We start from the raw sequence: 1,153,433 nt of genomic DNA, 5'->3' as shown, positions 1-1,153,433 counted from the left end.
GAATGTCAGTCAGTTCCACTGGAATGGATGAACTGAAACCAGTTAATCTTCAGCTTTGCATCGTCACCCCATTGAATCACCAGAATAAGTTTGCAGTTAGCTGAGCCCAGGATTTGTGCCTGGTCCTCGGTTCTGCTGTGATGGGCGAAGAAGGAGTTGGGAGAAGGAGTCTCCAGGGACTCAGATGTCTTCCTGACTAGAAGGTGTGCTCCTAATCTGTGCCAACAAGGTTGTGCCCCATGGTAAACAAGAAAGTCTCTGGGAAAAAAAAAAAAAAAAAAAAAATCAGAGTGTTGTTAAAAAGGCAAAATGTTGGGTACTCAGAAAAGGGAAAAACTCTACTTCAGAAACACCAAAATACACTCAATATAAGTTTTACTTTAAAAAACTAACAAACTTGCTTCCAGCAATGTTATACTATCCAGGGTGGTATGGCCGTAGACTTCGAGGTGAAACCACAATCCAGAATGACATCTATGAATAAAACTTACTAATAAATAAATCTGTTGAAATTCTGTGTCCACTGATGCTATGTCCTAAGGCCTAGTCTCTAAGGTCTTAAGTGTCAAGAATTAGTTTTCAATTTAATTCCTGGGAACTAAGAATTTACTAATGTTGTTGACTTTTCAGTTTCCTCTCTACCTCAAAGGGAGCATTAGAAATGTTCTCCAATTTGGAGAACAAAACAGTCCTTTCCATCCTTAATGAGTCCTCAGAGCCTGGCTCTAAGACCTGAGGCTGAAAAATGAGGAGCAGAAGGAGAAGAAATAAAACACAGGAAAGGTGGGGAAATGGGCAAAATTTGAAAGGAAAGAAAATAGATAACAAAGTGTGGTGGGATGAATGGGTGTGTGTGTGTTTGATTGAAATCAGAACAAATTGGAGGAGGATTATGGAAACAGGGATGGAAGAAGGAGATGATAAGATGAGCAATGAAAGGAGAGAAGGCAGAGAATGCACTGGTCATAGCAAACACTCTCTTCCAACAACACAAAAGAAGACTCAACACATGAACATAACCAGATGGTCAACACCGAAATCAGATTGATTATATTCTTTGCAGCCAAAGATGGGGAATTTCTATACAGTCAACAAAAACAAGACCGGGAGCTAACTGTGGCTCAGATCATGAGCTCCTTATAACTAAATTCAGACTTAAATTGAGGAAAGTGGGGAAAACCACTAGACCATTCAGATATGACCTAAATCAATTCCCTTATGACTATACACTGGAAGTGAGAAATAGATTTAAGGGACTAGATCTGACAGACAGAGTGCCTGATGAACTATGGATGGAGGTTTGTGACATTGTACAGGAGACAGGGATCAAGACCATCCCCATGGAAAAGAAATGCAAAAAAACAAAATGGCTGTCTGGGGAGGCCCTACAAATAGCTGTGAAAAGAAGAGAAGTGAAAAGCAGAGGTGAAAAGGAAAGATATAAGCACCTGAATGCAGAGTTCCAAAGTATAGCAAGGAGAGATATGAAAGCCTTCCTCAGCGATCAATGCAAAGAAATAGAGGAAAACAACAGAATGGGAAAGACTAGAGATCTCGTCAAGAAAATTAGAGATACCAAGGGAACATTTCATGCAAAGATGGGCTCGATAAAGGACAGAAATGGTATGGACCTAACAGAAGCAGAAGATATTAAGAAGAGGTGGCAGGAATACACAAAAGAACTGTACAAAAAAGAGCTTCACGACCCAGATAATCATGATAGTGTGATCACTGACCTAGAACCAGACATCCTGGAATGTGAAGTCAAGTGGGCCTTAGAAAGCATCACTACGAACAAAGCTAATGGAGGTGATGGAATTCCAGTTGAGCTATTTCAAATCCTGAAAAATGATGTTGTGAAAGTTTGCACTCAATATGCCAGCAAATTTGGAAAACTCAGCAGTGGCCACAGGGACTGGAAAAGGTCAGTTTTCATTCCAATCCCAAAGATAGATAATGCCAAAGAATGCTCAAACTACCGCACAATTGCACTCATCTCACGCTAGAAAAGTAATGCTCAAAATTCTCCAAGCCAGGCTTCAGTAATAAGTGAACTGTGAACTTCCAGATGTTCAAGCTGGTTTTAGAAAAGGCAGAGGAACCAGAGATCAAATTGCCAACATCCACTGCATCATCGAAAAAGCAAGAGAGTTCCAGAAAAACATCTATTTCTGCTTTATTGACTATGCCAAAGCCTTTGACTGTGTGGATCACAATAAACTGGAAAATTCTTCAAGAGATGGCAATACCAGACCACCTGACCTGCCCTTGAGAAACCTATATGCAGGTCAGAAAGCAACAGTTAGAACTGGACATGGAACAACAGACTGGTTCCAAATAGGAAAAGGAGTACGTCAAGGCTGTACATTGCCACCCTGCTTATTTAACTTCTATGCAGAGTACATCATGAGAAATGCTGGGCTGGAAGAAGCACAAGCTGGAATCAAGTTTGCCGGGAGAAATATCAATAACCTCAGATATGCAGATGACACCACCCTTATGGCAGAAAGTGAAGAGGAACTAAAAAACCTCTTGATGAAAGTGAAAGAGGAGAGGGGAAAAGTTGGCTTAAAGCTCAACATTCAGAAAACGAAGATCATGGCATCTGGTCCCATTACTTCATGGGAAATAGATGGGGAAACAGTGGAAAGAGTGTCAGACTTTTTTGGGGGGGGCTCCAAAATCACTGCAGATGGTGATTGCAGCCATGAAATTAAAAGACGCTTGCTCCTTGGAAGGAAATTTATGACCAACCTAGATAGCATATTGAAAAGCGAGACATAGCTTTGCCAACTTAAGGTCCATCTAGTTAAGGCTATGGTTTTTCTTGTGGTCATGTATGGATGTGAGAGTTGGACTGTGAAGAAGGCTGAGTGCCGAAGAATTGATGCTTTTGAACTGTGGTGTTGGAGAATACTCTTGAGAGTCCCTTGGACTGCAAGGAGAGCCAACCAGTCCATCCTAAAGGAGATCAGTCCTGGGTGTTCATTGGAAGGACTGATGTTGAAGCTGAACCTCCAATACTTTGACCACCTCACGTGAAGAGTTGACTCACTGGAAAAGACCCTGATGCTGTGCGGGATTGGGAGCAGGAGGAGAAGGGGACGACAGAGGATGAGATGGTTGGATGGCATCACCGACTCGATGGACGTGAGTTTGAGTCAACTCTGGGAGTTGGTGATGGACAGGGAGGCCTGGAGTGCTGTGATTCATGGGGTTGCAAAGAGTCGGACACGACTGACTGAACTGAACTGAAGTCTTTGATAAAACTTTTTTTCCCCTCATGAAAAGGTAAGGGTGGTATAAAGGGATGTGACAGCAAAAATTTGGCTACATGCAGCATTTTTATGGCTTCATAGAACCCTAGGATTAGGAAGAGACCTTAAAATTCATGCAGCCTTACCCCAAAGTTGAATCCTAAATTCCTCTTTCATAACTTCCAAATGGAAGAATCATGGTGGAGAAACAGTAGAAGTGGCCAGCTGGATAAATTCACACATTTGTGACAGGAACTTGATTGACTGTAACTTGACCATTTCTATCCACTACGTCTTTTCTCTAACACAATGTGAAGCTGATTTTTCCATGAGATTTTGCCATAGGCTAGAACAAATCTGACTCCATATTGTATCTGTCTCTTTAACCTTTATGTTCTATTGCTTTTGCTTCGATTGTTATTGCCTAATTCTATTGCTATTGCCTATCACCTCAAATGGACAGGATAGCCCATTCTCAAGGCTCTGACCTTTAAAGGTATAACACTTTCCCCTTCCTATAAAGATAAAAAGTTGAAGAACAGAGAATAACACTTATCCTGTTGGAGGTTTACAGGAACATCATGACATGACCTCCATGGACAGCTGCACGAATGAAGGATTCCAATACCAAGAAGTCTGCAACAACCAACCACACCCTCCCTCTCACCTTGCCTTTAAAAATGCTTTGCTGAAAGCCTTCAAAGAGTTCAAGGTTTTAGGGATATGGACCACCTATTCTTTTTCATGGCCCTGCAATAAATCTCTGCTCCCAACATTGATATTTCGGTGATGTATGGACTCAGTGTAGGTCAGGTACATGAACTTCTATTTGGTAACAATTGGAGAGACCGTGTTCTTCTATGACATCAACACATGCAGAGTGAATAGTTGAATTCTGTACTTTAAGGGTTGTATATATTTTTGTTTTTAGGCAACTTCATGTTATAATTATTGATGAATAAGCATCCCATTGGCCAACCCAGGAAAGCTGATACTCTTTTAGAAGTAAATTTACAAAAAATGGCCTTCCTTCAGCCAATATCCTTGCCTGCCTCCTGCCTTTCCTTTCATCATGTTTATCCCCAATTTCCAAACTGTGGTCACAGACAACTGATGGGGTGAGGAAGCAGATTCTTATCTTTATCTTTGTTCTCCTTCTCTCAACTTAGAAATTCTGTACAAAATGGATGTTTTCTGCATGCATCTAACAAAAAAATGCCTGAAAAATCCATGGTACACATGGCTGTCTGTGAGAGGTATCTGCTTTTGTTGAAAGTTTTAAATCACTAGTTTTAAATTAAAATTAACACTTGATGTCAAAAGGTAGGCATTCACGGCAGAAAATTAACATCTTGGGGGAAAAATTAACTGGTGAGATAAATACACACATACTTTATGGTATGTCCTGTACATTACCTAGTACATCTCATGCATGTTTCCTGGGAATTGTACATGCATGGTTAAAAGCAATAGTTTTTCCATAAACTATCTTGTGCCAATGACTTGCTTTGTACAGATGTAAAAGGTATACATGGATGAATGCTATCTTTGAATGTAAACCTCCTGGACTCATACATTTTGCTGGTCACAGCAGTAGATCCGGGAAATATTCAGTTGGTTGGACCTTTCTAGTAGTTTCCTTTTTAAAAAATCAAAAGCAAAAATCAAAACTATTTTCACTGCAAAACCAAATTCTAAATAACACCCACCAGAATTAGCCAAGCAACATTTCACCTGAAAATCACCTGCGGAATTTAGAAGGCAATTTAGAATTAGTAATGGGTGTGTTAAATGGATATATTGAGAAAATGCTGTGGTGATGAGTCAACACTTCTGAAAGAAACCTCATTTCAGGGTTTCCTGAGTGAGGACTCCAAATTATAAGCCTACCTACACATTAGCACATGGGTGAGAGAAGTCAGTTCACCCAGACACTGGTTGTGTGCGTAACTTTGAAAAGAATAAATACTACTTTGGAAGTTGCTCTGGTTCGTTCTGCCAAAAGGAACACCCTTTCTGGGCACATAGCCACTAGATAGTTGCCCTGCTTTCTTTGTGACTATGGAACCCTGAAATACTGTTTGCAATTTTATCAAAGGATTCACTGACTCAGGGTAATCAGGGAGAACTAGTGGTGATTAAAATGTAAAAAGGCAGGCCTGAGGTTCCTTCAAAGAAATTTAGCCTTCATCTTAATATACTGCTGATCTTTTAGGTATTTATTTAAACTTGAATCCTGTCATCTATCTCTATTGCCACACAACCAACATTTCTTATCAACTCCTTTTAAAATTATTTAAATATATTTATTGAAGTATAGTTGATTTACAATATTGCCTTAGTTTTAGGTGTACAGCAAAGTGATGCAATTTATATATATGTAACTTTTTCAGATTCTTTTCCATTACAGGGTTATTACAAGATACTAATATAGTTCCCTCTGCTATATAGTTTGTTATCTATTTTATATATAGGTCCTAGTTGGTTATCTGTTTTATGTATAGTCATGTATATCTGCTAATTCCAAATGCCTAATGTATCCTCCCCCCCCACCCCCCCGCCCACCACTTTCCCTTTTGATAGCCATAAGTTTGTTTTCTGTATCTGTGAGTCTATCTCTGTATTGTAAATAAATACAACAGGAGGTCTATAAGACACATTTTCATGTCTGCCACATGGATCCCATATAATTTCAATCAAAATCCCATCGGTATTTTTTTCCCACAAGGTGATGAGCTAGTTCTAAAAGGTACGTGGAAATGTAAAGGAATACCTAAAATAATTTGGAGAAAAAAATAACAAAATTTGAAAACACACATCACCTAATTTCAAGGCTAACTATAAAGCTGCACAACCACACATACATCTGAATCAATGAAACAGCATAGAATCTAGAAATAAATGCATGCATATATGGTCTATTGGGTTTTTTTTAAGGTGCAAAGATAATGAACAAATGATATTCTTTCAATAAATGATGCTGGAAAAATTGAACATTGACATGCAAAAAAATGAACTTGGACTCTTACCTCACATTGCATATTAAAATTAACTCAAAATAGCTCATAGATGTAAATGTAAAATCAAAACCCAAAACCTCTAGAGGAAAATATACTAAGATAATATTTATAATTCTTATTTAGGCAAACATTTCTTAGGACATGAAAATCAAGAACTATAAAATAAAAAATTTATAAATTAGAATTTATCATAATTAAAAGCTTTTGCAAATACATTATTAAGAAAATAAAAAGCAAGAAACAGACTGGATGAAAATGTTTTCAAAAATATACAGATGGCCACCAACTTACAATGGTTCAATTTACAATATTTTCAAGTTACAATGGGTTTATTGGGAGATAACCTCATGACAAGTTAAGGAAGATTTGTATCCAGAATATATAAGCAAAGCATGTAAAGAGCTCTTACAACCCAGTAATAAGAGAAACAGCTCAATTTTAAAAAGATAGGAGAGTCAAAACTTTTGACCAGATGCTTCACAAAAGAAGATATATATACATCTATATTTATATCTATATATATGACAAATAACATAAAGATATGTCTAATATAAAAAACTATTGGAAAAATGCAAATTAAAGCCACAATACTATACCACTACATATGCACTAGAATATATAAGACGAAAAAGACTGACAATGCCATGTGTTGCTAAGGATATGCAAACACTGGAATGCTCATATATTGCTTGTAAAATGCAAATGATACAACCAATTTGGACACCACTTTGGCAGTTTGTTATACAGTTAAACAGGCACTTAACATATGATCCAATAACTCCATGTTTTTGTATTAATATTTACCCGAGATAATGAAAAATATATGTCCACACAAATACTTGTAAATTAAAGTTCATTGCAGCTTTATTTATAATAGCCCCAAACTGGAATCAATCTGTATCTTAGAATATCCATATATTCACATAATGAAATTACTATTTACCAATAGAAAGGAATGCTCTGCTGGTACACACATAGATAAATCTCAAAAGGACCATGCTAAGTGGAAAAGGCCAGATATAAAAAGCTGTATGATTCTATTTATATGAAATTCTAGAAAAGGCAAAACTATAGTGGCTTATATAGTTTCAGAAAGATCAGTGGCTTCTAAAACCTGGAGATGGTAAATGGAGATTGATGGAAAATGAGCACTGCTGCTGCTGCTGCTAAGTCGCTTTAGTCGTGTCTGACTCTGTGCGACCCCATAGACGGCAGCCCACCAGGCTCCCCCGTCCCTGGGATTCTCCAGGCAAGAACACTGGAGTGGCTTGCCATTTCCTTCTCCAATGCATGAAAGTGAAAAGTGAAAGTGAAGTCGTTCAGTCGTGTCCGACTCTTTGTGACCCCATGGACTGCAGACTACCAGGCTCCTCCATCCATGGGATTTTTCTAGGCAAGAGTACTGGAGTGGGGTGCCATTGCCTTTTCCGAAAATGAGCACTAGGGAACATAATTTGGGTGATGGTGTTGTTCTTTATACTATCAGGGCAGTGGTGGTTACAGAACACTGCATGTTTGTCAACATTCATTGACTTTTACCCTTAACATTGGCAAATTTCACTGCACATAAATCATAGCTCAATAAGATTGATTTTAAAAAGTAAGAGAAAACAAATATAAAGTGCAGGGACATAACGTACAGCTGGAATAAGATTAAGAAAAATGGTGCTTATTCATTAAAGGACCATGGATTTGGTTCTAAGATTTCTCACTGCCATCCTGAAAATGGAAATCTAATTATTTACAAAAGTCACTGTTCTTGGATTTCAGTCCAGATAAGAATTCCCCTATTATAAAGCAGACACCATCTCAAATCAGAACAATATTATTATAATATAATCCGCAGTGAATTTCACTGTACTATTTCTCACATTGACCCCATTTTACAGGCAACTCAGTGAAGGAATTGGGGAGATAGTCCTTAAAATATTTTAAATAAGCAGTTCTTTACTGAGTTGTCTTAATTCATGGTGAGATTTCAGAGCATCTGAGGGTACTCTGCACTCTGTAATCTTCAATTATTTTTTCTGAAATGTTATTTCTCTCAACAGAACATTTAACAAACATTGGCAATGAGCTCAAGGTTGCATTTCTTGGCATGAGCAGAGATATAAGCTATTCTATGGTGCCACCAACTCCCATCCCAAACATTCTACTCTGAGTGAAAGTCAAGGGTTCTAACAAGAAAGGACTGTGTGAGCTTAACCCTTTGAGCAATATTCTCTTTTTGTATTTTCACATGAGAAATACACAGGGGTTAATGCCTTTTAGCTATTAACCTTCTCTAAAGCTTCTCAGAGATTAAGAAATTCAAGCCAATTGTCTGTTTTTATGAGGTTCAAGTTTATTAAAAGTGAAGATATGCTAAAACAAGCCCCTAAATATTACAATAAAAACAATGCTAGGAATTAATAACTTACTATGAACTAATAGTAGTTCATAAACCTTGTCAGTGTATCTGTATTACTGCTTGTTTACCTTTATTTGGAGATAATGTCAAAAATTTACTTTAAAGCCCTCAGAAGTCCACATTCTTAACCATCACATTATAAGGCTGAACTGTACAAAGATGCCAATTGTTCATCATTTGCTACCTACAGAATTAGCAATTTCACGTGGTTCCACTTAATAGAATGCTGAGGTTGACTCCAGCCGTGTTCATATGAGTCAACATATGTGGGATACACTGGTTTACTGCCACTCAAGAATACACATCCACCTTTTATCTGACTTTGGCAAATGCAGTATTTATATCTGAGTGCTTTTTTGCTCCGGGGCAAAGACATTTTAAAATTCATGTCTCCTTTGTGAAGACATGGGAGGCATAGGAAAGTTGATGAGGGCTTAACCAAAAGAAAAGCTTCCTAACGATTAGAGCTGTCAAAGGCGGGCTGAAGGCCAGTGTGGACCATGGTGGGGGCCTCTTGCCTGAAAGGCATCCTCGGAGGTGGGACCTGCTATTATCCAAAACATTTATTAAGGTTCATTCTCTCAAGGTGACTCAGGAGGTGGGCACGCATCTGCTTGCCCACAGAGTGGTACGCTTACTCTGCTGCCCTCTGTACTGTGGATGCTCTGATATTTATGCTAGATGCCAACATTTAGAAATCAAAAGCAGGGATTTCCCTGAGTGGTTAAAAAGCGTGCCTTGCAATGCAGGGGACGCAGGTTTGATCCCTGGTTGGGAAGCTAAGATTCCACATGCCACGAAGCGATTAAGCTTTCGCTCCACGGCTACTGAGGCTGCGAGCCACAACTAGCTAGTCTGTGTGATCTGTGTGCCGCAAGAGCGACACAAACCAATAAAAAAATATTTTTAAGATTATAAAAAAGTAAATCAAAAGCAAGGAAATTCTACTGGAAAATAGGAAACATTCCTTTTGTTTCAGCTGAACACTTTTGTAATTTACAAAAGATTTAGAGAGAAATAATGCTATGTCTTTAAGAAGCCAAAGTTGAGAGTTCTAAACCTGTATAGTTAATTCTGATAAATTCCTTTCCTGCCTCTAACAGCTTACTAAACCATCCATTCTTTCTTTTGGACAGATCCCGTAGGGCTCTTTAGATATTCAGCATTGGGATTTAGTAGCATTGAATTTGCTATAAACTGACTTTGGAGAGTAATCTGATCATGGCCACTGCCCTCATCTGCATTTTATTGGTATATGGTGCTTACCTGTGTTCACCTTGATAACAGAACCACTCAAGAGACCTGCTCTAAACAGTGGCCAGATCCCAGGGTCCCGACTAGAGCTGGAAGCCAAAAACTGCTGCCACATTCCACTAACCAGCTCATCCTGACTAGCAGGACCACCAATGCGAACAACATCCAAGAAACAAAACCCAGGTGTCCTTGAGGCTGCACAGAACTAGATGGAACATTTCTGCAGACTAGAACATTTCTCTTTCCTTCCACACCACGTCCACACAGGGCTCGCCTGAGCTGGACAAGGACAAGCAGAGTCCTATTATCTGTGAAGTTTGGTTTCACTGATTACAGATTGTCATGATCATCGGGCTCAGTTAATTCAGTCTTAATTTTCCCAAAAGGCATTTTACGTGGGGACTAATGTGTTTGTCCCTCGATCATCCTCATCAGCAGAGCATTCAGTGGTAAGGATCAGATTAGAAATCATTTCTTTGATTTTCCTCTGACGTCTCCAAAGGGAGGAGAGACTCTCTGCCTCTCCCCAAGTGTTCTCTGATGATGCAGACAGCCCTGGGACAGTTGGGATGGGGGTGTCCTGTTTGTGACTCCTAGTCACTCATTGTCATTGGCCAGTCTTTTGACATGTGACTCAGCCATGAGACAACTGGTTTACCCCTCAAGACTGCATCCTGTTTTGCAGCTGTTCTTGGATCTCTGGAGCCAAGAGCAGGGTGAGATACTCATTACTGCCTCCCCAGTTCTATCAGAAGCTGATACAAGCTTCACTTTCTGCTCATTAGTTTTCTCTGGCTTATAGATCTTCCCTGATGGCACAAGCAGTAAAGAATCCACCTGCAATGCAGGAGACACAGGAGACATGGGTTTGATCTCCGGGTCAGGAAGATCCCCAGGGGGAGGAAATGGCAACCCACTCCAGTATTCTTGCCTGGAAAATTTCATAGACAGAGGAGCCTGGCGGGCTACAGTCCATAGGGTTGCAAAGAATCAGACACGATGGAGCACACATGAACTTATAGATCTTAAACAAAAGCAGCAGCCAAGAGTCTCCTACCCAGCAAAAGTGACCAAGAGCAGGACAGCAGGGCCATGCACCCGGGGTCTCCTCTCCCTGGAGGTCTGCACTGCTTCATGCTGGCCTTGTCTCTTTCCCCACTCCCCATGCCTGCCAGACAGCCCCCAGGCACATGCAAAGTGCCTCCATTTTCTGGATCACTTTACTCCTCTGCTCTCAGGCCTTGGAATAATAAATTCTAGTTCCCTGGATTGGTTCCCCTTTGCATTATATTATTCAATCCTTTCTGCTCCAAGTTTTTGCCTAACATAGTACACGCTCAAGGCTGCTGTCTGGGTCTTTATCAGAGGAGAATTTTAAGGTTTTGGCAATTAAGAGAAAGAACCATGGAAAATTCCTTCCACTGCTCCCAGCCAGGTCAAACAGAGGAGAGGAGAGGACAGCAAATATTAAACTAATGCCAGCCATCATCTTCGAATAAAGGCCAGGAAGCAGAAATTATTGCTCTGTGTCAGTGCACATGTGTATTTTAGTCAGCAAATGAAACTGCTGTGGACCCAACACCCCACTCTTGTGTGTAGGTGGCTGGCCCAGACTGGAGGATGGATCTGATATTACATTCTGTGATGTCGCACCAGTGACTTCAATAACCACATTTTCTTTTCACATCCAGATCACATTAGGAACCCATTTGCTTTACTCAAAAAAAGTGTAAGCTGTTTAGTCCTGAGTCTCAGGTTATTGTTGACATTTGTACATGACTGAGCACAGTGACTAAAGCCTCTGCTCTTGTCACCAAATATTCAGAAACATTTAGAACTGTGATTTTTACGTTTTAACCTGGGGCTCTTCAGTTTTCCTAATGGAAGAAATTCAGATGATAACATTAGACATTATGCTATCAGATTAGCTATTAAAAAAAAAAGAAAACAATAGGGAACAAGAATAAATGAAATAACACCAGTCAGGTGAGATAATTAAACCCATCTTCAGCTCTTCACACTGAGAGAGGAATGTCAGCCCATTCCTTCTTCTTTTTTTTAACAGTGTAAGCTTTAGCTCTTATTTCATTTCAAACAGCTTTCCATATCACTGCTTGTTTTACAGATATGAATTGGCAGAATGAATTAAGTTTTGCTCGCAGCATTTAGTTTAGTGATAATCTGCTTCTCAGAGGAGGGGAAACGAATGGGGAAAAAATTAGCAAAGAGCATCCACCCTACAATGCCAGGTCTGCAATGAGATCTAAAGAGGCTGAGAGAAAAGCACTGTCTAACCAAAGCAAGAGTACTACAGCCAGGTTTTGACATTATTACTGAACCCTATTGGAGAAATCGCTGTCAAGACTCATCTGAAGTGTAAATGTGAAATGAAAGTTATTCTTTAATGTGGATGAGGAGTGGAAGGATAAAGTGCAGTCATTAAGGGAGGCCAATAGGTGATGTCCCCAAAGGAGGTGAGATCCCAGTCATGGAGCACTGTGGAAAGAAGCCACAAAGCTCAGAAGCCCAGGTGGACAAGAGTGAGTTTCTCTGTAGTGGTCCTGTGGTATCGTGGAAGGAGCAACCAAAAGGAGAATATATCTGCTTGAGCCTGGGATCTACCACCTTGGGGCAGTCTGTTTGATGCAGGCAAGCAACTATGACTTTTCATTGTCTGGACAATCTTTTTTGGCACACTCTTTAAGAGCAAAAAGTTAAAGGGTGGCAGAAGGATATGAAAAGAAAAAAAAAACTTTCTTTTTTTTGGTTCTCACCAATTTTAGAACACTTTGATAGATTTCTTTGTTTTTACTTTTTAAATGCAAAGTTCATAGAAAAACAGTAATTTTTAAGAGGATATCTGGTCACATGATCCCTCTGTTTAAAATCTCATGGTGGTTTCTCCAGGAGAAAATTCAAATTTCTCAGAATGGCATGCCTGGCATAAAGTGGATATTCTACTTCAGTTAAGTGAATAAGTGAATGTATAGTGGCCAGTATGACTGGCCACTAATCTGTGGTGACAACAATAATAAGTATGAAAAATGCAGTATTGATAATACTTTGATAACACTAAGCCCAGAGTTTAAGACAATTTTCTTGGCTTCCGTAGAAGATTCACACAGGTGACAAAGGTGTTAAGAACTTTCCAGAACTAAAATGAGAAATTATCTTTAATCAAAAAGATTGAATGAGAATTAAAGAGACCAGCTTCCACTCAGTGGCTCAACATTGTCTTACACAAAATCACTGGAAAACCATTGGATGCCTGTACTACAGATCTCTCCCTTGGTCTGAGAAACATCATCTTACATCATCCCTTTACACTCTTACTGTTTTTCTACAAAAGCTGACCATCTCTGAGTTCCAGCCCATTAGGAGACTAAAACTAATTTGATAAACTCACTTACATGGAGGCGTTCATGGATGATAATGGCTAAATTGGTGATGAAATCCCAAAGGGGATCATCCCTGTGTGTATGAATCAAGTCCCAGGGCACAAAACAAAAAATAGCCCAGAGGCACCTTGACAACCAAGAAGGAAGGAATTGGCATGATTTTCTCCTTTAGGTTGGGATGAAGGAAAGATTCTGGGTGGCCCACCCTCGGAAGTACAAGCCCAGCCCTATCATTTATGTAGTATAATTTACATCCATGTGTTGTTAATCCACAGATACTATTGTCGGTTTTCATTCTTCCTCCAGTTTTGTGCTTCCTTCTGGAATCATTTTCCTTCAGCTGAAATTTTTTCAATATTTCTAAGAGAATTCCTAGAGAAAACTGTTCTCAACTTTTGCTTGTCTGAAAATGCCTTTGTTTTTGCCTTCAGTTTTGATCTCCATTTCGCTGCCATTTTCTCATAGAATTTTAGCTTTTTTTCTTTTACTTTAGCATGTTACAGGTGTCATTCTATTGTCTTCTGGCTTTCATGATTCCTGTTGAAATGTCAGCCATCAGTTTTCTTGTCCCTCATTTAAATGTAATGTGCTTTTTCCTCAGGCTAAAGGTTTTTTTCTTTGTTTTTGGTTTTTTAGAAGTTTGACTGTGATATACATAGGGGTAGTTTCTCTGAATGTATTCTACTTAAGGCTCACTGAGTTTTGTGAATCTATCGGTTTGTGTCTTCAATCAGTTTGAAAACCTCAGCAATTATCACTTCAAATATTTCTTTGAACCTCTTCTCTATCTCCTCCTGGGATTCCATTAACACATATGTTAGACCTTTTATTGAGCCCCACATTTCTCTTGTGCTTTATCTGTTTCCTCCATTCACTCACACTCCCCTGAAATGTGTGCTTCACTTTGTTTCTTATTGATCCACCTTTGAATTCATTAATCTGTGTTTTTGTCTTAGTTTTAACATCCAAAGAGATCTTAATTTTGAATATTGTATTTTCCATTTCTAAACCATACATTTGGTTCTTTTCTCTGGATTACAATCCCCTGTTGATATTCTTCATTGTCATCCTTTTTGTACATCTTTTGCTATATTTCCTTTAACATATTAATAGTGACTTTAAAGCTCTTATCTCTATGTTTGAGTCAGGAGGTAGACGGGCCCCCTAGGGTAAAATAATTGGAGATTCACTCTCTATTGACCAAAACTCCAAGACAAGAATAGCAGGACAATTAAGGGAGAAGGCTGGATCCTGCACAGATCACATATTTCTTGTTCCTGAAGTCAGGAGACCTCCTTGATCACACATGTGCAGAAAAGGCTCTTTGGAAGCCAAAGGGGCATCATGTCAAGGGATGTTCTACCCATAGGCCTTTGCAGTAGAATCCATCTTGGCTAAGAGATGCATGTGCACACATGGGAGGATCCTGAGATACACCAAATATGGACTGTGAACCAGACAAATATGGACTGTGAACCAGACAAATCAAAATGATTGCCCAAAGAAAACCCAGAAGAAATGCCCCATAAAAGTACTTCAAACTACCTTAAGGGCATGACTCAGCAACTCAGGAACTCTCCCTCTGAGTCTGCCTGTATGTCTATCTATACATATTGTACTCTTTTTCCCCTAATAAATACTTTACTTGCTACGCTACTTTCCATCTTTGTGGAATTTCTTATCTACAAAGCTGAAGGGCCAGGGCCCTTGTCAGTGACCACTTGTCTAGTGTCTAGGATCTGGTGCTTTCACCACTGTGATCCAGTCCAATTTCTGGCTGGGAACCTAAGCCCCACTTTAAGCCATTGTAGGCCGAACCCACCTGAGATCATGTTCATGTCTATGGGTCTCCTACTGCCTCTTATTTTCTCCTGAGTATAGGTGACATACCTACAAAGGTCCGTATAGTCAAAGCTATGGTTTTCCCAGTAGTCATGTACGGATGTGAGAGCTGGACAATAAAAGAGGCTGAGCGTCAAAGAATTGATGCTTTTGAACTGTGGTGTTGGAGAAGACTCTTGAGAGTCCCTTGGACTTTGAAGAGATAAAGCCAGTCAATCCTAAAGGAAATCAGTCCTGACTATTCATTGGAAGGACTGACGCTGAAGCTCCGATACTTTGGTCACCTGATGTGGAGAGCCAACTTATTGGAAAAGACCCTGATGCTGGGAAAGATTGAAGGCAGGAAGAGACGGGAATGACAGGATGAGATGGTTGGATGGCATCACCAACTCAATAGACATGAGTTTGAACAAACTCAGAAAGATAGTGAAGGACAAGGAAGCCTGTTGTGATGCAATCTATGGGGTCTCAAAGAGTTGGACACAATTAAGCAGCTGAACAACAATAGGTCACATATTTTTGCTAATCACTAGTTTAGTAAGTTTTGATAATATTCTGGACAGTATCCATTTAAAAAGTCATAAAATCTCCAGAAGACATCTTTCACCAGTAAGCATTTACTCTGTTTTCCTGTCAGGTAGATAAGGTAATGGGTTAATCACTGTGATCCACTTATAGATAGAGCTCACACAGGAGCAGTTAGAAGTCTTAGTGTGACTAACTTCATTTTTTATCCAGCCTTTTTTTGGGGGCGGGGGATGGGGGTGGGGAGAGGGGAATGGCCCTTCTGAGATTTCTGATTAAGAGCCTGATGGATATCTGTCTATTCAGTCCTGGAAGACTGCAGGGAATTAAATTTTGTACTTCAAAAGTATTAGGCTTGGTTATTATATCTCTTATTTTCCTCTCCAACACCCTTCAATTCTTCTCCAACTCTTCCCAATGGCTCTGAAATCTTGTACATCAGTACATATCTTGAAAGGGAAGTCGCTCAGTCGTGTCTGACTCTTAGCAACCCCATGGACGGCAGCCTACCAGGCTCCTCTGTCCATAAGATTTTCCAGGCAAGAGTACTGGAGTGGGATGCCATTGCCTTCTCCGAAATGCAACTTAGGCCTTAGGAATTTTGTGCCACCTTGGCCAGTTCTGTGTGGCTGGTAACCTTAGCCACACACACACAAAAAAAAGCTTTTAAATCATTTCTATGTAACAATTAGATTAAAATTTGTCCTTTGAAGTCTGCTTGAGTTGGCATTTTGGATATCGCTTATATTGACAATCAGGGTGTTTGAGGCAGGCCATCTCTCTCTAGTAGAACTTTCTTCTGTAAACCTCCTAAGACTATGGAAAATTTCAAAATTTCTGTGTTTTTGAGAAGCACGTGGAACTGTTTTCAAACCATCTATCTCATCCCAGCTATCTACTGCTGCTTTGCAAACCAGTCCCAAAGGTAGTTGCTTAAAAGAGCAACAATCATTTCTTTTGATCGTGAATCTACCATTTGAGTAAGTTCTGATAGGGATGCCTCATCTCTGTTTCATAGGGCATCTGCTGGAGTGCCTCACCTGGAACGATTTGATCCTGTGTTTGAAAGGATCTGGTTCCATGATAACTTAACACATGTCTGGCTATTTGGTGATATCTGTCATCTGGGAGCTTAGAGGGAGCTATTGGCTGAGATTCCTTTCCACATGGACCTCTCCATGGAGCTGTTTGGATATTCTCACAGCATGGAGTCTAGGTTCTAACAGGCAGGAAATGGAAACTGCAAATCTCTTAAAACCTGGACTTAGGATTTGTTACAGCATCACTTCTGCAGCATTTTGCATGTCAAAGCAGTCACTTAGCTTGCCCAGATTCAACAGTAGGGGACATAGAGCCTTTGATCAATTGCAGAAATGTCTAAGAAGCTGTAAGTCACCTCACTCATGCCATCCCATAACTAAATAAATGTCCTATGAGACAAATAGACCTCAATTTTAGACCCCCTAAGTCTCTAATATATAATTTCAGCCTTTCATAATCACCAAAAGCCTCCCTAGTTTCTCTTTCCTTTAGAAGAGTGCCTCTGAGTGGGTCACTCAAAGTATAACCCTCTGTCTGGGCCCAGAGTCTGAGAATGTTCTCAGAGCTGAAATTACTCACCTCTGAATGGCATCCCCTGGCTAGGATTCAAGTCCATCTTTGCTACTTCCCAAGTTCCTCAGCAACTTGAAACCATGGTTCTTGTTGAGACTGCCTTGTACAATATAGTAAAGTAAGAAGAGAAGAGGGCCCAAGAGAGAATCCCAAGAACCTCCAAAGTTAAAGAAATAGAAGTTAGATTATACTGAGAAGTACCAGCCAGAGAAGTAGGAAGGAAACCAGGGGAGAGCTGAGCCACAGAAGCTAAGGTTGAGTGTTGAACAGGTGAGAGTGGTCTCATGCCACAGAAGGACCGTTAAGTTAAGGAATGAAGACTGCCTTAGATCTAGGGACAAAGAGACGGTGCAAGCAGTGTTTTGGTACGAGGATGGGTGTAGAAGCCAGAAGTATATGGGTTAAGGAGTAAATGGGAGGTGATTGATCAAGTGAAGACACGGTGAGTACACGGTTCTTCCAATTGATCTAGTTGTAAAGAGGAGGAGAAAGATAGGGTGAAAGCTGAAAAGGGACATGAGATTGAGTCAAAGATTTTTTTAAATTTAAATATAGGATTAACTTGAATGTGCTTGAATGCTAATGGAAGGAGGCCAATAGAAAGAAAGATATTGAGACTATAGAAGACAAGGGGGTAACAGACAAACATCAACATCTCTTGAGAGGCAGTGAGAGAGCTGATCCAGGGCAGACGTGGAGAAATCAGCCCTAGGCTAGAATTTGCACGGTGTGACTGAGGAGGAACTGGGTAAATTCTTCTCTTCTATTAAATCGGGAAACAAAAAGGAAAGAATGGGATGCCTGAGCAGCTCAGTTTTAGGTAGGGTAGCAGAAAATGGTAGGAGTTTCTAGAAAATTATTCCATTTTCTGAGTGAAATAGAAACATAGCTCCCTTCTAAAAGTATGATAAGACATGCAGAGGTAGAAGATTTGAGAAGAGATTAGGTTTGAAATAAGCACTGTGGGGAATAAGAAAGATAGATAAAGATTACTGGGCATCTTTGAGTCTAATCGAGGTTATAAATCAGCATTACCCAGTCTGAGAGGTTTTTGATGCAAGAAAACATAGAAGTCAAACAGTTAAGCTAACTTGGAGTTGGAATTTTATGGAGCATGTGTCTCTGAAGAATAATAGATCAAAGACACTGAGAATTTTGGCAACCAACTGCTTAAAGCAATGGTCCAAATAGTCTAGGCTGGAAGGATGGAAAGATAAGATAAAGCATTAGAACGAATGAATTAAAGCAATCAGAGATGTGTGCATGTGGTCAAGGATCAGGGTGAGAGTTAAGGTAAAAGTTTATAACTAGAGAGTAAGATATAGAAAGTTAAATTTTCAGAGGCAAAAGAGTTCTGAGCGATGGCAAAGCAACAGCAGAAACCTGAGCAGATGGCTAAAGTGAGGGATTGATAAAAGACCACTGATGCAGAGGGAGTCTGAGAGCTTCAAGGCCTGGTTGCTGAACCAGCAGCACAAATGAAATGATAAAAATTGCTGAGTGGATTAGAGGTGTTGATGGGGATTCTGAAGTATGTGACTGAGAGACTCAGCCCCAAGGAGTGGGTAAGTGTTGAGTGTGGAGTGTGGGCATAGATGAGGCAGAGGAGAGGACCCAAACTGTAGAGGAGAGGAACAGTGCAGTGTGAGAAGTGGTACTGGCCTTCCAGAAGGATGAGAATGCCATCTTCCAAGACTGTGGATCACGGAGTCACCATGGGTCAGTGGGCATCATTCTTCTATGGGGACCATCGGCACTAATGGTCTTCAGGGGTAAACCAGGTGTCATCTGCAGCAGAGAAGCTACTCTGATAGTGCCACCTGCCTTCTGCTGTCATGGGGAATAGAGGGGGCTCCACCAATAAATGGGCTGTTTTCAGTTGTGCGCTTGTGACTGCTGCCCTAACCAAGAGGGAGCAAGTCTGCCATCACTCCCTCCAAACCCCTCACCCTTCTGAAGATACCAAGGAGACCCTAGACCCCAAAGCTCTCAGCATGTTCACTCAGGCATGGCTACCTTCCCAGGGAGTTGTCCCTGGCCTGGGCAACCAACAGGGTCTCCCTCCCCCAATCTCATTCTCTGCTGGAGCATCATGATATTAACTGTCATGGGCCAGCACAGGAAGAACAGAGGCAGATGTCATACATAAATAGACACTCACTTCATGAAAGACCAATGGCTCAGAGTGCTAACAAATTAAAAATTCACTTTGATTCCAGTGCAGTAAAGTGAGGCAAGGACCGTGTCATCACGTGCTCCCTTTGTAGCTTTGGATGCATGAGCAGAACATGGCAGCTGTGCTTCCTACTGAGACATAGCTGATGCAGTTTCTGCAGAACGAGATCAGTCATCCCTTTGAATTAAAGCTGACCATTCGGATGTCACTGACTTTATAGGTTTGCTTCTATTTGGTTTGTAGATTTTTTTTAGAAGCAAAGTGTTTCACTATTTAAGTAACATTATAAAGGAACACTGAAATCTACAGATTATTTTTCTGGAAAGAGGGTCTCTCTGTACATGATTGTGAGAAACAAGTGACAAAAAAAGAAAGTTCAACAGTACAGAAGTCTCGGCTGAAGTCCAATGACAAACAGTTATGCTGGGCCAAGCCTTGTAGGTCCTCCATGTTTGCTGGGAAGCTTGAGGATGAGATCATAGGTCTTCAGTCTTCACTGCAAGTTCCTGGGAAAGAAGAACTCAGTTTTGCAAACACTGTCTTGTTCACGCTCTGCTTTCACTTAAAAAGAAGGGATGGGAGGAGGGAGGGAAGAGATACTTTCATCTATGTCTGGGGGTACCCTGGGGAACATGTGTATGGAATTACACTATCTCTTACAAGCACTTTTCATTTGCTATGCTGGCAATTCAAGGATGGCAGAATGTAAGATACCCTAGACTATCAAGATGGCCTCCACTCGAAGTGCTTGGAAATGCCACTTGTAATCTTAAAACAAAACCCACCTTCCCTCTCCAAGAATAGTCAGCAGTTTAATTATGCTAAGTACTTTTCACCCCAGGAGGCTTCAGGTTGCTGTATTAAGCAACAGAGCAGCATTCTTTTAAGGCTTAAGGCTATACATTTAGAAAGCTAGTAAGTGTCTCACATCAGAAAGCCTAAAGTCTTTTAGGTAATTTCCAAGGATCACATCTTACAAACGCACTTTGTAGTTCAGCAAAGAGAAGCCCTATTACCCCTAGCTCTTTACAAAGCCTCCTTGGCCTTGCTAAGCTTTCTTAGATAAATATGGATGGAGACTTTTCCCAACAAAGACAAAAACATTTGGTTGAACATGTAAATGCAATTGTTCAAGCTGTAAATTAAATTCAATTACATACAGAAAGTAGTATCTTAAGCCTAGTGCTAATTATACTGGTGAGTTTCAACTCATTAAACTCGGATAATGCTCAGAAAGAAGAAATCTGGCGGCAGCCAGCCATGCATCCAACCGGCCTGTCCCCTTTTGTCACTGGAGTTCTGTGTGTTGGCAAAATCATTTGACATTCAGAGTCTAAGGAAAGTAGAGAGAGACATCCAGGGTGTGATGATGTAAAGTGTAGACAAGAATTGGGTTGATGTGCACCCCATGAGGGCATTGAAGTAAAAAAAAAAAGCTGCTTCAAGGTACAAAGAAGCAGAGGAGGCCTTTTGAGGGAATTTACTAGGAGGTGATGGATCTGTCCTTGTATCCAACCACCCCGCCCCCAGGGCAACAGTCCAAAGCCAGGCAGATTCCATCGCTCCTCTCCTTGGTGGAGCCATTGCACTCTTGGCTGTGAGTCTCCCCAGGAAGATTAGCTGACTCATCACCCTGTTGGTCACTGGGGGTGCGTCCCCTCTTTCAGCATTGCTCCCCCTTTTTGCTGTTTACTTTCACTCTGACTTTGACCCCTTGGTAACCAAGTTATCTGATAAGTGCATTCCAGGGAAGGAGATGACAGTGTGCTAACCAAGCCAGAAATGTTTATTCTTAAAAAGGCCTCATGGGGAGTACAACTTCAGCCCAGAGAACCAATTGCTGAGGTTGAGATTTCAAGCATTCATCAAGGAGATGTGTCGAGAGAGGCAGCCCCTATCCCTGTGACCCCGCAACACTCCAAATCACACTCTGGGTCATTCCTGCTGCTAGGCTGGACTGGATCACAGGCATTGGATTTGTTCAGAAGATGTTGATCCTAAAATCCAGGCATTGCCCTGGGCTTCTGTTGTGGAGAAGATCTTACTGAGAGAGAGAGAGAGCGAGAAAGAAAGAAAGAGATGTGTACCTCTTGAAGAACACAGATCTGAGATTCCAAATTTACTTTTAGCCAAAAGATGTTGTCATATCCTATACATCCAAGATAATCTCAGCTATCTTTCACAATGTTTTAAAGACTTGACACTGCATCTTTGTGTCAGTTATCTACTGCCATGTAATAAACTGCCCCCAAACATAGTGGCTTAAACAGCAAGTAACCCCTTAATTAGCTCAGTGTTCTGCTGAGCTGTTCCTGCCTGGCCCTGGTGGTCTCTGCTGGGCTCTGTCACGTGTCTGTGCTGGCTCATTCCACTAGCCTCATTCACACAGCTGGCAGTTGGCTGGATATGGACAATGGCGGACACTAGGCCACGTGCCTCTCGTCAACCATCAGGCTAGCCTAGGCACCTTAACCTGGAAGAAGCAGGGCCCCAAGGGTAGCTGCAGGGCAAGCCCAATGTGCAAGGACTTTTCCAGCGGTTGTGTGTGTTAGCTTCATTGCTGTTCCACCAGTACAAGCAAACCACACAGCCCAGCCCAACCCATTGTCAGAAGGGGCTACCCAGAGATGTAGATCCTGTCGATTTCTACTTACTGGACTCAGATACTACTCAGAAAGAAGGAATCTGGCAGCAGTAAGAGGGACCATTACTGGAAAAATCAATCCAAGCTACATAAGATATATACATGGTTTTAAACAAAGAAGCAAAAATCAGGAGTCCTGCCCTCTAAAGCAGGGCTTCCTAGGCTTTTGAGTTTCACGGACAAATAAAATTTAGTTATTTGACATGAGAGTAAAGCATAGGATTGTCGAGACTCTTATTTTGTGGAAAAAGAATATTAAATAACACGCAGGTAGTTACCATCGACCATCCCGACTATTTTGATAAAAGGAAGGATATTTCAATACCAGAGTAGGAACAAGGCATCATTTTAGAATATGCTAGTCCTCTAAACAGAATAAATTTGGTTTTATGAAAAGCTATCTATGTTGCCTTCATTTTTCTCATTTCACTGAAGATCAATGGAAACCTCAATTAGAGTCGCCCCAGTCTGGTGACTGACATCTTGGAGTCATTGAGCTAGAGAAAGATAATAGGATAAGGCAGACTGTGCTGATGAGGAGTCATTAAGTGTGTATTGAGTGTGCACGAGAGCACCATCTCTGTGCTCGAAGGAGTGAGAGGAAGGGAAGACAGCAATTTTCCTCAAGACACTTATAGTCTGGACTAGAAGTAAATACTGGGCATTCATATGTGTGTGTGCTTAGTCGCTCAGTCGTGTCTGACTCTTTGTGACCCCATGGACTGTAGCCTGCCAGGCTTCTCTGTCTATGGGATTCTCCAGATAAGAATACTGAAATGGGTAGCCATTCCTTTTTCCAGCAGATCTTTCCAACCCAGGGATCGAACCTGGGTCTCCTACATCACATTACTCCTACTCTTTTCTATCTGAGCCTACCAGGGAAGCCCTGGCATTCATATAAATGGTCAAAAATTTGCAAAACAAAAAATTCCAAGTGCAGAAAAGAATTGCAAAATTAATAGAGATGAGCCTGGCATACTGCTGTAGCAGCAGCTCAAAGGCAAGAGAGAAGAATCATGTTGTTAATTAATTTTCCATTTAGTTCATTAATCCCAGCTTACAAGGAAGCTTCCAAGAAGGACCTTGAGAATGATTTTCTTACTTATCTCCAGTGTTTTGACTTGTCAGCTTAGATTCCAGCTCTGCTGGGCAAAAATGCGTCTACATCTAAGCTGCAAGCATAGTAGACTGGCGGGGCTGTACTGGTTGCGTTCACTCTGCAGTCCTCCAAACATGTGTCATTTTTACCAATCTGCCTGAGCTGATTACACTGAAATGAAGAATGAGAAAATAGAATTTCTGAGTCCATTGCTTTTTAACATTCTTGGAATCTTTCTGCAGAATAAATAACCTGTTGAGACAGCATATGCTTGCAAGGATGACTGTCATTCTTCCTCTTTTTGAGAACCTGCCCACATTTTCTCTAGTGACGTAGAAAGCACCATTCTGGTGCACCCAGAATGGTTTTGCTTGATGTGGGAGTTTTTTCCTAATTTCTTGTCTGTATTCCTTCTACTCAGCACAGCAGATGGGGGAGATTCTCACTTGAAGATCAGCCCACCAGAAGCTGAAGAGAAACCACTGCCAAAATCTCACCACTTCATTGTTATTCAATGCGATCCTCCATTCAAAGAAGATGCCTTCTGTAAGAAACCACTTTTGGGGAGAAACCTAATTTTAGAATGGCTATAATACAAACATACTGAATGCAGAAGTAAAACCTCAGATCCCATTTTTTGTACAATTTCATAAATACCATTCCCTTTCATGGCTTGTCTCTTCGCCAAAAGAATGGCGCAGCAGCTAACCTCCTTCGCTATTTCTAAGCAAATGGTTCTTTGCTATCTAGCGTGCTTTTGAAGGTGTGGTGAAAGATCTTACACGTTCCAAGGCATGCCGCCTTCATTCACATCACTGAGAGAAACATATGGCCATTTGCACTGGAATGATCTAGTCCAATTTTTCCCTTTTCAGATTAGGAAACTGAGATCCTAGTATCTAATACAAGGTTTAAAATCTAGGTCCTTGAGATGTCGATGCTTTATTCTCTGAAATCTACCCCCTAAACTAGGTTCTGCCTGAGGAAAAAGCCCTGGCAGAAATGATGTGATGTGTTACCACTTGTTCTGAAAGGCTCAGAAAACACTACCCCTAGATCAGAGCTGCCTTCCTCCAGAAACAACTTCTTTTTGTTCATTTCTTCTAGTCCATTCACACCGAAGCAAGATTTTTTTTTTTTTTCGCTGCAACCACAGTTTATCATAGCCTGAGTCCTGGGAGCATTATTTCCATTCATAAACTCAGGTTTCTATAAGGAAGAGAGTCAGAATTTAACTAAGAGATAACCTCAGTAATTTGAAAACCTAATCAAAGGGACTTTCCTTCCAGTTCCAGCATTACTCTAAGTCAGTCTCCTTTAACACAGGGCATCTGTCACTCCTGTGTGCAAAGTCACTCACCTGTGCAGCTCTTTTAAATCACCACCAGATACCATTTTCAGATAAGCAGAGAATCGCGCTGTGCAGGGGCTTGAATTAAACATCAGAAGCTCACTTTGGCCCCGCCAGCCTTTAGCAGGAACGCAGTAGACACTAACAGATGGCCTCTGCTGCTCTCCAGAAGTGACTCCCTTGCTGCGGAGGTCACCAGGATCAGAAGGTACAGGATTGGTCTCCCCTCCCACAGTTACTAACTTTCGCCCACCACTGAGCTCCTGTGGTTCTCAGCTTCAGTTTTCATGCTTAGAAAAATTATTCAAAATTCCTTCTTTGCATGAACACGTTTTTTTTTTTTTCATGTGCATGTAGGATCCGAATCAAAATTTCTTATTATGTACACTCTTCAGAATGGTGACCAAGCAAAAATGTTACTCCCCATTCTGCAACATGTCCAGTTTTCCCGCTTTTGTCTATCATGATTGTACCAAGACATGAGTGTGTAGAAAACCATGTCTAGATCAGCGGGACTCAGGGGCTGCCTAAGGAGCTGTTGTGTGTTGAAAGAGAGTAGGAGAGTGGTAATGTGGGTTGTCTTTCTAACACTTGTAAGAAACATTCATCTCAGTTCAGTTCAGTTTCTTAGTCATACAACCCCATGGACAGCAGCACCTCAGGCTTCCCTGTCCATTGCCAACTCCCGGAGCTTGCTCAAACTCATATCCATCAAGTCGATGATGCCATCCAAGGTGATGTTGTCCCCTTCTCCTCCTGCTTTCAATCTTTCCCAGCATCAGGGTCTTTTTCAATGAGTCAGTTCTTCGCATCAGATGGGCAAAGTATTGGAGCTTCAGCTTCAGCATCAATCCCTCCAATGAATATTCAGGACTGATTTCCTTTAGGATTGACTGGTTGGATCTCCTTGCACTTCAAGGGACTCTCAATTATACCTGACTACTGGAAAAACCATAGTTCTGACTATATGGACCTTTGTCGGTAAAGTAATGTCTCTGATTTTTAATATGCTGTCTAGGTTTGTCATAGCTTTTCTTCCAAGGAGCAAGTGTATTTTAATTCATGTTCAAGTTGGATTTAGAAAAGGCAGAAGAACCAGAGATCAAATTGCCAACGACCATTGGATCATAGAAAAAGCAAGAGAATTCCAGAAAAACATCTGCTTCATTGACTACACTAAAGCCTTTGACTGTGTGGATCACAATAAACTTTGTGAAATAATTAAAGAGATGGGAATACCAGATCACCTTACCTGCCTCCTGAGAAATCTGTATGCAGGCCAAGAGGCAATAGTTAAAATCAAACATGGAACAAAAGACTGGTTTCAAATTGGGAAAGGAGTGCATCAAGGCTGTGTATTGTTACCTTGCTTATTTAACTTATATGCAGAGTACATCATGCAAAATGCCATACTGGATGAAGCACAAGCTGGAATCAAGGTTGCCAGGAGAAATATCAATAACCTCAGATATGCAGATGACACCACCCTTATGGCAGAAAGTGAAGACTAACTAAAGAGCCTTTTGATGAAAGTGAAAGAGGAGAGTGAAGAAGTTGGCTTAAAATTCAACATTCAAAAAACTAAGATCATGGCATCTGGTCCCATCACTTCGTGGCAAATAAATGGGGAAGCAGTGGAGGCATTGTGTGTTGAAAGAGAGTGAGAATGTGCGTTGTTGTCTTCCTAACATTGTAAGGCACGTTCATCTCAGCTTCCCACAAGCCAGCACCACTCTCTAGCTTGTGTCACATTTGGAAGTAGTTCAAGGGAATTTTAAGTTTCCACTTGATTTGCCTATCAGTTTAAAACTCAGAACGATCTAAAGATTCTCCTTTAAAAGCTAATCCAGGCTCCTCTGTCCATGGAATTTTCTGGGCAAGAATACTGGAGTGAGTTGCCATTTCCTCCTCCAGAGGATCTTCCCGACCCAGGGATCAAACCTGCATCCCCAGCATCTACTACATGGACAGGCAGTTTCCTTACCACTAGTGCCACCTGGGAAGCCCATTATCCTTCAATTTAAAAATAAATAAATTTAAAATTAAAAAAAAAAGTAAAAACAAAACTACCATGTATAAAATAAGCTACAAAGATATATTGTACAGCACAGGAAATATAGCCAATATTTTATAATAAATAGATAAATAGTTTCATTAGTATCATCTTAGGCAATAATGTCCATTAAAAAAAAAAAAGCTAATTCAAGTTCACTGTGTTCTGAAGTAGAGTACCTCATGGAACAAAATTGCAATTAGCAGAATTCCTGGTCTCTTTGTTAGGGGGCTCACTTACAGTGGCATTGGTGAATCTTCTATGTGATCAGGGAAGATGGAGGGAGGAGAATAATTTCTCCCCTGCAGTTATTCTTAGTACCTTATAGTTTCTTTGTATTTTGTTGCCCGAGGAGACGTTTGTCCAGGTGCAAGCATTGGAACAAAGGGTCCCGTGTCCCAGCCTGTGTCAGTATCGATCCGAGGAAAAATTTTCCAAAGTAGGGAAATCCTATCGGGTTAAGTAATATGAATAGAAACTTGGCCTTAAAAGAGGTGCTGTCTGCGATTCTATGTTTCTTATGCTTTGTTAGTAGAAAAAGAATTTATTGAATAAGTAAAAATTAGGCAAACACATTTTTGTCAGCAAAAAAATACATGTCTCAGTCAGCAAGACACACAGAGACACAGGAATAGTAAAGAGGAAGAAACTCTTCAGTTTGGGCATTTTTTGAAGAGGAACTAGAGTGGGGTTTGGCAGATTTGTACAGTGGGCATGGAGTGATGATATATGGATGGGTGTCAACAGAGGACCCCAGGACTCACTGAGCCTGTGTGCTTGGGGACACTTTGACTTGCTACCTCTTTAGGGGTCCTTGGGGGCATGTTGGCCATTTCCACAAATAAACCAAAGCTTTGAAGGCCCTCAATTACTCCATTATCTGTCTGATGCCCACTGAAAGAGGGACAGCAAAGCTCATTTCCAGGAAGCCTTTAGAGTTGGCTGGAGATGCTGAAGACCCAGAGAAGGCAGCTTTTAATCTGGCTAATTGTTATTCCTCTCCATAGAGGGCTTCCCCAGTGGCTCAGATGGTAAAGAAGCTGCCTGCAATGCAGGAGACCCCAGGTTCAATCCTTGGGTCAGAAAGATCCCCTGGAGAAGAGCATGGCAACCTACTCCAATATTCTTGCCTGGAGAATTTCATGGACAGAGGGACCTTATGGGCTATAGTCCATGGGGTTGCAAAGAATGACTAATGACTGAGCAACTAACCACTTTCCTCCACAGAGGCTTGGAGCTTGCCTTGCATGAGAGGGCATCAGCAACAGGAATCATCCTTATTTTTTTTTAATTTTTATTGAAGTATGGTTGATGTATGCTATTATATATGATTGATGTAAAACACAGTGATTCACAATATTTAAAAATTATACTTTATTTATAGTTACTATGGGCTTCCCTGGTGGCTCAGCAGTAAAGAATTCACCTACAATACAGAGACATGGGTTTGATACCTGGGTTGGAAAGATTCCCTGGAGAAGGAAAATGCAACCCACTCCAGTATTCTGGCCTGGAGAATCCCATGGACAGAGGAGACTGGTGGGCTACAGTTCATGAGGTCTCAAAAGAGTTAGGCATGACAGTGACTAAGCAACAACAGTAACATAGTTACTATAAAAATACAGCTTTATTCCCTGTGTTGTAAGTATATCCTTATAGCTTATTTATTTTATACATAGTAGTTTATACCTTTTAATCCCCTGCCCCTATCTTGGTTTTTGAACCAAGATTCTTTGCTCTATCAACCTATCTCTCATAATCTAACCAAGTAAGGAAATAAAATAGCAAACCCAGCTGCACCAGAGAATAAATACCTTACAAGTGATTTAACTCTCAGATGTATTTTCTGAGATTGTAAGAGCCTCTTTATACGCTGGCCATATTCTTGGCTAGTGAGGGATCTGTCTTTGAGGCAATACTTAGAGCAATAGAATTTTCAGTCACCTGTAATGAAAAGGGTACCTGGTCCCACACCTCGTGGGTCACATGACCGATTATGGCTCCACCTCTGTCCTTTGCCGTGATCACATTTTTACTTTACGAAAATTCTTTCCTCCTCTGGAATGTGAATCTTCAAGCTAATGTCCTTCTCCCTTTTGTTTCTCTTATGGCAACACCTACCTTAAGTATGGTAGAATAAAAGGGCTCAAAATGGAACTTTCTAGAGCTTAGAATCATTGCATGGAACATTATCTCCTCAAGTCCTGCACCAATGTCTGCCATACCTCAGTTAGAGTCACCCACTGAGCAGGCACTTTCCTTCAGATGATGCTTCCAGGGCAAACTTGTCAGTCAGGAGGGATAAAACCTGATTCCCTCACACCTATTATCTTGCCTTGGGTTCTCACATTAGCTGGCCAGGCTATGCTTCAGGTATTTCTTAGTTTCCATATATTTTCATAAACAAGATTTGAGCTGATCTTCCCAAAAGCCCAAGAGATAAGTGTATATGATCTCCCCATTGCTGGTGAAAAATCTCATACACAAAGGGTATTCAAGTTAGAATGTGGCAGCCAGGGTTAGCACGGGGTCTTATACTCCCTTCCATGTACGTTACGTGCAGCTAAGTGTAGACAAATGTGGAAGGAAAGAGGAATAAGTGAGGGGATCTGTTGGGCAGGGGAAAACTACTAGCCAGGATGCTGAGAGAGGGGTGGGGGGTAGGCGGGAGGATGCATAGGTCTGAACCTGCAGGTGTGGGGTGGGAAAGGAGAACAAAAGAAGCTGAGCCAGGGATGGGAAGGAACAGTGGTCAACATAAGGGGCCCCATGGAAGAACCACTATGGACCACTGTGTAAGTCACCAAGAAACCTGGGGAGAAACCTGTGGTATTTGGGGCTTGGAGGGAGGCAGTATCAGAAAGAGGGCGCTGGACTGAGCACAAAAGAACTCCCACTGGCCGGGCTCTGCCAGCAACAAGCACAGGTGATTTAACCACCTTGTGTCCTCAGGTGTGAAATAAAAGACTTAACTCAGATTTGCTCCAGTGTCCTGGGAGGTCTTGAGCAGTTGAGACCTGGATGCATGAATGAGGTGAGAGGGAGGGAGGTGGGGGCTGAGAGCAGTGGAGGGTGACATGGGCCCCAGGTCTGTCTACACCAACTCCTCATTTCATGGCCTGTCTTGAAGCAGCCTGGTCAGAACTAGATGCTGGTCTTTGCCACCTGCAGATGGGATCCTGGTGACAGCATTTGAGTGGTATCTCTGATGAGAAAGGACACTTTGGCCAAAGAGGACTAAATTGAAACCATTTTCTCAAAGTGGAGTGTCTTTATTGGCCACTTCCAGATGCCTTCAGGAGCAGGACAAGGATTAAGAGAATTCTAAGCCCATAAATTAGAAGCAGCCCTGAAGCCCTGGGGAATTTGTCTGTCTGGGGCTGTGCCTTGGGGCCAAGACACTTCAACATCCATCCAGCCTTCCATCAGCCACCTTTGACCAACACTAAAAGCCCGTTACCAAGCAGGGAGTGAGAATAATTTCCCTTCTATTATCCTCCCTCCTCTCCAAATGTGGTGCTAGCCACTGGGACTTGTAATTGCAGACATCACCCAAGGACTATGGATATAAATTTCACAAAGGGCAAGACCTTCCATTATGAGTGGGAAGATAGCTTTAATTAAAAAAAAAAATCAATATATTGTTTCCAATCATTAGAATCCCATGTCAGTGGCAAAAATCAATCCTTTTCATATGAAAATGCTTACATTCACACTCGGATGTTATATTACACATGAGTCATTGAGGGGCGTGGCAAGTGGCCTAGCATGGCCTTTGCAGAGAGTCAGGGGGTTTTGGGGGACCCCTAGGAAAGAAGAGATTTTACATGACACCACTGAGATCTGAAATTCTGTGAGATGGAAAGGGCATCTATCTCATCTTGATAGATTCTCTCCTCATTCTTCCAAATCCTCAAATGAAAGCAAAAAGAAAAAGAAAAGTTGGAATCCCATTTTAAAGAGTGAGAGGGGATTCCCTGGTGGCTCAGTGGTAGAGAATCCTCCTGCCAATGCAGGAGACATGGGTTCGATCCCTGGTCCAGGAAGATCCCACACGCCTCGGGGCAACTAAGCCGGTGTGCACAACTGCTGAGCCTGCGTGCTGCCACTACTGAAACCCACACACCCTGGAGCCCGTGCTCTGCAACAGGAGAAGCCACAGCAATGAGACACCACGCACCTCCAACCAGAGGGTAGCTCCCGCTCTCCACAAAGACAGGGAAAAGCCCACGAACCAACAAAGACCCAACATAGCCAAAGTAAATAAATACATACAATTATTTTTTAAAAAAAGAGTGGGAGTTTTTTTGTGTTGGGAGTGATGTCTCTCCCTCCACTGTGATGGCCGATTTTGACCACCGGGTTCAACTAACAAGCACCAGGAGATTCTAATGTTCAAAAAGGGCTCCATTTTTAAAAAAGATAATTTATCTATTCATGCAAGAAGATGCCTTTGATTTTAATCATCAGCAGGATTGGATGGTCTCCTCTGGTTTCCTGCGACGTAGCAGCAAGTGGAGACAGGGTGGACTGACTGGAGAGCATCACATGTTACCGAAATAGACTCTTGACAGCATCCAATTCCCAGAAGGGCTATTCCATTTCCCATACAACGTAATAGTAATGATCTTATGAAGAAATTTTGCTTTTATGGAAACTGTTTATTTCTGAGAACATTCGAATGTCAGGCTAAGTGTAGAACTTCCCTAATAAAGAAGTAAGAAGAAAACAAGGGTTCTAATTAAAAACATTGTTTAAGGAGACACTTGTGAGATAAAAGAAAATCTCACTTTACAAGGAAAACTTAATCATGTATATTGCTGAAATGCACTGCAGATTATTCAAGCTGATTTCCCCAGACTCCACGCCTTGTCATTATTTATGCTCTTCTAGCCCAATTCTTCTGGGTCTGGTTTCCCTTCACTCCAGTTCAGCAGTTGCTTCCTTTGAAGTCAGTGTGAACCCGATGCCCAGAGGGGAGAGGGATGCCTGAAGAATATCTAGTCTATTTGCTGCTTCTTCACATTTCGCTGGGTTAGAAAATGATCGAATGGTCTTGCTGTCTGTCAAGGGCTGCCCAGTTTGATTTCCCGCCTGTGTGGACCAAGCAAACACGCCTGGCTGCAGTGTGCAGTTAGGGCCAGGATAATGTTTTTATTAGCATTTGAGGACATCATGGGGCTGATTTCAAAAGCTCATCTATTTACTCCTTCTTGATTGTTTTCCTGCCTCTGCAAACTAGATGCTACCCAAGTTATTCCTTGCTGCTGATGTGAACGTGGACTCAGCCTGGCTGGACCTGAAAGCCCTTGTTTTCCCATTCCGTAACCGTGGGAAGAGACTTCACCTTCCTGTGCTTCATTGCTTCTTATAGCACTTGGGGATAATTCTGGTACCCATATGATAAGGGCCTTTTGGGTATTAGGTCATTAAATTTATACAAAAAGCCTTTCTCAGCTAGATAGTAATATCCCCATGTTACAGAGAAGGAACTCAGAACTAGGGAAGCTGAGCTGCCCAATACAGAGCCTTTGGGAGGGTCTGTGAATTTGATGACATCAAGTATAGCACCATCTATATAGGGAGGGTGCATGTTAACACGCCTTATAATAGTTTACATCATCCCCAGTGATATTTAAAAATATTGAACAGAGGGGACTTCCCTGGCAGTCCAATGGTTAGGACTCCCCACTTTCACTGCCAAGGGCTCCCCTGATTGGGGAACTAAGATCCTGCAAGTTGCATGGTCTGGCAAATAGAAAATAAAATAAAGTAAAATACAGTGGATACAGATAGGACTCTGGGGAACACCAAGAATCAGGGAGCAGGTCAAAAAAAGAGAGAACTGAATTCTCAGTCATAAGGGCACAAGGAGCAGCACTTAGGGTCTGACTGTGCCCCCAAGCACTGTGCTGAGGTTTCGCCTGTTTTGACCCATTGCATCAATTATCCCTTGACGAGAAGACTGAGGCATGAAAGTTTGGGGAATTTCCCAAGGGAACCGATTTCCTTAAGTATCATACTCTGTGGTCCGAAGGGGACTGATCAGAAGAGCGAGAGGCTGAGGAGGAGAACAAGAGACAGCTTACGACCAGCTTAAGGCCACACTGATTTCTGCCTCCTTCTAATAACTTTGGGTTCTGTTTGCTCTTCTTTCATATGATACTGCTTATATGCAGAATCTATAAACATGGCACAAATGACCTTATTTACAAAATAGAAGTACAGTCACAGATGTAGAACACAGACTTATGGTTAGTAGGGGAGGAAGGAAAGGGGTGGATAAATTGGGAGACTGGTATTAACATATATAAACTACCATATATAAAATCAGTCCTGAATATTTATTAGAAGAGCTGATACAAATCTGAAGCTCCAATACTTTGGCTACCCGATGCAAAGAGCTGACTCATTGGAAAAGACCCTGATGCTGGGAAAGACTGAAGGCAAAAGAAGAAGAGGGTGGCAGAGAATGAGATGGTTAGATAACATCACCAACTCAATGGACATGAACTTGAGCAAACTCTGGGAGATAGTGGAGCGCAGAGGAGCCTGGTATGCTGCAGTCCATGGGACTGCAGAGTCAGACATGACTTAGCGACTGCACACCAACAACAAATATATAAAATATAACTAATAAGGACCTACTGTATAGCACAGGGAACTCTATACAATACTCTGTAATGGCCTATACAGGAAAACAATCTAAAAAAGACTGGAGGTATATCTATACATAACATTCTCTTTGCTGTACAGAAGATGTTGTAAATCAACTATCAGTTCAGTTCAGTTCAGTTCAGTCACTCAATTGTGTCTGACTCTTTGCAACCCCATGAATCGCAGCACACCAGGCCTCCCTGTCCATCTCCACCTCCCGGAGTTCACTCAAACTCACGTCCATTGAGTTGGTGATGCCATCTAGCCATCTCATCCTCTGTCGTCCCCTTCTCCTCCTGCCCCCAGTTCCTCCCAGCATCAGGGTCTTTTCCAATGAGTCAACTCTTCGCATGAGGTGGCCAAAGTACTGGAGTTTCAGCTTCAGCATCAGTCCTTCCAATGAACATCCAATCAACCATACTCAAACATTAAAAAAATAAAGACTGTGGAGGGAGGGATCCAGTGATTGCAGGACCTGAGCATTTTAAGAAGCTGTTCAACAACTCAGTCTGAAAAATTAAAAGACTTATAAAAGACTTTTGCATGATACTAGGACAGGATTTGACCATCTTTCAACTCTGAGTTCACCAAGGGGAATTTATTTCAGAATATTTGGATGTCATCCCTTATTTTAAACTCTTCTTTTCTTTTCAGGAGTTGGTGGGTGGGGAGAGTAATCAAAACATTTCTCTAATTAGAAGTCTAAAATGAAGGAGGGGATCAAGATTTCATTGCTTTTTTCTTTTTTGGTTTTTCAAGAAGTATACCCAATTAAATGCTGTTGGGTAGTTCTGGGAAGAAGTTAATAAATAGGGAGTAGGGGAAATGCAGACACAGAGGGAAGAGAGTGTTCCCAAGTTGAGGTTTTGTTTGCCAAGTTTCATCACAGAGCAAAGCTTAGCTCTAAAGGAGAACCTCTTGGGAGACAGAGTATAGAATAGCAATGCAAAGAGAAACTCTAAACAGGCGAGCTGGGGAGATGTTTCTCAAAGACAGCTCATCCTCAACAGGTGCTGGCAACATCTGTAACAAGACTATCTATGATAAAAAGCTTCTCATACCTTAATCCACCTTATATTACATTCACAAACACACTGCTGTCCTCCTTCCCCTGAGAAGCAGGAATAAATAATGTGCCCTTAAACTCACATCTCTGCTTTCTGCCTAAGAACATTCAAAGTAAAAAGAAAGAAAAAAAAGTAGTTCCCACCACTACCTTTTCCCCAGGAGAATGCAGATTGTAAACATGAAGATACATCTGGGGTGAGCCAATGGAAGAAGCCCTGCTATAAACAATCCATCTATTAAAAAACCTGAACATGAGGCACTAGTCGACCCTAGGAAAGATGCAAATAATGGAGAGATCTTAATTTAATTCCAGTGTTGTTACTATGATACAAGTGTCCATGTTTGGGAAATAGAATCAAGTTCCTCCTGAGAGATGCATGACAACATCAGGGCCTTCATCCATTCATGCATGCATGCATGCATCCATCCACTCATTTGTTCTCCAACAAATACGCATTAACTATTTACAATGTGTAAAACCCAGAACTACAGAAATACAAAGTCTAGAAAAAACTCAAGGAAGCACTGTGTATCACTTGTGTTTTGTGGTGTGTGGCAAAGGTAGCTGGGAATTGGATATATTCTCAGTATTTTTGCCACCTGCTCCAGTATTCTTGCCTGGAAAATCCTATGGACAGAGAAGCCTGGTGGGCTGCAGTCCATGGGGTCGTAAGAGTCAGACACGACTGAGCGACTAAACCACCACCACCTGTCTTCCCACCTCAATTACCCACCTTTAAAATGGGTCTGCTGCAAAATTCAGTTAACCCAGTTCACCATGTAGCTGAAGGTAGAGCTTGGTAACATAGTACATGGCCACTCTTCATAGAAATAACATGAGATGATCAGATTTCACGGTGCTGCTCCTTTTGGACTGTACAAGATGAGCATAGCTTTGGCTTCCTCATCCATACCTCACTTTTGACTCACTCATTCCTGCATCCATCAGGACTTTTGCACTGAATTTGAATGACAAGCAGCCATGTGGGATAAGAAAGAAGAAAGCTATCATAGGTGAAGGGAGTGGCGGGAACCATGGCATAGATTGGTGAAGCCACATTTCCCTGGCATGCTTGGGAAATGGTTTACACCTGGTCGGTCAAGGCCTGATGCACAGGTCCAGAGTAGGTGGAGGAGGACTGGAGAAGTGTGAAAGGGGAAGATCCACTGGGTGGTAGCCCTGGGCGTGCTTCCTGCTCCACAAAAGTTTTTCTCTGCTACGACAGCTAGAGAATCCTTTACCTATGACATAATTCAAGCCTATCTTTCTTGAGGATTTTTAAAAAACTAATACAGACTGAGAAAGAAATACAGAGGACCTGAGAGGTATATCTGAGGATGCTAGTTAAAGTGATTCTACAGTTTATTGACTGAATACATGGGAACATGTCAAGAAATTGCTAAAAATAAAAAACCTATAATTTCAAAATACCTGACTATAACAATTTTAATCTGCAAAAGAAAGCTTATTGTAATTTACCAAATCAACATGGATTTTTTTTTAAATTAGGGGATGATTACCCTGCAACAAGCCATATAGAAAATACTTCTTGAATGTTGAAATAAAGAATATCAATAAATGCCCACAGAAGAATAAACAGCAATATAAACCTCATGATCTCTGTGAGAGAGTATACTGTGTATATACACATATTCACTTGTCTATTTTTATCTTCACTGGTATCCTTTTAAGATTAATAATACCACTGAAACTGACAAAAGAAATAGGTTATATAATTCAATGCCAATTTACAGAAAAAAAATCTTGGATCAAACAGCAGTCAGTAAAGTTTTGTTATGTGTTATACACGGAGCATTTGAAGCCCCATCCCCAATACACACACATATATATACATATACAAGATGCACATGTACATACAGGGACTTGTAAATGCTTACACAATGTACACACACAGATACACACAGTTACACACACATAAACGCATACACGTTCAGTATACACACATGCATGCAGACACACATACACACACATAAAGAGACATGTACACACAAACACAAACACAATGTACACACATACACACACAGAGATACACATACACACATTACACACATACAAATACACACATACACAAAGATACACACACACATTCAATGATGCAATGCACCGAGCATCACCTTGTGTGTTTTCATATCCAAATGGACTTGAACCATCTAATCTGGGTCTATTCCATAAATAAACATTCACAAGAGAGCTGTGAAAAGCAACTCAGATTTGATTGGCCATTTTGTTTTTTACTTTGCTTCATACATGAGTCTGCCAAGCAAAGAACAGAAGGGGCCTTTCGGACCCAGGTCACCAGACTCTGTGGGACACACACTCTCTTGCATCTCCATTCCTTAAATGCCCCCTTTGTCTTTCATCAGATAGGTATCTTCTGTGTCACCAGGCAGCCTGTCAGCTCTGAGCGTGGATCAAGGCTGCATGTCAGAACGTGCCAGGCGCATGGCAATCACCACCCGGTGAGCTGAACTCTGATCAGGTCTGCAGTCTGAAATTTCATTCTTGGTGAACCGAAGACAGTCACCTAATATCATTTCAGCTAAACTGAAATTTATGCTGATGGCAGACCTTTTCCAAAGCACTGGACAGCGTCTTCCAGAGGATCAGCTTTGGGGACAAAAGGGGACATTTTGATCAACCTCAGACCTACCACAGGATGAAAGCTCTGGCTCTTCAATACAAAGATGAAAGATCAGAGATGCCAGCTCAAAACTTCAAAGTGACAATCACATTTGCTTCATTTCAGGGTCACTTGTATTAGACTTATCAGGGTGTTGTTTCAAGAAAATGTAACATCCCAGGCTCAAGCCTCAACTCCCCAAATAGTCTCTCTAAAGGCAGAGCTCCAGAATATGGATGCATAGAATGTTTCCAGGAGGTTTATTCATTCACTGAAGTTTGAGGACAACAATTAATGCCTCATGGCTTCCAGAGAATGATGTTCTAGGCAGAAGGACAGATCTATTTTGGAGAGAATGGAGTCCTCAGAGAAGCATCCAGTTTTCCAAGATAGTCACCATGAATCTCGTAGATCACAAAGTTGAACCTTTTCCATCCTCTGACCATTTTGAAAATGCACTCCATTGTTTCTCTCTCATCCAAATGATCCTTCCTCAACTTTCCAGTAATTATAAGTGCATGTCCAAAGGGCCTCTTGATAAAAGTGAAAGAGGAGAGTGAAAAAGCTGGCTTAAAACTCAACATTCAGAAAACTAAGAACATGGCATCTGGTCCCATTACTTCACGACAAATAGATGGGGAAACAATGGAAACAGTGACAGACTTTATTTTCTTGGGCTCCAAAATCACTGAAGATGGTGACTGAAGCCATGAAATTAAAAGACGCTTGCTCCTTGGAAGAAAAGTTATGACCAACCTAGACAGCATATTAAAAAGCAGAGACATTACTTTGCCAACAAAGGTCCATCTAGTCAAAGCTATGGTTTTTCTAGTAGTCATGAATGAATCTGGGAGTTGGACCATAAAGAAAGCTGAGTGCCAAAAAATTGATGTTTTGAACTGTGGTGTTGGAGAAGATTCTTGAGAGTCCCTTGGACTGCAAGGAGATCAAACCAGTCAATCCTAAAGGAAATCAGTCCTGAATATTCATTGGAAAGACTGATGCCGAAGCTCCAATACTTTGGCCACCTGATGCAAAGAACTGACTCATTAGAAAAGACCCTAGAAAAGAGTGAAGGAGGGAGGAGAAGGGGATGACAAAGGATGAGATGGTTGGATGGCATTGCCAACTCGATGGACATGAGTTTGAGCAAGCTCCAGGAGTTGGTGATGGACAGGGAGGCCTGGTCAATGGAGTCGCAAAGAGTCAGACATGACTGAGTGACTGAACTGAACTGAACTTCCAAGATGACAAGATGTTTGTGAGGTTTAATTCATTAAGAGTTGGAGAGTGACTAGAGAAGTTTTGTATCAGCATCAATATTATTATTTATTTGTCATGCAGTTTGAGAATTTTCTTTCCATCATGGGCAAAAATGACAAACATCCATTTCATTCCTCAGGGTATATGAGTAAAAACCTGCTATTGGAAAGCAGGAAATTAGCTCAGTGTTTGCTATAATAACCACCAGTGTGGAGATGAAATAAGAATCTATTAGCTGCAAGAGGAAGGTTATCTGAAGCCCCTAAAGGGGGCTGCTGCTGATACATTCAGAGCTGGTATAAGCAGAGAATCAGACATCCCAGCCCCTCTCTGTTTCCCTTTAAGAGGTCAGCAGAAAAGCCCAGAAACACCCAGTGTGTGAAGATATCAGTGACAATAAATATTTTTTTTTCAGTTAATGGGCTTCATGGATATGGAGATTTTAAAGTTAAGGCAATTATCTAATTTCAACTCACCACTTGCTAATTTACTAATTCATTAACTTGAGGAAACGGCCATGCTGTGAGATACTGGCCTCCCGACAACGGAGCTGAGTCTTGGCGGGGATTTATTTCCAACAACGCCAGGGACAAAAAGCATGAGATATTTTTGAAGAATAATAAAAAATGGATTAAAGGGAATAGAAATAATTTATCATGTGCAGATGTGCAGAAAAAAAAGATGGCGGCTGTGCAGTCTGGTTTTATAAAAACAAAATCACAGTGTAGGCATATCACCCAATCACCCATTTGTGAACCCAGGGCCCTGGGCATCTGATGAGCTATCAGGTGTATTAGCTTTCATAAAAATTACATCATCAAAGGAACAGTCAGTAAATTTCCCCTCTTCTGACTAACCCACTTCAGACCTTGCAACCTTGATGAGACGAGAAAGCAAAAAAAAAAAAAAAAATGTATATATATATATATATATATATATATGGCAGATTCTTTGTTGAACTCCAAAGACTGTGTGCCTGCCAGTGCCTCTCTAAGGAAGTATACAGCTGCCAAAGGACTTGAAAGTCCTCTGCCATTCTCTCAGTAAGAAAAGATGAAAGAGATAAATCGAAGAAAGGAAGAAAATATAGATTGAGGTATGACTTGCAGCTTCTAGAATCTTCCAAGGGGGGAAGCACTTCCAGAAAATACTTAGAGAAATCTCAGAAGTATATGAATTACCAAGGAATCCTGCTTTCATAGAGGGCTAAAATATTTTATCCAGGACACTTACTTAAAAAAACACGAGAAAAACTGTCATGGTTTTCAGAAGGATTGGCAATCAAAATAGTCACAATTTTTTCCTATTTTGTGTGCTTTTCACACTCTTAAATGTGCCCTTTGATGAGTAATTTATTAATCCTTTTCTATCAAATTTGTGCTTTCCTATATTATTCAAAAAATAATTTCATACCTTAAGGTCATAAAAATATACTTCCATATAACCTCCTAAGATAGCTTCTAAAAATTCTACTGTTCTGGCTTTTACACTTTGGTCAAGACTCCACTTGGGACTGATTTTTTTCCAATAGAGATATTTGTTTGTTTCAGAGTTTTTTAATTAAGAAGACTACCCTTTCTGCAGAGATCAAATTAGCAACATCTGTTAGATCATCGAAAAAGCAAGAGTTCCAGAAAAACGTCTACTTCTGCTTTATTGAGTATGCCAAAGCCTTTGATGTGGATCACAACAAACTATGGAAAATTCTTAAAGAGATGGGAATACCAGATCACCTGACCTGCCTCCTGGAAATCTGTATGCAGGTCAAGAAGCAACAGTTAGAACTGGACATGGAACAACAGACTGGTTCCAAATTAGGAAAGGAGTACATCAAGGCTGTATATTGTCACCCTGCTTATTTAACTTATATGCAGAGTACATCATGAGAAACACTGGGTTGGATGAAGCACAAGCTGGAATCAAGATTTCCAGGAGAAATATCAATAGCCTCAGATATGTTGATGATACCACCCTTATGGCAGAAAGCGAAGAAGAGCTAAAGAGCCTCTTGAAAGTGAAAGAGGAGAGTGAAAAAGTTGGCTTAAAACGCAACATTCAGAAAACTAAGATCATGGTATCTGGTCCCACCACTTCATAGCAAATAGATGGGGAAACAATGGAAACAGTGACAGACTTTATTTTGGGGGGCTCCAAAAATCACTGCAGATGGTGACTGCAGCCATGAAATTAAAATACGCTTGCTCCTTGGAAGAAAAGTTATGACCAAATTAGATAGCATATTAAAAAGCAGAGACATTAGTTTGTCAACAAAGGTCCATCTAGTCAAAGTTATGGTTTTTCCAGTAGCCATGTATGGATGTGAGAGTTAGACTATAAAGAAAGCTGAGCACCAAAGAATTGATGCTTTTGAACTGTGGTGTTGGAGAAGACTCTTGAGAGTCGCTTGGACTGTAAGGAGATCCAACCAGTCCATCTTAAAGGAAATCAGTCCTGAATATTCATTGGAAGGACTGATGCTGAAACTGAAACTCCAATACTTTGGCCACCTAATGCAAAGAACTGACTCATTGGAAAAGACTCTGATGCTGGGATAGATTGAAGGCAGGAGGAAAAGGTGACGACAGAGGATGAGAGTGTCATCACTGACTCAATGGACATGAGTTTGAATAAACTTTGGGTGTTGGTGATGGACAGGGAGGCCTGGCGTGCTGCAGTCTATGGGGGTCTCAAAAAGTTGGACCCGACTGAGCGACTGAACTGAACTGAACTGAACCCTTTCTCCATGACTGTGCAGGATCACCTCTTGCTATACAGCAAGTCTCTCTGTGTATAAGGGGCTATCTCTGGAGTTTCTATTCTATTCCACTCATCTACATTTTTTTCTTTGCACCAATACCATGGTGCCTGTGCTTGAGTTTCCAAGGAACCTTGATATAGCAAGTCCTCTTTCTCCTCCTCCTTCATCATCATCTTCTTCAAGAATACCTTGACTATACCTGTCTGCCTTTGCTTTTCTACATAAATTCCACAAAAAAGAGAGAGAAAAAACTATTGATATTTCAAGTAGAGTTATATTACACTATAGAACAATTGTGGGAAGAATTTAAATCTGTAATATTAATCTTTTAATACATGACTCCTTTGTGTCTACTTATTTAGGCTTTCTCTAATTGCTGACAATAAATTAGATTTTTACAATTTAATTTTAAAAGAGTCCTACCTGACTCTTTAGAGTTTGTGGGTTGTGTCTGTAGGTGTGTAATGCTATGCGGAGAATGTGTGCTGGTACATGTGTATTTCAAACCTTCAGTCGCTAATTTACCAATTCAATACCTTGAATAACCTTTATGATATAAGCCTGTTGATTAAAATGCTCAGCTCTGAAGAAGTTTGTTTTCAGCACTGTATTATATATATCAACACATTTTTAATTGTAAATATATGCCCACAAAAAATATTTAGGAATTCATACTTTTTGCATGAAGCTTAGTAAATAGGTACTCTTGATAATGAGCCTTTCTCCTGGGAGAAAGCATGAGTCCAATTACATTCTACTTTGCATTTTCTGTTGGGTACTCATCTGGTTTTTGAATTTATAAACATTTAGATGATATGAGTATAATTTCCCATAAAGCTGTTGAATGATTTTTATATGGCTTAGGAACGACCAGAAACAATTTCATTTCCTCATTGGCTAACATGAGACCTCTTATGACCTTCATAAATAACAAAAAATGATTATACAGAGTGGATCTCTATTAGAAAGACATGATGCTACTCGAATACATTTATTTTATTTTACCCATTTATAGTGGGTAAACTTTAACTTTTATTTTACCCATTTATAGTGTGTGGGAAGAACCCTGTATATACCCTCACATACCTCTTGTATCACAGAAGCAATTCCATGAGGAGTTATTGTAAATAATGATGGATTACTGACTGGTTCTCTAGTAGATTCTCAGTAACCAGTAGTTGAAGAAAGAAGGGAGAAAGAAGAATAAGGAGATAAAGAAGGAAGGCAAGATAGAAGGGTAGAAGAGTAAAACAAACTTTAAGATAAAGTTACAGCCTAAAGAATCAATGCGTGAAGCACTAGATAAATAAATGGATTAAAAAATTAATGGATGGATGAAAATGAATAGAGGAATAAAATAGTAATGCTTTAAAATCAATGGATGAATGAGTAAATAATTAAAGAAATATATAAGAAGAATAGAAGGAAATGAATAAAAAAATGGATGGATGGATTAATAAAAGTGAGTGAATGACAGAAACAGTAGATGGAAAGATGAAGAAAGAATAAAAATGAGTGAATGAAAGAAGACGTGACTGTGTGAATGAAAAATGAGTAAATAACAGAATTTGTGAAAGTATGAGAACCAAAGTGATTAGTCTGAAGCCTTCCTTTTACAGACATGGAAACAAGAGCTCCATGGGATTAAGTGACTTTCTCGTGATAGTGATGGAGCAGCTGGACCCTAGGTTTGCTGAATATGAATGAGTCTTGTACACTTTTCATAGCGTGATTCAGCTTGATTCTCTTGAGAGCAGAGCCCAAGACAAGGACTTTGTCCAGGCAGTTTATTTGGGAGGTTATCAAGGAGCAGGAGGAAAACTACAGAAGTAGGGAGTGGGGGGAAAAAAATGCACATGCTACAAGTTGAGAAGTATGTTTTATTTAGTGGATTTTCTGAGAACTCAAGACTGCTCTGAGGGACTGCTCTGAAGAGGTAAGGGAGGAGTCAGGATATATAGTAGTTTTTGCAACAAAACCCAGTAAACACCATGGACTGTAGCCCACCAGGCTCCTCTATCCATGGAATTCTCCAGGCAAGAATACTGGAATGGGTTGCCATTTCCTTCTCCAGGGGATCTTCCCAAACCAGGGATGGAACCTGGGCCTCCTGCATTGCAGACAAATTCTTTACCATCTGAGCCACCTGGGAAGCCCCCAATCAAAAGATTACCGTCAATCAAAAAAAAAAAAAAAAAACACACAGAAATCTCAATACTTCAGCACTTTTCTGCATATAGGAAGATGTAAGAGTCTGGGCTCATTGAAATCTCTTCTTTGATAGACACCTTAGCTATCTAGGTTCAGCAGCCTCCTTTTTTTCCATCCTGATCCCCTCAGGGTGCATAATCAGGGATGGCTGCAGCATCTGATGGCTTGATGACCACAGCTGCTTTTGTTTACTGATATGGTGGGCAATATGTTTCATCCGCTTCTGAAGTGGCGTTGAATCCTTGAGAACTCATCTCCCAGAATCATCCACCCAAAGGGCCAGTGAAGCAAAGAGAAAGTTGCTCAGTTCAGTTCAGTTCAGTCGCTCAGTCGTATCCGACTCCTTGTGACTCCATGAACCACAGCACACCAGGCCTCCCTGTCCATCACCAACTCCTGGAGTTTACTCAAACTCATGTCCATTGAGTCGGTGATGCCATCCAACCATCTTATCCTCTGTTGTCCCCTTTTCCTCCTGTCGTCAGTCTTTCCCAGCATCAGGGTCTTTTCCAATGAGTCAGCTCTTTGCATCAGGTGGCCAAAATATTGGAGTTTCAGCTTCAACATCAGTCCTTCCAATGAACACTCAGGACTGATCTCCTTTAGGATGGACTGGTTGGATCTCCTTGCAGTCCAAGGGATTCTCAAGAGTCTTCTCCAACACCACAGTTCAAAAGCATCAATTCTTCAGCACTCGGCTTTCTTTATAGTCCAACTCTTATATCCATATATGACTACTGGGAAAACCATAGCCTTGACTATGACAAAGCCTTGACTTTTGTTGACAAAGTAATGTCTCTGCTTTTTAATATGCTGTCTAGGTTGGTCAGTGTTGTCCAACTCTTTGTGACCCCATAGACTGTATAGTCCTAGAATTCTCCAGGCCAAAATACTGGTGTGAGTAGCCTATCCCTTCTCCGGTGGATCTTCCCAACCCAGGGATCGAACTGGGGTCTCCTGCACTGCAGGTGATTCTTTACTAACTGAGCTATGAGGCAAGTGCCAAAGGCCTGGAGGCAGCAGCATACATCTGTCACTGCCCACTCACCTTTGGTTGAGGATGATGGTAGGGGATGTGAACCCCAGGCTGTCAGTGTGTACCAGCAGAGACTCCCGGCAGGCGTTGGAGGAGCGCAGGGGACAAAAAGGAAGAAGGAAGCTTATGCTTGAAGTGAAGGTTACTGGCAGGAAGTGAGTGAAAACCTTACTGCCTGTCTATCCAGGTGGCTAAAATCAGAGGAACTTGTGAGCATGTGAGTCATAGAGCCAGAAGAACCAGGAGCACTCGAGCAAATGGATTTGTTCTAGAAAAGTTCTAGAAGATTCTAGAAAAATGTTAGAGAAAAGAAGATGTGTGATCATTCATGATTTAGTGGTGTGGCTAATTATTACCTACTCAGCCACAAAAATAAACTCAGGTTTAAGTTTCAGTTTTTTTCACGTTCCAGACACTTTATAATCCTGTGATAAATCGTAGTTCTAATAATAAACTGTTAGAGTCTTAAGAGTTACTTTTATTTTTCTTTCAACTCAAAGCAAATTATTAAATTTGAAATAAAAAAAGAGAAGGCTTTTAAAAAAGTCAGTACATAGAAACGTGAAGAAAATAGGGTATTTCTCCTGTTGAAGTGCCCTTTGCACGTGTGCTCAGTCACTTCAGTCATGTCCGAGTCTTTGTGACCCTATGGACCGTCCATCAGGTTCCTCTGTCCATGGGGTTCTCCAGGCAGTACTGGGTTGCCATGTACAGAGTGGGTTGCCATGCCCTCCTCCAGGGAATCTTCCTGATCCAGGGATTGAACTGCATCTCTTTTGTCTCCTTCACTGACAGGCTTCTTTACCACAATGTTCTTTAGCCCAACAATGTGTGTAGCTCTTATAAGTGTAGGGGAGGGAAAAAACTTTTCCTTCATCCTCTTACATTTAGTGCCTAGGGCCCACAAATTAAACTTACAAAAGACAGAGTCACAGGAGAAAAGGCATAAAAATCTTATTTGATGTTAATATTTTAATGTCACATGTATGGAAGCCATCATAAAAAAGAAGTGAAGCTCGAAATAAGGAGTTAGACCTAGGGGCTTATATGTCATTTTCACAAAGGGCAATAGATTCATGGAGAAGTGACAGGGGAAAGGAAAAGGGAATTGGATTCTAGGAGCAGTAAATTGTAGGAAAGTAAATATATGGGAAACTAATGGAAGATAAGGATTTTGTTAATATGGTTCTTTGGTGTAGACCCATCTATGTGCTGACTTTATGACTCTTGGGATAGTGGTAGTTTTTCCTCCTCCTAGGGTGGGGTGGGGGATTGGAGGGAAGGAGACCTTCTCAAAGAGAAATTTATGTCCCACTTTTAGGCAGAGGTCGGAGAGCAGAGTGCTTGCTACTTCTTCAGGTCAAAACCACCCTTACATCAAAGTGGTAGATCTGGGGGTGACGTATTCTCATGCTCTTCGTAGGGAAAGCCCACACTCCACGCGTTGTTTCTTGTTTTCCCTCTTATCACAAGTTAGGGCAACTTTGCCAGAGGACACGTTAAACTGTGAGAGTGGCTATTTTTAAAATCTCTGCACCGATAACAGCCAGCTCAGGGCCCTGTCCTCCCCCATAGGCTGAGCAGGAGAGAAATAAAGCATTCACTGTTTAGGGGATGTTTTCCTTCAAGCTCATGCTTGTCAGGTTCTTCCAGCCATGCCTCTGTAATACCCCCTTAGCCTCCTAATGTGTTCTCACCTGCCTTCACCAGCAAGACCCATGACCTCTGGATATCACCCACCTTCCTTCCAATGCCAAGGGTTCCAATGCCAGATGGCCAAGCTGATAACCTAGTTCAAACTAACTCATTTAAAGTTGGCCATGGCAAAGCAGGTCTGCTTCCAAAGGAGTGTTTCTATTTTTAACGTGAATGTTGGTGTTGTAATCCCTCAGAAGAAATAATATAGAAATTTCTGGAACTCTGGCAGGTCCAAGAGAGAGACTGTGAAGGTCCTGAAAGACATTGTCTCCACTGCCCAACCCTGTGATTAGCCTTCTCTAGGCCAAGAGTTTGACTCCCAAATCTCCCTCCCAACTGGGAAACTTACTCTCCTTCTTCAATCTTTATCTCAGTAATGATCATTGTTGCCAATCCTGTTCTCAATCCAGGAACCTGGACATCAATGTCCACTCCTTTCCTGCTCTAAATCGTCCCCATGCCAATCCTGCCAGCTCTCCTGCCTAATCACCTTACCCAGTCGTACTTTCCTCTTTCAACTACTCGGATTCAGGCTTCCAGAGAAGTCTTCAGGTAACTTGTACTCGATCAGGACGCTGTCTGCTTACAATCCTTCAGTGCCCTTGTTGCCCTTAAAGTCTGTGGTCCTTTTCGCATGACCCTCTGCCTGGCAACGCCACCTTTGTCCACCCTCTCCTCACCTTGGAGGTTACATCATGCTCTCAGTTTCAGAATTTCTCACAATGTATTTTTTTTTAAAGGATAGAAACAGATTTACATTTTCTTCTCATCAAAGTGAGACTTCTCAACGAAAAGATCCCCACACAAATCTCCCCCCTCCTCACCTACCAGCAGCCATCACATCTGCCTCCTTTCATTCTCAAACCCCAAAGTCTTCGTCTAACTGCTCCTTTGTTGTTGTTCAGTCGTGCAGTCGTGTCTGACTTTTTGCGATCTCATGAACTATAGCCTACCAGGCTCCTCTGTCCATGGGCAGGCAAGAACACTGGAGTGGGTAGCCATTTCCTTCTCCAGGGGATCTTCCTGACCCAGGAATCGAACCTGTGTGTCCTGTGTCTCCTGCACTGGCAGACCTATTCTTTACCACTCAGCCTTCTCCCCAAATTCCAGGTAGTCCCTAGTTGAATCTACACTGTTTAAAAGCCAGGTTCTCTGTGGGCAAGGAAAACCTAGCCCTTCCTCTCAACTTAACTCTTAAGACATGGACACACAACAAGGAAACTGGATGATAAACGCAGTGCACAGAGTTATCACTTCTTCCTGCCTCTACCCCTGAACACCAATCTTAAATCATTCTTTTATTTCCATCCAAACAAAAGCATCTACTTCTGGAGAGCAGGATGATCCGGGAGAGACAGATCTAGTTGAATGTGGACAAAGATCAGAGTGGTCCAGCAAAAAGGGCAGGGCTATGCTGATCCTTAGAATTGCAGCCCTAAGGATTCTTTCCAAAGCAAACTACTGCACAATCCCCTGTGGGGCTAATGTCTGCAAAGTGCCATTGGCATTTTATGAATTGTATTAATTACACTCTTAAACCCCATGCAAATTACAAAATCATTTTTTCCAATTGAGTTAATAAAGCCAGTTTAGTACAGGCATGCTGCCTTTCAGCAGAAAATTAGCCCTGTGCACTGTTTGCAGATAACCAAAATTTGTTGGAGGGTGTTCCTGGGTTATGAGTGCAGTACATGCCAGGGTGTCTGCTCTGTGATTTTTTTCTTCTGTGTGAGTGTGATCCGTTTCCCTCTGACAGAGTTGGACGTGCAGGGCACGGTCACACTTTCTGATGGTGTTTTATCCATCACTGGGGAGCTGCAAATTCATTCTCGAAGTCTCAATCCTGAGAGATGCTTATTATCACTTGGAGACTTTCAGAGAAAGCAAGATGATTTTTGAAAGTGGCTGGCCAATTCTGACTGATCTCACCTCTGACAGCCTTAGTATCCTTTCCTCAAGAAATCCAGGCAGTGAAAGATAAAGAATCTCCTCTCCTAATCCTGACTGTCTGCAGAGGGACCCTGGAAGAACCAGAATTCCTCCAAGTTTTCTGACCTTGCAGTCAAAGCAGCTGGCCTGAGCCATTCAATAGAGCCCGTGACCATCTTGCTTCATGGCTATTATCAAGCTCGTAGGATGCCTTCGGGAGGTTTAGAAATAGATGTCACCTCCAGGTAGAGCATTTGCAGTTAGCTGCCCCTCTGGGAAGTACCCTCTTTCGTGTATTATGGTCAGTGGTAGCAGCCATTTGCTGTCTACTGATGGTTTGTGTGGGACACACCCGGTGGCCTTTCCCTAAGACAAGTCATGAGATGTAAATAGATGGTTTTTCATCAGTGTTTTGTAAGGTGCCTATCCTTTATTTTGGCTTCCCCAGTGGCTCAGTGGTAAAGAACCTTCCTGCAATGCACGAGATGTGGGTTCAATCTCCCTCGGGAAGGGGACATCTCCTGGAGAAAGAAATGGTAACCCACTCTGGTATTTTCACCTGGGAAATCCCATGGTTAGAGGAACCTGGCAGGCTATAGTCCATGGAGTCGCAAAAGAGTCAGACACAGCTGAAGAGACTAAACAACAACATTCTTACCTTCATATCCTCACGGTTACATCCATGGCAGGAATGAACCCAATGAAGGAAAATCAGTAAAAAGCAAGAATGGATATTAATGGTTTAATGTGTTCTCTCCCAGGAGATGTATCTTTATTCAATGTTTTCTGACAAAAAACAAGGCTAAAAATGTTGAAATACTCCATATGAGGGTTAGCCAGCGTTGGAGTCGTATTTGGGTGAGGAGATTTCAGCTCAGGCCTCTCAGGCAAGACAGCTCTGGACCCTTCAGTCAAGGCAGGAACCTGTCGGTTGCCTCCAATCACCAGGGGACGTGATTTGAAACTGGTTTTGCTGTGGTACAGTCCTGGGCACCAGGATGACTCACTAACCAGTTTCCCTGTTTCCCCTGCTTTCTGCCACGTTGGTCCCTCCCCTTCCATTGCCTGGAGTAAGGAACCTCCAGGCATTGTTCACTTCACTTTGGTTTGGTACTGAGCCTCGCCCTGACTCTGAAAGCAGAGTCCTCAGCTCTTAACACTGGGCTCCTCTGGGAGGGGATGGTTCTGCTCTCATCCAGACACTGACCCACTGAGAATGACCTGTGTTCATGGAGCATGCGACTGACTTCTCTGGAGGGTCCAGCCTGCATCAGGGATGACTTTCCAGCCCCTGGCACTGCTTACCCATATTTATTCCTGCCCCACGTAGGTGGTCCCTGGAGGTCCCAGCATATCTAGCATTTTGAATCATCCCAAATTAATATCAAACAAGGCTTTTCTATATGGTTCCTCAGATCAAATGTGTTTGGTCCCTGGACTTTTGTGTAATTCCATTTATTGCACACAAAAAATATGATTACCATCTCATTTTATCCTGGCAATGATTTGAGTGAGGTATATAAATTAGGCATGACTATTCCAGGTTAAGAAACAGGGAGAGATGAGCAAACAGAGGTTCAACAGTGACCAATTCAGACTCACACAGCCAACCCATAATGGAGCATTTACCCCAATGTTCAATTCCACCTCTTGTCACAATGCCAGGCTTTCCTCACTGTCAATCAAGGTTGATTTTAATCTAGAGATGGTTCCCATGGGAGAGCATGGTGTGCTGAAGTTCAAACTCCACAGGCTAAAGAACACTTAAAACTTCAGTTCTTACAGTTTTTCAAAATGGAACAGTTCTTTAGGCTGCAAGTGAAGGCTGCAGTTTTCAGGAAACGCAAGAGGTGCCCTGCTGGGAGGTAATTGAGATTTGGGAAATACAAATAGGAAAGACTTCATGATTCTGCCTCCAGCAGAGAACCCACAGGGTTCCATGTTCTTGGTTCCTGGTGACCCGTCCCACCCACACTGGGGTCCAGCAGGCTATGTACCCTCTACAGTCTGCACAGATGACTCCAAGGGGTTCTAAGGGAAGTGAAATGATGAATGTGGGCTGGCTCAGGCAGGCATGTTGAATACGAATTTTAACAGGGGAACAGCTGTCCCACAATTGTGGGCAGAATTCTGAATGTGGTGGAGACTACAGTTTTTAAACTCTATTTCCTTTCCAAGTCCCAAAATAAAAGTGATTTATTTACTTTTTATTTTTGTGGTTGACCTTGATCTTATTTTACCCAGTGCAATTTAGCCCAGGTGTCAGCAAATGTTTTTCCTAAAGGATCTGTTAGTAAATATTTTTAGTCTTTGAGGGCATTATTTATGTAATTGAAGGGTGTGGCTGTGTTCCAATAAAACTTTATTTACAGAAACAAGTAGTGGGGACACAGTGTGCCAAGCCCTGGTTTAGACTGATGTTGTCTGTGTGTTTCTGAAACTTAAAAAAAAGTTACAACATTCATTATCAGCAAGTGGCATTCCTACTTCCATACTTACTCAAAACCATTATTCCAAGCATAAGGGTCTCACCAGAAATCAAAGTCCACTGAGGCTCAGTAAGAAAACCTTGTTACTGAATTCAGGAGTAAATTCTGTTTACCATTCCATATCCAAAGTCAACTTACTGCTTGTGTAAGAGTTGTTCAGTTACTAAGTTGTGTCTGACTTCTTTGCAACCCCATGGACTGCAGCATTCCAGGCTTCCCTTTCCTTCACTATCTCCCAGAGTTTGCTCAGACTCATGTCTATTGAGTCAGTGATGCCATCTAACCATCTCATCCTCTGTCGCTCCCTTCACCTCTTGCCTTCAATCTTTCCCAGCATCAGGGTCTTTTCCAATGAATTGGCTCTTTGTATCAGGTGGCCAAAGTATTGGAGTTTCAGCTTCAGCATCAGTCCTTACACACACACACAGAAGTCGCTCAGTCGTGTCCGACTCTTTGCGACCCCATGGATTGTAGCCCACCAGGCTCCTTGGTCCACGGGATTTTCCAGGCATGAATACTGGAGTGGGTTGCCGTTTCCTTCTCCGCATCAGTCCTTAGTACACATTTATTAACCATGGGATTAGTGGAGACAGTTTGCATTATATAAGAATTTTGGAATGTGAGAAATCTCACCTTTTACAGGAAAGATTAGGTGATTTTCATTCTTTGACAGAGGTAGATGCTTTATCTAAACAACCTGGTAGGTAAAGACAACCATGACAAAAAAAGTGCAAGCAATAAAGTATGAATAATTCTGTATGTTATGGAAATATATATGTCAATATATAAGGATATATAATGTTCATTTAACATTCAGATTTATTCATATTTTATTTATGATTTAGCATATTTATGATATAGAAGGAATTTCAGCTAATATTTATAACATGAATTAAAAGTATGTCTATTATGCATTATTATAGAGTATGTGTAATTAGGATATTCTATCTCTCTAATCTCTTTAGATCTCTGTGGAAATGTTGCTTACAGGACAATACTTAGTTGATTAGAGTTTGAACATCTGAACAGTCCTCTGCATGTTCATCTCCAGGCTGGCAGGGCCCTGGCTCCTAACCTCTTTGTCATCCTGCCTCCCAGAAGTGAGAGATGCTATTAGTGGGAATTTGCTGTTCGGGTAAATGGTGTTAGACATGAAAAAAAGCCTCATTAGAGCTTCTACACTAAGGCAATCAACTTCTGTGCATCGTGATAATGGGTTGACTTTCCAGGGGCTTGGGTTTCTTCCAAAGGCTCAGCGTCAGCGCCGTCAGGTCCAGTGGCTCTCTTGTCATGCCACACAGTCCTAGCGGCCGTGTCTTCGTGTACATGGTGCGGAAAGAGCACATTAAAGCAGCACAAGGACCACGCTCAATGCCTTTTCCAGGGTCAGACTCCAGTAAAGATACTGAAGCAGGATGCTCCAAGGCTGAAGGTCCATCATGTGTAAGATTTTATGAAGCAGCACCTGGTGAACCCTAAACAAAATGTAAAGGGGCTGGATGTGAGGAGTCCCAAAGGGACACCTCTACTCAGTCTTCCTTAAGCTCATCATCACAGAGGAAACAGAAGACAGGATCCAGAGGGGGAGATTCTTCAGCCTTCACTCTGGAGGTGCGCCCATTGAGCATCCTTACCCTTGACCACCGTACTAAATCTATACATGGACCTGAAGGTAAACCCTTCCCAAGATCAGATTTAATCTAAACCCCAGTTCAGTGTCTTTAATAAAATAGTTCTGTAAGAATCTGAAGCTCCTAAATGGGTTGCATACACTTGGCACTTTCTGCCAATGTATGAAGTGCATACTTTAAGCGTGGAGGGGTCCCTTCATGGTTTCAGCTGGTCATTTAAGCAAGTTCGTCAAGTAAATACACATCCTGAAGCAAGAGGAAAAAGGCCAGCCTCTCCAATTCCTTTAGAGGCTTTTCAGCCACCCTCATTGAAATAAATGTACTGGAAACAGCAGAAGTAGAAAATAGCACAAAGACGATAACGTTTGCATAAAGAAGCCATTAGGAAGGTGTGTCGATGGAACGGTTGTGTGATGTCGCATAACAAATGCACGCTCTCGTTTAGTTATTTTAAAGATTTCGTTTATCTAGTAGTTTTTAGCAGTTAAAGAGTATGATACTGAATGATTCTGCTGAGATGCCAGCAGTTCCTGAAAAAGCATTCACAGAATGATTAAAAACCTAATAAAAGAGTAAATCCCAATGTAATATTTATCCAGCCCGAATTTTTGGCTTAATACATCCAAACTCATCCCATCCCCCCATCTGCGCAATCACAGCTTAATAAAGGACATATTTTAAAATGTAGGCTGTTAGAAAACAGTGAGAGGAGCCAGAAACAGAACCACAAAACTCTTCCAAATGCCTCCAACATGGAGACTTACACACACTTGAAACCGGATGGAGATTTCTGGGTGCTGTCTTGAAGTCCCTGTTAAAGGCAGGAGCTGATACATCCCGGATGGCCCAGCAGGAATGGTCCTAAAGGAGGGTGAAGTTCAAGAAAGCTAAATGTAGATGCTCAAAAAGAATATAGAAAAGGCAGCCTCACAAGTTATGCAGATTAAAAGAAGAAATATTTTCTCATCTATCAAATTAGCACCAAGTAGGTTGGGTTTCCCAGGTGGCGCTAGTGGTAAAGAACCCACCTGCCAATGCAGGAGATGTAAGAGATGTGGATTTGACCCCTAGGTGATGGAAGATCCCCTGGAGGAAGGCATGGCAGCCCACTCCAGTATTCTTGCCTGGAGAATCCCATAGACAGAGGAGCCCGGCAGGCTACAGTCCATAGGTCTGCAAAAAGTCGGGCATGACTAAAGAGACTTAGCATGCACGTACAGGTGATGCCTTAACTGGGGCCCTTTAGTCTCAAAATGGCAACCCACTCCAGTATTCTTGCCTGGAGACTCCCATGGACGGAGAAGCCTGGGGGGCTACAGTCCATGGGGTCGCAAATAATCGGACACGACTGAGCGACTTCACTCACTCACTCATTCAAGATCCATCTAGCAGGATAGGCTGAGTGAGCCTCACCAGCCTGGAGTCTCTCTCCTGCTTAGAGATTTCCAGGCTCCCTTCCCACTAGGAACAGCAGTCTATCACCTGCTGCCCTCCATCTGCAGCTCCAAGCACACACTCCCCCCAGCCCCTCTCACTGCCCTGCTCATACCAGCCACCTGCCCAGCCCTCAAATTGATGGGGGGCAAGGACAACCTCAGGGCCCTTGTACCTGGATGCTGCCTGGATGTTGTTTCCTTGCATCTTCACAAGGCTTCTTTTCACCGTGTTCCAGGCTCAGGTGTCATTTCCTATCTAAACTAGATAGATCCAGTCCAAAGCAACGTCAGCCTGGGACTTCCCTGGCAGTCCAGTGGTTAAGAATCCGCACTTTCATTGCTGGGAGCACAGGTTCAATCCCTCCCTGGTCAGGGAACTAAGATCCAGAATGCCTTGTGGCACAGCCAAAAAATAAATAAAAATAAAATTTTTAAATAGCATCAGCCAGCAAGCTGTAATGCTGCTTTTCTTTCTTCATAGGACTAATGGTTTCACCAACAATATACTGTGAATGTATTTATTTATTTTTGCCCATCTTCCCACAGGAACTGAGTGCCTTGAAGACAGGAAACTCTGTTGTTGTTCATGGCTATTATCTCAAGAGCCCAGAAGCATACCCAACACAGAGTAAATAAGTGCTGATGGGATGGACTTAAATGGCATGACGTGGAATCATCAAGGTTGTTCTACCTGCATTCCTGTTCCAGGACAGCGCGGAGAGATGTGGGTACAATCAGGATGGGAAATCATCTGACACAGGTTATCAAACACCTCTAAAAAGTTTCTATCCTTTGACTTCATTTACTGCTTTTAGAAATTTACACTAGAGAAATAATCTGAGATCCAGACAGTTTACATATGAAGACTTTCACTGCAGTGTTATTTATAACAAAGGAAAATGGAAATGATTGGAATACATAGTAATACTGGTAAGGAAACAGAAGGGCTCCGCTGATTGAGGGCAGTTATCAAGTGTGGAGTAAGGTGCTAAGTGATTTAAATGTTCTGTAAACAAGCTGTGTCGAATTTGCAGATGAGGACACAGAGGTAGCTAGTCCAGGGCATCATTTAGAGGCTTTGGGGAAAATTGGGACTCAATTTCTTGCTGCCCAGCCTGAGCTCAGAAATCATAGACTGTGCCTGAATTACAAAACGATGCTAAGCATCGTCTAGTATTGGGGAGAGGCTGACTAGGAGAAGGGAGGGTCAGGGGTGTACTGGGGAGGCCGGGATCTAGGGGACCTTTCAGCTCTGAGCGTTTCCAGCTCCCCCTTGTCCCCTGAAGTTCCTTGTATGCAAAGGACTTTGCAAATATGTCTCAGTGACCTTTAGTAGATCAACATTCAGCAAACAAACCTTTCCTCTACTCCCACCCTCCCACGTTCCTATTGTTGCCAGGGCTTCCTCTCAAATCCCTGAACTATCCTCCATGGAGTCTCATTTCCTGTCCAGAGAGCCTTGGCATCCAATCTGTGGGTCAGAAGCAGACGGAGGAGCTAGCAACCCCAGGGCTGGTGTCTCCTATTGTCCTTGGGGAGCCTACAGGCTGTTCTGCTGACCTCCCAGCCCTGGGTGCTGCCACCTGGGTAGAAGGCCACTGGCCCTGCCCCCAGACCTGTGGACGGGTCCCCTTCCAGCCTTGCATCCCCTCCCCTAGAAGGACACTCAGCATCCCAGACGCTTGCAGCTCCATTTACTTCCTGTCTTCAGCTCCAGATGGTCTGGATTCACTTTTCCAAATGGCTCTGCCTCTAATTCCTGTGCTCATTTTAAGATCGTGTCCCATCCATGTTTTCTCTTGCTACATTTGAAATTGTTTTAAAGTTGATGCTGCTCGACGAATTAATCAAATTTCTGCCAGCCACACCACCCTCCATGGACATTTCAGTGTATGTGAGTGCATGTGTGAGTGTGTGTGTATAAAGGGAAAATTCCTTTCACATGGCCTCTTGTCTCCAGAAATCTGAAAGTGTCTTTGTCTTGGCAGTTGTCCCAGCAACACCACCCTCTGCCCTTTCTTTGGCTTACTCTTAGGGTATTTTGAGAAAAGCCCAAGGGTTTTGCAACAGCTACAAGTAACAAGACCAGTTTAACCCAGTTAGGGAAATCCAAATTTACCCAACAGAGGATTTGCTGGAGCTGAACTGTGACTGTGTGCCTTGGACCTTGGACCCCTTTCCTGGCTCCCTTTGGCACGTCCTCTTCGCCCGCCCCTGATTTCAGTCAGCAGAGGACCCCTAATTACAAGCAGAGGTTCCAGACCTTTTCTGTTTTACCTGCCTTGTGTCAATTCCTTAGGGACTTCTGGGGAAAATGAAGACTTGATATGATCAGTTCATTAAACAGGCATTTGGAGTCAATGGACAATGGTAATCTCAGGTGGTATCTCAACCATTTAACGTTTTCCTGTGGTATCAACAACATCTTAATTCAAAGGGGTCCTTCCTATGGGAACTTCAACCCCACAGAGTAGACAAATATTCTCAATCACCCCGTTTCTCAAGTTGCTGTATTTTTGGCCTCTTTCCTTTCACTCTAGACCACTAGGCTGTGCCTCTCCATAAGAGTGGCTCTGACCTCAGCCCTGAGAGGGTCGTATTCTTGGAGGCAAAGCCCTGAAGCTACTTAGGGTGCCTCCGCTCACCGTGGACCTTACCCTGGGAACATGAATGTTCAAAGCAACAAATCCCACGAGAATCTGAATATGGATTGGATTTCTAGCAGTGAGAATCAAAAGTGAACCTCCTTCCTCTTTAACTTATGCTGAGGGTTTCGCTTCTCTTTGCTTTTCTTGAAGCAGGATGAAGCAGGATAGGGGAGGAACTAGCCAGAGGACAGGGCCTTCTTTCTAATACTGTTTTTATTGATGAATAGCCATCTCACCCCATTTCCTGGCGCTCTCCACGGCTGCAGTGCAGTCAATTATACTCTCAGGGTTGTCTGCTACAGAGATCATTCTGCCTTATTCTTTTAGAAATTGGTTGGAATTTCAAACAAAGGGGAACGTGTTTTTAAGGAGGAAGAAGAGAGGGGGAAGACTGTTCTGTCTTTCTGGCTGCAGACAAATGACTGTTTGGTGAGCTTGCAAAATCTACCAGGCTGATGCCTTCATGCCTGGGTTCATTTCTCCAGTTCCAAAGGATGCCCCGAGTCTCTGCCAAAAGGCCCTACTCCAAGGTATGGCACCCCCAGTTGCTGGAAATAAAGAGGTTGCATGTGGACCAGTGTGCAGGGCAGACCAGGCCCCCTGGTTCTTCTACACCAGAATGACCAGTCAACTCAGACAGAAAAAAAAAAAAAAAAAACCTATCAAACCAAACCACCAGTGTCAACAAGCAAGAAGTAAGTTGACTGAAGTCATCTTCCAGTGGTAGAATGGGTTAGTAGCCAAGAGAGCTATGTGTAATTTTTAGCTCTGTCACTCTGCCAACTGTAGGTCACAAAACACGCCTTTCACATCCCTCCAGGTCCTAGTCTGCTACTCGGTGGGACAAAACTCAGAACACTGGAGCTGTAGGGAGGATAGCATTAAATGTCATTGGTGAAATATGCATCTTAGTTGTGAGTGTTAAGGATACATAAAGAGAATTCCCTGGTGGTTCAGTGGTAAAGAATCTGCCTGACAATGCAGGAGATGCAAGAAATGTGGGTTTGAACCCTGGGTCAGGAAGATCCCCAGAAGGAGGGCATGACAACCCATTCCAGTTTTCTTGCCTGGAGAGTCCCATGGACAGAAGAACGTGGTGGGTTACAGTCCATGGGGTCGCAAAGAGTGTCCTTTGGTTTCAAAGGAGCATTCAGGAACAAGAAAACAAAAAAGGACTCAACTACAGAAAACTGGGGCTTTATTTTAAATTTTAAGAAACTGCCACTGGAAATCTCCAAGGTATGTCTTTGGAACTAATTTTGGATGTGGCCGCTCACCCTTGTGCCGTGAGCTAATCCCTCAGGTTCACGGGCCTGTCCCCATGGGGACACAGATGAACATGACGACGATGACAAGGATACATAACCGGTTGATCTGCGTAATGGGAAGTAGTTTGGTCTCAAGAGAAGGTCTACCATGCCCATCCCACAAAAGGGAAGGCACCCTGTCTGGGCCCCAATCTGAAGGGGAGGAGAAGATCAAGCAGGAAACTGGATGGCTCGGAGCATTGTGGGCCCCTTCTAGGACTAAAGGAAACTGTGCACTTTCTGTATAGTTTTGTAGATCCTGCAGAGTGACGGTGGGGTCCATCCTGAGTTGGAGATGCAGTCTCTGTTTCTCAAGGATGCAGCATTTCTGCAAAGGACCAGCTCTCTTATACATACATAGCTGCCCATAGGGCCTCCGGACATGGGCCCCATCAGGCCACTCCTTTCTGGTGAAGAGGAAGGAGATGCATGATTTATGGTAAAGTGGGGGTGTGATTCACTTGCTGGTGTATCAGCTTCTGCAAAAGAGTATTAGCTGTTATAACTACCAGCTAAGCATTTCTCAACCAAACTTCATAGGCCCGTGAACCTGAGGGATTAGGTCCTGGCACAAGGCTGAGCAGCCACATCCAAAATTAGTTCCAAAGACATACCTTGGAGATTTCCAGTGGCAGTTTCTTAAATTTTAAAATAAAGCCCCCGTTTTCTGTAGTTGAGTCCTTTTATGTTTTCTTGTTCCTGAATGCTCCTTTGAAACCAAAGGTATTGATATATTCTACCCTGCAGGGAAATCAATAAAAACTTTAATCACAAAATTAAATAAAAACCAAAGCTACTGACATTACACGGTAATACTCACTGAAGCAACAACTTGAAGTTTTATGGTTCTCCTGCGGCTGGACTTATTATTTGCAGGAAAATCAATATCATCTTTAGAGTAATTTGCAACGCATCTTGTCGTCACAGAAAACAAGTTCCTAGTAGGCTTTACTGAAAAAAGGTACAGATGAGGTATCAGAATGTGTCTGCCCATCCAGAAATGGATTATTCCTTGACTGCAGGGAAAAAATACAAATAGAGTGGCCCCAGATGTCGTGGCCCACTGTGTGCCAAAGCTCGTCAACATCCAGCTCTGGGCCACTTTCTACAAGCAGACTCTGCTGCTCTTGTCAACGGGTCACAGGCCTGTCCTGGAATAATGAAAAGCTGGAGGGAGTACATGAGTTAAAACGTCCCCGGAAATGCAGCCCACGCTTCAGAGAACTTGCAGTAATAGCACCCATTTGTCTTATGACCTTAGTGTTGTTAGGTAATGAAAGGTCCTATTTCATGTTTTGGGGGAGGAAAAAAACGGCTTTTGCAAGTCACAGTATCATGGAATCAGATGTAACCTTAAGAGGAGTTAAGCTCAGTAAGTCTAGCCTCTCTGGAACACGGCGAGCAGCCGTAGCTACCCGGAGGGATGTGATTCCTCTGAACTGTCGTATTTCTGGTCTCATCATTCAGCAGCGATGCAGATCCAGAAACATGTGTCTGTGTACAAACTTTATCTTCATGAGCTGCATGCTTTCCAGTTCTAATGAATTATTAGGCTGCAAGCTTGTTCCTCTCCCCATAACGCTGTCTGTGTGGTAAGCCGCAGAGTGTAAAGTGAAACCATTGGCAGTCTGTACCATCCGGAGTCTCCCAAACAGGGATGTGGTAACACACTTTCAGTGAACTTTTGGAGAACCCTGAGCTGCTACAAAGGTTTATTGGAGTCTAATTCAATATGCTCAGTACGCTCCAGTCCCCCATACTCTTGTGTTAGAACTTCAAAACACCGGGTTTTCAGGATCTGAGGCTGTTCGCTCAGAATCAAAAGCAGAACCAGAGAAGGCGGCCCACTTCATACATGGCAGGAACCCGATGGAGCAGGAGTGGACATTTTGAAATTCAGGAAATGAAAACCAAGAAATGTTGCAAGGGTGAGAACAATCATAAACCCAGCCAAGGTCAGTGCTCATGGGCCTGGAGTCGCCAACCTTGAATCGGCGGAGCTGAGCTTAGAACCCAGACATTGAGCTTGAGGACTGTTTCCCAAGGCAAGAGTCAGAAATCCTTGGCTGGATGACACCATCCTTGGGAAGCAGAAGGTCTCTACATATGAGATGACTGTGAATCAGTAGGATGCTCGAGGTCTAATACCAGGGTATTATCTTTTACAGGGATTACTGGTCAGGAAGCCCACTCGAGGGACTGTGGTGGGAGGCGGGCAGATAGAGGGTGTGGGACTCTCCGGGTCAGTAACAGCAAAGAAATCAAAGGTCATTCTGACACTTGCTGGCTTCTATGTCAGCTCCCTAGGTCATAGCCCTTCAGTTCTAATATGCTCTTTTGGAACAACTTCCCTGATTAAACAAATAATTGGCTCATCAAGATAACTTCCTAAAGACAGTCTGTTCCAGAAAGTTCTTCTCACGTGCACAGTCCGCACCTTCCTCTTTTGTGACCGGGGCTCCCCAGCAAGTGCACCCAGTCACCTCCACCCCTTTTCCAATTCATGCTCCCTCAGCTGAAGAGCCCTTTCTTATGCTAAATGCAAACAACAAACAAACCACAGCCACGCATGTTTCTATCACTGAGCAACAAATTGCATCTGAAAGGTTACACCTCAGGAAATGGTCAAGAGCCATCATTTTGGACATAAAAATGGGCGTTTCATATGGTTTAAATGAAGAATTCTCCCTCTCTGTGTCCATATCCTCAGCCAGACCGTGAGGAAAGGCTTTGTTTGGTTTTCTGCTTGTATAATCAGACTTTAATATGTCCTGGCACATCACTGGTCTTGGTCAACGGCCGATGGATGAGTGATGGAGTTGATCCTGGGCTTTGGGAGCCAGGCCATCTTCTTGGGGAGACTGTTGGGGCTGAGCATCTTCTGATAATAAAGAAGTTATGTGACCTAGAAACAACCCTTCCGCCTGACAAAACTATAAACAGTACACATTTCTCTGGATAATCTATTTCCTCAATAAAACCATGACCACACTGACAGATAAACACACCATTTTATGCCCTGGCCCAGTGGTTTTTCCCTCAGGTTAGCATGTCCTCAGTACCTCATGGGATGGGAGCCAGGGCCCAGGTCTTACTTTTTTGTTCTTCTGCTATTTACATGTGGTAGGCTGACAACAAAGGTCAAACCATATTGGCTGAAGACACTGGCTTTAAATATTTCTGTACAGCATCATGCAGGGCCAATCTAGTTCCTGGTTAGGTGCCGACACCCATGGACATTGCCTTCTCTAAAGTGTTGGCTGTTATGAACTCATGCCCCTGCTGTTTCTTATACCATATATGCTTCAAGGAGCCATGACTAATTTGCCAATTTGTGATCAGGCTGCCTTAATCACTAACGTGTGAAATTTCTGAGAAATCTTGCAGAAGTGTCTTTAAACCAAGATATTTTCTTCATGATTATCTTTGGACTTTTCCCAGAATCAAATGAAGACATCCTTCCAACTAAACATAGGATAATTTCTAGCATAAAAACTTCTTGAGAGCTAAGTGACATCACTTAAAGACCAGGAACTTCGAGGAAAAAGATGGAGGAGGACAAGGAAAAACATTCTGCTAAGAAACATTTGAAGAAGATTTTGGCTAAAAACGATGCTCATTTCAAAATACATATGTCACTGGCTTTAACAACTCTTCAATGAATCTCTGGGTAAAATTAGCACATTTGGTTTTTTTGTTCTGCTTTCACCATTTATTTTCTCTTTTTGGTGGGTGTTGTTGGGGGCAGGTGGAAAATTTCAGCGACTTCAGAAAAATAAAGTTTTTGATCTTAACATTGAAATTTCATTCCTAAAGTCAGTGGAGCAATTGCTCTAATGACTAGGCTTCTTTAAGATCTTCTCAGAGTTTAGGAGTCAGATACAGTTCAGAGGGAGGGTCAGGGCAACAGACGATGTATGGGGAGGGAATGCTGCTGAGCTGGGGCAGTCATTGACATTTCAGACTGAATCTCAGGGTCCACACTGCTTTGGCTCCTGAGGCGAAAGGCAGAAGCCGTTGGAGAGATCAAGCTCCACAGGGTTGAAAAGGCATGTTTTACACCAGTGAGTTGATCTGCACTTGCCCTTCTGATGTCAGCACCTATCCAGGAGGAATCAAATCAGATTAGCAGTTTCTTGGTGCTGAGAGTGGTGGGTAGCTTAAGTGATAAACTATAAAGCCCATTTTAAAGTTTCAAGCAGACAGTGAAAAGCAGATTTCCGCTTATGGATGGTGGAATGTTGTCTCCCACTGCCCCTCTGGGTTTGCCTGATTTAGGGGATCAAGAGGAACAGGTGGCGAGATCTGCCATAACGTAACGTGTTCAATTCAGTTCAGTTCAGTCGCTTAGTCGTGTCCGACTCTTTGCGACCCCATGAATTGCAGCACACCAGGCGTGTAGCTGAAGTCAAATGTGTTCTATTTATGTTTGAATTTAGATAACGTGGTGCAACACCTAACTCCTGGTTTCCTAGACTCTGTCTGCCAGGGGATCATCCAGGGCTTAGGTGACAATCCCAGTGGTGTTTGGTGCTGGGGTCTGACACTGCTTCGTCACTGAATTCCATATCTCTCTACCAAGGGGCCCAGGAGGCTCAGGCTGCCTTGTCCTCCCAGGTGGTCGTCACCGTACCCCTGTTCACCTGGCAGATACCTCTGCCATGTCTGGCACCATGTTGGATCAGCCCTGAAAGTTTCCCCTCTCGTCACCTGCTGATGTCCTGAATAGGGGACACTCCAATCTCTCTGTGCAGAACATATGCTCAGCTTTCTGAGGACATAGTCCAGTTGCACCTTCTATACTTCTCTCTTTGTTCCAGAGTCTTCAGAGTCTTTTTTTAATAGCATAGTTGATTTATAATGTTGTGTTAATTACTGCTGTACAGCAAAGTGATTCAGTTACACACACACGCACACACACACACACACACATACATGTGCTCAGTCGTGCCTGACTCTTTGCAATGCCATGGACTGTAGCCCATCAGGCTCCTCTATCCATGGGATTTCCCAGGCAAGAATACTGGAGTGGGTTGCTATTTCCTACTCCAGGAGATCTTGACAGAAGGATTGATTGAAACTGCGTCTCCTGCACTGGCAGGCAGATTCTTTACCACTGAGCCACCTGGAAAGCCCATACATATATACACACACATGTTTTTTGAATATTCTTTTCCATTGTGATTCATCATAAGATATTGAATATAGTTCTCTGTGCTATACTGTAGGACATTATTGTGTATTTATTTATGTAAAAGTTTAGATATGCTAATGCCAACTTCCCATTCCTTCCCTCTCCCAATCCCCTCTCCCTTGGCAGCTACCAGTCTGTTCTCTGTGTTTTTGAGTCTGTTTCTGTTTCATGGTGGTGGTGGTTTAGTCACTAAGTCATGTCCGACTCATATAATCCCATGGATTGTAGCCTGCCAGGCTCCTCTGTCCGTGGGATTTTCTAGGCAAGAATTCTAGAGTGGGTTGCCATTTCCTTCTCCAGAGGATCTTCCTGACCCAGGAATCGAAACTGGGTCTCCTGCATTGCAGATTCTGAGCTCATACCAACTGAGCTATGAGGGACACTCCTTTCTGTTTGACAGGTAGGTTCATTTGTGCCATCTTTTAGATTCCACATATAAGTGATATTGTTGCTGTTGTTCAGTCACTAAGTCACGCCCAAATCTTTACGACTTCACAGACTGCAGCACGCCAGGCCTTCTTGTCCTTCACCATCTCCCGGAACTTGCTCAAACTCATGTCTGTTGAGTCAGTGATGCCATCCAACCATCTCATCCTCTGTCACCCCTTTCTCTTCCTGCCCTCAGTCACCACATATACGTGATATCGCATGCTATTTGTCTTTCTCTTTCTGAAGACTCTTAAGTGTCTTAATTGTATGTCCTTGCTGCTGCTGCTGCTGCTAAGTCACTTCAGTCGTGTCCAACTCTGTGCGACCCCATAGACGGCAGCCCACCAGGCTCCCCCGTCCCTGGGATTCTCCAGGCAAGAACACTGGAGTGGGTTGCCATTTCCTTCTCCAATGCATGAAAGTGAAAAGTGAAAGGGAAGTCCCTCAGTCGTGTCTGACTCTTAGCGACCCCATGGACTACAGCCTACCAGGCTCCTCCATCCATGGGATTTTCCAGGCAAGAGTACTGGAGTGGGGTGCCATCGCCTTCTCCGTTGCATATCCTTAGGACTTGATTATTGTCATTTATTTGCTAAGTCAAGTCTTACTCTTTTGTGACCCCATGAGCTGTAGCCTGCCAGACTCCTCTGTCCATGGGATTTCCCAGGCAAGAATACTGGAATAGGTTGCCATTTTCTTCTCCAGGGGATCTTCCCAACCCAGGGATCAAATCCACCTCTCTTGTGTTGGCAGGTGGATTCTTCACCACTGGCCCACCAGGGAAGCCCCAAGGACCTGATTAGCAGTCCCAAAATTCATTTTACCATTTCTCTGAGGGATGCATGAGGAGCATAGGATTTTATGCATTAAAAAAATCTGCATTGATACACCAGAGTTCTCGAATAAAGGTTACCTTCCCCTACCCACATTTCAGACATGACCCTCAAAATAATCACAGATCTTCAAGCGGCTAGTAGAAACCTCCTAGGAATAAAGTTTAACAGCTCTGTTTATGGAAAAGTAAATGGAAACAAAAGTGGTCATCATTTAAGTAGTGAACTATTTGTAGGGACTGGTCATTTATAGAAATGGTCTAGTTAGGAAAGAAGGCAGTGAGTTACTTGTCACTGGCCTGACCCAGAGCTGCCTGGTGGGACAGAGACCTCTTCCAGAATTGAACAATAACACCTGTGATGGAAGAAAAGACAAGATTCTCACTTACCTTCTCCAAGGAAAAATGGTATTTCTTTTAAAAGAAGTTCTATTTTTTCTTTTAAGTGGGGGGAGAAAAAAAGACTGGTCAATAGGCAACTATGCTTTAAAACATCCACTTGGATGTATTTTCATATGGTTTTTAGTAGATACATCTCCTTGGGCTAAAATAACATTTAAAAGAAAATCTTTGGACAATGTGTAAATGTTCAGTAGGTCATATAAATGCATGGATTTTTTATGTATTTGACTTCTCAGCATGTGAAATGTTAGGGTTGCTGACTGTATTTCACGATATCCCAGAACTACTTTGCCTGGGCTTGAATTTTAATTTTGGAAAGCTTTCTCACAGAAGTGGGGAGATTTATGCAGAAGTGAGAACCACACTTGATCAGGGGTGATAAAGCTCCTCTCCAGAGAACATACAGATGTTTCAGGCAAGCGCTCAGGATTTTAAAGGGCTTGCTAGGAACCAGAAGAAGCCTTTCAGAAGGCATTGGCCTGGGGCTTCAGCCTTGAGAGCAAACCCTGGGAGTTTAAAAATCACTTCCCAGAGACAATGAAGCTATACCAGCATGTTGGAGCCAAGACTGGCCCTCAGCATAATTACAAGTTTGTTCTGAATACTTCTTTGCTTCATCTTCCCCGTCCACCTGACACCATTACGCTCTTGAGATTCCCACCTGAGAATGAAGGCCCCAAGGTGCAGACCCTCCCTCCATCACCGTGTTCTCTGTCTGAGGCCCTGGCCCTGAACCCTGGCTGCCTTGATGTTCGTGAACCCATCCCGGCTCATGGATTGCCCTCCACTTGCAAGAGATGTTCATTTAAACAGGGGCACCTTGAAAAAGCTATTCGCCTTCATCCAAATGAATTCAATCATAGAAATGTTAAATGCCAGAGACTCAAGTGGGGACCTATTCGGGGGGCAAGAGGGGTCCCTTAAATTACATCATGTAAATGGCTCTTCTGTCACATGTAAGTGTGACATGCTCTTACACTCCGAGGAGGTCCTTTCTACATCCCCCAGACATCAGAGATCAATGTCAGCATTATCACTAAGAGCTGTTCTTGCTCCAAGAGCAAGCGGAAACCTTTCTCCCTCAGACTGTCAAAAAGGACAATCTGAATTAGCAGAGGGTGAACTGTGGAATGTGTTCCTTTTTTCAAATGTATACAATTTATAGATCTCGATTTTTTTTAAAGTTTAGCAGAGGTCCTTGGGGAGCTTGTTTTAATGAACTGATAAGAATGATTTGTAATTCAGGCATTAATTGCTTATATGTAAATAGCTGCTTCTGAGATGCTGAAGGTTCTGTTTGAAACCAGTTGTTCTCTTTAAACCTTGGCCTGCCATTTAATTTGCATTTGCAGTTTACTCCCAGACACTTTATTTTGTAGCTCATGCAAAGGTAAATTTCAGCAAACTAATCCACATATGAGGTCCAAATTTCTGTGGCTTTTACTAGAGTTGCTGATTTTTGAAACCTGGGGTATCTGATGTTTTATTATGATGGATGCCCAGTTTTAAGGCACATTTAAAACATGCAGTTTTGCTGTCTTTGCTTTGTGATGCTAATTTTAGCCAAGGCTGCAGTTCTAAAAAAATCTACATAAATAAATACATAAATAAATAAAATCTACAAGGCTTCCTGGAACTATCCCTTTCCTGAAACAATAGTTTCCAGAAATGATTCTAATTAGTGAGCATTCCATTGGCTCCAGTGGGCAGCTTTATAGATAGTTTCCATTTGCAGGAACTTGTTCACAGCACACATCTACTTTCATAAACACACACAATACACGTGTGCATTTTCCGTTAGTTTGTTGGGTTCTATTATGTACCATCCACAGTTCAAATCATCCTGTAGCTAAATATTAAACAGGGATGTGTAGGGTTCAGCTGACACTCTGAGCACATAGCATGGTGGAAATAACACAGAGCTCTCGTTCAGAGATCTGGTTGCTGATAAATCTGTAATCCCTTTTCTAACATTTCTGTACATTGAAAAATAGGGATTCAAGATCCCAGAAATACACACAATGGAAATCCCAATGGCAACGAAAGGGATATTGTGCAGGTGGCCCCCTTCAGTCTTGGGAAAGAGTTGACTTCCCATGTAGCTCTTCCAAACAGCTGGAGAAATCCAACCCCAGTGTCAATCAGATTCCAGCAAGTGGGGGTCAGCGCTCACATCTGGCTAGCCCAGTTTCCTGCAGCATACCCTCACACCCTGCTCCTTCCCGCACGTGTTCACTCCTCAGGAAATATTTTATTTATTCCACCATCTGCAAAACAAGATGGCCTCTGGAGCATAGACGAGCATTGGACCTCTTCTTCCAATTCGTCGTAGGTCAGGGAACAACTGTGCAGCAGAAAGGAATCTTTCCACACTGACAGAGTGATTAACAGTGCTCACCTCTCTTTTGGGGGAGCTGGTGCTTTTATTACGTCTCCTATGAGCAGAGATGAAGCCATGAACTTATAGCGATTTTCTTTTACAGGGTGAGAGAACGACAGCATCGTATCAATTAGTGTTGGCACAAGAAAAATGAAACTCAATAGTTTTCTACGTCCCAGCCTCAGGAAAACACTTTCTGTCAGAGTTACCCACGAGGCTTGTGACAAGCCGCAGACTCACCAAAGGTCCACACCCCTGACTTTCCTTTTCTGATCCAGGGGGAGGGGCTGCCAGGGCACCTCGAGCAGTGGACTGGCTCCAGACTCCGGGACTCTAAAGATGTAAATTTCTGTTTGTGTTGGAGGAGCACCTTCAAAATGTTGGCGGACCATGTAAGGGATTTTTCCTTTGTTTTGGAACTTGCTTGAATGGAACCAAGCTCTGCTGGAATTCTCGTCAGAACAGGCTCTCTCATGGTTTCTACTATTTCCTGTCTCTGGCCAGCTTGTAGTGATCCCAACAAAGCTTCTCATGGTATTTTATCCTGTTTGGACTCAGTTCCAGTACAAACCTGAGATTAAGTTGAGGCAACGGAAAATGGAAGAGAAACATTGTTGAGGAAAAGCTTGGCCTGGCCCCTCCATCCCAGCTAAAAGACCGTGCAAGTTTATTATTGTTGTTTATTTTAGTGGCAGGTCGGTGGAGAGGAAAGTTCACCATATTAAAGCCAAGGACTCGAGCTCCACCTCTTATTCTGCTGTTGCCTAAGATTGAATTTGCAAAGGTATTTGGCCTGATCTATAAAGGAGACTGGAATTTCTGTAAAAGTTCATCCAGCTTTCTCAGATCCTACGCATATTCCGGGGGCTAATGCATTTCATTCTGAAAAGGCTTCAACACTTGGAAAGGCTATTTTTCTGAGTTCTTGACAACTTAGGTCACAGCACTGATCATCCATGGAGAGTCTATAACTCGACATTTTTACTTTACCACTGATAGTAATATTCCAAGCAGGTAGTCCGGGAATTAGTCACAAACACCTTAACTCTAGTTGATGGTTTTGCTGATCCAGGAAAATTCAAAGATTTTTGTCCTTTTGAAAATGGGGACATCTGGACTTTCCTGGTAGTTCAGTCATTAAGAATCTGCCTATCAACGCGGGGGCCATGGGTTCGAGAGCTGGTCTGGGAAGATTCTGCATGCCACGGGACAGCTGAGCCCATGTGCTTCCTGAGCACTCGCTCTAGAGCCCATGCTCTACAACAAGAGAAGCCACTGCAGCGAGAAGCCACGCACTGCAGCTAGGCTAGCCCCTGCTCTCTGCAAGTAGATACAGCCCTCATGCAGCAGTGAAGACCCAGAACATCCAAACATGAATAAAAATTAAAAGAAAAATGTTAATAGGAAAATCTGATGCTGTTTCTCCCTTCAAATCTTTCCCTACATAACAAGAGAAAAGGAGAGAAGGGACGCCCTCCCTGCCCTGCTTTCCAAGCTTACCCAGGTCCTCCCTGTCCAACGTCTCAGGTGGTGAGCTAGACAATCGAAGGCTCTATTCACCTGGAGGTGGTGAAATGACACTTTTGGAATCCTGCAGAGTGGTGGCCTCGCCCGTCATGCCTTCCTACTCTAATTGCAATGGATGACCTGCCTTTTCTGAAACCAGTCGGACACGTTCCTGCTTCTTCTATTTTGTTCACAGATTTCCCTGCTTGAGACCTCCACTACTGCATTAAAAGTATTGCTTTTGGCCTATTTCCTCAAACACAATAAAATCCTCAAAGGTGGGCATGCTGCACGGCGCCTCCCTGCACAGGTAAACAGAAGTCTTCAGAAAGCAGCCCGTCTTGCTGTGTTTTGCCTAGTTTACATTTTTCAGAAAGACAACTATTAAGAAGATGGAGAGATCACATGTTACATTTTAAGTGACACACAATTAAAAATGCCTCATGGGAATCTATGCAAACCAATTATAACCTGTCTTCTCTTGTACCTAACGGAACAGCCCCAACTCAGTCAGGGTCTGTCTCCGTTCATCGTTGTTCTCTGTACTGGCTTGTCCTTGAGGCCCCCAATGTTCAGAACATTCAAGAGAGGCAATAACAAGTTTCCATATTTCTTTCAGTTTGATCTTTCTTCTGTTATTCTGATTTTTGCCCTTTTTAACAGCATTATAATACTAAAAGAAAAAACTTAAATGAAGGCCCACAGAACATTAAAATCCAGGTAACTGGGATAAGATATAACATGTAAAGGGGTCAGCAAAGATAAAATGCATAGATGGAACAGGGATACACTACAGGAAAACAGTTAGGAGCACTGGACCCTGAACCCTACAGACTGAATCAGAGCTCTAACACCTGTTTACCTTCTCTGTGCCTCAGATTTCTCACCTTTGAAATGGAAATAATCTGCAGTTATGTGCGGTATTTATGTTCTATAAAGTTGTCAAGAACTCTGAATTAGTGAATACCGAACCATGACTCTAGAAGAAACATGGGCTTAGCTTCCCTGAGTCTCTGGTCCCAACATTTTTGTCAATTGACCAATACATAACCTTACTTTGTGTGTGTGCGTGTTTATGAGACTTTTTAACTGAAGTGTAGTTGATTTACAATGCTGTGTTCGTTTCAGGAGTACAGCAAGGTGCTTCGGTTATATACATTCTTTTTCAGATTCTTTTCCATCAAAGGTTATTAGAAGATACTAAATATATAATTCTCTGAATTATAACACAGATCCTTGTTGTTAATCTATTTTATATATAGTAGTGTGTATCTGTTAATCCCAGACTCCTTGCTTGTCTACCACCCCCTTTTCCTTTGGTAACCATGAGTTTGTTTTCTATGGCTATTAGTCTATTTATGATTTGTAAATAATTTCATTTGTATCACTTCCTCTAGATTTGCACATCTAAAGCAACATCGTATGATATTTGTCTTTCCCTATATGGCTTACTTCACTTAGTGTGAAAATCTCTAGGTCTATCCATGTTGCTGCAAATGGCATTATTTCATTCTTTTCTATGACAGAGATAGTCCGTGTGTGTGCGTGTGTGTGTGTGTGTGTGTGCTACATCTTTTTCCATTCATCTGTCAATGGACATTGAGGCTCCTTCCATGCCTTGGCTGTTGTAAATAGTGTCGCTGTGAACACTGGGGTGCATGTAACTTTTCAAGTTAGAGCTTCCCTTTTATCCGGATAAATGCCCAGTTATATGTGTTTCTTTAAATCCACTTTATTTACTATACACTGTTGACTCATTAGCACTGAATTCACAGTCACAGCCTATAGCACTGTGTAGCTCATGACTGAATGAAGCTTATCCGACACCCACATTTTCTCCGTAAGGCACCGCTCAGCCTTCTTGTGCTTAGGTCACTGGACACCACTTCAGCACATGTCAGGGAGCCACTTTAAACAGCAAAGCCACCACCAAGACACGCAAAGATGCAAAGCCACAGCACCAAATAGACAGCAGAAAGGACGACTGTTTGCAGTCGGAGCTGAACACGCAGGCAGAATGTTGCTCTGCTTAGCCTCAGATGGAAACATGCATGTGTGGTGACAACCGTCTCTTATCCGTGTCTACAAAGGACCATGAAGTGACCACATTCATTTACTTGGAGATTATAAGTAGTTTTTAGTGTGTAGATGAATTTACATATACAGAATCCACAAACGATGAAGATCCATCATTTAAGAACTAAGGATTTTTTCTGGCACATGCTAAGCCCCGTATACAGTGCTTGTTATTATCGCACAAGATATTATTATACCAGGTTTTATACCTATGTGACCGGCTCATTTCTTTGCTATGGTGATGAATTTTATGTGCCAACTAGGTTACTCAGGTATTTAACCAAATAGTAGTCTAAATGCTGCTGTGAAGATACTTTGTCAACATGATTAACATCTACAATTAGTTGAGTAAGTAAGGGAGATTACCCTCAACAGTGTGGGTGGGCCTCACCCAAGTAGGTGAAGTCTCTAAGAGCAAATATGGAGGTTTCCTGGGGAAAAAAAATTCTACCTCAATCTGGCAGCATCGACTCCTATCTATTTAGCCTGTTATCTTGTTACTCCCCACTGTCACAATGAGTGAATTCCTTAAAGTAAATCTCACTCTCTCTCATACACACACAAACACACACCTCCTATTGGTTCCTCTGGAGAGACCTAATTGATAAATTCACTTTGGATGCTTTTCTCTCTTGTGATGACACAGTCGAGTGGGAGGGGTGCTGGACTGAAAATCCGGAGGACCAGACCTTGTCTCGTGTGCTTTTCCCCATCCCGTGTCTCGACTGGCCATTCTCTGTGGTTTTTCCCAGCGCCCAGATTCCCCAGATGGTGGAAATACCTGAGCACAGGCCTTCCCCTCCCCCACCCTCTCTTAGGATTCCTTCCCTAGAATCATGGAGTGTGAGAGTTGGATAGAACCTTGGAGATTATATCATCCAGGCTCTTTGTTTCTTTATTTCTTCAAGTACAAATGGCTCACATTCCCTTTCTCCTTCCTGACACGGGGCATAAACTCTTGTAAGACCTACTCGGTTTGCTGCCAGATTCTCTGAACCTTAGGGAAGTCCTGCCAAGTGAGGCCCCGATGACAAAAAATTAGGAGAAATTAGTGGTGGGGGTGGAAGGGGTAGGCGAGATGGGATTCTTTGAAAGCCCTGAAATGCTAGCAGAAAATTGATCAAAGCCGAGATGAATTTCGCCCATCTCTTCTAACGAGCTGCTAATATTGGAGTGGCAGTCCTGTCAGGATAATTTGTCACACATGTCCCCGTGTGGGCTGGAGCCCCTTCAGAGTCATCTTCCCAACCCACTGCCACAGGCAACTTGTCTGAAACAAAGCTCGAAGACATAATGGAAAGGGAAATGTGGGCGGTGGAGGGAGAGGGATGGCCACCCACCCACTCCTCAGGTCTCCCAGCCTCCAGCATCCACCATCATTAGGCTGGAAGAACCTGATGGGACTTCCAGTACATTTGTGCTCCTGCCAAGGCTGCAGTGTCCACTGCTGCAAATATGCTGTCCAGAAAAGAACACCACCTCCTGAAAAATAACACGGTGTCAACACTAGTTAGCAGACCCATTAAGCTCTGTGATAAGCGAGACTTCTCGCTGAGGCAGGCTGGCAGGAATTTCTCTGCCAGGGCAAAGTTCTCTTGGGCAGAATGACTGCCTGTGACCCCAGAGGGGCCTGGGTCCAAGCACCCGCTGTGGGATGCTGCTTACACAGCTTGTCCATCCATCAGAGGGGACCCTGGAACTTGCCTAAGTGGCTCTCAGGCAAACCATCAATTGCACACTCTGTTGTCACCACTGAGCCTTACAAAGGTTCCATTCTTTCTCTCTGCTTTTAACATACAAACAGCAACAAAACATCTGTTGTGTGTTGACCAGAGAACAAAACGATGGAACAGAATTCAAGGTGCAGTGGGTATTGGGGTTAAAAATAATGCTGATGTCAGAGGCCAGCTTATAGGTCTCTTCTGGACTGAGCTGTTCAGTGCAGAGAAGAGAAGGTGAAATCTCCCCTTATTTTTCCTTAGCTTTAACAATATGCCAAATATTTTAAAAACTGTATTGTGCTTCTTTAAGGAAGACTTCTGAATTATTTCTGTGTTTATAGACCTATTTACACATACCCTGCTCCAACTAAGGGCTTCCCTGGTGGCTCAGATGGTAAAGAATCTGCCTGCAATGTGGGAGGCACAGGTTTGATCCCTGGGTAGAGAAGATGTCCTAGAGAAGGGAAAGGCTACACACGCCAGTATTCTTGCCTGGAGAATCCCACGGACAGAGGAGCCTGGAAAGCTACAGTCCATGGGTTTAAAAAGAGTCGGACATGATTAAGAGATTAACACTTTCACTTTCACTTCTCCAACCAAAGTAGGTTTGAGGATGCATCATTTCTGAAACAACATTAATAGCATAATCTCTTTATATGGAAGCTATTTGACTAAGTCATGTTAAAGAAAGACCAGTCACAAGTATCCAAGGATGCTGTAGCTTGAGGCATCTTCCACACCACCCAGCCAGGCCAAATCCATCATTTATCAGAAAAGTGCTTTGTCCAGATTAGTGAAGTGAGTTTTCAAAACTCATATTAACACATATGTGTGGAAGCTAGAAAAATGGTACTTGTTTGCTGGGCAGGAATAAAGACGCAGACATAGGAAATGGGCATGGGGACAGTGGTGCAGGGGATTGATTGGGGGGTTGGGATTTAAATATATATACTACCGTGTGTAAAATAGATGGCTAGTGGGAAGCTGCTGTATAACACTGGAATCTCAACTTGGTGCTCTGTGATGACCTAGAGGGATGGAATGAGGGATGGAAGAGAGGTCCAAGAGGGAGGAGATATATGTATACATACAGCAGATTCACTTCACTGTACAGCAAAAATTAACACAAAAGTGTAAACAACTATATCCTAATAAAATTTTTAAAAACCACTCATACAGAAGAATGTTTCAAACCTAGATGTCCTCAAAATCCAATGTTTCTCCTATGTGTTAGTTGCTCAGTTGTGTCTGACTCCTTGCGACCCAGTGGACTGTAGCCCAGCCGGCTCCTCTGTCCATGAGATTCTCCAGGCAAGAACACTGGAGTGTGTTGCCACTTTCTTCTCCAGGGGAATCTTCCTGACCCAGGGATTGAACCCAGTCTCCCACATTGTGGGCAGATTCTTTACCGTCTGAGCTACCCCACCATGTTAATTTTATAGGAGTAAAAAAAGTGAAAATCTGGGAGAGCTCTCTGTGGACAGAGAGGAGCATCTCAAATCCAAATCGTCAAGGCTCAAAACTCAAGCCATCTGGACTGGACAGGTAGCTGGAAAGTCAGGCTTAATGCCAGACAGCAAGGAAAGAGGATCCTAGCTGGGGAAGGACATAAGAATGCAGGCAACCAGGAGATAAGACCAACTTGAATAGCTGAACAGAGAAAGAGTTAGGTTAATATGGAGTAGACTTGAAAATCTTAGGAAAAAATTACTCTGACTATGAAATCACTAAGTCCAACTTAAATTTTATACTAGGAAAAGTAGAGTCTATAACCTTGTTGAAAGACTCTTCTGAGAAATGCACAGGATCACTTACCCATCCGTCAAGGAGTTCCTTAACATGCAGATGTGAAATTGCCAACATTGTTGATGACTGGCAACCTAGGTAAAGTCAAGTCAAGTTAGAGAACACAGCATAGGTACGTCCCCACACCCCGGCCAAAGGTGGGTGACGACAGTGTAGGGGAAGAAAGGGAAGCAAAGCTCGATAAGGTTTTAATTAATCTTCCAGGAGGAACAGCAAGGGAGTATCATGCTATAGAAATAGCAAAGGAGAATGAACAAATGTTTTCTTGTACCTTTACTCCGCTCTCTGCCTTTTCCTCTGCTGTATTTCATGCCTTTTTTCCATCTGGGTTTTATATAGAAGGATATATATAGCAAGTTAATTTGGTAGGCATTTTTGGGGGGCAAAAGTCCAGAGAGAAATATTCCTCTAGCTAGACGTTAGAACTCAACTTTACTCATCTTTGTCCTATTGTTCTTGTTTGTTCATGTTCTTCTTCCCCAGTCAGCCAAAATCAACAGAATCTAGATGTTAATGATCTCCATGAGGCAGAGTTTTAAAGAGACCCATTTATCATCCAGCATAAAAGCAAATGGGAAGCAGAGGAGTAAAAGGGCTCCAATACATGACCCCAGCAACTGGGAGTCTCCGTTTCTTGCAACTTTTCCCAACACAGAAATTGTTGCAGAGTTTCTCATCCTTGCTTAAATCTGTTGCTGAATTGTTGAATTCACCTGCCTCTTTTCTGACATGCGAATGATTCAAATCCTCAACTGCAAAGCACAGAGAGGCTCTGGACAGATAAAGAAGACGATGCTTGTAAAGCACAAAGAGCCTGGCATGCATAAGCGTGTTGCAGCCACTCTCGTCATACTTTCTGTCCTCTGCCTCCTCCTCTCTTGCTCCTCCTTCTCCTCATCATCTTTATTATCATCTCCAAGCAGTGATCTGACTGATAGGTCACATTTTGTTTTTCTGAGTTTCCTATCAAGGATGAATGAATGTTAAATTTTATTATAGCCTTTCAAATATCTCTAGGGTCTTTGATGAGTAAGTATACAGAGTTGGGGGTGTAGCTCAGAGTTTAGCAAATACAGAGTTTTCTTCTCTCTCCCTCCCTCTTTTTATCTTCCATTCTCTCTCTCTCTCTTTTTCCATGAGTATCTCTCTTTAACTCATTTCCTGGGAAGATAGAATGTCTTAAATATTTTGAATCGATATAAGACTGTATGAGATCACATGATTTTTTAATTATAAAATTTCACTCTCATGGTATATATAGTTGAAAAATCATTTAAAGGTTTAGTGATTAAGTTTGACAAGTAAAACTATGAATCACCTTGCATTTAATATTATTTTGTATTATAACATTTTTAACATTATGCAAGTAATGCAACTGCTTTCTCCATTGCTTCTCATTATTTCCCTGAAAATGTTTTTTTTTTTTTTTAATTATAGTCTGTCTTTAAATGATAGTTTAGCTAGGTAGAGAAGACTAGCGTCTATAAATTAGGAATTGCATCTGGCTGCATGCCATGTGATCAATAAGGCTGATTTGGGAGACTTGTCAAAATAGAGATCTTTTTAATGTAGTAAGAAGTTGGATATTGGAAGTCTTATGCTATTGTAATGGCTCAGAGAAGTCACCAAAAGCTTCTGCTTTACAAATCTGCACCCCTCACCATGCGGTTTTAGTTCTCAGTGTCATAAATGGTTCACATATCAATAACCATTAAGTCTATGTTCCAGGCAGAAAAAAGGAAATGGATAAGGAAAACATGTACAAGGCAATTTTGTCCTTTTTATTGGGAAAATAACTTATTTCCAGGAACCACTGCTCAAATAACTTTCTGCTTTTATTTCTGTGTCACATGGCCAATCCTCATCCTGAGGGAGTTTGGGGAAGTGAGTATTTTTAAGTGCAAACATTGCTGTTCTAAGTAATGCTAGAATTTTATTAGTCAGCAAGAGATGAGAATAAAATAGATACTATATAGAAAACCAACAGTGTTGGCCACACAGATGTATAATTATTTCTTTTCCATACAAGAAACTGCCCAATATTTGTTTTAATCTAGTTGGTGGGAAACCTGATGCTCGTCTGTTTTTTAAGTCCTCTTCCAATTATTCCATTGTTCCTGTAGTCTTTGCGTAAGTTCTTCCATTTGTTGATGGCGTTGCTTCTCTTTCATTTTGTTGAATTTCATCAAATATTGGAGGAGCCCCAGGCGCCTGTTTCTGAAGTTGAGATTCTAGGTTGGTCCACTGGCTGCCTTTATTGCCCTGCTGCTTGACTTGACTGCCGGGGTAATTTGGGGTAACGATGTGGGGCACAACTGCAGCACACGATATCTCAGCGTCTAATCCTCCAAATGGTGCGACTCCGCACTTTCTGGGAGCTGCAAGCCAGCCCAGATTCTGCCAGTTCTCTCTTTCATAAGATCTGACAGTCACTCTTCTTTTATGAGTCAGATGTGTCTACTACTGCTGCTTGTAGGGTGGGGAGAGCAAAGCTCGGGGGTAAACCCTGAATAAAGGGGTTAACCTGACCCCTCCCTCCGAGGTATCACAACGAATCACCCTCCTGGTTGTTCTCTTGCCTCCAGCTCCCACCACCCCCAGGCAGGAAGTTCGTTTAGTGCTTCTCCCATCTGTATGTTATGGCTTCCTCCTAGGCCTGTCCCGGTCTCCAGCCTTGTTCCTTGGCTGATGGTCCCTCTGCAGATTTTCATTTACATTCTTTTAAGATTTCTCATAGTTCCTGTTCTCTCTTTTTTCCAAGTAAGACAATGCATATACATTCATTTCCATGGTTATGATGGATTTGATGTGAGAAAAGCAAGTCTGCAGTGTTTTTCTCCAACTAAAAAATTAAAGCCTGCTTCAAATATATTGTGAAACACATTTATATCCTTTCTTTCATGAGATTATCTCTGTTGCCCCATAAAGTAGCTTGAGTAGTTATTATGACACACAATTCACAGATGAGGAAATAGACAGTAGGGTTAATCATGCTTATCTCCTACATCTAAGATATACCTTACTCTTTGCATGGTATTGTTTTTATAGTTTCTTTTGTTATATGTCCTTCTGCTTATGTTTTCATTTCTGAAAGCTACTTATTGCACCACTGGGGAAATAGGAAAGACAAAACTCAGCTCTTTCTTTTCTGAGTGATAAAGCTCAGATTCCAAAACAGAACCCTAACTCACACGGCATCCCAGATCACAGCTGTTTCCTACCTTCTCTTGGGCCTGATGTTCTTGCTTCCACAGTGAGGTTTCTGCTTGATCTCTCCAGTGCCTTCTAAAACTTCAGAATCTTTCTCTTTTGTGTCTTCGGCTCCTTACCCTCTAGTCTAGAAAGAAGCCAGGAAAGTAACCGACACCAAGCTTTGGTGCTTAGAACCAGAGCTATAATAGCTTAAAATTCATGTCCCCAAAATCCAAGGTACGGAGAGTCCAAAAGGAATCTAATCTTGTCCTTTACAAAGTTAAAAGGAAGAAATTCAAGGAAATGAACAACAGTAGTTAATCTCAAGAGATAAACATGGTACTAGGATCAGAGCCAAAGAGTAAAAAATACAGAAGAATAAGAATAACAAAGAGGAACAAAAAGAAGAAGGAAGAGAAAGAGAAGAGGAGGAGGAAGAAGAGGAGGAGAAGCAAGCAAGGGAGAGGAGGGCGGGGGAAGAAGAGAAGCAAAAGAACAATCATCACCACTACCATCACCTTCACCATGGAGTAAGGGCCTTAAGCAATTTTCTCAAACTGGATTATGGTACGTGAGCTCAGTGTTCCAGCTCCCGGTACTCTGGTCCCTATGGTTGGTGTAAACTCACAGGGTTGGAGTCAGCATCCCTCATCTTTTCTCTCAGGCCCCGTTTCTCCATCAGACAAATTAGCTGTTCTGATGAATTTAAGAGAAAACTAATATGTTATTTTCTTCTATGTAGTGTATTTAGAACTAATTTCAGGTCCTATAAACATCTCTTTAATTTACTAATGAGATTTTGAGGCTTCATAAGAATACTGGAGTAGGTCATTTGGGAAATGTGATCTTCTATATTTTGTGCAAATTTGGAATTATCTTATTGTCGAAGGCAAGCCTTCCCAAGACCAACAGTAAATATTTTCAGCTACTCTACATGGTCCTGAGTGAGTGAAGATGAGGTGTGTTTATGCCTATCATATATTAATGGAAGACACACCCATTTTGCTATCAATACCTCTTTTAAGTTAGAGCAACCAATAACAGATTTAATAATGATTAGTAGAAAGAGAAATATTAGTTTTGGAAAGCTTTGATACACTCGCAAAGTAGATATTAATGGACAAAATATATTTGCCCAGTTTCAATTTAGAGTTCTTTCCCCTGACTGTTGCAGACAAAAGCCTAATGAAACTGATGGGTAGAAGATGACGGAGTATGCTGTGTTTCTAGCATATTCTCTATGAATGATGCCTCCTTATAGATTTTGCCATCTTTCCTGGTACACGTGACTCCTTTCCTTTCTACCAGATTTAGCAAGAAAACTTGCCTCCTGAGAGTTTGTTTTTGTAACTTCCAGGATCTTGATATTCCGGTGGCATACTGAGCTGCAGAGCAAGCAAGAAGAATGTAAGATGACAGAAACAAGCTGCAAAGTTCAAAGCTCAGTTCTCTAGATCCCTGCAAAATCTTGCAGCTGCGATCCAGAGAGATGCCCATTTTGCATATTCCTCCACTAAACTTTCTCAGGTGTACCCTCACACCACCAGCTTTGTTAGGAAATAACCCCATTTTTCCTGTGGGTTCTGGAGGAAAGAGCCTGAAATGACCCGAGGGATACGCTAATGGTCCCAGAAAGAATGTTTAACGGGGATGAAGGTTGCTCCAAGCTTACTTAAATTTCATCTCCTTCATAAAAATTTATCTGACTACCCAACTGAGGATGCTTTTCCAGTTCTCTGAATTCCTGAAACCCTCGAAATATATCACAGAAATAGTAACAACGTGAGGTGATAGATACGTTTATTAATTTGATTGTGGCAACATTTCACACAGTACACTTATGTCAATCAAGGTACAGTTTAAATATACACAATTGTATTTGTGAATATTACCTCAGTAAAGTTGATAAATAAATAGATATCTACTTACATAAATGAACAAGTACATACATACAAAAGGGCTTCCCTGGTGGTTCATTGGTAAAGAATCTACAATACAGGAGACGCAGGTTCAATTACTGGGTCAGGGAAATCTCCTGGAGAAGGAAATGGCTTCCCACTCCAGTGTTCTTGCCTGGGAAATCCCATGGACAGAGGAGCCCTGGTGGGATACAGTCCATGGGGTTGCAAAAGAGTTGGACATGATTTAGTGACTGAACAGCAACACACATCCTTACATTTTTAAACAGAAACTCCTTTCCACATTGAATTACCTTGGCACCTCTTTCAAAATCAGTGAGCCATATAAGAGTAAGAGTGTTTCTGGATTCTCTATTTTCCATTGACATATATATTATTTTTATGCCAGTATTCAACTTTCCTGATTGCTGTAGCTTTATCGTAATGTTTGAAATCTTGTAACGCAGGTTTTTCAGCTGTATTTTGGTTCTCTTCTCTTTTTCTCAAAACTGCTTTGTTTTGTTTTGTTTTTTTTAAGCCCCTTGCTTTTATAATATCAACAGAACCCACTTGCTTACTGGGATTTGTATTATGATAGCACTGATTCTATCGACCAACATGGGGAGAACTGTCATTTTAATAATATTAAATCTGCCAATTCATGAAAATAATATATTTCTCCATTTGTTTACAGTTTGCTTCCTTTCTCTCAGGTTTGTCAATATGCTTTTTAGTCTACAGGTATTAAGTATATTTTGTTAAATTTGTCTCTAAGTATTACATGTTTTGGATACTAATAATGGTATTATTTTATTTCGATTTTCAGTTTTTCAATCCTCTCCCTTCCTATTGAGGTGGCCTGCACATGGTGAAGCTAAGGTTCCACTCCTGCTTCTTGTACCAGCTCTCATAATTCTTCGCATGAGCTCTGGGTGTCTGTAACTTGGCTGTGGAAACAAGATGCTAAATAAAGATGTGTCTTCAGAAACTCAGCTGTCTGACCATCCTCCCCTTCGAACTTTGGTCCACAGGCTTCTTCCTCTGCTTAAGATTTTCAATTGTTCAGAAAATTAAGACGATATTTATTAAAGAGGTCTGCAGTGTCTGGATTCCAGTTGTTGTTTTCTAAACAGTGGCTACTAGCAACTGTGCTTGCTGGGTTCTGATTGCTACACACACTTCCTATTCTATTCATTAAGGGGTGAATCATGTGTTTATTAGTTGAAGCACACCCCCCTGAAGAGTGCTCATATTATTAGTCCCATCTGAGAGCAAAGAAAACAGTTTCAGTAAAAGCACATTATAAAAATGCTTCTTCCTTGCACATCACGCTATACCTTCACTTGCATGAGCTCATCTGCTTTTCAGAGAGACCCTTCTGGCTGGGTGAGTTACTTGCTATGACCCCTGTTGCAGCTGATAAAGAGACAAGAAGGGTTTGGGGCTAATTATTGGGTCCAAGGTCCCATGGAAGGTCGGCGGGGGAGCATAAAACAGAACGTTGGCCTCCCGCTTCCTTGGCTCAACTCTCTCTCCACCCCCACATCCTCTTAAATTATAGTGACTCAGTGGGGTGGCAGGATGGGGTTTGGACAGAAGACAAGGCGGCGCTGACATCAGTGAACTGAAAGGAAGCCATGTCAAGGACATGTCCTGATTGCCCAGAAGAGGATGAGGACTCTGGTGAAGGTCCTTGCTGACTGAACGCACATCTTTCACTGCTTGGGCACAGCTCCCAGCCCCAGGGCTCCTCCAGCCTAGAGAGCTCAGGGACTAGAGCCTTGAGCTCCAGGTCTCCACACACTACTAGCCTAGAAGCTTCTCCTGCATCACTCCTGCGTCTCCTCTTCTTCCAGCCTACTGGAGCTCATCAGGAGGAGCTCTCACCAGAATGCAAGATGACTTCAGAGGGGAAGTACCCTCAGGAAAAACGGATGCTCTCCTCTTGCCTTGGTACTTACTGATCTGGGTGTTCACTGTGGCTGTTGTCCTTTGCTCAAGAGAAGGGAGCTGGGTTTTTCTTTTTTCCTAGTGCATTTTCAAGCACTTAGAACTATTTCTCTAGAGAGGAAAAGGGTGATTATTAGTAGGAAGAAAGAGGTGACAGAGGAGCAAGTCCAAACAAGTTCTGCAGGAAAGTGGCTCAGTATTTCCCTTTATTTGCTCTAGTGGAAAGAAAATGCCAAAGGTGACTCCAAGGTCAGCAACGGACAGCTCTTCTCCTCTACTTTGAAAGAGATTTTTGCAGCAATTCTACTTGTTTTTGGATCAGAGGCAGAAAAGGAAACTGACATTTAAAACTGACATGGGAAGAATAATATATGGGGAGAAGCCCAGTGAATATTACAATTTCAGGGTTAAGATGCAAACAACAAGATGATCCCAAAGGTAACTGCAATATTTGTAAGGATAATTGTTATTAAAGTAGCCACTATATACTAGGTACACCAGCATATCTATCTGTCTATGTATATGCATGTGTATATGCACACAACTCATTAAGTAGGCATGACTATTCCTATTTTATAAATTAAAACAGAAAAACAGAAACAATTGCTCAAGCTCATCAAGTCAAAATGATTTTCCCAAGGCCTGAAGTTTGTAAATAGCGTAAATAGAGTTTGGAATTAATTCTATTTGGGTCCCCAGATCACAATCTTTGCTAAATGTTTACATGTTTAGTGCTGTGATCAAAATATTTATTTCTCTAAAATTGACAATATCAGGGACTGGTGCCTCAGACTGAGGCCATTGCACCTCAGTGGGATTACCATATATGTCAAACATTAAGGGTTCAGAAATACAGCTATATGCATCCATCCAATGGTGGCAAAACATTGATGAATTGATTGGACTGAAGGCAAAAGGAGAAGGGGGCGGCAGAGGATGAAATGGTTAGATAGCATCATTGACTTAATGAACATGAATTTGAGCAAACTCTAGAAGATAATGAAGGACAGGGAAGCGTGGTGTGCTGCAGTGCATGGGGTAGCAAAGAGATAGACACAACTTACTTACTCAACAACAACAAACAAAGCCAACTTTATAAAAGTGTGTTTTTCATACCAGTAAATTGTTCACTTTTAGCAGAGTGACTTTTCCTTTTTGAGCATATTTAGTCAATTCCTTATAAAGATTAATCTAGCACTTGGAGGTAGATAGAATTGGATCAAATCAAAGAGGAAGATGGAGAGAGCAGTTTGAATAAAAGTAATAAGTAGGATAAAGGAACTGGAAATAGACAAAGAGATATTGAAACTAGATACTTGCAGACTTGGCAGATGCCTGAACTTAGGTGTAGAGAGGAAGAGGGATTAAAGATGTTTCTGGGTTTTCCTTCATGATGAACAGACAGGGGATCCCATCTTAGGGAGGTAACTGATTACAACATGAGATGCCTTTAAACTTGAACATGGGGACTTTAAAGTTCAAGTAAGTTCAACAGAAGATGCCAATTTAGCACCTAACATTGCAGGATCAATTAGGATAAAACAAAGCTTTAGGGTTTTCAGGGAGCACTGCAGCTACAGAGGACACTAGATTGAAATTTTATTGGGGGCAGAGATTATGACTATTTACTATTTGCATCCCCTGTAACACATTCCCTCTACCATCCTGCCACAATGCCAACTCCATTCTCAGCACCCTAGATTCTTCTATAACATCATGTTGTGGGCTATAAACAAGCTTTGGTTACTTGATGGAGTAAAGGATATATACTGGGATGCCTTTGTTCTCAGCACGAGAGAAGCACTACCAGCTCTCAGGAAGGTGCTCTTTATTCTGGGGAGGATGTTTCCCTACTCAGTTTAGATACTGAGTATTTCTATAGGGCCACCTATAGGCTTTTCCCTTCCCCACCTGTGGAGAAAAGAAACCCTAGGAGAGGAGGATGCAGCCAGCTGATGTATTTGGTGGGTATCCCAGGGCCTATCACTTTAGGCACAGCTGGAAAACGAAAAGAGCTTTAAATACTGTGGGAAGGAGAACTGACTCCTTTCCCACATGGAGCCTCCAAACGACCTGGAAATGTCTGCGGACCAGGCATCTTGCCATAGACGGTATGAGTCAGGTTCCCTGAGGCTCTCAGACATGTCCAAAAGCCTCATTTGGCTCCTTCTCCTCTCTGAGACACTCAAGACTCAGAACAAAATCTCACCATAGTGGTGAACAGCAAGGGCTGAGTAGAAGCAACCAGCCAGAGGGTAACTAGGAAGTCTTCCTCGTGACCATCATTTGTAAAAAAAAAAAAAAAATTGCTTAGTCGGAAATGCTCCCAGGACCTCCCAAACTATTATTCTTTCTCCTTGTAAAAAACTATTTTAATAATAAAATAATTATATCTATAAATTATAATATGTATTATGTATTAGATAATATTAGCTCAGTTGGTAAAGAATCAGCCTGCAATGCAGGAGACCCTGGTTTGATTCCTGGATTGGGAAGATCTGCTGGAGAAAGGATAGGCTACCCACTCCAATATTCTTGGGCTTCCCTTGTGGCTTAGCTGGTAAAGAATTTACCTGCAATGTGGGAGACCTGGGTTCGATCCCTGGGTTGGGAAGATCCCTTGGAGAAGGGAAAGGCTACCCACTCCAGTATTCTAGCCTGGAGAATTCCATGGACTGTATAGTCCATGAGATTGCAAAGAGTCAGACATGACTGAACAACTTCTACTTCACTTCAACATATCATGTATATTAATATAATTAACATTTATATTGTAATATATAATATACATAATATACAATTATAGCATATATAATATATTTGTTGTAGTTGTTTAGTCACTCAGTCGTGTCTGACTCTTTGCAACCCCATGGACTGCAACACGCCAGGCTTAGTCCTCCACTACCTCCTGGAGTTTGCTCAAACTCATGTCCATTGAGTTGGTGATACTGTGTAACCATCTCATCCTCTGTTGCCCCCTTCTCCTCCTGCCCTCAATCTTTTCCAGCCTCAGGGTCTTTTCCAATAGGTCGGCTCTTCACATGAGGTGGCCAAAATATTGGAGCTTCAGCATCAGTCCTTCCAATGAATATTCAGGGGTTGATTTCCTTTAGAACTGACTGGTTGATTTACTTGCAGAACAAGGGACTCTCAAGAGTCTTCTCCAGCACCACAGTTCAAAAGCATCAATTCTTCAGCGCTCAGCCTTCTTTATGGTCCAACCATCACATCTCTACATGACTACTGGAAAAATCATAGCTTTGACTATACAAACCTTTGTTAACAAAGTGATGTCTCTGCTTTTCAATATGCTGTCTAGGTTTGCCATAGGTTTCCTTCCATGCAGCAGGTGTCTTTTAATTTCATGGCTGCAGTCTTTAGACTATATTAATAGAATGGATTTATCTTATTTGATTTTCCTGGTGGCTCAGTCGGTAAAGAGTCTGCCTGCAATACAGGAGACCTGGATTCAATCTCTGGGTTGGGAAGAGTCTCTGGAGAAAGAAATGGCAATCCACTCCAGTATTCTTGCCTGGAGAATGCCATGGACAGAGAAGCCTAGTGGGCTACAGTCCGTAGGGTCACAAAGAGTCGGACACAACTGAGTGGCTAACTTTCACTTTATCTTATTAATAATCATCTAACAATAGCAATAGTTTACACTTATTTTGTGTCAAGTACTGTGTGATGCACTTCACAGTAATCAAATTTAATCCTCACAGCAATTTTGTAAAATTTTTTTGGTTAAGTAATTTTTAACCCCTAATTTGTTACCTATTTTGTAATCCTAGAGTCTCAGAAGGAAGAGCTTTTTCAAGACCATGCAGGCCAGACTGAGTCTAAAAATAAGCCTATCTGATTCCCACTTTTTCTAGGTTCTTGAACCAACCTACCTGTTATATCTTAGATTCTATATCTCTTGGAGTGTTTGCCTCAGTCTTCATCCCCCTGACTACCGATGGACACCTAATCCTGATCCTTTAAGCCCACAAGACTCTGAGAGGTTCCTTTGTCCATGTAAAAATACTAAATTCATTTATTCCCATTAATCTCACCCAGTATGTGGCAGAAACCACTTCTTTATTCTGAAGTTATAGGAAGCATTTGTGAATGAATGACATGCCCTGTGCAAAGCAAGTGAGGAGTCCTGCTCTGCAGTTCTGCAGTGACCTTATATGGCTTATGGCAGAAACCCTGTCAGGGGTTTATACCGACCTGCCAGAGGACTTCCCTGGTGGCTTAGACGGTAAAGTGTCTGCCTACAATGTGGAAGACCCAGGTTCAATCCCTGGGTAAGGAAGATCTTCTGGAGAAGGAAATGGCAACCCACTCCAGTGTTCTTGCCTGGAAAATCCCATGGGCAGAGGAGCCTGGTAGGCTACAGTCCATGGGGTCACAAAGAGTCGGACACAACTGAGAGACTTCACTTTCTTGTATACTCATATGAACACCCTTTTCTACCCTACCTGCACATCAATATTGAGTTATTTGTCGTTCAGTTGCTCAGTCGTGTCTGACTCTTTGCAACCCCACGGACTGCAGCACTCCAGGCTTCTCAGTCCTTCACCATCTCCCAGAGTTTGCCAAAACTCATGTCCATTAAGTCAGCGATGCCATTAAACTATTTCATCCTCTGTTGTTCCTTTCTTCTCCTGCCTTCACTCTTTCCCAGCATCAGGTCTTTTCCAATGAGTTGGCTCTTCGCATCAGGTGGACAAAGTATTGGAGCTTCGGTTTCAGCAATAATCCTTCCAATGAATATTCAGGGTTGATTAATTTTAGGATTGACTGGTTTGATCTCCTTTCTGTAAAAGGAACAGTCCAAAGAACTCTTGAGAGTCTTATCCAACACCACAGCTTGAAGACATCATTTCTTCAGGTCTTAGCCTTTTTTATTGTCCAGCTCTCACATCCGTACATGACTACTAGAAAACCACATCTTTAACTATAAGGACCTTTGTAGGCAAAGTAATATCTCTGCTTTTTAATATGCTGTCTGGATTTGTCATTTCTTTCCTTCTAAGGAGAAAGCGTCTTTTAATTTCATGGCTGCAGTCACCATCCACAGTGATTTTGGAGCCCAAGAAAATAAAGTCAGTCACTGTTTCCATTGCTTCCCCATCTATCTGCCATGAAGTGATGAAACTAGATTCCATGATTGAATGTTGAGATTTACGTCAGGTTTTTCACTCTTCTCTTTCACTTTCATCAAGAGGCTCTTTAGTTTCTCTTTGCTTTCTGCCATAAGGGTGGTGTCATCTGCATATCTGAGGTTATTGATATCTCTCCTGACAATCTTGATTCCAGCTTGTGTTTCATCCAGCCTGGCATTTTGCATGCTGTACTCTGCATATAAGTTAAATAAGCAGGGTGACAATACACAGCCTTGATGTACTCCTTTCCCTATTTGCAATCAGTCCGTTGTTCCATGTCCAGTTCTAACTGTTGCTTCTTGATCCACATACAGGTTTCTCAGTAGACAGATAAGATTGTCTGGTATTCCCATCTCCTGAAGAATTTTCCACAGTTTGTTGTGATTTACACAGTCAAAGGCTTTAGTATAGTCATGATATAGAAGTGAAGGTTTGCCTGAAATTCTCTAGCTTTTTCTATGATACAAAAGATGTTGGCAATTTGACGTGGGCAAATTGAGTTATTGGGAAGTGCTTATTCAACGCCATCCATCTCTACCTTAACAAGGTCACTGACAATCTAGCCACTCACCAAACAGCAAATGATGGCATTGGAAAGTATGCCCCGGGATTCCCTGGTGACATACTGCATACGAATCAGCCTGCCAGTGCAGAGGTCATGACTGCCATCCCTGGTCTGGGAAGCTCCCATATGCCACAGAGCAACTAAGCCTGTGGGCCACAACTCCTGAGGCCTGCATCCCCAGAGCCTACGTTCCCCAACAAGAAAAACCGCTGCAATGAGAAGCTCATGAACGACAACCGCCGCTCGCCACAGCTGGGGAAAAGCCCAAGCAGCAGTGAAGGCCCGGGACAGCCAAAAATAAATGAATACAATTAAAAACATATATATTTAATAAAAAATTGTGAAGAAAATTATTTATTAAAAAAAAGTATACCCATGAAAATACACCAAATCTCGATTCAGAATCTCCTCTAGGGACTACCCTGATAGTTCAGTGGTTAAGAATCCACCTGCCACAGGCTATGGAGCAACCAAGTCCACATGCAGCAACTGCTAAAGCCGTGTGCTCTAGAGCCCATGCACCACAACTAGGACCTGACCCAGCCAAATGAAATAGATAAACAAACATTTTTAAAAAAGAATCTAGCCTATTATACAGAGTGGAGTAAGCCAGAAAGAAAAACACCAATACAGTATACTAACGCATATATATGGAATTTAGAAAGATGGTAACAATAACCCTGTGTACGAGACAGCAAAAGAGACACTGATGTATAGAACAGTCTTATGGACTCTGTGAGAGAGGGAGAGGGTGGGAAGATTTGGGAGAATGGCATTGAAACATGTAAAATATCATGTATGAAACGAGTTGCCAGTCCAGGTTCGATGCACGATACTGGATGCTTGGGCCTTGTGCACTGGGACGACCCAGAGGGATGGAATGGGGAGGGAGGAGGGAGGGGGGTTCGGGATGGGGAACACATGTATACCTGTGGTGGATTCATTTTGATATTTGGCAAAACTAATACAGTTATGTAAAGTTTAAAAATAAAATTCAAATACAAAAAAAAGAAAAAGAACATACTTACAAATTATATTAAAAAAAAAAAAAAAAAGAATCTCCTCTAGATGGTTAAGTCATCTATGAAGTCATATAAGACAAAAGAATTTGAAATTTCACATCACAAATGTTTGCTTAGAACAGATTGGTGAGTCTCTTAACACACATGGAGTGGGCCGTCCTAGATTTGAATTTGACGTCATCCAGATGGACTTTGATCCACCAACACCTTGCCTATAGGCAGCTGGGTCTTGGCTGATGTAATGTGAGTTGGTAACCTGTGTGGAGGATCTAGTTGGCAGGTGGCCTGAGAACCCCCCACCTCCACAGTGGACACCGTTGTAGGAATTCTCAAGATGGAATGCACAGAGCAAGTCGACAGCAGCATGAGTTAAGCGGCCTCCCTCGCCGGTCAACACAAGGGGGCTGCTGTGTCGTGATTCACATGTCAGCGGTACACCTGTGCCGAGCAGATCAAGAACAGCCAATACCCACAGTCTCAGTGAATTTCCACTTTTAGAACACCAGAGTTCAAAAGAATCTGATAGGCATTTATCTCCCAAATTCCTTGCCAACATAGGTCCATTGAGCCAAATCGTTCTGTTCAGTCTTTTTTCTACAAGGATAGCCGGGACTTGGGATGAAGACAACTAGAGTGTTGTGACTGGTTTCATGTTGGCTCAGGTATATTTTAATTGAAGAAATGCTTAGTTCCACTGCAGATTTTATCATCTCTGTGTCAAAATCAGAATGGGGTGCCCTAATATGCAAACAGTGATGGCTATCTTTGTGTCCTGGCGTCCTACCGCCTGCAGGAAGAATGGCCAGGTCCCTGGGCCTGATTTACTAGGAGGCATTAACTCTACTGCATCACATCCCCAAGGGTTGGGAGCAACACGGAGCGTGTCCAGCTTTCTGGAAAAAACTAGTCCCTGTCTTGAAACCAGATCCACTCGTGCTTAGCTTAATTGCATCTGACTTTTATTTTTCCAAGAATCCCAAATTAAACCACTTTTAAGGGCATGATTCAAATATTTTTCAATCTATGGTGGTTTCTGTGTTTTTCATCTCCATTTTGCCCTTTTTTTTTTCTGCTGCAAAACAAAGGCAGACTTGAAGGGAGACAGATGGGGCAAACGTGTAAGGTGGGGCTGCTTTAAATGACAGCTCTGGGGAAGGACAGAAATGGGCTCTCCTCATTATGTTCATGGAACACTAAATACAAAGGAATCAAGCTGCTTTAGGACTCAAATGCTTATGGTAGCTCATATTGCATTGGGAGAAAATGTTAACATTAATAAGTTATGTAAGAATAGTCTCCAAGATCAACACATTCAAGGCCAGTATAAACACCAGCATATCCATTCAGATATGCAATTCCACCAGCTTCATGAACTCACAGGAAAAGAAAATTCCAGTTTGCGTGGCTGTGAGGTTTCTTTCAGTTGCCAGCAGTTTCAAGGGTGTATTGGAATTTTTCAAATTAACTGAGGACGTTTTACTCAATTTTATCTCAGTGCTTTTGTGTCACTTTTTTCTTTAAGGTCTTTGCATTCTACTGATTGAAGTGCTCATACGTTGATTCCTTGAAAAGAAACAGATCATCATTATGAGATTTTTTTTTTTAAAGAAGAGTGTCAGAACTTTCTAAAATTCCTTTCTGTGTCTCCTCTCCATTTCGTTGCTGTTGTTCAGTTGCTAAGTCCTGTCTGACTCTTTGCAACCTCATGAACTGTAGCACGCCAAGTTCCTCTGTCCTCCAGTATCTCCTGGAGTTTGCTCAAATTCACGTCTATTGAATTGGTGATGCTATCTAACCATCTCACCCTCTGATGCCCTTTTCTCCTTTTGCCTTCAATCTTTCCCAGTATCAGAGTCTTTTCTCTCCATTTACTTTCCCTCTTTCTAACCCTGCCCTCTCTTTATTTCCATCACTTCCCTGCTAAGTCATTTATTTCTTCTCTGAGAAACTTTTGCAACATCTGGTCTTTAAAAAGGATCCTTCATTAATCCTAAAGCATTCTATGAAGAATCAGCTTCCTAAAGTCAGAAAGAGGATTCCCTGTGCATGCCTGGGCCTGGGACAGGGTACAGGAGACCTGGAAATGCTGGCGTATTAATACAATCTTACATTTCAAATTCTGCTCAGTGGAGCCATGCTATCTGAGCTCGCTGTAAATGGTAAATAAACCCAGCTTGTAACTTAATGATCCTTGTGTTTGTGTGTCTGTGAATACATTAAGAGCTCTCAAAGCAAAAATTGTGTAGTCATAAATAAAAGATAGAAGTGAATCACAGGTAGTCACATAGAAACAGGTCTCAACCCTCCCACTCTATCAGTGGGGTTATGAACACAGGATTCTTTTCCTGTTCAGCTCACGATGGCAGCTTGAATCCCACTCCGGGATGCAGTGGTTTGGGCTGTGAGGTTTAAGGGTCTTCATTTCATATCATCTGTACTGCAAAAATCATCCACTTTACTTGGAATTGATTTCAAAACCAGATTCATGTGGTGCCTGCTATACCACAATAAACAAATAAATTAGCTGCTGAGATATGGAAATTTACATGATTCAGTGTACTTAAAAACTGTTAACTATGAACTTATTAATTGAAAAACCACAGGACAATAATCAGCATGTCCTTCAGTGGGGAAATAAAAACGAATCTCTGGTTTAAAGTGAATTTGTAAGGTAATAAAGATGTATTTCTTCAAACAAACCTATGCCTCCAGCCACCTGATGTGATATTTTTAACTTTATCTTTGGACATCCATGCTTTGTTTGATATTGATTTCCTTCTGAAAATACGTAGTAGAACTCTACCTCTCCACATGGGCTTTTTTTTTCCACTGCTCCATGCAGGTTATATTCATTTCAGTCAATCTTGTTTTTCTGCCTCCTGTCTAGAGAACTTTAATTAAAATGATCTGCTAAAGCTTGAATCTCTTAAAGGGAGCACTTGGAATCTTAAATGACGTGTTCATCACAGAAGTTTTCAGAAAATACGCCTTCCCCCTCAAACATATGCTTCAAGGGGAATGTTTGTCTAGAAGCGACTAGGTGGCACTGAGGATCGACATATAACAAACTGTAGGGGGAAAATAACAATGATCTTTACATCCAGGCATTCAAGCAGGCACATTTGTGAGGTCTGGCTGGTCGAGCTGGCCAACGCACAATTCATCATGATCCTCGTTCAATCTCAAAGAGGTCAGTAGAAGATGAGGCTGCCTGTTCACTGTCCCAGCAGGCAGATCCTGTGGCCTCTTGGAAGTTGTCTTCTGAAACTGTCCAGCTGTTGCTGATGTGCACAGACCGACTTGAGGAGGTTCCTGAATGGTTCTTTCATGTAATGATTAAAAACGAAATCTGGTGGTGGTGGTGGTGGTTTAGGAGCCAAGTCAGCTAAATGCCTGACTCTTGGGCACCCACAGACTGTAGCCCATCAGCTTCCTCTGGGATTTTTCCAGGCAAGAATATTGGAGTGGGTTGTCATATCCTTTTCCAGGGGATCTTACAGATCCAGGGATTGAACCTGTGCCTGCTGCATTGTAAGCATATTTTTTACCATCTGAGCTACCAGGGAAGCCCTCATGTAATGATTAAAAAAAAACAAAACAAAACATGAAACCTGGCTTAGACCATTTAGGTTAAAATTTAGTTTAAATTTGTTTCCAATGTCTTTACCAATGTTACTGTTCCCTCTAAGAATTGTATGGAAACCATCCCCTTCACTCTTCATCTTTTTCCCTTGTATTCTCCTTTTCTGGTTGACTTACCATGACCTACTTGTGAAGTGGGAAAAAAAACAAAAACAACAACACCTGTTGCTCTTGAGGGTTTCCTTCCCACAGAATTTAATTCTGAGGGTTGTGAGAGTTTCAGGAAGGGCTGGTGCCCTGAGCCGTCAGCTCTCCTGGGACAGACAGGACGCCCCCACCTGTGGTGAGCTGGATTTCCTGGCTTCAACAGCAGCTTGGCACCAGTGGCCATGTTTAGGATTGAGCATCAGACCACTTATGAAGACGGCATTGATGAACTGCAGAAATTATATGCATAGTTCATTAGACCCTTGACTATCACACGTCACTGTAATGTACTCAATCCACCAAGTATGTGTTAGTCATTCAGTCGCGTCTGACTCTTTGCAACCTCATGGACCATAGCCTGTCAGGGCCCTCTGTCCATGGAGTTCTTCAGACAAGAATACTTGAGTGGGTTGCCCTTCTCTTCTCCAAGGGATCTTCCTGGCCCAGGGATAGAACCCAGGTCTCTGGCATTGCAGGCAGATATTTTACCTTCTGAACCACCAGCAAATGCAATGCTTTTAAGTATTCTACTGATCTTTAGACATGTCTCCAAAGCTGACATGTGAAAACAAACAGAAGCTCCATATGAGTCAAGCATTACAAAGGCATAGCCTTTTTATGGGTTCATTCTTTCTCTCTCTGAAGAAAGCCTTAACAAAAATGTATTCTCATTTTATAAGACTTGATAGATTTGGCAAGCTGTTAATCAGATGCCAGTTAGATGTAGTTTTTTAAAATATGACTTCAACTTCTTTGACATTATTCCACTGATAGATGGGGTGCAGGGGCCTCTTTCCTTACATCTGGACAGGCTGGTAACTGCTTCAACCAACACAATGAAAGATGCTTTGTGACATGTGAGACTAGGTCAGTGAAGACTAGGCAGCTTCTCCTCTGGTTCTCTCGGAACGCTCTCTCCAGATGCTTCTTCTTGGACCCAGTCCCATGCTGTGAGAAGCCTGAGCCGTGTGGAGAGGCCACATGTCAGTGCTCAGGGGACAGCCCCAGCTTAGCCCATGTGCCTGGCGTGTGAGTGAAGAAGCCTCCAGATGATTCCGGCTCCCAGCTTTTTGAGTCACCGGCGGCCATTCACATCTTCCCAGCTGAGACTCCAAACATCACAGAGCGGAGATAAGCCACCCTGCTGTGCCCTGTCCAAATTCCTGAGACATCATCTGCAAGCATCAATAAAGCGATGATTGTTTCAGGTCACTACATCCACAAATAACTGGGACATACAAAGTAACAGCTGGCAAGGAAGGTAAGTACAGAATAAAAATAAAGATGCCTTCATATATTCCAGCCAAATGCTTTTAAAGGGGAAAAGAGACTCAAAAGCCTCTGGCATGTCCTTTGTGGTAGACTTAGATGAAGACACGGAAGGTGGCTTTATTTGCTCTGCAGCTCACACAAGGTTTAGAGGGATAGGAAAAAGGTGGGATTATGGAACCAGCTCAATAAGTGCTTGTCAGAATGATACAATAAACCAAATCTCACAAGATGAAATATAACAGTGATACATGCAAAATGTTCCATCTATGTTAAGAAATGAATAACCCTGAACAATATGGTATGAAGAAGATGTGACTTAACTAACCAGGAACAGGATAAAAGGCTTAGATGTTGAGAGTGAGCTTTGCATAAACCAAGAGTCCATGGAGGTTGCCTTGAGAAAGAACGTGGTCTGAGGTTGCCTAAGAGAAAGGAAGTAGCCAGAATAAAAATGAGATGGCATGTTGGAGGTCCCCCTCTGCTCTCTGGTATCTGGGAGTTCATTCTGGCCATTTCTCTTCAAGACCAACTGAAGCATCCCACATGGTCTAGACCAGTGGTCCCCAACCTTTTTGGCACCAGGGACCAGTTTTGTGGAAGACAATCTTTTCATGAATCAGGGCAGGGGATTGTTTGGTGATGATTAAAATGTATTCGTGCACTTTATTTCTGTTATTATTACATCAGCTGCACCTCAGATCATCAGGCATTAGATCAGGCATTAGTTAAAAGATCTTGAAGGTTGGGGATCCCTGGCCTAGAGGGTATTTGTGAAAGATGTCTTATGGGGAATGGATGGAGAACCTGGGATATTTACTCAGAAAATGGAAGCATATGGGTTTCACAAAAACTGCTTTCAATTATATGGAAGGAAGTAAAGTTACAGTGGATGAGAATCCTCAAGCACAGATCCAAGGATGGGGCCATGAACACTCTGAGTGAAAACTCAAGGGAGCCACAGACGTGCATGCATGCTAAGTGGCTTCAGTTGTGTCTGACTCTTTGTGACCCCATGGACTATAGCCCACCAGGTTCCTCTGTCCATGGGGATTCTCCAGCCAAGAACATTGGAGTGGGTTGCCTCACCCTCCTCCAGGGGATCTTTCCAACCCAAGGATCAAACCCACATCTCCTGTGGCTCCTGCATAGCAGGTGGATTCTTTACCACTGGAGAAACCCCAGGGAACCACATGGAACCAATAGAAAGAACAGTTTAACACAAAGACAACGATTCCAACGAAAGCTGGAACTAAGCACTGACAGGGGCAGTGAGTACCTCAAAAGATAAGTGTTTGGTAGAGATGGTCCAGAGGGGATTGAAAAAACAAAGTCTTTAACATTTAGCCACTGAGTTTCTCTAATTCTTTTGGAGATCGCTTCTAGTTCAATTTGTTTGAATGAATAAAATGTCATTTATCCACTTATTTGTCCATGTATTCAACAAATAATTAAGTGCCTATGAGCTAGGTACTGTTCCAGGCCATGTAGGGGACAGAAGAATGAATAAAACTTCATCCTTACCCTCTAGGCTCTCTCGTTATGGTAAATGGCTTGAGGTGAATAACAGAGTTATAAGTATTAAAGAAAAACCTGTAAAGAAGGAGAGTCAAAATGCTTTTTTTTTATTTTATTTTATTTTATTTTTAAACTTTACATAATTGTATTAGTTTTGCCAAATATCAAAATGAATCCGCCACAGGTATACATAAGAAACTTTTTTATTTTATAGTGGAGCATAGCCAATTAACAATAGTGATAGTTTCAGGTGAACAGAGAAGGAACTAGCCATACATACATATGTATCCATTCTGCCCAAACTGCCCTCCCATCCAGGCTGCCACATAACACTGAGCAGAGTTCCCTGTGCTAAACAGTAGGACCTTGTTGGTTATCCATTTTAAACAGAGCGGTGTGTATATGTCCATCCCAAACTCCCAACTATCTCTTAATTACATGGAGAGTGCAGTGCAATGGTCCTGAAATGTTTCACTGTTGCCTTTTAATGGTATGCTGAAATAGACTCTGACCCACAGTACCAGTAAGAATCTCACATCACTACCTTATTTGCATCAGCTTCAGGCTCAATGTTGGGCCTCTGTGTGAGAAATCTATGAAATCAATTTTGTTCTAGAAACACTCATTCAGAGCTCCCCAGTTCCCAAATTTTCTGATTTTGGTCCCCTAAAAAAAAAAAAAAAAACGCTTTAGCAATAGGAGATAGTGATAAATGAGGAAGGTTATTTGTGTGTGTGTGTGGTTAAAGAGAAAGAGTAGGATATCCCCTGGGTGTTCAAACCAAACACAAAGATTACAATGTTCATCACTATGCTAATGATGTGCCATTCATTGTAAGTATCACCTTAACAATAATTATATCAACTTGCCCAGGAGAACTCTCAGTATCAAATAAATTCAAGGGACTCACTTAAGGTTGGTTTAGTGTCGAACATATTGTCTGCTCTCTTATTGCTGCAGTGAAATTTCATTCCCTCCCCCTGCTCGCAAGCATAGACTACTGGGTGCTTTGACAGTTGACATCAGGGCTCTTCGTTGGCCAGCTGTCAGGGGTGTCTCTCCCCGAGGGACGGCATGCCTTATAGAAGCGACACATGCGTGCTGCTCCTCCCAGCCTGGCAGCCAAGGCAGGCAGATCCTTGAGCACGCAGTCCTGGCTTTCTAGTGCCTCCTGTTGCTGCACACGGAGCGCCTCAGCTCTCCATCAGGAGGGAGGACAAAGAGCCAGAGAGGGGCCTACAGCCATCTTAAAACCTCTTAAACCCAAACCAGGCCTACAGCTTTGGGTTTGAGAAGGTTTAGGGTCAATCCTAAAGGAAATCAACCCTGAATATTCATTGGAAAGACTGATGCTGAAGCTGAAGCGCCAATACTTTGGCCACCTGATGCGAAGAGCTGACTCACTGGAAAAGAGCCTGATGCTGGGAAAGATTGATGGCAGGAGGAGAAGGGGACAACAGAGGATGAGATGGTTGGATGGCATCACTGATTCAAAGGACGAGTTTGAGCAAGCTCTGGGAAATAGTGAAGGACAGGGAAGCCTGATGTGCTGTGGTCCATGTGGTCACAAAGAGTTGGACACGACTGAGTGACTAAACAACAACATCATCTATTAAACATCATTGAAAGATGGCTGTTCTGAGTAGAGGGAGATGGCTACCTTGAGGCGATTACTCATTCTTTTCATCTTTAAAGTCTTTTATTGAATATGTTAAAATATTGATTTTGTTGTTTATGTTTTGATTTTTCAGCCACGAGGCATGTGGGATCTTAACTCCCCAACCAGGGATTGAACCTGCACCCTCTGCATTGGAAGGCAAAGTCTTAACCCCTGGATTACCAGGGAAGTCCCTCCTCATCCTTTTACAAGTTCTCTCTGTATTAAAATAAGACTGGAATCCCCATGGTAGTTGATGTGGCCATCATGGTCCTGCCCTCCTCCATTTTTAGAACATATAGAAAGTAGCAAAAAAAAAAAAAAAGAAAGTAGCATATGTCCATGCCCAACCTCCAATCTTCTCCATCCAGAACAACCCTTATGCCTCTTATGATTTCTTCTATGGCCCGATTTCCTTCGTCTCATCTTCACTGTTGCCTACTTGGACACTTTCTAGTTTACTCCTTGTCATATGGTTTCCAGACTTTGATTCAATACTGCAGCTGAATTAACCTGTCCAGGGAACCATGCAGCTACCACTTCCTTAAATTGGCACATCTTTCCTGGATTTGACATCTTTATATTCTGTGTCTTCATTTCATGCCCATTCCAAGGCCATACAGAGCTCAGACAGAAACCCTGATAAAGACCTTCCTCTATGTAAATATAGATCCATTGTTCAAACTTCACAAGTCCACCTAACCTCGGAATCCAGATCACGGTTTCTTTCTCTTCCTGAGGATCTTGCTCATGTGTTAATTCACCAAGATTAATTGAGCACCTATTCTGTGCTAAGTGCCATACTACCATTGTTAAATTCTTTGCTGAAATCGATTTATGTTAAAATTAAGACTATTTCACATTTCCTTCTCCAAGGGGGAGGGAGATGGGTTTGATGTGGTGAAACCATGCTGTTTCCCAGCTGTTGTTGTTTAGTCTCTCTGTCTTGTCCAATTCTTTGTGACCCCCTGGACTGTAATCTACCAGGCTCCTCTGTCCATGAGATTTCCTAGGCAAAAATACTGGAGTGGGTTGCCATTTCCTTCTCCAGGGGATCTTCTCGAGCCCATGTCTCCTGCATTGCAGGTGGATTCTTTACCACGTTGCCACCAGAGAAACCCACTATTTCCCAGACACTCCTCTTATTTTCAAAGTACGTGCAAGCCCTCACACAAATCATCTATTTCAGGGGTTCCTGTGGGTCTCTATTAAGCTTATCAAACTGGGGTTGCCATCACCTCCTTTTCTCAGCTTTTTGAAAATCAGAATGTTTGCCCATATCTAAGATCCTGATTCTCAATCTATAAATTCTCAGAAGCCTAGAGGGTAACCTTCACTGAAGCCTAGAGGTCTGGACCCATTTTAAAGGTTAGATGATCTCCTTGCCCAGCTAGATGTCATCCTTTCCAATTCTTGAAGAAGAGCGAAAAAGCAAAGCAGGGCTGGGAGGCTCTCTTCCCTCTGATAGCCGTGAACTTCACACTATCGTTCTGGTCAGGATCTGGTTCCTTTCTGCCTCTCCTCTCAACAGAAGAAGAAGTTGTTTCTGTTGCCTCAGGTTCCAGCTTTTCCTGACACGTGACGCTCCTTGATAATTTCATGAAGTGTATGCCATATCTTGGACTTACCCTTTTATAAGAGAACATTGTGAACAGCAGTAAAGTTTCCTCTGGCCTCTGCCTCCCTTTTTCTTCCTCAATGTAATCGTGAATGATTGTGCTGTCAGAGTTTGCTTTTCCCTTAGATCCTTTCCTCTTTAATGAACCACATTCGCATTTATGGTCTATAACCAGGAGGCTATAACATATTTCCTTTGAAGTCTTTGAAATCTGCTTTCCTAAAATTCCATGTTTATGCCTAACTGCTGCATATTTAATTTCCTTGCTCATCTGGACTCCTGGGTGAGACTTTCACTTCATTCCAACATCTCCATTCTCTCTTCATCCTCAGTAAGATCAGGACGAGTCTTAAGTAGACTGTATCTTCTGGACCAGAGAGTTATCAGCTAGGAAAAGCAAAGCTTTATGAGCCCCTGCATTGCAGTAATCACAGTGGTTATGTAATTTTATTGAAGCAACCACCAGAGGATGCTCATATAATTATTCTCCTTTACTAATGGGGACATGGAAGTTGGCAAGGGTAAGCTCCTCATATGAACCTGGGCAGGTGGCTTCTTTCTGGGACTGAACACGCTTCCCAGCTTCCCTTGAAGTTCAAGCCAGTGGAACGTGAGTGGAAGCAATTCACTCCATTCTAGTCCAACCCATTAAAAAAAAAATCCCATTTACCCAATCCACGCACTTTCTTCATCTACTGGTGCGATGCAGATGCAGGCAGGTCCTGGAAGCCAAATGTGGAATGTGGCAGAGCTAAAAAGATAAAGGAAGCTGAGTTACTGAAGCTGTGTTTGAGAAAAGTCTCCCATTAATCAGGAAGACCTTTCTGAACATAAGTAAGAATGAATTTTTCATAAAGCATTGAGAGTTGAGATTTTACCCACTATTGCCACCAATGTTACCCTCATTAAAACAGCAGAGCAATTAAAGGTACCTGGAATGAAAGTCTACACTTAATTTTAACCTGGCATCTTCAAGTTTCTCCCTTATAAAAGAGGGACGGTAAACGTACTATCTCAGTGCTTGCTATGGGAGCGGTGTGAGATAACACTGGTCAAGTGCTTTGCAATGAGCAGTATGCCGAACATTTAGGATCTGCTCAGCAAAAAGTCTGATGCGACTTAGCAACTAAACCACCACCACCAGAGCAAATACACGGCAGGGCTAATGTTATCACTGTGTTGCATTTCCATGGAGCCATATCTGCCTCTAAATCTACTGTGTGATCTCTTTACAAAGACTTTATCTTTGTCATTTCCTTGGCTGTGTTGTCTGGTATATCATAATACCAGCACATTTTTTTCTAATTAGCATTCCCTTGCATATATAGGCATGTTTTTCTCTGTGATTCCATCCTTAGGTTAGTGCAATCTTACATAGAAGAATGAAAACCTTTTTTATTATTATGTGTGTAATCCACTTATTGCAGATTAACTATACCTTTTCTCTTTCGTCATGATAAAGCTCATGTTGTCAACTATCCTTCGGTATTCATGGGAGATTTGTGGATACCAAAATCCAGGGATGCTCAAATCTCGTATAAAGTGGCATGTGTGTGTGTATACGTGCATGCACGCTCTCACTTCAGTCACGTCTGACTCTTGAGACCCTATGGAGTCCCTAGCCTTCCAGGCTACTCTGGCCATGTGATTCTCCAGGCAAGAATACTAGAGTGGGTTCCCATGTCCTCTTCCAGGTGATCTTCTCGACCCAGGGATTGAATGACATCTCTTACATCTCCTGCATTGGCAGGCGAGATATTTACCACTAGCACCACTTAGGAAGCCCATAAAATGGCATAGTATTTCCAAAAACCAATGTAGATACTATAATATACTTTAAACCATCTCTAGATGGCTCATAATACCTAATAAAATGCAAGTGCTATGTAAATAGTTGCCAGCATGTGGCAAATTCAAGTTTTGTTTTTTGGAACTTTCTGGAATTAATTTTTCTGAATATTTTCAGAATATATTCTATCAGTATTTTCTATCTCTGGTGGCTTGAATATCCAGATTCAGAACCCAGAGATATGGAGGACCAATTGAATTACCTTGGAGATAAAATCTGACTGCTTGGTTAAAATTTTCAAGTGACTTTATTCCAACTTCTGAAACAATCATCCCATTGAAGGTCTAATATAGTCTTTTAGAGCTGTGCATCACAAACTTTAATTTATAGACAAATGACCTGGAGATCTTAGTAGAATACAGAATCTGATTCACTGGAGCTGGGGCAGAGACAGATTTTGCAGAATCAATAGCCTGGAGTAACAAGACTCTAGAGTTTTATATAAAAAAAATTCATTAACCACCAATTTGGTTGCATTTCATTTAATTCATGCCAGATGATAAACTTTTCTTTGCCAAAGCCCGATAAAAAAGAAGCTAAGCCATTCAATAAAGAAGAGAAATTAATAGGTCCTTTACAGCCAAAATAAGAAAAGTCCATGTAGAAAATAGAATTCTATTTTTGAAAGATTTAGAAAAACAATCTCATAGTCTTTTAATGTATTATATAAGAAAGTAGAGAAATACATTAAGAATGAGAAGGGTAAGAGAAAATGTTGTCTTTTATTAGCAAGCGTTCTTAAATTCTCAGATTTAGCACACATCAGTATCACCTTAAGGCTGTTTAAAACTTGGACTGGACTTGTCTGGTGGTCCAGTGTTAAGACTCCAAGCTTTTAATGCAGGGGCATGGGTTTGATCCCTGGGTCAGGAAGATCCCTGGGGAAGAAAATGGGAACCCACTCTGGTATTCTTACCTGGAGAATCCCATGGACAGAGAAGTCTGGTGGGATATAGTCCATGAGGTTGCAAAGAGTTTGACACAATTTAGCAATTAAACCACCACCACTGGGAACTATGATTCCACATGCTTGCTACATGGTGCAGCCAAAAAAAGACTAAAACATGTACTTACTATTCTGTGGTCAGATTGCCTGATACTTTGCATTTCTTCCAAGTGCCCACATAATGCAGATGCTGCTGGTCAGAGGACCATGCACTAAGAACCTCTGGATGAAAGGACAGGGAAAATTGCTGGCAAATTTCCCCAGAGTCAAGCTATTCTGTTTTAGTCTAGACACAGAGAAACCTGGGGATAGAAGAAAGAAAAATATGGCAAAATAAGAGAAACAGCTAAAATCCATTGCAGTCCCTGACAGCTTGAACTACAAACACTTAAGAACATGCCCAGAGTAATTTCAGCATCATTAGCTATCCTTTTAAAGATTTTTTTCTTTTGACCAAAGCAAGGATGGAACAATTCAGATTCCTCTTCAAAATGGAGAAAGAAAATGACCCCAAAAAAGCCTGGACCTCTAACTTCTCTACATAGGAAGATAGAGAAAAGGACAGAAAAAATAATCACAAAATCTATCTGTCAAGCACCTTGAAAAGAACAGGGCAATGAGTAGTAACAAGGATTGCTTTTCAAAGAAAGCGTTCTTTCACGTGGTTTTATATTTGGAAAGGACCTTAAAAGCACACAGTTCCAGCAACTTATTTTAAAGATAAGAAAACTGATGTACAAAGACACTTTTGGCACCCAAGTTCATGCAGCAGATAGAGGTGAGGGTCTTGGTCTCCTGGGTCATTCCTAAGGCAGTTTCGAGTTCTGCTGCTTTCAACTGTAGGCTCAACTATACTTAGAACTTGAGCCCGTCTGATGATGGAAGACACCTATTGGGAGCCCCAGGGTGCATCGTGGCCAAGTTCAACCCATGTGCAGCATCCTGGGTTCTATTCCCAAGCCCTGTCCTGTATGTTGCATGGCCACTCAGACTCTTCCAGTCATACAGGGCAGGGGAGGCAGACAGTGAGCAGGTTGGGCATCCGGAGGAAGCCTTGCATCACACTGCCCTATGACAAGACCTCTCATTCCACGTGTGAAATAGACTCATCGATACCCTGAATAAGACTAAAGTTCACAGTCACCCATCTGGCACTAATAAGAGCCTGCAACACACAGGGAAGCATTGCTTGACACCTGGGAGTATGAAAGGAGAAAGGTTTCCTTATCCTTAAGTGCTTACTGGGTCCACAGCTGTATCATCAAAGGTCCATCATCTGCACATTCATGCATAGTACCATCTTTAGCACAAAGTGTGCAATGTGAGGTGGGTTAGAACTCTTCCAGTCTGACACCTCCAGATTACAGTGCCCACAGGTGAGGCTTGGTACATTAGGTCATGATTCTTTGGTAAAAACATGGACTGAGGGCCCTCCATGCCCTTCCCCCAAGTGTCATTTCCCTTTAGGGATCTCTTTTACTAACATCACTACCACCATCGCCATCACCATCAGCTTGTCGTTGTTGTCAGTCGTGTCTGACTCTTTGTGATACCATGGACTGTAGCCTGCTAGACTCCTCTGTCCATGAAATTCTCCAGGCAAGAATACTGCAGTGGGTTGCCATTCCCTTCTCCGGGGGATCTTCCCCTGGAGAACCAGGTCTCCTGCTTAGCAGGCAGATTCTTTACCACTGAGCCACCTGGGAAGCCCTATCACCATCAGCATCACCTCTAAATGTTGGATCAGCTGTTCCCCTCAGCCTTTTCCTTGGCTCCTGTTGTGCAGATGATAAAGGCTCTAACATCAGTCACTTTGCCGAGAGGAGAGAAGCAGAAACAGGGCATGGGATAGACATAGGCTGCTTTCCAAAGCACAGCTTCTGGAGTCCACCTGAGCCAGCTAGCCCCCTGAAACTTATAGATGTCTTGCCATTCCAGTCATAAGTCCAGTAAAGAGGGCCCCTTTCAGGGAAGACTCCTCACAGCCCCCTTTTAATGCTTGGTCTCTTATTCCCAATTGAGATCAGGTCCTGCGTGGCTCTCCAGCAGTGGCTTCTGTGACAAGAAGAATGTTGTTCTGCATAGCCCTGTCCAATTCAGGAGACACCAGTCAACAGCCAACGAGCCACTGAGCATTCCAAAGGTGGCTTGTGCAACTGATGAAATGAATTCTTGCTGTATTTAATTTTAATCACTTTAAGTTTAAATTGTCATATGTGGTCAGTGGTACTACACAATAATGCCATTTAAGGCGTATTCTATTCTGCATAAGAGTTGGACCTTAAAGAAGGCTGAGTGCCAAAGAATTGATGCCTTCGGATTGTGGTACTGGAGAAAACTCTTGAGAGTCGCTTAGACTGCAAGGAGATCAAACCTGTCAATCCTAATGAACCCTGAATATTCATTGCAAGGGCTGATGCTGAAACTGAAGCTCCAATAATTTGGCCACCTGATGTGAAGAACTGACTCATTGAAAAAGACCCTGATGTCTGGAAAGATTGGGGGAAAGAGAAGAAGAGGGCGGTAGAGGATGAGTTGGTTGTATGGCATCATTGACTCAATGGGCATGAGTTTGAGCAAACTCTGGGAGACAGTGAAAGACAGAGAAGCCTGACGTGCTGCAGTCCCTGGGGTCGCAAAGAGTGGGACATGACTGACTGAAAACCAGCAAAATTCTGCAGTATCTTTCAGCCTCACTCAAGTAAAAATGAGTTCTTAGTTCTGAAATGAAAAATAAAATAAATAGGGCCCTTTTGTGGAGTTGCTTCAGAAAGAAGGGCAGTGAAATATAGTCCATGACCTCAACATGAGCCAGAAAACTCTGCCATTCGGCTGAGCCACAGCCTGGATAAAAATTAAATGAACCACTAGCTTCATCATTGACAAAAACCTCTAGCACACCAACACTTGATTTGGACTGGGGGGAAAAGTCAAGTTGAAATGTTGCAACAGCCACCTTTTTTCAAGTTTCCGGCACTTCCTGATTTCTTTGGTATCAAATGACTGCTTGTCACATTCCTGTGACGTTAGCACTTCCTGGTTCCATAAATACTGGACATGGACATTTCGGGATCCCCAAACCAAACAAAGCAAGGCACCAAGGCTTTTGTTTTTAGTAACTTAACCTTTTGAACCTCCTTGTTGTTCATTCCAATGGGTAGCAAGGGCGGGACTTAGATCCCCAGATAATCTGAAGAGCAAGGAAGCAACACTTAATTCTGAGAGTTAGAAAGTAAACGATTAGTTAAAATCTCTAATTAACATCGGAGCTCTTTAAACCTTTGGTGGTTCAGATGGTAAAGAATCTGCCTGCAATGCAGGAGACCCGGGTTTGTTCCCTGGGTCAGGAAGATCCCTTGGAGGAGGGCATGGGAACCCACTCCAATATTCTTGCCTGGAGAATTCAGATTGCAGAGCATTGAGAAATGGAAGAGGGAAGAGAGAGTAGGCCAGCGCCTCAGAAGCAATCCAGACCTTCACAAGAAGGGGCCACTGCATGGAGGCGGGAGATGGGATAGCACAGCCTGAGCATTCACCCCAGCCTCTCCAGCCCAAGGTCCATGGGCATAGACATGACTGAGCAACTAACATTTCCACTTTCCTTACACCCTTAACAGTTGTCTCGACCTGAATTAAGTTGCCACTCCCACCCTCTCCCTTCCCTGTGTCTGGCCCTTTGAGCTCCATGCACAAATGTTTAAGAGCTGGTCTCTGGACTCAGACTGCCTGGAGTTGAAAATTCACCTGAGTATCTGGGTGACCTTGGGCCAGCTACTTAATACTCTGGCTATATTCTCTTTACATGCTAAAGGAGGATGATAACAGCCTCATTCACAGAGTTAAGAAATAGATGAGTTAATGTTCCTAAAACACTTAGAAGGTCTAGTGCATTTGCTATTGTTTACTTTCTAAGTCGTGTCTGACTCTCTTTTGCGACTCATTTCTTAACGCATTTAAGCAGTCACAATTAGTGACATGAAATTTTTGCTCTGCAGCCACTGGTTATCGAAACTTCGTCTGTGTGCTTCCCTTCTAGGACCTTCTGTTTGTCTTCATTGAAAAAGAACAATCCACTCACGCTAAGAGGACTGTCATGAAGAACGCAGGAGAGGGTGCTTGTGGAAGTGACATTAGATAGGAAGCTGGTGGACGTTCTCAAAGGTTCAAGGGTAATGGCAGTTGGACTCCCCCAGAGCCTCGGGAGTGTCCACATCCACATCCAAGTCTGCTTTGCAGACTGGAAATCTGATGGGCAGCATGAGAGGCAGTCACATCCTGCAGCAGCAGGGCAGAGGGGGGCTACTGACCACAGCCACGCCATCGTGCGCTCCAGAAAAGGCATTTCCTGGGTGGAGGAGGTGACCCCAGGTACGTCCCTCTCTGCAACAGGCTGAGGGTCCACCCTGGGTCAGACTGGTTCCTTCCTCCGGCCTGAGCACTCTCTCCCAATGCTGAAATAAGCATTGCCAAAGTCTTGCCCCTAGACCCACTCCCACGAGTTGCTGACCAGCACGTTGCTTCCTAGATGCACACAGGCTCACTGGTTATTCCTGGTCCTGCTGACCAGGAAGTCGTCTGGTCCCTTTTTACCTTTAGACGTCAATATCATCGTTTGAGGCTCACAGGGTAATCTTTTTCCTTCTGCTTCTCAGGGACTCCCAAGTGCCTATAACCAAAAGGCTAAAACAAATATGTGATTGTTTCAATGCAGTTAGTGGTTAAAGGTTATAGTTTCATCCTGAAAGCGTCTGAAGCCATTTTGTCCCTAGGGTGTGTTTATTTGTTTTCTTTGTGTGCCATTGCCTTCTCTTTGATCTTCCAGATCTACACTCTGTCTTCTCCACCCTGCTTCCTGCCCCAGAAGTCTGGTGGATATGGATTCCATCAATGGACTCCCTGACTCCAGGCTTGGCGGAAGGCAGGGAGGGCAGGGAGGAGCTCGGGTTATTTACTACCCTAGGCCCCTTTCTGAGATATTGCCGTGGCCTATTTGCATTGCTCCAGCAAATGTCCCTGCCCCTCTCCGGAAGGTCTCCTCTATTAGTGGCTTAAGAATTCCAGACACCACTGGCCCCCTCCCTCCTGTTGTCTCCCCAGTCCTAGTCGTGGTGACTTCTCTGCTGCTATTAACCCCAGGTTACTACCATATTCCTTTGTGCTTCCCCACATTTTCATAAAGAGCCTCTTTGTGAACCAACCTTTGAAATGTCCTAATTCCAGTGAGCCATCTGTTCCTTGTTGCTGTCCTGAATGATGCACTTTGTTTCGGGTCTTAGTGTTTGCAATTTTCCACGTAGATGTATGGAATGTTAACATGTTAAGTAGTGAGCAAATGACCTCACGGCAGAAATACTTCAATGGCGTGGGAGGCAGGGATGCTGGATTCCCGGGCTCAGACCCTGATGGCATCATCTACCAGCCAAAATCGCCACCCACAGCCTCATGCCCCGAGCCACAGCTGCTGGGACACAGGAAATGAATGTCTTACCAGTGCACACGGCCCCTCCAACATCCAAAAGGACCAGTCACAGCCATGAAGAGCAGCAGTAGGAAAATTCACATTCAGTGTATTTTTATTAATTACAGACTCAATTTTTAGTGGTAAAGAGCCCGCCTGCCAATGCAGGAAAAGAGACTTGGGTTCAATCCCTAGGTCAGGAAGATCCCCTGGAGGAGGGCCTGGCAACCCACTCCAGTATTCTTGCTTGGAGAATCCCATGGACAGAGGAGTCTAGTGGGCTACAGTCCATAGGGTCGCAAAGAGTCGGACACAACTGAAGCGACTTGGCACACATATACACAAAATTTTTAGAGCTAGAAATTTCATTAAGACCCCCACCTTTCATTTCCCATGTAAAGAAATAAGCCCAGTCCTACCAAGCCATTGAGCCTAGATGTTTCACAGAACCTGGTCAGGGACCCAGTTTCTTTAATTTCCAGTCCAGTAACTTCTAGAAGAAGACAGCTACTCCTGAAAATTTAAGAAGCCAGTCTTCCATCAGAGGTTTTTAAACATTTAAAGGCATTTCATTTGCTTAATACAGGAACGGTACCAACTTGCATTCAATTTAGAGTTCCATTAAAACTCATCAGAAAGAAAAAAATAAAGCATGGGGATAAAAAGATTTTTTTCGGATATATCTATTCTATTAGCACAAATGTGTGTGAAGGTATGTGCGTGCCTACATGTGTGTATGCGCCTGTGTGCTAACCTGTGTGTATACTTCCTTTTCAGCCTGATCCTGGCTGTCATTAGTCTAGCTTGCTGTAGCCCTAGGCATGTGCCTCTCTTTATGGCTGGGTTAGCATTCACACTGGGGAATCGTGACAGGCTTTTCCAAACCACGAGGAGCAAGTTGGATACTGGATAGAAAAATTACCCATCAGATCACATTTTCTTGATGTGAGTTAACTTACAAAAAAATTAAGAAGAGTCATTTCTTAAACCTGCTATCTGAAGGTAAAAAGGAACTTCAGGCAATGTCAGAATATTGAAATATAGGCAAAATAGGGAGGATTGGATTCACTAAAGGCTTGTCATAAGTACTTTGACTTTTTATTCAAATTTTATTTTGGGCGATTTTTAGGAATTGGAAATTTCATTTTGTCACTTGAGAATGCCAAAAGCGAACATTTTCCATTTTGATATAATTTTCTTGTTTGGACAAAATCAAGTTTAAAAAGCCAGATGGCATCTATGAAGAAATATTGTTCTTCGAAACCCACCACTTTAGCTAAACCCAAACTCTGGGGGCCCAAACCCCAAGAATCAAGGAGTGAGATTTCCTTCTGGGCTGTGTCTCGTCTCTGGTGACCTGGAAGACACAGTACCGCATGGACAAAAAGACTGACTCTACATTCTGCAACAGAAAAAGTGACTCTTAAGAAGAAAAGGCAGGAGTGGACCCAGTTGAAGGGTCTGGAGGCCCCTGTTCATTTTTTCAACTTCCCTCTCAGAGCAGCAGCTGCTGGACTGGGGTCCCAAGGCCTGGGGGAGTCAGTGGGTAGATGTCAGGGTTGAGCCAAAGACAGCATCCAGGAGGAAGCTGTGCCTGAAAGCTCACTGGACTGCCCAGAAGGGCTCTGCAGCGGCTGTTCAAGGCAAGTCCAGGTGCAAAGCTGCAGGACCCAAGGCAGGAGTGAAAGTGGTTGTCATGGGGACAGAGTGGCATCTGGATAAAACACCTGAGTCACTGGAGCACAGAAACCAGGATGCTTTACCAGGACCTCAGAGGGGCTTTTGGGATGCCTCGCTGCCCCAGAGACAGAGGGCCTCGCTTTGCAAAGCAGTTTTTCTTTGTCTGACAACTTGTATTTGAAAATGGACCTACTTAGAAAGCCAAACTAAGAGAAACTAAGGCACAAAAGGAAAGTCTAACGATGTCTTATATATTGGTTTGCAAATGTCTGGGTGGCATCTGAAAGGCAGGAATGGAACATACGCTGGGGATGTGCTCCAGCCTGTGCTGTTCAGCTCAGCCTTGTGGAAGATTCCATGATCTTCTCCTCTTGGGTCAGGGCAGGCCCACCTGGGTGCAGTGGTTTTGCAGCATTAGAAAGAGTTCACATGGTCGGTCTGTAACCCTTAAAAATCTAAGGACCCTTCAGTGCAAGAAGCATAGATGCCTATGGAAGTTTCATCAAATAGACATTCCTGCCACCACATAGCACAGGGAGCCATGTAGCATTCACTGAGGAAGAGACCTCACCCTGAAGGGACTCTGGGGCGTAAGAATGAATGAAAGTGCACCTGTTGTTGGTTTCATTCCTGCCTTCACAACTCCCTTGCCTTTATCTACCCTCTAGTCCCATCCGCAAATGAAGCATTTAAACATCTGCTAATGCCAAGACACTGGTGAGCCTCACACACGTAAACATGGCTATAATCAGGCAGCCAGTCCTCAGTGCTGACCACAACCTGCCATCTGCTATTTTTCCACTTTCCTTGTTTACGTGTATTTACTATGCAGCCACCGTATTATCTCACTTAAAACATAGATTTAAAAGGTCTGGTGGGTTTGAGCTTTTTTCCCCTCCAAAATTATTGATTTGGGGAGAGACAAATGACAGGAGAAACTGTCAAGTTGAGCTCCTCAAGGGACAAGACTCTGATATGTTAAAACAGCCTTAGGTACCTGCTCCCCCCTCTCAGATGCTGGTTTTGAAAGCCAGCCAACTGGGTTTGTGACTCGTCTCCACCATGGACTGGCTGTGAGAACATCTTCCACGAGCTATTAGACCTTTCCTAGCCTCAGCTTCCTCCTCTAGCCACTGGGGATAAGGAGAGGGTCTAGCTGAGATTGTTGGGAAGGTTAAATGTGTTTGCATCTGTAAACGTGCAGAATGGAGTGGGGCTCAGACTAAGCACTGGGTATGGGTACGGGTCTTGGTGGTGACTGCACTCTGTACTGGTGTGGGAACTTTCCTGGGTTCCAGGAGCTGAGTTACAAAACCAAACAGGCCTGGAATAAAGGGAACCTTTTCCCTAACACTGGAAAAGCCCTGTCACGCATATTTAGCTTGAAAACTTATGCCCCTGCAGTAATGCATGCAGACATAGAGAAGAGGCTTGTGGACATAGTTGGGGAAGGAGACGGTGGGGTGAACTGAGAGACTAACATTGAAACATATATATTACCATATGTAAAATAGATAGCCAGTGAGCATTTGCTGTATGACTCAGGGAACTCAAACCTGGTGCTCTGTGACAACCTAGAGGGGTGGAATGGTCCCCTCTAGGAAGGTCCAAGAGAGAGGGGACATAATGCATACCTATGGCTGATTCATGTTGATGTATGGCAGAAGCCAACACAATATTGCAAATAAGTTATCCTCCAATTAAAAATAAGTACATTAAAAAAAAATACTGATAGTTTTCAGGGCTCTACAAGTGACTGTTAAACAAACCTCTCCATTTCCCAGTGTCATCAAGTATCAATGCCTTCTCCTCACTTACGTGCTTACATTTTTCCTTGAGATGTTGAGCCCTCTCTCTAAATAGATCAGCAAGGATTCTTTCAGAAATCTGTGTTTATTAATGTACTTTCATCTTCTGTTCCAAATGTTCTTAACCTTGTAAATTAGTAACCAATGAAGGTGACCATTGCTGATTTTAAATACTTCATGTTGTTTTTAATGGGTTTTACAGAGCTGGGGTCTGATGAGCATACATGTAATAAAAATACATCCTCCTCTTTTTTTTTTTTTCCTTAAACACATTTTCCTCATACGATTTGGCAAAAAGGCAGATACTTATAGAGTAAGTTCCTTTGCTGTTTATATTTCTCCTGGCAGAACTCCAAAGAGCATTTAGCAGTGTATCAATCAGCCAGAATGGGAGCTCAACAGACCACTGCATTTTCCCTACTGCACCTGAGAACTCCAGCTGAATACTCAGCACTCTTGTTGAGCCAAAAATATCTTTTCAGGGTGTATTGAATTCATGGATTGCCTATTCTCACCTTTCCCTTCCAGGTGAAGGCAGAGATTGCTAGTAGGACCTCCTAGCCCTGGGATTGTGGCAAATGGGAACCATTCGCTCCTCTAGACTCCGGGAGAAAAATGGTGGCTTGGCTCTTACTCATATTACACCTTAGTGTTCAGCCAAATTGCCAATAAGGCTGTAAGATGAACACAGCCATGAAAATGGGACAGTGTGATTAGTTTATCCTCTCCTTCGTGATGAATTTGAACAGGGCTGGCAGGAGCAAGCTAGACTTGAATGAAACTCAGCTGTTAGGTTTTAAGTAAAAATGGAATAAAAGGATGAAATGGATTTTTGATATTTTAGTACAAGAAAATCCAAAAAGTCAATTTATCTTCCTTTATTAGATTTGTGCAGATCTAGGAAATATCATACATTTCAAGTAATAATAGCAGCTTTTCTCTCTGCAAAGATGCTGTGCTTCTAGGTCTTCCCGGGCAAGAACTGCTTCTTGCCTTGTCAGTTCTTCTTGGAGACTCTTTATATAATAAGCTAAACGTGTGAGTCGCCAGCTCTCAATTACACAAGAGAAAGGAACGCTGATCTCAGAGGCAGAGAACTGGAGTAATTGCCTCAAGGAAGATGAAGTCAACAGTGTGCCCAACGCTGGCAGAAATAGTCTAGAAGGAATAACCACCTTTTGATGGTGTTGACATATCAGCAAAATTAAACCTCTGGACATGAGCATTCTTTAAATTGGCCTCAATGCCTCTGCTTGTGAAGAGTGGGTGTGGGTGTGGGGGTGGGTGTGGGTGGGTGGGTGTGTAATGGCTTTTACATGCAAAGCTATGCTGTGAAAACATAGCTTGGCTTACAAACTGCCCCAAAACAAACTTCTGAGCATAGTATTTCCTTAAAGGTATATCTTGCATACAAGGAAGGCTCCCATATTTGTATATTTTCTCTGACTTTGTTTTATTCTCGGAAATCTGAGGAGTTGATTCCCTGGAGCCTATTTATAACGATGCTCCAGGTTCAGCTGCGTGTCCCCTCTGGCTTTCCTCCTAAAGCAGAGAAGCATTTGCACAGAGCACACCAGGTGTTACTTTCATATTCTCAGACATACTAGAATACATTAGCACAAACACTAAATCAAAACATAGCGAAATTAATGATCATTGCCTGGATACCTAGACCAAACTCCTTATTACCGTGCAGGGTCTGTGTGCTTTGTGTCTGTTCTCATTTGATACTGAGATTGGACAATTTGGTACTGATACTAATCAGTATTTTTAACTGTGAGTGGATGTTCACATAAATTACAGACCAGAATTCATCATCTCTTTCAGTCAGCATCATGTCATCCATTTCCTTTGGCTTGTTAGATAATGACATATCCAAAGCCTGGGTTCTTGGGGTTTCATTTTGCTGGACTGGACCCAAAGAAAACTCACCCTGCTGGCTTGAGCCCCAATTTCATGCCTGGGAGCTAAAGCACATGACAACCGTTCGTCATCCCCATTTCTTTCTTTTATTTTTTCCCCTACTATTTGGAAACCAATTCACCAAAGGAAACTAGTAAAAAGTCTCTTGTAAAACATTAAAGAAACTGAAGCGTGTGGGTGTAGCTTTCCTAAAGATGCTGAAAGGCTCAGAGATCCTGGACATTCCATAGAGCTTTCTAATTGAATCCATGCCAGACAGCTGTATATGTGCCTCGTCCTTTCAGAGATAAACTATATCCCATGTAGCTCCTGGTGGTTCAGACTGTAAAGAATTTGCCTGCAGTGAAGAAGACCTAGGTTTGATCCCCTGGTCAGGAAGATCCCCTGGAGAAGGGAATGGCAACCCACTCCAGTATTCTTGCCTGGAGAATTCCATGGACAGAGGAACCTGGCGGGCTACAGTCCACAGTGTCGCAAAGAGTTGGACATGACTGAGCAACTAACACTTCCACTTTCTTTCATGCAATTAAAGCAGAAGCATAATTATCTGTCATGGCCTCTATTATCTGTACATTCTTTTATTAGGCACTAATACAAATGTTTCTATATAAAATATCATCTTATTGTCTTTCTAATTATACTTTTAGCCATAGTAACCAAGAAAAAGGAAATGCAGACTTTTCTCAAAACCTATGGGTTAGGAAAATAAAATTACTATCAGGTACCTGTATTCTTCCAGCTTACAAAAACTGCAGAAGTGAACAGAATCGGTTGCCATGAAGAAAGGAATGAAAACAAATACATCTCATTCAAATTTCTCAGTCGCTGGGTGTTTCCCATTCCCCACAAAGGAATGACCAGTTTTCTGCTTACAGTAGTGATGGAGGATTGAGGAGGATTCTGTTGATCCACTGGGAAAAATACCAGGGAAGGATCTGATCCAGAGCATCCCTCAGAGACCACCTTTCCAGACTCGAAGTCCATCTTTCTGTCCAAGATAAATCTGAACAACAGTCCTGAGAAAGTTCCTGAAAGGCCAGGAACATGTATTGAGTAATAGGTGACCAAAGGAGATATAGAATTCCCTGAAGGAAGCAGAAAAAGATTTACTCATCAACAAGGGAGGTAGATATTGCTAAAATTATTGAGTCAAAACTTTGCCCTTTTGTTCACAGAGGAAGCTGGGGAGAGCTCACGGAAGCAGATGGTAATTTCCAAGTTGGGGATGGAGGAAACCCTATGTAAAGAATAACATATATTCTGGTTTTCCAATGAGTTGAGGATTCAGAATTTTCAGGAGCTTGTACAATTTCATTGCCCCATAGATCTGCCACTAATTTCTGAGGATGAAATGAAAAGAATTAACCCGTCTAAGACCCCATGAGTAACTGTAAATTAGAGGAACTATTTTAAAACTTGAGTGAGGACAAAGGATGAGAGGGTGACAGGGCAGGGGGGTATTTTAGGGCCCATCCGTGGTGTTTCTCTGTACCTGCTTCCTCAACCTCCCAATTTTCTCTCTGCTCGATATCTACTACTAGGCACTAACCGGCAAAGGAGTTAATGTTTGGTGCATTTTCTGAGTTCCCAGGATCCTGACAAAAAGAAGACGCCTACAACAAACCTGTTTGCCTCAGAAATTGCTGCAGGTGTTTCTTCCTACTCTTTTTTTTTTTTTTTTTTTCAGTTTGATTTACTTCAGTTTGAACCAGAAAGTGACTGGTATGCACTTAGTGTGTGCTAAGTTCTGTGCTGGACGCAGCGATACAAAGATGGGCAGGACCAAGTCCTGACCACAGGATGCTCAGAATGTAGTGGGAGGGGCAGATGAAGAAACCAGCCAGTGACTGGGTGTTGGGTGTGAAGCAGTGATGAGGAGGAGGAAGTACAGAGGAAAAGATGACTCTGACTCTGCACTAGGGGATCCGGGAAGGCTTCCCAGCGGACATCAGAGACATGTCTCAAAAAGGGAGGTGCAAGGTGCAGAGAGGCAAGGTGAAGAGGCATCCAGAGATGAGAGCGTGGGGAAGGGTGCTAAGGAGATGCCAGGAACGTGAGGGCTTTAGAAGCTACCAGGAGTTGGATGCGGGTAGATTTTTGTCTGTGGCGGATGAAAGTGAGAGAAGAGGCTGGAGAGGAGGGCAGAGTCCAGAGCCTCTCCTCACATGACAGACCAAGGAGCTCACAGTGGTCTGTAGAGGATGCGGTGCCGCTAAAGGACTGTAAGCACAGAAGTGACACCATCAGCTCTGGGGACCAGTGTAAGGTATGAGCTGAAATCTGGCAAAACTAGAGAGTTTGCGTGCTGTCAATTTAATCACTAGGTTGTGTTAGACTCTTTTGTGAACCCATAGCCTGCCAGGCTCCTCTGTCCATGCCAATGTAGGAGACAAGGGTTTGATTCCTGGGTGGGGAAGATCCCCTTGGAGAAGGAAATGGCAACCCATTCCAGTATTCTTGCCTGGGAAATCCCATGGAAAGAGGAGCCCGTGGACTACAGTCCATAGGGTCACAAAAGAGTCAGACCTGACTTAACAACTACACAACAACAACAAAAAGATAGTCCAGTAGACATGAGGTCCCTGCAGTACTCCAGGGGAGGAAGAAGAACATCCAGCTGACCAGTCACCAAAAGTCCTCCTGTTGAGCGGAACAGACTGAAGCAAAGGCTCTGCCTTCTATCTGGTCCTGCTTCCCTTCTCGGAGCAATGCTGTGATCCTCTAAGCTCCCACAGATTATGCAGGCAGGAAAGGAATCTCTGGCGGTATGGAAAGAGAATAAAAATGGGCTGATTCTCTGGGCTGCACATGGTCCCAAAGGTACCTGATGGAATATGTCCACATGAATGGTACCTGCCACAGAGTTCCATGGGTGGCGACCCTGGAGGCGATCAGGGGAGCAGCCCCCCATCACAAAATGGCACTCGAGTCCACGTCCTGCCTCAAGACCAGCCAGAGTAAACTCACCTTCCAGAGTCACCTTACTACGTGCAGTGTTTTGCGCACTGGCCAATTTAAATCTATAATTCAACTAAAAAGTGAAAATAAGAAGTTTTTTTGAAATTTTCTCTTTATATGATTTTCCCAAGGTTTAGAATCTCCTCATTCATCAGCCTCACCACCAAAGTCAAGACCTGAAACAACAGAAAAAATGCTTTCCTGATTGCTTAAATAATATTTTTTATATCAGAATTTTCTTCCTCTACTGATCAACATTTAGAGCTTTAGTTCACCAATATGATGTGAATTAAAGCAGGTTTCATCTGTCAGCAAGTGAACAAACCTTTATGGCATGCCTCTTGGGTCTGGATGTTTTCAGTTATGGAAGATCAAGACCTAGTTAGGAGTGGCTTAAGCAACCACAGATACGCCTTACCTCACATAAGAAGTCTGAAAGTAGGCTGGTTCCAAGTTTGGTTAATTGGTAGTAGCTTGACAATGTTGTTCAAGTCCCAGAGTGTCTCTCCTTCCCACTCTGCCACCAGTGGATCTTAGCTTGTGTTCCCGAGTTGGGTCCCCTCATGATGCCAAGATGGTTGCCACAGATCCAGATGGTTGCCCTTTTCAAGGGCAAGGATAACAGTCACAAGAGCATAGAACAGGTCCATTTCTAAACCAACCACTAGCAACAAGAATAGGAAAGCCTAAAATTGACTTAAAATGATTAAAGTGCACCCTCTGGGCCAGGCTGAGGACTGGCTTTTCTGAAGCAGTGAAAATTAAGGATTGTGTTGGCAAGGAAGAAAGTGTAGTGGTTGATAGATAATCAATTAACAATGTTTGGTTGCCAAGTTCTGCCCGACCCTTTTGTGACCCCAAGGACTGTAGTCTGCCATGCTCCTCTGTCCATGGGATTCTCTAGGCAAGGATACTGTAGTGGGTTGCCTTTCCATGTCCAAGGGATCTTCCTCACCCAGGGATTGAACTCACATTTCCTGAATTGGCAGGTGGGTTCTTTACCACTGAGTCACTTGGGAAGCCCAGTCAATTAAAAATAGTTGCCCCTTTATTCTTAGTACAGGAGACCCATTAGCACACAAGTCCCAGGAGATTGTAGCTGTCAAGAAGCTTGCCTTCTAGTTGAGGGGTGAGGATGCTAGCGGCCAACTTAGAAGAAGAGGGGGCCTTAGCTGTAGAGCTACCAGCCTCAAGAAGTAAAGAACGTGAGGCATCTATCTCTCAGTGGGTGGGTTTTAGTTTCATCAAGTGTATACTAAATATATTAAGTATATTTAACATACACTTAAGCAAGACATCCCCAGCTCATGCCCCATGCTTAGCTTGCTCATGCTTCCCAGACCGGCCTCCCCTTGGTGGCCCCAAGCTTGTCTTTCAGCATCGTGGTTGTCAGTTTCTGTAGTTCCCAGCTTGTCATCTGTCTCATAAAAAGGCCCCCACTGGGTTCCCTCACAGCTACTCCCCAGCTACTCCACGGCTGGGAACCGGGGCCCTTGGCCATCCTACAGATGCTGAAAACTACGAAACAAAAGAACTGAAATTGTCCCCAGCTTAGCAGAGGTCCCTCGGCCTCGCCCACTTGGAGATGCCCTGCATAGTGAGAATACTGAATCAGGCTGCGGCAAGCTTGGAGCACCAGCTCTCAGAGCAATTTCAGACACATTACATAAATTGCACAGCCTGTTTAATACCTCAGTTTCACCAGCTGTAAAATAGCAATAAAACACTCTGATGCCTGCAAAGGATCATAAAGGTATTATGAGACCCAAACGAAACATCATGCATGAAAGCCATCTGAGAGGGATGAGTCAGAGGACAACAAGGTGAGCACGGGATTATGGTTCTGGAGTCCTGGAGCCACAAGCCTGCCATGAGGAGGTGCTTACCCTTGCCAGGGGGCCCAGCCTGACGCCGCCCCCAACCCGTCCGTCACCACATGAGCAGCAAGGCTTGAGGGTCCCTCTCAAGACACCATAGCATGGAGGCTTACACAGCACAGACCTACTTTCTCATGGCTCTGGACACTTGGAGCTCAAGGTCAAGGTGTCAGCAGGGTTGGGGTCTGATGAGGCCTCTCCTCCTGGCTTGAGGACCCTGCCCTCTCCACCCACACAGCTTGGGTGCAAACAGGAGAGCGATCTCTGGCATCTCTTCCTCTCCTCATGAGAACACCAGTCCTATTCGATCAGGGCCCCACCCTTACGACCTCACTGAGCCTTAATTATCCCCTCAATGGGCCCATCTCTGAGGACAGTCACGTTAGGGGTTAGGTCTTCAAACCTGGATTTTAGGGGCTTCCCTGGTGGCTCAGACAGTAAAGAATCTGCCTGTAATGCAGGAGACCTGGGTTCGATCCCTGGGTAGGGGAGATCCCCTAGAGAAAGGAATGGTAACCCACTCCAGTATTTTTGCCTGGAGAAGCCCATGGACAGGGGAGCCTGGAGGGCTACAGTTCATGGCGTCACAAAGAGCCGGACATGACTCAGCCACTGACACTAATGTTTCAGCTCAGTTCATAACAGACGCCCAGAGAAAGGACCGGGCTGATTGAGTCTTTTTAAGGAGTCAGGTGATCTCTGCCCTCTGCTGTGGACGTTGTCTGCTACAGAGTCCTAGCCAAGCCCATGGGGCTTCTATTTTGATGGATTCCAGAACAGGAGGACTGCTGACCAGTCAGTATCCATGAGTATAAGTCAACCTGCAGGAGGGTGCTGTGCTTTTAAATGGAAGGAGAGATGTTTTTGTTAATGTCGTTGCTCTTTTATTAATTTGAATAGAACCACCTGAGAACATGGAGTAGGAAACGGCAACCCACTCCAGGATTCTTGCCTGGAGAATTCCATGGACAGAGGAGCCTGGCAGGCTACAGTCCACGGGGTCACAGAGAGCTGGTCATGACTGAGTGACTAAACAAGAACCTGAGAACAGGGCGGTTAATTCCGCCCCAAGGCCCACTTCACGGGCCTGGGGAAGGGGGCCGGCGCAGGGCTTGGAGTCCTCTGCAGGGAAGTTAGTGACAGAAGCTGAAGGGAGCTTAGAGCCCACCATTCCTGGTACAAGGTAGATCTGAAAAGTGGCAGTCTAGGACATCACACCTCTTCAGTCAGGCTCCTGCCAGCAGGGCTAGATGGACAGGTGCAGAGGGAGCGTCAGGTGAGGGAGGTGGAAGAGAGATTGGCTTCACAAGGAGGAGGGCAAGAATATTTAAATACCATATTTCCATTACTTCTTTGTCTCCACAAGCTGGTGAGCCCTGGGGCATTTGGGTTAGATGATGACGGTGCTGGATTTCAAGACCCAGATTGAGGCAAGGGACAAAAAAAAGCAGAGAGGAGGAATTTCTGAAGATGACTGAGCCTTATCTTCCCAGTATAGGTGGAGATCAGTCCTTCAGATATTGATGCAGAGAGGTTTGAGGTGGACTCTACTGGCCCCACGTCTCTTGGGACAGGACACTCATGGTGTCTAATCAAAGCATAATGGATAAGGAGATTAACCAGTTCAAGGATTGTGGCCGAATAAAGGATACAGCGGCCAAGGCTCTCTTCTCCCCTGGAGCAAGGTCAGTGGGACTCAGAAGACCAGCTCTTATCTTGACCTTGTTTGTCTGACCAGAGAGGGTAGCCAGTACCTATCAAAGGAAAGATTTAGCAGCTGTATCTACACCCCGATAGAGGTCAGGTGTGGGGACCTTAAAGTTTACTGATGCTTTAACAAGGGTGGCAGTTTCCTTGGATGGCTCACCTGCTCATGTGAACACCATCTGAAAAAGCCCATGGGATCACAGCAGGGGCAGGATGCCAGGAGCAGAGCGGCTTGGTGCCAGGGATGGGGCCTCAGGAACACACTGCCACAGGCTCAGAAATCTCCCTAGGCATGGCTTTGTCACCAGAAGAGACAGCCGGAGTGTGCGATGACTCTATCAGAATTGGGCGCTCCAGCCAACAGGGCAGGTGGGACGCTGTTTGGAAGTTGATCTTGGAAAAGCCAGAGAGAATAAGCATCTGCCTCTAGTTCACTGGAGGATCTTCAGCAGGCAGGCAGGGAGGCTGGACTCTGAATAAAGCTCATGATTTCGAAAGGAAGAAAAAAAAAATCTCCATTAAGATCTCCTGCTCACAATCTCTGAATGAGCCGATTTATTTCAAGAACACATTTCCCCCCTCCCCCCAGCCCTGAAATAAGTGTGAACCGAACTGTGAAAAACAGACCGTGACCATATTGTTGTCACTAGCAATTCACAGCAACAATCTTCAGTTTCGAATTCTCACCCTCTTTTTCTTTTTTGCATGGAAGGATTTGGAGATCCAAAGAAATCTCCAGCCAAGATGACTCAAAAGATTTCCATGTTGGAAATCATGATCCTTCTTCTCCCAGCCTGCAGCTCTGCAGAGTATCACCCAGGGGTGCTCCCTGAGACATGCTTTGGGAGCAGAGGCCTTCCTTGCCCTGGCTTCCGGAGAAGTCCCTCCAACATAACTGAGCCCTTCTCTGCAAAGAGAGGGAACTCCCCAGGGAAGTCAGACGTCAGCAAACCTCCTGCACAAACCAAGCCTGTTCTTTTCCATCACGTCCTCAGCCCATCCGAATGCATTACAAACCACAGAGTTGCAAATTGTACTTGATTATTTATAACCATGAAATAAATGGAATAATGTAGGTCTTGTGAGTTTTTTTTTTTCAATGACAGATAAGGCAAGGAATAGAAAACCCCCTGGTGCGGCTAAATGATGAATGCATGATGAATTCATAGCCTGCTTGCCTTTGACGACCTTTCTGGAACGAGTGGGAACCAGTTTCCAGGATGCAAAGCCTACATGTAGTTTCCACAACTTTCAGATTTCCTAGCCCTGAGTTCTTTCATAAAACACTGGGGTTCAGAGGAATACATAAATTTTGAAGAAGAACACATATTCCACCCCTCTCCCGCCCACCGCCCAACCCGGGGAAGCTCATCTTCTTGTGGCAAAGGCTACAAAATAGCATCCTCTCACCTGATTCTAATTTGGGATAAAGGCAGAAATAATATGCCTAGATATTTACTTCTGAAATCATGCTGGAAGAATACTCTGAGATGAAAGGAAGCCTTGTGAGTTGCTATCCGTCATTGGTTTCGCATGATTAAAGGTAGGTACCTATACAACCTGGACAAGCCACATCAAAGCCTTCATTAGGCCAGCAGGTACAGTCCCTAGCATCTGACTACAGTGAGGCTCTGAAGCTAATATGCTTTCGTTTGATAAAAGTCCAGATTCGTGACGAAACAGCGATATGGAGACAGCGATGCTGCCCCTCTGTACTCCTTTCTTTGGATGGACATCTGTCCTTGGTGAAGCTCTGGGTAGCTGGACCACAAAATTCCCATTGCTGTTGTTGGTGTTAGTTTGATGACAGCCAACATTTGTTGACTTACACACTCAGCACTGTGTCAAATACCCCAGCCATGTTAGCTCACGTCATCTTCCCACTGAGAGTGTGAGATGGGTTTTACAGGTAAGGAAGGTGTCTAACCTCTCACAGCAAGGAAGATGCATTGCCAGAGCCCCCAGGAGCCCCACTTACCTAGACTGCTTCCTCATTTCAACTTCCTACTTTCCACTCGAGGAGGGTAAAGGAAAAACCCAGAGCAGACTGGCCTGTGAATTCATTCAAGGGTTCTTTCGAAGGGCCCCTAATCAGTGAGGAGTCGTGGAAAAGGCAGATGAACCTGACCGAGGCTGCTCTATTTTGGAGCCAAAGCTAAGGGAAAAAAAATCACCCATTTGATTCTTTCTGTTCCTAAACCTTATAACCTCTACAAAGAAAACTAAATGAGCTCAAGAACTACTCCGCCTTCCTAAAGCATTCATAATCCTATGTGCTGTGCTGTGCTCTGCTCAGTCGCTTCAGTCATGTACAACTCTTTGCAACCCTATGGACTGTAGCCCACAAGGCTCCTCTGTCCATGGGATTCTCCAGGGAGAATACTGGAGTGGGTAGTCATGCCCTCCTCCAGGGGATCTCCCTGATCCAGGGATCAAACCTGGGTCTCCTGCATTGCTGGAGGATTTTTTACCCACTGAGCCACTGGGGAAGCCCTCATAATCCTATCCTGGTCCCCTAAGTCTTACTATGGGCTTCCCTGGTGGCTCGGTGGTAAAAAAATCTGTCTGCCAATGCAGTGGACGCAGGTTTGATCCCTGGGTTGAAGAGATCCCCTGGAGGAAGAAATGGCAACCCATTCCAGTATTCTTGCCTGGGAAATCCCATGGACAGAGGAGCCTGGTGGGCCATGGGGTCACAAAAGAGTCAGACGTGACTTAGCAACTCAGCACGCAAGGGTTACAGCAGTGAAGACCTTACACTCCAGCAGAGGGAAAGGGAGAGGCAGTAAATACAAGAAGCTTCCACTCCCACAGCACAAGAACCCTCTTTGAGAACACCTGCTTTCCCTGGGCAGACATGCAAGCTGAAAGTAATCACCTATAAAGTGGATGTCAAGGCTGTGAGCGCTGCCAACACTCCCGGCCAACGTGAGCTGACTGGTCACACATACAATGCATGGACCTACCCAGCGGAAGAACTCTGTCTCCTGAGCCATGCAAGTACAGCTGCCACAGCTCCCCTGAGTGTGTGTGTGTGTATTTAGTCGCTCAGTCATGTCCAGCTCTTTGCAATGCCATGGATTGTAGCTGCCCAGGCTCCTCTGTCCATGGGATTTTCCAGGCAAGAACACTGGAGTGGGTTCCCATTTCCTTCTCCAGGGGACCTTCCTGACCCAGGGATGGAACTCGAGTCTCCTGCATTGGCAGGTGGATTCTTGACCAGGCTTCATGGTGAAAACCACCCCCACTTTTAAAAGAGACTGTGCTAGAAACTTAGCACCTCTCCTACACCTAGATGCAAGAGAGAATATCCACCAGGCCTCTGCAAACAGCTGTGAAGTCTAAACCCATACAGTACACTGATGTTGCTGCTGAAACAAGCACACTTCCCACAGGGAACTACTGTGCCTACGACACTCTCTTTTTAAGCTGTTTAAAATTATAATATAATTGCTTTGCGACGTTGTGTTAGTTCCTGCTGTACAACATTGTGAATCAGCCATATGTATACATAAATCCCCTCCCTCTAGAACTCCGCCCCACCCTCCCACCCCACCCGTCTTGGTCATCACAGAGCACCGAGCTGAGCTCCCTGTGTTATGCAGCAGCTTCCCACTCGCTATCTAATTTTACACACGGAAGTGTATATAAGTCAAAGCTACTCTCTCAATTCGCTGCCCCCCTTCTTCCCCCATTGTGCCCACAAGTCCATTCTCTATGTCAGTGTCTCTCTTCCTGCCCTGCAAATAGGTTCATCGGTACCGTTTTTCTAGATTCCATATATATGCGTTGCTCTTAAGTGGTAACAAACTCCATGGCTGCAGAATTGGACATGCATCATCTGTACACATTGATACCATCACGCTTCCTGGCATTCCCGAAAGTTCACCTAGAGAAAAACGGTCCACATCTTAATATCTTTCCATACATTTTATTTTCCAGAATCAGGGAAAGATAAATGTTTGCTAATACAGAATTAAATCAGCAGGTGCCAAAATGCCCCAGTGCTTTTCTCTGCCCGACACTTTGCGTGGTGGGAGGACAGAAAGGTCCACAGGAAGCAACCAGCACTGCAAGGATGCTGATGTCTCTGAAATCTGGACTTTTTTTCCTGTCTTTTATGGCTAACTTTCAGAAGTAATTAGGGCACTCATTTCTAAGCTAATGCCTTCTAATGGTCACTTAATTCTGGACAAACTGCAGAGTAGAATGCTTTTGAAACTAGAATTAATTGTTTAAAAGACATTATTGGGATTAGTCTGGTAAATGTAGAGAGAGAGAAAAAAGATGTTTTACTGAGACATTAAAAATAATGAAGTCCCCTCCAGTCCCAGACCTCATACGTTTTGTGGGTTTCTTTCTTTCTTTCTCTCTCTGAAAGTAATCAGCCCAGAGAATGAGGCAATACCAGAGACCTTTACACCTGTTTATGAGAGTTCAATGATGTCTCCTATCATCGCATCAAATCAGTCAGGCTAAGAAAGGGAACACACAGAGCAGGAATGGGCTTTGCTGCAATTATTTTTCTCTCCTCTCTCATTTCAAAACATCCATCTAATCACTGCTGTGCTCAGAGTCTCAAAAAAGCCAGTAGAAAGCACAAAGGGAATAAGTTGCAGTCTTCTACAGCTGCAGGCTACTGAGGGACTAAGGCGTGGAAACAGCAAAGCACACCGAGGCAAAGGCGACGAGTGAAGTGGAGGGAGACTTCTGTAAGAGTCCATAAAGTGAGAGAATTTTGAGTGGGAAAAACCTGGGCAGGTTTCAAAGTCTTGACGTGTATGTGGAGAAGGAAAAGAAGGAAATGCTGGTTTCAGGGAACAGCTGGAGCAGAGATCCTGAGGTAGGAAAATTGACAAGCAGCTTAGGCGTATCTGACTGTCCTGGGTGTAAGGTAAGAGGGTGGCCACAATGGGGGAAAGTCCAAACGCTACAGAGTCAGGACATTGATGTAGGAGAAACCGTGAGTCATGAATGGTTTTTGAGTAGAAAACTACATTAATCAAAGCTGTAGTTTCAAGTTTTCATGGTGAGTTTCTTTTCTCCCCATAGGAAAGATGAGACAGCTATAATTGAAAGGGAAAGGAAAAAAGAGGGAGACTTCCTTGGTAGTCCAGTGGTAAAGACTCTACCTTTCAGTGCTGGGTTCAATCCTTGATCGGGGAACTAAGATTCCATATACCTCAGGGCAGCTAAGCCCGAGTTCCACAACCAAAAAAGTCCACACACCACAACTAGAGAGCCTGCATGCCACAACTACTAAGCCCTTATGCTCCAGAACCTGCACAGCACAACTAGAGAGAAGCCCACACACGGCAATCAGAGATGCCTGGACACTTTAACGAAGACCCAGCACAGCCCATAAAATAAGATAAAATAAATTTGAAAAAAGAAAGAAAATTGATTTAAAAAAAAAAAGGGGGGATGAAGAATCATGGGGGAAAAGGTGGAAAACAGGACTAGCAGCTTCAGTGATACATATTTCTACTTTGGCATGCTGTTTGGGGAAAACATTTTATCTACCTTGGCATTTCCTGTTTGTTGTTTAGGTGTTGACTGTCTTCTCTCTTTAACTTCTTTGCAATATTTAAATATCACTTCAAAACTACATCACTGTACTGGACTTCCATCCTGATCTTTTGTCCCAAATGTTCAAATGCCAACTTGGCATATGAAGATAGATACGCCATTGATCTTCAAATGCAAGTTTGGCATATGAAGATAGATATATGCAATTGATCTTCAGACTGGACAGAGCCAAATTTCTCTTCCAAAATCTCCCTGATTTATTCTGTCTTCCCATCACTTGACATCACCTCCATCCTCCAAATCACCCAGACAGGAACTACAGAAGTTATTTTAGGTTATGCTTCCTCTCAACCCATCAACATAAAACACCTGGTCAAATCCTGTTACAAATCCTCTCTTAATATCTCTGCATCCACCCCATTCACTTAATCCCCTCTGCTGTGGGCCTGTTTCAAGTCCACTAGCTTCTTATCACCCCTGGACCAGCAGATGAAGCTCCTGATTGGTGTCCTTGTCTCCAGTCTCTTCCCTCGCTAATCTGTCCTTCAACGTGTGGCCAAAATCACAGATCAGAAGGTGTTAGACTTTTTCTCACAAACCTTTGTTGATCTCTCCACACTGCTACACAGTAAAGGCCACCACCTGAATATGACATCCAGCATCTTGGAAGGATCCACCCAAACTTCCATTAAGCCCTCTGTGATTTCTGGATCCCTTGTTCTCCAAGTCTGGACCTTTTCCTCCAGATTTGCCTGTTGAACTCCTGCTGATTTTTCAAGTCCTAGCTCATTGCATGGGGTCGGGAAGAGTCGGACAGGACTGAGCGACTTCACTTTCACTTTTCACTTTCATGCATTGGAGAAGGAAATGGCAACCCACTCCAGTGTTCTTGCCTGGAGAATCCCAGGGACGGGGGAGCCTGGTGGGCTGCCGTCTGTGGGATCGCACAGAGTCGGACACGACTGAAGCGACTTAGCAGCAGCAGCAGCAGCTCATAGATTGTTCTTGTTTTTTAGTCACTAAGTTGTATCTGACTCTTTTGCAACCCCATGAATTATAGCATACCAGACTCCTCTGTCCATGCATTTCCCAGGCAAGAATACTGGAGTGGGTTGCCATTTCCTTGTCCAAGGGATCTTCCTGAACCAGGGATTGAACCTGCATCTCCTGCATTGGCAGGCGGATGGATTCTTTACCGCTGGCCCACTGGGGAAGCCCAGCTCTTAGGTTACTACTGCCGCCAAACCTTTCTGATTTCCCCAGCACAGCTGAATAAATGGCTACTTCCTCTTCATGTGCATGCACGCATGTGTGCACACACACACTCACACACACACGCATACAAACACACACACACACATACAAAAACACGGAGTTCCTCAAGTGTCCTACTTCTGTCTGTTATTTATTATTTTCTGTGTTTCCCAGTTTTAAACTCCTTGAGTATAGGGTCATGTTACATCCATAGTATGTTCCCTACGATCTAGCATAATGGCTTGCAAGTAATGGACTCTCAGAGAATGAATGTAGATTTGATTTATCCTTGAATTTCTTCCCAAGCATTAAAATTTCTATAAGATTCCTGACCAGGAACCAAATCAGCCAATTAAAATGAAAATTGTATCCTTACCTGTTTATTAAGTAATTTGGGCCTTAGGTTCTTAATGGTTAATCCAATATGTCTTGGGTCTTAACTATGCATTCTAATAAATAATTTATTCATATACTCATTAAACAAATATTTATTAAACGTTGGCTTTGCTCCTAGGACTGTTCTAGGTGCTACAGACATGGTAATGAACAAATGAACTAGTTCAGTTGCATCTAGTTTAATTTCTAATGGGAAACTGATGTTTAAAACTGGAGAGAAATACATAGGGGGATGAAGATAAAACAGAGGAATAAGATACTTGGGTATCTTATTGGGTAGTCAGTTACTTGGGTAGTCAGTGAAATCTCTCCAAGGAGATGACATTTCATCCTACAAACCCAGGTGCCTGCAGCAATAAGGGTACATATTAGAGACTGCAAAGAACACCAGGCTTTTATTTTGTATATGGGTGAATTCCTGGATCAGAAGCAACACTGTGCATTAGACCTTAATGATACTTTCTTGCCAAGATGGAAAGGCTGCCACTGGATTACCACTGTCTACCCATACCCTCACCCTAGGAATATACTATATCAGGGTTTCAAGGCTACTTACTGATGCTAATAAGTCTCTTAGGGAGGGCAGTATCAGATAAACTCTACTGACAAAACATCCAAGTTGTTGAAGCTATGCTGAGTCTCACCTCTGACACCATGGTCACTTTGGTCATACACCCACGGAGGAGTCTAAAATAGCTGGACCATGAGGTTGGCTACTATCCACAAGGATTGTTGTTGTTTAGTTGCTCAGTTGAGTCTGATTCTTCATGAACCCAGGGACTGTAGCCCGTCAGGCTCCTCTGCTTATGGGACTTGCCAGACAAGAATACTAGAGTCGGTTGCCATTTTCTTCTCCAGGGGATCTTCCCGACCCAGAGATCGAACCCACATCTCCTGCCTTGGCAGGCAGATTCCCTACCTTTGAGCCACCTGGGAAGCCCCCATCCATAGAGATAACTCATCTTGAAAATCTAACAGCCAAGACATATTTCTGTCATGGAATCCTTTTGATGGGCATTTGTGTGCATCAAGAATATCTCAGTCTGGACCCATTCCAGTAGGTCCATCCACATGATGCCCTCCCTCCCTCATTGTCTGGCGAGTCCTTCAGTATCTTTCCTCTATGTATCCAACTATAGAGCCACATCATTAACTATCCCCAGAGCATAAGCTGGTACAGATTCTGATCTCAGGCTCTCTCTCCTTTCTGACAGTGTGGCTTTGAGATATTTCTACTCAGTTATTTGTGCTGGAAAAATTTCCTTTCTCCCCTCCCCTCAGGACCACCTGTGATAAATGCAGCTGTAATAACACAGCAGTCCCTTCCCAGTGGGCCCAGCACACTTGCACTTAGCCATCTGGAAACCAGGCTTAAAAATGATGCCTCTGTAGCCATCTTTTCATGGGACCTCCTAGGGGTTGCAGGGCAGATTCAGGAGGGTGTGGCAGATGAGGGGGGCAGTTACCCTGGGAATGTGAGCCGTGTGCTTACATAACTGACTTGTACCCTCACAACCTGCTGATTCCTGCCTCACGGACATTGCTTCCATGTGATGAAGGCCTGCTGGGGATGTCTGATTTTCTGGCAACAGCAATCAGATAATCCTTACTCCATCATGGGCAATGTGAGTCACATGGTGGCTTGGAGTTTGTGATACCAAAGCCGGGTATAGAAAAGCTTTCTTTCAAAAGAAGAATATGTTCTCCAAAATATGTTTTGCTCCCCAATTCTGGTGATATCCCATTAGATGCTTTCGTGTTTCATTCGGTGTCTCATGTGGGCATTTTTATTTTTTAAGATGCTTAAAGCACCAGCAATATGTGAACTGTGAACTTCCTGATGTTCAAGCTGGTTTTAGAAAAGGCAGAGGAACCAGAGATCAAATTGCCAACATCCGCTGGATCATGGAAAAAGCAAGAGAGTTCCAGAAAAACATCTATTTCTGCTTTATTGACTATGCCAAAGCCTTTGACTGTGTGGATCACAATAAACTGTGGAAAATTCTGAAAGAGATGGGAATACCAGACCACCTGACCTGCCTCTTGAGAAACCTGTATGCAGGTCAGGAAGCAACAGTTAGAAATGGACATGGAACAACAGACTGGTTCCAAATAGGAAAAGGAGTACTTCAAGGCTGTATATTGTCACCCTGCTTATTTAACTTCTATGCAGAGTACATCACGTGAAATGCTGGGCTGGAAGAAGCACAAGCTGGAATCAAGATTGCCGGGAGAAATATCAATAACCTCAGATATGCAGATGACACCACCCTTATGGCAGAAAGTGAAGAGGAACTAAAAAGCCTCTTGATGAAAGTGAAAGAGGAGAGTGAAAAAGTTGGCTTAAAGCTCAACATTCAGAAAACGAACATCATGGCATCTGGTCCCATCACTTCATGGGAAATAGGTGGGGAAACAGTGGAAACAGTGTCAGAATACTTTTTTGGGCTCCAAAATCACTGCAGATGGTGGTGCAGCCATGAAATTAAAAGACACTTACTCCTTGGAAAGAAAGTTATGACCAACCTAGATAGCATATTCAAAAGCAGAGACCTTACTTTGTCAACAAAGGTCCGTCTAGTCAAGGCTATGGTTTTTCCTGTGGTCATGGATGGATGTGAGAGTTGGACTGTGAAGAAAGCTGAGTGCTGAAGAATTGATGCTTTTGAACTGTGGTGTTGGAGAAGACTCTTGAGAGTCCCTTGGACTGCAAGGAGATCCAACCAGTCCATTCTACAGGAGATCAGTCTGGGTGTTCTTTGGAAGGACTAATGCTAAAGCAGAAACTCCAATACTTTGGCCACCTCATGTGAAGAGTTGACTTATTGGAAAAGACTCTGATGCTGGGAGGGATTGGGGGCAGGAGGAGAAGGGGACGACAGAGGATGAGATGGCTGGATGGCATCACTGACTTGATGGACGTGAGTTTGAGTGAACTCCGGGAGTTGGTGATGGACAGGGAGGCCTGGCATGCTGCAATTCATGGGGTCGCAAAGAGACGGACACAACTGAGCAACTGAACTGAACTGAAAGCACCAGAATGCTGCTAGGCCAGGATAATTGAACAAATGGCTCATCCTCAGCTTGCACTGACCAGAAATCAACATATTTCTGTAGCTTCCCCCCAGTCTTGTAATTCACCTTGTATTAATAAATGGATTAGAGTGGGGCATGCAGACATTGTATATATTACCTCTCAAACCCAAAGAGGCTCGCACTTAGTGATATGAAGTCCAAGTACGGTTTTTTCAGGACTGCCTAGAAGTTAGCAGTCACCATAATGTCACCAAAGTGGTTGTGCCTATATTTTCAAGAGATCTACCTTAGATCTTCTGGTTTGCATGTGTCTTACAGGAACATCATGACCTGACCTGCAGTGGACAGCTGCAGAAAGAAAGGATTCTGACCCCACCTGGCTGTGTGTAAGTTCAGACTTAGAGGTGGAGAAATGACAGGCACCGTGTTGGAACAGGAATGAGCCAGCATAGCCCAAAGCAAAGGGTAGTGCTAAGGAAGCTTAGTGGAATTAAGACATTAAATGAATCCACGATTCGGCCATTGGAGGGTTCATCTTTAAGTGTATTTGAATAATCTTAACTGCACAGAGTCCAACAGGAATGAGAAATGTTAGTAGGCATTCTAGTCGCCCCAATTCCCTAGTAACTCATTATCAAATGCTAGCTCATCCAAACTCCAGGAGCAGAGGGACCATAAACATCTTTTATGAGAAGCTTTTTCTTTGATCCGTTCAGGTGAGACAGATGAATCCTCGAGTCCTTGTTCCAAGAAAGCTCTCTAACTGCTGAGACTAGACTTGGTTTCATCAATAAATGAGCTGTTAAAATTGATTTCTCCTCATTGAAAGGCACTTCATTCACAAACATTCTCTGCCACGTGGAGACCGTTTTAGTCCACGGTCTGGGCTGCTCCAAATGGAACTCTTTCATGACAAGCATGCCTTTCAGAACTCTTATTGGTGGTGTCAGTGTGTAAAATCCTATTTTTCCACAGATTCACAGTACCTCCAACTTGAATGTCAGTCAGGGTTTCAGGGCTCTTTCATCCTTAGAAACAAAACTCGTGAGTTTAGAAACCCTTTTATTCCTATCGCAGCCCCACCAGTGAACTATTTGGGAAAGATGTGTGTGTGTGTGTGTGTGTGTGGGTGGGGGTGTGTGTGTGGGTGTGTGTGTGGTAGTTGCTCAGTCGTGTCTGACTCTTTGCAACCTTATGGACTACAGCCCTCCAAGCTCCTCTGTCCATGGGATTCTCCAGGCCAGAATACTGGAGTGAGTTGCCATTCCCTTCTCCAGGAGATCTACCCAACCCAGGGATCAAACCCAGGTCTCCCACATTGTGGGCAGATGCTTTACCGCCTGAGCCACCGGGGACGACCTCTATTTGGGAAGGATAAATATCACTTAAGGAAAGACAGTTTGTGATTGTCTTCTCGATATCTCATGATAGCACGATTCAGTGTAGCACATGAGTGAGAGAACATTTACTCTGTTACTCCCATTCTTGGGGAGAAAAACACCTCTGCCAGAATACCAGTGGTCATATTTTTGGAAATCAGGGAAATGTATAAAAATTCAGCTTAAAAAAAATGGGTGGGCTGTCAAATACCGTCTCCATTCTTTTGACAGACAGGCAAGAGCAAGAAATTAACAAGCTGGCACAGGGTTAGGAGACCTCTGCAGGGGGAACTGCCGATGGACACCATCTCCCTGTCCCAATTTTGCTGCCTGTCTCTTGTTTCCCTCCAAAACTCAAAGAGGGAACCTACGACAACATACAAATTCAATGCTGAGCACATTTGAAAAGGTGTCTGGGATCAACCTATTGTGAAATAAATATAATTATGGATAGTGTCCTAAAAATGCCTGACAAGAAATGTTAACATTTCCATGATGATTAATACTGTTCAGACTCAGCAAACTCCTTGCTGAACTCCTGGTCCACTGTCCCCCTCCTCCACAGTCCAAGGTGGATGCTCCCTCTTCTCTATTTCACACACCCAAAGCATTCTGTATTTGTCTGTGCCTAGTTCTATATGTTTCTTGTGACATCTGCTGGTATTTCCATTTAAAATAAGAAGATCATTGTAATTTCCAACCATGTCTCTTCTCATTTGGAGATGTGAGCCATTTTACAGCGCCTTATCCATGAAGGCTAGGATTTGTTTGGCTTCCATGTGAAACATCTTGGTTTAGGAAAATGCCTTTTGTTTTTTGCAGAAATACTTGAGAACAGTCCAGGGTAGGGAGCTCAGCACTAGGGTAGGAATGGGACAATGAGGCATTCTTATTTACTTCACCTTTTGCTTTTTCTCAAACTGTTTACAGTAAGAAAGGGAGGGAAGCTTTTGTTCCTTAGAAACTGAGAAGGAAAGAAGAAAAATGATTATCCTCTACAGATAATGGGTGGTCAGCAATTATATAAAAATGGAACAAACATTCAGAAGGGCCAAGCTATTCTATCAGCACAGCTGCACAATGAGAACCATATGCTCTGGCCTGAGGGGTTAACTATTACACTGAAACTGATTAGAGTAGTTTATCTTCATGGAAAACAGCTCCATCTGAACAGATCATTACCCACAATAGGTAAACATCAATGGGTTAAGAGCTTGCTTTATGTACCTCCAACTATGCTCAGAGTATTATCCAAGAATTGATTATCCAATCAGACTTGAATTCACACACTAACATTAAGGAAATGTTTTAATAGCATGAGGTTCTAAACAGGTGAAAGGATTAGAAAAAAAGGCAGTAGACTGTCCAAGAAAGGTTCCCATTTAGTTGGAACCCCATGTTAGAGAGATAGAGCCCTAAAAATGTTAGATTGCAGTTCTCAGTGGATGGGAGAGATGGACAGAGCTGTCTGCACGACTTTTTCAGTCTGTCCACCAACCTCACGCTTGCTCTCTTCAATTCTGATGTGTTTCCATAAGATTAAGCTAGTGTATGTGAGTGTGTGTGCATGTGTGTGCACATGTGTTCACAGGTCAGTCTTTTTTCCACTGTTTTTATTCTTTATCCAGAATTAGAAAATACCATGTGTCGATCCAAATGGAAAGTGGCTTCTTTTCTCCTGCCTTGATTAACTGATTCATCCATTCATTCAATGGCATTTACTGAGATATTGTCTTAGGTGTTGGGATATATTGGTAAATGAGACTTAGAAAGGCACTAAATAAATAGCATATATAAATGTAAACTCATCTCAAACCTAAACTGGGATGTAAAGAAGGATAGAGACCATCCCTAAAGTAATCTGCATGATGAGAAAGTGGTAAAGATGATGATTATGCTCATTATTAATAATAGCATGATGCTTGTGCACTAATTTTATATGCATAGTATTTCAATTGTTTAAAACTATTATCATGTGGTATGCCATCTGTCTACATTATATTATATATATATATATACAGTTTATAATGACTTATGAGACTAATTATTTTACATGTGTATATGTATAATCTTCCTGAGTAGGTTGTAAATTCCACAAAGGCAGGTCATGTGCATTTCATTTATTTATTAGCTGATTTTTAAATTTATTTTTTAATTGGAGGAAAATTGCTTTACAATGTTGTGTTGGCCTCTGCCTTACAGCAATGCAAATCAGCCGTAATTATCCGAATATCACCTCCCTCCCATCTCCCAACCCAGCCCTCTGGGTCATCACCGAGCACCAAGCTGGGCCCCCCATTTTATGTAGTAACTTCTCCCCAACTATCTATTTCACACATGGTAGTGTTTATATGTTGATGCTGCTTTCTCCGTTCATCCCACTCTTTCCTTCCCCCACTGGGGGGGGGCGGGGAGATTAGTCCGTTCTGTGTATCTGCGTCTCTGTCCCTTCCTGCAACTAGGTTCATCGATACCAATCTCTAGAGTCCATATATATCCATTAACGTATGATATTCGTTTTTCTCTTTCTGATTTACTTCACTCTGTGTAACAGGCTCTAGGTTCATCCACCTCTTTTCATTTCTTGATCTTTCCTAATGACTACCAATGTGCTGGGGTTAAAGTATGTAGTAAAATATTGCCTCCCATTTATACAAATCTTAATAGTTTCCAAATGCTTTTATAGATTATCTCATTTGATTTTTATAATATCTTGTTAGTGAATTCCAATGATGAGAAATGAGAAGTTCGACGAGAATACATTATTTATTTATTCAAGATCACATAATTAGTTAGAAGCCAAGTCCTTTGTCTTTTGGCTTCCTCTTTCACTTAATGCTTTTTTTTTTTTTTTTCATTGTACCATGTGGCTTCTCATGTGGCTGTGTGTATTGGATTTTTCAGGCACATGTCAGATATATATCAAATATCTATTTATATACTGTGAGGAATGAACTCATTTTGGGAAATTAGGGATGCAAGCAGAGAAGATTAGATTGCCTGATAACTCAAATCAAGCTGCTTATCTTCGGGTAGCCAAGATGGTCTGAGAATTATGCGAGCAAAGGCAGAGATGTGACTGCACCACAGCTGTGGTTCAGGGGGACTGATGAGCTGAGGCCATTCACAGAATAAGTCATGAACACCCAGAGTCAAATGAAGATGAGTCTCTGTCATCAAAGAAAGCATTTGAGGGCGTGGCAAGAAACAAGGGGCTGTGGAAATGATAACAGGGCCAAAGTGAAGGAGTTGCCCCAGCCTGCATCCCAGCCTTGCTCTTCGTACCTTCTCCCTACTTTTCTGACAGTGAATGCCAGTGCCATTCCAGGGCTTTCTTCATTCATGTTGCAGGTCTTGACATAGAATATATTAGTCTGTCCACAGAAATGTGTAGCTTGTGTCTGATAATCAAGCAAGAGATATAAAAACAATTAAAGCCACCATCAGCCCTAGAACTCGATGGGGGGACGGGACACAAACTGTGTTTCTCCTGTTTCTGAACATCACATGGTTCCAGCCAGACTCAGCCTCGTTTGTTGCAAATGCACGTCCAGAAAAATCAATCAGGGATTCATGTCCTGCTTTTCTACAATTTAGCAGCAAGCATCAAACAGCAGCAATGTCAGCCATGAGACATAACTTTTATGCTAGTTTTGGCTATGCCCTATAAAGTTTTTTTTTCCCCTCAAATCCATAAGGTCACAAAGACCTTCTCCTTCAATAACATAACTTAGATGTACAAATTAAAATTCCATTTCCTGCATCCTTTCCATTCATAAGATGCAATTAAAGTAAAGGATCTAATATACTCTGTGATGTTGGCAAGGACCTTAATCTTTATTTGCCTCAATGGGTGCTGCCAAAATAGCTCTTTCATTTATTAAAGCCATTTATGATCACCACCAACTTTGAGCTGAATGGCATCCCAAGGCCAATATGTTCATTCTTCCACTTGTTTCAAGAAGCAAAACCCACTAGGTGAGCCATCAACTGATTGCATGCTAAGTCGTTTGAGTCGTGTCCGACTCTTTGCGAACCCATTGACTGTAGCCCACCAGGCTCCTCTTTCCATGGGGATTCTCCAGGCAAGAGTACTGGAGTGAGTTGCCATGCCCTCCTCCAGGGGATCTTCCCAACCCAGGGGAACCCTCATCTCTTACATCTCCTGCATTGACAGGTGGGTTCTTCACCACTAGCTCCACCTGGGAAGCCTGTGCCAGTTTTTTATATTAGCATCTTTATCTCCATATTGAAACAAAATACACAATAATGAAAACTGTTGCTTTTTTTTTTTTTTTTTTTGCAGGAAACTGCCCTCAGCCAGAAACCCCTTTTCTTGTCAATTTAGCCAAGGTACATTGTAACTAACTTCTAAATAAGGCACCCCCAAGCTCTGGCCCTAGCACATTTTTCTAATCTTTGATCGCACAATACCTGCCTAACCTGTTGGCTATATCCATAGATCAAAGAAGTAGAAATGAAGAATAAGTGTTTCACGGAGGACCAGATCTCTTCCCTGCTTCCTCTTCAGTCATCTCATGAACAAACTGTGTGAACTGTGTGAACAAGATAACATCTGAAGATAGATCACGAGAAGCCGACAAGCTTGCACGCAGTGGGGGGATGCTGACGATGCTGACCCCCTATCTCAACGAGTAACAAACTGTGCGTACATCCCTGTTTCTCCTTAACAACTGTCATGGCTGAGCAGAGTCTTTGGAGCTGGTTTTGGGGGACATGAGTCTTCCTCCTCCTGATATTGCCAGCTCTCTGATCAAAAGCAACTTTCCTTGCTACAAACACTTGCCTCTCTTTGTGTTGATTTTTGAGCAGCAAGAAGCCGGACCTGAGTTTAGTAACAGTAAGCCTCTACAGAACATGCAAAACTGTGCCAGCAGTGACAGGGAGATTGTTCTGCAGTTTTAGCCTTTTGTTTGGGATAGTCAGACTTTGGCTGCCTGTGGCAATACACCCTCAGAAATCAAGCTGGGCTGTCCTGGGAGTAACAGAAGCCCACCTGGCCACCCCACCTTGGGCTGCTGGTCATTGCAGGCTAGGAATCACAGAAGGCAGCTACTGTGGTAGGAAGCAGGCCCTGGGAAGAAAGCTCGTGGTTTCACTTTGTGGGAGGTGAGAAAATGCACAATGATTTTCCTCTATTTGTCAGACCCCTCCACACAAATTGGGCTTCCCTTGTGGTTCAGGTGGTAAAGAATCCGCCTGCAATGCTGGAGACCTGGGTTCAATCCCTGGGTTGGAAGATCCCCTGGAGAAGGGAACAGCTACCCACTCCAGTATTCTGGCCTGGAGAATTTCATGGACTGTATAGTCCATGCGGTCGCAAAGAGTCGGACATGACTAAGTAACTTTCACTTTCACACAAATTATCTCATTTATTTCCCACAAGTGTGTGAACTAGGTATTATCCCACTGTGTAGATGAAACAACCAAGGATCCGACAGTAGCTTGACCCAAGTTCAGAGAGCTATTAAGCTATGAAATCAGGCTTTCAACCCAAGTCTGGCTTACTCTGGAGTCTCTTTCTACTTCAACAGTTTTCATGTAAACTCAGTAAGATCTCTGAGTCATAGAAGTGCACTTATATACATAATACAGAAGCAGCATAACAACTCTAAAATAGCCCGAATAAGTACAGTGTGAAAATACAAATAACAAAGTGGAGAAATACACATAGTCTTCCAACCATTATCTTAGTTAGAGGGGGGAGAAAACCCCTTTTTGATTCTTTTATCTATAGGCTTCCCAGGTGGAACTAGTGGTAAAGAACCCACCTGCCAATGCAGGTTAGATGAAAGAGACATGGATTTGATCCCTGGGTAGGGAAGATCCCAGGAGGAAGGCATGGCAACCCACTTCAGTATTCTTGCCTGGAGAATCCCATCATGTCTGACTCTTTGCAATCCTGTGGACTGTAGCCCACCAGACTTCTCAGTCCATGGGATTCTCCAGGCAAGAATACTGGAGTGGGTTGCCATTTCCTTCTCCAGGGGATCTTCCTAACACAGAAATTGAACCTGGGTCTCCTGAATTGCAGGCAGATCCTTTACCATTTGAGCCATTAGGGAAGCCCATAGATAGATAGATAGAGATATACATATCTATAGATATAGATATAGGCTCCAAATGGCAGGTTTGGTGAATGATAACAAAAATACTATGTTAAGGGTGGAAACTGGAAAAAACAGTCCATTGGAATCCTGTCCCTGATGGCAATTCCCTGAACATTTGCCTGAAGTGGAACCTGCATGATAACCCAAGTAAAAACTGCCCAGCTTCTGTGTATGTGCGTGTGGGTGCTCAGTTGTGTCTGACTCTTTGTGACCCCATGGACTGTAGCCCACCAGGCTCCTCTGCCCATGGGATTTTCCCAGGCAGGTATACTGGAGTGGGTTGCCATTGCCTTCTCCAGGATTTTCCTGATTCAAGAATTGAACCCGGGGGGGGGGAGGAGCCAAGATGGCGGAGGAGTAGGACGGGGAGAACACTTTCTCCCCCACAAATTCATCAAAAGAGCATTTAAACGTCGAGTAAACTCCACAAAACAACTTCTGAATGCCGGCAGAGGACATCAGGCACCCAGAAAAGCAGCCCAACTCTTCGAAAGGAGGTAGGAAAAAATATAAAAGACAAAAAAAGAGACAAAAGAGGGAGGGACGGAGTTCCGTCCCGGGAAGGGAGTCTTAAAAAGAGAGGTTTCCAAACACCAGGAAACCCTCTCACTGCCGAATCTGTGCCGAGCTTTGGAAGCACAGAGGGCAACATAAAAGGGAGGGGAAAAAAAAATAAACAATTAAAAATCGCGGATTGTGAGCCCTACGGTAACTCCCCCAGCGGAGAAGCAGCGCAGACGCCTGCACACGGCATTAGCAAGCGGGGGCTGGGCAGGGAAGTGCGGCGCGGGCTGTGTCCCTTAGAGTAAGAATCGGGCCGAATGTCCTGAGCGCTATCTGAGCGAAATAATTTGGGCTAGCAAACCAGACTGTGGGATATCTACCACGCGAAAAGCCAGCCCTAACCTAAGACACCGCCAGGCCCGTGCACAGAACAAAGGACTGAACAGAGATAGCCGGCTGCAGACCTTCCCCCTCCGGTGACAGGCAGCCAGAGCCGGAAGGGGGCACTCGCAGCCCCAGAGAGACCCTATCTATAAAACTGTAAGCAGGCTTCTTTGCTAACTAAAACTTCTTGGGGGTCTGGACGGTCAACATCTGCCTGAGAAGGTGCGCCGGTTTTACACCCAGATAATCGAGTGGCGGGGAGGCGATAAGTCGCAGCATTGGCGCCCGCTAAACACCTCATCACCTGAGCTGCTCGGATCTGGGAAGAACACAAAACGCAGGCCCAACCGAGTCTGCGCCTCTGAGGACTACCCGAGTGCCTGAACCTGAGTGGCTCGGACCTGGGAGCTCAGCCCAGGGCCGGCCTCTGATTGTTCCCGGCGGAACAACCTAGAGCCCAAGCAGTGTGGGCAGGGAGGCTACACGCGCCGTGAGCGGGGGCAGACCCAGTGTGGCTGAGGCACTGCGAGCGCACGCCAGTGTTATCTGTTTGCAGCATCCCTCCCTCCCTCCCCACAGCACGGCTGAACAAGTGAGCCTAAATTTAAAAAAAAAAAAAAAAAAATAGTGTCCTCAACCATCCCCTTTGTGTCAGGGCGGGAACCAGACACTGAAGAGACCAGCAAACAGAAGAAGCTATAACAGAGGGAAACGCCTTGGAAGCTACAGGCCATAGATTAAAACCCTGTGGTTACTACGGATTACATAGGAAGGGGCCTATAGATCTTGAGAAATATAAGTCGGACTAAGGAACTGCCAAAAATGAACTGAACCCACAATACTCACAACAAAACCAGAGAAAGACCTAGATATATTTTTACTATTTTTACGATCAATCTTTCTTTCTTTTTTTTTAATTAAAAAAAAAAATTTTTTAAAGTCCTCTATTGTCCTTTAATTTTCACTTTTATAACTATTACTTTGCAAAAAAAAAAAAAAGACCCTATTTTTTTTTTTTTTTCTTCTTCAGCAAACTTCATATATATATTTTATAATTTTTTGACCGTGGTTTTTTTTTTTTTTCTTTTTCTTTTTCTCCTTTTCTTTAAAATTGTATTTTTGAAATTCCAAACTCTACTCTAGATTTTTAATTTTAGCCTTATGATATATGTTATCAATTTTGTACCTATAGTTTTTTTCATAATTTCTGTGACTTTTTTTTTCCTCTGTTTCTTTCTCTTCTTCTTTTATATAACATCGTATATCTGCAATTCCAAACTCTACTCAAGATTTTTAATTTATGCTTTTTGGTATTTGATATCAATTTTGTACCTGTATTTTCTTTATAATTTTTGCGACATTGTTTTTGTTGGTTTGTTTGTTTTCTCTCTTTATTTTTCTTCTTCTTCTTCTTTTTTTTTTTTTTTTTTTAACGTTGTATTTTTGAAATTCCAAACTCTACTCTAGATTTTTAATTTTTGCTTTTTGGTATTAGTTATCAATTTTGTACCTGTAGTTTCTTTATTACTTTCACGACCTTGTTTGTTTTTCTTTGTTCGTTTTTTCTCTCTTTCTTTTCCTTCTTCTTTTCATTAACATCGCATTTTTGAAATTCCAAACTCTACTCTAGATTTCTAATTTTTGATTTTATGTATTTGTTCCCAATTTTGTACCTTTAAGAACCCAATCTTCAGGACCCATTTGTCACTAGTGTACGAGATTACTGGCTTGACTGCTCTCTCTCCCTTTGGACTCTCCATTTTCTCCACCAGGTCGCCTGTATCTCCTCCCTAACCCCTCTCTACTCTACCCAACTCTGTGAATTTCTGTGTGTTCCAGATGGTGGAGAACACTTAAGGAACTGATTACTGGCTGGATCTGTCTCCCTCCTTTTCATTTCCCCCTTTTATCCTTCTGGCCACCTCTGTCTCCTGCCTCCTTCTTCTCTTCCCTGTATAACTCCGTGAACATCTCTGAGCGGTCCAGTTGTGGAGTGCACATAAGGAAGTGAATACTGGCTAGCCCACTCTCTCCACTATTGATTCCACCTCATCTCATTTGGGTCACCTCTAACTCCCTCCTCCCTCTTCTCTTCTCCATGTAACGCTGTGAACCTCTCTGAGAGACCCTCACAGTAGAGAAACTTTTCATCTTTAACGTAGATGTTTTATCAGTGGTGCTGTGTAGAAGGAGAAGTTTTGAAACTACTGTAAAATTAAGACCGATAACTGGAAGTAGGAGGCTTAAGTCCAAACCCTGACTCCAGGGAACTCCTGACTCCAAGGAACATTAATTGACAGGAGCTCATCAAACACCTCCATACCGACACTGAAACCAAGCACCACACAAGGGCCAACAAGTTCCAGGGAAAGACATAACAAGCAAATTCTCCAGCAACAAAGGAACACAGCCCTGAGCTTCAAGATACAGGCTGCCCAAAGTCACCCCAAAACCATAGACATCTCATAACTCATTACTGGACATTACATTACACTCCAGAGAGAAGAAATACAGTTCCATCCACCAGAACATTGACACAAGCTTCCCTAACCAGGAAACCTTGACAAGCCACCTGTACAAACCCACACACAGCGAGGAAACGCCACAATAAAGAGAACTCCACAAACTGCCAGAATACAGAAAGGACACCCCAAACTCAGCAATTTAAACAAGATGAAGAGACAGAGGAATACCCAGCAGATAAAGGAACAGGATAAATGCCCACCAAACCAAACAAAAGAGGAAGAGATAGGGAATCTACCTGATAAAGAATTCCGAATAATGATAGTGAAATTGATCCAAAATCTTGAAATTAAAATGGAATCACAGATAAATAGCCTGGAGGCAAGGATTGAGAAGATGCAAGAAAGGTTTAACAAGGACTTAGAAGAAATAAAAAAGAGTCAGTATATAATGAATAATGCAATAAGTGAAATTAAAAACACTCTGGAGGCAACAAATAGTAGAATAACAGAGGCAGAAGATAGGATTAGTGAATTAGAAGATAGAATGGTAGAAATAAATGAATCAGAGAGGATAAAAGAAAAACGAATTAAAAGAAATGAGGACAATCTCAGAGACCTCCAGGACAATATTAAACGCTACAACATTCGAATCATAGGGATCCCAGAAGAAGAAGACAAAAAGAAAGACCATGAGAAAATACTTGAGGAGATAATAGTTGAAAACTTCCCTAAAATGGGGAAGGAAATAATCACCCAAGTCCAAGAAACCCAGAGAGTCCCAAACAGGATAAACCCAAGGCAAAACACCCCAAGGCACATATTAATCAAATTAACAAAGATCAAACACAAAGAACAAATATTAAAAGCAGCAAGGGAAAAACAACAAATAACACACAAGGGAATTCCCATAAGGATAACAGCTGATCTTTCAATAGAAACTCTTCAAGCCAGGAGGGAATGGCAAGACATACTTAAAATGATGAAAGAAAATAACCTACAGCCCAGATTATTGTACCCAGCAAGGATCTCATTCAAGTATGAAGGAGAAATCAAAAGCTTTTCAGACAAGCAAAAGCTGAGAGAATTCTGCACCACCAAACCAGCTCTCCAACAAATACTAAAGGATATTCTCTAGACAGGAAACACAAAAATGGTGTATAAATTCGAACCCAAAACAATAAAGTAAATGGCAACGGGGTCATACTTATCAGTAATTACCTTAAACGTAAATGGGTTGAATGCCCCAACCAAAAGACAAAGACTGGCTGAATGGATACAAAAACAAGACCCCTGCATATGTTGTCTACAAGAGACCCACCTCAAAACAGGGGACACATACAGACTGAAAGTGAAGGGCTGGAAAAAGATTTGCCATGCAAATAGGGACCAAAAGAAAGCAGGAGTAGCAATACTCATATCAGATAAAATAGACTTTAAAACAAAGACTGTGAAAAGAGACAAAGATGGTCACTACATAATGATCAAAGGATCAATCCAAGAAGAAGATATAACAATTATAAATATATATGCACCCAACACGGGAGCACCGCAGTATGTAAGACAAATGCTAACAAGTATGAAAGAAGAAATTAACAATAACACAATAATAGTGGGAGACTTTAATACCCCACTCACACCTATGGATAGATCAACTAAACAGAAAATTAACAAGGAAACACAAACTTTAAACGATACAATAGACCAGTTAGACCTAATTGATATCTATAGGACATTTCATCCCAAAACAATGAATTTCACCTTCTTCTCAAGCGCACATGGAACCTTCTCCAGGATAGATCACATCCTGGGCCATAAAGCTAGCCTTGGTAAACTCAAAAAAATAGAAATCATTCCAAGCATCTTTTCTGACCACAATGCAGTAAGATTAGATCTCAATTACAGGAGAAAAACTATTAAAAAATCCAACATATGGAGGCTGAACAACACGCTGCTGAATAACCAACAAATCACAGAAGAAATCAAAAAAGAAATCAAAAAAGAAATCAAAATTTGCATAGAAACGAATGAAAATGAAAACACAACAACCCAAAACCTGTGGGACATGGTAAAAGCAGTCCTAAGGGGAAAGTTCATAGCAATACAGGCACACCTCAAGAAACAAGAAAAAATTCAAATAAATAACCTAACTCTACACCTAAAGCAACTAGAAAAGGAAGAAATGAAGAACCCCAGGGTTAGTAGAAGGAAAGAAATCTTAAAAATTAGAGCAGAAATAAATGCAAAAGAAACAAAAGAGACCATAGCAAAAATCAACAAAACCAAAAGCTGGTTCTTTGAAAGGATAAATAAAATTGACAAACCATTAGCCAGACTCATCAAGAAACAAAGGGAGAAAAATCAAATCAATAAAATTAGAAATGAAAATGGAGAGATCACAACAGACAACACAGAAATACAAAGGATCATAAGAGACTACTATCAACAATTATATGCCAATAAAATAGACAACGAGGAAGAAATGGACAAATTCTTAGAAAAGTACAACTTTCCAAAACTCGACCAGGAAGAAATAGAAAATCTTAACAGACCCATCACAAGCACGGAAATTGAAACTGTAATCAAAAATCTTCCAGCAAACAAAAGCCCAGGTCCAGACGGCTTCACAGCTGAATTCTACCAAAAATTTAGAGAAGAGCTAACACCTATCCTGCTCAAACTCTTCCAGAAAATTGCAGAGGATGGTAAACTTCCAAACTCATTCTATGAGGCCACCATCACCCTAATACCAAAACCTGGCAAAGATCCCACAAAAAAAGAAAACTACAGGCCAATATCACTGATGAACATAGATGCAAAAATCCTTAACAAAATTCTAGCAATCAGAATCCAACAACACATTAAAAAGATCATACACCATGACCAAGTGGGCTTTATCCCAGGGATGCAAGGATTCTTCAATATCCGCAAATCAATCAATGTAATACACCACATTAACAAATTGAAAAAGAAAAACCATATGATTATCTCAATAGATGCAGAGAAAGCCTTTGACAAAATTCAACATCCATTTATGATAAAAACTCTCCAGAAAGCAGGAATAGAAGGAACATACCTCAACATAATCAAAGCTATATATGACAAACCCACAGCAAACATTATCCTCAATGGTGAAAAATTGAAAGCATTTCCTTTAAAGTCAGGAACAAGACAAGGGTGCCCACTTTCACCATTACTATTCAACATAGTTTTGGAAGTTTTGGCCACAGCAATCAGAACAGAAAAAGAAATAAAAGGAATCCAAATTGGAAAAGAAGTAGTAAAGCTCTCACTGTTTGCAGATGACATGATCCTCTACATAGAAAACCCTAAAGACTCCACCAGAAAATTACTAGAACTAATCAATGACTATAGTAAAGTTGCAGGATATAAAATCAACACACAGAAATCCCTTGCATTCCTATACACTAATAATGAGAAAACAGAAAGAGAAATTAAGGAAACAATTCCATTCACCATTGCAACGGAAAGAATAAAGTACTTAGGAATATATCTACCTAAAGAATCTAAAGACCTATATATAGAAAACTATAAAACACTGGTGAAAGAAATCAAAGAGGACACTAACAGATGGAGAAATATACCATGTTCATGGATTGGAAGAATCAATGTAGTGAAAATGAGTATACTACCCAAAGCAATCTATAGATTTAATGCAATCCCTATCAAGCTACCAACAGCATTCTTCACAGAGCTAGAACAAATAATTTCACAATTTGTATGGAAAAACAAAAAACCTCGAATAGCCAAAGCGATCTTGAGAAAGAAGAATGGAACTGGAGGACTCAACCTACCTGACTTCAGGCTCTACTACAAAGCCACAGTTATCAAGACAGTATGGTACTGGCACAAAGACAGAACTATAGATCAATGGAACAAAATAGAAAGCCCAGAGATAAATCCACGCACATATGGACACCTTATCTTTGACAAAGGAGGCAAGAATATACAATGGATTAAAGACAATCTCTTTAACAAGTGGTGCTGGGAACTCTGGTCAACCACTTGTAAAAGAATGAAACTAGAACACTTTCTAACACCATACACAAAAATAAACTCAAAATGGATTAAAGATCTAAACGTAAGACCAGAAACTATAAAACTCCTAGAGGAGAACATAGGCAAAACACTCTCTGACATACATCACAGCAGGATCCTCTATGACCCACCTCCCAGAATATTGGAAATAAAAGCAAAAATAAACAAATGGGACCTAATTAAACTTAAAAGCTTCTGCACATCAAAGGAAACTATTAGCAAGGTGAAAAGACAGCCTTCAGAATGGGAGAAGATAATAGCAAATGAAGCAACTGACAAACACCTAATCTCGAGAATATACAAGCAACTCCTACAGCTCAACTCCAGAAAAATAAATGACCCAATCAAAAAATGGGCCAAAGAACTAAATAGACATTTCTCCAAAGAAGACATACAGATGGCTAACAAACACATGAAAAGATGCTCAACATCACTCATTATCAGAGAAATGCAAATCAAAACCACTATGAGGTACCATTTCACACCAGTCAGAATGGCTACGATCCAAAAGTCTACAAGTAATAAATGCTGGAGAGGGTGTGGAGAAAAGGGAACCCTCTTACACTGTTGGTGGGAATGCAAACTAGTACAGCCACTATGGAGAACAGTGTGGAGATTCCTTAAAAAACTGGAAATAGACATGCCTTATGATCCAGCAATCCCACTGCTGGGCATACACACTGAGAAAACCAGAAGGGAAAGAGACACGAGTACCCCAATGTTCATCGCAGCACTGTTTATAATAGCCAGGACATGGAAGCAACCTAGATGTCCATCAGCAGATGAATGGATAAGAAAGCTGTGGTACATATACACAATGGAGTATTATTCAGCCATTAAAAAGAATACATTTGAATCAGTTCTAATGAGGTGGATGAAACTGGAGCCTATTATACAGAGTGAAGTAAGCCAGAAAGAAAAACACCAATACAGTATACTAACGCATATATATGGAATTTAGAAAGATGGTAACAATAACCCTGTGTACGAGACAGCAAAAGAGACACTGATGTATAGAACAGTCTTATGGACTCTGTGGGAGAGGGAGAGGGTGGGAAGATTTGGGAGAATGGCATTGAAACTTGTAAAATATCATGTATGAAATGAGTTGCCAGTCCAGGTTCGATGCACGATACTGGAGGCTTGGGGCTGGTGCACTGGGACGACCCAGAGGGATGGAATGGGGAGGGAGGAGGGAGGAGGGTTCAGGATGGGGAACACATGTATACCTGTGGCGGATTCATTTTGATATTTGGCAAATCTAATACAGTTATGTAAAGTTTAAAAATAAAATAAAATTAAAAAAAAAAAAAAAAAAAAGAATTGAACCCACATCTCCTGTGTATCCTGCATTGGCAGGCAGGCTTCTTTACCACTGAGCTACCTGGGGAGACCTGCCCAGCGCCTGAGAACCCTCCAAATGGGTTTGGTCATGATTTTTTAAAAAGTATTTGTTGATTCAATTCCCTCCTAAAAATTAATCATACAGAAAATCTATTAGATTATCTGTCTTAACAACAGAGGTCATGTCTAATTTATCTTTATTTTTTATTTACTTTAAAAAAGTTTGAGGGAAAAGTCACATAATATAAACTATACTTCTTGAACCATTTTTAACTGTATATTTCAGTGTCACTAAGTACATTCACATTGTTGTGAAACTCTCACCATCATCCATCTCCTGAATTCTTCACTTTCCTAAAAGGGAACTCTGTGCCCATTAAACACCAAGTCCCCATTCCTCCTCTCTTCCCCTCCCTCCACTCCCCCGCTCCCCCCTGCCTCTGAAGGTATCTTGTTGTGGTGGCTGTTTATTAAGTGTCAGGTTTAGAAAGGAACATCAGCCATGTGAAACCTACCCTTCAAGAACTGGCATCATGTTAGCTGACTTGGCCAGTCAAGCCTCCACTGGAAGCTCGCCAGTTAATTGGGACTAGAGCAAGGACACAGCCCATTTCCCCAACCAAGGGCTTAACAGTCTGGCTCAGGGAAAATAACATGTTTTTTAAAGTGTATACTACACAGAAGGGGCTTCCTCAGTGGCTCAGGGGTAAAGAATCTGCCTGCCAATGTGGGAGATGCAGGTTCAATCCCTGGGTCAGAAAGATTTCCTGAAGAAGGAAATGGCAACCCACTCCAGTATTTTTGCCTGGAAAATCCCATGGTTAAGAGAGCCTGGCAGGCTACAGTCCACAGGGTCACAAAGAGTCCGATAAGAGTGAGCACTCACATACACAGTGATACTACACTGTGATACCAAAAAAGGAGATACCAAAAAAGTGTGACTGAGATCTCACTCTACAGAGAACTTATTATGCTTGGGACATCTTCTTAGTTCACAAGGATTCTTCTTTCCAATGTCCAGATCTTTCTCCAGAGAAAGCAGATATGTCTCTACAAAACACCCATCCTCTTGTCTCTAAGCCCTTCATGCAGGACTGGACCGTTGGGCAACCAAAGCTAAACTGGCTCTATCAGATTCTTCTCTGTCAAGTGAATTTCCCATCAAGTGTCTCCTGGGTAGGAGTCCTTGCAGCTGAATACTGTTGGCATTGATACTCAAGAGAGGAAGTTTATGCTGTTTGGTCCCTAAGTCACTAGAGTTGCCCTTCTTTCTTCCCTTCTGAAGTTTTATTTCTTCATTTTTTCCTAGAATTCTATTATATCCTTTCAATGAATTCCTTCTCTTGATTTCCTCAGAGGTGGTTTCTACTAAGTGCAACCAAACAAAATTTCAGCACTTCAGAAGTGCAGCTAGATGACTCTAAGAATCAGCATAGCCAGAACTAAGTGAGCTGAAACTGGAAAGAAAGCAAATATGCAAAGCCGAATATAGAAAGAAACATTTTTTGTAGTACAATAGAGTGAAACAAAGTGACTCAAAGTGAAGGAGGGGACTAAATGACATGGAAAGCATAGCGTGGAGTCAACTGGGAGACTGGGAGTGAGGAAGAGAGCTCTGTTGCCAGGGGAACCATGGGCTCTATGCCAACCGTCAAGAGAAGATAATTGTGATGGAGGCGGCTGGCCAGATACCTAGGTAAAATTTAAGGTTTCCTTTTTTGTTGTTCCTTTGGTCTGGGACTTTGTGAAGTAACATTTCATTTTGCAGGTGCATGCCACGGTAACTTGGTGCGGTGGCTTGGCATATCATAACACTGACGGCTTTGCTATATGAAAGGACATTTAACAAGGAACATCTTAAATAGAACTTCATATCTGATGCATTTTGAGGGATGAGTGACCCTGGTGGCTGTCACAGGACAGCTAAACCCCACCTGCAACATGGGATTATCTGGGGCTTGGCCAAGGCCTTCCACGCCATGGTGGCTAGACCTGCCCAAGGACTGGTTGAGGCAGTCATGATCAAATGCAACATCTCATTGGCAGGAGAGATCTCCTGGAGCCATACACTGACAAAATCGGGGAAGATTACTTGATTTGAGTTTTTTATTTTGGAAGATGCAGACCAAGCTCTTTGTTGGCCCTTGGGGGTGGGTGGGTCCAGCCCATCTCAGTGTCAGCATGAGGAAGTGGTCCACGCAGGAACAGCAAGTGTGACTTCACAGCCCACCATGGGTCTGGTTTCCTCAGATCCTCATCCACTGCCGCAGCTTTTGGATTCAGTTCCCTAGCCCTGTCAGCCCAGAGAAGCGTGTGAGGCATTTATCAGTTTTACTTATTTAACACAGTGAAAGCAAAGTTAGATATATTTTGCTTAAAAAATTTAGTTCCGAGGTCTGGTTTTCCTGAACCAAGTTCATACATATCAAAAGGCCAAGAAATCAGAATGCAGTGTGTTTTTTTGGCTAAATCTGTTTCCATCACATCTTCTATTCAATGTCTTCCAATATGTCCTTTGAATCCTTCCAGTAAATTTTTTTAGCGTGAGGTGTCAGAGACTAAAAGGTAATTTTGAGAGTGATGACTGAATGTATTTGACCAATTGGATCTTCTTCAATTAAAAGTTAAGGCTGATGTGGTAAATCGGTACAGTTTACTGTGGAGAACAGTGTAGAGGGAAGTATGGAGGTTACTTAAAAAACTAAGAATGAAGCTACCATATGACCCAGCAACATCACTCCTGGCTATATATCCAGAGAAAGCATAATTTGAAAAGACGCATGCACCCCAGTACTCATTGTAGCATTATTTATAGTAGCCAGGGCATAGAAACAACCTAAGTGTTCATCAACAGAGGAATGGATAAAGATGTGGTACATACATACGATGAAGTATTACTCAGTCATAAAAAGGAATGAAATCATGCCATTAACAGAGATGTGGATAGACCTAGAGACTGTCACACAGAGTGAAATAAGTCAGAAAGAGAAAAACAAATATTAGTATCATATAAAATTGCTTATATGTAGAATTTAGAAAATGGTACAAATGAATTTACTTGCAAAGCAGAGATAGAAACACAGATGTAGGGAACAAATGTATGAATACTAAGGGGGTAAGGAGCATGGGATGAATTGGGAGATTGGGATTGACATATATCTAACACTATATATATAAAACAGATAACTAATGAGAACCGACTGTGTATTGCACAGGAAACTCTACTCGGTGCTCTGTGGTGACCTAAATGGGAAGAAAATCCAAAACAGAGGGATATATGTATACATATAGCTGATTCAATTTGCTGTACAGCAGAAACTAATATAACGTTGTAAAGCAACTATAGTCCAATGAAAATTGTTTTAAAAAGCCCATGACTTCCCAAATTTTACCATATGAGAACAAATTATGCCTCCAGAAAACTTGACATTGGCTATCAAAATCTAATAGTATTAGTAATTTGCTTCAGGGCTCACTGACCCAGTAAGTAAATGCTTTCCTTAAAAAATAATTTCTCACCATGCTAAAAGCATTTAGAGAAATGGTTAATTCTTAAAATGATAAGCAACTATTTTCATTTAAGTAGGTTCCTCTAATTATAATTTTCATTGAGGACTATGATTTAGTTCTATAAATTTAAGTGCTAAATAAACAGCATACCCTAAACTTCAGTCCAGACTCTGTCCTGGCCCAAAGGAAACTGATGAACAATTTTTAATTTGCACTTTTTCTTTTTGTCAGAGTCCTAAGTGAAGCACAGAAATATCCCCAGAAAATCCATCCTCTTGGTATTTGCAACATGAGGAAGTTCTGAAAGTCTTCTGAGAGCAGGTTAGGGAAGTTCTATGACGTTTCCTGCCTACTGTAGGATATTTATCCCAACCCAAATCTTGTTTTTTAAAAAGATTCATTTATTCCTAGGTTTGGGTTTCACACTGGGCTTTTCCACTGACCACAGAAATGCAGCAATAATCTTTGCTTGAGCCTCTGCAGAAAATATTAGACATCTGAAGCAGTATCTTGAATTATAACAGCTCTTAAGTAACCAGTTCATCTTAATAAGAAATCTCCCTCACAAACTTTCCAAAACCATTCCAAGGCATTTGGAACCTGTCTTTTCATATTGTTGCTTTGAGAACAAAATGAGTTTCTCTTGCAAGATTAATTAAAACGGACATGTTGTGGAAGCACAAACAAAACTAGAATTTGTTCGCTATAAATGCTTGTCATGACAACATTTGCTATAATGTCAGTCTGACATCTTGCTTTATTTCTTTAAATATGAAAAAACAAATAAGGGAGGAAGACTTGCAGTAAAAGAAAAAAAATTATGTCAACCCCATTTCTTATCACAAACATAAAGGAATAAGGGTTAAAAGTTCTCTCTTCTCTCCAGCTGGATAAAAGTTGCACTAGGAAAAACAAAGAGACAAATTTGGCATTAATAAGAAGATTATTAGCAATAATCAATACAGAGAGAAATGCTTTCTGAAGACTAGTGTCTGGCAAGTTTGTTGTTTTTCAGTTGTTAAGTCTTATCTGACTCTTTGCAACCCCATGGTCTGCATCACACCAGATTTCCCTGTCCTTCACTATCTCCTGGAGTTTGCTCAAACTCATGCGGATTGAGTTGGTAATGCTATCTAAACATTTCATCCTCTGCTGCCCTCTTCCCCTTTTGCCTTCTATCTTTCCCAGCATCAGGGTCTTTTTCAGCGAATCAGCACTTCACATCAGGTGAAGTGCTCCAATACTTTGGAGCTTCAGCTATAGCATCAGTCTTTCCAATGAATATTCAGGGTTGATTTCCTTTAGGATTGACTGGTTTGATCTCCTTGCTATCCAAGGGACTCTAAGAGTCTTCTCCAGCACCACAATTTGAAAGCATCAGTTCCTCAGCCCTCAGCCTTTTTATGGTCCAACTCTCACATCCATACATGACTACTGGAAAAACCATAGCTTTGTCTATAATTACCTTTGTTGGCAAAGCGATGTCTTTGCTTTTTAATATGCTATCTAGGTTTGTCATAGCTCTCCTTCCAAGAAGCAAGCATCATCTAACTTCATGGCTGCAGTCACCACCTGCAGTGATTTTGGAGCCCAAGAAAAGGAAATCTGTCACTGCTTCTACTTTTTCCCCTTCTATTTGCCATGAAGTGATGGGACCTGATGCCATGATCTTAGCTTTTTTTAATGTTGAGTTTTATGCCAGCTTTTTCACTCTCCTCTTTCACCCTCATCAAGAGACTCTTTAGTTCCTCTTCACTTTCTGCCATAAGAGTGGTATCATCAGCATATCTGAGACTCCAGCATGTGACTTATCCAGCCCGGCATTTTACATGATGTACTCTGCATTTAAGTTAAATAAACAGGGTGACAATATACAGCCTTATCATATTCATTTGGCAAATAATCGCAAACAATACAAAATACGTGCATGTATATGTATAACTTAAACACACTGCTGTACACCTGAAAGTAACACAACATTGTTGATCAACTAGACTCCAATATAGAATAAAAATTTAAAAGTAAGTCCTTCTAGTAACTTACCTGCAGAGTAAGAGATGAGAATATGAGGCACTTTATAAAAGAAATAAGGTATAATAAGTTCTTTCTGAAAATGGACTTGATTTTTGAGGTTAGGATGATTGAAAAAGACTTAGGGAAGGAAAGAAGAAAGTCTTCAAATTTGAATATTATGTGCAAAGTCAAGGAGAAACTGACTTAAGGAGGAAGATAAGTTCTTTGGGAATGGAAATGTTGGGAGTGGTGCAGACTCTCCCCCATGTGGAGTCTGATAGAGATGGAAACATGGAACTGGAACTCAGGGGCCTTCTGGGCTGGAGATGGAGGCAGCAGAGGTCAGGGTGGGGGCATTAAAGGAAGTTGTGGTCAGAGTTGAGCCCATTCAGGAAACTGAAGGAGGGGCTTGCTAAAGACAGGTACCTGCAATATTCCAGAGTGGAACAGGGGAAGCATTTCATGAGAAACACAAAGGAAAGAAGAAAGAAAAACAAGGAGGGAGTGGTATCATGAAAGACAAAAAAAAGGACCTATGTACAATGAGAGTGTAGACAGCAGTGACAAATGTTCTGGGGGAGTAAGGGTCTGAGTGTGTGGGGTCTTCAGACACTTATGTGTCTTCAGGTCACTTATGTGACCTTAAGCCTGCAGAGCTCTTATAAGGCGGAGAAGACAATGGCACCCCACTCCAGAACTCTTGCCTGGAAAATCCCATGGATGGAGGAGCCTGGTAGGCTGCAGTCCATGGGGTCGCTAGGACTCGGACACGACTGAGCGACTTCATTTTCACTTTTCACTTTCATGCATTGGAGAAGGAAATGGCAACCCACTCCAGTATTCTTGCCTGGAGAATCCCAGGGACAGGGGAGCCTGGTGGGCCGCCGTCTATGGGGTCGCACAGAGTCAGACACGACTGAAGCGACTTAGCAGCAGCAGCAGCAGCAGCAGCTGTTATAAGGAAACAAAGACCAAGGAAAATTAAAGCACTTGTTAATCATACAGCCAGTTAGGAGGGAGCCAAGACCAGAACTTAGATCCTGGACTTCCTGCTATGCTGTCTCTGCTCTGTCAGCCTGCACCTTGGGTTAATGGAACCCAGTTTCGCCAAAGGAAAAATGTAGGAGATCAGGTTTAGTAAGATAAGTCCAGATGATGCTGAAAAGATACTAAAATAGGGGTTTTAAATGTTATTCTAAGGAATGAAGATTCACTAAAGAACTTTGAGCAGGAGAGTCTTCCTAACCAAAGAGGTATTGGGGAAATATTTATGTGGTAGTTTTCAGATGAACTGTCAATATTTTGCTCAGATCAGTCTTAGATTGAACAGTTATGAATTAATTGCTTCCCCAAATGATTTATACTGAATAAAACGCCTTAATTTTATCAGAAATTAATAATGATAAGAAAGGGAAAATCTCAATTCTAAAGTCATCTACTATTTAACTCTATCATACCACCTAAGAAATATCTAGAAATAAAACGAAAGGTCCAGCGATATTTGGAATCACCCCAGTCTTTAGGTAGAAGCCTGATTTGGCCTGAGTCCACTATAACCCACCCCTACATACATTCATATCTCTCCTAAGACTAATGATTAGTGCCATATGGTGATAGCTTATTTTACAAGATCCCTCCCTTTTTCTTCTGTACATGTGTATCTGTTAGAAAAAAGAATAAAAGCATATTCTTGTACCTTTGGAAGAATGTCTTAGGGAAAATGCCCTGCACACAGGGCAGACTTTGTCTAAAGGGGCTGCCCTCCATGAGCGGGTTGCTTTGGTTCCAGCCAAAGCCCTGGATGAGCTCTGCTGGGTCCTCCTCTCTCCACTCAGATCTTTACAGCCTTGAGATTCTCCAAAGTCAAGATAATGGCCTGCCTCATTGAGGGGCAATACACTGATGGGTAGAAATTGACCTGACACTACAAAAACCCCAAGGTCCCATGGTTCCTAAAGTCTGATTAGCTGGTTCATTGCAAGACGAACATCAAGCACTGGAACACAGGGGAAAAAATGCCACGAATAGTGCTTCAAATTGATTTTAGGGTCACAGCCATCTGCACTTCTGACCCTGACTTTGACCCCCCTCACATCTCACTTTCCATCTCTGCTGCTATCCTGACTGTACACGCTCTGAGCAGAGAGGACGCCCGCTTTACATGTGCTTGGGCTGAACACCGCCGTGGGATTGTTGCCGGGCAACAGCAGCCAGAACAATTTGTTTGGGGAGCATTTTGAGAATGATTGCACTTGCGGGTTGGGGTGGGTTGGTGGTGTGTCGTCGTTCTTCTTTTTCTTCCTGTGGTACCTATTCCTGGATGTTGTAAATATTCATCTGAATTTTGCATATATGAGGGGAAAACGTTATTTAAATGAGCTTGGGAGGGTAATTTGCTCGGGTGCATCACTACACTCTTTTATGTTTTGCAGGCAGTCTGCTGCAGAAGGAGGAAAAGCCATTTTGTGACCGTTATTGACACAGATGACAATGCTATGCTGGCTTGTTTCAGTTCCGTAGAACAATGGGAGCAGAAGAAGATGCAGTTTAATGAAGGCATTTAGCAAATTGTTGGTAAATGGTGGGGATACAAGGGCCCCAGCGAAGTCATCAGGCACATTTCCTCTCTAATGTGGCTGCAGTTACTCTCCTGGCCTCCCCGCTCCTCCTCTCCGAGAGACAGCCTTCCTCTTCCTCTCCTTTCCACGCTGGAATACAGCACTTGGCTAAACCCGGGAGAGCTGATGTGAAAGGTAATGGGAAGAAACAGTTCCTTTCCAAAGGAATCTGGCAGCCTTAAAGATCTGCAGCGCACCGATTTCAGATGAATGCGTTGGGGAGGAATCGCAAATAACTTAGAAAATCATCAGTGTCAATATTGCCCACACCCCTGGAATATGAATATGTACACACACCCACGCACCCCCGTGGAGATGCGTTTATTTCACAATTCACAAATGATAAAGAAACCTTTCCTTAATTTCTTTTCCTTAGGGACTTGGGGAGCCAGGAGTAAAATTGAAATTCTTCCAAATGCTTCCCCATATGACTTATATACTCCCATTAAGGTGAATTTCCTCAGTCTACACACATTCTGTGGGTCTTAGTGACCACCTTCCTGACTCATAAAAGAGAAACTCTCCTTGAGGCTGCTATGTCCCCTTTCTCGGCTGTGACTTAGTCAGGAGCCTCTGACCCTGTATGACAGAATTCGAGGTTGTAACACCAGCCAAACACAGCAGTTGTGTTTAGGGCTCAGTCAGTTACAAACTCCGTCTCTCCATCCCCAGGGACATGTCTGTGGATGTAAGACAGGCCTCTAGGCCATCTGAACATGTGAGCCCCTAAGTTGTGAGCTTCTGGTCCAAATTGTGTTCAAGTAGATATTTTTTCTAAAGGAGTCCCATCCCAGGGCTATCATCCCAGATCTTCGAGCTTATTTTTTAAGTTGTCTTATACAGGAGGCAGCTTTTGGCCAAGAATTCAGTAAAACTCTTTCTGGTTCATGGTTACCGCAAGAACAAGTCAAAGATGAAGTTTCATTTTGGGTGAAAGCACTCAAATATCCAGGATTCAAACTGGTGTGGAAAGAGCCTCCACACTGTTCTCCATAGAGTTACCGCATGTTGTTGTTCAGTTGTTCAGTCGTGTCCAACTCTTTGTGAGCCCATGGACTGCCATGTGATCCAGTAATCCCACTCTAGGCATATATCCAGAGAAACAGCTAATTCAAAAAGATACATGCATCCCAATGTTCAGAGCAGCACTGTTTACAATAGCCAAGATATGGAAGCAACCTAAGTGTTCATTGACAGATGAATAGATAAAGAAGATGTGGTTAAACATATACAATGGAATATTACCCAGCCATCAAAAAAGAATGAAATAATACCATTTGCAGCAACTTGGATGGACCTAGAGATTATCATACTAAGTGAAGTAAGTAAGACTGCTGCTGCTGCTGCTGCAAAGTCGCTTCAGTCGTGTCCGACTCTGTGCAACCCCATAAATGGCAGCCTACCAGGCTCCCCCATCCCTGGGATTCTCCAGGCAAGAACACTGGAGTAGGTTGCCATTTCCTTCTCCAATGCATGAAAGGGAAAAGTGAAAGTGAAGTCACTCAGTCGTGTGCGACTCTTCGCAACCCCATGGACTGCAGCCCACCAGGCTCCTCCATCCATGGGATTTTCCAGGCAAGAGTACTGGAGTAGGGTGTCATTGCCTTCTCTGAAGTAAGACTGAAAAAGACAAATATCATATGATATTGCTTATATGTGGAATCTGAAAAAAAAGATACAAATGAGCTTATTTATAAATCAGAAATAGACACACAGACATAGAAAGCAAACTCATGGTTAGCAAAGGAGAAAGGTGGAGTGGGGTATAAATTAGGGGGATTAACATACACACTATGAAGTATAAAATAAATATCAAGTACCTAATGTATAGCACAAAGAATTATACTCAAATTTAGTAATAACCTATAAGGGAAAAGAATCTGAAAAAGAATATATATATTCTTATATATATATATATATATATGACTGAATCGCTTTGGTGTACACCTTGAAACTAACACAATACTGTAAATCAACTATACTTCAATTTAAAAGAAACACAAACTGGGGTGAAAGGTCAATAGTAAAGAGGATAGAGATGTAGGGGGAAACGAATTCAAAAGTGAATGCATTGTTTACCATTCATCAAGGCATCCAGTGCTGGATTAGAACACCAGGTCCCTCAAAAGTTTCCATCTGGACACTGCCTTCAAGACAACCTTGAAAGCCCACAACTTCTATGAAAGTGAAAGTGAAAGTCGCTCAGTTGCGTCCGACTCTTTGTGACCCTATGGACTATAGAGTGCATGGAATTTTCCAGGGCTGAATACTGGAGTATTTCCCTTCTCCAGTGGATCTTCCTGACTCAGGAATTGAACCGGGGTCTCCTGCATTGCAGGTGGATTCTTTACCAACTGAGCTATCAGGCAAGCCCCCACAACTTCCATTTTCCACCAAACCTGTTTGTTGAGCACGTGTTAGGTGCAAGCCATGTTCATAGGTCTTGCATAGGCTATCTGATGGTAAAATGCGGACTCTCCCCTCAAGATCGCAGGCACAGCTTTCTCGTGGCTTTGGCAGGAGAGATTCAGCCTCAGGCAACAGCACCTCCATCAATCCAACACCACTGCGATACAGCACCCAGCCCCTCAGAGAGGACGTCTGACTCTAGCAATGATCTGCAGCCCTCTTTGAAAGATATCCTTTATCTCCTGATTCAAAGTTTACCTCCGGGAACAACCCTTCTCTTTTGCTCACACCTCTAGGCGAAGAGCGTATGTTACAAATGCCACAGCCATATTTAGACGTGTCTGTTGTTCAGCTCCTCCGAGCCTGCCCCCAAGTTACCTTCTCCATGGCAATTACTCATGAAATCTGAACACGCCTGCAAATTAGTGTTAGGTTGCTTTTGTTTCCCAATTAAATGCCCACCTGCTAGTATACGATTCCGGTTTGACGTGGTCAGCCTTTTCCCCTTCAGCTTTTAGGAAGAATAAAAAAAGGTACCCACCTTCTTTACACAGAGAATAATTATCGTGCAGAGCTGTCCACCTAAGGCAACAATGCAACATGCACTGTGAGTGTATTCGAAGAAGAGCCGGACAAGGATGAAGAAAGTTCCATGGTATAAACATTAGACAGACAGGTGGATGGCTTTGTATAGACCATATGGCCCCCTTCTGCCTTGAAACATACAGAATTATATTTTGTGAAAATCCCTTCAAGAACTGTGTCTAAACAGAAAATCATGGCAAAGAAAATTCTCGTGATGCCTTAGCCGTGTCCATTATTTTGATGTCGATTTTGTATTTCTGGGGATATGTTTTCAAGATAGAGCTAACACACTTGTCGTAGCATAAATGAGGTGGCAGAGGGTAAGGGGGAGAGACAGGGAAGAGGAATTCAGTATTGTTTTCTCAAGAGGAATGGATATATACTTGACTAACTCGTAGACGAGGAAAACGCTTGTACCCCAGCGCAGCCCCTGGAAGCAACCACTGTGATGCGAATCCAGCGTTCCGAGCTGAACGACAGACACAAAACGCACCAGATAATGAGAAACAGTGTCATTTCTGGAAAACATTAGAGAATATTTTTCTCCCCCTCAGGAAGGCAGAGCATATGATTCCCATTCTCACATTATGACAGAAACGCTGCGTGCACTCGATGTGGAGGATTGCCGCCTGAAATTCCGAGAGCCCATACTTGATGAGGGGCTTCAAACATGCTTCTTCAAGCCCAGTTAAATCGACATCCTGGTTGACAAGATAACACAGTTTTGACAGCAACTCTGCACTAAAAGCATTTCTCTTCCGATTTTCAAGAAGTTCTCTCCTGATTTTCAAGAAGTTCTCTCCCAGAGGTTGGGATATGAGAAATCCATAGCCTTTCCAAGCAATTTAGTCTGAACTGTTGAAACATGGCCAGTGATTGGTGAGACCACTCCAGCCTAAGAACAGCAGTAAGGTCCTTTGCATTGTGACAAAATGGTACTTCTCTGTCTCACTCGCCTCTGGCCACACATGGGCAGAATGGCCTGCCCCTCTAATCCTCACGCTCCATCCCAGGGGACCCTGGAAGTTACTCTTTTGTGCCTGAGGCCTCTTAGGTCCTCGGTGGCCCCTTCCATGGCTCTTCGATCTGGCTTCTTGCTGAGATGCCTCTAGTTGCTTCTGACACTCAACTTGTCACAGTGATGCCAGCAGCCTGATTCTTCCACTAACTCCTTAAGTGTCCAGGGCCACCGTGGTACTTCCAAGGTGGCACCAGAGCCTGCAATGCTTATGGAAATGCACCAACCCAGAAATACCTGTGTGGCTACTGGGGCAAAGGCCCTTGCTGGAGCTGTGTCATGTCCCAGCAACAAGCTGGAAGGGAGAGCATTCCCTCCATCCGCACTGGTGCTGTGCTCTCATGCCAGCCAGGATGCCATGGCTCCTCGCATGTGACACAGGGCTCTCAGGGAAACAGCACTTGTTTGTGACATTGAGGTCTTTGTCATTACTTCCTTTTCCTAGGGCTGCTGTCTGAGTCCTTGGGGGTTTGGGTGAAAGATATTAGAGAGACAGCTGTTACAGTGCCCTTAGTCGTGTTCTTCCACGTGCCTCAATACATACTCACGCCGAGACCTTCCCCAGGAGGATTCCCCATCGTCACGCAACTAGACACCCAGCAGAGTGACATCAGCACCCTCAGGACACTGTCACCAAACTGGGCCCCATGTCACAGTGCTAAGAATGGAACAGAGCAGTATTTCTATACACCCTTGAATTTCACTTTTATATAAACTAATACCAAATCTCCAGCAAGAAAGTCTAGCAGGTGTTAGATGATTCTACTGCTAGTAAAAAGAGATTCCATGAATCTGTAAAGAGGAATAATTTCACTTTTTTTTCTGTTCTCTTGTCATAGATGAGACTATGGGAGAGTGTCAGGAGGTAGCCCATCCCTCTGAAGTTTCGGAGAATCACATTGTTTACAACAAAGAGAAGAGCAAGTAAAATATAGTAATACTAAACATCAAAAAAGCAAAGGAGCTAATCAGATAGTCTTTTCAATCTTTTGTCTACTCTGCCGGCAAAACTAATTTAGATGATAACTACAAGACATCATACTAACCTATTGGCCAGCAAAAAAAAAATTAGGCATTTAACCAACCCTTTTAGCTACATCAGATCAGATCAGATCAGATCAGTCACTCAGTCGTGTCCGACTCTTTGCGACCCCATGAATCGCAGCACGCCAGGCCTCTCTGTCCATCACCAACTCCCGGAGTTCACCCAGACTCATGTCCATCGAGTCAGTGATGCCATCCAGCCATCTCATCCTCTGTCGTCCCCTTCTCCTCCTGCCCTCAATCCCTCCCAGCATCAGAGTCTTTTCCAATGAGTCAACTCTTCACATGAAGTGGCCATATATAAAGCCAAGTAACTGGTTTGATTCACTTTTTCCCACCAACATGACTGATTCATAGATTGCATTAGTTGGTTGGCATTTGATAAAACACTAACGGGAGACTCCAGAAGGAAGTCATCACCAGCCTCCATTTAAAAACATCCTTTCTTTTTTAATGTATCAAATACAATAAAAATAATTTTGTAGGCAATGTTATATGTTTTCTCAGTTCGTTTAATCATGCAATCCATATGGCTCAAGAAATAAGGAACATGTTTATAACCTTTAAAGGAATATGATATCCTTCTATACTTTTTAAAAACTTCTTCTAAGCTTCTTTCTAAAAGTTCAAGTCTGGGTAAAAGATTATGCTTTTCAACTATTTCTCATTATGAAAATGCCAACAGTACAAACCTCCTTGTTTTATTTTATAGCTTAGACTTACTGAAGCTACACAAGATGACTGCAATCGATATTTGTGAGAAGACCAAAGTGAGAAATCCATCTTTTAGACCCTGAAAACTGAAAAAGGGGACTGTGCCCCTCTCCATAAACAACCTAAAATGCTACCCATCAGGGTTCATTCTGAGGTTAGAAACCTGCCAGTTTCAGAGGGAGATAAGCATCTCCTTCAAGAATTTTAGCCTTTTCACCATTTCCTTGTATCACTTAACAAAACAAATACAGTCAGCCAATACACCCCTGAGAAGAGTATCAGTGTATTGCCTTTTCAGTTTCTTGTGAATTCAAAGCCATCAAAGACATAATTAAAACACTTCCACAAAAAGAAAGCCCAGCCTGAGACAGCTTCAATCCACAATCCCTGTCTCTTCAGAACCTGTAATTACTCCGTGTACTCAGTGCACAAAAAAAGGTTTGCTTATAATTTGGGGACCATGCTTTCTCTTCAATGTGTAAAGAAACACTTGTGTCAAATGATACCGCATTTTACAGAATGGCAGCTCTTGGTGGCTCAGTGGTAAAGAATCTGCCTGCCATGCAGGGGACACAGGAGACATGGGTTCGAGTCCTGGGTCAGGAAGATCCCCTGGAGAAGGAAATGGCAAACCACTCCAGCATTCTTGCCTGGAGAATCACATGGACGAAGGAGCCTGGCAGGCTAGAGTCCATGGGATCATAAAGAGTCGAACATCGCTGAGCGACAAGACAGAGACAACGAAGGTCTCCCTGCACTAAAAGACGACAGAGTTTGGCTACCTGGACGTGGTCCTGGGAGAGGACGGTTACAATGAATGCGACAGAAATTCACACCCTTTTATAAACTACCTCAAGAGACAACAATAATTTTAATTTTCCTGACACCCTAGCTCACGGGTCTAAAATATATGCTTTTAGAAGACAAGGACTGCAGTGTGGTAGTTACCCAAAGGTTGGGAATTCCCCGGATAATTCATCTATCAGAAAGGAGCATCAAGACTTCCCTAGCAGTCCAGTGGTTAAGATTTTGCCTTCCAAGGCAGGGGCCATGGGGTGGATCCCTGGTTGGGGAACTAAAATCCCACATGCCTCAACAGCCAGTAAACCAAAACCTAAAACAGAAGCAATATTGTAACAAATTCAATAAAGACTTTTAAAATGGTACACATAAAAAAAATTTTTTTTAAATAAGGAGCATCATCTGTATTTGGGAAATCTGCACCAAACAGAGGCTTCTCAGATGTCTCACCATTTCCAATTTACCCTGAATTATGGGCTATACTTTTGTCTCTGAGGGGGTCTGGTGAAGCACAGAGGTAGAGAGGATTGATTTCTTGTAGACATCCCTCTGTGTATATCCTGATAGAGTGAAGGGGTTGAAGAAGGAAAAAAAAAAAACACAAGCATTTGTGCTCATCCACTGCCCTTAAGACATCAAAGCACCCACCAGAGCACTCATTTTCTGCTAAATACTGTGATAGATGTTTAAGACGAGAAGCCTTCAAATGCGCTTTACAACCAGGGGCTGGCACACATCCATCATTGGTTGAATCTCTCATTTCTCAGCTACTCTCTGACGCCTAAGTGTGAAAAAGTCAGTATGCCTGAATTGAATTTTTAGATCGCTTTACGTCAATACACATTTGTTTGTTTTCTAAATCAACAACAAATGCAACAGTGAACACTCAGACTGCTCAGTTGTGCAGCCTCGCCTGCTGCCTGGTGCTGAAACGGGGTTCAGCTTGTTCACGTCTGGATTAAGCCTCATTCCATGAAGGGGAGTAAATGATTTCCTTATAGAAAACCAGCACGGTGGCTTGTGCACACCTCTGTGTGTGTGTCTATGCATGTGGCATACGTGCCTGCGTGTATACATGCCGGCAGTTGTTTCCACATTGTTCAGAAATAGCTAAGGAACAGTCTTAAAGAGGTGGATGCAAAGGCAGGGTACTCAGTTTTGTCTGGGGCTGACCGAGCCAATTGGAACCCCATATTTAGTTCTGATTTTAAAGTGAAGTTGCAGTTTGCACTGTCCACAAGCTGGAGAAAGCTCTAGTCCCTCTGAAGAAGCAAGCATGTGGGGAAAGGCTGGCTGGATTAAATATCAGAAATTTTGTTTCCAATTAGTCTCACAAATCCCATGGATATAGCCTTGAGTTAAAAAAAATGCAAATGTGAAAAATATCCATAATTTAATAAAGACAAACCCTTCATGATTTCTGAAAAGAATTTCTGCCTAACCAAGCAGGGGAAGATGGACCAGCTGTTCTTGCTGAGTGAGGGAGCAATGCTGTTTCTCTCAGATCCCAGAGGGCATGCCTGCTCTCTAGGGAAGCACCACCCACCCGAGTATCTTCTCTCCTGCGCTTTCACCCTGCAAAAGAAACCAGGTTGAGAAGCTTCAGCATGGTAATTTAGGGTTTGGAAGACTTCTCCTCACTTATTCATTCATTCAATTGTACATTAGCTCTTTCCATCTATGTAAGTCTATAGATGCCTCCTTGCTACCTAGTTCAAGCTCATACCACTTATCTCACGACAGGCTGATAAATCAAGAGATAGGGTGTTGAGGAAAGGAATAGTACTGCTATTTGGAAAGTCAGCAGACAGAGAAGATGGTGGACTAGTGCCCCAGAGAACAATCTTACCAGAGTTAGAATTCAGACTTCTTTTATACTGAAAGGGAGGGCTTGTGGCTGGTTATTGCAAACCTCGTGATGCTGGAATCCTTTGCTCTTACAGCTGTCCAAGTAGGTCTGGTCACAATGTTTCTGTAAACCTGCCCCAAGACAATTGCTATTCTCTGTTCTGCAACTTTTTATGTCTATGCCAATGGGAAAATGTTATACCTTTAAAGGGCAGAGCCTTGAGAATGGGCTCTACTATGTATTTCAGGGTACAGGCACCATTCTTTTACAAAAGGTACAAAGCCAGCATGGCTAAGCTCAGACAACAGAGCACAGCCTTAGAGCTAAAGGAATACACTCAATATGGAAGTCTGTTCTTCTCTCAGACTTGTTCTTCTCTGTTACATCCTCAGTGCCACTTATGCTACAAAGGTGATGGGGAGAAAAGACTTAAACTTCACAGCATGTCCTTGAACTGAAGTCAGAGAAAGTATCTGTGGATAAAGAGAGCAAAACAAAGAAACTAAAGGAAATGTATTCACATCTCCTATAGTTCCCTTGCAGCTAGAGTCTGACCTCCAAGATTAAAGCCATGTTTGACCATGGGCTTAGTCTGGTGCCCACGGTAGAGCCATGAGCAGTTTATCTATTGTGAGGGTTTCCTTCAGCTGGGGTGGCAGTGAGTCCACTCCTAGGTAACCTGACCAGGGATAGGCTTCCTCTGAGGACGTCTTTCCTCTGGGGCTCCCGGTCTTAAGACGCGCATACCTGCTAATTCCCCTGCATTCACTGATAGGGAGGGAGGTGAGGTGATGTGTTAGTTTCCTAGGGCTGCTTGTAGAAACTACCACACACTGGGCGATGTAAAGCATCAGGAATGTATTGTTTCGTGGTTCCGGAAATCAGAAGTCCAAATCAAGGTGCTGACTCTTCTGGAGGCTCTGAGGAAGAGTCTGTTCCATGCTCCTCTCTGAGCTCTGCTAGCTCCCCTGGCCTTGTGGTTGTATCACATGTTTCTGTAGTCACACGGCTTTCCTCTGTCTGCATGAATGTCCCTGTCTTTTTTTCCATCTTCATATGAGTCGTGTTCGAATACCCTACTATTCAGGATGACCTCAGTTCAGTTCAGTTCAGTCGCTCAGTCATGTCTGACTCTTTGTAACCCCATGGACTGCAGCACGCCAGGCTTTTCTGTCCATCACCAACTCCCAGAACTTAGTCAAATTCACATGCACCGAATCACTGATGCCATCCAACCATTTCATCCTCTTTTGTCCCCTTCTCCTCCTGCCTTCGATCTTTCCCAGCATCAGGGTCTTTTCCAGTGAGTCAGCTCTTCACATCAGGTGGCCAAAGTATTGGAGCTTCAGCTTCAGCATCAGTCCTTCCAATGAATATTCAGGACTGATTTCCTTTAGAATGGACTCGTTGGATCTCCTTGCAGTCCAAGGGACTCTCAAGAGTCTTCTCTAACATCACAGTTCAAAAGCATCAATTCTTCAGCACTCAGCTTTCTTTATGCTCCACCTCTCACATCCATACATGACTACTAGAAAAAACATAACTTTGACTAGACGGACCTTTGTCAGTGGCTTCATTTGAACTAATTTTATCTGCAAAGATCCTGTTTCCAAAAAGAGTCACATTCACAGGTATCAAAAATAGGATTTGAATCTCACTGTGGCACACAGTTCAGCCCACAATAGATGGCAAGTCACGTCATACCCAAGGGCCTCCGTATACTAAAATCAAGTATAATGCTTTTTCACTAGAGTATAGTTGGTTTACAATATTGTGTTGATTTCTGCTGTACAGTTAAGTGAATCAGCTATATGTATTACTCAGGTATTAAAAGGAATGGAATTGGGTCATTTGTAGAGACATGGATGGACCTAGAGACTGTCATACCAAATGAAATGTCAGAAAGAGAGAAACAAATATCATATATTAATATAAATAGGTAGAATCTAGGAAAATGAGCAGGTGAACCTATTTGCAGCCAGGAATAGAGATGCAGACATAGAGAGCAGAAATGTGGATGTGGCAAGGGTGGGGGATTAAATGAACTGGATATTTACATATAGTTTTAATATTATTCAGTAGGAAGCACAAGGGAATGGAGGAAAGACATGGGAGACATAACAAGAGAGGAGAATCCTAGAGACCTAGACAGAGGCCATTGCGGCAGCTCAGACAGTGGAGGTGCGGCAGGAGCAGTGGCCCAGCTTGAAGAGGGGAGGAGAAGCCACAAACCCCCTCTGTTTGCCTGCTCTGTGAACAGAACAGCCCACACACAGCCAAGGTCCAGGGCTTGGACCTAACAGACTGTTCCTGCCACATCAAATCTACAATTGGCTGCATGTTTATAGTGCAGTATCTTGAAAGACATAGACAGCAGGATATTTCCAACTGATAGTGGGAGGAATTTACTTGTAAGTAACTCTATGACCCTGAAAAACTCACAGGCAGAAGGAGTCCTTCAGTGTTCAGATGACCCTGACTTGGGAAGAGGTGGGCATGTGTCTTCTCAAGACTCCCTTGGGATGGAGGAAGGCATGCGAGTGAAAGTGAAAGTCGCTCAGTCGTGTCCGACTCTTTGTGACCCATGGACTTTACAGTCCGTGGAATTCTCCAGTCCAAAATACTGGAGTGGATAGCTGTTTGCTTATCCAGGGGATCTTCCCAACCCAGGGATCGAACCCAAGTCTCCTGCATTGCAGGCAGATTCTTTACCAGCTGAGCTACCAGGCATGAGAGAGAAGGAGCCAATTCCATTTAGGAATCCCTCTGTTGGGACTTGAAAGAGAAGGGATGATGGCAGATCCCAGGCTGCAAGTGGCCCTGCTCACTACACCCAGCCACCTACTCGGGGGTAGAGCTCCTGTGGGGACTCAAGAGGCTGGTAGATGGGCCGTTGGGCTAGAAGTCCATCCAGAATTTCAGAGGCAGGAGGACCAAATGATTGATGCTTTATTCACAAAATCTGCATTCTCTGATGCTGTGTTCTGTTCAGCATATGCTTTTCATCAATTTGTGTGGATGGAAACCACCTATGAAAGACATTTTAAAAAAATATTCAGAAACTGCTGAAGAAGGGAAAGCTTCTAGAACTTGTCAGTGCTGGCTTTCACTTTCACATCACGCTGGGCTTCAGTTGGCAAGGATGGGGTGAGACCAACATCATTATTTTATGTGAGAAATCTAATAGGCCCAAGGAGTGAAATTAAAGACTGGGGCACCCCACCTTCTCTGTGAATGGTTGTACCATTTCCCATAGATTCAATCTGCTGCCCTTGACCTCTTACCACCAACCAAAGATGGAATTTTCTATTTGTCTCTCATCATAAAGCTCATCACTTTAAAAAAAGAAAATTGTGTTAAATTTGACTCAGGTAATAGAATTCTACAGGCTGCTGACTTGTGAGGAAAGTAAGACAGCTGTTTTCATGTGTTAAGAAGAACTTGAATTGACAGTTCACATAATCTTCTGTGAACATTTTCCCTCACCGTGTGTAGATAACTATGTTTGGCTTGAGTTGTTGAATCTCTGAATTTGCACATATGTATTGATATGCGATGAGCCGCAGAGAACTAATCGTCCACAGCATAGTCTGACAGCTCATGTTCCAAAGGAGCACTCTTTCCTGGGGTCAATCACCTTCTAAAAGAAAAATAAATCTTAGCATTTTCCTCTCAACCAACAGGGACCTTTCCTGTGTGCCGTTGACAAGACGTGGACAGACCTGGTCCAGGAGTCCTGAGGCTAAGACTGCACAGGTGTCTGTGCTCGTGTTCAAGCAAGCACAGTCAGCAAGAAGAGCGGCTGTCCTGAGAGTGGAGCTGAGAACTGTGCCCCTCCATGGGGAAGGGGAAGCTGGCTTGGTTGAAGGCAAGCCAGTTGGAGGCCTTGCAACAGGCAGAAAGCGCTGAGTGCATTCTCTGAATTTTCAAAAATGCCCAACAGGAAGGGAAACCCAGAAAAATAAGCATCAGCTCAATCAAAAAGGGGAAGATCTCAACTTACCAGAAGGAAGAAGGTCTGTGCTCCAGGATATGAGATGCTTAAATGCAATACTACATTCGGCGATCTCTAGGACAACACGGGGGCTTCCCAGGTGATGGTAGTGGTAAAGAATCCACCTGCCAATGCAGGAAACTTCAGAGATGCAGTTTCAATCCCTGGGTCAGGAAGATCCCCTGGAAAAGAGTATGGCAACCCAACCAGTATTCTTGCCTAAAGAATCCCCACAGAGAGAGAAGCCTAGCAAGCTACACTGGCTAGTCCATAGGGTAGCAAAGAGTCATACACAACTCAAGTGACTTAGCATGCATGATGCATGCACGCATGACCACCAACTATCTTGCTCTCAGGAGATTTTCTTCTACTTTTTTAAAAATAAGGGGTAGGAAGATTTGGGAGAATGGCATTGAAACATGTAAATATCATGTATGAAATGAGTTGCCAGTCCAGGTTCGATGCACGATACTGGATGCTTGGGGCTGGTGCACTGGGACGACCCAGAGGGATGGAATGGGGAGGGAGGAGGGAGGAGGGTTCAGGATGGGGAACACATGTATACCTGTGGCGGATTCATTTTGATATTTGGCAAATCTAATACAGTTATGTAAAGTTTAAAAATAAAATAAAATTAAAAAAAAAAAAATAAAAAAAAATAAAAAGTGAAAAAAAAAAAAAAAAAAAAAAAAAAATAAGGGGTAGGAATGGGCGGGAAGTGGGAAAGAGATTTAAGAAAGAGGGGATTTGTCCTTCTGTGGTTAATTCATTTTAACGTATGACAGAAATCAAACCAATATTGTAAAGCAATCATCAATCAACTAAAAATAAATAAATAAATATTAAAAATAAATAAAATGATATTTACTAAATATATATATAATATGTAAATCCTACAATGAAGCAATAGTGTACTATCAAGAGTAAAGTAATAAATACATGAATAAAATACATAAGGAATAAACACTAGTTATACAAATTATAAACATTGCAAATAAAGCTGAGCTTCTCCCAGACCATGCTCTTCCCCAGACCTGATTTCTGTTTCAAAATATGTGTTATGCAAATAGGTAATCTTCTCTGTCCTTTTCCAGATCTTTTTCTTACATGCACACACATGCACATACCCAGTACATATTCTTGTAGGGAGTATTCTATTCACACAAGATAGATACTATCTTACTACACATGTTATTCTATATTTTTCATTTCAAAAATATCCATTTTGCTTATCTTTCCATGTCAGTATATACTAAGCCACCTTTTGCAAAGTATTCCATGATATGGATCTAAAAAGTTTATTCCCTTATTATAGATATTTAAGATATTCTTAATTTTTTTTGCAGACAATGGTGAAAGTATCAACTTACAGGTAGCAATGTATAGAGAACACATTTCCTCCCACACTTGCCAACACTTGGTATCATTATCGGGTCCTTTAAAAAGAAAGTGTAAGCCTGGTCTGTCCTGGGTGACTTGGTCATTCACTTACTGAAAGACAGAAAGTCAGAAGATCCCTCAAGGTCCACAGCAACTCTTTGATTCAATGATGATGAGTAAAAGGATTCTGCGTGATGTTCTACAGGAAGATTACCTGGAATGGCATATTTTTTAAAGGTTTGTGTGTGTGTGTGTGTACCCCAAATTTGGAGAAGGCAATGGCACCCCACTCCAGTACTCTTGCCTGGAAAATCCCATGGACAGAGGAGCCTGGTAGGCTGCAGACCATGGGGTCACTAAAAGTCAGACACGACTGAGCGACTTCACTTTCACTTTTCACTTTCATGCATTGGAGAAGGAAATGGCAACTCACTCCAGTGTTCTTGCCTGGAGAATCCCAGGGACGGGGGAGCCTGGTGGGCTGCCATCTATGGGGTCACACAGAGTCGGACATGACTGAAGTGACTTAGCAGCAGCAGCAGTACCCCAAATTAATATTACTTCATTGTATGCCACTTAGAGTTTCTAATTTTTAGTTATTATAAAGGGTTACCTCAGTGGACAATTGCATATGTGTTTGTGTGTAGATAGCTGGATAAATAGATCATTTTCTTAGAATAAGGCCTATTAGAAGACTGACTAGGTCAAAGATGATGAGCATTTTTGCAATCCAAGTTTGGATCCCAGGTCAGCTTTTCAGAGTCATCTGTGCCAGGAGCTGCTGATTTGGGGCCAGTTTCCTTTGGCGAGGGGTGGACCATCCTAATGGACAGTTTTAATTTATCATGGGTATCATACCAGTTGGCAGACTCAAGCCTCTGTGAGCTTGGCAGCAATGGGTTCCATCCAAGGCTGATTGTTACCTCCACCTGCCCAGAGTTCATTATGGACCCTGGAGGAAGGCCCATCCATCCACAATGAGCTCCTCATGGGCAGAGAGAACAATGGTGGCCATTGAGATGCTGGCAGGAGATGTCAACTTTGTGAAGACAGCTGCCTCTCCCCTTCAGTTCACCAGCCGCCTCTGGAGAGCTAAGTGAACTGCTCCCCCCTCAAATGTCCTTCCTCTCTGTATGAGGGAGAAGGATAACGAATGTCTACTACATGAAGCAATTAATCTTTAGAAAAAATAAGAACCAACGTGGGAAGAGCATCTGTAGAAGACGCTGTATTCTATTTTCGGCAAAACGTGAGCATCTATAGATAAATTGCTCTGTCTACAGCACATTCAGATTTTACCACCTGTGAATTTAATTGAGTCAGTACCTAAGTACCGATTTAAGTAATATGCTCACTTATAAAGTTGGTGCCTGTAATGTATCCTTACAACAAAGAGGAGAAGGTTTTCTTTGGATTTTCAAAGTTAAAAACATGGTTATCTTACCTTAGGTTAGCTTAAAGTTTAAAGGAGGGCAGTGACCCAGGGTCATCGGTCACTTTGTGCAAACATCTGTTTTCCTCTGGGTCACAAAGACACATAGCCTCCCTGTTTTCAATTATTGCATCATTCTCAGGGCTTCAGGGAGTCCCTGTCCAGCCACTGTGGGTTCCCCAGGCTGCCCTCAAATAGCAGCTCTGAAATGGCAGCCAGCGCAGAATCCGGGTTTATTGGCAACACATGGACAAGGGAAAGGATGTGTTTGGGAGTGAAGCAGTTGACACATCTGTATAACGAACGTGCGGGTGTTTGATAATTATGATCAACCTCGGATCACTCACAGGAGGCGTCTGCACTGTGCAGGCAGCTCGGCTTTGCCTCAGCAAGTCAGTCTCTCTGTGGTTTGAACTGGAAGCTGATGGATTCTGGATGTGCATTCTTTGCAAGGAGAGATGGCCAGAGTATCCTCCATATCCATTTTCAGAGCCCAGCACTTGACTGAGCCCACACTGTGGCAGGGAAAGGGCCTTAACATAACAGATAGTTCTCATGGCAGTCAGATTCGTTCTAGCGATAAAACCTGGGAAGAGATGTCTCCACTGATCCCACGGCCAATATTGTTCCCTCTAGTGAGTATGTATGTATGTATTGTTCCTTTGTGTGTATAGGTGTGTGTTTCCCTGCCAGACTCCCAAAGTATTTAAAGGTGGTAGGATTATGAATAGTTCTATTGAAAGGCGCTTTATATTCTTCTGTATTTCCCATTTCTACCATAAACATATTATATTAGAAAATAAATACGTATTTAAAATTCTTAGGTTTACAGCTGAAATTTGTCTTTATCATTCAGAACCTCCTGAAGACATTTACTGGATTCCTAACTGTATTATTTTAAGAAGTGCTAACCGTTGTCTCAAACTACCCTAAGTGTTTCTAGATACTTCTAGACCTATGGACCTTGAAATTCCAGTCTATTAATCCCTTGATACTGTCTTTGAAATATTTAGCAGGAGATGGGTGGGGGCTAAAAGGAAAAAAATTTTTTAAAATGAAGAGTAGATATTTAAGGGATTTCCCTGGCTGTCCAGTGAATAAGACTTTCTTCTAGTGCATGGGGTGTAGGTTCAATCCTGGCTGGGGAACTAAGATCCCACATGCCTCGGGGCCAAAAAATCAAAACATGAAACAGAAGCGATACTGTAAGAAATTCAATAAAGACTAAAAAATGGTCCAAATACAAAAAAAAAAAAGAGAGAGAGAGAAGATGTTTAACATCTTATATTTTCTCACTTATATATCTTTAAATAAGCTTTCTGGTTGTTGGAACCTAAAAAGATGCCAGAGGTACTGATAACCCTGAATTTTGTTTACCTTCTAGGTGCAACCAGGATCCTCCAATGGTTTTATTCCATTCCATTCTCATTCGGACCTTCCAGAAGTAAAGGAGTTAGGCATCAGGCAAACGCACTGAGAAAACTCATTTCTGGTTAAGCTTGATTCTCTGGAAAGCCCTCCACTCAAGCCCTGCATCCCAGAGCCACAACTGATGGTCTCATGTCCGACAAGCACTTTACTCTGGGGTTAACACAGCATTTGTAGCAACCCAGGACATTTACCATGGGCTGGAGGCCTTTGTGTAAAGCACCTTGTCATTTTTATTGCCTTTCTTTGAAGAAATATTTGCCCAACAATTTTTTTTATTAATAGATATATTTTTCTTGTAGCAAGAAGGGATTATTTGCAGACACTAAAGTATTTATTTTTCCCGTAACCTTTCAAAGTATTGGCCTCGGGTTTGGAATTCACTTTCCCTATCAGGAGACTAGGATAGAAAGAATTCCTCAAACGTGACCCGTGAAGATAAACAGGCCAGTTGAGGAGCCTGCTTTCAGCAACGCCAGTCATGCGAACATCTTTGTCTTGCCAGAGCAGAAAGGGCATGTTCTGACCTTCTCCCTACCATGTTCCCTTCTGAAGGAGCCCAGAGACTCAGCTGTGAAAAAGAATGAAATAATTCTTTTTGCAACAACATGGATGGACCTAGAGATTATCTCACTAACTGAAGTAAGGCAGACAGAGAAAGACAAATATCATATGATGTCACTTATATGTGAAATAAAAAAAAATGATGCAAATGAACTTACAAAACAGAAATAGACTCACAAACAGAGACAAGAAACTTATAGCTACCAAAGTGGAAAGGAGGTCAGAGGGATAAGCTAGGATTTGGGGGGTAACGTGTGCGTGCATGCTAAGTCGCTTCAGTCATGTCCAACTCCTTGCGACCCACTGGACTGCAGCCCTCCAGGCTCCTATGTCCGTGGGGATTCTCCAGGCAAGAATACTGGAGTGAGTTGTGATGTCCTGCTCCAGGGGATCTTCCTGACCCAGGGACTGAACCTGCATCTCCTGAATTGGAAGGCAGGTTCTTTACGACCAGCACCACCTGGAAGCCACTGGGGAGTTAACAGATACACACTGCTATATATAAAATAGATAAGCAACAGGGACCTACTGTATAGCACAGGGAACTATGCTTAATATTTTATAATAACCTATAAGGGAAAAGATTCCGAAAAAATAAATTTATGTGTGTATGTATAAATGAAGAATTTTATACACACACACACACACATATATATAACTGAATCACTTTTCTGTACACCTGAAACTAACATAACATTGTAAATCAGCTATACTTCAATTTTATAAAATCTTAAAAAAAAAAAAAAAGAGAGGATGAAGGAGCCCAGGGCACTCAAATACCCTGAGAGTCAAAAAGGATCCAAAAAGACGGTAGCTGAAAATCTCCTAAGTTGATGAAAAAAGATAAGGCAAATCAAAAGGAATCAAAACGCCAAGTATGTTACTGTTAAATTAGACTTTTAAATATGCCATTGATATCAGAGGGGTTTGAGTGCAATTGTCTCCTTAAATTTGGCAGGGAAATCATTAATCATTCAATGTTAAAATTATACAGATTGTTGAATAAATGAGCGGCAGTAGGCCCACATGGTGGTGAACCAAAAGGAAAAAAAAAAAAGAAAGAAAGAAAGAGGGAGACGAGAGAAAGGAGAGGGAAGAAATTAAAAATTCCTCTTTGCAGGCAACTGAAAAAGTAAACCCAACCTTCATGGTCATTTCAAGCCTCAGTTTTTGGATTCTTGCCTTCCTAAATGGCAAGTTGTTTTAAAAGTTTGAAAAAGCGTCCCAGGTCCAAAGATAGAGCTTACTCTAGTATCAGGCAGCTTTTAATAGATGTGAACTCAGCGCAGATATGAGTGTTGCATAACTTTGGGGCTTATGGCGTCCACTTGCTTGTCATCTGGTGAGCTGCCAGGGCTCCTGTCATCACTGGGCACCAACATCTACAGTCCAGATGCTGAACGGCGTTCAGGGGACACAACGCTTCTGCTTTAATGGGGCTTCATGAGTGTGACTTTACAACTTTCAATCCACGTGGCTCCCAGATGACACGGGTTCCCCCCTGCCTCCTAACACAGTTGTACCAAACCAGGTTTAGGGACCTTGAGTTCTACTCTTGCTGTTTGCCTAACAGCATGGTGAGGGAAAGCCTGCAACCTAACACGTGCAGATGGCAGATCGAGGAAGCCAGAGAGGTCAAAATCCACCAGATTTCTGGAACAAGCTGTTTTAGCATATCTTCTATTAACTGCACATCTTATCCAGTGAAAAATTGTCAGTTGTGTCAACTTCAGTAGAACAGCCATCCTGGGCCTGCTTTGTCTTACGACAATATGTCGTAATAATACGTTGTATTATTCAAATCTTCACAGGTCATTCAGTCAATTATCCATCAGAGTTTTTAATTGAGCATCTATGTACTTAGGTCATAACACTGTATAAATACTACAGAGATCATGGGAATGGAGATGAGGTCCCTGCCATCAAAGACCATGTCCGTACCAAGCTTGCTATCTGTTTCCTAGCAGGAATTCCCAAATCACCGCCCCTTCCAGTCAAAGACATTTATTATTTCCTTGAGCAAATTGAGACTCTGAGTCATCTCAGTCAGTGAGAATATTAAGCCATCGCCAACCTTCTTTATCCACCCTGCACCCATCAGATATGTTTCCCACACCCCAGGTCATGGTTCCCAGCCCACCTGGCCTCACTGGTGATGGTCTTCTCCTATGTCTCCATAGATCCACCAATCAACCTGCACAGATGAACGGATTCATCTTGCAAAAATTCCAGTTCCCTTATATCATCTTCCTGAAGAACCCACTGAAGCGCCCCACCAAGATCCAATCTGGATTCCTCCCTGGGCACTCGGATGAACCCCGTTATGGCACCGATGCAAAATTAGGAGATGTGCTAAGCTGCTCAGTCATGTCTGACTCTTTGCAACCCTATGGACTGTAGCGCAGCAGGCTTCTCTGTCCATGGGATTCTCTAGGCAAGAATACTGGAGTGGGTTGCCATTTCCTCTTCCAAGGGATCTTTCTGATCCAGGGATTGAACCTGAGTCTCCTGCATTGGCAGGCAGATTTTTTACCTCTGAGCCACTGGGGAAGCCCAGTAGGAGACGTGGCAAAACTAAAATAATCTAGCCAGTGGAGTTCCCCACCCAGTCTAAATACGTTAAGTGAGAATCACATTTGAATCGGCCTTACCTGTGGTATTTTGGGCTGCATTAATTTTTGTGAGTGGCACCCACCTTTATGCATATAAATTGGGTAATTATACTAGTAAATTGGAACTTTTGCATTTAGAATCAGCAGCTGTAAATAACAGGAGTCAAGAGAAAGACGTCCAGTTGAAACTTTGGCCCTTAATATTTGAAAGCAGCACCTTGTAGACAGCTTGAAGACTGAAAGATATTGAAGAGACCTCCCAGATAAAGAGAGGAAACAAAAAAAGAGCACCTAATCATTTTGTCTGTACGTTATTTTCTATTTAAAGATAATAAGGTGGTACAGAAGAATTGAAACACGAAAATTATATATTTGGTCATCTCATCTCAACTTCTGCAGAGGAACAGTTGTCACAGAATTACCATACTTGTGTTGGACATAATTTGTTACAACCTGATGGCCTGAAAGCTCACATCTACCCTGATACTGTGAATCCTGCCCTCTCTGACTTCCCAGGAAAAGCAGGGATGATAAATGGAGTTTGTTGAGGATTAACTTTGTCAATCAGCCATCATTGATAATATTCTGTCAGTGCTGATCTGGAGTAAATCTGGATTAAATCAAAGCCTCATTTCTGCCATGAGGAAATTGACCATTTGGAAAGTGACGTTAACATTGTAGGTAAGCCTGCAATGCATCTGGCCATTTACCTGTGTTATGTCAACCCATCTCAGTGACACTGTGAATTAGGCAGTATTGTCCCTGTCTTATAAGTGTAGGAAACTAAGAAAAGTTCAGTAACCTATCCAAAGTCCCTCAGCTGCTGAGTGGCAGAACTGGGACTCAACACTCTCTGGCTTCGGTGTGGGTCGGCTCTTAACCAGAGATGCAGACGCTGGCAGAAGACCTAGTATCTTTTCAAGCTACCCCCCTAGCAGGATGCTCTGGGAGTCTGAGGGGCAAGACAGCTCAGTCACTGTGGCCACCAGAATCTTCTTCAGTAATATTAACATACAAAGCACGACGGAAAGCTTTCAAAACTCTGCCGCTTATGTGTCTCCCTGCCATCTTAAAGTCCTTTTCCAACAATAAACATTAAAAATTTTAAATCGCTAGTTGTGAAGCATCAGAACCTTTGGATTTGGCCTCTGTATCGTTTTATCTCTAATATTATTTTCAAAGCCAACGTAATATTCAGGCTACTCATAGCAGGACCTGAGAGAGGAAACGACTTTCTTGGACAACTTTCCCTACTGGTCCCGACTCCGTGCTCCTTCCCAGGACTCTGTTTTTGGCATTAGTGCATCACCAATGTTTGCTAAAATGTAAACTGAATCTGGGAGTTTAACAAGCTCAACCACTAACATCTTTTGCAAGCCTGCGCTTGTGCTTCTATGCATACACACACACACGCATACATGGACACACCCACACGCATACGGACACAGAGAAAAAGACATACACACACACACACACACACACACACATGCTCAGGCAGTTCATGGCAACTAGACTGAGTTTATCAGGTTATTCTTAGCCAAGTGCAGAGCCCGAAGAAGGCGGGCAAGAAAGGAAATCTGTTTAGACGGAAAATGAGATCAGAGCAGATGCAGAGCCTGGGCACTTGCTGGGTGGCCGTCAGGTAGGGCACCAAGCAGCACAAAAGGAGAGCTGAAGAAGCTGATCCAGGGCCCTGAGAGGCCAGAGCAAGCCCTCTACTTTCCAGACACCCCCAGAACTGCCTCCAAGGATGCTCCGGTCCCCAGCAGTCTGACTTGACTGTGTTGACTTTCAGTACCTGGGCCGTTATAATCCACTCTACATAAAGCTGTTTCACGGCCAAGAAAGCACGAACTGTGGTTCCCACAATGCCTGCATGAGGCCTGAGATGGGAGGACACAGATGCTCTCACAGTGGCTGTGGTCCACTTGCTCTAGAAAGTTTATGTAGACGCTCTTGCAGCACTCAGAGGCCATCTTTACATACGAGTGGGGCCAAGTGTGTTTATGGAAATAGCCACGTTCTGACTTAGCTGGGGTTTATCTGTGAAATCCTCATTCACGATAGTGAAGAGCAAAGTTTGGCCTGAATGGGGGAACTGTGATTATTTGTTGAAACAGTTGATGCTACATATTAAACGAGCAGCTGTTTTTAGGCTCTGAAGTTCTCTTTTATTTCCACAGCAGCACTTACATTCTGTACACACTCCCAAGGAAAATAAAAACAGCCATAGCCCAAAAAGGTGCTCAGAGCTCCAGAAAGCTACAGGAAGAGATGCCATAAATAGGAAAGGTGAGTGAGACACTAATTTACTTAAAATTATGGCAGTGATAGCAGCCATCTCTGACCTCGACATTAGTGCATTGTTAACCCATGAACCAGATAAGGCAATGGCAGCCCACTCCAGTACTCTCGCCTGGAAAATCCCATGGACAGAGGAGCCTGGTGGGCTGCAGTCCACGGGGTCGCTAAGAGTCCGACACGACTGAGCGACTTCACTTTCACTTTTCACTTTGATGCATTGGAGAAGGAAATGGCAACCCACTCCAGTGTTCTTGCCTGGAGAATCCCAGGGACGGGGGAGCCTGGTGGGCTGCCGTCTATGGGGTCGCACAGAGTCGGACACGACTGAAGTGACTTAGCAGCAGCAACCCATGAACTCTCCCAACAACAGCCACAGGAGGTGGGTACTCATATTACCCCTGTTTTATGGATCGAGACACCTAGGTACAGGAAGACTAAGTTGTCCAGGGTCATCGAGATATAAACCCAGGCAGCTGTGTCCTTACCTTCTTGAGATCTGAGTAAACACACTTGGACCAAGTCATCCTGGAGTTCTTATAGCCCTGCCTTTCTGCAGAAGAGCATTTATCCCAGTGGGGGCGGGGACAGAGGTGTAAAATCTGAAGTTAATGCGAATGACCCACATCTGTGCTGTATCATATGCCAAGTCAAAGTGTGGAAAACTGGAAGTTTTCGCTTTCTTGGAAAACTCCAAGTTTTCACTTTTCTTCCACTCTTGGCATTTTGAGGTGATAGAATCTCTGTTTGTCATAAACAGACTAAAACAACAGCAACAAAAGGGACCAAAAACACACAAAAACTTAGGAACCGCTTCAAGATTTCTCTCTGGGAACTAAATACAGGCAGGATTTCTGTTATCTCTGGCATATTTTTGCAATAATCAACAATAATCTCCCTGAGGACTGGAAATACCAGCTGTATTAGACGATGTTGTTTTCTTTCTTTTTTTTAATTTTTTAACCTACGGATCTATTTTCCTAGAAAAAATGAGCTATGTCACCTTAAACAAGTAGCTTTGCCTCTGAGTGTCATTGACAGGCCTTCTGAGATAAGTCAAACATGTAGTCCCTTTAGACAGGTCTCGGCATCTGTTGTTCATGTAGAATTGTAGGCAGGGCAGAAGCTAGGAAGGCTGGAAGGAAGCTATTTACAGAGAGAAGCCTAAACAATATTTGAAAACTAATTTAGAATGCTGGAAATGCTATCTTCCTTTCTCATCAGGCAGCACTTTTTTCTAACGAGATTTGGGGATAATGATCTGGTCTTTGAACGTAGGTAAAGTTTATGCTCAAAAACAACCACAGCATTTAGTTACTGTGTTACTGCAAAACTGAACCCAATTTTGACCACAGCCACCACTAGCAGCTTGGCCTTTCCATAACCCATCAGCTCTGCCCTAGGCTCCTGTGGCCTAAGAGGCATCATTTGTTCTTTTAAGCACTGGCACTCGGCCATCTTTTCTCTCACACATTCCACCATCACATGTCTGTCTGGTGATAGGCTTTCCCCTTTTCTCTCCTTACTCCACGAACGTGCCCTGTCCTATGGCAGGGTTTTTTTTAATTGACTCTCAAATGATCTTGAAGGTAGCTCATAAAATCAGAACCCTAGGCTCTCCTCATGGCTGCCAGCTCTGAGAGCTCTGTGTGATCTTTTAAACATTTTTGAAGAAAGGTGTCTGTGTGTACTAATCCTAGCAGCCCCCAGGGACCCTTTCTTCCCCAGACCCCAGTGGCCTCAGGCTGCAGTTCCCATTAAGGATTTATTTTCTGCTAAGAAGTGATGTTCCTGCCCCCTTGCAAAAGGTTCTATTTCCATTTAGCGCCTGTTAGAAGCTCCTGGGTTGAGCAGGCGGTCTCAGGGTACAGGTTTCAATGCACGTTATTCATACAGAAAATAAAATTAGGGCTGAGAAAGCCCAGTTTTGTGATAGGTGGGAGGGAGGCAAGCCGTCATTCTTGCTTGATCCTGGGCGATGCACTGAGCCTGTGTCTTCACCCCTGCAGAGAGTAGAGGGAACCAAACTTGTTCCCCTCCCCACCTTGTGAGAGCCTCCTGTGGGCAGTGACATGATGCTTTCGGACTTCTTCGGTGTCCTTGCCTGGGGGCTGGAAGAATGATGGGTACTACACTTACCAATGGTCCCATGTGAGATGGGCATTTTTTGGCTGACACGCCATCAGAATTGGATCTGAATTGTTTGTGATGCATCAAGGCACAGCCTGTTGATAAATAGGAATCCAGGACTCTCACACGGGCTGGCCTCGGGTAAACCACAGCTCACGCTCTATTTTTAGTTAATAGAGCTGTGCTGAAATATGGCGCTGAGTACAAGCCTCCTCACCCGTGGTTCGTCTGGGTCACACGTAATAGCTGAATAGAGTAAGGAGGTCACGCCGAGCCATGTTAAGGTATACAACAAAAACTGAGCCTGGTGTGGGGGTCAATGGCCATACACACCCCAGCGTCACTGTCTCCCTTTGGGCAGTGATCTCCACACCGTGCCCCACTGTTCCCCCCAGGAGCCTGGCCAGGTGCTCAGAGCTCACCCTGCTTTGCTCTGAGCACCCCATGCTCCCACAACGGCTGTCCACTCGGATCGAGACAATTATGGCCATCTCACTTTCTGCAGCAAATTGTCTCCCCTCGGTTTCATCCCTCCTGCCACAGCCAAGCCCCTGCCTGTTGACTCTGATGCATCTTTCACACAATCTCATTTTCATCCCTGTCACCGGAGTCCAAATGCCAACGTCCTGATTATTCTCGCTGTTGCAAATACACTATCTCTTCAGCAGTCTCTTCAGATCTCCGTCCCCTGGGAAAACAATTCCCTCCTCTCTGAGCCTTCTCATAATACCACACCCTCAGATCACTGCCATTCTCCTGCCCCCGAATCCTTCACAAGCTCGTCTTGCCCATTTTTCATATCTATTCTGAGATGGCATCTTTGCCCATGTTCCGCTTCACCTGCTTCCTGCCTGTCAGTGCGTCTCTGGGCAGCTCCTTGGTCCACGAGACATATCCTGCTGCCCCTGTAGGTGGCTGCCAGGCTTAATTTTAGCGCTCCACCAATTACAGTAAGTCCTGTCATCAGATCAAAGCATCAGCTTGCTGGCCAGAATGGGGATAATTCTTTAGACACAGCAAACAAACTCGAGAATTTCTTCTGAGTCAGCTGTGGGGTGCTCAGGCATGCGAAATCACAGGGCAAGTTCACACGTTCAAACCTAATGATGGGGAAGTTCATTTGATATGAAAATCAGGCTTGTATGCTAGCTGCCCCATAGGCCAGGCTGAAGGACGTGCTTCTGTGGAAATGGTTCTTTGGAGCTTATTCCATCTCGAAACACCCTCACTCAGGTAACTGTGTCCTAGGAGTAAATTTGATGTCCTTTTGGTAAAGAAGCCCAGGATGCCCAGCCAGTCCCTCCCATCTGTGACTACAGAGAGGTCTTCCTTAAGCTTTTGGATTGAAAAACAGTCAAATGACTGTTTCTATAAATATTTTACAATGTTGATAAGTTATCAATAAAAAATTATCAAATGAATTATCAACCTTACTTCTTTCTGTTTTATATATGCCCACTAAACTTTTCAGCAAGGAAACCACCATTCAGTTTCACAATTAGCAGGTCAAGGACATTCAGATCATTACTCAACTGGTCCACCAAGAATATCCAGGTCAGTAGACAAGGCCCAATATGCCCATGAGGAAAGGTGGAACTCAGATTATAAAACCAGATACTGCCCCCATTGCCTCAGCTCTAGAACCGCCCCCTTCCCCCTGGATGGCCTCAGCAAATGCCTCCCTATATAGAAATGATGTGTTCCAAAGAATCTCCCCTGATCAGTGGTTCCAGGTTTGTAGAATCTTTTTATTGGCCTATTTTGCTATTAAAAAAAACAATTGAAAAGACCTCTCCTCGGCTCTTACCAGTGGCGTTGGGGACAGTGGTGTGTGCCCACAGCCGACTCCGGACTGCTCTCTCTGAGTATCTCTGGTATCCCAGGAATTTAAACCTTAGGGATGTTGACAGGAGGGCTGACATTTCCCATCTGAAGTCTGGAAGGAGATCAGTCCTGTGAAACAGATAGGCTGCTCTTGAAATAAAGTTCATTGGAGTATGATTAAGGGAAAATCTCAGAAGCCAAGGATTATCAGGTAACAGAGGTGACTGCCAGGCCTACTGTGAGCAGTTAAAATATCAGAGAAGTTGCTATATATGTGAAATGTATTTTGTTCAGAAAATGAGTAAAATTTTAAAAATAAATCAGGGAAGTGGATTTTTGTTCTTTTGTTCACATTCCCTTCCTTCATCATATAAAAATGTGGAGAAAACAGATCATTTGCTCTTCTTGTTCCACCCTACTTGCTACACATTTTTATTATCTTCCTATATATTAATTATTACAAAAATATTTTAAAGTAAGTGAAAGTGAAGTCGCTCAGTCATGTCTGATTCTTTGCAACCCTGTGGACTATAGCCCACCAGGCTCTTCCATCCATGGGATTCTCCAGGCAAGAATACTGGAGTGGGTTGCCATTTTTAATCACCAAGTTAAATTAAAAATTGATTCATGTCATATAAATGAAGATATACACAGTATTAGAAGGTCCTAGAAGGCAAGGAACACTGAGTTCCAGCACTTTTCACAATGCCCAGCACATAGTAAGTACTCACTAAACACTTCAATTAATGGATGAATGGAGGAATTTAAGAAATCTACTTTACAGGCTTGGGTTAAGAATTAAATGAGATGACTGTTCCTGGTACAGAGTAGATATTCAATACTTTCTCTTTTCCTTCCCCCACAAAATAGAGAAATCTATTTCAGACCACCAGTCAGTATTCACAAATAGCAAGTCAAGGACCTTCAGGTCTTTACTTGACCAGTCCACCAAGAATACCCAGATCAACAGGCCCATGAGGAGAGGTAGAACTCAGATTATAAAATCAAATACTTCTCTATATTGCCTGAGCTCTAGAATCCCCTGGATGGTCTCAGCAAATGCCTCCCTAGAGAAAAGATGTGTTTCAGAGAATCTTTCCCCCATCAGTAAGTTGCCAAGGCCATGTCCAGCTCTGTGTCCCTGCCTGTGGCTGCCCTTGGCCAGAGAGAAGTTTGAAGAAGGAATCTAGTTCTCGTTTATCTGGTCAGCAACAAGAGCTGAGCAGCAAAGGGATGGTGAGTAATTCTAGATTGCTCTACACTTTTTATTTTAAGGATAAGCTGGGATCTTCGATAATTTGAGTATGCTGCTGCTAAGTCGCTTCAGTCGGTCCGACTCTGTGCGACCCCATAGACGGAAGCCCACCAGGCTCCCCCGTCCCTGGGATTCTCCAGGCAAGAACACTGGAGTGGGTTGCCATTTCCTCCTCCAATGGATGAAAGTGAAAAGTGAAAGTGAAGTTGTGCAGTCGTGTCCGACTCTTTGTGACCCCATGGACTGCAGCCTACCAGGGTCCTCCATCCATGGGATTTTCCAGGCAAGAGTACTGGAGTGGGGTGCCATATAATCCTTACCTAAAATATGGCAACAAGCTTCAGACCTCTTGAGTGCTTTCCATCCCTAGAAATCTTGGAATGATTTAAAATACGCGCTTCGTTCCTCCACTGGGAAACTCCCTCAGGTGGTGGACACACATTATTACCTAAGCATGCATGAGTACAATCTGGCCAAAGGAAATCACAGTTGAATAAACTTAGACATCAAACTCCTTGGAACAATTTCTTCCAACTCATCATTTTTCTCAAATAAAATGGCAATACCAACTGTACATTTTGTTTAAGTAAATGTTTGAAAAGTCATTATAAAGTAACCATGGAAGATCAGAATGTTTTTATTATAACCCTAGATCAGTATTTGCACTAAAGAATTAAAGAGAAATGGAACCAGTATGCAAAAATTTTATTTTTTTCATGTGAAGTTTCAATCCTGTTTGGTGTCAGTTTCCTTGGTTATATCTTTAAATTTTACATTTGGTAATTAAGACCCCTAGGAAACAACAAGTAGAGACCTGGCAGCCATCTCCACAACCAAGTAACCCAAGTTAACATCGCCAAGCATGGGACCACAGCTACACATCTCCCTACGTGATGCACTAAGAAGGAGATGGCTCCATTTTTGTAGTATTATTACCAAAAATTCATAACTTGAATCTATTCACAAGGAAACATCACATAAACACACACTGAGAGCAGCTAACAAAATAAACCTGTACTTTCCAAAAATGGCGAGGTGTGGATGATTAACACTGAAAGGAAGTTTCATAATCATTTCCGCTTCTACTTTTCCTCCTATGCTCTCCTCCCCTCTTCATCTCCTAGTGTTTTGGGGGTGAATTCATGCCTACTTATTCAATCAACAACCAGTGGCAAGAATTGGAATTTAGCTTTGACCTCTGATGAGCCTGGGCGGCACAACAATCCAGGTTTCGGTTTGGCCAGAACCATAAGCAAAGATCAGCAAATTCTGGCACAGATAAGAGGGAAATTTGATTAACGATCGTTTGATGGAATGGACAGAAGGTGAGTCTTGACTGTTTGGTTACAGAAATTTTCACACACTACATGTGAACACCACCTGCTATCTTTCTTTGTACCTAAACAGAGACACTGGAAATGAACTGAGATACCAGAGACGGTCAGAATAATTCTTGATGTATAAGGTTTAATGTACAAAAATCTGACCCATAGAAAAAAATGTTGCATTAGTTCTATCCAGTTTAGATAGGAGATTCCAAGTGGATTCCTGTAATATATAGTTTACAAATCCTCTCTAATCCTCACACTTCCTCTCTTTTAGAGACCACAGAGAAGCAATAAATGTCAGTGACATATCCACAGAGCCCTTGTTCATTCTAAGAGCTTGGGGGTGGGGGGTGGTCCACACATTTTTCAACAGTATGTGAAACCATTAGAAATCATGGCACCACTGCATGGCTTTTTTCACACCCCTATAGAGAGCATTGACCCACTGAAATAGATTACTTCAAAAAACATAGAAGAAGTAGATGTAGCACCTTTATGTTGTCAAGACGGATGAAATCAGACTCCTTGCATTTGGTACTATCATGACAAAAGGAACAATTTCAGCTTCACTGTACAGTAGAAAGATTTATGGCTGGAAAGCATTCTTCCCTCCCCTGGGCAAGAACATTTGGAATTATTAACAAAAACGCTGTGACTATTTCTTGGCTGGAATTTTTTATACTACTAGTGTGGTCCAATCAACTGGAGAAAAAACTTGGTTTACATATATATATATTGAGAAAACATTTTTATAATTTAATTCATGAGTTTGGGGCTTTTCGTGCACAAGATTATGCTTTTAGCCATCATATTCTTAGACTAGTTAAAAATGACAGTTTCTCAATGTAAATATTTGCAAAATTCCAGTTTAGTTCAGGGCACTTGAAAAATAGTGTATTTACAATCCTCCAGTAAAGACCTCTAAAATGACTATCAGCAGTGGGACTCTGTTTATTTGTAGTTTATTTGTAGTTGGGATGACCAAGAAAATTGAGGTGAGATATTAATCACAGGGAAAATTCACTTATAATGTATTCAAACATTCAAGAGGTGAAACTGGCTAGTTGTAAGCCTAAATATGTTCTTTATCATGGGCAGCTTCAAAAGATACTCATGCTCTGCACTTGGAAGCCCCGCCTTTTACTGCCCTGGCTTAATTTTCCTCTGTCTGAAGCCAAATGGAAAAGGGAGATGAAGGAAGTTAAGAACATTAATCCACTTTAGAGGTCCTGAGAGCAATGGATGAAATTGTTCAGCAAAAAGCAAAGTCTTTGGGGGCACATCAGAGGTGCAACTTAGATATATAATATGACTAAGAACTGGGGCCTCTGTTTTACATTCCCATCATAACCCCCATGTAGATCCCCAGCTTCCTGTTGCCTCCAGGTTTGGACCACCTGGTTCCCATGTGACAGCTTAGATGTCTCACCATCCCACCCAACACGAGGTCCCCTCCCTCCTCACATTCAAAGTTTGATGCATCCTTCTCATTATTCTGGACATTAACCATTGATTTATTTTGACCAAACTTCATCTCTGATTTAAGTGTCTCCCTTTTTTGTTTTTCTCACCAATTAATGCTTGGCCTTTTCAAAACCTCAGTCATGTCCAGCACTTTGCAGCCCCATGGACTGTAGCTGTGGCCCGCAAGGCTCCTCTGCCCATGGAATTTTCAGGCAAGAACTGGAGTGGGTAGCCATTCCCTTCTCCAGGGGTCTTCCAGACCCATGGATTAAACTCGGGTCTCCGGCATTTCAGGCAGATTCTTTACTATCTGAGCTGGGCTGGATGAAGCACAAGCTGAAATCGAGATTGCTGGGAGAAATATCAATAACCTCAGATAAGCAGATGACACACCCTTATGGCAGAAAGTGAAGAAGAACTAAAGAGCCTCTTGATGAAAGTGAAAGAGGAGAGGGGAAAAGTTGGCTTAAAGCTCAACATTCAGAAAACTAAGATCATGGCATCTGGTCCCATCTCTTCATGGCAAATAGATGGGGAAACAGTGAAAATAGTGACAAACTTTATTTTGGGGGGCTCCAAAATCACTGCAGATGGTGACTGCAGCCATAAAATTAAAAGACACTTGCTCCTTGGAAGAAAAGTTATGACCAACTTAGACTGCATATTAAAAAGCAGAGACATTATTTTGCAACAAAGATCCATCTAGTCAAAGTGATGGTTTTTCCAATAGTCGTGTATGGATGTGAGAGTTTCACTATAAAGAAAGCTGAGCACCGAAGAATTGATGCTTTTGAACTGTGGTGTTGGAGAATACTCTTGAGAGTCCCTCGGACTGCAAGGAGATCCAACCAGTCCATCCTAAAGGAAATCAATCCTGAATATTCATTGGAAGGACTGATGCTGAAGTTGAAACTCCAGTACTTTGGCTACCTCATGTGAAGGACTGACTCATTGGAAAAGACCTTAATGCTGGGCAAGATTGAAGGCAGGAGGAGAAGGGGACAACAGAGGTTGAGATGGTTGGATGGCAACACCGACTCGATGGACTCGATGGACACGGTTTGAGTAAACTCCAGGAGTTGGTGATGGACAGGAGGCCTGGAGTGCTGCAGTCCATGGGGTCGTAGAGCTGGAAATGACTAAGCGACTGAACTGAACTGGACTGCATATATATAGTAGTGCATATTTTCCATGTTTTTTCTCATTTGCTGGGATCTTTAACTCTAGAACTACATTGAAAACCATGATGCACTTGGATACAGGTTGTATGAAGAGCATTGCTTCAAAGAAAATTGCCCAACTGTGTGGCAAAAGCTTCAACCTCCAGGCTTGCTCTTCCCAAAGGATTGTTTGGAAAAGCGTCTGGTTTCTACCATTTTACCTGATTTGATTAGTTTATTCTCAGTCCCAAACCACAAAGTTGGTTAGACATACACTTAAGGGAAAATTTTAAGTTATTAGAATGAAAAAAAAGCCCACAATTTTTTGTGTTTTTTTTTAATCAAAGTAGTGAAAGATATAAGTAAGAACATAATAAACCATTAACTGAAGACCATTGAAAAGGGATCTTTCTAATTTGGCAAATTGTTTAGTATTTATTCCTGTTAACATAACTTTTTAGGTCCCTACTTGAACCGTATTCCATGGGACAGAAAGATGGAGAAGAACTTTTTGTTTTCCCTCTCAAGCTGAGAGCAGCAAGAATGCATTTTGTTAGTTGAACTTATTGTAAATCATTGCCAAAGGGAGAAACTTTTTTGGAAGTTTGTCACGGTAAATCAATGTATTTGTCATGGGTTAAAGAATGGCAGAAGATACATGAAAACCTGATGCTGATCACTTGGTTACAAATGACTTGCAGATGTTAAAATGTGTTTCCTAATAAAAAGGGTGGGGGGGGAGACAAAATGCCAGGCTGCCTGGCAAGAAGGGGCCAGACACCTGCCTAAAAAAAAATTGAGAATCAAAATAAGTGGCAACCACTGAGATAGTCTGGAAACATCCTTCCTAAAAGCTAAGAGTAGCCCCTCCCATATTCTTTTTTTTCATGTGAACCACAGATTTCTAGACTAAATACATACCAAGTGCATCATGATCATTTCTTTCTCAGCGCAGATGCGACTTACTTACTTTTGCAACTTTGGTGACATTGTGATTTAGCAAGGGTCTGGTGCTAATCTCCTCATCGCTCTATCTAATGATAGTAGAACACTCCTTCAGATATTCTGGTAAAGTCCAGCACTGGGCTCTAAGGGACTATCACCTGCCTGCTTGCTCTTCATGTTCATCATAGAAGTTCAAGGAAATGTTTACAATGTGACAAACACCATTGCAATAAACCCTCTGATTCTTTTACCAGTATGAGATAGAGATCAACTCTTAAGTTGGATCATTTCTCAGAAACAGGTCAATCAAATTCCTGGAAGGCATTCTAGCCTGAGATGAAGGAGCTACAGGTCACCCAACACAAAAAGCAAGTGTATTTCTCAGGTCAAGAGGCAAATACCCAATTACCTTTAGAATAATCAGACCTCGCTGAGACCCAACTTTCACATTTATAGGCAAGTCTGATGAGTGGATTAAAGGATTTGCAGGCTCAAGAAGCACATACAGAAAATGGATTATGATAGTCCTCAAGGATTAATCAAACATTCTGAACTTATTTTACTGTAAATGTTATAAAGATATCATTGTGATATGGTTGAAGATACACTGCAGTTAGACTCTGTGAATATAAAATTTTGATTCAAAGACCAAACAAAGAATCCTTTTCAAAGTCCTGTTAAAATAAATTTCGGAAAACATCACATCAGTAAGCTCTCCAGATAAGACAATAGGCATTACTTTTAAAAGAAATCTCTTTCTCTCCATACATAGTAGGAAATGTTATTTCTTTATTCACACACAAGGGCTCTTCCCCAATGGCTCAGTGGGTAAATAATCCGACTGCCAATGCAGGAGATGCAATGAATGTGGGTTCGATCCCTGGGTCAGGAAAATCCCCTGGAGGAGGAAATGGCAACCCACTCCAATATTCTTGCCTGAAACATTCCATGGACAGAGGAGCCTGGTTGGCTACAGTCCATGGGGCTGCAAAGAGTCACGCACAATTGAGTGACTAAGCAAACAAACATCTTATTTGTGCTTTGGGAGGATTTTAATTTCCAGTAGAAATTGATATGGGGACTTTCAGAGTTTGAGTTAATGTTTATTCTTTAAATATTTGTTTTGGTCAAATGTGAGCTAACTGCATCTAAACCCATTTAAAAGGTATAATTAAAAATAGGATGTTGAGGCCAAACATTTTTAGAGTCTATTGCTTTGGCAGTTTAATTTTATGCAAAAAAACACACAAAAAACCCAAAAAACAGTGAAGCCCACTTAAATGAACACCTGCTCAAAGAATAGCCTTGTGGAAAAGATCATTTCTGAAATCAAACAAATATAAATTTTAAAAAGCCACACTATAAAATGATACATCATCACTCTTGGTAAGCCTATAATGAAATAATGAACATTTATACAATACAATGATGAAACAGAATATAGACAACCATGTAGTCATTTTTCACTTCCAGTCTCAGTTAATCACAATCATTCTTGGTAAAACAATTCTCAGGTGAAAATATAAACAGATATAAAAGCTATTAAAATGAAGATATTCATAAATTTATTCATAGTCTCGCATGGCACACAATGCATGATAAAGGTATACAAGCAAATATCGAACCAGCAGCTGAAAAATGTCCAGAGATCTGCCTTATTAAAGTAATCTTAATTTCTAACATTTCCATAGTTTAATTAAAGGATAAGCTATTTGAGGTATATCATTCCTATGGAATTTTGTAAATGTCATTTACTTTTATAAATTCAAAAACTCAGAAAAGATATGGCTTATCTTAGATATTGTCCCTCCAATTCCATCCTCTAATAGCTATTCAGAAAATTTGTACTCTAAGATTATCCTATTTTACATTATTTTTACATAAGATAAGGCTATAAATTACATTTAGGGCCCTGAGATAAGATTTCAGCTTCTCCTTAAGCATAATGATCAGATCGTACTTCAAACATTTCTCCAGAGTCAAAATTCTTTGGACAGAGTCCATGCAAGAAAAGTAATATTTATTTCATTACGGAATTTTTTTTTTCTGATGTAGAACGTGTAAGCAAGATCACTGTTTGTAGTACTTGACTCATTCTGTATTTAATTAGTCATAGAAGATTCCTGAGTTCACTTCTGAGATGGCAGCCACCTCACATGAAAACTCTAGAAGCTTTCTGACCAGCATTTCAGGAGTCCTATCTAGTGGAGTTTCTACAGAGTAACACTGTTGGGAAACATGCTCTCAGAACATGTTTACAGTCTTAAAGAGCTGGCATGACTCCTGAGGTGGTTTACAGAGTTTATATCCCAAACTTACAGAAGAGGAAGTCTTGATAAGATATTGATATTAGGGGAATAAGGAGCAAAACAGGCTTTTCCTGTGATTAGCACAATGGAAACATATGACCATTCTATTTTTATTTATCCCATGTTATTAGCAGAGCTTTTGTACACCCTAATTCCCCTAGAAAAACTAGGAGATTGTTAAGAATTTCTATTAAGTTTTGTAAATGCTGAAATGAAGTGAAGTTCATTCAGGTCTAGGGGATCCAGTCATGTTTCAGAGATTCCCATGAATAGAACTGCAGCCCCTGAGATGTGAACAAACCCTGGTGGCCATACTTTCACAGGAACACACCAAGCAGAAGGAAGGGCAGCTTGAGAGCCAGAGGCAGTGGCTTCTCATGTAATCTGTGCAATTACTTGCTGCCTTGAAGGATGCAAATTTGCCTAGAGAAGGGGCTGGCTCCTGCAAAGTGGAGGAAAATAATAGAGGAAACCCATAAACAGCAAAGAGCAATGTCTTTCTTAGCTCCCCATCCCCACTCCTGGTTCCATGATGCATCTTCTTCCTAGTTACTAAAGACGAATCCTGGCCAAGGTGCCAACCAAGGTTCAACACTGATCTCTCTTCAACTTTGACCTTTATGGACCAAATTGTCATCATAATTCAAGGCAATGAATTAATAACAACAGTATCAATATGTCTGGAGTTTCTACCATGGGTCAGGGGCTTTATACACGCTGTTGCTTAAACTTCATAATAACCCTACTGAAGAGGAATTATTCTCAGATGTTCCAAATGAAGGCTTGGAGAGGTAAGGAATTTGTCCAATGGCAACCTCTCATCAGTGGCAAATCCAGGGTTTAGAATCAGGTAGGTTGAATACCAAATCCAGTGGTCATGCCACTTCACCACACTGCTTAGGTATGAACTTTCAGAATATGTGACAAAAGATAGGGGAGAGATTGTTTTATAAAGGTGTCCTTCTAGTCCACCTCTATTCCCATCACCTTTCCACCTGGCTGACTTCAAGACCAAATTTATTCTAAGGGTTACTCAGTCTTTTTTTTATATATTGCTTTACCAAATCCAAGTACAGTCTCTTAACCCATGACTCTTAACTACATGACTTAGATAGTATCCCGGATAAAAACTTTATAAATCATCACTAGAGTGAGAGTTTAGGTTAATTGAGTGGCCCCAAACAGGGGATTTATTTCATCTTGGGGACAATTTGGTAATGCAGGGAACTGCTGCATCAAGACAGCCTCTGAATCCTCTGGCCTGGATTGGCTAAGACCAGGGAAGCCTGGCTCCTCCCACCCCTGCCCCACACTGCATAGTGTAACTGCCCAAAGGAGATGAACTTTGTCTCATCTTCCAGTTTCTTGCTTTCAGTGCACTGTACGAGCCTATGTTCCCCTATCTGTTCTGTCCTTCCCCACCACAGCCTTCATCTTGTGTCTCAAACTTCCTGGGTCTGTAATACTCCTTTGTGTTCACTGATTCATTAATAAATATTTATTTTCTACCATGTGTTCAGCATCATGAACACGGACAGTGAGGAAGACATAGACTTCTCAAGGATTCTTATCTCTTACTCCTGATTGCCTTGGTTGGTAGAGATCAGACATAGAGCACGTTACCCAGAACTAGCTCAATAGGTCTCTGCTAGTCATAGTCCAAGAGAGAAGAACAAACCTGACTCCATATTGGATGTATTCCTTTAGCTCTAACTCTGTGCTCTGTTGCCTGAGCTTAGCCATGCTGGCTCTGCACCTTTCCTAAAAGAATGTTGCCTACAACCAGGAAAGCCCATCCTTGAGGTTCTGGCCTTTAAAGGTACAACACTTTTCCATTCATATAGAGATTTAAAAATTGCAGAACAGAGAATAACTATTGCCTTCTTGGAGGTTTACAGAAACATGTGACCAGATCTATCTGGACAGGTGCAAGAACAAAGGATTCTAGCACTGAGAAGTTTGCAAGAACCAGCCACAGCCCCTCCCCTTTGACTATAAAAGAAGCCCAAATTCTAACTCAGGTAAAATAGTAATTTGTGGCGCTAGTCCACCATTTTCTCTGTCTGCTGGCTTTTCAAATAAAGTCAGTATTCCTTGCCCAAACTCCTCATCTCTCAATTTATCAGCCTGTTGTGTAGCAAGCACTATGGGCTTGGACTAGGTAACAGTAAGCAAGCATGGATGAAGTTGATAAAGAGGTAGTGCTCATTTCCAGAGCAGCAAAGACTGCTACAGAAAGTACTACTTCCTCTGTTGCCAGAAGGGCTGGTGTCTCTTGAAGAGTGTGGATTCTTCTAAGCATCTGGGTTTGGATGATTAAAGAACATCCCTAATCTTGATAAATTGTCCCTTGGTCTTTGTTATTTTATACGCAGGTTTGATAACATCTTTTTATCTGGCAGCAGAGGGGCTTCTGAACCAGAATGGGTGGATGATTTTCTCTGGAAAATGGAGAAAGGTGATCTGGTTGGTTTCCTTTGATGTTTTTGAACAAGACAGATGATTATCCTGGGTCCAGTGATTCGCATGTGTGGGAGACCCTCTTTTGTAGTAGGGAGTTTCTTTCTTCCCAGGCCTTCCCTAAATGAAGTTTTATCTTACAGATCCATCTCTAATTTGAAATTCCTTGTGAATGACGTGAATAAACCTTTGGCTCTTGAACTGTATGATCCTCTTGGCTTCTGCAATATTGAAATGAATTCTTGAGTAAGATCTGTAGGAGGACAATTTGCATTAATTATGATCACATCTGAAATTCTTGTCTTGACCGTTCACTAATCTAATTATTCTCATTTTTGTTGTCAACCTAAAACAGAAGGAAATGATAGAGTAGTTAGAAGGATTTGTCTGGGAGGTATTTAGATCAGATAAGTGATTTTAAAATCGCATCCTCTTTTTTTTTTTCTTTTTGTTTTTTTTGCAGTAGTGTCCTTTCTTCCAACAGTATTATAAATTCATATATAAAAAGATCATAGAATTGTTCTTATTGAAACAAACTACAGAGCCTTCTTCCATCTTGCCCCTGCTTTCCTTTCCTGTCTACACTGTTTCCCATCATGTGGGACTTTGGGAAGGGTCTGTGTGAACCTCTAGAAGTAGAGTTTGAAAATGAAAAGACTAGATTATCTATGTCGGCAATCATGCCTAGCTCTAAAATTAACATCATTGATTCCAAGGTCAGTCTCAGCCTTATCACAATCATGTCTCTCCAACATGACTGTTTCAAGATCTTTGGAATCTGAATTTTGGTGCAGATTATAATTACTGCTCCCGTCACAATGTTAGTTGTTCTTTCACTGTGTCATATGAGGTGTCCATTCCCTGAGTTGCCCTAGTAAAACTGTATCTTCCATAGAACCAAGCATAGAATGAGATACAGTATATGTTTTTCAGTTTATAGATATTTGGCCCCCTACAGATCAAATGTTTTTTAAAAATGTCTGTTGCTTTATGGAATTCTCTTAACAAGCCCAAGAATTAAAAACACTACACAGGACAAGGTCTATGAGGGCAGGAACCGTGTCTGTCATCCTCACCTTTGCAGTGCCAATGGCAGGGAGCAGGTGCTCAATAAAGACTCATTGAATGAATAGCATTAATTAATTTCCATTAATCTACTAAATGTTCATTTTATCTTGTTTTTCTAATTTATATCACTCTACGCTTCTGTATTTTCAGCTGCAAAACAGTATCTGGCCCATAGGGGTTGTTGGAGAAATTAAATGCATTTAGTGCAAAGTAAGCACTTAGTTAATATTTGTCAATAAGAGAAGAATGCTGCCTTTTTAACATAAGCCAAGTGTTTGAATTCACTGAATTAGTCATTTGCTGTATTATCTTACTGAGGTAGGATTGTTTTGTTGTTTTTTTTTAACCTGGAAATCAGACTGACCATCAAATAGTAATAAATCTGCCTTTTACATAACTCTTAGAATGTTATGAGGATATCTGTTCAGATAACTTTCTTTGTTGAGTTTTGCAGAGATTATAAAACAAAGTGTTTTACAATGGAAATAGCCATTTTGATTTAATTCACCAATAACTCAGAAGCAGCTGCAGGCAATCTTTCTCTTATGTTCCAAAAAGAAAAGAAAAAAAAAAAAAAAAAAACTGGCCTAAAAAAAAGAAGCAAGGAAGAATTTAACCCTAAAGGATAATGTTTTGGAAAGTTTCAATGGACTGAAACTTGGGGTTACAATAGAAATTTCTTACAAACCTAACTACAGCTTCCACTAGAGTGAAGAGCATAATGCATGTTGTGGTACCAACTTAATTTACTCTGTAATTGTACCAGACGGCAAACAGGACACAAACAAAGAGAACAGCAACGCCTTGTGAAATGAATAGCTGGTCAGAGAATATTGACAAAGGGTATTTGTCAGCAAAAAAAAAAAAAAAAAAAAGCAGAAGCGGGGCTATATGGACATAGTTTTTCCCTCTATTCCTTGACAAGGTATTCATTTAAAAGGAATTTGCTATTCTCTCATGTAGTTTACTTGTCAGATGGTACAATTACAGTTATTTTGCAGAGTCAATTTTCTGTTATATAATCACACAGACTTGTGTCTAATGCAACAGAAAATTGCCCGGGTGGAATAACTTTCAGGTGTTGGTTTGACTCTTGGGGGTTTCCGTTTGCTTTTTGGTCCCTAAGTTTCCTTTCTGTTCAAATCCATCCCAGAGAAATCTGAGTCCCAACCCCACTCAGAAGAAGCACTATGTGTCGCTGTTAAGGGAATGAGTGTTCAAATCAGACACACCACTGTTCACAGGGGTGAGATTCTGGTCCTACCGCCTAGCTACCATTTATTTGTGAGTCTATCCACTTGCCAACACATCTTATGAGACAAAGATGAGTTTAGTACTTACTGCCTTGATGGACAGTACCACCTCCAAACAGAGGAAGAAAAAGAGAAGATTGCATCCTACTGAGGATTTGAAGTGTAGTTCAAAGGTAAGTTTTTCAAAAGCTGAGCCCTGATTCAAATTGAGTTAGGATTACAGTACAGCAGTCCAGATGAACGAAAAAGAGTGAGGTGAGGGTTTTCAGACTAAGGATTCAAAGAATGTTAGGACATCAACCATCCGTTTATACTTTCCATTGAAGGGGTGGTGGATCTTGCGGTTAAATTTCTGGCATGAACACTCCAACCATTTGGCCGGCAACATGCTTCCCGTAATAATAAAGCAAGGCTAATTCTACCCGGTGACAAACTTCTTGAAAATAAGTATCATACTTCTACGTTGTCTGTGCCACGGAACCGACTGCAGGGCCTGAGCTCAAGAAACAGCTGCTGATCAGAAGTCTCCCCACTCCATACCTCCCTCACCCCACAACCCCTTTAATCCCAGACAGAGGGTTAGAGCCTGGGCTCAGAAGATACCGTGTTTCCAAGGTCACAATGGAGCTGTATCTGCTTGACATTTTAACAGTGTAGTCAAATTCAGTCTAAAAATCGAACCACTCCAGATGTCTTTAACTGGGGAGAGAATGCCTGAGGCTTTGGGAAACATGCTTCAAGACTTACTGTCTTCCCTTCAGTTTACTGGAGTCGTTGGGCGAGGGAGCATTAGAGGTTGCAAACAGGAGCTGAGGTTTTCCTGCTCAGACGCAGACCTTCCTGTGGATCTTGGGAATCTCAGCAACATGGAAGGCACTGCCCATGCAACTTCTTTGTGGAAGATTTCCTGCCATTGCACATTCTCCCTGGCAGTCATGTTCCAGACCGAGGTGTGCTGTGAGCCAGATGGACTTGTTCTCCTCATTAGAATCCCAAACGTCCCAGAGGAAGAAAAGGACCATTGTGTCTGGCACACCTTGGCACTGTCTGGTCTCAGTTCGGTTCTGCCTATTTATTTCCCGTGCTTTCTCTTGCTCTGAAGCACTTTGGTATTATTCCGGCTCTTAATAGCCTACATTCTGATGTTTTTCCCAAACAGCATCCTTGTGTCAGCTGTCAAATACTTACATTCGACTTTGCTTTTTTTGGACAAATAGGAGGAGAAATGTTTTAGTTCTCTTCATTACTCTAAAACAGCAATTAAGACACTGACCAGAACTCTCTTGCGCCCCATTGGAAACAAAGCCATCCCACTCAGCCTTCCCTAGAATTGAATTATGGAAGCTTGATGTCATTTTGGTTTCCATGCAGTACAACCCCTTAAGAGCAATTTCATCCTTTCTTAGGCCTGATAACCAGTCCGAGTGCCAATTCTCTGAGGTACCGGGGATCGAATCTTACAAGACCATAATTTCATTTTCCTTATCTGTATTATATCATTTCTTGCCACATAACATCTCTTAACATTGTTTGTATTGCCTTTATTATATCTGTGAATGAAGTTTATAAAACTTAGGCCATTTAAAATACATGGAAGATTTTAAAATCATTTTGGTAAAATAATTTTAGCATGCCTGGTGGAGCTGGCTTGCCTCTTCCAAATGGTACTGCAATCACACCATTCCAACACCTCATAATAATTTTTTATATTTTTCTTACGAATTAAAGTCTTTTGATCAATTTTGTTATCTACCTAATACCTTTCTGCTCAGTTTAAGACTGTCAGTGACCAAGTTCTTTACATGTGTTTTGTACCAACCCCTTGTAATAGGCTTCAGAGTTGAAAGATCAGTCTCTTTTCTTATAGGTAACCAATTTTCATTTTAATAGAAAAATAATAATTATTTTAGTTGTACTATTTCTTTAATGGAAATAGCAATCAATGACTCTGGAACTAGTCTAACCATCTTAGCTGCACTTTGAAATAACAGTCTTATTATTACAGGAAAGAACTGAATTTGTACTATCATTTTAACTTAATCTAAAAAAACAGAAAAATGTTCTACAAATTATTATCATGGAATTGAAGAAGGTTATATTGCCTTGTGACTAGTTTCCAGGAAACCAAGATGCCCATCTCTTCCTAAGGCTTGCTCTTTACCTTTTGCTAAAATCCCTTGAGTCCCTTGGAGGAGGACAGGGCAGGATCCCCTAAATATGTGTGGGCTGCCTCTGTCATCTGCTACTGTATTAGCATCTCAGGAGCCAGCGAAGTGATCTGGTGAGCTATGGCTAACTGTTTAATAAACTCTGCTATAGTCATGGCTTCCTTGGTAGCTCAGTTGGTAAAGAATCCACTTGAAAAGCAGGCAACCCCAGTTTGATTCCTGGGGCGGGAAGATCTGCTAGAGAAGGGATAAGCTACCCACTCCAGTATTCTTGGACTTCCCTCATGGCTCAGCTGGTAAAGAATCTACCTGCAATGCAGGTGACCTGGGTTCGATCCCTGGGTTGGGAAGATCCCCTGGAGAAGAGAAAGGCTACTCTCTCCAGTATTCTGGCCTGGAGAATTCAATGGACTATACAGTCCATGGAAAGGACTACTCCAGACACCATGTGTGGCTGTTTCCCCCACACCAAGCAACTCTGCAACACCAGCAGCATGTCCTAGAATTTGATTCAATATGTGCTCCAGGCTTATTTGTGTCCGACTCTTTGCACCCCATAGACTGCAGCCTGCCAGGCTCCTCTGTCTGTGGAGTTCTCCAGGCAAGAATACTGGAGTGGACTGCCATTTCCTCCTCCAGGAGATCTTCCCGACCCAGGGATCAAACCCGCATCTCTTGTGTCTCCTGCATTGGCAGGTGGGTTCTTTACAATTTAACTCAATTCTGACAGTATTTACCTGCAGGTAGCACCACATCTCACAGGTTAAGGGCTCAGTCCCACTTGGGATGCCAGTCACAAAGCGTAGGTCCCCAGATTAGCTGCAACTTCCATCTGACTTGGCTACAATTCAGAGGTTCCCACAATGTCCTCCTCAGGTTCTATTAAATTGCCAGAGTAGGTCACAGAACTCAGGGAAACAGAACTTATATTTGCAGAACTTATATATCCACTCTAAAGGATAAAGTGGGCTTCCCTGGTGGCTCAGTAGTAAAGAATGCTCCTGCCAATGCAGGAGATGCGAGTTTGATCCCTGGGGTGGGAAGATCCCCTGGAGAAGGAAATGACAACCCACTCCAGTATTCTTGCCGGGGAAATCCCATGGACAGGAAAGGCTGGTGGGCTACAACCCATGGGGTCACAGAGTTGGACACGACTGAGCGACTAAACAACAACCAAAGGATAGAGTAAAGGATGCAGAAGAATAGCCAGATGAGCGGATTCACGGGGCAGTTCTGGGAGGGCCCTGAGGGCAGACGCCTCAGACCTGTGGACTTGGGCTGCATTACTTCCTGGTCTGTGGATGTGTTCATCAGCCTAGATACTCCCAGAACTCCACAACTTTGGGATTTTGTGGAGGTTCCATCACATACAGATTAATATGCTCTCTCTCTCCAGCCTCTCTCCCCTCTGGAGGACGGGGGTAGGGCTAAAAATTCCAAGCCTCTCATCATGATTTGATCTTTTTGATGACTGCCCCCTGAGTCAGGAGTCTACCTAGAATAGCCTCTGCTGCTGCTAAGTCACTTCAGTCGTGTCTGACTCTGTGCGATCCCATAGACGGCACCCCACCAGGCTCCCCCGTCCCTGGGATTCTCCAGGCAAGAATACTGGAGTGGGTTGCCATGTCCTTCTCCAATGCATGAAAGTGAAAAGTGAAAGTGAAGGCACTCAGTTGTGTCCGACTCTTAGTGACCACATGGACTGCAGCCCACCAGGCTCCTCCATCCATGGGATTTTCCAGGCAAGAGTACTGGAGTGGGATGCCATTGCCTTCTCCGAAGAGTACTGGAGTAGGGTGCCATTGCCTTCTCCGAATAGCCTCAGTGGAACAAAAAACACTCCTATCACCCAGGAAATCCCCAGGGATTTAGGAGCTCAGTGTCAGGAACTGGTGTCAAGGACCAAACATTAGAACAAAGGGTGATCCTGGTGCTCTTATCACTTAAGAAATTACAAGGGTTTTAAAACCTCTGTCCCAGGAATCGGGGGCTAAAGCCAAACTAAAAAATATATTTTCTATTATAAGGCACAATATCTTCATCATGAAAAACAGAAGTTCAGGTCCTCTCAGAGAACTAAGCTGAAGTTAATATTGATGTAAGCAGGGTTGCTGTGTACAGTTGTATATGTTCCGCACTGCACAACAAATTGAGTGGTGTTCCCTGGAGCTATATGGAGATCCTGTCGTCCTTCAAGTGACATGGTATAGATGTTTCCATTTAGCCATAGGCTCACCATAAAAGGAACGCACATTTTGCTTTCCTAGCAGGGCTGTTAGATGCCAACTCACTGATCACCATTCCCTTTGTCACTGTGAAATTTGGCTGGCTGGCTCAGTCAACATCTTATGTCTGTAGTGCTCATGTGAAGAAGAGACTTTTATGTTATATTAATTTTTTCTCATAGTTTCAATGATACACTTCATACATCAGTTTTAAGCCAGTGTGTCTCGAGAGTTATGAATTATGAGTAGATAAGGATGAGGTCTCTGAGTTCTCGAGAGGATGATCAGAATTCTTTGCGGGATGGGGAATTATGTCTCATTGCAAAAAGCTATAAAATAGCCTTTTATATTAGGAAGAAACAATTCTTAGCAACATAATCTGAAGAAAGCAAAGGTTGACAAGATCTTCCCTGGGCTGATAGTCAGGTGACTTTCAGGCAGGTGGGATGTTCTCCTTCAGGGAACATATTGGGACCCTTATGGGAGGGGGAATAAGGGGACAGTGGTTTCATTCTTCAAAACAACATGGAGCATGGGTTATAAAAGAACACTCCACAAACTACCACACGTAGATTAACCTCTAGTCCGACTAGAGGTCATATGTGCAAATGTGTTGAGATTCTATCAGAAAATAGCAATAAAAGCAGATTTGTAATCAGATGGACCCTTGGCTCTACCATCTTCTAGCTCTGTGATCTTGAACAAATTATTTAACCTCTCTGAGCCTCAGTTTTATCATCATAAATTGGGGTTACTTACTACTCATTATCTCTTAGGAAAAAGCATATGAAAAAATAATGCACACAAAAAGCAAGTTGCAGAAAACCCTCACTAGATTATTTAAATTTAAATTTAGACCATCTTTTGATTTCATAACTGTTACTCAAACTCTTCCTTTTCTTAAAGAAATCAGAGATCCAGAATCTATTTGTGTGTATTTAAAAGTTTTAGTGTGACATGCAAGTGACATTTGCTTGTATCCACTGTCAGAGAAAAGTCACCAGAGGCTTAGCTTACCACCAAACCAGTCACAAGAGACAAGTGAAAATGTCTGTGCCTCCTGGAAGTTCTCCTGGTCTTTGGAGGCAAAAGTGTCAATTTCCAGGAGAGAGAATTCCTGGGAGCCCCAGAGCAGAGAAAAATTACCAGGCAGAAGAACACATCAGGGTGCAGTTACTTCCATAGTCAAGGGTGCTACTTGCTTGCAGGACGCAGCTCTGGACAATTTTCCAAATCCAGATAAAAGAGATAGATATCGAGCCAACTCAGGCTCTGTCTCTTTGACTCTCCACTCCCACCCATATTCAAAACAGCCAAAAAATCTGGCTGTGTAGATAAAATACTCATTTTTAAGTTGAATATTTCATATTTTTATTTGGATGTTTGACAGTATGTATTTATGTACTTATGTATGCCCTATGTACCACCCCCGAGGGTTCGAGATGGCAACATCACAAAGACAGCCTTAGGTTATAATTTGCTCTAAAAACCCTCCAACACAAGTCATACAAAAACAGTGTTTGAAGAGGAGTTCTCGGCCTACATAAACATAACACCACTAATTTCGGTAGTAAATGAAAGTAATAAACAACGTATTAGGCGTAAAATCAAATCCACAAATGTATCTTAAAATGCCAGCATGTACGCAATCATTTTAACCAGATGAGAACACTCATCATTATTATAAAATTAATCTGCAAACCCACTTGTATTTTTCTTCATATCTGACACTAACGCACAATTTAAAAAGCAAACTTCCTAAAGCTAATGTTATTCCCACACCACTCTGGTCAAATGTGACCAGAGCAAAAATTCAGTGGGTCCTTAAATGAAAAAAGAAAGAACATATTAGGGAATTCCCTGGTGGCCCAGTGGTTGAGACTCAGTGCTTTCAGGGCCGGGGCCTGGGTTCAATTCCTGGTAGGGGACCTGAGATCTCATAAGCTGCATGGTGCAGCCAAAAAAAAAAAAAAGAAAGAAAGAAAGAAAGAACACACATAATATCACACCAGGATAAAGGCTTCATTTCTTCACATCAATCACATAATACAGCCAAAAAAGGAACTCATCAAATAATAAATAGTGACCACAAGAGTGACAGCCACCATCTCTAGCTGAGAGTTACATTTTGCTTTAAATACACAAAATATACCGGTGCTGAACGAAAGCCTGCCCCTAGTTTGGGTTGGGTACTTCGCATCACTAGATCTTCATGGTCATCATTATATTTTATTAATAACAAATTAAAAATAAGGAAAGGGGTTAGTTTATAAATGGTGCAAGCATTCAATTCCGGCCTGTAGTAGTCCAGCAGCACTGGGCAAAGGATGCATTTTCTCAGCCCAGGAGATAGAAACATTCCCCCAAGTGTGAAACTGCACCCGTGGCTGCCTCACCAAGATTCCATCAGGCTCCATCCAGGCTCACGTATTTGTAGCTGTCTTCAGAGTGCACATCTCTCTGCACGCCAGACACAAGATGACCTCCTTGGGCTTCACCATAAGTCCATGAGAAAGTTAGTGTGCTTGCCTTACAGTGGAAGGAACAGGAGCCCAGAGACCTCAGACCGCAAGTAGGACAACAGAGTCCTATCTGCTGGCTCCCAAAGGCCCTGCCTAGAACCTCCACACTGTCTACCCTGTCCCCAGACTCTTGTTGGTATTGTTATTGTTTAGTCACTAAGCTGTGTCCAACTCTTTTGCAACACCATGGACTGTAGCCTGCCAGGCTCCTCTGTCCATGGGATTTCCCAGGCAAGAATACTGGAGTGGGTTGCCATTTCCTTCTCCACAAGATCTCAACCTAGGGACTGAATTCATGTTCCCTGCATTGGCAGGAGGATTCTTTACCACCATGCCTCAAGGAAGCCCATCCACACATTCTTTTTTTTTTTTTAAACTTTACATAACTGTATTAGTTTTGCCAAATATCAAAATGAATCCACCACAGGTATACATGTGTTCCCCATCCTGAACCCTCCTCCCTCCTCCCTCCCCATTCCATCCCTCTGGGTCATCCCAGTGCACCAGCCCCAAGCATCCAGTATCGTGCATCGAACCTGGACTGGCAACTCGTTTCATACATGATATTTTACATGTTTCAATGCCATTCTCCCAAATCTTCCCACCCTCTCCCTCTCATGTTTAATTCTTACTCTTATTTCACATGACTTCTCATCCCCAGTACCAAGAGTATTAGTGAAATGAAGCTCACGGTCAGATTTCTATCATTTTCTTTAATTGTCTGTGAGTAAAATCAAAACACTGAAATTATGGGTTTGGGGACTTTTCCGGTGGTCCAGTGGCTAAGACTCTGCCTTCCAAGGCAGGGAGTGTGGGTTTGATCCCTGGCTGGGAAGCAAAGATCTCACATGCCTCATGGCCAACAAACCAAAACATAAAACAGAAGCAATATTGTAATAAATTCAATAAAGACTTTAAAAATGGTCCACATTAAAAAATCCTTTTAATAAATTTAAAAAATAAAATTATGGGCTTCCAGTTCAAGGCCCTGGCATAGAGACCTTGGGGTATGGCCACACCTGAAGGTCAATACAGTCAACGACAAAGGAGGATAATCTGATGACCGCCATGCTGACTCTTGGTGACCGAAGTACAAACTTCTTTTTCATTCACAGCATGGGTCTCAGTTAGCTGCCCAGAGAGACTGTCAGTTAGTTGAGAACAAGGACAGAACCTTACACGGTAATTCTCCTCATGGAGGTTAAAACATGCAGCATAGTCCTGTGCTTTGATATAGCCAGGGTATATTTTTATGTGATGTGTTCAGTAAATATAACTTGCTTGCATCAAGATGGTGAGGTTGGGTTCCCAGCCTGCCTCTCCACACCGTGCCGCTCCAGCCCTCAGAAAATGCTGAGCAGATGACAACAGATATAAGCCTCACAGGTACTTGAACTTAACCTCCATGACACTTTGGAAGCTCACAGTCATCACTGAAAACCCAGCCTTTTTAATAACCACAAAGAACAGCTCAGTGCTAAACCACCTCCTAATCTTACTGTTGTCTCTCTAAATTCCTCCGTATTAATCTAGTCAATCATTCAGCAAAACCTTAAGGATCTAATTCGGGGCAGGAGGAAAGAGAGATGAAAGATGACTGTGCCCACCTTCAGGGATCACACCATCCAGTGGAGAAAAGGTGAGAAAAACATCCATTGCAATCCAATGAGGTTTGGAGAGGTGCCTTAGGGCCACTGTGAGGGGGTGCCTTCCTGAAAAAGTCAGTGTGGACCCTCCCCAGTCCTCTACCTGGTCAAGCTGAGTCGGTCCAAGCATCCTTCTCCTCCTCTTTCCATCCTGCATGTTCTTAGCAAAACCAAGGGGAGCGGGGCCCCCACACTTAGAGCATCCGCATTCCGGTCTGCCCCCTCACCCTTAGCTCTTGGCTCAGCCCTGCCAATGACAGAGTCTAGCCACCAGACACAAATCCCTGAACGTCTCACATCCTGGAAATGCATTTATCACAGTGCATACTCTCTTCCTGGGTGCCTGCATGGAGCTTTGGGCTGGCACCCTCTCCTGCCTCCTCAGGGCACTGGTTGCCTTAACAACACCTCATCCAGTTTCCCCAGCCAGAAATCAGCCTGTCAAGATCCTCACTTGCACAGCCTCCCATTGAATCAATTACAGTGTTTGGCTACATCAGTCTCTTTCAAAAGATTTCTCTCGAATTACCTCTCAAAAATGCCCCTTCATCTCCAAAGCAATAGTAAGGTGAGCAATGGAAGTCGGGTCACATGACTCCTGTTGCTTTTCCATGGGCATTCAAGGCCTTTCATCATTTCCCTCCTGCTTACTTCCCAGGACTCAAGTATTCCAAGGCTTTCATTTCAATTCATTCAAGGCTTTTTCATCATGTGATCCAGACTTCTTTCTCACCAAATGCTAAGTTCCAGAAACCCGGAAACTGCTTATCCTTCCTTGGACATGCCATGCTTTTTCACATCCTTGAGGCTTTCTTAAAGTTTGTATCTGAGTTACCCTAGACCCCTTCTTTTCCTTCACTGTCATGTCCCCATGGTCACTCTGCCTAGCTACTTGTATCTCCTCAATAGCTGTTTAACATGGCATTTCTATACCTGACTAAGTCTTGTTTGACGGAAAATTGCTCCTGCTCCTCCAGGAACTCTTCCCTGGGACCTTTCCTCCAAAGGCTGCCTCAGGTGCTTCTTCCCATCCTTGTTTACAAGGGATAATCTGGCCTGGTTTTCTTGCTTCTACGTGGGTGATGGGCCCCTTGGGGTTAATGGTGACCTTGCTTCTCTGTAATCTCAGTGGCTACTATGATGGCCAGGACATAGCAAATACTCAAATTGTTGCAGAATGGATGAGTATGGTAGAATTAGGAGAAAAATTAGAATAAAATGGGCTATTTGGTCCTTCTTTCTGTCCACAGCTATCTAAGTTTTGGGTTCTTAGTGCCTGTTCTCATGTAAAAAGGATAAATGGCCAATATTTGCCCCCGTTTCAGCCAACCCCTCCCTGACCATTGAAATACTATTCATCTCAAAGATACGAATCGGGGGAGGGAGACAAACTGTAGATGGTGGAGAGAAATTGACATAGTTTCATGGTTTTGTTATGAAAAGGCTGGTTTAAATAGCTAAGACACGCACTTCCCTGGTGGTCCAATGGCCAGGACGCCTCACTCTCAGTGCTGGGGACCCGTGTTCGATCCCTAGTCAGGGAGATGGATCCCACGTGCGGCAACTAAGAGTCCACACGGCACAGGGAAGATTGGGGATCCTAGAGCGCCGCAACTGAGACCTGGCACAACCAAATAAATAAAATTAAATAAAATAGATTCTGTCTTTCTCTCGTCTACAATCAGCCAGCCCAGCCTTTGAAGCTGAGGGTAAGAGGTGAGCCAGGGGCTGCTACGAACGAAGGGGCCGGGTAGTTGGTTCCACTCATATGGGCTGATGTGTGCTATTACATATGGTGATATTGCCTGCTTCCCATTCAAGGAGCATAGATTTTTTTCAAACATTTGTCTTTCTCTATGGATTTTTCTTTGAGAATCTTGAAAAGACAATACAAAGCTGCTGTTAAACTGCAGGAACATGTAGATCATCCAGAACAAATATGTGCCACTTCCTTCCTGCCATTTTCTCCCCCTTCCAAAGAATAGCAGGGTTTTTCACTGGGGTTTTTGAACATGATCAAAAGGGCTACCCTGCAGCACCATTGAGGGAGGCCTCCCAGCCGAAAGCTTGTAGTCACCACCATTCTTACAAGCCATATCCTGCCATTGATTTTTACATAGAACTCCCCATTGATTGCAATAGGGAGTTTTTCCCTTAGATCGATGGCAGGATATAGCTAGTGACATTAAGCATAGATAAAAGATCCTGGCGTTAACTGTCAACAGAACGAAAATTTAGATGTAAACTCATTTAACAAAAATTGACTTTCAAAGCTTCATCAGAAAAGAAGGCATTTCAAAATGCCTCCCCTCCACCCCTAAAGTTCAATGTAAATAAGATTTCTTATTCCCAAACCATGATTTCCTTAGATATGTCTTTTTACTTTTTATGTTTGTCTAAATCCAATTTTAAGTAGTACTTCCAATAGCTTTAAAGATTTTTTTTTAAAGAAATGTGGATTTTGCCCTCAAATAGCACTAATATCTAGAGGTGAAGAGAGATGGGTGCAGGTAAAACTCGAGCACAAAGAGGGAGGGAAAAAGAAAGCAAACGAAAAAGGGACAGGGTGTTCCAAACTCTGGAATGTTAAGAAAGATGTGTGTGGAGTATTTATATGGGTTCTCAAGTACTAGAAGGAAAAAATCAAAGATTTAACCATCCAAATTTTTCATTTTATATGATGCACACATTTATCAATCCTAATAGAATACCAATAGGTATACCTATATTCCAAGCCAAAAAAGGGAAATTACCGGTAGGCAGAATGGGAAGGAAAGCTATGACAAACCTAGATAGCATATTAAAAAGTAGAGACATCACTTTGCCAACAAAGGTCCATATATTCAAAGCTGTGTTTTTTTTTTAATTTTATTTTACTTTTAAACTTTACAGTATTGTATTAGCTCTGCCAAACATCAAAATGAATCCGCCACAGGTACACCCGTGCCCCCCATCCTGAACCCCCCTCCCTCCCCCCCCCACACCCTCCCCCTGGGTCATCCCAGTGCACCAGCCCCAAGCATCCAGTATCATGCATCGAACCTGGACTGGTGACTCGTTTCATACATGATATTATACACGTTTCAATGCCATTCTCCCAAATCTCCCCACCCTCTCCCTCTTCCGCAGAGTCCATAAGACTGATCTATACATCAGTGTCTCTTTTGCTGTCTCGTACACAGGGTTATTGTTACCATCTTTCGAAATTCCATATATATGCGTTAGTGTACTGTATTGGTGTTTTTCTTTCTGGCTTACTTCACTCTGTATGTATAATAGGCTCCAGTTTCATCCACCTCATTAGAACTGATTCAAATGTATTCTTTTTAATGGCTGAGTAATACTCCATTGTGTATACGTACCACAGCTTTCTTATCCATTCATCTGCTGATGGGCATCTAGGTTGCTTCCATGTCCTGGCTATTATAAACAGTGCTGCGATGAACATTGGGGTACATGTGTCTCTTTCCCTTCTGGTTTCCTCAGTGTGTATGCCCAGCAGTGGGATCATACACCAGGACCAAGTGGGCTTTATCCCAGGGATGCAAGGATTCTTCAATATCCGCAAATCAATCAACGTAATACACCACATTAACAAATTGAAAAATAAAAACCATATGATTATCTCAATAGATGCAGAGAAAGCCTTTGACAAAATTCAACATCTATTTATGATAAAAACTCTTCAGAAAGCAGGAATAGAAGGAACATACCTCAACATAATAAAAGCTATATATGACAAACCCACAGCAAACATTATCCTCAATGGTGAAAAATTGAAAGCATTTCCTCTAAAGTCAGGAACAAGACAAGGGTGCCCACTTTCACCAAAGCTGTGGTTTTTCCAGTAGTCATGTATGAATAGGAGAGTTGGACCATAAAGAAGGCTGAGTGCTGACGAGTTGATGCTTTCAAATTGTGGTGCTGGAGAAGACTCTTGAGAGCCCCCTGGACTACAAGGAGATCAAACCAGTCAATCCTAAAGGAAATCAACCCTGACTATTCATTGGAAGGACTGATGCTGAAGCTGAAGCTCCAATACTTTGGCCACCTGATGTGAAGAGCCGACTCATTGGAAAAGACCCTGATGCTGGGAAAGATTGTGGGCAGGAGGAGAAAGGGGCAGCAGAGGATGAGATAGTTGGATGGCATCACTGACCGAATGGACATGAGTCTGAGCAAACTCCGGGAGATAGTGGAGAACAGAAGAACCTGGCGTGCTGCATCCACGAGGTCACAAAGAGCAGGACAGGACTTAGCAACCGAACAAGAAGAAGCATGGGCTGTTAGCAGGGTCACTTTACCTCCCGGGATTTCCAGGAAGTCCCAGTTGCTCTGATGCAATAATTAAGTAATTATTAAGAGTGCCCCTTACACTCTCAAAGCTAACTCAGTTAAGCTGATAAGAATCCACGCCCGCACTGTTAGCAATGCTGATGTCAAAATCTTAGTTGTGGGAAGTGAATAAATGAGAATAGAATAGTAGGATGTGGAGGACAATGATGTACCAGTTGGGGGTTCAGAGGCTGGGGGCCTGAGGCTGGAGGGTGGGGGCACAGTGTTGCCCCCCGGCCACCTGCGGCAGTGGAGATGGGCACCTTGCTGTGATATTAGATTCTTTTCGATCTTGCCTCTCCTTTTCCACTTTTTTTCCTTTTGTCCATTGTTCTCTGTCCTTTTCCCATTCTCTGCTTTTCCTTCCCTCCTAGAGTCACCAGTTGGCTTGGTTGGTTTTGTCACTAAGTTGTGTCTGACTCTTGTGACCCCATGGACTATATAGTCCACCAGGCTCTTCTGTCCATAGGATTTTCCAGGCAAGAATACTGGAATGTGTTGCCATTTCCTTCTCCAGACTCACCAGTTGCTGGATGACTATTCCCAACATCACCTGCTCCTCTGGCCAGAATCTCTTGTTGGGAAGCCATCCTTTCCAATCTGCCAGCTGGTCTGTCAACAAACGTTGACTCGGTAACTGTTTGACGCTGGGCAGAGTGCTAAGTACTATGGATCTCATGGGGGAAAAGTCATCAAGAGCTGTAATTTTTTATAGATGTGGATTTTAACATGGGTCCACCTTGCAGGACTGGCTTCCCTGGTGGCTCAGCGGTAAAGAATCTGCCTGGAATGCAGGAGACACAGGAGACACAGGTTCAGTCTCTAAGTCAGGAAGATCCCGTGGAGGAGGGCATGGCAACCGATTCCAGTATTCTTGCCTGAGAAATCCCATGAACAGAGGAGACTGTCAGGCTACAGTCCATGAGGTCCCAAAGGGTTGGACATGACTGAATAGACTGAGCACGCATATACATACCATGCAAGACAGGCATATAAACATAATTTCAAATTCGTAGACAAACTTGTGGTTTCCAGTCTAGCTGATAAAGAGCTTAGAAGTCATCGCCCCATCCTAACAGCAAGTATAAAACCTTAACAAACTGAAAATCAACAACGGTCATTTGAGCCAGCCTAGAGGCGAGGTCCGGAGAAGGCAATGGCAACCCACTCCAGTATTCTTGCCTGGAAACTCCCATGGACAGAGGAACCTGGTAGGCTGCAGTCCATGGGGTCACTAAGAGTCAGACACGACTGGGCGACTTCACTTTCACTTTTCACTTTCATGTATTGGAGAAGGAAATGGCAACCCACTCCAGTGTTTTTGCCTGGAGAGTCCCAGGGACAGGGGAGCCTTGTAGGCTGCCGTCTATGGGGTCACACAGGGTCAGACACGACTGAAGCGACTTAGCAGCAGCAGCAGCAGCAGAGGTGAGGTCACAGGACAAACTGCTGCTTCCCAAATTGGAGACACTGAGAGGCGAATACAGAAAATCATGACTTACTGGAGCAGAAACCCACAAGCCACAACCCTCCTGGGAACCAGAGCCAGGGCAGGGAAACCTCAACTGTCATGGACTGAACTTGAACTGAATTCCTGGAGCCTCAGTGTGGACAAGTCTGAGAGTTAAAAACTCCAGGGAGGCCCAGTCACGGTGGAGGGGACGAAGGAGGGCATTCCTAGCCTTGGGTGAGTTTTTGCCTCCTGGAGATCTACCTGGTTCTCATAAGGAAGAGCAGAGCAAACTCTCTGAGTGCTTCAGTTGGGGAGGGAAAAGCAACCATCATGAAATATTCCAGACACTTCATTCCATTAACCAGGGCTGCCCTCAGGAGAGACTAGTTAACCTCAGCCTCACCTGCTGGGGTTTCATCAGACCCCACTGACCACCAGGAGGGGAAATACCCAACTGCAGCCCACTATCCTGTGCCATTTAAGGGACAGACTGTGGAGCCAAGAAGCATGTTTGAAGTTCATGGTCCAGAGTCAGAGGTTCACCAAGACCGAGACCTCTTCCTAGGACCCCAGGATACTCCCCACCAACCACCACCCAACCTCACCATCACAGCCCTAAAGACCTCCTTACAGCAGTGCCTTCTACCCAGCTCAGCATGTCCACTATCAAGAAAAAATTCTGAATTTGCTGATAAATTTGTGAACATATAAAATTGTCTTGAAGGTTTCATCAGTCTGGACAACTTAAGTTAGAGTCAGGAACTCTGAAACATTTTTCTAATTAGTGGGGGAATCAGGTAAGGTTGATTCATGTATATTTGAAAATTGACATTAATCTCATTCAAACATGTTTAATGAATAATCATTAAAATTTGATATAAGTAGACTTCACAAATTATTCCATTTATAACAGAGGAATTATGTGGGTAAAATGAAGCACAGTAGAGCTTTGCTCTCTGCACATAACACCATTTGACCAGCAGATTAAAAAGATGTGTAAGGCTCATGTGTCAAAAACTACTTTTATATTTTTAGGTGCTTTCTTTCTTTTTCTCCCTGTTCATACACCCACGTAATGAATCTCAGATTTTAACAAAATAAGCTGCTTACGTTGACATCCTGGAAGTGAAATCTTAAATTTGAGGAAACGGCTATGAACCCTGGTAAACTTACATTCGTACATCTCAGACGTTTGGCTTCCAGAAATTTCAGTGCACAAAGGGAAGTTTATATAGCTCTTGAAATTATTTTACAGGAAGCTGAATTGTGTGGCTCTCCCATCCCAGGAGACCTGCCATCTTTGTCCACTGATTACCCCCTCATTGCACCCAGCAATTCAGAATGGGCCTGGATCTGGATATTCAGATGTGAGTGTGGCATTTGGATTTAGCCTGATTTGCAAACAGCGTAATTCCCAAAAACCCATGTGAGTAACGAAAGAAAGAGGACAGGGTGGTGGGAAGCTGTAATTAACATGAACCCGAGGATTCACAAGCTGGGAGGCAGAAGCTCCCATGTTGATCTGGATTACAGAAGTTTGCCACATCCATAAAGCACCAATCATGCAAAAGATAGGTTAGAGCTGGGAAGATGATCAAAAAAGATCACCCTCTTTTTAAGAATTATCCTTTGGGTGAAAAGGGAAGAAAAGATGTGCATGACCCCCAATTTCTTCTGTGACAGATAAAATCATTACACAAGATTAGAAACCCAGAGGGTGGGAACTGCTCCCCTACCAGAAAAGCCTTTCTTTTCTTCTCCAAACCACCAGGCTTCCTGCTGGTGTCCTGAGCGGACGGCCAGCTTTTGGCCTCCTGTTTGAGACAGTTCGATTCCTCTCTCCTCTCCGGGGCAGAGAAGCTGTTCAACCATACTCAGCTGTCCCAGCTTGTTTCTAGCTCAGCAGACAGGGGTTCTTTATTATTATTAATAATTTTTATTGGAATATAATTGCTTTAAATGTTGTGTTAGTTTCTACTGTACAGCAAAGTGAATTAGCTATCCATAAACATATATTCTCTCTTTTTTGGATTTCCTCCCTGTTTAGGTCACCACAGAGCATTGAGTGGAGTTCCCTTAGCTATACAGTAGGTTCTCATTGGTTATCTATTTTATACATAGTATCAATAATGTATATATATTGATCACAATCTTCCATTTCCTCCCACCTCCTCCCTTTCCCCCTTGGTGTCCATATGTTTGTTCTTTACATCTGTGTCTCTATCTCTGCTTTGCAAATAAAATCATCTATACCATTTTTCTAGATTCCACACATATGCGTTTGTATACAATATTTTTCTCTTTCTTACTTACTTCACCCTGTATACAGTCTCTAGGTCCACCCATGTCTCTCAGTTCAGTTCAGTTCAGTCGCTCAGTCATGTCCGACTCTTTGCGACCCCATGAATTGCAGCACGCCAGGCCTCCCTGTCCTTCACCAACTCCCGGAGTTCACTCAAACTCACGTCCATCGAGTCGGTGATGCCATCCAGCCATCTCATCCTCTGTTGTCCCCTTCTCCTCCTGCCCCCAGTCTCTCCCAGCATCAGAGTCTTTTCCAATGAGTCAATTCTTCGCATGAGGTGGCCAAAGTACTAGAGTTTCAGCTTCAGCATCATTCCTTCCAAAGAAATCCCAGGGCTGAGCTCCTTCAGAATGGACTGGTTGGATCTCCTTGTTGTCCAAGGGACTCTCAAGAGTCTTTTCCAACACCATGAAGCAGTTCTACTGTAGTTAAACACCTGGATGCATAAGAGATTTACGGGGGCTGGGGTGGGTATTATTTGTATTTCTATAAGGTTGTTTATAGTCAGTCTTAGTTCTTCACTTTTGCATGCATACACACACGCACACACACACACACACTCACTGGAAGTTAGGAAGGGCTTTCTGGAGTTTTGCATCCCCCACCGGCTATCTGGGGTTGGCTCACATGCAGTGTGCCGTGTTCATAGCTGTGAACATCATCAGAGCTGTCCAGAACATCTTCCTGGATTTTCTTATGAGCACATAGTAGGATTGCAATTCCTTGCCCTCCTAGACAAGTATGGACCTGTGATCAGCTCTGGCAAGAAAAGGAATAGGAGTGACACACTCCCTTCCAGGGCAAGCTTGAAAAGCCTGTGTATGACTCGCATTCTTTTTCCTCTCTGTTGAGTTGACTGGCAATTTTTTAGCTGATGTTCTATCAGACTAGGTCCCAGAGATGGGACAAGGCAGAAAATGGACACAGACAGAACGTATACCCTGTTTTTTCACACTACTGAGATTTAGAAGTTGCTTGTCACCCCAGTTTAACCTCAAAAATTTCCAGGACTTCTGAGAAATTCTTGTGTTTACACAGCCTGTCTTAGAGCAGAGTCTCAGAGACCAACACTTTCTCTGTGCGCTTTCTTTGAACCCCCATGGAAGTCCGTCTCTCCAAGGCCAGCACAGACGCCTGCTGGTTTCCATATCAGCCAAGTGCTTCATAAAACCTCCCCAAAGCTCTTGACATCAAATTTAGACTGTGCACCTCTTCAAAGAAGAAAGGTTCACTTTAAGAGTCTGAGCCCTTAGTTGTTGAAATGAGCTCTTGGTCTTTATCCCTTTCCTACCTGAACTCACTCTCTCATAAAATTCTAACAAAGACAACTAGCCCATTAGACATTAATAAAGACATAGGGCCGCCAATCCATTTTGGGAAATACACACTGAGTCATCCATTTCTCCACCTAACTATTCATCTGCCCCCACTTCCAGGAATTATTTCTGTCGAGAACAGCAGTTATTCATTCTCCAGTCCCCAGTCTTCCTTGGCTCGGCCATCTCTCAACCCATAATAGGGCAATTTGAAACACAAACCAACTCGGGGAAGCGGTCTGTCTCTGAGCACGTGTGTTGCTGTCTCGGTCTCCTCCAGGAGCCCCTCTGCTGGGGTTGCCCTGTCAGCAGCCTCTAAGATTAGTTGCTGCTCTAAGATTCTCACCTTCCGTCAGCTCACAAATAATCACAGACTCTCCGCATGCGGCTCTCAGCAAACTCTAGATTCATTAGCCTGCATTTTAAAAAAATCAATTGATAATATCAGAACCTACTCACTCCCACAGATCTGAAAGGAAAGAAACTTAGGTGGAAAAAAGCACAGTGATGCTGGAATATTCAAATATGGGATTTACATGATAATGGAGGAATAGATTCCATTCTGCACCATCCTACCTGCAAATGATCACAGCTCCCTTGGCACAGCAAAAGCAGATCGTTAGATTAAACCTGGAAGTTCAAAAGATTGATGGACATCTTTTGCTCATTTCCAAAACAAAGACAGCAAGAGACTCCTGACTACACCCTGGATAACTGGTCTTTCTTTCCAATCTACATAACTGAGCTTTTTATCTCACGTCAAAATCCTCTCTGCTGAGACGATCTGTAAAGTGGATTCAATTATGCCACGTTGTTCTGAAGACGTTTCTGTTTCTGGAAAGTGAGGCCTCTCTTTGGGTTGGGTGCCCCTTCTCTGTGTTGCCCCAGTAGCCCTGGCACCCTGCTTGTGTGTGCTGTTCACGCTGATGGGAGCCTAGCATCCTTATCTGACTGCATTCCTCCAGGGAGGGACCATGTCTGATTTCATTGCTGCATCCTTGGCAGAGAGCAACATGCCTGGCACAGAGCAGACACTTGATAAATACTGAATGTTGAGGGCTTTCAATGATGCCACTTTTGAGTATCCCAGACTCTCCTGCTACCAGGATGGCAGTCAAGGGAGAGCTGGGGTCCCCTTACAAGCTGTCTTCCCAGGAGACTCCAAGGAGCTCTCCTTACCAAGAGGACGGCTCAGTTACCAGGAGCATTGTGGATCTGCTGAGAAATCAAATTCAGCAGACGGCATGACGTCTGTGATTACCAAATGGGAGTGTATTCCACTTCTAAGCCGACTGACAGCTTGATTTGGGCTCAGAGGTTACTGAAGAAGGATGTGCCACCTCTTTCCGTGCATGATTCATACAACAGGAAAAGCTTAAGAGAAGTGCATTTCTTTGGCTCAACACCGCACTCTCCCAAAATAAAATACATTTCCACATGAAGTCACAGGTGCCTAATTTTTGTAAATATACAAGCAGCAACCACCTAGAATACTATAAAATGAATTTCTGCAAGATTGTGGGAGACACTCTCTAGTGCTCCTTCCAACCCTAAAAATTGTATAACTTTGGAGATTTATTTCACTTGCAGAAGATTTCAGATATGCAGATATTTCTAGTTCAGTGAAAGAGAGATCAGAAAAGAATAACTTTATAAATGATACAGAAGGAATTTAATCATGGCCACAGCACACAAAAAGAGCAGCTGAGACTCTACTTTGAAGCAAGTGTCTCAGAAAATCACCAATGGTGGTTTCATCTTCAGAGGCTGATTTGTCCAAACAGGAAGAACCAGGGCCATGGAGCCATTTCAGAGGGTGGCCGTAGGACAGGTGATCAGAAAAATCAAGTCATCCTCCATCTAAAACAGTCTTAAGTAGATATTCTTTCTTCAAGAATTTAGGGCTTTCCTGGTGGCTCTGATGGTAAAGAATCTGCCTGCAATGCAGGAGACCCAGGTTCAATTTCTGGGTTGGGAAGATCCCCTGGAGGAGGGCATGACAACCCACTCTAGAATTCTTGCCTGGAGAATCCCATGGACAGAGGAGCCTGGCGGGCTACAGTCCCTGGAGTCACAAACAGTCCGACACCCTTCAAGAATTTCTTTTTGTAGCACTGGTTTTAAAATTGAGGGAGAGGGTAAAGCAGAGACACCATATTAGAATTAACCCAGGAGTCTTTCTAAATTACATGTCCTTTCATACAACCGACTAAAAAATGTTTACTTTCATTTAGTAGTCAAAGAAAATAAAATAATTAGACTACGGGGAAATATTCTCTTCCTTCTCAAAATTTTCAAGGATTGTTGAAAAAAGAATACATGCAATATAAATCGATGCATACTATTTTGGACTCCAATTTGGCAATAGATCAAGAACTTTGAAACTTTCTTTAACCAAATGATTCCATTTCATGGAGTTTGTTCCAACAAAATAGTTTCAACTATGCACCCTGGTTTAGCTATTCAATTTATCATTACTTGTAATGATGATAATTATATACTCCATATCCCAAATAAGTGGAGAAACCTGGAAAAAAATAAAATAAAAATAAAGAAATAAATATGTCCTTGTGGAGAGGCTGAGAGAGTGGGGTGGGGGGTGTGATAAGGCAAGAGTGTGTTTGAAAGGTTCCTCAGGTGATTCTCTGCTTCAGAATCATTTCACAGAAAATAGAATAAAAAGAATTTTCCTTCCTTTCCATCTATTTTGTTAACCATTTTTCCTCCAAATTTGGTTTCACTTCTCACATGGTCTGACTTTCCTTCTTCTGGGTAGGCTGTTAAGGAAATGACTATAACAATTTATTCAGTAAAACTGTCTTAGCCAAGTCTAAAAGGTTCTCTCTTTTTTTTTTTTTTTCTCAATTTCAAAAACCCTATTAATTTGTGGTGATAAAAATCTTTCTCATCTTGAGAGTTCAGCGAAAAAATTCAAAAAATACGTGACTGCCAAAAGCTGTGGTAAATTCCCTTTTGTGTTGCTGCACAAGTAAAAATTTACCCCAACCAGACCTCCCATGTTTAGGGACCTTCCTCAAACCCCTTGACTTTTTAAGATTATGAAACATGCTCTGGGTCCAAGCCTCTCTGAGTCCACACCCTCCCACTCCAGGAGGAGACGGAACATCTGTTCCTCAGCTCTGTGGGAAAGTATATTAAATTATTGGATGCTTTCCTTTTCAAAATGGTACTGGCTTTTTTCTTTCCTTTTTTTCCCCCCTAAAGTCTCCAGGGCACAAACAAAATAAAATAATCCCTTCGATGTTTAAATCAGATAACAGCATCCGCATCAACAAAAATAACAGTTAATAGCACAAAATCAGGTCTTCTAGACCTGCAGAGAAACAAGAGTCAGGATCAGGCATTGCTCTTCTCAGCATCCATGAAATAAATTTACCTCAGGAGAGTTGTGGACTTCCTTGGTGGCTCAGACTGTAAAGAATACGCCTGCAACACAGGAGACTGGGGTTTGATCCCTGATTTGGGAAGTTCCCCTGGAGGAGTCGTGGCAACCCACTCCAGTATTCTTGCCTGGAGAATCCCATGGACAGAGCAGTCTGGTGGACTACCATTCATGGGATTGCAACAGACCCGACTGAGGGACTAACAGTTTTAGGAGACTTGTAGATGCGAGGGTGGGCTGAAAACTGCACAGTGGGAGAGTAGGGGAAGATGATGGAATTCTGCACATTTGAGAATCCCACAGGATTCAACTTGTGTGTTTCAATCCTGGCAGACTCTATGGAGAATTGTGTAGGTGCATGTGCCTGAGAGAGAGAGAGAAAACGGATACATTGGAGGAGGATGGAAAAAAAGTACGTTAAGTTTTCTTCCTGAGAAAACACGACATCTTCCACATCGTGTTATGAAAGACTGAAAAAATAAGAAAAGGGATCTCACTGAAGTCAATCTTGAAAAAAAAAAGTTTAAGTGTGAGCCCGGCATCATTCGCATTTAAACACCAACCAAGGACCAGTATCACCAGCCTTTGTAAGACCTTTGTTGTTGCAGATTTGTAATGTGCCTACCGTCTTCTTTTTTAAGTCATGCTTTTCTAAAAAAACAACAAAAACTAGCCAAAAAGAAGTTTGCTTTTGTTTTAGCAAAAACAGAGAGGAATAAAGAAACCCACCTCAGTTTTGATTCAGTTCAGTGGTTATTTTTGAACACTTCTAAGCCTGAGTCTCTGCCCTCATGAAGTGGATGTTTAACAGAGACACACAATCAAAGACACTGTAGTTCAGCTTGGAAAGGAAGATTCCCAGAGAAGTGTGTCCACACGTGGCTCCCAAACTTCCAGAATTTCCAGGGGAGCCTTTGAGACTGCTCAAGCCTGGATGTCTCTCTCTGGATTTTTGGAATCAGAATCTCAAGGAGAGGATAGTCTGTTCAAATTTCCCCTGGAGAAGTGGAAGCAGTGGTCCAGCCCTGGGTTCTGGGTGGAGGAAAACGATAAAGGATTTCTAGGAGGCTGCAGGTGAATCAAGCTCATTGGAAGAGGAGCTGAGAACTGGATGGAAGTGCCTGGCTCTTGGGAGCAGCTCAAGCTTAGCTGCGTGATCAAACTGGAGAACTGAAGTGGACAGATCAGAAAGGGCTTTGTGTGTACTGTCAAGATGGTTGGACTTCACCCCGGGACAGTACAGTTGGATGAATGGAAGGTGACAACCTACCAGGAGCAGCAGAAGTGCTGGGGGCTATGGGAATAAAGCTGAGAGGTGTCAGGAGCCATTCCAGATCCACACTCCTCCCACTAGGGGGTTTAGAGCACTGTTTATCCCTCCACCCTTACCCTTCTGTCTACACTCCACACAAATCACCATCAGGGAAAAAAGATGAGGTGGAAACATCCACGTTGTTTAGGATGGGCTGGTCCAGCTCCCCTTTCTCACATAAATTAATAGAAATGCACACAGCTTCACCCAGGGAGAAAAGACACAGCCCTCCATGCTTTGCACCAAACTTTCCAGGCTGCCTGGTGTGCCTTCTTGCTCCACCTAAGGCTACTTGAGATGCTCATTTTAGCTGATCTCACTTGAAAATAAATTGTTGGTTTCAGTCTCTCTCTGATGCTGGTGCTCACCCGCCATAGGATGACACGCATCCTGTCGTCCTGGTCACATGACCATGGCCTCGGAGTGTGACTCTCCTCTCTGGCTTCATTAGAGAGTCTTGATGTCCTAAGCATCTGAGTGCACGCAGCAGGGAGGAGCGGCTCTATCACAGAGGAAAGGCTGAGCTTTGTCTTCAGGAGTATTGATGCAGCTCAACCAGCGAAACTGGAAAACGGGGACAGACACTGGTGGGAAGATTTAATGAAAACATCTCGTGGTAACAGGTCAGGAAGGTGGATCTTTGAAAACCACACATTTCTCTTCTGTTTAAGTAAATATACTTGTACTAATAAGTGAGGTTTCCCTACATAGAGGAAGTGAGAGATAAGTGAGAGGAAAAGCACCCCTAAATAACAGAGGTTTTTTATCTTTGGCAGTAGCCACATAGAAAACAAACTGTATTGGGGAGGATTTAAAGCCATCACACAATGCTATATTTTAAATGGATAATCAACAAGGACTTACTGTATATCAGACAGAACTCTGCTCAATGTTAGGTGGCAGCCTGGATGGGAGGGGGACTTTGGGGGAGAAATGGATACATGTGTATGTATGGCTAGTCCCTTCGCTGTTCACCTGAAACTATCACAACATTGTTTGCTAATATGCAATACTCCAATACAGAATAAAAAGGTTTTTTAAAAAATGAAAGCAACCCTCCTTCATCCAGAAGGTCTGTAAACAGCGCTGTTGTTGAAAGCATCAACCCTTGTGGAGAATCTCGGTTTAATGTAACTGCTGCTGCTAAGTCGCTTCAGTCATGTCCGACTCTGTGTGACCCCGTAGATGGCAGCCCACAAGGCTCCCCCATCCCTGGGATTCTCCAGGCAAGAACACTGAAGTGGGTTGCCATTTCCTTCTCCAATGCATGAAAGTGAAAAGTTAAAGTGAAGGCACTCAGTCGTGTCTGACTCCTAGTGACCCCATGGACTGCAGCCTGCCAGGCTCCTCCGTCCATGGGATTTTCCAGGCAAGAGTACTGGAGTGGGGTGCCATTGCCTTCTCCGAACGTAACTGCAAACATTTTCTAACAGGCCACTACCTTCTCCCCACAGCTGCCCATGGCTGGGTTTCAATGTTCTCAACTTTACTACACCTTCATACATTGCTGTGGGGAAAGCAAGGGGCCAAGATTAAGAGGATTTATCAAAGAATGACTAACCCAAAACTTTGTCTTCTACGCTGTCTGACCCGAACAAACAATTTGAACCCTTATTCAAAAGAAAACTCAGAAATCTCCATCTCCCCTACTCAGAAAATTTTTCTCTTAAAGCTCTGTTAGTACATTGGAAAAAATATTCAGAGGTTGAAACTAATAAAAGCCATTATGAAGATCTAGAAATTAATTTGGGTGAAAGGAAGCTTTAACCAACAAGTGATTTTATGGAGTAGGAAGAAGTGTCTTTGCATTAAATTCTTGTTTGGGGAAAAAAAAACCTAAATGTGAATTGAGTTACTATTCAAATGCTATGGTTTAATTCATTTGTTGAATGAAGCCAAGATCCAGATTAAAAGAAAAGCAATTTAAAATACAAATCTAAAAGATGAGCTCATAAGTGAACTCTTGAAAAAAAAGAGAGAAAATCTTTCACAAAGAAGCATCCCAGTTTTGAGCTATTCTCTCTTCCCAGGAGAAGAAAAGAGAAATGAAGTAATAAGCAGAAACAGAAAGACACAAGGGTGAGAGGGAAGCCAGAATATTCTGTTTTCTGTGGGCAGGTAACTTGTCTGTGTCTCATATCCCATGCGTGCATGCCTGCTAAGTCACTTCAGTCATGACCGACTCTTTGCGACTCTATGGGCTGTAGCCCACCAGGATCCTCCATCCATGAGATTCTTCAGGCAAGAATACTGGAGTGGGTTGCCATTCCCTCCGGGGGATGCTCCCAGCCCAGGGATTGAACCCACATCTCCTATGGCTCCAGCATTACAGGCGAATTCTTTACTGTTGAGCCGCCAAGGAAGGCCATCTCACACCCCACCTGAACCCAAATGCTGAATGTTTAAGTAAGAATAATAACCCTTTTAGGGGGTGTTTGACATAGCCTAGTAAAACTTTTGACTGTAGTTTCAGAAACATCTGTTTCCTGCATCCATCATTTGTCTTTGGTCTGCCTTAGACTACAGTCTTGGGTGGAACTAATAGCTTAATTCTGCAAGCTCATGCCTCCAGGAGAAGGAGGTGAGAGCACAGAAATATTAGGTCACCATCAGAGAAACGATTTGAAAGCCAGCAGCTGACAGCGTTTAGTTTCATCGACTTAACACGGACTATGTAGCTTTTAAAAGTGAATTATGAAAGCAGTCAGGGGTTTGCTCAAGGCAAATGTTGGTAGATATCACAATCAGACTGCTTGTGGCTACTTCTAAGCTTCCAGCAGACAGGACTTTGTGGTCAAGATGGCACAGAGGATTCTTCAGGACCCGGAGTTCAGCTTTTCTTAGTCTGATGCCAAACCCAAGAGGGGCATGAAAACCGATTTTTATAGAGTCCAAGGCACCAACAGTATATAAAGTTTTATAATCTGATTTCTACGACACGATCCTTGCTGTGTAAATTCTCATCCTGCTGAGAAGGCAGAATGGAAGACATGGGTTGTGAGGGGCAAGTCTAGACCTGCTTAAAGCCCAGGGGTTAACAAGTTGATACCGGTAATTACTTAGGCGGTAAGCCTGAAAAATTCAATATCGAAATCAGGGCTGGTTCGACAGAGATAACCCTGGGCACTAGGATGGTGGACACAGAGGCAGCAGGCATGTGGCAACTGCCTGGCCTCCAACACTTTGGAGCTGTGGGATCTTGCTAAGTTTTCTTATGAAATCAAAGGCAGGGCAGATTTCTATGTGCAGCCCCTTCGTGCTGTCCTGATAGCAAACACTGTGCAATATCAAGGCAATTGTCTTCCTTTTTGGCTCAAAAACCAGATTAAGTACATGCGACTGAAATTTAAAAATTTAGCCTCACTAATGACCATCCCCCCGCCTCAAAAAAAATCTGTGATATAAGCAAGTAAACAAGACATTAATTCTGACCCTGCACAGCCCCCCTCTAGATGTATGCTGATATTAATAAATCAGGTATTCATTCTGACTCTACACTTAAGACATGCTCAGCATTAGCACTCTGCTTTTCACTTATTTTATTCATAATTATTCAAAATCATCCACTGAGGCATAGAATGATTTCTATGGCAATTTCATGGTCCTGACTTCAAAGAAGTCACATTATTTTCTGAGATTCACCCAACAGTCTGAATGACAAAATCAGAGAAGTGCTTATTTCTAGCTCTCTGCTTGGCAGTGACCCAGATGAGTGATGGTGTGACATGGGCAAACACTTTATTTCGGGTCCTGGGACCTGGTTTGGGGCCCCAGCTCCAGCCCCCTCCTGGCCCGGTGGTGTCAGACTAGTCTTCAGTGAGGCCTTGCTATATTTTTGTTTCCTTTAAAACCATAGAGCACTGACATATATACTCTACCATGTGTAAAATAGCTCGTGGGAAGCTGCTGCATAACATAGGGAGCTCAGCTTGGTGCTCTGTGATGGTCTAGAGGGGTGGGACGGGGGTGGGGTGAGAGGGAGGTTCAAGAGGAAAGGGATATACATACACTTACAGCTGATTCACATCATTATACACAGAAATCAGCACAAGTTTGTAAAGCAGTTATCCTCCAATTTAAAAAGAGAGAGAAAATAAAGGGGGAAAGAGAAGGGGGAGCCATATTCCCATTGTTTCCGTCCCTTCTGAAATTCTTCAGCCTTGCCATCAAACATTTTTACTATGCTCACTAGAATTATGCTTTTATGAAACATTGATATGCTAAAGAATACAATTTCAAGCTACCTAACCATTGCATAAATACAGCCTGGAAGGAGATACCATAGTGACTCACATAAAGTTAATGAAAAAGAACGACTAATGCATAGCAGAGTGTTAGATGGTCTGTTTTTATGAAATCAATATTCGTGCATAATTTACAGAGTAAAATGTACTACAAAGTTTATCATGGATAACCAGAGTCATTCCCTTCCCCACACCTCTTTCCACCAAAGTCCTGCTGCCCAGTGGCAAGAGCTTCAGCTTTTTAGCTGATTCTTTCAATGCTTGCTTTCATGTTGCGAAATATTATAATTAAATTCAGACCGGATATATCAATTCTCTTTTAAAATAGGGGAGGATTTAACTCTCTTATACCAATAAATACACACACACACACACACACACACACAGTTCTCTGTTACCCATTATCCTCCCATAACATTATATAACAAATTTGCTACCCTGTGCAATTATTGTTTCCAGCTGAATCACAGTGAACTGTGACAACGTTTCCTTTTTCATATAAAATTTTTTTCAGTTCACAATTGCCTCAGTTTGGTTGGCTGATTTGATTTGTTTTGTATGCCCCATCACTCAATCATTCTTTGATAGAGATGAGGCCTGCTAGTATGCCCACATGCGTCATAAATCCTGACCCTTTTTTTGATTCGTGTTTCTGGAGCCTCCTGTCGCTTGCTCCAATCTGTTCTGTTTTCAATGAATGGCTGCAGTTCTGTGCCTTCTCTTCACCATCAACCCAGGAACATTTTTTTTCTCCTCCTTTTCATACCAAATCCAGTTTTCTGGTCTCCTATCTTTCTCTTTACTCCTTTGTCTTCCTAGAGCAATGTTCTGGTGGCTTCCATAGACAAGACCTAGGGATGCTCACTGTTTTGAGATTTTAATAAGCCTTTGAAAAATCTTCACTTTCATTTGCTAATTTGATTTGCTCAATAATTTCAGGTTAGAAAACAATTGATTTACAATTTTAAGGGCATTGTGATCTGTTTTTCCAGTTTCCACTGACTCAATCCTTTGTGTGTGTGTGTGTGTGTGTATGTGTGTATGCCTCTGTGTGTGTGTGTGCCTGTGTGTGTGTCTGGTTTTTTTTTTTTTTTTTTAATCTGTAGAAGCTTCTCAGGTTTTTTTCTTTATTTCTGTTGCTCTGGAATTTCATATTAATGAATCTTGGGTGCTTTTCTTTGTATTTTTCTGTTTTTAGTATTTTGGAATCAGTGTAGAAACTCAGGTCCTTCAGTTTTGCAATTTTTTCTTGGATTATATCTTCCATAATTTTCTGCCTTCTTTTTCCTCTGTTTATCTTTCTGGAATTCCTATTAATTAGATATTTTACTTACTGGATTGTAAGTAAAATACTTACATATTACTTACTTCTTTTTTTCTTTTGATGAGGATAAAAGTCATCTTCATTCTTCTACTTTTTGAACAATTTTTAATTTTTCCCCTCTCTATTAAATATTTTTTACTATTATTAATTTCTAAAAGCTCCTTCTAGTTTTCCCATTGCATATTGTTCTTATTGAACTACACATGCTCAGTCCACCTCGATGTTGAATAAGGACAATTTTACTATTGTCATTGTTATCAATGATAATAAGTTTATCCATTAATATTTCTATTAATAACCGTTGCTCATGTCCCCTGGCCACTGTGAATAAGAGGTAGTTTAAAAAAGAAATGTTATTGGTGAGAACTCAGAACCTGGAATATTTCACGTGTGTTTTTTTTTTAAACTTTACAAAATTGTATTAGTTTTGCCAAATATCAAAATGAATCCACCACAGGTATACATTTGTTCCCCATCCTGAACACTCCTCCCTCCTCCCTCCCCATACCATCCCTCTGGGTCGTCCCAGTGCACCAGCCCCAAGCATCCAGTATCGTGCATCGAACCTGGACTGGCAACTCGTTTCATACATGATATTTTACATGTTTCAATGCCATTCTCCCAAATCTTCCCACCCTCTCCCTCTCCCACTGAGTCCATAAGACTGTTCTATACATCAGTGTCTCTTTTGCTGTCTCGTACACAGGGTTACTGTTACCATCTTTCTAAATTCCATATATATGCGTTAGTATACTGTATTGGTGTTTTTCTTTCTGGCTTACTTCACTCTGTATAATAGGCTCCAGTTTCATCCACCTCATTAAAATTGATTCAAATGTATTCTTTTTAATGGCTGAGTAATACTCCATTGTGTATATGTACCACAGCTTTCTTATCCATTCATCTGCTGATGGACATCTAGGTTGCTTCCATGTCCTGGCTATTATAAACAGTGCTGTGATGAACACTGGGGTACACGTGTCTCTTTCCCTTCTGGTTTCCTCAGTGTGTATGCCCAGCAGTGGGATTGCTAGATCATAAGGCAGGTCTATTTCCAGTTTTTTAAGGAATCTCCACACTGTTCTCCATAGTGGCTGTACTAGTTTGCATTCCCACCAGCAGTGTAAGAGGGTTCCTTTTTCTCCACACCCTCTCCAGCATTTATTACTTGTAGACTTTTGGATCACAGCCATCCTGACTGGTGTGAAATGGTACCTCATAGTGGTTTTGATTTGCTTCTCTGATAATGAGTGATGTTGAGCATCTTTTCATGTGTTTGTTAGCCATCTGTATGTCTTCTTTGGTGAAATGTCTATTTAGTTCTTTGGCCCATTTTTTGATTGGGTCATTTATTTTTCTGGAGTTGAGCTGTAGGAGTTGCTTGTATATTCTCGAGATTAGTTGTTTGTCAGTTGCTTCATTTGCTATTAATTTCTCTCATTCTGAAGGCTGTCTTTTCACCTTGCTAATAGTTTCCTTTGATGTACAGAAGCTTTTAAGTTTAATTAGGTCCCATTTGTTTATTTTTGTTTTTATTTCCAATATTCTGGGAGGTGGGTCATAGAGGATCTTGCTGTGATGTATGTCGGAGAGTGTTTTGCCTATGTTCTCCTCTAGGAGTTTTATAGTTTCTGGTCTTACATTTAGATCTTTAATCCATTTTGAGTTTATTTTTGTGTATGGTGTTAGAAAGTGTTCTAGTTTCATTCTTTTACGAGTGGTTGACCAGTTTTCCCAGCACCACTTGTTAAAGAGATTGTCTTTAATCCATTGTATATTCTTGCCTCCTTTGTCAAAGATAAGGTGTCCATATGTGCGTGGATTTATCTCTGGGCTTTCTATTTTGTTCCATTGATCTATATTCCTGTCTTTGTGCCAGTACCATACTGTCTTGATAACTGTGGCTTTGTAGTAGAGCCTGAAGTCAGGTAGGTTGATTCCTCCAGTTCCATTCTTCTTTCTCAAGATCGCTTTGGCTATTCGAGGTTTTTTGTATTTCCATACAAATTGTGAAATTATTTGTTCTAGCTCTGTGAAGAATACCATTGGTAGCTTGATAGGGATTGTATTGAATCTATAAATTGCTTTGGATAGTATACTCATTTTCACTATATTGATTCTTCCAATCCATGAACATGGTATATTTCTCCATCTGTTAGTGTCCTCTTTGATTTCTTTCACCAGTGTTTTATAGTTTTCTATATATAGGTCTTTAGTTTCTTTAGGTAGATATATTCCTAAGTATTTTATTCTTTCTGTTGCAATGGTGAATGGAATTGTTTCCTTAATTTCTCTTTCTGTTTTCTCATTATTAGTGTATAGGAATGCAAGGGATTTCTGTGTGTTGATTTTATATCCTGCAACTTTACTATAGTCATTGATTAGTTCTAGTAATTTTCTGGTGGAGTCTTTAGGGTTTTCTATGTAGAGGATCATGTCATCTGCAAATATTAAGAGTTTTACTTCTTCTTTTCCAATTTGGATTCCTTGTATTTCTTTTTCTGCTCTGATTGCTGTGGCCAAAACTTCCAAAACTATGTTGAATAGTAATGGTGAAAGTGGGCACCCTTGTCTTGTTCCTGACTTTAGAGGAAATGCTTTCAATTTTTCACCATTGAGGATAATGTTTGCTGTGGGTTTGTCATATATAGCTTTGATTATGTTGAGGTATGTTCCTTCTATTCCTGCTTTCTGGAGAGTTTTTATCATAAATGGATGTTGAATTTTGTCAAAGGCTTTCTCTGCATCTATTGAGATAATCATATGGTTTTTGTTTTTCAATTTGTTAATGTGGTGTATTATATTGATTGATTTGTGGATATTGAAGAATCCTTGCATCCCTGGGATAAAGCCCACTTGGTCATGGTGTATGATCTTTTTAATGTGTTGTTGGATTCTGATTGCTAGAATTTTGTTAAGGATTTTTGCATCTATGTTCATCAGTGATATTGGCCTGTAGTTTTCTTTTTTGTGGGATCTTTGTCAGGTTTTGGTATTAGGGTGATGGTGGCCTCATAGAATGAGTTTGGAAGTTTACCTTCCTCTGCAATTTTCTGGAAGAGTTTGAGCAGGATAGGTGTTAGCTCTTCTCTAAATTTTTGGTAGAATTCATCTGTGAAGCCGTCTGGACCTGGGCTTTTGTTTGCTGGAAGATTTTTGATTACAGTTTCAATTTCCATGCTTGTGATGGGTCTGTTAAGATTTTCTATTTCTTCCTGGTCCAGTTTTGGAAAGTTGTACTTTTCTAAGAATTTGTCCATTTCTTCCACATTGTCCATTTTATTGGCATATAATTGTTGATAGTAGTCTCTTATGATCCTTTGTATTTCTGTGTTGTCTGTTGTGATCTCTCCCTTTTTATTTCTGATTTTATTGATTTGATTTTTCTCCCTTTGTTTCTTGATGAGTCTGGCTAATGGTTTGTCAATTTTATTTATCCTTTCAAAGAACCAGCTTTTGGCTTTGTTGATTTTTGCTATGGTCTCTTTTGTTTCTTTTGCATTTATTTCTGCTCTAATTTTTAAGATTTCTTTCCTTCTACTAACCCTGGGGTTCTTCATTTCTTCTTTTTCTAGTTGCTTTAGGTGTAGAGTTAGGTTATTTATTTGACTTTTTTCTTGTTTCTTGAGGTATGCCTGTATTGCTTTGAACTTTCCCCTTAGGACTGCTTTTACAGTGTCCCACAGGTTTTGGGGTGTTGTGTTTTCATTTTCATTCGTTTCTATGCAAATTTTGATTTCTTTTTTGAATAGCTCTTTCTTCTCCCTTTCAACTTGATGGCACCTTTTCATTGGCTTTCCCCAAACTTTCTGGGCTCCTTTCCTCCAGTCACTTTCTAATCAGCCCCTGACTACACCGTGACCTCGCTGTGAACCCTCTGGCTCCTGGCAAGTCTTTCTCTCCCAAACCCATCTTCGTGTTTCCACATTTTCTTCACCTCTTCCTGGTTCCAATCGCCCTGGTTGGCTTTCTCCTTGTCAGGTCATCAGCAGGATCTTGATAATTTGGCTCACAGATCACTGACCCAGCAAGGCATAATTGAGCTTCAAATTAAGTCCTTTAATTGCAGCATGTGGCCCTGAGCTCCTCAGAGAAAAGGCTTCGTGTGGAGCGGAAAATAATCAAGGAAATAAGAACAAACAATGGCTTCTCAGAACACATCCCACGATTCCACACACAAGCAGTGAAGGGAAACCGCATATCCAAGTCAGAGGGGCTTATTCTCTGACCTGAGCTCATAGAGGAAACACAGGAGGGAAACTGCTCTGAAGTCTGCAAAGACCTCACCTCTGCCCTGGATGACACAGATGGAGAAATATTGGGGTATCTTTCCCCCTTCTTAACCTGGAGTTGTTCACTGAGACAAGCCAAAATCCTTTCTTTGCCTGGAATATGAATTACTGGCAACCCTTCCCCATTGACCTTTGAATGCAGAGACTCAGATTTCTGAAGAAAGTGTCCATTTCCATTCCTGGGTCTTTCCGTCATTCTCCCTAAGTACTGCATCGTCTTCCTGCAGAGAACTGGAACTGTGGTTGCAAATAAGATCTCTGCTCTTTTGAATATTTCTCATGCCCTTGGGATTCTCCAGCTTACTTATTTATTTATATACAACAGAGATGGAAGTGCCCCAAAGAAGACCTTCATGTGCTGAAACTTCTTGGTTTTTGCTAGAGCTTTCAATTCTGGAGTGAAAGGGCAGAGGAGAAAAAGAATGCAAGGAGATATCAAAGGCACAACTGCAAAAGTAACAGCACCTGCAGGGGACATGAGCGAAGGGTAATTGTTTGGCAACTTTTTGCATGAGACCACAGTGCAAGAGCAACCTAGGAAAAGATACACAGTGAATCTTGCAAGCATGTGAGTATGGTTTAATAACAATACTGTTGTCTGGCCAAAAGCTCCTGAATTGTTAACTGTTTAATACAAAGAAATGCTGGCAATACCTCAAGTTAGAAACCCCTGGTTAACTCTCCACTCCCACCCTCCCTCAGTAAACCTCCCAGTGAGTTCAGGAGGTTTGCCAGTCCCACAAAATATTTTGGTTTAGAATAGAAGATTGTTTATCTTGGCTGCTAAAATTTCACATGTCATCTCCGACCTTTTCTTGGGTTGAAAAATACTGAATTCGCAGAAGAGATAAGAAACCTCGCCCTTCAGAATAAAATAAAGAAAATACATTTTGATTCCTCGAATACTTCATAGGAAGATTAAGTCATGCATGTTCTTTAAATGTCCCCCCACCCTTTGTTGCCTCCCCAGACCATACTCCCTGCAGACAGACATTAGTAAGGCTGAAAAGGGGGACTTTATACCAGCCTCAGACCATTCAGGATACACTCCCTGCCTTTTTATAATAAAGCCCAAATTTAAAAATTTTGCCCAATCATAACAGTGAGGTAATCAGTTTTCACTGTCAATATCCAATTGTGAATAAAGTAATAAAAATAACAGTGTAATTTATCCCAAAAGTGACTTTCAAATAATTCTTTCATTGATATGTTTCCTGGTAAATAAGGGATATTTGTAATTTCCATAGGAAAATTGAAGTAATTTATGTAAAAGAAAGTTTGGGTGCTTTTTAATCAATTGAGAGAACCATAGCCAGTGGAACAAAGTGGAAGATAAAAGTGATAATTTGGGAGGGGGGAAGTAGTTCACTAACCAACCCTTAAAAATACCAATATGGCTAAAGTTTCTTTATCTTCCCCAAAGCAGGGACTTTGAGATTAATATTTTAAAGCCTGCCCTGTGAAAGCAAGGATGCAGCTGCTGGCCTGTTTTTCTTGGCAGGCACCGGGACCCTTTGTGGGTACTGAATAAATCCAACATTTGGGCTGAGCAACTCTAGAACGAGGCTGCTGCATGGTTCTCCTGAGAGTTCAAACACTTGGATGAAAAGATATGTATAAAACTCACTTCTTGTTGGGATGCCAGGAAATATGGACACTTAACCAGGTGTGAAAACATGGCTGAGCTTCTGTAAACGTGGTGTCGGATGTCACCGGTCTCAGGAGGTGATGGGAAATGCGACTTCTTGGGCTGCAGACTCTTGGCAAAAAAACCCTCAGCTCCCCAACCTGCACCAAGAAATGACCATCTATGCTTTGTGGACCATCTCTACTTTGCAGTTTCCTTGAGGCTTTCAATTACGAAAACATTCCTTTTCTCTTTTGTCTGTTTTCAAGTTTGGTCCAGGTCAGTAAGCACCTGAAGCTTTTTTTTTTTTTTTTTTTGGACAGCAAATAACAAGCTTCATCAACTTCCTGATGAGGGAAAATGCTTTTGGAGTCTTAGCACTCGAGCCTTTGGCATTCTCCTATGCTAGCTAAGGCTAGATAATATCTGAGATCAAATGCACTTGATGAAGTTTGAAGTGCCCCAAAGCTTACTCCATTTTTTTTTAAAGAGAACTTAGTCCAATTACACTCAAATAAAAGTGGACCACTTAGCTTCCTCACCAGAAAGCTACCATTTTTAAATAAGTTTTTTTAGAGCCAGTATCTAAATGTACCGAGAAATTTTTATAGCAAATGAGTTGCCCCTGGGATGCTAAGATGCCAGGAAGAGAATGCTGCCACTTGGAAGGCAGCTGAAAAACATAATCTTAACATCTGTAGAAGTTACTAAAGTATTTCATTTAAGAAGGGCTGAGAGAAATTGAAAGAATAGTTTTATAGAAATAAACAATTCTTAAGGAAATCCTGGTGGCCCTTTCACAAGCACAGCAACTGTGACTTTCTTTGGCCAATTTGCTTAGTTCAAGTTACTATTCAAAAACAAAAGAAGACATTCACCATTTTATTTTTACCTATTGTTGCTAGGATTAAATCCATAATTCTCGGGTATTTTTCTTGATCTGTGTAAATCACTGGGTGACCAAGACACTCTGTACGTTTCCTCACGCAGCTCACTTACAGAAGACGATCACTGCTCCTGATGACCAGAGCATCTTTCAGAGCACCTGAATCAGTCCCTTCAAGATGTATTTTACCTCATACTCATGATTAACTGATAGGCGGAAACATACACACAGCACTTACACTCCTCGTTAAAGAGCCGAGAGTCTCCTTTTTCCCGATGTGGTCTCTAAGCCCCTGGATGGAACTGGAAGGGAAGATCTGAGTCATCCCATTAAGACGGGGACTTGTTTCAGTCAACACAACCACAAAGCTCATCTACCCAGAAGACATCTATCCAGTGGCACCTGACTTGTGCGGTCCCTGTCTGGCTCTCCCTTTTAACGTCTACTTAAAGTCTCACAGACACAACTTCCTCCTGATCCTGCCTCCTCTGGCTCACTCCAACCCCCTCCTTCCCTGCCTAGCCCCAAGGTCTGCTCTGCACATGAGGCTCCTGGCAGTGTGCCAGGCAATGGTCGCCTCATCCCTGCTTCATAATGACAGTGAAAGCACATTGCCGTGATGTCATGGGTAATCACGACAAAGCGAACATCATCCCTGTGACCCAGTGGAGGAAACTAAAGGATGACACCTGTCCTGGTCAAAATCAGCCTGTTGAGAGAGATGGGAGGGAAACGAGAAGTGAAGTTTGTATTTTAGACAAAGCTAGGGCACGTTGGTTTGAAAACAATACCATGCTACTAGATCTCCAGCAAATAATAATGTTTCAAATAGATTCAGCTTATTCCATATGCTGGGTTACAAGAAAGTTGAGAAGAGCTGTACAAAGAGGCAAGCCTTGAGCAAGATTTTGAAGAAGAGGCAGAATAAGGACTCATCATGCAGAGGCACCTGACTTGTGCGGTCCCTTGTCTTCTTACAAGAAGAAGAAATAGTAGCAGCAAAGGTGAGAGGGCAGCAGGGGAGGGGAGAGGCGAGACACCAGGAAGGCAGCTGGAAGGTCTCTAGTTGGCTGGTCTGATTTCCGTGTGGAAGTAGGTAGACTCTTCTGCAGACAGAGGGGAGCCCTTGATGGCTTCTGAGCAGAAGATTGTCATAATCAGAGTAGTATTCTCAAGGGAGATGAATCTGACCACGCAAGTGGGTTGGAGGCAGAAGAGCAGAGCAGACAGTACCTGGGAAGCTGGGGCACTCATCTTCAAGGGAAATGAAGGTCTGAGTCACTGGTGAAAGTGGGGCTGGAAGTAGGGAACAGAGGATGCATCAAAGACTTGGATATGAGTTGGACCTGAGGAGTGAGGAAGGAACTGCAGTTACTCTGAGGTTCACAGCCCAAATGACCAGGAAGGCTGTGTCACCAAACAGGGACCCGAGGAACCTATCCTAGATGTTTCAGTGAGGGGACAATCAGATGTCCAAGTCCGGCCTTGAAGACACGGGCCTGCAGGAGAGAAATGAGCTAAGAGCCAGAAATGGGGAAGGGTGTGTGGTGTGGGGGGCAGGGATGGGGTCTGCATAAGGTAAGATCCCAGGGTGACTGGCAAGGTGCTATTCATTTCCTAAGTATCAGTTTCTAAAATGGATGAGAAAGGGAGAAAAATATGAATATATATTCATTAGCCACCACCCCCCCCCACTTACAGCAAAAATGGAATCAATGAAATTCAGATACAAATAAAAGCTGGAAAGTACAAGAGACCCAAGGAAGCAAGTGCTCTGAAAAAATTTAGTTAAATTGAAACCATTCCTGCCATCTAGAAATTACTTAATAAAATAGGCATAACATGATGTAATTATATCACAGAGCATAACTTGCCCTAATGAACGATAACAACCACTCGCAAAATTCAAGAATATTTTTTAAAGTACCAAGAGTACTGCTCTGTTCAATAAATCATGTAATCAAATAGACCTATGGCATTCTTTCAAAATAGTAGGTATTTCTGAATTTGAGAATCCGAGCATCCTGCTTGCCAGAAGTGGCTTATTACATGGGATATCCAATCTTTGGACTCTCTCATTGAGAACAATGTTTCAGGTCATCAGCTGTTGTAAATAATTTGGTTTGTTTGTTTATTGCCTCCTGAAACTCGTAACAGGTCATAGCAGTGAAGTTATAGACAATAGTTATCCCTTTAAATGATTGTTTTCTCACTTCTTGAGAGGTTGGTTGTTAGTGGAAAATCTGAGTGTACTTGTCCAAAAAATTGTCAGGGGCAGAGAAGAAATGGGGACATGTAATAATATTAGCAATTTGCATTTCCAAAGCATCCTCACTTGAAAGAGTTGAGGGTGGTTTTAGAGCTATTTTGTAACACCAGTGTAGATAGAAAATGTGATGGTCTTCATTCATGCTAGTGATTTTTGAGCTTGGTCAATAAAATTTTCTGTACTCTGTGTGTGATCAGTCACTGAGTCATGTTCGACTCTTTGCAACCCCATGGACTGTAACCAATCAGGCTTCTCTGTCCTTGGAATTTCCCAGGCAAGAATACTGTAGTGGATTGCCATTTTCTCCTCCAGGGTATCTTCTCAACCCAGGGCTCGAACCCACATCTCCAGCATCTCCTGCATTGCAGGCGGATTTTTTACCACTGAGACATAGGGGAGGCCCTTGCCATACTCCACCAATAAAGTATTATTAAGATGTCAATTCTTAGATCTGAGTCCTCTTTGAATCAACGGTCAGTCCTTTCTAAACCTGCACAGTTAATATCTCATCTGAAATAACCTGCACTAAAGTTCCCCTGGCTCCAGGACTAAGAAGAATTAATAATTGGAAGAATCATAGCCTTCCATTTTGAAAGAAAATAACTTTGCTACAGGAGTGATGGTGGGGGATAGAGGTAGAAAGGAGGGCTTTTGCTGGGAGATGGGAGTTGTATAGGGAAGCCACCATATGCAAAATTTAACTTCCATCAATATGTAAATAAATAAATAGACAGATGGACATTCCAACTCTGTTAGTGAAGTCCAGGAATGTCTGTCTCCACATTTTCTCAACCCAGCTGCCAAAGATAAAGTAAAATGTATTCCAGCTATTGGAATTCATAAATAATTTGTACAAAGTCCAGGCATCTTTCAACTTTCACATCTTTTTGTGTGGTTCTCAAGCAAGTTGACAGCTAAGGGATCTAAAATCACGCTCAGCCACCATCCTCCCCCTACAGCCACGAACCCTCAAAGGCGGAGAGGATGAGGTCCCCATGATTCTGCCTTCCTGGTCCATCAGGTGGTTTCCCTGAGGACAGAGGGGAGCAGAGGAATGATCTGTTCCAGTTATGAGAGAATTAGCAAAGGTGGAGAAGCCCAGCCCAGACACCCTTGCACTGAGTCCACTGACACTCCTGGAGAGCTGGTCTTGGAGGGATTCCAACTCCTGCCCTTGGGGCTTCCCAGGCGGCACTTGTGGTAGAGAACGTGGCTGCCAACGCATGAGGCTTAAGAGATGAGGGTTCAGTCCCTGGGTTGGGAAGATCCCCTGGAGGAGGGCATGGCAATCTACTCCAGGATTCTTGCCTGGAGAATCCCATGAACAAAGGAGCTTGACAGGCTACAGTCCATGGGGTAGCAAAGAGTCAGACACGGCTGAAGCGACTGAGCATGCATGTGGGCACACACTTGCCCTTAAAAAATATATCAACGGGGAAACTATGATGCTCCCCATTTGCTGTCACTGTTGGAGATGACTGGGCCCAGGGACGGACCTTTGCTCAAGGGCCCCCTTGGGCTGTGTGTATCCCTCCCACTACCGCCTCTTCTCAGCCCAGGGAATGGAGAGGGCAAAAGTGTGAATTGCTTCCTTTGTCTTGGCCCCCACTCTTTTCTCTGTCACCATGCTGCGTCCCGTCTCCCTCACCAGCTGTCTCAGAAACACCAGCCTCCAGCTCCCACCTCCCTCCTGTCTCTCAGGAAAGGGTCTGAGGTCAGTGGTTGAAGAAGAAATGCCAGCCTTAAGATCTCAGGCTTTCAGGGAGAGGTGTCAGGACAAAGCCAATTGGTTGGGAGTTACCCAAGTTACTTTTTTGTCTTCAGGCTGGATGAGAAGACTGCATTGAAATAGATAAACAGGGCTGAGCCTGTTTCAAAGCTTACAAGGAAAGGGAAGTAAAACTGGCTTCTAAGCTGCTCTGTGATGCACCAAGACCACACTTTTCATTGTATCTGGTGGATGAGCTAATTGTGGTCAGAGAAAGTGCTGGGGCTTGCAATGAACTGACACATTTTTTTCCCCCTAGGAAATACAGCACACAGGTGACATCCTTATGCAATTCAAGTGTTTCCTCAAGGGTTTGGAAAGATATTTAAACCAAAAGAGTTCAAGATAAAGGGGAAGGGGGCAGAAAAGAGTATCTGTGTGTGATTGTGAAGGTTGAGTGGTGAGCAGGAAGAGAAGTTCAAAAGAGATAGAATAATGGCTCACAAAAGACAGCGATATGTGGGAAGGAACAATTAATTGAATCAGTCTGTTAAGGCTCAAAACAGTCTGATAGAGAGACGACGTAATATCCTGATTCCCAAGCTAGGAGCCCGAGTCTTCCATATGATTAGTAATTAAAGTCAGCTCTGGGGAAATGCATTCTTTAATTTGTATATTCAAAAAGGGCAATGCCGTTAGCTCTCTGACCTCAGTCCAAACTTTCTTTTGGGAAGGTAAATTCTTCAAGATCCTTGAAAAAAAAAAATGTAAGGAAGCATTCTATGTAACCATGACGAACTTGAGGTCCTAATGAAAGAACCAGGAAACAGCCTTCACTTCCTAATGTGCAGCCAACCATATCCTACCCAAAACCCCAAAGTCTGCCTTTGAAGACTCAACTGCTAACCTTCATGAACTTAAAGGGATCTTACTGACAATGATGTCACTAGCTTTTCTATTTCTTCCTCCATCTTGTTAGCTGACGCACATACTCATCATACCCAATGCGTGCTAAGTTCGGTCTAACTCTATGCAACCTTATGGATTGCAGTCCGCCAGGCTTCTGTCCATGGGATTCTCCAAACAAGAATACTGGAGTGGATTGCCATGCCCTCCTCCAGGGAATCTTCCATGACCCATAGATCAAATCTGTGTCCCTGCATCTCCTGCATTGGCAGGCGGGTTCTTTACCACTAGTGCCATCTAGGAAGCCCCGGGTACCCATATCCATACGCTAAAGCCACCAGGAGCCTACGGCCACAAACAGAATCATATCAGCCCTGGCTTGGGGAGAGCCATGGGTACCAGAGGAATGGTGCTCCTGATCTCTGTCAACCAAGTCACTAGCACAGGTAAGCTGAGTGTGGAAGAATACTTGATCATCTTATGCTGTTTTCAAACTGGATAAGGCTCCTCCTCCTCCTCCAACTCTGGGAAGGTGAGTTATACAAGTTTTATGACCTAGATCATGATAAGCAAGAAAAAGCCACTTAATGCAGTACTTGGATGCAAAAATGACAGAATGATCTCTGTTTGTTTCCAAGGCAAACCATTCAACACCACGGTAATCCAAGCCTATGCTCCAACCAGTAACGCTTAAGAAACTGAAGTTGAACAGTTCTATGAAGACCTACCGGAGAAGGTAATGGCACCCCACTCCAGTACTCTTGCCTGGAAAATCCCATGGATGGAGGGGCCCAGTAGGCTGCAGTCCATGGGGTCACTCAGAGTCGGACAGGACTGAGTGACTTACTTTCACTTTTCACCTTCATGCATTGGAGAAGGAAATGGCAACCCACTCCAGTGTTCTTGCCTGGAGAATCCCAGAGACAGGGGAGCCTGGTGGGCTGCTGTCTATGGGGTCGCACAAAGTCGGACATGACTGAAGCGACTTAGCAGCAGCAGTAGCAGTATAAAGACCTACAAGACCTTTTAGAACTAACACCCAAAAAAGATGTCCTTTTCATTATAGGGGACTGGAATGCAAAAGTAGGAAGTCAAGAAACACCTGGAGTAACAGGCAAATTTGGCCTTGGAGTACAGAATGAAGCAGGGCAAAGGCTAATAGAGTTTTGCCAAGAGAACACACTGGTCATAGCAAACACCCTCTTCCAACAACACAAGAGAAGACTCTACACATGGACATCACCAGATGGTCAACACCGAAATCAGATTGATTATATTCTTTGCAGCCAAAGATGGAGAAGCTCTATACAGTCAGCAAAACCAAGACCAGGAGCTAACTGTGGCTCAGATCATGAACTCCTTATTGCCAAATTCAGACTTCAATTGAAGAAAGTAGGGAAAGCCACTAGACCATTCAGGTATGACCTAAATCAAATCCCTTATGATTATACAGTGGAAGTGAGAAATAGATTTAAGGGACTAGATCAGATAGACAGAGTGCCTGAAGAACTATGGACAGAGGTTTGTGGCATCGTACAGGAGACAGGGATCAAGACCATCCCCACGGAAAAGAAATGCAAAAAAGCAAAATGGCTGTCTGAGAAGGCCTTACAAATAGCTGTGAAAAGAAGAGAAGCAAAAAGCAAAGGGAAAAAGGAAAGATATAAGCATCTGAATGCAGAGTTCCAAAGAATAGCAAGGAAAGATAAGAAAGCCTTCCTCTGCTATTAATGCAAAGAAATAGAGGAAAACAACAGAATAGGAAAGACTAGAGATCTCTTCAAGAAAATTAGAGATACCAAGGGAACAATTCATGCAAAGATGGGCTTGATAAGGGACAGAAATGGTATGGACCTAACAGAAGCAGAAGCTATTAAGAAGAGGTGGCAAGAATACACAGAAGAACTGTACAAAAAAGATCTTCACGACCCAGATAATCATGATGGTGTGATCACTCACCTAGAGCCAGACACCCTGGAATGTGAAGTCAAGTGGGCCTTAGGAACCATCACTACGAACAAAGCTAGTGGAGGTGATGGAATTCCAGTTGAGCTATTTCAAATCCTGAAAGATGATGCTGTGAAAGTGCTGCACTCAATATGCCAGCAAATTTGGAAAACTCAGCAGTGGCCACAGGACAGGAAAAGGTCAGTTTTCATTCCAATCCCAAAGAAAAGCAATGCCAAAGAATGCTCAAACTACCGCACAATTGCACTCATCTCACACTCTAGTAAAGTAATGCTCAAAATTCTCCAAGCCAGGCTTCAGCAATACGTGAACTATGAACTTCCAGATGTTCAAGCTGGTTTTAGAAAAGGCAGAGGAACCAGAGATCATATTGCCAAAATCCACTGGATCATGGAAAAAGCAAGAGAGTTCCAGAAAAACATCTATGTCTGCTTTATTGACTATGCCAAAGCCTTTGACTGTGTGGATCACAATAAACTGTGGAAAATTCTGAAAGAGATGGGAACACCAGACCACCTGACCTGCCTCTTGAGAAACCTATATGCAGGTCAGGAAGCAACAGTTAGAACTCGACATGGAACAACAGACTGGTTCCAAATAGGAAAAGGAGTACGTCAAGGCTGTATATTGTCACCCTTCTTATTTAACTTCTATGCAGAGTACATCATGAGAAACGCTGGACTGGAAGAAGCACAAGCTGGAATCAAAATTGCTAGGAGAAATATCAATAACCTCAGATATGCAGATGACACCACCCTTATGGCAGAAAGTGAAGAGGAACAAAAAAGCCTCTTGATGAAAGTGAAAGAGGAGAGGGGGAAAAGTTGGCTTAAAGGTCAACATTCACAAAACTAAGATCATGGTATCTGGTCCCATCACTTCATGGCAAATAGATGGGGAAACATTGTCAGACTTTATTTTGGGGGCTCCAAAATCACTGCAGATGGTGACTGTAGCCATGAAATGAAGACGCTTACTCCTTGGAAGGGAAGTTATGTCCAACCTAGATAGCATATTGAAAAGCAGAGACATTACTTTGCCAACAAATGTCCGTCTAGTCAAGGCTATGGTTTTTTCAGTAGTCACGTATGGATGCGAGAGTTGTACCGTGAAGAAAGCTGAGTGCCGAAGAATTGATGCTTTTGAACTGTGGTGTTGGAGAAGACTCTTGAGAGTCCCTTGGACTGCAAGGAGATCCAACCAGTCCATCCTAAAGGAGATCAGTCCTGGGTGTTCATTGGAAGGACTGATGCTAAAGCTGAAACTCCAGTACTTTGGCCACCTCATGAGAAGAGTTGACCCGTTGGAAAAGCCCCTGATGCTGGGAGGGATTGGGGGTAGGAGGAGAAGGGGATGACAGAGGATGAGATGGCTCAATGGCATCACCGATTTGATGGACATGAGTTTGAGCAGACTCATGAATTGGTGATTGACAGGGAGGCCTGGCGTGCTGGGATTCATGGGATCACAAAGAGTCGGACACAACTGAGCAACTGAACTGAACTGAACTGATTGGAGAGAAAGATATAAAAAGGAAAAATTTCTTTTCTTGCAGGGGGATTTTATTCTCTGCTTCCAGGAATAGAAAAGGGTTGTCTCCACACAATAGGGAGAAAGCAAGCATAAAGTGGCCACAGGGTTAGGAAGAAACAATGGAGGATACACTGTCCTGCTGGTGGGCCAGTGGGGGTGCGGGATACACCACCTGGGAGGAAGCAGTCATCGAGTGTGCCATGGAGTCTGTGAATGAAGGTCCCATGTTGAGGATGGCTGAGAGCAAGGCCAACACCAAGGCTTAAAGAGCCTAGAGAGCAGAAGGTACCTCTAATCAGGGTTCAGCATCCACAGAATCACCTGTCATCATGCCGGGAGGGAGGGGGAAGGGGTGGGTAAGGCCTCCAGCCCCAGAGATTCTGGTTTGGCAGGTCTGGGATGGGGCCAGTACATTTGCATGTCCTACAAATTCCCAGGTGGTGCCAAGACTGCTGACACAGTCGATAGATATATTTCTGCAAAGGAGCTTGGTTACTATGCAGGACTGTGACAGGAAACGAGGTGTCTGCGTGCCTTTAATGGGCAGTGCAACAGTCTATTCTAGCTCATCCCTGAGAGGCACAGAGTGTCCAGTGGGGCCCACGGTCTCAGGAACCAGAGACAGGGCTCATCGCTAAGTGTCATTTCTCTGCCTCGGGGAAAAGTTTGGTTCAAATATATACACAGCTTTTGGAACCCTTCTCTAAACTAATGGAAAGTGTCGCTATTCTGTGGTTCCACTTCTTTGTGTTCTCCATTTCAAGATAACACAAGAAATCCCTATATTTTAGGCCAGGATTTTTTTTTTCCTCTCCTTCTTCAGAAGCAATGGTTTGTATCCAGGCCTATTTAAAGTCCTTGGAGATATCTGAACACCTGTTCAGAAAACCGAGAATCACATTAGCTCTGGAGAAAGCTAATATGGATCAACACATTGGCTGTTTGGTGTTGAGTCGCTCTCCATGGGAAATTACGGTAATACACACCATACTTTTAACTGAAAAAGTCAGTGACTCCCAGACAGATATATTCCATTTGGCCATCCAGAAATTGTGTCCCCAGGTGATCAGAGTGAGACAGTCACTTTAGCTATTGGTTCAAAAGCCTCACTTCCACTGTAAAACCATTTCAGCACTTGTTCATTAAATTTAAAACATCAAAGAGGATTTGCCAATCTGGAAAACATTTATGAAAAATTTAAATGGGGTGTCACTTTGGCAGAGTAAGTGGCACAACTGTTTGATTTTCAATTATTTACAGATGTATCTGACTCTGGGATTAACGCCTATATTTTTCCTGGAGAAATGGTGTCGGCAAAATTTTGACCAAATTGGCCTGAAAGAAAATTGGTCTAAATATATGTAAGGTGGAACGATTCTCCTGGCTATAGTCTATGTCTCTTTGTGCATGAGAAACGAGAAGCATCTTTTTTCAAATTCATCTTGTTTTATAGCTCTTGATACCAGAAATTCTACATCAGAAAATTTAAGGACTTCATGTCCTAGCCTCATTTTTGTTTGGAACTCCTGAGTCCGAGTTGCCAAATCCTTTCTTTCCTAATTCATATTTATGTTTGAAAACTTTCTTTAAATAACTATTTGGGAACTGGTCACATAAGACAGCGCCAAAAGACAATATGAATTGGGAACATGTCTGGCCGTCCACAAGTCTTGAAGTTTTCTCTGATATTGTTTTTCTACTGTAGATTCCAGTAAATGAATGATGCTATGACTCATAGCTTCAACCCTTGGGGAAAAAGAGGAGAAAGTTCAAGTCTTAGCCTAGAATATATTTGAAAGATTAAACATTTTCTGTAACACATATTTTAGTTATTATTTATGTCACTTCTTACTCTTAAAATGATTTGCTGTGACTTACGTAAGCATATACAATACTTTGAAAAGCAAGCCAAGAAAATGAGGGAAAAAAGAAACAATAATCGCTATAAGTACACTTCACTAAAATTCTGCTGTATATTGGGATCTACAATTTCTAGCAGCCAGCCCAAAGAAGGAAACACTCTTTTTGAAACTATTAGGAAAGAAAGCAATTGCTCAAGAGAAGTATAATTGGTTTTGGTTCCAAACCCGAGTGAAGAGTTTAACCTGGGTCAGTTTTGAAAGAATTCTCTGTATTCTCAACAGCTTTCCTACTTGATAGAATAATGATTTTTAAAAGACTTGGATTCTATACATCCCTGAATGCATGCCAGTGGTTCAACCCCAGAGGAGAGTTCAATCAGAGAATGCCATGATGTGGTCCAGAGAATTCCAGAACATTCCAGAGAATCCACTGTACCCTGGTGTGGCTTAATCCAAGACAATGTGGTCTATTTAGAAAAAAAATGGATGGATTGCACATCTTTAAGGCAATTGTCCCTTTCAATTATCTTGAAAACAAGCCTTTGGACAATGTAAAGCACTGACTCATAATCCACCTCGTGCATTTCACTTGCAGAGCTTTACAAATGCAGTCATCTTCATGGTCTTCCTGAAATCTCAACCCTTGACCTCAACCTTCTCTGCTTTCTCTCTGCTCCTGCCCTAGGTTGGGTCACTGCACCTCCCCTGGAATTATTGAACTCCAGGATCCTTCAGTCTCAACACTTTGGGAAGAGTTAGAATAGTTCAGATGGAATTATTAATAAGTTTTAGATTTCTAAAGTACACTTCTGACTTTGAAAGTCTTATTTTCTTTTACTTACAAAATTAGCTATATCATCTTTGGATCTCATCCTGTCTTTCCAAGCATTTTTATCCCATACAGATTCTGCCCTTCCATCTGTTTGCCAATGCTCACACTGTTTCCTCCAGGGGAAATACCTCTCTGATACCAACAGAAATGAAACCCTATACCCATCCAGCACTCAAAGTCTGTTAGCTGTGTATCCCACAGATCGAATAGAACAATGTTTTTCCCAAGTTTGGTGTCCATTTAATATTGAATGAATAAGTGAATGCATGAATGTTCATCTCAGAAGTTTCTCTTGGCTGTGTTAGGCAGAAAAGTCAGAATTCTCCCACTCTTTTTACTTTATTTAACACAATCCTTTTGGGAGAAAATAGTCATTTGGCCCTGTTTTGGCATTTCTTAAAAACCAAAGAGAAAAGCTTTCATATGTGTTCCCTTCAAGGATCCCTTCAAGCGAGCCCCATGTCGTACCCTCTTAAGGAGACCTTGTTTCATACCATGAATCAGAGCATCTGTGAGGGGCGAGTCCAGGCATGGCACAGGGAAACCCACAGGACAGGAATTTGCTCAAGACCTTGAAACCGGGCACCTCTGCTGCTGAGCAATAGCTCAGTTAGTTAGGAAACGAGGTTGCTCTTCACCTGCCTGCTGTTACAGGTTTTGTGACACTACAGGACACTGTGATTTAGCAAAGGAAAATTGCCTGGTAATAGGAACAGAACCTCATTAAGATGAAACAGTGTCTGATATCCTCGAGTCAGACAAAAGAGAATATGAAATTGATGTGGTCAGCATTATTGCCAAGCTGCATTTGAGAAGAATCAAGCCAAGTGCAATTGACAGCTCTTGAGGAAGAAAATACCCACAAATGAAACAGTAGCACGCTGAATGTAAACCTCGAGTCTTAACTGCCTTAAAATATGACTTTGTGTTTGATTTCCTTCCACAGTGAGATCGTTCAGAGCAAATCTGAAAAAGGAACAAGGTGTGTACAGTCAACAAAGCCCTCCGGCAGAGGGTGGTGGGAGGGTTAATTTAATTACCCAACTCTCATAATCCTAAAATAAGTGTGGGCTTGTTTCTCGTGCTGGAAAGACCAAAAGTGCTCAGAAAAAGGTGACAGAGAAGAACTGGTTTTGTTTCGTGATGCTTGATTGGGAGGTTACTGCCGTCATCGGCCACCGCCCTCAAAAGACCCTTCACCATAAGATAAAGGCCATGTCAGTTACCTGATCTTGTTTCCAGCCACCTCCCAAAATTTGTAGTGGCATGGAGGCATTTGTCTATAGTGCCCTTAGCTTGTGAGCCATACAGTCTCTATGTATATACAGCCTTGATTCACTGGAATGGAAGGTGGTTGTCACACGTCTATCTGAAAAAAAGTGACAACTAGTGGCAGCCTTTGTATCCACCTTGACGATATTGTTGTTGTTTAGTGTTATTTATTATTAATAGAAGAAAACTTGGTGATCCTTTCTTTTTCCAACAAAAATATTTTTATGCATGATTTTCATACAAATTCTCCCAAGATACGACTGCTTCTCTCCCACCAAGGAGACCACGCTGCTGCTGCTGCTTAGTCGTTCAGTTGTGTCTGACTCTGTGCAACCTCACGGACGGTAGCCCATCAGGCCCCTCTGTCCATGGGATTCTCAGGCAAGAATACTGGAGTGGGCTGCCATGCCCTCCTCCAGAGGATCTTCCCAACCCAGGAATCAAACTGGGGTCTCCTACATTGCAGGCAGACCCTTTACCACTGAGAACCAGGGAAGCCCACAAGGGGATCCCGTCCAACCTTTTATCCCCAGCCTTTGATGTCGCTCCCATCCTGAGCACATTTCCAATACAGACAAAGAGCAGCAGCAGGCAAAAGAAAGAGGAGTCAAACGTCTTTTAGAAACCCAACCTCAACGGCGGCTCAAGGAATGGGTAGATTTCACGACTGCCTCCTGGCTAAGACCCCTGTTTTTCCTTCTGTTTATTCTTTTCCAAGTGAAAAAAATTATTATTTTTGAAATAATGTGAAGCCATATTTTACAAAGTATGGACACTTAACACAGTCTGCTTCTTTTTATGTTTGTTTATTGATTTTTGGCTGCATCAGGTCTTAGCTGAAGTACACAGGCTTCTCTCTAGATGTGGTCCATGGGCTCAGTAGTTGTGGTCCCAGGGGCTTAGTTTGCCCTGAGGCATGTGTGGAATCTTAGTTCCCTGACCAGGGATCAAACCCAAGACCCCTGTATTGGAAGGTGGATTCTTAACCACTGGACTACTAGGGAAATCCCCATAGCCTACTTCTTAATTTTAAACACTTCAATTGAAATGCACTTATATGTGGTCAATGTTACAGTTTTAAAGAATAAATGTCTTGTATTAGACTATTTCTCTAGAACAGAATGTTTGCAGAGAGTAAATCTGCAGAGATCATCATCTTACTGGACACACGACTCTTTTCAGCCAGCTGTGATGGCAATAATCAGTCAGTTCTGTTCAGTCGCTAGTCATGTCCGACTCTTTGTAACCCCGTGGACTGCAGCACGCCAGATCTCCCTGTCCATCACCAACTCCTGGAGTTTACTCAAACTCATGTCCATCGAGTCAGTGATGCCATCCAACCATCTCATCCTCTGTCGTCCCCTTTTCCTCCCGCCTTCAATCTTTCCCAGCATTGGGGTCTTTTTCAATGAGTCAGTTCTTCGCATCAGGTGGTCAAAGTATTGGAGTTTCAGCTTCAGCATCAGTCTTTCCAATGAATATTCAGGACTGATTTCCTTTAGGATGGACTGGTTGGATCTCCTTGCAGCCTAAGGGACTCTCAAGAGTCTTCTCCAACACCATCGTTCAAAAGCATCAATTCTTCAGCACTCAGCTTTCTTTATAGTCAGACTTTCACATCCATACACGACTACTGGAAAAACCATAGTTTGACTAGATGGACCTTTGTTGGCAAACTAATGTCTCTGCTTTTTAATATGCTGTCCAGGTTGGTCATAACTTTTCTTTCAAGGAGCAAGTGTCTTTTAATTTCATGGCTGCAATCACTATCTGCAGCGATTTTGGAGCCCAAAAAAATAGTCTGACACTGTTTCCACTGTTTCCCCATCTATTTCCCATGAAGTGATGGGACCAGATGCCATGATCTTAGTTTTCTGAATGTTGAGCTTTAAGCCAATTTTTTCACTCTCCTCTTTCACTTTCATCAAGAGGCTTTTTAGTTCCTCTTCACTTTCTGCCATAAGGGTGGTGTCATCTGCATATCTGAGGTTATTGATATTTCTCCCAGCAATTTTGATTCCAGCTTGTGCTTCATTCAGCCCAGCATTTCACGTGATGTACTCTGCATATAAGTTAAATAAGCAAGGTGACAATATACAGCCTTGATGTACTCCTTTCCCGATTTGGAACCAGTCTGTTGTTCCATGTCCAGTTCTAACTGTTGCTTCCTGACCTCCGTACAGATTTCTCAGGAGGCAAGTCAGGTGGTCTGGTATTCCCATCTCTTGAAGAACTTTCCATAGTTTGTTGTGATCCACACAGTCAAAGGCTTTGGCATAATCAATAAAGCAGAAATAGATGATTTTCTGGAATGCTCCTGCTTTTTCAATGATCCAACAGATGCTGGCAATTTGATCTCTGGTTCCTCTGCCTTTTCTAAACTCAGCTCAAACATCTGGATGTTCACACTTCACGTATTGTTGAAGCCTGGCTTGGAGAATTTTGAGCATTTCTTTGCTAGCATATGAGATGAGTGCAATTGTGCAGTAGTTTGAGCATTCTTTGGCATTGCTTTTCTTTGGGATTGGAATGAAAACTGACCTTTTCCAGTCCTGTGGCCACTGCTGAGTTTTCCAAATTTGCTGGCATATTGAGTGCAGCACTTTTACAGCATCATCTTTTAGGATTTGAAATAGGTCAGCTGGAATTCTATCACCTCCACTAGCTTTGTTCATAGTGATGCTTCCTAAGGCCCACTTCACTTCACATTCTAGGATATCTAGCTGTAGGAGAGTGATCACACCATTGTGATTATCTGGATCATGAAGATCTTTTTTGTATAGTTCTTGTATAGCTTTTGTATAGATGGCAATAATAAAGGGTAGGAAAAAGCAGAATAAACAAAAAAGTGCAATATTTACCTTACAGGGATTTACTTGGAAATGTGACCCATAATAATTGCAAAAGAGAGAAACACTTTCCTGTCATTTTTTAGAAACCCACCTCATCTGAACAAGTTGATCTAAAATGAGGGAACAAAGGACTTTGCTCACTTTAATCTCATTTCCTAAAGTAAATTCTTCAAAAGGGCAAAGAGACAATGTGGTGACAGACAAAGCAATGGCCTGGCAATGCCAAGTTTCAGCTCTGCCTCTGGGTGATAAGGACCCCAGGAGTCAGTTACTGAAATTGATGCAACTTTCCCCACTTGCGAGGTGAGATTCAATAACTGACTTCTCATAGATTGAAAAGCTGTCCTAATAATAATAATAATTCATAAATAAGATGGAGGAGAAGAAAGCTTCTTTTGAAAAATTCTGAACTTCATGAATCAAATCACAGTATTTACATTATTCAAGACATTTTCTTAAAAGACTCACCTTCTAGCTTTGACTCTCCTGAAAGATTTTTTTCTAAAGAGCGTTACCATGAGAAATAGAGTTTTTGGGGTTTTTTTTCTACTACAAGATAAAGATGGTGCATGTTATCCATGGAAGGATGAGAGGGAAGGTGAGTAACTTCATGAGCGGCTCCAGGAGACTGTGCCAACAACCCTATGGAGTCATTTTGCCAGTTAAGGGGAGATGGCAAAGTCCACTCCAAAAGTCATGCTGGGGTCAGAAAACAAGTAAGCACTACAAAAAAATTATAACCCTTTAATTCTTACTATGAAATGTGAACATTTCATTTTCTCTGTGTTTATCATACAGCAAAGACTTGTTAATGAGTTCTGTGTTTGAGAAGGAGTTTTTGTGATTTAGGGGAAAAAAAAGTGAAAACCCCACAAATAGAAGAACCATCATTTCAACATTAATATAATTCCTTTTCCCACCCATTTCTCACAATCATGTATACTCTTGATATATTTAATCTTTTGCAATGGTTCCCATAGCAACTCCTCCTGGTAGTGGCAGCGCTGAAGGCTACTGGAATCTTGAAACTCAGCCTGCCCTGGGCAGGTTTCTCTCTCTCTCTTTCTACATTTACTTGTTTATATTAAATCTTGGGTGTTTTAGAACTCCCTTGTATTTGCCTTCAAAATCCTGCCAGAGATGAGAACGTGAGAGCATGAGATCCTTTTAAGGACAAAAAGATGTATTATTTTTGTTTTGTTTCATTTGGGGGTTTCCAAGCAGAGGTCCTGACTCATTTAAATCTGAACTCTCCATCACCATTTACAAATTCCTTAACAGCACTTAACCAACATGAGGAGGTACTACTTAAGTGATAGGTAGTCCTTAGAATTTGTCCCTAGAGAGTAAAATCATCACCTCTGCTCTGCCCTCAGTTCTGGGGTGACCAGGAAATCAAGGTACTGAAAATCTGTAAAAATTCCTGGGTGACACAGGCAAGGTTTGTAAAGGCAGCTTTGGGACCATGTAATGCTTATAAATTCAAACGGTAGAACATTCTTCTCATTTCCTTCCTGCAATTTGTTTCTCTGCCTCCAGATAATACCAGCTCTGAGGAGTGGGCTTGGGGACCAGAAAATCAAATATTATTATTAATCACTGTAATTACTTTTCTTGGCCAAACTGTAGAGCTGGGAAGCAAATCAAATTCTCTTGAGTTCAGTCTTAACTAAAACACGTTACTGAGCCATGATTACTTCATCCTTAGTCATCTTAAACTAGGACTATTACTGCAAAAAAAAAAAAAAAAAGGTTTCTAAGATGTAATCGATCTTGTTTATTTACATATATTCAACTCATAGGGTTTAAAGCACTTCTTCCTAAAGATGGAGAAAGATCTTGTCTAATTCCCAAACATACTGAAAACTTCAAGAGGAACAATATTAGTTTAAACGTTACTTACAAATACTGGTATGAGAATACACTTCTGCTTACTACTTGAGGAAGATTAAAATTTCAGAGTTAATAATACTTAAATGTATTGGTTGAAATTATAGCAGTTATACTTCTAATAAATTAGTTGTACATTCTCTGTTTTAAAAATTTACTTTATTTTTATTTTATTCGTATTCTTTTTTGCACCATGCCACATGGCTTGTGCAAGCTTAGTTTTCCCAACCAAGGATTGAACTTGCACCCTCTGCCTTGGGAGCATGCAGTCTTAACTGCTGGACCACCAGGGAAGGCCTTGCATTCCCTTTTTCGGATAAAAATACATCTAGGGCCTCCATTATTGCCAAACTCTATAGAGTGCCACTCACATTGAAAAAAGCCATAGATTTAGGTATTTATTACAATTCTCCAGCAAATGAGATTAAACTCCTTTGATCGTAAACAAACTGAAAACAGCATATTGTGACAATTTTCTGAGAGCAGAAAGCAAAATTACCCTGAGGAAAGTAAACCTTTTTCGAATTTGCACAGAAGCAAATACTAAATATATTAAATGCATTCCATTTCAAGCCACTGATATGGTCTACAGAATATACCAAAATGTTTTGATTGGGATTTATGGTTAGATGAAACTCGTGGATATTTTGTGCTACATTCAACAATGATTCAAAAGATTGCTTGAATGTTTCAGCCAGTAGATTTCACCATCAGGAAGTCAGGTTTGAGACCACATGAGTATGACATTCTAGCCATTTGTTAAAATGTCACAGTGACTTAGCTTTACAGGTGGCAGGAAACCAAAACTTTCATTTCTGTGAGCTAGTTTAGACACACTGCATTGTTATGTGATTCAGGGCACATCAATTTACCCCATCCAGGCTAGCTTCTTCACCTAAAAAATATCAATGCTGAAACCCTAAAGTCTCTTGATTGTATATTTTATAAGATTATAAATTTGATCCATAACCTTCAGAAATTCACAATTGCATTGTAGTCAAAGAGATACAGCCTTTTTTAAAAAGCTGGTTTTTCATAGGTCAAACGGCAGCATGAGACATTCAAATAGGTCAGCTTCTATTTCCTTTTTGAAAAACATATATTGAGCTATAAATGACATATAATAAACTGTACATAATTAAAGTATGCAATTTGATAAGTTTTAATTCATGCATATACCCATCATCACCACAATCAGGATAATGACCATCTCCATCACCCAGACAAATTCCTTATGTTCCTCTGTAATCCCCCTTTCCTGTTCCCCTGTCCCTCCCTTCCCCTCAACCCCATTCCAATCCCTAGGCAACCACAGATCTGCTTTATTCACTACAGATTAGGGTGTTTTTTTTTTAATTTTATATAAAATTTTTACATTTAAAAATACACAATAGGAATTATTTTTTGGCTTGACTTCTTTCACTCAGCATAATTATTTTGAGATTCATTCCTATTCTTGCAAATATTGATAATCTATTCCTCTTTATTGTTTAGCAGTATTCGATTGTATGGAGATACCAGAATTTGTTTATCCATTAACCTGTTAACGGACATCACAGTTGTTTCCAGTTTGGGATTATTACACATAAAGCTGCTAAGAACATTTATGTATAAATCTTTGGACATATATTTTTATTTCTAAGAACAGAGTGGCTGGATCATATAGTAAGTGTATCTTCAACTTATGTGCATATATATTCCCACCTGCAGAATATGAGAATTCCAGTTTCTCCACATCCTTGCCAACTTTAGTATCATCAGTGTTTCTAATTTTACACATTCTAATCAGTGTGCATCAAGATGTAATTGAGACTTTAATTTGCATTTTCCTATGATCAGCATGGGCTTCTCTGGTGGCTCAGTTGGTAAAGAATCCACCTGCAATGCGGGAGACCTGGGTTCGATCCCTGGGTTGGGAAGGTCCCCTGGAGAAGGGAATGGCAACCCACTCCAGTTTTCTTGCCCAAAGAATCCCCATGGACAGAGGAGCCTGGTGGGACACACTCCATGGGGTTGCAAAGAGTCAGGCATGACTGAGCGACTGAGCACAGCACAGCACGTTCAGCATATTTCCATGAGTTTATTTGCCACCCATATGTCTTCTTTGATGAAATATCTTTTCAAATAATTTGCTCATTTTGGTTTTGGCTGTGTATCTTATTTGTTGTTATTCAGTTGCTCAGTTGTGTCCAACTCTTTGCAACCCCATGGACTGCAGCATGCCTGGCTTTGCCAGGCCTTATTACTGAGTCTTAAAACTTCTTTCTGTATTTTGAATTCTAAGTTCCTTAGCTGACATGTGATTTGCAAATATTTTGTTCCCATCAGTGGCTGACAGTTTCTGCCTTTTAATTGGAGTGTTAGGCCATTGTGATTTAATGTAATTATAGGTATGATAGGGTTATATCCACCATCGTGTTAATTTTTTTTGTCCCATCTATTTCTTGTTAAATGGTTGAATTATATCTATCTTTTCACTATTTATTTGTATATGTCCTGTCTGTTTCTCCCTCTCTTTTTTCTTCTTTCTCTGCTTTCCTTTGGATACATTGTTGTTATGTATGTGGGCTCAGTCACTCAGTCCTGTCCAACTCTATGCAACTCCATGGACTGTAGCCTTCCAGCCTCCTCTGTCTATGGTATTTTCCAGGCAAGAAAACGAGTGGGTTGCCATTTCCTTCTCCAGGGGATCTTTCTGACCCAGGGATCCAACCTGTGTCTCTTGCATTGGCAGGCGGATTCTTTATCACTGTGCCGCTTGGAAAGCGACTTTAAGATACAGTATCCCTGGTGGCTCAGACAGTAAAGAATCCACCTGCAGTATGGGAAACCTGGGTTCAATTCCTGGATTGGGAAGATCCCTTGGAGGAGGGCATGGCAACCCACTCCAGTATTCTTGCTTGGAAAATACCATGGACAGAGGAGTCTGGTGGGCTACATCACATGGTGTCACAAAGAGTCGGACACAACTGAGTGACTAAGCACAGCAAATTTTTTAAATTGCTTATTTATTTCAGAGCTATTCATTTTCATCTACTTGATGACAGGCATTAGTCCAGACACTGGAAATACAATAGTGAGTAAAGCAGACAAAAATCCCTGTTACTCCCTAGAGATGTAACCTCTAGCTGGGGAGAGAAAGGGGATCAGGATGACTGGAGCAGGGTGTGCCAGGAGAAGATGGGAGGAAGGTGAAATAAGAGGTTCAGCCGGGACTCAGATCACATAAGATCTTGTAGATCATGTTAGGGTGTTTGCCTTTTATTCTCGGTGTCATGAGAAGCTACTGACAGGTTTTGAGCATGAAAGACACATAATCTGGTTTACATTTTAAAAGAATGACTCTGGTTACCGGATGGCAAACCTAGAGGAAAAGCAGAAAGTGCAATTAGGAGGCTGTTGCATTTTTCCAAGGGAGAGAAAGTGGTGGTGTAGAGTAGAATGAAGCAGTTCAGATGTTAAATGGCTGGATTCTAGCTATATTTTTAAGACATAATGGACAGAACCTACTAATAGGTCAGATTTGGGGGAGAAAAAAGAGAAATCAAGGATGATTCCCAGGCTTTTATCTGAGCAGCTACATGAAAGCTAGTGCCATTTGCTGCAGAAGATTAGGTTTTGCTTTGGATATATGAAACTTGACGCGTTTATTAGATATTCAAACGGAGAAGTCAATTAGAATGATGGACAGGAGCCTCAAAGATGAGGGGAAAGGTCATGTTGTAGCAGAATATTTCAGGGTCACCAGGGGGCTGTGTAAACTTTTAAGAAAATATTTCCATTGGTGCATCCCAGGAGGAGAAGCCCTTATTTTCTTGTGAAGCATATATGCTACGTTTCTTTGCACTCCAAGTCCAATGCACAGCCTACACTTAGTGTGTTAGTGTAGGTTCTTTCGATCACATACAACAGAAGCTGACTCTGGATAACTAAAGCAAAAAAAAAAAGGAGGGGGGGAGGAGATTAGCTAAAAGGAATTTTCCAATACAGTCACAGAATTGAAGGAATATTGGAAACCATGACACAGGAAGGGCAGCATGAAGGGCCAGCTCAGAGATCTCTGTGATAAGAGTTTGAGGAAATGCTATGAATGAAACTCAGGTGCATTGGTGCTAAGTCCTCCATAGTCATTGCAATGCTCTAAAAAGCCAGAAGGACCACCTATCCGTCATCTGTTAGAGAAAGAGATTGAAAGAAATCCTTGCTATTAAAGTATAGTCTTTTGCCAAATGATGCAGCCAGTATTACCCACTCCAGTGTTCTTGCCTGGAGAATCCCAGGGACGGGGGAGCCTGGTGGGCTGCCGTCTATGGGGTCGCACAGAGTCAGACATGACTGAAGCGACTTAGCAGCAGCAGCAGCAGCAGCAGCAGCAGCCAGTATTTACTTGAATACTCTTTCAGTCCCACTTTCTTTCTCTTCTTCTTCTGAGACTCCACTGATACAAATGTTAGATCTCCTGATATTGTCCCTCAGGTTCCCGTCATTCTTTTTATTTTTTCTATTTCCTTCTGTTGTTCAGATTGGATAAATTCTATTGATCTGTCCTCAATTTCACTGATTCTATTCTCTGCTATTCTCTGCTATACTCAACCTAGATTTTGTTTCTCTTATTTCTTTATTTAGTTGTATAATTTCCATTTGGCTCTTTCTTAAATCACTTTAATTTCTTTGCTGAGATTTTCCTTTTTTTTTTTCATTTGTTTCAAGAGAATTTGTAATACCTTGGTGAGGCATTTTTATGATCACTTTTTTTTTTTAATTTTTTAAAATTTATTTTTGGTTGTGATAGGTCTTCATTGCTGCATGCAGGCTTTCTCTAATTGCAAGAAGGGGCCACTCTTCATTGGGGTGCATGTGCTTCTCATTTCAGGGACTTCTCTTGTTGCAGAGGAGCACAGGCCTCTGGGCGCACAGGCTTCAGTAGCTGCAACTCAGCAGTTGTGGCATTTGGCTTAGTTGCTCCACAGCAAGTGGAATCTTCCTAAACCAGGGATTGAACCCATGTCCCTTGCATAGGCAGGCAGATTCTTATCCACTGTACCACCAGGGAACTCCTGATCACTGCTTTAAAATTCTGGCTTTTTAAAATTATTTCCTGGACTTTTTTTTTTTTTTTTTTCCTTAGCAGACTCTAGGTCCTATTTATTAAAGGCTCTTTTATGATACTAGGCAGTCACCACATTTGGGTTTAGCCCACAGGTCCTGGCCTAATTGTGAGACCGTGGTTCCAGCACAACTTACTTTTCAGGGCCATGTGTTATTACTTTGCTGCTTGTTTTCTTTGGTGCCACTGGGGCTCCTGCTGGTCCTTGATGGTACTTCTTGGGGTGATGGGATGTAGTTTTCTCAAAGTATCAAGTGCCTTTAGGTGGGGGAAGGGGTTCTCTGTCCAAGAGGACCAAGAGTCGACCTGGACCAGGTTCTCATTGTGGTTGGGTTCCCTTTATTTGTGCCACCCAACCATGCTGTGTGGAGGATGCCAATCTCAGGCCTGGAGGGAATTAGAGCACTTCCCTGGCCAGTTGCTGTTTTGCAGTAGGATCCCCCTTGAGAGTGCCTCCTGGTGAGGAGAGAGAGTTCTCCTGGTCGTTCATCATTACAGGGCTCCTAGTCAGTCCCCCTGCTGGTGCCCCTGAGCTTCTTGCGTGGCTGGCAAAACTCTCATTCAGTTGAGGGGAGGTTCAGCTTCTCTAGCTGGCATCATGACCTGGAAATGTTCTCCACATCATACCCTGGGTCATTCATGGGACTCAGCCTGGCTTGTTTCCTTGTCTCGTATCTCTGTCTTTTATCGCCTGGTGGGCCTGATGTCCAGTGTCCTGAGGACTTTTGTTTCACCTATTTTTCCTAGTCTTCTAGCTTTTCATGTGAAAGGGTAAATCTGGTCCATTTTAATTTGTCTTGGCTTACAATACAAATGTTACCCTTATGCCCTTCTATGTAGAAAAGTGACTTAGAATTAACGAGTCAATGTGGGATTTTATTTAGGAGGCTGTGTCCAAGTAAGCCTAAACAGGGAGAGAAGTGGATGGATTTGAGAGGTATTAGGAGGACTCAAGATTGCCGGGAGAATTATCAATAACCTCAAATATGCAGATGACACCACCCTTATGGCAGAAAGTGAAGAGGAACTAAAAAGCCTCTTGATGAAAATGAAAGTGGAGAGTGATAAAGTTGGCTTAAAGCTCAACATTCAGAAAATGAAGATCATGGCATCTGGTCCCATCACTTCATGGCAAATAGATGGGGAAACAGTGGAAACAATGTCAGACTTTATTTTTTGGGGCTCCAAAATCACTGCAGATGGTGACTGCAGCCATGATATTAAAAGACACTTATTCCTTGGAAGAAAAGTTATGATCAACCTAGATAGCATATTGAAAAGCAGAGACATTACTTTGCCAACAAATGTCCGTCTAGTCAAGGCTATGGTTTTTCCAGTAGTCATGTATGGATGTGAGAGTTGGACTGTGAAGAAGGCTGAATGCCTAAGAACTGATGCTTTTGAACTGTGGTATTGGAGAAGACCCTTGAGAGTCCCTTGGACTGCAAGGAGATCCAACCAGTCCATTCTGAAGGAGATCAGCCCTGGGATTTCTTTGGAAGGAATGATGCTAAAGCTGAAACTCCAGTACTTTGGCCACCTCATGCGAAGAGTTGACTCATTGGAAAAGACTCTGATGCTGGGAGGGATTGAGGGCAGGAGGAGAAGGGGACGACAGAGGATGAGATGGCTGGATGGCATCACTGACTCGATGGGCGTGAGTCTGAGTGAACTCCGGGAGGTGGTGATGGACAGGGAGGCCTGGCGTGCTGCGATTCATGGGGTCGCAAAGAGTCGGACACGACTGAGCGACTGAACTGAACTGAACTGAGGAGGACTCAACAGTATTTGGTGACTGATGGGCAGAGGAGGGAGGAGAAGATGTTAGCATGGCATGGGTGCACAGTGACACGGCTCACTGACACAGGGAACTCTAGAGGAGGAGCTGGTTTGGAGTGACATACGTTTGGTTTGGAATACGTCCAGTGTGACTTGGATAAGCAGGATGTTTATGGAGTGAGGGGTGAAAACTCATTAAAAGGTAAGGCTAGAGGATGAAATAGTCAGAAAGAAAGCAGAATATAAAGAATAGAAATAGAAGATGAGAACTGTGACCATGGGACTTCCCTGGTGTTCCAGTGATTGAGATCTTGCCCTTCCACTGTGTGGGATGTGGGTTCAATCCCTGGGTGGGAAACTTAGATCCTGCATTCTGCATGATATGGTCTAAAAAAAAAAAAGAAAAAGAATTGCAATCATGCCTTTTTGTAGTATTTTATGGATCACTGCTACTCTCCTTTGTGAGAAGCATTTATTTAGCACTTAGAAACAGACATTTCACTGACCAATACTGACCACTTTGAACACATGAATAAAAAGCAAAGTTGGCTTTGACTTCTGACTTTAGAATTAGCAAAGTTAAAGCTTCGTATTAATGGAATAGGTGTTTCATAACGAATTCCTTGCTAGTTGCTTTACTTTTACAAGAGTGAAAAGTCATGATTTGTACCATCAGGCTGTTGTAAGCTTACATCCTATTAAGAAAACACTGATCCCAAATGTAGATGGCAGGCTGATGTCCAGAGCCGTCAGGGCATTGAGCCAAATTAACAAAGCAAGGTATGAGGATTCACCTCAGGATTCAGACAAGGTAATGGGTTTGGTTGTAACACATCACAGAGAAAAAAAGGAACCTCCTGCCGTCAACTAAGAATTTCCAAAATGAAAAAGTAATTACTTCCAAGAAATCTTCATTATAAAATGTTTATTCCAGTAATAATAATAATAAAACTAACAGTCCTAATTCTAAAATTGGAGGTGGAAACCATTTCTATTTTTATTGACATGTGAAAATCAGAATTGTTTCAGGCTGACTCTGAACGATCTGATTATGAGCCAACATCAAATGTGCAGACAGTTTTCGGCAAGGAAAGCAAACACCTGCTGAACTTCCCATCATGGTTAATACTGTGCTGAATTTTGAGATATAAGATCAGAGTTTAAATACTTGTCTAACAAAACAGCATCCGGCTGAAGACATTGATCTTTATTTGTCTAAAACACACAGAACACTCTCTCTCCTGTCAGTGAGCATCGCTGTCAAATGCTCTGGGTGTAGCCACGAATGCTGGCGGGATTGCACGTTGAGGCATGGATGTTAAGCGTGCATTTAATCAGCTGCAGAAGGTGAGATGGAGCATTACACTGACTAATTTCAGGAGTAACTGTAATGGGCTCTTAATTACATGTAGTGTCTGGTAGATTCATTTAGTTGCTGATTGCAAGATGTAGAGGCAAATATTGAGCAGGTTATAGATGGTGCACATTTTAAAAAGAAACCCATATTCTCAAGCCACGTTATTGTGAGTCTAAATTGGGGGAACGTCTTTGGAGAGCAATTTGACAACACCTATGGAAACTGAATGTGTTTCTATTGCCTTCAGCTGAGCGGTGTGGGTCTAATACTCCACCCTGCAGGTAGTTTCACAGTTGTGCACAAAGACATATGGACAAGGGTGGTTATTGCAGAGTGAAGGGTAATAGCAAACTATTGGAAAAAACTTAGGTGTTCATCAGTATGGAACTGGTTAAATAAATTATGGTATTTCCATACGCGAGAATAAAGTGCAGCGAGGTGGTTCAGTGGTTAAGGATCGGCCTGCCAATGAAGGAGACACAGGTTCAATCTCTTGGCTGGGAAGATCCCCTGGAGAAGGAAATGGCAACCTGCTCCAGTATTCTTGCCTGGGAAGTCTCGTGGACAGAGGAATCTGGCGGGTTGCAGTCCATGGGGTTACAAAATAGCTGGACACAACTTAGTGACTAAGCAACAACAACAAAAATAATGAGATGGTATTTCAATAAATACTAATTTGGAACATTTTCTGAGATATGTAGATATATGAGGAAAACAAAATTCAGAACAGCGTGTAACATACTCCTATTTGTCCAAAGAAGGAGGGGCAAATATAAATACTCTGCATATATAAGTATATGTTTGGAAGATACATAAGAAATGAGTAATCTTGCTTGTTTCTGGAAAATAGGGAAATGCAGGCAGGGAATGTGGAAAGGTTTACTTTTCATATATAACCTTTATAGGCTTTGAATATTTTACTATGTCATATATAAGCTATTCAAATATTAAAAATTAAAAATCCATCAAATATTTAAAATTATATCAAACTCTATTATGAATTTTGACATGGCTTCATGAAAAAATACTTGCTAAAAGATGGAGTAGAGATACTTAAGAATGTACCAAATCCTGTTAAAATTGCATATTGCAAGGAAATGAGAAGTTTCTGATAAAACAGATGATGATTAACACGGTCGGAAATATAGAAACAAAGGAGTTCCGGTGTTTTCCTTGCTGGGCACATTAGCTTCACAAGCTGAGGGGAAAAAAAAAAAATCATGACAGTCTTTCTGAACCGAAGATACTTAGTTCCTCACCATCCCTCCTCTTCCTCTCAGAAGCTCAGACCCAGGAGTTGCATAGCATTCGTTAGGCTTTTATTAATATATAGGTTTGCCTGACCAAGAAGGGAATCAGGAAAGTGAGAAAAGAAAACATTTGAAATTGTACACACACGAAAGAGCACGTTTACTGGGATAAAACATTTTACTGGAATAAAAATTCTAGGATAAAAATATTTATCAAATTTCTAGGTAATGAACAGTAACTATCAAAATGACCTTCGTTTGCGTGACTTGACCTCCAAGTTTGTAGAAGAACACAGGCCATAAACAAATGCACGTGATAAAACAGGATAAGGGAGTAGTTAGCTCCTGAGCAGCCTGATGGCCCAGAGAAAGAACATCCAGGTGATGGCGAGTGAAAGCGAAAGTCGATCAGTCGTGTCTGACTCTTTGAGACCATGGACTATACAGTCCATGGACTTCTCCAGGCCAGAGTACTGGAGTGGGTAGCCTTTCCCTTCTCCAGGGGGACCTTCCCAACCCAGGGATCAAACCCAGGTCTCCCGATTGCAGGTGGATGCTTTACCAGCTGAGCTGCAAGGGAAACCCAAGATTACTGGAGTGAATAGCCTATCCTTCCCAACCCAGGAATCGAACCAGGGCCCCTGCATTGCAGGCAGATTCTTTACCAACTGAACCACTGGTAGAGTCCAAGAACACTGGCGTGGTGAGCACTTCTTGGCAAAGTTTGCTTGAAGATATAAACTCTAAACTTAAAGTCATTATTTTGCATTTATAAATATTAGAAGCTGTGTTAACTCCTTCTTTTCATATTGAAAAGAATTTTCTTTTAATGGACATGGTTCAAGACCTTACGGCATTAAGGGAGTTTTAGTTTTAATTAGACATTTTTAAAAAAGGTGTTTTGTTTTCTCTTTTTGGCCAGTTTTAACAATTATAAGCTGACGGACTAAAAGGCTGAATAAGGACAGTAGCCACCAGTTAGAGAAGCGTGTCACCAGGTGGAGGACATGCTGCAAAAATCCAATTGGCCTGGTCATGAACTGTCAGTGAGAAAAGTCACTTTTTAGCTTAAGAATTGCCCTCATCACTCATGAGAGATGCTCAACATTGCTAATCCTCAGGGAAATGCAAATCAAAACAGCAATGAGTTATCACCCCACACCTGTCAGAACTGCTGTCAGCAAAAAAGACCACAAATAACAAATGTTGATGAGGGTGTGGAGAAAAGGGAACCCTCATACACTGTTGGTAGGAATGTGAATTGGTGCGGTCACTGTAGAAAATGGTCCAGAGGTTTCTCAAAAAACTAAAAATAGAAGTATCATATGACCCAGCAATTTCTCTCCTGTGTTTATATCTTAAAAAAAAAAAAAACACAACACTAATTCAAAAAGATACATGCACTGCAGTGTTCATAGCAGTATTATTTACAGTTGACAAGATATAGCAGCAACCTAAGTAGCCATCAGTAGATGGATGGATAAAGAAGATATAGTGTAAATATACAATGGAATACTACTCAGCCATAAAGAACAAAATTTGCCATTTGCCTGGATGGACGTGGAGGGCATTATGCTAAGTGACAGAAGTCAAAGAAAACGACTGCATGACATCACTTACATGTGGAATCTAAAAAAATACAAGGAACTAGTGAATATAACAAAAAAGCAGCCGACTCACAGATACAGAGAACAAACTAGTGGTTACCAATGGGACAAGGGAAGAAGGAAGGGGCAATTTTATAGAGGTAGGGGATTAAGAGGTACAGACTATTAGGTTTAAAATAAGCTACTAGGATATATTGTACAACACAGGAAACACAACCAATATTTTATAATAGCTATAAATGGAGTACAACCTTTAAAAATTCTGAATCACTGTATCGTACCCCTATAATTTATATCATAATATACATCAACTATACTTCAATCTAGAAATAAAAGAATTGTCTTTATCAAAGTTTAATCACATTCCACAAGTTGTTGGACATTTTCTTGGGCATATTCCATGCTGGTAGAACTTAACCTACTCTAAAGGCAACTTAGCAGAAGATGAAAAGCATATGCTCCCCAGCACACACAGGTGGCTGCATTTTAAAGAACTGAACTGTTGCCAGAGACAGACAGCAATTTCTACGGGAGAAACACAAGGAGAGAAGAAAACGAAAAGCAAGAGATAATGAAAAGAGGATACATCAGAGGATAAAAAAAAAATTAATTTCCTCTAGAGAAGCCATCTCCTCCCCTTCCTTCCTGCCTCATAGCTCCTCCAGACACCAGACTCAAGTCTCACCTCCATTCACCTAATAAAAACCATTTCCACCCCCTCCTCTCCACTTGAATCTGTCTCAGGCGTTCTACCCTAAACTTGAACGGTTCCTCTCCCTCTACCTTGAAATCGTTCTCTGAACGTCTCTGCACGCATGGGGCTGCAAGATGGCAGATGAGTAACTCATGATTCATCATCAAGCTCACAGCTGAGTAAGTGTTTGATGGCCCTTGACTCTGAAGCTTGAACTCAACAAAGTAGAACAGACTTCAACATAATCTATCGTGACACAAAGGTCCTACCTGTTGTAGTGACTAGAACTTAGGCTAATGGCTGAATGGAAGTATCTCCTCCCACTTTGGTTATTATTATTTCTGTTCACAGATTTTCTGCAGCTCCAAACACTATGTATTTGGTATTTGCATTGCTTCCTGTGATTCAGCTAAAACATGTGTCATCTATAACATGGAGGGTTAGAAATGCTCGTATACATTTCCTCATGCCTCCAGTTTTATCAATCTATGATTCTGTACGTGCGGTAACACAAAATCAGAGTAGCCTCAGTAAATTAGTCGTTCACTGATTCTATAACATATTTATTGAATGTTTAGTATGTGCCCGATGCTATATAAGGCCCTTAGGATAAAAAATGTGAACAAGACATAGATCTTGCTTTAAAATTGCAAGACACTGAACATGAGTGTTGAGCTGAAGGAAGGGCTGGAGAAAGCAGGTCACAGAAATAAACAATTGGCTAAAATAAGGGTGATCCTTGCTAGGGCAGAAATACACCTTCCATGGTTAGAATAGCACAAAGGAAGGAAACTTAAAGCTCGGGGTCAGAGACGATCTCTGGGAACAAGTGGGTTGTAAGAGAAATCACTAAGTTGTAAATGCTGTCTATCAGAGAAGCGTGAGCAAGTAACAGAGCATCCAGAAGAGATGAGCCTGCTCTGGAGAGAACTCACCAGTGGGACCCATTTGTCCACTGATTTTCTCCAGTTTTTTTGTTTTTTGGCCACACCCTACAGCATGCATGAATCTTAGATCCACAACCAGGGATATAACCTGCGCTTCCTGCAGTGAAGCCCAGGTTCTTAACCACTGGACAGCCAGGGAAGTCCTTGCCCCAGTTCTAACACAGACCTGCTTTACCATGTGCCAGCAGTGGATGCTTGTTGAATGAATAAATGTTGATGACTAATCTGTAACATAATGTGGAGGTGGGGGTGCGGTGGGGAGGAATGTTAAAGAACAAGGTTTTAGGAGTAATATGATCATAAAAAGATATATGCCTCCTGGAAAGGAGTTTGCAGTTTATTCTACAGGTGGGTTTCCCAGGTGGCACAGTGGTAGAGAATCTGCCTGCCAATGCAGGAGATGCAAGAGACATCAGCTCAATCCCTGGGTCAGGAAAATCCCCTGGAGTAGGAAATAGCAACCCGCTCCAGTACTCTTGCCTGGAATGTTCCATAGAGAAGCCTGGAGGGCTACAATTCCTGAGGTTGCAAAGAGTCGGACATGGTACACACACTACGGCTAACACAAAGCAGTGAAGAATTATCCCCAGAAACAGACTTGGAAACATTCATCATCGTTTTTCCCAAGAGTGAAATGCTATGTGTCTGCCCATCCTGCCTCAGTCCCCAAGAGCACATGTGACCGTACCTGGAAGCATTCTTTGAGCACATCTCTGCTGGTACATCCTTCTTTGATGGAACGTTTCTGTAAGGAAGTTCAGAAGGATGAGAAGCAGACTGTGTGGGTTGGTACAAAGTACAGCCATATCCTTGATATAATCCTAACACCTTGGGGAAGGGGAGGGTCTGTCATCGTCATCAAAGAATGAAAATCCCTGGAGGCTCTATCATACTGAATGGAGTAAGTCAAAGGCAAGTTTCATACACCACTTACATATGGAATCTAAACAAATGATACAAATGAACTTCTTTAAAAAACAGACCCATAGACTTCAGAAACAAACTCAGGTTACCAAAGGGGAAAGATGGGGGGAGGGACAAATTAGGATTTTGGAATTAGTATGTATGCACTACTATATAAAAAAATACTCAACAAGAATAATACTGTACAGTGCAGGGAAATTTATGAAACAATGTATATGGGAAAAGAAGCTAAAAAAGAACGGATATATGTATATGTATAACTGAATTACTATCGTACACCTGAAACTAACACAACATTGTAAATCAACTATACTCTAGTATAAAACAAAAACTAAATTTAAAAATTTTAAATTAATAAGTAAAACTGAAAACAAAAAGAAAATAGTTGGAGGTTAATTTCAAGGAATCTATCGAGTCTGCCTTTCCACTAAGGACGTGCCTGGGCCAGCGCGTGACCAGCCTGTTGCTGTTGTTCAGTTGCTAAGTCGTGTCTGACGCTTTGTGACCTCATGGACTGTAGCCCATGAGTGGGGTCTGGCCTGAGTCTCTGGGCTGCTCATGAGGACAGTCCCAGGTGGGGTGGTTCTACCACTGTGAGTCAGGAGGCATTCCTCAAATGACTGTCCGTGGAGTCACCTAGGATGGGACTCAGATTAACTCTTGGTAAATGGGGTTGGTCAAGGCAGGAAAGTGGTGGCTTGGTGCTTCTGATGAAGAGGGGTGAAGTGGGGGTGTTATCAGAATTGCTCAGGGACAAGACTGAGACAGTGTAAGATGTACCTTGTGAGGGTTGGGAATCTGAGTGCCTACTCTAGGGCAGCCTTGCAAGGGTTGAGCTGCTCTCCTCCCGGTGTGGGTACCTGAGAACCAGAAACAGAGAAACCAGAAATTTCTGAAAACCAGAAATACCTGGTAAAATAGAAAGACCCAAAATAGGAACACACCTAAAGAACAGAGAACCTGAGGGAAATAAAGTTGTAAAAGATAGACCACTTGCCAAGGCTCTTAGTTCCCATACCCAATTCCCAGATTCATCATGCTACACATCTTTGTCTTATAAAACTCTGTACCACTGTATGGAGGAGGATGTACAAGGTTTGTGTCTTGGAGGGGGATGACCGACACTGTCCACACACCTAAGGTACTTACAGAGGCTATGATCAGAGACAAGGACATGATTCTAACCAAAGATGCTCTAAAAGGAAGGGTGTAAATACCAAATGTGCACATGTACACAATTCAGGCATTGAGACACACGAAAGGTAGAAGTGACACGTGTATCTACTGATATCCGATCCATCCAGGTCTCTAGAAAGAACATCCTCATCTTGGGTAAAATCTCCATGCTTACCTGTCATTTCTCCACCACCACCCTCCAAACCTCAAGATGATTTCTTGTCCGGATGCTTCATTCAATCAGCTTTATGGTTCTCTGATACCTTAGAGACAACATTCAACCTGAAATCTGCCTATTATAGTGAACAAAGCTAGAGTGTGAAATCACAAAGACTTTTGGAGAAATTTTTAGATGATATTTCCTTTCTTTTTTACATCTTGTAACATGAGAAATAAATCAGGTTCTTAGTTTCAAGTATTCCAAACCAAAATAGAAGATAAGTACCTCTTCTCACCTTTATTTTGAGATGTTGCCATTTGTGAATAATATTTTAAGGTTAAGAATCAGGAAATTATATAATTAACACCCTAGAAAAGCTCATTTATGGTTGAGAGGAGTTTCCATGTAGGTTATAGCACATTCTCAACAGCTCCATTTTCACATGCATATGTCAACGAAAAAAAAGCAATGACTGGTAATAGACCACAGGACAGCTCAAGGGCAAATCATAAACAGTATCGGAGACAAAGGAATTTACAACCAGGGCATGTCGCTTTATTATTAGTCATACATGTTGCTGCCTACCGTAGTATCTACTTAAAAGATTTTATTCCAGATTCTAAATTATAATTATCCAATTATGTATCACCTGGTTCAAGAATTATAGGTAAAGAGACTTTGGATGATTAAATAGTGCCTAAAACACTTGTCTTAAAATTTGACTCTTTGTTGTTTAAAAAGAGAGAAAACACCTTATTTTTTGAAGGGGAGAAAACCCAGAAGATGTTAATAATGGTAGCATTCAAGTCGAATCACTTTTTTTGGTGTCACATGCTATGTTCATTTCAGTTTTCCTGCAGAAGAGGAAGGCTCACGAAGGTTGATCTGATATTTCCTCTCTTTGCCACATCACTCTGACAAATAGATGTACACTGTTACTTTCTGAGCATGCTCGGAGTCAGCGGCTTTAGCAGAAGTCCCCCTTTCTGAACTCCACAGATTGAACCAGGGTCCCATTAGAGAAGACAGCTTTGGCATGGGATTCAGGAGCTGGGCTTCTGGTCCTGGCTCCTCCACCAGCTTCCACATGACCTTGAAGATGCCATCACCACTCTGGGGCCTGAGTCTTCATGTCAGATTGAAAGCGGGCTGCACGGGATGATCTCAAGGATCCTCTGCTACACCTCAGATCATCATCTCTGGTTATGGAAAAGAACAGTCACGGAGAGAACAGAGAACAAAGGTAAGAGACAGTGGTCTGGAAGAAAACTAGTTCAAGCTGAAAATCCAGGCCAGCAATGCAATCCAAAAAAATGGCAGGTGGTGGAATTGCAAGAGCCTGTTTTTCAGCTTCACAGTTTCCATCTCAGATCTCGGAATGCCAGCATCTCCAGTCTTTTCTCCACGTTGGCGTCTCTGACTCCAAGTCAGCCCTGAGCCCAACCATTGGCTCCCGAAGTCCCTAGCGAGGGCTGCCCCTTGTCCCCGTGTGTCTCTCTTCCCACGCTCCCTTTCTCTCACACCGACTCATCAACAGTACACAGAGTGAACGGGCTGAGAAAAAATGAAGGGAATGTGCAGACACTCAGCAATGACAATGACACAGTGAAGGGGGGAGGAAAGCTTGCGTCGCAAAGGAATCCACAGTGAACAGAGAGGAGCAAGTGGATGACTACGAATTGGAGGTCTGAGACAAGCCTCATCCCCCTTGGTGGGTAAATATCAGAAAATACCCAGAGGAGGAGGAGGAGGGAGGAAGCCCTAAAGAGAGTCAGCTTCCCAGGAATGATTGAAAAAACTTAAGAAATGTGGAAAAAAATTGAATCCAAAAGAGAATATATTATCCACTCCCAAGCGAGACACTGACGACCCACTCCTGGCATCACTCAAATCCAAGCAAGTCCAGGCATCAGAGAGACACACCAGAGGGATCAGGTGATAGGGCTACGTGACTTAACAAGTCTTTCCTCGCGCGTCTATGCTGGTCCCTGGGTGGGAGCCGCAGCAAGGGCCCGAGGGCTTCTCGAACAAGAATAAAATTGGTGTAATCAATTGGACCTTGGTTGATGGGGCAGGGTATTAAATTGCTAGTCTGAGCCAAGGGTATAGCAATATACAAGTGTGTTTTCTCTGCGGGTTCTCAAGTTCTCCATCGCCATAAAAGCAAACTGCTTCTTGACAATAAACACCCACATTTCTTAAGAACATTTGGGTCCTTGAGGGATTTTCAGGTGGCTGATGGGGTATGTTTCGGGAAGGGAGGCATTTTACATTTACATCTAACTAAACATAAGAATGTAAACACATATTTTTCTGACCTAGATAAAAATAACATCAGGAGAAGATTCTGACAAAGACCACAGCACTTCAGCCCAAATGGAAGTCGTGACTATCTGCAGACAGCGTAGCCCATGTCCCCTTCGCCACAGACAGCTCCTGTGAGTGCCCGGCCAAGAAAAGACTGGTGGCCTCATCTGTGATATCAAAGAACAGCCAGGCGTGCTGGAGCCCATCCAAATGTATTCCTGTTCCTCCCAGAGGACGGTACCCTGTGACAGGACAGTCTCTGTTTTTAGAGATGGGGAACTCCCAGAGCGAGATAAAACAGGTTTGCAAGTGAATTCTGCTCTGACATGGAAGCACCAAAGAAACTAGCTACTGAAGCAAAACAACTCAGGCAGCAACCCAGAGCCCAGGTCACCGGCTCCCCACTCCCTGGGATGGGTTTTTCTGTTGCTGTTGTGGAGCAGATCAGTTCCCAGTTAACAAGAATTCCAGATTCATTTTCCTTGCAGGTTCTAACCAAGCTCCACCTGACTGACGAGTTCTTAGATTCTAACAACCTTTCTGCAAGAATGGTGTGTCTTCCAGGATGAAACCTGATCACCTTCTTAAATAGCTTGGATCCTAATGAAAGGTTTTAAGAGACAATACAAGAAGTTTCCTCCCTAAAAATCCAAATTTAGGGCCCAATAATTCACTCCAAAGAAATCAGACTGACTCAAAGCTATCCCTGGGTTCATTAGAGCTTCAGTATCATACCTACTGCTGAGCTGGTGACAGGCGGGGATTTTACAGAAAATCAGTGAATCCAATTAGCTCCAGGGGTCCCCAAGTCAAGCACTCCCAGGCTAGAAATTATTGGTGAAATTTCTAGACACAGATTGACAACTGGAGCCAGGACAGCCTTCTCCTCACCTTCGGAACATGATTAGGGAGCACGTACCCTAGCCAACTTTTCTAATTTACAATAGAAAAAAAAGCGCATCCTAGGAATTCTGTCACCTCACGGACTCATGCTCAGGGGACTGGCATGTGCTTACACTAATTAACCCCAAACAAACTTGTCAGAGATGTTCACATTATGCACTTGTAGGAACATACATATCCAGGCACCCAGACTGTATAAAAATCGTTGTCGTGGTACAATTATATAGTTGTTGGTTGATGATGGAGTCACTTTGAGATTCTCTCCCTGGAAAATTTCAGGCACCAGTCTTGCAATAAAGGACTGAAGAGTTCACTTGTGTTTTAGACTATTCATTCTCAAACTGTTTTCTTACAGGGCTCCAGAAGCCAGGCCAAAATATTCCACAAGTAGTGTCCAACAACATCAGGCAGAGACAACTGCTAGGAAAAAGATGGAGTTATGATTGTCAAGTGGGTTTCCTCACATATATCTTTCTTAAATCCTTGATGCTGGTTCCCCACAAGGCCGTTAGAATACACTGGCAGAGGACAACGTGGGTGAACAAATAGCAAATAGTCAAGGAAACTCAGTAACAGAGGACCCTGCTGATTCAACAGCTTGTTTCTCTTCCCCTGTAGGTGTGTGCTCATGGTGGTAGTTTTATATCACTAACATGTCACACACCTGTGTTCAGTTTTTCAGGTTTCAGAGGAGGGGCAGTGTCTCTACCCCCAGCTGAACTGACTGTTTAAAAATATCTGTCTTGGGACTTCCCTGGTGGTCCAGTGGTTAAGATTCCACGCTCCCGCTGCAGGGGGTGCAGACTTGGTCCCCAGTTGGGGAATGAAGATCCCACATGCTGCATGGCGCAGCCAAGAAAAATAATAAAAAAAAACTTTTAAAAAGTCTATCCTACCTTAATAGGAGGAAAAGAGCACACACACACCCCCGCTACCTACTCATCAGGGACTTTAACTTTACTCCTGGTCTTTCTCGGTAAGAAAAACAAGATGGAAGGCGATTCGGTCGGTCCATCCCCTTCTGCATAACCTAAAGAAGGGGCAAGCTTTCTCTGCAAAGGCCAGCTAGTAAATATTTCAGACCTTGTGAGCAGCATGTTCTGTTCCAACTATGTAACTGCTCTTGTAGTACAAACGCAGGCATAGAAAATATGTGACTAAATGAGAATTATGTGTTCTGATAAGGCTTTAATTATTAATACTGAAATTGGAATTTTATATAATTTTCATGCCATAAAATCTTTTTTCAACCACTTCTAAATACAAAAAAAACACAAACACATTTGACCCACTGGCCATAAGTTACTGACTTACCGTAAGGTCTAGCTGCTTTCAAATGCATCCTTGATCACTGGGGAACAGAGTGCCTGACTCTCTGATTTTGATCCTTGACTAGATTACATCCACTGAATTGGCTTTGCTGCAGTTCCATCAAACTATTAATACACAAAGAAAGCTGTAGAAATGGCAGATGAACTTCCTTCTTGAAGGAAATGTTAGATGGAAGCCCAATAATGCATCCAACATGACAAGAAGTTGATTTGAGTGAAGTGGAACCACAGGCCCAGGGAAAGAGGGTATAGGAGTCACCTTACGGACAGTCACTGGGAGTGCTTAATAGAATGACAGTTTTTCAGGCTTCACTTAGAACCTCTGGATCGTCTTCTTTCAGGCATGGAGAATGGTCATCTGCGTTTTAAATGAGATTCTTGGACAACTCTTTGAAACAGTAAAAGTCGAATAACATCACCCAAAGAGCTCATTGGAAAAACATAATTCCAGGTTATAACACCAATTACTGAAGAATTTGGAGAAAATGAGCCGAGAGAGACGGAGCCACCTGGGAAACGGGGAAGGTTTTTGGCATACATGATGATGAGTTCAGCCCCAAGACTCATTTGTCTGTGTTCAAATCTTGGCTCTGCAGGTTACTAGCTGGGTAACCTTGGGCAAGTCACTTAACCTCTCAGTAAGTACCTTCATTCTAATTGATATCACCCATTGTAGAAGGAGGATGTTGATATGCAAACATTGGGGAGATTCTGTGAGTGCCTGTAAGCTTTTAGAAGAATTCCCACCTTCCAGAATCCTTCCCTGTCCAATCAGACACTTTCTAATGCCTTTCCCAATGTCTCCTCCTGTTGTTTCTCTTTCTTTTCCTCTCCTAGTCTGCTATTTTACCGTCTTGGAAATAAAAACATGGCATTATAGAACCAAAGTGGAGAAAGTGAAGCTGATCCTGGTTGAAGGTGTCAGGGTCAGATTGAAGAGATTAGGAGGAGGCTTGGAGGGAGATAAACTGTGTTACCTTGAAGCCACACTAAGGTGAAAACCCCATGATATAATACATAGTGTCCTGACCAGGTGTGGCTGAAGGCACTTTGGCTTCCTTAATGGACTGGGCTGAATTCTGATGACACACCTGTAGACCAAGACCAGTTTTTGGATGTCCAGCTTGAGTCCAGCTGAGTCCTCACTGCCCCTTATGGCCCAGCAGCAGCAGTGTTGACATTAACCCAGAGGATGTGTACACTCAATGAGTATCATCTTTTACTACAAGTACACATTAAGTGTAATAAGTATTTTCCAAAGGACTTCCCTGGTGATCCAGTTCCTAAGACTCTGTACTCCCAAAGCAGGGGAAAGGGGGTTTGATCTCTGGTTAAGGAACTAGAGCCCACATGTCAAAACTAAGAGTTCTTGAGGTACAACCAAAGATCCCACAAGCAGCGAACTGAAACCCAGCATAGCCAGATAAATAATAAGTACTTCTCAATCATTAGCAATCATTTCAATAGGTTTTTGGCACATACAGTGCCTTAAGGAAACAAAATGTAAGAGTGACTTGATAGAAGTGTTGTGTGTATATTTCAGTATATGTAGGGAGTGGGAATACTGCTCCAAGGTGATAACATCCATTCTTTGGAAGCAAAAGAGTCTCAGCATTATACAATAGTTTATGGTCATCTGGGGGCTCCCCTGGTGCCTCAGGGGTAAAGAATCCACTTGCAATGCGGGAGACCCAAGTTCAACCCCAGTGTAAGGAAGATACCCTGGAGGAGGAAAGAGCAACCCATTCCAGAATTCTTGCCTGGGAAACCCCATGGACAGAAGAGACTGGCAGGCTATACAGTCCATGGGGTCGCAAAACAGTCAGACACGATTTAGCACCTAAACAACAATGGTCATCTGGAGGGCCACAGCACATTGATAGGTATACAGTACATTTGAAGCATTAAAATCTCACGGGGAAAGGAGCAATTGAGAAAAAAGTGAAAGTGAAATCGCTCAGTTATGTCTGACTCTTTGCGACCCCATGGACTGCAGCCTTCCAGGTTCCTCTGTCCATGGGATCTTCCAGGCAAGAGTACTGGAGTGGGTTGCCATTTCCTTCTCCAGGGGATCTTCCCAACTCAGGGATTGAACCTGGGTCTCCTGCATGGCAGGCGGACACTTTACCCTCTAAACCACCAGGAAAACCCAATTGAGAAAAAAGGTGTCTAAAAATCTTGGCAGGGTGGTATAGGAGAAGATTAATTCATTAATCTTGAAATACTGTTTCAGTGAACGAGGCTGATGCAAATTTGGTGGCAGAAAAAACTCAGGATGCTCAGATAAAAAGAACCGCTAAAATAAACCCAATGCCTGCTGAAGATTCCGAGGGGGGCTGCAGAGTTTCTGGAAGACATCGTCATTGGCAAAAGTTTTAAGACGGGCTGTGATGGGGTGAAATTAAAGCAACGCATCGTAAAGTACACTCCATTGTGTTGTCAGTTAGCTCCGAGCCGGATTCTAAAGAGCCTTATCGCTGGAAACTGAGAAATCATTTTTTTTTTCCAAGAGAAAAATCCACTCTGTATTCTTGAATTAAAAATTATGCCCCATGAATTCTGAACGATAACAATAGCTACAATAAAATGATTGAGATGCCAAAATTCATCTAATCACACATTCTGTCTGGCCTATTCAAGCACAAAAGAATGAGACCCAGCCTTTCTTCTCACTGCTATCTGTAAATAGGAAAGAATGTATGAAAGATTGTGATCAAGTTCTGTCGGAAACGCTCATATTTCCACAAAATGTCGCTTGCCTTCTAGAGAAGAAATCGGCTGCAAATTTAGTTTATTAAACCAGGATACGAACACTGGGGTTTAAAAGAGCAGTATTAATATTCTGTTCAAATCATCTCCTGATTTCTATTTTGAAGGGCACCCTCCGACAGCTTGATTTTTATTACAGTGAAGAAAAAGAAAAACGGTTCCTTGCCATTAATCAAAAGAACCAAAAAAAATAGGTCTTACTAAAAGCTGACTCTGACAAGTCCAAATGGAAAGTTTGATTTTTGTGAAGAGGTAAAGAATATCTTTCGAAATATTGCAATCAATTCTGAAAAACTTAATTTTTTTTTTTTCTCCGTAGCTTTGCAGCTATTGAGATCGTCCATCTCAAAGGCTTCCCTGAGTGATTTCCTTCTGTCTCATGGCAGAAAATGAACTATTTAGCTACACACATAATGGCAAGCCCCATTTCAGCATAGCATTAGGCCCAGACTTGCTCAGACCCCGATCGATACATTTGGTTATGAAGCATCAGTCCTTCCCGCAGTGGAGATGCTCACTGGAGATAAAGACGGGAGAGCATTCCTGATTTATGCCCTCTCAGCAGCGCACTAACAGGCCAGGCCCCAGGAAGCAGCGTGGAAAACCAGATGAGGGCGGCCAGAGGGTCCTTGGGGAAATGCTGACCAGCAGGGACCTGGGATCACACCTCAAAACCAGCAGGACACAGCCCTGTTGCAGCACATCCTGCCCCGTGGGAAACCTGGACTCTACATCTGGCTGAAGCAGGTCTGTGAGCCACAGGGCTCTCCTGAAGCAGCTGAGGGCCTGTCCCCGAGGTGGGCTCATGGGGCACTCATCAGCGGGGCGCTGCTCCTGCCCCTCTGTGCTCACTCCTTACAGCTTGCTTTGACCGACCGCTGGGATCGAAGCATCATTGCAGCTACAGCCCCCAAGGTGTTGGGGCTCAGCCTAAGACACCCCGCAGATCGAACACCTCGCAGCACAAATGGCAACAGAGAATTCTCGATAGCAGAGTCCTGGTCACAGGCAGCACCCCCAGTGTTGAGCAGCCCCTTCTCTTTGAGAATGTGGTACACCTCGTCAGAGTCGGAGGTCCTTGCAGTTTCTGCCCATTCAGCATCTCCTTCTCCAGTTCTTTATCAGTTTTCCAGTCCTGGTGAAGGCCTGCTTAAGACTTAGATTTATTTCACAGGACAGGTCTGTAAAAAGGCATAAAAAAGAAAACTTTGCAATTATCATGCAGTTTTGCTGGAGAACTCTGAAACTTGTTGAACATTTTGAGGGTAGCTGTGCTAGATCAACGGGCTTTAGTAAAGACCAAAGAGTAAGAGAAAAGTAGCCATCAGGAACATTCTAGCAGCCAAGCACGAATGACCCACCTAGGTCCACAGAGAGAAGGTATATATGTTCCTGGATTTATGCTTTTATATCTTCTCGGGTAAAAGTAAGTGTTAGTCGCTCAGTTGTGTCCAACTCTTTGCGATCCCATGGACTGTAGCCCACTAGGCTCTTCTGTCCATGGGATTCTCCAGGCACGAACACTGGAGTGGATTGCAATGCCCTGCTCCAGGGGATATTACACACCCAGGGATTGAAACTGCATCTATTATGTCTCCTGCATTGACAGGCAGGTTCTTTACCACTAATCCACCTGGGAAGCCTGTAAGACAAACCACAAATAGCTTTTTGCTGCTGTTGTTTAATCTACATGTATGTGTAATACTTCATAGAGATGATTGGAACCAAAGAGTCAAACATCCAAAACCTTTAAATTCATGCTTGGCTGTTAAACAGAAAGAAAATAATTAAGGGGTAAAACAGGTTCCTCAAAAAAACTGACATCAAAAACTGACATTGGAGTTCAAAAGGATCCATTTGGACAAACTCGCACATCGAGCACAGGAGATGAAATGATTACTCAACTCCCTTTAATGCATCTGCCCATCAGCTATTAATACAAGCACTGCTGCTGCTAAGTCACTTCAGTCATGTCTGACTCTGTGCGACCCCAGAGACAGCAGCCCACAAGGCTCCCCCATCTCTGGGATTCTCTAGGCAAGAACACTGGAGTGGGTTGCCATTTCCTTCTCCAATGCATGAAAGTGAAAAGTGAAAGTGAAGTCACTCAGTCGTGTCCGACCCTCAGCAACCCCATGGACTGCAGCCCTCCAGATTCCCCCGTCCATGGGATTTTCCAGGCAAGAGTACTGGAGTGGGGTGCCATTGCCTTCTCCGAATACAAGCACAGAGGATCCATATTTTCTGTCAGCAATTTCATACAGTATGAATGCTCTGAGGAAAATCATTGTTTAAATCAGATAACCCACGTGAGGGGTCCTGCACACAGCAGACAACTGATGGAGGCTAGGCTCCTTCCTATGACTTGATAAGTTATTGTTGTTCAGTTGCTAAGTGGTGTTCAACTCTTTGTGACCCCATGGACTGCAGCACACCAGGCTTCCCTGCCCTTCACCATCTCCCAGAGTTTGCTCAAACTCATGTCCATTAAGTCAGTGATGCCATCCAACTATCTCTCCTCTTGTCCCCTTATTCTCCTGCCTTCAGTCTTTCCCAGCATCAGAGTCTTTTCCAATGAGTCTCTTCGCGTCAGGTGGCCAAGTTTTGGAGCTTTAGCTTCAGCATCAGTCCTTCGAATGAACATTCAGGGTTGCTTTCCTTTAGAATTGACTGCTTTGATCTCCTTGCTGTCCAAGGGACTCTCCAGAGTGTTCTCCAACACCACAGTTGGAAAGCATCAATTCTTGGGCTCTCAGACTTCTTTGATAGGTTAACTTGCTATTTTAGAGGATATCCACCTACACAGGGAAAAGACCCATAACAAAATCCCCCTATGCACTCCCAGAAGACCTGTATTTATTCCAACACAGTGGCCCAAACATTCCCCCTCTGGTTTCGAGGTGAATTCTGATGAGAAATATCGTTTGTGGCTATTTCAGGTAATCCATTTGAGATGATATTTTGCCAAGTCTCTCTTTTCCTTTTCTTGTTTTGATTTGGGTTTTCATAACAACAGCTGGGCTCTGAATCAGCTTCTTTTTGTTCCTTCTAAAGTGGCTGGAATCTGAGGGGGCTTTGAAAGATGCTTCTCCATGCCATTGATCAAAGATTCTTTTCCCTGAGAACGGGTTCCCTCCCTATCTGTACATTCATCAAACCCTCCCCTTTTTCTCAAGCTCCAGGAGTGTTTTCTTTCCCTCCCTCTAGCCTGAAGTCCGAGTCCATATTAGGAAAGTTGATGGAGTGGTTCTGTTGTGAGGGAGACCCCGAGGGGCTTTCATCTCCAAGACCACAGACTCCATCTCCCGGTTAGCAAACTCATCAAGCTGTGCCTTATCTGTCCCCTCGGAGCCCCTCCATTGCGGGGTCAGAGTCCACACCTGAGAACTAGCAGCGACCAATCTGGCATGTTTGTGAAGCGATGACCTACAAGGGACAGCTCCCCCCCTCCCCAGGGGGGACTTGACCCCTGAACACACATCCGGGATCCTTTTCCAAATGACAATTTCTCACTTTCTTTGCTGTCAGCCACTCAGCCATTTGTCTTCCGAGAGTCATTTTATCTTTTGCAATAAATTTTTATTGGGCAACTATAATTCTCTTAGACTTGAAGCTCTAATTAGGAATCATCTTAGTCATGTAAAACTTTGGGGGTTTTTTGGTCAGAATAGCATTAGGTAGCCACTCTTTCACTCCACAGAGCAAATGCTTTATTTATTCCATACACAGTGTTGCCTTCCTAATCGTATTCTAATTGCCTGCATTTGGACTCTTTCTGGCTTAGCCAGTCTTGTTCTGAGACTAGCCCCTCTAATTCACAGTGAAGAAGTAAATAAATGGCTAGTATTTACAGAACTAAAACATTGCACCCGTCCTTTGAGAAAGGAAGAGAACTCAGCTTGGGAATCTGTTGCCTAGCAACATGGCAATAACTTTTCTCTCCGTTTCCCAAACCAGTTGATAGCCTCCTGTTGGTTTGTCAGCATTCCAATGCAAAACTCCCCCACCCCACCACCACCTTTTTAAAATTAGGAATGAATGTTTGGTACTTTAGTTTCAGAGAATTGGCTTAAACTGTCACCACTTTTTTTTTTCCCGAATTTCAAAGTCATCTTGATTCCCTCATTCTCACTAGGCCCCAGTTTGTTTTCCTTCCCTGATAAAAACTGCTCTTATCCTCCAATTAAGTACTACATCTAAGAACAATTTGCATATTTCTCAGAAAAGGACACCAGCCTCAAATAGAAGTTGAATAGATTTTAATTAATAATAATAACACCAGGCAATTAAATGGCAATTTATACTTTGCAAAATCCTTTCATGTCCACTCATTCATTGAATTCAACTTTTAGAAACTCATCCAAGCTTCTTCCTTGGCTTATGACACCATGCTGAAACATTTCTGAACTTTGGTAAAGAGGTTGGTGGTACTGTTTTTGGTAGTTTTGCTCTAAGGAGATGCTGTCGAGAGGCTAGGCTTTTGCATGGTAATGTTGGGATTACCATCCTCAGCCTGGTCAGAAATCCAGAGGAAAATCAGAATCTTCCCTCTGCTCCTTTTTTTCTTTCTCCCACATGAAGCTTGATTTTATAGGTGGTGAAAAGCCCCATTCTTCTTGCTTCTTCCATTCCAGCCCCTCTGGGTCTGTGATGGAAAGCAATGTCTCTGAGCACCCAGGACAATGGCTGAACTGAGGAGGCTCCCGGGCTCATCCTAATCTTGATGCCTTTTTCTGACTATTCAAGACCTTTGAAATATGCTCCAGACAGAAAGTAAAGAGACACTGACAAAGCATCTCCTTATCGCTTATAGCATATTTGCCGTCAGTGGCACTGTGAACCACATTAGCTGTGTTAAGTGGTTCATGAGTTTTCGTTTTGACTCTGGTCCTTCTTGGCAGTTCGCTTCAAGTGGGCTTCCGCTTGACTCCCAAATCCTGGGATAGTGTAAGGGGCTACAAAGCACAGTGATTCCTAGACTTCATTCATTCAATCAGGGAGCAGTTTCCAGGGAGGCTGGGCCCAGGTTCAGCACAATGAATAGACAAATTTATGAAAACCGCCCATGTCTCCTCTATTCAGTGAAAAGACTCCGAGAGGTTTTGGTCTGTGCTTTCAGAGGTTAGAAACAAAGCTTTAGCACAACCAGTCTCAAAACCGCTCAGGGAGTCAATGTAAAGATGTGAATAAATTAAACTAGATGAGGGAATTTTCACTTCGAAGGCCTGTGTTTAGACATCAACAAAATGTAAGAGAAACAAACGTGTCCTAAAATATCAAAATCCTTTGGCAGCTGTATTATTTGGTTTGTGTTTTAGTATATGTGAATATGTATATTTTAAGGCTCCAAATATGTAACGTTTAAAAAAAAGAGAGAAAAAATATACTTAAATATTCACCCTGACATCCCACAATGCTTTCACTGACCAAGTAAACCTTAGTAGAAATTATGCCTCTTTCATTCCTTTTTTTTTTCCTTAATTCTTTCACACCAGAAAAAGGATCTCCGGAGAGTCTTTGTCATCCTCCTCCATCATTTCCCCACATCCGGCAGCTGATCTAGTCATCGCCTCGAAGAGGCTCATCTCCTTAGAACGGTGAGTAACAATGCGCATGCGTGCCTGCGGGGACCAGGCCAAGCACCGAGAAAGCATCCTTTACCGGGATGTAATATTGGAGATCAGTCCTGGATGTTCATTGGAAGGACTGATGCTGAAGCTGAAACTCCAATACTTTGGCCACCTCATGCGAAGAGTTGACTCATTGGAAAAGACCTTGATGCTGGGAGGGATTGGGGGCAGGAGGAGAAGGGGACGACAGAGGATGAGATGGCCGGATGGCATCACTGATTCGATGGACGTGAGTTTGAGTGAACTCCGGGAGTTGGTGATGGACAGGGAGGCCTGGCGTGCTGCAATTCATGGGGTTGCAAAGAGTCGGACACGACTGAGCGACTGAACTGAACTGAACATTGGAGAAGGAAATGGCAACCCACTCCAGTATTCTTGCCTTGAGAATCCCGTGGACAGAGGAGCCTGGTGGGCTGCTGTCCATACGTTCGCACAGAGTCGGACACGACTGAAGCGACTTAGCATGCATGCATGCATTGGAGAAAGAAATGGCAACCCACTCTAGTATTCTTGCCTGGAGAATCCCAGGGACAGAGGAGCTTGGTGGGCTGCCGTCTATGGGGTTGCACAGAGTCGGACACAACTGAAGTGACTTAGCAGCAGCAGCAGCAGCAGCAATGTCCTGGTGAAGGATGAGATCCGAACCCAAATGAAACATCAACCTCTATTTCAAAAATGATTAAGGATTTCCAAGTGGCAATAGTGGACCATGAAATCAAGTCCAGCCTCTCTCTTAGCTCTGGTCCCACACACCAGAAGCCCACCTCGTCTCTCGGAGAGGAAACCCTCTCAAACGGGGCTAGAACAAGTGCCCAGGAGAGGTCTCAGAGGGAACAGGAGACAGAAGAGTGAGGCCGCTGTTCTCCCTTCATCTCACATCCTGCTGGGTTAGTAGGAAAGTAGTTTGGGTCCAGAGGACAAGAAGAGCATCCATCAGTGTCACGCATGACACCGGACAGTTGTATTTAATACCTGCTTTTGCAGCGAACACCAGTAACAACGTTCTGAAGAAGGTATGTCAGTTTAACCGATAAAAGAAACTCATAGAATGGAGCACCCTTCTCAGCTTTTACAACTTAAGTGTTGGAGATTGTATTTTTATTCCCAATCTGGCTTCTCCCAAAACTTGCCCCCACTGTTGTGTTCTGTAGGTTCAGAAAAGCCTATTCTTAGTGACCCTTCTTTTCTGTTCAATTTTTTTTCCATTGTGGTAAAAAGAGCATAATATAAAACATACTGCTGCTGCTGCTGCTGCTAAGTCGCTTCAGTCGTGTCCGACTCTGTGCGACCCCACTGACGGCAGCCCACCAGGCTCCCCTATCCCTGGGATTCTCCAGGCAAGAACACTGGAGTGGATTGCCATTTCCTTCTCCAATGCATCAAAGTGAAAAGTGAAAGTGAAGACGCTAAGTCGTGTCCGACTCTTCGCGACTCCATGGACTGCAGCCTACCAGCCTTCTCTATCCATGGGATTTTCCAGGTAAGAGTACTGAAGTGGGGTGCCCTTGCCTTCTCCATAAAACATACTACTGTTACCATATTTAACTGTGCAGCTCAGTGGCACTAAGTACATTCACATTGTTTTGCAGCTTTCATCATTTCCTGAATTTTTCACCTTCCTAAACTGAAATTCTCTTCCCATTAAACATGAACTCTCCCTCTCCCCTTTCTCCGCCTCTGCCCACTCCCCCTCCCATCCCCCAACCTCCCCCCATCTACCAGTATATTTTCTGACTCTATGAATTTGACTATTCTGCTGCTGCTAAGTCGCTTCAGTCGTGTCCAACTCTGTGCGACCCCACTGACGGCAGCCCACCCGTCCCTGGAGTTCTCCAGGCAAGAACACTGGAGTCGGTTGCCGTTTCCTTCTCCAATGCATGAAAGTGAAAAATGAAAGTGAAGTCGCTCAGTCGTGTCCGACTCTTAGCGACCCCATGGACTGCAGCCTACCAGGCTCCTCCGCCCATGGGATTTTCCAGGCAGGAGTACTGTACCCCCTATAAGTGGAATCACTATTGGTATCTAATGTAGTAATATATTGGAATGCATTTTTAATACTGGAGACAAGCCTATTCAGTTGAGTGAAAGAGGAAAACTGGAGTAGACCAGTACGTTGGTGGAAATAACACAGTGGGTGCTTCCCTAATAACCCCGCCTGCGCCCTCCTCTCTTTGGGGTTCACCCTCTTTCCATGAGCCCCGTGCGCTCACTGTCCTCTGGCCCATGACTGTCACCTTGATCCTTACAGCATGCCTTCCACACAACATCCCAAACCCTAGATCTCTCCCAAACTTTCTTTTCATCAAATGTCCCCAATCTATATCCTTTCACCCCAGCCCTGAGGTGGGAGTTCTCTGCCAAGATAGCTAATCAGATCCACGTATTCATAAGCCAATACCTTAACTTAACCCCACAAAAATGTAAATAATGTGTGAATCTCAAGGTTCTATAATGAGGTCATTTAGGTAAACTTTTTCCTTTTCTGAACCCCTTAAATTATACCTCCTAGTCAAATTCAGTCTGTAGTTCAACAGCATCTTTACCCATATAAAACAAAATAAATGATTTAGCCATGGTTATCAGGTTTACAGATCAGTTAGAGATTGCAGAAAATAGCCTTAAGTACCAGCAAACTTTCCTAGGGAAAAGCGATAAAACACTTTACATCTGATCTGTAATATCCTGTACCCTGGGAGCGCTAGCCCTGCAGTGAACAAAATTGCCATTTCTGCCAGATTTCATGGTCAGTGATTCTATGATATTGAGAAATGGCCAGTATGAATTAAAATGAAATCATCAATGGCCCCACACTGACAACCTATGACAGACTTGAACCATCTCTCCCAAAAGTGTGTTCATAACTCACCCCACTTCACCATGGAGTCCACTAAAACAGTATTAAGTATATGGGGAAGTGTCCATATAAAAACATAACATAAAACACTCAAATTGTGCACCATATTATTCTTACTGGACACACTGTGCTATCTCAGGATTCCCTGAGTTCAATAGTCAAAAGTCCATCTTTGACAAAAAAAGAAGCTATACTATGTGTTCCAAAACAACACCCTAGAAAAACACACAACTCAAGGCCTGCAGGCTCTCCTTGGTTCCCACGCAGCTCCTTTGTATTCAGAGACGGTGCTGGTCTCCACACTGCCCCTGGGTCTATGGAGCCTTCCTCCCAGCTCTGATTCCACAAATTCACTTCCACTCTCCCAAAAGCCCCCAATCTCCATCTTTCACTTACTACCCTAAACTTCTTACACATTACTGTCACTGTTGTTCAGCCACTAAGTGACCACTTTGTGAACGCATGGACTGTAGCCCGCCAGACTCTCATGGGGTTCTCCAGGCAAGAATACTGAGGTGGGTTGCCATTCCCTTTTCCAGGGGACCTTCCCAACCCAGGGACTAAACCTGCATCTCCTGCATTGGCAGGTGGATTCTTTATCACTGAACCAGTAGGGAAGCCCTCTTGCATATTTAACCAGACTCAATTTCCGTTCTCATTAAAAAAAGAACATCTCCTATTGAACTTGGGAGTCTCATAGTCCCCCTTAGGTTCATTTTCACTCACCATCTCACCAGACTGTTTATCTCATTTTAAGATCTGCAACCACCTTCCAGTCTCCTGAAATCCTTACCCATTTCATACCCTGGTACCAAATGAATCATCACAGAATATCAATTTGTTTGTCTTAATTTCCTACTCAGAGGTGCTCAGTGAATGATTTCTCCTTACCTGTTGAACAGAGTCCAATCTTAAGCCTCATGGTTAAATCCCTCCCAAATGTCATCAACTACACGTCCCCATCTCGTCATGGTCCCTGATGACCAGGATATTTCACTCATTCTAACTCTCCACCATCCACTTCTCTCTAGGAAGACCTCCTGCTACTACTAGCTATTAAAATTCGATGCATTCTTAAAGACCCAACCAACTATATCTTTATTGCCTAAGCTTCTCCCCCAGTTTCAGTCAGAAATATGTAGTCTCTTCCTTTTCACATATTTATTCTCTAAGATTATATATCAAGTAGGTGATGGTGTCTCATGTCCAGAGTATTATAATTACCATATTTGTGTTTAATTTTTTCACATAGCCCAGCTTTTCCACATAGTTCACCTCTTGGATGTCTAATACTTCTGTGTAAATATCACAGTATTGAATATAGTGTCTCACATGCAGTAGGAATTTTAAAAGTTTTCATCAGCCAACTAAATGAATGAATGAATAAGCCATCCTTGGCAACACCTTTGCTAATAATAGACTATTTTTAAACAGTTAAAAATTATACTCTCTCAATATTTTTTGTGGGAGGCAAGTAGTTTGGCTTCAAAAGATGTCTATACAAAAAAAAAATAGAGTTGAGAGGTGAACGAAGCTATAATTAATTAGTTACTATCAATGATGCATGCACAAGTTTTTGTTTTTCTAAGTACAGTACTTAGCATGGGTGAAAGAAGGGTTTTTCTCAGATAAATTAATCCACAGTTATCAAGCATCACTAGGGGTAGCTACATGTGGGTACTCCTATTCCATCATAGCTAGATGCAATTGGCCAACTTCCCTGGAACAAAATTAGTATATGACCACTAAGTTTAAAATGCCAACTTAAGTCCAGGTAAAATAATAGATACAAAAACTCATAAAATATAAATGAGATAAGACCTCCACAGCCAATTCTAAAGAACGCTCATATAAGATTTACAGCACTCTCAAAATATTTCCTCTTTTTGCTCTAGCATACTGATAAAGGGAGGTCATTGCTAGCTCAGAAATGACTAGTTTCCTGTCTCAAAAGCATGGAAGTCTATCCATTGTGATAATACCCATTTGAAAGGAGATTTTATGAGATGCTGCTTGTGCTGTAGGGGTGAAGAACCATCTGTCTGGCATCAGAGTTGCTATGTTCAAATTACCAATGTTTCTATACGTTTAAAACCCAAAAGGATGTGGAGACCAATAACATGATTTGAGTTTTTAAAACCACCATGTGGATTATGCCCCTCCAGCAGTGTTCAGCAAAGTCTGCACACTTCTAGTGTCTATAGCTTTGACACTAGTTATTCCTCCAAGCAGTTGACAATTGTCAGGTGCTGTGTTAAGTTTCAGGGATAAAAAGATGGACAAGATATGGCTCTCAAGGAACTCTCAGCCCAGGCTGAGAAACTGACATGTAACTGGCATTTAGCATGAGGTGAGAGCTTTACAGGGGCTTCCCAGGTGGCGCTAGTGGTAAAGAACCCATCTGCCAATGCAGGAGATGTAAGAGATGTGGGTTTGATCCCTGGGTTGGGAAGATGCCCTGGAGGAGATCATGGTAACCCATCCAGTATTCTTGCCTGGAGAATCCCATGGATAGAGGAGCCTGGCGGGCTTCAGTCTGGACACGACTGAAGCAACTGAGCACAGCACAGGAGCTTAACAGAGGCATGTTCCATGTGATGGAAAGACACAAAAGAAGTAGCCCCCAAATCTGCTAGGGAAATAGAGAGAGATTCTTATAATAACTAATACAATGTAAATGCTATGCAAGTAGCTGCTGCTGTGTGGCAAATTCAAGTTTAATAGCATTTTGGAACTTTTTGGACTCTTTTTCCTGAATACTTTTCAATTTACTGTTGGTTGAACCCATGGATATAGACCTGCAGACACAGGGGGCTGACTGCATACCAAACTTACAAGCTTTTCTCTGGGCAGTAACAAAAAATATAATGTTCTATTGTATTTACATAAATATTTTTTCTGTTTCCTACAATTGGCATATAAAGAATTTTTAAATGAAAAACACTTTAAAGTTAGCTGACAACACTCATAATTTTCAACATCTTTCTCTGTGAACCCACAGGCATATTAAAAGAAATCATAATTTAGAGAAGAAAACTAGATGATAATTAAAACAAGTCCTACAGAGCCTGTGTTTTCATTGTTTGAAACTATATCATATCTGAACGAAATATGGTATCTCACTCCTCTGTTTGCCTCAGTCAGATTGGACCTCCTGAATCATTTTGAGGAGACACAATTCATAGTGTTCATCTAACACTTTCTAAACAATCCTCTTGATCTTTTTTATTTTCTGCAGTTCAACTCCTCCCAACAGTGAGTCGGAAAGTACACTACAGACCTTCTCTTTCAAACTTCAGTTCAGTGTTTATTAAGAGATTTGGATCTCAACACAAGGCAGGGAAATCTGCATCTCAGCCTTGATGATGAAATTGGTTAATTACTGTGATAAGCAAGGCTAGATCTCTCTGCATTTTGCTGGTACTCATCGAACTTACACCATTTTCAGTTCATTTCAGTTCAGTTGCTCAGTCGTGTCCGACTCTTTGCAACCCCATGGATCGCTACACCATTTTGCAAAGCAGAAAACTTGGAGTGGCACTTACTTATTTGTTTACTTACTTTATTTCACTATTTATTATACTAAATACAAGTCAGTTAAGTTTCAATCATGTTGTTGGCCAGCAAGAGAGAATCAAAAAATCAAAAAGAGTAAATGCAGGTGGGAGGGGAGTTCAGGATGGGGAACACATGTATACCCATGGCTGATTCATGTCAACATATGGCAAAAACCACTACAATATTGTAAAGTAATTAGCCTCCAATTAAAATAAATAATTATAAAAAAGTAAATGCAGACACATTGGACATAGTTTCTTCACACCTTGTAAGCAACCACTGCGAGGAAGTATAGTATCCATCACTTGAAACCCTCTTCCTTGGCCCCTTCCACATCTTCAGATAATAACTTCATCACCATACCCGTATTCTTGGGTTCTTGAGAACAGACTGGTTGAGAGGGTGCATTGTGCTGTAAAGTACAATTTGCCTGAAAAGGAGATTGCCATCTCACTCATAATTTTACATTACCATACTGTGCTTCTATTGATGTTTATCACAATGCTTTTTACAGCTACTTACAACGATGGCAAAAATACACAGATTGTTCTGTCGTTAAGCAGAGTAAACAGTTTTTTTTTGAGTGATGCAAAGGAAGGAAAAACTTCTATGATCACTTTCTCTGACTCTAGCAAACTATTCTACGATCACAAGTGTGTGTTTGTGTGTAAACAGTTGTGGGCAACATACATTGATGTGATAGAATTACTTCATTGCCCTTAGATTGTTGAACTGTTGGAGATCTTGGGCTCTTCTGCAGAATGTTGGGTTAACGGCATGTAAACAAAAGAGGCTATTGACATTGTTATAAAGATGTGACTCAATCTCAATTTTCTCTTTTATTCCTACATCATTGGAAAATGGATGAGATGCAATAGTCGTAGAACTTCTAGCCTAGTTGTTTGCTTAAGATTTAGTGTATCTGTGCATGTCAATTTCTCTCCCCCCAAAAGACAAAACCATCATAGAAAACACTTTGGAAGCAAAAATAGTAATTTTATGTAGAGAAAGCACTGGACTGGGAATCAGAAAAAGAATTTCAGATGCCCATTGATCATTTAAGCACATTCATTGAACAAGAGTCTGGAACTGATAAATGAGACAGACCTTGGTTTAAATTGAAACTCTACCACATATATCTGTGTGACCTTCAGCAAATTACTGCCTGAGCCTCAGTTTTTTGCATCTATAAAAGGGACACAATAATAGTAACCAACTCATGAGGTTGTTGTAAACATTGCATGCAATAAAGCATATGAAGCATTTAGCACAGCATCTGGTACATAATAACATACAAGAAATAATGTGTATCATTATTACTCCTAAGACATTATTTATAGGCAACAAATTCTTCAGCCCTATAACATGATTAGCGACTAAACAACAACAATAACGTAAATGTTCATATCTGAGGGTTCATCCAGTTGCAAGAGTCTATGATTGAATTGGACGATGATTACACTTTAGAAAAGAATTCTTCACAAAACAATTCAAATGACAAAAATAGCAAGTCAAGTCATTCACAGAAATATGAACTGCTATTTTATTATAGAAATCTTATACGAGGTAAAGATCTGACATAAATGATAGGGTGAGGGAATTGAGACTGTGTTTCTCTGTATTTGTTTATCTTTCCCAATAGACTATAAACTTTTTGAGGCAGCAATTATGTCTTATTTACCTTTGGGATCCCAATATAAATGAATGAATCATTTAATGATGGAAACAAGTAACCTAATATCTCTGATTTTGTGAAGAATACAGTCAAGTGATAGACATGTTAAAAAAAAGTATGCACAATGTTGCTAATTATTAGAGCAATGCAAGTCAAAACTACAGTTGGGTACCGCCTCACACTGGTCACAATGGTCATCATCAAAAAGTCTACAAATAATAAATACTGAAGAGCGTGTGGAAGAACAGGAACCATCCTACTCTGTTGGTGGGAGTATGAATTGGTGCAGCCCCTATGGAGAACAGTATGGAGGTCCCTTAAAAATCTAAAAATAGAACTACCATATGATCCAGCAATCCCACTCCTGGGCATATATCCAGAAACTATGAAAATGAATTTAAAAAGACACATGTATGCCCATGTTCATAGCAGCTCTATTTAAAGTAGCAAGACATGGAAGCAATCTAAATGTCCATTGACAGATGAATGGATAAAGAAGATATGGTGTTTATATATATATATAGAGAGAGAGTATAAAGGCATATATTATACATAAATATATAGGTATATATGTATGAGTGTGCTTGTAGGTCAGGTAAAATAATGACCGAGAACTGACCACTGGGATTAGCAACATGAAACTCATCTATGACCTTGAAGATGGAGGTTTGGAGAGGTGGTGAAGCAATCAAGAGGATGCAAGAGAGAATGACTAGAGGGAAATTACAGAGAACGTATGTAAGAAACTTTCAGTTTTTATAAAAAGATAAACAGAGTAGTAGCAACAGGGGAAGTGCTCTCTAGAAAGATTTTTAGTTCGTTGCGTTTTTTCTAAAATGAGAAATAATTGCATATCCATGTGCTGATGGGAATAATCCACTGGAAATGGAGAATGATGGTGTAGGAGAGAAAAAAATTGTTAGAACAATGTCCTAGTTTAGGATGGGATAAGATCTAGTGGACCAAGGGAGCAGTTGGCTTTAGCTAAAGATCAAGGATGGTTCCTTGGCAATCCTCAGCAGTGAAGGAGAAGTAAGCAGGTTTAATCATGTGGTTCTTTATATTCATTCTGTTCTAATGATGAAAATAGATTGGCTTCTTTCTTAAATTCACATATGATTACTAGAACAGCCCTGAACTTATTATTCCAAATTGCAGATGTTATGGAAATAATTTTAATTCAGCAAATAACAGTTTCACCTGGCTTTTCAGGAACGCACCTCTTGCCTGAATCAAACTACCACCCGACAATATAGCTCACTTCTGGAACCAGCCATGGAACAGTGCTTTTTCTGAGAATAGACATTTAAATTTAGATTTACTACATAGCTTATTATCTCAGTATAACAGCAATCTGTAATAATATTTTGTATCTGAATTATCATTCTATATTATGAAGCAATAGTCTTTAAAGTTCTTTTTGATTACTCTCCATCTGCTCAGAATGCTCATAGTCCTTATCAGATATGTCATTTATTTAACACTTTATCAACTGGAACATTGTGCACTTTATTTCATGGATGTGTGATACATGTGTGTGCACACATGTCAATAAACATAATATTATAACTAATTGGAGAATATGGGCCACATTTTCTTGTATTTCTGCATTACTGATGATGACTGAAGTGGTGACCTCAAAAACAAGCAAAACCAGGAAATCTCTGGAGACACATCCATTGTCATATAGCCATAAAAAACAGAGGTAGAAAATAAATTAAGCTATGAGTCCATGGAAAAATTATTCTGGACTACCAGAAATAAATGGCAAGCTTATATGTATTCTTCAAAGAAGAAGGCAACTTACCAAAATGAACATCCAATCACTTTTAAAAACAGTATCTTTCTTTTAAAAATTGGAGGAAAAGTTTCCTGAGAGAGTGCCTGAAAATAGAATGCTAGAATTAAAGATCTTTCATGTAAATCTCATACAGAGAAGTTGGCTGCTCTTCTATACAGATAATGAAAGGTAAAATATAATCCCACGTTGGGAGTTGGCATTCTAAAGGTCTCCATTGGTACACTATCAAGTGAAACTTGTATGCTTCTTCTTTCCTGTCTGAGGTTGATCCTCTTCTGCGTGGTAGACCATATCTACCTGCTGTGTGTTTCTCAAGGAAATATCTTATACCATCCTATGTCATGGTCTCAAGTACACTTGACCTATACCTGTTAAATTCAATTTTCACAGAGAAATCTTCCAGGGATGACAAATATTTCTGTAGACCATAGTTTCTAATTACTGGAGAGTACATGTCAAAGCAAAATTCAGACTTAAATTGAAGAAAGTAGGGAAAACCACTAGCCCATTCAGGTATGACCTAAATCAAATCTGCTAAAATTATATGGTAGAAATGACAAATAGATTCAAGGGATTAGATCTGATAGACAGAATGTGTGAAGAACTATGAACAGAGGTTCATAACATTGTGCAGGAGGTGGTGAACAAAACCAACTGCAGGAGAAAGAAATGCAAAAAGGCAAAATGGTTGTCTGAGGAGGCCTTACAGAGAGCTGAGAAAAGAGAAGCAAAAGGCAAAGGAGAAAAGGAAAAACAGTTCCATCTGTAGGGCAGTGTCATCTGAAAGGGTAGTGTCCATTTTGAACATTTTGACATGAAAAATATCTAATTTTTAAAAAATTTTCATTTTGTTGAACGCTGGTGACTTGAAATTTTTTATAAATTTCCTGGCTGTTTACTGTTCATATTTTGGAAATTTCTGCTTACGTCTTTTGCATTGGGATAATCTTCTACTGGTGTCATCTTCTTTTACTTTTCATTTGTGCATTTATATATTTAAGATATTAGCCTTTTGCTCTTACATGTTACAAATATATTTTGTTCATTTTTTCTTTAATTGTATTAAAAGGTGTTTTCAATGTACTGAACTTTTTAGTGGGGAAATCTACTGGTTTTTTAGTACTAAATGTTTGTATGTTGGCTTCCCAGTATCCATATCCTCCTTAGTCAAAGTGAAAGTGTTAGTCGCTCAGTCACATCTGATTATTTGCAACCTCATGGACTGTAGCCCATCAGGCTCCTCTGTCCATGGAATTCTCCAGGCAAGAATATTGGAGTGGATAGCCATTCCCTTCTCCAGGGCATCTGCTCAACCCAGGGATTGAACTTGGCTCTCCTGCATTGCGGGCAGATTCTTTACCTTCTGAGCCACCAAGGATATCCTCCTTAACAGCACTCCCTTTGGATATCCTCTAGAGCAGTGGTCCCCAACCTTTTTGGCCCCAGAGACTGGTTTCATTGAAGACAATATTTTCACGGACCAGGGTGGGGGGAATTGTTTCAGGATGATTCAAGAGCATTACTTTTATTGTGTACTTTATTTCTATTATTATTACATTAGCTCCATCTCAGATTGTCAGGTATTAGATCCTGGAGGTTGAGGCTCCTTCTCTAGAGCGACTATAATTAGAGGCTTCACCTCTCTTAGCCAGAGCATGGATACATGATAAAAATTAGTCCTTTAGTGCATGCTGTCTTTGAAATTTAAAGTTTGAGCTGGGGAACAAAAGTTACTGAAAAAGATTTGAGTTCCTCCAACTCCAGTTGAAGTGCCCTGTTTCCTGCTACAAAATCATTCTTAGGATTTAAATTTCCTAGTCTCCAAAGCTCTTAGGATAACTCCCTGCGTGCTCAGTCACTAAGTCATGTCTGACACTTTTGCGACCCCGTGGACTGTAGCCCATCAGGCTCCTCTGTCCATGGGATTCTCCGGGCAAGAATACTGGAGTGGGTTGCCATTTCCTTCTACAGGGGATCTTCCCGACCCAGGGATTGAACCTACGTCTCCTGCCTTGGCAGGCAGATTCTTTACCACTGGACCACCTGGGAAGCCCCTTAGGATAACTGCCATTTCCCAAGCCTGCCTATTTCCAGGCATCCACTCTGTGAGCTCCGGGTATTAATCCAACAACTGTCCTTTTCCTTAATGAATTAGCCTGGGTAAGAACAATGCTGTGGTAATTGAACAAAGAACCTGACAAACCTCGCCCAAGTTCATCTCTCACTCAAGTTCTGTGCTGTCGAGAAAGTTCTGCTCTTGAAAGCCAATCAGGACCCATGCTGGCAGAAATTTCATATGAATATATATGTCCATGGCGATAGGGGCAAAGGAAAGAGTAAGTTAAACTTCTCTGAAATTTCCTGCCCAGAAGTAGCATACCATTGTTTCTGCTTACTCTTCCTTGATCAGAGCAGGTCATGTGACCAAGCCAGATATTACAGAGGCAGAAAGGTATAACTTTTACCCATTGAGGAAATGTGAGTATTTGGAACCAATATCAGTATAATATTGACTATGCTTAATTCATCAGAGAGGTTTCCTGCTGTTTAGAACCAAAAATCTTTTATAATACAGTTTTCCTTTTGGAGATCTACCTTCAATACTATATCTAGAAAGTCCTTCCAAACACCAAAATTATAAAAATGTTTCTTGGAACTGACCTCTAATTTGTTTTTTTGTTTTTTTTTTAGATTTTAAATCCAAATTTCCCAAGTTGGTATTATACTTTGAAAATAAAAATAGTTCTACATAATTATGCCAAATGCTGCAGTCTAATGCAGCTTCTGAATTCACAATGCACATTAACTTCATTTTTAGAGTTTTTTTGCTGTAAAGAAACCAGCTTAATTTAGTTTAATTTGGCACTTCGCAAACTTATGTATCCATAGAATTAGTTTTCATGTTAATTCTATTAACAGCCTACAAGTTAATGTTCCTTTGAACACGTTTAGGAATTGCTATTTTCTCTCTTACTTGGGATTTATACTGTTATTCAGGAGGTAGAGTTCTATATCTGTAATCCAAAGAGTTAGTGAATTGTTCTAGCACCATATGTTAAATAGATTTTAGTTTATGCAGTAATCCTGTGGACTTTGGTATCCACTGGGGGTCCTAGAACCAATCCCCCATAGATACCTAGAGGTGATTGTTTCCTATTTCAATGATCTTTCTTTTAGTTCTGATACGAGCAATACTTGTTTTAAACAATATGGCTTTGCTGTTATCCATTACTACAGGTCCTCTGTTTCTCTTTTTATATTTTTCTTCCTGGTTTCCATTCAGAATTCCACAAAACTGCTAATGGTAGGAATTGTGACCAGCAAAAGAATACACAGGTGAATAATACACAAGAGGGTGTGCAGACATGAGACTTATATTCTTGCAGGATATGAAACCATTAAGCAGTTAATTATACAAACTATTCTTTAGAATTTTTATGCACATGAAGAAGTATGGGGCTACAGGGAAACAAGAGGGGATGAACTGAAGTCTGCCTTGAAATACATGATGTTGAACTAGTTCTTAGAGGACAAGGAAGACATAACCAGGGGAAGAGAAAGAGTCAAACAGAAGGAATAGTAAAGACCTTGGGGTGCAAATACACTAGCAATTTGTAGACTAAAGTTACATGCCCAGAGCATCCATGTGTCAGACCAGAAAGCCAAGATGCAGTGCACAAGGTCAGAGGGGGCTGTGTGGTGCAGGACTCTGTGGACTACAGTGGGACAGAGCTTGTGTTTGAACAGCAATAAGAAGCTATGAATGCAGAAGACCCCAGTTTGATTCCTGGGTCAGGGAGATCCCCTGGAGAAGGGATAGACTACCCACTCCAGTATTCTTGGGCTTCCCTGGTGGCTCAGATGGTAAAGAATCCTACAGCAATGTGGGAGACCTGGGTTTGATCCCTGGAGTTGGGAAGATCCCCTGGAGGAGGGCATGGGAACCTACTCCAGTATTCTTGCCTGGAGAATCCCCATGGACAGAGGAGCCTGGTGGGTTATAGTCCATGGAGTTGCAAAGAGTCCAACACAACCAGTGACTAAGCACAGCACAGCAAGAAGCTACGGAAGGATTTGAAGCAGTGGAGTTATAAGATCAAAGATGTTCCTTATTATTACTGTTCAAGAAAAATTAAAGAATGGAGGTTGCCAAGGGCAATGATTGAAAAGGGAGACTAGAAGGCAATCCAAGAAATGATAGCTGCCTGGATGGTAGGAGAGCTGACATGATGTGGAGGAATGGGAAATATTTAGAGGATTTGATAATCTATGAGATTTTCTCAGATCAGTTCAGAATCCAAAGCCCACTGTGATTTAATTAAGATTAAATTCAATCTATGAATAGCTTTGTGGACAGTGGATGGTTTTGTGCCATATTTATCCTCTAACCAGGAACATAGTTTGCCCTTCCATTTATTCACATCCTCCTTTATCCCTCTTTGGCAATATTTCCTTCTCTTCTTCACATAAATCACATGTACTTCTTGCAAGGCCCACTTTAAGGAGTTGTGTTTTCTTGTTATGAATTAGAATCCTTTTTCCAAATGTATTTTTCACCTGATTACCACTTTGTCTGATACACAAGAAAGCTTCCAGCTTTGGTAATGATTTTGTGACTCATTACATTACTATTCACAATTACATCTAATTGGAGAAGGAAATGGCAACCCACTCCCGTACTCTTGCCTGGAGAATCCCATGGACAAAGGAACCTGGCAGGCTACAGTCCACGGGGTCGCAAAGAGTCAGCCACGACTGAGCACATCAGCACATTACATCTAATTTCTTTTCCAATTGATTATCTTGGGGTTTCTGTAGATAACAACTACTTAATTTCTCCTTTCAATGGCTGTACTTCTCTGCCAAACCCCTTCTCCAACTTACTACATTGCCAAAAGGTCTAGAGATGATATCATATATTCTTGTCTTGCTCCTAACTTTATGGGAGATACAAGGTACAGTACTTTCTAAAGAACATTCCATAGGATTTTGATACATGGTTATACAAATAAGAGATTGCTGGGTCAAATAAGCTTGGAAAACACCATCTTGAGCAAAGCAAAACTGATTTCTTGATTGCATTTGATTCTCAGAAAACTTAAATGTTAACGTTCTTTTTTTTTTTTTGGTTAGCATTCATTTTGAACATCAAAAAAAGAATCTGGCATAGAGTATTTCCCAAATTTACATGCACATACATACCCCTTTCCTTTTCTCTCCTCTTCAGTATCTCTTGCTGCTACTGCTAAGTCGCTTCAGTCATGTCCAACTCTGTGCGACCCCATAGACGGCAGCCCACCAGGCCCCGCCGTCCCTGGGATTCTACAGGCAAGAACACTGGAGTGGGTTGCCATTTCCTCCTCCAATGCGTGAAAGTGAAAAGTGAAAGTGAAGTCGTTCAGTCGTGTCCAACCCTCAGCAACCCCATGGACTGCAGCCCACCAGGCTCCTCCGTCCATGGGATTTTCCAGGCAAGAGAACTGGAGTTGGGTGCCATTGCCTTCTCCATCAGTATCTCTTAGGCTTCATGAAACACAAATTTGGAAAATGCTGCCTATTTCACCACTGTTTTTCTCTATATCACCTCAGTTGTAGGCAAGGGCTACTCGAAGTAACTAGCTTTCAGTCCCAAACTCCTGAGATGGGGACTTTGTTGATCCCCAGCTACAGCCAGGGAATCACTTCACCCCCAGGCCTGGGACAAGTCCTGCACCCATGTTCCCTGGGGCCAGTCCAAGACTGAGAAGGGACAATTCTCAATTCTCCAAGTTCTGTGAAGTCAGGCTATCAGGAAAATCATCTGTGTCCTCCCAGTGTGGATACAGGAGGATTAGTCAAGAAAAAATCCCCTATGGATTTCCTGATGCATCCCTGGTTGGCACCAAACCACTACTGCTGCTGCTGCTAAGTCGCTTCAGTCGTGTCCGACTCTGTGCGACCCCATAGACGGCAGCCCACCAGGCTCCCCTGTCCCTGGGATTTTCCAGGCAAGAACACTGGAGTGGGTTGCCATTTCCTCCTCCAATGGATGAAAGTGAAAAGTGAAAGTGAAGTCGCTCAGTCGTGTCCGACTCTTAGTGACCCCATGGACTGTAGCCCACCAGGCTCCTCCGTCCATGGGATTTTCCAGGCGAGAGTACTGGAGTGGGGTGCCATTGCCTTCTCCGACCAAACCACTAGACTCACTTAAAAATGAAGGACTGAATCATTTACCCTCCATCCATTTTATTCAGTGATCTGTGATTCTAGCATCATCTAACTACTTGATACCTGTCTATGAAAGTGTGAAGACTGCATAAGTGGGAATAATAAATATTAGTCTTTTTAGCGATGGCACAATTCCAGGGTGATCCTTATCCACATGACAGCTTCCCAAAATTCAACCAACTTAAGAAAAAAAATTATTATATGTACCATTTTTCGTCTTTACTGAGTTTGTTGCAATATTGCTTCTGTTAAATGTTTTGGTTTTGGACCGCAATGCCCCTGGGTCTTAGGTCCCCAACCAGGGATTGAACTCACATCCTCTGCTCTGGAAGGCGAAGTCTTAGCCATTGGACCACCACATAAGTCCCAACGTTTTATTTTAGAATTAAACAAAAACACTCTATCGCCCTTCACTTAACATTGCTTTCTTTTTTTTAAATCTCATATCAAAGCAATCCATATATAGTACAAACTGTAACACAAGTTGAATGGATGCGTTAGAAGAAAAAAGTCACCTCCGTTGCTGCCTGATGAGGGAACCTAACAGGTGAGTTGTCTGGACTGGCACCGCGGTGCCTCAAAGATGCAACCTTTCTACACAAACACATTAACCATCTGCAGCACTGTTATAACACTGGCTGTTCTCTTTGCCCAGCAACCCCCCCACAGCACATGTACCCACAGTTACACTCAGAACTCAAATTGTTTCACACCCAGAAAGCCCCAAAATATGAATGTGTAGCTATACTATACACATAACCAAAGATGCCGCTTGAATAAAGATATTTTTATTGCCACTCATTAAATTGCTATGTTTGAAATGTCTCAAACAAATGCTGTGGAACAGCATCATGCCAAACTACCCACACAAACAGAAAGGCAACTCAGCTTAAAAAAACAAAGTGCTAACAGCCACCGTGCTCTGATTGGAGCCACATGGGACTCGGGGCTGCATGTGCTGCTTTTTCCACCCGAATTCACTGGGAACTTTCCCTCCTGAGGGCCCCCTCTCTCCCATTTCCTCTCCACTCCCTGGTTTAGAGCACATTGCATGAAAATTGAATGCTCTTTATCTTTTACCCAAGGAGAGAGGACAACGCAAATTGATTATGATCAAATAGAGAGACCTGTTTATTTTGATCCGTGAGCCACCGAGACTACATTTTACATGTTTCAAGAAGGACTCACCCAACTACCAGCCATAATCAGGATGCAGCTCATTTCAGGAGGACTGTTGGCCCACCTGAGGTGTAGCCCGTGGTGTGAATGTCCCCGGCTGCGTTCTCAATGGAGACGCTGCTTATAGCACAGCCCAGGCCCCTGGGGGAGAAAAGAGGAGATGATGAAAACGTCTTTTACTGAGAAAGAAACAGAGATGTGAAGTGTCTTTCACTTATCCAAGATCCCAAACTCCTAACAGATGGCAGAAGGACAGAGATTGAGGGTAACTGACACCAAAGCCCCAGATGTGTCTGCCCTGTGGTTTGGACTCCTGAGGTCAGCTTGCAGCAAGGTTTCCCTTTTGCCTAAGAAAACAATAGTGGTTGATGGTTTAGTCACTAAGTCGTGTCCAACTGTAGCCCGCCAGGCTCCCTTGTCCATGGGATTTCCCAGACAAGAATAATGGAGTGGGTTGCCATTTCCTTCTCCAGGGGATCTTCCCGACCCAGGGATCGAACCTGTGGACTGGCATCTCCTGCATTGCAGGTGGATTCTGTACCCACTGAGCCACCAGGGAAGCCTCAGCCTAAGAAAATAGCATATTTTAATCATGAAATAGACATTTATTTCATTGAATATGCAATTTGCTATATTTAGGACTATTGAAAAGCAGAGTTTTACTTTAAAAAAAAAAAAAAAAACCAACTTTTCTTTTGCCTTGACTAGAGCAAAGCATCCGAATCTGTTTCTTTACTGCAGGGTCTCCTAAGTGCCACTATGTGGACTATCACGACAGCACTGTAGGGTATGTTCCCCACATACTGGATGGAAGAAGTGTCTCAGGATAAGCACAACATCCAGTTGAATGCCCTGTGTCTTGCCAGCACTTGATGCAGATGGGCGTTCTGTAAACATGGTACCCTGCCCTGCAGCTCATGAGGGCAGATTCCAAAGCATCGCAGCTGCACAGGTGCACTAAGTCAGCACATCCTCTGTGCACTCTCAGGAGCACACTCAGCATTTACACCTACACTGTCCCACCTTGCCTCCCTGTCCCTTGGCCTCCTTTAAGTGTGTGGACCTTGCCTGCACTTCAAGGAAAGTTAGAAGCCACTCATTTGTTGTAAAAGAGAATGTGGGGAGAGCTCCTCTGAGCCAAGAAAACATATGGTCTAATTTCCTGGAAGAAAGAATGGAAGGAAAGGATTCTAAAATAGTTCTATTTTTAGAGGGAAAAGGTATTGAACAGGGTAGTGCATTGGCTAGATTGTTTTCAAGAATAATTTTGAAAGACAGACGCGCTGGACCAGGTGTGATGTTTCCTGAAACCAGATCTCCTTAAAAAAAAAAGCTAAAAAGGAAGTGCAGGTCAATGTTTCACTCCCTGGACATTGGCGGTGATAAGGTTAACCACCCATGCCACCACCTTCTTGCCACCGGCAGCCTCAATTCCTAGCTACACAAACAGGCAGGATGGAGGACAAAGGTCTACAAAGTGACCATCTCTCCACACGAGTAGAACCCTTTCCGCTCTGACCTAGTCAGGGACTTAATTTTCCATCCAAAAGAATGAGATTTCCGATTCCTCCTGTTACCCAAAGCACAACACAAAAACACCACAGCTATGGGCAAAAACCAAGAATACACTCAGAAGGAGAAACCTGCAGGACCATGCAGACAGAGAAAAGGCCATTCGCAGACAGCACTGTGACACAGGACTGGCAAGTGCAGGGGAGAAGCAAAGCCCCCTAGCACATGTTTGGTAAATTTTCGTCCTCTTGGTGAACCTGGAACACAAGCAGGGGGTGAGGTTCTCTTCCAGCTGGTTCTGGGGACCCTGAAACAAGAAGTTCTCATAATAGGGCCAAAGGCAGAGTTCAGAGAGGCCCACTGAGAAACAAATCTGATGGGTTCAAAGCAAGAGAAATACTGCCCGATTCTAAAAGCTTTCTCATCCCCAAATGAGGCTCAGCATTCTCACCAGTTGAAACTAGGAAGAAAATGGATTTTCCCCCCCTCAAATCCTGATAAACAGTGGGGCCAGGATTCAAGCACAGACCAGGTAATTTGTTGCATAGTGATGCTTTATTAACTACATAGAAACCACACAGAAACCTCATCCCACTCCAGGGTTCACTTGTTTGTTGATTATTGTTGCTGTGTTACTGTTGTCTGGAGCGAGATGGACTCTTCCTTAGGAGGGTTGACAGGGTGGGTGACTCTCTCCTTCAAGGGTCTTGGGTCCCTGTGGGGAGACCAGGTGAGTAAGCTGTGCTGATGAGTAGACCCAAGCTGACTTCAGTCTGCATGGACTACGCCTGACATAGAGAAAGGGGAACTAGGCATAGAATAACGAGATGAGGTGGTCCAGTAGTTTAAGAGTCTGCACTTCCAATGCAGAGGGCACAGGTTTTATCCCTGGTCAGGGAACTAAGATCCCACATGCTGTGCAGTGTGGCCAAAAAATTTAAAAAAAAAATAATTAATTAAAAATAATGACATGACATGTTTACTGCTTTCTTAAAACACAGTCTCAGATCATGTCTTTCTGCCTCAGTTGTCACCCCACGATGGCCTGAGGCCCTACACTGTGACCATCACCTCCCAAGAAGAGTCCTGAGAGAGAGACTTCTCTGGAGGGCAGGGAGCTTGGCTTGCTCATCTTTGTGGTTTGTACCCTGTGTCTGTATTCCCGCAATTCCCAGAACAGCAGCTCCCATACCACCAGCGCTCAATAAATATTTAATGGAGTCAATCTGCTGTAACCTTCTTCATACTAGCACTTTGACGATGCTAAACATCTTAGCCAGTCAACTTGAGAATAACACAACTGTTTTTCTAAAGGAGGAAGCATATTTCCAAATGACACGTGTGAGCTTTTTCTGATTACAAAAGTAATACATATTCATGGTAGAAATTTGGAAAATTCAGAAAAGCATAAATAAAAAGTAAAATAATTAATACTCCCATCATTTACAAAAGAACCACTGTGAACATGCTTATTCTTCCAGGTTTCTTCCTATGCCTCTATTCACATATATTACAAAACTGGGATCATAGCGATTACTATTTTTAATCTTTTTAACATAACTTATGAGCTCTATCATGCATGTCCTTAAATATTCTTGAAGAACATGATTTCTAATGGTTGCAATGTGTTCTACCATATGGATGCTTCAGCATTCTGTAATTTAACCAATTTCCTTTGTTGGGTATTTTGGTTGTTTTTAATTTCCCACTATTATAAATAAAGTTTCAGTGAACATCCTAGCACATAAATCTTTGCACCCATTTTAATTATTTCCATATGTGAAGTTCGTAGAAGTGGAATGGCTCAAGGACTAAAAAGCAAGAGTATATTGAAGATGAAAAATGATACGCAGGCCAGAGTCTAACTTCATCCATTTAGGGCGGTGAGGATGAAGGAACCATCTCTCAGGCTCAAAGCACAACCCTGATGTTTTTGGTTCATCTTCCACTCTACGAGTAGACTATTCTGTTGAGCGTTGGTGCCACTTAACAAAAGGAAGCTGTGGAGCCAGACAGACCTGTGTTCTAATCCTGACACCTCTACCTGTCAGCCATGTGACCTTGGGTCATGCCCTGAGCCCTACTTTCTCCAAAGACACAGTGAAGATAAGAGAAAGAAGCGTCCAAAACTGCGAGCTTGTTCTCCTCTCTTTCTTACTAGCAGGACCCTGTTTCCCATTTGAGGAAACACTGTACCGAGTGAAGTTATGACAAAGTCAGGTTCCCTGGGCAGTTAAATGTGGCTAGAGGTGACCTTAAGTATTAATACTTAATCCTAAGATGTAGGGGGAAATTGTGGAACTCCTAGACAGACTTTTTTCCTAGCTTTTTTTAAGATTGGAATATAATTGCTTTACAGTGTTGTGTTAGTTTCTGCTATACAACAATGAGAATTATATATATATATATATATACACATATATATTCCCCTCCTTTTTGAGCTTCCCTCCCACCTCCCATAACACCAGCGTCCCCACCCCCCAGGTCATCGCAGGGCCCAGAGCTGAGCTCCCTGTGCCATACAACAGCTTCCCACCAGCTATCTGTTTTACACATGGCAGTGTATAGATGTCAGTGCCACTCTCTCAACTGTCCCACCTCCTCCGTCCCCCTCTGTGTCCACAAGTCCATTCTCTGCATCTGTGTCTATATTCCTGCCCTGCAAATAGGTTCATCAGTACCATTTTTCTAGACTCCATATATATGTGTTCAGTTCAGTTGCTTAGTTGCGTCCGACTCTTTGCGACCCCATGGACTACAGCACGCCAGGGCTCTCTGTCCATCACCAACTCCCGGAGTTCACTCAAAGTCATTGAGTCAGTGAGGCCATCCCACTATCTTATCCTGTGACATTTCCTTCTCCTCCTGCCTTCAATCTTTCCCAGCACCAGGGTCTTTGCAAATGAGTCAGTTCTTCACATCAGGTGGCCAAAGTATTGAAGTTTCAGCTTCAGCATCAGACCTTCCAATGGACACTCAGAACTGATCTCCTTTAGGATGGACTGGTTGAATCTCCTTGCACTCCAAGGGGCTCTCAAGAGTCTTCTCCAACACCAATATTCTAAAGCATCAATTCTTCGGTGCTCAGCTTTCTTGATAGTCCAACTCTCACATCCACACATGACTACTGGAAAAACCATAGCCTTGACGAAACAGAATTTTGTTGGGAAAGTAATGTCTCTGCTTTTTAATATGCTGTCTAGGTTGGTCAAAACTTTCCTTCCAAGGAGCAAACGTCTTTTAATTTCATGGCTGCAGTCACCATCTGCAGTGATTTTGGAGCCCCAAAATATAAAGTCAGCCACTGTTTCCCCATCTATTTGCCATGAGTGATGGGATCAGATGCCATGATCTTAGTTTTCTGAATGTTGAGCTTTAAGCCAACTTTTTCCCTCTCCTCTTTCACTTTCATCAAGAGGCTTTTTAGTTCCTCTTCACTTTCTGCCATAAGGGTGGTGTCATCTGCATATCTGAGGTTATTGATATTTCTCCCGGCAATCTTGATTCCAGCTTGTGTTTCTTCTAGTCCAGTGCTTCTCATGATGTACTCTGCATATAAGTTAAATAAGCAGGGTAACACTATACAGGCTTGATGTACTCCTTTTCCTATTTGGAACCAGTCTGCTGTTCCATGTCCAGTTCTAACTGTTGCTTCCTGACCTGCATATAGATTTCTCAAGAGGCAGGTCAGGCGGTCTGGTATTCCCATCTCTTGAAGAATTTCCCACAGTTTATTGTGATCCACACAGTCACAGGCTTTAGCATAGTCAATAAGGCAGAAATAGATGTTTTTCTGGAACTCTCTTGCTTTTTCCATGATCCAGAGGATGTTGGCAATTTGATCTCTGGTTCCTCTGCCTTTTCTAAAACCAGCTTGAGCATCTGGAAGTTCACAGTTCACATATTGCTGAAGCCTGGCTTGGAGAATTTTGAGCATTACTTTACTAGTGTGTGAGATGAGTGTAGTTGTGTGGTAGTTTGAGCATTCTCTGGCATTGCCTTTCTTTGGGATTGGAATGAAAACTGACCTTTTCCTGTCCTGTGGCCACTGCTGAGTTTTCCAAATTTGCTGGCATATTGAGTGCAGCACTTTCACAGCATCATCTTTCAGGATTTGAAATAGCTCAACTGGAATTCCATCACCTCCACTAGCTTTGTTCGTAGTGATGGTTCCTAAGGCCCACTTGACTTCACATTCCTGGATGTCTGGCTCTAGGTGAGTGATCACACCATCGTGATTATCTGGGTCGTGAAGATCTTTTTTGTACAGTTCTTCTGTGTATTCTTGCCACCTCTTCTTAATATCTTCTGCTTCTGTTAGGTCCATACCATTTCTGTCCTTCATTGAGCCCATCTTTGCATGAAATGTTCCCTTGGTATCTCTAATTTTCTTGAAGAGATCTCTAGTCTTTCCCATTCTGTTGTTTTCCTCTATTGCTTTGCACTGATCACTGAGAATGGCTTTCTTATCTCTCCTTGCTATTCTTTGGAACTCTGCATTCAGATAGGTATATCTTTCCTTTTCTCCTTTGCTTTTCGCTTCTCTTCTTTTCACACCTATTTGTAAGGCTTCCTCAGACAGCCATTTTGGTTTTTCGCATTTCTTTTTCTTGGGGATGGTCTTGATCCCTGTCTCCTGTACAATGTCACGAACCTCCGTCCATAGCTCATCAGGCACTCTGTCTATCAGATCCAGTCCCTTAAATCTATTTCTAACTTCTACTGTGTAATTGTAAGGGATTTGATTTAGGTCATACCTGAATGGTTTAGTGGTTTTCCCTACATTCTTCAATTAAAGTCTGAATTTGGCAATAAGGATTTCATGATCTGAGCCATAGTCAGCTCCCAGTCTTGTTTTTGCTAACTGTATAGAGCTTCTCCATTTTTGGCTGCAGAGAATATAATCAATCTAACTTTGGTGTTGACCATCTGGTGATGTCCATGTGTAGAGTTTTCTCTTGTGTTGTTGGAAGAGGGTGTTTGCTATGACCAGTGCGTTCTCTTGGCAAAATTCTATTAGCCTTTGCCCCCTTCATTCTGTACTCCAAGGCCAAATTTGCCTGTTACTCCAGGTGTTTCTTGACTTCCTACTTTTGCATTCCAGTCCCCTATAATGAAAAGGACATCTTTTGGGGGTGTTATTTCTAGGTCTTGTAGGTCTTCATAGAACTATTCAACTTCAGCTTCCTCAGCATTACTGGTTGGGGCATGTGTTAATATACTATATTTGTTTTTCTCTTTCTGACTTACTTCACTCTGTATGACAAACTCTTGGGTCATACACTTTACACAAATGAATCAGTTTTGTTCCTTTTTACGGCTGAGTAATGTTCCATTGTGTGTTTATATGTACTGTGCTGTGCTGTGCTTAGTCACTCAGTTGTGTCTGACTCTCTGTGACCCCATGGACTATAGCCTGCCAGGCTCCCCTGTCCATGGGAATTCTCCAGGCAAGAATACTGGAGTGGGTTGCCATACCCAGGGGATCTTCCCAACCCAGGGATCAAACCCAGGTCTCCCACATTGGAGGCGGATTCTTCACCAGGGTAGCCCATCTATATATTACACAGACATAATTGTCATACAACATTATGCAAGTTTAAGGTGTACAACATGATGAAGTAATACACATATGTATTGCAAAATGATCACCTCATTGAGATTAGTTAACACACCCATCACCTCATGTACTTATCTTGTTTTGTGTGTGTGGTAAGAACATTTAAGATCTACCGTCTTAGAAACTTTCAAGTATAAGATACAATCTTATTAACTGTAGTCACACGTTTTTCCAGGGCTCATTCATCCTCTAACTCAAGTTTGTACTTTTGACCAATATCCATTTCCCCCTCAACCCTGGAAACCACCAATCTGTTCCTTATTTCTATGAGTTTTTCTTGTTCAGATTCCACATGTAAGTGAGATCCTACAGTATTCATCATCCTCTGTCTGACTTATTTCACTTAGCATAAAACCTTTAAGGTCCATTCATGTTGTTGCAAACAGCAGGATTTCCTTCTTTTTAATGACTAAACAATATTTCTGCATGTATGTGTATATGGCATTTGTAACATTTGTATAATGTGCAATATAAAAATATAATATAAACGTCATTTTCTTCATCCATTCATCTGCAGATGTACACTTGATCTGTTTTCGTGTCTTGGATGTTGTAATGCTGCAGTGAACTTGGGAGAACAGCTATCTCTTTTTTACTTCTTTCTTTTTTTATTAAGGCATAATTGACATACAATATTATGTCAGTTTCAGGTATACAGCATAATGATTCAATACTTGTACATACCATGAAATGATCAGCACAATAAGCCTAGTTAACATCCGTCACAATACATAACATTCTTTTCTTGAAGTAAGAACTTATAAGACTTGCTCTCCCAGCAACTTTAAAGTATGCAATACAGTATTATTAACTACACTTGCATGCTAGAAATTACATTTCCAAGACTTGTTTATTTCATAATTGGAAGTTTGTACATTTTGACTCCCTTCACCCATTTTGCTCCCTCCCCACCCCTAGATAGCTGTTTGAGATAATGATTTATTTCCTTCAGATATATATCCAGAAGTGGGATTGTTTGATCATGGTAGTTCTACATTTATTTTTTTTAAAAAAACCTCCATACTGTTTTCCATAGTGGCTGGCCCAATTTACATTTGGGGAAGACTTCTTAAAAGCAGGACTATTTGAGAAAGAAACTCTTTCACATTCCTTCCTTCCTGATGATTGGAATTCAGATGTGATGGCTGGAGCTCTGGCAGTCATCTTGTGATCTTAATGAAGCCATTCTTTAAGAATATTAGAAAAGAAAAGTTAGTGTCCAAGTCCCTTGGGATACCATGGAGCTGTCACATTTGCCCTGGACTGACTCATTCACTTTCTTATAACTGTGCCAAGAAATATTGTTTAAGCCAGCCTTGTTTAGAATTTTCTCTTATCAGCAGCCAAATCTAATTCTAGTTGATGAGAATACCTCTATTACATAATCATTGTGAGGATAAAATAGAGTAATTTATTAATATGCCTGGCATAGAGCTGGCTCTCCGTGAAGGTTTAGTCCTTTGCTGTTCTAATTGTATCCAGTTTTTATTCCCAGCACATGCTAACCTCCTCCTGACCCTCTCCCCCTTACCCTTTTCCCTCCCAATATGAAACCACAAAAAGACCTACTCCTCCAACTTCCAGTGGAGACTTTCTTCCTGGTAATCTTAGCAGTCTGCCTGCTGACACAAATTTTTCCATTTTTCACCATTTTCTGCTTCCCCCCTTGAAGCCTAGGTTTCCATTGATTTACTGGGATTTCTGGACTTATATGCCTCTCTTAGGAATTCAGAACCATTCCTGATTTTCCAACAATTAATCCAGAAATTTACTTTCTATTTCTCATCAAGACATAGTCATAAACCACTCCAAATAGCTTCAAACAGCTATCACACACTCAGACATATTTGTGCCGGAAGTTTTAATTGACGGTTTAGATCACCTCACAGATCTGACAAATTCCCTGGTCAGAAGAAACTCAGAATACTTTATTCTCAATTTGGAAACCAGAAAAATAGCTAACTGTTTATGTAAAGTGCTGAGCACGCCCTACCTACCTATCTTCTACATTCTCTTAGTGGGCTGGGAACCCAAAATGATAACCAGGGCAGGGCCAACACCTTGAATGGTGGGAATAAAATTAGTTTAACCAGTCAACAGAGTGACATTATGAAATGTGATCACAGTTGTTCAATTAAAAGGCAAAACCATTGTTTGGACTGAAAGTTGTCTTCAATTTTGGTTGCAAATATACACAGAATTAAAGAGACTAAACTACATTTACTAAATAGGTTTAATATTGAAAAATTAGAAACAACTGAAATGTAGCAAGATATTCATAAGTATATTATAAGCATAGATATAATCCTCAGTTACAAAAGTATAACTGTACATGAAGTAAATCGCAACAAGGAGAACATTTGTAGTATTAGGAAAATGAACTACACAGATGGCATAAACAACAAGGCCATCCTATCCGTCTTCGTCACTGTTAGCTGCTGATTTTTCAGTTTCTCCCACACATTCGTGGAGCATTTTGGCACCTACTTCACAATGTTGCTCTCCACCCTCGTTCTATTCAACCTCCTGATGGCATGGTTATCTGATATAATATACATCCACGAACCTGGTGTATGGCTCTTCATATCTGGAATTCCAGTGTTCCACTATCCTAAGGTTCATGGCTTTGATCCATTTTGAGCTAATTTTTATATATGGTGTGAGATTGGAATCGATCTTGACACTCTCAATACTTGAAATTCTCTCTCTTCTTGACCTTCAATCTGGCTTCCTTCCAATTTTCACCCCATCTCACTTCACTTTCATTCTAGTTTTATAAAAAGTGTTGTTTTCTTTTCTACAGGTCTCCATTGTCATTGTTGATTTAATTTTAGACTCCCTTTCTTGACTGCAAGTTTGTGAATAGAAACCTAAAAAACAAAGATGTAAAAAAACAAAGATGTAAAAAAACAAAGATGACATCAGGAAAAAGGTTTCAAAGTAAAATATAGAATACATATGTTTGTGTGTTTTATGTGTGTGTGCATACACACAAAGAGATATAGATCCTGTCTTTTTTCTTGTATTTTTTATAGTAAAGAAATATGGAAATAACAGGAAAACATCTGTATTTAAGGAGAAGAGGGAGAAGAGCTAAAATTCTGACAAACAGGAAAAATAACTTATTATGCTGACAACCTCATGTGGTTGTGAGATCAAATGAAACCATGTAATTGAAAGCAACTTTTATTCGTAGCTCTCTACAAACACAAGGTAAAGCTCTAACTAAACAAACCTCAGATGTTTATGCCCTTGTCATCATCCAGTAAAGTCTGAATTCCTTTAGGGAAAGACCCATTTCATGTGGTTCTCCTGCACCTTGCACCATGTCTGGCAAAGAGCAATCCAAATTCTTTTGCTTATTCAATTAATATGTCTTGAGTAGGTACCACGTGCCAGACTATGCATTGTTCTGGAGACTATAAACATCTGCCATTGTGACCTACTGTGCAGTTGAAACAGAGAATAGGTTTATATGAACAAAATTAAATCTGCTGGTGTTCTTGACATGCTGTCCTTTCATAATCTCAATGATGATGACCATGCAACATATTTCAAATGATTTTTAAGGAAGTGGGACCTCCCTGGTAGTCCAGTGGTTGAGAATCCACCTGCCAATGCAGGGGACACAGGTTTGATCCCTGGTCTGGGGAGTTTCCATCTGCCACAGAGCAACGAACCCCATGTGCCACAACTATGACGCCTGTGCCCTGTGCTCTAGAGCCCATGCTCTGCGACAAGAGAAGCCACAGCAGTGAGAAGCCCACGCACCGCAATGAGAGTGTAGCCCTTGCTCGCCGCAACCAGAGAAAGACAATGAGCAGCAAGGAGGACTCAGTGCAGCCAAAGATAAAGGTTTGCCAATTAATTTAATGAAAGAAAGGTGAAGAAAACCTAAGGCAATACTAGCAAAACCAAAACCTCTCAGGCATTTCCGGAGTACCTATTCTGGGCAAATTGCCCTAGAATCTGTGAGGAATAAGGGGATATCTGAGACTTGCTTCCTGCCTAGGAAGGTACAAAGACCAGTGGAGAGAAGGGTAGAAGGGTAGGCTCTGAGGCATGCTGGAAGGGAGGCTTGAACAAAATGCTGAGACCGTCCAGGGCAGGACAGGATGACAAGGAGAACATCATGTTATCTTAGGCATGTTTCTGCTCATGCCTACCTGTTGGGCCACTTAAGAGGGCTAGCTTTACAAAGAGATTGGGGCATCTGTGCGGTCATCTCCCTGCCCTCACTGATGGAAAGATGGCTTCTGCAGGAGTCATCACTGAACACTGGGCTCCTGTGAACGTACTGGATGAGCCCCAAGTGTGGTGGGCTTTCCATTTCTTCCAGAACAAGTAAGTGGGCAGGACGGGAAGCTGGGGACCATCTAATCCAATCTCCCACTCTGCGCTTCATTAATTGTTTGTTTTTTCTATCTCTGAGTCTATGACCTCACTCAAGGATGAATGTCTTTCGACCCCACCTTTCAGGAGACCCTTGGATTTTTTTGATGGTACCCATTGTTAAAGAAAAAGTTGAAGAAATGAGCATTCAATTAAATATATAAGTCAGACAATCTGTTTTATCAAAGCAGATTGATCATAAATCAGAAGAAGAGGTACATTCCGAATCACATACATGAAACAGAAACTTGGCAACGGGCCCATCCTGGACTGCCATCCTCCCAGGTCTATACAAGGTCAATATGGTAATTCATTTCCAGAAATTACTTAATTCTAGTGTCTGTAACCAAATGGTGATTTATCTTCAAGTACAGAAGCATGTCATGTCAGGTAAAACTGTTATTTGAAAATCCAAGTTTACACTCAGGTGAATTGTTGTTATATCATAAAACTGACTCTTTTATAGAAGGAACATTTCTTAAACACACTAAAATTGGACTCCACTGACAAAAGTCCTCTCTCGCTACCTTTCTTAGAACACTGTGCCTACCCAGAGCTGGGCATATCTCTACAGAAACCTTCCGCTGCAGTCAGCAGATAATGTCTGTGCTCAGGCAAGTTCCAAAAGTCTGAGTGGTAAAAGTCTTTACGCTGCCAAGCCAGACTGCTGGAGGTCAGTCGTAACTTCCTTTCAAATTATAGTAATTAATAACAGATTTTCTTCCTGTTATTGACCCAGGCATAAATGCAGGCTTGAAAAATAGCCAAGACAGATTTACATGATGCCCTACAAGAAAGTTTCCCTCTATGGCACCAACATAAGCCTTACTCCAGATTTCTGGCAGAGCGCATCTCCGTTGCCTTGCTCCAGCAAAGTGGGCCTACGCACATTGCAAAATAAACTCGGAGAATGCTCAGCAATCTGCTGGCTGAGGTGCTTGCTAAGTGAGCAGCTCTCCCCTCCGCCAGCCAAAGTGTGATCATTTCTCTGTTCACCTCATTTGCATTATCTAGTGAAAAATGCACAACCTTGGACCATATTTGAAGCCATGAATTTACTAGAACTTGACAATGAGAAGTCAAACCCAGTATGGAGGACTTCTCTGAATGCCTGTTCAATGACACAGGACAGCACACACATTTTATGATGATGTGGGTGACATGCTTTATCTGTAAAAGTTTCATGCATTTATTTAATAAACATTTAACAAACACCAAGAAGACAAGGTAAGAATCTTATCCTTTGGTAGAAAGAGATAAACTTGGGGTAGGTTGGAGGGCTGGCTGGACGTGACACAGTCTGAGAGAAATGGACGCCCCTCTGGAGACAGGTTGATTCTATCCTGGGCTGGAGAATGGCTGGACTCTTTGTATATTTAATGTAAAATTTGGGGAGATAATCTACCCTGGTGACCCTATAAACATCCTTCCTTCCTTGTGCAAACATGAAAGCCTTCAAATGATGATCTCCTTAACAGAGACGCAAATCTGTTGTTGTTTTTTCCTAGAATTGAAAGTGTGTTTGGAAGAATCCCAGTGACAAGTGACAATGAAAACTCCTGTTTTGTTTTGTTTTCCAAAAAAGAAAAGGCTATCTTCTTTTGTGCAGATGTAGGACATTACACAGCCTTTCTTACTCTTCTGAGCGATCTCTTTCCTACTGGAAGTTTGGTGCTGCAGGTAAGCTGATGATACCTAATTTCCCCTCTACTCTTTAAAGGAAGAAAATGATAGCCGGACCGGGCACAAGGCATTGCCATCTGTAGGCATTGCTGCTGCTGCTAAGTCACTTCAGTTGTGTCCTACTCTGTGCAGCCCCATAGAAGGCAGCCTACCAGACTCCCCCGTCCCTGGGATTCTCCAGGCAAGAACACTGGAGTGGGTTGCCATTTCCTTCTCCAATGCATGAAAGTGAAAAGTGAAAGTGAAGTCGCTCAGTCGTGTCCGACTCTGTGCAACCCCATAGACAGCAGCCCACCAGGCTCCTCCGTCCATGGGATTTTCCAGGCAAGAGTACTGGAGTGGGGTGCCATTGCCTTCTCCGCTGTAGGCATTAGAAGAAACCAGTTTAATTTTTAGGATTTTCCAAGTCTTCGAAGCTAAAGGCAAAGAAGAGGGGAAACCAGCATAGACTTGCTGGGATTCTGGAAGTGATTTTTCTCTCTTATGTAAACTATTAAGATGATGGAAACTGACATCATTATATTTACTCCATAAGATCTTGTTTTGTAATTGCATTTGAATATATTAATATATTACAGCAAAGGAAATAAGGAAAAGTAAGATGGGATGCTCTGTCAGTGTGGGAGCTGAGAGACACATTCACAGCAACCTGGACTTCTGGTGGGGGGTTGTGGACATCGGAACATATCAGGGGATCAGAAGCCATCAGCAAATCCAACATGTTGTCAATGTACAAAGTTGTTCTGTGCTCCCTACAGAAAGGCACAAGCAGAATCAATCAAACTTGGCTTTAATGAAGACACGAGTCAATCGTTAGAATTAGCCAGGGCTAATTCTAGCACTGTCTAAAACAAAAACCAAAAAAAAAAAAAAAAAAAAATTCAATTTATTGTCTTCTGGTCCTCCTCTAAAATGTAACTATCAGCTTAATTAGAAAAAGACTTCATTCATCCAAGACAAATGAGGAGACTCATCGTTGATGTGAGGAGGGGTAAGAATTTCTATAACTCCCAAGAACGTGTTTACAGAATTACACAGCCTCTGATGAAATTCTCATTGCATCCCACTCGTGGAGGTAGCGGGAAGGGAGTTATCCTCATCTTTAAATGAACAAATGCCAAGAATATCCCACCCAATAGCCTCTCTCCACAGAGCAAGGAAATGTGTAATTTTGGGGACTGAATGCACATTTAGCTTCCTCTTCTGTGTTGATTATATTTCTCAAATTCATTTTTATTGAACTGGTCCAGCTTAAAATGTAATTGGCTTCAGAGAAGACAAAAATAGGTCTCCTAACAGTTGTACTGAATTTTTAAAATGTAAAATAGAAAAATTAAATGATGCGAGCACACTGATTCAAGGATGCCAGTTCCAGCCCACGTTATATCCCACACATGTGCAGTTCCATCCAGATGGTATATCTTTCCTTTTAAGATGCCCAGAAAATGATTACATGTGTAACCATATTAAGCAATTTATCATTTGGCTTGGAGGGAGCAATTTTACCTACATTACAGTTCTGCATTTTATTTTTTTAATTTTTATTGAAATATAATTGATTTACAATGTTGTGTTTAGTCTCAGATGTAGAGCAAAGTAATGCAGTTATACATATATATGTTCTTTTTTACATTCTCTTTCTTTATAAGTTATTACAAGATATTGAAATAGTTCCCTGTGCTTTAGAGTAGGTCCTTGTTGGTTATCTATTTTGCATATAGTATTGTGTATATGTTTATCCTTAACTTCGAATTTATCCCTCTTCTCCACTTTAATGTAAGGAAAGCAAATACATGTAGTTGCACATTTAGCAAGAGTTCCTACGAGGGAACTTCCCTGGTGAGCTTCCCTGGTGGCTCAGACGGTAAAGCATCTGCCCACAATGCGGGAGACCCAGGTTCGATCCCTGGGTTGGGAAGATCCCATGGAGAAGGAAATGGTGACCCACTCCAGTGCTCTTGCCTGGAAAATTCCATGAACTGAGGAGCCTGATAGGCTACAGTCCATGGGATCGCAGAGTCGGACACGACTGAGCAACTTCACTTTCACTTTCCTACCAGGGAACATCTATTAAGGAGTCACTTGCAGGTAAGGCTGTAGTGAGTGTTCAGTAGAGCTCACATGTGTCTGAGGAAGCCAGATACTTTCCTATAAATCACATACCATGAAACATCTTATTTTGTCCTCAGAATTCAGTTTTCATGTACAGACTAAATTTTTAATGATGATCTTCTTATGTTTCTCCACCAAAATATCATTCCCAGAATATTCTTAAGAGGCAAAAAAGCATATAGTCATTTAGACTCATCCATTTTTTTTTTCAGTTCAGCTTGCATTTTTATATTAAGATCATAGTGTTTTATATTAATAAAATGACTGTGTGCAGTGATGGTTCTAGTTACCTGATGGGCTGTAAAAGCGCTTGTGTTTCTTCATTCAGACTTTTTTCCCTCATTTGAGAGCAAGTCAGGGCGGTTGGTATGAATCAAGTCCCCATCCCAGAGAACAGCCCCACAGGTAAAAGGTCATGGGAATGACTCAATTGCAGCACAAAGGAAAACAGTCAAAATGGTCCACGCAGGAATATTTCTCCTTACCCTTTCCCAATCTCCTTTGTAGAATGCAGCTCACACCCTCGAGATGCTTGGAAGGGAAAATACCTTCTCTCCAATATTTCTGTGGAAGATCGTTATAGGGCCGCAAACCACTTGCCCTTGTAGGAATCCTGGCAGAGAATTGAGTGTAGACAGGCTTCGCCAAAGAGGAGGAGGAAAAGTTGTTCATCTTTCTCTGTTCCTTGTCTCCAATCCTCTTTCTGCTCTAAGTGCCTCTCTCTCTCTCTTTTTTTTTTTTTTTACCTCTAACACACACCTCAAATACCTTTCCCCAGTGTGGTCTAAACTCCCCTTTCTTTAATCTTGGAGAAGGAAATGGCAATCCACTCCAGTATTCTTAACCTGGAGAATTCCATGGACAGAGGAGCCTGGCGGGCTACAGTCTACGGGGTCACAACAAGTCCGACATGACTGAGCGACTACACTTTCTTTAATCCTTTAATCTAGAATGTGATTCAACTACCCCATCCAGCCTTCTTTACTTCTTCCAAAATAAGCCTCTAGAGGATCCTTCACCTCTTTCATTGCCAAGATTTTCCATTTGCTCCTTTGACAAAAGTACCATAGCAACCGTGTTCTCTCCATTCTTTGTTTGGTGTAAAACATGGCACATCCAAGCTGAATTGGATAGCGTTGAGATGTTCATGGAGCCAGTCACAGCCATGCTCCACCAGCAGTCCCTGCCCTCCGAGACTGCCCTGCGGAGATCTCCCACAGTACCAGAGTGCAGCTTTGTGACATGAATAGCCCTCTCCAACAGCATCCAAGGTAGAGAACCAACCAGAATGGGGATTTGGGCTAGACATGCAAGGAATGGTCAGTTGGTATCATAAGAATGGAACAAAAAGAAAGACACATCATGAGAAAAGATTGTGCTAATCCTAAGGGAGCACCTGTGCTGTGCTTAGTCTCTCAGTCGTGTCCGACTCTGCGACCCCAAGGACTGTAGTTCATGGGGATTCTCCAGGCAAGAATACTGAAATAGGTTTCCATGCCCTCCTCCAGTAGATCTTCTCAACCCAGGGGTCGAACCCAGGTCTCCCACATGGCAGGCGGATTCTTTACCGTCTGACTACCAGGGAAGCCCAAGACAGCACCTGACCTATCTCTATTTCCATGGCTTCCATACTGCTGCTGCTGCTGCTAAGTCGCTTCAGTCATGTCCGACTCTGTGTGACCCCATAGAGGGCAGCCCACCAGGCTCCCCTGTCCCTGGGATTCTCCAGGCAAGAACACTGGAGTGGGTTGCCATATCCTTCTCCAATGCATGAAAGTGAAAAGTGAAAGTGAAGTCGCTCAGTCGTGTGCGACTCTTCGCGACCCCATGGACTGCAGCCCACCAGGTTCCTCCATCCATGGGATTTTCCAGGCAAGAGTACTGGAGCGGGGTGACATTGCCTTCTCCAGGCTTCCATACTAGCCCACATCTATCTTGAGTGAGTGTTGCTTAAGGTAGAAAATGCCTAGTTAAATTGGTACTAGCCCATCCATTTTCTCTTGACACTCAACCTCCTTCGCCCCTCCTCCTACATCCAGGAATCCCAATACTGTTGCTGATGGTTCTAGAACTTTCTCTCCACCCCTTAACCCTTGCTTCTTCAGCAATGCATCTCCACTCACCAATATGGAGGTTGTTAGACACAGCTAAAGGGCACAGACAGACACAGCTAAAGGGCACACTCCTATTCCATCTCTTGAACTCACAAGACTGTCCTAAAGACACTTTAGTTAAATGCACTGGCTAGCTGAGTGCATATGAGAACAGCTGGGAAAGACATGTATGAAATATAGAAGGCAAGCAGATTTGGGAACTGGCATCTAGGATCTAGTGGAGGTCAGAACAAGTAAACATGTAATCGCTTAACTAGTTCCAGAAGGCAGTTTAAGCAAATGAGGAAGACTGGGGGTCAGAACCAGTGATTAAAATATGGTTCAGAGTAGTCTGGAGTGACAATTCATGGACCATTTGGGAAATGCAATAGGTGCCTGAATGAAGATGGTTTTTCATGATGACCATTTTCATCTCCCGGAGTTTAATCGACAGTTTTCTTTTTCCTGGAAATTTTATTTTTTATGTTTACTTCTGGTTCCTGATATTGGATTAAAAGCAATGAAATCAACCCGTCTTAAATTGTACTAAGTAGTGTTGAGCCCTCTGCTAGTCTGCAATTTATTATCTGGCCCATCTTTACCACATCAGTGATGGCTTGCTTTGCAATAATGTTGCAGTTTAAAGCATTTTGATAAAGGGTAGATAGAGCCTATTGTGAAGGAATGAAATTTGTGTTTCTACAATAAAACAAATGTCATTTTATCTTTTAAAGCCAAAGAGACTCTCTCCTCCAACCCTTTTAATTTGATTCCACTCTGAAAAACTATCTCCTTTCCTTTGCTTCACTGGAAAATGGTATTTTATGTAAAAGCTGATGTAGACACTTATATTTCTTAACCCAAATTTTTGTGTCCTGTGTCCCAGCAAGCGATCAAGTCTACTTACAATGGTTGTCAGAATCTCAAGTGACCCACTGCCCCCTCTTTCCAAACAGCTCTTTGTCAACAAAACTCATGGACACCAGGGAGATCCCATAGATTAAAATTTCATTTGCTATAGAATGCAAGTACTTAAACTAAAGGAAACCAGTCAAAGTTAATTTGGCCTTAAAATCCCCATTGAGAAGAAAAACCTTTGATATTTACTTTGTGGCAGAAAATATTCCTTCAATCAGTCAAAAACAACAAGGAAACTTCTTGGAGATGCATGAACTAAAACATCATTGGCTCTACTCTAATTTTGTAATTATCTCTAATTATTCGGGACAAAATTAATTTTAGTTTAGGTATGTATGTGAGCAGGCTTCCCCGGTGGCGCTAGTGGTAAGAACCCACCTGCCAATGCAGGAGACATAAGAGACGTGGGTTTGATCCCTGAGTTGAGAAGATCCCTGGAGGAGGGCATGGCCACCCACTCCAGTCCTCTTGCCTGGAGGATCCCACAGATGGAGAAGCCTGGTGGGCTACAGTCCATGGCGCCACAAAGAGTCAGACATGACTAAAGCGATCTAGCATGCATGTACCCACATGTGTGTGAGCACACACATACAACTATGGGTTTCACAAAGCACATGCAGAAAAAAACAGGGACTTGAAAAGCAAGGTGAAGCCAACAATATTAGAAACAAACAAAAATCGGGAATTACTGGACTAGACAATGTACACAGATTTTTGTCCTTTGCCTTGGACTGCAAGGAGGTCAAACCACTCAATCCTATAGGAAATCAGTCCTGAATAATCATTGGAAGGACTAATGTTCAAGCTGAAGTTCCAATACTTCAGCCACCTGATGCAAAGAACTGACTCATTGGAAAAGACCGGGATACTGGGAAAGATTGAAGGCAGGAGGATAGGGGGATGACAGAGGATGAGATAGTTGGATGGTATCACCGACTTGATGGACATGAGTTTGAGCAAACTCCAGGAGTTGGTGATGGACAGGGAAGCCTGGTGTGCTGCAGTCCATGGGGTCGCAAAGAGTCAGATACGACTGAGCGACTGAACTGATACTTTTCAACATTAAGTGCCACTCGAACTGCATGATGACTGGTTCTCTTCTTTCTCTGCTTCTTACATGATCTCTGTCTGCTTAGCAGAGCACAACTTCAATACGAAATAGAACAGAACAAGATGCAGATCATCCTGGCTCTGGGTCATGGCTGTAAGCCCAGGACTTCGGGTCAATGACTGACTGAGAGGGAGGGGTCTTGTCAGACCCAGACATCAGTCCACAGGAGGCTGGCGGCCCTGCTGCCTCTCTCCCTCTGAAATAGAGTTATCCCGGAGAGAGACAGATGACCAACCCCTAGGCGACAGTCTGTCGCTGCCTCCAACAGACAGAGAGCCTGCAGAGGGAAGGAGAGCCACATTACCCATTTCAACTGGGTCAATAGCTGATCTTTGTTTTCAAAACTGCCCTCAGGCTACCAGGGTTTTACTCCTCCAGTCTCTTGGCTGAGCTTTTTGGAAAACCAACCATGCCCATTTCCTACAAACTGGCTTACAGCGGCAGACAGGTTCCAACCATCTCAGCTTACTTGAGATGAGTAACTCTTTCTTCTGATAAGAGACTTGTGCCTTCCCACTCCAGACCAGAAGTCGTGTTCCATTTAGAATGTTATCTCTTTTAAGGAGGACACTGTCTCTTCTTGGCTTCATTTCAGTTCGGTTCAGTTCAGTCGCTCAGTCATCTCCGACTCTTTGCAACCCCATGGACTACAGTACACCAGGCTTCCGTGTCCATCACCAACTCCTGGAGCTTACTCAATCATGCCCATTGAGTTGGTGATGCCATCCAACCATCTCATCCTCTGTCATCCCCTTCTCCTCCCACCTTCAATCATTCCCACATAATAGAGAAATGTTAATAAATATTTTAAATGGGTAACCAGCAAGGACCCATTGTATAGCACAGGAAAAACTGTGCTATACCCAAGTATTTAGTGCAGGGAACTCTGCTCAATATTATTTAACAACCCAAATGGGGAAAGGATTTGGAAAAGAATAGCTATATGTGTATGTATGACTGAATCACTTTGCTCTACACCTGAAACTAACACCACATTGTTAATCAACTCTACTCCCATATAAAATAAAAAGTAAAAGCAAAGAAAGAGTATGTTATCCTTCTCCACTCATGTTTTTGGGCCCCTTAAGTACAAAATGTTCTGATATCTGATAGATTATAATGATGATTCACAGGGAGAACAGAAGCTGGCTCTTGGGTGCAAATGACACATACAAAATTAGTTGACTTTATCAGCTATTTGCATCTAGAATCAATAGCTCTCTTGGTTGGTGCCTCCCAGGTTTGACTATCTGGCCTGTTGATTTACAAACACTCTCAGCATCCCCTTGCTGACACCTTGCCTTCAACACACGAAATGAGACAAGGTGGCCTCGTCTAATTCTCACTGCTGTAAGGCAATCTGTGCACTTATGTCTTTGCTAAAAATGTCTCCCAAAAGGTCCATCTAAAGAATCTATTTCCCACTTACATACTATTAAGTTAAAAAAAAAAATCAAATATTTGCATACAATATTTACCTGAGTTTCTGTGTTGAATCACTGAGACACAACACCATATATTAATCATCTATTACCCAAAACTTGGGAAGGGTCTGCATGACAAAGACACGTAGACAACAAAGACAAACTGTTAGCATTATTTGGAAGAAAAAACAAGTGATATGCTACCTAAATGTTTAGGACATAAAAAGTACTTCACAGAATGTTCCTTTGTGTTATGATGTCTGTCCTGATTTTTCCAGGTAAAGTTGATTTACCGAATAAAGGACAGAGTAGGCTGCCACTTTCCTCCCCTGACATGGTAGAGACAATTGTTCTGTGGTTTTCAAGTTTTGTATATTTTGGCAAATTGATCAGAGACGAACCTTACTCATGCCATTTCACAGCTCTCTCATAGGTTTTCTATATGCAATGAAGATTGGTGTGTTGTTTTGTAACCTACATTGAGTAGCAAAATACTAAATTTTTCCTTCCTGATTTTAATAGATGTACCTTAAAAAAAAAACCTTGGGAATTTACCACATATTGGATTTTTAAGAATTCAATTATCAGATTAATTATTCATTTCGAAAATATTAAGGACCTACCACCTACTAGACGCCAAAAAAGTAAGAAGAAAAGCTATGGTCTTTGTTCCACAAAATTCCCATACTACAAATGGCTGAAAATGAACCATTATCTGGTTGGGTAATACTGAATCCTTTTAGCAAAGGAAATGTTGAGAGACAAGTCACAGAAAATGGGCCTCTAAAGGCTATTGGTCATCTATCTGTTAAACTACACCGCACTTGAACTTTAGAAAAAGGAGAAAAAGCATACCTTTGAATGAAGTAAGCTACTTGCAATATGTCACACAAACATGATGCATTTCGTTCACACCTTTTCTTATAACAGGTTTCTTTCAAAGGTAAGGTATATTTTTACACTAGCAATTCTTTTTAAGATCAGTAAACGCTGAGTTAAAAAAAAAAAAAAATCTGCAAAGTGCCTAATTCACATATGGACGTTTTAGGAGGGATAGAGTTGGTTAGATTCAAGAAGATGTTCAGCATTTTCTAAATGCTTACTAGTTCATCACTTTCCTCAGGAGGAAAGGTAAAGGCTGGCTTGCATTTTTCCCTTGCTGGAAACATCGGTGTATTCATTTTCTGAACATAAAATAATAATGATTTATAATAGCATCCCCTCCTAGGGTAGAATCTATTGGCTAGAATCATATTACTAATGGAATTTAAGCTATTTTCACTTATTATTCATAGTTAGACTCAGGTTCAGCTCTAGGCAAAATTGTTAAATAGGCAAAACTTATCGCTGGTGCTGTCCCCTTTGGTAGAAATTTCCCCTGGTGGGGAAATCTAGACCTATATTTACTAAGGTGTTTATAGCAAATGCAGCAAAACATTCAAATAACCTCTTCCAGGGATATTTGTGCACTAACAAGGAATTGTTAACATTCCAAAAAAAGGTAACACTTAATTTGAGATTTCAGGTCCTTATGGTCAGCCAGAGAAGAACTATTTGGTTCAGATTGCTCCAAGGAGTGCCTTCACGGTCTTCCATGCTTCTCTGTCTTTGTCAAGCTTAACTCTTATTTAAAAAAAAAGAGAGAAAGAAAAAAAAACAGCAAATGGTTCCATTTTAAGCATAAATCTTGCTATTACTCATAAGTATGTATTAGATGAGGTATTTCAATTTGACATTACAGAATAGCACTTTGCAAAATGTTGCACTATCTGATTATACATGTAGCATTCCTATTCTCCATGCTTTTTCAAAATACAGAAGGCAAGACACTCAACACATTTTCTTTGTTTATCTGAAGGAAATTTCCCTGAACTGAGGAAGAGGAGAAATTGTAGAATACAGACAACATCAGTGGTCTCCTTATCTACAGATATCTTATGCATGAGAAAGAACGACAGAATTTCCGTTGACCTGATAGCCAAATCAACTCTTCATTTTTAGTCTCTCCCAGAGAAAGAAGTGAGTAGAATGAAATTAATTTTGGACTAAGAACCAAAGTTATAAGTTCAAATCATGGACTTCCTGCTGTGAGATCTTGAACAAACCACATCTTCCTGGGCTGCTGCTGCTGCTGCTAAGTCTCCTCAGTCATGTCCAACTCTGTGCGACCCCATAGATGGCAGCTCAACAGGCTCCCCTGTCCCTGGGATTTTTCCAGGCAAGAGTATTGGAGTGCGTTGCCATTTCCTTCTCCAGTGCGTGAAGGTGAAAAGTGAAAGTGAAGACACTCAGTCATGTCCGACTCTTAGCAACCCCATGGACTGCAGCCCACCAGGCTCCTCTGTCCATGGGATTTTCCAGGCAAGGGTACTGGAGTGAGGTGCTATTGCCTTCTCCTCTTCCTGGGCTAGGATCTAAAATTCTCACCCAGATGGAGAGCTTGATTTCAAAAATCCCCACCAGCAATAAAGCCTCTTGAATTTTAGAGCACAATATTAGACAAAAATGAATAACAGCCCAATAAAAAACCCCAACGTGGAATGACAAAGTATGGCTTTAAATCTTTGAGCTACTTGGAATAATGAATGGAATCCTTTCCCAAGTTCACATTCGCACCTCTTATAGCCTTCCAATTTATGATTCATTAAGGGGAAAAAAAAAAAACCTTTCTTCCTGATTTAGTGAAAAGCTCATTTTAAATGTAATTCAGGTCAAAGTTTCCTTTTCTATGTCGGGTGAAATTACATAACTAACTCCAGAAATAGGATTACAGAATGGGTAGGATAATAGCATTTCCAATAATTAATGAGTCTGGTTGTCTTGGTAGACGCAGTGAACATTTCATGCAGATCTGTATTTATTCTGTAGTCAAATATAGGCCAAAATGAGACAGATAGCATTTGACTTGTACATCATAGTGGGGGAAAGCCTCGCCCATTGCCCTGCTCCTTTCCACGAATTGCTTAATATCGCTTAAGTGGCTTTTGAGAAATTGGATTTTCCCCACTTTTCCTCAGGCAGGAACCAGAAACAGGAAAAGCTCTAAATACAGTTAACGGGACCCTTTCCTCCAGACTATTTCCTGAAGCTGAATACAGATCAGAGCTCAGATCTGTCCCTTTATTTTCATTTAACATCATCTTCAGAGGAACACTTTTAAATAATAATAAACTACTCTTTGAGTCTCTGATTTAAGTAGTGACTATTGATTGGCTGGTTAGAACTTCCGTGCTTTATGAATTGTTCTCTGGAGGTGATGAAATGAGGAAATCAATGCTCCTATGTGCGTTTATAGTCAGTCTAGAGAGCGAATTGGATTTTCAAACAACCAGAGACAAAAGGATATTTTAGAATGCCATTACTTAAGGAATACAGCTTTAAAAGGGCTAAGCACATCAAGGCCAATATTGCTCAAAATATCCCTAAATGTTCTGAAGTGAGTCGTTAATGTGGAGAGTCCATCCTCAACCACTTTCTATAAAAGAGAAATTGTCATATGCGTCTTTGTTCCCTGGCTGTTTAATTCATGCAGAGCAACATCATCGGATGACTCAGAGCATGCCGTGGAGTCACATGGACCGGGGTTGGTCCCAGCTATGGGGCCTTAAGCACGTGGCTTAGCGCATCTAAGCTTTCGTGCCTTATCTATCAAAGGGAATCATAATAGTCCTTCCCCCAAGGACTGCAAGGAGGATTAAATAATGTGAACCGTTTGTAACAAGTCTATGGGAGGTAACATCACAGATGGTGACTACCTGCTTAGTTGTGTCCAAATCTTTGTGACCCTTTGGACTGTAGCCCACCAGGCTCCTCTGTCCAGGGGGTTTTCCAGGCAAGATTACTGGAGTGAGTTGTCATTTCCTGCTCCAGGGGATCTTCCTGACCCAGGGATCGAGCCTGTGTCTCCTGTATGTCCTGCATTGCAGGCAGATTCTTACCCACTGAGCCGTCGGGGAAGCCTGATGATAGCTGTCATATTACTATTATCGTCACTACATAGTAAGTAGATACTCAATAACTATTGATGGAGGGAACTTTGGAAAAGTTCAGAGGTCTGTGCTCCCTGGTCTGCCCCAATGTCTCTCCCATGGCCCACCCTCATTCCCACTGACTTAGGGTATCTATTTAGAATTTGGTGGTCCAAAACAAGACCCCTGTCTCTTCCATTTGGACCTTTGGGTGGGTATTCCTTAACTACACATTCCTCCAACCATGCTCAACCTGTTGAGCTCACCTCCATACTCATCCCATAAAATTAACCCTTTGCAGCTGGCCTTGTTTCGGTAGTCCCTAACCATGGAGCACTAGGTTTAAATCCCACTTTGATGTGGGATTTGCTGTTTGAATCTGAATTGCACTCAATCTTTTCCCCTGCAGGGTGGGAAAGGCTGGATTTCCCCCAGATGCCACAGGGAGGAAGGGAAATGGGTACTGGGAAGAAAAGCAATAACTATCCACCAGATTACTTGTCCAGAAAAAAGTAATTGTAACCACATATGATGTTAGATATTAACCAGACTTAGTGTGGTGGTGATTTTGTAATATAGGCAAATATCGAATCATTAGGCCGTAACCTAAAACTATTATCAGTATAATTGATATATATGTCAGTAAAAATGACCCAGTTCAAATCTTGCTTCTTTAATGTAAACTCAATTCATCTCCATTGACAGTAATTCATCTCTCCTCTAAACTCCAATTAGGGTTTGTGCTTACCTTTCACTCTCTATGGTTTTGTTTTTGGCTGTGCTGCAAAACTTGTGGGATCTTAATTCCCAGACCAGGAATTGAACCTGGGCCCTCAGGAGTGAAAGCATGGAGTCCTAACCACCGGACCACCAGGGAATTTCCCGTGTCTACCTTTCTGATATCACTTGATCACATTGTGCCTAATAGACTGTCATTTCTGCAAACTCCAAGGCCTGAGTTACACTACATGATTCTTTGTATTTGCTACCCAGTGCCCCACTATAAATAGTGTTTTATAAATGTTTATCAAAGGAATAAATTAATAAACTCCCGAATGGAAGTTTTACAATCAATAATAATTTTCATTATAATAACTGGTTATTACATTTTGTTTCCTATCATTTTTACCAGTTATTTAATCTTTCTATCAGCTGCTTTCTCTAGGGAAAGAATAACTTTAAATAATCACTTGTAAAAGCTTGAATGGTTATACTAAAGTGCAGGTGAGATTTATAATACTCTGACTTAAGGGTATATATCAAACAAAAGGTTGTTTTCTTTCTCTTTTTTTCATTGTATTCTCCAAAGGAAAATGGAGTCATTTCAATGTGTTTATTATTAAGTAAAGGGAGGTGTCTATAGGTTTACAAATAACAGCAAGCACAACTACACTCTTAAAAATGCTCAGGTCGGTCCTTCCCTGGTGGTCCAGTGGCTAAAACTTCGCACTCCCAAGGCAGAGGGCCTGGATTCAATCCCTGCTCAGGGAACTAAATCCCATGTGTCACAACTAAGAACCCGGTGCAGCCAAATTAATTAATTAATTTTCAAAATTCTCCAGGTCATCTCATCTTAGTGGAAATTGAAAAAGAAATTGTCTGCATAATGCTTCTAGAAGACAAAATTTTTTCCTGGGAATGAGAATCTATCCTACCCTCAAAGTTCACTGACTTGCAGGACAGGCCAAGGAGACAAGTGACCACAGGGATGGAGGCAAAGACTAGCAGAGCACCCAGGACTGAAGCTACATGTACTGCCCCCTAAATGGGCTACTGTCCTCCCCCATCATGAACACAAATGCTTGGGACAGTGAGCACTAATGTGGGAGAAAACATTCACATATCCTTCAGGATATGTGAAGGAGAGAAATCCAAAGGAAACACGTTTGTGCAAGTAAAGGTTATCTTCTTTAATTATCATTATAATTAAAGGTATAAAACATCCCAAACTTAACCATTAAATGTCCAAAAGATCTAGGAAATCATTGGTCTATCTCCCCACCCAATGCTGAAATCATCAACAAACCTTTATTTTTCCCTTTAAAATAAACATCATTACTATACTCATCAACCGGATCTTTTAAAGGTTTTGAGGTTAGCATTTAATCACATGGGTGTAATTTCCATCCCATCGTGCCTTACAATAATTTGAGCAGAGTCACAGCCCCCCAAAAATGTGTTTGAATGGACACACTTGACAATTAGCACACTCTAATGCATTTCCTGAGTTCCACTGCAAATCATTACGAACATTTTAAATAACGTTTCTGCGCAACTGGAACCTCTGTACATTATATTTTACAGGTCCTTTCCTTACTCTACTAGCCTGGAAGCTTGCTGTAAAGAGTGTGAGCAACAATTGTTGTTGTTGTTTAGTTGCTAAGTCACGTCTGACTCTTTTGAGACCCCATGGACTGTAGCCAGCCAGGCTTCTCTGCCCATGGGATGTTCCAAGCAAGAATCCTGGAGTGGGTTGCCATTTCCTTCTCCAGGGGATCTTCCTGACCCAGAGGACGCACCCGTATCACCTTCATTGGCAGGCAGATTCTTTACCACTGAGCCACCTAGAAAGCCTGAGTGATAAATAAATCAAATTCTAGGAAAGTGACTGTTTCGGGATCATCACAGCAACACCTGTTAACGTAGGTTACTTCTGGATCCAGATCCTCCAGATCTCTGGAATGATACTTTTTATTCTTTATATTACTGGGAGTATAAGATACCTTCTATAAATATTCTCAGTATTACCTATTTCAGTATCATAAATGTTATCAGTTTATTTGATGCCATAAATTCCAGGGTGGAGAAGAGAGAATGAGAATTTTATGGGAAGTTTTGTGTTGTTATTCTTTTTAAATTATTTACAAGGCTAGTAAAATATATGTCCAATGTTTTGATTTCGATCAGAAACAGAACTTTCCTTTCGTGGCTGCTTGTCAGTATTTCTTAGTGCAGCCAGCTTTACAGAATTTCATTCCATGTAAAATCATCTTATCTTACAAGTAAAAGTGACAGCTCTGAGTGAAATAAAGATATTTTCTTGAGTAGAAGCAGTAATTATTTCCATTTTTCATTAAAGTAACCCATTCAGTAGTAAAGATTAGAGAAAATTTAAATTATGGAATAAAATTGCCATGAAAGCAGAAATGAGCTAATGGAAGAAAACACATAAACAAGATATTCAAATATGAATATGTTTGAAAATTTATTTTTTTATGATAAACATTAACAGCAAATACCTTGCATTTCCACAATACCTTATATCTAAAAATGTAAGGCAAATGAGCAAACTACTGCAAACAACTTTCACCTTTCTTTGCAGGAAGAAAGGTGAAAGAAGACAGGATTCTCTTTCATCTTTAGCAAAAAGAAATAGAAGTCAAAAGAAAAACAAAGATTTAAGGAATTTTTTTTTCTGCCTCACTCTTCACCTTTTGGCATTCTTCTGAGAAATGAATTTTCTTTGAAGATATTTGTCTCTCCATGGGTTTTCTATACTCCATAATTCCACTGGATGGTAGAGTGAGATAGTCTTGGTGTACAGGGCCAAGATGGTAATGTGTGTGTGTTTTGGAAGGAATACACTCCTTTCTTGCCTTACCTCATTTTTTCTCTTTGGTGTTTCTGAGTGGAGGGCAAAGACAGAATGGAAAGGCGGGAACTAAAAATGCCTCCACTCCAGCTCTGAGGCTTCAGGAAACCTCCTGCAGGTAATGTGAACCCATGCCAAGCTCATCAGAAAATGGACACAAGATCGAAACTACAGCATTTACTAGTTGTACCAAGTGGCAGCCCTAATACCTCAGTCTTTGGTGGTATTTTCTCTGCCATGCAAAGCCATACTGTTATTATTAGAATAAACTGTGGCTCTACATTTCTCCACCAACTAGAAACTCTGGAAATATCTTAATCCCAGCTTAATTAAGAAAAGAAAAAACAGGCATCTGTTTTATTTATTTTTTTAAATCTCAAAATTTTCATCAAGATTATTCAAAATGTTATCCATTCTTCCAGGTGTAGTCAAGGGAAAGAAAAATATGTTAAAAGAAACAGCTCTCAGGACAACAAGCAATGCTGTTTTGGAGCACTCTATCACCTATTACACCCACCCAGCGGCCACCACAAAGCACACCCTCCATCTGGTTCTGTTCCCCTGGCCCCCCTGCCCCTACAGTGCTCAGAGGCCCTGTGACAGGCAGTGTGTCCAACATGAGTCAGATTTCTCACATCCAGGTTTGGGTAAGTCACTTAATTTCTTTGAGCTTAAATTCTTTCATCTATAAGATGGAAATTATATTAGATGGGGGGTGGGGGGCTTCCCTTGTGGCTCAGCTGGTAAAGAATCCGCCTGCAATGCGGGAGACCTGGGTTCGATCCCTGGGTTGGGAAGATCCCCTGAAGAAGGGAATGGCTTATCCACTCCAGTATTCTGGCCTGGAGAAGTCCATGAACTATATAGTCCATGGGGTCACAAAGAGTCGGACATGACTGAGCAAGTTTCACTTCAGTGTGACCTGGCATTGCTAATGCTCAACAACTATTCCATATTTCTTATTAATTCTAGCCAGTGATCATTAGAAGTGTGTTTTAGAAATATTTTTTTTAGTTCATCATACATTTAAATGAGTAGTTGATATCCCTGAGCTCAAAAGGGAACTAAACATAACCATTCTACTGCAGAATCAGGTAGGAGGTGACTTGAGAATAGAGATAGATCAGGACTTGAACTTACTGTGAATTTTCCCTACATTCTCAAAACCCAGTAATTCTTCTGCACAGAAAAAGAAACAGCCAACAAATGAAAAGGCAACCTGTGGAATGGGAAAAACATACTTACAAATCACATATCTGATAAGGGGTTAATACCAAAAACATGTAAAGAACTTACAACTCAATAGCAAACAAACAATCCAACTAAGATATGGGCAGCAAACATTTTTCTAAAGAAGACACACAAATGGCCAACAGGTACATGAAAAGATGCTCAATGTCATTAATCATCAGAGAAATGCAAATCAAAACCACAGTAAGATAACAGCTCACAGCTGTTAGAATGTCTGTTGTCAAAAAGACATGAGATAATAAGTGTTGATGAGGATGTGGAGAAAAGGGAACCCTTGTGCACGATTGGTGAGAATGTAAAATGGTGTAGCCACTACAGAAGAGCTTCGATATGCCTCAAAAAATTAAAAATAGAACTACCATATGACCACAGGCTTCAGCAATACATGAACCATGAACTTCCAGATGTTCAAGCTGGTTTTAGAAAAGGCAGAGGAACCAGAGATCAAATTGCCAACATCCACTGCATCATGGAAAAAGCAAGAGAGTTCCAGAAAAACATCTATTTCTGCTTTATTGACTATGCCAAAGCCTTTGACTGTGTGGATCACAATAAACTGTGGGAAATTCTCAAAGAGATGGGAATACCAGACCACCTGACCTGCCTCTTGAGAAACCTATATGCAGGTCAGGAAGCAACAGTTAGAACTGGACATGGAACAACAGACTGGTTCCAAATAGGAAAAGGAGTACGTCAAGGCTGTACATTGTCACCCTGCTTATTTAACTTCTATGCAGAGTACATCATGAGAAACGCTGGACTGGAAGAAGCACAAGCTGGAATCAAGATTGCCGGGAGAAGTATCAATAACCTCAGATATGCAGATGACACCACCCTTATGGCAGAAAGTGAAGAGGAACAAAAAAGCCTCTTGATGAAAGTGAAAGAGGAGAGTGAAAAAGTTGGCTTAAAGCTCAACATTCAGAAAACGAAGATCATGGCATCTGGTCCCATCACTTCATGGGAAATAGATGGGGAAACAGTGTCAGACTTTATTTTTGGGGGCTCCAAAATCACGGCAGATGGTGATTGCAGCTATGAAATTAAAAGACGCTTACTCCTTGGAAGAAAAGTTATGACCAACCTAGATAGCATATTCAAAAGCAAAGACATTACTTTGACAACAAAGGTTCGTCTAGTCAAGACTATGGTTTTTCAAGTGGTCATGTATGGATGTGCGAGTTGGACTGTGAAGAAGGCTGAGCGCCGAAGAATTGATGCTTTTGAAGTGTGGTGTTGGAGAAGACTCTTGAGAGTCCCTTGGACTGCAAGGAGATCCAACCAGTCCATTCTAAAGGAGATCAGCCCTGGGATATCTTTGGAGGGAATGATGCTAAAGCTGAAACTCCAGTACTTTGGCCACCTCATGCGAAGAGTTGACTCATTGGAAAAGACTCTGATGCTGGAAGGGATTGGGGGCAGGAGGAGAAGGGGACGACAGAGGATGAGATGGCTGGATGGCATCACGGACTCGATGGACATGAGTTTGAGTGAACTCCAGGAGTTGGTGATGGACAGTGAAGCCTGGCGTGCTGCAATTCATGGGGTTGCAAAGAGTCGGACATGACTGAGTGACTGAACTGAACTGAACCATATGACCCAGCAATCTCACTTTTGGGTACATATCCAAAGGAAATGAAAACAGGATGTCAACGAGATATTGTATTCCCATGTTCACTGCAGCGTTATTCACAATAACCAAAATATGGAAACAGCCAGATAGATGGATAAAAAGATGTGGTATTTTTATACAATGGAATATTATTCAGTCATTAGAAAGAGGGAAATACTGTCATTTGAGATAACATGCTGCTGCTGCTGCTGCTGCTGCTAAGTCGCTTCAGTCGTGTCCAACTCTGTGTGACCCCATAGACAGCAGCCCACCAGGCTCCCCCGTCCCTGGAATTCTCCAGGCAAGAACACTGGAGTGGGTTGCCATTTCCTCCTCCAATGCATGAAAGTGAAAAGTGAAAGTGAAGTCACTCAGTCGTGTCCAACTCTTAGCGACCCCATGGACTGCAGCCTACCAGGCTCCTCCGCCCATGGGATTTTCCAGGCGAGAGTACTGGAGTGGGGTGCCATTGCCTTTGGGCCTTAAGAGCACTGTGTTAAGTGAAAGAAGTTGGGCAGAAAAAAACAAATGCTGTATGATATATGGAATCTGAAAAAGCCAAATTTATAGAAACAGAGTAGAATGGTAGTTAACCAAGGGCTGGGGAGAGGAGGGAGGGGAATAAGAAGACAGTAGTCAAAGGTACAAAGTTCCAGTTAGAAAATGAGTAAGTTCTCGGACTGTAATGTAGACTATGGTGATTATAGTTGATAAAACTGTATTATTCACTTGAAAGAGGCTAAGGCAGTAGATCTTAAATGTTCCCACCACCAAAAGAAATGATAATCATGAGATGCGATGTGGGTGTTAGCTAAGCTAGGATGGTAACCATTTTGTAGTATAAAAGTGTATCAAATCAACTTGTACAACTTAAATTTACAGTGTTACATAAACATAGTGGGGCGGTGGGGGAAACCTAGGTATCATTGGTCCAGTGCCTGTGAAAGGCTGCACTTGGAAGTGACATTGTATCTTTCAGGTGCGGTGGGTACCAAGCGAGGTACTCTACTGAGAAAAGTGCAAGGATTACATGCCTTCAGCTCCTCTCTCCTCTCACATCTATGCAACCTTGGGCAGGTCACTTAATCTTTTTAAGCAAGCGTCTGCACGTCTGTAAAATGGTGGATTTACCAGAATCTCCTCCATTGGTGGTTTTCAAGAGTCAAGTAAGCTCAAATGCTTGGCAAGTGGTAGGCTCAAAATAAAGACTGGCTGTTGTTTATTAACATGATTCTCTCCTAAATTAAAAGTAGACTGAGAAAATATGTCTATAACAAGGTCAGTTCGAGCATGTTGCCCTCAACCCCAGGGGCGACCACGGCAGCACTAAAGTCCACGTGGCAATGTTCTCAAATGAGAGATGAAATGCCTGCTCTGGAATCTGAACAAGCAGAGAGCTCTTGGCTTTTGGTTATAAAAGCAGCACTCACCCCATCCATTTTAGTCCTATGCGGGCCCTTCCCTTTCTTGCTCAGTGACTGGGGTGTCCCACTGGCCGGTATGGGCGGGGCCACCAATACTGCAGGGTGATGGGGGAGGTCCTGCAGTTGGCTGCCACGTTATCTCTGAGCAGGTGACCAGCGTCCAGAGGTGACCATCATTTCCAACCAGCTAGGAGAGGAAGGAGGAGAGAACTATAATAATGTTAGGTAGCCACTTCTACCTTATCAGCCCCAGCAGATGCAAACACGCGCAGACAAATACTATACCAGAGGGTAGGAGAAAAGTGGAATTAGAAAATAGCTACCTTCAGGAGATCCTGAGCTTCCGAACTTGATATGCAATTGTCATATAGATAACACGGAAAAAGAGATAATAAACACAGCTTTTAATTCAAACATGACCTGCAAAGAGCTTTTCCCTTAGAAACACAAATGAAAGGCCCCCAGATATTTGAAAGAGCAGATTCAAAGAGTAAGCCTCCCCCTGGGGGTTCCCCACACCCCGAGCTCAGGGCACACCCCGGACAGCTCTTCCCAAGAACAGCGTTGGACTTTTTATCACATTTTACCACAAATTCTAAATTTCCTTATCACATAGGAAAGCTTCCTTTACCACGTTCTTATCTCATTCCAAATGTATCTTATCAATATTCACGGGGCGAGTGCGTGAGTATTTCTAAGGGACGGCAGAGAACAGTGTATGATAAACGGAACATTGCTGCCATTCTGATCGGTGGGAGAGATCAAGAGAAAGTGGCCAGCTGGAAAGATCAGCTGGGCTCAGCTGAAGTGCCAGGATCATCTATAATGCGGCAGGAGTGATGCATCGCTGAGCCCAGGGACCCTTCCGAAGAGGCAGAGGACCGAGAAACCCAAGTTGGGAGTGGCCTGGGGTTTTCTGCAGAAGTGGCTTCTAACTGCAGCCAAGTAGAAGCCAGTTAGTGTCCTTGAGAGGCAAGCAAGTCTCTGCATTAAAACTGTTCTCTCCTCAAGCCATATTTTATGGGTGCCAGAGCAGAGCATTTTAAATGAGCTGAACTACGTGCACAGTCCTCTTACGGATCAGGCAGGCCCTTCTCACCGTGACATTGAACCAGAGACTGTTCCCGCTCCTTAACGGTTTGTAAATCACACAGGAAATTCTGAAAGGACCAAGTCCCCTCCCACGTCCCTGTTGTCTGCCCTTGTTCTCCACCATCTCTTTGGCTTCCATTCTGAAATAGATCATTAGTGTCTTGTGTAGAAAACTTTCCAGAGGATAGGATGGGTAAACACACAGCTTGCTCTCTCAAAACAAGCATTCAAAATGCTTTACTCCTTCCCAAGAGAACTGTAAAATATGATTTTCTTAACAAGCTTGTATGAATGGCCTGGTTAAGAAAGATGATTACACCAAGGAATTAAATTCCACCAAATATAACAAGATACACACATACTTGATCTTGATATGAAGACCCAGAAGCATTCTCGGATGAATCAAATAAAAAGGCATAAACTCCATCTGTAAGAAAAGAGGAATTTGATTCTAATAATGAATATATTGTTCGATCAAAAAGTAGATGAAGTGATACCTTTCAGAAAACTTCCTAACTCTTACCAGTCCAGCCCCTGGACACCAGGTGCAAAGCCAAGCCTGAAAGTTGTCATTTACAGATGACCTAGGAGGCAGGTCAGTGACCCCAATAGACACCGGGGCCCTTTTCCTGGACAGAGAAGTTGCAATTCACAAGCAATTGAGCGGAAATGATTTCCTCTCTGGGGCAGCTGAGCTGGCATAACAAAGTCACGAAAGCTGTGACTGGGTTAGCTGACTTGTTTCAAAAACAATGCTAATGTTGTCAGGGTGGCAGGGTCAAACCCCATATGGGCTCATTGTCTTTGGAGAGGGAGAAATGATAAACAGGGTCAGGGAGGCTTCATGAGCAAACATCTCAGGTCACATGGGGACCCAGTACCAAGACTTCACCAAACCCCATCAGTACTTTTGGAAAAGCAATGCAAAGGGCAAACTCTGTAGCTAATTTTGCCCACTATGTGTGACCCTGTGAAAGGAAGACATGAGGTTATGATAGCATCATGTCAGCCAAGAATCCTGGGCAAGGCATTGATCCAATTTCATCAGATGTTGTCAAGGAGATCAGAGGAAAGAAAACTGGGAAATCAGGGCCAGAAGTATGACGGTTTTAAGAATAGAGCGTGGTATCTCCCAAATAAAATCTAATAGGACAATCATAAACAACCCCAAAGGGGAGAACAAAATGAATAATCTTAAAAGGTCCAAGGAGCCCCAAAGAAAGACTCTCTTATGGCTATTCTTAACAGTCAACAAAACTCTCACCTCAGGGGGTCCCTCCCCAACCCCAAAACCTAACACAGCCTCCCTGCTCCATCATTGAACCGCACTGCTGCTTTGCAGGGTAAAACAGACTTAAGACACATGGCTCTTTCTTTTTTGATCTGTGTTCTCAGTGGGAAGTAAAATTGCTATTCAACATGTCAGTGGGTACTTGTGAATAAACACCACATTCTCAAGTAACTTAGATTTTTCCCAGTTTAAGTTTTGCACCATTATGAATTAAAGATAAACTACCACCTCTAAATAGGAATTTGGTGACTCAGCTCCTGGAAAACAAATTATTTCAACAGCTTCAGCATCAAAGAGCTGATAGGTAAGCATCACCACCAGTTCAGAATTCAGCCCTGTTCTATAAATATGTTTAGATCCTGCCTTCCAGCCAGGCTGTTGTGTGTGCCAAACATAAGCCTCAACTCCGTTTGAAAAGTGAGAAGATAGAAAGGGACCATCTTTTTTAATGATTGGCTGACCAATCATTCAGAAAGTTGGACTGGATCCTGATGCTAAGCATTTCCGCAATAAACACTTACAGGAAGCAGGCCATTCTTAAAAATGTAAGGGACAACTCACCAACGGCAAGGTTAGAAAACAAGCAGAGGCTGTAAGGACTCAGGATTGAGATTTGACAGCTGAGCATGAGAGAGGTGTCAATTATGTGTTTGAGAAAGTCAGTATTTCAAATCTCAGTTTCTCTGAAGGATCACCCCCTCTTCAGCCCTACAAATAAACTCCCTGATGTTTTTCATAGCTTCTACAATGAAGATCGCAACCAACACAATTACATCTCTTAATTCTGGGCCATTTAATGTTACCACTCTCAGGCTGGGCTTCCAAATTCCACAGACCTTTGTTTTTCTACTATTAATTTATATTAGAGCACAGTTACTTTACAATGGTGTGCTAGTTTCAGCCATACAGAAAAATGAATCATCTATCTGTTTACATATATCCCCTCTTTTTTGGATTTCCTTTTCATTAGGTCACCACAGAGCACTGTGCTATACAAAGGTTCTTATTAGATATCTCTTTTATGCATAGCATCAAGAGTATTTATGTGTCAATCTCAATATCAATCTGTAAGGAGTAAGAGGAATTTGATCTTCCCATCCCTGTTCCCCCTCAGTATCCATATGCTTGTCCTCTATGTCTGCGTAGCTATTTCTGTATTGCAGATAAGATCTTCTATACCAGTTTTCTTGTTTCCACATATATGTGTTAATATACAGTGTTTGTTTTTCTCTTTCTGATTCACTTCACTCTGGATGACAGTGTCTAGGTCCAGCCGTGTCTCTCCACAGGCCTTTAGGACAAAGTCTCAGAGATCCACACTGACAGAAAAGTCTAGATACGGACACCTCTATCATTTTTATATTATTATTGAAGTATAGTTGATTTAGAATATTGTGTTAGTTTCAGGTGTACAGCAAAGTGATTTAGTTATGTATCTTTTGCAGACTGTTTTCCATAATAAGTCATTACAAGATGTTGAACATAATGTTCCATGCCATGTAGTAGGTCCTTGTTGTTTATATATACTAGTTTGTATCTGTTAATCCCATCAGTTTCAGTTCAGTTGCTAAGTCAGTCCGACTCTTTGCGACCCCATGGACTGCAGCACGCCACGTTTCCCTGTCCACCATCAACTCCCAGAGCTTGCTCAGGCTCATGTCCATTGAGTCGGTGATGCCATCCAACCATCTCATTCTCTGCCGTCCCCTTCTTCTCCTGCCTTATTAATATGCCTAAGTTATCCCTCCTCTCTCTCCCTCTCTTTTTTGGTTACTTTCTCCCTAAGTTTGTTTTCTATGTCTGTGACAGACACATACACTTATAAATGGAAACTCTGATTTGATGGATATGCTGCAAACCATTTTCCTTGAGAACATATTTCTAGCTCTCTTTGAAGAGGAGAAAGTAGGAGAGAAAAGGTCAACAGCCAAAGAGATGATGCTGACATGTCAGATGATCCAAGTAATCAACTTTAAAAAAAGCAAAAACCTGGATAATAAGGAAAATGAGAAATGTAATTGAGCTCTCCCAGTTCTATTATAAACAGAAGAACAATTTACTGTCTCAGCATCCTAATGATTGCTGCTCACACACCTTCACAGAGTGAAGCTTTCCACAAAGGATTCAGCCTGGGGAATTTCACTGTTCACATTGAACCATCTCGTTCGTCAAGCCCTTCCCCTGGACTCACAATGTCACATCTGAATTCTCCCTCAGCGTGACTCCAGTCCCTCCTAGGAACATGGGATTGTCTCATTGATGTTCAGGGAAAACAGACAAGGAAAAGAAGAAGGGACTGTGCTCAGTGGTGACCTGAATGGGAAGGAAATCCAAAAGAGAGGGGATACATGTATATGCACAGCTAATTCACTTTGCTGTGTAGCAGAAACTAACACAATATTCTAAAGCAACTATACTCCAATGAAAATTAATTTAAAAATATAAGAAGGGTCAATACTGGGATTGATATCCTCTACAATGATGTTTCGTATTTTCAGGCCTTTTCCTGACCAGCCCAGCCCAAAGCTCCTGTATCTCTCTTCCTCTCCACAAGCTCTTATCTTGAACATTCACTGGGTACTTGCCCTAACTGGTAGAGTTAGTTGTCTGTTTATGTAAACTTATCATGCTGTCAGAGTAGAAGGTAAACTAATGGACACAGAAGCCACTGGAAATGAGATAATGTGATAAGGTCATATATTTTTATAACTCTCCCCAACTTCATTTAACACAATAGCTTGTACAGTAAATAATCAATAAATCTGTTAATTAAACGTATGTAGGTAAAGTATTTTGTTGGAGAGCCAAAACTTCATTATTCAACAACCCAGTCAGGCATTTAACTTAGATGATCTTTAAATTCCTTCTGAGTTTTAATAGTCTGTGGTTCTTATTCATTAATTTGCAATCAAATGTTATACTAAGGTTTATCTTTGCATGGTATAACAGTATAAGAAAAAAAAGATGTTTGTTGAAAAACTAATAGAGTCTGACATATAAGACTCAGGGAAAATGAGCCAAAACTTCCTTTTTTCTCTCTCTCTCTTTTTCCCCCCTGCACTTCAAGAACATCTATTTGATTCAAATTGATTATTTAATTATACATCCTTATTCATTTTGATAACAGTTTCATTTGGTGCTCTAAATCAAATTACAATAAATATATATGTATAATCTGTGATTCTGTGCCTGGATCACTGAAATGGATTTCACTCCAGCTAATTAGTGGCAAACTCAGGCTTCAGTCACTGATCTATTTCCCCAAGACCCACAACCTTTTGAAAATCTTGCAAAGTGGAAAACATCCAAATCATCTTATTGAATTGGCTATTCAAGTCACCATCTATCCTTTCTCTGCCACATCTATTAATAAGAGCTCATTCACAGCCAATTCAATAAATATTTACTAAGGGGCTATTATATTTCAGGCAATGTACTCCCCACTAGAGTCAAGAAAAACATATAAACTAGGTTACAATTCAGGAGAGGGAGGCAGAATTATACAAGCAGCCACGACTTGGCAGTCACATGACAGAGAAGAGCTGCAGACTCTCCTGGCTTCAGGAGTGGTTCCCAAAGGAAGAGCATCTTCCCAAAGGAAGAGATCCCTGCTGAAATCTGAGGGCTTAGTAGCATCTGGCGAGATGTGATAGTTCTGTCAAGGGATACTCTGTAGTCATGAATACTCTTTGGAAGGACTGATGCTCCAATACTTTGGTCATCTGATGTGAAGAGCTGACTCAATGGAAAAGACCCTGATGCTGGGAAAGTTTGAACGCAAAAGAAGAAGAGGACAGCAGAGGATGAGGTGGTTGGATAGCATCACTGAGTCTATGGGCATGAACTCAGGCAAACTCCAGGAGATGGTGAGGGACAGGGAGGAGGCCTGGAGTGCTGCAGTCCTTGGGGTCACAAAGAGTCGGACATGACTTAGCAACTGAAAAACAACAACAACAAATTCTCTAGTTAGGAGGAACTGGTCATATGAAAGAGAGGAGGTGAGCAAGAGCATGTTGTTAGGGGAGCAATTTTAAGCTGGACTGGAGTTCAAGGGTGTAGAGGTGGAAGGAAGGGAGGAAGGGAGGGAGGGAAGGGGAAACCAGAAAAACAAGCGTGAGCAGTGGTAAGATCAGCCAGGATTTGTGAGCCATATTCAGAAGTTTGAACCTTATCTTCTGGGTGACAGCAAAGCCCACTGAAGTGGCCTAAGATACAGGAATAGGGACTTCCCAGGTGGCTCAGTGGTAAAGAATCCACCTGCAAAAGAGGAGACACAGGGGATACAGGTTCCATTCCTGTATCAGGAAGATCCCCTGGAGGAGGACACAGCAACCCACTGCAGTATCCTTGCCTGGAGAAGCCCATGGAGAGAGGAGCCTCATGGGCTACAGTCCATTAGGTCACAAAGAGCCAGACCCAACTGAAGCTACTGAGCACACACACATCCAAGATAGAGGAATAAAATGATATAATGATATGAAACTATAGTGTAGATAATTAATGAAAGATGGTCAAGACGTGCCCAAGGAGAGCAGTTAGGAGAAGGTGGAATGACCTAGACCAGGGCAGTTGCTATAGAGACAGAGAGAAGTGGTTGGTCTTTTCAGACATTGAGGTAACATCTAGAGGAGTCAGTGATTGGTTGAATTTGGGATGAGCAGATGGAGAAGTCAAGGCTGACTCATGCCTAAAGTTTTGCTCACTCCTTCCCTGCCTCCCATTATACATCCACCATTCTGGTTTAGGCCACTCTTCCTCTTTACCAACAGATCTTTCATTGGCCATCTTAACATTCTGTCTCTTCAGCAGGCTGTACATTTTGGTGGAAGGTCCAACTCCACTCAAATTTCTGCTGCTTAGAAGTTTTCATGTCTCCCTGCTGTCTGCTGAATTAAGTACAAGGCTCTCCTATAGGCCTTCAGAGCCCTCCAAAACTTAACACTTCATAGCCTACCTTTCTGGTTTACTGTTTCTCTGCCTGCCCTCTAAATCCTAAGCAAATGAGACTGTTCACCTTTCAACAAATTAAACCCACATTTCTCACCTTGTTTCCTCTCTGGAAATCCTTCCATTCCATGAGGATCGTCTCCAGCATCATATCCACCATCAACTCCTCTCCATCAGCATGTCCCTTCCAAGTCCCTCAAAGATTCCTCATAGCATTTCTACTGTACTTCTGTTGCGACACTCACTGTTTTTTTTTTTTTTCTTAATTATAATCATTTGTGTCTTGGAATTATCACCCTCTGCTGCAATCCAAGATTCCTCTAGGCCAAATCCATGTCTGTTAACCCAGGAGCTTTGGGTGGGTAGTAATTGTCTGTTGGCCCAAATTAATGAGATTCCATTGCACATGTGTAAGCATTTGTTAATAAGAGTTAATTTTTTTCTTTTCTAGTGGCATCTAGAACAGAGGTCCCAAATTGGCAGTTAGAAGCTGAATCTGGCCCACAGATGTGCTTTGTTGAATCCACAGTTATTTTTTTAATTGAGTCAACATTTTTCAATGGAATATTTTAGGTAAAATGCCAGATTTTCAGCTTCTCTATTGAGCCTATATTCATTTCCAAGAGAAAACGACTAAAGTGGGAGCCAACCGGCCCCCTTTGGATGGAGCATGTACACCTCACTTCACCCCACTGCCCAGCCCTCCCTGGTCCACTGCCTCACTGATGTAACCAATGCCTCCCCTGTGGGCATTAGAGCTTGCAACCCCTGCTCTCAAGTCCTTGCAAGGGCAATCCATAGAACCTACATTGACCGATGTTACTAGCCCAGGACTGTCTTTCAAATCAAATTTGAGGGGTACATGAATTGGACCATGGTGTTCCTTTGCCTCGTGCTCTCCACAACATCTCCCCTACAGTGCCAAAAGTTCTCCGAGTAATGAGCTACACTCTTTTCTCATCAAAATGCCCCTGCCTTCTAATGCAAGTTAGATGATTAGTATGTGTTCAATGTTAACGAATTAATAATGATAATATTTCCTGCATGGGTATAGTATAAGTATGGCAAGTCTGTGTCAAGAACAATGTAACACACGCAGGCACACGAACACACATAGACACCATGGCTGACATCACAAATCAACCACAGGTCTCTTTCCAGGTAGATCCTCAGAAATCATCTCTCTACAGCCCTTCAGGGAACCGCCACCAATGGCTTGGAGCTGGCACTGAGGCGGGCACCCCGCATCCATCAGGTACATCACCTCTTTATTCACACAGCAGGGAGGTGGGTGGACAAAACAGGTAACATTATTATCATTTTGGTGAGAAAACTGATTCCAAACAAAGTCTGCTACTTGTTCCACATTAAGGAAGATAAAGGTATCTGAGATAAATTTTAAGTCCTGCCCTCAGGGTCACAAATCCACTCCCCTATAGGAAGGAGGGGAGGAGTGACTTAACTATTCAACAGGAAAAGATTTAGAAGCTCTGGTTGATTTTAACTGAAAAGAAATGAAAATATGACATGGCTCGCCCACAGTTAATGTGAACACAGGCACTCTCCGCTCCAGGCTTCCTAGGGCACCTGTGACCTCTGCTGAGCTCCTGAATGCCCCAGTGGCTTCCATTTAACAGAAATAAACTCACTGGGGATGGACAGTCCAGCATAAGGACAAAGGGTGACTCAGCTGGAAGAGGGACGAGGTGGCGATTACATGCACCACACCAGAAAACTGCCCTGGACTCGAGAAAGAGGAGATGCCAGTGCATAATGTTGCTCACTTTGGGACCCACCCATGTCACTGGGAACATGGAGGAGGCTTTAGGAGGATTTTTTCACACACTGGGGGTGGAGAATCACTTCATGTCTTCAAGACGCCTTCCGTGATTAGTATTCTATGCTTCCACACAAAGGTCACTTAGCTAGAAAGGGTGGAAGTCCAACTTTGCTGATGCCCTCTCTGGCAGGCTTTCTTTCAGATAGTATATTTGCATTTTAACAGAGGAGATCGATGCCTTAGATAACATGATCCAGCTATACAACACAATGCACTAGAGACACACAGTTTCTGTATATCTATGCAGGAGACACAGGTTTGATCCCTGGGTGAGGAAGATCCCCTGGAGAAGTGTTCTTGCCTGGGAAATCCCATGGACCCCAGTCCATGGAGTCGCAAAGAATCAGACACAACTTATCAACTCAACAACAAAAAATCCTATCTTGTATGTTATCCTGTATCCTGAAATGTGACTGAATTTGTTCATTAGTTCTAACAGTTTTTGATGGAATATTTGGGGGTTTATCTATATAATATTGGAGAAGGCAATGGCAACCCACTCCAGTACTCTTGCCTGGAAAATCCCATGGACGGAGGAGCCTGGTAGGCTGCAGTCCATGGGGTCGCTAAGAGTCGGATACGACTGAGCGACTTCACTTTCACTTTTCACTTTCATGCATTGGAGAAGGAAATGGCAACCCACCCCAGTGTTATTGCCTGGAGAATTCCAGGGGTAGGGGAGCCTCGTGGGCTGCCGTCCATGGGGTCGCACAGAGTAGGACACGACTGAAGCAACTTAGCAGCAGCAGCAGCAGCAGCTATATAATATAATGTCATCTGCAAATACAGAAATTTTATTTTTTTCTTTCCTTTCCAATTTGGATGTTTTTTTCCTTTCTTTTTCTTGCCTGATTGTTCTGGCTACAACTCCCAGGACTATGCTGAAGAAAAATGATGATATTGGGCATCCTTGTATTGTCCTGATCCTAGAAGAAAAGATTTTTTTAATATGATATTAGCTGTGGACCTTGTTATATATGGCCATTATTGCATTGAGGTATGTTACTTCAATACTGTTTGTTGAGCATTTTTATCATGAAAGAATGTTGAATTTTGTTGAGTGGTTTTTCTGCATCTCTTGAGATAAATGTATGATTTTATCCTTCATATTGTTAATGTGGTACATCACCTTGATTTGTGGGTGTTGTTCAACACCCTTGTGTCCCTTAAATAAATCCCACTTGATCATGGTGTATAATCCTTGTAATGTATTATTGAATTCTGTTTGCTAATATTCTGCTGAGGATTTTTGCATATGTGTCCATCAGGGATATGATAAGTCATTTGAGTTGCCCCTGGCAGTCCATCACTGTCCTTGTATTGCTTAGTCCTTCCTCATAGCCAAGGTATTTACATGATGGGATGTAAATGATGAAACTAGGGATTTGGGAGGCTCAGGGGGCCTGAAAGATGGACTATCACTCAGCCTGGAGTGATACTCCAAGGAACCAAGACCTTAAATAATGGGACATGCCACTCAGGAAGTTTTCATAGCAAAAGATACTCCATAAAAACAAGATTAACTGTAGTACAAAAGGGAGCACAACCAGGGCAGGAGAGAAAGGATGTCTCATCGCAGCATGGTAGTCAAATAGGCAACACTATGTATTACAGCCTTTCTGTGAATGTCGGGATGAAGTGAGGACATGGTCCAGAGCCTAGAGTTTTCTGAGTTTAAGACATGGCCATTCGTCAGTGAAGTAAGTCAGAAAGAGAAAACAAATATTGTATATTAATGTATACATATATATATATCTAGAAAAATGGTACTGTTGAACCTATTTGCAGGGCAGGAGTAGAGACACAGACATAAAGAACAGATTTGTGGACACAACAGGGGGAAGGAACAAATTGAGAGAGTAGCACTGAAACATGTACTTTACCATATGGAAAATAGATGGCTAATGGGAAGTTGTAGATAACACAGGGAGCTCAGCCTGGGGCTCTGTGACAGCCTGGAGGGGTGGGACTTAAGAGGGAGGGGACATATGTATACCTGTAGCTAAAGCATGTTGTTGTATGGCAGAAAAACACGACGTTGTAAAGCAATTATCCTCCAATTGAACATTTTTTAAAAGGACACAACCGTGAGGCTGGCCAGTAGACAGTCCTGACAATCACTCTCAGGCACCAACACCCAGAGGATGGTGAGTGGTTCGGCCTGTGGAGACAGAGCTCTGGGCCAGCTAGGAGCTTCAGGGAGGCTTCCCCGAGGTCAGGAGCTGAACCCAGGGCAACTATAGCCCAAAGTGTAAAGGGGCAGTGCGGGATTATGCTGCCAAGAGAGGACAGAATGTGAGAGCTCGAGGACAATTCGAGCCCACTGCAATGAGGGAACCTCTCAGACTCGGACCTGCTTTCCAGATTCTTCATCCTGCCACGCGTTGACTAAGATCTCCAGAAGTAGTGTAGAAGAATGGCTATTACCTTCTACCTTTCCAGAGCCCAGAAGCAGTAAGCACATCACAGCTAGTCTATGTTTATATGTTCCTGCAGGTCCCTGTACAAGCATGCATGTGCACACGCACACACACACACACACACGTGCACACACACACATTTTTACATACACACATTTTACTTCCTCATGTTCTGAGCCAAAATATAGCTCATCTACATAGCTTGACAAGAACACAAGTGGAGCGAAATAGAAACAGGGTATTCCAGCACTTCATGATCTGGCAACACTAATCTTTCTGCAGTCTACTCCCCAGTGGGGGACAAGCCTCACCTTCTGCTGGGTTTTCAAAAGTGGTAAAACCAAGCACACATTCCCAGAGAGCAAATATTCCTCTGCTTCTTATGTGGCCGTGTCCTAGACACCACTGCACACAGCTGGCTGCCGAGTGAATGCCTTTTCATGATTCTGGTGGGACACCAAAACGCATACCAACACAGAGTTTTCTAGAACAGCAGTCCCCAACCTTTTTGGCCCCAGGAACCTATTTCATGGACAATAATCTGTCCATAGATCGGGGTTGAGGAGGGATGGTTTCAGGATGATTCAAGTACCTTACATGTATTTCTATTATTATTACATCAGCTCCACCTCAGATCATCAGGCGTTAGATCCTGGAGATGGGGATCCCCATTTTAGACTGTGTGGCTACAGTGGGTTGAATTCCTTGAACACTCTAGGCCAATTCCATGGGGAAGAAAGCATTAAAAGCATCAAGTCTCACTCAAATAGTTGACTGAATAGCTCTGTCGGAAGGCAAACTAAAACTAAAAAATAAAAGAAAAAAATTTGCTTGTTAAAAAATTCCAAAAATAGTGATTAATGGATATACTTAACAGGGTATTGCTTACATTCATCTCTGTCATAAGTTGCCTTGATAGCTTTTAGAGAACTTTATCTGTGTTAATTTTGAAAGAGATTATCATGAAAAGTATGTTCTGAGATGTCATCTTTCATTTCTTAGGACTGGGTGGTAGGCTCGCCAGGGGTACAGCCTGGAGCTTAATGACGAGGCCACTTCTATGCCACCACAGCACAAGGGACTGGAGAGCACTGCCCACTCTTCTCTGAACAGAAAATACTACTGTTTCTTCCTGGGCCATGTTCAGGGGTAGGATCAATATCTATTTCTCAGAGTCAGGCTTGGGTGATAACTCAATATTAAATGCTTGACTGAATGGGGTTCCTTCTAATCAGCTAGAGGAGATGATATAAACCCACTTTCTGGGCACACAGAGGCAGAGAAAAGGGGCTGCAAACTATCCATATACTGCATAAAGAAGGATGCGAGGTCAGCTGTGAATGAGGGAGTTGGAATAGCTCAGCACGAACCTGGGACCCTGTGACTCTAATGAAACTCTGTTGTGATTTGTGGAAATGGCTAGCAGGTGATGGGAGACTATTAGTTCCAGAAGCTGGAAATTCTGATCTAGAAAAATAGTGCTGATGAACCTATTTACAGGGTAGGAATAGAGACACAGATACAGAGAATGGACTCGTAGACACAGAGGAAGAAGGAGAGGGTGAGACGAATTGAGACAGTAGCATTGATATATACACACTATGATTTGTAAGTATTAGTAGGTAACGAGTAGGAAGCTGCTATGCAGCACAGGGAACTCTTCTGGGTGTTCTGTGATGACAGAGGCGTGGGATGGGGGAGAGGGAGGGAAGCTCAGAAGGGAGGGGATATATGTATGTATGTAGCTGCTTCAGTTGTTGTACAACAGAAACTAACACAATATTGTAAAGCAATTATAGCCCAATAAAAAGAAAAAGAAAGAAAGTTGAAGTTTTTGGTCTTCTTTCTGAATGCCTCCTAAAGTAATGGAGATTTTTATAAACATCCATATTCACTCAACCTCTCTTATAGAAGCAATCTAAATGTATAGTGTTCACTCGAGATCCATTGGCCTATTTACAACCCATAAGGAAGTTATAGGAAACAAGATACAACTTTAAAGAAAGAACTCAGGAGAAAAGCAGAGGCCAAGCGTGGTCAACCCCTTCCTGAGGCTTGGCCTCACCATCCATCTGCTTCTGCTGGGCTCCGTGGCTCGTGGCAAACACCCACGAGGCCTGTCCATGCTTGCCTGTGGTCACCACACAGATGCCACCATGCCACGCAACCCAGACTCCTGGGTCATAGCCTCAGGCTGGCTTTGTAGACACAGGACACAGAATCTTTCACCAAATGGGACACATAGGGAATCGTGGCATTTCCATCCAGACAGCAAATGGCTATGGTACAAATATTGATTTAATATGGACAAATCACAGTGCTCTTGTCACTGCAGATTCGGGTCTGCATTGAAGGTGACAACAGAAGATGAGATGGTTGGATGGCATCACCGACTCAACGGACATGAATGTGAGCAAACTCCAAGAGATGGTGAAGGACAGGGAAGCCTGATGTGCTGCAGTCCATGGGGTCACAAAGAGTTGGACACAACTTAGCGACTGAAAAACAACAAATGAGATTTCATCAATGATTGAGCCAGTCCCCTGATGGAGAGGCACGGTTGTAGTGCTCACCACATGCAAAGGATACCTGTGACCCTGGTGACAATGTTACGGTTGCTGTGACTTTACCTGTGAAAGAAATAGGGCTCAGGGAGGTTGAAGAGCTCCCCCAGTGCCCAGGACAAGAAAGTGGCTAAGCTAGAATTCAAACTCGGGTCTGCACGGTTGCAAAGCTCTCTCTTCACATGATCCTTGTCATCTCTCACTGATTCGCTTAAACTTGATGTCTGTGACGGGGGAAAGGGCTGGGGAAAGAGCACAGAAAGAAGAAAGGGGAACTAGACAGTGATATGCTCTGAGACCCCATGAGCCAACAGTGTTCAAGAGGGCAGCTCAGAAAGTCAGGGCAAGGCAAGAAACCCAGAGTCCAAGCAAAGAGCATCCTCGATGGCAGCACAGGGCAGGGATGGTGCTAGAGAAACAGACCAAGGGTCCACATGCTGGGAGCAGACCCCGAGATGCTCTGGGGCCCGAGCACCAGCACATGCGGGAGACAGAGCCTGATGCTCAGGCAGCGGACGCCCCCACGACCAGATGTTCTTCTTCTGTCTCTGCTGGCCCGGCCGTGTGGGTCCTCAGAGAGTCTGGCCTCAAGCCCCACAGGTGAGGAGAATGAGAAGCAGCTGCCGGGCGGCGCGCCGGGGAACGGGAAGCAGACCCTCTTCTCTGGCAAAGGCGGTTCCCTGACAGGTGGCGGGAGGAGAAGCTGTTCCCACTCACACGGAGTTGGATGGAAAAAGTGAAGATGAAAACCAAACGCGATGCCATCCCTCCGGAATCTCCACATGCCCAGGGAAGTGGCTGATGGCTGGACCCTGGTGGGGGAGGAGGAAGCCTCCTGGCTGAGAACTGCCACCCAGATGAGGGTCAGCAGAGACCCCCACCCACATGAGGTCCTGACTCACGGGAACAGTTGTGATCCGAGTAACAGCAGCGCTCACTGTAAACTCTTTACAACCTAACATGTGTACGCCTTTCCCTGTGTTATCACTCCAACCATCCTGGGGTTTCCCATTTCACAGGCAAGGAGCCGGTGGTCCCCAGTGGCTGAGGGACTCGCCCCCGGCGAGGAGAAACACACGCTGCTGTAGAAGAATGTGCCACCGTCTGGAAAGGATGTCAGAGCCCAGAGCCTGCAGCCCTCCTGCTGCAGCCCATGGACGCGTTCTTCCCCCAGCAAGCAGCTCAGCCTGGAATTCACTAGGAAGAAACATACACCCACAGACACACTGAAACAGACACATACAGATACACAGACACACAAACATTCAAACATACATAGACACAGCTACACAAACATGTACACAGGGACATAAACACTCAGACACACATGTACACAGAGACACTGAAAGACACACATAGGCACACAAACACACCCAGATACACACACACGCTCCCTATATCACATTTGGCAGGATTCAAAAGTAATCCCAAATCTTTTGATTTCTGAAATTACCATACACATCCCTTTTTCTCCCAGGAGACATATCTTAAAATATATTTAAATGGAAACATACATTTTAAACAGGAATATAAAATCCTTTCTTCACATCCCTCTTAAGAGCAATTTGCTTGTTAATCTTTTCCCCAAATTTAACTTTTTTCAGAATGGAAATCATATATGTCCATTTTAAAAAATTAGAAAACATTATTTTAACTTCCTAGATCCAATTTCTTTCATCCAATATTTCTTAATTATTCCAGTTGAATTCGATAATAGTTAAGGAACTTGAATAAAATTCTCACAACTATTCCAAGCTAGCCTATTAAATTCCCTTCTTCCAGACCAGGAATTATGGGATCTACAAGTCAAAATATAAGTACCCTCCACATGAGAAACCATTTTAAAAGACATTTTTCCAATACCATTCACTAAAATGTGTATTTAGCACTTTGGACCTATCAACAGGACAAGAATGAGAGAGCTTCACGGGAAAAAAATAAATGTATTTCACTCGTTCATCAGCAAGCTCTGTTTTTAATTTTAAACACACTGTGTCTTTAGAAAATCAGTTTTATGGAAGTCGGTTTAAGGGCACGTAGACATTAAGAGTGGGTTGTTCTTATCTGTCATTTTACTAACAACACCAGCAAGCCCCTTCAAAGAAACTTCCTAGGACTGTCGTGCCTCTAAAGGGTTCCTTTACTCAGTCCCACTGTCCTTGTTCCCAAAAGGGCTCTTCCTAACAAGCACAGAAGCTGCAAACAACCCCGGAAAAAAATATCCTGGAAAATGGTAAGCAGCCTTCTAATGGCTTACAGATGGGCTGGGAACCTTCCTGCCATTTTTTATTGTTTGCTAGCTTCCTTTCTTCTGCCGTTTTATCGTTTGCTTTCCTTGTTAGCCTCCTGGACGCTTGAATCAACCCACTGAATCTTTCCATTCCAGAGACAGGGATTGGCTGGGGGAGACAGACGCAGGGCGGACAGCCCTTGGCTGTGACTGTATCCAGTGGATGGATGGAGCGGGTCCTTAGGCTGTGGGCTGTTTCCACAGAAGGTGCTCAGATGCTTCAGACCCAGCAAGGAGGTTGTAAAGTATATTCCCGTAAAGACATTAAACTGACTTTAACAAAAAAAATTTTTTTTTGTTTTATTCCTCACAGGGAGAAGCATGTCCTTGGAGACCAGGAAGCTTATCCAGGTCAGCTTTATTAGGTTGAATATCAATCAGTAAAGCTCAGGCCACCGGAGGACGATTATGTTAGAAAAGTAAGTCGCCGTGTTAATGGTTCTGCCTGTTTACAGCGCTAACTGGTTCGCAAGACTGAGACGGATTATGACCTGACACTTGTGTATCCTTGCTAATGTGGAATGTGACGGTTCAAACGCAGCCAACATCAACTGTGTTCCTGACACGGAAATAACAATCAACAGAGCCAGACAACAGAAGCAAAGGAGAAACTTGGGCAGTGCCCTGGATGACGAATCAGAAAACTCAAATCCAGTCCTCAGGGGCCACCCCAGGTCCATAAGGGCACCTGCAAGGTGGTTGCCCACTTCCTCCTCCACCGTTTCTTCTGGGAGATGCTCTTCCTCCCAGACATCAAGCGCTTCTTCTAATGGGGATGTGGATCGGGGTGCTCACTGAATGAGACCTGAGCTGTCCTGGGAATTTCTGACCGCTAACTAAGAGAGGATGGCTCCCTGTGCTCTGTGGGGAAACTGAAAGCCACCAGTGACCACTGGTCTTCAAGCCCGTATCCTAGCACCCTGTCAACTTCTTGCAAATTTCCTTCCTCTCTGGGGATGGCTGGGTCCTGCCATGAGGAGAAGAGACTCTTGATGCCATTTTCCTGCCTTCCTTCTCTGGCCATGCAGAGCCCATCACATGGTTGATCGACCAATCCATAAATAGATAGATAGATGTCATATATCACTGACACCTACCTAACCACTCTCAGGAGTGTTGTGAGGATTGTAGTTTGAAGCTCTGGATTCAGGACACCTGGATGCAAATCCTACTTCCATCAAAGTCTTGGCCAAGTTATCCTTTCTAAGCTTCAGCGGCTTAATCTTCAAAATAAAGAGGATAATATTTACCTCATGGTCTAGTCATAAGAGTTGGATGGTACATAATAAGCAGTAGATAAAGTGTAGCTGATCTGTGCCATTAAACCTGAGCTTCCTACCCACTTGGCCATTGCTCTGAGGCCATTAGCATCAGCCTCCACGGCTCAGACATTCTCCCCCTCCATCCAGTCCTGGCTTCTGTCTCTGTTTACCTGTCAGTGTTTCTGACTCACTGCTGAGTGTGCTCAGTTCCACACAAAGCATGACACCTCCTTGGTGGTAGACCCTCAGGAGGTATTTACAAAATCAGTGAGTAAATGAGCTCAGGAATTAAATCTGGTGCCAACATCCACTGTTCTCTAAATACCAGTAATCTACTCGAAGCAAAAACCTGTTCAGTTGCTGTGTCGATGAACATGGTGGCCTTCCCCCACGGGATCCATCCTCTGTCTTTCAGTGTCACTGCCAGAAAGGAGCCACTTGACACATCACGCCTTCATCTCCTAGGAATTACAGGGAGAGAACTAGCATGAAGGCAGTTCATACTCGGTTCTGCTGCTGCTGCTAAGTCGCTTCAGTCATGTCTGACTCTGTGTGACCCCATAGACGGCAGCCCACCAGGCTCCTCTGTCCCTGGGATTCCCCAGGCAAGAATACTGGAGTGGGTTGCCATTGCCTTCTCCAACTTGGTTCTGAGTTCCTGGGATTTACCCAACTCTAACACTCTGGTGGCCTCCATGTAGACATGAGTCAGTCAATGCAATCTGTGCTCTGACTCCTGCAGTGGGACTGCCCCACTGTGGGGGTTAGTCATCAGGGAACGAGGGAGGTAACAAGGCTGTGAATGCCACCCAGAGCTTCCCACTGGGAATGAATTCTCAGGCGCTGGCACAGTACCTGGGAGCAGCTGCTCCTGCCCTGGGAACTGCACTGGCCTCTGATAGAGAGAAGAGTAAAAAAAGGTCAGAAAGGGAAAACTTCCCTATTCGGCTTACAAATACCTGTTCCACGAACTAAGGTTCCCTCTGTCACCCCAGAGCATCACCCCTGAGTACGACCCTAGGGTTTAGAACCAAGAACAATGTCCAAGTGGCTTTGCTCCACTGATCATCTCAAACTTGCTTAGGGGACCCATCTACATAGACTGAAAATACATCTCTTTTCTTCTCGTTCTCTATTCTCAAGTGTAAGTATCAGGTCCTGGAAAAATTTAGAAAGCAGTAGAAAGGAAAATGGTGTTAGGAAAGCTAGAGTAACAAAGGAGAAGAAGGAGGCAATTTGATGAAAAGAGTGTGAAGATCAAGACAGATGGAAGAAAGGTGAGAATGAATCCTGAATAATCAGTCAGTGGGGTTACATAACCAGGAACACACAGGCCAAGGATGCTCTGCCTGTCTTATGACTGCAGGAACCCATCCACCTGCAGACCTCCAAGAGACACAGGTGATTGAACTTGGAGTTTGAGTGCATCATGGCAGAGTGAGAAACATCACCAAAATATTTCACAACCATTTCCCCTTTGCAGTCCATCCTGTCACATCAGTGGTATAAGCACAAGCAGTGTCCCCAGAGAGGTTCTGCCCCCATGAGGCATGTGGTTGCTAAGCTGCAGACTTGGCCATGGACACCTTCTCCCCACTTCCCTCTCTCATGGCTTCTATCCACTGGGCATTGCTCCAGGATCGTGTCCAGCCATGTGGCCCTAGAGGGCAGGCATGGCTGCAGGGCAGGTAGGACATTAGCTGTCACTAAGGAATCAAGGACTCCCCGGGGCTCTGCACATCTTCGGGCCAGCCCTGCAGTTCAGGGTACAGGTTTCCCCTACTGTCTGCAAAGTGAGCTCCTTGCAAAGCCTTTCGTAAGTGGAGATGGCATACAGTGAAGAAGAAATGACCTTTTTAACCATAAAAGTGAAAATCCTCTTTAGATTTCTTTTGACTGGTGAAAACAGAGGCTCATGTAAGTTTTTCATCAAAGCAAAGTGGTGGAAAGGGAACTTTCAAAAAGTGGGGGATACCTGTATCCTGCAAGCCAAAGGGAGAGCTATTTATTTTGGCACTTGATTTGATTCACTGTCATGGCTGATTAATGGCTGGCATACGTCAGCCGTTTCCGCTGCATCGGTTACATAGGCTCTTTAATGATGAGGACGGTATCCAGGGGGAATGACTTCCCACACGGTGTGGAGCTGGGGGCCAACTATGTCCTGGAACAGAGCATTTGAAGGTGGACACGTAGACGTCGGGACTGGGCGCTTCAGCCTTGTTCCCCGTCCTGACTGTCCTCTACGTATGAAAATATGACTTCCATCTGTGGCAAAGGAGCGTGGGAGTTTGCCAAAATTCTCCCCGCCGCCAAGCTTTTCTCCCGCCAAAGATGACTCATCCGGGTTTTAAGCGAAAGACCTGGAAGGCCTGTCGCTTGCCGGGGCCGCGTGCCAAGCGCGGGATGGAAGAGCTCACGTCTTTCTCTCTGCCCACGTCCCACTCTGCACAGCATCAATCTCCCCTCCAGCCTCAGGTGACCTTCCTTTTGGGAGTACAAAGGCACCAGCTTGCTCTGGGCACAGCTGTGCCAGCAGTCACAGATTTCTGCGCTGTGGTGTCTCCCCTCTTTCCCTGGAGAGCATCCCAAACCTCCTCTCACCTTGGAATATGTGGGGCACTGGGAGTCGGGTGGGAATGGCAGCATGAGGGACTGAAAGGAGCTGAACTTTCCCCATTCCCTTCTCCACTCCAGCCTTCCCTTGTTTCAGTGGAAATAAAGAAAGGGGATAATCGTGAATAGCACATAGAAGACACTCTATAAATGGTGTTGAAATATTTGGTCTCCAAACACAAACTGTGATAAATTCTCAAGCATCACTAAAAAGACTGATCCTTTTAGGATTCATCCTGGAATCATTAATTAGAGGACTCCTGAACCATGGGAAAGAATACAGTATCTGGTATATAGCATGTGTTCACATCCCTGCATGTGTGTGTGTGTGCACGCTTAGTCGCTTCAGTTGTGTCTGACTCTTCGTGACCCTATGGACCGTAGCCTACCAGGCTCCTCTGTCCATGGGATTCTCCAGGCAAGGATGCTGGAGTGGGTTGCCATTTCCTCCTCCAGAGGATCTTTCTGGTCCAGGGATGGAACCCAGGTCTCTTATGTCTCCTGCGTTGGCAGGCAGGTTCTTTACCACTGGGAAGACCTCCACATCAGTGGGTAATCAACAGAGAATTATTTCCCTATCATTTCTGCTAAACTCAGCAAACGTGAAGTGACTGGTCTATGCAAACCTCTGTGCCACATTCCAGGCCAGAATGAGAAGGACACAGTGTCTGCTTTCAGGCAGCACAACTGTACCGGGAGAAGGAAGGGTTTGCAATTCATAAAGATGTGTTGAGACCCAGGTATGGTGACACTCCCTGGCATGAGTCTTCCTTGAGGTGGAACTGGTGGATGGAGGCAAGCAGAGGCTGATTTACAAAGCAACGTTTCGCTGGGCTCTGAGGAAGGGCTAAGAGTTTCCTAAATATTGATATTGAGTGTTGCATGATGTGCTTGGGTGGGGCTGAGAGTGAGGATGGACCAGGGTTCCTGGAAAAGGAAAGTCACAAGCAAAGGCATGGAAGAGTGAAGACACATGAGTTCTTGGGGAGCCTGGCTGATCCAATGTGCCTTCAGTGGAGGGTGTATAGAGATGCGGAGAGCCAGAGGGCTGGAGGGACGCAGGGGGTCTGACTGTAAACGCCATTGCCCTCTGTGCTTGGGAGATATCCTGGAGGCCCCCATACAGTCTTCTCCAGGAAAGCACCTGATTACATCTGCATTTTATAAAATGGATTACTTTCACCTGTTAAGGAACCACAAGACCCTCCCTCACCTCCGTTACCAATGTATTGATACAAAAATGGCACCCTGACAAGGAAAATTAAAGTGCCACTGGTGTGCTACGTAAAGGGGTGTGTATCACGTTGTCCTGGCTCCAGGTGGTTCCTGAGTCCACCTGCATACCAAGAGAGGCGTGTCCTTTTCCTTTCCACTATACTGCTGGGTGTTCAGAGTCCCACATCTTTTTTTATTTTAAACATTTTTATGTGGACCATTTTTTAAGTCTTTATGGAATCTGTTACAGGATGGCTTCTGTTTGATGTTTCGGTTTTTTGGCCTCGAGGTACATGGGATCTTATCTCCCCAACCAGGGATGGAACCTGCACCCCCTGCATCAGAAGCTGAGGTCTTAAACACTGGGTCACCAGGGAGGTCCCCTCCATAGCTTTCTCTTGAACATTTTCAAGGATATTTTCAGGGGAGTTCCCCGCCCACAGTTAATCAGACCGGAAGGTGTTGGTGAGGACCCAGACAGTCCTCACCAGCTGAGCAGCTGGGCAGGATGCTGGCTCAGCCTCCCCCCGGGGAGGGAGGGCGACCTGCACCCCGGTTCTCTCCTGTCTGTCCGATCTCTTTGCATGGTCTCCATCCTCTGGCTCCATCTTCCCCCAATCCTGGGCCTGGACTTCCATCCTGGTGCAGGGGCCGAGGGAGGAGGATCAAGTGGGAACCTTGTTTTCACTCATGAGGTTTTCTTCTCCCTAATTTTGTCAAGGTTGAGTCCTTGCCTTTTCCATTAAAAGGAAAAATGATCCAGGAAGACCTTTCTTTTTTTCTGTTTTCTATTCTCATTTCCCCTTTAAGAGTCAAGAGTTACAGACCAGTCCAGATCTTGAATGGGAAACAGGAAAAAAATAAAAAAGGAAACATTGAGGCACAGGAAATATTGCCAATATTTTATAATAGCTATTAGTGGAGTGTCGGAGAAGGCAATGGCACCCCACTCCAGTACTCTTGCCTGGAAAATCCCATGGATGGAGGAGCCTGGTAGGCTGCAGTCCATGGGGTCACTAGGAGTCAGACACGACTGAGCGACTTTATTTTCACTTTTCACTTTCATGCATTGGAGAAGGAAATGGCAACCCACTCCAGTGTTCTTGCCTGGAGAATCCCAGGGGTGGGGGAGCCTGGTGGGCTGCCATCTGTGGGGTCGCACAGAGTTGGACACGACTGAAGCGACGTAGTAGTAATAGTAGTGGAGTGTAAACTTAAAAAATTGTGAATCACTATATTGAGCACCTGTAACTTATATAATATTGTACATCAACTATAGTTTAATTTTAAAAATTCTGATATTTTTCCCACAAAAAGGAAAGAGAGATTGGAGGACAGCTGATTCATATCTCAAAAATATCCTACAGCAAAGAGATTCTTTTAAGTTTACTGGGTTTTATTAATATATGTATTATATACATAAAATGCAAAATTCTTGAAATTGATCAAATACTTTCCTATAGGCATTTAAACATATTCAAGTCACCAGAGCACAGGTATTCATAGACCAGCAAATACTAGTAAATCCATCTGGATGCTAATTAATACAGTTATACTTCCACAAAGATAAAACTTGAATGCTTATTTCAGTCATTCAACCAGCTGGCTGGTTCCTCCCTAACGACATACTACTCTGAGTGATTGTGCATAAGAAATATCTCAGCAAATCACTTTCTGTATGAAAAAGGAATTCAGAGATAATTCGTTCCATCCCTCATCTGTAAATCCTAATCCAGTCTAAGTATATTCATATCTCTCAAATAGTCTCCTTAGACTCCTTAAGCCTTTGAGTCTCTTTCCAAAAATTACTCAGTTCTGAAAAATGTTTCTTACCTGGTTCCGTAAAGTCTGCCCTGGACTCCGACCAGCTCTGGAGACCCCACCTCTGAGGTCCCAACTCTTGGTAAAGTCTCTGGGCACTGTAATACTGTTCTCATGTCATATTTCACCCTTTGGTAAAGTGCCAGAAGGTTTTCTTTCTGTTCTGATAGATGACATGGCCCAAAAAGTTTGAGCGAGATCACCCTCAATGTGGTCCACCCAGGAATGTCCCAGTGACCCCAAGGCTGTTGTATTTCAAGATCCACCCACACCCAAGATCCTTAGATAGGTCATGTTAGATAGATCCTGGATCTCTGTTAAGCCTAGAGGAAGCTCTTCCAAGAGTAAGTGGGAGCACTAATGCAGTCTATTGAAGATTCTTGTCCTGGCTTTATTTTTTCTGGACCTAATGCAGATAGTTTTGAAAACTCTTTATTCTGTCTGGTCATCCAATCCAGATATTTTTCTGATGGCCAGCAGAGCATGGTCTGGGAAAGATGCTCTTGACTTGGGTTCTTTATATTCTGCTTTACATTACCTGAAATTAAATAGTTCTGATTACTTTTAGGGTGCTTGATTTTCATCTGACATTGCTCTTTCCAAAATTATATGTAAGTGGAATCACTATTCACATGGTGTGGTGACAGGTAGGAAAGCCCTTCATCACTTCAAAACATTATCTTTGCACCAGTAAGTGAGTCCCTGTGCATGTGTGTGTGAGAGCAATTTTTTGCCTAGAAGCCCATCATTAGGGAATCACTCACTTGGAATTTAAAAATGTATATGCTTGACCACAAAGGAATTTTTGAAGTATATCTCTAACAGGCCTAACTTATTAAGTCATTATTTCTTCAAGTATCAAAGTCCACAGGAATGTCCTTTGAAGCTACAACTTTCTAGGTCCTACTCCTATGAAGTCAGGATCTTTGGTAGGAGAGGCTAAGGATCTGTGCTTTTAATGTTATATGAGCTTTTTAAAAAATTATATTTATTCATTTATTTTGGTCGCTCAGTTGTGTATGACTCTTTGCAACCCCATGGATTGCAGCACACCAGGCTTCCCCGTCCATCACCAACTCTCAGAACTTGCTCAAACTCATGTCCATCGAGTTGGTGATGCCATCCAACCATCTCATCCTCTGTTATCCCCTTCTCCTCCTGCCTTTACTTTTTCCCAGAATCAGGGGCTTTTCTAAGGAGTCAGTTCTTTGCATCAGGTGGCCAAAGTAATCGAGTTTCAGCTTCAGCATCAGTCCTTTCAATAAATATTTAGGACTGATTTCCTTTAGGATTGACTGGTTTGATCTCCTCAGAGTCCAAGGGATTCTCAAGAGTCTTCTCCAACACCACAGTTCAAAAGCACCAATTCTTCAGCACTCACCTTTCTTTATAGTTCAACTTTCACATCCATACATGACTACTGGAAAAACCATCGCTTTGACTAGATGGACCTTTGTTGGCAAAGTAATATCTCTGCTTTTTAATACATTTTAATTCATTTTTTTGGCTGTACTCAATTTCAGCACATGGAATCTTCATTGCCACATGCCGAAGCTGAAACTCCAATACTCTGGCCACCTGATGCAAAGGGCTGACTCATTTGAAAAGACCCTGGTGCTGGGAAAGACTGAGGGCAGGAGGAGACGGACAGAGGATGAGATGGTTGGATGGCATCACTGACCTAATAGACATGACTTTTGTTTTTTTGGTTTTTGTTTCTGTTGCAACATGCTGGATTCTGGCATTTAGTTCTGGCATGCAAACTCTTAGTTGTAGCATGTGGGATCTAATTCCCTGACCTGGGGTTTCACTCAGGCCCCCGGGGTTGGAAGAGTGGAGTCTTAGCCACTGGAACACCAGGGAAGTCCTCCTAAGAGTTTCTTAAGGAACAGAAAGTCTGGAACCATCAACAAAATGAAAGGAAAATCTACTGAACAAGAAATATTTGCAAATGAAATGACAAATAAGGGGTTAATATATAAAATATATAAATGCTCATACAACTTAATTTCAAAAAACCCAATTGAAAAATGGGCTGAAGACCGGAATAGGTGTTTTTCCAAAGAAAATATACAGATGGCTAACAGGCACTTGAAAAGATGTTCAACATCACTAATCATCAGAGAAATGCAAATCAAACTACAAGGAGATATTATCTCACACCTGTCAAAAAGACTATCATCAAAACATCTACAAATAACAAACCTGAGGGAGGATGCAGAGAAAAGGGACCCCTTGCACACTGTTAGTGGGAATGCAAATGGGTACAGCCAGTATAGAAAACAGTATGGAAGTTCTTCAAAAAATTAAAGAGAACTATCATTGTGGTTGTTGTCCTTCAGTTGCTAAGTCATGTCCAACTCTTTGTGACTCCACAGACTCCACAGGCACTCCAGGCTTCCCTGTCCTTCACTATCTCCCTGAGTCTGGTCAAACTCATGTCCATCGAGTCCGTGATGCCATCCAACCATTTCATTCTCCATCATCCCCTTCTCCTCCTGCCCTCAATCTTTTTCAGCATCAGGGTCTTTTCCAATGAGCTGGCTCTTCACATCAGGTGGCCAGAGTATTGGAGTTTCAGCTTCAACATCAGTCCTTCCAATGAATATTCAGGGCTGATTTCCTTTTGGATTGACTGGTTTGATCTCCTTGCTGTCCAAGGGACTCTCAAGAGCCTTCTTCAGCACCATAATTTGAAACCACCAATCCTTCAGCACTCTGATCTGGCAATTCCACTCCTTGCTAAATATCTAAGTAAAACAAAAACACTAATTTGAAAATATATGTTCAAAGCAGCATTATTTACAATAGCCAAGATATGGAAGCAAACTAAATATCCATCAACAGATGAATAAGTAAGAAAAATGTGGTATGTGTATCTATGTGCATACACACACACACACACAATGAAATATTACTCAGGCACAAAAAAGAATGAAATTCTGCCATTTGAAAAAACATGGATGGACTTATAGGGTATTATGATTATACTTACTGAAAGAAGTCAGATAGAGAAAGACAATTACTGTATTTTAACCCTTATATGTGGAATAGGAAAAAAAAAATGAACAATTATAACAAAGCAGAAACAAACTCACAGGTATAGAAAACAAACTAGAGGTTACCAGTGGGGAGAGGGAAGGGCAGAGGGCAAGATAGGGGTAGGGGATTAAGAGACACAAATAACTGTGAGTAAAATAAATAAGCTACAAGCATACACTGCACAGCACAGGGAAATATAGCCATTATTTTATAATACTACTTTATAGTATTGTATATAAAAATATTGAATTATGTTTACACCTGAAACTAGTATAATACTGTAAAACAACCATACTTCAATTTTAAAAAGAAAATAAATTAGCTGAAATTAATTTGATAGCTGAGTTATGTCTCAGATTAGGCAGAGGAGAAGAAAGAATTTTTCTCATTACCCCAAAGAGAGGAAAAAACAAAAAGCTTTAAGTCTGAGAACCACTAGATCAAATACTGGCTTATACCACACACTGGAGAGATACACGTGGTTGAGAACTTCTTCAAGGAAGTTCTATTCCAGGGCTTCTGGATGAGAACAGAAAGATACTCATGGTGTCGAGCAAGTGGAGAGCTAAGGAGCGGGGCTGGATGCGGAGCGAGGCACCACAGCCAGTTCAGAGGCAGATGGAAGGCTTCAGCGAGGTTCCCCAAAGAGGGCCGTGATTTACACGGGCCCTGGAGATGGGAAGGGCTGTGACAGATGGCAGAGGGGCGGGAACAGCTGGGACCTGCTCACATAAGGGCCGGAAGCCCGCCATGGGTGGCGCTCAGTGGACACGCTTACATCCACTCACTCCAAATGCAAACGCCGTTCCTCAGCCAGGAGGCTCTGCTTGCTCCTTTAGGGTCAGTACAAGGTACGGAGAAGGGCAGAGTGTTTAAACCAAGGCCCAGCACTGCTTGCGCCCGAGAAAGAGAAGCCGACTAGTCCCTTTGGAGCTAATCTTCACTCTCGCGAGAGGAGTCACTTGGGTTGCTTTTCTTAGTTAAAGAATTGCAGAACCGGCAAGTGCCACAAGCATAAGGGAGACCTAGAGAGACACTCAAGGCTGGAGGAATGCATCCCCACCCTCACCCCCGCCTCCCCGGAACCCTTGGTGGAGGGTTCTGCAGAGAGGGCGTGGCCAATGGCCAGAACGGCTCCTGGATTCTGAAAATCGGTAAGGCCAGCCAATATGGCTAGGGACTCTGGCTGTGGACTGTGGCAGAAAAGCCAAGGAGCCTGAATAGGAAGTTCATGAGGGAAGGGGGTCTGTGCTGATGACCTGAGCTCAGTCAGCCAAGGGTGAAGGTCATAGGATGGACTAGTCCAGGCCCCTCCAGATCCACAAGGCTAGTCCAGCGCAGTGTTCTGGAACACATAACCTGGGGACGTGAACAGGAACTAAAGTGACCATAACATTGGAGCCTAATCAGTATGGGTTGTGGGGCTTCCCTGGTGGCTCAATGATAAAGAACTCACCTCCCAATGCAGGAGAGGTGGGTTCAATCCCTGGGTCAGGAAGATGCCCTGGAGAAGGAAATGGCAACCCACTCCAGTATGGTTGCCTGGGAAATGCCATGGACAGAGGAGCCTGGTGGCCTACAGTAGTCATGGGGTTGCAAAGAGTCAGACACGACTTAGTGACTAAGCAACAACAACAATCACTAGGGGATCAACCATTGAGCATAATCTACAATCCAAGCTGGGGAGCCCCCTCTTCCCCCCACCCCTTCCCAACAGAGAAGCGCCCACCAGACCGCGCAGCACCCCTCCTCAAGGTAACAACTACCTCACTCTCAGCAGAGAAGCAGCTGTGCTGGGCAACTTGGAGAAAGAGAAGCGTGTTTATCACATTAGTACCAGCTGGCCAGAAAACTCCTGCCATTTCCACACTGTTTTGTTCACTGTTCAACATGGATTTCAGTGTATGCTGATATTGACATGCACACCAGTATCCATGCCATCTCTTCCAAGTGGTGAATTCCTAGCTGAGTCTGTGGCTGTGTAACATGCAGGTTCCTCCCAGAGAGGGGAGCCACCCAGACCACAGAATGATTTTTGATGAGGACATTGATGAGCAAGTACTTGTTAAACATCTTAAAAGTCTTTCCTGTAGCAGGTTACATGTAGATTATATTAAATTCATGAGTACAAGCCTTGTCAATTTGCCTCATTTATATTCAATCCTAGATAAAAGTCCCTTTTCTCCATGGTTTCCTGTCACCTATTATTTTTTAATCAGATAATTTAACATCAAACTACACTGGTGTGGAAGAAAGCAGAAGAATGGAAGGGACACCGGGTCATTTTGACTGATCTTCTTAGGTTTAAATCAAGGTGCTGGACAGAGCAACTGGTTACATTCTTTGGAGTCTCAAATTCACCGAGATCAATAACTATCCTTGCTCACTAACTCGCCTTATCTCCTATCTGTCTCTCCAACTGCACCATATTATGTGATCACTGAGTGAAGGACAGCTCCCCGGACCCTCAGGGGACGGTCCTTGTGGGACTTGTACCTTGAATGTGCTGTCAGAAGGAACTGCAGGGGGGCAGTGACAATGGCCCGGGGCTGCTGACCTGGGGACCCTGTCTCTGGTTTCAGAGACACAGGGACAGACAGCTGCTCCAGGCATGTTTGTGTATATGTAAATATCCATATACTCCCTCTGAACCCTGAGAGCAGTCTGGCCATCTGCCACAAATTCAGTGTATGTCTCATCCATACAACAGTGTCACAGATGGAGCTGGGATACCCACTGGGCATTGCTGCCCCGGTCTCAAGCATGCAGACCATCCCAGAGCTGCAGTTCTCAGCCTTTGAGATTTTCCCATCCTATGATTACGAAAAATAGAGAGGACAATTCAAATGAAATGTTGCCCTATTATTCCACTGTTCCTAACGGGGCGGGAAAACGCCAAAGCGTTATTAACAAGACAAGGTTGAAAACGCTCAGACAATGGTACATCCATACCCCCTCCCTTCTTGTTCAAAGCTGTTCTTGAAATACCACCAATAACGCTCTCTCTCTCAGATCCAAGTCATCAGCGCATTGAGAAAGTTCCTTACTTCAGATCTCAGAGACAAAAGTGAACAGCTGAGCAGAGTCCCCAATAAATTCTATTGTGCCTCGTCCTGCCCTCCCCTCGCCCCCCACCCCAGGCTTTGCTGCCTCAGCTCTTCTTTCTTTCCCTGGATTCTCAGCACTGCTGCCTAGACTCCATAGAATCACAGAAGCCAAGGCTAAAAAAGATTTTATGTGATTTTCCTCTTCATGCAAACCCCAAGGGCAAAATGTTACCAAACTCTAACACTTGGAGCCATAGCAGATTTTCCTGTGGGGGCGTCGGGTCTGAGCAGAGTCACATGTGATCGGTCCTGTCATCCGCTCGGAGAACAACACTGGGCTTGGCAGGTCTAACACGGCTGCGGGAACGCTCTCTCCTTCCAAAAGAGCTTTCATCCCTCACCTCAGTTTTCATTTCCTGCTCAGGATTCAATGCCTCGAGTTCATGTATATTTCTAAAGCACTCTCATGGCAAAATCTACCCATCACTAATGCATAGTGTGTACCCCAAGCCAAGAAACACTCAGGGAGACGGGTGGAGCAGGAGGCAGGGGAGGGGGGGCAGGTCAACTTCACAGAGCTTTCTTCAGTCTGTGCCACAGGGTGACCTAGGGAGCTGCCCAGCCCACGGCAGGCCAGCAGGAAGCCAACTGTTCCAGAGATGACGATATTTTGTAACATCTGTCTTGGAGGCTGGTTTCCTGTGCCCCAGTTATATGCCTTCCCTTCCTTCCCCCAGACCAAAAACCGTCTCTTGTACTGTTGTTCTGGGGCCCACCTTGACTGGCTTTGGGCTTCCCTTGTGGCTCAGACAGTAAAGAGTCTGCCTGCAATGCAAGAGACCCAGGTTCCATCCCCGGATCTGGAGAAGGGACTGGCCACCCACTCCAGTATTCTTGCCTGGGAAATCCCACAGACACAGGAACCTGGCAGGCTACATACAGTCCATGGGGTCCCAAAACGTCGCACATGACTGAGCAACTGACACTTTTACTTTTGGCTGACTTTACAGGATCAGTGAAGTATCAAGATTTGGTTCCATGACCTAGGTAGTACTTTCGATATCTTAACACTGAAAGTATTGTCTAATGACAGAAAGGTAGAGTTTTGAGAGCTGGCCCATGGAAGAAATATTTCAGAACCCAAATTAGTGATGGTAGATGACCATCAGCTGTTTGGTGGGTTCCTGTGTTTATTCTTGAGCAATAGAACAAAACATATGAAGTTGATTTTCCAGTCTTCCCATTACATGATCTTTCCCTCATGGATAAGTCTCCAGGTAGTAAGTACATCAAATATTCAGACCATAGGGACAAGAAAATATCCCCGGATTTTCCAGTCTATAAGTCTGGCAATGTGGGGCATGTGCCATGGCCCAGGGCAAGTCCTTCCTGCTGGACCAGCTCACTCGGGCACCTGTGCCCACTGACTGACCCTGTCCATCTGTGGAGAGCTGGTTCACACACAGAACAAACACTTGATCATGAGCTTTCCAACTTCACAACTGTCGGGGTCTGCTCTCCACACCAGTCTGAAAATCAGCTCTGTTAATCTCCATCAGACCTTATCAATCACTTCTCTCAGCATCTCTTGGAGGGAATTTCTAGATACACTTGACTGAGCTGGATTTAATTTAAACACTTGGCTATCTATAGATCCTATCAGGTTAGCTTTGTGGAAATTATGACATGAAGGTCCCAGCTTCTCTAAGGGAGCGTTGAGTCCCAATGTTCTCAATGTCTTCTGTTTCCCCAGCTTGAGGAAGGATTTGGGTACATCTGCTCCTCTTTTCCACATGAACTCTGAGCTACCGTCACCTGCTTCATCTCACCATGCCTTCTTGTCCCCCAGATTTCTCTCTCTGATGAGCAATGGCTTTCAGAGCAGTCTTTCTCCCAAGACCACACCACTCTCAACATTCCACTCCACTCCAAGAAGCAACTTTCCTGCCCACGTAGAAAAATAAGGCAATTTAAAGGAGCCACATCCCCTTCCTACTGTGTTTTTAAAAAATCATCTTTGACACCTCTAGAGAAGGTTGTCCTCGCCAGCACCCACTGGCCTGATTCTTTGATTCATTGACAGTGGGGCAGAGTGGGAATTACAGGTGCGCAAAAGAGATGGATTTTCAACCCCTTCATTTTCTCGAAAATATTTCCTCTGATCGTGTGAATGGAATTTTAAAAATGATATCTAAAGCACAGCAGGAAAATAATGTAAATCTAGTGCTAGGAAAGTCTTCCCTCCAGGCATCATTCAAAAGCCAAACTCATTTGAAAGAAGGCGCAGGGGTTCAGAACAGTTGAGAGGGCACTTGCTCTGCGTGGCCCGATTACATCAAAGAAAGAGAGGCCGGTACGGAGGGGATGAGCTTGGAGACCCTGGCAGCTGGGAGTGTGGAGCCGTGAGTCAGCCCCGCCGACACCCACTGAAATCAGGCATTCAGACTTGTCGAGATGATCATCTGGAGGCGTGTGTAGGTGGAGCTCGTGTTGCAGATGCTTTCAGAGTATTTTGTCATGTCATTTGTTCCATTAAGATTTGTTTAAAAGAAGAAAAATAATTCCAGGAAGCTAATGTCAACAGCTAAGAGGATTTTTTTTTTAAATACCATCCCTCCCACTTCAAGTGCCATTGCCTACATCAACACTTAGCCATACATCAGGAATGCTTTTGAAAGGAATTACGTGAAAACGGCAGTCAAAAGTTCCTATTATTTCAGGAAGCTTTTCCCAAAACACCTACTTTGATTTCACGCTTCCGAACACGAGTAGCCAAGGCCGTCCTTTTAAGTGGAAGCCTGTCCTGAAATGGATGAGTGGCGCTGCCGTGAAACAAGAAGCTGGCAAACAGCAAAACGCAGGTGTGACCTGGGACAGTGGCGGCCCTCGTAAGCCGCCCTCGCTCTAGTCGTGTGTGACGTGGGGCTAGCCTGGGTGAAATCCATCCCCAAGGGATGAAGATCTGAATGGTAATAGGTGCTAGAAGTCCCCTCCCGGTGGAATGGTTGTAGCAAGACCCCAAAAGCACCAGAGAGGAAAGTGAGGTTGAGTGAATTCCTAGTCTTTGGGGTAACACTTGGATTGCAAAGGACTTCTGTTTTGCTCTGTATGTTGTTTTTTTTTTTTCATTTTCTCACCTAAGACCATAATCTTGTAAACTTTTCCCGGTGCATCAGTGGAAGGCATCAGTGGTCATGAACATTGTGTTCGTTTGCTGGATTTGGGAAGCATAAGCCAAGAACTGAGAACAGTAACAAGAGGAGTAGAAATGCAGCTGGTGAACATGTGAGGCTGGGAACGGAGACCTTTGCTCCCCGTGATCTTATCAGAGAACACGGAGAGGGGATCACCTGCAAGTACTAGATGAGAACATCCTACCTTAGCTGCGGGGCTTCTGTCCCAGCCCAGGGAGGGGTCTCACACCAGCTCAAGTTTCAGGGTGATTCAATCTAACTAGGACAGTCTTTCAAAGTAAGGAAAGACTTATATTCCAAATCCAAAAAACCCGGTGTGGTTCTTTCTATTCTGACCATTTTCTGAACTGCCCAGTCCTAGAGCTGTTAGGTGAGGCAGAGCAAGGGCTGGACGGAGGGGGCCACAGTGGCCCAGAGTGGGCTGAAGATGCCACAGAGGATAAGGAGGATACCTGCATAGATGGGTCAGCGACTAAGGATAGGAACCCTAGCTGGGTGAGGGGGTATCTATGCAGAGTTGGCTTCACTGGGGACTGGACTCACAGCCCAACCTAGACTGAGTGATGCTCTACATTGCTGCTGCTGCTGCTGCTAAGTCGCTTCAGTCGTGTCTGACTCTGTGCGACCCCACAGACGGCAGCCCACCAGGCTCCCCCGTCCTTGGGATTCTCCAGGCAAGAACACTGGAGTGGGTTGCCATTTCTTTCTCCAATGCATGTAAGTGAAAAGTGAAAGTGAAGTTGCTCAGTCGTGTTCTACTCTTAGCGACCCCATGAACTGCAGCCTACCAGGCTCCTCCTCCCATGGAATTTTCCAGGCAAGAGTACTGGAGTGGGGTGCCATTGCCTTCTCTGGCTACATTGCTACTAGGCTGTAATCTTTTAAAATGTCAACATCCTGATCATCAAGCAGAAACTGAGAAAATTTCCAGACAGAGACTAAAATGGCATGATTACTACATTCATGTAGTAATAACAGGGCATGTTATTGGACTGGATCCCTTTGCAATACAGGATTGGGACAATGGGTAAAACTGGAATAAAGTCAGAGGATTGGATTATAAAAATGTACCCTTTTCAATATCCTAATTTTGAGGGTTACACTGTGCTTAGACAGAAAAACGTTCTTGTTTACAAGAAATATACACTGAAGTACAGAAAGGTGCACTATTAGGTTGCCACTTGATCTCAAACACTTCTGTTAAAATGAATTGCTGTATTTGTAACTTGAAAACAGATTCTTTCAAAAAAAAGTTTTTAAAAAATCTTGTAAGATAGGTAAATTCTGCAAGGATTTTTGCATAAATTAATATGGCAGTGCAGCTTCCTGAATAGTGATTCTAAGCCAACAAGCATAACAGAAATGTTTCAAAAATTTTCAAAACACACACACATATAGAGAAGTATCTGAATTTAGCTGCTAATCCAAGCAGAGTGAGCTTTAGAAAGGAGACACTGTTATGAAACCACAGAATTGGCCTGTGGTTATGTGCACCTATTAATATAACACAAGTGAAGGTTCAAAAGAAAAGTGAGTTAGTGCAAGGAAGCATTTGCTATCTCTCCTCTTAATGATAGGGTACCCAGATTATCACACAAGACTGATAACTCCTTCTGTAATCTATATGATTAATTCTCAAAGTTTAGGTCAGAATAATAGCAGGTACTCAATAAATGGCAGTGAATATCATTACTGTATGCCAGCAAGGCATTTATCAAGGAAAATATAATTACCCCCTAAGTGGTAAGTGGCTTCTCTGGTGGCTCAGATGGTAAAGAATCTGCCTTCAGTGCAGGAGATCTGGGTTCGATCCCCGGATCAGGAAGATCCCCTGGAGAAGGGAAAGGCAACCCAGTATTCTTGCCTGGAGAATCCCCATGGACAGAGGAGCCTGGGGGGCTACAGTCCATGGGGTCGCAAAGAGTCAGACACAACTGAGTGACTAGCACACACAAGTGGTGATAACCTGTCTACCTGAGGCTCAGAGAGACTCAAATTCTTGCTCAAGGTCACACAGCTCGAAATGTCATTAGTACTTTCTCTTCCTGACCCTGGGTGGAGGCCAGATAGCCCAGCCTCCAAAGTACCCTTCACTCAGTTGGATGAGCCTAGAAGAAAAATATGAAGGGACTTTGGAAAAACAACACTTTCTCCTGTTAGAGCACCTTGGAATTGAGCAAAGTCACTTTGCTGTCAAGACACATCGTCACATCTAACCTGGGGAGGAGACTGAGGGTGCAGCTCTCCCCTTCCCCTCTGATGAAATCACAGCGCAGCACCCGGTGGGAGCCTGAGTCCTCCCTGCCTGCCAGCCTACTGCCCCTGGAGGAGACAGGCTTGTCCCCACTACCCATGCTGGATGGTGCTACCGCCTCTCTGACTCTCGAAGTCAACCCTCTCACTGCCTCAGCTTCAAAGAAAACGTTATGGGACAGAATCTGAAGGCCTGGCTCTCACATGGCTTCTCTATCCAAGCCATTCTAAAGCCTAAACACACCAAGTCTTTATATAATGCCTGAGCAGGGCCCGCTAGCTAGGGAAATGGCAATTTTGTCAGACGTACTTAGATCTGACATTAAGATCTACTCAAACCTCACGTCATCTCTTGGGAAATTCCAAAGGGAAATACCCACAGATGTTGTCTTTAAGAAGTCTGTAAACCAGATACTGCATTTCAGGCCCTATCTTCATGTCCCACATTGATAAACAGGCAGTTTGCATTAGCCCCAGCCATAGTTTTGGGATCAGCTCAGGTATTGGAGGACCCCCAACAAGGAAGCAGGGGAAATAAGTATGGGGACCCTGAAGGCAGTGAGAAATGGGCAGAAACGCAAACGATTAAGTGATACAAAAATGGACTCAGTTGCAAGAATTACCTTCCAGAGGCGAATGGTTGAATCCATTCACACATTCAACAAAGATTTATCGAAAGTCTGCCGCTTATCAGGCACTGTTCTTGCCTCAGAATACAGAGATGAACACAACAAATAAAATCTCTGTCCCTGTGGAAAATCAATTGCTCAGTCATTCACTCCACACCTGCTTATTTGCTCATACAATATTCAAAGCCCTGGGCTGGCGTGGCTGGTGACTTTCTGGCTCTTCCAGCCCCAGCTTCATCCAGCTACTTAGCTTGATGGCTGTGTTGGCCACCCATGATCCTCCCCATCCGGTCTATGAAGAAAAGAATATGGAACTCTTCCTTTCTTTCAACTAACCATACAGAAGTCAGGAGTTGACAATCGTGATTTCTTTTTTTTTTAATATTTACTTCTTTGGGTACGTAAGGTCTTAGTTGCAGCATGTGGGATCTAGTTCTTTGAGGAGGGATCAAATCCAGGCCCCCTACATTGGGAGTGTGGAGTCTTAGCCACAGAGCCACCAGGGAAATCCCAGACAATATCGAGATTTCTAGCTCAAAGATGAGCACAGTGATACCAGCTATCAGCTGAGTAAATTTTTTTTTTATGAAGAGCAACTACAGAGTCATTAATGGATATCAGGCACTTCGTACTCTACCTGGATACTAGCGTCATCTAACTGCAAAGCTTTCAATACTCCAGAAGGCAAAGCTAAAAGAGGGACCTCCCCTCTGCAGTCTGATCAGAGCGAGACCCACCGCCAGTGCGTTCCCAGGGACAATTAACCAGCCAGCCCGTATCCTGTCTGGGTGCTGTGAGATAGCTTTCAATGAATTCCACTATTTTTATGGCAAAGACAAACTCCTCGAGTTGTCTGGGGTTTATTTCAGGCCCTCCTTATGATGGGAAAGAAAAGCCTCCCTATTTGTACAAGCCGCTGCGTGTTTACAGAGGGATTCTAAGCATACTGCCAACTGGATGGCATGGAGCTGGCCTAGTTTTGACAAGAATCTTAATTAGTAACACCAGCAAAAAAAATCCCATTTGGACCAAAATTTCATGTACCAAAAGTTTTCATCTCAACTCCCCTAAGGCTTACAGATGATTATTTCTGGAACAGTCTAGAGAAGAGAGAGTCAGATAATCCAACACCATATATTTATCTCATTATATCAAAGCAAAAACCTCAGGCAACTCCAAATTCACAAGTTGGAGCATGAAAATGAGTCCATATAAACACTGATGATCCAGAACCTTGGGTTTGGTTGAGAGGTCCTTCTATTTCAGAAAGTTTACCGAGAGGCCCCATCTCCTTTCCTGGCCAGCCCACAGGGTCAGTTCCCCAAACTTGGTTAAGGAAGGGCATTTTCAGTTAAAACAATGTATCTGTTTAATAGGTGGACGTTTCTCAATCATTAATAGGTATGTGAAACTAGCAGGGGATCTTATTAAAAATCAGGTTTTGATTCAGGAGGTCTGGGGTGAGACCTGGAAACCCACATTCCTCAGAAGCCCCCATAAAATGCTGATGCTGCTGGTCCCTGGGTCACAACTTTGAGGAGCAAGGCTCTTGGTGATGACCAAGCGTGAGAACTTGGTGCCACCTTATGCAGAAGTGACTCCCATCAAGTTGGAGGAGGGATGTGGTGCTGGAGAGCAGAGCAGAGGAGGAATGTTCACTGGTTCTTGGACCACTTAACCCAGCGATCTTTAATATTTTTGGTGCCAGGTACCCCTTTTGTGGAAGGCAATTTTTCTACAAAGAGTCCAGGGAGGGGATGGTTCAGGTGGTAACGCCAGTGATAGAGAGCATTGGGGAGCAGTAGATGAAGCTTCACTCGCTTGCCCACCACTTACCTCCTGCTGTGCAGCCTGGTTCCTAACAGGCCATGCAAAAAGTACCGGGTCCACAGCCTGGGGGTCCAGGATCCCTGATAACCTCTGTATATCCCAGTCCAGGCTTTCATGAGAGATGTTCCTCAATAACAAACCACCTAACGCCCAGCAAGATACTTTCAATGTTTTTCCACACACCCATCCAGGGATGCTCAAATCTTATGCTACTGGGAAATGGAGAATTCCACTGGTGATTTAGCTTTACCATTTAGGGTCTTACTTTGAGAACTTTGTTCATTAGTATACACTGACTGACTGCCTTCCTTCTCATCTGAGCAGATCTTTTTTGAAGACCTTTGGTTTATTCCCTGCTCAACAATCAAGCACATTGGTCCTCCCTTGGATATGCAGCAAGGCTAGATCACTATACAAGTTTTAGATTCTCACTTTTCTGTACTCTGTGGTGGTAACTGATGGTTTGAAGGCTGGCAGTCTTTCTGGGGACCACACTTTCAGTAGCACAGCTTTGAAGCATGCACTTTAGGCAGAAGGAAAGTGATCCCATATGGGTTGTCTAAGATACAAGAAAGAAGACAGAGCCAAGAAAATGACTGATCTTGTTGAGGACACATTGGTAAGGAATCTGAATGTCAAGTTTTACATGGGAGCAATTTCACATTTCTTTTTAAATTAAGTGAAGCTGAGTTCTCTGTGGTGGCTCATTAAAGCAGTTTTGCAACCCAGCTTTTGATATGTGGCAGGAAAGAGTGAATCTCACTGCAGACAGAGAGAGAGACTTTTCCTCCTCTTTACAAAATCACATACATTGTATGCTGCACAGTCTTTTAAGGATTATCACCTCTCCCTGATGATATAGGTAATTGTGAAAAACCACTTGAGAAAATTGCCCCAGAAAAATCGACTAAAACAAATTTTAAAATCAACTATATTTTCTCTCTCATATTATCACAAATAACAAGCTAAAACAAACTGTGGCTGGGTGATTTAAGTTACGGAGTTCTCAAGTAGAGTGCCGGTTGGGACCTGGCAGTATCAGAAGTGTTTCTCTTTTGATTGGTTTAATGATAATAATGTCACAGCCTAAAAGAAACATTTACAATCCAAGTCTAGTATTCTTCAAAATTAACAATTAACAATAAGATTCCAATTTCTGACTATTGAGGAGTTTATCCTACCAACTAAATCAGAAACTGGCATTCCACTATTTTATGTCTTTTATATGAGCACCCAAAATATGTATTCGGATCTCATCTTTATCTTTCCCCATCTCAACTAATTAATTAATTAATCCCCTTTGTCTTCACATACCACTTCTTTGTAGTTCAGTCATTAAATTGTGTCCAACTCTTTGTGACCCTATGGACTGCAGCACACCAGGCTTCCCTGTCCTTCACTATCTCCTGGAGTTTGCTCAGACTCATGTCCATTGAGTTGGTGATGCCATCCAACCATCTCGTCCTCTGTCGTCCCCTTCTCCTCTTGCCCTCATCACCACTTCTGCTCCCCACTAAATGTGATTCAATTGTGTTTAATGTGTATGTAATCTTACAAAATAAATATTCTTCTAAAATGCATAGTTTATCGCATGGGTATCTTCATTATATGCAAATACATGCAGATAGTGTTGTCTTATATTCTTTAACAATCTGGATGGCTTCTTATTTCATTGACTTATAGATTCACAGAAGTTACATTGACCTTTGAAGTCAAATTCATCCTTCCTCCCAAGGTCATCCCCAGGACAAGGGGCTGGATGTCCAGGTTGACTCAAATACTCTCAGTAATGGGAGCCTCAGCCTTTGTCAGGGGGGCCAATTTCATGGTGATGGTCAAACTCCTTCTCCTAACACCCACCCCTAAATGCCACCCTTTATGAGGTCTCTGTACCAGGGCCCACAGTGGCACCATCATGACATAGTGGATGCCTCACCAGGTCCCACTCTACCATCTCGTTCCCCAGGCTCAGACTTAGGAACTGGGTTTTTTAAGACCTACTCCCTGACTTCTAATAACGTTGCTTCCCTCAGGTCATTTCCCTATTTAGAATCCTTCCTCCTTCCCTCTGTTTCCACTGCACCACAATGCCAGGGCTCTCCCGGCCCCTTACACACTGGTCTGTCCCTCCCTGGCGCCTCCCTTGCACACCTGCGTTACAACAGGCACCCATCTCTGGCTCCCATGTTCACTTTGCTGGTTCCTGCCCCCATGGATTTGTTCACACCACTCTTTTCTCCTGACACCTTTTCCTCTCTCTCTTCTAAGACCCAGGGTAACTTCCACTTCCTCGTCAAGAGTTGGAATCCCTCCTACACTGGAATTCTGGAGCTGTCCCGTAGACCAATTGAACAAATTACTTTCTCCTGACATTTGAATCTCAAAGTAATAAAAATACAGGAAATGGTAGAAGCCACTGTGTTCTGATTTCAGGGTCCTTTAGGCACCCTCTTCTGGATCCCTGGCTGTTCAAATGGTTTTTTAAGATATATTTGCCACTCGATATCATTTTACTAAACTCCTGTTCAAATGAAGGTCAGCAGCATTGCCGTTGCCTTCACTTAAAGACCCCTGGCTGCCACAGATGCAGTACCACCTGTTAGTAGGGGAACGGGGAGGGGCGATGACTTAAAAAAAAAATAGCCCTCTAATTCTATCCACTAAGAGATGTTTAAAAACCAACTTTTGAACTACTTTGATGTTATTTAGGCCACGTTTTAAACACTAAAACAACTCTCAGCCCATCACAGTGAGAAGCAGAGCATCTACTCAAGTCCTCGTACTCATCAGCACCCTCAACCCACCAGTGCTCGTATCTGGCTTCTCAGCAAACAGACATGAACCCACCTTGTGGCCTACGGTATCTGTGTGCTAGGAAAGTGCCTGGAAAACAGTGTATGACCGTCTTCTGGCTCTAAAGTCAAAGAACACATTAATTTTATCAGGGCTTTCAGAGCTAGGGTTATTCGCCTGCTTCTCTCATCTCCCCCTAGAGATTCAGCCAAACGCAGTCTCTCAGCTGTGAAAAACAAAACAGAAAGCAATTACTATTAGGAATATTAAACTTTGATCTTTGTTTTTTTCAGTGACACTAAAGACCTTTTGCCAAAGGGATCTTCTCTCAGGTTCCTGTTCTTCACTACGGAAGAAATCGAGACCTCCGTGAAGCAAGGATTATGAGATCAGGTCCACAAGAGCCAGCCAGTCTGATGCAAGTAACGGTATTTCATTGCCCTGCATCAAATGAGTACACCATTAGAATGATCTGGTCATTAGGAGAGTGGTTCACTCAGACCAATAGCCTGCAAGATGTTGTTCATTGTTTGGTCATTAAATCATGTCCAGCTCTTTGCAATCCCACAGACTGCAGCCCACCAGGCTCCTCCATCCATGGGATTTCCCAGGCCAGAATACTGGAGTGGGTTACCATTTCCTTCAAGCCTGCAAGATATCGTCAGCCTATAAAACCAAGCTGAGTTGGGTTCTAGCCACAGATTGCTCAGTGATGGACCATGCCTCAGAACTAGGCAGGGACTCCTGTGTTTGCAATCACAAATGAGCACCTTGGCACCTGGTGAGGAAAACCTGGGAAAACACTTGTGTGGTATGATGTGCCTGTCCCAAGAAATGGCCCGCTGTCACCTGAGCACTGTGCTGTTCTCCCGACTTCTGCACGGCGCGTCATTGTACTGAACCATTCAGCCCCATGTTCAATTAAGAGCGTTTCTTAGCAACCAAAACAATATTATTTTGAAGCCAGAAGAAAAGCATCCAATTAGCACAAAACCCCAATTCCAAATTCTGAATCGGGACTTCTCCCCAAACACAGGGTCCACCGCCCTGGATGCAAAGAGGTATCCAAGGTGACTACCCCAAATGGGGCTCTCCTCCCCATCCATGGTGTTGCTGGCACCCCTCAGGGGCTGGAGGCCAGGTGGAACAGCAGCCCAAGTGCTGGAAAAGGGTGGCAGAGGTGCTGTGGGTGGCTCAGGAGGCTCCGCCCGGAAGGACCTGAGGACACGGGCTGTCACAGAGCAGCTGTGAGGCCCAGATTGTTCCCACACAGTCCCAGACCTCGTCGTACTTTGTTCCTGGAGCCGCCTCCCTCCCGAGCCTCCTGACACCATTTTAGCGGGTGTAACACGATGTCCTTGGAGCTCGGCTCTTCCCACGGCTTGAATCCCTCCCCTGGGGAGCTGGGAGCCATCCTTCTCCTGACATGAACTCTGGAGTGTCTGTCTGGGAGGAGAGACAGAACAGACGAGGATTCTGGGCGTGGCCAAAGACCGCAAAGACTGTTTCTGAGAAAAAAGGAAGAATCGAGTGAAAATTTGAGCAATGTTTAGGAACCAAAAAGAAGCTAGCCAACAAATTAAAACATTAGATTTTACCAGCCAGCAATGGATACATCCAATCTCTGATTGGTCCCCCTGCCCAGAAGTGACTAGATCATTTCTTCGCAAACACGTTGGGCATTTGTAAATCTGGAGAAGACATTGGCTGTACTGTCCTGCCATCCCCACACAGGATGGGGCTGGAATTACTGTTCCAAAGCCTGGCCCATCCACAGCACCTTGTGCATGCACGCTAAGTCACTTCGGTCAAGTCCAACTCTTGTGACACTATGGACCCTACATAGCCCACCAGGCTCCTTTTTCCATGCAATTTTCCAGGCAAGAATACTGGAGTGGGTTGTTATGCTCTCCTCCAGGAGATCTTCCTGACCCAGGGATCTAACCCATGTCTCTTACGTCTCCTGCATTGGCTGGTGGGTTCTTTACCACCAGTACCACCTGGGAAGCCTCCACAGCACCTTCAACAACCTCACTGAAGACAACACAGCCCCTCTTCACAATCAGGTCATATTGGATCACTGACAGTGATCCATAGGTAAGCCAGTGTTTCTGTTGGTCAATGACATCCTCCTCAAAAAATATGGAACATGCTTATCAGAAATCTGAACTGTGAAACCAAATCAAGCCAACAGCAAGCACAGTACCTGAAAAGATGCAAAGAGAACATTTCCAGAACAGCCGGAGCTCCACATGTTTATGGATGAGATAAAAGGAGTTGGAAGGTGGAGCTGGGGTCACAGCAAGCCAAGTGCCGAAGAAGCAGACGCTGAAAGGTGCAGAAGTGGTGGACAACACAGCGGCTGCCTTTCAAAGTCAGCTCAGCACATCATACTTTTATGAAGACGCTGTTGAATCTTCAGGGCTCCACTTTAGGGCTGTGTATTCTGTTGGGAAGCCCTCAGTGTGTTGTGATTTTTTTTGATGGTGGATTTGCTCTTACCTCAGAGTGCGTTGTGGCCACATCTTATACACGTCGTTTGACAGTCAACCAGCTTGAGAGAATCACTGAGCCTCTCCCTGGGCTTCAGTTGATGAGGAATTTTGATGAGGGTCACCAACGTCTTTTCCAGTGCTAACGTTTTCAGCACAGCTAATGTTTCGTCACCATGATTTTCACCAATGCCTTCTCCTCACTGCACCTAGACATGAAAAAATACCAGTACATTATCGAGGAGGGTGAGGATCCCTTAAATAGGCAGATTTGGTGCCATTTGACCCCCCAAAATCCACAAAATTTAGAAACACACAGCTGCTGCAGGCAATATCAGCCTATTTGGTCACTTGGCTTCCCTGTGCCACCCCTGACTGTCTGCTCTTGAGCCAGGATCACAGATCTCCCTTCTCTCGTGTCCCAGGCTCGCTTCCAGGCAGGGGATGGTTGGAGTCACTTTTACCAACATCTTCTGCATCTCAGCTGCAGGACCTACATACAATTTCCAAAGGCTACGTCACCAAGGGAACATGTGATTGCAAACATTGACTTTCAATTTTCTGATTTCCTCTGTTAGCATAATTCCATAAACCTAATCCCCGGAGACCCTGGGGTTACAAGCACAGAAACACATTGAGTCCAAGTTCCCAGGAAGAAGGAAGCCAGGGGACTGTGGAGAGGAGGCCAAAGACAGAGATGCACACTGCCTCAGGCAGTTGTGAAAAGAGAAAGAATACTGCTCCCGGCTCTGGGCTCGGAAAACTCATGCCCACGCATTTGGCAGATCAGACCGCCTCATTTTCTGGACACATACACATCCGGCCTTCCAGCGTTTGCTTCTTAATCTTCTTAGCTGTTTGCTGCCCGGAAGATTCAGGTCCAAGGCAGAAGGTGGAGATTAGATGTAGTAACGCCCCCTACTCGGGAGCATGTTATGGAGCACATGTTTGTTCTCTCAGTCACTGCATTTTCAAAGGCATGTTGGAAATGTCAGGAAAAATTAGCTTAAAAGGGTTTCTGAAGTTAAGTCTGGTCAAAGGGACCTAGCAGGAGTCCTTTATGTGCCTGTCCACCCTGTGGGGCCTGGAGCAAGATTATGCAGCAGCTTCAGGACAAAGCAAGGTGGGTGGCTGAGCAGCGCCCGCCCCAGGAATGATGCTTTGGGAAGTCATGGAGCTGTTTTCCCTAATCCTCCTTGCATCCATTTGGGAAGGATTTGGGTCCGGAGAGGTAGATAGCATTGAAACCTCTCATGAGGAAAAAATGACAATGGACCAGTGTCTGGAGTTCACCAGCTTTGCTAAGAAGGGCTGTTTAACAAAAGCGCCAGCCTGGACTTCACGTTGTGTGACTGCATCACCGCCAGTACCCTCTGCCAGGCATCCAGCACAGCCACTGAGGCTGCTCTTATTCTAGACTGAGCCGAGAGGAAAGTCAGGTAATGCCCTGATGGGCAGCGGACGAGGATGGACGGGGCCGTCTGTGACTGACAGCCCCAGCACTCAGGCCTGGAAGCCTCAAAACCCTTTGCACTCAGTGACAGACAGCACACTTTTTGCGTGCATTTGTGCTCAGTCATGTCTGACTGTTTGCAACGCCCTGACTGTAGCCCACCAGGCCCCTGTGTCTATGGAATTCATCAGGCATGGATACTGGAGTGGGTTGCCATTTCCTTCTCCAGGGGATCTTCCCGACCCAGGGATCAAACCTGCACCTCTTGCATCTCTGGCATTGGCAGGCAGATTCTTTACCACTGAGCCACCAAGGAAGCCCATATATGTCTTTTATGAGGATGCAAAAGAACTACACTCCCCCACACTGTTGGTGGGGGTGTAAAATGGTACAAACACTGCCAAATTACTACATAATTTCACTTATTTAAAAGTCTAGGAAATTCGTACTAATCTGCATTGACGGCATCAGTGGTTTCCTATGGATGAAGTGGACAGCAGGAAGAGGTTACAGAAGGGCATGAGAAAATTTGGGGCTAATGAGTATATTCCTTATCTTTACTGTGATGGTGATTTTGCAGGTGTAAACACAGAACAGAGTTTATCAATTACATCCTTTTAACGTGTGTAGTTTATTGTATGGTAATTAGGCCCCATTAAAGCTGTTTTTAAAACACCCGTCTTTTAGTCTTCTGCCTCTTCCTTATCCTTTGAGCATTGAGCACCTTCTCTGGGAAGGTTTCTTGGCCACCACCCCTTCCCCATTTCCCCCCCACACTGTTTAGGCCCACACCATGCCCCTCTTCCATCCCTCTATGATAACACTCTTTAGGGTATTTTGTAAGGACTGATCGTCTTGTGTGGTACTGAGAGTTGGGCTCCAGCTTTCATTTTTGCATCTTTGGCACCTACCGTGGCACCAGGAATGTTATGTTCAGTGAATATTTGTTGAATGAATGACTAAATGAAAGAATTTTAAATATTTACTTTGCATCTTCTAAAACACTAGATACCAAAGAATGAAGATAATATATGCTTAATATTCAACAAAAGATGGATGGAAGGCTAGACAGATGGACGGACAGGTGGATGAATGGATAGATGGATGGATGGATGGATGGACAGGTGGATTGATGGACAGACAGGTAGATGGATGGATGGATGGATGGATGGGTAGATGGATGAATGAGTGATTGGATGGATGGATGGATGGATGCAGCCCACATCCCATGTATTAGCATGCAGGAGGCACAGTAATAACCTACCCTTGCAGCTGATGTAAGCTTCCAACTTACACACAAAATGGCCTCATCACACCTGACCCTGCAGCATTTGAGGTTATGATTCCTCACGACCTGGAGTAAGCTTCTGAACTCTCCCCTTGAAACTTTCCCAATAGCCACAGTGCCCCCAGGCCAGCAGCTCAGACCCCATGCTCCCTCCATGTCAGGCATCATGAGGTTCAGTCCAACCCAGAGCCCTGTTGTGATGTCAAGAATTTTTTTAGGTCTTTCCAAATCAAACTTTGCCTGAAAATGTTCTATTTTGTCATGGCATTGAGTGGAGAAAAATGGAATAAATTGTTCCAGTCCAATACCTTCTTTTTTTCTAATAAACCCCAATTTCCCAAATTATAATTAAAAGAAAAATATTAGAGCACAAACAGCATTATAATTTTGAATTGCTGTGTTCGGTGGAGTTTCCTCTCTAAATCCACATCAATAGGTAATTTAACAAAAGGCGAAATCGCAATGGGAGTTCAACAGATGAAATTAACACAGCATACAGCTCCAGACTGAAATATTTCTTTGCCTATGTAATTGCTTGCAGCCACCCTTGTGTAAAAGCCCCCATCAGATTATAGGATTTGTTGTATGTAAATTGAAGACTAAATGGTTGGTAGCACCTTTCAGCTCTGCGATGCTGGAAATGAGTTTTTTAATAAGAAATTAGATTAGTAATATTTTAGTCAACAAAAATGTGGGGAAATTCTGCATAAAGATGAGAAAATCATTCATGCAAAGAGACTTTAGACTCAAGAACGAACAATTGTTGAAATTTGTGAACGGTTATTCACAAAAGAATTTCTCCACATTTCTCCTGGCCAAAGTCCAGGGCAGAAAAAATGATTTTCTTTATACCTTTATCACACGAGTCCACCACAATGAGTATTCTAGATAACGATAGTGGAGTCCCTTCCTCCAATTCCCAGCGTTTTGTGTGTAACCTGGAAGCTTACATCAGCTGCAAGGTTAGGTAATTACTGTGCCTCCTGCACGGTAATACACGTGATAGCGGCTGCATCCTAAGAACACGGTCCCTGGAAGGCTGGAGATGGGAACTCACTGAGAGGGGGAGGGCGTCCCCGGGGAGGGAGGTGAAATCTGGTGTCTGGTTCTTTGTTCCAGGAAATGGACCTGGCTGCGTTCTAGGAACCAGGGTGAGGCACCTGTCGTTCTAGGCCAGAAGTAAAAGGAAATCTGATACCTAGCTCTTGCTCTAAACCCAGGAAACTTGGAAGCCAGGACAGAGCACGCTGTCCTGGTAAGCGGGAGAGACCAAGACAGAGAGAACCGTACTTAGGAGCTGGTCACTGAGCCCCCGAGAGGCAGGCTGAGGGTGAGCAGACGCTGGTAGCATCCCTTCCTCGCATGCTGGACTAGGGGGGGCCCTCGGTCCCTGGCTACATGGGCCCCTCCAGACCGCAACTTGTCTTATCACAGGGAACATAAGAGGAAAGTCAGAGAGAGAAAGTGCCAGCAGGACTGAGGTCACCGTCTGTTATAACCTGGTCATGGAAAAGCCCACCACTTTTGCTGTAATTGACGCACTAGAAACACGTCACAGGGGCAGCCCGCATATGTGTGGGGTTGGGGGGCACGCTTCATGCAGAGGGAGAGTAGCAGGAGGTAGGGATCATGGGGATCCATTGTAGAGGCGGCTGAGAATCGGTCTCTTCCCTAAGTTGAACAATTCCTCCCTTCTGAACTGCATCTGAGAAGAGAGAGCGGGTCCTAAACAGGGGTTGCTGCTCCAGCGATGGCTTTTCCTTCCTAAACTCCGCCCCTCCCTCAACGACGGAGTGGTGCTCGCAGCTGTGCTGATCATTGAGCAGCCTGTACTGCCTGTGTGTTGGGCAAGTTACTCAGCCTCCTGCAGTGATTCTTCCTCTGTGATCGGAATATAAGGAGAGCCTTGCAGGGACTCGGGGAACGAATGAGTTGGCATCTACATAATGCCTGATGGTAAGGAGCACTCAGTCACTTTCTTTTCCTCACTCCGTGGTTTGAGCTATTTGTTGTCCCTCTGACCAAAAGCATCCCCCATCCTGTCTTCTCCCCTGAAACTTCTGACTCTTCTCTGGAGCCCCCTAAGGTCCCTTCTCTGCTCCCACACATCTTGGAACCCACACCTGTTACTACTTGTTCTACCACATATGGACTTGGGAATTTGATCAATTCAAAACTTGAATGGATATGACCTCTTACTTTGGGGCAAGCATTTCCTAATTTCATATTGGAAATGATGTCTCCTAAACAGCGAGCTGTTTGAAGGGAGAAGCTGTGCCCAATATATCATCTTGTATATTCTTTTTCAGATTCTTTTAGGTTATTACAAGAAATTGAGTGGAGTTTCCTGTGCTATACAGTAGGTTCTTGCTGGTTATCTAGTTTACATATTGTAGTGTCTATATGTTAATCCCAAACTCTTAATTTATTCCTTCTCTTCCTTTCCCCTTTAGTAACCATAAGTTTGTTTTCTGTGTCTGCAAGTTGATTTATATTCTATAAATAAGTTCCTTTGTATAATTTTTTTTAAGATTCCACATATAAATGATATTACGTGATAGTTGTCTTTCTCTGTCTGGCTTATTTCACTTAGCATGATAACCTCTAGGTCCATCCATGTTGCTGCAAATGACATTTCATCCTTTATTTTATACACACACACACACACACACACACATACACATATACTCAGCCAATGTATATTCGTTTTTAAAAAAATATCTGTGGCTTCCCTCATGGTCCAGTGGCTAAGATCCTCCCTCCCACTGCAGTGAGCACAGGTTTTATCCCTGATTGCAGACAATTTTGCATGCCGTGTGGCATAGCCAAAACAAAGAAAAAAATATCTGGCACAGGGTGCAGCCCACAGCACCCGCTGGAATGATTTGAGCTAGTTCTCCTCCCTCAATCAGAGTGAAATGGATTCCATCATACTGCCTTTCTGCACCGCTCTCAGGCAGGAATTACAGGATTGACGAGCTGACAGTTTCCCAAAGAGTCTGGACTTGCTTTAAGTTAATCAATGAGTCTGAAACGTGGCAGGGATGCTTCCAGGAGAGAAGGCCCACTGAGAAGACACAGAAATGCAGAATACGGCCTTTGCCCCAGGGAGGTTGACAGACCAGGGAGGTTGACAGACCAGGGAGCCCAGTAAGACGTGAGCACAGAGAAGCATAACCAACAATGAGAAGCCAAGCAGGAGGAGAGCTCGGTGGGTGGTGTCTGCAATCTAAGAGCTGTGTGTGGAGGGGAATCACGGAGCAGCTGGGCAGAGTTTTAAAGGAAGGAGACAGGAATCGAGTTGGATGTTGAAAGGTGAGCAGGATCCAGGCGGGTAGAAAGGTTGGTGGCGAGGGCAGGGCTGAGGGAGACCTTTCAGTCCAGGGAATGTCATGGACCCAAATCAGACAGGAAGGTGGGATGCAGTTTGACAGGAGGGAAAGTTAGAGATGCAACCTAGAGGAGAAAGATTCAGAAAGGTGCATCTGGGCCACAGAAAGCCTTGAAGTCAAGCTAAGAAAGTTGGACGTATTGTCACAGACCATGAGGCTCCATGGGTCCCTTAAGCTGCAGAGTGACTTGATAATGTTGATAAGGAAGGTTGGTCTAGCCTCAGGATATAGCCCCAACCATATGCTCCCAGTGCAGATGGCACCGAATAATCTAGCAAGTCACCCTCTGGCCATGGGACAGCCTGGTCCTGACCACCAGGGACTATTCCCTGCGCTCCTTGCCCTGGTATGTCCGCCTGCACTGGACGCTCCTCACTCACTGTTGAATGTTCCTTCTACAGGCTTCTATGTTCTCAGAGGGGCCATTCCTACTGCAAGAGGAACAAAACAAAAACAAAAGCAAGAGGGAACTGTTTGAGAATTATTGCAACAGCTGTGCAAGCTGAGTAATGCACAGATATTCTCTTACCTGAGACTGAGCAGGAGAATTAGGAAAAAGAATAGATTTAATAGGTTTTTTCAGTGGGTCCCTTCCCAAGACAATATCCAAGTGTTCCCTGCAGTAGAAAATTACTCTAAAACACAACTACCTCCCAAGAAACCAGATCATCATAATCATTTAAGGACCTTAAGCAGAATAATAAGCTTCAAAAACAAATTATGGAGTTATTTAAACGACTACCCTATCAACAGGTTAGGAAATTCCCTCTGAAGCATAACAGACCCCAAAAAGGAGTTAAATATCCTGATGATCCCCCCAGCCCTCAGGAAGCAAGGGTCTGTCACTTGCCAGCAGGCTGGGTAAGTGAGCTGACTCTTTTGGGGACAGGAGCGGGGTGGCCTCTGCTCCTGGGGTTACCGTTGAATCCTTAATGCTGGGCAGATTGTTGAGGGTTCCAGCCTGGATGCACAAGCTCTGAGCATGTGATGAATCGGAGCCCGAAGTTTCCAACAGTCAATTTCTATAAAACGCATCTGCTGGAGGGGAGGAGGGAACAGGAGAGGGATCAGTGGGTGGAGGATGAAGAGCTCAGTGACTGTCTAAGGTCCAGTTTTCTGAACGTCCCTGAAAACTCCCTTCTGAACTGCGTGGATAGAAGGGGACTGCCAGGAAAAACTGAAGGAGACACCCTTACAAAGGAATCTGTAAAGAAAAACAGCATTTGGTGGGGGTGAGGGGCACAGGTTTTAATCACAGGACTAAGCAGCTGAATTATTGATGAATCCTCTTAACAGCTCTGTAAGGTAGGTACTGAAATAGGGTACTGTCCCCATTTCACAGATGGGAACACTGAGGCTTCCAGAGGTTAAAATGGAAGATTATCCAGTAAGTGGCAAAGCTAGAATCCAAACTCAGGCCAGTTGACTCAAGCCCCTGCCATTTAATATTGCACAAAATTGTGTCACAAGCAAGGCTGGGGACAATACTATGCAGAACAGGAGGCAATGGGGGGAACAATGAGCCCCAGTGACAGGTGGAGGGTCCCCAGAGACCAGGGCCTCAGGCACAGGCACTGCTGAGTCCATACAGGGCACCACCACCAGAGGGAGTGGCTCCTTGGGGCTGCAGACAGGAGCAGAGTGAAGACCATGGGCAAGATGGGGGTTCCAGGGCCACGGTGGCTGGGTGTCCTCTGTGTGTTTATGGCAGTGGAAGGGGTGAGCAAGAAGGGGACAAAGAAGAGACAAGAAAAGGGCCCAGCACAAAGCCCAGAGGAAGAGCAACATTTCAGGGATGAAGAGGGGGGTCAATATTCCCATTGCTGCACTGCATGTGGAATCTGCCCAACCCAGGGATCAAACCTGAGTCTCCGGCACTGGCAGGCGGATTCTTTACCACTGAGTGACCAGCAAGCCCCTCCGTAGGAATAACTCCCTAACAGTCACTCAAGAGTCTAGGGGTATTTGCCTTCTTTAGGTTTTTCTACTTCAACTGTATTTACATCTCTTTCCTTTTTTCTTTATAAAGTATTTTTTATGTGGAGCATTTTTAAAGTCTTTATTGACTTTGTTATAATATTGCTTCTGTTGTTTATGTTCCGGTCTGTAGGCCATGAAGCCTGTGGGATCTCAGTTCCCCAACCAGTAATCAAACCTGCACCCCCTGCATTGGAAGGCAATGTCTTAACCACTGGACCACCAGGAAAGTCCCTACATCTCTTTTCTCATACCGTGCTCTGCCTCTTTCTGTCTCTCTCTCTCTCACTGTTTACAGAAACACTACACACTTTGCCATAAGTGCAAAGAAGGAAATCAGAAGGCTGCTACCACCAAACCTTAAAGTCCTTTAAATAAAGTTTCAGGCAAAGCATTCACTCAACAAATATTTATTGAGTGTCTACTACAAAAAAGAAGCCGGGAGAAGCCAGGTTAATTTTATGGTCAATTAATTTCGCCAAGTTAACCTATCAGAGGTGATGGATGCAGTGTCCTGGGTGCCATCTGGGGACAGCAAATGTGGTCCAAGGCTGGAGCATGTTTGAAGAGATGCAGCTGAGCAGCTTGGTCAAATGAAAGGACAGTGGAGGATGAGCCCGGAAAGAAGGAGTTGCATAGGGGAGATGTGAGCCAAAGCCAGAAATAAGCCTGAAATATAGCGCTGGGATTAAACAAGTCCCTGAGGTTATGGGGTGAAAAGATCATTTGGCAATTTAAGCATCAGTATCGGCTCTCAGGGACTTCCCTGGTGGCTCAGTTGGTAAAGAATCTGCCTGCAGTGCAGGAGACTCAGGTTCTGTCCCTGGGTAGGGAAGATCCCCTGGAGGAGGGCATGGCAACCCTCTCCAGTATTCTTGTCTGGAGAAACCCATGGACAGAGGAGCCTGGCGGGCTACAGTCCATAGAATTGCATAGAGTTGGATACGACTGAAGCGACTTAGCACGCACGCATGCACCGGGGCCTCAGAGCTTACCTGAAGTCCAGGATTCAGGTGCATCTCTGGGGTCTCCAAGGGCTTCAGCTGTTTCTAAAACAATGAGCTGAAGTCTCATCTGGATTTGAATGGACCCGAGGCCTGCAGCCTGCAGATGGATCACTTTGCATGGTGTTGCGATATCTTACCTTCAGATTCACCAAAACGGGATTGAACATGCATGTCCCTAAAGATCTTAATATTTGTGCTTTTTTAAAAATCCAACTGATGGTCCTATTTTCATAGGAAAAGCCATAGATTTTCGCAAAGAAAGGTTTATAAAGAAAATGGATAGAGCTTGCCTGGTGGCTCAGTGGTAAAGAATGCATCTGCCAATGCAGGAGACACGGGTTCAATCCCTGATCCAGGAAAATCCCACAGGCCATGGAGCAACTAAGTCTGCGCAGCACAACTGTTGAGCCTGTGCTCTAGAGCCTGGGAAACACGACTGCTGAAGCCTGCAGGCCCAAGAGTCTGTCCTCTGCAACGAGAGAAGCCAGCTAAACAAGAAGACCGTGTACTGCAGCTAGAGAACAACCCCCTCTTGCTGCAACTAGAGAAAGCCTGTATAACAGCAACAAGGACCCAGAGCAGCCAAAAAGAAAATACATAAATTAAATTAAAAATTTTTAAAGAATATGGGTAAAGAGAAGATGCACGATGATTGAGTCAGAAAGACACAGCATCTGAAAGGGAAAAGGAAGACTGTCAGATCTATTAAAGTTACATGGTGGCAACAATCAGGATGGACACTCTGGCAGCAGACACTCCTTAATGTAGAGGTTTCTTTAATGTAGGCTATTAACCATGCTGACCACCTTAGGCTTGTGCTTGCCTTGGTAAGAAACTTTTAATCAGAGAGAGAGAGTAGCATTTCCTGCCCTGCGAGGGTGATCAATACTCCCACTCACGCCAAGAGCCCATCTGCCAAAGCCAGCATTTTTGCCAGTCTCTCCAAGTTTCAAAAGGGAAGTTGGCACTCCTGAGCAGAGCATGAATCTTTGACAGTCTCCTAATGGCCAACATTATTAAATAGTAATCAGACAGCTCTAGACTCCTCTGCATCTTGTCATCTCAGGATTTGAAGGCCTGCCTATGTGCCAAGCACCTACTCCTCATCCAAGCGCCTTCATCCCCACCAAGGATGGGCTGGAAAACTTGTACCTCAACTTTCCAGTATGTTACCTGACTTTTCTGTGTCTCTGGCTCACCCTCAGTTTGAGTTCTAGTAAAAAAAAAAAAAAAAAAAAAAAAACCAAAGAATTGTCATTGTTTGAACTCATTCTGGAAAAGCTGTGATTTGGGTCATAAATGAGAGGAGGGAGGTCCTAGGGAGGTCCTCACCCTGTAGAGAATGGCCAATGCTCTTCCCCCACTAGAACTGGACTCTCCATCCTAAAGATCAACCTGTGGCTAAGTGACAGCTCTTACTTCCAGCATTTGTAAAAGCAAAGCTTTTAAACAATGCTTTTTTCTTACTAAACTTTAAAATCTTTTGATAAAGGCCAGTCAGAAAAGACCAGGCCAAGAGTTCATCATGGTAAGAGATGTAAACTTGTTCCAGGTACTGAATTGATGATTAAGAAAACAGGCAAATGGTATGTAAGGCTTTTGCTGCTGAACCAAACTGAGGGTTTAGAAAACTTCTCAGGCTCCTCTCTACTGCACCCAGCTTTTTTTTTTTTTTTTTTAAGGAAAAAATAAAACTCTTCCAAACCCCTGAACCAACTCATCGGAAAAGACCCTGATGATGGGGTAGATTGAGGGCAGGAGGAGAAGGGGACAACAGAGAATGAGGTGGTCAGATGGCATCACCCACTCAATGGACAGGGGTTTGAGCAAACTCTGGGAGACGGTGAAGGACTGGGAAACCTGGCATGCTGCAGTTCTTTGGGTCTCAAAGAGTTGAACATGGCTTAGTGAGTGAACAACAACAACAAACCTCTCTCATATGTGCTCAATGGAAAATAGTCTCTCTTAATTTTTTTAGCTGAAGTCACTGGTTAATACCAATGAATTCCCACAGAGCAAGCAGATTTGAAGAGAAGTCAAAATAATTTTGGAGAAGGCTATGGCAACCCACTCCAGTGTTCTTGCCTGGAGAATCCCAGGGATGGGGGAGCCTGGTGGGCTGCCGTCTCTGGGGTTGCACAGAGTCAGACACGACTGAAGCGACTTAGCAGCAGCAGTAGCAGCAAAATAATTTTGATCAATGTCATTTACCCAGAGAACATGGGATGGTTACTAGTTAGGAAGTTGAGGCAAGAGAAATTGGAACATTTCAAGGACTTTAAATTGGCAGTAACTTGAGGACCTGTGAGGGCAGCTGTTCCGGGTACGGTGGCCGTAAGACTCCACTATTCTCAATCCATAAGTAAGAAAACTCAAAGTTTTGTCAAAAGTTACCCAATTCGAGACCTCTTCTCTTTGTGGGCTTCTTGTAACATATTATGGAACAGTAAGAACCTTAGGGAAAGAAAAGGAACTGATTAAACTGTGGCATATTTATATTATTCAGTTCAGTTCAGTTCAGTTCAGTTCAGTCACTCAGTCGTGTCCGACTCTTTGCGACCCCATGAATCGCAGCTTGCCAGGCCTCCCTGTCCATCACCAACTCCCGGAGTTCACTCAAACTCACGTCCATCGAGTCGGTGATGCCATCCAGCCATCTCATCCTCTGTCTTCCGCTTCTCCTCCGGCCTCCAATCCCTCCCAGCATCAGAGTCTTTTCCAGTGAGTCAACTCTTAGCATGAGGTGGCCAAAGTACTGGAGTTTCAGCTTTAGCATCATTCCTTCCAAAGAACACCCAGGACTGATCTCCTTTAGAATGGACTGGTTGGATCTCCTTGCAGTCCAAGGGACTCTCAGGAGTCTTCTCCAATACCATATTTCAAAAGCATCAATTCTTCAGCACTCAGCTTTCTTCACAGTCCAACTCATTACACATCAACAATATTTCTGATTTTGGTTATTACGCTTCATACTAAGTGATGTAGTAAAATATATCAGCAATATTCACATGTTAAAGCTTTCATGATCTGCATGGAGTGACTTCCTTAGTAAAAGTTAACCTCCTACACATACATGCTACATTAAAACTCATTTATTGAACTTTTGAGGGCTTCCCTGATAGCTCAATTGGTAAAGAATCCGCCTGCAATGCAGGAGACCCCAGTTCGATTCCTGGGTCTGGAAGGTCTGCTGGAGAACCGATAGACTACCCACTCCAGTATTCTTGGGCTTCCTTTGTGGCTCAGCTGGTAGAGAATCCGCCTACAATGTGGGAGACCTAGGTTCGATCCCTGGGTTGGGAAGATCCCCTGGAGAAGGGAAAGGCTACCCACTCCAGTATTCTGGCCTGGAGAATGACTATATAGTCCTTGGGGTCACAAAGAGTCAGACACAACTGACCGACTTTCATTGTTGGACTTTTGAGATATTATTGCACCTCTGCTCAGTTGCGATCCCCATCTGCTCCCCCTGAAAGAGCAGACCCCTGGCTTCCTTTGCTTCTCTGTTTCCTAATCTTCCTTCATTTCCCTCATGCCAGCATCACCCTCTGACAATTATCAGAGATTCCTCCTTAGAATAAGACCTGTGTTACTCACTGGACTGTTTCTAGCATCTAACCCAACACTCACTGCACAGCAGGAGCTACAAACGAGTGAGTGAGTGAATGAGTGAGTGAAGGAAGGAAGGAATAAATGATTTTTCCTAAACTGACTCCACATTACACATGGTGCATTTCAGGCCCTATACAGTGGCACCTTCTTTAAAAATCAATATTGGCCTCTTCATGGGCTTACAATTACCTTGAATAGATCACACATACAGGATATCCGTGACTTTCAATTAATCCAGAGGGAACCCTAAAAGGACTTAAGATGAGCAGCAGAAGATACTCACAGAGTGTATGAAGTAGCCAATCAGAAATTAGAAGTCCCTGGTGAGCCATCCCCTAACGAACAGAGAGAGAGCATTTCCTGGCTTACGGGAAGGAGAGCAGAGCCCGGGGAAGTGCCTTATACAGCTGGATTAGTTATTGGAAACTCGTTTCCTTGGGCCAGCCAGTCCTTCCAGACGCTGAGTCTGTAGCTGTCTGCGTCTCTCCTTCAGGGGCACAGATCAGGGGAATGGAGTGGGCCCTGTAGCATCAGCTGCTGGCTTCCACCTCATAACTGCACAGTCCATTTAAAGGAGCAGAGGATGGGCACAGCTTTGCGGTGAAGCAACAGACAAACCCCAGAGAGCCTCCTGGAAGAGGTGTCCCATCCTCCTGAGCCACCCAACCCTGCTCATTGCCTGGAAAGACACCCAGTAACCACTTGTGTTTCTCTCCAGACTCTGTGACTGTGTTTGATTAGGATCTTGAGTGAAATAAGCTGGGAATGTCTTCAGAGCTAAAAGTTCCTTTCTATGCATAATTAATATTCCACCTCTTTGGAGATAAATTTTATCTATCCAACTCTGTAAATGGATCGTTTCCCCTTGGCTATTAGTATGTCGTCTCTTTACCAAAAATACAATAAAACACAAAGAAAAATGATAGGTAAAGAAGAACGCCTCGCTAAAAATGATTTACATTTTTCTTCCAACGTGAAACGTTTAAGAATGTTTTTAATGCCTGTCCAGCTTGAAACCCGCTGCAAATGTCTTACAACATTTTGTTACAGGCTTTACCCATCTGTGCTGAAAACAGCTGATGATTTAATGCAAATTGTTATTGTGTTTTTGCACAATCTCCCGGCGATCTTTTCTATTTTGTACTAGCATTTGGGGGTCTCCTTCGCATCTGCTTCAGAAACATGCCTGCTAGGGTTGGCTTTCTGTTGAGGCCACTCTCTTCAAATGCACACTGACGTCCCCATGGTGCAGACCCTACTCATTTTCTTTTTTTTTCACTGTCTTTAATCTCATAGGATTCTTTCTCTTTTCTCAGCATTAAAACCTGGCTGAGAAATGCATACTTTCAGGTCTAAGAGGTTTAAATAGTGAAGTGATGGATCCAAAGCATGGAACAGTGGTTTCCAACAAGGGACCCAGTGGGGTCTGCAGGTCCACACGGAGGCTTGGCTGGTTGTCTATTGCAAAGGGATCTAGGGGCTAAAGTAAACTGTTATATATCCATTATATTTATCTCACACTATGTGTATAATATATGTACATATGTAATTTTCAAGTGTATGCAAATACTATTATGATTAATAAAATTTATTTTGAGAGTGTTGTTAATTCTCTCTTACTGCATACTATTGTGTTTGTTTTGCCAATTGATGAATTACCATCAAGTAAGGAATTTTAAATTGGTTCAAAACAAAAACCTTCCTTTTGCTAAAACCCTCATGACCCCACAGGTTCAGGACAATGGGTTCCACCTTCCAATCGGGCAGTTCTCCAACCGGCAAGTCACAAACTCTCCCGGTTTCCTCATGCGTAAAATTGGACTCTCGTTGCTCTAACGTGCTTCACAGGGTTTGGGGATGCAAAAGAAGTGAACGCTGTACAAATTGTAAAGCCCTGCACGCTTAAGTCCACTGAGAAATGTGGGAGCCAGGGGCCTCTCTGCCCTCTGACAGCCGCTTCAGATTTTGTGTTAACGCTTTGGTTGCTTGGACCAGAGGGTGAGCTCCTTAGGCTCCAATGGCAGGCCAGTCACACAGAAAACATTAAAGGAGGCTAGGAAATGGAGTTTCAACTCAAGGGCATGGGCAGAACAAGCTTACGTGGAGGCCCTGTAAGCCAAGTTCAAAGGTTTACATTATTCCAAGATACCTGGCTTGCGGGGTGAGTCCTCATTCCAGCCCTCTCTGGGGCTGTCAGGCTGATGTTTGGTCCCATTTCATCCCAAGGTAAACAACCATGGTGAGTTTGTTGCTGCTGACAGCAGGAGATAGGAACTGAGTGAACCCCGAAGCCAGATCGTTCACCAAGGTCACGACTGATTTAGACATGTGGGGGCCGTTTCCTTCCTGTCACTTGCCAGCAATTTATGGCACGTCGCCCCTTCTAGTTTGCAGTCGGCTGGGCCCTGAGCCACGTGAGACTGTTTTTAATGGCAAAATCTTCAAAGTTGTACTTAAAATATTTGCATCATAAAATCCCACATGGAAGCCAAACTTGAGCTTCAGGAGGAGTGTCCTAGCAAGTACGACTCGCCTTCAGAGAGGGGAGAAGGATTCCTCCCGGGCACCGCCTTCCAGAACTGACAGCACCCCAGGAGGAGACACAGCTCCACAGGAGACACAGGAGGGATGGAACAAACTCCACGTGGCTCTCCTAAGCCAGCAACGGTGCATGGCGACTTGGCAGTTAGCTGAGCAATTCAAAAAAGCGTGTTTTTCACACATTTAATTGATCCTGTGAGGAAATAAGTGTTAAGGATGAAAGATGAGTAACTGTTCAAACTCACTGTGGGAAACCTTCCTCCCTGTTTCTTGCACTTTTCTCCCAAGTCCAGACTGAAATAGACTCACCTGAGGAGTGACAGGCTGATGCACAGGTAACTCGCTTTAAAAAATTAAAAATGAGGAAATAAAAATTGATCGGTGGGATTTAAACTCAGAAAGGAAAAGAAAACTTATGAAGGACTATGATTATCCTCTTTAGCAAAAACATTTGATCTTATCTGGCTCATAGTGAAATCTTTTATAAAAATGAAATTCTCCACTATAGGGTTTCCTCTAAGACTAAATTTATGAACGAAGGACACCCATTGATTTTTCCTTTGCTGAATATGAAAGCTGAGGGAAGAGAAAAAAGAGGCAGAGGAAGATATATGTTGACTGGGGAGATGATGAATTTTTGGAGGGAACAACAACCTTCTAATGAGAAAATAAGTTCCTTCTGTGGGGAGTGCAATGATAACCCCACCTTTTCTCCATGAAATCTGAAGTAAAATATCAGTTTCTTGTTTAAATTAAAAAAAAAAAAGCTTATGCTCAGAATTACAACCCTCATCCTCCACGCATTAAAAAAAATAAAAGTCAATTTAATTCAGCCAGCTTCGTGATCTAATCATTAGTCAGAGATGAAGGTGGTTTTCCATTAAAGTGTCTCCATCACTCTCACTTTCTGACCTGCGAACATTCTTATTAGCTGCCTTATTAAGATGATATCCTGTCTCTGAAGTAAGAAAAGAAGATTATCTCTTTACCTGACATGTCATTGTCAAAGTAATCTTTGTTAAAAAAAAAGAGAGAGAGAGAACTGTTAAATAGACATTTAAATTTATAGCCCTTGGTGTCATAGAAGGACATTTATGATGGGACAAACGTGATGGAACCTCAGTCACTTCCTCCACTAGGACCAGCAAAGCAAGCCAGAAACAAATTGCTGTCTGCTTAAGCTTAGGTTGGTATTAACTGGAGTCAAGACTTTTTTTTAAATCCTGATTCAACAACTTTAGTATGTTTTTAAATTAGTGTTCCATTGCTTTTATAGCCACCCCTTTATGCTTTAAAATTTAGTAAAACAAAATATATACTGTGTTGTGAGTCAGCAATCATTGTGTTAAAACAAAACCCTGGCATTCTTGTTATTATACCAGAGGAACAGCTGTCTTCATTTGTTAGGGACTTTAACTTACTGAGGCTATTTTTTTTTTTTTTTCTTTCAAATAGCAGCTTATTTCAATTCTGTTGGCTAAATAGCTAGTGGCTATTTCATGGTGGCTCAGATGGTAAAGAATCTTCCTGCAATGCAGGAGCTACAGGAGACGCAGGTTCAATCCCCGGGTCGGGAAGGCCCCCTGGAGAAGGGCATGGTAACCCACTCCAGTATTCTTGCCTGGAGAATCCCATGGACAGAGGACCCTGGTGGGCTACAGTCCACGGGGTCACAAAGAGTTGGACACGACTGAAGTGACTTAGCACACACACACTGCCTGCAGTGCAGGAGACCCAGGTTCAATCCCTGGGTTGGGAAGATTCCCCTGGAGATGGAAATGGCAAACCACTCCAGTATTCTTGTCTTGGACAATCCCATGGACAGAGGAGCCTATAGGCCATGGGGTCGCAAGAGTCGGAGATGATTGAGCGACTAAAGCTAACCTAACCTAACCTGACCTAACCTAAATAGCTAAAAATGGGATTTCTGGATCGGATGGTAGTTTTATTCCTTTTAACTTTTTATTTTATATTAAAGTATAGTTGATTAAGACTTGGGTTTTAAGGATGAAATAAGTGACACATGAAAATAAGCAGCTAAATATAGAATTCCATATGCATTTCACACTTGCTGCATGTACCTCTCGTGTGTATACATGAACACTCTACTTCCTAATGGCAGCTCTGGGAGCAGGGAAGCAGCCCAGGAGATGCGAGCCCTTTGGGATAAGTCACGTGGAGACAGCCTCTGGGGCCTGGCCTCTTCTTCCCTCTGGCCTCTTGTTCAGACTTATGCTGGTGACTCATGGTTCAGACAAGTGGTGGTCAGTAAGCTTTGCTTATTTTCTGCTCATTTTCAGAAAGGGTTTGCAGTAGAACCAAAGGCTCTCACTCAACAAACAAAATTCATTTGGCTTACTGACTCAGAATTGATAGATTAAAAATAAAAAAAGAATTGATAGATCTGACTTCCTTGACAGAAAACCTGAGAAGCCTGGGTTTATATCTCTTTCCTTTTAGTGAGGCAGCCTGACAGTGGTGGGGTGCATGCACCCCCGAGCTGTTGTTGGTTTACCTGAACTCAGGAAGAGGAGGTGGGTATGATGACTGGGTTATACAGACTATCCATACATTACTTAATGTTGTTTTTATAATGGATAATTACACATACATATTTATAGACTTTCTACAGTCTCAATTGGCTAAGAGGGGTGGTAACAGTGAGACCATCCTTTTTGAAGAACTGTTGAGTGACTGCACTTTGATCCTCAGCTTTGTGGGTGCCTTGAGGTTGACACTCACCCCTATTCAAGATTCAGGACTTTTCCGTGCGAACATGTTCTTCCACTGGTCCCAGCAAATCCTTGTGGGATGCCCTGAGTAGAGGCCAGTCCATTTTTTAGACAAGGCGGCATCATAGGCATATTCTCATTTCTGTGCTGACCCATAACCATTTCTCCTCTTCTTCTCCGCGCAGCTCCAATTGTCAGTTCTGATCTACAAATCTTCTGTGATTTGGGCCCCTGTAACATTCACTACTGCCTCTCCTGCTCTGCTTCTCACTGTCAGTTGAGATAAATAATCTGCGAGTTTTGGCATTTGCAGTGGGCCTCCTGGTCAGTGAGAAAATGAACAAATCTGTCCATCTTTCTCTCTCCTCCTTTCCCACACCTTGTAGGCATATGAGAACCAAAGACGTGTTATCTATCACCTTGGCTTGCTATACACCTCTCATCACTAATCCTGAGGTGAGAGAATTTGGATTTAGTGTCAAGATGAGGGTAACTATGACAACCAGCTGATGCTTGGCCCTCCATGGGAGGGTATTTTGAACAGGTCTTTGCAAAGCCTGCCTTTTGGACAGGGACCCACCCGGGGATCTAGTACCCTTTGTGCCTTCAAAGCACCATACAAATATTAACTAGTGTCCTTCTGGAAGAAAGAGCGAAGTCTCATTGTGTAATTTGGGAAATAAGCACTGGACCAGTTGAAAGTGGGCTTGAATTTGGACTGCTCTCTGAACTCCTGGTACACATGGCTAGGACTCAGTCAGAACATTTGGCCTGTCTAAATGGTCCATAGAGCAAAGGGCAATGGTGGAACTCTTACTAACACATTGCTCTCTGTCCAATTATTCTTTTATTTATTCTAGTGTATCATCAGCTCCTTCCATTCAGAATTTCCCAGCTACTCTGGGCAGCCCAGGCCTTCCAGTGGACTCATTAATTAGGTCCTTCTCTCTTCCCGGTCCCCTCTCTCCTCAGGTGTTCAAATAAACAATCAATCATCCATTTCCATGTTTGCACAGATAAAGATGTGGAAAATTTTCAACTTTCTCTAAATATAAGGGGAAGAAAGATCACATCTGCTAATAGACTTTTGAAAAACCCAGCTAGGAGAGTTTTCACAGGAATACTAGAGAGACACAGAGAACAGGAAGAAATATGCCTTTTATTAGAAGTCTCGTATGTACAGGAAAGCTGCTCCTCACAGCACAGGGGAGGCTGTGAGGAAGAGCCGTCAGAGGTCACCACGCTTGCACCGGTCACATCACTTCAACATCGCCACACTCCGTGAACAAACAGAACCATTACACAGAGATGCAAAAGAGACGCAGGTATGGGGACGGACCCCTCACATATTTTCTAAAAACAAATGGACACAAAAAATACAATGTGCCAGTAAAAAAAAAAAAAAATAGGCATATCAGTACATGTCTTTCTTTTTTTCTTTTTGTTAACACACAATATGCTGAGCTTTCATCTCAAGCTTTTTTCATGTCGGGATTCGCAGGCACTTTAGCAATCCAGCCATGGTTTACAACAGGATGTTCAGACCAACAGAGGAGAAGATGGAAACACGGGAGCAACCCGGGTCCTCACGACCCACACGTACGTTAACGTAGCGACACAAGGGCAATCTTTTGTTATCGCTGTTTGGGGACACCAGAACGTTCTGTGGGATGTGGAATGTCTGTCCTCTTATTTACCTTTTATGTTTCATGGCAGAATTCTCTAGAAGAAGCCTGATGGCATCACCAGGCAGGGAGATAGCAGGTGGATGAATAGACAAACATCGATTCCAATTGACTTTAAAAGCCGGAGACAGCAGGTGAGATTTTGGAATCCCAAAATGAGTGTCTGGCTGATCTTTGTCCCACACTATGCCCTTCTTGCCAACTCATCAAATAAAAACTAATGAAGAGGGCAACTGGAAGGGACTGGGCCAGACGCTCATCCTGGGAGAACTCTTTCTCTAGCTATCGCCCCCTCCATGTCATGACACGCACCGGGCCAGTGGGCAAGCAGCCCCCTGCCCCACCAGGGCTGAAGCCCGTCTCCTATGTTCTCCACGCAGAGCTGTAACGGCTCAACACTCACGTGAGGGAACAGGACTAAACGAGGGTGTTTATAAATGCAGACAGAATGATCACATCACTGGTAACACTGAGTTATAAGGCAGTTACAAAAGGACCCCCCTGATAACCAGACAGTGTTGGAATATGGCTTAACTTCTTTTAGAGGAAGGAAATTCCCGTTACAAGGAGCTGAGAAAGAAAAGGGAAACCATACTGGTCACAAGGGGTTAAAAATGACTGTGCTGGGAAGTACCACAGAGCCCCAGTTTCTGGTGTATGCCACCCACTTTCATCCACCAGAGATGGAGATGTCACTTCGTCTGAGACACTCAAAGGGGATAAAAAAGAGGGATCAACATCACCTGTGACTTCAGGATGATCTGTTGCCACAAGCTGCACAGGGCGGTAACACAAAGCCACGGGGTCTCCCAGGCTGGGCCAGGTTCCCAGTACCCAAGAGATGAGGAGCGTAGGATGCCTTGAACAGGTGATTGTCACATGGCGGGAAATTCTTCCATGAAATAGACATGTGAAACACAGTGGCAAAGACATTAAGGCCTTCCATCAAACTGCCCACACTGCTTAAAGGCACTGATACCAGCAACAGAAATACTCCGTAGTACCACCAGGGTGTTAAAAAAAAACTCCCGAATACAAGTCTTCATAGGAAAGTGTCCTTTATTGCATGACACGAAGTGTCCGCTCTCCTCCTGCTCAGGAATAGAAGGGCCTCCCTTTCTCAGGAGTCTGGAGTCTGTTCAGCCTGGCGACCTGAGAAGGTGAGGGGGGCACGTCCTGCCGGAAGGGCCCCTTGGCGGAGATGTGACTGGGGTCCTGGACTTTCTTATACGAATCATAGTTGTTGAGCCCCTCGGGGGCCGGAGGTTGCTTCTTCATCTGCTGCTCTTTCCGCCTCTGCTCCTGGCGGAGCAGCTCCTGGGTCTCCAGCATGACCCTGGCGTTGAAGCCGTGCCCGCCCAGATAGCCGTTCCGGGACCCTTGGTAGCTCGAGTACCTGGGGTTCTCCTTGGCACTCTGGAAGCCTTCCCCGGGAGGGTAGTTCTGCTCCCAAGAATCCTGGGAGACAGAGCTGGCATTCTTCCTGCTTTGCCTAGGAAGCAAAGCCCACGGTGAGTGTGAGTGTTGGGAAAAGGGGAGGGAGGGAGATGAAGGGGAAGAGTGAGGGGGTGGTAGGGGGGAGCCAGAATAGCATTTCTATATCTCAGCAAACATCACAGTAAGTCCTCTCTATATGAACCTTAAGTCATGAACTTTCAGACAAGCAAGCGCACATTCGTGTGTCCAATCACGTAAGTTAGTTCCCGTGTCTGGCGTACATCATCACGTGCATGCATGCTCTGTAAGTGGCTGTGCTTTTCTGTACTTGCTGTGCAGTACTGTAGAGTATGGTAGTACAGTATCTTCACTCCAAGCCCAGACATCACTGGAGGTATGCAGACATCACTGAATCGTTTTGTCAAGAGGGTAGATTGAACTGAATCGAGCAAGGAACCAGAACCTGTGCCATCAATGTCAGGCATGAGTGAAACCCCCGCTTGCCCTCCGTCTCCTGTTGCTGATGACCCTTCAGCTCTACCATCTCCCACCTCCTCTCCCTGCTCCAGTCAGTAACGCTTCTTGCCTGTTCATTCCACGCCAGCCCCTGTACGCCAGCTGTTGTACTGGACTAATATAGTTTTCAAGGTACTGTACTCTAAGAGTAAAAATGTTTTCTTTATTTTCTGTGTTTGTTGTTTATGTATTATTTGTGTGAAAAGTGTTATAAACCTATTCCAGTACAGTACTGTATAGCTGATTGTGTTAGTCAGGTACCTGGGCTAACTTTGTTGGACTTACGAACAAATGGGACTTTCAAACGCACGCTCAGAATGGAACTCATTCATATGTTCCCAGTAAGGGGACTTACTGTATTGGGCTTCAGCTGATTCTCAGACATTGTGATAGGAGCTGAAGGATGAAAACGTGACTGACTCCGGCAAGCTCAATCTGAGACAAGCCTGCATGAACAATGGCTACACAGGAGAGACAGCAAATAGACTCCACAGCTACTCAGAAATAGGGTCTTCCTTCTGTGTCTGGGCGGGTGTGATCTGTTCCGCTCAGGGTAACAATATATCCTGCAATTGAGACTCATTGGCAGGATGCTCTATAGGGGTATTAGAGATTTGGCAGCTTCCGTACCAGCAATAATTGCTCGCTTTACAACATTACGATTCAATTCTAAACAAGCCAAACAAATATTTTACACAGCTGCCCCCTCATGCCAGAGATGCTAGCTAATATGAAGTACATGGAATGGATTACAATATGACTTCAGTTATGAAAGATTTAAGTCTAGACTCCTCTATGATTAAAAATGCAACAGGCAGTCCCTTAAAGCCACGGCTTTCAAGTTATATACGTCAGCAACTGACAACCTCTGGAATACACTCTCATCAAGATTGCAGAACCTGGGTGTGTGAGGAGTAAGCACCATTTTCTGCCCACAGTATCCTCATCCAAGGCCAGGGTAACTTACTCATATTCCGTCACCCCGAGATGGGGAAATAAATCAGAGTCCTATAGAAATTTCAACTCCTTATCCTTTCTGCAATAAAGTTGCACATCATTTTCAGGAAACATTATTGTTTTGAAACATCTTTAATTTACTATCAAGTCTCTAGATGCTTTTATGAATTTACAATAAGATTGGCTATGATAAAGTAAAACAATTTTGTGCCAGAAAGACAGACATGCCCTAATTTTTTCGCCTTGAAAATGGAAGAGAGGGAGCGAGAATTGAGTCATAAAACAAAATATATTGCTTCATTTATCAATAAAAAATGATTCGGTGACAGTATGTATTGTTCAGCCTTTCACATCAACACACACGACATGACGGAGTGTTCAAAAAGGCTCGGGTAGGGGAAAAGTAAGGTCTATGCAGCATTGGGTCTCCCATAGGAATGAAGCCATTTGCATTTCTGAACACTCAGACGTACCATCAATATGGTTTGGGATGAAATCCGCCCATTTTCCATATGACCTAAAATGTAGTCAAGGGTATTCTCAATAAGATGAACTACTATTCAGAATCATCTCTGGCAATGACTGTTTCATGATGAATTAAACAGTCTAAAGTATATTCATTCTTGTAATGGGAATCAGGCCCTGGGTACAATCAGCTCAGGCAAGAATCCTTAGATTTGACGGAATAGTTTATTTGCCTAAAGCACTGATTATCTCCACTTAAAGAGTCATAAATTAATCTGCTCAGAGCTGTGAATGATGGAAAGTGCCAGCATGAAACCAAGGGATTTGATATTAATCATAAACCTTTAATTAAAACAACAAACTTGTTACTGATGTTATAGCAACAACATGGGATTCTTTCATGGGTTAGCTATCAATTTAAGGATAACTGGAGATAAGCTTCTTCAACCTTGGTCCATGGGGATCCACTAGTCCTGCCCATCCTGGTCCCCAGCTGCATGAAGCCCAAGGCTTTGCTCCACATGGTCATGGACCGGAAGTTGAATCATTCCAGGAAGATAGAGTCTTTTTGTACTAGGACACATTGAAAATTCATTAACTGTTTGTTTGGGATGGAAATTATGACAATGTGGGAAAAAGAATTTCTTGTAGCTAAAATTTTCTTCAGATTAAGCAGTTTAGAGAGAAGGAAGAAAACCTCCCTGAGGTTTGAAGTAAGACATGTGGGGAAAGTTCATACACACAGATGTGTACACATGGACGCATATACATACATACACACACTACCTTGGAAAGGAAGCTAGTGTATCAGCAAGCTCTTGATTAAAGAACAGGACAAGAAACGAGCAGGTTGTAGAGAAACACGAGAAAGCAGCAGACAGTAAGCTTCCTCCACTTACTGGAAGATGAGGCACGCAGGCACAGGGAACAGTGGGAGACCAGCTGGGTGTCCCAAGGACATGGATCCAGCCCTGGGTCTGCACGTGCAGCTGTGAGCCTGGGAAGGTTCTCTATTCTGGGCTCAGGTGGCTTCATTAATGCAACAGGCAGAATCTCTAACATCATAGGATTATGGGGAGCAATAAAAGAAATCACATCTGTAAAATGCTCACTAAAGTGTAGCATACACAGCTCATGGGTGACCAATCAGTGACTTTGCCTCCAATGATTAGGCTCTGAGTTTTGGGGGAGCATCTTTCTGACCAAGGAAGAAAATAAACAAAAAGATTAGCATTTTGTCTTTTGGGATGGAAGGGTTGGTAGAGATCAAGGAGCAAAGAAAGGCACCAAAGACAAACTGGAGAATCTTCACTCAGAGAAGCAACTCACAAACACGTCCTAGAGTGAGAACCAGAAGCAAGCCTTCCATTGTCCCAGGGTGGCTCAAAGGCCACCAATAACCTCGGGAGCAAGAAAGCATCATTCCTTCCAGTGATTCTCTTTACGACCAACACACAGGTTTGTTGGGTCCTGGAATGAGCTCGCTGGAGATGCCTGAGGCCACCCAAAGCCCACACCCTGGTTTGGCAATAATTGCCTCTTAGTGATCATGTGTGAAGACCACCCTCACATAGAGGACACCCAGAAAAGCCCCCACACCTGAGGAAAGCTGTCAGGCATCACACTGAGGAGGGCACAGGGGGATGAAGACAGACAGAGCTGGGCTGACAAGGCGACAAACAGTGGAGACACATAATACATTGGCATGGTGGGGAGACTGAGTCAGGGCACGGAGACACAGCCAGGAAACAAGGAGGGTGAGCAAGAAACCACCGGTGGCAGGAGGAAAGCTGGAGAGGAAACAGAGGCCAGGAAAAGAGAAGAAAGCAAATCATCCCCAAAGGGTCTTGAATACACTTTTTTATCAGTGACTATGACCCAACCTACTTCTACTGCTCAGATTTAGAGCTGCCTTTTGGATACTAGAACTTCTGTGGTAGCTCAGACTATAAAGAACCTGCCTGCAATGCAGGAGACCTGGGTTCGATCCTTGGGTTAGGAAGATCCCCTGGAGAAAGAAACAGCAATCCACTCCAGTTTTCTTAACCTGGAGAATTTTATGGACAGAGGAGCCTGGTGGGCTACAGTACACGGGGTTGCATAGAGTCGGACGTGACTGAGCAACCAACACTTTAACACTTTGGATACTAAGGAATAAAGCTAGAAATTTTAAAAAGGATTTTTAAAAAAAGAGAGTAAAACAGAAAAAAGAAAACTAATTTAGGAATTAAAAAAAAAATCCACCTCCAGTTAAGAACCGAGTGTTGGGCTGCTCAGGTCTCCTTTCCCCACTGATCTCACATTACCACCTGGCTAGTGTTTCTCACTGACATTTCACAGTGGAACCTGAATTCAGCCTATAGGTTTCCCTAATCATGGCAAGACTTTACAAACCCCTCTGGCGAGTATACAGCCCTCTAATTCAAACCACCTCATCTAGCGTGCCTGATCCCAAGTCCCATTTGTTTTCTTTTATACTCCACTTTGTAACTGAACTCTTTCTGTGTGTGTGAAGTCTTTTTGGTATCAAATGCCACAGCGACTTGTTTAGACCAAACTCTGTCAATTGTCCATATCCAAAAGAGCAGAGGTCAAGTGTCTTTGAAAAATATCATATGTCAGAAACTGGGATTTGCTTCCAGTTCATGTGGGTCACAGCCCCCCCAACCTCCCTCCAGCCTCTAGCTGAGTGAGGTGGCTCTTCAAGGAACCAAGCTGTGTGCAAGACCCCGAGTTTCTGATTTCCTCAATCAGAGGTGCACGTTGAGGAGTTACGGTTGACCCTTGAACTGTGTGCGTTCGACTGCAGGAGTCCACTTATACGTGGATATTTTCCAATAATGAATACCTCTGGACAACATGTCTGTGCTTGGTTGAATCTGAGGATACAGAGAAGCCATGGATGGAACCATGGATATGGAGGGCAGACTACAGTAAGTCCCCTACATACAAACGGGTTCCGTTCTAAGAGTGTGTTCACGAGTCCAATTTGTTCGTAAGTCCAACAAAGTTAGCCTAGGTACCCAACTAACACAACTGGCCCTATAGTGCTGTACTGGAATAGGCTTATAATACTTTTCACGTAAATAATATATAAAAAACAAACACACAAAATAAAGAAATCATTTTAAATCTTACAGTACAGTACCTTGAAAAGGACGGTGGGCAAGCTGCAGTTTCACTCAAGCCTATCGTTGATGGAATGCATGTTTGCATCTTTGAAGGCTCACAACTTGAAGATTTGTATGTAGGGGACTTACTGTAAAAGTTACATGCAAATTACCCCCCCCCACCCCCCGCCCCACCACACACACACCTGTACTCTGTAAAAGGAGTGAAGACGGTGTAGAGGTCGACCAGCCCGCACACCTAAGCTCACGGCACTCTTTCTTTTTAGGGTTTCTACTTTTCTCCTATCCACACAGAATAAAATGGCTGACCAGAAGGGGGCTACAGTTGATCAAAGGGCAAGTTCTGGTTCTTTAGGGAATCATTGACTGGCAGCAGTGATCCCACAGCAGCAAGCCTCAGGTCTATGGAGTCATAGGTGCTTCAGAGGAGACGTAGGAGGGAGGCATGGGGTGGGGTGCAGGAGAAGGTTAGCAGTGGACATGGAGAGGGGTAAGCCAGGATGAAAGGATTGGTTTGGAGGAACGATCCTTTGGAAGGTGAGCAGGAGAAACCTGGTGGATGTACTTGCTTCTCTCTTGTCCTCTTCCCAAGGATGGAGCCCCAGGTCTCCTCCCAACTTCCCCCCACCCCCGTCCCTCCCCTTTCCGAGTCCTAGACATTTCTCTTCTCACTTCTTCTCACACACTTTATGAGAGCTCTTCCCCATCCCTTAAAAAATAACCTCAAACACAACTAAAATACAGGAAGCCAAACATTTGGCCAAGAAGACCACAGCCCCTTGAGCTTTTATACTAGTTACACCTGTCCTTCTGGAGAACTCTAGATTTACAAGGTCCATTTATGCTAGTTACCACTGAGCTGTGCAAAGTAAAAGTTCTGTTTCCATTTCTCAGCGGAGGAATCTGTCTCCAGCCCCATGGGAGGTCGCAGAACAAACACCAGATCCCAAGTCTGACCCCTAAGCCCCGTCCTTGTGGGGAACAGGTCACTTCACTTTCCAGGAGGGAGCTGTCAGCTGGGGATGCTGGCATCTCCTGAAACACCTTCCTGCCTGGTCCCCCTGCCAGGCAATGGTCTGGCCAAGTAAGCCACGGTTCCCACCATCTATGAGCGGTTCCTCGGAGGTGGAAAAGCCAGTGCATTGGGAAGGAGGGATTTCCCAAGGGACAGGGACAGGGCGTGGGGGCTGGGGGTGTGTGGCTCGTACCGGGGCAGCGAGCTGTACTGGCGCTGGGCCTGCTGGAAGCTCTCGCGCTCCTCCTGCCGCTGCCGTTGCATCTGCACCTCCACCGACACCGAGTGTCGCCCGCTCTGCGCTGACGGCCTGGAGTTGGGCTGCAGGAGAGAAGGCAACACAGGTCACGGGAAAGGAACTCCGAATAGCACAGGACTCGGTGACTATTTCAGTTCTCAGAGACTGACGTAGAAACAATATGTGACTTCCGTGAGTTTTTTAAAAATCAAGTGCAGCTTTCTCAAGAGGCACCTTTTTGGTCTTGTGAGGCACAAGCACCCCATCACCCTAAATTTTAATTACAGCCTTAGAATGGTTTAAAATTGAGAGATCCACCTGCCTAGTCTGCCTAGTGAGGCTTGGTAAATACAGACATTAGACACTAGTTTACATCCCTTGTATAACAGCAAATATAGGGGAACAACCCTGCTTGGAAGACTAGGATAGTTTGTGGGAAGCTTCTGCACAGTACAGGGAGCGCAGCTCGACACTCTGTGATGACCTGGAGGGGTAGGATGAGGTGGCGAAGGGAGCCAAGAGGGAGGGGATGTAAGTATACTTATAGCTGGTTCACTTCCTTGTACCGCAGAAACTAATAAAACATTATAAAGCAACTATAGCCCAATTTCAAAAGTGCCAAAAACATAAAAATTTGCTTCAATAATTCACAACAGTGGGAAAGTCCCAGGCTGTACACTGGAAGGTTGGCCATGCTGGTGAAGCTTTCAGTAATTATGCATCTTAGTATAGCAGTAGGATGCAATGTAGCCGACTTTCCTTTTGTTAAAGAATGACAGTTACATTTTGAACTGAGATTAGCTGAAACTGGGCACAGTTCACCATATACAGGTCTTCTTATCCACCGTGGCAGCCACATGCAAACAGAACAGCTTATCCAAAGAATAAACCTGCAAGCTAATAGCTCCTGGAACTGGTTGTGAAATAATACACTTTGCCTTAGTTATTAAGAAATGGCATTTTTTACCCAGGTTAATTATACGCTACAGAGAAACAGTCAATCCTTCTGGCTAGACACTTCATGCAGCAGGTCGTCTGCTGATAGCTGCCGCTGACCGAATCCAGATACTGGGGGAGTGTGTGGTGCTGGGCCACTGTGCGTGCTTTAGCTTCTACCAATGGCTTGGAGCTCACCTTTACGATGGTGCGTTTTGAAAGCAGCTCCACTCAAAACAGGCAACGATGCCTCTAACTTTACAAACACCCGACAAAGGTTGATCATAGCCATCAATGGCACGCACTCTTAAGTAACCCTTTTTGGCACTTGCCAACCTCTGTCCCCTTTGTGTTATGCAACATTGTGCAATAGATTTATTCCAAACAAAGAATGTCTGTGACAAACAAGTTATTGATTTTTTTTTTTAGAGCTGAAAGCCAATAGCAGACTTGGACTCAATAATCACTTTCTAAAATAATATGAGTCTCAGCACTCATTTGGAGCCTGGAAAGATAACACGTAGGCTTGTTTCTTAAAGAGTGGTTCCTCTGGTGGCTTTTGTGCAAAGAGAAAGGCAGTAACCTCTATTGTCCCCTTTCTGCCTGGCCAGCATATCCCATTTGTTGGTAGGCAATAATGAAGCAATATGCAAGACAAAATTTCAAAGCATATGGGCATCGTCAGCGAGCATATTAAAAATATCCCGATACAAAAATAATATGTGAAGAGATTAGGCTTTATGATACTCCAGTCTCTACTAGTGGATGTTTATAACCACACACATTGGAACAAATGTGTGTTCGGAGACCCACTCCACAACATGGTTCAAATAACATCCGTGGTGCCTTCAGTAAAGAAAACATGTTGCCGAATGAGTTCTGCTTATGCAAAAAAAGCATGAAGCAATTGTTCGTCAACAACATTAAGGAGACAAACAGTTTCTTCCATGACCCTGGATGAGGCTGGCCCAGAACAGTACTGGGGTGATCTGTTGTTGGTGGGGAGCCTGGGGAAGGGCCAGTAGACAGGAAAAGCGAAGCAAGAAAATACGCCTTCAAAAAGAACCCCATTTTCGTTTCCTTTACACTCAGTCTAAGCTACACACATGTGTCAAACAGTCTTGAAAGACCTGGCATTCTGCTGCAAGATTTACTAACCAGCTTTTCAAGCTCATGCTGTTCTATGACACGCTGCTTGTGGAGTTGTGAAAAGAAAATGCAAGGTCTTGTTGAAGTTTCAGGTGTATTTTTAAGTTGCTTCTCCCAGAGGCCTGAAAATTTGATATTGATGGAGGGAAGAAAAAAAGTTGAAGGGCTTTTGTTTCCTCCACTGTGTGTTTTCTGGGACTGTTCACCTCCAACCTTATCAGTGGCATATCTCAGTGCATCTGGATGAATCCCAGTAATGAAATTATCATCGAGTGGGATCTGAAAACTTAGAATGAGGGGAGGAGTCTGGAATCAGCAAACTGACAGATTTCATTGTTTGCTTCACTCTGATGAAATACACACCCCAGCCTTGCTATTAATATTTTACTTTCTCTTTTCAGAGTGTGCGAAAGAATAGGTTATTAGAAAGAATCCCCCTTATCTTTAGGATGAAACTTGACTGGGCCACAGATATCCAGGGAGATTGTGTGCATGATGGACCCAGAGCAACAGCGAAAGAAGTTTGTCCTGGCCTGTTCTCTACTTGGGCTGCATCAAAAATAATTGGATTCATGATTTCAATGAAGATCTCATAAAAATGTGAATTGTGGAAACAGTATTACCACCAGGAACCCTGACGTTAAGACACTGGGGTTTTGTGGTTTCCATCCCAATGGCAGAAATAGAACGAAACGGCAGAAATAGAAATATCTAGAGTCCAAAATCACAAAAATACAGACAGAAATGAAGAAAGAGATCATGTGTAACCCCAGAGAGAAGGGCATGTTTTCAGATAAAACAGTAACAGCAACTACAGTGACAAAGCAACATCTCTATGGGGAAACATACAGGCAAAGCATAATGGTAATGATTCTAGAGATTCACCAGATAACAAGACGGCAGCTCTGTTTTAAGAGAGCAAATTATAAATAACCCTGGCCTTGTTTGTGATGAAACTGTTGACAAGAAATGACCTTTTAAGGAAAAAAAAAAGCCAAGGTTGCCACGGCCATAATAATGACAGAGGCTGTAAGACAGAAGTAAATACATGATTATCTCTTACACAATATGCTGGAAAACCACAGATACGTGACTCTCTTCACGGCTCATGTTTAAAAACCACCAGTCAAGACTATGCAGGTTGCTTTTGTAAATGAGCTGCAAAGTACTAGTGTTTATCATGATTACGAAGAGATTTTACTATTTATATTATATTTAGAAATTACATAAAACTTTGAAAGTTCCACAATTTTGGTATTACTTACTAGTGTAGAACAGAATGTGAAAATCTCTTCTGTGTACTATTTCAGTAAATTAAGAAATGCTTCAGCATTAAGTAAAATCAACCTTATTTTTCCAAATTAAAAAAGACAATACATAAAAATAAAAATACAAAGCCCAAACTGTTAATACACTAAAGAAAAAACAAAAATAAATATACACCCTACAAGTTTCAGAACTGATTAGAACTAGATGATATTATAAGACTTTTAGAGCTTCATGTAAAAATGTGCCTCATGAATAAAATTCGTTAGTTCTATTAACATTTACATAAAGCATTTAATAATTTTAAATACACTAATTTTTCTTCTTATAGATAAGAAAAAGCATGTAAGAATATGTGTGTGTTCTTTTGTATGTATTCACACATATATGTAATAGTCTTATAAGTGATTATTTGGGGTGGGTTTTCTACTTAAAGTATGAATAACAAAATTTTCAGCTCTGTAATGACCTAGAGGGATAGCTGTGGGGAGGTGGGAGGGAATATGTGTATACATATAGCTGATTCATGTTATTGTACAGCAGATACTAACACAACATTGTAAAGCAATTATACTCCAATTAAAATTTTTTTTTTCAAATTTTCACATATGTCCAGGGCATGTAGAGAAAGCAAAAATAAAATACACAAAGTCTGTGTGCTTTGGATGAAAACCTGTGATGAAGATGATGACAATGAAGATGACAATAATAACACAAAGAACAATGATATCCCTTGAGATTTAAAGTTCTCACTTTAGCGATTCAAATATACTGTGAACCTAGTATGAATTCCATGTTCTGATAACAAAAGGTCACTGAATCATGTTAAGGTGTAAGTTTTTGACTCTGTTTAAAAGTGGCCACTGCTAACACTGGTAAATGATTTTCTATTGCGGACTTAATTGCCAACTTCTAATCCAAACAAAGTTAACTTCTGTCTCTGGATCCTGTCCTCCCAGCCCTCCTCCCCTCTACCCATCACACACTGTACTGACACAGCTATCGATTGAACTCTGTGGGCTCCGAATGTTGAAAAGCTTAATTGCTACTAATGATGTGAGTAATGGTTGAAAAATGGCAGTGCATACCAATTTCCCTCATCAAGATTTTATAAATATGTGTTTTGGTCTTAACACACTATTTGTCTTCTTCTCATCTTTCCCAACCAGGGCTAGGATCTGGTTTCCCGTCGGAATCAGCAGATAGGTTAAAAATAAAGGAGCAGCCCTCCAGCGTCGCTGATGGGAGGCAGGCAGCCTCACGCACTTCACCACCAGAGGGCTCCTTGGGTACAACAGCCCTCAGGTCATGGGACTCCAAGAAAGAGGGCTGCTCTGCAGCAGCACAGGGACACCCTTACACGGCTCCAGGGCACCCCTTTGCTGCTAGAATGGCTCCCTCCAGGTGGATTTCCAAGGCAGGCGATGGCCACCCAATGTGAACTGGAGTCAAACTCCACACAGTAAGGCTATCAACTAAGAAGGCATTTCCTGAGTCCAGGCGTGGAGGCCTGCTAGGAGGGGATCACAGCAGATGCCTTTAAGTCTTAAGAAAGAGGAAGACAAAAAGAGAATTCCCCTGGTCCAGGGAAGGCAGTCTAGGGGTGTAGGACGGCTATGCAGTCTGACCAACCCTCTAATTAAAGCAGGTGAGACACTAAAGTGGTAAGAGGAGCCAAGAAAAGTCCAAGGTAGGGGCTGCCCTGATGGTCCAATGACTAAGACTCTGTGCACCCAATACACGGGTCCTGGATTCAATCTCTGGTCTGGGAACTAGACCCCACATGCCTTAACTAAAGACCCTGCATGCTGCAACGAAGATCGAAGATCCCAAGTGCTGCAACTAAGACCCGGCATGGCCAAGTAAATAAATAAACATGTAAAATAGAAGTTTCTTTAGAAACAAAAGTCCAAAGTGGGAAAATGGAGAAAGGAGCAGGTTTTGTTTTGTTTAAGGACAGACAGCTAGGAAGGAAGCTTGGGGGAGAAGAGGATTTTCACATTGTGGAGGATCAATTTTCTATCTGAAGGACTAAACTACTTTCAGTCCCTACCCACCCAGGATGGAAAGGATTTAGCAATTGAGCTATTAAAGGCTCCATTATCCCATCCATCAGCCGTCTCAGTCAGTGAGTCTGCTGTGGGCAACAGTCAGGTATCTGCAAAGTTTTAACAGCATACTGTACTTAGGTCTGCAGTCTGCAATTCAATTCTTTTAAAAGCAACACACTAAGTCCTGTCCATATCTGAGCTCTGTGATAATAACCCTAACCTCAGCTATTGTGCCATTATCTTAACAAAGATTTAAAGCAACTTGCTGCTTTATTTATGCTGCACCTGGCACTTGGTAGGGAAGAAGTTGCTTTTCCTGCTTCTTATTCTTTTACTCAACTTGGGAGATAACTCACTTCAATTATGGAGCTAAGGAAATTTTCTAGGCCTCTGCGCACCTAAAGACCTTTTGTGCCAAAAATCAGCTTCCTCCAGCCTAAATGTTATTTTGAACAAAAGCCCAGGAACAGGTGCATTCTGTGTTGCTAGAGTCTTATACATTAGGAAACTCGACTACTGAAGTTCATAGGCCAAATTATTGTGTGTCAAAATAATTTGTGTATCAAAACGCCATAGCAACTTCAGATGGACCACTTGGCTTGTAGGATCTTTTCCTATTGAGCAGGGAGTTATTTGGATGACAGGCTGATTACCTTGGGAATGGAATAATTTCCTAAATTGTGGGTCAAAAGTTGACTTTTTATCTATTTATTTTTTCATTTTCAAACAGTTGGGATCTTGCTGGGTACTCCCCATTCTACAGATCATGTAAATGAGCTTCAAGTGACTGTAATTCTATGTAGTGTGTTAATTTTCATACCAATTCTCACTGTTGCCTTAGGAAGAGCTGCTCAGTTGTTCAGAATGTAGCATGGTCTATGGTTTTTATTATCTGTTTTACAAAAAGAGTTTTGAGTATCTTGGACTGTTTATTCTCTTCTCATATATATTCTGACCTTGAAAGATCACTGTATTTGGAAAAGATGAGACCATGATCTCACCTACTGGAACTGTTTGAAATCATTTTAGTGTTAAGGAACCACAAGCATATCTTCAAGCTGTGGGTACAACTTAGACCATATTAGCTGAAGTTGTCCTGCTTGTTGGAAATGCCCACATGTACAGTGCAGTCAGATGTATCATACAGAAAAATACCCAAGCCAATGACTTCACACAGAGAGAGAGATGCCACAGAAAATTCCCCCAAGTGGTCCTTTTTAACTCTTCCAAACACAATAATAAACAGAACATAATGAACACTCAAGAAATTTGATGAGTTAAATAATTAATTTTAGAATGAAACATGCTGCTTGGAAATTCACAGACCCAGGTAAAGTAAAATGGCACAACGCTGCCCCTGCTGGGCTGGAGCTCTATAGAGCTGGGGGTGAGAACCATTTTCATATGCCTATCCCTTCAGATTGCACTGGCCTCATTCTTCCTTTCAGCACCTTTGTGAAAATATACATAGTTAAGGATGTTTATCCCACAACACAAAGAGGTCTGCTTTAAGAAGCCTAACAGGACTAGGTTGAGTCATTAACCCAAACAATAGAAGTAAATGAACATAATTCCATCCTGTTGCTACATGGGAATGACTCATTTTACTTACCACTTAGAAAAATAAACTACATATTACTAATAGTGATGTTGCAGAGGACAATTAGATTTTCATAGGTATTTACGTGTTTTATAACCTCTCAAAGTCGGCTACCATTGATTTCTTCCAAGATGCAGTTCTCATATTGTCTCTTCTAAGGCCCCCGTCTTTCTCACCTGAACCAAGGTGAGGTCCTTCAAACTGGGATGACTTCTCCAATTTTCCCTTCTTTCATTTACAAAATGAACCTTCCACAAACTCCAACTTGATCACCAAATTCCAGATAATAATGTCTATGGATTTCTGGCTTTGTGTGGAATGTACTAACCATGCTGGATTTTAGGTCCAAAGAGGACCTCAGCAATGATCTAAGCTCTGGAGCAGGGCTTCTCATAGGCGGTGCATGGACCACACTTGGAGAAGCTCTGAACCATGGCCGCAGTCACCTGGGTCCACGGAGACCTCTGTACGCAACCGAGGAGCTCTACTGACATCTGCTTTACATACCCAGCTTCCTTTTAAATGTTTATTCTAACAAAAAGTTTAGTAACTGACACTCATCAGCTACTCTAATCCCCTTGGTTTACAAATAAAAAAACTGATGCCCGGAGAAAAAAAATTATTTTCTGACCTGGCTAGTGGGCCAGCATTCTGTTCTGATACCATCTGTGTTTAGACTTTCCAACTAGCATGGAAAGCTCCTACCACCTTCCCATGTCCGTCTCTCCTTCCCTACAACATAATCACACTCAGTTCTATGTCAGCCTTTTCTTATTCTCCCTTCTCATTCTCCCAAATATTGAATGTAATCATATTCCCGACACAGTGAACTGAACTCATTCATTTTTGGGACCCTAATCACTCCTCCGCTTTAGGAATTTACATGCATGGATGGGACACCTTTGATCCCAACACCATCCAGATGTTCCAAGACTCCGAAAACTTACTCTTTTGACCACAGCCTCCTAGGCTTCATAATCCTAGACTGCTGATACCCCACCCCCACTCCAGCATCCTCTCGGGCTATCAGGGCAACACCTCCCTGAGCTGCACTGACCACCTGCCCAGACGGGGCAGTGCTTCACCAGCATCCTCCCCAGGCTCGCCTTCCTTGACTTTCTGCCATGTCTGTCTTGCCATTCCTCATCATGGAATTAATCTAAAAAATTATTTTGCTAAATAACAAGGTCCTACTATATTGAACTCTATTCAATATCCTGTGATAAACCATAATGGAAAAGAATGTATAAGTAAAACTGAATCATTTGCTGTACAGCAGAAATGAACACAACACTGTAAATCAACTCTACTTCAATAAAATAAATTAAAAATAATTATTTTTCTATTCCCAGCCCTTAAAGTCTTGTTGGCTATGATCCCACCACCATGTGGACTACACTTAACTAATACACTACTTCAGCTAGATGTTCCTGCCTCCAGCAGCCTATTTACTCATTTCTAATTGACTCTCTCCGTCAAGTTTTTAAAGAGTCTTCACAATTCCCATCATCTTTAACCCCCAAATCTGCTTCAACACCTCCCATCTGCACATGGGCTATCATCTCTAAGACAAAACACAAGATCAGAGCTCGTCTGGGGCTGGATTGGGGAGGATTAATTAGCCTGCCACACTGTGGAATCTGGACTTATCTTGGGGGCATTGAGAAGCCCATTCAAAGCTTTGCTGTAGAAAGACCACTCTGGAGGCTTTGGGAGGAAGAAATGGAATTGAGCTACAGGAAGATACATGGCGGGGTTCAACAAACACACATAGGGGATGGGGGAGAATCAAGAATCTCTAAATACTGTACTTCGTGCAGAGTAGATACACTATAGATATATAGAACTAATTTATTTAGGCTCTGATTCTCAGAAAAATGTATATAGAAAATGTTTAGTAAACTTTAAAAAAGGCATGGTTGCGAGTCAGAATATTCATGCTGTGTCTTGTCATCAGGCAAATGAAACCTATTATGCAATGGACAGATGGTGCAACAAGATATAAAATGAAATTAGCAATGATGAAACCCAGAAGGAAATGAGGAAAAAGGTCAATATGCTAAAGGTCAAAGGAATTTGGCTCCATCTCGTCTCGTTTTGTAAAGGTCTGAGGTCACAGCTATTAATGGCTTTTACTGCAGGGAAGTTGTAGGACTTCCTACAACTGTGTGGAGGCACCAGACACTCACCCAGGGTTGTTCAAAGCTATAGGTACGTCGCCGATCCTCCACGTCTTCATCCTGTTTTGCTTGCTGAAATTCTTGCCGGAGACGCTGTATCCGATCATGGTTGCTAGGAGTTGATCTGTTGCTGAAAGACAAAATGGGCAACAATGAACACTCTTCAGAAATACAATCTGTGGATGGCAGTTACTGGGGAAAAAATGGCAGCTTGCTGTGAAATGGTGCTGTTTGGGAGGAAGTGAAATTTTAAGACCATATCTAGGCATTTCAAATATGTGTTCATTTTGTTCTTATGGTTAAGACTTATGGAGGTGATTTCAGGCAGATATTCAAGACGGTGAGCAGTTTTTTTAGACATTCCTTTTTTACACAGCTCTTTAAAAGCCTCATTTCCTCTCTGTAATCTGGTAAGGTGTTGGCAACAACAACAGTTTAGAAAGGACAGTGCATGAAAAATCATAAATACCAAGGTCCTCTACCTTCTTGGAATAAGACACAGTGCCTCTGGGCTGTGGCTTCTTTGTATACAGAAAGTGCACATAAGAATCCCTTCTGCTCTAAATATCACAGTTGTTAACAATCAAGTGAGATAACCCCATACATTATAGCCTCACAAACACGCAGTATTATTTACATAATGCCATTATATGACGTTCTTATTTATGAATTATCAGAGGTCCAAACAAAAAAGCTCACACTCACAGCATAAATAAAAAACAGTTTAAAAACAACTTCAGGTGGTAGTTTAATTGAATCAATAAGTTAATAATATTGTTGCCTTCATTTTGATAACTTTGAATTCTGTTTTATCCTCACAGAAAGCTTATAAGATAGGTGCAGAAGGTAGTATTTCTTACACACATACAAACACACACACACACACACACACACACACACACACATACACACACCGATATAAACTGCCATTGAGAGAAGATAAGTAACCTGTTTCCAGTCTTTCCCTGGCCAGTAGGGAAATGTGAGACTAGAATTCAGAATTTTCTGGCCACTCTCAGACAGTAAAGAATCTGCCTGCAATGCAAGAGAACCAGGTTCGATCCCTAGATCAGGAAGATCCCCTGGAGTGGAGCATGATAACCCAGTCCAGCATTTTTGCCTGGAGAATCCCTCGGACAGAGGAGCCTGTCGAGGACCCTATAGTCCATTCAGTTCAGTTGCTCAGTTGTGTCCGACTCTTTGCGACCCCATGAATCACAGCACACCAGGCCTCCCTGTCCATCACCATCCCCCGGAGTCCACCCAAATCCATGTCCATTGAGTCAGTGATGCCATCCAACCATCTTATCCTCTGTCGTCCCCTTCTCCTCCCGCCCTCAATCTTTCCCAGCATCAGGGTCTTTTCCAATGAGTCAGCTCTTCGTATCAGGTGGCCAAAGTACTGGAGTTCAGGGTCGCAAAAAATTGGACATGACTGAAGCAACTGAGTATGCACAAATCAATCTTAAATCTCACGGTGCTTTTGGTCGATTCCATTCCCTAGCACAAAATCACATCCAATCCGGACAGCTACTCAAGCACATCTGGTATACAGTTTTCCAATGAAACTTCAGACTTCTTGAGGACAAGAACCCAGTCTTATATTTATCACATATACCCTCCAAGCTGCTGGCAGAATGGGAAGCTGTCAGCCAACAGAAGGATGAGTCCCTTCATGGAACACACATTGCCCTGGTTACATAGAGTGGATCTGACTTCTCTTGGCCACACAGCTTCTGGGGTAATGGCATTTGTGAGGGGTGGCCTAGAAAGAGAATGTGTCAGAGAAGAGAATATAAAATTCTTAAACTAACATAGGTCTTTGTATTATTTCACAAATTTTGAGGGATTCTATAGGTTTAAAAATCTCAAATTGAAACGATAGCATTGAGGACCATAACACAAACACCTTCTAAGAAGACAGGATTGCTCTCATCACTTCATCTCCTGGGTGGGTTCCTATCCCCTTCACATTTCTGTTAATTTCATGAGAGGTTTTGCAATAGCCGGTTGACACATTCAATTTGATGATTTTCCCATCAATTAAAACTCATCTTCCCTTTGTTTCTCTTCTGACAAATCTTTGGGATTGATCAGCTGAAGGACATGGAAAGTTAATGCGTCTGTAAGATGTGCGACTTGACACATGAGGCATCCTTCCACTGCTTCAGACTTCCCTTCCACACTCCTGAGCCTGGCAGGCTGTTATTCCTACTGGCTTTTAAGTCACATATACAGCATCTTATCTTGTCCCAGCCCACAGATTTTCCCAGTGTAATGCCCAATCCACAGAACTCCTCACTCTCCACGGGAAAACCGTGAGGGTATAGGCATGCGTGTACACTCCTCAGACAAAGAGTTGGAGAGCAAGCATTCATTCATCTCACTCCTCTTTCCAGCTGTGACTCTTGTTCCCGGCTAACTTTACAGCTTTTTTTTTTTTTTTGACCAGGTAGCTCAGTTTGTAGAATCTTAGTTCCCCAAACAGGGATCAAACACAGGTCCCTTCCCTTGTAAAGGGGGAGTCCTAACCACTGGACTATCAGAGAATTCCCTAAGTGTTCCTCTAATGTTCTTTCGTTCTTCCTTTTTGACTGTACTGGGTCTTCAATGCTGTGCGCGGGCTTTCTCTAGTTGCAATTAGTGGGGGCTACTCTTTGCTGTGGGTGTGCAGGCTTTCATTGTGGTGGCTTCTCTTGCTGTGTGTGGAGCACAGGCTCTAGGCACGTGGGCTTCAGTCATTGCAGCACAGGCCTCAGTAGTTGCGGTTCGCAGTCCCTAGAGTGCGGGCTCAGAAGTTCAGGCACATGGGCTTAAGTTGCCTGCAGGATGTGGAATCTTCCTGGATTAGGGATTGAATCCATGTCCCTTTATTGGCGGTGGACTCCCATCCACTGTACTGTCAGAGAAGTCCTACTTCACAGTTTTTAGTAGAGGGATTTAGGAGGCTTGCCTGATGAAGTATTTTACAAGTCCGAGTAGAAATATTTTCCTATTATTTATTTTCATGTAGCACAGTTTGACCCTCATAATTATTAGGTCCATGAAGTCCAAGCCATTGGTGAAAACAGACCTCTTCTTACTATTTGTGATTACTTGAACATACAGTCTCCCAACAAGGTAAGTGGACCCAGGGTCCTTAATGTTCAATTCTAGTGACCTTCTTGTTTCTCATAGGATAAGACAAGTCCTGGAAGTCATTTCCGATCTTATTTCCAAATCTGAGCTGCTGGCGAGACCAGTTTCACTCTCTTTTCCTTGCTTCCTTTCTTCTTATGGTCTAGAAGAAGCGGACTGACCTGCCCGAGACTAGTAAAGCACCTGGGGGTTGAAGGCTGCAGTGGTTTCCTGATGGATGGAGGTTCCCAAAGACTGGGAGCCCATTAAGCAGCCTTGGGTGATAGCAGCCGGCAGCCTGCAGGTGAGACTCTGGCTTCCAGAGATGTAACACTGCAACTGCTCAGCTCTGCCTCTTGGGGCAGGTCCTAAGCATCAATAACACATCTGGATTTCCAAAGTTTTTGGTTACCTCTTCTGCCAAGAAGGCCAAAGGAAATTTGAAATGCTTATTAGCATTAGTGATGAGTTCCTAAAGACCCCAATCAACTTACGTTTGGGTTCATCGCCAACTTAAAGTTGTTCATTATTATTACTTTTTGGTGAGGAATATAATAAAGATATCTCCTAAGTTATCAGACGGGTGAGTAAAACAATAAAACTCTTTATGAGGAGTCAGTCAGTCAATCAATGATCATTGACTCTCCTCATATGGAGAGGAATCAGAGATGCTTTTTATGCAAAAAAATACACACAGTTTACATTCAACACTAGCATTTAGCATGTTGGTGTTTATACACCTGCACACACACACACGTGTGTGTGTGTGTGTGTGTGTGTGAGGGAATGGGTGTGTGTATTTTAAACTAAATGAAGATTCTAACAGAATCAAGAAAGTGTACATTGGATCAGACACTATAGAGATCCGTAAACCACATGTACAACCTTACCTTGACTTAGACGGAACTCAGATCTTTCCCATTCAATTACCATGGGGATGTACCCTTTCCTATCAGAGGTAGATCACACAGAGTGCTAAGCCTTAAAAACTTCTGATTGGACTCCGGTGATGTGCTTCACAAATGAAAGTAGCTGAAAACACTAATCCATGCCAAATGCAGCCACAATCCTATTTGTAGATAAGCATCAGAGCCCATCCTCCACCCATGCTGCGCAGGCGTGTGTACTCCAGCCGTCTTCTTAGGTGCCCTGAATGAGGAAAAAACTTCATAACTGTGGTTCTCACCACTACACACGTCTTGCAAATGAATCTCATCATCCAGAACGCTTGTTTAAAAATGCTGATTAAGACTCACCTTGAGATATTCTGAGCCAGTCAGTCCATCCACTGCAGGCCCAGGAACCTGCATGCATTTGAAAGCACTGGAAGTGCTCTGAAAACTATGCCTGCAGGCTTCATTTGTTGTTGTCCAGTTATTAAGTCATGTCTGACTCTGTGACCCCATGGACAGCAGCATGCCAGGCTTTCCCCGCCTTCACTATCTCCTGGAGTTTGCTTAAACTCAAGTCTGTTGAGTCGATGATGTTATCCAACCATGTCACCCTCTACCACTCTCTTCTTTTGACTCCAATCTTTCTCTGCATCAGGGTCTTTTCCAATGAGCTGGCTCTTCATGTCAGATGACCAAAGTTTTGGAGCTTCAGCTTCAGCGTCAGTCCTTCCAATGAATATTCAGGGTTGATTTCCTTTAGGATTGACTGGTTTAATCTCCTTGCTGTCCAAGGGACTCTCAAGAGTCTTCTCTAGCACCACAGTTCGAAAGCATCAATTCTTTAGCACTTAGCCTTTTGGTCCAACTCTCACATCTGTATATCACTACTAGAAAAATCATAGCTTTGACTATACGGACCTTTGTCAGCAAAGTGATGTCTTTGCTTTTTAATATGCTAGAGGAGGAAATGGCTACCCACTCCAGTACTGTTGCCTTGAGAAGCCCATGAACAGTATGAAAAAGCAGGCTTCATAGTTGGGACAAATTCTAATGCCTGCAGGGCAATTAACTAAGAAGTGAAGGAGACCCACTGTGCTGTGACAATTGGGGGAAATATGCTTGGTCTACAAAGGGAGGCCCTTACTTGGTTCCAGTAGATTATTGTCCTGAAAGAGTACAGGTCTGATGTTGCCTTCTAAGCTTTTTTGAGAGAGAAGTCAGAAATACAGTCTTTCCATCTCCTAATTTTAAATATTGGCTTGTTTTATTTTTTCAGTCCTAGGTGAGACAAAAAATGTTTGTTGCCTGCTAGCTTGTAATCTCTACTTTATATTCTGCAGATGTTGCTTATCTTGTATGTTGCCTTTCTAGTCTATTTACTTTCACTGCACTGAGATAAGGCTACTGGATCCCTAGTTAGAGGCCCAAGAAACGAATATCAAAAAAAAAAAAAAAACCATTTAGCATTGTCCATGGAGCCTTGCTTCTGCTCCTGAGTTGTCTAACCCATGGCACACTGGCCTGCAAGCTTGAGTTCTGACCTATCTTTTCAGATCAGCATTTGCTGAGATAGAAGCGTTTGTGACGTAACTGATGAATTCTTTATGGACTAAAAATACTTTACCATTTTCATGTTTAATTATGCAGAGGTAATCCAGAAAGCTGGAATAGAGGGCAAGGGAGAAAAACCACTCGTGGTTCTGGCCAAGGAGGTATCTCCTTGGGACACACCTCCCTTCCTATGGAAGGAAGGAGAGCGTGAAAGGAAAGAGAGGCGCTAGACAGAGGGAGGGGATGGATGCAGGGGCTCAGGAAGGGGAGAAGCTTCTAGTTTCTAAGAGAAGAGAGGCTCCCAAGGAAGACAGGAGATAAATTTGCTCATATCTTTCTTTCTGAGATAACCTTTCCTTTTCTTCCCATCTTTCCATTTCTACTAAGAAGTAGAAGAAGTCAAATTCCACCTCCTTGAAGCCTTTCCTTATACTGCAGCCCGTTCATTTATTCCTTTAACTCCTCAATAATCCTTGTCCTCTGGCACGTATATATTTTGTACGTCACATCCCCATGGCGGGTAAATTGTTAGCAAATATTTGTAATGGATAGACTTTTCAGGTGTCCCACAATCCCTGTCTCTGGGCTTCACACCTTTGTGAGTAAGTCACACTCAAACAAGTGAGTGTGGGCAGGGCCCATGACTTGCTGCTATCCATAGAAGCGTGGCGAAGGTCACGAAATAGGTATGATTATATGTATGTGGTTATGTAAGAATGCAGGGTCCATCTTGCTAGTCCATCTCTCTCCTTTCTGGCACTGAAGAAGAAAGCCACCATGAATCCTACAGCTTCCAAGAACTGAATGCTGCCAACAACTCCAAAAGCGGGAAGTGGTGCTTCCCTAGAAGAGGAGCCTCTAGGTGAGAACACAGGCTGGCTGACCTCTTGGCTGCAGCAGGATGAGACCCTGAGCAGGGGATTCTGCTAAGCTGTTGTCACACTCCAGACCCATGAAAACTGATACAATAAGCATGTGTTGCTTGAAGCTGCTGAGTCTGTGTTAACTTGCTCTCCAGCAAGAAAACAGATACCCATTGATGATGGCCTTGGCCATGTGACTTGATCTGGCCAGTAGGATGTTAGTGGATGTGATGCAAACAGGGATTTGCAATGCGATTGCATGGTGGGTCTCCCCCTGGTGACCACAAAAGATAACACATAAATTCCCTAAACCTGTCTCTCTTCCACACACACACATATCCCCCACCACCATCACCACCACACCACCCTTTAACAATGCGAAGGGGTTGTACACACTAACTAAACATCAAGTGGCCTAGAAGGGCCCACAGAACTATGCCTTGCCAACACTTGCAACCTAATAAATACTGCCTGTTGCAAAGCCTGTTGGATAAAAGAGGAAGAGAGAGGAAACTTACTTAGGAATGAGTTTCACAGCTACCATTTATACAGTTAGCCACTCCAAAGTTTCAGTCTTTGAGAAAAATTGCCCAAAGTAAATATAATTGCACAAGATGTCAGTGAAAGATGGTAACTGCCAGATCTTAATGCATGCAACCAACAGAGCATGCTTTCCTCTCGACACCAGTTACAGCCAAAAACGCCCCATGGAAGTCTATCCAATGGCTTAGGATGACTCCTCTGGTCAAACTCCCCATCACTTCACCAAAACACCCGACTCTGACTCTGTGCTCTCTGTAATCAGCCCTCATAAGGTCAAAGCAGCATTGCGGGGGTTTTCCCAGAGTGTAGTGAGAACAGACCCCTCAACCAGGTTGTTTGGTAAAACTAAACTCAAGGACTCATTCTAGTTTTCTCTTTCTGGCAGAGGCTGGTAACCAGCTAGGATGTGGGTCACACACAACCCCCAAGGAGATATTCCTGGTTAAAATGGGTTTTACTTAGTTTGCCAAGGACTCAGTACATAACAGGTGGTGCAGTAGTAAAGAATCCACCTGCCAATGCAGGAGATGTGGGTTTGATCCCTGAGTTGGGAAGATCCCTGGAGAAAGGAATGGCAACCCACTCCAGTATTCATGCCTGGGAAATCCCATGGACAGAGGAGCCTGGCAGGCTACAGTCCATAGGGTCACAAAGAGATGGACACTACTGAGCAACTGAGCATGCACACACTATGTAACAGATTTCCTTCAAATCCCCAATTTACAAAAGAATAGGTACATAGTAAAAATTTTGGTTAACCATATCAGCTCATACCTTCAGCCTCTTCATTTTTGTTATATACTTCTCAGCTCTACCAATTTACTTTTTTTGGCCTAAGTACAAAATTCTATTCTAAATGCTAGTGAATTTCACACCTGTACTTGGCATCCAATTACTAGGGATGCAAGAGGATATTATTCTTTTTCTCAATTAAAAAAATGCAAAAGCCAATTTCCAAACTATATCTGAGATGGTGGAAACAATACAGCTTCACACTGAAAGCATTTTCCTGGTGCATATCTATCACCTCCCCCCAGGTATTCCATGGGCACACCAGAGGGGAACACTGCCAACTTTTCCGCTGAAGGTACTCTTTCTCCTCCACCTGCAGGGACTTCAAAGACCTATCTTCTCCAGATCCTAGGATTCCGCAGTTAAGATGCTGAACCCTCATTATGGTCTGCAGCACAGCACATTTAGAAAGGAGAGAGTAAATTAAAGCTTCCAGGACTCCATTCATTTGCACTCAGATCCTGTTCTGCTGACATCTGTCTTCTCCAAGACTTGGCGATGTCTTCAGGTAACAACTCAGCCTTCATGTGAGGTTCCTGGGTTCTAGTCGACTTTATAAGGGAAGTGTATCTTTTTATTGATTTCCTCAGTATTTACACAGATGGAAAGACTAAAGATCCAGAACCTTATGGGAACAACCCATCCTGCAAGATTACTTGTTATTTTTGGAAACATTTTCATTGGAGAAAAATTAAAGGCTATTTCCCTCCCTTGTTCCATTAATTCTTCTAACATCCTAGGAAAGGAAAATCTTTTAGTCCCTTTATTCATACCAATGGCAAGTCTAAAATTCAACTATTTCTAGGATGTCACTTAAATCAGACACCAGGACTGGAGCAGGCCAACAGCGACACTAGAAAAACATGTAGGGCAGACCTGTCACACAGCTTGGAAACAGGCAGCCAGTGATGACCACGAGCGTCTCAGATCATTAAGCAATGTCTGACTGTGATGTCACGCGTGGATATACAGAGTTGTAATCCTTTCAAAACAGACAGATTGTCAGCATGATAAAGTGGATATAAACAAGTTCTTGAACAGGGATGACTAAAGTGTTGGGGGTGGGGATGTTACTGAACTAACAAGGGATGCTGGCTCGGGGACCAGGAACCAATGCTGTTCAGGGGCTGCAGGTAAACAGCACTATTCTCACTCAGATATTTTTCCATACTGATTAGCAATTCCATCAAATATTCCTGATCTTGTAATCGCCAGACAAGTAGTTATAATCTACAGATGTCAGATCTGAGTTCTTAATTGCTGTAAATTAGTGAGCAAACACAGGTTTCTCATTAAACCCATTACACCCCGTATGGTAAAACGGAGCGCATGTCACGCGTTCTCTTTCCTGGCATCCTTTGTGAAATCCTAGGGCCAGACAAAGCAGCAGAGAGAGATGGTAGGGTACATGTGGCAGGTTCCTGTCCCTGAAGCTATGTTTATTCTAGGGGGAAAAAAAACCAACCTCTAAATGGCAATGAACGTGTTGCCTGTATTTTAACACTGAGCTACATTGCATCCCATCTTTGCTTCTTTAAGGCAAAGTGGTGTCACCCCTCTGAAAACTTCTGCTTCTCTCCGAACAGTGGTCCCCACCCCAACCTTTTCGGCACCAGGGATCAATTTTATGAAGACAGTTTTTCCACAGACCCGGATAGGGTATGGTTTGGGGATGATTCAAGCACATCACATTTATTGTGTACTTCCTTTCTTTCTTTTTAAAATTTATTTTCAGTTGGAGGATAATTGCTTTACAATATTGTGTTGGCTTCTGCCATACAACAACATGAATCAACCATAAGTAACCATACATCCTCTCCCTCTTGAACTCCCTCCCATTCCATCCTACCCCTCTAGGTTGTCACAAAGCACCAGGTTAAGCTCCCAGCGTTATATAGAAACTTCCCATTAGCTATCTATTTTACATATGGTAATGTACATGTTTATTTCTATTATTATTACTTCAGCTGCACCTCAGATCATCAGGCATTAGATCCCAGAGATTGGGGACCCCGTCTTAGAGGAACCTGGAGACACTTCCTCCCAAGGCCCTGTCTCCTGTCCCCTGTATAGGCAAAGAAGCATAAATTGCTAAATTAAAAGGGAAGGAAGGAACAGGCTAAAATGCCATGACAAAGCCAACTCTGAACTTCAGCTAAGCTACACGCCTTAGCGCAACCTGGCTGAGAGAACTGGCTTTCTGCTATGGCTTTACCTCTCAGACTGGAAGATTTATGAGGAATGGGGGAAAGGGTGGGAGGGTTAAACCAAGAAATGTATCAATTACCAAACTACAAATAAAAATAGCTCCTCTGCACAAGCTTCATTAAGTTTTATCAGCAAGTATCTTGGGGTTTTACACTCAAACCACAGGTCATAAATTCACAGTAAATTCTCCATATGTTCACCAAACACCTGAATTCAATTTCTCTTCTGGTTGTGAAGTAGGAATGTGGTGCTCAAATTAATTATGCATGCAAAGTTAGTTTCTAACAAGGGCAGTTTTTTTGTGTGATGCTGAAAGGTATTTATAACATCTGAAATTTGAGGATAGATCTTTCTTCAGTCTTAGTATTTTCATACTGGCATAAATTCTCTCTTCCAAGTTTGTACAGTGAAAAAATAAAGTTGGTGAATACCTTGTTATAATATAATGTTTGCATTTTTCTGTAGATAATCCCAGATATTTATGAGATGTAACAAACAGTCTTAACGTTTACTCTAAGGATTTTAGACAAATATTTCTATGAGCAGGTACAAATCACCTTGAATTACAGGGAAAGTCTACAGTGAGACTAAATGGCTATATTTATATATGTCTATGTGTACATGTGAAATTAGCTACCTGGGAAATATCATGTCATTTTCGGTTTATTTTCACAGTTTTACTCATCATCTGTAATATGAAAAGAATTATGAGAAACTTATGCAAATCCCAAAGGCACTTACTTTCCTCAGCTGATAAAATTCATTTTCAGATTCTGACAGCTATGATTTGTTGTCCATTTCACACCAATTTCAGTGTAATAAATCATAACAAATTAAAAACATACAGCTCTGTTCTCTGGGTTGAAAAGGTGGTCACCAAAGCTGTTAATACTGCATCTGCTTCTGATGTGATGCGTCAGAGGGAGGGTCACCTCTCTCCATCAGAAAGACCTGGGACTAAGGCTCTAGCCCGAGTCCCTCTGTGGTCATTTGGTAAAAGGGCTATCATTTTATCAGCAGCAGAATCTCAGGAATGTACCCCTCGCCCCCTTTTATTACTATCATCATTCTTCCTTATTAGCCTGTCACTGGGTTCAGGCAGGAGTGAGAAAAATGTAGCTTTACTTTTTTCGAGGGGAATTCCTCCAGTTGCAAAAAATACACACATGCATAAACATACATAATTTCAGGACCCAACAATAAATACACGAAAAAAGACGTTCCATTGTGAGCCTGAGGTGGCTCCTCCTGACTAGTAAATTTCACAGAAATAATCCAAGTTGGTTGCTACCCAAAAGGGTTGCTCAGTCTTCCAGTCACACCTCCAGGGAGGCAAATGGTAAAACTCCATATCAAAAGTAATACTGTTTAACAAGCTTTAAAAAATCATCAATGTAAAATTATCAAAGAGATCATGTTCTAATAAATCTTGCTAAACAGTCTTTGAATATTGTGAGGGTGAATGTTAGAATCTAAAACCCCAGGATGGTGGAGAAATTCATACTGAACCTACATAAGCCTCTGTGAGAGAAGAGTGCTGAGCTGTAGACAGAAGCAGAGTCCTGCAGGCGTTGAGTCTTCCTAGCGGGCAACTCTGTATGGCTTTACGAATAAATGATGGGAGAGAAAATGTTTTCCAGGTATACCTTTGAATTTAAATGCACTCTTGAAAATAAAATGTTACTGCCTATAAGAAACCACATATGTCATTTTTCTTTGCACAATGCAAGAACCAGTTATAATTTGGGGTTAATGCCCAAAGTGCATTTACTTTTCATAAATCGTGTGATTTTCTTGAACTGTCTATTAAATGGCAAGGACATGTAAGGTTATTCTAATGGGTTACAGAGTTGAGGAAAGTTTATGGATTATACTCTTCATTCAATAAAACCACTGAGAATACAAAGGTTAGTGAGTTGTGACCTACAGTTAAAGTCTATTCTTCAAACTAAAATATACATTTGGGTGTCTGAATAAAGAGTGAATGGATTTTTAATATTGCAGGTGAAAACCTTGAAGAACTAAAAGTAGAGTGAAAATATCAGGAATACATTATGGAAATTTGAAATAAAAAAGCAATGGAAATTAAATTACAAAACCTGATGGGTTTTGATGACAAAATAAAACGATTATCATGTTCTTTTTCACATTACAGAGGTTTTATCATACAAGCATAGAAACTAATTATAGAACCATTATTTTAATTCTTTAATCATGAAATGATTACATAGAATTTAAGACTAACATGTCTTTGTTTTTGCATTCTCTGTCTTTAATGACAGCATAAATGCAAAATACTATACAAAACTTAGATTTTTTTTAAGATAGAAATTCTAATGCAATGAAATGCTTTATGCTCATAATTCTAAATAATGGTTAAATTCTATATGGCTTTTCTGAAATGACTTAAAGTGGAAAATAATGTAACGGAAGATATAATGCCTGTAGGCTTCATGAGTGCCTAACTCTAGAAGGTTTTGATACCTAAAATAAAAGTAGAAACATAAATTTATTCATTTTCTACAAAACAGAACACTGGATGGGCCCAAACAGAGAGTCTTCATCTATTATTTTCAAACATTTTAAAGAGCATTAGAATTTTTTTTGACTGGTAATTTTTGTTTTTTTTTACTTCTATTTGTGCTCTGAGTTAAATTCATAATTATTAGTTAACAATTTACTCTTCTTCTATTCATGACTTGACCATGACCTAATTTACAAATTATTTATCTGGAAATAAATGAGACAAAAATGTCAATCCATTGAACTTCTCATTCCATGCTTAGCTGAATTATTATAAGAAAGCACAAAATGTGTGACCATATTGATTTGGAATTAATGGTGGACATCATTAATGATGCTTTTTGTTTTATGCTTATATTTTTATTTGTGTTATACATATGTATAACACGTGTGTATACACATATATATAAACTTGGAGACTCAGTTTCTAAAGCATTTGCCCTTGTAATCTGCAAGGCTCCAAATATAAGTAAATCCTACTTTAATGATTTACCCAAATCCTCAAACTTTCTCCCCTAAACACATGTTCTAACATTAACATTCAAAACAGTTTTCCTTTCTTTGACATGTGATGAAATTCACAGTTGGGCTTTATGTTTATTATACAGGTTTACTCCCACTGATGGTTATGATTTATCATTTTTAATCCTCTACTTCAGTATTTTCTGGGATCCACTCTTAATTGTCCTGCCCAAACTGGTACTCATGACAAAGAATGCATCATGACTTTCCCGTTGTGCAATCGTGCCCCAGCTACAGAGCATACTTTTAGAATACAGCTCCAGACTTCACAGACGTCACCACGAAGCTGATATCATTCTCCAGGTAAGAGCATAGTTTTATGGCTACTACATGTGAATTAATACAAGCAAATCAAATGTGGAATGTTGTTGTTTAGTCACTAAGTAGTGTCTCTTTTGCGATCCCATGGACTATAGCCCACCAGGCTTCTCTGTCCATGAGATTTCTTGGGTAAGAATAGTGGAGTGGGTTGCCATTTCCTTCTCCAGGGGATCTTCCCAACCCTAGGATCGAACCGTGCATTGGCAGGTGGGTTCTTTATCACTGAGTCAACCAGGGAAGCCCCCCAAAAAACCTATCATGAGATCCCAAATAATCATTGTCTTAGAAGAACCAGTCAATACTCTGATTAACTAAAAGTTTATCAAAATCTTTTTTTGTATGTTTCAATCCTTATGTTCAAAAATCCTTACAGAAAGCACTAAAGTCTCTATCATCTTTGAAAGAAGGAAAAATGAGTATCATTTAACTTTTTAAAAAGTTTTAAGATTCTCATGGCCTTTAGTTCTGATTACTGACTACTCTGAGTAGAAAAAAGGGAAGAAATTGAGCTGAATCGTACTCTATTGACTATAGGTATTACCCCCAAAGCTCTTTCACCTTTCTAACTTTTTTCTTCTTTTTTAAACAAATTCCCCATAATGGCACTCCTTATGCACCTACTTCTTTCTCCTAAAAAGGGCAATTTGCATGCTCATTGGCTAATTGTGGATCTGCTTAATTGACTTTTAGTTAATGGAAACTCCATTGTATCATTTTGCTTAAATATTTATACATTTTAGAATTATACTGTAGCTGAATGAGAAAAGAATATTTCTTTTGTTGCCATAGTATTCATAGAAGAGCTTCTTTTCTTTCATTTGACTTTTTCTTTCTCAACTTCAGGGATTTTTCAAATTACCAAAAAAAAAAATCAATAATATTGAATTTCAGACAAATCATTTAAAATGTGGAAAAGAAGGTTTTGACCTATATCAGTTCAGTTCAGTTCAGTTCAGTTGCTCAATCGTGTCCGACAATTGTGACCCCATGGACTGCAACACACCAGGCCCCCCTGTCCATCACCAACTGCCGGAATTTACTCAAACTCCTGTCTATTGAGTCGGTGATGCCATCCAACTATCTCATCCTCTGTCATCCCCTTCTCCTCCCGCCTTCAATCTTTCCCAGCATCAGGGTTTTTTCAAATGAATCAGCTCTTCCCATCAGGTGGCCAAAGTATTGGAGTTTCAGCTTCAATATCAGTCCTTCCAATGAATATTCAGAACTGATTTCCTTTAGGATGGACTGGTTCCTTGCAGTCCAAGGAACTCTCAAGAGTCTTCTCCAACACCACAGTTCAAAAGCATCAATTCTTCGGTGCTCAGGCTTTCTTCTCAGTCCAACTCTCACATCCATACATGACCTCTGGAAAAACCATAGCCTTTATTAGATGGACCTTTGTTGGCAAAGTAATATCTCTGCTTTTCAAAATGCTGTCTAGGTTGGTCATAACTTTCCTTCCAAGGAGTAAGTGTCTTTTAATTTCATGGCTGCAATCACCATCTACAGTGATTTTGGAGCCCAGAAGAATAAAGTCTGCTACTGTTTCCATTGTTTCCCCATCTATTTGCTATTAAGTGATGGGACCGGCTGCCATGATCTTCATTTTCTGAATGTTGAGCTTTAAGCCAACTTTTTCACTCTCCTCTTTCACTTTCATCAAGAGGCCTTTAAGTCTTCTTCACTTTCAGCCATAAGGGTGGTGTCATCTGCATATCTGAGGTTACTGATATTTCTCCCAGCAATCTTGGTTCCAGCTTGTACTGCATCCAGCTCAGCATTTCTCATGATGTACTCTGCATAGAAGTTAAATAAGCAGGGTGACAATATACAGCCTTGATGTACTCCTTTTCCTATTTGGAACCAGTCTGTTGTTCCATGTCCAGTTCTAACTGTTGTTGCTTCCTGACCTGCATAGAGGTTTCTCAAGAGGCAGGTCAGGTGGTCTGGTATTCCCATCTCTTTCAGAATTTTCCACAGTTTATTGTGATCCACACAGTCAAAGGCTTGGCATAGTCAATAAAGCAGAAATAGGTGTTTTTCTGAAACTCTCTTGGTTTTTCAATGATCCAGTGGATGTTGGCAATTTGATCTCTGGTTCCTCTGCCTTTTCTAAAACCAGCTTGAGCATCTGGAAGTTCACAGTTCACATATTGCTGAAGCCTGGCTTGGAGAATTTTGAGCATTACTTTACTAGTATGTGAGATGAGTGCAATTGTGCGGTAGTTTGAGCATTCTTTGGCATTGCCTTTCTTTGGGATTGGAATGAAAACTGACCTTTTCCAGTCCTGTGGCCACTGCTGAGTTTTCCAAATTTGCTGGCATATTGAGTGCAGCACTTTCACAGCATCATCTTTTAGGATTTGGAATAGCTCAACTGGAATTCCATCACCTCCACTAGCTTTGTTCATAGTGATGCTTCCTAAGGCCCACTGGACTTCTCATTCCAGGATGTCTGGCTCTAGGTGAGTGATCACACCATCGTGATTATCTGGGTCGTGAAGATCTTTTTTGTACAGTTCTTCTGTGTATCCTTTCCACCTCTTCTTAATATCTTCTGCTTCTGTTAGGTCCATACCATTTCTGTCCTTTATTGAGCCCATCTTTGCATGAAATATTCCCTTGGTATCTCTAATTTTCTTGAAGAGATCTCTAGTCTTTCCCATTCTATTGTTTTCCTCTATTTCTTTGCACTGATCACTGAGGAAGGCTTTCTTATCTCTCCTTGTTATTCTTTGGAACTCTGCATTCAAATGGGTATATCTTTCCTTTTCTCCTTTGCTTTTCACTTCTCTTCTTTTCTCAGCTATTTGTAAGGCCTCCTCAGACAGCCATTTTGCCTTTTTGTACTTTTTTTTCCTTGGGAATGGTCTTGATCCCTGTCTCCTGTACACTGTCATGAACCTTTGTCCATAGTTCATCAGGCACTCTATCAGATCTAGTCTCTTAAATCTATTTCTCACTTCCACTGTATAATTGTAAGGGATTTGATTTAGGTCATACCTGGATTGTCCAGTGGTTTTTCTTACTTTCTTCAGTTTAAGTCTAAATTTGACAGTAAGGAGTTCATGATCTGAGCCACAGTCAGCTCCCAGTCTTGTTTTTGCTGACTATATAGAGCTTCTCCATCTTTGGCTGCAAAGAATATAATCAATCTGATTTCAGTGTTGACCATCTGGTGATGTCCATGTGTAGAGTCTTCTCCTGTGTTGTTGGAAGGGGGTGTTTGCTATGATCAGTGCATTCTGTTGGCAAAACTCTATTAGCCCTTGCCCTGCTTCATTCTGTACTCCAAGGCCAAATTTGCCTGTTACTCCAGGTGTTTCTTGACTTCCTACTTTTGCATTCCAGTCCCCTATAATGAAAAGGACATCTTTTTTGGGTGTTAGTTCTAGAAGGTCTTGTAGGTCTTCATAGAACTGTTTAACCTCTTCAGCATTACTGGTTGGGGCACAGACTTGGATTGCTGTGATATTGAATGGTTTGCCTTGGAAATGAACAGAGATCATTCTGTCACTTTTGAGATTGCATCCAAGTACTGCATTTTGGACTCTCTCGTTGACTATGATGGCCACTCCATTTCTTCTAAGGGATTCTTGCCCACAGTAGTAGATATAATGGTCATCTGAGTTAAATTCACCCATTCCAGTCCATTTTAGTTCGCTGATTCCTAAGATGTCGACCTTTGTAAGGTGATTTATATGGTGAAATTTTCACTTCTCTATGTCTAATGTGGTATTCAAAGACTCTAACCTGACACTGAATTCATTTAAATAACTTTCTTTAGGGGAAAAAACCCTAATTGAACATGATTACAGATTTTAATAAAGATTTGTTTTTCTGCCATAAACACAGAATTTTTTTTTATCTTTCAATTAATGTTGAAGAGCTGGAAAACAGAATAACTACCCAGCCAAGGTGCTATTGAACCATGAGTGGGAGGGGTAAAGGTCATGAGAATTCAGGTGTACATTTCAAAACCAGCCTTGATGCTTGAAGGTTCCTCAAGGCAACAGTGGTGCCAGCTACACCTGAGGACAGAGGAGAAAGAAATGGGACAAAGCAGCTGCTAAAGCCCAGTGTGGTCCCTTACAAGCAGATTGTAACACCGCCTGTCCCATATTTTTATGTTCAACTGATGTCCAAGTACTGGTGTGCAGAGAAGCTAAGCCAAGACCAAACAGAACTAATTATGTGTACAGTAGAACAGAAGGCCAGAATGAACGTAGACATAGACTTTGACATAGATTTAGATGTAAACATTAGCAATTTTCTAACACAGTCATTTATACTAAAGAACTAGTTTGGAATATTTTCTTGAGTGGCAAAAGAAGGATTTAGAAAATATACACCAAAATATTCCCCATGTTTGTTACAAACCACTTAACCTGACATGAAGCTTCACTGAGTCTCAGGAGTCACAGATCTCAACGATATCGTTTTGCCTTTTCTCATACTGTAATGTCTCTACAGACTGGCACTGATATTGTTTCATTTTGATATCACAATAGCGTCTCCATGGATTTTGGCTGACATTTCGTTTTGACATCATGCTACAATAGACCTCTACTGACATTTCACTTTGTCACTGCAACATTGCTTCTATAGGTTTCTATTACATTATTTTGTTTTGACATCAAAATGTCATCTCCATGGTCTTGGCACGACATTTTCTACAGAACTTTGTGAAGATGTATGGAGTCCATGGAATAGATAGGTAAATTGCAGAACATTTAATAAATTTGAAGGTGTTTTTGATAAACACAAATATATATGAAACTTACTGCAAATTTTGCAAAATTGTTTCCATCAAATCACTAGGGTTTATTACAACAGGGATTCAGTTAAGGAGTTGATTTTCAATCTTTCCAATAACATGTCAAAAACTTGGAGAAGTAATCCACTGCTCTTCTGTTGCCAGAATCTAGTTGTTGTTGTTGTTTTTCTTTTAATCAATATAGTCTGTTTTTTTTGTGTGTTGCAAACTGTACTAAAATATAAGAAGTATGCAATGAGTATACAATTATAACTATGTTTTGCTGAATTTAAGACATCATTAAATTGCCATTTGTAGCAACATGAATGGACCTAGAGATTATCATACTAAGCAAAGCAAGTCAGAAAGAGAAAGACAAATATTATATGATATCACTTATATGTGGAATCTAAAATATGACACAAACGAATTTATTTAGAAGACAGAAACAGACTCAGAGATATACAAAACAAATTTATGGTTACTAAAGGGGAAAGGAGGTGGGGGAGGGATAAATTAAGAGTTTGGAATTAGTAGATACAAACTAGTATTTATAATATAGATAAACAACAAGGCCCTACTGGACAGCACAGGGAAATGTATTCAATTTCCTATAAAAAACCACAATGAAAAAGAATATGTATACATATGTATGGGCTTCCCAGGTGGCTCAGTGGTAAAGAATCCACCTGCCTATATTTACAAACCCTATACAAACATAATCCAATTCGTCATACAATTTTAATTTTAGAAAATATATATGTGAGAAATTACTTCTAATATATAACACTAGAGAAGGTATTCCTATATATGACCTCATACCTTTCCATTTATTGCACAATTGATCATAATAAAAACATTAATAAATCTCATACAACCCTTCCATTGAAAATGGTCATTTTGTTATACAATTTCCCTTTTACAAGTATGTATGTTAAAAATGACTCCTGGAATTTAGTGCTAATGAGAGCATTTCTCCAAATAAACTCATACAATTCCTTTTGTCATAGAGGATGGTTTTCATGCTGTCCTTTTTGCCTTAGCTACCCATAAACTCTGAGATATACTTAATGTCCAATTAAAATTACTCGTTCAACTTTCTAATATACCTTTTACTTTTGCAAGTTCTTTTAAACTTCATTTTAATAACTATTTTGAAGAACTGCTTCCAATAATTTTTAGAAATCTCATGGTCAATTCTCCTACAAGAATAAATTTTGTTTCGCTAACGACAGTACGTAGAGGTCCACAATGACCACTCTATTGAGTGTGGACTATAAAGCCTAGACTTTCTTTCCCTAGTTTGAATAGTTATTTATTCTGACTCTTCTAATAGAAATAACATTTGGCTAATAATAAGTGTATGCAAATAATGTGAGATGATGTCTAAGAAAGCATGTAACCCAGGCACTTGATAAACACTGAAAACTATGGCTTCTGAGAGAGGCATGGAGTAGGCTATACATCTGGTCCTGTAGCTCAGGAAAGAAGCGATTTCGAAGGGAATATCAGCTGCCATCAACACATGCCATGCATATTTAAGCCATGACAGTGGATCAGATACAGAAAGAACATGTTGAAAGAGAAGAGGGATGAATATATATATGATAAATCCAACAAATATTGTTAGGAAAGGAGTGGGTTTACTTTTTGCAGCAATAGAGAAGCAAAAAGGAAGGCTGGATGGTGCTTATGAAGGGGGGATCTCATGATACAAAAATGTGCCCAGTTTGAGCAGCACCTTAAGTAACCTGGCAGGCTTTGCTGCTAAAGGCTCATTGCAGGGAACCCCCACGGGTGCAAACACTAGCCTCTCTGCTCCCTTCAGGCTGGGCCTTGGGCTTGTGATACCTGGACTGCTGGCAGGTGGCATCTGCTGCTGTGCTGGTGATAAAGTAGAGTGTCCTCAGGGGTTGTCAATCTAGTTCCTTTCGTGAGAGCTAAGGTTTCACTAATTGAAAGAAATTTTAGAGTAACTTAAAATTTTGTTTGAGTGAACTAAACACGACAGCTCTGATATACTGTTGTCTTGAGTATCCTAGGTCCAAGTCTCTAACCTTCTCATTTCCCTGATGTTAGGTGAATATCTGTTATCAAGTACGTTCCACCAAGAGTTTGGTTAACGCTTCTCCAGAAAAGAGTACAAGAAAGAGTCTAGTATGTGCCCTCTCCTGATGAAGGCTACCATTCACTATATTCTCAGTATTTCTTTACAGATGAGTTACTCAGTTTGTGTAACTTCTAAGTCCCAATGGATATTACTATGAAGGAGACTTAAAAAAAAAAAAGTTGATTGGACAAGTTCAATTAATTTAAGCACTTTCCAAAAAAAAAAAAAAGACCCCCCAAACTTAATAAGCTTTATTTTTTTGTCCTTTTAATCTTGTAACTAAGATCTCAGGATTTTAGAAGCAATTAAAATATCATTTTAAAGATTTTTTACCAATAATGTAAGTCTAATTAATGAACAAAAGGAGCACAAAAGGAAAACGAGGTTTTGAATTTTTAAGAGAAAAGTCAGAATTTATCAGTAACGATGACCATAATCTGTGTTTGGAAGATCAAGCTGTTTAGCATTACAGAAATCTTTTATTTGATAACATTTTAAGTAAAACTTTCATTCAAAACATGGGTGTATATGGACTATAGCCCCCTAGGCTCCTCTGTCCATGTGATTTTTCAGGCAAGAATACTGGAGTGGGTTGCCATTTCTTGTTCCAGGAGATCTTCCTGACCCAGGGATTAAACCTGCATCTCTTGAGTCTCCTGCATTGACAGGTGGATTCTTTACCACTGAGCCACCTGGGAAAACCAAACTTTCCAACTAAAGCTTAAGTTTGACATATGCATTTGTTACCCCTTTTGTATCCACTTGTGGGGGGCATGCTCTGAGACTTTAGTCAAATTCAATCCATGAATAACCTCTAATCCTAGTCATATCACATCTTGCCAAGTTGTAACTGATGGTATAAAGGGTTGAAAAGCTTATATTTTAAAAAAGGCAGGCATTCTCCACTTTTTGCCACAGTGTGTTCCTAAAAACCACATCATAAAGTGAATCACATTTTCCCATAGGAGCAATCTTATAATTGGAGGTTACGTTTCTGACCAAGGAGTTGGCGCCAGACAAGGCCATGACACAGTAACAATGGCTCATAGAAGCAAAGATATAATAATTCTAAATCTTTATAGTTAGCTTAATAGTAACAGTAGGCTGCAAATACTGTAAAATGAGTTTAACTGTGATCTATGTATTACTTATACAAGAAAACACAAGATTCTAGAGAATATATATATATATAGCTATAGCTATCTATCTATAGTACTAAGAAATTTTTAGAAATTTGGCACCAAATGAATGTGCCAACTAAATATCGTAATAGTTTTCTTTTTTTTTTAACCTAAAATGGCTTTACAGAGGATCAAGATTAGATTTTGTTTTGGAAGATGAAAAAAGATATCTAGTTAAATCCTTTAATTTTACCCTGTAGACCCAACATGCTTTTTATGTGATTTTTCACAGGATCTTTCAGTTACTTTGAAAAAATTTCCCTGTAGCTAACAGAGACTTTCGAATACAATAAAGTCATCAACTTCAGAACTCTTCCAAAATGCTAGAGCCAGGACAACACAGATTGTCCAATTAAGTGTTTGGGTGTGTGTTGATCTCCATCATGGCATTTAACATTTTATTCAAATGCCATTTAAAAAACAAACCCAGCTTTAAAAAAAGGAATATTCAATCATTTCCTAGATAATTGGTAGAACTGGCATAGAACAACATTCAGGCTGTCCTTGGACTGTCTGGCTTTCCTGTCTTCTAGTTCAGACACTGGCTGGGAAGGTTAAGGCAAAGAAAAGGAAACCGTAAGTGTTTCTTACACAGTGTGGAATGAACAGCCGACACTCAAATAAATTTTATACTGCAGACTCTAGTTTACTATCACAGGACCACTTTAAAAGAACTGAAGAACACTCAAATCATAAGGTAGCTTTGAGATCCTTCTTTATCAAAGAAGAAATTGAGGCCCAGAGATAAAATGGCCTGCCAAGGTTATTAACAAACTAGGAAACGGCGGATTCAAGATGATGCAAATATACAGATTCTTAGCCCAGGGCTATGCCAGGTTGGGCTATGCCAGGTTGGCCCATGTCGTAACATTCTGTTGTTGCTGTTGTCTTCCTGATGAATAGAAATTGGAGAAAAAGCTTTCTCATCTGTGCCAGACTCAAACAGGATCTTTCTCTCTCTCACACACACGTATATATAATAAACTTTCAGATCATAATATGAATTTAAAGCAAGCATATGTATCTGCAGGGCTCCCACCCTTTAGGCATTGAGACCTCCACACACCACCCACCATCAACTGTGGCAGAAGCAGCCCTCAGTGTGATCTGGAAACAATCTGTCAGATCCAGGGAAAAGGGGGCTTTTTAGACGTGAGTGTAGCCTAGGGTTTGAAAGCAGAGAGCAGGGTTCTATCAGGGTTCCTCCATCTCTGATCAGTTGTGTAAATTGAATCAGATGACAAACTGTCTAAACCTCTTCTGTGAAGTGGGAATTTCCTTGCAGGCTCACTGTGGGATTAAATAAAGAAAAATAGAAAGAACAGCCCAGCCTTTGTAAACCCTGTCTTAACAGTTTCTTCCCTCTACAGAAATTCATCCTTAAGAGGTTGGGATTAGCAAATACACACTGCTATATATAAATTAAACAACAAGGACCTACTGTATATCAGGGAACTCTATTCAATATTCTGTAATATTAAAATAATAAAAAAATAATATTCTTTTCCTGTAAGGAAAAGGAATCTGAAAAAGAATATATATATACATATATAAAAATATAACTGAATCGGTTTGCTGTACACATGAAACTAATATATTGTAAATCAACTATATTTCAATTTAAGAAAAGCCACCATAAAGAGTTGAATTCAAAAAAAATAAATAAACATACAACTACTCCTTATTTATTCCACATGGGATCAACCAAGTAAAGTCTTTAATGTATATTATTCCTAAAAGAGCACCATATTTGAGGTATGACCAACACAAAAATAAGAAGACCACCAGCCTCTGCCATTTTAACGTGGATCCTCTAAAATCAGTCAAATTTATAGGAGCCCTTTGTCCAAGCTCTGTCTTTTATTAGTAGTTGGTTGAATTCAAAGTCTGGTAGAAAAGATGAATTAAATATTAATCAAAGTCCAGTGAATTTTAAGCATCTATCCCATTATCTTAAATGCAACTGCAGACAAACCACCAAAGCAAATCTCTTTCCTTCCCCCTAACCCTTCAACATAAATAAGCCTTTTAGTCTTTTCCCTGATGGTGTAACTCATACCAAAGGATGACACTATTTACAGTATCTGCTTTAAAAGGGCATAGCTTCCATTCCTATTTCAATTAAAGCCATTGTGCAATTATGCTTTCAAGAAACAATTAACAGAGGAAAAAACCATTTCCCTGGCTCCAGCCTTTTTAGAGCTGGGTAGTGCGGGCCCTTTCTTACCACGAGTGGCATTGAAGTAATTATTTAATGTTAAGGTTCACTTCCTCGGGTGTAAATTTTGGTTTTAGTTGACACTAAAAAGAAACATCAATTTATTAGGAGATAAAACTTGTTCTGCAGTAATGGAGCAGCTGCGTACATAAATTTATCGTAGTTTAATGTTCTCACACATAAAGCAATTAGAGTTTTCTGACACACAGACTTACCACCGACATGGCAGTGTGTATGGAGGTGGGGATGGTGGCGGGGCAGGACACAGAACATGAGGCTTCAGCGGGAAACTCTCCGAGGAAACATAAAATGATAATAATATGTGTTGGGCAAATACGAGTGAAGCTCTCTCTTCAGTGAGTGTGAATGAAAAGAAAGACTGCACATTTTACAGCTGTGGGGGAATCCTCTCAGCACCCACAGCTTTCCTGGCAACGGACCGATTTGAGAATGCCTGGAACTGAGCCCGCCTGGATTCTGAGCAAAGGACGACACAGACAGTCCCAGACAGCCATCACCTGATTCTCCCCATCAATAAGGAACGACCGCAGACAGAAGAGCAGCCACAAAGATTTCCAATCGCTGAATGCCTGGGCTGCACTCACTGGGTAGGAAAACTAAGGCACATTTCCCCAAGAGTGTGCCTCTCCCTACGCTGTCCCTGTCTTTCACACACCACCCCTCCTTTTAAAAAAAAAAAAAAAATTTTTTTTTAATTTTTTATTTTATATTGGAGTACAGTTATGAATGACATTATAGTTTCAGATGTACAGCAGAGTGATTCAGTTATACATACACATGTATGTATAACTGTGTTATACATACACATGTATGTATAACTGTGTTATACATACATGAAAAAGAATAGATATTCTTTTTCAAATTCTTTTCCCATTTAGGTTGTTATATAATACTGAGCAGATAATACACAGTAGGATCTTGTTGGTTATGTATTTTAAACATAGCAGTGTCTACATGTTGATCCCAACCTCCCTAACCATCCCCTTTCCTCACCCTTACCCCCTGGTACCCGTAAGTTCATTCCTTGTCTGTGGGTCTGTTTCTGTTTTGTAAATAAGTTCATTTGTATAATTTTTTTTAGATTCCACATATAAGCACTATCATACAATATTTCTCTTTCTCAGACTGACTCACTTCACTCAGTGTGACAATCTCTAGGTTCATTCATGTTGCAGTAAATGGCATTATTTCATTCTTTTTATGGCTGAGAAATATTCCACTGTATGTATGTATGTATGTATGTGTGTATATATATATATATATATATGCCCCGCATCTTCTTCATTTGTTCCTCTGTCAATGGACATAGGTGGTTTGTATGTCTTGGCTGTTGTAGACAGTGCTGCAATGAGCATTGGGGTGCATGTATCCTTTCAGATCATGTTTTTCTCTGGATGTATGTCCAGAGCAGAGTGGGACTACAGAACCATATGGTAGCTCTGTTTTTAGTTTTTTAAGGAACCTCCATACTATTCCAGTTGGTATGGTGGCTGTACCAATTTATATTCCCACCAACAGTGTAGGAGGGGCCTCCTTTTTAATACAAGAGAGAGAAGTGGCAGGAACATGTGTTTAATTTCTTTGCACCCCTGTCCCTCCCCCAAACACCATGCCTACAGGGTCGTAGCTGCCTCATTGCTTTTGGTGGAAAACGTTTTTCCCAGTTCCTATGGGAAGATTGGTTGAGACATAAAACTGCTATAACATATTTCTGTAATTTGTAATCCATGGCAATAATCAGCATTGTAATTTACTAATCATCTATTAGATGCCAGGTATCCTGCCAATTGTGGAGAATACCGAAGTGTGAAAAATGGTAGGAAAGAATCCGCCTGCCAATGCAGGAGACACAAGTTCAATCTGTGCATCAGGAAGATCCGCTGGAGTAGAAAATGACAACTTGCTCCAGTATTCTTGCCTGGAAATTTCCACGGGCAGAGGAGCCTGCTGGGCTACATTCCATGGGACCTTGAAGAGTTGTATATGACTGAGTGACTAAGCACAGCACAGCATACTCAACAGTCAAGTAACATAACAAAAAAACAAGGTCTTAAGTCAGAAAATAAATGTATACTTTTTTTATGATGATAAGAAGAGAAGGCAACCAACTCTTCAGGGAAGGCAGACCCAGCCAGGTGCATTTTCATGGGCTCCCTGGATTTGGGATGGGCTTGGAGTAAGGAACAGCAGAGAGATGGACCACAGGTGATACAGGATTGAAAAGCAAGTGGCTCAGGAGTGCCTGACTGGATGCTGAAAGTTCCTATGGAGAGGCTGCTGAGACACCAACTGGACAGGACAGGCAGCTCGGCTCTCTTCCAAATCTCCTCTGGAATAACAACAGAGGAATACAAAGTCTTAACACCAAAAGAATAAAAAGACTGACGATACAGGAAAGTGAAAGTGGAAGTCGCTCAGCCGTGTCCAACTCTTTGTGATCCCATGGAGTGTAGCCCACCAGGCTCCTCTGTCCATGGAATTCTCCCGGCCAGAATACTGGAGTGGGAAGCCGTTCCCTTCTCCAGAGGATCTTCTCCCACATTGCAGGCAAATTCTTTACTGTCTGCACCACCAGGGAAGCCTGACAATAGAGGATACTGAAATAAATAAATAAAAGATAAGATTTTAGAAGCTGGAAGACTAAAGGACAGGACTTAGCACATCTGAGAGGGTGAAAAGCTGAGCCTTCATGGAAGAAAAACCAAGAGGCAAAGTGTCAGCTCTGCAGGACCCCAGAGGGACTCGAGAATTAAAGCCCAGGAACCTCTGAAGATCAGCCAGGGAAGAAGATGAGCCTTTGGACATTTTTTATTTATACAGTTTTCCCCTTTCTCCATCCTCAGAAACCACAAGCACTTTAAAGACATGTGTGTGAGTACACATGTGTATACATGGTATGTATACAAACGTGTATATTTATACTAATATTTTCAGTTCCCATGGCAGCAGCAGTGGTGCCGGTGAAAGGAAGCTCAGTGGAGAAGTGTGGCCACTGGTGGACAGACAGGTCTTCCGGGAATGGGGCATCTGTGTGGGGATCATCTGCACAGACCATCTTGCTCAGGGGTAGGAAGTGGAAGCAACACCACCCGTGTACAACTTGATGCTCTGCCCAAGCAGGGCGACACTCAGCTGCTCAGCACAGTCCAAAGGTCACCCCTGTGACCCAGGAAGCTGCCTCCCTCTGATGATGGTCCTTGAGGAAGAAGAGGGGAAGGAGACACCAGCCACATGGTCCGCAGGCAGGGGGTCAGTATTACACTGCAGAGTTCAAATTCCTATTTTTATAGGGTAGCTACAAGTCCTAGATATTGTTGGAAAGCCACAATTTCAAATACTCTGTCCATGAACAGAGTGCTCAGGGTCAAACTGCATGCCCTGATTTTTCAGTTGGTCCTAGCTGGTCAGCCTGGCGTAAGGAAAGTGCTCCCTCAAGAGAACTCAGGAGGGACAGGTAAGTTGCAGTCAAGGTTCTGCATGAGGAGGTCTTGCTTCCTCGAAGCCAGGAATTGAGCATAGCTGCTCAATTCCACTTCTGGAGGGAGCGCAGCCCCCCTGGAGCTGCAGGGGTTGAGCTCAGCTGCTCCAAGTCTCCAGGCTGCCAGGGGATGCACTTCTCATTAGACCAAACCACCGCCCAGGCACTCATGAAACTCCTCGTCTCTTTGGTTTACATGAATGGGAAGAACAGCTTCGGCACATTTAATCTTCTTACTATAAATACCTCGGTGAAGAAAAACGGCGACAATGAAGGCTCATCCACTCAATTTATTCTTGTTAGCATTCTTTCAGTGGAAAAAAGGAGGGGGGAAGAAACCCAGCCCTTGAGTATGAATGCAACATGAAAAAACCCTCTGCTGAATCACAAGTGTGATTATGATATGAAAAGATTCAAGCTGAATTTTAAAATCTCATTTTATAGCTACTTATAAATCCTTGGAATAGCTGTGCATGGAACCCAGTGAACTTCACACTCTAGCGAAGGGTGGATATTCTCAAACTCAGGATGATGAAGGTGACGTAGGGCAGGAGATCCTACTTGGACCAGGGAAGGCCCAGGGATGATGATAACACCCTTCTGCACCTCCAGCCCCCAAACCCAGCTGTCTTAGTGTTTTGGCTCTCCCTGGAAACAGGCAGCAAGCTTTCTGATGGAGGGACCTTGCCGTTTTCCTGTTTGTTCCCATAGCCCTGATCCCTATGCCAGGGAAATGCATGCTCCCTGAATTTGCTGAATGAATGAGAACTTGTGATCTATGCTTTCCAGGGATATGCTCCCTTCTCTCCCATTTCCTTTGATAAGGAGTTATATTTCATGCCTGTACATCCCAATATAGAATATCACGAGTACATTACACAGTGTTTCCCCATGAAAACAAACAGAAAGCATTCCCTCTACTCAAATCTGCAAATTTCACAACAAAACTCTTTCCATCCTATATTTCCAAGATTTCCAAACTCGTGTTTTGAGATCTCAGACCATCATGTGCTTCCTGGACAGGATCCCCTACTCCAACCACACACCCCCAGAATGAGGCACTCATTTTTCATGGTTGTGATAGCCAGAAAAAGATGACATAAACTTTGACAAAGCAGGTCTAACACTATTACAGACATGGGGATTGGAAAAGGAGAAAAAGAATCCTATCTATTGCATTAGCTACAATTCTAACTCAGGGTTATTCACACTTTGACCACAACCCACAATAAAAAGCACATTTTACATAGCAACTGGTACAATGTGTATATATAAATCTATAACTGAAATAGAAATTATGAAACAAAACAAAATGTTTTCTACTCTATTCCTGCTCTTTCTCTTTAAAAACCCTTGATGCTGACCTACTAAAATGATTTTATGAACTGACAATGGGAAGTGACCCATGGCTTAAAATCCAAGAGTTTTCTATCTCTCATTTCATCTCAAGAGAGAAGTTCTGGTATGATTCAAAGGACATAGGGTAATCTGAATACAAATTTCCCAGTTTACAATCCACCCTATCAGCCAATGCCCAAAGCAAGAGTACAGCTGGCCAAAATCAGTTCTCTGTGCTATGCGTGTGCTCAGTTGCTCAGCTGTGTCTGGCACTTTGCAACCCCATGGACTATAGCCCACCGGGCTCCGTGCTCTGTCATTCATGAGTGTATCCACGGCAAAAGCAGCTAACACAGCCATGCAACTCCTTCCAAATAGGAGGCTTGTCCTAGGCATCTGATTTCCAAAGTTCTAGGAAGTGAGAACAATTATGCACATTCAACGGATGAGACACCAAGGAAAGAAGTGGAAAACTTAAGTAACTTGTCCAAGATCAACAGCTCTCTGATAGCAGAACAGGGATTAAAATGTAGGGTGCACATGTTTAATCATTATACAAAACTCCCTTTATATGAGGAGGGTTTTTTTTTTTAACAGAGTTTAGGCATCTTAACGTATTCACCCAGGAACTCGTATCTAAAATAAGATAGTAACTGAAGAGCATCAAGGGCACAATAGCAGAAGTGAGAAACAGTAGATGACTCTGGAAGAAGTGTTATAAAAGCAGACTAAAATATTTCAACAATCTGAAGTGACTTAATATAGGAGCCATCAGTTCTTTCTATCTTAGGAACCCAATAATTAATGCAAATAGATAACCTAGAATCATTAAGTAAGGTTCAATTATCATTCGAATAACTGCTGGGGCAAGTCAGGGAGTCACCATATTTACTAAAGGAGAATTCCCATTCAGTACTGCAGATAATACAGGGAACTGTTTTAGCCAACAGAATGGAAAAGACTAGAGATCTCTTCAAGAAAATCAGATATACCAAAGGAACATTTCATGCAAAGATGGGTTCGATAAAGAACAGAAATGGTATGGACCTAACAGAAGCAGAAGATATTAAGAAGAGATGGCAAGAATACTCAAAAGAACTGTACAAAAAAGATCTTCACGACCCAGATAATCATGATGGTGTGATCACTGACCTAGAGCCAGACATCCTGGGATGTGAAGTCAAGTGGGCCTTAGAAAGCATCACTATGAACAAAGCTAGTGGAGGTGATAGAATTCCAGTTGAGCTATTCCAAATCCTGAAAGATGATGCTGTGAAAGTGCTGCACTCAATATGCCAGCAAATTTGGAAAACTCAGCAGTGGCCACAGGACTGGAAAAGGTCAGCTTTCATTCCAATCCCAAAGAAAGGCAATGCCAAAGAATGCTCAAACTACCGCACAATTGCACTCATCTCACACGCTAGTAAAGTAATGCTCAAAGTTCTCCAAGCCAGGCTTCAGCAATATGTGAACCGTGAACTTCCTGATGTTCAAGCTGGTTTTAGAAAAGGCAGGGGAACCAAAGATTAAATTGCCAATATCCACTGGATCATTGAAAAAGCAAGAGAGTTCCAGAAAAACATCTATTTCTGCTTTACTGACTATGCCAAAGCCTTTGACTGTGTGGATCACAATAAACTGTGGAAAATTCTGAAAGAGATGGGAATACCAGACCACCTGATCTGCCTCTTGAGAAATTTGTATGCAGGTCAGGAAGCAACAGTTAGAACTGGACATGGAACAACAGACTGGTTCCAAATAGGAAAAGGAGTACATCAGGGCTGTATATTGTCACCCTGTTTATTTAACTTATATGCAGAGTACATCATGAGAAACGCTGGACTAGAAGAAACACAAGCTGGAATCAAGATTGCCGGGAGAAATATCAATAACCTCAGATATGCAGATGACATCACCCTTATGGCAGAAAGTGAAGAGGAACTCAAAAGCCTCTTGATGAAAGTGAAAGTGGAGAGTGAAAAAGTTGGCTTAAAGCTCAACATTCAGAAAACGAAGATCATGGCATCTGGTCCCATCACTTCATGGGAAATAGATGGGGAAACAGTAGAAACAGTGTCAGACTTTATTTTTCTGGGCTCCAAAATCACTGCAGATGGTGACTGCAGCCATGAAATTAAAAGACGCTTGCTCCTTGGAAGGAAAGTTATGACCAACCTAGACAGCATATTCAAAAGCAGAGACATTACTTTGCCAACAAAGGTTCATCTAGTCAAGGCTACGGTTTTTCCTGTGGTCATGTATGGATGTGAGGGTTGGACTGTGAAGAAGGCTGAGCGCCGAAGAATTGATGCTTTTGAAGTGTGGTGTTGGAGAAGACTCTTGAGAGTCCCTTGGACTGCAAGGAGATCCAACCAGTGCATTCTGAAGGAGATCAGCCCTGGGATTTCTTTGGAAGGAATGATGCTAAAGCTGAAACTCCAGTACTTTGGCCACCTCATGTGAAGAGTTGACTCATTGGAAAAGACTCTGATGCTGGGAGGGATTGGGGGAGGGGGAGAAGGGGACGACAGAGGATGAGATGGCTGGATGGCATCACTGAGTCGATGGACGTGAGTCTGGGTGAGCTCCGGGAGTTGGTGATGGACAGGGAGGCCTGGAGTGCTGTGATTCATGGGGTCACAAAGAGTCGGACACGACTGAGCGACTGATCTGATCTGAAGTTTTACTTAATTCAAAGATTCACTATACATATGGAACCCATGAACACACGAAATAGCTATGCAGAATTAATAGGACTTCAACAAACAAAATGGACTGAGGGACCTCCCTGGTGGTCCAGTGGCTATGACTCCAAGCTCCCAATGCAGGGCGCTTGGGTCCCTGGTCAGTATGATCCCTGGTCAACCCCTAGATCCCACATGCTGCAACTAAGGCCCAGCACAGCTAGATAAATAAATATTTAAAACAAACAAAAATCAAAATGGACTGGATTCAGTGTCCTCTAACTGCTTACATGTAATCCTCAAAGTTCTCCAAGCCAGTCTTTAGCAATACGTGAACTGTGAACTTCCAGATGTTCAAGCTGGTTTTAGAAAAGGCAGCGGAACCAGAGATTAAATTGCCAACATCCACTGGATCATCGAAAAAGCAAGAGAGTTCCAGAAAAACATCTATTTCTGCTTTACTGACTATGCCAAAGCCTTTGACTGTGTGGATCACAATAAACTGTGGGAAACTCTGAAAGAGATGGGAATACCAGACCACCTGACCTGCCTCTTGAGAAACCTCTATGCAGGTCAAGAAGCAACAGTTAGAACTGGACATGGAACAACAGACTGGTTCCAAATAGGAAAAGGAGTATGTCAAGGCTGTATATTGTCACCTGCTTATTTAATTTATATGCAGAGTACATCATGAGAAATGCTGGGCTGGAAGAAGCACAAGCTGGAATCAAAAATGCTGGGAGAAATCTCAATAACCTCAGATATGCAGATGACACCACCCTTATGGCGTCGAGAGGAACTAAAAAGTGAAGAGGAACTAAAAAGCCTCTTAATGAAAGTGAAAGAAGAGAGTGAAAAACTTGCCTTAAAGCTCAACATTCAGAAAACGAAGATCATAGCATCCAGTCCCATCACTTCATGGCAAATAGATGGGGAAACAGTGGAAACAGTGTCAGACTTTATTTTTCTGGGCTCCAAAATCACTACAGATGGTGACTGCAGCCATGAAATTAAAAGACGTTTACTCCTTGGAATGAAAGTTATGACCAACTTAGATAGCATATTGAAAAGCAGAGACATTACTTTGCCAACAAAGGTCCATCTAGTCAAGGCTATGGTTTTTCCAGTGGTCATGTATGGATGTGAGAGTTGGACTGTGAAGAAGGCTGAGTACCGAAGAATTGATGCTTTTGAACTGTGGTGTTGGAGAAGACTCTTGAGAGTCTCTTGGACTGCAAGGAGATCCAACCAGTCCATTCTAAAGGAGATCTGTCCTGGGTGTTCCTTGGAAGGAATGATGCTAAAGCTGAAACTCCAGTACTTTGGCCACCTCATGTGAAGAGTTGACTCACTGGAAAAGACCCTGATGCTGGGAGGGATTGGGGGCAGGAGGAGAAAGGGATGACAGAGGATGAGATGGCTGGATGGCATTGCCAACTCTATGGACATGAGTCTGGGTGAGCTCCGGGAGTTGGTGATGGACAGGGAGGCCTGGTGTGCTGCGATTCATGGGGTCGCAAAGAATTGGACACGACTGAGCGACTGAACTGAACTGAAGTGCTTACATTCAAAAAAGAGTCTGGAGTCCAGTGCAATCAGTAAGCATCTACACAACAGCCTTCAAGAGACTTGCAGTGTCAACACTGCTGTTGGGTACATTGAAAAAATGTGCTAAAATAATGAGCCAAGGAGGCATTCTGAAATTAGATCTAACAAGGGGAGTAACTGCTGTGCTAGGCACACTCCATCTTGCCGGCTGTGTTCTCACACTGAGTGAGGTGCAGAGATTGCCTTTCAAAGGCATCATCTCCATCATCGTACTTCAGTGTTCCACACTCTTGTTTTCCAGTGGAGGAAGAAAGCAAGAGAACAATGGTGTGTATTCCCCAGATTGCAGATATGGAAGCTCGTTTCAGTGTGCAGTGACTGGTCAACTGGACAGAAAGACTGCAACGCTCATGGGTAAAGAAATGCTGTGCCTTTGGGACCTGTTTCCAGGATGCAGGCCCAGCTAAGCGAGCACATAGAGAAGCCTTATCACCCCATGTGATGTTCTAGGCCCGTGCAAACTAGGGAGAAGCATCATAAAAGAAAATAAAGGCAGTATGAATTGGGGGGGTGGTACTCACCTAAAATTCATTGCCGAGAGGCTAACGAATGGATTCTTTCCCACATCTCTATGGTGTATGGTGAGTGAAAGGCACAGTGTTATACCCACAGAGAATAAAACAATGAATAAGACACAGTCTCAAGAGCAGGGAGGGTACACACATGGGTGTGTGGACCTATTCACGCCATTCCATGCCTCTCGGCAGTCTGCTGTGCCACGTGCTGGGCACAAGTGATGCCTGGAACAGGTAAGTGTCCTGTCCTTTTCGAGGACCTGTGCCCATAAAAAGTTTTAACTAGCATTGTGTTACGTGCCAGCCAGGAGAAAAACAAGGTGCACCTGGACTGAATCCACCCGAATTCTGACTTCATGAAATGGGTTGAAATGATTATTACAAATACTCCAGTAAATGTTGACCTGATAGGCTAGAAGGACCCACAGTGATGAAAGTGCCTTCGGATGGGCATCTAAAGCTCAGCCACACACTCCGGACAGGGCTGTGAGAATTCAGACGCGTCCCCTTAGCCCTGGGGTGAGCTGCTCGGATAGAGGTCACCCCCTTGTGGGAATCTGAAACCCTGTAATTTCAGAGCTGGAAATGCTTCCTCAAACTGACAAGTTGAGTTGTAAGGGGATAAGGGCACATATAGCTAAAAGCCAGCTAAGACTCCATCAGAGCAGAAACAAGCCCAGGTTCCTACAGATGCCCCTGAAGGGTAGCTTTTCATATCACTATAAACTAATTTAAATGCTTCTGTGATTGTCAGGTGATCAAATCTGCTACTTTTGACTTTAGAAACAAGTGACTGTCACCCACTAGACTATGGATGATGGGGATGTAAGCTCAGCACTCAGGCTGGGACTCAGAGCAGCCACACCTGGGAAGGGCTGACCCCTTATCTTAGAAATTAAGTCTGGGGGAGACACCTGAGCTCCTGGACACTCTATGGGCCAGGTCAGAACGTACCATAAGGTGCAGCACAGACAGATTGAAAGTGGAGGAATCCTTGCTGGTAGAATCAAAGAAGACTTCTTAGGTGAGGTAGCATGTGTGTTGGATCTTAGAATTTGAAAAGACTAGGAAAAGATAATGTAGCCATGATGATGTGGTTGGAGTTTTTTAAAAAAAGGAATGTTAGTCAAAAATAAGGCTGAGACACATGATACTCAACTGGTGAGAGAGGAAAGTGAAAGACAGAAGTGGGAAGACACAGGGGACAAATCGTTTACAGTGGGATTGAGAATTCCTAGCAAAGTTTTTCTATAAAGGGCCATATAGCAAACATTTTCTGCCAAACAGTTTGTTTTAATCACTCAGCTCTGCCCTTGCAGGAGACAAAGTACCATAGACAAAGAGTATCTCCCAAGATGGCTCGTGGGACACGTGGTCTGATCCTGTGTTAGAAGACTTCAGAAAGAGAAGATCTGCTCAAGAACAGCTGTGTGGGGGCAGGGGGTGGCCATTGGGACAGCAGAGGTCAAATCAGGGATGTCCTGCAGGAGGACCCGGATGAGAGGGGGTCCAGTGAGTAGTGCCAACACTCAGAAGTAAGGATTCTTGCTATTCACACCATACGGTTCTCCAAGCAATACATACCAGACAGAAAGAGGTAACAAGAAGCAAAGGAGCCCAACTGGGGTATTACTCCCTGTTGTTACTTTCCCTAGTTATTATAGTCTTAATATATAAAGAGTAAACACAGACCCAAAAATGGTTACATGAAATACCACACACCTTAGCTGACTTGTAGAAAGCAGTGAACAAAAATCACTGAGACAGACTTTCCCTAAAGCAGAGAAGAAGCTTGTAAAAGGCTTTGTATTTCCAACAAAGGGCTACCAAACAATGAAGAAAATGATGAGACAGCCATAAAAACCATTTCTTCTCTTTTTGACTAACTTGTGAGAGATGAGCGGAAAGGTTTCTGTTTATTTCAGATGGGCAGTTTTTCCACTGAGCCGTTCAGATTGGGGAACACGCTGAAGCACAATCACGGTTTACTGCTGCCATTGGCGAGTGCAAACAGCTTCTGTGTGAACTGTCATAATGCTTGCAATTTCCAAGAATTAGCCCAAAAGAGATACCTTCAGGTCATTCAATGCCTTAAGACTGTTGTCCTGCAGTCCCTAAGTCATGTCCAACTCTTTGCGACCCCATGGACTGCAGCATGCCAGACTCCTCTGTTCTCCACTATCTCCTGGAGTTTGCTCAAATTCATGTCCATGGAGTCCGTGAGGTTACCTAACCATCTCATCCTCTGCTACCCCCTCTTCCTTTTGCCTTTCCTAGCATCAAGGGTCTTTTCCAATGAGTTGGCTCTTTGCATCAGGTTGTCAAAGTATTGGAGCTCCAGCATCAGTCCTTTCAATGAATATTCAGGGTTGCTTTCCTCTAGGATTGACTGGTTTGATCTCCTGGCTGTCCAAGGGACTCTCAACAATCTTATACAGCACCACAATTCGAAAGCATCAATTCTTCAGCACTCAACCTTCTTCATGGACCAACTCTCACATACGTACATGATTACTGGAAAAGTCATGGACTACACTTATCATAAATATATTCTATAATATGTCGGAATGTTCTAAAAAGGAACATGCCAAAGCTTTCAATGAGGAATAGCAGCTGTTGAATTCTCGCCAAGATACAGGACAATGCAAGGCAAAGAATCCCAGTCTGCAGCAGAGAGAACAGGAGACCAGTCCTTTTTTTTTTTTTTTTTTTAACTTTGAGAAACATTTAAGTAAATTTCAGCAACAAGTTTTGCAGACATTTTACAATCACTGCTGAGCACGTCTTGTAGCTTTGCTATGGGCAAACAATCAAAAGCTGACTTCCATATAAAGAAATTGTTCTTTTCCCACCTGGAGGGAGGGGAGTTTAGGGGAGAATGGACACATGAATATGTATAACTGAGTTTCTTTACTGCCTACCAGAAACTATCACAGCACTGTTAATCAGCTATACTCCAATATAGAATAGTAAAAAGGTTTTTCAAAAAAGAAATTGTTCTTTTTCAAAATTTACAAAGTAACACTTCTGGTTTCTCTCCTCAATGGACAGACACACACACACACACACACACACACACAGTACTGCAATATCACAGTCCTTTTTGTTTGCTTTTTAAAGGCACATGGTAGCATTTCTGAAACAAACTGACTGAAAACATCCATAGTCGTTATCAAGTCATTAAATGGACAGTTTTCAAGAAATCACCTGGCCTTGACCCTTGACTTCAGTCAATTGAGTATCAGTTATTTAAAACAGATAAGTCTTTCTTTTTCCTTACAAAAGAGGGGGCTTTTCTCTTCAGCCCCTGACAGAATCTAACCCTACCATTTCCTTAAATTCTAAGACACAGACAAAAAGAAAATCTTTAAACTCATTTCACCCTTACTTTAGCTTTCAGAAGAGTAGGAAAATACTTGTCAGACTCAGCCTCATAAAACTCTTTGTGTTTCTGAGAATAAGAACTAGGTCTCCATCCAGTTTTCTCTTTCATAAGCTGAGTAAATCTCATTCTCTAGCTTTGACACGAAGCCTCCCCTCCATCCCTTCAGTCCCGTTCGTGAAGCCCGCCATAAGCAGACATCAAATTTCACTCTGGCCTTCCATCACAACTCCAGCACACCAGAACCTTCTATTAAAAATCAGGAAAATAAGAAATGTAAGAAGCCAGAGTCTGTGTTTCCTGAAACCGTACTGAGTTTCTAGCATGTTCTGAGGCTCTGTCTTGGGGACAAACTTCATCATGGCTCCAAAGGAAAAATGGTCCATGTTATTTTTCCCAAGGCCAACTCGAGCTCTTGTGTCTCTATTTTACACTCTCCTCCACCCACCTGCCAGCACACCGCCCTCTCTACCCCTGCTCATTCTGGACGAGCAACTAGGACGGCCCTACCTGAGTTATTTTTCTCTTACATCATCAGTGCCTCCTTCATCACTGGCTGATTTAATTCAGCTTCATAACATTTCCTTGACCTTTATTCCTCTTCTGCTCAGTTATAGACGCTCAGTTCCATCTCTACCTTCCATGTCCACTGCTGCCTGAGAACCACTATATCCCCCATGCCTGCTTCACACTGCCTTCTCAGCACCCAGCAGGTGGGCATCAAATCCACCCACTGCACCCTCACAGGACATTCTGATAGCTACATAAGTGAATGACCTCTTTAGGGGCTCATTTCCAGCGCAAATTGATGCTGCTGCCTCTCTTCCCTTGGCAAAAACATGAATCCCCCATATTTGTTAAGGAGTACCCCAGACTGACACATCTCTTATCTTTGCTGCAGCCCTAGACTGGCACATTCCTTTCCTGCAGCTCTGACTTCTCTCCTAAAACCCACATCCATCATTCTAATGGCCTGCCTGCCTGCCTGTATCTCACCTGCATACACTGATGACATCTCTAACCTGGTATACGCAGTTGGCCCTCTGCATCTGCGAGTTCTCCATCTTTGAACTCAACAAACTGAGGATAAATGAAAAAAATTGGAAAAAAAATTCCAGAAAGGTCCAAAAAACAAAACTTGAATTTGTCATGCGCAGGCAACTATTTACACAGTATTAGTGTTGTCTTAGGTATTATAAGTCATCTGTGCTGTGCTGTGCTTAGTCGCTCAATCATGTCTGGCTCTTTGCGACCCCATGCACTGTAACCCACCAGGCTCCTCTGTCCATGGGATTCTCCAAGCAAGAATATTGGAAAGAGTTGCCATGCCCTTCTCTAGGGGATCTTCCCAACCCAGGGATCGAACCTAGTCATCTAGAGATGATCTAAAGTATACAGAAGTTGTATGCAGGTTCTATGCAAACATTATGCCATTTTACAGCAGTGGATTTTGGTATCTGTAAGTGGGGGGTCCTGGAACCAATCCCCCATGGATACTGAGAGACAACCAAACAAAAATGAAGTTTTTTCTACCTAGAGCTTCCCCTATTTCTCTCATCCTTATATTGGTTAATATGACCACCATTTTGTCTTTAAAATCAGCCACTTCTTTCTCCCTAATTCTTCCCTCAAACTCAATGAGCTGGACTCAAAGATATAAAGAAGGAATAAGGGATTTTACTTTAATGTTGATAAAACAATAAACTATAGAAAATAGTTCTGTTCTATAATTTAGTAATAATTTTATTACTAAAATTAAATTTAATAATAAAGCATGGTGTGTTCCAAAGTATGGATGATACTCTTTCTTAGAAAGTACTGATGGATATCAATTCTTCTCCTGAGTCCCACAGAAAATTCTATTTTGACAAATGGAAACACCAGAAATTTCACTTGCATTAAAAAGAGCTCAGAAAAATCTCAAAGCCTCTGAACCCCTGTACGGCTGTCTGAGGCCCTTTCTCCCCTCTAGAAGAGAGGACGGTCAGAAAACACTGGGCACACACCCTCCACAACACACACACGCAATTCCTAACCTAGAATTCTGAAGCACTTCTTTTAATTTTTCCCCGGATTTATTGAGAAACGACTGACATACGTCACTGTATAAGTTTAAGGCACACAGCATGCTGGTTTGATTTATATTTATTAAGAAATGATGACCACAGTAGATTCGGCAAACATCCATCTCCTCTTATAGACATAATGAAAAGAAAGAACAAAAAAAGATTTTTCCTTGTGATGAGAATACTTAGGATTTACTCCCTAAAGAACTTCTCTACAGATCATATTGTACATTACCTGCCCCCTCTTTGTGACCTATGCTTTCCTCCATTTCTAGTTCAGGATGGGCAGCTGCTGTCCTTCAGTACCCACATTCCGAATACTCCATCTGAAACAATGCACTGTGTTGGGGCCACTATTTGAGAAAAATCAAAAAATAAAACTATGGCGCCAACTAAGAGAGTGATTTGTGAGAACAAACAATGCATGGCCTATTTGTCTGGGCAGTAACGATATAAACCGGGCGCACCCCGCAAGATTTACGCCTGCTGTGGCGTCAGCTCAAGCTCCGCTGCCTTCCCCTCGGCTGCTGGCACGCTGCGTCTGTGTGTCTGTCTGAGGCAGTAACCTCAGGCAGGGGGAGTAGCTGAGTTTGGCTACCGAAATCTCCCACTTCTCCACAGCAGCATATTAAATATTGTTGACTAACAGTTGTTCATCCAGATCTTACTTCCCCAAAGACAAACTACGATTGAGTATCCTTAGCCCCAATTATACTGAGAACCGGAGGGTCACTAAGAAGGTCCGCCATCATTGTCGGCTTCCGCCAGCATTGCATGTTGGTGTGACGGGCTGCATGGAGAAGGAAATGGCAACCCACTCCAGTGTTCTTGCCTGGAGAATCCCAGGGACGGGGGAGCCTGGTGGGCTGCCGTCTCTGGGGTCGCACAGAGTCGGACACGACTGGAGCGACTTAGCAGCAGCAGCAGCAGTGACGGGCTGCAGCGCCTGAAGGCGTGCCTTCCCGCACACAGTTAGGCTCCCAGGAAAGCCTTTTCATTACACTTTCTACACTACGAACAGTACTGAGTGTGTTTCAAGAAAGCGTGCTCCATAAGTGACAAGAGTTCTTCATTCTCTAAAGAAAAAGAAAAAAATTTAAAACAAAACAAAAAAACTCTCAGGTCAAGAAATTACTCCTCTGGTTAGCAGGAGAAAATAGAAAAAAAGCAATATTCAGGTAAATGGAAAAAAGAACATCTTCTGAAATGAAAAAAAGTAGAAAGCACATAAAGGACCAGAACTGAGGAAAATAGAAAAATGTCTTCCTTAAGGGTAATTTATCTGTGATATAGTCTAAACTTATTCTACCAATTTCAAACAGAATAACATGTTTATGCTTGAACGTGTCTCTACTCTAGTAATGGAAGATAGTTTTATAAGACATGAATTTCTCATTTGTTTTCTAATTATTTTCATAGCTACGCACGTGTGTCCTTGGGAACAATAATAGACTCTTGGTGCTAATTGAAACACCCACTGACCCTGTCCTAAAATCCTGTACCACCATCAACAGAAAGGGCTGCCCTCTGGCCTTCGCTGATCCCAGGGGTGCAAGCGTACTATGTTGAAACATGGATCTTCTGGAGCAAAGGTCATGTCACTAGTAACGGTTTCAGGTTCAGTTCTTCTTTTCTCCTCAATCAAAAGGCTGAATATTTGACAGAACTGTAACTTGTGAGCTATCCTCACTTTATAGCTTTAGTATCAGTTGCTGAAATAGAGTTCTGAGACCCTTAGCTTAAATATTTTATGAAAAATGCCTCCTCCGACAGAAATGTTAATAATTTACTACATGATGGGCCATACTCTGTGATTCAGAAGTACTTATTTAGTAATAGGTTTGTATTTGGTAGGAAAGCTTAGTAGATAATTCTTTTGATGTACACTTTTATCTGAAATGGTGAGTTTTTTCTCAAAACTATGTTAGCATAAAAAGGTATATGAGTGACTACTCATTTTAAAATGAGTTTCTAATTTTTTATTTTTTTTCTTTAATCCAGAGAACCGACAGCATGTTTTTGGGCTATGCCAACACATCTTGCCAAAGCCTGGTTTGGATGTTAAATATTCAAAGCCCACACATTGCTATGTGGTTCCATTTAGCCAAGAACTTTCCTGAGACATCAAGGGAAATCTCCTGGACAGGCATGGGATTTGGTAAGTCGTCAAGAGGGTGATGTGGTTTGCTTCGATTGTCCTGACGGGATCTCCCTGCACGGGGTCTACTGGCTCTGAGGTAGTTACTAAAGAGAGCATCTATAATCAACAGCTGTGTCCTGATGTTTTGCCAATCTGAGCTCATAAAATATGACATCGGTAACGCATTTTAAACATGATTTGCTTTTGTCTTTTCAACACCAAAACTCCCACTTCTGCATTTTCTTTCATCCAAGGCTTTCTACTACTTTAAGGGCATTAATTATGCCATACAAAATCCTCCCAGGGTAATTATTGGTGTTACTGTTATCCTAATTATCCATAATACCAACAAATCCACTTTCTATATTGGCTTGCATCATAGATATACCTTCATGGAATATGCTTTAATGTTACCTAGAAACAACTGTTGTCTTGTTGACAAAGAATTCTGAAATGCACATCACAGACTCTTCCCTGTTTCACATTGTGCTTTCCACATTACATTTTGGCGTTCAACTTCTTTTTCTAAAATGCCTCTTCCCTACACAGACTTTTCCCTGTGAGTAGGAATTAAGTTCACCAGCTACACTTCCTAATTAATTTCAGACAGACTGATGCTATGCACATCAAAGAAAGAAACAGCTGCTGAAAACCCAACTTTGACTTACTACCCATTGCAGGAAAATACAAAGAGGAGTGCAATCTTTCTAGAAGCTTACAATTGTAGGGGCAGATCAGATGCAGAACAGAGCACAGGAGTAAGTCTGGTGTCCCATGATGGTGACAAAAGGAGACAGGAAAACAGTCTGGGAGGAAGACATGAAGGGGAGCTGGAGTTGACAAAGCAAGCTGGATATTCTGGTGATAAACTTGAAGCTGAAAGTTCAAGTTTGTTTTTATAAATATAATGAGAAACTTTTGGAAACCCTAAGGAGATGATAACGTGATCCAAGAGGTGGCCAAGGAAGACCCCTTGGAGGTGGCCAGCTGTCTCCCCATCTCTCCTGGAGACTGAATGGCAGAAAACAGGCATTGAGGGATTTAGATTACAGCAAAAGAATACATTTCCAACAGTGAGACTTTATTAAACAAATAATGGAAGAGGTTAGAGAAGGAAACTGTGAAAATTTCATCTGTGCAAGTCTTTAAAATTGGGATATATTTTCAACAACCTAAAGAATGGAGCAGGCTTCCCAGGTGCCTCAGTGGGAAAGAATCTACCTGCCAATGCAGGAGATGCAGGTTCAATCCCTGGGTCGGTAAGATCCCCTGGAGAAGGAAATGGCAACCCACTCCAGTGTTCTTGCTTAGGAAATCCCATGGACAGAGAAGCCTGATGGGCTACAGTCCATGGGGTCACAAAGAGTCAGACATGACTGAATGACTCAACAACACCAGAATGGGGCAGTGAGGCATGGAGTGTGCTGAGTCGCAACCACAACCATTAACCTCCAAGGATTAACAAAGGCTCCTTGTCTCCCTCCGCTTGGATTCCTCCTCCAGGCTTGATGGTCAGAATGAATCCCCATGGTCCTTCACATAACAACCCCTGACCCAGAGAGAGTGTCTGCAAGGTAACCAGCACGGGGGAGCCCGGATCAGATGCAGGGAATCAAGATTCAGCTTCTATATGACATGAACCCACAGCATTAGATTCGTTTGCAGAATCCTTCACAAACTCAGTCCACCCATTCAGATTTTAAATCTGGCATCTTCAGAAGATGTTTAGCCTTTGGTTTAAGATACTACTGAAATCACAGGTTTATCCATCCAACAACTCAGATGCTTACTGTGTATAGGTGGTAGACACAGAGTAACAGAGAGTCACCACCACCCTGGGAAAGACAGGCAGGTAAACAGTTAATTGTGCACCAGAGTGACCCATGTTAGGACAGAGGGAAGCTCAGAATGTGGGGGAAGCACAGATGGCAGACAGTGACCCTAGACAGAGGGTACAGGGACACAGGCAGACACAGAGCGATTCTGGGAGAAAGAGTCAGGCAGTTAACCGCAGCAAGGCATATTGGAAGGCATTAGGTGCCATCACGAAAACAGGATGGTGAGAAAGCCTATGGCATAGGGAAATCTGGCAAAATCACCATTACAATCTCAACTGGCATTCTCTCTGCCTTCCAGAGATGAGGGTGCTTTTTACAATATTTAAGTAAGACCTTCAGCCTTGATTAGAGCATCTGTCATATGAATATGTATTTGCTGGCTCCTAAGAAGAATGTGTTAGACATGGAATTCGAATGCCCTTTTGTTTATCAATGGCCACTAAGAACTGTAATCAAGCCAAGTCCTCTTATCTAAACAAAACTCACTAAATGTAAGGGTAGATGTCTAAACACAAAACATGATTTACTGATCACTGATTTCTCCCCCCGTAAACATTCACTCTTCATTCGTGACATATATTCTCATATGTGGACACGTGTGTTTATGCATAATATCCATCAATTGGGGGTGGGGGGGGGAGGGTATCACATGGAATATATGATTTGGCAAGCTAGAACTCAAGCTTTACCAAGAGGCAAAAAGAAGCTTTAATACATTTTTTAAAGTTTTTCCGGTTATATATCAGCTCAAACTATAAAACTCAGAGTAAAGATAACCAAAGTTGTGTTTGTAGGTTCATCACCCACTGGGCCTTCTTCACAGCCTTTGTCCACTTCGTCAGCATGGCTAAGAGGTCGCTAATACGAAATATGGATAAGGTCTCTGCCAGGGGTCAAATCATAGAAATCCCATGAAGGGATATAAATTCAATTTGTACAAGAAAGGGAGAGGAATGTCAATGTATGATTAGTAGAAATATGGGTTTGGGCTAGGTTGCCTGGCCTACACACGTCCTGTTTCTTTTCAGCACAGAAACCTGTACCATTCTCCAACCCCACCCCCATCAAAGGTGTGTAAACCAGAAACTGTCCACACGGGGAGCCTGCACAAATCGGCCTCCAGGTTCAGAAGCAGGAACCTGAACCCCAACTTCTCTGGGGTCTTTCCAATGATTTCCCCCATTTCCTTCTCCCCATCTCTTTGCCCTTACGAAGGATTTACTCAAAGACTGAGATTTTTTTGGACAGGCAATTGCTGTTGTAACACAACCTTCTCAAGGGTTAAGTGTAAATGAATCAGAAACATGTGGCTTAAATTTCCCACAAAAATTGAATTCATATGGACTCAGATATGAAAGGGAAGACAGTGTTTTCCAAAGAATGGTTTGAGTTTTGAAAAACTTCAAGTGCTGGGAAAATGGTTTAGGTATTCACTTTGACTTTTAACTATGGCCAGAAATCAGTCATCTATAAAACTCCACAACTTCTTTCTCTTCAATAATGCGTCATGCTCAGGGAAAGCTACATATATAGTGATTATATATACTGATATATAGAGAAGCACCCGTCTTCAAAATTTTGTAAAGACCTCCCACATAATCAGATGAGAATGAAACCAAGAAAAGTACATGTGTATTGTCTGGGAATTGTGAAAATTCACTCTGATTTGGCAGGTCTTCGGTGGGGCCTGAAATTCTGTACTGACAGCAAGCTCCCAGGTAACACTGATGTTGAGGGTCCATGGACCCCACCAGGGCAGCAAGTCCCCATGCTGATCATCACGTAAGTCATTTAATACCATGTTTACAGATCTCTGGGCTGCCTGAGATTCCTATTTGTTTGATGACAAAAAAAAAAAAAAAAAAAAAAAATCCAAGCAAAATTACATAAATGAAAATTAAAATATCCTGCTAAAAAGGTATAGATAATTGCTCTGAAATTTACATGACAATATTCACTGATTAGCAGTAATGAGTAATGTATTCATTACGACACATGAACAATGAGAAAACAAATAAGAAACAGTAAATATTCATCATTAGCAGCTCTGCTACCACTTACATCCTAATCCAACGGGGAATTCTCTCACAAAATCTTCCAAATCATTCCGGACATCAGAGAGACAGCCCGTTTTGAATTCAAGCACTTTGTGTTTATCACGTGACTGATTAGGAAGACATCCGCTAGTCTTTTGCACGCATGGGTTTTGCACATACAGATATTTTATTTTCACAACTAGATTTTAACCTCTGCGAGGATGGGGACTGCCTTCCTGAATTCCCCAGAACCCTCAGTGTGCTTTCTCAGTTGACTATGAAACCACCCACAGGGCCTGTATAACCATACAGGGTCCTGGTAAACTGCAGATGGCGATTCTTCATGGCTGTCCAACAGCCATAGCCCTTTCTACAATGTCAGAATTCATGCCGCTCAGCACGCAATAAAGTAGGTTCTATTTGTCACCTGGAGGGAGGGGATGCGGGCAGGGACTGAAGTTGGAGCTGGATAAGGAAACATGCATGCTCTGAGAAAACATTCACTCTTTACCCACAAGGCTTGTTGAAAAATGTGTGCCTTCTTTCTTCCCTCTGGGGTTGAATGGGCCCATTTTTCATACATGCAGCTTTAGAGGAACCTTGTTAAGATGAAGAATGCTACCTTTCTCCTGCTGGGTAAAGGAAAGCAGAGAAGCAGCATCCCTAGCATCCCACCACAATGGCAACATGAGCAAAGCGATGAGCAAGCCCCTCAACTTCCAAACCATGACCTCTGAGTGCATCTCCAAGAGCAAAGTAATCCCAGCTTCTGAAAACCCCACTCGCAAACCTGCCACTGAAGGAACCACTGGTCACTGCCCTTCCTTTTCCACAGAAGAGCACCTGGGCTGCACTAACACAGAAGGTCCTCCCAGGAGTTGAAGAAGGGCAAGCAGCCAGTGTGGCCCCAGAATCCTAGCTGTGGGTTCCCATCCCTACTCTGAGTTTTTCTGCAGCTGAGACCCTAAAGCCCCAATCCCTATCACCAAGGGAGCCACACAGTCTGCTGACCACCCTCAAGCAGGGATAGGAACCATTTCCACCTTGCAGCACGTTACATGGTTGGCCACTTGGTCACGGATGTGACGTCCTATGTGCTGGTTGGCTAGCTGACCCAAGCATGAGTCACGAAACCTGATGATGGTCTCCAGGAAAATGTACCCCAATATACACAGGGCCAAACAGAAACAATAGTGCTATCTATTTGAGTAGGACTGTTCAAAATGAACTTCTCAAAGATACGATGTCAAATTCACCCTTCAAGTGTTAGTTGAACAGCAACAATATGCACAGCATGATGCTAGACTGAGTTTTTGAACAGTGCTGATTTTTCTTCTTATCTTTTAACTGCAGAGGGTTGCAGTCTAGGTGGGAAGACAAGAGACACACATGTAAGCAGTTAAGCTGTGTTACAGAGCCAAGGATGTTCATGTCATGAAATGGTAAGAACTACAAGAAAGAAAGAGGGCCCTGAGCTATGTCTTGAAAGTCAGGAAAAATGAGGAAAGAAAGATAAAGGTAAAGCATCCCAGACTGAAGGTATGCAGTCCTGAAACCCTGAGGCTCACCTGTCTGACTGGTGCAACAAGGGCAAATAAGGTAGGAATTTAGGTTGTGGTGAAAGTTAAGAGAACCATCAAATCAAAGTCTGGCTGCCAGCCAGAGTGGACACTTTCCAAATAATGCCTCAGAATTCTAAGATGCTACAGAGATGACTCAAAATTCTCAAGGACTTGTATTAAAGTATATGAATGTAATACATTTAACCTTAAAAATAAGTTCATACTAATAAAATAAGGCTGTTTTGATTAGTTCTATGTACTGAGTTTCTATATAGCTTCATTGAAAAGGAAAGAATAAATGATAAGGGAGAGCTATCTTTTTTAGTTATTACAGGGAAGAACAACATTAATTTCAAGTGTTTTTCTTTTCTTTACAATACAAATTTGCTTCAAGATTAATTTAAAATTCATTGTACTTTAAAATAATACAAATGCTTCATTTGACACTTGGAGGTCCTAGTATGGCAAAGTTATTATAGCATCATATTATTAATTATATCAATCTGGCCACATCACATGATATGATGAGAACTAATTAAGTCAGAACATGTACTGTTATGGGATTTAACTGCACATGGTCAAAAAGAACTGCCTTCTGCTTCCTTAAATATACAACATCCACATTAACTTCACGGCGAGTTAAGCATCAGGCAGGGCTGGCCGATGATGGGCTTTTGTCCTTGATGACTACAGAAAGATATTAATTTCAGTTTTGCAACTCATTCAGAAAATTGCCTTGATAACTTGGAAAAGCCCTGTTTATGCTTTCTGCCTCTGTGTGTGTGTGTGTGTATGTGCAAACACATGTGAGTAAATGTGCGTGTGTCTGAACCCAAAGAAACCATGCCAGCCGTAAAGGAAATTAAAAATAAACTTAAATATGCTTCCATATGCCAGTGCAGGGGCCCCAGAGACTCGATCATAAACTCGCACATTTAAATTGTCTCCATGAATTTTTGATTCAAAAAGTGTACCGAGCAATTTCATCATCACAATCACATAAAACAAAATATATTTCCACTTGGGGAAAAATATTCCTCGGGCAAGCAATGGGATATTTTATTTAGACGTTCAAGTATCAGACAATTTATAATAAATGAACATTCTGGATTTTAAAAAGCCTAATAAAGCTACTACTTTGCCTTGTATTAGAAGGTAATATAGAGTGACGAATATAGGAGATATAAGAAAGGGAATTTAAAACAATCAAATTTATGGGATGATTGAGAGTTTTAAAGTAAAATTATATTAACAATTTAAGTGTTAAATCCCCATGTGTCAGCTCATTCCAACCCACTTATATTGCTAAAGAGAAAACAGGTGTTTAAGTTCTTACACTACATTTTTCATACTTCCACCACTGTCTTCCTCTAGCTGTATCAAGATAATTTTCAAATAGTGACTTTAGTTACTGAGCATCCTTCATACAAGGATGACTGAAAACAACCCATCAGTAGAGAAAGAGGTCATTCTCTTATTCAAATATCCAACAAACACATCCCTCTAAAATTTTATTTCAGATTTTTGGATTAAAAGTTATCTCTTTGACATGATTTTTAAAATAAGAGGTTGTTATAAAACTGGAGGGTGTCACCATGCTCCTACAATGACTGGCACTTGTCTGCATGTGGACTGCTGGCACTTGATTTATTAGATTCAAGACAATAAAAAAAAAAGAATTGAATCAATTTAATTTTAATTCCAATTAAAAAAATGTGTCTGGCAATTAAATGACAGTCACAGACTTTTAAGCCATGAGGATGCAAAAATAGGGACAGCGAGTCTCACTAATGTGTAACATTATTAAGAAAAATTTCTGCAAGCATCAATTAAATGGGGGGAAAGGCAACAGAGCGCTGGCGATTAAATTCGTAAAACTGCTTGTTAGCAGAAAATCCACTTGTTTATTGAGAGACAGCCTCAATTAGCTGATGGTGGAAGTGGATAATTTGTTTATCGTTTCCACTTTGAGGAAAGGTTTTCTTACGTATTTCCAACCAAAATAATGGCCCCAGTGGTGTTGTGTTTTGTCTCTGGGGCCGCTCCTGCCACCTGTACCAGCTGCCTTGGTCCTCGTCCCCACCTCCACCCTAGGCTTGCCAATCACTCTCTACACCATCACACACCTTGGAAGAGGCCTGGATTTCTTGGGTTAAGGGACTTACGTGTTGCCAAGGCTGGTGCAATCAGATCTGAAAATGACTATAATTAAAAAAAAAAAAAGTTTGCAAGGGGTAAGCCCCACCATAGGGATGAAAGAGAGCCAAGGATAAAACCTTAAATAACAAAAGCACCTGAAGTCTCAGTGCTTCCATTGGTACAAGATTGTCAGTGGGAAGTGATTTGCGGTTTTTTCCTTTAAAAATCCTTCCTAGGGTCTTCCCTGGGGATCCAGTGGTTAAAACCTGCATTTCCACTGCAGTGGGCACGGGTTTGATCCCTAGTCAGGGAACTAAGATCGCGCATGCCATGCAGCATGGATGAAAAGATAAGATTTAAAAAATAAAATAACATTAAAAAAATCCTTCCTAAGAGGAGTGCAGTTGGAGGAATCTGTGCCATTATTTGTTTCTTTTATAAATGTCTTGATCTTTGAATCTAAAGCTAGTGCTTATATGGATATATATACACAGAGACATTATGTGTATTCACATGTATAAAAAGACACAACATATATGTAGACATTATATATATGCATATGGAAGGCCAGAAAGTAGTGAAAGGACATGCAGTCTTCTAAAAATATACCAAATATTGAACACTGCACTTAGGCACAGCAATGCTAAAAACGGGGGCAGGAAATAACCAAGTGCTGGGCACTGCTGTGACCAGCGCTCTGCCCACTGCCCTCCCCGCCCTCTACACAGCTCCTGGGCTGCTATTCTTCTTGTGGACACGTCTTGGTCTATATCTCTTTTAGAGCTGAGATTTGCATTCCTGAGTTGACGGAAGAAGATAAAACATAAGACAAAGACCTCCCAAATCAATTTGACAAGTATTCATCAAGCAAGATTTCAAAACGTTTAAGAAAGAAAATCTCTATCTTAGACAAAATAAAGTTTAAAAAAAGTCATCCTTTCTTCTCTCCAATTTGGTCTGCTCACTGAGCTGCCAGCTTTCAAGCCTGACCCTTCCTTGATATCCACTTATTGTCCCCAAACCTCAACCCACTGGGCAATTAGAACACAAGAACTGCTCAGCAGCCGCCGCAGTTTAGTCGAATGCCTGATCAAGGAGTTCCCTTGAAAGGGCAGGAAGCCTGCGCCAGGCTGGGGAACATCACAGCCGCTTTCAAGATGCTGCAACGTCCGCCCTCACAGTTAACAGAGCGACACCAGGGAGAGGGAGTCCTTGCTTCCCCGGCCCTCGCCTCTTCATCTGCTGCGGCAGCTCTGGCCTGATGGGGACCGCAGCCCTTGGCCACTCTGATTTCTTCAAGTGTTTCTGACCTTATAAAGCTGTTTATGCAAATTACTATCACTGAGCCTGAAAATGTACTGCAATAACACATAACCTAAAGCAGTGGTTCCCCAACCTTCTCAGCACCAGGGACCAGTTTCGTGGAAGACAATTTTTCCATGGACCAGAGGTTTCGGGATGATTCAAGCACATCACACTTATTGTGCACTTTATTTCTTTCTATTATTATTACATCAGCTCCACTTCAGATCAGCAGGCTGCAGATCTCAGAGGTTGGGGACCCCTGACCCTAAGAATACAGAAAAATATTTCTGCAGAAGTATCTTCTCTTGTCTTTGCTATGAAAACTAACATATATAAAATTTTTACATTTGATCGAAGTGATTTCATTAGAACAATATATTTTGGGTTGCAGATCTCAGTAAACTCTACATTTATAGAGACAAGGAGGATAAAAGATGTATCGTGAATAGATTGAGATTTTTCTAACAAAACAACCAATCAACTTTCCTCTAACATAATTACCTGTAGGAAAGTTGGTTTCTTTTATTAATATATCCAAGTACAGAAAATGGAAAAACCTAAGATTTCAGCAGCAAAAGGAAAGATTATGACAGTCAAGGCATCCTGGGGATGAGTTAACCCACAGCCCACTTTCCACCAGACCACAGAGACACAAATGCATGTGCGCTAAGTCGATTCAGTCTTGTCCGACTCTTTGCGACCCTATAGACTGTAGCCCACCAGGTTCGTCTGTCCACGGGATTCTCCAGTGGAGTGGGTTGCCCATTTCCTCCTCCAGGGGATCTTCCTTACCCAGGGATTGAACCCAAGTCTCACGTCTCCTGCACTGGCAGGCAGGTTCTTTACCGCTAGTGCCACCTGGGAAGCCCCACAGAGACTTGGGTGCAAACATAATTTTTTTATTCTTAAGACAAGACAATGAGTTTTCATGTTTCGTGAAAGATAGAAACCCATGAGTGAGAATGCTTCACAAACACTGACCTTTAGTGTAAGAATTTCTCCTAAGGAAAATCAGGGATAAGAAAGTAATCCTCATGGATCCTCCTTACTGAGTGGCTTCTATGGAATTATCTGCAATCACCATGTAGAAATGGACAGAGCTGCCTCCGTCTAAACTCGTCATTAAATGCTTGATGCATAGGGGTTGGCGTTTATAGAGGGATGAACACAACTCCAGAGAAGAACGCTTTGGGATAGAAGGAATGGAAAAAACAATTTGGTGATCACGGATACATATGATCATTTTCACTTCCCATAGTCTGCATGGCATGCTGCAGTCCACGGGGTCGCAAAGAGTCGGACATGACTGAACAACTGAACCGAACTGAGTCTACGTGGTGGTTAGCTAACACAGTGCTTTCATAATTTTTAGATGATTATAACTGTTTCACTAATGATGCAGTTGAGGTTCAAAGAAGATACATGATTTGGTTAGACTATGATATGAAAGAAGCTCTGGAATGAGGACTGGATACCAGGGTTCTGGAGCTGTCAGTGACTGGTGGCCTCTGCCAGGTCACCCAGCCAGCCAGTCAAGAACACTGCCGCCGCCCCTAAGCCCCCTCCCACGGGAACCAAGGGAAAGGAAAGCCAGAATACACTAGGGTGGGGGGAAAAAAGATACCAATATTTCTCCCTGCCCTTATAACACACACATAACACACAGATGATTCATTTAGAGCATCCCCACATAACACACCAAGTTAGAGAGTGTATTTTTAAATTTACTGCAGGTCACAGAGGCCCTGAGTGGAGGCATCTGTAAACAGCATGTGGATTGGAAGGGTGGCCTCTGGTGGGACCTTTCAGCCGTGTGACTGCTGCTGATGGAGCAGTCCTTGAGGACACGTGGCATCCTTCAGCTGGTGACAGCCTGTGAGTGTGGCAGGCCTGGAACCGAGAGGTGGTTTCTATCATCTGGTAACACGAGAAACCTGGGTGTTTCCGTGGAGGAAAAGCAAAGCTTCACATAAATCAACTCAAAATGTAAACACACCACTTAAAGATTAATCAAGGTGATTACAGAAAAATAGTGCAGAAAATCTCTGGAACAATCCAAGATAAATAAATGTCCCCAGACTCTAAAGAAATTCAGAACTCATTTGTTCATAACGTGACTTGACTTTCTTCACATAACTCATGCCGAATACCACATGTCTGACTACATCTGTCCTAAATGAAATTACCTTCCAGTTACTATCTGATTCTCATCCAGCAAACCTACACAAAGCACATATTCAGGTTTATGAAGGGGGAAAATGAAGTCCAGGGTTAAAAAAAAAAATCAACAAAAATAATCACAAGATCCATCAAAGAGAACCATGCTATATTTTTAATAAAGCCAGTTTCTCAACTGCTTCCTTTGGGAACATGTGAAAAAAGAAGAATGAGCATGTATGCAGGGGGCAGGTATACTTAGGCCAGCCTGTGGCTACAACTCCTTACTAGGACAGAACGCCAGTAACCCAGGCAGGCAGAGAAATAGGAGAGGCCAGTTCTTAGCATCCACCAGGAGAGCAATCTCTAGAGGGGTCTGAGTTGCGGTTTTGTTGAGGCAGTGAGGTTTGATGGACTCTCCAAGGAGAAAACCACATCTATGGTACATGGTGATCTGGGCAAACAGGATTGCAGACAGAAGAAACAGTAAGTGACAAGGCCCTGGGGCAACAACAACAAAAAAATGTACTTTTGAACAAGAAAAGCCTCATTAGCAGGGGTACGAGTGCTCAGCTCAGTTGCAGTACTCACCATGCATACTCAAGAGTCTTATGTTCCTTTTCATCCTCTGAGCTCTTTCAAATTGGAGAAGGGGCTAGGTTAAGTAATCCAAGATGATTACCTAAGCTGCAACATAGTTTTGGTCACCAGGGAGGCAACTAACACAGGAACTTACTAGCTGGGTGACCTGGGGCCAGCTGCTTCACCTCTCTGAGCCTCAACCTAAAATGAGGATAATTATTACCATCTTGATGTGATTATCATGAAGATACATGCCTGGCACACAATAGGTGTGCTAAATTACTACTGACATGATATAAATACTCCTGGCTTGACCAGTCTCTTTTAAGAAGGTTCTCTTGTGGAATTTCTTTTAACAAGTCATTAACTTCTCGAGACACTTCAAGCTAATGCACCAAGGCCAATGACAAGAGCAGACCAATTATAAACATGGATCAGTCAGCTCTGAAGCCTTAACACGGTGGGAAGCCATGATCCAATTAAGCAACGTTTGGTTTGTGGATTGCTGTTCAAAAATACGAATCTGTACAATGTCCATTTTGCAAGTTAAAACATTCACAGGCCAAAATTCGGAGACAGATTTACAGGAAGCTTCAGTTTCAACATCTCCGGACCACTTCTGTAAAGTGCTGAAGAAGAAAAGATCCACCGAACCAGAAAGCATGCTTTCAGAAGGTAAATACAACCAAGAGTCCTGTCACCATAATTTGTAGTTGTTTATCAGTTTGTGTCTAGCAGATACATACAAACCTCTCCAGTTTACAAATTTGTTTTTTTTTTCCCTCGCAAATCAGTTCACACCAGAAGTCTTAACGGCCATAGGTAACAAGCCATCTTTCTGGAACCTGCTGACATCTGCTTACATGGGATTGCTCTGCAGCTTCATAATTCAGGAGGTCCCTACAGGAAGCATTGTGTTTGACCTCTATGCAAATAATATGGGTACTTTCATACATGGCTGCTGGTGTTGCATTTGAAAATGTTAAAATCCAGATTCTTCCAAAGGCAAGGGAAGGATAGAAAAGTCACACAGCTGGAAACAGGATTCATCCTCAGAAATTGCCCCAACTTATCATATCAGGGTCAACTAAATGTGTCAGATAAGAATTCGGTGAATTTACTTTGGCCAGTGCAGCTCTCCTTCTGAGTACACACGGCTGGTGAAAAGCCAGATGTTTTCAATCTGCAAAGCTTAACACCACCACACAGCAAAACCAGCTGGCAACAGCCTGAAAGAAAGCGTGTGTCTTGCTGGAGGAGTCCCAGTCCTGGCATGTTTGATCTTTTACACGCATCAAACAGAGCTCCCCTCTTCCCGAAGTCCATGCCTATGTCACTGTCCTGGCAGCTGGCTCAGCAAGGACTTTGGAAGCAATAGCATCACCTCATTTTTTTTTGTTCTAGAGCTCAAAAGTACTTAAAAAAATATACACATCTCCCCAGAAGTAGATCTCTCCTTATATACTAGTTAACCTGAAAGTAACATAAAAATTATTTAACGCCCCCCTCCAATAATCTGCTTTTGCCATAGTACAGACATACATGTGCATGAACACAGGATAAATCTCAGCAAGTCATATTCCGTTTATTCTTATAACTTCGGAAAAGCCAGATTGAAGTTGGCTTGTGCACCAGTCTATGAAGGGTTGTTGTGTAATTACTTGTATTTTTAAAAAATCTAACACAATGAGGGAATCTATCATAGCAAACAACTGCTAAAACCAGCTCTCAAGCACTTCAAAATTACCCATCCATCTAGGTGATACAAGGGCCCAGGCTCAATCCCTGGTCAGGAAATGAAAATCCCACAAGCCACACAGTGTGGCAATAAATAAATAAATAAAACGTCTAGGGAAATACTGACTTCCTGTATGGCCCAGCTGCTGCCCATCCTCCTATACTGAGCCAAGGTGAGCTGAGCCCAGATCCCTACTCTTAGGTTTTAAACCAAGTACAAGCAGAGCTTGGATAATGAAGAAGGAACAGCAAGAGGTAAAACAATCACACAGCACACTTCCTGACAAGTGCCTGGAATTGCAGGAGAGAAGCTGAATTGTTAGTGGACAGGCCTTCACTCAACGCAGTCATAAAATCCAGGTTTATTCCCCACTCAGGTTGATCCACATTCTACGTCTGTGGTTCTTTCTCCTAAAAATTCCACACAACCTCCCCGGCTCCTACGCCCGCAGAGCTGGACTGATTTGTATACTCACTCTGGCGTGAATCTCTGGCCCTCCTTCGTGATTGGTTATTGAAGGCACCCTCTGGCTCATAGGGGGTTTAGAGAATTAATTAATGTTTGCGAAGTGCTTGTAGATCCACAAGCCGAGGGGTATTATATAAATGCAAATTACTAGCATTATTCTGTTTTCCATAGGGGCAGATTGCCCAGAGCACTCATTCATGCCTTAGAAGAAAACCAAGTCTCCCTATCTAGGTCTTCCTCTGTGAAGTGGGTTGTGGATTTACAACCCAGATCACCAACTTCTGCATATCACCCTGAGCAGGCCTTTGTGGGTTTTTAATTTTTTTTTTTTCCCTAGGGAACCTATTTTGGAACTCAGGTTCCTATTTTGGTTCTCAGGCTCAAAGCCTGCAAAAAAGATCAGAACTCATCATGGAGAGCAAATCCCACCTCCAGAAAGGAATTTCAGCTCTCCCCTTCTCTTCATTGGGAGGAGATAAGACAGAGGTCTTGGTTTTCTGGAAAGTTCGCAGTGTCCCCTGGTAGACACAGGAGGCCCTGGCTGAATTCCACTATGAGTGATTACATTCTGCTCACCTCAAGGTCTCCAGCCACTCCAACTGCGAGAAGTATTTATTGCCACTTTCTGCCCTTGAAATGTTTTGCAGTCTCTCTCGGTTCTGTTTAAACACGCGCTGCTTGTACCTGCTGCAGCCCCTCCTCCGGGATAAGGGGAGCAGGCCACCACCACCATGGCACCACTTTTAGGGCCTAGACCCCTGGTTTATTTTGCTATGTAGATTGGAGGAGCCGTTTATATATTGTGTTTACACATGTACTCTCTGCCTTATCTCTGTTATTTTCACTTTAGACCTAGGAAAACAGCTGGGAGGTTATGTAAGCATTACCCTGGGTCTCGATCCTCAAATACCTTTGGCAACGTTTATTGGTCTCTGAGAACTCCATTCCTTAGCACTGAAAAACACTCTTTCCTATCATGTCATTCCAACACAACTTTAGGGCACGCTGCCGCAGAGGTCTCCACAGATGCTAGAGGAAGGGGAAAAGGATTTACAAGAGTCTTTTTGTATGTTAAAAACAGAAACAGGAGCAAAGGGAAAGAAAAGGATCTCTGTAAGGAATGCTTCATTTGCAGGATATTTATTGAACTCTCCTATGGAACTCAGCCTTGGAAGAAGGTGACAAGGGCAAGCAGTGGCCACAACTCCCACTCAGGGCTTCATCTCAGAACCAGAACAGTTAATGGGAACGTTGACAGGCTCCAGAGTAGGTAAAGAGGAACAGTTAAGATTGAAAAAGTAAAATAACTCCTTACCTATCATATTACATACACACGTGTGTACATATAGTATATTCCATGGTAGACTTTCACAGTTTTGAAAGTGCTTTACGATGAGCTCATTTAACTCTCGCAACAAACCCACAAGTACTACACCCACTCAACAGATAGGGAAACTCTGCCTCCAAGGAGTGGGTGACAGGCCTAATCACAGAGCTGGTCAAGGTGCATGTCCCAGACTTGGACCTGGGAGCTTGTTCTCCAGGGAGCAGTGGAAAGGGGTCAGCCTCTCACGCTCTAACTCAACTGATGATATGGAGGAAGAGAACACAGGAGAGAGGAAATGCAGGAGGAGCGGGCCAGGGATGTTCAAGGAGATGGGTTACAGCTTTCCCAGACACCGGCTTCTCACCAGCACTTCCGTCAGACTTTCCCACATGGATCTGCTTATACAAGTTGGAATATGAGGTCTGACCCTCAGTCACAGCTCAGTGTGGTCCCCTGGCCTCCACTGGCGAGTCTGAGAGGCTTTCTGGAAGAAGTCATCCCAGAGACCATGGCTGGCCCCAGATTTTATGCCTCAGTTTCCCTCTGATCAGCCTAGAGTGAGTTACTATCCCCAGGGAACACTGAGTGGGACCGTTGGGCAGGGAGTGGGGAAGGCGAAACACATAAGCAATGTGCACTTCAAAGGCCCATGTGACCCCCTGCCTCTCCTTCACTCGATATTGAGGGTTTGGCCATCTGCCTCCCCACCAGCCTTGCCCTTCTGGGATCAGCTCCTTTCTCCAGTATCCTTCACATTTGATGTCTCCCCTCTCTGCTCCAACCCTTCCCAACAGGACTGTGACTTCCTGCGGCCAGAAGCAGGACTTTGTTTTTCTTGGTATTCCATGTAATACTAACTCCAAGCCAGACATTCCAAAACTGTTTACCGAATTAGCTCCGGAAAAATCCCAAGTCCCTGCAGAACCCATCTTTGCTCTCTCCCACTGTTCAGTTGATAGCATGGACTCTATTCAATGTATAAGAACATTTCCTTCTGGAGATAGGACCCTGTGCCAGCTGCTACCAATAGGCTGGATTTCAGTTTATTGGTGTGTGGAGTCTTGGTCCTGGGAGGTCATGGGGGGCAGGAGTGGAGACTTCAAGGACTGGCCCAGAAGGCTGCTGGACACCTTCACAACTGGCCATTTAGAGACACCATAGCAGCAGCAAAAGGCACGGTACTGAGCAAGAACTGTAACAGAACATCTCGATGCTTCTATTAATACAAGGATAATGAGGGAATTGTGGTTGGAAATTCCCATCTGTTAGCATCACGTCTGAAAGCTCCTGGCCAAGACCCATACACTCCTGGACACTCCATGAAAACAACCCCAACAGGTGCTTGGAAACTCTTCCCAGGGATGAAGGCGGGCTTGACCTTGGTGTAGATCATTCTCTTCTGCATGTCACCTCAGGGAAAAAAGTAGCAAACCACAACATTCATCAGGACATTGCCTGAAAAGGCAAAGCAATCAATCCCAGATTGGAAAGTCTTAGCATAAGGAAGTCACAAAGCATCTTCAGTGACAGCAGTCATGTGGCGAGTTATACAAACCCAGCCCCAAATGCTTTCCACCTGAATCTCCTTCTGTGACCCCAGTCTCCCCGTGTTTTCAGGATAAACATGACATTTATTAATATACCCACCATAGTAAAGTGCTTTCCAACTGGAAGGAAATTAGCAATATGTTCCTTCTTTTTCTAGGGCAGTGTTAACTATGCTCTCGCAAGTGAAGCTACCAGGCTTTGTTTCTAAGGCATTTAAGTAAATCACTTTAATCAACCTAGTCAATCAAAGATGAGCTATATATTCTCTTTCTCTCATGGCAATGAAAACCTTCCTGTCACCCTTGCCAGGGTGGGACAGCAAACCACCAGGTGGGTATGGCTGAGACAGGAGGATGGAGTAGCAGATAATTAAAGTGCTCAGGACCACTTGCCCATTGATTTTCCTCTTGTAAAGGTAGCTCAATTGAAATGTTCAGAATAAATCATGTGTTCAAATTATCTTCTGAAGTAAGAGCTGAGAGCATATTGATTAATAATTATTTGCACTAACAGACTCAACTAAGGCAATATCATCAATTACCTTAAAAATTGTCTCAGATCAATCACAATGGAATCAGCCGAGTTTGAAGATTCATTGTCTTCTGCTTAGTATTTTTAAAGAGATCCACAGAGAGGCTGGGCTTCAGAATGGAATCCTAGACAAGCACTGCTGGCCGGGCAGATGACATGATCACTTCTGCACATACATTGATCTGGACCTTTTAACTGAGGAACCAGTCTCCCACACTTCCCCAGAGTGGCAGGTCTCCATGGTAAACAAATATTTTCCACATACGATACAGGATAAATGTGTATCATCCAAGGAATGTACTGCTGGTGATAAAACATCAAGTAACAGGCTGGGAGGCCAACCAGTCAACGGTGCCCAAACATCCAAGCTTACACATATGGATATATGTGTATATGCCTAGGATTCATCCACCAAGTAACACCCACGTAGTAGATACGAGAACACCCAGAAGTACCTCCAATCTAATTTATTTGTGCAGCTGAATATGACTTGAGTAGACACCACTCCAAAGTTTTGAAAAATGAAGACCATACTCCAGCTTATACATCCACTTGGCCACTCAAAAAAACATGGCTAATTTTGGCAGTGATGTCCAGTGCCAACTTCCCAAGTCCCCAGAAGATGTTCCACCTGCAGCCACCACGGTCCCTCTAAAGTACAAATCTGACCATGTGGCTCCTCCGGTCCTGTCCTTCCTGGCCCAGCACTGACTAACTCTGCGTCCCTGCCGAGGACCTCACCCTGACCCTGTGGTCTGATGGGACTCAAAGTGTAGTCTGTGCAGTCCTGGGTCTCCAAGACCCTTTCAGGGGTCCAGAACTATTTGATAATAATACTAAGGCATTGTTTGCCTTCTGTACTGGATTAACATTTGCAGTGATGGTACAAAAAACTGCACCAGGGAGCTGGTGAAACCGCTGGCGATTTGGCACAAACCAATAACCGGTATTCGGCACCAAACAATAGTGGCGGTCGTGCCCTTCAGCTCCAAGCACTTGAAGGAAAACGAGTGCCATTTTCACTCAGGCACAAACTTGATGAAGTGGTAAATATTAATGTTAGCAAACCTGACTCCGAGTATACCTCTTTTTAATTTTCTCTCCCGAGAAAGCACGCATGTATAAAGCCACTGTGTTACGTACAGACTGTAGTATGATGTTTGTCTCAAGAAAAAGCACTTGTGGGATTGAGTTGCAAGCTCAACTAGCCTTGCCCCTCTCCCCCACAAAACACCATTTTTAATTAAAAAGAACAAGTAACAAAAATCTGCTATTTCGACTTAACTATTTAAAAGGAACTTTCTTGAAGATAAACAAAGTGTGTATTTGTCATTTTGAGGAAAATTAACTGACAATATTTGTGCCAATGATAAAATCTGGGCTTTTTAGTAATAATTTAAACTTTGGAAAATTCACCATGGGTTTGATTACTCCCTAACACTTTCAGCTTTCTGTTCTGTTTTCTCTTACTGTATAATAAAATTATCACCATTTGGAAGATCTTTAGAACTTAGTGGACCCATATTTTCCAAGTGACCAATGCCTGGTATAAGTAAATCATTCAGGGCTCAAAAAAAAAAAAAACAAAAAAAACCCCACAGGTTTTGAGAGCAGGAGAGATCAATAGTTTCAAGGTAACAGAGAAAAGTTCATCCCTGTGGTTCCAGGTTTCACATTAGAATTGAATGAAAGAAATTACCTCATGTCAGCTTTGGTGTAGAAAACTACCCACAATCAGGTGAACTGTCTTCATAAACTTTAAACAAAACCACCCACTGAACCAGGTTGAATGTAGAGGCAGTTATGAGAATCCAGCTGTCTTCTCTTAATAAGCCAGACATTCTAAAAACATGAAGAGCTTTGAAAAAATATAAAACAATGTCCATCTTCCTAGTACATTTTGAAGAATAGTTATCTTAAATAAAAATGTACTTTGTAATACCGCATAATGAATTATTGTTGATTTTAAAGGAATGAATAAATAAATGTCTCAGTCTAAATTTCAAATATGGCAAGTATCAATATCTGTTTACCACACAATAAACAAAAGATTCTTTGAAGGCCTCAGTGCAGCACTATGCAATGAGCGTGTGACCAGAGGCCCAGCATACAACAGAAGAGAACACAAAAAAGAAAGAACGCCACTCACAGCAACACAGATGGACCTAGAGACTATCATCTTAACTGAACTAAGTCAGACAAAGACAAACATCATATGATACCACTTATACATGAAATCAAAAAAAAAAAAAGATACAAATGAACTTATTTGCAAAACAGAAACAGACTCACAAACGGAGAAAGCAAACATGGTTACCAAGGGGAAGGGGGGTAGACTAGGAAGTTAGGATTAAAATATACACACTGCTACACATGAAATAGATGATTGACAAGGACCTACTGTATAGCACAGGGAACTACACTCAATATCTTGTAATAACCTGTAATGGAAAAGAACCTGAAAAAACAATAGATGCTACATATATACGTAGTATACTACACATTTACATACACATACATATAACTGATTCTCTGTGCTGTATATCTGAAACTAACACAACATTGGAAATCAACTGTACTTCGATAAAAATATTTTTACTTAAAATAATAAAAAAAAGAAAAGAAAGCACAACATGCCCAGCCCAGGCAGGTGACAGAAGGACCATGAAGAGGAGTAGCAGGTTCCCAGGCAGATTATGGAAGATGCTGCTGGAGAAGGAGCATTTCAGGCAGAGAAAACAGCATATGCAAAGGCTTAAAAATATGAATGACATGGCATTTTACAAGTCCCAATTTGCGACAACGAGGTGGAGCACAGAATGTGGGGAAGAATAGAGAGAGAGGACAGGTTGAATTCCATGCCCAAAAGGTGAGAACAGGTACCAGAAAGTCTTTCATCGGGGATGTGAGAGATGATTTGTGTTTTAAGATAAATCTGTTTGGTCAGCAGCGTGAAAAGAACAGAGGGGCATGGGATGAGAGTGGGAGAGAGCAGTTAGGATGCTAAAGCAGTAAATTTAGGTAAGAAATAAAGCAGCCTAGGTAGTGGCATGGACAATTTGGAGGGAGAGGAGAGCAAATAGAGCATCATTAGCCAGAGGGACGGGTAGGGAAGAGGCCAGTTTGGAACAAAGTTACCAAGTTGAATTGGGATAGGTCGATTGTGTTGAATGCGGGACCTGCAGGAAAGGGACTCCAGGTGGGCAGCTGGATGGACTCTAGGCTGTGACTGTAGCAATCACTAAAACCAACTAACTGAAGGAGAGGCAGTCACTGAAAGCGCTAAGGAATCAGAGCGAAAGAAAGAGGAAGGTAAACAGACAGGAAGGCACACTCTAAGCTCCGTATCACAAACATCCCTGGTCCAAGGAAGGAGCATCAACAACCAGGACCCTTCTGATCAAACCTAAATTGACTTGTCGGATCAAAAGTGGACATCACCAATCACGTGTTCTCCAACTCACAATCCCAAAGGCTCAGTATAGTAGGAACTTGAGCCCCAGGGCTGGGTGGGGGTGAGGATGGGTCGGGGAAAGAAGAGGGAGGAAGGCTCAAGGAGGCTGGCATTGAGTCAGAAGGGTTTCTGTGACTGCTGAAAAGAGGGAACAGAGTCGACGCCCCAGATGGACAACGACAGCATCTCCATCACCCTTTAATTCCTCATGGCAGACACGGAGGTATTTCAGAGGAGGGAACCCAAGTCCAAGAGACTTGTGTACATGACATGTGATCAAAACTGTTTCATAACAAGGAACTATTTTTATCTCTGAAGCCAGGAAATAGATTCTCTGGGCTAACACACGGGCCCCATTTCAATCAGAGGACTTGGTCTGAATACACAATCCAGCAGGAAGGCAGAACTTCACCATGGGAAGCGGAACTTTGTGGAATGCTTCAAAATCAAGCATCAACCACTTTCCTGCCTACTTCTCGGGTGGACGTGTCTGAGGAGGAAGTAGTATCAATCTTAGAACACGGTTCATATCTTCTCAACACAAATCTTACATTTTTCAATTATCTGCTTGTTTCATGTGTTGTAAATAAGTCTTCCACTTATTTAAAAGCTTCCAAATGGAGATCAATTTCTTCTCCTTTTCTTCTGGCCCTGGCAAGGCCGGAAGATGCCTGTGAATGGATGGCTTGGGCTACCGTCCTTCCTGTCTTGCTTAAAAAAAACCTTCTTAGGATCTAGGGGTAGCTGGCTGGCTGTGGTCTGTGTTTCGAGGCTTTCCATGAACTCAGTGCACACAAGTATCATGGGAGCTTCATATGAAATGGGTAGAAACAGTGACATCCAAACCTCCACCCTCACTCTCCTGTCTGTTAGGGGGAAAGGCATTAAAAGCAGAATGCATTTTGATGGCATTCTCACTATTAGGTTAAACTCAATCTAAAAGTTTGGCTGAGCCAGAGACATCTCCTAAAACTGATTTTTGAAGGAAATGGGAAGACTGCTAAGAAGAAGTCTTCCCTGAATTATACAAAACATCCTTTGAATTAAACAAGTAATTCTTCCCACTGAAGTATCTAATTTGAATTTAAACATTTCTTTACATGCTACCTTAATTAGATGCACGTTTCTCTCAGCATCTTAATTTTATGCATTTTACACTTCTAAGCAGCTTGCGAGTGAGGATTGCTTATTTGCATTCATTTACATACAATTTGCAAGAAATGTTGAAAAACCTAGAAAGGGAGAGATTGTAAATTCGTGGATTTTTTTCCCCCTAAATAAAAATGTCAACGCTATGAGGAAACAAACAATGCATTTCTTCCTTGCTTGTCTATAGTACTTTCAAGACTACTTTTAATATTTGTACACACAAAGAGATCCATTTAATGACTACTGCAGGAGGAAGATTTTCCCCTGCAAGTTAATCAGAACGATGAAAAAGTCTCCAAACTTCTAATCGCCTTCTTACTAAGAACGTGAAACATCCTCAAGCAGATAATGTCTCCTCAAAAATATTATTTGCCAAGTGCATCCTCTTAGACAATAAGGACATAGTTTATCAATTCTTCTCTAAAGATTCATCCAATTTAAAAACTATTTCTACTAGCTCAGGGTATTTATTCTATATGACTTTCACTCCAGTTAATTGGATTTTTCTCCACATCCCTCTCTCTTCCTGAGCTTAAATTTATCTTCACAATAACTCCGCCATCCTTATGAGAAGCTGGGGGAACAGTTCTGGCCACTCTATACACAAGAAAATTCAAGTTGGTTATTTTGCAGAGATGGAAGCTGTTGATACTTCCCTGGCTTTCAATGCCTTGCGTTTCCACTAACATTATAAATATGGGGTGCCCCTCTCCCTGTGACCTTGAGCATGGGGTCTGATGGGGCGCTGGGATGAGATTTCCTGAGGCAGCCATTTCTGCAAGGCTGCAGAGACAGCAAAATGGTAGCACACACTTAAAATATAAGTGCCTTCCACATTAAAATTTTTATCTCTCTAATTTCACTGGAACATGGCAGGGAGTGCTCCCACCCAAGCTTCATAAATAACCACTGCACTTCCAGAAGGCGCTCCCCTCTCCATATTGGGAATAATTCTGGATTACTGGTCTGAGCTTCGGGAAAGAAAGCTGCCTGTCCTAAAGAAGACGTGCCTAAGCAGAATGAGAGTTCTGACAATCTTCTGGGTGTAAAATAATGTTAACCGGCAGATGGAGTTTATCCGTGAAAGACAGTGGAAAAGGCAGGGTGGAAGCTGCCTTCACAGAGCAATTGGGGAGGCTGGGGCCCCCAAGGGGCTGGAGGAGGCCCCAGCAGCTTCCTGTGTGGGCTCTGAGGGTCATGTGATTCCACTGCCTCAGTCCCCCTAATGTAAAACCAAGATCTCGCAGAGAAAGCAAAAACAGATGCTGCACTTGAGATGATCTCTCTAAAGTAAACAAATTAGGGAATTTATACATCAGCTGTGGTCTCTGGAAATGAGCGAGAACTGAGTTGCCTAAAATAATTCAAGAAATCACTGTGAATATCCTGCAACATGCCAAAGCCATGTTGTTGTTGTTCTTTTTTTTTTTTAATGTTTCTCTCCCTTCATTTTCAAGGAGAACGGGACGTTAGGTGGATGATGGGAGACAGATTGTGAATGAAAGATCTAAGGTCTCACCCTAGCCCCTGAAGGGTACCACGGAAAAAGAAACACCATTTTTATCTTAGGGCTTTAAGAAAACTTTGTAAACTTAAATTGTACAGCAGGTGTCATTACATACATTTAGAGAAAGTAAAATCTGATGAACTTAATCTATTAAGTTAAAATGTCAGCATATGCTTGTTTATAAAACAGATTTGCTACTTTTGGACTAGCAGAATAATTCCTAGTACTGATTTTGCAACTTCCTGAATTGTCTTCAAATACTTCAAGATGCTCCAAAAGTGATTTCTCCATGCTCAGTAAATGGGAGAATCCAAGTTGTTTTATCTTACAAATAAATAATGCCAAACGATGTCTCTTAAGGAAAAGCGTATTGATAATCAATCAAACAGAATAAGCTGCAAAAGAATTGAACACAATTAACATAATGTTTGTGGCTTCTTCCTTCAATTTTCATCTTATCTAATCCCAACGTTAAAATAAAATTTATTTTTTATGTCATTTTCAGACTTAAACAAATAATAGGATTCTTAGTGCTGACAGTGGATGTTCTTCACCACGCCAAGCAAGGTGTCTGCTCTTTTCTGAGCTGTTCCAGCAATGTCTGGCACTTAGAACAGGCATTCTGTGAATATAATGTATAATATGCACGTTCGCAGAAAGCCTGCTATGAATACACACACACACACACACAGTTCAAAGTCCTACTATTAACTGATGGGACACACTAGGCGCCTGTCAGAGGAAATTTCTTTAAAAGAGACAGATCATAAGTTTACACATCATAAACAAACATTTATGGAGTGTTTATGTACTGGGGCAGGAGACACATTTACCATCCTCAAGAAACCAGTTCCAGTTTGGAAGACAAGCTCTATTTATACAACTAACAATATAAGGCATCATATGTTACATGCGAAAGAGAAGGGACAGAAGGTGCCAGAAGAAGCAACACTTAGAAATGTATTTAGAGTCATATATATGGGCACAAATATCCCAAACAGAATCTTAGGAAGAGGTGTGTGATGTCAGCAGACAGAACAGGACAAGCTCTATGTGTATACACAAACACATCCTCACACCCTCACACACAGAAGAGCTTGCCACTCTCTGGCTATGAAAACTTGGGCAAGCTCATAGCCATCTCTCTAAATCTTAGTTTCCCGATCCAATCACCATGGATCATAGCAGTCACGCACAGAGCTGTTGTGAAAGCAAAAGGTACAAACGCCACCTGAGTCCATGTAAAGCACTTACCTGGTGCCTGGTACACGGACCACGCTTTCAAGAAATATTAGCTTTAATGGGACTGATTGACGTTAAACTTACCTCACCCCTCTTAGCCCAATTATTCATTCTCATGTCATTTGATTTGCTCTCATCATCAGCCTCGCAGCTGGCCTGGGAGCCTCTTTTCTATACTTTCTAGAAACAAGTGACCCAGGCAGAGTTTGGTGTTGGTTACACAGGATGACTGAGCTGAGTGACACACAGCTTGTAGACAGAGGGCGTGGATGCGATCACACCCACCCATACGCGATCAAATCTCATGAAACAGCACCCTAAGGCAAGAGTCACTTTAAAAAAAAAATCACTGTTACTCTTAAGGTCTCAGAGTGTCTTTGCATCATGGACTGGTTCCTGTTGTTTGTGATTATTTTTGACACACTACAGGGATGATCCTACCTCCCATTATAAGTGGAACAATGTGTGAAATAAACAGGGGGAGCAGATTTCCCTGGTGGTCCAGTGGTTAAAAATTCACCTGCCAATGCAGAGGACAGGGGTTTGATCGCTGGTCTGGAAAGATCCCACATACCGAGGAGCAACAAAGCCCGTGCAGCAGAACTACTGAGCCCACGCTCTCGAGCCGCGGAGCCACAGCAAGAGAAACCAGCACACTGAGAAGCCCATACCGCAAGAAGAGCGGACCTGTCACTGCAACGAGCAAGACCTCTGGAAGCAACGAAGGCCCAGTGCAACCGAAAATCATCATAAACAAATTTTTAAAATTTTTTAATTTTTAAAAAAGAAACAAGGGAAGCCTGGAACTCATTCTGTCACATAGATTTTCATGACAGTGGCATTTTGTGTTACTTATTTTTGACCTGTATTACCTTTTAAGTTACAAATACTTTGTACACTTTCTGTCCCGATTACTAAAGGCTTTAAGGGGAAGACCAGAACTAAAACCAGTATTTATGGGGCATCCCATGAGGGGCCCCCCCTCAGCTCCTTCTTTTGTTCCTGATGTAAATTTGCAGTGCAAGCTTTGTGCGTCCCTCTCAGGAAATGGCTGGTTGTGCCTGGACACAGGTAGTCATCCTTCTTTCCCACCTTGTCCTTTCCCACCTGTACTCAATAGATGAGAAATGTGTGTACACACTTACACACACACACACGCACAGATGCACAAACATCTAGCACACCATCTTGAACAACTCCTTGCAGTGACCAAATACCACGTATGTATTCTCAGGAAAACACTTGCTTTTAGGATTCAGTTGGCTTCTGAGTACACACAGATGGTCTTCATGTTTTAATTATTCAGTCTGAGGAATTGATTGGACCAGAACTGGAAGGAAACCTTCAAACTCCTGTTTTGTGTCCCATCGGCACTCTGTTCAGACAACTCTTAGGACGATATATTGTTTTCCTCTAAGAAAAAATGCAGACCACCTGCCCACCTCTAACAAATTTAAAACAAAAAAACAAACATAAAAAACACCCCATCAACAACTGCCAAATTCCTGGCGTGGATTCCTTCAACAATGTAAATATAGTTAGTTTTTGTTTAATTCCTTTGGGAGCAAAAAAAAAAAAAATTGCTCAGTTCTACTCACCTCCTTAGACCAGGTGCATACAGAACTAGCAAATTCAGGACTCCAGGTTAACACATAAGAGATTTTTTTTTCTTATACATAAATTAACTAGCTATTAGCTTGAATTCTCCACTATTGTTTACTGTACTAACCTTAGTTCCTACTACAGAACAATGTATATCTGTTATTATTTTATGAAAAGAATGAGAAATTCTTAGACCCTGAAGTTCACAATATAATTTTTAACATCAACGATAGCAGCAAGATTTTAGAAGATGGTGCAGTAATTAAAATTGTGGGGGAAAAAAATCTATAAGCCAAGCACAAGCAAAATTTCTAGCCAACTTACATTTAAAATTATGTTTTGATTATCAAAGAACTATAATAAATTCAGATAACACAGCTATATAAAAAAGAAGAAAAGAAATCGTTATCTCAGCAATTATGAGTTTAATGTTTTAGTCTTTTTTCCTTCTACAGACAGACCTCATTTTATTGAGCTTACAAATAACTGTGGTTTTTTTCCTTTTTTTTACAAACTGAAGGTGGGTGGCAACCCTTCGTGGAGCAAGTGTATTGGCACCCATTTTCCAATAGCATTTGCTCACTTTATGTCTCTGTCACATTTTGGTAATTTTCATACTCTTTCAAACTTTTACATTATAATTTTATTTGTTTGATGATCTGTGATCAGGGATCTCTGATGTTACTGCTACCATTCCTGAAGGTTCCAATCATAGTTAGCAATTTTTAGCAATAGTATTAATATTTTTAATCAAGGTATGTATATTTTTTAGACACAGTGCTACTGCACACTTAATAGACCACAATATAGTGTAAACACAACTTTCATAGACACTGGGGAACCAAAAATTTCTGGTGTGTTGCTTTACTGCCATATTCGCTGTATTGCAGTGGTCCAGAACCCAATCGACACTTTCTCCAAGGAATGCCCACAGTCAACATTCAATTAGTGACACAATGAAGATTTATGATATTTCAATACATTCCACCTGGGTATCGATTTTAACTAAATTTAATTTAGAATCTAGAAGAATGCCCATTTGAAATTATGGGTTGGCATGTGTACACACATAAAGAGACTTCTGGAAGGATAATCCTAGAAGGATGTTGATAGGATATGGGATCACCTTAATTTTTTTCTTTATTCTGCATTTTAAAATTTTTATAAAGAATAATATTTTTTATTCTTAAAAATTATTCCATTTGGTGGGAAGTTTTCACTGTCATTGTGTTTTACGATTGTCCACTGAGCCCCAGATGCTCCCCAATATCCCTTTACAGCTGACAAAATTGTCACAAGCAGTTAATTTCTACAAAAGGTATCACAAAATACACAAACACAAAGGAAAAGGCAAATTGCTAGGTTGAACCCCAGATCTTGAATGTACTGGGGCAATACTTGAGGCTGTGGGTTCAGACTAACATAAGTGATGCCCTGCTCCCCAGGTGGGGGCTGTTTAAAGACAGTACTGCCCCCAGCCTGGAGAAACCACAGACATGGAGGCTGGCTCCATGGAACTGTAGACATACCACACGTAGCCTTGAGGGAGGACCTTCCCAGAAGCAGGGATGTGAGGACCATGAGATAACCATGAATGCTGTAAGCTGACATCCATCCCTGGTGGCTGGTTAACACAGTCAGAGCCCAGAGTTACCCAGGCCACAGTCACAGCTTCAAGCTGATGACCAAGGAGCCTGCTCGGCTGACAGCCATTGATGTGCACACGTGTGCTCAGTCATGTCCAACTCTTTGCAACCCCATAGACTGTGGCCCGCCAGGCTCGTCTGTCCATGGAATTTTCCAGGCAAGAATACTGGAGTGGGTTGTCATTTCCTCCTCCAGGGGATCTTCTTGACCCAGGGATCTAATCTTTGTCTCCAGCCACCAAGGAGTTACCTGTTAGCAAAGGTGCCTGTTGTGTTGAGGAAGCTCAAATAAGGACATGAGAATAAAGCACTCAGAGTACTAAAAATTCACCTTCCTAAGAGGATATCAATAGCAGCCCCCTCCTACTGTTGAGAAAAGAGGATGCAACCTTTCTATTTTGAGCAGATTCTCCCGATTACAGAACAGGAGACTCAGTAAATGGTCAAAAGGAAGGTGTGAGTTCTTAGTTATAGCCCAGTTGTTTTTCCTTGGCATTCTCCTAGGTTCTTTAACCACAAAGACCAACCTTCAAATATGAGTAGCAGCACTGTAGCCCAACAGAAAGCTGAATATTACACCCATGAAAAATGGGCTAGTGATTCCTGAACATCATGCATATATCCTGCATTTCACTGAGGCAAGGAAATCATCAAGATAGCCATGAAATGGGATTTGGAAGTAAATACCTGCTCAAAAAAGTGCAATTTTATAAAAGAACTATCTTTGAGACTATGATCATGTGGATCTTTGTCACAAATAGCGAAAACGGTGAAAATTTACTGACCTCTGGCTGTTAAGCAGTTTATGCATTGTCTCACTTAATCTCCAAGTCAACCCCAGGAGACAGGAGAACCATTATTCTTCTTTCATGGAGTACAGCTTAGACAGGCTGAGTCACTGGTCTCATGTCACCTATCAATGTTAGGGTCAGGAAGAGTGAGCTCCCAAGAGTATTGACTTTCAAACCTCTTAACAACAGGAAAAGGAAACCATAGATTTCCTGTGGACAGTTAACTTACTGAGGGATGTGTGATATTTTCACTGGTTGGGAGGGGAGGTTAAAAGAACATGTCTGCTGAACATGGATGGACTCAGAGATTACCACACTAAATGAAGTAAGAAAGAGAAAGACAAATACTATATGATATTTCTTATATGTGGAATCTAAAATATGACACAAAAGGACTCATCTACGAAATAGAAACAGATTCACAGACATAAAGGACAGACTTGTAGTTGCTAGGGGGAGGAAGGTTGGGGAGGGATGGACTGGGAGTTTGAGATTAGCAGATGCAAACTACTATATACAGAGTGGATAAGTTCCTACTGTACAGTACAGGGAACTATATTCAATATTCTGTGATAAACCATAATGGAAAAGAGTATGAAAAAGAATATATATATATATATATATATAACTGAATTACTATGCTGTAGAGTAGAAGTTTACACATCATTGTAAATCAACTACACTTTGATAAGATAAATTAGAAAAAAATAGCTGCAGCTCTGTGGACATTTGCCCAAAATGGAGGGAGTTAAAAACCTCACTTTAGAAAAGAAACACATCAGGAAAGGAATTTGTGTCAGTACATGGGGCCTAGCTGCTATTTGCTCATCTCTAGTTAAGGAGTCCTCAGCCTTAGAAAAAGGAAACTGTTAGCTGCCTTCCATCCATCCATCATATGACTTGCTACCTACCGAATTCCAATAAGGCATCAATAGCTCATTGGGGTTGGTCCAACCGCTCAGCTAGACATGCGATAAAGAACGGGCTTGCTAGGGGACTGAGCATCAATAGATCCCAAGCAGTGACAACAGGAAGGCAGAGACAAAGCATTAGCTATTAGCCTCTGTCCGCCCCGGGGCTCCTGCTGCCTTATGGAACCAGGGCCCCAGATCGCCAGCAGGGCTACCACAGCAAGTGATTTTCAGCGGCTGTGAGGCCCACCCAGGCACCTGGACTAGTGTGGCCGACTTGGCATCAGTCTTCACCATTTCATGAACAGGGCAGATGTCAAACAAACTCTCTGGCAGCTTCTTGGCAAACCCCCACTTTTCTCCCTCCAATAGATGTGTAAGTGCTTGTGTGTGCAACAGACACATGCACCAGCCAAGTTATCTAATCCCTGTGTCTGCTCATGAAGAGGCAGCCTGGAACAGGAAAGATGTGGGCTTGGAGACAGAGGGAGAACTGGGTTCCAGTCCGGTCTCTGTCCCCAGAGATGATTACGCTTTACATCGCCCACCTGTCAATGAAGGAGGCATTCACCTGCTTGCAAGGAGCTCTGAGGATGAAGCCAAGTCACAATGCGCACAGTATACTCGGTGAACGCGACTTACTAAAGCTATTGTTAGGAGCCACTGTGCAGGAAATGCTGATAAATCGCATTGTATTTCCACTGTGAGAAACTTCTGGGAAGAAAACAGGTAGTCTCTCATTGTTTAAAAACAATATTTTATATAACAAAGGAAGATCTTTATCTCAGCATAAGTAAAACTTTAAATAATTATTAGAAAACCAAAGAGAAATAAAAACTTAAAATTAGAAAGAAATGAAAAGCCACAGATGTTAAGAAGGCTGACATATTTTGGAGAGAGAAATTCCAACTGCTGGCTCATCTCTTCAGAGTGATGGCAGAGACTCTTTCAGGAGGGGAGACTTTATTTTTTAAATTTAAATCAACATAGAGTAAAATTGACTTTTTGTGGTTCTCTGCATTAAAATCCATAGAGTTGTACACCAAAAATGTCAACTCACTCTCAGAAAATTAATTTTTTATACATCAAGAGGTTAAATAAAAATAAAATTTATAAAGGAAAAATAAGAATAAAACATATTTTCAATTAATTTGAAAATAATATTCATTAAAATAACTTTTAAAATAAAATGTATTTTTATACACCAAAAATATATTTAAAATAAAATGGATCCATTTTCAAAGTAAAGTGAATTCATTTTGAAACTGAGTTTTAACCCATTAAGAGACTTGTGTAAGTACTCTACAGTCAGGCTCCAGAGTCCATCACCCTAAAAATTTAAAGAGCAGAAGTAAGGTCTGTTTAGCAGACACTCCCCAAATGCTCACTCATGCTGAGTGTGCCAGGTACTCACTAGAGAGGTGAAGCTGAAGGACAGGGATCCCAGCCTAGAGCCTCGCTGCTGTTGGTGAGAAGGACTAGAAGGCTTCCGAAATAGTTTAAAGACTTTTCAAGCATATTCAATACACATCCCTTTACCATTGTACAGATGAGATGTGAGAAAGCATTATCTCTGTCTAAACATCACATTGTATAAATGAAGAATAAAACAGAGGTACAGAGAAACTAAGTGACTTCACACAGTGGACAGAGAGCCAGGGCCCCGGCAGGAAACCAAAACTCCTTCCCAGCTTATCTGAAAACTCAATAAGATAAACTTTCTCTTCCTTTTATTTCAAAGGATGTTTTTGCATATGGTGGCATTCCTTACATGTGTCAATATAATTGTATTGACAATTATATTCCTTTTATGTAATCATTCCTTTTATGAGTTTATCTCCAATTTGTGAGTTTATCAGTTTATCTCCAATTGTATTGACAATTATATTCCTTTTCTATAATCATTCCTTTTATGAGTTTATCTCCAATTTAATGATAGAAGAAAAGAAGGAAAATAGGTTTAGTATGTTACTTTCCTGGCAACATTTAAGCCACAATATGTGGATCGATTTCTCTTATTGTGATACACACACGAAAGACAAGTGGCTTAGATTCAGAAAAAAATAAAAGGGTCCTCTCAGTGACAGTGGCCATTCTGACCTGGCTGTAACATAACATCTGAGGAGCCAGAGCTGGAATCCACCCAAGTCTGCACTTGAAGACAACCATGCCAGGGATTGCTCACGTCGCCTTTCCCACTGCCCTGGCCCTTCCACCATCTGCAAACCCACAGGACACATCTTCATTTCTCCTGTGCCAAGACATCAGGACAGTTTAATTTTGAAGGTCATTTGGGGGGTGGTTACAGTGTGAAAAAGAGCTCTGTCCACTTCGGACTCTACCAAGAGACAGAAGAGTAAAACCCTTCAGTGTCTGAGCCAAGCACCTGAAGAACGAAGACAAAAGGGACGAATCGCCAGCAGCTCCTCCAGAGAGATCCTCCACTCAGATCAAACGAATGGCGGTTCTGAGGCTGCTACAACTCCCCCTGACTCCTAGCCTAGCAAAGCTTCTGAAGTTAACCTCCCAAATAACATCCGAGTCATCACCACCTGGAATCCACAAATCTGAGTTCTGCTGATCTATCAAAGACTAGTTTTGCTACAGTAGAAAATATACTCAAGTTATGAAATAGGGATGATGTGAAAATGTTTTGTCACAGGCAACAGAATTTGGGGAGATGTCTAATCTATTTTGAAGAATGTTCTGAATAAGTCAAAGATACCTCTCATGTTATGATTAAAAATCAACGGCAGCTAGATTGTAATTAGAATATTCAGTTAGAGTTCTATACCTTGATTAAAGGTTTCTGAATAGTAAACGTATGAACTAAGCCTAGATCTTAAGTAGAAAGTAGAAGGAATATGAAAAGTAAAAGTATATCAATATTTATTGATGGCATTGATTTCAATGATGATAATATGTTACCTTTCAATGAAAAGTTATATGGATTAGTTTTCAAATTATCTTTCTTGATGTGGATTTAGCCAGCATAAAATATTCCAACTCATGCCACCTATATTTCTGGCATATAGTCAGAAATATGTAACTTTATACATAGAACAATTGGTTGTTTGGCAAATTTTGGATCTGCTTCTCTTATATCTAGGTACAAGTTTGTTAATTTTTATAATCATATTAAAGAACTCCAATAAAACTTTCAATGACTCAAGAGAAAGGCAGTTTTTGACAGTCAACCATAATTAAGCATAATGATTGTACCAGCTTTATTAAGGCAAATGTAAGGCATAATTTGAGTCTGGGGACAATCATCTTCAAAAAAATTGGAAAACAACATACTGTAAACCTTTGCATCATAAGCACATTTCGTCAACAGCAGCCTCAGGGCTCCAGTGAAATCAATTAGGTGTGTTACATATTTAACAATGGAAAAAGACTTTGATCTTTGTATTTCTCAACTAAGAGACATCTGATGCTGAAGCCATTGAAACTTTCAGGTGAGTATCAGCAGGAGCCGAGAAACCTTTGTCTTGAACTTGCCTAATCTGACTATATTTATTCTGTTCTATTGATATCTGAACTCAAGTTTAAAATATTCCTATGCTGGCCTAAATTCTCTTGAAATGCTTCATAGGCTGGGTGTAAATGAGGAAAAACTTTTCAATGTATTAGAAAACAGTTAATAGTGCATTCAAATTTTTCTGTAGTTTTTTTGTTTTTTAACTTTTTTGTTGTTGTTGTTAAGAAAACAGTCTTCCAGCTCTATTCCCTAGATCAGTTTTCAGAAGGAAGTCCACGAACATTCATCATGTAGGCCTCTGGTGAAGTGTCACATGCAAGGGCCTGGATTTTGGAGAAGGATGCCAAGTCCTAAGGAAGCAAGGGGACAGGCAGGGAAAGTGGGTACCAGACAGAGAAGGCAAAGTCAGGGTAAAGCCATGAAGGGAGCAGAGACTGGGTTCTGGAGAAATGCAAAGACTCACCTCCTGATACTGTTCTTCGGGGCTCCCCACTTTTTAAACCTCATCTGGGGTCCAGAAAAAGCAGCAGATCGTGAGGACTCTCGGCCTGGTTTCTGCTGTGGCTACCTGCACTGGAAGGCGGCGGCACCCTGGGGCACTTGCTCTGGATAGAGTTTGCCACCCCTTGGGCTGGGTGAGCTGCTCTCATCAAACCCCAGGGGGCGGTGGCTGAGGACTGATGCTGAGCGTGGGAGGAAGGGCAGTCCTGGTGGAGGGTGGCGTGAGAGGGAGGGCAAGATGATGGAGAGAAGAGTGCACGGATCCACAACTTGACCTTCAACCCCACACAGCATCTCACTGGACACTCACGTCAGTCTCATGGGAGACAGAAGTAGGGGGGTGGTCCAGAAGCAAGTGTGAGAGGTGGCTGTACCTGAGAAGGACCGAGGTGTGCCTACCTGAGGGCCCAGAGACAGCGAGGGAATTGCAGGCTGGCCGGTCAAGCGCTCTAGCGCCCCCTGGCTGTAACTCGCAGACCTTTAGTATATGGAAGTGAAGTGAAAGTCGCTCAGTCGTGTCTGCCTCTTTGCGACCCCATGGACTGGTCCGTGGAATACTGGGGTAGGTAGCTATTCCCTTCTCCAGGGGATTTTGCCAACCCAGGGATCGAACCCAGGTCTCCTGCATTGCAGGCGGATTCTTTACCAGCTGAGCCACAAGAGAAGCCCTTAGTATCTGGGGCGTGAAACTAGTCTAGTGCTTGCAGTTGGCAAGATCCTGACAGATTAGCAGATCCAGCAGTGTCAGAAAGCAGAAGACAGGTGACGTTTTCCTTGAGTGAGCCCCTAATGCCCTGGTTATGCCTCTCCCTCTGCTACTGGGAACCTGTTTAGGTCCAGGCCTGTCCCATTTGTATGATACTGTAGGAAGTTCCCCGGAGATCAGGGACCTTACTGGAGGAAGTTTCCCAGAGATCAGAGAAAACTTGTGATATCTCTGTGTAATTCAGGCGGAGCAATGCAGGAGGCTACGCAGATTCATCCACCAACAGGCATCTAGCCCTCCCTCGCCCTGCACCCAGTTTGAAGCCACCATCTACTGTTGTGTATGAGTGCCCGCAGGTGTGCTTGTTGGTCTGAGTGTCAGAGAGTTCGGGCAGGTAAGTTCTCTCTGTTTACAGTTTAACTGGAGGAACAAGACTGATGAAGCTCACATCAGCAATTTGCTCCTATATACCTTCCCCCCCCTCCCGTTTATCTTATAGAGGGATTTATACTTCATTAAGATTCAGTCTTCTGATTATTTCTCATTCAGATGGTTGTTTGTTTTGCAACTCTTGGGCAAAAAAGAAAAAAAAAGTAATAAAATAAATAAAAATAAGCAGGGTGGTGAGTGTTTTCAATAAGTAATCCTCACACTAACTGCTGGGCAGTGGAGCCCATTTTCTGCAAGCTAATTTAATGTAAACAAGTCAGGACATAGAAAAAGTGAAACCCCAGCCATAGAATTCCTGGTAAGAGCATTTACTGAGTGGGTGGAGAGCAACCCCCACCCCCACCCCTATCCTCAGAGGGAGAGAGTGTTAGAGGTCATGGCAGGCTGGGACACCATGGATTGAGTTTCACTCTCAGGACAAAGCTGGTTACATAAATAAGGCTAGAGGCACCGAAGGGTTAAATGCATGTTCCACCTTTTCTTTTACCAAGAAAAGATGATTCTTCCCCCTTTTTTTTTACAAATCCCTCAAAGCACACTCTATTAGAGATACACAGTAAACCTTATGGGAATTCCCAATTGATATTTATCAAAAGGGTTTCATTTCAGATTTCTCAATTCCAACTTTAAATAAAAATAACCAGTATAATCTTAGTTTTTAAGAGGATATCAATTCCCTTCAGAGTGGACACTGAGGATTTAGTAGAAAAGTTCAAATATCTAATTTTTTTTTTTAAAAAACTCTTTTTTTTCCAGAAAATAGATATTTGATGTCAAAAGAGGCAGTGATCTAACTTTTTAAAAAAGAAAAAAAGTAATGAGCTCTCTCTGGACAAATTAGGCCTGGGATTCTCATGCAAAGAATGTACAGATCCAATTTTTCAAAGCTTGAATATTCTCTATGGTGTAAAACAATTGTAAGTAACTTTGCTAATTAATGAGCTGCTTTTAGCTGTAAATCAGCAGAATTGCATTTTTTTTTTAGAAACACATAGTCATGAATGTAAGATTTACTTTTTTTTTCCATCTCTGTGTATGTCATTTTTAAAAAATTCGATCTTTGTCACGGACACAAGTCAAATCAGGACTAATGAGCCATTCTCTAAAATGCAAATAATAGCATTCATTAAAGAACAAGTACTTTAGCAAAAAGTAACTGACAATAAGGATGACGTGTAAGTGAAGATTGCCTGCAGGTGGCCCGAATGTGGGATGCTGCACCGAATTACAGAGGTTTTACATGACTATTCAATTGTTCAAGATGAGAAGAGTAATATTTCTGAGTTCTCTTCTAACATTATTAACAATATTCCTTTTGTCTTCCATCTTCAGAATCCTTGCCAACACCACCAGGGGATGCCAGGCCTTTTAATACATCTTTAACAAGGCTTTTTACTAATATATCACACCTCATGGCATAGGTTCACCTATGGCTGATTTCTTGTGTCTCATTTTATACCAAGTTACCCCTTGAAAGGAAAGCTATGACAAACCTAGACAGCATATTAAAAAGTAGAGACATCACTTTGCTGACAAAGGTCTGTATAGTCAAACCTATGGCTTTTCCAGTAGTCATGTATGGATATGAGTCAGTCCATAAAGAAGGCTGAGTGCCGAAGAACTGATGCTTTCAAACTGTGGTGCTAAAGAAGACTCTTAGAGTCCCTTGGACATCAAGAAGATCAAACCAGTCAATCCTAAAGGAAATCAACCCTGAATAATCATTGGAAGGACTGATGGTGAAGCTGAAGCTCCGGCACTTGGGCCACCTGCTTCGAAGAGCCCAATCACTGGAAAAGACCCTGATGCTGGGAAAGACTGAAGGCAAAAGGAGAAGGGAGCCACAGAGGATGAGATGGTTAGATACCATCCCTGACTCAATGGACATGAATTTGAGTAAACTCTGGGAGATGGTGGAAGACAGAGGAGCCTGGCGTGCTGCAGCCCATGGAATTACAAAAAGTCAGACATGACTTAGCGACTGAACAACAACAACAGGTAACAGACAAAGCAGAAAAGATCCAGCAAAGACGGCAGGATGTGATGGTTCCCAGGTACCCCTCTCAGGACAGTTTGGTAGTGAGCAGGAGCTGTGAAACTCAGCAATCAGTCCTTTACCAGTTGTATTCCAGAAATAAACTTGTCTGATATATTTGCATATTTTTACTAAAGGAGAAAAGTAATATTTGAGGACAACCATTTTAATGCAAACTAGATGTTCACAGATGATATTTTGACACTCCCCACCCCCAGAGAAAGAGAGGTAAAACAAAGCAAACTCATCCTGTCATTTAAAATTAACTAGAAGGGGGGGAAATGGCTTCAGATTTTCTTTCTACTTCAGTAACCTAAGAATCCCTGATTCCTCTAAATTCTATTTCTTGGGTCAAGAGAGGAAGAATATATGAATGCATTTATTCATATATATTGTTTTAATGAGAAAAAAACTTCATTTTGCAGGAAACATCTTCTCATCAAAAGTCTAGCAGAATATTTAGTTGGAGGATTATTTGGTTATCGGGAGCCCAAAGGATTCAATCTTACTTAGCTTCTTTTAACATGATGCTATTAAGTAGTCTAGAGGTGAAGGAGGGGTGGAATTTACATGGAGATGTTGTTGGTGCCAAGAGTAGAGTCTGGACCTGGGAGAGAAGTGTTTTGAGAAGCAAAGCTTGGCTGAGCTGTTCTTTGTGAGATAACTGATATTAATGTTTAACATTAATGTATTGGGGAAGAACCACCATAGGAGTAAACATCTAGAATCTTTTATAAATAGGAAAAAGAGTTCTTAACTCAGTTTTCTTAACCAAGAGCAAAGAAACCTGAGTCAGAGAGACCCAGGTTCAAATGCTGCCTCAACTCTTTAGGGGCGGCTGGAGCTTGGCTGGGTCACCCCGCTAAGTCTTCTGTGTACTGTTAAATGGCTTTAAAAAGTGCCCACCTCACAGAGATGGTGCTGAAAACAAAATGAGAAAATGCATGCAAATTCTTGCATGAGAAAGCACTTAATAAATGTTAGCTATTATTAGTTATCATTAACATCCTTATTTTTAATCCCAAAGTTGTGGTAATAATAAAACTATATTAGGTGAGATATTCATGGACAGAAATCCAAAATAGGTACCGGGTTTGATTATCATGCACATGTAACCTTCATCCTCAGTTACCAAAAATCCTCCCTAGTGGCAATGAGATTCACTGAAGTTTTAATATGTTGCTTTTTAAAATTATGCACATACTGCAAGGATAGAAAGATTTTATAGGTTCATACCAAATTGTGAACCTTTGCATGATACTTTGTCTATGATGTTGTCAATACAAGACCAGAACTAAGGATTTCCCATGTAACATAAGATTTCTTTCATGTGACATAAGAAAATATCTCACACATCACTTCTGTTACCATGATAAATGTAAAGATGGGTTGTGTGTGTGAGTGCATATGTGTTGTGCGCACATGTGTGTGTGTGTTTGGAGGTGGTGGAAAGGAGAGAAACCGGAACAATAATAAGTGTATTTATCTGGTTTTTCCTTCTTATTTCTGTTAAGAGGGTTGTTTAATTCCTCAGTGACTTAATATAAATCTAAACTGCTCTTTCATGGATGGATTGCCCCCACATGTCTTGCTTGTGAATGTAGGAGGAGGCGTTTGATGAGACCAGAGGAGACAGAAAGTATTTCAGGTAGGTACCACCTACCAGAAAGGGAGCCCAGGGATCAGCAGCATCTAAAACAGCTCAACTTGTTATGACTCCTCCATACAAAAAAGGAAAGATCTAGCCAGTGGTACAACATGGGAATAGTCTATCCTTGTCTCGTGACTGAAGGAATAAGGATTAATTATCACAAACCTGCGACCTGAGATGACGTCATGACTGTGAAGCAGGAGTGCCTCACCCTGCACCCCAGCAGCCAGGGCTTGGCCTCCTTGCCCAGGGCCTGCGATGGTCTGGGAGGACCCCCACCCGCTGATTCCCAAGAAAACTAGAATTCAGTGCACAATGGCCATTCACAAACTGACAATTTCCTCTTGACTTAGATTTGCAACACAGGAAGGGAGTGAGGGGTCGTGCCAGACCCGCTGTGATCCCCTCCCCCCAACACCAGGAGAAGGCGACCGTGTCCTGCTTCCTACTTGCTGTGTCGTGGTGGTCACGTGTGTTATCTCGCTGAACGCCTGCTCCATGGGGCTGTCAGGAGGATTGAGAACGCATGCACACACATCCCTATGTTCATTCCAGCACTATTCACAATAGCCAAGACATGGAAACAATCTAAATGTCCATCAACAGGTGAATGAATAAACAAGATGTGGTGTGTAAACACACACACAGAAAACAGAATATTACTCAGCCATAAAAAGGATGAAACAATACCATCTGTAGCAACACAAATACAAGTAGAGATTATCATACTAAGTGATATAAGAAATAGGAAGAGGAAGACAAACACCATATGATATCACTTATATGCGGAATCTAAAATGTGATACAAATGAACCCTCTATGGAACAGAACAAATTCATGGACAAAGAAAACAAACCTGTGGTTGCCAAGGGGGAGGGAGTTGGGGAAGGGATGGAGTGGAAGGTTGGGGTTGCTGCTGCTAAGTCACTTCAGTCGTGTCCGACTCTGTGCGACCCCATAGACTGCAGCCCACCAGGCTCCCCCGTCCCTGGGATTCTCCAGGCAAGAATACCGGAGTGGGCTGCCATTTCCTTCTCCAATGCATGAAAGTGAAAAGTGAAAGTGAAGTCGCTCAGTCGTGTCCAACTCCTAGCGACCCCATGGACTGCAGCCCACCAGGCTCCTCCGTCCATGGGATTTTCCAGGCAAGAGTACTGGAGTGGGGTGCCATGAAGGTTGGGGTTAGCAAATGTAAATTATTGTATATGGAATGGATAAACAGCAAGGTCCTACAGTGTAGCACAGGGAACTCTATTTAATATTCTATGATAAGCCATAATGGAAAAGAATATTTTAAAAAAGAATGTATGTGAATCATACACATTAATGAATCACTTTGCTCTACAGCAGAAATTAACACAGCATTGTAAATCAACTGAACAGCAATTAATAAAAAGAGACAGAGAACATATGTATAGCCCTTTGGCCTCCGCCTAGCACATTATAAGCACTAGTAAACATTCCTTCTCTGCCCTTGACCCTTAATGCTTACCCTTCTGTAACGCCGGTGTAATCACCCCCCAACCCATAGATTCAGAAACATGTCTCGAGTCCTCAAGACAGGAAGTCACTGAGTAAGGATTTATGCCCAGTTTGGGCCCATCTGACCCCAAAGTCTGGGCAGACCCTTTCCTCTCTGCCAAGTCACCTCCTCAAGTATATGCTTCCTCTTCAAGATCAGAGCCCTGATATTGGGAAATGACGCCACACTTAGAAATGCTTAGAATCTGGTGGGGGCAGGGGAGTGAAGAAAAAGACAAAGCAAAAGGAGGTGGAGGCAGAAAGAAGGATAAAGAGCAGGAAACAAAGTTCCAGTTGGAAAACTGAGTAGAGATGTGGGTTCCTTTCCCAAGAGTCCCCCCGATCAAATAGCACCCGCCTATCACTTACCCTAAAGCCCCTTCCCCATGCCTGCTGTCAGGAATCTGGGAGACTGTGTTTCCTCCTTTCCATCATTACAAAAGGTGACTTTTTGGTGTTCCACGTAAGATGTTATTTCTTTAGAATCTGTCAGTGCCCTAGACCAGGGATCCCCAACCTCCGGGATCTCATGCCTGATGATCTGAGGTGGAGCTGATGTAATAATCAAGTGAAATAAAATGCACAATAATTGTAATGCCCTTGAATTTTCTGAAAACCATCCCCCACACTTTGTGGAAAAATAGTCTTCCATGAAACCAGTTCTTGGTACCAAAAAGCTTGGGGACACTTCCCCTAGTTTTTTTGGGGGGGAGCGGGGTGGGCTTCAATGTAGATTTCTGCCCACTCCTCCCGTTTTCAGGTCTCCTTATTACAGTGTGCTCAAATCACCCTTGTCCCAGTTGAATTTAGGACACTATTAGATGAGCCATGTTGGGGAATCCAATGCTCATAATTATTATTCTCCCCCCACGTTTTTATTTCCCTACATTCCCACAATTTGGCCAATATATACTTTTAAAACTTCTTTAATGAACTCATGTCAGAATGTGAAGTCCTGCTATCTAGGACCATTCCTCTGGACCTCGGGGCTGCTTTCCTATGAGATCCTGCATCTTCCACATTGTTCTAGCCTGACACCTAACAGCAATCTCTTCTAGCCCAACTTAGCTTCATTATTTTGTCCTCTGCCTTCTGTTTTCCAAGCTTTTTGTTTCCATCATTAAAAGTCAGAATATTCTTCTAGGCAGTGAGATCTAGAAAGTTATTCAGAAAAGGACCTCAATTAGGCAGGGAAATAACTCCCAAGGTGAAACCATAAAATGTTGAAGACAAGGGAGACAAGAAATAGGTGAGGGAGATTAAGAGGTAAAAACTCCCAGTTGCAGAATAAAGGAGTCACAGGTACAGAATGTATGGTGTGGGGAATACAGTCAATAACTGTGCAGTACCTTTGTATGGTGACAGATGGTAACTAGACTTCCTGTGGTGATCGTTCTGAAATGTATAGAAATTTTGAATCACTGTGTTGTGAAACAGGAACTACCAGTGTTGCAGGTCAATTATACTTCCAAAATAAACAAAGGGCGGGGAAATTGGATGCGCTAGTCAAAAGGTAAAAACTTCTAGTTATAAATAAGCATTGGGGTGCAATGTGTGTGTGTGCCTCGTCGCTCAGTCGTATTGGACTCTTTTGTGACCCTGCGGACTATAGCCTGCCAGGCTCCTCTTTCCATGGGATTTTCCAGCCACGAATATTGGAGTGTGTTGCCATGTCCTTCTTCAGGGGATCTTCCCGACCCAGGGATCCAACCCACGTCTCCTGCATTGGCAGGCAGGTTCTTTACCAGTGAGCCACTGGGGAGCCTCAGGGATGCAACATGATAAATACAATTAAACGCTGCTGCATGTTATGTATGAAAGTTGTCAAGAGGGGAAATCCTAAGAGTTCTCATTGCAAGGGAATTTTTTTTTCCCATTTGTTTTATTTTATATCCATATGAGATGAGGGATGTTCACTGAACTTATTGTAATAATCATCTCATGATGTATGTAAGTCATATTATTATGCTGTACATCTTAAACTCATACAGTGCTGTATGTCATTCATATCTCAGTACATCTGGGAGAAAAAAAAATATATATATATATACACGCATACATATATAAAGGAAACAAAACCAAGACATATCTTGTATGTCTTCAGCCCTCGTGGAGAAGGGAACGATGGGAAGGTGGGTGGAAGATTCACAGGGGGTGCAGGGTACGACCGTGGGAGAAGAGGACTATGGATGGGCCTCAGTTCACTGTAAGATGCTGAGATGCCTGAATATGACCCTTTAGCTAATGCAGGGCATGGGGGTGGGGGTGGGAGGAGCAGCGAGAAAGGCTATTCATGAATCAGCAAACCCTATACTGAGGATGGATTTGGAGAGACCAGAAACTCATGAATAAATCAGATAGGAAGCACTTGCAAGAGTCCAGGAAAGAGATATACCCCCATCAACACTTGTTCCAGCCCTCAGGCTCATCAGACCCATTGGGACATTCTTTTCGAAAGCCCTTTCATCTCCAGTGTTCCTCTTCTATCCTGCTCCTAAAATCATCTTAAATCAACCTAAAATTTTCCTGGCTTCTCCTTGTTCTTCACACGACCCCAGGTCTTTTATCAGATGAAGCCAACCATAATTTCACCCCCATTTCCTGTGCTCCATTCAGACCGAGAAAACCAATTGGCCTAACTTGATTCAAGTCAATGACCAAGTGTTTACTGAGGATGCTAAGTGCAGACCTGCTGCTCATCTGGTCGTCGGGGGACGTCAGGAGAGGCTCTCCGAGACTCACATCCAGAGGCGGAGACTGGATGTAAACAACACGGAGGAGGGCAAAGTACAACCCAGCAGCTCAGAGGCTGGGAGGGGAAGCAGTCACTGCTGCTCCGCGTCCCAGAACCTTTGATTCGATGATGACTGACTGCTGACTTTTTCTGTGACACATTTGTCAACTTTTTGAGATTTCTTATGCAGTAACTTCTCATGATGGTTTCCGTACGTGGAGTCTTTTGATTAAGTAGAGTGCTTTCATTTATAGCTCTTCAGGGTCTGCAAATTGGGAGCAGGGTGGGTGTTTGTGATTTCAGAAGCCATAGTGAAGCCACTGGTGTTATTAATACGGCCACACGTGCAATTTGAATGAAAGAATTCAGCAATTCTCCCTTCCCCATGGTCAGTGACAAGTTAAACTGACCACAAAGGACTCTGTGGTGTCAAGCAAAGTGGGGCGGGGTGGGGGTGCCTGGTCTGTACACACACGAGACCAGCGCATGGGTCTCCCTCCAGCCCTCCTTCTCATTGCCACCACCATTACACAAACAGGAAGAAACTGGTTCTCCTGGCAAAGGCCACTACAACATTGTAAAGTAATTAGCCTCCAATTAAAATAAATAAATTAAAAAAAACAAAAAGAAACTGTGGTTCCTTTCATTGTGTTTCATATAATGAATGCCTGCGAATAGAATATATGAAGGGCCTTGAATAACTCTTCCTCAGGAGAAATCTAATATCAGAAAATGACATTCTGAAGATAATTAAAAACTTGACAAAGTCAGGACTTTGCAGGAAGGGAAAACAACAAGATGAACTTTCAGCAAATCAAAGAGTCCATGCTCCTTTTTGAAAAACCTAAAGTCATCAGGTGTGGGTTCCCTTAGCGACCAGCCCTGTCAGGAAGTTAACACATGAGCTTTGCTGAGGGACATCATATTAGCATTAATGGCCCGTTGACTTATTGGGTCCCCCTTGCCTATCGGCATTCCAGGTACCTTGCATAAATCCTGCAATAAAACCAATTAAAAACTCATTAAAAGATAAAACCTAAAACTACGCCAATAAATGCTAAACACACTTGAAGTACATTCATTTGCATCATTCTTAGAGGGCATAAAATGGAAAAGAATAGCGTGAATGCTGCAAAGCCTTCTTGCGGACAGTGCCAGACTCAGGAGATCAAAACAGAAAATGCAATTAAGTTAGTAAAATGTGTCCAGACTTGTTAGATTTCCAGGTCTGGTTTTCATCAGTACCATATTTAAGGTATTTCCTAAGTTTTATATGAAACTGTTTCTACCTGTAATAAAGTAAGGGAGCTATTTCTGAGATAAACGTATATTGAAAAATACAGAAAATGTCACAATAAGCAAACTGAAATGTCACTTACAAAAAAATTTATCCTTTTATCCAAATCATAGCACATATGTCTTACCAGAAAGCATGGAATTTGCTCTGTGAGCATCTCTTACAGGAACAAGGAGTTGCATTTTAAGTATGAAACTTAACAATTTGTACGAACAGACTCAAAGAGCTGACCCATAGAGAATTTTTGAAGAGTCCCAACCTCATGGATTATAAAAATGCCTTTCTGTCACTTTCTAAGAAGTATATAAACATACATTTGACAACTCTCCTTCCCATTATGTTTGAAGCAAGAAAAGCCACATTTCCTTTATCCAGAAAGAAAAAAAGAAAGAAAATGAAAACAAATTATATGCACAATTAAATGAGTGTTTAGTGAAGAAAAGAAATGTCTGCATGTGTGTGTATACATGAGCAGGAGTCAGGGGGAAGTGGGAGAGAGATGTATCCAAAAATAATACCTGAAATACTCTATCCACAGCCACAAAATAATTATCACTGGAGGTGACATTTGTGTTTTTCACTGTGCTTTTCTGTATTCTCCATGCTTCTGGCCTTAACGATGCAGTGTTTAGGAAAATAAGTGCTCTCTGAAAATACATGAGGAGGTAGTAGGAATACAAAGAAGGTAGTTGATTCAATCTACTCAATTGGCCCCTTAAAAAGAGGGGGGAAATGCACATCAAATTGCTGACACTTATTTTTGGCACTACCTGCATTCTCTCACGTGGGCATAGCCATGGTCCAAGATGGTGCCACCATGTCCTTGCCCTGCCACCCAATTCAACCTCTTTATGCAAATATATAAGAAGCATGCATGAAATTGAGTAAGTGAGTTACACTGCTTTAACAATAACCATTCATAATGCTATTTGTACTACTACCTACAGAGAATAACACTGGATCATCTCTTTGGAAATGTCATAAATGGAACACTGTCAAATTTATAAGCAACGTTTTAGACAGCAAATATGCGGCTTGGATTTTAGCAGTCTTAAACACTGCAAGCAGCTTACTCTTATCTCCCAGTGCCACTGCCTTCCTGGAGTAATTGACGCTTGGAGTCCCCAATTTCACATAAACCAGGCCACTGTGTTATTGTATACAGCAATCTGACTGCTGGCAGGGACAGGAAACTGCGCTGAACCCAGATCAATAGACTTGTCAACAGTAAGCAGCTTAATCTAATTCAGCCTATCTCATCTCAGGGCACAGAGTTTGCAATTTTGCTATTGGGTCCCTCTGGCAGGAAATGGTTTAGAAAGTTTAGTCTTAAGAAGTTTAAGTGATATGCTTATCCTTCAGGCTCTTGAATGTTTATTCAGCAGAATGGCTGTTTTAAATGTTTTATAAATGGCAATAATGTAAACAAGGCATGTCTGACTTCCCTCTCCTGTGAAAACTATAATGGTGATTTCCTTGACCACGGACATTGGAATTAATACCACAGCCAGTCACACTTTAGAGGAAATTGCTCTGGTTCACATGTTCTGAGCTCTTGTCATGTTTAAACTCCATCCCCACATCCCAGCCAATGACATTTTTCCGAGAAAACTCTTCATTTTAAATACAGATTTGTTTCTTCTCTATTTTGGACAAATGACTTCTTTAGTTATGAAACCTCCAGTGATTACCCATCAAAGCATCACTCTTCTTCCTCAGAAGAGTGTGCAAGATAGAGAGTTGGCACGTTGGGAGAAGGGAGCATTCTTGGCAAGGAGGCTGAGAGCCTGAAATCATGAATTCTAGCCCCGCCTGAGACCTCACCCTCTCAGGATGGGCTGGGCCACCTGACTGCCCTCCTGCCACTAAGCACTTTCCACACTCTCCACATCATCACTTGGGAGATGGTGGCGAGTGCTTGTGCCAGCTGTCCTTCAACTGTCAAAACAGGAAGGGCACAGACCACTTCTCACACGTGTAAAAAGGTTCCATTTGTACAAGTCTCCATACTTTTTTATAAGCCTCTGGAGATGACAATTCATTATCACAATTACCCTTAAAATGACCTTCAATGGAAGTAAAACAGGTGATAAGATACCATCTTATGGGTGGAGAGGGCATGGAGGATGAGAAACAAGATGCCTGGAGGATGGGGAAGAGGGGTCATGAGGACGGGAAGATGGGGGCAAGGAGGATTACAGATGCAGAAGAAGAAAGAGAGAGGAGAAGGGCAAAAAAACTGTTCATTCTGTGATCAGTGGTATCTGAGGACGGCAGAGTGTGAGAGTATTTTAAGATCAGGTCTGTGTTTAAAAACTGAGTAAGGGCTCCTCTACGTCACTTAAACCAGCCCAATACTTTCTACGGCAAGACAGCGAGGAAGCCCTGCCAAGTGCTGGCTGGAAGGGAACTCACATAAGAGCTGAAGCGTTTAAGAAAGATCCATGTGAAAGGGCTGAGAGTCCAACTGGAAGAGACCATGTCAAGGCCGGTGCCCAGGACTAAGAGCCCAGGAAAAAGTAATGATGGGGAATGTGGAGAGCTTCCGCAATGCAAACTGAGGGCCAAAGGGCAGAGGCGGAGCTGCAGATATAGCATTCACAGGCCTAGAGAAGGAAAAGATTGCTTCACATGTCCGCATTAAAAATCAAAATACATGGTAGGAATTGGATTTTAATCAATTAATAATTGGGAATTGTTCATTCCCCCTCTCAGTTGGGTCTGTCCATTTAACACACTAAAATCAAAATGAAAGTCTAGTAACCTTTCTTTTGGATTTCTAAATAATCTCAACCTCTCTTTTTCTTCAAGGTGAATCATACAAACACGATGCTTCTTAAGAAACTGGGAAACAAAGTACTGAAAAACCAGAGATAAAAGAAGAATCCTAGGAAGAACTGGCAATGGCACCCCACTCCAGTACTCTTGCCTGGAAAATCCCATGGATGGAGGAGCCTGGAAGGCTGCAGTCCATGGGGTCGCTGAGGATAGGACACGACGGATCGACTTCACTTTCACGTTCACTTTTCACTTTCATGCATTGGAGAAGGAAATGGCAACTCACTCCAGTGTTCTTGCCTGGAGAATCCCAGGGACAGGGGAGCCTGGTGGGCTGCCGTCTATGGGGTCGCACAGAGTGGGACACGACTGAAGCGACTTAGCAGCAGCAGCAGCAGGAAGAACTGGTCCCATTTATTATGGTAAGTATTTTTAATTAAAGACGAGGAAAAGCCCCAAAGAAACATGCCATTAGCTCTTTCATGGTAGCTGGACTATGCATCTCCCCCTAATTATGAAACAAGGTACACCTTTATGCACCTGACGATTTTCTAGGTAACGCGTGGTACAGTGTGCAACGGGGATCGTTTTAATAGGCCTGGTAATGAGATCTGGGTGAAAAATCTCTCTGTTAATTTAGCAGTCCTCCTGAGATGATAAAATTCTAGTTGGCAAGTGTTTTAAACTTCCTTGCCAATCCTGGCCCCAGCCCACCCCAAGTCTTGACAGTAGATTCTAAATATCACCTGTAAACGGCAATCTGCCCTCAGCAACCATCACTTCTGCTCCCTTCCTGCCTCTCTACCACCGTGAGTCTCTTTTGATTTACCCGGTACTAACTAAAATGTTATTAAATGAATAATTTGACACTCTAATAATCCATACATTTTGAAAGCAAATCGCTGCAGGCTTTAAACCCTCCGATCTTTCCTATCAAAGGTGAAGCATCCTCAAACAGTCAGCATTGAAACAAGCAGCCGTGGTCACTTCTCCACCTTTTTGTTTAAAGAATACATCAGTCCCTGTAAGCAGACTTAAATAAATGACTTGCAAATTAAAAGAAACATTTCTCTGATTCACTGCAGTAGCTTGCTTTTTGGGATACAAGGTTAAAAGTGAACAGTAAACCTTTTAAGGTTATTGAAACTAAATTATTAACGCTGTGTTTCACCTTCTTTTTGTCCTCTGTGTGGCATTCTTCCTGATTACTCACTGCAACTCCACTCCTACAAGTTGTAAATCAAATGAAAAATCTTTAAAGCACAAAAACAGCTGATTAAAATGTTCAACCACAGGGGATCTACAGAGATGATGGGGAGTGGCACGCTGCATTTTTTTTTTTAATGAAGCTTTTCATATAGCCATTGGAAAAAAATATGTTGTGAAAACTGTACACTTTCACTTTAGGAGGAAGTGAAAGGGGCAGTCCCACTTTTGAATCCATTTGCAACCTTCAAACTAATGAGTGCTTTTCCCCACTTGGATCCCACCTAGTGCCTCACACCTAGAGTGCATTTTACATGTATGTTTTTATGCTTAAACACTGCTTAAAGGGGACTGGTGACTTAGCCAGGGCTAAGAAGGAAGCTTTTTTTCAGGCCTCACATTAGGGGGTTATTGACAAAGCTCTGAAATCAGAATATGGGGATCTGTACTGTAAATGAGGAAAGTCAAAGCCATGTTACCTGCCTGGGGCCTCAATTTCCTCGTCTGTAAAATGGGCTGATGATATTTTCTTCTTAGATCATAGTTGTGAGTATGCACTTCCCAGCATACATTTAATAAAATATTCATTGGAAAACCTATGCTGTACACATCTTAGAAAACTGTGGTTCTGGGATTCACAGATAGTTTGAATTACTTAAATGTATTCTGATTAATGAAGCACATCCAGGCCCATCTCTTAGAGCTGCCACCTGACATCTGGAATTCCAGGGAAAGAGCTATTGAAGTGAGGAAGGGGATAAAGTGGGGGCAGGGTGAGACTTCAGGAGACTGATTTCAAGACTCTGCATGGTCTGATTTAATTAAGAAAATTCCAAGAGTAGTGCGATTCCCAAAATCTTCCCCTCCTGCAACGATGTGTTAAGATATCTACCAGGGACAGGGTCAGCTCCATGGGTGTGTGACCTGGCGGACACTCAGGGCTCTGCTTCAACTGTCTTGGTCATTTATCTTTGTTGTTGTTGTTTTTTTAAGTCTTTATTGAATTTGTTACAATTTTGCTTATGGCTTATCTTTTGTTTTTTTTTTTTTGGCCCCAAGGCATGTGGGATCTTAGTTTCCCGACTAGGGATTGAACCTTCACCCCCTGCATTGGAAGGCAAAGTCTTAACCACTGGACCTCCAGGGAAGTCCCTTGATCATTTATCTTTGAACTTGTGTTGTGGGAGTGAAGTCTCCTGGGACAGTGGAGAGTGTATGTGAGGACAGGAGATCCTAGCAATACCAGATCCAGTGAGGGTCCTCCTCATCCCATTTCCATGTCCTGTTCTGGATGCTCCCAGAGCACAGGAGCTGATGATCTGGAGAAACCACACTTGCCATTCAAACTAGAACTTATTTCAAATGCAGAAAAGAGGTAACAGTGTTCTAAGAAATAGGAATGTTCAGGGAGCCCTACTATATCCTTTCTTGTGTGTATGCTAAGTTGCTTCAGTTGTGTTCGGCTGCTTTGCAACCCTAAGGACTGTAGCCCACCAGACTTCTCTGTCCGTGGGATTCTGTCCAGGAGTGGATCGCCTTGCCCTCCTCCAGGGGATCTTCCCGACCCAGGGATCGAACCCGTGCCCCTTATGTCTCCTGCATTGTCAGACAGATTCTTTACCACTAGCACCACCTGGGAAGCCCTGTATCCTTTCTTCTGTTAATTCCTGAACTGAGGAAACACAGTATAAAAGAGGTACAGAGGTAAGGGAAGGAAAAGACAGGGCAACCATAGTTCCTTTTCCTTTTAATTCTTCCTTACTCCCTCAGTAAGTCAAAGGCAGGGAGTGTGGGGACAATACACATTCATCCAGTGGTTAGGATGTTGCCTTCCTATTGAGGGGGTGTCGGTTCCATCCCTGGGCAAGGAGCTAAGATCTCACATGCCTCGCAGCCAAAAACCAAAATATAAACCAGAAGCAATATTGTAACAAATTCCATAAAGACTTTTAAAATGGTCCATATTTTATAAAAATCTTGAAAAAAAAAAAGGAACATACAAACAGCCGAGTTAGTTTCGTGCAGTCTTTCATTGCTCTATTGACAATGCAATCCACATGCATGCATGCTTTATGAAAAATTATATAATTTCAGTGATTCTGTGCATGAGTTAAATGCTCTTCTATTTGCATTTAAAACTGGCATTGATCACTACAATGTGAATGTACTTAGCACTGCTGAGCTGAACACTTAAAAATAGTTAAGATGGTAAATTTTTTGTTATGTGGTTTTGACCACAAAAAAAAGACTGGCATTGTGCAAGATAAAGATGAACAGTAAAAGTCATGCTAAGAAGCTAAAATGTCAATGTTTCTTTATTTGGAACAACATCCAATAACAAATTAAAAACATCATGACAAGTCAGAAAATAGAAAATAGAAGAAAGGAGCTTTGAATTTTCGTGCCTTTTGCAGCATTTTTTTTTCCCTTGTATTTCAGATAAGGGGCCCCATTTTGCATTAGGCCTTACCATGCACACAGCTGGCCCTGACCTCTAGCCAGGTGTCTAAGCACAAGTCTTTGTCCTCAGCATGACTTGGAAAAAACTGAGGCTTGCCCCAAGGATAGGGAGCTGCCTGCCCGCAGAAAACAGATTGCAGAGCCCCTCCCAAGAGGGACTGCCAGCACCGGACTGCAAGTGGAGAGATACTGTAAAGATTCAGGAATGCTTCATAGACCCTACTGCTCTGGCAATAAATGCAATAACAGAAGCAGCAGAAGAGCAGCAACGTCCTGGCACAACCAGATAATAACTCACGGAGAGAGGGAGGGATCCACCTGGTGGTGGTGAAGGGAGAGGGTGCACTTCTTACTTACCTGCAGGCTACGCTGTGTCTGCAAGCATCCCTGGGGTAAGAAAGGGCCTGCAAGAGAACCAGGACTGGACCAGAAGTTTGGCTCTGGAAACAGAAGCCACCAGCAATGCCTTCTCTAACTTCCACCCTTAAAGGGCACTTTTCTGCCCTCGCAGCCCTTTAGAATTTTTGCCCGACTCTCTTGCTCTAACGCTCCAGCTGTCTGGCTCCTTCTGGACGCCATATCCCAGCACAATAGATCCAAATCCCACATTCGAGATGCAAAGCAGGCTCTGAGAGATGGAGTGGTACATGTGACGTCACAGAGAGAGCAGGGAGATGCAGCTGAGTTTGCAGCCGCACTTCCCATTAGCGCCCAGGGCTCCTGGGCCACGAGGAAAGCACGGGCTCAGGGCAACCCGGGATGTTATACAAGACCACGAGCTGGACTGCATAAATGGCACCGTCAAAACAGACATGAAAAGGGGATGCATGGGGGAGAACATTCTAGATAGGAAGAATCTGACAAAGAGTACAAGCAAATGTACTACACGGAACTGAGCTGATTCTGGATCAAAACAACTATACCAACGGCGGGGAACCTGGATGTGGATTACACATCAGGTACTATGGAGTCATATTAATAGACGGGGATGAGTTTTAAAGAATGGGCTAGAGCACAAATGTCAGTTTCAGAACACTGCTCATGTGTTTGTGAGGGGAGGCGAACAGAATGGCAGGTGCATTGGACCATATCTGTAATCCATGATTTCTTTCACAAGAAATCTAGAGCATTAAAAAAGAGAATCAGAGCAAGGGACACTATGTGAGGCACAGAATGCTATGTTGAGATCATACGGGTGTAACAATCAAGCTCGAGTCAGCACAGAAATTGTCAAAAATATTAATAATGACGCTCATTTAATAAGAGCTTATTATGTGCCAGGCTTAGGTCCACACGTCTTCTCGTATTCCTCAGTCAATCTTTACAGCCTCTCTAGGTCTGAACACCATTGCTACAGAACAAGAAAGAGACCTTCCTTGGGTCACGTACTCAAGGACACACAGACTCAAGATTCCAACCCAGATCTCCATGGCTCCAAACCCCAGCCTGATCATTATTCCACATGGCATATTTTAAACTTAAGTGAAGGTGAGGACATAAAGGTGGATCTTCAAAAGCTCATTCTTAAACCATGAGAATGTATTTGATCCCTACTGTTTGATATGTTCAGCTACCAGAGCAGGTCAGCCTCTGGAGGGAGAATTCTAGGATCACAGCTGACTTTACCTTCCCGTCTCAAAATAACAAACCTTAAGAGATTGACCTAAAAGCTTTTCCTAAGACATAGTTAAGAAGATCAATATCCAGAATACACTGCTCACCGAATCCTGCTTACACTGACAATATGGAAAGATTATTTCTCAGTCGGATTTGGGAAAATCTCACCAGATTTTGCAGGGGCACATAGGGGAATTTCAGCCTTACTTCTTTTTTTTTCATCAACGTTCAAACATATTGAAAACCCCCCATGGGGGAAGGGCCAGGTCTCAAGCACATGTGCGTGCGTGTGTATGCATGTGCATCTGCCATAGGGCATAGAGCTTAATACATGCTAAATCCTCAGTATCTGTAGAGAAAATGAGCTAGATTCTGTCTCACCTGATCACAAAGAAATATAAACAAACCTTTATTGCAGCAAATTTAAAATAAATCCCTAAGGCACATGTTGTCTCACCTTGTGGAGTAGAGAAACGATGTGTCAGGGGCCACAGTGGGAAGCGTACAGGACAGGGAGATGGAAAAATGTGCATCTCTGGATCATCAGGGATGAGGAGGGCCCTCAGTGGAACTCAGCACAGGAGGACCACGAGTGAATAATAATAGAGGTGGAGCTGGTCACACGACTGCAGTCGTCCTAGGGTTTCCAGGCGTTCTCAGATATACTCTTTCATTAGGTCTGTAGCAGTTATCCATCACCCTATTCAAGTCCCATCAAATCACCGTCTCTTTTTATATGTCTGTCGCACAAAGCTACAAAGCAGCTCCGCAGAAACCTGGGTCCTGTCAGCTAGAATGATTTATTCCTTTTCCTGAACAAGCTGGTTCCCTGGACTATTTTCATTGTTGCCGGTGGTTCAAATGCTAGCACGTTTCAAATTTTAAAAGAGAAAAAGAGGGAAAGAGATGTTCAAGTCTCACGGAGGTTGATATTTAATCAAATTCAACCCCAAATACTTTAGGTCTTCCTAGGTTTCCAGCACTGAGGCTCTGGAGATGAAGAGTGACAACATAAACACATTCTGATCACACGGAGTTCACACTTAACAGCAGCAAGTGTACAAAAACTCAGAGAAGAAGCAAGTTCCTATCCAAGTGGAGAAGAGAGGACATTGAATACATCAGAAAGAACTTAATTATCCAACTGTGTTCTCAAGGATGAATAAACGAATAAATGAATGGGTTTGCCAGGCAGACTCTTGTCTATCTTGAGTTAATTGTTGGTTAGGATACCCACATGTAAATAAAATTACTTTAGTTCTTAATGTCACGTTACACACAAGTCATCTGGACCACAAACTTGAATGCAGGAGTTAATTTGTAAAATTCTGGAAGAAAACATAAGAGAAGCTCTTTCAGGTCTTGGGTTAGTGAAAGAGTTCTTAGCTATGACCCCAAAAGTATGATCAAGAAAAGGAAAAAAGTGATAAATTGGATTAATCAAAATTAAAGACTTCAAAAGACATCATTAAGAAAACTGACAAGCTACAAACTGTGAGAAATATTGGTAAATCATATTTCTGTTCAAGTACTTATATCCAAAGCATACAAAGGGTTCTTATAACCCAATAATGAGACAACAAGCCTTATTAAAACATAGGCAAAAGATATAGTTTACCAGAAAAAAAGACATACAAATGGTTAATAAACAGATGAAAATATGTTCCATGTCATTAGTCATTAGGAAAATGCAAATTAAAATAATTCACACCCATGAGGATGGCCATAATCAAAAAATCAAATAATAACAAGGGTTGACAGGGATGTAAATAACTGAAACTCTCATACCTTGCTGGTAGGAATGTAAAATAGTACACCCACTTTGAGAAAACAGTGTGGCAGGTTTTCTAAAAAATTAAACATAAACCAATGATATAACCCAGCAACCCCACCCCTTAATCCCTCTCCTGGATGGGATTAAAGAGAAATAAAATGTGTGTTCACAGAAAAGTCTGTATGCAAAAGTTCATAGCAGCATTATTCATAATACCCTCACACTGAAAAAAAAAATCCATCTACTGGTGAACGAACAAACAAAATGTAGAATATGCACACACTAGAATATTATGAGGCAATAAAAAGGAAGGAACTATTAATAGATGGAGCTTCCCTGGTGGCTCAGATGGTAAAGAATCACATAGACCATACAGATCCATATAGATGAACATGAAAACAATAAGTAAAGCTAAAGACACCAAATGTAAAAAAAATATAATGTATTATTCCACTTAGACGAAATGGGAAATGTCCAGAAAAGGCAAATCTATAAAGACAGAAAGCAGGTAAGTGGTTGCCTAGGGTTGGGGATGAGCAGAGAGATTACTTACTTGCCAACAGGCACAGAGGACTTTTGGGGGTGATGGAAAATGTTGTAAAACTGGATTATAATGATGGTTGCACAATTCTATAAATTTATTTTAAATAAATGAATTCTACACTTAAAACAAGTGAATTTTATGGTTTGTAGGTTATACCTCAATAAAGTTATTAAAATTATTGGTTAGGGTGAAAAATAGGGAAGCAAAGATTTGGGGGCAGCATGACCGTTGATTAGCCTGGAGTGTGATAAAAATGTTTAAACAAATGAACAGAAAAATAAAAGAATGAACATCATGTCCCCAGCATAATGTTGATAAATAACCCCCATCATGTGGAAACTCCTTCACCTTCTCCTTTGTGGAAAACGTACTTTTGTGACTGGAGGGTAACTCTGGGACTATTCTGAAGTCTCTCCTCTGCTTTCATTTCTGCAGTCACCTTACTTTGCCTGTGATTGTGCTTTCTTCCTTTTATATCCCAGTTACCCAAGTCTCAGAGTTACCAACAGTGTCTCTGTATCATCTTCCTCAGCCTCAAAACCTCCAGCAACTGGCCCCTGTTCCTTCTGGTCTAAGCCCCAGCCACGCAGTCAGCTCCTTGTCACAGCCCCTGGGCTGCCCCTCCCGAGCCGAGCGTCTCAGCATCAGTCCAGGACTCTTCCCATGTGGGCTGTCTCCCCTACTCCCCTGGGGCCGTTCATGTCTGCTCCTCCAAAGGTGGCTTAGCACTTTTCTTTCTAGACACATCCCATGACTATTAAGCTTACATAAGTCTCTTTAATGGTATTATTTTGTTATTATTCATATGTCGTTTTGTCATTCTTCTGTAGTTCGAGGAATGTATATGTGTGTAACCGGATTGAAAGCTCAAGATCACAAACCCTGTTCTATCCTGTTTCTGATGCGTTAAACATGCCTAATCCATCTTTACTATTTTTGTTGTTGGGCAATCCAAGAGCAAACGGCCAAAGGAATGAATGGATGAAGGCAAATGCACTAAAGAAAACATTGTTTTCATTCTAAATGATTCATTTGATTTGCCCATCTGAATACTTTGGGTCACATAAGGAAAGTCCTAAGTGCAAACTCTTTATCCACTAATACTTATCATGTGGCTCTCATATTAATTCCTATTTACATTTGGGTGATTTGAAAACACCATAGCTTTGGTTCATAATTACACATTTGGTCAGCTATGAGGTGAGAGAGAAAAGTGAAATACATTCATGTCAAATATGGATTACCTTTCTTCGCCCAGCTTCAGAAGACCCTGAGCACAGAAAACAACTTGGCACTTGGGCTCTGTTTAGTACATGGAACAACTACTAATCAAAGACGGCAACCAATAAAGAAACACACACAAGAGAACATAAGCCACGCTGGCCACAGAAACCAGGAGAACCTCAACCTGCCGATTCCCTGGATGGAGCCAAATACCCCCGGCTTAGCCCAGTCCAGGCCACAGCACCAGCTGGTACCAGAAGCACTCCATCCCCATTCCATTCTCACCCAAGCTCTACCCAGCCTACTCTACGAAGACAGACTTCCTTCTAGACTCACACTGGTAAAAGCTAAGCATTTTGTTTATATGTGTCAAAAAGTAATAGAAAAAAGGCACTTGGATATAGCCAATATCTATGTTTGCTTAGGGAAGACAGAGATTCTGTAATAACCTCTATGAGGAAAGAATCTGAAAAAGAATGTATGTATGAATACGTTTAAATGATTCACTTTGCTATACACTGGAAGTTATGTTTCTTTTAATCCACTCGGTACCAGGCTGTCTTACCCTTTCTTGAACTTTAACTGTTCAAGCCAGCCACCTACAAAACAAGAACTCCTTTCCCTAGTCTCCCTAAAATGACAACAGGTTGAGAAAGCAGAGGAGAAAATGTACAGGTAATAACTTTAAAAGACATAAGTCTCCTCTAACACTGGTTTCCTTTCTTAGGTTCCTCCACCTGCATGCAAAGGAGAGGCTCCTCCTAGCCACGGAAACCTGCCAGTTTGTCAAGTTCGATTTAGACATCCCCACATCCGTATGTACACATGAAATTATCATCTCCACCCTTAACAGGAAAAAGTGTATGTAACATGAGATTTTTCTCTGCTTTATCTGCCACAAGTTTTAGTGCTAAAATCTTAAAAGACAAATACAGAACTTACTCATGAACTGTTTGGTTACTGAACTTCATTATTTCCAGAAGTCACACTAGCTGGAAATATATGAGTTACCTCTGAAGGTCATAAAATTTTGATCAGTTTTAGAATGTCAGGGCTGTCTGTGGCATGGTCCGAAAGTCAACATTCAAAGTGGCAGGTGTGACTTAACGGTGATCGTCTTTCACGTCCACCGCTGCTTAAACACGGTTTTCACAAAGCGGAGACACATGGTAAACTTGTCTGAGGCAGGGTGGCCTCAGGACAGTCTCCAGCACTCTCCACCAACAGCCACCTGCTGCTCTCCAACACAGACAGACTTTTGCTCTAAATCTTCATCTTTTTTCGCCTGTTAATGCCCTGACCTTGGCATCTGTGCTTGAATACCAGCTAATGTGATCTGCTCCAACAATGCCGACTACTGGCAGGGAACACAAGCAGGCTCAGTGATGTCACTGAACTCATTAGGGATATATTTGACATTTGGCCCAAGAGAACACACTTACTAAACACCACCTGAGTGAACAGTAGTGTGGCCTGCTGATAAGTGAAGTAAAACAATGCATGTTTTGTCCTCCTATAAAAGTAGCACTTTGACCAAGAAGTAGGATTTCTGCTTTTATCCCCCTAGTTACAGCAAAGCAAACTGAAAGATAACTTCTGTAAGATGAGATAAGAGTCTAAACTCTCAAGGTTATGTCAGGCATTTTAAAGACATCCATATTAATTGATCACTTAGCGAACAATCCCCTTCCCAATCCAGGTCCAAGAGAAGAGGCAGGTGTTACTATAGAAAACATCTTATATGTACACAAGTGCATTAATGTGTATACTCAGTCATGTCCGACTCTTTGTAACCCCATGGACTAGCCCGTGAGGCTCCTTTATCCGTGGGATTTCCAAGGCAAGAATACAGGAGTGGGTTGTCACTTCCTCCTCCAGGGGATCTTCCCAACCCAGGGATCGAACCCACATCTCTTTCATCTTCTTCATTGGCAGGCAGATTCTTTACCACTGAGCCACCTGGGAAACCCAGAGGAACATCTAAATTATGCTTTTGGTCCAGATGGGATATTTTAGGACCTGAGAAAGCTGACAAAATGTCAGTTTCCAAAGACCCCATCAATGGCAGTTTCATCCCCCTGATCATTCAGTGAAGCTGGCGTCACCTGGCTGCAACCCGCAGGCAGCAAAGCTTGAAAAGGTTACGGTGACGCTGCTCTCTGGCATCCCAGAGCAGACCTACGAGTTTAGAAAACCTGCTAAAATGCAGCTTCACTCTGGCACTTGGGATAGGCAAGTCTTTAAATAGCTCTTAAGTCCCAACAACATCTTTTCTGATTTTTCCAGACGAGGATATTTCACCTGTGAATGGAGTTTTCCTCATTTATTGAACAGCATGACTGAATGAAGTTGGTCATAAAAAGCATCAAGTAATGGATCTGTGAAATGTACACACTGGAGACTCAGTCAAATTATACAGCGGAGAAAGCAACCTAGAAGCCTAGGTGGGGTCTTCATCTCACGGCAGGTAGAGAATAAAGGCAAGGAGACTATCAGGATCCCCATTCATCAGTGCCAACCAGGAATAACCTTTGTGTGCATGTGCCTAGCCCTGCATGGGCCCCTGAGCTGGAGAAAGTGTGGCCTCTCTGTACCCTCAGGACACTTTGTGTCAGCATGGAGTGAGTGTCCTAGCCTTCTATGACATCTTCCATCACTCACCCTATCAAGCACGTCGTCAACTGTCTTCATGAGGCTACATCCATGGCCATCTTTCTGTCCGCATCTCATTCCACACACTCAGCACCATTACAAACGGGACTGCTGCCTCCCTCTGCTTTTGGTTTCTATAGAAACACCCTGTCTTGATTTCCCTCCCACTGTTCTTGCCATCCTCATTCTTCACTCTCTCCCACTCCTGTGCTGACCTCTCACAACAGGAGAACTGCAGCGCTCAGAACTCGCCCTTCCCTCTCTCCATCCTTTCCCTAGATCAGGGATCCACAACTTCTGGGATTTAATGCCTGATTATCTGAGGAGAAACTGACATCATCATCATCATCATAATAGAAATAAAGTCCACAATAAATGTGATGTGCTTGAATCATCCCGAAACCATTCTCCACCTCCCATCCCATGGAAAAATTGTCTTCCAAAAAACTGGTCCCTGGTGCCAGAATGGTTGGAGACTGCTGCTCTAGATGACATAGCACATTTCTAGTTTTTAAATATTATCTGAAAATCAATGATTCCCATATTTGTCTCACTTCTGACCACCTCACACATGAAACCAACAGTTTACTTGACATCCCAACTTGACAAGGAAATCAACCCTGAATATTCATTGAAAGGACTGTTGCTAAAGCTCCAATACTTTGGCCACCTGATGCAAAGAGCCGACTCACTGGAAAAGACCCTGATGCTGGGAAAGACTGAAGGCAGGAGGAGAAGGCGATGGCAGAGGATGAGATGGTTGGATGGCATCACCAACTCAATGGACATGAATTTGAGCAAGCTCCAGGAGATGTTGAAGGACAGGGAAGCCTGGCGTGCTGCAGCCTATGGGGTCACAAGGAGTTGGACATGACTGAGTGACTGAACAACTTGATATGTTCAAAGTCAATCCTTATATCACTCAGCACACCTGCCCCTCTTGGTTTCCCAACCTCCATCCATCAGTCTGAAGCTTGGGATTTGCTCTTAACTTCCTTCTCAGTGAAACCACACCATCAATACAGGTCCTACTGGTTCCAGCTCCAATATCTCTCTCAAATCAACTCCATTCCCATCCCACAAACTAGTCCAAACCCCACTGCTTCGCCTTCAGGACCAGGCAGCTCTCCTGCACCCGCTGCTGGGTTTTTATCTTCCTCTGCTCCAAAGCCACCTTATACTCTACTCTGTGCTGTGAGGGTTATTCCTGCACTTGTTATCTCTAGAAACTTCTGTGTTGTCTTTTTCCTCTGTACCCCCTGTGTCATCAGGCCCCCTTACTGTTTGAAAAGTCTAGTGTGGTTTCTGTTTTCCTGACGACACCTGATATACCCACCTTATAATCTACTTTGCACAGAGCAGCCATTGGTGTATTTAAAAATTATAAACCAGATTGTGCTCATGAGGTAAAAACACTAGGCAATTCCTTGGAGTTCCAGCCGTTAGGACTTGGCACTCTCATTGTTGAGGGTCTCGGTTCAATCCCTGGTCTGGGAACTAAGATCCCACAAATTGTGTGGCATGACCAATAAATACATAAGTAAGTTAAAATAATTAAAAACTCTATAATAACTCCCTCATGACACTGAACAAAGCTCATCTCATAAGCCTTGCCTGGATAGATTCAATTTCCACACACCTTTCCAATTTCATCCCAGATCACCTTGGCTTCCTTCTAGTTTCTGGAACACACTGGCCATTTCCCTGTCTCTCAATGAAGCTCCCTCTGCCCAGATTGTTCTGTTCTCCACATCTGACCTCTCTCTATCCTTCGGGATTCGGCCCAAATGGCATCATATCAAAGAAATCTCTTTCTTCCTAAAGTATTTCTGCACTGTGATTACATCCTTAGCATAATTGGTAACTACATATTTATTCATTAAAATGTACTTCTTAACTCCAACCCACAGGATGTAGACAGCGGGGGCTACGTTGAACTCGCCACTGGGTCCCCAGCACAATGACCTCCCATTTGCTTAGTGAGTGAATGCAAGAACGAATGAGTAAATGAAGGACTTCCAAATACCACAAATAATTTAAAAATCAGGAATATCTCTCCTATGTCTCATAGAGAATCATTTTTTTGCAAGGCAAATTCATAGCCTGCATATACTTCAGGGAACAAAACCACTTAAAAATCCTAGTCCACGGTGGATTCTTTAGAAATATTGCTTTATTTACCCACTGATGTGCTATTTGTAAATTTTTCTTAGCTACTTACCAAAGCAATTTCTCCAAGGAACTCCATGAATCTGAAAGTAATTAAATTACTATTAAATTTTTTTAAGATTCCATAATTCAGGCCACTAATTTGGTTAGGTCTTTCTCCTACTCAATGTGAATTTATTAAGTTTTGCTGTGCTTTCTGCATCCATTTTTTTTTTCAAAGTAAGATTATTTTGTTATAGAAGTATAAACATCCTTTTAATTCCAAACGTTGGAATGTCACAAAAAGTTATCCTGAAAATATAATACTGAAACAGGGAAGAGGCAGAGAAGAGATTTGCAAATTCAGTCCCGAGGCTGAAGATGATGTCAAGGGCTGGGAAGGTTCTAGGCCCTCTTCCAGTCTCCCATTTGGACTTTTTTGTCTAGTCTCATTCAATTAGTGGCCTTTGTCCTGTTTTTTCCTATTCATAGGTAGTGAATAATGTCATGCAATGGACATGACATTATTTACAGATGGTCACTCTTTGAGAATAATTTACTTTTTTCTGATTCATTTATGTGTTTATAAAATGCCACATTAACTACCACTGCTATTCAGCTGCTGCTGTCCCATGACTGACATAAGCAAACAAACCTGTGCGTGCGTGCATGTGACTGCATGAAACCAGATCTCACCAAGTTCTGACTGAGGATATTCACTGGTGGTCTCATCGATCTAAATACAGTGCAGGTTTACAAGAGTGAAGGCCATCATCACTGATTTGGCATTTGCATGTCTTTTATATCTGACATAGTATTAAATGATTTTTATTTGTACTGAGAAAATGTCTGATGATATCCATGTCAATGCATTTTCCAGCTGAAACCTTTCCCCTCTAAAAGAATCCAACCGTATAAAAACATTCATACATTTTTAAATGTCTTTATATTAATGGAGACAGAAGTTATCAAGAAAATCCTATACAACCACCAGGTTCCAGTAGGATAGCGTCATCTGTTCCAGAGTTGGTGAAATCCTAAATGCTAGAAACAGAGTTCTTTAAGTAGGAAACGGCAACCCACTCCAGTATTCTTGCCTGGAAAATCCCATGGACGAAGGAGTCTGGCGGGCTACAGTCCATAGGACCGCAAAGAGTTGGATGTGACTGAGCACGTGCCCACACACAGAATTGGAGTCACGAAAGACCTCAACCATTACACCTGACCCAGTCTTACTAGAGTACAAGGCCAACGTTGAGGTCTGTGATCAGCTATGACAGGAGTCATCTACAGTTTAGGATGCTGGAGAACAGGGAGAGAGTCCACAGTCTGCACAGCCTGTCGTCCAGTGACACAATGTCAAACAAAGAAAACCATATGAAGTAACAGACAGTATATGCCAGCTCTCAGATGCTGAAATGTACTCTTATTCCCCATCCCCAGCCACCTCTGTTTGTAGGCTTGCCTGATAGGTATAGTTGTTATTGTTATTTTTTTTAATGTGGACCATTTTTAAAGTCTTTATTGAACTTGTTGTTAAAGCATTGCTTCCGTTTTATGTTTTGGTTTGTTGGCCAAGAACCATGTGGGGTCTTAGCTCCCCAACCAGGGATGGAACCCACACCCCCTGCATCGGAAGATGAAGTCTCAACCACTGGACTGCCAGGGGAGTGCCAGTACAGTTCTAATACCACACTTGCTCAAGTTTTCCCACAATTCTAATAAGCAAGAGGTACTTTATTTAATTGTGTCAAATGAAAGAATTAAAAATAATAGCATTTTCCTATAATGAGTATATAATAGCCATTAAAAGCTTTAATTTATGAAAAATGTTTTTCCACCCTAGTAAAGCAGAAGCCTTTCCATGGTTGTTTTCCCATTTATAGCACGTACAAATCCCCTTGCAACTTGACTGTCTTGCAACCCTAGCTCACGGGAGGGAAGGGCCTTAAACCCATTGTGATGCTGAAGTTCAGAAAATGTGAACAGATGCCCAAATTTTTGAGCCAAGGTAAAACTTTCAAAAGTTTTATTGGGATTCAAGAAAGAATAATGCGGGATCACAGTTTTCACAGTGCTATTGGCACCAGTCAAGCCTGTTCTCCAGTCAGTCTGAGTGACTTCCATTATGCAAATATGTTATTGGCAAGGGGGGAGGGATGGCTGAAAATTACGCGTTTGGAAACTTTAAGAATAACTGAACTCCTGGAAAAATATTATTGCCAATCTTTATAACAGTGGATGTTAAAATAACATAGACTGAGATGCTCCACAAAGAGAAGTGTAGAATTCCTACTAAGAGCAGAGAAGCTGTAAGTGACAGATGCTGAGGTCAAACCAGGCAGCCTTTTACAGCTAATATGAGACCTATTTACAGCGCTCTATACAGAGCGCCGGGTTGTCAGAAAGAGCCTGTGTCTTTAAACTCTTAACCACAGATTAGAGGCTTGCTTCCTGAGGGTTTTTAGTTTCTTTTAAACAGATGGTCCAAAGTGAGGATGAAGGAAGCTGTTTTGATCCATTGTGTAGGTACAGAATGTTATCTTTGTTTTGTTTAAGCATTACACTGCCTAGAGTTAAATAATTGGGTGAAAATTCTCAGCTTTACTTTGAAGCCAGAGCACAGGGAAAAGAAGTGTTTGATAATTTCTCTTAGTGTATTTGCATAAATGTTTATTCTCCTGCAAATATGAATATAAATACAACTATTCTTAGCGATTACACATTTATTTAAGGGATAGGCACACTTCTATATATATTGTTTATCTATTTCCTTAAGCAACTGTAATCATCTTTTGTAGAAACAGGGGAAATGCTGGCATTGAACAAAGTTCAACTAAAGAAAGGAGGATAAAGCCTCAAACAGCTCTCAAAAGGTGGAAAGTCTATCTTCTTGACACTTCTTTTGATTTTACAAGCCATGGATACATACATGTGAATTTAACTCTAAAGTTTTGATTTACTTATGAGCATTTGATTATGACATTATTCTGATATATGTTCTGATCAGAAATTTTTTATGACATTATTCTGATATATGTTCTGATCTGAAATTGCAATGTGAAAATAATAGGACTCAGAGTAGTATTTCACACACACAGAGTTGAGAATAAAGAGCACTGTCTTTTTAAGCTTAGTATTTGAATGCACTTTTTTACATGCCCCTCCTGGCTTGGCTTCACACTGGTAAATGGTGTTTCATCAAGCCCAAATGATTGGGAAGATGGTTCATGAATTTACTTTATGAATATTGACACATTTCAACCCACAAATTGGGATGTAACACTGCATTAAATTGGAGCTAAAAGGAAAAAGACTAGAGCAGCCAATAGGAAATCTAGATGAACTGAACAAAGGCACTTAATTTAATAATGAAAACCACTCCAAGCTACAGTGTACCGTACTATACCTCTAGCTATTCAATTATTAAAATAAATGCATATTCAGATGTTTCCCAAAGACGCATGCCTTCTCTTTCAGATTCAAAAGAACGCCTTTCTAATCCAATACAATTCTTTTCACTCCGCATTTCAGCAGCTGCCTTTCCTGATTTCTAATCAAAGCTGATGATAACTGGCTTTGGCAACAGCCTGTAGTATCCCAAATGAGTAATTAAAGCTATAAATGGGCTCACTTCTTCCTCAAAACCCAGGGTGCATTTCAGAGTCTAACAGATTCAGGCTCAACAAGGCTCTCCCGGTTTTGAAATGTGGTCAGGATCTCTCGAATGCGCCGGTAAAGGAATGGCGGAGGCTTTGTGTTAGCATTTCTCAATGGTGGGTCCCACTTCCACAATACAGATGTCAGGAGGGCGACAAACTCTCTCAGTCTCAAATATCTCCCACACATATGGGCCCAGAACAAAGGAGCTGGCAGCCAACATTTGGTTTAGACTAAGAAAGAGAAATATGGGTTTTGCGGGGGATGGGGGGAGAAGATGTGTAATTTCTAGAGAAAACATAAGAAAAATAATGGGTTGGCCAAAAAGTTCATCTCGGTTTCCATGAAAAACCCAAACTAACTTTCAAAATCAGAAAAAAGGGGCTTTTAAAAGATGATGCTGTGGCAAACACTTTAAATTTTCTCTATTTGGGATACAGGAGTCCAGGCAAGAGATGTTCACTCTCTACCGCCTGTAAAAAAGATTAATTCATGAAATGGAGGGAAAAAAATAACAGACATACTGTGTTAACCTAAATAAAGCCTAAACAGGATTTTCTTTCCAACTCTAAAGACTGCATTATACGACCATGAATACAGATTTTTTAATATACAAAACTTCAGAATAGAAATTTATTTTTGACATATTTTAAAATGGGACTAGATCTTCCCTAGAATTAGAAATTAGTATTTTTTTTTAAATCCAAAATTGTAAAAATAGTCCAACCTTAATAAATTTTTTACTTTCATGCTTCACCTAATGAGAGAAAAGAACATCTAAATTAAATCAAAAAATTTTTTATTTAAGGTCATGTGCACTCTGAAAGATTACTGGTGACTTCCTTAACTCTGATAGACAATTTCTTTGACCTAATACCACTCTGAGGCTAGCAGCCCAATGAGCCCTGAGAGAGAAGAAATAAAGACCAGGAGGGGAGCTGTCCAGACCCAATGCAGGGGTGCTCCAGCGTGTCTTTCTGGAACAGCCTAGGGGATCATTGACCTGTAGCACAAGGTCCGATGAAAGAGGCCACAGAGGCCCAAAGGCCAAGGATGAAACCGCCTGAGGGAAGTGAGAGTAACCTCTACTTTCAGAAGGAAATCTGTAAGGCAAATCCCAAAGTGTTTTAAATTCAGGATTTGCCTTCAGTAGAAATATCCTACCATCTTTTGATAATGCTATTTGAAAATGAAGAACATGTATATTTATGGAGTTTAAAAATGTTTGATGGATGAAATGCAAGTACATATTTATATTTGCAAGAAATTGTAGACGACAGACCATAAGACATGTTAAGTTGTTGAAAGACAGTAGGAAATGGATAAATATAAACTGAAACTAATAATCAATTGACATGAGTTTGAGCAGGCTCTGGGAATTGGTGATGGACAGGGAAGCCTGGCATGCTGCAGTCCATGGGGTCACAAAGAGCTGGACACAACTGAGCAACTGAACTGAACTGAACTGAATAATCAATTGAGTACTTTCTGTGACAGGCATTATTCTCATTTAATTCCCTGAGACTGTTTAAGGCAATATTATTGTTCCTTTTTACACATGAGAAGACTGAAGCTTGGGCAGTTCATCAATTTGAGCAAGAAAAATCCATGAAATGAAATATAGCTGGAATTTTAGAAAATGTTTTCTAAGAGACTATTTCCTGGCATGGAAGGATGTTTGTGACATAGTAAGTAAAAGGCAGATTCCTAAAGAGGTATGTATATAACTCTAGTTTTAGTTTTGTATAAGAACACATATGCAGATATCAGTCTATGTGTTTAAAGAATATACTTAAAAGGTTATTATTGGCTTCGGGTGAGATCATTAATTTTTCTGTATTTTCTAAGTTTTATACAAAAAAGTTCTACTTTTTAATAGTAAGATAACTTTTAGGTTTAATGAAAGGAATTAAACCCTTACTGTGTGTTATTTCATGTTAACAGCTTCTACAAGCTCTCCATGACATATTTTTGAAGAGGAATTTTTAGAAGGCATGCAAGAAGGGTTAAAAGCAAAATCTTTGATAAATAGCCTTTTACATATAGCTGCCTGGAGACAACATAGGATTTTTAGATTTGGTGAAAAGAAGATGCTTTGAAAAACAGAAACAGGAAGCATCATAAAGAGAGAGAGGGCTTAAGGGACTTCCCTGCTGGTCCAGTGGTTAAGACTCCACACTCCCAATGCTGCAGGCACAGGTTCAATACCTGGTCAGGGAACTAAGATCCCACATGCTGCATGGTCAGAAAAGAAAATAATATAATTTTTTTAAAAAGAGAAGGTTGCTCTGTTCCTGGTGGGGATGATCTTCTCAGAGGCACAGCCAGTAGTCAGTCAACCCCCACTCCCATCCAGCAGGATTTTCTGCAAGTAACTCAGAGTGCTTACCAGGCAAGAGACAGGGAGCCCACACCCCACAAACAGACAAACATATAAACATACATACAAATAGACATACATGCAAACACATTCACAATACACATAATACATCAATAAACACACATGCAAGCACACACACAGAAACCCATAAAAACACATTATAAACATGCATAAAACTTACCATGTACATGCACACATACATGAAACACACGCACATGAGTCAGTTCAGTCGCTCAGTCGTGTCCGACTCTTTGCGACCCCATGAATCGCAGCACACCAGGCCCCCCTGTCTATCACCAACTCCCGGAGTTCACTCAGACTCATGTCCATTGAGTTGGTGATGCCATCCAGCCATCTCATTGTCTGTCGTCCCCTTCTCCTCCTGCCCCCATTCCCTCCCAGCATCAGAGTCTTTTCCAATGAGTCAACTCTTCGCATGAGGTGGCCAAAGTACTGGAGTTTCAGCTTTAGCATCAGTCCTTCCAAAGAACACCCAGGACTGGTCTCCTTTAGGATGGACTGGTTGGATCTCCTTGCAGTCCAAGGGACTCTCACGAGTCTTCTCCAACACCACAGTTCAAAAGCATCAATTCTTCAGCACTCAGCTTTCTTCACAGTCCAACTCTCACATCCATACATGACCACTGGAAAAACCATAGCCTTGACTAGATGGACCTTTGTTGGCAAAGTAATGTCTCTGCTTTTGAATATGCTATCTAGGTTGGTCATAACTTTCCTTCCAAGGAGTAAGCATCTTTTAATTTCATGGCTGCAGTCACCATCTGCAGTGATTTTGGAGCCCAGAAAAATAAAGTCTGACACTGTTTCCACTGTTTCCCCATCTATTTCCCATGACGTGGTGGGACCAGATGCCATGATCTTCGTTTTCTGAATGTTGAGCTTTAAGCCAACTTTTTCACTCTCCTCTTTCACTTTCATCAAGAGGCTTTTGAGTTCCTCTTCATTTTCTGCCATAAGGGTGGTGTCATCTGCATATCTGAGGTTATTGAGATTTCTCCCAGCAATCTTGATTCCAGCTTGTGCTTCCTCCAGCCCAGCATTTCTAATGATGTACTCTGCATATAAGTTAAATAAGCAGGGTGACAATATACAGCCTTGATGTACTCCTTTTCCTATTTGGAACCAGTCTGCTGTTCCACGTCCAGTTCTAACTGTTGCTTCCTGACCTGCATATAGGTTTCTCAAGAGGCAGGTCAGGTGGTCTGGTATTCCCATCTCTTTCAGAATTTTCCACATGCGTGCAGCCATTAAACAAATAGCAGACAGCACCTGCTGCTTGCCAGCCACCGTGTGAGAACTTACAGACACACAGGTGGATGCACCAGGTGGGGTCTGCTCCTGCTGAATTAGGAGTAATAAGACACGTGGATAAAGGCGGCATCTGGGAGAGAGGAATACACATACGCAAGGAATTACAGAAGAGGGACCGGCCAGAGAGGGCCTGTGGGGAGGGGGCCTGGGCAGGGAGAAAGGAATAAAAGAACCAAACTAAAGAGGAGGAAGCACCCTGAGGCGAGTAAAGGATGGATGGAGCAGGGGGCAGGGGAAATGTGATACAGAATGGTGTATGTGCCTCGGCCCACATGCAGTGAAGAGACACCCAGAGGCTAGGTGGGAACCTGTAACAGACTGTAAATGACCCCAGACACAGTCAAAGGCACCATGACCTCCCTGGCCAATGGGAGCAGCAAGGATGACAAGGTGGGATTTAGTGGAAATGGACTTGGATGTCGCAGGCCGGAGCATCTTCCCAGGTTCTCAATAAAAGGGATGATAAACATGCACATCGCACATGCACTGTTTACTCACAGACACACATCTGTGTCTGCTGCATTTAACTTTGAAGGAAATATGGTTATGATTCTCAAGATGGTGCATTTTGAGTTCCCTTTAAAAAAAATCTCATGTGAAGTCCAATTAGACTCTTACTTATTACTTATAAAAATGTATTTATATCTAAGTCTAGGAGTAGTCCAATGAACCGCTGGCATGGTGAGATGTACTCAACTTCTCAAAGCTGCTTTCATATCCGTCTTTGAATTAACTCACCCACTCAACATAATTCTATAGGTTGCAGAAGAGGTCAAGAGGCAGGCAAAATTATAACAGTATGATACAACACAGGTAGATATTTGTGTTTGTAAGTACGCTTTCACAAATATACTTTATTTGATGAATATATATTTCTTCTGTAAGTGGCAAACCAGGAGTGATTATCCCTATTTTATAAATCTGTAAAAAGGCTGCTTGTGATCAGGATTTCACCCAAGGCAGCACCACTCCTTAAGGACAGCGCCCCCACCCCACCTCAGCCTGCAGGTCTCCTGATCCCCATCAGGTATTCCTGCCATGGTACCAAGACTTTCTTAACTGGAAAGATGGGGATAAGAAACAGTCACCTTCTTCCACACCCCCACCCCTCTGTCCCCACTTTTGTAAAACAGGAGGCTTTTAAATCAAGTTTCTTCACGCTCTAAAATGGTAGAAATCTATGACTCCAAATAAGGGCTTTTAACATAAAATTTAATGAAAACCAGTATTTCATTACCCATGAAAGCAACAGTATGGCTGTCAAACCATCACTGCCCCTCGATGCTGGAAACCGAAACATGATTACCAGTTTAAGAACCTTGTTAAAAAGTGTGCACATTAAAAATAATTTACAGAACCAATTCTCTGTTTGCAGCCACAGTTTAAGAAACAGGAAAATGTATTTGCATTTCTATCTTGTTATGCTGGTGTTACTAATAACATAAAATATTTAAAATTTGTGTTACACACAGAGCCAATTATAATTATCTAGTGAGAAGACAATTTTACATGGGAATCTAAAAATAATCTATTTTACCGCTGCAACGGATCACACACATTATGAAATAAATTCTATTGCCAATTAATATTACAGTGGTTCATCTACCGACCATCCAGGTTTGAAAAACTCTCATCTCAGCTGATGCCGACGTTCTAACACCATTGCAGGGCACACTAGAGAAATATACAGAATTGTTATCATGTACATGTGACATAGATTGGCTTCCCTGGTAGCTCAGACAGTAAAGAATCTGCCTGCAATTCAGGAGACGTGGGTTTGATCCCTTGGTCAGGAAGATCCCCTGGGGAAGAGAATGGCTACCCACTTCCAGTATTCTTGCCTGGAGAACTTCAGAGACAGAGGACCCTGGCGGGCTACAGTCCATGGGGTCACAAAGAGTAGGACACAACTGACATATGTGACATTTTTTAAGTAAACTGCCAACTGTGTCACATTCAAGGATTATCTCCCTTTATTCCATAGTTAGGCTAGCAGTTTATACAGATTAAATTGCATTTAAAAATAAGTCCAAGAAGTTGCCCAAAATTTTATAATATGTTAAAACAGAATGCTTGTTCAAGTGACTGTGCTTCTCACTGAATTTTCAAGATCTACTTAGAAGACTTTTTAATCATAATATAGTTTTTAAAAATTTTATGCAAGTATAGTTGATTTACAATATTGTGTTAATCTCTGCTGTATGGTAAAGTGACTCAGCTATACAAATACATACCCTTTTTCATATTCTTTTCCATTATGGTTTATCACAGGATATTGAATATAGCTCCCTGTGTTCTACAGTAGGGCCTTGTTATTTATCCATCCTATACATAATAGTTTGCATCTCATAACAGAGTTTGACATGAAATTTGACCTCCACCACCATTAAATATATGTATTTATAATACTGCCAGCAGTTACTATATCAAATAATTTACTTGTATTATCTCATTTATCCCACACAACCCTACAAGAGAGTGATTATTATTTACTTATTTAAAATTATTATTTATTTGTATATAGTTATTTAATCTTACAAAAGAGGTGAGAAGTGTTGTTTCCCAAAGTCACATAATGTTGAAGTTTGAGAGGAAAAAAATTCCTTTACATCAGTATATAGTCCTTCAGTGTAGTTGATCAATGAAATTGATGAAAGTGCTAACAAGCTTAATGTTGTTTCTACTATATGCAGAGTACATCATGAGAAACGCTGGGCTGGAAGAAGCACAAGCTGGAATCAAGATTGCCAGGAGAAATCTCAATAACCTCAGATATGCAGATGACACCACCCTTATGGCAGAAAGTGAAGAGGAACTCAAAAGCCTCTTGATGAAAGTGAAAGAGGAGAGTGAAAAAGTTGGCTTAAAGCTCAACATTCAGAAAACGAAGATCATGGCATCTAGTCCCATCACTTCATGGGAAATAGATGGGGAAACAGTGGAAACAGTGTCAGACTTTATTTTTTGGGGCTCCATAATCACTGCAGGTGGTGATTGCAGCCATGAAATTAAAAGACGCTTACTCCTTGGAAGGAAAGTTATGACCAACCTAGACAGCATATTCAAAAGCAGAGACATTACTTTGCCAACAAAGGTCCGTTTAGTCAAGGCTATGGTTTTTCCAGTGGTCATGTATGGATGTGAGAGTTGGACTGTGAAGAAAGCTGAGTGCTGAAGAATTGATGCTTTTGAACTGTGGTGTTGGAGACGACTCTTGAGAGTCCCTTGGACTGCAAGGAGATCCAACCAGTCCATCCTAAAGGAGACCAGTCCTGGGTGTTCTTTGGAAGGACTGATGCTAAAGCTGAAACTCCAGTACTTTGGCCACCTCATGCGAAGAGTTGACTCATTGGAAAAGACTCTGATGTTGGGAGGGATTGGGGGCAGGAGGAGAAAGGGACGACAGAGGATGAGATGGCTGGATAGCATCACCGACTCTATGGACGTGAGTTTGAGTGAACTCCGGGAGTTGGTGATGGACAGGAAGGCCTGGTGTGCTGCGATTCATGGGGTCGCAAAGAGTTGGACACGACTGAGAGACTGAACTGAACTGTATCTCAATTTCAATGCTGCAGTACAGTAATGGGATGTTCCTTCAGACAATGTTTAATTACTGGAACTTCTGCTTAGAATTTGAAACTAATTGGAATAGGACTATGTTTAGTGTAAACAGACATTTCAAAAGAAGCTGATTAAGGGATTATATGGTTCTTATGCAGGAAACACTTAAAGGAAATCAGCAAAATGTTGCGCCTAGTTAAACAGTGCCCAGTAGTGGTTTGAGTAGCTAGCTGCACAGGAAGAAAACAGACAGGATAGAGATACCAAAGGGTCTCAAAATAACCTAAGCTCTTTGTTTCTCAGTCTTTAATCCAACATTATTGGTAGAAGAATTACCATTATGGCTGGCTTAAGAAATGTACAAAGAAAAAATATATATGCAACTTAATTAACACTGAATTATAATTATTGTGGGGAAAAAAGTCCTAGCCAAAAACAAAAATAGTATAATAATGGATTTGTAAAGCAATCTATTCTGTTCCATGTCATTGATAGGTTACTGGAAAGTTACAGGTACTTAACATTTATGAACTGAATTATCCTTACATGTTGAAGTCGCATGTTAGGTAAATGACTCTTCTCAAATAAATCGAATCACTAAACTACTTGAAGCCAAATTTTTTTTTCATTTTTTCCTCCTGCATACCCACTTTAAAATTCTCCAAACATAAAAGCATTTCAAAGATATGAGGCTAAATAAAGCATGATCCTTATCTTTACCTCCTTATAGATAAGTCCTCATTTCCTAACAGGAAAAGTAACCTGTGTACATGCGTAATAGAGTGATAATGACCCTATGTCTGAGATAACTTTCTAACAGCAGTCAGGTCCTAACCACAGTTCTCGGGAATGACTTAACAACAATTTCCCACCATTGCTAAAGACAATGTATAGAAAATGTGGAGGAAAAAAAAAATCATGCAAAAAGTAGAGGGGAGACAGATAGTTTCCAACTATGCTGTCCAAGCACTTAAGGAAGTGATTTGTAGACATACAAACTATTTTGAATCCAAGGAAAAGGACAGACTCATTCCAAATAGTTGCTACTATACTGCAGAAAGATGGCATTTGGAGAACCGGGATTTTAACAACAGAGATAAAGAGAGCTGAATGCATCAATTCCAGACTGATCAAAAATAAACAAATAAAAGTACATGCAGTGGGAACTGAGGTAGAAAAATACTTGATGTATTTTAGGATGGTAAACAGCCTGGAGTGACTAGAGTTTTGAAGAGGACGATACAGAGGGTTAAGACCTTGATGGTTCCCTGGGAGGAAACTGCCACACCAAGAAGTCTGGACTTGATTCTGCAGTCAGGTTTTTTTGGGCAGAACTGATGCCACCCAAACTAAACTTTAGGGAGGTAATTCTGACTGGACAGAACAACATATAATCCTCCACATCCTAAATTTCAAAATATCTGACAGCTGATGAAAAAATTATTAGATATAAGAAGAAGGAGGGGGGCTTACCTAGTGGTTCAGCGGTAAAGAATCCACCTGCCAAAGCAGGAGACATGGGTTTGATCCCTGATCTGGGAAGATCCCACAGGATGCAGAGCAACCAAGCCCATGTGCCACAATTACTTAGCTTGTGCTCTACAGCCCGGGAGCTGCAACTATGAGCCCATGTGCTGCAACCACTGAAGCCTGGTGCCCTAGAGCCCGTGCTCCACGAGAGAAGCCACCACAATGGCAAGTCCGTACACGGCAACTAAAGAGTAGCCCCTGCTCGCCGCAATTAGAGAAAAGCCCGCATAGCAACAAAGACCTAGCACAGTCTAAATTAAACAAATTCAAAAAGAGAAAAAGGAGGAAAATATGACCCAGGACCAGGAAAAAAATCAGTCCATAGAGTCAGATCCTGAAAGGGCTGTGAGGATGGAAGAGGCAAAAGGACTTTTTAGAAGCTAATTTAAATACAGTATATATGCTGAAGGGTGTAAAGGAAGACACAAACATGAGGAGAGAAAATGAAAGATACAAATAGTCTGATGGTATGAGGAAGCTAGGAATGCCATGAACTCTTTTAAGAATTGATAGACTAGAGGACAAACTAATCCCGTTACATCATTACATTGCTATACACAGGAATTAGTGGTTATTATTCAGAAGAATTTGCACATTGAGCCCTTTGTATAAAAAGTTGTCATAAATGAGGAAAGCACAAAGTCATTCTATTTTAAACCCTATCTCAAAAAAATACATTATTGCAAAGTATTACTAAACACGTTTGTACATTCTTCTCATGTTACATCATTCAAAAGAACATAACCTATACTGTGTACCCACAACCAACTGATTCAGGGTAGTTTTATAACATTTTTCAGGCATCCCTAACCATATTATGTACCTTCCACGCTGGGTCATCTCATAGACAGGTGGTCTATGGTCCTTTGGTACAACAAATTTTCAGTGACTAATGTTTGGTAATCTACACTTTATCTTTTAAGATGGTGTTTATATCACCAAGAGCTTGGAAAATGGATCAATCCACAATAAAACATTTTGCTAACAACTTTCATGGTTCACTGGCAGAGAAAAGAAGGCTTATTAGCTTGGCACCCTAGATATGGCTTTGGCCATATGGTAAAAAACATACCAGATTTTTAAAAAGTCAATCAAACCATTCTGGTCTAGCTATTAGAATAAACAGCATGGTCCATAAAACTGGTTGTGTTATTTAAATCCGTCTGTTGTTCTCCCAGAAGACTAGAAGAGCATTACTATCAGAGGCTGGACCTGTATTTTTCTTTTACCCCCAACAGTCGCCAACACAGATCATGATGGACGGTTATAAAGAATGTATTTTCTAAATATAAAAATCAGGACACAGCTGACATATGGTCCAACAATGGGACAAAAAATTTTAAATACAGATGAGTTTAACGAGGCTCAGGGAGGTTAAATAACTTGCCAGCCATTCACGTAAACGGCAGAGCCAAGATCTAAATCTAAAACCACCGCAGTGGACAATGTAACCTGCTGTGCCTCCTCAGACCTGTGTTCAAGGGCAGAAGGAACAAAGACTGTTAAGCAGGACAGGCAGGATGAGAAGCTCACAGAGGTAAAGGAGAAGTCTAGCAAAGAGACCTTGTCCACTCTACCTCCACACTGGCTCCCAGAATTGTGAAGAACATCATATGCCAAGAATAGAATTACAGAAATCTACATACTCTCCCAAAGCAAGTCATGTTAACTCTAATAAATCTATTTTATGGAAAGGGTTTCCAACAAACATTCTGAAGCAAGATGCAAAAAGTAGCTCTGGGCAAACAACGACTTTCAATTTTTAGTGGTGGCTAATATCTCCAAATGCATAAGTGTTCTTTAAATTCTCCATAAGCAGATATCTATATATCTGCTGGTGGTTCATTCATTTTTTCCAGACATATTTCTGTAACAGAAATCTTGGACATAAGGAAAGTCAGCACTACTTTTTCTAGGAAATATTTAAAAGGTAAGAAAGCTTCCTGTCCAATGAAAATATTTATAATTCAATATATATATATTGAATTATAAATTCAAATTATTAATTACCAAATTTTATAGCACACAAGTTTTTATTTCTTTACATGAAGTAATTTTTACTTAGCCTCAAAACTGCTACAGTTGGTGAATGTTAATAATATGTAATTTATACAAATTGTTTAACATGGATATCGGAGACAGACATAGAGTATTTATAGTTAATCTGGAAAAGTAAAAATATTTATTTATTAATGTGTCTTTTTTTTCATTGCTAGCATCAGCTTGTCAGAATCTCAGTCTGTGTTAGGGATCTAACCTGTTTCCATGTTTTAGATGAATGACTTCTAAAAAACTAAGGACTTTCTACACATTTAAGGATAGTGATTGAAATCTGGGGTTTTAAGAGGTTCCAATCAGATCCCCACCTCTTGCATGGACTGTCTGTGGCTAAGATCGGGCACACAGTCATGGACAATTTAAGAAGAGGAATGGCTGTCTTCCGCACATGCGCCATGTTAATGTGACGATCATCTCTCAGCCTCCCTGCGTCCATGCAGCACCCCCAAGGGGGCGTCACAGAAGCCGGGGATGATGCCAGTACCTGAGGACACAAAGGTGTGCAGAGATGAAGTGCGGGTCTGCATCTAAAGCAACAGAGAACTGTTCTGAAAACAAGGTATATGCATAGAGTATAGTCTCATCTGCTGCGTGTGCCACATACAAGATGTTTTCAGATTAATGGCACAGTCTAAGACTGCACCCAAACTATTTACTTCCTGACTTCTGCATACGAGAAATCAGCCCTTACTCTCAGAACATAGGAAACAGAAAATTTGCACATTATTACCAGATAGTCAAGTGATGAAAGAAAACTGACTTTGCACACACACACACACACACACACACACACAGCTTTCCATAGCCTAGAACCCTCAGCTTTAAGTACAGTTTAAAGAAGAAAAAAAAAAGTTGGATCAATTAGCAGCCCCATGAATGTTGGAAACATCTTAACAGTGTCTCACAGATGAAAGAGTACAATACAGAATGGGAAAAAGAGGGAAAGTTAAATTATGTCTGCAGTCATAATGAATCAAAGCCCAGAAGGAGGTCTGCAAATCAGCAGGTTCTAATGAAATATTAAGGTAAGTGATTATTGATGAAAAATGAATAAGCCTTTTTGATTTTGGCAACCTTTAAATCACACCTAGCTAATTAAAACAACTCAAATGCATTCATTGACTCCTTGATGGGCATTTAGCTATCCTTGGGTGCAGTCAGACTTGATTTTGTGAGGTGCATATGTAGCTGATGCCAGTTACGTGGATGTGTGTGCCAGAAAAAGACACACCATTAAAGAAAAACATCTAGTTCCTTTTCATATTTGATTTATCATTTCTAAACTGGGAGTAAAAAAAAAAATCACCAGGGACATTTCCTGTGTACCATAAATAAAACATCCATAATACTCTACTACATATTAACACTGAACCTTATTTTAATTAATTATCATATAATAAATACAAGGCATTTATAATACCAATATTATGCAATTAAGTGGTCATTTTTATTTAAATATATCACAGAGCTATTGAAAATGCTCTTGAAAAAATTCTACCCACACCTCCAGAGGGAAGTCAAACAGTGTGTCCAAAGGTGAGCTTGTCCACACGTCACGTCACAGGCTGGGGGAGGGTCTGACCACAGTCCCAGGCCCTCACCGCCTTCGTTTGCGTCTCAAAGGTCATAACCCTTGTCACCCTAGTCCCCTGGTTTAGAAATGAATCTGTGACTATTCAAGCTTAAGTCCTGTACCAAATTTCTGCAGGTTTAGTTGCTTCTTAATTACAGAAATCAATCAAATGTCCTCAGGCAGGCACATCTGAGCATCCGTATAGAATGTAAAAAGCCACAGGCATCAACTGTAGCATCAGAATTAAAAGTCGAGGAACCTAAAAGTTCCACCCACAAAAGATGCTTTAAAAAAAACAGAGAATTCTCCAATATCATGCTCGTGAAAAAAAAACTTTTTTTTAAAGCAGAAAACTGCATAATTTGTTTTTTTTAGGCCACAAACTGCATAATTCCTCCACAGGCCTGAGACTCCAGCAAGGCCCCAGAATCCACTTGGAATGGCAACCTGTCTGGTGTCACCCAACCTGCCTTCCCCTCCCTACTGAATTCATATCACTCTGTGTATAACATAGGGCATGGTCTGTCACATGGCACCAAGTGAGAGGAAATGGGAGGGGAATTTCTTATTCATTTCTGTATCCAGACCCCTCCCACATCCTTGTACATTGTAGCTGCCAAATAAGTGTTGGGGAGGGGGAGGGACAGAGGCTAGAAGAAGAATCCATACCAGAATCCAGGGCTTGTTCAAAGAGTTTAAGCCCTTGACCGCCTCACAAAGCTTGAATATCCACGTGAAAGGAAAAAAAGAAAGAGAAGGAAAAGAGAATAATTTGAATTAAGTATTTATCCTTAGCTTTAGTTTCTGTCACAAAGCAGGTGATTTTTTTTTTTAAGATACGCCAACACAGCGTGTAAAACCAAAACTGAAATCGGAACTCTCCTGCATCAGAATTAGAATTTTATAGAATCAAAGTCATTTCTAGGTCTTCCTTTCTTTCATAGGCCACATGGAGACTGTGAAATTTAGAGAAAACCCTCATGCCTCAAGAAACGGGGTGCCAGAATTCACTGTCCTTGTCCGAGTCCACGACAGCTGGCAGTTCTACGGAACTCCCGGGAGTCATGCTGTCTGTTAACTTGTTCCATGGACACCCCATGTTCTCCAGTAACCCCAGTTCCTTCTGCATCCTGCCCATCTCTGCTCCCAACCTTCTTTAAGAATTCTAAGTGTCATCAGAAAAAAGCTAAGCTGAAAGAGCCACCCACCCACTCCGCCATCCTACCAAAAGGAACCACCCTGGAGATGCTTATCTGGCCCCAAGGTACTTAATTTCAAAGACAAATATTTTGAAAACTCTGTATTCCTAAGGATTCAGCAATATAACCCTGTGTAGTTTATTCGCTAGAACTAATTATGAAAGGTATAAAGTAAGAAAATTGTTTTTAAAATATTTTTTTAGTTTTACAGAAATGTATATAATAATATTCATTCATTCTACAAAGATTTGTTGATTCCCTTTTATGCAATTTTAAGTGTATATTAAGTAATTACTACAGAGCCACAGAATATATGAATTATCTCATCATTTTCTGTTCTGTGACAATACAGAAGGTTTGGAATTTTCACACTCCTATCTCCACATCTGTTTTAGTGGAAGAATCTAAAGACTAAGGATTGGAAAAACAAAACAAAACAAACATCATTACTACTACTTAAGTTACACAAAATCAACCAATGGGGCACTAAAAGAAGTAGAAAGGAAAAAGCATTGAAAAGAGAATAATCAAACAGCTATCCACAGTGAGTGCTGGAAGTGTCCAAGGAAAAGCTCTAGAATATCTGAGAACTTAATTTAAAAATGGATTTTGAATTCAGATCTTGATAAGTCTCCCAAGAAGTTGAAAATGCATCTCACAATAGGGTTCCACATAAATCCTCATGAATTTATATTAAGAACTGATTGATATTCCATCTTGGTGCAGAAGCAAGAAGGAAAGAACCACCAACCTAAGACCACTAAATACCAATAAGATTGGTACTTGAATCCACAGGTCTGGACTGTCTAAAAGGACAGAAGAACCAGGTGGTTGGGTCTAAATAAAAAGATGAGTTATCATGATGAGTTGTATGTAAAGCATGATTTTAGAGTTTCTGTGTGAAGGCTAAAATCAAATGAAATACCAAGTGGCTAAAGGGAATTTCCAAAAGTGTGGCCAGCTCATCATCAAAGACCCCAAAGTTCAGTGCCTTGCAAAAGGGAAGACATTAAAACAAAACGAACACACTCTGCTGGGGCACTGTTTGCCAAATAAGTACCAAGGTCTAAAATAGTTTCCATTTATCCTCATATTTCTGCAGAATATTTAAACTTTCTCTAAGGCTAAAATAAATATATAAATAAACAACCCCCATTACACATTAGTTCTCCAAACAAATTATGGTTTCAGGCAATGTTAATCAACAAAAAGAATTAAACAAGAAGTCTTTAAAATTAGCCATGACCTTATTTATGGCTTCATTACATTCAAGATTTCATTTGTTGGGTTGTTTATGTCACCTCAGCCTTTAATTTAATTGCTGCATCTCTAACTATATTAGAATAGCTTAATGAATGGTGATGGCTTGTTTTTACTCACCAAAATGTAACATTTGCAGAACATATAACACCAAAGAGCCACTTAATTCATCCATGAATTAGTAGAAGTTGGATTTATACTTTGAGGCTGATCCTCTATTAGGAAAAGTATGATGTGAGCCAATATGACATAATTAAGGATGAGGCTAAAACGAGAGATTCTGGGGCCCATAGACATCATGCTGAGGGCTTGGACTGCATCTTGGAGACAATGAGCAGCTGGAGAACAAATTTAAGCAAGAGAATGAAATGTCAGATTTTAATTTCAGATAGAAAACTCCAGGTATTGTGGGAATTTGAAGAGAACAAGACTGGAGGCTGGGAGGAGAGCTAGGAGATGACTGCCAGCATCCGTGAGTAAGAACAGGAGAGAAGGAGTTTGGAATTATTCGGAATGTAAAATCGTTAGGCCTTTGTCACTGACTGATGTCTGGTGCGGGAGGTTGCAGAAGAAAACACTGTCTAGAGTCGATGTGAGGGTCGTGACAGCATTCTCTGAGATTAGGCTGATGATAGTAGAGGAGGTCTGGACTGAGAAACCATGAACTTGGTTTTGGATGGGGTTTAGGTCCCTGGGAGACACAGAAAGCACATGCTGGTAGTTAGCGCCAAGAATCTAGGGTTTATGGAGGACTGAGTTAGTGCAGAATAAGCATCACCAGTGCTTCAGAGCAGTTAAAGCTATAACCCAAAGAACACATAGGAATTATCAGTGGTCAGAGCTATTTCCTCAGGCAATCCCAAATTAGGAGACAAATAGAAGAGAATCTCTAAAGAGACAGTGAAGAAAGAGTCAGAAAGGAAGCAAGAGATAGCAGTACTGGAAGCAAGAGATAGCAGTACCGGACATAAAAACTAAAAGAACAGAGCTTCAGGGAGGCCAGAGTGACCCAGAGGGAAAAAACAGAAGCATTCACTGAACCAGGAGTCCAGGATTGGGAAACTAACACACCATGGCTGCTGTAACCCAATGCCCACAAACCTACTGCCTTAAGATAACTCCAGTTTATCACATTTGAGTGCTGGAGGTCAGAAGTCTGAAATGGGTTTTGCTGGACTTTAAGCCAATGGGTTAACAGAGATGGTTCCTGTGGAGGCTTTCAAGGAGAACCTGCTTCCTGGCTTTTAGCAGCTTCTAGAATCCACTGACCTCCTGGGCTCATGGCCCCTTCCTGCCTTTATGGCAGCAGTCTGCATCTTCAAGTCTCTCTCTGACCTTGATTCTCTCACCTTCTTCACTTATGATCCACTGAGCCCAGCTGGAGAATCCAGGGAAACATCCCCACTTTAAGATAATGTAATCAGATCTGCAGCGTCCTTTTGGCTGCATGAAGGAGCCTATTTACAGGTTCCAGGGACCACAGAGTCAGACACGACTGAAGGGATTTAGCAGCAGCAGCAGCAGGGACTAGAGTGGGGCATCTTTGCAGGGGCCATTATTCCCCCTACCACATGGAGAGAACAAGATGCAGGAAAGAAGAAACAGAAGTCTCTATCAATCCTAGATTAATCTTTCAAGAAGTTTGGATTAGAAGTGAAGAGGGAAAATAGGGCAGAGAATAGCCAGAGGGTAAAAAAGACTTTTTTTTTTTTGTTTAAGCAACATGATCAAGACATCAGCAAGCTCACCAGCTATGAGGAAGTGGCAGCTGAGACACACAGGCTAAGAAGGGACAAAAAGGGGGACCGAGGAGCAGGCTCCTTGCAGGGGTAGGACTGGGATCTGGAATAGTGTTCACAGGGCTGGCCAAGAAGAAGGAAAATGGATCCTCAGTAAGTAGGGAGAGAGAGGTGGTCCAGGCAGATGGAGGAGGTGGATGGAGCTGGCCAAGGTCAGAGATGGGTAGGAGGGACACTGAGATGGGGTCAGTGTAGAGCTCATTCATCAGCAAGGGCATCAACTTGCAAAACACACGTTACAATGAGATGGACTCCATTTGAAATATCTTTCTCACATCTCAAGAAAAGCAGAGATAAAAAAAAAATACTATGTAAATGTAAGTAAATAAAACAGTCTTTGACTTTTTGAATAGCAAATACAACTTTGTTATATGACCCAACCTTTTAAAAAGAGCGCATGTTTAATAATGACCCATAGCTAAGAAAATTAGTTTTCTCTGTGTTTGGCAGACTTCCTTTTGACACAACTAGATTCCGGTTTTTAATGGGGGAGAAAACAAGTTCACAGAGGTCTTTTCTTTTAAAATCGGCATTTTCACTTTAGTCATAAAATGCATGCAAAAAGCTTGTGATTATGGTATTTATGTTTCCATTAAGGTGTCCTCAGCAAGCTGGGGGAGTCTAGCCTACTATTTTCCTGCTATTTAGATTTATAGCAGCACAGTAACTATTTTATTTCAATTATATTTCAGGACCGTGCTCTCTTGGTGGCAAATGATTGCATGATGACAGTCAGCAAATGTCCGTTAGAACTATCCTTCTGTGGAGTTTTTAACTACAGATTCTGGGATCTTACTATAAAAATACGAATTGTTGGTGCCCTCAAATAATAAAAAACATACTGACTGTCATTCCATCAATATTTTTTTTTTTAAGAATTCAAAGCACACAAAACTTTTGGATTGAAATTGTATAACTTACAAAAAGAAAGTTTTTGCTGCGTGTCAAGAAACATTGAATAAAGTTTATGATAACATACCTGCAGGCTGACATTTTGAATAAAATGATGATTCGGTCATAGGTAAACAATGGGCATTTATGAATGCCCAGATAAAGTCATACCCAATATGGAAATTATATATTATTTCACAGCTTCACTGTAAACAGCCCTTACTAAACAAACTGATATTAGAGTTCTGATTTGATTTTGATCAGCTGCATCACACTCTGAAGACACAGCAATCAAATAGGATATACACTCCACCAAGGAGACATAGGATTAGGAATCATTGACAATAGAATCTGGTTACAAGCAGGATAAAAGTTAAATATGCCAAAACTTTTGTAAGTTTGAGCTTTGTTATTCACAGAAAATAGAAGAATATATGTCTGGCTTCTCTGGCATCCACCCAATACGAAAACACAGAATGTTATCAAGAGCATTAATAAAAAGTAATAACAATGACACTATGACCAAGGGTACAGTCAGATAACAGTACACATGTCAAGTCAATTAAACAGGCATGGATATATTGCCAGAGTACGAAGCTATTCTAGAAAAAAAATATTTTATATATAATATGCGGAAATGGAGAAAGTGTCCCATTCTAACATCAAATTCACAGCACTTAATAAATGATCCCTGGTTATTTCCATGTGGGGCTACCAGATCCACATTTCCATCAGATCAATCAAAATGATAAACAGTGAAATTCAGAATATGGCTTTCTTACTGAACAATAAAAATCCCAGAACAGATTCAGGCTACACTGCACACTGTCAGTGGACTGGAGATGCTCCCATGACATCCAAAAATTTGAATAATAAAGTTCATCTGACACCAACAGCAAACTTGGGTGAAATTTAGTTAGTTGATGGGAGATTCCTTACTGGGTATAAACTCTCTCTGAGGAGTTTCAAGTTTTAGGTTTCCATTATTTAACTTTTCAGAAAGTTACTGGAACCATATTCTAGGTCATCTTGTATGTTATTTCCCTGTCTGAATTTAAGCTTATACATACAGAGGTATCAAGAAATGCTACTTTCACTGATGTCTTGAGTTAATGATAGAGAAGCACGTTGAACTTCATGCCTTAGGATACATCGATAGGGTGCACAGGTCAAAGATCGCTGGCTACAGACATGCAAAAGAGTCGCAGAATCTAACTGAGAAGAGCAACGGCTGAACTGAGTCAGCCAAACTGCAACGAACCTGCCACGGAGCATCCACCACCACGTTCATGCTTGTGATTTGTGCGAGACTTCAGATTTGGAGGAAAAAAAACATTATTGGCCACATTAAAGTAATGTTGTTCATTTGCATGTAATGGTTTTGCTGTTTTGTTTGTATTTAATTTGTAAAGATGTTTGGTTTTATAGTTATATAATGGCTATAAACAGAAGGAGTTCAGCCCTATTTTATTTTTATACATATTTAAATAACATTATAATCAAAACAATTTAATTCTATACGGCAGTATCAAGAGATGGTTCTTTGAAGAGTCTCTATGCTACTCTAGTCTGAGAAACACTTTTTTACAGCTTTCATTCTGACAGAAAAAGGCAATGGAGGTGAAGCCATTATTTCCAAGCCAAATTCATATTCAGTTATAGGTTGATGAAGAAATACTTCACAGGTACCATAATTCCCAACTTTTTGGATTAGCAATATCATTGTTCAATGGACAGCTTATCTCTGAAAAAAATAATTACAAAACACAAAATTTTAATTTCTGTGATTTCTCCAGAATTTTGATTTTGGAAAAGGGTTAAACCATCTGTGTTTTAAGAAGCCCTCCAGGTATCTGATGCATGCTAAAGAACCACTAGTTTGATGGAAACCTACTGCTTTTAATATTCAAAGCACAGCTCCACTACAGAGCAATGACTATGACACCTTTATAAGATGGGATGGAATGAGTGTATTGTTTATGACAATAGCATGTGTGTGTTTCAAATAAAAAGAAATGCGTACTATTTTCTTCATGAGCTAAATTTTATATGGTGCATGAATATATAAATGGAGGGATGGAAAAAGATGTTCCTAAATTGTTTCAGATAAAATTTGAAATAAATATATATCCATTAACACAGGGTCAGCATCACACTCCTTTGTGCTACACTAATGTACACAATCAGACCTGTGGCTTGTTAACGAGCAGTTTGAAGACTGGCTATACTATACATCTCATTCAGTAATTCTTTCATGACATGAAAATCATGTCACCAAAAAAAAAAAAATAGGTCCAAATAAACCATAATTAAAACAAATCATGTCATTGCTCATCTATCATAACTAGAGGCTCACCTCACAATAAAAAAAAAAAGTCTTAAATTGAAGAACCACTTTCAACTTTTTCTTATCTGAGTTTTAAACTACAGGTTAGTTCTCCCATCAGAACCCATTTTAAGAACAAGATGAAATACGCTGGGATCATGAGACAAGCTATCAAAATCTCTACTGTTCCTTCCATTAGGCTTTGATTTGTGTAAACTCGATGCTCTTAGACACAACAGCTTTTTAAAGGCTGTTAATAAAAGGCAGTTCTTGCTTGAGAATTGATGAACAATCTACTCCCTTGTCACAAACTATATAATAGCTGATTTGGAAGCAATACTCTGATTGCTCCTGGAGCCTACCTGTCTGCAGGTAAAGGTTTGGAATTCCGCGGCTTCTTCACTTGGGCATACAAAGCATCCATCATATGCCCTTCTCTTGGGCTCTGAGGTCTGGTGCTGAGAGCCATGGAACCTTCATAGGAAGAAATTCCCCCGTACATCAGCTCATCATCACAGCCAAATGTCCGATGAAAATCTTGGATTTCAGCATAGTCACGTTCCCGAGCCTGTCGCTCCCTAAATTCTCGAGTTTTGGCTTGAATCCTGTAAAATTAAAATAAGTTGGAGCAAGAAAAACTATGCCTTTCCTAAGAACTGGATATAGAACATTCATCAAAATACATTGCAAAATACATATTCTTTCATGCAATTCTAAGAAGCTGGATAGGATAAACAATGTTATATTCATTTTAGATTATCAAGGTAATGTCATGGATTCTCAAAAATTATCATTTCAGATAGCTTTGTTCATGTCAATAAGACATACTCATAATTTACATCTTGTTTTAAATTATCACGTATTAACTAACTCTAAAAATCCACAAGGAATAGTTTTAGGCATCCACTTGCATTTTATTCATGAAATTTTTTGAGGCAAAAAGTCACTTGTTAAAAAGTTATACACACATGTACTGTAGTTGCCTACATTTATGTATGTATATACGTGTACGAACTTCTCATTATAGTGATACCATACACATTCAACATACTTTGAAACTTAAGTATGAATCCACACTATTATTCTTTATTAGTGGCAAAAGATCTCAGTTTAATGATATTGACTTTTATTTTTTGTGATGTATACAGAGCTCACAAAATCCTGAGTTTAAGGACAAGAAGGCATGTATTCAACCAAATTCTGAAATCAATCTATTGATATTGTGCTAAGCTGGTCTTAGTTAGCTGAGGATAATTCAACAACCCTTGATAGAACTTTGACAACTTTTAATGGGAAAAAATATTTCTATTACATACTTATAAATTTAAAAGTTTACTTAAAAGTGAAGTCTTATTTATAAAAGCAATACTTTGGGCTTTGTTTAACATTTTACTGCAAAGTTATTGACTTTTTTATATTCAAAGTAGACCACTGCTAGAATAAATGATACATAAATGTATTTAAAAGAATACAGAAAAGATACAAAATCAGATGAACATAGGGCATTAATAAAAGAGAAAACTACAGGCCAGTATTTCGCATGAATATAGAAACAAAATTCCTTACCAAAATATTAGCAAATAGAATTTGGTAATATATAAAAAGAATTACACACCATGACAAAGTGATGTTTATCACCTGAATGCAAGGCTGGTTCAATATTTTAAAAATCAAACAATGTAATACATCATATTAATAGATAAAGAAGAAAAGTTACAAGATTATATCAACTGATGCAGAAAATGCATCTGACAAAATGCATTCAATAGTTATCATGAGAGAATTCCTCAGAAAAACTAAATAGAGCAAAACTAACTTCCTAAACTTGATAAAAAGCATCTATAAAAAACCCATTGATAACATAATGGAGGAAGACTGAATGCTTTCCCTTAAGATCAGGAAAAAGGTAAGGATATCTGCTCCCACCACCATAATTCAACATAGTGAAATTCTATACAATGAAGTCAGCTTAAGAAAGGAAATAACTGGCATACAGATTGGAAAGGAAGAAATAAAACCATTCTTATTTGTAGACAGCATAGTGGTCTTGGTAGAAAATCCCAAGGAATCTACAAAAAATCTCCTATAACTAAAAGGAAAGTTCAGTAAGGTAACAGAATAGCAATACAATATTAATAAGCAAAAATCCATTGTATTTCTATATGTTGGCAGTGAACACAGATGCCAAAATTAAACTACAATGTCATTTACAACCACTAAAAGAATGAAATACACTGACTAGAAAGGTTTGTTTATAGATATGAATAAAATACATAGGTGTAAACCTAACACAACATATACAGGACTTATATGCTGAAAATTATACAATGATGATGAAAGAAATCAAGGAAGATCTAAAAACTGGAGAGACATATAATTTTCAAGAATGAAAGACTCAACATAGTAAAGTCAGTTCTCCCCAAGTTGATAAACAGCTTAATGTAATTCCTATAAAACTCCAGCAAGACTCTAGTAGATACAAACAAGATTATTTTTAAATTTATATGAAAAGGCAAAGGATAGAATAGCTAAACAATTGGGATAAGAACAAAAAAAGTGGGAGGAATCACACTTGATGGTGTGGTTTCTATGGAGGGAGAGACACTTAGATCAGTTGAACAGGATAAAAAAACTCAGAAAGAGCTTACAAGTATGGCCAATTGATTTCTCATAATTATACGAAAGCAATTCAGTGAAATAAGTCTTTTCAACAAATAGTGCTGGAGCAATTAGACATCCATAGGCAAAAACGAAAACAAAACCAAACAGAGCAAAACCCACTTTGAATTTAAACTTCATCCCTGATACAAAAATTAACTAAAAATGGATCACAAATTTAGATGTAAAATGTAAAACCACAGTTTACCTGTGGCCACCAACAGTGGGATAGGACTCCCACTTTGTCAAAGAACTGACAAATCTGGTTATTACCCTGAACCAACGTGTATTCTAATGTTCATCCTAGAAATAGATGCTAACAAAGCTTGCTGCCTCAGTGGCACTAAAAGTAGAGCTTTAGAACGAGGAACGCCCTGTGGTTTTGGTGCACTTTAGTGACAATTCAGCCAATAAAAGTTACATAATGATTTTATTTTATACTTTTACATTTGAATGTCTTATTTATTATAAAGCGAGAAAAGAGACCGCAACACAACCAAAAGTTATATATTCATGTCATATATTTTCATGTTGATTATTCATTGTCATATTTTTCTCATTTCAGAAAAATTTTTTTTGGTTCAGGAGAGAAAATGCTTTTGTTTAAGGAAAATCATATAGTTTAAGGAAACTTTTCAAAAAGAGGGTGTCTCGCAGTGTAGCCCTTAACAGCTCCAGATGGTCAATGCCATAAAAGGACACCCCCTCTGCTGTTTCACGGTGACCCTGGGGTCACAAATTATCTCTAAGATGTAAGACTCATCCGTTTTTCTGAACAGTCAGGTTGTTGTTTAGCAGTATCCATCTAATTTATCTCGGGCCAAATCTCAGCAATGACAAAAGTAACTGATTAGCACAAAACTTAGCCAAAGAAATAAATGTCTATTGATTTAAGCAGCCCAGAAAGTCGTTCTGAGCCATAAACAAGAGAACCATTCTGAGGTTTAAATGATGGCAGACAGCTGTTCTGACATGGATGGGCAACACATTCAGGCACTATTTCCCAATTCTTGGAACGTTAAGAAAAAAATGTGAAAACAACTACTAAAACTTTTTATTAAAACCTTTAAAAATTTTAATAAAGAATTTATCATTTCAATTTGGCATATTCAAACATAAATATTCACACCTTTCTTTTCTGTTAGAAAAAAAAAAGTATTTTCCATTATGATAATGAAATTGCCTTGAACCTGCATAGAAAATAATACACAAAATAATGTAATATACTAAATAAAGTAATAAGGTTAATTTCTTTCCTGCTGTCACTAAATTCATGCTAACAGTCTCTCTTCAGCTTGACATCAATTAATGATTTTCATTCCAGACTCTTGTCACAGTGTTCACCACCCTTTTCTCTAATTAAAATGGATGATGCATGATGAAGACAAAACACACAAGACTTCTGTTCTTGTAACGTTTCTATTCATTAGAACTTTCGCTTTTACAATAAATGGCTTTTAACACTAATTGCAGTAGAGTAAAATGAAAATAACTTTTTTATGACTATGAAGTATAGTCCTTACATATCCAGAAAAGACACAAGGCTTAATAAGCACTACTATTAAGAAACCAACTTCTCAAGATAGAAAAATCAATGGTTCCTTAAATTACTCTACTGTATTCAAAATACTTCTACCTCCAACATTATGAATGCTCAATACATGGAATGTTCTGAATAATAAGTTTTTAGAAACTCCAAGAAGCAGAAATTGACCTCTAATGTTTTTAATTAAAAAAAAAAAAAACAATGCTTTTAACATCTACAAAAGATAGGATATACTCATGTTACTTTAACATACAAATTAAAATAAATTTCAGATTGCTATATATTAGGTAAGTGTAAACTATCTTCAAAACAATGTTCAAGAGCTTGAAATCAACTCTTTTGGGGAACATTTTGTCCCCAACTTATTGTACTACCATATGGAAGCCTGATTCTGGGAACAAAGTTCCTGGATCTTTTCCCAACAATATTTCCTGTCTAAAAATCGGTATTAGAGAAATTCATCAAAGAAAATCCTACTTTCATGGCAGAATGAAATGTAAGCAACAAGGCAACTGGAAAAAACAGTTTGACCAAAGAGAGGTTTGTGGTCAACTGACTGAATGCTGACTTGCCCCTCAAAACAGTTGAGCAAATGGCAGACATCAAAAATTTTCAATCTTCACCTTACCCTGCTGGGCAAATCAAACAACTGCCACCTACCTAGATGTAAGCTGCCAATGGAGTATCTATGCTGAATTCCCAAAAGAAGGAAAATATCCCACTGAATATGAAGAGTTATCATTTTTAGTAGGATTTTAATATGCTTATAGTATTGGGGCAAAAGCTGACTGGAAAAGCCTTCCATGTTCTGAATGGATTCTTAGAAAAAATTCTTGAATAGGAACAATTGTTTTAAAGATACATTTCCAATTCAAGGGAAGAAGGCAGCTGTTGAAAACCACAGTGGTTATAGTAGGTTAGGGATGGGGGAGTCAAACTTCATCCCTCAAAGCTACAATGAAGAAACAGCAGATTTATAATATAAAATAATTAAAAGTTGAAAAAAAGATCAAAGAAAAGCATTCACAGAGACAATACTATCCACTAACACAACCACAATTTTTCCAGAATTTACGCAGTTACAAGAATATACACCCATCAGCAGTCCTTTGTCTAAGCATGGGTATAGAACTACTCACTTTGCTAAATGCTGAGTTCTTGAGAACTAGATCTGGACCCCAATTATCATCTCTGTACAGTGTTCCTTATTAACTCCAGCCCTACCAACCTCTCCCCTTCCCAAAGCTCTGTGGTCATCAACTTTCACAACTGATTATAATGTCTTCTGTTGATTTTTTAATGTTATGAGGTTTAAATCTTTTCTCCATCTTAACAAAGGTAAGAAATTCTTGACAGAGGAAGAATTATAATAAGAATAAAAATTTTATACCATCATTTTATTTATTTAATATATTGTGAACAAGAAAAATTTCTCTTTTATGCTAATAAACCACTAGAATGATATTTGACTAACCAAAACACACACACACACACACACACACTCACTATTCTCTCTCACAGATACTTACTCATTCACTCACATTATGTTCTGGCTTTCATAAATGTCAAATCACCTACAATTATTTCCAACTCAAAGAGATGCTATAATGCCAAATCTAAGAAAGCTCTAATCAAAAATAAAACTGACTTTCCTACTCTAGTTACAGACTGTCAATAAAATCTGCTTCAATTTGCCCAAGTATTGGTCTATTTTGGACTTCCATGAAGTTCATAGATTCTTTAAAAATTTGTTCACCTGAACAATAAGTTCTTAAAATATGTCTGATGAACTAATCTCATTGATTAGAACTGACTTTTCTGAAGGATTTAAGGGGCCAGAGAAAATATGAAGAACCCTGCTAAATTATAGAAAAATATATTTTTGCATTAAAAGGATAAGCTTTAAAAGTTGACTTGTATTTGAATGACATATGTGACCTGCATGCAAAAATTATCCAGAATATCTGGGTTCTAATGTCAGAATTCAGAGAATCTGAATCCTAAGGTTCAAGCCAAAAAGAAGTGAAAATTGTTTATTCTTTTAGATGCACAGGGAATGCACCTATTGTTGCTATATAGTTTATTCCTTCTGTAATTTCACTAATTCTTATTCATGCACTTTACAGAAACCTTACTACTATATTCTGATACATATTTTTTAAATGATAATCCTGCAAAAACTAACAAATAAACACATGCCATCTCTGAAAAGGATCTTATAACTAAGAAAGACCACAAAAAAGTTCCTATCAAAATTTCAAGAACTTACTCAAAGCAGATATTGGAAACAGTTGGTAAAACTGAAAAGAGAAATGCCAGTGATTGGAAACTGGAGGCAAAAAGGCCAGAAATTTTTATTTCTTGAATGTTGTATCTATATGAGATGATGAATGTTCACTAAACTTATTGTGGTCATCATATAAAAAAAAAAAAAAACTCAATTCTGCCAGTTAGGTGAATGAGCTGGCCATGGCTAAACTAAGAGCCAATGGTCTTTACTTGTCATCAGTATTTCCCAAACGACTCTTAATTCTGAGAGATACTAGGATTTTGTGGGAAAAAATAGTGAAGAAGGATATATATCTATGAGTAAATAAGTTAGGAAGTGATGATTGTCTAGGCTGTGGGCTTTCCAGGTGGTGCTAGTGGTAAAGAACCTGCCTGCTGATGCACAAGATGTATGAGATGTGGATTGGATTCAGCTCCTGGGTCAGGAAGATTCCCTGAACGAGGGCATGGCCACCCACTCCAGTATTGCCTGGAGAATCCCATGGACAGAGAAGCCTGGCGTGCTACAGTCCATAGGGCCAAACAGACTCGGACACGACTAAAGCAACTTAGCACGAACATGCCCACACACATTTTGGTGACTCACAATGTACATGAACAGAATTAGGCTGTTGAGAAATAAATAATGGAGTAAAGAAATATGCATAAGCTGCTTTTAACCAAGTGTTTCTCAAATATATTTGCATGTGGAGCCCTTTTTCTGCTGATGAATGCTGTTTGGGGAACCCCAAACCGCAATATTTATATACCATTAAAATATAAATGAAGCTATCAACAGAGCAAGAATACAGTAGAAAGCCAAAGATTACTTCTGACACTGAGTTAACAGAAAAATCCACTGATGTGCTTTATACTTGAAGCTGAGTGGGCCCAAAGTTACAGAGATCATGTAATTGAACCTCTGTTATTTGGGAATCAGAGCCCCATCCTTTTGTGAGGTGGAATGAGCTAATGTGCGTGCGTGCATGCTCAGTTGCTCAGTCATGTCTGACTCTTTGTGACCACATGGACTGTAGCCCACCAGGCTCCTCTGTCCATGGGATTCTCCAGGCCAGAAGAAGTCCCTAACTGTACTTAGTCACTCAGTCATGTCTGACCCTTTGCAACCCCATGGACTGTAGCCTGCCAGGCACCTCTGTCCATGTGGATTCTCCAGACTAGAATACTGCAATGAGTTGCCATGCCCTCCTCCAAGGGATCTTCCCAACCCAGGAATTGAACTGGGGTCTCCTGCATTGCAGGCAGATTCTTTACCAGCTGAGCTACCAGGGAAGCCCAAATGAGCTAATAGGGGCTACCAAATGTTGTCAACAGCATCACTGAACAGGTAGGGTACCAGGCTCAGCGCTCAAAGCTAGAAATCAAAATATCACATCTCAGGATCAGCAAACTTCACCCTTACTGTTTTACTTCTGAAGAGGAGACCTCAGGCACAGAGGCTTTGGTTCTGACAGGGGAGAGCTGGTGAAGCCCAAAGACAGACCCACAGCAGGATCCTTCTCCTCTTTTCTCCCAGTAGACAGCTTGTATCCGAGACCCCAGCTCCCAGTGATGGCAGCGAGTGGAAGAAAAGGCAGGGAAGGGAGCAAGAATGAAGGCAAATTCCATCTCAGACCCCTGCTCTGAAGAATCTAACTTACCTTCACTATCTAAATAGATATTAACATGGTAGAAAAAATCATTTTCAACTATATTTATTGTCCTTTCGATTTTTCAATATTCTATCGAGTCATATTCAGGCTTCGTGTATTTGTACAGACAAAAAAAAATATTTTGGTATGTGGACCTGACATAACTAATAACTAAGGAATATCAGGTTTTCTATTTTTAGATAGAATCAGTTGAAATTATTTTTGGAACTCAAATAGCTACAGTACTAAATAATATTACAGGAGATGTTTCACTGCCCATCAGCAGTGAAGGAAAAGCTGTCATGAGAATACAGGCAGTGGCTTATTTAGTTTTCTCTATTACCTCCAGTCAGCTTCTTCCCAAAGAAGCTGCAGTTTTCATTCTCAAAAGGAGCAATGCCAATGCCAATGCCAATAGACAGAATAGGAAAGAGGTTTTACAAAAGCAGAATTGCTTTATCAAAATAACACACACTAAACAAGTATTGCTTATGCAATTCAATGAGTCTCATGTATTTCCCTGCTCAGTTACAGGATCCATGAGTTTAAATAAAACATACTTGTAAAAACTGTTATTGAAACACGCAAACAGTTTTCTTACATTATGAGGCTAATTGATTTTTTTTAATGGACCATTCACTTGTTTCCTGACCCTAAAAGATTCTTTATTCTAGGCCTCTTGTACGTTGTAAATTCATTAGGACCAACCTAGTTCCCAGAAGTATTGCATCATTAGAGGTAGAGATGCAGATTAAAAGCAAAGTGGAGAGGTGAACTGTGCCTTAGGCAAATTAATAATACAAGTGAAGCCATTATGTAAAACATTGTTTGGCTGTAAAAATTTGACTATGCATTATAGAGGATTTTGGAAAACGTTGATAGAATTCTGCATTGAAACAGAGCAGTTCATCTTAAACTGCAAAAAAGGGAATATGAAAAATGGTGCAGATTAATGACACTCTTCCCCTAAGCTGGCATCAAGATAGGGAGAAGTATAATGTTTCTTCCTACCCATTAAATTATTCTCTAACTAAATCACATATTTGCCTGTGGATAAATCTGAATTCATACATTTACCTCGTACATACTCTTCCTTAAGGGATAAGAAAGTCTTTTAAGGTAGATGTTTATACTATTGAACACTTAAATGCCATACTCAAACACTGAGAACACTACGTGTCCTGTTCTAAAAATAGTGAGTTTATTAAGTTTGGGGATGTCTAAATTGGTGAGGATTAGAGAGAGTCAGAAAAGCAAGAAAGGTGGAATGACTTTTTTCTTAATTGGAGAAGAACTGGAAGAATAGACTCAATTTTGTAAAATAGATTAAAAGTGCATATTTTTCCCCACTTACATATTTTATAAACTGCGAAGCTACAAATAGAGAATCACACCATTCCAGAAAAACACAAACACATAACCCTCAGGGGTATAAGAAAGATGAATGAAGAATATCCAAACACGAGTCACTTCTGACAGAAAAGCCTGTCTTTTCTTTCTGTCCTAGTTAAGAATGAGATCAAAGGTGCCACAACTCTAGAATTATAGTAAGAATAGCTGACTTAGCTTTAGAGATGCTGGGTTACAACCCTAGCTATGGATGATATTTAGCTTTATAACCTTGATCAGAGTAACCTTTCATCCATTTCATTGGTCTGTGGGTCCCCACCATGAAATGATTCAACAGTAGATAACAAGCTTTCAGGAAGAGATGGAGAAACATTTAAGTAAAAAAAGTCACACAAAATATGATAGCAAAAGAGGAGGAGGAAAAAGACGTCTGACTTCATAGGAAAACAACATAGTAAGTAACAATAGCCTCCTCAATTCTTACTAAAAATCAAAATATTTTAAATGATATGTAAAAATTCAAATAGTTTTATTTCCATATGAACATTTCTTTAAAATTATTACAATATACTATATACTCATAGGTGAATGAGACAGAATATTACATATTTTTGCCATTTTCAGTGATCATTAATGCTGATTTATTTTCTCTTAATATCCATGCTCATATGCCCTACCATCTTCTATGCAAAGATCTTAACCAAAACCAATAAAATTCATTTCAATGCCATAAAGTAAAATAAGGTTTTTTTCTTTTAATTGTTTTTACATTGTATTCACCCAACCATCAGTATTTGGACTGACACAGAAAGATAAAATAAAAATAAATGTATAAAATACAAATTTCATAAATAAATTTCTTTATATTAAAAAAAGAAAGAGTAGAAAGGAACAAAAGTGCCTCCCTTGAATGAGGTCCACCCAAATAACTGGAATCTACCTTTCCTGCTCCTGCTTCATCCGTACTCTCTCCTCTTCTGACGTAAGGGAGTCCTGTATTTTTATTTTACCCGTTTTCTCAATCTTGTCATCTTTTCGATGTTTGCCAAACCTGTTGATAACAAAAAATTCTAACTTGTCAATGTATACAAAATGCATTGTCATTCTCCTGGGATAAGACCTATGCACTCAACAAAGTGTGAGCATCCTCAAAATGAGGCCCCAATGCCTTCTGCCCAGTATTAATATTTTCAGACAGATTACTTTAATCCACTTTAATTGCAACTTTCCAGAGAAAAACCATCTTTGGAATTGGCTTCCATAGCTGTTTTTCTTTAGCCAACAGAAAAATAACAAAATCCTTATGGTTTATCCTTATTAAACACACAATCCATAAATGTATAGAACTGACTTCTGGAGGATAAAAATCTGCATCAGAGTGGGTTTCTCTTAGGACTACAGAATGAAAATCCACAAACATCGTTTTAATGATATCTTCACAAACAACTATTCTTTATTTTCACAGTCAGGTTTATTGGCAACATGTGTCATATTTTAAACGCTGACAAACAAGGTCATATTTGCAAGATTCAAAACAAAAAAGGATAATTTACATTCTGACCATACTTTGGGCTTATTAAACTGAAAGCCTTAAGGCAGTCTCAACAAATACTGTTCCTATACTTGATGAAATGCTATTGCTGAATGTGGCATCTCTGAGTTGGAAATCTGTATCTGATCAAAAACAAACATGAGGAACAAACACGTGACTCAAAACCAGTCCACACACATTTCCACAGACGGGCACTGAATTCTAGGCTTTCCAAGAAAACACTAATATTGTTCCCTTCTGTATCCGAAATGCCTCAGAAACCCCAGACTTGGTTTCCATTCTTTTTCCTGCTCTGTTGCTTTTTTCTACTTTTCTCTAGACCAGACCATGTTGCCTGGAAAGCATGTGTGCTCCATCCCCAGAAATAACATTCATCTGGAGTGATTTGGTCACCAGATGTTTCAAAAAACAACTCTTTTATAGACAGTTACTCAACTACACATTCACAAGTATATAAAGTATATTGAGAATTCTCAATTGAGCACAAAGTAGGAATTTGGCTTATGGTGATAATCATACTGAAAAAGAGAAGAGTAAAAGGGTAGGATCAAAGCTGATATAAAAGAGAGAGAGAAAAAAAAAGTGACTTTGCTGGCAGTCCAGTGGTTGGACTTTGACTTCCAATGCAGGGGGCATGGTTTCAATCCCTAGTCAGGGAGCTAAGACCCCACAAGCCTCAAGGTGAAAACACCAAAGCATAAAACAGAAGCAATATTGTAACAAATTCAATAAAGGCTTTTAAAAAACTGGTTCACTTAAAAAAAAATCTTTAAAAACAAACAAAAAAGAGACAGAAATCTCAATTACTAGAATGGTTGGGAGCATACATCTTTATATATATATATATAAATGTGATTGCAAATATGCAGCATTGAGTACACGGGAATACCTCCTGTGTCACTAAAGTAACACTATGTTATAAATAAGTAAGGGAAAGCATTCTGAAAAGGTTAAAACAGAAAATAGTTAAAGCATCACCACCAATATTCCTTTAAAATTATCTGTATCATTAAATGGCATTGAAAACTGCCTGTGAAATTAACTTTCACAAAGCAAACATATCCCTAAATTTTAATGTTATTTAGAAATTAGAAGATCATTTCCATTGCAAAAAGCAAAACAAAAACACAAAACCTCCCTAGAAACCTAAGCCCAGAAACTAATGACTTCTTACAAGGCAGAAAATATGTGGCATGATTTTAAAACTAATAAATACAAAGCTTTAAAAATAAAAAAACTTTCTCTTTCCTTTGTTTTTGTCAATATATCAATAATGCTTAGGAGGTAAACATAATGAGTATCTTTGTGGTTGTTGTTCAGTCGCTAAGTCGTGTCCGACTGTGAACCCAAGGACTGCAGCGTGCCAGGCTTCCCTGTCCTTCACTAACTCCCAGAGTTTGCTCAAATGCATGTCCATTGAATCGGTAAAGCCATTCAACCATCTCAGCCTCTGTTGTCTCCTTCTCCTCCTGCCCTCAATCTTTCCCAGCACCAGGGTCTTTTCCAAGGAGTCAGTTCTTTGCATCAGGTGGCCAAAATATTGGAGCTTCAGCTTCAACATCAGTCCTTCCAATGAATATTCAGGCTTGATTTCCTTTAGGACTGACTGGTTTGATCTCCTTGCTGTCCAAGGGACTCTCAAGAGTCTTCTCCAGCACCACAGTTTGAAAGTATTAATTCTGCGGTGCTCAACCTTCCTTATAGTTCAACTCACATCCATACATGACTACTGGAAAAAACCATAGCTTTGACTGTGTGGATCTTTGTCAGCAAAGTGATGTCTCTGCTTTTTAATATGCTTCTAGGTTTGTCATAGCTTTTCTTCCAAGGAGCAAGCGTCTTTTAATTTCGTAATGACCAGCTTGATAGAATGAATTAACAAAAGAGCAAACCAAAACAACTGACACATCTCAGGAGGAGCCATCATCTAAAACATAATGTTCATTCATTTGACAGAAATTTATTGAGCATCTACAAGGGGTTCAGGGAAGAGTGCAGGGCTGGACAAATTAATTTGCGTGTCGTCAGCATGTAGATGTTATTTAAAGCCCATGTGAATCCCATTGTGAAAATTCTGCAACACTGAGGCATCTGGAAATATAAAAGGCATTAAATTCTAACTTTAAGAAAAATGTCAAGTTCGCATCTTAATGCATGACATTTGCTTATAACAGGGATTCCTAAGGTAAATCATTTAACCATTTAGTTTCTCAGTTTATAAATACCCTTCAAACATTACACTGTCACCGTATTGACCTGTTTCTTTTGTGGTGCTGGTTCTCATTCTGGATTATACACATTCAATCCTGTATCATATTTGAGAAACACTACCATGGCACCAGCAATATCATCTATCTGAACCAAAGTGAAAGTGAAAGTTGCTCAGTTGTGTCCAACTCTTTGCAACCCCATACAGTCCATGCAATTCTCCAGGCCAGAACACTGGGGTGGGAAGCTTTTCCCTTCTCTAGGGGATCTTCCCAACCCAGGGATCGAACCCACGTCTCCCACAGTGCAGGCAAATTCTTTACCAGCTGAGCCATAAGGGAAGTCGAAGAATACTGGAGTGGGTGGTACAGCTTAGTCTTACAAGAGTCTGCCCTTTGAGTTAATAATCCAGGAGAAAACTGAGGTGGTTGACTTCTCCATGTTTTAAAGCAGTTTAGCGATTTTCAGTCCCAATCTAACACTGAGTTTAATTAGCTATTGTTAAAATATTTTTTTCAAAAGGTCTTTGTCCTATTTTGTTAATAAAGTTTCTGTTTTCTAACTCAGTCTACCAACTTTTAGCTTTTTTTATCTAAAATACACAATTAAAAAGAAAAAAAAAACCTGTGAATCCAAACTCATATTTAAGAACTGCATTTTTCTTGGACTGTATTTGTTGTCAAAATTTTAGTTTCCTAGGCTGCCTGCTGGGGCTTCTCAGGTGGCTCAGTCAGGAAACACAGGTTCAATCCCTGGGTTGGGAAGATCCCCTGGAGAAGGAAATGGCTACCCACTCAAGTATTCTTGCCTGGAAAATCCCATGGACAGAGAATACCAGTGGGCTACCAGTACTTGCGTCCATGGGGTCGCAAATAATCCGACACAACTTAGCGACAGACTTTTTTTTACTTTTCAGGCTGCTGCCAATCATCAGAATATACTATTTTATTATTTGTAAATTTATTATCAAATTGCTATACTTTCCTTTTTAAAATTATAGATTCAAATTAATATAGGGAAAAAGTGAATGAACCATAGATAAAATGTGTATAGGTTAGCTTTTGGACATTTCCCTTCATGCCTGCTTTAGTTAATAAATTATGTGATTTCTTTAAGGCATACTATAAAAGCATAGCACATTACTTGATAATTGGAGTAAAAACGGATCCCTCAGCTGTAATTTTTTGACAGAATGAAATAAAGACTGTAAATGAAAAAAAAAAAAAATACACCAACCATTCTACCGTATAAAAAGAAAGAAAAAAAAACAGGTAGCTATATCCTCATCACTCTAATTGCCAATCTATTCTAGTGTTCATCTTAATTTACAGTTGCTTAATTCTTCCTGAAAGAGGGACAGGGAGGTCATCGAGAAATTCCAGCCACAGTTAAACTCACACAGTCAGCTTCAGAGTTGAAATCAGTAATCAACCTATGAAGACAATCATTTAATAGCAAGATGCTTAGAAACTTGGAGGACATCAATTACATTTATTTTATTATCTTTGAAAAGCCACCAACGAATTTCAACTAGGTCATTTTCCAAGGAACAGAATAACTGAAAAAAATATATTGTTAATAATATGTCCAGGAAGTAAACCCATTCCCAGGAAAGAATCAGTCTCATGAACTGCCTTCTGACTACCCCATACATATGTTCAAAGAGAAATCACCACCACTTCTGGAAGAATTTGTTGGGTAAATCTTACGATATATTAATACAGTACAATGACCTTTATTTGTTTTTTAATAGGGACAAAAAGACAAATAGAGAGCTTGAGAAAAAAATTGATAGGGAAAAATTTCTCTATTGGTACTGCCCTATAGAGACAAAAGGTGCAATGAAAAAAATGCCAACAAGCCACTGAAGACTCCTTCACAGAAAGATATAGTGGATGAGCCTGTCTTATCAGAGTGAAATTGATTGCTTAAACATATGGCTTTCTTCACAAAGGATACAGCAATGCTTTCATTCAGCTAAAGTAATCTCCACGTAATCTGCTAAATGGGTTCCACCATGACGCACTACAAATGAGATCACGACTGTCTGCCAGATCAGCCATATATATTATTACTGCAAAGAGCGATGGGCAAGATGTGCACTTGTTGATGAATGGAGGAAAAAAAAGCAAAATCCACAAACCAACTGTCATAATGGCTTGCAACCAAATTCTGTTGTTTTTTTTACAGAAAGAGCTGTCGTGGGAAATTAACTACTGTAAGACGTTTGTGCTTTTCAACCAACATTTCGGTTTTTAGGAAATTAACCTCATTCTCTCTGTGGTACGAATAACACTGAACTCTTCCTATATTTTATACTGCTACTAAAATCAGAGATATTTTTTAAATTGGACGATAATTGCTCTGCAATATTGTGTTGGTTTCTGCCATACATCAACATGAATCAGCCACAAGTTTCCATACGTCCCATCCCTTCTAACCCCCTCCCATCTCCCTTGCCATCCCACCCCTCTAGGTTGTCAGAGCACTGGGTTGGGTTCCCTCACACAGCCAATTCCCATTTGCTCTCTATTTTACGTATGGTAATGTACACGTTTCGGTACTATTCTCTCAATTCGTCACCGTCCTCCTTCCCCCATTGTGTCCCCAAGTCTGTTTTCTATGTCTGCATCTCCATTGCTGCTAAGTCGCTTCAGTCGTTCGGACTCTGTGAGACCCCACAGACAACAGCCCTTCAGGCTCCCCCATCCCTGGGATTCTCCAGGCAAGAACACTGGAGTGGGTTGCCATTTCCTTCTCCAATGCATGAAAGTGAAAAGTGAAAGTGAAGTCGCTCAGTCATGTCCAACTCTTAGCAACCCCATGGACTGCAGCCCACCAGGCTCCTCCATCCATGGGATTTTCCAGGCAAGAGTACTGGAGTGGGGTGCCATTGCCTTCTCCTTTGCTCCCCTGCAAATAGGTTCATCAGTACCATCTCTCTAGATTCCATATGCATGCGTTAATATATAATATTTGTCTTTATCTTTCTGAATTACTTCACTTAATACAATAGGCTCTAGTTTCATCCTCCTCAAAATCAGAGATCTTAAGGAGGGACTAGACTGAACGATAACACACAACAGGCTGCTATAAAGAAAATAAAACTAGTTTTGTAATGAAAGGGTTTGTCCTAACATCATACTTGAAAACACAAGAGGAAAAAGAAAGTCTTAAATCAGCTGCCATATTTAAAAATCAACACACAGACTAACTAGAACCAATTAACTTGTAAGTTTTGAGGAATAATTTTTAAAAGAAGATTTTCTTGCAAAAACCTCACTGAAATGTCACCTAGAAATCTGGTATTTCTCACTGCTAATTACCGAGGTCTTCATGTCTAAGGAATGCTTTGCTATAAAGATTTGTCTTCCTATTTACCCGAGAAATGTATAGGTTAAATGATGCTACTTGGCTGAGGAGAGAAGTGAAAATGGCAGACATTCAGTATCAGCTACCAGAAGCCTTGTGCACCCACACCCCAAGTGACCCTGTCCCCAGCCAATAGCAACTCCTGCCCTGGTGCGGGCAACATGTCCTCTGACTCCATCCCCTGCCCTTCATTTCTGCATATGTTTGCCCTTCATTTCTGCATACTTGCACCATTATGTGCTTTAATCACTTCCTTTCTCCAGGAACTCGGTATCTCTTTCTGGAAATTTCCAGTTTCTGGCAGACACCTGTGCGGTACAGCCATTGTGCTACGCCATCTTTGAACACTGCTTGCTATAACAATGTGCCAGGGCCCTAAGGATCCCTGGGAGATGCCAGCTACCCAGTGGGCCAAGTTCAAGAACCTGTAAAGCAAAACTGAAGACTCTGTCCTGCATTCCTGCATCACCATGAGAAACCTGCATGCCTTGGGCAGGGCACATGTTCACACAAGCAAAATCACCTCACCAGCATTTAACCTCATTCTTCTGTAGTCCTTTGAGTCATGTGAAAAAACTGAAAGTGTTAGTCGCTCAGTTATGTCCAACTCTTTGCCACTCCTTGGACTGTAGCCTGCCAGGCTCCTCTGTCCAAGGAATTCTCCAAGCAAGAACATGGAGTGGGTGTAGCCATTCTCTTCTCCAGGGGATCTTCCCAACCCAGGGATTGAACCTGGGTCTCCTGCATTGTAGGTGGATTCTTTACTGTCTGAGACACCAGGGAAGCCCCCTTTGAGTCATACTTTTCGTAAATGGGTTTAGATCCAAGTTTCTCTAGAAGCTCTTTTTTGATTGACTCTGGTACAATCTTTCCCCACATTCTTGGTATGAGCAGTGACTTGCCTCAATTCAACTTGCCTTAAAGTCCTAAAAATCAACTGCTCTAAACTTTAGCTGAAGAAAATAAACATCTAGCCATGTGTCTCTGCAGGCTGTTCTGTGCATTCCTGTCCCAGTGCGCTGAAGCTCTATGTGCATATCTATCTGAAGACAGAGGCCCTGAGATGAGTCCACCTTGTCTGATGTCTTCATCTGACAGGCAAGGAAACTGATGCCCAAGAGGTCTGCACTCAGAGCTGCCCAAAGTCAGCGTGCAAGGAAGGAGCAGAGTTCAAGTTGCCTCACTGAGTTTAAGAGACCCTGGGGGCTCTGAACTTGGGCCCTCTAGAGAAAATGAAATCCCCAGACCAGTGAAGTTCACTCTGTAAATCCTACGTGAGATGTATAATTGAGCACCTGTTGAAGGCTTTTTTGCTCATTTAATTACACTTAACTAGAATTTATTGAATTCTTCTTTATGTACTTGATCTTATTGATCCCCACAACCAGCATATTAGATAGGTATTCTCGCCTTCCTGTTTAGGGAAAACCTCAGGAAGCAAAGGGGGATTTAGTGATATAACAGGTCATCCAGCAACTAAGAGCCATGCCCTGGTGGCTCAGTGGTAAAGACTCCACCTGCCAGCGCAAGAGATGCAGAAGATTGGGTTCGATCCCTGGGTCAGGAAGATCCCCAGAAGGAAGAAATGGCAAGCCACTCCAGTATTCTTGCCTGGGAAATCCCATGGACAGAGGAGCCTGGCGGGCTACAATCCATGGGGTCGCAAAGAGTCGAACACGACTCAGTGACTGAGCACACACAGAATACAGAAAATCTGGGGCTTGCCAGGTAGCGCTAGTGCTCAAGAACCTGCCTGCCAATGCAGGATATATAAGAGATGTGGGTTTGATCCCTGGGTTGGGAAGATGCCCTGGAGAAGGAAATGTCAACCCACTCTAGTATTCTTGTCTGGAAAACCCCATGGACAGAGGAGCCTGGCAGGCTACAGTCCATGGGTTCACAAAGAGTTGGACACGACTGAGCGCACATGCAGTCTGGCCACTAAGCAGCAAAGCCAGGATTCCAGCCTAAGGCTCTCTTTATAACCACACTCAGCCACCTCCAAAGCTTTAGGAACCAAAGACAGCTAGCCACTCTATGCCTTTGTACTGAAAGTAGTTGGTTCAAACATCTTGGTTGAAGTTACTGAGATAAATCTTGCTTTGCCAGCAGCAAGGAGGTCCAGGAGACATTGTTCCCAAATGAACTTTTCTATGGAGGCCAGGAGTCCAGACTCAAGGTCAAGAACTGCTCCTTGAGTTTGGAGGAGAATGGATACACCTCTATGTAAGGCTGAATCCCTTTGCTGTCCACCCGAAACTATCCCAGCATTGTAAATCGGCTATACTCCAACACAAAATAAAAAGTTTTAAAAAAAGGGGGGTGGGTCTGATCCTAACTATTGGAAAGGATCACACAAACGGCCACATCTCCATCTCTAGAACATTGCCAATATTTCTAAGTGCAATGACACTCTAGAAGTCAAAGCGGTCTGCGTGACACATGCAAATCCTGCCAGGCAACAGCAGAAGCGGGTCAAATCACCCAAACCCAATCAGAGGGTAAAATAGCAAGAAGTCACTGGGTGTACTTCTCTGTATAATAATGGGTTCATGGTGTCTGGCCCTATTTTTTTTTTTTTTTTTTTTGCCTCAGCCTCCATTTTACCAATGAGAAAAAAAAAATCCTTTCCAACTTTCCAATGTATCTTTCCAATACAGGATCTTTCATATTTTAGTGACATTTAAAGAAATTGCTACCATGATCATGTACTGATTTGCTCAGCAGTGGTTTGTGGTGATGCTAGATGAATCAGGGAAGAGAGATCTGATTAGGAAAAGCAGAAAAAGCTCCCATTTAGGCAAAAAACATCTTGGTAATCAACCATGATGAGAAGCAGCCCTGGAAAGTGTACATGACAACTTGATAGTGCTTTTGTCAAATAGGATGCTGTTTTAAGCTGGTGCAGTGTAGCGGGGGTTCTCTTTAAAAGGAAATTCACAAACTTGAGGATCATTATTTGATTGTGTACGGTTTTCATCAGCGCTAGTCTGATTAGATTTAATAAACGAAATTTGTGTTGCTTGGCATCCAGGAAAAAAATAGGTGACTTTTTTTTTTTTTTTAAGAAAACATAGCTTTTACTCAACCAAGCTAGAACAGCCTTCAGATATGAGATGGTCCCTTAATGGACAACGTGCTCTTCTTAGGGCTCCCATTAAGTGTCCTTACAAGAGCGTGTTTCCCCTGTGGAGCTTGGATGCCCAGATATGTCTAGTAACCCGACACTGCAGGAGTCCTGGAAGGATACAGACTAGGAAATAGTAAAGCAATTAAGAAACTGAGCCTAGCACATTATCAATTTTGACTTTACCAGCATCATCATAAACTCCAAAGATTTTAAAAACCAAACCAAACACACATACACACACACACACACACACACACACACACACACACACATCAGAAAGCGTGAGATCCAGATATAAAGTCTTAAGGGAGGGAAAAAAAGCAAGCACAGTAATCTTTCAAAACATAAGATGACTACATAAATAACCTGAAATAATATTCATAATCTATACGTGGAGGCATTCAAGTCAAATGACAGGAGATGGGTGAAAGTATATCTTAATTATGATGTTAAAGCTTCCCTGACATCAGCTAGTTCATGGACCACACAATATATTTTCTGTAGTAAATAAACTCCCTCTTTGTAAAAAGAGGTCAATCAGTAATGACTGCTCCATACAGGATTTTTATAAGGTTTGATATACTTCATTTTTTTTTTTCAAAACATACCCACACAGGCAATCAAACCACATTAACCCAAAACACCAAAAATGCAAATACAAAGTAATTTGTTTCCCCTCCTAGCTACTACACTGACTTTATAATGAATTATATCTATATACATACACACACACATATGCACACTTAAATAAGGTAAAAACAAGACACAATTCTGATTTTTCTAAATGCTTAATTTGGCACTGAAATCAGCCATGTCCACTTTATATGATTTTTGAGAGAGTCTTCCAGCCAACTACTCCTCTGAATCCTTTCTTTAGTACTGTGCTCTTAACTCTTGCATGGTTCATTTTAATGCATTATTGTTTCATAATACAATACTACAAATTGCAAATTACGTTTGGCTCAAGGAGTGATTATGAAAAACACCATCACTGCTGCCTCTCCTCGAATAACTCTGATAATAATGAGAGGCTGATTGAGCACTAAGCAGTCCAAGTGATGAGAAGGGTCAATTTGAACATTTCTATTAAGCTTCTTTTGTTAAACCCAACACTTTGCCAGGTTAGAGGCAAATAATCATACCCTACATCTGGTTACCATGGTTTTCCTTTTCCTAAAGCATCAGAACAATTTAGTAAGTGGTACTGCCCCAAAGGCAATTCCTCAAATGCTAATGAGACCTAAGTCAAAAAACACATCTACGTAACAGGCCCTTGAGAGAAGAAAAGGTAAGAGAGAATGATACTTTACTGCACACACTTTTTTTTTTTTTTTTCTTCTATTAGGACAAAGAATCTGGAGTATTTAGTAACAAAGATAGATAATCCCAATAATTTCTGTTACCCTCTGCCTATTTGATACTCACCCTGGTATCCGGGTTATACATGCTTAGAAGCGAATGCAAACACATGCATACAGCTTCAGGGTATCTTTTTTGAGTCAGAAATACTCACCATCAATTAAATAAGTACTGCGATTCAAATTGACACTTGATAAGAGATACCTAATGAAAGGGCCAGCTTAAGCCCCTTCCAATACATCCTGATGTTTACTGAGTAAATGAGAGATGCAAAGAGAGAGAGATAATGTGGTCATTGGAGTTTGGGTGGAGGGGCAGGGAGAGGAAGGAAACAGATATTTGGATAGCTCCCGGAAACTTTGAAAGATGAAAACTTCCCCAAAGAGCTCATTATCTATAAAGTGAAGGTGTCAGTCAGCACTTTTTTCTGTCGATGATAGGAAACAGTTTCTGTTGATTCACATTTCTGAGAATGCTCTCTGCAGAATAAATTAGGACACAGAGCTTTTCATTTTTTATCTTTCAGTGGATTTGCATATTCAAATTTAACATTAAGGAGCTGACATGTTCTTTTAGGGCCCAATAGGGCTGTGCAGGCAAATTACCAGGAGCTGGCGGTGGTGGTTTAGTCGCTAAGTTGTGTCTGACTCTTGCGACCCCGTGGACTGTAGCCCGCCAGGCTCCTCTGTCCATGGGATCTCCCAGGCACAAATACTGGAGTGGGTGGCCATTTCCTTCTCCAGGGGATCTTTCTGATCCTGGAATCGAACCCGGTGTCTCCTGCATTACAGGCAGATTCTTTAGTGACTGAGCTATGAGGGAACCCCCACCAGGAGCTGGAGGCCACACCTAATTCTTAGGCCTAGAAAAACAAGCAGGTGCCCTCAGAGGGTGCAGCTCCCCAGGCCTTGGTGCCCACACTCACCGTCTACTGACTCACGCCACCCTCTTAAAGAACAAAGCATCAAGATCACATATTTGGTTAAAATCAGTGTTCTTACTGGGTCCTGGTGAGTCTGCACACATGGAAGATGGTCACATGGCACCAAAAAATGGCAAATGGCTAGAAAAGATTCTTCATCCTTCTGTGCTGCGGCTTCGTTCTATCAGGAAGCACAGCGCTGAGTATTGTTTATGACTCAGTGTGGTAAAAACCCAGCTGGTAACTAGAATCCACAACCTAGGGATGGGTTCAGGGACTGAAGGCAGGCACTTAGGAGGAAGAGGCGTGTTTAGGGACCCAACCCCAGGCAACATGCTCCTCCTGGGAAGGGCAACGTGAAATCCAACAATTGGTCAACCACCCCATTTTCCCCATATTTGGCTGAAGAGTTCAATAAGCATTCCGATATAAAATTTGCAGATTTGTGCCCTGGCCTGGAACTCCTCTCATCCCAGCTCACTCCCACCTCCTAAGAGCTGTCACGTCTGTCTGCATTGCCTGCTGTGTGGTCTGAGGATCCAGGACACTCTGGCAGACACATGGCAAAAGTGGGGCTCCGTCACAACACGTGTGTGTGTCCAACCAACGTTTCTGGAATCGAAGCCAACACCACTCACATCGGTTTAAATTCCCAAGTTGCCTCATTTACAGCTGCTGTTACAGGATATCATCATGTTGCTTTTCCTGGGTTGACGTTCGATCTGTCTGGTCTAAACTAGTATAATCATGGTACATTAGTAAACCTCACTTCATTGAGGTCAACACACATATACACTCCTCCTTGGAAGGGTAGCTCCAATTTGGTAGGGAAAGGAACAACCCCTAGCTGAGATAAAACTATTTTCCCCAGCCCCTTTCAAAAAGAAGAGAGGACATTAGTTAAGAGCATGCCACTGGAGCCAGATTCCTGGGTCAGAATCCCAGCTTTGCCTGTCACTAGCTATGTGACTCCCTACGCTTGGCCAAGTTGCTGAATCTCTTGGCTAAAAAGCAACCACCCTCACAGCTTCATTTTGAGAATGAAGTGAATTATACATTCACTGTGTGTTGGCACAATAAAGCACTCAGTACATATTAACTATTTTATTATCATTGTTAGTCTTTATTTCTGGCTTACAGAAATTGATGGCACTTCCAGAAAGATCCTTAAAAAGGGGGCTGCCTCCACTAGCAGCTGACTCTTCCCCTTCTTGCTTCTCCCTGCTTAGAATTCTCATACGACACCCAGAGTTGGCACCACGAAGTGACAGTGAGGACAGAAATACACGTTGGGAGATTCGTGTTCACAGCAGGACTGTTCACAACAGCCAAAAGACAGATGCAAGCGAAGTGTCTGTGGATGAGGAAAATGGGGTCTATACACACAATGGAATATTATTCAACCTTAAAAAGGATGGACATTCTGACATGTGTTACATGTTTGAAACTTAAGGACATTATGCTAAGTGAAATCAGCCAGTCACAAAAAGATAACACTGTATGATTCTACTTACATGAAATATCTCGAGTAGCGAAGTTCAGACAGACAGAAAGGTAGAATGGTGGTTGCTAGGGATGGGGAATGGAGAATGGGAAATTACTGTTTCAAAAGGACACAGTTTGCATTTTACAAGATCAAAAGACTTCTGGAGATGGATGGTGCTGGTGGTTGCCCAACAAGGTGAAGATGGTTAAGATGGAGCCAAGACATGTAAGCAACCTAAATGTCCATGGGCCGATAAGTGAATAAAGAAGTGGGAGGGTGTGTGTGTATGCACATGTGTGCAGGCACAATGGAATATTATTCATCCATAAAAAGGATGAAACTCTGCCAACTGTAGCAAAATGGATGAACCTAGCGATTAGCACATTAAGTCAGACAAAGACAAATACCATATGATAGACTTATACCTGCAATCTAAAATACATGATACAAATGTACAAATGAACTGGTCAGAAATAGACTCACAGACGTAGAAAACAAGCTTATGGTTCCCAAAGGGGATGGGGAGAGGGGAGGTATATTGGGAGGTATGTTATAACTGAATCACTTTGCTGTACACTTGAAGCTAATACAACATTGTACATTAACTATATACTTCAAGGAAATTTTTTTAAATGGTTAAGAGGGTAAATGTTATACTTTGCCACAATTTAAGAAATAAAGAAATATCCATTAAGGATGGCTGAATAAAAAAGGAGGAACTGACAGTGCTGACACTGGGACCACCATACAAGCCTTGGTCACTCTTCAGACTTCTTTTAGAGAAAAATAAGCAGTGTCTTGTTATAACCATAGTTACTTGGGTCTGTGCTATAACCAGAACAATTTCTCCCAGAAAAAATCATGGAGGTGAGGAGGAAAGAAAGTGTCCTTTCAGGGATTTGGCTTCCCCAACAGAGGATCTTTGTAAAAGATCCCATCTTCATGTCAGTACCTCAGCTGGTTGGGTCCTACAGTTCCCAGCAACCAACTTTCTCCAGACATCTCCCCCCACAGTCAGTCCACAGTGGCCAAGGAACAGCAGGATGGAGACAACAGCCTTCCAAAAGAGAATGAGCAGAACTAACTGAGAACCAAAAACCCACCAATCAGAGCCTCTTCGATTCAGGCCAACACTGCCATTCCAGCTGACAAAGACTTCTCAGCAGATAAACAAGAAGAAAACAACATTCCCTGAGCCAGAATGATTTCATTTCCCTTCGTTGTTCCTGAGGCTATGTGGGCATTTCTCCAGTTGGGGTGCAAAAACGCCTTCACACACTTCTTTTTTTTGGCTGTTAATAGAATTTCTCTCTAATCAGATGGCTACCTCTCAGCTGTGTGTATTCAGGACAGTGGAGGATACTTCTAGAAGAAAATATCCTTTTCCATTACAGACCCAAAATACTAGGAAACTCCAACCTCACAAGAATAATAATGTTCAAAGGAGTTTTGCCAGACTAAATAGACAAGTAGGGGTCGACTCTAAGAGAAAAAGCATAAAACTTTGACAGTGAAGATAATAAGACCCATATGGATAAAACTATATTTAAATACAGGACCTTTCAGAAAAAAAGAGTTCCATAGGAAAAATGTTACATATTTTTCTATCTGTTCATTAAAGTTGAGAAGACAGATCTAAAAGCTTTGAAAAAACCTTTTCAAGCATCACAATGGTTTCTAACTATGACCAAACAGTAGCTAACTAGTTATATTTCCTGCTCCTTAAAAATTAGTTTATAATATCTTATTACTGAAATTATAAAAGAAGGCAAAATTGTGTCACAGCAGGAAATACACACATAATTCTACACTTTCCTGGGAAATATATTTCCAGAAAGAAATCTAGTTGCAGTATTTTTGAATGCAACGATGGCTATCAAGTCCAGAATACACAGATTGATTTGTGATATTAAAAAATGCATGTAAAAAATAACATAAAGGTTCTTAACAAATGATGCATAGGCAGAAAACAGCCAGGAACCCTTCAGGAAAGGTCTACAAACTAAATAAAATCACAGGCACTATTCTATATACCAATTCAATGGTCTATATAAACCATTAATAGCTTGAACATACCCAAAACTTCATACGCTCTTGAATGGAACATGAAACATGAGCTGTGTGGCCTTGAAAAGCAAAGATATCTGCAAATCACAGTTTATTAAATTTTCTTTGAAGCCACGGGAAAGGCAGAACTCATAAATATTAGGGAAATCAGTCCTGGGAAAACACAGTCTGAAAATGAATGCATTGTAGAGTGAGGACTCCTGATATGTATGTCGTCATGGTTAAATATCACAATATTTAAAAAAAAAAAAAAAACCTTGCACACAAGGTAATTTTAGAGCCGGTGTCTTGATGAAGCAAGCAATTTTTTCCAACCCCAGGCCTTGTTTTGCAAGTGTGAGAGAAAGCTGGAGGCGGTCCTATTGTTACTTAGCATCTGAGTCCTCAGGGTCCACCCTCTCTGGTCCTGTGCACGGCAGCCCCGCTACTGCCAACAGGAGGGGACAGGGCAGAGACGGAGATGATAAGTTCTCCCACCTCTGAGGGAAAAAGAGATCCCACAGTCAGCAAAATCATTGCATCACTCTATTCTTCCTTCCTCCAATTACATTTTGGTAATAACTTACTTTTAAAAAAAGTTAATTCCTCATATCCTAATTTCTATGAAGAGTGAAAGTCACTCAGTCATGTCTGACTCTTTGCAACTCCATGGGCTATATAGTCCACGGAATTCTCCAGGCCAAAATACTGGGGTGGGTAGCCTTTCCCTTCTCCAGGGGATCTTTCCAACCCAGGGATGGAAACTTTTGTAAAAATCTGCAGTTGGGATTAACACACCACTTAAAACATCAATTCTATTGCTCAAAAACACAGACATCCGGCACAGGTTTCTGTACTTGTGTAGAGTGGGGCCAGGGGGGAGAAGAACTTTGCTTCTTGAAATGGGAGTTAATACATGATATCCTTGGAACAAGCTTTAGTGTCAGGAGATTGTGCTGGCGTCACACAGAGACACTGAACGACGAAACAATGGCAACCACTCAACACGCGTCCAGGGACATCTGTCGCCAGCAGCTCCCACGCAGCCAAGGCCACAAGCACCTGTAGCCCCTCAGTGGAAGCACTTGTGCAAGTCCTTCTAGTGAATAAGAAACACACTCCTAGCCTGTTGTACGCTTTTGATTCCACATGTAAGTGACATCACACAGTATTTGTCTTTCTGTGATTTATTTCACTTGGCACAATAATGCCCTCCAAATCCATCCACACTGTTGCAAATGGTAAACTTTCACTTTTTTAAAGAAGCAGACTCACAGGTAAAGAGAACTAGTGGTTACTAAGGGGGAGAGGGAAGGATGGGAGAAGCAATTTAGGGTTTAGGGGTGGGGGATGAAGAGGTACAGACTATTGGGTCTAAGACAGGCTACAAGGATCTATTATACAACACAGGGAATATAGCCAATGGTTTGTAATAACTATAAATGGAGCAGAATGTTTAAAAATTGTGAATCACTATATTGACATCCTGTAACTTATAGAATACTACACAGCACATATACTGTAATTCAAAAAAAAATAAAAATAATTTAAAAAGAGAAATGCAGCCCTGCCCTGGCTTTGACGACCACACTTCTGTTTTCCTCGTCCCTCTGCACTGGCCTCTCCCAGGTCCCCAGCATCTCCTTCTGCCAACTGAGTCCCCACGCTGAGCCCTCGGGCATCTGAAGGGTGCTCGGAGCTCGGCCTCTGCCCTTCTGACTGGCACATACTTCCTGGGCAGCCGCTCGGTTGACTCTGCCCCAAACTCTGAGTCACCCTTTCCATCCTCAGCTCCCAAACCTCCACATCACCAGGCCTCCCCATGTGCCCCTGGCGTCTCTACTTTTACCTGCAGACAAGTAAACACCAGCTTAAACACGTTATGTCTCCCCAAATTGATGCTCTGGAGTTCTCCTGTCGGCACCTGACTATCCACCCAGCTGACTGGGCCAAAGCACAGAATTGTTGCTGACTGTTCTTCCTCTCTTATTTTTTATATCTAACCAAGGATTCAAGTCCCCTAGATTCCGCCTGAGAAATACATATTGCATCTCTGTCCCCTCCACCACCACCATCTCTGGTGATGATTTTTTGCAACAGCAGCTTAGCAGAGTTTTTAAAGTTAAAAATTACAATTTTCTGTACATTTTTTTCAAGCCATTCTCCTTTTTCTTAAAGAGACCCATGTAAAATTTGATCTATAGAAAATTAGGGAAAAAAAGACAATTTAAATATTAACCAACTGAAATCCAGTTTAGCCATATTAAAAGAGCAAAGTATAAAATAAGGTAAAAATTAATTTTACAAAAAGAAAAGAGAGGACATGTGATCCTCTGTGCTGACTCTGCAGTGAAAATGAGGTACTGAGCAAGGTTTCCCTGTTTAGGTCTCAAGTATTTCCTGAGCATTTTCCGTGTGCCAGGAACTGTGACAGGCAACGGGAGCTGGGGGGGAAGGGCAATGATCAGGTCCTTAAGCAAAGTTAAATGACAAAAACAAACCAGGAGAATAAAGAGCAAAAGATATGAATTAGTAGTTCACAAACAAGGAGTAACACATGAAAGTGTCCAATCGCACTCAACAGAGAAATGTGTATTAAAATATTCTCCACTTGTGAGATGGTCAAGCCATTCTTTTGAACAGCTTCACAGTGTCCTCAGGATAATGTCCTGACTGTATCACGAGTCCTTTATGACAGGCCACCCTGCCTCCCAAATGCCTCCAGGCTCCTCCTTCTACACCTCTGCAGACCTAGAGGACTTCTACCATCTAAACAGCATCTTTCAAATTGTGTGTTGTAATCCATTAAAGACGTAAAATTGATTTGGTGGGACTCACCTACCATTTTTTTTTAACGAATTACAGAGTAATAATAATGGCTACAACAGCTAGCATTTACCAAGTGCATTCTTTGTGCCAGGAGGGGTTCTAAAGTGCTTAGTACACATTAACTCACTTGAGCTTCCAGGCAGCTCTGTGATGCAGGCACTGTTATGATCCATACTTTACAGCTGAGAAAAGTAAAGTGTGTTCATGAACTTGCCCCAAACACAGGCTGCTGAGGGTACAGCTGGAATTTGGACCTGAGCCATCGATCTTCAAAGTCCAGGCCCTTGACCTCTATACCCCGCTGCCTCTCAACATCAGAGCCCATCACGAGGAGGAAGGGCAAGGATCACACTGCTAAAATGTTTACTGGAGTTACTGGTGCATATATGGCTCTCCCCGTGGCTCAGATGGTAAAGAATCTGCCTGCAATGCAGAAGACATGGGTTGATCCCTGGATCAGAAACATCCCCTGGAGGAGGAAATGGCAACCCACTTCAGAATTCTTGCCTGGAGAATCCCTTGGACCAAGGAGCCTGGTGGGCTACAGTCCATGGGGTCACAAAGAGTCAGACACAACTGAAGCGACTGAGCATGCACGCACGTGTTACAGATGGAATGTGTTTCTTGCCAAAGATCATATCGAAAGAGTTTGACTCCCTTTGATGCAAAAGGCTCCTCTCCCCCAGAAGCCCCATCAGATACAGAGCGCACAACCTCTCTAGGTCCTCGGTTTTGAGGTCATCTTCTGGAGGGAGGCCGACTCTGCCTGCAGGGCTGGCCCACTTGCTCTGATCCCCCACCTCCACAATCCCTCTCCCACTGGCTCCCTGCCTCCTGCTCTTCTTACTCCCACCGCTTCATCCCCCACACCTGATGTGGAGCCTCCCCTGGAGTAAGCCTCCAGTATTTGTGGAATGTGCAGATTAAAGCTTTTATCCCTCAGTTACTGAAAATCATACACATTCCGTAAACAGACTTGAAAAAAATTCACCCCCTCATGCTCAGAAACAAATCTTTCCAGGTGAGCGGTGAAAATTCTCAGAATTTGTTTCACTGCCCAGGTGACGTCTGTGGGCGATGCGTGGCTGCACATGCCTACTGCACATGCGTCTGAGTCATGTGATGTGACAGCTGACAGAGGGATGCAGAGACGGGGCTAGATACGGTAGGAGAAGGAGGCAGTTCCCTTCAGAAGTAATCAGTGGAAAAGAGTATTTTTTAAAAACGTCTGTAAGTGTATAACTGAGTCATTTTACTGTATGGCAGTTTGGCACAACTCTGTAAAACAACTATACTTCAATTAATTTTTTTTTTAATTTTTAAAAAAAGAAACCAAAAGAAAAAAAAAAAAAGCAATCAGGAGCAGAGGCCCCTGGCCACCCCACACCAGGTAACTGCCTTTCCTGCCCAAAGCACCATCTGGGGAGTACACTACCCTTCACGGAACTGTTTTGGCTTCAGATCTGCAGCCCTCAGCTGCCAGTTTGCAAAGGAGCCCTGAAAGTTAATCTTTAGTAGAACTACTCGTCACTATGATGGCCCATCAGGAGGTTTCCTGCTCATTTATACTTACCTGAACACGGAGAAACCAAATTTATTTGAGAGGAATCACCTTTCCACTGTGTGCTGAGGACAACTCAGGTGTGCAATAGAGAGTGCCCAACACAGATGGTTGTCAGTGCTCTGACTCTGCCAGGCGGCTGCAGCTGGGCTCCTAGACACACTCCAAAGGAAAGCCGCCCGCCTGTGACGCTGCCTGTCGACAGTGGCTTTACTTTCTTAAAACTGTTCCAGGATCAACCTACCCTGAGATAAAGTAAGTAGATGCTCTCATTTTCTCTGTTAAAAACGTTTTTATCTTCTAAAAGAAGACAAAATTCAAAAGGAAAGAAAAGAAACCTGAAACTCTCCAAATTCAAAAGTACAGGTGAGATGGTTTCCTAAGGACTAGGAAATTAGGAATTAGGTCAATGAGTTCCCCACAAGCAGCAGTGGGAATCTGCCAAGGCCAGGGGTGAGGCTCCCAGGGAGCTGGATGCGGGACCAGCCTCCCGGAGTGGGGACCCAGGGCTGGGCACTTCCAAGCTCCAGGCAGGTGCTGATATGGGCAGCAGGGATGAGAGAGGGGCAAGGTTTAGGAGAGGGAGAAGAGGCTGAGAGCTTATTCTCAGGAAAGGAAGAACTGCCTTGAAATTATTCTAATAAAAATAATAAACAAATGAAACAGCAGCGATGGAGCCAGCAGGAAGGTGTATAGAAAGAGAAGGGGAATGAGGTGTGAGAGCAGAAGTCAGAGCCTTCCCAGGACGCTGGGGCCATCCTGAGACGGGGGAGCAGGAGGAAAGATGGCCTTTTTATCATCATCGCTGCCATTCAGGTCACCAACAGAGCACTGAGTAGTTCCCTGTGCTGTATAGAGGGTTCCCATTAGTCACCTATTTAATACATAGTATCAATAGTGTATGTGTGAAACGAGCACAACATTGATAATCTATATGTGAAGCTAGCACAAACATTGTAAAGCAACTATGCTCCAATAAAAATTAATTACAAAAAAAAAAAAATCATCATCACTAGCATTCCAGACACGGAATAGACAAGTTTGAGGGTCCATTGTGAACAAGCGGATGTGGATGTTAATTTTTAATTAACAGTTAAATTCTTGAGTCCTTAAGAATTAATTTGGAGAGAGTCATAATGACCAGCCCATCACCCCCAAGATCAGAAACATGGGCCAAAAAGTGGCCGAGGATGGACAGCCCTCTAAATTAACTGGAAGAGCAGAAATGGAGAGAGCTTAGTACAGAAAGTGGGGATGTTTTCCAGTTAGTTTGTATCAGTTCAGTTCAAGGTCCCTGTTCCTTTGTGTGGACAGAGAATGTAAAGTTGTTCTTTGAGTTTCTTTTTTTAGGGACCGGAATTGTTACATAAAGCAACAGATCGTGAGAAAGAGAGATGATGTTTTCCATACAGGTGGAAGGTAAGCACATTACAGATGCTGTGGCAGGAGAGATGAAGGAGGTGAGTATCATTCCCCATCCTGGTGAAGCCACACCTCAATGGTCAGGACCATGCCAGACCTGGGGCTGGGAGGGAAAAGGGGAAAGCTCCAGAGTGCCACGTAGGCGTGGGGCTGTCTGTAAGCTAACCTAGTGGGAGTGGGCCCCAGAAGGGAAAAAGCTAGCCACCAGGTCATTCTCTCTGGGTAAAACACAGAGAGCTGGTTGGACAGCTTGTGAAAAGTAAAGCCAAGGTTCTGACGTCTTTTAAGAACAAGATCTTACGCCATCTCCTGGAGCCTGACATTTGAGGCTTAGGAAGACAGTCATAGGCAATCTTAACACTTACTCCTTGTTTGAATCTATGACCCCCTCAACCAGACAATCCCCAGCCTGAAACTTCGGGTCTGCCCAACGAGAGGAACCTAACTTGGAAATCCTATCATCTTTTGTTTTTTTGCAAGTTTGATGTAATAGAAAATTCTTAAATCATTTATGGCTACTCAGAGCAGAGAAAATGGTCACTTACAGAGCAAACGAAAGAACTTGATGTAGATCCCTGAGCATGAAAAGGCTTGCTCCCTAATGACCATCTCCTGAGTCACAGGCCAACTCGGGAGGTAACTTCAGCTCCCAAAGGCAGGAACAAGCACAGCCCTGCCCTGGCACAGCCACTGCTCATCACCTGCAAAACCACTCCAGGCAGAAACTCCTCACGGGCCCTGTCACCACTTATTCTAGCAATTTCATGGACTTATTTATCTGTTCACACAGCAAACACATTATCTTAGTCTGGGTTTTGCCAGAAGCAGATCCTGAGTCAGGGTTCGGGGCTGTGGTCTAATGGAAGCTGAAGAATTTGGGTCAGGAAGTGGCGATGGGACAGAAGGAAGGAAAGGCAGCTGGGCAGGATGGTTCCCAAGCCTGGAAGCAGGGAGGCTGATGCCCAGACAAACTCTGGGAGCTGGAGGAGGGAAGGCCTCTCTACCCCAGGCTCCCCGGGGCAGATGAGCGCAGATTCTGACGTCAGTAGGTCAGGGTGGGGCCTAAGGTGCTGCGTTTCTGCTAGGCTCCCAGGTCCTGCCGTGCACATTCATGGCTAAGGGCACAGACTTAATACCTCAGCGTTCTAACCCTAAGGCTATTCTTGGATCATTGGGCTTTCTTGGGTCACTGGTTGAGGCTGCCCTGAGCAGGCATTGTTGCGGGTGCTGCCAGCAGTTCTGCAGAGCAGAGCTGGGGCATCCAGGCAAGCCAGCATCTGGTACATTCAGCTTTTACTCTGAGAGACTTGGAAGGCTGCTGGGGTTTGAGAGGGGGTACATGCCATGACTGCTGGCTGCAAGGTTCAGACTGCGGCAGAGGAGCAAGGGCAGGAGTAGGGAGTGTAGCTGGGAGACTACTGCCCAGATCCGAGGGACAAGGATGCTGCAAAGTACGAGGATTACAGAGATGTGCTGAAAACAGATCAAATAGACCTTTGCTTTCATACATTATAGATTAAATGTGGAGTGTGAGGGAAAAGGAATCGGAGTACTCCAAGCTTTCAGACCTAAGCCACTGAAAGAACCGAGCTGCCATTACACAAGAAAGGAAGATGGGCAGGAATAGTCCGGAGAAATACCTGAGCCGCATGGGGAACACACATTAGGTTTCAGATGCCTGCTCGGCATCCAAGCAATTGCGTGAAGAGGTAGCACCTGCCCATCCAGAGGTCAAAAGAAGCTGCCCGAGCAAGGAATGTGAAGCTGGGAATCATCTGCCTGCAGTCTGTCTTTGAGTTCTAAGGCTCTGTTTCCTAAGAACGCAAACATTCTGTGTTACAGAAAAGAGACAGAGACCGAGACCAAGGCCTAAGCTTTGGGCACCACGATAGGTGGAGGATGGGGCAGGACCAGAACTGGCAAAGGAGAAGGCGATGGGGTGAGCAGGAAGGAAGGAGGCCCCAGGAGTGTGATCTCAGAGAAGAGCAAAAACTGACATGCCGAATGCTCCCGCAGACCGAGGAGAGGGTGCAAATACGGGGGGAGGGTTTAGCAGGAGAGGCCGCTGGTGGCCAGATGAGAACAGGCCTTATGGAGCCACAGGGTGCAAGGGCTTCATTAAAGGGGGTTTAAGAGAAAACAGGAAAATGGAGGCAGCAGACAGAAACTGATCCCACGGTTTGCTGTAATGGGTAAAAGAGAAAATGAGGCAGTAGCTGGAAGGAGGGGGTGGGGTAAGACAGATTTTCTCTAAGGTGGAGGAGAAGACAGAGTGGATGCTCCAGGAGAGAAGGGCCAGAATCAGGGTGAAGGAGAGAGAAGCAAGCATTGCTGGAGTGACGTCCCAACATAAGCAAGCTTAAAGCATGGGTCCTAGAAAAAAGTAAGTAGAAAGTTTAACAGGAGACCTAACCAAATTTTACTCTTTTGATTCTAAATCGAGTATTATTAAACATAGGTCAGAAAAAAAAAATTCCAACATTCAATTAGGTAAGAGGTCACTTCCCCAGTGACTCCTTTAAAAGACAGTTGTAAAGGATCAGTTTCTTTCATATAATACATTGCGGCTTGACAAAAATCCATTTAGGAATAACACGTACTTGATCCAGTACATTTAATGTAAAAGATTCACAGAGTCTCTCTGATGGTAACAAATAAAAACATTCAGAAAGAATATTTCCTGTCTTTGCGATGGTAAATGTCATTAGCCAAGTTGGTCTTCTAGAGCATTTTTCGATGGTGCGTGGTATTTATTTACCCCATGTTAGTAAGGAGTGAATAGTCACTGGCTTTCAATTTCCACATCAATTGCAGCAAAAAGATTCTATTTTCTACACAGTCTGGTATTGAAATTGACTTAGCATCTCAGAACTGTCAAAAATTTCTTTTACGAAAGGTTTGCTTTACACAGACTATAAAGCAGGTGTCATCCTTGACACTTGCATTCTGTATTCAGGCCGCTGTTCTCTGGAAAAGCAGCGTTAAAGAACGTCAGAAAAGGTCTTAGCGAGGCCCAGCCGTCACGCTCGGCACCCCTCGGCTCCCTCTGCAGTCAGTTTCCGAGCTGGAGATGTCAGAGGCTCTGTGCTTCAGCTTCTAACGAGGATGAGAAGGATGCTATCAGCTGCCCCAGAACTCATCTTTGCTAACAGGTCAGTCTGTCACTTACTTTCCTCTGTTAAAAATGGGAACCTCTGTTTCCATTCAAATTAGAAGAAGTCTATATTAAGTATGGGATTAAGGAATTCAGAACTTACTCCAAGGAAACCTCCCAACAGGTATACTTATATAAAGGACCTGTTCTCTGCCCAGACGACAAACAGAAAAATAAAAGTATGCAAAATCGCTCTCTTCCAGCTCTTTCTTTCCCATGACAAAGTACTGCTCCTGTGTTTCATTAAGTGGGCCTAATTTTCTCCACATTTATTTTAACTGTGTCCCCTGAATCACCAGCAGGCTGCAAGGGATGTCATTCAATTTTACCAATGAGAAACCGCTAACCTTAATCCACAGGGCAACTGGGCCTGAGGCAAAATCCACAAGTCCAGGTGTTTTGACAGGAGCAAATGGACATTGTTGCAGGCGCCTCCATCCTGCAGCAAAGAGGGCTTGCTCAGCTCGGGAGGGGGCGAGGGGATGAAGGGAGGGCTGCAAACTGCTACCAGGTCAGACAGAGGCGACTCCTTCTCACAGGCACCCACCCCAATGCCTTAAGCCCACTTAGGACATGGCTTTCCTCTTCATCATCCCACTTCTCTTTGAGTGGGATGCAGTTCTACACATCTCGGAAACAGAGCTAACTCAGCAGTCTTTCTGAAAACCCAAGAGGCCATGAAGCATGACGGGGCTGTGGAAGAAGGCTTTGCCCTAAAGCAGGGGTCCCCAACCTCCAGGATCTACTGCCTGATGATCTGATATGGAGCTCATGTAATAACAATAGAAATAAAATGCACAACAAATGTAATGTGCTTGAATCATCCCGAACCATCCCCACCCCACCCCTACTCCGTGGAAAAACTGTCTTCCATGAAACCGGTTCTTGGTGCAAAAAGGTTGGGGATTGCTGCTCTAAAGGAAGGAGAGTCTAAGACGCACTTGCAAGAGCTTTCACCCCTGTGAAGACAACACCTGGGCTGGCAGCTCTGTCCAGAAAAGTTTTTATAAAGGAACATGCGCCCTCATCCTTGGGGTCTCTGCAAACCTCGGTGTCACTATTTGCCAATATCTCTCTACTTTTCCACACTGGAAGAACGTCCTGGTTCAGCCATCCCTGACCAAAGATATTTATTTGTTCAGAAGCTCCCCCACCCCAGTTTTGCTTTTTTTTTTTTTTTTCGGTCTAAACTGTATAATCCATCAAGGGATGAACCTTTGCCAAAAATTGCCTTTCAAACTGGCCTGTTTGTCCATCAATGGATGAGTGACTATCCCAACCTACACACCTCATTACCCACAGGCTGTTCCTCTGCCTGCCTGTGACCCCAGCCATCATGTCACTCAATGAAACCAAACCAGCGTATCACCTCCTCCCAAAGCACCCATCCTCACAATCGTTGGGTATAGTTGGGTGAGCTCTGAGTACACCAGCAGCGAGGACGATGGTTTTCCACTGTGAAAAGGGGCCAAGAAAAGAGGGGATTAAAAACACTTCTCTGCCAAGCAGTAAACCCCAAAGCTTGACATCAAGAACAAAAAGTTCCAGGGGACTTCCCTGGTGGTCCAGTGGCTAAGACTCTGAGCTCCCAATGCCGGGCACCCCGGTTCAAACTCTGATTGGGGAACTAGATCCCACATGCCTCAGCTAAGACCCGGCTCAGCCAAATAAATAAATAAAAAATACAAAATAATAATAATAATAAAAAGTTCTAAAGCAATCAATACAAACATTATGAAACCATCAAAACTGCTGATGTCGTAAACAAAATTTGTCAACAGCCACTAAGAATTCATTAAAAGTAAATTTATTGTTTTTTTTAAAAAAAAAAAACAAAACTGTGCAATATGTGCTTCTCAAGACATTTGGACTCTGGCTTGTTGCTCATCTCTTCTCAGGCTTCAGTTTGGCCAGGCTAAACGAGAAACACGGTACAGACACACGGTTAGTGAGCACAGGTAAGGGAGACAACCACAACGCGTGTTTGCTATTCTCTCATAAGCCTACGTGTGATCCAGACTACGACATCGCGTTTTAAGATCTGATCGTGTTCATTGTGTTCTGAAGACAATTATATACTGAAAAGGGAATGACAGCCATATATCTGATTTCAACCAAACAAGGTTTCAAACGAAATTATCCTTTACCTCGTACAGAACAGGATAAAACCATGCTGGAGGGACCCAGGGAATCATTGTCAATGTAACTGGAGGATTCAGTTTTAATGGTGACAAAGCACCATGGCTTTTGCTTCCATGGTCCAGGGCCGACGGGCCCTCAGCCGTCATACGTCACAACAGCAAACGAAGCACCCTTATAGGCGTGAGCGGGGTCACGTCCAGGAAGCTTCAATTTCAGACGGCAGGCAATTCTATGACATTGAGAATGATTCTAATGTTTCAGGCAAAGTAGCATCAAATTACACTTATTCCAGGGTGAAAAGGGGGGAATACATCGATTTTAAGTACTTACTATCTGAATATACTGTCCCAAATAAGGGAGTTTATTTTCTTTTTGATTATTTCATTCTGGAGATGGAAACTCACCAAAAAACACATTGCTTAATGATGCTGTTGCTTTCTTTGAAAAGTAGACACATTTAAAACATTAAACAACAGATCTCTCTCCTTCTAAAGGATAGACTTAGTTCCCTCTTTGGTGGCAATTTCAGACAATTGCAGAATTCTAGGAAACATTTTATGGTATTAAATTTGAATAGCCAGGCATTCAAGAACCAGAATATCCAAAGGAATCTGTGATATCAGAGGGCAGACAATTCCATGATATTCGAAAAAGAACGAAGGCTCTAAATCAGACCCTCCTTCTGCCCTGCACTTTCACAAAGAATGATCACATCAACAAAGTCACGTTTATCTGTTTCGTAGAGAAACTCGGGTTTCTCAGATCCAAAGCCATTTTAATTAAGGCTGTGGGAGTGCCTTTGGAGCAAGAGAAGATGTCATACAAGGACAAATTCATACAAACAAGAACACTTTACATTTGTCACTTGATTCCTTATAGATTTAAATTTGTGATTTAAAACTTGCATTAAGGCAGCTTTTGCATTTCATATACTCCATAATTTATAAGCAGACATATAAATATGACTCCCAATATTCTCTCCTAGAGCTGTTTATCAATAATTAAACCATTTTTATGACTACTGTTCAATACTCAAAGTAGAAAACCATGTCATCTGTATAGACCAATGAATAAAAATACCTATTCAGGGTGCCATGGATTCCTGCAGTACAGTTTTAAAATATATATATATTACCATGTGTAAAACGGAAGCTAGCGGGAAGCTGCTATGTCGCACAGGGAGCTCAGCTCTGTGCTCTGTGATGACTGAGAGGGGTGGAATGGCAGGGAGGCTCGAGAGGGAGGGGATATACGTATACCGAGAGCTGATTCAGTTGTACAGCAGAAACACAACACTGTAAAGCAATCATACTCCAATAACAAAATTTTTAAAAAATATGGTTTATCTATTTGGCTCTCATCAAATGTAACCAAAACTCACAGACAACTTACAGGGGAAGGAAGAGTGTGTGTGTGTGTTTTGGGAGCAGGGGAGGGGAATGGTGGGGAGCAGAGCCTGCGAGCCTAATTTGAAGGAAAGTATATCATTCTCTCAAGAGACTAAAAAGAAAAAGTTCACGTGCCTAAAAAGCCAGACATGTAAAATCTAATGCTCCTTACCCTTACTCTTTGCTTTCTGTTAACCAAAAACAGAAACAAATCATAACATCCCCCACCACACACACACCCCACATCTCCTTACAAAGTGTTCTAAGAAATTAAATGCACATACACTTTTTGATTAAGGTATTTTAAAGCAATAGCACTAAAAGAATCTCATCCTGTTTTCCTCAATAGAACAAAAAAAAAGGAAGAGATTCATTTTAAATCTTACTATCTTCCCCTCTGTTGTTACCAAAAAAAAAAAAAGGAAACATAAAAGAATCAACCCAAAAGTCTATTTAGTCTCAAATAATTAGATTTAGTAGGTATGGAGGCAGTATAAAAAATGCTTTGAAAAATCTAACAGTGCTTTCAGAGTCTTCGCAAATACTAAGGGCATATCATAATGGTATGAAGGAGTGCCAATAGACAACCAAAGAAAAAGTTTATTTTACTCTAATAAAGGATCCTCAACTCATTTTCAAGGAGGGGTATTCGGCAAGCTTCAATCATTTCCCTAAAAAAAACCAGTGGGAAGAGGGCCATGTTCTAGGGAACTCGACAAGATACTGCAACCTGTTCGGATATATCTGCATTGTCCATGTGGTGGTGTGTGGCTCTCCTGGTAGGAAAAAATAAACTGTTTTGTGGAATTCATATACTTCCTGGGGTAAAAGGACTCCCGACACAGCTAATTTGAAGCTACCTGCATGCAGCATCAGCGCTCTGCCGATACAGTGGGCATAAATCACCTAAAAAGCAGAGCTCATAGTATATAATAAAAGGATTAGGAAGTGATGAGTTTTGAGTAGTTGTTATCTTTGTCATAGAAGTTGTCTAATTTTTAATAATGGCTGGGTTTAACAGTCAGTGGCAAAATTTCCAAAATTGAACAACTCTCACAAGTCAGCATGAGCTTACTCCAGCATATCCGTCCCAGAAAAGTGTGAATGTCCATGTGTTTCTCAGTAGCCATTCTTAAGCATTGGGAGGCTATAAACTTAGTTTTAGGAAAAAACCTTCAGGCCCTGCACTTAAACAAAAAATGTGATTTTCAAGAACACTCAGGCCTTTGAAGTTACAAATCAGTCGTCATTGTCACAGAGCTGGCTTTCACTACAGGTTAGAGGTATAACCTATAGCATTTGATCTAGTGTACATGTTCGCAGTTGCTAAGTTGTGTCCAACTCTTTGCAACCCTGTGGACTGTAGCCCACCAGGCTCCTCTGTGCGTGGGATTTCCCAGGCAAAAATACTGGAGTGGGTTGCCATTTCCTCCTCCAGGGGATCTTCCTGACCCAGGAATTGAACCCGTCTCCTGCACTGGCAGACAGATTCTTTACCACTGAGCCACCAAGGAAGCCCACATGTTTTATAGAACTTTCAGCTCAGAAAAGATTGCATAGGGTTGCATTTAGGGTCCCTTTGAAAGAAAATAAATTTGCCAAGTGCCCCCACACTCACCATTCCTCTAGCCCCAAAAAGAAAACTCGACCATAAAGCCTCTCTTATTCTGGAGTTGCAAGTTACAGAAAAAAATAATGTCTAATTAAAATACTGTATAAATTTCTAAAATAATTTATAAACAAACTAGAATTTTGCTTATTTCGTATTCCATGAGGTGACCAGAGCACTGAATCAATCAGATAATGGTTGGCTGATGAAGGAAACCTACATGCCTTCAGGAAGACTTCACTCAGGAGTGGGTTGTAGAAGCAGGATTGGTCTCCAGGCCAGATACATTTTAGGGGAGGTTTCCTCTTATTTCATAGTTTCTGATTCAAAGAAGACAGGGGTGCAAATTCTCTCAATGTTAATTGATGGGCAACAGCCTAATTTCTGTGTGTTATATAGATGCCTGATTATGAGCTGAGAAGCCTTCTGACTAACACCAAAACGGAAATAAAGTGGCAGTTAGAGCAATTCCATCCATCGGTGTCCCTGAACGTGAAAATATAATGATGAAAGATGATCTGACTAAAAATGCATTCAGGAGGAGTGGTATATCAACAAGAAAAACTCCCGTATAAAAGGATGCTAATTCTAGTGTTCTGAAGCACTGAATATGGAAATGTGATCGTATTTAATTTAAAGCTGATACTGCTCATGGGCCAAGCTCTGTGTTATCTACGCCTATAGTTTACTTCCTCCATGCACTTGACTTAGCTCTGGCTGAGTCCATCCACAGGACACATCTGGTGTGTGTGTAGCCTGCAGGTTGGGCTTGAGTCCTCAACTTCATGGTCTTGACTTATCTATAACTCCCTGAGTTATTGAGGTCAACCTCAGGACCATAAATCAGGAAATTCTATGAAAATAAAAACTCTTGTTCACATTTTACAATTAAAAAAAGCTAAAAGGAAGGGATTCATAATGCAGGATAACGACTTTTTGAAGAGTTAAGTGGTGATACCATCTGTTTTCAATTTTAAACCATCATCTTGATATGTTTAGGGTTTTAATTTATGGAACAATCAAGCAATCTTTATATTTAACATTAAATACCTGAATATTATAAATCACCTCCAATGAACATTTATGGGAGAGTTTCAGAGCAACTTCTGAACAACTTGTCACTTTTATTGTGTAGCCATGATTTGTAAAAAAAATGATATGCTAAGTAATCCTAGAGTATAATTTAGGGGCACAAAAACAACTGTCAGGAAACAGCCAGAGACTGCATTTAATGAAATCTTTACTGACTGAAGCAATAAGTATTAAATTAATCAACACAGCTTAATTGAAGCTCTATTTGTAACATTTTTTTTAGACTTGTTATTAATGAGCCTTTATGCACTACCACTAACTTGAGCTCCATGTTCAGTGTCAACAATGAACCATTGTTCACACACACAAAAGAATAAACAGGGGCTGTGAGGGCCCTTTGTCTCCGTCCCTCCTTCCTCTCAACAGTTATTTACATGGTTGGCAAGATAGCATCTTTCAGGCACTTTAAAAGGGTCTGAAATAGCTCCAGTGAAATCCTTAAGAAAGTAAAAACACAGCAATGAAACCTGGGAGTTAGAGAGGACTCTCAGCTGACCTCAAAGTCCTCACATCTGGCGCTGGCCTGGCACTCACAGTGGGGACGGGCCAGCCCCGCCCGGTAGCACCTACCTGAACATGTCTCCCAAGCCCCTCAGCTTCCCCTTCTTGGCTTTCATCTTCTCCTTCTCCTTGTCTCTGTCTTTCTTCTTTTCTTTGCCTATTTTCTCTTTCCTCCGATCGGGCTTCTCGCCTCTGTCTTGGTTTCCATTCATCTGTCTCTCCAGAGAGTGGGAAGGCTGGTCACTGGCTGTGGATACAGATTCCCTTCCTGATCTCGAACTTTCTTCCGTGTCTTCTTCCACTTAAAAGGAAACAAACACACAAAAAAGATAAAGAACATGGGGAACCAAAGGGATAAATATAAGGAGGTTGAAGTCGTGTGAGCATGTCTTTCCCATATTTCCAATGAGGCTTGCAAACATGGTTTATCCTGCGTAGAATTAGAATGGAACACGTGATGCAGATGACCACCATGCATGTGTGTACTCCTGCGTGAAGATGACGGGCCAAGGGTAAGAGAGTAATAGTCACAATAACAGTAACAGCAATGGCAACAGTATAGCATTAGTAATAGCAACGGTATATCATTAGTAATAGTATAGTATTAGTATAGGGAGAGTAATCTGAGTCCCAGACCAGATGGATTCCCTCATGTTGATACGGAGCCTGTACTGCTGTGGGGATAAGCAAGCCCTCATCACACAGCTGACCCCAAAGATCCTCAGTATCACATTTGCAAAATGAAAACAAGCAGCCTCTCACCAACAGCTTCCTTTCCTCCTGTGTAAGGGGATGAAGCTCCACCCCAGCCCCTCATGGATTTGTTCAGTTGCACCACTCACTAGTAAGCACACCAGTGTCCACACAGGACTTCTTTCCTCAGCCTCCCAAATACGTCCCTTTGTGATTTCTGCATAGAGAAGATTGGATGTTCACAGCCTCTCTAACTTTTTCCTTATATTGTCAGTACATTGTTATTGTGAGGCCAGCATTACAAGCCAATGTTACTATATGTTCTAATCTGAAATAATGTTGCGTTTTGGTTGACACAATGATAGGTGAACAGAGGTGGATGGAGCCATGAAGGCATAAATCCACAGCCTCACAGTCCTTTCAACTTTGCAGATAAAAGCTATACTTTAGTGATTACAATATTCCATCCTTTGAAGCAACACTTAGTCAGCATATGGTCCAATGGTATACCCCCAACTTTTTGCATTTGAAAGAATGACAAGTCTCCACCTCCAAAAGAACTTCAGGAATTTCTATTTTAGGATGCAATAGATGCACACGTGCACAGCCTTCCTCATAAATCCTTTTCCAGATTAGTTGCCTAAGGTTTTTCCAAATATAGTAAGAATTATTGGGGCTCCAGGGTACCTCTTGAAATCTGAGGTCACTTCTGCCCCCCTGCATCAACAAAAAAAGTAGGAATCAGTGTTTTTGAGCTTCTTTTAACACAGAACCATATAAGACAGAAATCTTTCACAAAGAACCAACCTCTAGATCAAGTTAATATACCTTCAAGTGAAATTCAGTCTTGCCTCTCCACCAGAACTTGAGTTAGCAATATACAAAATTATGAGTATAATAAGAGCAGTCTCAGTATCATCTTATTTACAAGACAGAAACACTCACAGCCTTGGAAAACCACCTTAGGATTACAAAAGGGGAAGAGTGGGGGGAGGGATAAATTAGAACTTTGTAAAATATACATGCTATTATACATAAAATATATAACCAACAAGGACCCACTATATAGCAATGGGAACTCTGTCCAATATTCTATAATAACCTATATGGGAAAAAAAGCTGAAAAAGTATGGATATATGTATATACATCACTGAATCACTTTGCTGTACACTGGAAACTAACACAACATCGCAAATAAACTATGTTCTATTGTGAAATAAAAATCAAATTAAAAAAAAAACATCTTAGTATCTTAGTGTCCTATTAAACTCTCACAGATCTTAGAAGATACTAACAAATGATGTAAACTTGGTTAAGGTACAACCTTAACCAAGTTTTAAAAAATTTTAATGCTAATTATTTAGCTAATAACCAAAGCAAGTGTAGAATTCTTTTGTTTTCACATTTGATTAAAAACATGAGGCAACCTATTTTCCATCCCATCCCAGGCTACAGCCAAAGAGTAAAAATACCACTGTGTCTAAATGCAAAAGGTACTTTGGAAGTCACTTAGACCAACATCTTCCATTTCTTGCTAAGGAAACAGGTGTGGGACCAGCACACCGCCAGTGTGGGGCTCTCTGTACTATATTCTGGCACACTTGTACCTCAGCCAGACCGTCACGTTTCTTTGATCGACTCTGTTTGTGATTGCTCAATTCCATGCTTCATACAGCATGGATGCAGGTCATCGATCATCCAGTCACTCCACTCTCTGCCCAGAAGATCATTCCAGCAGCCAGCACCATGTCTCAAGAAACCCACTGCCAGTCTTGTGTGGTCGTCCAGCACTGTGACTAGTAGCTGCTACTGATGAAATCACTCCTGTAGTTCGAACCATTGTGCACAGGGACTCAAGGACAGGCTTCCAACCAAAGAAAGGCTCGCTTCCCTCTGCACTGGGGTAACTAACTGGGAGCCACTCTCCTCCTCCAAGGGACAAGCACGCATTTTCAAAAGCTGATCATTTTAGTCTCTGTCAATTCATATGGAAATAGGAATTGAGAGGGTTTGTTAGAGAAAGCCAGTTCCAACTTTCAGATGGACATTGCTAGAGAAAATCCATAGCCTTACAAATAAATGCCGAGTTAAGGCTGTGATTGTTGTGTTGTACACACAGAGCAGGGAAAGAATAATGGTCCTGGCCCAGGGAGGTCTCACTGTATAGCCTTTTCCAGTGGGTGCTCCCCAAGAGAATGTAAAATATAGCTTAAGCAGGGTTGCAGCCTCTTGTCTGAAAACATCCTTGAACTTCGCTGTGCTCTATCTGGTTACAAACTACTGCTTCCACACTTTGTGGGAAATGAGTGTGGCCTCGACTTGGAGGCAATGGACCAAATCATGAAAAGACAGTTCTCAAAAGTATTCAGGAGCTACAAAACCTATATATATACTCAAGTTAGATAAAGGGAGTAAGTAAGTAAGGTCGTTCAGTCGTGCCCAACTATTTGCGACCCCGTGGACTGTAGCCCACCAGGCTCCTCTGTTCATGGGATTCTCCAGGCAAGAATACTGGAGTGGGTTGCCATTTCCTTCTCCAGGGGAACTTCCCAACCCAGGGATCGAACCCAGGTCTCCCACATTGCAGGCAGACGGTTTAACCTCTGAGCCACCAGGGAAGACCCAGATAAAGGGATGCTAGTCAATATTCTGCAAGTCCTGCAGGCAAATCTCATTCTACCTACCTGTCCAAAGCGCTTTGTACAAATTTTATGATTGTACTTCTCATATGATACAATCACAGGTCTGTTTCCCACTCTCTAAGCTTCTAAAATGAGGACCACTGGCCAGACAGAAGCTGCCTATGAATGACTGTTTCACAGGAAGATTAGTGGTAAACTTGACTCATGACTTTATCCCAACCAGACAAACTTTTACCCACATATCAAACTTTTATCTCCACATATCACTATCCTCTGACTTCAGAATGATGCCTATGTTCCTCTCATTAAGCCTGACAACACCAGCCACACCCCAGTGACAGTAGCCACAGGGAGGTCATTGCTCTTGGTTATCTCATCAGTTTCTGGTAGGGTTTTAACTATTATTGTTAATGCTGTACATATCGTCTAATGGATTGTATGACCCTCTACAATGTCTGAAACTATAAACAAAAAAACGAGCTCAATAAACATAAATGACTTCGTCTTCCACAGCGACCATTATCATAAATCATGAATGGAAGATCAGGAGCGATTCTGCTAGTTTTCTGCCTAATAGTTTTGGCAGAAGCACACGGGGCATATGTCTGCTCTTGGCTCTGACACAGAAAAAAGGCAGCGCCTTCATAACTAACTATATGCTGAAGTCACATTTGGTGCCAATTCCTTTCATATTCCCAATAATTTCCTGGTGTATGTAATACGACTTATCTTCAAAAGTGGGTGAAGCAGAGAAAATTAGTATTAAATCATTTACTAACTCCAGGTTTTGTAACCTCATTTTGTAAAATCAAAACTCCTAGCTCAGTTTCCTGCTCAAAGCAAGTGGACTGTTTTACAATCATACTTGTACATTTGAGAATTCTTTATGCTTGTTCTGAACATTCTGATTTAGATAATACACTATCACAGAAACTCTTCTGGGGGTGTATGGGTGTAACTAATCCTTTCAAATGCCAACTAATTAAAAATATTTAGCAATATGTGGCTTCCTATGTATAAACATAAGATGTTCTTTTAGAGTATTACATTATATATGCTTCAAACACTAAAATTATTTGATAGAGAAAAATAAGAATCTCACTTTACCCCATTTCTAGGCAGAATTACTTTGGTTTTTAAAAGCTTATGTAAATTGGTTACACATGCTTAATTTTTTTAAAAATGTATATATTCAAGGTCATTGATAGACTACTCAAATTATTTTCAGTTTTAAAACCAATCTTTGTATAATTAATATCAGCTTTATAATAAGGTAAATAAAATACTTTATTCCCTTAAAAAAACACAAAAGATATTCAGATAAACAATTTTCAAGGAAGAAAAGGACTGGTGATATATAATGCACAAATGACTTGATCTATTGTGTTCATACAGTAAATTACAATGAAAGAACGAATCATAAACCTACATTTAGGTAATTTACTATTCTAAATGCTATATAAATTTACATTTTTTTCTCTTTATTGTTTCCTTTCTTTTTGCAGATAGTCTGCCCAAAGAAAGACGATTACCTCCTTCCAAACAAATGGAAATTTCTATTTTTGACGAACATTTCTGCCTGTTTCAACCTGCTCTATGCACTACACTATCAGTTGCTTTCCCATGTGATTATCTGTAAAGACAGATACTCTGAAGTTTCTCTTTTTAAAGAAGGTATAACATGAAGCTGCTTATTTCTCTTCCAGGCAGCACATTCTGCAATTAAGACATACCTAATTACCATATTTTCAACAGATGCAAATACAGCGCAATTAAAATTCTACTCCATGTGACAAATTCAGCTACTCAGTTCTGCAAGTTATCCTATTAGCACTGGGTCAAGAAATTTGGAAAAGATTAAGCCCTTAGATAGTAACAGTCATTGGGAAAATGACCTTAGGTGTGCACTGAACCTCAAAGTTCTGTAACTTCTGCCACAAATAAACACTTCGTTCAATCTGGTCATCACACACAATTCACTGTCAAGAGTTGACTCTAAGCCACATGGTCATTCACCATTTTTTTCCATTGAGAAGCAATACAGTTTGGGGGACTGTAATTATCTCTGTTGCCTGCTCATCCCAAATCTATTTCTCCCTTCCTCCTTTCTAATGGAACTCTGATTGTGTTCAGGAATGCGGTCCAGCTTCGAGGGATGAATCCATTACTAGGTTTACCCTGGCTTATGGGCCCCTGCCCCTGTCCACTCTTATTAGCACAGGAACAGCCTTGACACCCTGAAAGGACATATTCTATGCTTGGGGAGATGACTCACTCCCTTCACTTGGATGGGATCAAGGAAGCACTAGGATTTTGAGCACTGCAGTTACCTTCTGGATAAACTGACTTGTGGATGGTGTAGCAGAAGGATCAGAAAGATAGCAGTGCTTTGATAATACCATTACGCTGTGTAATCAGTAATCCCCGAAGCTGCCCAACTATAGAACCAGGTAGGACAGTGTATTCCCTCAAGGTTTGAACTGGTTTAAACTGATTTTTCTACTAAATGCAGCTGAAAGCATCTTAATAGGCACATTACATAAATCAAACTTCAGAGCAGCTGTGGAATATCCACTGTACTATCTATCACAAGTGTAAGACTTAGCAGTTAATATCACTCTAGGCAGCTTTGACAATTTTACTAAAATTAAGTGATTTGCTCAGACTTGTTACTAGTGTGAAATGAGTTGGTACAAACATTTAGAGAAATAAAAAACAGAGAAATACAAAATTAAAATGGTAACATTACTTCTTATTCATCAGTGAACAAGTACTCTCCTTTGAGGGCATAGCTCAAAAGAGTGTTATTAAATATTTGTTGAATAGATTGAACAAATAGCCCATTATATGAAAAACATCCTTTATTGCTCCCTGTTTAGAAAGAGCTACTCTAGTAATAGCAATATTGAATAAAGAAACACATACTCTTGAGTAATTTACAATTTACTTTGCAAGACAAAGGATTAAAGGTAGTAATTGGATGCAAGAGCATGCAGTCTTCAGAATCTACCTGCTTAAAATTTTAAATGAATAAGTTAAAATGAGGCATTAATAACTGGAAAATTACACTAGATTTAGCAAATCCACTGACCACTACCAATTTCTGCTGACTAATGTTAGTTAAAATACAGTGTAATAAAAATAAATGAGGACTGAACTCCCAGGTACTGCAAAGTCCAGGATAGTATTTAAGAAATTTTTATTATTAATAAATATGTTATTTTTGTTTCTTATTTTAGTGGAATATTGACTTTGGAAAAGGAATAAAAGATGTAGGAAATGAACAGCTAGTGACACAGATGGTGTGGAATAATAGGATCTGCTTTTCTGGACCCTGACTTTTAACATTAGAATGATGAGCTCTTGGCAATGGAAAAACTTAGCTTCTTCAGAACATTTGAAAAACACACACACACACAACGCTGGCAAGACACACGAAGAATTAAACAGCTTTTACACTAAAATGTGGGGTGAGAATAATAACTGATATTATGAAGAACAGAGAGTATGACTGAAAGGAGAAAAAGGCATGAAGGAAGTGGTTGACATTTATCAGCGGTCTTAGAGAAGGGGTTTCTGTGACTGGAGGAATGTTCAAATAGTTGATTCCTAAAACCCAGTGTTCTAAAATTAGATTATTTCATTAAAAAAAAAAAAAACAACAAAAAACACTTAGTTTACATAGGGGTAAGGAGTAGAGAGAACAAAAACAATAAAATCACACTTCTAGAGATTAAGACTTATTATCAAAAACAATTCTTCATTTCTACTTTATGTTCTCAAGTTTCCTTTAATGCATCCCTTCAAACAAACAGGCAGAATGTTGCTGAAGATCTTGGTAGAATGTCACCTCCTCTATCTCTCCCTGTCCAAGAGAATGTAGCAGAACAAATACAAGGGCGGTCGGACCCTCCAGTTTCTGAACCTTTGTAAATTTGCTTTCAGTGTATAATTAAATTTCACATTCAAATAATGATCTATAATGGGTACTGTTTCCTGTCCACAGAGAACAACATATAAAGAAGCTGAAGGCTTTCCTTTCATCAGACCCAATGGACTGACTACACAATGAAAAGAGTGGCACTTATAACCCCACTGTTGGAATTGCCACTAAGAATTTTATTTTTATCATGGATTCAACTGGTGTCAAATGTATATTTTAACATATACAAAAAATTTATGGTGTCAAGGAAAGGGAGTCCAGGTCACTGCTCTGACTCTTTTAAGTAGGAAAACAAGAGCAAAAATAAAGAACAACATAAGAATGTGCAAATGTGATGGAACAGTGAAGGGTGAGCTTTGCTATTTAATGAGAAGTCAAAATGACTGTCCCCTAAAAGTCAGCGTTCTTATCTCCCATGCCATGCAACCCTTATTGAGAGATCCACAAAAATTTCTTGATGTTATAAAAATACTAAGAAGGCTCATACACATCTGTATACAGATTTCCCTTAACTTCTAGTGGGGTTATGGCATGATAAACTTCAGCATAAATGGAAAATACCAAAGTCAAAAATGTACAGAATATACCTAACCTACCAAACATCACAGCTTAGGCTCATCTACCTTAAAAGTGCTCAGAACACTGACATTAGCCCACAATTGGGCTCAGCCATCTAACACAGGGCCTAAGTTATAACAAAGTGTCAAATGTCTCATGTAATTTAGTGACTACAGTACTGAAAGTGAAAACCAGAATGGTTTGGGACTGTTTCCTTTATGATCACATGGCTGGCTCGGAGCTGCTGTTTCCTTTGTGATCACATGGCTGACTGGGAGCTGAAGCTGCTGCCACTGCCCATCATCTCCAGGGAAGATCTGCATTATCACCAGCTGGGAAAAGACCCAAGTTGAAAGTTAGATGTACAATTTCTACTAAAACCGCGTCCTTTTCAAACCACTGTAAAGTCAAAAAATCCTAAGTTGAACCACTGTTAAGTCGGGGAACGTCCATACTCAGAGCTCTAGAGAGTCAAGGAGAAACTAGCTAGGTTGGGGGAAAGTGTCTTGAAGAAGGAAGACAACAGTCATATACAGGAGAGGGTAGGGGACAGTCAGGGCAGGGAGAAGACAAACCTCAGGGACGACACGTGGTCTGGATGAGAACGCACAAGGGAGCTTGAAGGACCGTGAGGACAGTGTGACTCCAGAGCTTACTCAGCAAATGGAGAGACAGTCAGACCAGTTATGAGATCCTAATAGTAACTTCAGATATTAAATAATGAGAATTGGGGCTGGATTGGGTAGAAGGAGTGAAATTATGAGATTTCATGCAGAAAAATTAAGAAAATTTGGTAATGGAGGGATTATGCAATGAGATGATAATTCTAAGTTTCTGTGCCTGGAGGTACTAGTGAGAAAACCTCATCACTATCATCCATCTACATGTGTGGGATGCTAAGCATGTAAATGCAGTTTCTTCCTTTCTTCTGGCTTTGCCAAGCATCATTACTCACCTGGATTACCGCATTACTGTCCTAGAACCAATCTTGCCACCAACACTGCTATTTACCGGCCCACCCCCAATAACCCACCCTTGATTCTACAGCCCCAACACTCATATTCTTTCACTTGAAATTCTTCAAATGCTCTTTAAGGTCCTTAGTATGAACAAAAATTATTTAAACAAGGCTGTCTGCAAGCTGTTCTCTGCATATGTCTTACATCTCACTCCTCACCACACTCTCATCTGCACACATCAACCTCAATAGGATACTGGTGGTCCAGAGATGGTCCCCCTCCCTAAGCTCCCGACAAACCCCAATGAAGACCACTCAAGCAGGATTACTCATCTCAACTCATACCTCTTGTGAGAAGCTTCCCCTCCCTCCCCTCTTCCACATGGGCTGAGTGGGTGCCCCACACTTTGGTGCCATGGCAACCTGTGCATTACAACAGCCCTTAACCATTAACCATACTGCTTCCCAAAAGTTGGTTTGCCCAGTGGGTTGAAGCACCCTTAGCCTCTCTGGAACTTACAGCCTAAATATCAGATTTTAGGTCCCATGACTCATTAATACTTTATTGAAGTTTTAATGTAACGGATTTTCCCATTAGGAAGTTTGTTTAATATTGTAGAAAACTCGCAGGACTGCAAATCACAAGGCATGCATTCTGATTTAATTCCTAAGTACTATCTTAGTCAAATATTTACATACTTTTTTCTTATCAGAAAATGCTTCAAATGAGGAATCTATAATTCAGACACTTCAGATGTGACTTTTCATCATACTTTTAGCCTAACTTACTTTTCACCTAAAAAAAGAAATATAAGGAATTGACAGCTTTGGCTTTGTCACATGGTTATACTTCTATCGCATTCAGAAATGTCCTAAAATTATCCAAAGCTCCTTTTCTTAAACTGCAAGTGATACTTAAGTATACAAATTGTCATAAGAGGATTAGACAGGTTATCCTTATTCCCAGCACTTCAGAATAAATATTTTTAATAGATCAACATCCAATTATCCAAAAAGATAGATTAACCAAATGGTAAATCCTTTACAAAGTACTTCTGAAAACCATACACTGAATTCTTCCACTATAGATTTATGGTAATCTGCTGGAGATTCTTAAGATAACTACCTAATTTACATAATTTTTGCTCAAATAAGTAGTGACAAAAGATGGCTAGAAATGTAGAGCATGCTAAGAGTAGAAAAATCTGAGATACTCATGTAATCTACTATTTTGAAGCTAACAAAATAAATGAAAATTAATCTTGAAGCTCTCAGATTAGCTAACTTCCTAACATAAATTCAGTTTCCTCAAATCTCATACTGCTAACCTAAGTTATGCATACTTTAGAGCAATGCTTTTTTTTTTCCCTTATCTCCTGTTAAGAGTACTATAAGAAAGCAGGCAAGCTCCTTAAATGCAATCTGTCTCTATGTTTTCAAGGAATACCGTTCTCACATTTAAAATTGTAGACTGGATAGATCTTAAAATCAAGAGTACAATGAAAAGGACAGTCTTTGGTTTTGCTGTGTATCACCTCCTTGACCTCGACAGAAAGCTGTTCCTGAATTGATAGCAAGGCTGACGACTTTTAATAGAGGGTAAAAAGGGGGTGGGGGTTGTACTCTATATTTTCAAAAATAAAACAAGTCAATGTTATGTAGCATCCATGTTCTTGGTTTCAACAGAAGCTGATTTATGACGGGGGCTGTAGGAGCCTCTCGCTGAGAGCCAGGCGGGAAGTATGATTTGCATAGAAGAGGGAGCAGATTGTAGATGCCCTGACCTGTCAAACACAGGTAGGGCCTCAGAGATAATGGGTCCCAGAATACAAAGCTCCATCTTGATCCAGACAGACACAGACAACGTGGAGAGGCCAGATGGATTAAATGAGAGACAAAAACGCCGACTTCTGCCATCTCCACAGGAAGCACATAAGTGTTACAGAAGATGACAGATACCAGATACCACATGGATCCCGCCCGGGTCTCTTGGCCCCCACTGTTGTGCGCATGCCACGACTGCAGCACTGCTGAGAGGAGGCAAGCCTGCTCCAAGCCTGAAAGAGCGTCACCGGGGAGGAGCTTGACCCAGCTGACAAGAACAATCAAGTTCACCCTCCACGCGTGTGACTTCCGCCTGTAAAGAGGGAAAGGACTGCATGGGACAGACATAGGCTAAGCGGGACAGGTTATGCCCGCCCCCACCCCCCAACCCATGCTTCCAGAGTGTACGGACGGCATCCTCACAGGAAGGCCGTCTAACAGAGACCGTCGGCTCGGACAGGGTCCTTTCTCAGAGCACTGCACAACAGTGACGTGGCAGCCATAACTGGCCCGAGGCCCACGTCTGTACAAGAAGGGACCTCAGCCAGAGGGTCCCACAAAGCACGAAGCCATCAGAACTCAGACATGCGGCCAGGGATAGCGCCCACACAGTAAGGATGCAGGGTGGGGCTGCACAGTGAGGGCATGAGCATAGACATGCGTGCAGACAGAGAAAGAGCGTATGCAGAACGTGCCTCCAGAATCCGCTCTGCAAAGGGTGGGGTTTAGGCAACTGGAGGAGGGAGCCAGACTCCTTTCTCACACCTGTACCTAGCCATAAAGAAAGTCAACAGTCTCATAACCACCAGCAGTAACACCAGCCTTGACAGATCTTTTCTTAGAGAAGACCAAAGAGTTTGCTGAGGCGCGGAGGTCTCAGACGCCCAGGTCCAGAGTGGGACACAAGCGGGAGGAGTGAAACGTCAATGCCACCCCACGCGCTGCTGCCGATGCGCGCTGCGTCTGGGTGTGTGTCTCTCACGCATGCAGTGGTGCTAGTCAAACAGGAGCCCATTCACTGATGTGACAGTCACTGACTCCAACACCTGGCCGAGCTCTGAGCCTGGTCACGCAGGAATAAATCGTGGTGGCATCTTTCCTTGTGGATTTTACAGATGGTGAGCGAAGCAGGAATGCAGGACTGAGGTTGGTGGGTAAGTAAAGGAGGACAGAGTCTGGGAAGTTAAAACTGGAAAGCAACTCAGAAACGGAAGCAGAGCTTTTCCAACTTTCTCTGGCAAACTGTTGACTTCCCTTTTTTAAACTTACAGTTGACAAAGAATCATAAAGTATGAAGAGTGATTTAAAAACCCCACAACTAGGAGTTCCCTGGTGGTCCAGTGATTAGGACTTGGTGTTTTCACTGCCAAGGGCCCGGGTTCAATCCTTGCTGGGGAACTAAGATCCCACAAGCCTCATGGGAATAAATAAATCCCCAAGACTGTTGCAGTGACCACGGGTGCGGGGGGAACTGGTGGCCTCGATAGAGACCACCCGCTCAGCCTCGCACGAATTTCCCAACTCCCGCAGACCACCGAGCCGAGCCTCCTCACTAGACACTGAGACAATCTGAGCATTAATGGCCTCGGCATCCAAAGCTTCGGTTTCACAACTGAAGGAATTAAAGAAGAATTTTAAGCAACTTGACCCAAATTCCAAATGGGTGAGAAGAATGTGGAGGGGCTCCAGGCCAGTGCTCAGATCACTTTAGTCGTATAGTTGTGACAACCCGCACGGCAGACATTTGAAATACACAACAGCGGCCTCTCTCTGGCCATATCGAGTTCACCAGACTGTTCTGGGAGAAAACACCGTCAAGTCAGGACTCTGTGGAAAACCAGCACTTTGTGGTTGCAGGTGCACGAGTCAGGATGTGTCTCCCAGTTCTTATCTAGAACTTCCCCTCCGGTTCACACATTGTAGTTCATCTACTCACTTGGTTTTGTCTTGATGATAGTTGAGTACAAAAGTTTTAATATGAAATACTTAAATCGGTTATTTCCAGTTAAAACCGGAAGCTAAGTTTATGTCAGGGACATATTTAGACATTCACACGGTGGGAAGCTCTAGAGGCTACAGAATTAAGAACATGCCTGGTACTGATCGCTATTCCATCCCCTGCTGCATTTGAAATACGTGGTATATGTGAGAAAATTGCATTCTATGAAGGAATTTAAATAACATGTGAACTAGGACGAGAAAAAAGCTCAGGAGCCAAAACTGTATTTGTTAAAAAAAAAACAAATACTGAGGTGCCGGAGCACTGGCTCTCTTATTAAATGTGCACCCAGGACAGAGGCAAGATCTCTAAGTGATAGAGGGTCCCCACCCTAGAAAGGCAATGCAAGTAACACTGGGTGAGACTGGCAAGGAGCCCCTGAGACGCCAGGAAAAACCCGAGAGGGTTGGAAGCTCATATGACTCAGGAGCCTGGAGACCAGGCTTGGCAGCAAAAATAGGAAATATGTTCTTCATCTGGCAAGAATGGGCTGCATATATTTGAAATCACTGGCTGGATGGAGTGAGAAGCTGTCCAGATTTAAACTAAGAATTAGGCGGGGGCTCGGGGGATGCGGTGCTCCTCTACTAAGTTTTGCTTTGCATGTTATATTGTAGCAGAAATATTCATCTTCCCAAACACACTATATGTGACAGGCAAAGATTATATAATTTTGCTTTATATCTCCTCAGAATCTGATTTCCATTTGAAACTCTCCTTCCCCACCACAGTCTTCCTTAGGCACGTGTGATGGACGTGGTCCCCCAAGTTAAACTGTCATCGTTTACAATCCACCTAAATGATCTCGGCTTTAATTTTGGGTAGGGGTGGGTGTCTCCTGCTTTTCTTTATCCTTTCTTTCTTTCTTTTGTCTTTTCCCAACAGTGTTTCTTACAATGGTTACCTGGGTAGAGTTACTTTAAGTTAAAAAACTAAAATATGAATCAGTAGTTACAAACAATATAAGTGAATCAACAGTGTTTTCTATTAGAACTCAAGTCCATTCTCTTCTAAATAAATACAATGCTGAGTTTCCTTCTTATGTTTAAACTGAATGGGTATTTTTATACTCATTTATAAATGTTTAACTTCAACAACTCCCTGAAGCATACGTTTATATGTATTTATAAACATTACTTTTTTCACAATATATCAATACTATGGAAAACACATTGCTCATTCACAGTAACCTTTAACTTTCAATAATCTTGGCTTAAAATGTTTGGCAATTTGGAAATACATATACATAAATATATCTTGCTAGCCTAGTTCAAGGAAACAGTAATTCATAAAAACAAAACAAAAATATGTTATCAAATCACAGATGATTACACATATTCATTTGAGATATATTACAGATATACTGTACAGCAGTGGTTTTCAAATATTTTGGTCTCAGGATACCTTTATACTCCTAAAATTTATTAAGGGCTCGAAATTTTTCTGTGGATTGTATCTATCTATATTTACTGAACTAAAATTGAGAAAGTTTAAAAATACAAATTACTTTCTAAAAAATTATAGATTTCATATTAGCAGAAATCACATAAAAAAAAAAAAGAAACCTGTATTTTCCAAAAACAATTATTGAGAAGAATGGAAAATCTCTTTAATATCTAGTTGAAAAGATTCTTCTATCTGCTCTGCATTTAATCTCTTGCAATATCACATGACATGTTGCCTCTAGAAAAACCAACTGTACATTTGTGAGAAAATAAGAGTAAAAATGGTAAATAACATCTTCTTCGTATTATGAAAATAGTTTAGACCTCCTAGATCCCTCTGAAGGGATGCTGAGGTCCCCGAGGGTTCCCTGAAGCACACTTTAAAACTGCTTCACTATAGAGATGCTTGTCATGGCTATTCCTTCAGACGTTGTACACTTACATGTCTCCATGCCTTCGTCATCATCATCCACTGCAGGTTTGTCATAGGACTTGTCAATGGCAGCTCTGAAGCTCTCATTGCATCCCCTTCCTCGGATTATCCGTGGCCTAGGGCGATGGAAAGGAATGTCCCCATTCAAAGTCACCTCGGCAACTGCTGTCTGCAGACTCTCTAAAGAGCTCGACTTCTTCAGACCCAGGGAAGGCCCCACATCTCTGCTGGGGGAACCTTGGAAGTTGGCAAAAACAAAATGTTAGAATGAGTGGTGAAAATTACATGGCTGAATATCTATGAATTGTAGAAAATATCAGGGACAAATTATTTGCTCAGTGTCTACTTCTGGAATGTGGGTAGCAAGATATAAAAAGTGAAGTGACAGTAACTAATTTTAACTTTTCCCAAATGTGTATTAAATTTGGTCTATTTTCTCTATTCTCATTAGGAGACAATTTTAAGCTAATAGTTTTCATTTTTAGCTCAACAGATAAAATCTTTGTCAAATCATTTGCTTCAAGTTATGCTAATAATCTAAAAAACCAGAATAACGAAGAAAATCATTCTGCAAAGCAGGATGATGAAATGGCTAAGGGAAGCAACCAAGACTACACTTTGTGACTTAGCTTAAAACATTTTTTAGCAGTTTACAGTTATTTACAATGGAAGTGAAACTTTCGTCTCAGTAAGTTTCAGCAAGTTGTCCTCATATGGCCCAGGTTCAGACAACTCAGCAAGTGAGAAAAGCACAAGAGACCACATGTTGCCAATAGGGTACCCTAGCACCAGGTAGAAACCCATTTCTGGAAAATGGTGGTTCTCTGGGAAGAGCAATACAAGATGTGAATAGAAATAAACTACATAAGGACCATCGAGAGAGAGAGAAGTAAAGGAGGAAAGATGCCAGAGCTGCATGTTAGGACTTATGCCTCCAGGTCAGCAGAGAGAAACAGGTGATGAACAGAAGGAAGAAGACATCACAATTACCAAGAAGTTTTCAGTAGAGAAGAATTCAGAGCACTAAAACTGTGGCTTGGTGACTTGAGGATCTAGCAAGACTAAGATTGTAACCAAGCTTTAGAAGGCAATCTAAATGGATTTCTTTAACCAGGTAAGACAACTTCATCAATGATTGCCTGCCCTGGCACTCAAATAGATGAGTTTAGCCTCGAGATGACTGAAATATCTGCAACCACCAGCTGGGCAATCCAGGTTACAGAACTAGTTCTTCACTTACACTGTTAACAAGACAGGTACAAAGAAAAAAAAAAAAAAAAAGGCAGGGGGTAGGAGAGGTGAGATTGGATATCTTATCTCTACATGGGGCCATCAGCCCATATGTGGATCAATAATTAAGGAGTAACCTTGATATGTTTTCACATAGAAGTCAAATAGTTCTGAGATGGTCGTTCCATGGCTCAGAGTATAAAACAGAATAGAAATTAAATTGGGAGAGTCAAAACAAGAATTATCTTTTTAAAATTCATTTACATGACAACTTTCACATAATCTTCACAATGGGGTAGCAGTTTTAAGTTAGAACAAGTATGTTAAAAATGTAACATAGGCAGAAAGGCAGACAGATGATTCTAATGAAGAAAAAATATTCCATAAATTAGAGTGCTTGAGAGAAAAAGATGATTTATTTAACTTTCTCCATGCAGGTTTGTCTATATTTGATTATTTCATGACAAAAATTCACAAGGAATATTTCTTGCCAGGATGATCAATCTTACTTTTTCTATTGATAGCACTATAATGTTTGACAAGTTCATGTTTTAAATATCCATAAAAGTCATGTCACAGGAAGGAAAATGATTTTGTTCCAAAGAGCTAAAGAAAAAGTAAGAGATTAAAGAATCAAAGAGAATGGGAAAAGATGATTTCTGGGCAGGGACATTTACCTTCACATTTTTAAGAATTAACATTGGGAAGATCTTTTCCTGAATAAATCATGCCTATTAATTTTCATAACTTACTAGCTACATTTAGGTCCTATAAACATTTATATGGCAAACATTTGGTGTTTTCTTGGATTCATAAAGGACATATGTATGTATGTGTGTGTTTATATATATACACACATATATCTATGTTTCAGAGAAGGCGATGGCACCCCACTCCAGAACTCTTGCCTGGAAAATCCCATGGACGGAGGGGCCTGGTGGGCTGCAGTCCATGGGGTCGCTAGGAGTCGGACACGACTGAGCGACTTCACTCTATTTTTTCACTTTCATGCATTGGAGAAGGAAATGGCAACCCACTCCAATGTTCTTGCCTAGAGAATCCCAGGGACAGGGGAGCCTGGTGGGCTGCCGTCTATGGGGTCGCACAGAGTTGGACACGACTGAAGCGACTTAGCAGCAGCAGCAGCATCTATGTTTACATCTCCAATAAAGATACGTATGTATATATGCTCCCAGTAAAGATTAGCATTAAAACATAATTTATATATAAAAAGTTAGCTGAGATTTGACTTAATATACTCAGCATCCTAAAAACTTTAACAGTTAATTTCAGAAATGGCATGAGTATTCAAATAAATGTACATATACATATTACATACATATAAATATTGATACATTTATATCTGTATATATGTATTTATGAAGAAACATAAACACAAAGCAAATCTAGGATAAAAAAATAGTGAAACTGTAACAAAATAAGCAATAGATTATAATGTAGGAATCACTGGAAGCTTACCTAACTACGCTTTTGTCTAATTCTTAACACCATAGTATAACATTCTTGCAAAATATTGATAATTAAATATGGTGAGTATTGGGTATAAGAGATTAATAAATTACAGTCTCTCTATTTATACATAGTTGAAATTTTTCATAACATCTATTATTTGTGTATCTATAACAGGGATCAGCAAAATATGGGTCAAATCTGGAAATTCTTACTAGAACACAGCCATGGGTCCATTTGTTTCCATATTCTCCATGGCTGCCTTCACATTACATCAGAATTAAGCAATTGTTCCAAAGGCTGTCTGGTTTGAAAGATCTACAATATTTACTCCCTGGTTCTTTACAGAAAGAGCTTGCTGATTCCTGATCTAAAACATAGATTTCATTCATGTAAGGTGGTATATTCATCAAAGACACTTAAACAAAAGAGTTAGTTAATATATTAGTAAGATTGCTAAATGACGGTCACTGAGATTTATAACATCATAAACTCATCATAAAAGTTGAAAATGTCTTTCCCTATACAAGGTATAGGCAAAAGGTTAGTTTTATTTACACACACACAAAATCAATGCCTTTAATTTTTAAATAATATTTTGAAGCTCTTAATGTAAATCCATTAAGTCATTAGGATGCTTCATTTATTTTTATATTCAAAGATTAAATTGTTAGAAACCCAATTCTCTTATTCCCATTCTCTCTTTTCCTGTAGAAAATAAATTTACTCTCAAACTATCATACAGGATTCCTAAATCCAAGAATAAAAGGGGAAATCATAATCATACTATTTTCTTTAGGTCTCTTTTTCTACTCTTATCTACTAATACCTCTCTTGCCAGAAAAAAAGAAGAGGATGTCTTTTGCAAGGGCAAAGGGAAATGGAATTCAATTTTCATTATGAAAGGCTTATGGCTAGACAGACAATCTACACTAAAATGCCACTGTGACTCTACTAAAAACCTTTGGACTAAACTGTAAAATCATGATAATCTTAGCAATTCAAGTGAAGTGAAGAAAGGAAAATAATAAAATCTGTTCACTGCCTAATACTGGAGGGTGGGAAGAATCCAGTGGAGATATTTTATTCATTGTAGATTTAAAATCAATAGACCAGCAAATACTTCTACCTCTATGTCATAATTTTGGTCCTAAGTTTTTCCAGTTTAATTCAGTAAAACAGACTGCACGTAATATTTTTAAAATGCTCTTTTTATCTAGGCTCTAACTATCATTTTAAACACTATAAAAGCAGATGATTCAATTAGATGATAAAATCTGCCTACTCACCATAAAAGGTATTTAATGTTTTCAGTTGACATCTGGATATTATTATTATTTCTTAATCACAATAAATTGTTCTTTTCCTGTTAGTAACAGTGATTTGGTTAAATTAACAATTTTTTTCACTCTACCAATTGGCATATTATATAAAATCATGTTCTTTAACCTGAGCAGCTCAATTTGGTTTTTATAAACATTAAATTGGACAAGGGTTACTTCTTGAAAAGCACTGAATACTATTAACTCCAAAAACTAATTACTAATTTACATATGTAAACTATCAAATAATGTTTTTCTTTAGCCCTGCTCCAGAATTCCAATGAATTTTATGTTTGATAAAAGAAATAACTCCTTAATAAGGGCTAAGGCTATTGTTAATTGCCTTGCACTACAGTTAATCCAGTGATTTACTGGATGCAGTTTTTACAATCTATCTTTACAGAATGTGAAAACTCCAGGCATGTCCACAGTTATCTTTACATATGTATATGGGATACACACTTTCTAAGAAGCCTAAAACTAATTACTATTGCAGGTGAAAAAGGTGAATTGAAGCTAATTAGCACTAAGTGGTGTAACTACATCGTACTGGATCTACAATAATTAAAACTCTATTCCAAACCTATAATAATAAATCAAAATGCTCAGCTGTACAAAGCACATGACTTTAATTACACATAAAGATTTTCCTCTGATTACTGTCGTAAGATAACACGTAAGGTAAAATCTTATGATGTAAAACTCAGGTCAACATAATCCATTATTTCTACAGAAGGATTTAGATAGCATTTTCGTAGCAAGTCCTAAATAGTTAAAAACAAAAACAAAAAGCTTTTCAAGCACATTCACAAAGTTAACATACAGATGCAATATATAGCCTAATTCAATGCTATGTAACAAGGAACTAAAGCCTGCATTAGAAAAAGAACTAAGGTTTTCTGAGTGACTAATGAGAGCTATATTGAACACTGTCCTTCAGTGAAAATATTTATATATGTGCTGTTATCCTCCTAACCAAAATCACCTTTTGACAATCATTTTTTTGGATGTTAAGCTAAGCATCAGATAGATGACTTCGAAACTTAAAGAATCAACCCTAAGAGATCATGCTTTCAGGATTTTGATTTTTTTTAACCGTGACAAAACATTCCTACACAAATATAATTAAGAGAATCTGGGCTGTGTTAGCATTTCTGAAGCACTAAATTATATTTCCACTTAGTATATACTACATTGATAAATTTCTGCTCGAAGAAAATTTTCCTTTCCTTGTACAATTTGATTTCCTACAATGAAAACATCCATGGCAGCCTGGAATATTTATGTTTACAGCCATATGATTGGCAGCTCTATAATTATGATAAACTCCTTGGACCACAGTTTCTATGGCAACAGTCTAAACGTCCATTCTTACCTGCTTTCTGGTCATCCACTGTATTGAGTTTAGTCTCGTCAGCTACTGTTAAAAGGTAAATGTATAATGGTTAGCCCAGTTAGTCCCACAGCCCAACATGCTTCAACCATCCCCAGATCTTTCCAGTTAGGTGATAATTCTTAAATAATATTTCATGCAAATAATATGAAACATCAAGCAAACATAATCAAAAAAGGGGGAAAAGCCGTGTCTCCATGCAATGCCAGTCATCTCATTTCATGACACGTGTGTTACTGATATGTTAGCATATCATCATTAGCCAGGCAAGTCATCGCCCAATTTTCGTTTATGCATGGGATAAATTAATGCTTTTAGTCTCAAAGTAAAAACAGCCACCAGACAACAGCGTAAATACGTTACAGTTGATTAAGAAAGGGTTTTCTAATCATTCAATCAGTGCATGGATATAATTAATTAATTAATTACTTTTTTTTGTTTGTTTTGGTTTTCGGTGGATTTGGATTTAAAACGAGACACTACCTGATTGTATGTGATTGAACAACTAGGATTATTTTCCTTCTCTCATTTGCTTCCAAATACTTCTACAATAAATATGCTCTCAAATTATGATTCCAATTAAAGGCCTTAATTATCAACACAGAAGAGTTTTCATTAAATAAACCTTAAAGGACAGTGATGGAAGGAAAATATCACGAAGTAACCAAACTCTAGACATGGATTGAGATAATGGTTTCTCTCCAAAACTTTTTCTTCTAGTTCAAGAATCCCCACAACCAACCAAATCGTAAGACCAATGAAATTGGTTTTAAACAGCTAACGTGTTAAAACATTTCATTTTTTCAAATAAAGATACATGAACAGAGCATGATATGCACATGTGTTTGTTTCTTTTCTCATCAGAAAACATATATATTAACATATTGCACATGATGTAAACATGCCACTTAGGAGAAATGTAGTTATCTCAAACTTCGAGAAAAACTAATTTTTGCCAAATTGCCTCATTTCACATTTATTTTCTTTATTGCTCACAGTAAACAGACATGTGTTTGGGACCATCAGTTTTCATCCGAAAGCATCTAAACCTTATTTAGATAAAGATTCATGGAGATTGTACTCACTACCTAAATCCATGCTTTTTGATTTTCGCGTTTTAACGAAATCCAATTGACTGGCATCTGAAAATTGCTTTGTGCGTTTTTCTGACATACTCTGACGTCCAAATCCTTCTCGTTGAAAAGCAAGAACTGGATCAACGTCGGGACTCAAAGAGCTGGCGTGAAGAGGAAAGAGAAACAAAAACATTTACTGAAAATAGGAGACATGCCATTCAGCAAAGTTTATCCACACCTGTGTGTGTGTGTGTGTGTGTGTGTGTGTGTGTGTGTGTGTGTGTTCCTCAGAAATATTTAAACTAAAGAGTACAAATATAGTCCATCAGAAAAACTGTGGCTGTGTAGGAGACGATAGAAAAACATGACATTAATTTACATTTAGAGCAATTCTTTCTCCATGTGAGAAAGACTGAATATTTGAGGAAAACCTTCATATATTAATACAAATACTGGCAACAAATAAGTGACTACCTGTATTGCAACTGAATAGAAGTTTTAAAAAGGGTTTATTCTGTGGATTTGTGGTTGTCAAGTGGGAGAAGAGATGGAGGAAGGGTAGACTGGGAGTTTGGGATTAGCAGACGCAAAATATTATTTATAGACTGGGTAAACCACCAGGTCCGACTCTAGAGCACAGTTTGGCATGCTGTTTTATGAGGATGTAGTCTCACTGCAACACTTAAGCAACAGAGAAGAAATCAACTCAACAAATCATAATTAGAACCTATTCAGATGGAGACATTGTGCTGGATACCAAAGTCAAGGTAATAAATAAGAAAAGATCTCTATTCCCTAAGAAAAATACCAAAGCAGAAGCAAAAAGCAGGCACTGGGGATGGGTAGGAGAGAGAGTGAATTGCAGTCCAGGATGAAGGCTGGATGGCACTGGATTCATGTGACACCAACACAGTAGCTCCAGCAGAGAAGATGAAGCACAGGGCAGATCAGTGGTGACAGGATACAGTACCAGGTGTCTTTGTGATGTCGTGGCAGGGGAACCGGTCCTCCTTGTAGAACCCTAGGAACAATTTCAGAAGCACCACCAGGGGTTGTGAGCCAAGCTGCCAGAATGAACTGGCTTTTGTCTATGCTGAGCACACTGAATAAATAGAGAGCTCTCCCATCTGAGGGTGGAGCACCGTGCATATGTGGTCAGGTAGGAGAACGTCCCTCCACAGCTCACTGGACACCATAGAAAGTGGTGGCCCTCCACCATGTCACCTTCCACTATACAAGCCCTCCTTATGCCTCCGTGGAAACCAGCTTCTCTAATCCCATATTGGCCCTATGAGAAAGACCAGGCATATTAATAAAAAGGTACCGATTTTGTTTGGATACACAGCAGAAATTTAGGTGCAATTCATGATGCATGAAATGACCTAAACCAAAAATTATGACAAGAAAGACATCAAGGTAGTGATTCCCATCAGATGACGTGGCTTGAATGCTTTGGGTCCCTATGTCTTCATTGGCTCCAGGAAGAAAAAAATGGCCCCACTCACCAGTAAGGGCCAGTCAGGGCCACTAAGATAATTCAAGGACCCAAGGGGAAAGCCCTCTGTTAACTGCAAACCACTATACAAGATGAGTTATTATCACCCAACAAATACTTGCTAACTCAAATTATCAATGTAATGCAAATTATGATAACAGAAACAGGGTCTTTAAAAACCAACCAAAGCCTTAAAAAGGAACTGAAAAATCCTTCTTCATCTTTTCCACCTCATAGAGAACAGGGTCCAAGGAGAAGGCAAGACAGGTGCCTGGAACTCAGGATATAAGGCAGATCTAATCTCAGGGTCCAGCAAGTTCAGGGCCACATCTGAGTGAGACCTTACATCAAGACTACCCTGGGCACCTAGCTTGCCCACCCTTCATCTAACCCAGAGACCGAGCAAAGAGCATCCCATGGTGACTAGGTGTTCAGTCCAAAGCAAAAACAACTTGTTATATTCTAATTCATGTTATTTTTTTGCATCCTACAGAAAATCTTTTCATTTTTAATGTGTCATATTTCTCCTATAAAACTTTGAGTAAATTTGATGTTCCAGGAAGAAGCAGGGTCATGTTTATCTTGAAGCCTCAGATGCCCCTTCACATCCTACTCTGCTTGGACATATGTGTGTGTATATATATACACACATACGTATGCACAGCTCTAGCATATATTATTTATATAAATATAGACTGCATATATTATTTATACAAATATATGTCTGTGTGTATTATGCTTAGCTTACCATACTATGCTTATAATTTTCAGGGTACATACACCCCAATTCAGAAACACAGCCCTAGAAGTGAAAATTTAAAACCCATATCATTAAAACTATGATCTAATTTTGCAACAGCAAACAGAGTAATTCCTTTAAATACTGGAAGTTGATCTCTCTAACCATTTTACATATGCTCATCAACCCTTTTCCATATCATGTGAAATACACTAAACCTGAACTCCAAGTAGGCATCAAATTTGCAGACAGAGCAAATCTGCAATATATTTTTAATAGAAATTATTGGTTAATGGTTTTTCAAAGGTGTACAAATTGTTGTTACTGAAAACTACATATTGCTGTATTTTCTAAACTAATTTTCTGTCCTCTGAAATTACATTGTCACTAATATTAGAATATGCTGTTTTTACCTTTTTCACCTTACAAACATTGTCTGTTATGTTTCCTAAATCAATTCATGGATTGAATAAAAGGATATTCTGTCAGTGAAGAAATGCAAAGTTTAGCCATTTGACATATTTAACCTTCCACAATTGTGCAGCGAACTGTAAACATACACAATTGAATATGTCAAATGAGTCTGTGAGTTAATAAGCATCTTAAAATAACTAAATATTCTTAAACCACAACATAATTAATTCTGCCCTATCAATATACCTAGTAAACTAATTTCAGACTCAGAAAACAATACACTAGCATACTTAGCAACTTGGTCTGCAGGACTGACAGCTGATTCTTTAAAGAATGTAACCATATCCTGGTCCCCCCCCCCCAGCGTTATTAAAATTCCAGTTATTAATCCTGCCTTATTGCCCTTTTGTTTTCATAACATTTTCATCAAGGATTAGGGAGATATTGTCAGGCTGGAAAAGCTTACATTTTCTGCTGTGATTCAGAACAGCTGCCATTCTTGTTTGGATAACCCTTCATTCATATTCTTTTCCAACTCCTGCACATTCCCCTCAGCAAAATCATACAAGTCCTCACCATTTTATGAATCCCCTTAGGGATATTAATGCCACACTCCGGCCCTGTTCGTTATTCATTTATTTTCACCAGTACAGAGCTTCTTAAGGCCCCAAACAGATCTATTCCTATGGCTGCCTTCATAATTCCTCATCACAGTGTCAACTTAAAGGCTTTTGTACCTATGATGAATATTGCAAATATTTAATCCTTACTTTGTCATCACTTTCACATTCAGAAAAAGACATAAAATGCAGCAGTAAATGTGACAGCATCTGAGGATTTCAAGTGGTGGGTTTCTCCTTTATATGGCAGTTCTTTCTCTCTGCTGAACCAAAAAACTCATTCAAAGATAAGCTATTATCACATGGACTTGAGTGTAGCTCAAAGCCACAACAATGAAATATCATTTTGCTGATAGATTCATAAAAGACCCCAGAGAAAGGGCAGTAAGAAAATTCGGGTATAATGCTTCACATGGTTTGTGTTAATTGTCACTAAAGCCTTCCATGGTCATCCCTAGGAGAGATGGTCCTTTTGCTTATTGATGTATATAATTACTAGGCATGTAATTGATGTATATAATTACTAGGCACATCCTCATTTCTGTGCTGCCCACTGACTCAATAATATCAAATACTTTTGTCTATTTTAAGAGATAGAGGAGAAAAAATAGGATTCGACTGCCTCAGAAGTCATGATGTTAGACAAGTATAGGGATTTCCCTGACGGTCCAGTGGATACAGGAAGCGCAGGTTTGATCCTTGGCTGAGGAACTAAGATCCCACATGCAGCATCATGAAGCCAAAATAATAATAATAATAATAAAAGAAGTAAGTACAAAGACTAGAACAGTCACAACACTCTAAAAAGAAAACCTGTAAAAGCCTCTTCTCTACTCCCAAAACATAACAACTATTCATCTGGCCAAAGTCATCTAACTGTTACAAATTCTCAGTCACCATTAGGGATTTGCTTAGCATTTATTTATCGAATAGAAAAACAATTAATCAAATTAACACAGATCTAAAATAATTAAAGGGCTTCCCAGGAGGCGCTAGTGGTATAGAAGGTGACTGCCAATGCAGGAGACATAAGAGATACAGCTTCAATCCCTGCATTGAGAAGATCCCCTGGAGGAGGGCATGGCAACCCACTCTTGTATTCTTGCCTGGAGAATCCCATGGATGGAGGAGCCTGGCGGCCTATGGTTCATTGGGTTGCACAGAGTCAGACACGACTGAAACAACTTAGTACAAAATAATTAAAAGCGAAACTTAACAAATGTGTGGTGTTTCGGAGTTAGTGAGAGTTTTTTTGTTGGTTTGGTTCAATTCCTAACCATAGACCTAGAAAGGCTAACACAATTGGGCAGGTTTATGAGGTTGAGGGAAATCTTTTGTTCAGAGTGATAATTATGAGTATTAAAATCATGAAAACAGAACTTAGCTATAAAAGACACCCATTTTACTGAGCTCAATGACAGAATATTCAAACATAAAATCAAGTGTGATTGCAATTACCCAATGTTTTCCAGCCCTGGAGTGCTCTTACCAGTCTGCAGAGTCGCTGATGCCAACCTTGGCCCACGTGCCTGCGTCCGTCGTCACAAATCCTACATCATCATGGGAGCTGGAAGATGACTGGTCAGAGAGATGTGGCGGAAGCACTGGCAACCTGTCATCCTCAATAATGACAGTGTCATCCTGGGGCATATTCACCGTGGGGGACAGCTGGTATTTACCTGTCCGATGGAAAAACAAAAGAGACATTCTAGACATCCATCTAAGGGTGAGATGCATTAAAGTTAATACTTTGCTACATCAGAAAAAGTCTGAATTTCCAAAATGTCTCAACCTGGTAGAACAAAACAGAATTAAGAAAATTTATCTTTCATAAATGGATGTCCGTTGGAGACCTCTGGTCTATTCCTTCTTCTGATGCTATGGAGCTCTGGGTGTGGTATTCCATGTCTCTGGTTTTATGCTTCCTAAGGCCAGAGTTGATCTCTAGAATGACTTCTAACATGAAAATGCCACGTGGATTCTAAGTCGTTAAAGTTGTTTGAAAATTTTTACCAGTAAATTTGGAGGGAAGCCCTGCAGACTTACATCAATCATTCACTGGGCACCTACCACCTAGAAGATCTGTAAGAAAGACAATCTCTGTCTCTCAGTGGCTCACAGCCTGAAGAAGGAGACAGACCAGATACAGTGTTAATTGACTGGTGCTGTGAGTGATGTCCCACAAGTGCCCTGGCATTCACTAGTGCTGGTAGCTGAAGGCAGAGGATGCTGGAAATCGTAGCAAAAGCCAACATCCGAGAGGGGTTTTGAATGATGACTGTGATTTATTCTGCTAGAGGAAATGATGACATTCATTACAGACATCAGCAATAGCATCTTTAAATGCACGATGGAGAAAAGCCCACAGTGCACTCAGGTGACACTTCAGAGACAGCAGGAGTGATCTTCAAGAGAAAAGATTAGGATCTCACTGCCGTGAGGTCTTTCAGGCCAAGACACAGGAGCTTGTGAATTCTGATTTATTCAATTAGGATATGGTGTTCTTGGTAAGAAAAGACCCAGAACTATCCACATTGATCAGTTTCTTTCAGGAAAATCTGCTCAAGTTCACGGATCACCAGCATGAAAGGTGTTTATCTTTCTTAGGAAAAAATTATAATTCAAGGGCCTGAATCCTTATAGATAAAGCTGGGGTCCAAATGCTGCTATCTTCCTGCCCCAAGACACCTACACTCTTCTGGCTTCCTCCCCAAACCTTGTGCTGTATTTCCTCTGAGCGAAACTCATAGGCGAGGCTTCAGTTCACATGAATATCTTGAGAAAGGCTGTCCTCAGAGATATATTCATCACAGTGCGATGCGGTCACGCTGGTCTGGCTCTTCCAACAGAGCAAGGAAAGTGGACACACTGCCTCTCACCTTACAGGAGGGTGGAAACACGCTCATTGCAAGGCCAACATCCACATCTGTGAGATCAGCTCTCCTGGTTCCTATGCAAAGAAACAGGACTGCTGCCCTCTCCAAATCCTACCACTGTTCTCAAAGGGTGTCCTTGTCCTCTATGATGAATTACTTTTAAAAACAGCACAACTGCAATGTGACCACAGTTCATGACACTTTAATATCTGTCTTAAGATCTCATTTTTAAACATTCATAAGAGTGTGTACATAATAATTTTTGTTTTAACACCATTTTGGAAATTAGAGGATGGCATGCATACATATAGACTTGAAGGATTTTAAACATATAGACATTTAAACAAAGGAGAAACACGAAGTTGATAGAGAGTTTTTCAGGACAACCCAAAGCACAATTGCTAGAAATTTCCAATGAATTCATTACTTAGCACCAACTACTCTATTACAGAAATACTATATGTTCACTGAAATCTCTCCTCAGCAAATTATCAAGAAAAATACTCGATTCTGATTTGAAATACATCCAGTTTGACAAACTGTAAAAACTAGCAACTTTTTATGAATGTTCATAATAAAAATGGGAGTCAAATTTAATACTTCACTGTTTCCTTTTCCTGAATTCAAATGACTCATTTATGCCCACCCCAGTTTTAGGATATTAGTACAAAAAGACAGAAATCTATTCAATAAAATATCATTCATAAATAAGGTTGGACATTATAGCACTATTACCCAAAGAAATATTTCCTACTCAAGACATACTTCCCCTCCAAAAACATGCAGACAATGAAAAACACAAGTTATCCCTAAGAGCACACCACTGACATGTCACAGCATTAAATGGCATGTCCTCACACAGGCAAAATTTATTGGAAGAAACTATTATGGTGTAATGATAGCGAACTAATTTCTAAACATAAAAATGAGAACTTGTATGCAATATATTCTGAGAGGCAGTCTAGCAAGCAATATGAAACACAGAATGGTTCTGCATGTGACAGTCCTTTTTCATGTTGTTTTTGAGTAGAAATATTGTTCCTTAAGTGATCCAAAATTTTATACTTATATAAACAGGACAAAATGTCCCTATTAACAGCAAAACAAGGACTCAGCTTTTTTTCTCTCACCCGCGATTCTGGAGGCTAATATTTCAAAAGTCTTGAAAATACATATTTTTCCATCAATTTTCCACTTGGCAGCAATAACAAACTTGTCAGGAATATTGTTTTGGGATCCAACTTCAGGAATATATTGGGAGTGATAAATAAGTTGTCAAACTACATATTCTACCAAACTCCACCTAGTCTGCAGGTACGTGGCACATCCTGAATGTGAACCCTTCGAGGGCTGACTTCAGAAGCCTTTGATCTGGTTTTCAGTGAATGAACTTTCCTCTTTCCACAACTAGTTAAAAAACAAGCTAAGATTTAAACTGTAGCAGAGTGAAACAACGCGATACAGGATGACTTTACCAAACATTTATTCATCGGTACATTTACATAGAAGGCAGCACCATGCATGACACTAGAAACCAATGAAAACTTTGCCAGTGATTTGACTCACAACAAAAAACATTAATGTTTCTTTTCTCTATGTTTAATTTCTAACAAGTTCAAACTACTCTGAACAAAATTATTTTTTAAACTCACCACAAGTATATGAATATAAAAACTACTGAATTACATTTGAAAATGGAGTCAACAGATTTCAGTTGTGCTTTAAACAGAAAAATTCTTCAGATAAAAAATGTTGGAAAACATGTTAAGGCTCCATGCTCCCAAAGGTCAGCTTGTGATGGTGTCCTACGAAGTGCACATGTTGGTGAAATTAGCTGCACCTCTTACTGCTATTGTTAGTAGTATGGTAGCTAAGACAGTTCAGGATCTGTAAAATACTTTTAAGGCTTTTAAAAGGAAGAAATCCTACGTAGACTCCATACAGATTTCTCTTTGATGAGTGTCCAAGATCACTCCTTGAAAATCCATGATAGTGGAGAGTCAGCCAATACAGAAGATACCTGGAGAACCCTTGCCTTTGTTTGCAAGTCTGGCTGACCTCACCAAAACCTAAGGAGATGAATCAGGTTCCAATAACATGGGATTCATGACTCAGAAAAATATACATCATAATTTTGGTTCAGAAACACGGAATTCTGGGGCTTCAGACCTGTCACTTAATTTCTTTCGTCCAAAATTCCCCCGCACAGATGTTAAGCAGGCGGGGGCAAATGGTTTGTAAGGTGGTTTCCTCTGAAACAACTTCTTTGATTTAAATCACAGTGTTGGCCAGAACGGAAGATTCTGCAGACTGTGTAATGCCAGTTGCTTGAAAATGTGGATACTTAAAAATGGATGTTAATAAAGGTTAAATGTCACTAACACTTACTGTGTGATCCCACTAATCCCCAGAGAGGGCTATTTTTAGAAAGAGGAAATAGCCAAGAACAAAATAAAACTAAAATCATCATGGGATCTTGCGGCTTAGCTCTTTTATTTAAGTGCGTAAGTGTGGCTGGTGACATCTGACATGTTCCCAACTAGAATCTCTCCTTTTTTTGGTCTATTTTTTGGAAGCTTCTCTCCTGAGTTATGTTCCCATAGAAATGAGTCAGCTTCAAAGCTCCTTTTGGACCTACAGTTGCACAGGAGGAATATTCTATGTGAAAATTTACCCTGTCCACATGAAATTAATCATTTCTTAATGTAGTCATCTGGAATTTCGACACAAAGTTCTATCTGAATCATAGCAGATCATGAAGCAGTTACCACCACCTCCACTGGTGTCCAAACAGGGGTTAAACGGATAGAAGACAACCACTAACCAAACAAGATCTGTCTGAGCAATTTTCATGCACCCAGATACTGCGCCCATTAGTAAATGATGGTGCTATCGAGTTTAGCTTAACTGAAATTCAGTGCTTTAATTTCTTATATTTGGTACCTTGCTTTGGTATCTTTTTGTAAGACACTATTTTTTGCAAGATTTCTAACTCTAAGTGGGAAGTGACATTATGAATACTGTTTGTTTCTTAGGGTCAATGACGCTGAAATAGGGACTGACAAGATGAAAGAATTCTCAAATTTTTAAAACTTAAGATAAAAACTCAAATTCAGCACATACATTTCTCAGAGTAAAATATATGAGACTCCTAGTTTCTAGTACAACTTGTAAAAAAATGTCTTAAAATATCCAAATCATACAATATCAGTTTGGCCTTCCATAAAAGGAATCTGTCACCCCCAGCCCAAAACAGAACCCACAATACATTACAAAGCACAGAGCTGAAAGGGAGGTTACTACCACAGCAGAAGCATCTGGAATTTTAAAGTCCATTACATCTCCAGCAGAGGGAAAGGAAAACAATGCCAACTCTAAAGCAAACTTAGGGCTAATGAGGTCATTACTAACAAAAGCAGGGCACAAGACTAAAGAAAAAGAAGGAATCCTCAACCCATATATACAGCATTTCCAAAGGTCACTAGGTGAATTGGGGGCTTTTGGTTTGTTTTTTAGTTTTAGTTTTTCGCCTTCCTCTGAAGCATCAGGGATTGGAGGCAGGATGCAGGTTACAGGAACTGGTGGACCAATGGTCTGATTCAGTATGGCAAGTCCTATGTTCCTATAATAAAGGGGAAATTACAGCAAATCACTTTGTATGCATACAGATCCAGGGACACATATACTCTCTTTCTCTCTTAAGAGGTCTGAATTTTCAACAATAAAAAAAGCGTTTAATGAAGATTAACTGACACACCAAAACTGGAAAAGTAGGGAAAACCTCACAGCAGTGAGGAGAGTGATTATTAATAAATGAAGGTTAATCTAACTAACACACCATGTGCAATGCCTGTCGTCTGACATGTATGCAATACCTTCAGCATTCTTCCCCTGCTCACACCACATCAAGAAGATCAAACAAAAATGTTGACAAATGTTGCCAGAGAGCTGGCATGTCTTTATTCTACGTGTAATAAAATAAGAAATGGGGAATTTAGCAGTATATCCAAATAAGAAAGCTAGAAGGATTAGAGGAAGAACAACAGAAAATTCTACTAGTCATGTTCACATATTTTTCCGATCATGCCTGGTAGAAAGTTCTTTGAAGGCAGACTGTTTCTCTCTCCTCTTTGCATCTACAGAAAAAGTAAATACAGTGTCTTGCCAACAGCAGGCTTTCCATAAACATACACTGATGAAGAAAACAAATTCCTGTCCCAATGAAGCTTCCTAATGGAGACATGGATTGTATTCAATCTCCATTAAATGAATGGAGTTAAATTTAGGCTTGTGCTTCACATTAGAGGCTTGCAAAACACACCAGCAATCAAAGCATTTTAGGTCACGTGCTATTTTAATCAAAACAGCTTCTTACATTTTAAATTTGACAACTCTCACAAGCTAATCCCAAGATGAGCAACTCAGTAAATCCAACCACTCTGGTGGCAGCAAGTCTTTATTAACTGGATCTGTTAGCAGAGAGCTGAACGGGTGCAGAGCAAGTGCTAATAACCTCATTACCCACTGGGGGCCACACAGACAGAACGGTGCTGAATGCAAACAAAGGACGCAAAACACTGGTTTCAGGATTTTCAAATGAAGCCTTTGAAAAAGTCGAGATGCGATTAAAACAGGGTAACACTTTAGTCCATAACAACCACAAAATGTGAATATTTCATATACACATATCTACGTATTTTTCCTCTCCCTGTAAACAGTGCTATTATAAAAATATGATCTTGAAATCTTGCCATAAACCTCTAAATTTTGATTAAAAAAAAAACCCAAAACACAGCTTCATTTAACATCTCAGACACGCTAAGAATATCTTGATCACTGGAAAGCATTTCTGTGCGATCCCTTCTTTTTCTCCTTTCCCACGTGTTATAGGATCTAACCCTCACCTAACAAATTCAATGTATTGATTGCTTCTCTTGGCATTAACACTTCCTGAATAATTATAACGAACCTGCTCCTTTTCCTCTTGAAAACATGGGACTCCTTTACATTAATAACCTCTCTGTGAACCAGTAAAAGCATAAACATAAGATGGGACCAACAGGGTTGTACCTGACTCACCCATTATCCTACTGAGCGCAGCATTTCTTGTGGGTGATTCATCAAGACCCTCGAGCCCGCTGTAGAGGGAGTGGGAAATCCTTCGTTCTCTATCATCCAACACTGTTTCAATGGGCAGCTCGGGTCCAGAGGGGCTCCCAGGTGACTTCAGCTGCAGAGAAAGATGGAGAAAGGCCAAGTCAGAAGTGGAGGCCCAGGAGCAGCATGGGGGAATCATAACAACTTGCCCAAGGCCCGCACCCAACTGAGTACCAAATGAACCGGAACTCTTCACCCTGTGCCAGAATAGCTGGTGGTGACAGCTCTGCCTAGTGGCCGGCTTCCTGTGCCACCTTACCCTGTGCCCCCTGAAGCTCTGCCAGAGCCCAAGCACTGGACCAAAAACGTGTATGTTAAAGGCTTTCTTCCAAACTTATCTTGTTGCTTATTTTTTCAGTTTGACGGTTAAGTATCTGTTGAAGTCAGTTTAAGTTATGGTTTAATTCAGAACTTTTTATGACATGCTGCCCTGTGCAACACATGCTGTATCATTATCAAAACAAAAGCTGAAATTTAACTCTGCTTTTTACATTTAGAGTGTGTAAATACAGCTAACCATTAGCACGCCATGGTGTGTGTGCGGGGGAGAATGACCACCTACACTCTAAGACCTAAAGGCCACTTCTTAGCTCAGGTGTCTTCAACAACACCCTGAGCCTCCGTTTTTTCTGCTGAAATTAGAAACAAATTCTATTCTCTCATTGTAATCCTAAGTATGAGAGAAAATAAACCATATAGGATAGGGACCTCCCTGGTGGCCCAGTGGTTAAGATTTTGCCTTCCAATGCAGGAGGTGTGGGTTCAACCCCTGGCTGGGGAACTAAGATCCCACATGCCTCATGGCCAAAAAAAGCCAAAACATAAAACAGAAGTAATACTGTCACAAATTCAATAAAGACTCAAAAACCAAAAAAAAAAAGCTATATAGGATATTGACAATACAGAAGTAAAGATTAAGTATTCTAATGAAGCAGGCAAAGATGCCTATTTCACAAACATACAATCTGCTAGATAAGTGGAGAATATAGGTTGATTCCCATCACTGAGAATTAAAACAGTGAGTGGCATAACAGTTGTGCCTTATAAGTTATGAATTTCATAAAAATAATAGGAAAGAGAAATCTATGCTAGTAAGGCCATGAAACAATAGGGAACAGAACATATAAATACAAATCCTCCCAAAGTGGGCTCCAAGGTTAACCCCACCTGATGCTTTGGCAAAGGCCTACAGCCAGAGGCAGGGAGGAGTTAGGCAGTGGGGGCAGCGTGGAGGCAGGGGCTCCAGCACAGCAAAGCAAACAGTGCACGTTCCAAACACAGAGGAAACCGCAACCGTGGCTTCTCCATTGGAACAAATTCTTATTTCTGTTAGAAGCTATCATCTGTTTAATATAAATGAGATATTTAATGAAGTTCCGAATTGTAGACTTATCTCGCCCAGTTTGATAAGCACTGGGGAGATTTAATGCATTGAAGGGTCAACACAATTACAACTGCAGGCACGTCAAACTGCAGGAGAATAATAAACGTGCAGTGCTGGTGAATTAGACTCAATAAGGCTTAAATTGTGAAATGAGGATTTGTTTTATTAGTTTTTTTTTTTTTTAATTGCAGATTACAACCGACAGCTTTACTGAAAAGAAAATTAAATACTCAAGGTCTCGGATATAAAAAAATAAAAGAATATTTTCTGAAAGGACATGATGCCATAATTCCAAGGGACTCTGGGGAGGTAAAAACAAAAATAAACACAGCAAATACCTGATATCTTTAAAAATAGACATGCATGAGTACTTTTAATGAACACAATATTAAAGAGACTCACTATACAAGTCTCAACATGCAAAACCCGCATCCTACACAATAATTTATTTCATCATAAGACAGACAACACATCCTTGAGTTTGCTTAACAAATATATTTAATTGAACTACATAACTGCAATTTTTTAGATGATAAACTCTTTATAAAGCACCTTTATGCGAAACCCTTAAATATCCCGAGAGGCTATTTTAGAATTTTATAAAGTCAAATAAAAATTCCATTTAAAGAATTGTACACACAGGCTTTCCAGAGAAAAACAATAAGATGCCTGTTCATTAGGAAAGTCATACTTGAGCACTTTCCTGGGAAAGCATCTGCACCTCCCCACCTCCCTAACTGTGTCTAATTTGCATCTCAAAAGACAGATTTAAATGAAGACATCAATGGCCTCCTACATAAATATTTAACAGAAGATACAATGCCTTTTAATTTCTTTAAAAAAAAAAAAACAATTGGAGTACAGAGTTTTGTTTTAAATCTTTTGATGATTCTTTTTGTTGCAAGCAAAGAGTTTAAGAAAGAAGAGAGTATCACATCGGAGGTGGGAGTGGCCACTCCAAGTAAGGTGGTCCTAGAAGAGTGGGTGGCCTTCCTGCAATATGGTTTGCTCCCAGGCAGACCATATATTCTCCTTATATGAAAACCTTATCAAATCAAGCTTAATTCGAAGAGGACACCAAAATAAAAGAACTGCAATTTTCACTTTGTCTTTTCAGCTGCAAAAGAAATGTTCTTCCATGCAACAGAATTCAGTCCCAAGCAGGAGCAGAAGTTTGGGACCCCATCAACTCCAGTGCTAGGAAAATAGGAATGCCTTCTCACCCATTAAAGAGAATTCAGCTCTAGACTGCAACAAGATAACCTATACTGGACATCAGTAAGAAGTGATACAGTCTTTTCCCAAAGGAATGTGCAAGTGCATGCCATGGGCCAAGAAATATCCTACACTCTTTGACCAGTCCATTTATTTCATTTTCCAGTTGCTAGCCTCACAAAGTAAGAAGCTAAGTGAATAACAAAGATTCATGCCAATCAACATTTATCAGAACTTCATTTACAAAGGCATAAACATTGGGAATTACTCCATACCTAAAAACAATGGAAATATAGCATTCTCTTAAAAAGATATGTGGCTTTTATAATCAGGAAATAATAAGTGCTATTTAATAACAAAAAGCTGGATACTGTCCAATGAATATGCTTTATATTATACACTTGGCCTACTCTTCCTGGGAAAAGGTGAAAGATTGGTTTCTTTTTAAAAACGAATACAATATCTATAGGGCTTTGTAAAATCTCATGTTGTTGTAAGCGTGCATTAGCAGGTCAAATCATGTCTTTCCCATAAAGAGAATGTATCCCACCATCTCAACTATAAACAGTGAAAAGCTGGCACAGATACTGCCCTAATCCCCTTCAGCAAGCCTAAAACTGGGTCCGAGTTAGTAATTGGCACGATCTCATTATCTGATATTTCAGTCTTTATAAGCTTATTCTATTTTATCCCCAATTCCTGGCACAGAGCAGGCACTGGGTGAATAATTGGATGAATAAATTCATTTCTAAGTGAATGACTCAGAGTTTCCTTAAAATGGTTTAGAGATATCATACATTTAGGCCATGTGGAAGCAGGCCCTTGAAGCTGAGGACACAGCACAACACCGGAAGTAAAACAAAGCTGATTGAGATTAAAAATCACACACTGTAGAAAGTACTGGTTTGGTCAAAAAGTTTGTTCAGGTTTTCCATACCACTTAAAGGAAAAACCCAAACGAACTTCTTGGACAACTCAATACTAATATCCAAAGGACAAGTTAACACAAAACAATGGATAAAAAGACGGGGTTTAACTTTGGAAAAGAGTGACCAGAGTTTCAGGGCACAGTTCCGGGTTCTGCGTTTATGAAGAACCATTGCTAATGACCTTCACGTCTCCACGTGGTCGAGAGCAAGGACCAGAGTGTAAAGTAAGCCTGGACGCGGCAGACACAGAACAGATGGCCTACCTGACTTGGGGTTACTGTCCACACTTCCCAACACAGCCAGAATATCAACTGCCCAAACAACACACATGCCATCAGACCCTCTCATGTGCCTAAGAGGGTTGGACACCTTGCTTCTCAATTTCTTAAATTACTTGCCGGCATTAAGCACATCATTTGACCTCCTGTGTTTATTTCTTCACACATAAAGAGAATCATAAATGATACCTTAGGCTCCTTTCTATTCTAATATAGCTTTCTAATTCTAAGAGGATTAAATGAGAGAGAGAATTCATTTTAAAGTAGTCCTTGGTCAGTTCAGTGAGTTTTGACAAATTGATAAATCCATGTAACATACACCTCTCTTTGAATAAAGGGCATTCCCATTACCTTATTAAATTCCTCCCTATTATTTCCCACTCAATCCCAACTTGCTCAAAAGCAACCAATGATATTTTCATCCTAGTTTTCCCAGTTCTAGATTTTCATATAAATTAAATAATGTTAATAATAATATTAGTAACAGTATAAAAAATTAATAATCCCAATTGATATCAGCTTATTCATTGCTATAAAAATGCCTGCTGGGATGATTAACAAGAGCTTATTAAACCTATAGGCCAATTTGAGAGAACTGATACTTCAATGATACTGAATCTGCTAATCATGTATCACTCCACTAATTTTGATCTAACTTAATTCTTCAGCAATGTTTTATAGGAATATGAGTACAGAGACTACCTGCATTGTTCAATTCATCCCAAAGTACTTTACAGTTTTTGATATACAGAACAGGATCAGCTTGCTTTGTGGGAAGACAGGCTTTACTGCAGTGTAAACAAAATGGGTTGAGGGGAAGATCCTTCAGGGAGCTGCAGCACAGAGCCCTGCCAGGTGACTGGGCAGCTGCAGGGGATGGAGGAGAGTAGGGAGGAGAGATTCCAGAGGAGGAGCTGACAGAGACAAGAAAGGCATCTGAGAGGTCAGGATCACCCCAGATTCCCAGCTTCAATTGCAGAAACAGTGGAGCTATTTCTTCGGGGAAGGACAAAGGTAGATGAAGACCTCGAGGAGGAACTCTAGGAGGAAAAAGTAGAGGTGCCTCAGAGACACACCAGTACACGTCTCCACTGAAGAGGGGGGTCTGGAACTAGAATAGGGTCCTGAGATGGTAACATGATCACAGGATTCATCACAACGAACACAGTACCCGAACACCAGGGAACAAAGGTCTCCCAGGGAGCGTGTGCAGAAGACACAGCCTAGGAAATGCCCTGAAGAATACTAACCAATAAAGGAATAGGCAGAAGAGAGCAACCTTAGAGGAGACAGAAGGGCCAGACTGAAGGAGGAGAAAAAAGGAGAGAATTGACAGGAAAGGATTCAAGAACGAGGCAGCGTTCAGACTTCTGAGAAGTCAAGTGGAAGAGACTGAGAAACATCTTCTAGAAAATGTCTCGAATGTGCTGTATGGAAACAAAGAACAGAGACGTGCAGGGAAAGATGTACCTAGTGCAATGAGTTGCCTTTTTTTTTTTTTTTTTAATCTTTGGCCATACCACACAGAATGTGGGATCTTAGTTCCCCGACCAGGGATCAAACCTGCACCGCCTGCTTTGGAAGCCCTGAATCTTAATCACAGGACTCCCAGGGAATTCCGCAGAGTTGCTAATTTTTAAAGAAAACATATTGAGATAGCACACAGCACTTCCCACATATAAGAGAGGGCAAGGAAAGATGTGACAAAGCACAAAAGATGAGCCTTTTGCAAATTTTCATCTTCTTTAGCTTGAAATTAAGTATGCAAACCCTTGATTTAAAGATGAGTCAGTGAAATAAAGTTCTGTGATACTGTCCAAGGCCGGACTACACAGCTGATGGATAGACCCAGAAGGAGGGAACTTAGCACATTATTCTGGCTTGAGGTTCATGCATGACAAGACATGCTCTGGTTACATCAATATTTACGGTAACATAATTTACACATACCCTCTCAGTAATTCAGGGAGAGGTTTCTCCAAAGGTAATATATAATATAAGTACAACAGCAGCAAAATCATGTCTTAAGACTTATGGGAAGCTGAAATGAGCTCTTCTGTCTTCATATAATTCTTTAGTTAAATCCTGTCAGTACAAAAGGCTTTTCACTGGTATTACAAAGAGAACACAGCACTCGTGATAAGATTTTTTTTTTTTATCTAATTGCTTTATAAGCTTACTCTATCCTAAGAAATAGTAATAACCAGCAATGTATGAAAGTGATACCGTAAAGAATATTGAATATTAAAGTCTATTACTGCCTACTGCCGCTGTTCCCTTACTTATATCATTTTCATTCACATAAATTCATATGCAGAAGTGAATGAGACACAAAGATATTGCAGTGGGATTTCAATTCCATGCTTCTTATAGGGCGACAGGGGATCAAATCAGTGCCTTTATCAAAATATTTTCAGGCTAGTACAGGTTTGTTTGGGGAACAAGAGGGATCCCCTGAACCAGATGAAAGCACGTCCAGATTCAGGATGCTGACCTTGGGTCTGTTTCTCACAGTCTAAGTGCCCATGTAATGTTTCAATGCTTTTCTCTGAAGGAAAACTTTGAGAAGGTGATAACAATATGATATACTGTCCAGGAGAACATCCAAGGATGGAACCCCGCCAGTTCTTTTTGTTTGTTTTTTATTTGCACTGGGTTTTAGTTGCGGCATGTGGGATCTAGTTCCCTGACCAGGAATCGAACCCAGAACCCCTGCACTGGGAGATTGGCGTCTCAGTCACTGGACCACCAGGGAAGTCCCCCAGTGTTTTTATTCACCGCTCTACCCCCAGGATCTAACACATTTTCTCAATGAGCATCTGTCTAATGAATACAATCTTAGGGAAAATCAAATTCTTCCATTTTTTAAAAAGACCTAATAAAGAACAATGTGTCTTGTGAACTAACTGTGGAGATAGCTCTTTACAGGACTTAACGTTTAAAATATCAGTGAATGATTTGGAAACCAATAAAAATAACCATTCAAGAAAATCAATCCAGTAGCCTAGTCTGAGGGACTAGCATTTATATTTAAGAAAGCAAATGTTTTACTTTCACAGTTTTTCACTATGAAGTTTCTAGTTAAGGTGACACTCTTCTCTTGCTGTCGTGGAAATTAACTTGTTAATTAACATTAAGTCATTCTTCATTTGGAAAATAAAAATGCAAAAGTAAGTCTGTGGTCAATAATTTTTCAAAAATTGGTCACCTCTCCACTAACTACCCCCTGAGCTCAAAGGTATGTTGCAAAATCCAGTTGTATTAACCAATTGGATGAGCCATCATCATGACCTGAAAAGTTTTCTTTATACATTAAACACAGATTTTAAAATTAAGAAAAGCACCTAAGCAGGTTAGGTATACTTTCCAGTTTGTGCGATTTGCTAAACATTTTCTCTTAGTTGATTTAAAAGTATGGGGAGCTGAACATCAATAAAGAGAAAAACAACAAATGATACTTTCAGCAAGCAGGTCCCACCTCTTTCCTATAGATGGCACATACTTTATAAAATGTCTTAAAAAAATCGTTTGGTTTTTTTTCAGGTTCTAATATTCATTAACAAATCTATATTTAATTCCCTTTAAATTTTCAAATGCTCTGCTATTGAAACATAAGTAGTATGTTTCTACTTGGTATGTTTTGCTATCTGGGAAAACAAAAGCTCACGTCCTTCGAGAAAGAAAACCTTCCCACTCACAGCTGGTTAGACACAGCACAGGTGCAGAACCCACCATGGTTTCATGCAGCAGATATCACTGAAGAGCAGGTTCTCCAGAGGAAAATGCCCAGCCCTACAGTAAAGGATGAAGCAGGCCAGGCGTGGGAAGGGAGGCTTCCACTTCTGACCACGTCACAGGAGAAACAGACTCTCCCCCTTGAGGGACTTTGCAAGAGGCACCCAGTCTAGATAAGCAATTGCTGCTTCGGTGTTTCTCCCTCCTGGTTCAACACTGATGAACAGAAGAGAAACGGGACTCTGGGCAGGAATGTGTGGCACCCAGCTAAACAAAGGTGCCTTCCAGATCCCGGCATTAACTCTTGAGGTGGCAATAGAAATATTACTGCATGCTCAGGAATATTTTGAGCACAGAATTAAGAAAATAAATCACAATCTAATGACAATGAAATAAACTCTAGCCACCAGAGATAATTGAGAATCTTCTGCGGCAAAGCCCAGGGACCTGTAATTCTTCGTCCAATGTTAGGAGAGAACTTGGTACTACGGCCATTTCAGATGCCTTTTGTCTTTCTCATTCTTTACCTCAGTGCATTTGCTTATTCTCCTCGCCACAATGAGCTGGATCATTCCTCGCTTGTTCCCTTCAGTGGACATGGACCTCCGGAGGGTTTCCATGGCATCCTGGTTTGTCTTGCCCAACAGGGATTCTCCATTCACTGCTATCAGTTGATCATTCACCCGAAGCCTCCCATCCTGGGAAGGAAGCAGGTAAAAATAAGTGCCATTAAATAGTCTGTGATAAAAGAAGCTGCTTTCCCCTTCATTAAAAAAATAAAATGAAAACAAAGCAAAAACAAAAGGGGGGGGGCTTTAATACTAATGGATTATGCCCAATTGAACACTAGCATAATAATGTGTAAGCAGCCCTTGCAGCCTGTGTCTACTTCAATCATTTATACATTTGTAAATCAAGTCATTATCATAATCTGTTTACCAAAATAGCATACTAATTCAAAGGACACAAAGTGATTACTTTCCTGCTTCCACAGACACCCAGAGAGGTTATTTACAACCCAAGACGTGCAAAAGCTCCAGGCTATTAGACAATTGCAGAGAAGAGCAGCACCCCCTCAACAGACAGCCAGGACGTTTTCTCTCCTCTGGGAAACAGAAGTGACCCACAAGAGGGGAAGGGAGAGAAGAGGGAGGGATTAACCTTTCCTGTCAGGCAGGTCTGTGCCAGAACCTGAGCTAAGTCTCTGCAAAGATAATCTTCATTTCACTAGCATGAACCTGGGCTGTGAACTCGGAGATCAAAAATGAGGAGCTGAAGATAAGACTTGCATCCCCAAATGGAACATCACTGAGATTACAGCAGTTGTTTGATCCTGTTTGGGTTATTAGCAAAAAGCCAGAAAACATTTAAGTGTTACAGGGGATCAGAAATATGCCATCCCAAAACACACCACTTTGGCATAGGAATTATTCTCAGCAGAAGGCAAGTGAGAAATGTCAGACACAGAGAGAGGGCTCTGTCCTCCCTGCCTCTGGCTGAACCCAGGGGAGAAGGTCCTCCTTGTGAAGGTGCCAGGTCTCTTCTCTCTAACCTGTAAGTGGAGAATGACCCTCACACCAGAGACAGAGACTTACTGAGATGAGTCTTCAGAAACAAACCTTATAAAAGGAGACTTTTCTTCCATTGGTTCCCTTCAGAGGTTTACCATCCCACAATTGACTGCCCCTGGAAGCCCAAACCGTCTTTCTTCGTCTAATCCCTACTCTACAACTTATCACCATTTGCTAAAATGGTATACAAGCTTCTAAATCTAACTGCTTCCCTAGGTTTTCACTTCTTCCTGGGGAGTCCCCATACACATAAAATTGGAAATTTTACCATCAGTAAAATTTGTAAACTTTTTCTCCTCTTAATCTGTTTTTTGTCGGTTTACTTCACAGGCTACAGAAATGAACATACATAGGGAAGAGGAATGATTTCACCCCAACCACTTAAATGTTTCCAAGGAATAGGGCTATAAATTAAACATTTTTGTGAGTGCGCACACGCTTGATAAGATTGACATTGGCTTACTTTCGATGCTGCTCCTCCATTAATAATGGACTTGACGAAGATTCCCAAATCTGCGTGGTTCTCTTTCGACCGGTTACCTTTGACACTGACGCCAAGACCAGCAGATCCTGAATCATTCAGCGGGACTTCAAACGTCAGAAATTCCCGGGTGCCATCAGGCGTGAGAACAGTATCCTCATCTTCTGCTTTCTAACAGGAAACAAAATCGCACAGTTATATTCCAATGTTTCTGTTATTTTGAAGGACTGCTAATGAACAGTTCTTTAATCATAACAGGCACAGTATTTCCATGGAAGTTCCACAACAGGATCCATGATAACAGCACATACTGCATCCCCTCCAGATGATTCCTGGAGCCAGCTGCTAATATTTTTATGTGACTCTTGTTTCAATATTGAAACAAACCTAAACCAGATTCTGAGAAATATAGGAGAAAAAATGTAGCAGAAGGACTAAAGACATGTAGACCCCTAGAGTTTAGGTTTGTTTTTCTTTTTTGTGGGGGGTTTTCATCTGTTTATATATTCTAAACCACAGGAGAAAAACAGAAACAGCAGGAAATCAAAATAAATATAACTCATTTGTCCCTTTGTTTTTCACTAGAAATTTTCAATGTTATTAATAGCTTAATGTTCATTAAGGGTGTATTATTTTATTCTCAAACAACAACAAATCCTGATAATACAAAGTCAGCAGAAAAAGGGGTTCATTTTCAGAGAGTTGCTAGCGAGTTTTAACCTTCAACATTTGTGAGACAAAGTAGAGATAAACAACTTTAGAACAAAATTTTTTTCCACAGTACTGTATGATACATACTGCAGCTGGTGGATATTATTCAAGCAATATTATTTAATTAAAGAGTTGTATATGCCAACCTTGATTTTGTAATAGTAGACATCAAGTGCATAAGAAGATTGCTGCAGAACCCAACACTTGAGATGCACAAACTTTGCCCAGCTCCTCCCCAAAAGCAAGGAGCAAGTGAATGCTTCAGGTATAACTTGATGAAACGGAGTGTGATGACATATAAGTATCTGGACACCGGAAGAGGACCTTGGTAGTGTTCCCAACTGTACGCTGGCCATCTAGACATGTGGCACAAGTTCTTTGAATCACAACTAAATGCCTCATCTAAGTTTACAAAGTTTTCCTCCTTCTCTTTTCGTAGTTTCGGAATATTTTTCCTGCATCCACCTAGTCATTCAGACTGAGATTATCAAAATACACTTGAAGAATGGTTAAACATCTAATGGTACTTAATGAGGCTGGACTATAAGGCATGCTTTGAAGACTGCACTTTTAAGAACTGTTCAATTACACATGTGTAAGCCTACTGCAGAGCAATGGAACTGTGGGTAGACTTCAGCTTTTTTCTTTGCATCTCAACAAATTTTTAAAAATTTTCTAATAATTATCAAAATTAACATAATAATATAAAATAATGTTAAAAGGCATTTGGAAAGTTAATGTGCAATCTGAGATATCTCAATCAGATGAAATAATTTTTGGATGTACAGAGTTTATCAGTAAGAGTCTTTTTTTAGATTATCATAATACAAGAAGTACATTATCCAAATCCACAATAATGTGATTTATTTGTTGTTTCTAACTTACTAATATTCAATGCTAACACTCACTGTGCCATCTGAAAAGATAGCCTCAAAGTTATCAGGACAAGGTATGTTTAAAAAAAACAACTCTAATATGTTAAAAATATGAAAATTATATAATAAAGAATATTTTTAAAAGAACTTGAAAAGATACAGAGGGATAGTATGTTAACTATAAAAAGTACCCAAATCAAAATAAATCCTATACCTGTGCATTATAAAAGCCTTCTTACATTTAAAATATTCCAAGAGAATAATTATAGCTCAAATAAAAATCAATGGATTGGGAAAAATAAACATTAAATACTCTATTAAAATACTGACATCTTATTTACTATGCAAAAGTATCTTTATATATTTGTTTTGCTCTATAAATTTTATTTTCATCCATATGGTTCAAAACAATTGGAGAGCATAAATAAAAACCTTGCATGAATGAACATAGCTACCTCAATATAAAATGTTTCTGATGTTTGAAATACAAAATAGTTTCAGAACACAATACAGCCCTTCTAGTTTAAATTCAGAGGAAACTGAAAGATAAAATTCACTTTGTGAATCAGAACCAGTACTTATATTCCTGGGAAAATTGCATTTGAAAGGACACAGAAACCAAAGACAGTCCCTTACAAGGGCACTTTTAAGTCTGATCATTCAGTACATTTATTTGCCCCAAATCTGGAAGGTTCTTAATTGTCACTTACTGATTTGTAGCTTCAGTTTGATTTTTTAATGTTTACTTATATTGACATTTCTATAATGTTCTACTAAGACTTAAAATTTTCATTTTTCTTCTACTCGAAAAATCAAGATAAGAAGCTAACTGAATACGTGAACAGAAATTTTAATCAAGTTCAAATCATTTCCTGACATGTTGCCCTGCTCCGAACCTGTTTTAAAGGAGGCTGTATTCTCCATGGAAAAGTTTCATTTCTTATGAAAACTGCAGGATGGGAGCAATACTCTTTCTCAGCTTTCTTATCGAGTCTTAAGTCATTATTGTCATTAAAACATTTAAGTGAGAGATTGTACTTTTCATTTGATATTGTATTATTAATCCATTTTGCTCTTGACATGACTGAAATTAACACCAGTTTTTACAGCTTAATTCTCCAGCAGCAAAATGTTTTTAAAAATTTTGCTCTTCAAAAACTATTTCAAAGTCTACTTTATAGAGAATTTTTCCAAAAATTTTACTAGTATGGGGATCTCTTCATTCTGATACAAGGAGAAGCTAATTTTCTATCATCTTCAACTGTTACTCCATCCAGATTCTGTACTGTATCAACTGTTTCTTGAGTCAAGATTTTTCATAAAGAAACACAATAAATACTTTATTTCCCTTTAATTTGCCCCTTAAGCCATTTGGACATGAATGTCACTCAAATACACATCATGTCCCTCATATGCACATGTGATTTTTTTCTGTCAATACAATCTGGCATGTTTTCCCTTAGGCATTACTCCATAGGCATTTTTGCCTTCTAATGCCCAGGAAAAAAAAGAGCATTTTTGCTAAGCATATTAGAAACAGAAAACTTAATGCATAGGCAGTATGAAGGCTATTTATTTTCCCAATAATCCTCAGGATGGCAGAAAAGATGCACACGTATGTGCAGCGAGACAGAAAAATAGCCACAAGTGACCTGCACTAAAGCCTAGTTTTCCTTTCTGCCCCAAACAACAGTCCCAATAGCCGAGGGGACACAGGTGGCCCTCAGGCCACTCTGAGCCTGCAGTTAATCTGCAAACTTGGTAGCAAGGAAGTAGAAGTTGATTATATTATGTGGCCAAAACATGATCATTGGGCAGGGATTAGCGCTAGGATGGGGAAGACAGGGCTGAAAATTTTATGATGGATCTTACAAAATAAGTACGGCATCATATTCTCATGCCTAACTTGAGTTTTCATACAAGTTAAAGACAGAATACACTAACTCAACATCTAGAGTTTAAATAATATGCAAGTATAGCAGACAAATAATAATAACCATTTACAGTTTTAATCAAGAGCAGGATTTTTTAAGGTAAGAGATGGTAGGAAAGGAAAGTGAAGTCGCTCAGTCGTGTCCGACTCTTTGCGACCCCATGGACTGTAGCCTACCAGGCTCCTCTGTCCATAGGATTTTCCAGGCAAGAGTACTGGAGTGGATCGCCATTTCCTTCTCCAGGGGATCTTCCCAACCCAGGGATCAAACCCAGGTCTCCCGCATTGTAGACAGACGCTTTACTGTCTGAGCCACCAGGGAAGTCCAAGAGATGGTACTGTGTTTATATTTTAGGCATAAAGGAATAACCCTACAGTTTAAGCTATAGATTTTATTTTATCCCATATGCAAGATGAATGTTTATGCATGATATTTGTGCTGATATTTTAAGGTTAATTACTCTTATTAGCAAAGTTAAAATGTCACATCTGGTTTTATGTGCTCTTTTCTGATTCAAACAGTAGATCTAAAATAAATAATATTTAAAAATTTTTTAATGTTTTGCTTGATGCTACAAATACTGAGGAGGGGGAAAAAAAAAGGTTTTGTACCGTTGTTAATCTGTAATGTGAAGCCAGAAAAATCAGTTCTCAAAGAAACCCCACAAACCCAAATTGAGGGACATTCTCAAAGTAATTTGCTCTTCAAAAATGAAAACCAAAGATTAACTGAAGAAACGCTCTGGATTAAGAAGGACTAAAGAGACATGACAACGAGACGCCAGGCGTGATTGTACAGTGGAAACTGGACCAGAATGCGATGCATATGTATTCATTCGTTTGTTCATGTCTGCACACCAAGAAGGCCACTAACTGAGACAGCAGGTAATACAACACTGGTAAGTCGATGTTGACTTCATGGCTTTGATGACTATAACCTGGTTACATGCAAAATGTCATTCTTTAGGATACACACACTGAAAGGTTTACAGATGAAGGGGAATTATGTCTACAATTTATCTCAATTCTGAAAAAAATTATACAGTGGAAAGGAAAGATGAAGATATTAGAGGGAGGGAGAGGGAAGAATGGAAGAAAATTACATATCAAATGTAGTTAAATATTAACAAAAAGACAAATATACTGGAGCTCCTCAGGCTATTCTTGAAACTTTTCTGAAAGAATGATGTTTTAGGATAAAAATTACACATAGCAATTAATCCAGAATAGTATTGCTATATCTAAAACAGTCCTTATTTTTAAAACAAACATTACTACCAATATAATCTTTAAAATGACATGAGCTCAATAGCAAAAAAAAAAAAAAAGAATAAATTTTAAAGATAATTTTTATCACTCTACCATTAAAGGAAGACAATAAAAAATAACTAAGATAAATTTCCCAAGGGAAAATACACCAAACATTAGGAAAACTTTAACTTACTTTAGTAAAAGTAGGGAATTTCAAATGAATCCCCTAAACATGGATACAGATTCATTATACAAAATCATTACTATTTTTGTAAGATCATGAAAATATTATTCTATCCCAATCTTGGAATAAGATTGTTTTAAAGTAAGTTTGAATCATTTGAATTGAAAAGTATTTCACTGAATCATAACTTTAAGCTTGAGTACTTAAAGCACTAGAAATAGCACATATTTTATAAAATTCTTTGTGATAATAGCAACATTTGATGGTCAAAGCCAAACTATTGTGATTACTTTAACATATGATTAGGTTAACATATGATTAGGTTAACATGTGATTAATGTGTGATAGTAGAAATCTTCAACAAAACTCAAATTAGAGAATTTTGTATTCTTCCATCAGTGTTAGCCAGGAGAGCCCATGTTTGAGGATCAGAAATGTTTGATGATCAGAAATGTTTGATGAACAGTTTATCCCAAAGAATTTATACAAGGCTTTGAATGAAGAAGTACCAACCCATAATTCAACCCCCCATTAGGCTCACTATGTGCTTTGTCTGACTTTGGCTGTTTTTTCCCCAGCTTTTTGAGATATATTTGACATATAACACTGTGTGAGTCTAGGACGTACAAAGTGTTCATTTGGTACATTTATATATTGCAAAACCATCAATACCATCGTTTAGCTAACACACCTCCATCACCTCACAAAACTACATTTTTTTGTGGTGAGAACATTTAAGATCTACTGTCTTAGCAATTTTTGAGTATACAATACAGTATTATTAGCTATAATCATCATGCTCTACATTAGACCTCCAGAATTTACTCACCCTATACCTAGTAGAAGTTTATACTCCTTGACCACCATCTCCCTCACGCTCCTGATACTCCAGTCCACCATTCTTACCTCTGTCAGTGTGCAGGTCTTTCATCTCCTTGGTTAAACTTATTCCTAAGTGTTTTTTGTGTTTTTTTTGATCCTATTATAAATGGGATTGTTTTCTTACTTTACAGTGGGGTCAACATGGTAGGCTCTACCTGATCTACCACAACCATTACATTAATAAGCCTATGGCCAGACTTACTGATGAGCTCATTAATTTTCCAGATCAAGATTACAACCTATCGGTTAGCTTATCCCCAAATTTCCTCAGTGTACCCTTGCAGCTTCTACAGGGAGATCCCCCTGGCTCTGCAAGGGATCCCAGGTGGAGATTCCATGCATGTTAAATTTTTGACCTTTAAGCATGTTTCATATCTTAGCCATATGCTCTAGCATCATCTCTAAAAACTATTATTTTCTAAAGCCCTACTTATATCCAGTAGCTCTGAATTTGTTTTACATACAGTGATATTCTTACATGGATCTTAGGAAGAGTTATTGGGGGCCTTCCTAAGCAGTTTTGCACTGTCCTTTGAAGCCCAAGGAAGAAACTGGCACTTTGGTAAGTTAAGGCCTGATAGCCTGTAGGTAAATTCACTACATTATTGTGATGCTTAATTTCGTGTCCACTTGGAAGGTGTTTTGGGATAAGATTAACATTTAAATTTGTGAATCTGAATAAAACAGATTACCCTCCATATCATCCAATCAGTTAAAGAAGAACAGTAAGACAGGCCTGTCTGAGCAAGGGGGATTCTCAAGCAGACTGTCTTTGAACTTCATCTGCGCTGTGGACTCTCCTAGGTCTCTGTCTGCTGGCCCACACTGCAGACTTAGACTTCCCAGCCTTCATAATCACACAAACCAATATCTTATAACGAGTCTCTCTATAACTATCTATACATTCCATTGGTCCTGTTTCTCTGGAGAACCCTGGCTAATACATACATGTATTATCTTGTCCAACCTGGATGAGCACAAAAATAAACTATCAAGTGAATAAACTTTCCAAAGGCAAGGAGTTTGTTCAAGTCATGCAATAAGTGACCTTGAGCCTATGCTAAATAATTCAGCTTTTTGTCCAATTTTGAATGGATAACCTAAAACTCAGTAGGGTTTCTAGCTACCCACTCTGGCTAATTAAAACAAAATTTAGAAGATGTACAAGAAACCCAAGTCTCAGATATTTAAAAGGTCTATCAGCCATTGATACAGCTTGGCTCATCTACCTAAATGACCTTTTTTACAATTTCTAAGAGTTAATCAGTTCTGGGAGTCATTATGATCAACTAATTGGGCTTTAGGGCATTCCATTCTCAAGGTGCTTACAATCTGAAAGTTTAATGAATATAATGTCAGAGAACTTCACTACGAGAATGAATTTAAGACTTGCCACCAAAAGGCAGAGAGAGACCCTGAAAGCCAATTTTTAAACTGTAATTTTAAAATAAAACCTCTAACAGCCCAAAATGATTTTGCCTATCAAAAGTAGAAAAAGAGACCCAGGTGTGAGACGACCAAAGAACAATAAACTGAAAAGAAAACATTTAGACAAAACAAAAAAAAACAAAAAACTTTACCTTTTTTACCTAGGTTGGAAAACCCTTATCAGAAACAATTTCCATTTGCTATCTCAAGTCAGATTCACATATGCACATACCATCTCTTTTGTTCAGGTGCCTGAATTGGCATTTGCTCTGGCATGCTATCGGAGAAGGCAATGGCACCCCACTCCAGAACTCTTGCCTGGAGAGTCCAATGGATGGAGGAGCCTGGTAGGCTGCAGTCCATGAGGTCGCTGAGAGTCAGACATGACTGAGTGACTTCACTTTCACTTTTCACTTTTATGCACTGGAGAAGGAAATGGCAACTCACTCCAGTGTTCTTGCCTGGAGAATCCCAGGGACAGGGGAGCCTGGTGGGCTGCCTTCTATGGGGTCGCAAAGAGTCAGACACGACTGAAGCAACACAGCAGCAGCAGCAGCAGCTGGCATGCTATCATGACCACAAAAGGTTTGGGGTGAAGCACAGAATAGAAGGCACCTGGACATTCTCAATGGAATACCACCTTTAAAGCCAAAGCTGCTTCTTCCCAGTGGTGATCTAAAACTTCAGAGCTAATCCTCAATTTCCTCACCAGGACAGATTACATGTTTCAAAAGAACTCACTTATCTTATGGCATCATTCTCCATCTCAGATCATCTTAGGCATTAACAGATATAGTTTACTTGTGACGCCATTCACTTTTCCAAAAAGTTCTATGATATTAAGGTTCCAAACACCAAACAATGGTTCTTCAACCAAGGAACACACTGCAAAATACTTCCTGCTTTTAGTATTTACCTTGCAACTCCTTCATGGTGTGGTTATTGGTATACAAGTTTTTTACTGCATATAAACAAACCCATCAATCTGCTCTCTTAGGACATTTTGACTTTGTCATGCCAGGACAACCATTCACTAGCCAAATTTAACAGAGAAATCTTTCACATATTTCCTCAATACTTTTTGGTATGTTTTTAGATTTAATTTCATAATCAATTGAGATTTATTTTTTATGATGAATAAAAACGAATCTAAATTTTTAAAATCAATGGCCAATTGTTCTAAATACTAAATAAACCACTCTTTACCACTATTTTGAAATGCCTCCTTTAACAAACATGCCCACACATGTAAACACTGGGACCGCTTCCATCATCAATGTGTTTAAATTATCTACTTGTCTGTTCCTACAACAACATCATGCTATTTCAACGCTTAGCTTTATAATACATTTTGCTAGCATTGTTGTTTGTTAAAATAGGAAATAAAAAAGACATTCTTAAGGCCCACTTGATTCTTTAGAATTAATCTGTCTGATTTTGCCTCAACCTACCCCACCCATAACCACACACACACACACACACACCATTGTGATTTTGATTAACTATCACAGACCTATTGATTTAATGGATAAAAAATGGAGGCTGTGAATTTCCTACAACCTATACTTATAAACATGTAATATTCTCCAGGTTGTTTCCTGACTTTTCTCTGAGGTCTGATTATTCATCCATTTTTTGTAACAATGGAATATTTCAAATGATATTTTGCTTGTTTATTAGGTTCAAAGCTGTCTAGCTATGAATGTGTCAATGAAAATTAAATTATGTTATACTATATTTTAATAGTGTTAATTATGTCATTCAGATTCATAATATTCATGTTAGACATATTATTTGTCTAACAAGCCAAATTTGGAAAAATATGTACTAGCATCACCCACTGTAGATATGGTTTTGCAAATTTTCATTTTCTTCACAAGGGTTTGAGAATGACATGTTTTTGTGCTGTGATGTTTAATGTATAAAATATCCTGTCTGTTAGATTTTCTACTGGATGATATCATGTGTCAATATAAAATACTCTCTCTTTTTTTCCCCATGTAGTGCATCCACATACACAAAAACATAAGCTTAGAAACTAATATGGCAATTCTCTTTCATTATGTTAGTACTGTCTGCTTATTCTTTTATTTTCAGCCTATATTAAGATTTGTCTTCTAAACACCTATTTTTGCATTTTAATCAAAGCTGTGAAAACTTACTTCTGTTAGGAGAATTTTTAGTCCCATAAAAAATGTCATAATAACTGATAATAAATTAAAAAATTATTAAATATGTTATTATGACAATATGTTTAGTCTAACTGCTGACATATTTTAGTTTTCCTATTTATGACACATTTTTATGCCTTATAGTCCTCCCTATTTTTTTTTAATTGAGTTTTCTTTTTCTTTTTTTCATTTTTGTAGCCAGTTGTAATACAGCACTTCACAACTCATAAAATACTTTACATATATATATGTATGTAATGTGTCATATATATGTGTGTGTATGTGTATGTCTTATATGTGTGTGAGTTTGTGTGGGTGTGTGTATATGAAATTACAAAGCTCACCAATTTTAGTCCCTCTTATTACGCAGGTAAATAGGAGAGTCTTTAACGTCTGTTTTTTAGCCCTGTCTGATCAAAAATAATCATGAAATAGTCTTCATTTGGGGTAGTAGCAATAAGTCACTTAAAGCAAGACCAGTTTAAGATTTAATGAATCTATGTAGGATCTATTATGAGCCAGGAAAAGAGAGGACAAGTAACTTCATAATTAGTAAGAAGTTAGTTCGATTTATCTTTCCAACATCTCTGCATCCTGCAAAAGACAAAGCTCTTACCGTTTCTTTTGGACACTGCATCTGGCTTGGCTCTGCATTCTAGAAGAATTGAAGAAAAACATAAATACAGACTGACCAAAGCCATCTTCAACACACAGGGAGACAAAGCTTTACTTTCAAGGAAAAATTGTTTTTTCTTAAAATCAACAAAATGTATAGGTGATCAAATTATGGTTGATATATTACTCTGTCTTGCAAAGTTTCATTGATGTGGTTATGTTATCTTGTGTGTGTGTGTGTGTGTGTGTGTGTGTGTGCTGTTGGGGGTGGTTCTTTTAAAATTTTTCTCTAGATGTAAATTTTTAGTTGCTCATTTGGAGTACATCATGAATTTATTACTGGGAGGAAAACAAATCCCACAAAACTGCTTCTCTATTCCTGGCACTGTTTCTAATTTTGTTTTCTAATTTTCCTAACTAAGTCTAAATTATAAAGTATATTGTAATTTGATAGCTAGGCCAGATAATAACAGTCTGAACCACAGTCTGAACTGCAAGCATTATACTTTATAATATTACACAGGTTATAAATGTGATATGGTTTTCATGTACTATAGAGTTGCTTTAATTAATATAGTTATATGGTTGACTTACTAAAAAGGTACCTATTGATAAATTTTGCTTTAGACATAGAATTTAAATACAAACACTCCAAAGAAAGGAAAAACGTTCTGTTAACTGGATTGAAAGATCATTTTAAACACCACCCCCCACCTTTAAGTTTTCAGAATTTTCTTTTTTTAAATCTTGTATAGCAGCTGCAATGTGAATAATAGACTGACGGCCTACTGGCTCACTCCTTAATGAAAAGCTCACAAGCAATAAATTAAATAACCAAGGAAAAAAAAAAAAAAAGAAGGCAGCAGAAGGGGAAAACAGAAGCCTGGAAGATCAAACTTGGGCCAGGAGAACCTGATTAACCTTAAGCTGGTCTATGCTGGCAGGAACTCAGAAAAGGCTGTAGGAGCAGCAGTTAAGCTTTGGCAACCTAATAATGCCAACTATCACCCAGGCTCAGACACACTGAGGAAGGGCTAAAGCTTCATTGCATAGAAAGTTCAGTCTTTTTTTTTTTTTTTAAGTGCTCATTTACAATTTAATAGAGACAACTCCAGATTTAGGATCAGGTGGCATTTTAAGCACAAAATTGGATAACAGTGGGGGGAAATGGAAAACTGAATTTAAATTGAGAAATAATGCATTAAACATTTTTAAACAGAAATAAAGAAGTTTTTGTCATTTCTTAAAATCGATTTAAAACACAAGTGTTCAGGTTTCAGCCCTATCACAGTCTGAAATTGTGTGTCACCAAGGGATGAGATATTTCCATGACTAAAAGGTATTTGTTTTATAATAAAGGGCAATTTTTACTAACCATGACACATCTATATTTGAAGGATTAGCCTAAGAGAATTAGGGTAATCAGAAGAATTTTGAAACTGCATCCCTAAAACCTACCCACTCTAGTATATATGGATTAATTATTGTTTAAAGCTAAAAGCTATCTGAAAGACAGGTTAAATGCCCTAAAATGACCCAACTAGAATATCTTTTGAAATATATCAAATACCAATTGTTTTTGAAGTAAATTGATTTTCCTATTACATCCAAACAAAAAAATTAAGGTGATTACTTATATTACCAAGAACCATGTCAATTTAATATACATATTTCACTCACACCAATACTGCACAAATACCAGTATCTAATATTTAGATACATTGACATATGTATAAAAAGTGAAATAAATAGTTTGCAAACAAACCCCTTTTCTTTTATGTCATTCCAAATAATGTCTATATTAGGAATTAATGCCCCCAGGGCTTCTTGCATCTCAGGTCTTTTTACTTTCAGTAAGACTATTTAATTAAGGCCCTCTTTTTCATACAACAGTAAGCAAGCATGTTTATTTGGCTTAGCTACACGTACCATGAGAACTTGAAATATGAAAATTTGTCATATGTAGTGGAGAATATGGCAAGCTTTCAACAACAGCCTTTGAAGTGACAGTTATGGAATAATCGACATCTCTGTATTCAATCAGTTCATCTAAAAGTGTTCAGTAATAAACATTTGCTGTCCTAGAAAATATTCCTGCAATTTGATTTTCAAATATTCCTGCATGCAACATTGTGGATATTTATTTCCAAAACGGAGGAAATGTGAGTAAAGAATGCTTATATTATGTTAAGGCTGAAAGATATATAAAATGTAGAAATGGCTTGGAAAATGTTTTAATAAACATTGGCTAGCAGGTAGCTAGCCCAGATTCCTGACTCATGTGTGTCGGAAACCATTCATCTGCTCTGAAGTTACACACCAGTTCCCTTGGGTGGAAGGCATCTTCTTGGCGAAAGACCAGAAGGCTCACAGTCCCTTCCATCTTGGTGCTTCTCAACAAGGAAACAACTTCCTCCTGGGATTTGCCTGCTAGATCGACTCCATTAACCTAAAACGAACAAAAAGTTTTCAGCGATGATATCATGCAAACAGATTAACAGGAGACAAGACACATTCTAGAACGGACCATGTCTGCCATGGAACAAGACTCATTGCATGGTATATTCTGCCCTGATCTGGTAACCACCAGGCTGCTGGGGCTAATAATGAAAGGCATACCAATTATCTTGAAGCAAAGCAGGAAACAGTCAATCTTTCAGATCTCATCAATAAATCAAAAGCATAGCCACTAGCACGTTAACAAGTAACCAGAGATGCAAATATATCTACAATGCCACACTGGCACAAAACTTCCTATTTTTGAACTGAGATTCCATGATGCCCTTATTCATCACAGATTTTCTTATATCAAAATTAAAAAGTGCCACCCTTACAGGGGTAGTAAAACACACTAAAAATATTTTGGTAAAAGCATCTTAGCTTTCATTAAAATGTTATTGAAAATTATGACAATAAATTTTTATCACTAAATAGCAAACACAGAAGAATCTCTATAAAATAAAAAGAGGGCAAGAAGTATTTCATCTCAAGATTTTTCAATGTTTTAAGAGAATTCTACCAGAAAAAAAAAAAAAAAAGAGAGATTTTAAACAACCACATCCTGGGGAATCTCATCATTGTTGTAGAAAGTATAATAACATTATCAGCAACAGGACATAGCTAACAGAAATGAGAATGGAAATTTCTTTTAAAAAGTATCCAGTACTACTCTCTTTAGACAGAAATAACATTGAGTTAAGGCAATTAAGTGTATCACTTAAATAGCAACATCAAAACTTTCTTGTAGTTAAAATATGTTTTGGAACCTTTCAGTAGTAACAGGTTTAAAGAAAGCAAAAATTTTCTAGATTATTTTTAAAAATTAATCACATGATACTTGTTTTAAATGTACAGGCTTGAAAATATCCTACTCAGAAAACTTTTTTGCCCGTGGAACTGTTGGTATTCTGTAGATATAACTATGGATACTATAAAGTTAGGTTAAAATATGCCTTGACACCTAGAGAAAAGAAAGCCTAATTCTGAAGAGGTACAGGTCGCAGGCCCTTCCATTCCATAGAAGGTAGAGCAAAAGCCTCTGTAATGTGTCACCAAGTAAAGCGATTACATGATGAAAGGGAGACACAAAAATAAAGTGATTACTTTCTGCGAGGAAGAAGGCGGCAGGGGCCGGGGGTGTGCAAGGAGAGGCAGGGAGAAGGACAGGGAGATAGACTGTTTTTTTATTTAGGAGCAAAAAATAACTAGGCTCATGTCCCAGATGAGACACTTTCTAAATGAAACAAGCTACAGTTACAAATGAGGACTAATACCCACCCTCACTCATAGCCTGAGGACAAGAGGCTCTTTCAGCAAACAATATCAGAAACACAATTTGTACTCAAACCTTTCTTTTCATTGGGCTTCTATCTGTATCCCTTTAAAACATGGTGTCATGCTAATAGACAAAGAGGAAAGAGGAAGATTGAAGGAATCTAGGCCTGAAGTGTATATGCGGGAAAAAATCTAGAAGCTTTTCCTTGGTTTCATTACTTTTCAAAAAATCTTTAAGAGGACAGCTAGAGCTGGAGAGATTCAAGCTATATATGAGACTACAAGTTAAGAAAAAAGGATAACATCATAAACATTTACCTTAACATTAGTATATTTTTTAAAGTATAGTTGATTTATAATGTTGTATTAATTTCTGATGTACAGCAAAGTGAGTTAGTTATACACATACATATACATTATTTTTTAAAATAACCTTTTCCAACTCCATGCTCCCCATGCAGAAGGCACAGGTTCAATCCCTGGTTGGGGAACTAAGATCCTACATGTGCACAGCACAGCCAAAAAGAGAAAATACTCTTTTCCAAAGAGGGCATATATGGATATGTACAGTTGATTCACTTTGATATACAGTAGATATTAACATAACACTGTAAAGCAACTATACTCCAATGAAAATTTTTTTAAATAATAAAATAAATAACTCTTTTCCATTATAGTTTATCATAAGATATTGAATATAGTTCTCTGTGTTGTACAGAAGGACCTTGCTGTTTACCCCTTCCATATATTTAACATTAGTTTTTGAATGCTAGTTAATAATTACAAAACACAGCACTTACCACTAAAAGACTGTTTTCTAAGGAAAACACTAAGAAAAACCACTAATAAGGCACCTTCTTTCTCAATCATCTTCACCTTAATTTCTACATGCACAAAACTCAGGCAAACAGAAATTAGCCATCCTACGTATGTCAAAGAGAGCCTCGAAGACCAATGAACCGAAACCCATGAGGTACAGAAAGGAAACTTTGAAAAACTATCTTTTTTTTCCCCCTGACATTTGATTTTTATGTCTCAATTCATTCTCCACGCTGACATTTCCAAATTTCCTTGTTCTTCTCATCAAGACACACTGTTTTCATTTACTTCATTTGTCTCTGCTCTGATTCCAGAGGAGATAACATTTCTATACTGCCAGACATAAATTTAAAGCCATCCAGAAATATAACCTAACAGACACTGTACTTACATAATGACAAATGTTATGTTATCTCATAAACCAAATGTCCAAGTAACTAAAAATTTATGAGTGAACTAAATGAAAGACATTTCTCATCAAATAACAAGGAGAAATGTAAAACTGAAGCGGAAATACATTGTTTTAGGATGCATACTACTTCTAAAATATATAATTTAATTTCAAATTTTATGAAAATGTTAGGAAAACCTTGACCCTTAAAAAGAGAGCTTTTCAAGAATTATGGAACTTGGGATGCGGGAAGCCACTCACCTCTATGAGCCTATCACCAGCCTTCAGCCGGCCATCTTGGATGGCAGCACCCCTTGGGAGGATGTTTTTCACATAAATTGGTGCTGAGCCACCTATTGTTACATCCCTGGAAGTGATGCTGAATCCCAAACCTTCTGTACCTGAATGTATAACAGGCAAAAAAAAAAAAAAAAAAAAAAAAAAAAAGTGAGATTTCACAGGTAAATATACATAAAGGATTTGCTATTATTCTCTACTTCATCTTGACACAGGTATCCATTTTCACACAGGTATCCATTTCTTTTAATACTCTAAAATTTTTAATAGATTTTCAAAATAGACTAAATTGTAGCAGGTTTAAATGGTACATATGTGAAGATTCATTAGTCTAAGAAGTAATGGGAACATACTCAGGTGAAAATAATATACAAATATGCCTGCTGAATGTTTTTAAATCTTTGATTATGAAAATAAACAATTTCTCTACACACATACACACACACACACAAAACAAACCCTTCTTTTAAAATTCATAGTATCTCCAATATCAAGTGTTATTGTGCAATAATGGTATTCAGATTTGAAGGGTAGGCAGTAAAGAAAAGGAAGAGAACAAGTCCAGGATGATGGAAAAGAAACAGTGGAATGTTTCTAGATATGGATAACAGGACCTCCCCAACTGACAGGATAAACCATATTATCTTTGCCTCATTCTTTGCTAATTCACCTAAATCTTACCATGTATATTTCCTTAAAACAACAAAAGCAAATTGCCCATCTGAGACCATAGCTACCAAGTCTGAGGATCATCATCTAATGCTTAAAGGTACTGAAACCAATGACACAATTACCCATCACTGTGCTGGTTTGTATAATTTCAATTCCAGGCTCTTTGGCAGCTTTCTCAACAGGCACCCTTGTAAGTTCAATACAGTGAAAAGTTCAATGCAAAAAGTTCAATTATCAATGAAACCAACAATGCAGCGAGTCAGAATAACTCAGGATAAAGTATGGAGATAATGACAAATTTCTAATGATTCACAGAATTTTTATCTCTTCCAATGATGATTAATTTCTACCAGAGTTTCTTAAAGAGTTACTTTTTAAGGTATTGGGTTCAATTCCAGTTAAATTACATGAGGACAAATACTTGTTCATAAAGGAAGAATAAAGAGATGTGTAAAGGGATGAAAAATCTTTATAGAAGAATTCATTAATTGGATGTAGCACTCAGTAAAAAATGGTAAGTAAGGGTTTGAATCTCTAGGTAAACAAACATCCATGGGAAAATAAATATGAACAAAAATGTGGGTTAAAGAAGAAACAAAGTAGAAATGAAAAAAACATGGTACTTATAACAAAACCTACTGCAAATATTCTCAAATTCAAACAAAACATTCATTTACTTCAAGTCTGAAATCACTTTAATGTGCCTGGGCTGTTAATTTCTTAAGTCTTTTGTGAAGAGTTGAATGGCATCTTGTCTATATGAAATTTTCCTAATTATTCTGCTGGGACTTTTCCATATGTCTCTGTGCTTTCATGAAACTCTAATGACTTGCAATAACATTTATTAAAAAAAATCTAAATGATTCTCCTTCTGTAATATTAATTTCTATGAACTACAAAGACTGATTGTTATATGAACCTCAATACTATTAAAATATCAGCAATAACCCCTAAATCTGTAAGCCAAAAGTTCAGACAATGACCTTTCAAAGAAAGATAAATAGATATCAATTTTCATTTAGCAAAGCCAACAAAACATTTTGCACTGACTGAAATAGATCACTGACCTTCTCCTCTGACTTTATTAAAAAGCTAATTTCTACAAAAGAGCAGGGTACTTGAGAATGCCAAAATGACAATAAATATTAAGAAATCATAATTATGGAAGGAAGTACATAGGAGCTATTCTCTTTTGACATGTTATATGACATAGTTCCAAAATTATGCCAAAGAATCATTATAATGAAGCCTTTCCTTAGGATTGACCTCAGTTTACAAAGAGCTTCTGTCATTCAAATTGTATCAGTTAACTTTGAACTGAATTTAAAGTTTAATAATGACAAACACTATGTTTTTGATGTACTTCCTTAAAAATGTTAAATGCAACAATAATAATTAGAAAAAATAGTATCTGTTAACTAGAATGAAAGCTTGTCCAACTTCAATCATTAAAGCATCTATATTTAGTACTTAATCAAAGACAATGAGCATTCTTTGTCACTGTTGTTTAGAGTGAACACAGTTTGTTTGTTTTTTTTATAAAATATTTGTAAGTACTGGCAGAATGCACAGGCAGTTTCTGCCTTTTGCCATATAATCTCATATTTAATAAATGAAAATCAAGCCAGATTCTATGAGGCTCCATATCAATTATATAACTCAAGGTCAGAAAAATGTTTAAAAGAAAACCATTATTTCTATTTCATGTTGAGCTAGCATAATCTTTCTAAATTAGCTTCTGTAACATATGTAATTAGCTTCTGTAATACATGTAATCATTTATTTTTAAATACTATCAAAATAAACTATTCATTTCTGTATTCAAAAGAGTGATTCTTTTAATGGCAAATAAAATTTCACTTCATTTAAAAAGTTCATATTAGATCATAAGGTGGTAATATAACAATTGTATGGGAAACTATAATTAAACGATGAATATGCCTATATCAGAGTAAAAAGGCAGAGGTACTTATGAACTAACATCTCGGTGACAATGGAAAATAATCTTCCTCTGTTGAGAAACCCCAAGCAGAATTTTATGTTGTATACAACTCTATTTGTGCTCCTTGATATGCTTTTGCTTAAAAACCAAGTCCTGTCATTTACCTGATATTCCTGTATTAACAGGAGGAGACGGGTTTAAGCTGATATGATTCTGTATTTGCAAGGGGCTTCAAAACTGGAGTGAGACTGTCAATTCCTGATCAGGTCAACCAAGTATTTGGAGGTTAAAAAAGCCAGTCACCAGAAAGAAGGCTTTTGTGGTTCACATAAAGTCCAATGAAAGAGTATGATTTAGGAAGGAAATAGGAATCTCAGAGTTTACAGCATTGGAAACCCTACACCAGATGAAAAGAAGAATGGTCTCAGTGTCAGGATAGGGAAAAGTTTCTAGTAAGAATCTGCCACCAATGGCCACGTGACTTGCAGCAATCACTCAACCTCTCTTGGGTTTCTTTCCAACTAACCGTGGGAGATGGTTGACCTCATAAAAGGAGAAACATTCTTTATAATGACACCATTTTGAGGGACATGATTTAAAAACACATAAAAATGCTCAGCTAGAAGGGATGATTAACAGCAGTGTCTGGAGGGGACAGTGACAGGGAATCAGAAAAGAGCCTAGCAGTTTGCTTGCTCTGAGTCATGGAGAAGGCCAGAGCAGACACACATCACCCAGCATGCAGGGTTTTCTTATCTGCAGGTGGAGATCCTTACAAAACACACTGATGTAAGGCATGGGTGAAGTATTAGCCAGGGCCACTCCAATTCTCCTTGGCATATTAAGAAAGGGAAGCAAACAGGATATTCTAGAAGAGCAGGAGACAAGGGGCCAAAGGTCTCCAGCATTCCACCAGGAATCGCCCATAGTTTCAAAGGAATCAATCCCTTCCCATCACCAAAAGACAGACCCAAAGTGGAAGAAGGGCCTCTAGTTCTCTTGGACATCAAATGGGGCACTCAAAACAGTCAAAGCCTCCCTGTTGCTTTGGGCTTGATGGTAACATCCTGAATCCCATTTCCTTCGCTGTCAGCAATGGTACTGCAGTCATAACCACTACCTCTTTCCTAGAAACATCAGGTTTAAAGCCTTATCCTCTGAACTTGTAGATGTAAACTTTTATACAGCAAAGGGATGCTGAAAAGCATAAAAAAACACAACTTGAAATACTTTCTTTCAGCCATTAAAAAGAATACATTTGAATCAGTTCTAATGAGGTGGATGAAACTGGAGCCTATTATACAGAGTGAAGTAAGCCAGAAAGAAAAACACCAATACAGTATACTAACGCATATATATGGAATTTAGAAAGATGGTAACAATAACCCTGTGTACGAGACAGCAAAAGAGACACTGATGTATAGAACAGTCTTATGGACTCTGTGGGAGAGGGAGAGGGTGGGAAGATTGGGGAGAATGGCATTGAAACATGTAAAATATCATGTATGAAATGAGTTGCCAGTCCAGGTTCGATGCACGATACTGGATGCTTGGGGCTGGTGCACTGGGACGACCCAGAGGGATGGAATGGGGAGGGAGGAGGGAGGAGGGTTCAGGATGGGGAACACATGTATACCTGTGGCGGATTAATTTTGATATTTGGCAAATCTAATACAGTTATGTAAAGTTTAAAAATAAAATAAAATTAAAAAAAAAATAATAAAATAAAATAAGAAAAAAAAAAAGAACCAAAAAAATAAATAAATAAATCAAAGTCATGTCAGTTGTAATAATGAGATAAGACTTAAGGTGCTTGGGGTTAGTTGACAGAAAGCTGACTTGACAGGAAGATCGGTTGTACCTTTCTTGAGCTGGATGTTAAGCTTCTTGCCAATTTTTTTGGTGTTGTAACCACTGCTGGGACTGAACACATGGTGTCCTGCCAGGGCTGGAGCGGCAGGCGGCTTTCCCGAGGGCTGCGCGCTCTGAGGTAGGAGTCGGGGGTGAGGGTCCGAGTGCTCGGATGGGGGATTCAGCCGGGACGCCCTGGGCAGAGCCTGCGGCCCCGCGCTGGTCACGCCCCTGTGATCCACATGCTGGCTGTCGGGGCTGAAGCGGCTCGAGTAGTAATTGTTCCTCTCGCTTTGGGACAGTTGTTCATACTGCTCTTTATTGGCTGCGGGAACCACATGGAACCAAATGATGGATGTCCGCATGGCTTGGCGAAACATATGTTGTGCTCTGGGTTTGAGGAAGAATGGAAAGTTAGCAAAAAAAGACTGGCAAACTCAATTAAGTATATGCATTAAGCAACAAGGATGGACAGACTTTGTTGAAACTAAAAACAACCCCAATATAAATTTTCATTCTCAAAAATGACAAAACTGTCTACAACTACAGTTGAAATGCTGGGTCCTGCACTGTCAATCATTCGGTTATACTGTAGCTTTAAGCATAAGAGGTATTATCATTTCAATATTAAGAGAAATTAAATATAACCTCTCTATAACATTATCCAATAGGACTTTTAAAAATCATTATTAAGTATTTCCTTGCAAGGAGACCAATCGAGTTTTTAAAGAAACATACTTAAAAATACACTTAGAAAACTATACAAAGTGACAATCTACTATTTATTGGAAAAATTAATCCAAGTCTCTACATGCAAAAAACTCTCAAGAATGCCAATACAGCTTCAGTGACCCAAGAGCAGTTGGTCGCAGTGCAACTCCAAGACCAGTACAAGAAGCTCCTCCGTTTCATCTGGATCCCTAGTCAGGCCTTAAACTGGGTGCTCATAATTCCTGCTCATTCTTGCCTTACTTGATAGGAACTGGAGAATTTGTAGCTTTTTAATTGAGTAAGGGCTTGAATCAAGATAAGGAAAATCTGCCTGCTTGTCATGTTATGTGTGACAAAGTTGGTAGTATGAGCTAAAGTATAATAAAAACTAGCAACCTGGTGAATTTTCCAGAAGGTGAGGAAGTTGCCAAATTGTAAAGCCTAAACTGGGCCCATAACATCTGAAGAAGTGCCGTTAAAAACTATAGTCTAATGGTAGTGATTACCTGGAGTTTGATGAAATTTTTAAAAGCTAGAGAATGGCAGAAAATTCCCCTCTCCGGCAGGAAGGCAAAGACCACAGACACGTGGTCTGAGGCACTCCCATCGCCTGCACTCCGTCATGCCTGATGCAGAAAAGAGCAGCAATGAGGCAGCCCACACTTACTGTTCAAATCTTCTATTTCGAAGGTCGCCATCATTAATCCTGACAATGCAATCATTCTCATGAAAAAGGTTTTCTTGTTCAGCTTTACCACCTTTCTCCAATCGTTTTACTAATAACCCCAGGGTTCTGGAACATTAAGAATGCAAATCGTTACACATGTAATATTGCCACTGTGCACAATACCCTACTGCTTTAATGTTGGTATTATATTTACAAAGACTGCCTAATAAAGGGGTGCATTAAATAGCTATTCAGACATTTTAAAATAACACCAACACAAAAATCATGATGGTATAAATGGTGCATAGAAAGGGATCTTTTCAATAAATATGAGCAATTGTTTCTGGAATGTCAGAGTCGTGCTTCTGAAATAAAGTGTACACTTCTCTCTATGCTTACAAATGCTCCCAACAGAGCGGGCCTAACGGCTCGGTGGCTGAGGCAGCGGGCAGAGTGAATGAGCATGGATTTGTGAGCAGTCTGGCAGTCTCCTGTTTCAAGCCAGCTGGTACAGTGCTGATGGCAACCCCAACTTTCCATGAAAGGAAAGGTAAGGAGGAGAAGCTCACCCGGGTGCATTGCACATTTGAGAAGGAGAATTGGGAAGATTTCAAAAATAGAAGAGTTTCCATTCCTGGCATCTGAATTTGATATTGCTTCATGTTCTGAATTTCAAAACTTGTTAGGTCTCCCAGAAGTACGTAATTTGTTGCCATTATTCCCTTTGGAAGAAAATAGGAAGCCAGGGACAAGTTCCAATCTTGGCAGTCACCATTCAGCTCCCAGTGTTAAGTCAAACTTCAAGTAGAAAGAAAAGCCTGAGTGAACTTTTAGAGACCAAGATGGAGGGGGGAAAAAGATTATTGCAAATGTACTTGGTCTGGAGCACCAACTCCTTGACTGACAGGAGGGACATTCTATATACCCCACAGAAATAGCAAACACTATATATGATTACAGCTTCATAAGTAACAGGAAACCTCACCTAGTCCTGATGCTCTGATTTACTTGATGGTTAGCATCTATTCTGTATCATGATCATGTTAAAATTTTTATGAATTTACTTTCAGTTTGTCCCCAGCTTAGATTTTCTTTCATAATCCTAATATTTAAAGACATAAAAAATACCCATATGGAAACTAGCATTTAGAATCCTGCATAAACTAAAGTTGAAGACACCAAATTTCCAATCACCTATCTGTATTTTCCAACAGAATACAATCTGCAGTATGTACTGTCCAATAGAAAGATGCCCCAATATTGGAGATTGCATCCTGCTTTTAAACCTGTGAGGTAATTGTTGCTGTTGATCTCACTGCCCTGTCACTGTCACTTAGACACACATCTTATCTCTATTGTCGCCCTGTCAGCTCCTGGAAAGTGGGGAACATGGGCCTGAGCTTGTAGTAAGGTCTTGACAAATGAAAACTGAATGAATGGGTGCTTAGGTTTATCTGAGGCAAACAAATCTCCTAACAAGTTTTTGCAAAATAGAATAAATGAAATAAAACACAGAATCAGATCCTCTTTTTCATGATGGTATCATTTATACCAAATACAGGACTGAGCTGAAATGCATTGAGGTGAAGGTCCTCTTGTTTTTGGGGTGTTATTCTACAGTTTAACCCTGTTTCTTTGATGAATACTTACTGAGTCACTTGATGTCATTCTAATTTTTATTATTAAATATAGTGAAGAGGCACAGTGTCTTACTATGGTTAAGTATACCTACTGCAAGAATTAAGAGGAGATGACATTTAAATTGCCTTTTGGTCATGTTAATAATTGGGGATTAACATCCACTAGTGGAAGAGTCTAAGAAACTTGGTGACTAGTGAAAAATATGGTGTGGGTCATTGTTCGTTACTTGCCATCATATATTGGAACTAAGTCAATATAAAACTCCCCTAAGCTCAAAGGCAAGAAAAAGTACACTGACCCAGCAGCGTGAGGCGAGCTGTCAGGGTCCCTGCTTGGCAGGAAGTGATGTCTTACTGTGCGTCACCAAAGTGCACAGTAAGTGTAAAGTGACCCCTAAAATGTAATCAAACCCACAGTGCACCTTCCTAAGCTTCCCTATGATCTGTCTGTGTCTAGGGCTTCCCAGGTGGCTCAGTGTGTAAAGAATCCACCTGCCAATGCAGGACACACAGGTTTGATCCCTGAGTTGGGAAGATCCCCTGGAGAAGGAAATGGCAACCCACTCCAATATTCTTGTCTGGGAAATCCCATGGACAGAGGAGACTGGCAGGATACAGTCCGTGAGGCCGCAGAGTCAGATGGGAAAGAGTGACTGAGCGCGCGCACACGCATGGGCAACTGATCAAAGTGTTCTATTCAGAGGCATCACATCATTAAGATATACCCAAGTCTCTGTTGAGTGGGACGAAATAACAAGAGAAATCAAATCGAATCACAGTTATTGGTAACAGTGGAACCAGAAGAAGACATGAGGCCACTTTGCCATCCAAGCATCCACATGAGAGCACAGCAGAAAGAAAAGATGACTCAGCCACCCACAGGCAATCCTAACAGAACCACAACTTGGTATCACTTCTGCTGCTAAAAGCTGCCTCAAAGGACCAACAACAGTTCTTTCAAGTTCATGTGTTCAGCCCCTGAGTAAAAGCATGCCCTACCAAGAGTCACTCCAGCTAATTAGTTTTTAATCACTGAGATCACGAGCAATTTCTCAATACAGTTATAACATTGCTGTGATCTCAAGTGTCTAAAAATTATTATGTTTTTATATATTCTGAAGTACTTTGTGTATTCTGAAATAGAATATTTTTAGGGAAATGGATAAAGTCAGACCAAGTTTAATGGAAATTACTTAGCAGGTAGCTAGTATGAGTCATTTGTTTAAATTTATAAATTTATCTCCAATAAAACCTTTCAGTATCTATAACAGTTTAAATCATCTAACTTGGAAATCTGTAATTTAATTCTACAAGTGGCATTAATATTCTTCAGATGAATAGGTCCATGGATTTATATTCATCTGGATAATCATTTTTCTTTTCTTAAATCTACTTTTCCCCCCATGGGAATCATTCCAGGATAATAATATACAGTAAAAAGGCCTGACATGCTTCATTCATGGAATGGCTTGTCTTTCTATACAAGCCCTCTTATACAACCAAATGCTTGAGTAATCCTCACAAACAGTAAAAACACTACAAATCAAAAACAAGTATGCTATCATATTTACATGAAATATTGCCAAAGTTTATTAAATGAGTTTTTAGAATCCAATATTATTAAAGTAGTCGCAGAAACCTCAGAATCCTCTTTCACAGCACTAGAGACTAGAGAGCTGATGGGGTGGTTGAGGGTGGGGGGGCAGAGGAGCAGAAAGGGAAAAATTTCACCCTGAGTGACACAGCAAGTGATCAGGGAAACAACAGAACAGACTGAATTAAGGAGACGTCAGTAGCCTGCTGATTTCCAAGTACTTGACCACACTATTAGAATCATTCTCTTCAAAAGAATGGATTAATTGAAAAGGAAAATGGTACAATCTGCAAAATTATCCTGTTTGCTTCACTAGGTGAAAATGATTACAAAAGGAATGGGAATGAACTGAACGATCAAAAAAACTTCACAAGAAAATTGAACTGATAACATGACAGCCAAACAGAATGAAGAGGACCCTCTGAAGGGAAATCAATGGGAAGTAATAACAGAGATTTTCATCTTCCTGGAAAGTTGTGTCTGCCAGCAGAGACGTCTCCACCCCCTCCTGCCCCCACTGCCCACGAAAAGGCAGTTCAGATAGTATTTGTAATTAGAAACAAATTTTAGGAGTCTGTTTTCCAAATTCAACCAGCAACTAGAATTCCCTCTAAAGGAATAAAGAAGCGAGTGCCGATGCTGTTGTGATTCCCTTAACACTCTTATTAGAGAGAATAATTAAAGGTCGTGAAGGTCAGAGCGTTTTGGCATGACTCTATGCCAGAGTAGAGAGTGGTTTTCCTTCTTGGCAGTCAGTACCAGAATTCCTTATTAGGGGCAACCACTTTTCATCAGAAGAAACCACTTTGCGAAAGATAGAAGAGCGAGGAGACGGAAGAGTCGGGCAGTGGGGAGGGGAGGTCGCTTGGGGAAAGGACCAGGGGCAAAGCACCAGCCTGACTGTGCTGGAAGGTGCAGGAGGACGAGCAGGTCATTATTAACATAGCAGGGAGGTCAGCTCCGGGAAGCCACAGCATCAGGGCTCCCGGTTACATGGGACAGCACCTCTTCACATCCTGCATGAATTTAATGTGAACCCGACTTGGCAAGATGCTTTCTGGGCAAGTGGATTTCTCCTGGTAAACTGAAAACATCCTCAAAACTACCTCTCTTCCCTGGTCCCTCTATCTTTTCAAAAATTTAGGGGAAAACACACTACGTCTGCTATGTACAAATCCCACTTCTGAATGAATTTCCTACATTAAAAAATATGTAAATACACACATATTTCTTTGAAGTGTTTCACCATGGCTTTTGTACAATGTTTCTTATCCCCAAAAGGGGGCGAAGAAGGAGAATACAGCCCCAGAGAGCCAGCCGTGGAAAGGCAGCATCTCTGTACATGATTTTGGATGCATAATTAGAAATTTAACTGCTTAGATTATATTAAGGATTGCACCACTACATTTTTACAAGGTTCATTAGCCTAATTATACACTTAATTAAAACAAACTCAGTCACACATGTTAACATTTTCAATCCTAAGTATAAATTACAGCCAATGATAAAACTGAAAATAAGTAACAAATGTTTTATTGACATCTAAATTGGCTGAGCAAGTCTGAGTTTTGCTTTGATAACGTAAACTCCCACAACTGCCACCCAGCTGTATGGAAATGATCATAATTCATCTTAATAAAAGCTGACACAGTGTAAACACCACAACTACAGCAAAAGCAGAGAAGGCATGAGCAGAACGAGCTCCCAGCAGCAGGACTCTCTCCCCTCACTGAGCCTGGGACACTGGGCTGGCAATGACCTACATTCAATCCCTCAAAACCACAGTAAGAACTCCAAGTTAATTAAAAAAAAAAAAAAAAAATCAAGATTTAACCTTTAGTGGATGAGATAAAGTGGACCAAAACATGGCAAAGTGAAAATAGAGAATTCCTTAAAATTAGGGCAGAAATTATAGGCATCAAACTACTACCTTTAAAAAAGCAAGTTTTATCTAATGTAAAACACAACTCTTCTCTCTAAAACAAATGCATTTAATGTGTCCCCTTGATTTGAACAAAATGAATCTGCAGCTGAGAATGAACAACTGAAATCTTCCAGACAAAAGGATACAGATTCAGTAAATAAATTGTGTTTTTTGGGAAATGAATTGAAATAGAGTACTCAAAGTGCAAGAGGATATTTATTCTTTTAAAAGTAAATATTCAACTTAAAAACTCTAAGGTGAACTGAAATATACAAGCCTCAAATAAAGCTCTTCTGAACACCTGAGCTGTTTCCATGAAATTCAAATTGGCTGTAATTCTTCATTAACAAATACACCGAACTACCTAAATAAGTGTGTACTGAAATTCTCAAATTTATTATGTAAGAGTAAATTTTCATCTCATATTCATAATAGAAGAGATCACTTTGAGATCATATCCCACTATTACACAGTCTCATTAGCACTTGCCTAGACAACCAGAGCCAAAGAATTGATGCTTTTGACCTGTGGTGTTGGAGAAGTCTCTTGAGAGTCCCTTGGACTGCAAGGAGATCCAACCAGTCCATCCTAAAAGAGATCAGTCCTGGGTGTTCATTGGAAGGACTGATGCTGAAGCTGAAACTCCAATACTTTGGCCACCTCATGCGAAGAGTTGACTCACTGGAAAAGACTCTGATGCTGGGAGGGATTGGGGGCAGGAGGAGAAGGGAACGACAGAGATATGGTTGGATGGCATCACTGACTTGATGCACATGAGTTTGGGTGAACTCCAGGAGTTGGTGATGGACAGGGAGGCCTAGTGTGCTGCAGTTCATGGGGTCACAAAGAGTCAGACATGACTCAGCGACTGAACTGAACTGAGACAACCAGAACACCCAGCATTTAGAGGTAATCTTAAAGCGCATCACAGGTAGATAAGTGGAAGGTGAAATGTCAACACCATTCTTATTATATTAGCTGTCACTGCCAAATACCTCACTAAAGGAATTTTACACGCATTTTGTAAGTTTCTGTATTTTCTTATTTAAACCATACAAAGTCACAGGAGTGTCCCAGCCTTCAGATATGAAGACTGAGGCTAAGTGAAGGAAACCTGCTCAGGCCACACTTACTCGAAAGACAGAGCCAGGAACTGTCCCAAGTATCTGTGGTCTCAAAAAAGGTGCATCAAAATGTGTCTCTTATCCTGGACTATTCCTAACAAGCCCTTGGCCAATAACATGAAGACTCAGCGTGTGGTTGAGGCCATCACTGTCTGCCACAAACAGGGAAGACAGCACAGGTAATTGGGAATTCTGGAAAGAAGATAAGCTTTCTGATTTTCATGTCTTATACAGCAAAAAGTAATATAATAAAGGTTCAGTGACCTAAGAGTTAAAACTAACACTATTTATAACTCATGTAAGTATTAGAGGAGTCAAGTTCATAGAATTTCACTGAATTATTAAGTAGATGAGTATTTTTCTTAAGACCTTCCAAATATGTCTACTAACTTTTATACAGACTAGTTAAAACTTAATAAACACTTGAGTTTTATTTGAGACAAAAATTATTCAATTATGTCCATTACAGAAAAGAAACAGAGAAGCAGGTGGTGTATTAAGAATAATATGCTTTAAAAAATAAAATAAAGAATAAAATTTAAGATTAAGAATGTCTTCTATAAGTTAGACTGGAACCGAATAGAAGAAGAATAGTTAATCTAAAAAATAATACAATGATATTTCTCGAAAACCTTGAACAATTTCTCTACTATTTACAGAATGAAGTCTCACAGGCCATTCATAAAGTGCTTTCTAAGAGCCATTTCCAATACACTCTGTTTGGAATCATTATTTCTCAGCAAATCACACACATTTGTATGGAACATCTTCCTTTCGTATATCTTCTTCCTGGAAAGAAGATCTTTTCAGACATCACTAGCATTAAGTCGTATATTTTCTTTAAAGAACAGATCAAGATCCGTTGCTTCACGGCTCCGCTTCCTCTAAATCCTACCACACACATGCATCAAGTTCTTTGGACACATAGTATAGACCTCTTTATATAGTACATATTTCTCAATTAGACTTTAAGTCCCTTAAAACTACAAAATCTTATAATTTCATAAACCCAGCCCCTATTTCAGAATATACATTTTATCTTGCTTTCTAAGTATTTACTATTACAACACAATCATATTCCTAAGTAATTGGAAAGGCTCGGGAAACCTCATTAACATCAAGCCAGGATACATCCTTATTGTTTTATTTCTAATGTACATCAGATATTTATTTTTACATGTATTTTATTTCAGTGGCAATGCAGAGTTAGTAGGGATAGTCACAGTAAGCTTCGCTGAGCAATACTGTTGGGCTAGGTCCTAGAAATATAAAAAATTTTAACATGAAACACGGTTTTTCTGCCAAAGGAAATGACAATTACTTGGCAGAGCCTTCCTGAAAGTAGTAGCACTTGTGATTTAAATAAGGAGGTTATGTTTGACATTTAAATCAAGAGGAAATGAAATTATACGTGTGAAGTGAAAATTGATTTCAAGGTAGCGAAACTGTGAATAAAGAATTCTGGGTGGGGATCAGCTAATTTTATATTTTTGAATAAAATACAGGATGATAACTATAGAAGAACAGAGCATCAAGGGATATCAACACAGTGTCTCCTGTGCAGCCATTTGTCTCCGTTTTTAATGCCCAAAGCAGTGGCTAGGGGAAGGGCAGCCACAAGCCAGTTGTCACAAGAACATTCAACCCACTCCAGAAAATGGCCTCTTTAAAATTGATCCAGCAGAATCTTTATTCAAAAAACTTCTTTAACTGCAGGCCAAAATAATACCGAATACATAAGTAGCTTTAAAAATTTCTCTAACATTGACTTCACTTTTTTTCCAATTTCCCTGAATTATGTTTGATATTTGAGATGTTTTGCATGGAGTTTCTTCTCTTTAGGATGTGTGATTCCCATTCTGTACTCTTCCTTAAAACTTTTTGACTTTGAAATTGAAATCAGAAAGCAATACTGACATGTATATGTCACTTTTAGAAAAATAAGTATTCAGTAAGTGTTATTCAATTAATTACATTTCCAAAACTGAGAGGGGCCCAAGTATAACTGGAATTTTGCACCAAGGAACTTATTCTCAGAAATTTCAACTTACATCCCACAAATATGCATTCTTATATTCCCACTGGATAATATATGCAATTTCTTCACGAGTTTCACTTAATTTCCTCCTTTGTGCTACACTGCATTGCTTAATTTGTCCTCACAGTCACCATGGAGCTGATGTAGCTTCCTTCATAAGGTGTCATCTCAATGAAAATCATCTTCTACAACAAGCCAGCTTCAGTTACCTAATTCAGACAACCCCTCCTCTATCAACTCACAATGTCGGCATTTATCACATAATTATAATAGTGTGAGTTCCTGGCTATCACTACATCTTGACTGCAAATCCCTGGAGAGAGACCATGTCCCATTCATCCTTGTTTCCCAACACCTAACATAGGAACCGTCACTCAGTAAATGCTTGGGAAGGTTTCTGACAGACTGGGAAGAATTTACTTGTCAGCATTTCTGAGAACAAGGGAGATGGGTGTGTCTGGCTCCTGAAGATTGGCGTCTAGGATTCTGGAGGAGCCCTCCCGTTGTTCTCTGCATTTTCCACCTCACTCCAGAGAACCAGGAATGTCAAGACAATGAGGAAGCTCAAAGACGCATTACAGGTGTTAGAGGGAAAGAATTCTGCTGTTTCCCAGTATGAAAACTGCTGATGCCTAGAAAGGGTTTATAAAGAATCTCATTGTCTTAATCTCTTTGTCCCTTGTACAAGAATGCTGTACAGGATTTTCTTCATTACATTGCCAAATCAACAGGGATTAAAAATGACACCTTCTAGTTCTGCAAAGGGATCCTTGTCTAGTTGAATGAGTTCTGTATATCAAAATGAAATGCCATGGTAACCAGTAAAAATACCTTCCACTGAATTAATCTGCAGTAGATTACTTTTTCTATCTTACAGTTTTTTTGCTTTAGGCTTTTTACCTACCTATTTTAACCCAATATCCTTTCACAATGCAGTAGAAAATGTGTAATAAATGACAGAAAATAATATGTTTGAAATATTGGTTCAAAGCTGGTCCATATACAATTAAGTCTCAGTTGTGATGGGTTATATTCCACAAGCAGTTAAAGGCAGAGTAGTATTGGGAAGCTATCATTCATGCATTTTACCCTCTTAGCTTATTTTTCTACTCATGAAATAAATGGAAAAGGGATTTAACTTTTGAGATCATTTAAAATTATAATTTTTAAAGGAGATAAAGGCAAGGGCCATTTTGAAAACAACTGAGCTCATTTAAATGAAAGTTCTTTGACGAAAGTTTAATGTTTCTCTAGAGTTTTAAAAAAAGAAGAAGAGAAGGGAAAAAAAGTAAAAGTGGTCATAAGTCTGTGAATTTAACACCCCGCTCTCAATTCCAGGAGAATTTCACATCTTGCTAAATAATGCTCACTTTCAAGCCTCCTACTCCAGCAGTGAAAGTGAAAGTGAAGTCACTCAGTCGTGTCCGATTCTTTGCGACCCCATAGACTGTAGCCTACCAGGCTCCTCCGTCCACGGGATTTTCCAGGCAGGAATACTGGAGTGGGTTGCCATTTCCTTCTCCAGAGGATCTTCCCGACCCAGGGATCAAACCTGGGTCTCCCACATTGTAGGCAGACGCTTTACCATCTGAGCCACCAGGGAAGCCTGAGGTAAATCAATGTATCAGCTTCCAGACCTTCCATAAAGCATGTGCTTTATCAGAAACATGAAGTCTGGACACAGCACAGTCAGGAACATATACTAGGAAGGTGGCACAATTGTTCAAACACTTATTTTAAAAAATTAAACAGATAATTCAGTCACATGCCTGTAATTGACATTCCAATGTCTCTTACAACATACTAGATGCTTATAATTCCTTGGCAAGAGTTGAAAGAATGTTCTATGTTCTCACTCACTGGCCTAAGGCGACTTTCCAGCTCCCTGTTTTCTTCTCCCAGCACAAAGGAAGTTTAAAAATAAATAGATAAAGGGATAACAATAAAAGAAAGAAGTTCAAACTAAAAAGCCAAATAGATCATAAATATGTTTCAGCTGGTAATAACTAGATGGGTAAATAAGAGAGGATGAGATTAAACCTCAAAGGTTAATGCCTCTCCCCAAGCCCTAAGAGGAGGCAGTATTTCATGGATGATGAAAGACTCATCAAACATTTGATTAGTTGATGTGATTAGCTGCAAAATCAGTTCTTAGTATTTGAATATATATAAAACAAACAATAATTCTGTCATTGAAAACAAGCTGTAGGGTAAAAGAAACTCATGTAACATTTGACATTTTTAAGGATACATGTTTTATGAAGTAATGAAGTCATACTAACAAACAGTGCAAAACTGTGCCATTTGGGTGGGCAGATAGAACAGGAGACACAGATCACATGCGAGGAAATAAATCTATAGCTTCTCTAACTTAAAAATTTTAGGAACACAATTATAAAAATCATATATAATTAAAGAACTAAACAAACATATAAACAAATTTTCAATGAATCATTTTCTATGTTATCCAGATAACTTATACTGGATACATGTTTTCCAGAAAAATGCCTGAAGAACTTCCTTACCTTTGCACATTCAGCTGGAGTTCTGGTAATAAAGGCTATCATCAATTTGCAGCGTAGTAAAATGTTTGCATGGATGTGATGAACAATAAAATTATTAGAATAATTTAAATGCCCATTTCTTCATCAGCCTAAGTGCTTTTGTGATTATGATGCATATGTGTGAAGGAAGGCACAGTGGCTCCCAAATGAAAAGGCTTCTTTTAAGCATACGCTAACTCAACACTACTCTACATCTGAGCATAAATGAAGATAAAACACTGTACATTATGATTCAATTAAAAACCTGCAAGATACGTTACCTGCCGCCTCGAGCACTGAAAGGCACTACATGGATTCCCAGAGGCCCTCCATCGTTGGGGACTTGTACGAGCTTTACCATATCACTGTGAGACAATGATGAATGAGGGAGCATGAACATGTACTGTCACAAACCAAACCAAACCAAACACAAAACTGCAACGGCACAGACACACAGTAAACAACAAAAGAGGACAAAATGAAAATTCCAAGGGGCACACACGCATATACATTCACATTCTGGAAGAGAAGCATGGTGATGAAAGCACATTCAACACTACATACCTGCACGCTAGTCTGATGGCATGGGAGGGGAGCAATCATCAGAAATAACTACATTAAAAATCACCCAGGACATTGCTCTTCTGTATAGTCCAAGTCCACATTTTGTAATCAGATCTCTAGACTTGCACTAAAAGTTTCCCATCCTAATATCTAATCAAGAATTACAAAGACTAATGGGCTAAAGAGGTTTTCATTGCACAGCACTTTATAATTTACAAAGCGCTCCTGCACAGGTCACCTCATTGATCCTTCCAATAGTCCAGTAAGGGCACAGCTCTGCCGCTGCAGGTAGCCGTCCAGATAGGATGCCACCACCCTTACTCCTAACAGCCTACCTGCTGTAAGCTCACTCCACGTGCAGGTGACACAACCCCAGTGGACACCCATGAAAAATCAAACAATTACCTTAAGAGTGTTTGTAATTGAACTCTAAAGTCTTTACGCTATTTATATGAAGTTACACGACTTCATTTGTAGACTTCTACTACATAAGTACAGTACTTTAATATTAATATCATAAGCCCAAATTTACTGCAAATTGGTGTAATCAGGAGAATGTAAATTTTCTAAACCATTTCAGTGAGATTTCACTTTCTTTGTAGATATTTCTGTGGGTATAAGCACGGCACAGAAATCTAAACAGTACTGATCCAATGATCAATATTTGGAAATACTATTTCAACTAGATATTAGGTATCTAGTTTAAGGAAACCTGGACAAACATAAGTAACTACCAATGGACTTGATCAGGATCCCAGGACAGTTCTTATGCACTGGAAAATGCCAATACTTCAACTGTATGCCTTAAATAAAAACCTGAGGCAATCCTATGTACTGTAAGTACCCTGGTTATGTAATACAAAGACTCAAGAAAATTAAAGATAGGAATATCAAACAAATCAAAATTGAAAATATGTATACAGATTTAATCATATACACTACTTAGGACATTAGTTAATATCCTAATTAGCTAAATTAACATTTTGTCATATTGCAAAATATTTACTAAAGTAATACTATTTACATGGATATTTAATTTTTTGATGTTTTCATAGAATGTCCTAAAATCCTATTTCAGATATCATTAATAGCATTTGAACATCTATTTAATGTTTGTTTGTCAACTGAGGATAGTATGGTATTTTTAATACATTTATTTATTTCATAGTCTTTCTCAAAAGAACTACAACAATACAAGTATTTCTTAAATGTAATTACTTAGAGAGCACTGGGTGCTGAATATCCAAACATAATCTGATTCGGGAGCCTGTTCAATTTCACTGAGAAAATTCTTATAACCCTTTCTTGGAAAACCAAGAAAAGACAAAATTAAGAGTCTAATTATTAATATCTCCACTCCAACTTTTACCCAAAGTCAAAGAAAAAATTTAGAATGACTGCTCTAAGGTAACTCAGACGAAGTCTTAAAAACATCTTCCATTCAAACCTGACGTTATTTAAGATAATTGCAAAGTTGTGACAATATATGAAAGCTTTTCTTTGACCTTTTATACTTAAAACATGTTCAAGGTCCCTAACCTCTTACAAGGTCCCCATCAAATATCTTGAGAGATACTATTTCTTCAAATCAATACAAAACATATACCTAAATGACTAATGCTTACCGGATCCAACTAGTTTTTCAAGTAAAGTATGGCTACAACATCTTTTTTAACTTGGCAAAGTTGAAGAACAAGCAAAACACTGACATACAAAAGCAACCTGCAAACAGTGACAGAGCCACGAACGTGACAACGTCTTCAGTCAGACACTGCTTCAGACTAGCATTTAATAGCACTTGCCAAGGCATGAGACTCAGAGCAGGTACGTGGGAATTTCCATGCTATCGTTCTTACATTATACCATTAACTCAGTAGATGAAAGATGCTCTTTGGAAAACAAACCAGTGCAAAGCATGTTTTAAATAAGCACAGACATTCCGCATGCCATACGCTTTCGGAATATTCGCTGCCATCAGTGAAGCTACACGGATGTTACAAACTTAGCTGAGACTGTCAGTAACTTACTCCAGAGAGAAGTTGGGGATGTTCTCCACACCAGTGTCGGCGTGGCCCAAGGGTTCCACGCGACTGCTGTCTTCCTCTGCGACATCCTCATCCTAAACAAAGAGAAGCACACCCTGGGTCAGGTTTACTCTTACAAAGTGCATGAAAAGAAACTGGATAAAACTGGAGTCTAACAGGCACTGTGATCACATTAACTACGTCTCTCATCTAGTGAGGATGACCTTTAATGATAACATGGGTTTGAACATGTGAAAAGTTGCATTTTAAAGCAGTAAGTCTCCTGAGTTAGTATATCCCAGGGGGTGAACAAGATGCCTCTGCAATAAGGAAAAAAAACATTAGGACTTATACCTATGTTAACTTCTTGTCATTTTTACTTCACCTTTTGGTATATTTAATATGTAAAAATCAAACCCAAGATGGCGGAGCAGAAGGACATGCGCTCATCTTCTCCTGCGAGAATACCAAAATTGTAACTAGCTACTGAACAATCATCGACAGGAGAATGTTGGCACCCACCAAAAAAAGATACCCCACAATCAAGGGCAAAGGAGAAGCTGCAATAAGATGGTAAGAGGGACCCAATCACATTTAAACTCAAACTTCATACCTGCCAGAGATGGTTGGAGGGCACAAACAGAACCTGTGTGCACCAAGACCAAGGGAAGGAGCAGTGACTCCCACAAGAGACTGCAGCAGACCTGCCTTTGAGTGTTTGAGGGTCTCCCTGCAGAGGCATGAGTCAGCAGTGGCCTGCCGCAGAGACAGAGGCTCTAACAATGGCAGTCCTGGGAGTCGCAGCGTGTGGCATTAAGTCCTCTTGAAGGAGGTGACCATTAGCTACACAATAGAGCCGCCAGGCGGGCGAGTCACAAACTGAAGAACAGCTATACCAAAGAAGTTCTCATACTGCTGGGAAAGTTTGAAACCTCACAACAGACTTCTCTCACACCTGTACATGACTACTGGAAAAATTGTACCTTTGACTATATGGACCTTTGTCGGCAAAGTGATGTCTCTGCTTTTTAATATACTGTCTAGGTTTGTCATAGCTTTTTTTCCCAAGGAGCAAGCGTCTTTTAATTTTACGGCTGCAGTCATTGTCCCCAGTGATTTTGGAGCCCAAGAAAATAAAGTCTGTCACTGTTTCCATTTTTTCCTCATCTATTTGTCATGAAGTGATGGGACCAGATCCCATGATCTTTGTTTTTTGAATGTTGAGTTTTAAGCCAGCTTTTCCTCTCTACTCTTTCACCTTCATCAAGAGGCTCTTTACTTCCTCTTCACTTTCTGCCATTCACGTGGTATCATCTGCAAATCTGTTGCTGCTGCTGCTAAGTCGCTTCAGTCGTGTCCAACTCTGTGCGACCCCATAGACAGCAGCCTACTAGACTTCCCCGTCCCTGGGATTCTCCAGGCAAGAACACTGGAGTGGGTTGCTATTTTCTTCTCCAGTGCATGAAAGTGAAAAGTGAAAGTGAAGTCACTCAGTCCTGTCCAACTCTTAGTGACCCCATGGACTGCAGCCTACCAGGCTCCTGCATCCATGGGATTTTCCAGGCAAGAGTACTGGAGTGGGGTGCCACTGCCTTCTCTGTCTGCAAATCTGAGGTTATTGCTATTATATACTCGGTGTCCCTGATGGCTCAGTGGGTAAGCAATCTGCTTGCAATGCAGGAGACACAGATTCTATCTCTGGGTCAGGAAGATCCTCTGGAGGAGGAAATGGCAATCCATTTCAGTATTCTTGCCTGAAAAATTCCATGGACAGAGAAGCCTGGCAGGCTATAGTCCAAAGGGTCGCAAAGAGTTGGACATGACTGAGCGACTAAGCATACATGCATGCATGCATACTACTGCTCTGAATATACTACAATGTTATAATATACAAATAAATGTACATTCAGAGAAGGCAATGGCACCTCACTCCAGTACTCTTGCCTGAAAAATCCCATGGATGGAGGAGCCTGGTGGGCTGCAATCCATGGGGTCGCTAAGAGTTGGGCACAACAGAGCAATTTCACTTTCACTTTTCACTTTCATGCACTGGAGAAGGAAATGGCAACCCACTCCAGTGTTCTTGCCTAGAGAATCCCAGGGACGGGGGAGCCTGGTGGGCTGCCGTCTCTGGGGTCGCACAGAGTCGGACATGACTGAAGCGACTCAGCAGCAGCAGCAGACTTAAACACTTTATCCTGTGAAATGTCACATAAGGTTATCCTAAGCCCACTGACTGATCATTTAGAGGTAAAGGCAGTAAGATCTTAGCCATGAAGAACGACTTCTGTTTACTTCTGTTACAAAGGACCAGGTGCACGAAAAGGGACAAAGAGTAAGCTAATCAACTCCCAGCGTTGCACTCTTCCTTTCAGAAAGGCAGAGTTTTTTAGTTTGTTTAAAAAAAAAAAAAAAAATTATATTCCAACATGTTGTAGAAATTGAGTAAATATGCCAGTGCTTCAAAAAGTACATGTGGAATAAATGTGATGGTTCATAAAAGTAAATGAAATGTCACCCAAGAATATACCTCTCTTTGTCATCTTGTCCACTGTCTTTTCACTAAGCAGTTCACTAACAGTGATGCTGGCTTTGCAGGATCATCTGAATAAGGGTAAACATGTCTGATGACATCAATGGTTTTATTATCCAAATTAGAATACTTAGAAAAGACTCAGAATCTCCAAACACAGTGGCTGATGTGGGCTTTACTTTGGCTCTTACACCCAGCAGGTAGTATGCAAGTATTTGCTAATGAAAACAAAATCATCCTCAGGAATCTCTGGAGTAACATGCTTCCAAATACAACTCAATAAAATTTATTTAATTTACATCTTGGAGGTTTACATGTATAATTTACATACCCATAATTTGTTAGGTTTATCTTTTTCTACTATATAAACTTGGTAACAGTGAGCTTATATATGAACTTATTAAACCACCTAATGAGAGTCTACCATTACAGAAAAATCGTATATTTTTAACTCATAGTATAAATGTATAAGCCATTAACAGAGACATCAATCAACAAAATGATAAGCAATGGCTCTAAGTTCAAGATAGAGCATCAAATATATTTCAAGTCACTAAGGCAATATGAAGGCAAGGTAGCTGGTAATGCCCAATTGACATTTCCTCTGAGAATCCAGCAAAATAAGAAGCTGGATGTGCCGAGTTCTTCTATGAGTTTACATAGATTCCATGCATCCTCAATGGTGGAGCACTGCATGAGGCCAAGCTACTTGAAGATTGATGGTCTTGTGCTTTGAGGGGCTCTGCTATGTCCTTCTTAGTCATTTATCTCTTTTAAGCACCATTACATAATACATTTCAAAGGTGAACCAGCATCTTGAACCTGCCTAAGAGTCACACTTACAATGTAAACAACAAACTCCCAAAATTAAGCTTTTCCACTGGGGGTTGGGATAGAGAGGAGAGAAACACAGTAGTATATAAATCAGGTGGAAAACATACAAATAGTTTATGGGTTAAAGACATTTAGTTTCAGGATTCATTAATAATTTAAGCACTGCTGAAGCACCACCACGATATACAACTGGCAGAAACACCTATGCGGCACTGGGAGATAGCCACATAAATGAAATGCCCCAAACTACAGTGATGAAACAGCAACTGATAACTGACCCCTTCACTGTTGCCACAGTGGCCATTATCAGGGCCCAAGAGCATGGAGAATATTATTTCATGTCGCTGCATATGGTGTTCAGTTATTTTGCAAAATTCACTACCCTGAGGCTGGGCTGCAATTGCTGTGGGAACTACAGTTTCTGAATGTGTACACATCAACTCCTATACTGCTTTATTTTGTTGTTTTGTACTTTTAAGAGGGGCTGAACACAGTCACTTTTAACAGGAGTTATACACTGAATTCCACTGTAACCGCAGTAAATGAAGCTCAGTCATGAACTATGTCAAATCAAGATGGAAGGCCTAGAGTATTAATTTAAACTATGCAGTGTGAAGAAAAATTTTCAGGCGAGTCAATGTACTTTTTGTCCTATCCTGTCTATTTTACAGTAGAGAATAGTGGTTGAGAGCTCAGTTTCAAAAATTAAACAGACCTGGATGTGAAAAGTGAGTGTGCCATCTGCCAATTTTACATCTTTAAACAAGTTATATACCCCTTCTGTATTTCTATTGCTTTTTCTGTAAACTAGGAACAACAAAACCATCTAATTCTTCTTAAGATTACTGAGAGGAATAAGTAAGATAACCCACGTCACAAATCATAAGATAGTACCTGACACATGGTAATGGACAATAAATGTTAGCTGTTATTGAAAAGAGAAACAAGGAATACATGACATATAAAACATACCTCAGGAATTCTTTTAGGGTAATGTTACACAACTATAAGATATTTTAAGAGTATATATTCACCCTTTCATACTTTATGCCTTGCAGTAAAATTTAATATTAAACATATTACCCACTCAATTAAATACAGAATGTATCATATGCATTTTAGAAAGTTGCATAAAACCCATAATTTCTTGCACTTTGCTGTATACAAAGTACTTTCATCATAAAAGGGTTTCAGAATGAGAAAACATATCAAAAAGTATAAACAACTAAATGCTTCATTGTTGTTGTTCATCCACTAAGTCGTGTTCGACTCTTTGTCACCCCATGGACCATTAGCAAGCCAGGTTCCTCTGTCCTCTACTATCTCCTGGAGTTTGCTCAAATTTTTGCCCATTGAGTCAGTGATGCTCTCTAACCGTCTCATCCTCTAATGCCCCATTCTCCTGTTGCCTTCAATCTTTCCCAGCATCGGGGTCTTTTCTAATGACTTGGCTCTTCACATCAGGTGGCCAAAGTATTAGAGCTTCAGCTTCAACAACAGTCCTTCCAATGAATATTCTACAATCCAATAAATGGCAGGAAAAAGAAAACCCCATGGGTTGCTAGTTGAGGAAATTTTCAGAGAGGAAACAGATTTGAAGACCTGTGACGGGGCTATGATTTCATCCTGCTTGAAAGCTCTAAGTTAGCCTGCCACATAGCTTCATGGGTGTCACAGAGGACACCTTGGTTCACAGACAAAGGACAGTTCATTACAGCAATGGAATTAGCCAGACTATCATCCATTTGTGTACTGATTCCTAAGCTAAAATTCTCAAAGGTGATATGAAGAGGGCCAGGGGCCACTGGTCTACATGGGAGAAACTGAGCCCAGGGAACTGGAACCCTTTACACAAACAGTCTGCATGCCTGCTCACTGCTTTGGAGGGAGACACCATGTCTATCTTCCAAGGTTGTTTGCTGTACACACATCGTTGAAAGAAGAATGCCGCACAAAGGTCTTCATTCTCAAGATGTACAGAAATACAAAAGAACCATGGAAAATTATCTCCCAATAACAGAATTTAATCTGAGCATTGCCAAGTGGTAGCATCTGTAGGCCCCTGGGGGAGGGCATGGCAACCCACTTCAGTATTCTTGCCTGGAGAATTCTATGGACAGAGGAGCCTGGCGGGCTATGGTCCATGGGGTTGCAAAGAGTCAGAAACGACTGAAGCGACTGAGCACACACACACACACAGCATTTGTATGATCGCTAGCAAAGTAAAACTGGGAACATGCTCTATGATAAGAATGTCTTTTGAACAGTAAACATCAAATTCTACTACATGAAAGAGTTAAATCCTCTATATCAAGGGAAAAACATATTTTTCAACAATATGCCCAACCAAACAAAAACAAAAATCAAGTGTGAAAAGTAAAACAAACAAACAAACAAACAATCAGACAAGTAAAGTCTTTACTTCCCCTGGTCCCTTTCCTATAAAATTATTTTTGGATGCCTTCCAGTAAAACCCAGAAAACTCAATGAGACAATGGACAGAACCCAAGGTAAACCCAGAATATGGTGACAGTCCAGAGAAGATTAGAGCAGCAGGACACAGAGGTCTGGGAAGTCCGTCTCCATGAGAAAAATCTTAATAATAATTACTCTGATATTTTTTAATATTTGGGAGATATTTCCAGAGACCTGATAGAGAATGACGGGGCAGGACACAGATTCAAGATATAGACAGAGAAAACAAACCAAATTGTCAAAATGCCAAAGCAATTAGCTCCAAGAACAGCGAAGGGAAATGTGTAGGAAAGGAAACGTAATCAGAGAACCCACTCAGCTAAGCCGCGAGCAGCTCTCACATCGCCATATAACGTGACACTGGGTATTGATTCCACTTGGAATTTTCATGTAACAAGACTTAGAGGAGGGGAATCGGGAAGGTAAAAGTGGCATTAAAGGGAAAACCCCATCTTCCATAATGACAAATCAAAAGATGTCAATAGCTAGTAACCACAAAACGACAACATAAATACTTTATTCAGAAACATGGAAGTAAATACCAGAACCAACCAACATCTGCATAGATTGGGTGTTGCTGGCTCCAGTGAGAGGGGCTGGGGGAACACAGAGAGTGCTAGTTTTTTCATTAAATGCCTTCCAGTATGCTGTATTTAATTTTAATTTAAATCTGGCACCAGGTTTACTTCAAACAATAAAAGATAGGAAACCCAACGTGCCAGGAAGGCAGTATCGTGCTCGTGTCCCTGGCAGGTGCCGTCCTGGAAGATGCCCATGACCTTCTCCTATGGGTCCCCCAGATGACAGTTCAGTTGCCCAGGAAGACACTTACAGGGGCTGGATGCAAAGTGCTGCCCTGGCTCAGGAGACTCCTGCCTCAGAGAAGCCAGTATGTCCCATGACATCACCAGAGGGACAGCTGCTTGTCAGATAGTTACAGTGTTTCCAGTCCAGATACAATTTACCAATCAGAATAATTTAATTACCATACAAAGATGGTTCACAGAAACCTTTATCAGATTTCCAGGAACAGGGAACAAAACCAAACCAAAAACCTCACCAAAGTTTATACTCTCGTGCAGAGGGGGAAATAATTTTTGTTAACCCTTTATCTGTAATATAATACTGATCTAAGCAACGTTTTTAAGATGGAAGAGTCAAGTAGTAAGAGGAGAGGGAAAAAAATGAAATTAGGCTAAATCCTTAATTATCTTTTTAATTTCAAAAATTATCTAGTTGTATTTTTTCCTTCTTGGGCACTAAATATTTTCTCTATATTCACAGATTTTTGTTAACAAAAGTGGATACTATTGCAAAATAGTACAGAATTGGTAGTTAGAACACTTAAAATCTGAATCCTGCTTCCATCATTCATACAAGAGGATAAACTTTGTAATCGGTTTGTTTACAAAACAAGGAAAATTGTCTGTTTTATGGAACACAATAAAAATTTACCCAGAAAGCAATCACCTGCATCTCTGCATTCATACTCTTGAGTTCTGAGGATATAAATATTTTGAATAGCTATTACTTTAAAGAAAAGCCTACAATTTCAAGAAATAATTTACTTACTGTCTAAATGTTTTTTAAAAACTTAAGTAATACTTGCTTACTTAAATTTCCATCATACCAATCTGATTTTTATGTTTAGGAAGCAAGAAAGGAAAAGAAAGTTCTGATGATATCCTGCTAAACAAATTTATAATATTCTTCCTCAAATGTTGTTATTATTATTTTTCATGTAAAATAATTTAACCAGTTCAATTACACTGCTACACAAATGCTCAACTAAATGATCTTTTTCACCTTTTTGGAGTTTTGGAATTCCAAAATTTTCCAAATTTAATGAGAGAGACATTAACTCTTAGTGAACCATAGCTTCCAGAGAAAGTATTTACTTGAATGTTGACAGTATGAATTAAACCACTTTGGGGGATCACATTTGGTGGAAAATAAATTCTGAGGAGAATCTGTTTCCAAGTCCCCTGAGTATCACAAATTGGATTCCAGAAGGCTTTTGTGTTAAGGTTGCCACTATTTGATTAATTAGCCTAATCCCCAGGGAAAAATAATTTTCCATCATATGTGGAAAACAATTGAAAACATTTGAGGGGGGAAGGGGATTTCACTGTTGAAAATGATAAGCCTATAAGCAAACTTCCAAAGAAATAAAATCAGGAAATGTGTAATATAATTTTATTTGAAGATCATTGTATTTTACTACAGTAAAAGCACTTTTAAAAAAAGAATTAGAAAAGACAGTACTAGATACTAAGCAAGACTTTTAAAAATAAAACTGTCTTCTTATACTATAGAGGGAAAATTATAGCTATTATACCTTTAAAGGCAGTACAGTTCACCTTAATATAAACTTGCTCCATAGAACTCCAGAGTTCAATGTCAAATAACTTTGCATTAAATGAAGAATAATTCAGTACCTGTGATGTTGAATAATATATGTGAGTTGCCCACCCTCAACAGGATGCCTAACGCCCTCATCTCAAGTTAATACTCATCAAACGGAATGGCAAACACAGTCCTGAACACAGTCCATGAAATTTCCATTTCCCACAGAAATGAAACATTTCCTGTCTTGAAATATACACAACATGACTCCACACAACCCAAGGCAAGAGAAGAGTCTTTTAGAAGAAGAACAGATGGTGCTGATTTATGAAGCTATCTAACCACAGAGAACAACAAATAGTATGTATCTTTGCACCTGTTACATGCACAGTGGAATCCTGAAATTAAGTTTCAAAATCTAAGCTTGCTTCTTATAGATTATTAGAGTTTCTGGGGGTGGAGGTATCCTATCGGGCATACTTAGTCTGACATCCAGTCATATGCAGGAATCTTCCTCCACGATTCCTGTGCTCCAAGACACACAAAAGAAGCCTTACTAAGTATCAATGGGTTCAGTAACTAACTCCAGCATCCCACCTGCCTGACTCCTAACATATTTATCCCAAGACTTGATCACTATCATCACTTCAACAATATGGAAGTCATTTCTTTTGCAGGAAGTAGCTCTCACTGCTCAGATTCCCTACCACACACCAAGGGCTAAGTGTATCCATTAGGTGACTTTAACCAGCGTAATCAATCTGGTTCAAGTGTGGCTTCCTTATCAGACTAATACCCATTGGATTCTTTTGAACATTCCCGAAAAAAATACTCTAATTTACGGATTGTAGAAACGTACTGATTTTCTGATCTGACCAATTTTGCTGTTCTAACTAACATTTAATCCTTACAGAGGTGACATTTTAAAATGCTTTATCTTCAGGGTGAAATAAGTGTAATACATGAGTAAGTAAATATCTAGATTTATATTTAAAAAACAATTTATAACTATTTTCTTTCAAAAAATCAATTTCTCCTTGGCTTAAAAATGATTTCAAAATTAATCATCAATTTGTTAAAGTAGAAACTTGTTGTTCAGTTGCTCAGTCGTGTCAGACTCTTTGCGACCCCATGGACTGTAGCACACCAGGCTTTCCTGCCCTTCAATAACTCCTCAAGTTTGCTCAAACTCATGTCCATTGAGTTGATGATGCCATCCAACCATCCCTTCTCCTCCTGCCATCAATCTTTCCAGCATCAGGGCTTTTCCATTCATTATCAATCTTTCCATTCACTAAAAGGCTCTTCAGTTTAAATAAACTTTTACTTAAATCAGTAAGAAAGAAAAAGTCTAAACAAATATTTCTTGCTACACATAAGGACAAATCACTTCTTCGAAAGGCAAGGCACTTATGTATTTTAAATTTTATAAATTTTAATTAACAAAAAGTGATAATTGCTAGTATATACTGAGGACTTCTGATGTGCCAGTTACTAAAGAACACACTTCTCTAGTCCTCAATACAATCTCAATTTAATCAACAATACAACCCTTAAATATATTTCAGTAAACAAAACAGATGGGATCTTTTTTGTGAATTAAGTTTCTGCTAGTCTTTTTTCAATGATAACTGAGCTAACCATGTGATAAGTTCACAAATCTTTGAGTACAACGTAACTTGGATAACAGAGCTGTGTTGCTGACATGCAAAGTATTCTTTAATAAAGTTTACTGAATGCTCTACTTGAAATTATAACTAGACATGTAATGGATCCATCCAGTACATTAATCCAAATTAAAGAAATACAACATTCTCCATCTCATGAGCTTGCTGGAATAGATTCATGGCTATCACTACATGCAAAACATCCTACCTATTAAAGCAAAATTTTTAGGAAAAAGAGAAAAGAACTAGTTTTATGAAACATCTATAACACACAACAAACTGCCTATACAATCTTTCATTTAATCCTCACAACAAGGCAGGAATTCTTATTATGAAGAAATTAGGCCTAGAAAAGATTGCAGATTTCTCTGCAGCAACAGCCCTGTGATTTTGAGAATGGTCTTATAGCCTGTGGTTCTTTGGTTTCGCTCTTTATGACCCAGAGAAGAGGAACCAAGCACAATTCAGTACTGGATGTGACCCTCGCCAACTAGTAAGTCAGGGCCAGGGTCTGTGAGAAAATATGATAATAATCATGTTGTAACAAATATTAAACTCTGAACATATAATAAATGTACTTTCATATAGAGTGAGAATTACTGTTAAAATATTTTTGTCTATGAATTTTCATTTTAGGCTGTTGTTCAGTAGCTCAGTTATGCCCAACTCCCTCTGACCCCATGAACTGCAGCATGCCAGGCTTCCCTGTTCTTCACTATCTCCTGGAGTTTGTTCAAACTCATGTCCATTGAGTCAATGATGCCATCCAACCATCTCATCATTTTAGGAGAAACATGTAAATAATGGTCTCCTAGGTGGTGCAGCGTTAAAGAATCTACCTGCTGATACAGGAGACCTAGGTTTAATCCCTGGGCTGGGAAGATCCCCCAGAGAAGGAAATGGCAACCCACTCCAATATTCTTGCCTGGAAAATTCCATGGACAGATGAGCCTGGTGGGCTTATATAGTCCATGGGGTCACAAAAAGTCAGACCCGACTGAGCAAACAGCACACACACATACATATAAACAATGAACATCAGGAAATCTTACCAGTTATCACATCTGGATGGCAGTGATTTTTACTGTGTCTTTATAACATTAAGTACTTTTACAATGAGCATAAATCTTTTAGAAATAAAGGGTATTTTTATTTTTTAAAAATGTTACAAAACCTTCATAAATTGCTTTTTATTATGCGATATCGCTACTTTGTAACTCCTTTGAAAAGTGACTCTACAAAAAATTAAGGATCTAGAACGAGACTTAGAACATTATAGGTAAGTAATAAGATGGAACTGGGCATTGACACTGAATGTATATCGTACTGAATCAGTTCCAGCAGAGGGCTGTTGTTTTTTTCTTAATCATTTTGGTATAGAATCTGAATGGTAGAAAAGTTTAAAAAAGGAAGATTGGTAAGATGCCATATCAAATAAATTAGAAGAAATTTCAATTAAAAACAATCGAAAAAAGAGTAAAGAGTGAAGAAGAGTCCCTACAAGGCAAGTTCATCACTGAGCTTTGTGGTCCATAAAAACCTCACATTGCTTCCAACGGGGACTAACATATGTTTATTTAACCCTTTTTCCTTGATGATAAATATATATTTCACAATTATTAATTCTGAAGGGCTTATTAAAAAATGTTTGTAGTCCTCAAAGTTCTACACCTCATTATTTTAAATTGTTAAGAAACAAGTAAAGAACAACACATGGGTCCCATAACAAAATCCACTCGTGTAAACATCTATTAGAGTTTGTACTTTATTACTTTCCAATGAAGTCTTTTAATTCACATAAGAAACACAGTCATTAACTTACTTGAAATGGCTTAGAGAAAGTAGCTTTCCAAAACCAAAAATTCCTCAATTTCCTAGTTAAAGTCAGTGACGCAAAAGCTAGTTGGTAGCTTTCCTGGGGATCAAGAGATCGTATTCTCAAACAAAACCAAACCTATTATGTGTTTAAAACAAGGCACATGGCCATGATGACTAGTCTGAATGCTCAATTTTAGATCATGGATCAAAAGTTTATAATAAATGCAGAGGTTAACATTGATAAAGCTAATTAGCGATGCATTGTTGCATTGCCCTAATGCTGAAATGTGACGCAAATACCAAACAAAAATTAAGATGTTAAACAAATACGTTAATTTAAACTAATAAACATGTTACAGTTGTTTTGGAACCTTAGTGAAAGTAAAAGTCACTCAGTCGTGTCCAACTTTTTGCAACCCCATGGACTATACAGTCCATGGAATTCTCTAGGCCAGAATACTGGGGTGGGGAGCCTTCCCTTCTCCAGGGGATCTTCTTGACCCAGGAATCAAACGAGGGTCTCCTGCATTGCAAGCGGATTCTTTACCAGCTGAGCACATTAGCCTTGTGGTTAAAAACGGAATCTCCATGCAAAATGGTTTTGACAAATGATGTCACTTCTCTGATTTAGTTGACTCATTTTATAAACTGACAAGAATAATATAATACTATCTACTGATAATCTGGTGGCTCAGACAGTAAAGCATCTCTCTACAATGCAGGAGACCCAGGCTCAAGCCCTGGGTTGGGAAGATCCCCTGGAGAAGGAAATGGCAATCCACTCCAGTACTATTGCCTGGAAAATCCCATGGACAGAGGAGCCTGGTAAGCTACAGTCTATGGGGTCGCAATGGAGAAGGCAATGGCAACCCACTCCAGCGTTCTTGCCTGGAGAATCTCAAGGATGGAGGAGCCTGGTAGGCTGCCGTCTACGGGGTCGCACAGAGATGGACACGACTGAAGCGATTTAGCAGCAGCAGCATGGGGTTGCAAAGAGTAGGACACGACTTCACTTTCACTTTCACTTTTAATCTATGAGGATAAGTTAACATAAAATGCTTGGAATACTGCCTTCTACATAAATAAAATAAGACTAAAACTTCATGTATAGCATGTGACTTCATATATAGAATAGACTCTCTGTTCTAAGGTTTAAACTTCAGAAATATTTCAACCAAAAACAGTCTGGAGAAACGGACTATTTAGGAAGAGTACCTGCTCAGAATATCCCTTTCAACACACTTATCACTATGGAATGAGAGAAATGAATTAAATGCTGGGAAATCATTTCATTAGGATTAATAACCACATCATTTGCTTTTGATTACACAATTTGATCCAATTATGTCAGTTCTTTTGGTTTCCTCAGGTTGTTCCCTTGAGATATAATTAAAACCAGAATTTGTGATTTGCACATGGCCTAAAAAACTTGAGCTCATTTTGTATCAAAGACTGCCTTATCAATATTTACTAGAAAGAGAGGTCTTCAGAGCAAGAGGCTCATTTTATACAATTTTCAGTATAAAATGATTGCAGCAGTGATAGCACAAATTAAAATATTAACAGAAAATGTAACAGATACCTGGGACTTTCAGTTACAAAAATAAAAGTCTTGAAATACTTAAGATTTTAGCTCATTCATGGGGATAGAAACTGTTTGACTCTTGAAATATTTACTCCTGAATGTTGAGATAAAAGAAGATCAAGTTGTCTGCTACTTGGTCATGTATGGATGTGAGAGTTGGACTGTGAAGAAAGTTGAGAGCCAAAGAATTGATGCTTTTGAACTGTGGTGTTGGAGAAGACTCTTGAGAGTCCCTTGGACTGCAAGGAGATCCAACCAGTCCATCCTAAAGGAGACCAGTCCTGAGTGTTCATTGAAAGGACTGATGCTGAGGCTGAAACTCCAATACTTTGGCCACCTCATGTGAAGAGTTGACTCATTGGAAAAGACTCTGATGCTGGGAGGGATTGGGGGCAGGAGGAGAAGGGAACGACAGAGGATGAGATGGCTGGATGGCATCACCGACTTGATGCACATGAGTTTGGGTGAACTCCCGGAGTTGGTGATGGACAGGGAGGCCTGGTGTGCTGTGATTCATGGGGTCACAAAGAGTCAGACACAACTGAGTGACTGAACTGAACTGAACTGTGATTCAGTAGAAAACAGACTTCGTAACTGATAACAAACTTAAATAAAATTTAAGGTATTAGACAATCCATGTATTTTTTAAAAGCTCAGCAGCTATCTTCAGCATCACAACCCAGAGCAAGGACTTACTTCACCCTTGTGAACAACTTGCAGTATCTTCAGATGGAGACAATACAAGGGAAACCTTCAGAAACCTTTCACACTTTCCCTGTAGAGTCAGCCCAGATTAGCTTTAAATCTAGAATACCAAATACTATTTCCTATTCAAAACCCTGAATCTGTCATTCCGCAATTTCTAAAATAAGTCTCACAGCCCTTTCATCCTGATTCTTGCCTCTCTGTGAGCCCTAGTGGCCAGATCCCTTCTTCCTGAAGTGCCTTTCCTCTCTCCCCTAGGCATTAAATGTGAAACCCAGCCTCCTCAGGGCACACTGGCCTTTGTCTCTATTCTCCATCATTTTGAAAATCATCTCCACATGAGAATTCTTGGTCAAAATAGAACTACAGGTGGTTTTTGTGCCTGCACATATTCTTGAGGATAGCAATCAGATATTAATAAAATTCCAACTTCTTAAAATCATTAAAAAGACACTATTACTGGTGAAGCTATGAAAGTTATATAGTTGAGTCAAACATGCTTGAGGAAGTCAGAGACCTACAATCACAGAACTCACTTCTAACAGTCTAAAGAGATACCATCAAGGTACAAATGTATGTTAAAAATAGCAACACATATACTGTCCTGCACACGTCTAAGGAGCAGGTGTCTTCTCAAGGCACTTAATCCATGACACCCCAAAGAATACTTGCACCCTGCCTGGTTTTCTGATAGGACTGCAAGTTTGAAAGGGTTAGTTTCACATCATATCCTCACGTGCTTCCTGATAGCTCAGTTGGTAAAGAATCCACCAGCAATGCAGGAGACCCCGGTTCGATTCCTGGGTCGGGAAGATCCACCAGAGAAGGGATAGGCTACGCACTCCAGTATCCTTGGGCTTCCCTTGTGGCTCAGCTGGTGAAGAACCCACCCTCAATACAGGAGACCTGGGTTGCAAAGATCCCCTAGAGGAGGGAAAGGCTACCCACTCCACTATTCTGGCCTGGAGAATTTCATAGACTGTATAGGCCATAGGGTTGCAAAGAATCGGATGTGACTAAGCGACTTTCACTCTCCTCAGGTCAGAGTCCTGAGGAGACTCACAGCAAGGTCACTGAGAAAGCACAAGGAGATGGACCTGAACCATCCTAAGCACAGCTCTTTGGGGGGCTCCAGCGGAGAAGGTTTGGGCAGACAATGAAGCTCATTTGGGCTACACAGAAGTCTGATCATCCAGGTTAGAGAAAAATTCAATACAATGACGGGCTCTCAAAGCAGAGACCTGGAGGGATAACCAAAAAATTAGAAAATGCCATGAACGTGTGACATGACTAGGAGTGTGCTAGAGCTGGCTCTCCAAAAAAAAAAATTGTTAAACAGGAAAAAGACCTTATTTGTAATGTTTGCCAAAACAAATACTCCCCCCACGGCAGACTGCAAACCACCAATATCACGTCACTGAACAGTGTGGAAGACATATGACCTTTGGGTAGGAGCCATCTATGATTACCCAGGTGGGACTGGGATGAGTGAAAAAAAAAAAGAGCTCTTAGCAGATTAATAACAGATATTAATAATATAAAAATACCAGCATCATTTTTGACAGTTAATCATACGTGGCCAGAATACTGCTTAGTTTTATATCCTAACAGGGCTATTCATCTATCAGATGTTTATCATTTGAACCAACTAACAGATGAATTATAGATCTCCTATGATGGAGTTAGGTCCTAACAAACCCACAGGAAGTCAAAAATATTGTTAAGTCCAAAATGCATCTAATACTCCTAACCTACTATCACAGCTTCAGTTCAGTTCAGTTCAGTCGCTCAGTTGTGTCCGACACTTTGCATGCCAGGCCTCCCTGTCCATCACCAACTCCCGGAGTCCACCCAAACCCATGTCCATCGAGTCGGTGATGCCATCGAACCGTCTCATCCTCTGTCGTCCCCTTCTCCTCCTGCCCTCAATCTTTCCCAGCATCAGGGTCTTTTCAAATGAGTCAGCTCTTCACATCAGGTGGCCAAAATATTGGAGTTTCAGCTTCAACATCAGCCAAGCCTGATTTACATGTGCTCCAAACACATTAGCAGAGAGTTAGGCAAAATTATCTAACACAAAGCCTATTTCATAATAAAGTGTTGGCTATCTCATGTAATTTATCGAGCACTGTACTGAAAGGGAAGAACAGGTGTTTGTTGGTGTACTGATTGTTACCTCCTGGTCACACACTGACTGGGCGTTGTGAATCACTGCCGCCGCCCAGCATCACAAGAGAGAATGCGACGGTACATGACTAGATCCAAATTCAAAAATCGAAATAAGGTTCTGATGAATGCGAACTGAACATTCTTAAGTCGGGAACCATGTGGACGATAAGCCAATGAATTTCTAACAACTACCACCACCACTCTGACAGCAAAGTGTAATTCTTATCTGAAATGGTAATTTAATTTCCTAAAAATCAGTTAGAGATTAGACACTGAAGTACGTCTGGTACCTCTGTGGCACCTAAGTGAGCCTAGAGAAAGGTATCGCCTTGGAGGGTCTGACTTGGGGTGTAAAACACAAGTTATAATTCCCCCCAATTTTTCCCTTCAGCAAAGCAACTAAAAGGTCGTGGCCTTGAGCATAACATTGATTTCAGTTCAGTTCAGTTGCTCAGTCATGTCCGACTCTTTGTGACCCCATGAATCGCAGCATGCCAGGCCTCCCTTTCCATCACCAACTCCGGAGTTCACCCAAACTCATGTCCATCGAGTCGGTGATGCCATCCAGCCATCTCATCCTCTGTCGTCCCCTTCTCCTCCTGCCACCAATCTTTCCCAGCATCAGCTTTCAGTGCTTAATAATTATACCTCTTAAGTGCACACATTTTGAACAAAACATTTATTTTTTCTTATAGATATTTTTATTTTATCTTATAGATATTTTAGAGAAACACTGAAAAGAACTTTATATATAGAGTACTTCCTTCAGAGGATAAAGATGGGTAGGAAGAGAGAAAACACTTTATTGAGAGTTGTGATAATATTAAACATCTCTACAAATGTGCCAGACCCTATACATATGTTGTTTCTGTTCTACAAACAGAGAAATGCAGCTCAGAGTAATTAAGTAACCCGTCCTTTGTTATACAGCCGTCAGTCCACATGGTAATCTACCAGACTCAAATGCAAGCTCCTAGAGAGCAGGGCAGGTGACCTGTACAGGGCCCAAACACACGTTCCCAGCGCCACAAGGTGAACTGCAAAGAGACCCTACAGGCAGGGAAGGAAGGAACACCCACAATCACCCCTACTTGGTATTCAGCAGTCCGCTACTGCTGAGCCAGGTCAGAGGACCTCAGGGGCATCTTTACAAACTCACACCATCCAACTCAGCTCCTGACTCCAGGGTCCTACTTGTGAGGCCAGGCCTGGACCGCTCTGGATTGATAAAGTGACAACCTATGGACTTCTCTGGTCCAGTGGTTAAGACTTCGCCTTCCAGTGCAGGGAGTGTGGGTCTGATCCCTTATTGAGGAGCTAAGATCCCACATGCCTTGCAGCCAAAAACACAAAACATTTTTAAAAGAGAAAGAAAGAAAACAGCATATTGTAACAAATCCAATAAAGTCCTCAAAAAAAAAAAAAAGGTAACAAACTAAGTGCACCATGAAAATGAAAGCACGGCCTCATCCTGTCTGCCAACATCCACATCCTCACCCATTGTTGAGGACAGTGAGGACAGAACTTATAAACAGAGGAGGCTGCAGATGAAATGGAACCTGAGTTCTGTGGCCCAATATTCCTTAAATCAAGGTCTTAAGCTAAGGCTGAAATACTTTTTACTTCCTGAGCCACAGTGACCACATTCAGATAGGAATGAGTTAACTGCTGTTTTAAAGAAAATGCAAAAAATTTGGATCACAGGCAACTTGATTTCCCCCCAGATTTGGGAGGGCGGGGGCATGGGCGTGGGGGGGGGATGTCCAACCTACAGAAAATTGAATAAATACACTCAACAGACTCTTCACCTAAATTCACTAATTGCAAACATTTGTTGTCTATCTCATATATGTTTTATTCTCAAAACTGGAAGGTGACTTGAAGATAATAAATTGTTTTTGAAAATAGAAAATGGAGTGCAATTGGCTAGGTTTAGTTTTAATTTGGAGAAATTTTTCTAAGAAAATGGCAAGAGTATACATCATAATGGTTTTCAAGTACCAAATGCATGTACTTCTGTTCGCCTTTGCTGATATTTTAAACTATCTCCCTCAAAAAAAAAAAAGAAAGAGGAAGAGAGAGAAGTTAACCTTAAGTTACAAAAAATTAGACATTTAGTCAAAGATTTCACAGGCGCTTTCCCATACAGTACAACTAAAAATACCCTTGTTTTAAAAGATTATAATGTGATTTTATAAAAGTTTTCATAGAGGGAAATGACCAATGACCAAACTAGAAGGATAAGGTTTAGCTTCAGAGAATGTGGTTGGAAAGTAGTTAGGCAAGCCTAAATAAAATTTTAAACAATAAATCCAATTTCTGTTTATTAAAAGTATATTTATAAAGGCTGTTCTTAAGCCTATAAAATAAATTCATTTCATAATTGTATACTTTCAAAGATTTAAATGTACTAATTCCCAAAAAACCACAATTCTACATGCTAGATGGTGGGTGATAATTTTTGAGATTTAAAACATAAATTTTTAGCAGTTTATAATGAAACTCTTCAAGACAGTAAAGTAATCATGGTTGGTGATTATCCATTCTTTATTTTGGACACTGTCCACATTCCTGATGGAAATAGGAAGTGACTGTTATTCCATCAGACTTAATCTAGTGTTTCACAAAATGAGAGCAAATAAATTCATGGTCCATTTAAATATCCATGATTACAGTTCTTCAGAAAATTAATCTGATTAGAAATCTTTAATTTACTAGTGTTTACTGTACAAAAAAGAACTATACAAAAAGATCTTCACAACCCAGATAATCACGATGGTGTGATCACTCACCTAGAGCCAGACATCTTGGAATGTGAAGTCAAGTGGGCCTTAGGAATCATTACTACAAACAAACCTAGTGGAGGTGATGGAATTCCAGTTGAGCTATTTCAAATCCTGAAAGATGATGCTATGAAAGTGCTACACTCAATATGCCAGCAAATGTGGAAAACTCACCAGTGGCCACAGGACTGGAAAAGGTCAGTTTTCACTCAATTTTCACTATAATCCCTAAGAAAGGCAATGCCAAAGAACGCTCAAACTACTGAAAAATTGCATTCATCTCGCTCGCTAGCAAAGTAATGCTCAAAATTCTCCAACCCAGGCTTCAGCAATACGTGAACTGTGAACTTCCAGATATTCAAGCTGCTTTTAGAAAAGGCAGAGGAACCAGAAATCAAATTGCCAACATCTGCTGGATCATTGAAAAAGCAAGAGTTCCAGAAAAACATCTATTTCTGCTTTATTGACTATGCCAAAGCCTTTGACTGTGTGGATCACAATAAACTGTGGAAAATTCTGAAACAGATGGGAATACCAGACCACCTGACCTGCCTCTTGAGAAACCTGTATGCAGGTCAGGAAGCAACAGTTAGAACTGGACATGGAACAACAAACTGGTTCCAAATAGGAAAAGGAGTACATCAAGGCTGTATACTGTCACCCTGCTTATTTAACTTATATGCAGAGTACATCATGAAAAACTGGGCTGGAAGAAGCACAAGCTGGAATCAAGATTGCCAGGAGAAATATCAATAACCTCAGATATGCAGATGACACCACCCTTATGGCAGAAAGTGAAGAGGAACTAAAAGAGCCTCTTGATGAAAGTGAAAGAAGAGAGTGAAAAAGTTGGCTTAAAGCTCAACATTCAGAAAACGAAGATCATGGCATCCGGTCCCATCACTTCATGGGAAATAGATGGGGAAACAGTGAAAACAGTGGCACACTTTATTTTGGGGGCTCCAAAAGCACTGCAGATGGTGACTGCAGCCACGAAATTAAAAGACATTTGCTCCTTGGAATAAAAGTTATGACCAACCTAGACAGCTTATTAAAAAACAGAGACATTACTTTGCCAACAAAGGTCCATCTAGTCAAAGCTATGGTTTTTCCAGTAGTCATGTATGGATGTGAGAGTCGGACTATAAAGAAAGCTGAATGCTAAAGAATTGATGTTTTTGAACTGTGGTGTTGGAGGAGACTCTTGACAGTCTCTTGGACTGCAAGGTGATCCAACCAGTCCATCCTAAAGGAGATCAGTCCTGAACATTCATTGGAAGGACTGATGCTGAAGCTGAAACTCCAATACTTTGGCCACCTGATGCGAAGAACTGACTCATTGGAAAAGACCCTGATGCTGGGAAAGACTGAAGGTGGGAGGAGAAGGGGACGACAGAGGATGAGATGCTGGGACAGCATCACCAACTCAATGGACACAAGTTTGAGTAAACTCCAGGAGTTGGTGATGGTCAGGGAGGCCTGGTGTGCTGCAGTATATGGGGTCGAAAAGAGTCAGACATGGCTGAGCAACTGAACTGAACTGAACTAAGTGTTTACTGAGTGACCACCTTCACATCAGGGCACAAAACACGAGAACATGTGTCTGTTCATGTGCCACCTTTCACAGGGCAACTCCAATCTTGCATTAAACTTTTTAATGAAAGACACTATGCATTCATAAAATTGAATATAAAAAACAGTAGGATAATTTTTAAATATTAATTTAAAAGAGATCATAAAGTAAATGTTAAAGAAGATGTTGGATGTTGAGAGAAGAATAGAATAGAAGTAATACAAAGAAACATTATCAGAAGCAGAGGAAACCAACCCACCTCAGTGTTGGAAGTGTGTCTCCTTAGTAATTCCTTTTAATGTTATAGGGAGTATTTCCCCATCATCAAATCATCTCATACAAGATTAACTGGTGCTAAAGTATACAGAATAAAGCATGGAAGTCCCATGTCATCACTATGCTCCTAGTCCAAGTTTCCTCTTTAGAATGATTCACAAGTGCAATTTAGAATCATACCTGCAATTTGGAAAATATCCCTCCAATTTCCTCTCTGTACTTACATATGCATGAGATGCCCATATACTCAGGTATAATTTTTATGTGAAGTGAAACATATAATATATACCCTGTGAAACTTGTTCTTTCCATTTAATGACACACTTGGAAATCTTTCAATAATTTTAAACCTCAATTCTTTTAATGGCTGCACTAAGAGTATCCCTCAATACAAATATAAAATAATTGACATAGATACTCCTCCATAAATGGACAACAGTAGGTTGTTTCTAGCACTTTTTACTACTGTAACAATTAACATACTTATCCAAAAGCAAACATTTCTCTGTAAACAGTATTCACATTAGTAAAATATTGAAATCAAAGACAGGCATTGCCAGATTCACTCATCAATTACATTCCAATCTATAGTACACAAGTTTGCCTTTAGGGCCACTGTCTTCTTACCACTTGATTACTAAAAAATTTTTGCTAAACTACAGTAAAAAAAAAAAAAATTCAATATTTTAATTTGTACACATTAGCTTCTTACCTAATAGTAGAAAAACAATAGAAGAAAGAAGCTATAAAGTTTGATGATAAACAGTTCCATCATCTCATTATGTAGAGCAAAGCATGCAGAGGGTAAAAAAGAAAAAACAAAATCACCAGCCATATCACATTTTCTACCAAACAAAAAGTTCTTTAGCATGAGCAGAAATTTTAATAGTCAGAATCCCTTGAGATAAGAGTCAAGCCCAGTGTTATTTAATATTTCCATAGCAATCTGTTGGAAGAAATAGACAACAAGATAAATTCCAGTAACACAAAACCATTCAGGTTAGGAGAAACCAGAGGGCCTTTGGAAGACTCCAGGAGGAACTAATCAAATATGAAGCCTGATGAAAGCTGGCTTATTAATGCAAGGTAATCAAGGTTCTTTTTAAATTTTGAGTGAACAGCTCTATCCCAATGAGCAATGACTTCTTCATACCAACAGGCAACTAGGGAACCACTCCCCCCATCATTGAAAAAAAACAAAATGCCTTCCTCTTTTTCTCTTAGTTTTTCACATTTAATCCCCCTACTAATCCTGGTGCAGGCATGCTAAATCACTTCAGTTGTGTCTGACTGTTTGCAACCCTCTGGACTGTCACCCACCAGGCTCCTCTGTCCATGGGGATTCTCCAAGCAAAAATATTGGAGTGGGTTGCTGTGCCCTCTTCCATGGGATCTTCCCGACCCAGGGATCAAACTTGTATCTCTTATGTCTCCTGCACTGGCAGGTGGGCTCTTTACCACTGGCACCACCTGGGGAGACCCACTATTCCTCAACCCCTAGAAATCTGGTGCCTGGCCCTTTGTTGTACTGAAATTATTGTCAGCAATTTTTAATATCTCAACCAGAGAAAATCACACCTTGAATAATCACATTATTACCAAGACCAACAGATTCTTCCTCCTGGTACCTGTCAAATTTATTCTTTTTTATCTCTGCTGCAACAGCATGGATTTAAGACATTATTTCTTATCTTCTTAATAGAGTTTTCTCATCTCAAATCCATTTTTGGTGGACTTTAATGGTTAAAGAAATTTGTTGTTTGAACCAATGTGACAGATTTGACCCCCTTTCTCCATCACCAGTGTTGCCTTTGCATAATTTATATTTGAATACCTGTGCAAATCTGAACCCAACTGAACTTCTAATATCCATCTTGTCCACACATGTCACTAAAATCCAGCATATCAGACGTTTACCAACAAAACTTCCCCTATCTTCATGTTTCTATAACCTGACTTTACCAGGGGTACCACTCTCATCTTTCAAGACCCAAAGTGAATACCATCCACTATTTTACAAATAACACAATTTTTAAGAGTCAAGGAGTCAAATCAAAGTGACCATACTTTTTCAGGGTTTAGGAGCATAAGCTGTTAACCACTATGAGGAGGTCATTAAAGCTTCTGAAAAACTGTGTTAGTAAAAAAAAAAAAGAAGAAGAAAAAAAAGGGTATCAATAATTTCCCTAATTGCCCAGAGAAGGAAAGAGCATCTCATAGCGGTCAGACTAGGAAATCCCTCAAAGTGGATGTCAAGTCTGAGCATGTAGCTATGAGCACAGGATATCACCTCCTCACACCAGAACATCTCTGACTCAAAAGCCATGAAAATAACACCTGATCAGTTCAGTTCAGTTCAGTCGCTCAGTCGTGTCTGACTCTTTGCGACCCCATGAACTGCAGCACGCCAGGCCTTCCTGTCATGCTCCATCACAGACTCCCGGAGTTCACGCAAACTCATGTCCCTCGAGTTGGTGATGCCATCCAGCCATCTCATCTTCTGTTGCCCCCTTCTCCTCCTGCCCCCAATCCCTCCCAGCATCAGAGTCTTTTCCAATGAGTCAACTCTTCGCATGAGGTGGCCAAAGTACTGGAGTTTTAGCTTTAGCATCAGTCCTTCCAATGAACACCCAGGACTCATCTCCTTTAGAATGGACTGGTTGGATCTGCTTTCAGTCCAAGGGACTCTCAAGAGTCTTCTCCAACACCACAGCTCAAAAGCATCAATTCTTTGGCACTCAGCTTTCTTCACAGTCCAACTCTCTCATCCATACATGACCACTGGAAAAACCATAGCCTTGACTAGAAGGACCTTTGTTGGCAAAGTAATGTCTCTGCTTTTGAATATGCTATCTAAATTGGTCATAACTTTCCTTCCAAGGAGTAAATGTCTTTTAATTTCATGGCTGCAATCACCATCTGCAGTGATTTTGGAGCCCAGAAATATAAAGTCTGCCACTGTTTCCCCATCTATTTCCCATGAAGTAATGGGACCAGATGCCATGATCTTCATTTTCTGAATGGTGAGCTTTAAGTCAGCTTTTCTACTCTCCTCTTTTACTTTCATCAAAAGGCTTTTTAGTTCCTCTTCACTTTCTGCCATAAGGATGGTGTCATCTGCATATCTGAGGTTACTGATATTTCTCTTGGCAATCTTGATTCCAGCTCGTGCTTCTTCCAGCCCAGTGTTTTTCATGATGCACTCTGCATATAAGTTAAATAAGCAGGGTGACAATATACAGCCTTGATGTACTCCTTTTCCTATTTGGAACCAGTTTGTTGTTCCATGTCCGGTTCTAACTGTTGCTTCCTGACCTGCATATAGGTTTCTCAAGAGGCAGGTCAGGTGGTCTGGTATTCCCATCTGTTTCAGAATTTTCCACAGTTTATTGTGATCCACACAGTCAAAGGCTTTGGCATAGTCAATAAGGCAGAAATAGATGTTTTTCTGGAACTCTCTTGGTTTTTCAGTGATCCAGTGGATGTTGGCAATTTGATTTCTGGTTCCTCTGCCTTTTCTAAAACCAGCTTGAACATCTGGAAGTTCACAGTTCACATATTGTGAAGCCTGGGTTGGAAAATTTTGAGCATTACTTTGCTAGCGTGTGAGATGAGTGCAATTGTGCAGTAGTTTGAGCATTCTTTGGAGAAGAATGCTCTTCTTGTACTCCAGTACTCTTGCCTGGAAAATCCCATGGACAGGGGAGCCTGGTAGCCTGCAGTCCATGGGATTGCAAAGAATCGGACACGACTGAGTGACTTCCCTTTCTCTTGAGCATTCTTTGGCATTGCCTTTCTTTGGGATTGGAATGAAAACTGACCTTTTCCAGTTCTGTGGCCACTGCTGAGTTTTCCAAATTCGCTGGCATATTGAGTGCACCTGATGCATGAGACAAAAACTGACTGGTGCTTTGTGGAAAGATCATTAACTGAAATCAATGATCTGGAGTTCCTCAAAATTTTACCAGCCTCCTTGTTCTCCAGAGAGGCTTTTGGAATACTGCTTTTCCTTAAGTGACAATTTCCATCCAGGTAATGCCCACCCCTCTGGGAAGTTAGAGATTAAGCAGCTAATTTAGGATCCCAGGTAAGAAGCATGAACTAGGACCTAATCTGGACCTCTTCCTGTTCTAACCACTCTGTTCTCAAGCAGGTTGATGTCTCAGAGTGAGCACCCAAAACATAAGTGACTTCCCTGGCAGTCCAGGGGTTAGGACTCAGCACTTTCACTGTTGAGGGTCCAGGTTCAATCCCTGGACAGGGAACTAAGATCTCTCAAATGGTGCAGCACAGCCAAAAACAAAACACACCAGAGACTGGACTAAGCAAATAATGACACAACACTGACTCTAAAGGTGGGGGGACACTGGAGGCAGAAGAAAGAGAATGTTCATTAAAAAGGAAGGCACAGAAGTCTGACATAGGATCTGCATGAGGCCACGGTAGGAGATAAAGCCTAAAAAAAGTTAACTAGGATTCTGGATTGCAGAATTCTCAGAACACCCAGTTAAGGCGGTTAATTTTAAATCAGTGCAGGAGAGAGATTTTTAATGCCTTTACACGTGGAGGTGATGCAATGCAAATAGTGGTTTGAAAGATGAAGCAAACAGGAAGATGCAGCATTGACTAAGGAAGGGACAGATGGTGGAGGGAGACAAATGCTACACGAGTCCAGTCGAAGGGAGTGAGGCTGAAGTGTGAACAGGTGCAAAGAAAGTAGAAAGGCACAGATACACGCCAGACTAAAGGTATAATATGTAGCACCTGGCAACAGATAAAACAAGAAGCAGTAGAAGGAAGAGAAAAAGCAAAATTAGTTTGAAACCTGGGAGACTCATGGCAAAATGACAAAAAATAAGAAAGTCACCAACAATCATAGAATTTTCTAGCTCTAGGAAACATTCGGAAATTAACTGCAGACCATTTCACAGGGGATGAGGTCATCCTGGCATCCAGAGGCTGTGACGGATCACACAACTGGATGTGGATGGCAGGTCAGGTCAAGAACTAGGGGCTTTACCTCACACTGCCCTTCAGACTAGGGACCACTTCCCCTCTGCTTGGAAGAAAGTGTAAAAAATGGCTAAAAGATATCTAGAAAGACGTAGTTGGCTAGTATTTGTGGGTAACATAAGGCTGGAGGGATGGGAAGAGAAACTAAAAGGTCATGCCAAAGAAGAGCACATAAAATTCCATTTAGAAAAATGACCTGCACACACTCAGGCAGAGCAAAAGAAAGGGATTTCTGCAAATAAAACTGTAAGTGAGCTTATGGACAGAATGGCAGAGAAGCCAAGAGAAAGACTTCTAGGGATCCAGTAGATACAAAATGCTAGTCCAGCCACTTACAGAAGGAAAAATGCACAACACACCTTAAAGAAGACATGTTCACCATCAATAAAATCCCCTGCATATTTTATGGTTTCCAATATATTGAAGGAAATAAGACGTGGGATTTACCTTTTTATATAAATCTACAAAATAAATAATAAGTTAATTAAATAATTATGTATACCCTAATTCAACTTAACTCCTACTCAAGAGCAAAATTGTAAAAACTCAAATAGTCATTATATTGAGCCACAGAAAGTATATCAAATTGCTGGCTAAGTCATGTCCAATATTAGACAACTAAATTAGCAAAAGTTTAACACATAACTCAGTGGAAAAAATCTTTTTAAAATAACAAACATTATTTTTATTTGAATTGAGACCTATTTTTCTTGGCCAATCCACAGAAATATGTTTCTCTTTCTATGAGTTCAGGACATTAATGCCAAACTCTCAGCCAAAGGTTTATGAAAGTATTACTGAATCAGGTCTGTTTATGATTAAAATACAAAGTTCTCAGGAAAATTAGTTCCTCCAGGGACTTAAAATAGGAGTAAGTCCAAAAGCCTAGATTTCTGCTGATATAATCTAACTTTCCTTGCCCTCCCTTCAAATTTTCCCCAACTTAATCTAGAAGAGATTCTTGAAAACTTAAACATTCAATGTAAGGAAAGATATACTATCTAAGGAATAGTATATTTTTTATCGAAATGTTTGCTACAAAAATGTTTCACGTGAAGAACTGTTTTGATACAAAAATTAAAAATAGGTAGCCCTTTACAACTACAAGTACATTCAATGAAAGTAAAGTTGTGTTTAGATGCAAAGGTTGTAAAAGAGATTTCATGCCACCAGAAGTTAACGCATGCCTCCCTCAAAAACAGAACCCAGAGCAACAAATACAGGCATGCTCTCATTAAAAGAAAAAGACACATTTAAAATGAAGCCTGATGCTATGCTATGCTAAACATAATTGCTATGTTGGGAAGAAAGGGAATCAGCAGTTGCTGGGTGCACCTTCTTTTGGTTTGGCCAGGAGCAAGGGGATAGGATAATGGGTCATGGGAGGCAGGTGTCAGGACCGCTCCAGAGGTGGAGCTCTCCTAGTTCTGACCAAAGGAGAGGAGTTAGGAAGAGAGGAAGGGAGAGTCAACCAGCATGTTCAAAAAGCCAGTGATGGAAGAGCAACATGAACCTGGAGACCAAAGAAGGTCCAGGCAGCTGGCAGTGCCAGAGTAAGGGGAAAAGCACTGGGATGTCAGTGAAAGAGCAGCAGGAAGACCCACCCACAACAGAAACACTGACTTCCCTGGCAGTCCAGCAGTTAAGATCCCATGCTTCCAATGCAGGTGGTGTTGGTTTGATCCCTGCTCGGAGAACTAAGATCCCACATGCCACACAGCATGGCCAAAAAACAAATAGAATGGAAAGAATTAAAAACAGAAAAAACTACTACTACTGTGTCTTTTGTCTGTGAAGGAATAACAAGAACCTCTACCCCTACCCCTAAGGCTTCATTTTCCTTCCAGGAAGACAGGGATTGAGTGACATGCTCTCCTGAAGAGGAAAGGAAGCCCATTCTTAGCTCATGTGCTGCCAACTGAGTCGACAATCTTCTGTTCTAGAGAGCACGGAAAGGGAGGAATTTTAAAGGCACATCTTGTCAGCTGAACAGATTTCACAGAACCTCATATTGTAAGGTAACATGACAGAGTACAGGGGGTCTCCTGGGCATTGTTGATGGGCGTATGCTGCTGCTGCTAAGTCACTTCAGTCATGTCCGACTCTGTGCGACCCCATAGACGGCAGCCCACCAGGCTCCCCCGTCCCTGGGATTCTCCAGGCAAGAACACTGGAGTGGGTTGCCATTTCCTTCTCCAATGCATGAAAGTGAAAAGTGCAAGTAAAGTCACTCAGTCATGTCTGACTCTTAGCGACCCCATGGACTGCAGCCTACCAGGCTCTTCCATCCATGGGATTTTCCAGGCAAGCGTACTGGAGTGGGGTGCCATTGCCTTCTCCGGTTGATGGGCATATAAGCTGGTCCAATATCTACTGAGGTCAGTCTGGAAACATCCATCAAAGTTACATGTGTATATACTCTCATACAAACCCACAAATGTACAATTTCAATTTTAGGTATCTATCCACGAGACAGTCAATGCCAAGTAGCTTAAGGACAAAGGTTATTCATTGGGGTGCAAAGCCCAGTGAACAGCAGAGTGCTTATCAGCAGACAATGTCCCATCTGTACAAAGGAAAATTACTGAACCGTTTCATAAACAGACACTATTTATGTTTCAATATAAAAAGACTGCCCAATCATTCTCAGCAGAGAAGTCAAAGCTCAGAAGATGATGGATAGTATTCACGCAAAAATGTGAAAAAAGAATATATTTTCATGTTAGCTTAGAAAAGAATGGTACTAGCTGAAAGGATCCCTAAGAACCCAGGAACAGTGACTGCATAAAGGGAGGAGAACCGGACACTGGAAGGCAGTATTTTGTAATATCCATGTATAATGTGTGCTTTGTGGACTATGAATATACCACCTTTGCCAAACTTAAATAACATATCTTAACATTTTTATTTAAAAAGAGAAATCATATTATCAAATTAATCCCCATATAGTCCAACGAGTATACTATTTTTCAGGATAACAGAGAAGACCCCATAATTCTCATCACTCATCTCACTAGATGTCCAATGAGCCCAGATTATTATAGAAATAAACAGGGACACCTATTAGTATTAATTTCTTTTTAAAAATTCTCTACAGACTGTGTGGTTTATCTTTCTATAAGAATCAGTTCATTTTACTAAAAAACTTTTTGTTCAGTTCCATAAGAAATAAAGGACATCACATCTCTTTTTGAAAATAATTTCTAAAATTCAATTTTATATGAAGAGAAATGTTACTCAGAATTGGAAGAAGAAAATAATATCAAAAATCTATATACTAGATCTAAAATGCTAATGGTAGCTCAGAATTTATAATATCCACATGTTATACACTGAACATGTAAATATGAAACTCCAATGTTCCCAGAATAAGAAAATTTGTCCCTAAAAGAAAATAAAATTTTTGCTAGCCTGGGGTACAAGAGTAATAATTATAATTCATATTGATTCTAATGACAATACAAACCTCAGAACTCTCTGAAAAACAATTTTTAAACAGCAAGAAAACAGCTCTGAAACAAACAAAATATATGATATATTCAGGAGAGAATATATTACATTCAACTCACTTGCTTATAAAATATTAAATATAATCAAACAACTTGTTCAAATATTGTTTTCCAATTAAATGGAAAATTAATCTGTCGCTTTAGCTACAACCACAGAGTAATTTCACATTTTCTGATAATTAAATATTTTAAATATTCAAGTAATTAAAAACTTCAGAGCTAATAGAATCGGTGACTATGTTGGAACATGAGCAACATTTTAGGGGGCTTTTTTTTTTATGTCCCACTAATGCCTCCCTTAAGTAAGTCCCAGCAGCTTGCACCTTCTACGATCATGATGTTCTCTAGAAAGCTTTAAAAGCCTGAAAAGCCTCAGGTGTCTTTCCCAGGGCAACTGTGACCTGTGATACAGCAAAAATTATAAGGATGCAGAGACACTGCTGGTAACAGACTGCTCAGGCTCACCTTTTAACACCATGTTCAGTTACAAGACACTCTCAGAGAAAGGTAAGAAGTGATTAAATAAGTCTATAAATGATGAAGACCAAGCTCTCCATCAGACCTGGTTTTTGGTGTAAAACTTGCACCCCTTGCAAAACAAGCAAGGATGTAGCCAAACATTGATGACTCAGAAGTATGACCACATGCATAAGGTTGACTTATGTACATGTCTTAATATTTAACAGTTTTTCTTTGCTTTACCTATAACCTGCAGTTTTTAGCTGGTAACTAATAAAAATCACAGGATCATATCATATGGCATAAAAACAGCCAATCTAGTCCACCCAGCAAAGAATCAACCTGCAATACACGGTATCAGGAAAAGTAAAATCATTATGGACTTTCTCCTTCAAATTTCTCAAAACACTTATTCACTCAAAAACACATGGGGGATGAGTCAGAGCTACAAACAAATAGTAACCAGGATGATGCCTGTGCCATTTTGGTGCATGGAAACGACATAAACAAAGATAAATTCAAATTCATAAGTGTAATAAAGAAAAGGCTGAGGAAAGAAGAGACAATTGCCTGAGGCCGCAGGAATGTGCCCCTCCTTCAAGCATGAAGCTTAGGGAGGGGTGGGGGGTGGGGGGGATACATGAAAGATAAAGAACATAAAGAACAAACCTGTGGACACCAAGGAGGGTGGTGTGGGATGGGTTGGGAGATTGGGATTGACACATGTACACTATTACATATGAGACAGACCGGCTGGTGAGGGCCCGCTGTGTAACATGGCCAGAGCGGGGGCGGGAGGGGGGGCGTGCAGGGGGCAGGAGGTACAATCTGTTTGTAGGATGTATGTTAAGTTAACCTTAAAAATGCATTCCAACATACAGAAGGGGCAGACGAATACGGTTTGATTCCACTTACACAAAGTACCTAGAATAGTCAAATCATGGTCAGAAAGTACATCAGGAGATGCCAGGGGCCAGGTGGTGGGGGTGGGCTGTGGGGAGGGGGACTTACTGCTTAATGAGGACAGAGCTTCAGTTTCAGAAGGTGAAAACTTCAGGAGATGGATGATGGTCAGAGATGCACAACAATGTGAATGGACTTAGTGCCACTGAACTGCACAATTAAATATGGTTAAAATAGTATGTTTTCTATTTTGTGATTTTTACCACAATTTAAAAAAAAAAAAAAAGACATTTAAAAAAAAGGAAGGAAGGAACTGAGTCTGAATTGGCAGGGCAGCCAGGAGACAAGAGCTTGTGGGACAGGGCCAGTGTTAATGAAGCCTGTGTGCTGGGTTTAGTTGCTCAGTCGTGGCCAACTGTTTGTGACCCCATGGACTGTAGCCCACCAGGCTCCTCTGTTCGTGGGATTCTCCAAGCAAGAACATTAGAGTGGGTTGCCATGCTTTCCTCCAGGGGATCTTCCCAACCCAGGAATCAAACCCAGGTCTCCTGCATTGCAGGCGGATTCTTTCCTGTCTGAGCCACCAGGGAAGCCCAAGAATGTGGCAGTGGGTAGCCTATAGCTGCTGACTAGACGACCGAGTGCAGAGACACACACATACACACACTCAGGGCTGCGTAGGGAAGAAATAAACACAAAGGCAAAGTCCTCTGACTGAGAAGGCACAGCGAACAAAGCAGAGGTGAGGGCTGCTGACCTTAGGGAAATTTCCTCCAGGTATGAGGAGGGCGGCAGCAGGCGCCAAGGTAGGTGTGTAAACACACTGCTGGGAACAGGACGAACCAGAGAACACAAGAATGACTTCAGAGAACTGAAGGAATACAGCAGGCAGGAAGAAACACTCTGCTTCTCAAAAGCTTTAACTTGATTCTGATAAATATCCACATTGCCGTTTTATCTTATAATTTGGTGATTACAGTATTTGCTTAATAAAGAGAAAGAGAGAAAACATTACTCCATCTTTCAATCTTATGAAGCTTGATTTGCTAAAAATAAAAATATTACAAGTAATATGTTCTTATTGCAAAGGAGTATGTATTTCTATAAAAACATGAAGTAAAACCCAAAAGCCCACTCCAAACCCATCTCCCTTGCAATGCTATTGAGGTTATATTATGGAAATGGGTGTGTTAGTCTCTCAGTCATGTCCGACAATTTGCAACCCCACAGACTGTAGCCCGACAGGCTCCTCTGTCCATGGGATTCTCCAGGCAAGAATACTGGAGTGACTTGCCATTCCCTTCTCCAGAGGATCTTCCCAACCTAGGGATTGAATCCTGGTCTCTTGCATTGCAGGCTGATTCTTAATCATTTGAGCTACAGGGAAGTCCTTTATATTATGGAAACTACATGTTTATTTTCGGTACTTTCTTCTTTAAAATCTTTTCAGATATTGAAGAAAGCTGATCAACAACCTCCTTCAGCCATAAGAGCAGAAAGAGAAAGAAAGGAGGGAAAAACTGAAGGAAAAAATAGCTCACAGATACACAGACCCAATGATAATACTACAGGGCACATATACCCAGGCCTCAGTGGGAGAAAAGAACACACAACCATTGAGCAAAACGCTTTAGTGTTTAAAAATAGCCATTTTTTTCAGGACCATTCCAGAATTCTGTTGAAGGTAGCTGGAAAAAGCCTGTATGAGACTGACTTTGAAAAACTACACCTACCTAGATCACAAAACCCCCAAATTTAAAATGGCCTATGAGGGATCCACTTGCTATAGGCAGGCTGCAGGACACGGGCAGGGAAGACAACGTACTGAAAGTGAAAGATTTTAATGCAACTTCTTCACCAAATTTCTTTAAAAGAGAGCAGTTCACTGCTCAGTGAATGTAGAAGAGAGAGGAGAAAACCTGTATTCTTTTCATAGTCATATTTAATCGTGCAGCTCACAACAAAAATCTTGAAGACTGCCTGCAATGAATATATGAAAAGGCACCTGAGGGTCGTAGCTAAAAAAGAAAATAGGCCTTTATCCACAGCACAAGCTCTAAACATCGAGTTACAGCAGCTATATTCACAGGCAAGGAAATCATCAGCTACTAACAGACACCCCTTGAAGGTTAATCCACACACCACCAAAGATTTTTCACTCAGTAGAATTTCAGACGCACTTCCCTGCTGCTCCCAGGCTTTTAGCTCCATAGGCCAAAGAAGCAATAAAAAGGGCCAGTCATAAAGGAACAGGAGAATTGACTAGTTCCCATTAAACCGCACTACCCCCAACCCAACACTCCAAAAACCAAAGAGCAGCACTACGCCTCCAGACCGTCCTCCATCCACAAAGGGACCCAGATGCTTAGAAAGTGGCAGAGCAGAAGCCCTCCTAAGACACTTAGCATTCTTAAGCGGTATCCTTAGGTCTGCTGCTGCTGCTGCTGCTGCTAAGTCGCTTCAGTAGTGTCCGGCTCTGTGCGACCCCATAGACGGCAGCCCATGAGGCTCCCCTGTCCCTGGGATTCTCCAGGCAAGAACAATGGAGTGGGTTGCCATTTCCTTCTCCAATGCATGAAAGTGAAAAGTGAAAGTTAAGTTGCTCAGTCGTGTCTGACTCTTCATGACCCATGGACTGCAGCCCACCAGGCTCCTCCGTCCATGGGATTTTCCAGGCAAGAGTACGGGAGTGGGCTGCCATTGGTCTAATCGTATCAAAACCACACTTGTTTGCCAAAAACAGAAGGGAATATAAAACACGGACACAGACACAGAAATTAACACTAATGTCATTCTTATGTCAGACTAGGTTCTTCAGAGAAGAACCAGAGATGATTTAAAATGATTAACTTGTATTCTAATTCTGATAAGATGCCATGGAAGCAAGAATCCAATTCTGGAAGGATGATAAGGGCATTAGAATACACCAGGGATGAAAAAGAACCAGCCCAGCACACCAAGTGGGACACCTAATATGCCAGGAGAAAATAGCATTTCAGTGACTCAAAACTAGAGAGCATTAAGTGAGGTGTAACCATTAAGCCCCATTCTCCCCCAAAATTAAGACAGGAAAGCAGCACTGAGCAAGTGCCCATGATGCACCAAAAGCTGGATTTGAGTTTGGGTATGTGTTCGCTCACTTCATCTGCACACACTCCAACAGTGGGCATTATTTTCCCATTTTGTCTGTACTGAAAATGAAGTTTGCAGAGTTTACACAACCCAGTCAAGGCCCCACCAGTGAATTATGAGTTTAGATAAGGGTAAAGTGCAGCTTATCACTCTCATGAAAGTGGCCCTGCGTGTGCTTTGGCAAGGCTCCCCAGGAAACTAGTGTGCCCTTCTTAAATGTCTACCAGCCCCTTGCCTTCCAGTCCTGATTTTGTATTTGATGCTATGAGTCCACAGTTCTTTGATAATACAAGTAGAAAATGTGTAGGGTTTATGAGAAATAATATGTGTCATGTACACAGAAGTCACTTTAATCGTGTTTTAAACCTTAACTAATGTAAAGACATGTCTTATTACGGTAGGCACCCCGTTATCAAAGTCCAAGACAATCTGCTCTTGGCATATCCAAGAGACATGACACCTCACTTCAGAGGTTGTTTGGGTTTTATTTTTGGTGTTATTGTGAACATGACAGGTTTCTGCTATGAAGAAACTCTCTGGCATTTTATAATGAAAACTAAATTTAATTTTAAAACGATCAATGTTTCTTGTTTCTACATTTGCTGCTGCTAGAGGGGAACGCAATTATACTTGCTTCTGCACAAGTTCTGCCAAACTTTGCCAACTAGGAAATAATATTAATAGATCCCCTACCTTTTAATAGAAAACTGTAGAATTTGAGAATTGGGAGGCAAGGACCTTTGATTATTTTTAACCAGATAATCCAGTCTTTTGGTTCCTCAGTGTCTATGTGCTAAAGAAATAACAAACAAAACACATTCTAATTACTATCTGGCAGCACCAGACCCTAACCTCCTATTCCGTTAATGTCGGCAGAGACCACAAAGCCCGGCCAGTTCCCCGGTCAGAATTTCCATCGTGAGTCCCGGTTCTAACTGGATGATCCTGCAGTCATTTCAGTGACGGGTTTGCAGCTGTTGTTATCAGGTTTCTGAGGAAGCCACCTCCTAATTTTGTCATTAAGAAAGTATGATCAGTTCATATTCTGGAAAACAACTTATTTATGTCATCTGGATGGTTCTAAGTGTCATTGAAAGGAGATTTTTTTTCTTCCCCGCTTAGAAAAGGATTTTAAGCACTTGGGAAAGAATGAGGATCTGCCCCTGTGCATGTAGACGAAAGAAAACTCAGCCTCAAAGAGAAGTGTGCAGACAGGGCCCATGGCGTGACTCGTGGTCCCTGTCATTCATCACACCAGGGCGAAACAGGCAAGACCTAGGACCGTGAGGAATTACTGACCGACTTACTCATTGTTTAAATTATCCCTGCATAAAAATCTGGATAAGCTTAAAAGTTTCTCTTTTTTTCCCCTAAATAAAGCTTTTTATTTTATTTTGTATTTGTAGCCAATTAACAATGTTGTGGCAGTTTCTGGTGAACAGTGAAGGGACCCAGCCATACCTATACACGTATCCATTCTAAAAATGTTTCTTCACACACTGCTTATTCACATCCAAAACAGACTCTAACTTTTATGTTTTAATACTTATTTTTACCTTTTTATTCATTTATTTATTTGGCTGCACTGGGTCTTAGTTGCAGCATTAGAACTCTTAGATGCAGTATGTAAGATCTAGTTCCCTGATCAGGAATGGAAGCCAGGCCCCCTGCATGGGGAGTGTGGAGGCTTCAGACACTGGACCACCAGGGACGTCCCCAGGCTCTAATTTTTAAAATTTACTTCTGCCCCAGATCTTCAAAAATTTGGCCTTAAACAAATTATAACGAAAAATAAAAACCTTTTCTATGATTTGTGAGTATACTCACTGTGTAGCATGTGAGTAGTAATCATAATGTGTAAATATTTTCAAAACTTTAAAAAGCATCAGGATAAGCAGACAATGTTGAACTCTTTTTTTTTTTTTTTGCAAATAAGACCAACGATAAACATTCATTCTCTGGCATTATTTTATTACATCTGTTTTCTATTTAACAGTCAATTATTTTCTCATTATAATCTCTATGACTCAACAAACACAGCTGACATAAAAACAAACCTATCCCTCCCTGGATTAGCCACCTTCATTTCGAAGGAAGAAGTGATCATAAGTCAGTAATGTCCTGTCGACATGAAAAAGTCTGGAGCAAGAGCATCCCGTCTGGAGACAGTGACAGAAGTACACAAAATCAGAAGGAAAAAGGCAGGTCAGCGCTTCTAAAACTCACAGCCTCATAGGCTCCAGCGGGGCGGGGGCAGCACATTCAATGTCAAGCCTGAATCTCGCCATCACCACACATCTAAGGTTTTCCCCGAGTCTGCCTCCCTCAGTATAACCTGCCAATTAGATGAAGCTTTTGCTTGATGGAAAAAACCTTAAAGCATGGACTTTCCTCTAAAGGTCAGGGCAGTCGTCCCCTGTAACACAGTGTAAGTGGTGGCTGGAATGTGCCTTCCACCTCACCACTCTTTCTGTTAATTGGCTTCAGGCCCGTTCACCCAGACAAGGTAGTGAAAATGGCAGGCTCCCAATTAGCTTAAATTTCCCTTAAGGTCCCTCTACAGTTCTGGTCCCAAATTCTCCCAATCACATATTGTAAAGATCCTGCCTCCTCTTCTGCGGAATTTATTAGCTGCAATAAACCATGGGGATATAAGAACAAAGGCAGCTTATGATCTATTATCTGCCAATATTATAGTCCATGCAGAGTCAGGGAAGTGGTAATCATAAAAAGAAATTCAGATTTCTTAAAACACAGCCACACATCAAAACTAAGGACTTCATTGCATTTTTTGTTACTTAGATCTTAGAATCAAAATTTTTAAAGCAGGAGAATTTTTCTTTTTTTACGTTTTATTTATTTAAGACCTAATTTTATTATTTTTATAAAACTTGTGGGCTGCATGGCATGTGGGATCTTAGTGCCCCCACCAGGGTTCCAACTAATGCCCCCTGCAGGGAAAGCTCAGAGTCCTAGCTATTGGACCACCAGGGAAGTCCCAGGAGAACTTTTTAAAGGCAACACAACAAACAACTGATTTAGTCTTCAAATCCTCTGTGCTTCCTCTGAGTGCTCTCAGAAGAAGGAAGTCAAATGACTGAGGTAAGAAAAGGCTGCTTTTGAAGGATGCTCAGCCCTACCTTCTGGAGAAGGCAATGGCACCCTACTCCAGTACTCTCGCCTGGAAAATCCCATGGACAGAGGAGCCTGGTAGGCTGCAGTCCATGGGGTCACTAAGAGTGCGGCACGACTGAGCGACTTCACTTTCACTTTTCACTTTCATGCATTGGAGAAGGAAATGGCAACCCACTCCAGTGTTCTTGCCTGGAGAATCCCAGGGACAGAGGAGCCTGGTGGGCTGCCGTCTATGGAGCTGCACAGAGTCGGACATGACTGAAGTGACTTAGCAGCAGCAGTCCTACCTTCTGACATGATCTTGATGTAGGATACAGCTTCAGGCTATTCTGAGCAAAGTGAGTCAGTTATGATTCCATAATCATGTTAAGTTTGACTCCAAGTGCTTCCTGGGTCAGAGTTCAGTATACCGCCTACCTCTGGTCACAGAGGTGTAACTTAGCAGCACTCAGAGGGAAGGAAGATTCAGTAGCCCTCTTATGTAGGGTCCATTCACAAAAGGGAAAGCACCTCAGCTTCCAGATGTGCCTGCTAACTCAGCACTCACACCCTCCTTTGTCCTTTTCATCCCTACTGTTTATTCCCATTGGCACGGCTGATGTGGGCATAATTGCCTTCAAAAAAGATAATGAGAAGCACTCTAGTAGGAAATAGAGCAAAAACAAAACCACTGCAGGCATATAAAATCTGGAACTCTCTCGACCTCTTTAGGACAGATGGCATAACTAAGAGAAGATATCAGTTCCACCCTTGTGATCTCAAATCCTAAAGGCAAGGGCTGACTTTTTTTTTAAAACATATGAAACATTCTTTTATCTACCTGATGCCACTCCTTTACTTTATTTTTAATGGCAAAAATTAAGGCGGGGAGGGGGGGGAAAAGCCACAGATGAGGCATCAGGCCATTAAAGTCAGATGACTCATGGGAACAGTTAAATGAATAAATCCACAATTAAATGAGAATGGCTGGACTAGATTTCCAGTGTATCCAGCATAACTTATTTGTCCTCTTCTATCCAAACAACTGTGCTTACTTTAAGCCAAAGTTTTAATATGAATTTTTGTTTTTGCTCTTCCTGTCTAGTTAAGTAGTTTTCAGGTTGGTTAATTATCCAGCTGATGGTAAACCACTAAATTTAATGAATGAATCATCATTTCTTAAGCTAAGGAAAAAGATGTTGTGGGCTCAGGAATTAATTAGCAATTAGCTAATGTCATCTACAGTGGGCTACATGGACTAAAAAAATACTTTAAAAAAAAAAAGCTTTTTTATCATAGAACAAATACTTTAGATAAGTTCAACAGAAGCAAAGCAAGGCTTATTTGGGGTTGGGGTAGGTGTTTGTGTGGCTTCTCAATGAGTCCCTTTTGCTTAAAAAGAAATTCCAAAATTACAAAGAAAAGCTATTTTACTTTCTTTACAGGCCTACAATCGCAACAGTAAGACAAAGTTATATTTTCAGAAATAATTAAATGTATCATATTTTAGAAACTCTGGGTTTCCAATATTTTTTTCTTCTGAATCTTGCAAACAGAAAAAAAGACCAGATTCAGCAACTTTTGCTGGAACAGAGCCCTGATTTTGTGTGTGTGTGTGTGTGTGTGTGTGTGCGCGCGCACGCGGTTTTGTTTAGTGACGAGCAACTGTGTTTCAGGAAAGGTAAACCCCCATTTCCACCCCCAGTTCCGGGAGGTCAAGTTTGATTAGTCCAAACCAACGCAGGTACTTTACTGCCTTTGATTTAGAAATGGGCAGGCAAGTCACGTGATTCTGAACAACAAAACACGGAGGGCATCTGGTGGGTAAGGAAAGAGTCAAGCTGGCAGGAAAAGCTTATCTGCTTTCAAGTGAGCCACAGTGAAGAGAAGGGCACGGCCCCCTTCCTCTGCAAGGATGTGATGGTCTGAATCAGGCAGGAAAAGACTAGTGGAGACCTCGGGAGACTCCCAGAAAAGCTGGGGACCCCAGGCCTTGAGGGAGGCCACCGGGCCAAAAATGAAGCCCCCTCTGCTCTTCCCCCAGACTTCTTGTTACAGGAGCAAGGAGTGCTTCCTTATCACGCAATCCAGATGTTCTGTATTGACACCCAATGTTTTTCCAACAAATACACTAAGACACAGTGAGTCTTTCTGGGTACCAGGCCTGACTCTAAACCCTCAGCAGGTATTACATCACTGATGAGGCAGGTTCGATGATAAACTCATCTGCTATATGAATAAACTGAGGGGTAGACCAGGTGCCCAAGCGCCCAAACACCGTACAAGGTGAACAGAGGGTAGCTGCCAGTCTGATCCCAGGCCCAGCTAAACCATCTTCATTTTAAAAAGTTACTTCAGTGAAAGCTGAAGTAGCACAGGGAACTCTACTCAACACAGTGTGGTGACCTAAATGGGAAGGAAATCCACAAAAGAGGGGGGTGTATGTACACGTAGAGCTGATTCACTTTGCCATCCTGCAGAAACTTACACTGTAAAGCAACTACACTCCAATAAGAAATTTTTTATAAATTTATACATCAAAACCCCTGCAGAAGGAAATGGCAACAGAGGAGACTGGTGGGCTATAGTCCATGGAATCACAAAGAGTCGGACATGACTGAGCGACTAACACACATACATCAAAAGAATGCAAGTAAAAACTGGTAGAAACCAAATAATAGTTTAGTTAATAGTGTTGTTTCAACTTTTTGATAATGTGGTTATTTATGTTAGCTGTTATCACTAAGCCAAGTGAAGTGTGCATTAGAACTCTGTGCTGTCTTTATAATTTATTGTACTACTTTTTTTTTCAAATAAAAAGTAAACAATAAAAAAACTTTACTTCAAAGTGATAATCTCATGGACTTTAATCAGTATTACTATTTCATTACCACTGGTTTTTCACTTGTTTTTATCACTTGTTCTTCCTACTAGAACTTCAATGGCTTTTTAATTATTTAAAAATTTTTCCATCACACAAAGTTTTATGCTCCTTACTATAGGATAAAAATCATACCATTGCAGGTATCAAAGGCAAACTGTCATTTTTTATTGTTCAAATATCCCACATACATAGAACTCTTTTAGGAGATTATACTGAAAAAATAGACAGATGAATTCAGTAGAATAGGGTTTCCTTCCACTGATATCATTAATCTAAATTGAAAAACAGCTTATTCCAGTATCTAGGCAACCACATTATCAATAATTTTAGAAATTACTGAAACAAATACACAACAAAGCATTCTGTCACTGAGTACTCACCTAGTTTGTGATCCATACGAACTTTTTAAAGAAAATAAGTGATGCGGAAACCAAATACACAGATTTTTAATATCAATACTATTAAAACTACAGAGAAAACACTGTGACTAACAATAAGCAATTAACACTTTTTTTAAATGACACTGCAAGAATTTTTTTATACATCAAAACTTAGCAGAAAACCTCTTAGTTTTCATACAAACGGCAAACAGTCCCCTTCCTAAGATAGGAAGCCATTATGTATGCTGAGTGGTGACCAATTTTTGATTTTGTGAATTGGAGGTGGCTACCCTGCAGAGTGAACTAAGCAACTGCGAAAACAGATGCCTACAACAGGTTCTGGTCTTAACCTGACAATTGCTGAAACAATACTAGAATGTCTATTTCTCCCATAAAGTGAAGTCAGGGGTAAAAGAAATTTTTATTTCATCCCTTCAGATCTTTCGACTTTATCGCCTCTCAATAGAGAGGGGAACCCATGGGTGATTTTTTTTAAGCCCCCCTTTTTTATATAGACCATTTTTAAAGTTTTTATTAAATTTGTTACAATATTGCTTCTGTTTTTTCGTGTTTTGGTTTTTTGGCTGTGAGGCATGTGGGATCTCAGCTCCCCAACCAGGGGTCAAACCTGCACCCCCTGCATTGGAAGGTGAAGTCTTAATCCCTGGACTGCCAGGGAAGTCCCCCATGGGTGGCCTTGAAAGTCTACTTATAAACTGCATTATTCATACTAAATATCTGTGCCTCACAACCTAAAAAGCTCTATGGTAGTAATTTTTGAGAATCTACAGCAACCGCTTAGGAGAAATCTTTGATCAGGGACCACCATTTAAACAGTCTACATTTATGTTAGACACACTCAGATACAGAGCCTGGTATTTAACTACAGTTGGGCAGAACCACTTATCTCCAAGCATCACTGTGATAGAGGGAAATGCCTAGGGGGTGGGCCAGGAAGTTATATCACCAACACGTGTAGAAGGATGAGTTTATGTTACCTGTTCTTGCTTCTCCAGCCACTTGTCCACCATTGGGTGACTGGCACTCAGAGATGAGCGAGCATTGTCTCTCTGAAATTGGTTAGACCAATTACTAGTGTCCCGTGGGAGGCTTCTGTAGTTTTCATCTTTCTATTCAAAAAGAAACAAAAAGGTGTCTTGTAAAAAACCAGACTTTGCAAATTAATGATGCACCTGGTTTTTCTAAAGTAGCAGAAAAAATAAAATGATTCTACATATTTAAAATGTTTTCCTCTAGTCGATATCAAAGAGCTGATTGAGGTCATTTCCTCCAGGTTAGACCTCAGAAATGCAGTCACCTGCCTGGGAAAGGGAGTCTGATGGCTGTGGCCACACAGGTAGGAGCACAGTAGACAGAACAACACACTCTGCCCTCCTCTGGGGTCAACCTCTGCAGGAAAATACTTCTATACTAGACTTTCATCATCACTCAATCATGGCATTTCTCTTTTCTTCTTCTTTCCAATCTTAGAATAATGTTGTAAGATGTTTTCTATAATTTACCAAAAACATTTAAAACAGGAGATGAATGAATTTGCTCTTTATTTAGATCCTCATAGATTCAGGAATTTGGGCAAGAAATTGAAGACTCTGGGTTCTTCAGTTACCTCCTTCACAAGCTAGTTGTAAACATTAATTCAAATAGTGAGAGAAGAAAAAAATTAGCCTATCCCAACACATGGTACATAATCAGATCAGATCAGATCAGTCGCTCAGTCGTGTCCGACTCTTTGTGACCCCATGAATCGCAGACACATAATTTGTTCACCCCAACATACTTGAGATGAGATGTCTTTGATTGATAATATTTATTTAATATACCCCAGAGCAGCCAAGGTATTTCTTTCAAATAATAATTTATAACAACTTGCTTTGGCTTAATCTCGATGTTCTGAAAAGAAATGAGAAGGCTAGGATAAGGTAGGAAAATTGAGCATTTCAGTTCAATAGCTAAATCTAAGTATCTTCTAAAAGAACAAATTTAAAATGTTAGCCTCACTTCAGCTAACTTACATCAGTGCCCCCACATTAAATACCCAAATATTTTCCCTAAAAACTTTGTTGAGGGTAGTCTGGCTGTAAAAATCTTCATACACATGATTGATTCTTATTCTTCATTACTTAAACCACATTAGCAGCAAACACACACACAGAAACAAAAAGTGTAACATAATGGGATTGATTGTATAGACCTTGGAATAAACCAGGATACTGTTTTCTGTTCCATCAGAGGATAAAACTTAAAAATGAACTGGTCATCCTGAACCTAGGCCAATATTGTGACTTTTGAAAAAAAATTTAATCTATAATTATAATTACAGTATAAACTGTAGTATGAAATAGCTACAGTATAAACTGTAGCGTGAAACTTTTTAACTTTTTAAAACCAAACTACAGAAAGTAAACATTAAAAACACAATAGTAGAATTAACCATTAGCAGCAACTACTTTTTACTAGAAAAACTCTGTATCCTTCTGGTTACTGTGGGTCAAAGTTGTGATGAGGCACAACCACAAGTACAAGGAAAATGCTGGTGCGATTAGGCTGCTGCTCCACGCCCACGATGAAGTGCGGACCTTGCTTACAAGAACGTGGAAAGGGTAAAGCAGAGGACACAGACAAAGTCTAAAGAAAGGAATCAAGCAAATGAAGCAACTAAAGTTCACTGTGTCTCAAAATATTAAGAGCCCTTCCTTGACCATAATAACTTCAGAACAAAGCAAATCTATGCTTCACATGGTAGTCCCTAAACTTACTGACCAGACATTCAAATAAGTCATAAAAGGCAGATAAACTTATTAATGACAGAAACTAAAAGATCCATGAAGACAGGAAAGATGGAAGGGTGGAGAAACAGAAGCACAAGTTTTACATCAAGGATCTTGTGCTCCTAACATTGACTAGGGACCTGGTTTTGCTATTCATTTCCCACCATTAGAAAGTATTATTATACCAACTCTCTACTTTGAAAATGAACAATCAAACAGAGGGCATTAAAAAAATACATCCTACTTTTTCTGTACGAATGGTATTTCAAAGTAACCAATAGTCAAGGAGGAAAACTTGTCCTTTCAGAAAGCATAGTAACTTAGATGCAGAGTACATCATGAGAAATGCTGGGTTGGAAGAAGCACAAGCTGGAATCAAGACTGCCGGGAGAAAAATCAATAACCTCAGATATGCAGATGACACCACCCTTATGGCAGAAAGTGAAGAGGAACAAAAAAACCTCTTGATGAAAGTGAAAGAGGAGAGTGAAAAAGTTGGCTTAAAGCTCAAAATTCAGAAAACGAAGATCATGGCATCTGGTCCCATCACTTCATGGGAAATAGATGGGGAAACAGTGGAAACAGTGGCAGACTTTATCTTTTTGGGCTCCAAAATCACTGCAGATGGTGATTGCAGCCATGAAATTAAAAGATGCTTACTCCTTGGAAGGAAAGTTATGACCAACCTAGATAGCATATTCAAAAGCAGAGACATTACTTTGCCAACAAAGGTCCATTTAGTCAAGGCTATGGTTTTTCCAGTGGTCATGTATGGATGCGAGAGTTGAACTGTGAAGAAAGCTGAGCACCGAAGAATTGATGCTTTTGAACTGTGGTGTTGGAGAAGACTCTTGAGAGTCCCTTGGACTGCAAGGAGATCCAACCAGTCCATTCTAAAGGAGATCAGCCCTGGGATTTCTTTGGAAGGAATGATGCTAAAGCTGAAACTCTAGTACTTTGGCCACCTCATGCGAAGAGTTAACTCATTGGAAAAGACTGTGATGCTGGGAGGGATTGGGGGCAGGAGGAAAAGGGGACGACAGAGGATGAGATGGCTGGATGGTATCACCAACTCGATGGACATGAGTCTGAGTGAACTCCGGGGGTTGGTGATGGACAGGGAGGCCTGGCGTGCTGCAATTCATGGGGTCACAAAGAGCCGGACACGACTGAGCGAATGAACTGAACTGACCTGAACTGAATGCACATAATAATAGAATAATTAATAGAATTAGAAAAATCACCATTTTCAACTCCTAATGAAATCATTCATTCAGGCAAAGATAATTAATGGATGCTAAAACCGTTAGGTGAAAAGTTGACAATGAACAGGGTGTATGCAACATGATGAAATACCACTTGCAAAGGGGAAAATCTATCTTTAAAATGATGAGACAAGATGCTATAAAACACCCTTGTTGATGTCTAGAATCCAAGAAGCTGCTGGTGCTTTTGATTCCTTTTGAATCTCCATAATGATGGAGATTCCTCATCTTTTAAATGGCCCCTGTGGGCTCTTACTATGGACCACTCACCACCGTCTCCCTGAACAAGCCCAAAAGTGTACAGTTTCAAAATCTGCACACATGCTAAGTCACTTCAGTTGTATCTTGATTCTTTGCAAACCCATGGACCTAAGCCCACCAGACTCCTCTGTCCATGGGATTCTCCAGGCAAAATGATTGGAGTGGGTTACCATGCCCTCCTCCAGGGGATCTTCTCCACCCAGGGATGGTCCTTAAGTCTCCTGTATTGGCAGGCATGTTCTTTACCACTGGCGCCACCTGGGAAGCCATTCAAAACCTAACCCGTGAAAATATCTACACACAGGTCACCAACACTAAATATTTTTTCTGAATTCATGATCTAAATTACCAAGAGGATGTCCCAAAGATATCTCAAAATCAGTAGATCAAAATGAAACCCAACTCCTATATCAATTCTGGCACCCTTCTGAAAACAGCATCACCTGTTTCACCTCTTTCCATCCTGCCTAATCCCCACAGTTGCTAGGTCTTGTGAATCCAGAGTTCATGGCCAAGATCTTAGATTTGGGCAATCACCCTCGTACAGAATCAATGTGCCTCTCATCTGAACGATTACAGCAGCCCTCAAATTGGAGGCTTGGTCAATCTTCATCCTCTCCAACAACCTGCCACAGAGGATTCTTCTACAATGCCCTCTAGGTCACGTCACACCTAGAACAAACACGAGGCCGAGCTGGGGACCTTCAGTACCACAGGCCTCCCATTTCCATCAGGATCTTCCTGAGTCTAGACTCCCAGTAATGCTGCTCCTGTAAAAACACTCACCACTCTTCAACACCCAGTCCCCAAGCTACTTTCTGTAAGAGGAATTCCCTGATTCTCACCAGAACTAATAATGTCATGCATTTTGTTATCACTATATTCCAATTTTACTTCTAATTATAATTCTAACTTATAATTTAGTTAATTTTTAAAATGGCTATTTTCATGATCACAGTGACAACCTGGGCAGAAGATCACAGTCACCTTTAAACCCTAGCACTTAGCTCAGTGGCCTACACCTACATGGATGGCTTTTTCTGGAATACTTATTATGTTCTCTATTTTCACGAGGTTTCAGAATCCCATAATTTTAAAGGAACATTTCTATCAGTTGTTTTAAAAATCAAATTGAGGGACTTCCCTGGAAGCCCAGTGGTTAGGGCTCCATGCTTCCATGGCAGGGGCGCAGGTTCTATCTCTGGTAGGGGAACTAGGATCCCACATGCCACAGCTTGGCAAATAATCATAATAAGAAATTAATAAAATAATCTTGAAAAACATCAGAAACAACTCAAGAAATAAAAATGAAAAAATGTTTTAAATAAAAATCAAATTGAAATGGGATACTTTAATAAAGGTATCATGACAAAATTTAGTGGAAATGCACTTTCACTGAAATACAAAGACTGCACTTTTAAATTTATACTAAAAGACGTATTGCTGTCATCAGCCGCTAAGTCGTGTTCGACACTTTGCGACCCCATGGGCTGCAGCATGCTACTGTCAGATGCCTATTTCAATTGTATGTCACACCTACAGTACTACAGTATACAATGTCTGCGAAAATATGATTATTTCCAATTGCATCTAAAAAGTAGTATGGCATTTCTCCATTTATGTCAATTATGACACGTAATTCATGCAGCAGGCTACCACAAAGTAATCATATTAAGGCAGATAAGGGCTTAAAAAAAAATCAAAAGATCTATCAGTAGAATCAACTTTGAGCATTTAAATGGTAAGAAAAATAAAATACTATATCCCTCATAAAAAAAGTTTTCCTAATTCAATATTGATATGGTAAAGTCAGTAATAAACTCATATATTAATGTATTTACGAAAAGTCCAGTTACAGTCAGTCACCTTAGTCATCACCAGGTAAGTGAAGAAATTCTAAAATATGTTACCAATTGTTACCCCACAGTATCTGTTATTTTGTTGGCTGCACCATCTCATGCTACTGGCATTTCAGCAATGTTCTTCCTCAAAATTCTGCCTGAAGTCTGGATCAAGTACAAACACTTCACAGTTCTATTAAGCTGTGATTCGTATTCAAGGATGTAAGCACATGCTTAAACCTAATAGCACACTGTGTTTCTACTTGTATTTTCTACAATATGTGCATGGACAGTCACCATTTTCAAGTGAAATGTATACCGTGTGCTCTATTTTCAATTTGAAAATATTTTTTCCAGTGTAAATGATTTTAAAATTACGGTACTCTTAACTACGTCTTTGCAAGACCACATTTTCCATGGACCAAACTATAGCTAACTACATAAAAGTCAAAAATATTTTTTGAATGTATTTGCAAAACTTATATACCATAATCTAAAGAAAAAAATAAACCAACCAAAATGTTAGTCAGTGATAGTTTCACACTGAATTTATAATAAATTGGAGAATGGGCTTTTAAATCTATTTTATTCTATGATCAAATTAATGTCTCAATTCTGTATATTGGTAAACTTAAAGCAAACATGAAATCTTTTTCTTGAGACTTATAAAAATCTAGCAGTAGGACCAATATATTAGTAGAAATAGACCAACAGACCAACAGAAAGCCCTAATAAGTACTAAATTTGCAAACAGCAAAAAATTATTAAAGCCACAACTTTATATCTAAAAGATTATATAAGAAAAATACCATAAGGAATTACTCTTCTTTTAAATTAGAAGACACTGGACCAAACAGCCATTTAAGCTTCTACACAAGGTAGGAAACTTGCCCTCTTGCCAGAAAAACCCAGATGTTCCTGCTGTGATCAGGGATTTTCCTTATCATCTAAATGTACTGCCGCATCATCAGGTGTCAAAAAGCCACCCAGGCTGAGAAATGCATATTAATTTGCTGCTCCCTGGTAGCAGTACCCTGGGTATGGAGTAAATCTCTTCCAGGGTAAGCTAAGTAGCTGTTCCCTCTCCCCTCTTCCTGAGCCAATTACAATTCAATAAAAAGAAATCACACAGAACCCACCCAATGCCTTGGGACTGAGGCTTATTCCTGGCATAATAAGCTGCAGCTTTGAGGCTTTATCTCTCAGAAACAGCTATTTAGCTGATGGTCAGATTTCCTGGCAGACCTACATCCCTACTGCAGAAATAAAGGAAAATTTCATGAACATTATAGAAGTCATGGATATTTCTAAGTTAGCACAAGAAACTCAATTCTATTTCCACTTTATCTCAAAACAAAAATTCCAAACGTCTTTTAAAAAATCATTAGGAATTTTGCCATGTTTTGAAACACTAAACACCCAACGCATATAGATTTCATTTTTACACCCTCTATGAATCCTATGGGTTTGAATATTCCTGTGCGGTTTTAAGATTTTAAATTTACAATATTTTTCAACTCTGCAATTGTGGTCCAAGAGAATTCAATTTTCCACTTTATCGTCTCTCCAAGAAAAAACAGACGGAAAACAAAGGAAACTCTTTTCAGGATGTCTAACCTGAGATTATGAGGCTGAAGTGAAATGAGTAGTTATAGCTTAGACCATTTTTTTAACTGCAGCAAGCTTGCTAAAATCTTCAATAGTCATATTGTCAAGTCAATGTGGCAGACCCAGTCCCCTCTGGGTCAGAGTTTATCTTTTGTGCCTCTTGATGGCTACAGCAGAGCATGACCTTGGAAGCAACGCCAAAGCTAAAGTTTAAAGATAACCATAAAATGGTCTGTAAATAGGATTGCTGTCAATGTACTGTTCTGACCTTCATACCACATCACAGATATAAAGAAGAGTAGAGGGGGTTGGTCAGGAGGAGAGAGAGGGTGAGGATAAATAAAGTGACGCGCACACACACACAAAAACATAGGTTCAACAACCAACTTGTAAATGCAGTCAGAAAGTTTGGCAGCCCCTATCAGTTTAAACCAACTGCATGCCTATTAAGGCACTTTTTGAGGGCTTCCCAGGTGGCTCAACGGTAAAGAATCTGTCTGTCAATGCAGGAGACACAGGAGATACAAGTTCAAACCGTGGTTCAGGAAGATCCCCTGGAGAAGGGAATGGCAAACCATTCCAGTATTCTTGCTTGGAGAATCCCATGGACAGAGGAGCCTGGCAGGCTACAGTCCATAGAGTTGCAAAGAACTGGACATGACTGAAGGGACTTAGCACACACATACATATTAGGGACACACCTGTTTTCAAGTGGAATGAACTGAAAAGCATTATTTGAAACTCTGGTAGGTCAAGCAATCATTTCCATATTAGCAGTAATTCCCATCTCTAAATGAGCATAAATACTGGTACATATATGTATACATCTTCCTTTCCATTTTGATAATTGCCATCTTTCACAGTCTTAACCATTATTAATAAGAGGGGTAGAGGAGACAAAGAAAAGGATATGTGTTTAAAATCTGTTCCTACTTCTAAGCAGAACTATGACAGGACAAAAAGGAAATTCAAAATTCATGCAATTTTTGTCAAAACAAAATTTTGTCTAGTAGTAGACTATATATCTATTTATAAATGATATAGTCTACTAAAATGTGGTGGAATTTGCAACAAGAGACACTAATTGCACTTTACACTGTAACTTGTTTAAAATTTTAAAGAGTCAAAATCCAAAGATTTTGAATGCCAAAACTGTATTAGCATGTCTTCAGCTCAAATTTCACAACTATTTTATTGTTAACTATTTTAATTTTCCTGATAAACTGAAGTTTAAGTATTGAATAAGAGTTATAAAAAAAAATTGAAGATATTAATTGATTCAAGCCAATTTTTAAATTAAGGTATAAAGTAATATCTCCTAGCAGGCACATCAAATTTTATCAGTTTTTCTTTTTTTTCCTTGAAATGTTAAAAGTACTATAAACAGTTCTCAAAACTCATTCTGGCCTTAAATTCTGAAGTATAACTCATATCTTTTCTAGCCTTTATGATATATGTGCAATAGTTTATAGGTTGTAAAATTATATTTAGATCAATGGGACACTGAGGAATGTTAAATACGCAAAAAAAAAAAAAAAAAAAAAAAATCACATTGGAACTCTCCAATATGGAAGAACACATCTGAGAATTAAAACTAATTTTGCAATTAAGTTTCCTGTCACACAGCAAATCTTTCAGGGTGGTATATTTGCAAAACCAGAAGCTTGATGCTATAGTTTTATCTCATAGCTTACAACTGGGCTTGGTAATAGTCTTGATATCAGGTAAGAAAAACAACCCCTGGAACACAGACGTGCATCAGGCTATGCACATAAAGGATCTGACCTTAAAGGGGGTGTTCAAACCTCTCATGGAGGTACATCTACTTATGATCACCATAACGCTTCCAGAGGTGAGCATCGGAGCACAGGGTTCTCTGAAGCGGCCGGATCTGCTTGTGGAGCAGACCAGGAAATCCATGAAAAGCAAAATCAGTGAAACTCAGTCTTAGGCTTCTTCTTCGAACCAATGTCCCCAGCTGTTCCTAACCCACCTCAACAGTTTGAATGCCATGAAAAACTTCAGAAACAGAGTTTTAAAAGCTGGAAGGTAAAGGGTAGAGAACATCCAACTGAACCTCTCACTGTCTAAAAGAAGAAACAGGGATTCGGGGAAGTTCTGACAAATACTGTACGAAGATTAAGATGTTTAACCAGCTCCCAAGGTTCTACCTCCCCACTTCAGTGCCCAGTTTCTACATGATGACATTTCCAGGCTCTCCCTCTCAATCTAAGCAGGAATTGTGGTTTACCTGAGTAATGACATAATTCTGACATCCAGCCATTCTTACACAATGACCCTCTCCCATGGGAAAGTACCATCCAAGTTCTTGAATCCCAAATTTATTTATCTTAGAGACGGTTGGTTCATTCATAAATACTATATAGTCTTGGGAATAATCATGAGCAATAAAATGCTTGCTTTACAACTGTTTTAAATACAATGACCTCTTGTTTGATACAGCTAGGATTAGCTCCTTTATCCTATGACAATATGCATCAGGGAGTGAGGAGAAGGTAGAGACAGAGGAAAATGTCATATTTTCTCAAGTTTCAAAGAGGCTGTCTCCATCTGGACTCTGAGCAACAAAGGAAAAGAGCTCACAGGGAAGCAGCAGTTGCAGCGGCTCCCATTTCGTTTCTTTCACTGTATTTCATATAAAATCAGCACGCTCACCTAGCTGGCCCACAGCCTCGTGCAGCCCACAGTCAGTGAGGTCGGGCTGACCACTTCTGACAGTCTTCCCTCCACCAAGAGCAAGTGTATAAGAAAAAAACAGGATGCAAATGCTGTGAGTCAGAGCACACTGCGGAGCCTAGCTCATTTTCCAAACAATTAATACAATAAAGATGACAAGCAGCGCTTGTTTGACTCTGCAAAACAAATTTGAATCTGAAACAATTTTCAAACATTTTAGAAAGTGCTACTTGTTTCTTATTTTGAAGGTACAAAATACCCATCTACATTTCATTTTCTTTCAAAAACACATAACTCCAAATGTTCATATCTCAAACTAAAATTGCAAATAACAATCGCATTTTGCATCAGGAGCAAACTGCGAGGGAGGAAGGGAACAGATGCAAGGAGGTGAGAGAGAGAGAGAAAAACACTTAGAGTGGCCCTCTGAATCCAAAATATCTGCTGTGTTAATATCACCTAAATGTGCAATGTGAATCTCTTAGGTTTACCTATCTAAATATTTTACCTTGATTTTAAAGCATATATGATAGTAAAAGAGGGTGCTAAAATCTGAAAATATTTTACCTTAATTTTAAAGCAATGTATATCCAAAGAACTTACTAAAATAGACACCATATACAATTGATGTGACAATGTAAATATCTGCAGCTCCTTCTTACATTTTTTCTGTTTATGTAAGTTCAATGGGCTGAGTGGATTAGCAGAACAACGGAGTCATTTTTGTGAAAAGTTCTCAGGGACCATCTATTAATACAATTTAGTTCTGGTAAAGCTTTCCCCTTAATTGTGAAATTGTTTCCTTGGGTAAAGCATCTCCACAGATATATTTTTGAAAAATGTAGAACATCATTTTTATCTCCTCTAAAACTTTCTGTTAAGCAATTAAAAGGAATATAAGAACTGTCAGCACTAATCAACAATAAGTAACAAAGTTTATTCATTATAAAGGGCTTCCCTCATAGCTCAGCTGGTAAAGAATCTGCCTGCAGTTCAGGAGACCTGGGTTTGATTCCTGGGTCGAGAAGATCCCCTGGAGAAGGAAATGGCAACCCACTCCGGTATTCTTACCTGGAGAATCCCATGGACAGAGGAGCCTGGCAGGCTACATTCCATGGGGTCGCAAGAGTCCAATATGACTTAGCGACTAAACCACCACCACCACTGTGATAAAAGCCACATAATATAGAACATACTATTTTAACTATATTTAACTGTATAGCTCAGTGGTACTCACCAAGAGGATTAGTGACACTAATGAAGCTAGCGTGTTTTTATTCAAGACTAAGATGCTAAGATATACTACAGACTTGGTAAGGTTTTAAAAATTATGCCAGTTTTTTAATAACAAATGCTGATTATTCTTATATTTCTATTTTAATTGCCTAACAGAAAATTTTAGAGGCGACAGAAATGAGGTTGTTATGAAATATTTTACAGTTTAAAATATACAACTAAATGAACATTGGGGCAATATGTAAAGTCTGTAAGCATGTAGGTAAGTGGGTAGTAAAATCAAAAGCACAGAATAGGAAACTGGATAATCAAAGTTAACAACTTTATTGTTTAGCAGTTGGTTTAACTCTAAGGTGAATTATTTAAACTCTTTCAGACTCGACCTCTTGGTCAATGAATTGCAACAATACTTAGACTTCAGAGAGTGAACAGATGAGATACAGCACATAATACACCCTGCAAGTACTCAGATCAACTTGGCTTATCACTACACAAAAACACCAAAACCTCAAAAACAGTACACTTGGAGATGGGATAGATGGAAACCACTTCTACCCCCACTCTGTAAGAAATGCTGACTGGAATACATCTTCCCACAGGAGCCCACATAATGGCCCTTAGAGCACACGCAAGTCATTCGTAGAATACAGCGGGAGGGCAAACGCCAGGGAACCAGTCCCAGCAGCCCACCAAGGCTCTGCTCTTTAGTGACAGGCCATGACTTCATGACCTGAATTGGTAGGTTTAGAACTAAAGTATTAAATATTAAAAATAGAAACCACTTAGAGAGACAGAATGAGGCCAAAATACTTTTATATGTCCAAAGAATACCTGAATTTTTCTTCAATGTAAGTTAATGAGTTCCTGGTCTCCTCCCCCAAGAAAACAGGTTTATGATCTTCATTTCCATCTGTAGGATGTGTAACTTTGAGGGCACTAAACAAGAATCCTGACATTGCTTTGGATTTATATTCTTGGAATGCTTTGTGAGCTCTAAAAATATCACATCCAGGCTTAACCATTTTCTCAATAGCACCTTAGGATTTCATAACTATGAACACAAATTATACTATTTAAAGCATCTGAAGGAAGATTACATTCCTAAACATGGCACAGAAGTAGAAGATGAATCTGAGTTATTAAAAACTCAAACTAGTAGAGCTTGGCACTTGAGGTTAGCCTATTGCAGAAATGAGTAGATTCATTAAGTACTGAAAGCACAAAAATGCAGTGCATTCAAATTAAGATCTTTTAATATGCAAAATAGAAAGGTGATATTTATAGTTTTAGTGGCCTTTTGCAGAAAGTACAAATGTTGTACCAGGTTAGTCATAGACCTGGGTCTCCAGTGGATTTCCCTCAAAGCTAATAAGATACAGGAAAAGTGGAAACAGTGAATATTTTATTTTCTTGGGCTCCAAAATCACTGCAGACGGTGACTATAGCCATAAAATTAAAAAACACTTTTAATTTTAATTAGGTCCCATTTGTTTATTTTTGCTTTTATTTCCAATATTCTGGGAGGTGGGTCATAGAGGATCCTGCTGTGATGTATGTCGGAGAGTGTTTTGCCTATATTCTCCTCTAGGAGTTTTATTGTTTCTGGTCTTATGTTTAGATCTTTAATCCATTTTGAGCTTATTTTTGTGTATGGTGTTAGAAAGTGTTCTAGTTTCATTCTTTTACAAGTGGTTGACCAGTTTTCCCAGCACCACTTGTTAAAGAGATTGACTTTTCTCCATTGTATATTCTTGCCTCCTTTGTCAAAGATAAGGTGTCCATAGGTGCATGGATTTATCTCTGGGCTTTCTATTTTGTTCCATTGATCTATATTTCTGTCTTTGTGCCAGTACCATACTGTCTTGATGACTGTGGCTTTGTAGCAGAGCCTGAAGTCAGGCAGGTTGATTCCTCCAGTTCCATTCTTCTTTCTCAAGATCGCTTTGGCTATTTGAGGTTTTTTGTATTTCCATACAAATTGTGAAATTATTTGTTCTAGCTCTGTGAAAAATAGCTTCTGCACAACAAAGGAAACTATAAGCAAGGTGAAAAGACAGCCTTCAGAATGGGAGAAAATAATAGCAAATGAAGCAACTGACAAACAACTAATCTCAAAAATATACAAGCAACTCCTGCAGCTCAATTCCAGAAAAATAAACGACCCAATCAAAAAATGGGCCAAAGAACTAAATAGACATTTCTCCAAAGAAGACATACAGATGGCTAACAAACACATGAAAAGATGCTCAACATCACTCATTATCAGAGAAATGCAAATCAAAACCACTATGAGGTACCATTTCACACCAGTCAGAATGGCTGCGACCCAAAAGTCTACAAGCAATAAATGCTGGAGAGGGTGTGGAGAAAAGGGAACCCTCTTACACTGTTGGTGGGAATGCAAACTAGTACAGCCACTATGGAGAACAGTGTGGAGATTCCTTAAAAATCTGGAAATAGAACTGCCTTATGACCCAGCAATCCCACTGCTGGGCATACACACCGAGGAAACCAGAATTGAAAGAGACATGTACCCCAATGTTTATCGCAGCACTGTTTATAATAGCCAGGACATGGAAGCAACCTAAATGTCCATCAGCAGATGAATGGATAAGAAAGCTGTGGTACACATACACAATGGAGTATTACTCAGCCATTAAAAAGAATACATTTGAATCAGTTCTAATGAGGTGGATGAAACTGGAGCCTATTATACAGAGTGAAGTAAGCCAGAAAGAAAAATACCAATACAGTATACTCACACATATATATGGAATTTAGAAAGATGGTAACGATAACCCTGTATGCGAGACAGCAAAAGAGACACAGATGTATAGAACAGTCTTTTGGACTCTGTGGGAGAGGGAGAGGGTGGGATGATTTGGGAGAATGGCATTGAAACGTGTATAATATCATATAAGAAACAAATCACCAGTCCAGGTTCGATGCAGGATACAGGATGCTTGGGGCTGGTGCACTGGGATGACCCAGAGGGATGGTACAGAGAGGGAGGTGGGAGGGGGGTTCAGGATGGGGAGCACGTGTACACCCGTGGCAGATTCATGATGATGTATGGCAAAACCAATACAATATTATAAAGTAATTAGCCTCCAATTAAAATAAATAAATTTAAATTTAAAAAAAATTAAAAATAAAAAAAAGTAATGTAAAGGAAAAAGTACTATAAAAAAAAATAATAATAAAAAACGTTTGCTCCTTGGAAGAAAAGCTATGACAAACTGAGACAGTATATTTAAAAAGAGAAAGATCACTTTGCCAGAAAAGGTCCATATAGTCAAAGCTATGGTTTTCCTCTAGTCATGTATGGATGTGAGAGCTATATCATAAAGAAGGCTGAGGAATGAAGAACTGATGCTTTTGAACTGTGGTGCTGAATAAGTCTCTTAAGAGTCCATTGGATAGCAAGAAGATAAAGCCAGTGAATCCTAAAGGAAATCAACCCTGAATATTCATTAGAAGGACTGATGCTGAAGCTCCAATATTGTGGCCACCTGATGCAAAGAGCAGACTCATTGGAAAAGACCCTGAAGATGGAAAAGATTGAGGGCAAGAGGAGAAGGAGACGACAGAGGATGAGACGGTTAGATGGCATCACTGACTCAACGGACATGAGTTTGAGCAAATTCCAGGAGACAGTGAAGGACAGGGAAGCCTGTTGTGATGCAGTTCATGGAGTCTCAAAGAGCCTGACACAACTTAGCAACTTAACAATAATCTCGCAGAAAATTAAGGACAGCTATACACAGGGAAAACATGGTTTTAAAAAACTTCTTAGCCCATCCTTTGAGGTTTTAGATGGTTATTGTAACTAGATGGCATGAACAACTTTTTTTAATAGCCTCCTGCTAAAATGGACTAGTATTTTCAAATTTACCAATATGACTGGTCTTCTACATTAGAAAGAAAAATGAGAAGAAGCAGACTAAGAAGCCAAAGGTTCAAGAAGAGGAGAAGGAAGCAAAAAAGAGCTAAATATGGAATATCATTTTACAATGAATGAACAAATGAATGAATGACTGAGCCGGCAAGGCAGCTACTTTACAATCACATGAAATAGGGTTCAAAGATTACTTCTATTTTATTGTCTGCATATCAACTGTAAAAGTTTTCTTACTCCTACTCTCAATAAAACAGGTAGTCGGAGTTTTCTGGAGGTTTCTTGTGTCTGATTAGCATTGGTAACTCTAATGCTAGGAATCTGATGTCCCAGAAAATGACCTTATGTATTCAAATGCACTTTCAACTAAGATTGGGGGCAGGATGGATGCACAAATTAACAATAAACAAAAATACTGCTTTTATCATAGCTTCTATCTAGAAAAATATCTCCTGTTCTAGCTTTGTATTGATAAGATAGGATCTAATATCTCAATGGGATGTTGTTATACTTTTTAAAAAGACTCAATAATAGATTTTGATTTAAAAATGATAATTATGAGCTGAGAGTGAAATGAAGTGAAATGTCACAAAATCAAATATGCCAAATGTTCCAGATTCTATTCTAAGAGAGAAAACCTAGCCTAAAAAGAAAACATCTCAAAAACAGAATTATACTATTATTTGCCTTCTCTTAACAGGCAAAGACATCATCCCTTTTGAACTGAACCCAAGTTCTTTAAAAAAAAGACTCTTCTGGAATCAACAGAAGAGCTTTAAATAAACACACACAAATGTCCTGAAACAGATATATGAATCTATTGGTATCAATGTGTTTTATCTTTTAGAAGTCCATAGGTAATTCTGATGCACAGTCAAATGGAACCATTAAGCTATTCAGTAGGAGAGTTAGTACTGGAATTCAGAAGTAGTACCAGTTGCTTCTTGGTGCTCTTCATTCTACCTCTCACTTCCCAGCCCACCCCTCTACGACTTATCACAAACCTCTTTATATAACGTAAGTACTTTTCACTTTATCATTTATGAATTTATGGGAAATAACTATCAATAGCCTTAAAAACGTTTGTTTCCTTGGTCAAATAAGTCTACTTAAGGAATCTATTCTAAGAAAATAATCAGAGATGTCAACATCTGACTGGTATATTAGGATATCCTCTGAAAGGTACTTCTAAAGATTACTTATAAGAGCAAAAAAACGCAAACATATAAATATGTTAAATAACAACAACAACAAACACCAAAGTTAAAAACAAGTCCGAAAAATCATTACATAACAGAATATTGTGCAAACTATCAATATTTACAAGACACAGAAAAATGCTCTCAATATAACACAAATTAGCAAAAAAAGGCAGGAAATTAAACTATACTTATTGAATAGAGATACCAAGGGAACACTTAATGCAAAGATGAGCACAATAAAGGACAGAAATGGCATAGACCTAACAGAAGCAGAAGATATTCAGAAGAGGTGGCAGAATACACAGAAGGACTATACAAAAATTCCAATCCCAAAGAAAGGCAATGCCAAAGAATGTTCAAACTACCACACAATTGCACTCATCTCAAACGCTAGCAAAGTAATGCTCAAAATTCTCCAAGCCTAGGCTTCAACAGTACGTGAACCGAGAACTTCCAGATGTTCAAGCTGGTTTTAGAAAAGGCAAAGGAACCAGAGATCAAATTTTCAACATCTGCTGGATCATCAAAAAAGCAAGAGAGTTCCAGAAAAACATCTACTTCTACCTTAAAAAAGCAACACCTCTTACTATTCATCAGAAAGAAACTACAACTTATAACCACTGCCCAATGAACAGAACAGAGACCTTGTCCCTGAAATCCCATGGGAGGCTGGTTGTGATAAGCGCCTCATTACACTGAATTGAGTGAAACCATGTCCACATCCTAGGTTGCCACTTCATTCACAGGGGTATGGACCTAACAAGGATGGCTGAACAGGTGGCAAGACAACTTAAATATTCACGCTGACTGAAATATCTTGACTCTTTCCCAAGATGAAATATTAATTTGCACACACAAAATCTCAAAGGACAATACATCTTCTAGCAAGATACCTTCCACACACAGTGTGAGCAAATTGGTCTCAAAGAGGTGGAAAGGGCAGTCAGCCACAGAATGTTGAGAAACAGGAATGAGCCAATGTTCCAGAGAACTCGGGAAAAAAAAAAAAAAAAGCCAAGATTCTCTTCCCTTCTATGCCTCACTGCCAGGTAAAACTGACATAATTGAAGGAATTCAGAAGTTTGTAGCACTCCTGGTTTCCAAGTTCTCATCTGGCTTAGTAGCATCTAAGTCTGTGCGTTGTGCCCTCTAAACTTGAAAGCACAGCATCACTGTTTAACCTGGTTAGACTCCACCTCTCGTCTGTGGTTTTGAGCCACAAGGCAGAACTCACTGTGACTGCCTTGTTCAGAAAGAAGAGGCTCTAGCTGATTGCTTACTCCAAAACCATTTTGTTTAACTTGGAAAAATAGAAAACTACTTACATATGCAGATGAGTTATACAAGAACAGAGATGATTTATACAAGCACAGAGATCAATGAATCACAGGACTGTGAACCCTTAACTAATTTATTTCCATGTTTTTATACAGAAAACCTAAATCTCTACACACTGATAAGAATTTATAATATCTTGAAATTGCCCAGCATGAGTGAGTGCTCGTGGATGCAACACAAATAAAATTTAATACCAATAAGCAAGTATGCTTTCCTTCAACATTCTTCCTTAATACTGTAAACATCACAAGTCATTTACAGAAAATAAGACAGCATTTATCAGATATATATATACTAAAAAAAAACAAAAAACACTCCTCAGATTAAACTACAAACAGCTTAAAATCCAGACCAGGAAACTCAGTAAATAGGTATTGAAAAGTAATGCCAAAGATAATTCAAAAGACAAATTCCCTGCACACTACCTTTCACATGTGCCATACGTGAATACGATGTCATCTAGAGATACGTGTGTGAATCAAGGACATTGCTAAGGAATAGTGTGGCTATCTGGCTATATTAAATACCACTCCCCATAGGAAAAAAGTTTGTTGGGTAAAGTAACCATTTTTAAAACCAATAAAATTATATTCAAGTTTATCTCATAGCAATGATATTTATAATGTGAAAAAATAGTATAAATGTCCAACAATTAGAGAATGATGAAGTATACTCTACATTGGAATATCTTGCATTCATCAAAAATATTTTATAACAAAATTCACACTATGGGAAATCCCCAGGAAATGGAAAGAAATGTAGAAATCATCAGGATGCAACTATGTAGACAGAGAATGACTTCAACTTTCTGTGTGTGATCATTAACATCTGTATTAAAATGAGTTTTGAAATAGGCTATTATAATTTTGTTCTATGCTACTAGTTGCCCACATTTTTACAATGACAGATACATGTTATTTTAAAAAGAACTGGCCAGAAGGATCCCCATCTGCTCCGGGTAGCCTCTGTGGGCTCTGGAGGCTGGAACACTAAAGTTCATTTCCCAGGAAAAAAATCCCCCTGTAGACAAGTATCTGGAGCAAACTTCATTCTGCTCATTTGGATTCAAGAACCTGTGATGTTAATGATAATTGTGAAATAGAGGTTTTTCTTGAGCTATTGTTAGTGGCAAGCAGTGGAGATGGTGGTGTTTTCTGGGGTATTCCTGGGTTCAGGTCAGGTACACAGGTGGCAGGAAGCAAGGGGAGCACATGAGAAGATGGTGCTAATGTCTACTGAGGAGATGCAGGCATGGGGACATTAGGTCTTGTACCCACTCCTGAGACCAGCCAAACACTGTCCAGAAAGCCCTGGGGGCCCAGACTATGGCCTGCTCTGCCAGCCCTTCCAGTGATTTTTCTGAAACACAAATTCTCAATATTAAGTCCTTTTATGTTTGAAATAGCTCCTGTGGTTCTCTTCACGACAAGTGAAGCTGACTCATACAGACAAGATGTGGAATGAGTTAGAAAGAAAACCTTCATTTCTTCAATGAGTTCTGACCCACTATCCTACAACTAAGCAAAAACCTTTTTAAAAGGATAAAACTTTTTAAACTACCAACTTGACTTGTTATATATTTGTGAAGTGAAGTGGCTCAGTTGTGTACGATTCTTTGCAACCCCTTGGACTGTAGCCTACCAGGCTCCTCCATCCATGGGATTCTCCAGGCAGGAATACTGGAGTGGGTTGCCATCTCCTTCTCCAGAGGATCTGCCCAACCCAGGGATCGAACCGAGGTCTCCCACATTGCAGGCAGATGCTTTACCGTCTGAGTCACCAGGGAAGCCATATATTTGTGAATATCCAAGTAAATCAGGTCTATTCCAAACATAAATGAAAGGTTGTCGGGCCTATTCAGAAACCAGATTCTTTGAATAGTTTGTTGTGTGATAAAAAATTCTAAATTTTCAGGCTAATCTCAATAAGATACTCATCACATATCTAATAAAATAGGTCAGAAGAATGACCCTAACAGTTAAACCTCTCATCCAAAATAAGCAGAGACTACAGTACACTGCTTTTTCTTAAAAGAATCTTCTCAGTTTAAACTTATATATTCCTTCTTTTTTCTTTACACAAACTAGTACAAAAAGGAGTTTGTTGAAATGTGAAACTGCGTTAAAAGATACTAAAAAGGTATTTTAACATAGATGCAAAGGCTAAACCAAGCAAATATCAAACTACATTTATTTTACTATTAATATGTGATTAATATCAAGAGTTCCAGAAAAACATCTACTTCTGCTTTATTGACTATGCCAAAGCCTTTGACTGTGTGGATCACAATAAACTGTGGAAAATTCTGAAAGAGATGGGAATACCAGACCACCTGACCTGCCTCTTGAGAAACCTACATGCAGGTCAGGAAGCAACAGTTAGAACTGGACATGGAACAACAGACAGTTTCCAAAGAGGAAAAGGAGTACGTCAAGGCTGGATATTGTCACCCTGCTTATTTAACTTATATGCAGAGTACTTCATGAGAAACGCTGGGTTGGAAGAAACACAAGCTGGAATCAAGACTGACAGGAGAAATATCTATAACCTCAGATATGCAGATGACACCACCTTTATGGCAGAAAGTGAAGAGAAACTCAAAAGCCTCTTGATGAAAGTGAAAGTGGAGAGTGAAAAAGTTGGCTTAAAGTTCAACATTCAGAAAACGAAGATCATAGCATCTGGTCCCATCACTTCATGGCAAATAGATGGGGAAACAGTGGAAACAGTGTCAGACTTTATTTTTTGGGGCTCCAAAATCACTGCAGATGGTGAGTGCAGCCATGAAATTAAAAGACGCTTACTCCTTGGAAGGAAAGTTATGATCAACCTAGATAGCATATTCAAAAGCAGAGACATTACTTTGCCAACAAAGGTCTGTCTAGTCAAGGCTATGGTTTTTCCTGTGGTCATGTATGGATGTGAGAGTTGGACTGTGAAGAAAGCTGAGAGCCAAAGAATTGATGCTTTTGAACTGTGGTGTTGGAGAAGACTCTTGAGAGTCCCTTGGACTGCAAGGAGATCCAACCAGTCCATTCTAAAGGAGATCGGTCCTGGGTGTTCTTTGGAAGGAATGATGCTAAAGCTAAAACTCCAGTACTTTGGCCACCTCATGCGAAGAGTTGACTCATTGGAAAAGACACTGATGCTGGGAGGGATTGGGGGCAGGAGGAGAAGGGGATGACAGAGGATGAGATGGCTGGAAGGCATCACGGACTCGATGGACATGAGTTTGAGTGAACTCCGGGAGTTGGTGATGGACAGGGAGGCCTGGCATGCTGCGATTCATGGGGTCGCAAAGAGTCAGACATGACTGCGTGACTGAACTGAACTGAATATGTTTCCTTACTTCTCAATACATACAGTGCTCAGTTACAGTCTGCACTGAAAAATGGTCATTAATTTATTCAATGGATGTTCGCTGAGAATCTATTTTATAAATTCAGCAGTGAAAATGACAAGCATAGCTTAAAGCTCATTGGGTAAAAGGTTAGAGGTCTAACAGAACAGGATGATAAGGAATATATGACAAAGACCATTAATACAAAGTAGAAAAAAGTAGGCTAAATAGACTAAAATAACGTTTGTTTATTTAGACTAAATAAATTAGGTCATGGACAAAATTAAATCAGGTCAAAGAAGAGAATATTATTAAGACTAGACAGTGCGCTTTCGTTTCGTATGAAGATAAAATTATCAATTGAATAGTGAGAGCAAATGACCATGGACAACGTCCACTTTCATCCGCAACAGTCCATATGCTGTGATTTCTTTAGTATACCTCAGGGGCCAATAGACACTTACACATTGATAAAGTACCGCTTTAAGGACATGGAAAAAGCTCCCAAGAGGGTTGCTGAAGAGGGCAGAGACAAGGGTAACCAGGAGACAAGTTTGGAGAGGGACCTTAAGTATATATATTTCATGTTGTATGTTCTCATGTTTAATCATATGAACATGTTATCAATTCAAAAAAATGGAAAAATAATACAGATTTTTATCAGAAAATTCGAGGGCAATACAAAATAGAAGTGCTTGGAACTTTGGTCACGGAGGACATGGTGGGGATGCTGTGGACACAGAGTTGCGGCCCTTGGGCACCAGCCCTCACTGGCGTGAAGGAGACACGAATGGGAGGCGCTCACCTTCCTGTCACAGGCTGCAGGACTGCCCGCAGTGTTCTGCTTGAGGAAGCCAGCGGTTGTCGACCAGCGTGTGGGGTTTTTCCTTGAAGGCTCTTCGGAGAAGTTATTATCACTGACAGACGTGGAAAGGCCAATTAACGCTGGGTCACTGCTTCGTCGGACGTGAAGAGGCATATCTGTAACACAAAAGAGCATTGTGTTTTTAAAAGATAACCTAACACCTGAAAACTGTGTGTGAGAATAAAGGTAGTTAAATCCCAAAGATTAGAGTAGAGTAACACTTTAAGGTGACAGTGGGTAGCATCCTAAGTAGAAATTCCAGTCATTTCTTTAAAAGACTTCACTGCGAAAGAAACAGGATGTCTACAGGATGAAAGAATACTTATCTACAGGATGACCTGCTCTGGAGTAAGACGGCCAGGTGTATCTGCATTTCACACCTGTTACCTGTGTGGCTCTAGGCAAGTGGCTTCACTGTCCTCTCCCTGGTCCCTTCCTACACAAATAGCAATAAAACATCACTTCTCACCTAAGGGTACTGCAAGGACTAAATGAGATAGACTGCTTAAAACAGTTCCTGATACAGGGTGTGCACTCAACAGGGAGTGACAAAAATAACCATTGCTGCTATTATCATCCCGACGCTGGTTTGGCTTTTCTAGTAAAGAAATCTGTTGAATAAAATATTTCTTTTGCTCAACAAAGTATTATCAAAAAGTACAAAGCACAAACATATTTCTTATCCTTCAGATAATGAAATCTTAAAAGTAGAACACCAATACGCAAGTGTGCATGCTCAGTCAATCAGTCATGTCCAAGACGCTTTGCAATCCCATGGACTATAGCACACCAGGCTCCTCTGTGCATGGAATTTTCCAGGCAAGAATACTGAAGTGGGTTGCCATGCCTTCTCCAGGGGATCTCCCCAACCCAAGGCGCGAACTCTTGTCTCTTGCATCTCCTGCATTGGCAGGCGGGCTCTTGACCCCTGCGCCATCTGGCAGTAAACTCAGGTAGTACCTGCCACATACTCACGCACACAATTACATAAAAGGTGCTGTTTTATCAGCTGTATTCTGTTTGCAATTACTCTAACAAAAACCAATAACAAACTCAGGTTAGCCTTCGTACGGTAGCACTGGGTACATGCTAGCAGATGTGATCACTGTGACAACAGAAAAGAAACGCTACAAAACCAGGTAGAAGAACACAGGCACAGGCATCTGTAACTCTGAGAATGAGAACCAAAAGCCCCACACATCAACTGAGTGGAGAGCATAATAAACATATGGCAAAATTTTAGATTAAATTAATGCTTAGAGCAATTTGTTTACAAAACCTAGGATGCAGGGTAAATATTTATTAAAAGCCTCGAATAAAACAGCTTTAGTGGAGAAGGAATAAACTCATCATTTATTCTATGAGAAACAATTTTGGAATACTGATGCATCTGGTCAATGTATGGCTATAGAGATCCTTGAGGATGTGAAACTAAGGAAAGATGATTTATATATGTTAACGGTTACATTTAAACCATTGTCAATTCAATAGTCTCAAATATGTTAAAGCAAATTAGAAACGATCAGAGAAAACATATGAATGATCAGAGAAGCATATGAATCATACTAAAATGTTGCATTTAACATTTGCTTCCACATCATGAGGATTTGATAACCAATAAAGAGTCTGAGTAACATAACCAGAGAAAAAATTATGTTGAACATTTAATTTAATACTATTGGTATTTATCTTAATTTGCTAAGAGAAACACATACAGGAAAATTAGAGGAAAGAATAATTTCCAATTTTTAAGTGTATGTAAAAAAAGTGTGACAGTCCTTTATTGCTTACAATTTATACCCAAAAAAAAAAAAAGAAAGAAACAAAACAATACAAAGAACTCTACAGTCACTCTCAAAAACAAGTTCACAAAAATATACCTCTAAGGATCGAGGTGTGTTAATAGTACTATGCTCTTACCATAAAAAAGTCCTCTCCCAATTAACAAAATTGTTCTCAGATTCAAAAATCAAAAATGTAAGCAGAAAAGCAATAAAACGGGGAGGAGGGAGAATAAAATACTTTTGGGAAATTACAATACTGCTCCTTAGATATGGGTTCTGTTGCCTCCAGTTACAGGGTTGCTGATCACTTGGTTGTTAAGGAACTGTGTATACCTATATTTGTGTGTGTGTGTGTGTGAGTGTGTGTGTGTAAATGTGTGTGTGTGTGTGTGTGTTAAGTCTAAAAGAAGCACTATTAGTTCACAAAAGGCCTTAAAAATGGTCCAGAAGTAATGACTAAAAGCAGTCATGACTAAAAGCAGACAATGATAAAATTTAAAAGTACATGAAAGTACGTTTCAACCCCAAATAAATTCAGGGACAATAAATTTCAATGAATTCGATTGGACACAATAAAACAGCTTACTCAACTTGGTTCTGAAATTCTCCCCAAGAGAAATACACTGCAGACCCGATTCAGATTAGATAAATAATTGGGATCATCGTCTTCTGAAAAGTCATGATCACTGTGTTAATCTGTTAGTCTGAAACAGACACAAATAATTAGCACTTTGCACCTCTTTGCATCTGTAACCCTCAACATTCGAGATGCAGGGGAAGAAAGTGGATTCAAGGAGAGGTGGGGTTACAGTGGGACTGCAGACCTTTCGGTTGGCCCTTCTGGCGAGATGCCAGGCACAGACACAAACCACAGGGTGAAGGATGCCGCAGGAGATCAAACTCATTTTGAAAAGTAAACAATATGTTCTCAGCAAAGGAATGCCAAGTGACAGCATGATGGTCTCGAAGTCAGGTTTTCTTGCAGTTGATGAACTGTAAGAACAGAGTCAGCAAAGAGCACATGGGCAGCAAATGTGAAGACACCAGAACAGATCGCATGTCCAGCTCATGCTGGCTGCGATTTAGACAGTGTCTCACACTGATAGTGACAATTTACATTTTTATTGGTTTATAATTTCTTTGTTTTATGGCTGTGTGAAAATTATGTCATTTTCATCCAGTTTATACTCATGCATGCACATATTAAATAACATTAAGAAGTCAATGACTTGAAAGGATCTGAATCTTTATTTTAAGCATTAATCCTAGTGGAAAAGGGGGCTTCCCTGGTGGCTTAGTGGTAAAGAATCCACCTGCAATGCAGGAGCTGCAGGAGATGCAGGTTCAATCCCTGGGACAGGAAGATCCCCTGGAGGAGGGAATGGCAACCCACTCCAGTCAGTATTCTTGCCTGGAGAATCCCATCAACAGAGGATCCTGGTGGGCTTCAGTCCATAGGGTTGCAGAGTTGGACACAACTGAAGTGACTCAGCACGCATGCAGGCCCAGTGGAGAAACATGTGACTCACTCCACAGACCAGTAAGTGGAGCCTGAGAGGTGACAGGAAGAGCATGGGAAGAGTTTTCCGGCCAGAACTTGAGGCTCCTTGGTCAGCACTCCATCACCACCCAAATCATGAAATTAATTCTATTATTCGACCATTCATTGAAAAATAAACTCCACTTCTAGCTAGCTGCAGATATAAATGTCAGTCTCAATTTTGTAAAGGGGAAGAATTTTTTGCAGTGTTTCCAAAGTAAAATTACATACACTGAGAAATCAAACACGGATTTTAATAGCATCATTAGATTTGGGAGAGTTGAAGAACTATTACATTAGCTATACATATAAACTGAAACAAGAGTAATCCCAATTTCAAAAATGTTAAAAGGAGAAGAAAAAAAAAATGAAGGAAAAAAATAAAAAATCTCTACTAGTATGATGCCTAAGATGACGAAACGTGCCCCAGGGGATAGACACCTATACCGCTATTTCTCAACTTTGACCTCAGGACCCTTTCTCACTCTAAAAGTTACTGGAGAACCCAAAAAACTTTTGTTTATGTGGGTTATAGCTAGGCATATACCATGCTAGAAATGAAAATGAAAAAAAAGGTTTTTAATATTTATTCATTCATTTTTAAGTTAACAATAATAAACCTATTACATGTTAACATAAACAACAGAATTTTATGAAAATGATTTTACAAAACAAAGCATATGAAGCTGGAGAGGGGCACTGTCTCACATGTTGCTTAGCAGCAGACATCTGGATTCTCATTTCTGCTTCTTCATTAACCTGCTACAATATGACCGAGCATACAAAGAAAAAAAAGAACTCCACAAACACTTAGCTGTGACAGGAAGTAGGATTTTAATAATCTTCTCAGATGGACTTCCCTGGTGGTCCAGTGGCTAAGATGCCACACTCCCAATGCAAGGGGCCCAGGTTTGATCCCTGGTCAGGGAACTAGATACCACACACAGCAACTAAAAGCCCATGTGCCATAACTAAGTGGCTCAGCTGATAAAGACTCTGCCTGCAATGTGGGAGACCTGGGTTCAATCACTCGGTCGGGAAGATCCCCCAGAGAAGGGAAAGGCTACCTGCTCCAGTATTCTGGCCTAGAGAACTAAGACTCAGTGCAGGCAAATAAATAAAATAAAAATTAATCTCCTCAGATAACTATATATCTTTGATACCACACCAAAACTTGACTCGAAGGTTAGCTGCAATATAGAATGCAAACTTCTTGTTCTCTTGTTACATCTTACTCTTCGAATGGATCTTCTATCCGTGAAAAATTTTGCAACAATTACTTGGAATATATTAGTAATTAGGTTAAACCAACCCTCCAAATGTTGATATATTTCTTTATAGCAGAAAATCACATATGTGAATATCACTACCAATTCCATCAGAAAAATCATTAAGTATTGGGACATTATCATGCTCACAATGGGATATAAGTTTTCCAAAATCTAATTCTACTAGAATTTAAAGCTTGAATGTTATCTTTGGCAATGAACACTATAAGTTGTTTTCCATGTAATGACAAGGCTCAGTTCATCCATTTTCTAGAAACCCTGCCAGATAACCAAAGTCTGAATAGACACAGCTTTTCCATTCTTCTTTCAAATAAAAGCACTGCTCCATTAAAAATGGTTATCTTAGCTTACAACTCAAATCATCATATACAAGTTTTTCTCAATATGTGGTTTCCCTGGTGGCTCAGATGAGAGAGCTCACCTGCAATGCACGAGACCAGGTTTGGATCCCTGGGCCAGGAAGATCCCTTGGAGAAGGAAAGGGCAACCCACTCCAGCACTCTTGCCTGGGAAATCATTTGGATAGATGAGCTGTGTCTGGAGGGCTATAGTCCATGGGGTAACAAAAAGCTGGACATGACTGAGAGAGCAACACTTTCACTACTTTCAATATGTACAAGCACTTTATGCCTACCTCCTATGTTGTTACGCAAAATATTAAATTGCATGTTCAATGGTCAGGATTTTTTAAAAGTTATCATTTTGCTGCCTCATCAAGAATAGCAGATAAAATGGCTTTTTTCCTTAAACTGCAGCTGTGCTGAGTTAGGAATACATTTGGGGCTACCATCTTACTTTGTGCCAAGGGGACTCATCTTACCCATTAGGGTCTGGACACCTTTGGTTCAATATCAACTCAGTGAACCACACAAAATATGTTTCTGGATCACTATGAATAGAGTTTTGCCTAACAGTCTCCCTGAGATGTTCTTAGTGATGCAAAGGACCCAAATCTCCATTAAAATTAATAGATGTTCATTAAATGACACCATTAGAAAGATAAAAAATTGAATACAGATTAGGAGAAGCTATGACTTGGAGTATTATAGTACTGACCATGTACTTGAACATGAACTTCCAGATGTTCAAACTGGATTTAGAAAAGGCAGAGGAACCAGAGATCAAATTGCCAACATCCGCTGGATCACTGAAAAAGCAAGAGCGTTCCAGAAAAACATCAACTTCTACTTTATTGACTATGCCAAAGCCTTTTACTGTGTGTATCAAAACAAACTGTGGAAAATTCTTCAAGAGATGGGAATACCAGACCACCTGAGATATATGTATGCAGGTCAGGAAGCAACAGTTAGAACTGGACATAGAACAACAGACTGGTTCCAATTCAGGAAAGGAGTATGTAAAGACTGTATATTGTCACCCTGCTTATTTAACTTATATGCAGAGTACATCATAAGAATTGCTGGGCTGGAGGAAGCAAAAGCCGGAATCAAGACTGCCGGGAGAAATATCAATAACCTCAGATACGCAGATGATATCACCCTTATGGCAGAAAGTGAAGAACTGAAGAGCCTCTTGATGAAAGTGAAAGAGGAGAGTGAAAAAGTTGGCTTAAAACTCAACATTCAGAAAACTAAGATCATGGCATCCAGTCCCATCACTTCATAGCAAATAGATGGGGAAGCAATGGAAACAGTGGCAGACTTTATTTTGGGGGGTTCCAAAATCACTGCGGATTGTGACTGCAGCCATGAAATTAAAAGACACTTGCTCTTTGGAAGAAAAGTTATGACCAACCTAGACAGCTTATTAAAAAGCAGACATTACTTTGCCTACAAAGGTCTGTCTAGTCAAAGATATGGTTTTTCCAGTAGTCATGTATGGATGTGAGAGTTGGACTATATAAAGAAAGCTGAGTGCCGAAGAATTGATGCTTTTGAACTGTGATGTGGAGAAGACTCTTGAGAGTTCCTAGGACTGCAAGAAGATCCAACCAGTCCATCCTAAAGGAAATCAGTCCTGAATATTCATTGAAAGGACTGATGCTGAAGCTGAAACTCCAATACTTGGGCCACCTGATGCAAAGAACTGACTCATTGGAAAAGACCCTAATGCTGGGAGATTGAAGGCAGGAGGAGAAGGGACAACAGAGAATGAGATGGTTGGATGGCATCACCAACTCTATGGACATGAGTTTGAGTAAGCTCCAGGAGTTGGTGATGGACAAGGGAGCCTGGCATGCTATAGTCCACAGGGTTGCAAAGAGTCAGACACAACTGAGCAACTGAACTGAACTGACCATGTACTTGGATGAAGAATTATAAAAAGCTGTAATTTTTATGATTTTGGTTAACATTCACTTCAGCCTTTGCCTTTAGTTTTTGTATTCCTAGTGTGTTTCTGCTTTATTTCACAAAAACGGGCTCATACTGTGCATGTTGGTTTGTACCTCTTCCCTCCTAGTAGTCTAGGGACTACTAGGTGAAGGACAGGGAAGCCTGGCTTGATGCAGTCCACGAGGCCACAAGAGTCAGACACAACTTATCGACTGACCAACAACAGTTTATCCAGTAAGCAGATTTTAGAACCATAAGGCACAAATAAAATTGTTTAGTCTCCCAAAAAAAAAAAAAGGAAGAAGAAGAACCACCACCTGCCTAGATGTGTAATCCCGACATGTCAGTCCACCTCACTGGACCTCAGTGTCCCCATCTATAAAATCAGAGATTTACCATTAAAACTAAAAAGTATACGATTCCATATAGGATCATAATCTCCTTTTACTGATAATCATCCAACAAACCTCATCCTAAACAGAACTTAAAACCATTTATGAAGAGGCGCTAGAAAAAAATATAAAAGCATCTCAAAGTAGTATCATTACCAGTTGCCTCAGAGAAGAATGAAAAATGCACAAGAGTTGTGGGTTACAATGCAGAAGTAGCCACAACTGCCTTGAGGTCTTGGATGACCTGAACATGATTCTAAGGAAAGAGACTACTCCAGATGTCTGGCCTTATCAACAAAATGAAGCATGAAACAGAACTGCTTGATTCATTTGACAAGCTCCCCACCTCTCACTGTCCTGAAAAAGCAAAATATTGCATAAAAGAACTCAATTTTGTCTTGGCCTCAGAGAAATAAAATACAAAAACAGCCTTTTTGCCTATAATTTGCTTCATGTATCTAGGGCTCACAATTTTTCAGCATTACTAATAATCCAATGCAATTTGCATTCTTGCAAGCAATTAGAAATAATGGGAGCTTCTCATTTAAGGTAATTTGCTCATTATTATTATGATTCCTTACCGTCCATTTTAGGAAAAACAATACTTTTCAAAACACAATAATAAAACTTTCTCTCCTGGTAATCTTCTGATTTATTTAATATATAGATTTTCAAAGTATGGCCTCTGAAATATTAACAGAAAATTCAAAGATGAGGATCTTCAATAATTAAGCTCCTGGATGAAGCACCCAGAGACGGGGACGATGTCACCAGGTCCCGGGTGGAGGTGGAGGCTGTTTGATGTGTGCCTTCCTTTGAAGAGGGGATAAACCTTCAGATTCTCTGTGGCACTACTGCACTGTAAATACTGATTTGCCTGTCTAGATAAGGGGCCTTTTAAATAAGTGAAAAAATGGAACATCTAATAATGAATTAGAGCAAATACTTAAAGGTCAGATATATACATTTTTAACAGTTATACATCATACCCCCTACTCCTAATCAGTTTTTCCAATGTTTCTCTTCTTTTATTCTTCCAGTGATTTTTAAATCATTTAACCACTCAAGGCAACGAAGAAACCTTTTCCAAGAAGACAGACACCAGCCATCAAGGTATTTAAACAAATATAAAAATAATATGCAGTTGACACACACATTAGAACTTATGATGCAAGCAGCAAAATTATGCTTCATGCAAAATGAAAACCATCTCTGCCATCTTTGGCAGTTATACATTTCTTAAAGACACATATCACAGTGAGGAGAGAAGTTATTAACACAAGCCATGTGGAGAAAAACATGACCTCAGAATTGCCACTTTCCAATATAAGAGTCCCCCTTTTTATAAAGGTATTTATCTGTATTTCACTTACTGAGATAAAATCCTTGGAAGAAATCTGAGGAAAGGCAAGATAGGAAATAAGCTTGAAAAAACAGCAGATGACTCAGAGAGAAGAACATAAAATGAATTTTATTACCCTGTTATCATATATATAAACACACACACACATACAGAATTTACAAGCTATAAATAAAGAATACTATAGTTGGAAGGTGTCTGAGAGATAAATTGAAAGATCACATTTACAGATGAGGGCACTGAGTCCAGAAAGAGATGTAGGGCTGGGTCAAAGGTTACACTACCCCTCTGAGCCTAGCTGTCCCTGGAGTGCTTGTCAATGGACTCCCCATCCCATGTCATTTGGATATGACCACACTGCTATCCAGGAGGAATTAAGACGTGTCAAAGCCACCACAGTTTGCTTACCCTTCTCCAGAAATAACAGGAGATTTCTTGGGAAGACTGAGTTTAAAACCCATTTCTATAGTTAAGAGGATGAGTTCAAAGGTTCCACTGAATCTTAGATACATATGAGGAAGGGACAGAGACTCAAGAGGGAAATAAATATTCAGTGTTCTAATGTCATGTGAATATTTACAAAGAAAAACCCAAGAATTTCTCTGACGCATTTGAAATTGGAATCATTAGGATTCCAATTCTGGAAAACAAATAATACATCCACCCTCATCAGGAACCTCCCAAATATTCATATGAGTACAAGTAAACAGACAGAAGTGAATAAGATCAATGGGTTGTCTCAATGTTGTTAGGATCTAAAACTTCAGTGTTTCAAAATCTTACCAGTGAGGGAAATAGACAAAGGATCTGTAGATATTATTTCTTACAGCTGCATGTGATTCTCAGTTCTCTCAATTTTAAATATTAAATAAAAGCCCCCTCCAAAAAAACAGAAAGCCCCAGGTAAGATGTCTTGAGGTCTAGGCCTGTAGCCACTAGGACTGAAGACATCTTTCTAACCTCGTCTTCTAGAACAGTCTCGTCACCTCTGCACACAGCCAAGCGCCTTGCTGACTGTCCACACCGATGACTCCCCGAAATGTGCTCCCAGCTCAGATGCCTCCATGTCTCCCCTCCTGGGCAGCCTTTGGCGTCCACCCACCCCGGTCCTCACTGCCCAGGGGCCCCCCGCCACTGCTCCTCAAAGGGCACCAACTCCTCAAACCCGTCTGATCCAGCAGCAGATTCAGAAAGAGGCAACTAAAGGAAAATTTAAAGGAAGGACAAATATACAGCAGAACTGAGGAAAAGCAGCGTGGGGGAAGTGGGGGGAATAAAGTACCCGAGAGGGAGGAGTTGAGAGCATGCACGGGGAGCCAGGAGCAGGCAGGAGCTACTCCTGAGCTACTCTCCTGAGAAAATGAACACAATACGGGAAAGGACAGGAAAAGGTGTATGCTGCGGCCAGGAGGATCTTGTGTTACTGTGAGTGGTAATGCTTCCCCCCACAGATGAGTGCTGGGCCCTGCACACACCCTCTATTTCCAGGGACAGTTGCCTAGCTGGTGGGGAGAGCTTGAGGGTCAAGTCCAGCTCTGTCTGTCCTCGCTGCCTGATCCCAGAACCCAGAGCGGCCCCTAGAAGAGAAAGTCCCCGATTCCTGCCACTCGTGGCAGCCACGCTGTGAGGCCGCTGCCCACCCTACTTGAACTCAGAACACCGAGGCCTTGGTCCAGGAGGAGCCACGGGTGAGGTCGGAGCCTCTGCATGGCCATGTTTTCTGCGAGTTTCTGTTTAAAGACTCTTCATCACATTGATTTGGTTGATTCGTGAATGTTAAACTCACAGCCAACAGGACTAAATCTCATGCCTGGCTGAAGCTGAAATGACATGTATTTTTTCCATGAGGTACATCTGACTTGCTGGGTCTAGGAGCACAAAACTGCATTTTACATTCAGGGGGTCATTTTGAACAGCAAGATCACCAACCAAAAGCACAAAAGTGTGAAAAACATGACACCCAATAGACCATGAAAGGGACCCTGTTTACAGTATAAGCACTGAAAAAGAGGCAGGGTCCTTGCTCACCATTAGCTGGAGATACATGCGTTGGGATTCAATATTTGCGGGAACCTCCATAAAGAGTGAGGTCCAACTGGACCTTCTTCCATTAGTATTTGTTGATTGAATAATCAACTCAGAAATCTTAAGAACTGACCCCACTTCCTCCAAGTTCCTCTCCAGATGCTGCTCTCTTGTGTTCTTTCCTTGATAAGCAACTTTGGAGAAAGAAGGCTGCTTTATCCTCACTTTTCCTATAACCCACCCTAGTGTGGGTTAAAGCCTTCTCCCCACCAGCCCACAATACAGAACCATAAACCGCCCTCTCTTCCTCAATGGATGCTTTTGACCACCAGTCCCCGGGGAGCTGAGTGTGTGGCACAGATATGGCTCTGCCCTTGTGGAGGCTGTGGTGCCATGGAGAGGGCAGATGAATCACCCAGCCCCGTGCAGGGTGACATAGTGCTAAAGGAGAAATACTGAGAGCCTCTGGGAGGGTGGGGGTGGGGCACTTTCCAAGAGCATCCTCGAAGCCTTCAGACAGAAGGGACAGCTCAATCTTTCCCTGCTAACCTTTCTCACTCTTGATGTCTCCTCTCTTAGGAAGCCACTAACCACATCTTCAGCAGCAAGGTGCTCCTTTAACGGCCTGACCCCCCAGAGGATCTGCCATGCTGTCACCCTGAGTGTGGGGCTCTGCCTCCCCTAAGCACACAGCTCCTAGGAAATAACACTACACTTGTTACTGTCGCAACTCCCCAGAGGGTCGCCCTGAATAAGCATTTGCTGAACCAGCAAAGAAGTGAATAAGTCATCAGAACTGAAGGTTTGGGTTTGTCTGGGGTTTTGTTCTGTCGTGCAGATGGTGGTGTTTGGCCAGTGGGATGGTGAGAGAGGAAGAAAACACATAGCTAGAGAAAACTGCAGGGACAGAGGGCAGATGCTTAATTCTACACAATTAAAAGGATTGCGAGACATCTGTGCGCCTAAAATGTAGCATTAAAGAAGTGATGGAGAAAGTGAACACCAGGGAGGCAGCCCTGGATGAGCCAACCAGGGTGGTTTAAATCAGAAATTCTCCAACTTTAATGTGCATACAACACACCAAGGGATCTTGTTAAGATGATTCCACAGATCTTGGGTCATGGAAGATGAAATTCTGCATTTCTAGTGTAACCGTGACATCCAGGCTGCTGCTCCCGCCATTGCACTTGAAGAACTCCGCAGGGCTGTGTGTATGCTCAGTCGCTCAGTCAGGTCCAACTCTTTGCAATCCCATTGGCTATACCCAGGCTTCTGGGTTGATGGGATTTTCCAGGCAAGAATACCAGAGTGGGTTGCCATTTCCTTCTCCAGGGGATCTTCCCAACCCAGGGATTCAACACTCATCTCTCACATCTCCTGCATTGGCAAGGCAAATTCTTCACCACTATACCACATGTTAAAATTTTCTTTAGCTGTGCTATGACATTTTGATAGGTTCTCATCAGCTCATGTGTTCCTTGCCTCCAGCCCAGACCTCTGAATGCATGAATGCATCCTCTGCATATCACTCACAACACCTTTACTAAAGTATATGTCAGACGTCACAACTCGGAGAGGTTGATCCGGTGGGGTCACAAGACATCAGATTAAGCCCTGGCACCTCTCCACCCAATGCTGAGATCCAGTTGGAGTGCTCTGAAGTGACCAGAGGCCACAGACCTCTCCATCCCTTCTTGTCCATTGTCTTAACCACTCTAAGAGCCTGGAGGGCACCTCCTTCTCTAAGGAGTCCCTAGGTTCTGAAAGCATAGTGAATCCACGCCTTGTGTTAATTTCACTGATTAGAACCAGTGCTCTCTTACCCCTCTCCCTTGTTAATCTCAGAGGTTCCACCCTTAGATCCCAGCCCAGCAAATGTTTGCTAAAATGTTGTTGTATGAATGAATGTGACTACTCGTCTATCTCCATCCTTTCACATTGACTGTCTCAAGTATTATAAGGGCAACCTTTTTAGCAAAGAAAAAACAATTACAGATATTAGATGGCCAGAGAAGACAAAAAAAAACCAAAAAACGGTGGGGGGTGGGGGGGTGGTTTCTACTAGGAGAAGCTCAAAGAATTATGAACTGATATATTAGTGATAAACTCTCTCGTCCAGAATCTCATCAACATTCTAGTAACTATTTATTATTAACTTTGTACTATTGTTCTTCACTCAGTGTTTGCTCTCCTCTGAGAATATTTGAGCCCGAGTAAATCTAAATTCCTCATATATAATTTTATATGTATATATATCAAATCCCTTATATGACTTCCACTGTAGTACCAATTTAGTTCAACCACCATGTAAATTAAATATTGAAATTATCAGCTTCACCTGACAAGTTATTTGTCTTTCAAAATTGATGTTACCTATTGATGGTTTCGGAGATACTCTAAATGCGCACTGCCCTTTCTCCTTTGACATTTGTCTTCTATTATTTTATTAAGGATTCAAGTAACTCAGTAACTGTCAAGTTAACTTTTGATTAGCATTATTCTCCCATTCCTTTATTATTTTAACCTTTATTTCATAATACTCTACAAAAGTGTAATATTTTTCTCCTAACCAGGGACCAGCTTTTCACCTATTTCATGAGCCAACTTTCTATTCTTTAAGAATGTAATTTTTTCTATTATTTAAGGAAAGTACAACTTTCTGTTATATAAGGAAGGTCCTCTATGTAAGTAGACTTTATAATTATTTCACAAGCACATTAACCATCATCAGCTACTTCACAATGACAAGGAACTCCTTTTTTAAGTTTTTTTTTTTTAATGTGGATTATTTTTAAAATCTTTATGGAATTTGTTATAATTTTGCTTCTGTTTTATGTTTTTGTTTCATGGCCACAAGGCACATGGGATCTTAACTGCCCAACAAGGGATCAAACCCATACCCCCTACATTGGAAGGCAAAGTCTTAACCACTGGACCATGAGGGAATTTCTTAGCTGGAAGGGCCAGCTAAGAAGCAAAGCCCTTCTTAGCGCTCAGGTGGTAAACCTCCACCAGAGTCGCTACACATCATTATGCTCATATATAGACTCTTCATCTTGAACTTGAATCTTCATGGTACTAAAAGCTATACAAGAAGGTATCAAAAGTCGTTCATTCAATACAAATATCTGATAAGCACCTACTGTGTGCTAGGCACACTTCTAGTTGCTGCCAGTAAGTGATCCCTCAAGGACTATACACTCTGGTTGATACAAATCACCAGGGAGATTCCTTGTCCATTTCCCTTACTAGTGATGAGAAGGACATGGATAAACAAATAAGAACAGATAATGTCACGAGGTGATCAGTGCTGTAAAGTGAAGCTGAGGAAGGAATCAGGGGTTGGGGAAGGTTGAGAAATGCTAGTTTATCTGGGGGAGTCTGACAGCAGCACTAAGAAAGCATTCAAACAGCTCATTATCCACTTTCCTGTCCTGAGTGTTCCAGTTTCGAATTAATTCCTTGCCACGAGCCTTATACATCCTGGCTATTCATAAAGCCATTTGGCCCTGGTTGCTGCAAGGCAGCAGTAAGACTGGATATTTCTGAAACATATGGCCTCGTGTCTGTCTGTGTTACCTTCAAAGTGCAGAGATCTTTCAGAGCTAATCTAATCCATTCCTCCTTTTTGTTGAGGAAAGAATCATGTAAAAGTAAATACATCCTGATCATTTGTAACGAGCCAATTAAGTCTGTAATCACTAACACTCAGTGAACATTTACTATGGGGTCATGTGTGTGCTATGAATCTTACTGCATTAATTGATAATCTCCTCAGAACAAGGCTAAATACAGGTTACATTATTACTCCCACTTAATAAGTAGGGAAACTGGTGAAGCTAACCTACCACTAACTGGTGGAGACAAATCCAAGCCATGATAGTCAAGCCATGAGAGCTAAGACTGGCAGACAAATGAGACTTTTAACTTCATCACAATTTATTTTATTCTTAGGGGATTTGTGGGGAGAAATGGGCAGTGGCACACACTGAAGTGGGGTGACATCATGGAGAGAGAGTGTGTGTGTGTGTGTGTGTATAAAACTGAATGCTTCATATCCGTGTAGGGAACACTGATCGGGATTAATAGGTTCAATCTATATATTCACACAGTATGTCGCTATAACCTTGTGATGTAGGCTATATATTTGCTGAAAGACTCTTTTCAGTCAAATATGTAGTCTGTTTAGGACAATAATGCCTGAAATATACTAAGTACTCAACAAGAGCTAATTCTCTCATCTGCAGCCTTGCTATACCTGACCTTAATAAAAGGTCAGAAATGCACGTCAGTACTAAGGTCTTCCCATCCCCACCATGCTCTTGTTTGTAACTCTTTGAGTTACACCCATGGGTGCAAATAATCACTAGTCATTAAAAATGATCTGGGAGTATCCTGTAAAATGTGGGTTCCTGGGCCCCCATAAAGAAATCCGGAAACTTGGATCTAGGGTCTAGGACAAAGTCCAGACATTACTTTTACAAGCTCTCCAGGAAATTCTATTTGCAACCAAGATGGGGAATCACTACTCTCAACTAGAGAGCACTGCACATCTAGCCTGGGAGATCTTTTTAAAAATACAGGTGCTGATTCAGTAGGTTCTGGGCAGGGCTGAGAGACTGCAAATTGTGCCTTGGACTGGGAAGACCCCTATCTGTGCTGCCAGGTAGGTAGCCACTAGCCACAGTGTGGAAAACATGTCATCGCAAGCTTTTATATAGTAAACAATTCTGTCAGATATTGAATTTAGCTAAACAAAAATATAATTAAATAATCAGTAATTTTATACTCTCCATTTTATTAAGTACTAATCACTAAGAAAGGATAAAATGTGAAACAGTCCTCCTGCATCTTTTTAATTTGAAAATGTTATAAAGAGAAAACAATCTTTCAACTTGTTAGATATAGGGCAAATAACGTGCATTTTCTAAAATCTCATTGGACTTTTTTATGTAATATTTTCATGTTTATATTTGCATATTTTGAGAATCATAATACATGACCATGACTCCCCAAAGAAACAAATATTTACAGAAGAATTTTTTTTATTAAATTGATATATTTGGAATGAACCTATGTGACAATTCAAATCCTACTGCAAATCTGTATACAACATAGAAAATTCCAATAGTAATGGGAGGTGGGGAGGAATCCTCTATTTATTATTTTAAGAAAACCAAACAACTGCTTGGCTGCTTTTTAATTGAGGTGATAAAGCACTTTAATATAGATAAAACATTTCTAATATTTAGGAAACACTTTTCCAACTATAAAGTCACGAACTTGATCCATAACTCTGACAGCCTGACAAGCAAGCAAACAGAATTCAACCCAAGAGTAGTTTCCTAGGCAACAAGCACAGATACGACCAATGGAAAATATGAAAAGGAGAAAAAGCATTGCAGCATTTCCAGTGAGCTTGAGAAATACATTTTAATTGTCAAAATGCCACAAAGACAACAATATTGAAAATCATTTCACTGAAAATGATTCAAAGCAGAAAGCCATTTTCATTACAGCAAACGAGGTGTGGAAAAATAGAAAAATTAGGTTCCCTTCCTTTGCTCTGAATTAAGTAGGGACGGTGATCAATCTTGGTTGATTCTACAAAATTTATCTACATTAGTACAGATTTTTAATATGCCTCCTTAGTTTTCTCAACAAATGGGACCGTATGTTAATTCAAAGGACAAAAGAAGAGAGTCACCCAGAAAGATGAGGTAGCACAGGATACAGGATGCGTCTGAGCATCTTCTTTACAAAGACATGCTCATCATACCTGCTTAGGTCTTAATTCAAACAGTAAACCACACACTTCACAACACAGATTAAAAAGCACTAGGCTGTCCATATTCTCACCTGGCTTCTGTTTCTTCATCTGTAACAAGAAGGGCTTGGATTCCATCGCAAAACCCTTCCTGGCTCTAACAGCTTTTGATTTTTAGAAATAAAGTATAGAAGGGCTGTTTTGTCTAAAAACACTGAGAACAAACAAAGACTAGATTCTAAGCCATTTTAAAACTTTTTCTTCACAGGATGTAAACTTTGACAGCTAACCTTTAGAAAATATTATTGGAAATGTTCTACTATACAGCTATTTAAATGTCTACGTCTTACATCAGCTTTTGTGATGGCATTTGCTCTTATATTTAGGTCAGGAACATTTACTTGGATTAACTAAAATATGTTGGATGCTCATAATCTATATTTTCACACAATGTGTCACTACAAACTTATGAAATAGTCTATATTTTTACCAAGAGTCTTTTCAGCCAAATGTTTAGTCAATTTAGGAACTTAGGTTGAATTGATCAACTAATTCAGGCAAAACTACCAATTTAGTAGCTGCAGGCAAATGTCACTGAAATGTTTTTCTGATAATTCACCTTTCAATGATTGATGAATTAAGGGAATGAATAGCAAAATGGTGCTTCTAAACAAGAATATGTTCACAGTTTTTCTTTTTCTCTCTTGTCTACCCAACAAAGTCAGATTAATACATTATAATTCATTCTCCAAAGCCAATCACCTACCATTGAACTTCATTAGATCCCTTTAATTTCTTCAGGAATCAGGTGCTTTCCTGAAATCAACTTGGGTATCTGGGTGCACTGACATGCCTCCCTCTTTTTTTATACATACACACTTGTTCTCATATAAAAGTTATTACAGTGAAAGAAATATAAGTTACAACAGAAAAAGTTAATAATTCAAAAGCTGGGACATACGCATTCCGTGAAATATCAGCACATATGTTGGTAAGTGGGGGCTTCCCTGGTAGCTCAGCTGGTAAAGGACCTCCCTGCAATGCAAGAGATCCTGGCTCAATTCCTGGGTTGGGAAGATCCCTGGGAGAAGAGATAGGCTAACCATTCCAGTATTCTTCGGCTTCCCTGGTGACTCAGATGGTAAAGAATCCTCCTGCAATGCGGGAGACCTCGGTTCGATTCCTGGGTGGGGAAGATCCCCTGGGGGAGGGCATGGCAACCCACTCCAGTATTCTTCCCTGGAGAATCCCCATGAACAGAGAAGCCTAGCAGGCTACAGTTCATGGTGTCACAAAGAGTCAGACACGACTGAGTGACTGAACACAGCACAGCACAGCATGTTGGTAAGTACATCCTTATAAATTAATTTCAGTTCACTTATAATTGCCTTACTTTTTGCTTTTTATCTTACTATCTAGATTCTTCAACTGTCTACTCTTCAGAACACTGAACATCATTAAGCGTCCACAGACATAAGCTCTTTAATACAGGATACATATAAGATCAGCTGAGAGAAAATGTAAGCAATTTGGCCATTAAAAGAAAAATGAGAAGAGTAAATCCTAGAAGAATCTCATGAGTAGACAGACTGAAATTATATGTATGTCTGCGAGGAGTCTGACAAAGCCTGAACTTGATTAGGAAGGAAATGTTAAAAGAATTCTTTTCCTTTTCATGTGAGCTGCCAGGAAGCAAACCCAAAGATCTGTAGATTTAACTACTATGTGATAGGTGGTATAGATATATAGATTATATACAGATAAAATTTTCTTTGTCTTGGTTTTCAACTTACATTTTCCTTTTTGACAATTCTCTATTTTTATTTTCTAATTATTGTTTTTAGTGTTATTTTTAGAAATTCAACATAAATCCACATGTGCTAGATAATCAGAGAACATATCTAACATAATTGAGTCTGTACAGTATCAACATTATAATTATACAAAGGGAGATAAGCTTTAAGGTATCAAAATTAACAGGATATATACAACCAATTTATTCTAACATATCTAGAACTTAATATGTTAAAAAGTATATGTTGAAGAAATGAGTTAATTGGCATTTATTTATTCCAAGCAAAAATATTCCAATTAAGCATCACACATTTCACAAGAGACCTAGGACTGAATACAGGTCTTCCTTTATGGAAAAAAAAAAAAAAAAAAAAAAAAGGTAACAGCAAATCTTTGTATCCTCAAATTTGAAAAACTCTCATATGCTCTAAAGCAAATTATGGGGAAAAAATTATTATGACCTAAGTGTAAGATCTTTACAAGGGATTAAACAGTGACTTGACAAGCCACAAACTTTTTGTGCTTGCATTTCTAAAAAGAGAAATTCCTATTAAAAAAAAAACAAAAAACAATAGTATTCAGTATCTTTCCAAATTAATCATAAGATTCATTCAGAATGAACTGGCTATTAGAGAGCTGATTCCATGTCAAAACCCTACTGAATTACAATATCAAAAATAAAAATCAACTATGTTTCTGGGATAGCTAAGTCGCTGGAAAAGAGCAAGCAGGATAGAGAACCCTACCTTTGCTTCTCATCAGGATAAACTGGGGCAGGCTGACGTATACCACTAGGAGTGCATGTCAGCTATGCTGTGCATATCCAATAATGGGTAATCACCACACAGGGTTCAAAAATACGGTATGAAAATAAATGCCAAGGATGACAGGAAAATAAACATTCACGGGGGAAGGAGATTATGCACATTTTTAGTACAAACATGGCCAAAAATCTGAACATTCTCTTTCCCTTCTTTCCCCGGATCCAGTGCAGTGTCCAAATGTTGCTAATCTATATATTGATCTACCTGAAACACTCTCTCTTCCTCCTCCACAGACTTGTCCCAAAATTGCTCCAGGCCCCTCACAACTGGAACTGTCAGCAGTAAATACCTATCATACTTGCCTTATCCCACTGTTTTTGTTTGTTTGTTTGTTTTTTAAACTTTACAAAATTGTATTAGTTTTGCCAAATATCGAAATGGATCCACCACAGGTATACATGTGCTCCCCATCCTGAACCCTCCTCCCTCCTCCCTCCCCATACCATCCCTCTGGGTCGTCCCAGTGCACCAGCCCCAGGCATCCAGTATCGTGTATCGAACCTGGACTGGGACTTGTCTGTGTTTCCACAGGGGATGTCTCAAGTTGGTTCATCTTATGAGAAAAAATGAAGATTTAAGAAATTTTTGAGAGTTGGTCATTGAACAGAACTATTATTCAAATTCAAATTATATAAATTTATAATTAACTAGGGGCTTCCCAGGTGGGGCTACTGGTAAAGAACCCACCTGCCAATGCAGGAGACCTAGAGATGTGGGTTTGATCCCTCAGTTGGGAATGATCCCCTGGAGAAGGACATGGCAACCCACTCCAGTATTCTTGCCTGGAGAATCCCATGGACAGAGGAGCCTGGTTGGCTACAGTCCATAGCATTGCAAAGAGCTGGACACAGCTGAACAACTAAGTATGCATGCATATACGATCACAGAGGAATCCTCACCTAGTCCTGATGCTCTGACTTACCTGATGGTTAGCACCTATTCTGTATCATGATTATGTTAAAATTTTTATGAATTTATTTTTGGCTTGTCCACAGCTTGCATTTTCTTTCATAATCCTAATACTTAGAGACCAATAAAAATGCCCATAAGAGCCTAGGATTTAGAATCCTGCATAAATTAAAGTTGAAGACACCAAACTTCCAATCGCCTATCTGTATTTACCAACAGAGAACAATTTGCAATACCCTGTATTTGTTTTCCAGTAGAAAGATACTCCCGGAGAAGGCAATGGCACCCCACTCCAGCACTCTTGCCTGGAAAATCCCATGGATGGAGGAGCCTGGTAGGCTGCCGTCTCTGGGGTCGCACAGAGTCGGACACAACTGAAGCGACTTAGCAGCAGCAGCAGCAGAAAGATACTCCAATTGATAGCATCCTTCTTCTTTTAAACCTTTGCAGTAATTGTTGTTGATCCAGAGGGTCACAAAGAGTCGGACATGACTAAAGTGATTCAGCACACACACATGCATGCATAATTAAATAGATTATATTAAAACACTCCAGTATTCTTGGGCTTTCCTGGTGGCTTAGCTGGTAAAGATTCTATCTACAATGTGGGAGACCTGGGTTGGATCCCTGGGTTGGGAAGATCCCCTGGAGAAGGGAAGGGCTACCCACTCCAGTATTCTGGCCTGGAGAAATCCATGGACTGTATAGTCCATGGGGTCACAAAGAGTCAGACATGACCGTGTGACTTTCACTTTCACTTCAAAACACATCACTTTCCAAGTCCTTCACAACAAGTTGCCATCATGTATGCTCGTGGCACATCAGTGCATCTGTGTGGTGGAAACACCGTAGAGTAGTGCATCTCTCACCAGCTCTGTGCTCAGGGACATGGCCCTGGGAACATAAAACTGGCCAGTGAGAACGTTTACACCACGGAAATGGGCAAATGTCACAAGCCAGGTCTTCTTTGGTTTTCAGAGACACAGCCGTTAAAAGGTTACCAGCGCACCAGTGGATCTGCTGCTAAGTCACTTCAGTCATGTCCAACTCTGTGCAACCCCATAGATGGCAGCCCACCAGGCTCCTCCATCGCTGGGACTCTCCAGGCAAGAACACTGGAGTGGATTGCCATTTCCTTCTCCAATGCATGAAAGTGAAAAGTGAAAGTGAAGTCCCTCAGTCGTGTCTGACTCTTCGCGACCCCATGGACTGCAACCCACCAGGCTCCTCCATCCATGGGATTTTCCAGGCAAGAGTACTGGAGTGGGGTGCCAATGAAACAGACAAATCTTCTTCTCCTGGAGTCAAGAAAAGCACAAGACACCACAGGACTGCACTGCGAGTCTGTGCGATCAGGAAAGACCATGGGAGAAACTGTGACTTCGAGCAGAGTCCTGAGAGATAAGTCGAGGTGAGGCAAGTGAGCAGGGAGGACAGAGAAACAGCTTCTCCACACTTGTGGGGAAGCAGGGAGCTTAGGGCCCTGAGGGCCTGAGACCCATCCAAGAAACTCAAGCAAGGGAACTTGTTACAGGGTAAAAAAGACAGACACAAGACAGTTCTTGCAAACTTTACCAAAACTTACTGATGTTCAGTTCAGTTCAGTTCAGTTGCGTCCGACTCTTTGCAACCCCATGAACCGCAGCACGCCAGGCCTCCCTGTCCATCACCAACTCCCGGAGTTCACTCAAACTCATGTCCATTGAGTCGGTGACGCCATCCAGCCATCTCATCCTCTGTTGGCCCCTTCTCCTCCTGCCCTCAATCTTTCTAGCATCAGGGTCTTTTCAAATGAGTCAACTCTTCGCATCAGGTGGCCAAAGTACTGGAGTTGCAGCTTCGGCATCAGTCCTTCCAATGGACACCCAGGACTGATCTCCTTCAGGATGGACTGGTTGCACCTCCTTGCAGTCCAAGGGACTCTCAAGAGTCTTCTCCAACACCACAGTTCAAAATTCTTCAGTGCTCAGCTTTCTTTATAGTCCAACTCTCACATCCATACATGACCACTGGAAAAACCGTAGCCTTGACTAGGGGGACCTTTGATGTGTCTGCTTTTTAATATGCAGTCTAGGTTAGTCATAACTTTCCTTCCAAGGAGTAACTGTCTTTTAATTTCATGGCTACAGTCACCATCTGCAGTGATTTTGGAGCCCAGAAAAATAGTCAGCCACTGTTTCCCCATCTATTTGCCATGAAGTGATATTACTGATGTTAACTGTATTTAAAAACATTGGGAAGCCATGCAAGGTTTTCAGGCACTGGGGTGAAAGGATGAGATGTGGGGGTTACAACAATCACTCCTGCTATTGCAGAACAGACTGCAGGGCTGCCCTACAGAGGACGAGGAGAGAACAGCCAAGATGGGCCCGGGAGCTCTGCTTTCCTGACAACAGAGCACTAACAGCAAAATCTTGAGCATGCAGGTTTTTGTTTATTTATTATTTAAATGCATGCTCAACTAACAGAGGCACTATTAACCACATGCAAGAAATGGAAAATTCTTGAATACAATAAAGTAAACAATAAACTAACGCTAAGTTCTAGCATTCTGTTTCCCTATGTCCCCAGTCATGACCCCACTGCAGAGACCACCAGCAACACCATCCTTGGGAACTCAAAGGCAGGTCGTGAAGTCACAGGACCTGGTGAGGCTGTGAGAGCTGGGGATAGCACCACCCTTGGTGACAGTTACAACAGGCCTCTCCAGACTCCAGCATCCCTGGCCAAGGCCATAGTCTCCTAGAGTGCCCACCAGAGACGGCACAGGGATCTGGAGCCATCCTCTGGGCACTCACTTTCACCAGGGGCACAGATAGCACCAAATTCACTAAGTGAGAGGCCATTTCTTCTTCACAACTTGAACAATAACAACAACAACAAAAAAACACTGGTTGCCGATCATGATACAAACACCTTGGATTCCTTTTGAGGGACTCCCTGCAAACACCAGCATGCTGGCAGCTCTGTGTTCTGGCATCTACTGACAGCCAAGGAGAACATCCACCAATGCTTCTGACACCTGCCAAGGATGACCTCATCACACTCATGGTCACACTGCCCAGGGAAACATGACAGAGTCCTTTCTTTTTTTTCCCCAGCTGCGCCTCACAGCTTGCAGGATCTCAGTTCCCCAATCAGGGACTGAACCTGGGTGCTGGAAGTGAAAGCATGTAGTCCTAACCACTGGACCACCAGGAAACTCACACCACCAGTCTTACAGTTACCATAAAACTTCACCACCCGAATAGAGGAAACCTGGAATTGGCATGAACAACCTCTGCTGACTAGTACCACTAGAAAGACTCACTCTCAAATAATCAAATCATCAGACACTTTGAGGCACCACTTTGAAAACTGAAATTAGACCAGGATGCTCTTAATTTTAACTCATTTTTAGGCTTAGCAAAATAAAACCAATGTACCCACACAGCAGTCTCTGAATACCTTTCCCTATTAAAAGGACAAGGCTGCTTCAGGAAGTGACTGATTGCAGATGTGGGGCAGAAAATATATAAGATGAACATGGAACACATTTCATGGCAGAAAGTGAGGATGCTGCCGTGAAGGGCTCTCAGGACCCAGTTTAGAGAGGTCACATCACTACAAATATGGATGATTTGAATAATAATAGAACAGACAGAAACAAGAACTATACTAGAGCTTATGAGTTCCTGTGACTTTTTTAAAGAGGGAAACAGGAAAAAATGAAACCAGAAGAATGCCAGCCAAAAAAAAAAAAAACATGTTATTGTGAAAACTAATACAGAGACAGAATTAGGTATCTGGTCTGTTCTTCTTAGATATAGGGTATCTCAGAGTAACAAACCAGTTGACAAAAAGATTAACTTTATAGAAATACTGTGGCCAATAAGTGAAAGAACTGGAATATCAACATGCTGCAAACATTAAAAAATAGTAATGGATCTAGGCAAAAATTACCAATGCTGCTAATATCACAAAATGAGAACCAAGAACCAGGCTGTATGTGTCTCCAGAGTGAACCATACAATAGCACCCAGAGACACTGTTGTCAGAGAATCAAACCAGAAACACATCAAGACACCACATCTAATAACTACCAGGTTACAAGAAGCACAGGGTACATGAGGATACAGCAGATGCCACAGGGATGTTGCTGTTCATTGTTGTTCAGTCACGCAGTTGGGTCCGACTCTTTTCAACCCCATGGACTGCAGCACAGCAGGCTTCCCTGTCCATCACCATCTTCCAGAGCATGATCAAACTCATGCGCATTGAGTCCATGATGGCATCCAACCATCTCATCCTCTGTCGTCCCCTTCTCCTCCCACCTTCAATCTTTCCCAGCACCAGGGAATTTTCTAATGACGGGTTTGGCAGAAGAAAACCACAGGAAAAACAGTCCAAGGAATAAATTGCAGCATGTGTGTGTGTGTGTGTACGTGTGTGTGTGTACACAAATACTCATACCCATGTATAGATACATGCAGACACACAAACAGAAAAAGGGACTCACAGACCAAAAGAAACATATCAATCAGATGTTGTGTGTGGATTTTCCCAAGATGCTGATTTAAACAAGCCAAATAGAAAAACTAAATTTACAAAATAGAGTAATTTTAATACTAATATTACATTACATACATTAAGAAAGTATTATATAAGGTTATATATTTAAAGTTTTACTTTTTAGAAATAAACACAGTACTGAAATATTTTCAGAATAAATGATATAAGATCTAGAACTTACTTTGAAATAATGCTATTTGGGGGAGTACAGATGAAACAAGACTGGCCACCAACTGATAATTGTTAGAACTGAGAGTGGGGCATGGCATTTCCTTACAGTATTCTCTTTAATCATGTATGTGCTTGAAATTTTCTATGATGAAAAATTGAACAGAAGACAAGTGACCCTGCAATATTGAAAATTATAAAGACAAGTGAAAATAAGCAATGTAATGATACTGAGTAATAGTCTTTTTTTCTCAATTAGGATTAAATTTTTTAAAAAACTATGCAAAGTTCCATATTCATCATGACAGTTTCTTTAATATTTTGCGTACTACAATTGAATGAATCTCCTTCGAACAGACTGTGTAGACTTTATGCATTTATTCAGAAGAGGCTCGGTTTCCCCGAAAAGATTTGCTAAGTCAAGCCTCTTAAAATGCTACTTCTCACAAATTACAGGGCTAAGAAGCAGCAAGAAGTTTAACAACATGATGAGTGGGTGCAGGTGTGGCCCCTGAGCCCCCTTTGCTCAGCTGTGCCTTGATTTTGAAAAGGTAAGGAACAAGTGCTACTGTCGTCTGATTTCTCCCATTTTTCAGAAAGATGAAGCACATTTGATCAAAATCAAGGTACAGATATAAAGCAGTTGCATTTTCCCATCACACACCTAGTAGATCTTTTCAAGCGGCAATGGAGTGACAGTAAGTAATGGTAGAGAAGTGAAAAATATTCTTACATTATTTTGATGTCTTAAAGTTTATTATGAGAAAATGCTCAAAAATGTAATAGTTACCAATGTAGTTAGCAGATGAGTAGACAGGAAAAAAAAAATCAAAATTTTCAAATATGAGTAGCATAAAAACTTAAAGCTTGGAACCCATAGAAATTGAAAGCAAATTATAAAAACCAGTCACAAGTAGATAGAGAGTCTTCACTGTTTATTAGCTTCATCTGATTAATAACTTCCTCAAAAGTCTGATGTGTACTTATTTCAAGGGCAGAGTTTATGAGAGTAAATGAAGAAAAAAATCTAGACAGACATTTCATTTATTTAGAAATGTAACATATTCATCATACAGAAAAAAAAACTGTCCCATTAGTTTTATGACAAATATCTTCACATTATGTAATATTCTTTAATATTGCTATGGACATTTGAAGTTAAAAAGCCCGTATTAAAATTCAGTTTTCTGTCAGTCAAAAAGGGCAATACTTGTGAAAATACAAAAACAAAGAATCACTGCAAATCACACATACACACACAGCTTCTCCAGACATGTTTAGTACTCCACGGGCCTGACAGTACTGACTCTTGCATGTGAAAGTAGATTCCACACCAACATTTGCGTTACCCGTCATAGTGAAGCATCATTTGCTGTAAATAAGTAAATACGAATAAAGGTCTACAATAGCCAAGTTCCAGAGAATGAAACTCTGCCACTAGCAGTTACTCTATTTGTAGCTCAAAATGTTTTTCCCCCTAAGTATATACTCTGTCTTTAAAATTGGTAAGGTACAATAACCACAACTACGAAACCATCTATAGCTAAACCAAACTTCTCCTCTGAAACAATTAAGTCTTATAGTAAGATGTATCACAAATGCAGTGATTCAGTATGTCTTGATAACAAAGGAAGCGAATGAAGATGGATGATGTAACCACCAAAGAGAGAGTGGTCATTTTAGATGCGTTTTCAATAGATATGTTTTCTAATTAAGGGTCTCAATTTTCTACACTAATAGAGGATTGCGTCAAGCATATCCAATTGAGGATATAAATGCAGAAAACTGAAAGTGTTAGTCACTCAGTCATGTCTGACTCTTTGCAACCCCTGGGCTGTAGCCTGCCAGGCTCCCTTGTCCTTGGAATTCTCCAGGCAAGAATACTGAAGTGAGTTCCCATTCCCTTCTCCGGAGGATCTTCCCCACTCAGGAATCAAACCCGAGTCTCATGCACTGCAGGCAGATTCTTTACCAACTGAGCCACCAGGGAAGCCCCTGGTGACTGTTTGCAAAGTTTTCATATAAATTTACAGTCTTTGAGAATGTAGGAATATTGAAATATATATAAAATTGTGTTCAGTTGCAAATGTTATCAAACATTTCTTCAGTGTAAAAAAAATAATCCTATTAAAGGAATGTTAGCACCCTTGTAAATAAAATTAAGAGATCAAATACACATTTGAACTTGGATCAGTTGAAATTTTATGTTCAAAGTTATAAAGAGTCTTTTATCACATTTCATTATGAAGCAACTGAACTGCCAGAGAGGTACATAAGCAGTTACAAAATAAAGCAGCATATCAGGAAACCCAGAAACAGGAAAGAGCACTGTGTTTTAGAAAACATTTCTTTCTTTTAAAAAAATTTAGTAAATGCCTAACAATCCGCTTCTTTACAAGCAAACAAATGAAGATGCGGTAACACAAAATAAAAAATCTTTAGATGAATGAGCCCATGAAGGCTTATTAGAACTGGTCTTCAGTCACTTCAACACCTCTGTTCAAAGCAGAATTATTAGAAACTCCTAGGAGAGCTCACGGAGAAGGCAATGGCACCCCACTCCAGTACTCTTGCCTGGGAAATCCCATGGATGGAGGAGCCTGAAAGGCTGCAGTCCGTGGGGTTGCTGAGGGTCGGACATGACTGAGCGACTTCCCCTTCACTTTTCACTTTCATGCATTGGAGAGGGAAATGGCAACCCACTCCAGTGTTCTTGCCTGGGGAATCCCAGGGACGGGGGAGCCTGGTGGGCTGCCGTCTATGGGGTCGCACAGAGTCGGACACGACTGAAGTGACTTAGCAGTAGCAGGAGAGCTCAAGAATGTGAACTGGAGGTTCAGGAGGTGAGGTGATATGGAGGTTCAAGAATGGAGGTGAGATGATATGGAGGTTCAAGAATGAAAATTACATCTAATACTCACAAGTTCCATCAGTCTATGTAATCATCCTAACAGCCATGCAGATCTTAGTTCCTTAACCAGGGATTGAACCTGTGCCTTCAGCAGTGGAAGCATGGACTCCTAACCACTGGACCACCAGGGACGTCCCAGTGACTCATCACTGACCTTGCTTCTGCCTCCCATTCCCGACTTCCTGACTCTGGTTACAAAAGAACAGTTATTATCCAGCATTAGTAGATAACCCTACACTACTTATGCAAACTGATCACCAGCTGGTTTTTGTTGTTCTAAATCATAAATCTTTCGGCTGTAACATCTCTGCCAAGCAAGAGAATATTCTTTTCCAATGCATTAACACAAATTCTGTATTTGAAATAAATACTTCTCAAGCTGATCTAAATAACAAATTAACCAGTAGATCAGCTATGGCACAAATTGACATTTTAGTCAAATGTGATGATGGGTTGACTAATCTAGCAGTAGTCTGAAATGCCCTTTGGCTCCTGCTCTTTCCATATTACGATTAGCCCTAGATGGATCCAGCTGCAATCTTCCATCTTTGAACACATGAATTATCTCTATAAATGATTATTTTCCTGAAGGTACATGCTACTCCTATACTCCTTCCTCATATAACCTCACAAAGTATCAGCTATATATGTGTGTGTATGTATTGGATGGGCCCAAAAAGTTTATTAGAGTTTTTCCAAAGATTGTATGGAAAAACCCAATGAACATTTTGGCCAACCTTAACCATACAAACACTTATTACTATGGTACCACTATAAAGACAAGAAAACAACGCTTATATAATACTGTCAAAACAGAACTGCAGCCCAGGCAACAAGCTGTCATTGCTGTATTTACCCTTGACTCTGTAAGAAAGAGCTGAAAAAGAACATATCGAGATTGCTTAATCTTCAGAACAGGTAGAAAACATAGGGTGATGTAGAAAAAAGTAGAGATAGAAAGCTTTCTACAAATTTTAGAGAGAACACAAATGGAAAGGCACTCCACTGAGGAAGAAGCAGGGTGACAGTATCTGAGAATAAGCCAGGTTCATGGTCTGGATCATTTTTGAGACGAAGAGAGGGAAACAGGAGGGTTTGGTAAATGGATGCACAGTCCCCCTTTTGCTGTTATGAAAATTCTGGATTCATTTAAGTCCTGTCAAATGCCAACAGGAGGGAACTACATAACAGAAGCATCAACTTTAAGCCACAGAGAGTGCTGGATAGATATGATCTCATTGTGAGAAGGGGCTGTCCTCTCTCATGTGTGTCTGGGACCACAAGCACTCATGCCACTATGCCCACACAATACAGCACCCAGGCTCTTTGTTAAGGAGAAGGATCATTTGCTGAAATGTAGGCAATGAAGTGGTAAATAATAATTAAATTAACTTAAATGTCAATATAAATAAATTTGTAAATGCAAAATAATTTAATTAATTCATACAGTGATTTAGACATGTTAGTTTTTCTTCAAAACATGGCCACCACAGAGATCACTAGCTTTCCATTCCAAAGAAAAGGCAGAAGGGGTGACAACCTCAAGGGTGCCTTTAAAAATCACCCTGCCTCTGGGTCCCTCCCCATTTGGGACTCACACAAGGATTCTGAGAGATGAAGTCGGTCTCTAGCTGCAGACAAGAGCAAACAGGATGAGGAACACAAGGCCGTTTCTGACATTAAAAGCAATGAAAGAATAAATAAGCAAACACAGTTTCAAGAAGAGCTATACAAGAGATCTATATCAAATGCAACACGAAGAGAAGAAAAGATGTTATCTGCCAGGCTTTCATGCTGACAAAATAATCCACATATGGGTCTCTCTGTGACATCCGCTAATAGAAAAAAGAATCTAGATACCTGGTTAGAATGGAGAATGAAAATGAAAAAGAAAGCTTGTTTACAATCCAATTGTGTCTGCTCAAACATTTTCATACAATTATTTTCTCTCTGTAATGCAGTTCTTATTGCGATGTGAAAATGGGCTTTCTTGCTTCGATTTAAATTGTACTTTCTTAACGTATTCATAGCTATATCACTTTTACCAATTTTCAAGTGTCAGTAACTGTTTCTGTACCTGATAAACACTGGGCACATAAGGTATATTCCCATACAAAGACAAGAGTACAAGGCAAGACTTGAGGGTCAAATACAATATACTAGCCAAGGACGAAAAGAAGTGAAGAATACAGAGGTGATTGGACCATGGGGATATCTTGGGCTTGGGGTTAGGGGGAGGTGGGAAACCTGTAAAACTGTTCTTCCCTAGATTTCAGCTGGTGTGACAGACACAGAGAGCTCCATGCACAGGTGTCCAGTTGTCTAAGGTTTAGGGTTTGGAGACCACACACAGGTGGTGCTGTGAACCCTGCAGGAAACCTTTTCACTGACCAAGGACCGCCTGCTAACTACAGTCCAAAGTCCATCTGACCACCCGAGGCAGAGAGTTTCTAAAACATACTCCTCCTCCCCATGGTCCACAGTCATCATTATTAAGAGTAAAATATTGTACACATGTGATGTGTGGAGGGTTTTTTTTTAAATTAAGTACTTCACAGAGATGCAGTTAAGCAATGTAGTAAACAAGTGGTTATTCTGCTGAAAGATAATTGGGAAATACTGGAGTCAGACAGGAAGTGCATCAGTGCTCTGACTGCAAGTCTGGTATCTCGAAATGCCACACAGGGACCTTGGTGTACAGTGAGTATCCATGCATTTTCAGCAATAACTCCACTTGTGTTGGCCGTGAAGACGTGCACTGTGGCTGCACTCTCGGCACAGCCCGTGTCAGTTCACCCCGCGGAGCCGCAGAGGCCTGACGGTAAAGCAGGGGAGAGGGACCTGGTGGTTTCCCACGGGACTGCCCCCCACTACACGGATATGGAAACCTGTCCCAGCATCCTTTTCACAATACACTGACAGCCTCTGTGGGGAGAAGCCATCCATATACCTAGACTTGCATGTGCTGCATGGAAGGAAAGGATTCTTGGGTTAAAGAAGCAGATATAAATGATACAATTTGCTGAAAAGACTACATTGTTTCTTTGTCAAGTGTTAAGCTCCAACTTAAAGACCACAGACAAAATGCTTCAGCCCAAGGAGGCAAGGATGGCTTACATTTTACCAGCATTTTAAAACCTAACATTTCTTGTGTTCTGGTGTGGGAGAAACATATATTGGCCTTTTTTTCTTTTTTAAATGGATGAACTGTATGAAAAGGCAAGTTTAAAAATAATTTTGAAACCAAAATCGCCATATGTTGATGTCTGGTTACTTCACTGGAAAATCGACGGATGAAATAAACATATTTGCCACACCAGATACCAACCGAAAAAGCTTTCTTTATGGTATTGAAATGCTGTCTCTGGAACAAGCATCTTGGTCTGCAGACAGTACGCCTGCTGCTGAACTGCTGTCGCCTGACAGCCCGTCTTATCTGCCAAATTGCTCATTAGGCCTGGCAATTTTCACCTGCGCCTCCAGTTTATACTCCAGCAGGGAATAAACATCAGTCTGCCTGCACCATCCTAGGTAGTGAGCTTCCAATACCCCCTCGGTAACGCGGCCCCCACCCACCAGGAACTCTCCAAACACACTCACCTTGGGTACACACCATTATTTTTAAAATGTCAATTCGGCTTCCAGCTCTTAGAAGCTGGCTTAGTTTAAATGAAGCAAAAAAACACACAGAAAAGAGATGATATGCAAAATAAGCCATATATTACAATGCGAAATGGGCTGACCAATAATTTATTTAATTATTCATGCCAAAAATGAACATAAACAATGTGAATGGAGTGAAGAATGTTCATTTTGGGGAGTATTTCTGAGTGCACAGGTGACAACAGAGCAGAGCGGAGGAGCCCTCTTCCAATTGGATATGACCCATTCAACCTTGATTTTAAGTCTGAAAGGAGAGTGCTCGAATTTATAAATAAACAATAGAGGTACCGTGGCAACCAGAACAAAGAGGCAGTGAGCGTACTCCAGGCTCTCTGCCTTTGCTGCTTCCACTGATGCCTGCCAATGAGCACTCTGACATCCAAAGGCGGACTGATACACAAAAAATAGATACAAAAGAGGTACTTTGTGGGCAAAAAGCACCAAAGATATGAAACAAAATGTCTGAAACCCCATAGAACAACTTCTGATGGAATACTGTTTTCCATTTTGCAGAAGTAAAATATTCACCACCAACCCTGCAATTAGCTAGAAAATTACAATAATTACAGCAATTTTGTATCCCATCTCCAATCCAATTAATAGATATATGACCTTGTCAACATGTAATAATCAGATTGCATCTACAACAAAACTGGATGAGTTTTATAGGCTGAATAGAACTTGCACAGTAAGAAGGTAATTATTTGAAATACTGAGAATGCCATTTGTATGCCATGCTCCACTTCACAAGTTAAAAGGAAATACAATAGGAATATTATTTCTATTTTCAATATATTTTTAAATTAAATCTGGAAAATAGTATTCTAATACCAGTTAAGAGGATAGATCTCTAAACCAAAGATCTTAGATCTCCTAGCAAGAGAACACCAATCTGTATATTCTTGAGTAAGAAAAAAATTTAGAGCTCAAGAAAGAGGCAGGGGAGCTAACGTCATAACACGAGCTTGTATAGCAATTGTTGATGTCTCTATAAGTTCTAAAAGCCAGGGAGCTAGTAAAATCTTACCAACTCGTTACAGAGCACCATGTAAGCAACATTTTGCCAGAAATGGTAAAAATTCACTATAAAATTAAAATAGCTCAGAACAGTTAAAAATGTTAAAAGACAATCTAATCACATACTTTCTTTCTCAGAACTTCTACAGCAATTTTATTTCTAGGACTTTTTCCATCACTAGGGCAAATGCCACTGCCAAGGTATCTTGAATCTTTAGTCTGGCTCTTCCAAAGGAAATACTAAATCAGCATTCTGGGGTGAAAAGGAATCCTGCCAGCATTCTAAAGCTAGACTACCCTCAGAATGTCTGGCCCTATAAACAGCTTTTAGAAAAAAAAAAATTTTTTTTAAGGGAAAAAACATCATACAGTGAGAAAAATAAGACTTGGTCTCAATGATCTGCTCCAGAAATTGTGCCCCTGAGCACAGTAAGTCTCTCTAAATCTGGATTTGTGAACATTAAAAACAGGAAGCTAAGTATGTATCACAGAACTGTGAGGTCAGGAGAACACAGTTCCAATTTCACTCTATATGAGAGTACTACACCCTACCCCACCCAAGAAAGGCAATATGTTCTATCCAGGAAGACACATCCGCTCTACTTGGGCTCTGTAACTCCTTAAACCTTTAAAACATCCAGAACTGGGTCTGCACTCAAGAGATGTCATTATCACCATCCCCTTTCTACAATTTCCCATTACTCTAGTGTTCATCATGTGTCAGACACTATCAAGAGTTCAAGCATCTCATTTACTCTTCATGGTCCCAGGCCAGTTATCCCGAGATGAAGGAACTGAGGCCAAGTGAGGCCACTGATCGCACTTGATGTGGTTTTGCCTTACTTTTTCTGAACCATGAATACTCTAAACCATGTTCTAGAAAGAAGTGTCTGCAGAGTAAGCGCATGTTAAAAGTGTAAAGTACAAATAGACTCTCAAACTTATCAAAAGTTTATTTTTTTTTAAAAAAGAACAGGTTACCAGCATCTGGTTATCATTAAATCAAAGTATACCTATCTATGACTGGAGGATGCAGAAACCTGCCAAGGGATGCCAGAACAACAGTTTGAAGTGTCTGCTGTCAAATCATTACCTTCCTCATTTACCACTCCTTAAAATGGCTCTATTGGCCTGAAAACCTCCGGATTTCTCCACTGTGGCAGAGGAGATCCAATGCCCAGGGCTCACGGCACTTCTGGAGGCCCAAATGTCTTGATATTTTTTAATCAGAAGAGGAAAAGTAAACTTTGGGAGAAAAAGAAAACATTTTCATTTTTTTCTCACATCACAAGACAATGATACTTGTAAAGTTTTCTTAGCTTCCATCAGTTCTTTATAGAATAAAAGAGATGAGTGAATTAATTCATAGAAAAACCATCACTTTATTTCTTGTAAGTATTGAGGCTTATTTATCTGAAATCCTGTATTAACTATGCCTCTAACTCCAGTTGATTATTGCATGACTGAACAGATCTCTATATATTGTTAGTTTCTTTCCTTTCATACCTGAAAATGAGGAAGATCACTGAACATACACTCCTTGATAACAAAGACATACTAACTCAAACCTAGACTCTGATCACCTAGCACAAAGCCTGGCCAGCACTGACTGACCCTTGTTATATTTCTGAATGAATAGTATTAATACTATAGAAAATGACTCATATGTATTGAGTAACTTTTACATAGTCACCAAATCTTATATTTAGTACATGTTTAACATGCATTTACCCAATGCCTGCCAAGGACATAAAATCTAAATAACCTTAGCAAATAAAAGTCAGAGCTTCTTGTTCTTAAAATTTGTGTAGTTTCCCACTGGTGGCTACAAGACAACATATACGCTTCAAATATAGCTTCCTTTTCTCAGTAAAAACAAGGTAAAAGAGATGTTTGGGGTTGAAAACAGCATTAAAATTTTAACACATAGAGCCAGCCAAAAGTGGGTGGTGGTGGTATAGAAATTTTGTTGAACCAGTGAAGTCAAAATATACAAACGGATGGGCAGCAAGCCATTCAAATTCTTACTAACTTAAAGATAGGACTGGCCTTTCTTCCAGCACATATCTAAATTTAAGGTGCATCCTGCTATATAAAACACATGAATAAAAAAACTACAATAACACAACAAAAAACTCTGTACTTCATTATATATATTGGTGTAATTACTCACATAAAGACACTGCTTTCCAAACATCAGGCACCTATGAATATTTTCACTATTATTTAATTAAAATTTTCTTTAAATTGAAACTAGGCAATCCATTTTTTAAACACCTTTGCTCCAAGCAGATAATCACTGAAGCATGGACTTATGAGTCAGTATATAATAAAAGAAAATGACCTGTGCACACCCTACATATTACTTCATATACTATACATGGTACACATCATATCACATTTTGGATCATCAGATGTGTTAACTATTAAATTGATGTTCTTTCCTTATTCTCCATAGATAGAAATATGGCAATATTATATAGTAATATATTAATATATATATAATATATATATATGTGTATATATATATGCCTATATATCTTGGAGAAGGAAATGGCAACCCACTCCAGTGTTCTTGCCTGGAGAATCCCAGGGATGGGGGAGCCTGGTGGGCTGCCGTCTATGGGGTGGCACAGAGTCGGACACAACTGAAGCGACTTAGCAGTAGCATATATCTTCAAGGGGCAATGGAAGCAGAAATAGTTTATAAACATCTAGAAGCAAATTACCAAGATGCTGTAGACTGCTACCAATACAGAAAGCGGGGACAAACATACATTTTGCAAGAAAAAACTGCATATTTTCAAAACTATCTAACTATATTCTATATATTACTTTTATATATCATTCCATATCTCTATGTGAAGATCCACTGAAGGCTACCAATAATATCACACAAGATTAAATTTTCTACTTGAAAACATAAATGTTTCTAAATTAGATGTGCCTAAAAGATAAGTGATTTCTAACATAAATTTCTTGAAATAGGCCTTCTTTCTCTTACCAATTGCTCAATGATAAGATTATACAATTACAAACACTAAATAGTATATTCAGCAGGCATTCTTCATATTTGTGAGTAAAAGAAGTGAAGGAATGGCAGGAGTGGCTATAGAATTCTTCAAGCTAGTGTCCTGGAACTTGGGCACTCTGCATCCTAGGATTTCTACTATAAACTCACTAAGTCCGATATTTTCTTTCTTTGAGATGGTATCTCATAGCAGCTTTTCCAGATCCCTGAAGATAACACTGACCCCCTCAAGGTAAAGATCAAGAAACGATTATAACCAAGTTGACTGTCAATCAAACATGCTCTGCTTTGTTTCAATGGAAGGCTTTTGATTACTTCCATTTGTTCTAGCATTCAGACAAAATACATAGGAAGAAAAATTCAAGTAATATAACTTTATATTATCCTTATTGATCTTTAGTGAGCTATTAAAAGTTTACCAGTCCAAAGTAATCTAAGCTCAATCCAAAAATGTAAAGAATCTTACTTATCTCTCTTGCAAAAGACATTTGCCCAAATTCTAAACTTAATCAATTTTAAACAGATAATGAATTCCATTCACAGGAGCATGCCTGAATAACAAAAGTTGGCATCCCTGTAAATGAAGATGAAATATGCACTTACTCGCACGGAGGACTGAAGGGGTGACCTCGATCTCACTTGTTGCTTGGTAAGGCTGGAAGGCTGAGACATTGCTGGTGCCCAGCTCACTGCCGAATATCTCTGGGCTCTGGGTGCCCGTGGAGCTGGCACTGGTGCCATCACCTCCATGATGTGGGTCTTGCTCATCAAACACGGCTACCAGCTAGAAACGACAGGTGAATTTGCAGTTACATACAAAGGCATTTAAAAGGACAACCTCAAACTTACACCATCTTTGGTGTAAATAGTGAGATTTACACACCCAGGAATGTTACATTTTAGGAAGAGGAACTTCAGAGAAATAGGCTTGCCCTGGGTTTTGATACTTTTACATTTCTAAGTTGTACATTTCATATCCAAAATTCTACAGGTGGAAAATAATACAATGGTTTTGTATCACAGAATGCTACAGGGGATAGAGTGGATTTAAATCTTTTTGTAGATAGTATATCAAGCGGAAAAGAAAGTGCATATACCTATATATAAATACACATACATATATACGACATGTAGTATACACAGCATAGGGTAATAAGGGGCCCTTCATGTGGGAAAAGGGGATATGAACTGTCATAAAGCATCTGCTCATGGTGCATAAGAAACACAGGAAGGATAAAAGAAACTAATGAGGCTGGTAGCCTACAGGGAGTTAGAGGGAACAAGGCTGAAAGAAAGAGAATGGGAGCAGGTAATGAAGATAATGGCGTGGTGACACTTTCCTGAACATATTTTTCTGTAACTCTGACTCTTAGAGCCATCATAATAATTAAAATATTTAAAACAAATAAATAATTGAAATCAACCAAGAGGCAAGGTGGGGGTCTGGAGGCCGGATAATCTAAAATGGAACACAATCAAACAAACCTCTTACAAATGAAAAACACAACCACACAGAAAAGGGTGGGGAAGAAAAGAACTAAGTAACTCTGGAAAATTCCTTTCACTGTTAAAAGTACATCTAAAGGAAAAAGGACAGGAACAGAAACATTGTATTCAATTAGTAAGCTTGTTTCCCACAAGCATATGGTTTAGAAATTCATGCTACTCCTACTCCTACTACTACTATTACTTCTCCTCCTCCTACTACACACACACCTCAAGAATGAATGAAAAAGAAAACTATTTTGGATAATGAGAGCCAAAGTTCTTACAAAATTCAGAAACAGAAGTGACAAAAAAAGAAATTAACTTTAGTATTAGATTTGAATTGGAGCCATCGAAATGAACTCAAGGCTTTCATAAGTAGGTAGGGAGGCAGGCACAGATGGATGTGAGTCCATGTGTGCTGTGCAGACCACACATGTATGTCCTCGTTCTGTCCACTGAGAGATCCTTGACGCAATGACATTGCTTCAATGTCAAGTTACTGACTCAAGAACCAATGGATACGAACGACCAGATCTTGGTTTCTAATACCGTTTTCCAGTAATTGAACCAGAAGTCCGAAGAAAAACAGTTAACTCCAGGGGCAGGGTAAGAAAAATACATGAGGAGCCTGAAACACCTTATGATGCTAGAGAGAACATCTAAGGGAATCAGGGCCAACCTGAAGGAGCTCTGAATCACCAACGCCATTGCAACACTTGTAAACAGATAATGATAGCATTAGATTATAACCCAAGAGAAAACTAAGCCTCCTTGAGTCCATAATGATATAATCAAATCATCAAAGAAATAAATGGAGAATGGACAGCTCTTCCTTACTGGAGCATCCAAATTAGTAAACATGGAAAAAATAAAGAGAAATCATCCACAGTCAGAACTGTTGCAGGCAAGATCTACCAGTGGATGCTAACATTAATTGTAAGAATATGATCAGAGGTGGGCACATCTCAGAGTATCTCCCCATAAGATGCTTTTTAATTAAAAAGAGAAAATAGTATCTTGCAGGACAGAAACTTGGCAGACAGCATTTCGCTAAGTAATAAGACGTAATGACAGCATGTACTCTGTGAAAAATACACCAAGAAGTATATGACGTTACTTCCACGGTACTCCTGCCCAAAACACATAACTTTGATCTAATCACGAGGAAACATCAGACAAATCCAAACTAAGGAGCATTCCATAAAATAACTCCTGTTCTTAAAAAATATCAAGACTAGGAAAGTAAAGGGCTGACCAAATCGTGCACCTTGGAGGAAACTGGGGAGAAATACAAAGTGCATGCAGTATGAGGTCTTTGCCTGGATCCTGGACTAGAAAACAGCATTAGTGGAAAAGAGGCAATCAGATGACAGCTATAGATTAGTGGTATGTACTAGCTAACAGTGGTATGTACAGTACTGTTCATTTCCTAACTTTGATAACAATACTATGGTTATGTCAGATGTTAACATTAGGGATAGGTGAAGAGTACATGAAAACACTCTGTACTATTTTTGTAACTTTTCTGAAAATTGAAAAATTTCATAATACGGTATTACCAAGTACTGTATAAATTCTATTTAAACTCACTCTATTTCTTCTTACAACTACAGAGTGGCAGTGCTTCTTCAAAATCTCAACGAGGACAAAAGTTCTATGGCACAGAACACCTTGGTCGTTCACCCTCCAATCTCATGCCCAGAAAACTCAGCTTAGCCTTCCAAGGAAAGAAGAGATAGGACCACACCCCAAAAGAACCAAGCCTTCAGCTTCCAACCCAAGTCTTTTCAACTCCTTTTAGCTAACAGACTGAAAGAAGAATTCACAGAAGATGAAAAGTATTTATAATTACAGTTTTAATTAATTCTATTTACATCCATCAATTCATAAGACAAAAAAGAAAACCATCATAAGGTCATACAGATATGTAGACAAACAGGAAGCTCAGAATCCTGCTGTGGCATCTTATATAATTAGCTGATTAAACAATCTGAAGGAAGGCTAAGTGGTAAGAAGAAATTAAAGTCGGATGAGGAGTTGGGCCACTCAACCTTATAATAAGCAACATCAGTGGGAAAAGAAATCCTTAGCAATTGTAAAAAATGGAAAAGTATTTGTATGTATACACTAGTTTTCACAAACGGTATATATATGTATACATTATCAACCTGTTTATCTCACAAGCATCTCCTCTGATTAAAAATAGACATTCTACAGATCAGGGTCAGCAAACATTTTTCTAAAAATGTACAGAGACTAAATATTTTTGGAGCTGTGCAAGTCATATAGTCTCTGTCACAACATTCTACTTTGCATTCTATCATGAAAATAGCCATTCACAAAACATAAATAAATGACAGTGACTGTGTTTAAATAAAACTTTATTTACAAAGCAGATAATGAACCAAACTTAACCCATGAGCCATAGTTTGATGATTCTGCACTAGATTGCTCATCCCTCTCATAACATCCAATTTAAAAATTTCCGTGTGGGAAATAAAACTAAAAGTCAAGGTTCCTTGGTAACCCTGCTAAGCTAAGAATATTCATTTCAAGCTCTTCATCAGGATTTTGAATTTCTGTACTTGATTTTAATTTCATCAGACTTCTTACAAGGTGTGTGGCTTCATATGCATTTTGAAGATATTAAGTTTTGACATATTGGCGCTTAATTGGAAGCAAATGAAATTCAAGTTTTGTTATTAACTTTTCACAATGATGTGTTCTCCTAAGAATAAAGTCCTTTCTGCAAACGGAAAATGGAGATTGAAAATTACAAAGAACAAGTCCTTAAATGCCACACATGATGGAAGAACTTACACACGTATATTAGTTTCAATAATTATCTCCAGCATTTTTAGAAAACACAAGTATTATGAAATCTGGACTGTGTCATGAACAAATGCTGTTTGAATTTCCGTGGCAGAATCACAGTTGGTGATCTGCAATATGCCAAAAACATACAATTCTACAGCTCTCTTTTAAACCGAAATTTAAGTGCCAGGTGCAGATATAAAGTAATTTTGTGTTAAATTGGGAAGGATATATAATTTTAGAAAATCTACTCTACAAGAATACACAGTAGCACAGCAAAAGAAAACAAGACCTTCAAAGAAACATCACATATTAAAAAACTCTATCGTGCCCTTCAAAAAATAAAGGAAACGTCTTGCTCTTCAATTTGTGAAACGTGACTCAAACCCATATTTTAACAGATGGAATCTTCACTGCTGCCCATGAAGTAGACTGTTTTTGAAAGTTCACTTTTAATTTTGACAGTTATTATTTCATCACTCTTGTGATCCATCTACCCAAAAAGTATCCACAAGAAAAGAGAGAATTTAGGATAACAGCCATGACAAAAGTGAAAGTGACGGTTGCTCAGTCACGTCCAACTCTGCGACCCTGTGGACTGTAGCCCAACGGGCTTCTCTGTCCCCGGAAACACCTAAGATGACCCACGTATAAATAGAACTCCGAACTTGGCCACACATTTCCACCTCCCTTGGAACAAGTCATTTCAGCTGCCTGAGACACCAGAACCTTCCAACAGAAAACCCATGTCATAAACATCACATGCAAATGCATATGTAAACCACTTGAGGATCGAGGGTGGCCTCTTTTATGAATAAAAAACTGCATGGAGCAAAGTGGCTAAGGACATAGAACCCACAATCAGAGAGAACTACAATCAAAACCAGCTCTAACCTTACTTTTTGGATGGGTGTTGGCCCAATCCACTGGCCTCTCTGCCATCCCTAAGCCTTACATCTCCTCATCTCAAAAGAGGATGGTGGTGAGGTTGGCAGAATAACGCTCATGACTGCCCACCCACGTCCTCAGAATCTGTGGGTACTGCCCTTCCACAGCGAAAGGGACTTGAAGATGTGATTCAGATTAAGGACCTTCAAACAGAGAGACTGTCCAGTAGGCCCCATCTAATCACACAAGTCTGGGTAAATGGAGACTCTTTCCCGGCTGTGACCAGAGAAGAAATGTGACAATGGTTAGCACACGGTACACTGCTGGCTTTACGGCAGGTGGGGGTCTCCGGAAGGCAAGCGGATGAATTCTCCCCTCGGGCCTCCAGGAAAGAATGGATTTTCCCTATGTCAGACCCCTACCCTACAAAATTATAAGTTTAAAAATGTGCAATGCAGCTGGAGAGCCTGTGTGCCACAACCAGAGAGTCTGAGCGCCACAGTGAAGATTCCACATGCCACAACGAAGACTCAATGCAGCCCAATAAATACTATTCAAAAATGATGACAGATATTAATAAATGTGTGGTGTTTCAAACCACTAGTCTGTGGGAATTGGCTGTGGCAGCAACAGGAAACTACTCGAAGCCCTGGCCTCTCCTCCTGGACTTGGGACACATAAGAGAGAAGACACATCAGCTTCCAGAACACAAGCGCACCCTCACCGTTACCTAAAATTAAAGCGATATCATGGTGGTTGATGAACACAGACTTCTGGGATTTTGAGGATCAGTTCCAAGAGTAACTGGAGGCTGAGGCAAAGTTCTTTGACACCAATAATAAGAGGGAAAAACAACAGGAAAACGAAAGGAGAAGGCTTGTTGGAAAAATTCAGCATCGTAATGACCACAGAGTGAAGTTCTTCTGCAGATGCCCTGCAACCTGCCTCAACCCCTCACAGAAACATGGAGCAGCTTTTTACATTTTGTTTCAGGGAAAAGAAAACTGAGACTCAGAAAGATTCATATGACTAGAGTTTAGCTGGAAGTATACAATGAATCTGAAATTGGAAGTTCAAATCTAACTCCCCACCTCGCTGCCCTGGAGCATCTAAAAAATCAACAGCATGGCCTGCGGGGAATCTCCAGGGTATGAGCACCTGCAAGTCTTGGAATAGAATTCTGTTCATTCAGGATAAACCACAGGTAATACTCCACCTTACCAAATTCGCATTATTTTGATACTACTACATGAAAGTTTCTGAACATACTTGAGGTAACCGCGCTAAAGATATTGTCACTCAGTTTTAATCAGAAAAGCCTTTTATTTATTTGGGAGTTGAGGATGGCATGTGTGATCCTAGCTCCCCCACCCAGGGATCAAATCCATGCCCCCTGCACTGGAAGCACAGAGTCTTAATCACTGGAGTCCCAGGGAAGTCCCAGAAGAATTTTTTTTTTTTTTTTAAGAATCAAATGATCTTGTGGATTCTATCTTCATACAGGAAATGGCAGGGGACTTAAGTAGCTGTCCAAGTGAAGTCACCAAGACTCTGGGCCTGGGCTCCACACACCCTCCAAAGCTGTTTTACTGCCCTAGCCTTAAAGTAACCCATCTGTCTCTGTTGATTTCTTCATGTACAGTCTGCATATACCCAGAAAAAGTTGATTATTATGGGTTTCATGGATGTCTTTAGCATGTTCAACATTAATGTATTGAATTGTTTGACTTTGAAATAAAGACCTATAACTCTTTAGAAAGGCATCATATTTCTGGCCCTGGAGAAGGTCCAACTCATATGGAAAAATACTAAAAATGACAAGGAACTTGAAGTTGCCTTCAAGATCCTTTCTTCACCTAAGAAATATGAGTAAGCCAGACTTCACTGAATCTCTTGGTCTACAGTATCAAAACAAAATCACCAATCACCAAAAAAGAGCGACTGTGCTTCTGGTGGGGAACTTTGCTTGCCACATTTTTCAATATTCTTCTAACAGGAGACTATGGTGATGATGCTTTTGAACCCCAAAGTAATGATGACATCATGTAAAATAACACCTCTCTGAACAATGGCAGGGAGGTTTCATAGGCAGATGTGCCTATAAAGAATAAATGCAACAGAGAGAAAATGCATTACAAAGGTGGAAGCTGTAGCACAGTGCAGCATTCCCAAAAAATAACAATAAAAATCAAGTAGTTGGAGATACATGTATTTCACAACAAAAGTGAGGCTGTTCTGTAACATACTATTCTAAACTATCACTATTCCAAAAATGACTTTTCCTTCTCCTAGGTCGACACGTATCAAGACCTTTACTTTTTTTTTTTTTTTTTTTGTCTTTTGACTCAAGGCGGCACTTTTAAAAACAAGGTGAAGTAGATCAAGTATTTAGGTTCCTGGATTTTGCTTTATCCATTCCTTTAAAAAAAAAATTCCACATACAGTTGTTTCCCATAAAGCACACTTGATAACCTGTGGCACACAAATAAAAGAAAAGAAAAACTAGGGAAGTCCCTGGTGATCCAGTGGTTAGGACTCAGTGCTCTCACTGCATGCGCCCAGGTTCAATCCCTGAGCCAACAACTAAAACCTGTAAGCCATGTAGCACGGCCAAAAAAACAAAAATGAAAGCTAAGAGACACTAGCAGATTATGTTATCTACTCACAAAAAGGGAAACTAACGAGAAAAATATTTAACAGTGCCATTTCAAACAATATACCACATAGGGGGTCAGATATTCCCTTGCTACCTGAGCAACCAAGGAGACCATCACAATCAGAAGCTCCCACCTGTCTATGATCAAAGTCACTGTCCCACAAGAGCTAACAGCATCCCTTAAGAAGGTACCATTTCTTGGTCACAGATGCCTAATAAATATGTTACGTTTCATCGGAAGTCACAGTGAAATATATATTCCCTGTGACACTCCCCAGCTTACATTTTAGAACTGGGATTTAATTCCGCTGTCCCTCAGGGTGACACACTCTGTCACCCACTGAGCCTTCAGACTAATTAGATTCGCAATTTGAGTTATGCTCAAGAGCCTTGAGTGTGTCAACCGCAAACCACAATGAACATATGCAAATGCTGTAGTCAGGAGCTGGCTGACCCACTTGTCAGACAATGCAAACTCCTCCCCATCCCAAGCCCATCCCCAAGACCCACTGTTCTATTTGTACCCATCCATGACGTTACAACTGTTGTTGAAGTGTTAATAAAAAGCAAGACTGCACAGTAAGACAGAACAAAGTAATCTTGAAACTGGCTAATCAAACATATATAGGTTGACTCCAAATTGGAGGAGGTGGCATTTGTTGTGACTTTACAACACATGCAGGTTTCCCTTGAAGAGATGATGGTAAAATTGGGAAAGAATCATATGAACCTCAGAATCAAATGTAATGATGTAATAACAAATTATTACATAGACATGACCAAAAGAAAAAAACCCATTAAATCAATTTATAAACTTTCTAATGACTGAATTCATTTTAAAGACAGGGGCAACACTAAATCCTTAGCCATTCTCTGAGCCTTACTTGCTCTCATGGTTCATTAAAAACTCATTTCAATAAAGCTACTGTTTTTACTGGTCGAGTAAGCAAAACATTAGTAAAAGAATATATTTGCACCAATGGTGTTTTATAATAGTAGTAATGCTGATAACAGCTGACTCATGGCAGACAGAGAATCTCAAATTTGCCACAGAAAAACTTTAAATGTTATGTATGCAAGATTAATTCTCTGCTTCATCAGCATTTCAAGAACTAAGTGTATCTTGTCTGATGCAAAAAAAAAAAAAAAAAAAAAAAGACACCACCAACAAAAAACAAATGACCAAAACAAAAGAGCCCAAAGCTTAGAAAAGAACTCTAAATGCCATAAGCACACTGAAGACTTAGCTATTTTTCCTCCTGGCTAAGCTAGGAACAGCAAAGAATAGGAGTCCTTTCCCTGCACAGTACCAGGAGCCTTGACCTCAATCTGTCTTTACCTCCAGCTCCAGAGCTTAAGATTTGAGAGGCAGCAGGTCCTCATCTATGGGTAGCCCCCTGCCACCTTGCCACTCTTCCAACCTTCTCACATACATCTCTCCAAAAATCAGCAAGGTATGGAGACAGGATTCAACCACAAGTTGTTTTATTCTGTACACAATTTAGCTTGACAATCAATAAGTGTTACATATTGACTCAGGAACAGCTGCATCAACAAATCACAAATTAGAGATTCCACCAAGAGTGACTCCTTCATGAATGCCGTGGTCTGGGGATTAGGGATCTAAATTTAAAAATATATATGTTATTAACCAAAAGCCCAACATCACACAGGAAACAGACAGACACACTGGCAAGCCAAAATCATATGCACACATAGAAAAGACACTCAGAGAGAGCCTTTCTGTCAATACCTTACTCTGAACTGTGATTTAAAGGTTTACTACCAAAACCCACAGCCCCAACCATGCCACCTGAGCTTTGAGGAGTAAGTATGCCTGAGTGACCCTCCCTTCTTTGTCCCACAAAGATGTGTCATTTCTGGGGCACCAGACTCAACTCTCCCCAAACCCCAAAACACACACCTAAGGGATAACAGCTGCAATGTGAATGCTCAGCCCAGAAACACAGCCCCACAATTACCCAGGCAGGACCACTGGGCCATGAGATATAAGAGCTCATCCTACCATCCTGTACTTCAGAACTTCTGCCTCCATTTGGAGAGCCTGAAGAAACCAAGTTGAGGCCTCCACCAGGAAGACCCTCTAGTCTTTTTACCTCCTCAGCTAGCCAGGTTAAATTCAGCCAGTACCTCCTCCACTGGCCTGAAAGCCTTGTCTCCATATGCCCTCCCACCCCTGCATCTAGCATGAGAGAAACATCTACATAAGAGGGAAGCAGGGGTGCATTTAAGCTTCAATTCACAAGCACAGCCTCCCACCAACCTACGCCCTGACTCTGTGCTCGATGGACTGCAGATCAGGTGATTCCAGGCTCCCAGGAGAAACCTACCGATTCATCAAAATAACCACCTAACAGAACAATGCATTCACATCCTCTCCCTAATCACCCATGGCTGATCCCACTGTTGAATATATGACTCATCACTAAAATTCCTTGCCAGTCAAATCCAGGGAGCCATAGTACTTTCATTTTTTTTGGCAATCAGCAAAGGAAAATTTCCTATCCTAAAATAGAAATTTAAAGGATCGCTTCCTTAGTTCTAAATTTTGCAGATTATGTTTAAAATTAAAAGCATGAGAAATGAAAACTTGGCTCTGGCTCCATCAAGGCATCAGTACTGAGAAGGAGTGAAGCAGAAAGCCTCTCAGTACGCTAGTCCTAGAGGTGGTGCAATAAAGGTAAAAACCATCATCCCCGGCATTTACAGACAATATCACACTTCCAACTAAAGGAACCAGCCTGTTTCCAAGGCAACTTGCCATTTGTATAGGGGACTTACTCAGGGTTAGTAATCCCTTAATTGCTGACTTCACAATTTGAACCAGACTCCCACTGATAGCTTAGCTTCCAACTAAAAGGCATCATTGGAAAAAAAGAGAGTTTAACTGCTTTAACAGACAGAAATTCAGAAGATTCTACAGCACTGACTTTGAGGAGCAGCAGGGGACACAGGAGAAAAAAGGTGACTCAGAAAAGGTGACAGTGGAAGAACTGGGAGTCACTGCTTCTCGGTGATTTCTTTCCCACTGAAAACGCATCAAACCCATCACTTCTGCTCCCTCCGAGCTCTGAATGAAAGTTGGGTTTATGCTGATTCATAACAGAGTCAGTCTTGATTCTGACAACCACAAGCCAATATTAGCAAAAGATCAGAGTTCAACAAATTTGTTTTGTAAAATATAACTCTAATGTTACATTACAAAATGCCTTTCAGATTAATTTGCATGCAAAAAGACAAAGTGTGATTTTTAAATATCCAGCCAGAGGCAGAGATGAAAAACTTCAAACATGTTCTGACTCCTTTTTGCTACACTCATTATCTCACCACCTTCCACAAAGAAGAGAGAATGTGTCCTTGACATTATCCCAAATTATCTTCAGTATGCAACACAATGCTGATTAAATTAGGTTCATTTTAATCAGCTGGCAGGTTTATTCAAAAAGTAACTAAATAATAAAATTCTTTATAACAACTCTTCATTAGTATAACTTGCTTAGTACTCTTTAAAAAAAAAAAAAAATGAACACAGAATAAATACTAATTGTGTGTCAATCCTTTCTCCCCCGTATTTGACAGATGAAAAGAAATACCTTAGAAGTTAAACATATCCCCCAATCCAGATTGCTTTAATACTAAAACTGCCCAAAAATCTTTTGAAATCCAGTGCCACCTAATGGATTTAGACAAGTACAAAGAGTTTGGAAAGCTTAACTTCTAGGAGAATGTATTCTAAAGATAGCCAAGCTCTCTGCTTCCATTACATCTCACAGAAAACTTCCCCACCATGGACCTGGAATAGGGGTTCGAGTCAAGGTCACCCATCATGTGCAGTGTCCTCCACTCATTTCAATAGGGCGAGACTGCCTGTCCTGGATGGGTTTCCCGGGATGGGTGAGGCTCATAGAGATGACCCCCAGCTGGAGGGCCTGGACAGCTCTGCCTCACTCTTGTTTCTGCTCTGCACAGGACTGTCTCATGTGTATTTAATTCTGACCACGTGTTCGGAAGTTCCTGCAGGTTACAAGTATTCAATAAATGTCAGCTACCCTGATGATTTGAGAGAGAGAGCATCAAGAGATTGAGGCTATCAAGGGAGGGAGATGAAGGGCTGCCACAAGGAAACCCTGAATGCACAGCAGTATGATCTGCCATTTATTCTGCAGAAGGTTTGGAGGAGTTTGGAGATAGGACTGGAAGGGTAAACACAACTCGTTAGCCCAATAATGAAGTCAGGAGAGGTTCGACTCATGGGAAAGCAGTGGAGTAAAAAGACAATTAAATAATTATGAAAATACAGAATTGAGACTTAGTTAAAAGGCTTTGGTACTTGGTAGATGGGGGCCACTGTGGAGGAGAGGATCGAACCTGAGATCTCTAGGTTTGTCTGCCTTGGGTGGCTGGTCAGGGGGCAAGGACAAGGACAAAGAAGTTTGAGACAAAAGATGATGCCTTCAGTTGAGGTACCCACTGGATTAAGCTCCCAGGAGACACTTGGAGATGGGGTTCCAGGATGGGAAGGGGAGTTCAAGGTTAAAAATATGGAACTGGCGATGTCATCAGTGGGTGGTGGGTGAAACCAGGAGTTTAGTTAAGGTCCCAATCTGAATGTGGAACATGTAGCGAACTCCAAACCAAACAGGCACAAAGCTGAGATGGCAGGCTTCTCTTCTCTTCCTCCAATTTCACTTTGGAAGAAATTTAAGAATTGACTAGCGAATAGAAGTAAACTCAAGGAAACATGGTTTCGCAGAAGCCATGAAGAGGAGAGTATCACAGAGTCATGATAAGTAGTACTGAACTACCACAAGGAGGCACATTAGCACTTTCTCAAGGAAGGTGACATCGATATATATTTTCAACAAGTGGGACCTAAAGTTACCGTAACACTCGTGCTAAAATAATTTTACTGATAGGGGATGAATAATAAAAGAATAGGAAAAAGCTAAATTTTTAGTCCACTGATATACAAAATATACTCAGATATTTGTTCAAATAACACTAAGTAGGTAATTCATCTTCATAATATGCTTGTCTCAACAAATGAGAATTCTGTAAACAGCTCTTGGCTTTTTTGTTAGAGTCTATTCCTTTAACCTCTGTGTTCCACCCTGCTCCTGTCTGAAAGATGCTGCAATAAATACATGATGAATTAATGTCACGTTGCATGATTTTGCAACCCCTTTGAGAAGTGTAGGAAAGCTAATACCAGCAGCTGAGTCACTGCAAGTCCTCTGGGCCCCATGTCCTAACCTCACCCCTCTGCTCACACACCCAGAAAAACACAGCCCGCAAGAGGAGAGAAGTGAGCAGCGCAGCATGCACCTCAGTCCAACGAATCAGACCAATTGCCCCCGTTACCGTCCTCCTGCTTCTCAACACCCTAACATCCAGGTCTCATTATTCTCAGAAGCCAGAAGTACGTTTCAACTAGCTGAGTGTAGAATCCCAGGAAACAGCAGACTGATGCAAAACAAGGGGTCTTGCATATTCCTAGAGCCCCTAACCCTCCAGCTGTGATTTCTGCCTTTCCTCTAAGAAGGATCACAACGCACTGCTAATTATACAACGCTACACCAGATCATAAGGCTAAAGATCATAAGCTAGCTTTATTCTTTTACTCACACCACACACCTACTATGTGGCAAGCAATGAATGAATGAACCTTCTCCACAGAACAAAAGTGCACAGACACATTGCATTCTGGATGTAATTTCAGCAGGTTCACAGATCTCCCCTCTAAGACAATGAAGACAGAATTTAAAACACATTTTCTAACATTCAATTAAATACCAATTCATATTTCTTAAGTTCCATCACATCACTCTGATAACCACAGTTATATAGTATCAGAGTGTACATCTCTTCTCAATATCCTCAAATTCTTTTTATTTCCTTGAAGCACACCCCTGCTACTTTTTCTGCTTCATCTTCTCATTTTACTCTATAAATATTTTAATGTTAAATGTTAAAACCTAGTATAAATAGGTTTTAATTTAAATTTATTTATAAATTTAAATTAAATTTATTTATAAACCTAAATATTAAGTGTTAAAACCTAGAAATAAGGTTTTACTTTACACGGATTAGAATAAGAGAATCGGCAACCCACTCCCATGTTCTTGCCTGGAGAATCCCAGGGACAGGGGAGCCTGGTGGGCTGCCGTCTATGGGCTCACACAGAGTCGGACACGACTAAAGTGACTTAGCAGCAGCAGCAGCAAGAGAATTATAAACAAAATTCCTAACTATTTAAAAAATGTGATTACAGTAACAGCAATAACAACCAAGTTATACTAAATGACAGGAGCTGACCCTTCTTAGCCTCAAAATACAAAAAGCATCCACTCAATACTGGCAGGGACATCCCTGGTGGTCCAGTGGTTAAGACTTCGCTTTCCAACACAAGGGGTGCAGGTTTGATCCCTGGTCAGGGAATTAAAATCCCACATGTCTTGCAGCCAAAAGACCAAAACATAAAACAGAAGCCATATTGTAACAAATTCAATAAAGACTTTAAAAATGGTCCACATTAGAAAAACAAAGAAACAGTGGAAGGGAAACCGATCGGGTTGCATTAACTGGCTTTGATCCAGCACTGCTTATATGTAGCAGAACTGCCCACCCGCATTTAAGACCAATGGTTTGGCTTCAAACCCTGCAGGATACTGCCCAGGACACACCCTCCATCATGGCCAACAAGCAGAGGGGCCTTGCTAAGGGCAGCAACAGATACTCAAGAAGAACAATGTTAAAGCAAAACACTTAAAAAACTAGCATCTGATTTGCAATAATGTTGAAAATACACTTAGGCTGTAAAAAGTCAAATCTGAGTACAACGAACTCAAAATGCTTACATTTTTGTTGGTATTGGTACTAAATCTACAGGACAATTACCCAAACCAGTTTTTGTAAAGGAATTAAGTTAGTGTTGTTAGTGTTTTTCCTTTAAATGTGAGCATAAAAGTGTAGAGTATCCTGTTGTCAGAAGTATGAAGAAATATTCCAAACACAATCCACCCCAAGTGCTTAGCGCTGATCCACTTTGGGATCTAGTATACCAGTCACCTCAGCCTCCAGTTACTACCTGTGTTTCCACAAACCAGAACCAATGTGTAGGGTTTCAGTATAGTGTAATAACATTTTAAATATTCTAATTGTTTATCCCCGCCTCAAACATAAGCATGTCTATTCAAGACATTTAAATCACTGAGTGCTATTATGCTTTCAAATCAAAAAGTGACATAAATTTACCAAACATAAGAAAATCTAGGGAAGAGCTAAGGCTATATTAACAATCACCCCCATCATCTACAAAAGGAGAAATGGGCTGCGGTCCTTCCCAAAACCAATATGTCTCCAATGACATAAAGATGTCAAGGAGACAATCAGAACCAGAACTAAGCTCTTTATAGCTTCAACCATTCAGTTTTCTAAAGATACTAATCCTATACCAAGGCATTACAAGCAGACATAGCTCAGAACCATTATCTCCCAAAGGTTCCTTTCAGAAGGATCTCAGAACCCTGGATTCACGGGCCTGGGTGGAGCCTTTGTGGTGACACTCAGCCCATCTGGAAGGCACATCATCCCAGCACATCAGCCTGCTCTCCTCTGAGGAAGTGAGCATACTCAACACATCGGATGTAAGGAATTTAAAAACAGCAGTCCCAATGACCCAAGGACTGAAAGGAAAGGTGAGAGCGACAACGGAAAAGAAAGTAACAACGGCAGACCACCTGCATTTGGTGTTTTGGATCCAGTAGCAGACCAACCAGTGGATGCTGTGGAGCCCACGTGCCTCATCAACAGTTTTATCTCTGAAGCCATGGAAAATGCTGGAAATGTCTTAATGACCCAGAAGCTGGAAACTGCTCAGACAATAAAATTGCCTCCCATACAAGAGACTCTATAGCACAGGGTCTGCCTACACAGGTGTGAGAGCAAAAGCAGAAAAGGCCACGGCTCGGATGTGTAAACACAGTCCCTATGCTTGCAAAATAGCCTAAAAGATAGGAAAATACAAACTCCTCAACTGGCCAGATCAGTGTTTATTCTAAAACACAAATCTGATGAGACAATTAGCATCAAAATTGCCAGAAATAAACACAAATTTCATGTAAACAAACCATTAATAGGCTGCTGCTTTTTCTTCGGAAGAACCACATTATTTATAAATGGCTGCCACCTTAAAACTTGCCTGATTCAATCCTGTCAGACAGTGAAACACACTTAGGTAAGTGGTAAATTACGAGGGAGAAAAGTCACTTCACAAATTGTGGCATTGCTAAGTGTAATAAATGAATAAAATAGACTATTATGCAAGATTGTGAAATCTTAATATATAATATTTTCACCAAGAAAGGGTGAATTAAACTTCCACATAAAGTGATTAAAATATAAGTTCAGCTCAATTATTAGTTTGCCCACAGAAAATAATATGAACAAAGGGAATTCACTGGCAGTCCAGTGGTTAAGGCTCTGCTTCTAAGGCAAGGGGTGCAGGTTCAGTCCCTGGTTGGGTAACTAAGACCCACATGCCGGCCATGCAGTGCTACCAATACATAAATAATAAATAAAATAAATACTAATGGAAAACCTCTTAAATTAGTGATTGAGAGTTCCTATTCTCAAACATCCCAGCAGAACCTTAAAAACCACAAGAGAGTCAGGAAAGCTGAATGCTACCATTCATGGGCGCTCCAGAAGACTGGCTGCTCTTCCCTAATGCAGTCGCCTTTGTGGGTGCCACCACAGATAATGTCCCTCAGATATATGCTCCTTGTAAACAAGTGTGCAAGGAAACGGGCCTGATTGATGAGAATCTCACTGAAGCTGTCTCAGGAGTTGAAAGGAAAGAAGCTTTGTTAAGACACAACTCTGAGCAATTGGAGTGAACTGCCCCTGGGAATCAGGTCTTCAGAGGAAGCTGTCCACTGCAATCCACTTCCTGGAGGATGAGCTCGGGGGCGGGACCCCAGATGCTGTGGCCTCCGCACCGTCAGTGCTCAGCTGGATACTGCAAACACTGGGTTAGAAGAGCAGCAGCAGCAGGCTGTGCAGATCACTGGTGCCCAGACTTTTTGGCACCAGGGACCAGTTTCGTGGAAGATACCCCTTTCTAATTACATGACTGCATTTCACTGCTGTGTGTCATCTGAGGATATGTAGATCTACCTCATCCATGCATCTGTGCTCGGTTGAGTCTAACTCTCTGTAGCAGGTCAGGCTCCTCTGTCCATGGGAGCCTCCAGGCAAGAACACTGGAGTGGGTTGCCATCCTCTCCTCCAGGGAATCTTCCTGACCCAGGAATCGAACACATGTCTCCTCTGGCTCCTATATTGGTAGGTGGATGCTTTACCACTGAGCCACCGGGAAGCACATCTACCTTATCCAAAGAGCAGAAATACTACAAAATGGTATGTACGGTGTGTTTCCAAGTTCACACTCACTGACATCACACTGGTTCTTGAAATTGGCTGCAGTAAAGCATTCACACCACAGAAACCAAAGAACATTACAAATATGTTGGATGTTAGATATCAACAAGCACATCAGCACTTTAGGCTCTCTTGACACGGTGAAGACAAAGATGAACGAGGACGACGTCAGGATGGCAGAGCTCAGGAATGGCTCCTGTGCATAACAGACAGCTAGAAGGGAAATTTGGGAGCCAGGTTGATGGAGCAGAGGCTTCAGGAACCCCAGAGCCCCTTTTCCAAGGTTCTATTAGCCATTGGAGGACAAGGCCTCAAGGCAGCCTCCTTCCTGGCCTCCTACCTCATTCCCAGGGCATGAAATTAGAGGTCAGCTCCCCACAGCCAGTAGGCACTGGGGGAGCGACTAGCATCATTTTATTTGATACTAGGGTCTCAACCAGTGCCTTGCAAATAGTAGGGACACAGTAAATATTTACTACAGGAATGAATAAATCCTCCAAAGCCCCTTGTGGTTCAATACACCCTATATTTCAAATCCTGTAAAGTAAGAAAAGGGGTTTCCCTGGTGGCTCAGAGGCAAAGAATCTTCCTGCCAATGCAGGAGATGAGGGTTCAATCCCAGGGTCAGGAAGATCCCCTGGAGAAGGAAATGGCAACCCACTCCAGTATTCTTGCCTGGGAAATCCCAGGGACAGAAGAGCCTGGCGGGCTACAGTCCATGCAGTTATAAAGAGTCAGACATGGCTGACTGACTAAATAACAATAAGGTAAGAAAAAGTACAAAACAAACAAACCATCTGCTAAACTTCTTCTTATTGGAGAATTCATGAGGGAAAAAACTGAGTATATGAAATTTCTTTTACTTTCTGGTTTAAGTAAGTTTTCTGCTTGAGTCTAAAACCTAACTACTACTTTCAATACTGTTTCTGTGAAAAAAAGTAACAGTTCCAAATAACTGATTTAAAAATGAGGTTTTAGACCACAAATCCATTCCTAAATTAGAGAAGAAAGCCTAAATATATACTCACCATAGCAACTTTTTCACAAGCTCTCATAGCTTTAATCTGAGATACAGGTAAAATTTTAAAGGAAAAAAAAATTATCCAAAAAAATTAAATAACTGAAACATTCCATAAAGATACAATCAAAAGAAGGTTGAAAATGCAGGAGTTGATTTTTCAGGAGATAAAGTTAATGCTTCTTTTTGAATCTTAACACATTATTTTTAAGGCAGTTGGAAGGTTTCTTATTTGTGGCCTAGAAGGACCATCATCTCGGACATAACTGTGCATAACTGATATTTCACACACAGTATCTGCATAAGAAAAACAAATGCAAAGAGAAGGGAAGAGCTTCCACCGCACACACACATAACATAATGCTTCCTTTAGAGAAATGCAACTAAATGTTGTGGGATGAGACTCAAAAAGCCCTGTACCCCAAGATCTAATCTGTCCCTAAAGGAATAACAGCATTCTCTTGTTCTATGGATGCTCTACAGATGAACAGCTGACTCACTGGAAACAACCCTGATGCTGGGAAAGATTGAGGGCAGGAGAAGGAGGTGAGAGAGGATGAGATAGTTGGATGGCATCATCGAGTGCAGGACAGGGAAGCCTGGCATGCTACAGTCCATGCGGTCTTAAAGAGACATGACTGAATGACTGAACAACAACAGATGAATTCTAGCCTCACAGGCATCTTCCATTGGGAACCGTGTGCAAAATCCCTGAAGCCCAAAACAACACACCTTCTCCTGCTGACAGCATAAACTGTGTCTCCTAAACCATGGCAGCCACAATTCTAGACCAGAACCATCCATCTTGGGTGGTATGCGTTGGATCACAGGTTGGAGGGGCCCTGGGTAGTTCTGCTGCCTCACCTGGTGCTACTTTTCAGAACCATCTCTGCACGTAGCAGCTACTGGTAGCCCCGGAAAAGCATGTTCTTCAGCCTGGTGCCTCACTTTAAGAAAACCTTAGTAAATCATTATCCCACATACAGTTTTAAGTGCAAACTAAGTGCCTTAGGGACCTACTAGAAAAATATGCTTACAAGAGTTTTTAAATAAAATGGTATGGGACTAATGAAATGGAACAGGAAAGAATAGAAAATATCAACGTACATCTTATGCAGGGAGGCTGTTTACAAGTTTACGTTTTTCTTCACCTGGCTGCCAAGCCAAGAGTATCTTTTACTATAGGGGACTTGTTGAGGGGACATTGACAGGAGACACTTTCGGTTGTCATAACTCCAGGAGGGTGCTATCGACATCTAGGTGGTACAGGTCAGGGAAAACCACGAAACCTCCTACAACATACAGGACAGACCACACAGCCAAGAACAATCTAGCCGCAAATGTCACCATTGCCAACCCTGGAGATAGTCATAAGTTTCAAGGCCACTAAATGAGTTGTATTTCACATCATCTGGGGGTCATTCCTTTAGGACACATACGTGCACCACTGTACGCAGAGTCTGCTAATACTTAAGAAATGAATGTAACAACAGCTTCTCAATGGACACAGTTAAAACTTAGTTCCAATTTTTTTCCTAATAATAAAAATTATGATGCTCACTTCAGAGAGGTGTGAAACTAAAAGAGAATAAAGGATTTTGTGACAAACTAACAAAAAAGATAGAGCAAGGCAGGACAGTTTCATAATTTGTAAATCCTTACTCAGAAAGTAAAAAATCTTTACACATTGTGAAGAAGCCAACAGTTTCAGATTTTTTGACTTGACAGTCCTTCCATCATCAAAATCACCAGAGTAAGTTACTAGAGTTGACTAAAAAATCCTAAAACAGAAGGTAGTAAATAAGAAAGAGAAGACCAGAAAGAGAGAAATAAAGCAGGAAAAAAAAAAAAAAAAGGCCAGGAAAACACAAGCAGAAACCAACTTCCTATTCACTACTCACGCTTTTCAAAATACAGTGTGAGCTGGAGGTTTTCTGGTTTGAAACTGCTAAACTTCACACCTGCAGACACAGGCTCTACCTTGGAAAAGCACAGCCTGATAAAGGACTGAACATAGACAAGCTCCTCTTTCCTTTTCAAACTGTTGAAAAAGAGACAAGGCAACAGAACCACAAACTATACAGTTGCAAGTTAAGCCTTTTTTTAACCACAGTCTGGTCTAATACATTTTAATCATTATATTTAAAAGAAACCTAACCACATTCAAAAGAAGATATGTTTTCTGTCACTAATGAGATCTCAGGGCATGCGAATTTTTCAGAAGCAGCAGCTAGTATCCAAGGGTGCATTTTTTTCATCATTTGCATTAAGCAGAAATTTTATCAGAAGGCCAATTAATAGTCAATGTAATAGCTTTGTGGAAGGAGTACTAAATTAAGTGTCAACACCATACATTCATGCCTGCCCTTGTCTTGCACTCATCAAGAAAATTACAAGTGAAGCTTTGTTCTCACAATGATGGCCAGTCACTGGCAACTCATGACAATACTCTAGATGATTCCAGTTGCTTTAAACATCTGGCAGAAACAATGCCATGAGAGGAGCCTAGTCCCTGCAGATCTTTCACAAGGAAGCAAAGGGGAAAAAAAAAAAAAAAAATCAAGGCTCACAGTCTAACATTATTTTAAATTCTGCATCTATTTTAAAATTCTGGAAAATGTCTCATGTTCAAGTGTTCTATATTCAACAGAAATATATACAGAGTCCATATCAAAGGAAAATGACTTTTATTAAACCATTTTCTTTAAAAATTAAGCCAATATTGGTGGCTCAGACAGTAAAGAATCCACCTGCAATGTGGGAGACCTGGGTTCAATCCCTAGGTTGGGAAGAGCCCCTGGAGAAGGGAACAGCCAACCCTTACAGTATTCTTGCTAGAGAATTCCATGAACAAAGGAGCCTGGCAGAATACAATCCAGGGGGTCACAAAGAGATGGACACAACTGAGTGAGCACATTATATACTCATAGAATATTACATACTCATATATTATGTGTATACTTAAAGGCTATCAAAATCCTCAAAATTCTAGACTTTAAATTCTAAAATTTAAAGTAACTATGTAATTCTAGCTTTAAATTTCTACAGTAATCCAAAACAATTCAGATCTGATCACTTACAAAAAATGGGTCTAGAAGATAGGTTGGAAGTGATTTAAATGTTATCTATGCAGGTGGCCAAAAAGAAAGAGTTCAATCATATACTGGTTCAAGATAATACCTGCCTTTATAATGCCCTATGGTTCTCAAAGTGTGGTCTCTGGCCAAGAGCATCAGCACCATGTGGGAACTCATTAGATATGTAAATGATTAGGCCTCAACCCAGACCTACTGAGTAAGAAACTTGGGGGCTGCAAGTCTGTTTTTCTGAACCCTCCAGCAACTCTAATCCAGAGTCAAGTTGGAGAAGCACTATCCTAACCTGCAAGTAAGTGCTAAGCCTTCCTGTGCTAAGCAACATCCACAACTTGGCCCATTTCACCCTTATGATAGTTTCATGATGTAGGAACTTGTATTCTCATGACTCTGGAGCAGCTCTGGCTCAGTCATATTAAACACTAAGCTGAGGCTCTAAGAAGTAGTATGAAACCAAAGTCTGCTGCTAACCACTATTGCCACCACACACGGGGAGTGTCCCTCCCTTCCTGCTTTCACAGAACCAGGCTCATCCACTCAGTAACTTACACACGCTTTGTGCAAATGGATAGCTTTCCTGAGGATGTAATTCCAGTTTCTATAACACGTAGAAAGCCCCACACTCATTGATACTACTCCCTCCTCAAAAAATAGGCAGGGTGTGGATTTCAGATAGCCATTGGAGTCCTCTTCCATTAATTCAAATTTTTATTTAATTGCTTGAAAGAGTAACTTATGTGCAGCCCATCTTGCCATCTTTACAATGTGATCACCCATTCCTAAATCAAGGCCAGGTTTCCACAACTCGCTCATCTCGAACCAAAATCCTAACTGCTTCAATTTAAGGGGCGAGTTGAGAGAGACAGAAGTAACAGACCCTCTGGGAGTACAGCTTTCAAAGTAGCCTGAGGCCCCTAAAGATCTAGGAAATGAAAGATGTGAGAAACCAAATATCACATTGCTGGAAAGCACTTGTCAAGAGAGATAGATATGTGGAAAACATGTCCGTGAGAATCTAGACACATGGATGTTGAGAGGGAAAACACTGAGAAGAATTCTATCACGAATATATAACCACACCCTTAACTATACACAGGAGGAGATGTTTTAAATAAATCATTGATCATCCATAGTATTTTAAACCAATATAGCTATTACAATATATATCCACAGACATTGAAAGGAGAACAAATGATATACTCCAAAATGTTAACAGCTTTTAAAATAATTTTTATTATTTTTTGGCTGCCCCCCGCTGCATGAGGGATCTTCATTTCCAAAGAGGGATGGAACCCGAGCCCCCTGAAGTGGAAGTGCAGTCTTAACCACTAGACTGCTACAGAAGTCCCCCAAATACTAACATATTGTAGTCAACATCTGATGTTGTAGAATTACAGAATATTTGTTTTCCAGTTTTTACTCCTTTGTTTTTCAACATCTTATACTCCTGCATTGCAGGTGGATTCTTCACGATCTGAGCCACAACCAAAGCCAATCTTACACTACAAGTTTGTTTTAATGTACAATGTATATTTATGATAAAATAAAATTAGAAAAAAATACCATATGTAAATTACATGTTCTATAGTTCTAGAACCTAGTAAATATTCAACATATAGAATGATGTCAACATAATAATAAAGAATTGTTTAAAATTCTGAAGTTAATACTTTATATTATTCACTAAAACACTGACTATACTAGATGAATACATTTTTGTACAAAGAAGAAAAATAGTACTTCGCAGATCACAGCAATTAGCAATACTCATTTTATTAACAAGATTCAGGATTCCACTGAAAATAAATATATAGCTTTTGTTTTCACTGTATTAACTAAGTAGCATTTCTCTCCTTTTATACTGTTTTAGACATTTAATGTATTCTCCTAGTTCAATACAATGAATGAGCACATTAGAACTTAAGGCCACTTAGGTCCGCCTAGTCAAGGCTATGGTTTTTCCAGTGGTCATGTATGGATGTGAGAGTTGGACTGTGAAGAAAGCTGAGCACTGAAGAATTGATGCTTTTGAACTGTGGTGTTGGAGAAGACTCTTGAGAGTCCCTTGGACTGCAAGGAGATCCAACCAGTCCATCCTAAAGGAGACCAGTCCTGGGTGTTCATTGGAAGGACTGATGCTAAAACTGAAACTCCAGTACTTTGGTCACCTCATTCGAAGAGTTGACTCATTGGAAAAGACTCTGATGCTGGGAGGGATTGGGGGCAGGAGGAGAAGCGGACGACAGAGGATGAGATGGCTGGATGGCATCACCAACTCAATGGACATGAGTTTGAGTGAACTCCGGGAGTTGATGATGGACACGGAGGCCTGACGTGCTGCAATTCATGGGGTTGCAAAGAGTCGGGCACGACTGAGAGACTGAACAGAACTGAATTGAACTGATTATTGCCAGAACACAAATGAAATTATCTGAAAAGGCAAAAAATTATTAGCCTGCTGTCTAGTTTTCAAACACACAAAGCAAGAAATATTTTTAAATTGCTTAACTTACTACAAGAGTTATTTTTATAAAATTTACTTATTCAATATTTGATAAGATTGCAGAAATTTTCCTAGTATCCAGTGGCAAATGAAACTTTCAAATCTTCATGCAAATTTATGCAAGGGGTGACATTATTGACCTATCCATCAAAAAGTTAGGGGGACACTCCCACTGTCAGCCAGTTCCCACCAGCCAGTCAATTCAATGAATGTTCGCCATTTATAGTAATTGACAAGAGGAAATAGGTAAAAACAAGATTACTCTGCTTAGTTTCTTTATTTTCATACAACTGTTTAAAAATAGAACAGTAGGGGTGTTTCAAAGACAGATACGTAGAATTTTTTACCAAACATTTGAAGGATAAATAATATAAATAATCTGCCAGAATTACACATCTTTTTTCCCCTTGGGAAGATAAATGTTACATATACCATGTGTATTAAATAATTACGGCTGGAGATAATCACAGCACACATAAAACACATGCATCACCGCCAAGAATTCAGCTAGAGATTTATGATACTGAGACATACAGCGTCTAAGCTCTGTTAGGAAATTGCACATTTAGCCCTTAATAATACCTAGAAGTGCTCATCAAGACTGAGGAAGACTACCAGGGGGGAAAAGTAGCAGGGAGATTGGGATTGACAGATACACACTACATTATATAAAACAGATGACTTACTGTCTAGCACAGGGAACTCTACTCAATACTCTGTAATGGCCTAAATGGGAAAAAAAAAATCTAAAAAAGAGAGGATATATGTACATGTCTAACTAAGTCACTGTGCTGTATAGCAGAAACTAACACAACATGTAAATCAACTATACTCCAATAAAATTTTTATAAAAAAGAAAAAAGATTGGCGAGGCAATGCTAAGTTTGCAATCGGATGGATTATTACTGAGAGTTTTCTTCTTCTCCTCAAATACCCTGACATCTATTGCTCAAGTAGCAACTCAAATAAAATACTGCTTAATGATGAGAGAAAAAATATGCTGTGTAACAGAAAAACATATTTCAGGCAATGACTATGTTTAAAATGGCTAATTAACCAGCAAACTCTGACCATCACTTCTAGTAACTACTGAAAAATTAGCTGACATAAACATAAACAGTCCCCCATGACTTCATATATGTATGTGGTTGTGCTTCTCTGGGCTCTAAAAGCTAACAAGATGGTGAGAAACAAGTTATACGATGGGGGCCTCAGTCTCTATGATCAAGCTCACCAACTCCCCATTTGATGTTTTGGATTTTATCAGTTAGCCAGCCTGTTCTTTAAAATTTTATTCGAAAGGAGTAACACTGATTTACCCTGGAAACCCAGTTTTCTGTAATTCAAAATGATCTCTTTCTCTCTTCCTTTCATTTTTAAATATCATTTCCCACAGAAGTTTCTCCACTGTTTAAAAGAGGATGAAGCTCACTCCCCGAACAGCATTAAAATCTGACCTTAATCATAGTGGTTTATGAACAATCCTCAACACACCAGCCTTTCGAACAAGAAGTGCTGTTCTTCTCTTTTATTTGAAAACCAACGTGAAGAACTAAAGAAAAGTGGTAGTAGAGTCTCCTTTGCTTGACTTCACTTTGTAAACACTTTGAACAGGATTGCCCCCTACAAGTTCTTGTTCAGCCTCTATCACATCCCAAATCCTCTTGCCTGTTCATCACTCTCAGAAGTTAGGTCATCTGTAGTGGTCAGCTTTCAACTGACCAGGAGCAAAATGATTCAGGGAATATCCATCACTGGATCTTCTTTCTGCTGAATCAGACCAACCAAACTACCCTAACATCTATAAAGAAGATGAGCAGGAGCTGGAAAACCAAACTGCAACAATCAGATAGCTCTCATCTCAACAGTCACACTTTTCAAAGTTTTTAGCTGGTATCTTTCAACAATGGAAACTTCAAGCCACTATGTCTTTCCATATATTAACTGTGATATCTTTTAAAATCCAGTATCTTGGAAACTGCTCACAAATACTGCTGATTCTCCCATAAGAAACTCTGGATTACAAGCCCTGCTGGGATACACTATGGGTTTATCTCAACAGAACTTGGATGGTTCCCTTGGATTTGGAGCACTTGACCACCTTCCTCCTCTGAAGGTCTTAGATTTTATGATGCACCTTTTATCTAAAGTTGAAAATACAATATAGCCCCACACCTTCACTTTACAAAGGTGAGAATCTCCTGTCTGTATTGAATCCACAATAGTAAGACCAAAATATGATGGGCTTCCTATTGGCTCAGTGGTAAAGAACCAGCCTGCCAATGCAGAAGACTCAAGAGACCAAGTTCTATCCCTGGGTCAGGAAGATCCCCTAGAGAAGGAAATGGCAAACTCACTCCAGTATTCTTGCCTGGAAAATTCCATGGACAGAGGATCGTGGCAGGCTACAGTCCATGGGGTCACAAAGAGTCAGACATGACAGAGCATGCACACATGCATGCATGCAGTACGTGATGGGATGAGTTTTGTTGCTGTTGTTGAACTTGGCTCTAGGAATTGATCAGCAGCCAGATTCAGAGCTGGGAAATGACTCACTGTGAGTCACAGTGGTCACCAGACAGGGCTCCCAGGTCAAAACCAGTGCAGACACAGTTGACAGAGGAACCCCAGGCCTCCTCTCTGGTCCCCCGAACCTGAGTCCCCAGGGCAGGCCCCAGGAGACATATAAGAAAACAGCCTGGAGCTGGGGGTTCCTAGTCAGGTTCTACATTCAGAAGGGAAAAGGCCTTTGTACATCTCTGAACAATAGCAAAATAATTGCAAAAATGATGTACTGGATAAACTGCAAATTCTCAGGGCAACTACAGAGAGGTAAAGGGGGATGAACAGATGAGGCGGACAAGATGCCTGGCTCAGTGGAACATGACCCATCTGAAGGATGCGTGTTTTTATGAAACATACAAATGACACTGGGAGAAAATGTGGGAAGAATAACAAGCATGAAACAAAAAGCAAGAGTGAGAAACAAAAGATGACATTAATCACATATTTGGGTTTTAGAAGAAAGGTGGGTTTTTGTTTTTATAAAGTCCATTGGGCCAAATAAGCTGTAACATATAAACAGGCAATGTTCTGTTAAAAAGAAAAAAAAAAAAAAAAAAAAAACAGAGCTTCACCATAACATTTACAATTCTACAAAAGAATCCATCAAATTCTGCGGAGGCAGACCCCGTAGCTGGCATCCAAGGCCCTGGAAAGGTAAAAGCTGAAACTGCACACTGCCATTTTATGCATTGTACTGCTAGGCCAGGATGCATTTAATGCACAAATGCCAGCAATTCCAGGGCAGGATACAAAAACTTATTATGGATGTGCTTAAGTTAATGTTTACTATCCATCAGCTATTCTAGTGCCAATTAGCACCTTTAAAATCATGTGTAAATATTTGAAAAACATGTTAGCAATTAAAGAGAGGAAATATTCCACATTAAAATCAGGAAGAGACTTTAGGTTAAATGCTAAAAGGTAACTATATTCTCAGAACATCAAGTTTCATGGCAAAACCCAAAATGCTATATGTGCTCTAAACCAAAAATACAATGCGTAGATCCTATTTAAAATTCAGTAAATGCCAATTATTATTTACTACTTTCAAAGCTCACAGGTCCTCTAATTGAATATAAGAGGTTTTAAACTTAGTGCATCATTAACTTATACTCCATGTTAGTGATGAAGTGTTAACAAATGCTTTCAGTGAACTAAGAAGGTGAAAAATTTTGAAGAAAGGTAGCTTAGGTTCTTTCTTTGTACTAACCTTTTAATGCTTGCCTTTTTTAAATAATAGAAAAAGCTAGAGTGCCTGGCCCATGGCTTACTGTCAAGCTTCCTTATAATACAATCTAAAAAGAAGATAAATTCTTCATCATTTAAAGAGTTTATTTTCTAAGAAGAGTAATTCCCATAGTTAAAAAAAGAAATGTAATATAAATCGAAAGAAACTTAATATGCCAAGTTAACCAACTTACGATTAAGGCCAATGACAACTCAATAGCCTTTCATTAGGAGTCAGGATACCACAGAATGGGGCCATTTTTTAAGTGTTGAGCTTTAAGACTGGGACAAAAAAACTTTTAATAGTAGGAACTGATATAGTTTTATTAAACCACACTTTTCTGCTTTATTGACTATGCCAAAGCCTTTGACTGTGTGGATCACAATAAACTGTGGGAAATTCTGAAAGAGATGGGAATACCAGACCACCTGACCTGCCTCTTGAGAAACCTGTATGCAGGTCAGGAAGCAACAGTTAGAACTGGACATGGAACAACAGACTGGTTCCAAATAGGAAAAGGAGTACATCAAGGCTGTATATTGTCACCCTGATTATTTAACTTATATGCAGAGTACATCATGAGAAATGCTGGACTGGAAGAAACACAAGCTGGAATCAAGATTGACAGGAGAAATATCTATAACCTCAGATATGCAGATGACACCACCCTTATGGCAGAAAGTGAAGAGGAACTCAAAAGCCTCTTGATGAAAGTGAAAGAGGAGAATGAAAAAGTTGGCTTAAAGCTCAACATTCAGAAAACTAAGATGATAGCATCCGGTCCCACCACTTCATGGAAAATAGATGGGGAAACAGTGGAAACAGTGGCAGACTTTATTTTTCTGGGCTCCAAAATCACTGCAGATGGTGACTGCAGCCATGAAATTAAAAGACGCTTACTCCTTGGAAGGAAAGTTATGATCAACCTAGATAGCATATTCAAAAGCAGAGACATTACTTTGCCAACAAAGGTCTGTCTAGTCAAGGCTATGGTTTTTCCTGTGGTCATGTATGGATGTGAGAGTTGGACTGTGAAGAAGGCTGAGCACTGAAGAATTGATGCTTTTGAACTGTGGTGTTGGAGAAGACTCTTGAGAGTCCCTTGGACTGCAAGGAGATCCAACCAGTCCATTCTGAAGGAGATCAGCCCTGGGATGTCTTTGGAAGGAATGATGCTAAAGCTGAAACTCCAGTACTTTGGCCACCTCATGCGAAGAGTTGACTCATTGGAAAAGACTCTGATGCTGGGAGGGATTGGGGGCAGGAGGAGAAGCAGATGACAGAGGATGAGATGGCTGGATGGCATCACTGACTCGATGGAAAAAGTCTGGGTGGACTCCAGGAGTTGGTGATGGACAGGGAGGCCTGGTGTGCTGCGATTCATGGGGTGGCAAGGAGTCGGACACGACTGAGCGACGGAACTGAACTGAACTGAACTGAACACTTTCACAATGAGAAAAATAAAAATGAATCACAAAATCATTCACTCAAGGGGAAAATAGTGAGATATTTTGATGGTAGTGAATAAAATATTTGAAGATCAATTAACTGATTGAAAATGGACGGATAGTTTTGTCTTTTAAAAACAGTAACTGTAATGTTAGCTTTCAAGACATGCACTGTGGTCCCAATCCATTCAAACAGAACAATGCTGCCACTATTCTTCTTGAAGAAAATGTTGGGACATTATACTTCCATTTTTAAAATTCCATTAGAAAACAAAATCTTGTCTATTGCATGTATGTCAAAATGATCTAGAAAAAATGTAAATCAAAATAACTAAGGAACAAAACAAAGTTATAAGATCAAAGAAGAATGAATACTTCAAGTTTTGCTTCAACTACTACAAAGTTTTTTGCCAAAGAGGGGGATCATGAAACCTTCACAACTGAATACATACCTTCCATTATTATTTTATTATCCTTATTATTTTCTAATGTCCTCAAGATGTTTCAGGTTCTTTTTATAATCATAGGACCACTTTGCCAAGTTCAGTGCCATCTCTCATTTTCTGAGAAACGCCTCCACTTAACTGCACACCCACCAGCCTACCACCCATCCAAAGGGGTGTGTGGGTCTAGTTCATCTCCACACACACTGTCATCATCACTGCATCCACACCCTCCCCTTCCAGTGACACTGATGACATCAGAGGTGGACCTTTGATCTAAATTAGACCAACTGAAAACTTACAAGGAAACTTACATGTGGGACTGACAGACGGAAAGGGGCTGAGACTAATATAAGGCACAGGTGTGGATGCTGAGACAGACAAATAATAACGTGGAAACAGGAGCAAAGAAAGCTGCTCTTGGGGAGGAGAAATAAAAAAGAATTCCAGAAGCAAGCAAGAAATCACGGCATAAAAAGAGACCTTTTGGTTTTCCTAAGGACTTTACAGTCTCTGTTCCCATTAACTTCTTGCACTGTTGAGGTCATGAAGAACCCCTCTGGTACTGTTCCATTTTTCTTAGGCTAATCTGATTTGGCTATTGTTATGTGGAATATCAAGAAACTCAACTGAATAGGCCCTAACATCCTATGTGGAACAAAGATTTAATATATGCAAGATGCTACCACTCTTCAATCCCGCGGCTTAAGATCTTTTAGATGGACAACATTATTACGATTGGGTTTTTTATGTCCAGGTCTGTTTCGATCATGAATCTCAAGGGTGATAACCATCCCTCCCCAGCAACTCATTCCCCTCCCCACCCAGCCCACTGTCCTTCACCTTTCTAAGTTCCACCCAAAATACCTATACAAGGATATTTCTGATTCACAGATAGTCTATATTTCATTCAAAATCTTTCTGAACACATACACATATCTGACCCCAACCCACCAGCAGGGACGGGTGATAGAAACAGGTACAATAGTCCGTTTAGCTTTTTCTCACAGCCTGTAGCACAGCAATGCTTAAAGGACCCAGAGGTTCACACAGGACAGAGGAGTGTCCAAACAACATCCGTACCAAAGGAAGTCACTGTTACCACTAAAAGGTGCTTTTATTCTGAGTGGTTTGGGCATGAAAACAGATGAGGATTACTAAGCTAGTTGAAAAGTAGGAACTCTATTGAATATTAGTTCAAAACAATAAATTCAACTTTATTAAAGAAAGTTCAAATTTATTCAAAATTGCTTTATTCAATTTTGTATCCCTGGCACCCAAAACATCTTATAGAATATAGTACATGCACAGAAAATAATTACCAATCAGAATAACTAGAAAATACAAAAAGCATGATGATGCCAGGATTGTTTCTCAATCAAAGATGCAGACAGCTGTGGTGTTCCTGTTGTTGTTGCTGTTGTTTAGTAGCTCAGTCATGTCCAACTCTTTGCAACCCCATGGACTGCAGCCCGCCAGGTTCCACTGTCCATGGGATTTCCCTGGCAAGAATACGGGAGTGGGTTGCAATTTCCTTCTCCAGGAGATCTTCGCAATCCAGGGACTGAACCCAGATCTCCTGCATTGCAGGCAAATTCTTTACCCCTGAGCCACCTGGGAAGCCCAAATTTTCGTGACTGTGGCACAGAGCATGCTAGATTACTTCCCCAACCATGGATCGAACCTGTACCGCCTGCAGTGAGACACAGTCTTAACCGCTGGACCATTTGTCCATATATAATAGCTATGGGTAAAGATCTTCCAAAACATACTTCTCTGTAGAAGATGCCAAATATTTCTCAGCCCCGACTTGCTCGTGCATGTGGCTGCACATGTCTCTGCTCAGAAGTATTGAATGCGTCATTATACCCGTCACTGTTACAGCCCAAATGATCTAGCACAGCCACACCAGAGGTGCACTTGTGACTGGAGTATTCCAAAAACACTTGGAGTGGATGCCGTTACAAAGCTGTAGTTCTACTGCTTCGTTTTATCAGCTATGGGTATGGAATTACAGAAAAGATGCACGTTGTAAACTGTCATCATTGCCTTCACCCTTAGGAGTGATAAAATTCTTACCATTCCTACTAATTCCTTTTCTCAACATGTTAAGTCCTAAGTTGCCGGGGTCCAGCCCCAGCTGATCCAGGGTATTCGAAGGAGAGACGGCGTAGGCGAGGGTCAGGAAACAACTGCTTAATTAAACGTTAATTAAGGATATAAAGAATAATAGAATGAAGATAGCTCAGTAGGAAAATTCAGTGGAGAAAAGAGGCTGAGTAGCTTGGTTTACGCGGGAGACCAATAAAACTTCAAGAGAAGAAGTTTGCACCACTTATGTAGGCCGCAGGCGTCCTTCCGTTCTCCCGAAGGAGAGGAGACACTGAGGCCTCCCCGGTCGGATCTTAGAAGCCCAGGCATAATGAGCAAGCATGGCAGGTTCCGCGCTCCAGATGGAGACTCAGCCAGAATTTGAGAGAGAGAGTGACATGGGGAGACCAAGTTTTAGTGAACAAGGCCCGCACTTTATTTTCCAAAGTAATTTTTATACCTTAAGTTGTGCATAGAGGATAATGGGGGAAGGGGTGGAGTCATGCAAGGACAGCAGTTCCTGGTTCTAATCGAAGCCAGGCTTTCAAACTTATCATATGCAAAAGTTCAGGTGATTGACATCATCTTCTGGCCAGGAGGCCTGTTAACATTTTAAGAAACTTATTTTTCTCTAAAGGTGATTATTCCAAAGTCAGGCACCAGCCTCCAAAAAAGCATTGGACAAAGCTGCATTCCTATAGGGCAAAGGTGAGGTCGGCTCAATCAAGAAAAGAATTAACTCAAGGGTCCAAGGTTACAAACATTGAGGCTACTACTTACATTTCTATACACCCATTATATCAATCAATACACTGCCAAGGACACAGTAGGTACGGAGTATGGAGACTTAGCAGCAAACATTGGCCCAATAAGTGAAAAACCCTTCACCAATACAATTTCTATCTTTTAACTACTCAATCTTTTAACTACTTTTAACTACTTTTAGTTACTCAATCTTTTAACTACTTTTTTTTTTTTTTAACTACTCAAAGGAATCTGTGTTTAGCCAGAGCATCTCCTGCCTCTCACAGTTGGGAGGCTCTGAACAATCACATGTGGCCGGAAAAACCTATTCAGGCAGGCTAGAGGATTTCCAAAGGAGTTTGTAGGTTGAAACACTGTCACACCCAGGAATTATTAACTGGAGCTGTAAGCTAACTCTTTTTTCAGAGAGAGGTAGTGGGGGACAGCCCCCCATAAAGTCAGAGGTGTAGGTGAAAGCACAAAGCAGAAAGTAGGCAGACTCTGGTTTTGGGGGTAGATGCTGGAGAATTTCCAGGGGGACTCCTGAGGCTCGATCCCACCTTTGCATATGCCAATCCTCCTTCCTCATGACCTTTGTCATGGGTGGAGTGCCTCACGCTGGCTCCCAGCAGTGATAGAATTCTAGTTGATCTATTCCAGATCCTGAAAGATGGTGCTGTGGAAAGTGCTGCACTCAATATGCAATATGCACTCAATATGCAGTATGCACTCAATATGCAATATGCCGGCTCCCCGCACTAAGCAATCTGAGAACAAGTCCTATTTCCTCTCTGATGGTCCCCTTGACTCTCTAATATGCAAGAGTGTGAAGATGCCGACTGCAAACACAGTGTCTGTGCCTCAGTTTCCATGATGTCCCCTCCCCCTAAGTGTGCACACTGAGCTTTTTATTCCAATTACAGGGAACCAGAGATCAATTAGATGCTCACTTCCAAACCCACACATTTGCTATTTCTTCTCCCTGAAATAAACAACTCATCTAGAATTAAAAGATTTTTTTTCCAAAGTCTTAAGTTTTCTGGAGCCTCTATCCCAAAACACTCCCTCTTGTTATTCTTCTGTCCTTGGTCCACACACCCTGTTAATCCTGGCCCCATGCTCTGCCTTCTACTCCAGCTCATTGTGCACATTTTACAAGAGATCAATCTGCCTGAATTGATTTTATTGGCAAAGTAGTATTTTTCATGGATCTAACATAAAAAGGCTTGTAGGCTAATTGGTGCAAATTTTGTTATGATTTTCTGTAAACCATGGCTGAGGTGTCTTGCTCTCCTATTTGTAACTGCTAAGTACCTGTGCATTTGTAGGCAAGGGTCATAAAATCTAGTGGAGAAGGAAATGGCAACCCACTCCAGTATTCTTGCCTGGAGAATTCCATGGATAGGGGAGCCTGGCAGGCAACAGTCCATGGGGTCACAAAGAGTCGGACATGACTGAGCAACTCACACTTTAATAAGCATACTCACCTGTGATAATATTGCATAGAACTATTCACACACATAGACTCAAAGGCACAGAAAACAGAGGACATCTAGACAAGTTCCATGGAAGAATGTCAGAATGCAGGCGGTAACACTGTATGCACTATAGTTACGTAAGATGTTAACATTCACTCACTCATAAAGTCTAGAGAATTAGACAGAAATGGTTTTTAAGCCCAATTTTATTGTGAACTGCCAGCATCTAGAGCTTTTATAACACTTTCTAAAAGAAAAATAAAACATTGAGCTATAAATTCTACCTGAGTCTCAATAGTTACCAGTCAGAATAGACACACACCAATGAAAGAAAAAAACAGTATTACTGCCTTTTTAACATCTCAGCAAGTCAAGGTTCCTTAAGTGAATGCCCACATGTCAATGCCACAATATCCTCCATAAATCATTATTTCATAGTTTAATAAACAGTTACTCATCGAAAAGAAAGACACACAATAACTGGTGAAAAGGATGACTCCCAGGACAGCAATATAATCTGACCTTACTTACTCAGTGAGAACAGAAATGATCATAACAACAAAAACACACTTGAGAGGCTTCTACCACGTGTCAAAGTGAAGAAGATTGGATGCATTTAAGAAGAAATGGATGTACTTATTTTAAGATTACCCTAGAAGCTGAACGAAGATCTTTCATGTTGTATAGAAATGGGCATTTAAAATGAGTCTGTGAAGAGAGTTTTCTTTTTTAACAAAATATTGTTTACAAAGTAAAAAAAAATTTAATTTTGAATTAGAAGCTGACATAGGTCATATGCTTTAATCATGTGCATCGTAAACACCAGTATATTCTACTGAGTAACTCAAAATAGTGGTAAATGTTTGGCTTTCCAGGAAAATAAAAGTGCTTAATTTATAATTATATATGAGGAACCACAACTAACCATGATTCCTAAAGAAGGAATCAAGAGTCCAAAGCAGCATTTTTTAGGGTACTTTTCCTAACCTTTTGAAGGCTGACTTTACCATACCCTGAGTATTTTTTCTAGTATGTTCTGTACTGGCACATTGGCACGTAATATCACTACTTTTCAAACCCAGAACAATTGTTCTTCAAAACTAGGCCATGCAGAAAAAGTTAATGATACCAAATATCAAAAGCAAATACTTTTATATATGTTAATTCTAATTCTTAATCTCTAATGCAGAAAGAGTTTCAGGGGCTCTTACATGTGTAGGGCTTGAGGATCAAAAAAGGACACAAGCCTAGTACAGACAATGTCACAGAAGGCTAAAACAATCTGCTAAATGGAAATACATTCATTTTTGGTTTCCTCCATGTAATGCATTTTTTTAATTTATCTTTTTAATCTGTGAATAAGTGAGGACAATATTTTACTATTTATGAGTACAAAGCAGCACTCTCCGAGGTACACCAGGGTATACTTAAGTCTGTAACAGCATTAACTACAGTAAATGCACTTTGCTGCTGCTGCTGCTAAGTCGCTTCAGTCGTGTCCGACTCTGTGTGACCCCAGAGAAGGCAGCCCTAGGCAGTGTATCACGGAGAAGGCGATGGCACCCCACTCCAGTACTCTTGCCTGGAAAGTCCAATGGACAGAGGAGCCTGGTGGGCTGCAGTCCATGGGGTCGCTAAGAGTCGGACACGACTGAGCGACTTCACTTTCACTTTTCACTGTCATGCATTGGAGGAGGAAATGGCAACCCACTCCAGTGTTCTTGCCTGGAGAATCCCAGGGACGGCAGAGCCTGGTGGGCTGCCATCTATGGGGTCACACAGAGTCGGACATGACTGAAGTGACTTAGCGGCAGCAGCAGCAGGCAGTGTATCAAAGTAGAATTAACTAAAGATATATTTCAATTAGAAAATGCTTTAAAGTAACAAAGTCAATGAAAATTTAAATTTATTCTGTCAAATATAAATGTTTGTCACTGTATGTGTATAAATTATACTGTCAGTCTCAACACAGCCACGTGGTTTGTTAAGGTGCAAAAAAATCAATAAGCAATTCTCTAAAGGGTATACCAAAAACTTCCAGAATACACTAGATATCTGGTCATAGATAAAGGATTTTTTTTTTAATTTTTGATACTTGGTTATAGTATTAAAAAATGTCCTATGTTTGAAAGTTAATGTCAACAGATGCAAGAACTTTATGCGTGAAACTCCAGGGAGACAAAGCCTTGCAAGAATGGGGCCAGTACCTTGTCATCTAGTTTGGGATTGGGGGAGTGACTGGGAACAGCAGAAGGCATGCAGGTCCAGGGAGCTCTTTTATGCCTTTTTAAGACAATAGTATTAAATTTTGATCACGTTTTCCTGAGTTCCAAAGGATAGCAAGGGGAACAAAGTGTCAGCTCTCCTTTTGATCTGAGGCATTTGGAACTAACTCAGCATTTTTATGCAAAAATGACAGAATCTAAGGTCAAATTAGTCTCTATCCTTTCCTTCTGGGAATGTACTCAGATGAGGGCTCTCTCAAACCACTGTTTAGGGTAAGGTTTTAGAGCAAAAACAAACAAAAATATTAAAAATTAATTAATTAAACAAATAGTATTGTTCAAACAAATTAAACAATACTATTGGTAAAACAGGCGACACAGCTAGTCAATATTAAGAACAACAGCTGAGTTTCTGATCCTGAGAAGGGGACAGGGAACAGAAATACTCTTGATTATTCCAATTACTGATGCAGATTACACCCTGTCTCCAATCTTGGCAGCAGTGAGGTAAGAAGAGGATTGATACAAGAAATCCTCTTTACCACTACCAAACATTTCGTGTTATAGGAATTAAATTATTCCAACCTCCAGTGTTCATCATGGCAACAGCAAAGATGAAATGATGGGAATCTTATCTTGCTAAAAGTTGACCAACTGCTTTGACTTTTTCCCCTAATTTCAAACCAGTATCTGATTTGTCACTTCCAATTTCCATTTATCCTTGTCCAAAATCATATTCAGTAAAACCAAGTACAGGGTAGAAGCCATGTTGAAATGTCTTCCTCCAAGTAACTGGACGCACACTTAGGACCGTCAGCGGGAGCCACCACACCCTCCTCCAAGGACAGGCATACAGAGCTCTTGTTACTCTATTTGTCCATTTCAGTTTTCCATCTCCCAAGTTTCTTATAGGAAATTTCACAGGAGGGATCACCATTTAAAGTTTTTTTTAAGTCTATCATTTATATAACTATTAAAACCATTTTTTAAACCAATCAGAACATAGTTTCAACCAAATGAATCATCATCTTCTAGTAAGAAAATGAGAAGCATAAAGAAAAATATGGTCTTTTTAACTCACTAAAAGCAATGAGATTTGTTTAACTTAAATAAAGTAATACAAGATTGCCTGGAGAAGTATCAATAACCTCAGATATGCAGATGACACCACCCTTATGGCAGAAAGTGAAGAAGAACTAAAGAGCCTCTTGATGAAAGCAAAAGAGGAGAGTGAAAAAGTTGGCTTAAAGCTCAACATTCAGAAAACTAAGATCATGGCATACGGTCCCATCACTTCATGGGAAATAGATGGGGAAACAGTGGTGGAAACAGTGGCTGACTTTATTTTTTTAGGCTCCAAAATCACTGTAGATGGTGATTGCAGCCATCAAATTAAAAGATGCTTACTCCTTGGAAGGAACGTTATGACCAACCTAGATAGTATATTCAAAAGCAGAGACATTACTTTGCCAACAAAGGTCCGTCTAGTCAAGGCTATGGTTTTTCCAGTGTTCATGTATGGATGTGAGAGTTCGACTGTGAAGAAAGCTGAGCACCGAAGAACTGATGCTTTTGAACTGTGGTGTTGGAGAAGACTCTTGCGAGTCCCTTGGACTGCAAGGAGATCCAACCAGTCCATTCTAAAGGAAATCAGTCCTGAATATTCATTGGAAGGACTGATGTTGAAGCTGAAACTCCAATACTTTGGCCACCTGATTCGAAGAGCTGACTCACTTGAAAAGACCCTGATGCTGGGAAAGATTGAAGTGGGGAGGAGAAGAGGATGACAGAGGATGAGATGGTTGGATGGCATCACTGACTCAGTGGACATGAGTTTGAGTACACTCCTGGAGTTGGTGATGGACAGGGAAGCCTGGGGTGCTGCGATTCATGGGGTCGCAAAGAGTTGGACATGACTGCTCGACTGAAGTGAACTGAACCATGACACTGCAATCATTCAACCTTCTAAATGCAACCACATTTTGTATTGCCATTCTTTTAGTTACCCAGGTTATAAACTTAATATGTTGAGGACAGACAAAACTGACTGTTTGAGGGGATTTTGTTTTAATATCTTGAAAATTAGAAGTTAAAACATGTGCTTTAGAATGAGTTGCTGGAGTCGCAGTGCTAAACAGACATACTTACATATTCTCTGTAAGATTATTATGAAGCATTTTACAAGTTCTATATCCAATTTCCATTTACTAAAACAGTTTATTCATTAAGAAAATTTTTGCTAATATGAGAATATGGAACACTATGTCTTGGAGATAGAATCTGTTCATACATGAAATTCATACCTGTCTTCAAAAAGAACTAAGGTAAATCAGTTTACCATAAAGTAAAATTAAGAACATCAGTTAATATTCTGATGTCCAAAAGGAATAAGAAACTGCATTTTATAATAGAAAGAGCTTCAACTTCAGAGAACCACGTTTCTTTCAGCAGATCCTGGCCCCACCACCTTGGACTGCTTAACCCTGTCTATCCATGAAATCGAGTTAATAGTTTCTACCTCATGGGGATTTTATGAGGAGAAATTATGTAATAATTAAATCATCCTCTGGTTGGTAGGCTCTATATACCCAAATATTAGCTTTTGTTCACATATAAATAAATACTATTTGTCTATGTCTTTATAATGCATCTGACTATGGATCAAAAGATTCCAGGTTCGCCTCCTGGCTGGTTCAGTGGGACAAGTGCTCTTTGGGCTTCCCAGGTGGCATTAGTGGTAAAGAGCCCACTGCCATTGCAGGACCCATAGGAGTGCAGGTTCGATCTCTTGGTTGGGAATGATTCCCTGGAGGAGGGCATGGCAATCCACTTCTGTATCCTTGGCTGAAGAGTCCCATGGACAGAGAAGTCCAGCAGCCTACAGTCTATAGGGTTGCAAAGAGTTGGACACGACTGAAGCAACTTAGAACACACACACACATTTACGTATCAGTAAAATATAAAAATAAATGCTACAACGTTACTCAATATCCTTTCCAAACTCTTGTGTCACTAACTGAACCCCAATTTTTCAGTATCTATCTGTCTCTGATTGGCTCTATGACTTCTTATAGTTTCTTTTCATTTTCAAGGTCTGCTCAAAGAAGAATAAGGTATTCAGTTCTAGCCCACAGGTCAGCAGGTGAAGCCTTCCTAGGGCTTTGGAGATGGGCTTCACACTCATATGCTGGAATGTGCGAGATGGAGCGCCTACAGTTCTTTCGTGATTCTGGGAAGAACCAGCTTCGATGCTGAGGATTACAGAAAAGAAAGAATTGGGTCCCTCTTATTGAACATTATTGAATTCCATGATTAATGAAATAATCTCAGTCTATAGTTATGTCATTAATATGATAATTTTTCATTTACTGATAGAATAAAAACAACTAACACTTCTCAAATGTTCACTGTAATTCATGTATTTCTTACTACAAAGTTATGCGGTAAGTATATCTCTTATCCCCACTTTAGAGACAGGTCAACTGAGGCCCAAAAAAGCCAAGTAACTTGTCCAGATGCACAGAAGTATTAACTTGATGAATCAAGATTAAGTTCAGGAAACTGGCTCTCAAGTCCACTCATTATTGTTAACCAACACTGTCTGTGGAAGGAATAGCATTAAAACAAATTCAGACCATCAGTGATATTAATTGCTGACCAGAAACCCAAGATAACTTATTGTCCAATTATACTCAATTATGAGAGCTAGTTTAATTATATAAAGACAGTTCATCTGGTCACTATTGAAAACCATATGGCCAGATAGAAGATATAACGTTGAAAGATTTAATACCATTTTTCTTGTCTCAATAAACTCAAGAAAACACAGAGATATTTGCAGCAACTCTGTGCTGCAAATTATTTATTCCTAAAGTCTGACTTTTCACAAAGTGGTTTTGATGCATAGTACACCTGGGAAGCTCTGCCTTGGGTTTTTATGGATGATAACCTTCACTTTTCAAATGGGAAAGGACAGTGGTGCTTTCCTTTAAGAGTGTGTGTAAGTGCACAACACTAATTAGAGCACCAGAGTTGGTGCAAGGAAGACAATCTTCAAAAAAATGTAGAATTCAAATTATCATGATTATTGGCTTTTCCTAATTTGGCCCATTTTCTAGATGGCAAAAAAAACAAAAATGAAAGTCAGGATTCAACTATTGTTCCACTCTATCTAAAGGAAAATAGCAGTCAAAGATTAAGCAAAATCCCTTTAAAGTCCAACTGAACACATTCCATTAATCCTAGGGTCACCCCAAGGAAAAAGCAGGAAGGGGGCTCTTCATAGTGTGGGGGGATTCCAAAGTTCAGTCAGCCCCCTGCAGCGTGGGTGAGGGAACAATGGCCAGCCCTCTCAACACTATGGCACAGTATGAAAATTTCTACTTTGCAGAAAGTTTTGAACTATTTTTTTTTTCCAGAGATTGACAGATAGAGCTGTGCATTCTTGAAAATGATGTGAAAACAACACGAAGCACCCCTTGAGGGACATTTCTCTAACGGTCATTATAAGCAAAGAGGCATAACCTTACAGAAAAGCACTGATAGTGACTAATTCCAAATACAGATTAAAAATCCTTAAAAACCAAGTCAGGTCATGACTTGACCCTTTGACAGGCAAGTGCAAAAACATCCTGGGGGAAACAAGGTGGAGAGTCAGGGGTATGAGGAGTAAAATGTATGGTAAATACATTATTCAGGAAATGCAGTGAGAATGTCTGACCAAAAGTGGTAAAGTGATGCAAAATGGATCACGGTGCAAAATTTACCTGTGTAATGTCAAAACAAAGAAGAAAAGCAGGTTTTGAACATGAGTTGTGTGTTTTCTTCTTCATATACTGCTTTTGCTTTTCCAATGAAAAATATCACGTAGAAGTCCCATGGGAGCTCATTTATGGTACTCTATCTGGATACTAATTAAACAAATTAATCCAAGAGCTTTTGCAATTGGCATATCCACCCCACATCAGGCCAAACAACACACATGATGCTGATCAGATGGCTATAAAGCTAATATTGCTTTAAGACAACAACATGTCTTTAAATGTTTTCTGAATGTACTATATTAAGGGGTAAACGTTTTAAAAATAAAATTCTGTAACTGTTCAGATACTTTCCGGATGCTTGTTTTTAATGTATTTTAGGGTAAAATATAACTTCTCTATTTATAGTTACTTCCTCTATAAAGACTTGGAAATAAAGAGCACTATAGACTAGTTAAGAAAGATCGCTACACAGGAAACTAATAACAGGAAATGCAATTTATAGCTGCTAGCACAGTGCCCCACGCAAAGAAAACAAGAGGTTAATGAAAGCTTGTCGCGCCAACCTTCCCTGAAAACAGGGTTGCTAGTTAATGTGCGACAGAGAAAAAAAGATATTCAACAGAATGTCAATATCAACCTTTGGAGCATAGTCCTATTATACCATGAACTGATTTAGTATATGTTCTGAAAACAAACTCTGAACCTACTAAAAAAAAATTAAAAAACAATGTCAATATAGACAAGCACTCATGTCAAAAATAGTGATAAGAACTGGGACCATTTTTAATTAAAATAGTAACTAAATATGTGTGTGGGCATACATATGAGTGTTTGCTTGGGTGTAGCATCTATTATAAAAATTTAAATCCCTAAGACATTTCCAAAACAGTTTTAAACCTTAAGAAGTCTGAGTCCTTTGATAACATTTTCTTTTTACACTGATTTGACTTCACATTAAACAACTGGCCTAGATTGAATTTCAAACATTCAGAGGCTAAACTCACTCTTAGAGTACTACCTCGAATCATTCATTAACACAAATACAGAGAGAAGCAAACATTAGTTATGTGCTTTGACAATTTAATCTAATTTTAAAATTTCCAGTGGCTTTTAAAGTAGTAAGAGCATTATTCATTTAAATAATAAGATAAACATAGGAAGAGCAGAACCAGCAGTTACAGCTGGACACTAAGCTATCAATATTTTAGCAAGAAGCCTTGCACAACAGACTTAACTTGACATTTACAGATTTATGCTCCAGCCATCTGTCCTCAGATCATAAGATGTGTGTCATTGCTGGAGGAGCTAGCTAGTAAGGATGAGTAGTTGACTCCCAAGTATAGTAGGTTCTGCCCGAGAAAGAACTGATGGGTGGGCTAAAAGAGAAGGAAACCAACTATCTTCCATTTACTATGCATTTCTCTTCCTATGGGGCCATCAAATAGACATTGTACCTCACCCTCCCTTCCAGAGTCCACCAGTCACCCTCAGGACCAACCTTCCATCCTGCTAGCTACATTTCCTACTGAATAGAGGAGGAGTTTCAGGAACAGCCTTCCCAAAAAACTGCATTTTATCTGGGCTGGGACTATCATTGGACAGAAGAGTGACATCAAAATTCACCTAACTGAAAATACTGCTGAAGTTGGTATCACAGACGTGAACGACCTCCACTACAACAGCCACACTCGGACAGCCAACCAGTGCGGTAGGGGTCACGCCATTGTTGGCAAAGGACACACCCTATGAAGAAGCTTGAATTCATTATGATTGTAAATACTTTTGTTATGAATTAAAACCTTGCTCAATTTGAAAGTGTCTATACAATAAAAACGGAGAAGGCAATGGCACCCCACTCCAGTACTCTTGCCTGGAAAATCCCATGGATGGAGAAGTCTGGTGGGCTACAGTCCATGGGGTCGCTAAGGGTCGGACACGACTGAGCGACTTCCCTTTCACTTTTCACTTTCATGCATTGGAGAAGGAAATGGCAACCCACTCCAGTGTTCTTGCCTGGAGAATCCCAGGGATGGGGGAGCCTGGTGGGCTACTGTCTATGGGGTTGCACAGAGTCAGACACGACTGAAGCAACTTAGTAGTAGTATACAATAAAAAAGAAAATGTATATCTCTGCCAATTACACCAGGAAACATAAATCGTATCTTTAAATTTTTAAAGAAATAGTAAAAGGGGGAATATTTTATTTTTAAAAAACCTTGGAGATTATTTTCATAAATGATACAACTCTGAGGTCTAAGGATAAGAATAACAACATGACAATTAATAATATACTAACAGAGTCACACAGCTAAGAGGTGGAAGAGCGGGGATGACCCACTCTGTTCTTCTCAGATGCAGCAATTTGCAAGTTAAGGAATAGAGAGACACTGGAGTCAAACTCTGAAGTTCTGTTCCAGAACTTGCTTGCTGTTTGACTTTGGGCAATTAACCTCTCTGAACTTCAATTCCCTGAGCTGTAGGAAGGATGCACTCATATGTCAATTGCCCAGTGCCCTTCCTAACTTTTATTTCTAATAGTATTGAGTATGAAATACTTCAACTGACACAAGCAATTACAATTACAGTGTGTATTATTATCTCCAGATAAAAATGTTAATAAAGCCTTCCAAAAACAAAAAATCATTCCTTAGAATGTATAATAATTAACAGGTATTAATATTCAAAGCTAAACTCACCATACTACTTTTCATACCATCTAAAAATGTATGAAAACTTTTAAAATGCCAGATAAACAGCCAGAGCCCTTCAGAACAAGACAAGACAGTAACACAACATTAGCCAAGTGCAAAATAAGAAAAGTTTTACTGCATTAATATTTAAACATCAGCATATGGAAACTATAGAGAAATGGAAAAATAATCCTACAGAAGAATGAGGGCAGGGGACAGGCTGATCTTACTACCACAAGAAAATTTAGATAGACAAGGTTTTGATTTTTAAATTATGAGGTAGAATATGATTCAAAATAAATATGCAATGCTATGTAATCCTGTATTATAAGTGACAGTAATTTTTTAAAAAGTTAATACAAATCACCATCACTAAATGCTACCAGAACATGAAGAAAAATTGTGGTATCAGAAAAAATGATGAAGCTAAGTTCTTCCCCACCTAAATCAGTGAGGATTAGCTGACCCTTGGTTAACCAAGCCTTTCCTTACTACTCAGACAACTAGAAACAATAGACTACATGTAAATATTTTCCATACCACTACTAAAGATTTCCTATGGAAATCTTGCTAAAATAAAAGCAGGAATAAGTGATTCTAATGCCACCAATACATATTCTTACTTTCCTCAAACAGGGACAAATAATAGGCTCAGATGAAGTTTTCTAAAAGTAGACAAACTAAACAACACACCTGTATCTAATCATATAAAAATTTCCAGTCTTAAACTCCCAAAGCTGCTTCCTCACTTAGTTTTAGCCAAAACACTTGAAAATATTTTCAAAGTTTTACCTGTTGTTTGAGTTCTTTCATAAAAGAAAATACAGTAAGCTATGTTAGTTTCATAAACTACCGCACAACTGCACTCATCTCACGTGCTAGTAAAGTAATGCTCAAAATTCTCCAAGCCAGGCTTCGGCAATACATGAACCGTGAACTTCCAGATGTTCAAGCTGGTTTTAGAAAAGGCAGAGAAACCAGAGATCAAATTGCCAACATCCGCTAGATCATTGAAAAAGCAAGAGAGTTCCAGAAAAACATCTATTTCTGCTTTAATGACTATGCCAAAGCCTTTGTGTGGATCACAATAAACTGTGGAAAATTCTGAAAGAGATGGGAATACCAGACCATCTGACCTGCCTCTTGAGAAACCCATATACAGGTCAGGAAGCAACAGTTAGAACTGGACATGGAACAACAGACTGGTTCCAAATAGGAAAAGGAGTACGTGAAGGCTGTACATTGTCACCCTGCTTATTTAACTTCTATGCAGAGTACTTCAAGAGAAATGCTGGGCTGAAGTTGGAATCAAGATTGCCGGGAGAAATATCAATAACCTCAGATATGCAGATGACACCACCCTTATGGCAGAAAGTGAAGAGGAACTAAAAAGCCTCTTGATGAAAGAGAAAGAGGAGAGTGAAAAAGCTGGCTTAAAGCTCAACATTCAGAAAACGAAGATCATGGCATCCGGTCCCATCACTTCATGGGAAATAGATGGGGAAACAGTGGAAACAGTGTCAGATTTTATTTTGGGGGGCTTCAAAATCACTGCAGATGGTGTTTGCAGCCATGAAATTAAAAGACACTTACTCCTTGGAAGGAAAGTTGTGACCAACCTAGATAGCATATTCAAAAGCAGAGATATTACTTTGCCAACAAAGGTCCGTCTAGACAAGGTTATGGTTTTTCCAGTGGTTATGTATGGATGTGAGAGTTGGACTGTTAAGAAAGCTGAGCACTAAAGAATTGATGCTTTTGAAACTGTGGTGTTGGAGAAGACTCTTGAGAGTCCCTTGGACTGCAAGGAGATCCAACCAGTTTATCCTAAAGGAAATCAGTCCTGGATGTTCGTTGGAAGGACTGATGCTGAAGCTGAAACTCCCAATTATTTGGCTACCTCATGCGAAGAGTTGACTCATTGGAAGAGACCCTGATGCTGGGAGGGATTGTGGGCAGGTAGAGAAGGGGACAACAGAGGATGAGATGGCTGGATGGCATCACCAACTCAATGGACATGAGTTTGGGTGGACTCCGGGAGTTGGTGATGGACAGGGAGACCTGGCGTGCTGCAATTCACGGGGTCGCAATGAAGTCAGACACAACTGAGAGACTGAACTGAACTGAACTGATGTTAGTTTACAACAGAGCTGAGCAATGTTTTCCTTCTCAGTGGTAAAGGTGGGCTACAAAGGACTATTCAGGAAAAATTAAGAAGCAATGGACTGTTTTTGTCTCCACTCAAAACTACAAAAGGTTATGAAGTTCCAGTTGTTTATTCTTAAAGCTAGATGAATGTGAATAGAATCAGCACCCCTCTTCACATAGTAAAAATTTAAATCCTGGGAGATTATGAAAAGTTACACAGAAGTAGTGTAACTTTTTAATTTTTTATCCTCACGCATCAGGGAGTAAATGGAGCTACAAAGCTTGGCCGCAACCTGGGACCGAGGAATTGCTGGCTTACACCTCACCTGTTTTGATCAAAGTTAGATGCTTCAGGAATATTTCTGCTCTAAGAAGTTAGTGGAAACTCCACAGAGATTTTGTTTCTATGGGGTATGTCGTTTAGTCACTAAGTCATGTCCAACTCTTTTGAAAGCCCATGGAATGTAGCTTGCCAAGTTCCTTTCTCCATGGGATTCTCTAGGCAAGAATACTGCAGTGGGTTGCCATTTCCTTCTCCAGGGGATCTTCCCGACCCAAGGACTGAACCCACATCTCCTGCATTGTAGGCAGGTTCTTTACCATTGAGCCACTGGGGGAGCCCTTCACAGGATATACCTGTCGACATTACCCATTTCAGAAATTAACATTTAGATATTGTCTGATCACACTGAGAACCCACAGAACTATATCAAGTGTCTTGTGGATTCATCAACCATAGAAAAATCACCCTCGGCCAAGAAGACAGCACAGGAGCAGAAGTAAATACATCAGGCATTTATAGTCCTATGAATAGGAAAGTTTTTTAAAATGTTTAATTGATTATAAGCTTGGCAAAGACATACTTAGAAGACTAAATTTTCTCCTCTGGAGAAGTTAAAGGGATAATATGGATTAATATTAACAGATTAATCATGATAACAGTGTAATTATGATGATGCTGTGATAATGTCAACAACTAACATTAATGTACACACTTAATATGGGCTAAGCACTGCTCCCAGCCTTTTATGCATATAATTCATTTGGTCTTTATAACCCTGTGAGGTAGCACCAAGCACTGTACACCTTACTATAAAACATAAACAGGGACTTCCCTGGTGGTCCAGTGGTTAAGAATCCATGCTTCCATTGCAGGGGGCATGGGGTTCCATTCTGTGGGCAGGGAACTAAGATCCCTCAGGCCGTTTGGCAAAAAAATAAATAAATAAATGCATAAAAATAAATAAATAAATAAATAACACAATTACAAGACTTCCTCTTCAGCATGAGGTTGTAAAACTGAGCTGTGACCGAGTTAATTTTAGAATATCCAACATCACGTTCATAGCTTTGTTGTTCTGCTCATCATCTCTAACACAAGATCTGATAAAATGATTTTTTTATGAAAAAAAAAAAAAATTTAATAAAATACTAGATGTCACAGTAAAAGTAAATGATAGTAAAGCTGTCAAACCTAATGATGCAGTGTGATATAAAATTCATTTTGGTAGTAGAAATTTTTAATGATGATTTATTTCTATACTAAAGGAAGTATCTAATGTTTTCTGCCTTATGTAACATATTTTGTGGGGCTCGTTATATTATACACTGGTATTACAATTTTTGGATAAAATAGTCTCTCTGATGTACACCAGAAATTTCAAGGATCCATTATAGCTGTGGTTTAGAAGGAAATCAAAGTGTCAGCTTCAATGCAGTTTCTGGATTGAATTGCTTCGTGCATCCCCTTTTCATGAAACACTATCAAGAAGTGTAACCTTAACAGGGAGCTTGTCAAGAGGTCTTTTGATACTGTGAAGCCATTTGTTTTCTGGTTAGATAAGACTTGAACATTTCCATTTGGGATTAATATTTTTATTATAAGTAACTTCCTTTGTATTTGCAATCTTATTACGATTAAGTCACTAATTATCATATAATATAATCCATCGTATATATGTTAACATTACAGACTAATATAATAAATCCTACAAGAATTTAGACAATTTGCTTTTCTACTAAATCAGAATCTGTTAAGAGCAAGACAAGGAATAAGCACCGATTTTTCAAGCTCCACAGGTGATTCTTATGTGTTGTCTTGAAGAAAGAAGAATTGATTTTAAATGTGCTTGGAAGGTCCCTGGTAGCCTAGTGGTTAGGATTCCAGGCTTTTGCTGCCTTGGCCTGGGTTCAATCCCTGGTCAGGGAACTGAGATCCCAGAGGCCACACAGTGTGTTAAACATCTTTATAACCATATATATATATATATATATATGATATTAGGGCCTCCCCAAAGTTCAATGCATTCATTTCAATGGGAGTCCTTGGTAGAACACATTCATGACCAAAGGCACTATGCTTTCAGCACACAAGCTGGCTTAGGCACTGCACAGGAGAGGGCTACAGACCTGAAACAAAGTTGTCCCCTTGGCCTGCCTCTAGCCCCTCTTCCTACCCCAGGTCAACCCATTCTAACCTCAGAGAGGTGGCAGCTTATCTAACTTTCTCTCATCTGCTCTGTTCCTCTTTCAGCTTTTAAGAGCTCTTAATAGCCAAATCAGAAAAATCTTTAAAGAGGAATTCAAGTCCAATAAAATCAACCACAGAAACACATTGTATTCATGCCTTTACCTTTTAGGGCAAGACATTTTTGAAGATGACAATCTTACCAGAAGGAGTGGAGAAAAGAAAAAACTGACAAAAGAATTTTTGGACCATAAAAATTAGAGGTGATCAGCCGGTGGCTGGTTTTCACCTCAGCCCTCTCCCCCACCCCGATTTCACGTGTCACTCCCTGACTGTGCTAATCAGAACTCTATTGAAGGAGACGGCTGTGTGAATTTATTGGAAACCAAAGAAATCACTACAGAAACAGTCTCCAAAACCAAAGAGGATTCTGTAAACTGACCAGAGTCAAGATCTGAATACTAACACACACAAATCCAAATTGAGACGCCTCTACGATCGTTTTCATTTCAGTGCAACGAGTCACCGTAGTTTCTCCACATCCAACACATAAAAAGGAAAGGGACTGCGGTTTTCAACATCACACAACATCTAAAACAACTTGCAATCAATTAACGTTGTCAGCAGCAAAACTCAATTTTCTCCCCTGCGTGCAGAGGTGAATGCACAGGACAGATTGATAATTCCCGTGGAGAGTGTGGCTAACTGTTTCTAGGCAACCTTGCTCCATCATCTTCCCTGACAAAAACAAGGGAAAAGAGTCTGAGCTGTGGGCTGATGAATACTAATGATCAGGCAAAGAGGGGAGCTGCCTCACCGACTTTGGGGAGAGACACATAGGAGCAGCTTCTAGTTGTGAATTGTGCAGCTTCTACTACTGAACCCAAGCCTAACGATGAGGTTCCCTGCGACTGTCCATCCACATAAGTGGGACTCGTTCATGTACCTGAGATTTAGCTTAGCAAATGATTCCTGTGTGTTTTCTGGAAATTAACTTGGGGGAAAAACCTTCTAAACATGTCCATTTATTTACTGTGGAATTTGTTTAATCCTCTTAGGAAAATTTAGACTGGGAACATTCTTAAATTAGTATCTTTGCCCAAGAGACCGTTCCAGTCACAAACACTGAACTATATGACAACACAGAAGCAAAATTTAAAACATTTCAAAAAGCTGCCCATGCTGGAAACGCCACACAGCACAGCAGACATGAATCCAATTTGAAAGGGAATCAAGGATGTCTGCCTCCTCACACCCTCTCCTTTGCTGCAAATCCATCACTCTTGCTGCTCTTGTAAGTACCATTTTACGACTCATCTTCCCTGCCTGTGAAATGTGAAGGACAAATAACTTTTTCCAATAAAAAGAACCCCCAAAACATTTTACTTTTTTTTAATATATGTGTTCAAAACTATATATATACATATATATATATGTATGTGTGTGTGTGTGTATACATATATATGAAAGTTTTATACTGTTCAGGGATATGAATCATTCATTTAATGTGTCAGTTGATACTAGAATAAAGTAAAAACTGTAACACTTCCTCAATACTTCAACTACTACTGAATAAAAATATCATAGAAAATTTTTTGAAAATGTTTGAAAATTTTAAAGGAAACTAATTTTTAACTGAATCATATTCAAGGCTCACTGCAGGTGGTGAGGGAATCTATTTAGAGGACTTCTATAGAGTCTTTAAAATAACTAACATAAAAAATACACCCAACATTAATTAGTAAGTCTTCATTTTTTATTTTTAAAATTCTTAACACGTTATTTTTCTTGACTCAAATGAGAAGGCATTCCCATGCCAATGAACAATAAACTTACCCCAAAAGAGCAAGAGCAACTCAAATATTGCCAAGCACTATGCTTATGAGTCAAACATCATTTCACTTTAACCTGACAGCCCTGAAGTAAGTTTAACTTATGTGGAAACTGAAGCTCTTAAGTGGTCATATGTCAATACTTGGTGGACCTAGGATTCAAACCCGGGGTCTCTGTCTACACAGCCTGTGCCTTTAATTCACACTGATATTTGCAACTCTCCAAAGGCACTAAGTCCCTGAGGTAACGTACATGTTTTACATTTCTAAGAGTATTAGGATGCACACAAGTACATGTACTGGGCTTTCCAAGTGGCACTAGTAATAAAGAACATGCCTGCCAATGCAGGAGACATAAGAGACAAGGGTTCAATCCCTGGATAGGGAAGATCCCCTGAAGGAGGGCAAGGCAACCCACTCCAGTCTTGTTGCCTGGAAAATCCCATGGACGGGGAGCTTGATGGGCTACAGCCACAAAGGGCTACAGGGTCGCCAAGAGTCGTACACGACTCTTGCACAGTACAGCACAAGTCAATGTATTAATCAGATTTTATGTGGGCAAAAAAATTTTTTTTAAATTTTTTTTCTGAATCAGTTCAGGCTGAATTCCTATTACTTACAAGTTCTATGGTAGGGGAAGAGAAAGATATACCAGTTATATAAAATTTCAAGAGATCTGCTTAATCAGGAAAGCAAAATATTAAATAAACCACTTTAGCAACATCCTTCTCAATAAATACTAGTGTCTAAGTACTCTTAGGTAAGGGTGAGCTCCCCTCAACTCTGCCTTCCTGTCACTCATTCTGGATGACCTCAGTTTCCCCACCTGTGAAATAGGTGTGAACCCTGTGGAGATATTAAATGCAAAAAATAAATGTGAAGAGGCTAGTTCATTGCCAGAGAGTAGATACTAAGTAAATAATACCTACCACTTTCACTAAAACTAATTTTAAATCTCCCAATTAAACATTCCAGATAGAATCTCAAAAAGCACTTTAACCCATCTGCTAAAAATTGCAAAATGAAATTTCTTTTTTAAAGGCTGTATCTATTCCCCCCCCCCAGTTTTTACTGATCCTGGCTGTTATCCTTAAAAGACATTCTAAAAACCTGAACTCTCCCATATTTAAATTCTTTAAGTTTGAAATAGTAATCACACACATAAAGCACATAAAGATTTACAAAGACAACAGACACATTGTACTCAGGACAGGGACCAAGCTTCAGAATAATGGCAGCTGCTAATCCAAGGAGACTTGCTGTTTGAATACAAATAAAATTGAATGTCATCAAGGAGGCTGACAGACTATTCAGCTTTTGAAATGGTTCCTCCTTATCTGACTTCAGTAATTCAACACATTTATCATTAAATTTCGAACAGAAAATGTAGACTATGATTAGGGTTTGAAAGTAATGTTTTCGCTGCAACTTCTTTCCCCCACAAAATATAGGTATTGTAAAAATTAAGCTTAGCTACTTGAGCTCATAATCACAAATATTCAAACTTTTTTTACTTCAATTCCTTTTAAAAAGCTGGTAATTTTAATAACTTAAATGTAGCATCTTTAAAATAAATTAACATGTTTGGGATTATTGGAAAAATATGTTCTAGAAAATTTTTTTTGCTAATTTTTAAAGAAACCATTGCACTGAGTTTCAGATTTTCATAAGTGGAAGAGAATAATACTGTAATTCAAGTTATTGTTTTAAATGTGGGAATACTGAGGCCTCAAAACACACATCAGTTTGCCTTAATTTATACCCTGTCCTTCAACAGCAAATCTAGAACTAAGATTCAGGTCTCTGAGAAGCTAGGACCTGCTCTGCTGGTTTAGAGCTGAACCTGATGAAAATAGATTGTGAGAAAGAACCAGAAGGCTGGGAGCCTGGACAAGCAGTGGTAGAAAGGAAGGATTTCACTTGGTTATGGATGAGAAAGAGAATCTCACAATTATGACATTATGCGCAATCCTTCAAGTGCCTAAAAACTACTACTTAATATGTTTGACACAGAAACACACATGAGTTGATTCATAGTCTTACTAAAAGGCATTCTTTGTAACACAGCAAGCTTTTTTCCCACTAGCTCTACAAAAACAGAAACGAAAGAATAGAAAGCTGATATTAACTATTAAAAAATTTACACCAAGCACCAAGGAATTCCCCAGTAGAAATATAAAGACTTGATGGAAGTTTCATTATGTGAATTTATTGCCAATTCAGTTGTCTTAAAAGTTGTGCTATAAAACATATTGTCCTTTGCTGTTCCAAATCACATTTAAGAGAAAATAATAACTTTCTTAAGAGTGTTTCTGGAATTTTCTTCTATGCTCCACAGCTAAATCTCAGACCTTAAAGACACAGTGGCTGGCATTTTGCCCATTGTTCTCTATGCACTTTATTGCTCCTTTAAAGAAAAAGGAGAGGAAATCACATAGAAAACTGTTCTAGCATCAAGCTGCTCGCATTTCCCCCGAAGCCTTAGGAAATAATGTAAAAATTAGAAACAGTACAGAAATCTAACCTTACTCAGTGACTTCTGAGAACAAATACCCTCTCCTTTTACAGGCACGAGTTTAAATGAATCAGGTGACTATTCTAATATATGTGCATCTCTACATGAAGAGCAGTAAGTCACAGCACCCTATCATCATAAACCGATCGGTGCAGCCAGACAATGGACAGACTGCAGAGGCACCCTCACTGCTCACCGATGGTGCCCTACATCACATGTGCAAGATGCGAGGTCCTCGCGCCAGCACTCACTCTCCTCTCCCCCTCAGTAAGGAACTCTGGTTTTGAGCTGAGCTTACCTGGCAGCAAGTTGTTCCGCGTCGGCCCTCTAACTAGAGCAGAAATAAAAACAGGAAAGCTATCTGGTATATCAAAAAAACCATCCTAAAAGGGAAATCAAGCGCCCTTCTTTCCTCCTGATGCCTAGAATGTGGACCTGATGGTTGACACTCAAGCAACCCCTCTGGACCACGAGGTTGACAGTCTGAAGATAACACTGAAGTGAGTCAGGCATCTGGTTCTCTGCCTCTGGAGCTATCACACAAATCAGTTCTGGGATGCAGACTGCTTGACTGCTTTATCTAAGAGGGAAATAAACTTTTAGCATGTTTAAGACCCTGCTGTTATTTGGGGAATCAGGGGTTGTATAGTGCCATGTTTAATCCTAACTAACAAAGTCAGAAAGTGAAAGTGAAGTCGCTCAGTCGTGTCCGACTCTTTGCGACCCCATGGACTGTAGCCTACCAGGCTCCTCTGTCCGTGGGATTTTCCTGGAGTGGATTTCCATTTCCTTCTCCAGGGGATCTTCCTGACCCAAGGATCGGACCCGGGTCTCCTGCATTGTAGACAGACGCTTTACCGTCTGAGCACCATGGAAGTCATAATTATGAAAAGAATGATACAGAGGTCTCAATTTTTGTTTTAATGAGATGAAATATAAATCCAGTATAAGCATATGCCAGTAAAACAAGACACTGAGGAGAAAAAACAAAGTTGAGTTTGCAGAACAGACAGCCAAAGCAAATTCCTCCTCAAGGCACAGCAGGAAGGCCCTGCTCCACTGCCAAGTTCAAAGACACACGTGCTCCCTGCTTTCCTTGTCTTTGGGTTGTATTTTGTTTTCAGCCTTTGGATAAAGAAGTGAGATTGCTGGCGAAATCACTTCAGGGGTGGTTTCTATCATCTAGAATCTCTAGCTCTTCCTTTCCTCTGCCTCCTTGAATATCCCATCATACAGTTAACCCGACCAGCCTTCGAAATTGAGGAAATGGAGTTCAATCAATCTGCTTTTAGACAGAGTTAAGAAATAGACAGTAAAAAACATAATTAGGAAATCTTGTCTTCCAGAGGTCGTTGCACAGATGAAATATGAGAATATATGCGAATCCACTTGGTAAACACTAAAGTACAATACAAACATCATTAGCATTGATTCTATGCTAAACTCATCAGGAGAGGGGAAAAAGAACATTTTCTACCAGGAGAGGGTGCTTTACAGTTTTCTATCACTTTAATTCTTCAAAAGTTTCCATAAAATTGATGTCTTCTTTAAAAAGAAATCAATGCAAATTAGGAACTAATTTTAATTCTAGCATCTCCACCAGTTTAACATACATCAATAATGCTACTATTCTGGGGTATTTAATTATTACAGCCTCTGGTATACATGAGTCATGCACTATGATAAATTCTTAGGATCACTCAGGTTAGAAAATCTATGCTTGATCCACAAATTTGATGACACAAAACTGACTGGCATGTCCTCCTGACTCTTCAAGCTATTAGATTTCAAACTACTATTTCTTCCTGGTCCAAAGCAGACATGAATTTGTTGCTGTGAGAGGCTGTAAGTCAAAAGGGCAACCCATCATGACTGCCTTAGAGACTGAAATCTTCTCCTCCTCCTTGTCCATGCAGACATAATACCCCTACTGCTTGCTAACATGAAGAATGACTACTGAAACTCAGGAAGCCCAGTGCAAAGACTCTAGTCTAGTAAGAGGAGACAACTATATGCCTAAACACCCATAGACTGTCTATAACACACTCCACAAGACGCTGCAACTTCTCTAAGCTAAAGCCCAACCGTGTAAAACAAGGGACAGCATCTACGATGAAGGGCATTCAGAGGCCAGCTCCTTGCTCCCACTATACTTTCTCAAGTGATCGTGCGCAGCTCCTTCAGGAAGACAGCAACATGGTACCCAACTCACGCCAATAATTCACAATAAAACAAATGTCATCTGCCTCAACAAGTTTTCACGTGTCTCTACAATGTATGTGCACTTTGTCGAAAGACACTTCTTTTTAGAAAATTTTCCTTTATTGCAGTACAACCTCTTGCTTTTGCAGTCACGATGCCATCTAATGACGGTATGGTAATGAAACTGACAAATATGTATAATATTATACCTAGATTAGCACTTGATATTTGTTCATCATATGAACTAAAAATCTTTAGGTTAATTGTACATCAAGATCTTATCAAATTCACATAATAATGAACTGCTATTATACTGCCATCTCCTGAAATGGTCATCTGGTCACTGTGTTTTTCCTTCCCTTGACCCATTGATTTGATGATTTCTCGCAAATACAATAGTTTTTTGAAAATAAGTCTGCTTCACCTTTTGCTGTTACACTGAAAGTGCATTTTGACTCCTATGCTTCATTCTCACTAATACAAAAAAAAGAAAAAAGAGGCACCCTCCCATTCACCATTATCTGTAGATGCCATTAATACACTGCTTAGCTAATTCTTCCAGATCATTAAAAAATATATACACATTACCCTGTGGGTCTCTTCAATTTGATATGTTTTCAATAATCATTATCTCTTTGGATAATTCATTATACATTTACCATTTCTTATCCAATTCAGTTAATTCGGTACATAAGATTTCAAAAAACACTGTTTTCTTAAAATCATGATATTTAACATATATAGCCTTTTTTAATCAAGTAATTGTATAAAGCTATCAAGGAAAGCAATCAGGTTTTTGTGTGATGATTGCTGCTTTAAAGTCTTTGGTTCTGTTTCCATTATCTTATAGATGTTTACACATTCTTGTTAATGTTATTTCATCAGTCTATTAGGAATTGAAATTAAACTAACTGGATGATGATTTTTCTTTTTAAAAACAATCTACTATCTTTCCCCTGGTAATTCTTTATTATTTCTAATACAAAAGCCCACCACTTTTTCTAATATCCCTTTTTTGGGGCAAAACTCTGAAAGCCTAGAAATAGCACCAACTCTAAGAGCAGTAAGAAAAGGTGACTATGGCAGCAGGTGGGATCTCTGGCTACTGAGCACACACACTTCTCACCCCTCAAATCTTCCACCTGCATTGCTCACAGTCCTGAAGGTTATTACCTTTCACAAAATCCTGTATTATAGTTTAGATAATTTTTAAAATGTGCAAAACCATGAAAATAGTTTCCTAGAGGGGAGGGTGGGCGCATTTGCTCATGTAAGCCTAAACTAACTTTAGAGGACACACACACAGCGGGGAGCCTTCCAGGAAGGCACTGAAGGGCTTGAGGATGGTAGTGGCAATCATACCTTTTAAATTTTGAGCTGTATGGACAAACATAGACAGCATATTAAAAAGCAGAGACATCACTTTGCCAACAAAAGTCCATACAGTCAAAACTATAGTTTTTCCAGTAGTCATGTACAGATGTGAGAGTTGGACCATAAAGAAGGCTGAGCACTGAAGAACTGATGCTTTCAAACTATGGTGCTAGAGAAGACTCCTGAGAGTCCTTGGACAGAACGGCGATCAAACCAGTCAATCCCAAAGGAAATCAACCCTGAATGTTCATTGGAAGGACTGACACTAAAGCTGAAACTCCAATACTTTGGCCACCTGATGCGAACAGCCGACTCACTGGAAAAGACCCTGATGCTGGGAAAGATTGAAGGCAAAAGGAGAAGAGGATGGCAGAGAAGGAGATGGTTGGATAGAGTCGCTGACTCAATAGACATGAATTTGAGCAAACTCCAGGAGATACTGGAGGACAGGGGAGCCTAGGTGCTGCAGCCCATGGGGTCGTAAAGAGTAAGACACGACTTGGTGACTGAATAACAACAACAAATGGAAATAGCACTTATTCAAAAAATTCAGGTTACCATTCCAGACCAAGACAATCACAATCCTCCACAAGATGTTTATCAGAATTTTTTTAAGAAACTATTTTCCCTTAAATTGCGTAATTCAGGGACTTCCCTGGTGGTCCAGTGGTTAAGACTCCATGCTTCCACTGCAGAGAGTACTTGGTCACAAGGAAGATCCCACATGCTACACAGTATGACCAAAAAAATTAATTTACAAAAATTCCATAATTCATATAGAAATAATAAATATATGAAGATAAAGATATAGAAAAGAAGTATTTAAAAACACAACTATAAAAGAAGTAATCACTCCATAGAAACCTGACCGTTGTCTTTGCAATAATTACTTGATTACAGGAACTCAGTGCCAAGGACTTGGAAAAGTACCAAGAAATCTAGTAGGATGAAAGAGTAGGAAGAGACCTCAGACCATTCTCATCAAACCTCGGGTTTCTCCTTGGGCTAATCCTAAATGAAAACCATTTCCTCAGCTTCTGGAATTATCTACCTATACAGTTCTCTTAATGAAGAGGAGAGGAGGGGAGAAGGAAGCAGGAAAATGGGGAGACAACTCTAAGATGTACAACTCAGTACATGGGTGGTTGTGTTTGTTCCCTGCACCGAAAATTGACAAATCCATGTATATGAGTCACCCAAGTTTTTAAAATGTTATATTATTATAATGATCTTCATCTCAAAAAAAAAACGCAATGGATTTTGCTCCTAAACTCAGCTATAAAAAGAAGGCTTAGTGCTATCTCAAGGACAAAAAGAAGAATCATCATTTTTTCCGAGGAATCCACATGTCATGGCCTAGATGCCTTTGCACCTTTCCAAATGAAGGATGAGTTGTGCATCACAGTCACTGTGCTGGCGGGGACAAAGTTCTGTTTTATATACAGGGATGTGCAGAGTGTCAGGGCAACTCTATTTATGCTTCCCACGTGCTCATGCTTCCCTACATCTTCAGAGTTTTGTGCAAACATTATGTAAAACCATGAGTGGTTAGCAGTACAAAGATTTTATATGGGTCAATAAGGGTAATCACTGCACAGATCAGTGTGAGTAAGTGGCCTGAGATCATTTCCACTAGCACTTCAAAAGCAGCTCAGGGCTGGCTCGCGGGCATTTTAATGGTGTCACAACACAGGGTTCCATGCACTTAGTTTAACTCTCTGCTGGTACGGTTTCAAATTTATTAATCAGTTTTGAAAACGAGGGACCACACTCTGATTCTGCATTGCAACCTGTCACCTGTGGAGCCAGTCCTGCCTGCTTCTCAAGGTGTGGTCTCAGCAGCATCAGTGCCATCCGGAGTACAGGTGAGATGCAGCATCTCAGCCTCCGAGGAAGACCTGGCAAACTGACTGCATGTGAACAAGATCGCTCCAGTAGTAATGTGCACGTTAAAGTCTGAGGCGTACTGCTCTGGCAGAAGTAATGCTACATGAACATACAAAGTTCCTTCAAAATCCTGTGCTATGGAGGATACGTGACAAATGGGTCAGTTCCTCTGAGCTTAATGTGATCAATCAAGTACTCTGTTTTGCAGAAACCAATGTAAGAAATTTGGTTAAGCAGAGCTGGTCTATCCTTCCCTTTGCCCCAAGAAAAGCCAATTCATTTAACAAGAGCTTCAGATCACATTTTTAAAGTGTTGCACTGTTAGAAGACTTACCCATATTCCCCACCCCACCCTGCCCAAAATCATATGTCAAAATCCTAACTTCTAGTACCTCAGAATGTGACTGTATTTGAAGAGTCTTTAAAGAGGTAATTAAAATAGGTCATACAGGTGGGTCCTAATGCAGTATGACTGTTGTCCTTATAAGAGGAGGACACTCACACATAGGGACACCTAGGACAGAACATTCAAAGAGAGCCAACTATGAAAGCCTACTACACTCTAGGCAACACAGAAGGAATTTCACTTACATAACCTTATTAACCCTCAATCCAGTGACATGGGTGTAATAATGCATATTTTTCAAATAAAGAACTAAACAGAGGAAACAACTGGTCCAAAGTGATGCAAAAGGGGCAGAATCATAGAATGAACCTTCCCCAGGACCCTGGACATAGCCCTGGTTTCTTCACATTCCGCCTTCATTCAACACTGAATACCTTCATTCAATGGTGAATACCTACACTGGGCCAGAAACTGCTCAGATCCTATAGGTACCAAAGTGAACAAAATGAAACTGCATCATACTGTAACCTTTTGAAAGAAGCAAGTAGTGAGAAAGACACAAGTATGTTATTAACGTGGTTTTAGGCAAAAATGTTATAGATTAGAGAGTATGAGGCATGGGAGGAAAATAAAAGCTATAAATGAGGGAGATGATGGATTATGGAAAACTAATGTTTGCATAATAGCAGTTTATAGTATAATCAAATAAGAATAAATCTTGAACTTTCTTGAAAATAAATCATTAAACATAGATATCAATATTGACAAATATATAGATACAGACAGATATTCATGTCCACATCTGCATACGAACATCCATAGTTAAAGGTTTTATAAAAATTCAACAAATAGTTCTTAATGGAGCACTACTTTGTATTGGGTGTATAACATAATCAATGTTACACTGACAGGCATAAATAAACCATACTAACATTCGCCATAGATTAATACATATTTTTATAGTATAGAATGTGTATCATTTTTAACCATCTATTTAGATTAAGTACTGCACACAACACACACACCTTCCAGCATCGAAACCTATAAATCACTGAATACCTCAGAGCTATTAGAAAACATTAATTCAATTCCTCGAGCTAAATTACATTTCAGCATTTCCATCAATGGACTTGAATAGAACCTTGAGATGATTAATGTTTCATCAGTGATTATCCCGACAGCAGAACAGAGAGAATGCCATCTCGAATTTAGAATGTTAGCTCAGCGCCACTGAGAAGTGCTGGCCTGAGCTATCATCTGTAAGAAGCATTATTATTATTCAAATTTAGTAAAAATTTTGAAAAAGTTTAACTTATTTAGGAATCATTTCTGTCATTTAAGACTCGATATTTGTTTTCTTGAAGGAAGCCAAGAGACTGGAGATTGTAAGAATCCTTCAAAATTTCATGGCTTAAAAAAAAGATGAATAATTCTTCTGTGATCTGGGCCCCAGAAAGGAGGACTGGGGCATGGTTTTAAAAGCTTCTGCTACTTAGCTGTTTGAAGCTGAACCATTTCTCATGGATTTATATTTATTACAGCCTACAATTATGACTTACGCCTTTTCCCAAACAGACTGCTGCTGCTGCTGCTAAGTCGCTTCAGTCGTGCCCAAACAGACTACAGCCTCCCTTTCAGCTCTCAGACAGCAAAGAGGTTTATTACTTCAACAGTTGATCGCATGCCCTGAGAACAATGCCAAGCACTGGGAATGTGTGCGGCTGGTAAAGACTGTCCAGTCCAAGACTGCTACATGAAAGACCTAGCTTGTCATCAATTTGTAAAAACAATGTCTTTGAAATGACCCACAATTTATACTTAATGGCTATTACATTTCAACTCCTATTTCCAACTTGTACTGGAAAGCTTCAATAGAATAGTATACAGGCAGTTCCGTCATAAGGAAGTGTACTTGGGTGGATTCTGAGGCTCATTTACACAAATACATCACTGAAGCCTGGGTAAAAAGCTCTTCAACTCTCCTCTCACACAACTTTGCTAGAAAACACAAAAACCCGAGAACGAGCAGTAAGTGGTGCCAACAGTTAGAGAGAGGGCCATGAAGTTCCTCTGAAGGCAGATGGGGACAGTGAAAAGACATGGCCCTAAAATAAGTCAGATTTGGGCTTTTATCTTAACACTGGCCTTTTGAATGCAAGGCATCTTGGCCCAGCAGCGCTTGAAAGTTTAGTTTCTTCAGATCAGCACCATGGAGTTATTTGCCTGTTGAATAAACAGCAACATTTAAAACACCTAGGACAGAGCCAAGCGAATAGCAGACCAGAGTGAAGGACAATAGTAAAGGACCCTGTCATCACCATCATTATTATTCAGTTCTTTATCCAAAACTCTATACTTGAGGTTGTAGTCCTGTGGTCCAGGAATATATGAGAACTACTTAAGGCTTCAAAATCAAAATATCCCCTAAAAATGACTCAGACCATCACTGGTGAAATTCTCCACTCCTCATTCTAGTTTTAAAGTCAAATCAGCCTGATTAAATTTTTTAAAGTCATTCTTGTCAAATGGGGGAGAGGGAAAGAGATTTTTCTCTCAGCATAGCCAAAGATTAATCAACTGAACATACGAAATACTATACAATAGAAATTTCTGCTGCGAAATATTGCCCTAAGTATTCACAGAATATTCAGAGTCTTAAAGAAACCCTTCAGAAATTTAGAAATAAAAGATTTTTTCGCTTTCAACTACAACTTCTGAAATCTACTAAAAAGTAGGACAAAACATGGCTATACTCCATAAAGCACCCTACAAGGTATGATGTCTCCAAGTTGGTTAAATTTCAAGTTGATTTCATGACATTTTCTCCTTTATCCTCATGCATACCCAGTGGCATTTCAAATACCGATTATGGTGTTGGTGGTGATGGTGGTCAGAATTACCCATCTAAAACATTTCAAGGACGGAGAGTGTGTCACCATAACCAAGTCACTTTTTAAAATAAAAAGTAAAGTTTATTATAGTGTAGTGTAATAAGTTTTAAGTATTATAGCATGAAGAAGGCAACAGCACCCCCCTCCACTGCTCTTGCCTGGAGAATCCCATGGACGGAAGAGCCTGGTGGGCTGCAGTCCATGAGGTCGTCAGGAGTCGGACACGACTGAGCAACTTCACTGTCACTTTTCACTTTCATGCATTGGAGAAGGAAATGGCAACCCACTCCTGTGTTCTTGCCTGGAGAATCCCAGGGACGGGGGAGCCTGGTGGGCTGCCATCTATGGGGTCACACAGAGTCGGACACGACTGAAGTGACTTAGCAGTGTGGTGTAATAAGTTTTTCCATTGAAACATTCAAATTTTTCCATTGAAACATTCAAAACAAAGTAAAATTTTATTTTTCACTTTGTTACCTCAACTAGAGCTCATTATTTAGGTCAAAAAATATTCTGCCTTGGTTTTTGCATTAGAATTACTGCAGTTTTCTTCTTCCTCTTCTTGCTGAAATATCAAATAAATGAGGATAAAAACTTAATTTTATCCTTAATTTTTTTCCATGAAAAAGAAAAAAAAAGTGAGTGTTCCAGTCATTGCTTTTGTTCCTGAGCCCTAATTCCAGTTAAACCCTATACAGTCACGATAGATTCAGTGAGATTTGGCATGTCTGTGCAGATAACCTTGGGAGCATTCAAGTTTGCAAGCAATATTCATCCAACTCTAATTTTTACCTTTTTGGAATATGTGATTGTTTAAACATAACTGCATCAGACTTTCCTTCTATTACACACACACACACGTTTTTCAAAGCCCTGTAGGAAATGTGAACACACACCAAAGGTGCCTAACCCAGTTCTAGAGTGGAGAAAATGAGAAAGTGGTGGGAGGTAAGGGTGGGGTGGAGGGCGTCCCTCAAAGAGCAGCAGAGGTGTGCCCCAGCAGTATTTCAATGCATTATCTCCATCTTAAATAAATCTAGAGAGAGATTGCGAAACAGAGAAGGGATTTGACTAGCTTTAGGCACATAAATAAGAAATCGCTCCCAGCTGTAGAGTTTAAATGGAAAGAGGGTAGATTTTGCACTCCCAATGCCAAAGACATTTCAAGAATCTGCTTAATCAAAGAAATACCAACAAGTCCCAAAGTCTCTAGGTTCCTAATAGAATGGTCAAGGAAATGGTCCTGGAGGGCTAAACTGGAACAAGGCATGAGTTAGTAGCTTATGATAGGCTTGCAAGGTCACACTGGAATGAGAGCTGGGAAGACTGAGGTGTTCTCAACTTCACTGTGGTCCGGCAGAAACAGGGGCTGCAGAGGCTGCTAAGAGAAGCTGGACGGATGACTGCACCTCCTTGCTTATATTTATAATTTGTCACTGATTTGTTGGTTTTGCTTATATAATGTTATTATATATTCTATAATGTAATATATGTTAGATATGTATATATTTCTTGCTTGTTTTACTGGGACACACGATTTGTTTAGAAAAACACTTATCAGGAATTCCCTGATGGCCCAGTGGTTAGGACTCAGCCCTTTCACTCCCAGGACTAGAGTTTGATCCCTGGTCAGGAAACTAAGATATATACATACTTCAATGTTTAAAGGCCTTTTCTACTGTCCCTATAATGCCCACAATGAACAGAAAGAGAAACTGAGGTTCAGAACAGTGTAAAATATGTATCCAACATCACTAAGACTTAAAATTGTTATAGTTTAAAATAGCTGACAAATAGTAATGCTGTAGTTTTAAAATTCAAAATGTTGTTTCTTTTCATGTGATTGTTTGGTAGAAAGAGATGAATGGAAAGAAGAAAGTGCCATTGAATACTAGAGCAGCAAATGGCTATCAAAATTAAGCACTGTATGTAGGACCTGAGAGAGTGTATCCGAAAAATTTTGTTGTGCTTTGAAAATCACGCTTTGCTAGCAGCTTGTCAAGGTGTCCCAGAGTGAAGCAGTGGCGCCTGGGTGGGCTGCAAGTTTTTAAATTAGAAGGGACCCCCTGCCTGGTGCTTTGCAGTTCCAGTGCTAATAAAGTTGCATCCTTGTTTCCCTGAAGAGTTCATCTTTGTCCTCGATGGCATCCTGCCCTTGGCAGAAAAGACCTGACATATTCCAAGAACCCCAGGGGTTAATACTCTTTGCCCAACGACAACATTAACTTGCCTGGGTTTAATCTGCGAAGACTGTCCCTTCTGCCTAGTTCCCTCCAAAATCAAGCAGAGAAGGAAGGCAAGGGAAAGGCAACATACTAGAAAGTGGATATGCAGTCCAGGATGGGGCTCCTAAGTCAATCAGAGTTCAAAACTCAGAAGGAATCTCAGTTATCTAAGCCGTCCATTAGCAGGGTGGACTTGGACAACTCACTTCTTTGCCAAAGACTTCATAACCAGAAACATGTAACAGGATCGGAGGTTATCATATCCACCCAGCACACCAGACAGGGAGTAGAGGAGTAGGGAAGAGAAAGCGAGGAAGGGACGGAAAGAGGAAAAACATACCAGAAAACTTATGTATAGCAGTCATGGGGAAAAGAAAAAGGTGTGAAGATGCTAAGCTGGTGTAGACCACTGCTCCGGGTTCAGAGAAAGACAATTACATGTAGAAATTCATTTGACATGCCACCAACCCCTTTAAAGCCAAATCCTGGAGGAATAAGGTGACTGAAGATGCCTTCAGTCCCAGATACTTTCAAGAACAAGAAATTCCAAAAACTTCATTTCCCCCAGCCATCACCAAAAATGGCTACCCTGAAATTTTAACAAGTTGATTCCCTCATTTCACAAAAGGGCCCCCAAAGCAAAGGACACACACCCAAATATACTCAGTGATATAAAACTGTGCCCAGCCAACCAGCAAATGCAAGTGATTTCTTGTTAGTCTTGCTATTTTTCATAGGAGAAATTATATCTGTTCATGTGCACAGGTTCAGGGGAGAGGGGGACACGTGTGGGAGCCTGGGTCCCTCAAACCAAGAGAGCAGCCAAGAGAAAGCGGAGGTGGAGACAGATGAGCGGGAAGGGGAAAAGCACACCTGACCCAATCCCCTCCGTCAAGTCCACACGCTGTGCAGCATGCATTTCCAGGATTCTCATTTTTGGTGGTTCTTTGGTTCTTCATGGGTCTAGCAGGGCAGAGAAGTTAATAGTATCCAGGAGACAGCCCTAACACCACTGGGACATGGAAGGAGTCGCCCAGATCCACAGATGGATGTGTTGTTTTTGTGGTGCAAGGAGATCTTGAGAAATGTGCTTTGGTGTAAATCTTCATCTTTGGGGGCCAATCTAAATGCCTCAAAAGGCAAGACCAAGCTTTCTGCATTTTACACATTTCAAAACTGTCAGAACTTCACCTCATCCCACCCACAAAGTCATCACTCCAGGTACATTAAAACCATAAAAATATTCCATCATTTTACAGATAAATTCACAACACATGTGATCTGTGTTTGCAAACAACCCTCCAGGGTATATACAAATGTGCTAAAAACCACATTTCATGGTCATATCAGAAATAATAAGGATGAGTGCATTCCCAAGAGGAGGCTTAAGTGATGGGTTTTGTGCCAACAATAGGAATTCTTAATGTGTAACAGCTAGAAGCACAGTTAAATAATTAACTTCCTAGGATTCTTGGGAGGGAAAACAGTATGAATGGAAAATGAATAGATTAAAAGAAAGGGATCCTCCGTGTTTTATACAGACTCTACTAATTATACAAATTCTGAATGGCAGTTATCCGAGGTGATGTCTGTTTTTATGATCCTTTTTCTGTTCCAAGCGTGTTGAGAAAAGGAAGGAAAGGTAAATTCCTCTTCTGGCACCTCTCAGACATTTCTGCTTGTGTGCCTGGCACCTCTCAGAGCTCATTCTGTAGCTGGAGGAAGACTGGGGGTGAATCAGCAGGGAAAACTCGATTCCAAGATCTGGAATAGGGCTTCCCTGATGTCTCAGATGGGAAGGAATTTCTCTATAATGCAGGAGATATGGTTTTGATCCCTGAGTCAGGAAGATGCCCTGGAAGAGGGAATGACTACCCGCTCCAGTATTCTTGCCTGGAGAATCCCACGGACAGAGGAGCCTGGCATCCATGGGGATGCAAAGAGTTGGACACGACTGAGCGACTAACACTTAACTCTGCTCAGGCCTCAAGCATTAGGATTGAGAAAGCTTTGTGAGAAACATTTAGGTGTGCTTCATTTGTTTGAGAGGAAGAGCAGGGCGGGCTTCAGGGGTGCACCCACCCAGGCCTCAGCACAGAGCCCCACACCATGTTTCCACTGTTGCTGATGTCTTGAATGGAGACTTTTTAAATCAAGTACCGGGCACTTTGAATCACTCTGCATGGGGCATCCCAGCGAGTTACTCAGCTGGTCCTGAGTGAGGGTCTGGGGCTCACTAGTCTCTGGCTGCTCCTCAGAGTCTTCTACATGTGAACATGTGAAACATGCTAGGCTGTGTCCCTGCTCAAAATGACAGAAAAGAGTAACACTCATCAAAACCCAGTGGGCACTGGGCAACCAGGACACTCTTCAAAGCAAGAAATCTTGATGCAGACAGTCTCAGCAGAAACCAGCCTTCCAGGACAGCTCAGAGGGTTAGCAAGTACACCCCAAAATGTTACCTGTAGACTTGTGTCAATCACAGGAAAACAGGCAGGTCTGTGCAGAGATGTCATAAGAGGAAAATTCGAAGGAACCAATAGGATCAGGGTTGAACTAGATTCATGTTCCAAAGAACATTTATGGAGTTCCTACAGTATGCTGTTAGGAGATTTTTTTAATGACAGGAAGGGGGAGTTTTGTTTTGTTTCATTTCATGATCATCATTGACTGTAAAATGAAATTGCTGAATGGTGTATATGATTAACTCTAGGTTTTATAGAGTGTGGTACTAAATGGAACAACTAGAAAATAGCCATAGATTTTGATTCTTTAAAATTTAACACAAAGATTATTTATATTTGCAGATCCAGTTGACAAGGCTGTGTGTGTGTGCTGACAGCAAACTTGAAAATTTTCAACTCTTCCATGACTTTAAAAAGTAAGCAGCACCAAGGGAAATACATTCATACAAAAGGGGGAAAAAATGGATGGTTTTCTTTTCTGTGTAAAGTGTTGCAGAAAACACTTGTTTAGTCCCTAAACAATTTAGGAGATAAATCAGCCTATTGCCACAATGCCTGCCAAATTCAGCACTAAAAATGGAAGAAACCCATGAATCTACGAATAAGCAGAATAAGGACCAATTTATTTTTACATTCATTGCTCAGTGCTTACATAAAAGTAAAAATCAGTGATGGCTAAGAAATTTAATTATAGTTTTCAGAGGTATTCTGTGTTTACTAGTTACTTGTAAAACACAAGGTCATACAAATATGAATGTTTTTCCATCCCAATTCTGTACCATTTTAGGAACATAACCTTGCCTAACAACTAAGTTAGTTTACTGTTACACAACTGTAATCCTCAACCTAAAAATAGAGAGAAGGTAAGCTAACCAAAATGTGAAATTTTAACTTTTTCTAGAAATTCAAGACAATGAGACCCTTAGAGATGTATTATCTAACCAAGCAATATCTGGACAAAACTGGAAGACAGAAGAAATTAAAAACCAAATTATTAAAAGGCACAGGAGTACTCATATATTGAGTAAGGCAAGGACGAGAAGCATAAGGGAGTTATTTTAGATTTTCCTAATGCCTTTACAAATTTCAGATATGGCCAGAAAAATTAACTTGGCAAATTAAAAAATATCATTTTTAGAATTACATTCCTATGAACTTCTAATAGGACAAACGAGAGTAAAAGTATAAGAGGTCCAGGGAAAAATTTAGATCTTCAACCAACCACAAGAATTCCACCCTCGAGGCCCGAATTGTGCATAATGAAATCAGGGGGAGGCAGCTAAAAACTGTTAAATTTATCTTAATCCATGTACACAAAAGTGGGAAATAAACTTAATGTCTGACATTTAGAATAAAGTAGTTCAAATATAGTGTGTGTTCAGTCGCTCAGTTGTGTCCGACTTTTTGCAACCCCATAGACTGCAGCCGCCAGGCTCCTCTGTCCCTGGAATTCTCCAGGTAAGAATACTGGAGTGGGTTGTCATTTCCTATTCCAGGGGATCTTCCTGGCCCAGGGATCAAACCCACATCTCTTGCATGTCCTGCACTGGCAGGCAGATTCTTTACCACTGCGCCACCCGGGAAGTCTTCCATATACATAGTACACAACTACAAACACAGTGTGTAAGATATAAACATAGACAGAAGTAAGAAATGTGTATAAATAATCGTATGCATACACCAAAGTGTTCTAAGGCTATGTTTAAAATGCATTAAAAATATAAAATTTAAAAACATATAAAATCCTTTTGCAAATATACCCCCAAATCCTTAAACATACAGACTTTTGCCCTATCAGTGAGAAATTATCCCTTAGGAAGAGGAAAACCATGATTTTTGAAAAGGCAAAAAAAAATGCCCAAGACAATGTCATATTTAAAAAATTAGTTTTCACCTCTTTACACACTTTTCTCCAGTGGTTACTGTGGATCTATAACAACCACAACAACGCAAGAGGATGGTGCTGGGTGCTCTACGTGCACTGTCCCAACACAGCGTCTTAGGAACTGCGTGCAGCCCTGGGGGAGCGTGGGAAACCCGCATGATTCATTTCCCTAGTGGGAAAACTAGGGCAACAGTTTCTACGCAAAAGTGCAGTAGCGAGGTTTAATGACAGAATAGATGCAGAAAGCCTCTTAATTCTGATGCACAGTACTGGACCCGGTGAGTGGAATCTAATATTGCCACTCACTACAGGAACACAGCAAGGTGAGTCTCCTTATCCTCTTTACGAGAAAAATGACAACCCAGGACACTAAGCTAGTTGCAAAAAGACTGGGCAACCTTGGGCTGGAAACGAGCTGAAGGGGAGATGATAAAGTACTCTGCCAGCCAACCAAGCCAACAATAATAATTAATCTTAAATGAAAATTAAATGTAATTTATCTTTCAAGTTAATGTACATAATTCTCCAAGCAGCTATAAAACCTAAACCCATATAGGTGACTATAATTCTACCAAAGCTACTTATAGTACAAATACTAATAAATATTTAAAAAGTCCACCACACAAAATAACTTTGTTTCTGAATTCAAAAGCCAGCTCAGAACAAATCCACAATGGCTGAATTGTTTCAAGTATTTTAAGTCATTCACAAAAACTTACTCTTGCACTCTTATAAAAATATGTAAAAACATACAAAGATATGTAAAAAATGACTTAAAAAATAAGTCACTCACAAAAACTTACTTTTGCACGTTTATAAAAATATGTAAACAACACACAAATCAAGCCAACATGCATCCTGATTAAAGCACATCACGTGTGTGCTACTGGCCACCTGCTTTCTTTTCCAGTCACCTCTCAGTTTTCACCTTTCTGAGGTCTAACCTGTGAAACACAAAGATACATGAAACCTTATTTTCATTAGAAAGCAGTCCCAGAATATTTTTATGGCTTGAAATTTGAGCTCAACGACATCTGTGCGATTACAAAGTATATCTTATACGAACAAGAGAGCTATGTATCATAAATACGTACCAGTAGCCCAATGTTAAAATCATTAAGTTTTATTTAATTACAACCCACTCTCAGAAATGCACATGGTCTAGCTCACAATTAATCATAATTATTCAACCCCACAGCATAGCACCGCAGAGCATCAAGAGGATTAGCAAATGTGTGGCCTTCTTACTCTTTCTGCCCATTATGAGTACAGAATAGAAATTCAGACAATATGGCACCACAGGAAAAGAGCAAACACATTCATTTCCTGTAGAATAAAAAAAGGCTTAAAAAAATGGTTTTCTGCTCAATATTCTCTAGGGACCAGCTTCCAAGTTTCTAAATTTATGGAGGAAACCTTTTAGGGTCAAAGTGTCAAAAATATTTTGCAAATAAAAATAAATAAATATAAAAAATTTTAATTAAAAAAAAGGTTTTAAATAAGTCCCATGTAGTTCTAAAATAAAACACACACACACACATTTTTCCATCTTTTTCTAAAACCATTGTCACTTCTTATTTTAATTTGCTTTTTGACATTATGATGCATCACAAGCTACAAATCTATAATGCTCTATCGATCAGCAGACCCTCCCATTCGTGAATCAACTTATAGAAATAACTAAAATTAAGGCAATCACTAAGAATATACTCCAAGGCCATACTAATAGGCCAAGTTTATAAACACTGAAATGGGTTAACAAATATACTCATATACACATATTTGTTCTTATGGATGTGTTTGCTTTGCTGGATCCAGCTTTCAAAGGCAAAGAGCAAATTTGGAGAGAGGGGGAAAAAAATGTTTTTTCTCCTTTAAAGTTTTGTTTCTTCTGGGGAAAAGTGTTCGTGATATTTGAAGTCAGCCAACATCCGTCATTCAAGTGCACAAACCCCCTCCTTCTGCTCCTCTGCGTGGGGCGGCAGAAGGACCACAGGTCTCCGAGGAAGAGACAGAATCCTCTGGGAAATTATTTCAGAGCTGCCTATGAAGAAGAGTTAATAAGAGCTGAAGCTCTGGAGACGACAAATTTGAATATATCAGGAAGTTTTCTAACAGAAAATTGAGAGAAAAGGAATATAAAGTTCAAGAAGTATTAGAGTGAGACCAAAAAAAGTATGCTGTTCAAGGATAAAAAAACTAATGAATAATGACATTTATTAACAAATAATCTAAAGGTACCCAGATCACTTTTTTAACTCATATTCTAAATGTCTAGCATGTATTTTTAAAGCACTGTTAATACTAATTAACATTTTTACCTAACTTTTTCAAAAAATAAAGTTATTTTTAAGTGCACTTCAATGGGCAATCTGGCCCACAGAACCAGATCAGCTTACTGTCACACAAACTGAAGCAGAGTTCACGTGGTAGGGAACAGTTTTTTCACAGGACTGGTCTTGGACGCTTAGATTCACAAAGGGACAGCCACCCTCAGAGAGTACGGGGCTAGTCTCCAGGACTCGGAGCTTAAAGAGATCAAACTTAGAGCTTTACATTTTTATTTTTAAACTCTTTAACTTCTTAGTTTTGGTAAAAATTGTGAGAAGTAAAACCCAAATGCAATTCAGCTTGAAAAAAATTTTTAAAGGAAAAGGTCTGTAAGTATCAGCTATGGCTTCTCTAAAAATACTGATACTCAACTGTATTGTCTAGTACAAAATTATAGTATAACAACAGAGGATCCTCCAAACCATGGCCTTTTTAAACCATAGCATTAGATGGGCAGGGGGAAGGAGGAGGAAGGAGAAGAAGGGAGGAAAAGCACAATTCCTCCATCACTTCCTCTAAAATTCAGGCTTCCTCATGTTTACTTTAAAACATTAGGGCTTTCACGCTCGATTCTATTTGTTTATATAAACATCCAATGATGTTCCACCAATAATGCCCTAGAAACAAAGGACCAGAATAAAATCCAAAGCCTTTTAACAAGACCTCCCAAGAACGCACAAGTGCCCAAGCTCCCTAAAAATACTCAGCTTTGTTCGAAAACTCAGGGGCTCCTTTAAAACCTGAAATACATTTCCTTTGCCACCCCACTTAAAATAGCTTTTCTCAGCTCCTGGTGACATCAAGTGACATCTTACACCAGTGAAGCCAGCATGTGAGAGCACTTCCATAATGGTGACAGTCAGTCACAATTAGTGCAGAAATGAGAAAGTGATAAATGCCAATGAATCCACGTGAAAGGAAAATGAACCCAAAAAAAGAATAGACCCCAAATGCACTAAATGTACATTTAAACTGGCAAACAGATGAGCCACCAACAAAACATAAGAAGTCTTTTTAGCTATGATACGTCCCTGATGGACTCTGTACAGTTGGATCTCCATGTCATTTTCGCCTAGTCCTCCTTCCTCTCTGGAGGAGGCAAAAACTTTTCTAAATGCACTTGAACCACACACACCTCTCCCTCCACACTGGATCACAGGATCAACTCAGTGCCTAGGTGACACCTGAGGTCAACCATGAAGTGACTCCAGCTCCCTGCCTGGTGTCCCTGCATTATTTCTTAAGCAAGGTTTCCTCACTGTTGGAGGCACCTCCTCACCCCCGCACCAGCTTTCCACACTTCCCACTGCCCACTGCTGATGCTCTTCTGTAATTTCTTCACAGTCAGCCCGACCCTATCCCCTCTCAGACGATTTTGCTGTTCTCTCCAACTACAAACACAACCACTGTATCTACAATGCCTATGGGCATTCAAATTTTTATTGAGTGAATGGTATAAATATCTTGAATTTCATCGTATCTATTTATAATTTGTTATTCACTAAGTTTTACTTTTAAATTTTTATCTTACTATCAAGATGCAGTTGGGAATACCCAAGCCTAGGTAGGCATCTTGTTGCACACACTGTGGGATCTCTCCCTGGTGACTCACACATTGTTATGGAAACAGGAGATGCTCAAATATTTAATGGAGTCTCAGAATATAAATAGCACTTTAGAATCATCTGGCTTAACTGGCCATTAAAACTCTTTGAGTGCCCTCTGCTCCGTTTCTACCACTCGCCCTCCGCCTGCAGGCCCTCCCTCCCCAGGCAGCTCACAGCAATCTCTGGGAGCTCTGACTCAGAAGATCTTCCTAACACAGGACCATGCACTTCCCCCCGGCACTGAGCCGAGCAAGCCTGGGTCTGCGTCTGCCTGATAGCAGAACCTGCTTCTAGGTGTATGCCTTCATTTATTTATTCATCAAAAGCTTCCTGAGGACCTACTATGAGCTCCCACCCCTATGCCAGGCACTGGGGATGTAATGAACACTCCCACCAGCTCTGCAGCAAGACCCATGGGCCCTGCTCTTATTAAGTGAAAACAGGTGGAAAAACAGGCATTGTTTAGACAACCACACACAAGAGGTGTCCCCAGGTCATCAGTCACTCGTGCATGATGTCATCTTGCCTCCCTTTGGCTTCTCCTTCTCAAATGCCACCAACTTAATACCAAAAAGAGAAAAAAGGCAACAAAATGCATCCTGTATCCCTAACAACCAAGAGGTGACTCACACCATCAACAGCTCAGAGCAGTTGAACCCACACCAAGTCTGTGCTCTCCAGATTTCATCCACACCTTTTTCCTGCCTTGTTTCCAGACACACTTGCTCCAAACTCTCTGTCACTGGACAGCAAGAGGTCTGGGGGTATGGAGGACACTCCTCTCTTTCTGAATCACTGTACAATAAAAACCTTTCACAGGATCCTCATACAAAGACAAGCTAAAATCTAGACTTACATAAATTTATCTTTTCTTTTGGAATGTATATCATTTCTTATTAAAAAGACAATGGAAGAAAACAATGCTGCAGTTTGACGAACACAGCAGAAAAGTCAAAACGGGTTGAGCGTTTCATCTACCTCAAAATCCTGTTTCTGCATTTCGTTCTGCTTCCAAGACAGCAGCTTAAAAGTCTCACGAATAAACAGACAGAAGCTCACCCTGCAATTTCAGGGCACTTTTTAATTAAACTAATTCCAAAGCTTGAAAGAGAAGTGGAAATTTTCTGATTCCAAGTTAAATCATTAATGATGAACCAGCTCTCATTCTTTATGAAAGCAACAGGAGATGAGAAGCACTTCAATCTTAGACTAGGATAGCAGGGCCACGTGCATGCCCAGGCACCTCACTGCGGGCCTGCAAGTGCCCTCAAGCCCACAGATGGTCCCCTTTCACCCAGGTGGGCTGGCATGACCTCTTCCTTTGTCATGATCCAATGAAGAGAAACCTCTGAACAGAGATGGAAGGAGAATCCCACTCTATTCTAGGTTTGCACACACACACACACACAAATATCGAATCAGGCAGGGCCCATTAAAGAATTCATAGTTCCAACATTGAACAACAGAATATGACTTACCTGCACATTCCTAGCTGCTCAAGAACACCCTTGAAAACTGTTAAGACAGAATCCAGATGCCAGACTCACACCATGACCTGAAATAAACAGCAACTCTGCCTTCTCACCTCCTTAAAATGATCACATTAATTTTTTCATGTAAATATAAGCCCTCTAAAGAAGCATGTATAGTACGTTTCTATGCTCTAGAAGTTTCCATGGCAGTCTATACCAATAAGGACAATACAGTCATATGATGCACAGATTTTTTTTTTCCAGTGTCAGACTTTTGTCTTTTTAAATCTACTTTGCAGTACCTAAACTGAAAAAAAAAAAAAAGATTGTATATCTAAATATAATTTGTATACTAAGTATATGTGGATGAAATAAGTATCAAAACCCTGGTGCTCATGTTTATATAACATTCTGTGCAGCTGAGGGAGAAAGAGTTCTCAAGCAACACATGAATCCCAATTATTTATTTAATCATTATTCAATTTTCACACCTTTCCTAAAATTCAGTAGAAGAACTAGGTACTTCTACAGGTGGCCATTCATTTGTTTTCAATTAGAGATTTTTACTTATTAATCCAAGTCACACTCATGTCGGACCACATTGCTTGCTAACAACAAAGAACAGAATTCCTCTAGACAGGGCAACATTACCAATCTATTAGAAACATATAGAAAGAAAGATACATTTACAGAACTTAATTTGGAAAATAGTGACAGAAATCCAAGATCATCATTTATTCTGAAGAACTTCATTTTTTTCTGACTTACCCATTTTGCATAAATTTCATAGAAATATCAACTTTGGATTTGCAGGCCAATGCTGCTTTAAATTAAAACCCAAAGTCTCAAGATATTAATTAAATTAACATAGAAAAGAGATATCAAATAAGAAAGTTATATGTGAGAAAGGAAATTATGTTTCCTTTATTGAAGCTTCTGAAAATAATTCTATATTATAACTTTCACCTAAAATGTCAGCCATTTCAATTCTTACAAAAGGATGACAGATAATATTTGTCAGAAGAGGTTTTTTCCCCCTTTCTATGGGGACAGGGAGGAGCCACTGCAGAGATAAAGATGAGTTTGTATCTGTAAGCAAAATAACAATTACAATTAGTCCCAGTGGGCTACATACAAACACTGAATAAATTAGGGTTGAGAGAATATATTGGATAAACTTTAGTCAGCTGCTTTTAGTGTCTTTTATAAAAACAAGAAGCTCCGGGGGAAGATTCTGCAAAGACCAGATTCATGACAGGACAACTGCCTGGGATGCGTTTGGTTTTAGTGCCCAGGGCATGCACAGTCCATATTAATAGTATTTCTCATAATCCTCCTGAGAAAATCACTAGAGAAGAGTGGGAATTAAGCTTTGGGGGGAGCGTTTTCACTTATTTCTTTTTTTTCTGACAAATAGACTGTTTTCTTTCTCCTGGCCCTTCAGTGCCATGTCAGGAGCTTGAGAGTTTGCAGGTCACATGTGAAACGTCGGTGTTTCTGGCTCCTGAAGGCAGAGTGAGAAAAGTGATGAAATAACAAAAATCCACCCCAAAGTGCTCTACAAAGACACACAAAAGCATATGGGAATATACGTTGGGCTTAAGCAGCCCAAAAGTGAAAACTGACACTTCACAGGGCTGTGTCTGCAGCATGTGGGGCAGGGAGCCACGGAACAGCCCCCAAGGCTGTTCCCACACGTGAAGGAACAGCATCGCACCCTGTCTGATGGCATCTATTTATAGCAGACCTGCCTACTCCAGACACATGATTATTTATGCACATTAAATATGCATTATTTAACAGTGCAACTAAACCAAAATGGGGATTTTCTAGGCATCTTTTAATAGGCTATCAAACTTTCTTCTCCTATATAATTATGTTCAGTTTTAAATAACTTCAATCTTCAACTTTAATCGTGAACAAGGCATTTGAAATGAAAACCTCTAGGACAACAGTGTTTTATCATCTGAACAAAAGTGTCTAAAGGCGCGCGGTGTGGGGAGGGGGCGTTGGTGAAGGGGGTGTCTGTGTAAACAGTGGAATTCATTCAGTGCAAAAGGATGTTGGCATTGGGCGGCCAGAAGGAGCTGGGATGGAGGGAAGAGCAGGCTTCACTGGACGCTCATTCTCAATCCATCCACTGAGTTGGAAGGGCAGGTCCATAGGCAATCCTTCTGGAATCACTCTCCCTCTGTGTGTGCTTCCTTGCTCTCTCCTCCTCTCTGTGTGGGGAAATGTATTCTGTGTCTTTCTCACTCTCTGACTCTCATCCTCTCTCTCTCCAAGAATAAAACTTGTCTTTTCTAATCTCTTTCTTTCTAGAGAGGACAGGGGAAGGAAATCGAGCAAAAAGAACAATATCGTTGTTAATATCATGAGTTAACCACATGATTATGTGGTTAACTCATAGTTCTACACTTGGCAGTACAGAGTCTCTGAAAGCACTCTCAGAATATGTGTTATGGCTAAGGTGTAAAATCAAGAAGAAAATTCTGACTGGTTTGAGGGGTGAAACTCACATTTGGATACAACTATCTGAAAATTGGCCAAGAACATGACAAAACATATGAGAAGAACGCGGTTACAATCCTGACATCTAACACTTGTGTACACTGTGATTTCAGGGCAAACTTTCAAAAACAGTTCCCTTCTTTCTAACCATATCCAAACATATGAATGTGCGTATCCAGAAAGAGACGCGGAGACCAACACAATCAACACATGAGCCCATTTATGAAGCCTAAGCAGTCATATCCAACACTGTTTTAGCTCAGAGAATGACATGTTACCTTTTCTTGGCCATGTTTCTGTACGACTTCACTTTTGAAGCCAAACATCCTTTTGAATTATACTGATCTGAGATACCCATCTATTATGCATTGAACTGTGTCCCCTTGAAATGATCTGCGAAAGTCCTGAGCCCCAGGACCTCAAAAGGTGACCTTTCTTAGAGACAGGGTCTTCAAAGAAGCAATTAAGTTGAAATGAGTTCACTACAGCAGGCCCTAGGAAACACGACTGGTATCTTTATAAATCAGGGAAATTTGAACATAGAGACGGACATACATCGAGGTAAGACAGTGTGAACACACACAGGACTGGAATGATGTGTCTCTCAAGCCAAGAAGCACGTGTGGCACCATGAGCCAGGCAGCACTCCTTCTCCCGAGGCTTCAGAGGAAAGGCCGCCCTGCCGACACCTTGACCAGCTATCGCGTCTCGGGAACTGAGAGACAACACATTTCTGCTGTTTAACCCACCCAGCTGTGGGTCCTCCATTACAGCATCCCTCCGAAACTAACCGAGTATCCATAAGCACACTGATTAAAACAGTTTTTCAAGTTTCATGTGGGAAATAAGATCAATGCTTTTAGCAGGACGTGAAGCACACACAGAAGTTGCCCTGTCCCTTTTTTTTATGTCTGAAGCTGTTGGTACACAGGTTCACCAGCTCACTCTATGGGCGTGGCCTGTCTTCCCATCTGAAGGCAGACAGACGGCAAACATCTCCCTGGTTCCGACCTCACCTGCCTGACTCTCCAGGGACCTGCACCACCAAGACTAAGGGACTAATTCTCAATGCATGTGGGATGCCCATCCATGCTACCTGGGAATATTTTGCAGTCCAGAAACTTCCTTCCCCAAGTCTTCCCTTTTCCTCTGAGAGGTGCCGCACAGCTTACACAACATTCACACTCAACAGTGGCGTGACAGGATGATACACACCTGTGTGGACTCAAGCACATGCTCTGACAGATCTTCCCCACAGGGGCACCAGGAGTCCAAGCACCCGGGACCAGGGGGTCTGTTTCTATACTAAGTAAAACCTGATTGGGAAGTCCTTCATACACCAATTCATTCAGCAGCTAGTAAATACCTACTATGATTTAGGTTAGGGGTCAGCAACCTGTTCTTGAGAAGGACCTGACAGCAGGTGTTGCAGGCTCTGAGGCTGCTTCTCAGCAACGCCCAGCGCTGCCCAGTGAAAGCGGCCACGGACAGTGCATGGCAACGGCAGCTGGGTCCCACCACCGGGCGGGTTTGGCACGTGGGCTGTAGTCTGTCACCCCGACTTTGATGATGGAGACTAGCAACGTGTCCCCAACAAGTGTGGCCATACCTGTGCTCTAAGTGTGTGATATGGGCAACAAAATTGGAAGTCAACAAAAAGAGGGAAGAAAAGTATAGAAAGGATAGAAAAAAAAAAAAAAGATGAAGCCAAATGCACTACAGCTGGGAGGGGGTCACAAGACACCATTCAGTGTCTACATACTTCAGATATGACTTTTAAAATCCCGGTGAAAAGCCAAATGATCTAAGAATAGGTCCATAAACCCTCCCCCAGGAGGGGGAGACAAGGTGTTAAATCCCCCTTCCCCGCGGTCTCCAGCAGCCGTTCAATATCGCAGAGTTACAAGGTGACTGCAGCGTGCTGGTCGGGGCAGCAGCAAGAGTCCCGGGAGGGACCTGAGCGCCCACCCCCGAGGATGCTGATTTAACAAGCCCGCAGGTGACTTACTGCCTCAACTCCATATTAAACATTTTCAATATCTTTCAGCAGTTTGATAAAACCTGTTAAAATTAAATTCTAACCACAACGCACTCATCCACACCTTAAGGGGCAAAGGTTATACTAATATGATCTCTCTTTATAGCCCTTGCCAAAAAAAGAGGAAGTCTTCCAGTCTCCATCACAAAAGCAGTAATCCCAAAGCACAGGAGTGGGGGATTCTCTTAACTTACACACACACACACACACACACACACAAGCAAGGACAGTGTGGTGCTATGGTCTCCTGCTCAGAACATCTATTGACTGCAACCCCAGAAAGAAAACAACCTCCAGTCTGCTAGCAGAGAGCCTCTCAGAGAGGGCCTCAGCTAAGCATATTTCATTCATCAAAATTAATATCACATTACATTATCTGGAAGCCAAGGAAAAGAGACCACCCAGTTGCTCAAATGCTTCAGATAAAACACTCATCCAGTTGTCATAACGTCTGTTTAGTGACCTGATTAAAATAACAAGCACCAAAATACTCAAGACCCTCAGCTTTCATTAGTTTTTGAGACTATTTTTTTAATAATTTGTCATTTCCCTGAGGTCAACAGTACACAGCATTTAGTTATTCACTAAGCAACATTATAGATCTTTAGATACTGAATACATGCAGGATGTAGATGTTTACATAAATATCTAATGCCTGGGATAAAATACACCTGGGAATACACGTAGCTGTCCCCACTGTGCTAGGTGAACGTGGCCTGTATCCCCTCCATAATGAGCAGCCCCTGCAGAAGTCACCTGACCATACAGACCATCAGTTGAGAAGAGGACACGAGCCAGTGGTGGGACAAGAGATCTACCAGGAGACACAGGGGGCAGTGGAGACAGAATATTCTCCAGGCCAAGCAGTCAGCCCGCACACCTCAGCAGGGTCGGGGTCTACAGGGGAACCCAGAGCCTCGTTTTTCTATTTCTGTTCCAGTGAGGACCTGACCCCACCTTCCCACCAGCTGCTGCCCCAGTAACTGGCATCCACAGCATCACAGGAACTGCAAACAAATCCTGCTACTCTGACATAACGTGTAGAGGGCTGGGATTGGGCTCGGAATAACTGGGTGTGCTTGCATGTGCCGAGTCACTTCAGTCGTGTCCGACTCTTCACGACCCTATGAACCATAGCCTGCCAGGCTCCTCTGTCCGTGGGATTCTCCAGGCAAGAATACTGGAGTGGGTTGCCACACCCTCCTCTAGGGGATCTTCCTGACCCCGGGATCGAATCCGTGTCTCTTACATCTCCTGCATTGGCAGGCAGGATCTTTATCACCTGGGAAGCCCCCGAATGACTGGGCACCTACACTCAAACATCACTAGGCGAGACCTAGAAATTCACAGTGCTGTCGGTTATAAAGAAAGAAAGAAAAACCTCAGCTATTACAGCCACAGTGACTGGCTCTTCGCAGGCTTTACCTGTTCCACTTTGTGGGTCTCCTCCTGGCCCCATCGCCCAAACCCAGAATCCAACTCAAAACCCATGCCAAGGGGATGCCACAACCTCCATGTCACTTCATAGTCAAAAAATGCTGCCTTTCCCCAAGCACTTCAGACAGACTTGGAATAAAGGCGTTAATGCTGATTTTAAGAGCCTGACGCAAAATACACAGAAAACAAAAGTCAATAAGAAGGTCTGAATAGTTTGACACAGATGATCGTAGATAAAGGTACTCACACTAGTTCTATGGCATTTATACCAGGTAGCTAACACTCAGAAATGTTGCTTTTAAAGAGAAATTAGAAAATGGATTAGCTAAAAGTGCATATTTTGAAAGCAAGAATCTTAAGCAGGTGAATGCTAATTATACTGATTATACACAAATACAAATTCTCGGTCACATACAGTTCTAGAAAATGAACCTAGTAAGCTATACTGTCATAGAAACATTGATAATATTTACACTGGTTCAAATAAAAGGAGTCAATTACATTTTTAATTGTGATTTTTTTTTTTTTTTCTAATGCACTCTTTGACTGCCTTTTTATGTCTCACTGAATTCAAATGGTGAATGGAGCCCTGTGGCCAAAGACAACTCAGGAAAGAACAAAGAGGGTGAGACCTAAAGGGGGACCCAGGTCGCTGGTCAAATAACTGGGCAGAGCTTTCATCTCCAGAAGTCCTCCTGAGTTGGAGGCTCCAGTTTTTAACATTGTGCATAACAGGTCATTGCTCCATCTTGATCCCCAATTCCCTGTCCAACTGCATTTGCCTCTGGTAGCCAACTTAAGTTCTGAGACCCATACCTTTCTTATTAGAAACGTAATCGGTAACACACCTAAGTAATTGAAAGCCACAAAAAGTTGAGTGGGTGACATTAGCAGATGAAGCTCTCCCTAAAGGAAGCAGGGCTGGACGAGCACTGAACAGAGGAAGTGGCACAGGGAGAACATGGGAGCCGATCCAGAGCATCTTGCTTTGGAACCAAAAAATAGGAGAGTTGTAAGAAATTATCCCCTAATTACTAAGGAGCTGCTAACAGATGAAGTCAATCTATATTTGCTGATGTGGAAACACATCCAAGATATACTGGCAGAACAGTATGTAGAGCAGGAAACCATTTGTGTGTGGGGGTGTGTTTAAAATGCTCATATATGTGCAGAAATTTCTGGAAGAATGCTGCCAAAAAAAGAAAAAAGATGATTGTGTTTTCTCTCCAAGGGAGGGTAGGGGTGTGGTATTCAGGGCATTTTTTATTTTCCATTTCATACACTTTTTTTTTTCCATCAGTATTACAATTTAGAGGGAAGAAAAAAAAAAAAAAAAAAAAACCTCAGACTTTAAAGGAACAGAGAGATTCTCATAGTAGGGTTTTTAAGAGATGTTCTGTTGAATAAGAAGAAAAGAACACCATGGCTCACAGTCCCCTCACAGGCACCAGGAGTAACAGACAACAAAAACACCTCCAGTGAAACAGGGGGATGGCTTTGTTTTTTTTGCAGAGATCCTACAGGTGGTGCTTCCGAATACTCCCGTATTGAGTGAAAGCCACAAAATTCCATTCCCACAATACGGAGTCTTTTCAATTGGTTGGGTGATTTCTAGTTAAGATTGAAGCTGTGGTGCTTGGAACAAAAGGATCATGAAACACAGCGGAGACAGCCCGATGTGAAGGAGGTGGAGGCAGGCAAGGGCCAGCACGGGCACCCGCCCGGTTCTCTACCCTAGATCTTCACCAAACACACAGCTCCAAGGTGGGGAGGACCCAGGGTCCCCTTCTGGCCTCCACACAGGTTCCTCCCGCATGGCAGCTGCAAGTGGCCACATGGCCTGTGCTCTGACCATATTTCAGGAAAGGGCCCACGGGTGCGGGTTTAGAGTGCTGGGTTTAGAGTTCAGCCTGCTTTCGCGAGGTCAGCTCCGGGCTACCTCTGTGGGTGGGGGGCTTGGCCCTGGGGCCACACAGGGGACATCTGAGTCCCCACCCCTTCTTTTCAAGAAAGGTTTCCTGGGCTTCCTGACTGTTCTGAGGGACCTCAGGGGTGAATGGAGGGTAATAACTTGATGGGGGTGGCTAAACGGACTCAGTGACATAAGAAAGCACTCAGAACCTGGTACCAGGTCACACATCACTCAAATCTCCTGAACTGTTCCTTCCTTGAGATCAGACAACTAGCACATAGGAAGTAATGTATTTGTTTTGATGCTTGTTTTTTCCATTAATTCAGTTGCAAAGGATGATGGAGAGAGAGAACATGTGAGCGCCTGCCTGAATGTACCACGCAGCGTGCTGGGTTTTTACAAACACGATGTGACATCGTCCCACAAGCAGTGTGGGCACAGAGCACACACACCAGTGGACAAAATCGGGGAAGGATCTGGCCACAAGCTGACGGTGAAGAGCAAACCGAACCCTCAAGCCCACACACCCCCAGAACAGCACCACAGCACCATGGGGTCTGGTCTAATGAGGATGAGGATGCTGTCTCAATGCATTGTTCTTTAAAAAAGCAAAACCCAAAAACTCTATACTCGTCTTTCTTACTCTGCCCGAAGGTTATATGCAAGCTTTGTTTTAGCCAAACCAACAGGCAGCCACAGGTCCCTGGACACCCAAATTCAAGAGCTGCCATCCCCAAGTCGAGCCCAGCTGCTCCACTCTCAGCCAGGTCTCAGCCACCCAGGCCATCCATGTGGCCGCAGGAGCCCACCTTCTCCACCAGGCCCGAGGCAACCACCTTGTCAGGCTATGGGGCGGTACCAGCCTCTGACACCAGTTCACCACTGGCATGTCGATAATCTCACACCGGTAGGTGGGAGGTTTTGAAAACCTTGGACAAACAGCTGAGCCGCAACTGAGCCGGTGACTGCACAAGCGCTTCTGCAGGGCTGGGGGAAGACAGACAAAGCCACACTGAACCTCAAGCCATCTCACCCAGAGTCAAAGCAACAGTGATGCTGAAGATAACCCGCAGTTCCCGTCAGCCTGTTGGCAACCAGTTAGTAGGATAAACTGATTTACTTCACGATGCTCTATGTCCCCACGTTAATTTGCCTGTGGGACCAGCAAGGAAAGAGCCAGTGGGCGTGGCACGCGGCCATAATGGACAGGCAGGAAGACCCGGATGCAGGTGCATCCTCGCAGAGAGAGGGAAAAGTATGTTAACAGGCAAACTGAGCTGGGGGGAGGAGGATGGTGCAGTTGTTCACATAAAAGCCTATCAAACAAATGTTGGCTATGACTTGCATTCAAAACTCTATGTTAAGCACCAGGATCTTTGGGGAAAAAAAGAAAAACATGAAACCTAAAGAAGGAACTTAAAATCAAGATTATAGTCCAAGACACGAGTTACACAAGTAACAGAGAAACACATGTGATACTGTAATTATACCCCTTTGCAAAGATTTACTAGTTAAATGGTCCAGTTTCCAGAAATCAACAAGTAAAATAAGTCCATCAGCAAGGACTCCATCAGGTGCTGTGAGTGTAGTTTCCTGCCATTCCTTTCACAAACGGATGAATCCAGATAACAATCCTCCTCCCAACTAGCTCTTATGTCTGTACCTCATAAGTATTCTAGGGATAAGAGGCCCTGGCTCCGCGGGCTTGCCACAGCTTTCCAAAGCCCCACAATGAGCCGCCCGGTAACGTCGGCGCTCACCCCATCCACAAGTGTGAGCTTTAATTACAAGTGATCAGTGTCTCAGGCTCGCCCTAGAGACCAGTCCCGGGGACCCTGAGAATTTTCCCGGATCGTGTATTTGAATTCACGACAATGCTCTGTCGCTGGGGGTTTCTGTGTTCGGTAATAATGTGCTTTGTTCTCACAAGTGCCCCTCGCACCTGCCAACTGAAAAGAAAGCCCCTAGACTTTGCCGGGCAGTGTGCAGTCGTGCTGCCCTCCAGCGGACCACGCCGGCCCAGCGCCTATAAAGGAGAAGGGCAGACAGGCAGGGAGAGCCTGTGAACTGGATCAAGGAGGGGAAAAAAAAAAAAACGGAAACACAAGCTAACCCCAGAAATATAAAGAGGTCTCTCCTAAAACTTCGACATTTGATGGACATCAAATAATCAAGTCTTACAGGCATGAAAGATACTCAAACCTCAGACATGTATGGACATGCCAACACATCACTTAAAATTTTTCACACTAAAGAACTTAAGCCAAAATGTATCTGCATCCACATGCGTTATGTATAGACAAAACACACATATATACACAGACAGCTACTGCGCCCACCGTTCTTGTGCTGAGAAAACACTGACAAGTCAAGTCCACAGAATATAAGGGTTGTATGGGTCTGGCAGACAAAGTACAGGAGAGAGAACGTGGACACTGTAGGGAGCGGAGAAGTGGACGTAACAAAGCCATGTAAGTCTCCATTGAAGATGCAGTCACCAGGATCCAGAGCTGGTAAAGAAATACTTGAAATTTAAAAACAGTTAAAAATCAACAGGAAATCACAGAGCCACCAATAAGAAATTGTCATGCGTTCTTTTTTGCTACATAATAAAAATTACCCCCAAAATTGTATGCGTCCCCTGTATTCAAATTAGTAAGATTTCCTTTATAAAACCCAAATCAAGCTGGGGGGCAGGGGTGGGGAAGGGAGTGGGCTAAGTAGAGATTCAAGCCATAGTCAGTAACAACCCCTTTTGTTGTTCAGCTGCTAAGTCGTGTCCAACTCTTTGTGACCCCAGGAATTGCAGCACACCAGGCTTCCCTGTCCTTCACTATCTCCTGGAGTTTGCTCAAACTCATGTCCATTGAGTCGGTGACGCCATCCAACCAATTTTATGTCAAACCTCACTAGGTAGCTAATTGCAAAATGTTCATTACATTCAGGTAATAAGAAACAGTCCCATCTTCTGAGATACCTTACAAATGCTATTATGACACCTACAATAATTTTCATGATAACATCCTAAAATAAAATCTAACTATTTGCACATCACACTCAGATCCATTTCCTCTGGAAAGCACCACATACAGAGACAGGCTCACTGAACTGCCAGCAGTAAAACTCAACCACAAACTGGCAGTGCCCTCTGCTGGAAGGTCCAGAAATCACACCCTGAAAACCGAGAGGGTACTGACTTTCATTTGTGGGTATTCTGAAATAAAAATATCACCAAACAGCACAACTATTTAGTCTTATAATAGCCCCTTCAACCGGGTGTTACAAAGCACTTGAAAAGCTTAGCTTTTAAGTAGATTTGCTTTGATTTGAAAATCAGTTATGAATTGAGTTCTGTCATCCACAAACATCTCTGTTCGTATTTATATGATTTATAGTTCTCCCTCCAGGAAAAATAAAATTAAATTCCTTTCCAATTCTTAGAAGAGAATATATAAAATACGAAGTACGCTTGTGAGAGTTCATTTCAAAGACTATTTCTTACTAGGCCTAAGGTCCTTGTGCCATTGGCATAATATCTAAGATTCTTCTCTGGCTTCAAAGTTATTTTAATCCACAAAATAAGATTTGATGAGACATGAAGGTGGATACATAAAGATGACAAAAAACCTCTTCTTGAAACAGTGTGCATAGGAAAACACAACATATATTATGACCACTACTCTTTTTTTAAATGCACAGGAGGGGCTTCCCTAGTGGTCCAATGTTTAAGACACCGCACTTATACTGCAGGGGACACAGGTTTGATCCCAGAGGAGTGGAGGGCGGGGCGGGGAGTGGGGGGTGTGGAATTAAGATCCCACAAGTCCTTGCAGTGGGACAAAACAAAAGAAAAATAGAAATAATTTTAAAAAGTAAAAACAAATAAAATGCATAGGAAAACACAGGGGGAAATACAACACATGCTTTTAAACCAACAGGACTGGAGCAGCTCTCCCCATCTGCATGGGGGAGGGCACAGCGTTAGGGACCACCTCACAGGTGAGTGGCCAGAGCCCTGCTTCCTCCCCTAAAACCCAGGAACCATGAGCCACAGAGCAGAGCTATTGTGAGAATCCAACCACGTACCTCACCAGCACACATCCACACTTAACAGGAGACTTTTGTGCAGGCACGCACGCGCACGCGCGCACACACACACACACACACACACACACACAAGACAGAGCTCCCCTTCTCTCCCCACAAGGTGTTCAGGGCAGAGGTCCACCCAGGCAGAGGTCCTTCCCTGAGATGGTCTAGCGAGCAGAAGGGCTTCTGCTGCATGAGGCAGAAATGATGCGGCTTTGAGCTGCTTCCTTACGCTCTCCTGTGATGGATGACTTTCTTATCATGAGCACACTGTGTTATATAATTAAAACAACTCCCATCTTGAATTCTTGCTTGGGCTAAAACACATCCAAGGCCGGCAAGGAAACCACAGAGGCCAAAACTGCAAAGCAATTAAACGGAGCTGCCTTCCTGCCGGCACCTGGAGCAGCCCGTCGGTGGGGGAGGACGGGCCCATCTCTGCTCCTTCTGCACAAAATCTCGATCCTCCCTTGGCCAACTCCTGCACAGGTGGAAGCTGAGAGCATCCAAGCTCTACCTTCCCATCCAATCTCCTCCCAGACAGTGGCCTTGGCTGGCAGATTGTGCGATTCTAATTCGCACCAGCTGAGAGTTTCAGGGCCCTAGGGTGATCCATCCTCAGAGCACACACCCCAGAGACAGGGGGGCGTGGAGAAAACTAAGCAGGAGGCCTCGAGCACAACTCACCCCAAGGCCACATCCCAGAGCTCCAGGGCCACCGGAAGTGCTGGACCCACCGGGATGCAGCTCCTCATCTCTAAGTCGGTCCCCTGGTCTGTAAAGTGGGGAGGCTGGGAGGGAGCTGTCGTAGGGCAGCACTCTGCAGTTAACTGCTGACTGATCTTTAATCACGTGTTGTGTGTTATTAAGTGTAGGATGCGATGCGCTGAGAGCAAAAGGTGGGCAAGAGGCACTGGTGATGTGCTTCAAGGGACCAGAAGATGCACCGAGGTCTCCCTACCAGGCGGCTGGCATCTCCCCAGCAAATTCCCACGGGACTGGGAGGACTCGGTGGCATGTGGGCACCAGGACCCTGCAAATGCCTGCCTGGGTCCCTGCAAATGCGCGCCAGGTCTCCTGCGTCTCGTGGCGCAGCCATCCCGCCTCCTCAGCGCCCTGGACTACCCACCAGCCCTGCCCCTCTGCCCCTGCCTCCTCTGCTCCCCCACCAGTCCCTCCAGCTGCCTGTGAACGTGCTATTGTCACGAACCCTTCGCTTTCCACTCCCTCCCAACCTCCTCACCATGCCCCCTCAGCCACAGCCCAGCTGCTTCCCTCAACCCCCTCCCCACTATGGTTCCCCCGGCCTGTGGACCCAGGCCTACTCAGCAGGCATCCCTCTCCACCCACCCTCCCCGGTCCCCAGGGCCCCCACTGAAGTGTGGAGCTCACCCTCGCTGCAGGCCCCAAGGTTCAGCCTGGGACCTCATTGCTTTCACTGACCTAGGCTCTCCCTAGACCGCCTTGCCGATCCTCAGTTCACCCCAAGTTCACCACCCCAGCCTAGACCTCTCCTCAATACTACACAGCACATGCCAAAATGTGCCTCATGATCACCAGCACCCCCTAATTTTGACCCGGTTTCTGCTGTACTGGCCAGAAACTGTGGCCTGTCACTCCACCTCCTAACTAGCCTTTCCGATCCACCCACTCTTCCCTCTTTCCTTGACCAGAGCTGCCCTCCCCCCACCTCCTAGATTCTGCAAGAGCCTCCTAACTGCTTTATGGTCCGCAGAGGAGCCAGACCACCTTTATAAAGACACATCTTGTCACTCCCCAGAGCCTGCTCCATGCTTCCTATGCTCTTACTACTGATCCAGAAACTCTAACACGCCTTCAAGGGCCTCTGCTGACATGTGGCCCCATCAGAGAAAATGGACTCAGGCAGCCTGTCAGACCAGCATCCACCTCTGGTCATTCTGCCTCCCTTGTTTACGGGTGTTGTCAGTACTCAGGCCTCCTGACGCCCTCCATGTCATTTCTGTAACTGCCCATGCCTGCCCCCCAAACAGGAAGATCACAGTTTCCCTAAACCTCCGATTGCACTGGTCCCTGCAGTCACTCAGATGTCTGCTGAGGGACAGGGTGGCCTTGCTGGCCTAACCGTCTGCCTGCGCCCTCCTGCTCTGCTGGGGAGCCCTCCAACACTGCTGGCTTCCCACCGGAAGGAAAGACCTGTCCTCCCCCTCCGAGCCTCCCTTCCCCCTCCGTCACCTGCTGACTCCTTCCCAAGCCTTTGTTTTAAAAGTAGGCATCTCAGGGACCACTTTCCCGACAAGCCCCCAGGATGAAGTCATGGGAACATGTGAGTGCCCTAACAGCACAACCTCAGCTCCTGAACAGTGAGTGTCTACTATGCAAGGGGCACTTCGTGGGCTGCACACGGCAGGGCCTGGGTGTCCTTTGCCTGGAGTTGGCCTGGTGCCCCCTAACAGCTCATACACAGAAAGGGTTCAAGGCAATTAAGCAAGAAAAAGAAATTAAAGGCATCCAAATTGAAAAGGAAAACTGTCTCTATTTGCAGATGACATAATATTATACACAGAAAACCCTAAAGATTCCGCCAAAAGAAAAAAAAAAAAAAGTGAGAGCTAGTAAACAAATTCAGTAAGATTACAGCATACAAACCAATATACAAATATCCATTGCATTTCAATAGAATACTTAGGAATAAACTTAACCAAGAAGGTGAAAGATAATAGTGAAAAAATTAAAAGGAGACACATACATTGGAAGAATTAATGTTATTGAAATGCCTATGCTACCTAAAGCTATCTATAGATGGAAAATAGTATGGAGGTTCCTAAACAAAAAAATTAAAATAAAACTACTATATGATCCAGCAATCCCACTGCTGGTTATATATCCAGAGGAAATGAAATCACTGTCTTGAAGAGACTGAATCCCTATGTTCATTGCAGCTATGTTCACAGCAGCTGAGATGGATAAACAACGTGCCTGTCAATGGATAAAGGGATAAAGAAAATATGCTATGTATGTGCAATGGAATATTATTCAGCCATGAGAAAGAAGAAAGTCTTGCCATTTGTGACAATGTGGATGAAATTTAAGGGTGTTGTGCTAAGTGAAAAATAAGTCAGAGAGAGAAAGACCAAGACTGTATGATCTCACTCATAAGTGGAAACTAAAAAAACTGAACTAATCAAAACATAGGGTTGACTGGTAGTTACCAGAGACTGGTGGCGAGGGGGAAGAGAAGAGATGTTAGCCAAAAGGCAAAAACTTCCAGCTTTAGGATGAATAAATAAATTCTGGGGGTATAGTGTACTATCTTGTATACATGGAGGTTGCACAGACAGGAAATCTTGATCTCATCTCACAGACACACACATACACACACACAGAGTAACTCTGTGAAGTGATAGGTGTGTTAACCGACCTTAGTGTGATATCATTATACAGCATATAAGTACACTGCACACCTTAAACTTACAGTGTTATATGTCAATTACATCTCAATAAAGGTGGAGTAAAAGAAACAGCTCAGGGAACATCTATGCAGTGAGTTAACAGGAGATTCTGTGTACATTTTAGTTCTACATTGACTAAATATATTAAAGTGTCCTTTACTGACAGAAATATAAAATAAACAAGCCAAAGGAGCACAAAGACCTTTTCTAATTCTGTTACTTTCTGCTTTCACACTTACAAATACAACAACACTGAATTTCCTTCTCCACATTTTAATATATTTCCTCATGTAAATCTAACAGATAATTTAAAAAAAAAAAAAATGAAATGAAAGAGAAGTACAACCTGTACAAAAGACCCCACAGTGGCGAGATGTGTATGTTGTGTCTGTGTGTCAGATTTTTTTTATTTACTGCCTGCATGACATTTTTAGGCTGCAAAACCTGGCAAAGCTGTCCACAGTGGCTGGGTATTGGACTCTGAGACAAACATGCCAAATTCAGAACCATCTCCCTGTGCCTTTGGGGGCTTCCAGAGTCAAACCTGCCAGTTCCACATCCCAGGGCCTGAACCTCGGCCAGGGTGAGGGGAGGGGGGCAGCAGGCAGGGGGAATGTCTGCCCTGCAGCCGGAAACCAATAAAACAGGCGAGACCCAAAGGACACCAAGTCTTTATCCAGCTCAGCAGGAGCTTTCCAAGCTTAATATATTAAAACTGCTTCACAGAGGCAGCAGCTGGGTCCCCAGGGCCCAGCTCAGCGCCCTGACAACCATCTGACCACTGAGATGCAAGGGTAACTGGTGCCGACGGACGCGGCCAAGGGTGGCTGCAGCGGGGAGCCGGTTCCCAGGGCCCAGACACCTTGGCGCTGCATGCATCGCTGTGCGGCTAAGGCCCTGGGATTCTTCCTGGCAGCCCATTCCAGGCACCCCTCTACGGAATAAGGATAAAGCATGCACCCCATTTCCAGGATGCCGTTTACAGGGTACACAACAGCTATGCAGTCTTTACACTAAATACCCCCCTGACCAACAGGACTGGGCATCCATTTGGCCTGAGGGTCTCTTTGGGTGCCATAGCATTCTCAGTGATAAGGAAACTGGCATTCAGTGTCTTAAGCCATTTATGAATTTTAAGAAATGTATTTGCTGAATAAGTGAGGGTAAAAAGACATATTTTATACAAGTAAAAGAAAGCCTGTGTATTTCACAAAGTTTCTTCATGGTGCTGGGATGCTCATCAAATTTTCCAAGGGAAGAGGGGATGTCTGTCATGATCAGAGCAGCAGACAGTTTAAAGAAAATGACAATAAAGATACTGATAAATATAATGATAAAGATAAATCCCACCAAGATAATGGGGTTCCAGACTCAACATTGCCACTAAAAGCAGTCAAGAATTTTTTGCAGGCATGTGTTTCCACCAGCACACTAAGAAACCAAGTTTTTCATATGTACAGACATACAGAACAGACTTATAGATGCTAAGGGTAGAGATGGCAGGGAGAGGGGAATAGACTGGAGTTAGGGGCTAGCGGATGTAAACTATCATGGATAAAAGGGCCTAACTATCATACAGCACAGGGAACTACACTCAGCCTCCTATGATAAACCATAATGGAAAAGAATGTGTATGTATATAACCGAGTCACTTTGCTGTACAGCAGAAATTAGCACAACATTGTTAACCCACAATTTAAACAAAGAAAGAAACCAAGTTTTTCAAATTAGAAATAGCAATCCGGCAATGAGCCGGCCTGGGGCTCCTGGTCTCAGTCCCTAGAGCCAGGGGGTTCAAGGAGACTCTGCCCAGACCCTCAGGGTTACCATCCCCCTCCTCTTGGGGACAGCAGAGACGGGGCACCACGCAGCTTCCCGGGCCTCTGCAAGGCACTCAGAGAGGGAGCCAGTGCGACTCCCCATTATCCCAGTGGGCCTGATGCCAGGGTGGGTCCAGCTTGGCCCCTGTCTCATGGTTGGAAGGGGACCCAGTGAGGGGGGAAGAGAACGCTGGCAGGGGGGCAGCTGCCTCAATGTGAGCACAGCCAGACCCTCTTGGCTCCTTTAGATATTAGATCAATGAGCAAATAAAAGCCCTCCTAAGAAATGAGGGGGGGAAAAGACCAAATTCAGGTAAGCAGAGATTACCTATTAACAGATTTTTAGAGCAAACTATTAAAGTGTGTTACTATATTTGACATGTTCTAATTCTTCCCTGTTACATAGTTATAGAATATTTGACAACCAAGAGTAAAACTTCAGGCTAAAATCTGAAATGGAAAAGAAAATCTCTTTAACTGATTAGGTCTCTGGAGAATCACTAGGACAAGACTGAAGCTTGATAAAAGTATATATGATAGTAAGTAGGACATAATTTCCCCCAACACAGAAGAGTGCAGAAATATGACTTTTCACAAAAGAAGCAAGATAAAAGACTAAGGACGTGATTATAATATCTAAGTGCTTACAGTCAAATGATTAATTGTGTTTTCTCTAAATAACTACACTAATAACTTTTCTTTTTTGTTTTTGGATTAGTACAGATGAGTGACTAAAATTAACCAAACTTTTTTTTGGGGGGGTGAGGACAGTGAGTAGCCATAATTAAGTCCAGGTACATGAAAAAAAACAGACTTTCATGAATAGTTTAGAAAATAACACACTTTTATTGAAATTTTGCCCTGAAGCTTTCTCTCCTGTCCAAATAATTTCCAAACTGCATTTCAAATTAAACTCCTAAGTTTTCATCTCTCCCCCCTAGGGTGTTCTTCCACATTACAACATATTTTAATATGTGTAAATGATAGCAATGCTATAAAGTGTTATTTCTCATTGCAAATGGTCATTAATATCACTTCATACCTCAGAGAGCATAATAGTCATTTGGCAATAAAACGAAGTGTGAGCATCATCCACTAATAACCTGAGAGGGGGCCCTGCTAGGACTTTATGTCTCTCACAGAATATTCTTCACATAAAGCACATTCTGGTCATTACTTAGATGGGAACATGTCCCCATCATGTTGCTAATGTAGTAACTGCAGGATCTTTTATGAGATTATTGGTTCCCTCTCCAAATTTCCATTCACCTCTCATGGTCCTCTCTAGCATCACAGCCATACGCCTTCCACTTAGGACCACTTTTTTGGGAAATGTGGGAGTATCTGCTCTTATTTAAGAGAGCTTTACTAATTACTCTTCCACCTTGATTGCTACTACACACATTAAGAGGAAAGAGAGGAGGGTAAGTTGCTTTAAATATAACCAGATAGCTGCTCACACACGAAAATTCATCCTGTCTACACGGAGTGGAACCTCATCGTGAACTGCACCCACAACACCTCCCTCCCCAAACCCTCCATCACCATGTACACAGCTGGCGTGTGGGCTCTCAGGGCAGAGCTCTGTCCCCTGGCTGCCATGCCCCTCATCTGGAGGGCACCTTACAAGATTCACAAATGGCGGTCTGGCTGAATTAAATAAAGCAGGCAATTTCAGAATGTCTGCTGGGTGAAGCTTCCACAAAACCAGCAGCCCTACCAATACAACTCCACCGACTTATAGCTGTTCTGTATTCTAAGATATAACCAGTACCCAGGGGCTGACAATGGAATCTTTAAAGCCTTCTCTTCAAGCCCCCAGGAGGCGATCTACACCAGACATAAAAATCCAGAAAAAATCTGAAAAGCCCTCTTTTAGTGTCGGAACCAGGCTGACATGCACCCTTAATTTCCTTGTGATGCTTGAGCTAAAAAGCCAGCAAGCATAACATACCTTCACTCTTTGTCTTCTAATCAATATAACCAGCTGCTAAGACCTATGTGAGAGAAATTCTAGGACATGTCAGCTTTTGAAAATATTCAATCAAGAAATGATAAACATATTTGGAAACTGAGTTTTGTACTGTTTGAAACTGCAGGTGGAAGTGAGAGCATTTAAGCATTGTTTCTACTAAAACCTTCAAGAATAGGGTCCAAGGTATATGTGTGTGGCGGGGGGTGGGGGGGATAGGAATCATTACTATTACTATTCTCTGTAGAGATTGCTCCTAGATAGACATGCAATCTGCAAATCACACCTAAAATCCTCACCAGCATATTTGTTTATAAATAGAAACATATTCTTCAGCCCAATACTGCCATGTGGCACGCACATGGGTTTGAAGACTGCGTTTGGTTTTTATAAACAGACTGAAACTGCATATAATGCTATATCATCTTAAAACGCATATGGGAACCCAAGATTAAAAACCTATAAAGCAGAGTTGAACTGCAGAGTGACTGTAATAAATGCTACAATGTTAAGTCAGCTTCAAAGCAATTCTTAAAAGGACTCCAAAAACTTTCATGACTGTTTTATGCTTTATTTTTCATATTGATGCATTTCATCTGAAAACAAACGCCAAGAGCTGTGGGAAAGCTCCTCTTTTCATGTCGGCCACGCTCTGAGGAGCCCATGATAAGACCCCATGACACATGGAGATCTAAGGAGCCCCACGCCAACTGCAAGCACCTTCCCCCAGCACATGACACTTTATAGGGGCTGGGACATCAGCTCACACTTTCGGGGGCACTGTCCTTGGGGAGCGGCTGGGATGAACTTATTACGGTCACTGTCCAACGACACCTCCGAAATGGGAAGCCGTTTCCTCGGTTTTATGCATGGCAGTGAAGCTATGCATCCTCCGAGTTAAAGAGGCTGAGTCAGAAGATTCCTGAACTTCTGGGACTCCCAGTAACCTCCTTTGCCCCACGCCGGTGTGGCCAGAGAAGTGCACAGCCGGGTACTTGCATTCCTGTGAGTGACCATGACGCCCAGAGACCAAATGTGTCTCGAATGATGAACTCAAGCACAGTGGAGCTGCTGGCTGGGCAGTGGAGCAACCCCGATGATGGAAGGGCGTGTTTTTTAAGGTGCTTACATACTATAGAAGGCCTAGGAAAACTGAGCACCTTTAGGGTGAGCCTAGAAACTATCTTCACCATCCGCTCATTCAGCAATGCAGCTGCTACCAGCACTGGGGTCAGAAAACACAGGAACAGGGAGGGAGAGCTGAGAAGCCTGGACCCAGGACCATGATCACACTCGAGGGGCTGACCGCGGTGCCCCTGCTGTGACAGGGAGGAAGGGCATCGCCAACACCCCAGCCGAACTCAGGGACCCACAGGCGTAGCTCACTTGCTCCCGCCATCACTAACACAAAAAGGAGATTTTTTTTTTTTTTTTTTTTTGCTCCAAAAGGCAAAAATCAACATAGCCAAAGATTTACCATGTGCTTTTCCACTGGTCTGAGCAGAGAACGACACACTCTCTGAACAGAAGACTCTTGCCCTCACATGCCTTCTATGGGGGCATGTGACACCCTACTTCTCTCAGGAATTCCTCCCACAGAACAGCCCACCAGCCTCCCCAGGCAGCTGCACAGGGAGGGAGAGTGCCCCCCCTCCCCGCCCCCATACAGAGAAGGCTCCCCCTCACCAAGAGGGTCCCTGCAGAGAAGTCCCCACGGGCCTAACATTCACTCTGTGGCCAGACCCAGCAGCAGCACCTTCAGGCCCTGGGAGCCTGGGAGCTGGTCCGCAGAGCCGCCTCAGGAAGGCCTCCCAGGCTCTGGGACCGCACAGCACTGAGATCACCCTCTGGCCAGAGGTGCCAAGTGATGGAGCCACCAACTGCATCCTCTGGAACCAAGCCTTCAGTGAATAAGACCACAAACTCAGCTGCTGAGTCACAAAGGCACACCACCCAGGAGGCTGAGCAATTTTACTAGTGTGAGAGACATGGACAGGCTTTAGGAAATGTTCATCAGATGAATTACTTTAGGGTCTCTTTTGTTTTGGATAACAAGAGTTCGGGGTTTTTTTTTTTTTTTTTTCAGAACAAAATGAGCCAATCGGTCCCCTATCTCCTACTCACATTGTAGACCACAGCACACCCTACCAACCCTCCTCACAAATGTCACACTCAGCACGCAGTCCTGTGGTTGGTAGCTGGCCCCCAAAGAGAAGCAAGTCCCAAGGAAAAGACACAGCACTTATTTGTGCTGGACCAACAGCCCCTCACCTCCACATCTCCCTCCCAATTCTCCCACAGCCACCAGCCAGCTGGCTCTGATTGTGCAGACGTGCCCAGTCTGTGCACAACTTCAAGACACAGGGCCGCTTCACAGCCCACTGCTGGCCACGGAGACACAGGCCAGTGTATGCAGATGGTCTGGGCTGAAGACAAGAACAAGGTGACGGCCTCAGAAGCTTTCATGCCTTTTTTTCCTTTTCCTTTTTTTTTGTTAAAAATCTACATTTTACTCCTGAAGAGTTCAGAAGTAAATACATCATTTTCCCTAAATTTCTAGAAAAGAAAGTTAAAAAAAAAAAACAAAAAAACTCTCTTTATGCAAAGACCTACAGACTATTTTGATAATCTGGCTGTGAGTGAGTCACCAGCTCAACCATGATTCACAACCTGAAATAATCTCTGAGGGAACAGGCGAGCAGCCTGGAACCCCCTTGCTCACCCTTCCGTCGATTATCAGTTTGGATGATAAGCCTTTTTTTTCTAATCCTGTTTCCTTAGGGAATTTGAGACAGAGATTTCCTTTCACTTTCTGCCAAATCTGAACAGTAGATCCCAGACAACAGGGAAGGTACCTGGTTTGAGATGTTCTACAAATAACCAACCACATGGATGCTGAGGACAGCTCAGAAATGCTGAGACTCCAAAACGGCCAACATCCCCCAAGTAAAAGACATGAGCACAGGTGCGGCGGGAACCTGGGGGCTGACTGGGGTGTGTGCTGTTTGTGCGAAGGGTCCTGTCTTAGCTGGCAGGGCAACTCTGAGCTTGCAGAGTCACCAGAAGATCCGGAGGGAAAATACAGACTCAGATTCTAGATAATGAAGCGCACTCATATCCAGGCTCGCTGCAACCATATGCAACAAATATGCAAACTCTTCAGCTGTAACAAGGAGTCTATATGGAAAGCAACAAACTGTATAAGTAGGTCAGACTTTGGCTTGTTACTTAGAGATTTGCATTTCAAATAAAAAGTTGGTCACTAAGGCAAAGGGAATGAAGAGCTACAGCATGTTAAACCAAAAGTGCTCATTTAAATGACAAGCCCTAGAGCTCTGAGGCTGGTAAGGGACCATAAATAAATTAAAAAAAATACAAATCACATGCTTGAGAGGGGAAAATGTGGTAGCTTAGATCCTCCCTTTTAAGGAAAAGAAAGATCTGGAGGGTCTTACATAATGAATAATAATCAGAAAAATAATATTTGGGGCCAGTACAAGGACTACGTTGCTCAGGAGGGAACAAATTATTCTCACCCTTTAAAAAGGAGACGATATTTGGGAGCAGAACCACCCAAGAAGCAGAACCTGGGGGTCAGACACGTCAACTGGAAGCTGATGTCTTTCCTTGTGATCTGTGGTCAGCCTGCCCCTCACACGTCCCCTAATACACGTCATCGTCAGTCCCCACAGAGATCTGCTCACTGTGTTTAAGGACTGAAAAATCATACCTACTCATCTTTTTCCGTTTTGACAAACTTTGCATCCTCTGAAAAGAAAACGCTCCCACAGCAAACATAACAGTAGCTTGGTGTGGAGGGGCATTTGGAAGGGAGAGATGAAGGACTCAGATGCACGGAACACCTCTACAAAGATGCTCACAGAGATCAAACCCATGGCCCGGGCAAGCCCAGAGGACCCTGGCACAGCTCTTGGGGTGGCCGCGGGGCACCCAGCTGTGAAGGAAGAGTCCGTCCTCTGTGACCTGTTACCCAGAGATGCGATTACAGGGCAGAAAGAAATCTGGAAGAGACATGTTTGTACCCTTGTACACACACTCATTCAATGATGGTAGAATCTTTAAATCTGCTTAATACAGAGGCATGAGCGAACAGAATTCACACCTTGTCTTTATTAATTGCTCTAATAGTAAACTGAAAACCTTTATAAAAATATGAATATGATTACATGGTTCTAATAGGGACTGGGTGAAAATAAACACATTTGGTGCCAGTAAAATTGTGAAAAACAGTTCAGAAGTATCATAAAGATGATGCCACTGTTGGTTTCTGGGGAAGGCTATGCAAATAGAAAAAGAATGAAATAATAACAGTTAACATATATAAAGGGGCTTCCCTAATGGCTCAGCAGTAAAGATTCCAACTGCAACGCAGGAGATACAGGTTGAACCTCTGAGTCAGAAAGACTCCTGGAGGAAGAAATGTCAAGCCACTCCGGTATTCTTGTTGGTAAAACCCCACGGACAGAGGAGCCTGGCGGGCTACAGTCCACAGGGTCACAAGAGTTGGACACGACTGAGCGACTAAATCACCACCAACGTGTGTAAGGCCACACTACAGACCACATACTGTTTTCACCCTCACAACCACCCCACTGCAAATAGAACTATTATAATCACTGCCTTTTTTGCAGATGGGCAGAAAGTTTTGGTAACTTGCCCAAAGTCACAAAGCCAGATACCTGGGCTGAACTTGAACCCAAGCCATCCAAATCCAGACTCTGCTCTAGAATCCAAGATGCACTCCCAGCTTTTCTATGGAAAAATATCTGTGACTTTCAGCAGAAAGGCTGAGGACAAACAAAACCAGAGCACCATGCTGGCTGCGCTGCTAAATCCGATCAAGCCGAGCACCAAATCCAATCACAAAACCTGTTTCCTTCTGTCTCTCCGTCCTTTTCCTCATGAGCACCTGGCACTCTTTCCTAAACTCAGCTCTGACATCTGCCTTTCAAGATCTTCCATTTGGGCTCTTCTTCAGCTGCTTCCTATAAACACAGCCCACACAGCGAGCATTTCCATAGCTGTACTCCCCGAATGCTGGTGCCCACAACACTTGTGAACCCTGTGCCTCTCCTTTCTAAAATCACAGTCCATTCCGGATTGCTCATCCCCTTCCACCCGCCAACTGTCTAATAACAGAACCATAAAATTTGTGATAAAAACTGCTAGTCTTTCCTATGATGAAAATAGAAAAGCACATGACAAATGCTTTTCGGAGCCCAAAACTCTGCCCAAGACCCACAAAGCACAGCTTGGGACAATATTTGCCCTTCAAACCCCTGTTAGGAAAACAGCTATTCCCCTTACGTAATATCAAGTGATTCTTCTGTGCTTACCTGTGTGACACTATTCAAAAGAGAAGGCCTCTCCTAGGGTCACCTGGTTAGCATTTGCACACTGCACAGTGTTTGTCTATAAATCTTTCCAGCATATTAGTTCTCAGTGATTTATCTGTGTGTTTTCTCTGTAAAAGACAACAGGAATGGCCCTAGTCTGCGTTTCTCCTGATCACAGGGTGCTGTAAGGGGTGTCATGTGCGTGATATTACTATAAAGTGTGTGAAATAGGGCAGAATGCTGTGAAGAGTCAATAAGGAAATGAGAACTCCGAAGGATATGGTCGTTGGCACTTGGGCCTTTTACCAAGAGCCTTGGGAGTGACAATACAGAGGTTGCCCACAAGGGGGAGCCAGTGGGTCCATCTGCAAAGTAACTGGACACTAGGAAATTTGCTTTAAAAACCAAAACTTTATCTAAACACTAAACTTTAAATTCCACTAAGACAAACCATGAGAGGCAATGAAAAAATACTAAGAGTAACAAGAGGAGCAGTGAAAGAAATCAGTAAAGAATAACATACAGGAATTCCTTATGCTCCTCAGAACTGAATTCAAAAAAGAAAAGGACTTTTTAGAGTAATCTTCAGTGTGAGCGTTTCTGAAACAAACATTTCAGACGGATGGCTTGACAACAGCCCTTTCACACAGTAGATAAAAATAAAAAATTTTTATGACATACCAACTTGAGATTGAAGAAAGTCAAACGAGCATTTTCTTCAAAATTTCCTTCCTTTGACAAGTTTCATTACTAGGACCACCCTCACATGCCACCAAAAATTTTTTAAATTATAATGTTAACAGAATGGTTGTAAATTCATTCTAACAGATTTCTCTCGACCTCTCCTATCTCTCATTTTATTTTTAACCTTCAAAATTAAAAAACGAATCTGGAACACATTCCATTCCAATATTTTCTTGAGGTTCCAGACAACTGACCTTAATTCTAGAAAATATTATCTAATAAATATATTGTCAGTAAAGATTTAAATATTGCTACTAAATATATAATTATAGATGTTCACGTTTTCATACTATTGAAGCACATTAATTAAAAGTTGGCACAGCTGAAGAAAATCAGGAAACAAATGAAAAGGAAGATGGCGTGCATCTCACATTGAGTGAAGCATAATTATTACCTCTTTTTGATGAAGATATTCAGAGGAAGGCTCCAGCATTGTGCCTGTAATCACTTTAATCATCGTTCAACACAGAAGAACCAATCCATCAAAATCCAAAGGGATTTGCTTATTGTTATGCTTTTAGAAAGCTCACCAGGTATTTCCAAATGCTTTCTAATGACAATAATTAAACATCTGGTAATGGTGACCTACTTGTGGCTGCTAAACTTCCTGGGATAGTCTCTTCCATTAATTATGTACATGCTGGGAACCGGGAGAGAGTTTACGTTATGAATAATAACTCAAGACACAGGAGGAGTCAGAAGCCGACAGGGGCAGCTCCCTGCTGTCTTGACTGCTATCTGTATTAAGGTCTTGTTAGCGCCCTCGGATTGGGGAACAGATGCTACATAAAAATTGCAAAAGCACCAAGCTAAGGCATGCATGCAAGCTTGATGGAAACTCGGTGTGAAGAAACATCCTTTTATTAAACATTCCAAACTATGCCTGAGGGGGAAGAACCAAGCTGTCACAGCTCTACTTTTTACTCCACAAGGAATTATGTTCAGATGCAAACTTGGACCCTAAACTTTTACTACAGTGACCGGGTCTTTTAGAGTCTTGGCAAAGGCACAAATAAGAAAAGCCAGAACAAGCACACACACACACACACTTTCAAGCACCGCGTCATGCTTCCTTAAATAGAGGATGATGAGAAAGGAATAAACATAGAGGTTTGTGACCAAAGATCATGAAATTTGAAATTCATTTGATGAAATAATTTTCTTTAGGTCCAGCTGGAGTTCATTAAAATCAACTGATATTTGTTTATTCTAACTGGATCAGCAGCTTTCCCAAAAGCCACAGATTTTCACTAATTAATAATTGAGAACTATCTCCTACTTTCTTCCAGCCTCATTTTAACTTTTTTGGAGCTCAGTAAAGGAATCATTCCATTTTTTAAAAAAGATGGTTTGGGTTTTATATCCTTTGGCAAATATTTGAAAATAAATACTAGTACTAATTCATAATTAGATACTGGTTTAAATTACAATATTTCTTAGGATAAGTTCACCAAAATTATTTTATGAGCTAATATGCTTAATCCTGAATATTATTTAATATATGCCAAAAGAGCAATCAGGGTCCAGTAAGGAAAACAGAAGTCACAACAGAGAGTATAAGGAAGGGTAAACAGGTGAGCTTGGAGCTGGGAATAGCAGAGGAGGAGGGAGACAGGGGTTCGCAGAACCAAGAGCCTTGGAGGAAGGTCCTGGGCAGCAGGTACCGAGGCCACAGCAGAGGGTGCTTCCTGCTGGGGCTGGGATGTAGGGCACTTAGTGGAGGACTTTCATGGAACAAGGACACAGCAGGGTGGGCTGGCCCCTGGGAGCTCAGAGGAAGCTCACAGCAGAGCGCGTGCTGGGGCATCTGAGAGGGAAACCTGGCTGCTGCCTCCTGGGATGGTTCTGGGGCTTCCAGAAAAAGAGCTGAAAACTAGAATCAGTTACCACTGAATTGCCCTGGCTGGGCAATGCTGACAGGAAGAGCAAACAGGAAAAGCCAGGCACCTCCTCTCCATCCTCCCTTCTCGACTTCCTCCAGCACCAGCGGCAGGGAGCAGACACACAAGACATGCAGTGCAGCACTTAGTGCCCTGGTCGGGGCTGATCAATAACGTACTGTGGGAGAGAACGGCTATCAGTGCCGCGGTGTCCTCACCCACGGAGAAGAAATGGAGAAGATACCAGAACCTGCTCACAGATGGTGTGCATCATGTTTGTTAAAAAGTCCTTATAGTTATGCCTGGCACAGGATAAGTGTTAAATTTATACATGACATTATTTTATTTTCAAAGTATTTGTTATTTAATGTGTATGACTTTATTGGTTAGAATTCACACACAAAATCCACTTTAATAGAAAACTTTCTTGCAAAGCAAAAGCACACACAGCCTGGGTGTGGACTACACCCTCAGGAAGCAAACTCGAAAAAGGAGGTGGGTTTTAAGGAGTGAGGACCCAGGAGACCCTGGCCTGAGGCAAGTCCTGCCTCCAACACACCACCTGGGCCTGAGGTTCTTTCCCCAAAGGAGGAAGCCTGATAAACATTTATTTCTAAACTTCCTTCCAGTGTTTGAAATTTTTATAATTATAAAAATCCTCTTTCATTTCAAATTTGAAACTAATTTTCTAAAAGTCTTTTGTTTTAATGAAGGCATCTCATGGAACAGAAGTTTGGTTGAATCACATACAGTATCCACATAAATGCCTGCACTGCACGTTTCTTTTTCTGAAAAGACAGACCATTTAAAACTTAGATTAAAACTGTAGAACATAAAGGACATTTTAAACGTGGCAGTGTTTTCTGAGGAGCATCCGCGGAGGAGTGCACGACTGTGCACAAGGCTGCCACGTACACAGGGTGCACAGCGTGCTCCCCCAGCCCTGTAGAGGGGGCACTGTGCGGGGTGGGCCCCGAGCGCAGAGCCACTGGAAGTCACAGCTGAAAAGGGCACAGTGAAGACACACGCGGGGATGAAGACTGCCATTCTCTCACTGACCCCAGGACGCAGCAGTGCACACACGGATAGACAGCCTCGGGTTCCCACGTGCGGGTGCAGCAGGCTTTCTGCGGCTGAACCAGCCTGACCAGACTCCTGTGAGCCCCAGTCAGCACCCAGGGTAGCGCCGCCGGCAGCAAGAACTTAGGAACTGAACCGGGCAACACAGCCAGCCTCAGTTCTGTCCAGATGGGAAAGTTACTTTAAAACACGGCACGGTTCATTTTGATATTTGGCAAAACTAATACAATTATGTAAAGTTTTAAAATAAAATAAAATTTAAAAAAAAATAAAATAAAATAAAAAAAACACGGCACGGAAGCATGGTGCTCTAGCTGAATGTTCTAAGCCACTTTTGCAGTGGTAGATGCTATAGCCCAATCTGCCCTCGTATTCTGTGCTGGTGTATAAGAGCGGACCCTGCTGACCCCGTCAACAAGGAACTAATAGACGTTCTTTCACACATTAAATTATCTACCAAAAGCCCCTTCTTACCTGTGGCAGAAGGGCTAGGATTATAACTAACTGGACTGACAGAAATAATTTGGTCAAACAAATATGCTTTCATCTTTACACATAATACAGCCCTTCGGGTCACACTGGACACCTCAAGTCCAAAAGTACTTCTTAATTGAAGCTGCAGCTATTCTCCCTGAGAAACAAGAGACAGAAAAGATGCATCTCCTTTACCCAACAAGCTGACAAAGCTAGTTCTTCTGTAACTAATAAAGCAACAACTTCTTAGGAAATAAAACTTACTTGCAAACATCCTAAAACGAACGAATAAAGGAACCTGGGACATCCATTCAGCAAATATGCAAACCTTTTTTTCCCTGAAGTGGCCTGATAAAGGACCTGTGGTTTTTCCCAAACTGCTCACATCTAGTCAAAGGAGGGCTTGAGGGTCATGGCAGAGAAACTGAGACAAACCCTTTCTATGGAGGTCAGGAAAGTAGGTGACAACAATTAAGCATCACTTTTGCATAAAATAAAGGGGAAAGAAAAAACAATGGACGGGATCTATTTATTCATCTGTAACCCAAACTGGGCCTGGGTTGTGGTCCACAGGCCTTCATCCAAGTTCAGTGACACAGAGGAAAGAACCACAGAAGGAGAGTTGTTATCACCATGACTTTGCAGAGCTCAGGGTCAGTGAACTTTGCTGCAGTGGAAAGAGAGACACGGACAAGAGCCCTTGACCTTCAGGTAAGCCCTTCAGGGGAGGGAAGGGTTGGCACAGTCAGTGATGCCTTAAGGTGCCCCCTCACCGAGGGAGTTGTGCACAGAAAGGGGCGCACCTCCTGAAAATATCGCACACCCTTAGGAAGAGAGACAGATCTTGCTCCTCGGATCTCAGTCCCTAAAATGTGCAGGCAGAGAGCCATGCCCCCCACCTTCCTGGAGGTACACATGTCATGGGACCAGTGATCAATTTCTCTAAAGCAGGCTAAGCTGACATCTGAGGTTGGCTGAAAGGGTGGCCCTTTCTCTCTCCAAGATCAGCTTTTGTTATTGTTCAGTCACTCAGTCGTGTCTGACTCTTTGTGACCCCATCGACTGCAGCACACCAGGCTTCTCTGTCCTTCACTATCTCCCGGAGTTTGCTCAAATTTATGTTCATTGCGTCAGTGATGCCATCCAACCATCTCATCCTGTCACCCCCTTCTCTTCCCACCCTCAATATTTGCCAGCATCAGGGTCTTTTCCAGTGAGTCAGCTCTTTGCATCAGGGGGCCAAAGGGTTGGAGCTTCAGAATCACTCCTTCCAATGCATATTTTGAGGTTGATTTCCTTTTGGATTGCCTGGTTTGATCTCCTTGCAATCCAAGGGACTCTCAAGAGTCTTCTCCAACAGCACAGTTCAAAAGCATCAATTCTTTAGCACTCAGCCTTCTTTATGGTCCAACTCTCACATCCATACATGACTACTGGAAAAACCATAGCTTTGACTATTCAGACCTTTGTCAGCAAAGTGATGTCTCTGCTTTTTAACACACTGTATAGGTTGGTCATACCTCTGTCAAAACTTGGTCCACTGGAGAAGAGAATGGTAAATCACTTAAGCATTCTTGCCTTGAGAACCCCAAGAACGGTATGATCAGCTTTCCTCAGCCTCAAAACACACCCCCTTTCTACTTCCAGACACTTGGTTATAGGCAAATACTGATGTGACAAGCAGGCACACGTAACACACGAGGTGGGCTGTTGTGTGTGACCCACCTGGCCTGGGAGGCACCACGCATGGCAAATGTTTTAAAGACACTGTGTCATCCTATTCATCCACAAAACGCTCCACATTCTACTTTTTTTTTCCAGAAAGAGTGCTTTTAATATATTTATGTCAATGTCAGTATCAACAGCAAATGCAATCAGAACCTGTTTGTTAGTCAAATTAGTGGCCACTGCTTCCATCATCCTGCTGCTGCTGCTGCTAAGTTGCTTCAGTCGTGTCCGACTCTGTGCGACCCCATAGACGGCAGCCCACTAGGCTCCCCCGTCCCTGGGATTCTCCAGGCAAGAACACTGGAGTGGGTTGCCATTTCCTTCTCCAATGCATGAAAGTGAAAAGTGAAAGTGAAGTCACTCAGTCGTGTCCAACTCCTAGCGACCCCATGGATTGCAGCCCACCAGGCCCCTCCGTCCATGGGATTTTCTAGGCAAGAGTACTGGAGTGGGGTGCCATCGCCTTCTCCGTCCATCATCCTAGACAAGGCTATTAAGAGGCTCATCCTAAGCAAGTCTTTCTGTGCAAAATATTAAATACCTCTTTCTAAAGACTTCTGGGTTCTCAAGCACACTCTGTCCCACTCTCTGTAACAGCTTACACAGAATCTGCAGGCAGTTCAGAAATGCTTAACAAAGTACGTACATGTTTACATGTGTGTCTTAGATAGAAGGATAGATAGCCTATAAGATAGAATAAGCACCTTTCTACAAAGGCATCCCATTAAACAGGGACACAACGTAAGTAAAACCACAACTACCAGGAAAATCATATCTTTTAAGTAAGAAGAAAACTTGTCTGGAGAAGTTCTCTGTTTTAATACAATCTGTACAAGTTATTAATAATAAAGATTGCTAGATTGTCTTTATCGAAACAGGTATAGCAATTCAAATAAGCTAGAGAATAATGACACTATAGTAGAGATTCTTATGAATTACCTAATTTACTTCTAAATAAAAGTCAATCCTCAAAAAACCCCAGTTTAAATATAGGAAATATATTACTGAGGCATAAATTATTTTTTAAACCATAGCATGTGTATTCATGCAATGTATATTGACTAGTTATGCGGCTAATCAAGGAGCAAGAAATTGCTGCTGACTTGCTGCTTTTGGTTCCCAACACAACACAAAGGATCTAAGAATCTCAACCTCTGGTTTCGTCAAAGCCAGGGGAAAGCCTGGTGCTGGCGAACAGGAGCTAACACAGTATCACTCGCAGACTCTAGATGGTGCTATAGGAATCGCTCAACAAGACTCTAAACTTCAAATACTCAGGTTTGTCCTATTCACCTCCTACCATCTGTCCAGTGAGGGCTCCTCATTTCTTGTTCTGCCGCTGGGCTTGATTACCTCCTCCTCATTGTTAAAGGCAGGAAGAATGAGAGTAGCACATGTACACATCATACAGGATTAGGAGTTCCAGAAACTAAAGATGGATGTTTTGAACAAGACCTTGTTTGGACCTAATTTGATAACTGACCTTGATATGCATATCCAACAACCAAAATATCTGCTCCAGTCTTTCAGAAACACGCTAAGGTAAATTATAACATAATTATTGACACACAAGTTGAGAAACTGGTTTGGAAATTCAAGAAAAAAATCCAAAACACTAAAATGAACCACTCAACAAGGGCCAATCAGCTGGAAGATGCAAACTTTCTGTTTACACAATGCCAGAAATTAGAATTTGATGTCTAAGGAAAGAATGGATTGTATTCCAAGCGTCATTCCATAGTTCCTCAAGACATACTGATCGACATCCAGAGCAAGCAGTGGTGCTGAGACCACCGGCCCCCACAACAGCATCCTCTGTGGCTGCACAACAGCAGCACGACAGTCTGGGGCCACAGCGCGCTCACTTTATTCCTCTGAGTCAAAAGAACATTATGCAAAGAGATGTTTTTATCGGCCAGCCTTTAGCACTGAAAAATGCACACTGATTTTAAATGGTTTTGTATCTAGCATATTGGAGAAATGTTTGCAGTAGAGAATTCTAAGCATCAAAGTGCTCACACGTGGCTGTCGTGGGACAAAGCCAGAGTGCTCCCCTTTCGAGCCCAGTCCAGATGCAGGCACCCAATGACTGACAGCTGAATGCCCAGCCAAGGTAGACTTGGTCTTGGTAAATTAAGCCAAATGTAAATAGTAGCCACCGTAGCTAATGTTTATTCTTAAATTCCACAGGAAATGTTTATTATACTGTGATGACTTTGTTAAAAGTAATTATAACAAGCTTTACTATCGTAAGTTCCATCCTTATTTTTAAGGCCTGAAGGAGAAACTGCCTGCTGCTTCACTGTTCTAAGGTCATAACAGAAAAATCCAATGGATGGATTTTCCAAAAACCCAGGGAGGAAGGAGGTACCGCACAGCCATGTGCCACATCTCTCCTTGGTCCCTTACCTTCCCGGATGAGCTGATGACGGACATGGGTTTTCACCAGTAGCCTGCAGTGACTAAGGTAGAATGTGGGTGGAAGAGTAACCACTACCTGTTCTCAGCCTAAAAAGACAAGTGAAAACAACAAAGACCAGGACAGGCCCAGACAAACCACAACTCGGGTCAATTTCTTGGTCGTAATAAAAAAAAAGTCCATTTCCACCGGCATAAAAACTTGACTTCACTGTAAATGCACACAATATAAATGTCTCCAGAGCCTTCTTTGTACTTATATTTGAAGCCAATGGCAAATATTTAATTAGACAAGCAAAAGAAAAAGCAAAAAATGTATTCACACGATCAGGCCTTCTCAAAGCAAAGATACTTTGGGCAATATCTCTATTCTGATTCATTCAACAAATATTTGAGCACTTCCTATGTGTCAGGCATTGTTCTAGGTTGAGAATACAGAGATGAAAATATGGGAGACAGAGAAGGTGGGAGGGGAATTCCCATAATACTGGGATAATTATTAGGAGTTGAGTTCATTGAAATACCTTAAATGTGACAGAACCACATATCCATGAGCCAGAGTAGATTTGGGGCAGGTAAGTAGTAAACAAGGGCATCCCCCATGACTCAGTGGTAAAGAATTCACCTGCAATGCAGGAGCTGCAGGAAATACGGGTTCAATCCCTGGGTCAGGAAGATTCCCTGGAGGAGGGCATGGCAACCCACTCCAGTATTCTTGCCTGAGAATTCCATAAATAGACGAGCCTGGCAGGCTATAGTCCATAGGGTCGCAAAGAGTCAGACACAACTAAAGTGACTTAGCACATATATACAGTAGTAAACAATAGTGATTTTACTTATTTTTACTCTCTGCAAAGAGAGAGAACACAATTCCAGAAGGTTCAACCAGGTGTACAAGGTTAAGAAGCACTTTCACTGCAACCAGAATAGTCTTGTGCACAGAACGGGAGCTTGAGGTGTTGGGAGTAAAAAAATGTAAGCTGGTAAACTTTGTGCTTTTCCTCAAGTCTGGCTTAAGTATAAAATTGCTTTTTTTAAACACTTGAAAAGTTAAAGGATTTGTTTTATTTACGAAATAATATATTTACTAATGTAACTATCATTGTAAGAAAAGGAGGTGCTAGTCTAGAATGAATGAAAAGAAATAGGATCCTTTGACAAAAATGCCAGTTTTCCCACATCTTGGTGATTTGAGTGTTCCCAAGATCAGCATCCGGAGAAGGCAGTGGCACCCCACTCCAGTACTCTTGCCTGGCAAATCCCATGGATGGAGCGGCCTGGTAGGCTGAAGTCCATGGGGTCTCAAAGAGTCGGACAGGACTGAGTGACTTCACTTTCACTTTTCACGTTCATGCATTGGAGAAGGAAATGGCAACCCACTCCAGTGCTCTTGCCTGGAGAATCCCAGGGATGGGGGAGCCTGGTGGGCTGCCGTCTATGGGGTCGCACAGAGTCGGACACGACTGAAGAGACTTAGCAGCAGCAGCAAGATCAGCATCATGTTATTAAAAAAAAAAATACACACATTTTACCTAAGATGTCTAAACTCCTCAGATGGTCTTCAATTTAAAGCAGCTAAGAGTTTTATTTCTGTTAAAATCATGGCTTCAATGAAAGGGTAAGTTGTATGATAAGGCCAGACCACTGCTTTTGCATTTAAGAAATAGTTTTGAATCAAGGAATATCCAAATGTATCATCAGATATTCAAATTGTATAGAAATGCCAATTTCAATAAGGAAAAATAAAGTGATATCCCACAAATCAAACTTTAAAACAGCGTGAATTAGAATTTCAAACCATTTCCTCAAACAATGCATTAATCCCATGCACACCAAAATCAGATTGATTATATTCTTTGCAGACAAAGATGGAGAAGCTCTATACAGTCAGCAAGAACAAGACTGGGAGCTGACTGAGGCTCAGATCATGAACTCCTTATTGCCAAATTCAGACTGAAATTGAAGAAAGTGGAGAAAACCACTAGACCACTCAGATATGACGTAAATCAAATCCTTTATGATTATACAGTGGAAGTGAGAAATAGATTTAAGGGACTAGATCTGATAGACAGAGTGCCTGATGAACTATGGACGGAGGTTCGTGACATTGTACAGAAGGCAGGAATCAAGACCATCCCCAAGGAAAACAAATGCAAAAGAGCAAAATAGCTGTCTGAGGAGGCCTTACAAATAGCTGTGAAAAGAAGGTAAGTGAAAAGCAAAGGGGAAAAGGAAGGATACACCCATTTGAATGCAGAGTTCCAAAGAACAGCAAGGAGAGATAAGAAAGCCTTCTTCAGCAATCAATATAAAGAAATAGAGGAAAACAATAGAATGGGAAAGACTAGAGATCTCTTTAAGAAAATTAGAGATACCAAGGGAATATTTTATGCAAAGATGGGCTCAATAAAGGACAGAAATGATATGGACCTAACAGAAGCAGAAGATATTAAGAAGAGGTGGAAAGAATACACAGAAGATACAAAAAAGATCTTCATGACCTAGATAACCACGATGGTGTGATCACTCACCTAAAGCCAGACATCCTGGAATGTGAAGTCAAGTGGGCCTTAGGAAGCATCACTATGAACAAAGCTAGTGAAGGTGATGGAATTCCAGTTGAGCTATTTCAAATCCTGAAAGATGATGCTGTGAAAGTGCTGCACTCAATATGCCAGCAAATTTGGAAAACTCAGCAGTGGCCACAGGACTGGAAAAGGTCAGTTTTCATTCCAATCCCAAAGAAAGGCAATGCCAAAGAATGCTCAAACTACCGCACAATTGCACTCATCTCACACTCTAGTAAAGTAATGCTCAAAATTCTCCAAGCCAGGCTTCAGCAATACGTGAACCGTGAACTTCCAGATGTTCAAGCTGGTTTTAGAAAAGGCAGAGGACCCAGAGATCAAATTGCCAACATCCGCTGGATCATCGAAAAAGCAAGAGAGTTCCAGAAAAACATCTATTTCTGCTTTATTGACTATGCCAAAGCCTTTGACTGTGTGGATCACAATAAACTGTGGAAAATTCTGAAAGAGATGGGAATACCAGACCACCTGACCTGCCTCCTGAGAAATCTGTATGCAGGTGAGGAAGCAACAGTTAGAACTGGACATGGAACAACAGACTGGTTCCAAATAGGAAAAGGAGTATGTCAAGGCTGTATATTGTCACCCTGTTTATTTAACTTCTATGCAGAGTACATCATGAGAAATGCTGGACTGGAAGAAACACAAGCTGGAATCAAGATTGCCGGGAGAAATACCAATAACCTCAGATATGCAGATGACACTACCCTTATGGCAGAAAGTGAAGAAGAACTAAAGAGCCTCTGGATGAAAGTGAAAGAGGAGAGTGAAAAAGTTGGCTTAAAGCTCAACATTCAGAAAATGAAGATCATGCATTCCGGTCCCATCACTTCATGGGAAATAGATGGGGAAACAGTGTCAGACTTTATTTTTCTGGGCTCCAAAATCACTGCAGATGGTGACTGCAGCCATGAAATTAAAAGACGCTTACTCCTTGGAAGGAAAGCTATGACCAACCTAGATAGCATATTAAAAAGCAGAGACATTACTCTGCCAACAAAGGTCTGTCTAGTCAAGGCTATGGTTTTTCCAGTAGTCATGTACGGATGTGAGAGTTGGACTATAAAGAAAGCTGAACGCTGAAGAATTGATGCTTTTGAACTGTGGTGTTGGAGAAGATTCTTGAGAGCCCCTTGGACTGCAAGGAGATCCAACCAGTCCTTCCTAAAGGAGATCAGTCCTGGGTGTTCATTGGAAGGACTGATGTTGAAGCCGAAACTCTAATACTTTGGCCACCTCATGAGAAGAGTTGACTCATTGGAAAAGACTCTGATGCTGGGAGGGATTGGGGGCAGGAGGAGAAGGGGACGACAGAGGATGAGATGGTTGGATGGAATCACCGATTGAATGGACATGGGTTTGGGTAGACTCCGGGAGCTGGTGATGGACAGGGAGGCCTGGCGTGCTGCGGTTCATGGGGTTGCAAAAAGTTGGACATGACTAAGCGACTGAACTGAACTCCTCCATAAACTTCAAAAAACTAAAAAAAAAAAAAAAAAAAAAAAACCGAAAAAAACCTTGAAAGTTTGTTTGGCTCTTGATAGTTAGAACACAGTCCTAAAAAACATTTAAAAATTGTTTTACTCTTTGCATCATAGTAATATGTATTTCAAGCTTCATGTGAAAATTAAATTCAAAAAAATTTTAAAACTAAGAGCCAGTGTTAACATGGCTGCAAGAGACACTAAAACATCAGGGTTAGGAGAAACTGGAATGGAAAAATGCTTGCCAAAATATGATTATATGTGTTTCCAAATAAGAGAGAACTGATTGTTTGAAAATGAATGTCAGTCGTTCCAGCTGTTACAAAGAGCCACACAAGCTGTAAGGCTTAAGAACTCAGGAGCAGAGTCCCTAAGGGACAGAGAAACAGGTCGCAAATTTCAAAATCAACTCATTTTGTGGTTTTAAAGACACAGCTTGAAAATCGATATATCACTTTAAAAAAAGCTGAGTTTATTTACCTATGACTCTGATTCAAAAGGTTAACCACTCTCCCTTTCCCCAGGAACACTGTTATTCATGCGCACTTCATCTTTGTTACCCGCCCTTATGATCAAGTACAAAATTGAAGACTTTTAAAAGCACAAATTAACATAAATTACAGTACATTTAGTTCACAGCCCAAAAAGGTAAACAAGGAATTTACCACCAGCCGAGAACCCAGTCACTCTCACCAGGCAACCACAGGTCCCACGCGGCAGGAACAACCATTCATTTTAATCCGACAGAGAGGACTTCTCCTTGGGAACATGTATAACCAACAGCACATAAAATATAAATCATATCCACTGCATGGATGGGCTGCATTGCTTCCACCCTGTTTGAAGACACTCCTTATGTAAGAGCTGCTGCCTTTTGAAAGAACATACATCCTCCAACTACATGGCCTTAATTTTTTACTCAAAATGAGCCACATTTCATGCTGGTCCTTCTTTCTTGGTCACCAAGGCCTGCTTGGGCTGGTATTATGATGTGGTGAGGACTTCCCTGGGGGCTCAGGTGGTAAGGACTCTACCTGTAATGCAGAAGATCTGGGTACGATCCCTGGGTCAGGAAAATCCCCTGGAGAAGGGAATGGCAAGCCACTCCAGGATTCTTGCCTAGAGAATTCCATGGACAGAGGAGCCTGGCGGGCTACAGTCCACGGGGTCACAGAGAATCAGACAGGACTAAGCAACTAACACACGTGACCTGGTGAGATGCTAACTACAGAAAGGGGTGTAGAATAAGAGAAGCTAAAGACCCTGGTCACCTGACCTGCCTCTTGAGAAATCTGTATGCAGATCAGGAAGCAACAGTTAGAACTGGACATGGAACATCAGACTGGTTCCAAATAGGAAAAGGAGTACGTCAAGGCTGTATATTGTCACCCTGATTATTTAACTTCTATGCAGAGTACATCACGAGAAACGCTGGACTGGAAGAAACACAAGCTGGAATCAAGATTGCCGGGAGAAATATCAATAACCTCCGATATGCAGATGACACCACCCTTATGGCAGAAAGTGAAGAGGAACTAAAAAGTCTGTTGATGAAAGTGAAAGTGGAGAGTGAAAAAGTTGGCTTAAAGTTCAACATTCAGAAAACGAAGATCATGGCATCTGGTCCCGTCACTTCATGGGAAATAGATGGGGAAACAGTGGAAACAGTGTCAGACTTTATTTTTCTGGGCTCCAAAATCACTGTAGATGGTGACTGCAGCCATGAAATTAAAAGACGCTTACTCCTTGGAAGGAAAGTTACGACCAACCTAGATAGCATATTCAAAAGCAGAGACATTACTTTGCCAACAAAGGTCCGTCTAGTCAAGGCTATGGTTTTTCCAGTGGTCATGTATGGATGTGAGAGTTGGACTGTGAAGAAGGCTGAGCGCCGAAGAATTGATGCTTTTGAACTGTGGTGTTGGAGAAGACTCTTGAGAGCCCCTTGGACTGCAAGGAGATCCAACCAGTCCATCCTAAAGGAGATCAGCCCTGGGATTTCTTTGGAAGGAATGATGCTAAAGCTGAAACTCTAGTACTTTGGCCACCTCATGTGAAGAGTTGACTCACTGGAAAAGACTGATGCTGGGAGGGATTGGGGGCAAGAGGAGAAGGGGACGACAGAGGATGAGATGGCTGGATGGCATCACTGACTCGATGGACGTGAGTCTCAGTGAACTCCGGGAGTTGGTGTTGGAGAGGGAGGCCTGGCGTGCTGCGATTCATGGGGTTGCAAAGAGTCAGACACGACTGAGCGTCTGATCTGATCTGAAAGACCCTGGCCCCGTTTGATTCTTTTAGCAGTTCACTGTTCAGCAGTCTTCCTTTGCTCACCTCAAGGATGATACAATTCATCATTAACACCTACATGCATTTATTTCACTTCCCTTTATGTATTAAAAGCTCTGGATTAATCTATTCCTAAATTCAAAATTATCTCAGCCTACTTTAACTTGGCTGCTATTTTAGATCAAACTACCTAATCAAGAAATGTCAAAAGATAACTAAGGAGTACAATTAATGCTGGAACAAACCCCTCAAAAAATAACTAAAGAGAACTTGCTGCTGCTGCTGCTAAGTCACTTCAGTCGTGTCCAACTCTGTGCGACCCCATAGACGGCAGCCCACCAGGCTCCCCCGTCCCTGGGATTCTCCAGGCAAGAACACTGGAGCAGGTTGCCATCTTACTTCAATCCGAATCAAAACTCTCTCAATCTGGGGACAGCATGTTTTCACAAGAAAATGTATTCGCCCTAGAATAATATGAGGGTATTAAATACTAAAGGTTTGTATTTTTTAAACTGATACTTTGTGCAATACCATCTGCACAGTTCATCTAATTACACAGGGTAAAGCTAAACCTAATATTAAGAAATATATAAGCTATTCTTGAAAACATGAATTGCATTTAAGTTTAGGAGCTTCTCATTAATTGAGGTTGTGAGAAAAGCAAGAATAGACAACTTTTGCAACACAAGAGTAAAAGAGAATAGACTTGATGACATTTTATTATGTACACAGCAAAGCTATGTCACAAAACTCATCAAGAACACACTTCTTCCCACCTGGGTGACATCAGCAGCACTATCTTGTCTGCTATGATTAGAAAAACTATTCTGGTAACAAAAAAACAAAAACAAAAAATTCTTCCAAGTTATCCACACATATACATTCTATTTCTAAATCGTTCCCTCTTAAAAAAAAAAAAAAAAGTGGCTACATTTTATGAATTAGAGAACCGCTACATATTCCTAATTGTTAAATATTTTCAAAGTAGTTTCTAAAAAGCACTGAACAAGGATATGTTTTAGTGTTTTACAATACAGTGCTATACGTCATATTACTCGGGACATAACTGCGGTCTCTCACTGGTGAGCACTGGCACTGTGTGTTAATGGTTGGTGTAAGAAGACAACCTCATTCAACCAGAGCTACACTTTGACCAGCTGTGATCCTTCTATAAGTCACTCTTAATAGAACATGGAAAAAGACTTAGCATGTTATCTTCACACACACACTACAGATAAAACAATTTTCTACTCTGTTTGAATACAAAATCCACGCAATTTCCTTTGCTTTGTACCTAAAGATAACCAATAAACGGATCCAAAATAACTACCTTCAGGCCCTAAAAGACCAAGGCAACTTTATTCTAAGGTCTTTGCCTTCTACTTAAAAATGAAGGCTCTTTAGCAGATAAAATACATGTCTATATAACCTAAGGCTCTTAAAGTTCCTTTTTGTTGAATTAAGAAACCATCTAACTTTCTGAGTTAGCTTCCTTGTTCTTCCATCATTAATCATTAAGCAGAATGTGTCATTCTGCTGACTTTTGAGTCTACATGCTGATTTTCTATATAATCAGGAAGTAGAAGTAAGTCAGCATAGAGACAGAGACATACAGATGACTGACAGAAATGATGGTGTCATAGCAAATGACTGAAATCCACACGCTGGGCCACACACAGATCCTGGATGCACAAATTCTCACCATTGACTCCAAAAACCTTGGTTGTGTTTTTGCTGAGACAGATTTTCAACCACACACACTAAACTGCTTTGCCTTGTGAGCCCAGTAAACTGTCCACTATACAACATTTCTGCTTAGTTTTTTTCCACTTAATATGAGATCTTAATTCCCTTGACAAGTCTCAAAGGTATTACACTCTTGTCCTAATCATTACTACCCTCTCCCCCAACCCACAACCAAAAGTATACAAAACCCTGATTTTGAAACCTATGGAAACGTTTCCTAAAGCAAAACAAGGCAGGAATCTGAAATTATATGGCTGCTGACATTTCACACACTGGCTTCAAGGAGAGAAACAAGGTTCTGAGGAGGCGATGCGTCTTCCTTGGGGGGAGGGTAGGTGCCTTCTTGGTCAAGAGTGTCACCAACTGTACATATAAGATGACCCAGGAACTCTGCATAGGAATCTGAACTCATCACCAATACAGCCGACATCCCCGTGAGTCCTCCAAAAAACCAAGTCTTTTTCATCTTTAACGTGAAAAAGTAACCTCATCTTCCCCGACAGGTTGGAATGTAATCACTTAAACACATGTTTACCAGAGCAGAACACCATCACTATTATTACCACCACTGGAACCACAAGCAATTAGAATGCATTTCAGGCAGGAAGTTAGGAATGCTCAGCAGAATTTAATTAGACAAATTGGATTTTGGCGGAGAACTGGAGGTGAACACCCTACTTCTGTAAACAATGTGTGGAGTCGTTAATGACAAGACAGGGTGCTCCTGTTGAAATTCTCAAGCACAGAATGCTGTCACACAGGTCCCACCCTCAAGTTCAAGCAGAGTTTTCAACTCTGTACTTCCTCGAGGATGTAGAGAAAAGATTCTGACATGTGAATCAGCGCCTTTGATTTCCTCATTAATTTCTCATCTTTTATGTACACTCAACGTAGAAAGTTTAATTTCTTAAAAACAGGTTTTAATCTGTGTCCGCAATTCAAATTACACTGATCTGTGCATAAATAACTAGAAAAAAAAATCAGGATTGTTGAGAATCCCTAATCAACAAACATCTACTATGGCTGTGATTTCTGCCGGAGAAAATAGGTTAGTGATTTGGAATGTCTTGGACTTGATTCGTATCTGACATGTCAACGTTCTTCATGGTAAAAAGGAAAAGAAGGGGAAAAAGAAGAAATTAAAATTACTCAATATTAGCAGTCAGGTCCAAAATAAAGATCAAAGTGATGGTACATACTAACTAACATGAGTTTTCACTGTCCACTCCTACAAACCACTGAGAGATGTTCCGAAACACACATCCTTCAGAAAGTATCCAAATAAATATCATATATTTGAGCTGGGTCTGAACTGTATGAAGGAAGTTGTTCTGAATAACTTCTCTGTAATGTTGAAAGCACAATTCTTCCCCTAGTAGTGGTGTGGATATTACCACTGCTTCTTAATGGAGCTCAAAAATAACCATTCTACAAAAGACCACTGGAGGGCACACATAACCCAGGGCCCTTGTCCAAAAATAAATGATGAAGTAAAAAGAAAATCACATTCTATGTGAGATGTTAGTTGACTTTTTATTCAATTATTACTGTTCTTTGGTAACTGAAAGGGAGCTCCAAAAATATTAACATTAAGAAGAGAAATGTTTTCAATCCTAATAGACAATACTATTTTAAAAATTCTATGTACTATTCTATGTACTATTTTGGGCTTCCCTGGAATCCGCCTACAAAGCAAGAGACCTGGGTTTGATCCCTGGATTGGGAAGATCCCCTATAGGAGGTCATGGCAACCCACTCCAGTATTCTTGCCTGGAGAATCCCTATGGACAGAGAAGCTTGGCTGACTACAGTTCATGGGGTCACAAAGAGGTGGACACGACTGAGCGACTAAGCACAGCACAGCACACAGCACACATGTATTCTTTTAAAAGCCGTTAAGTCACAGTATAACACATAGATAGGAAAACTAAACAAGAAAGCACACAGCCAGAATCGCTTCCTATCATTTTTTTATAGTCCCAAGGAGTAGCCTCCAATTATTTAATATAAAAAATATTTTTTTAAGTTTAATTCCATATAGTCCTATAGAACAATATTCCTATGAAAGTATATAAACACTAATTTGCATTCAGTGTAATATTTTGTTTATGCACAAAAGTCAACTAATCCTTTCAGTGAGATGTTTTGGTACTATGAGAGTCTTCATTGAAACAGACTTTTAGGAGAAGAATTCATATTAGGAATCAGAATCTTCTGATACCATGACAACTTTGTGTTGTAACAGTGAATAATTTAAACCCATGTAATAAATGAACACACACAAATAATACACATCCATTAACAGACAGATGGCGCAGAAAAGAGCAATGTTTTTGAAACCTTGAAAGAATTTTCAAATTAAATTTTCAAATCAAATTTTCAAAGCTTTTCTCAAAAGTTTCAACTACTTTCAACTCCAAAGGAAACTTGAAGGGATCAGAAATTTCTGTACCAACCTGCCTTTTGCTGATTTCTGAAGTGGCTCTTTTAAGGTTCAATGACCTTGAAAACCTCAGGGCCTTCACTGAATCTTTCCGAGAGGTTCCAGAAAAGGAGTAATATCTCTTCGCAGGTTTCCTTGTCAATCTGTCTGCCATCTCAGTCCATCAGAAGGCAAAAATCCACAGTGACTCAGGTTCCAAAACTAACCACAGGAAAAAAAAAATGATCCCCCAAACCCAGATATATGCCCTGTGTTTTGCACAGTCCTCTAGAAAGGGCAACAAATGAGAGACAGGTGGGAAACACAGGAAAGAACCCTTTCCATATATGTAAGCCCCCAGGAAGACGAGAGCTGTGCATAGGGCAGGGAGACCAAGCACACGGCTTCCTCTGCACCAGACGAAAACACCCTCCACCAGTTAAACAGGCCAGAAGTAGTTGTCAGGAGTGACACAGGGTGTAACAACACACCTAGGAGTCAGCAGGGTGTGAGTAAACACAGCAGGTTCAGAGAAGTCTCTTTAACTCAGTCCTTGCCAAAACAGACAGCTGGTGCCAGGACAGGACGGAGCCCCAACCCCTACTTCAAAGGCAGAGCCCTCTTAATTAGCAAACACTGTTTTCTAAACTCCTCGAACATTCTCTTCTTCCAATGAATGAGAACTGAAGCGATCCAATGCTCAAATACTTTTACCCAGAAAAGTATAGGACAAAAGAGTCACAGGAGAAATGAATAGGAGTCTGGAATACCTGTCCTCTACCCCAGAAAGGAGAGGAGGGTGTTTTACGTCCTTTCCAAAGGCAGCATCATACCTTCAGCTTGTCTCAAGTCCAGCTGAATGAAGCTTGAGTGGGAGGAGGGAAATGAACGATGAAAAATCAGAGAACTCAATCACAAATATTCACAACACAATGAATGCTCCTGGCATGGTTAATACTAGAGTCTCCCACAAAACTCAATGTTTTGGGACACACACAGCCTAACCCAAGGACTGAAAGGAAGTGTAGTCAAGGCAATATTTTTAAACTTAGCTCATAATCCTAAGAGTTCATTTTTGTAACAAGTGGTGTAACATTATTGTTTTTAAAAATACACATATACCAATCATTAAAGAAACTACATAACTGTAAAAACTACATAACCAAACATTAGATTATACCAGAATATACAGCTGATAAATCATACAAGTACAAGAACTTTAATGGGGACAATACTAAACAAAGCAATCATCTGCTATGTCAAATGAAGGTAGAATTATCTTTACTTAAGGCTGCCGCTCTGTAAGAGGGAAAGTCAGAAATGGCACACAGGATTAGAACCTTTCATCTTCCTGTTTTACAATGGATGGTGAAAAGTAAGCATTTGTCTATTCCCTTCAATATCTCAAGTTCTGCCTGGAATGGAATGGGTGCTCAAAAAACACATCTGAGCTAAATTAAAGAAAATGATGCTGTTATTAAAAAAAGAAAATGTAAGCACAGCTAGGCTTCAGTCTCAAGTTCCTAGAACTGAGAAATCTCTGCCGACACTACACACTACTGCTAATAACAAAATGCCTGAGAACAGTCAGCATTTGACTATCCCCTTAAAAAGAAGTGTTGCTTAATATTTTATAAGAAATTAAGCAATCTATTGGGCATTTCAATGGAGGGACTATCAAAATTCTGAAATACAGGATACAGATTATAGGATCCCGGTAGTCCAAGTGAGTTTCTGATTTTAACTATGTACTTTTATTGTATTAAATAAGCTCTTTCTTAGGAGGCAATCATGTCCAGACCATCTAAGATCAAATGGGTTACAGCATTCACACATTTCTGTGCATGTGTCAGAAATAATACTACCAGTCTTGTGTCTGAGGCGTCATCTCCCTGAGCTGTCTCTTTATAGCCTTTTACACTCAGTTGTTTTCCTCAATATCTAAACCCAAAGTTATTCTAATTCAAACGTTTTGACTCAGAAGAATTTAAGGAGTTTCTTTTCCACATTTTAATACTAATTTCTAATTAAAATGTTACTAGTATTTTCTATCACAGTGAAGGCAAGCAATAAGATGAGAGTGTGCACTCTTGGAGGAACCAATAAAGGTGACCAGGTTAGAATGACTGCAAACTTTGCCACATGGAAACACTATTTGTCACATGCCTTTAGATACCATCTATTCTATGTAGTAGCTATTTCCAAATTCATATCTCCAACTACGATCTTCCCCTTGAGCTTCAGAATTATATGTCCAATGACCTACTGATGTCAAGTAGGTCAATGTCAATGTCTGTTTGGATGTCTCACAGGCATTGCAAAAGCAGTTCAGCGTCTCAACAGGAAGAAGACCCCAACCCTGATTCCCCAACCCTGAACCCTTATTCCACTTGTGACATCTCCCATGTAAATGAAATGGAGCCTCTGTATACCCATCTTGCTCCAGTTAAGACTCTTAAATCATTCTCAATATATCTTCTTTGCCCTCACTCCTCACATCTAGAATGCATTCTTCCCAAATCCACCTTCTAAAATTATCCTCTCTGTGTCACCTCTCAGTTTGACAGTTTAATGGCTTTCTATTGAATTTAGTAGCTTAAGATAGTCCTCAATACCCGCCTTCCTCTCCAACCCCACCATTTCCCCTCTCCCAGCTGCTCATTGCAACCCAGCCACACTCATCCCCTTCAGATCCCGCATCCTTTTTTCCATTTCAGGTTGCTGCTCCCTCTGCCTCCGGCTGCTCCCTCTGCCTCTGGCTATTCCCAGGCCTGCTCCTTCTCATTCACTGAAATCAGCACACCTGTGTCCTGAGAGCTGTCCTTCCCTCCCATGCTCCACTACAGCCCAGACTCACTGCCTTCAGAGTCTCTTTTTCTCACTGCAAGGAGAGCTTTGTGAGATAAGAGGACATCACACCACAAATATGCCCTCAGCACCTCCATCTGTTTCTCCAGTATATTAGAGACTGAAAAGCATTTGTTGAATGGGCGTCAGAAGGATGAAATGAATGAAGAAATGAGTGAATCTGTAAGAACTGCTTAACCTTTGTTCAAACAGATGCTGTAATTTTAGTCTTACATAGGAACATGGGGCATCAATAATTATGATAATAACCAATCATTGTGATACAATTACACATGACAAAACTCTTGGCATTTGAATACTCATATAAGACTACATACAAGTAGTCTGACAAAATTAAATATAGTAGTTAAAATCAATATTTTTACTAGCTAAACTAGCCTCTTTCTCCAACCCCAACCAGCAATTAAAATGTTTGTTATCTGAGGCCAGGCAGGATTCTAAGGAAGTGAAAGAGATCTGCAGGTTTAGAAAGTATATTTGGTTCTCCCACTGCTCAAACCAAGGACACTACCATACCCAACTCCCAGGGCTGATACAAAGTTACATCTCTATCCTGCTATGGTATGTAGCATATGAGGGTTCAGTTTTATTAGTTGACTTCTTTTGGAATTATAAGAGGGTCAAATGATCCACACTTTTCCTATTTTCCTCCTTTTTTACTACACAATCCAGGAAGGGGAAAAAATTGCTACTTTCTACATGATTTCTATCCTTTATTAATAGTTGCATGAATGAATAGGATGATCGTGTTTATCATTTATAATTACTTCTCCAAAATCATTCAGAAAATATCAATGAGGAAGAAACCAACAGTCATCAACCTTCCTCCTTTTTTTCCTTTTTGTGATGATAATAGTTTATTGTACACATGAAACGTTGAATTTTATACATTGCACTTGAGATATGAGAGAAAGGAAAACCTACACAAAACATTTTAAAAGATGAAAGTTGTTATAAAATACCTTTTCACAGCATTTATTCAGGAGTACTTGTTTTGAGATGTGCTGTTTTTTCTGGAGAACTGTCAGTGTTGACCAAGCAATATCTTAAAACCATAAACAAGGCCTTCCTTTCCGTCCTTCCCCAGCTTGGGATGTAACTGACATATGACATTATATGAGTTTAAGGTGTACAAAGTGTTGATCTGATGCACTGACTATACTGCAAAACAATTACCACTGGAGTATTAGTAACATTTGTATCACGGCACATAATTACCATATCTTTCTTGGGTGAGAACATTTAAAATCTACTGTCAGTAGCAACATTCAAGCATGTAATACAATATTACTAGCTCTAATCATTATGTTGTTCTTATTCATCTTAATCATGTACCCTTTAACCAACATCACCCCTTTTTTTCCTCCCACCTTCCAGCCCCTAGTAGCACCATTCTTTTAATCTCTGCTTCTGCGGGTTTGGCTTTTTTTTTGGTTTCTATATACAAATGAGATCATACAATACATATTTGTCTTTCTCTGACTTATTTCACTTAGCATAAATTCCCTAAGGTCCACCCATGTTGTCACAAATGATGGGATTTTCTTCTTCCTTATGGCTGAATAATATTCCTGTGAGTGTATGTGTGCGTGTAAACGCTCTTTTATCCATTCATCCATGGATGACTCTTGGGTTGTTTCTATATCTCGGCAACTGTGAATAATATAATACAATGAACATGGGAGGGTGGATATCATTTCAAGACAGTGTTTTCATTTGATTTATATAAACATCCAGAGGAAGGATTGCTGGATACTTTGGTAATTTTAGTTTTGATTTTTTGAGAGTTTTACATGCAGTTTTTCCCTGCAGCTACACCGGTTTACATTCCCATCAACAGTGAACAAGGCCTCGGTCTCCCTTTACCCCACATTCCCACCAAAACCTGCTGTCTCCTGTTTTCTGATACCAGCCACTCTGACAGGTGCGAGCTGATGCTGTGGTTTTGAGTTGTGTTTCCCTAATGATCAGTCATGTTGAGTACATGTTCGCATACCTGATGGTAATTTTGCATGTCTTCTTTGGAAAAATATCTATTCATTTCCTCAGTCCATTACTTGACCCAGTTGGGTTTTGTTTTTGGTGTTCTTTTTTTAGTTATTTGAGTTATTAGATAAATGGTTTCCAAATATTTTTTCCCATTCTGTAGGTTGCATTTTCCTAATATTGGTAGTTTCCTTTGCTGAGCAGAAACTTTTTAATTTGATATATTCCTACTCATCTATTTTTGCTTTTTGTTGCCTTTGCTTTTGATGTCAAAACTTTTGGTTTGGTTTGTTAGAAAATAACCTATTTCCCCCCTCAACTATCCCTGAGCATCTATTTCATACCAAGTTCTCTTCAAATTGATAGAAATACTAAAATAAGTAAATGAAAATGAATATCTATAGAAATTATTTTTATAAAACAAATACCTAAGATAGCCCATCTTATATGTTTGTTTTTGAATCATTAGAAGGTGGTATTTAAGAATGAATAGTTTCCCTAATTCAAAGATGGTAGCAGCAACAGTGATCAAGGATGATCAAATTACCGTTTCCTGGGGTCTTATTTTTGCCAAGCACAATGCTGAAACCTTAACACAAATTCTCAGGTTTAAACTTAATACAAACTTACAAGGTAATACAATTACTATTCACCATTTAGAGATGGGAAAACTGAGATTACAGAGATTAAATACTTTGCCAAAGGTCATAAAGAAGTCAAGATTTACCACAGGTCATTAAGAAGTCAGGCCAGGATTCAGACAGGAGCACTGTAGCCTCTTAGCCACCCCCCAGCAGCCACCCCCAAGATGCCCCTTGCTGATGAAGCAATAGAAAAGCAACATGCAGCAGACCAGGGAACCCAGCCCCAGCCTACCATTAACAATGATAACTGACCCCCACTCCTCCCGACTCACCGGTCGCCCCAGCCAAGCTAAGTCCTCAAAGCCTCCCCCAGGAAGGCTGCCCAGCCATGATTCCACAGGCAGCCCCCACCAGCAAAGGTCCTGCTGCTTCTGTCCCCCTCCGCTAACTCCCCTCACCCACCACCACCTGGGATACTCCTGGCCCTGTGCTCCCCGACCCACCCACCCACAAACTAATGAGCAGTGGCTGAGCCAGTACTCACGGAATAATCAAATGTTGGGAAATAATCCCTTTGAATTAATTAATTAGACATTTGGTGCTCTGCTGGCATTTAATTTAAATATTTTTTTATTTAGAACCTAACTCAAATAAATCCATTTAGGAGGAAATTAATCAAGTCATCTAGTTAAATGAAGTCTATTTATACAAATTATTTCAATTTCAAGTTAGCAAAGTGTTTAAATCATCGCTATGCCAATTCACACACAAGTTTTGTTTTTTGGGTTTTTGTTTTTTGTTTTTTGTTTTTTTTTTAAGGAAAAAAAAGGATGTTCCTATTATAACCTAAATTTAGAACTGACTAATGCTCTCTTCATATTGGAATTAGGCAGAAGGAGAACTACAGAGAAAGTGAAAAAAAGAAAGTAACAAAATCTCCAGTTATTCACCTATTCCACCCTCAGAGATAACTATTTCAATTGGTCCCTTAAAACCTTTCCAAAGGTGTATAATTATTTTCATTAAAATTAGACTATATTTTCAATGCTGTTTTACTCTGATTTTTTAACAGTTTTATATCAGATTCACACATTTATCTGTGCTTTGGTTCCAAATATTCACCTGACAAACTGATCCTCCAGGGCACCTCAACCAGCTAACGTCAGGACTAAATCCTGATCCCCCACCTGGGTCCCCTCCAACACTCCTGACCTTGGGGAATAATCCCACCATTAAATTTACCTATTAAGCTACCTCAGATCTGCCTACGTACCTACTTCCCACTTCACCACCAGATCCAACCTCCATCCATCTCCCATCCCCCACAAAGCCCACCAACTGGCCCCCCGGGTCCACTATGCCTCCTGTTCATTCATTCCTTTTTTAATTTTTTGCCAAACCACCCTGTTTGTAGGATCTTAGCTCCCCGCCCAGGGATGGAACCTATAACTCGCTGCTTTGTAAGCGCAAAATTTTAACCAATGGACTATCAGGGAAATTCGCCCATTCATTCTTGACACATTCAACTGGGGATATTTCTCAAATGTAAATCTGAACACCTAACACTTCCTTGTTCTCACCTGGCTATCCTTCAAATTCCAGCTCACTCACATTTTTTTTAAGTACTGTTTCCCCCTGAGCATGGTCAGGGGACTTTAATCACGTATTTCACAGGACCGTTCCTTTTCCTCAAAATCATTATCTATCAGTAAGTCTGACTCTCATAATAGATCCTAAGCCCCAAGAAAGTAGAAACTCTATCTACTTGTGTGTTCAACAATGTGCACTAAGCACAATGTCTGACACACAACAGGTGCTCAGTCAATAAATAGGTTAAATTAACTAAGAATTATTTTTAAAAATATATGTCAAAAGTCTTATCCTTCAAAGGAAATTATTACATGTGTTGTCTTTTCATTATTATTATTATATTATTACTATTATTATTCAGCATCCTGGTTTGAAAACTTCTCCACTTAAGCTTTCTTCAATAGCAGGAGGGGCCCTTGGCTTTGGTTCAAAAATGCAGTTTTAACTTGTCTATTCCACAAATGTCTCTGTGCTAGCTTCCACCGACAAGTGGAAATGATTGTTTGTCCACAATGCCAATACATTTTAAAAGTTTCTTTTTCTCAATATTCTTCTACGTTAGGACACTGGCCAGCCAGACTGCCCCCCCCAGAGAATCCTGGCTTCTTTCCAACAAGCAGCAGACAGCTGGCTCCACAGCAACCAGCCCTTCAACAACCCGGACCCCATTCTAAACATACCAACTCTTCAAAGAGTTGAAATTGCTATCCCATCCAACGTTCCTACAGAGAGCTAGATATGGATAAATGAAAGATATTTCCCAAGGTCATCACCAAGATAGAACCACATGACATCATCCTTGGTCAAAACAAAACTACATCCCAGTGTGACAGAGGAAATGCTTGATACCACATCTTAAATCACCTTCAACACCGAAGACTTAGGAGAAGACAATACTGTGAGTGAGAAAAAGACTCTCTTCCTGCTGACTGCTCCCCCACAAAGCATCCTTTCCCAACTCTAAGTGCTGATCACTTCGGCCTGAAACGTCCATTTCCACCCTTCAGTCAGTGTAAGGTGCCAGCTTGCAGTGAGAAGTAAATGCCCAGTATTCCTACCCAGACATCTATGTACCCAGTTTACTAGAGTTTACAGAGGGAATGACAGGAGGGACAGAGAACTAGGAGAAGCTCAGAGATAGTGAATAATAAATAATGGAGAGCAAATCAGGAAGAAATTCAGACAAAACATAGTGTACCATTCAGGAAGGCTCGAGTTACAGCTGCTGTCAACCGTGCTAGAGAACGCGTGAAAGCCACTTTGGTTTTTCACAATCTGGCAGGATGTCAATGAGAAGACTGAGAATCAGATTCTGAGAGTAAACAGACCGGCGTAACGGTACGTGCAGGCTGACTCTGTACCCTGCCTGGAAGAACCAATGTCCAGAAGAGAGGAACACACATGGCACATCCTCATGCTCAACCTAACTCTAGAATATTCTGTGTCTTTGGAAATCAAACCTACTCCAGGAACCCAAAACAACCCACACTCACACCATTTTGAATACATCTGTGTAAGCCCTGGTATTGGAATCGTATTATAGGCACTGAATGAAAACTTCTCGGTGCTATGCATTGAACTTTAATAACTAAAGGATAGAGACCAAAATTACAGCTAAATAGATACTTCAATTTTCTTATGTGATCATTTGAATTATTTCCTCTTAATCCTAATTTCCCTCTGTTAAAAATATTTTTTCATAATTTTACAAATTCAATGACCAGGTATAAAATCTGTATCTCTGAGTTTGCTCTTTTACGGAGACTGCCAGGCGGACAAGCCAATGAAGTCTTGTCTTCACAGTTTGGGAGCAAAAACAGCGCCTGGGGCACTTGAGTTGTTGCTCAGTCACTGAGTTGGGTCCATCTCTTTGCAACCCCATGGACTACAGCACACCAGGCTTCCCTGTCCTTTGCTATCTCCCGGAGTTTACTCAAACTCATGCACACTGATTCAGTGATGTCATCCAACCATCTCATCCTCTGTCACCCTCTTCTCCTCCTGCCCTCAAACTTTCCCAGCATCAGGGTCTTTCCAATGAGTTGGCTCACTTGAGGGGTGGAGGGTATAAAATGCAGGAGCCCAGAGGAGTTCTAAAAAGCAGGACTGTTTTTTTTTAAAGAAGGATTGTATTATTTAGAAGATTGCTTTTCTAACCTAAAAGCAAAATAAGTGTCAAGATTCTTAGTCAGAGAACCTGCCAAAAAAAGTTGAAAACACTCCAAGGTGATTATACAGAATCAAATTTCAGAACCATGGAAAACAGCCATGCAGCTGACTACACACAATCCCTCACTTTGAGTAACTTTATCACTTCAAATAATACTTTTCTTTGGACTCAAAATAATACACAAAATAATACAACAATCACCCAACAACACTCATGTGGTGCTGAGATTCTGGATTAGTTATAATTTTTTAGTTACAACTTAAAAGTGGGTCCATGAAGATGCTCCTTCAAAAACTGAAATTAATTATACACATACACATATTTGGACTTCTCTTATGGCTCAGATGGTAAAGAATCTTCCTGCAATGCACAAGACCTGGGTTCAATCCCTGGGTTGGGAAGATCCCCTGCAGAAGGCAATAGCTACCTGCTCCAGTATTCTTGTCTGGAGAATCCCATGAACAGAGGAGACTGGTGGGCTACACAGTCCATTGGGTCACAAAGATTTGGACACAACTGAGTGACTAACACACATGCACGCACACACACATTTAAATATTTTGGAACAAATAAAACAATGATTTAAAAACTATTTTAGTCAGTGGTATTTTTCTCTTTGAAAACTAAATTTAATCTATATGATATAAAATTGTCTGAAAATGTATTTCTCTTACTATATTTTAAGTATTTCTTTCTCAGGTTAAAAATATATTTTTTGACCTATAAAGGATATATAAAAAAAGATTATAGAAAATGCAGATTCAGCATCATCAAATTTACATAAGAATATAAAATCTAAAACAGTTAAGTATCCTATGATTTTAATATGCAACTGTTTTAGATCACAGTTGGACTTATTCTCTCTCTCCCTCTCTCTTTTTTCTTTCTCTCCCCCTGCCCCCACCTTCTCTCCTCTCCTTATCTCTCCCTCTCTCTTCCTCTCTCTCCAAACACCCACCAAAAAGACCATATACTGGGCCATAAAATAAGTCTCAATAACCCAGTAGCCGAACACCTACGTCTCAATACCGACTCAGAATGTGAACTGTGTCTGGAGTGTGAATGCTGATGGGGGTGCTTCGTGAACCTGCCAGGTGCTATATCATCCTGCTCCTGTGGCAACCGCGGTCCCGACAGCACACCAGGGCGAGACACAGCACAGAGGCAATCTCAGAGCCAATTCCTACTCCCTCTCTTTACTTGGACATAAAGTCAAAATGTAGAGTGAAAAGGCACCAACTTGGGGGAAACCTACATCTGTGCTCAACACAGAAAAGAAACAGTATGCAATATCCTGTAATAACTGATAATGGAAAAGAATATATGCACAAGTGTAACTGAATCACTCTGCTGTACACCTGAAACTAACACAAAATTGTAAATTAACTATACTTCAATTGAAAGGAAACAGGTGGAGAAACAGGCATGCTCATCACTGCCGCTGGGGGCAGGGACACACCCCGGACCACAGGGCCTCCTCCACAGAAATCCAAGAACCCAAACCAGGAAGAACGAACCAGCACACAACTCCCTAAAACAGAACACTGTGCAGTTCTGTCAGCAAAGCCACCATCAGTGGACATGGAAATATGTTTATAAGCAACTCCAAAAAGGCAGGCTGCTACTCATTCCCTCCTATTTAAGAGAAAAAGTGTGTGTGTGTCTGAAGGAAAAGAGTGTCAGGAAAAGCAAAGCCCACTCAAACAGCATCAGTAATGAGGTTCAGGCAGCATTGGGCTCACGGGTAGCTATGTCCTTGCCGGTATTTTTCTCTTTCTGCACAAGAAGCCATATTATCTTACAGAAGAAAAACAACCGAGAAAAGAAAAGAAAGAAGAGGAAGGGAGAAGAAAAAATATTAAAAGATCAATACAACATTAGCTCATCTCTTTGCAGCATTATGACTGGGAAAGGACACCTGTTTAAATCCTTCATAAATCTCTGTAGTTGTCTAAGCTCTGGAGCTGAGCTGCACAATAAAATGACTATAAATTGGAGTCTCAAAAAAAAAAAAAATTGGAGTCTCGAGAGGGGCTTCTTCATGTGGATTGCAGCAAAAGGATTTGAGAGCCTCTAGCTCCTGGAGCCTCATGAGAAGAACGGACACCTGGAGAAACAGCAGCAAATCACATATGGGCAGAAAGTTCTGTATTTTCAACACAAGGTGCTCCCAGCCCACAGGAGCTGCAGGGGACAAACCCCACTATGGCAGGTGCTAGTGAATCAAATATCCTTGACGTTACACAATATCTGGTACCTGGAAATTTTCCTTTTCCTTAAGATTTCAAGAAAACACATAAGACATCAACCGGTTCTGAACCAGGTACCATGCTAACTGTCGGGAATGCAGGTGTAAAGAAGACGCAGCAGCCCACAGCCCAGGAGGCAAGGGGCCGGTGGTTGGAATGATCACCTGGGAGGAACAGGAGTGATCGCTGGGAGAGTTACCTTCCTTGATCCCATGACGTAACATCACTGTGGAGCCCACCCTGAGCTATCACAGGCCGTGATGAACAGGTGAGGATGTGGCGGCCAGTCCTCCCCATCATCTCGCTGCCAGACATGAGGGGCGTGGCCACAGCCTGCTCAAGTCAGCACCTCATCCAATCAAGAATTTGCACTACTTCAGTTGTATCACATGCAATCTCTTGATCAAGCCTATTTTTAAACTCTGGTAGAGTATCATATTATACATATTGCCAGCTGCAGAATTGGTATTGCTTATCTCAGCAAAAGAGATTGTTAGCATGGAAAGATCAATGGCACTCATTAACTTTCTAATACGTCACACTTTTTGAAATGTTTGGTTTTTATGTGATTATATTTAAAACTCCAGTAAATACTGAAATAAAATCATATTAACCAGCTGCCTAAAAAAAAAGCGGGAGGCGGCAGGGGAGGATTGAGAGGGGTGGAATCTGTGAATTCCTGTGCCACAGCCCCGCATCCCATCACGCTCCCAACACACCCTGAGTCATTCCTCTGCCCCCTCCCTCAGTGAGGACAGACAGGAGGCGGATCCAGGCCATGGCTTCAGCGCTAACAGTGAAGATGGTGTTGCAGTATGACATTACCCAAAGAGGAGCTACAGAGGAAAGGGCGGCTTACTGGAAGCCAAGCTCACTGGGAGGACACTGGAATGCAGCCAGGGTAATGCCAGCCACTAGGATCAAAACAGAAATGATGATCATAATGACAGGCCTGAGTTGTCAAGAAAGATGTTACATTTGGTGAAAATAATGGGGGAATGGCATGGAAACTTCTTAAAATGTTTCCATTTAAAATGCTGCAATTTTAAAATTTCCAAAACCTAGTATTGAGTCCCCAGGGTTCAGGAAAGCAAAGATTCATGATACTTATGATAAAACAAACAAACCAGTATGAGTGGCCCAAATGCTCTTTAAAATAGTGTCTGAAACAGAAGCAAAGTGCTCCCCTCCACCCACACCCTCCCCAGTCTTCACAAAATGCACCAGAGCCGCTTCCCTGGACTTGAACTCACTCTGTCTTTGTCATCTGCCACATCACAGAGGATGTCGTCGAGATCCAGAATTCCTCCATCTCCGTGTTCCAGTCGATGCACTTGTATCCAGTAGTTTGGATCCTGTATGAGAGTATACGGCAAGTTAGCACCACCAAAAGGGAACGCGACAATTTAAACTGGGATAAACTCCTGCCATGAACAGGAATTGACCTCATCAACAATACAGCACTTGATTGAAAATTCAGGCGGCTCCCTATGTTTGAGTCCATTTTGCTTTTTTTTATGATGGAGTCACTCATGCATGTACACCCCTTTGGCTCAGACACTGATATACTATTGTGATAGGAGCTGCAGAAACCAGCACAACTCACAGCACACAAAATAGTAATTCCTCTGAAGTATGCTGAGTTTCCCATGGCCCAATATGAAATACTTAATAATCTCCCCAATCCAATCTATTGAGACATTCTAATAAGCAAGCAACACATACTGTGTGTCTGAAAAACTCTTGTTGCAGCCTATCTGAAGAAAAGGAGGCTGTCTGCCTTGGTGGCTCTAAGTAATCACTACAAACAGGTCTAAAATATACTGACGCAGAAGAATGTTAAGACCACAAGTGAACAAAGCCAGCTCAGAACAGCATGTGTGCTTGAGTCTGTTTTATAAAGACAAAATTACATACGCTCGTATGTGTGCATAGATAAATGTCCCCAGATATACACACCAACATTTTAATATTTATCCATGAGGGGTGGGGCTGGGGAAGAAAGAAGACAAAGGACTTCATTTTAAGTGTTACACACTTCTACCTGGGTGTGTGTGCACACTTATGCATGTACACATATACACATGCACACCCACACATACACACACAAAATATATACCCCAGAATATAACATCAAACCAAGTTCTAAAACGACGTGAGGAAAAAACATAGCTGTTTTTCAACTTCTACACTCATTCTCATTTGTATATTCAAAAATGAAAATACACTAAACTATAACCTTTGCCATTAGCTACTGAATCATCCATAGCACAGAATTACTAATAAAAAGTGCAATTCACATTAACACTCTATTTTACCAATTTGAACAGTGATGTCAGGTACAGCTCTTTCTAAGAGGAAAGGCTGGGGTGGAGGAGGCACAAGATTAATGACAGTTATTAATAAAAACACAGACTGTGGACTCTACCCCATATCTACTGACTCAGACCTTCCAAGGGTGAAGCCAGGGACTCCAAAGCCCTCCAAGGCAATCATTAAAATGGAACATGTATTATCAATCCCTGTCACTTTTTAACCAGCACAGAAAACCGTTCAGGTTCCAGTTCTCAAAGTTATTAAACATGACCACTATGCCAACACTCCACAGTTGCTCTGCATGCACCCTCATTTATCTGGACTTCTTTAAAAGGAAATTCAGGGAATTCCCTGGAGGTGCAGAGGTTAAGACTCAGCACTTTCAGCCGGGGAACTAAGATGCCACACGGCCAAAAAATTTAAAAAGAGAGATTCAGTACTGAAATCAACTGTTAATCCAGAACACAGACAGTAAGCTTGTAGAACACACACGCGCATGTGCACGCGCGCGCACACACACACACACCCCCCTCTCTTGGCATCCCCTTCATACATGGGCCTTACTCGGCTAATTCCCTGGTTATATTAATCACGTCACCTAGAGAGTTCTTAGGAAACCCGCTGCTGTTAGTCCAGCCAGGCTCCAGAATTTTTCATTTCTATATTTGTTGAGCTGTTAAAGAACAAAGTCCTGAAACAAACTATACTTCTCCTCTTCCTTCCCAAGTGGCATTCACTCTGCAAGAGAAATGGGGAAGAATGAATAACCCGAGGGCTGAATAAAGAGAAGGTGGTCCTTCATCATCAAATCCAGCCATTTATCACTGGTCCACCCTGTCCTCCACTTCCCCCAAGCAGGATGACCTAACCAGCTTGAATATCCACTTTCATTTCTGAAACACTTTTATGCACACAAAAGCAGCATGGGTGTGTGCTCAGTTGAGTCTAATCGTTTGCAACCCCATGGAGCCCACCAGGCTCCTCTGTCCATGGAATTTCCCAGGCAAGAATACTGGAGTGGGTTGCCATTTCCTACTCCAACACAGAAACAGACTGACCTCTAAAATGTAGCTTATAAAACACGTTCTTAAAGCCTTTTGACCCTCCTCACTCTTTCCACATGAGATCGTAATCTACTGCTTTTCTATAACATTTGGAGGTACTCCCTGGAAATAAATTCCCTGCTTAAGATTTCCCAATCTCTTAAACTGATACTGGAGAACCTACCACTGTCCCGCCTCCTTCACACCACTTCCCCTCTCGCAGCCTGCACTGTGTCCTGTATAAATGCACCCCTCCCCACTGCGCCCAATGTTTGGAGCCCCACTTACCCCCCAGGCTGATCACTTCCATCCCTCAAGACTCCTCAGCCATCCTCTTCCCCAAGAGCTTCTCCTGACTGGAACATCCCAAGAAAGGTTAAAAGTCTATCTCTAGCCTTACTGTTAAAGTTCCTAAAAACCGTTAACAGTATGATGCAAACTAGCATATATCGGATGGATAAACAACAAGGTCCCCTTATATAGCACAGGGAACTATATTCAATGTACCTGTGATAAACCATAATGGAAAAAAGTATTTTTAAAAAAGAATGTATATATGTGTATGACTGAATCATACAGTAGAAATTAACACAACAGTGTAAATCAACTATACTTCAATAAAATTAATTTTTTAAAACCATAACAGCATGGAAAATAGCACTCAGATGTCAACTCAGAGTCTTCAAAAGTTGTTAATACTGTATTTTTGCAGATGCGAAAATAATTGTATGAAATCTTCTATGGACCCTACTTTTGTCCTTGAGCTACCACACTTTGATCCTCTTGATAGCAAAATTTTTTAAAGATCTGTCATCTCAGATTCTTCTTCTCCTATAGCCCCATTCCGGTCAGGCTTCCTCCCCACCACAAGTGCCAAAACTGCCCATCGAGGTCACCAACAGCCTCCATGTTGCCAGCGAGTTCTCAAGACCCATCTTCCTTGGCCTATCAGCAGAATCTGACGCTGCTGGTCACTCCCTCCTCCTTGAAATATTCTCCAGACTTGGCTTATCATCCTTCAACTGTCTGATCAGGGTGTGTCCAATTCTGAGATTCAGTTGTTGATTCCTGCCTCCAGAGAAGTCCTGATTCAGAGGTCAGCTATGCCAAGTAGCCACGACAACATGTCAAGGCTTTCATCAGGCTGGTACTTACTAAATGTCACTCTGAACCATGTGCTGAATGGAAACAACCACTTGGAGAGAAGACACAGAGTGGGAATCATCAGTAATCCTAACGGAGCAAAGGACACTAAAAAAAGTCAGATCTGAGCAGCACACATGAAAATTACCTCCTCCCACAAGAGTATAATACCAGGATGCTTTTCGCCACTGAGAAATACATCTCCTTGGAAGAGCTGTCTCTCAGGAGATGTTAACTGACAGCCTTCGTCCACACAATTCTCTCTAAATACCCAGAGGACTGGCTGTATTTTCAAGGAACGGTCAAGTACCCAGGAGAAAAACTTGTTTTCTAAACAAGCTGGCACATACTCGTTGATTCCACCTCATGGTAGTTTTCACTAAGAAGTTTGAAATAATTAATAGCAGAAATCATTGCTGTCCTGGCTATAGCGACTTATACATACAACTAAACAGAAAGCAGTGATAAGCCACTTTTAAAAATGCCAAAAACATTAATTCTACAATCAATAGACTTGTCATTGGATTAAAAAACAAATGTGACACATACTAAATTTTTTTAAAAGGTTTCACTTACAGTATATGCATATAAATAACCAAAGATCTGAACAGTAACAATAAGTTTACATTATGATGAACAAAAATCCCGAAATTAGAGACAAGGTTCGCAACAAGTGGCTGGATAGAGGACTGCTGCTGCTGCTGCTGCTAAGTCACTTCAGGCGTGTCTGACTCTGTGAGACCCCATAGACAGCAGCCCACCAGGCCCCGCCATCCCTGGGATTCTCCAGGCAAAAACACTGGAGTGGGTTGCCATTTCCTCCTCCAATGCATGAAAGTGAAAAGTGAAAGTGAAGTCGCTCAGTCGTGTCCGACTCTTCACGACCCCATAGACCGCAGCCCACCAGGCCTCTCCGTCCATGGGATTTTCCAGGCAAGAGTGCTGGAGTTGGGTGCCATTGCCTTCTCCGGGATAGAGGACTAGCAAGAAGCAAATGTCCCCACCAGGCAACACTCCCCAAGATGGATCCGAGCCCAGAGAAGAAACCAGGAGACAAACCAGCACACAAAATCACTGCTTCTCGCCCAAGATGACTGGGGAAAAGATGGAGGGGATAGTTCTATGATTGGCTAGAAAGAAAGCAGAGACTTGATAAGGTGCAAACTGCAAAGAATGCTGATGTCACTCTATCCCAGGACACAGGAAGAGAAACAGAGGAGGGAAAGTCATAATGAAAGAATGATCCCTACCCAAACTTCAAGAAATCTCTCACCACTCCACAAAGAGCATCATCACACTGTTCAGTTCAGTTCAGTTGCTCAGTCCTGTCGAACTCTTTGCGACCCCATGGACTACAGTATGTCAGGCCTCCCTGTCCATCACCAACTCCTGGAGCTTACTCAAACTCATGTCCATCGAGTCGCTGATGCCACCCAACCATCTCATCCTCTGTCGTCCTCTTCTCCTCCTGCCTTCAATCTTTCCCAGCATCAGAGTCTTTTCAAATGAGTCAGTTCTTCGCATCAGGTGGCCAAAGTGTTGGAGTTTCAGCTTCAGCATCAGTCCTTCCAATGAATATTCAGGACTGATTTCCTTTAGGATGGACTGGTTGGATCTCCTTGCATTCCAAGAGACTCTCAAGACACCACACTGTACAACAAGGTAATGAGCTTTTTCAAGTGGTGACACACAAGGGCTACATATTTTATGCCCATGTGAGCTTCAAGGAAAGCATCTGCAAATAGAAACAGTACCCTACTCTTGCCTCAATCATGGTGGGTAGTAATGGTCTATATCCTGTGAAATCTTCAAAGGAGAACAGATTTGTAAATGTATGACTAGAAAATTCAAATTGATCCAAAAAAAAAATTGAGTATAAACATTGACAATCATGACCTACGGTGAGAAATTAAAATTTATCAGCTAAGAAAAAAAAAAACAAATAGTTTAGAAACAGACAGACCATGGGTCATAAGAAAATGAAACATAAAAATGATTTGTGAAGGTTAAAGAAGGAAAGGAAACATGTATACCTACAGGTGACTCATGCTGATGTATGGCAGAGGCTTGGCAATACTGTGAAGCAATTTTCCTCCACTTAAAAATAAGTAAGTTTAAAAAACGCTTTGTGAGTTCTGAAGAGAAAAAGATTACGTTCAGTGAGAAGATTTGGGAAAGGTTGGTGGTGAGGTTTTAGAAGAATCAGATCCCAGAAGAGGGAAGCATAGAATGAAGCAATGAAGAAAGGAAGGAACTTCCACAAAGTAAAATACAAGTCACCACAACAAAGGCAAAAGGAATCAGAAATAAGAATGGGTTGGACCTTTTTAAGAGCAACACCAAAACCTGTATAACAGCACAGCGACTTCAAAACTCACAAGAGAAATGTTCTACAACATAGAATTCTAGACCTCACCAACCAACTATCAGAAAAGCATGGGCGCTGGGAGAAAACATTTTCAGAAATGAAGTGTCGCCAGAAAGTTACCCTCTCTCTTTCTCAGGTGGGTCCTAGAAGATGTGTGCCGACAGAGACCTAACCATGAATGAGGACATCATGGCACGTGAAGCCGGGGACAGGCCCATGAGAGAATGCACAGGGTGCTTACCAGAGGTGGGAAGGGCAGGTCATGGTGGAAGCTGTCGTCAGACAAGGCCGGGAGAGGACCCCATGCAACTCAACGCAATGAGACGCTACTTAACAGCTGCCCAAGCTGGGGTGGAATTAGCTGCAAGTTCACAGAAGACCAACCAAAGGGGGGTAGGGGGCGGAATTGTTCACTCCAGAGAAAACACACAAGTTGTCAAAGAATAAGTAATAAAGGTATCTTACATGGTTCAGCTCTGAGCAGTTTTAAAAGAAAATAATGTGACATCAATCACATTTGTGTGTGTGTGTGTGTGTGTGAGAGAGAGAGAGAGAGAGAGAGAGAGAGACAGAAATCCAAGAAGTGGTTGCAAGAGAGAGAGACAAAGCACACACAGGGCAGTGAAACAGGGTTAAATCTTCCACACTGAGTCAAAAGACAGACAAAAAGAAGAAGTAACATAACTGTTTACACAGAAATACAGAGGAGAATGTGGAACGGACCAGGCTCAAAGTTGGAAAAGACAACCTCTCTAGGAGATGCCGCTCTTTTTCTTAAGAATCCTGGTAGAACCACTTGACTCTGCACATCTATAATGTTCAGAAACCAAAAGACATTGTTGGAAAACATCCTTAAAATAATGGGCATGGTGGCACAGGGCTTCAAGGTTGCATGTGTCCATCCTATGAGCCAAGGAAAGTTATGTTGCAGAGACAAATGAAGTCACTGGTAATGACATCACAAATAGCATATTCTCTTTAAAGGCAGTAGAAGAGCAATAAAAAGTCAGTAGGATTGATGCCTCTTGCTAGATTATCTTGGTAAGTATCCTTCCAATCTACTTGAAGCAAAAGCAAGAAACTTTAAGTATGTTGTAAAGTTCTTTTTTTTTTTTTTTTAATGAGCATTGGTAGTTCGAGATAGACATGATATAGCTCCCCCTCAGTATGGGGTTCCAAGACTTATGGGGACATCAAAGTCCACAGATGTTCAATCCCTGGTACAAAATGATGTAGTATTTGTATATCACCTACCACCTCCTCCTGTATACGTAGATGATGTATACTACCTAAAACAATGCAAGAACTGTGCAGTCATCTGTGTGGATGGCAAACTCAAGTTATGCTTTTGGAATTTTATGAGATTTTTAAAGATATTTTCAATAGAAATCTATAGATTAATTGATCGATCTCTGCTGCCCCCCTTTTCCACCCCAAACCACACCCAACACTCATGACACCACCTCACCACAACACAGCAGAGCAAACCACAAACCTGCTGCCTCCCTTGAAGGGTGGATGGCTTCATTTAATATGTCAATCAAAAAAGAAAAAGGCAGCCTGAAACCAAAGGTGAATTCCAACCTCAAGTAAATAACTGCCTGGCATTCTGCTTTATTAGAATCAGCACGTAATCCCTCTACAGTCGCACATTAGCCCAGTAATATGGGAAATCAGCCCATGATCGACGTCTGTACCTGTGACATTACTTTCATAACAGCAAAGACATCACCCAAGTCATGGATGCTCCCCAATTCCTGCTCCACTCCACAGAAATCACCTAACAGAGATCACAGAGTTGGCTTGGGACAGAGCCAAGGCAAGAATGAGAATGTAGTAACCCCGAGTGAGATTTGCATTACATTTGTGCGCACTATCTAATGTGATGGGAGGGTTTATAACCCCTATTTTCAGATGAGAAAACTTAAGACTCAGAGAGCATAAACTGCTGCCAAGAAGTCACAACTAATAAACGCTGTCAGCCAAGACAGCCGCAGGTCTGCCGATGGTTCCTGGCCCTTTCTAAGACCCAGACGGGCGGTTCCCAACAGCAGCATCACAGTTGTTTGTCTTCCTACAGCCCCTCCTCCCAATCTCTTCCCAATAGCATCATTTTTTAATGTTTTGCATAGTGAGTAGGTCCGTAAAATATTTATTTTAATAAAAAAGTTTTGATTGTTTAAAAAAACCAAGGTTGAAAAGCCACTCTCCTAAGTATTATATCACAGTCTGAGCCTCACCCTAGTTGAAGCAGTAGTTCTCTAAGTAGGGTTCCACCCCAGATCAGCATCACCTGACTACTAGTCAGAAGTTCCAAATCTCAGCTCTACTGAATCACAACTTCTCAAGGCTGAAATGCTTTGTATTTCTTCTAGGTACTATTATTATTATGTTTTAGCTCATAAATTCATGGGCTAATGCCCCCATGAACACCTCTTTTCTTTCCCACGCCATGTGGCATGCAGGATCTTAGTCCCCTGACCAGGTGTCAAACCCGTGTCCCCTGCAGTGGAAGCACGCTGTCCTAACCACTGGACCGCAAGGGAAGTCCCATGAACATTTCTTAAACAGATGTTTCTTACTACATCTTAAAAAAAAACATCATCATGAATACATACAGATCACATAGATGGTTATGTATTCACAGCCAGTGTCAGATACAAACTCTTTCTCAGAATCATTTCATCTCAAAGCTCTCCCGACACTCAAACATCAACCTCTCTCACTGCACGTGACTTTGGGAGCTGTCTGAGTTCCCCAGGGAGCTTGTTTTGATTGCTTGCCAGGAAATTTTAATGCAATGAATAAAAGGATGTCCATTTGGGAATAACTGATAACTAAACAATATTTTTATCAAGTCCTATTTTAATTCTAATTTATGAAGCTTTTATCCCTTATCTTGCCCCTAAAATCAACATTTTGTCTTCATTCCTACTGGCAGTATCATCCTCCTCTGACTTAACCTAATCAAGCCATAAACCTCACCTCCCCACAGAAAATACAGGGGACAGAAAATCAAGTCAAATGACACCACAAGGAAACAACCAGACAAGTCCAGAATATGAGACCTTAATAACACAACTGCACTGATTTCTTTTTTTTTGAAATGCACATTATCTAGTATCTAGATGCAATGTATGATACTGGAGTAGATCCTGCATCTGGAGAGAAATTTTACTTAAATAAAAAGCTGGGACAATTGAAGAATCTGTCATATCGTGACAAAATTGATAAATGGAAAATTTCCTGGAAGTGATCAGTACATGACCCAGGAATTTAAAATGTTTGTCTACATGGTCAAGACGTATATAGAAAATCAGACGTTATAATAAACAGTAGTACAAAATAGGAAACCAGCTACACACCCAACAATTAGAAATTGAGGACATATAATCCATGAAACACTGTACAGCAATTTAAATGCTGTGCACAGAACACCATGAAAGGTAGCATCTCATCTTTAGTCTGCAGTAGAATCAGCAGCCATAGATAACGGGAAAGAACTGCTAAACACAACTGGCCACCCTTCTGATTTTCCATAAGAAACATATATGTATAATTTTATCACCTTAAGTAACAAGTGAACACATCCCTTCATTTCCCCTTCCTTCCTCTCTTGTTCTCAGCAGTGGAATCACCTGCTAACTCATCTCACTACTTCCAGGCTCCTCTCTTAATTCTCTCCACATCCTGAGACTACATTCATCTCCACAAAACACCTATTTCATCGTGTCCCTGCCCCGTGATGAGTCACTTCCAGTGACTCACTACATCCTAAACACTAAAACCCAACGTCCTCGGCCAAGCACTCAACACTCTCCAAGCCTGCTTTTCCGGGCTCTCTGTGGATCCTACCCCAGGCACCCAGAGCCAAGCCCGAGACAGCAGGTGCTCAGGAAACACTGGTTCCTTCCCCTCCACACAGCTGAGAGCATTCACCCCACGATTCCAGTGACCCAGGCTGTCTGTTCCTCCCGACCAAGATCACAACCACCTCCCCTGTGAAATGCCCTCCAACCCCAAGGTGTTCATCTAGACCACAGATGTGTCACATAATCGCCTATTTCCTTGCACATGCATGGTGATATTTTTTATCTCTAGATAAGTTCCCCAAATGCAAGGGTCATCTTCTTCTCTTTAGCACAAAACAATGAACAAAACACCACGCTGTTGCACAAATAATGTATAAAATATGCATAATAAATAACCCAATTGGACAAAAAAGAAATTTCAACAAGACTTTTTCAGAAAACTAGAATCAACAAAGAGGCTTATGCTTCCCTAACCACCAAAAGAAACCCCATGGACACGGGTACCTTGCTGGGATCAACGCTCCCTTCATCCTGTATCCTCTGACTTCAGAGCTCGCTCAAGAACCTCAGTGTGACTATCCTGGCTGACACTCCAGATGGCCTGAGCTGTGGGGGAAGAAGCCTTCCAGGTACTCTACCCTTCCAGTGTAAAGGAACCCAATTTCCTGCAGAAATGCCTTCATGCTCATGCGCAGAGCTGCGTCCCCAGCACCGCTGGCCTGGAAGACCGGGCAGAAGTTGAGTTTATGCTGGTCACACCTGCTTCAGTTCAGTTCAGTCACTCAGTCGTGTCCGACTCTATGCGACCCCATGAATCGCAGCATGCCAGGCCTCCCTGTCCATCACCATCTCCCGGAATTCACTCAAACCCATGTCCGTCGAATCGGTGATGCCATCCAGCCATCTCATCCTCCATCGTCCCTTGTCCTCCCACCCCCAATCCCTCCCAGCATCAGAGTCTTTTCCAAGGAGTCAACACACCTGCTTACAATCTAGGAAAAGGAGAGCCAGACAACAGCTTACCGGGGCCAGCCACGTTCTCCCCGATTACGTCAGGGAGGGTAAGGATGCCCAGGGCAGAGGGTGGGCAGTACTGTCTGTCACCTGATGGGCCAGAGGCACCGGGAGAGGGTGTGAGACAGTAAATGAGGCTGAGACCCAAAAACCAACATGGATCTACAGGAGTGTTCTCCCCAACTCCAAGAGTCTCCTTCCAGGCCTGGGGACCAACAGAGAGCTGAAGGTGGGCGCCTGCACTGGGCCTCCCTAACCCTCCCCTGACTCCACGAGGGGCCAGCCATGGGGCCACTCATGCACAGCAATGGTTTTCAGGACATTCATTCTCGGTAAATGCTTCCGGCTCCATGAGCAGGTGTGAGGCCAGGGGAGCAGGAAACCCAACCTGTCTGAGATCATGGAAGAGGAAAGGGCGTTTCAGCTCAGATGTCACTCTGGCTTCTGAGTGACTGCTGTGCACTTTTGGACGCACCGCTTCTTGCACGAGGACCAAACAGATTTGTCAGGAGGACACATGAGGAAGGGAAAATCTGATCAGGATAGAGTCCTTTCTTTTCTTTCTTTCCTTCTTTTTCTTTTTCACTTAGAATGGAAAAAAATAATAATAATGAAAAATATATAACCCAAGTCTACGTGTATATAGACTTGACTAACTTCAGTTTAAGGAAGTAATGTTTTACTCCCAGTGTCACCTATAAAGACATATTGATTTAAGAAGTATGTCATTCCAGCCATGCACCTGGAAGTGCTGGATTCCAAGCTGCAGGAAAAAAAGCAAAAAACCCATAACCATTAAAGGGCTTCCCAGGTGGCACTAGTGATAAAGAATCTGCCTGCCAACGCAAGAGACACAAGAGACCCCTGGGTCGGGAAGATCCCCTGCAGGAGGACAGAGCAACCCACTCCAGTATTCTTGCCGGGAGAATCCTTTGGACAGAGGAGCCTAACAGGCTACAGTCCATAAGGTTGCGAAGAGTCGGACACAACTGAAGCGAATTAGCACACACATACAACCATTAAAACCAGGCCTCAGACCCCTCAGGGCAGAGACCCACCCTGGGGCATCAGCAAACCACAGCACCTGTGCAGATCAGGCAACAACTGAGATCTTCTCAAGTGAACTAAGATGCTGAATGTTTTTCTACTATTTATAAAGAAATAACCAAACTAAGAGATCCTCAAGGTTCTCACCCAGCTTCACAAAAGAAAAATCTCCCCTCTCCTATTTACTCTCCAACCAGCCAACAAGAGAGGCTGACTCAGACCAAAAGGAATTTCTCCGACGGAAAGAAAGCCTCCCTGAAACATGATAAATTCTAATAGTGCAGAATTCTAAAACAAACCAACCAAATTTGACCCCAAAGCAGCTCTCCACTCCCCCATCCTATGACTTAATCCAAAAACCACCTCCCAGTTTTTCTTCAAAGATGTTATCTCAAGTTGCTTAAAAATCCACAATTCCTTACATCTGGCAGTACCCAACCGGACTGAATCAGAAGAATGACTTGTGAACTAAGAGAGGAGACTGTGAGGAAATGGTGGGTTTTGATAGATAACTTGCACATACCTGGGGTCTCCTTTTTAGAAGCCTGGGCACACAGCCATCCAGCCGCACTCTGTGGCCCCTACACTCAAATGCAGCATAGCCCTCGCTGCGCAGGGTCCGGCGAGGAAGGCCACAGCACGACCACATCACAGGGTGGCCCCAGGTGAGGGACAGCAGGTGCTGGTGCTCAGAACGCAGCTCCAACTGCAGGCACTCGGGAGGGGGAGGGGCCTGTCCCAGTGTTTCCTGGGGCCGCTGAGGCCAGAGGTGGAGCACCCTCCTCCTCCCAGGACACTCCCAGCATGGGTCCAGGGCGGGAGCTATGATGGTATCTTCAAAAGATGTGCCAGAGACCAGAGTCCTCTCAGAGTCTCATCACCATGGACGTATTTGCAGGCGAGGAACACGCATCAGCTTTTAGGATGGTTTTCAGCAGAGAAGAGAGTGACGGACAGACAAAGACAGCCACCACAAACCCCGAGACCCAGGCCAGTGAATGCTCGGGGTCTGCTCGTCACGCAGGCTGGCTGTAGCTCCTTGGTACCCTCCTGAAAAGCCCGTGGAAAGCTCACCCAAATGTCAATTCCTGCTAACATCTACCTCGGCACGGCATCAGTCTCCCATCTCATTTTGTCTCCTGCCCTGTCTCTCCACGGCACTCACGACAATGTCGTGAAGATGTGCATGTTTTACAGTATCACCCTAACCAAGCCTCAGGGCCTGATTCACGCACTCATGGAGCATCTATTCAGTGGCAGGCACTGAACAGACACAGGGCTACAGCAGCAAATGGTCCCTAGTCCCAAGTCGCGCAAACACGGCCCCACACCCCGAAACTCATCGGTGTCACTGGTGATTCCATACCAAAGGTCAATTTGTATTCCTTTACTAACTCATCTGTTTCCAAGTGTGTTGGCACTTAAAATTTTTCCTTGAAAATCCCTAGTGTGACTCACAAACTTATCTGGCTTCATCTGGTCAATTTCAAAGTCATTTGAAATGGGGGAATTTGAAAGGGCTTCAAGATACCTTATGAAGTATGTGAGCAGATTATAGAGGTTAACACCATATCATTTCTTAATCCCTTAGATACACGGTTAGTTTGCTGTCCTTGTAAAGTTTTCCTTTATGAGGTATTTGAAATTTAGTTAACTGTGCCTTCAATGTATTACTTCTAAGAAAATATGGTGCACAGTGTTCCCAAAGAAACAAAACAAAATGCTAACCAGTGCAATCGAAGCACTAAAACAGGAAATATAGCAGGCACAGGCCCAACATATTCTGCATCATACCTGAAGTCTCCGATAAAAATCCTGCATGGAAGCAAAGAAACAAATTAGCTGTTTGGGAACTCAGGCAAAACCTAATTATACAACTAGTAATTAAAGCATGAAATGGACTACCTCAAACAACAATACAATGTGTCACTATAAACTTATCAGACAGGGCGGGAAGACAGCAAAACAGAAGCAAAGCTGGTTTGTGAAGCACTGAAGATGCACAGATACAGTGGACCGGGCACAAAGGCAGAGCTTTAATGACACAGGCACCCAGTGGGCATGTAGCCTGTCTACCAAGAGCAACAACGAAAAGGCAGTGAAAAGACCCCATGGACTCAGTGGCCCAATGATGCACAGTCATTTCCTGTCTGCAGACACTCGAGGCCGTGTGTGTAGCAATGAAGGAGGTAAGTTGTCACTGAGGGTCACACGTTGCTCAAGCAGACACAAAAATTGAACACACTCCAAATAGCTCTCCTTTTCAAAGTGGAAGGAAGATAAGCATTTTCACAACCACCATAATCTGATCTTGAAAGCAACTCATCATACAAAATTAAAACTACCTAACCTCCCCTACCTACAACATCCTCTGCTGAGCACATGTTTACAGACATATGTCTGGGCAGTAGTAGACTTCTGAGCTATCGATCCATCCACCTTTCCAAACACAGGGAGCCTCCTGATGGCAGCAGAACCATGCTCTGCACCATCCAGAGTAGGAAGCAAGAAGCAAGGCCATGGGCCCATCCAAGTTTCTGGAAGACTCCTGCCAGCAGGAACAGTCGAGGATATGGAAGAACATCCATTCAACGGCTCCTAATGACTGAAAACACTGTGCTCTTATTACCCAGTTTAACAGCCGCAGGTGACAGGATGGCATGTGACACGCCACCAGCCAATGAAAACCTTAACACTCAGTCTCAAAGTCCAGCTTGTGTTTTAGGATAAAGGGGTCCAGCCAGGTCTATGGAGGCCTCTGCCCTCCATGACGTCAAATCAACTTTGGGAGGCAAACCACAGGTGTGTGGAAAGTTCACTAACAATTCCTAGGTATCAAAATTAAATGCCAATCAAGTGGTACAAGAATTACAAAAACAAATAGCAGAGACAAAGAACACTTCACAAAGGAATTATGTCCCCTCAAGTGGGGGACATCTTCAGACAAAGGCGAGGAGGCCAAGATGTGCATGACATGATTGGACAGTGGGGAGTAAAGCCCAGACACGACACACACACACCCCCTCAGCACCTGTCTTGTACTCAACTCCTCTCTTCACAGGCCCGGGATGCGGGGAGCTGAGCCGCACACACAGAACTCTGGGGGCCAGGCTGCAGAAGAGGCTCTCTAAACCTGAGTGGGAATCACTGACACTCAAGCCCCCAACCCAAACATCATCTCCAGCTTCGTGTTTGCTCTAAACAACTATTTAAGCAAGCTGTCACCCACAGAAGCTGCACACGTGAACCCAGTTCGAGATCCAACAAGCATTTTGAAAGACCCCAAATCACACTGGTTAAAATTCCAAAACTGTAAGGATTGTGGGATTATCTTGGGTAATCTTACATTCTCCAACCCCTCATCTCTCCTCTTTTTAAAATGAAATCCTATATGGGCTTAACAGTAAAAGTCCTCCAGACACCCCCTCTCAGCCCTGCAGCAGCACTTCCTGTTTATCAAAAGACTAAAGTGAAAAGCAGGTCAACAAAACTCCACAAGGAAAACAGAAAACCCGTCTGACATGTGCTGTGTGAGCCAGAGAAGCACCCCCACCTTTCAGTCACCAGCCCCACATACCGGCGGCATCAGGCGTGTCCAGCCCAGCCCTCTGACCACCTCCCACCACCATGACAGGGCTCTGTTCACATCACAGCAGAGCCTGGACTAGCACACAGGAGACTGAAGCAGAATAACATCAACATATCCAAGCATCTGAACGCCAGAGCCCATTCTTAACTAAAAATCTCTGACAAACAAGAGGCAAAGTCCATTTGGACCAGGTGAGTGTTTGTTTTGACACAAAGCCTCTCTGGGGCCCATCTCACAGTCACATGACATTCCTGCAAAAACCTGCCTCCATTCTGGATGGAACCCCACACCAGGGTACTAGCACCAAAATCTCAGTTTATGATGCAAGATATGTGGGAAACAATTGCTCCCATGGGTAAATATAAACCAAACGTAGACTACTGACACTCGTTTTTCTTTTTTTCCCCTTACTTTTTGGGGAAAAAAAGTGCCTTGGATTGATGCCATTTTGTACCTTGTCAAGAATTCTTCTCAACGCACCTAAAATAATACCTATATATACACATATAAATGCCACTAGAGTCCTAAAAATGTGCCCAGTTATTTAGGAAAGCAAAATCCATCGTAATTTAAATAAGATAATTTGCCTGTAAGGACTGTCACTGTCATTTAACGAGAAATCACAATGTTATGAACTAAGAAAGAATTTTTCAGACTGATTTGAGGGCACTTGACACAGTTTTGAGCCCCATCACAGCAGAAGGGCAATGGAAGTACCTTGAGAAGGGCGATGCATTAATTCTGAATCTACAGCAAATATTCAAGCCCCCTTGACAAAGCTTATGCAAAGTAATACGATATTGAAGCAAACTTGACTAGGTTACATATAAATCCTAAGCCAGGTCCACTCTTCACAAAGACCAGTGACAACCAAGTGAAATCAATTCCAGGGCCGAGGAGACCGCATTCTAAAAATAACAATCTAACCTTCAAATTAGGTTTCTTTCTATCCTGTATCTCCATGCTGTCTTTGAAAACAGTCAAACAACTGTGGAAAGAATACAGTGTAAATTAAACCATGTGAAAAGAAGGAAAGTGATGGAGGCTAATGCTGCAAGGATGTTTGACTGGCACCTGGATTTAGCAAGACAGCAAGCAGGAGGACACGGAAGAACTGACCCTTTTCCTTCAAAGACAGGGTGAGCATGCTGAGTTGGATGAGGTGGGGCAGGATTGGGGCTGAGAGGTGGGGGGAGGGGGATCCCTCTCCCTGGGAGTGTCCAGTGTGCACAAGGGATGAGCAAGTGACCAGGGAACTCAATCCCCACAGGGTCAACAGGCCAGAAAGGCACTGAGGTTCCACTGCTCTAACCACAGAGGCTGCTGGAGCATCATCTCCTGGAGCTGTACGAAGCCACGCTTTCACCATCAGGACAAGACTGAAGAAGAATGTGAGAGATCTAACTAGTAGGTGGATTCAGTAACTGATGGAAGATACAAACAAAGCATTAAGTATAACTTTCAATCTACGTTAGATGAAAAAAAAAATGTGTACTGGGGTTATACCAATACCTTTAATGAAGCATATATTAAACTGCAATCATATAGAGAGTCTCAGTGAACTCCGGGAGTTGGTGATGGACAGGGAGGCCTGGCGTGCTGCGATTCATGGGGCTGCAAAGAGTCAGACATGACTGAGCGACTGATCTGATCTGATCTGAAGCTATAACACTGGCTTTGTTATTTTCTAAATAGTAATAAGTAAGATTTCACCCACCGCCACCCTTTCTTTCACCCTTGCACTTCCAGAAGTCACCTACAGAGAAAACAAGTTATAGTTTATCAACTGCATGTTGTAAGAATAAATTGGTTCAGTGGAAGGGGGCCCTGCCAACCACAATCACAAGAAGCATCCATGGAGGCATCTTGACTGACAGGGACAGAGGGAAAGACCTGGCTGCTCCATCCCAGTGTGGGCAGGGCCACTCACACTTCCTCCTCATGTCAGGACACATGCTCAAGGCCTCCATCTCAAAAACTTTTAACTTCAAATTGTTTGCTTCTGCATCTGGCATATCGCAGAGCTTGTTTAAAACCCCCTTCCAAAATAGAATCATCTTTACAAAGCACAGCCAAGAGCAGGGTGTTCTTAGTTCACTGGTCTTGTTTGCCAAATACATATATTGACTTAAGGGTAGAGGCTGCCCTTGATTCACATGTTCTCAATAAAACCATAAGAGGAAAAGTAGTCAGTGACAGCTGAAACACACACACAACAGCAGCAGCAAAGTCATCATGCCTATTGTGACTTTCTGGAGTTTTTTCCCCCTTAAACAAACACAGTGCCTTACTAACTCCCCAGATTTTCTCTGTCAGAGATCCTCTTTCAAATTCTTTCAGCTCAGATCACTGAGTAATTCTAGCAATCTCTTGAAAAACAAAATGTATTAAGTATCAATCAGATCAGAGTAATTAATCTTGACTTTATTATGTCAAGAAAACTCTGAAACTTCTCACTTTCACTAGTTCGATGCTTTGCAGGTGGCAGGGAAAACCCAATTACCTCATAAATTTTGCATTATCCTGGTACATTGTGTTTTAAAATACACTCAAGTATTGACCACAATGATGCAGCAGAGGCACTGAAAGCGCCCGCTGCCCTGGGCTTGGCAACTCCACAGGGATACAGGATGGGGATGGGGAGGCAGGACGGGGATGGGGATACAGGACTGGGATGGGGAGGCAGGACGGGGATGGGGAGGCAAGACCGGGATGAGGATACAGGACTGGGATGGGGAGGCAGGACAGGGATGGGGAAGAAGAACCGGGATGTGGAGGCAGGATGGGTATGGGGAGGCAGGACCAGGAAGGGGCTGCTTCGTCCCTCCTCGGGGGCTGCCTTATACTGTAGGCCCCAGGGCAGAGGGCTGCTGCTGCTGGGAGTGGGTGCTAAAGTGCCTTTGGCTCTCAAGCCCACATTCCATTACTTAGAGGATGCTGGCTTTGTGACTACTACTGAAACACAGAGCCACCAGCAGAGTGCACTCTGCGAGCAGAGGTTCCTTTCCATGTGGAGGGAAACAGTTCTTCACCCCAATCAAGGCAAAATGCATTCTTAACTGATACTTCATATTTAGCATGGGAGCAATTTAATAAGAAATTAGAATAAACTCGTGTTCATGAGAAAATAAACAGGCAAGTTGAGGATGCTATGAGATAAATACTATACTGTTTAAAACATTTTTCTATATAAAACACTTTTTAAGAGTGGGGGAAACCCAGAGCAGTGTATCCGGAAGCTGCATTGTGGTCTATGGCTTTCTCCATGCAATTAAAATGTCCTTCCAAATCATGTCCACGTTGAAAGACTTGTACGACCATCTACTGTCTCATGATGGTAGAGAAAAATCTCTTTATTTCCCTTCAGTTCCCTACATTTTTTTTTTAAAAAAAAGCTCATACATTTCTATATTTGTTAGTAAAATGTTTCTAAATTTATTAGTACTTTTCTAAAGTTGCTTGTAAAAAATTAAATTATATGTAATAAACCTCTCTGTTCCTAATCTCAATAAACTATTTAAATAACTTGATTACTGGGACTTCCCTGGTGGTCCAGTGGCTAAGACTCCAGGTTCCCAATGCAGGGGGCCCAGGTTTGATTTCTGTCCAGGGAACTAGATCCCACATGCTGCAACTAAAAAAAGATCTCGTGTGCCACAACTAAGACCGGGTACAGCCAAATCAATACATATTTGTTTAAAAAATAACAATTATAATTACAGTACACATAGCACAGAAAGCCACAGGAAACGCTACGGTGAGTATGTGCATATTCATATCTATGTACACGTGCACATGCGGTGCAGAGCAGCTCCGGGGTAAGCCCGCCCTGCGGCAGGCGTTTCCAGACTCGTGCACTCCACAGAGAGTTTTGGCCTCCATGGTCTAAGACATGCTGTGGAGCAAGCGCACAAGCAGGAGAAACGCCAACACTTTGAACCAGCCTCATGAGCTAAGGGGCTTCTGTGGATCATCAATATGAAGGGAGGGTTCAGTTCAGTTCAGTTCAGTTCAGTCGCTCAGTCGTGTCCGACTCTTTGCGACCCCATGAATCGCAGCACGCCAGGCCTCCCTGTCCATCGCCAACTCCCGGAGTTCACTCAGACTCACGTCCATCGAGTCAGTGATGCCATCCAGCCATCTCATCCTCTGTCGTCCCCTTCTCCTCTTGCCCCCAATCCCTCCCAGCATCAGAGTCTTTTCCAATGAGTCAACTCTTCGCATGAGGTGGCCAAAGGACTGGAGTTTCAGCTTTAGCATCATTCCTTCCAAAGAACACCCAGGACTGATCTCCTTTAGAATGGACTGGTTGGATCCCCTTGCAGTCCAAGGACTCTCAAGAGTCTTCTCCAACACCACAGTTCAAAAGCATCAATTCTTCGGCGCTCAGCTTTCTTCACAGTCCAACTCTCACATCCATACATGACCACTGGAAAAACCATAGCCTTGACTTGACTAGACTAGAAGGGAGGGTTAGCTGCTTCCAAACAAGCAACAGAGCCAGGAAGGAGTCAGCGTCCAGGCTCTGGGACTCACTAAGCCAACTACTGAACCTCTTCTCACAGCACTCTCCTCAGCTGAGAAATGAGAGTAACAGAGAGTCCCCAACACACATAATGGTTAAAACAATTACAGGAGTCTAAACCTTTAAAGCAGTTAAAATAGCTCATGGGATTGAGTCACTGCTAAGTTTAGTTGCTATTATTATAGCCAAGGTTCCTTCCTCAACTGTGGATGGGTATTGTACACTGCAAACCCTACCCTTTTGAGGGCGCAAATACCTAGGGCCAATCTACTTCAAAAGGGAGTAGGTTGTACACAGGAGTTCTCATTCCTGACTATCCAAAACACCCACAGAGCTTTATTAATTAGCTACCCAACACCCCAATCCCGACCATCTAGTCTAGGAATGAGCACGGGGAACTCCCCCCACCCCATAAGGGTGATAACTGAATAAAAAGGTTCTGTGCAACCCAGAATGATTTCCTTGGTGTGGACTGACTCTGCTGTCCTGGGTAAGTGCACTCCTGGTTTATAAAGAAATCCCCTGTTCTCCTATTCTCAGCCCTGCAACAGCTAGATGCACTATCTAAGCATAAATTTCTCTAGACTGAGATCTGATCCAAGCTTAAGGGTCAGTACAGATCATCAATTAGCTCCTCGTGGATTTTGGCCTAAATTTAACCATCAACAGCCAACCGTCTCTGAGCCAGATGTAATATAACATTCCTAAAGCTCTTAGTGATAACTACGTTTATCCTTAGAAGTTGGCGGTTTCCTAAAACAAAAGCTGATTTCTCTTAGACGTAGGGGACTGGCCAACATTCCATCTGTCCAGCATCTTCCGTGAGCCCAGCCCTGGAACGGGCTGTCTTACAGCCACAGTATCCCTGAGCCCCAACAGCTGGCAGATTTCCATGAGATTCTGCGGACTGGAGTCAGCTCTAGTCCCTGCTTTGCCAATAACTAGCTGTGTGCGCTCAGGCAATTAAAAGCTCTGGGCATTTCCCCATCTGTAATCACAGAGAAGCAGCACAAGATCTAAGGGCCCCACTACCCTTAACATATATCCTCCTGTAAGCCACAAAAGCTGGACCACCCATTCCCCTTCACAGTGGTCTGGGCCAGTCCCTTGTTGGGAGAAGTCAAGCTTAAACACTCTGGAACAAGAATCCCAAGCGCACATGACTACAAAAACCGAGAAAGCAAATGATGGGGGCGGGATGGGGGTTCCAGCAGCCTGGAGAGGAAAATCAGGCATGTGGGGTGGGCTTGCTCCTGCTTCGATGCTCCAGGTCTCAGGAGAAGCTGTGCATTGTGAGGGCCATGGGGGATCTTCTCAACTGCTCAAGTGGCTGTGACAGACGTCATCAAAGCCCTGCTGTCCAGACCAACTTCACTTGCAGGCAGGGCAAGTCCCACTGGACCCTAAGCAGGCCTGTCCTCCCAGGCTTAAGCCTTAAAGCTCAAAGAATTCCCACCTGGTATTTTGGAAAGAGGTCAAAATTCATTTCACTGGAACAAGTCTGAGCACAGCCACTAGAGAAAGAATTGAGTTTTTCTCTTCATCAATGATTCATGGGCAGCTCAAAGCCTTTTCGATTTTCTGTCTCTGGTCACTTCTTTCTCCATCCCAGATCCTTTAACGGTGCCAGAATAAAACTCTTCTGGCCCTCTTGTTAAACACTGTCTTTGACAACTGTAAGTGAGTTTCCTATTGGAAATGATGGAAGTATTAATCCCACCCCACCACCACATGCCCCTCCATCACCACTGTGTACTGGGCACATCTGACATCGGACCTTAACACCAGACGCCTACATGCATTCTGGTTTAAAGACCATATTTATTCCATCTATTTGATTAGATTTCACCAATTTGAGGCTCAGTAGTGTATTGGCAACCCACTCCAGTGTTCTTGCCTGGAGAATCCCATGGACGGAGGAGCCTGGTGGGCTGCTGTCTATGGGGTTGCACAGAGTCGGACACAACTGAAGCGACTTAGGAGCAGCAGCAGCAGCAGTGTGTTGTGTATGATAGATCATAGGCAAGGATCATGCAGAGGAAAACCCCTTCATTCTGTCTTCCTCAATTTCTCATCATTAATACAGCACAGCTTTTAGAAAACGCTCCCACATTTTGGCTGTCAAATGCTTAATAAAGGTAAACAGTGCTTCAAATACATACAAATAGCCTTTGGGAAACCTGTAGATTGAAACACAACAAATAAAACTTAGACTCCGATAATGAGTGTTATTAGTGAACATCTTCACAGATTAGAAAAAGCCCAGTTAGTAGCCAGAGAGTCCCAATCTTAAATATTTCCACTGACTGCAACAAAACAGGGCATTTTAGAAACGGAAGCAGCAAAATTCTCTTCAATCCTGAAACATGTCCTAAAAGATGAATATAAGAGAATGGAACATACGCACCTAAAAATGCCTTTCCACTTTAAAAAGATTCATTTCCAATAAGCTACTACCCAGTTTTGGAGAAGGAAATGGCAACCCACTCCAGTACTCCTGCCTGGAGAATCCCATGGACAGAGAAGCCTGGCGGGCGACAGTCCATAGGGCTGCAAAGAGTCGGACACGACTGAGCGACTTAGCACGCACAGGCACTACCCAGTTTGCAGTAAATGTGTCACAATGTTGCTTGTTTTTAAATGCTCCCCAATCATCTGATGTCATCACAGGCTGCAGTAAAATGTTTCTGTTTTCCAATAGAACACAACCATTTCGATACTTAACTATTTCTTTCTCATTACCTAGAAGCAGCAAACAAGATTCACATTTTAGGAAGCCCAGTAACATTTAAAATAGTTTGTCAGGTGTGTGCTACATCACTTCGGTCGTGTCCAACTCTATGTGACCCCATGGACTGCGGCTCACCAGGCTCCTCTGTCCATGGGACTCTCTGAGCAAGAATATTGGAGTGGGTTTCCAGGCCCTCCTCCGGGGATCTTCCTGACCCAGGGCTCAAACCGGTGTCTCTTACATCTCTGCCTCCTGCATGGGCAGGCGGGTTTTTTACCACTAGCGCCACCATATGTAGCACGATATTCTGAATCTCACATTAGACAAAGTTACCGAATTATCCTCAAATGTAAAACCCTTCAAATGCTGAAAGTAGTCTACCTTTTTAAGGAAGATAATGCTCTGAATAAAAATCTCTGGTAATTTGAAATATTCTACATGTGAAATACATGCTAAACATCTTCAAATAGTGTGACATGACTTAATATAGAAAGTTTACTATAAGCCAATCTGACCAGTAGCTCAGTTGGCAAAGAATCTGCCTGCAATGCAGGAGACCCGGGTTCTTTTCCTGGGTTGGGAAGATCCACTGGAGAAGGAAATAGCAACCCACTCCAGTGCGCTTGCCTGGAGAATTCCACCCAACAGAGCAGGCTGGCAAGCTACTGTCCACTGGGTCACAAGAGTCACTAAGACATGACTTAGCAACTAAATCACCACCAATCTGACCAGTACATGTTCACAAAAACTCCACTTAATTAAAAATACACTAAGGAAGTTACAACAAATTAACTCATTATGCAATGAACAACCCTCTACAGGAGCCAGAAAGTAATCTGACAGCAGCCCTACAGCTCACGGTGCTCACTCTGGCGGCTGTGCACTCATCTGTGATCTATCCCCAGGGAGAGATTCAATTTAAAAAGATGGGGAAAGAAGGGAGGATTCTTCTTAGAAAAAGCACTCCCAACATCCCCCTTGCCTCGCTTTTGCAAAACCATGGGCTTTCCAATAAGTAATACGGAATTTTAATAGGTCTTATCATCTAAATCAGAACTAAAGAGCATTTCATAAAGAATTTTTGTGTGTTTCTTAAAATGTTCAAGAAAATAATTTCTCAGGGCTATATCCTGACCCAAGATAGGTGTTATCAGTCCTGGAGCATCTCATAGCACAGAGAAATACCAAGGTTTGGCTTTTGAAATGTGAGATACTTCTGATGCCTGTAGCCGATCTAATCTCCAGGCTCATCTTTTAGAAATTATGCCCTTCTGGACAAACATACAGGAACATACGCACCTATTGAGAGTGAGACTCTGGACCTGGAAAACACATCAAGAGGCAATGAAAATTTAATGTTACCAAGGTTTCCAAAAAATATAGTTAATATTTCAAAACTTTCAATTAGGTAATAAATCTACAAGTGGTTGAAATCAGACTTTTACACCAGTGCCTCCCTTGCCCTGTATTCACCCTAATGGGAGCTGAACAATACATTAGCATGATTAGTACTGAGGTAGAAACTTTGGTTGCAATTGTGATTTGCCATGAATTTAAAATTATCACAATTCAGTATGAGCAAAATGCTTTTTTAAACATTCACTGTTTAGGGATTAGTGAAATTCACTTAGGTCAGTATCCCTAGAAAACAAAATGTATGTTGCCAAGTAGCTTTATTTACCTGACAGAGTCCGTTATTCATCTAAGTTCTATGAGAGGCGGTGATGATCATTTCTGTCCTGACTATCCCAGAGAACTTATTCTAGCTGCCTCACTCTAGCTACAGAATTCTAAGTTAAGACAGAAAAGGCTCAAGGCATCAAATTTTAGTATTTATTTTAATAGGAAATGCATAGTGGATAAATTGTTATTTCACAACAAAACAGTCTGAGTCATCCACCTATATGAAATTATCATCCTTAGCACAGGAATATTAAGCTGTCTGTACCCCCAGGTTTTGCATCCAAGGATTCAAGCAACTATGTGGATCAAAAATATTCAGGAAAAAATTTTTTCCAGAAAGGTCTACAAGCAAAACTTCAATTTGTCATGTTTCAGTATATTTGCATAGCATTTACATTGTATAATCTAATAAATAATCTAGAGATGATTTAAAGTATACAGGAGGATGTGCTTAGGTTACACACAAATACCACACCATTTTATATAAGGGACCTGAGCATCCACAGATCTTGGTGTCCAAGAGGCTCCTGGAACTAAGCCCTGATGGATACGGAGGGACAGTTGTATGTATACTATTACATGAAAGCCCTCCTGCTAAAAAATGGAATTTCAGTAAGATGAATTATTCCTATCATTTCTTGAGTTGACCACAGAATGAGCAACTTTGCAATTTGATGAAGGAACCAATTAAGCAATCTTCCTTCTATAGACTACAATTGCCTCCTGTTTCGTTATTACAGTTTTGCGGTCAGTCATACAGCGAGGGGACCCCATATCCCCTCCCACATAAAATACACCAAGAAAGTCATTGTGAACAGAGCTGCCTGCATCACTCCCACACCTCAGCCTGGAGAAAGATGCTGTTTTGTTCTCAGTCCAACTTGTCTTTCCTTTTCTGGCTAAAATAAGAAGCGAAAACAGCTTCAAGTGCACATGGAACATTCACCCAGATTCAACCACAGGCTGAATTATAAAACAAGCCTCAGTAAATTTCAAAGGACTGAAATAATACTGCATATTCTTTCTAGTCACAGAGTTAAATTATAAATCAATGATAAAAATATTTGGAAAATCTCCAAATGTTTGGATATTTGAAGGTTAAGGGACATACTTCTAAATAACCCAAGGCTAAGGGAAATTAAAAAGATTTTGAACCAAATAATAATAAAAATTCAACATATCACAATTTTTGGACTGGAGCTAAGGCTTGATGGTGGATTTATAGGTCTATGTGCTTATTTTAAAAAGAAAAAAAAAAGGTAGATGGCAAGATAGAGAGCAAGTAGGAATTTGCTGTGTGACACAGGAGCTCAGTCCAGTGATCTGTGACAACCTAGAGGGATGGGATGGGGTGAGAGATGGGAGGTGGATTCAGGAGAGAGGGGATATATATACACACCTGTGGCTGATTCATGTTGATATGTGGCAGAGGCCAACACAATATTGTAAAGCAATCATCCTCCAATTAAAAAGGAAGGAAAAAGGCCTAAAAACAATTATCTATGGTTCTAGCTTAAGAAGCTTGAAAAACAGACAAGCAAATTAAACCAAAGTAAGCAGAAAGGAAATACTAAAGTAAGAAACCAATAAAATGGAAAGTAGACAAACACAGAATATAAACCAAAGGTTGGGTCCTTGAAAATTAATAAAAGTGATAAACCCCTAGCTATACTAATCAAAGAAAAAGTGAAATCACAGATTATATCTGTGAATGCAAAAGGGATATCATGACAAATCCTAGATATTAAACAGTTAATAACAGAATATTATGAGCAACTTTATGCTGATAAATTTGACAACTTGGAAGAAATGACCAATTCCTTGAAAGACACAAATTACCAAAACTTATACCAAAAGATATAGAAAATTTGAATAACCCTGTTAAACATCAATTCATAATTTTAAACTTTCCCGCAAAGAAAACTCCAAATTCGAATGGTTTCACTGCTGAATTCTCTCATTAACATTTAAGGGAGAATTAATGTCAATTTTACATAAACTTTCTATGTAAATATGAGGGAAAACTTTTCAACTCATGTTGAAAGGTCAGCATAACCTGATACCAAAATCAGACAAAGACATTAAAATATATGTTATCTCCCTCATGAACACAGGCACAAAAATCCTTAACAAAATATTAGCAAAGTAAAGCCAGCAACATATAAAAGCAGTCAGATACAAAGTGATTTCATCCACAACCACAACTCTTAAGACTCTCTCCCTCTCCAAAATCCAAACCTTTTTTGTTTTCTAATGGACAAATTAACTATGTGTGGAAATCAATGAGCCTGCATTGTAGATTGTACTATAAGCTACAAAGTTGCATAATGCAGTAGGATGTTTTTAATAACCTAAAATCAAGAGTAGAGAAATTAAATTTGGAAAACTACAATGAAGCCAAAGGTATTCAAAATGACTTCCATGAAGTCTCCAGACTGGCTTAGGAGGAAAGCCAGCAGCCTGGCCCAGGAGGGAATGAATCCCTCTCACTGAGTACATTCATGTAAGAGGCAAACCACCATGGTGTGTGTCACCAGGAAGAAGTTTCCCTTGCAGATTTCCAAGATGAATGTGGTGTGAGACACAGTAAACTCATGTCCTCAAACCATTCTTTAATAAACCTAACAATGAGTTTCATGTGTGTTTATTTTACAGTCTCCCAGTTAAAAGGAAATGACCTATTGCAATGGGGGAGGGACAGGAGTCCGAAATTTGATCTGGTTACACATCTCTACCGCTGTAAGTCACCCAACTTTGTACCCCAAAGTTAAGAATTTTACAGCTACAAATTGCCTTTGGCAAGGTTTCTGTATCATAAAGGTATTTGTATCTGTGTGAATGCATACATTTATAAACATCTGTAAAATATGCTTTGAGCTATTTCTTTAAACTATTTTCTCTGTGCCTATCATTTTTCTCTGATTCAGAAAACTGTCAGAATATGAAATGATGACTGATCATCTTCTTTCAAGAACTCTTGTATAGAGCAGGTCCGAGTTTGAGGCTGTATGCAAAGAAAATGTATTCTAGCATGAGATCTTCAGTTCCCCTATAAATTCCACTCAACTCTTATTTGGTGAGGGGTTCTTTTACACAAGTCCTTTACACTAACTGCTGACTTTGCTGCCTGAACTATTGTACCAAGATTTTTCAGAAGCAGCGCAAATAAACCCTTTATGTCCTATAAATTATGGTTCTTTCTAAAATAACACTTTGTAGGCCATAAAACAATATAAAACAAATTTTATTTGCCATTAAAACCTCTAAGATTTAAGCAAACACAAAGAATTTGTAGATCATGAATAACAACTGAGAAAGTCAAGGCTCAAAATTAAATGTTAACTGGAGAGCAAGATCTAAAAACTTCCAACTCCCAAATACTATTCCAATAATTCTTCAGCATGCTACACATTTTGCCAAAATCTTTAAAAAAAAAAAAAAACTTAAACCACAGGGAAAGTAAATACTGTAATGAATTTGCAAATATTTACAAGAGGAGAGCAAAGAATTAAGTCAACTAAATTTAAGGAGACAGACATAATATGAAATAAGCCTCAGGTTCAGGGGTCCCTGCTTCTCAGAATTGACAGGGTAAAAACAAAAGGAAAAGGAATAATCTTGTAAGGCGAAATGTTGAAAAGAATAGTTTTTGCAAGATTAATCACAGCTATTGGTGCAGGAGCGGCGGCTACTACAGAATTGATGCTTTTGAACTGTGGTGTTGGAGAAGACTCTTGAGAGTCCCTTGGACTGCAAGGAGATCCAACCAGTCCATCCAAAAGGAGATCAGTCCTGGGTGTTCATTGGAAGGACTGATGTTGAAGCTGAAACTCCAATACTCTGACCACCTGATGCAAACAGCTGACTCATTTGAAAAGACCCTGATGCTGGGAAAGATTAAGGGCAGGAGAAGGGGACAACAGAGGATGAGATGGCTGGATGGCATCACCAACTCAATGGACATGGGTTTGGGTGGACTCCGGGAGTTGGTGATGGACAGCGAGGCCTGGCGTGCTGCGGTTCATGGGATCGCACAGAGTCGGACACGACTGAGCAACTGAACTGAACTGAATCAAAGCTATTAACTATTCTTTGAAAAACAGACAGCAGGGAAGCCCCCTTCTCTCTAACCTAAAAGAATCAATGAAAGAGCTATTAGAGGAAACACCACCAGGATGTGCAACCTAATGAAAATGTAAAACTAAGGGAACAGTCAATGTACCCCATGCCTTGATAATCCATGTTTGGTTAGACTGAATTTAGAGTTGATTTTTCTCATTAACAAACTGTGTTATAAAAGAAATTAGACAGAAGCAGATTGCTTAAATAATTGGATTGCAGGCTCAGGCGTGTCTGACTCTTTGTGATCCCATGGACTGTATCCCACCAGGCTCCTCTGTCCATGGAATTTTCAAGGCAAGAATACTGGAGGCGGTTGACATTTCCTCCTCCAGGGGAATCTTCCTGACCCAGGGGTTGAACCTGAGTCTCCTATAACTCCTACATTGACAGACATAGACACTATTGTTTATATTCAATAAAAAGTGAGAACTACAGAGAATAAACCTGAAGAATGCTCTCGAAATGTTGGAAACAGGTTGCTTTAGACATCCCATTACGTGGGAAGCAACCAGTCTCATGTCTCCATCCCCTTTTATAGCTAAGACTCCCCACGATCTCAACTGAGAACCGCAGTATCCAAACCCAGGCTCAGAAACATGAACGACCAGAGCCAGAGGGACAGAGGGAGAAGCGGGAGTGTGCAGCACAGATCTGGCCCCAGGGACTCGCTGTGTATTTAGGTGGCTGAGCTAACAGTTGTGAGGTCAAAGGTATCTCATTCGTACAATTTGCCTTTCATTTTTTAACAGAAGCCAAAGTTTATTCTGTGATTATGCGGTCAGGCAAGGAGGATTTCCTATTTCGGCAGTCACAATAGGCAAAAGCAGAAAGCCCTTCTAGGTACTTGGCTGTATTCACCTTCAAGGACAGGTGAAGTCATGCCCTTAATATCGGCCCAAACAAGGAACGGAAAAGAGGTCTGCCACAAACAGCCCAGAGCAGCACTTATCCCGAGGCCGGAGAGACGAAAGGCAGATCCCCTTCCTCAACATGCTTATATCACTGTGGAGGCAAAACCACAGCAAGGCAGTCTGCTGCACACTTAAGAAAACAGGGACAAGAGCGTGCCAGGTGCACGCGCAGAAGCCTGGGCCAGAGGACCCACCCGGGCTAAGAGCAAGGAGGGAGGCAAGACCAGCTGTGGGGCTCTCACTGGACAAGTGAAGACTGCATTTTCCCTAAAGGCTATGGGTCTTACTACACGCAATGTCCTCAACTATTTTCTTTTCATTTGTTTTTTCTAAGTGCCAGTTTTAACCTACTAAGAAACAAACTCCCCTCCCTCTCCCAGATGAACTATCCTGAATGATACCTGCATCCATAATTTTAAGGAAAATACCTTTATTAGCTAGCTGGACAGAAAAATCACACTTTTACAAGTACCACTGGTCCTGGAAAAGCTGGTACTAGACTCATCCATCATACAAATAGAATCCTAGATTTTTTTTAAGTATAGTTGATTTACAATGTTGTGTTAGTTTCAGATGTATAGCACAGTGATTCGGCTATTATATATATATATTCTTTCTCAGATTCTTCTTCCTTATAAATTATTACAAAATGTTGATAAAATCCCACTTTTAATCAGCTTCATGGCACACAAAACTACTGTGTATTCAAACCTCATTAAAATGCAGGGAAGTATGTTGCCACTTCATACAAAATACTGCTAATTTTACTTGTAAATATAAAGTGTTTAAAGAACACACTACTACAAAACATAAACCAGAGCAAACACAAATGAGTGTGTTCAGTGAAAGGCTATGTGTATCTGACCGACCAGAGGAAGTGAGAAAGATGACACCCAGGAGAAGGTAACTAACTCTCTGTATCACCATCCCCTTAAATAAAATAACTAAGCACTGAAACATAAGTTTTTATTAATATACAGTCAACAACTAACTAAAATGGAACAGAAAGGGGACATCAATGGAAAAACTAGTGAAAACCAAATAAAATCTGGAGTTAAGTAGCACAAGCCATGGCAAGCAATGGTAGAAGTCGGGGCACAGACAACCAACCACTAGGGTTCACCTCCCACGGGCTCACAGGAGGCAAAGCGGAGTGCGGAGGATGTCAGAGACTTTAGCTCAAGAGAGAAAACACAAAGAGAGCAGCTGGTGGGAGCCAGGCACCACCCCCCCCACCCCCAGAGGAGGAGGGAAGGAAATATGAAACCAGTGCAAACAGGCGGTGGTGGGGGGGGTGGAGGGGGGGCGTGGAGGGGGGTGGGCAGGGGTCCTTTCCAGACGACCACCAGTGCAGCAAGAGCTGAGAAGCAGACACATCAAAATGGAAAAGCTCCGAGCTGAGTGGCAGGAGATGTCCCTAACAGGTCTCCTAGATGCGGAGACAGTAGTTAATTCAAGCAGACACAGATGCTGTGAATGCAAAATGATGAAAAAGCGTATCAGCGGATCTGTCTCCTGGGAAATACATATGCTATTAGGGTTCAGCCTCTTGCATGACCTCAAAGTCACCAGCCTTTTGAATCGGTGGCAGTGGCTCTAGACAACATTCTCTGTCAATCGCCTTTGCAGTTACAACAAAACAGAGGTTTACCATGAGTTCTTGGCAGGACGCTAAGAATGCTCTTTTGGCTCCACCCCATCTCACACTCCCACTCCTCCCACCTGTCACCCCCGGGTGTCCTCCTCATTCATGTCAATCTATTCCGAAGCTTCACAACATCTCCCCTATCAGCCTCTTCTGTATTTTATGAACAACAAACTCTCTTTCCTTCCCTCTCCTCCTGAGGGCTCAGAGACGAATTTTTATTCTGAGCCAAAAAAAAAAATTAATTGGCATGTATCTTTTTTTTACTTCAACAGTAATCTTAAATGTTTAAAATGTGAAACAACTCTACAAGTCTATTTATGAAGAATACATCAATAATCTACTGGGCACACAACACTGGAGGGGTCCCAAATCGCTGACTTTTTTTTTTTTGCTGCACCACCCAACTTGTGAGATCTTAGCTCCTGAACTAGGGATCCAACCTGCATCCCATGGATTGGGAGCACAGAGTCTTAACCACTGGACCGCCAAGGAAGTTCCTCAAATCTCTGACTCTTGAGTTCAACTTTGAACACTCTCAGGCTCCATTTACTGCCAAGGGTCCTCCTTGTATGATACGAAGATAGCACCTAGTTCATGGGTTACAAATCTGAGTTACAAAGGTCTAGGACAGTGCTCTGGACTTAGACGACATTCAATTAAAGTGTATTATCATCTTCTCATTATTCTCCACTACATCTTTCTCCCAAACAGGATACTTCTTGGAACGTCTTGGTTCCAAGGGCATGTACACAAAAAGGACCAGAAGCCAAGCAAAACCCCACACCCAGGCCTCGGCGCTTGTCTGTCCCTGTCTTTGCATGTGTGTGTGTGTGCGTGTGTGTGTGTGTAGTCAGTCCTGTCCAACTCTTTGTGACCCTTTGGACTGTAGCTAACCAGGCTTCTCTGTCCATGGGATTTTCCAGGCAAGAATACTGGAATGGGTCGCCATTTCCTCCCGCAGAAGATCTCCCTGACCCAAGGATCAAACCTGAGTTTCCTGTGTCTCCTGCATTGCAGGCAGATTCTTTACCCACTGAGCCATCAAAGCAGTTTCCTAAGGAACCAGAGCCACAGGTCTGGTCAGTAGCTTCAGTCCTCTCATCTGCACAGCTCAGAGTCAAAGACCCAACAGAGCTTCCTCAGCTCAGGACAGAAGCCTGAGACCAGCTTCTGCGACAGATCTGATAAATAGCTGGATTTAGAATAAATCAACCCTGGTAAAACCCCATTTGATCAGTACCTGACATACTGAGAACTGTCCCTCACACTCGTCTTTCAAAATGAATTGAAATCAACTCTGAATTTCAGACCCTTAAAACTCCTGCCAATTAATGCAGCACACAGAGCCGAAGGCAAGCAGCCAAGTTCTCCTCGAGCTAAAACCTACGTCCTCTGAACACCAGACCATCCTCACCAGCTGCCGTGGATTTTTACATGCAGCACTGACTAGCAATGGCTATTGGAAGCTGAAGTGGTGGCTGCAGGTAACATGAAGACTGATCCTGCATATCAGCTGCCCAAAGTCAACGCCACATCAGGGGACTTCCCTGGCAGTCCAGGGTTAAACTTTGCCTTCCAATGCAAGGGGTGCAGGTTCAGTTCCTGGTCAGGGAGCTGAGATCCCATACACCTCCTGGCCTAAAGAACCAAAGCATAAACCAGGAGCAGTGTTGTAGTCAATTCAGTAAAGACTTTAAAAATGGTCCACGTTTAAAAAAAAAAAAAAGTCAGTGCCACAGTCAGAGGAGGGAAGAGGAAAACAGAGCTGGCCTGAGGGCTGGCAAGCCACATGACTGCCCCTGCATGGCTCTGCGTCCCTGGTGGGCCCTCCCACTGCGGCCAGTCCCTGCCTTATACAGCAGCGCTGGGTACCTGGCACAGACACCACCGGCACTCAGGACCGCCTGCAAGACTGCTCCAAGGAGAAGCCTGCCTCTGCCCGGCGAAGAGACTCCTAGACACAACTGAGCCCATGCAAGCAGCAGCGAACAGCCAGCCCAGGCCCTCCTGTGACAGACGGAGCACAGCAATCCCAGGGCCCAGACAGCCACCACAGCCCCGCTCCTGCATCTCCTTCTGCTCCACGGACCCTCCACGGTATCACTCAGAAATGATCATACATAGCACAACAGCGCAATTTTACAGTTAAAGGCAACAAACCAGGTGGCTATGCTTCTCTTAACATCACTCATGTTGGAGGAAGATTTGCATTATCCATGTAAATCTTGAAATATTTGCCGTAAGAAATTCCAGTTTAAAAAAAAAAAAATGTTCACTGTGAAGAAGAATTCAGTAGCAAGACCATTATATTTCCCATCTCAAAAGTAATAACATTTTTAAGTTAGTCCAATATTTGGCTGTTTACCTTCCAGGATTGAAAGACTGAAAGGTTCCCTTTCACCACTAATGGGAGAGACTGCTGCCCTGCCCACTGCCCACCTCACTGCTCTGTCTTCACTTCAGGGTTTTGCAACTGCTATTGCCTGGCCACTAAGTCAGCATAAACAGGCATCTGTTTACCAGCATATCAGTGAAATCTCTTGTCTACACCTCCAAATTACCTGGCTTTGATAACCACTCTTTATGACAAACAACAAAGAATTATAGTCTTTACAAGCCTGTGACTGGAGCAGGGCCAAGACTGGGGTGAGACAAGGGGGACCTGTCTAGGAGACAAAACTTAAGTGAGGTGGGGGGCAGAATCTCAGTAGTTGTGATAAGCACTTTTAATGAAAATTTGGGGGGGGAGTCAAAATTAATGTCAAAATCCATGATGAATAAAATGTCAAAATCTCAAATAAAAACAGGACCATTTGAGGAGAGTTTAGAAAAGTTCCCTCCAAATGTTCATTATAATCACAGGCCACATTGACCCCCCCACCCCCAGGGATCAGAAGAGGGTCAGCTGGTACCACTATACTTTTCAAGGTACTGTACTGTGAGATTAAAAAAATTTTTAATTTTTGTTTTTTAATGTATTATTTATAAGAAAAGTATTATACACCTATTACAATACAGTCCTATACAGCCTATTGCGTTAGTTGAGTACTTAGGCTAACTTGGTTGGCTTAAGAAACGTGCTCTCAGAACAGAACTCATTTGCACATAGGGACTTACTGTATGTAATTACATGACAGTAATTAACCTTGAAATTTTTCTATGCAAAAAAGCTCTCCTCATTTGTCCTCTTCAATTACAACTCTTCAAAAATCAGAACTAGAGCAGTAACTAAATAATACTCTCTAATATACTAGAACTTCTAACAGAATATTTGCCTTGTTCCAGCAGGAACAGCCTTGGAAATGCATACGTGCAACTTTTAAACTTTTCAACTTTTAACTTCTTTCAAACATTTCTAATATTTTAACCTACTGGTAGTCCTGTTTCATGGCCATTTCATAGGACCCTTTTGGCTAAAAATCTAAAGAACTGATGCTTTGCAGCTTTGAAAAAGGCAGATCACAGTTTTGTAATAGTGCCAGCAAGACGTCCAACAGTTTGCAACTGTCAGGTATTTATCATCAACAGAAACAGGTCTTTTCTCTGTCCCAATATAACCGTCAGGTGACCAATACGCTTTTCTTCAAGTGCCAAAGTTTCTCCCTTTTGTTTCCCATCGTAAGAAATAATGGGAAATGCATCGTTAGGTTTTATTTTTTAAAATCACTTTGCAGTTAGCAGATATTCCCATTTTACAAAGATCTGCAAGTTGCAGCACAAAAGTCTCCTGAAGTTGCTTTTTATAGTGCATGCTGAGTGACCATGTGTGGTCCACAATTCCTCTGAGAAGCTCGCATAGCTGTCAGTTTGAGTGTACAGCATCTCATCTAGGGGAACAGGCACCAGAACCTTGAGTTCTCAGGTCAGGGAGAAATCCCAGGGCCCTCTCCCTCTCGAGCTGAGCCCCCACCACTGCAGTGTGTGCTCTGTAGCTAAATGGTCACATCACCTCACAGCCCGAGACCTGACCTCCTCCACCCCAGCTAGGAACTCCACTCAGACATTCCTAGGTTCCAATCCTGCCTGTCTCACCCACAGGCTCTGAGAGACGGTGCCAATTACTTAACCACACCAAGCTTCAATTTCGTCTCCTATCAAAATGGGGATAATATCACCCACATCATAGGATCAGTGTGAGGACTTAATCAAATAACATACACAAAACCCCTAGACTGTGATATATCCCGGCAATGAACACCACTGTCACCCCCAAAACACGGGAATCCCAAGTGCCTTGCAGCACAGCCAAAAAAAAACAGTTCTTAATACTGTTGTTAGAATATTGAAAACATTATTTTTAAATCATGCAAGTCAAACGTTTCATCCTTAAACAACATAAAAGCAAACACTGGGAGCTGACTTTATATAGCACTAACTTCTCTGCCACCCTCACCGCTGCTCATCCAAAATTGAGTATTACCACGTTACAACTCTACAGAAGTTTGCTGATATTCTTCCTGAGCTTCCGGCAGCATCCTCAAGACCTGGCCCAACACCCTCAAACTCCCCAGACAGATGGTCTCATCTCTTCCCTTCCCTCTTCCCCAAACTCAAAGCAGTCTTTTCATCGTATGTTCATCCAACTGGGCTCTCTCTCCTCACAGTTCATTTAATCAAAGGACTCATGACTAACAGTGACTGAAAGTCATTCATGAAAGAAAGATGCTGAGACATGTTCCCAACAGTCAGAGGATGGCTCACGTCCGCTCTTACATCCTGGCTCTGTGGGTTGACCTGCAAATGCCTTGTTCTCCGTCCACTCTGACACCCTGTGCCCTTGCGGGCTTCCCTGAGGTGGACAGAGAAGCTCAAGCCTTGTGCCCACTGCTCTCTGACCCAGGAGCCCCAACAGCAGCTGTCTGAAGATGGAGTATAGACGCGGGGTTTGGGCAGCTCCTTGGACCATCCACTTTCCTGTCTTCATAGCATGAAACACAGAGAAAATGTGGGTGCAGGAGCCAAAGATAGCCAACCCCTCCACTCTCATCCTGAGGGCTCCAACCCGATCTCAGCCACCAGGAGCCCTCCAGCTGCCCCCAACCCACCTGCCCCTGCAAAGCCCCACATGGCAAACAGGACCCCCATCCAGACCCCATCTGGAACAGTTCACCTGCATCCAGCTCTCCACCTCTGGGCAGCAGCCCCTCCCTCTACTCCCACCTTCCTTTCCCTTCATTTACCGAGCCCCCCTCTGTCACAGGCACTTCATAAAAGGATGCCATCTTCAGAGCATCCAACCAAAATGAAGCCTGATGCACAGCTGGTTTCAGAATCCAAACTGACTCACCAGGTGGACACACAGCCTCCAGTGCAACCTTTCTGCCTGGACTGACCTTACTTTTCTTCCATTAGATTTTCTCATTATTTATTCCTCGAATTCTAGTCCTAGTCTATTACCTGCCCCCTGTACTTGGGTTTCAACCTACTTTCTCTATATCCATTTTCACAGTTATAAATTTAACAGTTACGTATTTTTATGGTAGACCTTGATATCCTTTATACCAAAACCATTATTATGTGTCTGGCATATAGTCGACTGGATGCTCATTAACACCACTCTCACTTAACATTACCCTGAAAGTGCTAGCCAGGCAATAAACAGAGAAGTAAATATTTGCTAAGAATACAGAAAAGGAAACAAAATTATCATTATTTGCATATGATAAAATTACATACCTGGAAAATCCAAAAGAATAACTTGAATTATTATAACACTTAGATGATAAATTTTATAAAAATTAAATATAATAACATCTTCCCTATATATAAATTAGAGCCACTATGAAAATATGATGATGGGAAAAAGTAAAAACATTATGAGAAAAGTTGACAATAGCCATCAAAAGGGTTTAAGTACCTAGGAAATAATAAATGTATTAGACTTACACGATATTTAGAATTCTAAGTGACCAAAAAAGACAAGTAAAAGGGAAACTATACATATTCTTGGAATTTTCTTTTGTTTCTTTTCTTTTTTTTGGTTAGAGTTAACTATTTTAAAGATGTCAAGACTTCGCTAGCAGTGCAATGGTTAAGCCTCCAAGACTCCACTACAGGAGAAGCAGGTTCCAGCACTGGTTGGGGAACTAAGATCTTGCAAACTTGGAGGTTTGATCAAATAAATAAATAAAATAAAGATCTCAACTCCTTCCCTGAAGTAACTGATCATTGCAATGCATTCTCAATTACAATATTAATAGATTTCCATTTGTCTGGCTTCTGTGCAATGGGTCACCTTTGGCAAAATGAGTCTAAAGTTACAGTCTTAAAAAGAAAAAATGAGGAAAATTATGAAAACAAAAAGTAACATGAGGTGCTTTGTCAGAATTAAAAATAGTTTGGGACTGAGGAGTGGAAAGGAGAAAAAATAAACAGAATAGATACAGAATACAGAAAAAGAATCAAACATATCTTAATTTGTAGAAGATACATTTCAAGCAAAGGCAAAAATGAGAGACTATGAAAAGAAAGATAGCCCAGCAATTCCACTTCTAGAAAGCAGCAGACCCACTTGTAGTATTACCAAAATTGGGATTATATCCTCCCCGTCTCCTCTGTCTGACACACATGCACACACACACCCCTACCTAAAAGCCTAGAAGGCTGCAAGGCTATGCAGAAGGCACAATTATTGCGTTTACATTTGGAGGCGAGGAGCTAGAGCAGGAGCCTTTATTTCTTGTTTATACTGATTAAGCTGTCTAAATGTTTATACACTAAGTCCATTTGGATTATTCTTGGAGGTGACATAAGAAACATTTTTCTTTTCTTATTTATAACTCTTTCGTACTGTAAATTCGGAGTGGAAGGCACATGAAGAAGCACAGGCATTGACATCAGACAAAACCAGGCTCAAAATCCCTCCCTTCCAGGCACTGCTGACATGAGCCTGGGGCAGTTGCTGAAGCAACTTCATTGGCAAGACGAAGACAAAGCCCTCACGAGTTGCTCTAAGTATTAAACACAAAAGTACTCAGCCTAGTACCTTGGCACATAATTACTTAATAGAAGGAAACAGCTGCTGTGCTGATGAGGACTATGGTTAAAACAGCAAGAGCAGGGGAACTTCCCTGGTGGTCCAATGACTTAAGACTCTGAGCTCCCAATGCACAGGGCCGGGGCTTGGTCCCTGGTCAGGGAACCAGATCCCACACACCACAACTAAAGATCCCGCATGCTGCAATGAAGATCGAAGATCCTACATGCTGCAACTAAGACCTGGCACATCAAAAAAATAATAATAATAATTTTTTATCAAAAAAAAAAAAAACCACAAGAGCACCTCACTCCTGCATAGTAAGTACTTGTAAGTAAGTGCAAGTAAGCACACTTGTAAGACAGGGAGGTCAAATTGGTTACATATCTGAAATACGTAGTTCTCTTAATTTGTTAATCTAGTGCTTATCCCAGTAAACTAAAATTTAGTGTTATCTTCTTAGAGAATAATTTATTTTTGTGGGAGATTTTTCTGTGGGACAACAAAAACCCAGTTTCTCAGGTGACTGTGAACTAGAAGTACTAGTGGGGACAAGCTTAACCAGGAGACAGCAACCCATCTGCTAATCACAGACGTGTACAAGAAAGGCCGTCTCCTGCTTGTCCCCAGTTCAAACTCAGTGAGACAACCGAAAATAATGTATTCACAGCAGCCTATGATTATGCAGAAAGCATTTCCGGCCTGGCAGCTTCACCAACTTAAGGCAGCTTTTTGTATTATTTAAGGGGATAAGTTTTTACGAAGTCATTTAAAACAGAGCAAAGGCTAAGAACGTATTGGGGTGGGGGGTTGAAATAAATAAATATATATATATATAGGTACTTACACTGAGGTTGTTGGAGCTGATGGACGGGAAGACCATTTTAGAGTATCTTATGGGGTCAAGTGTAGTCACTGACCTCAAATACTTCTGTCTCTCAATTCAATGGAATCTCTTTACAAAATATCTAAACAAAATTCAAGAGGCAGATCCAACTCATGACACCTGTCCTTAACCAGCAGGAGGATGCTGTCACCTGTCACACCACCGAACCTGAAAAGACTAGTATTTGGCAACCCCGGAAGACAGGGTTTTGATGGGTGGCCATTCTCCCCAAGTGCATGGCCAGGGGCTGTCTGAGAATACCTCAGCCAAAAGTTTTCATTCCAGGGAAGCCTGTACTTACTAATCCGAATACTGACAGGGACTGGTCTCCAATTTAGAGTGGAAACGCTTCTTCTACCACAACCAATTTTTCCAAATGTCCCATCATGAGATGTCATAATGGAAGAAAGGAACCAAAGCAGCAGGTGAACCCCTTCTGATGCACTCGGCGGCCTTGGCCTTGCGGTCCTGGACCCAGGACGGGCCTCATAACCCAACCCGGCTACATGTGTGCACCCAGGAAGCCTCTCCTCTCTACCCACAATGCTGAGGAGCAGAACTGGATGACGCACTAGCCACAACCCAAGGGCACCTGGACTGACCAAAAGAAAAACAAACCAAGAGCACCAGGCTCTTGGAGAGGCCGGCAGCCACGCTCTGGGCAAACCCTGAAGAACAGGTGCGCTGCTGCCAATCATGAGCCCGGGCTGCCACTTCTGCCTGACACACCCCTGATTTTACCTGCACGTCCCCCCACCACATGAGACCAGACCACTGTAAGTAAAGTCCTGAATGCAGTCATTCAAAATGCCAAAGGCACAAATATTCCCGAGACCTTACCATGTGGCATGGAAAGTAACACAGAAAGGAACTGACGCTCTGGTTAATTAATGCAATTGTATAGTCTGTTGCTGCCTATCTATCAAAATACCAGCTGGGATACAGGTAAGTATTCAGGTACTTACAACAGTTGTAACAGGACACCAGTTAGAGCCTGCACAAATTTTAGCAGAGGACTGGAAGCAAAGTTTTTACTAAGACTGACAGGGTAAAAGGAAATATTTTAATTGTCATTGATTTAGCAATGCTTTCTTCTCCTCCCCCCTCCCTTCAATCCTAACCCACCAAATGACGTATACACACCAGTGACTTCACACCACAAAATGCAAGCTCTACTGTATATGGTTAAAGCCTTCATTTAAAGCATGTGGGCATTTTGTTTCTAACCTAAACAATCCTCAACTGATCTGGGCTGAATCTTTTAGTAGAAGATTCACCAAAAACAAGATGATTTAACACTCCTTCCTCTGTGCCCCCATGTGCTTTCCAGGGCTAGTTTCTCAGCCTGGATTCTGAGACTTCATAACTGAACATCAGTATGAACTAAAAATAAATAAATAAAGTTTGCCTTCTTAGACAACAGTATCTGGTGAAGGAAATTCACAGAAGCTGTGAGCTCAGGGACCTACCTGCCCCTCACCTCCTGTCTCCTTATCCACTCACTGAGACTCTGAAACAATCTGTTTTCTTAGAGTACATCCTGAAAACCACTGCAAATTCCCCTGGACAATCTAAAACCATGCCAAAGCTTCTGGTCCCCTCTTGCCCTTTTAAGGGACACATTTTTTCTCACAACTGTTGTAAAATACCCAACATGTGATGCCTCATTTTGCCCTTACACCTGGATGGATTCACTGTTGGTGCTTCACAGAGATGTTCTAAAAATCTCTCTTTTAAGGCAAAGCTGCCTTTTTACACATAAAGTTTGGGGGCATGAAATCACTCTTCTAAACTAACTCCTTACTGTCAACTCAGTTATGAGCCCACCTTGCTCTTTACTTCTAAATCACATCTGTTCCTGACCCGCTACACCTGCTCCGTGTTTCTCTGTTATTCACTAGCTGCCTAGACCATGCTGGACATGCTACCATCATCATTGAAAGGTGCCACTTTAACAAAACCTCACACAACTCAGGTCATAGCATTGACACAGAAGGAATCAACTGAATAAAGAGAGAGTGTGGCTGCTGCTGCTGCTGCTAAGTCGCTTCAGTTGTATCTGACTCTGTGCAACCCCATAGATGGCAGCCCACCAGGCTCCTCTGTCCCTGGGATTCTCCAGGCGAGAATACTGGAGTGGGTTGCCATTTCCTTCTCCAATGCATGCATGCATGCTAAGTCGCTTCAGTCGTGACCGACTCTGTGCAACCCCACGGACAGCAGCCCACCAGGCTCCTCCGTCCACAGGATCCTCCAGGCAAGAATACTGGAGTGGGTTGCCATTTCCTTCTCCGGAGAGAGTGTGGAATACCCACCAATTACCACCCACTGTGCTAGATGTTATTTCACACATTCTTATAGAACCTCCAGCCAATCTCTCAAGGAAACTGGCAATCTCCCCGTTTTACAGATGAGGAAACCCAGGTCCAGAGAGATGAAGTAATTTTTCCAAGCACTGTGGCTGCAAAGTAGTAGGTAATTCCGAAACCTCCCCACCACACTGAGGTCCATCTGACGTTCAAGTGAAGGAGAGACGTTTCAAAACGAAGGACTTTAGAGAAGCCAAGTGAATTTCAGAGTCGCTGTTTCGCCAGCAGTTTCCTTTTTGCTCTACCACATCATGCTCTCTACATAACTACACCTGATGATGAATTATTTTCTCACTGGGGCAGGTAAGTACTATGGACCTTCAACTTAACACTGTAACATGCAAATGTGTTTTCATTTCAGCACTGAGCTTGGATTAATTTCACTGTTACTCATTCACAGAAAAAACAATTCCTAAGATGAGCTCCCACCTAAAATGTAAGACCTGGAGAGTTCTGGCCCTGCCCTCTGAAAGGCACACCTTGGACCCCAGGGACAAGGAGGGCTTAACAGCACTGGAAATCCCCCATTGTATAAAGGGTGTGACCGAGACAGCTAAACCAAGTCATGACAGAAGGCTGTGTCAGACAAAATAGGTTATGCAAACAGAGGATTCACGGGGGATGCTTTTAGATACTGCTGCCCAAGAAGAGCAGAAAGGGGAAAGAGAAAAGAAAAGCTATGGAAGCACAGGCACTGAAGGTAAGTGAGGACAGAAATAAACAAAGAGAAAATACTACTGCTTCCATTAGTCAACACTCAGTACTAAGAGCAGAAATAGGAAACCACAGAAATATACTGCATGGAAGAGAATACAAAGAGATCTGACAGAGGATTTTAGCCACAATGTCAGATCTCTAAACTTAGGACCTAACTATCACCTTCAAAGAAAAACTAAGTATAAATGTAACCAATAAATACTGTATCTGCACTTAACAGACTTCATAGTAGATACAATGTACTCTTGAGACCTGTTTCACAAGGGGCCCTGCTTAAGGAAAACATCTCATCCTTAGTTAGAATCCTCCAGATTATCTCCCAGGAGATTTGTAGTCTATTCAGCACCCCAGAGAAAAGAGAAAATAAGCTTCTAGAACGTTCTGCCTCAAACACTTCATTTAAGGATGACATACTTAGCAATCAAATATTCCAAATTAAAGCAAGTGAAAAGAGGGTAAAGAAAAAGTATCAATCTAAAAAAGAATTGAGAGAACTGATTTAGGGCAGCCAATTCATCACTCTGTACCCAAAATCAAGGTAAAATTCTTTGAAGCAAACAACATGTTAAGTGCTCGGATTTCAGCCCACATAATAATGCCGAGGTAAAAACTAATATTAAATTAGATGACTGAATGAAAGCTCACCCCCAGTGGTGATTCATAAGTCAGTTCACATATGAAATACAACTCTTACAATGTAATGTTTTAATATAGTGAGAAGCTCTGCATATACCACTACATTTTCTGTTTCCCCTTTACTTTCAAGATCAGCTCTGAACATTTATGAATTTTAAAAATCCTCATTTTCCTTGGAGATTTCTTTATTAATTTTCAGAAACATAATTTTACCCATCAAAATCTTTCACGTTGCCATGAGGTATTCAGTTTTCAACAAGTTCAGTATAATTCCAAGATCTAGAAAACTGTACATTATATAAGTAAATATAATAAGGGAGACAGCCTCTAAAACACCCCCATGATCTTCATCTCTTGTTTATGCCCCTGTGTGATCTCTTCTCCTTGGTCTACTTCTAATGAACAGAATATAGAAGAAGGAACAGACTGTCACTTCCAAATTGGTTATAAAAAGCAGGTGGCCTCTGTTTTGGGTGCTCACTGATTGTAGTGAGGAACCAGGGCCTCCAGCTGACAGCAACATGAGTGGAGCTCAGCAGATTCCCCAGTCCCACTCCCACCTTCAGTCTCCTGAGAGATGAGCCAAAGCCCCTAGCCCAGCCACGCTTCGAGTCCTGCCCCCCAGAAACAAGTTAATAAGCACCTGGGGTTTTAAGCCATTATATTTTGGGGTAATTTTTATTCCACAATAGATAAATTATATAAATTAGATAATTAATAGACTTTTTTATATAGAGCCCATCATAGAAGACAAAACATTTTTTGGCCATAAAGTTCAGCCAATCTTTTTGTTTGTTTAAGGCACAAATATATTCAAGTATCTGGCCTTATTGAAAACAAAAAGAATCCTAATTTGGATTTATTATTCTTCAAACATTAAAAAAAAAAAGGTTACACACATACTATATTAGCTAAGGTAGTTTAAAACTAAGCAATTAGGATTTATTCTTTAACTCTAAGAAAATGATCAGTGAAATATTTTAGAAGTATAGCCAAACTATAGTATTCCTAGATTTTCAGAGGCAAATTATGGCTCATTTCTTCTACCAAGTCACATAAATGATACTGGCATTCCTCCCATGACACTTAAATGAGTAGATTTCCCTGGAGAATCAACGTTAAGCAAAGACATATGCCTTCCTTCTGTGGTATCTTTGTAGTACTTTACTCTCTTCTCTCCCTAAAAAGGTCTATTACTTTCTATTTAAGAATAGGATATCTCAAAGGAACAAAGTGCTATGACAAAGGAAATGATGGATGCCATGATAAAGGAACTAGGAAGGAAGAGGGCTCCAGGATGGAGCTTGAAAAACTGCTTCCACATGCATAAGCAGCTTTACACACGCTGCTTGAGAACCCATGAGATGTATCAATATAACACATACATGTATATGAACAACACCCACAAAAGAGAATTCAATTTCACTTAACAGTGCTATTTTGATGCACTAGTTTACATTCATAATTTTAACGGCACAAACAAGTTCATCTTGACCACAAGTCTGTTCTCTATGTCTGTGACTCTCAAAAACCTATACTTTCAAACAGAAACTGTCCACAGACATTACACATCCCAGGGAACAGCTGGCACAATCAGCACCTTAGAAAGTGAAACAAAGCCAAGCTGGGCAGACCACACAGAGGTCTCAGCTGGACACTCCTTATTCAGATCTGGCCCTTATTCCAGTCTCTTGTACTGTGCACATGGGCAGCGAGGGCTCCAGCTTCTCAGATGAGGATGGCAATGATGATACATCGATGATATTAGTGACAGAGCTAATATTTCTGCAGTGACTAGGAGCCAGTAAGCATTCTTGGCACTTTCCATTCATAAACTCATGTAACCCCTACTCAGTCCGAAAAGTAATACTATTATAACCACCCTTGCTCACTCCCATTTTACAGATGAGGAAACTGAAGCACAGCATTGCAAGGTCATGCTTAAATCTACACTGGTCTTATGACACAGCTAACTTTCCACCATACAATCCACCAACAGCCTGAGTTCAACAGATAATCTGAAGAGTCAAACTATATTTAAGTGAAATGACTTTTTCAGAGTTATGATCAGTAGTTCATGTTAACAGAGTGTTAATCAACAAATTACCACTTACCCAGTCAATCAAGACATTGGACTTGCACTCAGATAAGCACGTGGATTAACCAATACTAACTTACTTATGTTCTAGTCATACTTTATCAGACTTCTTTGTAAGGATCTATATAGCCCCTCAGCAGGGAAAAACACCCAAAACTGAAACAAGTAGGTCAGAAGTGAGTATTTGCCAAGGGAAACACCTCAAGGTACAGAGCAGATTAAAAGGCTCTGATTCAACACAGACATCTGTTCTGTCATAAGCGACCATCTGCTTCATATCCCAGACAGCAAAACATTTCAATAGGAAGTGTCAAATCTGACTCCTAATCAGGAAACAATTATCTACATTTGCTACCAGCCCCAAAGCTAATCCGAAACTCCTGGGGCAAAGCTTAATGGAAAAACCCCAGTACAGGTACATATTCCAATGAGGCTAGATATTGGCCAAGATCCCCACCGGCTGTAATATTTTAACTATTTCACAGACCAAAAAAATACAACTGAAGAGGTAAAATGAGAAACAAATTGAGAAAAGGGGCGGGGCGGGGGGGGGCGGGCAGACAGTTTGAGAAACAAAGACTTGTGAATGAAAAGTCCAGTGAGCCTTTAGCTGCCTGAGCCCCAGGCACTGCTGGGCCAAGAACTTGGGTGAGCAGGGAGTCCCCACTGCAGAGGCACAAAGACATAACCACACACAGCTAGAGGTCACTCTTAAGGCACAGGATGACTTTCCGGGATGCAGAGAAGCAAGACTAGAGCCAGTTAGGATGTGAGGGAAGGTTTTGTCAGGGATATCAGCAAAACACTGAGTTGAACGCTAAACACTCAACAAGTCCTCTGCCAGGCCCCATGTGAAACGGGGCGTCAGAGACAGGAGGCCCCCGGGCAGCAGGGCACCACAGGCAGGGCGCACATGTGGATGCAGGGCAGTGTCATTCAGGAAGATGCTCTGGGAAAGCCGCCGGGGCAAACTGAAGATGGGGTGACAGTCTACACTTGTCTCCATGGGCAACAGGGAGCCTCCTTCAGCACCGCTTACAGGCCAGATTCTGGGGAGACAGCACAAGCCAGAAAAACCAAGAGCTTGCTATAATAGAGCCTGGATTCTAAGGAGACAAGACTGAATCAAAGACGTAAATGATTTTAGTTGGAAGACGGGCACTTAAACATTAGACGGGAAAAGGAGACGGAGGGGCAGGAGGAGCCCAGCAGCTGATCAATGCGGCACCTCGCTCCTCTGGGCGCAGGGAAGCAAGAAACAAATGCAGCTCTGAGGCCCTGAGGGACAGACAGGCCCCCGCGAAGTGCTCCTGCACTCTGAGCATCCCAAGAAAGTCAACCGGCTCCATGTCTTTTTAATTCAGCCTCAATTAACTGAACTAATTCGAGGTGACCAATAATGACTTATTGCTACTACAAACAGAAGCATTTTGCAAAGTGGCCTCCCGTTCTCTCTGGGGTTCTAGTTAACCAACATGTCCACTCCTGCTACTGTTGCAATCCAAACACTGCTGGACACAAGTGTAGCAGGGGACACTTTGCCTCGGTAAAGTTACAGGAAACCTAGGACAACAGCAGACTAAAAACTATTTATTTATATATTTATTAGGCTGGGCCGGGCCTTGGTTGCCACGTGCAGGAAGTTTAGTTGGAGCGTGCGGATCTTACAGTTGCGGCATGTGGGTCTAGTTTCCCAAGCAGGGACAAACCCACGCCCCCTGCACTGGGAGCCCAGTCTTAACCACTGGACCACCAGGACAGCAGACTTTTTAATTATGATTTCTGAATAAATCTAGCAAAAAATTTTAAATAGCAGAATCTAGTAGAGAAAGGTGAAATGCATTACCTTCATAAACGTTGGTGTGCTGATGAGGCTATACAATTACAGCCCTTCTAAAAAGAACACGGCAATATATGCAGTTTGTTTCTTTAGAATAATTCCTTTTAGAATCTAAAGACTATATTAGACATTTAGATAAGTATTTACATACAAACAAGCTCAATGCAAGGTTATTTATAAAAACAATTTAAATATCCCGGAAGAAAAGTAAATAGTATATCCATACAAAGAAACATATAAGCCTTTGAGAATGTTTAAAATATTAATAGAAGAAAAATTGTGTTTTTAAAGTAGTAAATAATCATTTTTGTGTGACCTCCAAATTTCTAAGAATTTGAGAGAAATAAAAGATCAAAATACAAAATGTTAGGTGATAAGATTCCACTCTATCTGAAAGAAGCATGAGTTTGTTTTTTAAAAGAACACGCACAGCTGTTTTGTCCCCTTATGTTGTCTGTTCCATTACTTCACTGGACTTCAGTGCTCAAAGGATCTTCCGACGTCCAAGTTTACCATATACAGCCCTGAAAGTATCACTCAGAGTGTCACCACAGAGGGACAAGGGAAAAGAGCCCTTACTTGGCCCTTGTCCACCTTTATCCTCAAACAGCTTGGTCGCTGGCTCCCAGCCCTGGCTGCAGCCCTGCACACATGCCACCACCTGTGAGCACAGTCGGGGTGTGGCTCCAGCCCAGCACAGAGACAGAGCTCTAATAGGTGTCACTGCCTTAGGTCTAAACAGGTAGATACCCAGTTCTTAGCACTGAGCCCGAGTTCACTGTCAACTCTGTGCTCAGCCCTCACAGCTCATCAACCAAAGAAGAGGCATGCATGTCACCTCCCCTTCCTAGGCTTCCATCAGTAAATTCAATAAACTCCTTTGATGTCAGCCTCCCGTCAAAGCCGAATGATGTCCATCATCCCATCCCATCTCAACCTCACACTGATGTCACCGTCAACAAAGCCAGGCTCTCCATAGAACCACACTGCCCCACATTCTGCTCTGAGGCAGGCTCTGCAGCTGTCCAACAGGGGTGAGGACATGGCTGAACCTCAGGACTGGCTCTGCAGGTGACACGGCACTGCAGCCTCAGCCACAGTGCTGAGGCTCCCACCCTGACCAACTCTGTCACTGCCTACTGACCCACCGCTACAGCTAAGTTCTTTCTCCCTTAAAAGACTGCCTTCAACGGATTTAATTGAAAGTCTCTGAACAGAAAATTCAGCATCACCAAAGAACGCAGCCAGCCCTGAATTCATTCTGAGCCCCCTTTCTACCATACTCACATTTACACCCCCATTCAAAAGGGGCCAATCTTAAACTGGTGAACAAGAGCTAGCCCAACTTTTGCCCACCGTCCAAAATGTCTTCAGTGACTCTTCAATTAGACTGTCCCTGGACCACAGACACACTCTCATAAATGTTTTGGGTTCTACATCTGTATATTACACTACCATTTCAGTGACAGCCCTTCTAGGATCAAAGCATGACTAATTTTTTTCGTGTACCCTCCAATGCTTCGCACAGCACTGCTAACCCTATGAGTGCCCTAAAATAATCTATCTGAAGGCTTTTCACAAGCATTAGATACAAAAATGAAGAGGTCCATCAATGCCTTTTCTGTATCCTCTGATATTCTCTGGGTGACCTATAAGCCTCACTCTTCTGATCTATAAAGTAAGGGAGGGAATGCTCAACAGTATCTACCTCCCTCATATACTGAAGCATTTGCATGCTGCTGCTGCTAAGTCGCGTCAGTCGTGTCCGACTCTTAGCAGCCCCATGGACTGTAGCCCACCAGGCTCCTCCGTCCATGGGATTTTCCAGGCAAGAGTACTGGAGTGGGGTGGCATTGCCTTCTCCGGAAGCATTTGCATATATTCCAGCAATTACAAGAGCTCTCATTTTACTCCCAAAAGCCCACTCGAGTTTCACTGTAAGTGCATATTGGTTCCTCAGTTTATTTGACATCCACCCAGCACGTACACAGCGGGGTGGAAGATGAGCGGATCTGTGGTGCTCTCATGGAGACCATGGTCTGATAGGAACACAAGTGGGTGAGAGCACGTATAACAACACGTTACATACAGTGAAAGCACACCGGAAACTCCACGGGACCACTGAGAACAACAGGCGTGGGTGAGGCAGAGCGAGAAAAGGACTGAGTAGTGTGTTTAAGGAGGTAGTGGGAGCGGGGACATTTAGGGAAGATGGGTTTGGTCAAAAAAGACTTCTTAACCAAACACTGATGGAGAGTCACTGAGGAAAATCACAACAGAACATAGAACCGCCCTCTTCTCCATCAAACTACTTCAGCTGGAAAAGGATTATACAAATGAAAAGGCCTCAAGGTTTCTCAGGTTCTTTCATTCGAAGAGTAGAACAATACTTTTAGCACTTTACATACCATGAAAAAACAACCAAAACACTCCAAATAATTCAAAGGTCTTTAAAAAAAAACTAGGTTATACATCAGCACAGTCATTAACCCTAACAGACTGATTACTGAGACTTTTAAAAAGAATGACATTAGACAAATATCTGTCCATTTTTTCTTTGTTTAAAACCATACCCAGTGTTCTTCTATTATACATCCATCCGCATCACACACAACACGCCACAACCATGCCACACTCCCGAGAATGACAACTCCCCACATCGTGCCTTCTAATTAACACCCGCCTCAGCAGCACAATTGCCGCCATTTACTTTCAAAAAGCTTGCTCCAGCATACCCTCCTTCTAGACTGACAACATCCATTTGTGTCTGAAATTGGGTGTGAGGCCTAAGTGCCTCTAAGGCCTAAACCCTCAGCTGCTGAGTCTCTGTGGCTCTTTCCCTAAATGACATTAACTCAGAATAAGGGGACGGGTCCTCTGTTCTGATCTGCCCTTTCCACCAAAGCCAGCTTTGTCTCACTAAAATATAGCCCCGATTACTTAATTCCCCTGCTCAAAAATCTTCAGCGGCTCCCAATAACTTCCTAAATTAGATTTCAGCTGATGGCCCTACATTCAAGACCATCTATTACAGATGCTGTTTTTCCATCTTATCTGCCACATGCAGCTACATTATCCAGTCGAATATTCCCTGCACCTCAGATATGAGCCATTCTGCTACCTCTGTGGCTCGCCAACACTGTCTCAGCCAACATGCCCACTTATCTGTTCTTCTATTAAGATCTACTAAGTGCTATCTCCCCTCCAACATCTTTCCTCGTTATTCAGCCAATGATCATCTCTCCAGCTGCAAAAGCATTTCCTCCCTCTGTTTAAAATCATTCCTTTTGCCTGGTATTCTCAATATTCCTGAACTCAGCTTATACCTCTAGCCCTGAGCTTGCCTGTAAACTCCCTGAAGACAGAGCTTTGAGCTCTGATCATCCCATCACTTCTGCTAAGAACCCCAAACAGAATGGCTTACCTGGATTTGATAAAGTATCCTTCACCCAACTTTTCATGTTGGGTAGCCATTTTTGAGCAGGTGCGTCATGGGATTGGAGCTCACTCACAGAGCAGCAGGGTGGCCTACTAGAGAGGCAAGCATGAGACCAGGAGTCCAAACTCGCCTGCCACTTACCAGGTATGTAACTGTGGACAGATGACTCACCCCGCAGACCACAGGAACCTGACCCAGAATGTCTGCTCTGAGAGTAAATTAGAGGGGACGAATAAACTGCATGTCAAGTTCCAGTTTCAATGTCCCAGTGGTGGGGTCTGCGATGACTGAGGTTACGTGGGGACTCCAGACAAAGAGCATGCGACCAGTTCTCAAAAACCACCAGATTCGAAAGATGGGCAGCAACAAGAGGCCATGGATTTGCCATCCTCGGACTCCATGACCTTCAAGGTCTAAAATCACCAGATTTGGGGAGGTTTTGCAATGTTCCTCTGGGAACTCAAACCCTAAAAGTCTATGAGGTTGCTCTGGAATGAACAACCAAACAACAAGCAAATGCTCTTCCGGCTGATGAGAAGGAGGGGCGAGGGAGGAAGACCTGGTATTAAAATTGGCCATTTTAGGAACTTCCCTGGAGGCCCAGTGATTAAGACTCCCATCTTCCACTGCAGGGAGTATGGGTTTGATCCTGGTTGGGGAGTTAAGATCCCAGAGGCCTCATGGCAAAAAAAATCAAAACATAAAACAAGCAATATTTTAACAAATTCAATAAAATTTTTTTAATGGCCCACATCAAAAAAAAAAAAAACTTAAAAAAAAATACAATCTGTCATTTTAAAATATGCAAGCATTCACGATTTTCTTCAAGAAACTACACAAAATTCATAGCAGTTTTTAAGTTTGTACTCCTTTGATTTTAAGTGTTCTGGCCTCTGAAAGCAAATGTGGACAAAGCACAGCAGTAATGAAGCCATTCACCAGGACGGGTACCCTGCAAAAGCAGGGGTGCAGCTCTGCCCATCCCAGCTGTTAGACTCAGCATCCCTCAGCCTCCCAGGTTCATTTTCTGAGAACAACAGTAATCATCGCACCCGCCAGATGGGAGACTCCCTGTGTGAAGCACCGTGCCTGGCACATGGGCATAAGCAATGGACATTTGCTGCTCCTATTACCACCTGTGTCAAGATCACTGCCGTGCAATTAGCAGGGCACATCAACCCGCATGTTGTTAGTTCAAAACAATTTTCTAAAGCCAAAAATACTTAGCACAGAACTAAGAAAGAAAAGTAATGTCGGCCAGTCCCACCCATGTAAGCCTTACAACAACTTGCTACCTTTTTTTTTTTTTTGGTGTCTGCTTTTAATGCCAGCTGAGAAACAGTTTTCCCTGCCTCTTCCAATTCTGTGGTATATCTTATGAAGCAATAGGTGTTTAAGCAAAGACACACACATGCCCAGGCTGGTATATTTAAAGGAACTGATCTGATAGAAATGAACGCCCTGTCCTTTTAGGCAGAAACAAAGGAGTTTTTCCATGGGGTGAGCTCAGACCTTGTTTAATGGAGCTTCACAGAAATAGAGCAAATTAAAATGACAGTATTTCCCAACAGCTCACAGGATAAGCCAACAAAGACAGGTCATGCCTGGAAACAAGCTCAGGTCAGCCCTTGACAGTGGGAAGAAGTCATGGATCCAAATACCAAGGAAGTTTTTCAACCTGGAAGGCAGAACTGCCTATGCTCATCCCAACTAGCAAAGGGTTCTGCTTTTTCCAACAATTCCGTAATGCCCCAGTCCACTGTACAGCAGAAATATACCCATCGGATTACAATACCTGCTTAAAATAGACACTCAGTCCCATGTGAACTGAAGGAATAAACCAAATGAACAGAGTTGGATATAAACAGGATTCAAAGATAAAATACAGATTTTGCACAGTACACATTATCAGGTTTGAAGCCCACCCTCTCAAGGCAGCTAACCTCTCTGCAATCCTCTGTGTTGGAGCAAAATTTCCCACATTTGCTATGGAAGCAGCGGCTAAAGCAGCTGGCAGGCAGGCTGGTCCATCGCAGCAGCCAGCGCTAACAGAACTGGGGCAGGAGCACTGTCTGCCCTGCATTATGTGTGTGTGTACACATTGTTTCCTAGTTGCCACTATAGGTGGCTGACACCTAGAACTTGAGCCAGTAACTCTTCAGAATAGCCAGGGCAAATATAACCATACTAGAATTTGAACAAACGGAATTACACTAAAGTTGGCAAAAAATCAAGTTGTTCCCTGAGAGATTCAATTATATTAAAAACGTGAATGGGAAATCATCCAAGTGACTTTATTACCAGACTGTCAAAATGTTGTATTTCCTATTCAGAAGTGTACCTACAACACAATACATCAAGGATGTTGTTCAAGTTTTTATACACACATCCTTAAGAATTCTTAATACAATAAAAAGTAGGTATCGGTTTAATAAAGTGACCCCTTTTGAGGTTGATTACCAATACATGGAGGAGGAAATGGCAACCCACTCCAGTATTCTTGCCTGGAAAATTCCATAGACTGAGGAGACTGGTAGGCTACAGTCAATGGGATCGCAAAGAGTCGGACACGACTGAGCGATTTCACTTCACTTCACCAATACATGATGGAGAAGGCGATGGCACCCCACTCCAGTACTCTTGCCTGGAAAATCCCATGGACGGAGGAGCCTGGTAGGCTGCAGTCCATGGGGTCGCTAAGAGTCGGACACGACTGAGAGACTTCACTCTTCACTTTCATGCATTGGAGAAGGAAATGGCAACCCACTCCGGTGTTCTCACCTGGAGAATCCCAGGGACGGGGGAGCCTGGTGGGCTGCCGTCTATGGGGTTGCACAGAGTCAGACATGACTGAAGCGACTTAGCAGCAGCAGCAGCAGCAGCAGCACCAACACATGAAATATATACGTTTAGGTGTGTGTGTAATTCCCTGGCGGTCCAGCGGTTAGCACTTTGTGCATCCACTGCAAGGGGAATGCGTTCAATTCCTGGTTGGGGAATTCCCCAAGACAAGTAGCATGACCAAAAAAGTAAAATAAAATTTCTTAAAAAATATAGATATAAAGTATCTTAAGTACCTAAATGTTAGCAATTAAACAATAAACATTAAAAATTTCCAAAATACCAGGTAATTAATAAATGGATGCTAGAAATTGGACAAGTTTAGTACTTTCTTAACCTGTTTCTTTTTTTTTAAATTGGAGGATAATTGTTTTACAATATTGCGTTAGCCTCTGCCATACATCAACATGAATCAGACACAGGTATACATATGTCACCTCCCTCCTGAACCCTCAACTTGTTTTTTAAAATTGATTTCTCTGTATTTCCTTTTATTTAAAATGTCTATTTATAGATATTTCTCTTAAAAAAGGATAATAAAATCAAGAGCTAACCTCCCAAAGAAAGAAAAATTTCATTCTGTATCATGATTACCTTCTTAAACAGTTAAAATCATTTTTGCTTCAAATCATTTTCTACCAAAATATGACAGATACACAGTGATGTTGAAAATTTCACTAACCTAATTCCAAAATTTTTCACAGGACATCATTTTATTCCACTGTGAAGTCATGATTCAAAATAAAAGGAAGCCATTTTGTTTGAAATTATTAAAATAAACCCTGCTCATTTTTCTTGTGTCTACTCTGAACTGCAGGTTGCAGAAAGTCATTTGGAAACTACTATACATATACCAAAGCTACTATTAAGCATCTTAGGTTACTTCAATGGTAGAAAGCATCACTATTCAAACCTCAAGTTTATTTTAACAGGTAAAACTTCTTCTAAATATTAACATTTCTATAATGTAAGTTATAGAAGGGAGATGGGATTCTTTTTGATATTTCAGTAATATGGAAATCAGGTTGCAAATGAAATCCGCCTTCACAGCAATGTTCAAATAACACTAAAAGCCTGAAGCAGTAGAGTTCCTTCCCATCATCAAAAAGTAATCTTCAAAGCATGTAGTTTAAGTAGAAGCGTCCTGCAGAGCCTTGCTGTGCCTGACCATCAAAGGTCCAGCATCACCCGCACCACCTGGGATCCTGTCTGAAGTGGAGACTCTTGGTCCACCTTGGACCCGCTGAATCAGAACCTGCACTTTCACAAGATCCCCAGTGTGCAGGTGAGCTGAAGAAGTGCTGCTCTAGAGGAGCATGGCATTTTGAAAGCACAGTAAACTCCGAAACAAGAGAAGCCACCACAATGACAATGCCTCATACTGCAGCTAAAGAAAGCCATGAGAGACAATAAAGACCCAGCACAGCCAATAATAAATAAAACTTTTTCTTTAAAAGAAGAAAAAATTAAACCCACCGGGGGAAAAATGTAATAAAATATCAGCAGCAAAACAGTATAACTCATCAAACAGGATCACTCCCACATGTGGCAGTGATGAAATCCCAACAGTCTTCCTATAATATCGCACCGACAAAATGTGTACACCAAAAATCAGGGGTCAGAAATTATCCTCAATCACAACCTAGGACTGTCCTCAGAAAACAGGAAGTGTGATTACATAAAAGTGGATAATCATTGCCCTTCAAGTTTAAGGGAAACTTCGGGTTAATTTTGTAGTCTCTAAGTGAGAAAATTGATATGCAGGGTTACAAAAATGATTGCTGACCTGGAATTGAGTTATGGTTGAATAATTCTCTATCCCTCTCAATCCAAATTTCAAGTGGCATCTTTGCCTCCCACCTCTCACGTTGTATCAAAAGAAGCATCCATGTCTCTTGCATTAGCCCTTTCTATTCCCACTGATATCTTAGTTAGATGCTCATCGCTCACTGTCTAAAACAACATATTTCCCCCGGGTCCTCTGGCTAATCCCTGCAACTGAGATCCCCTACAGGGCCCTGCCCACAGTCTTGCCCAGATAGCATCAGGAATCCCATCTGCCCCAAACTTCACAAGATCCCATTTCTTAGAGAATAAGGGAGAAAAGGCCAAGCTACACATGCAGCCTGTCACACAGGTGGTCTCTCCCACCTCAACTTCCAGGACACCAACTGCCCATTCTGTGCGCTGGGCCACCTGTCATATGTAGATCACAATACCCTGCAGATTCGTCATTGCTCAGACTTGCCTCCTGACCTGTAACATTTTCTCTAGAAATCCACTTTAAGTTTCTACAGTAAGGAAAATACGTACAAATAAAAAAAAACTGGGAGGTCACCAGTATACAGTGTGCATGCATGCTCGGCCATGCCCCACTTCTTGGACTGTAGCCTCTGGGACTCTTCTGTCCATGAGATTTTCCAGGCAAGAATAATGGAATGGGTTGCCATTTCCTCCTCCAGGGGATCTTCCCAACCAAAGGATTGAATTCACATCTCCAGTTGGTAAGTGGATTTTTTTTTTACCAATGAGCCACTTTGGCTAAGACCCACTTACACTGTATGAATAAGCATTTGTGCAAATTTCAACCTTCATCCAAAAACGTGTGATCTTAATTACTTAGTAAAGATTGAGTATCTTTGAGAGATTTGTATAAAGAAAAATGTAGTAATTACTTCACTAAAAAGCATGTCATTAATCTATCAATTACATCTCAAAGGTAGGACAGAACTTCTGTAAACAGGATAATAGAAATGATCCAAAATGAGGAGTAAAAGAGAGTCAAAATATTTGATGATTCAAAGATTTACTCTAAAACACTTAAGAAAAAAACCATCTATTCCTATATGGTTCTCTGGTCTGTATTCTCATTAGAGCAAAGGAAGACGCAATAAATACATTTAGCAAAAACAAACATTCAGCAGATGGAATTTGAACTTTAAAATATGGCCTCAACATGTTCATTTAGCTACCAAAATTACTTCTCATGCATACCCAGGTGATAGGAAAGCGAAATCCACTTAGACAGCAAATGAACTGCTGGCAGAACCAGGCGGCACACCAAAGAAGCCGACACATTCCCTTGGATTCAAAATATAGTCATCCCAGCATCTCATTTTCATCCTACCATAGCCTTATCTAATTCTTTAATTTTCTCTTTACTTTGATGAAGCTCTTAATTATAAACAAACAAAAAAATCCATTAACTCTCCACTCTCGACAAATAACATTTGGGTTTTACCTTAGCATGTTTAATGTTTTTCTAACTGTAGGGTACACTTTAATTTTGTACCTTTTTTCACTTAACCTAGTATAACCTTTTTTCACTTTACTATAAAGCCTTTATATTCATTTAAAGGCTACATACTATTTCTTCTAATGAATAAACTGTGGCTTACCTAATGATTTTCCTGATGTTAGACTTTTGAAGTCATGCTGAGGATTTCAGAATTTAAATAATGCTGGCTGAATATCCTCACCCATGATTTTAATTTCCTAGGGATAAACAATATCTTCAGAGGACACTATTCCAGGAACTGAATGAAAGAGTAGGAACATTTTTGCAGATCTTCATAATCTTGCCAAATTGCTTTTCGAAGGAAATGTACAGTTGCACAAAAGCACCAGCAATGGCATGATGATCCAAACACACAGGGTCACCGTGACTTTGGAGCATTGAGTATGTTACGCAGTTTTTGTTTTACCAATTTAATAAGATAAATGATCATTTAATTTGTGAGTCTGTGAATAGTAGGTTTATTCAATGTTTTTCCATGGTTTTTTACTAGTTGATTCTCTCCTTTTAAACTGCTCATTTGAGTCCTTTGGCCAACCATCCACTGGGCTCTTAATATTCTTGTCTTTAGTTTGATGGCTTCAAAGTGCCCCGTAAGCGCCTTGCATTTTCAATGAGAAGCTTTCATGTTAGACAAAGAATAATAGGGACTTAATTCTACCACTGCAGTTGGATGAATGTTCAGAAGTAAACAACACATTGCTGCTCCCAGGGAGGACTCCCACCTCTTTGCTTTAAACCAGTGGCTCTCCAGTTTACTTAACACAGCCCACATTTCTCAGCCATTACTACTTCTCAACAGAAAACAAGCTCAATGACAAAAATGCACTGTCACTGTGTGAACAAACTGAGCGTGAAAATATGTAGCTATTTAAATAGGGTCATGGGTGGCTCACGCTTGAACAGTAAAGCATACCTAGCTTAAATTCTCAATATTAAAAACTTATAATCCTTCAATGCTGTTGATAATAAAGTACACCACTACACCCTGTAGATCTGGCCAAAGAATTCACAGCACACCTTTGATGCAGAGCTCCTAAGACCAAGGCTAAGGTTTAAGACAAAATTCTCCCTGAAAATTCCTTGACTAGACCACACAATACAGCGTGCGTGGTGTTTTGAGTACGGCATTCTCGCTCACAAAGGCCGGTTCGCCCATGGTGCCAGCGCTGCCAGTTTTTCCTGTGGTGTTGGCAGAGACTGCACTTTCTTTGGTTGAATACAAGAAGTGTGGTAAATACAAGTCTGACTTGTTCAAGAGAATGCTGCGTGGAAAATATATATATATACTATTAATTCTTTTTAAGCAAACATTTACAGTTAAGTTAGCATAAGTTAAATACACATGACCCAATGACACTGTAAATGGATAATGATGATGTCACATGAACTAATTTGTCATTTAAAAGCAGCCATTGAAAACCACAACCAACTCAAAGACCACACTGATCTTATGATGGGAAAACAGTTTTACCTGAATTAAAATCAACTGCATGTACGTACCTGTCACTGTTTTGCAATCCTGCCAAATGTAAATCTGACATCCAGACATTAAAATACTGAACTCAAATCACGCACTAATTTTTCATTTACAGATACCAAATTTCAGTAATTCAAATGTTTACTTAGTTTTAAAAAAATAATAAAAGTATATGAAATGGAAAAACCCAAGAGATACTCTGTATCAGCATTTCAGGCTTGTCAGAAGTTATGCTTTGAAGATAAGTACCAACCAGATAAAGGAAACATACTTTGAGGAAAAAGTGGAGCAATTTTAACTCCAAAATCCCTTTCCTCTGCAGACTCGTACAACACAGAAAGAAGTAGCATAGTGCCCAGTTGTTCAAGGTTATGCGACAGAGAATTTGCTCAAAATACAGCAATACTCTAACCTTTATGTGCCGTTAAATAAAGACTGATCAGCAAAAAAAAAGAACAAATTCTTTATAGGATCAAGACTGGACAGACAATGGAACACAAGGCTGCCAGTTAAAGGTAACACTTTGTTCAGAAAATGTATCATAAGGGGAAATATTAGATGTACTTGTGGGAGCATGAAGAAATTTGGGAGCAAATAAGAAGGAAACAAAATAGACAAAGCCCTGCTAAAAGCATTTGCCACTTACTGTCCAGAGAAAACAAAGATAGATAGACAGATATACAAAAAAGATCTTCATGACCCAGATAATCACAATGGTGTGATCACTCACCTAGAGCCAGACATCTTGGAATGTGAAGTCAAGTGGGCCTTAGGAAGCATCACTATGAACAAAGCTAGTGGAGGTGATGGAATTCCAGTTGAGCTATTTCAAATCCTAAAAGATGATGCTGTGAAAAGTGTTGCACTCAATATGCCAGCAAATCTGGAAAACTCAGCAGTGGCCACAGGACTGGAAAAGGTCACTTTTCATTCCAATCCCAAAGAAAGGCTATGCCAAAGAATGCTCAAACTATCACACAATTGCACTCCTCTCACACACTAGCAAATTAATGCTCAAAATTCTCCAAGTCAGGCTTCAACAGTATATGAACCATGAACTTCCAGATGTTCAAGCTGGATTTAGAAAAGGCAGAGGAACCAGAGATCAAATTGCCAACATCCGTTGGATCATCAAAAAACCAAGAGAGTTCCAGAAAAACATCTACTTCTGCATTATTGACTATGCCAAAGCCTTTGACTGTGTGGAAAATTGTTCAAGAGATGGGAAATACCAGTCCACCTTACCTGCCTCCTGAGAAATCTGTATGCAGGGCAGGAAGCAACAGTTAGAACTGGACATGGAACAACAGACTGGTTCCAAATTGGGAAAGGAGTACGTCAAGGCTGTATATTGTCACCCTGCTTATTTAACTTGTACGCAGAGTACATCATGAGAAATGCTGGGCTGAATGAAGCACAAGCTGAAATCAAGATTGCCTGGAAAAGCATCTCAGATATGCAGATGACACCACCCTTATAGCACAAAGTGAAGAAGAACTCTTGATGAAAGAGGAGAGTGAAAAAGTTGGCTTAAAACCCAACATTCAGAAAACTAAGATCATGGCATCTGGTCCCATCACTTTATGGCAAATAGATGGGGAAACAGTGGAAACAGTGACAGACATATTTTGGGGGGCTCCAAAAACACTGCAGATGGTGACTACAGCCATGAAATTAAAAGACGCTTGCTAAAAAATAAATAAATAAATAAAAGACACTTGCTCCTTGAAAGAAAAGCTATGACCAACCTAGACAGCATATTAAAAAGCAGAGACATTACTTTACCAACAACTGTCCATCTAGTCAAAGCTATAGTTTTTCCAGTAGTCAGGTATGGATTTGAGAGTTGGGCTATAAAGAAAGCTGAGCGCCAAAGAATTGATGCTTTTGAACTATGGTGTTGGAGAAGACTCTTGAGAGTCCCTTGGACTGCAAGGAGATCCAACCAGTCCATCCTAAAGGAAATCAGTCCTGAATATTCATTGGAAGGACTGATGTTGAAGCTGAAACTCCAATACTTTGGCCACCTGATGCGAAGAGCTGACTCATCTGAAATGACCCTGATGCTAGGAAAGACTGAAGGCAGGAGGAGAAGGGGACAACAGAGGATGAGATGGTTGGATGGCATCACTGACTCAATGGACATGAGTTTGAGTAATATATACACATATTTTAACCACAAATTTGTGCAGAATAAAGACATAAGGGAAACCTCCTGGTATGACTCTAGAATTCTAAGAGCATGTCATAAGAACTCTTGACTTGCCTCTGAAGAAGCAGTAAGAAAAGTTATCATTCTCAGTTTCACTCTTTGTAATTAATAACACTTTGTTCTTTAACAAAATTAATGTAGCTCATTGAAGAAATGTTGGAAAAGTATGAAGAAAATCAAATTCACTCATAATTTGGACCAAACAGGAACTCATCAGTCAGACCGTTAAGACTCCTGGAAGAAAGTGAGAATGCAGTTGTGGAACTAGTAATAACAATACAAGGGACTAAGCAGACACCATCTCTAGACTTAAATTTGAAAAGTCCAAGAAAACACACATTACACACCTGAAAGAGATCACTGCTTTTGCAGCACTCAAGACACTAAAGCATGACAATCTGAGAAAGATGAATCAGCATTATCCAAAGCAATTAATCTGACTAACTGGGTAGTTCCATTTTTAAAACAGTTTATCTAAAAACTGGAGGGGCAGGACCGTGGCCAAGAAGGAAACAAAAATGTGGTATGAACCACAAAGAACTCTGTCAGAAAGATAAACCCCAGAATTAGCTGAAGTGCAGGAACAATTTTTTTTTTAAGAAACTAAAGGAGGAAAGTAAGATTCTAAGCTATATTTGGAGCTTGAAAGAGGCAGGCTACAGTGTGGAGAGTGTAGGCTACTACTAACCAATTGTATTTCTTATTGGTCTTTTATAACAGAAGAATTTCAAGCTAAAAAAGGAACAAGAAAATCAGTAGCCTCTCTCTCACTCCAAAATAATAAAAATAATAAACTAAGAACATTTCCAAAGCATTTTCAGTAATTTTGTGCTATTTCCCCCATATTAGAACCTTCATCTGCTTGGAGGCAGGTACAAATTCCTCTGCTGGACAATAAGCCCCTTCCCTCCAAGGTCAGTCCCTCTTCCCCTAGAGGACCCACCCAAATCCATCTCCAACGTCATCTTCTCTGGATGGGCTCTTACTTGCCATCAGACCAAGAAGAACAAAGGTGACCTTGCCTGGGTCCCATGACACATGGGGCCTGGGTCTCTACCCAATTTCCCACTCTTGCTGATGCTGTTTCCCACCAGACTGGGGGTCTAAGTGGACATTTCATATCACTAACACCATGAACTCAGTAAGAGATGTTCATTTCTTAATCAATCAACTAATGACTGAATCCCTGAAGAATGGTCATGAGACCAGGAAAAAGATCAGAAAATGAAGATGAGCAGTGCTGCCTCCCCAAGGACATGGAGACCAGTTAGGCTCTGAGTTAGAGCTTTATTCGCCAACATCCTTCCAAGGGAGGGAGTGCCCTGCCCTTCAAAAAAAAGAAAAATCTGCAACTCAGTGGCTGACTTGTCTGAGCTAAGAAATGGTTCCAAACCCCATGTCCACATGTCTCTAAAGCTTCTCCCATCTCCCTTAGATTCCAGTGAACTCTGGACACCCAAAAGGGGCAGGGACGCTGTGACCTGCCCTGGGACCACTCAGGCCAGGTACATGAAACTAGCGTCGTTTTTTCCTACTACGGCCGTCAAATGTCAACAAGGTACTTTAAAAATTTCCCAAATTACTCTTATTACATTAAACAGTGAAACCGTGAACAAATAGTAAATGTCCTTGAGTGTCGAACCTCGTCAAAACCACACTCAGAAACAAGAGCTAGCAACTTCCAACATGGAGATCAAAGTACGTTTTGACTATTGAACCCAAACCTGAAACAAAATTCACCGAGCTCACAGCCAACATGTGTGGCTTTGGACAGTACATGTAAGCTTGTGGGTCTCCTGGTGTCCCCCATAAGTGGGCAGGGAGGGATAGAGGAAGGGAGGGAGCACCAGGTAACCTCCAGGTCTGACTCGCAGTCTGTTTGATTGTACACCCCTTGGCCAAGGACAAATGTAAGACAGCAGCTGGTTCGGAGTCACTTGTCTGGCAAACAGCAATATCTCTGTGCTGCCTGATTCTCATGTTGGGTTCTTAGCTTCCAGATCTTGATGTCAAGGATGGAGGTGAAGAGACTTGTCTGTCTTGCTGAATGATAAGCAACATAAATTGCCAAGGATAAAAATGAAGCAGGTATCAGGCCAACAGAACTTTTCCAGTATGAGTTTTTAACCCTTTGAACTGGCTGCCGTGAGCAGTGCTGAATGTATCACCACAGATGTGATCTCTGGGCAAACATTTGGTGAACAAAGTCTGTCTGCAGGGCTCAGAAGGCCTACATACTTAGAAGCCATCTCTTAGGACCCACAGTTACCCCACATTCTATTCTATCGGTTACACAGGTAATCGCATGTACGCTGAACTGATGTAAATGACAAATCATATTTTCAATAAAGAACTTGCTGTTTAAACAACCTAGTGTGGTTTTTTCCCTCTTAGTGCATTCTGTTTAAAAATGCATCTCCTTTCCCTTAAAATGCATCTCCATTCCCTTAAAATGAGGCAGATAAACCAGGATTTTTGCTCACGAGGGATGGTAAATTGTCAATAATAGTTAATGGTCAAAACTGACAGACTCTGACTTAGAATAGCCTAGCGTCCTACAGCATATACAATATATGTAATCAATCAAGATTAATATGGATTAAGTTTGGAGAAGGAAACGGCAACCCACTTCAGTATTCTTGCCTGGAGAATCCTATGGACAGAGGAGCCTGGTGAGCTACAGTCCATGGGGTTGCAAAGACTCAGACACAACTGAGCAACTGAACAACAACAAATATAAAAGTAAGATATGGAGCTAGAATGAAAATTTAAATTTTTTGCTTCCCAGTCCAGAGTTCTTTTTACCAGAATACTATAGCTCTGTGACTTTTGGACAAGGCTTTTACCTTTTCTGAGTCTCTGTCATTATTAAATTTAATGGTTTAACACTACCCAAGCCTACTCATTAAGCTGTTTTGACACAACACATTCATATAACAGTACAATATAAAATATACATATAAGATATTCTGTCCTTGAAAAATAATAAAAATTGAAATATCGAAACATTAAAAAAATATGGATAAAGTTACAGTCACCACCCATATAACATAAAGCAACTAAGTGTAAATCATTCTCTTCTGAATTTGCTATAAAAACCCATGAAATTCACTTCTGTGAAGTGACATGTAGACAGTGAAAGCAAGAGGAAATGCTCATTGTAACATTTCAATCACGTCATGCAAAACTGCAAATACTATCCACATGAGATCACACCTGAAAAAACCCAACACAGCTCTCTCACTTGGGCATTTTCAAGAAGATGTGCTTATTTCAGAGAAATCCCTATATGGGGCAAATTCCTCCGTGGTTTTCCTGGGTCCCTGCCTTCTTGGACGCCTTGTAACTGAGGATCCAGATGCTTAGAAATGAATGAATGATGACACTGATGCCACCGAGCGACACATGTAACCAACACTAGCCATCACACCCTGTGTCTTCTCTCCATCAATCTCTTGATGCCTTATACCTATTGGCTATCCCCATGGAAACACTGTCAAGTTTGTTTTGAATCTACATCTTTTATATGAATGGTTTTAAAGTTGCTGACACATATTTATTTTGCCCTTGACCTAACCTAACCTCAAAAACCAATCACCAAATAAGTCCCTGGCTTCCCATTTCTTCCCAAAAAGTTGGATGCTATTCAACAATGGGAGTGTGGGTACAACTTGTTAGGTGCTTGGTGGACATGATGGATACTGTCTATAAGTCCAAGTACTGCTCTATGGGAGAACTCTTGGTCAACAACCTTCTCAGTACATTTTTTGAAATGATGGAGACTGTAAGATAACAATTTACATGATAAGGTACACAAGCATTTCCCTTGCACTACTAATAAAATTTTATGGCATTTTTTTTTCTGGAGATAAACATCTAATTATTACAAGCCTATAATCAGAAAGTGGTCATATGAGTACTTTCCTAAAGAATTGTTATCTTGGAGGTCATCAAGAATCATAATAGGAGGAAATCCTGCTCTGCTGTTAAAACTCTACTGGGATTCATTAATAAAACTAAAACGGAGTTGCCTTTGGTCCCCTGCCTAGTTTATCCCCAGAAACAGAACACCCCTTCTTTTCTCCTGCTGCAGATTTTACAGAAGTGGTATCTTTCTTTTAAAAATAAAAAAGGAGAGAGCTGCAATTCAAAATTGCTGTTATTTTTCTGTTCTTCTCTGGGTAAAACAGGACTTCTAAACTAACAAAGAACAATCATCCGTGCAGGTGAGAAATACAATACACTGTAATAAGGAAATACTGAAAATCAACCCCTAGGATGCCACACAGTAAAAGGAGCTGAAGTTCAATGTTACGGCTAAATTGCAAGATATTTCACACAGCTGTGAGGGGAAACATAAAAGCGACTGGGGATTTCCTGTATTTGAAGGGAAGTACTTCCATTTACTCTGTACTTTTCTTGAACTTGGTGGGGCAGATGCCTCTCCCATCCCAGGCTTCCCAGTCCCAGCACAGCATCCAAGTGAAGCTCTGCCCCTTCAGGGACCGGGGACACCCCCGCCCAGCTCCCTGAGTGCCTGCATCTGCAGAGGCTCACAGGAGCATCAACCTAGGAACCTGGGTGACACCGCGAGGCTGCCCAGCTGCAGACGCTGTGGGTCGGGCAGAACGCCCCCTGCAGAGGCAGCTGTGCTACTCCCTCCCCCTGTGACCTCGGGCTCAGGATGAGCTGCGGTGCTTCACTGGGGAAACTGGTATTTCCTGTCTGCTCTCCAGTCACTTCCCATTCTTTTTTATTGGTTTCTGGTGGTTTCCACATTGGGCAGGGGTGAGGCGGGAAAAAAAGGGGGGCGGGGAGGGAAATAAAGAGGCCCAACAGATTTTGGCTTTCTTTCACAGCTAGTACTTGATGCAAAAGGAAAACTGGTAGTGAAGACCCCTAAAACCAAGAGCCTACAACAGAATGTTTAAACAAAGTTAGATCTGATTCTCTAAATTCATCATGCCTTTTCCTATAAGACATTTAACTTTAGTTCTTTGAATAAACAAGGCTTTCTGGGAGTAAAAGTAGGACAGAAATTAATGATTTCTCAGCACAGTCCATACTCCGTGTATAAAAGACACAAAGCATCACCCCTGGCCTGGAGCTCACGGTTCTGTGGAGGAAAGAGGGCTCCTGAACCCAGGGGAGCACACGAGCCGCTCTGAACACCTAGGACCGAACTACACGGTCCCAGCAAGACAGGAGTAGGGATGATTTTTAACTTATTAGAAAAACAGAACTTTATGATTAATGGAATTCTCTCTTCACAGTGCTTAAGCACTCTAAAAGGTGATATCTAAATCTGGCACCTATGAGAAATTGTGAAATGCCTACCACACTTTTTAGATATTTTTAACTTGTAAAATGCAGAGTAAGGGAATGCACTTTAACTCCACTATTTACCACATAATTGTCCTTCAAATATCATCCTAACTTGCTTCTGGACCCAACTGCATCCTAGCAGAAGTCTACAAATTGCAGAGGCCCGATTTAAGGTCAGGGTGTAACCCAAGCCCACTCTGATCAAGCAGCTTGAGAAGACCCGCCCATCTGAAGATCCTGAGAGGGTCTAGGGGAGGAGAGGCAACACCCAGCTCCTTCAGTGGGTGCTGGAGATATTTAGAAAGGCTGCGATGGAGTCTGGAATCCCCAGTACCCTCTGAGGTACTCAGCCAACACTGGGGCACAGAGAAAGGTCTTCTTTGAGGAGCTCCATCTTCCATAATCTCCAGAGTTGAGATGAGCTCTACATCTGTTCTTTATAACTAACTGCAATTCTCACAATGATGTCCACACACCTAAGAGCTGGCCGCTCCACTTCCAGATACTCAGATCTTCAGTACTAGCAATTATGCCCCAAACACTTCAGTCCTGCCACTTTTACCCAATGACTTACACACAAAGGTTTCCTCCTACATGCCAACTATATTCCAAGAAGGACTTACAGTAAGCATTTTTTTAAACTTTTTATATTGGAGTATAGATGACTAACGATGTGTTAGTTTCAGGTGTACAGCAAAGTGATTCTGTTATACATATGTGTGCATGCTCAGTCACTTCAGTTGTGCTCTTTGCAACCCTATGGACTGTAGCCCACCATGCTCCTCTGTCCACTGGAGTCTCCAGGCAAGAATACTAGAGAAGGTAGCTATGCCCTCCTCCAGGGGTTCTTCCCAACACAGGGACTGAACCCCCAACTCCTGCATTGCAGGTGGATTCTTTACCACTGAGCCACCAGGGAAGCCCTCAGTTATACATATACGTTTCAAATTTTTTTTACTAGGTTTTATTAGGTTTTAGGTTATTACAGCAGAGAAGACAATGGCACCCCACTCCAGTACTCTTGCCTGGAAAATCCCATGGATGGAGGAGCCTGGTGGGCTGCAGTCCATGGGGTCGCTAAGAGTCGGACATGACTGAGCAACTTCACTTTCACTTTCACTTTTCACTTTCATGCATTGGAGAAGGAAATGGCAACCCACTCCAGTGTTCTTGCCTGAAGAATCCCAGGGATGGGGAGCCTGGTGGGCTGCCGTCTATGGGGTCACACACAGTTGGACACGACTGAAGTGACTTAGCAGCAGCAGCAGGTTATTACAGAGTACTGAGCAGAGTTCCCTGTGCTATACAGTAGGTCCTTGTTGGTTATCTATTTTAAATATAGAAGCTTTTACATTTAAACTTTAGCTTAAAACATTTTTTAAATACCATTTTTATCAGTGTGCTAAAATTGAAACCTTGATTGGGTCAAGTTGAATTTATTTTCATCCAAGGGACAATAGTTAAAAAGCATTAATCTGGGTCTGATGTAACTCCCACCTAGAAATTTTGGTTTCTAAATATTTTCTGTAAGGTACATTTATTTGAACTTTCAGATATTTGATTTCAGTTTAATGTGGAATAATTGCCTCAGGGTGTATACTATTTGAGACTATAATAAGTCCTCTAGCACATTTAAGAAGAGAAGGAAATGGCAACCCACTCCAGTATTCTTGCCTAAAGAATCCCAGGGATGGGGGAGCCTGGTGGGCTGCTGTCTATGGGGTCCACAGAGTCGGACACGACTGAAGCAACTTAGCAGCAGCAGCAGCAGCAGCACATTTAAAATAAAAACAAAAGAGTATACAGTTTTCATTTATCACAAATATATATAACCACATTAGAAAAATTTTAGAATAAAAAAAGGGAAAAGCACCCTATTTCATCACTCTAAAACAAATACTGCTGTTGGTCTAGTATGTTTCCAAATCATCTAACGCCTTCCTTTAACTATTTGCAAGCAAACTGTATAAAATATGCATCTTATAAGTGGTTTCTGAAACAGCTACAGTTTTTATAACCATCATTCTAATATTTAAAGTAAGCAATAAATAAATAAAAATTAAATAAAACACTAGTTCCCTTCGAGACGGCCGGAGAAAACGACCCAAGTGTCTTAGGATGTTTTGCTTTGTCCTAAGAAGATCTGAGTAACAAAAGAGCAAGTGTAAGTGGAGATGAGCATTCTCCTGGTATTTTCAAATATTTTTTTTTAAAGATTTTCTTCCCTTTTCCTTTCCTATGTCTCTATCTAACCTTGTGGAACTGGAAATGTATCTTGAACTTTCCCACACATGAACATAACTGTTCATGGGCATTGAAACCCTCTTAATCAATGCATTTCAGTAGTAATAATTCCTAGTATTTATTCTTCTCAATCTTCACCTCAACATCCTCTTTGAAAAACTGGTGCCAGAAATTCAATCACCAACTAAGCTTCTTCACTGCCCTAAAACTATTGGAAATGGTTTAAGTGGATATTGGAGTTTATTTAAATTCATTTATGGGAATATTAAAGTGCTTCATACTAGAAAATAATTGCTAGAGCTTCATAAAAATGTCACTAATCATTCAGTCCACACAGTGAAGCTACCTGGGACATTAGATGACATTTTTACTTAAATATACAAAAGAAAAATGATTTCATACTTTTAAAAATGAATGGTTTTAGTGGATATACGAATACTTGTAACTGATTCATGGTTTTGTACAGCAGAAATTAACACAACATTGTAAAGCAATTATCCTCCAACCAAAAAAAAAAAAAAGGTTAATAAATGTTTTTCCTAATCTCAAACGACCTCAACCTCCCAAACTAGCACAAGTATCACATAGTCTTATTTTGAAAGCCAGACATCTAAATCTATGACTTAACAGTTTTCTTCTTATTTCCTTAACTTTGCACTTTGAAATTCATACTCCAGTAGCAGCTTGGGATGAGACTTCCCCAGTGGTTCAGTGGTGAGGAATCCACCTGCAATGCAGGAGACGCAGATTCAATCTTTGGGTCAGGAAAATCCCCTGGAAGAGGAAATGGCAACCCACTGCAGTATTCTTGCCTGGAGAATCCCCATGGACAGAGGAACCCAGTGGCCTACAGTCCTTAGGGTTGCAAAGAGTCAGAAACGACCAAAGCGACTTAGCACGCATGCACGCAGCAGCTTGGGGTAACCCAACCGACTCTTTCTGGCAACCATTTTTTAATTCTGGCCAAAGTTTTGACCCATAATCACTGACTGAAAGTGGCCAAATGATGCTTGAGCATTGTATGCTGGAAGAGCCCAAGTCAACACGTAACACCGCAACGGTCTGAGTGATGTTGAGTCTCACGAGGGAAGGGCAAGTGGGCTCTGACAGTCTGAAAGGCACTAGAACCACCACCCCCTGGGAGGACTGGCCACCAGTTTTATGAATGGCAGTTCGAAGTAACTAGAGTCAGAGGCATCCTGTTACATCTGGGGATTAGAAAGGAACAGAGGCACCTGCCAGTGTCTAATGGTACAGGAGAGCCACACACAGATTCTTATCCCATTCAAGTAACAAGCCCAAAAGATCCACTTAAAATCTACCCATTTCTGACACTCACTGCCTTGTTAGGAACTTAAAAATGGGCTTTAGGATTTTATGTCTATTTCTTTTTCCAATACGTACATATAGATTTGCTTTCAGAAGTCCAAAGATGTCATGCAGACTTCAGTGAAAATGTGACTGCTGTGCATCATTATATCAGGAGAATCAAACACCCGGAAGTGGGACACACAGCTTCAAGGCTTGTAAAGAGTTCTCCAAAGCAATTAATCTAAATACTAGCACCACATCCAGTTCAGAGTCAAGTAACTGAAAAACTACTGGGTGTTTGCCAACTTTTCTCAGTCCTAGGAAATTTAACAAAAATCCTCATAGATCTATTATGCACCTCAAGAAATCAAAGATAAAACCCAGTTCACATGAACACTACTAAGGTAGTACAGATCCAAACCCAGTAGATAACAAGGCCACTCCCTTTCCATATCATGGGGAGATGGGACACACTTAAAAGAATGAAACAAGTATGATTCCAACAGCGGAATCTGAATAAAAGATGGAATGTTGATCACATAACACCTCAGTGAGGTGAGCGGGCTTAGAGCTGTCATGGAAATGCTAAGACCAGATGTGCTTTACAATTCACTAAGGTCTGAGAGCATGTAAGTTAGACAAACTATGGTGAAGATATGGAGTGTTTCTGTATCTCAGGCAAGATGGAAGAAATCCTAGAAAACCATAATGGCAAAGGAAGTGTTTTAAGTCTTAAAGTGGAAAACAGACACTGTACAGTCATAACCCTGTCAGACTAGCAGGAAAGTTGTGGAAAATGTCATTCCACCCCCAAAGCACAGGACAGAGGGGCACCGCAGTGCACTGATGAAGCACCGCGGGGTCCCTAAAATGCAGGGGGTCCATGTGGACAGGTGGGAGATGCTCTAGATACGGGGACATCTTTGCATTTTATGCCCAGAGCATCCTCAGGAAAAAAAAGCTATTTTTTTCTGTTTGTTAATATTAAACTTTTGGTTGTCAAACTGTTTTACACAGAATCCCAGTTCAGAAAAGCACTTGTGCCTCTTCCTGAAAGACAAGTTGATACAGTTACCATTCATCTCCGAAGTCACTGTCTTGCTCTAGTAACAGGGAAGAATCTAAATGCTGCACATTAGATCAGCCATCTTCTCCACAACAACCAAGCACCAGATGCCTGCACTGGACAAGCTCAAGGCCACACCCTTTACATAAATGTCTCTCTTTAATCTTCAAAGAGAAGGTCCAGATGTATTACAGCCCAGCTAACAGATGATCAAAATGAGGCCGCAGACTTCATTCCTGGGCCCAGGGGCTCACAGCTGTGAGTGTGGTGTACCACCTACTAAGCCACGAGGTCTCCCCAGAGGAGGCAGGAAGAACCTCCCAGGCCAGCCAAGCAAACACTGATGCAACTTCTGGAAAGCAAACTGGCAAAATGCATAAACTGAGAGCCTTAGAAAAAAGTCATGACTTCCTCACCCAAAAAAGAATTATACACCCAATTTAAATAAATAATCCAAACCACTGACCAAATTTTATGCACCAGGATTGTTACAATATTTTTAAATGGTGAAAAATGGGGCAACAAATTTCCAACAATAGGCAAATATGTATATATTCACACAGTGAAACACTATATAGCCTTTAAATTTTGTTATGACAATTTTTAAAAGACATGAGAAGGACTGGAGGGGACCATGTTCAGTCCCTAGTCAGGGAACTAAGACCCTGCATGCCACACAACAAGGCCAAAAACAAAAAAAAGAAAAAGACATGGGAAAATGTAAACATATCAAGTAAACAAAGTCGGAACAATCATACATCATGATTTCAACTTATTTTTAAAAAGCATCTGTATTTATATACACACAAACATACAGAAATTCAGACTGAAAATACTCAAATTTTAGATTATTCGGGGTGGTGAGACTGTAGGTGAGGTAATTTGCTCTACAAAAACATCCATACATTGCAAACTCCCTATAATAAGTACTTATGTTCTTGTAATTAATGCAAACAAACATTTTTCAAGAAAGCATTCATCACACCTCTCAAACCAGCATCTCTGAAGAAGAATTCAGTGTTCACAGATGCTTCAGAGAGATTTCATCTGCACAGGCAGACTGTCTCAAACTCTCTGCAGCTTTGGATTGGGATAAAACTTCTCAAATTCCTGGTTAATTATTGATGAATGTGGAAATTGCCTCATTTATTAAAGACTTATGTGCTTCCAAAGGCAAAGCAACACATTTTGAGGCTTGTAATCTGGTGTGAGCAAGCAGTTTCTAGTCTGTAATAGGATTACTTGTGGTGTTCTCATTCAAAGGACAAAATCCAATAAAATAAATTGTAGAGTGTGTTTGTTTAAGTAAAACACTTGTGCATTGTCTTCCACTTCCTCTGCCAGCTCTAATTTACCAATCAGTCAGATCCCCAAAGAGGCAGGCACAACAATGATGCTGATGCATAAACGAGGCGGGGGAAGATGCTGAAATGACTTCACGGGCGCACCGAGCACCCACGAAGATGAGCAGAGAGGCAGAGGGGGCCTCGGAGGCTCTGCCCTGTGTGGAACTGGCATTCATGCAACACAGCACTTGTAAGTAAATGAGAAGTTTGCAAATGAAGCAGGGAAAATCAAGTTAGAGCTGAGATAATACAAACTGGGGGGAGGGGTGGGGAATGAAGCTTTTTGTGAATTGTTTTCTAAATATTTCAGCAATGTACCCCAGTATAAATGGATTTTTAAAAGATTTAATGAGCCATACAAAAACTGACTTCATTTCTTTAATCCATGGAATTACATGAGAGGTATTTATTCCCTGGAAGACAAAAAAAAGCCCGTCTATGACTGTGAAATAAATCCCAAGTCTCTGGCCAAAGAACTCAGAGTGCAGTAACCACCTTCCACCCCAGCCTCTCACACAGACACACATACGTGATGCACCCACACTCTGGTTAATAGTTTAAGAGCATCACAAAATAGACAACCACCCCACTGGGAGAAAAAGAAACCAAACTAAAGGCCTAGAAAGATTGAAGGCAGGAAGAGAAGGGGACGGCAGAGGATGAGATGGTTGGATGGCATCGCTGACTCGATAGACATGAGTTTGAGCAAGCTCCGGGAGTTGGTCAAGGACAGGGAAGCCTGGTGTGCTGCAGTCCATGGGGTCACAAAGAGTCCGACACAACTGAACAACTGAACTGACAACTGAGCGACTGAACTGAACTCTCCTATACAACGTTCCATCATCTAACTGCTCCAACCCATCATTTCACTGTCCCTGACCCATTGTTACCAAAACACCAGTCCACGGGCCCAACGCACAGTGAGGCCAAACAACACCAAATAGTCCGAGTTTGGAGCAGAGAAAGGTTTACTTCAGGGTCACGCAAGGTGATGAGTGGCTCATGCCCTCAAAAACCCCAAACTCCCCCAAGAACTCTCAGCAAAGCCCTTTCCTAAAGAAGGAAAGGGAAGGGCGAGCGAGTTGTTGCAAACGTCTTAGTGGCAGAGCCTGTGTTCCTGAGGTCAGGTCACACACAGTAAGGGAACGATGCGCCTCTAAACCTCCACCAACTGAATGTTATTCTCTGTTCTGACAAGAAAGGACATGGTCCCTGGGCACAACCGTCACCTCCGAGGTCCAGTCCTGGCTGAGATGAGCAGATCTCAGCTGGCGGTTCCCTCAGGGCCAGGTCCCCAGACCCTCTCCAACCATCATCACTGAGGGAGCAAGGGCACAGGATCCAACCAGTCCTCAGGCTCTTCAGGCCACCCACACAACGGTGGGAGGAAGAGCAGGTCCCACAGATGGTGACCCATACCATGAGGTTGCAGAGGTGGGGATGGGGGACAGGGTCATCACCACCTCAAGGCCTAGGCACAGCTAGTGGGCAGCCTTAGTGAGGGCTCTGGAGCCTGCAGGACATGGCCCCCAGCCTGTCCCCTGGGCCCCCAGCTCACCTGTTGGTTTGAGGCCTGGTAAGCTGGAGGGCCCGGGGGAGAAGGCCAGGATCTGCCTCTAACTTCTCTCGCTGCCTGATGACCACCACTCTACAGGAAGTTGACTGAACGCCTCACTAATGGGCCCTCACTGACCTTTGGTTGCTTGTGGGTGGGGCCTAACACCAACCAATGGCTGAGCAAGACCACTAACGGTCCCTCACTGACAGTTGGTTGCTTGTGGGTGGGGTCTAGCACCAACCAATGGCTGAGCGGGACCTCTACCGGTCACTCATTGACAGTTGTTTGCTTGGGGGAGGGGCCCACAGCTGTGCCAATCAATGGCTGAGCCGGACCACTAACAGTCATGCAGTAATGGGGTACAGGTTAACGGCAGCACAGCAATGGCCAGTGCTAAGGTCTGTGCCCAGCCATGCCCTATTACACCATCATCTAACGGCCCCTGATTCATCATCTAACTGCCCTACTGTCTAACTGCTCCGATCCATCGGGATGCAGCCACAGCATTCTGGAAGGTGCGTTTGCAGCACTCACTCTGCATGGACTTCCTGCTCTGCCCAACCCTGGGGCTAAGGAGATGGGTGATAATAGAACAGAATCCAAAGGGTCTTGCCAATTCTCTGAGGTAAGAAGAGATGAACATTTCAAATACCCGGCTAAGGCTACCAGTTCAATTTCCTCCCTCGATTCAAAAATGGTCATTAATCAAGCAGCACCTGTTCCCCATCTCTTGACGCTTCACAGACTCCACTCCTCAGCACAGCAAATGCAAAAAAAAAAAAAACCTTAATATTCATTCAGGTTTAATGCTGTGCTGTGCTTAGTCGCTCAGTCAAGTCCGACTCTTTGCGATCCCATGGACTGTAGCCCGCCAAGCTCCTCTGTCCATGAGGTTCTCCAAGCAAGAATACTGGAGTAGGTAACCTATCCCTTCTCCAGGGGATCTTCCCTGGAATCAAACTGGGGTCTCCTGCATTGCAGGCAGATTCTTTACCAGCTGAGCTACCAGGGAAGCCCCAAGACACAGACACGTAAAAAAGTGGCTCCTCACTGCCAGAGGAATATTTCTTAATCAATTCTAAGCATTAGTCATAGCTGCGGTGCAGTTTCCAAGGACACTGTTTTTCCACTAAGGACATACCTCCCCCTCTTTTAGCCACTTTATGGAAAAGTCATCCACCCCCTGGAACTTGCGTATCCACCCACAATCTTTACAGCGACATCTGAGCACAGTAAATCCAACATGTCAAGCCACAGTTGTCAGCAGGGGAAGCTGGACAGCACCAAGGATTCCCAGTGGAGAACCAGCACCATGCTGCAGAAAGAACATTCAAAAGGCCCTTCTTGATGATATCAGCGCACTGTCTCTTAAAAATTAGTTCATGCATGCTCAGTCACTTAACCATGTGTCTTTGCAACCCATGGACTGTAGCCCACTAGGTTCCTCTGTTCCCAGGTAAGAATACTGGAGTGGGTTGCCATTTCCTTTTCCAGGGGATCATCTCGACCCAGATTGAACCCACGTCTCCTGTGTCTCCTGCATTGGCAGGCAGATTCTTATCACTGAGCCACCTGGGAAGCCCCTTAAAAGTTCATCCTCTTCTAATTATTTACAACTAATAAAACACGTAATAACACAGTCGAAATTATTGGGTTAACTTCCTTTCAAAAAGAAAATGTTTGTGTTAGCGACACTTTATATCCCTATAACCGGATGTGTCTATTTTTGGATCTCTCTAGTTTGTGGGTGGGGAGGAGCAGAGGGTATCTTTTGGGCCACACCTGGGTCTGTGGCATAGATGACCCTGAGTGGTTTAGGCAATGGCACATGGTGCCAGGCAAGGAGAAACAGAGACTGGGGCAGAGCCTTGAATCCTCCCTGGGAGGGTGGGAGGAAGACTGTCCTGGGGGCAACAGGGAAGCCCTGAATCTATCTGAACATAAAGGCACAGCTCTGTCAACAACACAGAGGAAAGAATGGGAGAACCCAAGTGAGAAGAGAAATGAGGGCAAGAGGATTCCAGGCTAGGGAACCAGGAAACAGCACAGCTTTGGGGAAATATAAGAGTCCATTCTATTAATATGGGCAGGTGAAGAGAGGTGGTGAGAGTCAAGGGGAAAGGTAGGCAGGGGCCGTTTTCAGGCTGATCAGGTTGTTTTTGCCTGGAAGGCCCTGCCAAGCCTCATGGACTTCTCTGAGCTGGAGACTGTTGTGATGCAAGCTGTCCTTGGGGACTTTACCTGCTGGGAACATGCAGGGTGGGTTACTGCACACGTAGCGGGGGAGGTGGGGAGTGGGGGGTGAGGGGGTCATGAACCAGGAGATGCCCTTAACAAGTAGTGACTGGAGAACTTTATTCCCAAAGCCTGATACCTATCAATTGCATGTAAAGTGTTTCATTTTAAGTAAAACCGAATGAATGTAACCAGCACCACATTTAGAGCATTACAGTGGAGCAGCATGTTACCCAAAAGTAAGGCACTAAATAGCACGGTGAGCTTAACATATGGTTAAACTACCCCCAGAAAACGCCATTGAATTACCCATAAGCACCAGGGGATGCTCCCACAATGAGAGGACTTGGGAATGGACACCACACAGGGGACAAGGTTCTCCCACCTCCAAAGCCACCCCCCACCCACAGCACACACTCATGAGAGAGCAGCTGCCTTCACCAGGCCTTCTGCCTATCTCTGCTGAACCCACAGAACTCACCTCATTATAGTGACACCCCAGTGATGCAATATCCATAAGCTTCTACCGCCCCCTCAAAAAAATCCACATTAGAAAAATAACTGACTCTTCTTTAAACTTGACACCGGTTTTGGCAGGAGACATATAATTCAAAATACTACCAGATGTTCAAAAGTCCATCTCCAAAAAAAAAAAAAGTCCATCTCCAGCATCTTCCAGAATCCCCTCTAAAAAGGGTAAACCCATACTCCAGTTCTAATTAGTACATGGAACATTGGAAGAGCTGCATTCTGAACACTGTTGCTTAGCAGACTGATGGAATTACTTCATTTCCTCATCGGTACATGAACTTGAAGATACATGACTAATTTACCTCACGAGACATTCCAATAAAGGAATCCTGAGCGGCGCAGCCACTTTGAACCTCTCAGAGGAGATGCCATGTAAACCCAAGGTGTTATTATTTTTATCTCTTTCTGCTGTACAGCCTGGGAAAGCTGACAGATCTCTGGACTCATGAATTAGGAACTCCAATGACTTCTTAGATTTGTCAGCGTTGACAGTTCAGGATATACACTTTATTACTGTGCCCAGACCAAGAAAAGGAGAACTTTACAACATGACACAGAACAATTAAAAGACTGAATGTTTTATATTATCTGCAATACACACACACACCTACACACACACACACCCCTCTATAGTGACAGCAAAATAAAGATGCTCACAAGTTCCTGGACTCTCATGGCTTTGAAAAGTGCAGCCAGCATCCCCTGCCTTGGAATCTCTGCTGTTTAGTGACTGGTTTGGCACAGAGAATATAAGGTTAGTGATTCTGTGCTGGCTTCCATATTAGGGTCTTTATAAAGCGACAGCTTCCTCTTCTGACTCATAGGACACCCTCTCCAGGAGCCCTGAGACCTCCATGCTGGAGATGCAAAAACTAGGTGCCCTGGTCAACAGTCCCAGTGAAGTGCAAGCTTCTACCAACCCCACCAGCACCAAACATGTGAATGAATGCAGCCATCTAGGACCTTCCAGACCAGGTCACCTGCCACTGAATATCCCCAAGTAACTCCAAATGAAGCAGAAGAATCACCCAGCTGAGCCCTGGACAAATTCTGACCCACTACATCATGAGATATAATTAGTTATTGATTTAAGCCATGAAGTTCCAGGTAGTTTGTTAAGCAGCAATACCTAAACATACATAAATTTTCAAACAACATTTTCACTAATCAACTCATGGTTAAGTGCTATTTGAAACTGCCAAATAAGAAAAAATTCTCACAAGGGCAGTGCTCCCAAACTCGTTACACCTTTAACTAAAGTAATTTCTAACAGGTAAGTAAGTTCTTATAGCTGCAGTACCTTTGAAGACACTGTTTTAAATATTGCACTTTGCATCTCTGAAATCTCCCTTGAGGAAAGCATGTCCTGTCTTTATCATCTCTGGCTGGTGAGCCCTGTACTGGGTCTTTATGACTAGAGTTGGGGGGTGGGCGGGGAGTGGCAGGAAGCCCCATCCCATGTGCAAACTTTCCAAATGAAGGTCAGTTGGCAAATCCATGTGAAGAATGACAGCTGGTCATCTGTCCTTTTTCCTACTTCAAGTAACAAAGGAAATGTATAAAAATGTAGGGATAGTATAAGGAGCTACAATGCCAGGACAAGCAAAGACTACAATGCCATTTGTTGTTGTCTTTGTTGTGTGCAGTCACTAAGTCGTGTCCGACTCTTTGCGACCCCATGGACTGCAGTATGTCATGTTCCTCTGCCCTTTACTATCTCCTGGAGTTTGCTAAGATTCATGTCCACTGAGTCGGTGATGATATCTAACTATCTCATTCTCTGTCACTCTCTTCTCCTTTTGCCTTCAATCTTTCCCAACATCGGGGTCTTTTCTAATGAGTTGGCTCTTCGCATCGGGTGGCCAAAGTGTTGGAGTTTCAGCTTCAGCATCCGTCCTTCCAATGAATATTCAGGGTTGATTTTCTATGGGATCGACTGGTTTGATCTCCCTGCAGTCCAAGGGCCTCTCAAGAGTCTACTCCAACATCACAATTTGAAGGCATCAATTCTTCATTGCTCAGCCTTCTTAATGGTCCAACTCTCACATTCATACATGACTACTGGAAAAACCATAGCTTTGACTATACGCACCTTTGTTGGCAAAGTGATGTCTTTGCTTTTTAAATACACTGTCTAGATTTTTCATAGCTTTCCTTCCAAGGAGCAAACGTCTTTTCATTTCATGCCCAAGTTAATAAAATGGACCCGGGTAGCAGGCTTCAGGTCCCCGAGGCCTCAGGCCAGAGGCACCTGTTGCCCTTGCTCCCTGGTGTGGGGGTGGGGACAGTCTGACTGGAACATTCCAACAAGCTGAGAGTGGATGTGTGTGATAGGAATGCCCTTTGGCCTGGTGAGGGTGTGCCTTCTCCTACATAGGCAGGCACAGCCACAAACAAGCCTGAAGAGAAGCTCTAGCAAAAGGAGTGCTCAGTCCACTGCTCACAAGCCTGCTTTACCCAGAACCAAAAGTCTTAGCTGTCCTGTCACTACAAATCACAAACACCAAGAGGACAGCACATGACTTGCACCAAATCTCACGTGTTTGACTCAGTATGACCTCTCCTTCCCCCCCTTATTTCTATCTCTTGGGCTGTCAGTTTTACTGCTCCTCTGAACCTTTTAAGCCATTTCTGTCATTAAACTCAGACTAGATGTCCTTAAGAGTTAACGGCTGAAACCTCAGGAATACCTAGTACCGATGCTGTCAACTGCATCCACAAATACAACTCAAAATTAATTAACAGGCAGGAGAAGAGAGTGATTTCATTTTGAAAAAGAATAGATTCTTGTATATTTATACCTTGAATCACTTTTGCTGTACACTAGAAACTAACACAAAACTGTCAATCAATTGTGAGTTCAGTTCAGTCGCTCAGCCTTGTCCGACTCTTTGCAACCCCATGGACTGCAGCACATCAGGCTTCCCTGTCCATCACTAACTCCTGGAGCATGCGCAAACTCATGCCCATCGAGCCAGTGATGCCATCCAACCATCTCATCCTCTGTCATCCCCTTCTCCTCCCGCCTTCAATCCTTCCCAGCATCACAGTCTTTTCAAATGAGTCAGTTCTTCACATCAGGTTAATCAACTATACTCCAATATAAAATAGAAAAATTGTAAGGGGGGGAGTGACTTCAAAAGTCAGAAATGAAAATGTAGAGATGGAGCCACTGTCACTTAAGTGACTAGCCTGTGAGCACCCTGGCTCATCCTCTCAACTTATGTTCTGGAAATTTCCATGTATAGCTACAAGGCGGCAGGTCCCAGGTCACATAACACAACAACCCCTAAGGGCCTGGAGGCTGCTCTAAACCAGTGGTTCTTCACCCTGGAAGCACAGAGAAACCCTGCAGGAGCTTCAGAGCAATACCAGTATCCACTCCCACCCGGAGACCTGATTCCCTTGGTTCGTGGGGAGCCTGAACATCCAGTTCTTAAAACCCTTTCAGATGTTCCTACCTGCAGCCAGAGTTGAGAGCAACTGCTCTGAATCATCTGTTGTTGTTTTAGTCAATAAGTTGTGGCCAACTCTTTGCAATCCCATGGATTATAGATGGCCAGGCTCCTCTTTCCATGGGATTCTCTAGGCAAGAACAGCAGAGTGGGTTGCCATTTCCTCCTCCAGGGGATCTACCTGACCCAGGGATTAAACTCAAGTCTCCTTTGGTAGACAGGTTCTTTATCACTGAACCACCAGGAAGCCCCTGGAATCACCTGAGTGAGTGAAAGTCTCTCAGTCATGTCCGACTCTGTGACCCCATGGACTGTAGCCTGCCGGGCTCCCTGTCCATGGAATTTTCTAGGCCACAATACTGGAGAGGGTACCCATTTGGATTCTTTACCAGCTGAGCTACCAGGGAAGCTTAGAATCATCTGAGGATCTGACTAAAATGCAGATTTTGAGAGCATCTCTCAGGGATGGGGTCCATGATTCTCCATTCCTAACAATCTTCCAAGCAAAGCCAGCACTGCTGACCCATAGACCACGCCTGAGCAGCAAGGGGCTTCGACGTCTAGCCTCCTTGACCCAGCCAGCTCCATCATCCCAAATGTGCACTTCTTCCCTTCACTCATGAGCCACTAGATGAAACCTAGATCAGAAAAGAACTTGTCTTCTCCAATGGGTGCTGTTCATTCTTTCCTGTAGAACAGTACAGGCTCTCCAACCAGAGGGGTCACATCAGATGTACAACTTTTACCACCTTCTTAATCTTCTTTAGCCCAAGCGTCCTCACCCATAAACTCAGAGTTGCCTCACTACCACTCCATGGGTTTAATGAGCATGAGCCCAGACTCAGGGCCTGATGTTACAAAATACCCCCAGAGTGCTAACCATGCCTGTTGATAATAAGCGTTATCACTGCTACTCTTTACCTGATACCACTGTGTCCTGGTTACCCTCCTACCTGTCAGAAACTCCTCAACAAATTGGGACTGAGATGTGATGGGTATCACTGTTAAAAGTACTTTCTCAACAGCTCCCCAATGTGACAGGCAGATACATAATGCCCTTAATACAGCACCTCTTGTGCAAGAGCTTTCTATCATCCATTCTGACCTAAAAAGGTTATTGACACCAAAAGACTGACCTGAGAACACCACTCCCCTGAATCTATAAAGGAGGCGGCTTCCCTCCTCATAGGTGGAAAAACAGCCCAGGACCAAAAACTCTTCTGCTTTAGACTAAAACTCCACTCCAATCGCCCATCAGAACAGATCTGTCTAAAATGCTCCCAAGTCAAAGAGTACAATTTAAATCTTCCCAGAGAACATAAAGAAATACTCAAGATGAGATGAATGCGTTAATTAACTCAATGGGAGGAAGTCAGCACAATGTACAGGTGTATCAAATAACGGTGCACACTTTTAAATATCTTACAATTTTATTGTCAATTACACCTCAATAAAGCTGGGGAGAAAAAAACTCCCCCAGAGCTATTTCTCTACAGTTTTGTTATAAAATGCTGGGGTATTCTGGAAAGGTTCTGAAAGCACTATTTATCACTTTCATTACAAAGCACAAAAACACAGGAAATTGTGAATGGAAATGATATATATAAATTCCAATCAACAGTGTTGCTGTATCTCTTTTTAGGCCTTGTGTGAATCAAAAGCTTTGGATTTCAAATGCACTCACCTGACACAATGTTTATAAACAAATATGGAAGGAATCAAAGTCAAAATATGAATGCTGCACAACTAGATAAGCTTTATTATTTTAATCACTACCTAGCAACTTCCCTAAAGACATATGCAGAGAGGGAGGAAGCTTGAATTAATAAGGTGTTTAAAGTCCTCAAAGAGAGGAAGACAACTCTCAATACTGTGAAAGGGAAAAGGTAAGTAAGAAGTGGTCCTCTTGGGCATGAACTCAGTTGAGTTTTGATGAGTTGGCAAGTCTGGCATTTTAGCACAGCCCCACCCAGAACCCTGAGGAAGCCTCTCAGGCACCACTCCTGGTTCAGAATGATAAATAGGTCAACTCTTGGGCGAAGTCTTCAGGTGATTGGCATTGGGTGCCTTTAGCTGAACTAAAGTATTAAAAGTTGTATCAATCTTACAACTTACAATCAACCCTTACAACTATCTACCCAAGCAAAAGATGTTCGGTGTTCATTTACTGCTGATTTAGCTGCCCAAATCACCATCTTGAAGATACAGAAAAGAGTGAAGAAGTGTTACAGGCATGTGAATTATAGAGGCCTATAGAATAAAGGATTAGAGGGGTCACAAAACTGTCAACCTTCCCATTTTTTTTATAACTCAGATTATCTCTTTGCACTCCAGGGTACTCTCAGAACTACTAGTTAATAAATGCTAAAGGTCTTTAAAACAGCTGTCTTAAAGATCTTTAGGATTTTTTAAATATCAATAGTATTTACAATTTCTAGTTTTACTCTTTCCAACTTTCAAAAGATTTCTTTAATGGAAAAATGTGTAACCAGTGCCTTTTAAAATATTGTAAATATAGCAAAGAAAGGTCCCATAATCTCCATTCATCTAGCAGCATGGCAGCTGCAATTATTTTAGAAAATAAGAAGGGCTAATAGGACTTCCCTGGTGGTCCAGTGGTTAAGAATCTGCATGCCACGTCAGGGGACAGGAGTTCAATCCTGGTCCAGGTGGATCCCATATGCCACAGAGCAACTAAGCTCGAGTGCAAGTATCGAAACCCACTCACCCTAGAGCCTGAGCTCTGCAACAAGTCACTGAAATGAGAAGCCCGAGCACCACAAAAAGTAGCCCCAGCTTGCCACAACTTGAGCAAGTCCACGGGGAGCAATGAAGACCCAGCACAGCCAAAAATAAAGTTAAAAAAAAAAAGAAAAGGCTAATAACAGAAAAAGCTACAGAGTTAGGATAAACACACTTCTTGATCTGTAAAAGAATCAGCTACTGGATTATTAGAACATTTTTTTTTCCCCTATTTCCAACTGATTTAGTAAAAGTACCAAAACTGGAATACTAAATACTGGAATTTCTATAGTACTTTTAAGAAGAAAGTGCTAACTCTTTGACAAACCATCTTGAAAAATGACAACTAGAATTATAAATCAAATAAAAATCAAGTTGATTTTATGAATTAGCCATTAAAAGTGTGTCTAATTTCTGTGTGAAACTTGAAGGAAAGGAAAAGATCTAAAATGGACTGAGAGTCTATAACATGGCAGGGATTATCCATAATAAATCCCTTGATCTCTATGACTGCTAACTAAAGAAAACACTCCCAAATTGCAGATGAGAAACTGCGGCTCAGACAGCCGGTGAGACTTATCCAAGTTCAAAACTACCACGGCCAAAACCAAAAACGAGGAAGGATATTCCTCTATGGACATCTTTGGAGCATCTATAACAATGTCACTGGGATTTTATTTCTCAAACAACAAAATACTTTCAAGACTTTTAAAGGGAGAACTCTTTTTTCCCCCGAAATATTCAATATTCCACATCTAGAGCAGTTCTAAGGAAGATGAGAAGAAACAATTTAGAAGCATTTATTCAAGTGAGCCTTAATCACTTGTGACCATTCTTAGCAAGAGCGAAAGAACAGAATAGCTCTCAAAATCTCTGTTTTCCTTCCTGCAAGGCCTTTCTATAACATTCTCTCTTTAAACATTCACAACAATCCCATGAAGGACATGGATCCTAGGCTGACAGAGGTTACCGTTCTTGCTTTCTGATACACAAATGATGTAATCTGTTCTTCTGAATCCTGGCCCAGACTCTGTCATACTGATGTGCTTGCCTCCTAGAAGGAGAAAAACAAAAAAACATCCACCACCAAACTTTCCACCTCCAGCTAATTGTGTTTTACCAAACATCTGTGTTTTTAAAAAGTGGGTCATGAAATACAAAAGATAAAACTGACTCCACTATAAAAAATTCAGGGTTTTATTAGCTTTCCAGGTTTCCTTGAAAAAAAAAATTCCCAATAGTATATGCCTTCATAATTTAAAATATGACTCATTTCATATTCCTCAGGCAGTACAAATGCAGAAATGCCACCAACTTCCAGATGCAGTTGTTTAAGTAGCTATCAATCCAAATGAGGCACTTTCATGTAGCGATCCCCTTGATTTGTCTGAAAGGTTTTTTCCCATATCTCTAACAAAACAATAAAAATACCAAATCCTACATTCAGCTTTCATGGATTTAGAGATTAGTCATATCCTGTATGGTGGCTCACCAGGAACCAATAACATGCACATCTCCCCTCCTTCTTCTGCAGGTGCTGCTGGCTGGAATGAATCTCAGGTTAGACTATACCCCTGTTGGGCAGGAATCTGGCTAAGTATTATTCACATATGACTTTGCACAACAGGTTTCAGAATTACAAATGGTGTATCTTAAAAGCCTTCCTGTGTTCCCTGGGAAATGGATTATTTTTTAATTCTGGATTCAATATTAGATTTGGAAAAAATTAAATCATGAACATGAAAAAATATTTCCCAGTTTTTATTGTATACTGCAAAGAACTAGAACAAAATAGCCCATTCTCATCTCAACCACTAACACAGAAACAGCCTTTCTGTGCTTTTCATCTGTTAATACCACATAGTTTTAGTATTTAGGAACCCTAGGTTTTTTTATATATAGTGAGTTGTTTTCTAAAATAAACAGAGAAGGAAACATTGCTTTGTATAATAGAATATCTCAAAGAGGTCTTTTCAGATACATAAATCCTATCATACAGGGATGCAGTATAAAAACAAGAAAAACTACACACCAGGAAAAAATAAACCTGAGTTCCAAAAACTTGCCTTATCATTTCTGAATATTAAAGAACATTAAAAGTAGGGACCAGTCATCTCTAAAACCCCTTAAATTGATATCACCATAAAAATACCAAATTCATGAATACATTTGTGCATGTATGTGTATACACACGCCATACATTTAGAACCATGCAGAATCATACCTTTAGTAACACTTCACAAAGGACACAGTCTTATTAAGTTACTTCTGAGCATGTAATTTATTTTAAAAGATATTTATCTTGGGACAGTAAGGAATTCTGAGGGACAATCCAAGCAAAATACATCCTAACTTTCAAACAGCATATGTCTGACCTATGGGTCAAGCCCATCATTTCAAAGTAAAGGATGCAAAACATTTTCACAGGGAGGGTCGGAGGAGTTGAGATCTACTCTGTTCGCACCTCTGAAAAGCCTCTCATGCCTGATGCTCCCACAGGCACAACCACCAACCACGCAGACTCAGGGTGGCTGTTGCCCAGGGGGCCAGAAAGCAGAAGCCCAGCCCAGAACTTCTAAGTATAGGGAGATGAAGATGGGAAAACTGATGCACACAGAGCTTGTGAGATCTGCCAAAGCTCAAACCCAAAAACTGGAAAAGTTCTTCCATGATGGACATCTTAGGTCGTCTGAATCAACCACCGGGGCAGCTGGTGGACTGGGATGAGGGAGAAGAAGGCAGAACAGGTGAACGGTCAGTTGGTGAAACCTTTCCAGGGGGCACTAGGGAACGTGGATTCTCACCAGTCAAGGGCTGAGCAGACAGCACCAGGAGAGAGCGGGCAACCTCGAGAAAGCAGGTTCACACATTGTATGGAAAACTCCTAAAAATAGCCAGTCTTCATTTGAACATCTCTAACACAGAAAAACATGTTTTATGGGACTCTCAGAACTATAAAATACCTAAAAAATGGAGCTCTGTCCATAGTGGCTTATGCAGTCTATTTTTTTAAGCATCTTTATTGAGACATAACAATATATTACAAAATTCACCCATTTAAAGTGTACAATTCAGTGATGTTTATAGTATACTTACAGAGGCATACAACCATCACCACTATCTAAATTGAGAACACTTTCATCATCCCAAAGATCAACCCCATCCCCACAAACAGTCACCTACCATTCTTCAACTCCCAGGCCCCGGCAACTCTACTCTACTTTCTGCATCTACAGATTTGCCTATTCTGGTCATTTTGTAAATTTGGACTCATAGTATGTGGGCCTTTATGACTGGCTTCCTTTATGTAGCATACTGTTTGCAAAGTGCATCTCTAGTGAGGCATGCATCACAGCTTCATTCATCTTTACAGCTTAATAATATTCTAATGTATAGATATACCACATTTTCTTCAGTTGATGAACATTTGACTTGTTCTATTTTTTGGCTGTTACGAATCATGTCATAGACATTCATGTATATATTTTTTCTATAGATGTGTTTTCAATTTCTCATGTGTGTGTATAAGCTAGTATCGAGTGAAAAAAACTAAATAATTCACATTTCAAGTCATTTGGAAAGAAGCTGGAAATTGTATTTCTAAGTTCCAATATTAGTTGAAGGAGGAGAAAAGAATAAACAAAAGTAATATTTAATGGCAGGAACACCTAAAGATGGAAGGTCAGATGCAGGAAGACAGAGCCATGAAGGAAAAGCATTTTTACATAATCCTTCCAAATGGAAAAAAATTTTCATTTGGATAAAATAATGACTGTAAGACAAAAAACAATCACCTTCCTACTATGATCACAGAACTTTGCATTTCTTTTTATTAAGATTTTTCTCTTTTCCATGTAAAAGATACCAAAGATACCACAGAAAAGATACCAAAAATTGGTAAAAAAAAAAAAAAAAATTGGCATAAATTTTCTGAGCCCTGTTCCACTGCCATTGACCTTGGTGGCACCTTGGACTGCTACGTGAGTGGCCAAGTGGGAGAAAAGTCGCCTGTGTGGGCTGCCCACCTCTACCCCATGGAAGAGCACCTCCACTTGGGGAAAGCACTTTTCTAGGCCAATCGTATGTGTTTCTTTCCATCCTTGAAAAAGGTCAGAGGGCTCGGGTCATCTTTCAAGTGTTCACCACCACCCACCTGCATCCAACTCTAGGCCTGAACAGACCTTCCAGCACAGATAGAGACTCTGTGCATGTGGCCCTTTGACGTACACAGGTTACCTCCCGTGCCCAATTCACGACATTCGCCACAAGCCAGGAAGCACCGCGCATCGCTAGATTCTCCCTGTGAATCTCAGATCCTAAACATTTCTGTTTACTCCTGGCACTTACCCACAGATCCCAACTGACAGAATTAGAAGCGCCAGACCCAGCACAGGTGTGTCTTGGGGCCAGATTCCTGCACTGCCCTGGCCACCAGCCTTGAAACAGGCCCAAAGCAAACCCCAGGATGATTCCTCTGCTCTGGCTGAAAAACAGACCAAACTCCTTGAAAACAAATGACACCAAAGAATAACTTCCAGGTACCCTGAAACCACACTAAATCAATCTCTGTCCCAATACGCCAAACATACAAAACTTTAAAGTCTTCAAAATCATACAGTCTTCCAAGCAAAAGTGCATTTTTTGTGTGAGAATACGTGCCACGTATTTATCCTCAATTTTGCACCTACTCAGCTTGTAAGATGACTACATGGCAGATACCGGTAAGACTGAGGCAGGACCATCACCTTCAAGTACCTCACCTGGAGGAGAAGGGGCATAGTTCTGTTCAAAAAAAAAAATACCCCGAAGCACCCACAACAAGGCACATTTCCTCTAGGTCAGTACGGGAGCTGTGAGAAGCGGGGAGAACCTCAAACAGCCTTGGGTGCGGGGCCAGCCTGAGCTGAGCTGAGGCTCAAGAGAGGAGCAGATGTGAAGCAAGCAAGTGATCTAGGCAGGGGAAACTGAAAATGCCAGAGCAAAGGCAGGAAAGTGCAAGCAAGGCCAAATGGGTAGGGATGAAGTGGGAGGGTCTGGGGTGGAAGAGGCAAGAGGGGTCCTACAAGGGACAGGCCCTGCTGAGGTGGCAGGACTTGGCCTCTGGGGAAAGCTGATATTGGGGTCCTTAAGCAGAAGAGTACATGGAAATGTGCATTTTAGAAAGATCAACCATTCAGACATGTTTCTTTTTTTTCTTTTTGAAGAGGAAGATGAGAAAATGTTAACAAAATAATAAAATGTATTTCATTTCACTATTCAAAAATAGGGTCATTCAAACTCTGCAACAATTTCCTAAAAGTTTCCTATTTTCCTAAAAGTTTCAATAAACTTGTGAATGTGTAACAACATGCAGTCATCCATCTGTCCACAAGAAATCACACACCAAACACAAGAATCTTCATGCAAACCATGACTTACATGGTTTTGGTAATCAACAGTCCTCCCCGCCTCAAAAAAAGGAAAGTATATTTTCAAAAGTTACTGCCCATAAATTTATGTTTGTGTTTTTTTTTTTATACCAACAAACTGAAAGTGAAAGTTGCTCAGTCGTGTCCGACTCTTTTCTCCAGGCCAGAATACTGGAGTGGGTAGCCTTTCCCTTCTCCAGTGGATCTTTCCAACCCAGGGATGGAACCCAGGTCTCCCGCATTGCAGGTGGATTCTTTACCAGCTGAGCCACAAATAAATTGCTATTAAATAACTCAAGGTTTCCATGCTCAAAGAACAGAAGCAGTGCCCCTCCCCCCAAATAAAAATGGAGGCCCAGAAGTCAACCCAGAGTAAAGCTGTAACATCCATGATTTTTACATTCTCTACTTTACACAGACACACACACACACTCAATGTGCTCTTCATTGTGGTGTTGTTTAGGCAAATATTAACATTCCTACCTATTCTTTAATTAAATTACGCACTGTCTTCCTGAGCAAAGAGGAAAAACTCAAACAGAACTAGCAGACTACTCAGGAAAGTCTCGCAGGCAGTAAAACCATTTGGTGAGTAAAACCAATTAGGGATCCAGATGCAGAGCTGAGGAGCTGCCCATTCATCACCCCTCAGTACTCACAGGAACCCTGCAGGGGAGGAACCTGTTCAAGAGATGAGGAAATGAGGCTCCGTAGGGCTGGTCTGCCCAAGGTTAAATGGTGAAAAAACCCAGGTCGCCAAATTCAATCCAAAGCTCCCCCTCAACCCCTAAAAGAGGGGTTGAGACCTAAAAGAGGTCTGGGGGTGAGACGGAGGGGAGCTAAGAGGTTCCAGTCACAGCCTTCCCTCACTTTTGTCTTCCTTTCATTACTCCTCAGGGACCAGCAGCGTTTCTGTGGACTGAAGGTGATCCCGGTCCTCTGCCCGGAAGAGAACTAGTCCTGCCCAAACACCTCAGTCCCCCCGGACCATCAGACTGTACGAAGCCTCAGGGTCTCATCCTGGGGTTCCCAGCCCTCCTCAGCTTGGTCCTGCCCCACCATCTGACAGGACAGCAGCACAGGAGCCAAACCAGCCCTGATGCTCACCGACAATGCCCTCCCTTTCACCCCTCAGCATGGCAGCCAACACATTCCAGATTCACACGCCTGGACCCACTGAACACCTGTCAAACCAGGATACCTAGGCCAGGCAGGTGTATTTGGGGGTCACCCTACTACCCAGTTAGGAAGTGCTGTCCTAAATCCAGGCCAGCCTTCCCACTGACTAAGCCTAGTATACGCAAACCCCAGTGATTCCAGGAGATTGCCACCCCCAGGCTATAATGACCACTTCCATCTCTGAAATCCAGAAGCAGCTACTCTCTGTATGTACCACCCTGTTGCTAATTAATGTTATTGCCTACTGTTATTTCTAGTTTAATATATTCACCCTGTTTCCCAGATTACATTCTTCTTGAAAGCAAGAATTCAGCCTTACATTTCTTCATAGAGCATGACATTTTGCATATAGTAGCCCTTCAACAAATAAACAATTTTTTTTAAAAAAGAATGGAGATTTTTTTTTTCCTGCTAACCAGAGTTAAGGTGCACAGCAGGAAAAAATGGGAAGTCTGGCCAGCCCTGATCCACTGAGAATAAAGAAAGAGCAGGCAAAGCCCTGAGAAGCCAAGTCACCACATTACAGAGTCCGGGCAGTTGGTGCTCTGCACCATGTGTCCATCAGGGGCCATGGATGAGTCAGGCCACAGGTAGGAGCAGAACAGTCCACATGACACGGTCCTCCATGTCTAGCAGGGCACCCTCCTCAGAGATGGTCTGGATGAGGATGGGTGGATGGGGAAGAACAGCCAACCCATTTTCACCCATCAGGGATCATAAACAGAAAAAGTTTTTAACTGGAGGGGGAAAAAAAGTGCTATGAATAACTGTAAGCCTTCAAATATCTGCTTATTGAGGACATTTCTGGTTTCAGTCACACCACTCCACTGCCCAGAAAAACGTATTTGTTTAACCTGAAAACAGCTTAAATATAATGCCAAAAATTAGCCCCACCACACCACAAAATGCTCACTGCAGAGCAAGTCTTAGTGGCTTGGGATCATTCTTTCTCTTTCTTTTTTCCTTTAATTTCTTTCTTTCTTTTTCCAGCTTAGCTGGTTTTTATACAAAGCCATAAATATGATCTTCCCCCATTTTTCCCCACGAGATGGGAGTTCGGCATGGCACATGTCACCTAGCAACCAAACACCACTCTACAGCTACCCAGTTACCCAGTTCTTCATACAAAATTTATCTTGTTCTATTCAACAGTAAGGGGTAAGGAAGAGATAAGAGGATAAAAGTTAAAACAAGTGTTAATAAGTGTTTGCTTCATAACCATTTTAAAGGAGGTGGACAAAATGGAAAGAACCACTAAAGTTTCATCTTAGCCATTACCTAATCATTTAAGAGGAAAAAAATACAAATGGACCTGGAAGAAACTCCAGCTCATGCAACACTGGAGAGTCAACAGTCTTGTGATCCAATGACTGAACTTTGTAGACCACAAAGCCGGTTTTAAAATTTACCTGCTGAACTGTGAATTGTACTTAAAGAGAATTTAAACAATTTTGGAAGCCTCTGAGTCATTTATTTCCAACTCCAACAGCACCGTCACTTTCTGAGCATGACCCTTCCTTCCTTCCATCTCCACCAGGAACAGTAATCAGTCTCATGCCTACCCTTCAAAACTCAGCTCTGATGCTGCTTCTCTTGGGTGCTTTCCCAGGTGCCCTGCAGAAACGTATGTTTCCTTCTTCATGCTCCCCAGTCATTGCAAAACCACCACCGATACCTAAAGACAAAGTCCAGCTCTCTCACCGAGGCTTCTCAATTCCATCTACTCAAAACCCCAGAGGCCTGTCTTCTCCCCACTGCACTGTAACTCGCCAGTCCAAAGGCTGGCTACCCTCACTTGCAGGACCGTGTGGCCTCTCTCCTTGAGTCTCACAGTCCAATTTCCACAAGCAGCCAGTGGATCTCACAGATGTCCAGCACCCAGAACAATGCCTCAGTCACAGTAAATGCTTAAGAATTTCTGTGGAGCATACAAATGACCCAAACAACTACATTTGTATCTCCCAAACAAGCTGTTCCACCCACATGCATCATGTGCATAATGAAATATGACTAATGTTAAGCATGTTAATGTTTAAGCATGTAAATGACTAATGTTAAGCAGGTCCATTTTAAGCATGTAAGCCAAGAAATGTCCATCACTCCTCTGTACTCGGAACCTGGGCACACTGCAAAGTATATATTATTTTCCTTCCTCTCACAGTTTATTCTGTTGGTTTCCTGAGTACATGTGCAATCTGATTACTGGTACCAAACATTTAGATCACAAACTGTCATCCATAAACAACCCTTTAAAATGTTCAAGGTAGGTTCAGAGGTTGACAGTGGTTCAAGATAAGCAGGTGCCCAATTTCCACTAATTTTATTTGATTTTCAATTAAAGTTCAACCAACTGTAAGGAACATTTTAGAGCCCTGAAATAAAGTCAACATATTCCATCACTGTGTCAGGTTCTTAAACGTCCCCAAGGTTATCTTTAAAAGGCCAAACGTGGGCTAATTTTCCTCTCTCCTCAAAACAGGAGTGTAAAAACTTTTTCTCCTCTGTGGCCCCCAGACCCAAAGGGCTCAAACCACTCTAAGATAGGAGACAAAACGGGAATTCTGAAAGTGACTGTGCTTTCCAACCAACGTTCCTCTGGCGCAAAGGAAATATCCTCAGGTGCTTGAAAGAAACTTGGGAGGCGTGGGCTGTTGTCAAACAGACACAGACGATAAAACAATTTAACAAAAAGCCTTTTCACTTCTGACACATTGTAGAGGAATGCAGGGAAGTGGAGACAATGTTATCACTCCACGGGGAAAAGGGAAATCCACTCCACTCCAGGCCGGGCGCGGCGCGGGCTCCGCAGGGAGCTCGGTGCAGACGGGTCCACGGCGAGGTGACAGCAGGAACACTCGGAATTCGGTGACCCATCTCCAGGCTGTGCTCCTCCCAGGAGCCAGCTGTGCTCCCGTGCCTCTCGGTCTCCGAAGTGCAGGGCTCCAGCGACGATCGCGAGCCAGCTGGAGCTGGTCGCTCCCGGCGCCGCGCCCCCACCCGCCCCGGGACCCCCGCCCGGCAGGGCACGCAGGAGGGGCTCCCCCCACCCCCCGGCGGGGGGCGCAGAGGCACCAGCGAGCCACTCTCCCCGCTCGCGGGGCGAACTCCGCTCCAGCAGGAAAAGTTCCCTCGCCCGGCCTCCGCCCGCGGCCCAGGGCGGGGAGCCGGGGCCGCAGCCCGCGGCCGGGAGCAGGCTCCGCACGCCCCGCCGCGGCTCCGGCTCGGCTCCCCGGAGGCTCGGGGCGCCGGCGGCCGGGCCTCGAAGGAACAGCGGGGGCTGGGGCGCGGGGGCCGGGCGCGGGGAAGTTTGCGGCCCGCAGCCCGGCCGGGGGGCGCAGGCCGGGCCGGCCGCCGCGCGCTCCCTCTCCCCGCCTCCGCCGCCGCCTCCCCTTCCAGGAAGCGCCATATTGATCCCGGCGCCTTCCCTCCTCCCGCTCCTCCGCCCCTCCTCCGCCCCCTCGGTCGCCCGCCCGCCCCCGCCCGCGCCCCCGGCCCCTCACCTTGGCGATGGCCTTCCGGTAGCGGGTCACCGCTTGCTGGATGAGGCTGAAAACTTTCATGTGGCCGTCCCCGCACGGCACGACCACCCGGGTCCTCCCGAAGCACACGGTCACTTTCATGCCGCCGCCGCCGCCGCCGCCGCGGGCCGGCCCGCGCCCCTCGGTGACCGCGGCCGGAGGGGCCGGAGCGCCCTGGGCCGAGGCGACTGCACGCGGGCCGCGCGGCGCGGGGCGCGCGGCGCGAGGCTAGGGGCCGCGGCCGGGGGCCCGATCAGCTTGCATGCCCGGCCTGCCGCCCTCGCCGCGCCTAGCCCGGCCTGGCCCGGGGCTCGCCCGCCTGTGCCCGCGCGGCGCCGCAGCCTCCGGCCACCTGTTCGGTGTGTGTCGTCGCGCTCGGCGGCCGGGCCGTGTGGCGCTGGCGAGGCGCTCGCTCCGGGCCGCGGGGGAGGGGACGCGGCGAGGGGAGGGACGGGGAGGAGGCGAGGGGAGGGGAGAGGAGGGGAGGGACGAGGAGGGAGGGGAAGGGACCAGAAGGGAGGGAGGGGAGGGGAGGGGAGGGGAGGGGCGCGGCCGTCCCACAACACACTGCACACGCGGAGACCTGGCGCGGGGCGCTGGGCGGCCTCCCTCCTCCGCCGCCCGGCAAGCCTGGGCGCCGCAGCCCCCGGCCCCCGCCTCTCGCACCCCACTTCCTTTGTCGCTGTGGATCCCCCCTCCTGGCGCTGGAGGGGCCCAAGAGGAATCGCGGCTGACTCCACACTACCCCAAAGGTCCGGGGGGGGCTCCCGCCCGATCCCCCCAACTCCCAACGCCTCCCCCACCTCGTCCCAAGAATGAGGGGCTGCTCTGCGGGGAGGCCTTTCTCCCCAGGCCACCACTTACCTTGAAGTTCCTGTGACCCCAGGGCGACTCACCCGCTTTGTTGTATGCAACTCCGACATCAGCAATTGGCATCGTTTTATTTCTTAGAATTCTGCAACCCAAGCAATCTGAACGCAAAGTTAGGAACAATGCACTAGGAAGGCCACCACAGCCCTGGGGAAGAAAGCAGCGCTGCATGGAGTCACCTGCGTGGGGACCCGCGACAGTTAATAGAGGAACCGACACCACGTCAAGAAAAGTAACTGAGGCTCCTCTGTTATGGCAGGAATCTGAGTGTTCCTGGCAACTGTGTGTCTCTCTGTTCAGAGAATGCAAGTGTCAACAAAGAGTCATCGCTGGCCCAGGTCTGTCCCAAACGATAGTGGATTCATTTTTGCCAGCATCTCTAGGGCTTTTGAAAGTGATCAACAGCTCTGTCGGCTCGAGAACTTCAGCAGGTACAGTTGGTGACTGTCCACCTCCCTTTTTAAACTAAGGAAACAAGACAGGTTAATCTGCTTTTTGGATCCCTGCACTTTCCACTGCCCCAGGTATAATGTGGTTTGTCATACACAAGGTACTTCCATTCCTTTGCAGCCCTTGACCAGTACAATCAATTATCCTGGCAAAGCAGTGCAATAGATAGGCACCATGTGTCATCATCCCATCTTACCCCAGGATGCTAAGGAGCTTTGAAATCACTAGCCCAAGGCCACCCAGAGAAAGCTAAAGGATGACCCAGAAAGAGAGCCCAAGTTTCCTGCCATGCATTCATGGGAAAGGCTCTCTTACTCCTCTTCTGTTTAGAGGCAACCTTCAACATTTCTACCCAATAATTAAGTTTGTAACAGCGACGACAACAAATCTTGCAGAGGTCTCCTTGCTTCTGTATTAATACTTGGATCCACAACAACAATTACTGATAATTATAGATGTTGTCTCTGTTTTAATGCTTTGGGAAGAGAGGAGTATACTAGTTCAGAGTGGGGCTTTCTCAAAATAGTTCTGGTTGAAAGGCAAGTTCAGGAATAGCCAGAGGACATCAGACAATGCTGGGATGTAGGTAGAAATAGTAATTTTATCATTTACTTGTGCTTTAGACATGCCACTCAGTCTCTCTCCAGCCTCAATTTTATTCACTGAAAAGTGGGGCTGAAGATCTCCATAAATTATGAGATAAATTATTAAGATTAAAATAATGTGTTAAGATACTTAGTGCATGCTGCCACGTGGGAGTGTGTAGTTTAGTAGAGTCCAGTTACTGTAACGTAGGGCTTCCCAGGTGACGCAGTGGTAAAGAATCCACCTGCCAGTGCTGGAGACAGGTTTGATCCCTGTGTCTGGAAGATCCCCTGGAGAAGGGAATGGCAACTGGCTTTAGTATTCTTGCCTAGAGAATTCCATGAACAGAAGAGCCTGGCAGGCTACAGTTCATGTGGTCACAAAGAGTCGGACACGACTAAGGGACTGAGCACACACACACATATCATGGTGTGGGTGAAGGGTAACAAAGTCAGGACCAGATAGCAAAGGAGGATGCTGAGGGGGAGGGATAGCCTGGGGGAGGAGTCCAAGGCTCAGAGAAATTGCTGAATTGGCGATACAGCTGTTTAGTGTCTGGACCAGGACTCATGACCTTCAATCAAACCTGTACTCACTTCCCTTAATTTGATCCCACAAGCAGAATTTTTTTTTAAGTAAGAAAAATTTAAATTTTAAAATAAGATAGCTACTCCAATAACTGTAATTCAAGACATTACAGATTCAAGCCAGCAAAGTGTTTACAGCCGAACTGGGGAGGGAGGCCTGAATTCAGAAAAGAGACAGCATCTAAGTACTCCTGTACCATTTTGTGTACATCAACTCCTTCCACTATTAAATCATTAATAAGTTTAGACAGCTTTTCAAAAATATGATCATAAGATTAATAATTACAATGTGATTTAACTAACCAGATAAAACCTTAAGTTCTTATTTAAATCTACCAAGTTTATCTAGATACAGTGATTCCCCTCTATATTAATAACTGATGAAAAACTAATGCTGTGTTAATTTTAGATACCAGACACTTTGGTGTCTTGAGTCAAATTCATAAAATTTTCTTACAAATAATAAATCTGTTTTCACTAATATACTTATCTAATGTCTAACCATAAAGATGCATTAGGGCCAGGCTGCGTTCACATCTACAAAATGTTCAGTTTGACCATATTGCTTCTGACCTGAGATGAGCATAAAAGCAAACCCAGCCCCCTGAGAAGCAAACTCATCAAAGTTAAGGGTCAAGCGTTAAGTAAATATTTTCTAGTGTGTTTACTGTCTTAAATTCTGCTTATTTTGGTTAAAAAAAAATTATGACTCTTACCTAACTTATACTTCTCTTTTATAATTGATTGATTTCAATTGGTTTTGAAAACATCAGAGAATTTTGAAAATTGATTAGAATTTAGCTGGGTTTGTGCCTATTTTGTAAATGGGCAGGTGTGACCACATGGACCATAAATTCAACTCTATCCAGCAGCATTCATGTACTGTGAAATAAATACACACCCCATGTGTGTAGGAACAGTACTGAATTACCTAACACCATACCCTTAAAAGTTTTAATAATTAGGAAAAAAATATTTCCAGGAATTTTTAAAATTCATATGTATTTTAGAAATTATCTCTGAAATGTTTCCCACACATACTGAATGCCTATGCAGTATTATACTTAAGACCACATTAACAATCATAAATGCCTTGCCTCACACAAATTTAGTCTAATAGGAGCAATTGATCAGTATTCACCAATTAATTATTGTCTGTCTATTATATAACAAGCACAGCACTGTAGGCTGGGTATGAAAATTCCTCCTTCAAGAGGTTCTGACGCTGGAAATGGTTTCAGACATGAATAGGCAGCCACTAGGGTATGAGAGGTGCTACGTATGGAGATGATGATGGTACCCAGAGGAAATGCTCCTTCCTGGGAGAGAGGAAAGTGAAGGGGGTGGAAGCAGACCATCTAGAGTGAAACTGTCCAAGAGAAACACCAAGCGAACCATATTCCTAACTTAAAATCTTCTAGTAGCCACAGATGAAATTAATTTCAACAATATATTTTATTCAACCCAGTATATCCTATTATCATTTCAACCTTTCAACATAATCAACTTTTAAAAAATACTAATGAACATTTTCTTTGCAGGACACTTGGTCCTGTCCAAAACATCATGAGGGCTTCCCAGGTGGCACTAGTGGTAAAGAACCTGCCCGCCAATGCAGGAGACATAAGAGACTCAAGTTCAATCCCTGGGTCAAGAAGATCCCCTGGAGGAGGGCATGGCAACCCACTCCAGTATTCTTGCTTGGAGAATCCCATGGACACAGGAGCCTGGTGGGCTACAGTCGATAGGGTTGCAAAGCGTCAGACAGGACTGAATCGACGTAGCACACACGCACACAAAACATCATAGGCATATTTGTTCCATGTCAGATGGTTTGGGACAGGACCAAATATCAAGGACCTTTTGACATGGACCAAATGTCGCCATGGATGTTTTGGACAGGGCCAAAAGTGACCAAATATCGAGAACCTTTTGGTGTAGACCAAATGTCCTGTGAAAGTTTTGGACAGAACCAAATGTCTACTAACCACTATTTTTCATACATTTTTTGGCCTACTAATTCTTCATGACCCTGTGCATAGTTTAAACATGCAGCACATCTTCCTTTGAACCAGTCCTCCATATTGATTCACTCATGATTCACTCTTCCGTCAAAGACTGAGTAACCAGCACATGTCTGACCTTGTGAGAGCTCAGTGGCTGCATGTGGCTGGTGGCCACCATATTGGACAGCAAAGCTCTACAGGATGGAACTGCTAATGGCTGGAAGCCACATGCACTGTTGAGGAACTTACAAGTGCCCTCTCTGACAGCACTTCCCCAGAATTGTTCTCCCAAGGCTATCTGCACACTAGCTTTTAAGTGTGATGAATGAGTGAATGAATACAGAGGGATGGGAGAAAGATGGCTTCTTAACATATGTACAAATATTGTAAAAGTAAAGCTGTTTAGGATAGAATGCAAAGATTGAGGAAAATTAGAATGGCACGTAAGGGACTTCCCTGGTGGTCCTTTGATTAAGACTCCACACTTCCACTGCAGGTAACCTGGGTTCAATCTCTGGTCAGCAAACTAAGATCCAAGGCCGAGTTGCAGCCGGGAAAAAAAAAAAGAATGGCATTTAGACTCCACAGATCTTCCTATTGTGCAACATTAAACAGAAGTCTAAAAACAGTGCTTTTTCTAATGAAGCTTGAGCTCATATGAATTGCTTGGGTGAGAGTAATAAGTCAGTGAAAGAAAAGGAAAAGAACAAGAGACAGGAGGAGCCTTAATGATCCCCCATCATCAGACATGAAAAATACACGGATTGACCTGGTTCTTATCAGAAGAAAATCTCACAGGATGAGGTTGGCCCATCTCCTTTTCCCTTGCATCCGACACTGTCTTTACTCTAGAGGCTGGTGTAATCCAAAAGGCACCTGACTCACCAGCTTGTGATTTCCGATGGGGTGGTGTTGGCTTTCCCCGTGGGCATCCAAGTCCTCCATTCAAAATAGTCCAGGTTGCCCTCAACCAATCTATTGGCAGTCACCAGAGTGTCTACTGTATTCTTGCTGTCCTACACCAGTCCCCAGAAATGCCTGGAAGCTGTGTCAGCCCCACTGCCTTGCTTGGAAAACACTTCTAGATGCCCCCATATCACCCAGCCTCAGTGTGTAGGAAGAGATCCCCAAGTTCCTTACAGAAAGCCATCCCCTGCATCCTTCTATCCATCCATCCAGCATCGTGATCCACCACTCAAGAGCCATGGTTCCTTCATCAAATGCCCCTCTGCTTCCCATGCTCTAAAGCCTAAGAACTAGAGAGTTTGTCAATCAAGTCCTCAAAGGCCAGCCCAGAAACACATGGACCAGAGTTAAGGTGGCACCACTGGTGATGTTAAAACCCAGCTATTGGAGACAGATCTGTAAGAAAGTGAAAGTGAAAGTGGCTCAGTCATGTCCAACTCTTTGTGGCCCCATGGACTACACAGTCCATGGAATTCTCCAGGCCAGAATACTAAAGTGGGTAGCCTTTCCTTCTCCAGGGGATCTTCCCAACCCAGGGATCGAACCCAGGTCTCCTGCATTGCAGCAGATTCTTTACTAGCTGAGCCACAAGGGAAGTGCAAGAATACTGGAATGGACAGCCTATCCCTTCTCCAGCAGATCTTCCCAACCCAGGAATCGAACCAGGATCTCCTGCATTGAAGGCGGATTCTTTACCAACTGAGCTATTGGAGACAGATCTGCAGGAGAGTCAAGCAAAGCAGTCTGAGCTGCCTACTTGCCAGTGGCCACTTGACCTGAGGCAGATGGGAGCAGCCAGTAGTAGGAGAGGTGTCTCCACCTGAGGTTCTTTCAGCTGAATCTTTGAGAGCAAAGTCCTGGGTCAAGTTCTCCAGCAAGGCCTAGAGTGCTGACCTTCTAAGCTGGAGGAGTCCAGAGGCATAGGAATTGAGACTCCTAGTCTGAATTGGGATTCCCAGCTGGGAGGACCACTCTGCCGTCTCTCTAAGGTGGGCGTGGCTCTCCTAGAAGCACGAAGTACTGAAGTCATTGTTTGTTTTTTATTTTTACTCCAAGACTTTGAGAAAATGAGGTAGGAAGGGGAACAGATCAAGGAAATGATTGTAATCATTTCTTAAGAAGAGAAATTCTCCTCACCCAGAGGATACTTAACCTTTGATGATTAAAAGGAAAAGGACGAAATGATTTCACATAAAGCCTCGCACCAATGCTTGGATAAATCTCAGCTCTAAAGGACTTCAGGTTAGGGGATATGAATCAGCTTTTAAAGACTGTTTTTTTAGCAAATGTGGCTGAGCAGCTTCATTCAGTAAAGAAGGGAAAAAATGCATTGTGGTTGATCGTTAGAACAATATACTTTTTCTTGATCTTGTCAAGATTAAATGTCTGAAATTCTCAAATCTTGAAACAATGAGTCTGGGTGACAGGGAAGCTTTAATTGCAGTCACCGTGGTGGAATTAACCATGCGGCAGGACTTCCCCTGTGGTCCAGTGGTTAAGAATCCACCTTGCAATGCAGGGGACGTGGGTTCAATCTCTGGTTAGGCAACTAAGCCCATATGCCACAACTAAGACCCAATGCGGCCAAATTAATCAACATTTAAAAACAACCAACCATGCAGGACCTTCTGGGCAGTGGGCCAACCTGGGTTACCCGTCCTGAGACACAACCAAAGTCCCCCCTCTCCACCCCCACCCAGAGTCCCCCACCTCCACCTCCACCCAAAGTTCTCCGCCTCCACCCCCCAACCTCACCCAGCTGACAACGGGAAGTCTTCCTTCCAAAAAGCCAGACTGCTCATGTCAGAAGGAGCCATGTGGCAGCGAGGCTGCTCTGTGATAAAATCCAGCACCCGGGTGCTGGTGTTCTAAGCAGTAATGCAAGTGTGCTGAGCAGCACACACCCAGCCTGGCTGCTCCTCTGCCCCTGACATGAGATGGCTGAGTCACCCTCCCTCCTCTTACTACGCTGCTAAGCTAGGAGTTCAATTTCAAAAGCTTGCTCTCTCTGTGCTTTGGAATGTCATCTGCTCAGCATCTCAGTAGAGGCTACCAGCTTGTTCCAGGTGGGGAAGTTCTCCGAGGCAAGCTGCCCTTTGTGGCCCTGGGTCTCTGCTCAGCTCAGAGATAGCATGGAGACATTCCTGCCAGCATCCTGAGGGTGACTCCCAGGAACTTCAGGAAGGGAGTCTCACTGAGCAAGAAGCAGGATGATCCAGGCTTTTGGCAAAGCAGTGATGAGCAGACAGGCCTTATGGAAGTGGAAGACTCTTGAAAGTGAGTGGCTGGAAGTAAAGGGTGAAAATGTGTGTTAGGGGCCTTTTATACCAAAGTCTCTCTTTTAGGACTTCCCTGGTAGTCCAGTGGTTAAGAGGCTGCCTGCCAATGCAGGAGACATGGGTTCAATCCCTGGACTGGAAAGATCCTACATGCGGTGGTACAGCTTGGCCGTCTCTCTCCCTCTGACACCCAGCACTCTTCTTCCCGCTTGTGACACCCAGAGTTCATGTGCTTCAAAGATGTCCCTTTGTAAAAAATTTACTCATTCACTCATTCACCTTTCACTGGGAAATTAGCATTTTGTCAAGCACTGTGCTAAATAGTGATAAAAGGTAAGATGCAATCATGTCCTCAAGGATGGCCTTCTTCTTGAGATGGAGACAGCCAGAAAGCAATGTGAACAGACTGTTAAAACACAGACTGTATAACTGGAAACACAGAGGCTGAAGCCTCAGTGGTCAGACAAAGCTTCCAGAAAAGGGCAAATTTGAAAATGGACAATTGGCAGTGAGCCACATAGGAAATTAAACATCTGAACCAAGGGGGGGATGTCCAATCCACGGAAATGGATTATGAACAGATCTAAGTTCCTCTAGAAGAGAAGCTAAAAGACTTAAAAATGACCAACTTTGGAATACAATGAGGTGGAGAAATCAAAGAAAACTGAAGTTTGAGACTGTGATACTAGAAAAATGATGGAGTCATTGACAGGCAAGGCATCCAGCAAGAATATCAGTTTGAAGGTGGGAGGGAACACATAGAGATCCTCTTTAAAGAGGAAAGTGGAATATAATTCAGAAAAATACTGTCAATGCAGGCCATGCCAACATGGCTTTATTGTGTCATGTCAGCAGGGGACCACGTACCCTCCACAGGGAGTGGGCTGGGCAAATGCTTCCTGACAACTCAATATCCTTTCAGGGCAGCACTTGATGTTATGCAATAGGAGGAATATGGGACTCACAGGCAGAGACTTAAATCTGAGCCTTCTCATTACTAGCAGTGTTGTTGGCCAAGCAAAGTAACCAACAATTATGACTGTTTCTGTTTCTACATCTGCACAATGTGAATAATTCAAATGCTTATCTCCAGGGTTGCTGAAACAATCAAATGAGATCATTAAGATGAAAATCTTATGGAAAATGGAATGGCCTCTACAAATGTTAGCTACAATGATTGCTATTTTGTTTTTCAACTTGCTCTCTTTCTCACCATATTTTTTTTTTTCACTCACGGAGATGACTTTTCACCCTAGTATTTTAGATGGGCATATTTGTCATCATGGCTTTTCTGATTATAAAAGTCCCCATGCTCTGCTTCCATAATTCAAACACAGTGGAAACAGATAAGAGAAAAAGAGGACAACTTCCTGTCCCCAACCCACTGGAGATAACCAGAGCTGGTGGTTCTCTTCTGGGACCTCTTACCTTGTTTATGAAACCAGTCTTTCCATGAAGCACAACGAAGAGGTGTGAGAATAACACTGCTGTATTTTTGTTTCCAAGGCCCCTTAAAATTGATCCAGCAGGGAAATTTTCCCCTGCCACTGGCTAATCACTGGGCAGTCTCCTCAATTTTCTTGCTCAGTTTTTAGGAATTAGACTGTCATGCAATCTCAAAACACAGTAGCAAATCAGAAACTAGAAATCTAGAAACTAGATATCTAGATAACTAGAAACTAGATATCCAAGCTTTGGTTCATCAATTCAGCCTTCGTTCAAAGAAGATACTTCCTTTCCTGCAAATGGTGCATCTGGTTCTCTCTTTCTCTTTTTTTTTTCTCCTCATGGTGGCTCAGATGGTAAAGTGTCTGCCAGCAATGCGGGAGACCTGGGGTCAATCCCTGGTTCAGGAGGATCCCCTGGAGAAGGAAATGCAACCCAATCCAGAACTCTTGCCTGGAAAATTCCATGGACGGAAGAGCCTGGTAGGCTACAGTCCAGGGGGTTGCAAAGAGTCGGACACGACTGAGCGATTTCACTTTCTTTCATTCCCACTCGCTGGTTTGGCCAAGTCGAGGGTGGGGAGCACAAGTGATGAGAGATGCGGACCGCCCCACTCGGCTGCTGGCTACTACACTGGGTGGAAAAAATGCTTTGAGTCAACACCTCCTTCCCGGGGTGTTTCAGGGTCACCTTGTGGGTCCCCTGCTAGGCCCTCAGGCCTAGAGGATGCCTCTGCTTCGACTGGATCCTGCCCAGTTCAGGTCTCAGTATCCACTCCTGGCTCAGACTGTTTGTGATGGAGGCCCTGGCACTTCCCACCCCTCCTTCTGGATTTTAATGGACTTTAAGTGACAGCAGACTAGCTCTCTCACCAGGATCTGCAAGAAACAGCCATGCGTTACATCTCCATACACACAGATCTATGGGAGCATGGTCACTTTGCACAAACAGCCCTCGGCTCTTCACCCTGCCACAAGCTGCTTTTGCTTTGTCAGGCATGAATCAGGCACCAATCTGTGAGGTCCCCCAACTCTGAGGGACACAAACCCAGCCCTGCAAGGGTCTGGAGGAGCCCATCCTCAAGGGGCTCCAGCACTTCCCTGTTCCTGGCCTTGGTAGCAGAACTCTTCAAATTCACTTTCTCCCAAAGCCCCCTATCTCCACTCACTTATATTCTCAAAATAGGCACCAGGATTCAATGTGCCCAGAACTAGTTCTCTGTATTTACTTTGAAGATTCCTCCAGGGTGACCTGTGTCATGCTCTGCATGGTATCTGACATCTATCCTACCTACAGTGTTGATGTCATTGAATCTTCCATTTTAATGTCCAGTTCCACGAACTAATATATATGTCAATACCAACAATTTAGCAAAATGTTTTATCATAGATACAGTTTTGCACATTTTTATTCACTTAATATATCTCGGGCAGCTTTTCACATTAGTACAAGTAGATTCATCTCATTAATGGAGATTGTTGTACCCTGGACAGCATGTAACCTACAGACATAAGACAGTGGTTTAAGACAGTGCTTCTTGAAAGGATGGTCATCTAACATTGGTTTAGACCTTGGCAGAGCATTGGAAGTGGTGGCTCTGGGCCTGGGCTGGGCAGCAGTGATTCGGTGGGTGGGGTGGTGGAGAGGGAGGTTGGACGGAGCATGACGGCATTCCCCGAAGGGCTGTAATTAGAGCGGCTGCTGCAGGGAGCTACGCCTTGGTCCCTGGGGTGTGCTGAGAATTTAAATTATGGGATGGGGACAAAGGTGCAATCCTCCTGCCTTTTCTCAGGGCCTAAATCCATGTCCTCATTGTTTAAGGGGCCCAGTGTCTCTTGGAGAAGCACTTTTATCTTCCAGGCCCTTCTAGGCTCTCTCCCCCAGTGCTTGGGGTTAGGGAAAAGAGTGGGCGGTAGGAAACATTAGTAACTGTGGCTAACACACTTGGGGTTGAAACAGGAGGAAGGATGTGATTCCAGAGAAATAAAGAACATTGAGAGAGCTGAATGGGATGAAGTGAGAAAGGCAGTTAAAAGCGAATTCTCTTCTGTATGTGTGAGCGATCAGTCGTGTCCGGCTCTTTGCGACCCCATGGATTGTAGCCCACCAGGCTCCTCTGCCCATGGGATTTCCCAAGCAAGAATACTGTAGTGGGCTGCATTTTTTCCCTCTCCAGGGGATCTTCCCAACCCAGGGATTGAACCTACATCTCTTATATCTCCTGCATTGGCAAGCGAATTCTTTACCACTTGTGCCACGTGGGAAGCCTCTTTTTCTGTCTTTCCCCCTCTCCTTCCATCCCACCACTTCAAGTTGGGATGGGCAAATATTTTTCTCTTAACTCCAAACTCACATAACTTAGAGAAACAACAACCAAAATGGGCCACTAATGGAGTTCCATGCACAACCATGATGATGTCTCTTTCTGCTCCATGCCCACGTCTCCATTGCCATCTAGGTCACCAAGTCATAAGTCATTAGGATCTGATGGTCTGAGGTTATAAACATCTGGTTTAGATGTGCACAGAGAAAAACTGTAATCTCATAAAATAGCTGGGTTTTCATGGAAACAATATGGACAACCGTCCTCATCACAGGCAGCACTGTGGACCAGGGAAGGTCCACCCGGGTTGGACTGTTGAAGACGGAAGAGGGTCCACAAGGGTAATGAAGATGGGGCTTCAGAAAAGAATGATTTGAATATCAAAGGATTAAGAAAGGCCCTTAGGAAAACTGATGAAACTAGGGCACATTTTTGTAGAAACAGTTCTTTTCATGGTCAGAGTGTAAAATCAGCAGAGGATTATATGATTGTGTCAGAAAGGTTCTCTCTCTCCTCAGATTAATTTCCCTAGAGTTTATTCTGAGACTTAGTTCAGGGCTTCCCTGGTGGCTCAGTGGTAAAGAATCTGCCTACCAATGCAGGAGCGACACAGGTTCGATCCCTGATCCAGGAAGATCCCACATGCCACGGAGCAACTAAGCCTGTGCACCAAGACTATTGAGCCTGCGCTCTAGAGCCCGGGAGCCACAACTACTGAAGCCCTTGCAGGCTAAAGCCCATGCTCCGCAACAAGAGAAGCCACTGCCGTGAGAAGCCCGGACACTGCAACCAAAGAGTAGCCCTGGCTCACCAAAACTAGAGAAAGCGCAAGCAGCAATGAAAACCCAACACAGGCAAAAATAGATAGAGAAATAGCATTTTTTTTTAAAGACATAGTTCATATTATAATGTGACCTAATCTAAACCTTCTTAATACACGTTTTTTAAAATTTAGTTTTTTTGCTATCTAGTTTCATTTTTCTAGATAAATCCCAATCCAAAAAAATCTAAAAAATTTAATTAATGAGGCTTATGCATGAAAAGAATATAAATAAGAGTAGATATAACACATTAATTTTGCTGTACACCTGAAACTAATACAACACTGTAAATCTCCTAACCCCAATAATTTTTTTTAATTTAACTAATATGAAAATTTTCTTCTGCACTGGAAGTGGATTCCATTGTATTAGTTTTTTATGCTAAGATAATGAGGGCTTCTTCTATGGCATACATGCACCAAAAAAAAAATTTTTTTTTTCAAAGTTTAGCGATCGATCGATCATTCCCCAGGTTGATGTTAAAAACTTGTTCAATCAAGGATCCAATCCAATAAGGTTCTCATTCCCTAGAGTTCTTCATGACCTAGATAGGAGGAAATTCAGTAAGTCTGAGATTTCCACACACACTTGCCATCAACCAGACAGCATCTCCACTATTGAACACCTCTCCAGAATACCAAGCTCTTAGAGAACAATAAAGGAAATATAAAAACAGTGAAAAACACAAGTCCTGATCTCCAGAAGATTGCCATACAAAGATGCACATTTATCTATGAACTGGAAATAAGGAGCCTTTGGAAAGTACAAATAACCTTAAACACAACTTCCTAGAACTTGTCCTGAACAGGTCGTATTTATTCTCATGGGACTTTTTGTTTTCAGGCAATAGCTTGTATGTGAAAATAGCTCTTGCATTAACGGTGGTAACCATTTCAGTCACGGGAGAGATAACGTCACCATTTCAAATGGGAAAAAATGTTCTAAACAAAACAGTGAGACAGGTTCCCAATTGTGATACATCTTGCTCTATGGGAGCAACAGCCCAGGGCCTATGGGGTTTGCAGAAGCACAGGGTGGAGGGAGGTGGGGGGGCTTGCCAGACCCAGATCTGAACATCACTGGGCAGTCAGAGCACCTGGGCATTAACTAAGAGTCTGGATTTGGATCCTAGACCGGCCATCTATTCATCACCTATCTGTCACTTATTCACTGCCAGCCCATGAAATGCTCTGAGTCTCAACTTCTTCATTTGCAAACATTTCAAAAAATAAATAAATAAATTTGGGGACTTCCCTGGTGGCCCAGTGGTTAAGACTTCATCTTCTAATGTAGGGGGTGTGGGTTTGACCCCTGATTGGAGAGCTAAGATCCCACATGCCTCACGACCAAAACATAAAACAAAAGCAAAAAAAAAAAAAAAAAAAACCACCCAGAAGCAATATCATAACAAATTCAATAAAGACTTTTAAAAAATGGTCCACATCAAGAAAAAATCTTAATAAATTTTTCATCTGTGTGTTGTCAGAGTACTACAGTGACTAGAGCAGCAGAGTCTGACTTACAGAAGGTACTTGATAAACATGGTTCTTACCTGACATTGTCATTATTGTTATCATTAATATTTATTTTATAGTCTATTCTATAGAGTTAGGGAGAATGATTTTTTTCAAAATACATTTTTAGTAACACGCATGTTGACAATAATCTGAATTCTATGTTCCTTATGTAATCCTCTTGCCTTGAGAACGTTGGTTCCCCACATTTTTTATCAGAATTTCCCTCTGTTGTTAAATCATTCCCATTAGCATACAAACAAGTTCCAGAAACTCATATCTTGAACAAAAAACAAAAACCCCAACACCTTCCTTTGTCCCCACATCTCCCAGAAAGGACTTCCGTTTCTCTGCTGCTCTTCAGAGCATGACTTTGTAAAAGACTGACTTGGTTCAGCCACCCACACTCTCATTCCCATTTTCTCTTAAATCTGCTTGAATCATGTTCCTGTCTCCACAATTCCACTGAGATCCCTCAAGGTCCCACACACCTTCCTTGTTTCCACATCCAATGGTCTTTTCTTACTTGACCCTTGTACTTGGCACTGTCCCTTCCTCTGGAAGCACTTCTTTCAGGAGCTTCCAGGATATCACACACTTTGATCTTTTTCCTGCCATTCTGGCCACTCCTTTTCCATGACCTTGGCTGGATATCTCAAGTCTGAAGAATCATTAAATGGTGGAGCACAGCAAGGTTCAGTCCCAATATCTTCTCCATTGCTCTTGGCTGCCTAGATATCCCATCCAGTCCATGGGCTTAAATAGCATTCATGATCTTGATTCTGACGGAGAGACAAACAGATGGGAGGACAGAAGGATGGGCATAGGAATGCAGCCCCCAGCTCTCCTCTGATTCCCAGACTCCTTTTTCCATCTGCTCATAAGATACTACATCCTGGATGCAGAAAAGGCATCTGCAATCTAAAAAGGACCCTGGATACCCACCCCACTCTTCTAGGCTTCCAAATCTCAGTCAGTGGTACTGCCATCAGCTCCAGCCCTAAACCTGAAAATCACCCAGAGTTCTCCCTCCCCTGCCTTCCCCTCCACAGGCACAGCTGCCCTGGATTTGCCCAGTTTGGTCCAGATTCTTTGTGAGCACTGTCTAGGATATATTTCTCAGGAGTTGGGCGTCTTGGCTGTAGGTCCCGCACATGTTGGCTTCACTAGTCACGGCCAAATTTGTTTCCCAAGTGGAAATTTCCATGTCTCTACATCTTCTCCAGTATGTAGGATTGTTAGACTTTTTAACTTGGGGGTGAGTGTGAAATCGTATCTAATTGGTGCCTTTAATTTTCCTTACCTTTATTGCTATATGATATTGTGTGCCTTTTCATGTATTTATGGACCATTCGTGTTGCCTTTTCTATGAGGTACATTTTCATGCCTCTGTCTGTTTCCCTATCGGGTGGTCTGTCTTATTTTTGTACCTACTTGTTTTATTAATTTGTATATTGATCCTTTGTCAGTCGTATGTATTGCAAATGTCCTACCTCAGGTTGTTACTTTCTTTTTAACTCTCATAAGTTGTCTTATAATGAGCAAACATCTTTATTTTTAACATAGTTCAACTTATCTTTATTTTCCTTCACAGTTTGTTTTTTGCATCTTATTTTAAAAATCTGTACCTACTTCAAGCTTATATATTCTCCTAATTGTCTTTTAAATTTTGTCTTAGTTTTGCCTTTTGATTTTGTCTTTAAATTCACATAGAATGGATTTTTAATGTGAGAGGAAGCAATCCAACCTCATGGTTTTCTAAATGGATAGCCAATTGTTTGGATCAATAGCATTTGCTGAATTGTCCACTCTTTTTTTCACGAATCTTTGATGCCTCTCCAGTCATAAATAGAGCTTCCATATTTGCATTAGCCTGTCCATTTGTCTGGAGAAGGAAATGGCAACCCACTCCAGTGTTCTTGCCTGGAGAATTCCAGGGACGGCGGAGCCTGGTGGGCTGCCGTCTATGGGGTCGCACAGAGTCGGACACGACTGAAGCGACTTAGCAGCAGCCACAGCAGTCCATTTGTCTGTCTAGCTTTGTGCCAATACCAACAGTCATTGCTGCCATATGATGGGTCTTATGTAACTAGTCAAGACACATTTTCAGGAGTCTCTTAACCATTCTTCATGCTTTGCTCTTCTTCATTCATTTTTCAATCATTTTGTCAAGTTTCCAGTAGGGAGGGATGGGGCAGAACCTTTGGGACCTTGATTTAAAATGACCATTACAGGAACACTTGATATTGACTCTTTCCATCTATGAATATAATACATCTTTCCACTTACTTTGCCCTTCTTTACTGTCAGTCCACAACGTTCTAGAATGTTTTCCTAAAGAGCTCACTCATTTTGCAAGACTTCTCCCTTGCTCCTTCATACTTTTGCTGCTACTGTCATTGTTTTTGTTTTTTCAAAATTATACTTTTTACTTTCGGTGGTATAGAAAAAGGCAATTGGCATTAGCGTGTTGATTTTGTATTCAACAGCCTAGCCAAACTCTTATTGGTTTTCATAATTTTTCTATATATTCTTTTGGGTTTTCTATGCAGACAAGCATATCATCAATAAATAATAAGAGGTTTATTTCTTCCTTTCTACTCTTCATGTGGCGGACAAAGACGAAAAATACTTTGTAGTTATAATCAGAAAGCCCTGAGATTTGTTGGATTAAAGGGTTAGAAAAAAGGGAAGAATGAGAATATTTCCCTATCCAGATTCTTTAGAGTCTATATGGTGGCAGATGGTGTCTCTATCTGAAGGCTACAAAGGAAAAAAACACCTTAAATTAATTAAAAACAAGCAATATACACAGACAGGTAAATGAAACTTGCTTTAACCTATATAATGGAACCATATCCTTAGCTTTTATCATCACCAGCTTTTCGGAGTGATGTTGATGCAGTCAGGGCTTTATTATGTGATTGCAAAGTACAATATCCTTCAAGTGTAACCATGTAGATTCATTTTTCCAAGGAATTTTGGAAAATAAATGAACAATATTTTTGTCACCTCATTACCATGGTCTCCCTTTAAAACTTAACTGTATCACTTCAATATAAATTTTGTACATTATGGTTTTATCATATAAACTCTATTGAGGTAATACATCTTTGAAGGTATTTCTTTTCAATGATCAAAAAGCTCCCTAAGAAAAGCTGAAAGGTGAGGGCAGGAGATGAATCAGGTCAGTAAATATATGCTTTTGGGAAGTGGTGGGGTGGCCCTTAGGAGGACCCTGAGGATGTGGAGGAGAAGAGATCTCAGCAGATATTTGGAAATGGTCTTTGGAAGAGGGCATGATCTGTTAAATTAACTGGGGAAATGCAGAAAAGGAACATGGTTTTCCCAATAAAAACTAAAAATATAGAGATCTGGATTAGAAACTTTGAGGTCTATATCCTCTTAAATATCCTCAGACCCAATCAAAGGAGTATAAAATAAATCAAAGATAAAAATCTAATGTTTTTAACAAGGAAACTTGAGAAAACTAGTCTTATGAAAATTATCTGGTAAGAAAAAGGTTTGTGTTTTTCCAAAGTGTCTACATTTACAAAGAAAGTATTTTCTACAATTACAAAAAGAAAAAACTGCTGAAGAGTCTCTCATAATGTGAGACATAAATATTCAACCAAGTTAACTGATATTTGTTTGAAAAATAAAAGTAGGAGATGAACTGCTTTCTCATGGAAGAGATTCTTCTAGTTTACTGTGTAGGGGAGCAATGGGCTTTGGGATCTGACAATTTCATGGTGCATTTTTCTACACATTTCATATGACTCAGGCTTCATGTTTGTATTATCTCAGAAGTCTAGTCAAATGGAGAGGTTTAAACTAAAAGTGAGTGAATGAAGCTTGAAGACCAGTAGTATGGAGAAGGGGACTCTGGGGTGGGATTGCCTGAGTCCGATTCTGCCTCTGCCCCTGTAGCCGTGTAACGTTGGACAATCTTAAGTCACCTCTTTGGAACTCAGTTATCTAATCTGTAAAATAGAAAGCATCACAAATATCTTCTTAATAGAATAGTGATGAAGTTTAAATGAACCAGTGAAGTCCCGAGAGTACTACCTGCCGACCTGCAACAGGTGCTGGTTTATCCACCCACTCAGTCCCCAGTGGACTCTGACACTTGTTGTGGTTTTCTTGTTTGTTTATTTTTTGGCTGAATCCAAATGACCTTTTTTTTTATTTTATTTTTTGTCCATGTCACATGGTATGTGGGATCTTAGTTCCCTGACCAGGGATTGAACCTGAGTCCCCTGTATTGGAAGTTCAGAGTCCTAACCACTGGACCACCAGGAAAGTCTCTCTGATACTTGTTGAAGGTAGAAAGCTCAGTAAGTGTTACTTATTTTTATTTTGTTATTGTTATTATTAGAGCAAAAGACCACAAAATCCATGAAGTAATCATTAAAGAGATTTGGACTGATTGAGTTCATGATGATAATGAAAGCTGCCAATCTAACTGAAGAAACAGTCCATTCCCTGTTCCCTCGGGGAACTAAACGCAGGTTAGGAACAGCTGAAGGCAGCTCAGGTCCCAAACGCAGGGCATCCTGCATTCAGACCATGTGTTCTCAGCCCCTCGGGGTCTCTGCTCCTCATCTTTCCTTCACCCCGGAGCTTCTTCCCATGATTGCTTCAGGTCGCATCCAGCCTCTTGACTGTGTCTTTGTGCTTGGTTGTTTTCTGCTGCTTCCTGAATTTCTGTCAGCAATCCAGTTTTACAAATTACTTGGCTGAGATCTGTGTTTGTCGTCTTCCTTTGAAACTGTGATTCACAGTGTACACCCTTTACACAGGATCCTCGCAGCCGAGAGACTGAAAAGCTTGTTTTCAAAACAAATTGCAGAACAGGCCGGCTACCCGGGGTTTCCACGCAGCTGCTCAAATGGTCAAATGTAATTAAGGGAGCACGTTCGAGATCTCTATTTTTTTTAACTTAGCTGAAATGTTTTTAGATGCTGATCAGATGGTGATGTCACTTCGCCCACAATCTAGTCAGCTGAGAAAACAAACTTGAAGAAGAAAAAGAGAACACTTGGGCTTGAGGATTTGTGTAAGAGGCATACAGACTGGACTTTTTTGGTTTTTTATTTTCATCATTTTAGGACTTTTGATGTGGACGGTTTTTAAAAGTCTGTATTGAATTCATTACAATATTGCTTCTGTTGTATGTTTTAGGGGGTTTTTTGGCCCCAAGGCATGTGGGCTCTTAGGTCCCCAGCCAGGGATCAAACCCACACCCTCTGCACTGGAAGCTCAGAATCCTAACCACTGGACTGCCAGGGAAGTCCTGAGACTGGACTTTTTAATTGAGTAAGAAAAGGGTGATGTTCACAGTAAACTTGAAGGATCCTTGGTTCCTAACCTTTTAACTTAGGACAAACACAAGAATAGCTCTTGTCCCATTCCGTCATGTGTAAGATGGGAAGCAATGGCACTAACTTCTGTGTATTATTTTGGGGTTAAGTAAGACTGTGCATGTAAACGCTCAGTGCCACGCCTGGGGCAGGCAAATGCACAGGTGTTGCTGTCATTGTTATTATTTATTGCATGGACTGAGCTGCGTGTACTTGCCCGAGGGGGAAATAGGGTCACGGTAACAAAGTATACATCTATGACCTTGTCCACTGGCAGAATTTAAGAACCAACTCTGGTGGACAGAAGTCCCAGTGGTTCACAGAAGCCCTAGGAGTGTCATTGGTCTGTTTGAGACCTGAACCCTCTTGGCTGCTACAAAGGAGACTTCATTTTCCTCCGCCTGGTCCCTGAAGCCATCCCCGATGAATCCTGCATCTCCAAACACCCTGACAAGGGCTGCGCAACCCACATATCCTCCCCGAGCCTCAGGTCTCCAGTCCTCCCAAGGTGGCCAGTGAGTTCTGCCCCCCAGCCCCTGCTGCACAGCCCCCTAAGCAGCCCTCCTGGAAATAGACCTTTCATTTTTACTACCTGCTTGATTCAGTGCTCCTATACCAGCCCCCTGGGACAGTGTGGGCTGGACGCTCACATCCCCTCCTTTCCTGGCCCGTTTCTGTCCCCCAGATGGGGGGATCGGCTCACCCTGTTCTCCAAAATGCTGGAACACTTCAGACTTTCACACTGAGGCCACATCTCCTACTTCTGGAAAGGCAGCAAACATACATAGTGACGAAGGGAGGAGATGGGCAGACGTGGGTGCCAGATGCAGCTCGGTCTCCTGTGTAAATGTGGGCAGCCACCCCACCCTTCTGTACCCCTGCCCCCCCTCACCTGGGGATCCTCCCCTCCAGGGGCTGCTGTAAGAGCCAGCAGCACAAACCCAGTGAAGGGTCAGCTCAGCCCTGCTGACAGAGCGCTCGCTGCTCCACACCCAGACCCCTGTGACCACAGGACGACTCCGACCTGAGCATCCTCCTCCTTCCTTGTTTCATCCAGCATCGCAACATCCTGCCATTTCTAGTCCAGAAACAGCTCCAGATTCTACTGACCCGTCCTGTCACCACCAGCACCATCTTCCTTCAGACCTTAGGGGTCCCCAGAAGCATCACTCCAGCCTCCTAACTAAACATCAACTCCTGTCTTGGCTCCTTTCCTTCCAGAATGCTCTCCACACTGCAAAGGTGTGCAGACAGTCTACCAGCTCACCCTCACCTGCAGGGAAAGGCAGAATACAACGCTTCAGAAAAGTCATCAAAGGCGCTTCATGAGCCCTGAGCTTGCACCTCTCAGCTGCCGGAGTGCCTGTGCTGCCCTGGCTTCTGCAAACCAGCCCCTCAAGCTCACCCTCACCTCCAGCTGTCAGGGGTTATACCATGACCTCTGCTCAGGTGAGTCATTTCGCAAGTTTCTGGGGCCTCATAAGCTTGGTGGTCCCTCTTGGAAATGAATTAGTGCCCTGCTCCCCATCTGAGCATCAGAGTTATGGGTGATTGCTGCTCTCATCTTTTGCTGAGCCCCGAGCAGTGTGGCCAGTGCGGGTACCTGCTCAGCAGAGAGAGAAGGGTACTGTGCCCTGGTCACCCCAGCCTTCTCACTCGTCTGATCAGTAATCCATGGTCTTGGCTGACTGTTAACCTTTTGCACATGCTATACAGCATCTCTCTAGAATGGCCTTTTCTCCCATTTTCATCTTGACAAACCCCTACTTCTCCTCCAAGTAATAATATCACCCGCTCATATCACCTTGTTCTTACATTCATACCTGGGGTTTCCCAGGTGGCAGAGTGGTAAAAAATCTGTCTGCAGTGCAGGAGACTAAGATTTGATCTCTGGGTCAGGAAGACCCCCTTGAGTAGGAAATGGCAACGCATTTGAGTGTTCTTACCTGGAAAATTCCATGGACAGAGGAGCCTGGTGGGCTACAGTCCCAGGGGTCTCAAAGAGTTGGACACGATTGAGCCACTGAGCATGCTTCCATCACTAACTTTAAGCTCCTCAAAGTTAAGGAACTTGTTCATCTTTGGATATACAACCCCTGGCAAACAACATAATAATTTCTCAACAAATACATGTTGCTGTTCAGTCTCTAAGGCATGTCTGACTCTTTGCGACCCCATAGACTGCAGCATGCCAGCCTTCCCTGTTCTTTACTGTCTCCGGGAGTTTGCTCAAATTCATGTCCATTGAGTCAGTGATGCCATCTAACCTGAAACCTGGAGTTTTTGCTTTTCTTTTCTTTATGGATAAGTCACAGTTCCAAAACTTTGTGTTCTGGGAAAGTAGAAAATAGTTCTTTACAAAAGGCAGGTTCCCAGGGCTTTGAAACAAGTTCCCAGACAAATCTCACTAATTTGACCTATCTGAAGCTACCTTCATTCTCTGCTTGGCTTTGTGTGGGAGGAGCAGGTCCTTGGGCATCTGACAAGAAGGGCTAGCTACATAGAACCTTGGAAGGTTGTCCTACAGTGTGAATCTAGACCTCTGGGCTAACTCAATAAAATGCAAAAGTTCCTGCTATTTTAGAGTTTTAGAGAAATAAACATGGGGTCTTGAAAACAAATCTCTAGGGAAATGTGGAGCGCTTTCTAGCTGTGGGCTGTCCTCCACAGAGTGTTGCAAGACCTGCAGTGAAAGAGGGTTTAAACCTCATGGCAAGTGAACAAAAGTAGTAATAATAGATTAACGTTAAAGTGCATCTGAGGCTGACTGTGAGAGAAGCATTTTAAGTGCTTTAAAAATGCATTAACTCCGCTCTTGCAATCATCATGACAACCCCATTTACAGACAAGTAAACTGAACAAACCCCCAGTATGATCCCCAGTTAAGGCCCTGGAACTTAACCCTGTACCTCCCCCACTCCCCAAAAAAGGGAAAGAACTCAAAAATTCTCTATTGAGAGCTACATTTACAGTCTTAATGCTGTCTCTCACAGCATTGCTTTTTTTAAAAGGAAACTCCAAATAGTGTGAGATCTGCACTCAAATTCTAAAGCCTGACAAGGCTGCTGCCCACAAACCCATGGCAAGACAGGCAGTCCCCCACTCGAGAGTGCCCTCCCACCACCATATCCATACAGCCTTTTTGTCCATGGGGCAGAGGGAAAGCACAGCCAGCCTCTCTGGGTGTGTCCAGCTGCCCTGGAGCACCACTTCCTGCTCCATGATGAGAGTCTGGTCAGACAGGGCACCAAGGGCCCGCTATCCAAAAAGCTCTTGACATGGACCTCGATGCATCCGCACGAGGTTTTCTTTCTGTTCAGCTCCCTTGGAGAACAGAGCTCACTACCTGATTCTTCCATTCGTACCTACTGAACCTCACAAAAAAGAAGCACGTGACTCAAAAATGAAAAAAAAAGAGAGAAAGAGAAAGAAAACCTTCCTTCCTTCTGATTCAGGTCAGTAGACTGGGTTTGGGCTTCTCCCACTCACCCAGCCAGAATGAAGACAGAACTTCGGCGACCTCTGCAGCGAGAGGAGTTGAAAATGTTGCCAGGTACAGAAGATGAAATAACAGCAATAACAATGACCGGATCTACTAATTTATGTTAAATGGTATATATTTATCACTGTGTGCTGTGCTTAGTTGCTCAGTCGTGTCCAACTCTTTGCAACCCTCATGGACTGTAGCCCGCCAGGCTCCTCTGTCCATGGGGATTTTCCAGGCAAGAATACTGGAGTGGGTTGCCATGCCCTTCTCCAGGGGATCTTCCCAACCCAGGGGTCGAACCCAGGTCTCCCACATTGCAGGTGGATTCTTTACCATTTGAACCACCAAGGAAGCCCATATTTATCACTACTAAATAGTATATAGTAGTATAGTACATTCAGAAAACTAAGATCATGGCATCTGGCCCCATCACTTCATGGGAAATAGATGGGGAAACAGTGGCTGACTTAATTTTGGGGGGCTCCAAAATCACTGCAGATGGTGATTTCAGCCATGAAATTAAAAGACACTTACTCCTTGGAAGGAAAGTTATGACCAACCTAGACAGCATAGTAAAAAGCAGAGACATTACTCTGCCAACAAAGGTCCATCTAGTCAAGGCTATGATTTTTCCAGTAGTCAGGTATGGATGTGAGAGTTGGACTACAAAGAAAGCCGAGTCCTGAAGAATTGATGCTTTTGAACTGTGATGTTGGAGAAGACTCTTGAGAGTCCCTTGGACTGCAAGGAGATCCAACCAGTCCATCCTAAAGGAGATCAGTCCTGGGTGTTCATTGGAAGGACTAATGCTGAAGCTGAAACTCCAATACTTTGGCCACCTGATGCGAAGAGCTGACTCATTTGAAAAGATCCTGATGCTGGGAAAGATTGAGGGCAGGAGGAGAAGGGGACGACGGAGGATGAGATAGTTGGATGGCATCACTGACTCAATGGACATGAGTTTGGGTGGGTTCATGGAGTTGGTGATGGACAGGGAGGCCTGGCATGCTGCAGTTCATGGAGTCGCAAAGAGTTGGACACGACTGAGTGACTGAACTGAACTGAAATAGTATATGTTTAGGGGCCCAGAAAATCCAGTGTTCTATCAGATAAAAACCAAATAGGACATAATCACATGGAAGACTTCAAAGGAGACCCCCATCCAATTTTTCAAAGTGATGAGTACCTCACTTGACTCAGTTTGGGCAAATAGGACTCTTGGAACTGCCTCTGAAACCAGCTACCTTCTCAGGGGTGTGGCCCTGCCTTCTGTACTTACATGCCCCAAGAGGCATCAGCCTGCTCCCTGAAATCCAAAGCACACAGTGTCAATGCAAGGCTCCCATGCAAATATTTGCTGCAGGAAAAAAAAAGTCTTAAATGCCTGTTCACCCAATTTTCTAGCAGGCGGCAGAATGAAAAGGAGAATTCATGTGTGCATTGAGAGATTTCTTATCTGGGTCCTATCAACTCTGTGCCGCCTTCATCACCGCACACTAAATGGCTTTTTCCTTCCTCCCTCCCCTCTCCCTCCCACCTGGCTTTGCTATTAATAATAAAAAGCACGCCAAGTCTTTAGCTCTGTTGGCAAGGAGAATTAAATTGCTATTTGCCACCTGGTGTTGTCTTAACATATTTCCAAATTATTCTTAAATCTCCCTTTGGAATTCTGAGTATAAATACTAGAAGAAAGAAAAGGGAGTAAGAAGAAAGAAAAACAGTAGTACAGCAGAAACTAACACAACACAAGCAAATATACTCCAATAAAAAATTGTTTAATTAAAAAAAGAAACAGATAAAAAAAATAAAGTGACTCAGCTATAGTAACTCCTCCATAATTATTTGCTCATTGTAATATTAAAAATATCCAGGCAAGAATACTGGAGTGGGTTGCCCTGCCCTCCTCCAGGGGATCTTCCCAACCCAGAGACTGAACCCAGGTCTCCTGCATTGCAGGTGGATTCTTTACCATCTGAGGGAAGCCCATATTTATCACTACTAAATAGTATCTGTTGGATCAGACATCTTGAGATCAGATGTCTGATCTCATTTGAAGAATAAAGGTGGGAGATTTATCTCTGAAAAAAAGAAAAGAAAAACAGAAATGTGCTCACATTTCTGTTTGTTTTCCTTTTACCAAACTCATCTGTTTTTCTTCTTCGCCTTTATTTTCTGTTCACCTTGTTCAACTTCTCCTGGCATTCATCTTTTTTCCACCCCTTTTCTTTCTCTAAAATTTTATTCAAAAAAAAGAAACACATGCTTTCCCCATGACAAAAATCATACTCATGCTCACAACGGTCTGAATGTTTTTAACTGAATTTCATCCGAGGAGCTGAGATCTTACATCATGACTGTTTTTAAATTTTCAGGGCTCCTTTTCATTCATTTATTCAGCAAATATTTGTTGAGAATCTATTCTTGCCTGGCACTGTGCTGTCTTCTTTTTCCTCTGTTTTCTGACTTATTTCCTTTCCCATTCAATTATCAACTACAAGGAATGAGTAGAGTAGTAAATTTAAAGAACTCACGTGAAAAAATTCCACTCTTAGCAACTGTAAGGCACTCTTCTTTCTACAGCTTTTGGTGATAAAATGAGGCATTATAATTAGCACAAAGTTCTAGAAGACTCATCAAATGACAAATACTTAATTTCTACTAAAATGTGTTAGTTTCAAAGGGTAAAACTGAGTCCTTCTCCATGACCCATTTAAAGTGTTGTTTGGGGGACTTCCCCAGTGGTCCAGTGGTTAAGACTACCTTTCAACACAGGAGGTACGGGTTCAACCCCCGGTGGGACTAAGGTCCCACATGCTGTGACATGCAACCAAAAATAAAAAAATAAATAAAGGGATGTTTTCATTCTAAGTGGGGTTTCTATGTGTTCTCAGAGGCCCATTGGAAGCTGCATTTCATTCATTATAGTGGCAACTTTCTGAAGCTTACAACAGAAACAAAGGGGGGGAAATCAGTTGACAAACCAATAGGAATCACAGAATCAATGTTAGGCCCCTTAGGGAATTTAAAATCAGCGGGAAAAGATAATAGGGCCCAAGGATGAAAGCAAGCCATAATAAAGCACCAGCCTTCACCTATGGATGGCCCAGTAGTGGGAACAAACCCAGCCAGGGTTACACAGCATGGAGAGAAACTGTAGTTTTCCAACAAGCTGGACAGACCTGGGATGAGAAGGAGCCTCTGACATGTTTGGACACATCCTGTTAACAAGATGTTTAAGATGTTTAGAATTAGGATTATTTTATTCAACTCAGAGCGAGAAGGTCTGCCTTAGTCGGGACTTCAGTGATGACAGAGGAAGTATCAGGTCTGTACTTCTGCCTGGAGGGCATACCCATGTCCCTCTAACTGGGGCTGATGGGGAGACGAGTCTGAGTTGGGCTGCTCTGAAAAACCAGAACCAAGGTTTGGGTGTTGAGAACCTCATAGCTGCTTGGGGGCATTCAAGGCTTCTAGCAAGGAGCAGGGAGATGTTAAGGAGGTAATTAACATCTGTATTCTAAATAGCAGCAAGTACAGGTTGGAACAGATGGGTTCAGAAACCATAAAAATAGCCTGGATAGTCTGTAGGTAGAAGAAAGAGCTTCTTAATACGTGTGCGCATGTGAGCGACAAGATACTACAGGAAATGGTTCATTAGGGTCTTTTCTCTAAACACTTGCTTTTACTGTGTAGTTTGGCCATTAAAGAGAAAGTGTCTTTGTATTATCATCTAAATAAATAAGTCCTCTGAAAAAAGTACCCGTAAATGTTAATGAGTGTGTATCTGCATCTCTCTTCTCTGTATCTGGAAGTCAATCCAATCCTTGTCAGAAACTATCCATAAAACAGCAGAAACTGTTAGTCCAAAAGCTGTATGTATAGACAGTATCTTGTAGGAGTCTCATTCTATGTCCAGTCCTTCACCATGAAAAGTTCACCTTCGGTAAAAGGTGCTGGGTAAAATCTAGAGAACATGAGTATGTTCATATATGAAATTCAATCGAAAATGTGTCAAAAATGATACAAGAAAAGTCTCATGCAGTTAAGTAAAACCTAACAGAAGCACTTGCTTTCAAAAGGTTAAATTCTAAATAGCAAAGAATTCACTGATTTTGTGGACATTAAAAAAAAGATCTAAATGTTATATGTTTCAGAAGCACCTTGAATCAACTTATATACATTACTATATAAGCATAATAGATAATCAGTAGGAACCTGCGGTAGAGCACAGGGAACTATACTTAATATTTGGTAACGGCCTATAATGGAAAAGAATCTGAAAAAGAATATATGCGTATGAAAAAGAATGCATACGTAAATAACTGAATCACTTGGCTGCGCACCTAAACTAACACAACATTGTAAATCCACTATACATCAATAAAAAAAAAAAGGAAGCACCTTGAATTTTGAAGAGCTCAGAATCGAGAAAGTGTAGTTGCTCAGAGGAAAACATTAATTCACGTCTGGTCTTGTTTTCTGCTTAATGAGGTACTTCACAGGAGGACTTGGAGTTTGCAGTAACAAAATGACATTTAAAAATAAAACGAAACATTTCATTACCATTGAACACAATTATCTGTGTGCTTAACCCTCATTTAAGTTGAATGCTTCAGGCTGATTCTTTTTTTATAGAAGCACGTCTTGTCCCAAATGCTCTTCCTTACCATATTCTTTATTTACAGACAATTAAACAGGTAAATGTAGCTGAATGCTGAAGTTAAAGCTCCAGTATTTTGGTCATCTGATGCAAACAGACAACTCATTGGAAAAGACCCTGATGCTGGGAAAGATTGAGGGCAGAAGAAGAGGGTATCAGAGGATGAGATGGCTGGATGGCCTCACTGGCGCAATGAACATGAACTTGGGCAAACTCCAGAGATGGTGAGGGACAGGGAGGCCTGGCGTGCTGCAGTCCATGGGGCCCCAGAGTCGGACACAACTGGGTGACTGAACAACAACGATAAATGTATAAATACAGCCATTAATAAGACATGGATGGACGAATTTGAAAACAGGGAGCATTTTTTTTTTGTCTAGAAAGTTCCCCAGGATCATAGTAACTAAAGCGCCATGAAGACAGAGCAAATCCAAACTAAATATTGCCACCTACAAGGATTTGATCCAATTTCTAACTTGCTGAAAACACTTGACAATGTACTATTTATCTCCATGTTTGTTTATTCCACAGGTTGTTAAATTAGATTTGCAATGTGATCATGATAGCAGAAAGGCATGTTCATTTGGTGTTTGCTGGAAAGAAAAATTTCAACAGTGATTAGCATGCGGTAATTACCAAGTAATACTGGAAATTCTATAGGTTTTTTTTTTTTTAAACTTTACATAATTGTATTAGTTTTGCCAAATATCAAAATGAATCCGCCACAGGTATACATGTGTTCCCCATCCTGAACCCTCCTCCCTCCTCCCTCCCCATTCCATCCCTCTGGGTCGTCCCAGTGCACCAGCCCCAAGCATCCAGTATCGTGCATCGAACCTGGACTGGCAACTCGTTTCATACATGATATTTTACAAGTTTCAATGCCATTCTCCCAAATCTTCCCACCCTCTCCCTCTCTCACAGAGTCCATAAGACTGTTCTATACATCAGTGTCTCTTTTACTGTCTCGTACACAGGGTTACTGTTACCATCTTTCTAAATTCCATATATATGCGTTAGTATACTGTATTGGTGTTTTTCTTTCTGGCTTACTTCACTCTGTATAATAGGCTCCAGTTTCATCCACCTCATTAGAACTGATTCAAATGTATTCTTTTTAATGGCTGAGTAATACTCCATTGTGTATATGTACCACCGCTTTCTTATCCATTCATCTGCTGATGGACATCTAGGTTGCTTCCATGTCCTGGCTATTATAAACAGTGCTGCGATGAACATTGGGGTACACGTGTCTTTTTCCCTTCTGGTTTCCTCAGTGTGTAAGCCCAGCAGTGGGATTGCTGGGTCATAAGGCAGTTCTATTTCCAGTTTTTTAAGGAATCTCCACACTGTTCTCCATAGTGGCTGTACTAGTTTGCATTCCCACCAACAGTGTAAGAGGGTTCCCTTTTCTCCACACCCTCTCCAGCATTTATTACTTGTAGACTTTTGGATCGCAGCCATTCTGACTGGTGTGAAATGGTACCTCATAGTGGTTTTGATTTGCATTTCTCTGATAATGAGTGATGTTGAGCATCTTTTCATGTGTTTGTTAGCCATCTGTATGTCTTCTTTGGAGAAATGTCTATTTAGTTCTTTGGCCCATTTTTTGATTGGGTCATTTATTTTTCTGGAGTTGAGCTGTAGGAAATTCTATAGGTTTGTATTGAAAACCGAAACTGAATCCCAGAAGCCGGAACACAGGAAGGAGGACCATTTGGAAGCAGGCCTCAAAAACGAGAACACATCTCACTGGCAATGGGTCCATGGACTTACGAAGGCGAGCCAATGGGATGCATGGAGGACAGAATGACTTGGTTGAAATAGGGGGGTGGAATTTGGGATGAAGCATCAAGGGAAAGGATCTACGCCAGCCTCCTGCGTCCTCCTTCTCATAAAAGGAATTGTTTAAACTACCAATGTCGTATGACACTTCCCGTGTAGATCACTGACAATTTTTTAACATTGGCAAAGGGCTATGCTTCACCTATTTCCAGAATTTGACCCTTTCTCACCTCCTCTGCTGTCCCCTCCCAGGTCCAAGCCACCTGCTCTTCTCACCTGAATGGTCATCATAGCCCCCTGCCCAGTTACCTTGCATGCATGCTTGCCTCTGTCACACTACGGTGATATGAAAATACCCAAGAACACACGCCAGGCCCCAGTGCCTCCTGGCTGAAGAACAGCTCTGCTTCAGACAGTTGCCAACAGAGCAGCTGGGGTAACCCTGTTATAGCAGACGTCTGACTGGGCCGTTCCTCTCACCAGAAGCCTCCATGTCTGCCAGTGAGTCTTGACAATGGCCCTGAGGCCCTGCACTGACTGTGACCCCACGTCTTACTGCTTATTCTCCTTCATCCTGCTCCCCAGTTCATTCTCTGCCCCAGGGCCTTTGCACCTACCACCCCTGCTTCCTGGACTGGGGCTCTGCATGATACTAGACCAGTCCCCTGGATCCTTCAAATCTATACAGAATGTCACCTCCTCAGGAATCCTAGCCCAGCCACCCCAGTGCTAAATTGAAACCCTAGACAGTCCAATCCTCTATCCTCCTCCCTGCTTTAGTTTCTTCCACAGCTCACTATTTTAAATCTGTCTGTATTACTGTGTTATTCTTACCATAGCAAACACTTTATTTGTGGAATAAATAAATGATTGACTGAATGAACAAATAATGGTGAGTAAGAGGAAAACATCCCTAAGACTTATACCACGATTATGCTGCAGGGATAGGGAGAGGATTACGGGGGTAAAAATGAGCCAAAGCAATATATATATATATAATCAGAGCAAACTGGACAAAGAAATGACACCAATAAAAATGAGGATAATGAAAAACTAGGCATTTTTTCACAGCAGATATCATTCCCTAAAGGAATTATAATATCTTAATATAATATAGAATAACATTATAGAAAAGTACATTTGGTCTGCTAAAAACCCAAGTTAAAATAGTTTAAAATAAATTCAGGTGTAAACTGAGTCTTTTGAGCAGAGATAGAGGCAGAAAGGGCTTCCCGGGCGTCTCAGTGTTAAAGAATCTGCTTGTCAGTGCAGGAGATGCCAGAAACTCATGTTCAATCCCTGGGTAGGGAAGACCACTGAAGAAGAAAATGGCAACCCACTCCAGTATTCTTGCCTGGAAAATCCCATAGGCAGAGGAGCCTGGCAGGCTACAGTCCATAGGGTTGCGGAGAGTCAGACACAACAGAGCACAGAGGCAGACAAGATAATTAGCAGTGTTTCTACTTGGACACACCCTCTCCCCACTTACTCTCTTTACCTCCCTGTGTCTCCCCTTCCCCCTCAGCCTTCCCCTCCTTTCCCTCTACATCCGCTCTGTCTTTTTATCCCTTCACACTATTCACTATTCACTTACCTTCTCTCACAAGACTCCTGTGGCCACACCCAAAGTAAGTCCAAGTCCTGCAACCAGCAAGACCTGTCCGTGTTGCTCATCACAGCACACTAGCTCAGGCCTTCAAGTCTGAACTCTTGAGACGCAGCAGCTGATTGGCCCAGGTGTGTGGGGTGTCCACCTGGTTTAATCACTTGTGGCCGGAGGAGGAGGGGCAAGATCACACCTGTGTTGGTCTGTGGCTTCTAGGGCTGTGGAAGTTTCTTTAAATTAGGACAATGGTACCTCTGGTGGGAGAAGGGAGGAGAGGTACCCAAGTGTCTGCAACTACTTTAGTTCAGGTTTATTTCTTACATTCTGTGTTGGGTTCCCTGGTGTTAAACATTCTTTTTCACACTATTTTGAATGTCTGAAATCCTTCTTGAAAGTTTCCAAATGAAAAGAAAATTGCACGTCTTGAAATTAAAAGGAAGAAAACGTGAATAAAATTGCATGTATATGGACACTGACATTTCTACCCATGATCGGTTTTTTTTTTAACGTTTTTAATATTTACTTATGTATCTACTTGCATTTCTGGCTCTCTTTATTATTAATTTTTTATGGCATTTTGTTGTTATTTTATTTTTATTCATTTATTTATCTTTAGGCTGTGCCACATGTGGTATCTTAGTTCCCTGAGCAGGGGGATCAAACCCCTGCCCCCTGCATTGGGAGCTCAGAGTCATTACCACTGGGCCACCAGGGAAATCTCTGATCAGCAGAATTTAACAGGATTATTAGATCATTCTGCACCCATCCTTTGGTTCTCAAACCCTGGTTTACTGATAGGCATGAATTTTTTCAGGAATTGGTGATACAATCATTCAGCAAGAACTGATTGTCTGCCCACCATGTGCCATGAATGGGTTCACAGATGAAGCTGAGGTTCTGAGACTTAAACAGGAGACAGCCATGCAGTGTGATGGAGTCTTTTTTTTTTTAAACCTAAAGTGAGCTTCCATTTAAAAGTTTCTCACAGTCTTTATCCAGACAAACCCTCAGTTATTCAGGGATAAATTGTCTTTGTGTTGGAAAGGCTCACTTGAGTGGCCCTTCTTGGTCACAGGAGGTGAGCAACACCTTTACTCTAGAGCAAGGGGATGGAAGGCCCATGTCTGTGTGCCTAACTGCAGCTGCTCTCCTCCTCCTCCAGGCAAGCGGGCGAGGGCAACTCAGACAGGGGCCAGGCCTTCCTGGGATGAAGGGGAAGGAGACCTTGATAGTGGGTGAAGATTGTACGGCTGGGGGATGAGATGGTTTCAGCCATCAGCTAGCAGAGAAAATCTCAAGGGTGCCGATGGGAGCTCATCTTGGGGAAGAGGGTCTCAAGTCCCCTCCTGCAGCCACGGACCCTGAGGTGAAAGCATTATCGGTACATGTTTCCAGGGTGTGGCTTGTGTGTGGGAGGCAGGACCACAAAGAGGCAAAGAGGAAGGGAAAGTAGCTGGATCCCACAAGGGACATGAGAGTGTAAGCTGTCTACACTGCAGGCGGCTGGAGTCCTCAGGGATCTCCCCTGAACCCATTCTCCAATGTCTCGAAGCAGCCATGCTGGCTGTAGGGCCTGTTATAGAACCAGGACACCCATGGCCATTGGGCAGGGGTGGGATGCCTGGGCTGAGCCCCAGAGTCACACCAGACACCCCCTCATGCAGTGTGCCCCAAAGTGTGAGCTCAGCCAATGAGGGTGGACCAGCAGCAGTGGACACTGACCCCTCAAGGTGCATGGGGTCAGCTCTCAACAAGGAGCACAGCCCTTTAAAATAACAACCGGGGACATCCCTGGTGGTCCAGGGGTTAAGAATCTGCCTTGCAATGCAGGGGACACGGGTTCAATCCCTGACTGGGGAACTAACTTTCCACATGCTGTCCAAGAAGCAATTAAGCCTGCACACCACAACTACTGAACCTGCTGGAACCTGCGTGCCACAACGAAATAATTTATATTAAATAAATAATTATTTGTTTTTAAATAAGTAGTTTAAAATTTTTTTTAAATAAGTCAACTACTTTATAATAATAAAATAAGGGAGCCAACTACTGAACTCTTCAGAGGCTCCAACTGACTCTTTTTCTTTTTTTTAAAAAATTTTTAGCAGAGCATAGCTGCTTTACAATGTTGTGTTAGTTTCTACTGTACAGCAAATTGAATCCACTATGTTTATATATATCCACTCTTTTTTGGAGTTCCTTCCCATTTGGGTCACCACCAAGTACTGAGTAGAGTTCCCTGTGCTATTCAGCAGGTTCTCCTTAGTCATCTACTTTATACACAGTACTCTTGATGAGATGTTTGGGGTCAGGACTGGCCCCTTTGAAGCAAGTAAACCCCTGAAGTTATTGGACAACTTGATGGGAAAAGAACCTCCCCTAACCTCAGGAAGGGCGTAAGCTTCCTGGAAATCTGGCTCATGGAACCAGAGCCAGTTCTGACTTGAAGATTTAAGCACTGTGACTTAATTTTCACCCCAAGCTGGTGAAGCAGGTCATACAAGTTACGCACAGGAAGGGAAAATAATGTCAAATTGTGATAAGTGCCACGGTTGTAACAGATAGGTGAAAAAGAGACAGGATAATAGGGAGATACCATTGGATAAGGGGCTTAGAGGGGCCTCTCTAAAAATGTGGCGTTTCAACACAGCCTGAAGAACCAGTAGTGGGGGGAGAGCCTTGTGTTAAAGAACACTGCTTGTGCAAAGGTCCTGAGGCAGGAAACCATTTGTTGTGCCTGACAAAAGAGGCCCCAGAAGACTAAGTGAGGAGAAAATTGCTTCTGCAAGGCTGAAAAGAATGTGGCAGGGTATTATGAGCCATATCAACCATTTTCTACTTTTTAAATAAGTCCACTGTCCCTAGGATTCAGAATCACCAGCATAGGGATGCATATATGCAATTTCTATGTAATGTTCTAGGTCTCTTGAGGGAATATGATACATATTTCTTCCAATAATGTTTTTTTAAACCTTGAACTGTATTGCCAATATCTTGGGCATGAAATATGAATTGATATGGCTCTGAAGATCTTATTTCAATAGGCCACGAGATAGGCCAGTAGGGGCAAGTAAACATTTAGCTGTGATAAAGATAATGAAATCAAGAATGACGTGATTTTTCATGGCCAAGCAACACCAAGTTAAGCTAAGAACTACATTCCTGTGCATCACGAACAGCCAGCAGGCTCCCATTAAATTTCATGGATCCTGGACCAATTAAATTAATTTTTTTAAAAGAAAGTTTGTTAGCTGATACTTCTGGGAAGACTGGGATACAGCTAGCTGCAGACCAAGCTGAGTCCAGATGCTCAGAGGATGTTATCAGGCTCATCTCTACCTCTTCGCTCTGTTTCTGCTTGCTCGGCAGGTGAAAGTCGCTCAGTCTTGTGTGACTCTTTGCAACCTCATGGACTATACAGTCCATGGAATTCTCCAGGCCAGAATACTAGGGTGGGTAGCCTTTCCCTTCTCCAGGGGATCTTCCCAACCCAGGGATCAAACCCAGGTCTCCCACACTGCTGATTCTCTACAGCTGAGCTACAAGGGAAGCCCCACTCAGCAAGTGGTGACTAACAAATCCAGCCTTAAATCCTTTAAGGGGAAAGAATAGCTCCACTGAAGTCCAAGCAGGAAATAAATGGTTAGGTGATGTGAGGGTTATCTAATGAAGGGGCTATTCATAGTGGTGAGTGCAAGTTTATGAAAGAGGATAGTGAAAATTTGGCTTAAAGCGCAACATTCAGAAAACTAAGATCATGGCATCTGGTCTCATCACTTCATGGGAAATAGATGGGGAAACAGTGTCAGACTTAATTTTTGGGGGCTCCAAAATCACGGCAGATGGTGATTGCAGCCATTAAATTAAAAGACGCTTACTCCTTGGAAGAAAAGTTATGACCAACCTAGATAGCATATTGAAAAGCAGAGACATTACTTTGCCAGCAAAGGTCCAGCTAGTCAAGGCTATGGTTTTTCCAGTGGTCATGTGTGGATGAGAGAGTTGGACTATGAAGAAAGCTGAGCACCGAAGAATTGATGCTTTTGAACTGTGGTGTTGGAGAAGACTCTTGAGAGTCCCTTGGACTGCAAGGAGATCCAACCAGTCCATTCTAAAGGAGATCAGTCCTGGGTGTTCTTTGGAAGAACTGATGCTAAAGCTGAAACTCCAGTACTTTGGCCACCTCATGCAAAGAGTTGGCTCATTGGAAAAGACCTTGATGCTGGGAGGGATTGGGGGCAGGTAGAGAAGGGGACGACAGAGAATGAGATGGCTGGATGGCATCACTGACTTGACGGACATGAGTTTGGGTAAACTCCGGGAGTTGGTGATGGACAGGGAAGCCTGGCGTGCTGCGATTCATGGAGTCGCAAAGAGTCGGACATGACTGAGAGACTGAACTGAACTGAACTGAGTGCTATCCTTAGTGCTATAAACCACAGAACCTATCAATAATATAATATTATTCCCAGGCCTGAGGACGCTGGAGAAAGAAGCAGTTTGGAGCAGCTGGAGTGGGGAGAGGTGTGGAGAGGGCTTACTGGCAGGAGCCGTGGCATTCTGGGGGAGCACAGTGAACCCAGGCTCTCTGGCCTTCCCTTGCCCTCTCATTGGTTTCCAGGGAGTGCCCCACAGGTTCAGTCCAGTGGGAGGCTGAAAGATCAGGGAGCCTCTCCACAGTGAGCAGGCAAGCGTAGGACAAGAACACGTCTGGACAGGCAACAGAAGATAGGCAGCACAGAGGGGTTTCCCCCCTCGGATGTGTTATTAATATTAACCACACTGGCCTTGCTTGAGCTCCCATGACTATCTTTGTGGTCAGACGAAGGACACCATGATTGACCAACCCCACAAATGAGAGGGAGGCGAGTCTCCTAAGAAGTGCTTTCGGACAAATACCACATGGTCCATCCAGACCCACACCCACAACCTCAGTCTCAACGAAAGCAAAGTCCATTGCTTGAATGGATAGAGAAGTCTGCTAGAACTTTCTTCTTTCTATCCCTTTCTTTATAAATATATTTGTTCATTGTATCATTCCATAACAAAAGCAGGGACTCAATAGGGAGTTACCCAGACAAATGGTCAATCATTTGTAAAGGGGAATCATGACAACTTTAGATATGTGAAGTCTCCAAAAAATTTGCCTTCTACGCACATTACTTTGCTGACAAAGGTCCATCTAGTCAAAGCTATGGTTTTTCCAGTAGTCATGAATGGATGTGAGAGTTGGGCCATAAAGAAAGCTGAGCACCGAAGAATTGATGCTTTCGACGCTGTTGTGGTGTTGGAGAAGACTCTTGAGAGTCCCTTGGACTGCAAGGAGATCAAACCAGTCAATCCTAAAGGAAATCAGTCCTGAATATTCATTGGAAGGACTGATGCTGAAGCTGAAACTCCAATACTTTGGCCACCAGATGGGAAGAACTGACTCATTTGAAAAGACCCTGATGCTGGGAAAGATTGAAGGCAGGAGAAGGGGACGACAGAGGATGAGATGGTTGGATAGCATCACAGATTCAGTGGACACGAGTTTGAGCAAGCTCCAGGAGTTGGTGATGGATAAGGAAGCCTGATGTGCTGCAGTCCATAGAGTTGCAAAGAGTCGGACATGACTGAGCAACTGAACTGCTGCACTTTCTTAGTAATATTCTAGGGGATATGCTTCATCAAATGAGGGAATAAACCAAAAGAGAAGACATGAGACTCAGGACACAAGAAGTCTAGGATGGGAGGGAAAGAAAGTAATTTCTAGAAGGGCTATCACAGGACGACAACTGTGGGGAGAACAGCTAAAAGGGAGTGAAGGCTGAGGTGGAGGATTTCAGAAGACATGTTCTCAAGGGGGAAAAACAAACATAAAAAAAGTAGATTACTTAATGATTCTGAATGTATCAGAGATTTATTGTGGAAGTTAGGAGGTGAATCAGCAATAGGTAAATGCAAAATAAAGTGAACAAAAACTCAGAAGAACCAAGGAACAAAACCCAAGTTAATTACTATCACTAGGGGAAAATAGTACAAGAAAGAAAATGTATTCCTAGTAGGACCAGTGACTCTGTTGTGAATAATATCACACATGATCATAAAATATAAACAATGAATTTGAATTTAATAAAAATTGTGATATAACCCTACAGATAAGGTGAGGGTGTCAATAGGAAGTGATAATGTGTGTGGAGTAGAAAATAAATCCTTTCTTCCACTGGCAGCCAGTGTATTGAATGAATTAGCACAGAGAAATTTTATTGTTATCAAACCACTGCCCTTTTCTCAAATACACTCTAGCTGAATTATTTTTCGCTATCCAAGACAACAAGTTCACACAGATCTCACAGGTAACTTTCAGTTAATAACCAGAAGTCTCTTTTTTGGATATTAAAGGTCTAATCATGTCTGTTCTGATAGCAAAACTGCAATCAAAATTCTGCTTTCCTTCCTTCCTCCGCTCCCTCCTTCCTTCCCTCCTTTTTTTCTCTCATTCTTTCTTTCTCGCTCTCTCACATCAGATCCCTCAAGCCATATGGCATTCAGGGGTCCTCTCTCCCTCTGGTCATTACCAGGCTCCCATGAGTTCCTCAGTGACCCATGTGGAGGAAATGCAGCTGCTCTCTCCAGTCCTCCTAGCCGTCTGTCGCTATTTCTGTAGCAAAATCTCATTAGAATCTTCTTCCCTTAAAAATAAAAAAAAAGACTCTATCTCTGGATTTAATGGACTAAAACACAATCAGACAAGCCCTCAACCACCCTCTCTGTAGGAAATCTGAACATGAAACAAAAAGTACTAGAGTCGGAACAGAAGCTGACAGTCTGAGGGGTCTGGGGAGGGGTACACATTTATTGGGGATGGTGAGGTGGGCCGTGCAAGCAAGTTCCCAACTCTGGCGTTTTGCCAGGGGCTAAGGCTGGTCTGTGCAGCACGCACAGCAGCACTGTGGCAAACAAGGAAAACCCCACAGGTTTTCTATCCTGGGAAACAAAAAAAAATAAAGACAGGAAGCTGGAAAAATGAAGGCAAGAAACCAGAATGGTGAAGAGAGAGACAGGGGAGTCCCAGGAGGGAGAAACTCAGAGGTGGGATCCTCCATTGGTCTCTGACAGACCCTGAGCCATGTGTACGTGAAACAGGCCTAAGTCAGCTCAGCTAAGGAAATAAGATCTAGACCAAGACCAGTATTCATATCAAAAAACTGAATTTTGCCATGAAATTCTCCTGTGACCATATGAAACACACTCATTGAAGAACAATAGCAGAATCCAGAATCTCTACAACCTAACATTCATAATGCCCAGGATCACTCCAAAATGACCTGTCATCTGAAAAATCAAGAAAATGGAATTTGTCCTCAAGAGGAAAGAGAAGCAAGGAAGCCGTATCTCAATATGAATCCAAGATGGAACCCACAGGCAAGACTTAGAAGTGAATATTGTAGCTCTTGTCTGTGAAGTAAAAGAAATATGTTTTAAATAAATGGAAAACAAGACATCTCATCAGAGATACTGACACAATTTTTAAAAAATACTAAATGGAAATTCTAGAACCGAAACCCATCAAAATTTCTGAAATAAAAATTCCACAGGAATAGACTTATGCTGGAATAGACACACCAGAGTAATAAATGAAAGAAATGCAAGATAGGTCAATTAAAATGATTCAAAATGAAGAACACAGAGGAGAGAAAATTCTGAAAAGTTTGAACAGAAATTCAAGGACCAGTTAAATGATATCAAGTGGTCTAATACTTGAGTCATTGTAACACTAAAGGGAGAGAAGAAAGAATGGGCAGACAAAATTTTATGAAGAAATAAAGGCCAAAATTTCCCCAAATTGGATGAAGTATAGAACTTTGTAGATGCAAAATGATAAGCAAACACCAAACAGGATAAACATAAAGAAGCTTATGAGAAACATCCAAGTCAAACTGTTAAAAACCAAGAATAGAGAGTAGTATTTGGATATTTCAGTTCATCCACAGAAACGAGTAGACGAAGGACACCATTTAAAGCCCTTCAGTCTTTGGCCTGCTTGTTCTCAGGTACAATCCTTGCCCTTTGGCTCCTCTGGCTAATATCACAAGAAGGCCAATCCCAGCAAGTTGTATGGTTTCATCCTGGGCCTGATGTCTGTGGCTGGGTTGCTAGAAGGAGCCTGTGGGAGGCTGGAGGGTGGGGGCAGGAAGCCTTGGGCAACAGCAGCTGCCTCTCCTGGGGCAGCACCTCAAGGTACCTCTGGTCCCTGACTCGGTAACACCACCTCCTTCCAGCCCCGAGGAGAAGTACCAACTTACCACTTTTACTAATCTGCAGAGTCTTACTGGGACTTCTTAGCATTTCTGCCACCTGTGTACCCACTTCCTTGGTTTACAGTCATGCACGCTCAGTTGTTCAGTTGTGTTCAACTCTTTGTGACTCTATGGACTATAACCCACAAGGCTCCTCTGTCCATGGGATTTTCCAGGCAAGAATACTGAAGTGGGCTGCCATTTCCTCTTTCAGGGGTTCTTCCTGATCCAGTCACTTTGGTTTATCATGGTTTCTGTTTTCCTAGGCCCTGACTGACATAAGACCTGACAACTCAAGTAAAAAAACTAGAAACTTGTTTAAAGAACAAAGATGGATTGTAACAAATATTAAGTTATTGTTGAAAATGAGCTGGTAGTAGAATGACGACAAAGAGGAAATATACTAGTTTTGCCATTGCTTGTAGTAGGGAAATAACCAGTTCAGTTCAGTTCAGTTGCTCAGTCGTGTCTGACTTTTTGTGATCCCATGGACTGCAGCATGCCAGGACTCCCTGTCCATCACCAACTCCCAGAGATTGCACAAACTCATGTCCATCGAGTCAGTGATCTCATCCTCTATTGTCTCCTTCTCCTCCTGCCTTCAATCTTTCTCAGCATCAGGGTCTTTTCTAATAAGTCAGTTCTTCACATCATGTGGCCAAAGTATTGAAGCTTCAGCTTCAGCATAAGTTTTTCCAATGAATATTCAGGACTAGTTTGCTTTAGGATGGACTGGTTGGATCTCCTTGCAGTCCAAGGGACTCTCAAGAGTCTTCTCCAGCACCACAGTTCAAAAGCATTAATTCTTCAGCCCTCAGCTTTCTTTATAGTCCAACTCTCACATCCATACATGACTATTGGAAAAACCATAGCTTTGACTAGATGGACCTTTGTTGCCAAAGTGATGTCTCTGCTTTTTAATATGCTGTCTAGAAGAGATTAGTAATAGTGATAAGTTGCTTAGGGAACCAATAGATACTTTCTATACAAATATTGGGTTTGTTTGTTCAAGTTTTTCTGTCACATCAGATGGAAAAACCCAAATGAACTTTTTGGCCAACCCAGTAGAATGTTAATATTATTATTATAAAGATATCTACTAGAAAATATATTAGTTTCCTAAATATCACAAAGATGACACTAAAAAACAAAGGCAAACAAACAGACCAACAAATAAAATGGAATTATGTTGACTTATAAAGAAACTCTAAAAACAAATCATAATATAAAATAATAGAACTAAGACTAAACATATGCTAGTTTCATCAGTAAACAAATACAAACAGGGTTAATGCTCAAAGAGAAAGAATATTTCCAGATTTGATTATAAAGCAGAGCTGAATTCTATATACCTGGGACACAACTAAAGCAAATCAGAATATTGAAAGTAAAAGGGTAAGTAAAGGTAGTTTAGTGGAAAATACCCCCAAAGTCTTCCCTAGTGGCTCAGGAGGTAAAGACTCCCCCTGCAATGTGGGAAACCTGGGTTCAACCCTGGGTTGGAAAGATCCCCTGGGGGAGGGCATGGCAACCCACTCTAGTATTCTCGCCTGGAGAATCCCCACGGACAGAAGAGCCTGGCGGGTAACAGTCCATGGGGTCACAAAGATTTGGACATGACTGAGTGACTAAGCGCACACACACACCCAAAGGAAGCAGGGGTCCTGGTTTTTCAGGCAAGTTGGAATTCAGACCAAAAAAGTGATTAAGCAAGACCAATAAAAGCACCTTATAAAGCTAAAGGGCATGATTCACAGTGAAGATAAAATAGCTATAAATTTATAACTATTGGTCTGTATAAATATAAATAGATAAAATAGTTATAAAGCACCAAATAACAAAGCAATAGCATCCATAAACTTGAAATTATAGGAGAGGAAAGGAGAAACAAAGAGAAACATGCTGGCCTCCTCCCTTGTCTCTATGGTTTATAAGTCAAGTGGGTAAAATGCAATCAATAATATAGAACTTTTGTATAGCATATAGTAAATATGATAGCTCTGATTAATGCATGTATCAAACTCTCTTCTCTACACATAGAGTATTCTTATCTTCTTTCTATTGAGGGGGCATGATTACATTTTTATTGAGTATCAGGTTGATGTTGTTCACTTGTTAAGTCATGTTCTACTCTTTGCAACCCCAGGGACTGCAGCATGCCAGGCTCCTGTGTCCTCTACTAACTCCCAGAGTTTGCTCAAATTCATGTCCATTGAGTCAGTGATACTATCTAACCATATCATCCTCTGTCGCCCCCTTCTGATTTTGGCTTCAGTCTTTCCCAGCATCAGGATCTTTTTCAATGAGCCGGGTCTTCGCATCAGGTGGCCAAAGTATTGGAGCTTCAGCATCAGTCCTTCCTATGAATATTCAGGGTTGATTTCCTTTCAGATTGACTGGTTTGATTTCCTTGCTGTTCAGGGGCTCACAAGAGTCTTCTCCAGCACAATTCAAAAGCATCAATTCTTCAGCATTCAGCCATCTTTATGGTCCAACTCAGTGGTAAAGAATCTACCTGCCCATGTAGGAGGCACAGGAGACACAGGTTCGATCCCTGGGTTGGGAAGAACCCCTGGGGTAGGAAATGGCAACCCACAACAGTATTCTTGCCTGGAGAATTCCATGGACATGGACAGAAGAGCCTGGCGGGCTCAGTCCTGGGTATCACAATGAGTCGGACACAACTGAGCACACACATATGTACCAGGGTTTTGATGATAACCATGGGTGGATTTCCTTGATTCTTTGGTTGAATAAGTGATTTCAGCTCCAGCAACACTGCGGCATGTTAAGAAAAAGAACCCCGAGGCTTGTAGGTACCTGGCGGCGGGGGGACACATGCACACCTATGGCGGATTCATGTTGAGGTATGGCAAAAAACCATCACAGCATTGTTAAGTAACTATCCTCGAATTAAAACAAATAAATTAACTTTTAACAAATTGACAAGTCTACAGCTCCTGGTTAAATGCAATCAATTAGCCACATACACACATCTCCTTTCCCTTCAAAATAAAAAATATACAAAGCCACAGGGGCAAAGATTTTGGTAGAGGAGATACCAGAGGATAAAAGATTTGAACACATTTCTGAGAGCTACGGGTGGAAGGCGGGCCAATTTGCAGAGTAAAGGAAGACAAACTGGATCGATGGTCCAGTTTGCAGGTTGACTCAGAGCCCTTTCCCTGTCCTGCACCTGGATGGAGTGCATCCAGCAGGCTGGAAAGGGACTGGCAGACAGACCCAGCGGTCCCCACCCTTTGGAAGTAGCCCCCTCAAGCTGTTCTCTGTTTCAGGCTGGACTTGCTTGGCCAGGTGGGATCCGGCTTCAGGGAAGGGCCGCAGACACCCCAGAGTTTCAGCCCTCTGCCAGGCCTGCCTGTGGACAACCGTGCCTGTCCCAGCACCCACCACCATATTTGCTGATTTGCTTTTTAGTTTCTTCAGTCCACCCTTCCTCTGCCCTGGAGCTGTGGTCTGTGTATGTAGCCCCAGGCACAGAGTGACTTGTGTTAGAAGCACAGAGGGGAAAGACACAAGGGGATTTTCAGGGGAAAATGGATTTCAGGTTTATAGACACAAACATTTGCAGCCCTATGGTCTTCCAAACAGACCATCACCTCCTCTTGGACCTCAGCTTTACAAGGATTTTAGAACAGGAGGCAGACTCGGCCACATCAGCTGGGCACGGGGAGAAAACCAGCCTACCCAGAGCCTTTCCTGCTTTCCTGCAGCAGTCTCTGCCACTGTGGGCAGAAGAAGGAAGACATGCAAATTAGAAAAACAAGAGACTGTGGTAGAAGATCAGCTTTCAAAATCTGGGCTGTGGGCATAATAAACTGGAGACACAATCCCATCAGAACACCTAGGGTGGGACAAGAGGGAAATTCCATTTTAAAACCACAGGAGTTGTTTGATTGAGTACTTTGATGGCTCCAACTGCCTTCACAAAGAAATTCAAAGACACCTTAGGATGGGTGGATAAGCCCTGCCCTCTGCATCATATCAGCAGACTTGAGATAAATGCTCACCTGAGTTTAAGCCATAAGAACAAATGTGACTAAAATCAGTTTTATTCCACTGGAAGATGCCAAGTCCAATTCACCAACATGGGGGCCCGTGTGGTTTAGAATAAACCTGGTCACCACAAGACACATCTATGACGAATCTTGGTGGGGTGGGGTGGGGGGCTCCACCCTCTCGTGGGCATGGGAGCCTGACCTGTGATGCAGGTGTGCCATGCTAGTCGCTCAGTTGTGTCCAACTCTTTGCGACCCCATGGACTGCAACCCACCAGGCTCCACTGTCCATGGGATTTTTCAGGCAAGAATACTGGAGTGGGTTTCCATTTCCTCCTCCAGGGGATCTTCCCCACCTAGGGATCGAACCTGCATCTCCTGCATTGCAAGCGGATTCTTTACCATATGAGCCATTCGGGACACTGGAGTGGAGTGGAGTTCCAGCCCACAAGCCGGTCAGGCCATACAAAGTGTGGCAAAGAGGAGGAGGCTGATGTCTGACCACACGGCACAGCCCGGGCCAGAGGGACACCAAGGCAGCTCTCTCACCCCTGAGATGGAACCAGAGGCTCAGCACGTGCCTCGGGAGACTTGGGAAGTAACAGAATCCGAGGTGTTCAGTCTCTCTATGGAAGGGGAGCAATTCAAGTCCATTGACATCATCCTAACAGAACAGAAATGCTCTCTAAGTGTAATGCACAGCTACCTGGCTACCAGCACCACTCCCCATTTCATCTTTGCAAATAGAACCCTACCCGCATTTTTTTTCTTTTCTTTTCTTGATCACAAGGCTTGTAGGATCTCAGTTGCCTGACGAGGGATCAAACCCAGGCTCCCTGCAGTAGAAGCAGAGTATTAGCCACTGGACCACCGGGGAACTCTCAAGAGAACCTACTTTTGTCGCCTTGGTGTCTGGGCTTCTCTGTGACTCATGCATAAGCCAGTTCCATCCCCTGGACAGTGATTTATCTAGGGATGTCCCTGTGCCCATTTCTGGGCACGTGTCATAAGGGGAGGTCTTCTGGAGGAGGAGGGAATTTTAAGAAACACTTTCTTGTTTATGAAAAGTGTCACAAGTGAAGAAATGATCATTTTTCTTCCACCCACATGGCCGTATCTGGATGTGAGGTTTGGGTCTACTGTCATGATCTTGTGAACACGGGGTGAATAGTCAGAGTTTTTGCTGAGGCTGCAAGGGAGAAAAGAATGGACAGCCCCGCTGACAGTGACTAAATGAACCAGCCCCAAAGTTCTCAGAAAATATTGTGATCGCAAAAACATGATATTGATATATAGGACTACAAAATAAGCCAAATATATGGAAATATATGTATTAAAATATTTAAGGGGAGTTCTCTAGTCACTTAGTGGTTAGGACTCAGCATTTTCATTGTTGTGGTCCAGGTTCAATCCCTGATCAGGGAACTGAGATCCTGCAAGTCAAGTGGTATGACCAAAAAAAAAAAAAATTAAGTTGTTACCTCATGCTTCTATTAAAAATTAAGACCGACAGGTCTGATGAGTACCATAATTTCCAGTGATCATAATTTCCAAATCATAATTAGAGGTATCCACAACCACTGTTTCGTGATATGAAAACATCAGTGATTTCTGTTGGTAATGAAGTTACGAATATTTCCATTACTTACCTCTGTGGTTTGTTGCAGCATTCACGATTGAATTTCAACTAGAAGTTATTGCAAATACAGATATGAAAAAAAAAGATATGATATTTCTCCCATCCAACTTCATGCACATTCTAACCACAGACTCCCCCCACTACCACCATTCCATGGATCCCGAGTTAAGAAAGTGTGAGTCAAAAGATTTTTCTCTGCCTTTCTGATGTATCATTTTTGCCTAAAGTCATGAATGTGGCTGACCAACTTAGGAGAGGTCTAAAAGATGAAAGGAAGTTTCCAGAAACAGAATTTCATCCTGCCTCGGTTGGGAGAATAACCCATCCAGTTCCACTGGGTGCTGAGTGGACACTGGACAGGTCACCACCCAGAAGTGTAGGAACCCTCTGCTCTCTCCCTCGTCACCAGTGCCAATGAAATTACTTTAGCAAAATTGATGTGTCTAAGGCTCCTGGGGAAACAGTGGAAACAGTGTCAGACTTTATTTTTGGGGGCTCCAAAATCACTGCAGATGGTGACTGCAACCATGAAATTAAAAGACACTTACTCCTTGGAAGAAAAGTTATGACCAACCTAGATAGCATATTGAAAAGCAGAGACATTACTTTGCCAACAAAGGTCCATCTAATCAAGGCTATGGTTTTTCCAGTGGTCATGTATGGATGTAAGAGTTGGACTGCGAAGAAAGCTGAGCGCCAAAGAATTGATGCTTTTGAACTGTGGTGTTGTAGAAGACTCTTGAGAGTCCCTTGGACTGCAAGGAGATCCAACCAGTCCATTCTGAAGGAGATCAGCCCTGGGATTTCTTTGGAAGGACTGATGCTAAAGCTGAAACTCCAGTACTTTGGCCACCTCATGCGAAGAGTTGACTCATTGGAAAAGACTCTGATGCTGGGAGGGATTGGGGGCAGGAGGAGAAGGGGACGACAGAGGATGAGATGGCTGGATGGCATCACTGACTCGATGGACGTGAGTCTGAGTGAACTCTGGGAGTTGGTGATGGACAGGGAGGCCTGGTGTGCTGTGATTCATTGGGTCGCAAAGAGTCAGACATGACTGAGCGACTCTGAACTGAACTGAAGGCTCCTGGTTAAATGAGATCAGTTAGCCACATACATGCATCTCCTTTCCCTTTAAAATAAAAAATATACAAAGCCACAAGGACAAAGATTTTGGTAGAGGGGACATCAGAAGATGAAAGATCTGAACACATTTCTGAACGCTACAGGCAGTTAACATGCAGACTGAAAGAACAGAGATCACTGGAATAGTGATCAGTACTGGGTCAGTACTTTGCAGTGAAGTGTTAGTTGCTCAGTCATGGCTGACTTTTTGCAATCCCATGGACTGTAGCCCTCCAGGCGCCTCTGTCCATGGGATTTTCCAGGCAAGAATATTGGAGTAGGTTGCCATTCCCTTCTCCACAGAATTTTCCTGAGCCAGGGATAGAACCCAGGTCTCCCACACTGGAAGCAGGTTCTTCACCATCTGAGCCACCGAGAAGCCCATATAGTTTGAAGAGGGGATGCTAAAAAAAAAGCATCAGTTTTTCCCATGGGATTTAGGAAGGCTCAGAACTGAAGATAGGGAGGTGGGAGGTGGAGTTCATTCCCCCACCCCTGCCCAGAAATCAGGAGCCTGCCCACCCCACCCCACCCATGCACCCTCCTTACCACCCCAAATGCCAAGAGACCAAATGTACATCGAGAAAGCAGGATGAGCCTGGGGCTTGAACACATGGTTTTTAAGTGAAATTCTTCTAGTTGACTCCCTTCATTCCTAATCTGCTTCCAGAATCCCAGCAGGATGCCCTCTGGCCCCTTGGAAAGTGGAGGCTGGGAGAGTTGGGATTGTAGGAATCTTTCCTAACACCCTGAAAATGCTGACTTAGGGGCCAACAAGGAGGCCACACAATCATTCAGTGCACAAGTTCCTGAGCTGACAAGCTCCACCTGCATAGAGAGCTTCCAAAGAACATCCCAAGGACCTCCCTCTCAAGTACAAATGGACAGGCAAAGAACAAAGAGCACCTGAGAAAAATCTCCAATACAAGTTTTGCACAGACTCAAATTTACCTACCATACATCCTTCCACGAGAATGAAGCGTTTCCCCCTGCAAATCAAGAGCACTGATGAAGAAGAAAAGCAACCCAGGAAGCGGGATTCAATACAGACAGCAGGAAGTAGTAAAGGTCTTTTCTATGAGGACAGCTTTGTCCAGGCCAGTACAGAGGGGAACAGTCTATAAAAAAGCAAAACAAACAAACAAAAAACCATAACAACAAAACACTGATTATTTATTCCAGGAAAAAGGGAAATGTTGTATGAGAAAGGAAACAGCATACTCCATGGCTCAGCTGCTGCTGCTGCTGCTGCTGCTGCTAAGTCACTTCAGTCGTGTCCGACTCTGTGCGACCCCATAGACGGCAGCCCACCAGGCTCCCCCGTCCCTGGGAGTCTCCAGGCAAGAACACTGGAGTGGGTTGCCATTTCCTTCTCCAATGCAGGAAAGTGAAAAGTGAAAGTGAAGTCGCTCAGTCGTGTCCGACTCCTAGCGTCCCCATGGACTGCAGCCCACCAGGCTCCTCCGTCCATGAGATTTTCCAGGCAAGAGTACTGGAGTGGGGTGCCATCGCCTTCTCCAGTGAGCAGTAATTAAAAGTGCCTAACAATGCCAACCCTATTGACACAACCTTCTCTTTTTTAAAAATTTATTTTATTGATCTATAGTTGACTTACAAAGTTGTGTTAATTTAGACTGTACAGCAAAATGACTCAGTTATACACGTATATACATTATTTTTCATATTCTTTGCCATTATGGTTTGACACAGGATATTGAACATAGCTCCCTGTGCAATACAACAGGACCTGGTTGTTTATTCATATCCTCTGTGTACTAGTTTGCATCAGTGCAATTCTCTCAAGATACAACTGAATGGAGGAGGGAGGAAAAAGGCTATGTTACAGAGAATGCTCAGCTGTTACAAGTCCACAGAAAATGTCCGGATGTGATGAAATGAAAAACAGCAGAGAAAGTGAGAAATATGAAGGTAAAGACTGGAAGAAAGAGCCACAAGAAACTAAAGTGTTTGCCCCAGGGAATGCACAACGGGGGGGCTCCTTACTGGACCAAGCTGCCCAGAAGAGGCAACGTGAGACAACGTAGAGTTGGTGATGGACAGGGAAGTCTGGTATGCAGCAGTCCATGGGGTGGCAAAAAGGCAGACACAACTGAGCGACTGAACTGAACTGATCAGGCAGATGCTGTGAGACAGAGCCTGGACTCTTAACCAGCCCCTCCCCAGATCCCAGTGCGGGATGGCTGCCCCCACTCTGCTTAGGTTAGCTGTTAGCTGACTTCTTACCAAATGAATCAGAGTTTCAGATGAAGCTCCTATAAAACCATGGGCCGCTTGGAGACTGCAAATTGCTAACAGATGTCTTTTGGGTTACAGTACAGTCACATTTCTGCCAACGATAAAAATGAGAGGTTAGAGAACAGATCATTTTATTATCACACAAAGAAAACCAGCCAATTGAGCATTTGTGTTTTTCAGGTATATGTGGAGTGAATTTTGAAATCTCCTGAAAAGGACCATATTTTCAAAGTTAAAGAAGGCCTTGGCTATTAGAGATGCCCTGTGTATCTAAATTTTATTAATTCAAAAACAGAGTAAAATAGAGTGTGTGTGTCTGCATTGCTTATATATTGGGATGGGGGGGTTCTTTTAAACTTTATTTATGCTCTGCTACCACAAACCATTCCAACATATTTTATTGATAAAATTTCATCAGTGCCTAAACCATTTCCGTATTTGTTCCTATTCTATAATCATATACAATAAATTACAGGATTTCAGCTAAAAGAAGATATATGTATGTACATGTATAGGCTATAATTTTTCCCTTTGTGGCTAATGGGTGAGGTGTCCATTACATATTTTTACTTATCCAGCTTACAGTGTGGTTATCATACGATTGCTATTTTAAGAGCCCTTATTAGCCTGGTTAAACACTCCTAAAATGTCCATTGTCAAAAACCTTTACAATTAATCAGCTGAGCTTGATTAGGGCAAGCTCAATTTAGCAATTCATCTGACCAAATTGTCTTTTACTATCTAAGAAGAGTTTACAATAAAGAACATTCCTCTGTATAATTATTTTTGCCAGGCACCGTTATTCCAAAAATCAAAACCTATACACGTACGGAGTCAGCTCCAAGCAGAGATGCCAGCTAAAAATGTCACTGGCTTATAACGAAATTCAGGTCCTCGGCATTCCAGTTTAAACCTAAAGACGAAGATAAACATTGCAGCGTCAAAACTACCAGGGGAGTTAGACTTTCCCCGTGCTGTTTGAATGTACACAGTCACTAGCTCCCTTGTAGCAGGAGTTAGAAAGTTCAGAGGGGGTGCATTTTGACCATATTTCTGATTAGTTCATTCTGCCAGAAGGCAGCAGGCCTCTAGCACTTATTTTTATTTGGCTGCAGAGAACCCTGAACCAGAGAAGACAGCAAAGCCTGGGTTTGCCACAGGTACAATCTCTTCTCCTGCCTCCTACCCCACCTCCACCAAGGCTTGTTAGTCCTGAGGCTTTGAGCACTTTGATGCCCCTCTGGATTTAATCATGCAAATGTGAGTCTTGGAGCTGGGTGGCTTGGAGGAAGAGGCCTCTGAGGCTAAGCTGGGTGCAGCCCATCCCTCAAAAGCACATTGTCCATCACTCTGTCCCTGGGGGGATGCACTGCCGTGACCTAAGCAAAAAGCAGGGAGCTCCAATCAATCAACCAATTAGTCACCCACTCACTCAATCAATTGATCGCTCGCTCTGTTTACTGAGCATCTGCCAACTGCCCAGCTCTTTGCACTCTGCACACCATGCCTGGAGGTGAAGATGAGTGAGTGGAAAAGAGGGGCCTCTGCATCACCAGGAAACAAGAGCGGTATTTGCGGACTCAGTGCCAACAGCCTAATTCAGAAATAACACCAAACACTGCAATGTGAGGAAGACGTTCTGGGGAAGGTGGAAGTTCAGAGGAGAATGACAGGGAGGGAGCGTGGTGTGTCTGGAGCAGCCGCTCCCCAGAGTTAGCAGGGCGGGGGGCGAGAGCTCCAGGCTTGGCAGCCACCAGCCCCTCACTCCAGGCGGGTCCCAGCCAGAAGGGACTCAGGGACACTGTCCTATGTCCCCAAGTAGTAGGATCCACGTCATATCCATACATGAACCCTGGTGAACAGACACCACAAGTATGAGCTTTCAGGAAAGGCAGCCGCCGAGACGACCATCTAGGTGGATCAACTTCACTCCAGCCACCAACTGAGGCAGTTTGGCTGAGAACTATTTAACTCCTCCGAGTGGACTTGGAGGAACAGTGACAGGCATTGTCATGATGAATCACAGGCTGAAATCTAGACCGTTCCTCCCCAATGGCTGAGCACCTGGCCTCATACGTGAGGAACGGGCTTGTGGGGATGCTTGGGAGGAGGGAAAGGGCTGCACATGTCTCATTTTGATTAAATATGATCATCCCTTAGCTTCATCTTAATGTATTCAGAGTAGCCTGCATCTGGCCAACTACACTAGCTAATAGAGAAATGCACATGGAAAGCATCACCTGGCCCCTTAAATGATCGATTTTGTTGACCATTTTGAGTAGTGAAAAATAGTGAAAGTTCTAGTCGCTTAGTCCTGTCCAACTCTTTGCGACCCCATGGACTATAGCCTGCCAGGTTCCTCTTTCCATGGACTTCTCCAGGCAAGAATACTAGAGTGGGTTGCCATTTCCTTCTCCAGGAGATCTTTGCAACCCAGGGACTGAACCCAGGTCTCCTGCATTGCAGGCAGATTCTTTACCATTTGAGCCACCAGGGAAACCCATTTTTGAGGAGATGATCAAGCAATTCTAATGGTAATTGTTTCCTTGAGCATCTCTGAAGTAGAGTCACAGAGAAATACGACTCATTTTCAGAAAAGTCATCTTAATGATGTTTACTTGCTTCTTTAGGGCAGACTGAAAACTTGCTTTCGTTTTCTAGAACTAAAACCCTGCCTGCTGTGAACCCTTTGAGGTGCAAATCTATGCCAGAAGGCCAATCCCACTGACAATATGCACTTTTTGAAGAAGTCAAAAGATGGTGAGTTATTTCTACCCATTCTTTTCCATTCTAAAACTAGTTATTCAGGGAAACAGGATTGCACTGGTCCTTTCAGAAGCACTAAATCTGCCAGCATGGAAAACCGTCCAGTATAATATGGATAATAATGGAAGCAAAAGTTAAACCCCAAGTAATTTACAGCCAAGTAATTATAAAACCAGAAAAAGGTCTCAGAATTTGGGGGGGCGGGGTGGTGTTCTTTTGTCTGAGGCTTCACTGGTGGTTCAGCAGTAAAGAATCCAACTGCAACACAGAAGACTCAGGTTCAATCCCTGGGTGGGAAAGATCCCCTGGAGGAGGAAATGGCAACTCATTCCAGTATTCTTGTCTGGAGAATCCCATGGACTGGTGGGCTACTGTCCATAGGGTTGCAGAGTCGGACATGACTGAGCAGACACACTTTTGTCTACTCTAAGCCAAAAGCAAGGGTGTGTCCTGAATGGTAAGTTTATTTCTACAAATGTGTGGCCACCTCACAAGGGGAGAAGGATCCAGAAGATGTACCCTTTAAAGAAAATTGAAGTCCACAGGATAAAAAAATGAGTTTCCTCTACTCTCACTGAAGACCAGGATTCCTACACAGACCATGAAACAGCTTTAACTCAGCAGACTTACTCCTCTCAGATTCTTACAGACAGAACTTAGAAGCTTCAGCTTATAAGCCTTCTAGCTACTTCTTCCCTTCTGCAGTCCAAGTAGAAGTTGTCACTGATGGCAAGCAGAGATGCCACCTGGAAATCCCCCTATCTACATAAAAAATGGTATTTTCCATTTTTCTTTCAATCCGAGTTCCTTTAGGCTTGGCTGAGTTCCGTTCAGGCCCTGAAACAGTGAGTCAAAATCAATTTGTTGCGCAGACCTACAATGTTCTGAGTTTCGATAGTGTTACACAAGAAAGAAAACAAGGACAGAAGGACTATTTCAGCATCTGAATGTATTAGTTCCACGTGACATGTGTCTGAGAATGGCCTCTGAGTGACATAGTGTTGATGTTTCTGCATGTGTTGGATTTCGTGATTTCACGAACAGCTTGAATTTTTAAAAAACTTCTTCTGACTCCTGCACAGGCGGTGCCTGACATGAGCCCACACACCATTTGCTCACAAATATGTAGAAGATCTCATTTACTAAGAGCCTTGTCCTGAAAACCCCGGGCCCAAACTACCAGGAAACTATTCCAGTAAGTCTAATGTCTAACAACTCCCTCACCTCTCAGCTCCTTGTTCAGAGGAGCTGTGTTAACATGGGTTCTCCCTTACAGACACACGCACAGCTTTGCCAAATGCTGTTTTGGTCTGGTGAACTCTGAGTTGATGTTAGGGAATTTTTTTTTTTTTCCCGAATATTGAAGATATACAGATACCATCTGTATCTGTCTGTATCTGTCAGATGTCTATTCAGGTCCTTTGCCCACCTTTTAATGAGACAGTCTTTTGAAAATCTAGTTCTTAACTGAGTAGATTGGGCTTTCCAGGTGGCTCAATGGTAAAGAATTTGCCTGCTAATGCAGGAGCCATGGGTTCGATCCCTGGGTCATGAAGATTCCCTAGAGGAGGAAATGGCAACCCACTCCAGTCTTCTTGCCTGGGAAATCTCACAGACAGAGGAGCCTGGCAGGGCTACAAGTCTATGAGGCTGTGAAAGAGTCAGGTGCAATTTAGCGACTAAAACAACAACAACAATAAAATCAGAGGAGACTATAGGCCTCAGAGAGAAGCCAGGTGCAGGGAGATTACAAGCGCAGACTCTGGAGGAAGATTGTATGGATTTGAAACTCATATCTGGCCCTTTCTAGCTGTATGTCTTTGAGCAAGTTCCTCACCTCTCTGAGCCTCCATTTCCTTATCTCTAAAATGGGAATAATAATAATAGTATCTACCTTGAGAGGGTTGTTGTTATGAGAGTTCCACACATTAATACATGTCAATCACTTTAATCAGCCCTGGGCCTTTGGGGTGCACTTGGCATTCAGCAGGCCTTCCAAACAAAGGACACCCACCTAAGATCTGCTCTGTTACCAACTTATCATCAAAGCTCACCTGTAAACGCCCATCAGTTAGTAAGAGCATTCTTCCAGATCATGAATTTTAAGGTTGAATTTGGTATCATTACCTCCATTTGAGAACTGAGGGAGACAGTGACCCACATTAGACAGCCAGGGGGTAGCATCAGGGTTTCAACTCAGGCCTTTCTGACTCCTCAAACTGAAGTCCTAATCACTTCTGCGGTCCCTTAGGCTATTAGTTAAAATAATTTATCTGTTTCTTTCAATCTGACATCTATTAGGTGAACTCTGTGAGACTGCTGATTTTTGACCACTGCTGCCCTCAATTTTGTATGGATCATCCTAGTAGTGAAGAGCTACTTCATTTAGAATGTGATCCACGAGGGGTTTGGAGAAAGATGGCTGTGCCGAGCTCCCCAGGGAAGAAAATGCTTGTTCCACATAGCCGCGGGGGTTCCTGGGAGCAGTGGGCACTCAGTCCTGGAGGGAGGTTCCTGAGAGCTGGACCTGGGTGGGAAAGACCAGCACTGTCCACTTCCCCACTTGGCCAAGGGCAGCCCCTAGGGGTCCACCCAGCTGGAAACAGCAGCATGGGTGGGCTCAGCCATTAGAATATCAGGGGAAAATTTGTCTTTACTATCTAAAAAACTGTGATTACTGTGCTTTCAAAACTGACTCTGAGAGCAAGAACCATCTTATTAGATACCCTATAAATAGTATTTGGCTCATTTGAAAGCTTAATAGATATTTTAGAATTAGAAAAGTCATAATAAGTCCTTTGTTTCTGGAAACACAAAAGCTCTCTGGGTTCTGCCAGCTCCCCTCCCCAACCCCAAGGGGGCTCTGAGATGCCCAGATGCAGATGGTGGGCTGGACTGGTTGAGCCCATGAAGGACCATCTCCCCTCAGTCCCCGGTCCCTGCATCTTCCGTGTGGGGTTCTCCTCCACTTCTGTCCAGGGAATGATGGTCCCACCATCTTATCAAAGGCAGTCACTTTAATTCCAACTTGGGTTAGACTAACAGGACACTCTGCAAAACTATTATATACTGTCAACACCACCTTTTTTATCTTGTGACCAAAAAAGCAGGTGCTCAGGGGTTCCTTAGATCTCCCCACTGGCTACTTCCACCAGACAAACAGAGGGTGCATTTCTGGCTTTGGGGTTAAGAATCTACTCAGGCAGACCGACAGATGTGGCAGGCAGTTAGAGGCACATTGTCACTCCTGAGTGTGAAATTCGGAGGAAATCAGTGACACCCTACCTGGGGGACAATTACAGCTAAAACTCAGGGAGAGTTGGATCTGAAAGGTGATGAGGAAATGGGAGACCAAGATAACAGCGGGAAGGTGTGGAGGCGGCAGGAAGATGACTGGGGAGAGCAGTGGGGGTGTGTGTGTGTGTGTGTGTGTGTGGGCATGCGCGCCGGCACACAGGGGCAGGGAGAGGGCCAGGGCGGGGCAGAGCTTGGGCAGGAGCAGGGATTCCCGGAAGGCCCGTGTCCCCAGCACAAGGGCTGCCCTACAGTTGGCACTGCCCACTATAGTGGGCAGATCGTCCACTTCGCTCACTCCCCTTACTCGACTCCAAATGACCATCTGAGACCTGTCCTGTCTCTGTTTGCAGGTGGGGACACTGAGCCCAGGACACGACCATGGCCACACAGTTTGCAAGAGGCAGAACCTACACAACCCAGGTTCAACCCCAAATGCTCTGTGTTCTTTGCACGGAGACCCGCTGCTCACAGGAGGAACAGTCATTCCTGGCCAGGCCCTTTCCAACCTTGGTCCAGTAATAACGACAGCGCCTCACATGTGCGACTCTTCACCCAGCTGTTCACTCTGATCACAGGTCTATTACTGTCGCCCAATTGCCGCATTATAGATTTTCTCTTCTCTTTTCACAGAACCAATAATTACGGGGAAATGACACTAAAAACTTAATGTTCCAACAGCCGTTTCTGAAAAAATGAGATGTCGGTCCGGGTACCAGACAGCATCCATGGAAAGGCCGTTGGGCCAGGAGCTGAAGGAACATCCGTGAGGATGTGGTGATAATCAGGGCAAGGATGCTGCCTGCACTCCAGGACTTGAGCCATGCCTCAATTAGCAGTTTTTACAGGAGCCGCGGGAGTGGATTAACCTCGTGACCCGAGGACTTGCTCAGACGTGGGCTCTTTTTCCACTCTCCCTGCCTCTGTGGACGGCTGGCTTCATCCCTTAATACCAAAGTGAAATGAAATATGTGAAACAGTAACCAAATCACTGACACCAGATGTGACGCCAAATGTTCGGAATTATCCCAAACAGCTGAATCGGGGTCGCTGTCCTCACTTCCCCAGCTTCCGGCCTGGAGGACGGCCCCGTGGGGTCCACTGGGGCTGCGGCCGCAGCTGTCACCTGGCAGCCCAATCCCAGATCCCTGCCTTCCCGGCCTGCCAGGTTGGTGGCGCTATCTGGGACAGGGACCCCCACCCCGGAGGCTCCCCTGCGGCTGCTCTCCTTTTGTGTAATCAGCAGTTCACCCCCTGGTAGGACTTCACAGCTGCCCCAGGAAAGAGCCACCTCCCACACCCAAGCACTTTGTTCTCATTGCCTTTTCCTGAGAAGTCAGAACTTGCACAGTCTTATCAAGAGATTAATGAATTTAACAAAGACGTCCCCTTAGATGTCGCTAAACGCCCACCGCTCGGAGCACAGCTGTGTCTTCCATGCGCCCCTTGCATGTTCCACCCGCACGGGACATCTGATGGGCGTGTGGAAGCTTCGGCCCGCTCTGTGCAGCTGCCACTCTGTACCACACATCAAAGGAGGTGCATCTCCACCCGCATCTCCTGGAGCACTGCGTGCGGCATTTGAGGGGGTTTTAAGGAATTGTCTGAGCAAGTACTTGCACTTAATAAAATTCATCCTTCATTTGTTCCCACTCCCAGCAAGATGGTTTTGCATTAACAAAATTATAAGGCCATAATGCTCCATTTTAATTATGGCCAGTGACAGCTGGCACCCCAATTCATGTTAATGACATGCAACTCGCAGGCACTGATTCCTACTCAAAGTTGGGAGCACTCTGTTAAGTGACGGACCTAAGACTGGAAGGGCTAACCTGCTCGTCACAAGCCAGGATGGACAAATGGTTACATTCAAGCAAATAACCCCCCCTAGCTGCTGTGCTCGATGATACTCATGCTCCCCATCCCTTCAATAAACCTTCTTTCCCTCTTAGTACTCAAACCTTTCTGCTTACTTCCCTCATTTATTGTTTGTCTTCTCACTAAAATATAAGCTTCAAGAGGCAGGAACATTCTCTCTTGTTCTATCTGTGGTGCCTAGAGAGTGCCCGGCCCTCAACAGACCGCAGGCATTGGATGATAACTGTCCCATGAATGAGTGAAACTTCCACTCGGGAATTCAGTGCTCCTGCCCAGGAGCACACACCACTGGGGCACAAGGCCTGTGTCCATACATGCTGATGAGAGAGAACAGGCCACAGGAGCCAGCCCTCAGGGGCCTGTCCAGCCCTTGAAAGCCTAGATGAGGGCCACTGGAGACAGTGCTGAGCTCAGTGGGCCCCAGGGCATCACCCTCCCTAGGAAAATGGAAACTTTCATTGCAAAATTCCTTTTAAAAGTATTTTTGAAGAAAGGGTGCTGGAATTTTTCTCATCAGTCACTGTCCTTTGGGCACCATGCATCAAAGCCAAGACTCTATTTGTTTTCACATGTGTGGTTTCAGATCAGCAGATCAAGATTAATACCATCAAATTGGCCAAAAGAACAGTTGCATCTATTTCCTTGCTATTAACCCCATTGAGCATATAGCTTGGAGAAGGAAATAGCAATCCATTCCAGTATTCTTGCCTGGAGAATCCCGTGGACAGGGGAGCCTGGTGGGCTGCCGTCTATGCGGTCACACAGAGTCGGGCACAACTGAAGCGACTTAGCAGCAGCAGCGGAAGCAGCAGAGCATATACCTTGCTAATGTACAAATGGCAAACGACATTGAGACTACTTGTTTCTACACTTGGAGGAATCCAACAGCTAGACAGGATGGTGACCCATCTTTGAAAATATGGTGAACACCTTGTAGTTAAACTTTACATAAAAATTCTGGAGAAAATAAAGATGTTTCATTTCTAATTTCCTTATAGGAGACTAAATGGAAAACCAACATCATCTTCTTATAGAAGCTGAGAATAACGCATGGGTTTTATTAGGCCAAGAGTCACAATGCATTTGAACTTGAGCCAAGGCAATTGTACGTGAACCATTCCAGTTTATCTATATTTAGTACCCAGAATTTACTTCCTTCAAGCTGAAGAATATTAGGACAGGGATGAGACTATTAAGAGCGAGTAGATGTGTGAGGCTGGGTCCTACTTCAACAGAACTAGACTCAATAGGATCTTTTAAGCAGTAAACTGCATTTCAGGAACAGCAACTTTTGGGAGTCTGCCAGCCCCCTGGTGTAGAGTTTAGAGACCTTAGGCAACTCGAAGCTGGAGTGTGATCTCTGGGAAGACCCATCACCATCACGAGGTCTTTCTGTGTATCTTCTCCCCAACACCTTATTTGTCTCCTCTGGCCACTCTTCACGTGGGAACATACATGCCTAAGCTTTCCCAGTTTCTGCTCCCTCCTCTGTGTCTCCAGAATTTACACTAACAAAGAGATTGTGTTTACTATGACCCTCCTCTGGCCACGCATTGGTGTTTTTATGGCACATGCTCAGAAGTCACTTAGAAACCCCAGAGAAACATCTTTAATGCTGAGGCCCTCTGTCAGTGGGGAGAGAAATACTCCACAAGGCTGCCTGGACTCTAATTAGATTTGTGATCTACGGGGACACTTCGAAAGATTTTGCCTTGTGCTGTGATTTATTTTTCAGGGCTTTGGAAATGCACTCAGAATTTTATAGAAAGCAAACAAGACTCCAGGCCATGAGAGAGACTGCACACGGAGTGCACTCCTAACGGCCTCACCAGAGCTTCAGGGCTCATCCTGGACAACACATGAAGCCTGACATTTCTCATCACTCATACCCTGGAGCCATCACTAAAATGTAGTCAAGAGTAATTTTCCATTGAATGTAAATCATATTTGTTTGAGTAATAAACACTTTGTTAAGAGATAGGTATTAGACCATGTGGGCTTCCCAGGTGGTCAGGCACCATCTTCCCAACTGGCAGGGGTAAAGAATCCATCTGCCAGTTCAGGAGATGCAAGAGATGTTCTCTGGGTTGGGAAGATTCCCCTGGAGAAGGGCATGGCAAGCCACTCCAGTATTCTTGCCTGGTAAATCCCATGGACAGAGGAGACTGGTGGGCTGCAGTCCACATGGTCTCAAAAAGTCAGACATGATTGAGTGACCGAGCATTCACACATGAATTAGAGCAGGTATCAATAACAATGTCAAGAGATGCAGACAACTTTCCTCAGAAGCCTGAGTTGATGTGTGCTTACTCAGGCCATGAGTCATGGGGATCCTGGGAGAGATGGAGGAACTCTGAGTATAACAGCTAATAATAGTTGTAATAATATGCTTTGATTTAATCATTGCTTCTTTCCACAAAAAGTTTAATTAAGATCATTCTAAAGGTTGTATGATATTTAATACATATCTAGGTAAGTGTGTATGTGTATTGTATGTGGAGAGATAGATGATAGATGGATAGATAAGTAGATACATAATCAGTCAGTTCAGTCCCTCAGTTGTGTCCAATTCTTTGCGACCCCATGGACTGCAGCATGCCAGGACTCCCTGTCCTTCACCAACTCCCGGAGCTTGTGCAAACTCATGTCCAGAGAGTTGGTGATGCCATCCATCCTCTGTCATCTCCTTTTCCTCCTACCTTCAATCTTTCCCAGCATCAGGGTCTTTTCCAATGAGTCAGTTCTTTGCATCAGGTGGCCAAAGTATTGGGGTTTCAGCTTCAGCATCAGTCTTTCCAATGAATATTCAAGACTGATATTCTTTAGGATTGACTGGTTTGATCTCCTTGCCGTCCAAGGGACTCTCAAGAGTCTTCTCCAACACCACAGTTCAAAAGCATCAATTCTTCAGTGCTCAGCTTTCTTTATAGTCCAACTCTCACATTCATACATGACTACTGGAAAAACTGTAGCTTTGACTAGATGGACCTTTGTTGGGAAAGTAATGTCTCTGCTTTTTAATATGCTGTCTAGGTTGGTCATAGCTTTTCTTCCAAGGAGCAAGTGTCTTTTAATTTCATGGCTGCAGTCACCATCTGCAGTGATTTTGGAGATAAAAGTAAATCTGGTTTTTAAAAAAATATTCTCTCACTTACTGGTTTGTTGGCTTATAACAAAAGGATTATAGAAATTTTGATAGGAAAATGTAAATTCTATATTCACAGAAAAGAACATAAAACTATTCATGGTAGATAAGATTTTTTCAAATATGCCTCTATAAACAAAATAAAAATATGCCTTTGGGGATGAATATGGGGAGGAAGTTTCATGTTTTTCTTTTTATGTTTTTTATATACTTCTATGGTTTGATTTTTTTGGTCCCAAGCATTTGAAAATGGCATTTCTATTTTGAAATGAAAATGATATTTTGACAATAATATTGTATATTTCCCTTTCAATCATGGTCACATAATGTAGGAGTGAAAGACAGAAAAAGTGAAGACAAGTGAGAGAAAAAGAAAATCTAAAGTAAAAATAAGGTTGATAGTAGTTTGTTTGAGCAACTTTAGAGAATAACCTTTCAAGCATTCTAAAACAGTTTGGAAATATTCGGTTACTAATTGCCCTCAGCAGTGATTTAGAGTTAATTTCTGCAGAGCCACTTCTGGGCTACTTTTGTTTCAGTCATTTTGTATAGATATCTAAAAAGTTTATAATTCATATTGTTCTTTTCTTAATGGAACTGAAAAGTCCAACTGGGGTGTGCAGAATTCCAGCCTCACTGCACCATAGCCTAAGGTTGTTCAGGAAGGTATGGAGTGAGCAATGTGGAGCCACCTGCTGCCTTCAGGGTTTAAGGATGGTGAGTACATGGCTTTGTCATCTCCTGACATCACTTGAGACTAGGAATCAACTCAGGATGGATATTTCCATTATATAAGTCAATTACCACAAATAGATAAACCTATTTTCAAAGCAGAAATAAAGACACAGACATAGAGAACAAACATATGGACACCAAGACCGGGAAGGAGGGTAGGATGGATAGGAAGATTGGGATTGATATATACACTATTATGAATAAAACAGATAACTAATGAGAACCTACTGTATAGCACAGGAAATTCTACTCAATGCTCTGCAGTGACAAAGAGAGGATCTATGTATACGTACAGCTGATTCACTTAGCTACACAGCAGAAACTAACACAATATTGTAAAGCAACTTCAATTAAAAAAAAATTTTTTTTTAAATAATCCAGTTACTACCACCAGCCTTTTTTGTGTGCACTTAAATTGTTTGGTTATCCTATGAGCGAAAAAAAAGAAAGCCTTCACGGCTAACTTCAAGATGAATAGTCGAGTGTTATTCTGTATTGCATTCATGGTGTTCCATGTAAAGTTCAATGTACAGTCCTCCTCCATCAAGGAGGGACTTCGTGTTGCCCTCTTGCTCACTCTCTCCAAGCAGAGCACCTCTAACTTCTCAGGCCCTCCAACCTCCCCTCTCTCTTCTTGGACATAAGCACAAGCTTGAGTTTCCCACACTTCCTTCTTTACACTCAAGTCACCCCTAACTGTGCCTACAGCAGATATTCCTAATACATCGCAGCTTTCTTCTCCACTGAACCTGAAAAATCTTAATTTAGTGCTCCAAGAAGCCATTAAGAATTAATCACAGGTAACATGGGAACAAAAACAGATCGTCTGTCCTTCTCTTGAATTAGATTCTCACCGCATGGGGCCCAAACACTCAGCCCTCCATCCAGCGCTTCACTCTTTGGGATGGGACCTGAGGTCTCAGCAGCATCACTCACTCCATTTGCCAGCTCTCACCTTCCATTTCTCAATGGGAGTCTTCCGGGCTGGACTTCAGGAATGTACCAGTGTCGCCCGCCACCAGCCCTGGGAAGTCTTATTCTTATTCTGCAGTGGGATAGGGCCCACTGCAGCCCTATCCCTCAGAGGAACAATACTGGCAGGCCTGTGAGGTGCGTGGGATCTGCTTACTGTTTGTGCTCGAGCCTCACTCTAATGTGCCTCCTGTCCTGGGACCTAGGATAAGAAAGGGCACTTCTGGAGCTCCTGAGCAGCTAGGGCTCTATGTGAGGTTCAGCTGCTGCTAATTGGAGGCACTCATGCAAGACTTGAATTTAGAAGGGAATTATGTGGGAGAGGCGGGGCACAGAGCCCCCAGCCTGCTGGTATGCACTGTAGCCGAATCCTGTAGATCTGGGGACAGTGGCTGCAGGGGAGGTCTCCCAGGTCTGCAGGCAGCTTCCGCATGTGGCCGGGCCCTCAGCTCTTCTGTACCCGCTGCTGGAATGTGGAAGCTGGCCACTCAGCCCAACTCTGCTTCTTCTGCCCTCTCCCTGCTCCTTTCAGCCAGTCAATACCCTGTACTAAATCCCTTCTGCTTCAAGCACAGCTGCACAGTATGGACACGGGATGCAGTCATGAGATACTTCCCAAACATCTTCCTGTTGCTTCTTTGTTCTGACCTGGCTCCACTCTCAGAAACTACTGGGCTTCAAAGAGTGAGAGTACAGAACCACACCAGGTAATCCAATCACCAACACCATAGATAAGAAAGGAAATATGGTACGTTTTTGGCAGTCCTTGGCCAGAAGATACGTTGAATATAGGAGAACACAGAAGGTTCTTGATTGATTACTGCAGAGAATGAATTGTTTCTTTTTAAAACAGGATAACTTATTTGCAGCACAGGGAGAAAATGATAATGATCATTGTAACCTTAATGAATCACAGGACACCTCCCATGCTTGTCCAATATTTATGTTGAGAACTCTTTTTCCACTGTGCTCCTGCCAAAATACGACCATTACTTTCACATTACACACAGGTTTTAGCAGCTGAGATACCTGTATTTTCTCTGATATCATTTCTGTTCATACACACGCAACAGAAACTAGAAGGATCTTATAAAAGTTTTCTTATTTATGAACACCTTTTAAAAACCTGGCTAAGAAATTAATGCCGACACTAAAATGAGGTCCATGCAGGTATTACGCTTCCTCATGTGGAACCCGTACACAAATTCTGGGATCTCCATCTTATTAGACAATCATAAAGTATCAGAGTTCGTATCAACTCTATCTCTCTCCAACTCACTTAGGCTCACACTGGCTGAGATGAAGACATATAACTTTAAATGCTTACAGTATTGCCCATCAGGAAATTTTAAAGTATGCTGTTATTTATAGCCCACCTGAAGAAAGGCAAAAATATCTTGAAAGTTAAAAAGTCCAGTTGGTAAAATTACTAATAGAGTAGAGAGAGAGCTGGAATTCTTTCCAGAAACTCTAAAAGCACACCTGAAAACAAGATCTGTCTGCAGGTGTTGGCCCAATCTTGCCTAAAACAGGATGGACCAGAGTGAAGACATGAACATCTCCTAGGAGCAGGTAGGGGGTGGTGCCCTGCTGCCTACTTAATCCCTCAGAGTGCACAGCCTGCTTGCTGGGCGTGTAGGTTCACCATTCCCCGAGAAGGGTAAGGCGGGTCCCATAGACCTTAGGAAACAGGCTTTGCAGAGAGGAAGTTAACAGAACCCAACAGCTCTTAAGAAGCAAAGGCAAGAACCAAATCCAGGTCCACCTGAGTCCGCTGAGAACAGATCCTGCTTCACTGGCACTTCACCATTAACTGAGAAGCATTTCTGCATCTGATTAAAAAGGACTTTCAAAGGCTTTGGGAAATCTTTTCACTTCCATTTTACTTTAATTTTATTTTTGCAGCTTTTGCAAGATGAGGTTGAAAGGCCCTGACAGCTGCACAGAAGACTATTTCCACCTTCACCAGTTCTCCTATTCTAAACTCAGGCTCAGAAGAAGATCCTGGGGGCTGAGCGGCAGAGTCCTTCTCCCTGACTTCATGGCGAGGCAGCCAGCAAGACTAGGCAGTAATTACCTCCCAGGTGATTGTACAATGTCTGCGGGTGCCTTGCAAAGCTGGTTGGGAGCCATGTAGATACGTGCAGTCTGAGAAGTCTCTGCATGATGGGATCTGCTGCTGCCTGAACGGCTCTTGCCACCCCCAAGGGGATGATAAGGAGATAACTGGTTGCGCCATGCCGGAGTTTTGTTTGGTGATCACACACAGGGACCCAGCCCTCAGAGAGTTAGCCCCTAAAGATCTTAAACATCCTTGACATTTACATAGCAAACACCAGTGTTTGAAACATTTGGAATAAATCTACAGACGGAGCACCAGATTTTATTGTGTTTCTAATGGCAAATGTGGATGTGAACTGAGATTGCGTAAAACTAAAAGTCCCCTAACAGGACTTCCCTGGTGCTGTAAGAACAGTTCTTTTCATGGCCAGACTGTAAAACCGGCAAAGGATGCTATATTATACGACTGTATCAGAAAAGTGCTTCCCCCTCCCCAAATAAATAATTTACTAAGAGTTGACTCTAAGACTTAGTTCAGGGCTTCCCTGGTGGCTCAGTAGTAAAGAATCTGCCTGCCAAATGCAGGAGAGACACAGGTTCGATCCCTGATCCAGGAAGATTCCACATGCCACGGAGCAACTAAGCCGGTGCTCTGCAACTATTGAGCCTGTGCTCTAGAGCCCATGAGCCGCAATTACTGAAGCCTGCTAGACCTAAGGCCCATGCCCCACAACAAGAGAAGCCGCCACAGTGAGAGGCCCGAGCGCCGCAACTAGAGAGCAGCCTCCACTTGTCACAACTAGAGAAACCCCCCCCAACAACAGACCCAGGACAGCCAAAAATAAATGAAATTATAAAAAAAGATTTAAAGAAGTAAAGTCCTGTGACAAAAGCAGAGAGAGGGGGAGGGGATTCTTCATGAAGCCTTTGCACTGTTGGAACTTTTAAACCAGATGCATGTACCATTGTGACCATGTTCAGTAGCTTATTAAAGATGAGAAACAAATCATTTATATCCAGCCAGCAGCCCACGGCAAGCCCACAAAAGGCAACCTGGGCCTTCGGAGTCTGGGGACCGTATTTCAAGATATCCCTGATGTGAAGTACTTGGTGTTTCTTGAAGATGGAGGCTATACAAATACCCATGATGCTTTTCTCGTATTCCTTTCCATTTCATGTTGAAGTCACTGGTTCTTTACTGCTTGTTTCAGGAAGTTTTAAGGAATAGGCACAGACATTCAGCTACCTGATGCAAAGAACTAACTCATTGGAAAATGAGATGCTGAGATAAGATTGAAGGCAGGAGGAGAAGGGGCAACAGAGGATGAGATGGTTGGTTGGCATCACTGACTCAGTGGACATGAGTTGGAACAAACTCCGGGAGTTGGTGATGGACAAGGAAGCCTGGTGTGCTGCAGTGCATGGGGTCGCAAAGAGTTGGACACGACTGAGCAACTGAATAACAGTAACAACGGTGAGGCTTTTCTCTTACCCCGTTTCATTTCACATTGATGTCACCGGTTCTTCACTGCCAGTTTCAGGAAGTTTTAAGGAATGAGCACAGACATTCAACCAGAGAAATGCTCAGAAGGCAATCAGCCCTCATAATCCAAGATGGCAGAAGCCTAACTCCAAGACCCTTGGCCTCCCCATAATCAACCCCTACCAGGAATATGGGAGGCAGTGAGCTTAGCACACTGAGTGCTCTGGGCTTTCTGGTCTTTGAGGATTAATTACCGTAAGTAGTTGCAGGCAGGCCAGGCTGACCCCTTGCCAAAGGTCAGGCAGCCCCTGGCTCCTCCTGCCTCTTTGTCAGAAAGAATATTTTTTATGACTTGATATGATTTTAAATCTGTTCTGTAGAAGGCTTTCCCTGGAAAAGGAGATTCTGGCTTTCTGAAAAACATGTCAGCAGTCTCTGCAAAAGCCATCAGAACACGGGGTGCCAGAGCAGTTCTTGGCTGCATCGCAAGTGGCAGGCTCCCTCCTGGGGCCGGAGAGGGCTTGGTGGAAGAGGAAGGGCCAGGTCAGGCTGCCTGTGACTTGCATCCTGGGCAGGGGCTATTAGCAGATCCACGTGGACCCTGGCAGGACACTGGAACCACTGTTGTTCCAGATAATTTTCCTTTTTTCCTGCCAGTAAGTCCCAAGGAGTCCACATACTGTTTCTCCAAGGATCATCCCAACCCTGGAAGAATGGAAACTCCCCATGTCCCCAAGAATAATGGCTTTTCTGGTGCCAGATGGATGGTAAAAAGGATGAGTCTCTTCTAAATGAGCCAAGCACCCCGAGTAATTTGCCTTTAAAAGCATCCTTAAAAATTCCCAGCCTTTACTTTCTAAAGAATACTGCTAGAATGTTATTTTTCTTTCAGGTTTACAAACACCGCTTTCAAGACATTTCTTTTTCTTTACAGGATTTCCCTGCAATGAAAAGTATGTGGCTGCAAGGTGGCCCTGTGGCTCCGGCTGCCTGGGTTCACCCAGCTCATGAGCTGTGCAGTTAATTACTCTCTAAAGGGCAAAAATCTTTCTTAAAGGTGGTTATGTAAACCAATGTTAAAGACTGCTTTATTTCAAAAGATTGAGTTTTCTTGAAAAAAAGGTAAAGAAACAGGTATTCATTTGTCAGTGCAGCTATTCAACAAATCTTTATGGAGTGGGTGCCACTCTGGAGCAGGCCTGGTCTCAGTCTGGGGCCACAGTGATGCACAACAGAGAAAACAATTCCTACTCTCCCGGGACACAGCCTAGTGGCAGAGGACTGGCAATAACCAAGCGAACAGTACTCAGTGTTAGATGGTGACAGCGCCATGGAGAAATCAGAGCCGGCGAATGGAGGGGGGTGTGGGGGAAGGAAGGCTGCAACCCCAGTAGGCTGGTCAGGGAAGGCCTCCTGCAAGAGAGGAGGACACAGGTGCATGAGGAACCGCTGGAAAGCAGGGTGACTAGATCGAAGGGTGCTGAGTTCAGATAGGACATGGCCGAGGGGGATATAGATGTAAAGGCTTGGAGGCCATTCTTCTGTTTGTTTTTTTCCTTACAAAATGTGTTTTTTTAATTTATTTTTAATTGAATGATAATTGCTTTACAATATTGTGTTGGTTTCTGCCATACATCAACATCAGTCAGTCAAATCAACCATTTTTAAAGTCTTTCTTGGATTTGTTACACTATTGCTTCTGTTGTTTATGTTATGGTTTTTTGGCTCCGAGGCACGTGGGATCCTAGCTCCCTACCCCTCAGAGGTTGAACACACCCCCCTCACATTAGAGGATGAAGTTCTAACCACCGCACTGCCAGGGAAGTCCCCTTGGAGGCCATTCTTAAAGATGAAGGCTTTTCTCTGAACAAGAGGAGAAGCCTATGCAAGGTGCTCAAGCCCAGAAGTGATACACTCTGTTTCAGCAATAGAAGCATTGCTCTGGCAATAATGCCATTTGCAGAAATATGGATGGACCTAGAGATGATCATTCTAAGTGAAGTAGATCAGAAAGACAAAGACATATAATACCATTCATATGTGGAATCTAAAAACATGATACAAATGAACTTATTTACAAAACAGAAACAGACTCATAGACATAGAAAGCAAACATGGTTACTAAAGGGGAGGGGAGGTGGGGATAAATTAAAAGTTTGGAATTAATACATATACAATACTATATACATGGCTTCCCGGGACTCCATGGTAAAGAATCCACCTGCCAATGCAGGAGACGCCAGTTCAATCCCTGGGTCAGGAAGATCCCCTGTAGGAGGAAATGGCAACCCACTCCAAGATTTTCCCTGGAAAATCCCATGAACAGAGGAGCATGGCAGACTCCAGTCCACAGGGTTGTGAAGAGTTGGACACGACTGAGCATGCAGGCACACACCACTACATATAAAACATAAACAACAAGGACCAAAACTGCAGTACAGGAAACTATATTCAATATCTTATAAGAATCGATAATAGGAAAGAATCTGAAAAACAGTTTCACTTCGCTGTACACCAGAAACCAACACATTGTAAGTCAACTATTTGTTGCCCAGTCACCGCTGCTAAGCTAAGTCGCATCAGTCGTGTCTGATTCTGTGCGACCCCATAGATGCAGCCCACCAGGCTCCCCCGTCCCTGGGATTCTCCAGGCAAGAACACTGGAGTGGGCTGCCATTTCCTTCTCCAATGCGTGAAAGTGAAAAGTGAAAGTGAAGTCGCTCAGTCATGTCCAACTCTTAGCGACCCCATGGACTGCAAGCTACCAGGCTCCTCCGTCCATGGGATTTTCCAGGCAAGAGTACTGGAGTGGGGTGCCATTGCCTTCTCTATGTCCAGTCACTAAATCACGTAAAACTCTTTGCAACCCCATGAACTGTAGCCCGCCCGGCTCTTCTGTCTATGGGATTCTCCAGGAAGGAATATTGGAGTGGGTTGCAATTTCCTCCTCCAGGGAATCTTCCCAGGCCAGGGATTGAATCCAGTCTCCTCAACTGGCAGGCAAATTCTTTACCACTGAGCCATCAGGAAAGCCTACATCAACTATACTTCAATAAAAAATAAATACATAAGTATATAAAATAAAAACATTACTCTGGCTATTTTGTTTCATTTTTGTTTGTTTGTTTTGATAAGTGAACATAGAAAGATGAGCTAAGAGGTTATGGCAATCACCCAACAGCCTGAACACTGTCAGTGATTAGTGGCAGATGAAGGCTGACTGTAGTTTGAAGACAAATTTGTTGTTGACAGATCTATCTGTATCTCCTTCTCTTCTTAAAAGGATGCCAATTCTATGGGATCAGAGCTACCTTTATGACCTCATTTAAATTACCATAAGGTTTTCTCTCCAGTACACTCACACGGGGGGCTTAGGGCTTCAGTATGAGGATTTGGGGGACACAATTCAGTCAAAGCAGCAGCTGAAAGCACGAAATTGTCATTTACTAAAATGAGAAGCAGCAAGATTTGAGGGAAGGAGAAAAACCTGGAGGCGTGATTCTGGGACTATGCCCTTTCTATTTTTAAAATGTCAACACATCCTTTTGTGAAATGAAGGTGATTTTAAATAGTCAGGTCTTTTTTTTTTCTTTTAACATCCTTCCTGGACAAAATCAAGTTGGTGTTCCTAAGTCAAAAAAGAAGAGTTGGAGGCTTGAGATGTCTATTCACCTAGGGTTTTGCCCATGAACTTGGAAATAAGGGGGCAGGTCTGGGCCTGAGATATGAACGTGGAAGACATCACACTGCTGCTGGCTGGGAGACTGATAAGATCCCTGGAAGGAAGAGGACTCATGACTATGCCTGAGCACCCCAGTGGGCAGCATTTGGGGGTGCACTGGAGACTCCAAAGCAGCAGCGAGGGACAGAGGAGAAAACCAAGGGAGCGTGGTGTTCCCCAAGCCAACTGAAAACAGTCATGTCATCAGGAGGAATTGGTCAAATGTGGCCAGAGCCACAAACCGGTCAAGAAAGAGGAAGACTGAGATGTGTGGGTTGATGGAACCCCACGAAGGTCACTGGGGACTCTGTCATTGGCAGCCTTCACAGAGCAAAGGCTAAGGGAGCAGGCAGGAGAGGCAACAAGTCAAAGCTCAGGAGGATGGTGCAAGAGGCCGCCCTCACCTGGAGCCCTGCTGCGGACGTGGGAGGGAAGGGAGGGCCCTGCCGGAGCCGGGAGCAGACAGAGGAGACGGAGGAGAGAGGATGCAGTAACTGAAGGGCCGTGCGGGCCGGAGAGGGATCCCTTTCTGGGCAACGTCATCTACATCACATTCGCATGTTGAGAAAAGGGAGGAATGAGGAAAAGCTACAGTTTCTCTCCTCTCACTAGGTGATTGCTGACCAAACCTTCTCCTCCCGATGGAGCCATAGGCGCTGTTCTACCCTCACCTGCCATGTTTGGGCTTGTTCAAAACTGAACTTGGCCTCTCAGGCGCCATCTGGTTTACCCCATCCTGCACCTGGTTTCTCTACTGCTTGGTTCTGCACGATGCTGACCTTCATGAATCCTAAGGGCCGGGATCTACAGCTCCCCGCTAATTTAATCTTCAATATGGTCATGTATAGGGCTCCCAGATGGCATTTGTGGTAAAGAACCCACCTGCCAATGCAGGAGACATAAGAGATACAGGTTCGATCCCTGGGTTGGGAAGATCCCCTGGAGGAGGGTATGGCAACTCATTCCAGTATTTGTGCCTGGGGAATCTTCATGGACAGGGGAGCCTGGCAGGCTACAGTCCATAGGCTGGCAGAGAGTCGAACATGACTGAAATGATACGCATGGTCATTTGTGGGCTTCCTGGTGGCTCCGCGGTAAAGAATCCATCTGCCAATGCAGGAGATGTAAGTTCAGTCCCTAAGTTGGAAAGATCCCCTGGAGAAGGAAATGGCAACCCACTCCAGTATTCTTGCCTAGAAAACACTATGGATAGAGGAACTTGGCGGGCTCCAGTCCATGGGATGGCAAAGAGTCAGACACAACTTAGTGACTCAACAAAAACAACATGGTCCTTTACATATGGGACAGTGAGAGAGAACCATATCTCAAATGTCTATCACATGACATCATCTCAAGCGTTTTGCCTGTATTTTCTTGGTTTTCGCCCAAGCTCATTTCCATCTTGTACAGGAGAAGCTGAAGCTCAGAGGTTAGGTTAACGAGGTCAAGATTCCACATTAATGAGAGGAGAAGCTGAGAATGGGAGCTGGTTCCTCTCATTCCAAGTCTGTGTGGGCTCCCTCTGTGACACTGGATCCTGAATCCAAACTCACTCTGGACTGGCTCATGGCACTGCCGAGTGTTAACACACTCACTCCCAACGGAGAGGTGCGTTGTGACGGGACGTGTTTTAGCCAGTCGTCAGCCCTGTCTCTCCCCAGAAAGAAAACGCACATTGAAATGCAAAGGAAGCCAAGAAAGTTACTTACTGGATATAAAGACAGATCAAAGGAGACCCAATATCCTTAAATGATCCCCTTATCAGGTCCTTTTGGCCATGGCTGTCCTGCTGCAACTGAAGGTCGAGGTTAGCCTGCTGGGGCAGCCGCTTCTGACACATCCTTGGAGTCGCCTGGCAAACCCTTAACCCGACTTCTCCTTGTGACCACATTTTCTCACCTGTGATTCACTCTCCCTTGCCTAGCTACAGCTGAAACATGTCACAACTCATGGCTTGTTTGGCATCGGGTACGTTTTAGGTTGCCTGCTTCTTACTGGGATCTGGGGAGCCTCTTTGCCCTTCTCCGGACAATAGCTAGGAGGCATTGTCTCCAGAAAATGGTGAGCTCTTTAAATCTCATCTACAGGGCTTTCCTGGTGGCTCAGAGATAAAGAATACACCTGCTGATGCAGGAGACACAGGTTCGATCCCTGATCTGGGAAGATTCCACTTGCCAAGGAACGACTAAGCCTAAGTGCCACAATGCCTGTGCTCTGGAGCCCAGGAGCCACAAATACTGAAGCCTTTGGGCCCTAAAGCCCGTGCTCTGCAAAAGAAAAGCTGCCAAAATGAGAGGCCCGAGCACCGCGACTAGAGAGCAGTCCCCACTTGCCACAACTAGAGAGAAGTCCACACACAGTGAAGACCCAGCACAGCCAAAAGTAAATAAATAAAATTATATATATAAAAAACTCATCTACAGTAAGTTCACCAAGTAACTCTCACTGACTTTGAACCCTGCTTAGATGGCTCCCAGAGCCAATGAAAATTCCAATTTCCTTCCGTCTGTAGAAGCCACTGTTTACCAGGCGCAGCCATTGTTTTTGGTTTTGGGGTTTATTTTTAATGACAGCATGTGCTCATATTAAATTAACAGTATAAAAGGACATTTTGTGCAAAGAAACTCTCCTGCCCGCTGACCTCCTGACCTCTGATCCCCAGTTGACTCTTCCTAGAGGCAAAGGGTCTTTCCCACTGTTGGGGCATATTTACATTTAGCTTTTAAAATCAAAAGAACAGTGTGGGGGCTTCCCAGATGGTCCAGTGGTTAAGAATCTGCCTTCTGTAAAATAGATAGCCAGTGGGAATTTGCTGTATGACTCAAGGAATTCAAACCGGGGCTCTGTGACAACCTAGAGGGGTGGGATGGGGTGGGAGGTGGGAGAGAGGTTCAAGAGGGAGGGGACAAGTGTGTACCTGTGGCTGATTCACGTTGATGTATGGCAGAAACCAACTCAATATTGTAAAGCAATTATTCTTCAATTAAAAATAAATAATTTTTTTAAAAAAGAAAAAGAATTTTCCTTCCGATGTAGATGTTGAAGGTTTGATCCCTAGTTGAGGAACTAAGATCCCACGTGCCTCGGGGCAACTAAGCCCGTGCACCTCAGTTACTGAAGCCTGCGTGCATAGAGCCTGTGCTCTGCAACAACAGTAGCCACGGCAACGAGAAGCCCACACACCACAACTGGAGAATAGCCCCCATTCACCGCAACTAGAGAAAGACCTCGAACACCAGCGAAGACCCAGCACAGCCAAAAATAATAAATAGGTTTTTTTTAGAGTAGCAATGTGTGTTTCAAATTATAGTTACATGTGTCCAGATTACATAAACATGTCATAAATGTTAACTCCGTTTCTAACCTAAGCCCTGGCTCTGCCTCCGGCAGCCAGCTCCTCTCCTTGGTACTGTTTGATGCAAGCCTTGGCTAACCTGGACAACAGAACTAAGATCCATTTGGCACCCCAACAGTAGATCAATCTAGCAATGGACTTAGTACATGAAGAAGTTGAATCCAGGAACTTTCCTGGCTGTCCCGTGATAAGGACCCCACGCTTCAAATGCAGGGGCCTGGGTTCGATTCCTGGTCAGGGAACTAGATACCACATTCAGAAATGAAGACTTGGCACAGCCAAATACATAAATAAATAAATATTTAAAAAATAAAGAATGATTCTGAAGATTCGGCCTGAGCAAGTAAAAATGTGCCGTTGCCACCCATTTAGGCTAGAAATTGTTTATGCAGCATTGTCTGTATATTGTAATAAAGGATGCAATCCTCCTAAAAAGACACTTAGACACTGAATCTGCCTGAATCATCATAAAATAGAATGTAACGCATGATCCAATGTCACTGACGTGTAGCAAACTGCCAGGACTTAAGTAGAAAAGTTGAAATCTGGAGACCATGCCTGACTCTTTAAAGTGTATACTAAGGACATGTGGTACGTGGTTTTTCTGTGAGGTAAATTTCCAGAAACTTCCTTGCACCCAAATCGAATCATAGAACCTAGCAAATGAATGGGAAATAAAACATTAAGAACATTCTCTGAGGGTTTAAAGTACGTATAAACAGTGTCAACTATCTGCATCTTTTAATCTGATTTTTACCATGTATCGCATTTCCCAAGTGAAAATAGACATTTGCTTTTTATGGCAACTGCAGAAAATAAATTAGATCCCAGACTATCCCTTTCCTAATTGTCTGTGTCGATGTGAATACAGAAGGACAGTCATTTTCTATCATGTATATTATACCCTGGGGAATGGTCTAATTCTTTTTTCACTTAGATCTAACTATCCATGGTAAAAACCCTAAAATAAGTTAAATAACATATAGCCAGATATGGGCAATTTAAAAATGAAGTAAAGATTCTTCTGAAATGTATTTTTCTACCCTAAAGTTTTTTTTTTAATTTTATTTTTTCAGAGTGAAATATAAAGTAATACGTCAGTCCCTGGATTGATAAAGTGAACCTGAACATATTTTTGCAGCTTTAGTTATGACTTCCTAAAATACAGATAAGCTGTGCCAAATTCCAGGAGAGTGTGGGTCTATGTGCTGGATATCTGCAGCTAATACGATTGCCAAAATTATTGATTTGCCACAGACTCACATATAGATTGAAAAACTGTATTCAGTACAGCTGTACATCGTGTGTGTAAATGTCATTCACGACACAAATCAACTGTTGGTACGACGTGCATTTTTATGTCCTTAACGTTAGTTTATTCTTTAAACACCCAGCGTACCTGTTGGATGAGATTTCTGGAGACAGATACCCAAATCCCACTAATTGCACCCCCACTAACTCTTTCTGGATGGTCTCATTGGCCTTTTGAGCCATTTCTCTGCCTTTTGCCATTTTCTCAATGAGCTGTCCCTCTCCCGTGAGGGACCCTGAGCCGTCCTGCCCAAAAGACGTCAAAACCCCAAGCAGACAGCATGTGAGCCCTTCTGGGTGGGGTGAATGGATGGGCCAGCCCTGAGCAGGGTATGATTTCTTGATTCAGCAGAAGGCCTCCTGAACCTCTTCAGACTGTGTTTCCATGAGACATACGTTTTTGTCTCGTATTTCTTTTCTTCTTAGATTTTTTTTGAACGTGTGCCATTTTTAAAGTCTTCATTGAATTTGTTGCCCGATTGCTTCCGTTGTATGTTTTGGTTTCTCGGCCCCGAGGCATGTGGGATCTTAGCTCCCTGACCAGGATCAAATCCAAACCCTCTGGATTGGAAGGTGAAATCTCAACCACTGGACTGCCAGGAAAGTTCCCATATTTATTTTCTTTAAAACCAAGTTTGTTCTCCATTCTTCAATTTCCATGGTGCTGCTTTAAATTAAACATCAGCCTGTTAGGATGCAGGCAGGCCCACATAAGGAGACCCTTGTCTCTCAAACACAGCTCAGTTCTAGGAATTCAACTGAGAGGCAGCTCCCCAGGCTGGCAGGGGTGTGAGCTCCGGAAGAAATGGTCCCAGATTTCAGCCTGGGCCTTGCTGCTCACAGGGTCATTGCTAACTTGGCCAGCTGCTCAGGGTGCTTCCCCAGAACTCCCAGCCAAGTGCAGCACATTGGGACAGCCAGCCTGGAACTGCCTTCTCTTCCCTTTCTCTGGCCATGACCTGAAGCCCTGCATCGATCACCCTTTCTGCCTGGCCCAAACAACATCACTGCTGCCCAGGCCTGGGCCACCAGCTTCTTTTCAAATAGCACCTCCGCCAGCTGCTGACAAACTGGAACTTCACAGATGAGCTACGTAGCTTCATGCCAGAGGAAGGGCCCATCTCCGTATCTACCTCAAGCGCAACGTGGAGGCTAGAACAGTCATCTTTTGTCTTAATTCACAGGTTTAGTCACTAACCCAGGAAAGTGCTCTCAAAGCCGCAGAGCGTTACTCAAATACCAAGTGGTGTTTTGATTGCCCCGGCCAGCCTGCTAGAATCTGGCTGCTGTTGGATTTCACAATCTCCTTCCCTCTGAAAGTGTGCGCTTGTAAAGACTGCAAGGTGTGAGCTTATTTGAAAGTGCAGGGACTTAAAATCATTTTAGTTTTAGAATTTCGCAATCGCCCTTGGAATAAAGTCACCTGGGGGTGTCCTAAAACCCGGCACTGGTATTCATTGACTTTAACCACTTGGAAAGTCGTATAAACAGGGTTGGGTGCCCAGGCAGACTTGAAAATCGAGTTTGTGTTTTTTCCACTGCTCTCTGTCAGCTGGCCACTGTTGTCACTCCTGTGTTGTTTTCTGCTTTGGGGGCTGGGAGGGTAGGGATGAGTAGGAAGAAACAAGGAGAGGATGCAGGGAGTTTGATACATACAACTCTCCGCTTTTGTCAGGGTCTCTGGGCAGCTTCCCAAGGAGGACCCTGCTGACTCCTTTCCTTTGAGCACTCAGAGGCACTCATGGGCACAATGATTATTTTTCTAAATGCTCAGAACTGTGGTTGCCCAGCTCCCCAGGGCGAAGCCTGACCCCACAGCCCTGCCACGGTATGTGCGAGATGCAGGGAACGAGGCTCCTGCCTGCCCACTCTCAGGTCTCCCATTAGTATGCTTCTTCCCAGCTCTCTCTCTCTTGAAAAACACACCTCTTTTTAGAGTTTACGTGTGGGTACCCCCCAGGCGCTCCTTGATCAGGCCTCCTCCTCCCTGTGTGTTTTCCTCTCGTTGGCCTTGTCCTCTCCCCAAGGCAGCATATCAGGGGCTCACTGGCTTCATTCCCTGGATGGCTAACCCTGGTGGGTGGTGCCTCAGAGCTGGCATCATATGTGCCAGCGAGTCCAGGCCTGCAATGGGGCTCCCAAGGTCTGTTCTGCATCCGCATCCCGCATGGGGATTTGTTCTGCAGTGGGTCCCCCTAGGGTGGGCAAAGGTCCTCCTCCTGTCTTCCTGGCAGCTTTTTTCTTCCTTCAGAACAGTGTCTTCACCACAAAAGCAGTTTTCTCTAATGTCCCCTCTCTCTCAGGAAGTTCATTTCAATAGATACAATACAATGTACATCAGTGACAAACTTGCCAATAAGTCTTATTATGAATAAAGAGTAACAGTGTGGACTTCAATGGCAGTCCAGTGGTTAAGATTTTGCCTTCCAATGCAGGGGGTGCAGGTTCGATCCCTGTTCGGGGAGATAAGATCCCATGTGCCTCGCAGCCAAAAACTCAAAACATAAAACAGAAGCAGTATTGTAACAAACTCAATAAAGACTTTAAAAATGGTCCACAATTAAAAAAAAAAAAAACTTAAACAAAAAGAGTAAGTGTGGGTAGTGATGGGTGTTAACGAAACATCACCATGATCATTCCTCATATACGTATCTATACAAATATCAAGTCTTTATGCTGTACACCTAAAACTAAGATGGCATCATATGTTCATCATCTCTCAGTAAAGCTCAGGGGTAAACACCTTGATGACATGTGAAGCTCTTTGGAAGTCCTCCCCTGCGCTGCAGATTTCATAAACATGTCCTGCAACTCCCCTCTGTGTTCCACGATCTGAGCTCCACCTGGCGAGGATGTGGGCAGAGATCTCAGGCTGTAGGTGGCTGGTCACCTCCGGTGGTCCAACCTCCATGTTGCCCATCTCTTCCAGCTTTCTGTGGCAAGAGGCCTTCCTCCTCACCCCACTCAGACCTCAGCACCTCAGGCCTCGCTCATCACAGATTGAGGTCCCCACACCATCTCAACAGGCCCAGGCTTTGGGACCAAGCTGCTTGTATGTTTAACTCCAGCTGCTATAAATATACACCTTGGTGGATCCACTTGCTCCCTCCTTCACAGACACCTGTCCTGTCATGCCTCAATCAGCCATCTGCCCTGACACAGTGTGGTTTAAGATGACTGCTTTAGGATAATCAGTTCTCAAATGTCAATCTTGAGGGGCCTGGGGAAGGAGGAGGGTCAGGAGCCTGGAATAAAACCGAAGAGAAGGCATTGGCTTTGCAAACGCTTTTCTTTCCTACGTAAGGAGTAGACTCATGAATGCAGTTGCTCTTGAATGCAGCCAGCAAGAGGGCTACACACATCCTTCCAGAAGAAGTGAGCTAAAAACCCATCTTCAAATAACTTTCCGCCGACCACGTGAAAATGCCAACTCATCCTATTAAGAGTGCTTGATGAGCCTAGAAGCTGGCTCTACTTCCAGCTCATAAAGCCCTTTTCTTTTTTTATTCCTTTTATTTTCATCAAAGTAACACGTACGCTTGGCTTCAAAAAATAAAATCCATTTGAACAGTTCCACATCATGAAAACCTGCCTTCCCAGCAGTGTTTAAGCCTTGATGCTTCTCAGCATGGCTCTGGACTGTGGGAGGTGGGTTCTGCCCATCCCTTGACCGCCCACACCTTTGACCTGGAGCCTGGCAGGGGGGACCTGCATTTTGTGGCCCAGGTTGTAGCAAGGAGGCTGTGGCTGACAACAGGGCAGTGGGTGTCCAGGCAGTGGCCATTTCTGCAGCCCAGCATCGGACCCACCATACAAACCCAGCCTCTTCACATCTCCCTGAGATTCTTGGAGCTCCAGCTAGTCCTTAAACGCCTGTCTTCTTAAGAAAAAAGCTAGAGTAGATTGTTATCTCAACTAAGAACCCTGACAGTCAAGGATTATGGGTTTATAATGAAAAACAGCAGCCCCACCCTAAGCCCCACTCTGAGTGGGAACACAGAAAGCGTTTTAGCTTCTGGTACATATTAACTTCAGCTCCAATGTTTTCACACAACTACCTACTTCTATTTTCCCTCTTTCATTCTCCAAATATATTTATACATTAACGATCCATTTTATAGTAATTATGTAAATATTTACTGTTGAGTTAAGCAGTAGGTTTTCCTTCTCATGAGAGTTTTATGTCTTAACTGTTTTCCAGTTTAACTTTTCTAAGCAAAATAAAAAGATCTATTGCTCTTTTTCCCAAATATTTTAAAAGATCCAGGATAAGAATATTTACGCATCTTGCTCAAGATGCCCCAGAAAACAAAGGCTAAAAGTTGCAATGAGAACACGGTTTGTGTTCTGAAGGGGCTTGCCATTCTCGGGTACCCAGATTTATGAAAGACACCCGGAAAAGCCATAAGGTCAGCAGTAATACACAGGAGACGAAATCCAGAGCTGAGTTCTATCTCAGCAAGATGATGGTGGCCAAGGCAACACCACAGACTCTCCACATCTATTGATTTACAGCTATTCGCAAAAGATTATAAAAGTCAATGACGTGGCATAATGCAGTTTTGCTGAGCCTCATTTCTTTCATTTTCTCTTAGGCTTCAAATATTTATTTGTATGGATTAATTGATTGATTTTAATATTGCATTGCTTCTTAAGAATTATCAAGGTAATAAATGGCTCTGGATCAAAGTTGGCTGGCTTCCCAGGTAGCCCTAGTTGTAAAGAACCCCACCTGCCAATGTGGGAGACATAAGCAATTCAGATTCAATCCCTGGGGCAGGAAGGTCCCCTGGAGGAGGACATGGCAACCTACTCCAGTATTCTTGCCTGGAGAAGCCCATGGACAGAGGAGCCTGGTGTCCATAGGGTCGCAAAGAGTCAGACATGACTTAGCAATTGAATAACATTTAAAAAAATTAAGAAAGTAATGGTTCTCAACCAGGAAAATCAAAACTGGGGGTAAACTAAGGGGTGGATTTTAGCTATGGTGTTGCCTTAGAACAAGGACGTGGACCTTGCTCTGCTCTATAAACAGAAAAATGAACGAGGACACTATCTGTGGAACTCTGCTCAGCAGAGGCTTTCAGGGGAGCAGAATCGAGCAGGTGAGAAATATTTCTGAAAATCCAAGCTCTGATTGGCCTTGCAGAGAGGACAGTCCTGGAAACCACGAGAAACCAGATGGAAAGAGGTGTAACCAGCAGTCACAGCAAACACTTTCTTAGCCAAAACATGGACAGATGATAGAAATCTCCAATGCATCCCTTGAAGATCCTTTTCTGGTACCCGAGGAAATTGCCATAGAAGGAGGGGGACTTGCGAGGCTGGACTCAGGGTGGTGCAGAGAGGGCATTGCTCTGAGTGTTAGCATCACTGCTGGGGCAGCACGGGGAGGGTCTGAGGTCCACTCTTCACGAGAAGCACCCACCAGGTGCCCAAGGGCTGAGTTCCCTTCATCCTGTTCCAGAAGGAGGTGTCCGCTCTTATCTCCGACCTCAAGTGCCCCGAGCCCGTGCCCCTCACCTTTCCCATGTATATGCTCAGAAAAGAATATGATGAATTCATTTACACTCGTGAGGGCTACGGAAGATTCATCCGTGTCCTTCATAGGCAAGGTTGCCAGAGAGAATACAGGACACTCGGTTAAATCTGAATTTCAAATCAACAATGAATAATTTTTAGTTTAAGTATGAGAATATTACATGGGACATCCTAAGACTAAAGTGATAAATAATCTTTAATGTATACATGCCCCAGTTATTGCACGGGACATACTTAAAAAAAAAAAAAAGGTTGTTTATCTGAAATGATGATTTAACCAGTGCCCTGTATTTTTATCTGCCAAATCTGGCAGCTCTATCCCAGTCAACAAAGAAAGTACTTCTCATCAACACTCAATAAATATCCACGTACAGGAGAAAGAAATCCATGGGGCTGCAGAGAAAAGCAGGAATATCTAAACAGGCAGGAACATGGCAAATTAAGCTCCTCTTCCTGCCTCAAACAGCTTGAAGGTCGTGGTGATGACAACCCTTGAGAAACTCAACCCAAACACGTCTTTTTTTCCAGACCAAATCCTAGTAAGTTGCAGGAAATCTCGGCTTCTTTTACGGTTCTACCCAAAGACACCATCTTGAATGTAGCTGGCCACGCCAGGGACGTGGTTTGGGACGCGGCCCAGTGCCGTTTTTCCCAGAGCTATTATAAGGAAGTAGTCATGAAACAAAACGAATCTGTGTGGTTGAAAAGTGCAGTGCTGACCCAAAATATTTCTTTCTTTTTTTTTTTTTCCAAAATATTTCTAATGTGTGGAACCAGCTGGCAAGCTGAGAGCCTGAGAAAACACAAAGAGCTGTCTGGCCGCTCCGAGATGCCCAGCGCCTCCAAGGGTGGCTTTTGCTCCACACTATTAGCTGTGTTCCAACAGGCAGGGAGCCAAGGTGGGCAACTCCGGGGGAGATGTATTGGCAGACACAATTCGGCCTTGACAGCTTCATTTAGGTGAGAGGGAGGGAGCACTAGGGGAGCAGAGGCCCCGGCCTGCCTCCGGGTGGCGCCCCAGAGCCCGCCGCCCCATCACCCCGTGACCCTGGATATGTTTCCTCCATTTCACAGACGGGCAAAGGGAGGTTCCCTCGGTCATCTGAGGGTCGAAAGTCAAACTCAGCTCTTTGCAATCACACTTTATCTTTTGCCCATGGTTCAAAATCCAAAATGTAGTTTCTCGTTGTTGTTTCTGTCACTAAGTCATGTCCGACCCTTTGCGACCCCATGGACTGTAGTCCATGGAATTCTCCAGGCCAGAATACTGGAATGGGTAGCCTTTTTTTTTCAGGGGATTTTCCCAACCTAGGGATTGAACCCAGGTCTCCTGCACTGCAGGCAGATTCTTCACCAGCTGAACCACAAGCAAAGCCCAAGAATACCAGAGTGGGTAGCCTATCCCTCCCCCAGCGGATCTTCCCGACCCAGTAATCAAACTGGGGTCTCCTGCATTGCAGGCAGATTCTTTACCAACTGAGCTATCAGGGAAGCCCTGAAGGCATTTCCTTCTCCAGGGGATCTTTCCAACCTAGGGATCGAACCTGCATTTCCTGTATTAGCAGGCAGATTCCCTACCACTGAGCCATCTGGGAAGCTCCAAAACATACTTAGGGACTTGGTGAAAACCCTGCCTCTCTAGGCCCTGGCCTCCTAGCTCCCCTCCAAGGAAGTGATTGACATTGCCCATATATGTGTCCTTCAAGAGAAATTTTATAAATATATGTTTTTTTCTGATTTTCTTTTTCTAGACAGATAACCATTTAATATACATACTATTCTGCCTGAAACTAAGCTTTTTCAGTCTTTCTAACAAAAAAGAGAAAAGAAAAAAAGAGTATTTTCCCATTACAAAATATAGTCAATTTAAGAAATTAGAGAAAATGGAGCTAATACACTATCATCCCCTGCCCCACTGCCCAGAGGCCACCGCTGTTAACCCTTTGGCTTTTCACTCCAGAATTTTCACAGAGATGTTATCTGGAAATGAGTTTGTGTGTTCTCTTCCTACAGCGCCATAGTCATTGTGGACAGAGAGGCAAAGAAAAGCAGAAAAGATGAAGAAACAGGAGCAAATAATTTGTCCAGAGGGCATGGAGTGTGTGGGCAGGAGAGGTCAGTCAGTCTAGGGAGGAAATGAACACTTCTTCACACATTTGAGAACACTTTTTTTTTTTTTGAGCCCCAAGCACCTGCTCTGTGGGAATGCAGATCCGATCATAAATCAGAGAGCAGGGGAAAATAATAAATCAACACCCATTTCAACACTGTGTGATAAGTGTTAAAACAACAGGAAGCCTGGGGAGGTGGGAGGCAGGGCCAGGTCCCTGGGGGGGAATGGCACCGGAGCCGAACTTTGACCCAGAGACCCCTGGGGTCAAGCCAGTTGATGAGTGGAGGGGGCATCCCCATGGAGAAAGGGAATGCAGAATTACAAACTGGTTAGTAAGGTGGCAGGAATGGCAAGAGACAGGAAAGGACAGGTGTGTAATATATAAGGAATGTTGGCTTTATCCTGAGAATAATGTGAAGCCTCTGCAAGTCACAAGGCCAGAAAATGGACACGATTGCATCTGCACTTTGACAACGACCCAGTGTGGCTTCTGGGGGAGGAGTACATTAGGAGTGGACATGCCAGAGGGGCATCTGGAGACTGGAGGACTAGTTAGGGCAGTGCCGTGTCCATCCAGATGAGAGAAAGTGGCGGCTGAACGGAGGTGTGGTGACCTAACGGATGTAGAGACTTGCTCGGTTCTTAAAGCAGTTGAGGATGTAGACTTGGTGACTAGGGAAAAGAGTGCCTTCCAGATTGAGTCTTGGGCATTTCTTGACTCAAAATTCTTCTCTGGTTCCTCTTTTTCTATAAAAGTTTAAGCTTCTGAACATCTTGACCTGAAGACCATCAATGACATAATTTCAACCTTCCTTTGATAATATCCTATCTCTATCTCCCTCTTTCTCACTCAACTTGTACTTGAGCCATAGTGGAAAGCTAGTGACTCTCCAAGCACACTCTCCTTCTGTCCAATGTCCTCTTTCACCCTTCTGGACTTTCTGAAGTGTTCAAGCCCAGCTCAGTACCACCTCCTCCAAGAAGCCTTCCCAGACCTGCCCTACCCCTTTCCCTCTACTCATGTGGAACTAGTCTCTCCCTCTCGGCTCCAGTAGCACTTTGCTTCTTCATCAGCTGAAATATTCACCACATCACATATTTTGATCTCCTGTGGAAGTGTCTTATTTTCACTACAAATTTAAAGGTTTCTTGAAGGCAGAGACTAAAACTCGCCTGGAATCTCAAGGAATGTTTGTTGAGTTGAAATGAGCACTCACTGGGGAAACCAAGTTCAGAGCCAAGAAGGTTTGTGAAATAAAGGAAAATCAGGTAGGCATGGGGGTTCAGTAGGGTGTGTGCGTGCTAAAGCACTTCAGTTGTGTCCATCTCTTTGTGACCCTATGGGCTGTAATCCACCAGGCTCCTCTGTCCATGAAATTCTCCAGGCAAGAATACTGGGGTGGGTCACCATGCCCTCCTCCAGGGGATCTTCCTAACCCCAGAATCAAACCCTCATCTCTTACGTCTCCTGCATTGGCAGGTGGGGTCTTTACCACTAGCACCACTTGGGAAGCCCTCAGTGGGGTCAGTTCAGTTGTTCAGTTGTGTCCTACTCTTTGCGACCCATGGACTGCAACATGCCAGCCTTCCCTGTCCATCACCAACTCCCGAAGCTTGCTTAAACTCATATCTATTGAGTCAGTGATGCCATCCAACCATCTCATTCTCTGTCGTCCCCTTCTTCTACCTTCAGTCTGTCCCAGCATCAGGGTCTTTTCCAATGAGTCAGCTCTTTGCATCAGGTGGCCAAAGTATTGGAGCTTCAGCTTCATCATCAGCCCTTCCAATGTATATTCAGGATTGATTTCCTTTAGGATTGACTGGTTTGATCTCTTTGCAGTCCAAGGGACTCTCAAGAGTCTTCTCCAACACACAGTTCAAAAGCATTTCTTCAGCACTCAGCTTTCTTTATGGTCTAACTCTCATGGGGTAAATAGGGTCAAATAGGGTCAAACCTGTGAGAAGACCCCGAGGGCAGGAATAGTTCCTATTAAGGCCGTGTCGGCTCTGAAGAAAGAGCAGGATTTTGATCTGAATCAGCTCAGAGATGAAAAGGGAGGCACAGTAAGGAGGCAACAGCCACAGTCAGTAAAGAGATGACAGCTGAGAGGCCGTGAGAGGAGAAGCAGGAGAAAGAGAGAGACCTTGGGATGAGTGCAGCCTCTTCTGAACCGAGGCATGAAGCAACACTCAAGAGCTAGGCATGGTCTGAGGTGGAACTAGTCAAGTTCGTAGAAAAGGGCCTGAGGGTCAGAGGAGGGGGACTCTGGCATGTCCAGCGCCCTTTAGGAAGGTCCTACATCACATATCCTGTGACTGGGGACTCGGGTTATGAAACCCTCTGCAGGTCTCAGACTCCCATCCTCCCCGAGGTCCCAACGTAGGTGAGGGCCCTCAGCCAGCTCGCCTGTCCCCGACGCCCCTACTGGTCCGGGTCCTCTCAAACCTGGTGAGGGGACAGGGCAGGGGCTGCCACCCACCCCAGCTCCCAGCCCTGAACCCTGCCCTGAGCCAGCACGGCCCTCAGCTTCGGCTCCCCAGGGCCTGTTGACAGCAGCCGGCAGGGAGGTGGGGCCCCACCCAGTTCCCTAACTTCCAGGGAGGCTCAATCACCTGCTCAAGACCTGAGCCTCAGGAAGTAGAAGCCAGCTTCAAACTGGGGAGAGAGGTCCTGGCAGGTATTCCCTCGAGGGCAACCAGGTAAGTGAGTGGAGGGAGGAGACCTACCTCACCTGTTCTAAACCTTAGCTCACTCTCCCATATAAAGGTCTCATGATAACCACCTCAGGGGTTGACTCTAGATTTAAATTATTGTTAAAATACTGGAGAGGGGGACTTCCCTGGTGCTTCCACTGCAGGGGCACGGATTCAATCCCTGATAGGGAACTAAGATCCCACAAGCTGCTTGGCGAGGCCAAAAATCAATCAATAAAATTTTTTTTAAATACAGAGGGAAATGCGGGAAGCAGACCCTGGTGCAGAGTATAATTGAGCCAATCCACCCCCCGCCCCCGACCTTCCGCCTTCTGCAGAGAAAGTGGCAGAGGAAGGAGGGTAGGGAGGCTGCTCCTGTCTATCCACTTCACAGCAACTCTGGGTTGCAGGTCCCAGAGCCCAGTCCCGAGATCAGAGAGGCCATGGAGCTCTGGAGGAGAGCTGCTCACAGGCAAAGAGATGGGACCCCAGAAAGGAGGAAGGATCCTGTGACCTTGCCAGTCAAGGTGGAGGTGGGACCGTGCAGCCTCAGACAGTGGTCACGGAGCCCCGCTCTGAGAGCCCAGGCCGGCGGAGCCCCAGCCTCGTGGGCGGTGCAGGCAGCCCGTACCTGCCCTGATGGAGCCTGCGCTCTAGCTGGAGGGTAACCCTAAGCAGCGCTGCTGAGAGGAGGAGCCTGGGGATGAAGTCCAGTATCGGGACTGCTTTTGCCTGGGAACTTCATTCCCTTGATTCCTATCTCATTCCAGACCTTGTCCCTCATGATTCTTCCCTGTCTGGTTCTTTGAGGCTTTTAGGAAGACTATGTTTTTTAAACACATTGGCTGGCTTTTTCCTGGCTTTAGTCAGGCGATTGGGGTATTAAGTAGTTCAGCCCAGACCTAGTAGTAGAGAGGAGTCACTATTCTTTTTTTTTTTTTTTTTAATATTATTTATTTGGCTGTGCTAGGTCTTAGTTTTGGCATGTGAGATCTTTTGTTGTGGCACGTGGCATCTAGTTCTCCACCCAGGGATTGAACCCAAGCCCCCTGCATTGGGAGCGTGGAGTGTTACTCCCTGGACCACCAGGGAAGTCCCCCATCATTCATTCTTTACTGAAAAGAGTCTTTATTATGTCCTGTGGGCCATCTGGATGCTTAGTTCCTACCCTGTAGCATCATTTCCCCAGGAAGTCATCTTTGAACATGCACCTTCACGTTCCACAATACCCTGGGCATATTTAATTATCAACTTAACACAGTTAGACTGTGAGTTGCTTGAGGGTAAGAACTGTTTTCTCATAGCCTTAGTATTGACTATGGTATGTTGCATGCAGGAGGTATTTGAAACAGCTACCTGAGGTGAAGGTATGATTAATAACGGCTTTGTTCTGATTTCTTCAATTTTTGACATTTCCTCTGCAAAGTTGATCTTATCTTTGGGAGCAAGAGTTCAACCTGCCCTTCAAGGACTGAGTCTTAAAGGAGACCTGAGGAACGTGCCCAGGCTCGCTCCGGATGCCTGTCCGTCCTCCTTTCTCATGCAGAGCAAATCTCTGCTCCATGGATTGCTTCCTTTTCAGTTCAACCTGTTCCAGCACGTTGGGAGGCACATGATGAGACGTGAATGTGATGTCAATAAGTAGTCAGCCTGGGAACACACAACAGATTTTTTAAAGTCCACACACAGAGAATTTATTTCAAAACGCTGTCCAAAGTTATTTTGGGGCCTCAGTTGAGAGGATCAATCACAGATGAGCAGAAGCACCTGCTGCCCTGTGACAAGGTAGAGGGGTGGGGTGGGGGACGGTGGGAGAGAGGTTCAAGAGGGAGGGGATTGTGTATACTCATGACTGATTCGCGTTGTTGTACAGCAGAAACCAACACAACATTGTAAAGCAATTATCCTCCAATTAAAAATAAGTTTAAAAAAAAACATAAAAAAGATGACCAGGAGCATCCCTGTGTTTGGACGGGCTGGCCTTATTCTTCATCACAGCACAGCATCTTAGGAGGACCTAACATGTTAGGAGGACGGGACTTGGTACAGGCTTCCCAGGTGGCAGTAGTGGTAGAGAACCTGCCTGCCAATGCAGGAAATGTAAGAGACGCGGGCTTGATCCCTGGGTTGGGAAGATCCTCTGGAGGAAGGCATGGCCACCCACTCCAGTATTCTTGCCTGGAGAATCCCATGGAGAGAGGAAACCTGGAGGTTTCTGTCCTATCTATGGGGAGGGCAGACTAGAGAAGCCATCACTCACTAGCCAGAGCGGGCATCTGGTACACTGTAGCTTTGGCAATGGTCATGTTTTGTCTGTCTTCAGACATGATTGTAGGGTGGTTTTGTCTTTGCCATGATCCAGCGTGGTCACAGAGTGGCCCTGGGGTTCTGCGAGATGGCTGGGGCTCAGCAAGAGGACACCGAGCCCTTCCTGTGGGTACTGGCCTCCCAAGAGCACCACCGGTGCCCAACCGGCGGCAGCTGCCAGCGCCTAGGTGCCAGGCGCTTCTCCTTCCAGGGACATTCTGTAGAACTGCCTCCTGCCTTTCATCAGCTCACGAAGGACAAAGAAATACTGAAAAATGTTTCCCCGTTGAAACAGACCGAGGAGAAACGATACTGCCTGATCTGGGCTTCCATTCCAGATGAGAAAAATATGAAACGTGAATGGAGGTTGTCATTAGGGATGTTGTATAAACGCTGTCCCCTGCTTCTGATCACCCTGTGGTTATACAAGAGAACACACTCAGCTATTTAGGGGCACACGGGTATGGGATCAGCACCTTATTCTCAATCAGTTCAGGAAGAAGAATGTTTCCATAGATAAATAATAAACCAAACTGAGCAAATTGTAAATAACTGGCACATCTGAGAGGGGGGATCACAGAGTTCTTTGTGTTATGCTTCCAACATTTCTGCATGCTTGAAATTACAAAAAAAAAAAAGAATATTCACACCACCCCCCCTACACACACCACCAAAAAGGCAAACCCTAAACAAAGAATGGATTTTCTTAATTTTCTTTTTTGCAAATGGTAACAAAAACACAGCCCTGCAACTGGGCCTCCAGAGCCTGTACTTGCCTGGAATGGGTTGGACTTGGGCCCTGGTTTCTCCAGGAGGCACAGGGAAGGGAGAGGAGCTGGAAACCACGGGTCTCTGTGTCCTCTGCTGCTCTGACCTGGCAACTTCAGCCAGAAGAGGGTCCATCACCATTCCAGTCTAGGGCATCACTTAGACTAATTTTTCTTATCCAGACGTGAAAATTTTACCATAATTTTCCATTTCACTAGTGGATACCACTCTATACCTGGTACAATGGACACCTATTTCTCTATCACTATATGTAACAACAGAAACGCAGAGCAAAATGATGTCTCTCCCACCACCAAACTCCACTCCTTCATCAGTAAGAAACCCTGAGGACGTCACAGCTACCCTGCAGGCTCCCAGGCCCAGATGGGACATGCGGGCCACTGCTCCACCAGGGAGTTTAGTGCTTTCATTTCCCGGCTACTATTACGGTTTTGCTCGTAGAATTGTTTCTATTCTAAGATCCTTAGTTAGCACGCACGGTACACATTCCTGACCATGGTATCATTTTACATGTATCACAACACGCACTCTGCAAAGCTCCTTGCGCATCACGCCAACCTTGAGGTCTTTTTTCTTTTCTGTTTTATTTATAGTCTGATTAGAGTTCTCAAGTGTTTTCATCAAATGGAAGTAGATGTGCAATTTATTCTTTGGATCTTTGCAGAAAGAATATTCGCCTTTTACCTTAATGGTTGCACAGTAATCTTGGCTTCTTTCCTTGAAGCAGTTTTAAATGTTATTCCACTGTTATTCCAATGTTATTTAAATGTTATCCAATGTTTTGGAAGACAAATCTGGTGCAAGCTGATTCTTTCCCTTTCAGTCCAGAGTATGAGAGATTTTTCTTTTTCCTTAAAATTCAGGAATTTTTACCAGGATATTCCTCAAGTGGATGTTTTATTAATCCAGCCTGGGATTTGGTAAATGTACTTGCTTTGAGCACTCAAGTCTTTTTTAGCACAGAGGAATTTATTATTATTGCTTCTCCTCTGCCTGGCTCTTGTATCTTTCTGGAAATTTTACTACCCATGTGTAAGGTCTTGGCTCTCCCAGATCTCTGCTGGTGTTTCTGATGCTCATGGCTGCATCGCTCCGATCTCTGCCTCTGTCTTCACGTGGCTGTCTCTCCTGTGTGTCTGTGTCCAAACTTCCCTTTCCCTGTAACGACCCCCATCATTGTATCAGGGCTCACACTAACCCGGCATGACCTCAACTTAGCTTGATTACAACTGCAAAGACCCTATTTCCAAACAAGGTCACATTCAGAGGGTCTGGGTGGACATGCAGTTTGGGAGGACGCTATCCAACACAATGCAGTAAGTAGGAACAATACGTGGGTTTCCCTGGTGGCTCAGTGGTAAAGCATCTGCCTGCCAATGCAGGAGATGCAGGTTCAATCCCTAAGTTGGGAAGATCCCCTGGAGAAGGAAATAGCAACCCACTCCAGTATTCTTGCCTGGGGAATCCCATGGACAGAGGAGCCTGGCGAGCTACAGTCCACCAGGTCACAAAGGAGTCGAACACGACTGAGCGATTCAACAACAATCAGTATGCAACCAAAGACAGTATTAGATGAGTCTAATGAAAATGACCCACCCACTGCAAATCAAAGCAGTTAATGAAGTAAGTCCTTCAGGCAGAAAAGGACTGACCCCAATCCTCTGAGTTCACATCACACCTCTCATCCCTCCAGTGTATACTCAGCAACGCCAGCACAGTGCTCCGCCGAGTTCCCTGAGCTTCCTGGTTGGCCCCATTCTTGCCTCTTGAGAGTCACCCCTGGAAGGAGTGACCATCTGACAGGGACAAAGATGCATTAGCTAGTGGCCTGGTCCTTGAGTGCTGCTTCTGGGATCGGCGGCTACAAGGAATTCCAATTGGTGTCAGAGCTTTTGAACAGAGCCAGCTGGGATTTAAGTGACTGGGTCAGCAGTGAGCCTGACTGACTTGTCCAGAGCAAGGCTGGCCTCCTGGAGGTGCCACCTCCTCGGGAATGCAAACAGGCTCTCTCCGATTGGACCTGAGCCGATGCCAGCAGGGAAGAGGGCAGAGGCGGTGGGTTAGGCTGCGGACACCTCTTCCTCTCACCCTGCTTCATGGGGCAGTGCCGGGGTTGGGGGGCAAGCCAGGTGAAGCACGTGCTGTGCAATCGGGGACTGCACATCCTCCCACCCCACCTGGCCTGGCCCCTTCCTACCGCACTGCACGTCCAGTTTACCATTGCACCAGGGACTGGAGGGCTGCTATCTTTCTTGGCTGCCAACATTGAGAGATGGGTATTGTAAGATGTACAGTCTAAAAAAGGTGTCTCCGATGCACAGCATAGATTTGAATTTAGTCACCTCAGCAGTATATAAACAGCTAAAACAGCCTTTCTTTTTTCCTATTCAGCATTCAACTTTTTCTTTATCAGGGCACTTCTGCTGCATGGGTGACCTCCTTGGACCATGTTAGGTACAGTTCAGTTCAATTGCTCAGTCGTGTCTGATTCTTTGCGACCCCATGAACTGCAGCACGCCAGGCCTCCCTATTACCAGCTCCCGGAGCTTGCTCAAACTCATGTTCATCAAGTTAGTGATGCCATCCAACCATCTCATCCTCTGTCGTCCCCTTCTCCTCCTGCCTTCAATCCTTTCCAGCATCAGGGTCTTTTCCAACAAGTCAGTTCTTCGCATCAGGTGGCCAAAATTAGGAACAGTTGATGCTAAACCAGCTTATTTCTGCTAAAAGTAGATCTTTGCTTTTCAAGCTTGTCCTTTCTTCCCCAAAGGATAAACTAATAAAGCCCACCCACTCTGAGGTCAGGCTGTCAGCGCAGTGCTGAGGTGGGCAATCCCACAAACCAAGTGATACCTCAACAGGGCGGTTACAAAAATCACAGAACAGTTCCATCGTTTTCCTATAACCCCAAAGTTCTTCCAAGGAAAATACTGAACTGACCACATGGGATAAAATTAGCAACCCATCCACTTTACCCACCCTCCCCTGGACTGTGAACCTCTGACACAGGCTGCAATTCTTCAATTACTGGAACTATAAATAGGAAGCACTAGAGAAAAAACAATAAAAAATCGAAAACTGAACAAACCCTGCCTGCCTTGAGTTCTTTTCCACAAGCTAGTTCTCAAATATTTCTTCCTTTTGCTGAAAAATTGTACCATTAATGTTGTCGTCAGGAGAATGCAAAACACCGATATGTTCCTTCCTCAAGGTTACTGCTTAACGCTAACAAAGATTGTAAACAGAAGAAATAATCATATAACGGAGTGACTTACGGCTCAATTCCTCTACTTCTACAAACATGTCCTTGTGTCCAAGTAGGGTGACAAGGACTATTCTCTGAAGTTCTAGGAAGACAGACCCTAGAACATGTGTTCAGTCGCTCAGTCGTATCTGACTCTTTGCAACCCCATGGACTGCAGCACACCAGGCTTCCCTGTCCTTCGCTATCTCCAAAGTTGGCTCAAACTCATGTCCACTGAGTCGATAATGCCATCCAACCATCTCATCCTCTGTCATCCCCTTCTCCTCCTGCCTTCAACTTTCCCAGCATCAGGGTCTTTTCCAATGAGTCGGCTCTCTTTACATCAGGTAGCCAAAGTATTGGAGCCTCAGTTTCAGCATCAGTCCTTCCAGTAAATATTCAGGGTTGATTTCCTTCAGGATGGACTGGTTTGATCTCCTTGCAGTCCAAGGGACTCTCAAGACACGTACCAATGATCAAATATTCTCATTCTTGTTGGTTCTTAGTTTTATGATCTAAGATGTTATGTATTGTACTCGTGTGGGAGTAAATACCTACTACTCACAGTCACAGTTACCTGGGACATTCATTCAAGGGCTGAAGAGTCAGGGGAATGAGGATGGATTCAGAAGCCTCTACAATTGGCTTCTGAGGTTCAGGATCAGAGCACCTACATCAGGAGCATCAGTCCCCTGGGACCAACTGCCAGCTCCACTGGGTCATCTCACACACACACCATGGGTATCTGGAACCAGGCTCACCCCGCTCCTTCTCCACCTTTGTCTCTGTCCAGGTGCCCCATCTGGCTGGATGGTATTTGCTGTGACAGCCGAGTCTCGGGTCCTCTTTGACTCACCTCTGCCCTCACCCAGTCCACTGGCAAGTGGTGTTGCTTTACCCACTTCCTCCACTGGAGGGCGCCACTGGCCCTCTCCTACCTGCCCACTCCCGCCTGGGCCGCCTGCGTCCTGCGTGGACGTGTCCTGCCCTCCCTCCAGAGTCCGTTCTACACAAACACAGTGTCTCCATTTCCACTGAAATCGCACTCTGAAACAGTTCATAAACACCCAAGAAAAAATATAAATATGTACACTATACGGCATCAGCAAAGGAAATATTCATGCACTGACCACCTATGTTTTAAAAAACATCGTCATCCATTTTTTTTCCGATACAACTATAACTCGCCCAAGTAAACTGTGTAAACACCAGCCGCTGAGGCTCAGGTGTTACTGGCCGCTGCTGCCTACCCCGCGCTCTCCCAGCTTCATCTTCTGCCTTTAACTTCTCCTACCCGACCTCCTGCAATAGCCCAGGAGGCCCCTTTGTCAGCACTTTCACTTGGAATGCGGTGTTCACGTCTGACCAACACAAGTCTAAATGCCCCACTTGGGCACAGATCATACCTTGGCTGCTGATGGTCAGAGCCATGGTACCCACACAAGACCTGGCCCCAAGGCATGGCTGTTAGGCGACAAAGGAGGGGGGCTTGCCTGAGCCCTAGAGGGAGGCCAGGCAGGTAAACCTTGCTTTCCCAGGCAGCACAGTCACCAAATGTGAAAATCATTCCTGGCCACCAGTGAAGCCGGCCTTTAATGAACTCCAACCAATGGGGCTTCTGTCTCACCTGAGGATTTTACTGATTCGGCCTTAGATATGCCCCATGAACATGCCAATCCTCAACCAGTGAGCCTTTCCATATTCATTCCCACCCATTTAGCTATGGCCCACATATAGCTGCTCTTACAACTACTGTTTTAAAAGCCCATATCCTTTTTTTGCTGTGAAGAGCCAAATCTGACTCCTGATGTCATGTTGGAACAGTTTCTTTGACTTATTTTCTGTTGCTTTTGTTATTATAATCATACACAATGGCCTGCCTCAGAGAACCCCATCCCTCTGCCTGACTGTTAAAAACTGCTTTTGTTCAGGACTCTGTCCACCTGTAGATGGAGGAGGTTTTGAGCCAACTCACTTAACCATGTATATTTACAACTTAAATAAGTATCTTAAGAAACTAAAATAGGAAGTGTTTATTACTCACAAATTAACTGGACACAAACTTTTATTATGAAAAGTTAGGAAAGATGATCGTTGTTCACATATAAAATGAAGTTATTTCTATCTAATTCACAGGACACACTATATTAGGTGCACAGTTTTGCCTTGGTTTTAAGTTCAGGTTATGCAGTTTCTGGCAACAACTCCTGGAAAGCACTCTAGTTTCCTCATCTATGAAAAGAGAGGAATGCTGCTGATTTTTCAGGATTATCTGAAGACTGAAAACAAATAACAAGTAGAAGCAGCAGCCACAGTCTGCGTTCCATAAAGGTCAAAAAAAAATTAACGGAAATGTTACAGCATTGTGGCATATACAGGTTATAAAATCCTATTAAGACCATAAGTTACAAGGTAAAACACAAACTCCAGAATGTCTATCCTGTTGTTCATATTAGAGTGACTGTCATACCATACTGGACCAAACTCGAGAATAAACCTGCAGCTACAGCAGCTATGAAAATATCTGGGCTCCAACGGAAAAGACAAAGTGCTGACAAGAGCTATACGCTGCGCGGCTCTAAGCCCGATCTCTGACTCACGTTAACCACTCCAGCACGCCTGATTTTTTAACTTCTCAGAGTTTTGGTCACATTCTTTCTGTTTTCTGAGGCAAAGCACTGACAGCCTTTCCTGTTGCCCCTCGTTCTGCCCTTCTGTCGTTCTGACCCTTCCTGCCCATGGCTCTGGGCACCAAGCACAGGGCCGTGTGCCAAGGTTTGGTTGGTGCCACGACGTCACCTGCCTGACCCCACCGACCCCGCAGCCTCACTCTTCCCCAGCTCCTTGCTGCTCAACGGAAGGTGCACTAAATCCATCCTCTCAGAAGGCACCTTCGTTAAGGGCACCTGGCTCCTTCCTCGCGGATGACAACCGTGCCTTCAATATGTCTCCTTTCAGGTCAAACGGAAAAAAGATGGGACAAAAACTCCTGTCGGTCATTTCTGTCAACCTCGGCACAAGTATTTTCTCCATTTTTCAATATATTTTCTTGACAATTAGATAGCAGGTTAAGACTTAATATTTATAAGTATTTAAGAAAAAAGGAATCAATTTGGAAAACTTTATCAACAAGTTATCGAAACAAAGGTTTGTTTTTTGACAGTGGATGTACAATATTGTATGATTTGCCAATATTTCCTCTCTAGGGGATAAAAGGGAAAATGAGAAATGCAGTAGAGGAGTCATTAAAAGCTCAGCAGATTTTGTTTTTAAAACACTTAAGAGACATGAGTTAGAAAAAGTACCATCAAACAAAAAAAGTGAAAAAGCCACTTTGGCAACAATAAGAGAAACTGGAATACAAGTCATATATGGGATGATATTAAGTAATTATTGTTTATTTATTAAGTGTAGTAAAGTAACTGTGGTCGTGTTTTCCTACTGGCCTTTTCTGTGACTGAAGTATTGCAAGTGAAATGATCCACGAAGGACATGCTTTAAAATATCAGCTTTTAAGAAAAAATGTGTGTGTAGTGGTGGAGGAAGGGTAGATAATAAATATGGAAATAAACCAGAGCATTCTAATACTGCTGTTGATACACATAAACAAAATAATGCACTTTCATGTCTATAAAAGCGGCACCTGGTATAATGCACTATACAGAAAAAAAAAGTATTTAGGTTATGCATTGCTAAGAGCATCTGTGACGTAGGAGTGAATCTAGTGTTAAAGTGGAAGGAGGTGGAGAGTAACAGGCAGGCAGGGGTGGGGGGGGACGCACAGGCAGACACTGGTACTGCAGGATGACCTCTGACCCCGAAGAAGGGGGAGGGAAGGAGCAGAGGGGCGTCAGACCTCATTAGAACTGATGCACCGCGGAGACAGGAGTAACACAGCCTAGGAATGACGGCACTTCCTGAGCCAGACGCGGGGTCCCCGCAGTCCCCTCGCTCACGGTTCTGCGCTGCAGCAGGACACCACCAGAAACTCGAACAGAATCACAGCCTCACTCCTCACAAGGCTCACATCCAATGTAGTTCTAATCCATAAAAGAAAGCATCACTTATGCTGAACGCATCCTTTACGCTGAAGGCGTTCAGAAACAACAACCGAGACGTTTTCATGTAGGATTTAAACAGGAACACGAGGACTCACGGACATTTCTGAGCATTGTGATACTCCATCCACATAAAAAAGGCATTCTATTTCTTTATTTTTTTATTTGACAAGCAGCAATATCATGTTTGTCATTTTAATGTAGATACAATTATTAGGTTATCTGTCATATTACAATATTTAGGTTTTTTTTTTTTTTTAATCTTATGTCCTTTAAGATACATTAAAAAAAAAAAAAAAAAAAAACACATCAACTGCAAACGTGAAGGGGAGAAAAAGCATGGTACCCAGCCAGATTTCCACATTTCAGCAATACTTCACTCATTCTTTTTTTTAATAAAGTTTTAAGAAATGTCATAATGACATGAGCTTGAAATATCTCTAGGCATCTTCTCTGACGCTCATGACGTGGCACTGGTGATGTTGTAAACAGCAGAGAAACAGGGGCTGCCAAATGACCAAATTATGGAGGCACAGGCCTGCCTTCTCCCACGAGGACACACCGGACGCGGATGGCAACGACCTTCCACACCGACGCTGGCGGAGCGCCGCGTCACGCGACGTAGCTGTACTCATCTGCGGACGCCTGGCTGCGTTCGATGTACTGTTTGTCTATCAGGACTTCAATACACTTCTTAATCATGCTGATACTAGGGTTAAACCGAGCTCTTGACTGGCTAATCACCTGTGGGAGAGAGGCGGATGATAAAAATGCTCTTCTCACCAGGAGCACTTCGTTCAACTCTGATGCAATGCACAAAAATACCTTTTCATGCAAACTGTGGGAATAGTCTTAACGTTGAGGCTGTGAAGGAATTTAAATGGTGAAGGGCACAGATACAGCCAAACCTAAATAACATACTAAATCAAATCACAAACTAATTAATTTATTCATACACGCCCTCAAGCTTCCATTTAATCCCTCCGCAACTTCTGGCTCTTAGCTGAAGGAACACCTGCTCAAGAAAGCTTTCCCTAACACCGCCTGAGTCAAGACCTGTGTACACTCTCATTGTACCATATCTCTTTTCTTTGTGGCACATTAGTGTAATTTTATATTTACTGACACATTACTTCAGTAATGCATTTCTTCCTTACGACACTGAACTCCCAAAGAGCAGAAGCCATGTCCTGAGCTGGAGTGCACCCCACGGCGACCAGCACAGTGCTCCACCAAACGGGAGACGCGCGAATTCAAGGAATGAGTGAGTGGTGGATATGGGCGACCTCCTTCAATAAATGGACACGGGGCTCAGACCTCTAAATCTAAACGTGAATTTAATACTGGATTTATGAGCACTGTTCTCTTTCAGAAACAAAAAGCATTTCTTTATGCTATACAGGAGTCACAGGTTTCTGTATCATCTTCACAAAGAAACATGCCTAATTCTAATACCCTTTGCCAAGAAGTCTTCAGGACTTTCCCCTTTTACCTCTTGAATAAGGGCGTTATGCCGCAGTACTTTTCTCGCTTTCATGATACGAACTATAGCAGCCTGGAGGTACATTTTCCGGTCTTCGTCTACAGCACTTCTCGTCTGCTCCATTTCCTGTTTTATGAAGCCCATAAAAAGCAAAGGAGACCCTCAGTCACTGCACTTGTTTTTAACTCCTTTTATTTGTGAGTTTAAATAAATCTCCAATCAATACTGAGAATCAAACTATACAATTATGTGCCCAATATAACATAACCATTATCAACAGAATACCTATAAGTTATATATAATTTCTCAAGTTAAAGTGGGGAGGCTATTTTCAAAAAAATGAACACTACTGTACATTGTACTCAGTGTAAATAGTCAAGAAAGTAGAACTTAAGTGACACATTACTTCAGTAATGCATTTCTTCCTTACGACACTGAACTCGTAAGTTACTTATTGAGAGTAATAAGTCTCAAGACCATGGACCTATGAGTGAGTAAACACTTATACCACAAAGCTTGCAGACTTTAGCAACTGGCTCCAAGTGGATACTGGATCAGGCTTCAAGGGCAAGAGCTGAGAAGGGCTCCATTTGACTCAAGCAGAGAAGCCAGGAAGGCTGGGCCAGAAGGGCCTCTCTCCGTGGAGGTCAAGGGAAGACAATGGCGGGAAGGCACAGAAGCAGGCAGTGCCACATTAACAGGGATCTCACAGCAGATAAAATACAATAGCACATGCTATCACCATTGCCTATAGGCATGAGATCTTGACCATTTTAGGGGTCAAACTGAATAGCAACTGATTAACATTTGACCTTGGAGGGGAGTTAAGTTCCCAGAGGAGCCTGACATATCTGATACCTTCACAGCCTGCCTCAAGCCCAAGGTCAGGGTGGCACATGGGAAGCAATAAGGAAATCCCCAGTGATATGAACAGGCTGCCTGAGAAGAACCACCACGTCAACAGCGGATGTTCACGGTGCACACTGGCTCACCCCAGGTCAGACTCTACTCCAGACCTACGAGCTCATCACAGTTTGAGTATTAATATGCTCTCCATGCAGTTTATTTGCACAGGGAAGTCTGAAGGCATTTTCAACAGTTTTTCTTTGAAAGAAATGTGTTGCAAAACTTTCCCTTATTTTATGAATGAAAAATATGAGAGATTACATTATTCTTCAAGGTAGAAATTTCTTCAAGGTAGAAAAGAATACAAAACGAATCCATACATTTTAATAAAACTTAAAAGCAAATATGACTATGTTCATTGCAGCATTACTTACAACAGCAAAGATATGGAAGCAATCCAAGTGCCCATCAATAGAAGAATGGATAAAAAAGATGTGGTGTATACACACACAATGGTACATTACTCAGTCATAAAAAAAGAATAAATAAAATTTTGCCATTTGTGACAACACAGATGGACCTAGAGAATATTATGCTGAGTGAAATAAGTTAGACAGAGAAAGACATGTCTCCATGGTTTCATGTATATGTAAAATCTAAAAAAAAAAAAAAAAAAAGAGCAAACATAGCAAAACAGAGTTACAGATACAAAGAATCAACAGGTGGTTGGAAGGGGGATGGGGGAAAGAGAAAAATCAGTGAGGGAGATGAAGAGGTATAAACTTCCAGCAGTAAAATAAATGAGTCTTGGGAATGAAAGGTGCAGTGTGGGGAAATTTATGTGGTAACTTTGTATGGTGATATATTGTAACTAGGCTTCTCATGGTGATCTAAATCACTATGTTGTGTAACAGGAACTAACGTAGCATCAATTATACTTCAAAAACAAACACACTCATTGAAAAAGAGATCATATTTGGTGTTACCAGAGGCAGGGGTTGGTGGGAGAGGGGAGGAAAATTGGATGAAGGCAGTTAGAAGGTACAGACTCCCAATTATAAAATGAGTATTAGAGATGTAATGTACAACATGAAAAATATAATTAATGCTGCTGTGTGTTATACATGTAAGTGGTTAAGACAGTAAATCCTGAGTTCTCATCACAAGGAAGTTTTTTTCCTACCTCTTTAATTTTGTCTCTATATGAGATGATCAATATTCACTAAACCAACTGTGATCATCATCTCATGATGTATGTAAATCAAGTCATTATGCTGTACAGCTTAAACTTATACTGTGATGTATGGCAATTATATCTCAATAAAACTGGGAGAAAAAACAAAAGGGCAAATATGACTAAACTATGACACCTTTTCCCTAAGATTATACTGCTAAGCCACTTCAGTCGTGTCCGACTCTGTGCGACCCCATAGACGGCAGCCCACTAGGTTCCTCTGTCCCTGGGATTCTCCAGTCAAAAATACTGGAGTGGGTTGCCAATTCCTTCTCCAATGCATGAAAGCTAAAAGTGAAAGTGAAGTTGCTCAGTCGTGTCCGACTCTTAGCGATATCAAGGCCTGAAGCCTACCAGGCTCCTCCGTCCATGGGATTTTCCAGGCAAGAGTACTGGAGTGGGGTGCCATTGCCTTCTCCGAAGATTATACTACTGTTTTTAAAATCTAAAATACTGTTTGTGAGGTCAGTCAATGGAAAGAATAAACCAGAGAAGATGTATCCTAATTTTGATGTGCAAAATTCTGCATTGGTCTCAATGTTACTGCTTGTAAAGTCCAATGCTTAAATATTTACAAAAGAAATGACATCAGAAAGCACTTACCTGTGGTGTGTCTTTCTGCATTGACGTAGTAATTTTAAATTTTGTTCTTTTACTGCTAAAGTTCATATTTAATGAAAATGAAGATTCTACATCAATGTCTTCCTATAATTAAAAATAATTCATTTACACTTATAAAAATAAAATCATCAAATAACAATTGCTGCAAATAACATGCCATGAAGTTAAATAATGACCAAGCAAAACACACTGAACTCTCATAATCTATTATAAATATTATTTAAGAGAAAATAATCATCTTTTGTCAAATCATGAAAGAGAAAACAATTCTTTCCTAATTTTATACTTGATAGAATTTTAATCAGCTTAGATTCAGCAAAACTTTCTCTGGCCCAACTGTTTAGCAGTATTTTAACATTTTAATTTTTATTAAATACCAAGGCTTGTAATTTTTCCATTACATTTTGAAAAACCAAATTAACCAAAATTTTTTGAATACTATTACAATAACAAAATACCAATTAAAAATAACCAGTGATAGAAGCCAGCTGGTTTCAATGGCACACAAGCTCACTTCCCTACCACCGAGTGCAATTCTGACATTACCCCCTAATGCTCATTTTATCCACTCTGCCAGAAGCCAGTGGTCTTTTCTCAAGTGGAAGTTGTTAAGCCAATCTTTAGCTCTTAAGCTCTACTGAGCTTAAAAAAGCCACTTTTGTCATACACTGGAATTTCTCCACCAGCAGGACCATGGAGCACTTGGCAGATGGCACTTCCTCAGTAATAACCACAAAAAGTCTATTAAAGAAATGACAGCTTTGTATTTCCCATTTAATGTGCATACAACCTATCAATATTTATTTTGTACATTACTGAGCAGCAAAAATATATAATACGTTTAGAAAAATACTTACCTTTTTAAGCATTTTAATTAAGCTTAAAAATTTAAACTTAAATTTTAAGCTTAAAAGCTTTTTAATTAAAACTTTAATATTAATTCAATATTCTGCTAAGTTTCTGAAGTCAGAAAAATTATTCATTTCTCAAAATGAAGAAAAGCTTGATTTGAATTACAGCATGCATGCCATTCAGAGGCTGCAAAAGTCATCTTTAGCAAGATGAACTGGTGTAGGCCATGAAGTAGAATAAAAACACAACATCATTTGCAAGAAGTTTTCCTTACAGGCACGATAATCTCAAACAGGAGATTGAACCCACATCTGTTGCTTTTTTAACTATTCAAATATCTATGAGATACTATGAAAACAAAAACATGTTACTAGGGGAAAAAAGTTACAAAGAAAAAAAGAAATGTACTACCAGCTTGCTAGTCCCATGACAGACACTAAAACTATATGGGGCTGAGTTGAATCCTGGAGTTTAGGACTCTAAATTAAATGTGAGAGTGACAGCATGAGACGGGAGTTACACATTGTAAATACGCACAGAATAGACATCAATAAGCTGTCATTTCCTATCACAGAACCATTTAATCAAACAGTAACTAAACACACAGAAGAGCCCAGAAAAGTTTATGACAGACTACAGTTTTAAAACCTCAATTAAGCAGAATCCTTCTGATGCCAACTCTTAAATAATTTTCAAATAAAATTGAACAAAGGGCACTTGAGTACCAACTGACAGAGCCTTCTCTGAGACACTGAAAGAGCCTGAAGTAACGCGGCTTTCAAGCGCTACAAAGTACAAAGGGCATTAACGATTATAACCTTACTTTTAAGACTGCAAAGGTCCCATGAAGCTTTAATGTTTATAATACTTAAATTTCTTAAAGTATTACCCCATACCTTTTCTGAATCATGGTTAATCATTTTCACATCGAGTAATGATTTGATTGTTTTCGTCAGTTCCTTTTCATTCATCTGAGTGCTGTCTTGAAGCTCTTTATAGCTGACGGTTTCACTGTTGTTGAAGGCAAGAAGAACTGCCATTTGGTATGTTGTAACCATAGCTACGTATGGTTTGCCCAAATAGTTCATTTTAACTTCACCTATAATTAAGATAAAATTGTGACAATAAGCTGATCACTCAAAGAAGCATTCCAAAATTACCTGATAAATAATTATTTCCAATATTTTCTCTTGAAAGAGTGAACCAAGAACTTAATTATTGAAAAGTTATTCCTGCTAGCAATGTAGCATTTGTTTGCTGAGGGGATGGGGGGGGAGGGAGAATTGAGTGGAGGGATATTAGTCTGGGGTATCTAATATAATCACAGTTAAGCTATCAAATAGTTAATAGGAAAGTTAAGACCTGGGCAGAAAAAACAGTAAAAAGTAGAGGTGGAAGAGAAACAGACAAAAAGAGAAGACAGTCTGCTACCAGCAACTGCCTCCTGTGTGTCTATCTGGTTTACCCCAGGGAAGGTTCATGACTATGAGGACACCTCTATTGCAGCTCTGGCTAAAGCATAATTTCTGCTAAACTATAACAATGTTATTTTGTCTCATAAATTAAGTTTTTCTCCCCAGTAATCTTCTAGAAACAAACACAAATATGAGGAGAGACAAATAGGTAGATTCATTATTTTGTTGAAATCAGTTCCGTTCAGTTGCTCTGAACTGTGTCTGACTCTTTGCGACCCCATGGACTGCAGCACGCCAGGCCTCTTTGTCCATCACCAACTCCCGGGGCTTACTCAAACTCATGTCCATTAAGTCGGTGATACCATCCAACCATCTCATCCTCTGTTATCCCCTTCTCCTCCTGCCCTCAATCTTTCCCAGCATCAGGATCTTTTCCAATGAGTCAGTTCTTCGCATCAGGTGGCCAAAGTACTGGAGTTTCAGCTTCAGCATCAGTCATTCCAATGAATATTCAGGACTGATTTCCTTTAGGATGGACTGGTTGGATCTCCTTGCAGTCCAAGAGACTCTCAAGAGTCTTCTCCAACACCACAGTTCAAAAGCAGCTTTCTTTATAGTCTGACTCTCACATCCAAACGTGACTACTGGAAAAACCATAGCTTTGACTAGACGGACCTTTGTTGGCAAAGTAATGTCTCTGCTTTTGAATATGCTGTCTAGGTTAGTCATAGCTTTTCTTCCAAGGAGCAAGCGTCTTTTAATTTCATGGCTGCATCTGCAGTGATTTTGGAGCCCCCCAAAATAAAGTCTCTTACTATTTCCATTGTTTCCCCATCTATTTGCTATGAAGTGATGGGACCAGATGCCATGATCTTAGTTTTCTGAATGTTGAGTTTTAAGCCAACTTTTTCACTCTCCTCTTTCACTTTCAACAAGAGGCTCTTTAGTTCTTCTTTGCTTTCTGCCATATGGCTTCCCTTGTGGCTCAGCTGGTAAAGAATCTGCCTGCAATGTGGGAGACCTGGGTTCGATCCCTGGGTTGGGAAGATCCCCTGGAGAAGGGAAAGGCTACTTACTCCAGTATTCTGGCCTGGAGAATTTCATGGACCACAGGCCATGTGGTCACAAAGAGCCAGACACAACTGAACAAGTTTGTTGAAACAGTTGATGGAATAAAAATGTTCTAGACCCTACACTACCCTGAGAGCTGTAAAAACACATCAGGCTTCGGTCAACTACAGTTCTATCCATCTGGGGGCACGGGGGTGGTGGGTGAGCTCACCGAAGAGCTTGTAGCCAACACTGCTGTCAAACAGATATGCACTGGTAACGTAAGAAACGGTTACTACAAGTCAAAGTATCTCTTCCTAAAGCACAAAGTTGGGGTTTAGTGACTGCATTTCTCTTTCTCTTACACGCACATACACATCCTACATTATTTGACTTTTACTGACTTATAAACTTAATCAGTATGAGATCTGGTTTTTGGGTTCTACATTTTAACTCAAGAAAGTTGAATTTTACATGAACTTACCCCAAAGGCTCTGTTGGTGACAATTAGCAACTCTGGTCAAGATTTTGTGCTTCTTTTATTATTTAATAATATATATTTCATTCATTATATAATTAAAAAATTTACAGGCAATAAGTCAGTTCTCCAACTTACTATCACCAGACAGATATGCTTATTCTAACTTGTACTTTGCCTCAACTTTAAAAAAAAAAAAAAAAACTAACACTCAGAAATGTTTTTCAAAATTATCTGAACACCTAGAGGAAAAAAAAAATTCTAATCTCTGAATTTCCACAAAAGGAGGTTTTAATAATTAATGGGAATATCCAATTCACATAGAGTTTAAGCATATTACCATTAGGATTGTCCTACTAACAATTAGTATAAAGAGCATTTTAAGAGCTTCATCTCAACATTAAAGTTTAGGAAATGTGAGAGGCAAAAATATAAACTGCATAAATGGCATTAGACCATTTGTGCAATGACTGCTCGATCATATCCCAGAAACAAAGTATAAAATAATGCCTCAAGCATCTAGATGATTAAGCTAGGACCATCACCCAGCTGTCAAAGATGCTGCAACGTACTGCCAAGGGTCTGGAAACAGAGTGAGTCTCTGGCCCAAGAACGCAGAGAGCATCAGGAGACAACGCAATTAAGGGCTCAAAGTATTCACTGATATCAAATCCACTCTGCAACTCTTAGAGAAAAAATGAAAACTTGTTAGTTTTCTTGCTATTTTCCACACATTATTAGTATCAGGGGTACATGGACTTCTCCTCAGTTCTTCCAGCACCATTCTCTTGTTACTCCTCTCAGAGCCGAAAAGACTGGGGAAAGGGTGAGGAGCATGTGTGGCAGGGAAGAAAACCCGAAATCTGGATGATTCACTTAATTACTGCTGGGTAAACAGGAAAGGAGAATGACAAAGAGGTCATTTAACCTTTAGAATAGGCTGAGAAACTCGAAGAGACTCCAAACTAGAATAAAACATTCTGATACATACATACTTGAAAAATTAGCCAACCATAATTCAAGTGATATTAACAGCTGCCAGAATAAAGAGTAGGCAGAACTCTCAAAACACTTTCATCTGAGTTTCTCCCTCGTTACCTATCAGCAATCTAGTCTCTAGCGGAAAGTTTTTCCTTACAGAACAATGTCAGCTGCTAAACTGCTGAGTGCATGACAGAGTGTCATCGATCTGCAACCAGGAGTAAGATACCCGATTCAAGCCATGATCATCAGTAGATGCTCCAGCCAGGAGCGATCAGGACCCCCGAAGAGATATTCTCACCAATATCTTAATACACCAGTTTCCAAACACCAAAAAGTTAAGTTCCTCATTAAAACTACTTGAAGAGATGGACTGATTACTGCTGAGGTAACTGCAAAGAGAGTTTAAACTCCCCAAGATAGATATTTAGGGAAAGTAAAAGTAACTTTAATTCAAGTACATTAAAACACTGGTCCAGCAATGTATTGTTCCCTAAAACCAATTTACTAAATGAGAATATAAAAACTCAAAACAGGTATAAAACTAAAGGTCAACTACTAAGTGACCACATACTAAGAATATCAGCAAACATCTATTTCACAAACAACTGAAAAATTAAAATGCTCAGCTTGTTCACTAAAGATACACTTGTATAAATATGTATTGAAAGTGAAGGTGAAAGTGAGGTTGCTCAGTTGTGTCCGACTCTCTGTGACCCCATGGACTATAGCCCCCCAGGCTCCTCCATCCATGGGATTCTCCAGGCAAGAGTACTGGAGTGGGTTGCCATTTCCTTCTCCAAGGGGATCTTCCCAACCCCCCAACCCAGGGATCGAACCCGGGTCTCCCGCATTATGCTTATTTATTATGTACTAATATGCATTACTAACATAATGAGACATCGTATTTCAAATATAAAGTAATCAAATAAATGGTACTTATGTTTCTCTTTCCAACCCAGGAATCAATCTGCATATTCTGCATTGGCAGGTGGATTCTTTTACCACCGAGACACCAGAAATTTCTCCAGTCAATTTCCTGACAAAGGTATGGCAACTAATCAGATTTTCCTGTATCACTCCTAAGAGACATTAACATACATGGATATCCTTTCCTTCTTATACAAACTGAAAGTTGATTCAATGCACTTTTCAAAGCATAGCTTTAGCAAAAGTAGACAAAATTCTGAGTGTTTGCTTTGGCTCACATCTTCAGGCAGCTCAGAGCAATATTACATATAAGCTCTCACCACCCAAAATATTAATTCTACTTTCCAATAAGTCGACCCCACTGTTCCAGGAAGAAGCTAAGGAAATGATTAGATTTTGATTAAACTTTTCTAAAACTGGGAAGTACTGGAAGTTAATTGGGACATTCTGGAAAAAGCATTTTCTACAGTAGTTCACTACAGTACCACAAAAAAAATCAAATGGTTAGGTCTCCTTGTGGTGCTGTAATAATTAATGAACTTTCTGAGGATGTCTGGCATATCTAGAAAGAACAGGTTTTTTAAGAGTATCTGACTCATCAAGTCTGGGTTTCTAAATAAAATTCCAAATATCTATAAAAAGTGGTTTGTTACAGAAATGTAGGAAACCATTATAAAATTCAGAAATTCTTTATCAGCAGCACACTATTAAAAATGCTGCATGTGAACTTCTTTATTGTTGCTTTAAGGGTAACCAGAAAGGTAGATGAAGAAGAAAAGGTTAAAAACTATAATTAGAAAAGAAAAAAAAAAACAGACAACTATAATTAGGCTCTAAGAAATCTCTGTCCAAAATTTTAACATAATAATTATCAGGTCAATTTCATTAAACTAGATATAATTAAATGCATTTTACCTGTACAAAGATAGTGTAACCATGTAAGTTTCCTTCCACTGAAATGCTGGCTGTAAAATAATTCAAACTGTAAAAAAGAAAAAAGGAATCAAATTATTTTCGGCTACGACAACCTAACTTACTTGGCTATCACTACACTAAAAAAGCAAAAAGAAAATTCATGTTAGAAAAAGACATTAGAGCCCACAGAGTATATTTACTCATTTTATAGATAAGAAAATGCAAAATACATTAAAGCTCCTAATAAAGATTATGCAAATATCAGACCAGCCCTTTTCACTTACAACTCAGTCTGTGGTTTTCACGGCCAAACCACAGTCCTGCAAATCTGACTTTTTGCATAAATTCAGAAATTACTGTTTTGAATGATATCAATTTGAACTTTATAAATACAAGTGAAAGTTGCTCAGTCATGTCAAACTCCTTGTGATCCCATGGACTGTAGCCTGCGGGCTCCTCCCTCTCTCCAGAGTTCTCCAGGCCAGAATACTGAACTGGGTAGTTGCTCCCTTTACCAGGGGATCTTCCCAACCCAGGGATCGAACCCAGGTCTCCCGCATTGAAGGTAGATTCTTTATCAACTGAGCCACAAGGGAAGCCCAAGAATACTGGAGTGGGTAACCTATCCCTTCTCCAGCAGATCTTCCTGACCTAGGAATCGAACCGGGGTCTCCTGCATTGCAGGTGGATTCTTTACCAGCTGAGCTACCAGGGAAGCAGATAAAGCACTAAGCGAAAAACATTACTGTGCACATTTCAATATGAAAATATAAACAATAAAATCATACCTTCATCTCTAGTCTCTTATAACATATACCCTTGTTGAAGGGACCGGTTGACTAGTGTCAACAGTTACTCCAAAAGTGACTACCATGATTTAACTTCCACATACAGTAAAACACTAATACAAGCAAAGCATCAGTCTTGACTCTGTATCCTTTTGTTGATACTACTGTGGAAAATTAAACATTCTAGTAACATAGCTTTGACATTAAAAAAATTCCTCCCTCTGACTGAATGTGGAACATCAGTCCAAAAAGTAGAGAGTTCTTTTTAAAGAGCTAGTACATAATCTACAGTGAGAAAATGATACTAAAATTGGACTTACTAGCCCGGAGAAGGCAATGGCACCCCACTCCAGTACTTTGCCTAGAAAATCCCATGGACGGAGGAGCCTGGTAGGCTGCAGCCCATGGGGTCGCTAGAGTCGGACACGACTGAGCAACTTCACTTTCACTTTCATGCATTGGAGAAGGAAATGGCAACCCACTCCAGTGTTCTTGCCTGGAGAATTCCAGGGACAGGGAAGCCTGGTGGGCTGCAGTCTATGGGGTCGCACAGAGTCGGACACGACTGAAGCGACTTAGCAGCAGCAGCAGCAGGAAAAAAAAAAAGGACAAACTCCCTCTACTGGTACTGAAAGAAAGTTCAAATGGAGAAAACAATTTACTTGAAAGCAAGATTTTACAGTTAGAAAGAAACCCGCTTTTTGTTTGTAAATAAGGACACTGGAACCTAGGGGTGGTCATATGTTAATAAACAAAGTTTAAGGGGTTTATTCCAGTACTCCAATAAGTACTGGAAAATAATTATTTCAAGGAGAAAGAAAAGAATGACAAAGTTACGAGGAAACTATTACTATTTCTGCCCCCAACTTCTCCTTTAATTTCAATTGGCAAAGTAGGCTCTTAAGAAGAAATAAGTTTTAAGACTGTTAAAGGTGAGGGGCTGGTCAGTCTTCTAAGTCTACCTTATGCATGGTATTTTAAAATATACCTGACTGTTCATATTATGCTAGCCTGCTGTTACCACTACCATCTGTGTTAGCATTAACTACTATCAGCTATCGTTTACTGAGTACTTACTTTACACATCTCACTTGATCTTCATATCAGCACTCTGAGTATTAGTATCATCAGTTAACAGAAAATTAGAAAGTTATTTGCCCTGAGTCACAGAGCACAGTAAATGACAGAACATGTAAAACCAGGATTTATGATCCCAAAGCTTACACTGTTATTTGATTTATAATCCTTATTTTGAAAGAAACAAAAACATACATAATTCAAAGATTCAAACGGCACATTGTGAACTTCTCTAGGAAACAGTGTAATGAAGTATCATTTTCAATTTATTTTTATTTATTCATTTTTAACTGAAGGATAATTGCTTTACAATATTGTGTTGGTTTCTGCCATATATCAACATGAATCAGCTGTAAGTATAAATATGTCCCCTCCCTCTGGAACCCCCTCCCACCTCTCACCCATCCCACTCCTCCAGGGCACTGGTCTGAGCTCCCTAAGTCATAGAGCAAATTCCCACTGGCTACCGGTTTTATATATAGTACTGTATATGTTTCCAGGCAACTCTCTCCATTTTCATTTTAAATAACATATGCATACCTTGAGGTTCACAACCTCAAGTTACTGCCCAAATAAAAGACTACTGGAAGATAATGAAAGCCTTTTGGATACATGTATACGTATGACTGAGTCACCTTCACTGTTTACCTGAAACTATCACAAGATTGTTAATCGGCTATGAAGGTGAAATTATCACAAGATTGCTAGTTGGCAGTGAAACTGAAAGTTGCTCGGTCATGTCCAACTCTTTGTGACCCCATGGTCTATATAGTCCACGTATTCTCCAGGCCAGAATACTGGAGTGGGTAGCCTTTTTCTTTTCCTGGAATAGAATGCAGGTCTCCTGCATTGCAGTCAGATTCTTTACCAGCTGAGCCACAAGGAAAGCCCAAGAATACTGGAGTGAGTAGCCGATCCCTTCTCCAGTGGATCTTCCCAACCTACGAATTGAACCAGGGTCTCCTGCATTGCAGGTGTATTTAGTCAGCTATACTCCAACATAAAATAAAAAGTTAATGAAAAGGATAATAAAGATTTTGCTAGAAAAAAAAAGCTACCTAAACTTCCATCCAATCAAGAAATAAGAAGGCTTGTTTGGTGAGTTAAGAGAATCAAAAAGGGTCAGTTGGAAGAGAAATGGAAACATGTCCATCCATTCAAAAATTTGTACATGAATGTTCAGAGTAGCATGACTTATACACCCAAAAGATCAAAACAGCTCAAATGCCCATCAACTGATGTTGGATGAGTAAATAAAATGTGATGACTCCATACAATGGAACATTATTTGGCAGTATTTGGCATAGGCTAAAACATGGATAAACCGCGACATTCTGCAAAGTGAATGAAGGCAGTCACAAAAGACCATGTATGACATAGCACTACAACAGATGTCCAGAACAGGTAAATCTACAGAGAAAGAAAGCAGACTGCCTAGGGCTGGGGAGCGGGCAGGGAGCTGGTGAAGGTGAAGAGTGACTGCTAATGGGTAGGGGGTTTCTTTCAGGGTAATTAAACAATTAAAATGTTCTAAAATTAATGGTGCTGATGAACATACTGTGAATATACTGAAAACCACTGAAAGTGTCCATGTTACATGAATTGTATAGTGCTGTGGCCTGAATGTGTCTCCCCAAATTTGTATGTTGAAATCCTGATGCCCAATGTGATGGTTTTTGAAGGTAGGGCCTTTGGGAGGTGCTTAGATCCCCTCATCTAAGGCATTAAATCCCACAGAGCTCCCCAGCTCCTGCTCCCACGTGAGGTCATAGTCTGTCACCTTCGTGGGCCTTTGCCCCACCATGCTGTCATCCTGGCCTCGAACTTCCAGCCTCGGGAACCATGAGAAATCAATCTGTTGTTTATAAGCCACCTAAGCTGCGGTATTTTGTTACAGCAGCCTTATGGAACGACTAAGCCATATGGTATATGAATTATAGCTCAACAGCTGCCGACAATGGAGTCTCCACAGTCTCTGAAAACGCTCTAGGTTAGAATTCTCAGGTTTCTATTCAGTCACATTTTAAGACCATGTTTACTTGTATTTTCCATCTTCAATCCATTTTTTTTTCTAGAATATTTCCCATTTACTATATATTTACACAAATTATAGCCCAGAAACAAAAATAACCATTATAAAGGATAAATGAATTATAAAAACGGCTCCACATTCAAATGAAAAATTAGAAAAGGACTGCTTTCAGTCCTGGATTCTAAAACTTTCTTCTAACATCAACATTGTTGTAATTTAGAATTACTCGTGACAGATAATCGATTTACTAAGAGTGAGAGACACGTTCTGACAAAGAACCAACACCATCAAGTTGTTTCAGTTTAGCGTTAACTAGAAACTATTATCATTTCCATTCTTCCTACAAGGCAGAATAATCATAACTTGTGACTATATTTTTACATCACATGAGCCCTTAAGACTTTGAAGAAATATTTAAAGTGATATAACATGAAGACAATTATTAAAATTCCTTAGGTCTTCCAATATATCTTCTGTCCACTTACCATCTGTACACTTTTTTCCAATTCCTGGGGAATTGCAAATGTTGATGAGGGAGCCTGAGTAAGAGGCCATGCACCAGCCTAAAAGGAGAAGAGTAAAACTGTTAAATAGATACACCTCTCACTTGGAAGTGAATGTTTATAAAATGATGCAAGCGACTACAATGGGAATCCTTGGTAACTCAGCAGTAAAGAATCTGCCTGCAATGCAGGAGGAGACTCGAGTTTGATCCCTGGGTCGGAAAGATCCCCGGGAGAAGACATGCCAACTCACTCCAGTATTCCTGCCTGGGAAATCCCTTGGACATTGGCAGACTACAGTCCATGGGATCTTTAGAGCTGGTCACGATAAACCAACTAACACCACCACCACAAGCAACTAAAACAACTTTTTCTCCTCCCTTCAAATGCTGATAAAACCCATCAGCATGACTATCAGGGCACAGTTCATTCCATAACAATGTAACATGTAACTTCAGAAGCTATAACCCTCTGACTGAAAGAAAGGCAATCAGGCATCCATCTATTAATCAGTCCTCTGTATCAGAAATGATTAGTAAATGTCCACAATAAAATACCTACCTGTAGAACATATATTTGAAAACTAATTCCCAAATCTATTACTGTGTCCTGATTTTTGATAAAATTGTTGAATTTATTGTTGAGATCTGCACTGACACTCATATCTGTATACATCCGATGTAGCTTGCTGGTAAATTCATAACCACAGGCTTGCTGTAGAAGAAAGTTTTAAAGATTTAAAAACAAAAATAATAACCATACTGATTATTAAGAATGTTGTGCTACTGCTATGTGTCTGGTCAAAGGTCCGGCCTGTACACTCACACCGAAGGCCTACATTATTCATCACGCAAAGCAGCTATTCTAAATATTTCAAAAATTCCTTTCTTTTTTTTTAACATAGATTAAATAAGTGAATGAAAACAAGTATTCATGAAATAACAAATTTCCATTTAAAACAACAACTTTTCTATAAATCTGTATGTCATTTCAACACTAAAAACTGCTTCATTACTGTAAGATACCTTATAAGGTTTACAGATAGTACTGAATACACATGAAAGGTAACTGGGAATATATGAGCCAGTAGTTAATGTTACAAGGAGGACACTGAGGCAGATTTTTAATACTATCAGCTGAATAATGAAGAAATCTATTTCTTTGAAATTATTCCAAACTCTGTGATCATCAGGTCAAAAAATCTGGATCTCTAATCTTGGGATATAAAAAGCTTTGTTAACATTATCTTTAAAAATTAAAAGTTATTGTTGGTATCTTTGAAAAGGACTGCATATTCAATGTCTGCTATACAGGAAAACTATCAACTATTGAATAACTCAGGATAAATATGAATCAGCAACTGCTTATCTCATCATTGTATAAACTAAAATCACATAAAAGTGAACTGAAATTCAAATGCCCTCCACAAAACCTGTACTTAAAGGAATATTTTAGGTATGCTCGTTTCTAAGTAATACAAATCATATCTTGTAGATGATTCTATATCAACATATAGAGAGACTCTGTCCTTTAATACAGCATTTGCATGTGCGAACATGAAACTACACTTTACATTTAACCAGTCAACTGCTAATGAATTATTTCCTGTTATTACTCATACTGTGAAAATGACCATCTCTGTGTGCTAGTGAAATAACTTCTAGGACATCGTATCAAAGTCCTACAGTACCTTTAATTTATTGATCATGGCTTCTTCAGAATCCATAGACATAGATAACCCATGAATTAAACGCTTCGCCAACATTCTTGCGTAGAACTACATTAAAAAAGATTAAAAGATTATTTCCTTTCTGATTTAAAGTTCAAAGATTAATCAAAGCTGACACATAAAACTTTCAGACTCAAAAATTACCTTTTGAAAAACATCTTTATCATCGATATATTTGAAGACAGTGATAAAGCTCGTGAGCTTGTCCTCTACTTCATTCTCTGTCATCCCCTTTGCTGATTTCTTCAGCAAGTTGTCACAGTACTTAGCGAGCTCAAATAGAAATCAACAGTAACTCTTACAAAGGGTCCTTCTCAAAGGAGGCACCATGGTAACAACGCAAAACAGGATCATGGGTTTTTGTCATCCTCAAGCTTATGTTTTGAAATTATGCACTAAAACTTAAAATACATGTCATTGGGTGAATTTTTTAAAAAAACTATAAACAAGTAAAATCTAATCAACACTGAATGATCCGATGGAGCACTGATATAAGTAACTAGGTTTTGATGCAACACTTAGGTGAGTTTTGAGCAGTAATGTCATTGACATTAAAAAATGCTTATTAAAAATCGTACAACAACCTTATAAGCAAGCTTCCTTTAAAGGTTTTCATTTGTCATCAAATTCCCCCTTTAGAGTTGAAGATAAAATTAAACTTCTATGAAATGCGATACAAATTATTTTAAAGCAGTCATCCTTTCCAACCCAAAGTTTGTAAGATGGAATATTTTCTCCTTCAATTATTTTTTAAGAAAAGGCTACAGAGATGACCTACTGCATCCCTTATACAAATGCCAAATTATATACAATGTTGATCAGTTTCTATTTTTAATAATTAATTTCATTAATTTTTTTAAAAAATGCTACCAAAAAAAATCTGACATTCATCTCAGTTTGCATTCTCTAATGACAATTTTTCATAAGATTACATTTATGCAACCATCAAACTTACCAATTCAGGTGCTTTGCAAACAGACTTGGGTTCTCTGTAATTTACAACTGATGTAAGGGCCTAAATGGAAGACAGAACAGGAATTAGTCGCCAGCAACAGGGTACAAGACCTTTTAGAACTAACACCCAAAAAAGATGTCCTTTTCATTATAGGGGACAGGAATGCAAAAGTAAGAAGTCAAGAAACACCTGGGGTAACAAGCAAATTTGGCCATGGAGTACAGAATGAAGCAGGGCAAAAGCTAATGCAGTTTTGCCAAGAGAACGCTCTGGTCATAGCAAACACCCTCTTCCAACAACACAAGAGAAGACTCTACACATGGACATCACCAAATGGCCAACACCGAAATCAGATTGATTATATTCTTTGCAGCCAAAGATGGAGAAGCTCTATACAGTCAGCAAAAACAAGACCAGAAGCTGACTGTGGCTCAGATCATGAACTCCTTATTGCCATATTCAGACTAAAATTAAAGAAAAGTGGGGAAAACCAATAGACCATTCAGGTATGACCTAAATCAAATCCCTTATGATTATACAGTGGAAGTGAGAAATAGATTTAAAGGACTAGATCTGATAGAGTGCCTGATGAACTATGGACGGAGGTTCGTGACATTGTATAGGAGACAGAGATCAAGACCATCCTCAAGAAAAAGAAATGCAAAAAAGCAAAATGGCTGTCTGAGGAGGCCTTACAAATAGTTGTGAGAAGAGAAGTGAAAAGCAAAGGAGAAAAGGAAAGATATACCTATTTGAATGCAGAGTTCCAAAGAATAGCAAGGAGATAAGCAAGCCGTCCTCAGCAATCAATGCAAAGAAACAGAGGAAAACAATAGAATGGGAAAGCCTAGAGATCAATCCAAGAAAATCAGAGATACCAAGGGAACATTTCATGCAAAGATGGGCTCGATAAAGGACAGAAATGGTATGGACCTAACAGAAGCAAAAGATATTAAGAGGTAGAAAGAATACACAGAAGAACTGTACAAAAAAGATCTTTATGACCCAGATAATCATGATGGTGTGATCACTCACCTGGAGCCAGACATCCTGGAATGTGAAGTCAAGTGGGCCTTAGAAAGCATCACTATGAACAAAGCTAGTGGAGGTGATGGAATTCCAGTTGAACTATTTCAAATTCTAAAAGATGATGCTGTGAAAGTGCTGCACTCAATATGTCAGCAAATTTGGAAAACTCAGCAGTGGCCACAGGACTGGAAAAGGTCAGTTTTCATTCCAGTCCCAAAGAAAGGCAATGCCAAAGAATGCTCTAACTACCGCACAATTGCACTCATCTCACACGCTAGTAAAGTAATGCTCAAAATTCTCCAAGCCAGGCTTCAGCAATACGTGAAACGTTAACTTCCAGATGTTCAAGCTGGTTTTAGAAAAGGCAGAGGAACCAGAGATCAAATTGCCAACATCCGCTGGATCAACAAAAAGGCAAGAGAGCTCTGGGAAGACATCTATTTCTGCTTTATTGATTATGCCAAAGCCTTTGACTCTATGGATCACAATAAACTGTGGAAAATTCTGAAAAAGATGGAACTACCAAACCACCTGACCTGCCTCCTAAGAAATCTGTATACAGGTCAGGAAGCAACAGTTAAAACTGGAGATGGAACAACAGACTGGTTCCAAAGAGGAAAAGGAGTACATCAAGGCTGTATATTGTCACCCTGCTTATTTAACTTCTATGCAGAGTACATCATGAGAAACACTGGGCTGGAAGAAGCACAAGCTGGAATCAAGATTGCAGGGAGAAATATCAATAACCTCAGATATGCAGATGACACCACCCTTATGGCAGAAAGTGAAGAGGAACTCAAAAGCCTCTTTATGAAAGTGAAAGAGGAGAGTAAAAAAGTTGGCTTAAAGCTCAACATTCAGAAAACGAAGATCATGACATCTGGTCCCATCACTTCATGACAAATAGATGGGGAAATAGTGGAAACAGTGGCTGACTTTACTTTTTTGGGCTCCAAAATCACTGCAGATGGTGATTGCAGCCATGAAATTAAAAGACGCTTACTCCTTGGAAGGAAAGTTATGACCAACCCAGAGAGCATATTAAAAAGCAGAAACATTACTTTGTCAACAAAGGTCCATCTAGTCAAGGCTATGGTTCTTCCAATAGTCATGTATGGATGTGAGAGTTGGACTGTGAAGAAAGCTGAGCGCCGAAGAATTGATGCTTTTGAGCTGTGGTGTTGGAGAAGACTCTGGAGAGTCCCTTGGACTGCAAGGAGATCCAACCAGTCCATCCTAAAGGAGATAAGTCCTGGGTGTTCGTCAGAAGAAGTGATGTTGAATCTGAAACGCCAATATTTTGGCCACCTGATGCAAAGAGCTAACTCATTGGAAAGGACCCTGATGCTGCGAAAGACTGAGGACAGGAGGAGAAGGTGATGATAGAGGATGAGATGGTTAGATGGTATCACTGACTCAATGGACATGAGTTTGGGTAAACTCCGGGAGTTGGCGATGGACAGGGAGGCCTGGCGTGCTGTGGTTCATGGGGTCGCAAAGAGTCGGACACGGCTGAGCGACTGAACTGAACTGAATAGAGTAAAAATATAGTTGGCTTAATATATGCTATAATTGGTACATCCAAAAATTACTACCTGACACAAAACATGGCATTTTGGTGGTAGTTTGTTAATATTTCTTTTCATATATAATACAGAGTAAACTCCTATCCTTGTATCCCTCGTGACAATTATATAATGATTATATGTATCCTGTTCCTACTGAAAGATGCTCTTTAAAACTTATTTCTAATATCTGAACACTGACAAAATAAAACTATATTTTAAAAAATCTTACAAAAAACATGTAAGCAAATTTAAATTCAAGTTTGTAAAATATATTTATTTTTCTTTCAAGTATTTTTCAATATAGCCTAAGTATTCTATTCAAAGGAAAAAAGAGCACTAAATAATACTAAAATTATACACATAATTTTCAGAATGTACTAGTATATTAACAAGTCTCCTTTTACAGAAAAATCATGGGAAATTCAATTCCCATATAATCCAAGCACTCAATTTAATAATTTAGTTATTTACTTAAAAATTATAAGTTACATACTTCTGACTTTCACTATGAAGTTGGTTAAGGTTAATCTTCATGTACAGATTAGAAATCTCATAATTAGTAGCCCTATTTCTGAAACTACTTAAAGAATAATGATTAAATTAGGAGAATTATATATAGATAAAGATACATGTATTGAAAAGTTACCTTATCCAACGCACTCATAAAGTGCTGATCACCATTCAAAACAGTGTTGATAAGTTGAACAAATTTACCATGTACTTCTAAAACCGACTCCACAAATAGTGTTGGCATCTAAAAGTAAGAAATACAAAACCATATTTTAAGAAGTTCAGGGATAAAACAATTAGGCTTAGTAAAGACTGCTTAAGAGTAAAGATTTCCCCCAGCAAACAATGTTACAAACAACACACATGCTCAAAAAATGTTTTTAGCTGAGACAGTCAAAATCCAAAACTTCAATGTTGAAATGAGCTGTCACTCAACACCAGAAATGGAGGACTGTGGTTCCTCTTCCAGAAGAACCCATGGAAAACACACTTCTCTCTGGTGCTAGGATTCTGTATCATAAGGGTAACAAGATACAATCTCAGAACTACCAGGCCTATCAGTTTCATAGGGGATTATGTAAACAAAAACGGCCTTCAAAGTCACTAATGGCTGAGAGAGGGGAGAGGTTAAAAAGGTATTATCTGTGAAAACTGAGACTCTCAAGAGTTTAGCAGTAGCGTTCTCCACATCTCACAGGGAAGAAACACCTAGTAGTGCAAAAGTGAGTTTTCACTATTAATGGAGATAACTATGAAGTTAGACCTAAGACCTCTAAGTCAGCTAAAATTTTCTGAGTTTCCTATGAACATATTCTCTTGTACTTGCATCTCCCAGGCCGTGACACTAAACTCTACGCCTCTATGACCAATGTCATTCCACACTCTGAATCTGTAAAACTAACATAAACTAAGAAAACTAATAAATAATACAAGCTATTAGATCTAAACAATATAAACCAACAGTTTGACAAAAACAGAAAAGTTTATGCATTACTGTGACAGGACATGCATCTAAATCTACGGCTAAGGTCCTGTCAATAAGGTCTATAGGGCTTCCCTGATAGCTCAGTTGGTAAAGAATTCCTCTGCAATGCAGGAGACCCAGGTTCGATTCCTGGGTCGGGAAGATCTGCTGGAGAAGGGATAGGCTATCCACTCCAGTATTCCTGTACTTCCCTTGTGGCTCAGCTGGTAAAAAAAATCCACCTGCAATGCTGGAGACCTGGGTTTAAGCCTTGGGTTGGGAAGATCCCCTGGAGAAGGGAAAGGCTACCCCCTTCAGTATTCTGGCCTGGAGAATTCCATGGACTGTATAGTCCATGGGGGTCGCAAAGGGTCAGACCTGACAGAATGACATCTCTTTTCTTTAAATAAGGTCTATACACAGATCACTCCTCACAGGGGAGCAAATAGTTCTACTTAGGGAAGACAAGTGATATATGATGTCATATCTACCTTAGTTGTCATCCATTACTAGTAAAACCAAGGAAGGTGGTCCAACAAAACTTGACAACAGGAGCATACTTGGATAGGAAAGACACCTTGTTGTAAACTGTCATTTAAATGGCAGGGAACTCTTAAGACAGATAGGAATTGGGGACATGAGGGTCACTGCTGAGTATTTTGGGTAGTAAGCATATATTTAGGGAAGACAGTTTTAATCCAAATTTGCTTCCTGGGCTATCATACCCAGGACATGTAAAAGGAAACCAAATTGTAAGTTGTCTATATGATCAGTGATTAATACCATTACTACTACAATTAACTAAACATAGATGCTAGTTATATAGAAACACAACTGTTTTGAAATAGCAAACATACTTTCCTGTGAGAAATTAACTAAGAATTGGTAAATGAACACAGTAGTGTAAGAAGTCTTACTGAACTGATTTCCTAATCACTGATAATTCTAAAACATGTCCAACAAATTCTAGGTTTGAACATTTTAAAAAAGATGTCTCATTTCTTAGCATGGTAGGACTTTTCTTTCATGCTTTTAAACAGTAAAGTCAAAAGAAAAACTCCATGATAGTCTGATTAAGAGAAAAATCTTCCCGTTCCTTATGTCACTCACATTTTCCTGAGTAAGATTACTGGTTGCTCTAAGGCCCTCATCATGGATATGATTTTGCAGCTCCTGAATCATATGAGGTAAACCAGTGGACACAGCACGGAGTAAGACATACATATTTGCCATGTCTGAGGGGAGAAAGAAATTTATTATGAAATTTACGAACAATTTAAAAAATATTTTTAATACAATAGGTAATACATGGTTCAAAATGCAGAATTACAGAAGCATATGCAGACAAGCCCCCCCCGCTCCCTCCCCCCAACACACACACCTTTCTCCTAATCCCCCTGGTACTCCTCCCCTGGGAAAGCAACGCTGTGGCTGTTTAATATATTCTCAGAGCTGTTTCCTACCCATTCAAGTACTATTCTTCCCTCTGTCCACCTTTTTCAATAAACAATGTAGCGTATTTCATATACTATTTGCGACTGCAGACACAACATTTTAACTTGAAGATCTTTTCATATGAGTACGTAAAGCCTTTCCTCATATTTTACAACTGCTTAACACACTGGAAAAGGCAACGGCAACCCACTCCAGTACTCTTGCCTGGAGAATCCCATGGATGTAGGGGCCTGGTAGGCTACAGTGCATGAGGTTGCTAAGAGTCGGACATGACTAAGCAACTTCACTTTCACTTTTCACTTTCATGCATTGGAGAAGGAAATGGCAACCGACTCCAGTATTCTTGCCCGGAGAATCCCAGGACAGAGGAGCCTGGTGGGCTGCCGCCTATGGGGTCACACAGAGTCAGACACGACTGACTTGACTTAGCAGCAGCAACACTCCATTTGACAGCCATATGACAATTATTTAACAACGCATGAGAATTTGGTTGTTTCCAATCTTTTGATATTTACATTGTTACAATTAATAACCCTGCATATGGGCAAGAGTATCCATAGTATAAATTCCCAGAAGTGGGGCTGCTGTGCAAAAGCAGCAGGTCTGTCTTACACAACGACCTTGTAGACAGAGCCCCCAGCAGCCGGGAGCTCTGTCAACAAATTCTTTGATCTTCACACAGAGAGGTGCAAAATGACATCTCAGTGTAGTGGTTTTTATTTTAAACTTTTTATTGAAGTATAACATACATATGGAAGAGTATACAATCCCTAAGTGTATAGCTCAATGAATTACCACAAGTGACCCCCTCCCCAGCCAGGTTCTCACCACCCACAGTAGGAAATGGACACAACCTCCTCCCGGAAGCCCCCTTGCCTTCCCTACTCCTCCTGCTCTTCCACAACGGTAATCACGGTCATGACAACACTAATCAACTACACCAGATTCGATCTGCCTGTTTGAAACGAAGAACGAGATCATCCAATTCTTTCATGTTTGGTTTCTTTGGCTCAATATAAAAGGTTCATCTGAGTTGTACGCAGCTCTCAGGGGTTCCTTTCCACTCTTCTTTAACATTCCATCGTATCTCTCTGTGGCACTTTATTCATTCTACAGCTACAGGACATCTGTACTGCTTCCAGACTGGGGCTATTACAAACAACGCTGTTGTGAGCATGCTTGCACATATTCTTCTGTGCATGTATGCATGCATTTTGGGTGGGGGCTTTAACACCTAGGAGAGCAATGGCTGGATCCTAAGAGATATGTTTATTCAGTGTTAGTGGCTACTCACTGTCAAGAGTTTCAAGGTGGCTACATCAATTTATACTCTACGTCCGATGTATAACAAGTTCCTATTACTCTATACGCTTCCAAACACTTATTGTTTTCGGTCTTTTTCATTTTATATCAAAATGTGATTAATTACTAATACCTTAGTGTGATTTTAATTTGTATTTCTGTTTTAGTGAGTTTGAGAGATTTTTTTATATGTTTATTGGCCATCTGGATATATGTATTTATATATATATATATATTCTGCAGTGCTTGTTCAAATGTCCTAATTATTTTATATTTTGGACATAAACCTTTTTCAACAATTGCAAATATATAACCCTATGACTCTTTTTTTCAAGTATAACTGACATATATTAGTTTTAAGGATTATAACAAAATGATTTTCAATATTGTTATATACTGCAAAATGATCATTACAATCAGTCGAGTTAACATCTCTCACCATATATATTTATAACTTTTTTTCCTGTGATGAGAACTTTTAAAATCTATTCTCTTAGCAACTTTCAAATATGTAATACAGTATTATTAACTAGTCACCAAGCTACATATTATTATATCCCCATGACTTATTTTATTTTATTTATTTTTTTTTTAGTAACTGAAAGTTACTAAACTTCTTGACTTCCTTCACCCATCCACCTTGACTTCAGCAACCACCCTATCTGTTCTCTGTATTAATGAGCTCACTTGTTTTGCTTTTTAGATTCCATATATAAGTGAGATCTCGCGGTATTTGTCTTTGTCTGACAATTCACTTAGCACAATGCCCTGGAGATCCTTGCATGTTGTTACAAAATAGCAATGCTTCATTTTGTTTACATAGCTGAACGATCTCTCTCTATGTGTTTGTGTGTTTATTTTCATCCACTCACCTATTGACAGACACTTGTTTCCTTATTTTGGCTCTTGTAAATAATGCTGCAATGAACATTGGGATGCCTCTATCTTTTTTAGCGTGTTTTTTTTTTTTTCTTTTTCTTTTTGGATAAATACCCAGAGGCAGAATTGCTAGATCACATTAAAGTTTTACTTTTTAATTTCTGAGAAACCTCCGTACTGTTCTTCATAGTGGCTCCACCAATTTTCATTCTCATCAACAGTACATGAGAGCTCCCTTTTCTTTATATCCTTGCCAACATCTGTTATTTCTAGTCTTTTGGATAATGGCCATGCTAACAGGTGCCAGATGGTACCTCACTGCGGTTGGATTTTTATTTCCCGGATGATTAACGATGGTGAGCACCTTTTCATGTACCTGTTGGCCATTTGGAGTTCTTTAGAAAAATGCCTATTCAGGTCTTCTGCTCATTTTTCAATCAATTTTTTTTGCTATTGAGTTGTATGAGCCCTTTATCACATATGTGATTTTTTTCCATTCAGTAAGTCGCTTTTTCATTTTGTTAATGGTTCCCTTTGCTGGGCAGAAGCTTTTTAGTTTGATGCAAAACCACATGTTTATTTTCGCTTCCCTTGTGGCTCAGTTGGTAAAGAATCCACCTGCAATGTGGGAGACCTGGGTTCGATCCCTGGGTTGGGAAAATCCCCTGGAGAAGGGAAATGCTACCCACTCCAGTATTCTGGCCTGGAGAATCCATGGATAGTCCATGGGGTCACAAAGAGTAGAACACAACTGAGCGGCTTTCACTTTCACTTTAGTGTCAGATTCAAAATATCATCACTAAGACAAGTATCAAGAAGCTTATCACCTTTGCTTTCTTCTAGGAGTTTTATGGCTTCAGGTCTTAAGTTACAGTGTTTAATTCATTTTGAGTTAATTTTTGTGTATGGCATTAAGTCAGTCATCCAGTTTCTTCAAAAACATTTATTAAAGACACTGTCCTTTCCACACTGTGTATTCTTGGTTCCTTTGTCCTATGATTGTTATTGTGATGCTCTTTTGATGATCCAATGGTCTTATGGTTTTGTATTGAGTTTAAGCTTTTAATGATAAAGTAATAAACTTGATCACCTTTCCCTGTGGTTAGTGCTTTCTGTGTCTCATTTAAATTATCTTTCTCTACCCCCAAGTCCTGAAGTTATTCTATGCTATCTTCTGGAAGCATTACTGCTTTATACTGAGATCAAAAGCCCAAGGTGAATTGACTGACTCTGTATACAGTGTTTGAAGTACTGATCAAATTTCACTTCTTCCCCAACTGGTTATCCAATGGACCTGGTACTGTGTGTTCAAAAAACTATCACCCACTGCTCTGCAGGCCACCTTGGTCTTAAATGAAGTAAGTATCTTTGTATGCATGAGTTATTTCCTGGCTTTTTATTTTATTCCACTGGTCACTTTGAGTACCCTTGTGCCACTTCCTTTTCTTAATTACTGTAATTTTTAGAAGTCATGCTATCCTGCAAAGGTTTCTCACTGTGCTCTTCAAAACTGTCTTGACCGTTCAGGCGAACAGTGTAACTTTCAGAGTTTAAAAAAATAATCTTGGGTTTTGCAAAGCTTGCCCTGGATCTATCAATGCTGCTTTCAACGATGTTCAGTTTTCTGTGTGAGTCTGGCACATATCTTGTTAGATTTATTCCCTATTATTGAAAAATTCTCATTGCTTTTTTCTAAAAAAATTCCATTTTTTCACTGCTTATTGTTAACATCTCGTATCTTTACTTTGTATTTCTATTTTGACTGAGGCTGAGCATCTTCAGATATTTAAAATCTACTTTTATTTCCCTTTCATGTTCTTTGTTTTTTCTCCTTCTAGAAACTCTTAATGTATTAAAGAAATTAGTCCCTGTGATTTTTTAAAATGTGCAAACACACTTTCCCAGTTTTTCTTTTGACTTTAGAAAATAGTTTGAAAATATATTTTTCCAAACAGTGTTTTAAAATAATTAATAATCTGTAAAAAGGCATATTGAAAAACCTATCGACATACTACTTAAATATGTTTGAAGCCTAAGGAGGCTTGGAAGATGATATAAAAAGTGGGTTTATAATTTCACTCCTATTCCTATTGATGTTTGGCATCACTTACCATTTTTTTTTTCTTGTCGGATGATATTATGACATTCTGCATGTAAGAACTGTAAGTGGTCTGCTACCATTCGTTGTTGACATTCGTGAATCACTTTAGTATATGAACTTGGATGTAAGTATTTTCGACACCGAATTTCTTCATCTTTTAATCTACCTAGAACCTTTAGAAATATATAGTCTTACAGTCATGAACTACTATGAGAAAACACCTGAAATATCAGTAAGCAACTTACATGGCAAATTAACAAATAGAATTATTTATACAATTCTATTCACGATTCAAAGTTCCATTCCATAAATCATTTCAAAATCTTATTTAAGCTACACTTCAGCACTGCCTTATGAAAAAGAACATAAGTTAACTGGTCTGCATTTTTTCCCTTATTTATTGACTCCAATTGTCCTATATGTACAATTCAATGATTTCTGGTATATTATTAGTGTTTTTAAATTGTGGTCAAATATGTGTAACATCAAATTTGTCATTTTAACCATCTTTAAGTATACAATCTAGTAGCATTAATTGCATTTACAATGTTGCACAACTGTCTATTCCCAAAACTTTTTCATTACACCCAACAGAAGCTCAGAAACCATTAAGCTATAACTCCCTGTTCTCCCCTCCCAAAAACTTTTAATCTGCTTTCTGCCTCTCTGACTTTGTCTATTCTAGACATTTTGTATAAGTGAAACCCTAAGATATTTGTTCTTTTGTGTCTGGCTTCTTCAATTCAGCATAATGTCTTCAAAGTTAATCCATGCTGCAGCTTGTGTCAGAACTTAATTGTTTTCTAAATCTGAATAATAGTTCATTGTATGTACATACATTTTGCCTGTCTTTTCAACTCTTGAAAGACATTTGAGTTGTTTTCAGTGTTTGCCAACAGCCTGTTTTTGAGAGTTAGATATAATGGTGAGAGTTTATACATCACTGATACTCTGTGTGTACCTTTCAAGACTGGATCTAGAACCTTTAGTAAGGGTCTAAGATGTAAAAAGGGCTAAAAGCTAAGACCCACTGACTTAGTGTAACCTGCACTTAATGGAGGAAAATGTCCCAGATAACTTACTCAAGGTCCCGGAGCTAATCACTGACAAAGCAAAAGAGAATTAATCAACTCCTGGACCTGGGTTTGTGGAACAGACACCAGTGTATCGTATCAGTAAGTACTGATATTTCCTGATCTATGTCCTATGGAGGCTTCACTACAGCTTTTCCACTTCAAACTTTGCTTAAAGGTGAACAAACTAACAAAAATCATCTGATAATAAAATGCCTGAGATCCAACACTGGAAGAAAAAAACTAGTTAAAATGTCTGATATATCTGATGACTGAATTTATCATCTGATTATTCTTTGACCAAGAAAATATATATAGCCATTTTAAATATGGTTATCAATATGCTGGTTTAATGATTAAAATTTCTCATGCAAGTTTTTCTTAGTCTCCACAAACTTAACAGACCAAAAGACCAAGTATCTAGAATTATTATATTTTTACTATTTTTTTTTCTTGTATTTTACAGGAAGAAAGATAAAAACTCCCAATACCTAGCTTTTGTACTTAGCCTATTCTCTTATCTACTAAGCATAAAATATAGCTTATTATTTTGTCAAGAACATGATATATATTAATTTTAGATTAATCAGGATTATCAGAAAGCACTGACCACAATGAAAACTGGAACAGCACTTTTTCTCATGGAAAATGTCAAGCAAGAACAATGACTGATCAAGAAAAACGGAACCTTTTCCACCAAAAGAAAATATTAACTAAGATAACTAATATTAAATAAGCCACACCTGATATATAATAGATGACAATAGTTAACATAATGCTTTCCTACCTTTTCCATATACTGTGAGCAGTTTGATTCTTGTAATAAATTTGAAGCTTCTTGTTTGTAATACTCTCCTGTTTCAGTCAGAAAGGGAGACTCAAAGATTTCCTGATAAAACTAAATAAATCAATTAAATCATATTTAAAAAATCAGAACAAACAACCTAAGAAATTAAAGGTCTATTAATTTATGTTTTAAAGGAAGCTTTGTTACCTTTAAAGGGAATTTTTTCTTATACTGTTCAACATGAACAAAGGAGTTAATAACCCCGTGGATTACTTTCTGGTTTGGGTCTTCTCCACCACGATCACTAAAATAAGGTAAAACAAAAAACATTCTTGAGAATACAAGTATCCATGGAAATATACCAAAGTATGCCAAAATATGGCTGCTTATTCTATTGGTCTAATCACTTTATTTATGAAGTATTTTAAAGGTCAATGCATGCACGATATTTAAAATGCAATTTTTAATACTGCAGCTGAATTAATATTTATGACAGTTAATGTACCCATTAGATGTCATTTCAATAAACAACAGAAAAGCTTAATTGTAAAATTAAAAGATACTATGTTGATACTAAGAAAATTCTTTTAATAGAGTAGCTATGAACCCATCAATTTAAGACTTGCAATACCAGTGGTTAAGAATATTTGAATTTCACTCACCACAAACTCTGTTACTAGAGGATTTGGTCTAAGAATCCAGTTTTTAAACCATCACAAGTATGCCTACAGTAATGTGACGGGACTCATTCCTCAAAAGTACACTCAATACAGTATTTTGCTCATTGAAATGACTAATAGCTATTGTTCTCTAAGATATCTGCTAGAGCCACGGAGTTGCTTTCATCTAACCACAAAGGTAATTCTTTACTTAGAATTTACTGAGATATGCTTTAATATTTCTATATTCTTTTACAGCTACATAGGGATCTAAAATCATCTCAATTATTGAGATGTGACTCAATATTTCTCGGTTATTGAGATGGTGACACAATTATGTGACTTTTGATAAGCTCCTCCTCAGTCAAGGGCACTACTGGGATGCAAGTCTTAACCACAATAAGAAATGTAGGTGATTTTTTTATTTTTCTAATTATAGACATAGGAAAAAAAAAAAAAGGTTTGCCTAAAGCCACAGTAACACAGCCTGGCTCTATGCCGGAAGGTTCTGAATCCAGTAATAATGCCTAAATCAAACCATTATCCAGTCAAAGGTTTACCTTTCTATTGGTAACCTTCCACCTTACTTTTAAATATTTTCTTTCTTTGAATGAATAATTATTTTACAAAAAAAGCAACAAAAAAGTATACTATCATCATTTCTAATAGAATCATCTGGGTTTTACACTGGGATAGAAAGACTTCCAAACATTTAGGAAAATTACTGAGGCAATAACCTTTGCTTTAAGTTAGTGTCCTTCCCTGTCTCCACCTCCCTCTAAGCCTCTTTCCTTCTTCCTTTAATTATCTGGATATTGTGGAAAAAGTTTTTTGTGATTGAATTAATATGGCTACAGTCCTCTGACAGTCACAAAATCTTGGTTACAAAGTCTACATTTTTTTTTTTTTACAAAGTCTACATTTTGTTACCACTAGTAAGAGCAATAAATACATACAAGGTGACACTAGGTGAGCTCATATCTTCTGCTCACCTTCCCTCTTAAGCCCAAATTAAATCTGGTGAAAAAATGATATGATTTAATTTATCAATTTGGAGCACATAGCTCTTTGCCTTCTAACTCTGTCTGGGAAAAAGTGAGAAATATCTAAATCAGGTTACCTAAAGTTATTTTCATGACCAAATTCTACTGTCCCTGCTCAGCACCCAGAAAATACCCACTCCTACTCCTGCCCTTTGTTTCTGACCCCAAAAGGCCCAGAGAAGCAGGAATCTGGTAAGGTACTGCCTAGAAAGCATATCAATATTCCCAGTGCTTAATGACTAAGTTGTCTTCTACTGTAAGAATAACATCTGAACTCAGAAACCCTTAGGCATAATTATTCAATCTTAAAGATCACCACATAGTTTTATAACTGCACAAAATGTACAACAAAATCATTATAATTTATTTCTATTAAGTTGACAGATAATGAAAATAAACTGAAATGATGCTAATAAGGTAGTACTATATAAAAGCAATGACTAAGCTGGTTATGTGAATAAGCTCTGGATTTATCTAAGAACAGTGATCCCAAGAGATGAGCTCTGAGAAAAGAATATAAAGAATTTTTATTATGTGGTTCATTATTTGATCGTGACAGAACTAAGTGGAAAATGCCTAAAACAACCATAATGAAATCATTCGGCTGGGAGCTTATAGGAATTGTTTGTTGTAGTTCTTAAGACCCGGATTTTGGAGTCAAACTGCCTGGGTTCAAGTTCTGGCTGAATTAATATGTCACCCTGTGCAGGTGCTTAACCTTTAGGACTCAAGAGATTTTTCCTTCTGTAAAGTGGGGATAACAAATGCACCTACTCTCAGAGGATATGGTAAAGATTAAGCATAATCCAAGAAAGTATATAGCACAGTGCCTAGTAAATGAGTGAAGCATCACTAAGCTAGCATTTTAAGTACAGACTGAGCAAAATGGAAGCAGGAGAAGAAAGCTAAGAGACCAAAAAAAAAAAAAAAAAGAAAGAAAGAAAAGAAAAAATGCACTGAGTGTGATTTTAAAACCAAGGCATTTAGAGGGCAGACTAGGTTTGTGATGATCATAAAAAGTTAGTCTGAGGGACTTCCCTGGTGTAACAGTGGTTAAGAGTCTGCCTGCCAATGCAGGAGACACGGGTGTTAATTCCTGGTTTGGGAAGATCCCATACGCCCAAGGTGGCAACTAAGCCTGTGCATCAGTCACAACTACTGAGCCTGTGCTCTAGAGCCTGTGCTCCGCAACAAGAGAAGCCACCGCAGTGAGAAGCCCATGCACCCCAACTAGAGAGTAGACCCCGCTTGCCACAACTGGAGAAAGCCCTCATGCAGCAACGAAGACCCAATGCAGCAAAAAAAAAAAAAAAAAGGCTGAATTCTCATAAGTCCTGATTCTGCTATGTGACAATGGGCAAATTAATCTCTTGGTGAAACCTTCATTTGCCCCCTGTGATTAAGACGAGAAGATTAAATTAAATGCAGTCTCCTGCCTCAATCCAAACCTGAGAAGTGATAGGAAGGATACTTTTTAATATTCCATTGTTGGCAGTAGCCCTTGGACCTGCAGAAATTGAAAATAAGATGGAATGAAGACGAGATAGCACAGAAAAACAAAAATGCACAAGAGAAAGGACGGCTACAAGAAGGGGGTGGAAGACGTGAAGGAGGATGGGCAAGGAGTGGCATTACTGAAAGCGGGCTGGCGTAAAACCAGTGAGCTCACTGGCAGACTACCTGCTCAGTGCGTCCCTGCAGGAGCAGTGAGCGCAGTCCCAGGAGGAAGGAAACTGTCTGTACCCAGACTCTGGTATCCACTCGAGGGCACCTCCGGTAGTACCGGGAAATCACGGACTAGCACGATTTGGTAGCATCAAGACTTGATGAGTGGTAGAGAAACTGGTTTCCATACTCTGCCTTTAGAAGAACAGTTACTTTACAGAGGGCAAAATTCTAAATGCCTATACTCTGTGGCTCTAAAAAGCTGCATATGTGCGTAACAGAACTCAGAGTTGTACTAATGGAAAGACTGGAAACAACCTAATATACATCAGTAGGAGAAGAGTTTAATAAAATGAGGTAGAACCATACTTGATATAGAGTTTAGGAAGAAGGAGGAAGGTAAGATCTCTTATGTACAAACACAGAAAAATTATCAAGATAGATAAATCAGTATGTCATAAACGATTTTTAAAAGTTAGAAAAAAATGAAAAAATTATACACTTGGAAAAAAAAAACAAAAAATATTCTGTATCGTATTTATTTCTGTACATAGATATAAAAATTCATAGGAAAATGTTTGAAAAGACAGTTAACCAAATGATAAACAGGGATTACCTCCATGGAGAGGAAAAGATCTGGAGCATTCAATGTTTTTCAAGAATGCATTTACATATCACTTGTGTATTTTGAACTAAGCTTTTCACTGAGTAGCTGGTGCCAGGTCTGAGGAAGAAAATGTACAAGATAAGCCTGGAACATCCTGACATACGAGATAGCAAGAAAGTTATCAAGGATGACAATGGTCATAGCAAAAAGATTCTGGCACCAACTAACCAAAGAGAGGCTATTCAAACTTTAATAAAATCGAGACAATAGAAACACATCAAATATATTTAAGTCTTTACGTTTCATCATGATATATTGGGTGGAAAAAGCTAACTGGCCATTTTCTGAAGATGACAGCAAACAAATTCATTATCCTGACAAATGGGTAAAGAAAAGGAAAAAAAGCAGTTACTTCATCTTTCATATATGATAACCAAATAATAGACAAGGGTAAGTATATTTCAATAAAATTTTTCAAGTTAAAAAATGAAAATCAAACAACAGGATTAAAGTGGCACTATTATACAAATCTCAATAAACTAAAAGATGCCAGCATTTAGCATCAGTGGCTGCTTAAATTTAAAAAAGAGTAAAAAATCATACATTATGAAAAAACAAAATATCTTGGTTTGCCAGGGAGAACCGACCTGAGTCTGAGTAGGCCACTTAACTGCCAATTTACAGGAAACACAGAGGACAAAGGAACACATATAAGTGGGCCTCATACACTCACCTAGAGAAATCTAGACAGTGGGAAAGTGTAAGGATCAAATGGCCAGGATTCCTGAACAAATGTATTACAAGTGGGAAAAAAAATGAAGGATGGAGGAGAAATCTGTTGATTAAAATGTTTTTTAGGATGAACAAGACTAAACTATAGCATCTAGGAACGCACACACAGGTGAAAAAAACATAAAGAAACAGGAAAGTGACTGCGCAGAAGTCAGGACAGCTGTGTCTCTGGGAGAAAGGCAGGGGCTGGGACACACAGGTTTCAGGGCAGGCCGGCATGGCTCCAGTTCTTAACCTGGGTGGCAGTCAGAAGCACATTTGCCTTTCAATAATTCATTCAGCTATACATTTGTGTTGTATGGTCTCCTCTGTCTATATTTAATTTTACACTAAGAAGGTTAAATGATACACACACACACAACAAAATCCCCAAAAATCCAAGGAAACTGTTATAATAATATTAACATGTGACAGAACATGGAAAAAGAGCACAAGATAGATAAAGGTACCACGTAACAGTAAAAAACATGAAGAGACTAATCCTCATATTTATACAACTAACAACAGAGGCCCAAAATTCATAAAGCAAAAATAGCCACTGCAAGGATGAAAATCAATAAATCTAAAATGAGCTGGGAAACTTAAACCTCTCTTAGAAACTGACATATGAAAGAATTAAGCCTATTACATTAAATTTTATGAGACCCTGATGGCTTAGATGGTAAAGAATCTGCCTGTAATGCAGGAGACCTGGGTTCAATCCCTGTGTCAGGAAGATCCCCTGGAAAAAGGAATGACAACACACTCCAGAATTCATGCCTAGAGAATTCCATAGACAGGGGAGTCTGACTGGCTATAGTCCATGGAGTTGCAAAGAGTCAGAGACAACTGAGCGACTAACACACACACATTAAATTTTATTTTTATCCACGATTATATTTTTTCTTCAATGAAATCTATATTTTTCCTCAATGAAATCTTAACAGTTTAGAAATAGAATAAAAAGCCTATGAACATGTCAGAGAAAATACAAATCAGTCACAGCAGCCTATGTTATAAATTGCTCCTAATTCACAGGTGAACAAAGAATTTTATTTAAAGTTTTTATTTTTGCTCAAAGACTATCTGACACTAGAAAGCTAACAGAGCTACTGGGAAAAAGGAAAGCAATTTTGAATCCATTTAACATTAAAGAGTTTGTGTTTTCAGTAGTATCCTTAAGTATCTAAACAATTCCTTTTACTTGCATTAAAAAACTGATCTGCTTTCTTCTCTCCAATTTCACATTCTTACACTGTAACATTTAGATCCATGAAATTACAGCATTTTATTCATTAAAATTATCAATGTTAGGCTGTTACGACATTGAAAGTCCCAGTTGGCATTCTACTATTTTACTATAAAAGACCAGTTATTGTATGAATAGAATTACTTCTATCTTTCCTTAGTAAAGCAGACACTATGAAAATATGATGCACCATCTATGACTCCATCACTTGTTTCTTTCTTCCTTATATAGAAGGAGCAACTTTACTTTTGGATTATCAATTAAATTTTGTGTGTACACATTTAATGATACCACAAAAAACAAAAATTAAACTAAGAATTGTTTCACTGACTCTCTTAAGCAAACAAAAAAATTCTGCAATCTACATTCCGCTTTTGAAAAAATCCTCCATTAGCCTGACAGATAACTTTACCTCAAGGCCGAGATGGCCCTCAACTTTCTGAAATCTTCAAAGAAGATTAACACATTATAAATGGTAAATCATACCAGTCTCCTAGGGTGGCGAGGATTAAATGGGATTAGCATGTAAAGCTTTAATTGCTGCTTGGTACACAGTTTCCATATTTTATTATTATTACTAAGCCTGAGTACCCCTCACTAGAAAATGTAAGATAATACCTACTTAATAAAGCAGACATAAAAAAATAAATGAGATATTAGTAAAGCATGTCAAATAATACTGTAAAGGAAACGGACTGTAACAACAAAACTAAAATGAGTTGGCCTAATGTCTCTGACCATGGTCTCTATGTCTTTTCCAGAATTAGTATCCTACAGTTGTTACTGTTTTTCTTACATAGTCATGCTTTCCTTAATTTTTCATTAAATTCACTTTTAACAAGCTAACAATCACACTTAAAAATTTACGAGGTTGGATCAAAATTGTTACAAAAGAGACACTCATTAAAAGTGCATTTAGAAAATTTATAATAATATTTCCATTATACTTGTAAAATAGCTGAATTTCAAGAATAAAGTTGATATTTTTAGCAAAGGAAATTATATTAGAGCCTAAAACCCTTGTTGGGAGTGCCTTTTCAGTCATTCATAGTTCAGCAGAGAAAAGAGGAAGGAAGAAGACAGTTCCACCCTACCGTTCCACTGCCTCTTTTCTCTCTCATCCTCTTTGGAAACAGCGGAATTATTAAAGTGTGAGTGACCATTTTTAAAAACCAAGTTATTATTTCCTACCACATACTTCCTATTTGGTATTAACATTAACTATTAAAATAGTGTCTTATCCTTTTTGATGAACTTTTTTTTAATAACCCCTTATTTCCTATTAGGAGCAGTAAGAAAACAGTAAGAAAACAGTAAGAAAAATGCTTTCCTTTTTTCCCTCACATAAAAAAACTCCCTATTTGGGTCTTCTTAAAGAAGCAGTTTCAGAGGGAGTGGCCATTATCATGTGGCAATTCACTGGTCTAGGGAATTCCCTTCACAGCAGTTCCAGTCACCTAGGGTCTAATAAGAATCTTCTAGGCCACACCTGAGCCAAGGACGCCCCACTCTGGACTCCACAGGAAGACTTACACTGTGCCACAATCTATTCACACAGCAGCTTAGACAAGCCATCCTCTCTGGGCCACAAGCACAATCAACCATTCTAGAGCCTTTTTCTCATAAATTTGCCTCATGGGTTAACTGGTTATAAAGGTAACCAACTAACTGGAAGCATCTCATTTCCTGAGCAGGTTATCGTCATCAGGGTTTCAACTGAGAATATGTTCAAAGAACTCAGCAGCACTGCCTACAGGATCCAAGAGGTTTCCGGACTACAGAAGAAGTCACTTCCTTCAGGGACTTACTTATTTACTAAGCATATGTCATAGTAAAATCTTGTGGTTTTGCCCCCCACAAAACCAAAAGATTATAAAACCACTTTAAAATACTGGCTTTATTAAAATGGAAAAAGAGGGTCATTACAGTAAAATGGGGCCTATGTGCAGTGGACAGCCAAACCAATGCTCACTATTTTAGACCATTTCAATCAGCAAATCAGAACCAACTTAAGAAGATCTATGTCAACACTCACTTTTTGATTTCTCGGAGCAACATTCGGATAAGGATGGCCTGAAGTGGTTCAACCATCAATTTCCTCCACATGTCCAATGCTAGCTGCCAGGAAAAATGAAAATCATTAAGGCTGAATTACTCAGTGTTTGCTTTAAACATTTGTAAAAGTAAATACCCATCAGAAGAAGTATTTATAACTTTATTTCAAAACTCAAATAAAAACTGAATATACATAAGGAAAATAAATGGCTTAATTTAAAATGACACTGGCTCACATGTCGGACATTCTGAATAAGGACCAGAATTAAGGTTTTATCATTAACTGGAAATCTTACAGAAATAAATGATTTTTATAAAACCTTAGTTAAAATAAGTTTGCTGTATCCACAGATTTCTATTTCATCTCTTCCGGGTTCTCTCTGAAGTCCATGTTCTTCACATTTTTTTTTTTTTTTTTATTTTAAACTATAAGAGTCTCAACATTTTCTAAATATATTTTATGAGCTTCTTCATACAGCAAAACTATTAACCTTCTGTCATTCATCCACCATTAATTTAATTATTAAAATAATACTTTTCCCACATCTTTTCTGTTCTTCTCATCTATATGAAAGTCTTAGTAAATCAAAACAGTATTTCATTTATTTAACATTTAGGATGTTTTAAATCTTGACAATTTTAAGACAGTTAACTCAGTGTTCTTAGGAAGACAGTGGATCACGTTACTTCAGTATATAAAAACAGGTTTATGTTTGCCAGTCTTTTAAAGAATGTCCTACCTCTCCTATTTCCATCAGTGGTTCATTCATATCTACACCACCATAACCATACTGAAGGTCAGCTTCTGTCAGTTTATTCTTTTTAATAAACTGTGTGTTGAGATACCTGAAAAACAAATGTACCATCAAGATGCTATGTCAAAATCAGTAGGAAAAGAAATAACTTGGAATTTTAGAACAATAACTTTAGAGTTATAATCAACTACAGAATAGTTCAGTAATACACCCCAAAGAAATTAGAAATATAATTTTCAAAAAAGATAAAAATTATCAGCGAAACTCTCTTTGCAAGGCCCTAAAAGACAAAAAATAAGACCTCTAGGGTAGGAAAAAAAAATCCTATTACCACAGTCCCACTTAAAAAAACTCAAGAGTTTTGCTCCCAAAATTTCTAATACTCTTCGAGCTCAACAGCTGCTATCCAAGGGTCAGACCCTCTACAAGTTAATTTGCTCATTCTCAGATTCTCCTTAAATAAGCTGAATTCACTTTGCAAAGAATTAAACAGAAAATGCTTAAAAAGATCAAATTCAAGTAAGTTCTCTAATTTATATTTTATCACCATTAAATACGTAACTTTTCATTTTTGAACCAAAAACAAAATCACAATCACTAAGTAAGAAAATGGAATAGACTGTTACAGACAGGTAGAAGGAAAAATGGACAGAATTAATATCACTGTGTCAACCACAGGGAAACAGCTTTATAAAGAAAGATCAACTGTGATGAACTCTTAGAATCACTGAGATGAACAGAGTTCTAAGATTAAAAGAAATGTGTGCAAAGGGTGCGCAATATTCAAGTACCACTTGCCACCATCCCAGATTTCACAAGGCCCTTCGTGCTCACCTCCTAACACTATTCGTTGGACAAGTTCTGCCAAGGTGAAAACGGCTATTGACGATACAAATATTTAGGCAACAACCATGAAATCTCTGTATTAAAACACACATGTTTGCTGCATCGAAATCAAAGGTCTACTCAGTGTTCACAGACAACTGAAACTGAAAGCAAAGACAACAAAAATCTCAACGGCGTAACTCCTCTGCCAATTCTAGGAAACGATGGGAAATAATAAAGCACAAGGCCACAATCGTTTACACACATTCCCTCCCACGCTCACTCACTTCAAGCCCTGGCCTCCAGGGCTTACACTGTGGAGCTTCATTCAACATTTTAGTGTCTTCTGTCCACTGCTTACAAACTCATTTCCTTCCAAGTACCAATGAACCTTCCCTTCCATCCTCACTATAACCCCTGTAATTTCCTGCTGGGTTTCCAACCATGCTTCCAACTGAGCAAAGGGGAACTCCAGGAGAGAGAGAGGAAGCCTCAGCTCGAGAGAAAACGCCTGCTTCACCTGAAACCAGACTCTCTGGGGCAGGGAGGCACCTCTGGCCTAGGTCACTCTGGTCTTGGCTCACACACCTCTCAGGCCTGACCTGACCCCCAAGCCAAACCAGCCTTCACTCCCCACCCTCCTATGAAGTTAGTGTCTGATACACAACTGTTTTCTTTTCTTCACAGTACTTGCCACTATGTGAAATAACCCTGTTCTTTCTTTGTCTACACATACTCTCTAGAATGTGAGGGTTGCCAGACAGTATCCAGAACAGTGGCAGGCAGACAGGCAGTCCTTGAAAAATACTTCTTCGAATTAACGAAATGAATAAACGGTAACTTTCCAGCAAGCATGGATGGCAAAAGCTAACAGCAGAACACAAGTCTGGAAAAGCAGCCTGGAGCCAGATCATAAAAGCCATGAATGTCAGGAAATAAAAACAGTCACTAATATTTATGGAGTGCCTATTATGCGTCAGAGACAGCCCTAAGCATTGCCGCTGGCTGAATAATAGGAGGCAGGTATTTGTGGTACCATAAGGATCCCCATTTTACGTGTAAGAAAACTGCAGCTTAGAGAGTTTAAAGAATTCGGCAGAGGTCCATCCACTACTAAGTGGCAGAGCTGACTCAGAAAATTCACGAGGGCTCCCTCTCTCATTCAGGGAGTATGGACCAAATGCGTACTACACGCCAGGTACAACAAGGCAATGGGGACAGAAAAAAGGAAAAACAAAAATGTAGTTTCTGCCCGGTGAGCTTAACCATCTGGCAGGACATAACAACAGGAAGAAATGTAACATTTCTGAGCAGGGGGAACTTAACTGTCATACCTGCACCATTACATGCGCCTTTCTGAAAGAGCCTCTGCTCCAAACCACTCCTTTTCCGGTCAGCGTACCATGGCCATCAGCAATCCTACCTAGAATGTTAGCACCACTCACCTCATGCTCCATTTTATCTCCTTTTCATCAGCTGGTCCTCCTGTTCTAAACTATTCATCACCTCCTCCCCTTGTTTTCTTTTTTCACTTCCAATGCATTTGTTGACTCTTCGTTTGGATCAAGTGCATCAACATTCTCATGACTGGTCTCTGTTTCCCATTTCTGGCATCTCTCATTCATCTGAAAACTCTATTTTCAGGATACCAACTTCCTATCCAGAAGCCTATAGCAGCCCCCTTATTCCTATATTAAATGTAAACTTCTTAGCACTGCTGACTTGGGAGAGAAGCTGCTAGATCTGCAGAAGTCTGGATTCACTGATCCCTTCCCAAGGTCTATGTGTATATTTCAGAGCAGTACCCTGTGTCAGGGGAGCGTCATACGCTGTGTTATTTCAGAAGACCAGTCACTATTCTCTTTCCCTCATGGGATAAATTTTAAACTAACCTGTATTATCTAGATCCTTCTCATTCCAGATATTCTACTCTTGACAGCTTAAGCTTGATAGAGAAGCTTTTAAAATAATTTATAGATATAACTGAAAAAAGTAGGGTGTTGTTCATTTTGATTCAGACATGATTCTTTTTTTTGTTTTGTTTTTTTTTTTTTTAGACATGATTCTTAATTTCTAAGTCACTGTAGCGTTTTACAATAGAATTTATTAACCACACATTTGTTTTTATTTATTTATTTATTTTAATTTTATTTTATTTTTAAACAAACATATATATACTATGAGATCGTAAAATAGCTTCCAATAAATTCTTTAAATAGTTTTTACTCTTTTGCACAGGTAATACCTTCACTGCTCAGGTGAAACTTGTGCAGTAGTACACATTTTTATAATTCATCCTGGCTCAAAGTGGTTAATAATTATCCTTTGCTTTTCTGGAGTACTAGCAGTAACCCAACAGCATTAACGAACAAGAACTAAGAGCCTAAAGGTAAATTTGAAGCCTCTAAGAAATCAGGCATTTCAACCTATCTTAAGAGAATTGCATTACGAGAACTGTTCTCATGCTAATACCTGCTAGATTTCAGGAGTTGTTAGGTCTCAAGCTAATTGCTCCAGTCCATGAGGTCGCAAAGAGTCGGACACAGCTTAGGACTAAACAAGTAACCTTGTGTCCCAGCAGTTCCATCAAGGGCCAGCAGGGCCTAAACAGGTATGGAGTAGCAGGAAAAGTGGGACAGGAACATTATTATTTTCCTTTAAGATCAGAATCCTTAAGTCACCTATGCTAAGGCACATCCATCTTATAAATCAACTAGAGTAAAGAGGCTAGAAATTACTTCGAAATAATATTGAAAAATAATTTTGAAACAAAACTGATTTTTTTTCCTTTACATTTCTTTACACAGATTTCCTTATAGACTGAGATTGCTAACAAGATAGCCTGGATAACCTACTATCCAACAAGTATCAAACACTTTTCATCTAATTACTGCCAAATGTACCTTCGTGAGATCTCATGACTCAGTCTACTGGTATAATTAAGCAATGATGATTATCACATGAAGCCAACCACATGGAGGTCAAACAAAACACTCCAAGTGAATCCCGTGAGCCATTGACTCTAAGCCTTTGCTACAGACAGTGGAAAGGTACTAAATGATCAAATTTGCACTTAAGAAATTTACTAAATTAGAAATCAAAAGCTGGGAAACTGGTTACATTATCATTAATATACAGGTGAGAAATGATAAAAAGATCGAACTACCATACTATAATAGCAATGCAAAGGAAATAATAAATTCAAGAGACATCTGGAGGATTTGACCAAGAGGCGTCAGGCAGAGAAGAGTGTCCATTACTACCATTAACTGAGATAAGCATTACTGGAGGCAGCGTATGCATAAAAGATAACAAGTTGTAAACATCTGCAGCAGTACGATGTACCCACAGAACACCTTAGAGGTACAGGCTGTCAGCTAAGAATACTCCTCTGAAGCTGAGGCTACCTGAAATAAACGTCTGTTTTGGTGGTAATCGATATACAGGTTATAGTTAAAACCAGGAGTAACTGAGATCATCCTAGAAAGAATAAGGAGTGTGGCTAAGGAATGAGAATAGAACCTACATGACTACAGTCTCTATCTAGAATGAGACTAGGCAGAATAAAGGCATTGAATGGACTTACTCAGGCTGATCTTGGTTTAACTTCTCCCCTTGTCATTTTTCTAGCTCAGGGACCCTGAGCAAAGACATTTAACCTCTATGACCCACAGTTTTCCTCCACTGTAAAAAATTACCTCATATGACTTTTATCATACGCACATATATATATGTGTGTGCATCATATATATTATAAAACTTAATAAAAGTTCTTTAATAGTACTAATTTCAATAGCACCAAACTGATTTTGGTCAAGAGAGATGCAGAAGACCCAAGAGAATGCTGTCTCAGAAAACTAAGAAAGAACAGAAAAATAACTTGGATCTTTGCTGAAGCATCTCAGCTACTGAGGGGTCCCACTGCCCACACACAGGTGAAGCGCTTTCTTTCGTCATCTGTACACCAGCAGCCCCAGCTTCTCAGCAGGTGCAAAGGCACACATGCGCCCTCACTCTGATCCTTAAACCTCCCTCTGCTCTCCCTCATAGTTCAGCTAAGGAATTCTCAAAGTTCTATTTATGACTAGGTAACTTTGGTGGATGAGGTAGGGAAAAAAATCAAATGGTCAGGATGTTTAATGGATGGCAGACACCATTTTATAAAAGCCAAAGCCACAGTAAGCCATGCCTTTGTTAGCCATTGCTGGTTTCTGGTTTGGTTTTATTACATTTTACTCTTCTAAGAAGAAACAGAGCTACTGGCTATTTAGAATTAAGCTCCAGTTTCTAACATAAGCAACCTACATCTAGTAAAGTTCAACGGTAATATAAAAACAAAAGGAACCAAAAACCCCATAAAGCAAAGAAGGACAAATACGAGGAGACCATACTTTGGCCCCGGTGTGGCTTCCTGCAAAGCATCATGTAAATGTGCAAGTCAGCTCGGCTTCTCAGTTTCTCCTCAGTAAGAAACTGAGGCAGCGGTTCATCTGTGGCTCAAGCCACAACACAGAAGGGGCTGCAGTTCTCACTGCAGCCATCTCAGGCCGCTGGGGCCAGCATCATTCCTTTATTTATCCACGATCCTTCAATAAATGCGATTCTGCCTGTGTACCCCAGTACCTATTTCCAGTGTTGGCGTGAATGAGTCAGAGAGCACCAGGCCAGAGGGCCATGGAAACATGCAGGAGTGGGCAGCTAAGGCAGGAGATCTAAGCAGCAGACCGAGGCAAGAAGTTCAGGGCAGGGAATGGGGATTAGTCACTCAGGGAAAGGAAGAAAGGCAATCCAGACAGACAGACAGAATGGCGTTAAGGAATGGCAGGACGAGATGAGGCTGGGTACCTCCATGAGACATAAAATACTGAATCCTGGAGTCAAAGAGGAACACGCTGGAGGAGGGTGCTGGCTTAGATCCACTAGGAGTTTCATCCAAGCTGAAGTTTCACTTTAGATCTGTCAAGATTTAATGCATGCTACCCAGTCCCAGAAAACTGAAGAAACAGAGCTATGCCATCAAATACAGCTTCAGTTTTCACAGACTAAGTTTCCACACATGGCCTGGCTCCCAAATATCCACATGACCCGCCCTACAGACCTTTCCCCTTAGCAGAGAAAAGCCCATACGTCATGAAATGCTTCAGTTCTGTGCATTTTAATAGGTCATAAAAGCAAAAACTCCTTCAACTACCAAACACAGGCGTCTGTCAGGGGAGTGAAAGTGAAAGTGCACTTACCTGTACAAGCAGTCCATATAGTCTGCACCCTTGCTGTACTCCTCCCAATACCTATGATACATAACAAGCACTTGCTCTTCAGACTCCAGAACTCTCTAGATAAAGAAAAAAACGCTTTTTACTCACAAAACAGTGATCATTTTCATTTGTAAACGATGAAATTTATCAAAAACTAATGTTCTTACATAAGTGACATAATTTGAGCATTATATATCATATTTACAAATTACATTCTAATTTAACTACCTTCTAGCCAGGACATGGAAGCAACCTAGATGTCCATCAACAGATGAATGGATAAGAAAGCTGTGGTACATATACACAATGAAGTATTACTCAGCCATTAAAAAGAATACATTTGAATCAGTTCTAATGAGGTGGATGAAACTGGAGCCTATTATACAGAGTGAAGTAAGCCAGAAAGAAAAACACCAATACAGTATACTAACACATATATATGGAATTTAGAAAGATGGTAACGAGAACCCTGTGTGCGAGATAGCAAAAGAGACCCAGATGTATAGAACAGTCTTTGGACTCTGTGGGAGAGGGAGAGGGTGGGATGATTTGGGGGAATGGCATTGAAACATGTATAATATAAGAAACGAATTGCCAGTCCAGGTTCGATACAGGATGCTTGGGGCTGCTGCACTGGGATGACCTGGAGGGATGGTTCGGGGAGGGAAGTAGGTGGGGGGTTCAGGATGGGGAACACATGTACGGCCGTGGTGGATTCATGTTGATGTGTGGCAGAACCAATACAATATTGTAAAGTAATTAGTCTCCGATTAAAATAAATAAATTTAAATTAAAATTAAAAATAATAATAATTTAACTACCTTCAGTAACAATGAAAGAGCTAGGAAAAAAAAAATGAATCTTAAGAGATGAAAATGAAACATCCACATTACAGAGTAAATGCTTCATTTCCTAAGATAAAAAAATAAAATGTTAATGGTTTGATGCTGTTCCTTGGGCTAGAATACTAGGTCAGATTAAAACAGAATGTAATTCTATTGCCATGTATCTCTCTTTTTCCCCATGTCCATCAATTTTTATCAGACTGCTAGTTGTACGTCATCACTTCACTTTATTCACTTCTCTGAATAAGACTATGAAAATTGACCACTTTTCCACATTCTCCAAATAAGGTATTATATATTTACTTAATAAAATAAAAATAAAAGCCTACTATCTTTTGAAAAATGAAAATCAGGCTGAAATCTGAGGCTTGAACTTTTTAACTGAAATTCAGTATAACAACAAAAATTCACTGGCTAGGACGGACATTCCCAAAGTCACCCCTTCTTGTACCTCAACTGTCCTTCCATCAACTGTCCGTGTGACCTTGGGCAAGTCCTGACCTCAATGCTCATCTAGTAACTCTGATGAAATGCTATGCTTTTAAACTTGGGATTTAAACAATTAAAGCTCACAATGATAGGAACAGCCGACGAACAGTACTTTTTTTGCCTACCATGTGGTAAATAAATTAAATATACCAACCACTATTAATAATGCCACACTTCCCAGGTGGCATAGTGTGGTACAGAATCCACCTGCCAATGCAGGAGACACAGGTTCAATCCCTGTTCAGGAAGACTCCCTAGAGTAGGAAAGGGCAACCAACTCCAGTATGCTTGTCTGGGAAATTCCATAGACAGCCTGGCAGGCTATGGTCCATGGCATCGCACAGACAGACACAACTGAGAGACTGACATGGCACAGCATTAACAATGCTAGGGAACAGGGCCCCCTTAGGAACTTCTGCAGCTGGTGGGATAAAATATAAATCCAGAAACAATTTCTTACTACAGTCATTCCTGAGTATCAGCAGGGACTATTTGTAGGATGCCCCATGGATGCCAAAACCCACAGAGGCTCAACTCCCCTACAGTCAGGCCTCCACATCCACCAGTATGGAAGACATAGACATGGAAGACCAACCGCATTAAGTCAAAAAAATAAAAATTGTTCATGACTTAAGACCTAGTAAGTCTAAGTCTAGGGACTTACCCTATTTAGAAATAATAATAAACAGATAAAACAGGCTTGGAAAATGAGCTTTTCTTCAAAGGTTAGAAGGGAACTATCATAGGATCAATTGTGCTCCACTTATTACCCTTTGAAAAAGGCCTCATCCTAGTCATGTGCAGGGTTAGACAACTACACAGTTTATGTTACTTTATCTCTATTTTATAGATAAAAGAACTTAAAGTTCAATCCAGGTTAAGTGAGGCAGGTTAAGTGAGTTGCCCAGAGTCACAGGGCTAATAAAAGGTGGTCAAAAGTTTCTAGCTCAAACAATAAATGATCTCATCCAGTTCCTGATAAGATCACTAATCCGAAATAAGTTAGAAATGCTGCCATTAGCCAAATACTGCAAATTCGTTAATGCGTATACACGGATCATCAAGTCTGTGATGTTTCCCTCGTGTGCATGGCACACTGACCGAAATAACTGGTCACGGGGAGCTCCTGTCATCCTTTCTCATTTGCCATTCTCCTTTTTAATCCTAGGATTTTCAAGACCTTACATAGGATATTAAGAGCCAGCTAAAAGGTTGATTACAGAGATCCACCAAGAGGTGGGGAAGGGACAGTAAAAACAAAAAAACCTGGTTCTACAAACACCATCCAAAGAACATGTGAGGACTTGATTTCAAGTTGAACAAATCTTGATTTGAAACTCTCCTCACTTACTAGTAGCATGACCTTGAGCAACTAAACTGATTTCCCTTGGAGAACCTAACCACACAGTGCTTGACTCATAGCTCTTAAATACATTTTAGAAAAATGCTATTTGGGAAACAAAACAAATAACCTTAATTTGATACAAGTTCTGCACTGGAAAACAGTGAACTAGTCAAGTAACTATCTAGCCATAAACACACTTACATCATGTATACAGCAGTCCTTACCTTGTGCAAATGCCGTACATGATTTTCCAAAAAAATTTTAGTTTCTGTATAAAGTCTTTCTCCAAGGGGTTCAGGATAGGCCACACATAAAGCATAGATATCTCTAGTTAAATTGTTAAGGTTTTCATATTCACATTACTTTAAAACAAATGAGATTTAACTCAAGTTTGAACTCAAGTTAAAAAATGGAAAACCTTTATTTCACTCTTCTAGTTTAGGATTATATAGATACATACAGAATGAAGGGCACTGACCCAACATGTGACGGGACAGGACCACATAAGGTTAAGTCACATACCCCACAAATGCTTTGTAAAAAATTAAGCGCTAACATATGGGGCTGCACAATTTTCAGAGGAGAGTGGTGGGCTTTTTTTTTTTTTTCAGTTTCAAAATATGAAAGATTTATCACCGCTAAAATTTCTACTTAATATCTGAGTATCAGAAGTCAACCTTATACTCCTGGGCAAAACAACAGGAAAAGGAGAGAGACTGGCTGTAGAACAATTAGGAACACAGGTCTTTATTTTTCAAAATAAAATTTTAAAACTAAGATTCCAAGTTTGCTGTTTGCACAGACATTTTTTTATTTCAGGGGAGGAGCAGAAAACTCATGATCAGGTGAAGAGTAATTGGATCATCTTAGATCAAACAATAAACATTTTAGAAATATCAATAACTGAAGGGACTTTTCAAGGATGCTAGCTATCTCAAACCCATTTCCAAACTAACAAGTAACTATATATTCTATAGAATAAGAACACATTTAATTATTCCATTTTAACTTATGCTCATTTTCTCTTGTCATCTTCTGTGACCAACTCCTTCTCTTCTCTTTTTACTCATTATTTTAGTTAAAATAGCCTTAAAAGTACTTAAGTACTTGCCTAGCCCAACCTCATTCATGCACAAGTAACTTTTAACACTTTTTAAAGTTTTTACTAAGATTCCAATCAGAAACAGTTCATGATGTTCCACATGCACACACACAAAACTTAAAAGAGACTAGTTCAATAATAAGCTCTTCAAAGGCAAAATCCATTATCAATTATCATCTAGATACAATGGAAAGTACAAGAAATCAGATGTTAGAAATCTTGCATGAAGTCTGTGCTCCATCAATGATTACCAGCACAGAGTCAGTGGGTCCCTTTACCGCTGAGTACCAGTTTCCACATCTATTATATCTGCCCCACCGCTTCTGATAGGCGTGTTTGGGGCACCAAATAACACTAAAAATGTAAAAGACCTCTGCAAACTATGAAGTCTTCTAGAAAAGTTGCCATCATTTTCTGTATCTGTAGTGACTAGAACACAGATAGCGTATCGAATGTTTCTTACTGACAACTGCAACAGTAATGAATTCAAAGAACTTCACTGCTCCTGCACCAACATTCGGTTTAATATTAACAACTGGGTTAGGCATTGACAACAAGTTGAATCACTCTTATGAAATCCCAGCCTTTCTAGAGCACACACACCTTGTTCAGTGAGGCAGCCATCCTTCAGCCCCAGGGCACTGCTGGAGGGGGCAGCGAGCAGGAGACGACAGGAACCTTCACCCACGTGATACCTTCACGTCTCATCTTTCCTTTAGATGGAAAGAGTCTCTGGTTCCTGCAGGGTCTCCTCTGTCCATAAAGCCTCCTATAGGGGCGCTTCAACCCAGAGACCAGGCCTCAACCCCACTCCCTTCCTTCATGTGGAATATCCCTGTGGTAGGAGGTGAAGGCAGGTCAGCAGTCTGCCAGGGCTGCCCCCAGGCCCCCCCGGCCACGGTGCCTGGCAAACACTGGGCAGAGCTGGTGAGACAGCCACCCACCCCTCTTCCCAGCTACCAGCGGCTGAGGGTTCCTAGAGACCGCTTTAACCTCCCAAATACTAAGAAGCTAAAGTGCTGGAATGCTGTGGGTTTTTTTCCAGAGTATATATCCTGGGTGCTGGAGGTCACACTGCGTTTTTACCTCTATAATATTATTAATGCTATAATGTACATATAATATACATGTCTGCCCTCTTAACACAGGAGGCAGCATGTCAGTCTCAATCTGAAGGTCCTGAGTTTGAACCTCAGAGAGGGCAGATCACTCTTTCAGGGCTTCCCTGATAGCTCAATTGGTAAAGAATCCACCTGCAACACAGGAGACCCCAGTTCGATTCCTGGGTTGGAAAGATCTGCTGGAGAAGGGATAGGCTACCCACTCCAGTATTCTTGGGCTTCCCTTGTGGCTCAGCTGGTAAAGACTCCATTTCCAATGTGGGAGACCTGGGTTCAATCCCTGGGTTGCGAAGATCCCCTGGAGAAGGGAAAGGTTACCCACTTCAGTATTCTGGCCTGGAGAATTCCATGGATTGTACAGGTCAAGGGGTTGCAAAGGGTCGGACATGACTGAGCAACTTTCACTTTCATATACATACATTATATTCAATTCAGTTCAGTCCCTCAGTTGTGTCCGACTCTGCAATCCCATGGACTGCAGCACTCCAGGCCTCCCCGTCCATCACCAACTCCCAGAGCTTACTCAAATTCGTGTCCATCGCGTCAGTGATGCCATGCAACCACCTAATCCTCTATTGTCCCCTTCTCCTCCGGCCTTCAATCTTTCCCAGAATCAGGGTCTTTTCCAATGAGTCAGTTCTTCACATCAGGTGGCCAAAGTACTGGAGTTTCAAGCTTCAGCATCAGTCCTTCCAATGAATGCTGTTACGTCGCTTCAGTCGTGTCCGACTCTGTACGACCCCATAGATGGCAGCCCACCAGGCTCCCCCATCCCTGGGATTCTCCAGGCAAGAACACAGGAGTGGGTTGCCATTTCCTTCTCCAATGCATGAAAGTGAAAAGTGAAAGTGAAGTCGCTCAGGCATGTCTGACTCTTCGCGACCCAATGGACAGCAGCCTACCAGGCTCCTCCATCCATGGGATTTTCCAGGCAAGAGTACTGGAGTGGGGTGCCATTGCCTTCTCCATTCCAATGAATAGTTAGGACTGATTTCCCTTAGGATTGACTGGTTTGATCCAGTCCAAGGGACTCTCAAGAGTCTTCTCCAACACCACAGTTCAAAAGCATCAATTCTTCAGCTCCCAGCTTTCTTTATAGTTCAACTCTCACATCCATACATGACCACTGGGAAAACCATAGCTTTGACTAGACAGACCTTTGTCAGCAAAGTAATGTCTCCGCTTTTTAATATGCCATCTAGGTTGATCATAGCTTTTCTTCCAAGGAGCAAGTATATTTTAATTTCATGGCTGCAGTCACCATCTGCAGTGATTTTGGAGCCCAAAAAAATAAAGTCTGTCACTGTTTCCATTGTTTCCCCATCTATTTGCCATGAAGTGACAGGACCAGATGTCATGATCTTAGTTTTTTGAATGTTGAGTTTTAAGTTGACTTTTTCACTCTCTTCTTTCCCTTTCATCAAGAGGCTCTTTAGTTCTTTCTCAGATCTCTGCCATAAGCGTGGTGTCATCTGCATATCTGAGGTTATTGATATTTCTCCCAGAAATCTTGATTCCAGTTTGTGCTTCATCCAGTCCAGCATTTCTCAAGATGTACTCTGCATATAAGTTAAATAAGCAGGGTGACAATATACAGCCTTGATGTACTCCTTTCCCAATTTGGAACCAGTTTGTTGTTCCATGTCCAGTTCTAACTGTTGCTCCTGACCTGCATACAGGTTTCTCAAGAGGCAGGTCAGGTGGTCTGGTATCCCCATTTCTAAGAATTTTCCAAAGTTTGTTGTCATCCATACAGTCAAAGGCTTTTGCATAGTCAATAAAGCAGAAATAGATGTTTTTCTGGGACTCTCTTGCTTTTTTGACGATTCAGCGAATGTTGGCAATTTGATCTCTGGTTCCTCTGCCTTTTCTAAAACCAGCATGAACATCTGGAAGTTCATAGTTCACATACTGTTGAAGCCTGGCTTGGAGAGTTTTGAGCATTACTTTACTAGCATGTGAGATGAGTGCAATTGTGCAGTAGTTTGAGCATTCTTTGGGATTGCTTTTCTTTGGGATTGGAATGAAAACTGACCTTTTCCAGTCCTGTGGCCACTGCTGAGTTTTCCAAATTTGCTGGCATATTGAGTGCAGCACTTTCACAGCATCATCTTTTAGGATTTCAAATAGTTCAACTGGAATTCCATCACCTCCACTAGCCTTTGGTCATAGCGATGCTTCCTAAGGCCCACTTGACTTCACATTCCAGGATGTCTGGTTCTAGGTGAGTGATCACACCATCATGGTTATCTGGGCCATGAAGATCTTTTTTGTATAGTTCTTCTGTGTATTCTTGCCACCTCTTAATATCTTCTGCTTCTGTTAGGTCCATACCATTTCTGTCCTTTATTGAGCCCATCTTTGCATGAAATGTTCCCTTGATATCTCTAAATTTCTTGAAGAGATCACTAGTTTTTCACATTCTATTGTTTTCCTCTATTTCTTTGCACTGATCACTGAGGAAGGCTTTCTTATCTCTCCTTGCTATTCTGTTCTTCTTTGGAATTCTGCATTCAAATGGGTTTATCCTTCCTTTTCTCCTTTGCCTTTTGCTTTTCTTCTTTTTACAGCTATCTGTAAGGCCTCCCCAGACAACCATTTTGCCTTTTTGCTTTTTTTTCCTTGGGGATGGTCTTGATTACTGCCTCCTGTACAATGTCACAAACCTCCGTACATAGTTCATCAGGCACTCTATCAGAACTAATTCCTTGAACCCAATCCCTTGAATCTATTTGTCACTTCCGCTGTATAATGTAAGGGATCTGATTTAAGTCATACAGGAATGGTCTAATGGTTTTCTCTACTTTCTTCAATTTAAATCTGAATTTGGCAACAAGGAGTTCATGATCTGAGCCACAGTCAGCTCCCGGTCTTGTTTTTGCTGACTGTATAGAGCTTCTCCATATTAAGTATAGTATATATATGTGTATGTATATAAATTTTTTTAAATAAGATTGCTTTCATGTAGAAATGCAGGGCAGCAGGTTTTAGACCACAGGGAAACCACCTATTTGTTTTCATATACAACCCCTAACTCGCAAATGCAGACAACCCAGGTAAGAACCGTTCCCGCCTCCCCGGCGCTGAATGTGCTATGTGCTCTCTGCCTGCAACACTGCCCCTAGGTCTCTGTGTGACCTGCTCCCTCCCTCTGTCCTAGTCTTTGCTCAAGTTTTATCACCATCCTCAGAGAGACCTTCCCTGACCACCATCTGCAGAGTCGCACACACACTCCAGCCACACTCAGACACTTGCCCTGCTTCACTCCTCCCCACCGGACCGCCCCAATACTTAACCTGTTATGATTAATAGAAGCACTGGCATGAGGTTTCCTTTACATCTGTTTAATGCCTATCTCCTTCAGAAGAATGAAGGGAAAGTGGCTTGTTTTGTTCACAGCTGTACTCCCAAAGCCTGAAGCGGTGTCTGACATATGCTAAATCTCAGGAAAGTATTTGTTGAACAAAAGGTTATGGAAGATTGTTGACTGCCACATACAGGCAATAAACTTGGAACTGTGAACAATAATACATTTGAAAATAGTTATACTGGAAAGTTCTTCCACTTAGGAAAGCTTAAACCTGTTTTCAACAAGCTTATGAACCCAGAGTGCTCACGGGCGCAGGCGTAGGTGCCACCAAAGGATACGAGAAGCGGTCGTTCCACGTTGCTCTCTCCACGTACTCCAACATGACCACAGCTTTGATTGTCGTGAGGAGTTTGTTCCAGGTTTCATCAAAATCCACTACTCTTGGTTTCAAAGACATTGTGCAAGTTTAGTGTTGAAATCTGTTAATTAAAGACAATGCTAACATTAGCATGAATTACACGGGGTCAATCATTTGTCTCTAAAACAATCGCATCATTAGGCAGCAGGATGCAGGAAGGCGTGAGAACAGAGCCTGACGCGCATGGTAAGAACAATCAACGTTGGCTGTCATCTTTTCATGCCTGTCCAGACAAGGAATTCTTCAGAATGTTTGTATTCACTACAAACCCTAAGAAATAGAGAGCTTTTAACACAAATTATTTATAATTCAGGGTGGTCCAAAGAATGAGAAGCTTCACGTGCTGACAGAAAGAAGCTGGGGCTCAATGAGCCAAAAAGTTAAACTCCAACATAAGAAATCCACAGCAGATACTCAGTCAAGACAAAAAGGCTTCAGCCCCAAATCCTCGTGGTTTGCACTCCTTAAACTGGAGACCAAGCCCATATATGAGGAAACACAAAACCATTAAAGGGTGTCTTTTCTTAAAGCATCAGTTTAGCTGGATTCCAAATCCTTCTCCATAACACAGCAGAAGAACAGAATTAAAAGAAAAACCTTGTAAAGCCACATTTAATTGCACAAGGGAGCATTTTTCCTGTGCAAGCCTTCACACCCTCCCCGAAGTTTTCCCTCATTACCAGGACTGTGAAGCACCAAGTTAGTCCTGTAGCTAGGGCCAAACAAGGAGGAAACATTCTTCCTCTTTGTGTCCCACTGTAGGGAAAAAAGGAGGTAAAGAGACAGCAGGGAGAAGGCAGGATGCATAGAGAGAAAGGAAACGAGACAAGAGACCAGTTGCATGGTCCACGAACTGGAGGAGGCCCTGGGCTCTTCTTACGTGGTGAAGAAAAGAATTGCAAAGGGGTCCAGGGAACAGACTTCAAGAGAAGAGAAGAAAATGAATCAGAGAGGTCAAACAAAAGCCCAAAGAGGGTGTGCCACACTGAATCAACTCTCTTCCGTCAACAGACCAGGCCTTAAATTTCCTCTAACTAGCAGTAATCCCTGTGTGTGTGTGTGTGTATTGGGGGGAAGAGGGGGACCTAAAGCTCCAGTTTTAAATCAGAAAATTAACCTTAACTTCTCAAGCTTTTCACACATCCTATCTGTGTGGGATTTCTTAAATCCTTCCATTCTCGTGCAACCCCATGAAAGCTCTGGGGTCAGGCCCTCAACAGTTCCAGTTTGCATTCATCTTTTATTTATCAAAACAGTACTAATAACTGTTAATACTTATACAGTACTTACTATGAAAGTAAAAGTCACTCAGTCGTGTCTGACTCTTTGCGACCCCATGGACTATATAGTCCATGGAATTAATTCTGCAGGCCAGAATACTGGAGTAGGTAGCCTTTCCCTTCTCCAGGGCATCTTCCCAACCCAGGGATCAAACCCGGATCTCCCACATTGCATACGGATTCTTTACCGGCTGAGCCACAAGGGAAGCCCAAGAATACTGGAGTGGGTAGCTTATCCCTTCTCCAGCAGATCTTCCTGACCCAGGAATCGAACCAGGGTCTCCTGCATTGCAGGCAGATTCTCTACCAACTGAGCTATCAGGGAAGCCCATACTTACTATGAGCCAAACACAAATCTAAGTGCTTTATATAAAGTCACTTAATCTTCCCAACAATCTGAAGTAGGGCTCACTGTTCCGTCCATTTTCTGGATAAGAAAACTAATTACGTGGTGATTAACAAACTTGCTTAAGGTCACAGAGCTATTTATTGATGGCATCAGGATTCAGACCTGCGCTGGTACCCCTGCCCTCAACTGCCATATACAACTATGTGCTGTGTGCTCAGTGATGGCCGACTCCTTGCGACCCCATGAACTGTAGCCCACCAGGTTTCTCTGTCCATGGGACTTCTCAGGCAAGAATACTAGGAGTGGGTTGCCATGACCTACTCCAGCAGACTTGGGAACATCCATGCCAGGCATTGTACTAGGTGAGGATAACAGTGGTCAACAGAGTTCTTGACTTTCAAGGAAGTTAGACTCTTGGATCTGGCATTCAGCAACAAAAATAACCTAAACCATAGAGCTGACCATGTCACTCTGGTACTTAAAGCAGCTTGAGATTTTCCACTACGGATAGCATCTGGTTTAAGCTCATTGGCAACAGGATCATCAAGCTTCCATGATGTGACCTTGGACTGAAGCCCATCCTCACCTTGCTCTTCTCATGGGACTCCTTTCCTTGGCATCATAATCTGGAAACTTCTTTGCTTAGAGGTCACTGAACACAACAGGCTGATTCACAAACACTGAGTGTTACCGTGATTGCTTTCTGTACCTAAAATTCTTCTCTTCTCCATGCCTCCTCCTTTCAATCCATTCACCTAACTCCTACTGCTCTTTTAGCCTTGGCCCAGAATATTAGCTTTTAGGAAATTTCCTGGGCCCACTTAAGCTAGGTAAGGTGTCCTCTTCGTGTAACTTGAGAATTCTCTTTAACTGCTATTAGAGGATTAACCTACCCTCAGCCAACTCGATGGACATGAATTTGAGCAAGCTCCAGGAGCTGGTGATAGACAGGGAAGCCTGGCATGTTGCAGTCCATGGAGTCACAGAGAGTCGGACACGACTAAGCAACTGAACTGAACTGAGCCACGATTATCTGAGTGCTTCCTCAGGGTAGGGAGACTACTGTGTAACTGTGTACCAAAAAGCTATCACTGTTTGCTTCACATTCCATTCCTCCCCCTGTAAGAATGGGATCATACCACACACCCTGCTTATACATTATTATAATGGTTGCATCAATTACCTTTTAGCTTTATTCAAGTTTTAGCAGAATCAGACTGGCATTGATTTCTCTGTTGAGAACAGAGAGAATGGGTTTATGTACAGTGATAATCCACTCTTAGATGGATGGAAAATGTGAACACCAAGGTGAGAGAAGCATCAGCCCAGGGAAATACACTAAAAACTAAAAAACCAGTAACAGGAAGTATGCTTTATAAAACAGTCGGTTAGCTTCTACGCCTGCCCAATAGAAAGCTCCTTTATTTAAGCTCCTTAAATAAAATGTATGTTCCTTCATCTTATTTAAATTGTTTAAATGATCATTTACTCATGGAGAATTTATACAAGGATGTAAAAGAGAGAGGGCAAAGAAAGAAATGTTATGACAATAACATTTATGAAATTTTCATTACATTTGAAAATGATTCATAGATTAGATTTTCTCACTAGGAGCACCATTTCTAAGTATCGTATGGCTGTTAATAATTACAAAAGTGATTTATATAAACACAGAGCTACCATGTGACTCAGTAATTCACTCCTATGCAAGAGAAAACATGTCCACACAAAAACTTGGACATGGGGCTTTCCTGTGGCTCAGTGGTAAAGAATCCACCTGGCAATGCAAGAGACTCCGGTTCGATCCCTGATCCAGGAAGATCCCACATGCCACGGAGCAACTAAAGCCCAGGAGCCACAACTACTGACCCTACTTGCCACAACTACTGAAGCTCAAGTGCCCTAAAGCCTTGCTCTGCAACACAAAGAAGCCACTGCAGTGAGAAGCCCAAGCACCACAACTAGGGAAAAGCCCACACAGCAACAAAGACCCAGCCCAGCCAAAAATAAATAAAATAAAATAAAAAAACATAAAAACTTGGACACAAATGTTCATAGCAGCATTTATTCATAAAGGCCAAAAAAGTGGAAATCACTCAAATGTCTATCAAGTAAAAAATGGATAAATAAAATGTAGTACATCCAATGATTATTCTGTAATACAAAGGAATGGAGTACTGATAGATGCTACAATATAGATAAACCTCAAACACATACTCTGTGAATAAAGTTGGTCATAAAAGACTGCCTATTCCGTTTACATGAAATATCCAGAAAAGACAGATCAGCAGACACAGGAAGTATTTTAGTGTTTGCACAGGGTTACAGGACCTGGAGAAAAATGGGAAGTGACTGCTAATTAGGTGATGAAAATGTTTTAAAACTGATTGTCATCATGTTTGCACAACCCTCACATGTGCTAAAAACCACTGAACTGCACACTTCAAATGAGTACACTGAATGGTATGTGAAGGATAACTCAATAAAGCTGTTAAGACACTTAAGGTGAAATAACCGTACCAAAAATTTTGGAGCAATTTAATGTGGAGGGGAATGTAGGGGAAAACAGGTACATTTACATGATTGCAAATTCTGAAATCTCAGTCTCCTTCTCACTCCTATGCTACTGTTACCAGGTCCCATCACTAGCGGGATCTATTATATGTGTCTGGGAGTACTTTATGCATATATGTTATTATTTCCCCTTTTTACATAATTGAATATAGAGATGGTCTTTCTTCACCTGTTTGATATAAATGGCATCACACCACTTACTTAACAATATATTCACTTAACAGTACATTTGGAAAAGCATTCCATATTAACACATAAGGATTTCTTTAATCCTAATAGCATTTCTTGGAGAAGGAAATGGCAACCCACTCCAGCATTCTTTGCCTGGAGAATCCCATGGGCTGAGGAGCCTTACAGGCTACAGTCCATGGGGTCGCAAAGAGTCAGACACAACCGAGTGACTAGGCAAATGGCATTTCACTGCTTGGCTGTACTTGGATTCATTCTATTGTGTTTGATATATGTGATGAGTCCTCCAAAATTAAAGTACCTAGTTTAATGTCAGTATTTTTGAGTTAAAATAGTTTTTTAAATGGATTAGTAAGTTCTTTTCACATTGACATCAACAAAGTTTTCTTCTAAAGATACTGTTAACACAACTTAAGTTACAATTGCTACAAATACTTATAAGAAAATTACAATTTATCATTATCCTTACTGTTCATTAAATACCTTCTGAATTCCTCCTATGTGATACATATTATATATACAAACATTACTAACCATCAACCTGCAAGTCAGCAAAATCCAGACTACAGGAAACTACTGGATAATCAGATTTCTTCAATAAATTATGCACATACATAAGATAGAGAAAAGAAAATGAGAGTGAGAGACATTTATGGAGTAGAAATTAAACTAAAATAGACTGAAAAGGCACATTTAATCTACCATAGTATGACTGGTCCTATGTGGATCTAGATTTATGCTCTTTTTTAAAATTTATATTTATGATAACCCTGGAAATCTGAAAACACTGAGGGGCTATTTCATGACCTTAAAAATATTTTTTATAACAATTATGAGAGCTTTAAAAATGAGAGTTCTTATCTATCAAAGACACATCCCAAAATACTTATGAATGTAATAAATGCTGTCTGAGACCTACCTCAAAATTAAACAGCTTCTTTATGTACTGATTGATAATTGTTGAGAATGAGTGACAAGTACATTAGGCATTATTAAACTATTCATTCTCTGTATATGTTTGCAATTTTTCAAAGTAAATGGGTTTAAAAAAAATCTTTACCATCATCATTAACAGTTCCATAAATATGAGGAAGAGTGGGGAGCACATAAATCAGAATCAGAAAGTTATTTTTAAAAGGATTATTCATCCAAAAGATCTAACATTCAATTAATATGCATTCTAGAAAATCAGAATGAGAGATAATTATTCAAGAAAAAATACTGCAGAACTAATGAACATTAGTTTTCCAACTTAGAAGGGCATGTTGAGTACCCAGAATATTTGATTTTAAAAATAACAAGGCACCACTTTTTGGCATACTAAACCACTGAGGATAAAGAAAGGAGTTTATAATTTTTCAGAAAAGAAAAAAGTCACAACAGACTATAAATTATATCTAGATTTACAATTGCAACACTGGATGCTGGAGGTAATGTAAAGCAATGCTTTCAAAATGCTCAGGGGAAGATGACTAATCACCTAGAGTTCTCTATCCAGAGTGGTATCAAATAATGTACATGAAATCATTTTACTCAGGAATCTATTGGAAGATATCCTCTATCAGGAGGAAATTAACAAACCAAGAAAGACTTGGGATCCCAGAAACAGAGGGATCTAACACAGAAGAGAGAACAGGAATTTTTCAGGACAGAAGCTTGACAGATTTTAAAAAACAACCCGTCTAAACAGACACAGAACAAAGGGCTCCAGGAGGGTTCTTTCCAAGAAAAAAAAGACGGAAGGATACTTCCAAACTCATGTTACAAGGCCAGCATTACCATGATTACCAAAGGACACCACAAGAAAAGAAAATCTAGATACATATGTATGTATGGCTGAGTCCCTTCGCTGTTCACCTAAAACTTTTATATTTGTTATCAGCTATACCTCAATATAAAATACAAAGTTTTTAAAATAAATAAATAAACAAAATGGGTATCAAAATAAAAAAAATACACACACACCAAAGAGAAAAGAAAGCTAAAGGCCAATATTCCTGATGAACATAGATGCAAACATCTGCAAAAAAAATTAAAAAAAATTTAGCAAGCCAAATTCAACAACACATTAAAAGGATTGATACACCATGATCAACTGTGATATATTCCAGGGATACAAGGTTCAACATCCACAGATCAATCAATGACATTAATAAAATGAAGAATGAAAAATCACATGATGATCTCAACAGATGCAGAAAAAGCATCTGTCAAAATTCAACATTCATTTATGATGAAAGCTCTCAACAAAGTGGGCACAGAGGGAATGTACCTCAACACAATAAAGGTCATATAAGACAAGCCCACAGCTAACATACTAAACAGTGACAAGCTGCCTAATAACCACTTAGGCAGTTTCTATTAAAGTTAAGCATATACTTTCCATGGGATCCAGCAACTCCATTTCTGGGTATTTACACAAGAGAAATGAAGACATACATTCACAGGAAAACCTAAACACAAATTTTTAGAGCACCTTTATTAATAACTACCAAAGTGCACAAACCAAATATCCCATCAACTAGTGGATGGAAAACAAAATGTGGTGAATTCACACAACAGCATACTATTCAGTATTAAAGTTGGACAAATCACTGATATGTAGACAACAACAGATGATTCTCAAAAGCATTATGCCAAGTGAAAGCAGACATGCTCATTAAGCTACATATTGTAATGGTTGCTGAAAAAGTCAAAAATACAAAAACATACATCAAATCACTGATTGTCAATAGACTCAGGACAGATACTTGACTAGTTTTCTGACAACAAACATTTTCTAATCAGTTACTAGTTCTAAGAGAATAGCTAGGTAACCCAAGCTAAAGACAAAAATCAAATTGATAAGTTATATAGATTTCTGATAGCAATGTTCTAAAATCTCTTTTCCTTTTCAGTTTTTCTCTTCACACACCTACCTCACTCCCCAGAACACTAAAAGAGAGCCCCTGGAGGAGGAAATAGCAACCCACTCCAGTAATCTTGCCTGGAGAATCCCATGGACAGAGAAGCCTGGTGGGTCCATGGACTCACAGAAGAGTTGGACATGACTGAGCAACTGATTATGCACAAACACACTAACATTTCCTTTCTCCCGAGAATCTTAACTTTGAGGTATAGATGCTGAAGGAGCTCTGAAGCAACATGGTACCAGCCCAAAGTGTTAACACAGCCTGACAATGTGCTATGATATGTTAACACAGCCTGACAAAACTCCCACCCCAACAATGTTTGAAAGAAAACAAAGTTGCCAGCAATAGCAGAAATACAAAAGATATAATTTTGCCAACATCAGATGGATTTTAATATGGAGTGATACTGTTTTTCACTCATTTTTCAAACAAAGAAGTGATTTGGATAATTACACTTCAGCAGGTAAAGCAGTAACAGCATCTCAAAACATTCATTTTAAGGACAGAACTGATGCTGGTACATAATTAAATATTTTATTTGAAGCACAAACTATTTTAGCAAAATGTATAACCATGTTCAACATAATGATCAATATGACTACAGCTTAATTACTGATAAACATTTCAGTTGCCTTCCAAAAGTATAATTATCAACAATGTAAATGGTTAAATACTTAATGTCTTTTTTTAGTAAAAAAAAAAAAAAAAAATTAAAAATAAATAAAACAAAAAACCTATCAAATTTAACTTTTTATTTCAGTACTGATCATTCCCAGCAATAAAACTCTGGCATTCCAAAAATTATCAAAAGAATCAGTTCAGTTCAGTCGCTCAGTCATGTCCGACTCTTTGCGACCCCATGAATCGCAGCACGCTAGGCCTCCCTGTCCATCACCAACTTCTGGAGTTTACTCAAACTCATGTCCATCGAGTCGGTGATGCCATCCAGCCATCTCATCCTCTGTTGTCCCCTTCTCCTCCTGCCCCCAATCCCTCCCAGCATCATAGTCTTTTCCAATGAGTCAACTCTTCGCATGAGGTGGCCAAAGTATTGAAGTTTCAGCTTTAGCATCAGTCCTTCCAACGAACACCCAGGACTGATCTCCTTTAGAATGGACTGGATGGATCTCCTTGCAGTCCAAGGGACTCTCAAGAGTCTTCTCCAACACCACATTTTATAAGCATCAATTTTTTGGCATTAACCTTTCTTCACAGTGGGGCTTCCCTGGTGGCTCAGAGCTTAATGCGTCTGCCTGGAATTCAGAAGACCCGGGTTCGATCCCTGGGTCAGGAAGATCCCCTGGAGAAGGAAATGGCAACCCACTCCAGTACTCTTGCCTGGAGAATCCCATGGAGGGAGGAGCCTGGTAGGCTCAGTCCATGGGGTCGCCGAGAGTCGGACACGACTGAGCGACTTCACTTTCACTTTTCACTTTCATGCACTGGAGAAGGAAATGGCAACCCACTCCAGTGTTCTTGCCTGGAGAATCCCAGGGATGGCGGAGCCTGGTGGGCTGCCATCTATGGGGTCGCACAGAGTTGGACACGACTGAAGTGAGTTAGCATAGCATAGGTTGGTCCTAACCTTCCTTCCAAGGAGTAAGCGTCTTTTAATTTTATGGCTGCAGTCACCATCTGCAGTGATTTTGGAGCCCAAAAAAATAAAGTCTGACACTGTGTCCACTGTTTCCCCATCTATTTCCCATGAAGTGATGGGACCAGATGCCATGATCTTCGTTTTCTGAATGTTGAGCTTTAAGCCAACTTTTTCACTCTCCTCTTTCACTTTCATCAAGAGGCTCTTTAGTTCCTCTTCACTTTCTGCCATAAGGGTGGTGTCATCTGCACATCTGAGGTTATTGATATTTCTCCCAGCAATCTTGATTCCAGGTTGTGCTTCTTCCAGCCCAGCGTTTCTCATGATGTGCTCTGCATATAAGTTAAATAAGCAAGGTGACAATGTACAGCCTTGACATACTCCTTTTCCTATTTGGAAAAGTCTGTTGTTCTATGTCCAGTTCTAACTGTTGCTTCCTGACCTGCATATAGGTTTCTCAAGAGGCAGGTCAATCTCTTTCAGAATTTTCCACAGTTTATTGTGATCCACACAGTCAAAGGCTTTAGCATAGTCAATAAAGCAGAAATAGATGTTTCTCTGGAACTTTCTTGCTTTTTCAATGATCCAGCGGATGTTGGCAATTTGATCTCTGGTTTCTCTGCCTTTTCTAAAACCAGCTTGACCATCTGGAAGTTCAGGTTCATGTACTGCTGAATCCTGGCTTGGAGAATTTTGAGCATTACTTTACTAGCATGTGAGATGAGTCCAACTGTGCAGTAGTTTGAGCATTCTTTGGCATTACCTTTCTTTGGGATTGGAATGAAAACGGACCTTTTCCAGTCCTGAGTTTTCACTCAGGACTGCTGAGTTTTCCAAATTTGCTGGCATATTGAGTGTAGCACTTTCACAGCATCATCTTTTAGGATGTGAAATAGTTCAACTGGAATTCCATCACCTCCACTAGCTTTCTTCGTAGTGATGCTTTCTAAGGCCCACTTGACTTCACATTCCAGGATGTCTGGGTCTAGGTGAGTGATCATACCATTGTGATTATCTGGGTCATTAAGATCTTTTTTGTATAGTTCTTCTGTGTATTCTTGCCACCTCTTCTTAATATCTTCTGCTTCTGTTAGGTCCATACCATTTCTGTCCTTTATCGAGCCCATCTTTGCATGAAATGTTCCCTTGGTATCTCTAATTTTCTTGAGATCTCTAGTCTTTCCCATTCTGTTGTTTTCCTCTATTTCTTTGCATTGATCAAAAGAATACTGCGGCCTAAATAAATTTCAGCTAAGTCAATATACCCTAGTAAATTTTTAAAATGACATCCAGGGGGCTTATTGAGCAGGTTATAGCCTAAATACACAAAATAAGGAAAATATTTAATACCTAATCAAAGAGCGTTATTAATTCTTCAATATTTTCCATTTCTAAGACTGTCTCTGGTATACACTGACCAAAGGTTATCATGATTTCATATGAAAATAAGCTCCAAGCATGCATCTAAACACTTTCATCTTACTGCACTGAATGTGTGGCCCATGAGCTACAGCCAAGAGGTATCTTTGTTAACTGCAGGCTCAGGGTAAATGTTTACTGTTGCAGTAAGGCTTGACACACAGCTCCACACCACAAATGTCATTTCCATAATGTGATGTGCTTACTTAAGAATTTCTAGGGGACCTCCCTGGTGGTCCAGTGGCTAAGAGTCCATGCTCCCAATGCAGGGGTCCAGGCTCGATTCCTGGTCAGGGAACTAGATCCCATATGCTGTAACTAACAGTTCACAGGCAACAACTAGAGATTATACATGCCGCAACTAAGATCTGGTACAGCCAAATAAATAAATAATTTTTTTAATTAAAAATAAAAAAATTTCTAGTAGTGGGTTTTTTTAAAAAGGCAGACACTGGTGAAAAAAAGTCAAGAGAAACACAGTGGTCTGTAACTCCAATTGGCAAAATGTACAGTGCAGGAAGAAAACCTTAGGAAGGGGGACAGTAGGAAGTACGGAATATATTTATAATACACAAAAAAATTATAGAAGAATCTGCTTCCAAACTAAAGTCAACTTGACCAGAATTAAAGAGCTTTCTCCTCCATGACTTGAGACTCTCCCACATATCTACAAAACAGTATTTCTTTCCATGGCTCTATCTCAATGAAGCTTTATGTCTTTTTCACTTACTTGCTCACTTTTTTCCAATTTTAATAAGCCAGGCAGGAATTTAAGACTCCAACTAGCCTTAAAAAAATTCTTATGGATGTTTCAAGGATGAGTTAGAGAACTTGAATTAATCTGAGTTTCTCATGAGTAGGAAAGCCCACCCACTCTGGCACACAGGTTAGACAAAGCTGTGACCAATAAGCCTTTTCACAAATAAACATTAAGACTGAATTTTCTTTCTAGTCCTGATCATCTATCCAAATATTAAAAAGGATTACTCGAATTATACTCTAGTTATCCTTTTTAACAACCCAATGACTTGCAATTTTTGTTATCCTGAGAGCTAAATTATGTCACATTATCTAAAAACCTTGGACTCACTTTGGTAACTTCAAACCATTATTATGACTATTGGAAAAGTATGCTCTATTTCTATCAGAAAACAGCAGTTATAAATAAAAGGGGACAGCAAGTGTAAATCCTATAGTATTTGACTGGAATGAGAGTTATCAGCATGGTTTTTAACACATAGAGAGAGATGAAAGATATAGAAATAAACAGATGTTGTGTATGCATGGATTAGTATTCATACATGTATTTCTAGCTCCGTTCACTGAGAGGGCCTAGGAGCAATGACACCCAGTGGCAATTAGCACACATAACATCTAGATCTTGGTTTCTAAAAACCATTCTCCAAGAGAAGGAACCAGAGCTCACTGGAGAAGTGATTGGTTCCAGGGCTGCAGCAGGGGCAATATAATGAGTCTGGACATGTTAAGATGTCAGAAAACAGAAAGTGCTTTCTTAAAGAGGCTGGAGGATGTTAAAAAGACAAAGAGCAAACTTGAAAGCCATAGAAGAACAATCTGAGTGATTAAATAAAGATAAAATTAAATTATAAACCATAGAGTAAAACAAGTATCTCTGACTCAACATGGATACAAATATGGAGACGAGACAGTTCTCCCTTATAGAAGGATTCCAATTAATAAGTGTAGAAGGAAATGAGAAAAATACAAAATTGCCATCAGGTGAACACTGCTGTAATTATTGTTATAAGCAAGAACTACCAAAGAACGCTGAAATGAAAGGACAAAAATTTGAGAACAGGATTTCTGCATAGTTTCAAAGAATCTCCCCCCATATATCCAGCAATTACAAAGAGAAAAAATAGTAACTTCTACAAGCAAAGAAATTTGACATGACCTTAATGAGAGCTAACATCACCTCTAATACAATATACTGACACACTGTATCCTGCAATATGATATGCTGTAGACTCAGCATCACTTCTTTAGTATGCCTGCCAAAAATGTACCACCTCAATCTAACTATGAGAAACCATCAGAGAAACCCAAATTGAGTCATTCTACAAAATAAACTGACCATTCATTGCAAGCATGAAGATGATGGAAGATAAGAAAAGATCATCACAGATTAGAAGACACTCGGGAGACAGATTGGAGAAGGCAATGGCACCCCACTCCAGTACTCTTGCCTGGAAAATCCCATGGATGGAGGAGCCTGGTAGGCTGCAGTCCATGGGGTTGCTAAGAGTCGGACACGACTGAGCTACTTCACTTTCACCTTTCACTTTCATGCATTGGAGAAGGAAATGGCAACCCATTCCAGTGTTCTTGCCTGGAGAATCCCAGGGATGGTGGAGCCTGGGGGGCTGCCGTCTATGGGGTCGCACAGAGTCAGACACGACTGAAGCGACTTAGCAGCAGCAGCAGCAGCAGCAGCAGGGAGACAGATGCTAAATGCTGTGTCTGATCCTGAACTGAATCTTGAAAAGGTAAAGGACATTACATGAAAAACTAGTGGGATTCACATAAAGGTCTGTAGTTTAATTAACAGCATGGTACCAATGTTAATTTTCCTCGTTTTGAGCATTGTGCCCTGGTTATGTAGCTGTTAGCACTAGGGAAATATGGGGAAAGGTATACCTGAGCTTTCTGTACCATTTGTGCAACTTCTCTGTAGAGTCTGAAATTATTTCAACATTTAAATTTAGGGAACTTTCCTGGCAGTCCAGTGCTTGCCTGAGACTCAGCGCTTCCGCTGCAGGGGCCATGCGTTTGATCCCTAGTTGGGGAACTAAAATCCCACTTGCTACGTGGTGCAGCCAAATCAACAAAAAAGAAACAAAAATAAAATAAAATAAAAATTTAAGTATCCTGTACTTTCCGTCAACTGACGTAAAGCAAAACTGAGAAATTCAAGAAATATTTACACATGGTAAATCTGATATTTCATTATTTTAAAAGCAACCTACATTAGAACAAGACTTAAGTCATTGAGTTAATAGATATTTATTAAGTATTCACAATACTCAGACCTCTACCAGGTATTAAAGATGTTGCCTTCAAGAAGCTTACAGCTGATAAGAGAAACAAAGATGATAAACTACTAACCTGACTGTATATGTGTCAGAATTTTTCATCAGTCAGGCTATAATTCAATGATTAAATAACAACAGTAACATTTACACTATTAAAGTATATAAGTGAAAATTCTCTGGATAACTAAAATCTTCAAATAGAACATTAACATCTACATTTACAGAGTTTAAGTAAGTTTAATACACTGCTACTGCTAAGTCACTTCAGTCGTGTCCGACTCTGTGCGACCCCATAGATGGCAGCCCACCAGGCTCCTCCATCCCTGGGATTCTCCAGACAAGAACACTGGAGTGGGTTGCCATTTCCTTCTCCAATGCATGAAAGTGAAAGGTGAAAGTGAAGTCGCTCAGTCGTGTCCGACTCTCAGCAACCCCATGGACTGCAGCCTACCAGGCTCCTCCGCCCATGGGATTTTCCAGGCAAGAGTACTGGAGTGGGATGCCACTGCCTAAGCACACATATTTCATAGTATTATTACTAATGCTGCAAAAAAGAAAAACTAAGTATTTTTAAAGATATTTCTCCAACCTAGAAACTAAATGCTTACTTATCTCAGACGAAAAAGAAAAAAGGGAGGTAACAATAACATAAATAAAATCAAACTGAACAAAACAGTTCATAAATCCAGAACAATCTCAAGAAAAAAAAAGAAACCAAAGAGGTAGATCAATTTACATAGAAAGTGTCTAGCTAAAGACAGCTAAGTGAAAATCAAAATGTCAACCAATATAAAAAATAGTATTAAATTCAGTAGGGAACACAATGAGTCTGAGTTTTTTAATTTTTCAAAAAAAATTAAGCTTAAGCAACTTACAGAAAATATTCCATCTCCCCTCCTCTGGGTCAATCAACAGGGGAAGCTAACATTAACTGCACCCCAAAAGTTGTAGCAAATGCTAATATCATGACCTTAACTCTAGTCATTGTCTCAAAACTTTTTAAGACTTAAAGGAACTTCACTGTTCCAGTATCTTCAACAGGCCTTCCCAAATACAAAGTGGTAACATAGTCTGAATCTTACACAGATCTTTTTCAACTTAAGATCAGGTTATGTCTCCCCAAATCCATCAAAAGTTACAAATATCGTCAAGATGCATTTAAAACACCTCACCTACCGAACATCGTACCTTAGCCTAGCCTACCTTCAAAGTGCTCAGGACGCCTACATGAGCCCATGGTTGGGCAAATCATCTAACAGAAAGCCTACTTTGAATAACATGTTGACTGTCTCATGTAATTTTGTGACTACTACATTGATGAAAAACAAAACAGTTGCCCATGTGCAGGATGATTGTTAAGTACACTGGTTGTTCCCTCTCATGACCGCTTGGCTTTCTGGGAGCTGAGGCTCGCTGCCACTGCCCAGCATCACAAGACTATCATACTCCATATTGCTAGACCAAGAAAAGATCAAAATTCAAAATAGGGTTCTACTGAATGCATATTGCTTTTGTACCACCATAAAGCTGAAAAATTGTTAAGGCAAATCATTGTAAATTGGGGACGGTCTGTAATCCTAAAGATGGTAACCTAAGAATTATGCTAACATCTGCAACGCAACAGAAACTTGACTGTTAAGATTCAAACCCAGGCAAAGGGCCAGACAACTCTGAACAGACAGTCTTATTATTAACTGATTACTGAGAGAGAATTCAGTCATACATCTCAAGTAGCAATAACTTTTGTCTCATGAAAACATTCCAAATTTCTGCTTGTTTTTCCAAGCTTTAACATTAGCTAAACTTCCTCAAAACATAAAGATTCAATGCTGGTCTTTTTATCAACTTACTTGAATTTAACTGACAGTACATTCACGGAAATGCTGCTTTCGATCATAATCAAACATTTTTCTAGCACATAAAGAAAACAGGCAGATAAGAAAGATGAAACACACAAGAAACAGTGCACACTTTTGTTAAAAAAAAAAAAAAGCCTCACCAAAACAGCTCTTTAAACTAAACTCCATATCTGCAGGTCCTAAACTCAAAGAAGATAGGGACCAAATCAGAAAATGCTGCAGTGCCCCAGGACCGTCTCCTCTTCTTTCATACTTTCTTATTTCAGATGGCCTCATATACTGCTTCATAACCTTTTAAATACTATTTAATACTCTAAAAAATACAAGGTGTCAAATCAAAGCAAGTACGCTACCATTTTTGCCAAGTGGGGAGAAGAAACCTACACACATTTGTCTACATGTCCACAAAATACATCTTTGGAAAGATGTGTAGAGAGACCGTCAAAATATTTGGCCTCAAATATGTTGGGACAAGAAATAGAGACTCTCATTCTGTATTCCATCAAACATTTCAAATTCTGAATCACGTGAATATAGTTTGTATCTAAAGATAATTATAACAAGAAGCAAAACAGGAGTTTTTTTTTTAATTCTTTAAAAAAATTAACATAATAACCAACAGATAAAGTTAGATGACTCCCCATATCTTTCTCTGACTAAAAGTTAAATCCTATGAAGGCAGAGATTTTTGTCTATTTTTTCACTATGATGTATCCCCACTGCCTAGTCCATGCTGCTGCTGCTAAGTCGCTTCAGTCGTGTCGGACTCTGTGCGACCCCTGAGATGGCAGCCCACCAGGCTCCCCCGTCCCTGGGATTCTCCAGGCAAGAACACTGGAGTGGGTAGCTGGTGCTTAAAAAATACTTGTTGAATGAATGAATGCCTCCCTAATCTCTCTACTGAATTCCAGACTTGTGTATCCAATCGCCTGCTTCTCATCTCTACATGAATACTGAATAGGTTCTACTTCAAATGTCCCATCCAACCCTATACCCATCTTCACCATCTCAATTCATGGCATCACCACGTTCCAGGTGAAGCCTCAAAGCCAGGAGTCACCTCCACCCCAGCCAACTGCGTTCCCATCCGAACCAGGCCAGATCACTACTTTCAACTCCAAAATATACCTCAGCATCTTTTTTCTTTGACTCTGGTCACTGCTCAGATCTGCCCCAGCCTTCTCACCAGTAGCCCTGCTTCTTTCCTCTTATCCAATCTCCTTCAGTCAGATTGTAAACCAGACCATATCACTCCCAGCTTCGCAAAAAGGGAACAGCTTTTCAATGTTCCTTAAGAATAAAAGCCTAACAAACTCCTCTGATAACAGACCTCACATGACCTGACCCACGGCTACCACCTAAACTTTTCTTTCTCAAGAGGGTCTCAGCCCAACTTCAGTGGGTTGCTTTCAGTTTGCTGACCCTAAGCTTGAAACTACCTTTGGACATATCCATCTGCTGTTCCCTCAGACTTCCAGAGGCCATATCCTTCCCACTTTTCAGATATCAGGTCAAAAGTCTCCTCAGACAGGTCTTTCCTGACCACAGCATCTGAAGCAGTCTCTCCTCGTCCTACCACGACTTCCTATTTTACTTCTTTTATAGCACTTAGGATTGGCTGAAATTTTTTCTATTTCTTACTTTCTGACTTTCCCTTACCTCCCAGAACTGAAGCTCCAGGAGAGGAGAAATTTCACATGTCCTGTTTATGGCTGTATCCCGAAGGCCTCAGGTAATGCTTGTCATACAAACCAGGTGCTTAACAAATAGTGAAGTGACAAAGGCAAGGCAAAACGGACTTTGAAGAAGGCCTACAACATTCCATTTAGTGACACACTGGTGAAGATAAAAAAACATGAATAAACTACCTTCCCACAGAAAACACTTAAAAATCACCAGAGGCTGGAGAGTGCAGTAAAAGTATTTCAGATGCATGTGAGCATTCAGACATAGAAAGGGTATTTTTCACATACTATGTGCAGATATCCTTCCAACTTATAAACAGTATCTGGGGTAGGGAAGAGTAACTGAGAACACCGTGTACATCTGCTATTTCATCTCTGACTCTTTCGGAAGGGTCTTCCAACACCGTATTTGGGCAAAAGAGGCAAAATATAAACAATCTGTTCGATTGTCTGCCTTGGAAAGAAACGTGAGATAGTAAAGAGGAGGGAGCAGTCTTTTGAGTGTTCTTAAATGCCTATTATGTAGTCGGTGATAAGTCAGAACTAAGTGATTATTTCCCCTATCTTACTCTGTATAGACCTGGGACTGGTCTAGTTCAAAGATGCTTACACTGTGAAGCCAAAGTCTGCCGTGAATGTTAATAGTCTTTAATCTTATTATCAAAATGTAAACTTCCAAGGTTCTCCCTTACAACTAGGTATTAGTACTCCCTGGGGAAAGGACAGGATTTAACGACAAAACAGTCTGCAACTCACAAATGTTTTCTGTACATGCACGTATTTGCAGGGTGGTAGGGAATGGTCCAGACTCCCTGGTGTGTAACTAAGTGCTCTTAAGAGTCTAAAGATATTATTTCACCAGACCCCAAGGGTTGAGACAGGTCTAGCATGCACGCAGGGCACTCCTCCCCAGAGCTATCAATCTTCGCTGTCTGCGGAAACAAAAGTGAAGACACTCGTGGTAAGGATGTAAGAGATTGATGCCCCCCGCCCCCCACCTCTCACACCGCAACACACAGAGCTGTGTAACCGCGTGAGCGCGTAAATAAAAGAGAATATGCACTCGCACCTTCCCTCCCTGGGAGCAAAATGGGGCCGAGGGAGGGGCGGCCAAGGCCGTCTGGAGGCCCGGGATCCAGTCCGGGGCGGCCAGGCTCCGGGGCCGGCGCTCCTGGAGCCGGGGTCACCCTCAGGACACCCGGTCCCCGGCCTCCCCCCATGCCTCCCCTCCCCCTCCGCGCCCCCAACTCCTCTCCCCGCCCCAGCCCCGCCACCCACTAACCGGGAGAGGAAGTTTCCCGGAGCCCGCAGCTGGCTCCGGGCCTTCAGCGGGTTACCTGCTGCAGAGGCGGGACGCGGGGCAGGGAGCAGGGGAGGAAGACAGTCTGAGGGCGCGCAGGACGGTGCCCGGCGAGGAGGGTGGGCGGCGGCGGCTGTCAGCTCCGTCCCTGCTCACCGCGCTGCCATTACTGCGCGCAGGCGCCTCCCCGCCGGCCGCCACCACCGCCGAGGAGCAGGGGGGGGCCGGCCCGGGGCCGAGGGCCAGGGCGCTCACCTGCCGTCGCGGGAACACGGGAGAGCTCCCGGATGGAACGGCGCAGTGAGGAGCGGACAGGGGAGAAGGGCTGGAGAGCCACGCGAGCGATGAAACGACCGTCCTCCGAGGCCCTGCTTTCCCGGCACACCCTCGGGATTCCTCTTCCGCGACCACCAAACACCCCCCTCCTGCGCCGGCGTTAGTAGAGTCCGAGTACGGCGAGGGCCGAGGGCCACTCTTGTGCGGTCGCGGAAGGCCGAGAGAACCTTGCTCCGAGCCACTGCGATCGGCCCCAGCTGCCCACGAGCGCTCGCGGTTCGCTGAGCTGGCGACTGAGGACCCCTAAGTCTGGGGGCTGCTGATAACAATGTGTTAGAAAAGTGGTTTCAACACAGGATTTCCCCCTAAAGTTCTTTTAGAACTACGTGAACATTCTGATACACCACCATCTCCTTGCCACCTACTTACTTCTATGGGCTTTTCAAAGGATTGATAGGTATTAGCAAAATTAGTTTCCTCGGACATACTCCTTTTCTAGTGGGTTTCTATCTGTAGACATTCTGAGACATAAATATGTATTTTCAGTAGAGGCCTGTCCCTTCACAGCCTGTGACCCCAACTCCCCGCCTCCCTGCACCTGTCAATCCAAGGGTGTCCGCCTACAAATGTTCAGGGTGATGTTGACAAAAGTTCATACAGTACCCATCTCCTCCCTAGTACGCACAGCGCCCCAGGGAACAAAAGCCTGGCTTTATTCTCTTATCAGCCTTTGGTATCCAAAGATCTCAGAAGTCAGTCTTGTCTTCTCTGTGCCTTTTGAGCCTTTCCCTTCCAACACCCTTTCTTAAAACTCTGTACCATTCCTTCAGTGCACGCCTGTAGGCTTAGTCCCTTCAATCGTGTCCTACTCTTGGGGACCCCATGGACTGTAGCCCGCCAGGCTCTACTGTCCATGGGATTTTCCAGGCAAGAATACTGGAGTGGGTTCCATTCCTTCAAGGTCCATGTAAAATCTCCCGACCTGGTAAATCCCACGGATCTTTCTCCTCTTCTAATCTGCCTCTCACAGCACTTGAAGTCTGCAGTACTTATTTTAAGAAAGCTATCATATGTTAAAATCAATCCCACTATATGATCTGTTTTCTCACATGGTCTCTTTCTTTTAATCCAGCAATTCTCAAAGTATGGCCCTCAGACCTCTGGAAATCTGAGATCTTTTCAGGGGTCCCGATGTTAAAAACAATCTTCTTTGTAAATGGCACATTCTTTGTTATTTTTTTTCTGGGTTCACAAAACCCAGCTGACATCTCCTCAGGAAGAATCAAGAGGGTGGCAAGAGACATTCCCTAGCCAACCAGTGGTTAGGCCTCTGCACGTTTACTGCCCGGGCCTGGGTTTGATTCCTGGTGGGGAAACTAAGATGCCACAAGCTGCCTGGCAAGGCCAAAAAAAAAAAGAGGGTGGCACATATCTGTCCTGTTGGTCATTGTATTGATGCCATGCACCCCCAGTTTGGTACTTTGTTCTTGTTTTGTATTACAAATATCCTTGGTGAAGTAGTAAAAAGTACTAATTTTATAAATTTCAACCCTGAGTACAGGCCTTCTAACATTGTGAGGGAAGAAACAGGAAGCACATGCCTACTCTTGCTGAATACCACAGTAGGACTGGTCTTGCAGAAAAACACTTGAGTGGCTGAGTTGCCAGCTGAACCATTTTTTCATGGAGTGCTGTTTTTCCTTGAAAGAACAGTTGATAGAAATGTTAACATTACTCTGTCTTGGACATTTCTACAAAATGAGTAACATGAGCCGAACACTTCAAGCAAAATAACTGACAGTATTTGTTGCCAATGATAAAATTTCGCTTGCAAGTGAAATTTGAAAATGTGGGAAATTTGTGTCAATACTGTCAACTGAGATAATCAATGAACAATCTATAACAGGAATAGAAAAGAGTTTTATTCCAGCCTAACTGAGAATGATAGCCTGAGAGACACAGATTCAGGCTCAAAAATGAGGGAGGCTTATATGGGCAAAAACCACAAAGTTAACCTAAGTTGTCAGGATTTAGGATTAGAAATAGTAAAAAGTAAGGATGCTTGTTAGGTAAGGATTGGTTGGGAACCAAAATGGTTGCATAGTTAAAAGGGAAGACCTTGAGACAATAAGGTTGCAGCCATCAGCTACTAACAGATAATTGTGTTTGGAACTGCTGTCTTTGAATTCAGAAAATTCAAGTTCTCAGTGATGGAGTAACAAGTGTGAAACTATATCCATAATGGCAACCTGGCTCCCTTTTGAATGCCTGAACCACAATTTCTCCATTTTCATTTTTTAAATAATTCTTTTTTTAAGGGTTAAAGTATACATACACTGTACCTTCGATAAGCCATAAGACAGACTGTTCCAGTTAGCCTGAAGTTCAAGCCAGAATGACTTCACCATACTTCAGATGTGAAAATGTCTTCCATCACCACCATGAGCTTGGCAGCTTAAAGACTTTACTGATGAGACTGTAGTGCTATTAATGATTGTAATTTTTTGATATTGGATGATAAGCTATCTCAATACATGGAAGATCTACACGACACAGTGAACCAATATTTTCCAAATAACTGATGCAGGCCACTTTAAAATCACCCATGGATAAAATATCAATTCAAAGTGAAAGATCAGAGGATAGATGGGTGTGGGAGTGTGTGTGTGTGTACATGCACATAAAACACAGAGTACAAAAGATTACCTGATATGGTTGCAGATTTTCATTGCAACTAACCCTTAAGAAACATCCACCTGTCAAATTTTCTGTATCAGATAAGAATATCCACAATCACCCCAAAAGACAATTGAATTCTCCACCCAAGGCTTTCTATTTTCTTCCTATACTTCAATCATAGAGAATCTAGCTGTCTTTTATTAAGCCAGATATTAAAGAGATACACAAAAAAGAAACAATGCCTTACTTCTCACTAAAAAAATGAAAACTCATAGAATCTTTTTATTTTGGAAATATGAGAGGTTGGTTTAAGATTGCAGAGTAGAAGGAGGTACACTCATATCCTCCTGTGAGAGCACCAAAATCACAACTAGCTGTTGAACAACCATCAATGGGAGGAAGCTGGAACCTACCAAAAAAAGATACTCCATATCCAAAAGCAAAGGAGAAGCCACGAGAAGACAGTAGGAGGGGGCCATCACAATAAAATCAAATCCCATACCTACTGGGTGGGCGACCCACAATCTGGAGAACAGTAATACCAGAGAAATTCTCCCACTGTTGGGAAGATTCTGAGCCCCACATCAGGCTTCCCAGCCTGGGGATCTGGCAAAGGGACAGGAAATCCCCGGGGAATCTGACTTTGAAGGCCAGTGGGATTGGACTGCAGGACTTCCACAGGTCTGGGGAAAACAGAGACTCCACTCTTGGAGGGCACAGACAAAACCTTGTGCGTACCAAGACCCAGGGCAAAGGAGCGGTGACTCCACAGGAGACTGAACCAGGCCTACCTGCTAGTGTTGGAGGGTCTCTTCCAGAGGCCTGGGTCCACAGTAGCTCTCTGTGGGGACACAGACTCTGGCAGTAGCAGTGTCCTACACCATGAGCCTTCTTATAGGTCATCATTCACCCTATCATAGAGTTTTTAGAAAAACAAAGTTATCCTTTCTAATCAACCCTTCAAGCCAATGCTTTAAGCAATATTTGGTCTTTACCTTCAAACCAAACCTTAAACTCTAGTTCATCTCTGAGTCCTCTTCTTGTTTTACTTCTTAGCAAAAGCTACATATATTACTTAAAAATGTGTTTTGGCTTTGTGTGATGTTTATTGAATTCCTTTATTTTTTTCCAATTTCAAAAGTAATAAATGTTTTTTGTTTTAAAGCAAACACATTTTTTAAAAAGACCAATATTACAGAAATAGATAACCATGTTTAGGTTGATAAATATTCCTCAAGATTTTTCTATGAATATGATTAAATACGTTTACACAACTGTGAACATATTATAGATTTGCCACTTTGTAGCCAGCTATTTTTACTTCTGAATCTTTCTGGTTTTGGTCTTTATGAGAATATTTAAGTAATTATCAGACAGGCATAGTAATTTATAAATTTATATTTAAAGTAAATTAATGAAAAAATTTTAAATAGAATATATTAAAATGTCATTACATAACTCAGTAAACCAAGTATATCTATTTCCATTCATTTTTCACTTAAGAGTGTACATAGTTTTCTCTTTTCATTTCATAATCTACAAATAATACTCACCATTCAAGGAGCCCAACCAGAAACATTTTCTGTGCTTCTAAGCATCCTTTATAGACATGAAACCCAAGGAGCCCTGATTTTTCTGGGACTTATGATTTCAAATAATTTTATCCTTTTTATAATCTATATACTAAAATTGAATCATCTTTCTTAAACCTTTACTGTAAATTTGCATTTCATAGTTACATCATTTATTAAAACATTTTTCCATCTTTTATGGATGTGAGAGTTGGACTGTGAAGAAGGCTGAGCACCGAAGAATTGATGCTTTTGAACTGTGGTGTTGGAGAAGACTCTTGAGAGTCCCTTGGACTGCAAGGAGATCCAACCAGTCCATTCTGAAGGAGATCAGCCCTGGGATTTCTTTGGAAGGAATGATGCTAAAGCTGAAACTCCAGTACTTTGGCCACCTCATGCAAAGAGTTGACTCACTGGAAAAGACTCTGATGCTGGGAGGGATTGGGGGCAAGAAGAGAAGGGGACGACAGAGGATGAGATGGCTGGATGGCATCACTGACTCGATGGACGTGAGCCTGAGTGTACTCCAGGAGCTGGTGATGGACAGGGAGGCCTGGTGTGCTGCAATTCATGGGGTCGCAAAGAGTCGGACACGACTGAGGGACTGATCTGATCTGATCTGAAACTAAAACAGAAAAACAGAGATTGAAGAACTGTTTTCATGTTTGGAGTAGCTGATTAAGGAGCGGTTTTATGCTTATAAAAGTACAAGGCTCCTCTTTGGAGAAACATCTAACTGCAGGGCCAGGGCAGGAAGTACACAACATGAGTCTGGAACATCTTGTAGTGTGAAAAAGTAAGGAAGTGCTCAAAAATAAAAACATCCACGTTGATAGGAGTAGGTCAAAGGACACAGAAGCCAACTGAAAAAGCTCCCATGAGTCAGAACTAGAACAATGTAAGCAAGAAAATAACGAGTCAAAGATGATAACCCAAAGTAGAAAGTAAATATCCATGAGAAGTGAGAGTGAAAGTTGCTTAGTCATGTCTTACTCTTTGCGATCCCATGGACTATATAGTCCATGGAATTCTCGAGGCCAGAATACTAGAGTGGGTAGCCTTTCCCTTCTCCAGGGGATCTGCCCAACTCAGGGATAAAACCCATGTCTCCTGCATTGCAGGCAGATACTTTACCAGCTGAGCCACAAGGGAAGCCTGAAGTATCCATGGGTCCATACTAATATAAAGGAATGACTGAATAAGCCTTATATGAGGGAAAAAAAACAATCTCAGGCAGGAGAATGCCAAATAAATTATGTAGGTATAATAAAGGGACCGTAAGTCCCTGCTTCTTAAGTATAGGCTAGGAAAAGTGATTTCCTTCCAAAGAATACAGTACAAAAAGGGAATTTAAAAGAGAAACTTTATAGTGGAGAAACATGACAAATGTCACATTAGCCAGATGATGGTCAACATTGATAATGACAACTCATTGCTCATCCTATGTCCCCTTGATGTGATGGGATGGGACTGGCCCTTTTACTGTGATCATCCTACCCCAAACCCCAAATTTCAGTCAATCACGAGAAAAAATTCTAATATAGGGAGGAACATTCTACAAAATACCTGCCCAGTACACCTCAAAACTGTCAAGATCATCAAAAACAAGATAAGTTGTATCTCAATAAATCTGAACAGAAAACAAAAACAGAAACAAGATAAGTCTGAGAAACTGTCACAGCCAAGAGGAAACATGACTGCTGAATGTAATGAGGTTTCTGGAGAGGATCCTGGGTCACAAAAAAGACATTAGGTAAAAACTAAGGAAAATTTCAACCATATATTAATAATAATATATCAAAATACATTCACTAATTGTAACAAATGTGCCATCTCAATGTAAGATGTTAATAGGGAAAATCGGGGATGGGGAAGAGAAGAGGTGGGCACTATTATGTGCTCAGTTTCTGTGTAAATCTAAAGCTATTCTAAAAAATAAAGTCTGTTAATTAAAAATAAAAATAAAAACCTCATCTAAATGTACACTTAAATAAAGAAAAAGTCTAGGGTCTCTAATCAGAAAAGCTAAGAGCACCTAAGATTTTTCCCTATGGAGAAGTGGAACCAGACACCAAGTTTACATGTAGATAATTCTGGTTGAAAGTTATTAAAAAAGAAAAGGAAAAGTATCCTCTTTTAAATTAGAAAAAAAATTGCTTTAATTAAAAAAAAATACCTCCGAATCCTTTATATTTCTTTGCAGTCACATTCAGACAGGTAATTTAACAAAATCAAAGCTGTGTCAAAAGAGAGCTCATTTCAAAGAAATATACCCACAGCACTGTAAATCAACTATTCAATAAAATTTTTTTTAAACAAGAAAGAAAAATCAAATATCCATAAAGTTCACTGTCTGAGATAATGCATTTAGAAGGTGATTTCCCAGAATTGGGAGTCAAGAGTGACTCTGAGTAATGGATTACAATAAATAATATGTGATATATGAAAGAAAGAGAGATGACATTTTTCTCAACAGGTATATCATATTAAAAATATGTGTGTCACTAGAGTGGAAATGAATCATGATCCACCCAGAGAAGTGTGATGAGAGAAGATGGGAAAACTTGTAACTTAGTGAAAATAAGAAATGTCCATCCCATTCTAGGAGAAAGGGATCAAAGAAGCAGAGCAAATCAAATGTGGCAAGACTGGAAGGAAGGAAGGAAGCTAATTTTGTAAAAGAGTAAATGGCAAAGCATCACCAACTCAACGGACATGAATTTGAGCAAACTCCAGGAGATAGTGGAGCCTGGCACACTGCAGTCCATGGGGTCGCAAAGAGTCGGATACGACTTAGCGACTGAATAACCACCACAACAAATGGCAAAGACACAACCTCTGAGCAAAAGAAGGAGGTCAATTAATAAAGTCAAATTGTGCAGAGTGGGTCCTAAGTGCTTCATCTGCTCAACACCAACGTTGAAGATAAGAACTGTGTACCATTATGCAACTGGATTTCTAAAGTAGCATATTTATCGATAGGTATGGCAAGGTCATGTCCAGCTCTTTGTGACTCCATGGACTCTAGCCCACCAGGTCTTCTGGCTATGGAATTCTCCAGGCAAGAATACTGGAGTGGGTAGCCATTCCCTTCTCTAGGGGATCCTCCCAATCCTCCCAGGTTTGAACTCCGGTCTCCCACATTGCCGGCAAATTCTTTACAGTCTGAGCCACCAGGGAACCCCATGGCAAGGATAAGAGCCAGTAAATAGAATGCAAGTCAAGTAAGAAAACAAAAAAAAGAATTTGACCCTTTTAACCTTCAAGTTTGCTTGTCTAGATCTCATGCATGAGCAAATAAGACCAATATACTAAGAACTGCATGATGGTTTAATGTTTAATAAAAATATTCATGTATCACAACAACCTGTAAAAAAAAGTCAGCAACTGCTTGCATCCCAAAAGATGTATTATGCTAGTAAAAAAAAAAAGAGAGAGATAAAGTGACATTCAAATAATCATACAATATGTAAGTAGTCTTAGAAATTAGCATAGGGGTCGCAAAGAGTTGGACACAACTGAGTGACTTCACTTTCACTTTTCACTTTCATGCATTGGAGAAGGAAACGGCAACCCACTCCAATATTCTTGCCTGGAGAATCCCAGGGACAGGGGAGCCTGGTGGGCTGTCGGACACTACTGAAGCGACTTAGCAGCAGCAGCAGCAGCCTATACTATTTCTAACAAAGAGCCACTTTGTAACCTGGATCCACATCACATTTCCCTTATGACTGTTTAGGAAGATAGGAAAGATGAGAAGCCTGACTCTTTGCACTGTTTTACACTTTTGTTTTCATTTAATTTTAAATTATCATGCAGTAACATTGATTAGGGGAGAGATATACATTTTTTTTTTTTTTACCAATTTGAACACTGTTTAAAGACTTTTTTGATGTGGAACATTTTTTAAAGTCTTTATAGAATTTATTACAATATTGCTTCTGTTGTTTATGTTTTGTTTTTTGTTATGTTTTGATTTTCCCAAGGCACATGAGATCTTAGCTCCCCAACCAGGGATTGAGCCTTCACTTGAAGCCAAAGTCTTAACCACTGAATGGCCAGGGAAGTCCCTGAACACTGTTTAGATCTGTGGCGCCACCACCACCACAGGATTCAAAAGAGCTCCATCACCCTGACAAGCTCTCTCTCACTACTCATTTATATCACCCTACTTCTTTCCATGTCACCCTAGGTTCTCATTCAAGTTTCTTTCTCATGTACGTTTTCCTCCAATTTACCTAGTCTTTTCTGACCAATCAATCCCATAAAAGAACAGGGGAGCAGGACAATGCCCATCTTGTAAATGGGTATCTGGAGGACCCAGGAGAAGGAAGAGGAAGAGAAAATGAGAGGAGAGGTCTTCCGGGTGTAGGGAAGCAGGGAATGTATTTACAACGCAGTGTTCAGTCTTCCATCTGAGCAGCTCTCATAACCTTCAAGGAAGTCTCAGGTCTCTCATCCATGGAAACCAGGAGTTGGAGAAGTTAAACTTGAGAGGTACAATACCCGGAAGTCAAGATAAATGACATATAACCTTATGTGAGTTTAAAGTGTACAACCTGTCGCTTTGATACACTTACATGTCGTGAAATGGTTATCACCATAGCTTGGCTAACACCTCCATCAACTCACAAAATTGCCATTTCCTTTTTGTAGTGAGAATGTTTAAGATCTACTGTCTTAGCAACTTTTGATATGTAGGACAGTAGTATTAACTATAATCACCATGCTGTGCATTCGATCCCCAGAACATATTCATCTTATAACTGGAAGTATGACCCTCTGACCAACAGCTCCCCATTTCCCCACCTCATAGTCCCTGGGAACTACCACTTGACTATCAGATTTTTTAGATTCCACATATTAAGTGAGAATACACAGTATTTCTTTCTCTATTATTTTACTTGTTTCATCCAAGTTGTTATGAATGGCAGGATTTCCTTCTTTCTCATGGAAATGTTACCAAAAGCTCAGCCTCTCTGTACACTGGTGCTGAATCAAATCCCAGAGATAGAATTTTGGGTGAAGTAGAAAAGGACAACTTCATAGCTTTGCCAGGCAAAGGAAGACACACTGGTCTTCAGCCTCAAAAAACTGCATATCCACCCTAAAGAATTTGATGAGGGTTTTTAAAACAGTGGGCCAAAGGCGGGGTCTGACAAGATCAGGATGTGAGCAGACCTCTGTTATTGTTGGTTGTTCAGTAATGTCAGTTTTTGCAACCCCATGGACTGTAGCATGCCAGGCTTCCCTGTCCTTTACCATCTCCCAGAGTTTGCTCAAATTCATGTCCATTGAGTCATTGATGCCATCCAACTGTCTCATCCTCTGTCATCCCCTTCTCTTCCTTCCTTCAATCTTTCCCAGCATCAGGGTCTTTTCCAATGAGTCGGCTCTTCACATCAGGTAGTCAAAGTATTGGAGTTTCAGCTTCAGCATCTGTCTATTCCAGTCTATTCCAGTGAATATTCAGGGTTGACTTCTTTTAGGATTGACTAGTTTGATCTCCTTGCAGTCCAAGGGACTCTCAAGAGTCTTCAGCACCACAGTTCCAAAGTGTCTCCTTGCACTCCCTTCATCTCATCTCAGGTGTTCCCTCTCCTAATCCTGATAAGCTTCTCTGATCCCTTTAATCATGCCTAGGGTGATTTCATGGCTGCTCCTCCTTGATTAGCAACTGTTTCAATCCATTCTTTGGAAGTCAGCGGAGGAATCTTGCCTACAATAAATGGAGGACAGAAAGGCCCCAATCCTTGGGAACTCCACAGGATCCTGCTTGGTTTCAGAGACTCGGCAATATTCTCATTTCCTCTAGGAAGTCTTCCTTTCTAGGTCTATTGAAGCTCCTCACCTATGAGCTTTCATAGCTTTTGTGATTGTGATATACAACACAACACAAATGTTCGTATTGGTCAGTTTTCTGAATCTGAATGATGAGCATCCTCAGGAGAATGATGGTGAACCGTCACAGACTCGTCATAGTGCCAGGACAATTCTGAGGTCATTATGAAAGTGAAAGTCGCTCAGTCGTGTCCAACTCTTTGTTGACCCCACGGACTATACGCTGCATGGAATTCTCCAGACCAGGATACTGGAGTGGGTAGCCTTTCCCTTCTCCAGGAGATCTTCCCAACCCAGGAATTGAACTCCTGCATTGCAGGTGGATTCTTTACCAACTGAGCTATCAGGGAAGCCCCTTATGGAAGTTCATAAATACTTATGGGTTAACTGCTAAGTGTAATCACTTTTTTATTGACTGAACTGTGCGGCTTGAGAGATCTTAGTTCCCCCACCAGGATAGAAGCAACACCCCCTACGGTGGAAGCACCTTGGGCTGATTGGAAGTCACCTACAGGCAGCATCTTTTTTATTTACAAATATGTTATTTATTCATTAATTTAACTAAACAAGTATCAAGAGAGTCTATTTTTTCTTAGATCTGATTCTAGAATCTGAGATACCAGAGAAAATCATACAGTTACTGCATCTAGGAACCTACTATTGACTTTGTTGTTTAGTCTCAAAGTCTTGTCTGACTCTTTTGTGATCCAATAGACTGTAGCCCGCCAGGCTCCTTCATCCATGGGATTTCCCAGGCAAGAATACTGAAGGGATCTTCCCAACCCAGGGATTGAACCCATATCTCCTGCATTGGCAGGAGAGTTCTTCACCACTGAGCCACCAGGGAAGCAAAGCAATTGACTTAAGAAATACAAATATTTCTCACTATTCAACCTCATGATAGATGGGAGAAGGATGGGAGAGATATTCAAGAAAGGGACATAGGTATACGTATAGCTGATTCACTTCATGTACAGCAAAAACCAACACAAAAGCAACCTGGACTTCCTGTTAGCACAGTGGATAAGAATCCACCTACCAATGCATATTTGTTCCCTGGTCCAGGAAGATTCCACATGCCATGGAGCAAACACCCTTGCTAAGTCGCTTTAGTCATGTCCAACGCTTTGCCACCCTATGGACTGTAGCCCGCCAGGCTGCTCTGTCCATGGGATTCTCCAGGCAAGAATATTGGAGTGGGTAAATAAATAAATATAGCTGTGTGCACATGTCAAAAAAATTTTTTTAATTATATAGTCTGTGGGACTGCAATGTAAACCCTGCTGGCCTCCAGACAAGCTGATCTTGAGGTGGTAAAGTTGCAAAATTTAGGGCTCCAGAGGAATGTATGTACTTCTTTCTGGGAGATATTGGTGAGCTGCAGGGAGGCCAAGGGAGCGCACACAGATGACCTCTGTCCCCTGAGAGCATCGCTGGAGTCTCTAGATGTGCAGTAAACCTGAAGCCTGCCCCTCAGGCTGAAGTAAATAATAAAAGACAGGACCAGTAAATAGGCCTTTTTCATGAGAAGACTGTGGGCACTTTTCAGTCTGCTGACTGCACCATGCCCTGGGGGTGGTGCAATGAACACCATGAGAGACCCCCCAACTGGCCTTTGCCCCACTGGCAGATGATTTATGATAAGCAAATGAATCTCCTTCTCATGGGGTCTAGATACTTATCACATTGCTACTTTTGCACTGGGTCCTGAGGTGAATAAGTTTGCCCTTGAGCCGTTTAAGAGCGGGGCTCTCAGCTCCCTCCAGCCTTTTGGGTCTCCTAGAGGTAAGCCCCATTGGTTTTCAAAGCCAGATGTTCTGGGGGCTCATCTGTTTGGTACTGGTCCCAGTGGCTGTGGTGCCTGATGTGGGGTGTGAACCCCTTGCTTCTTAGGGAGAAGCTCCGTATTTGTGAGATCCTCCTGATTGTGGGTCACCACGCTGTGGGTGGAGTATTATCGAGACCTTTTCTCCTCCCCATCTCAGTGTGGCCCTTTTATCCTTTGTTGTGCAGGAACTGCTCAGCTAGTTTCCAGACCTTTTTCAGAGGGAATGTTTCCACAAGCAGCTGGGCGTTTGGTGTGTCTGTGGGAGGAGGCGAGTTCAGGATCTTCCTACACCACCATGTTGAACTGCCTCCTCAATTCTATTTTTAAAAATTGAAAGCACAGTTGTTTAAAAATTTGTGGGAAGAAAAACAGAAAATTGAAATACTAGGTCCCCTAGCCTAATGCCTTTTACTAATTAAGATAATTATTTTTCACCTTTAGTGGTGTGTGTGTGGTGTCAGTCACTAAGTCGGTTCCAACTCTTTGTGACCCCAGGGACTATAGCCCACCAGGCTTCTCTGTCCATGGGATTTCCAGGCAAGAATACTGGAATGGGTTGCTATTTCATTCTCCAGGGGATCTTCCCAACTCAGGGACTGAACCTGCATCTCCTGCATCTCCTGCATTGCAGGTGGATTTTTAACCGCTGAGCTAGTGGTGAAGTGAAAGTCGCTCAGTCGTGTCCGACTGTTTGTGACCCCCATGGACTATACAGTCCATGGAATTCTCCAGGCCAGAATACTGGACTGGGTGGCCTTTCCCTTCTCCAGGGGATCTTCCCTACCCAGGGATCGAACTCAGGTCTCCCTCATTGCAGGCAGATTCTTAAATCCAGCACACAAAGACTAGACTAGACTAGCAGAGTCCTAAGTCTACTTCCATGTTCCACATTTTGCAATTCTATGTATAGGCTTTACCTATCAGTGCTAGGGAAGAATATATAAATTATAAAGGTGATGACTGATAGTCGGAAAGAGAGACAAACTATAGCACTTGATCTTAAAATAAGACATTTTTCAAGTAGTTTAAAATGTGTTTGAAATATATATACATATACATTAAAAAGATGGGAATACCAGACCACCTTACCTGCCTCCTGAGAAACCTGTATGCAGGTCTAGAAGCAACAGTTAGAACCAGACATGGATCAATGGACTGGATCAAAATTGGGAAAGGAGTAGCACAAGGCTATATGTTGTCACCTTGCTTATTTAATTTATGTGCAGAGTACATCAGGTGGAATGCCAGGCTGGATGAATCACATGCTGGAATCAAGACTGCCAGGAGAAATACTAACAGCCTCAGATATTGCAGATGATACCACTCTAACAGCCGAAAGCAAAGAGGAACTAAAGAGCCTCTTGATAAAGGTGAAAGGGGAGAGTGAAAAAGCTGGCTTAAAACTCAACATTCAAAAAACTAGGATTATGGCATCCAGTCCCACCACTTCATGGCTAATAGAAAAGGAAAAAGTGGAAAGTGACAGATTTTATTTTATTTTATTGGGCTCTGTAATCACTGTGGATGGTGACTGCAGCCATGAAGTTAAAAGACGCTTGCTGTGCTGAATAAAAGTGATCAGAGTGGGCATCCTTGTCTTGTTCCTGATCTTACGGGAATGCTTTCAGCTTTTCAACATTGAGTATAATGTTAGCTGTGGGTCTGTCATATATGGCCTTTATTATGTTGATATATGTTCCCTCTGTGCCCACTCTCTGGAGAGTTTCTATCATAAGTGGATGTTGAATAGAGCTGCTGCTTTTAACACTGGTAGTAGCAGAGCTCGGAGAAGGCAATGGCACCCTACTCCAGTACTCTTGCCTGGAAAATCCCATGGACGGAGGAGCCTGGTAGGCTGCAGTCCATGGGGTCGCGAAGAGTCCGACACAACTGAGCGACTTCACTTTCACTTTTCACTTTCACACACTGGAGAAGGAAATGGCAACCCACTCCAGTGTTCTTGCCTGGAGAACCCCAGGGACAGGGGAGCCTGGTGGGCTGCTGACTATGGGGTCGCACAGAGTCGGACACGACTGAAGCGACTTAGCAGCAGCAGTAGCAGAGCTAGTGTTCAGTTTATTGCTCTAATTCTAGCATACCAAACAGAATGGTTTCTAACTAGAGGGAGTAGACACAATAGAGCACAAGAAACAGGAGATCTGTTTTGTAGCCGTAACCTCACATTTGCTGCTGCTGCTGCTAAGTCGCTTCAGTCATATCCGACTCTGTGTGACCCCATAGACGGCAGCCCACCAGCCTCCCCCGTCCCTGGGATTCTCCAGGCAAGAACACTGGAGTGGGTTGCCATTTCCTTCTCCAATGCATAAAAGTGAAAAGGGAAAGTGAAGTTGCTCAGTCGTGTCCAACTCTAGCGACCCCATTGACTGCAGCCTACCAGGCTCCTCCATCCATGGGATTTTCCAGGCAAGAGTACTGAAGTGGGGTGCCATCGCCTTCTCCGAACCTCACATTTAAAGTCATTTAAATGTCTGTGCCTCGGGACTTCTCTGGCAGTCCAGTGGTTAAGCATCCGCTTGCCAATGCAGCGGTCACAGGTTCAATCCCTGGTTGGGGAACTAAGATCCCACGTGCTGTGGGGCAACTAAGCCCGTGTGCCACAACTACTGAACCTTGTGCACCCTAGAGCCTGTGCTCTACAAGAGAAGCCATGGCAATGGGAAGCCAGTGCACCACAAGGAAGAGTAGCCCCTGCTCGCTGCAACTAGAGAAAAGCCTGCACAGCAGTGAAGACCCAGCATGGCCAAAAATAAATAAATAAACTAATAGAATGCAGAAGGCAATGGCACCCCACTCCAGTACTCTTGCCTGGAAAATCCCATGGATGGAGGAGCCTGGTAGGCTGCAGTCCATGGGGTCGCTAAGAGCGGGGCATGACTGAGCGACTTCACTTTCACTTTTCACTTTCATGCATTGCAGAAGGAAATGGCAACCCACTCCAGTGTTCTTGCCTGGAGAATCCCAGGGACGGGGGAGACTGGTGAGCTGCCGTCTATGGGGTTGCACAGAATCGGACATGACTGAAGTGGCTTAGCAGCAGCAGCAGCAACAAACTAATAAAATTTAAAAAAAAATCTGTGACTCCTTGATAAAATAAGAAACTTGAACTAGGTGATCTTCAATGTTATTTCCATTCCAAGTTGTTGAAATTCCATAAAACCTAAACTGAATAATGCTACCTTTAAAGGGAAGGAGCTAGTTATAAAATCAGTAGGGAAAGCTCTATAATTTGATATTTTTTTCATTCGAAGTCTAATCAGTTGGATTTTTGCAAATCCTCTAAACCAAAGACCAATGAACCTTCTAGGTAATCTCACCCAAAATCTACTTGACTCAAAATGTGTTCATTCAAGCTTCTTGGATCTAATATTGACCTCATATTCTATCCTCCATTCATCCCTCCCCCTCTATACTTAATCTAAATTTTTGCAATAAAATGTAACCTCACCAGATCCAGAATTTGAGAGGTTGTCCTTAAGAAAAAAAATAATAAAATAACAAATAAATATATTAGGACTCCACAGAGTGCCTTGGAGAGGAAATTAAAGCTGCATTAACTTTATGGTGAATCATTTCTCTCTCTGACATCTGGAAGAGTTCAAATACAGTGTATTAGCTGTACAAAAACAATGTTACTATGAGACACATACACACTTAACAACATACACACACACATATACAGAAGATGGTGCAAGACATTTCTTTACTTTTCCCGTTGAGCTTAGCATCTTGTCTTTTGGTCTCTTTTCTCTTTTCTCTCCTGCCCTCTGCCTTCTCAGTCTTGGCTTCTCATTTTTCTTGGTTGCCTAGAAACTTGGCGTGGTGGGAAGAAGGGACTGCTGGCCCGCTTTTCTGGTTCTTAGTTGTGTTAAAGATAGATGAAATTTTAGGAAAGCATAGTAGTGTGCAAATACTAGGTGCTCAATTAATGTCCAGTTAATTCAATTTATGGGCTTTCCCAGGTAGCTCAGTGGTAAAGAATCTGCCTGCTGATGCAAGAGACATGGGTTTGATCCCTGGGTCAGGAAGATCCCCTGCAGAAGGAAATGGCAACCCATTCCAATAACCTTGCCTGGGAAATCCCATGGACAGAGGAGGCTGGCAGACTACAGTCCATGGGGTCCCAGAAGAGCTGGACACGACTTAGCGGTTAAACAACAACAGTTCATTTTATAGGTCAAGGCAAAAACAGCTACAATATTGTAAAGTAATTAGCCTCCAATTAAAATAAACAAATTAAAAAAAAATAAAGGAACTCACAACGGACAGAAGAAAGTCATCAGAATTGTATCACCTGAGAGCCTAGATTCTTCTACCAACCCTGTCTACTTTGTTGATCTTGCAGTGGTTCAGTTTTAGCTAGAATCATTTAGGGAACCTTTTAAAAGATCTTTCCCAGATCGCAACTCAGATTAAATAATCAAAATCTCTGGGGAAAAAAATTTATAGGTCAATGCAGAATAAAGATACTTAAAGACGTATTCAAGGTCCAGAAAGGAAACAAATAGCATGACATTCAGCAAGGGTTAAATGTCATGGCCTGGATTTGGGTTCCCCCCCAAATTAAATAATTATGTACAATAAAGGGAGTACAGTTAATGTCAGTTACACATTTAATGAAAAGCAGTGAATCTGGCTCCTGAAAGAAGCAGCCTCCTTAAATTAAAAAAAAAATCAATAAACACTATAAAAAAAAAATTTCACACAAAGAAAATGTGACAATCTATTTTATATGTAAAATACAAAGACAGAGTTATGAAATATAAAGTTATAAAAAATTAAAATTTTAGTTTATAAAATACAAAGAGGGTTACGAAAGATGAAACAAAAAAAAATATCTTCAACAATTACTGAAACAAAGAATTAATAGTTAGAAGACTGGAGGCTAAATCAAAAAATGTGTGGGTAGGACTCTGTATTGGAGAAGGCAATGGCACGCCACTCCAGTACTCTTGCCTGGAAAAATCCCATGGATGGAGGAGCCTGGTAGGCTGCAGTCCATGGGGTCGCTAAGAGTTGGACACGACTGAAGTGACTTAGCAGCAGCAGCAGCAGCAGGACTCTGTATACCATGATGAGAAGTTTAGAGTTCATCCTAACCATGTGGGAAATCCTTGGAGGTTTTTAAGCACAGGGCTTCCCAGGTGGCGCTAGTGGAAAAGAACCTGCTTGCCAATGCAGGATACTTAAGAGATGCAGGTTTGATCCCTAAGTCAGGAAGATCCCTTGGAGGAGGACATGGCAACCAACTCCAGTATTCTTGCCTGGAAAATCCCATGGACAGAGGAGCTGGGAGGATGTGATACATAGAGTTACAAAGAGACAGACACAATGAAGCGACTTAGCACACACACATAGGTAACAATAAGGCAAATGAAAATTTGCTGGGCTATCGGAGAAGGCAGTGGCACCCCACTCCAGTACTCTCGCCTGGAAAATCCCATGGATGGAGGAGCCTGGTGGGCTACAGTCCATGGGGTGGCACAGAGTCGGACACGACTGAGCGACTTCCCTTTCACTTTTCACTTTCATGCACTGGAGAAGGAAATGGCAACCCACTCCAGTGTTCTTGCCTGGAGAATCCCAGGGACGGGGGAGCCTGGTGGGCTGCCATCTATGGGGTTGCACAGAGTTGGACACGACTGAAGCGACTTAGCAGCAGCATAGGAGGATGTATTGGTTTTCTAGGGCCACCGCAACAAAAACACAATGCGCTGGGTTCCCTTAAACAACAGAAGTTTGTTTCCTCACAGTTTCAGAGGCCAGAAGTCCAAGATCAAGGAGCCAGGGGGTTGGTTTCCTCTGAGGACCATAAGAGGAGGAACTGTCCCAGGGCCCTCTCCTTGACTTGCAGATGACTTCCTTTCTCTCCACATGTCCACCCCTCTGTGTGCACACTGCTGGGATCTCTTTCTCTTCTTATGAGAACACCAGTCATATGGGATTAGGTCCCCACGCTAATGGCCTCATTTTAATTTAATCACCTCTTTGAAGACCTTAGCTCCAAATAGGATTACATTCAGATGTTATGGGGACATATGAATTTGAGTGGGGAGACCCAGTTCGTTCTGTAACATGGTGAAGAATGGAAATAGAGACCAGTTAGGATATTACTGCAGCATTTCAGCAGAAGATACTATTGTTTTGGATTAGGGTTTTGAGCATAGAAGATAGAAGTGGATGAATTAGGGAATTATTTTGGAGGTAGCATGAATGGATTTGCCACTTTTTTTTTTTTTTGACCACAGCTTGCAGTTCCCAGACTAAGGTCAAACCCAGGCACCCTCCCGGACCTGTAGTGGAAATGCAGAGTCTTATCCATGGATACCAGGAAATTCCCAAGTTTGCCATTTCTAAGTGAGAGAAAGAAAAGATTCAGGGATTATTATCAGATTTTTGGCCTGAGCAATAAGGCTGAGTGTGCTGAGATAAAGAAGATGCTTTTCCTTAGACTCTATCGCTCTCCTGAGCCAGGTTGAGGTGATTCCGTTTACATTAAAAAGGGTAGATCGTAACTGACCAGGCTCCTCTGTCCATGGGATTTTTGAGGCAAGAATACCTAGAACATGGCAAAAAAATACTTTGGACCTTGATTTCTTTTTCACAGTCTCCTAACCATAAATAAAATTTTAACAGCCAGGTCAGTAAAATCTGAAATTATTATTCTTCTGGAAAAAAACCCATGAGAAAAATCTTTGTTCTCCAGGCAAAGATTTCCTAGGTATGACACTGAAGGCTTGATTCATAAAATAACAAATTAATTGATTGGATTTCTTCATCAAAGTTTAAAACTTCTCTTCAAAGTCCATTATTAGGAATGTAGAGAGACAAGCTGAGACAGGGAGGAAATACTTGCAAAGCATGTACATAATAAGGACTTTTATTGGAATGTGTAAGTAATTCTCATAGACCAATGTTATAAAATTTTTTTTAAATAAACAAAGGCCCTTCACCTATGATATAGAGAGGGAAAATGAGCACATGAAAAGTTACTCAACTTAACATCCTTAGTCACTAGAGAAGTTGCAAATTAAAATGACGAGATACCTCTGCACAACTGCTGAATGGCTAACTGTGACATAATAAGAAATGTGTATTCAGGGACTTCCTTGGCAATCCAGTGGTTAAGACTCCATGCTTCCACTGGAGGGGGCATAGGTTCCATCCCTGGTTGGAAAACTAAGATACTTCATGCTGCATGGCACAGTCAAAAAAGAAAAAAAAAAAAGAAGAAATATAAATTTGGTCACTGCCCTTGGTTCCTGACACAAAGTTCCATGGATCCCTTGGAATTTCCTGAGTGACAGAAACATCTTTGGTGGCCCCTGGATAGCTTCAGGATGGAGGCTGGTCTCCAGGAAGACCAAGCCAGGATTTGAAGCTTGGAACTTTAAGCTTACAGTGAGGGAAGGGAGCTGACATTCACCTGCATGATGCAGTCTCCATAAAAACCTTTAAACTGTGAGATTCTGAGAGTTTCCAGGTTGGTAAACACCAGGTTGGGCCTGGTGGGGTGGTTCAGTTCAGTTGCCCAGTCGTGTCTGACTCTCTGCAACCCCATGAACTGAAGCACACCAGGCTTCCCTGTCCATCACCAACTTCCGGAGTTTACTCAAACTCATGTCCATTGAGTCACTGATGCCATCCAGCCATCTCATTCTCTGTCGTCCCCTTCTCCTGCCCTCAATCTTTCCCAGTATCAGGGTCTTTTCAAATGAGTCAGCTCTTTGCATGAGGTGGCCAAAATACTGAAGTTTCAGCTTCAATATCAGTCTTCCAATGAACACCCAGGACTGATCTCCTTTAGAATGGACTGGTTGGATCTCCTTGCAGTCCAAAGGACTCTCAAGAGTCTTCTCCAACACCATAGCTCAAAAGCATCAATTCTTCAGCGCTCAGCTTTCTTTATAGTCCAACTCTCACACCCATACATGACTACTGGAAAAACCATAGCCTTGACTAGACGGACCTTTGTTGACAAAGTAATTTCTCTGCTTTTTAATATGCTATCTAGGTTGGTCATAACTTTCATTCCAAGGAGTAGGCAACTTTTAATTTCATGGCTGTAATCACCATCTGCAGTAATTTTGGAGCCCCCCAAAATAAAGTCTGACACTGTGTCCACTGTTTCCCCATCTATTTCTCATGAAGTGATGGGACCAGATGCCATGATCTTCGTTTTCTGAATGTTGAGCTTTAAGCCAACTTTTTCACTCTCCTCTTTCACTTTCATCAAGACGCTCTTTAGTTCCTCTTCACTTTCTGCCATAAGGGTGGTGTCATCTGCATATCTGAGGTTACTGATATTTCTCCCGGCAATCTTGATTCCAGCTTGTGCTTCTTCCAGCCCAGTGTTTCTCATGATGTACTCTGCATAGAAGTTAAATAAGCAGGGTGACAATATCCAGCCTTGACGTACTCCTTTTCCTATTTGGAACCAGTCTGTTGTTTCATGTCCAGTTCTAACTGTTGCTTCCTGACCTGCATATAGGTTTCTCAAGAGGCAGGTCAGGTGGTCTGGTATTCCCATCTCTTTCAGAATTTTCCACAGTTTATTGTGATCCACACAGTCAAGGCTTTGGCATAGTCAATAAAGCAGAAATAGATGTTTTTCTGGAACTCTCTTGCTTTTTCCATGATCCAGCGAATGTTGGCAATTTGATCTCTGGTTCCTCTGCTTTTTCTAAAACCAGCTTGAACATCTTCAAGTTCACGGTTCACGTATTACTGAAGCCTGGCTTGGAGAATTTTGAGCATTACCTTACTAGTGTGTGAGATGAGTGCAATTGTGCGGTAGTTTGAGCATTCTTTGGAATTGTCTTTCTTTGGGATTGGAATGAAAACTGACCTTTTCCAGTCTCGTGGCCACGGCTGAGTTTTCCAAATTTGCTGGCATATTGAGTGTAGCACTTTCACAGCATCCTCTTTTAGGATTTGAAATAGCTCAACTGGAATTCCATCACCTCCACTAGCTTTGTTCGTAGTGATGCTTCCTAAGGCCCAATTGACTTCATATTCCAGGGTGTCTGGCTCTAGGTGAGTGATCACACCATCGTGATTATCTGGGTCGTGAAGATTTTTTTTGTACAGTTCCCCTGTGTATTCTTGCCACCTCTTCTTAATATCTTCTGCTTCTGTTAGGTCCATACCATTTCTGTCCTTTATCGAGCCCATCTTTGCATGAAATGTTCCCTTGGTATCTCTAAATTTTCTTGAAGAGATCTCTAGTCTTTCCCACTCTATTGTTTTCCTCTACTTCTTTGCATTGATCGCTGAGGAAGGCTTTATCTTTCCTTGCTATTCTTTGGAACTCTGTATTCATATGGGTATATCTTTCCTTTTCTCCTTTGCTCTTAGTTTCTCTTTTTTTCACAGCTATTTGTAAGGCCTCCTTAGACAGGCGTTTTACCTTTTTGCATTTTTTTTTCTTGCGGATGGTCTTGATCCCTGTCTCCTGTACAATGTCACGAACCTCCATCCATAGTTCTTCAGGCGTTCTGTCTATCAGATCTAGTCCCTTAAATCTATTTCTCACTTCCACTGTATAATCATAAGGGATTTGATTTCAGTTATACCTGAATGGTCTAGTGGTTTTCCCCACTTTCTTCAATTTAAGTCTGAATTTGGCAATAAGAAGTTCATGATCTGAGCCACAGCCAGCTCCTGGTCTTGTTTTTGCTGACCTGTATAGAGCTTCTCCATCTTTGGCTGCAAAGAATATAATAAATCTGATTTCGGTGTTGGCTATCTGGTGATGTCCATGTGTAGAGCCTTCTCTTGTGTTGTTGGAAGAGGGTGTTTGCTATGACCAGTGAGTTCTCTTGGCAAAACTCTATTAGCCTTTGCCCTGCTTCATTCTCGCATACCCCAACTCCAAGGGACAGAAGAAGCTTGTGCACTGGAACCCTTCCAGACCTATGTGGCTCTTCATCTAGGTAATCATCTGTATGCTTTATTATTTTTTTAATTTTTAAAATTTATTTACTTATGGCTGTGCTATGTCTTCACTGCTGTGAGGGCTCTTCCCTAGTTGTGGCGAGTGGGGGCTACTCGGTAGTTGTAGTGTGCCGGCTTCTCATTACGGTGGCTTCACTTGCTGTGGAGCACAGGGTCCAGGCTTTGTAGGCTTCTGTACTTGCAGCTCCTGGGCTCTAGATCACAGGTTCAGTAGTTGTGGCTCCCGGGCCCAGCTGCTCTGAGGCATGTGGGATCCTCCCGGATCAGAGATCGAACCCACGTCTCCTGCATTGGCAGGTGGATTCTTAGACACACAAAATAACCTGATGATCATAGGGATTGCGGGCATCTTCAAGCTATTGTATTTTGTAAGGTTTCTTTTATCATTTAAATGAATGTTTCCAAATTCTGCATGCTTACAACGAAGATTCAGAAGTCCCCAAATGAACCTTCACTCAGCCAGACATGGTAACTAGTATGAATTATAAGTAGTGCCTGGGTGTGGGATGGCTGGGTTTCCAGTCATAGTGTTCTAGTCTCTATGACAAAAATGTTACATTTTATCTTAGGAAAATCAAGTATCCACATGATGGCACTATAACCTACAAAATAAGAGGCTGTCAGTTTATGAAGATCAAGGGCTTCCCAGGTGGCATTAGTCGTAAAGAATCTGCCTGCCAATGCAGCAGACCAAGAGACCTGGGTTTGATTCCTGGGTCAGGAAGATCTCCTAGAGAAGGAAATGGCAACCCACTCCAGTATGCTTGCTTGCCTGGAAAAATCCCATGGACAGAGGAGCCTGGCAGGTTGTAGTACATGGGGTGCAAAAGTGTCAGACACAACTTAGTACTTGTCAGTAGCAGCAAGGACCTGGTAAATTCTAGTTGTTGTTGTTTAGTTGCTAAGTCATGTCCTACCTCTGTGACCCCATGGACTGCAGCACACCAGGCTTCCCTATCCCTCACTATCTCCCGGAGTTTGCTCAAATTTATGTCCACTGAATCAGTGATGCCACCCAACCATCTCATTCTCTGTCCCCTCTTCTCTTCTGCCCTCAATCTTTCCCAACATCAGGGTCTTTTCTAATGAGTTGGCTCTTTGCATCAGGTGGCCAAAGTATTAGAGCTTCAGCTTCAGCATCAGTCCTTCCAATGAATAGTCAGGATTGATTTCCTTTAGAATTGACTGGTTTGATCTCCTTGCAGTCCAAGGGACCCTCAAGAGTCTTCTCCAGTATCACAATTCAAAAACATCAATTCTCTGGTGCTCAGCCTTCTTTATGGTCCAACTTTCACATCCATACATGAATACCAGAAAAACCATAGCTTTGCCTATACAGACTGCTGCTGCTGCTGCTGCTAAGTCGCTTCAGTCATGTCTGGCTCTGTGCGACCCCAGTCGGCAGCCCACCAGGCTCCCCCGTCCCTGGGATTCTCCAGGCAAGAACACTGGAGTGGGTTGCCATTTCCTTCTCCAGTGCATAAAAGTGAAAAGTGAAAGGGAAGTTGCTCAGTCATGTCCGACTCTTCGCGACCCCATGGACTGCAGCCTACCAGGCTTCTCCGTCCATGGGATTTTCCAGGCAAGAGTACTGGAGTGGGGTGCCATTGCCTTCTCCGACCTATACAGACATTTGTCAGCAAAGTAATGTCTCTGTATTTTAATAAACTGTCTAGGTTTGTCATGGCCTTAAATTTTTTAATTTTAAATTCTAGTTAAAATACTTATTATTGATGGAGCATGCATATATATAAGGCATTTTAGAGACTTCCCTGGTGGTCCAGTGGTTAAGAATATGCCTTCCAACCATCCCTGGTTGGGGAATTAAGATCCCACATGCCTCAGGGTAACTAAAGCTGCATGCCATAACTACTGAGCCAGAGAGCCCTGAGGGAAACCAAAATTTCCCCATGCCATGACTAAGAGCCAACTCAGTCAATTAAATAGATATACTTTTTAAAATAAGGCATTTTATATATAAAACAATATGGGTATCATTTCCCTTGTGTTTTACAGAGAGGCACTGGCTAATCTTTCAAGTTCATTTTTCATATGGTTCATTTGATAACAGAATCTTATTCCTCATCTTTTTAGAAAACAGTTATTAATCATCTCTAGCACATGGCCCTGAACTGGATAAGCAGAACAAAAGCAGGTGAACAGCTATGTAAGAGCCTAATATAAGGATGCAACTGTATTGATGTTACCCATAATGTCATAATTTCTCCCTATTATTGAATTAAGGAATAACTCAGAAGTTATCAGGCAAACTGCATTGGATAAGACAGATGTCATCATGGAGTTTACATTCTGGCAAGGGAGATGGGCTTTAAATACATGATGACATAATTACTTAATTAAACTTATGATGAGTGCTACAAAAGATAAATCTAATAAAATGAGGATACATAAATGGTTAAAGGGGCTGAATTCAGTCTGCCAAGTAAAGGGAAGCTTCATTGAACAAGACACAGTGAGCTAAGCTCTGAAGGATGAATAGACATTAACCAGGAAGAGAGAAAAGGGAAAAGCATAACAAAGTCAGAGGGAATGGGCATGTGCAAAGGGCCTGTAGTAGCCTGTTCCAGGAATTAAGAGCATGAAAAAAAATCCATCCTATCTTGATTATCATCAGTCAAGAGTCAGTTAGGGATATTTTATCACCAATTCATTAATCTCTGAATTTGAGCATAACATCAAATTTATAGATGAATTATATTCTAAAAGTTTGATGAGAAATTGTTTAGAAGGAAAAATACTTTCCCGTGCCAAAAATAGTAGAAACAATAGTACCATGAAGCCTATTTAACCCATAAGGTAATTTCTATTGCCTGTTCTCCTTGAAGTCTGTTCTCCATAAATAGTTTTTTTAAATTGCCCTTTTACAAAATAACTGGACTATTCTATTTAAAATATCAAGGTTAAGGGAAAAAAAAAGGTTGAAGAATAGTTCCAGAATAAAGAGATATAAACAGATAAGTGCAATGCATGACTCCAACGGGATCATGGATGGGAGAAGACAGTTACTGAGAATAACATTGGGAAAATTGATAAAATTTGAATATAAGTCACAGATCAAGCATGGGTTACCATGATAGGAGAGAGCCACCCATCTTGGGCACAGAATTTATGATGGCACAAGAACTCAGTATTCAAAATAAATGACATTTGAATGTAATACTTAAAAAGAATATTTAATGCAAAAATCCATAATGAACATGATTATGTGTTCTGGCTTTCTAAATGAAATAGAATCAGAGAAAGTAAGGAAAAAAGGTGCTTTTGATTTTCTCCTCTAGCAACTAAATGGTAGTCAAAAAGGAAAAAAGGAGAAACTAAAGAGAGTATGGGCAAAGATGTGGGGGTAGGAGGAATAACAGGAAGCCATAGGTGTGGGGTGCAAGAGAAAGGCAGAGATGTAGGGGTGTATGAGGAAGGCACAGGTGTGGATGTGGAAGAAAAAGGCATACATGTGGGATTTATGAGGAAAGCACAGCATGACAGAGGGAGAACACTGTACCCACGGTGGACCTAACTGTTGGGAAAGGGAGTGTGGCAGGTATAAAAAAAAAATCTCTCTAATGAAAAAAGTCAGAGAAGGAAAGGAAGGGCAATCACCGTTTTCTGCCTTCATGGGTGGGAAATATCCTTGCATCCTTGACTGCAAGGATATTGGATATTTAATGATTTAATGGCTTCCTGTGACTTGTCAGATAAAGCTAACACTAGTGGAAGTGGTTTTAATCACCTATCCACTATGCACCTGTGTGCTAAGTTGCTTCAGTTGTGCCCAACGCATTGTGACTCTATCGACTGTAGCCTGCCAGGCTCCTGTGTCCGTGGGATTCTCCAGGCAAGAATACTGGAGTGGGTTGCCATGTCCTCCTCCAGGGGATCTTCCTGATCCGGGGATCGAAACTGTGTCTCTTATGTCTCCAACATTGGCAGGCAGATTCTTTACCACTCAGCCACCAGGGAAGCCCCCTATCTACTATAGCAATAGAGAAAAAGAGTCTAGCATGAACTGAATTCAACATCAACTTTAGAAAGGCGATCGAGTGTTTTAAAGGGGAATGGAAGAACAGGGAGGGGCTGAATGGGGCTGAGAAGAGTCAGGAAAGTGATCAATTACAAAAAGCCAGAAGGCAGGATTGGGTCACTTGGATCTATTTGGGCATGGTTAAGTGGTGCTTATGAAAGCTCCTAAGGATACAAGAATAGATGCTTTCGGACTGAGGTGCTGGAGAGGACTCTTGAGAGTCCTCTGGACTGGAAGGAGATCAAACCAGTCAATCCCAAAGGAAATCAACCCTGAATATTCACTGGAAGGACTGAGGCTGAAGAAGCTGAAACTCCCATACTTTGGCCACTTGATTCAAAGAGCCAACTCACTGGAAAAGACCCTGATGCCGGGAAAAACTGAAGGCAAAAGGAGAAAGGAGCAGCAGAGGATGAGATGGCTGGATAGCATTATCTACTTAATGGACATGAATTTGAG

General features: G+C 41.6%; 2 protein-coding genes, 2 long non-coding RNA genes and 1 other non-coding gene across 54 annotated transcripts; all 5 read right to left on the bottom strand.

Annotated features, from left to right (window-relative positions):
* Positions 1–151,424: 151,424 nt before the first annotated feature.
* LOC129625392 (uncharacterized) lies at positions 151,425–154,920 on the bottom strand. Its single transcript, XR_008701413.1, has 3 exons — positions 154,618–154,920; positions 154,298–154,395; positions 151,425–153,838 (listed from the first exon to the last, which is right to left on the bottom strand). It is a non-coding gene; the product is annotated as an uncharacterized LOC129625392 (long non-coding RNA).
* Positions 154,921–347,146: 192,226 nt separating this feature from the next.
* LOC129626214 (uncharacterized) lies at positions 347,147–364,712 on the bottom strand. Of its 2 annotated transcripts, none has more exons than XR_008701831.1 (4): positions 364,578–364,712; positions 363,367–364,469; positions 361,823–363,276; positions 347,147–347,730 (listed from the first exon to the last, which is right to left on the bottom strand). It is a non-coding gene; the product is annotated as an uncharacterized LOC129626214 (long non-coding RNA). The 2 variants fall into 2 exon arrangements; XR_008701832.1 differs by having other exon boundaries at positions 363,975–364,469.
* An 18,688-nt stretch (positions 364,713–383,400) lies between these two features.
* PARD3 (par-3 family cell polarity regulator) lies at positions 383,401–962,892 on the bottom strand. 40 transcript variants are annotated; one of them, XM_055543718.1, is made up of 26 exons: positions 942,874–942,999; positions 870,536–870,637; positions 870,142–870,196; positions 741,773–741,953; positions 705,791–705,966; positions 684,509–684,640; positions 643,356–643,447; positions 641,046–641,129; positions 629,902–630,027; positions 628,534–628,913; positions 624,023–624,162; positions 621,098–621,226; positions 618,779–618,817; positions 608,710–608,898; positions 607,203–607,373; positions 599,057–599,207; positions 592,591–592,780; positions 587,843–587,994; positions 586,740–586,784; positions 581,352–581,579; positions 566,916–567,147; positions 536,014–536,124; positions 525,962–526,204; positions 400,898–401,018; positions 391,662–391,789; positions 383,401–385,439 (listed from the first exon to the last, which is right to left on the bottom strand). In XM_055543718.1, exons 5-26 carry the CDS (start codon positions 705,962–705,964, stop codon positions 385,043–385,045), a joined length of 3,654 nt encoding a protein of 1,217 aa, XP_055399693.1. In that variant the 5' UTR covers positions 705,965–705,966; positions 741,773–741,953; positions 870,142–870,196; positions 870,536–870,637; positions 942,874–942,999; the 3' UTR covers positions 383,401–385,042. The 40 variants fall into 40 exon arrangements, with proteins under 40 accessions (XP_055399693.1, XP_055399684.1, XP_055399701.1 ...); XM_055543709.1 differs by lacking the exon at positions 870,142–870,196 and adding an exon at positions 909,058–909,178 and having other exon boundaries at positions 942,874–942,986; XM_055543726.1 differs by lacking the exon at positions 942,874–942,999 and adding an exon at positions 917,187–917,742.
* A 17,125-nt stretch (positions 962,893–980,017) lies between these two features.
* TRNAG-UCC (transfer RNA glycine (anticodon UCC)) lies at positions 980,018–980,090 on the bottom strand. The gene has a single exon. It is a non-coding gene; the product is annotated as a tRNA-Gly (tRNA).
* A 75,519-nt stretch (positions 980,091–1,055,609) lies between these two features.
* On the bottom strand, positions 1,055,610–1,127,179 carry CUL2 (cullin 2). 10 transcript variants are annotated; one of them, XM_055543685.1, is made up of 23 exons: positions 1,126,803–1,126,976; positions 1,126,222–1,126,397; positions 1,125,440–1,125,616; positions 1,108,469–1,108,609; positions 1,102,822–1,102,924; positions 1,099,901–1,099,995; positions 1,093,824–1,093,929; positions 1,093,064–1,093,146; positions 1,085,242–1,085,338; positions 1,085,035–1,085,145; positions 1,083,185–1,083,347; positions 1,078,548–1,078,672; positions 1,076,610–1,076,717; positions 1,073,367–1,073,426; positions 1,072,556–1,072,684; positions 1,072,373–1,072,459; positions 1,071,244–1,071,396; positions 1,070,665–1,070,742; positions 1,066,283–1,066,349; positions 1,061,410–1,061,612; positions 1,059,644–1,059,745; positions 1,056,970–1,057,086; positions 1,055,610–1,056,221 (listed from the first exon to the last, which is right to left on the bottom strand). In XM_055543685.1, exons 4-23 carry the CDS (start codon positions 1,108,585–1,108,587, stop codon positions 1,056,090–1,056,092), a joined length of 2,238 nt encoding a protein of 745 aa, XP_055399660.1. In that variant the 5' UTR covers positions 1,108,588–1,108,609; positions 1,125,440–1,125,616; positions 1,126,222–1,126,397; positions 1,126,803–1,126,976; the 3' UTR covers positions 1,055,610–1,056,089. The 10 variants fall into 10 exon arrangements, with proteins under 10 accessions (XP_055399660.1, XP_055399664.1, XP_055399661.1 ...); XM_055543689.1 differs by having other exon boundaries at positions 1,126,330–1,126,397; XM_055543686.1 differs by lacking the exon at positions 1,125,440–1,125,616 and having other exon boundaries at positions 1,126,748–1,126,976.
* Positions 1,127,180–1,153,433: the final 26,254 nt, after the last annotated feature.

The sequence above is a fragment of the Bubalus kerabau genome, chromosome 13 (assembly GCF_029407905.1).
Source record: "Bubalus kerabau isolate K-KA32 ecotype Philippines breed swamp buffalo chromosome 13, PCC_UOA_SB_1v2, whole genome shotgun sequence".
Lineage (NCBI taxonomy): Eukaryota > Metazoa > Chordata > Mammalia > Artiodactyla > Bovidae > Bubalus > Bubalus kerabau.
Note: the sequence above shows the minus strand (reverse complement) of the source record. Positions and strands in the feature narration are given on the sequence as shown.

Coding starts and splice junctions, on each gene's coding strand:
- CUL2 (XM_055543691.1), bottom strand. CDS start 1,108,587: ATGTCTTTGAAACCAAGAGTAGTGGATTTTGATGAAACCTGGAACAAA. Junction 1,076,718..1,078,547: donor GTAATCTTACTCAGGAAAAT/GTGAGTGACATA, acceptor TCTTACTTTTAG/ATGCCAACACTATTTGTGGA. Junction 1,072,460..1,072,555: donor ATAAAGATGTTTTTCAAAAG/GTAATTTTTGAG, acceptor TTTTTAATGTAG/TTCTACGCAAGAATGTTGGC.
- PARD3 (XM_055543698.1), bottom strand. CDS start 962,043: ATGAAAGTGACCGTGTGCTTCGGGAGGACCCGGGTGGTCGTGCCGTGC. Junction 526,205..536,013: donor ATGAAGCAGGAGCAGGAAAG/GTAGATTCCAGT, acceptor TTAATTTTACAG/GATTCAAGCCAAAACTCGAG. Junction 391,790..400,897: donor ATAGCTTTGAACAACCCTGG/GTGAGTGTCTGG, acceptor TCTCTCCTGCAG/CCCAACTCCAGGCCGTCAGC.